Here is a 1153433-nt window from a genome sequence, read left to right as displayed (position 1 = left end):
TAAGTTCACAGAAAGGGAAAGTAGAATAGAGTTTCTGGAGGCTGTGGGAGGGGGAACAGGTGTTATTGTCTAGTGGGCACAGAGTTATGCTGTGCATCCTGAAGTTTTGGGTATGGTTACAGAACATTGTGAATGCATTTAATGTCACTGAATTGTACAGTTTCAAACAGTTAAAATGATAAATATTATATTTTGCCTATATTACCACAGTAAAAACCCTATTAGTAACTTCAACTTCATTGTTCATCTAACATAATGCCCGTTTCCTGTTTATAAATGAACCGTGATCACCTTCTTCCCAAAGCACCAGTGGTCTCTGTGCCCTTTCTTGGGTGGTGTTTATTACTTTTCTAGTTAATTCCAAATTAATATCCTGTCACTTAAGAACTAAATTTTACATGAATCACTACCTACAGACCTTGTATAAAATAATGGCAAAAAGAGAAAAGGAATAAAAGGAGTTGACAATAGTAAATCTGGACCTGACATACCAAGAAGACCCATGGATGGCTAATGCCTCTTTGCTTCCCATGGCCACACGATGTTTCTAACCCTTCCTTTCTCCCCCCTCGAGTACTTGTGTCCTTTGCCCTCAGCCAGGAAGTAAGCCAGCATCATTTTTTCACAAGTGGGCTACTAAGCCCTCATTTTTTAAAAAAGATTTTTTGATGTGGACAATTTTTAAAGTCTTTATTGAATTTGTTACAATATTGCTTCTGTTTTATGTTTTGGTTTTTTGGCCATGAGGTATGGGATCTTAGTTCCCCGACCAGGGATCAAACCCTCACCCCCTGCATTGGAAAGCGAAGTCTTAACCGCTGGACTGCCAGGGAAGTCCCTAAGCCCTCATTTTTAAGGGGTCTGACTTTCCTTAACAGGGTTGCTCTCATTTTCCATTGCCTTTTACTACCAAAGAGTCAGCGTTCAGGGGAAGCCCAGAGGATTCCTCCATAACTGCATTCTGTACCTATGATCGTATCTTCTTTGATGTTACAAATCCAGCACTCAGATAACAGAGGCATTCACTTTTTTATTTGTTGGTCAGGTATTAGAATTCCTTTTCAATGCAAGCATGACAGTTTTCCCTGAAGGAAGGATTCTGATCTTAGATGTTAAAATCTCTAAACAAATAGAGCCTAAGTTCAAAGATATACAAAGAAAAATGTTTGGTTGGAGATCATTCAGTATAATAGTGGTTGGTGCCATGTCACCTCCAGCTTTCTGATCCAGAAATGTGGTCCTCTGACCATAAGAGAAACCACAGGATATTTTAGAGGAACGTGTGGGATGGAACCCTCATCTCAGAAGGCACCGCCTCCCAGCGGGTGCGATGACTGAGTCCTGAATATCCCACTTCATCTCTCTCCAAGGCCCCAGTACGTAAAACAGCCTTGTACGTGATGGCTCTGGACCCACAGCCTCACTCCTTCTGTAACGTACCCCCAGAAAGAGGTGAGGATGTGGGCACCCTCTGGAGACGAACAGGCATCTGGGACCTCTGTGGACAGTGCAGGAAGCAGAAGTTTGTGGACACACCCAGGAAGGCAAATCCATGCCCAGAAAGCATGTGTCTCAGTGCAGGAAGACTCCTGCTCTCTCCAGGACATAAAGGGCTCCGTTTAATAGTAGTGATACCCATTGATGGGCTCCTCTGACCATTCCACTCGGCAGAAAAGAGGCTCAGTGGTTCTGGTAGAATGATTAAGTCGAACTTTTCTTTTTTCAAGTTTCTTGATTTGGAGATAAATTATATTTTTAACTTTCAGGCTGGGGTCTCAGCATTGGTCTCATCTCTTGGCAATTTGCACAATAGCAGTTGCATCAGCCAGATCATCCTGGGGTCCAGGAAGTCAGTGATGTTGAGCCTTGATGTAACCTGCGGCCAGGGTACCATGGGCATGGGTTCATGGTCATATCTTAAAACAAACAAACAAACAAACAAACAAAAAAACACTTTAGAGTTACGTCCAGATTTTTACATTTTATTTCGATTCCAGTAGCCTATTGTTCTCTTAAAATCTTATCTTCAATAGCAGATTTATCCTGGAAAAACAGTCACAATATTCTGAGTTAATTTTTTCACTGTGTGTCATGACCTGATGAATAACTCCCATTATTCAATAGTCTGTAAATCCTCACTACCTTCCTCCCATTTCTATTGGGTCACCACCTCAGATTTCCTTCATTCAAGGAATTGGCTATTAGCTACGTTTGGTAGCAAGTACTTTATAAATCAAAGTTTTGTGCTAGAAACGAAATTCATTCTGGGTATTTTAAGCAGAAAATAATGTAACACATTTGTACTTGCAAATTCCTGAGAAGAAACATACTACCAGGCTCCAGGCTGGGCAAGAAAGTCTCCCCAGCCTGACCCATCAGGAGAGTTACTTCCTGTGACACTGTGGTGAAGCCTAGGGCTCTGAAGACCACAGCTGGTGCAGCCGAGGTCCAGAGAAAAGACCGAACTGACCCCCAAGGAAGAGACGGCAGAATCAGGGAGCCTCCCCGGCTGCAAACACAAGTTCCTCCAGCGTTGGTGAAACTGGCCACCAGCAGCGGAAATCTGAGGGTGGCCCCTTCACCCGTGATGCTCAGCAGGGAGACCTGTGACCCTCCCCACAGCTGCCAGGGAGGCGAAGCATGGTCTTCTCTTCGTCCTCACCTCTCAGATCTCACAGAGCACATCCAACTGTCGAAACCTGGTTTTCACTGGGAGCTTGCACTGCAGAAAAATATGGAGAGTGTCCGTGTTTGCTTTCCGTGTTCCTCAACAGACGATCACCTTGGAGAAGAGATGGGGTGGATGCGAACGCAGAGAGATCGTCTTCACCACACGCTCCGGGCTGTAAACAAGGGTCTTTGTCTGTCACCCATGCTCGTGTATGTGGACATCACAGTGGCAGTGTCCGCAAATGTAGCAAAACGCTCATTATCTAGAGGACACTCAATAAATATTTCTTTCATTGAATTGATAGATTGGGTGAAAATAATTACAACTGGGGAAATATATATATTCATAAAAGAATGTTTTCATAACAGGAAAGTGGAAATGTGGTGAGGAAAGTTTAAACCAAGCCATATGTAGCACAGATGAAGAAATCAGGAATGTTTTACCAAGAGGAGATTTCATTCAGTGAAATGATGACATAATAGCTTTTATATGCATGAATAATTTCCATGTGGAAAAGAGACTATATATATTTAGGAGGTGTAAACAAAAGTTGAAGCATGAGATGAATAGTCATTTTAAGAAGCAGAATTTCAGCTCAATTTGAAAAACAAATTTCAAACTTTGGAAAATTCAGGAAATACTGCCTTGTGTTGGAAAGTGTTCCCTCTCTTAGATGATGTGCTGAGAACCAGGATGGATGCCTCTTTGTTCTATTGTTCTTAGGAGACAGAATCACAATGAAACTTTCCAAAAATATTCCATCAAAATCATTTCCTTGGAATGCTCCTAAGAATTGTTTAGGATAAAAAAAGCTTCAAGGTCAAATAAGTTTATGAAACCCTGGGGTACCGTCCGTCTTCAGTGCAGGCTTCTCAGAGATGTGAGCTTGCTCATGAGAACCATGAATATCCAGAGGATGGGCACTTGAGACCCACCTCCCCTGTTGGTCCATGTTTGGTTTCACTGCAGAGCATCCCACAGAGGAAATTCTCTAGGTGTCTCAGGAGAGGCATGCTTCCATGGATGCTTCCGGGGATGCTTATGAGAGATGCTTCCGTGGATGGAGAGGCAAGATCGGACAGTCGGTACCTTGTTTGGCTTTGTTTCCCCGCCTCTTACTACGATGCCTGTACTGTGGTGTAAGCACGTGTCAGATGGACCAGGTGGGAAATTAGAGGCAGGAAAGAAAAGGAGAAGGAGGAAACGAGGGAGGGAGGAAGCAAAGGGAGGAGAGAAGGCAGGAAAGACCAGGAGGAAAAATTGAAGATAAAAATGGAGAAAAGTAGGAGAAACGGGAGGGAAAAGGTGGATTCAACCACACGATTGTGACTAGAATACATTGGTTATTTTGTCCAAACTTTTAATTGTGCAATATAATGTATATCCTAGAAACATGCAAAAGAAAACAGAAATGCACAGCTCTGAGAAGTCTGAAGCCTCTCTGAGCCTTTCTGAGCTGATCTCTGCATGTTATAACCCGCTTGAGACCACTGGAGATGTTCCCACACGGTCGCGTCATTACGTCCACTGGAGCAGTGGATGTGACATGGCCCCCCCTCCACCGATGGCCTTGGGGCTCCCCTTTCTCAGCCAGGTCTCGAGCATAGGAGACCATTGTCCTGAAGGAATGATTTGGTCTCATATTCACTGCCTGGAGGGTTTGAAAGCAAGGTGCTTCTCAGGGTGATTCAGGAAAATAGCACTACAATAATGCACTTAAGAAGAGGCTGTATTGCAATATGATACACTTCATGGTTACTTAAGGAAAAAAAATCAACCTTGAAGAAAAGCATGCTTGGTTAGGCATTTATTTTTTCAGCAACCAGTATAATGAACACAAAAAGTTAGAAGTACTGACACCCTAAAACCATTCGATTTGTACACAGATGAGGGATTTGCATAAATCCCATTTGGGACTAAATAAGCAAGAGAGGGTTGATGCTGCTCTCTGAGCACAGAAAGGTTGCAGATAAATTGCTTCACGCAGGCGAAACCATCAAGGGGCCCGCTTGCGGTTAAATACAACTTTGAAAAATGGGCAGAATCAACATTCATGAGTAACAGGAGTCTGTAAGCATCCCAGACATTCACTGGGTGACTTAGCTTTCATTAGCAAATGAGTCTAGTCAGAAGTGGTTCTGATGGTGGATTTATGCACACACTGCCTTGGGGACTTGGGCAAATATACTATTTCAAAGGTAAAGATCAATTACACATTTATTTCCTAATTGGTGCCACTTTACTCCACAGGGAGAGATGCACATTGTGCGGCCCCTTCCACAGGCGGATAGGAAAGGTGGACATCAGCACGTGTGTCCCTGCCTTCCTCTTTCTAACAAACAGGTTACCTTATCTGGGGTCACCAGAGGCTCACACATTATTACTTTATTATCCAGGCTTTCTCACTGGACCACAGGTGAGCATTTGCAACTTTTGCCTATTAACAGTTTATTTGAAATGTAATCTCTACACTGGCTAACATTTTGGGTCACAGGATTGCGGAGAAAGAAGGAAGAAAGCTGGGGAGCTTTCCCACATTACTTCTAGTATTTGGGATTGATAGTGAATTCAGGAAAGGCTGCTTTCATAGATTATAAAGGAAATAAATGGAAATAGATCACTTCCATATTTGATATAGGTCAGACATGTAAAATTATTTCTTCTTTTAAAACAAATGCACTAAAGTCTATATTTTAATCTCAGGGATGTTGGGAGCAGTGCACCAGTGTAAATATGGCAAATATCCAGAAAATTACTGTGCAGAATTCCATTCCTCAACTGTACTATATCGTTTGAAGCGCCCACAATTTTAAAGACCAGGAAGCTGAAGCCTGTAGAGTTAAACACGGTTCTCAAAGTCACTTAGATAATAAGGGGATTTGTCCTGCTTGCCACCTTTGGCTATTGTCAGAGATGTAAACGAGAGACCTCTCTAAGAATCACAAAAAATAAAGGCTGCAGGACGAAGCTTAGGTCAGCGTGGAGGCAGCCTGATGCCAGGCAGAGTCCAACAAAGAGACACAGACTGGAAGGAGGGAAGTTTCCAAGAAACTTAGGAAAAGATCCCACAGAAACAGGCGCTGACGGGACGTGGAAGCATGAGAACGTATGTTTCTGCTTCTTCCCTGTGTATCTGGGAGTGGAGTTTCTGGGTCATATAGTAACTGTATGTTTAATCATTGGAGAAATCGCCAGGCTGTTTTCCAAGGATGACACATCATTTTAAATTCCCACTATGGTGTGTGAATGTCCAGGGACAACTTGTGAAGCCTGAACTTTATTCTGTGGATCCTTAGGGTCAGCCATAAGCTTTCTTTTCATGCTATGCCAACAGACAGCACAACCTTGACTATAAGGTCATTCTAAAATATATATGAATACATTCAATTACCGAGTGCAGGGATATTACATATAAAACATAGAGGACTAAGACATAAAGGACCTAGAGAAATAGCAGCAAAATGGAAGACATAAAGGTGCTAAATAAGAGATAACTTTTATTTATAACAAGAGACAAAGGTTTTTTTTTTTTTACTACACATGAGATTTTTCTGAGAAATAAATCAATAGGAAATGCTCTAAGATAAATATTTTGAGAAGATTTTTAAGTGCCCAATACCTAACCGAGCCTGACAGGGTATGTGATTTTCCATTTGCAGTTTCAGGAGACATCACTTCCCCTCTGGCAGAGTGATGGGAAGAAGTGAAAGCATCTTTTTTCTCATTTTTTTCTCATTTTGGATGCTCTTTGAGTGAAATAGTGGCTGTATCAATTTACATTCCCACCAACAGTGCAAGAGGGTTCCCTTTTCTCCACACCCATTCCAGCATTTATTGTTTGTAGATTTTTTGGTGATGGATATTCTGACTGGTGTGAGGTGATCTCATTGTAGTTTTGATTTGCATTTCTCTAATGATTAGTGATGTTGAGCATCCTTTCATGTGTTTGTTGGCAATCTGTATATCTTCTTTGGAGAAGTATCTATTTAAGTCTTCTGCCCATTTTTGGATTAGGTTGCTTGTTTTTCTGATATTGAGCTGCATGAGCTGCTTGTATATTTTGGAGATTAATCCTCTGTCTGTTGCTTCGTTTGCAAATCTTTTCTCCCATTCTGAGTGTTGTCTTTTCATCTTGTTTATGGTTTCCTTTGCTGTGCAAAAGCTTTTAAGTTTCATTAGATCTCATTTGTTTATTTTTGTTTTTATTTCCATTTCTCTAGGGGAGGTGGGTCGTAAAGGATCTTGCTGTGATTTATGTCATAGAGTGTCCTGCCTATGTTTTCCTCTAAGAGTTTTATACTGTCTGGCCTAACATTTAGGTCTTTAATCCATTTTGAGTTTATTTTTGTGTATGGTGTTAAGGAGTGTTCTAATTTAATTCTTTTACCTGTAGCTGTCCAGTTTTCCCAACACCACTTATTGAAGAGGTTGTTTTTTCTCCACTGTGTATTCCTGCCTCCTTTATCAAAGATAAGGTGACCATTTGTGCATGGGTTTCTCTCTGGGCTTTCTATCATGTCCCACTGATCTATATTTCTGTTTTTGTGCCAGTACCATACTGTCTTGGTTACTGTAGCTTTGTAGTATAGTCTGAAGTCAGGAAGCCTGATTCCTCCAGCTCCATTTTTCTTTCTCAAGGTTGCTTTGGCTATTCAGCTTCTTTTGTGTTTCCATACAAATTGTGAAATTATTTGTTCTTGTTCTGTGAAAAATGCCATTGGTAGTTTGATAGGGATTGCATTGAATCTGTATATTGCTTTAGGTAGTATAGTCATTTTCACAATGTTAATTCTTCCAGTCCAAGAACACGGTATATCTCGCCATCTGTTTGTATCATCTTTAATTTCTTTCATCAGTGTCTTATAGTTTTCTGCATACAGGTCTTTTGTCTCCTTAGGTAGGTTTATTCCTAGGTATTTTATTCTTTTTGTTGCAATGGTAAATGGGAGTGTTTCCTTAATTTCTCTTTCAGATTTTTGATAATTAGTGTACAGGAATTCAAGAGATTTCTGTGCATTAATTTTGTATCCTGCAACTTTACCAAGTTCATTAATTAGCTCTAGTAGTTTTCTGGTAGCATCTTTAAGATTCTCTAGGATTTTCATTATATGGTCACTAAAATCAGAAGGCAGCCCCAAAACTGTCACAAATTGGACTTAACCTAAATTCACTGACTTAGTAGATTATACCTTTATCATAGAGAATATTTACAACCTTCCAAAAATCATCTAATTACACTCTCTAAAGCCTTGAACAGAATAAAATTTATATACATTTTTTTGTTAAAACATCTTCTTCTCAGATGCAATAAATTTCTATTATCTTCAGTCTTATGCAATACTCTCCATCCTGGTGCTTCTCATGCTGATTTTCTCAATTCCTTAAAAATAAAAAAAGCCACGCTCTTCAGTTTCTCACTTTTACCCTCCTTATCAGCACTTCCCCAAAAAGCCTTGTTTAAACAGAATTTCTTCGTATAAGTACTCTTAAATTTGAGAGCTCTATAACACCACTGTTTCTTGGGATTTCCCTGGTTCAGACACCTAAATAAAAGCACCCTTTGAGATCATCTTTTTTAACCTGAAGATTAAAAAAAATTATTATCAATAATTTAATCCACACTTTATAAAAATTATATTAAAATAATTAAACACATACTTAGAGAGTAAAGACAATGAAATTCTCCTTACTAGAAAATTGGTAAAGGCAACTAGCCAACTACCTGCCAAACTCAAGTTTAAGTTGCCTGACTGCACATTGTTAAGTGAACAACAGTGATGATACAGTGCAAACAGAATATTCATAGCATAAACGTAGACCTGCACGTCCTCATGAAGATAGAGCAGTTGACAGGAAAGCAGCACTCTTGGGAGAAACAAATCAGACAGAAAACATCTATTCAAACTCGAGAGAGAGCTGCTGAGACAGGGGAGCAGGTGGAGGGGAGGACTGAGGGATGTGGCCCACCTGGGGAACCACACCTTCCCTGAGGGCTTGAGGGTCCGTCCGGGGCACAAAGGGAGCACCTGAGGAGAGGTGGGGCTCCAGCTAAAACTACTGAGAGACAGGCAAGGGAGTGGCCGCCCTCATCTCATTGGGCAACTGGCCTTGGCTCCACAGGGCTCCTGGCTTGACTCAGATGTTCACACATCCCGTCAGATTCTCTTGCTAAGGAAGATCACTTGTGTGTGATGTCCCCACATGCAATTCAAAGTTACTAAGTATACAACAAGACAGAAGCATAGGAGTGAAAACAAAGGACACAGGAGAAATGAACCCAGGTTTGATCCCACCATCAGTGTAAGCTACCAAGGACTTTAAAAGGCTACGATGAACACTTAAATAATAGAAGAAAATCTGTACTCAGTATATGAAAAGATACAGATTTTCATTGGTTAATTAGAATTTGTTTTAAATAGAAATTCTAAAATCTGAAAACATAGTATATGTGAAGTTATGAAACCTCTAAATCCCTAAATAGTTTGCACAGCAGCTCTGACAGAACAGAAAGCAGGATTTCAGCTCTGGAAGACAGCTCATTAGAAATGAAAACACTGAGACACAGAGAAAATAACTCCAGAGTAAAGGAAGGGATTTCAGAAATCAATAAAGAGGAGTTGAATGGAGAAATATGAGATAACTTTAGAGGAAAATTAACTGAATATGACATAGAACAATAATAGCAATATTTTGGAGACGTAAGATGATGTAAAATTTCAATGCATAATGTCAATTAAGTTGAAGTCAGGAGAAAAATAGTGGTGTCAGCATGTTCTAAAGTCCTAGTATTATTTGAGGATCTAACTATGATACGTATGTGACATAGAACACAGTTTGAAAATTAAATAATTACAAATATAATAAAAGTACTTAAAAAGGCTTATGTCACTATACTGATAATAAAAATATATTTTAATGTTAGAAAATTTTCTAGAACTAAATAGGGATCTTTCTAAACAATGAATAGTTCAATTCAACAAAAAGCTATATTGCTCTTAATCTGTATAATAAATTTCAGAAAAATAAATATAATAATTCTAAATCTGACTAATATAGTTTTAAAATAGATAAAGCAAAAAATGAGAGAATTCAAAGAAGGGAAAAGTTCATGGGAGATTTAACATGTCTCAGAATAATTGAGAAAATAAGCAGACGGGAAAACCAGTCTTCACTGATATAAAAAAACCTGTGTAACATAATTAAGAAATTGAATAACACATTAAGAAATTGTGTAACATAACTATGAATATGTGATTAAGAGATATGATCTAATTTGTATACATAGAACACAGCCCTGAACAATAGCAGAATTCATAGGCTTTTGAAGCACATATTGAATATTAACAGCAATGACCACATGTTGGGCCATAAATAGAGCCTCCATGAATTTCAAAGGATTGATTTCATTCAGAGTGTGTTCTCGAACTAGAGGGGAATTAAGCTAAAAATTATCAAAAAAAGGAAAACTAATGAAGATCCCAAACTTTTTAAATATTTTTTAAAGTCTTTATTGAATTTGTTACAATATTGCTTCTGTCTTATGTTTTTGTTTTTTCTGGCCCTGAGTCATGTGGGATCTTAGATCCCCAACCAGGGATTGGACCCGCACCCCCTGCATTGGAAGGTGAACTCTTAACCACTGGACTGCCAGGGAAGTCCCCCAAACTTCTTGAATATTAATCAACCCATTTCTAAATAATTTACAAATTACAACAATAATCGATAGAAATCTAATTTCTAAAAAAGAAATATTTTGAACTACCTTCTAATCAAAGCACAACATATCAAGACTTGTTGGACAAAGTGAAAGCAATGTTTTAGTGTGAAATTTGTAGGGTTAAATGCATATATTGAGGAAAAAAAGAAAGGCTGAAAATCAATAGTATACACCTCCATATCATAGAAGAAGAGCAGAAATGTGAGAAGGGGAGAATGTGACAGGTCCTCCCAACCCCAGAGCTGTCCTCTTCTCCCCCCTCAGCACCCCTGTACCCCCCAAACACTGCACTGACTCACAGCCAGCTTCCTGGGGGGCCCAGCAGTAACTGCCCACCTCCACTGTACATATGTATAGTTCTTTTCTTCTATAATAACCAAAACACCAAACATCACACATCCTGTAGGGTAAGGGTTTACTATTCCTTTGAATTACTTTCTTAGAGTACACAGCCAAGAGTGGAAGAGGTGTGTGTATGTGTATACAGCATGTTACATATATTATATATTATATATGTAAATTATATATGTTTGCAAACATACATTTTTCCCAATTTTAATATACAATCCTATAAATTTGTTACACATCCAATCTACTCATTTAGCTGGTTTTCTATCCCCTCATAATAATCAAATATTACGATTTTTATTTAAAATTTAAGAGACAAAATGGAATCTCATCCTTCCTTTAGTTTGAAACTTCATTCACTAGTAATACTACATTTAAAAAAATATTTATATTACATTTCTTATAAAATCCTTAGCAAAGTATATGAGATAAACCCCAATGTTACATAAATGTTACATCTAATTGTTTTTACTAATTTTTTAAGCGCTCACAAATACTTAGGTTATTTTGTTTTGTTTTGTTTTTATGCTAAAGATAGTCCTCTAAAGGCTGTGGAGGAAACTAGTTATATGTGTTTGTAAGACTTTGCAACAAGTAGGAGCTAATGGCATGAGTGAAAGAACCATGGGGCTGCAGGTCCCAGCCACCCACAGCCCAAAATGCCACATAAACCCAAGGGAGCAGCAAGAAACACAAGTGTGGACCTGGCTCAGGGTCTTTCTCTTAACAAGGCAGCCCCTGAGTGCAAGTAGGTGTCCTGTTCTCATGGCACTCGGTTATAATTTATTGGAGGAAAAGCATAACTACATGATTTACATTTCTAGTCCAAGAGTAGCTGTGGGGAATTGATTCATTTTTCAGCATTCGGGCTCATAATGTCATGCCAAGGAGAATATTTTAAAGTGAGTAATAATCCAAATGCAACCATTTGAAAAATATTTGTTGAATGCCTACTCTGTGACTAGAATCCACTTAGAAAGTGGGAACACAAAACCAAATTCATTATGTCCATGCCCTCAAAGAGTTCAAGTAATCAATCTACCTTGAAAAAAGCTGGTAAAAATTTAGGTAACATTATATTGAGGTATACTATCTTAAACTCAATAAATACTTATTGAGGAGCTATGGGCACACAGCAATGAACTAGAGAGGAACAATCCTCATGTGGATATGGGCCTTAGAATAAGAGACAGGAGAGCATCTCGCAGCCTGGGCGAATCCCAGTAACAAGAGAAGGAACATATGGGAGGAAGGAGAAGTTGTAACTTGGGGAGCACAGGGACAGTTGGGGAGGGGAGGAAGGATCAGCCTGAACGTGGAGGGAGCTGTCTTCCACGGGGACTCGTGGATAAGAGCACAGGTGCCCACAAAAACTTGGAGTCAGAAGTGGGTTATCCTGGGTGTGTCTGTTCCCCGCAGTCTGAACTATGGGCTTAGAACAAAATAGATGTTCAGTAGACATCTGTTGGATAAATAAAAGAATGCATTTTAAAACAAAATGTCTACATAAAATGCTCTTATAACACCGACACTATGAAAGCATGTGAAAGATTAGGAAATCACTAATAATGTAAGATGCATGGACACCTAAGTTAGTCTGTGATGATGATTTATAATTAAAGGATAGTCTACGGAAAATACAAGGTAAGCACAGGATGAAATTTTAATTAGCTTCTTATTCATAAAACTCCCAGAGCTTTTTTTTTTTTTTTTGCGGTACACGGGCCTCTCACTGTTGTGGCCTCTCCCGTTGCGGAGCACAGGCTTCGGACGCGCAGGCTCAGCGGCCATGGCTCACGGCCCCAGCCGCTCCACGGCATGTGGGATCTTCCCGGACCAGGGCACGAACCTGTGTCCCCTGCATCAGCAGGCGGACTCTCAACCACTGCACCACCAGGGAAGCCCCTGTAAAACTCCCAGAACTTTTATGTCATTATTATCAATCCCAAATGATCCAGAAAATGCAGAAGCGTTAAGTACTCCAGCTGTTCTAAGCTGCGGAAGGCACCTCTATTTTGGTCACAGGAAGTCACCCACCTGAACTGTGGCAGCTGCGTTGGAAGATGTGATCACCTGAGGCACATCCAGGGGACTTGTAAGGAACAGGGACACATGTTCTGAAGTATCCTATCCTTCCTAACACCCGTGGACAGTCAAGGCGCATCAATGTGACCAAGGCTGCCTTGATGGTCAACTCAACTCTACTGGTGGACCTGGAGCAGAAGGTGCTGTGGTCCCTGGACGATGGGGTAGGGAGAGACTCCTGGGCTCACAGGGCTGTCCACAAAAATGAAAGGAGATTGGCCCTGTGCAATTCCGAAGTCACTCTGCACTTGGAGACACACAGGTGATGGAGACCTGGGTGTGGGTGGACTCCCAGCTCCGACCAGACACCAGCAGAATGGAATTGAGCATCAGGCTTGTTCATCTGATGAGACGGGCAAATCATTAAGCCTTTCCAAGCCTCCACTTCCTTTTTGTAAAATAAAGATTAATGGAGCCACTCACAAGACTGATGGAAGTGTTGGAAATACTATATTTAAAGGACTTACACCCGACATGGAACATTTTGTAAGTTTTGTAAATCACAGGTACCATTAGAAGTAGGAACATTAACAACCTAATTCTTTTCAACCCATGATGAACCTGATATCAAGATTCATTCTTAGCAATTTGAGCTGCCCTTTCCTAAGGAAGATTCTTGCTCAGTTACCAACATAAATCCTATGGTCAGGTCTCTTTTTGAAATCCGACATTTTTTATATTTAAAAAATATAATTTTTTTTTATATTTTAAAGTTACAAACTATGAAATGTGTCACCATGGCTTCCCTGTGTGTCACATGCCTATGTATGAACACCACACACACTACATGCTCTAGGACAGCAGTATGATTACTTTGCATAATTTTTAGAAGAGGATTTACTTATCTACCATGTGATGGAAACAAATTACTGCAGCTTAATAATTCACTCCCTGCCTAAGTAGCCTATTCATATTTAGGAATGGATTGATAAAGCGAATATTGGCATGGGACATAGGGAGGAAGGATTCCATCTTCAACAAGCATCCGCATGCTCCCCTAGTATCACACTTTTAAATAATGATCCAGAAAATGGAGGAGAGAATATCAATCATGCTTTATTTCAGGTAAAACTTTATAATACAAAAAAAAAAAAAAACTGAAGCTCTCAAAAGTGCTTTAATTACCTCAAGTCACCTTGAAAATTAAATAAGATCATCTATTTTTCTCTGTATTGTATATACATCTTTGAAATACATCTACATGTTTAAATATGTAAAAGTTACTTATCATGGTATAGGTAAAAGAGCAAACAAATAGACCAATGAAACAGAACAGAGAGTCCAGAAAAATATCCTTCCATATAAATATAGTCAACTGGACATCCACATATTAAAAAAAAAAAAAGAATACAGACACAGACCTTACGCCCCTTACAAAAATTAATCCAAAATGGGTCTTAGACTTAAATGTGAAACACAAAGCTATTAAATTCCTGGAAGATAACACAGGAGAAAACCTAGATGACCTTGGATATGATGATACCATTTTAGATATAATGTCAAAGACAAGACCCATGAAAGAAAGATTAATAAGCTGGACTTTATCAAAATTAAAAACTTCTGCTCTGTGAAAGACAATATCAAGAGACTTAAAAGGCAAGCCACAGATGAGAAAAAATATTTGCAAAAGATATCTGACAAAGGACTGTTTTCTAAAATATACAAAGAACTCTTGAAATTCAACAATAAGAAAACCAACAACCAGATTTGAAAATGAGCTAAAGACCTTCACAGACATCTCACCAGAGAAGATATACTGATGGCAAATAAGCATCATATGTCATCAGGGAAATGCAAATGAAAACAATGAGATACTACAACACACCTATGAGAATGGCCAAAACCCAGAGCACTGACAACACCAAATGCTGGTGAGGCTGTGGAGCAATAGGAACTCATGGGAATTCCACTGCTGATGGGAATGCAGTATGGTGTGGCCACTTCGGGAGACAGTTTGGTGGTTTCTCAAGAAATTAAACATACTCTCACCATATGACCCAGCAATCATGCTCCTCGCTATTTATCCAAGTGAACTGGAAACTTATGTCCACACAAAAACCTGCACATGGCTGTTTGTAGTGGCTTTATTGATAACACCAAAACTTGGAAGCAACCAAGAGGCCCTTCAGTAGGTGAATGGATACACTGTGGTTCATCCAGACAACGGATCATTATTCAACACTGAAAAGAAATGAGTCATCAAACCATGAAAAGACATAGAGGAAACTTAAATGCATGTTACTGAGTGCAAGCAGCCAGTCTGAAAAGGGTCCAGACTGTGTGATTCCAACTAGATGAGCTTCTGGAAAAGGCAAAACTGTGGTGGCAGTAATGAGATCAGAGGTTGCCACCGCAGTGAGAACTACAGCAATGACAAGCACTAAACCATCAAGTTCTCTTACTATCAGTATCGCCATTCTAGAAACCAGAAGAAACCTTATTCTAAATCAGCTTTTTGTGGTTTAGAAGAGAAAGAAAAGAAGACCTCTCCACTGAAGAACCTGGGGCAGCTTTTCAGTCCTGTACCAACAGTAACTACCATCCCCCAAAGAAATGTGTGTCTGCACTGTGACCTGTACCCATGGTAACAGCTGATTGGACTTGACCCAAATTACAGTCCTTTCTTTGGGAGTTGAAATTAGAACTAAGAGAATTCAGATACAGTGTGAACTGATCTCTTGACAGAGATGCGACAACAGGAGCGATGACGTGATCAACTGCTGCCGTGTCACCATGCTGTGGACAGAGCAGTAGCCATGGGACGTGGACAGGGGACCCTGGATAGCACAGAGGTTACAGCATTGTCCTGTAAGGACTTGCAATGGACCATAATCTGTAGAAATGCTGAGTCACTGTGCCATACACATGACACTAATAAAATATTGTAAATCAACTATACTTCAAAAAGGTATATAAAACCGACATTTTATTGCTGAAAATTCTAGCCAAGGAAAAAGAAGTGGACAAGAGAAATGGAGAGAGCACACCTGTGTCCCTGACTCATAATTTCAGATTTCTGGCTCTTTTCTAAGATCTGGCTGCATTTTCTCAGATGTCCACTATTTCTCTCATAAAGTCCCTGGTTTTGATTTTGTTCAAATCAGTTTCTGTTACTTATTTTGAGAGTGCTTGAATCAAGACATTAGCCAGAGTAAGGTTAATTCCGCTAAAAAGAATGGTCTAGGATTTAGAATTGGACAACACTTTGCAAGTGTGATTGGAGATCATAAACTGAGATGGAGAGCAAATATTCTCAGGGTGAGAATAGAGGGTATAAAAGGCAGAGATGGGAGAAACTGGGTGTTTGGGGAGCAGTGACCACTCTGAGATAAAAGGTATAGAATGAGAGAAAACTCAGACAAAGAAAGTTGAGGTCAAGTAACAAAAGATCTTAAATGCGTTAGTACAATGTTAAATTTTTACTCCATTATCCATGGGGCTAGGGGGAACCCCCAAGTTTTGTGATCATGGCTAGGAAAAGAAGCTCCCTTCCAAAATTCTGCACAAATCGTTTACTTTCACATTTTTCCCTTCTTTTTTTCCCATACTTTTTTGTTCTTTAATTCCATCTCCATGACTTGGATCCTGGCAACTTGAATATAATTGAGAGCTACTTTGGAAATGCAGAATAGGACATGGATTTTACAATTGTGATTCCACCTTTATTTTTCACTGTGACAACAAGTTACAATGACTGGGTTCTTCATTTTTTCTTCATTTACCTATTTTATGTCACTATTTTATAGTGACAAACGGCATCTCAGAATAGGGTAGTGATTATCCAAGACCTCCCAGCAGGAAAGTTTAAAGCCTGGAGACAAAGTTGGGTGCACCCTCATCAGCAGTTGTAGAAAAGCTCCTTAGATGAGCAAGGACTTGATTCAGGCCCAAAGGAGACAGATGATTAGAGGCTTTGAGAGAAGGCAGGGTGGGACTGGGGCGGGCAGACCTGGGTCTCACTGTCCTGCTGACACTGGGGTTGGGGGGATCTGTGTGAGCCTGGGGCCCTCACTGGACCCTCTTCAGTGCACCGTCTCCTCTACTGACCTGGTAGAGCACTTGAAGGGGTAAAGGACACAAGGAAAGAAAGAATTCAGTGGCCCAGATCTTCACGGCAGGTTAACCCGAACAAATCCACTGGGCAGTAGAATCTGCTTACTATGGAGAAGCGTGGGCCAGTCCCTGGGGTGTGAGAATCAGGGGAGGCTGACCCAGGGAGGGTCTGCAGTACCTGCAAGGGCTCAGCCCACAGGGCCTCTCCCTGCTCTGAACCTCCACTTACCTTATACGTGGTGACACAGGCTTGGCCCATAACTGTTCTCCAGTGATGCCATTTGTGCTTTTTAAATCCTCTCCTGAGCCAGATGGTTATGAGCACTTAGATCCTGCTTTAGTGTGTTCAATACCCTCCTGATTAAGATACAGATAAGTAAGCCTGAGCGCAATTCTGGGGCCCACGGGGTGTTAATAGGTGCAGGACTGGAAGTCTGTGGGCACTCGGCTCGTGGATCCTCAGTCCTGGCATCACCACCATCCGCATTCATTTGTTGAGCAGCCTGGCTAAGAATTCTGTGAAGACTAAAGGAACCAGGGCACTCATTTGGGTCAGGAAGTAATCAGTTCCCAAGCTGCTTCTGAGAACCTTCTGCAAGGTCACCGGGCGCCCTGCAGTCTAATTATGCAGGGGTGTGTGTGTTTTGCAAAGAAGTAGGTCAGAACGCCCAGTGTGCTTACCTTGTCTGGAAATTTTCTATGTATCTTCTACCTAAAAAGAAAAAAAATCACCCTGAAACTCATACTTCTTTAGTTTATTCCTAACGTTCTGGAAATAGCTTTGATTCTTCCCCAACTCCATGTCCTCTCCAATGCAAAGATTTGTACAGAAGCTGTAAGGGATCACAGAGACTAGAATCCTTGAGCACAGCATCATTTATGCTTTCCCACAAGGCACCTCACGGGGCTGGGAAAGGCTGGGAAAGAACTGTTCATCCTGGCTCCTCACTTGCCCTGGCTTCTCACCTCCACAAACATTGAAGGGAGAGGACCATCCGCAACCCACAGGAGGAAAACCACGTCCCCCAGGATGCGAGCAGGGCCATCCAGCCTCCACCTGTAGACACCTGCTCACCTCCTCGCCCATCTGACACCACAGCTCAGACCACAGTTTTCCAGAAGAGATCAGTCTCAAATGCCTGAGCCCACAGGTGAACTGACTACATATAAGTTCATCTCTATCCATATGCTATAGGCGGTGAGGTGGTCAGTCTTGCCCCATCCGATTCAGGACCTGTTGAAACTCTTAGAGAGAAGAGTTTGTCAAACAGTCCCTCTGTTCCACAGCTGTTGCATTAATGTGGTCACATCTTTGACTTTAGCCTTACTTTAATTGCAGTGAATTCTCAGTTTTTCTGTCTGCAAATGTTCTAGGTATAAATTTATAGACAGAATTTCCATCATCTGTTTTTGCTTGTTGGTTTGTGTGTTACTAGAACTCCCGCTACTGGGCCACCTCCTTAGCTCTTAACAGGTGCTCTCCAGGGCTCCTGGGAGAAAAGGCATTGGTACCTGCCAAACACGTGGAGATGGATTCTCTCTGTTGATGCCCTACGGGGTATCGGTGGAAAGTTGGTCAGAGATCCCCGGGAAAAGAAGCAAGCCCCCGACATGGAGCCTTGCTCAACAGTTACTGTCCCCAACTCCCACGTCTTCCCAAATGTTTTACTCACTTGTTACCGTATATCTGTCCTTAGAATTTCCTTTATTCCTGGAGCCCACATCTCCATCCTTTAAAACTTCCATTGAGGATTCCCAGACCTGCCCCTGAGAGCATATGACTTTCCTGTGCACTGGGCTGCTTTCAAAAGACAGTTGTGTCTGGAGCCCTGTGCTATGTGTTTGGAGCAATTACATATCAAGTTCTCATCCATGTGAGAACGCTCCAAGCAGGGCAAGTCAGCAGTTAGGTTTTTAATCCAAGTCTAAGGTATTCCCCCAAATTTTTATATTTACATTTGCTCCAAAGTGATTTTATTCCCACTCCATGCTCATAAACTCGATAATTTGGTGTTAACATTTTTCACTGTAGCTAGTTTCTCTATGAAACAATAATTTAAAAATATTAACAGGAGCTGGGGAAAAAATGAAGAGCTTTTTGAGTGCTGGGACCTTCCTCACGCCAATGCCATGGATGGAGCAGCCCATTATTTGGGGAGGCTGGGTGGTCACCTGCAGCTCCCAAAGGGCAGACACCTGAGCCATTGGGCCAGCTGGCCCATAAGAAATGCAGTTAGAAATCTGGAAGTAGGGAAAAGATTATGAAAAGTAAACGTTCAGGCCACAAAGTCCACATACTTTATTGAAAAAGTGCTACCAGAGTTTGGTCTGGTTCTATGTGGATTTGTTTTGATAGTTACTTCTAATAATACTTGAAGTATTAATTTGTTTAAGCTCAAAACATAATAATTTACATTTCTTATGAGGACAAAATTTTAAGAGCTTTCTGTGACATAAGGAGTCAGAGAACTATGAAATAATTTTAGAAAACTTTTTCTAAATATGGTTGGGTTACTTGAGTTTTTACTTATTTTGTTTTCAGAGCTTAAAGGGGAAAATCCCTGTTCATTCTGAAAGATGGCTCTTTAGGAAGTATTATTCCCAGACAATATCAGATAGCTTTTATTACATATGTATGTGTATATTTACTTATTACCATAAATGGTTCTCAGCTCGTGGGAAATTATTTATAAAACAGATGAAATGTCATAACTTTTCCACTATCATACAAAGTGAATTAAATGTACCATAGAGCTTGATATTATGAAATATCAACATCTGTCTATACTAAGATAACCCCTGTATTTGAGACATTTCATTTGAAATCCATTCAGAGGCAGTGATGCTATAATATGCTCTAAAAAAATCTATCTTAATTGTTTTTAGCCTTTATCAATCAGGAAGCAAAGTTTGGATCTTAGAATTTGAATCAATAACAAAAGAAAACTAAAAAATTCAAGGCCTCACCATGTCTTTTTTATTTTTTAAGTGATTTTTGTCACATTTGAACCTGGAAGTTCTAAGTATCCAATAATCATCATGTGTGATTTTTTTCTTTTCTGAGTGCTGTGGGAACTTAGTAGAACCTTAAAATACTCTCAGACAAAAGTACATATGTGAAAATTGGGAACATTAACATCTCACTTTAATTAATTTACATATTTATATCAAATAGAAACATTCTATCTATATTTCAGATGAACGAATTGCTCTTAAAACGCCCGAGGAGTAAATAGCTTCCCTTCAGCCGTAAGCATCTTCCTCGTGTGTCTACAAGATGAAAGTCCTCCTAAAGCTTACATCACTCCCTCCCCTGCACAAGGGCGTCTAGGTGGACACAGTTTGCACTTGTTTTGTTCAATTTACTCTTAAGTATCTTATTATTTTTGAGGCTATTGTAAATGAAAATATTTCCTTGATTAAAATTTCGTATTGCTAGTGTATAAAAGTACAACTGAGTTTTGTATATTGACTGAGTATCCTACACCCTTATTGACTCTCGTAGCTGTTTTTGTTTGTGTGTGGTTGCCTTGGGATTTTACCTGTACAAGATCATAGCAGCTGCAGATGGAGATAGTTTTACTGCTTTCTTTCCAGTCAAGGTAACTTTCATTTGTTTATATTTCTTTTTATAAAATAAACTGCCTGGTTCCATCTAGGTTTTGTAGCATCAATACGTGCAATATATATTTCTATAGTAATATCTATAAACGCTCAATTACACCACTTTTCTACTCATCTTAGCAATTCAAGTTGTGTAACACATCGTAGACAATAAATATTCATTATACAGTTGAATTACTGAAGCTATAATGTTTCACTGTTGTGTGACGTTAAAAATATCTTATATTCTGTATTTTACACTCTACTTTATGGTGCTTCACAGGTATTACATTTCTTACAAAGCAAAGGTGTGTGGCAACCTTGTACTGTCAGATGATGGTTAGCATTTTTTAGTAATAAACTATTCTTAATTAAGGTCTGCACATTTTTTAGACATAATGCTATTGCACACTTAATAGACTATAGTATAGTGTAAGTGTAACTTTAAGTGCACTGGGAAACCAAAAAATTCATGTGACTCTCTTTATCTCCATATTCACTTCATTGTGGTGGTCTGGAACCAAACCCTCAGTGTCTCCAAAATATGCCTGTAGGATAAAGAACTTGTATTCAAAATATATTTTAAAACTCTCAAAACTCAATACAAAGAAAAAACCAACATAATTTTTTTAAATGAAGAAAATATTTGAATAGGTCCTTCATGAGAAAAGACATACGGATTGCAAAGAACACATGAAAGTATGTTGAACATGCACAGTGAGATACCGCTAACCCCATGAGGATGCCTAAAACCTCAGTCACCACAAGAAATGCTGTCAAGGGTATGAGGCATGCACATTCTGCTGGTGGGACCATGAAGGGTATGACCGCTTCCAAAAAAGTGACATTGTCTTACAATATTCAACACACTCCCACAGCATAACCCAGTCTTTCTGCCTTTAGGTGTTTACCCAAGAAAAATTAAATTGTGTAGACATACAAAGACCTGTAGACAAAGGTCCAAAGCCATTTAATTTATAATCACCAAAAACTGGAAACTACCCAAATGCCTCTCAACATGTGAATGGATAAATAAATTGCTGTATATTCATACAGTGGAATACTACTCAGCAGTAAGAAGGAAAAATTCATTAAACAAGTGACTTCAGAGACCAATCCTAAAATAATTGTTTAGTTAAAGAAGAGACAAGAAGAGGAGACCACCAAAGGCCAGGAGGACTCCTGGGGATGATGGCTGTGACATTTGTTATCTTGAAGACGATGATGCTTTCACAGTTCCACACATATCAAAACCTATCAAATGGTACATTTTAAACACGTGACATTTATCATATGCCAGACATCCTAAATAAAGTTATTTAAAAATTAAATCTAAAAGAGATTTTGGCCCAAATCACTTGTTCATGGCCATGGCCGAAAACCAGCCCAGTGGCAGGTTGATAAGGGAACTGTCTCACCTGTGATGGCTGCATCATCGTGCCCACCTCCTGCTAAGGAGAGATAGCGGGCAAAGTAGCACTAGTAAACCAGAACACCTCATCTTCCTATTAACTAGTCTTTTTGCTTTGGTACAAAACTTGATCCAGCTTGACCTCAGTTTCTTCATAGAAGATACAGACATCGACTCTAAAATTCTATGACTTGTCGTTTGTAGGCTGTCAGTTAACACCTTAATTCATCAAAGTTTCCGTTTCTAACACAAGTAATACCTGTGTTTATTGTCCTCACGGGTTCTTATCAGGATCAATGTTTACATTATTTCCTCTGCTAAATATTCTCTGGAATTGAAATAGCAGCTGCTGTCTGTGCTGTACTGTCTGATCACAGTACACGCTGTTTTACTGCTGTTAAACTTCATCTCCACAATGGCATTGATGTAAATGCTCCCTGGCCCTCCTACGAGCTACATTAACCCCTGGAACGAGCAGAGCACAGGACAAACTCTCAGAGCAAGACTGTAACTTTCTCCCCAGAGATTTAAAGAACATGAACATTTTTCCAGTAGGAAATGTGTTGTCAAGAAGCCCCAACAAAATGACTTAATACGTTAGCACAGATTTTTATAAGCATTTTAAGCAATTAAATTTTGCTGTCATAGTCTATGAAATATACAGGGCATGATACATGGGTAATCTCTAAAATATGTAAAATCAGGAAATCAGCCTGAGTGATATTATCTTTCAGTTTTATTTTGTCCCTTTTATCTCATTTACTGCTTGGTTAAGATATTAAGGCTGGTATACCTTAAGATCTCACCACGAATGCTTAATGAACTCTTTACCATTTTCTCATCAGAAAACACAGCAAATCATGAGATAGTTTCTACTAGAGATGGAAGAGGGCAGGTGACAGTAAATCATCACAATCCACTGCTGCTCAGACACTGGATGGCATAGGTTTTCCAGAGTAAATTAGCAGAGGAGACCAAAGGCCATTTGGTGATGCGCTGATTTCATGCCTCTCCTTCCACACTGAGAGGACCAGTCACTCACAGCCATTCGCAAGAAGGCAGAGGAGTTGTGCACTCTGGCATCTCTGGGTCCTCCTGGGCCCTGTTTTGACTGGGCAAGTGCAGCAACCCCAGGCAGCAAGTGCATGTTCATCAGAGGCTCTGACCCTCCAGTATGAGGCTCTGGCTCAGATGGAAGAAGAGAAACCTGGGGTGAAGGCAAGGGATGCCCCAGACTTTCTTCCTGGGAGGCCCTGGCCTCTGTGCCCTGAAATCCTGGGCGGGCTCTCCCTGGAGAGAGTGAACCTAATGTGAGGGGCAGGTGGTCCCAAGAGGCTGGAGGAGGGGACCGCGACGGAGGCTGCTGGAATCCGTCCAGATCCTTCCTGGGCCCGCATGGCCGGGCTGCTCAGATCCGGGCACAGCCCTCCTTGGACAGTCGCCACTGTTGAGGGGAGCCCATCCACCCCAAAAACCTGGGCGCGTACGTCAGAGGCCCCCTCACACCCCGGGGCACCACAGCTGATGATGCTGTGTTTCCAAGTCTGACCCACTTTGCTCAAGGCGGGATATTCGTATTATTCACATCACATTACACTATATTATGCGCCCAACCCGCTCTGACCTGGTCCACCCGCCTCAGGACAAGGCAGACTCTGCTGGGGACACATCTGTGCTGGGGTCACTGTTCTTTCCCATCCTGCTTCTTTACTCCTTCCAGCCCCTCCCACACATCCTGCATCTAGAAAACTCGATGTCAATATTGGCTTCAAGGAAATTTAGCTTGATTATTTTTACTCCTACAGGAATACCCCATAGGATGTATTTATGCGTCACAGAGGGTGTTTTCAGGCCTGTGGGTCTAGTTTGGGGCGGTGGACGAGTCTAGATCATATGCCCAATAAATTCACTGTAGGCAGAATCTATGACGACTGGAAAAGGATTCAGTGTTGAATGGGATAATGTGAAACGTGTGAGTACAAAGGTTAATTTCTGGCAATTACCTGGTCTTTTAAAGTTGATTTTTATAGAGAATATTTTAGCTCAGCAATAACAGATATATTTATCCTTTATACTTTTTACATTTTTTTTTATAACTTTTTTTCTGACCTCTCCCTCAAGACAAGACCCAGCTGGAAGGCTGTCCTTCCCACAAAGCCATGAGTGAAACTTCAAATGGGACTCCTTTCTCTCTGTGCTGTGAGCTATTTTGGCACTTTTTAGGCAACTAGCTTCAACTCCATCCACTTCTCTTATGTACTTTTTGCTATTGAAATAAATTACCCTCCTTCAGCTATCAGGTGATTTGCCATCAGACAGCAGGACCCTGGCCTGCAGTTTTCTTGGAATTCCTCCCAGAATCTAACCAAAGTGCCTTCAGTCGTAAGTGATTGGGGGTTGGCTAAGGGCAGGTAGAATTCATGTACTGACAATGTGTTATCAGAAGATGCAGGCACCTTGAAAAACTACATGAAGGCCCAGATTATTTTGTGAATTTATTTGATTACAAGTGGCCAGATGTGATTGCCTGTGAGCACAATAGTTGGGAAGACAGGAGGAACAGGAAAAGATAAAAGCAGCTACCCAGACCCTGGCCATACATCCAGCTTACACGGACTGAGCATTAAATCCTCACGACTCTTAATAGATAAGAACTATTTATTCCATTCCACAGAGTTGGAAATTTAATTCAGAACTACAAAGTAATTCGGATGTAGTTACCTAGTAGCTGAGCCAGAGAAGGAGATTTAAACCATCTGCTCTGGGCTTCCCTGGTGGCGCAGTGGTTGAGGGTCCACCTGCCGATGCAGGGGACACGGGTTCGTGCCCCGGTCCAGGAGGATCCCACATGCCGCGGAGCGGCTGGGCCCGTGAGCCATGGCCGCTGAGCCTGCGCTTCCGGAGCCTGTGCTCCCCAGCGGGAGAGGCCACAACAGTGAGAGGCCCACGTACTGCAAAAAAAAAAAAAAAAAAAAAATCTACTCTTTCCATTAAAACTCTGTCTCTGTTGAGATCCAAGTAATCTGAAATTCTATCATTTTACCACCATTTAATGTAACTTTCACTTGTGAAGATAAGCTTCCTCAATAAAAATATTGTTTATGCACGTATATAAGCACTGAACGCTTATAATACCCAAGATTCTGGGAAAGATGCTGGGAAACATATAAACAGTGTATCTTAAATGGAAATTCCCCTTCTCAAATTTCAGTGTCTTCAGCACTAAAAGAGGGAAAGCCTTTGCCTGGGGAATGTGCAGACATCATGGCAGTCCACCCTCAGTATCCACGGGGGATCGATTCCAGGACCCCCAGGGATGCCGAAAGCCACAGACGCTCAAGTCCCTTGCATAAAGCGGTGGAGTCCAGTGAACACAGCCGGCCCTCGGTACCCTCGAGCTCCACATCCGCGATTCAGCCAACCGCAGATAGAAACTCCATAAGGAGGGCTGACTGTGCTATTACCCCACCACTCGACACTCACTTCATACACACAAAAATATGTTATTTCCAAGTTCAACAGACTTCTACGTACCATAGTGTTTACATTTATAAGATTTCAAATTGGAAAGCCATGATTTAAATCCTGGATTGACCAGTGACAACTACCTGTGATGTCTTGCCAATTTTACCTCTTAAAATCTCAGTTTATTCACCAGCAAAATAAGCGCTTTCTTTAGTTTGTTCTGTACCTTAAATAAGATACAAGTACAATAAAATAGTTAAGGAAACCACTGGCACGTGTGTTCAGTAAGTAATCATGTGACTGCTATTTAGTATCTCAATACAATACTAATCTCTCCTGACATAGAAATATCAGAAAGAATTGAAAAATGAATATTGTGTCTTTCCATGGGCCCTTTTCTCCCCTCCCCAACCCCAGGGTGAGGAGAGATTTCACTATAACAGGCTTGAGATGTGGATTTCTAGAACTTTCTTGCCATAACCCCCTTCAGAGTGAAGAACTCTTGTTTTCAGAAAGAACTGAATTGTCCTAAAGGTAAGAAGTTTAGAATTAGGGGGAGAAGAAGGGGGAGGGGCGTGTAGCTACCTGAGGCAGTTTCTCCCAGTATTGGGAAGGTGACAGAGGCTACTGTTTTTCATCACAGAGTCTACCCACCACACAACTTCGGGATGCCGGAGAGGCAAGAGCCTTCAAAGTGCATTTCTGTGGATTCATTTAAAACACCCAGCCCAGAAGCTGGGAAAGGCCCTTCTCCCCACAGCTGACCCAAGAGCAGGCGGCCACCTTCCCCAAGAGTGTAACACCCGTGACGACCATCCTTGGACCAAAGTTCCCGAATGTTATAGAGCAGGTAGGGTCCCCTTCAGATGACCACGGGGAATTGAGCAGGAAGAAGAAGGCAATTCCAAGTTAAATGATGACACAGAGTTCCCGATCAGATCAGCAGGATAGGGGAGCTCAGAGCACATTGTATCAGACAGAAAAAATTAAAGGCGAGAGACTTTCTCTGTCACAATGGGAAATAAAGCTCATGTCAGCTAGAGCAGTTCTTTCTCTTGCTTCCCAGTTCTTTCTCTTGGTTCAAGCCCCCAGTGAACTCAGGCAATCTCAGTGAAAAGAACAAATTCATTCCCATTAAGTGGTACATGCTCTTTAAAGAAACCATTCTAGGTTGTTTCAGATTGTGTTTTAGTGTATTTTAAAACGAAAAAATAAAAACAAACTGGCCCTTTTTAGGTGGTTCTTGCAAATTTGAGGGTCTAAAATTGGCAGATTCCTGCAGTTTTTAGCCATGAAGCCAAGTCTTTGAAAATAAATTAGACGTTCTGAGGTGGAACGGGGAAGTTAGAGGACCGCATAAAGATGGGTTGCCAGGGAAACTCCTAGTCAGAGGCAGGGGATGGGGAAGAATCCCACACGTGCCGCCCCTGTGCTCAGGGGAGGTGCCGACTGCTTCCTCAGCACAGAGGACAAACGCTGGGGCCAGTTCAGCAGCAGGTCTGGAGGGTCTGCCCTACGGTCAGCACTCATGCAAGGCCATGGGCCCCAAAAGGAAACAAAACGCAATCACCCTCTTTAAGGAGCTAATATCGACTGGAGTAGACACAGAGAGAACACAGTGATCTCCAAAAGAGATGTGCAGGCAAAGGCAGCACATAAAAAGCATCCGTGGAGTCCATCCTAGAGAAGATGCCTGCGGGTTTAAGGATGACTCGGTATTACCTGAGTGTGTGTGTGTGTGTGTGTGTGTGTGTGTGTGTGTGTGTGTGTGTGTGGATGGGGGTGGGGGGACGGTGGGGGGGAGGTTGGAGGTGGATCAAGATGTGTGCAGGGATGGCACCTCCTAGAAACTCAGGTGGGAGCAAGCCTGGCAGGAGAGGCTGACATTGTGACAATCCCTTGTGATTGTAACAGGCGACATTTGCAGAGCGCTAGCTGTTTGCCTGGTGCAGCTCTAAGTCTTTTACTTTAACTATCAGTGCTTAGAGTGACAGCACCATGTACCATCCATTTGAGAGGGGAAGGGGGTGCCGTTTAATAGTTATGCTGAAAGAACACGTACCAGCCAGGACTTTCAAGGAAAACTAGAGTAAACGGTCTCTGTTTTTTATAGATTTTTAAAAATGAGGCACAGAAAGATTGTCACCTGTCCAAGGTGGGAGGTTTTAGGAGGACAGAGCCAGGCGAGGTATCTGGGGGGTGGGCAGGGCCTGGACACGAAAGGCTGAGAACAGGCGATGGGAGGCTTGGAAGTAAAGCCGGGGAGATGTGGTGACTGGCTGAGGTCGGAGGTGAAGAAATCCCTTGAATTCCGGCCTCGGCAGACGGCCGATGGGGACCCGCTGACCGGGACAGAGCCTCAGAGGAAGAACAGCTCCAGTGTGAAATGCTGCCTTCCATCCAGCTGTGGGTCAGATGACACGTCTGCAGTGAGTAAAAGCAAAACATGGTTGGCAGGATTGGGATGTACACACTTTAAATTCAGTGGAGAAATTAAGATCTAAAAGAGATAGAAAAAATATATATAAGCATATATTGGTGCTGGTTGAAACAAGTGAGAATGCTGATAGTGTTTAGGGACCAGGAAAAGAGAAACAAAATAGTTCATCTTGCTCATCAGCCACGTTAATTGCCAAACTCCACAGGGTTCAGTCTCTTCATAAATTTGCATTTGAAGAAGCCCAGTCCATTGACATATACACACTAGTATATATAAAATAGATAACCAACAAGGACCTACTACTGTACAGCACAGGGAGCTCTACTCAATATTCTCTAATAACCTAAATGGGAAAAGAATTTGAAAAAGAATAGATGCATGTATATGTATAAGTGAACCACTTTGCTGTATACCTGAAACTAACACAACATTGTAAATCAACTATATTCCAATCCAAAATAAAAATTTTAAAAAATAAGAATAACAGAAAGCATTCTCCTCTCTCTGTGCGATGCCCAGTAGCCCCGTATGAATGTTCATTCCGCACTCCGTGCATTGCTCACCAGTCTCTCCACTCAGACCCGTGTACCCGGACACCTGCCCTGTGCACGCACCAAGCTCCAGCCTCCTCCCCGTGCCCTCACCCACCACGCAGGCCCCAGCCCCTCTCTTCCCTCCTCATGCCACACGGGTCCCCTCCTCCAGGGAGGTGGCTGCGGGACTCCTGCTCTGGCCCAGGCAGTGATCCCACTGCCCCAGGAGGATGGGAGGGTCCAGAGCTCCCTGTGCTCCAGACTCTCCTCCCCTCTGGGGACTGTCACCTCCCAGGGTAAAGTACTAAGGGCTCTGAAGATACTTTGGGATTGTTGTTCATTTTGTTTTCAATCTCCAGTTACTTTCCTAGCAGCAAAACATGGGGGGTTGACCACCGTTATTATACAAAGATGATGAAAACATGGCAATAAGTCAGGCCAAGCCCTTTCCCAACATGAACTGAACAATATTAACTGAGCAGATAAAGGCCGCCGTCCATGGCAATTGGCTTTGGATCCAGTAGAAAACTTACAAGTGGAGTGTGACAAGCACAAGTTTAAGCCTGGGTGACTTTGTTCAGCTCAAAATGTTTAACATATTTATATTTTCTACTTGAAAAAGATTACTTTAACATTTTTATACATCCCAAGTACTCACTGCAAAAAGCACAGCTATCATTAGAGCAGGAAGTTATTTCTATATTAGTTTTAGTACATTTATCCTCTCCCCTCCAAAAAAAAATCAAAAAAATTTTTCAATGTGTAATAGGTTTGAATAGACACGTCATCATAGAAGGTATACAAATGGACAAGAAGTCCATGAAAAAATATACAACATCATTAGTCATAAGGGAAATACAATGAAAACCACAGTGAGATTCAATTAAATACTTATTACGATGACTAAAAAAGCCCTGATAATACCAAGTGTTGGCAAAAATGTGGGGCAACAGGAATTCTAGTATATTGCTTGTGAGAATTCCAGAGGGTCCAGCAACTTGAGAAAGCAGTTTGGTAGGTGGTGGTAGTGGTTCATCTTGTGTTGCTGTGTTTTTATAAAGTTAGATCTACACTTTCCATGCCACCCAGTATTCACACTCCTAGCCACTCACCCGAGAGATATAAAAACATGCCCATGTAATGACTTGTACCCAAATGTTTATTCAAATGAGAGAAAGCTGGAAAAAACACCAGTGTCTCATAGACTGATGAATGGGTAAGTAAATGTCAGCACACAAACACACAGGAATAAAAAGAATGAACTACTGACACAGTCAATGACACGCATTAATCTCAAAAGGATCACAGTAACTTACAGAAGCCACACCCCAAAAATACTAACCGTGTACGATGGTATATCTGTGAAATCTAGAAAAAAACAAAGCAATGGTGACATAAAGCAGATCAGACCTGGCCAGGACCTTGTGGGCATAGGGGAGGCATTGAGTGTAAAGGAGGAACAGGAAGTTGGGCGGGTGGAAATGTTGCATATCTTGTCGATGGTAGTGATTTAGACTGTGTACATTTGTTAAAGTTGATGAGCTATATTTAAAATAGAACATATTCTTGTTTTATATTATACCTCAATAAAGTTGATTTTAAAACAGCAAAATCACAAGCCTTCTGTTACTGTATTTTACGTTGCATTTCGCCCTGGCTTCTGGCTCTTCTTTGTTGGGCCCCCTGGAAGCGCCTCTGCGCCTCTGAGCAAGTTCAACCTTCAGGCCATACGCGGTCTCTCACTGCTAATACTTGCTCTTTAAATGTTAACTGTTTTCCCAGCGTTGGACGGCGAGCTGCAGTTTTCTTGGCCCAGAGGCCTGAGCCCTGGGAGCAGCCTTACACCAAAAAGCCAGAAACTCACAGCTCTGACTCCCTCCACGTGCACTTCTGAGAATAAACACTGCTTTGGCTTTCTTTCTTTCTTTCTTTCTTTCTTTCTTTCTTTCTTTCTTTCTTTCTTTCTTTCTTTTTTTTTTTTTCTCTTGGATGCTCTCCAGCATCTTTAAATGTTTTTTTAAATCCACTTTTATAATTGCTCTTTCTGGAGGCCTCATAGGAGCACCTCACTGTCAACATGTCTGGAGCTCAAGAGCCTCCAGCTTGATTAGTTCAAAGACCTAATCCAACCAGGGTTTGATTAGGGCCCGGCACTGCATGATGTGACTTTCTTAGGCTCTGTCTCTTTCTGTTTCTGTCTCTCTCTGGGAGTCACATCCTGCTTCCTGACCATCAACAGCTGGGGCTCCGAAGGCCTCTCTGCACTTTGCACCTTCCCTGTGCTTTTAAGTTCAAGGCAGTGGAGTTTCCATCAGAACAATTCTCTTAGAAATTGTGTGAATTTTCTATTAATTGCATTGGGGTTTATGCCAATAGAACAAAAGTCCAAGAACAAATTGCTTTGAGATGTGCCTTCTCTACTTTGAGCTCCCGTAAAGCTCCTCCTAACGTGCTTACAAGTGTATTTTTAAACAGAAGATCACGAGGCACACACATGAGGTCCTTCGGAGGCCTTTGTCTTTCTGAAAGCTTTGATCAGGTGCTGCCTTAAATCTCTCTGAGGTTTAAAAAGGGGTCTTATAGACTCACCTTCTGTTTTATTTTTTTCCCAAAGCAATTTCTTAATATGAGATTTGTTTTGCCATTTGGATAGACTGGGAATAACAAAAGAGCACTATCTCTGAACCCTTCAAATCCTGAATCCTTTAAAAGATTTTAATTTTGCTTGAAGCCTAAATTTTCCTTTTTTAGCTCATCTCTCTTCTCTCTAAATTTACAACAGGCATCTAGAAGAAACCAGCAATATTCTGCAGAGCTAAATCTTTGACCTCCTTAGGGGTATTTCCTGCTTTCCACACAGTTGCAGGTGAGAGCATTGACAAACTTCCCAACACTATGTGACAAGGGGACCCTTTCCCTCTTCTTGCAAAAAACATTTTCTTACTTTTCATTAGCCATTACAGACAGCCTTCTCCAGGCCATTTGGACTCAGGCTAATAGTCTCTCAAGACTGTCTCCAAGTGTGCCCACTCTGAATCCCAAGGTGAATGCCACATGTGTTAGGTTTTTGTTACAGCAGCATGCCTATTACAGGCACTAACTTTTCCCTGTTCTTTCTTTTTTTTTTTTTTTTTGCAGTACATGGGCCTCTCACTGTTGTGGCCTTTCCCGTTGTGGAGCACAGCGCAGGCTCACCGGCCATGGCTCACGGGCCCAGCCGCTCCGCAGCATGTGGATCTTCCCAGACCGGGGCACGAACCCATGTCCCCTGCATTGGCAGGCGAACTCTCAACCACTGCGCCACCAGGGAAGCCCTTCCCTGTTATTTCTTGATGATTAACAGATCACCCCCGCCAAACCTAGGGGCTTTGAACAATAATCATTTTATCCTTGCATCTCATGTTCCTGGAGGTTGACTGGGCTTAGTCAGGGTCCTCACATTTTTGCATCTGAGGGTGGAGTCTCCTTGAAGGCCTCTTTACTCCCATCAGACAGGGGTCCACGTCCATCTGCTGGGCCTGGTGGCTGGAGCCCTTTCTTCCTGTGGCCTCTCTGTGTGATCTGGGCTAAGTCACAAGAGTTGACACACCAAGAGACAGCAGGTAGAAGCTACCAGCTTTGTTAACCTTGGCCTTGGAAATAGGCACAGTGACACTTTGCTGTATCCTCTTACTCAAGCAGTCACAGAGCCCAGATTCCAGGAAGGGAACACAGACCCCATCTCTAGATAAGAGTGTCAATGAACTTTGTTCCTCTTGTTTTAAAACCACCAGGTGGTTTGATATCCCAAAAAGTAACAGGAGCACTGTATCCATTAAGACACTTACATGCCTAAGCCTCACTGCTTTGAACATGGAGAGCTCCACCTAGCACAGAAATCAGGAGAATTTTCAAACTTCCTCACACCCTTTCTATTTAAGAATCACTTGTAATGCTGCTTATTGTTTTTAGGTATTAAAGCAGTTACGGAATTGCTTAACCTCTGTCCCCACACACATACAAACACACATGTATACAAACACACTCACACATTTTAGTCTTTGTGATTAGTTTGTTGGACTAAATTTTAGCTTTGGAAATTGAGACTTTAAGCTGTGATTTTTACTAGTGATTTCAACATTAATATAAGGAAGTTTCTTTTAATAAAATTAAAAATAATATTTTTAATTGATAACATAATATGACCAGCAAATTCGAAATAGCAACCAAAAATTTGCAATAAGAAGACATTTTGGTAAGTTGGCTGATCACAAAGTTAATATATAGATATAAGGCTTTTCTTTATAAAATCAATAACTGATTAGAAAATATAATGGAAGAAAATATGTAATTTATAGTACCATCACATAAAATAGAAATCTTGAAAAACCTTAACAATCAAGTTTAGAGTCCCTAAAACTTAGGAAACTTTGAAACCCCTTTGTGGACCATAAATGAAATTTTCATAAATGGAAAGACTTATCTTGTTTTCAAGTACACAGACCTGATATTGTAAAATGTCACATTTTCCCCCAACTGATTTATAAAAATACAGTGCAATTCCTATAGGATTCTTATGAGAGAGAAAGCCTTAATAAAATGATATGAAAGTTACTCGTTTACAAAAGAAGAGAAATGAGAGTGAAGGAGAATGAGGCTGGTGCTGACACATTAGATGCAAAATCGGGGCTTCCCTGGTGGCGCAGTGGTTGAGAGTCCTCCTGCTGATGCAGGGGACATGGGTTCGTGCCCCGGTCCGGGAGGATCCCACATGCCACGGAGCGGCTGGGCCTGTGAGCCATGGCTGCTGAGCCTGCACATCCGGAGCCTGTGCTCCGCAATGGGAGAGGCCACAACAGTGAGAGGACCGCGTACCGCAAAAAAAAAAAAAAAAAAAAGCAAAATCGTACAGACTTCATGGTAGTGGTCTTGATAGTGGTCCAGGACTTGGCCCATGAATGGCACAACATCCTTGAGCATCTGAAAATAGACACAAATACATGTAGGAATTTGTCAGATGATGAAGGTATACTTTAAGTATCTATGGTGTATTAAATAAATTGTTATATTTATAATTATATTAATTATAATTATATTAAATATAAATTTAACATATTAAGTTATATTAAATATAAACATGCTCTGCAAATAGATTGAAGAAAATAACTAGACTTTTTCCCCTTAAAGGGGGAGAAAATATTCCAAGTTAATCAAAGATTGCAATGGAAGAATTTCTTGGTTAAATAACCCCACTTTTCTCTCTTGGGTGGCGTGGAGCGGGCTGCTGCATAGGAAGGAGGGCGGGCGCAGGCTCAGAGTCCACAGTCCCGACAGATGCTGGCTGTCGCCCCAAGGCTGTAACCCCACTGCTGCCCAGTGGTCCTTGAAAACACTGAGCGGCTTCTGACTCACTGAAAGAGTCACAGAAAGATAGCTTCTACCTCCCCTAATAAAGCCAGATGGGTCTCAGAAAGAAATTTCTCCTTCCATTCATTTGCCTGTGAGAACACCTCACACAGGTTATAGAGCAGATCCTGGGCAGTGCAGATTCAGATTCGACTTGTTAGATGTGGGTAGAGGTCTGAGAGTCTGCGCTTCTGATAATCCTCCAGGTGTGACTGTGGTCTGAGGAACAAGGTTTGGAGCCCACTGAGCACCATGCCCAGTTGTGCTTTGCCCTCATTCTGGGGCTTTGATCCTACAACCATTGAGTCAATGTGGCAAAGGTGGCTCAAGCCACATCATGCAGAGAATTGCCCATGTTGCCTAAAACTTCTAGGTGAACACGTTGTTTCCTCAAAGTCTAAATGAAACAAGCTGGACGACCTTCTCTTCCAGGGTGACGATGGCCGAGTGCCAGGGGAAGCACAGGCACTTGGATCTGAAGGCTCTGATGCTTTCTAAGATGGAAATGATGCCAGAAACGGCCCCAGTCACCACCATACAGGATACTGTTGATACCTTTGGTTTTTAAATAGGAGTTGATAAACTAGAAACCCCAAAAATAATCCCCTATGTGGACTGGAAAGGAGGAGTGGAAGTTGAACTGTGGTTTTTACTATTTTTCCAACTACGTGGAATATATTCCTGCAAGCAAAGAATGCCATCTATTTTTGAATTACGTGATACTAAAAGTTAATTAACTTTATAATGATACGAAATGCCTTCTACTAAGGCAATTAAAGGATAATTTAAAAAATAAAGCTAAAGAAAAAATTGGTCTGATTAACCAGCAGAATTCCATGTAGTATCACATTTCATAAAATTATGAATTTTGTGAAACTTTAGTCCCTTGGTCTCGATTTGGGTTTTATATTTTCATTTACATTATTCAGTCTCTTTCTTTCCATGTTAGATGATTTTTTTTTACCCCAAGTCCATATTTGCACCTAGAATGTAATAGAAGGTGACCTTATTTATTTTTTTCTCTGTGGACTATTTCATTTTAAAAAGAGAACATTACTACTACATTAAGCAAAATTTTAGAAATGAGTACGTTAATAAGAAGTTATTGGCACAACTTGGATTATTCTGGTCCCTTTAATATTTGGTATAACTGAATAAAATAGATTAGTTCTGTTTTAATTAAATCATAGAAGCATCTATGATATTGATATTGATGTAATTTTGATTGCCTTTCTTTGGATTATTTTTCCTTCGGAGAATGTTTATTTTCATAAGCCTAGCAAGTTTTTGCCTGACTAGTTCAGTTATACTCACAGCAACCTAAAGCAGTTAAGTATGTTTTAGGTTGCTTTATTTTATTTATTAAAAAAATAAGAACAACAAACCAAACCCAATGCTACACTATCTAAGGGTCAGTATTTCTAAAACCAAGCCTGTAATAGGCAGCATTTACCAGTCATTTCCAGAAGTATCTTAAATTAAATCAAAGGTCAGGAAAACTTGACTATTTTGCCAAAACATCCTCTTAATTACTGATGTCCAGAATATTATCATAGAACAAAATGCAAAACCAAGAACTATAAAGCTTTTCACAAGAAAATATGGGATAAATTATGTATGACCTGGAGTTGGCAAATTTTTTTTAGAAAGTACACCAAGACACAACCCACAAAATGAAACAATGGATAAATTGGACTTCATTACACTTAGTAACTTCTACTCTTTAAAAGACACTTAAGAGAATGAAAAGAAAAGCCATGGACTGAAAAAACATATATGTAACAGATATATCTTATTAAATATTTGTATTCAGAAAAACATATATATATATATATATACACATATATATATCCTCTCAAATTTCAAAGAAAAATAAACAACCCATGAAAATACACAAAATATATGAATAACACTAGAGTTTAAAAGATATATGGATGACAAATAAGCGCATGAAAAGATGCTGATCATCCTTAGTCATTATACAAATGAAAACCAAAATGTGATACAACTACATACTCACTAGAAGGGCCAGTGTTCAAAGTCTGACCATACAAATGAGGAAGGGGATATCTCACACAGAGCTGGTGGGGATGCAAAGTGTTACAGCCACTTTGGAAACCAAGTTAGAAATTCCTTTAAAAAGTTAGTCACCTACCACATGATCCAGCCATTCTGCTCCTGGGCATTTATCCAAAAGGATGGAAAATATATTTGTACAGAAATATTCATAGCAGCTTTATTTATTAGAGCAACAGCCCCAAATTGAAAACAACTCAGGGGCCCACCAGCAGGTGAATGAATAAACAAACTGCAGTGAATTTATACAAAAGAATATCACTCAGCAATAAAATAAAATGAATTATGGATTCACTCAACAATACGGACACAACTTAAGTTAATGATGATGAATGAAAAAACCCAGGGCCCCTCCCCCTAAAAGGAGTACATATTTTATGATCCCATGTTCATAAACTGAGAAAATGCAAGTTAATCTATGGCGACAGAAATGGTTACCTGATGGTTACCTTCACTCGCCTGATCGAAGTGATGGTTTCAATGACAAATAGACATGTCAGTGGTCATCAAATTGTTCATCTTAAGTATGTGCAGTATATTATATGCCAGTTATTCTTCAACAAAACTCTAAAAATAAATACATTTAAATAAAGTAAAATTTAAAACATGTATAATTGAGATACAAAGAATATTGCATCATTAGTTTGGAATTATTTAGTCCTTAGGAGAGAAATGTTTTCTCTGTTTACAATGAATTTGAAATCATGGGTGAATTCCAGCAGAAGTATCTCTACCTTTTAACTGGATTTGAAAATACATTTTTTTAGGACATGACTTGGAACACCATTTTTGCAAGATGTAATCAGAAACAATTGATATAACTATTGATTCCCAATTATCTGTTAATATTATCGTTAAAATTTTTTACTCAAAAAGTGCCTGGATTTGAAAAATCAATGTTTAACCATTTCACCTTAGCAGTGTTTCTTCCTTCCTGGCAAATGTCCAAATAAACATGACTTCCACTCATCATGTCTAAATTTTGACACCTAAATTTTATTCAAAGAAAGCCGTTTCTCATTTCTCAGCTCTTTTATAGGCATCGTGTGAATTATCTCAGCTTTCAGTAGAACTAACAAAGCATCACCACAACAAAAAAGCATCTGCAAGCGCTTCTCACTCAAAGAATTTTTTTTTGTCCAAAAGATTTTGAGAGTAATGTATTCTTTTCTCCTCACACTTATTATAAGACGTGCTTGTTATTTTCTCTGACCCCGTCCCCAGATTGTTTACTTAATTTCATTTTCAGATTGTTCATTTCCTGTATATGGAAATACAGTTGATAGTTGTCTGTTGCTGTGGTTATGATTTGAAAGTACATCAGAGGAAATGTAGCACTAGATCCGCATGGGCCTGACCCCAATGTTCCTAATCCATCATGTGATGGATTATCACCACACTTACTCAAGCTTATGGATCGTTGGATCGGATAATATCCAGTTCATGAGGGTTAGCTCCACCTGCACTTCTCCTTGGGCTACCCAGCCATGTTTCAGTCTTCACAAGTTTCAGTAGCATGGTGGCAGCAGCTACTTTTGAAAAAGTTCCAGATCTCCCGCTAATTGTTCTATCAGAGCTGCACAAAGCATCACTATCCATCAAAGGTGAATTTCTAGATTTGCCTTCGGGTCTTCTGCCTACTCTCATGACGCAAGGGGCAGAAAAGTTTGCATTGCAACCCAGACCTGCTATCGGGCCCATTCTTGTTTTGAGCTCCTCCTAAAACTTGAATCTTTTTATATATTCTGACAAACAGATCAGAGCCATGTTTCCAAATGCATTGTATGCTACCTCTAAATTCCAAAGAAGCTCTCTAAATGCTTTGAATATTTCATACCAATGCGGATGTCAGGTACAACTAGCTGTCATTTATCTTATAGGAAGGTCCAGCAAATTTTTTTCTTACAGGACCACATGATACATATTTTACTATTGTGGGCTCTGTGTTCTCTGCCACGACTATTTAACTCTGCTCCTACAGCTTGAACGGAGCCATAGATAATGTGTTAATGAACATGGCTGTGTTCCAATAAAACTTTATTCACCAAATAAGAGTCATGCCCATGAGCTGTGATTTGCCATCCCCCGCCTCAGAGGGTTATCCTAAATTGCCTAAGACCTTTGGACTTCTAATCTTCACTAATGAAGTGTTTGCATCTTAATGGGGTTTACTTGTTGACTTGCATGCTTTCTGAGGCAGTCACAGGACCTAACACTTCCTGCTCACCATGTCCGTTTAGCAAAATGTCCATGAACCAGCAGGGCTTCCTGCTGATGTCAGAATGATTGACATCTCTTCAGTCTATTGTAACAGAATGTTTACCCTTCTCAGGTGAAAACTGCACTCCATCAATGTTACCATTGGTAATGAGTACTGAGAAGATGGCCAGATCAGCAGCACAAATCAGAGGCTCCCTCAGCAACACAGCGTGTTCCTGCAGTGGCTTTGACTACGGCAACTGTTCAATCTTCCACCGGGACTCACCTGACCTTTGCAGTAGACGTACAGGAAATTGAATAGGATGTGACAGGGATCACCAGCCTTGCATTCTTCAAGTCATTGGTGGAAGTGATACTTTTATGGTTCACTCTCTGGGCTAGAGGATAAGAAGGAGGGCACTTGAGCCCAGCAGTGTTTTTTGTTTTGTTTTGTGTTTAGCACATCTTTCCCTCATACTGTTAGAAATCAACTCATATTTGCTGAATGGGACCAGCTGAATCCTGAAGTCATTTGAGGTTATCTCTTACTTTATTTCACATGATTTTAATTCCAGAAATAACTATTTCATAAAAATAAAGTCATTTCAGAGATACACGTGAGTATGGCAGCGCTTTAGTAAATGCTCCAGTAACAATGCATTCTAAAAACAAGATGAAGAATGGTATTGAAACAGTGAGGAGTGTTTACAGGTGTCTCAGTGACACTGGTTCATGCTAATTTAGTTACAAAGTTTGAGAGAATAATGTCATTTTGATATGTGAGACTTTGTCAAAGGATATTAAAATAATGATTTGATTTTTGCTTTACCTTTATGAAATGTCTCCCCATTCTAACTTATTTGGACAATGTTACCATCTTTTAAAGAAGTACAGAGACTATTACAGAGCTATGTGTATATGGACAGAACCGAGTATGTGTCATTAAATACTAAAGTTATGATGACAACCATGAGTAGCGCTTCAGCAGCTTTGGGTCAAAGGGCATTTCATACTCCCATGAGTCAGCCCTAATGGTTCCTCTAATTCCCTCTCTCTAAACTCAACATATAATATTATGTGATGTCATGTGAAAAGATTCCTGAGTCTAACCCTGGGTCTGCTGAATCCGAATCCCTGCTCCTGGGATCCTGAAACATCCTCTATTAATAAGTAGTCTTTGTGATTCTTAGATACTTTGAAATTTATGTGCCAATCCTTCACTTTTGCATCTGAAGTCACTATGAGATAGTTACTCAAGGGCTCAGCTCCAAGTCATAACTGCTCTAGAATTAACTTGAACCTTGTACACTGACTCCTTCATGTCTCTTCTTATTTAATTCCTACCTCAGAAATGGATTTCATTTACTGGGTCCCTTCTCTCCCTGTATGCTTCCGCCCGTGTCTAGTCAATGCTTTGACTCCTAACACATCCACTCCTTTGGATCTACAACCCTTCCTCCCTAACCCCTTTCTCCATCCCCATTCTTCCCAGAGAGAAGGTTTCCCTGCCCCTCTTCCCATGAGCTACTCCAGGCTATCTCCACAAAACTCTCCACCCAGGAGAGCTACCCACGACCCTGAGAAGCTAAGAATAAAAGAGACACTGGAGATTAAAACGTGAACTCTGCCTTTCACCAAATGGAGAATGTGGGCCAGAAAAGTTCAAGGACTAGTGCAACATCTTAATGAAAGTTAACAGAACACAGCTTCTGCTCAGTGCTCCATGCCCTTACATCCATTTTTTAAAAAACTTGTGGTATCACACAATCTTGTGTCGTAAACTGCCCTTAACGATTCATCTGTGCTTGGTGGCTTCATCTTTTCCAGAGCTTCTCCAACCTAGATGATCATATCTGCTGTTATTTTTGGCAATATACAAACTCTAGATATCAAAGCAGCTTTTGGCTTGAGCATATTCTGTAATTTTTAAAATATTGAAAATAGCTGAAGTAGGGCCCATGATCAATGCTTTTATGAAATATTTGGAGTTTTACAACACAAACAAATCAGAGTAAACAGCAAAAACTGAAATAAAACCCCGAAGACTATTAAATGTTAATGCCTAACAAATGTCCCCAGGAATGTTGCCACTGGTACTTATTTATGTTTTAAATATACACTTTTAACTACATGAATATGTTTAAATAAATGATTATATAATATAATACATGCAGGAACCCCAGGAGTCATCCTTCATATTATATCCTATAAAAGTGGTACCCCACTGTGTGTAATGTGTAACAGTGATGAAATAAATATATAATTATTCCAAGATTCATTACCAAAGAAAAAGTGTTTATCTGTAAACTGTCTGGAAAAGTTCAAACAAACTGGTAACATCAAGTGTTTCAATTACATTAAAATAAAGAAAATCACCATTTCACCACCTCCTCTCCCTGGCTTCTGGAGGTTGAATCTGGGCAGTGGTATTATTAACCCTTTTAGCTGCCAGACTCTCCGGCCTGGAGAGGGGAAGAAATGAAAATGACATAACCTGATAGAGAAGGTGGGAGGGCTCCCACCTCAGGAAAAACTCTGGACTTTCTGAGCTTCTACCGGGTCTTTGTGAAATTAAAGATGCTCCCTAAGCAGAGGTGTTTTAATTAGTTCATAAAGGAAAGTTTTAGGTCTGGTTTCTCATTCAGCCAAGTGGTTCAGATCCTTGTCTGGAAGCAAGAAAAGAGTAGCAAGTGTTATACTGAATGAAAATATTTTTTCATATACTTTTTAAATTGAAGAATAGCTGCTTTACAATGTTATGTTAGTTTCAGGTGTGCAGCAAAGTGATTTTTCAGTTCCTTTTCCATTATAAGTGTTTATAAGATATTGAATATAGTTCCCTGTGCTATACAGTAGATCTTTGTTGTTTATTTTATACATAGAGCCTTGGAATCTCTGAAGATCATTCAGTAAATTTTTCCTTTAATAATCTGTGTGTGAACTGTCCTGTGTCTGCAGATCAACAATGATACTCAGACTGGTATGTAGGGAACATGTGTAAATGCATTTAATCCATTTATTCCCTGCTAGGAGCTAAGGAAGTGGTGTGTCCCCTCCTGCTGGCAGAAGCATCCCACTGGGACTTTGTTTGGAAGCTCAAAGCCCTCCTTCAACTGTCTTGTCCCAGAGAAGTTTGGAAAAGTGCTGCTCAGATTACAGAGTCCAGACAGAGGGGGTGGACCCATGAGAACAGGTGTAAAGAACAGGCAGGTGGGGACAGACTGAAGAATGGCTTCCCTCAGAGGAGGAAACAGAAGAGGCCAAGACTCCACACTGAGAAGCAAGACTTGAGATGTGAAGACAACATGAGAAGATGTTCCGTGCAGGTTAAAACTCAAGGTGGAAGTTAAAAATAAGGAGGGTCTTTGATTTATTCCTACTGCTCTAGGATAGATAGATAGATAGATAGATAGATTTGATTTATTGTGAAGAAGTTTATTATAAGGAATTGGCTCCTGCAATTATGGAGGGTGAGCAGTCCCACAGTCTGCTTTCTGCAAGCTGGTGACCCAGGAAAGGCAGAGTGTAATTCATTTTGAGTCCAAAGTCCTGAAAACCAGGGGCACCAATGGCAGCTTCACAGTCAGTAAGTAAAGGCCGAATTCTCCCTTCCTCTGTCTTTTCGTTTCATTCGGGCCTTCAGCAGATTGGACGAGGCCCACCCACGTTGAGAAGGCAACCTTTTGCTTAGTCCACCAATTCAAATGCCAACTTCATCCAGGACACAGACACACTCAGAAATACTGTTTAGCCAAATATCTGTGATTCAGTCAAGTTCACATGTAAAATTAACCACCATAGCCTGACTTAGTTTTTCGACCTCTGTCTCCACTGATAGTTGGAATAGGAGCTCCTGAAAGGCTGAAGTTATATCTTCAGTTCTCTATTCTCAGAAGCTAATACAATGCACATCTTAGAGTAGGTGGTAAAGAAAGAAAGAGAGGGAGGGAGGGAGGGAAAGAGAGAGAGAAAGAAAGAAAGAAAGAGAAAGAAAGAAAGAAAAAGAAAGAAAGAAAGGAAGGAAAGGAAGAGAGAAAGAAAGAGAGAGAGAGAAAGAAAGAAAAGGAGGGAGGGAGGGAGAGAGGAAGGAAGGAAGAAAAAGAAAGGGAAAGAAAAGACAAGGGGAATTTTCAGGTTTTTATAAAAAGGGAAATAAATTCTGCTGGAAGGAAGGAAAAATTGAAAAAATGACTTGACATTTTTTCAATTTGCTTTTTATTGAAATACATTTGACATAAAATGTTGGGTAAGTTTAAGGTGCATATCATGTTGATTTGATACATATATATAATAGTACGATTACCACTGTAGCGGTAATTAGTACTTCTATCAAGTTACATAATTATCAGTTTTTTTGTGGTGGGAACAATTAAGTTCTATTCTCTTGGCAAGTTTGATGATTATAATACAGTATTGCTGTCTATATTCACTATGCTGTGCACTAGATGTCTAGGGCTTATTTACTACCCATTGCAAGTTTGTCCTCTTAAAAGCATCTCTCCTCTTGCCCCACACTAAAACTCCCTGTAACCACCATTTTACGCTCTGTTTTTTTAGTTTGATTTTCTTAGATTCCTTGAAATTTTCCTTTTAATCATTTTAAGGCTGGTTAAGATAAAACAGGTTAGCAGTTGATATAGTCCAAAGCCGTCTGGACGTAATGAGTACCTGTAATGCCCCCAAAACTGAAAGTGTGTTGACTTCATTTGCAAAGCACATTTAAACTGACTTCAGATGATTTGTAATTGGATTGTTAACTCATTTTGGCAAAAAGAAGCAACAGATCAGAGTAAGACCGTTTGTCTTTCTTGATAGATTGAGCAGAACCATTGGGTTAACTTACTCGCTGGAAAGCAGTTTGGTTTTCTCTTGGCTCCTTTATTCTCTGACACTAAACAAACAAACATGATTACTAGCCTCAGATAGAATTTACTATTTGCATCCAAACTAACTGCCTTAAACTCCAATCTCCTTGAATTCTTGGTGTTGATCCTAACATAAGGGGAAAAGAAATGCTTCATTCCACAGGAAGCTGAACCTGACCTTGTTTTTTTATGATGTAAAGCAAAAGGAGTGAGACCTTAAAAGCACTGCTTTTTAAAGTGAGAGAGAATGGCTGTGTGTGTGTGTGTGAGCAGGTCTGAGCAGACTCAGTGAAATACACATATACATACATGGACGCTACATACATACGAAATGAAATATGAGTAGGAAGGAGGTTGAAAGGGTCTAAGGCATATGCACAGAAAGGAAAACATGGTACTTTAACTGTGTGCTCTGGACAGCTTTTCATGCAGAGAAGCTGATGCCGGGTCTTAGACTCTCCCAGGAATCCTGAAAGTGCTTGCTTCCTACCCGGTTACTTGAACACTCAGTGCTGAGAGATCCTCAGCTCTGACAATATTTAATCACCGGGAAGTGCCAACCTGAGAAGGAGGCATGTAGAAGCACAGCTGGCACACTTGTCTTGATTGACAGTTTTCCATGGGGGATTGGCACTCTGCAAGATGCTAAATTTACAGGGTAATTGACAAGCCATCCAGAACTCGGTGAGAGATGCTTATTACAGTAAGGTAGACCATGCCACAGAGGACTCCGCCCTAAAAGACCATTCTTTTCCCTAGAACCACCCCTCCCCTCTTTTTTTTCAAGGTATTATATTCCTGAAAAGTACTGCAAGGAAGTAATTGCTTCCAACTGCCTTTAAACTCCCTTTAAGCATAAACCACTTGGTAAATCTGGGCCACTGGAAGAAATACATTGGAATGTGAGGGGTGTCACCAGCACAGATTCTTAAGTGTATGATGAGGTTCAGAGCTTGATCAGGGCAGCTTTTGTTTGGAGGAAAATAAATGAGGGTCTCCCAAGAAGCAGGGAGAGGCAGCTGGCCATACTTGCCATTGAGCCAAAAATGCCCTAACCTTGCTCCCAGACTATGTTCTAAGGTAATTCATCTTTGCCAGCGAGTTCTGTGGTAGGCAGGATAATGACCCCTAAAGATCTTCACATCCTGATCCCTGGGACCTGCAAATAGGTGACTTTAGTGGCAGAAAGAGACTTTGCAGATGTGAATCAGTTAAATACCTGGAGATGGGAAATTGTCCTGGATTATTTGCGTGGTTTTAATGTGATCACAAGGGTCCTGACGCTTGGAAGCAGAACGCAGAGAGGGAGAGCAGATGATACCTAGTGAGTCCTCAACACTTTGCTGCTGTTTGGACACAGGGAAAGGCGCCCAGGGCTGAAGCATGGGGCACCTCTAGGAGCTGAAAGGGCAAGGAACCCGTTCTTCCCCAGAGCCTCCAGAAGGAATACAGTCCTGCCAGCCTGCTGATTTTAGCTCTGGAACTCTGACCCCTAGAACCATAAGTGTATAAGTCTGTGTTGTTTTAAACCACCAGTTTGCGGTAATTAGTCAGGGAGCCATAGGAAACAAGCCCAGGAACTCCCTCCTTCCTCCCCGTGCCCACACGGAAGCAACCAACAGCTATTCCAAGGTGAAACCCACCACCCACCAGGCTCAACGCCTACGTAGAAGCACCTGGGAGTTGTGCTTCATCAACCTAGTCATGACCTTGAGTGAACCTTGGCCCTTACACACAAGTGTATTAATTCCACAGCATTCACTAGACACAACCCAGCTCTTGAGACTGGCATGAAAGAGTGAACACCCTTCAGGAAGCTCCCAGGCTGCATTACCAATAACATTTAAAAAGTATTGAACTACTCTTAACATTCTCTGACACTATCCATCTAACCTTAGATCACTTCAACTATGGCTTCTCTAGTCTTAGGGGCAGTAAAGAAAATAATCACTTAAATGTGTTTGCCTTGGAACCATCAACAGCTCAAAACACAGAGGAATAAGGGGAAGTAACTGATAGTTTTCTCAATCTCCAGAACAACCTTTGGGATGAGATGGTCTTGTTACCACTGGAGAACTGTCAGGGAACCTGCTGAAGTTCTCAGGGCTACGACTGAAAAATCCAGGTCTGGGTCTGTCTGCCTCCAAAACAAGAATATTCTCCTCTTCACCACGTTGACTCCAGCTTCAGGTGATGTTGGTAAGGGCTCGTCAGCACAAGCTGCTTTATACAGAGAAATGGGGAAATATATTAGTATTCCTACTATTTCTCTTCCCATCTGATCTGCGTACCTCATTGGGTTGCTATGGAGATCAAAGGATACATGAGCAATGCCTCTGCAAGAAATAAAGCACTATTACCTTCCTTCAAATATTCAGAGTATTTTATGACATTTAAAAAATATTTCCATTAAAAAAATAGAAAACTCTATACCTAAAAATCTCTTGAGCTTATTAATCCACTTGGTTAGAACATGCTCTTATTATGTATGTTCTACGTATATTAAAATAGCTAACTATAAATCAACTAACATGCATGAAGTATTTATTACATGCCAGCCACTGTGTTGGAAGCTTTATGTACATTATTTCAGCACATCATTACAATAAACCCAAATGATAGTTTTGGTGTTTGTTTTTAATTATTCTTATCCTGAAGATTAGAGAAGTGAGATTTAAAGTTCAGAAAATTCTTCCAAGTTACGTGGATTGTGTTAAAGGTGAAATTCAACACCTGCATTCTGAATTTATAAATTTATAAATCCAAAGCCAAATTGTGCTATAAGCTTAGATTTCTATGTTTTATCTTCATGTAAACCACTTAATGTCTAATTGCAACCTTAACTTCTATCCTGGAAAAGATGTTATATAAATAATTATCATTGGTCCTAAGGGACCTAGCAAAATATTTTAAGCAGATAATTCCAATTAATTAATCCTGTGGTGAACCGTATTCTAAGCACGCATTCTAGTGTGATGATATTGCATATGTTTATTGCAAATGCATATGTTTATTGCAAATTCTAAAATTAATTATCCTTGTTCCGGTTGTATATGAAGTTAAGATGAGCTGGGAATGGAAATGCCAGTTTTAAAGTGACAACAGGAAGTCATGCTCTTACAATAGTCCTCCCAGAATTTGTCTAAGGTAAACAAGACAGAGAAACAACAGAACTGAATAAGCAGTCTCCAGTAAAATTAAGAGACTTTTTAACACAGGGACCACAAAAAACGAGGAAAGAAAGGTAAAAAGTAAAAACTAGTGAAGATGAAATAGAAGTGCATGGAGACACTCAGAAGAGTGCCAGGAATTTCAGAAAAAGTCAGCTGATCACCTCTGTGCCTGAGAAATGTTGCAGACTGGGGTCCAAGACCAGCAAATGTTGACTGTAATAATAACTGTCATAGATGTGAGGCTGATAAGGATTAGGTCCCTGATCTTTGGTGCAGAGTCTCAAAAAGCAGAGACAGACAAAAGAAAGATCACTTGGAGAGGCCATAGTTTGAAAGAACAATATGTTGGTACAACATGGGTGGAGGAGAGATACTTTGTATCACAAACAGTGCTGCAGGGAGAATTTTAAGTTGGAGAATATGGCTTTAAGGACTCACACACACGTATACGAAACCTGGTGAATAAAGGAGAATTCCTGTTTGCCCAGAGCACACAATTCACACATGAAGCCTTTGCCCAAAAGCCCCCAAAAATGAACCAAAAAAACTTGTGTAGAAATAACTTACTTTGTTCAAAAGTGAGTAAGAATATATAAAGGAACAAGCTCAGAATATCTGAAATATTCTACAAGAAATAAAGGAGTATTGTAAACAAATTGTAGTCTAAGAGTATAAACACCAGTAAAAATGTTACCAAAGAACAGATGAAATTTTTGACCAAATATATTGACACGAATAAAAGTGAAAGAAAGAAGAAAGAGGAAAGGAAAGGAAAAAGAAAGAAAAGAAAATATACCCTCTGTAGCAGCATCAAAAAGCAGATAAAAGAGCTGAGGATGCTAAGAGATTTAACAAAAGAGATGAAACAAAACCAACACAGGTGAAAGAAAAAATTAAAATCATTATGGTAATCAAGACCTAATTAGTTACAGTTTAAAGGAGAGTAAAAATGACAAAAACAGCAAGAAACATGGAGGACAAGAAAAAGAGAAGCAAGCAAATGAAATGGCAACAAACACACTACATGGAACAAAGGCAGTGAGGTCAGTGAAAATGGCAGATTAGGGAGTTCCAAAAATACTCACTTTCTTGAAAGCAATGGGGAAACCACAAAGATGGTCAAGTCAACTTTTTCAGAACTTTGGAAATTAACCAAAGGCTTGCAACACTCTAGAACATTTTTTTTTTAAAAAAGACTGAATATTGGTAAGAATGTGAACTTGTGGCAGTTTATTCCCATATTCCTCTACCTGGTTCTGTACAAGCCTTGAAAACACCTGCCATCATGGGCAAAACCATCAACCTTGCAGTGACTAGAGAAGATACAACAGGCTTTGAGCTCCTTCAAAGCTGAATTTCCAAAGAATTGGGATTATTTTAATTGTCTGATGGTTTTCTGGAGGACCCTATTTCCAAGGCTGTTGATCTGACTCAGAGCTTGCCCTGCAGGGTGTCATCCAGTGTGAAGTAGTTTCCTTGGAGTTGTTTGACAAAAAGAATCAGAAGCAATTGTTTAATATTGCAGCCACCAGAGGCAGTGAATAATAGTTGGGGGAAAAATAGAGTAACACCAAAAAGCTTAAAAGGAAAAGCTGGGGAAAGAGGGGTTTATAGATGTTTGAAAATCTTTGCCATGTCCCTGGGAGGCTAGAAGGCTGTGTGTATAAGAGCACATGCCCAAAAAAGACCTGAGAAGACACACAGCTCTTAGAAGAAGCACAGGTATAAATCTTCATCATGCAATGATCTCTTACATGTGACACCAAAACCACTAGCAACAAGAAAGCATTTTAAAGATAAATTGGACTTTATTAAAATAAAACTTTTGGGCTTCCCTGGTGGCGCAGTGGTTGAGGGTCTGCCTGCCGATGCAGGGGACACGGGTTCGTGCCCCGGTCTGGGAGGATCTCACATGCCGCGGAGCGGATGGGCCCGTGAGCCATGGCCGCTGAGCCTGTGCTCCGGAGCCTGTGTTCCGCAGGGGGAGAGGCCACAACAGTGAGAGGCCCGCCTACCGCAAAAAAAAAAAAAAAAGAAAAGAAAAGAAAAAATAAATAAATAAAACTTTTGTGTTTCAAAGGATATTATCAACAAAGTAAAAAGACAACCTACAGAATGGGAGAATATATTTACAAATCTTAGTAACCAAAATATATAAAGGACGCTACAACTCAGCAATAAAAAAAAGACAACTCAATTAAAAGTGTATAAAGAAGTTAAATAGAAATTTCTCCAAAAACAATACAAAAATGGCCAATAAGCATGTGAATAGATGGTCGACATCATTAGTCTTTAGGGAAATGCAAATCAAAACTATAATGAGATACCACTTCATATAGGGTTATCATATGATCCAGCAATTCTATTCCTATGTATGTGACCAAGAGAAATGAAAACATATGTTTGCACAAAAATGTGTACATGCATGTTCATAGTAGTGTTTTCATAATCAAAAAGTGTAAACAGCCCAAATGTGCATCAACTGATGAATGAATAAACAAACTGGTATGTCCATCCATAAATAGAGTAACATTCAGCCATAAAAAGGAAGAAAGTACAAATACATCTAACCATATAGAAGAATATTTAAAACATTATGATAAGTAAAAGAAGCTAGACACAAAAGTTCATATATTGTATTCCTCATTTATAATGCCCACAATAAGCAAATCCATCGAGACAGAGGGTAGATTTGTAGGTACCAACGTCTGGCTGGACGGGGTGAGGAGAGATGAGTGCTAACGTGTATAGGGTTTATTTTGGGGATGACGAAATTAGAACTAGAGAGTGGTGATGGTCACACAACTTTGTCAATATACTAAAATTCACTGTATAATTTAAAAGGGAAGATTTTACGGTATATAAGTTATATTTTGATCTTGGAAAAGCATTATGAGAAAATATGAAAATAATGGGGAAAATGGAACTCAAATATACATGTGTGTCCAAGGAAAGACCTAGAACAATGAAACAAAAACACGATTTCATAAACCATGAGAAAACAATCTCCAGATGTAAAGAACTACTGGAATCTTTACATTTAAAATAAACCCTGTATATGTAGGAGAGTAAAATGACACAAAACAAGCAACAGTAAAATATCTTCATGAATTTACTTAAAAACAGTAATTTGAACAGTTACATAAAATGTTACCCTTCCTATAAAGAAAGAGAAAGGCAGGATTCAGCTATACATACATTCTTCAAGCCTAGGCTACCTCAGAGCAATGGCCAGAGTCCTCAGGGAAAGGAAAGTGGTCCAAGAATTTCAAGCACAGCCAAACAACAGTGGAAGTGCAAAGTTGGAGTTAAAAACAAAACATGCGAGTGCCCAGGGAACATTTTTCCTACAAGTTAATCTTCAGGAAACTATCAGAGAATGAACCTCAGCCAACCAATTAGTGAATTAAGTTATTATGGCAAAATTCCAGCATTGAGAATTGAGTACGTGAATTGTTTGACTAAAGTCTGAAATAAATATGGTAATTATGGTTACAGAAAAAAAAATGTAAAAATTGTAAATCTTAGCAATGTAGAAATGATATAAAATGGCTAAAATTGGAAAGAGAAAGAATGTAGCAGTTTCTGTATAGCTCTGGTTTTCTCAATGTTTAAAAATAGCTGACTGACAGAGATATAGTTAAATGCTGCTAAGCCTACGGTAGAAATATAGGTATATTTGACATTATAAAGATAAACAAAAGAAAAATAGCATAATCAGTTAAATACATTTGGTGGGAAGAACAGAAGAAGATATTTTACAAAGGTCTACAATCCTTTTTCTGAAATTCTTAATTCCTGATTCCCAAGACACTAACTTATTTAGATAATCATTCAGTTCAAAACTTGATCTGAATGGGATGCCATTTATAATCTCATTTTTTCTGCACTGTGTGATCATGCTGTAATATTAACGTGCTCAGTTCTGTATGTTGGTATGTAATGCATAGGTAAGCATTATGCCATCATTCTAAACTTCTAAAAATTTTGAATTCTGAACATGTGGCCCCAAGGGTTTTAACTAAGGAAGATTTATATGAATTCCATCATTGTATAGAGTAGAAAACAAATAGGTATTATCTAAACAGCATCAGTAAAAGTTGTGATTGCCTTAGCTAACCGTTAGAGCAAGGAGTAATACAGAGCAGAATTTTAAAGAAGAAAATCCAGTGAGCCAGACTGATGTAAAATTTATTTTAAAATCTATGAAAATAGGAGTCACAGCCCAACATGTAAGCTAAGAAATAACATCGAACATATCTACTGTATATAAACAAATGTAGGGCTTCCCTGGTGGCGCAGTGGTTGAGAGTCTGCCTGCTGATGCAGGGGACACGGGTTCGTGCCACGGTCCGGGGAGATCCTACATGCCACGGAGTGGCTGGGCCCGTGGCCCAGACATAGCCGCTGAGCCTGCACGTCCGGAGCCTGTGCTCAGCAACAGGAGAGGCCACAACAGTGAGAGGCCCGCGTACCGCAAAAAAAAAAAAAAAAAAAAAGAAAAAGAAAAATGTAAATGAGCTAAGCTCATATGCTAAAAGACAAATTGGAATTCAAAGTAAAATCTAACTTTAAGTGGTAGATAAGCAATAGCCATAAAACAAAGAAACTCAAAAAGTTTGCACAAAAAACATTCCAGGCAAATGAAAACAAACAAAAATACAGGTATTGTAACCTTAATAAAATAAGTGATCGAATTCAGGATTGGAAATACGAAAACAAATAACTGTTACAAAGGACACTTTACAGTGACAATGAGCTCCTTTTATTTGCTTGTCTGAACAGTGGATGCAGGTAGGACCTTGCTGCAACACTGTGCCAGCTGGGGGCTCCCGTGGGTACCACGCAGGTGTGTGCTCAGTGGTGAAGGCGGCTGCCTCTGGGAGGCCGAGAGAGTCAGTGGGAGCAGAACAGCTTCCCTCGCTGACGGACCCCAGTCAGTAGTTCAATAACACTGTGTTTGAGGCCTTCCCGAGGGGCTGCAGTGCTGAGGTTACGGTGCGCCGCTGTAAGCCTCCTGTGTTCTTTCCAGCCAAAGACTTAGTTTAATTTTTATTCATTGCTCACTGCATGGGAGCATCCATGCCCACTGTGGGGGATTTCAGGGGCATGCATGTCATAACCACGGGGACTGTCCTGATGGTTAGGATGAGCATCCTCTTTGTCTTCTACTTTGTATTCAGGAGCTCCCCTAAAGTTATAGGGGGCGCCGTAAGTCTGAGCACTGAAGTGGACCCAGGAGGAAGGCTGGATGCATCGGACCACGTATTAAATCTCATTCAGAATCGGCGTCACGGGGGGCGGGGGCGCAGGAACCCAGAAGAGGCTTTTGATCTTTTCAGCAAAGACTTTTAATAAGTTTTGTGTTTCTAACTGAGTCAAAGTGTGGACCTGTTGCAGTATATTTTGCTTTCCTTGCTGAACCCAGGTGTCGTCCTTTCTTTCATTGTTCTTTCTTCCCTCTTAAATTTTTCTGTTGTAGTTACTGGTATATTTCAGGAGGATTTCTCTCTACTCAACCAGAACCTCAAATGAGTGTCGTCAAGGTTAGAGGTGTCCCCAAAGGCAGTGGGTACTTTATAGGGTTAAAGGACCCTGGGCTTGAGTCAGCCTTGAATGAACCCCTTTGCTGCACCACAGGATGCCAAGGGTGTTTCTGTGACCCTGTAACCCTGAGGGTCAGGACACAGGCACTGGCCATTGCAGAGGCATTTAGGGTCCCAGCAAGGCCGCTCTTTCACAAGCCACCCCCCAGTACCTTCCACAGAGCGTAGTCTGTCCCCTGCTCACTGTGTTGACAGGCCAACACCAGGTTAAGACACACAAGCAGCTGGTCCCATGGTAAGAGTTTTCCCCTGAGCCTGTTGAGAGCCATGTACTGGTCAGAGCTCCGCAGAGAAACGGAAGCAAAGGATTTATGGGACTTCCCTGGTGGTCCAGAGGTAGAGAATCTACCTTCCAATGCAGGGGGCATGGGTTTGATCCCTGGTCAGGGAACTAAGATCCCACATGCTGAAGGGCAACAAAGCCCGCACGCCACAACTACTGAGCCCATGTGCTGCAACTACAAAGGAGCCCATGGGCCGCAGTGGAAAGATCCCACACGCCTCAACGAACATCCTGCGTGCCTCAGCTAAGACCCAACACAGCCAAGAAAAAAAAAGAAGAAGCAAAGGATTTATAACATCTATTTCCTTATAATAAGGAACTGGCCCCCTGGATATGGAGGCTGAGAAGTCCCAGGACCTGCAGGTGGGTTGGCTGGAGGCCCCAGAGGCCACGGCGTACATTCCCACGTGAGTCAGAGTCTGAAGGCAGGAAAAGACCAGCATCTGAGGTCAGGGCAGGGGAGAGGATTCTTTCTTCCTCGGCCCTTTGTTCCATTCAGGCCCTCAGTGTGTTAGGTGAGGCCACACACATGGGAGAGAGGCAAATGCTTCACGCAGTCTATCAGTTAAAATGTTCATCTCATCCCGAAACACCCTCATGGATCAGCCAGAATAATGGTTGACCAAATAACGTGTAACCGCAAACTACCCCACATCCCAGTCAAATTGCACAGACACACAGACAGTTCTAGACCAGGAGACGTGACTCAGGGCTTCTTGGAGGAGGGTCCTGGTTCCATACTTCTGTCCGTAAATCCCAGTGGATTACTGAACCCCCCAACATAAGTGGGCTAAAGCTACGATAGGGAGTTGGAAGGGCTGGACCAATGCAGCACCGCCCACTCAAGGCACAAACCACCTTAGATGGCAGAGCCTGTCCACTGCCAAAGCAGGGTCAAAAAGAACCCAGCAGTGGTCATTGACTCAGCAACCTGCTAACAGCACCCTCTGTCACCACCTGGACCAGTAGGATGGAGGCCCCCATCAGTCACAAGATGACACCCACCACGAGGGTAAGAAAAGATTTATCAATCACCCACGTCATCGAGCCTTTGGTCACCAAGAGCCTTTCTCAACGGGACAAGCATCCCCAGCTGGTGGGAAAGAGCCTCAGAGAGCCGGGAAGGAGACGGACCAGGGCCTTGTTGTGATGAGGGCGGGACTGAGTGAGGACTCTTGTGTCTGCTCGCGCAGGGCGTGGAGCATGGGGCCCAAAGCGGGTGAGGCTCACGGGCTGTCAGGAGCCAGGCATCAGGAAATGGAGCCACAGCCTACAGGTGGCTTCAGGATGGGGCCCCGCCGTCCTGTAGCCACAGGACCCTAGTTCTGGCAAGCGTCTCCATCAGCTTGGAGGATTCCAGAAGTGCGGATGGCCCACCTGTGAGACCCTGACACCGGACCTGCCAAGCTGCTGAGACCCCTGCCCCAGAAAACTGGGACGTCCAAAGTTTGTGCTGCTTTAACCGCCAAACTTGTGGTAACGTTTATGCTGCAATAGAAAAATGAAAGCAATACGTTGCACAGTTGCTCACAGCAATGAAGACCCAACGCAGGCATAAATAAATAAATAAATAAATAAATAAATAAATAAATTTATTTAAAAATAATACTCACAGTATTTAAAATTTTCATATGGAATGAAAATAAATAAGCTACGTGCCAACAGAAGAATTTTTTTAAATAGCGGAACAACAAAATAAATGCAAGGAAATCAAAACAATAGTTAATACAAGTGAAAACATTTATGAATTCAAGATCATCATAGAAAGGGTAGGACTAAAAATCCTAATGCAAGCTGGTTATTTGTGATAAACAACAAAATATACAAATGTCTACCATCCAGATAGATAAGAAGAAAACAAGGATAAAATACTTAAAAATAAGACATATTATGATGGAGAGAGCATGACAACCCTGCAAATTAAAAGAATTCCAAGAGGGCTTCCCTGGTGGCACAGCGGTTAAGAACCCGCCTGCCAGTGCAGGGGACAGGGGTTCGAGCCCTGGTCTGGGAAGATCCCACATGCCACGGAGCAGCTAAGCCCGCGCGCCACAACTACTGAGCCTGCGCTCTAGAGTCCGTGAGCCACAACTACTGAGCCTGCGTGCCTAGAGCCCGTGCTCCACAACAAGAGAAGCCACCGCAATGAGAAGCCCACGCACCTCAACAAAGAGTAGCCCCCACTCACCACAACTAGAGAAAGCCCGCGTGCAGCAATGAAGACCCAACACAGCCAAAAATAAATAAATTAAATAAATTAATTTTAAAAAAAAAAAATTCCAAGAGATTATTTTGATCAATTGTCTGCAAATAAATGTGATGACCTGTATGAACTGGGTAAGGATGATGAAGTGAGGATAGACATGCAGAAACTGTTCTGAGAGCTGCCCCCTGGCAACCTCACGTGGTTTCTGAAAAGCTGCACTTTCTGGTTGTTTTACTGGATAATTACAACAAATCGTTAGGGAAAAGATCATGCCAACACTTTTAACCTTTTCCAGAACTTAGCAAAAGAAAGAATATTACAAATTCTTTACAAGACATAAGGCCAACATTAAGACTCCAAAATGATATCACAAGAGAAGAAAATTATAGATCAATTTTATAATTAAATGAACTGAGTCATACACTCATGGATTAAAATTAACTCCATGGATTTTGAAATGCACTTAAACCATCAGCATCCATTTTTCTTTTAAAAAAGCAATTAAATACAGACATGCTTTCCTGAAAGGCTATCTCTTGCTTTTTCCCCTCTTAGTGAGAAAGCATTTGGCACACTTCCATCACAGGCCCATCAAGCTTCCTGATCGCCACTCCAAGGGTTCTTGTGTTGCAAGTTAGTGTGTTTTCAAGGACACAGTGTGAAAGATCCTCTCCCCAGCTTGTGCCATTCAGCTGTGAAGGTCGTGTTATTTGGCACTGCTCTGGATATACCAGCCAACACAACGGGACATGAGGAAGGAATGGGATACAAAAACCAGAAGGTAGAAGGTAAAATAATAATTTATTTGCAGGTTATATGACTGTTTATTGCTAATTAAAAAATCAACTGAAATACTATTATAAGTGACAAGAGAATTCATAACATACCTAGATAGAAAATTAATATACAGAAATCATTAGTCTGCAACACACTAAACACAAGCATTTAGAGGAGATGGAAGGAAACACATTATAAAACATCCAGGAACACAACCAACCCCCAAAGTGCAGCTCAATGTGAGGAAAATTTTGAGACAAAGCTGAGATGCAAATGAAGCCTTGAGCAGTGGAAAAGCGCACTTAATCTTGGGGGAAATAATTAATTCAACAGGAATGAATGTTTTCCCTAAGTTAATCTTGAAAGTTATGCAGTCACAATGGAAGAGCACCAACATTTTGGAAAAATTAAGGGGGAAAAGGCAAGATTTTCAAACTTCATATGGAGACATAAAAAGCAAAAGTAGAAAATTGCTGGAGACAAAAGTACAGAGAGAAAGACTTCTAATGGAATAGATGTATTCCTCCCATGAAGTAAAACTAAAATCCCTGACATTATATATTGAAAAACACCAGAGTCTCTAAGAGAGGAATGGCTGGGGTCCTCAGATGCAAGGAAGGACACAGAGGTGAGTTCCCTTGGTTTTATTTTTCCCTAATATATCCTAAACTGAATACTGGAGGGAACAGCAGCCAGGAAACACCAATGGGGATAAACAAATAAACAAAAAGCCCCAGGAAAATCTGCTTGATCAGGTCAGAAGACCAGGAAAGGGGTCTGCTGGCCAGATGGAAGGTTTGACAATAATCTCTGTACTGCAGTCAAACAGCATAGAAAATCTGTGGCCCAACCCACTCTTGCAGGCAGCAATGGGCACCCATCCCATTACAGAGAAATCTACAATGATTTCATTCAAGTACCACAATTTTTGAAAATTAACTGATTTTAGAGATGGGTTTTCTGATACTTATTTTGTCAGCTGTAGTGCTGTCACAGAATCACAGAAAACAAACAAAAAATTATTATCAAAGAAGCATAATGAGCAATTTATATGACAGGTGTGCAATGGAGATAAATTGAGAAAAATTATCCTTCTTTTAAATTGCATTTATCTCTAACATAGGTCATGGGTGAATTAGGGACTGAAAAGCAAGAAGTGAAGTTTAATTTAAAATTAGGAGTTTTTGGTAATCATTACCATTTGAGGATGTAGAAGAAACCTCTCTCCCCAAGTGGAAAGTCCTTCCAAGCTCCAGCTCTCCTTCCGAAAGCTGAAGTCGACTGGTTATGCGTGTTCAACTCCTAACCCTTCTCATATGAAATAACTTCTCCATGTTACACAATCTTGTTTCCAGAATCACCTGCATGCTCTCCCAGGCCATTGAGTTCTTCGCACTAAAACGACCACTACAGCTAAACAGAGTAGCTTGTTTCCTGAGTTTGGGGAGAGGGATGGTTGCGGTTTATGCCAATCTAATAAAACACTACTCCTCATATCAGATACAAGTGGCCAGGAGCCCTCAGCAAAGAGTAAATTCCCAGGCCTCAGTTCAGGACCCTTGACTTCGGATTTCTGGAGATGGGGCCCTGGTATCTGCATTTTATCGAACTCCCCTCACGATTCTTAGACATACCGAATTTTGAGAGTTGCAGGGCTGCAGCTTTGCTAAAATAAATTTCTTCCTTTTCAGGCAATAACCAAGGGTCTTACGAAGTTTTTATACTTCTGTAATATATGCCCAGCCTTTCTCTCTGTCACCTGTCCTTTTAATTATTCAGCATCAGAGAAGTCGTCATTGTCATTTGAAGAAACACAGTGATTCACAGAAGCACTGTAAATAAGTAATTATAATAATTAGCAGGAGAGAGACAATACATTGAAATTTAATATTTTCTAGAATATTAAATTCAATGTTTCCTAAATACTGAAATGTAATATTTTCTAGAATTTTGAAATTTAATATTTTCTAGAGTTTCAAAAGGAGGAGGAATATGGAATAGTGTTAAAAGGTGGCTTCAAAAGGAAAATATTTGAACTACAATTAATTTAAATATGTTTGAGAAAACTTAATTCAGCCTCATAGATGCCCAGATTTGTCTTCCAGTCTGAGAGCACTGCCCTGAATGAAGCCTACTTTGCCTTCAATTTGGGATCCGACCCCCATGGGGCCAGAATTCAGGCCTCTTTCAGCTCTTAGATTCACCATCAGACACACTCAGATGTGCTCCCACCTCAGGGACCGCCCTGAACCTGATGCAGCTCCGAGGAAGGATGCTCTGTGCCACAGGGTCTCCTTCCAGGCTGCGAAGCAGCATCAGCAGTACCAGAAGATGGACGGGTGTCGGAATCCATCCAGGATGACAAAGGACAAAGTAACGTGATCATTCTACTTGGTGGCCTTCCGCTGTCTTTTCTTTTCACGGTGAAATTTAGCTTGAAATCTGAAGGTGGATAGCTCCCTCAAAGAGCTTTGTAACACTGCACAAATATTTTCAAAGGTAGTTTATTTGAAAATAGAATGTCTGTCACTCTTCCTTGCAAAGGAATTTCAAAATCCTAACCTTTGCAGTGAGTTGACATACAAATCATAGCTCTTGTAACCATTCATTTATTAATTCAAAAACCTCCACTAAGCATGTAAAAAGGATAAAATATTTATGAACCTCACACTCCAGTTGTCTCTTAATCAAATAATTACTATAGCACAAAGGATTTAATATATTTTGTCCTTACAACCTGGAGGCAAATAAGTTTTAATATATCTAATTTAAAAATGATGAAGCAAAACTTCTGTATTCCACCTCTTCTACATAAAACTGTATAACAAATAATACAGATCATTTTTTTCTGAGTAAATGAAATACATATTTATTATAAGGAATTTATTTTAAGTGTATTTAAAGGCTGAATAAAAGTTGTCTGAAGCACTGTCTATATTAGCAACACATCATAACGTCCCCCCCAACCTTTTGAGAACCAAATAGTTATACTGTAACAAGAACAAAATTTTCAGACAACAAAACTGAAAAACATTCTTTCTAATCTATTGAGGAAGGAGAGTAATTGTGTAGCATTCTCTTTTTCTAGTTCTTTGATACAAAATAGTTCTAAGACTATGTTTTGAAGAGAAACTAGAAAAAAACTTAAATAATAGCAATTTATATATTCATCTGGTACAAGAGGTGGGAAGAAAATTATTTCCGGGACTGAAGAACCTCGTGGGGCAGGGCGTTGGGTGACCTTACTTCATGCTGCTGCTACACCGTGTGCTTTTGGACAATTCATTCATAGATCAAGGATTTCTTTAAGAAGGAAGCACATAACTCCGAGCCCCACCATTTCTCATCCTGAGTTTGGTTGGAAACAAACACTGTAGGCAATTTGACCTCCACATGGAAAATACCAAGCTCTTCCAAAGCAGCTGTCCCCTGACCACAGTGTCACAGGGGACTGGACACACCATGGAGAGCGTGGTACGTCGCCTCTGGTTCCCACCTGGAACACTTTTCACAAAGCTGGCTGCTTCCGCCTCGCTCAGCACCTTCTCCATGTGTCCTTTCCCAACTACACCAATCAAAGCAGCTTGGCCTCCACCTCTGTCCTGTCCCAGTCACTCTTCAACAAAATGCCTTGTTTTACCTCCTTTACAGCACTTACCACTAAGGGGAAACTATTTTCTGTATTGATTTATTGTTTACTCTTCTCTCCTGACATGTGATGCTTCCTGGGGAAAGGGGAGCTCTAGCCGAAGAAGCGGTGTCAATCACCTGACAAATATTCATTGTTGTGTCGGAAGCTGGGTAGAGCAGGTGTGACCCTTGTCCTCGGGTAGTTTATGGTACAGTGGGGAAGACATATAGTGCCATGGAGAAAAGAAATAACTAGACGCATGTAAAACTATAACTGCTGTGAGGGCTGGGAAGGAGATAAACACGGGCTATCAGAGCCTATAATGAAAAACCTAATTTAGTTAAGTAGATCGGAGGATCTACTCTCTGAGGAAGAGGCTTTTGAGCTAAGCTTTAAAGGATGAGTGGACATCAATTAAGAGAACAGAGTGGAGACTGTGGACGCCCCAGTGCAGGAGGGAAGATGGTGCCCAGGTAGGACAGAAGGATGACTGATGGGGCTGGACCACAGGGCGCTGGAGGGGCTGCTGGGGATCTGCATGGCTAGAACGTGCGTGGATTTGTGAGTTGTGACTTTGTCCTGAGTGTAATAGAGTCATCGAATGTTGTGGACATGTGAGTGTGTCTGTGTGCGTGTTCCCGGGGGAGAATTAGTAGATTTGTGTTTTGTGAAGATGATTGTGACTAATCTGTAGATGACTCTCCATTGGAGAGATTTCGAAAGGACATACGTAGGTAGACCACTTAGGACGTCATGGCAGTGCCCTCGGGAGAAACGATGAAAGCTTGGCTTCTGGTAGTGATGGTGGGAAAGGAAATAAGTAGATAGATCTTGGAAACATACCGAATAAGATCGAAAGGACCTGGTGTCAGATTGGACGTAAGGGAAGCTCTCGAGGATAATTCACTGTGTGTGCGGGCTGATGAATGATGTTGCCGGTCTCCAAGGAAGGAGAAACTACAGGACGTGGTGTGAAGCCTTAGAGGACGTCATTGGGGTGAGGGTGGGGCATTGATTACGACTCCTTCCATTTCTTGAATTTCCATAAGTTAGAAGTTTAGCTCTACCCTGTTCAACATGAACAATTATTTATCCTCACTCTCTAATAGCCCAATGGAATTCTGCAATTTTGTTTCCTACAACCCTAACTTCTATAAAATGTACAAAGCATTGCATAGGCCTAAGTTCCAGCTGGAGGACTTTTACTCTAGAGAGAATTGAAGAATTGGCTGTCGGTGGCTTTATCTGTAAAGGACATGGGGCCAATAACGTGGAACCTGCTATCCAAACCATTTCTCAAAAAAAATTAGCAGAATCTCAACATATAATTTCACAGAAACTGAGAAGAAATTGTCAAAACCTTGTTGCATTTAATACCAACATCCAGGCCAAGTCAAATAACATTTCATAAATCATAGAATGATCATAGCACGTCTCAAATCACATGGACACCCCTGTAACATACGTACCTTCACTATTTATTATCTTCCCAATAGACAGCAAAGCCAGGCAGGAGATATTTTAACTAAAACAACAGTTATGCTGAGACTTACGTCTGAGGTACTTTTTAAAGACAGCCCCAAAGTGTCTGAACTGTGAGAAAATTACTTTAGAAGCAATTAACTAGAATTTACCTAGAAGACATTTTATTCTCTTTATTTCTATCACACTAATTTTGCAGAAACTCTGGAATAGCAAAAGCAATCTTTTCAATTTTTTAACCGTTATATAAGAGCTCACTTTAACATTATTTTTTGGAAAGATTCCTTATATTTTTTCAGTATTCATATCTGTCTATTGATATCTATCTGTCTATCTATCTGGCATCTATATATCCTCACATATATATGTATGTAGGTGTGTTCACCACTCTAAAATGCTTGATAAATATATATGCTCATGATAGAATGTTTGATTTAAAATCTTATCTAAAATTCAACTATTTTAAACAGTAATAATTTTCAGTAACAGTAACACTAGTCTAAACAAATATAAAAGCAATACTTTTGATACATTCAAAATACTACAGACACATAGGCAAAAATGTAATTTAACAAATAGTATCTTTCTGAGTAAACAAAGTAAATACCAACTTGATAACCTATTTTGGGAAATTTATCAAATAAACTAATCAAGCCATCTGTTCACACATATATCAAGTGATTAAGAAAAAATGAATTTGTTAATAATCTTATAAAACTAAACCTCCCACAATTTACCATTTTGTTTCACCATATTTTTCTCTCACTTTGGAAAAATTCAGTCTTCAATCACTGAAGTTTGGTTTTCGACTAAACCCAAATCAGGTATATAGTCCAAAGGTTTAATCAGCCTCTACAAATATATAAAAAATGTAAAGGCAAGTAGCCAGCAGAAGAGCAGTAACATGTCAACAACGATATACTCCTGGACCAAAAGGATGTTTGAGTCCCTTGGTTGACAGCAAAGTGATGGAGGAACGTGACATAGAAGGAACGCACGTCCCGTCTGGAAGGAGCGGTAAAGACTACTGCCCATCACTGAGGATGCCAGTCCTGCCGTGGCTGTGTGGTCCTGTGGTTGGGCAGAAAGACGGCTTCACCAACAATCACATGTTCCCTACAGGTGTTTAGTGTGACATCAGCCCCATGAGCCTGTAAGGAGGTCAACCTCTGAGGGAACTTAGCACCCTTAATTCCTAAGCCTGGCATCTTACATTGAAAAATATTTGCAAGAAGTATCAGAAATTTTTCAGCTGAAACTCCTTTGGCCCTATCTACCCAATACTGAGGAAAGTAGGGAATACTCTGCCCAATGTAAGGAAGATTCACACTCAGAAAATGTATTCCAGGTCTCCTGTATGTAATAACATGTATTGCCTTCTAATTGTACACAAAAACCTGCTCATATTAGGAAATGTGAAAAGATACAGAAAAAATATAAAGAAGAAAATGAAAATCACCCAAAATCCCATTTCCAGAAATAGCCGTTGTTAACATTTTGATATATTTCCTTCCAATCTATTCTTAAGCATACATACTTTCTAAATACAAGTAAAATCACACCGTATAGAGATTATCATGCTTTTTTCATCCAACTTTGTATCTTCATGATTTTCCACGTTGTTAAATATAATTTAAAATCATGAGTTTTAAAGTCTACACAATAACCAGTTATGTACAGTAATGTATTTAATAGGTAACGTATTTATGGATATGTTTTCTATTTCCAATGTCCATGATTAAAAATACAATTTTTGCAACTCTTTTTTACATTTCTGAATCCAATGCCCTTAAAAGCCCTTATGTTAGGTATCGATGCTTCAGTTTTAAGGCATAATAAATCAATCAACAGATGCAAAGAGTGCTTAACTTAAATTTTTTGAAAATTTAAACACAACTTTTAATGTTTAAAAATTTTTGAAGAATAATATGGGTAATGAGAAAGTTACTCTGCACAAATCACTGCGTTTGAAGGGCACGTGTTTTCAAAGGCTTTTCCAGTATTCCCTGTGCAGCTGATGCTGGTAGCAGGAACGGTCTCGCCGTCGAGGAGAATGCCTGACCTTTAGCCATCGGGGTGGCTGCGGTGATCTTGTTTCCTGAGTGAGCCGTCCAGCAGGGAGCTGGAGCTGTCATCTCCTTGAAGAGAAGAGTCACTGGCAGTAGCTTAGGTGCTGAAGGCTGCAGTTCACAGGGGCAGGGCCTCCACTTGTGGTCTTCTGGCTTGTCAGAATCACCCGTTAGCTGTTACATAGAATTACAAAGAACAGTAATTCTTTGCCTAGAAGAGTCAGCTGTTACAACAATGCCCACTGAATTGCAAGTCAAAGGTGATTAGCTGAGAAATGCTTCTTTGTAAGTTGTCTTTACAATTGAGGTAAACCGGAAAAATAAATGAAACACTTACCTAAATAATTCAAACACTATACTTGATAGAGTAAAGAATAAATCTTTTCAACAACTGGCCTTACTTTGATTTTACAAAGTACCGTCTTTAGTTGATTCTGTGGAAAATGTATCAAAACACTGATGTTTTAACATTAGAATGTATGGACTGTGTTGTTATTTACTCTTTTTATCCCAATTAGTAGCTAGTCATTAGTAAAGGGTGTAAAAAACAACACAGTCACTTTTGAAAAACCATTAGAATAACAACTGTGCTATTCAGTATGATAGAGTTCAAAACGTGTTGTGTACAAACACACAAATTCCACCTTCTGGCTGGTAATTGGCACCCAGACAGAGGCCAGTCCTGAACAGCAGTGGGACCTAGCAGCATTGTCTAGGACAGCCAGCAACTAGCTCACTGTTTTCTGTTTGTTTTTGTTGAGGCTCGTCTGACAGGTTTTTCCTTTAGAAAGTTACTATTTTTCCCCTTTGTGATTCTTAGGTACTTTATGGGGATATACTCTGAGAGCCTGTGATATCTTGTTTCTCGCATTTGTGCCCATTTATTTTAGAGCCCTGGGGTAATTCTTGCCTGGAACAACTGTTGCTGGTGTGTTTGTCATACAACGATTCTCCATCATTCCTTCTACGCTTATAAATTGGAATTCCGCTGCAAGAAAGAGCTTTTCCTTCTCTCTCATGTATTTGTTCATTCAAGTATTTTTTATATCTAAATAGACTAATGGACTTTATTTTATTCTACAGGCAATTGTCTATTATTATCATTATTTTACTGCTGAAATAGTCCCAGATTTACCCAGTTCGTTCCTGTGTCATTTTCACACATCCCCATCATCTCGGGGGCATTTCTATCTTTTTGGCATCATGAAATGTCCAGGCTTGTCTCTTACTGTTTCTTACCTGTCCTGGGATCGGCCATTTCCCCGAGGAGCTGTGATTCCTTTTTTTGGAGTAGATAATTGTTATTTGTTCCTGTAGGTATTGGAAAAACAAATTGAGAACTTTGCCTCTGATTCCTGATCCATTCCCGCTAAACCATGATAATAATCGGCATATGAGTTTTCAGTTTTTTCTCTACAGATAGAATTAAAAAGTGTGCTCTGATCTGACTGATGCTTAACTAGAAGGAGGGAGAAACTGTTTCCCCACCTTTACCCTCAAGTACGCTTCGTATCAAAGCCTTCACTACCTTCCAGGAGACAACTAGGTTTTATCCTTATTGGTTATCATGATAATTATGACATGTATTGTTCTATTCTGAAAAGGAAATATCCTTATCAGAAAAGGCTAAAACTTACCCACAAGCAGACTCGTCTTCTCTGCTTGTTCAGACTGGAAAAAGGATTTAAACCACCAGGTGGATTCTGCCACTTCAGGTAACCCTATCAAATAAAATTCACATTACTCCCTTATCAAACACATTTGAGAGATGAAAAATGAAGGGAAATAATGAGGGTGATGCTGATAAGAAATAAACGACATACCTTGCTGGGATTTGTCATCATCTACGAAGTGAACAGAATCAGAGCCAGTTAAAGAGGTGCCTGAAGAAACACTGGCTTCTGTAAGAAACAGATGATAATAAACAAGCAAGTAAACAACAAGCCAACAAACACGAATTTTTATATATAAACGCTCAAGTAGCATGGTTTGAAATCATTTAATCCTGATCATGAATTCATGAATTGAAAATCTGATTAAATTATCAGCCTATTAAAAGTCTTCCAGAATAATGCATATTACATTTGTATTCATAAAGTAAATTTCTTTCCATGGTGGACAACTCTCTCTCTCCACAGATTAAATGTAGAATTTAAAATATATTATAAATGTCATCAAAATCAAAATCTTAGGAAGCACAAAATGAAGAATGAATATTATTGTATTATATGAGGAATATTTCTTGTATATTATATACACTAACTTGTACGATATATACATTTTATTTGTCATATCATACTTGTATTTTAAACCTGTAAGTCTTTTAAAAGATCAGGATATAAAAATAATTTCTAAGGATGTAAATTTATTGTCCGTGAAAAGAATAAATCAATAAATGTGTCCAACTCTTATCTACAAACAGCCCTTGAAATAAGAGTTTTCTACATGCTGGCATACATCCCTTAAATGATAATTTGGTTCTGAAATGATTGTTTCATTTTATGAAATTTCTGAAGTTTCTTTAAGAAGTTACAATTTTCTATTTAGCTATAAATAATCACAGATAGATAAATAAAAATAAAACTGGCCAGGTAGAAGCTGACCTGTTATCCACAGCAGAAAATGGAAATGAGAAAATCTCTGAGGCAGAGTCACGTGACTTCTTTTCTAAGAAATGAATATTTTATTTATGTGAAAGTTTCAGTTTTTAACATATCCTATTAAATGCAAGGTACATGAAATTAAAACATAATTATGAAATATAAGCTTATTGTCACTTATTTATGTGTCAGTGGTTTCATGGATGTAACATAGCATAGTTAAAGCAAAGCAATGAGGCTTGACCATATTGATTTGGATAGGTCTCTGATGAGGTCTACTCCTATTTTCTTCACTGTCACAAATAATTGTCATTCTTCTCCCTTAAGTTCTGAGCAGGACATGATACATAGGTTAATAATATCCCACAAACATCACCTCAGATCATATTCTCTGGGGGTACCCTCCGGTCCTGGTACAACTTACTTCGATAATACTGGTTTGGGGCCAGAAGGCATCCAGTGGAAGGCACCGATGCCACTGTCCCCTGAGCAGGAGCCAGTGAGGTGGTGACCAGCAGCCTGCAAAACAGGACCAGGGATGAAATGCTGAAATTTCCTTTTCCTTTTCCCATGAGTATTGTGTGTGTGTGTGTGTGTGTGTGTAAAGCAGCAAAATTTATCATGTAATAAATCTCTTAAACAGTTCACACAAAATTGCAATCAAATACATTGCAATGAACAAAAACGCAATTCCTTCGCAAAGGCAAGAAAAAAATACATAACCAAGTACCATAACAACGCCTACAGCTTGCTCCACCTGAAACACTAAAGGTCAGAGAAGAAGTGTGAACACAGCTGTGACAATCACTCACCCGCCTGCCTTCTCCAACCTTTCTTTGCGGTAAACGTGGTTCTAAAGCTTCTTCAGAAAAGGCACGCCGTGGAAAGGCCGATTGGCCGAGGTCCGGGACAGACCCGCTGCCCGGCAGGGGAAGGGGTGTTAACCGTCTGCAAGGCAGAAAGTGGGGCTGCGAGCACACGCAGGTGGGCACCGGGCCCCCGCAGGCGGAGCCGGGGGCGCCCTGCACGCCCGCCCGCCCTTGACCGTGCCAGCCTGCCAGGTGGGCCTGGGCCCGGCAGGCCCCAGATGTGGCGCTGCCCTCGGCTCTGGACGGTCGCGGCTCAGCTCTGCTGGTCTGACGGGGGTGGGGTGGGTAGTAGCCCCTCTGGGGACAGCACCCCTCTGGGCTCTGCAGGGGGACGCCAGCGGCAGGCTGCCAGGCCAGCCGGGGGACTGGACGCCGTCACAGACACCGGGATGCCGGGCCGAGGCACAGGGTCTCAGAGGACAGGGAAGAGCTCAGGAGAGCTGGGGGGCTTCCCGGGAAGACCGTCACTGTCGCCCCGATGGACAGCGGGCGAGAGATTCCAGCGAGAATGATCGGGGACAGATGGAGAAACTAGCAACTCGAGGACGCTCTGCCAATACTATTGGTTCATACAAAAGCTGAGTTTCTGTTCTGCTTTAGTAATGGTCCTTATCTGACCTGTTTTGCCATTTCACAGACTCAGTTTACCGAGGGGTCAAGCTGTGGCTCACTTGACACTGACATGAGGATGCTGTCAACTGCTGTTTCAGCTTCTTTGGTGGCTGTTGGTTTTACCCGTTTAAATCAATTTTGGCGACGTTTACAAAATTACTCGAGTCAGCTAGGTCCACATTTGTTCAGACCATTCGTCTGAGTTTGCCGTCATGGCTTTTTTTAAATACCTGCTTCACCTGGTTCTGGCTTCTCCCTGTTGCCAGTATAAGTGACTTCTGCCTTTTCATCTTTTACCTTGATTAGTTTTCCAGTGGTTTCTCTATTAATTTAGTTCTTTCAAAGAACTACCTCTCTTTTGTTCTTTGGTTTTATATTTTATTATTTTCTGTCTTGCTTTTATTCTTCTTCCTATTTATTTCAAGATATTTTGTAACTGCCGTTATGACATTTCTTGAATATTTGAATTATCTAGGGATGCTTTTCTTTTCCAAACATAAATTTTCTAAATTATCTTTTAATTGATGATTCCTATAATCCACTGTATTGTCAAGAGAGAATGTTAACTTTTTATTCATTCTTTGAAATAATTTTTGGAAGTGGCTTTGTGTGTATTAATAAGAGCGAATATTCTTCATTTACTGCACAGTCATGTGTTGTGTCTATTTGACTGTGTTACTTAACTATGTTAAACAAATAATCTGTACACTTAGCAGTGTGTTACCTCCTGCCCTCCCAGTTTCTGATTCTGTCCATTTTGGCCTCCTGTATTTTGCAGCCCTGTGGGAAGGTGCGCACAGAATCATGAGGTCATAGCTTATCGGTGGATCTTGGCTTTCACCTTCCTTTATCAGCACTAAGGGGTTACTTTTGCCCTAGATTCTCATTGGTCTAATATTAATATTGCAGCACCAGCTTTTTTGTAAGTAATCAGAAGGTATCTCCTTACACGTCTTTGTTTTCAACTAGCTGTTCTGTTTCAGTTTAGAAATAACTTATAAGCACCCTTTAGCTGCGTTATTATTTTCCTAGTTTTACAGATGTACTTTCTGTCACGGTTGTTGATCTGTTGGCTGAGTCTCTTGCCATTAGATTTCTTCGTAACGTTTGTAATGTGGGTTCGTGCGTTCCTTTTGAGTGGGAGGTAACTCTCATTTTCCTCACCAGCTCTGCACTACCCCGGTCACTATGCCGCGCCCCTCTCCTGGTTGGTGGCACCAAGGTTTTACCCACCTGACCCTAGTTTTTGTAACTTTCTATTGTAACACCACTCACATTTTATTGAGTTATTTGTTAGAATGCGAGTTTCTCAAAGACAGGGAGTACCCTGTTCATTTTCCCTTTAGCAACACCCAGTACAAAACCTGACACATACAGTAGTTTGTGTTCTGAAAATCTGATAAAACCAGTGTATTATTGCTCCTGTGCATGGTAATGAGAATTACATCCTTGGCTAATAATTAAAATGCTATAACAGGGCTCAGATTTCCACACCATAAGCATGACATAAGGAGACTAATTTTTACCCAATTGTTTTCTGAGTCACGTCATTTTTCAATAGCTCAGTATTAAAATGAGGTCCATCCACATTTTCACTAAGTCTTTTGTCCTAGAATTAAGTTATGCAAACATTTTTCTTTGATCATAACAAGAAGAGAGCCCGACTCTGAGGACACCCTTCAAACCTAAAGGACGCCTCACTAAGGGAAGAGAAAGGCAGGTTTAAGAAAGAATAAGTACTAATTAAAGTCAACGGCAGCCTCTCTGAAAGGTGACCTATTTATCACATGGGAGACACTATTACTCCTTCTGGGTTTATTGACGGTGGATGAAGTAGTAGATAGATATCCAATTGCTGCTCTGTAGAGCATGGAAATTCATGGCGAGAAAGAGAGTTTTGCTGGTAGATGATTTCCTACCACGCTGCGCTGTCAGACGGTTGACCAAGTGTGCAGCGTGAGAGCAGACCCGGGCAACTCCACCGTCTCTGCTTCATTCCAGCTGCAGCCATGAAATATGAAATGTCTGCGTGTGCACACGGCACGTCAGGGATCTCAAACACACGGTAACATCCAGGTCATTGAACATGCCATATGAAACACACTGGGCACCTCTGACAACGAAAGCTGCAAATGAACACTTGCAGCAGGTGCTTCACAAAGGCACGTGGTCTGCGTGGCTGCCGCCCGTGGCGGGAATCACCCTTCATCCCCCACACCTTCCTCCTGTGAGTTTTCCCGGGAAAAGAAACCTACCTGAGTCCCTGAAGGGTGAGCTTACAGTTCACAGCATCGGAGTCTAGTGATGCCAGAGAAGGACTGTGGACCCGGGGCCACCAGCATCCTACCCCTGGCCACCTCAGCTCCCTCTGCCTGGCGGTTGCAGAAGATGATACACCCTTCACATGCTGCCTGTTACCATCCCACTTACACTGGTTAATAGTAACCCTCCTCCTTTCACAGAGTTTCCCCAACATATGGATGACATCCGGCTACGGTCAGCTCACCCCGAGGTCCAACAATCGGCTGCCAGGGATGCTAGAGCATCACCTTCCACACTGCCCCCCGACCAGGTCCTCACTGGTAGAGGCTGTAACAGTTGCCCTAGGTCTCAGTCTGCTGGACTTGCTGTAACAACGCACCACAGACAGGGTGGCTTAAACAATAGAAATTTTTCTCCCAGTTCTGGGGGCAGCACTGGTTCCTTCTGAGGCCTCTCTCCTTGGTTTGTAGACAGCCGGCTTCTCTCCATGTCTTCACAGGCTCTTCCTCCATGTGTGCCTGTGTCCTAATCAGCTCTCTTATAAGAACTCATTCATACTGGATGAGGGTCCCATCCTAAAGACAACATTTGAACTTAGTTACTTCTTTAAAGACCCCATCTCCAAATGCAGTCACGCTCTGAGGTCCTGGGGGTTAGAATTTCAACATGTGCATTCTGGGAGAACACAGTTCAGCCCATATCAACCTGCTGGAGTTTCCCAGGTGATGTGGGAGCTCCACCCATCACCAAAGACGGGGTCCAGACAGCTGCCGGCCAGCTGAAGGGTGGTCCAGCTCTGAAATCCCAGCCCTGCTGGCGTCCTGCCCTTGGCTGGGTTCCCTGGGAAGCAGACACTGAGACCCACATGGGGACATTTCTGAGGCAGAAGGAAGCCTTGAGCATCACCTGTTCACACCATCGATCTCATCAATTACGTCACGAGATCACTCAGACAACTTACCAGGTGAAGTGAGATTTCAAACACAAAGCGTCTGCTGAGCACTAAAATTTTAATTTCAGACATGGAATGAATGATCTCTTTAATTGAATATCCTGAATTATATCAATTTTGATGTATCTTTACCCATAAATCTGGGCATGCTATTGCTGGAGTAGAATATACATAGTTTCTGACATAAAATTTCATACACTGCAGTCATTTTTTCACTGATCCTTCAACTAAACTCAGACAAAACAGTTTCTTATTTAGAATTAAAACCAGAGAAGCAATGAGCTTTAGAGGTAGAGACAAAAGATACAATTTTAATCATCTCATAGTAATTATCAAAGGGCCCAAATGAACACAGCATGTTGAAAGTATTAGATTGTGTATTCTTTACTTGAAATAAACATTTTAATTCTGAGAATCACACATAAGAAGAAAGAATGGTTTTAACTGGTATTTATTTTATTTTACTTTTCACTCTTCATGCCTCATTGAGGATATAGTTTCCAAATATGGTGTTTTTTCCCTTCTCATCTCTTTTGTTTTTTCTCTTATGAGAATAAACTCTGTTGGACTTTCAGATGAAGTATTAACTTTTATCAGATGATCCAAAGCTCAAGTGGATTTTGAATTTCAGCCAAGGAAGGCAAAGTATTTTGATGAATTTCATCACCAGAAAGGAAGGGGAGCAAAAAAGTACCGTTGGCAGAACTTTCCCAAGCTGTTGCCAGGAGCCATAGAAAACGTACTTGCATTGCAAATCCATCATGACATTATAACATAGTTTTATGTAATCAAGATCAGTCGTTCAAGGCAATTTATAAATAATTAAATACGGAAAGACACAAGCAGTTAATGTTATGTGTGTCATAGGGTGTTTTTCTAAAGTATTACATCTATAGGTGTTTAAACGCAGGTCCTCAATCACAAAAACATGCAGAGATTGTGGACTTATAGGTGCTTATTTAGTAAATGTTTGTAAAACAATAGTGTTACCTGCAATCTCGGGAAATATTGGTGAAACTTTTGCTGAAAACAGAATTGCTTCAATCTATGGCACAACTTCTAGTTTTGCGTCTATAATACTGAACTCAAAGGTAAACTCTGGACTCCTTCATGAATCCACACTCATTGCAGATTACCAGTGGACGTGTGTCACTTGTCACGGCCCCTTTGCTCTCACTGACTCATTCCCTCGTGACCCCTCTACCCTTATCCACACTTTATTTAGGGCCAAAGTTGTTAGCGTTTTCCCTCTATTTTATTCTGCCCTCTCTCCCATCCCCCAGCAGCATGGGATATACCTGGACCCGGGAACAGGAGGGCAGCAGTGGGGGAGGAGGGCAAGTGTAGGGGTCAAAGTGAGACAGGAAATAGAGTCTGCACCGTCTTCATGCAACTCAAAGCAGGTGACAGACACTGTTCTCGGGACCGTGTCCATTTCTGACGGAGCCGCAATAATAGCTGTTCTGTTGACATCATTACCCCGACTGTGCAACAAGACACGGTGAGGGGATGAAGGAATATCCCCAAGGTTAGTTATGGCCCAACAGGTGGAGATCATCTCATGCGCAGAAGCTCAGGATGAAGACCCTTGGTTCATCGTGTGAGGAGATGCAGAGGGGGTGTCTCGGCCTGGAGCCCATGAAGGGAATTTCCTGGAATAAAGGGGTTTCTGAGGCTGCGATTCCTTTAAGGCTGTTTATTACATTAGAAAAATGTTTTTCTTTTCTAGCTCCTTCTCATGCGATGAAAGGACAAAAGCTTTGTAGCTGAAGTAACTTTTTAGATACCCCATTGGAAGCAACATGCTAACTGTAAGGTATGAAGCCAGGGGAATAAAGGGCCCCAATCTCTGTCATACTTGTGTTCAGACTGCATAACCCATCATTAAAACACATTCTTCTTTGACTGCACATCTAATATGCTCAGTAAGGTTGATTAAATACCTCTGGTGAGCTGCTCCAAGATGGTGCAGGCATTGACTGGTACCTCAAGACTCATCCAGTGTCTTCACCTTCACATGTTCCAAAGAGCCCTCTCAAGCAGCAAGGAATGTCTAAACACAGAATTTGAATAAGACATCACAAACTGTAATATAGGATGCATAATATAACAATTATAAATCGTTCATCTTTTTTAGTAAGTCTATTTATATTTCACAGAATTGGGAAGAAATGTGATCTAGATTTCAGGATTGAAAGTCGGAAACCAGAGGTAGGTTCCAGGTTTAACGTTCCTTTAGTTAATCACATAAACCAAGACAAATTTCCTTGTATTTATTTCCCATGATAGATAATTTTCACTTGCATCTATTGGGAAAGAAGGCTAATGAGTGAGTCCATTTAGGTCTGGATTTTGTCTAGATGTGCTGGGTAAGCAAGAGAGCATGCATCTCATCTGTGTCTTTATTACTTCTTGTGAGAATAGGGCTATTCAATTTTAAATACCCTTCAAAGTATTATATATAAGAATCTTTAAGTTGGTGTATGCATTTGAAAAACATGACACAAGATACCCCTTGTTAGCAATTCAACCCAATTAGTGTTCTCCTTGTACTTTAAAATGAATCTCTAACTGTACATTAGACATCTGTGAAAGATCATGAACTATGTAGCCTCTTTTAGCAAATCTCCAGGGGGATATGTCTACTAGAGTTGGGCTACAGAGTAAATAACCATATAAGAGGTGAAGGGCTCCCCTCAGTGAGCTTCTGTAGAATTTACTTTCCCTGATCATTAAAAAACAGTCCACCTTGGTAGCAATTTTATGTCCTTGGTGAATGTAGCCCTTTGGTAAAGCATCTACATTGAAGTATCTTTGATTTGAGATTTTATCTAGAATTGCTAACAGAATCAGGACATCTTTTCCACAGGACTTATGCGATCAGTTCAATTCACTGATACTATTTTATAAAATATAATCAATAATGAGTTTACAGTAAATAAAACAGAAGCTACTCTTCTGTCTCTAATGGGAGCGCTCTGGGTTTGTTTTAACTTTTAATTAATTAAAATTTCCATACAAAGGATGAAGTGTTTATGATTTTTCAGTGAATGTTGATGAAAGCTCATTGTCCAAAATTCACAAGCGTTCATTCAGACTCATGAAAAAGTTTATGAATATTTCATCCAAAACTGAGATCATAAAATGAAGCACTTTGTAATCCTTTCAAGAGCCACAATAAAGAATGTCCATGAATTAAAACCACGCATAAGCATTAGTATTTGGTTGGTAAGCATTAGTATTTTTTCCCTTCAGAACATACATAGCAAATGTCTGCTTGGGGTCGGCAGGGTTTTAGACCACACCTATCATGTTAGCAAGAAGTGCTAACCACTCAGTAACTCAAGAACTTTCAAAAAGTTGGGAGGAAAAGGCAAAGTTCTAATACTGAGTTTACAGGTAACAATTACCAAATCCTGAAAAAACATTGATGAATTAATTTTACAATCTAGAAATTAGAAGTCAAATGTCATCATCAAATGACAGACTAAGATGAGAACCAGTTTTCCAACCAGTACCTCAGTGTCACAGCTGTTTACAGAGTGGTTGCTATGTGTGAGGCACTAGGCTGCTATTTTTACTTCCAAGATCCCTGTGGACTCAGTGAAGACTCCTGAGGCTTAACTCGGTGTCACTTCTCTATCTACAGTAGAACGGAGGGTAGGGGTTGAAATCATAATGGCATTTTCAGTAGACATCTGGTGTTTACCATTCATGGACATCAGTTTTTCATGGATATTGTTCTACAAGCGGGTGAAAGCTAACACTCTGTGAATTCTCAGCACCCGCTGAACTTTGGGGTTGCTTACTGCACCGACAGCAGCGAAGATCAACCCATTCACTCATTCTAAGGTGTTTTTTTTGAGTGTATACTACGTAGCAAGCGTCTCATCATGCTGACACATAAGGTAACCAAGACAATATCCTTGATCTCATGGACTCTGGTGAGGAAATAAATTAACGTGATTTCTAGTAGGGAAACACGCTGCAGATAAAATAAAGCAGAAAGAAGTTTAGGGGGAAGATCATTTAGGTAAAGCAGTGAGAAGCACCCTCTCTGAGGAGGGCGCATTGGGCAGTGTCTGAATGAAGGAACAAGCTCGTGCCTGGCGTCAGTGTGAGGAAAACCCCAGACAAGCACAGCAAGTGAGGTGGCTCTGACAGGGGAGCACGGCTGGAAACAGAAGAAAAGGCCAGGTGTGGACTCAGTGGGTAAGAGAGGGAGAAGCGTGATGGGAAACGCCTTGGGAGAGTGAGAGTTGCCAGGTACAGGAACACTCACTGGACTCCTAAGGATGTCGGTCATGTTTTATTTTGAACATAATGGGGAGTTATTTATAGGTTTTCAATAGAGGCACATCATATCTGATTTTCATGTTTAAAAGATGTTTCTAGCCGTTCTTCTGTGGGCTAAAGACTGAAGTTGTCAAAGTGGAAGAAAATGGACAAGTCAAGAGATTACTGCACATCTCAAGGAAGAGATGATCAGAGCCTGGGCACAAAGATATGATCAGACATCATATTTTAAAGGTAGAACTGATCAAATTCATAGGGAATAAATGATTTAAGAAAACCAGAACGACTCCAAGATTTTCCATCTGAGTGACTGGTGATGACATTGACTGAACTTGAGTAGAATGACAGCACATCGAGTTTGGTGTCCAGTGTGACAGAGGTAGAGACCACCCATTGTAGTCTGGACAAATCTGAAATGCCTCTTGCACAATCGACTGGAGAGGGACACAGTCATTCAGAGCTCAGGACAGAGCCAGAGCTGGGGCTGGAGATGCTAGTTCAGGATGTTACTCATGGAAGAGGTACTTCACACCAAGAGCCTGCCTGAGGTTACCTGGCGACGTGTGTGCAGAGAGGCGCAAAGGGTGTGGAGGGCTGAGCCCAGGGCAACTCTGTCAACACTTAGAAATCCAGCCGAAGGGCTCTGAGCAAGCAGCGCAGTAGAGGAAAGTTTTACAGATGTGGCTTTTGAGGAGCAAAGTAAAAGAAACGTGGGAAGAAAGAGGATGTGTCAATGGCTTCAAAACAGAAACCACGATTTTGCAGTACAGATGCCACGGGTGGCTGTGCCCGGAGGTCCGGGCGAGGCTTGGCGGGAGCTCAGTAGGGAAATGAGAACAGTGATGGGGGTGTTCAGGAGGGAAGTAATATGAGAGCTTTTTAATGAGTGAAGTTTGTGGGGCTCAGAAACCAATGGACCACAGAGCCCAGGATGGCTCACAGGACGAGATGCTTCCCAAATAGAAAACACAAAGAAACCATCTCATTTTAGGAAAATTCGATGAGTTCAGTTTTAAACATATTTGTATGGAGGTGCCTGGAGCACACAGGGCACCGTCAGGAGACGGGGTAACAGGCCTCCAGCCAGGGCTGGAAAGATGCACACAAACGACACCAGCACCAACATTCAAAGAACGCGCCGGATGAAAGGAACCTGCCCTAGAAAATTAGGTGGAAAGCTGGGAGAATCCATTGACATCCATGTGACACCTGCTTCCCGAATGATGACGGTGCATTATCTTGAATGTTCTGGTCTTAGCTTCTCCCAAACGTCTTCAGTGTGGCTCCAAATCTGTCAAGGAGGTCAGGTAGATTAATGTTCCACGGTGGTCCAAAGAGAGAGAAAAGGAGTTCTAGAAGGATGTAAGGATACATATTTTTTCTCAAAAATGAGTTTCTCTTGAAACACAGGATTCCGACAACTCTGGCTTATTTGGAGCAGGAAGGAGCTGGAGTTGGTGTCGTGGAAAGGAGATGGGATGTGAGGTGGAATTCCAGTGTTCCCTCGTTGGCTGGCTGGTCTCTGGCAGGTGACCTCATCTGACGCTACCTCTCATCTGTGGGTGGAAGGTCAGCAAAGGAACTGCCCTGGGTTACTGCAAACATGACTAGTGATTGTGTACGTAAAAGCTCCACCATGGTACCTGGTGCATAAATGCTAAGAAATAGTCATTTCCTTCCTGTCCCTCCTGTAGGATATTTGGAAGACCTTCCACTCCAATCAAAACTAAGCTCAAGAACATAATTATGTTTTCAAAACTGTTTCAAAATTTTAACAGTTATAGTTGGGGAAGGTTGAAACGATGCATGTTCATTGTTTTTGTTATTTTCAGTTTCATTACTTTGTATTGAGGTAAAATGTATGTACAGTGGAATGCACATACCTTAAGTGCATAATGGATGAGTTTGGGTAAATGTATACACGTGTGTAAGCACCATTCCAACCAGACATACAGAGAGACGGGAGCCCAGGAAACATAGGTCAGCCTGGGTGGGGGCGGGCAGGGAGGACAGCAGGGGAGAGGGAAGGGGTGCTTGGACGGTTGCCGCGGAGACGAAGCAGGTTTCAGGGACAAGCATCACAGGGCAGAGGCCCGGTCACCTTGCTGGGAAGCTTCTGGAGCAGCAGGTCCTCTCCAGAAAGGTGCAAGGCGACAGTCCCATCAGGTAAGTTGAGAGATGAAGGAGGGTCCACAGACCCATGGAAGTCCAGGTCAGAGGGCAAAGGAGGCAGCAGGTCGGGTGTCAAAGGTGGTGACAACCCTGTTACCCTAAAGCCTTCGGAAGGATCCCGATGCTTCTAGGGAAACAGACCACAGCCAAAGTCTGAAGCTGCAGGGAATGCAGAGCATGAGCTTTGTTTCTACAAACGCGTTGTCCTCTTCTAGGAGACCCGGGGCAGACCAAGCCCCAGCCAGAATCCACGCTCGGTCCAGCACCGGAGCCAGGACCACTAGCGATAGGACAGAGTGGGGAGGTGGGTTGAGAGGTGTGGAATCGGGGACACACCCTCCAGGGAAGAAGGGGTCCTCAGGGGAGACCCTGATGCAGCAAGTGTGCAATTTCTGACGGCAAACAGGAGGTTTCTAGACGCCGCTGTGGAGCAGAACAGAGCACACATTCGTGGAAGATGTTAGGAGTCGCTACTCTGGGGAATTTGTGTTTTCAAATCACTCGTAATTTTACAGAAGCAGTGGTGAGGATTCATTGACACCTGGCGAGGGTGAAAATGCTCTTGTTATTTCCTGTTTATCCAACCTTTTCCCCAGCACGTAATCGGTGCCTGACAACAGCGATGTACAGCGAGTATACAGTTTACTCCCATTGAGCGCCTGCTGTCTACCAGCTGAGGGCCTTAATGCTTCGGGTGAAGGTGAGCCTCACAACAGCCCCAGACGCAGAGTCTCTGTTATCCCCTCACCGCACAGGAGGAAGCCCGGAATGGGTTGGTAAAGAACTGGGCTGAAGTCCCACGAAGTCCCCCGACGGGTAGGACACGCAGCCCGGAACCAGAGCCCGCTCCCCGCCCTCCTGCCCGCAAGCCCGTCACGCACCCTGGGCCGCCGGATTCTGAGTCAGTCTCAGCCCGTGAGAGCGCTGTGTTTGGGGATGTTACTTGTCTGCTTGTTCTCCCGGGAGTTACTCTTAGGGAAAGATGTTTACCTTGTTAGCAGCTGGAATGACCAGTATGGTTGGCTGGGGACTCAGCTGTGTGTCTCTTTTGGCCAAAAGCGGGGCTTGCGGTAGAGCTTCCTTAGGAGTCCGGTGAGCCCGGCACCTTTAGGAAAGTGATACCTAGAGGGGCTTGAGGATGGAGTCATACAGGCCGGCAGGTCCGTTTTTGTTTATTGGTGAATCCTGGCCGCTGCCACGTGTGTCTGTGCTCAGGACATAGTTCCGGATGTTGGGGCTGAGTGGGTGAAGTGAAGGGCCCCCAGGGGCTGGTGACGGACGCTACTGCAGCAGAGCTGCAGCCCCAGGCAGACCCCAGGGCGACGGCCCATCCTCCCCTCACAGGGCCTAAGCGGGAATCACCACAAAGAGCGAGTTCCTCTTGTTTTCTTCCTCCTTTTCTTCAAAAGTAAAATGACATTATGACAGTTTTCTTCTCTATAACCTTCGACACACTTGCTTAGCTTAGAATCACCAAACGCAAAACTGTTTTGTTCATAGAAATATACTTTATCAGAAATAGTCAGGAATTAAAGCCTCTTAAAGCCCTGAAAGCCAGATTAAAGTGGATTTTGTCTTGTAGAAATCAAAGAGAGCATTTGCTTCAAGCTCACTCATTTCCTAAAACACAGATTATCCATGTTTATAAAAAAAAATTTCCTATACATTGTCCTAATAAAGTAATCAAATATCATGGATCCCAATATATATAATACAAATATTTTTAAAGATTTCACCTACTACAGCATAGATTTTTGGATTAAGGGAGTGAGAATATTTTCCCTTAATTTTTAATGGTTTTGGACTAATTGTAGACCCATACCGCCCTCTGCTGGCCACTGTGTGCCTGACACTAAAAATGGATGTGAACCTGCAGAGTCTGTGAAGAACCCAACATTCCCCAGAAAATAAACTTTTGTTCCCCTAGTGAATGACGGTTTTTTTCTGACATTTGCTTTCCAATAAACAAAACTTTCAATTTTTTAATTTTTATCTTTTTATTTCTTTAATTTTTAAGCAGGGCTACTTACTTAAAGGCAATCTTTAGTATATTTCTTAGGATATTTTTTATCAAAATGTCACTGATGTAAAGTTAAAATAACAAAATATGTGCAATGGAAGAACTGCCCCAAAATGACACATATATTTTAAATCGCTTCTTTACTTCATGTTTTTTATTTTCCATTTAATATATTTTCATATACAAAAAATTTTATACATTTTATATAATTATAAGATAAGGTCTATCACCAAGATGTGTCCTATATTCCACTAATTCTCCAGATGGATTGCATCCACCAAAAAGGATGGAGATTTAATTCACCGATTTAGAGTTCGATAAAGATGTCACGGGACAGTTGAAAGAGAAAGTGACGGGCAGCTGGGATTTGAAACTCGTAGGTCAGCTTGCTTTCTGAAAACACGACCTCGGGCAAATATTTCCTGTAACTCAGCTTCAGTGTCCTCATCTTCAAACCGCAGGTGACACAGGATCCTTACACCGTGTGCCTAATAACACATATTTCATGGAGCAAGACGCTGCCCGCGGGTCACCCAGCCTCCTGGTGGGCGCAGCTCGGGTTCACAGGCCGTCCCTTCCTCTCTCTTCCTTCTTCTCTGAGCAACAGCTCTCACCGATGTACCTTCAAACACTGGCACGTATTGGACTCTCAATAATATTTGTTAGTGAATGAATATCTTTTAACACATGATGGCCGCAAGGGGAGAGATGTTAGCATATTCTGGGGTCTGTATCCGGCCCGAATGCTTCTCCTAGTCAACATATTAAAAGAGTTCTCACTGAAACAAAATATAAAACTATGGACTTATGACATTGTCTCCGAAATCAGCTGAGTATATATGCATCCTTTCTTATTCTTTGTTTGGTTCCATGGAAACTGCTTTGGAAGGTGAGGGGTTTTTTTGGTTTTGTTTTTGTTTTTTTAACATCTTTATTGGAGTATAGTTGCTTTACATTGTTGTGTTAGTTTCTGCTGTATAATGAAATGAATCAGCTATACATATACATATATCCCCATACCCCCTCCCTCTTGCGTCTCCCTCCCACCCTCCCTATCCCACCCCTCTAGGTGATCACAAAGCACTGACCTGATCTCCCTGTGCTATGCGGCTGCTTCCCACTAGCTATCTGTTTTACAGTTGGTAGTTGTATATATGTCCATGCCACTCTCTCACTTCGTCCCAACTTACCCTTCCCCCTCCCCGTGTCCTCAAGTCCATTATCTACATCTGCGTCTTTATTCCTGTCCCGCCACTATGTTCTTCAGAAACTTTTTTATTTTTTAGATTCCATATATGTGTGTTAGCATACAGTACTTGTTTTTCTCTTTCTGACTTACTTCACTCTGTATAACAGACTCTAGGTCCATCCACCTCACTACAAATAACTCAGTTTCATTTTGTTTTATGGCTGAGTAATATTCCATTGTATATATGTGCCACATCTTCTTTATCCATTCATCTGTCGATGGACACTTAGGTTGCTTCCATGACCTGGCTATTGTAAATAGTGCTTCAATGAACATTAGGGTGCATGTGTCTTTTTGAATTATGGTTTTCTCAGGGTATGTGCCCAGTAGTGGGATTGCTGGGTCATATGGTAATTCTGTTTTTTGTTTTTTAAGGAACCTCCATACTGTTCTCCATAGTGGCTTTATAAATTTACATTCCCACCAACAGTGCAAGAGGGTTCCTTTTTCTCCCAACCCTCTCCAGCATTTATGGTTTGTAGATTTTTTGATGATGGCCACTCTGACTGGTGTGAGGTGATACCTCATTGTAGTTTTGATTTGCATTTCTCTAATGATTAGTGATGTTGAGCATCCTTTCATGTGTTTGTTGGCAATCTGTATATCTTCTTTGGAGAATTGTCTATTTAGGTCTTCTGCCCATTTTTGGATTGGGTTGCTTGTTTTTTTGATATTGAGCTGCATGAGCTGCTTGTAAATTTTGGAGATTAATCCTTTGTCAGTTGCTTCATTTGCAAAGATTTTCTCCCATTCTGAGGGTTGTCTTTTCGTCTTGTTTATGGTTTCCTTTGCTGTGCAAAAGCTTTTAAGCTTCATTGGGTCCTATTTGTTTATTTTTGTTTTTATTTCCATTTCTCTAGGAGGTGGGTCAAAAAGGATCCTGCTGTGATTTATGTCATAGAGTGTCCTGCCTATGTTTTCCTCTAAGAGTTTTATAGTGTCTGGTCTTACATTTAGCTCTTTAATCCACTTAGAGTTTATTTTTGTGTATGGTGTTAGGGAGTGTTCTAATTTCATTCTTTTACATCTAGCTGTCCAGTTTTCCCAGCACCATTTATTGAAGAGGCTGTCTTTTCTCCATTGTATATTCTTGCATCCTTTATCAAAAATAAGGTGACCATATGTGTGTGGGCTTATCTCTGGGCTTTCTATCCTGTTCCATTGATCTATATTTCTATTTTTGTGCCAGTAACATACTGTCTTGATTACCGTAGCTTTGTAGTATAGTCTGAAGTCTGGGAGCCTGATCCCTCCAGCTCCGTTTTTCTTTCTCAAGATTGCTTTGGCTATTCAGGGTCTTTTGTGTTTCCATACAAATTGTGAAATTTTTTGTTCTAGTTCTGTGAAAAATGCCATTGGTAGTTTGACAGGGATTGCATTGAATCTGTAGATTGCTTTGGGTAGTATAGTCATTTTCACAATGTTAATTCTTCCAATCCAAGAACATGGTATATCTCTCCATCTGTTTGTGTCATCTTTAATTTCTTTCAACAGTGTCTTATAGTTTTCTGCATACAGGTCTTTTGTCTCCTTAGGTAGGTTTATTCCTAGGTATTTTTGTTGTTTTTGTTGCAGTGGTAAATGGGAGTGTTTCCTTAATTTCTCTTTCAGATTTTTGATAATTAGTGTATAGGAATTCAAGAGATTTCTGTGCATTAATTTTGTATCCTGCAACTTTACCAAATCCATTGATTAGCTCTAGTAGTTTTCTGGTAGCATCTTTAGGATTCTGTATGTATAGTATCATGTCTTCTGCAAACATTGACAGTTTTACTTCTTCTTTTCTAATTTGGATTCCTTTTATTTCTTTTCTTCTCTGATTGCTGTGGCTAAAACTTCCAAAACTATGTTGAATAATAGCGGTGAGAGTGGGCACCCTTGTCTTGCTCCTGATCTTAGAGGAAATGGTTTCAGTTTTACACCACCGAGAATGACGCTGGCTGTGGGTTTGTCATATATGGCCTTTATTATGTTGACGTAAGTTCTCTCTATGCCTACTTTCTGGAGGATTTTTATCAAAAATGGGTGTTGAATTTTGTCAAAAGCTTTTTCTCCATCTATTGAGATGATCATAAGGTTTTTCTCCTTTAGTTTGTTAATATGGTGTATCACATTGACTGATTTGCATATATTGAAGAATCCTTGCATTCCTGTGATAAAAACCCCACTTGATCATGGTGTATGATCCCTTTAATGTGCTGTTGGATTCTGTTTGCTAGCATTTTGTTGAGGATTTTTGCATCTATGTTCATCAGCGATATTGGCCTGTAGTTTTCTTTTTTTGTGAAATCTTTGCCTGGTTTTGGTATCAGGGTGATGGTGACCTTGTAGAATGAGTTTGGGAGTGTTCCTCCCTGTGCTATATTTTGGAAGAGTTTGAGAAGGATACATGTTAGCTCTTCTCTAAATGTTTGATAGAATTCACCTGTGAAGCCATCTGGTCCTGGGCTTTTGTTTGTTGGAAGATTTTTAATCACAGTTTCAATTTCAGTGCTTGTGATTAGTCTGTTCATATTTTCACTTCACACAGGCAAGAGGCAGGGCTCTCACATGGAGGGAAAGTGTAGGATACAGAAGCACGTGGCCCAGCCGTGGAGTCTGAGGTCTCCAGGGAAAGGTCACAGAGCAGACATTCAATAAATATTGGCTCCATTGCATAGTTAACACATATATATGGACTCTAAAAACGAAATGGTTATGCAGAACCTAGGGGCAGGACAGCAATAAAGACGCGGATGTAGAGAATGAGATCAGCTCAGTGCTTAGTGACCACCTAGATGGGTGGGATAGGGAGGGTGGGAGGGAGACGCAAGAGGGAGGAGATATGGGGATATATGTATACATATAGCTGATTCACTTTGTTATACAGCAGAAACTGACGCACCATTGTAAAGCAACTATACTCCGATAAAGATGTTTAAAAAAATTTTTTTAATAAAAAAATAAAAGATCTATAACAAAGGGCTTCTAATCTTCTTTGGAACAAATAGAGAAAATTGAAAATATACATATTCATGAGAGTGGGCTGCACACAAAAATAATAATCAATGCCATCGTTTGAGGGATTTCCATGCCCTAAACCCTCCCTAAAGCCCCACACATATTACCTCGTGCATCTTATCACAGCCTGGCGAGGTTTATTATTTCAATTTCATCCATGGGGATAGAAATGATCACAGAAGAAATACAGCATGGTTTTCAATAAAATAAGCCCTGTGATCAAAAACACCTGGGTTCTATTCTCGACTCTGCTACTAGCTGATGGCCTTGGACATCTTAAATGAATCTGATAAAAATTTAAACCGTGATATGCATTTTTTGTATACTAAAGAAGCATCAGCAGTAAAACAACACCGTCCCGCATGGACGGGGGTGTGGCTGCAGGAACTTGCCCACAAACTGCATCTCTGAACACAAATGGCTTCAGATTGGTATCTGGAATTTTGACATTTGTATCATGAGCCATGAAAATGTTTATAGCCTGTGGCCTAATAATTTTACTTCCAGGACTATTTTCTACATCATCAAACATATTTATTGTAGCATCATTTGTAATAGTGAACATCTGGAAAGAACAAAATGTCCACAGACAGAAGATATTAAAATACATTAGGATCTGTCCGCATGATGGAATATTGTGTACTTATTTATAATTATGATCCTGAGGATGAGTGAATAACAGGAAAATCCTTAAGATGCAATGCTAAAGAAAAGAGCAGAACACAATTCTGCCTAGACATTATTATTTCAACATGTATAAATTGTGCATAGAAAGAAGTTTGAAAATTAATACAATAAAATTTGAGCAAAGGCTCTGTTAGCCTGCTAATAACAATGTAACAGATTTTTCTCCATTTCCCAGATTTTTCAAAAAATGTCAATGCTTTAAAAAATGTAATACAGTTTATCTTTTATAAATATAATAGACTGTAGCATTTTTTTCTTTTCTAAGAATCCCCAGTAAAACTATTAGCTTTAGGGGAAAACATTAAAAGCTGGTATTTTTTAGCCTTTAACAAAACATCAAATAAATAAACAAAAAACAATACATCCAGAAAACATGATATCACCAGGCTGCTTAACATCGGAATCAAGTTAATTTAGGATTTCTTAATACATCAAAAGATTACAACAAAATAAAAGAATAAATACACCAAAATGTAAAAGGAAAATGGTTACTTTTAAAATGTTACTGTTCTCCAGCCTTTTGAAGGACAGATGATTTCATATTAAACACTTGGGACAGCCTTCGTCACAGTAGTGACATCCAGCTGAAACCCACTTGGTAGTTACTTATTTGCTTAAAAGGCAAACAGGGAAACTCCAGGGCTGGCAGTTTTGCTAAGCCTGCCGTGAGTCCAGCTGATAAGCTGAAAATAATTTGCAAAGTGTTTGGGGAGCCCATTCCTTCTATACAAAACTCACACCCCTCCCGATATGATGTACCAGCGGAGATTTCACTATTCTTTCAGTCTACCTTGAACAACCCTCAAAAGCAACGATGTACCAGGATTAAACCCAACAGTCGGAAGGACTGCATTTACTACATCTGAACCTAAGTGGCTCTGGTCCCTGGACACCAGACCTACAGCACCTGCCTGGGTGTGATATTTGTGATATTTGCATTTGTAACACAGCCTTGATCCTGTAGGAAGATTTTTAAAGTTCAAAATAAACTAAAAAACAAAAACAAAAACAAAACGTATTTTAACTGGAAGAAAATCGGATTGGAATTGATTCCTTTGGCCATGTCCAGTGGTTGAAGGAACTTCGGGCCGGCTGGACCCCGAGGGAAGCTTCCCGTGCCGGTCGCAGGGTCCCCATAGGATGAAACGCAGAAACACATGACAAAGTCTCCATCTGAGTACATCTGCCCTTCTCTTAGGACATAATTTAAATCCTGACAGAACTTAGTAGGTTGTGAATAAATTACAATCAGAATCAACACTGTGGCTCAATCGTGAAATCGAGAAATTCTACTCTTTTCTCATCTTATGGAAGTTGCCAAATGCAGCTCTGTGGGTCAGCCGCGTCAGGGTGCTAAGAAAACTCATTTTCAGGCCCTGCATCCTTGTTCTTAGGGGAAGCCCTTAGTCATTTGCCATCAGGTACGCCGTCAGCTGTGGTTTCCCATGGATGATGGTTACCAGGGTGAAGAGACCTCCCTCTAGCCCAGTCTGTCCTGAGTTTCTATCATAGTAACGTGTTGATTTTCTCAAGTGCTTTTTTTCGGTATCAGTTGAGATTTCCATTTGTTCCTAAATCTATTTATGTATTTAGAAAAAATAATTCAGACATTGACACCCTGAGATGGAATAGCATCCCTGATCCTGGTTCCTAGTTTATTTTGGAAAGTGCAGAGCATGAGAGAAGAGAGAAATTACAAGTTATGTTCATCATCCTTATTTTAAGTTTCCTATATTTTTCAAATTTTCAAGACCATTTTAAATAAAATAAGCATGTTCCCAGCATGAGTTTATAACCCTATATATAAATATTCAATAGTTTTTTTTATTTATACATAACACTTCCTTACTAAAAATTTTTAGTTTAGAGTGATCTTTTTTTATAATATAGAAAAAATGCATAGTAGCTTTAGGGAGATGTAATTCCTATGTCACACAATTCATCCATGCAAAGTGTACTGTTTAATGATTTTTAGCGTATTCACAGGGTTGTGCAGCCGCCACCATGGTCCACTTTATAGCACTGTCCCCAACCATCCCTTCTCGTTACCCGTCATCCCCGACCCTCAAGCCCTCCAGCCCTAGGAAGTGTACCTTCTGTCCCCAGACATTTGCTTAGATATATCATGCAAATAGATATTTCTTTTAATGGTTTCACAGTAAAATACCTGTCCATTTATTGAGGGATTTTCTTTTTTTCAAAAATGTTTTGTAATTTTCAGAGTAAACGTTTTGTAGGTCTTTCATTTGTTTATTTATTCTCAAGTATTTTATTCATTTTGATGCTAATATGAAGTTAACTTCATTTTCAAATGGTTCACAGACAGACTATAGAAATACAACTGATATTTGTATATTGATCTTGTATCCTGCATGCTTGTCAAACATGTTTACTAGTTGTAATCACTTTGTAGTGGACTCCTTAGGATTTTTTTTAGGAGAAAGATCATGTCATCTCAAAGTAGAGATAGTTTTAATTCTTCCTTTCTAATCTTGATGCCTTGTTCTCACTTAATTTCCTGGCCAGAACCTCCATATAACGTTGAACAGAAGTGAGGAGAGTGGACACCCTTGTATTGCTCCTGATCTTACGAGAAAAACATCCATTCTTTCATCATTAAGTATGTTAGCTGTGGGGTTTTTTTTAATAGATTTCCTTTATTGTGTTGAGGAAAATCCCATCCATGTCTAGTTGGGGCATGTCTTCATCATAATAAGGCGTTGGATTTTGTCAAGTGCTTTTACTTCATCTATAAAGGCTCTATTGGTAGGTACATATATATTTATAATTCCTATAACTTCTGCATGGATTGACCACTTCTATAATAAAATTTCCTTCTTTATATCTAGTAACATCTGTTTTTGTTTTAAAGTCTATTTTGTCTGATAGTTGTGTAGCCACTCCAGTTTTTTTATGGGTGCTGTTTGCATCACGTATTTTTTCCCATCTTTTATATTCCAACCTCTACACATGCTTGAATCTGAAGGGTGTCTTCTTTAGAGAGCACAGTTAAGTATTTTCTTATCCTTTCTGGCAATCTCTGTCTTTGGATTGGATTGTTTACTCCATTCATATTTAATATTAGTGTTGACATGATTAGATATATCATGTTGTATGAGATCGTAACAAACTACACCCAGGCAGAGCCTTGGAAAGCACTTGTGCACCTAAATCTCCTCTCGTGAGCCCCTGCCCTGTCACAAAATCCCCAGGCTGGCCAGCTGAGAGCTGTCACTGCAGCCAGGATGACCCACACCCACCAGCTCACTACCCCTCATCCATGAAGGATGTACATGTGAAGTCACACGCTCACATATGGGTGGATATTTTTGCTCTCCTTTAATCAAGAATGGCCCCCCTTGAAGGGGACCAGAATATGTACCCTAAAATATGTCTCTTTGGCATTAGGATTATTTTAAGCTGATTATTTTGAGAAACAGCAGATGCAAGAGAAGCTCTGAAAACAGAGCCTAAGTTTCCTTTTTTAAGGGATATTCACATTTATAAAGGATGTTTCCTTGTGTAAAGGTGCTCCTACTTCTATACCAAGGAGCAAGATTACTCTTAGCAACTCTTAGGAATGGAAAACACACGCTTAAATCTGCATAACAAACCTTACAAAAAAATTCTTGTGTATCACGCATTTCCTGACCCCATCCTGTAACTGACCTCCCTTCCCCAACCAGAGTCCAAAATGCCTCTCCTTTGTGCAGCCTCAGATGCCACAAAAGGCCCCAAGCTCCAGTCGCTTACTGTTTGTGCACACACGTAATTAAAACTAGCTTTTTTCCTCTATTGTTAATCTGTCTTATATCAGTTTGATTTGCCGTCCCCAGTCATTGAACCCAGGAGAGCAGATGGAAGACATTTTCCTTTCCCTGCCCTCTGCACAAAGAGCCCCCTACAGATGCCCACAAAGTGAGAAAGGGGTTTTTAAAATGGCGACATGATTATCAAGTGATCAAACTCAGTATCACTAATGAGACAAACGGGTGTGTTATATCCCCTGATTGGCTGCCACTGGATGGCTGCAAATCCCCTCTGCAGCACTCCTACCAAAAATGTTCTCAGAATCTGCTGACAAACCCAGATTGTGAACATTATACAAAACTATGTCAATGCATAGATGCCACATGAGCTGTTAATATCAGGACGGAGTGAGGTGTTTAGAGTGATGACCAATGAAAACGTTGGCACCAAATAAATCTTCTTAAGTGGACAAAATGTCTCAGGGAAATAAGATCATTAGTAACTGTGGCTCAGTTGAGAAAGCGAAAGACAAAGGTCCAGGAAGCAGGGAAACACAGCAGATCTTAAAAGCGTGTCCAGAAAAGACACGGGCGTGGTTATCAACATGCAGAGCTGATGGAAATCAGATACGTCATCATCTCCCCAAGTCTCTGAGAGCTTCACCGCCTGAAGGAACAATCACCCAGGACCAAAAGCGAATGTGACCCTGCAGGATTAAAGGACATTGGTTCCGAACCGTCCATGGGCAAGACACCCAGAAAGCTGCTCAGTCCCCAAGGAGGAAATGTGCCCTAATGTCCCGTTCAGATGTAGCCAAGAAGGTAACGGCAAAAGAAGACTGTCCCATGGGGAGGCTGGGATGCAGAGACCAAGGTGTTGCTGGGAGAGGAATTGAAGATCCCCCGTCCCCGGGCGGGCGTCAGTGACCGCATGCGTCCCCATTCTGCTTTCTTTCAAATGGGTCATAAAAGTGCTTGTTGTCATGTTTCCTGTCCCTTGTGCCACCACAGTGCACCAGGTACTCGAGGGCAGTTCACTGGTCTGCAGGTGAATTGGGAATCCCCTCCAGACACCCGGGAGGTTTCGAGCCACTGTCCAGACAGCCTTGACCTCGATGAGACATGGGCCAGGACGGACGTTTGGGGCGTGCCCCTTAGGAAGGGGGCAGAATATTCTGTTTTGGGGACGGACAGTGAACTGAATACGTGGAGACAGGGCGGATTCAGTAATTAGTGCTGCTTACTGGACACCCTGGCTCTCGGCCCCCAGGGATGTCCTGCCCCCTTCCAGCTGGGTGGGGCCTCGTGACTAGTCCAGGTCCTTCCCAGGCCAGAACGCCCCCTTCTGCCAGCCCCCTGCCTCCCGGGCTCTCCTTCCCCCGCTCTGTCCTGCAGCCGGACCCTGAACGTGCATAAGAAGTAAAGACACCCCTCTCTACCCGCCTCCAGATGGTTCCTCAAAATGGGCATTTAGCATAAGCAGGAAATAAGCCTGTGTGTTTAAGCTACTGATATTTAGTATTTTTTAAAATGCACTATCATTTTTCTTACCGCAGTCTGATCCAGTCTACCCTGAAAGGTAGGTAAGTACTCTGCTTCGAGAACATCTTAGCTGGGGAGCAAGACAGAGGGGCCCACAAACAGAGGATGAAAGAGTCGAGGCCCCAGCAGAAAGTGGATTTCACCCCAAAGTCCAAATGAAGATACTCAAAGGTGGGGACCCTTCACAGGGACACGATCGGAGGGAAGGACCAGCCGGGGTGATGAGGCACAGAGGCCAGCAAGAGCAGGGAGAGGTCACCTCTCTCAGGGTTGAAGGGACGGGAAGAGACAGAGACAGTGACCCAGGGAAGGAGCTGGGCTCTGGGGGACGTGGCCCAGACGCTGCAGGGGGCACGATCCTGGAGCCCACCCTGGAGCCGGGAAGGGAGGCAAGCAGCACCTGATTTCTTCCTCCTCTGTTCCCCATCTGCTGGCCAGCAGGACGGGAGAGCACAGGACACTGGCCCCAGGGAGCTGAGGTGCAGATCAGAGGACTGATTTCAGTGAGCCCAGCCTCCTGCATCTTCCCGTGCACAGAAAACCTGAGATGCCTGGTTCCTCCCTGACCTCTTCGAGCCGACGCTCAGAGCTAGCGAGAGGCTGCCTTCCGGGCTATAGTCCTCAGAAAGCCCACTGAATAAAACATACTTCTCAACTTTTAGGTTATGCTTTTTTTTTCAGTTGACATATCTAAACGTCCAGTTTTCACCAAGACATTTTAAGACACACAAAGGAACAGGACAGTCTGTCCCACACACAGCAAAATTAACAGTTGGCAAAGTTATAGCAGAGGAACCCCAGCTTGAAGGAACAGACACCTTAGAACAGATTGTTTTCAAGTGCACATGGAATAGTCGCAGAGTAGACAGACCATAGACTCGGCCATAAACCAAGTCCTAATAAAGGTAAAAGGACTGAAATCACACAAAGTATATTCTCTGACCACATGGAGTTAAATTAGAAATCAAAAAGTGAAGGTAACTTAGGGAAAGCACAAATATTTGGAAATTAAACAACAGATTGCTAAACAACACACACCGCACACAGGTGAACGAACTTACAACGTAGATCTGAATGAAAATACAATACAACATACCAGCATTTATGATAAACAGCTGAAACAGGGCTTAGCTCTCTAGTCTAGCTTTAAATGCCCATATTAGAAAAGAAGAGCATTCCCAAAACAGTAATCTAAGCTGTTCTCCATTAGCATATTGATGAAGGCTAAATAATTTGTTGTATCTTTACAATGAAATATTATCTGGCAATAAAAAGGAATGAAGTAGGGCTTCCCTGGTGGCGCAGTGGTTGGGAGTCGGCCTGCCAATGCAGGGGACACGGGTTCGTGCCCCGGTCCGGGAAGATCCCACATGCCGCGGAGCGGCTGGGCCCGTGAGCCATGGCCGCTGAGCCTGCGTGTTCGGAGCCTGTGCTCCGCAATGGGAGAGGACACAGCAGTGAGAGGCCTGCGTACCGCAAAAAAAAAAAGTTAAAAAAGGAATGAAGTACTGACACATGCTACGAGATTGATGAACCTCAGAGACAGTTATGTGAAGTGACAGGAGCAAATACAAGAGTCAGCATATGGTGTGGTTCCCTGTATACGAAATGCCCATGAAAAGAAAACTTAGAGACAGAAAGCAGATTGGAGGTTGCCTGGAGCTGCGGGTGCAAAAGCAGGAGCACGAGAGACCTTACTGGGGGTGTAGAAATGCTGTAAGCCTGATTTCTGGTGGAGGCTGCAGCACTCAGCAAGATTATTAAAAGTCATTGAATGGCTGAATTTTATAAGATGTAAAATATATACCTCAATAAAACCGTTTTTTTAAAAAAGCAAAAACTGGGGCTTCCCTGGTGGTGCAGTGGTTGAGAGTCTGCCTGCCGATGCAGGGGACACGGGTTCGTGCCCCGGTCCAGGAGGATCCCACATGCCGTGGAGTGGCTGGGCCCGTGAGCCATGGCCGCTGAGTCTGCGTGTCTGGAGCCTGTGCTCTGCAACGGGAGAGGCCACAACAGTGAGAGGCCCGCATACTGCAAAAAAAAAAAAAAAAAGAATAAAATATCTGGGAATAAGTTTAAGTAACAAGGTAAACGACCTGTACAATGAGAACTATAAGACACTGATGAAAGAAATTGAAAGACATTCCATGTCCATGGATTAGGAGAATTAATACTGTTAAAATGCCCATATTATCCAAAGCAATCTATAGATTCAGTTCAATTAATATCAAAATTCCAATGGCATTCTTCACAGGAAGAGAAAAATCAATCGTAAAATTTGTATGGAACCACAAAAGACCCTGAATAGCTAAAGCAATCCTGAGAAAGAAGAACAAAGCTTGCGGTATCACACTCCTTGATTTCAAACTATATTCTAAATATATAGTAATCCAAACAACATGGTATTGGCATAAAAGACAGACACATATATCAATGGAACAGAGTAAAGAGTCCAGAAATAAACAAACGCATATATGGTCAATTAATTTATGACGGAGAAACCAAGAATGTACAATGGGGAAAGAACAGCCTCTCCAATGAGTGATGCTGGGAAGACGTCTCTCACAGACAGAATGTCCAACAACACAGAGAAACAAACGCGGGTGGAAGAGAGAAGTCGGGGTGGCGGCTTTTACTTTTTATTTTTAATCAAGCTAGCCTGCTGGAAAGGTGGCTTATTTCTAAACATAAGACCATTTTATAGTTTATTGAAATGTCAACCTACATATTTACACAGAAATTTTCCTCCAATGCCGTTCCATTTATCTCAGAACAGAGATGATCCTTTCGGGACAATGGCCCCAGACTCAGCCTCATCTGCAGCTTTCTCTTGTGTCCCTTCCCCCAACACAGGGGTCTCCTTTGGTTTTTGGATGTTCAGTCTGCTCCCCGCCACTTATTAGTCCTTCCAGAATGTCCTCCTCCCTCCTCTGTCTCACTTAGCTGGCACCCCTCAACCCTCTGAACTCAGTTCAAACATCACCTCAGCAGAGAAGTATCTCGACTCCCAAGAAGGTCTGATTTCCTGCTAAATAATCTCGTAGCATCCTTCACCCACCACAACTGCCCTCATCTGTAGTTCATGCTTTAGCGGCAAGAGATACCCCTCCCCCTCTAAGCCGTAAGCCCCATGAGATCAGGGATCCATCAGCTCTGCTCACTGTTCCCCACTGTTCATACCTGGCCTTGCACACGTTGGCCATCTAATCTATATTTGTTGAATAAGTAAGGAACTAATATATCCATCAAGTTTTCTAAAGCCCCACACACCTCTTCATGTAGAATGTATAAATTCCATCCTTGAAAGTAAGAACAAAGGGGAAATTAAATTTATCCCTCCCTTACCCCCTCTGCCTTATTTATTACAGTGTACGAAACTCTATTCCAGCAATGCATTCAGGGCTGTAACACCTCCAGTCCCAATAAATAGGACTAATAATTGAATCATAGACTAACCGTATTATTAGAGACTTTGGCAGATATCCTTGTTATGTTTGGAAGACTTAGCTTGACCAGCAATATATCCAAATCCGTGGATGAGTCATGTAGTAACAAGGATCTACTGTACTGTTCAGATTTGGCTGGGAAATGACAGAGGTCTCCATAGCTTTCCTTGGCTCAGATCCACTGCCCTCTTGTGCAGTAAGAAAAACACCAACTTGAGAACCCAAGGCAGTGGGAATGGAGGCAGGACCTTCTTTAAAAGAAGCCCCAGAATTACTGCTGCCCCAGCCTGTCAGGAGATGCTTCAAAACAAAACCAAAAGTAACCCAGGGTCACCCTAGAGTCATGGCACCAAAAGGTCAACGATCGTGTTTCTAAAACAAAACTGCTGTGGCTGGATTTTTGAACGGCCAGCATAGTTCCTTTTAAAAATGTTTTTATAACAAAAAATGATGTCCTTTCTAAGCGTGTTTCACTGTGAGCTCTAACAACAGCAGCGGTCGTTCATTCGACTGCTCCATAGCAGGTCTCATGGTAGGAGACGCACAGGGCGTGTCAGACTAACTGGATTTGAGTCTTGCCTATGGGACCAATGGGTTGTTGGGCAACCCATGTGCAAAATGGGTTTTATCCTGACTTTATCAGGATGAGATTAAAGGGATTAGGAGAGGATTCAACAAAATAAAACCTGCTGAATTGCTTCACACAATATCTAGCTCATGGTAAGCACTTAATAAAGGATCATCCTTGTTATTACTGTTATGTGCTGAATACTATGCGAGCACCTTACATGCACCATCTCAAGTCCTTACAACAGCTCTGAGAGATAATCATCAATATTCCCATTTCTCCAAAGAGTAAATGGGAATTAAATAACTAGCTCGAGGCCACTCACCTAGTATGTAACACTAGTCATTATTCAAATCCAGACCTATTGAACTTCAGAATCCGCAGTCATTTTTGAACTCAAAAACTGCATAATTTAATGGGCACCCAGGCTGGGTCATATTATTCTTTATTACACTCTTAACCAAACACAGTTACCCCAGTCTGCATGAGGGCTGTTATTGTCTGATTTCCAAATACTTAGAGGTCAATAAATGGTCATTCTGCTAACATGTAGTATACAAACCAGTAGACTTAGAACAGCGGCCATGTGTATGAAGTCTAGTTCTCAATGTCATCAGCTGTGAAGTAGTAAAATATACCTGTCCTAGAGAGTTGTTAGGAGATTTAAATAAGATTCACAAATATCGTTAGTGCAATTCTTGGCTAAAGGTAGGCACTCAGTAAGTGCTTATTAAAAAAAAGAATACATATGCATGTATATATACACAGGTTCTTATAAGGATATAAAATCCATAAGAAAGAAAGCGAAAAAATGAAAGAAGGAAGGAAGGAAAGGAAGGAAGAAAGAGAGAAAGAAAGAAAGAAAGAAAGAAAGAAAGAAAGAAAGGAAGGAAGAAAGAAGGAAAGAAAGAAAGAAAGAAAGAAAGAAAGAAAGAAAGAAAGAAAGAAAGAAAGAAAGAAAGAAAGGAAGAAGGAAGGAAAGATGGGGAGGGAGGAGGGATAGAGGGAGGAGGGATAGAGGGAGGAGGGAAGGAAGGAAGGGAGGGAGGAAGGGAGGACGGCAGGCGGGACTCGGGGCCCTGGGCTCTGTCCATCTTGGCACTCAATCACCAGGAGTTGCCTGCTGGCGGGAGAGATGCCTCCAGGTGTCTGTGTGCATCAAGGACCAGAAGCCTCCAGGGAACAGAGAACTGCAGGGTGTGAACCTGCAGGCGCTGGTGCAGTGCGCTGGAGGAAAGGCCATTTGGCGCTGGGCACCGCGTGTGTCAGGTGCTTGTCCTCTGAGCAGCCCCCGCGCCCTCACCTCTAGGGCCTGGGTCAAGAGCATGGAAAACGGGAGGCTGCGGGGAACCCCAGGCCCGGGGCTGCTGTGTCCAGTGCTGTGTCATCTGTGCAGCGGAGACGAGGCCAGGTTCGGGGCTGGGACTGGAGGAGGCTGGACGCCGTCTAACGGGACGCATCTGGCTCGGGCAGGAGGGGAGCTGGGTGCGTCCAGGGAGTTGTGCCATGGCTTCCACAACCTGCAGGCGTGTCAGCAGCCTCGATGGACAGTGGAGGCGTGGCCACGGCCACCAAGACAGAGACGCAAGAAGGCGCCCCAGGACTCCGGGCAGGAGCTGGGCTCCCCAAGAGGAAGCCTGTCTACCCAGCTGGGGAGACAAAGCAGGAGAACCACTCTTCAAGTGCTTCTATTCAAACCCCTTTTTCTCCCCAGGCTGACACAGCTTAAGAAAATATAATCCTCCTAAAAACAAAGGGTTTATAATGAATCATCTTTAATCGTCCTTTTCAAGTCAAAAACTGAGCCTTTCCTCACCCAAACATACCAGCGATCACGCTGATACTTCGTTTGAATGGTTCATCTGCCTGAGCTGATTGTAGGTGTATCTGGTGAAATAGCCTGAAAACATACAAATTCAAATGTTCTTATGGGAAAATGATGATGAGCATAACATTTCCTATAATTTCCAGATTATTATTTTTTAAGTTCACTTTGGAATCCATTGACTCACTGCTGATGGAAATAGCCAACATTTCTATTCCAAGTACAAAGAAAAAAAAAAAGCAGCAAAATCCCACCCTCAAAAGACAATACACAGTACATAGGACCAGCTTCCAAACTTGTTCTCTGCAATCAGCTGAGCAGTGCATTTAGCTTCCCTGTACCGCCTACAGTGGCTGGGTTTCCACTCCCTGTGGGAGGGGTCCCACCCTGCCATCCTCCCTGCAGGCTCCTCCAGGGAGGGCCTCCCTGGGTTCTGTGTCCTGGGGACCTTCCATGCACGGCACCCACCCTCTTCCGTCCGACACTTAATCCTGGGGTGTCACCCATGTTGATTTTCAACATTGTTGTGTCAAGTCAGTGCCTTCCCTGGGGCTCAGGGTGACCTTCCTCCAGTGCAGAGTCTCTATCCTGACACACGGGTGACTTGGATCCACGTCGTGGGAACGACATGGACCACTGGCTCTGAGCCCTCCCATTTCAGGGGGCCTCGCCTCAGCCTGTGTGTTTAAAGATCGTGGCTACCAGGGACCTGTGTCCTTTTACTTCCTTACTGCAACTTGACAAACCCTGACCATCATCTTTGGAAATGAGGGAGATTTGTGCTGTACCCGGGGAAGTCAGCATGGTTGCAGGTGCCCGACGGTCCCCCCAGGAGGGACTGGGCGGAGGGGGGTCCCGTTGATGGGAGGATGTGCCCTGGCTCACGTGGCCAGTGGCTGTTCCCGTAAAGGCACAGGTTTGTCGGGTGCTTTGTGGTGGGAAGCGGGACCGCGTCCACACCTCTGGGACCACCCTCATCCCCACGTTCGCTGACACCAGGGAGTATCACCAGCTGGGGAGACCCACTAGGCCATTTCCAGAGCTCCCCGAATGCAGCTTAGAGCCAAGGGGAGCCACCTTTCAGTCGACCAAAAAGAGAAAACTGAAAACCGGGCGTCGGGAGAACCAGGTTGAGCTGTGGTCCTTCTTGTGTAAGTTCTCCCTCAGGTGAAGGATGTTCCAGCGTGTGGGATCCAGGTCTCCCTTTGCACTTTGGTCTAAAACTACTGAAACCAAGACATCCTGTCTGTCTGTCCCCCCCTTTCCATGAGTTAGGGTCTCTCCTGGGGTGGAGGGTGCATTTGCCATTTTAAGCGGAACCTGCTGTTTCCCACGGTCTCCGTGAAGCACGGGGACATCTGTCCTGATGTACGGGAGGGTAAGGATGAAACCAACATTAAATATGCAGGGGATACCCGTGCAGAGGCATGAAACTGGACCACTTCCTGGGATGCAGAGGGCAGCAGAGGACAGGACACTAATTTCACCAGCGTTTTGAAGTAGAGAACTCTTCCTTCTTTCTACTTTGACACCTTTAGAGGCTTTCGAGGAGTCTGCAAAGGCTGCTGGCTTACATTTCCCAGCAGAAGGTGGCCTGTCCCCCAGCGCCGTGGAGGCTGCCTGCCAGGGCTTTACCTCGGGAAGCAGTAGGGTCAGGCCTCATCCCCTGGGAGGCCGAGAAGGCTCACACCTCTCCTCACCTTCCCGGCCAGAGTCAAAGGGCGCGCGTGGCCCCGCATCCCCGAGGCTCTGCCCTGGCGGCTGAGACTCCGCCTCAGCTTCCTCTCTAGCCGCAGTCCCCGTCACCCTTTCTGAAGCACAGCTCCTGGTTCTGGGTCATCACTCAGCATCAACAACGTAATTCCAAAGGTTCGAGACAAGGTGGCGTCTCGGGATTACTCTCACGCCCTTGACGTCCACCCATGATCACCTTTGAATGGTTGCACAGTGCCTCTGCCTCGTGATGTATCCCCCCCAGTAGAGTCTGGGTCCATGTGGCTGCCCTGGGGGTGGAGGGCAGAACCCCACCCACCCACCCACCCAGCTCCTAAGAGGCCTTAGGCTTCTGCAATCAGCTGATGGTCTCTAGCCACTGGGAGGGTTGCAGTAAGGAGGCTTCAGTGTTAATACTAGTTAATAATAATAATACTAGTTAATACTAGTTAATAATACTAGCTAATAATACTAGTTAATAATAGATGCTAACGCTGTCCTGCTGCCCGTGAACTGGACCAGCACCGCCCCTGACAGTGGGCGACGGGAACTGGTCATTCCATAGTGCCAGTGAGAGGTTTACATCCGAGGTCTGAAGAGGATGAGTGAGCACCACAGGGCTTGCTCCCCATGATGATGCTGGCTTTAAGATAAGACTTTTACTTTTAAACACAGGTCACAGAGCACGTTTAGAAAAGATTGCTCTGCCCGTGGTATGTGTGTGTTTCTTTTGAAACAGGTATAACTTAAGAAAATGTCTACTTTGAAAAATCACAGCATATGAAGTGAGGTTTCCATCCAGGCAAAATAGTTGGTCAGCAGTGGATCCAAGGGCCCACAAGGCTCTACATGTCTTTCCCAGGGGCTTGAAAACAGTGTGCCCAGGTCTGCCTGGCTGGTGACGGCCACCGTCCTGGCGCAGAAGACAGGTGTCAGGGAAGCTGGCGGGACCCTCGTGTCAACCGAGTGATCTGACAGACACGTGTTTCTGGGAAATGGCTCACCGGGAGGTGGGCCCAGGTCTCAATTAAGGGAGAAAATCATAAGCAGAGCGTGATTTAGACTTTGCTTCTCTAATCATCTTGAAAAGTCTGCTCTTTGAAAGGATTTGGCGTGAATATCCAGGTGGATGTCTGGGCGACTCGGGTCCGGGGCTAAGCCAGGGCATCTGGGCACAGGGGCGGGCGGGCAGCGACACTCACATACTGCCCCCTCCCTGCTCAGTATGTCAGTGACACCGGCACTGATCCAGGACCTGAGCACCTGGAAGGCATTCTGCGGACCTACTCTGTGCTCTGCGGGGCCAGGGTGGGTGTCCGGGGGACTCGGGGAGCTCCTCCTCCGGCTCCCCGAGCCTGTCTGTCCGGCCCCCAGGCCCTCCACCGCCGCCGCCTCTGCTGGGGACAACTTCGGCCCCCAGGGCACTCTTGCTCCTCGCTGGGTACCAGAGCAGCCGGTAGACCCTCGTTCCCCGGCTGCGCCCGCACTCCCACTGGGCCCCCACTGGAGCCGGTGCCCGGACCCCTTCAGGCGTGGACACCGTGGGGTCCTCGGGCAGACCCGGGAGGGGGGTTCACACCTCCTCAATTGCTCTGCGCTGGGGGGTCCAGAGCAGCTCCGCCTCCCTCGGGAGCCCAGGGCCTCCCATTCCGTCCCTTTCCAGGTCCACCCGCCAGGCTCCCCCACTTCTCCTGCGGCCTGGCTGGCACTGGCTGCGGTCAGAAGCCTTCCTGGGGACCCAGGGTTTCTTACAGGCTCCCATTGGGGGCCCAGGTCCCTGTTCTCCCCTAGGAAGCGCCTCAGTCCTTCTTGTAAGCGACTGCAGACCAACCTGCCCATGCGTGTACAAGGAAGCCATGTCCACGACACGGCAGCACCCCACGCTGTGAGCAAGGCAGGCGTGTCACTCATGTGCGCGCACACTTATGGAGAGAAAGAGGACTTCCCGGCTGTGGGGCACCCCCATTATAGCTGGAAACACTGCTTCTTAACGGGTGGGTTTATTTCCCCAACAAAATCCCATTAAAGACTGAGTCCCTTCCAGTCACTTCCAGTTTTGAAAGCCACATGATGCTTATAGGATAAGAATAATGATCAGTGTTGTCTCCTTTTTGGGCAAAGACCACGGCAGCTCCTTAGCTAAGTGCTCAGGGCTCTGGTCCAATGTCTTCCCAGAAGCCACACCCAAGGCCTGGGGTAAATGATATCAAGTTTGAAATGAAGCAACTGTGACCTTGGTGTGACTTAGGAAAAAAGGGAGACACACAGCTCAGACTGCGGTGGGTGGAACGGACACAGGAAGATGATAAATGGGAAGATTATAAACATTCCCTAGTGAGGAAGAATGTGGGAAGGCACTCTTCGTGCTCTGCAGCTGGTAATGAGCCTGACTCAGTCCTGTGATAGAAATTAAGTTGCAACCAAGCAGTGGAGTAGGTAGGACCTGAAGTTAAGCAGATTAGAGACAAGGGCCCACCCTCCTGCCCCAGTTCCCTATTAGCAGTGTGACCTGACCCCTGCATCTCCATCTCCTCACCTGCCCTTGCAGGGCTGGCTACTTTGGGGGATTAACTGAGCTGTGCGTATGGAGTGCCCAGCACGGTGGGCAGCTCACATGGAACCTTCTAGAACCGCGGCCTGTATATCACCCTCCACTCCACAGGCTGCCTGGCCTCAGGGTCTCGCCCACTTAGCAGACCCGGTGGGTAGCGGAGTGCCCAGCCAAGAAGGATGCACAGTGGGAATCCGCCCCCTCGTGGCTATTGGATGCCCTGGGATGCTCGTTCCCGCCTTTGAGCCTCTGCCTGTGGGTCATCAGGGGCCCAGCGAACAACCATCCGAGGTGCCCCTGAGTTTCCAATACGATGCTTTCCTCACGACGGCCCAGACCGATGAAAGTCTTCCCCCTCACTCACCATCCTTTAAGCGGCATAGTGCGTTTGTAAATGTCACCTGCGTTTCTACAAACACAAATAAGTCACTGTTAATTAAGAACAGATTAAAAACTCAGGGTTTAAATAATGTTCGCCTGAAATTGGGGCAACTGCAAAATGAGGTTCGGTTCAGGCCTTGGGTGTGCAGACCAAGCGTCCACCTTCCCCGAGGTAGCAGCCTTGTCAGAGAATTATGGAAAAGGAAGATCAGAAAGGAAAACGGGCGTCTTCCCAACTCCACCAGTAGGTGTCTCTCTGCGCCCACAGATCCTGGAGCCGCAGCGTGTTCTCTGCCGTCTTTCCTGCTCCTCTAACTGCCCCGTCCGCAGGTACGGATAGGACGCTGCGAGCATGGATGTCTTTGACCTTGAATGGCACGTTAACTGCAGTGCAGCCACCAGAGGCAAAGGGGGTTCGAAAACCGTGCCTAGAGACGAGGTGCTGCATACAAGTTATTCGACACAAAATATTCAGTACATCTCATTAAAAGCTGCTCCCGCGTTCAGCAAGGTTTTGTGTTCGGTGTTAGATGTGCACCCCTCCTGACCTCACCGCATTGGAGCCAGGCGGACACACACAGAACCCGCGGCTGTGAGACACCCAGGAAGAACGAGCACCGTCACACCTCACAGCACACGCTGACAGCTCGCCTTCCCGGTGTTCTTCACACCGGTTCTCTCTCTGTCACACACACACACACACACACACACACACACACACAGGCTCATGCTGACCTCGCTGAGCAGACATACGTGTGTACGTGAGTTTTATCCACATCCCCAGAGGAAGTCATGGAGCTCAGAACCTATTAGCAGAATCCTACGCTCACTCTGATTATTTCCCCTTCTGCATTGGGAAATATTTGTCCCCATATCATTGGAAAAGATATAAGGGAAGAGTATCGAACATAATTTACAGACAGAGATGCCCAGGTACCCAAGGAAATACTTATTTCTCTTTCAGGGGCTGGTTGACTTTATCTGAAGCTGAGTTAAATTATGAATTAGGACTACAAATACATACACATCTGTGTACAAACACAGGTACATGCCAAACCATGAGTGGCCTCATGCCTTTGTCATTCAAACTTCAAAGTTCCATATCACAGCCACTTTGTTACTGTCTAAATAGTTAAGAAGTTAGCTAGCACGATCATATTCTCCAGACAGCACAGTCAAACCAACGACATTCCATGACTTCATATCTTTCAAGGGAGATTATCCCTCCCCCGCCCGCTCCAGGGTGCCGGCCACAAACTGAAGCCAGAAGACACACCACCGTCTCAGGAGCCCGTTCTCTGCCTCGGCCCAGCATGGTTTCCTCTGGTGCCGGACTTGTTTCCTAAACTCAGTCAGATCTGCACTGCTTCCCACATACCTACGTACCTACATGTACACAAATCCCTGTGCAAAGTAAACAAACCGGAGGCGCATTCCCAAACCTCATGAATCTAATTTATTCCCCAATCTGGCGAGGCAAGAATATGTCTTTCATGGAAAAGACGGGGTCCAGGAGAAGACCCACCAGCACGGGGAGCCTGCGGGGAAGGACTGGCCCTGCCGTGAGGTCACTGACCTGTCCTTTACAAAGCTGTCTACAAGTCACCTCTGTCAGCATCTTCAGAAAACAGAGCAAAGAAGAGACTGTCAGGTAGGTCACAGCAGGGCCCATCCTAACAGCCTTCCCGACAATTAAGGAACTAGATCACGTGGGCTTCCAAGGTCCCACGCGCCCCACAGACCACAGGGAAGGCGAGGCCCCCCACACGGCGGGCTCAGTCGCAGGGAGGGGTATTTTTAAGGGCCCACTTCCTCCAGAAGAACCGCGATCCTGGGGGGAGTCGGGCCTGGGAGCCTAGAAGCTGCCCCCAGGCCGTCCCTTCTCCCCTCACGTGTCTGCTCCACGAAGGGCTGACATGTGCCCCTTGCTGGGGGCCTCACGTGTGCCCCCAGCTCCCCACACACACACCGCAGGCCCAGTAACATCTCAGTCCCAGTGTCTCTCCTCGCTCTTCCCAAGAGCCTGAGCCGTCCACCCAGGACTGCTTTCTTGCAGAATCAAACCCACTTGGGTGTGTGCTGCCCCAGTGACATATTTAAGCCCAGGGTCCATGCCTGGGCCAGAGCGTCTTTAGCCAGTGACCGAGGCCAGGTGCTGGCCGACAGGAGGGGACCCTTCACAGGTGTGAGCAGAGCCCCGCAGCGGGTTCCTTGTTAGGGGGTCCTGTTCTTTGGTGGGGGGTCCCGGCAGCCCGCCTCCATCCTCCCATCCTCACTGCTTCGCCTGGCGCCGCTGGCCCCTCGGTGGGTGTGTGAGCGGAGCACCTGTGCCCTGACTCACCTGAGCGCAGCCCCACCTCACGGGGGCCCGCAGACCCGCGTAAGGATGCTCCTCAGACGGTCCCCACACGCCTACTCCTCGCCGGCGGGCGCGGAACGCTTCCTGACTCTGCCTGGTGTCCGCGGGATGAGGCGTCTGTAACCCAGCTTCCAGGGGTTTCCTAGCGGAGTGAATTGCTGCTCAGCTTTTAAAATGGATTATTTGAGTACACAACGTTAGCAGGTTATCTCGTGCTGGAATTACCCACAAACAAACACCGGATGCCCTTCGCAGCCCTTGTGCTGTGAGCAGGCTCTACCTGCAGCTCAGTGAAGACGGGAGAGCACGTGGCAGCTGCGTTTTCCCGAGGGGGTCGCGCCTCTAACACAAGGGGGCGAGCAGGGCCCCTGCCCCAGTAAACCAGGCCCGGGTCTGAAGCAGCCCCTCCCCAAAGCAGAGGCTCAGAAACCGTGCTCTGAGGGACCCTCCAGTTTATCGTTGGTGGAGAAATCTGAGGCATATTCACATTTTCCTGGCGCCTACGAACACCGTTCCTTTTAACGTAAAGATTCGTCTAAATTCCTTTCTCTGGCATTTAAACTAGTGACTGTTGGGAGAAAAAAAGGGGGGGGATCATTGCAAATGGGCTCCTGCATCGGGAGCGCCCGCCCCGCCCCGCACACGGCTGCCTCACCCCGAGATGAACAAGTTATGCGGCCTGCCACGCGCTTCCCTCTTACAAGTCTTGACTGCACACTGTTATTTTTTCACTTTTTTTTTTTCTCCTGGCACCTGTTCGAATCAGGAGTCGGGTGGTCTGGCTGCAGATTTGTTCTTTCCTTAATCTCTAAGCAAAAGGTGGGGAGAAAATCTGGAAGGGACAGAGATGTTTGAAAATACGGTTGAAATGTCATTTTTACAATGAGCCACCTTAGCGTATTTTCCGATTGAATACCATACACAAAATCAAGGTATTTTTGCTGGTTACTAGACTAGCTTCAAAGCTTAACCAAGCAGTACTCATGAAAGCACCCTTTCTTTAAAAACACCATGCAGGGGAGCAGCAGACATGAAGTTTGATGACTTTATACTGGAAAAAACAGCACCATATAAAAGCAGGTAAATGTTTGAAACAATTGTCTCTAAGGGCCCATTCACGCTTTTTTTTTTTCCATAAAAAACATAGTGATGCCTGAAAAGTTACAAGCTCTTGTCAGATGCCTTTGTGGAGACGTTAAGATCCACCCATCCTTCCCTCTCATCCCTGCGGTGCCCCCGCTTCTCCCCGAACGCGGGTCCTTCAGGGGCTACAAAGCGCTTCTTTCAGGCACCGAGGCTAACATGGTGACACGGCCGCTCCATTTCCCGAGGAAGCGCCGCGTCCGGCTCGGCAGAGCCTCCGGGACGCGAAGCGCATCCTCAGCGCGAGGCCCCGGGAAGCCCCCTGCGGGGCCGCCGCTCACTCACTGGGGCTTTGTCCTCGCCGCTACCTTCCCTTTTCAAAAGCCAGGAGCGAACCGTTCCGTCCCCGGACCAGCCGGACCTCTCCAGGGCCCGGGAGCCGGCCTCCCCGGCCAGCGCGGAGCCCACATCTGGAAGCCAGGCCCGGCCAGGCGGACCCGGCGCGCCCGGAGCACGGACGCCCGGCTTAGCGCTCAAGGAGGAAAATGACCTCTCCTGAGAAGACTCGAGCACTTTTTTCCTCTCCACTGAAATCCGGGGCACAGCCCATTTGGAACCAGAATAACTTAGTCTGACAACAGATTCTTCCTCTGTTCACAGCTGTCCCAGAGGGAGGAGCTGAAATCTGAACCTCTCGGCTGTGATTGGACCCTTCTCGCCAAAGAGAGGAAAAAAAGGCCTCCCCGCCGCCACCGCGGGCTCAGTCCGCGAGGAGCCCGCGACCTGGCGGCGCCGCACGCGCACCTGCCGGGGCCGCGATGCTGTAGGACCGCGCGCCCCGCGCCCCGCGCCCCGCGCCCGCGCCGCCGCCAGGATGCCGCGCTCATTCCTGGTCAAGAAGCATTTCAACGCCTCCAAGAAACCCAACTACAGCGAGCTAGACACGCACACAGGTAAAGGGGGGCCCCGATGTCTGCATCTCCATCTATCTATAAATAGGTAAATGCAGGGGCGCGCGTCCGCTCAGCTTCTGTTACAAAGGAGCTGGAGACCGAGCTGTTTGCCTCGAAACAGGGTCGCGAACGAGCGGTCATTCCTCTGATCATCCAGGCTCAGGTTTAATTCAAAACTTTCAGACTCTGAACTGGCCAAGAGAACTTCCTTCGGCTCGTCCGTCGTCCTGTTCCAGAGCGTGTACATACTTGCATAATGAGTACGTGGAGGGTGGGTGAAGCGCTGCGTAAACGTTGAATTACTGCTTTTTCCCCCATGTAATAAGGCTCCTTTCCTGCAGAGAGCGGCGTGATTTACGCCGATCTTTGTACTCACAGGCGTAAGCCCTGCGACCAGCCCACGCATAAAATGGAAGAGAGCTTTTCTGTATCTCTAAAAAGAGTGGGTAGGTTTTCCCCTCGCTGGGCTGCGCTCGCTGACCGCAGTGCGCCGGGGACACAGATGTGCCTTAAGGACAGTGGCCGCGAGCAGCAACGGTGGAAAAGAAATGTCCTCCCAGCGCCTGCGCCTCTTACAGAGTCTGTCTTCTCATACGCACGCCCTGCGCGTGTTGCCAAGCAGCTTCTTCGTGCGTTTTTGAAGCTACGTTTCAGCTCACTCTCCTCTCCCCTCCTCTCTCCTCCCCAGTGATTATCTCCCCGTATCTCTATGAGGGCTACCCTGTGCCTGTCATCCCCCAGCCGGAGATCCTCAGCTCGGGAGCCTACAGCCCCATCACCGTGTGGACCACAGCAGCTCCCTTCCACGCCCCGCTGCCCACCGGCCTCTCTCCTCTGTCGGGATACCCCGCATCCTTGGGGCGAGTGAGTCCCCCTCCGCCATCTGACACCTCTTCCAAGGACCACAGCGGCTCCGAAAGCCCCATTAGCGATGAAGAGGAAAGACTACAGTCCAAGCTTTCAGACCCCCATGCCATCGAAGCTGAAAAGTTTCAGTGCAATTTATGCAGTAAAACCTATTCGACCTTCTCTGGGCTGGGCAAACACAAGCAGCTGCACTGTGACGCCCAGTCAAGGAAGTCTTTCAGCTGCAAATACTGTGACAAGGAGTATGTGAGCCTGGGCGCCCTCAAGATGCACATCCGGACCCACACGTTACCTTGTGTCTGCAAGATCTGCGGCAAGGCGTTCTCCAGACCCTGGTTACTTCAAGGGCACATTAGAACTCACACTGGTAAGAGAAAACCTAGTCAGGGATGTTACTGATGGACCGAAGGAAGCTCTGGGCTGGTTGTCGGATTTGCATTAAGTGGCGACACAGGGCTTTTAATGATGGATGATCATTTTTAGCTACTGCCTGACGACTCGAAAGATCGTCAGAGCACCAAGGGCTCCATTGCTTGCTAACACCCTCTGCTCCCGGGACCGCAAACAAGCATTTAGACTTTGGAAAGTAGATCCAGGAGGTTTGGTCTCAAAGATCAGTTAGCAAATCAGGAAAGATGTGCTTGAATGTGTGTTCTGTGAAATGGCTCCCAGTAACCAACAAGTACAAATGTTGCTCCCCCAATCAATTGATCAGGGGGACAGAGAGATGAAGGTTTTGGGTTTTGGGTTTTGGATAGTTTCCTTCTTGCTGTGCTCTCACCCCACAGCAAGCTGGATAGTTAGAGCTGAATTTGCTTTCTGTTGTTTGCTTTTGTTTTGTTTTTGCTGCCGAATTTTCTATTCCTAGCACAAAATTACCCTTCAGGGAGTCGAGGCATTTATCCAGGCTTTGTCATAACACGAAAGGAGGGAAAAGGGGAAAGGTTGGGAAATTTGGGGAGGAGCTGGCCGTTAGCTGCACCTGCTGAAGCCGAGAGCCTGGACAAGCGAAGCCCTGGGACCACAGGAATTATGTCTGCGTGACTGGTGGCAGGAATCATATTCTTAAATTTTTTTTAATTTGATTTTTTTTTTAATGCAACAGTCACATTTGTCTTAAAGGGCCAGACATTAAAACAAGTATCTATTCTGGGGGATTTGAATCAAGTCTGGCTGTTTCTCATGCTTTGGGCTAAATGTGGTGGTTGCTCATAAACGTTATCTGGCTTTGCGTTTCCTCTGAAAACACTGACTGTCTTTCTTTCTCCCCCCGCCCCCCCCATCCCACCCCCCAGGGGAGAAGCCTTTCTCCTGCTCTCACTGCAGCAGGGCCTTTGCAGACAGGTCAAATCTGAGGGCCCATCTGCAGACACACTCGGACGTCAAGAAATACCAGTGCAAGAACTGCTCCAAAACCTTCTCCCGAATGTCTCTTCTGCACAAACACGAGGAATCTGGCTGCTGTGTGGCACACTGAGTGACACAACCCATGTTTACTCAAGCAGAAGGCATTTCTTCACTCCGCCTCCGAATGACAAGTAAAAGTCCAAAGGCATTTTCTCTTGTGCTTACCGACCAAAGAATATGTATACACACACACACACACACACACACACACAGCTTCAAGAGCACGGGCATCCATGTGTGTCAAGTTAATCCTTTCCATGTGAAGTTTAAAATTACTATATATTTACTGACAGCTAGATGGAGAGGATAAAAGACAAGAATCTTTCTCTTCAGAGATGAAGCAAAAAGCACATTGTGCATCTTTTCTTACTAAGAAAGAATGCAAAGATTTACATCGCTGCCAAATCATTTCACTGAAAAGAACAGTGTTGCCTTGTAATGGAATTTGTAATAGAATTTCCTATAGGAAGAGAATCTGCCAGACCCTATCTCAGGTGCCTTATAAAGTATTCCAAGTTTACTTTATTACATGTCTGATGTCAGGTCACCATCCTTGAGCTAAAGCCTGTTTTGATTACTGGTCATACTTTAAACTGTGTTTTTAAGGGAGGGAGGGAGGGGGAGAGAGGAAGACAGAACAAGAAGAAAAAACACAGGAGAATGTATTAAAAGTGGGGTTTTTTGTTCTTTTTTTTTTGCCAATAAATAGTATGTGCCTTGGGGGAGACGGGAAAGACTAGCTTTGAACATTCCTGGTGCATGCTCCATGTCATACTTTTTTAAAGAATTTTTGATAATTTTCTAAAAATTTTAATTTTTTAAATTTTAATGATTTTCTAACGATGGGAATAAGTGCAACAAAGGATTTTTAGAAACTCTGTGATGTACTTAAACTATTTTAAACGCATACAAGAAATGCAATCCACACAGCACTCTTTGCAACTGCCTTTTTAATTAATTGTATAGTTGATGAGTCCATGTAAATTTGTGTTTATTTTTATATGATTGAATGAGTTTTGTATGAAAGTGAGAAGTTGTCTATAGCTAATGCCTATAAACAACCTGAAGACTTGTGAAATTCACGTTTCTTTTTTAAAAAACAATTTTCAAGGTTCTTTTTTACAATAAACATTTTTGATTTAAAATCTATTGTTTGTATACTTTCAGAGACTTTACTTACTTCATGATTAGTACCACCAAACAGCTGCATGAAGAATTGTTTCTTTTGTTAATAAGAGAAAACGTGAATAGTGTTCATTATGTATGTGCAGTGTTGTTTTATGTGTTTGATTATAGCAAAGCAATCAGTCAGTATTTTTTCTTTACTCTTAAGATAATACTATTACATTCAGAAAGATAGCATCCTAATGGGAGTTTGTTAGCGTTATCTCTTTAACAAAAATCACGCTTTCTGAGTGCTAAAAATATTCACCTTATTAATAGTCAAGAATACTTTTCAAAACTTTTTCTTCTTGATGACTTGATTGTTTTGGCTTTATGACATCAGATTACAATTACTCCTTGTAATCAGTGCTTGTCACATAGGCCACTAGAACAGTTTAAGGATTTTAAAAGAAATATTTGATGATATATAAGAAGAAAAATAGAACTTCTGCTTGAAAAGATCAGGAAAAAGTGGATTTATTATAAATTACACAAGTTGGAAGATTAAACCATGCAAAGAAAACCCCACGTCTAGTGGGATGAGATAAGCTGCAGTCTGAGCAGTGCAGAGCTAAGTTTCCCTTTATGGTATTTTGAAGAGGCACCACCCACACCCAGTGTGCACTGAATCAAACAGGGCAGGACCAGCCAGACCACATATAAGCACATGCTTACCAAACGCGGTGGACGAACTCACAAGTCAAGATGCTAACCAAGTGTCGCAGGCACTGTGAAAACCACCAAGCTGTGTGTTTAAACCCAAACTCCAAACCTGTGGTGAGGTTAGTTCTGCTACTATTAATCACTTCTCTCTGGTTTGCTCAGAACTTGGAGAATTATTTTTCCTTCTAATGTTCTTGTGATACAAATAAAAGCCAGAACTAGTATGTCAAAGATGTTAGCAATACCAATATATTCCCTTAATGTTCACACACATTCCACTATGTGTTACATTTAAATTTTAGTCAACATATATAAGGAGTGTGTATTTGACTAAAAAAAAACCCCTCAATTTAATACTCTATGTTTAATTTTTTTCATATCTCAGGATATATATCTCAAAGACAAAATTATTTGGAGACCAATTTATAAATGTAAAAGAAATAGCTGGTAGCTTGTCTGGGACAATCTAAAGTAAAAAAAAAGACGGCTTTAGTTAGTGTATATGGCATATAAATGACACCTGGAAGTTTGCAGGCCAGGTAAAATGTAGAAATATCCCACAAGGGACACATGTGGGTGAGTCACATCCCTGCAGACATCTGGTTCATCCTCCCAGGAACCACATCTGCCCACTTTCCTTTCCTCATCAGTAGAGCTACAGGCAAGTCGTTTCTTTGTGTCCAAAATGCAAACAGATAATTTTCTAAAGGGAAAAGTCTGTTCATTTGTTTAATTTCCTAGTGAAGCATTAGTGGTAATATTTTTGCAATATATTTCTGCTTTGTCCTCACCATTCTCACTTCATTCATGATTTAAATATTCTACTTTCATTAAGGTCACATGAGTTTGAATTATGGGACATCAATCTGATACTAAGATTTTCTATAAATACAGCTCAGTCATTTTTTAGATCTTTTAGCATTTTTACAAGGTCTTTGACTACACGTCCTCTAATATATAAGACGTGGCTCAGATGTCACATACTTTGAATACTTTTCCAAATTCACTCTTTCTGAGAGATTTATATCATTTACAATGCGGTGCTTATCTCACTGCGTGGCAGTTTTTTTTTTTTAAGATTTAATTTTTTATTTATTTTTGGCTACATTGGGTCTTTGTTGCTGTGTGCAGGCTTTCTCTAGTTGCGGCGAGCAGGGGCTGCTCTTCATTGTGGTGTGCAGGCTTCTCACTGCGGTGGCTTCTCTTGTTGTGGAGCACGGGCTCTAGGCATGTGGGCTTCAGTAGCTGTGGCACGTGGGCTCAGTAGTTGTGGTGCATGGGCTTAATCGCTCCGCGACATGTGGGATCTTCCTGGACCAGGGATCGAACCCGTGTCCCCTGCATCGGCAGGCGGACTCTCAACCACTGCGCCACCAGGGAAGCCCTAGACAGAACATCTTAAAGCATAAATTCCCAATAACCAGCACATCTTCTGGAAAACAGACATCAACACGTTTGCTGAATGAATAAATGAATAAAATAATAGAAATTGGTGAAAGATAGCCTGCAGATCTAAAATAAATGTAACATATTCCCCTTTATTGCAAAGAGTCTTGATAATTTTTGAGAGATCCTCTAAGCAAATATGCTGGTGTGTCTTCTAACTTAGTGATGACATCCTCCTGCCAATAGGGAGGATGCTCCAAACAGTGAATAAAGGGCAAATGCAGTGCACATGGACCAGGTTTGATAGACATTCTGAGAGCCGGAGCTTTGAAAACTGTGGTTTTAGTAATAGGGACGTGTTCTAATAAGCCTACTCAGTGTCTGGAATTTGTTTCCTATAATATGAGACAGGGTGGTACAGTAGGAAGAGCTCCAGCTTTTAAAAGCAACATATATGTTTGTATTATCGGCTTTATGTCCTTATGCAACTTACTTAACCCCTCAGTGCCCTGTTTCCCAAAGTGTATAAGAGGACGGGATCCTTAGCGTCCCAACTCAGGACTGACAGTGCCGGGCATGGACAGGCCTCATACAGCACAAGGTCAAGCCCGTGGTGCTATCACTCAGCGCTGAGCTACACCTGCTCCCGAGCTGGATGCCACCTCACCTGGGTCACATCCAACGGCCACGCTTTCTCGGTGCTGCTGGTCTTTTACGGGTAAAGAGACTGAACTCAGAGGGTTTGGAAAATGGAGCCAGGGTAGCAGAGGCCTTGAGCTGCAAAACTGAAATCCACACCCAGATTCTTCCGGCTCCCAAGACCCTGCTTCTTCCGCTGCTCGTTGGGAGGGAGGGCCCGCTGTGCCACACAGGCCACGGCCACCACGACACAGGCACACATCAGAGGCCACTGAGAAGACCAAGATGATGTGGCCCCCCAGATTAAACAGTGCGGGGCTGCCTTTAGGAGCCGGTGTAATTCAGGAATTACCCAACCACGTCTAACGATCTCCCGACTCCATTCGAGAAGCCCCGCCGGCCCCTTTCCTCTGGGGCCGCCGGCAGGCCCCACTCCCCGACGGCTCCCCTGTGCCCTCCTGGGGCCCTGCAAGCCCGTTTCCTCTCTCACCCGAGCTGAGAGGCAGCTGGCCTCCATCCTGGGCCATTAACACTTCATCTTCTGAAGGCCACGGCCGTTCCCTCATACACCCACGTTCCTCACCCCGGCTTTTATCTCCCCAGACGAGAAAGGCTTCCAAGTCAAGCACCATTTCTTTCACCACTAAAATGTGGACACTCTGGGGTAATGAGGCAGTTATAATTGTGAAAAGTCTAAGGCTTTTCTGGCTAAGATCCACTTCCGAGGAGTTGTCCCTGGTTTAGATACGGGAAACACTGTGAGCAAAACTCACTTAAGAAGGAGTGTTCTGTCATCACGGGAAGCAAGAGGTCTCCAATGAGACGGCTTTTCTCCCATTCTTATCTTCTCACCAGAGGCAGATGGAGAACAGAAGCATTCTGCTCACCTGAGACAGACACAGGTGGAGGGGAAACCCTCTGGTTCAATTTTCAGGGGTACACGTATGTCCACGAGCACAGGGCTGGAGCTATGTGCAAAGCGAGGGGCCGGCCCCTCGGGCGTCCAGGAAGTAATCGCTACCCTGTGGGCGGGTGCACGTCAAAAGCAGCGAGCATGGCAACCCTTCCGCCCTGGCCCTCGTCCAGGCCCCAGACAATGAGCGCTTCAGCGGAGGAAATGGCACCACATCCCCGTCCTGGGACCCCAGAGGAGCTGGCGAGGTATTTATAGCCGTGAGTGGAAGGTCTTCTGCCAGCAGGAGACGGTGCGTTTATACGTTCTGGGCGCTCCCTCACTTAATTAGGTTCCTGTGCTTATAATCCTCTCGGCCAGTTGCTTGGGAAGATGATCTGTGGAGACGATTTGTGAGTTATCACTAACTAGTTTTCTTAGACAATGGCCGAGGGACAGTTAGGGTGGCAGGGAAGGATGGATGACTTTCTCCAGGGGTTTATTCTGGGCTGTAACTTACCTCCCCACACCCGCCCTCCCAGGGGAGGACTTGTGCCCCTACGTAGTCAGGAGGGAGCAAGGGCTGGTTCTAAAAAGTGGGAAGGAAAGACTGAAATGAGGTGAAATAGCGAGACACTCTTTTAACAAAGACCGCGAATGGTCATTATAGTTCTTCTGAGTGACCCATCAGATGCGTAGAGGGTTAGTGCTCTCCGGTGATGTGTGGCGCTTTTATTTATATCTAGCAGAAAAGACGGTGAAAGAGGCCACCACTTGGGCCACACAATCTCGCGGAGCTGCAGGCCCCGAGGTCCATCAGAGTCCCACCTGTCAGACCTCCATGTGCTGGGGGTCACCCCTGGGTCTCAGTGGGGGGTCTGGAGCGGGCCTCAGAGTCTGCATTTCGAGCCAGCTTCCAGGTGATGGACATGAGGCTGATCCTGGAACCTCACCCCGAGGAGCCAGGCTGTGACCACGCTCAGCTCCCGGCCCGCCCCCTCTCCACACAAGCTGAGGGCGGCAGAGGCAGGATGCCGCCGACGTCCACCGAAGCGGCGCCTCTCCTCCCGGCCGCCCTGCCCATACCACCCACCTGCCCCCTGATCTGCACAGCGAGTGATGCTCTAACTCTCTATGGCTTCATCTTGCCCAGTCCTCATCCACCTTTGGGCCCAGAAACACACACAGGCTACTTCCACTCACACCCCAAGGCTGCACCCTGCTCTCTGCAGAGAGGCTTCTAAATGTGATTTCACCCCAAAGGGAGAAGAGCAACCACACTGGCAAGGCTGACCTGGGGGTGGTCCCCAATGAGAGGTGTGGTCCAGCCTGGGCTCCCTCAGCACCCAGCAGCTCCCCTGGGCCTCCTCCCGGGTTGCCCGTGGCCACCTCGGGGAGCAGCTGTGGAGGCTTTTCCTGCCTGATTACCTTGTATCTTTGAAAAGTATTTGACTTTCTGCCAAGTGGAAATTAATTGATGGATTTTTTTCTCTAGTTATCTCTAGTTACCTTTACTATGTCATTTTAAGTTAATTCTGTATTACTTATTAATATTTATGTCAAATTGCAAATAGACATTCTTAGGAGAAAATTATTTTCTCTGAACTTATGACAAGTAACTCTTTCCTCTCTTAAATGTTTTTCTTTCATAATAACCAAACTTATCCAAAATACGATAAAAGGGTGATAGATAATTAAATTGAGGGTCGTTTTACTTCCTAAGTGTATATTGTGGAATGAATAACCTGTAATAAGAATCAGCTGATCCTTGAATCACACGGGTTTGAACTGTACGGGTCCATTTATAAGTGAATATTTTTCACTAACGCTACAGCACCGTACGATCTGTGGCTGGTTGAATCCACAGATACTGGGGCCACCTGTGAAGTTACACACAGATTTTTCACCTGTGGGGCGTTCAGCACCCCTCACCTCCACCTACGTTGTTCAAGGGTAGCTGTATGTGTAATGAAGGATTCCCTATTTCTTATGTTAAGTACTGTTTGGTGAAGAAATTTCATATTATTGACAATGTACTGATCACCTTGAGTTCTCTTATTTTATAGAATAAACTTGTTTTAAAACCATATTTGTCAAAACAACATAGAATGGAGATCACGGCGTCCTAAGCCTATAGAATCTAAATGAAGTAAAGGTTTGAATTATAACAGGGCAAATTCAGCAGGAATTACCTAAAGAAATAGGTAAGAACCAATGTCAGGTTTGGGGGGTGATACCATGCAAAATGCCATAAAGCATCACTAGGTGCTACACTGGCCCAGTGTGGGCGTCCTCTTCAAGGTGGCCATCAGTCGGGGCCAGACAGCCCCATCTTGCTTAACCTGAGCTTTGCTTGGTCGCTAGGAGGTCTGCCCCCCGATGGTGGGACGGACACCGTGGGCTGACCCAGGGGCAGAGGCAGAGAGGGCGCCTGGGTGTTAGCACGCCCGTGGAGCTGCGCAGTTGTGCCTTTCTCCAGTTGTGCTTGTCCCGTGTGCGCATCGGGCTTTTCTTCTCTGCCCTGGTCGCAATCGTAAGTTATACACACTGTGGGTAAAGGCATTCTGCTGAGTCCAGGCCTAAAACGCACACCTGGTCCCCCACTGAAGCATGCTGACCACGGTCCCCATTCCCGTCTCCTGCAGCAGGAATGGGGGTGATGTCTGGATCTGCCATAGCCCCGGGGGGACTAAAGGCCCTTCCAGCCTCCACGTGTCCTGAAGACCGACAGACGGAGGGGCGCAGCCCGTGTCTCTCCAGCATCAGGGGTGAGGTGGACAGAGTGGAAGGAAACTCCAGGGGCCGTGGCAGGGTTGGGGGAGCACAGGCTGCTTAGTGGCTCTCAGACTTGAGAGAGCATCGGGATCAGCCAGAGGTTGGTGGAAACACAAACTGCTGGTCCCACCCCCAGAGCTCGGCATTAGAGGGTTGGCAGGGGACCCAAGAACTTGCATTTCTCCCAGGTGAGGCTGGTACAGGTGGTCTGGGACCACCTCTGAGGAGAGCAGGGTCCCAGGAAGGGAGGGGGGCGGAGGCCCAGCTGCTGCAGTTGTTGGACGAGTTCAGGACCCTCCTCTTCCTCACCGTCGTTCACTGCAGCCTCCTATTTGCCAAGCGATCCAGGGACTAGGCACTGGACAGAAAGTGGTGTTGAAGAAGACCTCCCAGGGAAAACCTCGAAAAGGAAACAGCACACGCTTGTTCTGAATGATTCCAAATTCTTTATAAATTCCTTTACAGCTTAGCGGCTTTCAAAGAGTTTGAAATTAAGCTGAAAAGATGCGGTATAAACTTCAGAGGGGAGGAAGGGTGGGAGCAGAGCTTCCCTGCACAATAACGACGATTTTACCAAGTGAAGGAGAAAGAAAAGGGCAGCCGCCATAGCGGCAAAGATCTCCTTATCAAAGTATACTGGCTGGGCTTCCCTGGTGGCGCAGTGGTTGAGAGTCTGCCTGCCGATGCAGGGGACACGGGTTCGTGCCCCGGTCCGGGAAGATCCCACATGCCGCTGAGCGGCTGGGCCCGTGAGCCATGGCCACTGAGCCTGCGCGTCCGGAGCCTGTGCTCCGCAACAGGAGAGGCCACAGCAGTGGGAGGCCCGCGTAATGCAAAAAAAAAAAAAAAAAATTATACTGGGTGAGAATCTAGCCATCTTCTTCCCATGTATTAGTATTTTTTAATCATTTTCTTGCATTTATAAGCTACAATGAATGAACTCGTTTGGAATAATTGGGCTTCTACTGGCGAGATAAACACTGATCAGCTACAGATTTCCCTCCACGAACCCAGCCAGACAAGCCCCTCATAGATTCTGTGTTTTAAATCAAAGATGTAAAGGATCTTTTGCGTTACTGTTTTCCTGAGGCAATAAAAAAGCAATAAAAAAGAATTAGAAGAAAAGGCGATTCTAAAGTGTAACTTTTGGATTTTTACAATTTAGGAAAATCTGGAGGCCTCCGGGCTGGAGCTGCTGCTAGGGTGCTGGCTGGACCCAGGGCGGGAGCCTCGTCAGGGGACGCCAGCCTGGTCCTCTCTCCTGCCAACATGGTACAGCCCAGGCGACTTTCCAGGGAGGTGTCCTGATCCATTTTAAAGACAGCCATTCTCTTTCTTCAATTTCAGATCTTAAACAAGGAAGGGGCTGCATTTTCATTTGTCCTTCGGAAGTTGACGTTGGGCAACACAAACATCAATGTTATGACTTTTTAAAAAGAACTGACGGCCACAGCCCCGGTGTAATCGAGGCCGTTCTGGTCTGAGGTCCCAGCACAGAGCGTGGTGGGGCTTCCGGGGCTCTGGGCCCAGCTGTCCAGGCTCCACATGTGGCCTCGCTGCAGCGTGGACTGTTCCTGAGTCCGGGTGGGTAAGGAGCGCACAGCGGATTCAGCACATTTTTTTCTTCGAGTTGAACTTGAAGAAGAAAGTCAATGAGAACGTGATTCTCTCTGGGTCTGTTAGAGAGAGACACTCCTCCCTCTTCATCAGCCTTTCTCACCTGCTCTTGTCACTGTTAATAAAGACCCCTTAGAGGGGTGTGATCAGAGCACCTACCCTTTTATCATTACGGATCGGTCTATAGCTAGTGGCCCACCAGCCTCAAAGTCCCACCCACAATAATGCCAGAAGCTGAGAAGTCAAGATGATGTTTCTCAGGCTTCAAAACCACAAAAACATACAAAAAGCTCTTCATCCAATGAGCTTGGCAAGAACTTTGAAACTTTTCCCCTCCTGTATAATGCCTTTATATAATGTGCACACTTATATATGAGAATAGATGACTTCTGCAAACAGGAAAGAAATAAACACTTTGGAAAATCAAAGGACAGAACACTGTGACCGAGTTTGACTCTTCCTCTTGTGTTTTCTCTCCATGTGCTTTACCTGTTATCTGGGTCTATGTCAAAGATAAAGTGATTTTTAAAACCAAAGTCATTTTCATTCAATCAGGAGGATTAAAATGATGTGCAGGAGAGAAGTATTTTGAAGCAGAGTTGAAAAGGAAGATTAGAAATGGGTTTCTCACTTATTTTTTTCACGAATGTGTGAATTCCACCTGACAGCCCTCCCCCACCTTTGCTGGACGCCTCACAAGGGCAGTGAGTTACCAGCATATACTGACACTTTGGTTGGAAGTGAAGCACGTGCGCAGCTGCCGTGGCACCGAAGATGACTCCATCTTCAGAAAGTCCTTATTCATTTCCGGCGCCAGAAAACCCCAACCAGGAGAAGGCAGGGCTGGGGGCTGGCCCGCTGGAGATGGTCGACAGGCCCCACGGGCCACGGGCTTTACTCCGAGCTCCTCCCAAGCCAAGCACACCCTTCACCAGTGCAGCTGAGCCGACCATTGGCAGCAAACCTACCTGGAGTTTGACATACTATGCTCCTTGGTGTCCATTTTGGCTTTTTCCTAAAAGCTAACCTGGTTAATCCAGTGAAGTGACATCCTCGAATCCTTATTGTTCACAAAAGAAGAAACAATGTGACTTGTACCTATTCAGGTCCCTGTTTTACTCTTTCCCATAACAAGTTAAAAATAAAGAAAAGAATATGGAAAAGAATGTATATATATATATATATATGTATAACAGAATCACTTTGCTGTACAGTAGAAATTAACACAATATTGTAAATCAACTATACCTGAATAAAATAAATCTTTAAAAAAATAAAACTATTCATGGCTTTTACATTGAGATTAGCCAATGCTCAACATTATCAACCATGAATCCCAGCAAACACAGTGGGATCCAAACCCCAGATGAATCTGTAGAAAACATCAGCTAAAAGAAAGGCTCAGTAAACCATATCAACATGTCAATACTGTTTCTTATTGGCCAAACGAGCTTTTTATATCTAGTAATCACAACACTGTATTTTGTCAAGTAATAAGTAAACACTCAGAAGACCATGAAGAAGTGATGAGCTGCTGTTTAATTCATATTTAATTCATGCCGTCACAAATAGCTTTTACTAAATATATATAAAGAGATCCCAGGAAACTGACATTTCTAATACAAAAACACCATGGCCAATTCATCAACCATATTGGATAATTTGTTTCCTGATGGGTTATTCATGTCCCAACTCACCGAAAGAGGATAGGAGACCCTGTACCCCAAGATCATTGAATCTTAGAAAATCCAGAAACTGTCTACTTGGGGACCATGTAGGGACATTCAAGTAATTCTGATCCAAACCTGGACCCCTCTAACTGGGACTACCTGATATGGCTGTGGCTTTAGGCTCCATCCTCATGAATGAGGAAAAATTAATATGAGAGCAATTCTGGCCCACTGGCCCAACTCCAGGGGAAACATGAGTTCATTGAATGAGCAATCATGTCTTTGCCGTGCTCTCATGGGAAGAGCCCACCCTGCTCTTTAACCAGGGGAAAGGGTGGCAGAGAAGGCTCTCTATCTGCCTCTGATATAGCAAAATACAGTCATGAAAATGAAAAACTTTCCTCAGCACGTGACACCAAAGGCAACTTCTGAACATACGATACTACCCAAACCCATAAGCTTTTATTGATTGCTCAATAAATAAACGATTGATGTTATATTTGTGTGCTCCAGAAATACTGAAGAGTTTCCTATAGTTTCCTAAACAGACTAAACTCTGGAACGTCCTGTACCTCCTGCCGCTGGTCCCCCTCCTACCTTGTGTCCATCTGGCTCATTCCCACATGTTCTTGGAAGCCAGTTCAACTGCCTCCTCTTCCAAAGAGCTTCCTCTGACTTTCCCAGACCTGCACGGGGTTCTTATCGCCACGGCACACCACACACAATTCACGTGACAGTTGTTTGCCACCGTGCCCGTCTCCTCACTGGACTGTGAATTCTTTAAGGGTCAACACTGGGACCACATTTTTACCTCCCAACACCCTGCATGTTCCTGGGGCCAAATAGATGAGCAGAAAGTTTTTACTGAGTGGAGGACTATTTTGTCCCAAGGTAGCCGTGCTCTGGTGATTGTGAGAATAACTTAGCTTCTCACTGTAAGCCCTGAAATGTATTCTAAGACACCTTAAAGCCAAAGCAGCGCAGATCACACATGAACATCGATGTACAATCGGCAGCTGTCTCCTGTGGGGCAGGGAAGCCAGTTGTCACGACCTCAGTGCATTTTTCAAACCCTCACGCTCTGGTCACCGTTTGCAGGTCTGCCCCCGGCAGAAAAGTTCATCATGATTAAACAACGACAAACAACTCTAACTAAAGCCATGTTTCCAGCCCCGTGTGCCTGCTCCATCTCCCTGTCTCCAGCCTTTCCCTCTTGCCATCTTCTCCTTCCCCCGTACATGCGGGGGCGGAACCACAGATGGGACTTTCCTGTGGTGTGCTGCAGGCTCTCTACGCCTCTCCCAGCTTGTCCCCCTGCCTTCTGTGGTCTCGGAAACCAGCTTTCGGGATGATTCACCCAGCACTACATGCTCTGGATTGTTTAAGGCCCTTTCGTGCACTTAATGGTTCTTCAAAAAATGCAGCTGCTCAGTGTCTGTGTCGAACTACATCCAGGAAGAAAAAGTGTGTCTTCCTCAAATCACCTCTACTTGCTCACAGATCTAAGTTCCTATCTACATTTCTGGGGCGTGTACATGTGTGGGTGTGCACACGTGTGCATGTGCGTGCACGTGTGTATGTGTGTGTGTGTGAGAGCGCATGTGTGCATGTATGGGCGCGTGTGTATGTGTGTGCGTGCGTGTGCGTATGTGTGTGTGTGTGTTGCAGAAGCGCCATCGCTGTGTAGAGTCTCTCAGGCTGGCAGCCTTGATGCAACATTCAGTCTTTGAAAATCCCTATTTGGAACATTAGAAACATCTGGAGAAACCACATTTCCATGTTGAAATAAAGATAAGTTGTCATTTCTGCTGCTCATTTTGAATGGATCCCACAGCCTGACGAGAGGATTTTGCCCAGAGCAAGTTATAGAGAAAGGAACTAAAGAAGGAAAAAAACTTTTTAAGGAAAAATAAAGAAAAAAACAGATTTTGTAGCATTCTACCAGGAGTTCTCTTAACTACCCCTCCCACCAGGCCCAGTGGGTGGGCTTCCGGGGTAACTCAGGCCGGGAGAACGGTGAGGACCAGGGCAGGCAGGGGCCCTGGGCAGGCACACTGACCAGCCGTTGTTGGTTTCCCTTTGCTAAATTCGAATACTAATTTAGACCTATGCCTAATAATGCATGTATGTGGTCTGCATATTTAGGATAATGCAGTATCAACACAAGGTTTTAGGCTGATGTTCTAATTTCACACTTGATTGTTTGTCTTCTTGGGCCTGTGATTAAAAATCACAGCTTTCCATGCTTCCTCCTTATAGGGAGACAGCAATGCATTTTCACAGAACTGCAGCTCCTGCGCCTGCAGGTGCCCCTCTCAGGGGATTCAGGACACCAGGCTCTGCCCAGGACAGCCTGGTGCTCAGCTAACAAACTCCCTGGGGCATCGAACTACCTTCATCCTCCTCACATTCTGTCCCGCTACCTCGGTCATCTCCTGCTAAGAGGAGTCCTTTCATTTGCTGTGGTTCTAACGCACTTGTGGGAAAAAATATCAGACGATTTTGGCTTTGAGATTTCACACTGGAGTCTGAATCTGTGGTTTCATTCCAAAAATACCATAAGAAAGTCTGAGGAGCAGCAAAGCCAGGGGGAAAAAATAGCTGACATTGAGATTCAGTCCCAAGCATCCACAAATATTTCTAGAATCTTTTTTTTTTTTTTTTTTTTGGTCAAGGAAACCTTTCTTCAAAGAAAAGCTTAGTCATTGAAGAGCCAGCTGTGTGAGAAACAAGTGAGAAAGACTCTCCTTGAAACGGGCCCGGATGCTGCCTGCCCTTCTTTTCAGACACCCCCCTGGAGTTCATCGGGCAAGACTGACACCACCTCCTGGCCCCCAAACTGTGCTCCAGAAAGTAGGTGTCTTCAGATGCTTCTCAAAGACTCCTCTGGTCCCAGGCCCGTCGATGCTGTAGACTGAATCTTCTTGTGGTTTCTTTACTGTATTGGACAGGAGTTCTTACACCAGAGATCTGGACACCCCACGGCCTCTCTGCGTCATGGTCACTGCCAGATGAGATGTCCTGTAGGCTGCCGGCCCCTGCTCTCCCCGGGGAAAGACCTCAGGGAGAACCACCCCTGACCTATCTGACCACTGCCTGCAGGAAGAGGGGTGCTGGGAAGGTGGGGAGGAGGGACATAACTCGGGGCCCACATGAGGCTGGGGGAGGGGAGGGATGTGAGTCACCCACGCACATTGACGCTGGGTCGTTTCCAGCCATGAGGTCAATGAGAGTAAATGCCGGTACATGGGCACTCTCTGCAGCCCAAGAATCCAACACAGAAGCTCTACTGACATCCTGCCATCACCTCCTGCATCCCTCAGCAGAATGACAGAGCACAGCAACTGAATGACGGGTGTCTCTTCCTCGCTGGGAACTAGTATTTCTCAAATGAATCTGAATATTTACCCTCCTGTCAATTTCTAGTTCTAGAATGGCTTCCACTTCCTTGTAATTATGGGCATTTTAATGATTTCTGAGAAAGGACACAAAGAACAAGGAGTGGAAAAAAGAAACTTTCGAGATTGTGTCACACGGCTCACACAGGTCGTGCTAAATCCATGGATGTAAGTTAAACAAATTGATACTCTATCCAGTCTGTCAAATAGATCAACAACTGTTTTTTTTTTTTCTTGTGAGTTTTTCTTTTTCTTCTTTTTCTTAAGGAATGGGTAAAATGCTCTGGGTAAACAGGTAAACCGAAAGATCATTCTGAGCCATCACCTCAGCTGTCGACTGTCTGCATCCTGATGGTTTTCTACCCTCCTGAAATTTTCCATTCGACTTGGGTGGCTGGTTTTACATTTTTTCCTGGACCCCTGCACCCTGTGGGGCTTGGGACTCCACCAAAGACAGAAGTGAGCTGCCACCTGCCTGTGGTCTCCTAGCTCCTGCCCGCCTGGCCACACGAAGCTGGAGGGAGGAGAGACCTGCCCCGGGAAACTTTTAAAGGGAAAGGAATTTCGTGCCAAGGCTAGTCTTCATATGCAGACGGAGAAGCCTTACTTCACCTCCTCTTTTCACATCAGGCTTTCATTTGTTAGATGGTAAAAGACAAATAATTTAACTGTATCTATGTATCTATAGGAAATTTGATAGCATTTTAGAACTAGAAATAGATTGGTAGATACTTAGATTCGCTTGTGAAATATTTTTTTTACACTCTAAAAAAGACTGAGTCAGAGATAAACCTGCTAAAATCCTAGCTGTAAAAGCAAAAAGACCTTCACGGGCTTTTCTGTCATAGCCCCAGACTTAAGTGTCGTAGGGAGTTTCCAGCCCCTGTTGGGTATCCATCCCTCCTGGGAGATACTTTTCTAAACCTAATAAGTGAATGATGCACAGACAAACCCCTGCAATTACTACTCTGAGAGAATTAACATTTGCTTTCCGAAGATTCCTGTGGCCATCAGTGTTTTAACAGGACAACTGTTCTTACATACTAACATGGCTCTTTTTTTTCCTAGGAAATTGTTAGTTGCGGAATCAAACTGGCCAACTGGCTGCAATCTCTGTGAACCGAACGCAGGTGGGACATCTCCTTTGTGACTCTCACTTTGAAAGGTGCCCTGAGAGTAACAGGCTGATGTGGGACCATGTTAAAGCTGCTTTGAGGCAGCGCCTGGGAACACGGTGACAGCAAGGAGGGCAGAACACAACCTCAGAGGTAAATCTCTCCTCTTCAACTTATCCCCTCCTCCAGTCCACATCCTGATAAAATCCTTCAGTAACTTCCTAAACTTTCAACCAGCACAGTTCTCACCAGGCATCTAGGCTTGGAGGCTGTCCTGCATTCCATTGATCGCCTTCAGAGTGAGCTCTGCACAGAATACGGATGCCAGGACACTGCACGGAGCTACACCCGGCCCCTTGGGAGCCTGTTTGCACAGGTCACTTTCTACATGGAGTCACGTGACATGGATCAACTCATAACCCTACAAAGCAAGAGAACCATCAAAGTGCAATATCGTAACAACCGAATTTGTGTCTGCAACTCGTTAAAAAGAAGCTGTGTTCTACCTTCGTTTTCTACAGAAGCAGACTGCATGTCCATCCTGGTATTTTCACCCTAAACCTAATACACTGTTTACCTAACGGAAAGATTATCCAGCGCATAGCTGCCTTTATTCTTTAGAATGCGCTTTTTTTCAATATAAATAGTGGCAAGATTACTATTTAGAAATGATCTTCCTTAGTTTGCAGAGCCCGAAAGCTAGTGGGCTTGTCCTTATACCTTATCTTTGCGTCTGATGTTGAATTACACATCTCAACGAACCTCTCCACTGACAAGAAGCAAGAACAAGGTGATGGGCTGATGAGGGGTCAGTGCGTTTGCACACGTGACACGACTGTTCTCGGGACACGTCTTTGCAGAGGGACGTCTGATTGACTGCAGATCCACGTCCGCAGAGGCTCCCTGGTCCCGGTTCCATGTGAATCTGCACTTGGCTACACTGGGGCCCATGTGCTCCTTTCCCTCACGCCTCTCAGTGGGAGGTGGAAATGGGGGGTGGGGGTGGAGGGGGGAGTGCCTCGGCCCCTCCCTCGGCTCCAGCATCCCTGCCACGTTAGCACCACGTGTGGCTGCAGAGCTTTACAACACAGCAGCCCTTTTTTCTGTTTCATTGAGAAATAACTGATGTCCATTACTGTATACGTTCAGCATATGCTTAAGGCGTTCAGCCTGATGGTGTGATTCACACACGTTGTGAAATGATCACAGTAGGGTTAGCTAACATCCCTCGCCTCATATAGATACAATAAAAAGGAAAGAAAGAAGAGGAAAAATACTTTCTCCTTGTGACGAGGACTCTTGGGATCTACCCTCTTTTCAACTTTCGTATATAACACAGAGCAGTGTTAATTCTGTTTATCGTGTGGGACATCGCTTCCCTAGAACTATTTTATCTTGTAACTGGAAGTTTGTGCCTTTTGACCACCTTCATCCAACCCCCTCCTTCCACCTCTTACCTCTGGTGACCACAAGTCTGAGCTCTTTTTCTCTGAGTTTGGTGTTTTATTCGTTTTGTTTTGTTTAGATTCCACATATAAGTGAGATCGTAGGTATTTGTCTTTCTCTGACTTATTTCACTGAGCATAATGTCCTCAAGGTTCTTCTATGCTATCGCAGATGACAAGGTTTCCTTCCTTTACATGGCTGAGAATATTCCATGAAATATACATACCACCCCTTCTGTGCGCATCATCCTTTACATGGCTGAGAATCCTCCATGATATCTATGTACCGCCCCTTCTGTGCCCAACATCTGCCAGCGGACTCAGGTATTTCCACACAGGCTGTTGGGAACACGGGGTGCGGCAGACACACTTTCTGAGGGAGAGGGTTCGTCTCCTTTGCGCATGCGCCTAGGCGTGGAGCTGCTGGACGGCGTGGGAGGCCTGTTTGTAACGACTGAGGCGCCCCACGCTGTGTTCCACGGTGGCTGTGCCCCTTTACAACCTCTCTGTGGGGACGGCCATCCTCCCAGGACGGGCCCACAGAGCTGGTGTGGGTGGTGGGGTAGGAGCCCCCCCACCCGAGGCCTGCGGACGGACGGGAGCTCTTCTGACAGGCACGTGGAACCAACGAGACCCCCGCCCCGGGAGGGCCGGTGTCCTCCCGCCGGGCGGCCCGGGGCTCGAGGCAGGCCCGTTCCTAACGGCCACGCTGTTCCCGTCTCTGCTTTGACGCCGTCAGGAGGACGGCCCGGGAAGATGAGGCCACACTGCTGAGCCCGGCACGGCGTTTACACCGAGTCACCCCCGTGACCCAACAGAGGGTCCTTTCAAAGTCTTCAGAGGCAAACAACCTTGAAAATGGTGAGGAATGCGCCGCTCGTTCAAACTAGGGGCCACGTGCCAGACGGCGGCCCCCGACAGCAAGGGCCCAGGGGCGCCCGCGACGCGGGAGGCATTGTGCGAAGCCAGCTGCTCGCTCTTCAGGCCCGCCCGTTGCTTCCCCCACTACAACGGCCGTGTGCTTGAGCCGGAGTGACCAGTGACCCACCCACCAGGGAAGACCGCCTTGGCCGCCGCAGCCGCAGCCCCACGCTACGGAAGGACTCTTGCCTTGGGGCCCAGAGCTTCCTCACCGCGGAGGCTACCGCGAGCCTGAGTTCTCGCGAGCTCACGCGGCTCCGCCCCTCGCTCGGGGCAGCGGCTGGGAAGGAGGCGCGCGAGCCCCGCCCCGCCCCGGCCCGGCTCTGCTACTGCGCCTCCGCGGAGCGCCGTGGACGCCCCGGGGCGGGGGTGACTCCAACCGCCCACCCGGCCGGGCCGGGCGGGGCGGGTCTCTGGGGGGAGCGCCCTCACCACCCCTGCCGGGGGCCACCACGCTCTCGCGAAGCTAGTCAGCCGCTGCGTCCGCTCAGAGGAAAGTGCGGGACGCCTCGCCTGCCAGCGGGTGCCCAGCCCCACCTCGCCCCGCGCCCGGGCTGTCTGATGGCGCCGCCCCAGGCGCTGACCTCGGCCAGCCTGGTCCCCACCGGCCTTTCCCGACCGGCAGCCCCGCCCCTCCACGACCCAGCGGGGCATCACCTCCTGGCGTGGTCCTCCACTGACCCACCCCCGCCCCGGGACAGGGCACTTTGCCGTGTTTTCTGCCTGGGTAAGAGTTTACTTGAGGAGAAGGTCAGGTTCAAGGTGGAGATAAAGTTTAATCATCTGTGATGAGTTACCCGGCGGCTCGTCCAGTGTCTTCCAAAGTGCGCTTGGCTGATTCCGGGACCCTTCAGTGAAGTTCACTTCTGATTATAGTCTAAAAACATATGCTCGCTGTTATAAAAACTTCTTTGTCGTAGTGAAATTTTGACTTGAAAGATACATTCATAGGGTAAAATTTTAGTTTCTAAAGTAAATTACTCTCAAATTAGTTTTTTAAGGAATTAGGTTTAGGTTCCCGGGTTGGGGGCTCTGCACATCGTGGGTTGCTCACATTTTTCCTTTAAAAGAGAGAACTTGGGTATTATCCAAGTTTTGAAAAATATTAGAACACGAAGTCTGATCTTAACTATGTAAAATGCATTCACAGAAAAAACGGAAGGGAAACATAATAAAGAGCGAACACTGGATATTTCCAAAGGGAGCCATGGGTAATTTGTTATTTCCATGCTGTAAAATGTTCATCATTCACTTTTATCCTAGAAAAAAAGAGTCAATTTTTAAAATCTATCAGCTCTGTGTGAAGACCATGACAAATGGCATGCTGAACTTAGCAACCAAGTTACCAAGCAAAAATCCAGAAGCACTTTCTATTAATGTGAAAAAAATATTTAAGAATCAATATTTTGGGAGGTTTCTAAAGTTCCTTGATTTGTATTTTCCTACAAATGCAAAACAGGTCTGAAGTTGTTCGTGTTGGAGCATTTTCACAGAACACGTAGTGGATTACTCAGGACATGAGGCAGAAGCAGCCGTGAGCACAGGGTGCCTCGTATGCCGGAGCTGAAGGGTGGCGTTCCTGAGGTCTGGGACAGCAACCCGGGCAGGCGAAGAGGAGGGGGCACACAGGAAATAAAATGGGCAACATACTGAACATCGTTGAAGCTGCATGCTGGGAAAATCGAGTTCATTATACTGTTTTCTCTACTTTAGTGTATGCTTAAAAATTTCCATAATACATGTTTAAAAACTAAAAGCACAAAACTAACCACTCAGTGAGATACTATTCTCCACCTCTCAAAATGGCTATAAAAAAGATCAGTAACACCAAAAGTGGTCCAGATGGGGCACTCTGAGAACTATCGAGCAAACCAAATCCGTTTAGGAGACAAACGCTGTTTATAGTGAAGCCTGCATTTTAAAACATGGATTGGATAGAAACTTTATGGGTTTTTTATCTATGCCACAGCCTAAATCTTTTCATGCCTGGACAAACGCTCGTGTTTAAATCACGTGTACATTTATTTGGAGATGATTTTCCTCTGTGTATGTGTGTGTAAAACTGATCACAAAATTCAAGTCCTCTCATCCTTTCTAGATGTGATTAATTTGGCTTAGACTACAAACGGTATAAGACTAGCCCAAAACTTGTGATGGGTGGGCAACTTTGATGTAACTGTGACCTGAGCAACACAAACCCTTGTCACCACAGTGTACACATCATAGACGTCCATGTACCACTGTATACACCGGAGATCTCTATATTAACTTAACACTTAGGACCTGCATACACAGAAAGAGTTCATATGTCTCAGCTCTGAGCGATGGACGTTTTCATATTTTTTAGTTCATTTACTTAAAATGTAATGAGTCACCAGCAGTTTACGGAATTTGTTTTCTATTTAAAGAATGTTGCCTAAGAAATAAAGGAGATGGAGTCTAATGCTGAACTATGACAATTCTAAAGTTCTTGTATAATTACAGTACATTACAACCAATCGAGAGCTGACAATTTAAGTTGAACTGTCAAGTTAAAATATTCTTTGAGCTCAGTAATTATGACTTTTTTCTAATCTTCTAACACTGTGTATACAGGTTTCATTTTCACAATCTTAAAAAATGTGCATAAAATCACTAGAATGTTATCTTTAAAAACATGTTGAAATAAAGCACAGAAGAGTGAAAACACAGCTATAGATATGGATACAGATACAGATAAAGATGTAGATAAGATATGGAGAGGGAGATGGGGACCGGGGTGGGGATGGGGATGAAGATGGAGGGAGACAGAGTCCGAGGGGAGGACAGACTGAAAACCCACGTGACCACTGCCTAGATCCAGACCCCGAGCAGAGCAAGAAGCCCGAAACTCCCGCTGTGATTTGCCCAATCATGACGACCTCCCTTCTCACGAAAAGTAACCGCAATGCACATTTATAACACCAGTTTGTTTGCCTGGTTTGTTACTTTATATAAATAGAATCATACTGTATATATTCTCTGGTGTGTGTCTGCCTTCCTTATTTCAACATTCAGTTTGTGATTCACCCCACTGCTGAATGTAGCTATTGTTCATTCTATTTCAGTGCTTTTTAAGACCTCACTGCATGCAGATCCCACAAAATGCATATCCATTTTGCTCTAACGGACTTTTGAGTTATTTCCAATCAGGACCTACTACAAACGCCGTCGCTATGAATATTCTTGAACAAATCTCTCGCTGCCGTGTGGACGCATTTCTGTGGGGTGTATATGCAAAGGGGAGACATTTTTTGTAGGTAATACCAAACTTTTTCTGAAAGTGGTCCCTGTTAAAAGAAAGACATAGAGCAACTCGGGCTTACAGACCCAGAAGAACCAGGACACTCGTTTGGGAATTGACTTTAAAAACTAAGCCGAGTGTAACTTACTTAAGAAGCAAACTTTTCCTTGACGAATATATTTTTCCATTGAAATGCATCACTATGAAAGAGAGGTTCTTATACTGTCTCAGCGTGGACGTGACTGAATTCTCTGCTACACTCTGAAGCCCGCGGAGGTTTCTAATAGGGCAAACGATGTCTTCGGGCAGGCTTTCCTTCCCAGATGTTGAGAGAGAGGCATGAAACCACACGGGTCCGCGAAGTGGCTGCAGTAACGAGACTATGTTTAAGTCCACACATCCAAACGGCTGCCGTCCTTTAAACTGGTTATTTTGGGGAAACTTGGGCATTTACAAAAAGAGGAGACTCTCAATTAAGTAACGATGGGCGCAGCCTCCCGGGTGGGCGCTGGGAAGGCCCGCAGCCCACACCCACTCCCAGCGCCCGGGCCTGCCGTCTTCTACACGCAAGGCTGAGCCCTGATCCCGCTGCATAAACCCTTCCGTGGCTCCCCTTTCTTCCAGGTCCAAGTCTGAGTGCTTGTGCCCGGCCCACAAAGCCTCTGCAGCTCCTCTGCAGACCGCCAAGACCCTTTCAATCCAAGCTGTCTGCTCGAAGTGCCATGTGCCCCTTCCAAGGGAGTTACAGATCCTCGCTTATCTTTGTGTCGGCCTGTGAGGTGGGCGCCGTTGTTCACAGCCCCCGCTGGACAGATGAGGAAACTGAAGCACGAGGAGGAAGATGCCTCTGGTCCCAGGCGGGGACGGGGCGGGGCACCCCAGCCCGTTCCACGTGGGCCAGGCTTGCTCCCGCCGCCGTGCGCCGCCCGCCCCCGCCCACTCGCCGCCTCTCGGGCCCCTTCGTCCTGCGAGGCTGGCCCCTCCCCTCCGCAGCTGGTCTCCCTGGACCCTCCTCGCGCCTCTTCTTGTCCACCTGTGATCCTCTTTGAGCCACCACCGTACTGTATCCTTTTTTTAACGTGGCTATTTTAATGAAATTATTATTTTTCATGTGTGTCCTCCACTGGAGTGAGAATTCATTGAGAGATCAAGTGAAACTGTAGTCGTCGTTTTTTATCCCAAGAGTCTGACATGGTGTTTGGGTCACATCAGCAATTCAGTAGATTTTGGCTGATTGGTTGGTTGATTTTCTGGGAAGGAAGAGCCGGCTGGGGTGTGGACAGCGGGAGTGAGTCAGAAATGCACGGGTTGGAGCTGCGGTCTGAGCACTCGTTAGCTGCTGTGCAGGTAACTGACTCTCCCCAAAACCTTGTTTCCGAACTTGTTTACTAAGCATAAAAATGACTATCTTTGCGCAATCATTATGAGAATTAGAGATGCATGTAAGGTGGCCTGCATGCAATAAACACACTGTGGCCACTACGCTTAGTGACATTTATGCTCATAGTAGCATTTGCTTTACTCTCTGGTAACTTGTGCCCAGCATGACATAAAATCAGTCACTCTCACTTTCAGGAAAGGCCACCTGAAGAACAGAGGCGGCGTTGAATCCTCCTGAGGCCGCTCCTTTCCCAGCTTTGAAATCAAACGATCACAGCAAATGTGCATCACAGATACTGCGAGGTTAATCATTAAAATCACTGCAGGAATTCTGAGTGATTTCTAAGCACTGGCTATAGGTGCAATAAGGCGATTTTTTAGATAGTGTAGGCCTGTTATTTTAGAGCATAAGTGTTTCTGGGATTATGATAAACCAAATAAAATACCATTTTCCAGGGACTTTCAAAATGACAGCTTGGCACTGCTGACGAGTTGCAGATCCTGGGTGTGGTCAGTGCACTGTGTGCGAAATGGGGGCGGTCACTACTTTTTAATGAATATTTTATAAAACCTCTTGTTGGATCCATTCGGCACCCAAGGGAACGCCACTTTCTGAATTGTTTGCGACCAAACCCACGCTAGGATCAGCTGATGGAAGACGAAGAGGCAGAAAGCAGACGGGGGGAGCGGCCGGTCGGGTCCCAGGGGCGGGGCCTGGAGCCACGGTCCCCCAGAGCCCTGGGGACGGGGACACCGGGGGGTGAGGACCTCAACCAGAGCAAACTCAGGTAACGTGAGAAGTCCACGGCCGCAGAGGTCAAACTGTGCGAGCAGAGAGTCCGGAGGCGGGGTGGGTGGGGACCGAAGGGTTATTGTCGCGCAGGAGGGTCACCCCCGGTAACCAGAGGCCAGAGGGAACAGGCAGCTTGGTGGACACAGGGGTGGAAGCAAGTGGACGTCTTCTCTGCTCAGTGAACAAGAAAACGAAGCCATCAGCTGAGAATGAGGGGTTGACGATTTGAAGAAAGAGGAAAAGGTGTAAAACCTTCATCTGGAGAAACGCGATCTGATTTCTCATCCGTACGAACCCCCTAAAGTGGTGGCTGCCACACTCGGTGCCCGGTGCCGGCTGGGCACGGGCTTGGGCTCTGGCCAAAGGGGGCACGCCGGCGGAAGGAGGGCAGGGGGTGAGGAGTGATGGTGGTGGTCCCGCAGCTCAAGCGGGCAGGAAGGAGGAGAGGACGTGGGGAAGGTGGGCTGCAGTAACACACCACAGGGTCCCCGGCGTTCGGGTCCCGGGGGTCACAGAACTCCCAGGCTGGGGAATCTTGGGCGGCATGGGCTGGGGAGACAGACAGGCAGATGGGAGCACGGGGAGGGGGGTGTCCCGGCAGGTGGCCTGGACGCAGGATCACAGGGGACCCGGGAGGCCCAGCAGCGAGTCAGCGCCCGTGTGGACCCTGAAGCCGGCAGGAACGGCCAGCGCTGTGGACGGAGAAGGAGGAACAGTGGTCCAGGCTGTAAAGTCTTCCAGGACCGGAGCTGCCTGACCAGAGGATTCACAGGAAGTGCAGTAATTTGATGGCAAAGCTCAAAGCTTGGGGCTTGGAGAGTGGCATGAGGTACACTAATCCGAAAGTGCAAAGACAGGCGAGCGAGGGCAAATAGTCAACATTTAACACAGATACGCTTGTGTATCAGCAGCTGAACCCACGGGACTCGACAGTCCTCAGGGTCTTCCTCCCCCCTCCCTTCTGAGGGCGACCAAAGCTGGGTCTCAGTGTCGGAATCGACCGACCAGGCTCGGGATGGTTACCCCCTCAGACACCCTGGAGGACCCATGGATCTACCGGCCTATTCCACAATTAACCCTGAAGTTCCCGTGTGTCCTGTGCTGGTGGAAGCACAGGGACAGGGCAGTAAAAGATAAATGACTCATCTCCTGCGTGCAGAAGCCACACGCGGAAATGTCAGGTAAGGTAAACTCAGGTTGTGATGATTCGTACTGGGAAGAAGTGATGTAAGGAACCCCGGAGGAGAACAGCATGTGACCTGACTTATGCAGGGTCCTCAGGGAGGGGCTGTCCTCCTGGACAGCAGAGGTGTCACGTTTACACCGGCTGCTAAAATATAGCAGATGATAAACAAATTAACACTGTGTTGATAATGTTATAAAATTGTTCCTGGTTCCCTGCTTGTGTGGTGTTTTACAGTTCAATAAACTTTTAAAGGCCACCAAAAGTGAACATACGGTTAGCATCCTTTCACATGTGTGAAAATGATATGGAAGATGAACCTTGAGGCAGAGATGGTGTGGTACCCAAGGTTCCACGATGACAGCCTGAGCTGGGCTTAGGTCCCGTGTCCAGCTCATGCGGGCACCAGCACTCTCTCCTGTGTCCTCGTGTCCTGTGCGGTGTCTAAGCCCAGACCACTGGGGACATCCCTGAGGACTTCAACAGGCAACGCTGCTGAAAGCTGGGAGAGGTGAGAGAGCCCTCGACAAGCCCGACAGGCATCCGTCCGTCGCCGTGTCAGTGTCTGCGCTTCACTTAGCTTTCCTCCTCTTCTGCCCCACGGAGGGGCTCCCTGTAGAGGGACAGCCTCATCCCGGGGAGGACCAGTGACAAGTGACAGCCGGAGGGAGACAGGGCCTGGGTTAGGGACTCGAGCTCCCCGTGCTTGGTTATTTCACTTTGTCCCAAGTGCATAGTGTGTCCTTACCAGACGGTCCTGTGTAAGTGTCTCTCTCTTCCTAAGTCCCAAAGGGCTTGGAGCCGCTGTGCTCAGTGACACAGATCTAGTACCAGAGGGCAGAACATGCATTTTCCTTTTACGCAACTCAGCCACACGTCGTCCTCTCCAGCACTCAGGAGATGCCCGAGCCCAAAGCCCCCTTCCTACTGATTTTCTTCCCGACTCACTTTTTGCCGGCTGCATCTGGTCACACTCTTGGTTTGCATGAGCGCTTCGTGAGCTGTGTGTGGTCAGGGCTTCGTTTCCCTCCATTAATGAGATCTCCCTGCAGCCAGCACTTGGCAGACAGGAAGCATCTGCTCCCCCCAGAAAGACCTCAGGATGAACGGCTCCCCACCTGACCCCAACACAGCCACGCACCTCCCAGACGCGAGCGCCGTTGCCCAGTTACCTGAGCAAAGGGCGTCTCAAAGGATGTCAGGATAGTTGGTTATCAGAGCAAAACAGGACAAAACGGCCCCAAGGATGTCAGTGGTTCTGAGGCCGAGAGAGAGAGACAGGGAGAAGCCCTGTTCCTACCAGGCCCTCCCTCCCACCGGTACAAACAAGCCATTACACAAAAAACAAGCCTATGAGGACTCTGAGAGGTGAAAGGAAGACGGAATTCGGCCCAGGAGCTCAGGACCCGAGGGCAACACGGAAGGAGTCCCCTGGGTCCCCTCACTGCCTCCCAAGCCTCTGAGAAAGGGTGCTGCTGAGGCCTGCAGCCCAGGACCACCAGCAGCACAGAAGGAATTCCAGGAAAGGCCGGTTTCTCCCGGCCAAGAACCTGGAAGGGGGTGGCCAAACGACGGAAAAGCGTTTTGGAAACATGTCCTCCAGGGCAGGCAAACACCAACAGAGGACACACCGCTTTCTCCCCATCCGTGTCTGTGTTTCCAGTTGGCCAAAAGGGCGTTTGGTCTTCCACATCCCATCCTGCCTGTGGGGCTGGGAGGGACCACAGGACTGAGCAGGGAGCGGGCTTCCTTCCCCACCAGGGCCCTGTCCCTGAGGCCCTTCCCATGCGAGGGTCCCTTCTGCACCCTCAGCCACCCCAGAGGCATCGGGGCACCAGTCGCCCCAGACAGACCAACCAGACCAAACGAAGGCCACAGGGGCTCTGAGCTTAAACTGTCCTTGGAGCCACAGCCAAGGACCTACTCAGGACCTGCTGGAATGCAGGGCTTGAACAGGACCCAGAGACTCCCAGTACCACAGACAAAATTCCAGGGAACAATCCAAATTCACCTGTCACACAAGAACCAAGAAACGTCACAAACCGAGGGAGAAAGGACGACCGACAGGGGCCGACACCGAGCGGAGCCCGACGTGGGGAGCAGCTGAGGAGAGATTTAACGTTGTCGCCCTGAAGGCGCTTCATGGGCAACTTCAACTCCTTCTGAAGCTGATGAAAGGTAGACATGGAAATTCGAGAAACAAAGAAAGAGAAGCTCTAAGTGGAAATCAGAAAGCCGAAAAGTACCACCAGCAAGGGAAAACCTCACTGAGTGGGCTGAGTAGCAGCATGGAGGTGACAGAGGGTAGAACCACTGGACTTAGTGACAGATCAATAGTATTTGCCCATCTGCTCAGAGGAGAGAAAACAAATAGAAAAAATGGAGAGAGTCTCGGGAACCAGAGAGAAAATAGCAAAAGGTCCAACATCCATATTATCCGGGCCCCAGAAGGAGAGGAGGAGAGTGGGGCTGGGAGAGTTTCAAAGCAATAACGGTGCAAACTTCCCAAATGTGAAAAGTGAAAGACGTAAACCTACATTTTCTAAAAGCTGGGAAAACCTGAAATCGGAGGAATGCGTGGAAACCAATGCCAGGACAGATCACGTTATCAGTTTATATCACGTTAAACTGCTGAAAACAAAAAGCAAAGAAAAGAGTCCTAAAAGCCCGCCAGAGGGAAAAACCAATTGGCACGAGAGCAGATTTCTGATTCGAAGTCCTGGAGGCCAAGGGAAGCTGCACAACCTCCTGTAATTGCTGAGAGAAAGGACTGGAGACCACAGTTTCTGTTATCTGCCAAAATGTCTTCCAGGAACGAAGGGAGATGGGAAGAAAACTCAGAGCACGTGTTGCTCAGAGCACGTGTTGCTAGCAAACCAGTCCCTCGAGAGTGGACACCGAACATTTCCCAAGCAGAAGGGAAACGGTATTAAGAAATACTCAGAGCTTTAGAAGGAGGAGGTGAACCTCAGAATGGGTAAAAATGGAGGTAAATGGAGTAGACACTTCTTCTTGTGATTTATCTAAATCATACGTAATGATCGAGGCAAATTTTATCAAACCATCTGACAGGTTGAAGTAACACCTACGAGAATTGCATTGAAAGAGTGAGTGAGTCAAGGGGGCTGAGTGGGAGTGTGGCTTCCCCACTTCCCTGGAATTGGTAAATTGTTGCCTCTGGCTGTGGCTGAGATAGCTTACCCGTGCAGAGCGTGAGACTTGACGGGCACCCCCGAGAAAGACGTACAAGACAAAATCCTAAAAGTCACTCTGAAGAAATCAAGAGGAATTGATAACTTAGGCTTAGTCAAAATTAAGAACTTTTTTCTCTGTCAAAGACCCTGTGAAAAGCAATATGAGACAGGATAACAATTTGGGGAAAACATTTGCCACAAATGTTAGTATCTTGAATAGATGAAGAACTCTCAAAGCTCAACAGTAAAAACATAACTAATCTGATTAGACAATTGGCAGAAGATATGAAAACACCGATTCAGTGAAGACAAATTTGCACATGACAAGATGTCCCACATCACTAGCTATTGTGGAAATAAAACCAAAGTGAGGTTCCCTACGAACGCGTTAGAACGGCTAGAACACACGCCTGTAAGGACGTGGAGAGGCTGGGCCCTCACGCATCGCTGGTGGGAAAGTCCAGTGGCGCAGCCCCTCTGGAAACAGTGTAGCGGCTTCTTATAAAACTAAGCTTTCAACTACCAGGCTGCCCAGCAATGGCGCTCTTGGAGAAATGCAAACTTTTATCCACACAAAATCTGTACCTGAATGTTTATAGCAACTTTACCTGCAATAGCTGAAAACAGGAACAACCCAGATGTCCTTCAATGGGTGAATGATTAAACACACCATGGTCCGTCCATACTGTGGAATTCTACTCAGCCATGGAGGAGAATGAGCCACTGGTACATAGAATAGCTTGGATGGATACCCAGGGAATTGTGCTGAGTGAAAAAAGGCTAATCCCAGCAGATTACATACTGTGTGATTCTATTCCTAAAACTTTCCTGAAATGGCAAACGTATGGAGATAGAGAACATGTTAGTGATGGCAATGGGCCAGGGTAGGGGCAGGTGGGATGCGTATACAGATAACACAGTGACGGGAGGCAGTGTCCCTTCAGTGATGGAACGTCTGTGTCTACACTGTACTGATGTCAGCATCCTGGTCCTGACACAGTATCTCAGTTTTGCAAGAGGTCACCTTTGGAAGAAACTGAGCCAAGTGTCCATGGGAACTTTCTGTATTATTTTTACAACTGCACGTGAATCTACAATTATGCAAAATATTTAAGAAAAAAGCTAGACCCAAATTTAATCCCAACTTAATAAAATTAATGAACCAAAAGGTTCTAATGCCAAGAAACATCTGGCTACTATTTGCATCTTCTGATAAAATTTGAATGCTTAAATTAATTTTCAAGCTGGTCGTATATAGCAACACATTAAGACTTGATTGCTGTTTAGAAAACTACATTTTGTTTATAGTTTTTATATTAATAACTCATCCACTTGGGCAATATGCCACATGAAAATTACACCTACAAGACAACACTTAGAACAAGAATGGAAACAGTTAAACGTAACAAACTGTGCTTAGGGTGGTCAGTAGAATAAATATTGGGGTCTGAATTTCTTTTTTTTACAAGAGAAACACTTTAAATAAAATAGGAAATTTAATTCGATTTGGAAAATATGTAAATTTTCAGTAAGATCCATGCTGTTTAAAGCAAAAGTAAGGATTCACTGGAAGCATTTTTTCCTGCTTTGGCCCCATGACGTTCAGTTAAAAACACGATACACAGTATGTGGCAGTCTCGGAATCCAATGTGCTATTTCTTTAAGCAACATAACGTACGGGAGAAGGATTTGGCTAGTTGACAGGTAACAGTTAACCGAGGTAACAGTCAGTATAGTTTTGTTTATCGATGGAAACAGAAAACTTAAAGTGATCATTCGGTTGATGGAGTTTAATTAGTGTCTGAGGCTCAAGTTTAGCTCTGGTCACTCCTTCAACCTCATTGGTCAAGAGTGGCTGTACTTGGGATCACACCATCCTCAGGCCCAGGGGTGGGCAGACAGGGGCTCACCCTCAAATGTCCAGCGTTTCCAAGCTCATGTCAGCAATTTGTGTCACACACACACACACACACACACACACACACAAAGTCATCTCGGCCGACTTTCCCTAGCTCCACCAACCATTTGAAGACCATGGCTACCGTAATTGAAAAGAACAGACTGGATATATCAACTCAATGGGTTTTTATTCTAAACTGAGCAGTTAGCATATTATTCCAACCTCTTGTAGGGAAGAAGAAAGCTATTTTTATATATAACTGTTACTGTTATAACTGTTGTATAACTGTTACTGTTGACTCTTATTCATAATGTCTTTGCCCAGGAGGACTCAAACGCTCAAGGAGAACAATCCATAGCAAGTTACAAGCAAATCCAGCTGGCGAGTCTCACTGATTAACCAGGACCTCACCAAGGAAGTTTCCTCAATTTAGCAGCCAAGATTTAAAAAGAAAAAATATGTATACATAGCACAAATTCTTGCAGTATAGAATAAATGTTATTTTAAAAATCATTTAGAATTTACCCCTTTAGCTCCACTCCCAAATGCATTAACTTTGAACCAAAATCATTAAACCTTCCAAAGTGATACATAAGCTAAAGATAATAAGAATTGGCGTGATCTGTAGTCATATGCATCGGGGGATTTTTCCTGAGTTTTCAGTGTACACTGACTTGGAAAGAAAGGAGAAGGGCCACCCAAGGAAGCATTTTCACGTTTAGACCCAACTTGTCTATAGGCCTTTCTATCCAACATTCGTTCTTAGTATTTTATCTTTAATATAAAGAATAGTTTTGACGACTTCAGGCCCCGCTATGAGATTTTGTCTCCGCACCCTCTCCTGACCCACTATTTCATGTTATCATAAGAGGTGAAATAAGTGAAGTAATTGATGAGGTGTCTGGACATCCTCCTCTGTCCATGACTGCATCTCAGTGCTCAACACCTGCTCAGGAGAAGCCAAGGGACAGAGACGGAGGGGCTTTGTCGGGGTCACTGACTACTCTCAGTGTTTGGAAAGCAGCATGGGTCCCAAGACCATCTTCTGATATTCGCCGCTGAGCCCACAATTATTTTACACGGAAAACGTTCACGAGGTGCCCTGGCTTTGGGGTCTGGGAGCACACATGAGGGGCCTGTCCCCACCACCAGGTGTCTGAAGTACAGGTGACATGACGGCCCATCAAGGACGCATCCCACACCCTGGGTCTTGAAGACGATGGAAAAATGGTCAAAACTCCCATAAGTTGCAAGGAACGCTACTTTTCCTTTTAATCTTCCCACCCATTCTTCAAAGGGAGATGGTGGTGATGACCTGACCAGAAAGGATGCCAAAACCTCAGGGGTCCCCAGGGCCGGGCAGGCAGCAGGCGCCAGTGACGGAGGTTGGAGTGACACTCCAGGAAGGTCAGGGCCTCAGGGGCCGGGAGCGCACGCCGCTCTGAAAACTCTTTCAGTGACATTTCGTAACAGTGTAGAGTCCAAGCAAATCGTGACTCCAAACAAGATTTCATGTGTGGCCCTCACACGACCAAATCTTGACCCCTGTTTTAAGCAAAAACAGAGCAGAGAACAATTTCACCCCTTCATTCACTCTCCCCACGAGGCAGCCGTGTATCAGCACCAGCACTTTTACATTTAATCCGAACAAAGTCTGAGAATGAAATATCACAGTCCCCCTTCTACTGGCGCCGAAACCAAGGCTCACAGGTAGGTGCGTGGCCTCGGTCCTACAGCGAGGAAGGAAGAGCTCAGCCAGCTCAGCCTCCACGTTCGGGGCTCTTGGAGCTCTGCCCTCAGCTCCACAAAGAGCGGCATCAGAGCAGGTGGCTTGGGCCTCAGCCAGCACAGGACTCAGCGGCCCGCAGGCACTGACCTGCTGCTTTTAAAGGGGGTGGTCTCAGCGGGGGACTGGGTCCTTGGGGTCCTGAACCAGAACCAGATGGCACTGAGCTCCCACCCCCAGCCCGGCTGCCTGGAAGTCAGGCACGTATTTATCCCTCAGCATCTCATGCATAGGTGAGGGCCTTGGTCCAGGGCAGCCCCTGGACCCGCTGCCACCTGGCCACGACCTCTGCATCCTTTGAAGAGCTATGGGTACGGCCTGGACTGCTCCTGGGGCGCCACCCAGGATCAACTTTGCATGATGCTTGGTCCATGCTTTTCTACCTCAACACTGAGTGCTAGAGTCCAGGGGACCCAGGATGGGGTCTGAGCTCTGCTCTTTACTTGCTGTGCGACTTTGGACAATTTAGTCAAATACTTCAAATCTTGATGTTCTCAGGTAAAGTGGGCCTAGTTATATTTCCGACTTCCTTGGATTGTTGTAAGGGTGAAATGAAATAATGCTTATCGTTCTGGACCCAGGGCAGGGACAATCCAGTGCGGGGACCACCCAGAACAGGTACTAGCTCAGGTAGAGTTTTCTGTAAACTTGATTAATACTAACAAGCATCAATATCATGGATTTTATTTCACAGCACATTCGGATCAAAGCCGGTCTAATTTAAGACCTATCTGCATCTATTCCGTTTCGTAAGTAAAAGAAAATAAACCTGAATTGTATTAAGCATCTCACGGAAAAATGGTATCAGACATAAAAATTATTAATGCAGCTAGTTCTTGTTTTTGCTCCACGAATCTTAGTTTGCACACTCAGGCCTCAGCACTCTCTATTCCGACAGCGTTTGCTCCCTGACAGATACACCCATCACCCCAGCCCCTACTTCTGCTGCCATGTGGGCTTCTCCCTGTGTGTCCGTCTGTGTCCAAATGTCCCTCTTCTTATAAAGACACCAGGCATATTGGATTAGATCCTACATGACCCAGAAAGACCTCATCTTAACTTGATTACATCTGCAAAGACCCTGTTTCCACCAAGGTCCCAACCACAGTATCAGCGTTAGGATGGGCACGCATCTTCCTGGGGTCACAGCTTGACCCACAAGAAGCAGATGCCCGACTCCTCTTGGCCTCTAGAAACTGTCATTTCCCCTGAAGTGTACCATATTAGGTGTTGATACAACCATGCCTTCTTTCTTCTTTTATTATTAATGTCGCATGGCCTATCTTTTCCCATCTTTTAACTTTCACACACCCAGGTTGTTGTATTCGGAGTGAATTTTTAATTATTAATCTGGGGGCTTACAATGATGAAGGTTTATTCATCACTCATCAGACGTCTGGCTGGGGGCTGCCTGGGGCATTGCTCCATGGGCTCCACGCAGCATAGGGCACATGGTCATCAGCATGAGACAGGCCCGGAGACGCACTGGCCACTTCTCTGCACGGTGCCCGGCTGATGCACGCGTATCCGAACAGCAACAAGATTGGATGGTCTCATCCCTGCCCTGTTGGCTGCAGAGCAGCTGTGCTGTGCTCTCCACGTCGTCTCCATCCTGGGGTCCTGGCTGAAGGAGCAGCCTCTCCTGACACCTACACGCCACCGCTCCAGGCCTGGCTGTTGCAGCGAGCTGACATCTCATCTCCTGCCCCGCACCTGGACGTCTCTATCCAGTTTCTCGGGATAATTCCAGGGCTGTTGGCCCTCTGTGCTCTCCAGGCCTGGTCAGTGTGTCGAGCAGCCCTTCTCTGTGATGGGGAGCTTGGCGGTTTCTCCGAGAATCCTCTGTAGGTCTCTCTCCCCTGCTGTTCGCTGGATGTGAACGGACACGGCTCTGTTTCGGTGAGTGGCTGGATCTCTCTGCAGCAGCACGGGCAGGCGGTGGACCATCTCCTGGCTTCCTGCTGAGGCTCCACCGGCCCGGCAGGCCGCCTTCCACCCAGGAGACAGGACCCCGGACCAGCTGCCTCCTCACGAAGCCTATACCTGCTCTGGGGAAACCACTGGCAGCCTCGCCCCAGAACATTCTGGAGGCGTGAGGAGAATGTCTTGTAGACGGCATATTTTTGGATTCTCTCTGTATCCTTTCTTGCCAATTCTGTCTTTTGTTGGGACGCTCAGGACCCCTAAGGGCTGTCATCAATGTGTAGGGCTCGATGTGCCATTTCATCTGTTTCTCATTCCTTGGTTTGCCTTTTCTTGACTTTCTGTGGGTCACAGGACACTTACAGGACTCCGTTTTGATTTATTTATAGTGCTCTTGAGAGTGTGTTAATTGCTTTAGGTATCACTGTACACGTAACAGATCGCGCCCACTGGCATTGATCTTTCACCACCAAGGTGAAGTGTAGACACTAGGCTTCCACGTGGGTCCCATCCACTGGCCTCTGCACTTTCACCAAACAGTTGTCTTCAGTATCAGCTCCACACAGCCCCTCGGCGCCATATCAGACGGAGTTAACAAACACGATTTAGGACCCCTGTGTTTACTCAGTCCAATGGCTTTCTTCCCTTTCTGGTGTTTCGAGCAGTCCGATACTGCCGTACTGTCTAGAGAACTTTCTTTACCTGTTCTTCAGGGCTGTTTGCTAGCAGTTGTTTCCTTATGTTAGAGAAAACCTAAGTTGTTTCCCCTTCAGTCCTGAAGGCTGCTTTCACTGGACATTGAATTCACGGTTCACATTTATTTTTTTCTGGTACTAAAAAAGGTTGTGTCCGTTCCTCTGACCCCCACGGTTCTGGACAAGAAGTCCGCTGTCATGGTGGAACGCTGATACTTTGTAGACACTATTCCCTCCTCTGCCAGCATCCACATTGTTTCATTCCTCTAGTCTTCAGCAGTTTAACGTGATCTGTCCTGGCATTGGTTTCCACGCATTCCTCCGATTTCAGGTTTTCCCAGCTTTTAGAAAATGTAGGTTTACGTCTTTCACTTTTCACATTTGGGAAGTTTGCACCGTTATTGCTTTGAAACTCTCCCAGCCCCACTCTCCTCCTCTCCTTCTGGGGCCCGGATAATATGGATGTTGGACCTTTTGCTATTTTCTCTCTGGTTCCCGAGACTCTCTCCATTTTTTCTATTTGTTTTCTCTCCTCTGAGCAGATGGGCAAATACTATTGATCTGTCACTAAGTCCAGTGGTTCTACCCTCTGTCACCTCCATGCTGCTACTCAGCCCACTCAGTGAGGTTTTCCCTTGCTGGTGGTACTTTTCGGCTTTCTGATTTCCACTTAGAGCTTCTCTTTCTTTGTTTCTCGAATTTCCATGTCTACCTTTCATCAGCTTCAGAAGGAGTTGAAGTTGCCCATGAAGCGCCTTCAGGGCGACAACGTTAAATCTCTCCTCAGCTGCTCCCCACGTCGGGCTCCGCTCGGTGTCGGCCCCTGTCGGTCGTCCTTTCTCCCTCGGTTTGTGACGTTTCTTGGTTCTTGTGTGACAGGTGAATTTGGATTGTTCCCTGGAATTTTGTCTGTGGTACTGGGAGTCTCTGGGTCCTGTTCAAGCCCTGCATTCCAGCAGGTCCTGAGTAGGTCCTTGGCTGTGGCTCCAAGGACAGTTTAAGCTCAGAGCCCCTGTGGCCTTCGTTTGGTCTGGTTGGTCTGTCTGGGGCGACTGGTGCCCCGACGCCTCTGGGGCGGCTGAGGGTGCAGAAGGGACCCTCGCATGGGAAGGGCCTCAGGGATTCTGGGACAAAGGATGCGTCCCAGGCCAACAAGCACTGTGGCAAGACAGCCGGGCTGCTGCTGCCTGGCTGTCACTGTCCCTAAGGAGGGGACCTGTCCCGGGGTGAGCGGTAGCTCGTGGCTGAACGTGCGGCCTGCCGTGTGCAGGTGCCGGGGCGGTTCCTGCGCTGGACCTACAGAGCAGTGCCGGGTCTGCACGCCTGCCGGAGGGTCTGCGAGGTCCCACGTGCCTCCAGGCGGGGAAGGGGTCTCCGCCCTGTGAAGGTACAGCGCACGGGTGGGCACCGCTCTGACGGTGTCTCTGCTGGGGCAGCGGGCGGGAAGGAGAGCCCCACCCTGGCCTCTTGGTGTCGGCAGGACTTCTGCCACTCCTTCGGCCTGTGTCATCCCGGTGGGAATAAGCACACCTGGGTCTCCTCCTTTGGGGAGGGGCCCCGAGCCCCCTCCCTGCTTCTCCTCCACAGTGCGGGTGGATTTCGTCCGGAAAGCTAGTTATAAAGGAAACGGGAAAACGTAAGCGCATTTCTAAGCACACACAGCCTTCTTCTCCTGTCCGTCCACTCACACGGGCTGCAGCCCGTAGAGAGCAGCCAAGCAGGCCAGGGTGTCGGCTGGCCCTTGTAAACCCCACCTTCTCACCTGCCCCCAGTCAGGTCGCGGATGTGGACTCCTGCCTCATCGTGACAGGCAGACTCAGGACCCTCTTCTCCCACAAGCCCGAGGGTGGTGGCCCAGCCAGTCCGCACCCACCTTGGACGTCTGACCAATGGTGGACTCCCATCTCAGGGACCTCCCTGTCCTGCTCGTGGTCTCAGAGAGCTGCCTGGAAACCTTCATACCTGGAATCATTTCCACTCTTACCTGGAAGAGCCAAGGCATCCCTTGTAGAGAAAGTGACGTGTAAGAAAGTATAGAGCATCCCTTCTGCACGCGATCAGTCAGTGCCGTGGTCATCACATTGGTTTCTAATCAATCAGAGTATGACAAGGAACACTCTTTGTAGAATTTCGGTAGCTGTAGTCTTAAAATATGCTTCTCATTTACCCTGGATAAGGATTTTGCCTTAACTTTCTAGCAAATAATCTCCTTTTCATCTTTTCTCTCTAACGCTTTCTTAGTCTTTGTGGCCGGGGTCGGGGGGAGGGATGTGTGATGCCAGGGTCCACCCCTCCCCCGCCTGCTTCAGAGGATGCTCTGAGGGAGTGCCGGAGGCATGGGAGGGACAGGAGGGGACAGAGAGGGATTTGGGGATGCTGGCTCTTCCCCCAGGGGCCTGGGCCACCCGGCCTAGGAGCTCATTTCAGGGAGGGAACAATTCAGGCAAGACCCACCCAAAAGTCAGTGCCATCAGGGAGCCCGCCACGGTCCCCTCCCCAGGATCCGGCTCTGGGAGCGCTTGGAAGGCGACTGGCCTCAGGACTCCCGTCTGGTCCCCGTTTCCCACCCCAGTCCACTGCCGGCCTGGCGCTCAGAGGAGGGATGCTCCCTAGCAGCAGGGCCCTGGGTGCAGCTGGGAGCCCAGGCCTGCTCCGCCGAGGGCTACGCTGGGCCCACCAGCAACCTCATTTCCACGAGGAAAAGAACCCTGACTTTAAATGACCAACTCGCATCTCAGCTTTGAGATCACGACGAGTTCATCAACTGCGAAATCCCAGTGGTTAAAACTCTGTGAATAATGATTTTGTCTCAGCAAAGTTGCTGCTTATGACACATCACTGGTGGAAGCGAGGACCCCCTGGAGGAGCAGCTGTCCTGGGCGGATTTTCTTTGCTGATTCTTACGTGTTTTCGCTGTTTTCCTGGGAAACCAGGTCTCTATGCCTCTGTCTCCATCCTCCTCTGAGACGATCTGGAAACGCCAAAAGGAGCCGATTTACTGCCAGCAGAGGCTAAACGTGCCGTCTGTGTGTGAATCGGGCAGGAATAGAAAAGATGGGATTAAGTATGTCTGGAAATACCAAGTCCCTGGACTGGTAACCTCAAAAAAAAGTAAAAGAAAAAAGCTGGGCTTCAATATTCATGTGAAGCTCTTGCCCTGCGAACCCTACAAATTATCATCCATTAAGTAACCACATGTGACGTAACCTCCGGTCTGCTGGTCCTCGTAAGGCTCCTGTGGAACCACAGAAAATATAAGTGGCTGCCGGGCCACTGATGTGAAAGGGAGAGATGACATCACGTCCTGGCCATTTTTCTGCTCAACCGAAACCTGTTTATTCCCATATGACCTGGGGGGAGCACTTTGCAAATGGGGCGAAGAATCCACTCCTTTGAGCACAGTTGATCAGTGCTTCCTAAAGCCAGCCTCCCCGTACAAGCAGCAAATCCAGTACAAAAGCCCAAGGAAAGTAACTTTAATCTTAATTAAGAAAAACTACAAAAAATGACCCCAGTCTCCTAACTCTTCAGATGTCAAATATGAGAAGAGTGCTAGCTATTTTTCAGAAATTTACTGACTTTCCCCTGCAGTAAGGGGGTCTGTCAGGCTGGCGATACTGCCAGCAAGAAGACCTTTGCTCTGCACTGACTTACCACCATGACCTCCCACCTCTGGAAGGCTGATGGCATCGTGGCCAACGCGAGCACCTTCTCCACCTCGTGGCTCTTTCAGAATCAAAGGCGTCTCTGTGTGGAGGAAGCCCAGGGTCCTCAGTCATCTGTGGGTTTCTTTCCAACATAAAGTTTAATTTTAGTGTCATTACTTAGAAAATAATTTTTAAGCAACATATGGACACAGCTGTTTCTGTTTGGTATAGTTTAGAACTTGCAGTGAATCACATCTTCCTTTAAAAGGGGGCCACTTTCTACTTCTCTGTGAAAGCAGCAGTCAAATAATTACAAACTGATAATAAACATGTCTGAACTTTCCTCTCCAACCCCAAAGCCCAGGCATCCGTCCATGGCCTCTGCTCTTATTTGGTCTTCCCATTTTTTAGGAGAGAACTTTCATCTGTTCTAAAGTATGGACTTAATGCACAAACACCGTTTAGGTTTTAACACTCTTCATTTAGTTTGATAAACAAGAAGAAGAAAAAAAAGAAAGAAAGAAAATGCTACCAAAATTGAAGGGTCACTCTCTCACCAGAAAAATTCTGCTGTCAGGCAATCTATTGACTATGTAACATTAAAAAGGAAAGTGAATATATTAAAATGCATTGTCTAGGGTGGTGAATGTGGAAACTTTGATCTGTCTTCCACCTTTAAAAGATCATGATATATAGTGACCTTTAAATATATGGCAACCTGGGCTTCCCTGGTGGTGCAGAGGTTAAGAATCCGCCTGCCAATGCAGGGGACATGGGTTCGAGCCCTGGTCCGGGAAGATCCTACATGCTGCGGAGCAACTAAGCCCGTGAGCCACGACTACTGAGCCTGCGCGCCTAGAGTCCATGAGCCACAAGTACTGAAGCCTGCGCGCCTAGAGCCCATGCTCCACAACAAGAGAAGCCACCGTAGTGAGAAGCCCACACACCAAAACGAAGAGTAGCCCCGCTCGCCACAACTAGAGAAAACCTGCGTACAGCAACAAAGACCCAACACAGCCAAAAATAAATAAACAAATAATAAAATAAATAAATTAAAAAATATATATATATATGGCAAGCTGCCCCATAGAAGTTTCTGCAATGATGTGAATGACCTGACCAATGTGGTAGCCGTTACACGCACACTCGTTGACCACATGAAACGTAGCTGGTCCCACTGAGGAGATAAATTGTTGATTTAATTCAATTTTAATTTATTTGGAATGAGATAGCACCTATGGCAAGTGGCCACCACACTGGAGAGTTCATCTACAGAGTGTGATGGGGCAACGGAAGGGATTAAGATCTGGATGGCCCAAGTGACAAAACTGTGTGTGGAAGGAGAAACCGCAGGAGGTGTGGGGAAGGTGCAGGCAGGCGGAATAAAGTCAAACTAACAAACACTTGCTGACACTCAGCCCCGATGACAGCCGAGGTGCCCTGAAGCACATCCCGAGTCATGGTGTTTCAACTCTGGACTGTGCACCACCGAGAGTGAGCCCTCGTGTAGTGTAAACTACAGATCTGGGTGATGATGACCTGTCAATGGATTGTAACAGATGTACCACCTGGGGGGGATGTTGACACTGGGGGATAATGTGGCCAGGGGGGGATGGAGGAGGTGGGAGGTACCTGGGAAATCTCTGCACCTTCCTTTCAATTTTGATGTGAATCTAAATCTGCTCTAAATAATAAAGACTATTAAGAAAATGTCTCAGACGGTTAAGAGGGACGTGACCAAGATGTGGTGGGAAGGGTTTCAGACAGCAGAACAGAGCAGAGTGGATGGAAGAGGGTGCAGGGAAGTGAGAGGTGGGCTGGAAGGGGGGTAACAGGTGGGCTGGAAGGGGGTAACAGGTGGGCTGGAAGGGGGGTAACAGGTGGGCTGGAAGGTGGGGGACAGGTGGGCCAGAAGGTAGGGGACAGCTGGGCTGGAAAGGGGGGAACAGGTGGGTTGGAAGGTGGGGGACACGGGGGCTGGAAGGTGGGGGACAGGTGACCAGGCAGTGCAGGGCCTGGATGCCACACTGGGGCAGTGGGACATTTCTTGTGTAGCCATTTGAAAGGCTGGTCCTTGCAGCCCTCCCTTTCCTACCGTTTCCTTTGCTTCTGTGTGATCAGGGCACTGCCCAGACACAGCAATAAAGAAGGCTTCTGGTCCCTCCGGGCAGCAGGCAGCATCTTCTCATGGACCGGGTGTCTGGGAAAGGAAAGGACGCGGTAAGTCGTGGATGCTGAGCCTGGTTTTGACAGCGGTGGACCATCCAGTGGGAAGACCCCGGAAAACGCCCCCCGGGAAAGATGAGGAGCAGCTCGCTGACGATCAGAGCTCAGAGCGATGGGGTGGTCCCACTGTCAGCTCCTTCTGGGGGGACACAGTGCACCTGCTGCTTTCACACAGTCGTTGAGAGAGGGGCTGCCAGGACGTGGAGGGCCCCCAGGACCCCAACTTCCCAGAAGGCATGTACAGACCATCGACCCTCAAACAGGTTTGCATGAAAGATCACTGGCATTTTATGTTAATGTCCTCTGAAACTTTAAAGACTGTCATCAGAGTCCAAGGGGGCAGACTTTGGTCCTTCTCAGAGAGCTCACCTGAACCGCCAGGTCTTCACACCTGAGTCTGCCTGGCAGGGACAGGAGGCCACAGGGCGGGCCCAGCGCTGACTCAGCCCAGACAGAGCAGGGCGGCCACCCTACCTGGCCCGGGAGGTGACACAGTGCTCAGGAATGCAGGCCCCTGTGAAGGCCAGAGAGGAGAAGAACAGTCACCTGTCACCTGATCCGCCAGGTGGGAAGGGGGTGTGGTCATGGCTGGGCCTGGCTCTGGCCCCGGGATTGCGGCAGGAAGTTGGCCCCTGAGGGTGGGATGCCACCCCCCAGTGGCCGGGTCCTCCCTGCCGGACCCTCCTCCCATGCGCTGATGTCACGGCAGGACCATCATCCCCTGTTGTTGGTTTGAACGGTGATGCCATGTCACCTGTTTAAAGAGCCCTGCTCTGTTGCCCACAAGGAATCTGAGACTTCAGGCTCCACCTTTCCTCCAGGAAAGGAGTCAGGATGGAAGCAGCTAAAGCAGGACCGGGAGATGCAGCAAAGGGGCTGCCACGGCCTCAGCCCAGCACATCCGCCCAGAGCCCCTCTGTCATGGACACGGCATGTGGGCCCTCCCCAGGCATAGACGCACGCATACACACATGCACATGTAAACACATATACATGCATGCATGCAACACACACGCATACACGCACGTGTAAACATGCATGCACGCACACGTAAACACACACGTAAAAACGTATGCACATGTGCATATGCAAACATGCATGCACACACATGCACACACGCATACATGCACACATGCACATGTAAGTACATGCATACATATGCACGTGTGTCAATGTGCAAGCACACATATGTGCATACATACATGGCGCATGCATGCACATGCATATGTAAACACACATATTCATGCATGCCTGACACATGCACATGTAAGCACGTATGTACGCATGCATACACGACACACATGCATACACAGACACGTGCACACACACACTCTCCTATGGCCTCAAGCAGCCCCACGCGAGTCTCCAGAGGTGCCTGACGTGTGCAGAGGGAGGGACAGAAAGACAGAAGGACAGGGGTGGGGCCGCCCGCCCAGAGCCTGGGCAGCTCTGAGGGGGACGTGCCCTCCTCTCCCCTCACGCAGGTGGGTGCAGGGGGGTGTGGAGATCCCGGGAGGGCAGTGCCCTGACGGTGCTGGGAGCGGGGTGAGGGTGGAGAGCAGGGGCTGGACCGAGCCACCCGCTGCAGGGAGACCCCGGGCCCCCAGCCTGCCGCCAACTTCATCTTTGCATGAACTTCAGCGCTGCCCTCATGTCTCATTTTTTTCCAGCTATTTCTTGAACAAATCTTTATGCTGGTAAATGTCAAATGCCATTTCCCTTGGTGGATACAGAGCCTGGGTGGAGAAAGCACATCACGGCCACTCTCTTCAAACCTCCCGGGGCATCACTGAGACCTTAAACAAGATGTCCCCGCGCAGATTCTCAGTGCGGCCGCATCCAGGGTGCTGTCGGCGGGTGGAACATGTCCTGTGCCCGGGGCAGGGGGGGACCGCGGCTTCCTCACCACAACAGTCCCCCAAGGAAGCTGGCCCGGCCCCGCCAAGTCCCTCTGCCTCCAGGGCCACGCTGGAAGCAGGCTTGATTGTAGCTGAAGCAGGCGGGCCTGGCCTGAGTGCCCTGAGCCCTCTGTGCCCTGGGGCAGCGTGGGGTGTCTGGGCTGGGCGTGTTGGTGGGAGAAAGCAGGCTGCCATCTGTGGTCCATGGTCCGTGGTCCCAGAGACCCGCACACCATGTGCTGTCCCTGGGCCTTGGGCTTTGTGCCGACCCCTTGGCCCTTTATCCTGGACTATCAGAAATCAATGGAAAATATCTCAGGTTTTCTGGCTGTAGCTTGTCACCGCAAGAGATAAAAGGGAGAGATGAGTGGTGTCATGGTAACTTGCTCTGGAGGCAAAGAAGCAACATAATGACAATGCTTGTCATTATGAAGCATCGTCGTGGAGATACAGGTTATTATTGAAAAGGCAGGAAAGTAAAACCTGTTTTGTTGTGGTTATCTCACATTTATTGCAACTTATGATGTGCCAGTATCTGTGCTTAACAATTTATAGATATGTTTAATTTCCTAAAATTCAGCAGGATAAAATCTCTTATCATCCCATTTCAGAATGGAAGTGACTTGCCTACGTTCACCCAAGACATAAGCAGGTGCTCCAGGAACCGAACTCAGATCCATGCAGACCTGCAGGCTGTGCTTTTAACAACGGTGTCATATCAGGAAGAAAAAACCCTGATACACGTCGTGCTTTAACAAAACTAGCCCATGATATGAAAAAGATAATGAATTCTCTTAAGATAGTAACATGTTTTCCGCTAGACCCTCAAAACAATTTTTAAAAAGAAAAATCCAACTATTTCCTTCGCCAAATATGGATGTTCTCTGCTGGTGACACCAACCTCCTCCTTTTGGAGTTTCTATCAAAACATTAATGAGAATTTATTTTAAAAGCTGTGGGTAGAAGCTGCTGGCCCTGAGGGGGGCAACGAGACAGGAACACACGTGGCCAGAGTGTCCCCGCCTCTGCCTCAGGAAGCAACTCAGGAGCGAAAGAGAGAGAGGGGTTCAGGGAACTTCCGCTAAAAGGAAATTGCTCTGGGTTCAAAATTCTCCAAGCAAAGAGCGCAAAGGGTGACAGGGGACATTCCAGAGGTGGGTACAGAAGAGAGAGCTCTGTGCAGAGCGACTGTCTTATCACCCGGGTGCCCTGTGGCCCTGGTCGCCCGCAGGGCAGGGGTTCAGCACTGTTATGTCCCCGGGCTGGAAATCCCCCCCAGGGGTCACATTCTCTGCTGCGGGGACACGGCCCCAAAGCTCTGCTCTGAAAGACTCCACGGTGAGATTTTTCTGTTGTGTTTCAGGAGGAGAGATAACGTTAGCCCTGGTTGTTTCCCATCACAAGACATCACTATATCCTGTCAGCATCTCCATGACAGAGGAGTTAGAGGAAAGGAAATAGAGAGAAAAAAAATGTCACCCATTAATCTAATGTCTTTTCTACACAGTAGAAGTTCCCACCCCATAACTGGGAGGCTGTCAGAATAGAGGGTCCCCCCTTCTCGTATTAAATTTGAATATATATTTAAAGATCGAGGAACTGGGTTCTTCTGAAATCTACCATATATGTCCCACACTGATTTAATCCCCATAGTAGATTTTTGTCATTATAAGAGTCAATGTGTGGGAATTATAAAGTAAGACCCTTACACAACCCAGAACCCACGAGAAAAAAGCCTACAACTTCATTCCTCTTAATTCACATCCTCTTCTGTGAATTGCTGTTGTTTCACTTCATGGTGACCATCCAGGTATAAACATACACCTACAAGTAAGCAGTAGCAATGACAATGGTTTGGAAAGCAGTGGTTTCTATGACGACAGCCGGGCGAGTCTGTCAGGTCGGGGCTCTCACCTGCAGGAGGTTTCCTCTCCCACACCGGGGTCCACATCATCCGTGCGCCTGCTGACCTGAAGCCCTGGGCTCTGTCCATCTGGCAGAGATCGCAGGCTGTTCCGCCCCCTCCTCACACACCCGCTTCCCATCCGGGCACACTCACTGAGCTCCTGTTGGTAGCGGCCGGTGTGCCCCACAGACCTTATCATCTCCTGTGCTCCTCTCCCCGCCTCTGCCCTCCGTGTGCTGCGGCCTCGGGGACACGGAAGCTGTACCCTCTCTGCTGCTTCAAACCGTGTCCCCTCACCTTCCGCGTCTCAGGTTTGTGCTGCAATTTCCATCGCCTCCAGGAGTTAAGATTATTTCTATATAAAGAAGTCAATCCAGAGTTTTCAGGACTCCAGAAGGAGAAAGGAAAAGAAAATAATTTCTGGTGTCAAAGTATTCATACTAACTTTTTTGTTTTTTTGTTTGTTTGTTTTGTTTTTTTTTTTGCGGTACACGGGCCTCTCACTGTTGTGGCCTCTCCTGTTGCGGAGCACAGGCTCCGGACGTGCAGGCTCAGCGGCCACGGCTCACGGGCCCAGCTGCTCCGCGGCATGTGGGATCTTCCCGGACCGGGGCACGAACCCGCGTCCGCTGCATCGGCAGGCGGACTCTCAACCACTGCGCCACCAGGGAAGCCCTCATTCTTACTTTTATCTTTTAATTCTCCAATGGAATTTAGTATTAGTATAGTTAATATCAGTGGAGTACTAACCGTACATGTATAGTTAGTATTAGTTCCAACTAGTATATCTTATCTTTCAAGACAATTAAATTTTAGATTAGTTCATGTGCAAATCTCTCTGAATTTCCTCTGACTAGGCATTAACATTTCGGACTGATAGAATGTAAGATTTATGTATAGTTTTAAATCTATTAACTCAAGCAGAATCTTCTAATCATCTGAAAGTTATTATATGTTGTCCCATCAATATGAAGTATTTTTTAAAATATAAATGCACATTTGAACTTAAATGTTACCTATTACAAGATCTAAAGATTGACAGTGCAGAGTGAGCTTTGGAAAAGGTCATAATTAATTGTACAGATCTTCCTCAACTAACGAAGAGGTTACATCTCGATCGACCCATCAAAGGTTGAAAACACTCTAAGTCAGAAATGCATTGACTACCCGAACTCCTGGACATCGTAGCTCAGCTCGGCTGCGTGAACTGTGCTCAGAGCATCCGAAGCGGCTGCGGGCTGCCTGGGAGCCGTGGCTGCCGCCGCCCAGCTTCACGTGAGAGCATCCACAGAACGTCACTAACCCTGGAAAAGATCAAAACTTGAAGTACGGTTTCTACTGAATGTCCATCACTTTCACAACATCATAAAGTCAAAAAGTCCTAAGTCACATCATCGTGAGTCGGGGATTATCTATTTACTGAATGTGTTTGCAGCCCAGTATCAGTCATCACCCTACATTTCTCCCTAGAATAACGATATAAATAATATTCATAACCAGCCCTTCCTGAGTGTGTTCTACTGTATTTCCCGTCCTATCAGCTGGATGCTGTCATCTTACCCATTTTTCAGATAAGGACGCAGAGGCATAGGTGAGGCTAAAAGCTTGTTGCAATTCTTCAGCGAGTAAAGGGGGAAGCTGCTCGTCACATCCAGCACCTGAAGTGTCAAACGCTGGGTGAGGGACCCGGGTGGCACCTGCCCAGGGAGAGGCTGTGTCAGGGGCCAGGCACGGGGTGCAGCCGCCAGGACCCCCACTCCTTCCCGGGCTCAGCTCTCAAGCTGCTGTCCACATGCGTGTGCTAGGCTGTCCAGCTTCTCTTGGAAGGAGGACGATGCTGAAATACGCTTCGGTTCCATCTGGGACTCACCCTGGTCAGTGACAACTTTCTTATGAAGGCGCCGAGTCAGTAATAACCGCCTGCCAAACGCTAAGAGATATTTTGGAAAGGGATGGTTAGGAGCAAGGCACTCTGTCCTGAAATGAATACTTCACAGTCGACCGGGACAAAAACATGGGGTCCGCTCAAAACACTCTGCTGGGTCCCGTCGACTCATCCGGGGCCAAGGGCAGCTCCGACGCCAAGTCGTGAGGCCTCCTTCAGGCGGGGCATCGGGGGGCAGCCCCCCCAGCCCTCAGGAACCAGGAGCCTGGTCCTGTGCGCACTGCTCTCCAACACAAGGTCTGCACACAAAATGTCCTGCAAGGAAAAGCCTAGACGTAACCCCCGCAGGATACAACAATTGTGCTGAGGTACTCCGGGCCCAACTTCCAGCACAATCAACAGAAAGGCACCTCTTTAGGAAAGCAAGCCATTGCTTAGAACGAGCACAGCTACAGAACGTGCTGGAAAAAATCTATATCTCCAAAGGTTGTCAGGCAACCTCAAATCCTACGAACACACACACACACACACACACACACACACACACACACACTGACTTAAAACCAAATAAACACGCGACAACATGTTTGGGCCTTACTAACACGTACTTGTGTGATAAGGGTTTATTTCCATTCCAAGTCTAGCTATGCTGCTGCTACGCACACAGCCCAAGAGTGATACCTTGAAAATACTTGCAGTTTTTGGAGTGTGAGCACGGCAGCATTCTCGAGGTGACCCACAGTCTGTTCCTTGCACCCACCTCAACAAGACGCATCATGCCCACCTGGTGGACAGCGCGCGTCCAGATTTGCGTAACACCTGCTCAGAACAAATGTTTATTCTTTCCCTTTGTGTCCCTTGATTCAGTTAATTACGCTTCTTGGCATGTTGTCTAGCTCAGCACTGAAAAAGGAATCAAGTGATTTTATCAAATTACTGAAAGCAAACATTGTTCTTTCTCTTAGAACAGTGAGACTTCCTTATTCACCTTTAAAAGGAAAAATGTACAGGAATAAAAATTCTAACATTCTTACATATCTTGCTCATGTCCAACTGATGCTGTAAATCATATCTTGTTCTTCAAATGAATGATCTAGATGCTTCCAGAAACTCTGTATTATCAACAGATACTATCTTTCCAGAGGTCAGAGAGGAAAACCTTTTGTAATGTGCACCCTCATGGTAACAGGTGCCCAACAATTCTGGCCAAGTTCGCAGCACCACCCCCCAGAAAAAACAGAGAGAGAGAGAGAGAGCTCTCTGGTGCGGCCCTTACTATTTGCAGCTCCTGCCCCTTAGAGGACAGCACTTTTGACACTCTTTTGGGCAGATGAGACCTCGTAATTGTTCTACCCTCTGAGTCATGAGTCCCAGACAAACATGTAACTGTTAGGACAAGACCTGCCAGGGCTCTCCCTCCCCGTCACCCACAGCTGACAACTCTCAGGACACTGCTGGCCCCAGCGTCCAGCGTGGCAGGGCCCCTGCAGAACTGCCAGGCCTGTCTGGGGACAAGCTGCCACCTCCCAGGCTGTGAGCCGTGCTGGCCGTTGTCCCAGCCCCTGCACCCCTGCACCAGGGACAGCCAGGTGGCCCCCCAGTCTAGTCTGGTGGCCTGGCCTGCAGGGCACCAACCACATCCTGTCAACCCCAGCCCCAAAATCACGAGAACTCATACATGGCTTGCTGTGCCATGCCATCCTACCACAGAAGGACACCGTGCATACACGCAGGCACACGCACCCCGACTGGAAGGGGCAGCCCTGCAGCAGGGTCCCTCTCACTCACTGGTGGGCCAAGGGCCCCCCTTCTCCTCTCCGGTCCAGCGACAAATTGCAGGACGACTGGTCCTCCAAGTCAGCTTACTAGTGGGTCAGAAAATAAGACAGAACGAAACAAAACAGACAACATAAATCAAACCAGCTGAGTCCGCAAAACTACGTCACCCCATCTTCCCACAATTTGAGTGAAACCAAACCTTTCATACACTCGGAGTTCGGTTAATGCCCTGTGAACAGATGAACAACTGAGCGAGCAGATATCCTCGACATGCTCCCTGCAGCCTCGCCCCTCCAGCACGTGCTTTCTGGAATAATCCCTCTCAGGCTGAATCACGGCCAGCTGGTGAAAAGGGCAGCTCTTTGCAGGGAAACTTGGGGTGGGGGGGCTTCAATTTCACAGATCTTACACTCTACAGAGTGAACTCTATGCTTTTCCCGAGGTAACAAAAGAGACCTCTGTTTAGCAAATTCCTTTGCAAACTGCATTTGTGAGATATAGTTTACAAGTTATTGAAAACAATCCATTTGGAAATTTTTCAGCTGTTATTTGTTTAAAGATGGAGCACTCCAACTGAAATCAAGTCTGAGCTCAATCTAAACATCCCTTAACAACCAAGGCTTCACCCAAGTCGGCCGCCTTTATTCGGGTGGCCTCGGAGCAGAGAGTAGGAAATCCTGAGCCGGCCGGCAAGGCCACGTGGGGCGCCCTGTCCCCAGCCCGAGGCGGCACTGCCCTGGGCGGGCGCACATCCTACCCCGGGTCCCGCAGAGGCGGACCCAGAGTCGGGTGTGGGGCGTGGAGTTTACTTGGGATGTGACCCCAACACATGCTGAGAGGGTAGGAAGTTGAGTCAAAAAAAAGGGGAGAGTCATGAAAGAGGAAGCAGCCGGTGGTCGTGTGGTCACCTCCATGCAGACCCCAAGGGACAGACAGCTCAGCACCCGTGAGGGCCGCAGAGGCTGGACGCGTCCCCACAGGTCCCTTTCTCGGAGGGAGGGGATGGCGCCGGCTTCAGGAACCTGGCAGGACACTGGGGACCCGGCTCGGTTCCCTGCAAGGAGGCCATCGGCGTCCTCAGCCGACTGCTGCCAAGGCTCCCTTTCGACTCCTGTTTATCTCCTTCCGAGGACGCATTTCCCTCCGTAGATTTTGAGTTGACTTCCTGACCTCTGCTGTCTACTCACCTGCCTTCTTGTGTAAAACACTGTCAGGGAATAAAGACACAGACGTAGAGAATGGACTTGAGGACACGGGGAGGGGGAAGGGTAAGCTGTGACAAAGTGAGAGAGTGGCATGGACATAGATACACTACCAAATGTAAAATAGATAGTGGAAAGCAACCGCATAGCACAGGGAGATCAGCTTGGTTCCTTGTGACCACCTAGAGGGGTGGGATAGGGAGGGTGGGAGGGAGACGCAAGAGGGAGGAGATATGGGGATATATGTATATGTATAGCTGATTCATTTCATTATACAGCAGAAACCAACACACCATTTTAAAGCAATTATACTCCAATAAAGATGTTTTTTAAAAAAAGCAACAACATTGTCAAGGACCTCACAAAGGTTTATGACATATTTCCATGGCATTTTGCAAGCTTACACAGGTAAGGGAAAGCAAGAGGGACTTATTATCTCCACAACGAGTCTAAACAGAAATTGACTAGGTATCAAATCAACTTTGCAGATACGGAGACAGAGGCTCACAGAAATTAGGCAAATTCCTTCAGTGCAAAGAACCAGGTAGGGCCCAAGTTGAGGCTGCATGGTTATTCCACTTACCGGTAATTTCTTCCCAATGTTTCAGGGAGCAATAACATCAGTTTTTACATAAACTTTCTCAAAGAATAGAGAACAGAGACTAGCGGTCAACTCATCTTATGAGACCAGCATAAATCTCATACCAAAACCCCACAAACGTGTTGCAATTTTCAGACCAATCTCTCCCATGGACAGACATAAAGATTTTAAACAATATATTAGCAGGTAAATCCAGTGTTATAAAAAGCATGATATCTGTGGTTCCTTTAAAAATGCCTTTTTTTCTCTGCAATGTCAAGTTTAGATTTCTTGTTACATTAATGAGCCACTGAGGGATTAGCGAATTGCTTCCTTGCTCAGAGGAAGCAGAATATTGAGACTATCAGTGAGATCCCTAGGCCTAGTTTTTTGATGTGTTTAAAATATTACAGTCTCCACCTTCGCTCTTTCAGTTTCCCCCAGAAACCCCACAGTATATCCCTGATTAAAGGCACAGGTTGACGGAGATCTCGTCTTGGCCACACACCGGTGAGTTCGCACAACGAGCTGGACCTGCGGGGAGGTTAGAACTGTCATCCAGGGAGGTGACAGGACACGAGCGTCCACTTTCGACGAATAAACTCCTGACGCTCTTTCAGTTTCCTTTCTTCATGGACAGCGCAGTCTGTGGAAAGTGAATTGTCTTCCACGTCCATGTCAAATTCCTCAGTATATGCAAATTCCAACGGGAGTCTCTGTTCTGTCCGCTCTGTCTTGACAAAGCCCCCAGGCGCCTGTCTGTCTCCTTGGGCTGCGGCCAGCTCCACCCCAACCAGCTGGGGCCCCGACCACCCAGAGCACGTGCCTGCAGAGACCTCGAAGGTAACGAGTCCAAAACCAGACCCCGCCCCCTTTCGCTCTGCTCACAGCCCTTGCTTCTCAGCTGGGGCAACACCCCTCCTCCGAGGCCCAAACCAAGCAGCCAGCCTTCACCCTTCTGTTAACGGGAATGAAGGAGCACGTTGTTTAGATGTATTAAAACAGCTGAGTGATCACTGAAGCTTTGATTCCATTTAAATTTAATTCTCCTAATGTGTCTGAGATGTTATGAAAGTACTACATAAGTAAGAGATGACTTCAAATTCAATCTACAGTCTTAGAGGTCAGTGGTCCCGTGGTGAACTCGCTTTGCAGCTCATAAAATGACTTTTGTGTAAAAGTTATGCTTCCAAATTTTTTCATTTTCGCTTTAGGAAATATTTACTTAGGTTGTCCCCATACCTTGGCTATTGTGAATAATGCTGCAAGGAACACAAAGATACAGACATCTCTTTGAGATAGTGTTTTCATTTCCTTTGGATGAATACCCAGCGTGGAATTGCTGGACAGTATGGTAGTTCTAGTTTTAACTTTTTGAGGAACCTCCACACTGTTTTCCACAGTGGCTGCACCAGTTTACATTCCCACCAACAGTGCACAAGTCCACATCCTCACCTACACTTGTTATTTATTGTCTTTTTGATGGCAACCATTCTGACAAGTGTGAGGTGATATGTCATTGTGGTTTTGATTGCATTTCCATGATGATTAATGTTGAGCATCTTTTTATGTGCCTGTTGGCCATCTGTATGTCTTCTTTGGGAGTCTGTTCTGATTCTCTAGGTTTGAAGTTTAAAGACTATGAAATCTAGGTAGAATTAACAAGTGAGTATCAGTATTTAAGGATTGGATGTCGGCGTTTTCCCTCTCTTCAGTGTTTGAACACTGCTGATTGTTGCAGATACCAAATCCCTCCTCGGTGGGTGGGAGGGCATAGGGGAAGGTGCCGTTCTAGTGTTGCCACGTGGTACCTGCAAGGCCTTTGGGGAACGGAGAAGGGGAAAGTCTCAACCTGCCTGACAAGGGGAGGGAAGCCTACTTTGGGAAAATGAAAGGCCTTCTATAGCAGATGGGAACGCGAGTCAGAACGCACAAGCTTCGGGTGCCCAAGCAGGGGGCATCTCGGGGTGACAACAGCCCGACGTCCAACATAAAATCTAATCGCTTATTATCCTTTAAAAGCACAAGAACGACTTATGCTCAATTCCACCTAAACGCTTTAGAAAATAATTCTCAGCTATTTTACGATCGCTGGGCGGGAAAAACCATTGAGCAGATCCTGATAGGGTGGTGATTCCCTGGAGGAAGGTGCCTGTGTGGCCGGGAAGCCCTGGGCCCCTGTCACCAGACCTTCCTGATGCTTCTCAGAGCCCAGCGGCAGGAGGCTAGCCCTGCCCGAGGCTGCTCATTTCACTCACCCAGGAAGTGGAGTCTCATTGGACTTTGCAGCTCGGTGAGGGCTGTTGTCTTCAGACCTCTGCTGCAGTTAGTCATTCACGCTGCTCTTTAAATTATATGAATTTAGTCACTTGGCTGTGTTCCAAGCCTGGGAACCCTGTGTCAGGGAATCGTTTCAAAGCCTGTGTTAGGACAGGTGCCATGACCTGCAGACATGTCTGGCGGTTGGTTCAGGCCCTTTCTTGCTGGGTTAGGAGGTGAATTACTAGGAGGATTGGGGGGGAGGGGCAGGTGGACTGACAGCTTCTCTCCAAGGACGCCTCCGGGCGACAGGTGGGGCGGCCAGCGCCCGGCCAGGCGAACTCTGGGGGACTGGACCCGGGCCCGTGGAAGGAAGGCGGTGATGACAAACACCACGCCGTGTCCACGGGGCCCGGACGGCCAGGGACAGTGCTCTGGAGGGATTTCTCTCCTGAACAGCAGGATGCAAACAATCCATAGGTTAGCAAATTGTTAGGAATTTGCTCTAAGTCCAAAAATCTGAAAAATACCGCAAGCGATGCCAGAATTCCTCTGTCATTAGTGGAATCTTGCGTCCCCTGGAGCAGCACAGCTTCAGGCTTGTTAGGAAGGGATCGCCTTCTTCTTGCAGTTTTAAATTACATTTGCAAAATGCTTCCAACTTCAAAATCAAGAGACGAGTCCCCCAAACTCGACTTTGTCTGGGGTCCCTAAGTGTCTGCGGAACATTATGCGTGAGTTTAATTCAGAACAGTCGACAGTTCGTGTAGGGGCGGGGCACCGGCCGACAGGGCCTCACGTGGGCAGCATGAATGCCCCCTCCGAGGCCGCCACCCTGGAGAGCTCGGCTCCCCGTCAGTGTTTAATGACACTCAGCTGACGGGCGGGAGGATGGGGCTGGGAGGTCCCCGAGGGCCCACACCACCGGCTGGAGCCCTGGATTCTGGGACTGTGTCCCATCTGACCAGAGCTGGCTTCGGGCCTCCTGGACCCACTGCCCCAGCACGTCCGGAGGCCGGGAGGTGACGGCCTTCAAAGTTCTTGGCCAGGGTCCTCCCCTGAAGTTTACCAATCACTAAAGTAGCACAAACCATCCTCGAGTGCCCTACATGACTGGCTACAGTCATTTCCCAGAACACCTCCACAGATAAAGGGAATATTGAAGTGACACGAGAGAGGAGATTCAAATCATCACTCCTTGACCTTCCTGAGGAAAACAAAGGACAGCTTAAGTTTATCGTTTCAACTTACTTATTGTGTGAGAGAACCTTGTTTTCTTTCATTGCTTTTCTTAGCTATGTCTTAGTAAGAACTAGCCTATTAGACCTCTGGGCATAATTTATGTGAAGTGGTGAGAAATTAACCCGACTTTATGTATATTTGAAGAATATGACTGTAAAACTTGCTTGAAGTTGACTTAGTCATTATAAGTGTCATTAGTAGACAATGTATATGTTTGTTTTCTTTCTAACCTCCACTTTACCAAGGTGCTCAGCAAGTACTTCTGAGTAAACGGACTTACGTCACATCCACATCTGACATGGACGCGTGGCTGTGTGTCTTCACAGACCCCCTTCCCACCTGGGTCACTGTCCCTGAGAACGTCTTCTGTGGAATCCAGCTTTCCTATCTGAACGGTGCGAACACTGATCGTTGTGTGTAAATGGAAGTATATCATTAGGGAATACATTCCCTGAATCAAGTTCCTACAGGAAGAACGGTTTTCAAAAAAATATCTATCTCATTCTTCTCTTGAATTCCTTATTCAGTAACGAGGAAATAAAAGGAAATAGATTCGAAAAGAAAAGAACAAATCAGGAAAAGACATTAGAAGTTTGAAAGGGAAGAAAAAAACTGAATGAGAGGTTATATTAATTCAGTTAGCCATTCAACAAAGATTACTAATAGTTAAAGAGTTCTGGGGAATATAGGAATGAGTCAATCATAATTTCTGCCTTTGGAAAGTTTATAATCTAAGTAATGAAATAAGCAAATAAACAGGCAATTAATTACAAGAGTGTAGCAACTGCCATGACGGGGATGACAGCTGTGGTACCGGCCCTGGGGGAGCCGGCCACGTCGGCAGGGCTCAGAGACCACGGTGGGCACGGCGTCAGGAGAGCCCTGAGAAATGGCACCTCCCCAGCCTGGAGGGTCAGGGAAGCCTTCTCTGGAGAGGTCATGCTTAACTCAGCTTGTAAGGTGAGTTACAATCAGCCAGGAGCGAGCTGACAACAGTAAGGTAAAGCCTGGGAAGCAATGTTGACACATAACCCACAACAGATTGTATCCAGAATATATAAAAAGCTCTCAAAACTCAACGTTAAAGAAAACAATCCAAATTGTTTGGGTGAAAGACGTGAACAGACATTCCACTGAAGACCATCTACAGATCGTAAATCAGCCCATCACTAACCCTCAGGGAAATGCACATTAAAACCATAGTAAGAGGTCACCTACCAGAATGGCTAAAATAAAAAATAGTGACAACACCAAACTCCAGGGAGGGTACTCCCCTCACACTTTGCTAGTGGAACATGAGGGCGTGCAGCCACTCGGGACACAGCATGTCGGCTTCCTATAAAACCGGACCTTCAGCTGTCATACAACCCATGTGCACAAGCCATTTATATATTCCATTTTTATAGCCCTGAAAAATGTGCGACACATGGCTGTTTCCCAGGCTAAGCCAGAGGTGGGGAGTGCAGGAGGCGGTGGGTGCCATGCGGGCTCTGTGAGAGCCACAGGAGGGGCTGTGTGGGTCCGTGACCTCAGTGGGCAGGTAGGAGTGGGGCTGAGAAGCCGCACAAGCGATAGGATGGGACGGAGCCCAACGCACACACACCAGGAACCCGGGTGAAGCCGGGAAGTGGAAGTGAGATGGGTGACTGCATCCACGTCACTCTCTCCTGCTTGGGATAAGAGACTATAGTTCCCAAAATGGTACCATTGGGGAAAAACAAATGTGTGGAAAGGATCTCTCTGTACTGTTTCTTGCAGCCAGATTTCAATCTATAATTATCTCTATAAAAAATTCAATTAAAGTCAAAACATGTTAGTTATTGTAGCTAATAAAACAAGATTTATAGACAGCATGTGTAAAACCTTGGGAAGGGTTATGCCAGAGGGGGAGGGTCCATGGAGAGGGAAGTGTGCAGTATCTGAGGGGAAGCGGTTGCCTTTTGCTGGGTGACCCTGGGTAACAGCGATTAAAAGCTCAGTTGGGGAGGGGGGAACTGTCCTCAGGGGTCTCACTTTTCTGCATCAGAACTGGCTCAGGCTCCCCAGTGGCATCTGGCCTGGTAGAGACAGAGGGAGTGGTCCCTATCTGAGCTCAGTTTTGCCCCAAGTTACTAAGGGCCTTTCTGGGAGGCGGCTGTGTATTGCTTTTCAGAGAAACACCCAGGGCTAAGAGTTCTCAGGCTTTAGGAACGTTGTCAAGGGTCCTAATGTGAACCATGTGATGTTCTAAGGACCAGACAAGGATGCTGGTTGGTAGAGAGACCACGAAGGCCTTCGTCAAGGGACAAGGTCAAGGAGGAAATTTTGAGTCTCTTGCTCTGAAACCTCCCACTTTTAGCCTCGTAGTTAAAGCAGATCACTGAGAAACGGACCTCGTGGAGAGAGCAGGTGTGACGCATGTTTAGGAAAACATGCATTTTTCTACATACACAGACTCTCATGGAAACTGAAAAAGAACACATGAATAAGTCTAAATTTAAGCAGACGTAGATATTTTCTAACATCTTATAGGTAACATTAAGGAAATATTTCAAGCCAAACCAAAGAGAAAAATCACCGGGCAAATGAGGGTATTTCCTGCCAACCGCCATCTTCCTTTTCCTGTCATTACTCATTGCTCACAAAGACAAAACTCCCCAAAACTTTCTTTTCGTAATGTGCTTGGTTTACACAGATTTGAAGGTGTCTCATTCAGCATATTTTATCAATCATAATTTGCACAAATCTACAATGTCTGCACAGAACGGAACTGCAGTCTGGTGAAACAGTTCTTCAGTTTGGGGCCTGACTGTGAAACGACCCTCCTCAATTGCTTATTTATTGTACCCAGTCTCTACCAGTGCATTCCCACTGACGTATGCAATGGAAAGTCATTTATTATAACTTGGAATCTCCATTACTGAGGAAAATGGCAATGTTTCAGCAGAGTTCTCATTCAACTCGATGGCCAAGTGTTCATTTCCAGCCATTTTGAGGCTTTATTTTCCCAGCCAAGGTGGACAGCACACTGGGGGCTGAAAGGGGCGGACAGCTGGCCTGTGCACACCTCCTGCCTTTACCTCCGGCCTTTACTCCCGTCCACCCGTCTCTGGGTGGGACGCTGTCCCAGGACAGAGCAGAAAGGGGGGGTGTCTTTCTGCCAGGTCCCTGCGGCCCCTCCGCAGGCCTGAGCCTGCTGGACCCACCTTCCTTCAATGAGAGACATTATGCCGTTTTCCTTTGCATCTGTCCGCCATCACACCAACATTCCTAGCACTGGGATTTTACATAAAAGTCTGCACTCAGAGTCTTACAACTTATGCAATTAATTTAGCATCTGCTTCAGTCTCTTAGAAAACTATCCCAGTGTTATTGCATTTTAAATTGTAATTACAGCTATCAGATGAATGTCTCTTTGAAGGATTTCCTTGATCCAGTGATCACATGACAGTTTGAGGGTCAGAGAGCCCTCGTCCGCGGCTCTGATGCCCTCGGGGCTCACGGGGACCCGCTGAGTCCTGGTGAGGTGTCAGTGTTCTTCTGAATAGTTCATCGGAGGAGAAATCCACCTGCAGTGTTTCAGGGTCCAGGAACTTACAACTCTACTCCGTGTCTCCACACCGAGAAGCCCTGGTTTGCTTTCAATGTTGAACAAAAATAAAGTGGTGGAAATGAAATCGAGTGAGAAGTAATATTTTTGACCAGAAAAAGCTAATGAAATACTTGCCCTGAGCCCCCTGAGATAGGTATGTTTATTTTTTTTCTTGGGATTTTAAACAATTCCTCCCTGTTCTTTCCCGACGGGGCCCCGCGCTGCCCATCAGACTGCTGTGAACCTTCTCCCTTTACGGCCTCTGACACCTGTTGCAAGATGCTGTCCAGTCCTGCTTAGGGCTGCACTTCTTTTCAAATCCAAAGTAACAAATACAACTATTTAAAGAAAGTGTCATCTCAAGTCCTTTTAAATTCTTTTTTTTATATATATAAAAGGAGACAGAGAGAGAGAGAGGAAGAAAGGGAGAGAGACATAAATCTCTGAAAAGTAGCTTTCCTCCAGATGTTGGAAACCCAGGATGTGACGACGAGAGAGAGAGCTCGCACAGAATCTCCAGAAGTCTTCCCTGCTTGTGCACTGTGTTCTCTGCACTCCTCTTTTCTGTCTTTGAGACCTTATCCTTCGCCTTCTAATTATTTTTGTATCTATTACAATTTGGCCAACATCTGCATTTACAACTGACTTGGGAGTTTTGGCTGACCTGGATATAAAACCTCATTTCTATGAGAACGATTATCATGACTTTATGGTAGTGAGAAGCATGATGAGAATTCCTAGGAAATGAAAAAGGGAAGAATCATGAAATCCTGAAAAGAAATGTTCAAGTCTAGTATCTTTCTCTGTGTCATTCATACAGATTGATTCACCAAAATCGAGTTGTTTTCATCAGCTGATTTCTCTTGATCTCGGGACCATTTATCTGACATTTTTAAACATGGAGCACAGGAGTGGGGTGTGTAGAACCCAGAGGGGCCCGGAGTGTTGGGTTTCTCTTGAGTTAACAGGAAAATAACCCCGATGGCAGATGACTTCAGCTGAATTCGAGCTAACAGCGCAGAGACGCAAAGTGCTTCTGGAAGAACCGGGGTAGGAACGCTTACTAAATAGTTTCCTTCCATTTCGGCTAGTAAGAGCCCCGTGCCTGCAGCAGAACAAAAAACACAGTTGAGAGTGAGCAAGTACAACCACAGAGAGCCAGCCAACAAGGGCACATGGCCCTGGACATGCGCTGATGTTTGCAGAGGGGCGTGAGGCGCTGGAGGCCCTCAGGTTTGCATCAGAGACGCCCTCGGCCTCCAGCCAGCAGCCTCTCCCAGGCCCCGCGTGCCCATTATGGCATCACTTCAAAAATAAGCAGAAAGAGAAAGAAAGAAAAGTCTTGCCATTTACAGGTTTTAACCTTTAAGCGATGAGGAGGAGGTGAAGTCGGTCACCCCACTGTTCCCCAGAGCTCCCCAGGCACCATGCACCACAGGCAGCAGTTGTTTCCTGGTTTTGGTGGAGTCACACCCAGCGAGGGATGGGTCAAAATCAGCCCTCGGGAATTTGACTGGGTGCCCTGGATTGGAGAGAATCCCCCTGGGAACATCTACAGACGCCCTAGGTGCTGAAGGTCCGAGTCTCTCTCTTGCACTTTTCCACAGTAGACATTAAACCAAGCTCGAAGTTGCAAAGGAAGGCTATGCGGTGTCTCTCAGCTGCATCTGAGGGAGTCTCCCCCTGCCTCCTAAGTGGACGTCGGGCACCTATGGTGCGGGTATAAGGGGGGCCTAGCGGAGGCTGCCCAGTGGTCTGGAGAGAAGTGACAACCGCGTGGCCAGGAGCAGCAGGAAGGCCTGTAGGAGACGGGGGTGCCCCCCTTCCGCCCTCCTTCTCCCAGACAGGATCTAGCCTCAGGTGTCCGTCTGTCTTCTGAGGCGGTAAGCAGGGACCTCGTCTCAGGTCAGCCCTGATTTTCTCAGGTTCGTCCCTTCTGGCCTTTGGGGCAGGTAATGCTTCAAGGGGGCTGTCCTGCATCTCAGGGGGACCAGCATCCTCAGCCTCTGTGCTCTAGCGCCAGCCCTCACCAGCTGCGACAACCCCAGACGTGCCCACGGCGGAATCACCCCAGTCCAAGCCGGCAAGCACAGGGGCCTCCTCTGAGGTCACCATCCCCCGGGCTCGTCACTCAAGCTGACACAATGCCCTGGGGACCAGTGCCCCTCCCACCAGTCCCTCTAAAAGGAGGGAAAAGGCTGCAGCCTGGTTGGCACCAGGACTCAGAACCAGCCAGATCTGCTGGTCCTGGGCGGACGCTGAGGACAGCAGGGCACGCGGAGCAGGAAGATGACAGCTACGCCCTGGAGCTCAGCCCTGCGGGGAGAACTCACGCTGAAGCCAGTGTCCGGAGGGGCATCCTGACCCCGGCTGGTCACGTCATCTGAAATGATCCTGCATGCGGATCCAAGGAGAGGCCTGCTGTCCACGGGTCTGCGTGACTGGACGGCTGTTTAAGGGCAGAATTCTCCAAGGTTCTGATCGCCATGCAGCCTCCACCTGAGCAGGTGAGCAACAGGCAGTCCGTCCCTGCCCATCCTACCTGCACGGCTTTGCCCCTGCCGGCGGCTGCATCCCTGATGACCATCCTTACCACCAGCGCTCGTCCAGAGTGTGTCCTCGTCTTACAGCCTTCACTGCTTCCGCTCTGCTGCAAGCTACACCGGCTGTCTCGGTACCAGTCATGAGCCTCATGACCAATCTCCCCCCATCCACACCCACTCCCCTCCGTGCTCTCAGGAGCGGCTTGAGCCATCCTGTGGACACGGGTGTCACTGGCTGGCTTGTCCAAACAGCCCTCGTCTCCAACCTGCTCTTCTCCCTGTGTTTCATTCTGCTTCGTAGCAGGTGTCATACCTAACACACTCTGTGTTTCCTTATTCGCTGTGATCACTGCTCATCACCCACCGGGGACACCTCTGGAGGGCAAACAGTTTTGTTTGTCTTGCTCACAATTATTCCAGAACCCAGAACGGCGCCTGCACTTAGGAGCCACATTCCACGGGTGGAGGAAGGAAGGAAGGAACGGGTGCTCAGCATTGTGTTAACTGAACTTGTTTTCATGCTTCCGTGGGGAAAGATCCAGTCCTGCACTTGACACACACCTGGAAATCCTGGGGGAGGGGAGCGTCACCTGGGTGAGGTCCAGAGAACTAACCAGCTACAGGGATTCACGTAAAAACCCCTCCTGGGCCTCCCAGCTTCTGGTTCCCACGTGAGGACCTTGGAAGTCATGGCTCCATCCTCAGGACAAGTGACAACCCGAACAGACTGAAGGATGGCAAGAACTCATGGATCCCTTGGGGGGACACAGGATTGGCGCGAGTCCAGGCGGCATGGTGGTCATCCTTTCCCGGCACAGAGCACAGGAGCAGACACCGCCATGGGTCCAGAGTAAGACCTGGACTGCAAGGAAAGGACAGCCGGGGCCCCACGTGGGCAAGTCTGAGAGTTAACGCTCCAGGGGGGCCCAGCCCCAGGCCTCATGATGTTGTGGAATCCTGGCCGGGTTCCCACGGTAAAAATCAGAGAAAAGTCCCCTGGGCTTCTGGCAGGGGGAGGCGAAAGCTCTCTGAAAAACACCAGGGCACTCTGTTCTTCTCGACAAGGCCTGGCCTCAAGAAAAACTAGTTAACCAGAGTCTAACCAGCTGGGGTTTATCAGAGACTAACTGCCCCCGGGGGAGGGAAAGACCCAAATCCAGCCAGCTCCAGCCAGCCTGACCCCAAGGGCTTGGGGAAATAAGTCCAGATTAGGAAGGAAGAAATAAGGCCACCCGGTTCACAGCTGACATGATCATGTATGTGGAAAATCCACACAAACGAAACAATGGCATAAACTTAAAAAACCATGTGTATTTATAGTTTTACGTATATGTATCTCCTTCCGACACAGGCTCTACACTCTCGTACAAGGTCACTCAGCTGGATTTTCCTCTGCTCTTCCTCAACATACCCGTCTCTAAGATAAAGATGCCAACTCTAAGATGTAAAAAAAAAGGCTGTCTTGGGCACTCTGCAAGTATTTGGGAATAAACTACCCCCCTACAGACTCTGTGGCACAGAAAGAAATTTGACCTGATTCCTTGAAGAGTATAACATCGTAAAACCTATCCAAATGTCTAGAAACTGCAGACAGAACCTTGAATCCAAGACTTTGGTCCAAGGTCTCACACTGATGCCGCTGGTGTCAAACCTGTCACATGAGGTAAAGAATGATGTTTCTGTTCCTCTCACATCTTGTCCATGTTCTATTTATTTTCCATTTCTCCTCCCCTGCATGTGTATACACCAAGCACCACTTATTCGAATTACCCTTTGTTATTCCTAAATACTGGCAAAAACAGATGAACAAGAAGATGGTAGAAACGGAGTTAAGAGATATTAAGTGCCTTAACTGCATTGAAATTCTGGGAGTAAAGCCACATTTTGGGAAGTTTGGCATCAAGTCATGACGTTAGAGATAAAACGGTGACTGGGGATACAGGAGCCTCAGAGAAGGATGCCACAAAATGCTACATCGTCTGGACCAGGGTTCCTTTAAAGAAGCACATGGTGATCTTCTCTTAAATGTAAAGGAAGCTAGGACATGAGAAAAAGGTGTGTCTGCAGCCCTCAAGGGACAGGATTAACACCCGCCCCCGCCCCCGAGTCCCCAGGTTACAAATCTGAGCGTCACTACTTCATACCATTTCCAGCATGAACAGCTGGGGGGCAGGTTCAGGGCAGCTGTGAATCGGGGCTGCCCCCCCCACCCCGAGGAGCTGAGTCTTCAGGAAGAAGGCCCTCCTCAGCCCTCTCTTCCCAAGAAATCCGAAGAGTTTTACCCACTTCATTTTGCTTATTTGATTCACACCCTCAAGAGACCATAGAATTTCAGGATTTTCAGATGAGGAATCAAAACGATAATTTTTCAAAAGATTCAGATAATTAATCCAAGATCCAAGTTGTAATATTTCTGGTTATCGAGAAAACTCTGCTTCCCTTGAGGTCCGTCTCTTGTTCAGACACCCCCTCATTTACCACCGGAACCCCTCGTTATGAGTAAAGGAAAAGAGCAAACCAGTAATAGAGGTACAAATATATTTGCATTTTTTCAATGTTGCGCTATAAATCACATAGTCAATGGCATTCTTTGATGCCGCATACCTTTAAGAAGACAGTGATTGGATGATATTACGTAAAAATACATTTTAAAACCCGATCTTGGATGGCAAGTCAGTGGGACTTAGTACAAATGCACAGGAGGTCACAGCCACGTTGCTGGTCTAGCCACAAGGCTGGGCGCTGGCCAGGGCACTGCTCTGAGACCCGCCGGCATGCCGGTGACTCTGGAGAGGACGGGACATTTTCCCAGAAAGGGCTTTGCTGGGGCCACTGTCCCCGCCTACCGGGGCCACTCTGCAGACTCCGGAGCAGGCAAAATCACTCTCCTCCATGTCGTGCAGCCCCTTTCCGCCCATGTTTCCGTCTTCATCACCCTCACTGACTTGCAGTAAATGCCTGTTCCCGCCTGACACGTCCTCCCAGCCACCTGGAGTGGCCAGGGGCCAGTGAGCCTTCAGAGCAAGGTGTCAGGACATCGTACCGAACCTCTGTGTAACCCAGCATCTCCTCTGGCAGCAGCGGGCTCAGGAGAGGAAGCGGGGATGTCGCTCTGCGGGGGATTATCCTGCCGGGGGCCCTTCAGCATGGCCTCGTCACTCTGCAGGCAGGTGCCCTGGGTCGGGGGGCGTTTCTCTGTCCTGTGTGGACAGACACGTGCATTCGGTGCCAGGAGGGGAGGGGTGACGGGGCACAGCCGGTCGGTTCCCCCATCTCAGGCGGCAGAAGCACAGCAGTCCTGCAGGTACCCACGCCCATGCGAGACGACACGTCTGCACAGCGCCTCCACCCCTTTCCTCACGGACCCTCCACTAGGTCACCTTCCTCGGTCAAGGTGTCTCTCATGTGCATCCTTACACAAAATATATTTAAGACCTTAAGGTAAAATTATGGAACAGCACTGCTATATACACTTGTTTATTATGAAAGCTCACTGTGGGCAGCCGGAGAAAAAGTCTAGGGGCATTTAGATCCCTGCTCAGTGCTCTCCACTGGATTTCACGGGTCTTTTAAAATCAAATTCTGGCTCTTCCAGACCCTTTATTTTGAACATTTCTGGCATCAAGGTTGGCCCGGGAAGTCACTGTGTCATAACTGCCAAGAGTCTAACAGAGACCCCCTGCAGTCAGGGATGACCAGGTGCCCGCTGCCGGGTCCACATCCTGCATCTGCACGTGCTGCCACCTCCCAGCTGTGTGACAAGGTGTAGCTTTTCCTGTGCCCTGTCGCCAGGTGTGGTGGTAAGGAAGCTTGCCCGCTCCAGTCCGAAGCTCACGGACACGTGTGAACGTAGGGCTTGGCTCCCAGGCACAACCACACCTGGCTCTCCCTCCACTTTGGCTTGAGCTGCGCTCCAGGTGGACCCACGCGGTGTCCCTGCGGAATAAAGCTCAGCCAGCTGTCATCCTGGAGCCGCCCCCGTGTGCCTGCACGAGTCACCACCCACCACTGGTGTGAAAACACGGTCTCAACGCTCGCCGCAGATGATCAGAAAATCCCTAAACTCATCGATCAGTAAAGCGGATCCAGATTTTATAAGTTGGTCTAGCAGGCCTCCTCTCTCCAGGTTGCCCCCCGGAGCACCGAGAAGGTGGAAATCTCGGATGGGCCCCCAGGGGCGGGAGAGGCCATCAGGATGAGCTGACGTCCGTGCCTCTTCCATCCGGGCCTTTGGAAGCAAAGTCGGTATGTTTTCAAATGTTTACTAAGTTTTTTCCTGAAGAGCTAACACTCCTTATAATTAAGCTTCTGGAAAATGTATGAAAATCAAAAGTAGGATATTTCTCCCCCACAAGAATCATTACTTAATGCAGTTCTTTCTAATTAAAAATTTGTGTTTCTTACGGTTGGAGATGGAGTCGGCGGCAGGTGCCAGGCCCCCACCTCACCTGGGGCTGAGCCCACGGCCCACGGGACCCCGACGTGACTCTGCGACCAGACGTGGCAAACCAGGAAGGTCGTCCCGGCCTCTGCCACCCGTGGTGGCCACGCCTCGTCCCTCCCGATGCTCGTCTCCGTTTTCCAGCGTTTTCCCCCCCCCGAAGTCTCCCTGAACACCACCCCCCTCCGTGCGCTGTCACGCTAAGACCGGCAAGCAAAGACGAAGTGCCGAAAACTGCCTAGAAGACGCCGAAGACAAGAAGGGGGGAGAGATGTGGACCCAGAACAGGAAACAAGACGGGAAAGGGCGGAAACCTTCAAAACACAAAGGAAGACGAATTCCATCAAACCCCTTCCACCGGCTGCAGGACGAGGGGTCGTAAGTGGAAAGATGCTGCGGCCGACACAGACTAGGCCGGTAGCAGGCGGGAACAAGGCGGGAGGAAGAGGTTCTGTGACACCTTCCGCGGCTTCAGGGACAGAAGTGGCGCCGCCGCCGGCATCGCAGCACAGAACGCACCTCGGGGCTCCCCACGGATTTTCTGTCTTTCTCCATCCTTCTCCGATATCCCACAAGCCCAGCCACGATCACCTGGAGAAAGTCACGCAGAGCCGCGCGGGCCCAAGCTGAACGTCAACTCCTCCTCACGCGGGAAAAGCAAAGAGGATGGATGCTCCACCACCTCGCTGAGCTCACTCATCACCAGGACGGGTCCAAGGAGCAACTACAAGCCAGACGCAGGACAGAACGCATGAAAAGGACAGCCCGTGAAGAGGACAGGGACCTCGAGGACTGCGTGCTGGAGGAGATGGCCTGTGTTCCGTTAAAATGCAAACTTGGATCTGCAGGTGGGCCCGAGGCGGAGCTGGCCCAGCGCTGCTCCAGGAGACGGCTCTGGCCTGCCCGAGCCCCGGCCAAGCCCCGCGGGCCACTCCTCCCTCTGGGCCACCCAGGCCCGGCCTCTGTCCAGAGCTTCCCTGGAGTCCTGGTCCAGCTGCCATTTCTTTTTTTAAAAATAAATAAATACGTAAATAAATTTATTTATGTATGTATGTATTTATTTATTTATTTTTGGCTGCGTTGGGTCTTCGTTGCTGCGTGCGAGCTTTCTCCAGTTGCGGCGAGCAGGGGCCACTCTTCATCGCGGTACGCGGGCCTCTCACTATCGCGGCTTCTCTTGCGGAGCACAGGCTCCAGACGCGCAGGCTTAGTAGTTGTGGCTCACAAGCCTAGTTGCTCCGCGGCATGTGGGACCCTCCCACACCAGCGCTCGAACCCATGTCCCCTGCATTGGCAGGCAGACCCTCAACCACGCGCCACCAGGGAAGCCCCCCGGGTGCCATTTCTGACACCCCTGACTGCAGACGCTGCTGGCCACCCAAGTCCCCTCGTTCTTCCTTGGAAAAGTGGCCTCCTTTGGGCTGCAACATCCTTCAAACCCTTCGGTCAGCGAGGCCTGAGCTGGAGCCCTCGCCTGGCACCACGGGGATAACACAGACTCGGGGCGTCTGGAAGAGAGAACACACACCTCAGGGGACGTGCGCGCCCAGCCTCATCCCTTCCTGCCGCTCCCCTTCTCCCGACCCCAGGACCAGCTCTCCCACCGTCCTCACCCTGTCTCCCCCCGCCCCCCGGGCAGTGCTGGCAACGCTACAACAGGGACGCAGAGGGGCCTGGACCGCCCCCAGGGGCCATGTGCTGACGCGGATGGAGCTCGAGGCGAAGGAAGGAGCACCAGCACCACCTCCGGGCCGGGGCGGGGCATCCGGAAAGGGTTTCTCTCCAGTAACTCCAGCCCTTCCTCTGCCCCGACCTCAGCGCAGAGACGGAGTCAGCCCAGGACAGGGGAGCTCATGCAGGTCACAAGCCTGAACAAATGCCGACTCGGGTGCAGACCAACTCTTGCCCCATAGTCAGGGCTGAGCAGGTCGTGGAAGGGCTCCAGGGGCGGAGCAGACAGCACCGCTGAGGGCCGTGTGACCCGAACTCCTGCCCAGCCCCGCGCCCCCCAGGGCGAGGCAGGACCTGCCCGATGGGGCCAGGCGGGGCCACCCCTCCCCCAGAGGGAGCCTGGGGGCCTCAGCCACGTGCAGCCGCTCGGCCCCAGGTGCAGGGGTGGAAGGCAGACCCGAGTGCTCACCTGAGCTCCAGCCCGTGCGGGACGGTCCCGGCCCTGCCCAGCGGCCAGCGCACCTGCACGCAGTGCCCACCCCCGCCGCCGTCCAGGCCGCCCTTCCTATGCTCTTCTGCTGCGCCATCATTCTTTGGAACAACGTGATCTTCTGCGCTTCCCTTTGACGCTTTGAAAATCACACAGAGAAGCCCTAAACTGTTCATTTAAAGTGAATATCGGTCCCGTGTCCCCAGCCCCTTCCTTTAAAAGCAGATCAATAACCTGGAAGAACAAGGTGCACTTTGGCCCAACTGGCCCTCACGTGCCGGGACGGCGCCTGCAGCCAGAATCACGAGGAAAGCCTGCAGGTCCCACACCCGCTGGGCCCGCCCACCTGCCCACCCCCTCCGCCTGCCCATCCCCCTTCCGGGGTCCCACCACGTGCCCATCCCCCCGCCCTCATCTCCCCGCCACCTGCTGTGGGTGTCTGAACCCTTCCTGAGGGCCGGCCCACCTGTTGCTCCTGACTCCCTTCTGTTCTCTGCTGTCCCACTGGGTCCCAGCCGGATTATTTCCGGGGCTGACTCATCCGCCCGGCTGTCTGGCAGCCATCCGCCCTGGCCGGGCTCCACTGGGGAGCGGCTTGCAGGCGTGGACTCAGCCGCCCGGCGCTGCCCGGCCTGGCCTGCTGCTCTCACTGCACCTCCGACCGGGCTCCCTGCGTCCGGTGCATCCGCCACCTGCTTGGAGCCAGGGCTCCCGGGTCAGCTGTTCCCGCATCTGTTCAGAATCCGTGTGTTCATGGTGGAATGCTCTCCCTCTGTCACGGCGTGGAATCCCTAACGCCAGGGCTGTGGCTCAGACCCAAGTTCACAGCCACGTGATATTTCATGTTCTGTGAAAGTTAGATAAGATGTGGAGCTTTCATAGATTCAGGACACAAGCCTGCCGGTGCGCATGCTCAGATGGGCCCGGGCCTCCTGGGGTCGCTCAGGGCGCGGGGAGGGCTGGCGGGGCTGACAGAGGAGAGGACTGGGTCTGACGCTTTGCGCAGAGAAGGGGCTAGATGTGGGGACAGGACAGATTTCCTTTTTATCTTACTCTTTCCAGTTTTACTGAGAAATCGTTGATGTGCACCGCTGTGTAAGTTTGAGGTGTACAGCGTGATGACCTGACTTACATATATTGTGAAATGATCATCACGATAAGTTTACTGAACAGCCATCATCTCATACAGACACAAAAAAAGAAGAAAAAGAAAAAATACATTTCTCCTTGTGATGAGAACTCTTAGGATCTACTCTCTTAGCAGCTTTCCTGTACACCGTAGGGCAGTGCAAACTACAGTCGCCGCGCTGGGCATCACAGCCTTCATCCTATTCTTCTTGTAACCGGACGTCTGTTCATTCTGACTGCCTTCCTCCAATTTTATCCCTCTCCTCACCCCTGCCTCTGGTGACTGCAAATCTCATCTCACTAGCAGTTTGGCAGGGTACTTAATTTTTTTTTTTTTTAGATTCTACATATAGTGATGTCACACAGTATTTGTCTTTCTCTCTGACTTATTTCACTTAGTTTCACACAATTCCCTCAAGGTCCATCCATGCTGTGACAAAGAGCAATATTTCCTTTTGTCTCGTGGCAGAACAGTGTCCCGTTGTGTACATGCTCTTTACACACCCTCTTTATCCATTCATCCATTGAGGGACACTTAGGCTGTTTGTATGTCTTGGCTATTGTAAATAGTGCTGCAGTGAACATCAGGGTGAGTATGTATTTTCGACTTAGTGCTTTCCTTTCCTTTGGATAAATACCCCAAAGTGGGGCTGCTGGCTTCTAAGGTAGCTCTATTTTTAACTTTTTGAGGAACCTCCACACTGTTTTCCACAGTCGCTGCACCAATTTACATTCCCACCAAAGTTGTACAAGACTTCCCTTTTCTCCACTTCCTCGCCAACCCTTGTTATTTCTTGTCTTTTTGACGAAAACCATCCTGACAGGTGTGAGGTGATAGCTCATTTTGGTCTTGATTTGCATATCTCTAATGATTAGTGATGTTGAGCATCTTTGCAGGTACCTGTTGGCCATCTGCATGCCTTCTCTGGAAGAATGTCTCTTCCGATCTTCTGCCCATTTTTTAATTGGATTATTTCACTTGTTTCTATTGAGTTGTATGAGTTCTTTATATATTTTGGATATGATCCCATATCAAATATATGGTTTGCAAATATTTTTCCCATTTGGTAGGCTGTCGTTTTACATTGTTGATGGTTTCCTTTGCTGTGCGGAAGCTTTTTAGTTTCATGTAGTACCACTTGTTTCTTTTTTATTTTGTTGCTTGTGATTTAGGTGTGATTTCCAAGAAATCATTACCAAGGCCCATGTCAAGGAGATTTTTTTCCTATGTTTTCTTCTGAGTTTCATGGTGTCGAGTCTTACATTTAAGTCTTTAATCCATTTTGAGTTAATTTTTGTGTAAGATGGGGTCATTCTTTTACATGTGAATATCCAATTTTCCTAGCACCATCTACAGAAGAGACTGTCTTTTCTCCACTGAGTATTCTTGTCTCCCTTATCAACTATTAGTGTCTACATACGCTTGGGTTTATTTCTGGGCTCTGGATTCTGTCCCATGATTATCTTAAAATAAATTACAAAAATTTCAGAAGAGCCCCTGTTTCCAACACCATCAGAGCAGAAAATGTAAGAAAACGTTTTTCTCTTTACTTAGAATAAAGACAGGCTCCCATCTTGCATCTTCAGGGCCCTGCCTCACCCTCATCCCAGCCCTGGAGCTCCAAGTAAACTTTATTTACATAAACAGGCGACTGGCCAGCGTGCCGTCGTTTGCGTACATGAATTTTTTTTTAATATTGCGTTAACTATTCTTTATCTTGACTACCAGGTTTGAGGGGAGTTGTCTGTTCTCTGGACTCCCCTTGAATACCGTGCCTCACCCTCGTCCGGGCACACTGAGCCCTCCCCACCCCTCCACACCCCCAGGCCCCCCACCCGGGGTCCCGCATCCAGGCCGGGCACTCTCTGGGGCTGCCCCTGCAGAAAACGTAAGAAAACTGTTAATTAGCTGATATAATAAGGCTAAACGATCCTGCCGTACCATAATAAAAAATACAGTCGGTAACTGTACTCTTGGGTCTCTTTCAATAACGAATCAACATATAACTGTATCTTATCTCGTGCTTCCCTGACGGCTCCGGCACATGGGGAAGCGGAGGACTCGCCGTGGTCCCCACGCCGGTTTGGATGCTCCCAGGCCCCGTTCTCTGTCACTGGGGCCCAGACAGAGCGTCACGGCATCACAGGATGGCCGTCCCGCATGTTAATGGGCAGACTTCTCAGGGGTGAAAGCACCTGCCAGAGGTAGTTCACATTTGCACCGAGCCCAGAGTCCCCCGACTGCCTCACTTTTTATGGGCTCACAAAAGCCAGATTTAATCAATCACAAGAACAACACGAATGGGACGGTTTCCTCACTCCGTGCAGTGTGTGCTGACACTCACCCGGTGTGATGGTGTCCCGCCGCCCTGGCCGCTCACGGACACAGCTGGCTGTGGCTGCATTGCCACCGCTGTGCGTGCACAAGGTGTGCCCATGGGGAAGAGGGATGCTCTAGAATGTATGCAGCAGTCACAGCTGGAAAGTCACTGAAATATAATACCAGCCCCCGAGGGGTCGTAAGTTATTTTTTTGACACTTACGAATGGTTAAAGAAATAGAGTCCACCTTCGGGAAATAATGTTCCTTTATGTCTCATCCTAGCCCATTTTCCCCAGAAGATGGAACAAATGTGTGGTGGTATAAATCACGGTGGTGGCCCTGAAGCGGCCCTGCAGCCCCCCTGCCAGCTGAGCCAAGGGTGCAGATGGCGGCCCCAGCTGTGGAGGCTTCAGCAAGGAAGCAGGAGGGAGGGGGGCCACCGGGTGCAAGGTGAGCACGTGAGAACCTGCACGGATCTAGTGTTCCTCCACTGCACTGTGAAGCTCCCTGGTCTCCCTGCTGCCAGAGCCCCGTCCCTGTGCCCGGGCTGCCGGCCTCTGGCGAGGTCCGCTGCCCCGTTGGGGGCAGACTAGGAACGTCACAGCCCGAGTGACTCGCAGTGGCTTCCTGCTCTTAGGTCCACCCAGCGGTCCCTGCGTTTAAGAAACACGTGGCCGAGCTCACTGCACACGAGCTGATCCACTCCTCCTCCCAGGTTGATGCACTTATCAAGTCCCCCTCACGTGCCCTGTGCCCTGCCATGTGCCAGACAAACACACCCATGAAAACACGTGTCCCATGCTCTCTTGCAGCCAAGCACAAGGAAAAAAAATCACCTTTCCACAACCCAAAGGATTATTTGCTTATAACTACGATGAACGTGTTGAAGGAAAATAAAGGTTGCTGTGAGAGTTTAAAGCGAGGGTCACGGGGAGCTCTGTGTCTGTGTTTCCTGACAGCAACAGGGAAACTGAGGCTCCGGGGAATCAGCCAGGCCACAAAGTGCTGGCTGGGCGGGGCTGAGAGGGGCGGGAAGAAGCCGCTCCAAGAGGGCAGAGGAGCGTGTGAAGACATCGCCTGAGATGGGCTTGCAAACGGCACAGATACGAGGCCAGAGTGGCTGGCAGCGCCACCAGACACCACTGGGCAGGGGCTCTGCACAACCCACATTGTCCACATTGGGAACCCTGCAGCAGGATGGAGGGCAGTGAGTGTATATGCACACGCACAACTCACATCATCTGCACTGCGGTAAGATAGCATGAACGGCAGGGCAAGCAGCAGCTTAGGCAGGACGCTTGTACCCTTAGGAAGGCGTCTGGCTGCAAGGAAGAGAAAGACAAAGCAAGCTGGCCACGCAAACATGAACTTACTTCTCACGGGGAAAGGGTGGGATCGATACCGCTGGGCCGCCTGCACCATCCGCCCCTGCACAGCAGCACCTTGTGATGACTCAACACCTCCGGGACCACTTCCCTGTTCCAGGCAGGGAAGGGCTGGGGGGAACGGGACAGGGCTGTAGGCCACGCAGCCAATTCTGCCCTCTCCTCCCAGGACACCTTTCCCGGGGAAGTGTGGACAGCACTGGCGGGTGCCGGGCCAGCTGGAGGTGCCGGTGTCTGTCACAGCCTCGCTTGACCTTGCTGAGGACAGGAGGCTTTGAAAGTTGAAGATCTCAGACAATTCACATTGTTCCACCTTTCTGATGAGCGTATAAGCTTCTTGGAGAGGATGAGCAGGTCCCTGGCCCCTGGACCCTAATTCCACTCCAATCGTCAGACTCCTCAGGGACACGCAGGAAAGGCACGTGCGGCCCCAGCAGCCAGCACCACGCTGGGTGCTGCACACCAGTAAATCTGTCTCCGTCCATGGAGCACACACATACCAAGGGCCACCGTGCGCCACCCCGGCGCAGGCGTCGGAGGGTCCCGATGGCTCACCTAGGAGCCTTCCAGCCGGCAGGTCACTCTCCGCTCACTCAGCTCTTCCAGAGGGCGGCTGATGGGTCAGGGCTCCTCCAGGAGCTGTCTCTACGGAAGAAATCTCCTGCTACAACCTGGATGACGGGGTGTGAATAAGACACCACGTGCCTGTTATTCCCTAGAGTCTAGGTAAAGGGGCCAGGAAACCACAGTCCCGCCCGAACTGCCAGCCTCATCCTTGTCTGGGAACCAGAGACGCGAGGGGCACGCCATGGTTATCCTTCCTCTTTGCTACAAAGAGCAGAGTTAAATTCATCCCAGGATGAATGTGTGTTGTTACACCGTGAAAAGTCATACCCTGCTACAAAGCGGAGGGTGTCAGGCCCTCATCTCCCCCACCTGACCCTCACCCTTGATGGCCTGATGGATGTCCCCAAGTGCCCACGAGCCTTTCCACCCGGGAACGTCCGCAGAGCATGATCGATGGCTCGATGTGCCTGCACGAGAGGACGCAGGAAACTGGATGAGTGCAAGCACGTTTTCAGTAGTCCATAAAATGGAAGTGTTACGTGTCTTGAGAAAATCTGATATTATACCAGGGTAATGCAGTGGAAAGCCAGTCTCTAAACTGCTTGACCAATCCACTTTACCATTCCCTGGCCGATTGTTCTGTTTCCAGTAAGGTAGCCATTAAATGCATGGTGAAGCCAAGAAGATGAAGAATATGTAAGCAAAACCGGAAATGAAAATTACAAGTCTACAGAAAGCTGGAATAAAATCAGGTAAAGCTACCCTGAATTAGGTAAAAATGGTGAAAACTCAAGGTCAGTAATATAGAAAGAAAAAACATAAAGTAAGGGGTTTTGCCACCATAGTTGCTTGGGTAGAAATAGGTGAAAGAAGGACCAGTTTTCGCACGTCTCAAAGCAGAGATAAATCTAGTGACAAGGGCTGCGCGGCCTCTCTCAGTCCTCATGGTTGTCCTGTCTGCGTCCTCAGCACCGTCACTGTCACCTACAGGGTCAGGTGACCTGCACAAGGTCAAGGTCACACAAGGGGGAGGGGGAAGGGGTTCTTGACGTCAACTCCAACTCTGGGCTGTTCTGCAGGTTAATACCACCTTTCTCTTCAAAAGATGAAAGAAATATTCCTTCCAGTTTTGTTTCTTCTCACATTTTAATAACAATAATAAATGCCAATACTGAGTGCAGTGTATCTTTCCATTAGGGTGGCCTTCAATTTCTTTCATCAGTGTCTTATACTTTTCCAAGTACAGGTTTTTACCGCCTTAGTTAGATTTATTCCTGGGTAACTTTTTCCCGTCAATGCGATCGTAAATGGGATTGTTTTCTTGACTCCTCTTTCTGATAGTTTGTTGTTAGTGAACCGTGTACAGAACACATGTTAAAAGTGGGCATAGGACCTGAATAGACACCTTTCCAAAGATGACACACAGATGGCAACAGACCCATGAGAAGATGCTCAACATCATCATCAGGGGAAATGCAAGTCAAAAGCACAATGAGACACCACCTCACACCTGTCAGAATGATTGTCATCAAAAGACAACAAACAACAAATGTTGCCGAGGGTATGGAGAAAGGAGAACCTTCGTGCATTATGGGTGGGAATGTAAATTGGTGCAGCCGCTGTGGAAAACGGTGTGGAGGTTCCTCAAAAAATTAAAAATAGAGCTACCATATGATCCAGCAGTTCCTCTTCTGGGTATTTTTCCAAAGAAAATGAAAATACTAATTTGAAAAGATACATGGACCCCTATGGCAGCATTATTTATAATAGCCAAGACGTGGGAGCAACCTAAGTGTCCATCAATGGATGAATGGATAAAGAAGATGTGGTGTATAAATACACAATGGAATATTACTCAGCCATAAAAAAGACTGAAATCTTGCCATTTGCAACAACATGGATGGACCTAGAGGGTATTATGCTGAGTGAAATAAGTCAGAGAGAAAGACAAATACTGTATGATCTCACTTACATGTGGAATCTAAGAAATAAAACCAACAAGCAAACATAACAGACCAGAAACAGAGACCTACAGAGAAGAGACAGGTGGTTCCCAGAGGGGAGAGGAGAGGAGAGAAACAGGTGAGGGAGATTAAGAGGTAAAAACAAAAATGGCAATATTATGACAATTCTATAATAAAGAAGTTTGGTTGATTTTAATGAAAGTAAGAATGTCATTGTCATCACATAATATGACATACTTACCAAGTTATTAGTGGCATTTAGGAGGAAAATTACGTAAAATTGCAATGACATCAGGTATCAACATTCTCTTTGATGCCTGTTCCTTTATTGATTCAAATACTTCGAGTCAAGCTTCAATTTTTCATCAAGACATCCTGATCCATGATCCACAAATAAATGACTAGGAAACTATGACAAGATTAGTTGTTAGGTAAGAAGGCTTATGGTGTATAAATCTTTGTTAAGAGGATAAAAATGTGTGTGTGTGTGTGTGTGTGTGTGTGTGTGTGTGTGTGTGTGTGTGATGAATGAGTTTTGAGAGTGGGGGCTGATTTAACTTCAATTCAAATATGGCCTAAATGTCTCTTTTTCTAGAAAGACTGAAGGTAAATCAGTCCCGAAACTCGTTTCCGTTCATCCCTTGTGCACTAACAATATTCAGCATGTTTTGAGAGAAGGGGATCACATGTCTTTTGACGTCTTTCTCTTTAAAAGTCAATCTTCCTACTGTCAGAGCCAGCAATCCATTTGGCCAGCATAATATAGACCCCATGTGGTCTGGACCCTGGATCTTGGTAGCAACCATGGAACTCAAAGAATTCTCCAATATGTGTGTGTGAGAGTGTGTGCATGTACATACCATATCCCCATACAGGACTGAAGTAGTAGAAATATCTTATACTAATACTTGGAACCAAAAAAAAAAATGCTGGTCTACAGAAACAATATCATTTTCTAAAGATGTAAAACCAGAGCTCAAAATTATTTAAACACACTAAGTATATATAGATAACTGATCTAATATTTATGCCTACTTCCTTCATAAACAAAACAGGTTTATCCTGATACATATATAGAAGACTACATATATATATATGTGTGTGTGTATATATATATATATATATATATATATATATATATATAGAGAGAGAGAGAGAGAGAGAGAGAGAGAGAAGATAAAAGGGTTTCAGTTCTCTTTGACAAGAAAAAGACATACTGTGTGATTATTAGCAACACTGGTGAAATTGAAAACAAATTCAGAATTGAGATGTGTTCCTGGTGGACTGGTTCTTCTGTCATATAATGACTCCCTCTACCTCAGGTAATTTTCTTTGTTCTGAAGTCTGATATATCTGATAGTAATATAATATAATCTGATATTAGTATAATATCTGTCACTAATATAACCTCATTTCTTTCAAATAATATTTGCATGATATATCTCTACTATCATTTTACTTTCAACCTGCCTATATTGTTATATTTGAAGTAGGTTTCTTGTATCCAGTGTATAGTTTGGTCATGTTTTTTCATCTATGTTGCCAGTGTCTGTCTTTGGTGTACTTAGACCAATCAACTGTAATGTAATTTCTGTTCTAAGGGTAAGTCTGACATTTATTTTCTGCTTTCTGTTTGTTCTCTCTGGTTATCTGTTGTCATTGGTGACTATCTGTGTTTTAGTAGGTTCAGGCTGGTATAACAAAGTACCATAGGCTGGGTGGCTTATTTGTTTGTTTACTTCTCACAGTTCTGGAGGCTGGGAGGCCAAAATCAGGGTGCCAGCATGGTGATCTTCCAAAGAGGACCCTCTGTGTGCCTACCAGGGAGGAGCGGAGGGAACAGGTTGTCTGCCTCTTCTTACAAGGGCACTAATCCCACCAGGAGTCCCCACAGCCATAACTTCATTTCCTGCTAGAGGCCCCACCTCCAAATACCGTTACGGTGCGGATTAGATCTCAACGTATGAATTTGGGGCCGGCGGGGACACAAACAGTCCACAACAGTCCGTTTCTCTGTTTTCTTTTTCCTGAGTTCCTCTGGGTTACTTGGGCATTTTTTAGGAATCCAGTTTTATTTATCTTTAGTGGCTTTGAGTGTATCTATTTAATGGTCATTGCAGGTATCATATTGTACACTGTCCCAGTTCGCTGGTGTCATTACCTCCCCAGTTCCGTGATGTGGAGAAAGCTTGCTTCACGTCACTTCCATTTATCCCCCCACGTTTACAATTTAATTATTTTCTTAAATTTTACTGAAGTATAGTTGACTTACAATGGTGTGTTAATTTCCACAATTTAATTATCTGATGCATGTACTCTACATAAAATTAGAACCACATAAGATAGTGGTAAAGTTTTCGCTTCAACCATCAAACACAATTTACAAAATTGAAGATGAGAAGGAAAGTCTATAGTATTTACCCATAGATTTACCCATAGTTTTGCTCTTACCATGCTCTACTTTCCTTCCTGATGTCCCAAGATTCCTTCCTTATCATTTCCTTTCTGTTTAGAGAATTTCCTAATAGTCGTTCCTTAGGATATGTCTTTTGAAAACATATTCTTCTAGTTTTATGCTTCAAGATATGCCTTTTTCCCCCAGTTTACTGCGACATAATTGACATATAACATTGCATACATTTCAGGTGTAGAACGTGTTGATTTGATGCACTTACATGTGGCAAAATGATAACCACCATAGTGCCAGCCATCATCTCCATCACGTTTCATAACTACCATTTCTCTTCTGTGGTGAGAGCATTAAAGATCTACTCTCTTAGAAACTTTCAAGTCTATAATACAGTATCCTTAACTATGATCCCTGTGCTGTACACTAGATCCCCAGAACTTATTCATCTTCAAACTAGAAGTTTGTACACTTTGACCTACATGTCCCCATTCACCCCAACCCCACTCCCTGGAAACCACTATTCTAGACTCTATTTCTGTGAGTGTAGCTTTTTCAGATTCCACGTATAAGTGATATCACACAGTATTTGTCTTTCTCTGTCGGTTTTATTGCACTTAGCATAACGTCCTCAAGGTCCTTGCATGCTGTGGCAAAAGCCAGGATTTCCTTCTTTCTCATGGCTGATGTTCTATTGTATAGACACCACATCTTCTTTATCCATCCATCCACTGGCTGCACTGAGGTTGTTTCCATATCTTGCCTATTGTGAATAATGCTGCAATGAACCTGAGAGCACAGATACCTCTTTGAAACACCATTTTCATTTCCTTTGGGTTTACACCAACAAGTGGGATTGCTAGGTCTTAAGGTAGTTCTATTTTTACATGTTTGAAGAGCCTCCAGACTGTTTTCCATAGTGGTTGTGGCCACTGTATTTTGGAAACATATTCTTCTAGTTTTTACTTCTTCCAAATATGTCTTGATATATCTGAACATGTGCTTTCATTCTTGAAGAGTAGTCTTGGTTGATATAGAATTTGCAGATGACAATTCTCTTTTTCAGCACTTGAAAAAGGCCATGCCAAATACAATCCCAAACAAAATTCCAACAAGTTATTTTGTGGATATTCACAGACTGACTCTAAAGTTTATATGAAAAGACACAAGATCTGAAATAACACCTCAGTGCAAAAGGAGAGCAAAGTCTGGGAATAGACACTACCTGACTTCAAGATTTACTGTGAAGCTACAGTAATCAAGACAGTGTGGTATTGGTGAAAGAACAGGCAAATAGATGAATTGGAACAGGTTAGAGAGCCCAGAAATAGACCCACATAAATGTAGTCAACTGATCCTTGACAAAGGGGCAAAGACAATTCAGTGAGAAAAGACAGTCTTTTCACAAATGGTCCTGGAACAACTGGACATCCATGTGCAAAAAAAAAAAAAGATTCCAGACACAGACTTTATAACCATCATGAAAATTAACTCAAAATGAATCACAATAGCCAAGACATGGAAATAACCTAAATGTCCATCAACAGATGAATGGACAAAGAAGATGTGAGATAGATAGATAGATAGATGATAGTGTGTGTCAGAATATTATTCAGCCATACAAAAAGAAATCCTGCTATTTGTGACAACACAGATGGACCTTGAGGGCTTTATGCTAAATGAAATGTCAGACAGAAAAAGACAGACACTGTATGATCTCATTTATATGTGGAATCTTGAAAAAATGGAAGACAAGAAAGACAAACCAAATCCATAGAAAAAGAGATCCGAACCTCAGATCTGTGGTTATCAGAGGTGGGAGTGGGGGGAGGGTAATTGAAGGAAGGTGGTCAAAGGGCACGAACGCCCAGTTACACGATGAATAAGGACGGGGGATGCACAGCGTGGTGGCTACAGTTAACACTGCCGTATGGAACATGAAAACTGTTAAGAAAGTAAATCCTAAGAGTTCTCATCACAGGAAAAAAAAGTACTGTTTTTTTTGCTCTGTACGAGATGATGGATGTTCACTGAACTTCAGGAGGTGAGGAGATAAATAAACCATGGACGTCCACACAATGGAATGTGATTCAGCGCTGAAAAGAAAGGCGCTCTCAAGCCATGGCAAGACACAGAGGAAAGAAGCCAATTTGAAAAGACTACACACGGTATGATTCCAACAATATGACATCCTGGGAAAGGTGAAAACTATGGAGACAGTAAACATATCAGGGGCTGGGGAGAGGTAAGGATGACGAGGTGACCACAGAGGACTTGAACTCTGGCTGAGCTTCTCCTTACGGCTCTTCTGATTCTTAGAGGGCAGCTTTATAAGCGCATTAGAGCATCAGAACTGGGCTCGAAGTGAACCCGGGCCACTTAACTGCCGACGGGCAGGAGACCTGGCTCTCCCCGCCTCCATCTTCTGCTCTGAAAAATGGGGGTGATGATGCAAACCCACTGCAGAATTAACAGAAATACAGTCTGGCGCTGGTGGACGCCAGTAAGTGCAGTTCACAAGCCACTTTGTCTTCACATATTTGTTTAAGGGTTCTGTCTGACGTTTTTCCTGTTTTCTTCCCTTGGTGTATATGTCATCTTTAAATCTGACATTATATGTCCTGTCCTTCTTTTATATTTATTCTTGCTCATGTCATCTCTCTATTCATGGGTGTGACCTTTTTGAACCTGACCTAAACAAACACACACTCATACACATGCATATACATACATACATACATACACGTATATAGCCACATATACACACACATACACATATATACACCCATACATACATGCACACGCACACCTGCACATACAGACAGACACACACACACATACACGAGTAGAAGTAAAACTGGAGAAATCTGAATAGGACTGGTGGGTTGTATCAACGTCACTACCCTGGTTGTGATGTCACAGAACTATAGTTTGCAAAATGTTATAAGTTGAGGGAAACTGGAAGAGGCCTACAATGTGAGTCTACAATCATACGAATAAGAATTTTAATTTAAAAATCTTAAGCAGCTCCTAAGAGCACGCCCTCAGGAGCAGCAAGGAAGGGAGGCTTGAGCAGCCTCATGCCCCGGGCGCAGCCTTTACGTGAACCAGGGGACGTTCACGGTGGAAGGACGGGCCGGTCCATTGCAGCAAAGCAATGACCCTCATAAACAGAAGCAGGACAGGCAGGGCAGAAGGCGGCGGCCGCGCTCCTGCTGGGACCGGACGCAGTGCCTCTGAGGAGCTGTACTCTCCCCGCTGAGGGCTCCCAGCAGCTGCTGGAGGCCAGGGTTTACCTCGGGAACAGCTTCTTATTTTCAATAATTTCATTCATATTTTTAAATTATGCAAGAGGCAAGCCGTTTCACCTAAGCATACGGTGTGCTGACTAGCGACAGAGGAGGCTAAATAATAATTTTTGAATTAAAGCAACTAGAGAGACAATCAGGGAACTTTTGAACTCTGATCCCGAGGGCTGTTCAGTACAGTTGACACTGGGCCGTCTCGAGGGAAAGGGTAGGGTGTGAAACCCCTCACGGGATGCAACCGTGGGCTCGCTTCAGGAGCAAATTCAGGCCTCCTGTGCTGGTGAGATGCCTGAGGAATCATAGGCCCCCAGCCCTGCCTGACCGAGGCCGTCTGCCTGTGGGGTCCGGCCAGGCACCGCCCGCAGCATCAGCATCAGCATCAGCATCAGCATCAGGGTGAGCGGGGCAGCCTCAGTGCAGACCCCTGGCGCGAGGAGGATGCGAAGACTAGGGGTCGTGGGGGGCCATCCGCCCGCGGACGCCAAGGTCCGCCCAGGCTTCCTCTTACACACAGTGCCCCTCAGATGAGGGTTTATGCCACGAGAAAGTTCAGATCCATCACTTAGAAAACCGAGCCACCCCTGGAGGCCCTGGGCTCTGTAGCACTTGCTCCAGGGTCTGGGCTTTCCCCCTTGTTCTGCACCTGAGGCCGTGTTGCCTCAGCATCTGCTCCCATCACACGATCCAGGTACAGACGCACGAGGGGGAGCAGATTGCATCTCCTCACCTGGCCGGGCATCTGTCTGTCCTGCTGCGGGCGGAACGTGACACCAGGTGGACAAAACACAGCCCCCACACATGTCTGGAGGCCCTTTGTTCCACTCGGTGCCCCTGCTGTCGGGCCCCCAAAGTTCAGGGGGCCAGGCCTCTATCGTGTTGGCCTTTCAAGATAAATGGCAGATCCCAGATCCCAGCGGGTGACACTCAGCTGGACCCATGTGCCTCCTACACAGGGGTCTTCCACCATGGATCTCAGAGCCAGGGAGGAGCCTGGGGGCCGTGTGTTCACGTGTGTGTGTGTGTGTGAGCATCCCACCTCCGGCCAGGAGGCCACTTTAGGATCTGGTCCCTCTCTCTTAGCGCCCTGAGGCTCGTTTTGCCTCTGAGCTGCCTCTTTGCAGCTAAAATCTGGTCTTTCCTTGGGGCCGGGCCTCGGGATGCTGCCACCCGGGCTGGCACCTGGATGCCCACTGATGGAGCTCTTCCCTGTGCTCCAAGCAACAGAGGAGGTGGGTACATGGGGCCTCACCTAGCTGACTGCGGCACACCTGCCCCCATGCGAGCACAGCCACCCTGGGCGCCAAGGGGAAGAAACAAATACGAGATCGCATTGACCCGAGCGATGGCGACAGTCTTGTGAAGTAGATGGTCTCTGGAAGATGGTTAAGATCTCAACAACCGGCAAAGGAGGGGGGGATGGAAATAACTGGAAAGGAAGTCAGGCTCGAAGAATGAGGGGCAGGGAGGAGACCAGGACCTCCCTGGCGGTCCCGTCCAGCCCAGCGATCGTGCATCAACTCTGCCTCCGGCGCTGGGGTCACGGAGGGCCTGCTGCGGGGCACAGGCGCTGGAAGCGAGACTCAGAGTCCGCGGGGCACTGCGTCCCGGGCTTTCCCACCTGGGGGTCAGCCCGCCCCACGCTCAGCACACGACCCCCTGGAGACCTGCCCAAATGGAGCACCCCCAGGACCCAAAGAATGTCATCGGGGGCTGGGCGAGGAGAGGGACCCTGGCCTGGACGCTCTGGGCTGTGCTCCCCCCACAGCAGCTGCAGGCTGCCTTCCTCCTGGGGGTCCCCAGTTACTCGGAGGAGAAAGCCGGAGCCGAGAGCACGAGAACACTTCCCTCTCAGCACCGACGGCTCCCCCGGGAAGCCCCAAAGCCCGTGAACTGGCCAAACAACAGGGCAGAGGCACCAGCTTCCAGATCCAAGGATGAGTCACATCCTCTCTCAGGCCGAGGCCCCGGCCCGGCTCCCTGAGGACGCTGGCTCTGGAAGAGCTGCCGCGGGCCGAGCCAGGGCCGGGCCCATCCCGGCTCCACCGCCCTGTCACACCCACCCGAGCCCGGGACCCACAAAGAGCCCTCTGTGCTCCCCGGCCGCGAGCATCCCTGTCTGCAGTTGCCCTGTACAAACAGCAATTTTAGTTTTGACCAGTGTCTGTGGGCTAAAAGCTGAAAGAAACAGAATAAAAGAAAGGCAGCTGAACGCAACAACTCAAAGCCAAATTCTTCGTAAGTATATACTTTTTAAAACTATGAGAAAATGGACAAGGCTTTTGGAGATTCCTGTGGTCAAATCCAGTGACCACTGACTGTAGGGACATCTCGTTTTTCTGATGACAGAGCAGAGCCAGCACCCGGGGGCACAAGGATACTGAAAGCTCCTCTCACACAGCCCAGGGGACGAGCTGCTGACTTTTTCAGTCAAGAGAAAAGCGCAGACGGGAAGGGGCGTGCTCCTGCCCGCCCAGAGCCTGCTGGGCCACCCGCCCCTGCACTGTCCCTAGGCTGACCCCCGCGCATGGACGGCGTGTGCACAGGGGCCTGGACGGCTGGCAGCTGAGGAAGGGGCTCCTGGCCGAACTGCTCTCCTTGCACAGAAAACTCTCTCCCTCCCACTGGCCACGGAGCCTGCAGGCACGAAAGGCTGAGAAAGCAGGGAGGAGCGTGATTCATTCTGAGCTGAAAAGTGACTCAAAAAGGAAATTGCAGGGTGAGCCAGGATGGCACAGTTCAGGATAACCCACCGAGACCAGGCCCCGTGTCAGGAGCCATCAGGGAACATGCCGGACACACCCAGGCCCCGCCGCCACCCGGTTCCTGGCCGGCCTGGCACTTCTGCCCACTCCAAGCCACCCTGCTCGGGCCCCTAGACTCGAGGAAACAGTTCAGATGTGAAGACAGGACACACATCCTCCTGGACGCTGGGGCCCAGGCGGGCGGCAGGGAAAGCAGGGAACCCGCGTGTGCCCCCATCCCTAGAGCCTGAGCTTGAACTTCCTGCCGCAGCTCAAAGCTCGCTCCAAACCACACGCAGGAAAAGGACCAGAGCTCCTTCCTGCTCTAAAACTTCACTTTCATCCTTTCTTTTCGTCTTTTCTTTCCTTCTCTTTTTTTTTTTTCTTTCTAAGATAAAGGGACTTTTATACTTTAAGCCTTAAAATAGCTCAGGTACTCTGTGAGTCGTTTCACCCCTGAAAAGTAAAGATTAGGGTAAACTAATAGAATATTGTAAATCAACTCTACTTCAATCAATCCATAAATTACAATCAATAAGTTGATTTACAAATATGTTTAAAAATAAAAAGTAAAAATTAGGGTAAAGTATACGAAATTACCATTTTGGTGGGTCAACAATGGGTGAATATCCTCACTTTTCAATCTAACGGGCTACATGGGAGAGTAGCCAAAGCTGCTTCAGAAGCCGCTAATTACTTTTCAGCAGGCTTCATCGGCATCTCAGGAGACGTTAGCTCGCTACCGAGTGCCTGTCACTCTTCCTCACCCGGCGGGTCTCCCCGCAGGTCCCCGTGCTCCCTGGAAGATGGTCATCCTTCCCTCTCCCCATGCGTGACAGGCTGACTCCAGGGCTGCACCGCTGGCATTGACCTCTGGGCAATTCCACACCGTGCCAGGCTCTCGGGGTTACTGGGGAGCCTGCCACTGACCCCAGAGGAGCCTAGACCTGGCCTCTAAAGGAGGAAAAGAGAGGCTGCCAGCTCGTCCTACACACAGGACAGGACACCAGGGCTTTTCCACGGGCGGCGTTGGTGGCATCGGCTGAGTAGTCTGCCTGCCTGCCTTCCTTCAGTGAAAACTCATTAACTGTTTACACGACGGCAGGTGCCTTCTAACAAAGTCATCACAGCTTGGTATATTCCGAGGAAACTGAGATTCTGCACAAAGACAGGCACACCGTCGCCACATGGGCAAGTGGGGGTGTGTGCAGTGAGGGTGGAATGGACTCGCTGGTGACGGGTGAGGGAGCGGGTGAGTGACCAGGAGAGGAGACGTCGGGGAGGCAGCCTCCCCTCGAGGTGCTGGGGGCAAAGCAGTGAATACAATAGATGCCAGCCTTGACTCTGGATCATGTGGATTTGACAGACATGATATTTTGAGTTGCGTTGAGGAAAAAAAAATACAGTTTTTTAAAAAGAAAGCAGGATAAATAAAGTTGTATTTAGAGAAATATAATCAGGGTGATTTTTTCAGAGGAAGCAGGAACATAAGGATTTTCACCAAAAGGAGCAGCTTGGGGTCATGGAAGCACATGGAACGGGCATACACAGCCCAGACAGGAAAGCTATAAGGTCAGACCTCTCAGAATCTATAGCACAGGGAGTGATACTCAGTATTTTGCAATAACCTATTATGGAAAAGAATCTGAAAAAAAATATATACATGTATACCTGAATCACTCTGCTATACACCTGAAACTAACACAGCATTGTAAATCAACTCTACTTCAATAAAAAATTTTAATAAAATAAATAAATAAATAAATAAAACTGTCAGAATCTGATGAATTTTAGAAAAAGGAAAAGAATAACACGTCCTGGCCTCTGCTTATGACCCTGTCAGAGGGGTGACCAGCACTCCCAGACCTACCCTAGTCAGCAACACGGAAGGAGAACATAACGGAAACATGTCTGACGTTTCGCTTTGCCTCCAGTCCAAATCTCCCAGGCAGCCCAACGGCTGGCATCAGTGCTTGGGGGCAGGCTGAACTGGGTGAAAGGGAAGAAAACTGCCCAGCCCTGCAGGAGACCCCTCCCCATTGAATATTCTCGACATCTCTGTCAAACATCAGTTGACATGTACAGGCGGATCCATTCCTGAATTCTCTGTTCTCTTCACTGATCTATTAGTCTACTCTTAAGCCAATAGCGCACCACCGTGATTAATACAGAGCTATAGGAAAAATCATATCAGACAGTGTTAACTCTTCCAATGGTTTTCATTTGTCAGCTTTGTGTTGATTTTCTTAGGTGCTTTGTTTTCCCAAATATATTTTAGAATCAGCTGATCTATTTCTTTTGAAAAGTGCCCCCTGAGATTTTGATTGTGATTGTGTGATCGCTACATCAACTTGAGGAAAATCAACAACAGAATGTCCTCCAGTCAATGAACATGAGCATTATTCTCCATTTACTTAGGGCTTCTGTCATTTCTCTCAGCGGTGGATTCATGTGTGCCTTTTCCTAAACTTGTTCTTGTGTCATATTTGGTGTATTGCTGTTGTACACGGGATATTTGTGTTCTGTTTTCCAGTTCTTTGCTCCTGGTATATAATGTAATTGATTTTTGAAAAGCAGGCATTATCCTGTGACCTTGCTGTATTCACTATGGGTTCCAGAGAAGTTTTAGCATATCTGTGTAAACCACCATCACATCACCTGCAAATGAAATAATTTTACGTCTTCCTTTCCAATCATACGCCTTATGTTTATATTTCTTGCTGCACTGGCTACAACCTCCAATAATATGTTGAATATAAGTAATGAGAGTAGATATCCTCATGTTAGTCTCAATCGTTGGGAGAAGGCGTTTAATGTTTCACCACTAAGTATGGTGTTAGCTGTAGCTTGTTTTTTTTTTATAAATTTATTTATTTTATTTATTTTATTTTTGGCTGCATTGGGTCTTCATTGCTGCGCACGGGCTTTCTCTAGTTGTGGCGAGCGGGGGCTACTCTTCTTTGTGGTGCGCGGGCTTATTGCGGTGGCTTCTCTTATTGCAGAGCATGGGCTCTAGGCGCGCAGGCTTCAGCAGTTGTGGCACGTGGGCTCAGTAGCTGTGGCTCACGGGCTCTAGAGCGCAGGCTCAGTAGTTGTGGCTCATGGGCTCAGTAGTTGTGGCTCACCGGCTCTAGAGTGCAGGCTCAGTAGTTGCGGCGCACGGGCTTACTTGCTCCGCGGCATGTGGGATCTTCCAGGACCAGGGCTCGAACCCGTGTCCCCTGTATTGGCAGGCAGATTCTTAACCACTGCACCACCAGGGAAGCCCTGTAGCTTGTTTTTCAGTCGATATTTTTTACAGACTTGAGGGCTAAGACCCACGAGCTGAGGTAGATCTGCCAGGGGCCTGGGAAAGCAAGAGCCTCGGGCCACTGTAATTTGACCCTAATGGTACAACAATCTTATTCATTTGTTCGTTCTTAAATACGTATTGAGCACGATCTACGTGCCTAGCTGTGTGCTAAGTGCCAGAGATACAAGAGAGAGCAAAGCATCCTGCCTTCATGAGACTCGCATGCTAGTAAAATGGCATTATTCGAATAACACGGCCCTCAGCGCATCACTGCAAAGTATGATCTGTGCTCTGCAGGAAAGCATCACAGCAGCTCCCGACCAGGCTGGGCAACGGGAGGAGAGGAAGTCTCTGGGGGAACCTGAAGGTGGCAGAGGGTTCGAGGACGGAGACGCCCAGGATGACCGCCAGGCTTGGTGGGGGGCTGCAGGGGTGACGTCCACACTCAGGGGCAGCAGGTGGACGGAGTGAAAGAGGGGCAGCCCGGCCGCTCCTTCCTTCCATCACTCGGTAAGTGTCTCATTCATGCTTGAAGGCACTAAGCCCTGTGCCAGGCAGGCCTCCAGGTCAAACCTTTTCATTCATATTTTAGGTTCCTTTTCATGCATAATCTTGAGATTCCAACAAAAGTAGCACATTTATACAAAGTACACCAGGAAGGCAGTAAAACTGCATCCTTCTAATTTTTGTCACATGCAGTCAAGCTCAGCAGACGTGCTCTGGGCTAAATGCACAGCAACAGCTCCCTAAGTAACAGGTGGCGTTTTGTTCTCCGTCTGCCTGCTTTTCAGCTTTCTTTTGTTACACGTGTTTTTTGCTTTATTTTGTTTTAATGTCAGAAAGAAGCTGTTCAGCAAACACATAACTTAGAGGGTGTGGGTGTCTTTCTTGAATAACAGTCTCTATGTTTTTTATCCTGTGAGATTCTAGACCCTTGAAAATCATTTAATAAGTAGAATGGTTTTTCTTCCTGCAAATATACCCCCTTAACTGTTTATTCTAGCATAAAAGCTTTCCTATGTCATCAAATAAACACCACAGAAAAATTTCAATTGAAAACAGAAATGCTTATGCTTTGTCTCATCCCCACCGGTGACTATATTTATTCATTTCATAAGTCCTTCTGAAGTGGTTCCTGTATGGTGAGCCAGACACTCTGATAACTTAGCTAAACAACTTTTACTGCCTTCAATTTATAAACGTGATTAGAAGATTCTTCTTCCTTGAAATTACACGCATGCAGGTATTAACTCTATATACATACATGTACATATGTGCAACTATGCAGTTATAGACGATCACTTGTAGATTCTTAAAAAGTAATTACTTATTACACTGCATAGGATCTTCAATGAGTCTAGATAAGAGATGCAACCGCTTTAGCAAGAAAAAGAATATAGTATCTGTTTTGCATATTGTATAATAAATTATCTCATGGAACTTTTACATGTGTTTCCCCTGAATTAAATCCACAATGTGAAAAAGCAGAAAAAAATACTGGGGAGAAAAGCAAAATCAATGTCTGAGCAGACTTTTCTCCCAGCCTGAGCTCCATGGTCCCATGGCTGGGAGACGGCGGCAGGTCACAGGGACTCAGTCCCATCTCCACCATGGCTGCTGCCATCTGCCAGGCTGGACTCGTTTTCTCATCACTGGCTTCTTAGGTTTGTGCCCTTTTGGTGGCTTCAGCCAAGAGTCCAGTCCAGCCCAGGTCTGAGAAGTGATCGCCAGTGAGCAGGGCACAAGAGGCCAGCCCATCGGGCCCCTCCACCTGCCCTGCCAAGGGCTGCCTGTCCGCCTTAGCCCCCACTGGAACCAGGTGAAATAATGAACCAACAACGAAATACCGCTGCCACACAGGTGGCGGACAGGTAGAGGGAGAGTGAGCACCTGGGATGAATCCGGCTTCCCTGCCTGAGTCCACCTAAAACCAGAGCCCTCAACCGGCGCCAAGTAAACCCCTGTGATACTCTCCAAGTCAGAGGCCTTTCCGGGAGCTCCCTCCGTGGCTATGAAAGCGATTTGCTTGTCTTGAAAAGTTATGAGGAGCTTTGAACAAAGTCTGCCTTAGTGACTGAAAGAAATGGTTCCCTCAAAAATGTATAAAGAGCTTTGAGAAAATATATTTATGGAGACTCTTTCTTAAATGTTTGACCTGAAGTTTCTCAGACCTGGAGATTTTCAGGTTTTCTCTCCAGACGAGAAAGAGAAGCTGCTCCAGGGCTAAGAGCTGCACTTGCAGCAGGAGCGTACCACAGCGCCAGTAAATGCGCTAAGTTTGCACATGTTCTCTTTTTCTAACATTATTTATTTGAGAAACACTAGAAATATCTGAGAAACAAAAGAGTAAGACTGAAAAAAGTTCATAAAACTTGAATTAGGCAGGAAATTACAACGTATTGCATTCGAAAGTAACAATGCACCACAGAGCTAAAGAGAGACTGCACGTGACACAGCAAAGTACAAACATCTCTGCCTGGGTCACTCTGGAGGCACCTTTTGGAAAAAAGAAAACAAGACCCTGGAAATGTGGTGATATTGAAGGAGGAAGGTGATGAACTTGTTTTCTTACAGCACCATAAAGCCTGTGAGCAGCTGAACTTCCATGAAGTCAGTGGATTATTGCAAATAATTTTAAGAAAAAAGGATTTGTTTTAATGGCTCAGGCAGCAAAAAGGCCAGAATGGAATCTTCCAGTTACATTCATTTGACCTCTGTTCATTCTTCTGGGTCCTAATTCCAAAAGTCACATGTCAGCAGTGTCTTTCTGTGACAAGGGGAGAAAATTTGCCTCTTTTTTTAAGTCTCCATAGAGAAGAAAACTGCTTTTGTAGCACCCCCCGCCCCGAGCGAGAAGATTCACGCACACCTATCCTGGGATACAGGTTGAGGCTGCGATGCTGCCTTCCCTGGCCGAGAGCCTGAATTCACACTCAGAACGTGCAGGTCACATTTTCAACCCAGGCCCCCAGCCTCTGCCCATGTCATGGCTGTGACGTGCATGCTGTTTTCCTTATGACAATCCAGATCAGCTGCTTTCTCCTTTGCACATGTCCTTTGACTTTTAAATTTTCGAGTGCATGTTCCAAGGAGGATGTTGCTTTAAAACTAGCAGAACAAATATGAAGCAGGATGGATGGTCAACACACAGTGACTTGGAAGAGAGCCCTGGCATGAAAGCAACTCAGGGTTACGCTTACGACGCACACACTGCTGCCAGGCATTGCGTCCTTGAACGCTGCAAAGCCCTAAGTATGTGTCTATATCTGGGAAACAAGTAAAGTCTTCATTAATTTCTCTTGCCTCTTCCTGAAGACCGATTGTCTATGATTAGGACAGAAAATGTGGTATTTCGAAGATTATCTGGCTCTTTGGGCAAAAGAATAGTCTTTTTGTAAGCGGGAGTTTGTCAAATGAGAAATCTGGAGAGAACGCATAAGTCAACACATGATTCTGTGCGCAACTGCACTCCAGGCGCCAACACGCTAGGGAGGGGTGGCCACGATTACATCAGGTCATTGTGAAAAGTCTCTGCGGACAGTAAAATGAGAAATCCTGAGCGTGAAATAAATGTGCTTCCCACTGTAAGAGGACTCGCCAGGCAAACCTCTAACTGTACATTTCCTTTCTAGCTGAGATGCTTGTCCCCTCGAGCTGGCGAGTCCTTTGGGCCCCGCTCCCGGAGCAGCAGAGCTGCCTTCCATTCAGGCCTCCACTCCCTTTGCTGTTTCACCTTCGAAGGACAGACATCGTGGCTCGGGAAAGGCCACAACTGCATGACTTAACCGAGCTCCTGGACCCCTGACTTTCCCTGGCAGCTGGGTCCCCCGGGGAGGTGGGGGGCTTGGAGAAAAAGCAGGACCTGCTGCCCTCTTTCCCTGACCTCAGGGGGTTGGCAGCCTCCTTCACGCCCCGTAGCCACAGCCCAGCCCTCAGCGCCTCTGGCACCTGCCAGTACCATCCCGTCCACCAAACTGCCAGACTCCATAGCGCCTGGAGTCTCCTTATCCACCACCTGGAAAATCCAAACTACACTGAGAGCCACCCATCACCTCAGCAGATCTAATCTCAGCAAGAAAGCAGACCATCGGATTATTCCAAATGGGTACGTTCACTGTAAGAAAAGAGGCAGATGGACCGAATTACCAGGAACTCTGCCTGCTCCGGTGGTCAGGGCGGTGCTCCCAGCGTCCTCCACGTGGGGCACTTTGGCTGCAGGGGTAGGGGCGCAGCTCCGCGAGACCAGGGGACCCCAGGCGGCCCGGCACAGCGTGGCCTGGGGAAGCCATGCCAGCTCGGAGCCGGAGCACAGCTGCAGGGAGCGGGCGGGCTGGGCAGGGGGAGCTTCCGAAGGGGACCCTGGGGGCTCCTGCCAGGCGCAGCAGTGGCAGCGCCAGGTGTGGGGTGTGGCCATGGGGAGCTTTTCTGATTTTGAGAGAGCAGCGGCTGTGAGGACGGCGGCTCCCAGGGCTCCCAGGGCCCCCTGGATTCATTCCAGGATTGAGAAAATGCAGGAGAAACTGTTCTGGGGGCGGCGGTGGCGACCGCAGAGGCCAGGGTGCCCGCTGCCGCAAGACAGGGCAGATGCGCAAAGGCGCACGGATATATGGAAAACTGGGAAGGGGCTCAGAGCCTCAGACAGCACTGTGACGCGCCCAAGGTCCCCCGGCAGAGACTCCATCCCCACCCCAGCTAGAGGGGAAACAGAGCCCCGAAGTGAAGACTTGGAATAGAAGAAAACAGTGGCCACATTTTACAAAACAGCTCAAAATTCTTGTTGAACTGATTGTATTACACAGAATAAACACATCAACTCCGTGGCTACGCTCCATGGCTCTTATTTTATGTTTCCCTTGCCGGAGACGGGATTCTGACCCAACAAACAGACCGTTATGAAATAGTGATCCACACCCTTTGTGGTTGAATAAGAGGAACGGTTAGACACAGTTTCCATTTCATAGTCCCCCCAAAACTAGACGTGAATTTTCCAGTATTTCTTCTGCCGCGTAGTAGAAGAGGTATATCTGAGGGCCCAGGCATTAAACACTGCCGCAGGAGCCCTGCCCAGGGCCACTCCTCAGCTGTTACAGGGGAACATTACATAGCATTTGAAAGATAAATGTCCATTTCCTTTAGTGCCTTGCAGACCACATGCCACTTAGACGGACTACGTTTTGAAAAACCAATCTATTGATTAATTTAAATTACATAAATTCAATTATAGTAACTGCACCTTAAACTTTTAAGGTAACAACAGAGTAGATTATGTTTTGAGGGTTTTTTTTTTAATGAAAGATGCAAAATAACGTATCTGTGTTCTTTCTTCGAGTTCCTAGATTCTTGTTCCCAAGTCCAGGAGACAAAGGTCAACAGCAAAAAAAGCACAGAAGGTGACAAATTGTGGGAACTTGGTGAACTTGAGAAGGAAGGACACAGGGTTTAAAGTATTTACTGTAGCACTTGAAGAAAGAGAGAGAGGGTGACAGAGGTGAAAGAAACCAAAGTTTCCCGTGAATCTTGGGACCGAGCCGTGTCCAGGGAAGGCATTCTCCTCCAGCCAGTCCCCAGGGCTGGTCTGTTCCCTGGTGCTCTTTACCGTGGTCGGTCCAGAGGACAGAATTTTGAAACAAAGAGCAAAAACAACAAAGAAGACAAGTTTTGGAATAATTAACAGAGATGCCTCCTGCTTTAGCTGATGTTTACGAGCCATTCTGTAAAGTGAGGATCTCATGTAAAACATCGATTCTTTGAAGGAGCTTCAATACTGCTCATCTCTCTTTTGTTGTTTTGTTTTTTTTTTTTTATGCGGTACGCAGGCCTCTCACTGTTGTGGCCTCTCCCATTGTGGAGCACAGGCTCCGGACGCGCAGGCTCAGCGGCCATGGCTCAAGGGCCCAGCTGCTCCGCGGCATGTGGGATCTTCCCAGACCGGGGCATGAACCTGCGTCCCCTGCATCAGCAGGCGGACTCTCAACCACTGCGCCACCAGGGAAGCCCAAACTCATCTCTCTTTTGATGTTTAAACTTGTCTTTTTTTAAATTTCAGCTTTATTGAGGTACAATTAATACACTTGTAAGGTATTGAAAGTGTACACTGTGGTGATTTGATACACGTGTACACTATGAAAGGACTTCCGGCACATGGTTAACTAACAAGCGTCACCTCATGTTTATCTTCGTGTGTGAGGACTTTTAAGTTCTGCTCTCTCAGCAAATTTCAATGATACAAAACCGTGATCAACGGTAGTCACCACACTTTACATTCAATCCTCAGAAATTATTCTGCTTGTAGCTGGAAGTTTATGCCCTTTACCAGCCTCTCTCTGTTCCCCTACTTTCCTGGGCCCTAGTAACCACCATTCTAGCTCTGTTCCTATGATAAACACCAGTCTAAAATGGAAAGAAAATAACCCACAAAATGTAAACAACTTAAATGCTTGTCTTAAGACAAAGTATCTACAAGAAGCAGTTATACTTAGAGAGACCTGGTTATTAATAAAATCAAAAGTTCTCTTTACTAATAACGAACCACTCTAACTTTATGTATTATTATTATTATTTTTGGAATAGCCAGCCTTCATTTGATACTCCAAACCCTGTAAATTTCGGATGGGCTGGTAAATGCAATCCACCAGCTAAAACAATTATAATAATATAAACATTTCGTTGTATTTAGAAGTGACAGAGGCAGGATTTGAACCTGGATCTGATGCCCCAGCCTTTGCTGATTCCAGTAGAACCAGTTGTTTTTCTTAGCTGAGATGTTGAAACAAATTGATATACTCCAGTTACAATTTTCAAACTGTGCATTTCCTTGGTGCATTGCCCTGGGACCCTGGTAGGTTATGCTGGGGACCCTGGTGGGTTGCCCTGGGCCCCTGGAGGCCCTCAGTCCCTGCCCAGCTCAGCCCCACTGCCCACTTGCCCACCAGGAAGACACCCAGGCACTGAGAGCCCACGTCCTCGCCCTGCTGCTCTCAGGAGTGAAAAATTCTCCAGGCATGTTCTCAGCAACGGTCTGTGTAATAACCAGCCAGCACACAACCTTCTAAAGTAAATCAAGATCAAATGAAAGGCACTTTTAATGCTTATTGCCAGCTTTGCATTTTGCCTATATTATATTCATGAAATGTATTGTGAAAAATTAAGAATAGAACTACCATGTGATCTAGCAATCCCACTCCTGGGCATATATCTGGAGAAAACCATAATTCGAAATGATACATGCACCCCAATGTCCATAGCAGCACTATTTACAATAGCCAAGACATGGAAGCAACCTAAATTTCCATCAACAGATGAATGGATAAAGAAGATATGGTACACATATACAATGGAATATTATTCACCCATAAAATAGAACGAAATAATGCCATTTGCAGCAACATGGATGGACCTAGAGATTATCATACTAAGTGAAGTAAAAAGAGAAAGACAAATATATGATATCACTTATATGTGGAATCTAAAAAAAATGGTACAAATGAACTTATTTACAAAACATAAATCAAGTCACAGATGTAGAAAACAAACTTATGGTTACCAAAGGTGAAACGGGGTAGGGAAAAATAAGGAGATTGGGATTAACATATACACACTACTATATATAAAATAGGTAACTAATAAGGACCTACTGTAAAGCACAGGGAATTCTATTCAATACTCTGTAATAACCTACATGGGAAAAGAATCTAAAAAAGAATGGATATATGTTTATGTATAACTGACTCACTTTGCTGTACACCTGAAACTAACACAACATTGTAAATCAACTAAACTCCAATAAATAAATAAATAAATGCCAGCAAGGAAGAAAAAAGAAATGTGTTGTAAATTTGGGTGCAAAATAATTCCTTTTGAAACTAGTAATAAATTGCTGGTTAAAAACAATATTTAAGAGACATTATAAAAACAGACATGATGCTATTGATTAGCTTAATATGAAATTAACTGCATCAAATTAACTAAATTAAATGTTTGCTGTTGTGGACCACAGTGACAACATGTGAAATGAAAGGCTGGATGCTGGCTTTCCAGCCAAGTCAACGGCAAGAAAAATGGCAAAACATACCCAAAGATGGGAGGAAAAACACCTAGTCCTCGAGGCAACTTGTACTGTGAAAGTTTGCAAAATAGTTCCAGGGTATCTGCCTGGGGTGTGTAAAAAGTTTTTAAAACACTTTTTTTAATGTGCAAAGAAGACATGGCTTAATATTATCGAAAATGTATACAAAATTCAAACCTCGTCAAAATGAGTTTGTAGGATTGTTCAGATTGGCTGCATAGCCCTTAAGAAAGAAATGAGTCAGGTTATAAAGAGCTTATTAAAGCTTCTACTGGGATGTTGTAATGAGTATAATGATGGATCAGATGGCTTACAAATGCAGTCAGAGTTCTGAAAAATCCAAAAGTTATAACACCTGTTGAGTTAGTTTGAGGTTTAAGCTCATGTGACATCTTTACAATTCAAAAGGGCACACACACACAGATGTCTCCTTCCTGGCATTTTTATACAAATTCACACACACACAAACCTGAATATGCATTATTTTGCTAAACTTCTGCCATACATACAAGAGAAGAAACAATTTTAAGAATTTATGATAATTTAGAAAACATCATCTATAAGTTGACAAAAACGTAGCTGATGAAGCCACATTAGGAAGAAACTGTAGTTATGGGTCCTATTAAAACCTCTAGGAAAATTGAGTTCTCTGTATATAGAAAGATATTTTTAAACACTGACTGTTAAAATGATAGCATCTTTCGAAACTATTGAATAATGACATACAAATTGTCGTTTTTATTGGCTATGGTCTTTCAATTTCATACTTTTCCGTGTGTAATGTTTTTGTTTGGCAATAAAGAGGCTACTGATGCTGAGAAGTTTGAAAACGTTTAGAACTTGAATTGCATTATCTCTGGAATGGAATGTCACCGCCTGAAGCATTTCTTTTCGAGGTGAGCTGAGAGCCTCCAGGAGCGACGGGCTGTGTGTCAGTCACTCACTGGGCTCCAGGTCCTGTGCTGGTCACTCCGTGAGTGACCCCAAGTCTGAGGAGCAGCTCCCCTGCGCTGCAGCTGAGGACTCGGGCAGGGAAGCTTCCACAGCAGCTCAGCCTTCCCGATGACAGAGGGCTCTGTGTGTCGCAGCAGAAAAGAAGGCGGAACACAGGCAGGTGGGAGCCACTGGTGGCACAGATTCCCAGGTACTGGGTGGACGGGGCGGGCTGTGGACGGAAGCTGGTCACCTGGGCTCAGGCGGCATCTGAAGCCCAGGCTGTGCTCTGGGTGCAATGTGGGCCCTTTCAATAAATGCCCCTATGGTAGAAGTGACAGCTCTTAGGACAAAGTCAGAGACTCGGTATTCTACACAGAGGGTAGCAGACCTGAGGAAGTCAGGGTCCTGGCAGGTGCAGGTGGGCACAGTCCCAGCGGCCGCCCCCTCAGGGCTGGTGCATGTTTGACCTTCTGCAAGTTACATGACATCACGCTGCCCACACTCTGTATTTGTAAAATGGAACCACTGTCCTTTTATAGATTAATTAAACATTATTTTTAAATCTTAAAAACAATCACGTGTCTTTGAAAATACATACACATACCTTTTCTATTCTTTGACTAGAAACACTTCTTTGTGTAAAATTAGTCTTAGGCCACGATCCTGAAGTGTTTGAAGTGTTTGTCGTTCCTTGGTTTGCCTCAAGAATTACGCCCTGACAAGTCCCTTCCTGATAACACTGCTGGTTCTCATTTAAATAATTAAGGTGCTGATAAGAACCAACAGGACAAAGACAAAGGCCCCTGTGTGTTAACCTGAGAAGGAGGGAGAGGAGTGAAAAGATGAGAGAATCAGGCACATCGCCTGACCTGTAGCTTTGAAACGAGAAACAAGTTTTGAGGAGGGTGAAAATACTATTCAATGCCCATCAACAACATAGACACTTCACAGAGTGCGCCATTTATTAAGAATCTTCTCCCACCATGAAATAACCCTCAGAGAAACACACTGGGCCTTCTTAGGAATTAGCCCAGTGCCTGAGGTCCCTGGAGCTATGAAATTCAAAACAAATAAATAAAACTGAAGGAATACATAATATGCTGGGCAACCTGGCTCAGCCTTAAACAACTTTTCCTTGTATGAAAACTTTCAGAAAGAAACTGCTGTGAAGTTGACGTGAGCGTTCGCCCTCCGGGTCGTGCTGTGATATTTGAATCACCAGGTACACGGAATGGTGACTGATCCAATGACAGAAAGTCTCGGGGCTGTCCCATCCGCCCCTTACTCAGGTGCACGCATGCACACACAAGCTCACACACACACGTACGCACGCACACATGCACACGCACATTATATTTATTTTTTAAAAACTGAAATATATTTAGACACTGATGAGAATTTAGAAGCATCTCTCCTTCTCCTCTTGTATTTGAAGCTCTGATGCATGTTTTAAACCTACAATAGGCCCTATTTAGGCTAGGCTGGCAGAGACCCACAGGGATTGGGGGCCCTGCCTGCAAACCTAAGATGGGGGAGAATTACAGATAAAATACGATTTCATCCAAACCCTTTCCCATAACAGATGCTGATGCCAAACCAGAACTGCTTTGAAGAGCATAATAAGAGAAAACTGGGTTAACTTTGGGTTTTGCTGCTTTTAAATGATGGTTAGTCTGCAGTGTCTGCACTTCTGAGTCCCCATAATAACTAGGTGCCATAAGAAAAATGCCAGGCCCACCCCCAAGCTGCCTGGCAAACATTTATTGAGTGCCTACTGCATACCATGAAAAAACCAACCGACCAGCAACTCCTCGGGGATCTCTAAGACAGGTAATGCTTGGGATACAGGTGGAATAAAATGCAATATTCTGCTTAACATGCAGTGTAAGGAAATGATTTTCACCACATTTCCCATGTTTCCCAGTTTTCTTTCTCTCTTACAGACAGGGGTCCTACAGCTTGGCATTCTTCTTTGAGAAATCTGTGACCACAGTTATAAATAACTAGCTATTTGCCCACAAAGGGACTTCTGTGTGGGAATCCGTGGGTGGTCAGGGCCCTGCCCACAAATCTCAAAGACCGTGAGGGAAATGGAGATTCTGCAGAGCAGGTAGCCCCGGCCAGACTCCTGCCCCCGTGTCCATGCTGCCGGGCTACTCACAGGCCAGAGGACAAGCCTGGGTTCAGAACAGCTGAGCGTCCCAGGACCCGGCCAGGCATCTGAACGCCATCCCAACTCCAGAGCAAGTAGTCCCACTGGCCGAAAGCCTTACCTTCCGTTAAATAATAAGTAACAAACAAACTAATTAATATAATAAAACAGCTACTTGGACAGTGCAGATCCACAAAATAACCCCTGTCAAAAGTGAAGCTTTTGAAAGCAAAGACGGTTCTGCTTTTAAATTCTCTTCAGACCCCAGCCCTGCACTCACTGGCCCCAGGAGGCTGTTTCAATACCCATGGTGACACTCACTCTTCTCCCTAAACTGGGCGGTCCACCTGCTCACCCACGAAGCTGCTGCAGGCCCAAAGGCAAGGCACTTCGCGCGCACCGGGGCCATGGCCGGGGAAGGCCCCTCTCTAGTCAAGCTCCTCCTTGGCCTACCCAGGAGGCACTTCTGACATCCACCCTCCTTCACAGGGCCGCTGGCCTAATCCGGCAAGGGCTCGTGACCCCATAGCGGCCACTGGGTGGAGGTCGGGGGCAGCTTCTGGAAACAGAAGTTTGTCTCCTAAGAGAAAGACAAGGAGAGGGGGTATCAGCCCTCGACTCCCTCGGACCTGACAGCTCAGGAGGGACGCTGTCACACGGATGCTGAGAATGATCAGGGAGAAGGAAACAGCCTGGATACTGGTACACTTGCAGTGTCAGTGCAGCTGGCCTCTGGAATTCTTATCGCATGAGGGTTGAATCAAGGGTTAACTTGCACACAAAAGTTCCCTAATGACTCAGAAAACATGCACTGTCCCTGCGGCCAAGGTCCCTGCACCGGACACGTGAGTCCAAGCTTCTCCAGAAAGCGGAGTTTGAAGGACTGGCACTGATCAGAATACCAGTTTTTGACTAAATGCCAATATTTATTTTGAAATAGGTGTCGATTCACAAGCAGTTCTGAGGAATAACGTGGAGGTTCTCGTGCACCTTTAGGCAGTCGCTCCAATGCAACATCTTGGAAAACCAAAGCACAAAACCACCACTTTTTCTAAATATATCAACTAATATATCACGTGATTTTCCTTCTTTAACCTGTTAATATGGTGTATAATCCAGATCTATTTTTGAATACTGAACCAGCTTTGCCTCTCCACTATGTTACGGTGTAAAATTCATTTTATGTAATTCTGACTTTATTTACTACAATTTTGTTAAGGATTTTTGAGTCTGTATCCAAGAAGGATATGGGTCTGTAGTTTCCTTTTGTTGTACTGTTTTGTCTGGTTTTGATTTAAGTATGATGAATTGGGAAGAATTTTTTCCTCCTCTATTTTCCAGAATAGAGTTTAAACAATTAATGTTAATTCTTCTCTAAAGGTTTGGTAGCATTCCTCAGGGAAACTATTTATGCCTGAAGATTACCTTTTGGGGATGCTTTTAGTTAGAAATTGGATTTCTTTAATAGTTGAAAGGCTATTCAGATTCCATATGTCATAAAGGGTAAGTTGTGGTCGTTTGTGCTTTTCAAGGAATCAGTCCATTCATCTACGTTGTCACAGTTATGTGTGTAGACTTGTCCATGTTACTCCCTTATTATCATCCTGATGTCTGCAGGATCTGTAGTAACATCCCCATTTCATGCCTGATATTGGTAATTTGTGACCTCTCTCTCTCTCTTTTTTTGGTAAGACTTATTAGAGGTTTGTCAGGATTGTTGATCTTTTCAAAGAAAAACCTTCTCATTTCATGGGTTTTCTTTATTGTTTTCGTGCTTCTAATTTCATTGGTTTCTGTCCTTTTCCTTCCATTTGCTTAGTTTACTTTGCCAGGTTCTCGAGGTGGAAGCTTAGATCATTGACTTGGAAATTTCTCTCTTTTCTGAGGTAAGCATTTAGTGCTATGAATGTCCCTCCCAGCGCTGCTTTAGCCACACCCCACACATTTTATTATGTGGCATTTTCATGCAGCTCAATGGACATTTTATTTCTCCTGAGACTTCCTCTTTGACCCATGGACTATTTGAAAGTACACAGGTTACTTTCCAAGTGTTTGGAGATATCCCCCATTTTGGATTTCTAGTTTGGCTCCATTGTGGGCAGCAAGCATTCTGTATGATTTTAATTCTGTTAGACTTGTTGATTTTGTTTTCTGACCAAGATATGGCCTCTCTTAATGTGTTGAGTAGATCCTGTTGGTTGATGGTGCTGCTGAGTACTTCCATATTCTTGGTGGTTTTCTGAATAGCTGTTCCATCAAGTGCAGAGAGAGGCATGTTGAAGTCTCCATATACAGTTGTGGGGTTGCTGTTTCTCCCTTCAGTTCTATCAGGTTTGTTTCACAAATTATGCAGCCCTGTTGTTTGGTGCTTACACGTTTGGAATTGCTGTGTCTTCTTGGTGGCCTGACCCTTTTATCATAGTGCACTATCTCTCTCTGTCACTGGTCATTTTCTTTGCTCTGACATCTCCATTAACTGATATGAATATAGCTTTGATAGCTCCTTTTGATTAATGTTTGCATGATACATCTTTTTTCTTTCTATTTACCTATATCACCCATTTGAAATGAGTTTCTTGCAGGGATTATATAATTAGATCATTTAAAAATCACTGTGCCAATCTCTTTTAATTCATGCACTTAGATCATTTAAATTGAATGCAATTATTGAATTGTTAAGCCTTAAGCCTGTCATTTTATTTCTTTCAGTTTATTCTGTTTTTCTTTTCTCTTTTTTCCCTTTTCTGCCTTCCTGTAGTCACTTAAACCTAATTTTAGAATTCCAATGGGAGTGTATCCCTTTGTATGTCCTTCAGTGGTGGGCATATAGAAATTCCCGCAGTCTCCCGGGGTAGATGTTTTACTTTTGAGTGACGTGTAAAAAGGTCACATCATTTTTATATCCCCTTTCCTCCCTCACTAAAAATATAATCATCTTAAATATTTCTTCTTCTCACATTTAATGCCATATCCAGAAGTTTTATAACTTTTGCTTAGACTGTCAAATACAATTTGGAGAACTCAATAAGAGAAGGAAAACACACTGTATTTTTACATTTTCACTCTTTCTCCTCCATCCTGCCCTGCTTCCCCATCCTCCTGGGACTCTGATGACTCAGAACTGGCCCCTCCAACTGGACTCCCTCCTCAGCGTTTGCTGGTGTGTGTGGGTGTGGGCGGAATCAGTGGTTGTCCTCTAAAAGCTGTCTGTTCTGCAAGGCTCTCATCCCTGATCCTCATCTGCGTCTCAGGTTCTGGATTATTCTGCCCCAGGTCTGGGATACAAGGAGAAGGGAAACCAGGGGCCCCTGCTCCCTGATGCTCTCAAGACTTGATGCCAAGTCCCTATCTGTCCACCCGCCTGTCTCCAACTTTCAGTCTCCCTTCATGTATTAGACATTTAAAGCCCATCGATTTCAGCTGTATTTTGTGGGAGGAACAGGAAAAGGGTGTCTAATTTATCCTGAAAGCAAAAGCGCCTCCTCCTCTCTCCACACTTCTCCTCTGGTCACAATCAGGGCAGGTTGTTTTGATTGTTTGGTTTAGTTTGTTCTTTTGCAAACAAGAATCAGAGCATTTCTGAGAAGTAAAGACTTAATATTTTCCCAGTTTCAGAATGAATTCCCAATTTTCTGAGTGAAGCAGAGAGGCATCATATAAATAAGCTAATAATTCAACCAATCTATCCCTAAATAAATAATTCGAATTCATTATTAGCTCAGCCCAGCTCCCCTAAACAAACAAGTCACATAAGCAATATGCAAATAAACAAAGAGAAAATGAATAAATAAGTGAAACACTTGAGCCAAGATGCCCTAGGTCTGGGGTCCCCACGTACCAGTGGGCCTCACCAGTAACATGCCTGGTCAGGGCCACCTTTTCTGCCTCTTTTATTTTTGCCTGGGCATTCAAGGGCAGGTATAAATGACTCTGTTTCCCACTAAAATTTGACCAGTGAACATCATATGTGCTTATTCACATCCAACAACGAGGCTCCTGCCCAAGACACAACCTCATCTCCACGTGCAGGTAAGAGAAACATCCAGCACATGTGACGTGGGTGCCTCCCCAGAGCGTGCGTGAACGAGATTAGGGGAAGAACTCAATTTAACAAAGGTGTTTTCGACACTCAAGGTGTCAGGCTCTGCAGAGAATTTTGGAATTTAGGTCTCTCAGGCTGGCAGGATAAAGACTCCTTGGGGTGCACTGTTAGCTGAGCCACGAAGGTGCTCAGCCCTCATGCTGAGGGTCCTGCCTCTGGTTCCTCCTCCGGCCTCAGGTCCAGACAGAAAGGGTCCCGTGGGAACGAAGGTCACACCCCGTGGGGCTCCGGTGTCGTCACAAGTAGGAAGACACAAGGCTGGACTCAGTATTCTTCTGGCCCTTTCCTTCCCAGTCACCCATGTATCAGAGCCACATGGAACACTAGAATTCACCAAATAAATGCTTCCAGAACCACACCTGGAGTTTTCAAGACATGCCCTTCCCGAGGCTTCCCCAGCACCAGTGAGAGGCAGCTCCTGCCGGGTCAGGGCTTGGGGGCCTTGATGGTTCTAAGGAGCGAGGTAGGCTCTGATGCAGGTCCCACCAGCTCCTTAGAATCCAGGGAGCTGCCAGCTAAGCACCAGTGGCAGATCAGAGTCACAGCCATCGGGGTTGAGGTCAAGTCCCAGAGCTGGGCACCTGCAGAGGGGCTGGCGGGGCTTCATCCCCAGCCCCAGGCATGGAGATGGAACAGGGCCACGTTCAGGGCCCGCATCCTCGCATCCTTGTATCCCCCTATCCCCACAGCCCTGCATCCCTGCATCCCTGCATCCCCGCATCCTCACGCAGGTGGCCAGCCCTGGAAACCAGGCCGAGGCTCCAGGGTGGACCATGCAGACCCAAGGTGAACAAGGCCCCACCGGCGCCCAGAGCCCCCAGCGAGGACGAGGCACGCGTACATTCCCCCAGCCACGGCCCCGCCTCTGGGTTCTGCTTCCACAGGCAGCTGGTTCAGGAGGAAGGCCCGCTGCTCCATCGCTGCTCGGAGAGCCGTCAGGGAAGCACGCGTCCAGGGGCCGGGCTGCGTGTCCAATCAGGGAGGGAGTGAAAGCCCCTTTCTTCCTGCTCTGGGCTCCCGAGTTGCCAGTTCAGCTCCCTAGCCAAGCAGGAGGGGCCTGGCAGCTGGGCCGGAGCAGCAGGAACTCCCCACGCAGACAGCCAGTCTGCGGCTGGTGGCCCACAGAAGGCCACTCTGTTCCCGGCCCCCAAGAGCACCCGCGCTGCACAGGCCGCAGGAGGAGGAGACTCTGAAAGGAGTGTTTTTTTCCTAGAATACACAGTGCTCTTATTTCCTTGGTGGGGGCGGGGTGGGCAGTAAAACTGAGCCACGACCAGGTTGCCAAATGCAGAGGGAGTCAGCAAGGACACATATCTCCTGGGCTGGAGTGGCTGGGACCCATCGCCAGGACAAACTTTGAACGCTTCAATAAATCATAATGAAATTAAAATAAGAAAGCATTTGCTAAACATGTCTGGTAGGAGGCTTTCATGCCGCTCTTTTTTTCCTACCAACTGCTGCTCGGAGAATCCACTGGGCTGTTGGAATTCAACAGAAGATGTGTATTTGTTTGAAGTGGGGAGGAAGAAAAGCAGTTCGTGCTCAGAGTCTTGGTTTACGTGGGTTTTTGAGGTCAAAGAAGATTCAACTGGTAAATCTCAGAGCATATGTTAAGTATAAAAAACAACAATTAAAAAAACCAACCAAGAATATATCTCCAGGATATGTGAATTCTTAACATGAAGGTCTATTGAAATGTACCATATCATTTGTTTTCTCTTTCATTAAAATGTAAGAATCGATTTCCTTAAAAATCTGTGAAAAGAAGCCATCATTCTTTCATGAAACAGTCTCGTGAGCGCTGCTGGACGGGCAAGGACTCCAGAAGCCCTCGCCGTAGTGCGGACACCCCCTGGGGGCTCGGCTCCCTTCTCTGGAGGTTAGAAGTCGTGGTTTGTTTGGAGCAGGAAGTGGAACCAAGTGAGAGCAGAGGCCCCTTCCAGCCTGGAATTCGCCCCTTCGTGACGACGGCCCGGCCTCCCTCGAGCCCCGGCCCTGACGGCCACCTCCGCCAGGAGCCTGTCTGCAGCCCGGGCCTGGCCGCCGCGTCCAGGTCAGGAGCAGTGGGCGGGCTGGGCTGAGGCCTTCCCTGTGCTGTCTGTGTTCCAGGCTCCCGTCAGGGGCCGAAGGGGGTGCCCTGGACACTCAGTGCTGAAGTCCTGACCCCAGGACCTCAAAGGGGATGACCTGGAGACGGGCCTTTGAAGAGATGATTAAGGTAGAGTGGGGTCACCGGGGTGCGTCCCGACACAACATGAACCGTGTCCTCTTAAGAAGACGAGATTCGGACCCAGACACACGGAGGGAGACGTGTGAACATGCAGGAGGACACAGCCGGCCACGAGCCCAGGAGAAACCTGCCCTGCCAACCCTTTATCTCAGACTCCCGCCTCCGGAACTGCGAGAAAACACACGTCTGTGACAATTGGTACAGCCTCCCGGCAAACAAACAGCCTCTCATGCTCCGTGACACCCAGCTCCTAGCTCGGGCAAAGGAGGACTCAAAATTTGCTTGTTGGTGACTCAGTTTGCTATATATAATACACAATAATGTAAATATATGTAATGGCATATATATTACATAAAATACATATAGATTATATAAAGTAATACAGCTATGTATTACATAATTAATGTATAACATATTATAATTATATATTATGTATTATAATGTATATAATACATTAAATTTATGTAATACATATAGAATAATACATTATGTAATATAATACTATATGCATTACATAGCATGATACTAAATATACACACAGAGGAAATATGGGTGTGAAAAAGAGAGTTGCCATTTTATGAAAACCACACAAATATACTGAGTCCTAAAAACTTTCTATAAGTAAGATGCTTGTAAAATTTTTAAAATAGAAACTAAAAGTCTAGCAGCCTTCCATTGGACTTCTGCTTCCAGAAAGATGTAATAGACATGTTTTTCCCTTTTCTTCCTGCTAAGTACAAATAAAAATAAACAGTATATACAACACAAACCTAAAGGTAGAGAGGAGAAAGTGGGCCGCTCAAGAACTCAGGACCCAAGGGAAACGGTGGCGAATTCCATGGGTTTCCTTTTTGCCTTGTATCCCAGCCCTGGAGCTGAAGAACCGGCCACCCAGAAGTGTGAACCGGCACAAACCACAAAAGCCCCAAGAAAAGCCTGCCATCTCCAGCCAAGGGGCTGGAAAAGGGGCAGCCTGTCAATAAGGAAAGTGTCTAGACAAGTGCTCCACTCTTGCCAAATGCCAGAGGAAAACTGTGGCCCCAACCCCACCAGTAAAGGCACAGGGAGGGGTCTGCTCCCCGTTCCATCCAAGTGTAATGAGATGCCCTAGACACCTTGCCACGGTGTGTCACAAAAGGCCGAGTAATGAGTGGGCTGGGAATTGCATCCTGAATGGGGGTATGAAGACCCCCCCACTCCCTAGTAGGGTGATGCCAGTGTAGCCAAGTGAGGAGCGGTAACAAGGTACCCTCAGCATCCAGGCCAGGCTGGTGTCGCTGGAGGCCTAGTGGGAGCCAGACTCCCACATTTAACCAGCTGTACAAGGAGCCCTTCCTCCCTTGGTGCCAGTGAAGGTGCCAGTGAAGGCCAAGGGGGAACACTGAACTTCTACCCTCATCTGGCAGGACCCAGGCAGAGGCCCCTTCCCCCTGTTGGAGTGATGCAGAGGAAGTCAGCTAAAATGGAAGGTTTAAATAAAATTCAGATCTCATAACATAATACCCAAAATGTCCAAATTTCAGTTGAAAATCACTCATTATACCAAGAATCAAGAAAATTTCAACCTGAAAAAAAAAGACAGTTAACAGACACCAACACCAACATGCCAAGATGTTAGAATTATCTGACAAAGATTTTTAAGCAGCCACCATAAACATGCTTCAATGAGCAAGTACAAACACACTGGAAACAAATGAAAGAACAGAAAGTCTTAGCAAATAGAAGATACAAAGTAAAACAAAAGGGAAATTTAGAAGAGAAAAATACAATAACTGAAAAAAAAATTTAACTCAGCACATGGACCCAACAACATGAGGACAAAGGAAGAATCCATTAACTGGACAGTAAACAACAGAAATTACCCAATCTGAACAATACCAAAAAAAAGTAGAAAAAAGAAAAGAAAAAGATAAAAGAAAGATGAACAAAGTCACAGGGAACTGTAGGTGGATTTAAAAGAAAATTCTCACATTCATGGCATGAGTCCCTGAAAGAAAGGGGGAAGAAAGTGTCTGGAAAACTATTCAATGAAATAATGACTCCAAAATCGGCAAAAGACATAATCCTACAGATTCAAGAAGCTGAGAAAATCCCAAACAGGATAAGCCTTAAGACATCCATTCCCAGAAACATCATATTCACATTACTAAAATGTGAAGACAAATTAAAAAATCTTGAAAATAGCAGGAGAAAGAACACTTTTTCTCTAGGGGAAAAACAATTTGAATGAGAGTGAAGTTCTCTCCAGAAATTAGAGTCCACAATATTTTTTAAGATGTAAAAGAACTATCAACCTAGACTCCTATACTCATAAAATACCCTTCAAGAATGAAGGGAATTCAAAGACTTTCTCAGAGGAAGAAAAAAATTGCTGCTAGCAGAACTAACCCAACAGAATAGCTAAGTGAAGTTCTCTGGACAGAAAGGAATTTCTGAAAGAGGGAAACTTGGAAGAGCAGGAAATGAGAACAATGCAAAGAGTAAAAATATGTATCTAGACAATACATATCCTTCTCCTACTGAGTTTTCTAAATTACCCTTGATGGTTAAAACAAAAAGTTCTAATACTTTCTGATGTGGCTCTAAAAGTATGTAGAGAAAATATATAATACAATTGTATTTTAAATGAGGTTATAAATGGGATATAAAGGGAGGTAAAGTTTCCAAACTTTATTCAAACTGGAAGATATTGACACCAGTAGGCAGGGATTAAAACAACAATAACAACAACTTACAGAAAGCAATACATTTAAAAACACTGAGATAAATCAAAATGGAACTCCAAAATGTGTTCAACTAACCCAGAGAAAGCCAGAAAAAATGACACAGAGAAAAGAAAAAATATACATAAGTAGAAAAGAAAAATGAAATGGTAGTTTTAAACCATAACAATTAATAATTACATTAAGTGAAATGATGTAAATATAGCACTTAAGAGGCAAAGTTTGGCCCAGTGGATTGAAAATTGTGACACAACTATATATTGCCTTCAAGAAACTATATAGAAAAAGATGTATCATGCAAACATTAATCAAAAGAAAGGAGCTATCAAAAGCTATATTCATATCAGCTAATGGAGATGTCAGAGCAAAGAAAATGACCAGTGACAAGAAGAATAGTGCAATATGATAAAGGGGTCAGGCCTCCAAGAAGACACAGCAATCCCAAATGTGTATGCACCAAACAACAGGACTGCATAATTTGTGAAACAAACCTGATAGAACTGAAGGGAGAAACAGCAACCCCACAACTGTATTTGGAGACTTCAACATGCCTCTCTCTGCACTTGATGGAACAGCTATTCAGAAAACCACCAAGAATATGGAAGTACTCAGCAGCACCATCAACCAACAGGATCTACTCAACACATTAAGAGAGGCCATATCTTGGTCAGAAAACAAAATCAACAAATCTAACAGAATTAAAATCATACAGAATGCTTGCTGCCCACAATGGAACCAAACTAGAAATCCAAAATGGAAAATAACCTCCAAACACTTGGAAACTAACCAATGCACTTTTAAATAGTCCATGGGTCAAAGAGGAAGTCTCAGGAGAAATAAAATGTCCATTGAGCTGCATGAAAATGCCACATAATAAAATGTGTGGGGTGTGGCTAAAGCAGCACTGGGAGGGACATTCATAGCACTAAATGCTTACCTCAGAAAAGAGGGAAATTTCCAAGTCAATGATCTAAGCTTCCACCTCGAGAACCTGGCAAAGTAAACTAAGCAAATGGAAGGGAAAGGACAGATACCAATGAAATTAGAAGCACAAAAACAATAGAGAACACCCATGAAATAAGAAGTTTTTTTTTAAAAAAAAAGATCAACAACCCTGACAAACCTCCTATAAGACTTACAAAAAATAAAAGAGAGAGAGAGAGGTCACAAGTTACCAATCAGGCATGAAATGGGGATGTTACTACAGATCCTGCAGACATGAAAATGTTAATAAGGGAGTAACATGGACAAGTCTACACACATAAATGTGACAACTTAGATGAGTGAACTGATTCCTTGAAAAGCACAAACGACCACAACTTACACATTATGACTTATGGAATTTGAGTAGCTTTTTAAGGAAACTATTCCTTAACTATTAAGGAAATCCAATTTGTAACTAAAAGCATCCCCAAAAGTTAATCTTCAGGCACAGATAGTTTCCCTGAGGAATGCTACCAAACCTTTATAGAAGAATTAACATAGATTGTATAAAATCTATTCTGGAAAATAGAAGCACCAAATTACACCTCCAGGCAGAATGAATAGCCAAGTCTGAGCAACTGCCACGGGCCAAGAAGATGCAGGATCCCTGAGTCCCCCAGCATCTGGAAGGACAGTTCAAGGCCTTTTGAATAACTGCCAGAATCACAGTGTTTATGAGAAAGCAGATAAAGAAGAAAATAATTAATATAGAATCTGATACGCATTCCAAAGCAGGCATATGAAGGGCACTGATGAGGCCACAGGCAGGGGTAAGATACAAAACACAAACATTTTGGATTATAATAAACTTTAAAGCGCTTTCCTGTCAGATCTTTCAGGAATTGCACATGTAGTAATCTGAACCATTAAAAGGTTGGAGGATATTAATGGAGAACTAAGTCTGTGCTGTAATTAGCACATAGATTTGCACGTAAAGCATAACTGAGCACAGAAACGCGTCTATGTAGCCCCAAACCTTGGGTGTGTTATTCATTTTAAGCAAATAATTCTTCATATCTTTAGAAATTTAAATTGTAACTGCATAGGATATGTGACATGGGGCAGCCTGACTCGATGAGGTTTTGCTATAAACACCAATGAATTTTTGATCTGTTTGAAAAAAGAGGATTCCTTGCAACGAAGTGAGGTCAAGTCTAAAACATCATATAAAATGTGATAAAGCATACAAAGTAATCAACTATGCTCATGTACCCTCACAAATAGATGTTTACGTTTCAGATTCTGGTCTTTGCCTTGAACTTCTCTGGCAGGAAGGAGTCTGCTTGACAAGGCATATAATAACATAAACTAAATCTGCCCTCGGCCGAGAAGTCAAAGCCTCTACAGCGCAGCCTTGCAGCAGGACCCGAGCTGCGTTGCGAGCTCCCACGCTGGAAACACTCCACAGTGCATCCTGTGGAGACGGCATTCTCTACCCAGAAGGCACCATCCACCACATCCATCTTCCAGGGGAAAGGCTTTCCAGAGACCACAGGCCAATAAGAAATGGCAAGTGACACACGAGGCACCAGCATCAGAGAACAAGTGGCCCCTGGGGACGGGAAATCCAGTGAAACTGTGACTGCAGTCATGCCGGCATATGCATGCCCATCAAAAACATCATACAAGTGTGCATCATGCACACACACACGCATCCACGTGCACACATGCACAGGTACAGGCGCATGTGGCACAGGAACAGCCACCAGTGCACTTGGAAAGGACTCAAAGCCACTGTGAGGTGAAGCTCACCCTTTGCCCCCAGCGTGAAGCAACCACACCTCTCCGGGCCTCAGCTTCCTCCAGTGCAGCTCAGAGGGGAAAACAACCTACCGCCCAGGGCTCACCTGAGGTCGGATGCTGTAAAACAGATAAAATGCCAAGAGTGCTGTCTGGCACACGGTCAGTACTGAATAACCGTGGCTTGTTCTTGAAAGCAAGATGTAGATGTTTCCTGCCACCTTTCTGGTGCTTACCCTCCACCTCCAGGCTTCTACCTGTTAAAACACGCTTCCCTGGTTATAAGTGCTGGAAAACTCCGATTAGTCAAGCTCAGAATTTGTTCTCAGGAAATCTTTATCCTTAACCGACTTGTCCAGGCCCTTGGCTGTGTTTCCAGATGCTCAACACCCTTGATTCCACCTCCAGGAGAGGAAGGGCTCTCCCTTCCTGCTGGTCCCTGTCCCCTGCCCCAGGCACAAATATCTGGGCAGCGCAGGGCAGGACCGAGGCAGCCCGGCCGCAGGAGCGATGCCTCACGGGCGAAGGCGACCGCTCTGCCCCAAGGCTCCTCCTGGAAAAGCACCAGCTATTTTTGAAACAAAGTACTTCCTCAAGCCCGAGAAAGTCCACATTGGTAAAAGCAGGGGGACCGCCTGCCGGCTCTCCCTCCGTGACCTCCCTCCCGGTTATTTTCAGCAGTTCCTCTCTCCGCACCAGCCCACAGAGGGAGGAAGTGAGCGTGTCCCCAGGGCGACGGTGTGACCTCACGGATCCTGCAGCCACACGGCCCCAGGGGGTCCCAGGGCGGCGTGGGAATCAGTCTCCCGCCCGGTGAGCGGGTCTGCGCCCCGGGACGCGGCCGAAAGGGTCTCAGCCCTGAACATGGTCCTGGGGGAGGGCAGCCGCCCAGCGCCCCGTATGTAAGAGTCACCCAGGCCGCCTATCGGCGCTCGCCCTCGGGGGTTTCCTAACGTGCGTGGCCGAGCCCCACGGGACCACATCCCGCGGGGTCCCTGGAAGCCACCAGCCTGCCTCCTCCCTCCCCACAGGGCCAAGTCCCCTGGAAAGAGGTGCCACTTCTCCTCCGGGTCTGTGCTGTCGCGGACCTGCTGTCACAGGGTGGCCGGAGCTGGGGGTCGGGCCACGGCCTGGGGGCAGCGGTGCCCATGCCGGCTCTTCCGAACGAGGGAGGATGCTGAGCTGAGCCGAGCCCAGATCACCAAACGCAGACCTGGGAGCTGACAGCTGGCTGTGGCTCTCAGCCATGGCGACGTGGGCAAGGTGTCGTGGGCACAGCTGGCTCAGCCCTGCTGTCACCCACGGCCCCCGGGCAGCGCTCCCTAGAGGCCTGGGCCTCGGCCGCCGCTGTCCCTCTCTGCAGTGTCCTCCAGATGCCTTCCCTGTTCCCTGGGGCCTCTTTTCCCAGGAGGCCTCTCCCCTGACCCCTGGTGCCCGTCAGGCTCTCACACGGCGCACGTGTGACTCGTGGCTGGCCTCCTGCAGGTCTTAGAGCACCACCCGCACGCTGAGCTGGCAGAGACCCAGAAACAGCCCGCCGGCTTAAATCAGACGCGGTGGTTCCCCTCGGATCCGAGGTGAGCTCCCAGCCGCGGGCAGTCCTGCTCCACAGGACCCTTCAGAGACTGAGACCCTCCGTCCCCACAGAGCTGGGTCCGGGCAACAGGAAGACTCTCCGCCCCAGCTCCTAGAAAAGGACGCAGGAACCCCCCGGGGCATCTTATGTCACAGACCCTGGGGCAACACAAATACGGCCGTTCCCACCCACAGGGGAGGCCGAGGCCTGGGGCTGGCCAGCAGCCTTGTGAGTTGCAAGCCTGTCACCATGGGGATGTCTCGAAGAGACCTGACCCCAATAGGAGACTCCATCAGAGATGGACTGATTTCTCAGGAGTCCTTCTTGAGGAACTTGTATCAAAATAACTGACGTCAGAACCAACAGTAAAGAGGAGAGACGGGGGCTGTGCATGCACCACTTTCTGGGGGGCCTCCCAGGCTCAGCTGAGCCGTGAAGGAGTGGCTGATGGGTCCACACCACACAGGGGCCAGCTGAGGTCAGCAGAGGGGACGCGAGCCTCTGACCTTGCGTCCGGCAGGAAGTCGGGATGACAGAGCTGTGGCCCGAGGGACAGCGGAACGGATGCAGAGCAGTCCTGGCTCAGGTCCAGCCCTGCCTCCGATTGGCTGGTTTGTGCATTATTCTGATCATGGGCTTCTCCCCCCAGAAGATCAGGAAATGCTTCCGAGGGTACCGCTGAGGAGGGAATAAAGTAATGACTATGAAGCAGACTGGGGTCCAGAGGCTGTAGGAACGTGGCTGTGACCCGGGCCAGACAAAGGAGGCACCGAGCCCCAGCTCAGGGCACACGGGTTGGGGGAAATCTGCGCTTCTCTGAGTGAGCCAAGGAGAAAAATAAACCTAGGCATTTCGTGACCATCTTAGAGGCAACATTTGGACTGTTTCACAGTTTCTCTCTTTCCAACGCTGCTGTAAATGTAAACACATCTGTGCGATGCCTCACAAAGACCCAGCAAGCTCAGAAGTCTGCGGCCTCAGAGGAAAAGGACCAGGGCCCACGTCCAAGCAGTTCTGTCCCAGAGATGACCCAGCAAGTCAGAGGTGGCAGGGGACGGGGGCACCAGCCAGGTTCAACCCACCGCCCACTTGGAAGGAAAGCCAGGGCCCTGTCGTGAGAGGGAGACGGTGAGGGCGCCCAGGGCCAGCTGGAGAGGACACCCCCTGGTGGGAGCGGAGACTGCCCTTTGCGGTTCTCATCAAAGGGCAAGTTTTCAGCAACTCTTAAGAGAATAACTCCGAAAGCGCCTCAAAATAGATGTGTTTATACGAAACTCACAGTTCTCCTACTAGAGCTGGCATTGTCTTCGCAGCAAAGCCTCACACCAGACCTTCTGCAAAGTCAGGACCAGGACCCTGGCATCACCAAGGGCGTTTCCGAGTCCCTTCCCTGCACTGCATTTCTCCATGACCTAGAGCTTTGCTCATAAAAAGGAAGTGGGGAAATGAACCATTTTTAAATCTAAATAAGGACTGACTTGACCCTCTATTACTGGATTATGTGGACACACACACGTAATGATAAACATCCACGACTGAAACAAGACTTTGAAACAGAGACATTTAAGAACTTGATTTCCAGAACAAGAAGAAACACTTCAGCATTGAATCAATGTACAAGGCTCTGCAAGCTGGCTCACTTTTGTTTATATGCAAGGTTCTCTGGCCACTGAAGAGAGGCCACATCTCAGTCCTCAGGCTGAATGAGAAATGAATGTGCCAGAGCCCGGCCGATCCCTGAGGACCTCTTACTGAGCAGCCCTCCACCAACCGCAAGGAGACAACCTAAATCGCTCTCTTTCTACTGAGATTGACGTCTCCTCTCATCTCCCCAGTTCCTGCTGGTCCCATCCCATCCCTAATCTCAGCAGCATCCACACTTCCAGCCACAAAGCCGGCTTCTCAAATGCAGCATTGACTTCCTCAGAAAACCAGTCCATCAGTGCCACGGTGATGATAAGACAATGCTGCTTAGTCAGGGATTTAGCCTGTCTCTCCTAAGACAGTCGTCTCATTGACCGCATGCTCTAAGATCAGTGTTAGTCACACTTCGTTTCCTAGGCTCCCAGGTCTGAACTGAATGGTTCTGTTTCAGGGGAATCCAAAAAGCTACAACAATCGTGAAGTCTCACTGACATGGAGTCAGTTGGTAGGCGAATGCTGGAGACTCTGGGGAAAAGGATCAGAAGCAACACCAGGCTTGGTCCTTGACCCCTTTGCCTACAGTGAGTCCCAAACAGTCGCGTGAGCTCCAAGAGATCTGCCGGGGCAGAACTTGACCTCAGTCAGGAACTGATTTCACCAGGGATGAACAAAGGAGAAGGAGGAGGAGAAGGGTGTATTTGATTCCTCCTAAGCACTCCCTGAACAAAGTGGATTCAAATGTGTAAAATCTTATTAAAGGAAAGAATCCGTTGGCTCTAACCCTCCGAGTGTAGCAAACTGTGCTATTTCTACTCGGTGTAAAACCCACTGTGGGATGTAAAAGAGAAAGTGAAGGTTCTTCTCATCTTGAGGCTGAACGCCACTGAGCCCTAAAATGTGATGACGAACAGCCAGAAAATTGTAGGAAACTAATTATCTACAAACTCGAACCAAACTCTGACATGTCAAATGATGTCATTATAACTGAAGCTCTAGCTGGGACTCTTTATTGTTTAAGTGGATCTCTCTTCAGCACAGGATGTGATATCACCTCACAGAATACAATACGGTTCAAGGTAGGCAGATGCTCAAAAACAATGGGGATGAAAAAAATAGAAAACCTATTTCCAAAGTTTCAAGGATGTCATTGAAAAGGACACGTGAATTTAAGCTAAAAAAACTGAAGGGAATTTGGTGTGCTTTTTGGAAACATTATAAAGATTCTTCTTCTTGTCCGAGAGAAAACACTTCCTCTGCTGACACAGGAAGGAAGGGTAGGTGGACTCCCTGACGGTCGCTGGGGAAGAGGTGAAAATTTAGAAGGTTCATGAAGGATGACCTCTGTTTTCTGTCTGAAGTAACAGGCGAGGCCACATGCTCAGGTGTGACACTCAGAGCATCGAGAGGAACAAAGAAAAGTAGCAGCAGCTCTCACAAATCACTGAGAGAAACAACTGTCTCACCGTGAGTTATTAGAATGAGTTTTTGTTGCTGTTGTTTAAGTGACAACGTGTATTCCAGGGCAGGCTCTCAAGGCCATGTGCTCTCCTGTTTGGAGGACAGTCACATGCGTGTCCTAAGAGCAGTATTCTGAGATGTGCGGGAGAGGATGTGACCCTTTATTCGTTTCTCTGCTTCCAGAGTGTCACGGGCATTGCCCTTAAACGTGTGCCTGGTTAAGCGGAGTTTGGGATTAAATTCTCTGGTTTTGACTGAACTAGCCCTGAAAGAAAGGACAAGTAGGTTGAAATCATTTCTTCGCAGAAACCCCGATTTGAGGGTAACAGTGACACAAAAGGCACAAGCCACGAGCAGGGAACAGAGAAGCCGGCCCGCTCCCGTGGAGTTCTCCCACCGAGAGTAGGACCATCTAGTCAGATCTGCAAGAAGCTGGCCACAAAGAAACACACATTTATAAACTAGAAAGATGATCCCATTTATGAGATGACAAATGAATCATTGGAGAGGAAGCTTGAACTGAGAGTGCACTGTGATTTACAATATAAACTAATGACAGCATGAGCAGTAAGACAATTAAAAATAAGCACGTACCATAGAGAGAATAATATTTACAATTTTTTAAGATATTTAAGGGTTGGGAATACTCAACATAGTACTTTATTTTTAATTAACTTAATGAGAAATATTTGTAAATCTCACTTGGGGTCTATTGCTTCATAGTAAGAGAAAAAAAGCCAAATAGCTTTGGGGCAACACTTGCTCTTTCTGGAGACAGTATGTCAAGATTATAAATCATTCATTCTTCAGCAAACGCAACTGGAAGATGCACATAAAATAGCTATGTTCATTTGAGGCATTAAAGACAGAGTGTACCCCGTTCCAGTCGGGGGACTGGCTGCCCCACTTTGCTGGACGGTATGTATTGCTCAGGGTAGGCGATCTGTAACATGCGACCCCAAGCTCCAATGCTATAGAGCAGTGAAGATCTTCCACTCACTCAGTGTCCACACAAGGTGTCCCTGACCAGGACGCTCTAAGGAGTGTCTGTCCTCCAAGCATTTACCGCGGAGCCCCAGGCTCCTGCAACGTGTACCCCACCCCTGCCCAGCTGCTCGAAGGGGACCACGCAGAGATCAGTGGTGTGGCCAGGCCGGGGCAGCCCCTCTCACTTCTGCCCGCATCCCGCTGGCCAGGACCCGGTGATATGGTCCTGTCTTGATGCGAAGGGCTGAGGAGGGTGGTCTCCCCACAGGACCAGGAGGAATATCAAGGGTACGCTGCTAACCATCACCCTGTATGTCTAACACGTCTAAGCTTATGGTGCTTGATCAACCGTGTTTCAAGAGCAAAATGCTGAGTCCCTAAATAATAGAGATGCCAAAGAAAGTATATTCTCACACAAAAGGAAGTAATAAATAAAAAGACTGTTCTATTGAAAATAAAGTGTGAAGCTGTGAAGCTCTGACCACAGTGAAAAAACATAACAAAAACCCCTGAGTAAGGCTATAGAGATAGCACCAGACAATTAAGTAAGTCATTTGTAGGCTTCAGTGAGGAAGTTAATTCAAAGTGATCAAAGTCAGTAGTGTAGTCAACTCTATAAAAACGGAGACTTAAAATGCTATGGAACTTTGACAATAATTCACAACGAGGGAGGGTGGGGACACGTGGACCCTTTTGTGCTGCACTGATGCTTACTGTTCAGAACACCGCAGAGAATGCAAACACTCTCAAGGTCCAGGATGAGCTGTGAGTCATCTATTTTCCTCAAAGACAGGCATTCCAGCTTTGCCTGCATTTTCTGTGATGTGCAGCTCAACTAACAGATGCTGGTGCCACTTCCGGCAGGGGGAGGGGTGGATGAGCAGTAAAAACTCAACAACCCACTGACGACAAACACGCTCAGGAAATTTGGAATGGATGGCCGCTTCCTAATCTGATGTAGGACATCTGTGAGAAATCGACAGCAAACAGCACGTGTGATGAGAAACAATGGGCACCTTCCCTCCAACACAGGAAGCAAAGCGAGGGTCCGCTCTCCCCATTGCCCTTCAGCTTCACGCTGGAAGGGGGCAAAAGCAGGACCTTGCTTTGTTCCCTGGGCCGGAGGGAACGTGCCCGATACTGATTTTAAAAGGCATACAGATGGGAAAAGAAGAAGTAAAAATGCCTTTATTTGTAGAGAACACGATCATCAAGGTAGAAAATCTTAAATAATCTAGAAAGAATCTAGTAGAAGAATATATGAGTGTAGCATGTTTCCAGCATACAAGATCAGTGTACAAATATCAATTATATTTTATGTACTATCAAAGAACAATTGCAATATTAAACATTGCATTTATATTAGCATCAAAAATACTATGAATACATGTACACACGCTCCGATGTGTACACTTAAAACCTCAAAACAATGCTGAGAGAAACTAATGAAGACCTACATAAATGGAGAGATGTACCATGCCCATGGATCAGAAAAATCAATACCTTAGTGAAGACGTCAATTCTACCCAAATTGCTATATAGATGTGATGCAACCCCTCAGCAGGATTTTGTTTCTTTGGAAATTGACAAGCTGATTCTAAAAGTCATATGAAATGAAAACAATGTTAATTAATCAAAACAATTTTGAAAAAGAACAACATTACAGAATTTACACCACCTGATTTGAAGATTCACTATAAAATTACAGAAATGAACACAGTGTGATACTGGCAAAAGAATAGCCACAGTGATCAATGGAACAGAATAGATAGTCCAAAACTAAGCCCACACTATATAACTATTTGACAAAAATGCCAGAATAATTCAATGGAAAATGAATAGTCTTTTATATAAATCAGATACCCATATGAAAAATAAGGAACACTAACCCTTACCTCAGACACATACAAAAATTAACTGAAGGAAACCAGCGGTCTAAATGTAAGAGATAAAACCATAAACCACGTAAAAAATACAGGAAAAAAGTTTTTATGGCTTTGGATTAGGAAAATATTTTTAAGTAGCACACAAAAAGCATGAACCATAAAATTATATTGTGGTAGATTGAACTTCATCAAAACTCAAAACTTTTGCTTTTCAAAGGCCACTAGTAAAAGAATAAAAGTCACAGACTTTATTCTGATAACAGTATTCCATTCCTAATACATAAAGAATACTTACAACCTAATATTAAAAAGAAATTCAATTCAGGAGTCATAAGGAAACGCAAATGAAAATCACAAGGAGTCTGCACTATACACCCACTAATGACCAAACTCAAGAAGGATGACAATCCTGAGTGCTGGGAGGACTGGGTGCACGGGAGCCCTGGGCAGGTCCCAAGTCCCTGGGGACAGCACAGTGGCCAGAGCCAGGCTCTGGGCCCGGGACCCAACGGGCCACAGGAGGGAGCCCAGAGGGTTCCTCAGGACATCATGGGCAGCTCCAAGAGGCTTGGAGGGTCAGCTCCCTTACTCAACCTGCTGACTGATTACTGCTGTTACAGTAATTATTTATCACAGGCCACTCCGTAGCTTCCAGCATCAGAAGCATATGTAAGACGTGAGGGCCCCAACCTCAGCAGACCTCGGGTATCTGCCTTCCCCACCAGTCACTTGCTCAAGGTTCCCAAAAATTACCTAGAGATGTGTTAAGAGCAGTGAGTGTTTGGTGTGGATACTCGGAAAATGTCTTCTTCGCTCCCCAGCCCTTTAAAGGCCCTGATGTGCATTCACAGGGGTCTCCAGGACGGGGGCTGTGGAGGAAGGGGCTCTGGGTTCCTCCCGCTCAGGCGACTTCTCTCCCTGAGTGTGGACCACGGAGCCTGGGCTGTGCTGGCAAACGCAGAAGGACGACAGACGAGTGACAGACAAAGGGATTCAGAGATAAAACAGACACAAATACGGGGAGAGAGGGATCATGTAATTCACAGTCCAGTGGGGAGGAGAGATCAGAGAAAGAGAGTCATCGCTCGTCGTGGCAAGCGCTGGAAGGGCAGTCCCGAGGCAAAGGAGGAGGACAGGGGCAGGAGGGATGTGGCCTCTGAAGAGGTGCCTCAGGGCATGGGGTGAAGGCCTGGCAGCAGTCCTGGAGGGAGACGCCCCGTGCTGTCAGGGGGGCTGGGGGAGCGGCGCAGGGAGAGAAAGCGGTGAGAGACCAGAGGAGGGTCACCTGCCCGAAAGGTTGGCTCAAGTCCCCACAGAACTTCCCATTACTCGCCCTATAACATAAAACTGGTACAAATGAATATAAATTATGTAGATAACTAACCTTTATATTTTCCTTTCATTAATTTCATAATAGACTTGTAACATACTTGGAAATCAATTCTGTGATGTCATTTCCCACAGCTTCCAAACACCTCCATCATAAAAGGTCCACATTGAAGGAAACACTTTCATCAATTCAACGTCCAAGCTCTTTATTATGGCAAAATTCCAATTAATTGTGAGTCTAAGAGAAAACTGTTTGCACACAAAATTAAAGGAAGCAGTTATAGCTTTCATAGTCACTTTAACGTACTTTTGTATTCACAGAAGCATCCATCTCAAAGCTGCTTGAACTCTGGAAAGTTCTATGATCACTTCATGCACAGCACAAACTCAGCCCAGTTTTTGATTATTCTATTACTGATTGATTTGATATGAGGTAACTGTTGAGGCCTAATTGCCTCTCTTGGAAAAAGCCCTTGGAACGCAATGCTGCATCTCCTCCACACAAGCAACTAAACCTATGGACAGAAACTACAACCGGCTCTGAGATGCACTCAGCAGACTCTGTCAGGCCCACAGCTCATTCTAAGGTCTAAAAATATTAAGTTCAGAATGTCACAAGAATGTAGAGAACGCTCTGAGGTTTGCCAGTATGTGGACAAAAGACGCCCCTAGTAAATACCTGCTTTCCCTGAGAAAGGTTTGCAAGACCGTATGGTGAGGCCAGTTCCACAATGCTCTCAGAGACACAAGAGAGATGCTATGGTGAATTTGTAAAGCTTTGGCTAAAAGAATAACATAGAAGAAAGACCTGGGGGAAGGGGGGCTGGGAATAGGACGCGCCACCAAGGTCTCCCGGCAGGTGCAGGATCTCTGCTGCTAGAACAGACCTGACTCTTAATCAGCCTTCTGTGGCACTGCCCTTTCGTTAGCTTTTCCACTTTAAGGGAACACAGATGGCGGGGCCCAGGCCTGAAGCTTATGAAGAACGGATTTGCTCCCCAAAGGTGCTCGAGAAGCTTCCAGTGCATGAGGTCTGCCCAGACGCCTGAACTCGCCCAGCGAGGTGCTCCTACCCGTGGAGGCTGCTCCCCAGACACGCCAGCAGGGAGTCTGTTCAGCACACCTGGTAGGGACGGGAGTGGCCCGTGGCTCCTCTTCTTAGCCCCTGACAGCCACGCTTTTGGCTGCTTGTCTTTATAACGAGCACCCCAACAATCTCTAAGGGCTAAATATTTGCCACGGCTCTGGCATCTGACAAATCACTAAGGTCTCGCAGTGCATGTATCAGAATACATCCATCCCCATTTGTTCCCTACAGTCCTATTAGAAACGCCGCACCTGCCGGACAAGGGCACGAACAGGAATACCACTTAACCGCTAACTGTTGCAATCTCACATTCACTATCACTTCATATTAGTTAACAGTTCTCAGGGAATTTGCTTCAGGATAATACAGTGCCTGCCCGCCTTCCCCAAGCATCCTCGACCCTGGATTCAAACGGCGTCCCGGTCCTCCATTCAACAAACAAATGAAACAAGGAAAGAGAATCAGAGACCTCATGTGAGGTTGTTACATACGGTTGGCAGAATTTTTCTGCTTTCAGTTTAACAATGACAGTACACACACTATAGAATAATTTGTATTCAAAAGTATTTTGCCTTCGGAAGCGAAACAAGTGACATGTTGGAGAATATTGTAGGTTTTTTGCTCCTGGCTGAACTAACGCATGTTATCGCTGTCTTAATTCAAAGAGGGTGTTTCATCTGTGTTAAGAGCAGAAAGTCCTCTCATAGTAAAGATGTAAGGACTAGCCTTTGTTTGCAGTCAAAGAACCTGTCTCTCAAATAAGTAGAATATCCATTTTACTGGGATATTTTCCAGAAAAGCAAGGTCAGGCTGTACCCCAGAGCTAGTGTCAGCTGTCAGCTCGTCTTTATTTGGGAGGTTGCCTCTTTAACCAGCTTAAAAGTTGCCAGGGGCTCTCCCCAGACCCCACAGACAGCCTCCAGCCTCACCTCAAGAATGAATGGGGGGGCGGGGAACTAGTCCAAGTGCCTCTTGCTCTCTGTAACATCACCAAAAACTTGAAGATATCCTGAGGCAGACTCCCTCCTGGCAAAAGGACTGGCAACCTGAGAGCGAGCCCCTCACCCTCCCGCACCCGAAAAGCCGTCGTCTGGACCACACGTGCTCATTCCTGCAACCCCCGAGTTCCCAGACCTCCCTGAGGATCTGAAGCCTCTCTGGTGTCGCGCTCACCACCCAAGACATCCCCACAGAATTCAGCCCTGAGGACTCACGGTGCATCTCATTAAAGGGGCTGTGAACTCGAGCCAGCCACACCTGGAGGGTCACCCGCCGACGTCACAGTCGGAACGCGGTCCCAGCGCGCCTGGACGGCCCTCCCAGGGAGACAGTGCCGTCCCGGGAGCCAATCAGCTGCCGCCCAGGCGTTGCCATGGCCACGCCGCAGGTTAGGACCTCGCCCGCCTCAGCCAGGCAGCCAATCGGCAGCCGCCTAGCCGTTGCCATGGCCACGTCGCGTGTTAGGACCTGCGCACGCGCACAGGGGAGACTCGCCGGCAGCCCCAGGCCCAGACCTCGCGAGGGTCCCGGCAGCCGCCCCACTGGACACGGGCCGCGGCCCGGTTCCCTGAGCGGCCGGCATGAACCGCAAGAAGCTTCAGAAGCTGACGGACTCCTTAACTAAAAATTGCAAGCATTGTAAGTAAGAATCAGGTGCCGGGTGTGCAGAGACTCCTGGGCCAGGTCCTGTCCTGCCCGGTGCTAGTGTCCCGCCTGCAGAGCCTGAGCGCAGTCGGAGCCCTCTCAACGCCCGACCCTAAAGAGAAGTCTGGAAGGGAACACCAGCATCAACTCCTTGGGGCGGGCATCCCCGGCACCCATGATCTTAAGTCGCATTTCCAGGTATCCAGGTATCTAGTGCTGTACCCGCACACATGCACATACTTGCTTCTCAAACCTTCTCTTAACTTACCCTTACGTTATAGAAACGTGATTTATATACCCTGGAGACACATGTGGATTTAGCTTCAGACACAGGTGGAAAACAAGCACTAAAAACCACCAAACTCAAGAAAAGTAGCCCAACCAACAGCTCTTCTTAGAGCATATCAACTGACAAGGTCCAAGTTTGGGGAATTACCAAGAGATCTATAAGGGAAAATGGTTATCAGTGGTTGAACATCCTTAGGACAGATACGGTGAAGTGGCACAGAAACCTGTATCTCAGAGCAAGGAAATGTGCCTGGAAACCAAGGAGCTCAACAAAGCTAAAAACATGGTAAAGCATCTGTTCCCAACTCTAGACCCAACTTTCCAGCAAAGTAAAGGATTGGACTTGGCAGGTGGCAAGATGGACACCTATTGAAGACATCTGCTCCCATCTCACACATATTCTGAAAAGTGGTCCTAGAATTTCACAGGTAACTTTAAAATTATATTCGGACTGAAAAACAGGACTGCTTGGGCAAGGAAGCTATGGATATGGCTTAGATGAGGGAGATATCTGATGAGCAATCCTAGAAGTTGAGTGCTGATTGCAAAACTACTTCCCCTTTGAAAAAAATAGAAGCCATAATCCCAAGACTACTCCCACTGTGCAAAGAAAGAACAAACATGTTTTGATGTAGTTCTAGAGATTATGAGATCTAGTGCCTTCTAATCATACTTAGTATCTAATATGATGAGTGGTAGGAAATCCTGTCAGGATGGTGCTGGAAATAAAAGTTAGGCTGTGAATAAGCATCTTAAACATCTAAAAAAAGTCATTCTATAAAATATTATTTGGGTTATTATAATCTGATGAGAGTTTTGTCCTGTTGTTTTTCTTAAAATACTTTCATTTCTGGGAAAAGGCCAGATCTTAAACATCTAGTAAACATTTTAAATAAACAATGCAATAACTGCTATACACAACGAACACTGAATTTGATTTAGTTCCTGTTCAAGTGAGTTTTCAATGTATTGCAGATATTCTGTGAACATATTAAAAGGTAAGTGAGGGCTTCCCTGGTGGCTCAGTGGTTAAGAATCCGCCTGCCAATGCAGGCGACACTGGTTTGAGCCCTGGTCCGGGAAGATACCACATGTGGAGCAACTAAGCCCGTGCACCACAGCTACTGAGCCTGTGCTCTAGAGCCTGCGAGCCACAACTACTGAGCCCTCGCGCCATGACTAGTGAAGCCCACGCACCTAGAGCCCACACACCTAGAGCCCGCGCACCTACAGCCCGTGCTCCACAACAAGAGAAGCCACTGAAATGAGAAGCCTGTGCACTGCAACGAAGAGTAGCCCCTGCTCACTGCAACTAGAGAAAGCCTGCACACAGCAATGAAGACCCAATGTAGCCAAAAATAAAATAAATAAAATAAATTTATAAAAGGAAAAGATAAGTGAAAACATGGCAAGAAAACCAGTCAACTCTTTTGATTTTTGTCCTACATAAAATTTTTAAAGTGAGCCGTAAGAACCTTGATGATTACTAGTTAAATTCTATAGAAATAGTGACTAATCATGGGCATTATAATAATTTTAAGTTTCTTTAAACAGAGGACCTTTCTTCTAAAGTCAGATTTCCTTTTAGTTGCCAGGTGATAATCCCACCAATATGAAATGGATAGAGTTTGTAGAATCAAAGAAGAAAGTATCTTAAATGGTTGTCTAGTTAATCCACCATTCTGCAGATCTGATCTGCACAGCAGACCTACACCAATCCAAAAAGATGAAAATCTATTCTCAAATTTCCTTAATTTCATTTAATATTCTTTTTTTTTCAATATTTATTTATTTATTTATTTATTTATTTATTTATTTATTTGGCTGCGCTGGGTCTTAGTTGCGGCACATGGATCTTTTAGTTGTGGCATGATATAAGAAACATTTCAGCAAGAGAATTTTTCCTATGGAAAAATTACCCATCTTGGATCTTTTGGGGAATAAATTAAGCTGATACTCTTTCATTTTTATTTCAGCTGAGAAGGAAAAATGGCTAATCAGCATCCCCTCAGCTAGCATTTCATATATGTGATCAGACTGCATCATTCTTCATGCAAGTTTTTCTTCCCCAACCATTAACATCACTTTTTATTTTTAGAGTTTTTTATTGTGGTTAAATGCACATAACATAAAATTTACCATTTTAATTATTTTAAGTGCACCGCTCAGTGGCACTAAGTACATTCACATTGTTCAGCTGTCACCACCATCCATGTCCAGAACTTTCTCATCTTTCCACCTGAGACTCTGTCCCCATTAAACTGTTGCTCCCCACTTCTCCCTCCCACAGCCCCTGGCACCCACTGTCTACTTTTTGTCTCTATGAATTTCACCACTCTGGGTACATCATATAAGTGAAATCATATAATATTTGTCCTTTTTCCTCTGGCTTGTTTCACTCAGCATGATGTAGTCAAGAGTCAGGCAAGTTGTAGCATGAGTCACAATTTCCTCCCTTCTTAAAGCTGAATCATAGTCCATTGTATGGATGGACCACATCTTATTCATCCACTCATCCACCCATGGACACCTGGATTGCTCCCACATTCTGGCTGTTGTGACGACTGCTGCTATGAATAATGGTGTACAAGTATCAGAGTCCCTGCTTTCAATCCTTTGGGGCAAATACCCAGAAGTGGAATCACTGGATTATGTAGTATTTCTGTGTGTAATTTTTTGAAGAAGAAGTGACATACCATTCATACCGTTTTCTGTGGCAAGTAAAGGCTCTTTTTAAAATTATAGCCATTACATTATTTTCTACTATTTATCAATTTATTTACTAAATCATTTGTTTTCCAACGTTTTGAATGTTTGTCTTAAATTGTGGCACCCCAAACTGGAAATCGCCCTCAAGCCTATCCTGGCCTGCAAGCTGAGGTGGGATTTATCCATTTCTTTGGGCTGTTTTCCCTTAAATCACACAGCTTCCATCCTGGTTTTTAAAAATACTCAACCTTAATTTTGTCTTGTTTTGAAATAAGATTTTCCCCATCTTCCACCTTTACTTCATATTTAAACTCACCTTTATGTTCTTAATGCCAGACACTAATCCTTCTACCTACACACCTTGGACAGCCGATGGGGACACAATTAGCTCAGTGTTTACAGCACCGTCCTCTATGCAGTCATGTGTGTGCAAGCATGCATGTGTGTGCACACCCTTTAGACAAAAAAGTCCTCCCTCCAAAGTGCTGCAGCATGGATGCCTGTTAATTTCCATCCCTCACAGCGAGAACCTTACTGGGTGCTAGAATATGCTTAAATCCTTCTTTATTGGAAAATAGGCGACTCTGATTTCCAAAATCTGGCTCACGGCTTCACGAAGGCTAATGTGAGATGAAAGTTATTGCCTGGTTTGGGGGAGGCTGGTATCTATTTCCAGGGAAAAGTTAAACTGTAAATCTTACGAATGCCTATAATCAAAATGCTGGGGGAAAGTTACCATTTTTAACATCACCATGGTTACTTAGAATCAGACCCCACAATCCGCATTCAGGTGACCTGGCTAATATTATCGTCCTTTTTCTACATGTGACTCTGCACCTACATCTGTCTGGAGGGAAGGCTGCTGCCCTTACTTCAGTGGGAACTTCTGGGTAGTGACCACCCTCTGTTAACTTGAGGGTCATGAATCTCAAAAGAGGATCGTCTGCTGTTGACAGCTGCCCATTGATGATTCCAGTGTTGTTTGTCTACAAAACTCATTTGTGCAAAGTTTAAGTTGGACATTAAAGATTCAAAGGCGTTTTTGTTATATCTCAATTTCATTCTTTCACAGTTAATAAATTGGAAGTGAAATGCCTTATCAATCTTTTCTATAACTTGGTGGGTGATGTGACAGAGCGGCAGGGCGTGGTCGTCGGGCTGGATCGGAGCGCCTTTCGGAACATCCTGCACGTGACATTTGGGATGACGGACGACATGATCATGGACAGAGGTGAGCGACGTCAGTGTCTAGACGGGCCAAATCCAGCAATAACTGGGAAAATCAGTTTGGAGTTTGGACAAACTCCGGGTGGGAAGCTTCATGTTCTGTGTTCCCAAATCCATTTGAACATAAAAATTTAATTTTTATATTCATAGGGAAGCATGGTAGGGAAGAAGATAGAGACCACTCTTTTTGTGTATTTAGGAAGAGGACAAAGTCAACTTGAATAACTAGGTTTCCTTTCTTTACATCAGAAAACCAAAACTATTTATGTTCCTACTTAGTAAATAGAATAATAAATAATAGTTTTAAAAGGACATTTAAATTTCCTTACATCATCAAGAGTATTCCAATAAAAATTAAGATATAGGGCTTCCCTGGTGGCGCAGTAGTTGAGACTCCGCCTGCCGATGCAGGGGACGCAGGTTCGTGCCCCCGTCCGGGAGGATCCCACATGCCGCGGAGTGGCTGGGCCCGTGAGCCATGGCCGCTGAGCCTGTGCGTCTGGAGCCTGTGCTCCACAACGGGAGAGGCCACAACAGTGAGAGGCCCGTGTACCACACACACACCAAAAAAAGATATAATCTTATCTATCATGTAATAGCAGTACTTTTCTTGGGTAACAAAATATAAAATTATATGTTTTATGTTCATATATCAACAAATTTAATGTACCTATATGTGTATATGTTCATTGTTGATTCATGTATTTAGATATTCAGAATTTACTTGTTCCCACAAAGTATGAAGGGAAAATGTGAAAGCTTAAGTAAAAGAGTTTTCCAATGTTATGACATCTTAGTTTCCTCCTTTATCAAATGAGTCCATGGGACCATATGGTCGTGAAGTTTTGCCTAAATTTCAGAAGTGTGTAGTGCCCGTGCGGGTCCATCACTGAGAATAGAAACGCAGCACAAGTGTCATATTTCACTTCTCTCTTTTTTTTTAGTATTCCGAGGGTTTGACAAAGACAATGATGGTTGCATAACTGTATCAGAGTGGGTTTATGGATTATCAGTGTTTCTTCGAGGAACTCTGGAAGAAAAAATGAAATGTAAGACTTCATCTTATCCTATTGGTTTATACTTTATGATAAGTACATCTAAAGAATGTAAATCAATGTCCTCCAGCCCAGCCAGTGGGCTGGGTTTGTCTGTTGTTTGCTTGGTGTGAATTCCCATCAGCCTCTTTTATGGAGCAAGTTCAGTTCAATAATAAGGGTTGAAAAAAATTAATAAAAAGGCAAATCAAGAAATTCTGAGGCGGAATCCATGCCAAGCAAGACCACACAGGCATGTAGTGCACATGCTGACCACGTACACATGTGTTTAGGTATTAAGTGTTTTACATATTTTGTTACTCAAATTGTCATCATACAGCATCGATTCAAGTTTCTGATTCTTAGCTAATTCCTAATTCATCCCAATGAACTCTGTTTAAGAGGCACATTTCAATCCGTTTTCCAAGGTTTTCACGATGAGAATGGTAAGTTGTTGTTCCTTGCCCTGCTCTTTGAAGCTAAGTGTAGGAAACTTTCTGAGGATTGTTGAGTCTATTCAGTAAGCAGACATCAGGCGTTTATTAGGGGAATTGATTGCACTGAGGCCCGAGGCTTGATAAAAACACCACTGGAGCCCTGGGCCTTGAACACCATCAGAGCCAAGGCTGCCTTCCTGGCCGCAGCACATTCATACTTCTTTCTTGAAGATTGCTTTGACGTGTTTGACTTGAACGGCGACGGCTTCATCTCGAAGGAGGAGATGTTCCACATGCTGAAGAATAACCTCCTGAAGCAGCCGTCCGAGGAGGATGAAGGAATCAAAGACTTGGTGGAAATAACCCTGAAGAAAATGGTACGATGGGTAATTTAGAGTTTTCTCGTGAAATCCACAGATATGGGGTAGAAATAAGAATTCAAATTAGAGTAACTCTCAGTTTCCTGCCTGGTGAAAGACAGCACTCGGACTGTGCTCCTTTATCATAATATGACAGTTTCTTTCAATTTCAGTACTTAGCCTCATACTTTTCTGACGTCTTCTTTGTGAACACTGGGCCATGAGAAGACAGTGTGTGTTTGTGATGTGTTTTCCATGTTAACTGCGGTGTGGCCGGTCGCCCCCAGGACCACGACCATGACGGGAAGCTGTCCTTTGCAGACTACGAACAGGCTGTGAGGGAGGAGACTCTTCTGCTGGAAGCATTTGGACCGTGTCTTCCTGACCCAAAGGTAACGGCAGTACGTTCACAGAACAGTGACCAAAATGTCATGTAGGAACCACAGCCCAGGACTTCTTGGTTTGGCAAGTGGTCAGATGACTCACGTTCGCCCGCAGAGAACAGCTTCTAAAAAGAGAAAGGCCGCCTAGGAAAAGGGGCTGGTTCATGTCATTGTACTAGTGTAGCCAGGTGCGACTTTTTCATTCACTGACTTGTTTTTTCCTGTAAGAAACGATTATTGAAGCGTAATGTGGGCCAGAAACCCGGATGAAAAGCTCCAGGGCTGCACTCAAGAGCAGGGAAAAGCCAACATGAAACTAATCACACAACAGTGTGATAACCGTTATTATTACACTAGTTAGTGCCTGGAGCAGTGCTCCATCTCTGCCAGCAGTGCCAAAAGCGCTGTGCCTGTGTGGTTTCACTCCATCGCCTGACAACCTTATGAAGTAGGCAGTACTATTGTCGTCATTGTACAAATGAGGAAACCGAGGCCCAGAGGGTTTAGGCAACTTGTCCGAGTTCACCGGGGCCCTGGTGCTGGAGCTCAGGGAGGTATGTGTAGTCAAGAAGGAGCATGGAAACCGGCTGCAGGGAGATGGGGCGATCACTGGAGGGACAAGGAAGTGTCCCTGGGTCTTTGCGGACACAGCGGTCGGCCAGACGCACAAGGGGGAGAAGGGCCCAAGCAGAGAGAATGACATGCATGAGCGAGGGAAGGGGGGTATACAAAGGAGCCTGTATTAGAGGAGCCTCTGGGGTCACGAGACTGGTGACGAGGCTGGACGACACAGGGCCACGTCCGTGGAGCTCGGAGCTGGGTTTCTCTTGAAGGTCGCGAGGAGTTGTTGGAAGATTGTAGGCCGATGGAGTGATGCGATATATAAATATTACCCTATACCCACGCACCCCAATCTCCAGTCTGTATCTCCAGCTGCCTTCTTAACATACAGAGTAGATGATCTCAATAAACTCTGGATTTCCCCCCAAACTTGCCCCTCCCCCAGTCTCCCCTAACTCAATAAGTGACACCCCACACACTCAGGTGTTCAGTCAAAACCCTAGGAGTCATCCTTAACCTCTCTCTTGTAATACTTTCCGCTACTCTTTCAAAATAAGCCCTTGAATATAATCTCTTCTCCCACGTCTGTTGGCCACCAGCCTCCATCAAGTCGCTGTCATCAGTCACCCAGCCCAGGTCATGCTTCCACTGCTGTTCCCCTACTGACTGTCCTCCACAATATCCAGTATATGTAAGAACACAAAGGCTCTCATGCCCCTCTTGTGCTCGAGCCCCTCCCCAGTGGGCCCTGAAGTCTGCACGAGGCCCCTTTCTCTCTTTCCAGCCACGTCTTCTGCTGTGTCCTGTCCTCTCTTCCCCTGGAGCCCCCCCGGCCACCTGCCCTGCCTCCCTGGTGCCCTTGTGCTCACCGTGACCGCTGCCCAGAACGTTTCCCCCAGACCTCGCCTCGTTCAGTCTCTGCTCAGAGGCTGTTGGTCATCTTCACTTCTCCTCCATCCCCGACCCTGCTTCCTTTTATTCATAGTTCTTATCATCACACAGAACGTATTTACTCACTATTGTCTGTCTCGACGTGTACATGTAGGTCCCTAAGGCAGGAACTTGGAGGGTTTTCACCATATTTCCTCACATGTAGTGTGTAGCACATGGTGGGTCCCTAGTAAATGTTGAGTGGATGGATGGATGGATGGATGGGTGGATGGATGGATGGATGGGTGGATGGATGGATGGATGGGTGGGTGGATGGCTGTGTGGGTGGGTGCATGGGTAGATGGGTGGACAGGTGGATGGGTGGATGGATGGGTGGATGGGTGGACGGGTGGACGGGTGGATGGACAGGTGGATAGATGGGTGGGTGGGTGGAGAGATCTCAGAAGTGCCTGATGGAGAGTCCTGGATCTATGTCCTTCCATCTCCTCAGAAACTCTATCATTTACCTTCATCTTTACCCTACATCTTCAACCTCCTTCCTCACTACTAAAACCTTCCCATCAGAATTTAAAGACCTAAACCTGTCACATCTGACAAACAAAAGGGAAGGAATGGAGGGAGGGAGGGAAGAAAAGGAGAGAACTTCCCCTAATTCCACACCTGCTTTCATTTCCTGTCCAAGGCTTGTTTTGTCACAGCCAAGCATCTTGGACGAATTGTCCATATTTATGACCTACACGACCATCGCTTCTTCCCGCCCCCTCTTGCAACAGCTCTTGCCGAGGTCACCCCCGCCTTGTTGAGAAAGCCCAAGTGGTAGGCCCTTGGGTTCTTGTCTTACTCGACCTCGTCCCTCCCCCACCCCCAGCTCTCCGTCCAGAGCCTCCCGCTCCAGGAGGCATCTCCCTCGCCGTGCTGAGCCCCCTGGACCCCCGATGCGCACGCACTCCTGCAGCCCCCACTGCAGTGAGCTGAGCTCCCAGCTTCTGGCCAAGAGCCTAAGCTCATGGCGGGGGCTCCTGGGAGCCAGGCCATGTGGTCTCGCCCACCCTGCGGGCCCAGAACCAGCACTGGGCTGGAGCAGAGTCCGCGCCTGCGGGTGAACACGCAGGCCCTCCCAGGTCCCCGACCCCACTCCTCCTCGGTCACTGCCTGTCTCTTCGGATGTTAGGAAGCCTAAGGAACATTTTTTGTTTATTTTTTTGAAAGTCTGTACTAATTTGAGCACTTTCATTTTGCAGAGCCAGAAAGAATTTGAAGCCCAAGTATTCAAAGATCCAAATGAATTCAATGAGGTGTGAATTCCTAAATGTCTTGTTGTCTCAAGTGAGTAGAAAAAGAGGCTCATCCGTGTTGTGTATTTTTCCTGCTTCGCTCAGAAGGTGATGGTGAATTGCGTGTTTGGTGAGAGGGGTCAGGGCTGACTAACATATATCATTCAACTTTGGCGTAAGATGCCACTAAGCTAGACGAAGACAAGGAGTTTCTTATTAGCTGTGGTTGGGTTTGGCCAGACGAGTGAACACTGCAGAGACAGGTTATCACCTAGACTGTCTGTTGACACATAACTGTCATAAAATGTTTGTATGAATGAAATGAATAGAGAGACTATATCATCATGAGTTATTTTCCTCACGTCAGAAAGATGCTGGGCACACGTTTAAAAATCACTGAAACTCTTGTCTCTTCCTCCCACCCTCCCTATCCCACGGGGATATATGTATACATATAACTGATTCACTTTGTTATAAAGCAGAAACTAACACACCATTGTAAAGCAATTAGACTCCAATAAAGATGTTAAATAAAAAAATCACCGAAACTACTGAATTTCCTTTGGAGGAGTAAATAACCAAGATGGCATCCAGAGCACAACGATTCTGGCATTTAGCATTGAAACGTCTTTCTGCTGGGCCCTGAGGGAGATTCAGAGACACGGAACCTGTCTTCACACGATCTGTGCTACTGTTGGAGGCGTCTGAGGGCACAGCCCGCTGCCCAGAGCGGCCCTGGGTAAACATCAGGGATGGACAGTACCACGAGACACCAGGAAGCGAACCCATCTGTGGGTGGGCAGAGGCGGGAAGTGCTCTTCCCCGCATCTGAGGGGCGAGGCCTGGGTGCAGCTCTCAGCTTCCCTCTGGAGTCAGCCGGGTGCCTCCCTTGCCGGCACATGCGGAGCTCCCTCTCTGTCTGGCTCTGCTGTGTCTCCACCTGGACCCCATTCTTGGTCCCCATCCCCCGCCCTGCCCCTCAGTGCATTCCCCCCACACCTGGGACTCCCCTTGTGCAGCCCCTCGACTGGGGTCACATCACTCTGCGCCCACTGGCCAGGAAGCCCTGAAGACAGCCCTGCCCCCCACTCTCCAGCGGGTGCCCCTGGGCATCAGGTGGCAGCTTGAGAGAGGGCTTGTGAGGCTCTTTCCCTGCCGTTCGCATTTGGATATTCCCATATTTTTGCTGTTACAAATACTTCCCGAAATGAACTGTCCTTGTAGATAAATCTCTTCACGTGCATCATCGCTTACTTGGGGTAACTTTGTAGAAGTAGGAATGCTGGCTTTCAGGCCTGCATCATTTTGAGATTTCCAGCGCATGTGACCTCACACCCTCCGGGAAGGCCGGCTGGGCCAGCGCAGACCCCGTCCCTGTGCCGCACCGTCTTTTAACTTCTTTGCCAACGCGTGGGCCCTAACCGACCGTGATTTGAACTCCTGATGCAAAGAACTAATGCTTTGCGTCTGTCCCTAAACGTCTTGTTGTAGGTTGGGTACAAATTGACTTCCATGTGGATAACCCTGTTTTATTACTTTATTTAAAACGAAAAAAACCTTTAAAACAATTCTCCGTAATTGCGGTGGAACTGAAGAGGGTGCCAGCACCTGAGGGAGAAGCCACAGCCCCCCGGGCAGCTCAGCGCACGCCCTGCCTCCTGACCCTCTTCCAGACCTGCCCCAGCCGCCTCCGCCTGCACCTTGCTCGAGAGTCCCGGCCTCTCTTCATGCCACCACTGTGGTGACTCAGAGGACTTTAGCACCAAGGAGTCACTCGACTCCAGGGCAGCTCATCCGAGTACCCGCATCCCTCTGAGGACCCCTGTGTCCTCGTGCTCCGCGCCGGGCCCCACTGCCGACCTCCGCCCACGCTCAGCCCGTCCTGCCCGCTCGGCACTGCGCCTGCCTCGGGGCAGCGGGGTCGGGCTGCGGGAAGCGGTCATAACCTGGAGAGTTGAACGCAGCCTTCCTCTCACTGGCTCCTCTAAGCGGGGCTTCCCTCCCCTCCCGCCCACCCCACCCCCCCCCCCGCGCGCCCTGGGAGGCCCCTCTGGGGGGCTGCGTGGCCTCCACGCAGCACAGAGAGATTCTGTTTGGGAAACAATCCTTTTGTTTTTCAACTACAGGGTTTGAAAGCTATCACTGAAAACTGGTAGTCCTGCATTCTTAACCTGCAAATATCTTTGGGAACAAGATTGCACTTGTGAGAAGCCAAGCCTGCAATTGCCTGCATCATAAAATCATCCAAAACATTCATGAGTCCCACCTCGGGCTAAGCCGGGAAGGGGGGTGGTAACCCAGCCTAAGTCTAAGTCAGCCCCTGGTCTCGCCTGGTCCACAATGTGGATGAGGGCTCCGCGCCCTGCGATGCCCCTGCCGTCCCCCCAGCGCCGGGCATCGCTGCGACGGCCCCTCCCCCCGGCCCAGCAAGAGTTATGTCACTCTGAATGAAAGGAGATTGTTCAAGGGAATTCCCATCGCATACGCTCGGAAACTGTAAAAACAGCCGTGTCTAGAGAAGGTTCCTCCAGGTGCATCTTCCCTGATGTGTTTTCTCACCGCCCCCAACCCTCCCAGTTGTCAGGGTTCACGTGGGGCTGCTATAAAAGATACATAACGGAATAGACTTGTCCCCAGACTAGCGTTCGTTACAGTGCACTGACTGTGCAATCGCCTGGCAATGCCCAGAAAGGGCCGAAGTCGCGTGCGTCCCCCACCTCAGGGGCGGCGCTCCATCCAGGTGGAGCACAGGACCTCCTGAAGTGTCACCAGTCTCGGTCACCACTGAAGGAGGAGCCGTCCCCAAACACACCTGAGAGCCAGCCAGGAGGTGCCCCCTTCCCAGCAAGAGGAGGGGCGGCTGGGCTGGGGACAGCCTGGAGACTCCACATCGCCTCCCCACAGGCGTGCACTGCTCAAGGTCCCCGCGTCCTAAGCGTGGCTTACTGTGCCCTGTACCGCCCACCGAATCCGCCAGGAAAACGCTCCTCCCCCGAGACCCGCATCCCCTGTCTGTCTCCACTTCCTGCTGCCTGGCCGGACTCGGCACCCCTGCGGGAGAGGCTGTCCACCCAGAGGGCGTTTGACAAAACTGGGTGGCATCCAGGTCATCCTGCCCCGGGCCTTGTGCACCCGTTTCCTGTCCCCACCCCCAAGTCTGGTGTGGAAGAGGGCACAGTGGCTCAGAGCCCAGGGTGGCGAGCAGGGACAGATCAGGCAGAGGGATGGGCACGACCTCTCTCCAGGGGCAGCAGGGGCCGAGCCACCGCCTCCTCGTGGGAGCGGTCAGCCTGGAGCTCAGGCCCGTCCAGAGACTAATGACAACCATCTGGTCCCTAATAACCTTTAGATACAACGGAGTCAGAAGAGGAATAAGACAGTCCCTGTGACCTCAGTGACACCATACAAAACCCCAACAAGCACTTTTGCTTGAGGTGTCACGCTAAATGCTACGCGATCACCCCACGCTTCCCACTCGGTCCTGGGGGGCAACCAAGGGCATGACCTCTCATCTCATCCGAGATCCACTGTCCCTCCAATGGAGGAAGTCAGGGTTTAGGGAAGTCAAGAAACTTCCTCCACGCGCCAAAGTGGTACAGAGCCAGGCCACACGCAGCCCTTGCCTGATTCTAACGGTAAAGGCCTTTCCTCACGGTCGCGGACGGGGACATCTAGTCTTCTTGCTGCTCAGGGTGACCGAGGACAGCTCCCTGCAGAGGCTTCCTGCTTCCCTTCCTGGCGCCGGGCTGCCACGTGGTTTAGGCGCACAGAGGGGACCGCTGAGCCTCTCCAGGGCTCTTCACGTCAGAAACACCTGGGAATGTTCTTTCTTTCATGGAATTTCCAATTTGCATGTAAAGGCGCCCATTTCCGGAACCAGGAGCAGTCAGGACACTAGGCTGGGCCCCGCCCAGCCACGAGGGCAGCCACACACAAAGGGGTTGGGAGGAGAGGTGAGGCCACTGCGGGCTGCTGGGGGGACAGCAGAAGTCCTCTGGGATGGGGAGGGCTGGACCCCTCACCGAGGCCAGGGCAGCGTCAGAGAGATTTCCATGTGGAGAAGCAGATGTCAAGGAGCCGAGGACACGGGATCCAGCAGCAAACGCAGAAGTGGTGACGGGCTCTCGCCGAGTGCCAGGAAGCAGCCCAAGGACCCCTGCCGTGGGGAAGGGCAGGTTTGTGCCAGGCCCCGACTGCAGTCCTGCTCTGACGGCCCGACACGGGCCACGTGGACTTGAACGTCTGACAGAAGGGCAGAGTGATTTGTGGATGGTGGGGGCCAGAGTGTGCACCGTGCATCGAGACTGAGAGAGGAAGCTGTGGTCCCCTCAGGCCAATGCGATTGGGGCTGTCCTGGCAAAGCTGGGCCTACGGTCACCCTGCGCACAGGCTACAGATTACCCCACAAGTGCAGCTCACGTAAAGTGGGAAAAGCGCCTACTCTCTCTGCCTCCATTTCACCTCACAGGGTCTTTGAGAATGAGTAAGAATAAGCCTACGGTGCCGTTTGGTAAACTGTAAAGTGTGATATGAATACGAGATTAATAAAGGTATGTGGTGGACATGAGGGCCAGTGTTCTCACCAGGGGCTCGTAGGTAATGAATAAATAAGAACACAGGCAGGGCTTCCCTGATGGCGCAGTGGTTAAGAATCCACCTGCCAATGCAGGGGACACAGGTCCTAGTCCTGGTCCGGGAGGATCCCACATGCCGCGGAGCAACTAAGCCCCTGCGCCACAGCTACTGAGCCTGCGCTCTAGAGCCCACGATCCACAATTACTGTGCCCGCGTGCCACAAGTACTGAGCCTGTGAGCCACAACTACTGAAGCCCGCGTGCCTAGAGCCCATGCTCCGCAACAAGAGAAGCCACTTCAATGAGAAGGCTGTGCACCGCAACAAAGAGTAGCCCCTGCTCACCACAAGGAGAGAAAGCCCGCGTGCAGCAACAAAGACCCAACACAGCCAAAAATCAAATCAAATAAATAAATAAATTTATATAAAAAAAAATACAGGCAGCCTTGACTTGAAGAACCCAGCTCTGGGCCCTCCCTGTGGACAAATGTGGGGCCTCGCTTAAGTGTTGGAGCCAAAGGTAGATGAAGGATGTCTCTAGAAATACCTTCAATAATCTAATGTATTTAGAGAAATGAATCTCATGAAGCCAGGATAAAACTCCAATGGAAGCATCACTATGATTTTCATTAATATGACACTCTTGGAGTCTTGTTTTAACGAAATTGCCCCCCTGTTAACACACACACACACACCACCCTCATCACAGGCTCACAGAAACATACAGTAGTTTATTCCCTTCAAGAGGAACATTCGAGTCCCTTGAATTTTCCTCTCACCCCAAGATGCCACTAACCCCAAAGCAGTCAGCACCGTCCGGCTAACGTCTCTTCCTGACAAACCACACTCAAAGCTCAATGTGCTTGTTGTGCTATCTCTAAGGTGCTGAAATATTACAGAGGAATTAACAGGATGTAGGGTTTGCATGAAAGCACAAGAGCCTAAGAGCCCACTGAGTAAACATGAGCTTGCGTCCAAGTTATGTGAGCTTGAACCAGCCAAGTTCATACCTGGGTCTGCTTGCCATGTTCCTAAACAGGACAGTGTAAATTTGACTAAGTGCAGAACAGGCTTCTTGCCTCCTTGAATTTCTATATATGACTTGGTGCTGATTTTGACTCGTAAAATTCTGGAAGGAACACAGCAGCCCTAGAAACTAGGGTCAGTCGTCAGCGGGGAAGTGGATGCACCTCCTGCTTGCCAAGGACTCTGAAAACCCTCCTGCTGATTTGTGCACGGTGCCCCAGGTCCGGTGTCTGCACACCACAAGCCAGGTGAGAAGAGTCCCACTGCCCCACCTGCAGGGAGCACAGAGTCCAGGAAATCGGAGCCGCCGTTGTCTCGGAAAGAAGGAGGTGGGGAGGGGGCGATGGAGGGAGAGGAGGGCCGGGAGGACGGGGGGCGGGAGGAGGGCATTCCCGGACTGGGAGCACCGTTTTCACAGCGAGAATTTGTTTTAAAGAAAACAGGTAAGATGGAGAGTTAAGGGGCGGCACGTCCCCCCCTCGCCGTGCCGGGTAGGAAATCCTGGCCGTGCAGAGTCTCGCCACCGCGGGCAGAGCAGGATGCAGAGCAGGCCGGGGCCTGCAGCCCAGCGCCAGGTATGCGGCCCCGCGGCAGGCGCACCCACGGCAGGTGCAGCGCAGCCAGTGCCGCGGCCCCGGGACGGGAGCCCTGCAGGTGCGGTCGGGACACGTCCCGGGTCTGCAGGAAAGCCACGCGGCTGCCGAACAGCCGAGCGCCCTCCGCCCGCAGGTCCCGGGGTGCAGCGGGGGTGACGCCCGCGGCGGCTCCCGGACGGGGCACGGGCGGAGGGGGCCCCGGGGCTCCTCTCAGCAGAGACCTCTGCGGACCCCCGGCGCTGCCCGCCCAGCCCTCGCACCGGCACCCTCCCGTCCACCCTGGGCACGCGGCTCCCCCAGCATCCCGGCCCCGTGCTCAGAAGCCTCAGAGCCTCCAGCTGCCACCCGAGTCCCCTTGGCAGGCCCAGGAGCCACCGCACGTTCACACCCACCCACCCACCCCGGGGGGGGACTCGTGGTTCTTTGTTGAAGGGCCGCTCAGCCCCGATCCAGACCTGTAATCAGAGGCCGTTTTGCAAATAAGCAACTACCGAGTACAGCTGGGGACAGGAGGCGGAAATGGAGGCGCGGGACGTCTTCAGGCTCCCAGCGCTTGGTAGGGGGGCTCCCAGCCCCGGGGTGAGGCTGCTAGACGCTAGGGGCGGGGTGCGGGCATGGCCAGGGCACCTTACACTGTTTAAAATCCCACGGGGCTCTGAGGCTGCGGAATTGCTCCAGGGCTGGGTCCAGGGCCCCGGCAGGATGGAGTGGCTGGTAAGGGAGGTGTGGGCGCAAAGAAGACAGCACCCAAAGGCAGCGAGTGAGGACGAGGCGGCCGGAGCCGCCGGGCCTTCAAACCACCCGAGTGGCCCAGCTCGGGGCCGCCGAGCCCTGTGCCCGCCGTGTCGGGAGAGGCCCAGGACAGGAGCAGGCATGGCGGGCAGAGGGGGCAGCAGGCGGGCTGGGCAGAGCCGGCCCCTCACAGGCCCCGCGCCCTGCGGCCTGCGGGCCGCGGAGGCCTCACGCTCTTCTTGCGTCTCTCCTCTGACGCCACGCCTCCCCTGAGCTCCCGGCAGCGGGTCGCACCTGGGCAGGTGGGCAGAGGGGCACCCACGCAGGGCGGGCGTGGTGGGCGGCATCCCCATCGGGTGACCGTCTCCCGGCGGCCCCACCCGCCCCCTGTGATCCTGGTGCCCGCGGTCCACCCGGGGCGGCTGCTCCAAGCGAGCCATGTCGGGACCTGCTGCTGCGGGGGAGGAATGCCAGGCGGTCACGTCCCTCAGGTACAGATGGAGTGAGTAGTCACAGAAAATCTGAATCGGGACGATTCTGGGACCCCAGGATCCAGAGGTTGTGATCTGAGGTTTTTCTCCCGGAGTACATGGAGCTGCAGGCGGTGCAGCCCTGCGCCTGGGCCTGGGTGGGGGGCGCGGGTGACCTGGAGGGGCCCTGAGCCCCCGCCCTGCCAGCCCTGGGGCTCCCCTGCGTCCCCAGGGTCAGCAGATGCGCTTCTGGTCAGGCACCGGGCAGGAGCCCCTCTGCGCACCCGGTCCCAGGGCCCCAGGGCCCTCTGGGCCTCACTTCACCCCATGCACACAGTGGGGGCCACAGGGATGCCCGCCCGCAGGGCGTGGGTACCCAGGTAGGGGGAAGACAGGGTGCACACGGAGGGCACCGGGCACAGGACAGACACTCCGTCCAGGTCGGCCCTGGAGTCAGCCGCACAGAAAATTTCCCATGAAGGAAGGTTTGGTGCTTTGGCTGCGTGTCAGGGACTTGGACCTGCCGGGCTCTCGGGAGGGGCAGTGAGGCTGAGGCTCCTCGGTCACCCTCAGCAGGCAGACCCACTCGCAGGGGCCCCTCCAGGGGTGGGCGTCTCGGGGGGGTGCCTGGAGGAGCCGGTGTTGGGGGAAGTGGCGTCCTCGGACAGGAGGGAAAATGCCTTCCCCGTGTGTGACTCAGCGACACGGTGATACGCTCTCCTTCCCCAAGCTCCCTCCTCAGCACTGTCACGTCCCAGGAGCACACACGTGACAGGTGACGTCCAGGGACAGCCTCCCGTGCCTGCCGTTGACCTTCGAGCCTGTCACTGCTGAGCGGGTCTGAGCGCTTGTCTCTGGTCCCAGTGTGAGCTGTGGTCTTGCGTATGCGTGTGTGCATATGTGTCTGTGTGTACGTGGTCTGCGTGTCACGTGTGTCTGTGTGTGTAGGCATGCCTGTTCACGCACATGCACCTGCACTCCCCCAGCAGGCCTCCTCCCTCAGACGCTGGCACCCTCGCCCTCGGTCCCGCCTGCTGTGCCCTCACCTGGCATCCTGGTGGCACCTCCAGGTGTGAGTAGAGTCATCCCCTCCCGCCTTTCTCCATGTCCCCCCAGGAGAGGGTGAGGGCGCGGGGCACATAGCCTTGGGGGCTGGGGCTCAGCCTCCACCCTCGAGGCCATCCCGTAGAAGCGGCTCTACCCCTGCGTGGAGGTGCCGCCCCGCGAGGACCCGGGGCTGCCGACCTCAGAGAGGATGGACAAGCCAAGCCCGTGCAGCGAGGCTCACAAACAACAGGGTCGTCCTGAGCTGGTCCCTTGAATTCCTCTGCTTGGAAGAATCCTCAACCCTGAAAAGTGTGAACAGGTCGGGGGCGGGGGGCACAGCCGTCCTCCAGAGCCCACGGGGGGCAGGGTGAATGGGGGAGGGGAGGCAGGAGGGAAGGACTGAGTGACGAGAACAGGGGAGGGACCGCAGGAGCCGCCAGGCAGGTGGGGACATGCGTGTCCCGGGGGACATGAAGGAGCACAGGCCCCGGGGAGCAGGGTGGGGCCGCCGGGCTCAGTGGGGTCCAGGCCCCCCACCCCGGGCACAGCGCTCGTAACCCAGGGCAGGCGGCACAGAGCTCTCGGGCAGACGTGCCCCTCCCTCGGCGCCAGCAGGAGTGACGGGCAGTGGCCCAGGTGAGCACGACAGAGCGCCTGGCCGTGGGGGGAGCCATGTGCGGGGCCCGGGGGCTCGTCCAGGGTCCAGCGAATGCCGGTCTGAGGGAGGCGGCCCCTCTGCCTGCAAGGGGAATGAGGCTGCGCAGCATCTGCACGGCCCCCGGTGCGGCCACAGCTCAGGAAGCTGCTTAGGATGCAGACGCGCAGCTGCACGCGCCGGGCTGGTCCCACAGTGACGCACGAGGCGTGGGCAGCTCGCTCGGCTTCACGCCTGGAGACCAGTGGGGCCCCGGGGGGATTTCACAACACGCCACAGGCAGCAAAAGGAATCACGTATTTGGCCTGGAGAAGTGAAAACTGAGGTTTGATTTGATTGCAGGGGCCCTAAAAGAACAGCAACAAGAAAATGTGGGTGGGGGACAGTCATCCAGATGTTAACCTCATTTTACACACACATAAAGGCATTTTTTACAAAGCAAAACGGCATCGACTGCAGCCAGAAATTATTTGTCAAGACAGTGAGGGGACTTCCCTGCACAGTGGTTAAGAATCCTCCTGCCAATGCGGGGGACACGGGTTTGAGCCCTGGTCCAAGAAGATCCAACGTGCCGCGGAGCAACTAAGCCCATGCGCCACAACGACTGAGCCTGCACTCTAGAGCCCATGAGCCACAACTACTGAACCCGCGAGCCACAACTACTAAAGCCTGTAAGCCTAGAGCCTGTGCTCCGCAACAAGAGAGGCCACCTTAATGAGAAGCCCACTCACTGCAACAAAGAGTAGCCCCCGCTCACTGCAACTAGAGAAAGCCCGTGCACAGCAACAAAGACCCAACGCAGCCAAAAATAAAGACACAGCGAAGAGGATGGTCCTGATAGACTGGAAGGTGGGGGGATGGGGGCTTATGACGGGGGAGGGTGGAGCTGCTATGCCCTCGAGGGGCTGCCAGTAAACCCGACACTGGGAGGTTTCACCCCAATAGAGTGCCACATGGACGAGGTGGCCCAGTGGCCACTCACCCACAGATGAGCACAGAGATGCCGGGGGCCTCCACAGACGCCCCAGAAGCCCCTCGTGTGTCTGCACGTCCCCACACTGTCCCGACCTCCCCTGGGAGCCCAGCAACAGGGCCCTGCGCTTGCTGTGTCCTCCGGCCGAGATTTAATACCGCAAGAAAATGCTCCTCCCCCAAGACACACATCATGGTGTCAGCCTTCACCCCCTCCGGCCTCGTCGGCCTGCATGGCCCCCACCACATGGCCCAGCCACACGCGTGCGCACACATACAGCACGCACACACGCAAACACACACACGTACACACACAGGGTCCCGGTGGGAGGGGTTCCCAGCAAGAGGACGTTTGGAGAAAGGGGTGAAATAGGACACTTCCTCCACAGCTCCGCCCCGGCTCCCGCCCCCCGCCCCCACCGCGGGGTCCAGCGCCCTGCAGCCCCAACAAATCCACCGAGCACGAAGGACGTACAAACGCCTACATGAAAAATTCCAACCAGGAAACGCGATGTTAAACTCCCGCCGCCGGCGAACACTCTGTGCACGTCGGCCACTGCTGTGGTCGGAAGAGCTAGTGGCCGGTGCTCTGTCATCAGCAGAAAGCCTTCCCGCTGCCCTGTCACTGGTGGCACATCACAGAAGCAGGACGATGGAAAACCCTGCAGTCAAATCCCGGTCCATGAGGCAGGCGGTGGATGGCGCTCGGAGTGGCCTCGGAGCCTCAGCGGAGTCCCCGCTCCCCTCCCGTCCCTGCACGCTGCCCCCGGGTGTGTGCTGTTCTTGCTTCTCAGCATCCCTCTCCCAGTCGCCCTGAGCAAGCCCATCCCTGGAGATGTCTCTCAGAGCCCAGAAGGTCCAGGAGCAAACAGCACTTGACTTTACATAAAGCTTGTGTGTTGCTTCTGGTAGGAAAGCAGGACTAGCTGCCCCCAAAGAGCCTCAGCAAAGCCCTGTTTCCCTGACAGTTGGAGTCCCCTCCTCCAGGGCCACCCCTAGGGTCTGAGCAGTTAGAGCCAACGGGCATCATCATCAGTTTGCTCTTGAGAAGCCGCGATAAGCAGAGGAGCTGACAGCAGCAGAAAGACGAAGGCGAGGTCACGATGGGCCATGCAGGGGGGAGGCAGAGGGAGAGCCCCCCCTCGCCGTGCCGGGTAGGAAATCCTGGCCGTGCAGAGTCTCGCCACCGCGGGCAAAGCAGGATGCAGAGCAGGCCGGGGCCTGCAGCCCAGCGCCAGGTATGCGGCCCCGCGGCAGGCGCACCCACGGCAGGTGCAGCGCAGCCAGTGCCGCGGCCCCGGGACGGGAGCCCTGCAGGTGCGGTCGGGACACGTCCCGGGTCTGCAGGAAAGCCACGCGGCTGCCGAACAGCCGAGCGCCCTCCGCCCGCAGGTCCCGGGGTGCAGCGGGGGTGACGCCCGCGGCGGCTCCCGGACGGGGCACGGGCGGAGGGGGCCCCGGGGCTCCTCTCGGCAGGCGCCTCTGCGGACCCCCGGCGCTGCCCGCCCAGCCCTCGCACCGGCACCCTCCCGTCCACCCTCGGCCACCCCTGGGCACGCAGCTCCCCCAGAATCCCAGCCCCGTGCTCAGAAGCCCCAGAGCCTCCAGCTGCCACCCGAGTCCCCTTGGCGGGCCCAGGAGCCACCGCACGTTCACACCCACCCACCCACCCTGCGGGGGGCTCGTGGTTCTTTGTTGAAGGGCCGCTCAGCCCTCTGGGAGGGCTCTCCTCTCCCTGATGTGACATCAGAAAGCAGACAGAGACCCCTGTTCCTGACGCACGTGCTCATCCAGCCCTCTGCTGCCTCCAAAAGGCCTTGATCCTCAGACAGGATTTACCATTTCTATCAGTTATGCTGTGAGAAAATGGGAGACGTAGCGCTAAGTAGAGGGATGAAAACCTAGAAGGCAGTGTCCCACCAGCCACCTCGTGGCTGCAGCTGCACTGGTTACTAACCCCCCTCGGCACCCCCGAAGGGAAGCCAGGGCTTAGCGCGCCGCACATCACTGCACAGCCCGTCTCTGCTTTTCTCTACTTTCCTATTTAATTATCTTATGTTTTTTTTCATTCTACAAGAATGTAGGTCCGTGAACACACAGATCTCACCAGTCTTATTCACTCTTGTCCTCCTGGCTTTTCAGAGAGTTGGCACTTAATAAACATTTGCTGAATGAGTCGATGACTGAATCCCAAGGCCTGTGTTGTTGGAAAACCTCTTTCTGTGTGAGTTTGTGTGCCCAGGGTGATGCTGAGTCCTAAGAAAGTCGTTGGGACACCAGTACGTACCCAACAGCATAAAGTAGGGCAGAATTATCTCCTTGAGGTCCAAGGCAGCCCTGACGGCCCACAAGTCACTGGAGATCAGGAGCAGAGGTCAGTGGTTAATTCTGCCCATCATTTCAGGGGTGTCAGCAGTGACCTTTCATGGTGGTCACCAAACAAAACTAAAAATGGTCACTCATGGACTTCCCTGGTGGCACAGTGGTTAAGAATCCACCTGCCGATGCAGGGGACACGGGTTCTATCTCTGGTCTGGGAAGATCCCACATGCCACGGAGCAACTAAGCCCATGCGCCACAACTACTGAGCCTGCGCTCTAGAGCCCGCGTGCCACAACTACTGAGCCTGCACTCTAGAGCCCGCGAGCCACAACTACTGAGACCGTGTGCCACAACTACTGAAGCCCACGCACCTACAGCCCGTGCTCCACGACAAGAGAAGCCACCGTAATGAGCAGCCCACACACCTCAACGAAGAGTAGCCCCCGCTCGCTGCAACTAGAGAAAGCCCGTGTGCAGCAACAAAGACCCAATGCAGCCATCAATAAATAAATCATTTTTTAAAAAATCTATTACAAAATGGTCCCTCAGAGACAAAAAGCAGTAAACCAGGGACACTTGGGTACCTGGAAAATTCACTAGGATGAGTACGTATGTCTTTGCCCAGAGAAGAATACTAGCTGATTCAGTGCCTTTATTTGACCTTCACAGTGTAAGATTATTACATGGAATATGTCTTCAAAAATGGAGCAAAAGTAAATAGACTCCAATTAAAGTACATAGTAAGTATGATTTGAGTTCAATAAAGATTATTCTATGGACTAGAACAACCTAGGACAATCTGCTAAGAAATTAACATCCCTATGAAACTTAAACACCGAGCCCCTGGCGGGAGGGCCCTGCAGGATTTATTCCGCCAGGGCGACGATCCCACTGATCTTCAGGCCCCGGGTAAAGTTATAAGGTCAAGGGCTTCAAACTCACAAGTTTTCAGCATGCGGCTAGCCACAAAATCTTAACTTTTAAAGGCAGAGAATGTGCAGGTCCACAAGATAGGAAATCGCCTGGTAAAAGTCACACGTCCTGAGAACAGCCTCCCTTTTTGGCGGGTGTGTTACTCTCTCAGAAACAGGCACTGTTGTGGCCGGTTAGAAGGTGTTCTGGCAACTTGGTGCCCCCGAGAGGCCGCCCGGCAGGACTTTGCCAGGACGAGGGGCCCCTGGAGCTGTCACCCCTGCGGGCCTGCGGGGCCTCACGCCTCCTCACCTCCCTTCCCGCCGGGGTCCCCCTCCCTGTGGAGCTCCCTGGTCTCTGCAGAGGGGTCAGCCCTGAGCCGCTGCCTGGCCCACTCCTCAGCTTTGCCCTCATCTGCCAGCTGACTTCGCTGGGCCCGTAATTCATGGCAGCGTCCTCATCTGGAGGGTGACCATCCCCAGTGACGTGACGGATGCGTGAAGACTGTTCTCAGACCAAACTCGCGGACCCCGGGGGACTCTAACGTTTCCCCCAATGTTCCCAGAATCCAGACCTCCTGCCCCAAGAATGACAGACGTTCGTGTGGACGGTCCGTCTCTGCCAGCCTCCCGCCCTCCCGGGGAGCAGCGCCACCACCCCTCCTCTGGAGTCTTCACCTCGCCTGTTTCAACCTCCGCACGCGGCCTCCCGAGGGCCTGCCTCTCAGACCGCGTCCCGTTGCACTTTACCTTCCACACTGCACATACCTCTGCCACCGCATCCTACTGCCTCCTTTGCTCCCAGGTCACCAGCTGGTTCTGACCTTGCTGTCTACTCTCTTCCTGCCTCGCCCTTGCTCCACCTGGGTCACTCCAACTCATGCCCCACACCTGCTTCTGGCTGAGTCTCTCGGGAAACTCCAAGGGCCCCTATTACCCCGTCACCTGCAACCCGCCAGAGTTCAAGTTCCTGCTGGTGTGTGTCCATACTCGACCAAAGACAGGCTCTCCAAGGACAAAATGTAACCCCTGCAACGCCATGCAGGTAAGTGACTGTTAGTTAATCTCTCACCTGGTATGAAGGTTCTAGAAGCAGCCTGGCAGGGCTTGCAGAGGGTAGTGAGTTGTCTGGATCCTCGGTAAGTCGGAGCACCCAGAGTATTGCTATGATCTAAAGAAAACCAAACCCATTTGGGTCCTTCCCTACAGGCTTCAAACTCCAAATGGGAGAACCAGCCACATCTTCATTCAGGAGCTGATGCGTGTGAGGAAGTCACCTCCACCACGTCCACCTGCAGTGCAAGGCGGCCACCAGCTCCCTGAAGACCACGTTGCATCTGAGGTTGATCTGGGGTTTTCCTACAATGACAGTCAACACGCATGCGCATCCCAGGTACTATGGGTACAGAGCACACTGCAAAGCGATAGGGCGTCCTGGGCACACCCCGAAGTGTGACTCACATCGGCACTGGCAGTGAGCCATCCTCCAGGCTCACCCACCTTCCCTCTGTCCGCGGAGGGTCAAGCCGTCCGCGATGCTATGCGTCAAATATGATCCCCGACCCTAGAGGCATCAGTAAGAACCAAAACTGAAAGTGACAGTGAGCAGGGATCCCTGACTCCACCTCTGCCCTGACCCCCAATTTGGCGCTGCCTGGTGGACACAGGGCTGTGAGGGGCTGGTATTCACCGGTTTCAGCACCGACAGGCACCTGCCGTCCAGGTAACAGGCGTCCAGCGTGTGTTGGTGAGGAGGGCGCACCGACCACTGGTCTGAGGACGCTGACGTCCCAAGCACCCAGGACCTACGGTCCTTACACAGGTCCCTCGGCAGCAGGAAACAAAGCCTGTTCCCCGAAGTGTTCGCTGAGGCTCCACATGCTCGGTCACAGTCGGCGGGGCTGGTTCCCTGACCCCGTGCCCTGACCCCAGCACCTGAGGGATTTTTATTATTTGAGTGGCATTTTTATACTTTGCAAATCACTTTTACACCCACGACTTCATGTGATCTTACAGCCTTCCCAGAAGTGGATGGGCAGACGGGATGACTGATGGTGAGTAAACCGAGGCACGGACAGGTCAGACCTCAGCTGCAAGGCCCACGCGGGGAGACGCCCATGGACAGGGTCCCAGCGCTGGCCTGGAGTCACTGCAGCTTCGTAGGATCGACAACATTCACAGTCAACCACGTGGGACCGTGGACGGCCACTGGGAGGGGTCCGGCTCAAGGGCAAGAGACACAGAGCTTCCCAAGCGCTGCAGCTTCTGGGGTGACCGGGGCTTGGAAACGTGCGCTGGATCATTAGGTGTGTTTTAATGGTGCAGTGTGTGCTCTGGTACAAAGGCTTAATGATTCCAGTGCAGCCATTAGTTCCCACCCGGCAAAGACGACACCAGATGTTATAAAGTCACGTCTCCCGGCCATCGGCCCACCAGGCCTGGCCACGAGGACACGTCAAAAGCAGCAGCAGCTCCTGCCAGGAGCATTCCCCATGTGTCCTAGGACATCAGAGCCCAGGTGACTGGAGGTGTCTGGGAGGCGGGGCGGCAGGGCAGAGAGCGCCCGCTCCCGGCTCCCGGATGGACCAGGCAGAGCTGGCCCCCGGATCAGAGGGATGGGCTGCCCAGCCTCACACAGATGGACAGCTCCCATCCAGACCCAGAGCCGGCGTCGGGAACTTCCCGCAAACCTACAGGGCTGGAAGGGAATCATTCATTTGACTGAGAGCAAGATGTACCCAGAAACCTGTCCAGCTTCTTGCTGCCACCACCAGGAAAACCACAGAGAAGGGTCTGCGCAGCGTGGCTGCCACTGCACAGACCTCAGCGCCCGGAGCAGGCACCAGCCTGCCCGCATTCTTCTCTCCCGCCCGGCGAGGAGCAGCCAGGAAGACACAAAGGGCTGTGGAGAGTTCAAAGGCTGAGAAACTGGCTGCACCATTATTACCGGCACTTAGACACTGGGAGCTGAAAAAATCCGCCGGAGAGGTAATCAGAGGTCACTTTCTCTTGGCACCAAGCACAGCAAGGAGGTTTCCTGGAAGCTGTGTCTCCAAGGCTTAGTTTGTTTCCTATACACGTGCACACACATACACGCACATGCCTGTACAGGTGCACACGCACACACACACCTGTCTCTTTAACAAGCAACCTGCTGGAAAGAGAGGCCTGGAAAGATGAGGCTTCTCTGCAGAAACCGTCCTCCTGACAAAGTCCCTGCCTGCTTGCTCACAGCAGCTTCCCCAGCTTCTCTTCTCACCGCCGCCAACGCAGAAGGAGCATCTCCCACAAAACTGCAGCAAACGCTTCTCAGGCTTTTTTAAGTGAAAAAACCCTGCCATAATCACGAGGGGAGCGCAGATTCTGTTTGAACAGAGCTGAGACCCGCTGCCACGCGGGGCACCCGGGAGTGGACGGGGGATGGGGGTCGCTCCACAGCAGCACGTCATGGAGAATCAGACTTAGTGAGGGGTTCCTGGCTTCCACGCTTTGCTCTTTTTTTCCATGTGGAGACGTAAAAGAAAATCTAGGCAGGAATGGAGTCCAAGACCTGGTTCTTAGCTCAGGAAGAGGGACAGGAACTTGAGAAAACCTGCAGAACTCAAGAAGACTCTGGAAGTACATTGATTAAAAAATTAGCAAACACAATTTAAAAAATTAAATAACCATCAAAATATGAACAACCAGCAGGTTGGCAGGGCCAGCTCGGCACCAGAGGACGGTCTGTTGTAGCCCCTTCCTGAGGACAGAAAGAAGGTGACACACCTGGAAAGAGCCTTGAAACAGCTGCCCGGGCCCAAGGCCGCGTCTCCAGGACCCTCCCTCCGCCCGCATCTCCTCTCCCCCCAGGGCCTCCACCTTGGGGAAGATGGAATTGAGCTGCCAGGATTGTTTTCTGGGGAGAGTCAGTGATACACGCGGTCTGGTGTGTCCTCAGCACAGCGCCTGCTGTTAGCTCTCATCTGTGTTACCACTGATGTTAGCAGTGTATCTTTTTCTGATAGCATTTTCTCTGCTCTGTTTTAGTTCCTTTGACACTGTTTTTATACCTTCATGCTGTTTTCATGGGAAGGTTTTTAATTCTATGTTTGGCCCGAGTTTAAGGAATCAAACTTTCTTTTTATTAGTCCCACTTAAAAACCACAGTCATTGAATGAAATGTGTTGAAATGTGGCCACTGCCCCGTGAGATGACCCTGGAGGGCCTCGGAGACCTGCGCGTGCTGGGTGCCCGAGCTTGGTGCCAGTGTTTAGATTTGTGGGTTTTGTCTCAGGCTGAAGGGGAGGTTGGCAGTCGGGCCCAGAGCAAGGAGTCGCCTGCTGTGGAACGGGACGTCATTCCTGCAAAGGTTCCACGTTTCCTTCCCGTGACAGGCACTGGAGTGTGTGCTTATGTGCATGTGCAGACCCAGGAAAGGAGGCTGCGATTTCCTGGAAGGACGCGGAAGCCCTGTATCCTGTGGACGGGGCAGTGGGCTTCTCGGGGATGGAGCTGCAGGCGGACAGCGCCTCGGACTCAGTAACGGTCCACGGTGCACATTGTCCCCTGTGTCAACTCCTCGGGTCCAAAGGGAACAGTTCCCGGGTCCCAGCTCTTCCCAACAGACCAACTAGCCCAGGGAAAACCTGCCCGGTGCTTTCCACACTGCTGGTAAAGGTGAGACCCAATTTTATAAATACAAGTGGATCGTGTGGGGAAAAAAGAGATTTAAGTTAGGGAGAAAATTCTTTACCTTTGCCTAAAAAGTCAGGTAGGTATTTAAATCTCACTGCGCAGGACCTTTGCACAGCCGACCGGGTGGTCACGTGGTGAAGGAGTGACGCCCCATCCATGCTCCAGACGTGGGGTCCCGAGGGTGCGGAGCCCGCCCGGCCCCGGCCAGGTTGGTGGGGAGTTCTGCCCCAGACACGGGGCTCCCCTTTGTCTCTCCTCCAGCCACACCTCCAGTGGTCCATCTGCTTTGTACACTTTACCTATTCACTCTTTACTCCCTGTCTTCTGGAAAGTCACACAAATGTGTGCCAGCCAGCCGTGCCACCCACAAGGGAGCACATGGTCCTAGCTCAGGATCGGGGGGCAAAGTTCTTTAAGGGAGCAGAACGAAAAGCAGGTATTGAAAGAACTGTTTTCTGTTGGCTTCACTTGAATCATTAGAGAATCCCCTAGACACTTTTAAAAGTAACCTAGAGGCTCAAAGATTTCACACTCATTACATTTTCTGTCTTGCCTTCACATCTGAATTCATCCAGTGACTGGTATTTATTCAATAATTGTGGGTCCAAGTTCTACTTTATATATTAACCCCAGGATTGGTTTTACCTTTGTTACATGGTTTAAGTCTGGGTGACACAGTATCTTGATGATAGACTATCATCCTTTTAGACAGAAATGATCAGAATAATACTGGTTACTTTACAAGAATTTAGAGCGGCCCAGTCCCCAGACCCGTGGATTCACTGTCCACATTTTGAGTAATTCCATGCTCACTGTCAATATGCAATTCACAATGTCCAACATTAGTAACTTGGTCAATCAACTGGCTCACCATTGCAACATGTATACTGGTTTTGCTATATTTCAATAAAAGTCACCCCAGACATCATGAGTTTCAAATGTGATTCCATGAAAGGAATGTAAGGGGCTGATCTTGTCAGGAGACACTGCAAATAAAATATTTCCATTCTAAAAGGCTTTTCTAAACCCGTACTTACACTTAATTTTAACTGTTGAGCCAGTCACCAGACTCAGCTGGGTGACTAAGCGTATCCGTGGAAAGCACACGCCTGGCCAGGAGCAGAGGCGGGCTCGGACCAGCTCAGGGAGACTCGCAGGAAACTCGTGTTAGATCTTCAGGAGATTTTAGCTGCTTGTTAAGTTTTACCATGATTGAAGTTCTTAAGTTATATAAACGTACACCTGAATAAATTATATTCAATGCAACAATAATAAGAACTCAAAAAATCATCATTTCCTAAATATTTTATTCCGTTTCACTGCGCCCGGCGTGCCTGAGGCCGCGTGTGGATCACAGCAGGTGGCGGGTGGCAGGCCAGCGGCTCCCGGGCTCAGAGTCCAGCTCTGAGCTCACTCGCGTCTCGTGGGTGAATGGGCTGCTCCGAGCTGGGGCGTTCACACCACGGACAGCGGCAAACATCACAGAGCAGGGCTTGAGTCCCAGGTGAAGAAAAGGAGGAAGAAAGCATTTATGATGCAAACGAGACCTGAAAGAGTCTCGCGTGTCTGACAAGCAGGACACGTGGAGGGCCTGTTCCTCCCATGTCCACCTGCTGTCCAGTCTGGAGAGAAGCCGCGTCGCCGCCCAAGAACAGGTGAAGTCGTGCTCCCCCGCCATCACACCCCTCGGCCGCCCGAGCCAGCGCCAGTAGGAAGACGCCAGCCCACGGTCACATCTGTCCACAGATGCCAGATCCCAGGAAAAGTCAGCAAAAGCAATCTTTGAGAGGGGGTTTGTGATCAGGAGTGTTGTCTGTTACTGGCCGGCGAGTGCTCTCAGCCTGAGAGGCAGGTGACCGGGGTCCCTGCGACCTCACCGGGGCTCCCGGGGCCGCACGGGGGGACGAGGGCCCAGGGCCGCCCGACGTGTGGGGAGCTGCCCCGTCCCACCCGTCATCACGAGAGCAGCTCTGAGCAGTGTGTTTCCATCCCCTCGCTTTATCTTTAACTCCATCTGAGTGTGCTTTTCTAAATCAATAAAACCCTCAATAAGGAATGGGAAAGTGAGGTCAGGACAAGGATATCACCACGATGTCTGCCTGGTGCAGATGTGGCCTCACCGCCAGGGTGACCCACCCCCCACAGGAATCCACCAATAAAGGGGCACCCAGGGCGCTCCATCCAGTTTAATAATGATATTTGACGCAGGTGACTTCCCATACACTCAATTAGTTATGCTATTCTACTTCTAAAATATAGCGGGGCTGTGTGCAGACTGCGTCAGGAAAGCTTTCGCATCAGAGGCCAGAGGGTCAAACGTTCAGACAAAAACTAAAGATGCCTTTTTCTTTAATAATGAAAAATACAGTGTCGAGATTAACTCAAGCACACCACAAGACATCTATTAATAGGATAAAACTTTGAGGAATATAAAGAATGCCTTGACCAAGCCTCAAGGAAAAACATTTTCCTGTTCCTGAGACGCAGGAGAAGTTGAAAAGGTTCATCTACATAAAATATGACTCTCCGAGTCTGCCGAGGTCAGCGAGACCCGGAACGGCCAGCGTGATCTGAAGCTCGTTTGCACTGGTTCCTCCCTTCTTGTACCTCTGCGTCTTTCTTTTACTTCCCCTCTGTCCCTCCAACTTCACCCCCAAGAGGCGCACACCACCCACAGTGAGGGCGGCATGGTCAGGGTCCAGCGCTGAGTTCTTGCCTCCTGATTGGACCCACTGTCTTCGTCTCCTGGTGGCCCAACTCTCAGGGCAGTGGGAGGACAGATGCAAGTTAGCTCAAACCATCAGACTCACTTTGCTACAGATTAGTCACAGGTTCCCTCACCACGGCTTGTCTTTCCGAGTTCCTATTTCCCTTGGAATTTTTTACAAGCCAGCATCTCTCCACAGGTAAGATGCTGACACACATGCTCATTGGCAGGTTATGGAGAACACGAGTTTGACTACAGTTTAAAATTATATGCTCAGGGGACTTCCCTGGTGGGCCAGTGGTTAAGACTCCATGCTCCCAGTTCAGGGGGCCCCGGTTCGATCCCCGGTCCGGGAACTAGATCCTGCAGGTCGCAACTGAAAAAAAAAAAAAAAAAAAAAAAAAAAGATCCCACATGCCGCAACTAAGACCCAGCGCAGCCAAATAAATAAATAAATAAATATTTAAATAATAATAATAATAAAATTATATGTTCAGGAAGGAGGAAATAATATCTAAGGCTTTTAGTGAATTAATAGATTTGAAAACCTACTGGCAAATATTAAGGTAGTTTAAGCTTCAAATCCTCTCCCAAAACAATAATTGCTTCCTAAGTGTGCAACTGAAAACACTGTACAACTTTCAGAAATACTGGTACTTTTTTAAAAAACATCTTATGTAGTCATGGAAACAGGAATATGGTGAGAAGAAAGAGATTTTTTTCAAGTCTTTTAATATAAAGTAAAACAGAGTTTCAAGCCAGAAACAAATGATCACAGACTAGTTTCTGATGACCAAAATCACAAAAGCAAAAACTGCAAAAGGATAAATCAGCATTATTATGGTACTGCCGGGAAGAGAATGTTATAAAGTTGCATAAATATTTTCACCCTAAATCCCATTTATCATCTTCCTTCATGTATAATTTTCTGAAAAACAAAGCATTTTCCCTGAAAACTTTCCATGCTATGATTTTCTCCTTCTCCAGGGGTCACTTATTTACATTTTGGAAAAATCTGAGTAACATCTGTTCAAGGGCTTTGGCTTTTAGGGAGGAAAGAAGTGGAGTGAGCACAAGATAATATACTTGTCCCTAAAAACTATTGACTCATTGTAACTTCACATCCCTAATCGGTAAAGAAAAACAGTGACTTCTTCACATGCCTCGACAAGAAAGGCAATTATGTAAAGTAATTGAGCCTAAATGGAAACGTATTTGTATGAGACCTTGAGTTTTTCTCCTTACGTGTTATACTTTTTGTAAGTCACTCCCCAGCACCACGTGCCAGGCGCTCTGTCTTGTCCCTGTTTCTTTAGTCAAAGGTGGTCTGTGAATCCCCTGGGACAGATGCTGAGAGCCAGCTGTGCAGCCTCAGTGTAACCTTAGGCCAGCCTGGATCTGGACGGCTCTCCGTCCCCTGATGGCTCCTCGTCCACTCACATTCCATCACAGCCCCGGCGCCTGGGTGAGCCCAGCAGCACCCGAGGTTGGAGGGTGGCCACCCACCCAGCCCAGGAAGCTGGTGAGAGCAGGACACAACACTGGCCAGAGTCTCTCTTGCCCTGAAACTTCCACATCCATATCCATTGAATGTCTATGCAATCTTTCTCCAACATTGAGCTATTTTATTATCTTTTTTTCTTCAGAACTTAATATCTGACATTAAAGTTTTTTTAAAAAAGAAAATGTTATGGGATATTGAAATTGCGGATGATTTCTGTATATTTTAAGGTAGGTATTTTGTTTTAAATTTTGTTATCAATTTTTTAAATGTTTACAAACTAAGCAAGAGTTTACTTTTGTGGCACTCCTCGGACAAACTCAAAGCAGTTCAGACCGCACACCTTATTCATCTGAGTGTCCCCATCATAACCCAGCGAGCGCTGTTGTCAGAACAGGGTAGGGAAGGGGAGTATTTACCAGAGACCTTTCCTTGTGCTCGCCAGGGCCGCCTTCTGGCCACTGGCCATTTGATGATGGAGAGAAATCAACAAACAGTGCATCGTCTTTGTTTCCGCCCAGGACTTGATGTGACAGCCCAGGAGCCATGCAGGGGGAAGCGCCCTCTGTTTCTGTAGGAAACGGCACCAACGGCAGGAAGTGAGCCCTGGGATCAGCTTCCCTCCTCAGCTAACAGGTACTTGGCAGTTTTCCAGCTTTTATGACTCGGGTAAGAAAAGTGTACTTTTCCACTATTACTAATGTAACTGTGGTTGTGTCTTCAAACCACCAAATACTTATCATCGCCTGTGACCCTCATGTAAGAAAACTGTATTTGTTCTTCTGGAAAAAATATTTAACCAAAAACTATCTTCAAATTCTAGTATTGGAACAGACCTCAGAATGGCCTCATTAGAATGACAAACCATCGCGTATCTTCTCTTCTTATGGCCCAGGTTGAAGATTCCACTAGATTTTCTTAAACAATCTGTTTTAATTTTTGATCTGTTCTTCTCTCTTTTAATCTGCTTTCTGCAAAAAATAAATTACTTTGTTATCCATATATTTGAAAGCAACCTTAGCCTTTCCTCCTTTAGGTTAAAACAACTCCAATTAGCTCAACCTACATTCCAATATTCAGATTACTAATATTCAAATTACCTTATGATTTTCTTTGATAATCTTCTCTACTTTTTACATATCATTCATAAAACTTGAAGATCAATACTGGATTTCTATTCTAAGAACCAGGGCCTGAGATGTTACAAAGAGGCTATCTATCTGGAGACATAGGCAGACTTCAAGGGGAAAAAAATTCAATTCTTACAGTACCTCAGGATCAACAGTGATTAAAAATCCCATCCTTTGTTTAACTACCTTACTGAGCACCTTACATATGCCAAGCACCATTCTGGGCAAAGAGTTAATTAAGCAGTTTCTACCCAGAAAAAGCCTCAATTTTCTCATGTAAAAAATGAGATAAAAAGTCCCACCCGGGAGAGGAGCTTCAAGATGGCGGAAGAGTAAGACGCGGAGATCACCTTCCTCCCCACAGATACACCAGAAATACATCTACACGTGGAACAACCCCTACAGAACACCCACTGAATGCTGGCAGAAGACCTCAGACCTCCCAAAAGGCAAGAAACTCCCCACGTACCTGGGTAGGGCAAAGCGGAGAGATTCCCGCACAGAGGATCGGTGCCGAGCGGCACTCACCAGCCCGAGAGGCTTGTCTGCTCGGCCGCCGGGGCGGGCGCGGCTGGGAGCTGACGCTTGGGCTTCGGTCGGAGCGCTGGTGGCGTGAACACAGCCTGAAGGGGGTTAGTGCGCCACGGCTGGCCGGGAGGGAGTCCGGGGAAAAGTCTGGAGCTGCCGAAGAGGCAAGAGACTTTTCCTTCCCTCTTTGTTTCTTGGTGCGCGAGGAGAGGGGATTCAGAGCGCTGCTGAAAGGAGGCTCCAGAGACGGGCGCGAGGCGCGGCTGAAAGCGCGGACCCCAGAGACGGGCGTGGGACGCTGGGGCTGCTGCTGCCGCCACCAAGAAGCCTGTGTGCGAGCGCAGGTCACCGTCCATGCCCGCCTTCTGGGAGCCTGTGCAGCCCGTCGCTGCCGGGGTCCCGGGATCCAGGGACGGCTTCCCCGGGAGAACTCACGGCGCACCTCGGGCTGGTGCAACGTCATGCTGGCCTCTGCTGCTGCAGGCTCGCCCCGCATCCGTACCGCACCTCCCCCCGGCCTGAGTGAGCCAGAGCCCCCGAATCAGCTGTTCCCTTAACCCCGTCCTGTCTGAGCGAACAACAGAGGCCCTCAGGTAACGTACACACATAAACAAAATTGATAAACCATTAGCCAGACTCATCAAGCAAAAAAGGGAGAAGACTCAAATCAATAGAATTAGAAATGAAAAAGGAGAAGTAACAACTGACACTGCAGAAATACAAAGGATCATGAGAGATTACTACAAGCAACTCTATGCCAATAAAATGGACAACCTGGAAAAAATAGACAAATTCTTAGAAATGCACAACCTTCTGAGATGGAACCAGGAAGAAATAGAAAATATGAACAGACGAATCACAAGCACTGAAATTGAAACTGTGATTTAAAATCTTCCAACAAACAAAAGCCCAGGACCAGATGGCTTCACAGGCGAATTCTATCAAACATTTAGAGAAGAGCTAACACCTATCCTTCTCAAACTCTTCCAAACTATAGCAGAGGGAGGAACACTCCCAAACTCATTCTATGAGGCCACCATCACTTTGATACCAAAACCAGACAAAGATGTCACAAAGAAAACTACAGACCAATATCACTGATGAACATAGATGCAAAAATCCTCAACAAAATGCTAGCAAACAGAACCAACAGCACATTAAAAGGATCATACACCATGATCAAGTGGGGTTTATTCCAGGAATGCAAGGATTCTTCAATATATGCAAGTCAATCAATGTGATACACCATATTAACAAATTGAAGGAGAAAAACCATATGATCATCTCAATAGATGCAGAGAAAGCTTTCAACAAAATTCAACACCCATTTATGATAAAAACCCTCCAGAAAGTAGGCAAAGAGGGAACTTTCCTCAACATAACAAAGGCCATATATGACAAACCCACAGCCAACATCATACTCAGTGGTGAAAAACTGAAACCATTTCCACTAAGATCAGGAACAAGACAAGGTTGCCCACTCTCACCACTATTATTCAACATAGTTTTGGAAGTTTTAGCCACAACAATTAGAGAAGAAAAATAAAAGGAATCCAAACTGGAAAAGAAGAAGTAAAGCTGTCACTGTTTGCAGATGACATGATATTATACATAGAGAGTCCTAAAGATGCTACCAGAAAACTACTAGAGCTAATCAATGAATTTGGTAAAGTAGCAGGATACAAAATTAATGCACAGAAATCTCTTGCATTCCTATACACTAATGAAGAATCTGAAAGTGAAATTAAGAAAACACTCCCATTTACCATTGCAACAAAAAAATAATAAAATATCTAGGAGTAAACCTACCTAAGGAGACAAAAGACCTGTATACAGAAAATTATAAGACACCGATGAAAGAAATTAAAGATGATACAAATAGATGGAGAGATATACCATGTTCTTGGATTGGAAGAATCAACGTTGTGAAAATGATTATACTACCCAAAACAATCTACAGATTCAATGCAATCCCTATCAAACTACCAATGGCATTTTTCAGAGAACTAGAACAAAAAATTTCACAATTTGTATGGAAACACAAAAGACCCCGAATAACCAGAGTAATCTTGAGAAAGAAAAATGGAGCTGGAGGAATCAGGCTCCCTGACTTCAGACTATACTACAAAGCTACAGTAATCAAGACAGTATGGTACTGGCACAAAAACAGAAATATAGATCAATGGAACAGGATAGAAAGCCCAGAGATAAACCCACGCACATATGGTCACCTTATCCTTGATAAAAGAGGCAAGAATATACAGTGGAGAAAAGACAGCCTCTTCAATAAGTGGTGCTGGGAAAACTGGACAGCTACATGTAAAAGAATGAATTTAGAACACTCCCTAACACCATACACAAAAATAAACTCAAAATAAATGAAAGACCTAAATGTAAGGCCGGACACTATCAAACTCTTAGAGGAAAACATAGGCAGAACACTCTATGACATAAATCACAGCTAGATTCTTTTTGACCCACCTCCTAGAGAAATGGATAAAAACAAAAATAAACAAATGGAACCTAGTGAAACTTAAAAGCTTTTGCACAGCAAAGGAAACCATAAACAAGACCAAAAGACAACCCTCAGAATGGGAGAAAATATTTGCAAATGAAGCAACTGACAAAGGATTAATCTCCAAAATTTACAAGCAGCTCGTGCAGCTCAATATCAAAAAACAAGCAACCCAATCCAAAAATGGGCAGAAGACCTAAATAGACATTTCTCGAAAGAAGATATACAGACTGCCAACAAACACATGAAAGGATGCTCAACATCTTTACTCATTAGAGAAATGCAAATCAAAACTAGAATGAGATATCATCTCACACCAGTCAGAATGGCCATCATCAAAAAATCTAGAAACAATAAATGCTGGAGAAGGTGGGGAGAAAAGGGAACACTCTTGCACTGCTGGTGGGAATGTAAACTGATACAGCCACTACGGAGAACAGTATGGAGGTTCCTTAAAAAGCTAAAAATAGAACTACCATACGACCCAGCAATCCCACTACTGGGCATATACCCTGAGAAAACCATAATGCAAAAAGATTCATGTACCACAATGTTCATTGCAGCTCTATTCACAATAGCCCGGAGATGGAAACAACCTAAGTGTCCATCAACAGATGAATGGATAAAGAAGATGTGGCACATATATACAATGGAATATTACTCGGCCATAAAAAGAAACGAAATTGAGTTATTTGTAGTGAGGTGGATGGACCTAGAGTCTGTCATACAGAGTGAAGTAAGTCAGAAAGAGAAAAACAAATACCGTATGCTAACACATATATATGGAATCTAAAAAAAAAAAAAGGTCATGAAGGACCTAGGGGCAAGATGGGAATAAAGACACAGACCTACCAGAGAATGGACTTGAGAATATGGGGAGGGGGAAGGGTAAGCTGTGACAAAGTGAGAGAGTGGCATGGACATATATACACTACCAAACATAAAATAGATAGCTAGTGGGAAGCAGCTGCATAGCACTGGGAGATCATCTTGGTGCTTTGTGACCACCTAGAGGGGTGGGATAGGGAGGGTGGGAGGGAGGGAGGTGCAAGAGGGAAGAGATATGGGGACATATGTATATGTATAGCTAATTCACTTTGTTATAAAGCAGAAACTAACACACCATTGTAAAGCAATTATACTCCAATAAAGATGTTAAAAAGAAAAAAGTCCCACCCCACCAAAAAAAAGAGGGGCTAAATAAATGGTAACTACTATTAGCTATTATTAAACATTCCTGGTACAACACAATATTTAAGCAATATGCAATCCTTAATCTCAACTCTGATTCCCAGGGAAGCAATTTACATTTTATATCTGAAAAATTAAAGCATTATTTTGTAATTTTATGTAGCTGTGTGTGGACCATTTCTTCCTAGAGATGCAGCTGAACCAACTGAGCGTCTGCCCTACTTAGGCGTGGGTCCGAGAAGAGGAGAAAACAAAGCTCACGGGCGCGGCCAGCTCTGCTGAGACATTTATCGACAATGTCCGCGCAACGCAGCCTAGAGCTCCCCAGGGCCCGAGCACCTGAACTCAACCTTCCAGGTCCAGCGCCTCCATCACTGACATGGGACCCAGCTCCCACATCCCGTCCCGCCCAGAAGTCCCTTCCACACCTGCTCCACAAAGGCACACTGCATCTTGGACAAGTGACAGTGACCACAAAGGATTGGGCACAGGATGGCTGTGTGGCAGTGATGGAGAGAAACCCGCACAAAATTGACTGCAGAGGGACTGTGACTACCCAAGGTGCAGTCAGTGCCTGGGAGCCTGTGTGTCGGGGAGAGACAGGCGAACAGGTGACATGGCCACCAGTCAGTGCTGGGACAGGGGGAGGTGACGCCCGGGAGAACAGTGGCAGACAGTCATCTCCAGATAAAAGGAAGCGCTGGCACCAGCGTGAGAACCATCCCCTGGGCGCCGGGGACCTGCCCCTGGAGATAACTGCTTGGCGGCCTTGGTGGAGCCGGCGTGCTGCAGGGCCACGTGCCCTGTGGGGACCAGAGCATCCGGGTGTCACGAGAGGGATCCAGGGCGGTACTGAGCCACGGCTGCCGAGCGGGGGGTGGCGCGACCCTTGTGTTACAGGCTGGGGTCCTGAGCAGGGGACACAGCCCCTGGGGGCTTGGGGTGGGCTCTGGGAATCAAGGCCACCTTCCTGGGACAAGGGCTTCACTTTATTACAGAATTACAGGTCAGTTCTCAAAGTGAAACGGGACGTATTGTGTAGTAGAAATAAGAATGATTAAAATTGAAAAGAAAACGCTGTGGGAACTTGACACCCACAAGCCCCCTCTGGTCAAGCACTGGGATGTCCCACCCATCCCCTCCTCACCCTCCCAGCTCTTGGGTGAAAAATGTGGACTCTTATCCAGTCCCAAAGTCACTCAGTTCTACCTGAAAGCAAGACGGCTCTCCCCACCCCGCCATCCTACTCGGAGAGAAGTCACTACCCATGACTGGACGCAGGTGTACAACTGCTAAAACTTTACCCCCGATAAAACTACCCACCCTGTGCCCAGCTTGGCGACTTAATAAGAAAAAATGTATTTAAAAACCATCCTGGGCTTCCCTGGTGGGGCAGTGGTTGAGAGTCCGCCTGCCGATGCGGAGGACACGGGTTCGTGCCAGGCCCGTGAGCCATGGCCGCTGAGCCTGCGCGTCTGGAGCCTGTGCTCCGCAACGGGAGAGGCCACAGCAGTGAGAGGCCCGCGTACTGCAAAAAAAAAAAAAAACAAAAAAAAAAACCATCCTACGTGGATCTTCCCCACTGTGGATGGCCTGAGGCCCTGGACACTTCAGGATTAAAGCCAAACAGAAAAAGAAACCAGTGGTGACTGAGCTTAATCAGCAACGTCAATAAGAGGCAAAATCAATGCAGGCGTTGTTTGAAAGCTCATAGAAATCTCCCGCTCATAGAAGGCCACTCTGCTGAGTAACGCACATATGTCCCGTTTAATCTGGGAGAAAAGGATTACTGGCTGCAAGGAGCTGATATAAATCTGTGAGACTTAAAGATGAAATAAAAGGTTTCTAATGTCCCTCTTGAAGAGTATTCATTCAGAATGAGCAACAAGCTTCTCAACCAAGCATTAATTGCAAAGGAAGTGCAGTGCTGCTGTCTTTCCGAATCAGGGCAGGGTCTGCAAACTGCTGGGTCTCTTCAAGGCCCAGGCCTCTAACACCGGGGTAGGAAACAGTTCAAGCTGTAAAGTGCCCGAGCACCCCGGTGAGGGCTGGCATCTCCTTGTTCGCTGGCTTGTTGGTTCTCTTGTAAGTAACAGTTACTGTGCCTTTATGGGTCTTGCTGCCCATGGTCCCTACAGGATGATGAGGGGCCTGCAGAGCAGAGAGAAGGGCAAGGAAGCCGCCCCTGTGCGGGAGGCATTGTCGGAGGGGAGAGTCCAGCCAACTCCCCAGGGCCCCCCCTTGGGTGTCTACTTGTCTCCAAAACAAAACTAAGCAGACACTCGACCAACGTCTCACTGCTCCAGAAAGCCTTATGCCTGATGAGATAAGGAGGGTGTTTCAATGAACTTAATTTTCTTTTAAAATATTCTGATTCATCCGACCATCACGCCCTGGCCTGGAAGGGAACTGTGAATTTCACTGTTTTGAACCTCACCTGGTTTACGCCGCACCCTGGGAGGAAGGTAAACGTGCAATTAAAACAACATCTCCAGCCCTCACTGCTCCCTGGGATCCACACTGAGGCCGGGGCCATGGAGAGCAGACCCACCTCTTATTTCTTACTTTCTTAGGCTCTGGGCTCGACTGAGACTGAAGGGCCAGTTTTCTCAGTGACTTGCTTCCTTAGGGAGCTCAGCCTGTGTCCTGCACATCAGTCAAGGCCTGTTTCTGACAAAATTGAGTAAGTGGTGATTGCTAGTCATTTTCCCTTTGGTAAGACTGAATCGACCCGTGTAGGAACGACACAGTGATGCTGAGGTGACACTAGCTGGAGACCAGCACGATCCGTGACTGAGGACTGAGGCCTTTCCTTAACCTTTGGGCTCACCCCGACCACTCACCACGGCCGCTGAACACGTGGATGGACGGGATCCTCACCTCCCGGCAGAGCATCCGTCCAGCTGGGCACGGCCTCCAGTTCACCGTTCACAGTTTCTAATTTAAAAGCTCTTGGCTCTGTTTTCTAGGCTCTGTTAACCTTCCTGATCTATTGTCTGATGGATCTTTCTTCTTCCGTAACTATTCAGGATGTCTCTGGTGACAACCTGTTACTCAAGGAAAAGGCAGGCGTTTGTAGCTGATGCAGGAATGTGACCGAAGCGGAGATGATCTCATCATGGGAGAGCAGAAGTTGTTGGGACCGAAGAGATGCGGGCTCACACACTAGCACAACCTCAGGGGTCCTGGCAGGTCACCTGCAGGGCCCGGGGGCCCCACCTGGAGAGAGGCTTGTCCCGGAGACCAGCCGAGGTTTCGCTCACCGTCAGACTGGCCCTCAGTTTAGGCTGATGCCCATCAAACATGAGTGTTGATTAAATTCCCCACATGCTGCTCTTATTAAATGAGAGAAAGACATTTCCCTCAAAATTTGCTTTGTCAGCCTACGATTAACTCTGGAAATGCTCTGCTCGTATTCTGATCATTTTCCGGTAACCCTGCGCCGAATTTGCTAATTTTGTTTTGATCGTTCACTTTCTGGATCAAAGCACTGCTCTCCTCGGTGAGCTTAGTCTCTTGGGGCGGCAGCCTTGCTGGGGACGGGCCGCGGAGGCGCTGGCTGTACCAAGTGTCAGCTCCCAGACACCAGCCTTTGGGGCTAATTGCATTTTCCCACCTACGTCCGTGTCCAGTGGTGTCTGGACCTTAGTCCCTGGGATCCCAGGAGCCACTTACACCGTCTGAGAAAGCGTCGTATGCAGACCAAGCTTCACATCCAGTAAAGGGCTGCTGGCCAGACTCTCCTTCCCGGGCACCGGAGCCCTCCCCCTGCCCTGGGGGCTCTGGCCTGCCCCTGGCTCCCCAGGACGCAGACAGGGTGGGAACAGAGCAGAAGCTGGGCTGCAAGGACACGGCAGGGAGAGAGCTCTGTTCCCAGGTGCACCCGGGCTGCCAAGCTCTAGCCTGAAGTCTTTACGGCAGAGTTTTAAACCCCTGAAAATGAGTTTATAATGGAAACTCTGCCAGACCTTTTAACTATAGCGGCGCTGCCGTGGTACTCAGAAGCGACTCCTTCTCTTTCCAGACACACGTGCTCCTTTGCGTGGGCCTCCCGTCTCCGTGTAAACACGGCAGATGGCCTGCTTCTCCTCCCAGATGCCGATGCCCCCCTCCAGCTGCAGAAGAAGGCCGGTCCCAGGGTGGCAGGGCAGCTCGGCCCGGACGCCACAGCCCCCTTCCCTCCCGGCTGTGGGGTCAGTCAACCTGCACATCCTCGAGTGTTTTCTCACCATTATTTCTTTCAATGATGCCCCTGAGGGGAGTGGCAGGGTTTGCAGACAACCCGTGAACCACTGGGTCTGACAGAATCTGACCGTCGGGCAGGGTCTAAGTAAACAGGGGAGAGGCCGTGCACATCAGAGAAAGGCCCCTCAGAGGCTGACAGCTTGTCTGGTCCAACATGCGTGAGTTTCCAGGGAAATGGACTGCTTAAAAGTGATGAGAGGTGACAAGGGCTTCCTAATTCTTCCACGAGGCCCTCCCAGCCTCGCCTGCCTAGGCCCCGAGTCCCACTGGGCTGGGATCTGAGAGGCAGCACTAAGGCCGGCAGATGAGAGGGAGACGGAGGGAAGGAGATGCCTCCTCCTCCCGGCAGCCCTCGGGGGCAGCCAGCTCCTGCTGACCCCAGTCACGGGAGGCCACGTCTCAGGGCGGGCCAGGCATGTCCACGGCCAAGCGGCCCCCAGAACCGTGGGAGTTTATTGCTGGCTTCCTGGCCTGAGACTTTCAGCCAGAAATGAACCAGGGGTCGGAAGCAAAGACTTGGACACAAGCGTTTCGTTGCTAGATTCCAAGATCATGGAAACAAGTGAAGATGTCACCGCTGGGCACCAAGGGGCAGAGTCGGGGTGCTCAGGTCATCGGGTCACCAGCACGGCCATGGGGCCACCAGGTCACCGACACGGCCATCGGGCCACCGGCACGGCCATCGGGCCACCAGGTCACCGACACGGCCATCGGGCCACCGGCACGGCCATTGGCCTCGCCAACAGTCCCCAGCTGAGCGCCATCTCCCAGAGTCAGCCGAGAGCCCCGCTGCGGATGGCTCATGGTGACACACACAGCTCTGTGACCATGAGGGACATGGACACCCCTCTGGGGGCAGGGTGTCCAGGCTGAGAGGTGCTGGGTAGGCAGCAGCCCAGTGGACCCTCCACACATCACGCCGAGCCCTGAGCCTGGTGATGGGCAGGCGGGGTCTGGTGTGAGGACCACCCAGCCAGGTGCACGCGGCCTGTGGCACAGAGCAGCCGAGCCCTGCAGACCAGCCAGCGAGGAGCCCTCCAGGCCACAGGTGCATTTCCGTCCCTGGTCGGCGACGTCCATCTGCAGCTGGACCAGCGGCCCCGCGATCAGGGAAGGGAGCTGCCCCGAGTGGTGTGGGCCCGTCCACTCCGCCAGCCTGCCAGTGCTCTCGTGTCCAATGGAGGAAGGTAACCGGCTGGCTCTTCGGTGTCTGGCTATAGAGACAGGTCAGAGCACCGGCTTCACTCCCAACCGCGTCCTCAGGCTTCCCCTGCGCGCGGCCACTTCTCCCCCTCATCCCTGGCATCGTCAGCACAGGAACTTGTTCAGCTACTGTATTCGGACGGGGACTGAGACTGTGCATGGGGGCGTCTAGTGACATAGAAACGTGTCCTGCCCACGGCACCAACACAGCAGGAGGCCCCACGAACACACATCACGGAGGGGACCCCCAAGACGCCTCCAGCCCAGGGAGGGTCGTGTCACAGGGAGCACATGGAAGGGACTCCCACGTCCTCCTTCTTGGTACCCAGACAGGATGACTGTCAACGAAGGAGGGGATGCCCCCCTTCCAGGTGGGGGGAGTCGGCTGTAGCTTCAGGACCAGAGACGCAGCCCTCGGCAGGTCACGGGCCGTTCCGCGTGGTCCGGCAGCTGCGCACACGAGCGGGGCCACCTGCCTGGGACAGTACCGTCCCTGGGCCCCGAGCCGACTAATTTAAGCCCGTGTTTTGCAACTGGTCTATATTTGAGGACTTGATTTCAGATAACCCTGGAAAACAGGAAGCAAAGGCTATAATTTTAAAGAACTATTTGGCCATCAACCCAGGAAGAATAACAATCCTAAGATTTTTAAGCGTAGGGGGAAAAACCCAGAAATTTAATGTTAAAAGTTTTATGTGTCTTTTCCCTAGAGTTTGTCAGCCTTCTCTGTGGGAGACACGGGGGGAAGAGGAAACACTGAAGGTTGCCCAAGCAAATAAATAACTGAAAATTTCCACAGTCCCCCGTCTCAAAAGAAAGGCGACATGATGAGAAATCCGTTTACTTCCAACTGTAACACATCTTCCTTGAAGGAAAACAGAAAGGCTCATTTTGCAAAGGCAAAACGAAAGCTAACACAATCATCGTGCTGAACATGAAAGAAAACATTAAAATAACGGGAAGAATGTTGGTCCTGTCCCATAGCATTGCAGGGCCGGAGGGCAGAGGCACTAAGTGAGGGGCCGCACTGCTGGGCCCAGCACGGAGGCGCAGCATGAGAGAAACAGCCAGAAAACAACCCTCGCGGCTCAGTGCTCGGACTGCACGTCGCTAATCTCGTGCAGATTCAAAGTCTGCCTCTAAGAGCAGGACGGACAAGTCGGGGGATGGGGGGAATAACCCCCGGGCCCAGGCACGGTCGTGAGGCTCAGGAGACCCTCCCCTTCTGTCAAAGGCAGCCATGCGTAGGTAGGTGTCTCGTACCGGCTTCCGCCCTCCCCCCAACACACGACAGCCTCAGACACTGGTTGTGGGGGGGCGGATCTCGCTGATCTGACCTCCTCCCCCGCCCCCGAACAAAAGAGCAACGGGACATCACCGTGCTGAGTTTTCTCCTTCAACACATTGTGTGTCTTCCCGGGCCTGTCTGTAGGTGACGCTGTGACAGAGGACCCAACACAAGTGACCTGGACACTGAGTGGGTGAAGGTCAAGGTCACTGTTCTGTGTGAACGGGTCATGGAAGCAGCACCTCCCACCTGGGTTCAGGGCCGCCCAAAGCATTCGCCAGCTTTAACTGGAAAAGTCACAATCTTCTAGTGTGACTTGAAACCACGTCCTCTAATGTTCTAATGCAATTTTCTTCCATAAAACCACACTGAACCCCCACGTGACCTTTGTAACAGCCAAGGACACGCCCCACACGCCCTTATCAAAGGATAGCCATCCATCCGGGAACATCACTCTGGGTTTGGCCAGGCCTTTGATGTAAATGAAATGTAAACCCGAGAGCCCAGCTGCTGGGTGTTGCACAGACACCCAAAGGGTCATCCGGCTCCGTGTAATCATCCTACTTTGAGTCTCTGAGATGTGAATAAGCCCCTTCTCTCTGATGTCACTTCCATAGCAGTTAACAGCAGCTAGAATGTATTCAGTAGATAAAGTTCTGTGAGTACAAACCTGGCAACAAGATACACTTTCAGTTTTGCACATGGAAAGACTCAGCTGTCAGACACAGCTGACACCTCAAGATCAAAATTAAGCAATAAACCATCGGATGCAAAAGAAAAAGGAAAAAGCTGAGCAAGATGTGGGTGAAAGAGTAGGAATGGGGTGTATTGAGACTGAATGAGTCTGCTTCTCTTAGGGGGTTGCACCACACCCTTTTTCTAAGTGTGTGTTGAAAAGCTGGCTACAAATGTACTGAAGACATGACCATTTTGTAGCTTAAAAAAACCTTGCTGAAATGGAACTTGCTAAAACTTTCTGGACAAGCATTCATATTTTAACTTTAGGCTTAATTAAGTAAATCTTATTGCAAAAAAATAAAGACACTAGATCAGTGGGGATTTTTGTTACTTAAGGAGACTCCAAGTTTTAACCTATCCATCAAAATGTGACAAAACTATGGACTACATAAGGTAAAGTATGACATTTTTATAAAATGCTTTCTAATCGTACCATAAAAGATTCGGTTCCAAAGGTTCTTTCTCTTTTGGTAATTTTTTAATGTGTCAGCTTGATTGGGTAGGAAACCTCTGCCACAGTCAATCTTGTTTTATGAAAGTGGCTGGTGGGTCCATGCTGGGAACGGATCACAGTGAGTCCTGACCCTTCCGTGGGTGCAGAGGGAGCTTTGTGTTTGTGCTGTAAACGTGTGACTGTTTCTGCAGGGAAAGGATTTCTTCTCCTTGACATTCTCCAGGGGTCCCCTGACCTGAAGGAAGAGTGAGAGCCCCTCCACCCTTCGGTGTCACTGTCTCGGGGCACCCTGGCTTATTCTGTGCACTTACTTATCATTCAGTTCATATTTGTTGAGTGACTATGTAGGGTCCAGTGACGGATCCCCGCCTTCAGGGCTCTTGGGCTAATCTGGGGACACAGGTGGCAAGAGAGGATGGGGAATAAGCTCAGCCGCTGAGTGAACAAGGAGGACTTTCTGTCACAACGCAGGTGTCGGGGAGGAGGCGTGAGCCGTACCTGGTAAGGTCCGATCTGTCACAGTCACTATCCCAAACCACCCAAGAGCCATCCATCTTCAGGTTGGACCCTGGGCCCCTCAATACAATCCCGGGGGACTTTATGTCCTTGATTTCCTCAGTGACAACGTGTTCTGGCCTCACCTCGTGCTCTTCCTGTCCCAGACCTGGAATCAGCTGATCCTCCAAGAAACTCTGGTCTCCTTTGTTAGGAAATAGTATTTACAGATCGCAGACTGGATGCTAGAGGTTCAAAATTCAACATTTTAAAAGGGATGAAAGAGACTCCAATTTTACATGGGATATTTAGTTTCCAACATACAGTTAAACCAAATGGCATCCCTGGAGGCAGTGTGAAGAAACGGGGAGAACGGGCACAGCTCTTCACCCACACCAGCAGCCCAGCAGCTTCACCCCCGGTTCTCTCGGGCTCCTCTCCAGTCCCGGGGGAGCGAGCGTTTCCTCCTTGCGACTAAGCTGGTGCTCCACGTGCACTGCATACACCACGACTCACTGAATTTAAAGGCCACGGATCGCAAGATGCCCCAGCTCCCGTGGCCACGTGTGGCCACTAGGACCAAGGCCCAGCTGCCACCTGCCCCCCAGCTGTCTGATAAAGAAAAAATCTTCAAAACACTGAGAAAGAAAAAAAAAGGCATGTTACTTTGAGGACCAAAGATAAGTATGAGAGCAGATTTCTAACCAAAAGCAATGCAAGCAAAAGACAGTGAAGCAACATATTTAAAACACTGAAACAAAAGACTGTCAACGTAGAATTCTATTCAGGGGAGGGGAGGGCAACCTTTCAAAAATAAAGGCTAAATAAAGACTTTTAAGACCTACAAAAGCTGAAAGAACTCATCACCAGCCAATTTGCCTCACAAGAAATGATAAAGAATGTTCTTCAGTCACTCAGTTCATCGAGGGAACACTGCAATCCCAAATACTTATGGACCTAGTAAAAGGGCTTTAACATACATGAGGCAAAACCCAATAGACATGCAAGATGATTCATGAAAGAAGAATTTTTTAAACTGAACTTTATCAACATTAATTACCTTTTCTCTGCAAAATACTCTGTTAAGGGAGTAACAAGTCAAGCCACAGACGAGGAGAAAATCTTTGCAAAATGCGTGTCTGATAGACGACTGTATCCGAAGTACACAAAGAACTCTTAAAATTCAACAATAAACAAACAACTGAACACTTCACCAAAGAAGATACTCAAATGGCAAATAAGTGCTGGAGAGATGTTCTATATCTTTTTTCATTAGAAAACTGAAAATTAAAGCAGGAATGAAACACCACTACACGCATATTTAAATGGTTAAAACCCAGAAAAAAATCCAAGAAGCAAAAACCAACAGTAACAACTCGGGGTGAGGTTGTGGAGCAACAAGAATTCCACGTCCCAGAGGCGGGGATGCAAGCGATGCAGCCGCGGTGGAAGATAGCTGGCAATTTCGTATAAAAGTAAACACAGTGTTATGTACAATCCAGCAATTGTTCTCCTACTGAATTGAAAACTATGCCCACAAAAACCTGCACACAAGCGTGTACAGCAGCTTTAACCATAATCGCCAAAAATGGAAGCAGCCAAGATGTTCCTCAAAGGTGAGTGGATAAACAGACCGTGGTGCAAACACCCAAGGGAATACTTTTCGGTGATAAAAAGAAACGAAGTATCAACCCACACAGCAACATGGATGAAACTCAGGTTTCTAAGTGAAAAAAGCCAGGTTGAAAACTCTGTAGACTTTGGAGTTCCTTTTACATGCAATTCGAAGGCAGTGATCCTACAGCCCCAGAAAGCAAATCAGTCATCCCAGCTGTTTGGGAGGAGGAACCATAGGAAGGTGAGCCTGTGGATCCTGGGAGGGGTGCTGTGAGGTGGAGAACGAATTCTGCATGGTGCCATGTTGGCGGGTATACGATCCTCCCCACTTATCAAAACCCACAGAATTTGATAGCACCAAGAGTGAACATTCACATGGCAATGTTTATGCGAATTTTGAAAAATCTCTTTAGGAGGTCAGGGAATCTCAGGGCAAAGTACAGAATGTGACCCCCAAAATCTAAGTGTTTTATGAACGTATAAAACAACTTCAGTGAAAGGAGCATAGGAAAAAGTGGCGCTCCCATAATTCACCTCATTAATGAGCAGAGACTGTAAGACAAAATGTAAAAGACACTCTCTGGTTACAGAACTGAGCTCTGGTTGATGAAGTGAAGCCCAGATGGGTTAACAGCTCTGAAACCGCTACACACAGAGCCTGGAGCTGAACAGTGTGGGTGGCAGATGTGGGGCTGGTTTCCCACCACTGGACAAGCAAGGGGAGAAGCCTAGAATGTTCCATACGGTAAAGGATGACCGACTGAGACCTAAGTGTGGGCTTATGTTTAGCTTAACGAGATGCAGACCATTTCATATAGAAATATGCGTGTCTGCAGACACGGGTTACTACACACTCACACCTCCTTACTCTGCAGCTGAGGGTTTGGAAGCAGTAACCCCCCAGGAGCACCGGGTGCACCTAGATCCCAGACCTTGGTTTCTCACATCCCAGTGAAAGAGCCAGAGATGTCAGAAATGCTGCCTCGAGGCCACGAGCTTCTTGTGTCCCAGAGAGTAAGGACATGCGAAGTGAGAAAACAACAACAAACAGCACAAAAGACACAATGACGGCTATGAAGAAAGAAACACAGGAGCCCGTGGAGAGTCCCAGTGGCTAGAATGATTCAAACCACAGAACAACTCAAAGCAGAAACCAAACGTCCATGACCCCCTAATGATGTAAAAAAGTGGTTGCAGGTTTAAATAAGTGGAGAACAGATGAATGCCTGATAGACAAGAATTGCCAGGAATTTATGCAGGTACCTCCCCCTCAGTGGGGTGGGGTAGATCCCTGTCCTTTCCCGGTGGGCTTTGCAGAGTGAGTTCCCTCCAGAGAGCGCGGGATGGAAAGTGCAGAACCCGGGGAGTTAACCTCACAGCAGAGAACCTGACAAAGACACCCCCCGCCCATGCAGTCAGCTCAACCTCAGGGGCGGCCTGTCCGTCATCCCGCAGGTGTGCCCTTGGTGTTACGGGACAGGATGGGCCCTTTCCTGCTGTGTCTTCCTCCCAAAATCCACAACCCCAGCCTAATCATGAGAAAGACACCCGACAAATCCAGAAAGAGGGACAGTCTACAAAAAATACCTGACCAGCCCTCCCCAGAGCTGTCGCTGTCACCAAATAAGGGGAGTCTGAGCGACTGGGGTTTTGTAGATGGGAGGGCTTTACGCAAAAGCTAAGGGAACCTGAATAAAGTACAGGCTTCAGAGAAGAACGTGTCAATATCAGCTCAAGTGTTAGTGACGGGGCGCTGCGTGAGGGGTCTACGGGATCATCAGGACCCAGCTGGAAACTTTTCTGTAAACTTAAGACTAGACCTTTCTAAAATAAAAAGTTTATGAAAAGAATAATTATTTTCAAAAGGACAGTGCTTAGCATGTTATTTATTACCAATATCAATTATTTTGTATTTATTATTATTTAGTATTTCTTATCAATATCCTTAATTAATAATGATCAGTTGGTTAGTATGATTAAGCATCTATTCGCTTCAGACTTTGTTTGTTTCACCATCAGCGAGAGTGTCACACTAGACTCGGATCTCTTCAGACGACACAGCTCCAAGGGTCAAGTCATGGCGGATACTGCCTGTATTTCCTTTGTCCCAGAAATCCTCATCTGGAAAGTAAAGTGCAAGGTTACGGCACACAAACTTCGGTTCAGGCCTTGAAGCGTCTCCCTCACGGCTGCAGAACCCATTCCACGGGGTCACAGCACTCCCCTCGGGACACACCTCTGACCCCAACTCGGTGGTGTGTCCACAGGGTTAGGAAACTCACCAACGACTTCTGAAACCAGGTGTAAAACGCAGGAATTTAGCCCTAGCAAGCCAGCAGTCCCCGAGGAAGAGGGGTAAGGCAGTTAACACGCAGGGTCAGGAGCGTAACGAGAGGCAGCAGGCTAGTCCGGGTCACTCATCACACAAGAACTGTCCACGCAGGTGACCTGAGGACGCTCAGCCAAGATGATGCCCTGCGGTGGGTTTGTGTCAGAACCCCAGGACCTAAGAGTCAGGAAGGGTCAAAGCATCTCCCGTCGCCCCATTGGTGATGCCACCCCTTCGGCAGGAAGCCTCTGCGGGCGTGGGGTTCTGCCTCACTGGGGGAGGGGACGGGGATGCACAGGCCCCCCCAGGCCGGTCCCTGAGCTGCGGGTGGAGGCAGCGGAGCAGGTTGGGGGCACGGGCTTCGGGGCGCCTGCTGGCAGTTAAGCACCGTGGTTTCCGCCCCACCTCCCCTCTTGTGGGGGGCGAGCGTCCCCAGACGTGTTCGCCTGCTCTGCTTCCAGCGTCCTCTCTCCCCAAGCCTGCAGCGAGTCAGATCGGTCACACTGCCCAGGTAAACTCACCAGGTGCCTCTCGTCCCCTTCTCTCCACAGCCAGGGCAGCCCTGGCCGCCCAGAATATGCTGGTGCCGAAACAGCACAGCTGCCCTGGCCCGTACCCCCCTGGGCAATGCTGTCACCTCTCATCAGGGCTGAAGCCACTTAGGAGGAAGAGGAGGGACCCCAGCCCCTCGTATGAGGCTTCTCTCCAGAGGGGGAGGGACCCAGGAGCACAAGGTGGACAAATTCCCATCTCCTTTGCCACCTGGGACCAGGAGCCCAGGAGCAGGATGTTTCATCACCGTCCCGGATGGTTAGGCAAAGCCATCAATTCCAAGGCACCGTTGAACCCTCATAGCAAACCAGGTTGTTTTGTCTTCCAAATATACCTGCAGCCTCCTTCTTCAGTTTACCTTCAAAAGATAAACACTTGTTGGTCTTTCTACTGTGAATAATATAGACGCCCTCACCTCCTATGACACGCCTGGCCTGAGCCCAGGGCTGCAAGCGCTGGGGTCACAGAGGTGCTGCCTACCACCCTCCTAACCACGGTGGACGGGAGGCTAAGAGGTCGCCCCCCCACCCCCAGAGTGAGAGCCAGGCTGAGGAGGAAGAGCCAGAGAAACGCGTGTCCGCCCTCAAGAGCTGCCTCAGAGCTTCTCCAGTTCAAGACCCACCCCCATGCCCAGCCCCCCAGCCTGGAAGGTTCCAGTCTAGAAGGGAAGGTCATATTCCCACACGGTCCTCCGCCAGGCCTCGGGTTCCCAGGGCGCACTGGGACCCCTCAGGGCTGTGACGTGTGCTCCCAGGGCAGGGGGATTCTCCTGTGATCTCTGCAGATCCATGGAAACCCGGCTGGACCCCAGGGACCGCGCTGGTCCTGAGCGTGACCAGGACACACCCTGGCCTGCCCCACCCTCTCCCTCCACCGCTGCCCACGGACGGCCCATCCTTAGACCCCTGCCCTCACCCGCCGTACTTCAGCACACTCAGGGGACTGTGAGATGTTGGCCTGTGGGGGAAATTTAGGCAAAAGAAGGAAAAGATGACGGAGCCCTGGTCTTTTCAGATCCCTGAAATGAGTCACCTGACCACAGAGAGCAGTGATTCCTGAAATTCACTAGTGCGGCAGAACCTTCTGGAAACTATAACAGAGACAGGTCCCAGCCTGGGTTTCTGCATGATGCTGATTGATTGACTGTGTGCCTTTGCGCTCTGTGTTTACCAAAATCTGAGAATCACTCATTTACAGGTGAGGTTCTGACACCAAGGCCCTATGGCAGTGGACGCTGCCTTGAACTTCTGAGTTTACTCACCATCCAGTGCAATCCCTCTGCGGTCCACCAAAGAGTTCAATTAGGTAATAAATGTTCAGTGAATGATTACCAAACAGAAATACCAGGGAAACAGAGAGAGAGAGAGATAACAAATATTTATTTATCTAAAGATAAATACATGTATGTATATATTCCCCTACCCCACTGATACATTCCTTCTGACTGTGTCTCAAAAGTTAAGTTTCCTGCAATTTCAGAAAAACGGTATTTAAACACTGGAGCTCTTTTTCATGTTGTGTAAACCAGTACCAGGACCCAGCATTTCCCAGGAACTAAAACACCTTCATATACAACTAGGTGTGTCCATTTGAAGGAAGCTACAAGACACTCTTCAGATGAAGGTTTAACCCCCTGCCCCTGAAAATCACTTACATCTCAAAAGTATGTTTATTAAGAATTTTAGGGATATAGAATACAAGATGGTGCACAATTGAATAACGTTCACTGAATCCTAGATTTGAGGTGTTTGTGTTTCTGCTTTCTTCCCTCAAGAATCTTTCCTTCCCTCCTTTTCCCCTTCCTCAGATGAGCGGCAGTGATTTGTTTTTCTTCAGGGAAGGAGCCTCGCTGACTGTGTGACCGTCCAGTGTTGGGTGTGGGTGCCGCCCTGCACACACCTCTGGTGAGGAAAGGAAGCTGAAGCCGGCCAGCCTCCCTCAGCAGGTGAGCGCCGGGGGCCGGCGTCCTGCGGTGTCTCCCAGGTGATGACAGCGTTCCCTGCTCCATCCCCACTGCATGCGAGACTCACAGCTGTCACAGTTGCCTGGACACCCTCGGCGATGCGGCCTCACAGGGAGGAGGGAGGCTCAGCCCCGGAGCCGCTGGCCCAGGCCCGGGCCCTCCTGCGGCCTCCGCGGGCTCTGCCCTTGGCCGAGGGCCCGGCCTCTGCCCCACCTGCAGGTGTACTTCCACAGCTCACTTTCCGCTAGGGTGTCTCGCGGGCGCTCAGGAGAAGACGAAAGGGGGTTCAGAAGCACCGGGTGACCTTCGCAAGCAGGAGGCGGTTGGGCCCTGCGCGGCCCGCGCCGGGCCGCCTTCATCACGCTGACCTCGAGCGCGGGCACTGGTCCCACAGGTGCGACCGCAGGCCTCCCCGAGCGGGCTTGGGGCTGGCCCTGTGCTGCCCCGCGTGCTGGCCGCTGGTCACCAGCTGCCGAGCGCTGGACTTGCGGCCCGAGTGATCCAGGACCTAAGCACTGGTCTGCTGTAATGCTCAGTGACTTGAACGCAAGTAGCCGCTTGTGGCTGGTGCCACGCGTGACACGGTGAAGCTCTAGACGCAGGTCCGGAGGACTCGGTGCGGGGACCTGGGGAGACGTGTCGTAGGCGGCGGTGACCCCTCAGGGGCCAGGCCCCCAGCTCCGCTCCACCCCATCACCACGCGGCCCTAGAGCCACAGGGATGGGGCTGGGGGCTGCTCCACACCCCCAGGAGGGAGCCGCCTGCTGGGGGAGCTCGCGGGTCAAGTCTCAGGGGCTTGAGCTCATGCTCACTTGTCTGCCGGGTTCAAAGGCGGCGTGGCTGCCCTGAGGAGGGTCTTCCCGCACACGGCCAGGCGTCTGCGGATTTAGGAGGAGGACACAGGCTGGCATCACACCCACTGAGCCCCCCAGGAAGTGCTTCCGGCACCTCACTGCGCACTGGTGCATCCAGCAAGCAGCCGCTGTCAGCGCCGCACCCTGCAGAGCACAGAACATCCACAGCAGACCTAGAGGGAAGTCGTGGCTTCTTTCTCGTGGTTACAGATGAGGAACTGAGGCCAGAAAAGAGTAGGAACTTTACTTAAGGCCACATGACTGGGATTCGAGCTCAGTGAGTGCAGTGGCAAAGCCTGAGGAGTGGTTTTCCCTAAAACCCTAAGCGTAGCCGCCTTGGTTTGCTGTGCGGACGGTCTTGTCTCACTGGACCAACAGCCTGTGTACACACACATGCACGCACACACACACGTGTCCACACACATGTCCACACACGTGTCCACGCACGTGCACGCACACGTGTCCACGCACATGTCCACACACACGCACATGTCCACACATATATCCATGCACACGCACGCACACATGTCCACACACATGCACCATGTTCTCCTGCTTGTGCAAATTGATTTTAAAACCATGAACTCACAGAGTGGGGGGCACGGGCGTGGATGGATAATCATTTGTCACTTCAAAAGATGCCTCATCACTGTGTCTGACCTTGGGGACGTCCCTGGTTTGTCTCCGAGCGACATTTTTCTGTCCTCCGACCCGGCAGCAGACAAAGCACTGGCTCTTCCAGCCGTTTCTGTCTCGAAGGTTCTGCCTGAGCCTCTGGCCCGTGCGTGGCCCACGCGCGGACGCTACATTCACACGCATTCTGGGTCCTCTCGTTGCTGCCTCTTACCAGTGGCTGTAGCGTTAGCTTGTCCGCTTAGGAGGATGTGAAGAGTTTGTGTTTCTTTGATTTCCTGTAGTTTAGTACAATGTCTGAGACAGATCGGACACAATAAATGATGTAGGACAAATAAATGCATAGAAAACACATTAACGGATGTGAAATACATCTTGGATTGTGACGGCCGCGTCAGGGGCCTGGGGGTGAGCCTGGTTGGAGCTCCCCCCGCCCCGTCCCTCCCTGTCCCCGTGTCCCCAGGGGATGCGGGTACGGGCAGGGTCCCAGGACTTCTACCCTGAGGCCAGGTTAATCTTCATGCAGATAAAATACGGTGAAGGTAACCCAAAGGAAAAAACATAGATTTTTTTTACTGGAAAAGAGTTTTGCCCGGGAGCTCCTCCCCATCTGGGGACCTGGGCATGGGGGTGGCAGGGTCTCACCTGGGCGGGGGACACAGAGGGGCCCCCGACAGCCTGCTCCCACTTTCCCGAGGTTTCAGAGGCCGTTGGGTAGAGCTCTGAGAAACATTTATTAAGGAAAGAAAACCCCCAAGGGGTAGAGCATGAAGAAACGGGGCTTAAAGCCGGGTGGGAGTGAGGGACACAGTCCCGGGGCCGTCGCGCTGGCCACGGGGGGCGGGGCGCCTGCAGCCGCGGGAGAGTGGGCGCTGCGCGCGGTCAGAGCCCGCGCGGGGGATTCCGCCGTGACGGTGGCTCTCTGGGCGCGAGGCCGGCTGACCAGCCGCACGGCCCTGGTGCCGAGAGCTCCAGCGCAGGGAGGGGTCCAGACGGGGCGGTGGGCGTGCCTGCCGGGCCCCCTGCCCCGCCCACCCCGGGTCCAGCGCCCAGCCCCACACCTGCCCTGGGCACACGTCCGTCTGAAGAGCCGTCCCCACCCACGCAGGCTGCCTCTCCGCCGCCCTGACGGCCAGGCCTGGCGGTCTGAGGCCAAGGAGGCTTCCGGGCGGCTGAGAGCAGGCCTCGGTGCAGGCGGTACCTCGTCCCCACCCTGTTCACAGCCACACCATCCACAGGTCCAGGTGCCGTCTGTGTTCAGGTAACAGTGCCACACTGCTCAGGAGCCCCAGGGGAGGGAGGGGTCACGGGGCGTCCGGAGCCCCTGCCGTCTCCTGCGGCTCTTCCTCGAGATGAGGGCGCGTGCTTCCCGAGTCCCAGCCACGTCACTCCGACACGCAGATTCCCACCCAGCCGAGCCGCGCAGGCGTGGATCCAGCTCCTCGGGAGCCGGGAGGCTGCTCCTTCCTCCCCCACCATCTGCCCTCTGCGCACATCAGCAGCTGCAGCCGCAGAGCCAGGAGGAAACGTCACCGCCCGCAGGCTGCCGCCCGGGGCCCACGCCAACCGCGCTCCGTCTCCGCCTCCCCCTCCCTCCTGTCTCTCCTCCACGCCCCCCTTGAGAATCCGCTGCGCACTAGGGACCAGGTGAGGTGCAGATACAGCCACAAATAAGATGAACATAATCCCTGACCTCGGGGAGTTTATGTTCTCGAGAAGGGATCAAAAACAAAAAGATAAATGGCTAATTCAGATTGTCATGGATGTCATAAGAGAAAATGCAGGGAGCTAAGAAAAGGCAGGACCCGGGCCAGCTCCCAGGAGGAGGTGACACCTGGAGCAGCCCTGTGACGGTCCAGGTGAGCTCCTGCACTGGTGGCAATGTCCTCTGTCCCAGGTGGTAGCCTTAGACTCATGTGGTCACTAGGCACATGGACTGAAGCTGAATACCTTATTCTGGCTACTGCTTTGGACAGAGAGGTTCTCGGGGTCCTGGCAGAAGGAACACAGCAGGTGGGACAGACGGGGGCCCAGCCGGGAGGGGCCGCCGAGGGGAGCGGAAGCCAAGAGGTCGTTCTCAACTCAGGCTCTTTCTGAACTAACTCATCCCCAGCAGTTCTGGAAATGACCTTCTTTCCAGCACATCTAAACCATTCCCCTTATGATGACCCGGGATCCAGCTCACTGGATCAACAAACACTGTCCCGAGGGCTCAGGACAGTCCTCGGTCCAGGAGCGCGACCCGCCGGAGACAGACGAAGCCCGTTTCTGCTCAGGGTTTCAGAGCCACTAAACACACTATCACACAATTGCCATCACAGGGTTGAGAGACCATCGTCACGAAAGGGGAAGCTTCCTGGAAAATTATCAGTTTAGAAAAACACAGAGCCTTTCAAGGGTCATATATTTTGATGCAAAAATTTCACATCCAAGAATCCATTCTGGGTCAGTAAAGAAAACAAAGCAATGAGCGTGTTGTTTGTTTTAGAGAAAAATATCAGAAACCGAGAGGGGTTTGGAGAAGGAAAAGTGAACGGTGCCCGTGCAGCACGGTGGGCCTGGTGCAGCCCCCTGACCCTGTCGCCGTAGCCAAGTGTCCAGACCAAGTGTCCAAGGCTTGGTCTGAGCCTCTCACGCCCACCCACACTGCGTCTTCACAACCTCCACGGACAAGGCCCCGTCACAAGGACACTGGGACGCAGGGGACGCAGAGCAGCGGGGAGGGGGGGCTTGGCCTCCGTCTCACCACAAACCAGAGTCCTGACTCTCCACTTCCCACTCCCGACCTTCAGCAGGATCTAGTGACCCAGGAAACACTGTGCCGTGATGTAGTGGACAAAGCACGACTCCTATTCCATAGTTAGACATACACACGCTTGTTCACGCTTCGGCACAAATAAAATGCGCGTGTGTGTGTGTGTCCAGAATTAATATCCCCCGAGTGTGACTAATGGGCATTTTCTCAAAATCATGAAGTGAATTTGAACTTATTTTTGATGCTGTTTTTCCTAAACTTTCAATAGTACATGTTACTTTTTTACAGTCAAAAAGAATAAACACCACCAAAAACAGCTACACAAAGGAAGAGAAGTGGGTCCGTCACTTAATTTTGGTTTCAGGAGCCAAGTCTACTTGCATGTTAAAGAATGTTGAACTTTAAAGTGGAATGCAAGTAATAGTAATTTTATTATTCACTTTATACTTTGATTTTAGTGGGTCTACTCAGCCACGGGTGTTTTGAATTCCTTCCTGACCCTCTCATCTCACTGGAGGACATTGTTTCTTGTCTTTGGATACATTTTAGAAGTAGGTATGGAGACCTTAAATTATTTCAAAACAACGAATTTATTCTTGGGATTTCTGTATACTTATTTCTTTCTGATCAAAGGTAGTTTATAAAACCAGTTGTTACAGGACCGCTTTCTGATGGGTCTTCTAAAATTCCCAAGTATTTTTCACTTTTAGTAATTTCGCACCAAACCTCAGCTCTTTGCAAGTTTTGTTTTGCTCCCTCAGAGGTATTTTGGCATATGCAAACAGTCCAGATAATAAAAGTTTGCTGATAACTTGAGTCACTAAAAAGCAAAGGCCTTCATAATTGTCACACCATCAATTCTCCATCAAACGCCTTTCTGCACGGCCTCGGTACCTGAGTCTGGCTGAGCCGCTGGTCCTCATGAAGGCAGGTCTGGACCAGCGTCGCCGACTTCCATCCCAGTGGCGAGTGCGTCCACAGTGTCTCTGCTCTCCTGTATCCGGTGGCTGAATCGAGTGCTCAGGGAACCACTCCAGTATCGGCTGCAGTCGTGTCCCTATCAGCGTCTGACTGGCGCAGAGGTCAGCAGGTGACAGCGGGACTTGGAGAGCTGATGGCAGGAGTGGAGGACCCCAGAGGGTGTGGACCTCCTCTGCCCTCGACGCCTCAGTCCCCCTGCTCTGGGGGGCCCAGTCCCGCCAGCCTGATGCAAGGGTCACTCCTGCTGCAGCCAGTATAGACACCCGGTCCTTCCTCATCCTGTTCCCCCACGTCCCCCTGAAGATATTCAAAGTAAGCATTTTCTAACCCAGTTTCCAGAGCTGTTTGAAAGGCAGTAGGTAAGTGGGCACCCTCACACGCGCACGCACACTCGCATGCACATGGTGTGCACACAGACCTCACATCTCCTCCCGTGGCAAACTCCGAATCGTAGGGCTTGGACTCCAGCTCCCTTTTCTTTGCCAAGATTCAGACTATTGACTGAGGAGGAACTTTGAGCCAAAACAAATCGAGGGGTTGTGCTGCTGGTGTGAGGCTGCGGGACTAAAGTCTGTAACAAACGCACACAGGGCGCCGGCCTTCGGGGGGACGGAAGCAAATCTGCTTCGCTTTGAAAGCTTTCCTTAAAAAGAAATATTTGGTTTCCAGTATCTGTGCAGGAGGAGGCCACCTGCTGTCCTTGACTCAGGAAGCAGATAAAGTGCCACCACCTGCAGCCCCGGGACTCCCTCTCCGGCCACCCTCCCCCGGGCTCCGGGCAGGAGGGATGGAGGAGGAGGAAACCCTTTATACTCAGCTCGATCCGTCATCACAAGGTGTGGACCACTCCCCGACCCCACCGGGGATAGAGGAAGCCCCTTCCTGCCTGCAGCACCACAGTCTACAGACTTAGCAGTCGACACAGCATCCTCTATTCTGGATTCCACAACAGCGCAGCACCCGCCCTGCCTCCTGTGTCTGTGCTCAGAAGCACAGTGTCCGGGACACCCCCGCCCCCCCGAGTGTGTGTGAGGAGGACCCGGAGCACAGAGGAGCAGCCGCCCCCCATGCCCGGCTCCCCTCGGCTCCCGGCTTGAGCTAGCGTCGGCGTGAGACAGGCTTTTCCCATAAGCAGCCTTCTCGTGTGATTTTCAACTTTTCAGTGAATCCTGAAGTCTGAGAGGGTCCTGGACCTGCACCCCTCACCCGCAGGCTTGCCATGACCAGACGGTGATGAACTGGCCAGTGAGCACCCCCAGCTTTTTTCCTGGCGTTTCTGGGATGAATTTTGGATCTCTGCTACTGACCACCTGAAACCAGCAAGAAAGAGCGGGAGCTGAAACTGGAGGGAAATGAACTTAGAGTCAAGATGATTCGGGCGTCCCGTCAGGGCAGGAGGGGATCAGCTGTGGTGCTTCCTCAGGACCCAGGACCACCGCCAGGGTGTCCCACTGTCCTCACCCGCGTCCTAAGACTCCGCCACCTCCCCCTGGATGCGCCTCCTTACAGCCACCCTATTGCAGAGGGTCCTGCAAACATGGCATCACCTTCTAAATATAACAGCAGATGCCCGAGTCACATGCCTACAACATCAGAAAAGCAATTCACATGCAAAACCCAAGCTTCGTCTTCCAAGCCTTTGTGCAAATTCTCTGTGTAAATGTGCACCACATGTCGGCTGCTTACACAGCAGAGGACAGAGCTCTCAGAATCACACGTGCGGTGGACACGTCAACCCTGATGGAGGGAAAATCGGGGGGACAACTCGCCCAGCGGGGCCCCTGTTCCCACACAGGCTCCCAGGGCACCAAGTGGGCCAGATCCAGGAGAGACAGGGAACCTGCCTGACCCAAGGCTCCAGGGGCCACAGTCCCGCCAGAGCAGAGGGACACCTGCACCCCCAAGAATAGCCCAGAGTCAGAGGAAAGCGGAGGAATCAGAAGAGAAGTGAAAACTCACCAGTTTTGCGACTTTCCCCTTGTCCCATGGCCTCGCCTCGTGTACCTACCCCTGTACGTACACACACGTGCACTCCCCACGGCCCAGATGGGGTCCTGAGGATGTCAGGGTGCCACCAAAGCTCACAGGGGTCTGTGTGGGGATTAGTGGTGGGCCGGGGGTCAGCGGAAGGGACACCTCGAGCGACGGGCACCTGCCACACCTTCTTCTTGTCACCTTCCCGAGGAAGAGGGGACCAGGTCCCCGGAGGAATGGCTGCGCCTGCGCCAGCCCCTTCCTACTGCCCCCAGCATCCCTCCCACACCAGCCAGGCGGCCTCATCCCCCTGGGCCACCTGTCGGCCACTTGGCCGGACACACTCCTCCTGTCCACACCTTCCAGGACGAGCTGTGGGCCGGGCACCATGCCGACAGCTGGACGTTCAAAGCTCCCACCCCAGGCTTGGGGCCAAGGCGGACGGATGTAGGGACAGACGGCCAGAGGGCCGTCGTCGCTGCCTAAGGGTCAGGCTGGGGCGAGGCCTGGGCAGGAGAAGGGGGCCTGGGGCCTCTCAGCCCGCACACCAGCTTGAGCACACGAGCCCCACCACTCGGGGACTGGACGGGCCTGAGCCGAGTCTGGAAGCGCGAGGCTCGTCAGCCTCCACCTCCCGCCATTCTCCTTGGGCAGCAGGAAGGTCAGATGACCGCTCTCCTCCCCTCTTTGGGGACGGCACTGCTCTGATGCAAGCGGGTTTAAGGCCCAGCCCCTCCCGTGACCCAGCTTTAACCTCCCTCCGTGTGGAAGGCAGGCAGCTTGTGCAAACAGCACCCATGCAGAGCTGAGTCCTGGGAGAGATGGGCTGGGAGGGGGAAGTTTCCAGAAACCGCAGATGAGCTGCGTCTGCCCTGGCAGCAGCCTTGTGCAATCCATGCGAGGGCCCTGAGGGACAGACAGGCAGGGGTGTGCATCGAGTGCTCCCCGTTTCCCTGACTTCCTCCTCTGACGTCAGCGGAAATGGATCCCTTTTGAGACCAGGCCCCAAGTGAAATGTGATCATTCGGCTGCTAAGGTGTCCCTGTGCCCCATCCTCACCTGTGAGGAAATAAGCCACTGGATAGGAGTTGAAATCGTTTCCACATAAACATGTCCAGGTGATGATGCTCTCTGCCCCCCACCCAGGCCTGGGCTGCCCCCAGGGCCAGGACACAGATGCGACGGGAAGCCCACCCACCCACAGGGCGAGACAAGCCCCAGGGGCCCCCAGGTGAGAGGTGGGACACAGGGCCAAGCCCACCGGAGGGACCCCGAGTCCTAAAGTCGCTGCCTGTGTTCAGAACCCTGCCTTGCTGCCTGTGGGGTCTATCCCACAAGTTATTCGCAGCAGAAGTCTCCAGAGGGGTGTGGCCGTCCCAGACACACACACCCTCTCCCAGGGCAGAGGAAGAGGAAGGTGGGCCCCAGGGTCCAGGACAGGGAAGCGGGGGGTCGGGGGGAAGCACCTCGCCGGAAGGAGCCCAGCCTTGGACCTGGAAGTCGTGCAGGGCATCCTCTTAAAGGACGGTGATGCGTGTGGACAAGGACGGCCAGGCAGCCGCTTGTCTGGTTCACTGCCCCTAAGCTGCCCAGGATGAAAGCACTGTCATGATGCCCACCTTACAGATGAGGAAACGGAGGTCTTGAACAACTGAATCATGTGACCAGAACAGAAAGTGAAGAGTCTGCGACTCTGTGTCTTGGGCTTTTAACCTGCGCTTTTCTTTGAATCTGGCTTTTAATCTGTAAAATAAGATTAAAACTACCTGCATTATACAACCCCTATAAGAATTAAGTAAATAATACATGTGGAAGTATTCCATAAAATGAAAATTGTATTTTTGCAAACATTGTTACCATAACCGCAAGTCAAGTAAGGATGCAAAAGTAACCTGGTTTGGAAAAAAAAAGAAAAGAAAACCAGGGAGCAATCAAGTGTAAAACAGACAGCAGCAGCCTTCCCTCTGCACTTGAAACCTCCTGCCTTTGGGGCTTCACCCAGCGGACCGCATTCATGCTTTAGGCACTCACTAAAATCAAGGCTCATTCGTCAGCCTTCTCACACCAAGGGTCGTTCATCTGAATCATGTAGAATTGTTGTCATTCATTCTTCCCTAAGTTGGTTTCTGTCTCAGGAACCAGGGGCCCAGCTTCCAGGAGATCCCCTATTTGCTTTACTCTCTTAAGAATTTTAAAACTCTGTAATTTTATTCTCACTTTAGTTCTAGACTTTCTTCGTAAAGTTTAAATGAATTCAGAGCTTGAGCAAATGTAATTTCTGTCCCAACGGTTGTATTAAAAAAAAAAAAAAAAGCAGAACACAGAATCTGATAAAGTGAATTAACTTTTAGCATGAGGTGCATAGGAGTAAGGTAACTTGTGTCCTGCACACAGAAACACGCGGGGCTGCACGGACCTGGGGACTCCTGCCCGGCCACTCTCTGCTCACATTTCCACGGGGGGAGAAGACGCACTCCTGGTCTGGAAAGTGAAAGATGCACCAGTGTCTGCGTCACTGCAGGTTCAAGGGGAAATGGTAGCTGTCTCCTGCTCACTCTGAGAAGAGCATCTGTCCTTGGCCAAAGTCTCAACTCCCCTGTGTGTATTTTCTTTCCGTCCCCCTTTGTTTCTGCCCATCAGGAAATGTCCCTAAAGCCCCGTCTGGGGAGCGGGCTGGCCCTGCAATCGGGAGCTGTGTCCAGCACGTCTGCCAGGTGCCCACCTCGCAGCCGAGGAAAGAGGGGGTCACAGGACGTTGCTGCCACGTTAGTCCAGGTCCAAACCCAGGGACGGCCCGGAGCCACGTGATGCTGCCACGGCCCCTCGGGGCTGGCGCTCCCAGCCCCACAGGATTAAGAGCAGAGCTCAGAGCCTGCAGAGCTGGACATTCTGCCTGGTGCCGGGTGGACATTGAGGGATCCCAGAACCCAGAGAAATCCAGCTGACATTTCCCAGGGAGATAAGCAGAGGAAAGGCTTCGTGGAGGCTTCAAAGAGCAAGGCCAGGCATACACTCCAGAGGGCTTCCAATCACTCGAAAGATAAAAACACGAAACTCTCGAAAAGTCTGAATTCCTGCTTAGCTTTATCAAGACGACAGACTTAAGACAAAGAGGCAGTTCAGCAGCTTTGTGGAGGGGGCTGGTCTTTCTCAAACCAAGCGGTTTCTGGAGCTTTCGTTCAGGTTGCCGTCGGCAGGGATGATGCAACGGTTCTGTCTCCAAAGGGCGCGTTTCACAGCTCCTTGCCTGTAGTCTGTCCCCGGGCCTCCCCTGTGATAAGGTAGCTGTTGTTTAACTGTGGACGCTTTGAAGCAAAAATGTCCTTCATCCCTGTGCTGCACCAGCCCCCAGTACTGCAGAGACCTCACACCCAAAGAGGATGCCAACCTTCGTCACCCATCCACAGGCAGGGAGCGGCTGCCTGTCTTCAGGGTGGGACCCTGCAAAAGGAGAAAGTCTGGACTTCACATCCCCAAAACCCACCTGGCACTTTATATATAAAACTTTCGTTACAGAGGCCAGAACCATCAGTCACTTGTGAGACTTTACAATGCAGTATCTTCAGAAGGTGGTCCGTATGACTAAAATATCGCTCTGGGCTCGGATTTTGCAGAGAGAATCATCATAGGGACTTTAAAGATTGTGCTGTTGGCCATCTGAGCCTCGACCCACGGTGTGCGTGAACTTCCAGACCTACGTGCTGACGGGCTGTCGGCCTTGATTCTCGGCGTACGGGGGTGCTTGGGGACAGAAAACTATAAAAGACATGCCTGACGCTTCAGCAGTCTCCATGTTGGACCAGGAAATTCGGGGTCTTCAGAGACCCTAGGAGTGACTGGCCCTAGGAGTGATCAGAACGTCACCACCATCGTCACCTTTGCAACCAGCATTGCTGAGCACCTATACCCATCGGCTCCTTTAACCCCCATGGAAAACCCGTGAAGCAGCTTCTGTGATTGCTCCCCGTTTAAAGATGAGGACACTGCCCAAGTCTGCAAACCTGAGACTTGACTGCTCTGCTGTCTGCCTGTGACCCTGTCCCTGTGCTTGAAGGACACGGGCCTTCTTTGAATGCAGGTGACAGAAACCCAACTCAATGCAGCATAAACAGCAAGGACAGCAGCCGAAGATGCCCCAAGCTGACCCTAGAGTTTGTGATGCCAGTTCGGGGTCAGATGTGCACGGGCCACACTCGAGCCCCCTGCCCATCCCCAAACAACATATGGTGATGGGGGAGGTCTGAGGTTCTTATCCCCCCAAATCAAGGCTGCCCCCAAAAGGACAGGAGTGGGGGAAGGCAGCCTCCCCATCAGAAAGCTGGAGGGGCTCGTCCAAAGGTCAAGCAGAAGGATGGGCAGGAGAGAAGCAAAGTTGCATCACAGGAGACCCAGTGGCGGCGAGGCCCACCTTGTAGCAGACTCCCGTGCACACCTAGCAGTCTGGGACTTTGAACAAAATACCAGCTTTGCATGCTTAAATATTTTTCATATGTTTGGACATTCACCTCACCAAGAATTCCAAATTTTATTACATAGTTATTAAATAATAGCAACTAGGCTTTACATAATAAAGGAATTAAGATTATCTTAAGGAATAATCAGCCCACACAATTGACTACAGCTCTAAGCAGGAGGATTGCAAAGTAGGTGAAATCCACCAGTAAGTGCCCCGTGTACAATGTAGATTCTCAACAAATGTGGTGCCTGACTTACTTATTAAGTAAACAAGACCTACACCTTAGTCCATTCACTGGATCATCAATTCTCACTGATTTTTCATGAGTCAGTGTGTATGTATTTACACGTCAGAGCTAATATCATAGTAAAGTTCAATTGCTTTGGTGTTTAACTTTTACGACCTTCCAAGTGATAGCAGGCTGCCCGCTTCCTACTTAAGACCCGGAGCTGTACCCCACAATTCAGCTCTGCAGCACGTACTGCTGCCTGTCAGGTACATGCAGCAGGTGTGAGGGATAAAAATAAACAAAACAATCCCTGTTCCTGTTCGCAGGAAAGACAAACATGCTAAAATACTTTGTGCTGTAAGTGCTATGATGAAGGTAAGCTCACAATCTCTGGAAACTCAGACGGGGGTTACTTGACTTAACCTAGAAAGATAAGCAATTTAGGCCAAAGTAAATAAATAAATAGAGGATGGGAGTGTGTTTCGAGCAGAGGGGGTACCGAGAACGGAAGTGTCAAAGGAGGAGGTGGCCGACGTGCCCAGCCTGATGGACGCAGCTCTGTCCAGCAGAATCTCACGTGAGCCACAACACAAGCCACGGGTGTAACCTAAGCTTTCCAGTAGCCACACTAAAAGGCTACAACAAAATAGGTGAAATCAGCTTTAAATGTTATTCACCCCATGTATCTAAAATATTACCATTTCAACATGTAACCAATATAAAAATTACAAATGAGGCATTTTACCATCTTTACACCCACAGAGCATCTCCGTTTGGATCAGCCATGTGTCAGGGCTCCGCAGTTGCCATGGCTGGGGGTCTGCACTGGACAGAGAGCTCCAGGGCCACAAGCTTGGGGGGCAGAAGGGAGTGTCAAAGAGGCTGGAAAAGTGAACAGTCTCGTGAGCGAGTCACAGGAAACAGGGGGAGTACGAGTGGGTGAGGTGCTTGATTTGAAAGAGGCTGGAATCAGGGCCAAAGAGAAGGAGAAAGAGCTGGGAAGACACAAACCCTGAGGCCAAAACGTCTGCAGGAGTTTGGTGGATCCAGTGTGGGGAGAACAGCTAAGGAGCCCGGCGGCAGACGGTGGGAACCTGGATCTCAGGAGGCTGCAGGAGACGGGGGTGGGAGTTGGAGAGGCCAGCAGGAGCTCCCATTCTGCTTGGTACGATACAGCTGGTCACCCACAGCCACACTTATAGACAAGCACGTGTACGTGGGTCACTGCAGACAACTCTCCCTGCTCTGGGGGCAGAGGGGTTAGAAGCAGAGGTTCCCCAGTGGCCCCAGACCTCGGCCTTAAATGCCATCTCCAGGACAGGATCAGGGCTCTCTAGAGAGACGGCTGAGTCTACGACTCTGCAGGGCACCGGGGGTGGCTCAGCGACCAGACTGTGCGAGATCCACATGGACAGGAGATGCCAGGGGATACGGTGAAACCTGATCTTGCTTTTGGAACAACCTGGGAGCCCCCGGAATCTTCTCTGCTCAGTGGACATTCTAAAGAGCCCACTGGTGGCAAAAGCCTTTCGCCTATGAGACTCTGGGCCCTTCCGTCCATCGCTGCCAGCAGACCCCACCTGGAGGCTTCACCACCAGTCAGAGTGAGTGGGCAGCCCTTGGTCTCCACCCCAGACCTCTCCACTCCGCCTCGCGGGCTCTAAACTGCACCTTCTTATAATATCACCTTTCAACACCTGTGAAGTTAGAATGTGCCGTGTTTGATAAGATCTGAGTCAATGAGTTACTGTAAATTACATTCCAGGGGTGTGATTAATAAAATCGAATAAAGTCCATGGAGAAGGAGAGGAGGCGGTAGACAAAGCATCAAGCATTTGCCTGGGGATCATGAAGCCAGGGGGAAGGGGGGTGGAGCTGGCGGCAGCTATGCGGGAGGGGGGAGGACAGGGTCTATGCCGTCCCTCCCTCCCCCTCCCCCCATGTCCTCCCCGGGCTCCCACAGACGCCCACAGACGCCCGTCGCCAAGGCCTGGCCTCCCTCAGTGCCCAGAGCCCTGCTTGCTGTGCTGTCCACGCCCCTTCCCTCGCCGCAGTCCTCACCCATCACGTGGCACACGTGTGCACACTCACACACATGCATACACATGAGCACATGTGCACACACACGGACACATATACACACACATGCATACACACGAGCACACGTGCACACACATGGACATACACACACATGCACACTCGTGTGCACTTATGCATACACACGAACACACGTGCACACATGCATGGACACATGAACACTCGTATGCACACAAGCATATGCAGGAGCACACGTGCACACATGTATAGACACATATACGCACATGCATACAGGCATACACACGTGCACAGGAGCACATATGCATGGACCCATATGCACACATGCACGCACATGCACACAGGCATGCACACGTGCACAGGAGCACACACACAGGGCTGGCGCCCAGTTTCAAACTCGGGTCTTCCCTTGTCAGCACTTCACCCCAGTGGGGAACAAGCTCCAGATGTAAACCCCTGCTCACAAAGTGGACTGGGGCCAGGGGGGCTTCTCCTGGGCTCTCTGGACTGCGTCCTGACTGCTGGGGGGCAGAGGAGACAGACACTGCCTGCCTCCCCCCCGGACCCACTGGTGGCGGTGTGGACCCTGCAGCCCACGCCAGCCACCACCGCATGGCCATGTGGGGCCTGGTCCTGGGGGCCCAGAAGCCGGTTCCTCAGAGGCCTCGGGCTCCAGCCGACTAGCCACAGGAGCCGCCTGCTGCAGCCGGTGAGCAGGTGGGCACGTGGGCTTCTGGGGGGCGTTCGCCATCCCTTCTAGAAAGGCCAGGTGCCGTCCTGGGGCCGGGCTGGCGTAGGACCGCATGCGCGGATGCTCGTCGGGGAGCAGACGCTAACAGAGCAGAGTCAGCAAGAACGAACGTGCTGGGCTGCCGGGCAGAGCACGAACGGCGGCCCCGGGGGCTCGGAGCAGCACTCCCAGGATGCGGCTCCTGGGGACACGAAGGGCCGGGCAGAGCAGGGCCGTCGGGGGCCGAGGTGGACCAGCTGATGCTCCGGGGAAGGAAACGGGCGTGCGGTTGGGCAGGGAAGCGGGGGCTGTGCCGAGCTCGGAAGCCAGGACAAAGGCCACCAAGGAGGCCGAGGGCCGTCAGGAAACGTGGGCCGACTGCGGGGTCTGTGATGAGGGAGGATTTCGGAAGGTCCCTCTGCAGGGTGCGGACGTGAGGTGTGGATGCCGGAGGGAAGCAGGGAGACCCCGGGGCGGGGGCGGGGGCCGGCCAGGCCAGGCCCGGCGGGGTGAGCCCGCGGACAGCAGGGGACGGGCGGTGAGGACGCGCGGGGGGACCGGCAGGGAGAGGAAACGGGTCGGTCAGCGGCTGGGCGCACAGGGTGGGGACGGAAGGGCTCACGGCTGCCCTATTGTCTCTGCTCGAGTGGACTGAGTGGGTGGTGGTCTCATTTCCTGAAATGGGAATTCCGGGGGTGGGGGAACCACCTCTGCAATTCCCGTCAGGTGTCCTGGTGGACACGCCAAGAGCGCAGGCGGGCTGTGGGTGGGCTCTGAGGACAGCCGGGGACGAACGGGGGCTTCTAGGTGACGCCTGGCTGGACCCCTCTACGTAGTGGGCACGTGAGCCAGGCCGGGAACGCAGGGTGAGCAGAGGCAGCGCGGGACAGCCGGGCCTGAGATGCTGCCCTGGGGTCTCCAGGGAGCCAGCCCGGCGCCTGGAAGGGGAGACCGTGGGCGAGCAGCCCCCAAGAACCGGGTGGGCCCAGCAGACTGCCGTCCGCAGAGGCGTCCTTCATGGGCGGTGGAGCCCCTGCCACCGAGGCCGTTTCCCCCGGACGCCCCGCAGTCTCCACCCCCAGGGCGGCTCCTGGACGGTGGCGGCGAACTCTTCCGACCAGGCCTCCCCTCTGCCCCGAGGAGGCTCTGAGATCCGGGGCTGCTCCGCGCCTTTGGAGCGTGAATTAAGCTGCATCGTCACAGCCCCGAGGTGCCCGGACACCCTTCAGGATGTGGCCGAGGCCCTGAAATCCCGTATAGCCTGCAAATCCACATTCACAGGTGCATCTTCTGGGAGGAGGGGCCCGAGTTTTAGCGGAATTAGGAGACGTTCTTCTCGAGCTGCGTCTCAGTCATTGGCTGTAACTGACCTATTTCTCCCACGTCGGCCATAAGCACCGGGGGTGGGGGCAGCCTGTCTGAGCCACGTGACCCCCGTGCCCGCCCCAGGCGCGATGCAGGCCTGAACGGACGGCGACATCTTTCTCCTGGGGTCTCGCTGCGCCCGCACCCCTGGTTCCTCTCAGGCGTGAACTCCTGGGGACTTTGGTCCAGCTTCTGTGTCTCCAGCTAACACTGAAGGTGTTGCCAACGTCCCCCCAGAACTGACTCTGAAAAGCCCCCCAGGCCCTGCCCGTCCCCAGAAGTCTCAACACACAACCTACGACGTCCAGGCGCTGCCCTCGCCTAAGAAAACCGTCCTCCGGCCTCTGCCTGGACCCTGTTCAGAGTCGCCTGGTCCTTCCCTCTGGTCCTGGCACCGTGTGGATCTGTTCTGTCCAGAGCCGTGCCGGGCGCCTGCCGTGGTTTATGCTGTTGGGCACCGTGGCCAAAGAGACAAGACCTCTCCCCGGTGGGACTGAACTTCCAGTGGGACTGACAGTGCACACAGTCAGGGCGTGTATGCGGCCCGTTAGGACAGACGGGAGGTGCCGCGCAGGAACGACGCGGAGGCACCGATGGTTCCCGGCATCACGTCGCACCTCCTCGGGCGGCACGCGCACCAGCGTCTGGTCCGGACCTTCGCACGAACGCGCTCAGGTGCCCTCGGGTCAGCCCTGAGACCCTGACCCCGACCGAGACCCTGTCAGATCTGATGCAGTGGACGCACAGAGGTGGGCGCCTGCCGGGGACACGGGGCTCTGGGGACGGGCTGCGGGAGGGTGACTGTGCCGGCAGCCGGGACCCCAGCGTGGACACCCACTCGCTCACGGGACCACGGCTGGCTGCCCACCCCTGGCTGCTTTCTAGGAAAGAAAACCAAACAAGGTGGTAGTGGGTGGGTGATGAGCTGATGACACCAGAAGGATGGTCTTTAACGTCCTGGTGAGCTGCTCCCGGGTGTTTAAGTCACCTCTGAAAAGAGAGAAAACAAGGCACACCCCTCCCAGAGTGACTGGTGCTACGGGAACCTGACACCCGCGGAGCAGTAATTTCAGGACAGCAGCCAGTGGAGGGGGGGGTGTGACAAAGGCTCAGGCTCATCTGGAGGACGTGGTGCTCTTTTCTGAGATCGTCCACAGCTGGAGCACAAACTAAGATGTGCGCACTGTGAAAAAATGTAACTGCGGCTCCCCTGAGATTTAAAGGATGAGATGCTTGAAATATATTTTTAGGAAGAAAAAAGAACTGGAAAGACAGCCCGTGTGGGACACTGTCCTGAGCAGGTGCGGCCGAGCGCCGGGCAGGAGACGGACCCACATGAGGCACCAGCACCCTCCCAGGCCAGGGATTTACTAAAGTGAGGTCAGAGGTCACTGCCGGGTGCTGACCTCCACTGCACATCTGTGCACTTGCCTGTGTGGACGGGGAGGGATGGAAGAGAAGTGGGCCTGGGGCAGGGCCAGAGAGCGTGCGCGCAGCTGAGATTCACAGCGCGGCTTCCACAACCACCGCGGACGCACGAGAGCTGGAGGGCCTGCGTTCCTACCGTCTGGGGTCCCAACGCCCCCACGGAGGTGAGCGACACACGGCCTTTCCCCAGAAGCCACGTGGCAGACGAGCCCTTCTAACCACATCCATTCTCGGTCAACTGGTCGTCTCGCCTGTGACCACGGGAAGAAATGGCTGAATACAGGCCGTGGCTTCTCACTGGGAAGGTGGACGTCGAATGGTGTAAAACAGTGAGGCATTAAAAGCACTAACACCTCAGCCTGAGCAGCGGACTATCTGCTGTGTAAGAACAGGTCACTTTGCGCTTTCTGTCTCCGGACACTGAACTGCGTGTCCAGCCCCAGGGAGTGACACTCACCTCGGGCTCTGCATCCAGCCAGCCGGCAGCCTGGGGTCCTCGGAGAAGCCGGGCTCATCCGCAGGGCTTCTCCAAGTGCCCAGCCCCCACGGGCGCAGGGGTGGCTCGACCCGGGGCCAATGGTGCGGCACGGGGTGGCCGCATGCTACTCTGAGGGAGAGGATAAATGCCCCGAAGGCATAAAGGGCGGCCTTGGGAACTCCACATGGGCAGGGACGGCAGGTCCAGCCCCTGGGTGCCCGGCAGACGCTGCTGATGCCCGGACCTCTGCCCCCGAGACGGGCTGGCCCACCAGCCCAGCCCAGCCCTGGAGGCTGAATTCAAGGTGAAATCCACTCTCGTCTCTGTTCACTCAGGAAGAGCATAGCCTCAATACCAGCCCGTGTCGTGTTCCCGCCAGGTGTCCCCACGGCTACGGGAAGAGCTGAGCAAGGAGAGGCCGGCCACCGGCTGTGAAATCACTCCCACCACCGTGATCAGACCCCCAACTGCATTTCTGCCATTTGGGGCTTTTCCACAACCTCTGGCCACCTCCCATCTGGCCATCAACATGCCTTGGGAAGGACAGGCTGGCCGTCACAGCATCCCTGTCCTTGAAGGCTTCAGGACCACCAGGCAGAAAATATTCGGATGGTTCAAACTCTCCCTCTCCCAGGAGAAATTCAGTTTGACCCTCGGGGGCACCGAATGGGAAGCAACAATGATTTCTGACACAGGGAGTGTCTTGCAAAGTGGAAATCAAATCCACTTGTTCACGGCAGACGGATATTCAGGAAGACACCAAGCACATAAACCACAGCAGCGGTCAGGCTCCCTCAGCACACGTGCCCCAGCAGCTCCAGGATGGAGACAGCCTGCCCCCCATCAGCAGTTCCCAAACTTAGCCAGGCCTGTGAGCCATGCTGAGGGCTGGTCTCCTGGTCAGCTTCTCCCACCCAAGTTCAATGTGGAGCCATAGTTATGTCCACTCATGTGGACAACGTGAGTCTTCTCTACGGAGGCTACAAATGATCCATTAGCATGAAGTAAGGTTCGTAACTCACAACCCTCAGACCCTGACCTCCTGCACCCCAGGAGGCCCCCCAGTGCCAAGGCAGGGGACTCAGTAAACGCAAGCCCACAGGCAACAGGGTAGCATCTTAACCCCCCGCCTATGTGAACCAAAATATGCCAACAGGAAAATGCAGAAAACAGATCTGCCGCGTCCTTGAACAATGTTTCAGTTTTCTCACGCCACGGCTGTTATTTTCTCCAAACTCATTCTTACGTGAGGGGAAACGAGTGTAACTCTCCCCACGTGCCTTCATGGTATGTTTTAAAGAACTTTCCACGGGGACAGTCATCAAACATCCCGACCCAGGCCTGATGCCCCCAAAACTCCTGTCCTACAGTCTTGTTGATGTCCCTTTACCTGTGCAGACAAAGAGTGTTGCCTGCCCTTCCGGTAAACACCACGCGTTGCCTGCCGTCGGGCCCCCAAAGGTGCGTGAATTCCCGAGGGGAATCCAGGATGGAGAAAAACAGGAAGCATTCTGTGCTCTGGATACTGGTCCTGGAAGGTGAAGATGCACATCTCAAGAATAATTCCAACGAGCCCCGACTCTTGCACCTTCCCATACCTAGAAAAGCACTAAAATCATTAACCGGGGATGTCTGTTTTCAGTGCTGTGCAGATATCTTTTGCTGTTTGACTAGATTTCTTTCACCAAAGACTCCTCTACATCCTGGTTCCTCCCTGACCTCTTTGGAGCGGTCCCTCCCACCTACTGAGAGGCTGCTTCCCAAGCTTATGTCCTCAGGAAGGTCCCCGAATAAAACACAGCTCAAACTTGCAGGTTGTGCGTTCTCTTCAGTGGACACCTGAGAAGCAAATGTGTGTCCGCAGTGGTCCCAAACCCCCTCTCATCCAACTGGAGTCGGTAGGTCACAAGTTGGATATTTCTGTGAACGTCTCAGACAGCTGCAGGGTGTGTACAGGGCGACAGCCTCATGTGGAAGTGGCCCTGTGGCTCTACCGGGTGGCTGGGACAGCCTGCCTTGCTGGCCGAGCACGGGCAGCAGTGGGCTCCCAGCCCCTTTGCCCAGGAGGCGGGAGGGAGACCCACCGAAGGGGCTTCGAGCAAGGAGACCCCAGGGGCCAGGAGAAGAGCAGCCTGCTTTGGTTTTCCGTCGCCCAGGGCGATGGTGGGAAGAGATGGGGTTAGATCAGTAAGAGCGGCAACGCCTCACGGTGCTCGTTACTTCAGTGGGAAACCTCGTCTTTTGTTTTCTTTTAAGGACTATCGTCCAACAGGTTAAATTTGTTGAGCTAAACGATCTCCTAAACAGTTTAACGCCTTGACTGTTCGGTGGCCACAGTCCTCTTCCTCTGCGGCCTTTCCCCCGAGGTTAGTCTCAAACACAGAAACGCCCTCCTGTTTTCTTCCTGGTTGTCCTTCCGCTCCAGCTCACCCAAGTACACGGCCAGGCCCCGTTCCTGTTCTCAGCAAAGCACACGGCCACCTCTGCCAGACTTCCTGCAGCTGGCTTCCCTCAGAGCATGTGCTCCAGTTTCCCTACTTGAAAGGTGTCCCAGAAAGGCTTGTCTCATCCCGTTCCCAGAGGGAGCCCAGAATCCCCAGAGACGACAGATAACAGCTGGTCCAGAAACCGTCGTCCAAACTTTTGAGGCCACAACCGTCAAACTGCAAGAACCGAATCAAGGGAGGCTGAGCAACTTTCCCGAGCTGCTCCGGACAAAGACAGGCCGGGAAGACGGGAGGGATGTGGCTGAGGGCGCAGTGGCCTTGGCCGCTTCGGGCACGCTTGCCGCCCCTGCGATATCATAATCATTTCCATCTTGGTAACCGCTGCCATATCACAACGTTATGACTTCATGGGAGGCTGAGCCAGATGGGAAGCAGAGCCGTGAGCACAGAATGCTTGTTAAAGCAAAGCTATTCTCCATCATGGAAAGAGGGATTTGGGAAACTAATCTGGCCAAGAACTTTTTTTTTAATGTTCTCCGCGTTAGAACCGTGTCCAGGCTCAGCGCTGACACACCCGGGACAGTCGGGGATAAAAGAGTCTCCAAGAGACCGTGTGAAGAGCAGCATGGGGGGTTAGCTGCCGCCTTGTCCTCCAGGACAGGGTCCTAAATTCCTCCCACGCAGGAGGGACCCATTCTCTTACGATCTGGAAATAAAGGGTATTTATTCTCCTGAGGCCACATCTCAGGGTGGAAAGTAGCTCATTTCTACCGACGAACACTAACAGACCGTTTACTCACCTCTGTGCAGAAGTCAGGGGTGAGAGTGCCCAGCGTGCAGGGCGGCGTGGAAAGGCCACGTGGGTGTGCTCCGCGGCCACCAAACCGCGAGGCGAGGGGAGGATGGTCCCCGCTGCCCGTGTCCCGGCTTGGGGACGGGAGGGTCCCTCGCAAGCACTGGCCTGTGGCTGCCAAAAGCTGCCCATCGTAATGCGGGTCAGGGCAGAGGTACCTGCCCCAAACGGATGAGGAAAAACGCAAAGAGTCCGTGGAACTGAGGCCGTGCAGCATCCGAAGGGCAGAACCCCACCCTCCAGGCCTTCCTTGCCATCCTCTCAACACAACAGACTCACAGGGAAGCAAGTATCGAGGTTGAAACCATTTCCAAGAAAAGCAGTCCCCTGAGGGGGGGCCCGGGAACCCTCTCGGGAGGAGGACGCAGTGGGGATGCCGCGGGCAGCAGCGGGTCGTGCAGGAAGCACCTCCTGTGAGTGGGAAGGAAAGCGTGCGGTCAGCATGGGGGCAGGAGGGGAGAGGAAGCAGCTCTGAACCGTGTCCTGAGACACAACGTGCTCCACGCTGACCCACCAAACGGCTCCAGGAAAAGTATTTTGACTTTCATATCCTTTCGGCAGACAAAGAGCTCTGTGTGTCAGTATATATTTAAGTAGCTGTGCTTTCAGGACAGCTACTGAGAGATGACCCTGGTCCTAAAGCAGGAGGGGGCTGATCTTGGTGCCGGGTGAACACCAGCCACCCAGCAGCGCCTGCACGGCGAACCCCACCACTGGATCCAAAAGGCGAGTCCCGGCTGGCAGCATAGGGATGGAAGGCGTCCCTGGACTCTCCTGAAGCTGCCCAGGGCTGGCTCACCCCCACTTGCTCCAGCTCTGTGACTCAGAAAGTGACTCCATGTCACCTGGGAAATGAGAATGATGCTGACACTCACCTCGTGGTCTGAGCAGCAGGGAGGGGCATCCCATCTGAATGCCATCATCAGGGCAGAGAAGGATGCTTTGCCTCAGGTGTGACTATAAAATAATATAATAATAAAACAATACGACCCTTTTGTTACAAATATAGCAGAACCCAAAAGGCCACGTCCCCAACGTTTTACTATTTCAAATTGATACATTTCAAACTTTTGAGCCACAGGAAAGATAGGAACTATTTTCTCGGGTGATAACTTGATTCTGTCACACTGAGGGCACTCTGAAGACAGCGCCAGCTCAGAGCAGTGAGAAATAAGAGCCTCTTCAGCCGCCGGCTCTCCCCGTGGGCCCTGGGAGCGCAGGCCGACTGTCTGCAGGTGACACCGGGGCCGGGTGTCTCAGCAGCTGGAAGAGAAGCTGAGAGCCACGCGCTCACGGGGCCGCTCACTGTGAGGGCGGCTCTCCAGGTAGACCCTCCTGGACAGGTTCCCCGCTCCTCCCGTGGTGCCCTGGGGGCCCCGTCCACATTTATTCAGGAATTTTAAAGGATTTCTTTTTTCAATCCTAGAAAGCTTCTGTCCACATGAAAACTGGTACATGAATGTTTACAGAGGCTTTCTTTGTCATAGCCCAAAACAGGAGCAAACTCAGGTGTCCTTCAGCAGATGAGTGGTTGCCGAAAAGGTGCTCCATCCAGACTGCGGAAGGCGCTCAGACTAAAAGGATGCGCAGATCCAGACAAGGAGGACGGGCCTCACGGAATTACGCTCAGTGAGGACACGTCCCATACATGTCGTATAACATACAGAGATGGAAAAGAGATGGTCGTTGCCAGGGGTAGGGGTGGCGGTGACCCCAAAGGGAAGCCCAGGGATCCTGGTGATGGGATAAACAGAGATAAACAAACCCTGGTGATGGGTACATCAGTAGCTGCACAAACTCAGTATTTAGGTTGTGACGTGGAGTTGTGGGTCCATAGTGTCACGGGGTGTTACCCTGGGGAGGCAGGGTAAAAGGGGCACGGGTTTTCTGCCTTTTATCTCACAACTGCACGTGACTCTTTAATCATCCCAAAATAAAAGGTTTAAAAGCATATTCTTTGTGGAAAAATCTGTGACCCAGAACTCATGCCCACGTGATGGCCCAGCTTCCTATGGGGCCGGCCGGCCTCTCTGTTTTGGTGAAAATCACCTATTCATTTTTATCAGTAAAGAGTGTCCGGGTGCAGGGGGAAGAGCCAGGCCAGTCCAGCTCCACTGGTGCCAGGTCGCTCCCGAGGCAGCGCTCCCGACCCCAGGCCCTCGCTTTGTCCCCGTGCATGTGGCTGGTCGTCCCGCTCACGCCCTACCTCCCCGGCTGCTGGGAAGACCTCGGCGGTGGGCTGTCCTGTGTGCGTGTGTGTGTCACGTTTACGTGATGAGAAAACTTCCCACCTTACTGAGACTGCTAAGATACTTTTGGGTTTCAAGTAAAGCTATTTTTATGAACAGAAGAGTTACATTATAAGTTACTCGTATGTAACTTCATTCCATAGTAGTTTGGGGGCTACCAGAATATTACTGCATGTAGTAGATGCTCGATGACTGGACAGTTGAAGTCAGTTGGACTGATGTCTGACTGCAGATGCCTGAGCAAAGGCAGGACGCACACCTACCAGTCTGTCTACACGTCCTTAAAACTATTCCATGGTGAAAGTGGTACCTCCAGCCCCACCCCTCCCCAAACCCCAGATCCGCGTACCCCATTCCTACTAAGCTCTCACTGGGGCCCTGACGCAGCCTGCTGGGAACGGCCCATCCCCCAGCCTCGCCCCGGTCACCCTGGTTTCTCCCATCTCATCCTCCACGACGACTCCATCAGCAAAGTCCGCCGGCTACATCTTCCAGAAGCATCCATGGTCAGGCACCTCGCCATCTCCAGCAACAGCCCCCATGCACAACGCCACTGTGCCCTCCTGGATCCTCGCAGTGGCCTCTCGGGGGCTGTGTCAGGCCCAGCGTGTCCGGGTTCCTCGTAGCCGTGGCCCCTGCTCTCTCCGCAGATCCCACCGTGACCAAGAGCCAGCGCGGATACTCGGACTAAGCCCAGCCTTGGAAAGCACCACTCCTCGAGGTCACCCGCTTGGTGCCCAGGGGCCCTGAGCCCGTGTGAGTAGCCACTAGGCTGTCCTGCCGAGTGATGAGAGACCTCGGGTCAGGTCCCTCCCCAGGGAGGAGCCGGGCCCATCCCAGTAGCTCGCACGCCGCGGTCACACACACAGGGCGGCCGGGCGGCTGGGCAGGCGGGGCCCAGGCCGCTGGCTGCCGGGGCCTGCGGGCAGCCCGAGAGCTGGCCCGGCCTCCTCCCCTCTCTGCAAACAGCAGCCAGGCCTCCCCCAAACCCCGTGGGCCGACAGGCAGCTCCTGGCCTCCACCTCACGTTCTGTGGCTGAAAAGCAGAAGGAAAACTCTGCAGGATCTGAGCTGACTCTGCACAGGACGCGGGGGGCGTGGGGTCGCCTGCCGAGAGTGGAAGGATGGCGGTGGGGCCACGCCCTCCCCGTGCGGGATGGGTGTGGTCCGGGGGCGGCCCTGCCTGCGCACCCTCCGCTTCCCAAGCCTTCGCTGCCTGTGACCGACACGGGCAAGTTAACACAGAGACACGTGGTGAGGAATTTAGGTGTAAAAGCCAATGACTGGGGCTTCCCTGGTGGCGCAGTGGTTGAGAGTCCGCCTGGCGATGCAGGGGACGCGGGTTTGTGCCCCGGTCGGGGAGGATCCCACATGCCGCGGAGCGGCTGGGCCCGTGAGCCATGGCCGCTGGGCCTGCGCGTCCGGAGCCTGTGCTCCGCAACGGGAGAGGCCACAACAGTGAGAGGCCCGCGTACCGCCAAAAAAAAAAAAAAAAAAAAAAGCCAATGACTGGGCACCAGCACACGTGTCTGTGGTCACGAGGACGTGTCCCTTACTCCACGTGTGATCAGTCCCGCCTCCTGCCGTGTCTTCCAGCCGACACGCCCGCCCCCAACAGGGTGTGAGACGTGGTCTCCAGAGGAGCTGAGGTAGCCGGTATCGGGGGGCGGAAGGGGCCGGGCTCCACGCACAGGACCCGTCTGGGGGTCAACGCTGACACAGCCCCCCCGGACAGGTACCTGGAGGGGAGCGGCTGGGCAGGGGCTCTGGGGGGGTCCTGGAAGCCCCGTACCTCCTGCCCCTGCCTGGTGGTGCCCCCAGGGATTAGATGAGGCTGTTCGGGTGACGCACTGGAAGTGCAGGAAGCCCTCAATCGGTCCCCGCTGCTCTCGCTGTCATCGGAGACGGCAGGACCCCCGCCCCACCCCCATTCCCTGTGCCCGGACACTCCCCGCGGGGTCAGAAATCAGGGCGGCAGCACACAGGCAGGACAGGCTCACACAGGGAGGCAGATGCCGGGACGGTCCCCCCACGGGACAGGCGCCAACGCCGTCCCTCCGGACCCTCTGGGCATGTGGTCACCACCAGGCTGATCAGGGTGAGTGAGCAGGGGTCCGTCCCCATGTCCAGGAGCACAGGGTGTGCAAGAGATGGGGGGGTGGGTCCTGGCAAAGACAACCACACCTGCTCTCAGACACAGAGTCAGGCCCAAGTTGCTGTGTGACCTTGGGCAGAACGCCTGACCCTCCTGAGCTCTCCTGCGGGTGGAGAGCAGTCCTGTAATAAAGAGCAGACACAAGCGGGCCTCCTCCACCTGCAGGAGGAATCCGGACACCCACGTCCCTGCCCTCTGCTCCCTCTGCTTCAACAGCAATGTTTTGGGAACCTCTCCACTGGCCACAAGTTTATATAACCTCTCATCTGCCAATTCTAGCAGAGAAAAATGCTTGAGGTTTTACAGAACAGTTATGTTCACATAAAAACAACATCAAATCCTGCACTGTAATATGTGAAATAAATCCAATTTTCATCACTAATGATAATAGAAGGAAACACCCTTGGGAAGAGGGCCATTCCCTTCCTATAACCGTCAGTAGCCCAGTGATCGTCAGAGGGACCAAGTGCAGAGAAGCTCCGAGGAGGATCAGGCAAGGTCACCTTTGTGGCCGCCTTCCTCATTAGTTACAGGTACTGAAGGTGAGTCTGGTTCTGGACGTCACGCACTCTTGCTCCCCACTCCTACAAGGCTCACCCACTGATGCACTCCCCCCCCAAGATGATCCGAGTGGCCGTGGGACCAGCACCCGTGTGTACACTTGGACGCATGGCGAGCACACGGGCTGATCCAGCTAGAGCCTGGGGTCGGCTGGTGAAAGATCGGGGCCGTGACAGCAGGAAGTCCTCTGATGGGGACAGACACAGGAGCCTGCGGGCGGCTCTTCACCCGACCTCAGGGCCAGGGTTCTTGAAATGGGTGACAGACCCGACCCAAAGTGGTAGCAAAAGTAGAAAGAGTATTTTGAGCAGAGAAACAGCGAACAGAGCCGTCGGAGTGAAGGAGAGCGTTCCTGCAAACGCACGAGTGCGAGGGCTGCGGTGGCCACAGGGTCAGGCGGGCAGTCAGGAAATGGTCCAGGAAGGCACGCAAAGGCCTCTGGACCTTATCTCCTTGAGAGTGATGGAGACGCACCGACACGTGTGTCAGGGGAAACTGCAGCGTACGGGCCCGGAAACAAGGGGGTGGTGGGGGTGACCAAGGAGGGGGAGCCTCCCAAGGTTCCAGGAGGTCAGGGTCGGGGAGGGGGGCAGCTCCAGCTGCTCAACAGACCCCGGGGCTCAGCGACTTGGCACAGTCCGAGTCAGCGTCCTGCTCACACCCCGCCTGCGGCCGACACCCCCGAGGAGCAGCCACCCTCCATGTGGCCACTCGGGATGCTGTGTCCCCTCCATCCAGCCCAGGGGCCGAAAGCGTGGGCGAGCCCACATTCCTCCTGCCTGCATCCCACGAGCTGGAGTCAGTCACGTGGCCCAGGAGGTGAGAGGACCGTCTGCTGTACCTTCGTGATGAAAAGGGCACCCATAACAGTCTCTGCTACAAGGACTGAAAGAAGGATCCTTCTGATTTAGCCGCAAAAGATGTTTATTGACTGTACCGCTCAGCTATCGCTGCCTGACAAGCCACCCCAAAACGTGGTGCTTTCAAAAGGCAACAAGTCACATTTGTCGCGGGTGTACAGAGTGGCTGGAACACTGCTGACGTGGGCAGAGCTCAGCTGACTCAACTTGGGCTCCTAATCGGTCGTCACTGCCGGTCGGCTGAGGGGCCCCTGGGCCGGGCAGGCTCGGCGCAGCTCCACGTAGCCTCCTGTGCTCCGGTGGGTCAGCCTGGCCTTTTCTTCACGGCAAAGGCAGGGTCCCAAGACAGAGAGCGGATGCACACAAGACCCCTGAGGGCTGGGCCTGGAACTGGGACATTGCACACATTCTATTAGACCAAAGCAAGTCACTGGACAGCCCAGACGCAGACAGTGGGGACACAGATCCACCGTTCAGTGGGAAAACTAGAGTCACGTGGCAAACAATGCAGCCACCTTCTCAGGGAGGGCAGGGAACTGGAGCCGTTTCTCCCAAAGGGACTGTGGCTTGTGAGAGAGGCGGGCTCTGAGCAGACACCCACCCAACTCCAGAAGTTCAAGCACACATAATCTAAGCCATGATTGGCCTGATAAAGGTGGACTGGAACAGACTGGAAATGCACGAGGATGCTGGGAGCCTGCCTGCGGCCCCAAGGAGGGCACCAGACCAGGGGAATCGCTGGGCCGGTCGCGGCCTCGCTGGTTCCCACAGAGATGCGTCCAGCGTTTCCCCAGGAGATTGGACGTGGCCTTTGTTCTCTGAGCAGCCCCCCTACGTGCTGGCCCATCCCTGCCCTGCGAGACCCACTCTCTGGGCCGGAGCAGTGAGCAGGGAAGTGCAGACAGTACTGTCCGTGACCGCTGACGCAAATCTCCACCAGGGTTGTTCAAAATATTCCCGACTGGATGACTGGGGCTCGGGGTGGGGGTGTCAGTCCTTCTGGTCTTGCCCACTCCCCCTCCCTCCTCCAGCAAGACTCAGCTAGTCCAGGGACAGCACCCGTATCCCCGTGGATGTGCTGTGCAGGCTTCTGCTCATGGGGGGATGTCCAAAACCGCCGACGCGAGGGAGGCCCTGGGCTCCAAGAAAAACCCAGCCCACAGCCTCCAGGCTACCTCACCTCCGAGCGAGGTCCCTCTTTTCCTGGGAGCTGCCGCACCCTGACCGTCCTCACTGTGGGCAACTCCCTGAGCTCTGAGCCGTCCACCCTTGATGCACTGAGGAAGTTAGAACTTATGGGATCCCCCCTACCATGCGCTCCACAAAGCTTGGCTTTCAGCAAATTAAGTTGCCAAATAAAATTTGGATATGACTGTCAAAAACAAGACGTCTTCTCATTCAGGGTCTGCTCTTTTCCTGCAGAATCTAAAGCAGCGTCTTCTAAGGTTGTAAGGCTTGTAGATGTGACAATACATCTGGGAAACTCGTCCGGTTACAAAACCCCTAGTGCAACCCCACGACGAGCAGTGGGCCTGACTCTGCTTCCAAAGAAAGTAGCATCCGTGACTGTGTTTCAGCTCCTTTGTTGGGGCAGGGGGTTATTACTTGAACGCACAGTCCCTCCAGGACACCCAGCCTTCCCCTGCTGCTTTTGCTGTAAGATGCTCCCCAGTTTCTATTACCTGACCCTCCATTCATTTGTCCCTGGAGCATATATATATACCCAGTAAATGCCTGCTGTTCCCCAGGTCATGTGCTGGGACCACAACAGGTGGTGCAGACACACAGACGCGACGTGGACCCTCCGGAAGGGCAGACAAGGAGACACACTAGTCATTGTGTCAGCATCTTCACACGGCTCTGCTGCACCTGCTGTAACCACTGGCACCCCCTCTCGTCTGGGGTGTCCCTGGCGCTCGGTGCCAGCCAGGCCCCGACCGCCCTTACACGAGCCCTCGGACGTCTTCATCAGCATCACAAGCAAGTCTAAGGGGGCTGCACGGCCGGCACGGCGATGACCCAGGCCACGTCCAGTCCATCCGGGCAGAGGCCCGGTCACCGCTTCACACCCCAGCCAAGGAACGAACGCACGACTTACGGAACATGTGCCTTAAAATCATCCTCCGTCAAATGATCTCAAGGCTAAACAGCCCCTAGAGACCACGCAGGACATACAGGGAACAGGACCCACCTTTCTCCCTGCAACGTCTCTGGGAAAATGCGACAGGCCCAGAACGTGGTCCAGGTTCTAGACAGAAGCTTGGTCGCAGCTTTAGAAGTTTAGTCCCCACTGCTCACCTGCGCGTCTGGGGAAGAGAGTTCGCTTCAGAGCCACTTCCCTCTGCAGATCCAGCAGATACTTGAAAACCAGCTAATTCCAGAGGAGAAAACTGCAAAAACTCTCTTTCTTAAATGCTTCCTTGGACCAAATATTCAAGGGAAGTGTTATCGTAAGAATGTATTATAAATTTCAAGAAACAATCAAATCAAAAAAAATAACTCTCTAGAATATATGTCCGGGTTTCATTTTGTTTGTTTGTTTTTCATTTTGGCAGGAAAAAAGACGTCTCTTTCAGAACTGAGATCAGGGTGAAGGCAAGTAGTGCAAGAAGATGTAGCCAGGAGGGCGGCTGGCAGACGCATCCGTGCAGCGGGAATGACTCGGACTCCCAAAGGACTCAGACGGGAAGGACAGACGACCACGCTTCGAAACGAAAATAAATGCTTTAACGAAGAGGGCGCTTGGTGTTCCTAATTACAAGCAGGAAGATGGTTTTAAGGCACCATTTGAATAACTGTTGTTTGGAGAAGATTCCGGACAAGAAAAGGCCGCAGTGCAGGGGGTGTCGGCTGCTGGCTGGGTGACCAGGCTCTCATGCTGAGAAGCCGCATTTATTTCTATCAAAAAGAGCAAAATGATTTACAGAAATGTTATTAATTTTCAAAATCCACCCTGAGAGGGCAGAGGAATCAGAAAGAAGCATCGCGGTGGCCATGGGCAGCCCACCTCCTCCAGTCTCTGAGAAGGTGTTTCTCCCCAGGTACACGCAAGCATCGTGAAGAATTTACAAAGGGTCCTGCATGAAGTTAGTTAGATCTGGCTTGGGTTTTTATGTTTGGTTGGTTGGCTGGTTGGTTTTGTTTGTTTGTTTGTTTGTTTTGGTTGGGGTGGGTGTTTTGTTTTGTTTTAATAAAGTTGAACAAATATAGGCACTTAAAGTGTAAATGTATTTCTTGGGAAGAATTTTAACCAGGTCCATTTACATCTCTACGATCCCCAGGTCAGAAAATTGCAGAGATACGGGATGATTTCTGAGGAAAAAACTGGCAAAATTTCCGATTTATGTCTTTTACCCTAAAAATGACGATTATGTTGCATGTTGGGGTGAGGGCAGTGCCGTGTTTTTTCATCTACAGGTAAAGTTTCAAAAACTAACGTAGATTAAGTGGGTCTGAGTGTGATTAAATTTATGAATACAGAGAAAAATATGGAGTTTTATTAACTGTGGAAGGAATGTGGGTCCTTAGCTGCCCAGCCAGTTCACAAAGACCAAGGAGATCGGCTTACAGGGGTTAAATAAACACAGTATTTTATATTATAGTTCAAATGAATCCACTTGCAGCAAGACTCAGAGTCTAAAATTGGCTTATGAGATCGGCCTCTCCAGGGCCTTATGGAGCCTGCCCGGAGATGCAGCCCTTGGGCAGCAGGGCACTCCGCTCAGGGCCTCGCGGGATGGTCTTTTCACATCGTGGGACAGTGCACGTCCTACAGCGGTCCAGAAGCAGGGCGTGCGAAAGAACACGCTTATGCAAAGGAGACAGCGCAGGGAGAGTGGGTGGCGGGGGCGGTCTGCAGGTGGGGAGGCGAGAGGGCCTGGGTGTGGGCTGACACCGCCTCCAGGGTGGATCCACTTTCAGAGATCTCAGCGAACGCCCTCGGGGCCCGGGATCCAGGGAGACCAGGGGATTCTGTGCTGCGGAAGCAGGCCCCGAGGCCAGAGGAGAGGCCACGTCTCCTGGTGCCAGCTGCTCGGCAGAGCCCCCCAGCCGGGACCTCCCCTCCTCAAGGCCGTCTGGCCAACCAGGAGCTTGTTAATTGTGCCAGTGACTGGCTTGCCAGCAGCTCCCACACATGAATGTTTCAGGAGTTAGAGACCCAGCTGAGAGTGAAAAGAGCATCCACTCAGAGCCGGGAATCACATTTCAAAACTGCGGGGCAAAGAGCGAGAAAAAAAATGTGTTTCTTGAGTGAAGAGGAAGAGACTCATTCATCTCGCGAGGCCCACACTCCAGCCTGAATCGGCTCCCGGACTCGGAGCTCCCAACTGCCAGGGTCGCCCCGTTAAAGAACGGCCCCCTGCACTTTGAGCATCTCTTAGTTTTTCCGCGGCAAAATTGCACACCGCTTAAACTTCCTGTGGTTAAAAAGTGCTTTTCAAGAACGTGTTTCTGAAATTAAAAAATGACCTGAGACTGTGCAACGTTTTTCTCACGACGACCAGAAAGGCCCGATGCTCTGCGTCCACGATGGGCTGGTTCCGAGCTCCCAGTGAGGGGCGGGCTGGGGGCAGGGGGGCTGCAAACAGCCGCTGGCGGGTTCCCAGCTCCACCCCCCGCCCCGGGCTCCCTCCCCCACCCTGGCCCCGCACACCCCAGCACCCCTCTCCCCAGCCCCTGGCGGGCGGCTCCCGCCGGGACCCAGGCCTCCCGGCCGCCCTCCCTCCCTGGGCCGTTCCCGCCTGCCTGTCATCTTGCTCTAATTGTTTCCAGATCCGTGTGGGAGGTCAGGCCCGGGAGTGCTGCTCCGTGTGCCAAGTTTATAAACAGAGCACAGCTTCCAGATGGCCGCAGGCTCCAGCCTGGCTAGCAGGTTGATTGGGAACAGAGTAACAACAGGTGGAGCGCAGACAATGAGTTCCTTGACACTTACTAACTCGCTTTACTTTTCTTGCCTCGCAGCGCTCAGCCCCATCTGCCACAGTCCCCGACAGATTTCCAAAATGCTCAGATGGACAAGGCGGGGGTGGAATGCAAAGAAAACACGGCATTTCCCTAATGAGGGCGGGGGCCGGGGGAAGAGAGGGCGAGGCAGGCTCCCTGGGCATCAGAGCCGGCTGGGCCCACGGGAGGAGGGGCTTGGCGGGGTGCCCGCCCGCCCCCTTCTGTCCTTAGCCCACGGCAGTGCTAAGGGGGCAGCTCGTCTTAGCAAGTGTTCTGGGAAATGCCTCATGATTCTCTGGAAGAGGATGGACCACACAATCCAACCCCATTACGCCGCTCAAGAATCCAACAGGAGGGGCTGGGCTGGAGTCCGAATCCGTCCAAGTGAACAAAGTCTGCCCTGGGAGACCCTTCGGCCACAGAACAGTCTCTGTCCCGGGTGGAGAGGCCAGCCGGGGGCTGGGGTGAAATGGGGTTTCAGTAAAGAGGGCTCAGGCGCCTTTGCTCAGATGAGCTCACCCCGCAGGCCCTGCAGTGGCTCCCACGAGGGGACGGGCTCCGAGTTGCAGGGTCCCCAGGCCGACCCAGAGCCCCTGAGGGTGGCAAGGCCGAGCCCGTGAATTCCCAGCTAGAATCCAGGCTGGCTCAGGCGGGAACCCTCCCGGGTTTAAATCCCTGACCTACAGAGAGCGCCTGTGAAAATAAAGCATATAAATATCAAAAGCACGTCTTTAAGTGTCTGAGTTAAGACTGGGTTATCTTCTGCGAGTCTTTGAATCTGACTTTCTACTTATAAAATGTAACCCGACACTGCGCTTTGAAGATGCGGGATCTGGGACCAGGACCTAGCAGTTTATCTGAACTGACAGGACGCGGGTGCCCAGGGGTCCATCCACCCGCCCAGGCCCCGGCCCAGGCCCGACTCACCGGAAGGCCCTGCAGAGCTGCAGTGTAACATTCCGCTCCGCAGGAAAATGCAGGGAATCTAAAGAGAGGGGCCTGGATAATTTGGTCTTTATAAGGAAAGAATACAAACTCGTGTGTCTTTAATTACCTTCGCTAGTTTTCCACACGGCAGTCACTGACTGATGCTTTAGCCACAAGGCTGCAAGCATTATAGAAGGAATTCTTAAGAAAACAAATCATGCTTTAAACGAAAGAGCAAGCAAATGAGTTAGAGGGAATGAACTCCTGACTGGGAGGGTGAACGGGGCGGGGGAGGGGAGAGGGGAGGAGTGGGGAGGGTGAACGGGGCGGGGGAGGGGGAGAGGGGAGGAGGGGGGAGGGGGGAGGGGAGGAGTGGGGAGGGGGAGGGGAGGGGAGGAGTGGGGAGGGGGAGGGGAGGGTGAACGGGGCGGGGGAGGGGAGAGGGGAGGAGTGGGGGGGGAGGGGAGGAGTGGGGAGGGGGAGGGGAGGGTGAACGGGGCGGGGGAGGGGAGAGGGGAGGAGTGGGGAGGGGGTGGGGGAGGGTGAACGGGGCGGGGGGAGGGGAGAGGGGAGGAGTGGGGAGGGTGAACGGGGCGGGGGGAGGGGAGAGGGGAGGAGTGGGGAGGGGGAGGGGAGGGTGAACGGGGCGGGGGGAGGGGAGAGGGGAGGAGTGGGGAGGGGGAGGGGAGGGTGAACGGGGCGGGGGGAGGGGAGAGGGGAGGGGGAGGGGAGGGTGAACGGGGCGGGGGGAGGGGAGAGGGGAGGGGTGGGGAGGGTGAACGGGGCGGGGGGGAGGGGAGGAGTGGGGAGGGGGAGGGGAGGGTGAACGGGGCGGGGGGGGGAGAGGAGGGGGAGGGGAGAAGAGGGGAGTGGCGGGCGGGGCTGAGGACCAGCCGCACCCCAGCCTCACAGTCTCTGGTGAAGTCAGCCCCTTGGGAGGGTGTGACTCCAGAGCAGCTTCCAGGGCGTCGCTGGGCAGGTCCCCGAGAGACAGGTGCCCCGAGCGTAAACACAGCAGCCCCCTGCCGCATACTCAGGAGTATCAGAAAGCACGGGGTCCGTCACAGCTAGAGCATCCCGGCCATCGTCACCGGGAGCAGGCTCTGCCCCAGACACAAAGCGCCAGCAGCCGGAGAGAATTCCCCCGACACAGCGCGGTTCACCCCAGCACCTGGTGAGCTTACCCTGCGACTTGGGGCGGTCACGCGGCATCCTCCAAGGGGACCACCCTCTTTATAGGCAGAAATTTTCCACTTGTGCTCTGAGGCCAGGCGTGGAATTGTGTTCCCAACCACAAAGCACCGAGACCCACCATCGTGGCTCCCCCTGAATTCACCAGAACAGGGCACACAACTCTTCCTGCAAATTGCAAGTACCAGGCTAAACTGAAAGCTGCTTTCATAGTTTAAAATCTCAACGTGGTCTCTAGATGGTTAGCAGAGAGTGGAATTTGTTCTCTCCGTCTACACAATCATAAATATGAAGCCCCCCCCCAAAAAAAAGAGCTAGTGATAACATTAGAAAGTGGCACGGCGTTTCCTAATTTCACAGACAAATGAAAACAGTTAACGTGTTAGGATCAGACGTGTCACACCGCATGTGCGAGCTGGCTTTTCCCACGTGCCAGCGTGACTCTGAGCTTCACTTGAGGCCAAAGTGTGGAACCTAAAACACAGGAAAAGAACTATCTCCTTCAGAGAACTTTATTTTTCAAACCGGAATTTATTGCTCCTTTTCGAACGTAGACCAGAATATTTCAGCAAACACAATGTGTTTGTAATTTTTATACGCTGGTGGTTCTTAGGCAGAATAGCGAGGCTGTAAAGCAGGCCTGCCGAGGCCTGAGCATGCAGAGGGGCTTTAAGTCACAGCGCTTACTAGCAGCGCTGCCCTCTAGGGAGCTCGCTCAGATGCTTCCTGAGATGAAACTCAGGCAGAAGTTAGCCAGTTAACCAGCCAAGCGCCTCTTTATGTAACGTTTGAAACACTTCTAACCAGAATTAAGGGATTTTTTTTTCCCCTTAAACTTGGCAAGCAACTGAAAAGACCAGTGTGGAGGAGGTGAGAAATGCCATTTCCAAGTCCTGAAGCCAAGTCAGCTGCCCGCGGTGACTTAACCCAAATTCCCGCACAATGGAGCATTTGTCAGCCCCCAGCTTAGACGTGAGGATGCAGTCAGGGCTGTGAAGTGTGGGTGATAAGCACATCCTTTCCACTACGTTTGGTCCTGAGCGTTCACCCCTCCACGCCACCCCTCCCTCTGCTTTGCCAAAAGCCTGTCCCGCTGTGCAGTTATGCCGTGTCCTCCCAGACAGAAGTCACCGGCCGCACCCACCTGGCCGCCTCTCGGGCTGCCGGGGCGCCAGCCCCACCCAGAAAGCCAACGGCCGCCAGCGGGGAGGGACGCGGAGCCACAGGGGCCTCTTGCAAGGCAAAGACCCTGGCAGAGCCAAGCACCCTGACCCACAGCCGACTGGACGTGGCCCCAGCAGAGGCCCCAGCGCACTCAGCCTCTGTCCGGCACTCCTGCTGGAATCGGGATTCCAGGGGCTGTGCACCAGCGTACCTCCTTTTCATCTTCACCTCCAGGTGGGCAGCGTGGCCGAATTTGCCCCTTCACTGGAGCAGGAAAGATGGAATTGCAGTCAGGGCATCACTTCAGCTTGTGCCCGACGGGGCTGTGGGTAAAGACAGGGACGTGGGTACAGTCCATCCAACACTGGTCACAGAGCAGTCGAATGTATCTGAACAGGCACCGTCCCGCGGGGACAGTACTTTCAAACTCCCCGTCCGGCCGTTTGGAGCTGCACCTTTCAATGCTGCTCAGTCACGCTGCCTTTGAAGCGACCGTCCAAAGCCGCCGAGAAAAGGCTTCTGACTCCACGCCTCTGCTGATGAATCAGACCTCGCTCTCAGCAATACACCTAGTGTATGATGGTCACATAGTCAATGTAAACCTTCTGGGGTGCCCTACGTTCAGCAACTAGCGCAGGGGCTCTGCTGTTAAAGAGTGTAGCCAAGGACTCGGCCAGACACCACATCTAATCCCCCATGGGTGGTGAGTGCGTGGGCGGGGAAACAGGCCTCTGACCCTGCACCGCAGGAGTGACCCCGGGCACAGCTGGCCTGGGCCCCCGCTTCCTCCAACTCAGAGAGTCCCAGCCATTTAACTCAAAGTACTAAGAATGTACTCATGAGGGTAAAGAACGCAGTATGGGTCGTACATTTCTTTAAAAAAAAAATCCATCAAATGCTGTTTTGTTCTACAACAATAAAACCAGAATTCCTGGAATCGGAAATGAAGAATCTTAGAAATTCTGTAGAAATCAAAGGGATGATACCCTGAACTGACAGAAAGGGGTCCAGAGATAAACCACGAATTTTAAAAAATAAAATTCCATTGCCAAGGAGAACAACCCAACTCAACATGCTTAGATGATATCATGTAAGATCTTATTTGGAAGAAAATTGATTTCCTTTTGCATTCTTTAAAGAATTTTTATTCGCTTTCAATGTCACGGAGCTTCTATAACTTAGGATGTTTCCAAAAGCAGAGATTTGTTTTTGTTGGGTGGGTGCACTGTTTGTGTCGGGTCACAGCTGGTGAGCTCACATGGCCCTTACGTGCATCCCAGAAGCCCAGCAAAGACCTCCCTGGTGTCACCCCATCTCGAAATTCCCACCTTGGTTCTGATGCCAACAGGGTGGGAAATGCCTTTGTCCCGAAACCTGGAGACGTTTTCCACATCTGAGTTAGTGACACGTCCTTGCAGGCCATCACCCCCTCTGAGGGACAAATAAGCGAATTATAAAGGACACAATTAAAATTTGTCCTAACACTGAAATAAATTCTTGCTACAATCGGACAAAGTTATTTTACTGGGAAAGGACCTAAAGTTACTGGTGTCCCGTTTGCTTCTGATAAAGATTCTTAAATATCCAAACGGATTAGCAAAGTAGTACTTAGCGGTGATAACTTATTCCCAATAAAAGCGATCTTTGGCCAAGACCCAAGTAAAAGTTATGTAACCCAAATAAAACTCATGACAATTGAGAAGGGCCTGCTTTCCCAAAACTCAAATGTCCTCAAGCAGATTTCCTAATAGCTACCTGATGGCACATGACTCGGGAAAATACAGAGAAAGAGAGGGACAGAGAGACAGACAGGGGAAGGACAGTGTGGATGCTTGCATCTTTGCAAGAAAGGCCACCTGAGTAACAGCTGAACACGTGTCAGAGAATCAGGTCATGTCAGGCAGGCGCCAAGGATCCCAGCCCGACCCACACCTCCCCTCAGGAGCCGCGAGGAGCTAGCAGAAGTCCTCTGGCATGAAGATGCGGTGTTTCCCCGCGAGAAGCCATGAGGAGGAAGCCTGGGAGACCTCTGTGGGGCCAGCACGTCCCTCCTGATGGAAGAGAAACTTCCTGAGAGCAGGCTAGTGGGGATGGGACACGCCAGCACCTACAGGACACCTGCCCTGTGGCCGCCAGCCTGAGAAGGGTCTGCAGCCCACGAGCTTCATGAGAAAAACCCTCATGGAGGCTGGGAAGCAGCCCTTCCCCAATCTGGGGGCTCTGGGGTCACAGCCACGGACAGGAAGATGGGGTGCCAGCAGGGGGGCCTCTGAAGGCCCAGGAGAGGAGACCCCGAGTCAGACTCGGGCTGGGCCCCCGGCCTGGCCCCCGGAGCTTCCCCACCGTCCAGGGAAGGAGGCTGCAGACCCCTTGAGACCCTAGCCCGGGAGGCGTGTGTCTGTGAAGGAGGCCAAAGGTGACAGGTAGGCTGGCCTGGCCTGTCCAGCTGAGTCCTTTGGCCAGAGGACCGGGTCCCCAGGTGTGAATGAAGGTGTGACCTGGTCCCTAGGTCAGGGACGGTGAGGACGAGAGACCACGTGGGATTTGTCCAAAAATGGCCCAGCAGGACCAGGCCTTTCAGAGAGGGATCTCTGACCCTCGGGGCGAGACTGTGGACGCTTCCATGGAAGCTCCCGGGAGGAACGGTCAGGCCATTTGCTTGGGCAAGAGATTCCTGGAAAAATAAAACTATCCTCTGCAATCAGCAGACTAGCACGAAATCATGCTGGCTTCAGTTCTGTGTTTGGACAGAGGGTGGGCGGAGCATCTCAAATAAGAAACTGTTGTAAATAACATACAAACAATATGATAACGGATAGAGGTGAGAAACATACTATTCAACAGGAGTTCGGGATTAAACTTCTAGAAGAACTCGTATCAACACTGGGGGTTGGCAGAGTCAAAACAGTTAATTTGCTTTCATTGAGCACTTCCTCGGTGCCAGACAATTTTACAAATTTCCCCCCAATTCCTCTTTCTGGCGGCTGAAGCTGGAGTCTCCGAGGCGGGGCCGTTAGGCAGTGAGGGGCCTCGGTCCACACCCAGGACCCAGGACTCGTGCTCCGAGCCCGGCCAACTGCCCCAGAACCGCCTCCAAATGCAAGGAACCCACAAAGGAGAGGCTGGCTGAGTGAGTAGAGCAGGGGTCACCCGAACGGACGCCCCGAGCCGGGTGGCCCAGGCCCGCCATTGGGCCCGGTCTGTAAGTCCAGGGCTCCTTCCTCACCGGGACGGACGCGGGGCTGCTGAACGCGGGCACCCCGCCCCCGGCAACGGCCCTCGGCCCCAGGGCCGCGGGGACCAGCCGCCGCAGCTGTGCGTCCCTCGCCTCACGCTGTGAGCGGCATCTCTGGGCCCCATGCCAGGCTGCAGCCCGAGGGCGAGAGGCGCTTCCTCCTCGGGTTCGACCCCAGGAGCCTCCGGGGTTCAGAGGGAAGACCGTGGCTGCCAGCCACCCCGGGATACTCCCAGGACAAACTGCGTCTTCTACTCCCAGGACAAACTGCGTCTTCTGCCTTCTCCTGAGTTTCGAGCCATACCTGAGCCGGGCCCTGAGGATGCACGGGTGGGCCTGTCCTCGACCACCCAGGGCTCCTCCGGGTTTGGCCAGCGCACACAGCCGGTGAGTCTACCCTGAGCCGTGGGGAGGCGTGGAAGTCGGGACTGCCCCACTCACCCGTCCACGAGCTCGCAGCGCCCGGACGCTTGCGTCTGAAGCCTACACGTCATCTCATCGTGATGACAAAGAGGCTCAGAGGAGTCACTCACGCCGCCTCCGCCTCTCAAGCCGCGGGAGCATTTACAAGCCTTCAGTCACCAATAGGGCAGGAAGCGCCTTCCTCCAGGGAATGGTCACAAACAGAGCCCCGAGGGCCATTCCTCATCCCCTGCTCGGGTGCAGCCGGGCACCTGCGGGAAAGACAGGAAGAGCGCCCCTCCTTCCTTGTGGGAAACAGCTGAGTCACCAGCAAAAACAGCAACAGTGAGGACCTTACGTCATCTACTGAGCATCTTGGGTCAGGGCTTTACACGTGGCCTCGTTTAGCTGTTACTAATACTTTTACTAAAGAAACTCTGAATCCTTACCAGAGGGGCAGAATCTGCCCCCTTTCACAGATGGCCCATCTGCCCTGCCTTTAGTGAGTTGCCAGTTGCCCGCACTTGTGGATTGTTGCTGGCAAACCCACGGTGTGAAGCCCCTTCCTCCACTCCCCTGAGGACAGGCCCCCACTGTCCACTGGGCCCGGCAGGACGCGGTTCTGAGAGCAGAACCTGTGAGAAAAGATGCTGCAGTCAATACTTCTCTTAGGCAGGATGTAAGGTTGTTACTATTTGATCTAATCTCCCACTACTTCCATTAAACTTTGTTATTTTCTGATTCGTGGTTTCTGATCTTTCTGCAGCCAGGCAGAATTAGTAATTCACTGGGCTTGAAGCAGTAGGACAGCCTCCGTGTCTCCCTGGCACAGTGATAAGATGGCATAACTAAGAATGGAATGCCCATCCCACTATAACTCATGTTCTAGTGTATGTATTTTCAATTTTTCTCCCAACTTTCTCCAACATCCAGGTACCTGAGCTGAGTCCCACCTGGCTCCCACCTTATCCAAGAGCGTCGGGACAGCCTCCGAGGTGAGGAGTTAATGGGGAGAGTCGGACCCCACGCCCTGCGTAATCCTGTTACGTTATCCTCAGTTGTCCGGCCCTGTCTGGCCCTGCTCGCCGGTCAGCCTCAAAACCCCGGTTCCCAACCTCAGGGCCGGCCAGCCCAGGGACTTCTCCCACCAGATAGTCCAGTCGAGCATGGAAGGAAGGATTAACACTTTTGTTTATATTTCTTTATATTGAACAAGATGAAGAAAGAGAGTTTTCTTAATATCTACTAGGCGGTTGAGTGTAGGACACATATAACATATTACACTTTGGAAGAAAAATTCACACAATAATGACAGTAGGAGACGTCCTGAGGCTTCAGTGTGGGTGATGCCTTGACCCCTCACGGCAGCCCTGCCGACAGATCCCCATGCACCTTGCCAAGCAACACTGCAAAGACTCCGAAAATGAAACTGCCATTGGAGCCTCAGTCCACAAAAGTAGTGTGAGACTCTGTGGCAAACCTAAAAGCACAATTGTCTGCTGAAACTAAGGCTTAAATGGTGCCCGGAGACTCCTTGTGTAACAGACAAAACATCCGGGATGCAACTTCAACTCACCTGTCACATCAAGAACCAGGAAAACACAACTTGAAGGGAAAAAGCCAGTAGACTGATGCTAACAATGATATTAATCAGAAAATAGAATCATCTCACGACGACTTTAAAACAGTCATCAAAATATTTCAACAATCAATTACAAATTCTCTTGAAACAAATGAAAAAACAAATCTCGGAAAAGAAAAAAAGGTTATAAAAAAGAACCAAGTGGAATTCCCTGGTGGCGCAGTGGTTAAGAATCTGCCTGCCAATGCAAGGGACACGGGTTCAATCCCTGGTCTGGGAAGATCGCACATGCCACAGAGCAACTAAGCCCGTGAGCCACAACTACTGAGCCCACATGCAGCAACTACTGAAGCCTGCACACCTAGAGCCCATGCTCTGCAACAAGAGAAGCCACCACAATGAGAAGCCCACGCACCACAACGAAGAGTAGCCCCCACTCGCCGCAGATAGAGAAAGCCCGCCTGCAGCAATGAAGACCCAACGCAGCCAAAAAATAAATAAAATAAAGAAATTAAGAAATTAAAACAAAACAAAACCAAAAAAACTGATAATTCAGTTATAAAAAAAAAAACCAAATGGAAATGATACAACTGAAAAACAGAATAATAGAAATGAAAATTAGCTTGATGGGCTCAATAGTAAAGCAGGGATAAAGAGGATTGAATCAGTGAACTTTAGGACAGAACAATAGAATTCACCCAAAATGAACAATAGAGAAAAAACAGATTAAAAAACAAAAAGTGAACAGAGCCTCAAGGTCCTGTGAGACAAAAGACCCAGCATTCATATCAACAAAGTCCCACAGGAAAAAAGATGGGGAGGGAGGGAGGTGGCTGAAGAATATTTAAAGAAATAATAACTGAAAACTTCACAAATCTGTCAAAGAACACAAGCCTACAGATCCAAAAAGCTGAACAAACCTCAAATCATATTTTTAAAGGGCAAAAGAAAAGAATTGTGAGCCATTAATTCTGTACCCAGCAAAATTTTCCTTCAGGAATGGAAGAGAAATAAAAACAAATATAGGAAAATTAAATAATTTGTTATTAACAGGCCTACCCTTAAAAACTGGCTAAAGAAGGTACTTCACACAGATAGGAAATGACAGAAGAAAGAAGAAGAAAGAATCAGGAAGCAAGAAGGAGCAACAGAAAGAGTAGAAATGGTTACATAAAACAGATTATCCTTTTCCTAATGAGTTTTATAAATTATGTTTGATAAGAAAACAGAAATCATAACACATTCTGAGTCATAAGAAAACAATATTTAAAAGCAAGGAAGGAAAAAGGGACTAAATGGAAGTGATGTTTCCACTACTGAAAATGGTAAAATATTGATACCGGTCAACCGCTATAAGTCACATATGTGTATTTGAATACCCAGAACAACCACTACAAAAACTATACACAGAGGCACAGTAAAATAATAAAGATAAATCAAGTTTGGATGCTACAACAGTGCTAATGTACCAGAAAAAAAAGGAAGAAAGACACAGAGGATCAAGAGCTGGAGAAAACAAATAATAAAATGGTCCTTTTAAGCACTTACATACCAATAACCACCTTAAATGTAAATTGTCCAAATACGCTAATCAAAAGATATAGATTAGCAGACTGGAAAAATAAACATGTTCCAACTGTACACTGCTTAATAAAAAACCTCTCTTATTTAATGACATAGGCAGGTTGAAAGAAAAAACTATTGAAATAGACATATAAACATTTTTTAAAGCAGTAGTAGCTCTATTAATATCTGATAATGTAGACTTCAGAGCAAAGGAAGTTACTAGAGACAAAGACACTATATATTGATAAGAAGATCAATCTACCAGGAAAAAATAATAATACTAATTACATTTGCAGCAAACAACAGAGCCTCAAAATATATGAAACAGCAATTGATAGAACTGAAGGGGGAAATACACTAATCCAGAGACACGGTCGACAGTTTCAGCAGATGGTAGTAACACTGGGCAGAAATTCTGAAAGGATATACAGGATCTGATCAATAAAGTCTACCACGATCTAACTGACTTCTATAGAACAAACTACATAACAACAGTAGAATACAAATTTTTATATGTACATGGAACATTCACCAAGATAATCCATATGTTGGGCAAAAAAAAAAAATCAAATTTAGAAGAACTAAAATCATACAGAGTCTATTCTTTCACCCCAATAGAAACAAACTAGAAATCAATAACACAAAGACAACAGGGAAATCTCAAAAAAAACCTTCTAACTAATCCATGGGTCAAAACAAGTCTTAAAGGAAATTATTTTTAAAAACATAGAACAGAATGAAAACCAAAACACAATATTTCAAAATAGTAGGATGCAGTTAAAGCAGTGATGGGAGGGAAATATAGAGCACTAAATACTTACATTAGAAACCAGAAAATGCCTAAGTTTCTACCTCAAGAATCTAGGGAAAGAGAAGGAAGGAAGGAAAGAAGAAAGAGAGAAGGAAGGAAGGAAGAAAGAAGGAAGGAAAGAAAGAGAAAGAAAGAAAGCAAGCAAGAAAGAAGAAAGAAAAGAAAGAAAGGAAGGAAGAAAGAAGAGGAAGGAAATAATTAATATAAAAACAGAAATCAATGAAATTGAAAATAGGAAAACACAGAGAAAATCAATGAAATAAAAAGTTAGTTTGATGAAAAAAACTAATAAAACTGACAAACCTATAGCAAGACTGACAAAAATAGAGTGAAGACACAAATCACAAACAGGGTATATTAATACAGATCCTGTGGTCATTTAAAAGATAATAAGGGAATACTGTTAAACAAATTTATATAAATAAATATTATGACTTAGAAGAAATAGACCTTGAACACTATAAACCACTGAAAGTCATCCAAGACAAAATAGGCAATCTGAATAATCTTATAACCATTAAAGACTGAATTCACAATTAAAAAGCTGCACCCCACACACACAAAAAAAGCAATCTCCCTCACAAATGGTTTCACTAGGAAGAATTCTACCAAACACTTAAAGAAAAATTAAAACTAATCGTACACAATCTCTTCCAGACAATGAAAAAGGAAGAAACACTTCCCAACTCATTTTCTGATACCAGTATTATCCTGAAACCAAAACTAGACAAAGATAGTGAAAATAAATAAAACTATAGATCAGTATATCTAATGAACTTAGACATAAAAAAATCTCACTGAAATATCAGCAAATTAAATCCAATAATGTATAGAAAGAATGATACAAAGTGACCAAGTGGGATCATTCCAAGTATGCAAGGCTAGTCAGTATTTGAAAATCAATTAATATATTCTACCATGTCACCAAGCAAAAGAAAAACAATCATATTACTTGATGCAGAGAAAGCATTTGATAAAACATTACACTCATTTATGATAAAGATAGAGGGAAATTAGAAATAGAGGGAAATTATCTAAACATGATAAAGAGCATCTAGCGTCTACAGCTAACATCATTCTTAATGATGAACGAATGAATGTTTTCCCACTAAAATCAGGACTAAGGCAAGGCTCTACCACTTGCATTCAGCATAGCACTGGAAGTTCTGCCACTGCAATAGCAAGAAAAATAAAAGATATACATATTAGGAAGGAAGAGTTAAACTGTATTTGTAGATGACATGACTGTCTATTGTAGAAATCCAAAAGAATCTACAAAAAAATTCCTAGAAGTAAAAAGTAAGTTCGGCAAGGTCACAGGATACAAGATCAGCCCACAAAAAGCAATCACATTTCTACATAGTAACAATGAACATTAATTAACTAAATTTAAAACAAATTACCATTTGTAATCACTGCAAAGAAAATGCAATACTTAGATATATACTTAACAAAACACGTACAGAAAGGGTATGCTTAAAATTAAAAATGCTAATGAAATCAATAAAAGAAGACAAATAAATGGAGAGACATACCATGTTCATGGACTGGAAAATTCAACGTAGTAAAGATGTCAAGTCCCCAAATGAGTCCATAGGTTTAATGCAATTCCTATCCAAATCTAGCAAGAGTTTTTGTAGATAGACAACCTTGTTCTAAAATTGTTATAGAAAGGCACAGGCAAAGGTAAAATAATCTTAAAAAAGAAGAATAAGAAGGCAGGAAGCACTTTATCTGACATCAAGTCTTATAACACAGCTACAGAAATCACAGTGTGGTATTGGCAGAGGGAAAGACGCATGGATCAATGGAACAGAAGAGAGAGCACAGAAATAGAGCCAGATAAATATTCTCAGCTGAGTTTTGACAAAGGTGCAAAAGTAATTCAATGAAGGAAAGCTGGCCTTCTCAAGAAGTGGTGCTGATGAAACTGGACAGGAGGGGAGGGGACTCATATAGAAGTTAATTCAAACTCGATCATAGACTTAAGTGTAAAAGGCACAACTATAAAACTTTTATAAAAAGACATAGGAGAAAATCTTCAGGATCTAAGGTTAGGCAACAAGTTCTTAGACTTGACCAAAAGCACAGCCGTAAAAGGAAGATTTGGTACACTGGACCTCATCAAAATTAAAAATTTTTGTTCTGTGAAAGTCCATGTGAAGAGGATGGAAAGCTGAGCTACAGATGGGGACGAGGCATTGGCAGATCTGGCATGTGACAAAGGACCAGTATCTAGAATATGGAAAGAATTTTCAAAACCTAACAGTAAAAAAATAACAATGCAATTAGAAAATGAGCACAAAGCATAGAGACATTTCACTGAAGAGCATATGCACATGGCAAACAAGCACATGAAAAGATAGTCAACATCACTAACCATTAGGGAAATGAACATTTAAACCACAGTGAGGTGACACACATTTATCAGAACGCTAAAATGTTGGCCAGGATGGGGAGAAACTCAGAGTCATTCACACATCGCTGGCAGGAATGTAAAATGGTACAGCCAGTCTTGAGAACAATTTGGCAGTTTCTTATGAAATTAAGCATTGAACTACCATACAAGTCATCAATGGTCCTTTTGGACATTTTTACCAGAGAAATGAAAACTTATGTTCACACAAAAACCTGTACAGAAATATTATACCAGTTTTATTTGTAATAGCCCAAAACTGGAATCAGCCCAGATGTCCTTCAGCAGGCGAATGGATAAAAAACTGCAGAACAGTCATACCATGGAATATTCTTCAGCAATAAAAAGGAACAAATTATTGATACATGTAACGACTTGGATGAATCGCCAAGGAATCACACTGAGTGAGAAAAGCAATCCCAAACAGATCATACATATGGCAGAATTTTAGAAATAGAGAACAGATTAGTGGTTGCCAAAGATTGGGACAGGAGGAGGTGGGGGCAGGGAGAGAGGGAGGGAGCCCTGTGTTGCTGGAGCTGTTTTAGCATCGGACTGCAGTGGTGTCCACAGGACCCACACACGGGATACAACTACGTGTAGCACAAATAAACACACGCTGGGTGCAAGTCACAGGAGTGCAGTAAGTGAGCTGTGTTGATATCCATGTCCGAGCTGAGTATCCTTCTGTAGTTTTGCAAAATGTTACCGTTGGGGGAAACTGGGTAAAGAGTACACGGCCTCCCTCAGCTTCGCGTGAGTCTGCAACCATCTTAATAAAAAACTTCAACTAAAGAAAAAAACCTGTGGCCGTGAGAGTGTCCGTGCTGAGCGTTTGGCCCCGACGGGCACACACACACACGGGCGCCGCACACACAGGTCCCTGCTGGCCCGTGTGCACGGCAGGAGGGTGTGACAAGCGTGATCAGGCAGCTCCACGGGCTCGATGAAGACCTCCAGCCCATCACACAGACAAGGTTATGCTTACAGTGAACTGGTCCCGGCTCTAAGAATCAGGATGCACGGTCTGACGACGGGTTTGATGATGGAACGAACTGTTTGAAATCAAGGAGCTCCTAGAAAATGCAAGATGGGTGTTTGGAATGGATTTTGAAGAAATCTCTTCAAGGACAAGAGGTCAACATGTCTTCTCAAGTCCCGTGTCTGTAATAGTCAGGAAGTAAAAAGGCAGAAACACAAAATAGAATTGCAGGATAAAAGTCTCCCTGCAAGCTTTTGTGTGGTAACCCTGGTTAACAGGCACTGATACAGGCCCTCACATGCATTCCCTAGTTTAACATCCACTGGCCTGGAGAAGCAGATTTCGTTCTCCCACATCAGAGATGAGCAAACTGAGGCTGGAGTAGGTAAGTAACCGAGGGGCCGTGCTGGTCTCTTCTCTTTTGAACCTGCTGCCTGTCCCGTGGTACTTCTGTAAAACTCCAATGGTGTGAAGAGGGAGAAGCAATTGTTTTATACTGAGAGGTCCTGCACTGCCGGCCAGACCTCTTCAACCCAGGACACCCCCGGGATCGCAGGAAGTCACCGGAGATCCCTACCCTCAGCATTTCCACATATAAAGAGAGCACAGGAGTGGGGCAAACCCTACATTTGCCTTTGGAGGCTCTAAACGAACCTCATTTTCACTCTGGGTTTTGGCCCCTCTCCTTACCAAACCACCAGGCAGAGCCGCTAACAGCCACCTTGCCAAATTGGACCTCGGTCCTCTCCACGAGTCTTGGCCCAATTTCTGGCAACTTCATCAAGATACAGTCTGTGGGAGGAAAAGGAGTGCCCTGGTAGCCTATTCAAAGCACAGTGATGCACCAGAGGCTCCTTCAACATTCCAGTGCCCTGACGTCCAGCCATCTGGGCCCAATGACCTCAAACATTTAGACAAACCTCCCCACGAAGCTGCTCTGAGGAATCCTACCCGGACAGCCCCCAGCCTCGTCCAGCCTGCTCGCATCCCCACCGCCAGCTCTGCCCTCAGACATGCCAGCAGGCCCCTCCTCGGTTCCACCGAAAGACTTTTGCAAAACGAGTCCCTGCTTCAGGGCCAGGATGGAGATCTTCATATGCTGCAGCTGAAATGGTTCGGGACTGAGGTGGAAACCGGCTACATTTCATTTTAATTGCTGGTGATGACAACACAAGCTCTGCCATCATTTTCTATTTTCCCTCTTTACCATCTTTTCAAAATGACTTTGGCATGGTTCATAGTTGGCTGATTTCTTGTTAATGAACGTTCAGAACCCCAAATCCTTAAGTCTTCATCCCCTGCCAGAGAAGGAGAGAAGGAACCAAAAGCTCTGGGAGAAGATGAGGACCCCAGCCAGACACCCTGGCGCAGACAACAGCGTAAGGCGAGCAGTTCCCTCCTGGAGAAACCGGGAGAGGAAGCACATCCAACCCGCTGTGCAGCGTCGGAAGACTGTCCTTTCAGCCCCAAGCCCTGAGCCTTTCTGGGAACCCAGGAAGGAAATGCATTCTTGGCCGGCGCTCAGCGACAGAAAGCAACGACGCCGTTCTCTCAGAAACGGGGCGGGGGGCTTCCGTCTGGGAAAATCTGCGTCTTAACGCGCTTTCAGAGCAGTGCGGGCCGGCGGGCTCCCGGGGCCGCGGGTGGGGCTGGGGAGGCAGTCGGAACGTCCTCCCCGCTGCACGGAGACTCACACATGCCTTCGGCACCATTAACAGAAACAGCATCTTGTTTCCAATTTGGCTGTAGATAATGAAATTAGCCCCAAATCACCATAAAGTGGAACAAGTAGGCACACAAGCGGGAGGTGGGTCTGGAGGCGCTGGCCCTCCCCCCTGCAGACCAGTCTCGGCTCTGGTTCTTAGCTGTTTAAATTCAAAGCAACACTTCTGTTTTTCCAAGTCTCCGTTTTGACCCCAAGCAGATAAAGAGCGCTGCATGACACATTCAGCAGAGTTGCTGTGTTCTTGCTCTGTTTACATCAGGAAATCCAGCGGGTGGGGACTGGCTGGGCGCCGGCCCGGGCGCGGGCCTGACTTCATCCAGATGTGCGGCGGCTCCAGAGTGGCTGCTGCGCGCAGTAAACGGGCACCGAGGCGGCCCCGCGGGCGCACGGAGGCGGCGCGCGGAGGAGGGACCGCGGGCGCGCGGGGAGGGGGAGCGCGGAGGGGGGCGCAGAGCAGGGACGGCGGGCGCGCAGCTCAGGCGACCCCGGGAGTGGGCCCCGTGCCGTGTGCATTTCCTTGTAAATGTGCTACACTTTAAAGAAGAGGGAGAGCAGTATATCACTGGGAATGTTGGCTGTCTATTGGTCCCTGTGGATATTGCTGGGTTAGTACGACTTGTAACCAGAGCAAGAGAAACATAAAAAAAAAAGCCGGGAAACACTGCCAATTAGTCATTACGGGGAGATTGTAAAAACAAGGGAAAGAGAAAGAGGCGGAGCAGGAGGAATAAAAGAATAAAATGCCCCAGAAAAAAAAATGAAAGGAACTAGATGTGCTGTGGTGGTGCTCCTGGAATACAATGGAGCAGATCGCCTGCTCACCAGGGGGACCTGCACACCAGCAGGTTCCCAGCGCCGCCCTGGAGGGACCCTGCGGCCAGTCCCCAAACTACACCCCTCTGCTGTGCCTGCAGGACCTGAGCTGGGCCAGTGGGCAGGCAGTGTGTCTTGGAGCGGGACCCAGTTGTGCGGAATCCAAGTCAGACATTTATTTCTGATCGCCGGCCGCCTACACAGTCCACGCTGCCGAGTTATAATAAAAAGAAGACAGGATCCAGTTTCTTTTTCGCACAAGTCCCTACCAGCCACCAGCTTCAAGCAGACTGTGGCCATGCTTGGTGAAAACTGTTTTTAACTTGATGGTAGTTCTGATTAAAATCTCTTTTTTCCCCTGCTTTTTGCCAGATTCACGACTCCAAGAAATTGTAACATCACAAGCTGAGAGGGGTCTGGGTGAGCCCCCCAGGCCTCCTTCAGTAATTTTATTGTCCCTGCTCCAGACTCAACCCAATGATGAGGAGTTAGGGTGGCCCCAGTGGTAAGGCTGCAGCAAAAGCCCAGGGTGGACGGTGCTTCCTCCAGGGAAGAGCCTCCACGAAGTGGGCCAGGGAGGAGGGGTGCTGGAGAGGAAGCTGGGCCCCCTTCCCGGGGACTGGGGGCACATGTTGCCGGCCAGAGAGGAACTGCTTATCTCAGCAGCAGAGAGCCGGCGCCCCGCCAGCCCTGCCGCCCACGAGTGCTGAGTCCCACCTCCTCTGAGTCATGAGGACGGCCACATGGGCCTCAGATCCAGTCCCTGGCAAGGGTGCAACTTTGCTAATCAGCTGGGGTCCTTCTTGGTGTCTGGCCACAAGTCAGCAGATGCACAGCTCAGCTTTACCAGCACAAAATGTCTTGCATAAGATCTGCTTCAAAAACAATTATACGAGCAAATTATCTTGGCTTGTAGCAGCAGATTTTTAAACTCTGGTAGCAAGATCTCAAAAAAATGATTAAACACAAACAGTATTTTAAAATAACATTAAACCAGACAAGAGATGAAGAATTCTCATAGAATCACCAAGAACATGCCCTATCCCTCAGCTCAAAACATCCTCCATGCGTGTGTCCGGGGCACCCCGAGATTACCCCGGAAGTTAAAGAAAGGAACTTGCTTCTATCTGTGCCTTCATCTGAGATAGAAACTAAAAGAGTAAAAACTCCTTAGGCAGCAGGACTTTCCCTTCCTAACACAGAGCTTTGACGTCCATCGGTGGAAAGGTTACCAGACAGCCTCATGGGAGAATCCCGTGAGCTGGTCCCTGTCTGCCCTGCCTGCTCGGCTGGCTTCACCCACAGCTCGGGGTTCCCAGGGGATGATTGTGTCTCCTCCGAAGTCAGGACTCAAACATAACACCGCACTTTGGCTGGCAAGCCTGTGCCGCCTGCTGTTATGTCTCTGTGTGTGGAGCTGGCCATCACCCCACCTCCGTCTCTGCCCGACGCCACTTCCTGCGGGCCCAACCCTTCCTTTAAAGGTTCTCGCTCGCCTCCTGCCTGATGGTGGTCGGACCCTGAGGCTAAGATCTTGGTCTCTGCCCCCCTCAACTGTCCTCTTCCACAATTATCTTGTGTAACCGCTCACACTGAAGACTTTAAACCTAAAGCTGGGATCTTGACATTTCCTGGGGCCCCAGGTGCTTTATTTCAGGTGCAAAGAGACATCGTTGCAAATGCAGGACCTTGACAAGCAAATGCATTCTCTTCCTTCCCAAACTCAGCTCACTCAGCCCACTGGACCCTCCAGTAGCTACTGACACTACTCTCTCCAGGACACAGACCCGAGGCTCAGAGTCGGTTAACTCCCTCCTCTTCTCAGGGGTCTGCTCTGATTTCCATCACAGACCTCTGGGAGGCAGCCCTGCCCACGGTTGAGGCATGTGGGGCCACGGCAGCCTCAGCACCACGGCCTGTCCAGCACAGCCTCACCTGCAGCCAGATCCCCGCTCCAGGGGGAACTCTGTGACCTGGGGGGGTTCTGTGCCCAGGGTAGGAGGACTCTGTGCCCTGGGGGGACTCGGTGCCCTGGAAGGGGGGGACTCTGTGTCCTGGAGGGACTGTATCCTGGGGGGCACTTTGTTTTTGGGGTGGACTCTGTGCCCTGAAGGGGGACTCTGTGCCCTGGGGGGGAACTCTGTGTCCTGGGGGGACTGTATCCTGGGGGGCACTTTGTTTTGGGGTGGATTCTGTGTCCTGGGGTGGGGACTCTGTGTCCTGGGGGGGCAGCCTCTCTGAGATCTTGCCCTGGACAGTGGTCCTTCTATGGATCCTGACTCCTAGATGGAGGCTTAAACTTCTCCCTGTTCTCAGTAGGTAAATTCTAGGCAAACCTTAAAATCAAAGCAAGTCTATCACCCTCCCCAGTGACCCATGGCCTCCTCAGGGACCCCCCCACCCCGGCCTCCCCAGGGACCTCCCAGCCTCCCCAGGGACCCCTGGCCCACGCCCACTTGTTGGTAGCAGCTGGTCTCCCCTCGCCTTCCCTCCCAGGACTCCGGCCCCGTTGAGCTGCCGTGACTCCCGACGTCTCAGGGCACTTCAGACTCAAGAGCTTTGCCCTCAGAATCTCTCCATCCTCTTGTCTCCCCACTATTTTCAGTCTCTTCTCAGCCAAATGAAACACCTGGGCGCCCCTGCAGCTTCTTCTCCATCCTCCAATCGCACGTCCGCTCAGCCCGGTCCCAGCCCCTCTGCCTCTGGGGTCACCAGGCCAGGGCTGCACTGGCAGGTATACGTCCCCAGGCCGGTCACCCTGCCACCTTGACCAGGGGGCCCTTCCGAATGCCCCACCCGCCCCACTCCCGGAGCCGGGCTCCTGCCCTCCTGCTGGCCGGGGGCTGCGGCTGAGGGTCGTCCGCCCCCCACCTCCCCGGGCCCCTGCCATCCCTTGCTGCTTTCCTAACGGGCCCAGACCTGCAAACAGCCCTCGTGGACTCTGCTCGGCCTCCCAGGTGGAGAGGGCTTTCTGCCTGGAAAATGGACAGACGGCTGGTTACCAGAGCCCCGAATCATGGAGCTGTGTGTCTTCGGGGCCTGTGACAGCTCCTGGCCCAGCGGGCGGCTGACACGGGCGTCGGAGGTGTGAGTGAGCGAGTGGACACACAGCTTGAGGCGCGAGTCTTTATGTAACTTTCCTGAGATTGTAAGGTGTTCAGCCTCCCACGGAGTACGTGGTGTGCACCTTACAGGGCAGGAGCGCAAGAGCTGTCTGCTAATAAAGCTGAGTTCTCGAAAGGCTGAGCGCCGTCTTTCCTGCGGGAAGAAGCGGAAAACAGGAGCCGGGGAGAAAGAGGAGGAGGCGGAAGATGTGCTCTGATTGGACCACGGCACCGTCATCCATCGTGCTGTTTTGTGTCTGGAAGTCCCCCCGTCTCCGCTGTGCCCGGGTCGCTCGGGCTCATCACAACCCGGCTCTTCACACGGAGACCCTGGCGGGAGCGGTCAGGACGCTCTCTCACGGGAGGGTCTCATCCTCGCTTCTCTCTTCGTTCTTTTCTCAGCAGGTTTTCACCAGCACGTCATCGAGTCCGTCATCAATCCAAGAGCTGAACGTGCAGGCAGATCCCAAGAAGTCCCGTCTTCCAGGAGAAGGTCAGGTTCTGAAACGTGACAACGGGAGGACAAGCCGTTTAGCGCAGACGGTCAGCACCGGAGCAGAAGCACAGGGACGCCGTCCACGGTCCCTGCGAGCAGGGGACCAGCCGGCCGGGGGTTCCGGGCAGCGAGGCCCCGCGTGCGGAGAGCGAGTGCAGCTGGGTCTCCCGGGAGCTCAGCTCACCGGTGCCACCCTGAGACACCCGTGAAGTGGGTCTGACTCTTAAACCACTTCTCTGTTGGTATTTTAATGGGATCATGCAATCCCACCCCGTGTGTCTGGTGGTTGAGCTCACACACCCACACATTGGTGTTCTTTGGGAATCACACCAGGGGGAGGCGGGCTCTGGTTTTCTCTGGCCGTAAAATACTCCGCACTGGAAATCAGATGTGACCGTGGTCCCAAGGCAGGCCCGAGAGGGGGTGGTGCTGTCCGCAGAGCGCAGCATGGACGTCCAGGCTAGCCGTGGACTCGGGGGTGCGGGGCGCACACCCTCCCGTCCTCGGGGTTCGAAGTCCCCTTCTTGTAGCAAAATGGCCTGAGGCCCACAGTGCCCCCACCCCAGCCGTAAACTGGCCTCGAGCACATCCTTCCTATAGCTGCCTAAATGAAGGATGCTGACACTGGGCCACTGAAGTACAGCCCCATCCACGGTGACAAGAAGAGGCCGGCAGTCAGCTGAGGGGCCAGGGGATGTCAGTGCCGGGGCCGGCGGCGGGGTGGGGGGCCTGCCCCTGCGGGCTGAGGAAGACTTTAAAACCATAAGCGATGAGCCACGTCCCTGAGCTCCTGCTCTACCAGCTCCCCACATCGTCCCCCCACCCGCCCCAGACGATGTAGGTGTCTCTAGACCTGGAAGGACACATTCCCTTTTCAGTGTGACAATAAATTGATGCTATCCGTGTGAGTAGTCACCAAGGGCTGCCTTGGGCTGGAGGGCCGTCAAATAGGGAAGAACCCGTCCAGGGAAGTGAGGCTCTAAGTGCAGCCGGAGCCCTGCCCAAGAGCAAAGCCAAGAAGCTGGGGAGGGGCCTCCTGCAGCCAGGAGCACATCTGGCAGAAAGCATCCTCTCCAGCCCTTTGGTTTCAATCCGCATGACATCACAATCTAGGAACTTGCTGTCATTGGATGTGAGTGAACTTGTGGATTCAAAACAAAACCCAGTTGAAACGAGCTCCACGAAGCAGCTCTGTCCCCCAGCGGCACTTTTCTGTTCTGGGTCCCAGAGGGCACGGGAAGGCCTGCCCGGAACCTACACAGCCAGGTCCAAACCATGCACACGCGTGTACACACACACATGGACCCACAGAGAGACAGACACACACACACACACATATACACACAGACACACATGGACACACACACAGACCTACACACAAGGACACACAGACACACACACACACACTGAGAGAGACACACAGACACACACGGACACAGACACGCACACACAGACACACACACACATCAACACAGACACATAGACACACATGCACACACATGGACACAGACACACATGGACACACACACACACTGAGAGAGACACACAGACACACACGGACACAGACGCACACACAGACACACACACATATCAACACAGACACATAGACACACATGCACACACATGGACACAGACACACAGGGACACACATACCAGAGACCTGGCGCTGGCACAGGGACCCCGGGCGGCGCTTTGATTCTGGGAGTACCTGTCCTCCTCCTCTTCCCACCTCGTGCCCATTCTTCGTCCTGTTTGTGCCCGGGAGCCGGGGAGGGAGGTGGGCCCAGCCCTGCAGACATGCCCCAGGCTGCAGGGAAACCACACCAGGGCGCTGGGGGCCGTGAGGGACACGGCCTCCTCCACACCCGTCATCCTCCTCTTCTGCAAAGCTTCTTTCTAGAGAGGTGGTGGTGACACGGCTAAGGACTAGATGCGTTTACACACAAAACTGAGAACAGCGTCCCACACGCCCGTGGATGGGCAAGATCACTGCAAACCCACTACATTAGCCGTGTTCCAGACAACGTGAACAACTGTGCAGGCAATGCGGCACTGTGGGTTCTGTTTGTGTTGAAATACACGCTTGTACGCTCCCCACACCTGCACACCAGGCTGGGCCTCCGCCCCAATCTCCCTGGAAAGGCCAGGGACCCCAAACTCTGAACACAGGGCTCTCAGTTCTGGGTGACTTTGCCCCGGGAATCTTAGCAAAGTCTGGACACATTTTGTCCCCGCCAGGCCTGGGGATACTGCCGGCACCTGGTGGGCGGAGGCCAGGGCGCTCCCAGCACAGGGCCGAGCCCCACCTTGACCTTCCCCGACCTCATAGCTTCCAGCGGGGAGAGACCGGCGTGGAGGCTACGACTTCGGGGCTGAGAAAACAGCTGCCGGGCCCGCTGACCCGGACGGGAGCCCCGTGCACCTCGAGGGGTGGGGCAGGGGCCCAGACCCTCCAGACACGAGCCCGAGGAACTGTGAACTCACCCTCAGAGTGAGTTAGTGCTTAGTGAGAGATATAGACATGTGATTTTAATAAACGTGTTTTATCTTGGTGAGTTTTATATGGGGTACAAAGGGAGGCATTTCCCCCCTTACCACGTCCATCTGTGTCTGCCTTTGACTCTGGCTCAGCTGCAAAGACTCCAGGACTGAGGCCGGAATGAACGACAGGCCTGACATGGCGACCGTGGGTCCTGCTCGCAGCGTCAAGGTCCTGCCGGGAGCCTGGCACCGCGTTTAGGACGAGGACGGGGGCCCAGCTGCCCAGTCTGTGATTCTGGCCATCATTTCGCATCCTGAGCCCTTTCCTCGCCTGTGACCCGCCCAGGTTAACGGAGCACGTGCCGCATGCCCCAGACTCACCAGCCCCGCACCTGCCTGACGGCCTGTCACAGACCAGGGGACTGAAGGACAGCGCCACCCAGGGTGCGGGGAGCGGGACCTCAGCCAGGCCGGCGTCTCTCCTCCGTCAGCCCCGTGCTGGACGGGCTCCCTGGAAGAGGAGGTGAGGCCACGCTTGCTCCACAGTTAAATCAGGAAGGTTCCATCTGGTTCCCTCTCTGTGAACCTGCGTAGTCGGCTGAGAGATCAGCCAGACGGAGACGTGCATCATGGGAGAAAACAGGACGTCCCTCTCGCGGGTCCACCGTCGGGTCGGGGCTGCTCCCTGGACGCACCGTGAGGCCTGGGGTGGGCAAGAGGCCGGCAAAGCCCGTCCCTCCCTCGGAGGAGCCCGCCCCGCGTGCCGACGTGTCCTAGCCGGGATGCGCGACCTCCGGGATGTCGTCTGAGTGCTAGGAAGCCTAGGTTTTGCCATCTTCTGATGAAGAGCGCATTTATTTCCTTCTGAGGGGACAGCCCTGGGCCGCACCACGTTTAATTTGTGCCTTAAGCCTGTGTTTTGAGAAAGAAGGATTCAAAGGGGCTCTGAGGGGCGGGTTCCAAATCCACTTCCCACCAAGTTGGCCTTGGAAGTGAGATGCGGGCCCCTCGGGGTTGTGGCCACAATTGCATCAAAGGGGAGGACATGCTTTGCGTCAAAATCCAGGAACAAATGTGAGTAACTGTCACACGGGTCGGTCCCGGGTCTCTCCGTCCAGCCCCTCGATTGACTGCAGCCACCCTGAGTCACAATCAGACACTCGGCTTCCCTGGGTCACAAATGTGGAAACCAGGGCGGCACGGTTAGGAGACACCCCGGAACTAACCTGTCTGCACCGGGTCAGAGCCGTCACCCGGCCCACGATGGCACGTGACCTACCTCGGCCGTCTCCTCCAATGTCACCTGCGTTTCCGACTTTGCTCTGTCACCAGAAATAAAGCAGAATCACGTAGGTGTCTGAAGCTCCCAACACCTTCTGATGACTCTCTTACGAGGTCTGCAAGTGCAGCGTTAGCTAACGCGGTAGAAGCGGGCTCCGCAACATCCTGTTCTCCAGGGAACACTGCTCTTCGTGTTCTCACAAAAAAGCACTTAAAAATAAGAGCAGCCACGTGCGCGCCAGACACTCAGAGCCTTGTGACAAGATAAAAATGTGTGGGTCTCTCTTGGAAAGGCAGCCATATTCCTAATGCAATCGTCTATAAGCAGGAAATAATCCACGCGAGCTGTCTAAGGAACTTAGTGAAAGTGTAATATTAAAACATTAAAACAGAAATATATTCCTGTGGGACTTTGAAGGCAGCACCACTTTTCCTCTTCAGGACAAAATGCAACAGCTGAGCAGCCCCCGGGGGAGGGGCAGGAAGCCAACCCTCACGTCCTGTCCAGCCGGGCCTCCCACCCAGGAGCCCAGGGCACAAGCTGAAGTCACCCCCCAATCCTGTGTGTTTTGGAGACCCCTCTGCCGACTTGACCCCCACCTGGAGCAGACCCAACACCTGCTGCAGCACGTTCCTGCCCCTGGAAGCCAGTCGCCCGCTGTCAAGCTTCACGTGCACAGAGCTTCTTCCTGAACTTCAGACACTGAGCACTTTTCACTTCTAGATTCAGAGGCCTCTTCCGGAGGACTCTTGTTCCTGAACCTAGACACCTAGGTGACCAATGCCTTGCTGCACTTCACCTCTGTGTGTCTAGTGATCATCACAAACCACTTAAATTCAGCACATGTTTGTCGAGCTCCTACTTTGGACAGGGTACCTGTCTGAGCATTGGCTACAACAGAAAATGCCTCTTACGTTGTGGGACGGAGCTTGCGCCCCAGTGGAGGTGGGGAGACAGTAAACACGCACGTAGCAGACCCTACGGGGAGGGGGAGGGCCGTACGGGCACAGACAGGAGGTGTGACAAGCGAGGGAGCAGCCGGCCCCCACCTTCCCCTCGCTCGGGGCTGCAGGTGAAGGCCGTGCCCTGCGGGCCGAGCAGATGTGTCCTCGTGCCGTGCGATGGCATCTTCAACCTCGTCATTAGCTGGAAAGGGCGTTGCGCAGCCCATCTCTGGACAAACCGCACACGACATTTAAAAGGGTCGCGCGCTTCCAGGGAGAGTCTGCACCAAAGACGACGCTACGAGGTGATGGGAACCCAGGGCTGTGGACCCAGAGACCAGCCCCTCTGAGCATTTCCAGGCACCGAGAAGGGAGGCTGACAGGACCCTCCCCTCCCCTCCCGATCGTGGGCCCTTCGGTTCCCAGGAGGGTCCCAACTCCACACTCAGCACTAACCGCACGGCCCCCAGACCAGCATTTGCTGCCAGCCATGCCCTCCCACATCAGGACAGCCTCCACACGGGTCCCGAGGACCATGCTGGCCTTGCAGGGTTAGCAAGGAGGTCAGGGCGGGAAGGACCACCCGCGGGCCACGTCGGTCCTGACCCCCCAGCCCTGCTGGACTCTGGTCCCCCCTAGGCCAAGACCCTCGCCAAGCACCGGCAGACCCCACCCCAACCATGGGGAGGGTACAGTGTTCACAGGACGCTTGTGCAAGCTGGGCTTTCCCACATCTCTTTCATGTCCAAGCGACCCCGTGGGGTCATCACTGTCAGCCCCATTTACAAAGGAGACCCGGACAGACTGCCACAGCAGAGACCAGATTGAAAGCGGCCAAAGTCCAAACCCGAACTCTCCCCAGAATGCTGCACTGTGTCCTGCCAGCCCCCGGTAGCCAGGGCCTCGCTCTGAGTTGGGGGATTGGGGCCAGTACCCACAGTGCTGGGGCACCCCGGCTTCCCCAGCAGGTCGCCTGGGCACACACCCGGCCTGCCCACTGTCCAGCGCCTCTGCAGGACACCCACCCGGCCTGCCCAACCCTCCGGTCCTGCAGGGGCCTCCCTGGGGCCGGGCTGGCTCTCTGCCCCGTCATCGCTAACCCCTCCTTCTGCGCTCGCGAGGGGACGAAGGCTGGGACGGAAGCAGGATGGGCCCAGCATCCCCGGGACACGAAGGACACAGGGACGGCAGGGGCACCCGGGCTGCCCCGTGAGCACGAGCACCATGTGCCCTGTTCAGCTCGTCCCCCACTGCCTCTGTGGCGTCAACCTCCCAGGGCCTCCCCTGACATGCTGCTGTCACCAGTGTCAGAGGACGGCGCCCCGCACTGACGCCCCGGGCGTGGTGTTGTGGACATTCATACGTTCCTGCGAGCTGGCCTTCGTCCTCAGGCAGCCTGGGCCCGTGCAGGGCTGCGTCACATGACCAAAATCAGCCTTCTTGTCACCAACACTTTCTGTCCACTGATCTCTATATTGTTTGGTAACAAAAACGCAGAAACCAAGAACTGAGAGGAAAACCCTAAAGGATCGTATTTATAGACAAAATTTCCTCTGCACAAGTCATCTGTGTGCTGGGGGATTGGCTCTCCCCTTGGGCTTGAAATATGTGAAATGAAACAGGAAATTCTAGTGGCAGAGCTCCCATTATGTGACTTCAGGAAAATTCTTTTGTTCCCTAACTCACAGCCCCATTTATCACAGGATCGCAGGAATGCGGTTTGCTACCTGCACTTCAGGAGGCTTGAGATGTGGACCGACGTTTCATCGCATATAAAAACTTTTCGAAGATACAATGTTGTTTCTTCTTCCTTTGGTCCAACGTGGTACTTCTGAGCACTTTGACATCGTGGTAAATAAGACAGCTCAGTGAACCACCGGGAGTGAGGGCTTACTGGCCACCCTTCGGTAGAGAGAAGTCGTATGTTTTAAAGTGCAGTAAAGGACATGCTTGCTTACAACCAGCTCCACAGAGAAGCCAATGCCTTCGTTGTAGACTGAGAACATATCTGTTGAATTTGAGGCCTAGAATTATATTAAAACATACTTCATTTTCAAGGACCACGAAATGAAAATATTGAATGTGGAAGAAATTGTTTCATGAACTGTGAACAGAGGCTGGGCCCAGCGTGGCCTCGGCCATCCGACGGGGCCTCAGCCTGTAACTGGAGTTCCCCAGATTCCTCCGATCTCTGCAGAGAAGAGGACTGGTGTCTGGCCAAGATAAATACAGGATGAAGCAGGCTCAGCTCTCTCATTAACTGGGCTGTTTTCCTTCAATGGGGCTTGAGAACAGAGTTTTGCGCTAGAATTTCCTGTTTCGCCGTCCTTTCATCTGGGAGTCTCCTCGGCCGTGCGTCTCCCATTTACATGGCGACGTTCCTCCCGTGAAGCCTGGAGTCTACACCCTTCCAAGGCCGAGGAGCTAGAGGGTGAGGGTTGTTCTCATCGGCGTGTAGTTGACGTACAGCGCTATGTAAGTTACCGCTGTACAAGACAGTGATTCACAGCTTTTAAAGATTTTACTCCACGTACAGTTATTATAAAATACTGGCTGTATTCCCCATATTGTTGTGCAGTGTGTCCTTGGAGCTTGTTTATTTCGTACATAGTGTTTGCACCTCTTAACTTTCCTAGCCCCGTATTGCCCATCGCCATCTCCCTGCTGGGAGCCACTGGCTTATTCTCTAAGGAGAATAAATATCTGGGAGTCCGCTTCTGTTTTGTCACGTTCGCCAGTTTGCTGTGTGTTTTAGGTTCCACGTATACGTGAGATCACAGGGTGCTTGTCCTTCTGTCTGACTTACCTCTCTGAGCACAATGCCCGCCGGGTCCATCCAGGTGGCTGGAGGAGCGTGAATTATGTCTTCTCCCAGCAGACGACCCAGCCCCTGCCCTCTGTCTTCTAGGAAACCCATCATGACACATGCACATCGGGCAAAGATGGCTCTGAACCTTACATTCCCGGGGGAGGGGGAAGGCACATGAAACATCTCCTTTGTGAATTGCCAATTTTTCCTTTAAAAAATTGGTTGGGTTGTTGAACAGGTGGGGAGGAGACGGAGGGGAAGCTGCCATCGCGTCCGTGTTCGTGTCCACCTCCTCCACTAGCAGACTCTCAGGCTTGCTCGGGTGCTGCCGTTTCTCCCCCCAGCCACACTGAAAAGGTCCCATTGCCCTCTGGCCAAGGGGACTTAAAATGTGCTCGCCTGCGGACGATCCCAGGAAAAAAGACAGTGAAAGAGGAGAAAGGGACTGACAACGATTTTCTCCTGGGAGTGAAGGACGACAGCCTTTTGCTTTTCTCCTTCCAGGAGCTCCTGCTTCTAGGTCCAGGTGATTAGGGCGGGTTTGTTCTTTCTCAGGCAGAGGGATCAGTGGAGCCTTTGAGCCACACGAATGACCACGTTCCACCAGATTCCCCGATGAGCCAGGGAGCCCACCTGGCCTCCTGAAGCCAGGATGCCCCTGGGGACAGACGCCTGGAACCAGGTCCCTCTGAGCAGCCTCGGGGCCCTGTGAGCATTGCCCACACCTCAGCTCAAATCCCCCTCGTCTCCACCTCGAACTTCCCTCGTCTCTACTGCAGATCTAGCAGGTCCTGAAGACACACGTGGGGTGACAAAGTGAGGCTCCTGCTCACGTGCAGAGTCAGTACTCACTGCCGGCAAGGACCTCAGGGCTACCCCCGGGGGGGCGGTGCTTAACAGGGATGCCCGCTTTGTTTTCTAGGAAATCGTGAGAGATCTAAGCGTCACCTTGTTTCTTAGTTACGTGATGGATACGGAGGGTCGGGGAGAGCAGGAAGGATTCAGCTGTTCTGAATGTGGAAACTTCCTCCCTCCCTCCGTCTCTCCTCTCTTCCTTCCTTTCTCTTTCTCTCTCTTTCTTTCTTCCTTCCTTCTCTCTCTCTCTCTCAAAGATGCTTCCACATCTGCATGATACAAAGCAAAAAGGACATGAGCTGAGTGACTCAGAGATTCTTCTGGTGAAGAGAACCAGAGTGAGTAACACAACCCAGGAGGGCACCAGGGAACAGCTGCTTTGCTTTTCAAGTCATTCAAGACAGATAGGATAAATTCTGTAGATATTATGTGTAAACATTAAAAGAAAAAGATTGTGTATCTCCTTTCTGTAAAAAAAAAAAAAAAGAAGAAGTCAGCAGATGTCCAGGCTGAAGGCCAGCAGGGGCTAAGGAAGCACGTGGGAACAGAGCTTGTCTTTGCAGGCGCAGCCCGGGTACCGTCCCCACGAAGGGCTCTGTGAAAGCCAAGGCCCCTCCCAGGCCCCCAAGCCCTCTGGTCCTGTCGTGCTGACTTGTTGTGTGTTTGCACACCAGCAGGTGCCTCAGACACGGGGGTGGCCAGAGGGCAGAGGCGGGGGTGAGGGACCATCCCGGGCTCGGAGAGACACAGGGAAGTCACGGTGACGAAACATTCCTCATTTTTCATTCCTTGTGCTTCCCTGAGATGTCTCCCTGCAGGAGACGGTTCAGGAACTTGGTCCCGCGTGTAGGGCCTAAACGAGGGAGTGTCCTGACCCCCTCTGGTTTGCAGCTCCACATCCCTCATCTTTACTTTGTTCCCCAGAATACACCACTGGATCCATGTCCTGCGGCACTTTTTCTCCCTGAGAACCTCGCAGCCTCTGTGCCCCAGTTGACTCAGATCCTCACGGGCCGGGGGCAATGTGAGGGGATTGGGGGCCCCTAAACAGGGGCCCAAATGAGCTGCAAGCCCGCCCAGCCCCACACCGCAGCCTGGACTCTGGTTGTTCCACAAGACCTCGTGACAGGGCATTTGTGGTCTGGGGTCCACACGTCCAAGAACCTGAGGGCTCAAGAAGCACAAGGCTGCTCAGAGGGACAAGCCTTCCATCGAGACCACACAGGTGGCAGGAGAGAGAAGCTCCTCCTCGGGAGGGTCTCATGACACACGAGAAAGTATTTATCACAGCAAGTCAGCAGACCTGAAGTGATAGAACAATCTTCTCAAGTAACTTATAGAATAAATATTTTAAAATTTTAAAAATAGTTTTAAAATTTCAAAGAAAGAATAGAATCCAACAGAGAAATAAGATACTTTAAAAGAAGAGTAGGTAGATTTGAAAGAACTCTTGGGGAAAAGAAAACAGGAATTAAAACGTAGAATTCATGGTTAAGCCACGTTAGAGGTGGGTGAAGAAAGAATTGGTGAGCTAGAATGCGTGTCCGAGGACGTCACCCAGGACCGAGAGATGGAAGGAGACGGTCATAAAAAGCAGCGTCGTCAGCCCCGAGTTGGAGTCCAGACCCTGACGCACCTGGGAGGGTTTGCTTGTTGCAGACACAGTTCCCATTCTGCTGTCCTTACTCACAGAGTCCTCATTTGTCGGGGTCACAACGTGCCCAGCTGGAAGTGCCCTCCTGCCTCCCTCAGCGAAGCGGTGACCTAGGGGCCAGCTCTGTCCAATGAGAAGCAGGACTGCCAGCCGAAGGTCCCAGGATTCTCCTCCCAGCTCCTCCCATGTGGCTGTGGACACAGCCAGAGCTGGCGTCTCCAAACACATGAAGGATGAAGCAGAAAGCGAAACGGGATGGGCCTGCCGTCTTCCAGACACTCCGTCACACGAGAAAGAATGACTGCCTCTCCCTCATTCGGGCTGCAGTCGGGTTGTGTTTCATCTGATGCATCTGGATGCCATCTCTCCGCTGATAAAACGAGATCAGAGGAGGCTGGGGGGAAGGCATGGAGAGTGGAGGTAAGACAGTATTTTACAGAGAAGGTCCCCGAGAGCTTTCAACTCCAAAGGAAAACACTCAGGAGGAAGAATCTCGCCACATCCACCCAGAAAGGTTAACAAGAAATCCACGCTTCGCCATGTTCAAAAGACGAAGGAGAGGAAGAAATTGTCCAAAGTAGCCACGGAGAAGAGATGCTGCAACAGGAGCACATTCCTCAAAAGAAAGACACCAGAAGTGGACAGGGTCCCATCTTCAAGGTGTTGTGAGCAAGTGATTGGCCCGAATTCTACGCGTAGCTAAACTACAGGCTTTTTCAGATGAGGTCACGGGCCTTCGCTGAAATAACGGCCAAAGGACTTACTTTAAAAAGATGGGAAATGAAGCCAGAAAAATGCAGGAAGCATGCCTGACCGAGACACTGAGAGACATGAGTAAATATAAATAATGGTTAACTCCAAATCATAGAGGAAAACCTGTGCGGAAACCCGACCAAGCCGGCGGCTAAAGCAGCTGCCCTCTGCCGTGTTCTTTCCGGCCCATGCTGGACTCGGTCACTCTACACACAGACGTCCTGTCTGTCTCCAGGTATTATTCTAGGAGGCGGATCGCAAAGTCAAAATACCAACCGCAGGGGATGTCAGGCCCTAACGGGGCTTTCTCCATGACTTCTGGGCTAGAAATCTTTGACAACCAACATAATTTCAGGTTACAGATTCAGTCCAGGGAGAAATAATTGTAATTGACACCGTATAGAAGTTGGATCAAATATATGCCTGAAAAAATAAAGCCTGTGGTAGCTCTGACCTTCAGAGACCACCCGTCTTTGAACTATCCCTCCTCCATCTTATGAAACTTCCCCACGGACACTCACCGAAGTACATGAGAACAACCCAGAATCATAGGCTCACCCACCGAGCCCCTGGTCCTGGTGCCGGGCCCTGCTAGGCATCGTCTGCCGTGGCATGGGATGGGATGGAGACTCGCTTCACTGCATTGTTTAAAATAAATAAGTCATTGATCCAAAACCATATAATATTCAAAATCCCTACCTCGTATCTCAAAAAGTATTCTTTTTCTCCCATTGCATTTTAAAACACGGGGTCACCGTCTCACTCTTTCTCAGTTACTTTCCTTTGGTCTGACCATTTCCAAACGTGAGAGCAAGAGTCCTGTGGATGTTTCTGACATTTGTCAAATGCCGCCTCACCTAAAATCCAGGCCAACTCCAGCCGCTCTGTGGGAGAGGTGATGTCATTGTCTCCCTAAATCCAGCCCCTAGTCCCCAGATTAGAGAGTTTGAATCCTTTGAAATATGCTGGGGCCTGCCACACTGTTCTCAGGAGAAAAATCCTTCCTTTCCTCTCTTGCAGGCCCAGCCTGGAATGGAGCCCTGAGCCCCAGCGAGTTAACCCGTCCTGGTCACATTCCGTTCCCAGGCCGCGACGAGGTGGTCTGGGAAGCGTTCTGGCTGGGAGAGATCACATTGCTCAACCCAACCGAAGAGGAATGCGGTTTCCGGAAGGTTCCAGCGAGTACATGGGAATGGCACTCTGAAGGCCTTGGCTGGAGGCGTTTCCCTTGTGAGAAGCACTTCCAATCCCCCACGGAGCCCGGCTTGACAGCAGGCCTGCCATTATTATCACAGAGGGGAAGCAATCATTCACGCGCATGCTGCTGCAATTTGGATGTTTCTAAGCCCCGCCCACTCTGCAGCCCTGAGGCCAAGCGGTTTGAAACGGAGCTCCCCGGGGAAAGAGGGGGCCTCGGTCAAAGCCACTCGGCGATTTCTGCCCAGTCTCTCTGAGGGCGAGGAATAGTGACTTTTTAAGTGATTTGAGACCCTTCTTAAAAGTTGGCCTCTTTCTCCCTATATGCAATATATAGCCTCAAACGTTTAACAAAATTTTCCCCTTTTGACCACAAGATAGAGTTCCAGACGTGGGCAAAGGACTCACGTAATAAGAGCTCATGGTTGGGGGGAACTTAATACAGTAATCGTGTGTTCAGGAAAATTTTCTGCAATTGCAGCTCATTTTTTTCCCTTGAGTGAATCTGCTTTATTTAGAACGGCCGAGGCTCCAGCAGCCCCGGGGCTCCCCAGCAGCAGCCCGTGTGCCGGGGCTCCATGTGGACCCACTTCCCAGCGGTCATGGGTGGAACTCCCTACACACGGGTCTCGTGGTTCCCATGCAGGGACAAGATGATTTCTTTCTAATTGTGGTTAAACACACATCACAGAAAACTTACAGCTTTTAAGTGCCCGGCTCAGGCGCATGAAGCACATTCACCCTGTTGTGCAGCCATCACCAACCTCCGTTCCCAGGACTTCCCATCTCCCCAAACTGCCCCTCTGTGCCCGGCAAACACGAGCCCCCCCGCCCCTTCTCCAGACCCTGGCACCCACCCTCTGCTTTCTGTCTCTGTGAGTTTGTTTCTTCTAGATATTTCCTATACATGAAATTATAAAATATTTGTGTTTTCTACAAATATCGGCTTATTTCACCCAACAAAATGTCTTCGAGCTTCATCCATGCCATAGTACATGTCAGGATTTCATTCCTTTTTATGGCTGAATCATAGTCCAGCGAGTGTATATACCCCATTTTGTTTATTCCTTCTGCAAAGTTACTGGGAGTTTGATAGAGATTGCATTGTATACTTTGGGTAGAATTGACATATATTATTCGACTTATTAACAATAAATTGTTACTTTAATAATATTGTCTCCTAACCCATGAACACAGAATCTTTCCATTTGTTTCTGACTTCTTTAATTTCCTCTAGCAGTATTTTGTAGTTTTCAGTGTACAAGACTTTCACCTCCTTAGTTAAGTTTTCCCTAAGTAATTTGATTCTTGCTGATGCTATTATAAATAGAATTTTCTTTTGCAGATCGTTTATTGTTAGTGTATAGAGACATAGCTGAAACTTTGTGCGATGGGGATGATTTTTAACAAGTGTTAATAGGTTAGGTATCACCAGGAAATACCCCTAGAAACAAAGAGTTACAAAGCTTTGCTATATTCATCTTGGTTTTTTTCCAGTTTTAGTGAGATATGACTGACATACAGCACCATGTAAGGTTAAGGTGCACAGAGTAGTGACATGACGTTCATATACTGGGAAATAATTACCAATTACTTAACATCTATCATTTCATAGAGATACCAAAAAAAGAAAAAGAAAAGAATACTTTCTCCTTGTGATGAGAACTGTTAGGGTTTCCCCTCTCACCTGCCTGTACACCACAGAGCAGCCCTAACTGTAGTGCCCGTGCTGTCATTAACTGCCTGGTCCTTATTCACCTTGGAACTGAAGCTGGTACATTTGGACCACCTTCCTCCACGTGCCCCCCGCCTCTGGTGACCACCAATCTCATCTCTTTTTCTATCAGCTTGGTTTTCCTTCTTTTTTTCGGTGGTGGTTTTGGGGTTTTGGTTTTGTTTTGTTTTTAGATTCCACATGTAAGTGAGATCACACAGTATTTGTCTTTGTCTCTGACTTATTTCACTTAGCATCACACCCTCAAGATCCAATCACGATGTCGCAAGTGGCAAGATTTCATTCTTTTTCTGGCTGAGTAATATTTCAGTGTGTGTGTGTGTGTGTGTGTGTGTGTGTGCGTATCACATCTTCTTTATTGATTCATCTATCTATGACACTTAGGTTGTTTCCCTGTCTTGACTATTGTAAATGATGCTGCGATGAAGAGATATATTTTTGAGTGGGTGTTTTCATTTCCTTAGGATAACTCGGGAGTGGAATTGCTGGGTCATATGGTGGTTCTAGTTTTAATTCTTTGAGGATCCTCCGTACTGTTTCCACAGTGGCTGCACCACTGACATTGCCACCAGCAGCACCCAGGGTTCGCCTTTGCCCACATCGTTGCCAGCACTTGCTAGCCCTCAACTCTGAGATAACAGCCATTCTGAGCCCCGTGTGCCCTCCTTCTTTGCCGATGTCTGCATTTTGGTTCCCTGAGAGCTGGGACCAAAGACCTACTAAAGGCTAAAGAAAGAAAAGAGACAAAGACTGTCCTACACGAGAAGCTAATCTCTAGGGAAAAGCCTGGGATATTCTTTTTTAAAGGAAAGAGGCTTTGTTCTCTGGTTGAGAGGAATCACCACTACAGGTGAGGCTTTCTCCATTTACTCGTGGACCTCGTGCGTATCTGGCACTGTTTAGAGCAGTGAACAAAACAAGAATCCTACCTTCCTCGAGCGAAGAGTCTGTGGTCAATACCAGGAAGCGTGCACAGCATGTCAGATGGTGGCACCCGCTGTGAAAGTAACGGGGCAAGAAGAGAAAGGAGGAGACCCCCAGAGGGCAGGTGCACAGTCAGAGCCAACCCAGGACAAGTGACCCCGTGGCGCACCCGGAGGGGGCAGGGGGGCTGGAGCCGGGAGGGGCCTCGTGCGGCAGGATGGTGGCACGGCCACCGCGGGTGACCCAGAGGGCTGGTGGCCCCGTGTGCCTGGGCGCCCGGCCAGCTCGAGTGGGAAAACCTACATAGATCGGGGGGAGTTCAGTTGGCATCCCCCTCCCCCCCGTTCACGTCCAGAAGCGCAGGGCACCCAGGCCCACAGATTCGACCTGCTCTGACTGCCGCTTGGGCTCCGCTGCACCGGGTGATGCACCCCCCTTGGCTCCGAGGTCCCAGGTCCAGTTTCTCCCTTACATGTAGGTTTCCCAGTTGAGGGGCTGCAGTCCCCTCTGCGAGATCCAGCCTTAGAGAGGACCCATCGTGGGGACTTCAAGGATGCTGGGGTCCCCTCACAAGCCCGCTCCTCACGTCGTGGGGAAAGCGGGTCTCTGGGCCCTCTCAGGGTCTCTCAGGACAAATCCCCCCAACCCTCCAGCCCCCTGAGCCTCTGAGCCCCTTGCTCCTATTAAACCTGGGGGCCGGACACTCCCATTCTCTCGCCGTCAGCCGGCTTCTGTCCCCAGATCAGCCAGCCGGGCACAGACCTCAGAGCCCCCGACTTCCCGGGCTGTGGAGTAGGTGCAGGGTCCCTGCTCAGGGGCCCCGTCAGGAGATTCCGCCGGGCCCAGCCGTGCTCCCTGCAGCCTTGTCCCAAACCTCGGGATCCCACTGTCCCCATCCTCCCTTCCTTCTTGGAGGAAAAGTCTGCTGACTGTGAGCACGCTGGGACTGACGGCGGAGGGACCCGACTTCCTAGACCTGGTGGAACACGGGGAGGGCAGAAAGGGCAGGGCGTAAACGGCGCAGCGGGGCAGATGGCCCCTGCCGGATGCCTACCATGTGCCCACGCTGAGCACCTACTGTGTGCCCACACTGAGCGCCTACTGTGCACTAGGTGGTGCTGCAGACCAGTCCTGGGAGTTGGGCAGTTTGCTCCATGTTTCCGGAGGACACCAGGATAAGGCAGGGACACGACAGGGAGCTGGCGACAGTGGGACCAAGTCTGATCGGTTCCAAAACATTTCTAAGTAATCGGTTGTTTAAAACCCGGAGCCTGTAGACCCTAAACGCTTAGTGATGCCTCCTGGGTTTCCTTGTGCCCGAAGCACTGCCTTTCAGGGCACCCTCCTCCGTGCCAAATCTGAGTCTGAAAGGTTAGTGAAATAAGGCAAAGAGGAAATCACCTCCAAAATCGTTTCAGAGCTCAGAAAATGTTCATTTTATGTGGGCAGGGCAACCAAAGTCAACATTGTTCAATTAAATTATGACTTTTGCAAAATTGCTGACTCATAGAGATACTGCACATCTTCGGAGAGAACATGTGAATTCTGGGGGAACAGGCCTGCCTCTGACACGGAGACTCTGCCGGTTCAGACTCGCCTCTGGGCGTTGTGAGACATGGGAATCTGGGAGGCGAGAGTGGCCACGGCATAGCCTTTTTCCAGAAAGTGTGAGAAAAACTAACAGAAGCTCCAAGTCAGGGACTAAATGGCCAGTAAATTTTAAAAGACCTGGGATTAAGGGTCTCCAGGAGAAAGTAATTCACGGCGTATACTCCTTGGGGGCCCCTCGGCTTTCAAATTCAAGTGGCACAGTGGAATAGCTGTTACCCGAGTTCAGGGTCTGGACGTGCTGAGGGCCAGCCCAGGTGGGCATCGCTGGCCTGTCCTGACCTGGGCCCTGCAGTGTGCTGTGGGCACACAGTGGGCTCAGCAAAGATCTTGTCACCACCTTCAAGGAATTATCTCAGCCCCAAGACCCGGGAGGGTAGGTCAAGAATCTAGGATTGGACATGGAGTCCACACACTGAGCATTAGTCGTTTTATCATTCAATAAGGAAAACTCTCCATAAACAAAGAAGACATAGAATAAGTGGCTTGCGTTAAGGACAATTATTTATATGTTGTGAAACGTCTGAACTCTGTCCCCTGAGAGCAAACTATCTTGATGTATTTCTTCAGCTTTGCTGAGAAAAATTCCACAATAATAAACATGAGATGTCGGCCCTTTTTACTCTCCAGCAAAAAGAAGCGAGACCGCACTCTGGCTGCCTCAGCACAGACCCATGTGTGAAGGGTAAACAAACAGCGCTTTAGAAAGCAAGGGGGGTCAGGCAGTGCCTTCCCAGCCCGCTGCCCCCCGCCCTGTGGACCCCGAGCAACGTGGGAATTACAGGCAGGCCCAGCCTCACTCATTTTATCCAGAGACCCAAAATGACACAGGCTCAGCATCTACTGAACGGCTGGTCCACGCCAACGAAAATCAGAGCGGCTTTTACTCTTACTGATAGTCATTGACCAAAACCTGTGGGTCTGTTTGCGCATCCAAGTTCTCCGCGAAGCCGAGGACCAGCCTCACAGAGTCCAGCCTCAGAGCCCGCACAGCTTCCTCATAGGGGCTGAGTGTTCCCAGTGTCGGCAAAGCGCCGGGTGTTGATTCCATCTGTCAGCAGAGGCCACAGCCCACGGCGACCCCGGGACACGCGTCTGCTCCGCGGTGGGTCAGCGTCCCCCCAGGGCACGGAATCAGTCAGGACGATCCCCCGAGTCCAGGCACAGAGCGTCCCCGATGGCCGAGCCTGGACCCCAGCCAGCCCTGGTCACTGCCGCCCAGACCCTGACCTCAGGAGCCTCTGACTCCCTTCCCACCCTCCCCAGCCCCCGAGAAACTGGAGAGAAAGAGCACGCTTTACGGGAGACGTTTCACCATCTGTGCCTCTGGGGTTTGTATGAATTCTGAAAACTCACGACTTTTGCTCACAAATTCACACCAGCCCATCGCGCAGAGGAAGGCCTCTGTCCCTGCACCCCTGGCCCCTCCTGTCCTCCTCCTGACCTCATCCCCCCTGAGAACTGCTGTTGATTCTCACACGCCGAGCTCTGACATCCTGCTGCCCAGAGGCCGGGGTGGGCATGGGGCCCCAGCCCGTCACAGGGTCAGCGTGGGAGAGTGTGGCCCGGCTGCAGCTGGGCAGGGCAGTAACTAAAGTCACAGGCTGTGTCTTTTCTTCAAACACCGCAACGTGCCACATCCCTGGCTTCAGATGCCACAGCGCAGTCCTCAGGTACACACGTCTCTTGGCGCCACCGTCTCCCTGCAGCAGGGGCCCAGCGTCCCCCAGGAGGCGGTGAAGACCCCTGACCCTGAGCTGGAACAGCAGCCCAACCTGCGCCTCCAGGAAACCCCGGGCGCCACCCCAGTTCTCCCCAGGCTGCAGGTTTCCCCAAGGGCAGGAGGGACATGCCACCCACCCTCCGTGGCAGTGCCGTGCCTCCCTACAGGCCACCAGGCCCCGCCACGGGCGCCTCAGAAGGACCGGACCAGAGTGGAAAGCCCAGGGGGTGGGGTTGTGGTCCACCACAGCCTCTGAGGAACATCTCTCCAAATTGCTTTGATGCTGTATTAAAATGAGCGCCAGAAGATGCTGCTGAGAACACCCAGGAAATGGCTGGAGGACTTGCTGGCTGGGGGGCGGGGAGAGATAGGGAGCGGACAAGGACCCACCACCAAGGCACAGATGGCCACACTGTCTGCAGAGAAAGCCGGACAGCATGGGCATCTCACCCAGGAGCTCCGCTCCCTGCACTGGTCTCAAGAGCAGCAGGCCAAGCACGTGGGGCCTCTCTTCCCAGGGGAATTGACAGCTTTGCTCCTGATGTAGCAGCTGTGCGGTCACTCGCTTCCCTTCTGTAATTCTCCCTCCCTTGTATAGTACCCAGGCGCTGCGCTCCGCGGCCCTGACGGGTGACTCGCGGTCCGCTCTAGCTGCCCGGGGGTGCTGGGTCTCCAGGAAATCAGTCCGATTCCCAGCTCAGCACCGTCATTCCCTCGACTTCTAGAGACAGGGCCCCCAGCACCGATCAGGGTCTGCTGCACAGCCCTGCCACTTTTTCCCTTTCTCAGAATGAAAATAACCACGTAGCAGGGAGGCCTGGGGGAAGCGAGGGCCCACTCCCAGCCCAGCCAGGAGCCTGCGGGCTAAGCTATGACTTCCTCTCTGCACAAAGCACCCCGACCCTCCAGTGAGCACAGCCTCTGAACACAAGACAATAGAAAGTGAGACGCTGCTTCATGACTTTTCCATCTTTGGCTCAGACTTGGAAAGGCTGTTCTGGGCTGACTCTTACAGGAAACACCAAAAGCCTCAGGAGAAATGGAGCTCCTGCGAGGTTTCCAGCCCAACTTAACTGGCTGTTTGAGACGTTTCAGGCAGGTTTCAACCGAAGATGCAAACGTGTGGGTGCTTATCTGAACTGAACCCAAACCTCTGGAATTTTACACCTCACTCTTGAAAATCTCCCTGCGTGCTGTGACCTGCAGGTCCGGGGCACTGTCTCCTGGAAGTCAGAGCCACCTTTGCATACACCTGTTCTGCCCGGGGTGTTGGGAAGCCTCCTTCGACTTGGCCTGTGACTCTCTGATTCCCTCTGTATGGTCTGTGCAACCACCAAGCTTAAAAGCAAGCCCACTGGAATGCCTCGTAGTTGGAGGATCATAGAAGGGCTTTATCCTAAATCCACCTGGAGCAACTCAGAGCAGGTATCAGCTAGAAGGACAATTAGGGGGCAAGTTATGCCAGGAAATTCTGCCAGTTTTTACCTGTTGCAGCTGTTGGGAAATAGACCTGTGCTTGCTGAAAGCTTCACTTGTACCTGCATGCAGGATGTGAAGGGAGGGCAGGTGTTTGTAAGCCAGCTGTGCTCTTGACAATGCTCCCCGCCTCACTCACAAGGAATGCCTGGTCCTCAGACTCTTACCATGGGGGAGACGCCCCGTGGGCCTTGAAAGCCTGATGGGGGGCCAGTCATCCGGGGGGAGACAGCTCACATGAGTGAGCGTGGATTTCCACAGCCGACAGGCTTTGAACCCTCTTTATTTGAAAGCAACCAGCTTCAGAGTTTTACTCCTAATGCCTCTGTGTGCCACAGTGGAAAAGGAAACGGACCTGGGAGCCAGGCGGGGGCACCTCACCTCCTCCTCCGGGGCTGGGGTCTGCCCGGGGCAGCATCTCCGCCGCTGGGAAAGGACCCCTCCCGGGAGCAGAGACGAGAAAGGAATCCACTGAGCGAGGCTGCTGAGAAGTGAGCCCCCGCCTCGCGCCGAATCTGACTGCGCAGAGACGCTGAGCTAGTGTTCGGATCAAGGGGAAGCATCGCTCTCACCCTGCCCCACGCTTGAGGGCGACAGATCAGGCGCCGGCAGCAGGGGCGGCACCTGTATCCTATGCGCTGGGTCCCGACGGGAATGGAACAGAGAGTGGACGACTTCCTGACGGAGGGAAATCTCCGGAGGGCTCTTCCTGTGCAGCCGGCTGCCTCCTCCTTCTCTGGGTTGCAAGTGTGGGTGAGACGGGGCCCCAGAACCTTCTTTCCCGCTGGGCACACACGGCGGCTCCCGTGAGGAATCTGAGACCCAGGTGTCAGCAAGCATGCTGCGCAGGCGGAAGCCCAGGTGGATCCTGCCCTTCTGGCCATGGCTGCGCCCCCCCACCCCCCTGTACAGCCCCAGGAGGCAAACCACCGTGTCAGGAAGCGGTCGGCTGTCTATTCTCGGTCTGTGGTCCGCGGGCCCGCCCATGCGGTCAGTGTTGTGGTTTCCCCTGGAGCTTTAGTCCACAAAGATGCCATCGATAACAATGCCACCTTACTGCCACTTCCCCTTCCCCCGAAAGACTTTTCTAGAGCCATTAGACGACCTATAAACACAGCTCAGCCAACTTGCCTTCTGGCGTGAGCACACAGAGGCCCAAAGCCCACTTCCTGCAGTCACAATGCAAAGAAAATAGTGCAAAATGCTGGAACTAAGCCATCCGCAGGAGGGTTTCACTTGACCTCCCCAACGATGCTCAGAGTTGTAGGAAACAGAGGCAGGAAGACAGGAGACCCAGACTCCCAGACAGACTGAACCCACGGATCACCTCAGAAAGGAGGCGGGTGTGAGCGCCGTGGGCGCATAAGCACAGGCCCCCCGGGCCCTCGGCAGAGCACGTGTCCCCCATGGGAGGACTGCCGCCCGCCCTGCCGTGCCGGTTCAGGGGCAGCTGTGCCACGGAGGCTCCACCCACCTCCCGCCCTCGGCTGCTTTGATTGGATGGAAACAGCACGTGGACTCCAAGGAGCCCTGGGCCTTGGGGGAGGGCAGCCTGCGGCCGAGCAGCCAAGTCTGAACCAGGACGTGGGTTCCCCGCAGACAGCGCTTTACCCTAGGGCTTCAGGGCCAACGCGTCTACTCGTAAAACCTTAATTAGCGCCTTGAAATGGTGACAGCTCCGTGAAAGGGGAGCCGTGCGCGCAGGGATCCAAGCCCACCGACAACAGCGAGCTAGGACGTCAGCTTCCCTGTTCCCAGGCTTCCTTCCACCTCTCCCCGCTCCCAAGGGAGGGTGCAGGGTGCTCGGAAGCCCCAGGCTTGCGGGCTTGCTCTCCCGTGAGCGCTGCATCAGCGTGCGCATCTCTGAGCCACTGGGCAGCACCCAGGCCGCAAGACTCCACTGCCGTGTGGTCCTCTGTGTCTCCAGGACTCACCCCAAGCCCTGAGTCTCCCACGGCGCATCTCCAATGGGCCATTTGCCAGTGGCCTTGACCCGTCAGTGGGTCTCAAGTGGCCTTAAGGGTCTCCCCCACCGTGGGTGGACAGGTCCACTCCCTGCCCTCGGCCGAGACGAGCTCCTCCAGGACCACAGCCTGCTGTCGTCCAGGGCAGTTGGCCCACATCACCTCCTTAAGCCCATAGGGACCTTATGGGGCAGCGGACACCGTCACCTCCGACGTTACAGGTGAGAACAGAACGTTGAGGTCGGGCACAGGTCACACAGCAAGGAAACGGCCCATCTGATGGCCAGGCCATCGGGTGAAGCCCCAGTAGGGCTGAGGGCCCGAGGCTATGCACCACCACAGCATCCACAGCCCAGCCTGGTGGCCCTCCTGACCCGAGACACACACAGACCCTCCTCTCCTCTGGACCTTGACCCCGCCCGGAACATGCTACATTTTTAACAGGGAGCTGAAGAAATACATCAGGTACCTAAAGTCTTTCGTTGTTGATTTGCTCTCACCTAAAACCTAAGAAAATCGCTCACATGCAGAATTCCAATGTTTTGAAAAATTCTGCAAAGTGACATCATTTACATTTTTTTCCAAGGCAGTGTACATTCCTCTGAGTTAAAAGAAAACATTCGCCCAAGACTTAGAAACCTGAGTGGAAACGAATAAATGCTGCTTCTGTGTCCTGTGTACATTTTTCATTAGGACTTGACTTTCAGAGAAAACTCAGTTTCAGCAAATACTTTCTCTCCTATGAAGTGAGGCTGGAACAGGAGGTGTCGATGGTGAAGCAGAAGAGGGAACTTGGCTCATTTGCTCTTTTACAGGGATTTTTAAATGACTTATCGAAGCTATTGATCACACTAGAGTATTTTAATTTCTCCATGAATTTCACTTCCTGAGTTTTGCTCATCATCACACCAGCACGTACAGCTGTGTGCTGAGCTGGGTCACGAGATAGTCGGGTCTTTCCCATCATGACCGCTTCCTGGACCCTGGGCGAGAGTCGCTGTGACAACCCTGAGTCCAGGGGGCTCCGGGCATGGCTTTGCCCCACGTGCCCTGAGCCCTGGCGGACGCCTTCCTCTGATTAGCTGCTCAGCGTCTGAATCTTCCCCCTGTTCGGGGCTTGAGCCCCACTTCCCCCAACACACCCCCGGCGCCTGGCGTCCTGCCCCGCAGCCGGGCCCTGGAATCCTCCTCCTTTGTTCCCGTTCACTGTTCTAGACCCACTGCTCCAGCTGTGCCACAGCATTTGCTCATTTCATCCTCACGGCAACGGGTGAGGTGGGCGCTCAAACCATGCCGGGTCACAGGCGAGAAACTAAGGCACAGAAAGGGTAGGTTCCTGACCTGAGAGGGCATGGCTGGTGCCGGTGTCCACACCCAGGCCGTCGGACTCCGAGCCCAGCAACTCACCCGAGCAGCTCTGGTGGGGCCGTCACCTGGGTCCACCTCACCCAGCGGCCCTCCTTTGTGTCAAGCTGAGGCCCAGGGAGATACAGGCTCAGAGCGGCTGCGACCCAAATGCAGCCCTTCAAGGCCCCCAAAGACCCTGCACCCCTACTCTGCTTCTGGACAGCGAGCCTGCCCTTCCCCAGTGGGGCCCTGGCCCCTGCCTGGGTCTTGAACCCAATACAGAGGGTCAGCTGAGGTCCTGCAGGGGGCCAACCCCCAGGAGGCCGGCCTCCCGGCCATGGGGGGCAAGGAGCCCACCGCCCTGCACCTGCCGCCGGGCCCCGGGGCTGCGGCTTCTTCTTCTCGTTTAAATCCCTCGTTGTTTCCATACATCTCAGACTTCTGGACCGGCGGGTCTGCATAAAGGTGCAGTGTTTCCCCTTCACAAAGGCAGACTGTGTTCCCCTGCGCATCAAGGCAGGGGCACCGACACCTGCTGGAAACAGCCTTTCCTCTGAGACACGTCTGCGCTGCCCGCTGTCCCGTCCTCTGACTCGTCCTTCCGCGACCCTGGGAAGGGCTGCTGCTACACCCTGCTCCCCATGCCACCATGCTCCCTTCAAAGGTCAGGCCCTGGGGCCCCGGGGCCGCGTGTGGGGAGGGGCTCGGTGACACAGTGACACTTCAGAGACTGGCTTCTCCTGGTGAGGACGAAGGAGGAATCACAGGGACGTTTTCCTTCCCTGGTTCCCAAACGGCTCCTTCTGCTTCGTGCTGACTTGTTGCCCAGAAGAGCTGCTGATGGTTTTAAATGATACTTAATACAAAGGAGGAGGAGACAGGGAGCTGGGGGGAAATTCTCACTTTTGGTTCCACCTCAGGGGGCCTCCTGAGCGTGTCTGATTTGGAGACTGAGCTCATCCAGCAATTTCACGAGGGGTTGGCTTCAGACCCCGGTGTCTTTTGTGCTCTTGGGTACAAGGCCTTTTAGACGAATCAAGGCAGGTGAAAAGAACCCTAATCTTTCAATCCCTAAGGTAAAATAAGTCATAATATTTTTTTCTTATCAAGAGTTTCTATATTGTAAGTTTTCTGTAATGTCTAATATACTCTAAAAACATATTATGTAAATGTTATGTGTTTGTATATGCAAATTGGAATTCTTCATTCTCTTTCATTTTTGTCACGTGATAGAAAATTTGTGTTAGGTAAGTTGCATTTAGGCAATTTAGAATTTGTCTCATCAACTGAAACGTTGAAGACTGTATTCAGGGGAAACTAACAAAAATCCTTGTGTCTCACCAGAGTTTGACCCCAGTAATATTTGAAGTACCACGTGGAGGTGTCACAATGGCTCTAAAGATCAGGACGGGGCCCCCGGGGAAGAGCCCAGCACCCCGGCCTCGCCTTCTCCCGCCTCAGGGCCCGGAGGCACCTCTCAGAGCAGGCGCAGCCCACGGTGACCCCAAGGTCCCAAGCCACCTGCTGGAAACCTCGGGGAAGTGGGTTTTATGGGGGCAGGGGGAACTTCTGCTCCACGGGGCCTCCAGGACTGGGTTCCAGGGAGCATGCTGGTCACTCTCACTGCCCCCCGACGCCGGCACTCAAACCTACTGCACTGCTTCATCCCTCCCCTTTCAGTTCATAAGGGAAGTTATATTTAAAGTTTAAATAAAACGCAGCTGTCCTCAAACCGCAAGGCTGTGTGAGGGAGGGCCCGGGGCCAGGCAGCGTCTTTGGAGACCTCGGGCAGCTGGGGTCGGGGGAGCCCACCTGGCCGCCCCCGGGGCCTCCCACCACCCCGTGGCCTCAGACACCTCCCGCAAGAGGGGCGCAGGGGACTGTGGTGCTGCCCGCGGGTCGGGCCCCGGGGAGGTGGCCTGGACAGCGGCGGGCTGCAGCAGCGGCCTGTGCCCTGAACAGGGTCGGCGAGGATTCATCGTTCAAAAACAGAGAGAGAGAGAAAGTGCCCCAAGAGACGCTCAGCTCAGGGTCACCGGTGAAGCCTGTTTAAGGGGAAAACGGCCAACTTTCCCTGAGGTTTGTCATAAAACCGATGGCTCTCTCTAGCTTCTCCGGGAGCCATCTCCCCACGGCTAGTGTCCCCAGGTCCCTGCGTCCCCAGTGGCCGAGGCCGTGCAGGTGGAGGACCCCTGCTGCCACTCCCGGAAAGGTGGGGTCAGGGCCAGGGGACCCCGTGTGAACTGGGGGTTGAAGGATGTGGATGGCAGCGGGGTCCCCCTGTGTACCCCTCCCTGACCCCGACCTGGGCTGGGAAACAGGCTTGGGGGGGTGACAGGGAGCGGGGGGACACGGGCCAGAGGTGCAGACACTCCCGAACACAGCTGTCCCAGGTCCCCCAGGACCACGACCACCCCCTCTGCCGCAGGCCAGGGGGTCAGGGGGCAACCCTCTGGAGGTGCTGCTGTGGTGTCACCAGGGCCACGTGGCCCAGCCGGGTCGGACTGAGCCAGGAGAGCCTGACGCGGACCAGCAGGTTCCACGGGCCCCAAGGGCCTGGAACCATCCAGGGGCACGTGCACCTGCCCGCCTGCTCTCCTGGAAACAGCAGCGGCAAAACAACCCCCGGGATCTGCCGGGCAGCCTCCCGTACAAGTCTCGGCCGACTCCAGGGCCACCGGTGGAGACGCACGGTCAGAAACCAGGGAGTGCCGGCTGTGCCCCACTGGTCTGGAAGTGCCGGATGAGACAGCAGACCCCGGCCCAGCTGGGCCGAGAGGCTGGGGGTCCCTGACCCAGCCCAGGCCCTCCTGGGTGTCTCAATCCCAGAGCGCAGCCCTGCGCTCTTGTTGTGTCTGTTCATCGGTGCAGTTGGGACTTCAAAGTTATACGACTTTGTGTGCCCATCTTACGTGTACCCTCTGCTGTTCTATGAACCCCAAGCAGGCCTGCTTAGGGCTGGTGTCTCCCCTGCACATGCCCTCTGACCAGGGGCGAGGTTAGGACTCGTTCAAATGTGCCTTGAGGGGTGCGACCTGCCCCTGTCACCCCAGACACCAGCAGCCCTGACCCTCCTGCCAGCCAGGCCCAGAAGCTCGGGTCAGAGAGCTATGCCCACAGCCCCCTGGACACGGGAGTCCATTGGTCCACATGTACAAGCTGCTGACTCTGTGTGAAAATCCCATTTTTACTTTACTGATGGTAGAATTGCTTGCATTCAGAAGAAACAGAAGACATTAACTCTTGCGGGAATAGGTTTATACGGAAAACTGAGTTAGCAAATCTGTTTTGTTGAGGGAAAGTAAATTTATGGGGCTGATTTCCTTCAAACTGTTCAAAATACTCAAAGGCCCTATCTCTGTTAACCAACGGTCTAGAAAAATCTTTGTTTTGAGGACAAAGGCATTTCTGAGCTCCAAGGATTTTAAACAGCCCATCTGGCTTTTCCATCCTTTGCTTTGAGTTCCTACCCACGTAACATTTAATAGGAAAAGTGAAATCGAACGAGAAAGTATTTCACAGGATTTCAGTTGAGCCTCTAAGGGTTGGCAGACCTATGCTGAGTATCACCAAATGACATCTGCTCTCAGCACCCCATTTGTGACTAGTCTACCAGGAAAGCGGGAAGGTAAAACAAGAACAGACGTTTTCTTTCTAGACCCTGTTCCTCGCACCAGGGCTGGTGCCCAGGGCTGACCTGAGACCACGGGGATGACTCTTTGGGCGTCAGGCCCCACTTGACTCATAAACTGCCTCCTGATAGGTGTTCTGGCCCCACTTAACACGTGAGGACACAGATGTTCGGGCTGATTCAGTCCTTGGCCCGAGTCACACAGCTGATGCGTAAGTAAATCCGGGCTTCCTGGTTCTGTGCTGAGGGCTCTGCCCTGACACGTGGCTCGTGATTAAAACTACAGGACTCATCGAAGGATGCTGACCCTAACCCTAAGTCAGCCTGAAAACACCCCACACGCGTGGGCCCAAACCACCCGGGCCTCTTCGATAAAAGGACAGATGACCAGCTCCTCTCCAGAGGGTAGGCAGGGCTTGGGGGGCCGGGAATCACTGACCTGCCTGAGGCGAGCTCTGCCTGTGGTCCGACGGGGCCACCGCTGGGGATGAGCTTGGGGAGGACCGGCCTTCTCCTCTCGTCTGCCTGCTACCCGATACCTCGCCTGGCATGTGGACTGCTTCATACATGTTTGTTGAGCAAGACTTACTAAACCCAACCCAGATCCTCAAAAAGCCACTTACTTAGAGCCTAAGGAGCATCGCTATGGACTGAATGTGTGTCCCTCCTCCAAGCCCACTGTTGAAGCCTCACCCCCATGTGATGCATCTGGAGAGACCATCTCCAGGGGGAAGTTATGTCCACATGCCGTCACCCGGGAGTTAGGGCTTCAGCAAGTGTGTTTGGCGGGGAGGGGACAGGAAACGGGGGACGGGGGACAATTCTGCAGCTGCAGCCGCCCCAGAGCAAGGCTTCTGCATCCGCTCCCGGGAAAACCAAACCCAAGGTTTCAGGACATGCTGCTCTGGGCACGGGCTCCTTCTCACCAGGAATCAGCCTCCCCCATCAGGGTCTCACGAAGAAATGAAGATAAATACAAAGAGGAACAAAAATGTGCAGCAAATACACCCAAAATATATCTGTTTGAAATTTATTTTGTTTGAGTAGAAAAGGAGGCCGGGAGGCACCAACCAGCCGAGTCGTCACTGGGCAGCGCCCCCCTCGTTGACTGGCTGGCCCAGCCTGAGCCCCTGGGAGCTGAGCCCGACGTGGGGTCTGGCCCAGACGCGTCGGCTCTGTGGCCTTGGGCCATCTAAGTCCCTTAGCCTAGGTTCCTTCACTCGTAGAACAGGGAAATTAAAAAGTACTTATTCCATGGGTTTCCTTATGAGATTTTAATAAGATAATTCATTTAATGGTGCTTTGTAGAAGTCCAGGATCTCAGTAAATGTCAGCTTTTCTCACAAGAGCACAGCTATTAAAAAACAGAACACAGTGTAACCAAAACAAAACAAGATAAGGACCCAAGCCCCCACACACTTGGTTTGTTTGAGGAGGAGTCTGTCCCAGGCTACTTCTCAGCCAGCTTGTTGGGACCCGACCAGTGTACACAGATCACGTAGCCATCACAGGAAAGCGGGAGAATGAAGGAATTCACATTCTACAGACAAAAAGGGTTTCAGCCGACGTTACCCTGCAGAGGCATCACGTTATCTCACTTGGGTCCTTTTCTCCAACACACGTTCGAACATAATAACCAAACGCACTAGCAGTCCGAGTGCCCGCGAGGCCCCAGAGGCTCCGCCCTCCCCAGCTGCACCCCTCAGCCCAGGGCAGCCAGGGCCCCAACCGCCGGAGGCTGACTGTGTCTGGGATGGGGCATTCCGGCTGGCGCTGGGTGGCATCTTTCTCGCTGAGACCCCGTGGAAGCGCCAGAAGTGTGGGTTCTCAAGGCAAAGGCACGTCCTCTCCATCACGGGCCAGCTCAGAGGCCCCAACGACCCAGAGCTGACCCTTTGTCCCAGCGACGCGAGTTTGGAAGAGAGCAAAAAGTCTCCCCAAACGGGGCGTTCTCCCCACACTCTTCTGCATTTTCGCAGGACAAACGGATGCCTCACGGACCACGAGGACAGCCTCACACGTGCACAGGCTGGGACCACCTGAGGCCGGGCCCCTACTCGGAGCAGCACGGACGCCCCGGGAGGGCAGAGGCCTTCGTCTCATCCTGGCTCCATCCTCCGCAGGATGTTTCTGGAAGGTGTTTGGATCTGTGAGTTTGTTAAACAGTCACGGGGAACAGAGCCTCCGCTGCATCTGATCCCAGGACAAGAGGCCCCAGAGTCCGAGGTGGCCACACGGCCCTCGGGAAGCGAGAGTTCAAAGCCGGGCAGGTTCCGAAGCCAAATTCAACCCCGTGAACTAATTATCTATCTGCACAGACCGGGCCAGCTTCGTGGGAAAAGCACGGTCCACACCTGCCGAGAAGCTCACCCGATAAACAGGTTCCCCCGCCTCTGGGACTCGGCCACCAGGTGACGCGCGCACAGCAGGTGAGGCTCTCAGCCCAACACCCTGGGAAACATTCTCACGCTATGGACAGGCAGGGAAGCTGGGCTCGCAGCCTGAGTCCGTCCTGAGGAATGACATTTATTGGGGCAAGATGCCTGATTAATCGCAGTGCATAAAAGCAATCACATTTAATACTGTTTCATAAAATGAAAAAACACATAGCAACACAACAAAAAACTGGATGGTTAGACCATTCTATTTTCTTTAGAGCATTTTTTTTTTGAAAAGTAGGATCATAGGAGCAGGCAACCTAAGCCTTGTTAGGTTTCTAAAGTAACCAAGTCATCCATTTGGATTTTTTTAATGAGCCTCAACCAAAGAATCTGGGGCCTAAAAGAAAGCAGGTCCTTGGCTGCTGTGCCACCTGACTTCTCTTGTGTCCCTCAGGGTGGGCTTTTCCAAGAGGCAATACGTAAATAGGACATATTATTTCATTACACATATGTTATATACATACCTGTATACATACACATAGATGTACATGCTAATTAAAGAGAAAGAGACTAAGGTTGGCTTCAATAGCGCTTTGAAATCCTCCCCTAGTGGGGCGCCTGGTGGGGGGGGCTGGAGGCAGAGACCTGAGCCCCCAGCCGCCTGCTCACTAAGCCCCTTTTCCCAAAGGTCCCGACTTCTTCATCACCTGACAGATTGCAGGACGAAATCATCAACCATTACATCTAACTGCTCTACAAATGTTACTGGGCATCTGTGTGGCGAGGACTGTAGGCCGAGGGGTGGACTGAGCTGCCCTCTGCTCCCCTGAGGACCCCTCCCAGGGCCAAGTGGGACCCCCAAGTCCACACACTCCCCAAAACCTTAACATAAATAAACACCTCGTGCTTTCAATGTATGTGTGAAGAGTCTGTTGCCACAAAAAAGAAGCGAACAGACTTGGACCTGAATCAGGATATTTACCCCTGGAACCAGGCTAAGGTAAGAGGAGATCTGGGATTGTTTTACGTGGCAATTCCACTGGTATTGGCCCACCATTCAGTTTTATTTATGGAGTGTCAGTAAGATGGATTCAGAACAGTAGATAGAGAAAAACATATTAGATCTTTCCCACATAGCTCATAATCAAAATTAATTTAAAACAAAAGCCAGCTGCATATGACAGATCCAGGCCGTGATCTCCACTGACCATAAAGTATTATTATTTAAGTGCAGAGGATTTTAAGCCACGTTTGAATATCATTCTAAGCCTTTTAGAGGAAAGCAAAATCAGTTTAATTTCTCTTATAAAAATTAATCAACATCTGTTATTTCTGCCAACACATGCATTACAACAAAGTCAAAGCAAATCTGAAATTAAGAGCTCAAGAAATTATCTTTATTCAAAGAACTACCAGCTAGGTTTCCAAACCTCACATTAAAAACTAAACAGCTGAAATTTAAATGTGAAATATATTTTCAATATAAAAAATGTTTAATATAAAATAAAACAAATTTCCACCCCTGCCCATTTTCTGGCACATCCTGATGGCAACTTTAAAAACACATTCTTAAAGCATACAGCTGTCTCCAAGGAATGGATTGCCACAATGCTCCCAAAGCCCCTCCGTTTGCCTGTCTTGCAACATGTTGAATGTGTGATACGTGTTGGATATACCCAGCTTGGACGTTCCCCAATGTCTTTGATGATAAGATTCAAGGACGGCCGAGAAAGGGTCTGGACCTCGCTGCCGCCCGGTCCTCACACCCCTCCCTGCCCGGCACCCCGCACTTTCCCACACAGCGTAGGACTCCCACAGGAACCGGCCCCGGCCTGGGATTCTTTTTATGAATCATCCTCGAATCTCGGCTCCGCCACGCTTCGAGATACTGGCTGTTAGCAAAGCGTTACCGCAGCAAACGGAGGGGGCAGGCACGGCGCCCCCATCCCTGGCCGCTGGGCACAAATCAGAGCAGCAGCCTCGTCGGGCCCTGCATCCTGAGCCCAGGCTGATGGGGCTGAGAGGGAGGCCGGCCCAGCAGGTGGTCACTCTGGAAAGATCCAGCCCCCCGTGAGAAGCGGGGCGGGCTGCTGTGGGACCCGGCAGGGACGGAGAGACCCTCGCAGGCTCCTTCCGGGGGCCTGGCCACGCCTGCTCTTTGGCCGGTGGACGCTCCGGTTCATCAGGGGCACCAGTGTTCACACAGTCGACGTCCCGCAGGTTTTGACTGAGCCTTCAGGAGGGGAACGAACTAAACTGCTGTTAACTTCTCCCGTCAAAGCCACTTTTCTCAGCTTTCTAAAAATGATAACTAACTTCTGACTTAAGGCCTCGCCAGAATAATGTCTTTACCCAGTGTGGTAATTGTTTATATTTTGTTCTTCCTATTTTGTTCTCTGCTGTTGAAAATGTCGATTTTCAAAATTAAGACCAAACCAGGGGGGAGAAAAGTCATTTCAGAACAGAAAGGTGGGTACAAAGCCCAGCCTGAGCCCAGTCAGGGTCTTGACTCCACCACCAACGGCAGCACTTCAGCAACAGGCCTGCCTCTGGGGGAGTCTGGAGGGCGGCCCCCCGACGGGCCCTGTGCCGGCCGGACAGGTTAGTAGGTCCAGGATGCAGCCTCTGAGGGGCCCCAAGGCCACCCCGCAGTGGGTGGGGTACAGTCCCCCCACCCCGTCTCTCCTGCCAACCTGCAAGGAATCAATGAAGACCTTCAATCGGTGCATCACAGTTACGTTTAAAAAATTCTTCTTTGCAAAGTTACCAGCTTGGGAACTTTCTTCGAATTCTGCTTTAAGCTTCTTCTCCTCAAAATACAAATGAGATGGAATCTTCCTGGGAGTCAGGATGAAACAATGAGCAGCACACCGGTCTGAGGATAGATTGTCCCCTCACGATGGCCCGGCCTCCCGGCCCACAGCAATGTCCATGTAAAGCAAGGTGAGGCCGTGGGCCTTCCAGGCTCCTCCTTGGGTGGCTCTGTACCGCCTGGGAGCTTGTTCAAAACACGAATCCCAGAGCATCTCAGCAGACGACGTGACCTGGAGTCTCGAGGCGGGTGGCATCCCGGGGCCCACGTTTTCAACAAGGTTCCCTGTGGGTCTTGTGCGTTTGGAGACAGAGTGAGGGTCCCTTTAGATCCTTCCCAACGCCCTGGTGTCTGCTCTTCGGAAGAGCTAAGGTTTACCCACCCCGACCCCCCATCCTAGAACGTGGGACTCCCAAGTCAGGGACACATCCTCTAGGCTGAAAGGAGGAGTCGCAGTCGCCTCGGTGTCAATAACTCTACGAGCTGCTAATAGACCTGCTTCCCGTTCTAATGATTAAGACTGAAAAAGAAACACCTTTTACGGAAAATCTGGGCAGTGGTCCAAAGGCTTCATGCCAGAAAATAATACTTTGCGTTCTTCTTTGAGACAATCTCTCGGGAACGCATTTGCTGTGAACAGGCAGCTGTTCTCTTGGACTTTCTCCTCCTGAGAGAACCTTGCTCTGTTTGGTGGTTCTTAACCAAGTTCACGTCCCCTGTGACCCCTACAACTGAAAGAGAAGCCGCGTCCCCTGCGGAGTCCGAGGCTTTCTGTTGTCCAGATAAAGAAGCTTTTTCTGGTGCCATAGTTTCCATGGGGAAGCAGGTTTATAGCTGGATGGAATTACAGGAAATCTTAAAATTCCTTCAAAAGCAGGACATTCCCTGGAACGTCCTGGGAGGGGGCTCCTCGCGGGCCTGTTTCAGGGAACAGTGGGGGTGAGGGCGAGACAGGCGGAGCGGGAGGTTCTGCAGAGAAGGGCATCGCCCCCCTCGGCCGCCACCCAGACAGGTGAGGCGGGGGAGGGGCGCGCGCTCAGCCCCTCGCTTTGCTGATCTTTAATTCAATCCAGCAATCCTGTTGCAGAGCCCAGCCGAAGCCCCGCCCCCTGCAGCGGACAGACCCCACCCGTCTTCGCTCCGGGGCAGCCCCCGATCCTCGGTGGGGCGCGGGCGGCGACACCCTCCTGCTGCGGCTCGGAGACCCCGTCCTGCTGAGACGCAGCGGCGCCTGCGCGCGGGGAGCTGGGCGGCGCCGCCGCCGGGAATCGGAAGCCTTGGGAGTGGCGGCCGCGGGAGACCCGCAGGCTGGGCCCACGTGTGTCGTCTGAGCGGCTCCCTCCTGCCTCTGCGCCCCTCCGCCGTTGGGGAACGGGACGGACGAGGTCCTGGGCACCACCGGGCCGGGCCCCTGTGCTCTTCAGACGCCCCGCGCCTGCCTGCCCGGGGGCCCCTCGGGGGACGTGGGCGATGTCCTCGCACGACTCCCCGACGGGGACGTTCCTGCAGCGCGCGGCCTGACCTCCCCTCCCCTCAGCTCCCACCCCCAGCTCCTCGAGGTCGGCGTCTCCCTGCCCATGGCCCCCGCCGGCCCCCAGTGTCCATGTGGGACGCGGGCGCGTCATGGAGCTTCTGCCCCAGCAGGCGCTGACCTGGGACACGGAACGGACGTGCCAGACCTGCTGAAAGATCCGGTTCCTCGCTCGTCTCCGTCTGCTGGGAGGAGAAGGTGTCGCAGGAAAGGAAGAAAGTAACCCCTCATCACTAGCCACCCCTTCCCTCTGACCTGTGGCCCCGATGACAAGGACTCTGGCCCCTCCCTACCCCAGCCAGCCACCCCCATCGTGTTATACCAGCTGAGGACAGAGAAGCTGGCGGGATGGTGACCTGCCCCCAGTCCTAACGGGGCTGTGGGTCTGGCCCGAGGAGGTGTTTTGCTGTCTAGACAATCGGAGTCAATTAATGAGCCAGTTCAGCAACCTGCTGCAGGAGGGCGGAGGCGCAGAGCGTTAGACGCCCCAGGTGTCCAGAGAGCTCAAGATGCTGCAGACGGAAAGGTCTGGGGTTGGAGCAAAGAGGACCGTGTGATACAGGCGCTCAGTCCCATTAACTTAGGTGACCCTGGGGTTGGGTTTCTTCACAGCAGCACTACTGATGCTCCAGACCAGAGAATTCCTTGCTGAGGGCCTGCCCTGAGCACTGAAGGATCACCCCCTGCCCTGCCGTGACAACCAAAAGTGTCTCCGTACGTTGCCAGATGTCCCTAAGGTGGTGCGGGGCACAGTTTAGAAGCCCTATAAGCACAGGACGGATCAGCCAGCCAACCAACTGGGCTCATGTTGAGAAGGAGAATCATTGGCGTATTGATTTTTTTTTTACACCTTATTTCAGTGATATTTTCAGATAGTCAAACTCTTAATTCTTATGAAAATAAAAGACTCCTCTGAAATCCATCCAGAAATTATTACCTGAACGGAATGGCTAGATATATAGATACCATAAATGATGTCACATCACTTCTATAGATTTATATATCACTTCTTCTAGTAGACACTAGTTTCGGTGATTGGATTTTTGACCAAAACATCATCCAACAGGAAAAGGAAGCCCTACTGTGTGCCCAGCCCAGATGTATATGTGTTATCCCACCTACTCCTGAGAGACACGTATTGTTTTCTTTTCAGAATCGTAAAACAAGTCTCAGAGATGTTAAATTATGTTGCCCCAAGGTCACACAGCTGCTGATTAGAAATGGAATTTAAATAGGTTTGAGGGTGAAATTCATGGACCACAATGTCACAGTCCCATATTTCTCCTGGTCACAGACATCTGCTTCCAGAGCGGTGCCTTCAGGCCTCCTGTCCTGCCTGAGACCCCTCAGCTGCAGGCTCTCCACCTCACCATGGACTCTGCCCTGGTTCTTTGTAATCTTTCCAGGAATTCGTGGAGCTGTGTTAAACCACCACTCATTATGGACTTAAAAACACACACCTCGCTCTGCAAACTGGGGGCTGGACCACATGATCTCTGTGGACCCATCAACCCGAACAGTCCACGTGTGAGTGACTCTGTTTTAGAATTTTGTAGGACGTGACCATTGTTCCTGAGCTATTGTTTTTCTCATGTTATTATCTCGCCTCTTCAACTCAGGTCGGTATTTCTCACCCTAGCACATCCTAGTTTAGTCTCCGTGGTGGCTGACTGGCAGCTCCATGGGATGCCCTGTTTGTGTCCGCATCCCCATATCTGGAACCAGCTGTCAGCAACTCTGCTTAGAGCTCACGGTGAGCTAGCTCAGCCACCACAGAGGAAGTGATCGTCCTACGACTTTTTAACATGTCTCATTTGTGGTTACAAGGAGTGAGTGAAAAGATGGGGAAAGAGGATAGAGCAAGGTTTTCAAATTTGTTTGTTTGTTTTCAATTAACATAAAACTGCTCAAACAAAATTTAACTGGAAGCCCAATGTATTCAACAGATAAAAACAGAGTTGCTTTAAGTTAAAGTTTTTGGATGAAGGCCTGGAGTCTCACTTGATCATCCTTTACCTCCTATAACGAATGCCCTTTGTAAACTTCCTGCAGACCTCCTAGCACTTCAACAAACAACACTTTAAAACTGTTGTCCTGATAAAAGCAATTATGGAAAGGCCAACAGGAACCTCCAAAGATCCACTCTTTCATAAAAGCAACAAGAACACTGGGAAAAAGTGCAAACTCAACCTTTTCAGAACTCTGGAAATTATCCAAAGGATTACAACAATCCAAGGAGTGTTTATTCAAGAAAAATGGCTGAATTTCAGTAAAAACAGTGAGCTTTGTGGCATTTTAACTTGGCCTATTCCAGTCTCCCTTGTATTCGTTTCTTATTGCTTCTGTAATAAATTACCACATACCCAGTGCCTTAAAACTGCACAAATTTATCATCTTACATTTCTGCGGGTCAGAAGTTTGACACGGGTCTCACTGGGTTAAAATCAAGAAGGTGGCAGCACTGCATTTCTCTCTGCAGGATCTAGGGACCATCTGTGGTCAGGCTGCCCTCAGCCTTGGCTCACACAACCTTCTCTTTACTCCTCACCCACTTTTAACGACCTGTGTGATTACATGGGGCCCACACAGACAACTCAGAACAAAGCTTTTTAAGATCAGCTAGTTAGCAAACTCAATTCCATCTGCAAAACTATTCCTCAAAAATGAAGGAGAAATTAAGACATTCCCAGATAAAAAATAACTGAGAGAATTTGTCACTAGCAGTCCTGCCTTACGAGAAATACTAAAAGAAGTGTTTCAAGCTGAAATGAAAAGACATGAGACAGTAACTCAAAGGCATATTAAGAAAAGAAGAGCACATTAAAAGTCAACTACACTGGTAAATATAAAAGAGATTGTAGGGACTTCCCTGGTGGTGCAGTGGTAGAGAATCCGCCTGCCAATGCAGGGGACACGGGTTCAAGCCCTGGTCCGGGAAGATCCCAATGCTGCGGAGCAACTAAGCCCGTGTGCCACAACTACTGAGCCTGTGCTCTAGAGCCCGTGAGCCACAACTACTGAAACCCGCGCGCCTAAAGCCCGTGCTCCGCAACAGGAGAAGCCACCGCAGTGAGAAGCCCGTGCACTGCAACAAAGAGCATCCCCTGCTCGCCGCGACTAGAGAAAGTCCGTGCACAGCAACAAAGACCCAACGCAGCCAAAAAATAAATAAATTTTAAAAAAACAACAAAAAAAGACAGTGTAAATATATTTTTGTTTGTAACTCTTTTCTTCACCATATGATTTAAAAGAGAATTGTATAAAGCAATAATTACTAAAATGTATTGATGGGCTTGTAATGCATAAAGATGTAATTTATATGACAGTAATAGCACAAAGGAGAGTGGAAGATATACAGTTATACTGGAGCAAAGGTTTTGTATTCTATTGAAATTAAGTTGGTATATTTCTGGACTAAGTGGTTTTAAACTGTGTTAATAATTAAAATTAATGGAGAAAAAGCACATAACACATAAAGAAAATAAATAGCAAAACGGAAGCTATAAAGTCTCCCTTATTATTAACTACATTAAATGCAAATAGATTAAACATGCCAATCATAAGAAAGACACCGGTAGAGTGAATTAAAAAGAAAACATGATCCAATTATATGCTGCCTGCAAGAGACACACTTTAGATTCAAAAATACCAATAAATTTAAAGTAAAATGATGGACCTGTAGACTCACTGCAATACCCAACAAAATCCCGGCTTGATTCTTGAAGAAATTGACAAGTTCACCATAAAATGTATATGTCAAAGCAAGGGATGCAATATAGCCAAAACAGTATTGAAAAAGTAGAACAAAGTTAAAAGTATCACACTTCCTGATTTTAAAACTTACTGCAAAGCTACAATAACGAAGCAAGTGTGATATTGGCATAGTAGACATATAGAATAATGGAATAGAATTGAGAAAGCAAAATTTGACCCATACAACTATGGTCAATTGGGTTTTGGGGTTTTTTTTTTTTTTTTTTTTGGTCAATTGTTTTTTGACATGGTGCCAAGACAATTAAATGGGGGAATAAATAGTCCTTTCAACAACTGCTGCTGGAACTGAATATATGCATGAAAAAAATGGACTAGGATCTCTACATCACAACACACAAAAATCGTCCCAGAATGGATCGCAGACCTACACGTGAGAGCTAACACTACACAACTCCTAGAATAAAACATAGGAGCAAATCTTCATGACCTTGGGTTAGGCATGTGGTTCCTTTCTTTCCTTGTGACGTCTGTGACTTGGATATAATACCAAAAGCATGAGTGACAGAGAAAAAATAGGTACATTGAACTTCATCAAAATTGAAAACTCTTGTGCTTCAAAAGCATTTGTGTGCCAAAAAGTGAAAAGACAGCCCACAGAGAGAGAAAATATTTCCAAATCCTGAATGTGATAAGGCACTTATATCAAGGAGTTATATATATTTACTTACATAACATGGTGTCCAAGTTGATGAGCTGGTCCATTGGCAGCTGAAGTCGGGAACTCTCGAATCTAAATAGTAACAAGACGAGTTTGAATAGGTATTCCTCTAAAGAAAATAAGCAAACAGCCAATAAGCACATGTAAAAAAAAAAAGATGCTCAACATCATTAGTCATAAGAAAAATATAAATTGAAATCATAATGAGATATCATTTCACACTCACACCCACAAAGATGGTAAATCAATAAGGCAGACAATGACAAGTGTAGGCGAGGATGTGGAGAATTTGGACCTCGCACACTACCTGTGGATTGTAAAATGGTGGCAGCTTTTTGGAAAACAACTTGACAGAAAGCCTGTCTTGTCTGGCTGCTGTGGCTAGAACTTCCAGTGATATGGAGTAAAAGTGATGACAGTGGGCCACTTTTATTCAAATTAGTATTGGGAGTCCCAGCCATAGCAATCAGAGAAGAAAAAGAAATAAAAGGAATCCAAATTGGAAAGGAAGAATTAAAACTGTCGCTGTTTGCAGATGACATGGTACTTACTATATATAGAAAATCCCAAAGATGTCACGAAAAAACTGTCAGGACTCGTCAATGAATTTGGTAAAGTTGCAGGATACAAATTTAATATCAAGAAATCTGTTGTGTTTCTATACACTAACAATGAACTATCAGAAAGAGAAATTAAGAAAATAATCCCATTTACAGTTGCATCAAAAAGAATAAAATACCTGGGAATAAATCTAACTAAGGTGGTAAAAGACCTGTACTAGGAAAACTGATGAAACACTAAAGAAAGAAATTGAAGATGACACACAAATGGAAAGACAAACTGTATCTCTGCCAGTTTCCCTGGGACTCTCTGGGGAAACAGAAGGTTTTCTCATTACAGTAAAACACATAACATGGTTCCCATGTTGATGACACATTCCACTGGCCACTGAAGTTGGGAACGTTGACTGGAAGCTCAGGGGTGGAACTGTGTTAACAACAGGTGGTGGGTTCGTGGCCTTGAGAACCGCAGCATTTATCTTGCCCTTTAATCTTCCCGGCAGGAGGGAACAAAGCACAGCCTCTCCACGTTGACCTGGCCCCCTGCCGCTCCCGAGAAGCCGGGGGCATCAGGGCCGTACTGCTCAGTCTCAGGTACTGGGTAGGATCAGGGTGCTGGCACCAACAGGTCCCTTCCTGTGTCCTGCACCTGTCACTGGACAAGATGTCACACTAGTGGGCGGAACGATGTGGGGACGGGAATGGTATGGCCCCCTCGCCAGCGTCCCTGCCCCAAACTCCACTCCCAGCTCCCGGCACGTCGCCCTCGTGGTCCCCTCCCGGTGGTGTCCACCATTTCCCCGATCTTTGTTCCTGTAATACTTCTGTGTCACCAAGCTCACTTACTTGTCTTCCCAATGAGGCCACACCTCCTGAGAATGGGACCTAAAAGTGACATCACAGTGGCCGAGGTGTAGCCCAGTGAGTAATGAGGCACCCACAGAGCATCGGGGTCAGAGGCAAATGGTGCCTTGAGAGAAGTCATCCAGGGGCGATGGGCGGCTCACAGGAGCAGCTGTAAAGTTGTCAGCTTGTAACAGAACCTCATTTGCAAAGAGGCCCAGAAGCTGATGTTGAAGATGTTTAACCTTTGCTTTCATAATATTCCTATATCCTAACTTTCATGACAAACATCGTAAATATTAAAATTTATTTTAGCTGAAAAGTCCAGTGTACATTCTGTGCACTATTTAATCTCTGTGTACACTAGAGGGTGAATTTAAACAGACTGATCCCTCACCCTCTGACGTTCGGGTGTCTCCGGAGAAGAGGCACGACAGAGAGGAGTTTCCGGTAAGGTACGCTGCTGGAGACATGCAACATGCTGTCCATGGAGGGCAGGACCTCGGCCATCCCCGGCCATGGCGACTCAGGCGTGGACACACCTGGCCCTGCCGAGCAACTCCAACCCCAGGCTAGAGCATCTGGATTCACCCAGTGGGGCATGAACACCCTCAGGGGCCAGCTGGGCTGCCAGGGGACCACGCAGGTGTTGCAGGAGATGGAGGTGATGTAGGTGATGCAGGTCACACAGGTGATGTAGGGCATTTTGAAGGCAGCCCCTCTCTTCACCACAAGCATGATCCTCAGGTTCCCTGTTGTTTTCTACCTTCACACACAGCAAAAGATCTCATCTCGGCCAGACCTTGGTTTTGTGGAAACAGCATAACCTTGGAATGGAATGGAACAGGCCATATTTTCCCGCCGTGACAGGCGTGGCTCCCTGGTGAACCGTGTAGGTGCACCCCCGCCACACTTTAATAAACAGCCGTGAGCTCTGAGCACTCATTAGATGCATTATTACGGGTCCAACAATCCTGTGGATTAGATATCATTCTTATCCCCATTTCGCAGAGGAAAAAGCTAAAGCATCAGAGGGTAAAGGGTGGACTAGGCCACGTCACAGCTGCTGAGGGAGATTTGGGGTGTTTGAAGCAGCCCATCCAAGCAGCACCGGCCAGAGCAGGGCCCTTCGCTACGGCAACAACCCCAGGGCAGGCGCGACATCCAGCTTGCCCCCCGCTCCTCCCCTGCCCCCCAGCCATGCTGCCGAATTTAGTTTAGTTCCAGAGAGTCAATAAATTTATTATTTTAAAGGAAAATGAAAACATTCCAGAAGAACATTCGAGTATAATTTCAAGCTCAAAAGAACACAAAGATCACTTTACAAAGAAGTCCTATAATGAATGAACTCTTCATGGGGGGTGGGGAGAAGGCGGAAAAATAAAGCTGGATTTCCTCAGGATCAACTCAGCCCTTTAACTCTGAATCTCGGTTACTAACAAAACATTCTCCTCTGCAGAGCTTCGCCCCACAGCTTCATCAAGCAGGAAACTATGGGAACCTTCACCAAAAGTGATTCGTGTATTTTTCTAATAAATCATCAGCTTTGCTATTGTCCTTTCAATAAAATTTTAGGAAAGAAAGAAAACTAAATTCTTCAGAATTCAAGACCTGTTGACAGATGTTGCTGTTTCCCTGGCTTTCCTCTGTAAAGTACTCCAGAAGAGTCAAGGGAAAGATACATTTTTAAAAGAAAGAAAAAGAAAAAAAAATTTTTTTAATGAAGAATCTAAATGGAAAGTAATACTAAGAAAAATATATTCATAGGGAAAGAGGAAGTGTCAGCTGGAGGGGGAGGGACGGGGGGAGGGGAGCCTGCACGGCCTGGCCTTGTGCCCCTCCCCGGGCACATGTAAAGAAAAATAAAAAGCGGGCATGCACGAACAAAGGAGTCTAACTGACCACAGTCAGGTCACAGGCTCTGCTGAGAACCCCTTGGAAAGGGCGCTGCAGGAAGTTCTGAAATCCTAACAGCTCAGGGCCAACACTGGGTTGGTTGTGTCCGTGAAGGTTTTCTCCGACCATCAATGATCAGCCAACACGAGAGGTAACAAAGTTTTATAAGGAAGCGTCTAGGGAGGAAGCAAGAGGTTTTAGTTCCCCGTTACCTGAGGGCTGCCAAGACCCAGGTAGGTGTTCAGCCGTCTGCCCGGTTCCTTCCCTGGAAGAGTCTGGGGGCACTTCCTGTCCACCCTGCACCCCTAGGAAGGCCAGTGATGGCCTCGCTCACACTGGTCCCCAGGCGGCGGGACTCAGGGCCACCATCCCCATCACAACCACTTGGAAGGTGATTCTTCTGCCTACACACTGTAGATTCGCCGCCAGTTTTGTAGGACAAGTGCAAAAGAGAGAAGGACAAAGCAGGTAAGAATCGGCCAAACAATGTCCTTTAGCCTTGCTAAGACCCAAACCTCCACCTCCTTCCCACAGTTACGGCTGCAAGCCACGTGAAGCCCCCTCCACACAGTGAAGGGCGCTGGGCACCGCTGGGTGCTGGGCACCGCTGGGACGTCTGGCCGCTCTGGACTCACGAGGAGGAGCGGGAGGGAGGCAGCAGGCCGTGTAATCAGGCTGCACTTGAGGGCGTTGCAGGGGGAACAGCCAGGGCCACACAGGACTGTGTCCCCAGCGTGCTGCACCCTGTTCTGAGGTCAGCCCAACGCCAGGTACACCCACCCCCGATCCCTCTCTAAGGGGCTCTCACGTTCAGGGCCACTCCGCCCGCCCTCGCCCCCCAGGGCCAGCCTGGACACCCACAGCCCACTGCAGTCATCACACCTGCCACCCTACGGCTGCTGCTCTGCCCGGCCGGGTCCTTCCCACCAAGTCACAGCACAGGAGCTCCGTCCAGACTGTAAACCCCCACTCCCTCCCTGATCTGCACCTGGCCTCCCCACGCCTCACCAAGGTCTGTGGTTAAGACAAGCAGGCAGCCCAGGGTCTACAGTGTCTGCACCCTCACACCTGCCACACCTGCCACCCAGCTGGCCAGGTGACTTCGCCTCTTGGGCGTTAGTGGGCCCCGCTTCTTCTAGATAAAGAAACACCATCCCTGCTTCTCTGCTCTAGTGTCTGCTGTCTGTCCCACTCACTGGGAAAGGCAGAGATCTCTTTCTTCATTACTTCAAATTTTCCTTTAAATCTTCAGTTACATTGTCTCATTTCAAACATCAGAGGTCTTCCTCCCACAGGCAAACTCCCAGGGGTGGGAGGAGCTCTGGGCTGGGAGTAAGAAGCTGCACCCTGACGCCTGCACTGAGCCCAGGAACTTGGGCCGGGTTCCCTCCAAGCCCTGAGGCTCTGCATCCTTGCTGAAACGATGATGCTGGTCCCACAGAGCTCTGAGGATTGTGCCAGCCCTCCAGGGAGGCCACCAGAATGGAGCTGGCTGGGTCAGGGCTTCCCATGCTCCACGGTGGCCATTTGTAACTCTGGTGACAGCCTCTGGGCCAGGGCACTTACTGCTCCTCATTGGCGCACGAATGTCAGTGGAGAGACTATTCCTGAATAGTTTCAGTGCTGCTCATGGGTCGAATGGTTCACAAACGCTTTCCCTTTCTAAACCTAGAAATTGCCCTCAGATGGTCCTTTTCCCAGAATTCATCCTTCCATGTCTCTCCCTGTGAGTTCCTCTAATGTAAAAATATTTGGCAGCTTTTTCCAAAAAAGGTTCAGCTGCCTAAAATCAGGAGTTTCTATAATTTGATCTGGTTATGAAATCCCTTAAGGAAAAATAATGATGAAAAGCTTTCTGCTAGGGAAGTTATATTGTGGAAAAATGACCTTGCTACTTACAGAGTCAGGTTTACTTCTGAATAGCTAAATGTATGCCCAGAAATGTACATACTATGAGATGTGGTTTTCCTTTGAAGGTCTGAGCTGTGCTGAGTGCTGGGGTGTGTGGGGTCTCTTTGGGATGATGTAAAGCAGGTCAGACTCTCATTACCCAAAAGAAGGGCTGACTCCAGATCTAGCAATAGGGAGTCACAGCTTTGCATCAAATTGTGATCCTTTCACTCAAGGCAACAAATTTCTCAATAAATGAAAATATTGTTTCAACAGAGAAACTGCTGCTCCAGATTCAGTGAGTACTTTTTCAAATTCTGTTTCTATTCTCACGTAAGAGGATTAATCCCAAGTAGTTTATAACATTGCAAAGAATTCAAGGACCAATGAAAAAGATATGTTGAAGTCTTGACTTAGCATGAAGATGATTTCTGCTTTTAACACGTCTTCCTTGTTTGGAAGATAATGACAGTGTCAGGCATTATCTCCTGGAGGCCCCTGAGAAACGCCTCCCGCTTTTGTGTTCTAGGACGCGGATCCACGACGGCGCCCCGTGTCCCGATTGGAGCCGCCTCTCCTCCTTCCTCCCCTGGGCACTGGGTGAGACCTGCCCCCTCCTCACACCAGGACCGTGTCCACCTGCCTCCGCAGATACCCGCCCTCCTGCCTCCTTGCTTCCCAGCCCGTGTGGAATCGGCCCCTGACTGTCCCGCGACCCTGCCCCCCAGTTCCAGCTTCTCGACCTGGATCCGACCTCTCGTGTCCCCAGACCCCCATGCCCCCCCAGGTCAGGGCTTCAGGGCTCTTGGTGTCCATCCTGACAGGTGGTCCAGGGACCCAAAAGGGGGTCTAGCACCCAATGTTGTGCTCAGGGTGGCCGGGAAGGACCCCCACCCACTGGGAGCCGACAGCTCTCCAGTGTGGACCAGCGGGATTTGTAAGTCTGTGTTTGCTCTTGATTCCGGACTAAATTTCAGACTGAAGCTCTAAGCTGTCTCTCTCTCTCCGTGTAGTAAGTTTATGTGTCTGTGATTCAGAAAGGGCTTCCCCTCCCCTGTGTGTGTACGTAACACTTGCTACCTCCCGACGGTGTTAGCAAATTAGATCATAAAATCTCTAAAATCATAAACACTGTGGAGACAAATGTGTTTCCATAGAAACCCCGAGCATACCCCGAGGTCCTTCAGGTCTGGCCCTGCTCGCTGTCCCCCGCCCCACAGACTCCAGACCCTCCCCTTTCTCAAGACACCCCCACAAACGACCCTAGTCCCCATGGCAACCACGCCCTAACTGTCTAACCACAATAATGTTTCAATGTACATAATGTAACAAAAAACGGGAGAAAAACTCTGTCATGAACTTCCATCTTAAACTTCCCACCCATGACACCCATGAGAGGGTTTCTTTACTGGGTGACAAGTTTTTCATCACATTGTGTGAAATTTTCATTGAGACAGTTTATCAATGTAGACACGGCTCATAAACCTGAAAGGTGAGGCATCAGCATAGCTCATGGTTTCCAATACAAGCTGACAAACGCAGGAAGGGTACGATGTGCACGTGCACACACACGTATGTGTGGCGGCTCTATGACGCCACCCACAAAAAGGGTCTGCACACTGTCACCCCTGCTGACAAGGACGACCCCCAATCCCAGCTCTTGGCCCCAAATGTAATTCTCCACCTGAAAGGCACCGGGCTCCCTGGAGACGCGGCTGGCTGGGGGCAGGGCCGGGAAAGCACAAGGTGAGCAGGAAGTGCGCACGTTTGTAAGGACACGGAAGCCGCCTTGACGGGGCTCTCAGTGGCCAAACGGGGGCCAATCTGAACATCAGAACAAAAGTGATGGTGATGAACTACAGCCCTCGGACTGAAACAGGAGTCCGTGTGGTCTCACCTTAGTAATAAAAACCTTACATGAAAGAGGAAGTCCTCCCTTGCAGTAGAACAGCAGCTACTAAATGCAGGAAGAAATAAAAATACACCTCGCCTGTCAGCTATTCTGGCAAGAAACATCAGTGCGTGAGGCATGAGACTTTAAGTAGTTTCAAAGGCATCTCCACGCCAAATACTTATCGCTACAAAGAGAACCAGAAGGAAGGAAGCTGGCATAGAGCTTCTTAACTACGTGGTCAAATTCAGTGTCACTGGTATTGAGAAAAATCAACATCGATTGCCCCCTGATAAGATCATTGCTTTGGTACTCTGGCCAAAATATGTACAAACCAGGTCTAATCATGAGGGAACTCTGGATCATCCCAAACGGAGGGGAATTCTAGAAAATTACTAGCAGTAATTTTTTTTTAAATGTCAAGGCCACAAAAGTCAAGGAAACACAGAGACACTGTTCCAGATCAAAGGTGGTGAACAGCCACGACGGGGATGAAGTGGGCCTGGGTTCCACACCTTCCCGGTAAAGGGTGTTGTTGTGACACTTGGACACGTTTGAACGGGGCCTTGGTGCAACTCTGGCTAAGCTCCAAATTGCTCCTAAATAAAAAGTTTACTTTAAAAATGTCTTTAGCTCTTTCTCATTTTTTCCTGTGACTGGTGAAATTGTTTGGTTGCATTTAAATGGTTGAGAATTATATTTTACAAATGCATTTGAGCATATGTATGTGAGACAGACAGCCAGACGGACAAACAGATGGGCAGACCGATGGACAGACACACAGATAATGCCTTAAATTTCACTTAAATACGTATGCACGTGACATCCCAAATCTTTAGACACAAACTCTTCCATACTTTACATCAATATAAATTTCTCTCTCCAATATTGTTTTCCAAAATCGACGGTTGAGAAGTAAATTAGAAATGCGAAAACGGTGTTTCGAGAAGCCGTGAGTTACAACCTTTCAGGAAGTGGGACGCCCCGTGACTGGCAGCAGGCTCTGTGTGGACGTCTCAAAGCACGGTCTCTAATTCTTAAAACGTGGATCAGAACATCCTTAGTTCTCTCTCTAATTTCACTTCAAGGACATACCCCTCAGCTGTTAATGTCAGCAGCCCAGTGGGCTCTGACCCCAGTGCTGCTCCCCCGAGGGTGACGTGGACTGAAACACCCCCTCATCCCGCTTGAGGCTGAGCTGCTGCCCAGGGCACCCGCGAGCAGCACAGGACACGGTTCTCCGGGGAAACAGGGGAGGGGTCACCATCCACAGAGGCCCAGGAGGGGAGGGGTCGGCACCCATGAGGGGTCCCCTGGATGAAGGACCCTGGATGAACCACACAAGTGCTTTACGTCCAGTGACAGACTCATTTATGGGCCTTTTCCCAGAACCATTTCTTTCCCACCCCGTCAACATTTACAAAGTCATTCCTGAGACACTGAACACCGACCAAGTCCTCGGAACAGAGCTTGTCCTTATGATTAAAGATGTGACCCCAAATCCTAAGCAAACACAATGACTCGACCCAAGATACTTTAAATCCTCATTTTCCTCTTCCTGCCAGCCAATCCTCAAACGTCCTGTCCTAATTTCTAAGATTCACCCAAACTCCGTGAGGATCTCTCAGTCCTGTCCTCTGGCGTCTCCCAGCAAAACATCTCAACCAGTGGCGTCTTAGAGGGTCTCTGGAAACCACTGGGCTGGGGTGGACAGGCGCGTCCAGACTCTGAGCCTGGGGGGCAGCCAGCCAACACCCCGATGTCAGGACAGGCTGTGGGAGAAGCAGCATCGCCCCCGCCTGTTCTTCCCCGACGCCTGCCTTCCCCCAGGATGATTAAAATCAGTGTGTCTTATTCTTCCTCCAAACATCTTGTTCTAAACCCTGGACACTGCTGTGGACTGGGAACCAGCTGAGGCCAGTGGTCAGGCAGGCGGGGGCCGCGGGGCCCGTGCTGTCCCAGGGTTTGTTTACTGGACTCCCTTCGCGGCTCTGCAAACTTGGGGTTTTGCAATCTTGTCCTGAAAGGCTTGAATGAAGTCTTTATATGTAATTCAGTCGTTTCAGGACTGGTCTAGGCCATGGGCCTGGATATTTATTTACACTTCTTGACCCGAGGTTAGCTCATTTCATGGCTGTAACTGTGATCTGCTCTTCGGGGCCCTCCTCTGTGCCACGGAGCACACCCTGGACGTGGACAAACATTCGCAGGAAAACCAAAACCAATTTCTCACAAAGCGCCTTTAAACAAAATCCTCCCCCCTGCATCTTAACAAAAGGCAGCTTATCTCCCTGCAAACGGCGGTGAAGCGGCGAGGGGCTCCCTGCCGGGGCCACCAGCCAAGCAGCAGGAGGCTCAGCGGGATCCCCCGCCGCCCTGCCCGCGGTGGGCAGTCTTCTCCTCCAGGGAAGGACGGGAACCAGCTTCCAGGAGAACCGGGCCAGGGAAGGGGGCCTGGCTCACAGAGCAGTCGCTGCTGGGGCCAGACTCGGCTGGGTCGCCTTCTCTCTCCCTCTTCGTCCAGCTGGGCATTTGCCGCCAGGCCTTGTTTCGTTTTGTTTTTTACTAGTTCTCAGTTTTAAGGCAGATCCTAAGGTCACAGATGAGGCGCTGCGCAGACGGGAGTGTCCTCGTCTCTAACCACCCACGGGCTCCCTCTAAGGCCATGTGGTCGACAGGAAAGCAGGCACAGGCTCGTGGCTCCTGGCGTGAGGATGGGGACAGGGACGCAGAGCTGACAGCATGTCCGAGTGCGGGAACAAGAGGATTTCCCTCCAGTAGAGGCCTCGGTGGCCACCGAAGTGCCCGACGGGGCGCAGTCGCGCGGGACACACCATGCGGAGACGCGGTCGGTCGGCGCCCGGGCTTCTCAGCATCACAAAGCAGTGGAGGGGGCTCTGATCTAGACCCTCCACACCTGGTCCACACCTGGTCCACACCTGGTCCACCCACTCATGCTTTATTTGCTGTCCTGACTGAGAAGGGCGGAGTGTGAGACCGTTAACTTGCATCTGAAGGCGGAGCTCCAGGACCTCATACACAGCGGCTCCTGGACATGCGCCGCCGCCCCCCGCCCCCCCGGCCCTGCGCGCCGCGGCCCCGCCCCGTGCCCCGAGGCCCGCGGCCCCGCCCCGCCCGTGACCCCATCCAAAGAGCTTCCTGACCTCGGCAGCCAGAGCTTGGGAGCTCCCGTGGCCGCTGCCCTGGGTCCTGCATCCACTCCGTCACCAGCTCCTCCTGAAAGAACCCCCGCCTAGCTGTCCTTCCACTCCCGACCCACAGCCTGCGGGGCGTCCACTTGGTCCTCACCGTCTGCGGCCCTGACCCTGCCCACACCCCGTCCCCAGCCTGACACCCAGCACGCGGCCTTGCCGCCTCCACAGCCTGACGCACAGTGCGGGGCGGCGTCGAGCCTGTGCTCCTGAGCATTTGTTAAACACCACGTGTGCAAGTGACAGAAGGATATGCTCTGGAAAGAACTGACAGAACGCACTGGACTCGGCCTCGTCTGGGGTGTACGTCTTTTTCTCAGGTTTGAGCAAAATTGAAAGGCGCTAAAGCATTCCCAGGTCACTGCGCTGCCAGGTCACCTGGCGGACCTGTGGCTCCAGCCCCCCGCCCAGAGGCTCTGAGCTGTGGGCACTGCCCAGGGCTGACCCTCGAGCCCCTGAGTTCCTGGCTCCCTCAAAGGAATGTGACGGTGTGACCGAGCCAGGGGTTCAAACCCCACCTCTGCTGCCTCCCAGCCTCCCAGCCTGCCTGAACCTCAGTTCCCTAATCTGTAAACTGTGGATGACGTATAAATACGGGAGCTGTATGGAAAGTAAAGGCTCAGCTAATTTAAACAGTACTTGTTAATGGCAGTGGCAAATTCTTCTATCCTAATCGGATTGCATTAATTGGACAAATTGTCCCTCCTGAAAAAAATTACAGCCATGGACTGTGCCCTGCAGCAGGGGAAGAGGCCCATGAAAGAAGGAGTACTTTCCGTTTAACCACAGTTCCAACAGCACAGTTTTGGTGGTTGTGTTTCACTGTCAGGAAGCAGAGATAATTATTTCTCAAGATGAGAATGGTCACTATTTCATTTTCCCAGGGATAGCTTTGGAGGAGCCATCAGGAAACAACTGCATTCGGCTTTTGCTCTGTATCCGCTGACAGCCGGCCTGCGTGGATTAACATCCCTGGGCCTCCACACAGGTCTGGCTGGGCTGGAGGCTCAGCTGAATTCCCAGGACAGCCTGCGGTGCCATCAGAGCTGTTTCCTGGCCAGGACACAGGACCATGGGGCAGGACACAGGTAGGAGAAAGCAAACCTGGATCCAGGGGCTTTGTCATGTTCCAAAGTCGCCTGAACCTTGCAGGGTAAGCTAAGGACAGGACATGATGTGGAATTTGACTCGTAACTACACTTGACACAGAATCTTCATTCAGAAAGTCACTTTCATAGATAAAAATAGTAATAAGTGAAAAATAAAAGCAAATCTATTCTTCATTTTCTATTTTTTAAATTTTTATTTATTTATTTTTGGCTGTGTTGGGTCTTTGTTGCTGTGTGCGGGCTTTCTCTAGTTGCAGCGAGCAGTGGCTACTCTTCGTTGCGGTGCGTGGGCTTCTCATTGTGGTGGCTTCTCTTGTTGTGGAGCATGGGCTCTAGGTGCATGGGCTTCAGTAGCTGCAGCACACGGGCTCAGTAATTGTGACTCGCGGGCTCTAGAGTGCAGGCTCAGCAGTTGTGGCGCACGGGCTTAGCTGCTCCGCGGCACGTGGGATCTTCCCGGCCCAAGGCTCGAACCCGTTTCCCCTGCATTGGCAGGCGGATTCTTAACCACTGAGCCACCAGGGAAGCCCTATTCTTCATTTTCAAAAGAGCTTTAAAAAAAAAGACCTGGGGGTGATTTTGGACACAGATTCCTAGCCCCTAGGGACATAGAGCATGTCTAATGCTTTCCGAGTTTCTTGTCCTCACGGGGATGCTGAAGCTGAAAGGATCTCCTTCCCTGCTGGAGGGTTGTCATTTCCCAGGCGTGGCAGACCCCTTGGAAGCTCAGGCAGCAGCCCTGCCCTCACCACAGTGGCTGGGGACAAAGGACTCTGGCTGGAGAAAGCGTTTATTTTTACAGTGTCACTTCATTACTCCCCCAAATGATAACTGCTTGGATTACTTATTATTAAATCAGAGGGGCAGGAATCTCGAATCTCATTTGGTTTTCACCGTTTGCACACTACGTTTATCTCTCACTCATTACTTAGCTTGGGAAATTATGAGGAAGAATTGACTATTCAGTCCCCTTTGTCTGCAGGTTTTCATCTGCTGCTTCTAGGCCGCAGCCCTTCTTTCTCAGCTATTTGCATCATTGAAACATAAAGGGCCCATCAGGCTCGCATTTATCCACAAATACTCCAAAACTCACAAGGGAAAGCCCTTAAGTAAAACACACAAGAAATCGTTCTACACGTATGCTGTCCTATGGGGCCCAGGGTGCAGGCGGTCTCCATGGGCATCAGCTTCACAGGTGAGCCCCTCGAAGGGAGAAGTAACCCCTGTTTAGTATAAGAACGTTAGGGGTTTGACCAAAGTGATAAATAACACGGAGCCTCCTGAGCACCCTGCTCCCACAGGCCCACTGAAGGAATAGCTCTACACGGAGTAACTTCCTCTGAATCAAACACAGAGACCAGCCGAGCGACTCCTGTCATCACTCAAATAAGAAACACCCACACTGAGATGTGTAGGAAAGGCTGAGATGCCACGAACCCCCGCAGCACAGGCTGTGACATCGGGAGGTGACCCCAGTGCCCAGCTCCTTCCGAGCAGGGAAGTGTTTGGACCCCAGATTTAGAACCCCGACTTTTAAGACTCCCACCAAGGGGCGGGCCCCAAAAACACCTGCTCTGAAGGCGGTGAGGACTGCATCGTTAAGACGGTAACAAACAAGGAAGGAGTAATTAACTGCATGTGAGCTCTCACCAGAGCTGTCCCCCCAGGGCTCAGTTGACAGAAACACCCGTGTCCCAGTGTTTCCCTGAAAGGGACTCATCTGCACACTTGTCAAGCTTCTAATGAGGCATCATATAGGGACTGGCTGCTACGAACCTCCCCAGAAACAGGGAAGCGTCAGACACCTCCCCGCCCTCCCCACCAAGACCTCAGTGTCTCCCTGGAAGGAGTTTGTACACATGTCTGACACCTCAGGGTTTGCGGCTGCCCCAGAGATGGGCCTCCGATCCCCTGGGCCTGGTGGAAATGGGGCTTCCATTCAGGAGCCCCACAGACAGTAACAAAGAAGCAGTTATTGGTACAGGGCCGCCTCCACTCCCCACAGCCACATCCCAGGGTACAGTGCAGAGGAAGCAGCCCAAAATGCCCACCTTCCACTTGCTGCCCAGAAGGGGCTCAACTATGGACATTCCCAGCTGCTGCCGGAGGGTCTGGTTCCCAGTCAGCTTGTGTCTAGGCACAGAATGTGGTCCTCTCCTTGGCGACACCAGTGGGTCTTGGCACCCCTTCAACTATTGGAAGTGACTGAGAATAAAGAAGGTGGCTAGGACAATCACAAAGGTTTGAGAGGCAGACAAGAGCTTGGACTGAGTTCACTGATGAAATTCAATTCCTACACTAGACCATTCTGTCAAGACTGGGAGGGGTGGCTGCTTTATCTAGTGAGCAGAAACCAGCACAGAGTCAAGGAACATGAAGAAAAGAGAAATGTGTTTCAAACAGAAGAAGAACATAAATATCCAGAAACAGATCTTAATGAAATGGAGATAAGTGATTTACCTGATAGAGACTTCAAAATAACTATCATAGGACTTCCCTGGTGGCGCAGTGGTTGAGAGTCCGCCTGCCGATGCAGGGGACGCGGGTTCGTGCCCTGGTCTGGGAGGATCCCACGTGCCGCGGAGCGGCTGGGCCCGTGAGCCATGGCCGCTGGGCCTGCGCGTCCAGAGCCTGTGCTCCACAGCGGGAGAGGCCACAACAGTGAGAGGCCTGTGTACCGCAAAAAAAAAAGAAAAGAAAACTATCATAAAGATGCTTATCAAGATCAGGAGACCAATGCATGATGAGCAAAGTGAGAATTTCAAACAAAGAGACAGGAAATATAAAAAAGAACCACACAGAAATCACAGAACTGATTGCAGTGGAAACCAATATAAAGCAGGGGTAACTATACTCACATCAGACAAAACAGACTTTAAAACCAAAGACTGTAACGAGAGACAAAGAAGATCCTTATATAGGAAGGTCATAATAAAGGGGTCAATTCATCAATAGGATATACCTTTGCTAAACATTTATGCATCCAACATAGGGGCACCTAAATATAAAAAGCAACTTTTAATTGATATGAAAGGAGCAATACACAGAAGTACAATAATAATAGGGGATGTCAATATCCCCTTTCAACAATAGCTAGGTCACCCAGACAGAAAATCAGTAAGATTTAAACTACACATTAGATCAAAAAGACCTAATAGACATTTGCAGAACATTCCATTCAATATCGGCAGAATTCACATTCTTTCAAGGACAAATGGAACATTCTCTGGGATAGATTATGTGTTAGGTCACAAACCAGGTCTTAAAAAATAAGAAGACCAAAATCATATCAAGCATCTTTTCTGACCACAGTGCTATGAAACTAGAAATCAATTATAAGAAGAAAACTAGAAAATTCACAAATATGTGCAGATGAAACAATGTGGTCCTGAACAACCCATGGGTCAAAGAAGAACTGAAAAGAGGAAAAATATCTTGAGACAAATGAAAATGAAAATGAAAACACAACATACCAAAATATATGGGATGCAGCAAAAGCAGTTCTAAAAGTGAAGTTTCTCATTATCTTTGGTGTATCTACTACAGGCTTTTACCTTGTGGTTACCATGAGGCTTACATATAACAGCCTATATGTATAACAGTCTATTTTTAGTTGATAGCAATTTAAGCTTGAACTTATTCTAAAACTCTACATTTTTACTCCTCCCCACCCCATTTTAATGTTTTTGATGTCACATTTTACATCTTTTTATTTTGTGGATCCCTTAATTGATTATTATAGTTATAGCTGTTTTTACTACTCTTGTCTTTTAACCTTCATACTAGCTTTATAAGTGATGGTAAACTTCCTTTACCGTATATTTACCAGTGAGATTTTTAATTTCATGTATTTCTTGTATTTAATTAATGCCCTTTCTTTTCAGCTTGAAGAATTCCCTTTAACATTTCCTGTAAAGTTGGTTTAGTGGTGATGAACTCCTTTAGTTTTTGCTTGTCTAGAAAACTCTTTATCACTCCTTCAATTTTGAATGATAACCTTGCTAGGTAGAGAATTCTTGGCTGGGAGCTTTTTCCTTTGAATATATCTTGTCACCTTTCTTGGCCTACAAAGTTTCTGCTGAAAAATCTACTTATAGCTTTATGGGGGTCCCCTGGTATGTAACTAGTTGTTTTTCTCTTACATGCTTTTAAGATTCTCTATCTTTAACTTTTGACATTTTACTTATAGTGTGCCTTGTTGTGGGTCTCTTTGTGTTCATTTTTTGAAACTCTGTGCTTCTGGTACCTGGATATCTATTTCCTTCCCCAGGTTAGGGAAATTTTCAGCCATTATTTCTTAAAATAATTTTCTGCCCGTTTCTCTCCCTCTTCATCTTCTGGGGCTCCTATAATATGAACATTATTCCACTTGCTGCTGTCCTGTAAGCCCCTTAAGTTATCTTCACTTTTTATTTTCTTCTTTCTTTTTGCTGCTCTGATTGGGTGAGTTCCACTGCCCTGCCTTCACGTTTACTGGTCACGTCTTCTGCTTCATCTAGTCTGTTGTTGAACTCCTCTGGTGTATCTTTCAGTTCAGTTATGGTATTATCAAGTTCTGTGACTTCTCTGTGGCACTTTCTTATATTTTCTCACTCTTTTTTGAAGTTCTCACAATGTCACCCGTTCTTCTCCTGAGTTTCGTGAGCATCTTTATGACCATTACTTAGAAATTTTTATCAGGTAAATTACTTATCTCCATTTCATTAAAGGTTTTTCTAAGGTTTTATCTTGTTCCTTCATTTGGAACATATTCCCCTGTTTCCTCATTCTGATCATCTCTCTGTTTGTTTCTACATAGTAGACAGAACAGCCATGTCTCCCAGTCTTGAAGGAGTGGCTCACGTGGGGGATGAACCTTGTCCAGCTCTTGGTTGTTTCTTGAACCTGTGTGATTGTCTAAGTAGCCTGGTTTATTCTTGACAGGTCCAGGCATCAAGGCTGTGCCCAGACCTCTCAGTGTCCAAGGGGAGGATCTCAGTCAGCACATAGTTTCAGGCCGATTAGAAGCCAGTTTCTCAGGCAGCAGCTTTTAAAGGCTGCAAATCCAGGCGTCTGTGTTGGGTCGCAGGTGGAAACTCTGCTGGCCTCCAGGCCAGGAGATCTGGAGTGTTCCCTGGGAACAGGTGGGACGATCAGGGCTCCGGTCTGGGAGCCACCGTGAGCTGCAGCGAGGCCAAGGGAGAGCACACGGATGGGGGCCCCTCTCAGCTCCTACATGGTGGCCAAAGTGAAGCCCCTCAGGCTGAAGCTCCAGGACAAGTAAACAGGCCTTTTTCACAGGAAGACGGGGGTGTGTGCAGTGCCCGGGGGTGGGAGCCTGCCAGGAACTATCTCTTTGATTGTTCCAGTGCCGTGGGACCCAGGAATGTCACCCCCCGACCCCCAGAGCCAGGCAATCAAGGAGCATCCCAGTGTGGACGGCGTGGTCCCTCCAGCCATCGTGGAGCAGAGGGAAGGCTCAGGGTGCAAGTGCCCTGTGGCGCCTCCATCCCTGGAGAGAGTCCCAGCAGGCCTGTCGGCAGACACTGAGCTCAGCAATGACCCCCCTTCACATATGGACCAGGCGCTCTTCCGACAGCTGCTCGTGCGCTGGTCCTGGGTGAGGGGTCTCTGCTCCCCACAGCCCTCAGGTCCCTGCACGAAAGCCCGGTCAGGTGTCTTCAGGGCTCATCTCTGCATGCAGGTCCCGAGGGCCAGGGTGCCTGGCATGGGGCACAAGCCCCTCACGTCTCTTGGGGAAGCCACAGATTCGTGCAAGTCCTCCCCATGTTCAGTGGCCAAGCCACGTGTGGGGTTTCTGACGAGACCCAGGCTCTGCCCCGCCTACCTGCCTCGAGGGGTCCTTTTACCCCTCGCTGTGGAAGAGCTGCTCTCGGGTCATTTTCAGAGGGAATTGTTCCCCGTGAAGCTGCAGGTCTGGGGGGTCCGTGGAGGAGCTGAGCCCAGGGACTTCCTGGGCCGCCATCGTGGACTAGCCCCTCCTGGCAAAGCTTCTTCCTTATATATGAGCATTTTACTCATGCTTCCAATGTTTAGAATTTAATGTTTTATTAACAGTTACTATTTGGGCCATTCTAGGGGTCGGAAATCAAACACATGCAGAAACTCTGCAGTAATTACACACGTGATCCTATTTTAAGACAAAATGTTGGTGCTGCTCCTATGACTTTTTCTGAACATCCTTGAGTTTGAACCATGTGGGAGCAGACAGAGCCCTGGACAAGGCCGATTCAGCTCCCCCAGATTCACCCCTCAGTTCGTATTTGGAGGAGGCGTCAGAGTCCCTCATGCCTGTCACCCTTGGGTCAAGTGTTCGTGTGGCTGAGCCGAAGTAAGTGCTGCTCTGGCCCGGAGAACCCCTGCAAGAAGACTGGTCCAGAGCGCTTCAAGTCCTGACTCTGTTCGTCACGTCCACCCACAGGTGCGAGGACGAACCGTCCCTGCCCCCAGAGACCCTGAGAGCACATCATTTAGTGAAGGTTTAGTGCCTCCCAAGTGTTTATGAAGAAAGATAAGAAGTAAATTAAAATTGGAAAATATAAGGTTAAAAATGATGCAGGGCTTCCCTGGTGGCGCAGTGGCTGAGAGTCCGCCTGCCGATGCAGGGGACACGGGTTCGTGCCCCGGTCCGGGAAGATCCCACATGCTGCAGAGCGGCTGGGCCTGTGAGCCATGGCCGCTGAGCCTGCGCGTCCGGAGCCTGTGCTCCGCAGCGGGAGAGGCCACAACAGTGAGAGTCCTGCGTACCACAAAAAACAAACAAACAAACAGAAAAAATGATGCAAAAGAGGAAAGCACAATGTCCGTGGCCCGGAGACCTGCGTCCTCGCATCTCCCAAATGTCTGCAGTCCCCCCAGAGGACCTCACATCTTCCTGCTTCTGCAGGGCCCTCCTGTGTGTCACAGCGCTGGGGGCAACGCGGGCTCGCCTGCCGTGTCCGGAAGGAGAGTTGGAGGTACAAGCGCGAGCCCAGGCCGCTCAGAGCAGGTGGGTGGAGCTCGCCTCGAGGAAAAGCGGGGAGATGAGCGGAGCTTGCAGCAAGCCCTGCACTCCACACCACCTCCATCCAATCGCAGAGCAGTGAAAGGCACATAACGGTGACACGCCCGGACAGAAGGAAACGGACAGATTGTGGCCCAGACACTCTGCATAAGAAGGCAGGAAACTGGACAGCATATTTCAGAAAGCTCGTCACCAAAAACGTTCAAATGCAAAGTTGCTATATAAACAGCTAAAATCTCCACCTTCCAGGGCTTCCCTGGTGGCACAGTGGTTGAGAATCTGCCTGCCAATGCAGGGGACACAGGTTCGAGCCCAGGTCTGGGAAGATCCCACATGCCGCGGAGCAACTGGGCCCATGCGCCACAACTACTGATCCTGCGTGTCTGGAGCCTGTGCTCCGCAACAGGAGAGGCCGCGATAGTGAGAGGCCCGCGCACCGCGATGAAGAGTGGCCCCCGCTTGCCACAACTAGAGAAAGCCCTTGCACAGAAACTAAGACCCAACACAGCCAAAAATAAATAAATTAATTTATTTATTTATAAAAAAATTTTTTTAATCTCCACCTTCCAAAAAATCACTTTCCTAGAAGTTTATTCATTATGATTCTGGATAAATGGCATTTCATTTGGCAACTTCTCCATTTTTCCTACAATGAGGAACAGCTGATACATCCTGACTGTGATTTTTCTTTGTGCCTTGAAATTTGCTTATCATTGCTCAGATTTCTCAAAGTGGATTTAGGTGCAGGCCCCCAAACTAGGCTCGAGTCAATGTTTACTGTATGCTTGGCACGTGCCTGGCCTGTGCTGAACATTTACAGGGACGGCCTCGCCTAGCCATGAGGGAGGGGCACTGGTGTCGCTGCAGGTGACTCGTGAGGAAACCGGGCCTTGGAGAGGTGGGCAGAGCAGCCCAAGGCGACAAGGCCACGTTGGGGTCAAAGCCACATCTGCTGGCTCCAGAGCCCAAGTGTCCAAGTTCTAGGGGAAGGAGGAGGAAAGGGACACAAGTACAGGGGTGGGCGACTCATAAGGGGATCGGCGCTGATGTGAAGCCCCGTTGGCCCATCACTCAGTGCCCAGGGTCTTCCCTCACCGGCCTCAGCCGTCTGTCAAGGCAGCGTCAGCAGCGGCCGTTGCATCTGAGTCTGATTCCAGCGACAGCTTTGGGTCCCTTGGGCCAGAATCAGCGTTGGCAGAAGAGACGCCTCTCATCTTGTCCTAAAAGCAGGAGACAAGGAGCCAGAGTGCCTGTCCTCGCCTGTGGCCTTGTTTGTTTCCTCTCGGGGCTCCTGGTGTGTCAGCCGAGAACTGGGGATGCCCCACAGACTCCGGGAGTCTCAGCAGGCGGAACCCGGGCCATGAGTCCCCACGAGGCCTGAGCGCTCCAGGCCAGCATCCTGGCGGACCGACCGCCACATCAGTGATGGAGCTCCGAGGATGGGCTCTCCCAAGCGCAGGGCACCAGCCCCCCAGGTGGACGACGGCCCTCTTGGGGGTGCTGGGCTCCCACCAGGGGAAAATCAGATGCTGCGGGGGCTGCCGGCAGCACAAACAACTCTCGTCCAGCCTGGCAAACGCTGCTCCGTGGGCCCAGACGCCCCGGGAACATGTGGTTCTCAGGGAGAAGCCGCCCCTGCAGGAAGTTCAGTTTGGGGCTTCAGCTATCGCTGGTTGTGGTCCGTTTCTGGAAAGGAGGGAGAAAGAGAAAGGGAAGGAGCTGAAGGAGGGGCCTCGAATGGCCCCTGTTCTCTTGTTCCTCGTCCCCGACCACTCATCATTTCACCGCTAAGCTGACAACCCAGCCATAGCCCTGGGAGGCCTGGAAAGCGGCCCTCAGCTCCTGCAGAGTCCGCAGAGACGCCCCCCGGACACTGGGGCAGCGCTGCCCCCGCCCCCCGCCGCGCCGAGCGAGGATCTCCTTCCTCAACGCAGCAGGAGGACGTCCATGTCGGGGGCTGCGCGAGTGCTCGGACAGTCCCCAGTCTGTGCCTTCCATCCGTGGGCAGCTCCCCCTGACTCAATCCCAGAGCCTTGTCCACGTGACGTGGAGCCAACGTCAGAAAGGTGACGCCCTGGAAGAAAAGGCGAGTGTTGTCCTAGCGCCCTGGACGCCATCCCGTCTCGCTATGGCCGTTTTATTACTAACTCCTAAACTCCGTAGCAATCTGCGCTCCCAGCAAAAGACTTGGGAGTTGGCCCAACAAAGCTGCAACGAGTGTATTAGTAAGAGAGCAAACAAGCTTGCTCTTCGCTAACCCAGAAAGAAAAACAGGAGCATTGAGCACAAGCACTAAGGTTTTATTCAGTATTTTTAAGACGTTCTAATGTTGATCACTTTTAGCTGCCTGAAAAGAGAAGGTGTTGTCTTGATACAGAAACGCATCCCTTCTCAAGAGCGTGTGGGACGATGCTGGCTCACCTTGGCACGGAGACGAGGACCCCGATGACCATGCTGGTGTCCCTTCCCTCGCAGTCAGGGAAGAGCATCCCAGGCAGCCGGTGGCTCCAGCCCCAGGGGGCTCAGGCTGGAGGGGGACTTGGGAAAACCGCCCTCGGTGTCCTCGCGTTGCAGCCCGTGGCTTGGCCGTGAGCGGTGCCGGTGACAGGCACAGCTGCCTCACGGCCTCTGGTCCCTCTGACGGTAACACCAAGTTACTGACGCCACGTTTCCTGTCCTTCAGTCCTTCTGGGGATCTGGGGGCCCAAGAGCAGAGCTAGAAGTAAACCAGAGTCCCCTGCCCTCTAAAACCTGTGTTAGATTGATTTGCGTCTGACTCTGTGTCTGGTGCTCGGCTGATGCCGTTGTAGACGTCGGGGAATCACCCTCCTCCCTGTCAGCTCCAGGGTGTGACCTGCTCCGTGCTCCTGAGGGACCCTGTCCTCTCCTTTAATGAGAGCCCATCACGACGCAAACCAAAGACAAATCCAAGGAAGTCCTGTCGCACGAGGGTGGAGCCGGGAAGCCCTGCCTCGGGGCAGCTTGTGTGTAAAGCCCACACTTGCCTCAGCCCCTCTGCAAACACTGCCCTCCCCCTCCCCGCGGGCACATTCCTGCGCACTCATCAACTGTCCCCGGATCAAATGTCTAGTGTGCTTACTCTGGGCAGGCACAGCTCTGTGTCCTGGGGACCCAGCGGGAGCCTGGCTCGCCTTGAGGGCTTGCATGCAGTGGTGTCAGGGAGCCGGGATGGCAAAGCCGGATGCCCGGCAGCAGGCGCAGGGGTGCCAGGGCCGAGGGCCACCCCTGTGCTTCAGGGGGTCCCGGGGCTTCTCTCAGAGGGGACCTGAGAGCAGAGCCCAGAAAGACCCCAGCTGTGTGGAGGGATAACTCCCCAGACGGAGGGGACAGCAGGGGAACCGGGCCGGGCTCCAGAGCAGGGGGTGAGGTCCGCGCGGCTGGACATGGCGTCGCAGAGGCCAATCTTGCTCAGCACAAGTTGCCAGGCCCTGGGAGCTGTTGACTTGAATGGGACTTAACCCGGTTTATGCCTTAAGAGCCTGCTTCTGTCAGGTGGGAGCAGGCCAGGGAGCTACGGGGGGGCGGCCACCGGGTGGGTCGGGGGCTGGTCTCCAGATGGGCCTGAAGGTGCGATGAGCCGGACTCCAGGGGAGTCCACGTGACCCTGGGCAGGGCAGGCCCGGCTCCAGCCGGCACCACCCCCAGATGCTCAACCAGGCGGCTCCCAGGCAGACTGTGCCCCCGGGAGGAGCCCGTGGAGGGGCCGCCCTCCCCAAGCGCAGGGGCGGGGGCTGAGCTGTCCGCTGGCAGGAAGACGGTCAAAGGGAGCTTTTCCTAGAATTGTGAGTAACGGGGAGCTGCTAAAAATGAGGCCCAACTTTACAGGGAACGTACTGGAAACCGGCTATTAATAGGTCCCTGCAGGACGGCTGCCCGCGGACCTGGCAGCCAGCATCCCCCGGGCCTGCTGGGCGGGGCCAGGAAGGGGTCCCCCTGAGACTGGCCTCGGAGATGCGGAGGAGCCCGCAGGCCTGTCCGCCCCACCCCTGGCCCGTGACCACGCAGAGCTGCCCGCCGGTGTGTGACTGGAACAGACAGCGAGCTGAAAGCTCAGACGGGCCAAGGTGAGAGGCTCCCCTACGGGATGGTCCAGACTCACAGTTAAAGGACCACAGACACACACCCATGGACCTTAAGACTCACGAGATGGGTCACTTCAGCAGCGACCAGGAAGCAGCCAGCCCACCTGGTGAGGAATCCTGGCCGAACCCCTGTCCAGCTCACGCCCTGGACGGCGAGCACTGGCGCTTTCTGACCCGGTTCTGCCTTTGCACGTGTGTCGGGGTAGAAGCCGCAGTCGCCCCGCAGCCGTGCCTGGCCGAGCGCGTGCGGGGCCTGGAGCAGCCGTGTCATAGGGGTCGTGTCCAGGAGGACAGGGACCGTTGACCGAGAGAAATCACGTGGCAGGAAGGAGAGCACGTGAAAAACAGCCCAATTCTCTCAAAGAGCAAAACGCAACAACCCCTGAACTCCCACGTGCGCCGTTCCCAGCCCCTGCTCTGGAGAACTCTGTGGACGCCTGTCTGCACAAAGCACAGCCTTGTGGTCTTGGAGGTCTCATTTCGAATCCCAGCTACACCTGCTCCCAGGTGACCTTCGAGCCGCCAACCTGACCTTTCTGAGCCTCGGTGTCCTGGTCAGCGAAATGGGCACAGCACAGTGTTGTGAGAATCGGACGGGGCCACACCCAAAGCGGCAGCCCCCGTGAGCTCCTGCTAATGTTTCTTTGCCGCCCCCCAGCTGCTCACGGGAGTGGACACCCGGGGTTTCAGCCCAGGGAGCTCCTCAGCTGGGACCGCAGACCCACATATTCCAGGCAGAGTCACGGGGTAGCCACCACACATGGAAGAAATGGGCCACCTCTGTCCCAGCAGAACAGCCTCTGTGCCAACGCAGCTTTGCAGGGATCCTGCTCAGAGTTTGTCCATTTTGCAAATGAACACAAGCTGCCTTTTAATCTTGTAGGCTTGTCTTGTCTTCTCCATGGTGTAAGGACCCTGAGGGAGCGGGAGGGCTTCCTCAGGTGCCAAGATCAGGAAACCACACGAGGTGATGGGTGTCCCTGCTGCTTCTCCGCTTCACCTGCACCACCCGCCAGACCAGGAGCTCCTGGCCTAGAAACAGCTTGAGCCAGGGTCGACCTCTTGGAAGGGATGTGGGAGGAATCTCAGTCTCATCTAAAACCCGCCGAGTGAGCAGTAGATGCCGGCAGTAGGCTCATCCCGCCGGGAGGAAGTGAGCAGAGGGTCGCCTGCTGCTGGGACACCGAACATCTGCCGGTTCCGAGTGGGGCGTCCAGCCTGCAGACACGGCCCAGCACAGCTGCGGGGCGTGGGGCTGTAGCCGGCGAAAGCAGGGCCTGGATGCAGCGTGTGGGAGAGCGTCCTTTGGGGACCCTCCTCCCAGCAGACACGTGAGCTCAGGAATTTCCTGACCCGAGGACCCGCCCAGTTAGTTGTATTTGCTTATTTGTCCTCCAAGCGATTTTGCATAATTTTGACAAAGGCAAAGAAGTTATAAACCCAAACACGTGGTGGATGGGGTTTTTAAGCTTTTGCTCACAGGACAGACGCTGGTGGAAGGTGGGTCTGAGGTCCCGGCTGGGCCACAGGGCAGCAGGCTGTCTGAGGCTGGGCAGGGCGCTGCCCGGACCTGGTCCAGGGTGCTGGGCTGGGGGGAGCCGTCCTTGTCTGAGTCTGGCGTTCCTCTGAACTTACGAGAAAACTGCTCCTCAGTTTTACGCAGACTTGCAATTCTCCGGTCGAGCCCTGAGAATTAGAATTTCAAGTGATGCAGCGTGTGTCGGCAGAATTGTGCCCAGTACTTTCCAGAGGCAGAGACTTATCTTCTACCCCTTTGAGATAATTACAGACACGGGCTTCCCTGGCGGCGCAGTGGTTGAGAGTCCGCCTGCCGATGCAGGGGACACAGGTTCGTGCCCCGGTCCGGGAAGATCCCACATGCCACGGAGCGGCTGGGCCCGTGAGCCATGGCCGCTGAGCCTGCGCGTCCGGAGCCTGTGCTCCGCAACGGGAGAGGCTACAACAGTGAGAGGCCCGCGTACCGCAAAAAAAAAAAAAAAAAAAAAGATAATTACAGACAGACTGTTTTCAGTTGGGGCCTGGCGGCTCTCCTGGCCCAGCCGGCAGCCTGCGCTCGGCAAACAGAACCTCCTGGAACCTGGGTCCTGCAGGTCGATCACGCCTGGCTTGTGTCTGCACACAGGGACTGCCCACAAGGGGCTCCGTGGATTAATTCACTTCGTGGGATTCACAGGTTCACCCTTTTCTCCCCTGACTTCCCACCCAGGACCCTGCACCCTGCCCCCCACCGAACCCCTGAGGTCTCCGTGCAGACCCTGCCCCAGACACCACACTTTTCACTGATGCAAGTTTGTTTCCATCTGACCAGACATTGCAAAAGGTTTTTGCTTTTCTTTAAGAAATTCTCCTCACTTCCATCACTTCTCTGCACCCAACTCTTCAAGCCCTTTCCTCCCTCCCTCCTTCCTTCCTGTCAGCCTTCCAGCCCTCGGAGGACAGGCCAGGGCCCGCAGCAGGCCGGTAAACCTTCATGGGGGCTTGGAAGCCCAGCGCTCCAGGGCCCTTGCAGGGCGGCCCTTCTCCTGCCCGCCCCCCGGCATGTGCAGCCGGGGTGTCTGTGCTGCAGCCTGTCCTCTCTGTGTTCTCACAGATCCACCGTCCACTGCGGGCCTCCAGCTGGCCCTGGGTTCACCAAGGGAGGTGAATATCCACCTGTGTGACGGCAGAGGAGACAGGACAGAGCAGGGAGCGGGGGAGAATGCACCCACAAAACCCAAAAGAATCGCAAGGAAAAGAGTCAAAACTACCCCAGGATTTGGGGCTGAGCCTGTCTCCAAGCATCTCCTGATTTCCCGAAGCTGACGGCAATATTCTGAAGGTATTAATAGGACCCAGATGTTAGAGAGACGCTTAGAATTCTGCTGAACAAATGACCCGACTGGGAGGTCGCCGCGTCCCTGGGGCCATTCTGCAGTGGCCCAGCCGATGGCCTCGCAGTGAAACAGCATCAGAGACATTCCAGCCGGAAGGAAGCGCAACCGGGCTCCTCCGACCGAGTATAAATCATGAGGCAAAGGGCAACACCCCCCTCCCCCGGCCTCCCACCCCCCCAAGGAAAACACAGCCCAAGGACGGACAGGCCGCCAAGCCGAGCCGCCCAGGCGCCAGCCGCCCCGCGGCAGAGATGGCGCCCGTGATGCCCAGCCTCGGTGCTGCGGCCCGGAGTTCGCACTTCGCTGCAATTTGTTTCTGATCTTCAGTCAAATCCCTACAAGGCCAGGGTCCCCCAGAGAGTTTATATTTGACCTTGTGACAATTAACACCCGAGGCCAAGGGAAAATCAATGAGGCCAATTCTGTTGTTGAGAGGTGGGCGGTGGAGGACCAGGCTGGTTCTCATTGACCCAGTAGAAGCGCTTTTGTGAAGTTATTTCCCATCCAATAGCAAGAGTGCAGTGTCTTTAAACAGACAAGTTGCCAAAATGGAAAGAAAGTCTTCTTTCAAAACTGCCAGGCCTGGCGATCCTCGGTTCCCTTGTGTTCAAAAAAGGACACAAATTAGCTGAAGCTGAAGACCTTCTGCGGCCAGCAGGGCCGTTCATTGCTGGCTTTGGCCGCAGAGATGAGAGCCGGCGGGGCGGGTGCCTGCCGCACCCCCGAGCTGCAGCCAGTTCAGGATCCCTGGCCACCCGGCTGCTGGCGGGTGACGGGAGGACACAGGAGGGCGAGTGGCTTCTGCTCTCACCTCTGAGGTGCGGCACAGGGTCTCAGGGAAGGAGGGCCCAAGCCAGGTGCCATCGCAAAGCGGGGAGAGGGACCCCGGGCCCTCAACACAGCCATGAGTGTCCCTGGGGTTCGCCCAGAGGTGTGGGTGTGGGAGCAGGCAGCCCTGGAGCAGCCCAGTCGGTGCGCAGCCTGGAAACGAGGCCGCCCCATTACAGCCTCCGGGAGTGGAGCTTCTTCCGCGCAGGCGGGCGCAGCCTCGGCCCCCAGGCCCCGCTGGGCACAAGCTGGACAAAGGCAGCGTCCAGGGACGGGGCTCCTGCTAATTCGACTCTTGGCTTCCTTTCAACTCTCTTCATCTTCCCCCCAGGACGGCCCCTCCCAGGGGCTTGGTCCCAATCTGTAGGGGAGGGAGGAGAGCGGATGCCGTGCCCACGTGGTCCTCGGGGAGAACAGCCTCCTATTCTGGACACTTCCGCGGAGGAGGCCCCAGAGCTGCAGGCTGTTCTTTATAAATCACTCGGTCCCAGTGGAGCGCAGCACAGAGCCTGACGGATGTGAAACGGTTCTCCCCACACAGAGGATCAGGGCCAGCTACAGAGGCTACGTTTAAAAGAAATTCCAAGTTGAAAAGAAATAGCCAAAGTTAGTTTTTTCCCCTGAGAATTTATCAAAAAGCAAGATTATTATCATCCTAAACAGCTGAATGTCTGAGCTTCCTCAGAAAATAAAACAGCCCTGCGACAGAGGACGCCTACTGACGGCCACCGGGGGTCCTGCTCTGGGGTGCCAGCCGGGGCGGGAGTGTCCGTGAGCCCCAGGGGAGTGGAGAGGGTGGGGGCCGCCTGCCCAGCTGCGGCGAGCAGCCTCCACACTCAGACCCGAATGAGTTCCAGGCAAAGGGGCCACCAGTCACTCGGGGCCTGGGATCCGGTGGGATCTGCGGGGACGGTGACCAGACGCCGTCACCGGAACAGTAAAGCACGCTCGGGTTAGGCCTTTTTGTTCAAGTGTTTTACATACAGAGGATGTAAAGTCCACCATTTTAACCAGGTTAAGTGCACAGCCCCGTGGCACTAAGTACCTTCACGCTGTTGTGCAGCCGTCACCACCATCCACCTCCAGGACTTTCTCATCTTCCCAGAGTGAGGCCGTGTCCCCAGGAAACACTCCCTTCCCCTCCCCGGCAGCCCTCACCCCCGCCCCACTTCCTGGCTCTGGGTTTTTGACTCTAGGGACCTCCCGTAAGTGGAATTACACAGTATTTGTCCCTCTGTGCCTGGCTTGTTTCACCCTCGTCCCCGAGGGGCGTCTGTGTTGTAGCCCGTGTCACACTCCCCTCCTGTCTGGGCCGAGTGGTGCTCCGTCGCCCGTATCGACCCTGTTCTGCTCGTCCCGAACGGGCGGGGGGTTCCTCCCCGCTTGGCGCCTGTGAACCGTGCTGCTGTGGACACAGTGGCGGGCGGAGCCTCTGTTCAAGACCCTGCTTTCGGTTCTTAGGGGCAAATCTCCGGAAGCGGGGTAGCTGGATCCACAGAAATGGTGATTCCACCTTTAATTTTTGAGGCGCCTCCACACTGTTTTCCACAGCAGCTGCATCGTTTTACGCTCCCACGGACAGCACACCACATCCTCGCCAGCACCTGCTGCAAGGATTAGATTCCCGGGAGAAAAGCCTGGACGGGTTTCTCCAGCGTCCGGGGGGGAGGGCGGAGTCAGTCGTGTTCCTCTTCTCGGCACATTAGCATCCTGGGTCCACGCGAGGCCCCGTGGCTGGAGTATTAAATCCCACTGTATCCCCTGCCCACTCCCATCCCCCTTCCCTTCAAACACAGTGTCTCTAAAATGCTTTTCTTCTTACTCGAATGTGTTCTTACAAAGTGCATTTTGTGTTTTTTATGCACGTCTATTCTCTGTGTGTGGATGGTGGGGTGTTTCTTGTTGCAGTTCCTGTTTTTTAAGCAAGTACTGTGTTTTCAGTGGTCCACGTCACCACACAAACACACACACACACTCCCCACCCCTCCCAGGTGGCTCCAGCCCCTGCCCCCAACACCGCACCTGCAGACTGACACCTCAGGGGTCCGCCTGGGGCCCCCGTGGAGCCCATCACAGGTCGCGGGGCCACCCTCACTTGATCTGGCTGGAGGGCGCCTGGAATGCTGTCCCATCTGCAGTGCAGGTGCCGGAGGGCTCCCAGGTGGAGGAGACTGCGGGAAGAGATCGTGTCCGAAGGCCGAGCCTCTGAACAGGTCAGAATTCAGACCTCAGTGTGAAAGGATGGAGTGCATGGGGGGTCTCAGCAGCCTCCTTGGTCAAGGGAAGTCATGCCGCCTTTCGGGTCCTAAACACCACGTGGCTGATGCCTGTCTTCCTGTCACTCTCTTATCCCAGAAATCGACGGTGCCTGAGATTGACCCCAAAAGGCCAAACCTCCCCAAAATATATGTCAAAAGCCATTTTCTAATAAGAAACCATGGCAGAGGCGAGGATTGGGGGTTTCGGTCACACTGGTGGGATGTCTCAGTCTGTTACTGTCACTGGGTCACACACTGCGTGCAGGGGGAGGAGTCTGGAGGGGGCGAGTGTCCCAAGTAGAGGTGGAGCCACCTTGGAACAGGAGGTCGGGGGGCGGCCTCCTGGGGCCCCCTCCTCCCGCATTCTTGCCTCCTTGGATAAACAGAAGCCGCCCAACTCAGCATCCCCCCGTACGGACCTCAAGGCCTCCCCGCTCTCCACGCCCCCCTTCTGTTTTCTGTCTCAGAACTGACACACCCACCGGGCAGGCCAGGCCCCGGGGGTCATCCTACACCTCCTGTGCCCTCACCCAGGTCTTGAGGATTTGATGCTGAGAATTGCCTGGGTTTGATCCTCCATCCACCTGCACAGCCATGACCTTTGTCCACTGTTGCCACCACCCCCAGGACAGCAGCACTGGCCTCCCAGCGCTCACCCAGGCCCACAGCACGGCCAGCAGGGAGGCCCCAGACACACCTGTGCTGAGCTTCCCAACGAGACACGCTCCATTATTCCCAGAATAGAGACAACAGTCCAGCTTCACCTCGGAACACGTCCTGAATCAGATGCTCTTTTCTCCCTCTTTACTTACTTTCTTCCCATCACCCAGATCTGCAAAGTATCAAATTCCTTTCTATGTGCTCAGACTGCACACACGTCCTGCTTCTTTCAGCTGTCTGTGTGTGGTTTTGATCGGGGTTGGCAAAGCACCAACCCACAGTGTAAACCCACCTGCCACCCACTTCTGTAAGTAAAGTGTCCCTGGACATGGCTGGGTGTCCTGTGCATCCGTGCACGTGTCCACGGCGGCCCCGGGCAGTCAGGCCAGAGCGTGAGGCTGCGGAGCCTTGAGGACTCGCTCTCCAGCCCTCGATGGAGGACCTGGGCCGAGCCTGGTTTTTCTTATTCAGTACGTTGTCTTCCCCACTGGACAGCAGCCCACAGGGCTAGCGACTGTATCTCTTTCTCTCTCTGTAAGATCCTCACGCTCTGGCCCGACATCAGCGAGAGTGAAGTCAGTGCTGTTTGAATGGATGAACGGTCAGGGCCAAGGGGCGCCGGGTCCCAGCTCCCGTCCTAAGGCACCTTCCTCAAACTTGATGCTGGTGGTTAAGACGGTCGCCATGTCGAGTTTTAAGATTTTTGTTCCCAAGTCGATTAGATTTCGTTTAGGATGAAAACTCAGCCTGGAGGAAGGACTGTAAGGGAGAAACCCTCTCTCTGTTTGAAAAGACGCTGGAACAAAGCTGCGGCTCCTAAACTAGTTTTCTTGGGTATCTTCCCGGGCATCCCCCTAAAATTGGATGGAGCTCCCTCCCGCAGCAGGTGACACTGCAGTCCAAGCGAGGTCCTGTGGCGCCAACCTGCTCCGGCCAGGCTGGGCAGAGGGCAGGGATCAGAGGAGGCCTCCCGCACCCCCTCCACAGGGCTGGAGCACGTGCGGCCGCGCCCCAGACGCCGAGGCCCCACGCCGGCCGCAGGAAGCCGGACAAAGCCGGGAAGGAAGAGGAGGGAATCCCCACCCTCAGCTGGAGCCGGCCCACAGGCCGGGAACCCTGGGCGGCTGGAGAAGAAAAAATTCTTGGAAGCCGTCGAGGCCGCAAGTGAAAACAAAAGATTCTATCTGGTAGGAAATCGGACAAAATGGAGAGAAACTTGTTTTGTTTGGGGAGATAAAATAAGCGACAAGCCACTGAACTCGGGTCAGGAGAACAGAGCAACCTCCCCCAGAGCTGAGAGCGCTCGGACGCGCGCCGCGCCTCCAACCTCCAGCCCTTCCGCACAGGAGGGGCCACCAGTGTGAGCCGACGGCCAAGTCCCTTGGTGAACGGACCCAGGAAATGCCAGGCCTTCCGGCCCCAGAGCCTCGGCCGAGGACTGAGCTCCCCGGGCCCTCGTGAAGATTCCTGCCCGAAGCCGGTCCTGGATGCAGCGCCCTGGCTGACACCCGCACTGAGTCAGTCAGGTACGGAGTTCCCATCTGGCTCTTGCCCTGAGGACCAAGCTCTGGAGGCCAGAGCCCGGATCAGAGTGACCTGGATGGAAGAGGGGCCGCCCCAGCAGGCCTGGGCCCTGCGACCCCCGCCTCATGGCACAGGGCGGCTGTGTTTGAAAAGGACTGACTTTGGTCCATCGGCCGCATGCTTCGGATTCACCGTTTACGCCAGAGCGCTGGGCCAGCAGTGACTCACTGAACGCTCCTTGAGTGAATGCGCACACCATCTACTGCCAGGGCGGGGGCCCAGCCGCCTCAATCTGGTTTGTGTCCAGGTAGGCCCAGGAGTGGAGCAGCCCCTCATGGACCAGTTCTCACGTGACCCTCTCCGGCAGGATGGCCAGAGAGGCTTTCCCAGCGGAGACCACTAAGCAGGAGATCCTTAGACACCAAACACTTCACTGTTGGCTTTCTTGGAAGGTTTTGTCCCCAAATGCACAGCCATCTTCACTCCAGCAGAGGGTCCACTTTGAATAGGAAGCCCGGTAGAGCATGCACAGCTGACTATCTTACAGGAGTGGACTAATGAATGAAGCTGTCACATGGGCAAGTGACAGAGGATCCACACAGTTGCCCAAAACGGTCATAGACAAAAGATATTGCAGAGCCTCGTCTCAGAGCTCTGGCCCGGGGGGCGGCCGGATCCCCCAGGGAGATCCCATGTAGCCTGGACAGCCCCTGCTGTGCACTCTGCTTTGTGTCCTTCTGGAAATAAAATTGAAATCATTTATTTTCTTAGTTACTCCATGAAACATTCTAAGAATTTATTCTAAAGGAGAAAAGAAAGGAGGAATGTGTGTGACGTTGGCTTTTCGACTGTGGTTTCCATTTCCATAAACCTTACAAGGTCACAAGAACGCGTGAGGTACTCACACACATCCTTCTGCAATCCCTGTGGCCTCTGAGGGCACAGCATCTCATGGCTTCACCACCAAGGCTGGTGTGAGCGCTCACACAGCCTGGTCTGCAACGGGGAGCTGTCTGTGTCCGTGTGTGGATGTACGGGAGTGCGTGCGTGCGTGCACTCGAGGGTAGGATTTGTACGTATGTGTGTGCAGGGAGAGAGAGACGGCAAAGAGACAGAGAGAGATTGTCATTTCTCTTTCTTCCCTTGTGTTCTTAAACCAAATTCAACTTTGAAACGAATTTCAATTTTTCTACATCACGATCCTGTAAGTTTTCTCACTGTAAATGTTCATTTCTTCCTAGACCTTCCTAGACGTTCCTAGACATTTGTAGGTGTCCTTTGGGAATGACCACTTGAGATTGCGGCCTCAGCCCTGCACCAAGGAGGTGCGGCCTGACCTGGCCCAGATGAGGACACTGGGAGGAGCCCCCCAAGAGGCAGGTGCACCCAGGTTCCTGCTTCTCCAGTGAGTCAGACTCCCAACAGCAGCTGGGGATGAGACTCCTGGGGGCGCCCCCAGGCCAGGCGAGGCCTTGGCGCCCAGCCGGGGCGCAGGTCACACACACACAGCACAGGCTGCATGGTGGCCCTGAGCTTGGGACAGCGGTTTCCCATGCAGACAGCACTGCCCGGGAGCGCCTGCACACAGACCTCCAGGCCCAGATGCACCACCAGCCTGGAGAAGAAGTGAGTGCGCCAGTCCCCGCGCGAAGCCAGCTGAGGTCCCTGAGAAGACAGCGGGTCACCGCCTGTCCAGACCCCGCCGGCTCTGCCCGCGTTAGTCATTGTTTCCTGTGCCTCTGATCTCACCTCATCGCTCACTGATGCTGCCGCCACCACAGCCATCACGGCAGATGGCCGTGGACCCAAGGGGACCGTGTGGGGGTTGAGAACATAGCAGGGGACACCGTGCAGCTGGGCCACTTCTACAGCCTCTGCGGAGACCCCCGGGTCTCTGCGTCCAGAGGGTTCTGAGAACGACAGGCCAGGCTCCATGCAGGGCACGGGGTGTGATGTCCAGGCACGGCAGGCGGCTCGGCCAGTGGAAGTGACAGTGAGTGGCTGGGGTGTGGGTCCCCCAAGTGCCGGCTGCAGGAGCCCCGGGGGGCACGGGGGGCCTCAGCCCAGGAAGCAGAGGGACGGGGGATGGCATGCCCAAGAGGAAACACAGGCCCCGGGGGCACCGTCTGGTGAGGCACGCTTGGGAGGGCCTGTACTAGCCGCGGAGTGAGGCCTGGAGCCCGGAGCCCGGGCGGTGTCCCCGGGGGAGCCTGGTGCCTGCAGGAGGCCAGCAGCGTCCCAAAGCCTCCACGGGGCCCTCGCCACTGCCTCCGCCCCTTGTGAGGCTTCCTGGGAACGGTGGTTTATCTTCATACAGATTGAACCAGAGGCAGTTTAGCCTTCACCTCGTGCAAGTCACGCAGCCCAGAGGAAGAGCAGCAGGACCCTTCCTGCGCCCACGCGACGCGGAGGCCCCACTCATCTCGGGAGTCACCCCTATGGCGTCTTGGGCCAGGGCCAGCGGCTCCCAGGCCCCCAGTGGTCCCGCCTCCTCCCACAGGCCAGCCCTCTGGGCAGCTCCTAGCCACCCGCCTGCAGGTCTGGCTCCACCCACCCAAGGCCTCCCTCCCTCTGTGTGCAGATAAGTGCACGGTGTGGACAGCTGTTTATCCCAGCACGGTGACCGGGCCGGCCTCTGGGGACAGCACCGCAGGGCCCAGCCCCACATCTCTGCCGGCCTGGGGCACAGCCATGGGCCCCTTCCCTGCTTTCTCTGCTCATCAGCCACAAAGGCCTGGGCACCTCCCCCTCCCTCCCGATGGTGGTGTGCGGGCCCTGGACGCCCCGCCCTGAGGACACCCACCTCTGTGGCAGGCCGTGGTGTCTCTACCCACGTGCAGAAACAGGCCAGCAGCACAGGGGGCCCCCGATCTCTCCCAACCTGCACAGAGCACCCTGTGCCAGGACAGCCTGCGCTGAATCTGTGACCGAGGAGCAGCTAGAAGACACCAGGGCCTCGTTGCTGGGCTGCAGGCGCCAACCCACCCCTGTCAGCCACCCGCGCTGGCAACAAGAAACTGTGCGGTGTTAGCGTCCCCTCAGCGAGACAGGCTTTGGCAGAAGGTTGTAAAAGATAAAAACACAGGGTTTGAAGCCAGGACCCTGACAAACTGTATGATTTTAGACAAGTCACCGAGCAGTCCCTTCACGGACCTGCTGCCAGACGTGGATGAGGCTGTGGATGTACGAGGTCCAGCGTGTTTGCTCAGGAAAGAGTAGCTGGTCCCGAGAAAGGACAGGAATGGAAAACACACCTGCCAGTTCTTCTAACAGTCGGCTTCCACACAGAATTAAAATGCTGCTTCAGTGCCTGAGGCTTGTACGTCTGTGGGAGAAAGAGAAGACACAGACGGGACAGGAAGAGGAAGGGTGACAGGGTGTCGGAGGGAACGGGACGGGGGAGGGGCCGAGGCAGGTGTGACCAGAGAGAACCAGCACCCCCGGCAGTCAGCACCGCCTAAGACACCGTGCGTGGTTTCCAGAAAGTCAAGGTCTGTCCTTGAAGCACTTAAATCTCAACCAACGTGTTCAGTGGGTTCTTGACCATCATGTGGCTCCCGAGCATGATGTCCTGGGCGGTGCCTCCCAAAGCCCTCCCCTCGACAGGAGCCCACCCGGCAGACGCGGCCCTCGGGGGGACCAGACCCCTCCTGATTCCCCAGGAGAGAGCCCCGAGTCATCCCGTCCCCCTGTCCCGTGTCAGTGGTGGCCCTGGAAGCCCTCCTGCAGCCTCTCATCCAGGCGGGCACCCAGGTTGGCTGCCGTTCGGGGTCAAGCCCAGGGAATGGAGTTGCCACACTGGGGCCCCTTGCCTTGGCCTTTCAGAGTATGAGAAATGCCTGTCTTTACTCTTCCCGCCACTTTGAGGTGGGCTTTCAGTTACTTGCAACCAAATGCGTCCTAAAAGGTCCTGAGGACCCGGTTCCCCCGCCACCTGTGCGGAGGTCGCCTCTGCGCTCCTCTGACCCCGTGACCTCCAGCCTTTCCAGTGTCGCCCTCCGCAGTTCTCCCCGGGGCCCAGGCTTCTACCACCTCTCCTTCTCCAAGAGCGAGATGAAAAGCCAGGACACATATTGCACACAGTAGAGATTGCAAAAGACCACACTGCCTTACTCAGGTAAATGGTTTAAAGAATTCAGCCGACTTCCAGAAGTCACCCAGTCATCAATTCCCTTCAGTGCTGGGGTCACTGTCCTTCTGGGCTGGTCTATTCTCCTGGTCTATCTGAGACCAGGGTTGAGTCATTCCCTTTACCCACTTAAAATAAGGTCTTTTTCTTCTGGGGTCCCAGACACAACCATATCTGAATTCTCACTGGAAATACGCTCAGTTAGAGGCACCAGCCTCTCATTCCAGCTGTACTGCCCTGTCTCCTCTCGGACCCTGGGTCCTGTCCAAAACTCTCTTCTTGGAAAGGATCCTGAATGTGAGTCCCCCACCAGCCCCAGAGACGGTTCCTCCTTCCGTGAGCCTCGCCCCGGAATCAGCCATTCCCTCGAAGGCACTGCCCGATGAGGAACGGGGCCCGGCGCTTAGGGAGCCCACGGCGTGCGGGTGCACAGGGCACTCGCCTCCAGCGCTGACGGTGCCTGATGATGTCGTGGAGGAGACCCAAACGAAAGGCCAGGAGGTCTGAGAAAGACAGGTGTGGGGATTCTGAATACAAGCTCCGGTTTAGAGGCGAGACAGAGCTTGAACTGATGGTGGTGGTCAGGGTGGGGCATCGCAGACACAGAGAAAAGGCAGAAGCGGAACGGCAGGAAAGGCGGCCGCTCAGGAAGAGACAGGAGTGCGGGGTGGCCGTGGGACAGGAAGCAGATCAGAGGAAGCCGGGAAGCCAGGCTGGGCCCAGGTGGCAGGAGCTCGGGGTCCAAGGTGAACGTGAGTTTAATCTGGCAGATGAGAGGGAACAGCTTTTCTGTCTCAGTGCCTGCTGCTCGCTCTGTGTTTTAGTCCAGGTCGCTGTTGAGGAGACGGGGAGTTCTGGGCCTCTCTAAGGCTGGCTCCTTCTCTCTGCAGCCCCAGCACTTCTCCCTGTGTCCGGCATACAGTAGGTGCTCAGTATACACTTGCTGACCAAATAGTTAAGTTGATCGTATCTGCCCTTTCTGAGAAGTCATCCAGCAGCCGGGGGAGAGAGGATGGGAGTTACGGGGGAGGGCGGTGTGAAGAGACGAGAAGCAGTTAGGAACTCAGACCAAGGCGGCGGGAGGAGGAGGGCGAAAAAGGAAGAATGGGTTAGAAAGAACCGACAGGCCTTGACAGAGCATGAAAAATAAACGCGAGGGGCCATGAAAGGGACTCCAAGCGTTCACCCCCGGAGACAGGAGCTGGGTGGTCCTGGGAGCTTGCACCCCTGCCCATCAGGCCAGAGACCCCACCGGTGTTTGCCCAGCTATGTCCCCAATACAAGGAACACAGACCGCCAGGCTCTCAGCAGGTGACACTGTAGATGACAGCCATTCGGCCACTTGTAGACGACTCCTCGGTTAGAAACACGGCCTGGCGTGAGGATCAAGCAGCTCCACCTTGGAGGCACCTGCAAAGGAGGCGGCCTCCAGTCAAGAGGCCGAGTGGGAAGCAGGGGCAGAGAGGGTGGCTCGGGGCCCCAGAGACGGAGCTGACGGGGCAGTTTTGCCCAAAGCTCTTGAGAACTTACCGGGAAGCAGGACCAGGTCACTGACGGTGACCCCGAGGCCACTGGTGGGTGCTGAGCCGCCTCTGGTCAGGCAGGAGTCACGGGACACAGCTTGGGCTCAGGAACATGTTTACATCGTCACAGAGAAGCAGGCACCTCTGTCTCCCTCCTCAGGGGTTGGGGTCGCCCCAAAGACACTCATTTTGAGGGGACAATCAGGGTTTTTCGCCAAATGGTAGGTGACCTCATGGTGGGACATTCGGTTTGAGTGGATAAGTGGTCAGAGAACGTGGAGGTGACCAGCCAGCAGAAAGAAGCACACGGTGGTGATCGTGCCCCCAGGCCCACCCCGCAAGGGGGTCCACTGCTGAAGGGGCTGGTCTCCCGGGGCGCAGGAGGGGCCAGCTTCCAGCCCCCCAAGATGCAGTGAGTCGCCAGAAGAGGCAGGAATTCGGGCCCCATCCAGGCGATCCTGGTCTGAGCTACTCTGGGCTGGTGGGGATGCAGGATGCAGATGGGAACCCCTGGGTTGCACTAAACCGACCCAGAAAAGACCTGCCCTCCCCGAGGTCCCCACCGCTCGCCCCCGAGCCCTCTGCTTGAGCTCATCTGGGGCCCCTTTCTGAGTCCACAAGCGCAGCTCACAAGTTCCCGCCCCACGCCAGGTCCGCCCGTTCCACGTTTTCTGCACGCGGGGACTAGCGTCCTCTCTGTAAGCAGGAGCCTGAGTATTACTATTATTCTAGAACATCGTCTATATTAGAAATCTAAGCAAGGGGGACGTGGAATTCTTCAAAAGGAGAGAAGAGCTAGAGTTTAGAGAACTCCGACAGATGTCAAAGGCCTCTTCTCTGCCGTTCTCTGGAGGGGCCACCCCATCCCCCAGCTGCAGGCACCCTCCCCTGTCAGAAGTCAGGAAGGGGCCCAAACCCAAAACACAGGCTCCTGACACGGACGCTGCGTTAGCACCAAGAAGCACCTCAGAGGAGCCTGGGAGACGTCAGATCCCAGGGACGAAGGGGATGTTGCATGTGTCTGTCCCTGGGCATCAGAAATATCCTGTATGTGTGTCTCAACATTCTATAGAAATTACTGTGCTAAAAAAGTCTGCCAAGTATGTCATGACAGCAGCCAGGCGTCTGCTGTGACAGCAAACAGATTTCCTAATCCCCAGGCACACACAGGAAAGCACCGTAAATCTTAGATGAGACCAGTGCCCTGGGTGGAGTGACCGGTGGCCAGAAATAGCTCCTTTCCTGCAAGGACTCAAGATCGCAGCGCAGATAGGCCTGCGGAGGGGCCGGGCGGAGGGGGAGGCCGGGCCTGCGATCCCTTGAAAGGGTCTCGTAAAAGCGCGGGTTGCAGCGCCCACGGAGGCGGAGCAGCGCGGGCACGCGTGGCCGCGGCGCTAGATGAGCTGTTCACACAAGTCATCAGAGTGCAAGAGGCATGAGCGCCTCGGCGCCAGCCACACGGCCGGGCGGACGGCGGGACCGGCGCAGGGGGACAGCGTGGGGGGCTCACCCGGGCGGAGCGGGGAGGGGAGGGAGACCCGCGCCGCGGCGCTCACAGGTGAGCGTCAGGTCAGGTGCGCAACAGCCGCGTGGGAAGCCCTGAGCCCGGGAGCGAAGGTGTTGGTCTTCCGGGGTGAGGCCGGTGCGTCACATCCCAGGTCCCCCGGGTGCTGGGAAGGTGGGGTGACTGGCCAGGCCTCCAGTTGCCCGCGGACGCGGGGAGCGGGACCTTTAGGGGGCGCGGGAGGGCTCCAGGGAGAGTGGGTAGGGGAGCATGCACGCCGGCTTCCTGGGTCCACACTCCTTTTCCCACCAGTAGACAGGCCCTAACATTTTTTTCAGGAGCTTTTCCACGGGCCGTCTCTGCAGCCCGGCTATGTGAGCTGCGAGCAGAGCCCATCACCTCAGTTTGCAGACCTTCTAAAGGCTGAATACAAGCTGGCATACCTGAGCTTTTGTACGTTTTTAATAACTGATTTAACTTTAACTTCAGCGCATTTATGTCAATACACACGTTTATACAGACACAGCCCGTGAAAAACAAAATTTCTCCCTTTGGAAAAGGCATTAGAGTTATGATGTAGTGATTAAGAGAACGATAACATGCCAGTGAGATTCCCATACCATGTCCTAACAAGAGAGGAAGATCACTGGAACGGTGGGACAGCTGTGGCCACCTCACGTCAGGGGCCCCAGGCCTGAGGGCCAGGGAGCCAGTGCCTGGGATATGGACCCAAGGCTACAGCATGGAGGACAGTCCAGAAAAGCAGCAGGAGTGGCTTTTCCCTCCGTATTCATCGTTCACCAAATATTTATTGAGCACCTGGTCAGGAGCCAGGACCCAAGAAGGAGAGGCCGGGACCGGCCTCCTGCCTATGGGGCGGGAGGGGGCAGGAGCCGCGGCAGTGCCCAAGTGACAGAGTGACCAACCGATTAAGACTGTGGCCCTGTGGAGCCCGAGGGAGCTGAGCGCTGATGCCCCAGGAGCCAGGGGCTCCCAGAGCCCCACTGGTGACGATGGGGACACTGCCGGAAAGACAGTGACTCTGGCCGCCCCAGGAATGGTCCACACCTGCCAAACCCCCAGGAAGAGGCTGCAGTGGTCCCCATTTTACAGAAGAGGAAGCCGAGACCTCACAGGACATTCCACGGGTCTCACAGGACAGGGCAGAGCCTGGCTTCAAAATCATGTCAGGTCTTGAGTTTTTTAAAACGGGCCGTGATCTGGTCCCATCACAGCACCAAGGGCAGGACCTGAGGGCGTCTTCCAGGGCACACAGCCCAGAGCGGCCAGGCCAGCTCTGCACCCATCTCTCTGAGCCCAGACGGGGCCACAGACTCGTGTGCGCCACAGATGGTAATCCTGCGGCAGTGATGCCAGCGCCAGGCCCTCCCACCGCCTCGTGCGGTCATTAGAGCAGCCGGGGTCAGTGCCTCGATTCCCTTTGTAGAAAGAAAGAAACAGATGGCAGATGCTTTGGTGCTCACACAGCTAAGACCTGAGACCCAGACCCCGGGGCTGTGGGCTGCCACCTGTGCTCTGGCCACCGTGGTGCACGGCTCTCCTGCAGAACAAAGCGAGAAGGAGCCCGAAGATCCCTCCCCGCCTCACGTGCAGTGATTCTGGGCTTTGAATTCAGTTCCTCCTTTAAAAAAAACAAGCCGTTTAACTAGGTCAGGTAAACACAGTGATATTTGGACTAGCTCAGCCCAGCTCTGAAGGCTCATAGCGGAACGTCTGAATTAGGATGGGGAAGGACCCCGTTATCCACTAACTGTGTCCCCGTTCACGGGGCAGGTGGCTCTGGGAACAAGCAGCCGACGTGGCCCACCTTCAGCTGCCCAGCATCTCCCAGGAGCAGCAGCAACAGGGCCATACGACCAGGCACCTCCAAGCACCCACGTCACAGGGCGCCAGATCCTGGCTGGAGAACCTGAGGGGCGGAGTCCACATGACCCGAGCAGGGCCCCACGGTCCTCGTCCCCAGCACTCCGTCCTCCGCGGAAAATCTTTAGCCAAAGAGTAAGTTTAATCCGAGAAGTGAGAAAATGCAGAAACGAAGGAAAACAGTCAAAGGAGACCAAACAATCACAGTTCAGTCATTAAGCACAGTCAGGGGCCTTTAGTTCTGCTTTAAGGGCTGTAGATCATATTCTGAGCCGCATCCAGTGAGCCGTTTTGCAGATACTGAAGCCCCCTCCAGGTGGAGGAGGATGACTGCATGATGACCAGATTGAAGCCATGCCCTAAGCTGCCCCGCTTCACACGATTCCGAAAACTGGCCTCAGAGCAATGGGAACAACTCCTGGAACTAAGGGTTAACTGTACTTAAAACAGCCAAGGTGACGCTGATCAGACCACCACATCCCTGATTTCAAGACGACGGTCAGAACTGACTGCGCTGTCCTGCCCCCGGCTCCGCCTGTACATCCCTGAAACTGCCCTTTCAAAGCCCCCGCCCCCGGGCCACTTTGGTGAAGAGCACACGTGCTGGGCCTGCTGCGGAGGCCGCTCTGCCGGAGGACGGGCCGCCCGCCGCTCGAGCCCCTGCAGCTCCCCCGCTAAGCGTGCCCAGACGCCTGCGGCCAGTTCACCCCGCCCCTCCTCGGTCCCACCAGGTGTGCTCCCCGGTCACTGCTCGCCGTCCCACCAGGTGTGCTCCCCGGGCACCCGCTCGCGGCCTTGGCGCAGAGCTTCCCACACGGCGCGCCACCCTCCCCCCCCCGCCAGGCCCCCGTGATGCCGGACGGCTCCCGAGGACCGAGGCAGCTTTCCGTCCCTGTGGCCCCGAGGGAGGAAGCCTGTCCTCCACGCCCCCGGTATCGCCGAGAAGCGCCGGGACAAGCAGCAGACACATCCCGGGTCGTTCTGAGCAGACGCTTCAGACCGGAAAGCGTCCTCCAAGCAAGGGTCGCAAAAGGCTGTCGGAGCAGCCGCGTCCGCCCTGGAGCGCCGGCCTGCATCCCTGCTCGTCGGCAGGCACGGCGTGCAAACCGCGGCCGGTCCGATCCGTCGTGGGGTGCACACACACACACACACACACATACACACATGCGGGTAGGATCTGTCTTGTTCACCATCTGTGCGCACACACACACGCACACACACACACACACACACACCGTCGGCCCAGATTAAGGGCTGAAGGAAGGAATGCACAGCAACCGACCACAGACCAGATGAAGAGAAGAAAAAAGGTGAAAGCGTTGTTAGTAAATAAGAAACTTGTGTCAGGTTTGGGTTTTGATGATGGTGAAGCAGCCACAGCAAACCTAAACACAGTCCTGTCTTCCCCCTCTCAGAGGTAAAGCAGAACCCGAGAGCCCAGGGCTCGGACAAGATCGTTTAAAATATCCTCTTGTCATTCTTCTTATGGGTCGTGTACCCCGCACACAGCAGGGCTTTCTCCTCCAGGCTCTATTTCTGTTCAAGTGAAAAGTTTGGGGTCAGCTGAATTTGACACCTCTTGTGAAATTCCAGAGGTTCAAAAACTAATGGAATTTAAGGCAAAAGGATCTTTTTTATAAAAAAAAAAAAAACATACCCAGGCGGTCATCATGGATGTCCTTTTATAATAGAAGGAGGGAAGTGAAGAGAAGTGGAAGGAAAATGCAATCAGGGCATTAAGTTCTTAAAATAAATATGGGTTTGTTGCTGTTCACACCTTAGCTACTTGTTTGCACTATTGGAGAAAATATGTAACTTTTTTTATTAAAGAAAGTTTTTCATATAAAAATGTTTTTGTATGAAAAACAGCACAGCAGCCAGAGATTATCTGCTTTAAAGGACATGTTTTGCTGATTCCAAGTCTGTGACAACATTAGAAAACACCCCCGGAGCCCTCTCCCCGTGGAGCTGTTTCTGGACGTGGCCGCCTGCCCTGTTGTGAGGTTTTCCCAGAGTTTCACCCCACTGCCGAGCCCCCAGGACTTGGTCTCTTAGGTCCAGGGATTCCTCTGAAGCTTGTACAGTTTGGGAGAAGTTGGTGGGGGTGGGTGGAGACAGAAACAGCACCCGCCCCATGCCGGGCACTCTGTCCACAAGCTGCCAGCCCGTGAGGATCAAATGGCACCTCAGCCTTTTGCTGCCGTCCTGTTTTTTCCTGTCTAGAAACTGAGGGTTTTGCATTTTATTCTCCAAAGAAATAAAAACTATTGTACATTTACTGTAACAAGCCCCAGGAAAATAATATCACCAACCAAATAAAATCGTAAAAAGTAAGTAAAGCAAGGCAATCGGTCACCAAACTTTTACAGTTGAATAGAAAGATGCCCTGTGTCTCACCTGCTCGCTACATGTTTTTCACTCTGACTTCACTGTCGGCAAAGCAGCTGCCTTTACCAGGAAGCTGATCTAAACATGAGAATGAAATTTTGGTGTTGTCTAAAGAGAGCCCTCTAAACACTCCATTGTACTTGGGCTTCTCCATCTCAGCCGTGGTGTGTCTGCTTCTTGCCTTTGCTGGGCTGGAGAGCCTCAGATTTCCACTGAAATCACTCAAGTCTCCAGAGAACTCAGGAAACTAAGTTACTTGAGATCCATGTAATTTATTTCCACTTTGCTCTACACAATTGATAAGAATCAAGTGCTTCAAACTTCAGACGTACACTCCCCTCTGCCAGCCGAGGCTGCAGGACCATTTGTCACCTAGCGGAAAGGGAAACACAGGGGGTTTCTGGAAGACTGTGCATTCTCCAAGAGAGTTCAACATGGGTTTTTGCAAGTTTTTGCACTTCTGCAGATTTGACAACCACAACAAATGACAACAAAAGTCGTGCTCAAAGCACTGACTTTTCCTCTTACAAATTACTTCTCTCACTTAAAAAAATCATTCTGCAAACCAGCCTTTCTGTCTGCACCAGTAAAGTAAGCACACATCCGCTTTGGTGACAGCCTTCTGAGCACGAGGCCGGATTTCAGGAGGGCTGCCCTGCCACACGGGCCCTGGCAGGGAGACGCTGGTCCTCAGTGCGGTGACGGCGGTGATGACGGTTTCCAGGGCTTTAGTGGGTATCACACGCTGCTGTTGTGAAGGTTCTGAGCTGTGGTATTCTTTCTTCTTCCTTTTGTTTGATGGTAGGAAGTGGGTGTTGAGAGTGTGGATAAAAAATAGACTTGGTGCTTGGAGGCCACGACCTGACCTTTGTTCTGGTCACTCCCGGCCCTGGGCCGCTGTCACCCGCACCACGTGCTCAAGTCCAGCTGGAGAGCGAGCACACATTCCGTGGTGGAGACGGCGAGCCTGGGCTGTAATCTCCCGAGGAGAGGACCCGCTTCAGCGGGACGTGAATCAGAGGGTGGGATTCAGCCCGTCACGCCTTCATCCCTCCCTGCGTGCAGCCTTTGCACCAGCACCGCCGTGACTCATCTTTTCACTTGTTTTCTGTTCAGAAGCACCGAGCTCCTCTCCTTCGCCGTCCTCTGTTCTGCGAGCCAGGCCTCACCTCCTGTGCGCAAAGCGGTGGCCTGGGAGCTGATGAGGCCTGCGGGCCTCCTCCCCCCGCCTGCCCCACGCTCCGCCGGAGCACCACAGGGACAGAGCCTCATATCTGCCGTTGGATCCTTAATCAGAAAACTCACTTGCCACCTGCTGGGCACACTCATTGTTAGTCGACAGACAGAAAGATCTATTTTGAAAGGTGAAGATTTAGGGGGGCGAGAGCACCCCCCTGTTTTCTTCCTGAAAATCGTCGCCAGCTTCAGCCTCGTGCAGTGCCCTTCCTTATGGGATATTCACACCGTCCTGAGGAACTCTGAACCCACACTTTAGGTCTACAAAGAGGAGCTGATTTGAATTTGTGGTTTCTCTGTTTTTTAATTTACTGAGGAAGGAAAAAATCTTATCTATATTTTGGCCCATTCAGCAAATGTTCACTAGCATCTGTAGAACCAAATGCATGAACTGATTTTTTTTTAAAAAAGAGACCTAAGGACTTCCCTGGTGGCACAGTGGTTAAGAATCCGCCTGCCAGTGCAGAGGACTTAGGTTCGACCCCTGGTCTGGGAAGACCCCACATGCCAGGGAGCAACTAAGCCTGTGCGCCACAACTACTAAGCCTGTGTGCCACAACTACTGAAGCCCACGTGCCACAACTGCTGAAGCCTGCGCGCCTAGAGCCCGTGCTCCGCAACAAGAGAAGCCACAGCAATGAGAAGCCCGCGCACCGCACCGAAGAGTAGCCCTCACTCGCCGCAACTAGAGAAAGCCCGCGTGCAGCAACAAAGACCCAACACAGCCAAAAATAAAATAAATAAATAAATTTATTTTTTAAAAAAAAGAGACCTAAGACTCTTATTTTTAAATTGTATCCGAGAGGATTATTTTTCCAGTTTTACTGAGAAGTAATTGACATACATCACGGTATATGTTTAAGGTGTACAGCACAATGGTTTGACTTACATACACTGTGAAATGATCACAGTTCCTTCAGCTAAAGTCCATCATCCCCTACAGATACAATAAAGAGAAAAGAAAAACTTTCTCCTTGTGACGAGAACTGTTAGGGTTTCCCCTCTCACCTTCCTGTACACCACAGAGCAGCCCTAATTGTAGTGCCCGTGCTGGCATCACGTGCCTGGTCCTTATTCACCTTGGAACTAAAGCTGGTACATTTGGACCACCTTCCTCCACCTCCCCCCCACCTCTGGTGACCACCAATCTCATCTCTTTTTCTATCAGCTTGGTGGGTTGGGGGTTGTCATCGTCGCTGTTGTTGTTTTAAAATTCCACGTATAAGGAACATCACATAGCATTTGCCTTTCTCTGACTTGTCTCACTGGGCATCATGCCCTCAAGATCCATCCATCTTGTAGCAAATGGTAGGATTTCCTATTTTTTATAGCTGAGTAGTATTCCACTGTTTTATATATATATATATATATATATATATATATATATATATATATATCTCCTTCTTTATCCATTCATCCACCAGTGGACACTTGGGTAGCTTCCACGTCTTGGCAGTTGTAAATAATGTTACAATGAACATGGGGGTGCTTATATATTTTTATGTTATTGTTTCTATTTCCTTTGGATAAATACCCAGAAGTGGAATTGTTGAATCATATGGTAGTACTATTTTTCACTTTTGAGGAACCTCCACACTGTTTTCCACAGTCACTTCACCAATTTACATTCCCACCAAAGTTGTACAAGACTTCCCTTTTCTCCACTTCCTCGCCAACCTTTTTATTTCTTGTCTTTTTGGTGATAGCCATTCTGACAGGTGTGAGGTGATAGCTCATCATGGTATTGATTTGCACTTCCCTAGTGATTAGTGATGTTGGCATCTGTGCAGGTACCTGCTGGCCATCTGCATGTCTTCTTTGCAAAAATGTCTATTCAGATCCTCTGCCCATTTTTAAATTGGATTATTTGGTTTGATGCTATTGAGATGTATGAGTTCGTTATATATTTTGGATATTAACTCTTATTGGACATATGGTTTGCAAATATTTTTCCCGTTTCATAGGCTGTGTTTTTACTTTGTTGATGGTTTCCTTTGCTGTGCAGAAGCTCTTTAGTTTGATGGAGTCCCACTTGTTTCTTTTTTTATTTTGTTGCTTCTGATTTAGGTGTGATCTTCAAGAAGTCATTACCAAGACCCATGTCAAGGAGATCTTTCCCTGTGTTTTCTTCTAGGAGTTTCACGGTTTTGAGTCTTATGTTTAAGTCTTTAATTCATTTCAAGTAAATTTTTGTGACTGGTGTAAGATTGAGGTCTAGTTTCATTCTTTTGCATGTGAATATCCCATTTTCCCAGCACCATTTATCAAAGAGACTGTCTCTTCTCCAGTGAGTATTCTTGGCTCCCTTGTCAAATATTAATTGACTTTATATGCTTGAGTTTATTTCCAGGCTCTCAATTCTGTCTCATTGATCTATGTGACTGTTTTTATGCCAATACCATACTGTTTTGATTACTATAGCTTTACAGTATAGCTTGAAATCAGGAAGTGTGATGCCTCCTGCTTCGAGGAGCTGATTTTTATAAAACCTAATTCTGAGATCTTGGTCAATCTCTCAGTCTCCTTAAGTGCCTGTTTCTTAATCAATAAAATATGGAGTTTGGACTCTTTGTTGCTATGGTTCATTCCAGGTCTAAAATGCCATTTTCACCAAATTTTAAATCAATCTCACCCTAAGGGCCTTAAAAGCACCTTAAAAGAAAATGGCAGGTCCCAAGTAAAGAGAGCCACGTCTCTGAAGTGTGGCTTGGAAGAGAGTTCCCTCGAGAAGGAACACCCATTTGGGATTTAAACAGATGAGAAATAAACCTTTGTCATTTTTAAACCTTTATACATTCAGTGGCTTAATTGTTACAACAGCTGATGCTAACTAATACACGTCTGGGCTTTAGTTCCATCATTTAAAAGAATGAGAATAATAATTATCCTCTAGGAAATTTTTGTGCCGTTTCCATTGAACAACGTGTGTGAAAGGCCCACTGGGAGCCCCAGGGAGCAGGTGGCACCTTAGGCTCTGCCCCCCTGCCCTGCTGCAGGGGGACGACACAGAGACCCTTTCTGGCCACGTGGGCAGGAGTGAAGCTGTGCTCCAGGAGGTCATCAGCCTGTGTCCCCAGAGGGAGCCATGTGGGTGCAAACTCACCCACGTGGCACAGGCCGGGAACAGGGGCGGTGACGTGAGTGTTCCTCCTGTACCTGGGTCACCCTATAAGCTTCATCCACCCACACACACACTCACCCCAGTGCTTTCCCTCATGTGCGGTTCAACTGCTGCCCTCACCCTGACAACCACGCTGTGCCCTGGGATCAATCGTCATCCAGTGACGACCGTGGTCCTGTGTCCTGTGTCTGCACGGAAGCAGGGGCAGCATGTGCTGAACCTGGACCCTCCTGGACTCTCCTGCTGCCACCACGGTGACACCTCCACCAACAAGAAAACCATAAGGGACCTCGACGCCCGCTGGGGCAAACCCATGGTTACAAAGGTGAGCAGAGCCAGAGATCGGGCAGGAGGACAGGGGAGACAAGACGACCGTCCCCGGGCGAGGACGCACGTGTCGCAGGGCCACCACCAAGCGCCAGTGATTCTCGCACCACAGGAGAGGCCGCGAGCTCGGTCATCAGCCTGCGTGCAGGAAGGACACCACTCCCAGCACAGCCCGTGCCGCGACAGTGGCTCGTGCCCCGTGGACTCGCCCTGTCTTCCTTACATCTTGACCTTGACGGCTCCAGGAGCCTTGATTCCACCTCAGGTGGCGGAGATTCTGTCTTCCTATCACTTTTCTTGCCAGTGTCCTCAAAACAGATCTCAGTGCTCTCTTTCCCTACAAATGCTTGGAAGACTCTGAGTCTCCATCACACAGCAGGGACGCACCCTCAGGTGCCCGCCACCCGCCCCCCCCACCGGGGCCTGGGCCTTCAGAGCCACGCCAGGACCCCGTTCCACGAGGCAGCAAAGGAGCCTAAAGTCTCGAACATTCGGGAGGCTGGGAGGAGGTGAGCCTGGTCCCCTGGGCCTGGCCTGGGAAGCGCCCACCCTGTGAGCTGGGGCAGCACCGTCCCCCCGAGTGTGGGGGGCTCTTCCCCTGCCTGCCCCCAACAATCCCTTGCACTGATCGCGGCCAGGGTTCCCTGCACGACTCAGCGCTGCTTCTCACGCTGCGTCCTCTCTGCCCTCGGCCCGGCTTCCCTGCCGGTTACTCAGTGAGGCAGGCGGGTCCCGAGTGAGCTCAGACCCTCCCTGTGCCCCTTCCGTCACTTCCTAAAGCCAGCCGCTCCCCCAGGAGCACCACTAAGGTTGTGATCGTACTTCTGTTTTCTCTATCAGTGCCTCTCAGTTCTTTCGAAGACGCCCCTGAGACTCTGATGAATGACGTGGATGCTGCCCCAGAGGCAGGGCAGCCCCGGTGCCCCGGCGATGCCCTCTCCGGAGCATCTCCACGTGCTGGGGGCCCTCAGCTGCCCCTCCCGAGCACCTCCCTCCTCCCAGGCCCGGAGCCGAGGACAAACCTCCAGGAGAAAAGAGCAGACCAGCTCGGGGAGAGGGCGGGATCAGGAACTGTAATTCAATCTGATGTTTGAGGCTTGGCAAGGATACCTCCGGGACTTCTTGAAAAGCCCCCGAATCTTTTTCATTTCAGAGCAGTTAAGCCAACCCCAGCGTCCCGGCTCCAGGAAGCCGCGTGGCTCTGGGTTTTACTGCCGTTTCCTCTCCCTGGGCCGGCACCAGCTCCGTTCTCGGCGTTTCGGTGCCACAGAGGGGCCCCCGCAAGCCAGCGTGGGCAGGGGCGGGGGGTGCGGGCCGGCCGGCGGGCACATGTGGCTTCCAGGCCGCCGGCCGAGGCACTGATGTGTAGTATAATCAAAAACATCCAGCGGTAATTTAATGGTTCCCACCAAGCACAGACACAAAGTCTAGCAACGCTTCCCTCCACATACTTAACCCTTGGAGGCAGAGAGAACGGCCAACAGAAAGGGGGAATTAATCGCGGGTAGTTGCTACCCTGGGATTTTTTTGCTTTTGGGGTTTTACTCTGATGTTAGAGAGAAAGATGTGAACTCTGGAAACGTGCCGGGAGCAGGAATTTACATTAAATGTCTTGTCCAGCTCTGGCGGGGTGGCGGGGAGTGAGAACCCTCACGCGCCGGGGAGGCCAGGCCGCCGAGCGAACCGGCTGCTGCCCTGGGGAAAAGAGTTTGAATCCGACTGAGATGAGATGCTCGGTGAGCGAATGGATTTAAGTGTCGGTGAGGGAACGGATTTAAGTGACTCTGAGGCCACTTCCCCACTAGGAGAGAGAGCTCTGGAGTGAGGACGCCGGGCACACCCGCCCTGCCTGTGGATTCAGTAACCAGGCCGGTGACGAACGTGGAAGCTCGAGCGTGGGAAGAAAGTGCCCTTCTGCTTAGAAGCTTTCCTTTGAAATTACAATAAATTTCCCTAAAATTAGTCACCCGCCATTGTCGAAACTTTCCATATCTGATAAGATCGGTGACAGCTCTTGGCTGTGGCTTGTCATCTGATCTGCAGACGCAGACTCATCTGAGGCTCTGCGGTCGAGGCCTCCGCTGGGCCGTCTGCGCACATGTGCACCCAGAATCGCGCTGCAGAGAGCACGGTCCTGGGCACACAGTAGGGATGTTGACGAGATTCCCTGATCCACTAAGTCAGGCTCTCAGCTGGAGGCCCGGGATGTTTCATTTTCAGAGTCCCCTGGGGTCGCTCTGCCGTGCAGCCAGGAGCCGCCGACCTCCCCGGGGCCACTCATCCTCGATGTGAGCCCAGGAGGGGGGCTGGCCAGGCGCCCTGCTTTGCTTCGTGGCTCTGACCCTGAGGCGGTGCGCCCTCTCCCTTCATCCGCAGAAGGAGGGTGATGAGGGCGTCATCCTGCAGAGCTTCGTGCAGGTGGAGCAAGTTAACGTTTGAAAAGCCTTTGGAACAGAAGCGGCTGTTGTGAGCACTGGGTGGGGTTCATCACGGCTTCACTCTGAGATGTGCGTTCCATGACGCAGAACCGACCGCAGTGGCTGAGAAAACCCACGGAATGGGGAGAGGGAGCTGGGCAGGGCTGGGGTTCCTGACAGCGTTTAGCGAGGCCTGGGGGCAGGGGCTGCGCTCCCCCGGGGAGGAGATCCTTAGCAGCAGTGTGCAGAGGGGACTGATCAGGAAATGGTCACAGATGACAGGCTCGAACTCTGTGTTTACTTACGAGTTACCAACAGACCCGACACCAACCCTAACCGGTGGGTCATCCGTCTCAAGCACTATGTCGACCTTCCCACTAGGCTCCGCCCTGTGGATAGTAACAGGTGTGGGACTCCTCGGGTGGGCTGGGGCCTCTCAGAGATCACACGCCCACCTGACCTCCGCACGGCCTGACTACTCGAGGTCTGTGTGACCTGTCCCAGCCACCCCCCCACTGACAAGGGAACCAGTGGCCAGCAGCCTGGACCGGGGACGGGACGGGGTCCTCCGACCCAGACCCGGGTCCTGGTGTGGGCACCACCCTCTCCCCACTTTCTGCTGAGAGAGTTCTCTATCGGATATAAAATATTTGATACACATTTATATAATACACGGTGGGTATGGTATTTATTTGTTAATTTACATATTTGATAAATATGTACAACTTTATGAGAAACACATGTTACTCCGTCTGGTGGGAGAAGCTGGGTCGGATGAGAACTTAGGTTTCTGTTGTGAAATGAATCCTAAGTGACAGCATTTAGCATCCTGTCCCAAATAAGAACAGCCTCCCAAGAGGAGTCCAGGAAACCGAAACAATCACGACAAGAGAATGTGCTGCATCAGACTAATCTGGTCCTATTTTTTCCCCACTTTCTTTGACGTTAAATGCTGTCTGAGAAAAATATGATTCAGCGTGCACCATGTGTCTTTAGTTTCTTTCCGGGGTGTTGCCGCCCGCAGCGACCAGCCTGGTCCCGAGGTCCGTGATTCTGCCATCCCGAGGGGCCCTGATCAGGGGCACGTCGGCCGGGCCTCTGTGTTTGTTTCCCTGGGCGCCTTAGAAACCTCTGCTGTGGCCTCAGCCTCGGCCTACCCAGCGTCGGGGGCGGGGCGTCGAGGCGGCCCTGCGGGGGCCGGCGTTCCTGCAGCTGCCCCCGCAGCCGGGATGCAGGCCGCGCTCGCCCCGTCTTCCAGCCCCCGAGAGGCTGTGCGCTGCGGCCAGCTGCAACTCCCTGAAAGCCCCCGGCCGCCTCCCCAGGCACTTCTCAGCACGAACCGCTCCCCTTGGGTGGCTGAGAGTCAGCCCCCCTTTGGCCGGACGCCCCAAACTCCACCCACGGCCCTGTAGTTGCTCTGACATGCGCTGCCCGCGTGTCTATCTTTCCCTTGCACCTAACCTCACTGTTAGTACCCCTGGGGGCTTTTTCTACCGAGAAGCACTTTTCTCAGAGGCTTCTCGTGGCAGAGAGTCCAGTCCCGCGGTGACCCTGGTCCCGAGGCGGCCCAGCACCACACAGCCTGAATCACAGCTCCCGTTGGCCGGGAGAAGGTCTAGAAAAGCAGGGGTTTGGGCAGAAACGGGCACTTAGCTCAGGCCCGACCCCACCTCCTTCCCTCTGAAAGGCTTCTCCCTCCTGCCCTCTCCTGTCTCCACGGGCTTCCTGCTTCCTAACTCCTTTCTAAAATTAAAGCAACATATTTATTCTGGAGCTCAAACCCCTTCAGGCCAGGGCAGTAATTCTCCAAGCATTTGCATTTTCAGATTTTTATCTCCAATTATGAAATGAAGGCTTTGTGTCTTGTTAAAGGAATGTCTGGTCAAGGGGAGGATTCCTGGGTAAAGCCTCCTACACCTCAAATCGCACCAAGGGTTCCACGTGCCGGGCTCTGACAGGGCCATGTGCCCACACATGGCTCAGCCTGGCCCCCAGCCTCCCTCCTGGACCCCCCGGCAGCCCCATCTGGACCCCACGCCCTGGGGGCTACTTTGACAACCCCAGACTCTTCCTCCAGAGCTGATCTCGGGACGGGGTGTGAAGGGGCCTCGACGGGATGAGGGGACGACGGTGGAGAGTCGAGTGGACCCAGAGCGGCTGCGGGCCCTGAAACCCTCTGCCTTCGCCCCTGGGGAGCGGCAGCCCTGTCCTGTCCCGGGAAAGCTGGAGTGACAGCAGGTCTAAAGGCCAGAGATCCCATAAGAGGAGAGGGAGCCTTTAGAAGCTGCCCCGCCTGTGCAGCTGTGGTGGTCGCAGTTTGGGGCGGGGGGACCGCTCGTCCTCTTCGCTCGGGGCCCCCAGCCTGGGGTGACCCTGCCGCCCGGCCAGCAGCAGATCCCGACCTCTTGGCCTGTACAGTTAGCTTCCTCCATGGCTGTGTCTACGGGGCAGCAGGCTGTGGCACACTCATCCTAACATAAACGCAGGGAAGTAATAAAAGAAATAATAAACTAAGAGAGGGGGGTGGACAGCTCTGGGCCAGCCAGCTTTGTCTCGGGCCCCACGGGTTAACACACAGTTAACGGGGACGGAGAAGGAGGTCCTGGGAGCCCTTGACCTGTATTTACAGCCAGTGGGTCAAAAGCACAGGTGACACCCTGCACTGAGACTGGCACCTGAGGCGGGGAGGGGCTGCCTTGGGGGCTTCAAGCTGCGGGCCCCGATTCTGTCTCTGGGGAGGTGGTGTCAGAACTGAGTTGAGTTGTAGGACCTCCGGCTGGTGTCTGAGCATTGCTGGTGGGTGTGAGGAACCCCCTCCCACGCTGGAACTGGTCTCAGAACTCAGAGACCCTGATCTGGATTCGAGCCTCTGAACGGTGGCCCCAGTGGCACGAGACCATAACCACCTTTGATCTGGGCCGGCAGGCACCAGTTCAGCTGGCCTCCACCAACCCAGAGGGCAGGCGCGGGCAGTGGGCATAGCAGGACCCACAAAACCCAGAGCCCAGAGGGGCCTGTTCCTTGAAACGTGCAGACCACCAGGCAGGAGCACAGAGGGTGGATGGCCGGGGTGGGTGGCGTGGGGACCGAAAATGGGAAGGTTTGGAGAGTGCGGGTCACAGCAAGCATGTTCCAGAGCCGCCACGAGCATCTCTATTCATGGGCAGGGGAGCACACGGTTGACTGAGTAACGCTAACTTTCAAAGAAGCAGATTTCTTTATCACTTTGATATATTCACGAATGCCTCCACAAAAGACATTTAAAAGAAGACTTGCCATTTTTTCGGAACCCAAACCAGGCTAATGTCTCTGTAAATACCATAAGGAAACATTGCTTAATAGGTGGTACTGTCTACCGCACGGGGTGCAGAGCCCGTCCTTCCAAAAGTAAATCTTGGCATATAAAGAAAACTGTGGGATTGGTTAAGCCAGTTTTTCAGGCCCAGCGCAGAAAAGTAAAAATCTGATTTATTTCTTCCCCTGTTCTGTTCTATTAAAATGAAATCACGCAGAAAGCAGCTTTCCCATATGTGTGCATGTTTTATAAAGGTGAGGCAGACTGCAAGTGAACAGCCCTCGAAGTACGATGCCCACGGCAGCTGTTTGATGTGTGTGGCACGGAAGCCAGGTTTCCCTGGAGGGTCTCCGTCAACAGTTTGCTGAAGCCAGCTCCCTCTCCCGCCCGGGACAGATTACTCTGCCCACCTCTTCATGGCCCTCCTGAGTGACAGCACTCTGGGAGATTAGATCAGCCATGCAGGGGGTTTCCCACCATGGAAACCAACAGACCTTACACCCAGGGCTTCTGATCCCCAGAGACCTGTCAACCATCCAGCAGCACCACTGGGAAAATGAGGCTGTAGAGCAGAAATAGACAAAAAAGGGCCTCTGCCTGACTTGAGGCTCAAGCCAGGAAGGGTTCTTGAGTTTCTTAATGGTTGCAAGAACCATCCACAAACACTGTTATCAAATGCTGAACAATCTTGGAAACCAGCTGTTGCTGCAGGTTTAATAATGTTTCTAAATAAATTCAACCTAAAGTTACAAAGCAAAACGGTGCTTATATGTCACACTTTTAATGCGGTAAAGTCATTTCATCAACAGCTAACGTTGTTGGAATCACAAGTAGTGTCAAGGTGCTTTATACACTTTCTGTGTTGTTAAAATTTAAAACAAGAAACAATCTCCATTCCCACAGGTATCGCCAGGGAGGTGCATCTTCTCAACTCTCACTACAGCCATGGCAGCAATTTATGTTGCAAGTGTAAAGGAAGTTTCCATATTACAAAATCAACTTAGGCTTTCTGGGTCTGGAACAGGATGGTGTAAGCCTACTTTTCTCTGCTATGTCCTCTAACTGCAACTAAATAACCCTGGAAATTATCAACAGAGAATGATAGAGGGACCCTAAAGCCTGGAAAGAAAGAAAGGGGCCGACTGGAGACTTGGAGACTTGAGGAAAAGCAATATGATTCCCCAGGCTCCCTTTATCTGCCATAGGTCTCGGACTAAGGGGCCAGAGAAGACTGCAACTCAGAACCGCCAAGAGGCAAGGACGAAGAACATTTCTCACTTCTCTCTTTAGCCAGAGGCCTGGGAAAGAGGAAACCCAAGTTCCTCTCCCCAAGCCGGGTCACTGGCAGGTAGGCCAGCCCACCTGCAGGGCCAGCCCTCCCCCAACTGCATGAGGAATCTCGCTCCAGCTGCTCCTGAGCTCCTGCCCCAGCAACACAAGGCAACCCAGAAGAATGCTGTCCATCCCTGTGGGCAACACCAACAGGGATTGAAAGGGACCCCAGCGGTGCCAGAAGAACGTCAGACCAGAGGAGCACAGCAAGCGTTCTGAAAGGTGAATGGATGTCGGAACCAGTAGGCCAGCACCATGTGCTAACCCTAAAAAGAAAACTACCTGCTAAACAATCTCCTGAAACAAATGCAAACGTAGACATTCTCAGCAAAGAAATGAAGTTATAAAAAAAGAATTAAATGGAAATAGCAGAAAAGAAAAACACAATAATCAAAATGTTGAAACTAGTTGATAAACTCAATAGTTGAATGGTGAAATGAGATAATACACTCAGTGAACTTGAAGGCAAATCATTAGAATTTACTCAATCTGAACAGAGAAAAAATAGGTTTCAAAAATGAACAGATTATTGGAGTCTGTGGGATACTAAAAGATCCAACATTTATATGGTTAGAGTCCCAAAGGAGGGGAGGTAGGAATGTGGGACTAAAAACTTTCCAAATTTGGTAAAATACATAAAACTATAGATTCAAGAAGATGAGAGAAACCTAAATGTAATAAACCCAAAGAAATCCACACAAGTACATCAAAATGGAATTTCTGAAAATTAAAGACAAAGAGAAAGTCTTAAAAACCGCCAGAGAGAAATGACACATTACTTATGAAAGAACAAGAATTTATAGCAGCAGATTTCTCATCTGAAACCTAGGAAACCAGAAAGGAGAAGCACAACAATTTTCGAGTGCTGAGAGGAAAGAACTGTCAACTAGAATCTTATATCTGAGTAAACTACACTTAAAGAATGAAGAGGAAATAAAAAAATTCTTAGAGAAAGGAAAACTAAGATAATTTGTTACCAGCAGACCTATTTTAAAGACTGGCAAAATGAAGCTCTACAAAAGTAAAGAGAATGATAATAAAAGAAGGCTGGAAATTTCAGGGAAAAAAAGGAGCAATAGAAAGACTGAAAATAAAAGTAAATATGATAGACTATTCTTTGATGAGTTACTTTAATCATATTTTATGATTGAAGCAAAATTTATCATACCATCTGATATGGTGCTAATGTATGTAAAGGAAATATTTAAGCCAAATATATTTTAAAACTGGAGAAAGAAAAGGGACCTTAACTGAAGTAAGGCCTATGCTTCATTCAAAGTGATAAAATGTCAATACAAGAAAGCAGTGAGAGGGAGATGCATGAGGGAAGGGATGTGGGAACAGATGTATATGTATGACTGATTCACTTTGTTATAAAGCAGAAACTAATAAAAAAAAAAAAAAGAAAGCAGTGATGTCACATGAGTATACGATAATACATAGAACAATCAGAAATAACACTCTAGGGACTTCCCTGGTGGTCCAGTAGTTAAGAACCAGCCTTCCAATGCAGGGGACGCGGGTTCGATCGCCGGTCAGTGAACCAAGATGCCACATGCCACGGAGCAACTAAGCCTGCACACCGCAACTAGAGAGAAGCTCGCATGCTTCAATGAAAGATCCCACATGCCGCAACTAAGACCCAATGCAGCCAAGAATAAATAAGTAAATAAATAATCAGAGAATCAAAAATAAAATGTCTCTCTTCCGGCAATAAGCATGCTTTTTAAAAAAAGAAAAGAAAAGAAATAACACTGTACACAGTTATATGCTCAAAAATGTTATAAATAAAAAAATGTTATAAAGAGGTCAACACGGAATTCTAAAAAATGTTAAAATTAGACATAGGAAAGCAATAACTCAAAAGAAGTGAGAAACAGAGAGAATAAACAGGAAAGAAATAATAAAGAGCAGACCTAAGCCCTACCATATTAATAATTTTTTTTTTTTTGGCTGTGCCGGGCCTTTGTTGTGGCAGGTGGGCTCCTTAGTTGCAGCTCGTAGGTCCTTTAGTTGTGGCTCAAGGACTCCCTAGTTGTGGCAGGCGGGCTCAGCATGCAAACTCTTAGTTGCGGCATGCATGTGCGATCTAGTTCCCTGACCAGTGATTGAACATGGGCCTCCTGCATTGGGAGTGCAGAGTCTTCACCACTGTGCTACCAGGGAAGTCCCAATAGTTACTTTAAATGTAAATCGTCTAAATACACCAAGAAAAGCACACAGGTTGACATGTTTGATTAAAAAAAAAAAGAAACATGACCCAAATAAATGAGTACAACACACTCTCTTGAAACATAACAACATAGGTATGTTTAAATTAAAAGGATAGGAGATGGAAGAGATATGGGCATATATGTATAGCTGATTCACTTTGTTATAAAGCAGAAACACACCATTGTAAAGCAATTCTACTCCAATAAAGATGTAAAAAAAAAAAAAATAGGAAAAGACATATGATGCAACATGAATTTTTAAGAAATAGGAAAGCTTACATTAATATCAGATAAAGTAGATTTCATAGCAAAGAAAATTACTAGGGTAAAAAGAGGAACATTACATCAATCCTTCAAGAATATATAGAAATTCTAAACCTGTATACATGAAACACCAGAGCTTCAACTAATAGAGCTGAAAGAAAAAAATAAACTAATTATAGTTGGGGACCACAACACACACTCTCAGAAACTGATAGAGCTGTAGAATATTACAACTAACATCATACTTATTGAAAAACTGAGCACTTTCCCTCTAAGATCAGAAGCAATGCAGGATGCCTCATCTCAGCACTCATTTAACATAGTTCTGCACATTCCAGCCAATGCAAAAAGGCAAGACAAAGAAATAGAAGAGGTACAGATTGGAAAGGAAGAAATAAAACTGTGTCTATTTGCAGATGACATGACTGCCTATGTAAATATCCTAAGGAATCTACCAAGAGAACTCATAGAACTAATAAGTGAGTTTTGATAAGCTTTCAGGATACAAAGTCAGCACACAAAAATCAGTTTCACCTTTATCTACTGAAAACAAACAAATTAAAATCAAAATTTTAAAAACACTGCCAATTATAATATCTTCAAAGAAAATTAAACACGTAGCTACAAATCCAACAAAACATGAATAGGGTTATGATGAAAATTGCAAAGTAATGATGAAAGAAATTTAAAAAGTCATAAATACTTGAATAGACATATTGTGTTCATAGACTAAAGGACTCAACATAGAGAAGTTGTCAATTTTCCTAAATTTATATACAGGTTTAATGCAATTTTGACAAAATCTCAGAAAGGTTTGTTTTAGAGATAGACAAAATTATTCAAACAAGGATTGGTTCTAGAAGAGCCAAATTCATTTTCAAAAAGTAGAATAAAGTAAGAGGAATCACTCTTCCCCATGTTAGGGATCACTCTACAGCCACAGCAATCAAGACAGTGTGCTGTTGGCCGAGGGACAGACACATACATCAGTGAGACAGAATAGAGAACACAGAAATAAATTCACACTAATACTCCTAGTTGATGCTTGGCAAAGGAGCAAAAACAATTCAACAAGGGAAGGAAAGCCTTTTTTTTTTAATTTTTCTTTTCTTTTTTTTTCATTAATTTTATTTATTTATTTATTGACTGTGTTGGGTCTTTGTTGCTGTGCGCAGGCTTTCCCTAGTTGTGGCGAGTGGGGGCTACGCTTCGTTGCGGTGCATGGGTTTCTCATTGCGGTGGCTTCTCTTGTTGTGGAGCACAGGCTCTAGAGCGCAGGCTCAGTAGTTGTGGTGCACGGCCTTAATTGCTTTGTGACATGTGGGATCTTCCCAGACCAGGGATCAAACCTATGTCCCCTGCATTGGCAGGCAGATTCTTAACCACTGAACCACCAGGGAAGTCCCAGGAAAGCCTTTTCAACAAATATTGCTGGAGCATTTAGACATCTATAGGCAAAAACATAACACCTTACACAAAAGTCAACTTAGAATGGATCATGGACTTAAATATAAAATATAGGACTATAAAACTTCTAGGGGAAATTTTGGAGGACCTTATGCTAGGCAAAATTGCCTTACCCTTAACCCCAACAGTGTCATGTGTAAAAGGAAACATAATTGATAAAATAGACCTCATCAAAATTTCAAACTTTTGCTCTGCAGAAGATTCTGTTAAAAGGATGAAAAGACAAGCTACAGAAGGGAGAAAATATTTACAAAACATATCATCAACAAAGGACTGGTACCTAAATTATCTAAAGAACTCTCAAGCCTCAACTTAAATAAAATGAAATATCCAATTAGAAAATTAGACATTTCCAATAGGAATGTTTTCTTCAATAGACATGAAGAAACATTTCACCGAAGAGGTCATACAGATGGTGAATAGGCCCATGAAAAGTTTTTCATCACCATTAGCCACTAGAGAAATGCAAAGTAAAAACATGAGATATCACTACATACTTCTCAGAAGACTCAATAAAAATGGTGTGAACATCAAATGCTGGCAAAGATACAGAGAACCTGGGTCACTGATGCATTGTTGGTGGGAATGTAAAATGGTATGGCCACTCTGGAAAACACGTTGGCAGTTCCTTTTGAACCTAAAAGTGAAATTACCACATGACCCAAAGCACATTCTTGGGCACATATCCAAGAACAATGAAAATTTATTTTCACACAGAAACTTGCACGTGAATAATCATAGCAGCTTTATTCATAGTAGTCCAAAACTCAACACTATCCAAATATCCTTCAATGGATGAGTGGTTCAATGAACTGCAGTGCATCAATACTGTGGGATACTGATCCACAATAAAGAGAACAAACCATTAATCCACTCAGTTAGAATGAACCTCAAAGACATTATGCTGAGTAAAAAAAGCCAGTCTCAAAAAAATACATATTGCATGAACCCATTTATATAAAATTTGTGAAATAATTACAGAGAGGGAGAATGGTGGTCACTAAGGATTAGAGATAGAAATGGACGTGTAGCTGTGCCTATCATGGGATAGCACAAGAGAGCCTTGCAGTGATGACACAAGATGATATCTTGATTGTGCTGGTGGTTACACAAAGCTACACACATGATCAAATTGCACAGATCCAAACACACATACCCACACGCAAGTGTGTATGTAACAAATGAAATCTGAATAAGCTTCACAGATGGTTCCCACAACGACTTCCTGGGTTTGACGTTGTACTGTATTTATGCATAAAGATAGCATCGGAGGAGGCTGGATCAAGGGTGCGGGAAATATCTCTACATTTCCATGCAACCTCCTGTGAATCTATAATTATTTCAAAATAAAAAAATATTTTTAAAAAGACATATAAAGGTAACGGGACTGATTCTTTATACACTCAGATATGCAAGGGAAATATAGCTTCATTCATTTCTTAACTACTGTGATCTTGCTTTAATCTCCACATTACTGATATCAAGAGAGGAAAATAATATGTTTTCTAATTTAAAGTATTTCTGTTATTCCTGGTTTAAAAGAATAGCCACACAAGGGCCATATTTTTTATAGATGAATACTGAAATACATAGGAATTAAAATGACATGATGCTTGGGATTTGCTCCCAAATGTTTTAAAAAGAAAAGGAAAAGGAAAAAGAAAGGAAATGATAAGTGAAGGAAACATGGCAAAGTTTTGATCATTTTAGAATGTAGATAAATATGGTTTGTTATATTATTTTCTTTATTTTTGTGTGATGTTTGAAAATATTCATTAAATAATTTTCTTTTAAAAAACCTTTTAGGGCTTCTTTGTTGGCTCGGTGGTTAAGAATCCGCCTGCCAATGCAGGGGACACGGGTTCGAGCCCTGATCCGGGAAGATCCCACATGCTGCGGTGCTGCGAGCAACTAGCCCTGTGTGCCACAACTACTGAGCCTGTGCTCTAGGGACCGTGTGCCACAAATGCTGAGCCCATGTGCCACAGCTACTGAAGCCCATGTGCTTAGAGCCCCTGCTCTGCAACAAGAGAGGCCACCGCAGAGAAGCCTGCGCACTGCAACGAAGAGTAGCCCTCGCTCGCCACAAGTAGAGAAAGCCTGCGTGCAGCAACAAAGACCCAACGCAGCCAAAATTAATTAATTAATTAATTGATTAATTAATTTTTTTAAAAAACCTATTAAACTCTGCAACTGAGAGCCTTCCGCTCAACTTCAATAGGAAGTGATAAATCTGCAATATAAAAGCATAATCAAGAGAAGAACTTAATTGAATTCAATAAATGCATTCCAAGTAATGAATATGTTCAATTAAAGTCATGTGCTCATGGATTAATATCAATATTTGGCAGTGACTGTGTGAAAAGACGTTTTCAAAGGCCAAATATGTGAAATCTCATCCCAGGTCTGCATAAATAGATGGACACTTGCCATCGATTTTGGTGACAGAGAACCCCGACCGTGAGCTCATCAAGTGAAATGTTATCCTCCCACAAAAGAACTCTGTTCTTCTCGTTAGCAGACCTTCTTATAAAATATTGTACACAACGATTATATTTTGAATTTTGTCAATAAAAAAATCGTAGACATTTGTTTTCTCTCATCTTATATAAGCAGTTATATAATATCCTCAAAGTTGTCTCTTGGCTCGAAAAACCTAAAATATTTACCCCAGTAAAAGTTTTATCGAAAGGGCTGGCCAGGGATGGTATAGAGGACGGCTTTCCCATGCAAAGGTGCAGCAGCTCCAGACACATGGAGAGACCCTGGGAGCAGGCCGCTCGCCCACGGCAGACCCCACGTGTCTCAGGGGACAGCTGGCTTTAGAGGTGGCCTGGCCGTCAGGCAGACCCTGGGGGTTGTGGAGGTCAGCCTTCCTGTGGCTGGTGCTGTCTTCACTGAAGCATCCAGTCCCACACACTCCCTGCGGCATCCCCAGAAGCAGGGTCCCATTTCCGGAGGGCACGTCAGGAGGCCCGTGTCGGGCATGAACCACAGTGGTCAGCCACAGCCGACCAAACCCGAGGTTCAAGGTCAGGGCCTTGCACACGCGGCCTCCCGTCCCTCCTCCCTGGCAGGTCTGGTGCGTGGCCAGCAGCTGCCTTAGGGAGCCCCTCAGCCCCTCAGTGAAGTGGCAGTGTTTCCAGAGCACAGAGCTGACTTTGTGAGCCACCCACCCAGGGAACCCAGAGGGCAGGCAAGTCCGCGTGAGCTTGGTGAGCCGCTGTCCTCATGCCGGCCTGGTCAGAAAAGGGGCGCTGGGGACAGGCAGACAGCCAGGGGGTCAGGCAGCTCACACCACGCAGAGTGTTTTTAATTATTCTAAACAGCTCACCGGCTCCCTTGGACCAGGTGGCTGGATCCCTTCAAAGTAGAGAACGGGTTTTGTCATATGAAAAAAAAAATAAGTGAGCCCACTATCCCTGGATCCACAAGAGCAGAGTTCACCACCGAAATCTGAATTCTCATAAATCACAGCTTTTTGAGAAAGTCAGCCCTCTTGGTGGTCGCACCGTGGATGGGCCAGGCTGTGCCCTCGTCAAACAGATCTCCCGCCGCCCCGCCCGGACTGACGCCCCCCGGCCTCACCCCTGCCTGGGGCTGGCACCACGAGGTTGGGGGCGCCGGGACTCGTGGGTCCCACGGTGCAGGTGTGGCTGACGGGCTGCACTTCTGGGGATCATCTGCTGCAACACAGGGTGCATCCCACACAGCAGAGGAGCTCCATCAGAGGTCGGGACGATCGCAGACCCTGCTCAGTGAAGCAATGGAGCAGACAGTGCCGGGCAGATCGACGGGTGGGGACCAGGGCTGTGCTCACGCATCAGGTGGCCCCAGGGTCACACTCATCTCTTCTCAGTGCGACAAAGGAAAATGTAAGAGAGTGATATATGAAGAATAAAGTCCCTGAAACACTTGTATCATCTCCATGAAGACTCACACAGGACGTGATCAACATCCTCTATATAGAGACACACGTGGCATATTGCTCTCAGAGCTGAGAGGATGCAAGTCAAGATTCAAACTGGTCTCCTTGTATTTATTCATGATATGTTCGAAAGCACATGACTCACAGTGTTTTATTTACTTTTTCTCTCTCTCTATCTACCCAGGTTGCCAGCGGTTTCAAAGTTGAGTTAAGGCTTTAGAGCAGCAAGTGTCTCCGATTATGGCGATGGCCTCCTTCCCATCCTCTGGCTTCTTCTTTACCCTTGTTTTAATGGTCCTGTCGTATGTGAGCTGTAACCTAGGCAACTTCAAATACTTCTGTTAAAATAAGCAGTATGTGATGATTAAATTATTTTGTACGTTTGCAAAGTATGAACCCGCAGAGAGTAGCGGCAGAGGTCTAGAGGGCAGAAGAAATCGTAGGTAGCTTTACCCCTGCCCTGAGGCCCCGCCCCTGGGGAGACTCGGGGGCCTGCGAGGATGGCAAGGCCGCCTTTGAGAGGGTCTGACCTCAGCGGCTCCAGGCCGGCTGTGGAGGCCAAGGGGAGGGCGAGGCAGGGTCCTGGGCTCCGGGCCAGGTTGGTGGGGGGTGACTGACAGGCACCGAAGGCTTTACAGACTATGCTGTGTTTTTCAAGCTGCGTTCAGACCAGAAACATTTGAGACGATGAAGCCAACCAAGGTCACCTTAAAACAGAACCTTTTTTAAATCCTTTAAAAAAAATGTGTAAATCATTGAAACCCTGAAAATACATAATGTGCCTCTTTTTTTTTTCAAATTTAGTGCTTTTGTCGAAATCCACACAGACTTCAGAGCCAATAGAAAAGAAGCAGGTTGTTTGTTTCTCACAGTGTTGTGCAGTCACGGGCTTCTCCTGGGACTGAGGACCATGGCCGTGGTCCCCCCTGACCTGCGAGCCAGACTGCCCTCCACTGCCTTCCAGGATCCGCTTCCGGATCCGGAGCCGGGACTGAGCCTGCATTAAGGGAAGGGTCACCCAAACTGCTGCGAACCAGGATGTGGCTGGTGAAAACCTTGTTAGCAAAAGTAGGGGCCCCTTCCGTGAGCCCGACACCCTCATAACTGCTCTGAGCCCCCTGACAACCCTGAGCCGCCAGCCCTGGGCATCAGGATCAGAGAGGTGCAGCCCTGCCCTGAGGCCACACAGACCGAGCGCAGAGGGGAGGCGTGAAGCCTGCCCAGCCAGAGCAGAGCTTTTTCTGTTTGTTTTCTTTGCTGCTCATCTTTCCAGGCTCCCGACCCTCATCAGCGAAGCTCTCAGAGCACCTGATCCCGGCCGTTTATACTCTGTGTGGCCCCCCATCGGCCTGTCTCCTGCAGTGTCACATGTGCTCTGTTTCTCTAACTGCAGACGCGTTCACAACGTCCGGCCCGGTTTATCTAAGCAGGGATCTGGGACGGTTACTTCGTTACAGAAGTGTGATCTCAGGTCCAGAAAGATCACAACGTGCTCAGATCACACAGACACACGTCTCTTAGAAAAGACTCTTCACCCTTCAAAGTCATAAGCTTCCTGAAACAAAATTAGCGACTATTTTAGAATTTTAAGGTTGAGAATAAAACCTTTTCATGAACACTCCAAACCCTAAGGGGCAGATCCGAGAACCAATGTCTCCTGAGTCACCAGAGGAAGCCTGAGCGCTCCAAACGGGGCTCCTTGGACAGGATTCTTCCCCAGAGGAATTTCCAGCCACAGCGAGCGTGTCGGGGGAAGGGGCTCCTGGCCCTCATGCTCCCCTGCCGGTCAATGCTCAGGCCTCACAGGGCCCTTCCCAGAAGCGCAGGTCCAGGCCAGGCCCAGGGCAAGGCCTCCATGCCAGGGAAGGGGGCCACCTCCACCCCGGGAAGCTGTGGTCCCACGCTGTGGCGGGGACCCCAGAGGCCGCCTGGCCTCTTCTCCTACAGCCGCGCTGGCGTGTTTTACTCACATCGGCTTTGGCCGCGGATGGGACAGGACCCTGTGGGACAGGCCACCCACGGAGGCTGAGCAGAGTCAATAACTCTTCCCCACCAGGTGCTGACAAAGCGCTGGCACGTGTTCCCTGGGAGCGGGATGCAGCCCCACCCCGTGCTGGCAGAGGGCCTGGACCGCAGCCTCAGGAGCCCCCGATCTCAGCTGCCTGGGCCACCCCACATCCCCCATTTGCCCGTTTGCTGGAAAAAGAGTCAAGCCGACCCCCAAGTAAACATTCCTTGAGGAGCCAGGCATTCTCCCCCAGTTAATATCAACGAGGCACAAGTTTCGTCCTGCAGGCACCTGTGGGCTGGCCAGAAGTGCGTGAAGCGCGTGTGTGCAGACAGGCAGAAGTCCACCCCCGAAACCAGCAGGAGCCCCAGCGTGAAAACCCCACTCCCACTCGTGAAGTTAAACATTTTGCTAAATTACCATTAATCGCCTTCATTCCCTCTTGGATGGAAATCAACTTGAAAAGCCTTCGTGTGAGAAAAGAAGCATGATTGTGAAAGTCAGGAATCAGAGGCTGAGAACCTGGCCCCCAGGAAAGACTGAGCCTCTGCCCTTGCAGAGCCCTCCTCCCCCGGAGACCCCTCCCTGTGGCCATCTGTTTCCCAGGAGCCGGGGCCCAGCACCAGCCGGGAGCTCAGCTGCACACCTGCCGCCACCTGCCTGTGGGTCCAAACCCCAACCTCTCACGCACAGGCTCCCCGCCCCTGCCCTTGCCATCCGTCCAGATCTGGGCACTGAAGCCCAGCCCTCTTGCTGGGGTCGCAGCCCCGAGGCCTGATGCGTCCTGCCCCCACTTCCGCACCCCAGCTCTGCCTGCACGCGGTGGAAGGACAGGAGGGCTCCCCAGCCTGAGGGGGGTCACCTCGGGGCCAGGCATTCTGATGACAGTGGGACTTCACGGTAGTTAGATCAAAATACTTACGTAAACTCGTAAAGGTCTAGAAAAAATCAGACCAAAAAACTTTATGCAAATGTAAGGATCCATGAATTCCACTCCAGACAAACCCTTTCCAGGCAGCGTGCAGAGTTGCAGAGTCACCCATACACCCAACTCTTTTTCTTATACAGAGAGAAGTGCATTTTGCTTGGAGATATATATGTATTCCATTCCAAATGTTATATATTTTTTTATATATACTTACAAATATCTCTGTGTATGTATTTAGTACATTAGATGTAATATCTATCCATGGACGTCCAGCCTCCAGGCTGCGAGCGATAAGTTTCTGCTGTCTACAAGACCCCCGTCTGCGCTAACTTGTTGCAGCAGCAGGAACAGAGTAAGACGCCCACAAAGGGCCCTGACCCAGCACCTTCTCGCGATGCATTTAGACCTGGGCCAGCGCCGGCCACCACACAGAACAAAATGTGCAGCTACACTTGCATCCGGCTTCTCTCCTCCTGGGAAGAGCTGTTCCCGCCCCACAAGGCCCCGTTCCCGGCCAGACAGCGGGGAGCCGGCTCAGGCTCACAGCAAGTGCCCACTCCATACAGTCCCTGGGCAGTGCTCCCCCAGCCCTCCCACACCTGGCCCGCCTCCTTCTGACCTCTGAGCCGCTCCTCCCTGGAGAAACACCTCCGACGGGAGGGGACCCCGGCCAGGGCTGCCTGCCGCCTCACTTGGTGCTGTGGCCCAACTCTGTCTGACGGCTTCTTCTGTCTCCGTGTTCACTGCTCTGAGGTTTCCATCTCAGTCCACCTCCTGAACTCCACGCCAGGGCCCCTGCTCGGCCTCTTCTAACCCACGCTTCCACTTGGGGGAAGCAACTCGGCTCCTTAAATCTGCCCTCCGTCACCGACACACTCTCTTTGGCAAGAGTCACCCATTCCTCTGTGGAGGGAGAACCTCATTACTCAGGCTGCAGGTACAGGACTCCACGCTGGAGGCAGCCGCCACCTCGCTCAGGGAGGGCCCTTCACACATTTAACACTTGGAGTCATCACTTCACCCTGTTTCTCGCCTACCTCCACCCACCTGGACTCACCCTCTCCATTGGCATCTCTTTGGGGAGGAGAACTTGTACACATAATGTTAGTAATTAACTCTGCTCTCATACAAAATCTGATTCTGTATCTATACCAAGAATTGCTGGTGACTCTAAATAAAAATCTTCGCGTACCTGGAAAAGTGCTGAATGTGACCAAGTGTTGAATATGCTCAAGAAATATTTGAAAGATGGATCCATTTATCCATCCATCCATTTACCCATCCATATATCAAAGATGGATGGATGGGTGGATGGATGGATGGATGGATAGATGGATAAATGGATGGATGGATAAATGAATGGATGGATAAATGGATGGGTGGATAAATGGATGGGTGGATAAATGGATGGATGGATAAATGGATGGGTGGATAAATGGATGGATGGATAAATGGATGGGTGGATAAATGGATGGATGGATAAATGGATGGATGGATAAATGGATGGGTGGATAAATGGATGGATGGATAAATGGATGGATGGATAAATGGATGGGTGGTTGGATGGGTCCAACACTTAGCACACCCAGGGATGCCAGCATCGCTTCACTTTGGGTTACAGTTCCAGGGAGGGAGGTAAGAGATGAGGGGCATGGAGCTGGTCCTGACCCAGGGGAGCCGTCCCCTCCCCGTGAGGTCTCTGGTCATTTCCAGAGGGTCTGTGTGTAGAGCTTTATAACACATCCACGAGCTACAGGGGCTTGAGCTGATTGGAATTAAATAAATCGGTCATCCTAATAAATAATAACATCGTAGTGCACCAGCCACACGTCCAGTGCTCAGTGACCACACGTGGTCAGTGGCTGCCGTACAGGAACACTTCACCTTCACAGAAATCTTATTGGTCAGTGCAGATACAGAGCTTACGTTCTGCGGGACGAGAAAACGTGAGGAAGCCACTTACGGCCCCTCAGAGCCCCTCCCCTGAGCAGTGACCTGCTCACCCCAGGGCTCTGGCCTCATTCCGTCGTGACCAGTGCTGGGCAAGGGAAACGGCCTTCGTTTGGGTGTATAATAGGAAACACACATCTGGTCTCCTGCCAGGCTCCTGGCACAGAGCTCTGAAAACCCTTGGAATTTCCTGAGTGATGGGAGTGTCTTTCGTTATTCATAACAAGGCCCTTGGAGCAAAGCTAAATGTATGCTAATGAGGTGACTCTGGTGAGGCCCTGGGCAATTTCAGGAGGCAAGGCAATTTCAGGAGGCAAGTGTGGCCAGAAACACCAAATCTGAAGTCGTCCAGGCAGAAGTGAGGGGGCCTGGGCGCCACCTTTGAACCTGTGTCTGCACTGGGGGCTCTGGTGGGACTGAGCCCCTACCCGTGGGGTCTGCTCGCGCTACAGGAATTGGCATCAGAACTGAGTTGTTGGCCCAGCTGGTGTCAGAGAATCAGAGAATTGATGTCTGTGAGGAAAAAGCTTCTCAGTTCGAAATGGAGAAAACAGTCTTCCCTGTCCTCTCTCAACCAGGAGACTGTGGGGTGGTGTTCTGGTCACGCGGTGCCTGAGAGACGCTGCCGTTGACTGCGGTGGGGGGATCTACGTGTGCGCGGGCTGCAGGCAGCTTCGCTACTGGCTGCGGGACAGGTTCTGCATAAGTGCAAGGGGCCAGCGGCTCCAGGTGACCTTTCCTGCAGCTGCATCGACCTCCAGATTCGCCGGGCTTAACTCAAGAGGTGGTGGGTCAGGCAGAGCAAGTGGGGTTTTGTCCAGAGTAATTATATTCTGACCTGAGAAGTTTGAAAGCTAGTTTCAATTTAAGGGGGAAGTTTTAAGTGCTTTTGCCAAAAACATGGAGATCATTGAATCCTATGCCCTCTTTTCTTTAAATACAGGTAGAATGAAACCCAGTAATGATAGTGGCAATAATACGAAATATTTTTCCAGAATCTTTCTTTCAAAAGCCCCGAGCCTGCACACACAGATGAACCTGCGTGACCCCCACCCAGGACCTCTCTGTCGAGCAAGGGAAGGCGACCCGAGGGGTGTGGCCTTCATCGCGCCCCTGTCGCGGGGAGGAGGGGGACGTGGCCCTGTGGACCGCGCACGGCACCTGCAGCCGCTCACAGCACTGCCTGGGCGGTTAATCTATTCTGCTGGCAGCTCACTCCCTCTGTGAAGCCCTGAAAACAGCTTCTGCCATTCCAGGCTGAGGGCTCCACGGACTTCACACATCGGCCTCCCACCCTCTAAGGGGCCCCCGCGTGCGAGATAACGGAACACTGTAACCGTCAGGGAATTCGAGGAGACCGAGCCAGGAGGCTGTCTGCACCTACATCTGCTCTACGTATCGATACGTGTATCGATGTCGATGCTGATACTAATATATATTAACAACGAGAGAGATTAAGTATAAGCAATTGGCTCATGTGACTACAGTCGCTGGCGAGTCCCAAACCTGCAGGGCAGGCAGCTGATGTCCCAGTGCAAGTCCACAGGCCGAAACCAATGGGGAACAAGGAAGGGAAGACCCCCCCACACCCAAAGGCCACCAGGCAGGAGAATTTTCTCTTGCTCGGGGGAGGCCGGCCCTCTGTTCTATTCTTTCTACTGATTGACGAGGTCCACCCTCGGGAAGAGCCATCTGCTTACTCAAGGGATTCAAATGTTAACCTCTCCAAACACACCCCCCCAGGAACACTCAGAACAGGGTTTGACCGGGTACCTGGGGCCCCGGGGCCCAGTCATGCTGACACAGAGCAAACCATCACCCCGGGTGCACGCCAGGCAGAAGGGCTCCCAGGGCAGCTCAGAGACGGCCGGGGCCCAGCGTGCTCAGCGCTCCCGTGAACCATCGGAGGCCACGGCAGAGCCCAGGCCCCCGAGACGCTCGAGCAGATTTCCTCTCGGGGCCCAAGTGTCCACTCAGACGAGCTGGAATCCCTGCCCGCGAACGCTGGGGCTGCCGTCCACCCCACGGAGGGCCAGTCCCCCCGACCGGGGGCACAGCCGCCCGGCCCCCGGCTCCCTCGAGAGTCCCTGGAGTCGGCTCCGCAGGAACCCGCAGCTGCCCCACCTCCCGCCCCACCGAGAGGATGCTTGGCCCTCCGTCCTGCATCCGCTCAGAAGCCCCAACAGGCTGGGCCTCGGGAGCGTGTGTCGACCTCTTGGATGTGCAGCCGTCATGGAGGCCCGAGGGGTTAAGCCGCCAGACCATGACCACCCAGAGATCCAAGCACAGCCCCGGGAGGCGCCAGGACCCTTCAGTCCTCATCCCTCGCTGCAGAGTTGTCGCCGCGCCGGTGCACAGGGTCCCACTCCCGCGCCCTCTGCCGGGGTCTGGCCTCCTGCTGAAGGAGCAGCGGGCAGGGCCCCGTGTCCCCCACCCCCGGCCCACCTCCTAATGGCAGTAACACTCTCCCAGCATCAGGAAAATCAAGCATGCGCCCACACCTCCCCAAACACTCCTCGAGGGAGGAGGACCAGCAGCCAGGGCTCCCCGAAAAGGCAGCTCACGGGCCCACAGTACCCGATCCCCACAAAATCCTCAGACGGTTTTTCTGTCCACAAGTGAGTCAAGGCCAGACGGGGTCAGCGCCTGGACCCCACGGCTCCTGGCCTGGCCACCTCCCTGCAGATCTGCACCTCTGAGCTCCGGCTCGGGCTGGAAAGACCCCATGGATGGCGCCAGACCGCCTAGCAGGTGAAAGTTCTGGACACTTCACAGAAAAGTCAGCTCTTGTAGAATTTCCAGTGTGTTTCTATCAGCTGCACAGGGAGGCTGTGCGCGCCGAGTTGCTGCAGCCCTGCCCGTGCGACCGGGCAGCGGGGCTGTCCTGGATGCTGAAGCCTGCCCGCCTGTACAGCCTGACGAGAACTTAACCTTGGCGTCACGGTGACAAAGAGGGTGAACCGAGAAAACCAGATGCGTCCGAGTCAAATCACAGACAGCGCCAAAACCGCTCCCTCTGGGCTGTGCGGGGCACGGGGCGGTATTCTCCGCAATGCCGGGGAGCGGAGCGTTAGATGCACGGGTGCCCTTGGAAGGACGGGGTCGGAGGGAGGAGGGCGAGAAGCGGGTGAGAATGTGCGCGGAGGGGGCGTTGGTAGAGATGCCCCCGGGGGCCGGCTGCACCGGCTGCCCTGCTGGGAGAACTACGGTCCGGCTCTCGCTGGCGCATCAAGGAGAGGGCAAGTGGGCCCAGCACCGGGGCTGGCTCTTAATCCCGGACAAGAAAGGGTGGCATCAACCTGAATGGAAGGGCGGTTATCCCGTGACGAGCTACCTGCATCGTCTGAGCCCCGCACCCGTGGGCTCTTCGGCCTCACCCCTCCGGTGACTGCAGTCCTGGGCGGCCATCTGCCCTCTCACGCCACGACGGACCAAGAGCCCCACCCCCCGAGAGGAAAGCGCCTGGATTTGTAGGTTTGCTCGTTTCCGTGGCGTAAATACTCCCACCCGGGACGAATTCAAGCCCTGATGCTTAACCTCTGGGGACAGAGCTCCTGAATTTCTCACCACCCACCCTCTCGAGCTGGTCCTGGCTGGCCTGGCCCACATTCAGCCCAAATACATCCGGAGAGCGACCACTTCTCAGCACCACCTCCCGGTTTGACCATCTCACACCTGGGCCATTGCCACAGCCTCCTTGCCAGCGTCCTCGGCCTTTGTCTCCTTGACTGTTCTCAACATGACTTTAACGTTTTAAAGCCAAAGCCAGAGCATCACAGCCCTTTGCGGAGCCCGTCTCAGCAGGGTGACAGCCAGTGAGCCTGCACCACGGCGAGCTTGCGGCCATCTGGGCGGCCTCCCCATCTCGGCCTCCTGCGGTCCCCCGGGGACACCAGCGGGCTCCTGCCTCGGAGCCTGGGCCGGGCGGTCCCAAGGCCACCTCCAGGGCCGACTCCCTCAAGTCCCACGGGGACGCTGTCCCTGACCGGTGCATCCACACTCCCGCCCCTTCCCGCTTCATCTCTCCCTGGTGTGTCTCATTATCATCACCTACGTGGCTCGTGTGTCTCTTCCCACAGAAGACGCAGTCCACGGAGGGCCGCGACTCGGTCTGCTTTGGGCACTGCTGTGTCCCCAGCCTCAAGCATCATCTGGCTGTGGTCAGCGCCCTGCGCTTACTAATCCCTGAGCCCCGCTGTTGCTGTTCCCCGTCCAGCGAGCTACTCCACAGCCTCATTCCGGGCCAGGGCGCCTCTCCCTGTGGCATCCTCTCCGCCCACTTAGACCATCTTAGCCACAGCTCAGACACCGACCGTGGGTAAAACCTCTGAATCCTGTCATCCGACTAACTAACTCCTTCAAGCAGGACCGGGAAGAAAGGAATCGTTCCACCTGTGCCCATGGGAGAAAGAAGCCTCGCGAGCCAGGGGCCTGCTCTCCCAGCGGGGCAGGCAGGAGAAAAGGGTCTCCTTCCTCCTCAGCAAAAGGCTTGCTCCCAAGGGAAAGAGCCACTCCAGCAGGCTGACAGGCTTTCCTCGCGGTCCTGAGATCACAGACAGGAAGTCGCCACCCTCGGTCCCAAACACAGCGAGCGTCCCCCTCGGTGCTAAGCGCGTGGACGGAAATGCAGAGCTGCTGCTTTACTGCCGCCGTCCCTCTCTGGCCGCCTGGCAGCTCTGAGCCTTCCAACGCAGCTGGACTGAAGTGGCTGTTCGCTCCCCCACACAAACTACCGCTTCCAGTACGAGCTGCGGCCGTTTGTGCATACACAATAGGAGCAAATACTAAACTTGTGTGACACTACAGAAAGAAATTGAATTTAGTCAGGAAATGTAAACAATTATCAGAAAAATTAATTCAAACCCTGGCCCATGCAACCCCTGCAACCATCCAGGGCAACAGCGCTCTTCCCTGGAGGCGCCACCTTTGTCCCAAGGGAAGGTGTTTCCAAAAGATTGGTCGTTCCTCACCTTATTCCTTCTAAGGCTTCCCCTGGGAGCCGTGTGCCTCCTGCAGCTGTGTGGCACTAGCTGTCGCCTCTAAGGCCCCCCTGCTTCACTGCACCCACCCCTGGACCTGCCCACGGCCCCACCCAGGGCACCGCGCCTTCAGCCTTCCGGCTGTGGAGGAAGAACGAGCCTTATCCCTTCGCTGACTCCCCTCCCTGCCTTTCGTTCCTGCAAAGTGGAAACTGGCGGTGGGACTCGAATGCGAGGGGCGGGCGCGCGGGCAGGTGCGGGGCGCGCGGGCAGGTGCGGGGCGCCCCCCGGCGCTCGGTCCCCGAAGCGTCCACCGCGAAGCCGCGCAGGAAGCGCTCCAGCCCCGCCTGGCGCCCCGCTCACCCGGAGCGAAGCCGGTTGGTGGCAGTGACATCTGGCGGCCCTGGGCGGTACCCACCCTGACAGACACACGTTTTTCTGTATGAGGAGCGGGAAAGAAATTTCGGAAAGCCTACGTGCAGCCTGGGCAACCCCCGGCGCTAAGAAAAGGGCTGCGGGCAGCCTGTGCTCTGCGTCTCGCGCTGCAGGACCTGGGCGCGTCTGGCTTTTCCCCCAGGTACTGTTTGCAAAATAGGTTCGCTGCAGGCAGTGAGCCTCCGCTCAGAGCAGGCAGGTGGGCGGGCTGGTGGGACCGGGGAGCGGGGAGGCAGGATCCGCCCCACAGTCAGCGAGGCTGGGCGCTGCGTTCCTCTCACCGCCCAGCGCTGCCCTTGTCAGAGGGGACTCTTCCCCACACTGACCAGCATCTCCACGTGCAGCCTCAACGCCAGGAACCTGGCAGAGCTGAGGACGGCGCACCTCCCACCAGGACAGAGTCACAACACTGAGTAAAAATGCGGAAATACAACCCGAGCCTTAGAGCACGCTTCACGCAGTTTCAATTTGCACAGAGATTTATTACTTGGTGTGTCAGAAAGTTTGCATACACGTGCCCAGTTACCACAGGCAGAATTCTCGATATTTCTCCATATGGATAAGAATATTCATCACATAGTCACAGTTCAAACATACAAAAGTCAAGAAATGTAGAAAACTCATTTTTTACCACCAACTCACTAACGTGACTTATGGATACTTGGCGTATAAAAATCAGAGTGAAAACCATGCAGTGAACCGTCAAGTTCCTGTATCCATACACAGCTGGGTGATGTCCCAGGAAAGCTCCCATCTGCATCTGAGAGCTGATCTGCTTGTGCTTGAATATAGATGGTGCTCTGGAGCCTTGCGCGTCCCTGATCCCGGTTTTGAGGGCTGCTGGTCTTTAGGAAGGAAAGAGAGTCACTGGGAAACGTAACCACGCGCCCACTGTGCCCGTGATCTGCAGCATCCAACATCCTGAGTCCAGGATTATCTTTCAAATCACTCTAAGAATGACTACTGCTGCGTGAGTCTTAGTTACATGCCTACCAGTCATGAGCACATCAAACTATTTCATGATAAGATATGAAGAGTATGTCCTTATTTAAGGGAGAAAAAGAGACAAAAAATAAGCAGGAAAAGCTGACTGAAGACAGGACCAAAAAAAATTTTCCATCTCAGTCCTTCCCCTGAGATGACCAGTGAGTCAAAGAGACAAGCTACCTGCAGCCTCCAGACCAACGTGTTTCAAATGGGGGCCAGCTGTGCCCACTCCCACCCTCGTCCTAGTGCTGAGAACACAGGAAGCAGGCTCACCACCCAGCAGGGACTGAACACCTACGCACCGCTACGCGGCCAGCGCACCAGGATGAGGCCGAGGACGAGGCGTGCCTGCAGGGGCTGCCCGTCGAGGCAGCCGAGCCCAGGGGAGAGACGGCTTGATTACACAGGGCACTTTCCTGACGCAGCCAGAGTCCCTTTCACCAACGTAATCAAGAAATACCTTTGCTGGAGGGAGGGGCTCTGCTTCGGCTCAGAGGCGGGGCTTACAGAGGCAGACGAGGGACGGCCCCCCACGCTGTGACCTTGAGCAGGGCCTGTCTCCCACCTCTCCTCCAGGCCACCTCCCCTCACTGGCCCAGCGCACCCTCCTGTGGACAGCGGGACACCCTCACTTTGCTCCGAAGGGTTTTATTTGTTGAGAAGCATCCCATTGCCCGTGACCTTGCCCCCCCACAAGAGGTATCCCAGGGCAGAGAAACAGCTAGGCGTGCATTTCCCCGTGATGTAAACGCAGCCGGCATCATCTCAGAGCGCGGGGTCCAGGAGCGCATTTCCAGGGAAGCAGGCGGATGAACTCTTCTTCCAGAGGGGGTCGCGTGGGCAGACCGCAGGAGGGTATCGTCCGCCAGGCGCTCTGAGGGTGAGAGGGACTCCGTCCTCTGCTTTTCCCAGAGAGCGAGCCGTTCCCGCTCACACGCGAGCAAACACACCTCCACGCTGTGTCCTGGGGCACTGACTCAACAGTGACTCAGGGAAGACTTCCCAGAGCGCGAATCGCCGGCCTCTTTCCTGTGCGCCCTGGGTGCTCCCGGGAGGTCTTCCGTAAAATTCCTGGCCAGGCCCGGCCCTGCCTCGCTCGTGAGAGCACAGCCCAGGGTGTGGACCCCCCTCCGCACCCCTCGACGGCAGGGACCCAGAGCCTGCCCGCTGAGCGCTCAAGCGCCACAGGGTTCCTGTGTCCTCCTGCTGTCCCCCAGCCTGGAGTCCCCTCCCCTTTTCCCAGCGGGGATCGCGGAGCCGCCCCAGGACCCCCTGCACCTGCACAGCCCCATACAGCACCGCCCACCTGCTTGCATGTGTCCTCCGCCTGTCCGCCCTGTTGTCCGGAGCTCTGGGCTGGATACCGCGCCACGTGGCTGACTCCGTCTGAGGTGGAGGGGGTTCTGAACAGGGTCGGGAGCTGGCTGCCCCAGCCCGTCAGAGCGGCTGGCCTATCTCACCTGCCCACGCCCGGCAAACATCAGAACGCCTCCTCGAAGGGAAAGAAATGGAGAGGTTCCATCTTTTGAGGGCCTGACAACAAAACACCCTAAACTAAGCCAGGCCTCTCTGAGACAAAATCGATTTACTCCAGTAATGTGTCATCGGACTAGGGCCCGAGCGGCCACATCTAGACCCCCGTCACCTCACACACGTCCCTCCAGCAAAGGCGAGGCACCCAGCACTTGCTATGCCTCAGACCCGTTCCAGGCACTGGGGCCACAGCAGGGAGGGCACAGAAGCCCTGACTCCTGTCTGCTCTAGTGGGGCAGGGAGACCACAGCGTACCAGTAGCAGCCAGATAATTTCAGTTCGCTCCCAGCTCTGAGGTCAGGTGTCGGGGAGGCCCTCCTACCGAGCTGACATTTGGCTGGTGGCCCAGGGGACGTGTGGAGGGTGAGTTCTGGGCAAAACAACCCCAGGCAGAGAACAGAATGCACCGCCCCAGAGCAGCTGGACATGGTGGGTCGGGGAAACAGCAGAAAGCTGCGTGCCTGGCCAGGGGAGCAGGGAGGGCCAGCCCGGGGCGCTCTCCTGCCCGCCCGCCACCCGGGGCTGTGCAGCAGCTCCTTGTGGCCACAAAGGCCAGGCTGCGACCTTCCTGCGCGGAGGTCGTGGTCTCCCGTGTTGCACTCCAGGGCCTCCACCCTCATCTGCAAAGCTGAGGCACAAGAACATCTTCTAAGCTGCTGAGCTGGCGTGCTGCGAATACTTAACGACGACCGAAGTCTGTCGAGCATCTCGTCCTCCTTGGCCGTCGAGTCTGGACTCGCGCTGCTGTGGCCCCGAAGTAAACAGAAGTCGGCATACCCCCGCCCTGGGGCCGCGGGGGCAGGGTGCGCGAGGCACCTCGGGATCCCTCCTGACTTGACGTGTTATGTAAATTCAAGCGCATTATCATTAATCTCAGAGTAGATTGATTCTTCTTTCCAGGCGCCGGGTTAGTTTAACGATGCAGCTGCTGTGAGACAGGGAGAGGAACTGTGAAGGCAGGGAAGCCGCAGCCGCAGAGGAGGAGGAAGGCTCCCCCCGTGGCCGGGGGCTGCTCATGTCCCCCGAGCCAAGACCAGCCTTCACTCTGGGAAAAAATAAGTAAAGGCCGTGGGAGCGTTTAGAGCCCTGGAATTCTCCCGTATCTAGAGTGCAGCCCAGGGGGTCAGGTGGTCACCAAGGTTACTCTCGCACCACTTTCTGACTTTCTGGATTTTGTTTAAAACTGTATATTTATGATTTTTTTAATCCCTCAAGTCCTAACTTGCATCAAACATCTCAAGCCTTTTGTAGCCTAGAACCACTTCCATCCCCATCACTCCCACCCGCCTCAACTGCTCCATACACACCCACGAGTACTCACACACGCATACGCTCACCTGCAGGCACAGGCACACACATACACTCACACCCATGCACACATGCATGCACTTGTGCACACACACGCATGCACACATGTACACACAACATGCACGCATGCATGCATTCACACGCAGGCACCCGCCCACACGTTCACACATGAGCACTCGTGTGTCCGTCCATCAGCACACGGACGCGCCCGTGGCAGAGCTGCGTCCCCCACGGGCACTCACCAGGCCCTTTTGCTCAACCTTCCCAGGGCAGACTGATGCGCTCAGTTAATCTTTGCTAAATGTTAAGAATTCTATATGTCACGTCTCTCAAATAAACTGATAATACATGTTAATGGAGCCCTTGAAAGCTTGAACCCAGAGGCTTGGGTACGATGGGAATTTCTGGCCCCAAAGGAGGCGCTGGGGGCAGGGTCCTGAGATGGCTCTCACCCCAGGGTCCTGCGTGCAGGCCACTGGGAGGGCCCACGTGCCAGCCGGACCCAGCCGGAGCTCCGTAAAAATTAACCCACTCAACTCCGAGGGAGAGGAAGGGGTGAGAATAAAGTGAAATGCGAGTCACGTGCATCTTTATTCCCCCCTCCGGCACCCCCGGGAAGCCGCGTGCCTCGCGCCACCGGTAATCCAGCTTCAGGGGGAAGGGGAGACTCCCCCAGATGGACAGTCCTCCCTGTGCCCCGGGAGTTAGAAGGAGCCAGCCCAACCTGAAATGATAAACGCCGTCATGAGGTCGTCGTCTCACCGCTGACTTCCAGGCTCTGGGCCTTTCTTCCCAAAACACGAGCCGGTAAATAAGGCTCCGTGGTGACCTTCGTGTGGTTTACGGTCGTGCAGCTGGGGTGGCTGAGCCCCAGGCGGGAGGCTTTCCGAGATCCGCCCCCACCCGGGCCGGGGTCACGACGCCTCTGAACTAGCCCAACCCGGACCTCAAAGCACCCAATTCGGAATTCAGACTGGCCACGCAAGTCCTGTGGCTGCCTCCAGGCCGGTCCCCCATCCCCAGGGGGCCGTGTGACTTTGCGCTCACCTGCACTTTCCCAATGTCACAACATTTGTGTGTGTGTCCCATGGCAAGTGGCTGGGGGTAAAATACAAAAGCCAAATTTCTGATACACAGTTTCTACTGTCAGGGAAACGTATCTTTTGGGTCACAAAACTAAGAGGAGTGGAAAATATCAGGAACTGTTGGAGCAAAGTGGTGGAGAGAAAAAAACCTCATGTCAAATCACAGTGGCTCACCAGGAGGAGGCATCCTGAGAGCCCCAAGGGCAGCCCCGCATCCCTGTGTATCTCACTGGGAGGAGCCAGCACAGCACCACCAACGTGGTGGTAACTTAGCGTGTTTGCAGGACGCTCGCCGTGCAGTCAGGAGTTTTCCAGAGGATTCTCCACCCAGGAGAGGGGCCTCTCTGTCTCCTTGACCCTCCACATCTGCGCGGCCCAACTCCCTCTGGGGGTCTTTGTAAAACCAACATCGGCCTCCCCAGACCCTCCAACAACTCACTCCTAATTCTGCCCCTCGCTGAGCAGCCCAGGGCTCAGGGCACCTCGTGACTCTTCTTGGTGGTCACACCGCCCACTCCGTAGCTCGACCACCAGCCCCGCCCAGGGTTTCCTAAAGTTCCTGGATTAAGACCAGCCTCTCTCCTAGGGATGCTGCAGACCTACCTGAACAAGTCAAACAACAATGAACAATATACAAGCAGCTGTGAACCGCCGTCCTTGACTGATCTGCCTGCGCCTCTGAAAGCTCTATGCTTTTGAGTCTATAGGGAATTTAAGGTATTCCTTTAAACTTAGGCACAGGCCCTCTTCTAGGGAAATAATCCTTTATTCATAACACTGTGTGTGCAGGAAAATTAGAGTTGAGTGACATCACTTCCTCTGACAAATCTTCCAAGAGCAGAGCCTGCCTAGGGGCCGGCTGTATTTTCTTATTTCTCGTATTCTTCTACCATGTGAGTCCTGTATTTTTACACAAGATGGTAGTCATGATAAGTAAAGGGGGAAATTAAAGCTAATGATAAAATGAAAAGGCACACAGGCAAAGAGACCACTTTGTTACAGCCACCAGGTCATGTTGCTGCTTCACGATAGAAGTGAAAAGCCGGTTTTGGAGGCTGAGTAATGTCACTGCACAATCTACCCGACTCCCGGGCTTCAGAAGAAAATCCAAGCGACAACAGACACTGTTGAAATAATTGTCACCGTCACCATCCTTATCACTGATAATATTCTGCTGGGTTTCCCTCCATATGGCAATTTTTAAATGCAATTCTGAACTGTTGTTAACTATTTCTCCTTTATTTTAATGAACGTATTTCTTTTGTGCTTCCACCTAGCAAAGGTTTATTATAGAAACAAACAGAAGGTTCTGAGATTGTCACATACTGATGCTGAGACTTGTTCCCAGGAAACCGGCCCCGCCTCAGGCAGATGGTCAGCTCCGGACGCGCTGGTCACCTGAAGAGCTGACAGGTGATGGTACAGACAAGAAGACATCAAAGCAAAGTGCACGGACCTGCTCGTGTTTCCCTTTTGAAGTTTTTAGACGTAGTAAATGTCAGATAATTCCCAAGTCAGGACCTCATTTCTTAACAGTATGCAGGGTGTCAAAGGAAAGAGAAAGCTCTGGAGTTCCAAAGATAAATATTCTATTATATTCAGGACTTCTCCTTTCACAAGTCGGGTGCTATCAACTTCAGAACAACCCTTTATTGATAAAACACCACTCTGAGCTGCTCCTGTGTTGGTCGTGCACGTTCCCTGGCTTCCTCCTTCTGGGAGGTCCCCTTGGAAAATGTGACATTCTTACCTTTGATGCCCTGAAGCCCAAGTCAATGAGGCCAGTGTTCCCTGCCCACGTCTCCTTCAGCGGGACAACTGCATGTGCGAGGCGCGGGCCCGGCACCACCAGGGAAGCTCAGGCATCAGCGGGGCTCCCTCTGCTGGTTTCCCGTGCCAGGAACCCACAGACGCCACAAGCCTGAATCCTGCATGAGGAATTCTTCATGGAAATCAACCAAACACAACGTCGCGGAAACTGTCAAGACCTGTGGAGAGTCAGGGACAGCTGTTTCACCTCCTTAGAAGTTTCCGTCCCAGGGATGCTGAGAAGACCTGAGTTCTGGGGTCAGAGACACCGGCTCTAACACCCGGGATGCGGCCAGCAGCCCAGTTGCAGCCCCCGAGACCCCGGGACCACAGGGGTGGGGGAAGGATGTCTTACACGTGCTGGCTTCTGTGGCAGCTGAAGCCACTGGGTGTAGGGCCCCACCCGGCACGGCCCCCTCTCGGTCCTGGAGGGAGATCCCGCCCCACTGCTGAGGTTCCTCGCGTGGACAACACAGAGAAATGGCCCAGCTGGAGGACAGCCAGGCCTGGTTCTTAGTGTCCTGGCAAGACATGTAGAAGCACAAAACCCATGGAGAACTGTCTTCCTCACCAAAGACGGGATCATTATTCCTGCTAATAATTTAAAGTTCCAATTTCATTAAAGTCATTGCATAATTTCTTCCTGTGTTTTGTAGATGCTTTTTCCTTTTTAAAACTTTCTACCACGCTGTTCGTTAAAACTATTTATTTCTCTTTAAAACTTGACGTAAATACGTCACTACCTTTTATCAAATAGTACCTGGTCCATTTGGTCGATTGTAAATGAGGACTAATATTTTACAAAGTTTGGAAATTTAAAGCATGAAATAAAAGTACCAGCAGTGAAGTTCCTTGTTTATACATGAATACTTTCCAGAGCCTCTTTTGAAATACTCAGGACTATAGAATTTTAAATAGGATATGGTATTCCAGAATGGCAGAAATCCACAGATAAGCCCTGAAACTTACAGCATCACAGAATTTAAAGCCTTAGGTTTAGGCGGAAACCAATTATAATATTTTGACAGCTGGCTTTTACGTTCTTATTTTAGCATTAGCCAAAAATCATGTACCACCGGCTTTAAATCAAGTGGTCAAGTTTCCACTATTCTATAAATGTGTCTGCCCTGCATTTACAGAACACTTGATTGCTTCCCGAGTGTTTTCACACCCCTTCTCTCCGCTGTACCTCCTCTAACCGTGAGGTTGGGAAAGATGTGGATTCCCCCCTTTTGTCCTTGAGGGCACTAAGAAGCAGAGAGGTCAAGTGGTGGACGGAGGCCATGTGTCCCCATCCGGGAGCCAGACTGTGTTTGTGCCCGGCCACTGCCAGCACCCAGCACCCCTCCAGCCACTCTGCCCCAGCACTCCATCCTCGAAGGTGCTCACGGCCAGAAACAGAAAGCCTTACTCAGACTTACTTAAGCTGCAAGGAATTTACGGGCTCTCTGACCGAACAGCCCAGGGAGGGTCAGCTCAGTGTGTCTGGAGGAAGGAACCCTCTGTCCCGATTCCTCCCCAGGCTCACCCATCTCGTTACAGTGAAGCGCCCAGGGCCACCACACACCAATTGGCCCTCCCCGGCCAGCAACGGACACTCCTGAGCCCCACTCCCCAGACCAACCACACCCAGCTCTCTAGCTGGGGCCAGCGCGGCGTCCACTCACGGAGCTCTGGAGAGTGCGCACCACTCAGCACTCACCCCTCAGGGCGCTTTGTACCGAGGCCTTCAACCACCTCCAGGCAGGGAGTAATTCCCCACAACCTTACCTTCGTAAGTAAGTGCTGCGACTGCACTCCTTTCCCGGACAAGGAAACCGGAGCTCGGATCAAAGCACTTGTCTAAGGCCACCTAGCTCAGAGGCCGGAGACCCTGGACTTAAGCAGACGGGCTGACCCAGTACCCCTACACTCATCCCTGGCCCGGGGCCATATCCCTTGTCCCCTCCCAAAAGGCGCGATGCACCTCAGGGTGGGAGTGTCCACAGAAAAGGGACCCAATCTGCTCAACCCAACACTCCCCAAACTCACATTGCCATGGGCTCTGCTTTCTGACGCCTTTGGGGTTCACCCCTCCACCCACTTTTCCGGCTTCGGTGATATACTTTGTCATGTGATGCTACAGGGAAATTCATGGTGAGTAAGTTCCTTTCCTCAGAGAAGCTTCATTTTCATCTCTAGCTTCCCTTTGGCTACAAGTTCCCCTGAGCCCCAGGGTTTCCTGGTCCATCTACACCGACCCAGCTCCCAACACGCTGCGGTCGGCAGAGCTCTGTGTGCGAACTCTGTTGTAGCGCTTCTCCAGGTGAGAGTGCTGGGCATTGAAGACATGGTGTTACTAAGACAAAAATAGCAACGCTAACACTTCAGGTCCCGATTTTCTTAAGAACTGCACAGGAGTTCTTACTGAGTGCTCGGTAGATAGAGAACCTTGTGCCCACAGACGGTCCTGGGGAAAAGGAAAAGGCCCCGCGGCACCGGGCAGCTTGAGCCCTTGGCGGGCAAGGTGTGCAGCATGCTCCGGCTCCGGGGCTGGCTCCCACCTGGGGCTCATGCTCCCCCGGGCCAAGCCCTCCCCACACCTCCTGCCCCAATTGATGCCCAGGATCTGGCCTAGCGAGTCTGATCCACTTCGTCGTGTCTGCCACCGTGTCTCGTCCACAGGCTCAGCCGCCAGCCCATCCCGCCCCCCCGGGTCACCTGCGGCCCGGGAACAACTGGAGGGAGGTTGTTTCATCTGAGTCAAAAGAAGTTTGAGAAAGTCACTCCCTCCAGAGCCGTCTCAGGTTGAGGGCAGGTCAGGCACGCGGGGCGGGGGCAGGGGGTGTCACGGAGCACAGGGCCCCCCGCGCCTCGTCTGCATCCTCTCGCCCTGCCCGGGCCGCCTGGCACCCGCGGGAGCCCCGCTGGAAACCCCAGGTGCTTCCAGCCGCCAAGCGTGGAGAGAAGGTCTCGGCACGACTGCCTGTCGGCACCTGGTGGCCACCGGCCGGGATGTCCTCAGTCCTCCCAGGACACAAACGGCCACACCGATGACCCCGCCTGTCCGCCAGTCACCGTTCTGCGAAGGTCACGGCTCGTCCTCTCCCGGACGGGTGGGGTGACACCGCTCGGCCCCACCACGCCCCTCCCCCTCCCGACCACCACGCCCGCACCCTCATCCTGGGGCTCCAGGCCCCCCAGGGCCAGCGCAGAGCCGGGGCTGAGGGAGGACGCTTCCTTCCCCCTTCTGTGCGTTTCAGGTGGGCTGTGCTGGCCGCGCGGGCACCCTAAAGACAGAGCCATCCTTTTGCTTGTTTTCTCCAAGACGCCAGAGACTTCCTATCCTCATGTTTCTGAGTCTCAGGACCTTTGCGAAACCAGGTGGCCTCACCAGAAGCCTCACCGGCCCTGACCAGACACACAGGGTGGCAGGTGGCCGCCTCCCCAGGGAGACGGCCACCCTTTCACCCCCCTTTCCTCAGCGGGTCCGCTCTGCTCTCAGGGTCCGGGCTTGGCTACCAGTGACAGTTTACTTCTCAAGTCCCATCTGTGCCCATGGGCATCACCGGACCCGCCACCAACACGCAGAACAGCCTCGGAGCACATCCGTTGGGTGACACACGTTTGGGATCCTTGGGATTTGAATCGGTCGCGGTTTTGGCTCTCGGGACCCAGCCGTGTTCACTGCGCCTAGTGCTCCTCCTGGAGATGCAGCTGGAGGGACATGGCTGTGTCCCCGTGTCCCAGCGAGCCACGTGCAGCTCACCCTCTGTGCCACCTAGTTTCCTCAGACCCTTTCCAACGGGCAGGTGTTGACGCCGGCAGGACTTGTCCGTTGCCACCTGGATTCTCTCTGTGACGGTGACGAGCCCAAGCTGAGCCGCCCTCGGCCTCGATACACAGCTTAAAGCTGGAGGGAACAGCTGAGGGACGGGGTTCTGGAACAAGAACGCCCGAGTGGGAGTCCCGGCTCTGCCATTGTTGAGAGGTGGGATCTGGAACAAACTTAACTCACTTCACCCTGTAAGCCTTCGTTTCCTTGTGTGTAAAACGGGGATAAGAGTGGTGCTCCTCAGAGGATGGTCAGATTAAGCGACCTTACCCGTGTGCAGTAGATGCAAAAACGTGACAATCGGCCGCCCCTCCCGGGACATCGGCCTTCGCACTGTGTCTCTGCAGCCCCCTCTCCAGGAGGTGGCGGCTCCCTCCTGCATCTGGGCTGCCCTGTGACTTTCCAGCCAATAGAAAGTGGTGGGAGGAGCACCTTCGTGTCCCCCAGAAGCCCCGTCGCTCGCTGCCCTGGGAACACACCGAGGCCGGCCTGCTGCACAACCAGCACCCAGTGGCCCCGCCGCCTCACGGCCCTGGCCATCAGCTGGTCAACCGCAGACATCCGCGTGGACCCCTCCTGGACCAGCAGACCTTGGACACACGAGCAAGCCACCCCAAGACCAGCCGAGCCAGGCCCCAACCTAGAGGCTCGTGACCAGTGAGGAACGGTCCTTGGTTTAAGCCAATACATTCGGAGGCTGTTTGCAAACACATGTAAAGCTTTCAACTGACAGATTTTTCAGTGTTCAATAATATTAGCAGTTATTTTTTCCATCATAGCAATTTAAAAATATAGATTCTCGTCTAACATACAAATCTGAAACCTATAAAAGCACAATGGCCTGTCTTCACATGCCTTATACTTACAAAGAAGAGATTATTTGATTTAAGTAGCCAACTTCAACAAATGCTTTCTATTCAGCTGTGGCAGACATCCTGAGCCACCCCACTTCATATGGAAGGTGCAGGACATGGAAACGGAGGAGACAGCTGGTGAGCACAGCAGATTCTCTCATCACCGAGGAACATGGGATTGGACTGGACGGTACCAGCAGAACTTAGAGATCTGGGATGGGGTGCGGGACCACTTTCCTGATACCTCGTTCCTTTGGGCTTAAATGCTCACACACATGGTCTCTATGAGATCAGACACAGGAAAGGGGTAAAGAAGCCACTGTCAGGAGGGATTGGGGGGAGGATTCAGAAAGACAAGGAAACCTCACTCCAGAGGCAGGAGCACCAGCCCTGAGCGCGCCCTGGTCAGGCCCTTGTTTTCAGATCCCTTCCCCCGTACGGGTCCCGTGCACCGCCGCCCCCGGGACAAGGTCACGTCCCTGCAGCCTAGAGTCAGAGGAGGCCCCACATGCACCAGCATGGACTGTGTTTCCTGGTCCCCACCACCTCCCTTCTGACCTGCGTGAGCTGGGATGCAGCATCGAGTGTGGTAGGTCCTGTTTCTCTGAGAATACATATCTCTAGGACCGTTTTTCAGTCTGATGTTGATGTACAACTGTAGAAACAAGTTAATGTACCCGTCTTGGTTGATCACAAAAGCAAATTCAGAGATGTCTCACCAGAGCCCCACACAGCGCGAACCCTAAGAAGCAGTAAGAAAGGAATCCAGAGCAGACAGTGTACACGGTGCACGTAAACACACACTGTGGAAGTGGCAGTAAATGCAGACTGCCCACCGAGGCTCATCCTCTTTTCTTTTTTATCAGCATAATCCCATATCACTGGGGGTAGCAACATGCCAAGTTACAAACACTCCCTGCCCTCAGCCTCCTTCACAGCAGGTGCAGCCGTGAGACACGTTCACAACCCTCTGTGCGGTTAATCAGACCGCATGGCCCCCTTGTCCACAGTGGAACCCACTGCCAACTAACCCACAAAGAGGGCCACTTATGTCCACACACACAACTCAACTTAAACCATAAGGCACATTATACAAGAAGATGCTGAAATGGGACTTAACACAGTGTCTAATGTGCCACCGTGAGCAGTGATACACATCCAGCTTAGAAGGGACCGCTAGTTATACGTACACTGGATTGTTCATGGTTTAATGTTCTTCTAAGACCAAGCCATAACGTCCCATAATGCAAGGTCATTTCCAAAGCTCAGATCTTATCTGCAAAGTAAACCTAGAATCTTGAACTTGAATAAACGTCTTTACTCATCTGAAGGCCAACCCAATTTCAAGAGCCAAATATAAACAGACTCTAACCTTCCTATTGATTTAGAGACATAGAGGAAAGGTACCAGCACAGCCAATTCACTTCATAAACACCACTGAGCACCTACTCCGGGCCAGACCCTGGCCAGGCCCTGGAACATCAGGGGAGCCTGTGGCTCCAGAAAGCCTTATTCCATGTCACGAGTGAGCAGAGCCAGCTTGGACTGGGGCCTTCGGGACATTTATGGGCCAAGTATACGGTTTTTGATTGGTGAAGCATCAGAGTGAAGGAGGTGGTGGTTTGAAGCAGAGTGTTTGTTGCAGGTCGGATGGATTGGTGACTTTTAAAATAATCTATGTTTCTACTGTTACTTCAACCAGCTCTTAGTCTTGCTTTTACGAATTCTGAACTCCTAAATCTGTCTAGCGTTTGGATCCAAAAATAGTTTCCATTTCTATCCCCCATTAGAAACAACTCACAAATGGAAAAGTCGGGTCCAAGAGCTTGTTACGAGAGTCGTCAGGAGGTGCCCTTGTCTTCACACCACTTCCCTGTCTCACGAGAAATCTGGCAACACTTCATCATCCGAGGGCACTTACTAATCGCTTTCCTCTGTATACTTTATAACCGCATCTGTCACTATAGTGATTCCCTGAACACTGGGCCAGTCTGCCAGCCAGGACCACGCTCTCCTTTGAGCAGGCTCAAGTTCACTGCTCATTACGAGGTGCCACAGGAAATCCACTAATGCGTCTCTTCCAGCAACAGCCACTTAAGCCCATCTCTGTTTGATGATGTGAACTAGGAAATCTCTGTGCTCAAAACTCAGACCCTGCCCTTCCTGGAGCCTTGACGGCCTGGGCTCCCTGCCCCAGAAAGTCACCACCCTTTGCTGCAGATTCTGTATTCACTTTTGTCCACCTTGGCCATCCTGATGAAATTCAATGCAAGGGTCCCAGAATAACCCAACATAAATTAAGTCTGTGGAAATTCAGTGCCTACAGCCAGAGAACGTCAGCACCCTCAGCACCACAAGCAACCAGAAAGGAATCCAAAGTCCTCTCTGGAGGTGGATCTTGTTAGACTGTGGGGACGAATTTGCATACAAAGTCCCAGACTTTCTGCTTTCACTTGCTGTTTATATTATTTGGCAAAGACACTTCCACGTTAATGACAGGACGTCTGCTCCTGGGAAGACAGAGCAGGTGGGCTCTCCTCTCCTGCTCCCACTAAGTACGAGGGAAACGCTGGGCATTAAACATAAGACACTGAGAAGTGAGGGGAGAGGCCAGACTGGCCGGCGATCTCTGGGCCTGAGTCCCTGGCTTTGCTCTCTGCCTCCTATGTCACAGAGCTGGAGCTAAAGAAGCTGGTGACCTGGAAATGCCAACGGACGCAGACAAAGAAGCCTCCGCAGAAGCTGCTCTTTCTGGGCAAAGGACCAGGCAAAGGGCAGCCCAGCAAGAAAGAGAACTTTTAGAAAATCACCAGTGTGTTCCAGCCAAGCACCACAGGAAAATCTATGGTCCCTCCACAATACCGTGCCAGCAAAGGCCTAGGCAGGACCTACACTCCCCCTCCTAGGCTGTCAGGAGCCTACGCTCCCCACTCCTGGCTGCCAGGAGATACCCCAGGACCTCAGCCCCCAGGTTGGTGTCAGTGGAGGCCACATGGGGAGCCTGGACCTCCACCCTGACCTGCAGTCCCAGGGACCTTCCCTCTGCCAGGTGGGTTAGTGCCAGAAGAGGTAAGGACTTTCACCACAGCCCAGCAGTAATGGAGTCACCCCCGCTGTGGTGTCAAGGCAGGGCATGGGGAGGGAAGTCCCACCCCTCACAGCCGGAGACACACCCATGGAGGCCCAGGGGAGTTGGGCCTCTCCCAGAGCAATAAGGGGATATACCTCAGTGTCAAGGGAGAGTGAGTGGGGATGCAGGACATCACCCCACCTGACAATAATGAGGAAGCACCCTCCCGCCCCCACTGGACCAGTGTCAGAGGAAACACACAACAACCAAAGGGCTCGAACATAATAACCAGTGTTCAGGCTCCAATCTAAATTCTCTCATCACACCAAGAACCAGAAGGATCTCAAATTGAATGAAGAAAGTCAATCTATAGATGCCAACACTGAGATGACACACGTTAGAATTCTCTGGCAAAGACTTTAAAGCAGCCAACATAAAAATACTTCAATGAGCAAATATAAACATGCTCGAAACAATTAAAAATAGAGTCTCAGCAAAGAGATAGAAAGTCACAGCAAGAAATAGAAGAAAGAAGAACCAAATGGAAATTTTCGATCTGAAAAATGTAACTGAAATTAAAAAACTCAATGAACGTGCTCAACAGCAAACTGGAAGGAACAGAGGAAAGAATCAGTGAACTAGAGGCCAGATCAGTAGAACTTACCCAATCTGAACAACAGAGAAAAGGGACTGGAAAAAAGGTAAGAGCCTCAGACTATAGCAAAAAGTCTCACATGTGTGTCACTGGAGTCTCAGAAGCAGAGGAGAAAGTGAGTGGGCCTGAAAAATACCCAAAGAAAATGGCTGAAAATGTCTTAAATTTTGCAGAAGACATAGCCTACAGATACAAGAAGCTAAGCAAATCCCAAACAAAATAAACCCAAGACATCTCATCATTAAACTTCTGAAAACTAAGGCAAAGAAAATCCTTGAAAGAATCCAGAAAAAAACACACCTCACCAATAGTGGGAAGGAATCCAAATGATCATAGATTTCTCATCAGAAACCAGAGGAGCCAGAGTAAATGGCACAAAATGATTCAAGAACTGAAATTTAAAAAACTGTCAAATGGAATTCTATATCCAGTGAAACTTCTTGAGGAATGGAAGGGAAACCAAAAACCCTCAGATGAAGGAAAACTAAGACAAGTTGTCATCAGCAGCCCTGCCCTGAAAGAATGGCTAAATGAATTTCTCTGAACAGAAAGGAAATGATAAAAGAAGGAATCTTGGGACATCAGGAAGGAAGAAAGAACACATTAAGCACAAATATGGGAAAACACAACAACCTTTTCTTCTCTTGAGTATATTATATTATTATATTATATTATATTATATTATATTATATTATATTATATTATATCATGCAATTGAAGCAAAAATTATAACAGTCTGATGTGGTTCTAAATGTATGCAGAGGAAATGTTTAAGATAATTGTGTTATAAAAATGGGAAGATGAAAGGATTGGAAGCAGATTTCCACAAGTCACTCCACTGGCAAAATGACAGTACCAGTAAATTGTGATAAGTTATAAAATGTAATACATAGTGAAAAACAGTTAAAATGCTATATAAAGAGATACACTCAAAAACACTACAGATAATCAAAATAGAATTCTAAAAAATGTTCAGGTAGCCCACAGGAAGGAAGCAAAAACAAAACAGAGAAATAAAAAACAGAGAGAACAAACAGAAACCAACCAAAAATAATGAAAGCATGGTCAATTTTTTCCCTGTATTCCAATTAGACTTTGGGCACCAATGAAAGCATGGTCAATTTAAACAGTGTTAAATTGGACTGCATCAAAATTTAAAACTTTTTCTCTGTGAAAGACACTGATAAGAGAATGAAAAATCAAGTTATAGACTGGGATAAAATATTTGCAAACTACATATCTGACAAAGGGTATAATAAAGAATAGAGAAAGAATGTTAAAGCCCCAAAATTTAGCAGTAAAAAAAAGAAAGAAAAATTTTAAATCCATCAGAACATGCACAAAAGACACAGACATTTCACTGAAGAAGATACAGAGGCGGCAAATAAGCACATGAAAACTATGCTCTACATCATTAGTAAGCAGGGAAATGCAAGGTATAATGAGAGGAACTTCCCTGGTGGTCCAGTGGGTAAGACTCCATGCTCCCAATGCAGGGGGCCCGGGTTCAATCCCTGGTTGGGGAACACAGGCATGCCGCAATTAAGAGTCCACATGCTGCAACTAAAGATCCCACATGCCACAATGAAGATCCCACGTACTGCAACTAAGACCCGCCACAGCCAAATAAATAAATATATTTTTTAAAAAAAACAACTATAATGAGACAGCTTTACACACCTATCAGAATGGCTAAAAAAAAATTTTTTTTAATAGCGATAATGCTAAATGCTGGGGAGAGTATCAAGAAACTGGACCACTGACACGTTGCTGGTGAGACATAAAACGATAGTCACTCTGGAAAGGAGTTTGACAATAAAAACTGTTAGCCAAGATCTGAGAAATGGAGACCTGATTGAAATAAAGAGGTGTTTCTCTGAGATTTATTAGGACTGCAGCCTGGAAGACACAGGTTCAAGACTGGGAGACTGGGATTGACATACAGGCACTACTATATATAAATAGAGAACTAATAAGGACCTACTGTACAGCACAGGGAACTCTACTCAATACTGACCTATATGGGAATAGAATCTAAAAAAGAGTGGGTATATGTGTATGCATAACTGATTCACTTTGCTGTACACCTGAAACTAACACAACATTGTAAATCAACTATACTCCAATAAAAATTAATTTTAAAAAAAGAAGCACTTGAATTGTGTTCCCCTGACTTCAAAATGGGGGAGGCTTATAAAGGAAAAACTGCAAGGATACAGTTGGTTCCATGAGTTGTTTATCAAGAGTTATAACTGGGGCCTTCTCTTGGTGGCACAGTGGTTGAGAGTCCACCTGCTGATGCAGGGGACAGGGGTTCCTGCCTCGGTCCGGGAGGATTCCACATGCCACGGAATGGCTGGGCCCGTGAGCCATGGCCGCTGAGCCTGCGCGTCCGGAGCCTGTGCTCCGCAACGGGAGAGGCCACAACAGTGAGAGGCCCGCGTACTGCATAAAAAAAAAAAAAGCGCTATAACTGGAGCTGATAAGAAGTAAGGCTTGTCAAGCAAGTGTCGGGTGGGGTCTGAAATGGCTGCATAGTCACAAGTCACCTTGAGACCATAAGGTTGCAGCTGGCAGGTGCTGTTCTGAATACAGCTGGTGGTGTCCTTGGACCTGGTGCAGTTCAGAGAAGGTTCAGCTTCTCGGTGGGGCAGAGACCTGTCTGAGAGCAGATCCCCAACGGCCACCCGACTCAATGTGTGTACGTCTGAACTGATTGCGCCATTGTAATTTCATTTGTCATCAAAACTAAACATGCAACCACCATATGACTTAGTTGCTCTCCTGGGCATTCATTCTAGAGAAATGTACAAGCGTACAGAAATGTACACCTTTATCTATAATAGCCAACATGGAAGTAACCCAGGTGTCATTCATTGGGTGAACAGTCCAGGGAAATGTGGTCCTTTCACATCACGGAATAATCCTCAGCCATAAAAGGGAATGAGCTACTCGGGCACACAGCAACCTGTATGAACCCCTAGAAATAATTCAGAGTGGAGACATGTTACACACCATATGATTCCATTTATATAACATTCTTGATGACAAAATTATGCAAACAGAGAACAGATGGGTGGTTACCGCCTTTCAGGTGAGTGCATAGGGGAAGGTTGTAGATGCAGCTATAAATGGAGAGACAAGGGGTCTTTGTGGCAATGGAGACGTTCTGTATTTTGCATCAATGTCAATATCTTGGGTGCGACATTGCTCTATAGTTTTGCAAGATGTCACCATTGGGGGAAACTGGGTAAAGGGTGCATGTGAACCTACAATTATCTCAAAATAAGAAGTTCCATTTTTAAAAAGTTAATGACAATTCATCGGTGCCCAAAGTCTAATGGGAATACAGGGGAAAAAAAGAATTTTGCCATTTTTACTGCTTCCTTACTCTTTCCTCCGGCTGGAAATTATTCATCCTTCATAAACATTCCATAAAGCTACTGAACCAACTGTGTGCTTGGGATAAATACCATAGTCTTTCTTCTCAGCAGTGGAGCAGAGATCACACACAGTCCACTGAAAAAGGCAGTATGGACAGGAGCCAAACCCAGCCTGCATGACCTTGGAAAAGTCACTTAGCCTCTCTGGTCTTTATTTCTCCACCTACAAAATGGACCCAAATGTGCCACTGCACCAAACACCAAATTCTATAGAATTAACTTATAGAAAGGTTATAGGCTAACCTTTAACCTATAAGGAGTCCTGTTCCCACCACCATCTTTATGAGGCCTGAGCCAAAGGAATTAATCCTGTTTCCTTTCCAGTCTCGTTTTGCAAAGGTTCCACGTATCTAGGTGCTGGTCTCTGCCCCCAGACCGAGCCCCACGCTCTCTGCGGCTGGAAGGACTTCAGACAGATGCCGGGCTGATCCTGCCTTCCCGACCGTGCTGATCCACAGTGACAAACGTGATTGAGTGACGTGGTAAGAAACAAACTCGGAGACAGCAGCCACAGGTACAGGGTATTTCCTGTGTGATAAGCTCTGTTTTAAGAGCTTGGCAGAGTTTAATTTTTAAAAGCAGCCCAATTTCAGATCTGGACACAACAACCCAAGCGGCAGCAAGAAGCCCTGTCCGCACACAGGATGCAAACACAGCGACACCAGGACGCGAGGCCATCCCCAGCCAGCCCTGACCTGCAGCGGCCGGAGGTCTCCAGCTCAGGCCACTCCCAGACACAGAAGCCCAGGAAGGACCTCAGCGGTCCTTGCACTAGGTGGTCTGCCGTCACCAGGGGTCACCAGCCCAGTGTCCCCATGGCATCCCCAGCTCATGCCAAGGGCTCCTTCTCTGAATCCAAGTATTCCACTTCGCTGCTTCCTGGGACCCATGGTACAAAGGCTCGCTCTCAACCTTCAAGCGGATTACGTCGCCCCTCACGATGGAAGGGTTAACCCTGCTGCTCCTCTGCTGATTGAAATGACTCGATGGCAGGGTTTTGCCAACACTCTTTGAAAGATATCCCCTGGTGGCCAAAGTAAAGCTCGAGGGATTGGTCCGACCCTTGTCTACCATCTCCAACCGCAGCTCCTCGGACTGTAACACCTGATTCTCAGAATCACATCAGTGAGAAGTTCCAAATTAGCCATGCGGCCCACTGGGGGCAAGACCACATCTTATACCCGTGGACCCGCCTGGCCCAGAGGAAGGAAGGCAAAGGGACTCCCCGGCGCAGGCAGGGCTCTGCGTCCCCATTGAGCCCAGGACGGAGGCTGCCCCAGGGCAGCAGCGCAGGACGTGCAAATAAACAACTAAATAGGTGAGGGCAGGGCACTTGACAGAGCTGGTTCGCTTACAGCTGCGCGGCGCTCACCCCGGGCATTTACGGTCTGGAAGCTGCAAAAGTTTGCATCAGGCTTGCTTTCTGTAGGAGCCAACTATGACATTTAACTGATCGATTCCATTAATATCGTAACATTTTGTCAATCTGGAATGCATTTTAATCAAAAGCCCCCTTGAAATGGTCTCCTTTGTTGTTTTTCCTTGTTGGGTCATTTCAGCAACATCTGCTGTGTTTAGACAGTAAGAATAAGAGCCGCAGAATTCTGTTTGTGCTCAGCTGCTCGTGGGGGGACACCCACCCCCAGCCCGGCAGTGTTTATGTAAATCAGTGTGGCTGACACAGCCTTCATAAACAGACGAGGGAAGTATAACAAACACACGGTCCGCGCAGGAAATGTTTGCTTGAGAGCTGGCTTTGCTCTCAGCAGACGGATGAGGAGCTGCTGACATGGCAGATCTGGCCTCCCTGCACCCCAGGCTGTCGCCCGTGGCCGCACAGGACGGGACGGGACGGGCCCGCCAAGGGGGCCACTGAGGTTCTCCGAGTGGGACGTGGCCATGCATGCTGGGCCATGGGGCACCCTCTCCGGCCCCGGGACCCCACCAGCTGCCCCCCGTCATGAGGCACCCAGGCTGGAGAGGTTTCCAGGAAGGCCCTTCTGACCCCAGGCCCTCGTGCTCATTCGGGAAACAGGGTGCAGGGGAACCATCACACATACATGCAGACACACACAGACTGGGCTCTTCATACGAGCAGCCTGGGGGTCCAGTAGGAGGAACCTGGTTCACTGGCTAATGCAGCCGTGAGAGAGCGGGAGCCGTGAGAGAACACACCGCGCTGTGCACTGTTGAGATGTGTCACACACACACACTGCACTTCCTGTGTGAGCTGTGCTCTCCTGTCCTGGACGATATAATAACTGCACTTTGCTACACTGTCCTGGACCGTACGGGACTCTCCGCTCTGCTACACTGTCTACTGTAATGCTGCACAGCTGCAGAGCACAGCAAAGTGCGGTGCAGGACACTGCGGTCCAGTGCCACACGGCGTAGTGCAGTGTATACAGTGCGGCACAATCCAGCACGACGCAGCATACACCGCCCAGATGGTCCCGGACGACACAGCACAGTGGAAGCTGGTGCATCACGGCACACTGCAGTGCAGTGCGGGCAGCGTCCTGCGGGGCAGTACAGCCCTGTGCAGTGCAGCACAGTATATGCGGCCCTCGCACACAGTGCGGCGCCGAGCCACGGGCCACTGTTTTACGCCGTCCTGTCCTCGTGCACGGGGCTGTGCTCGGCTGTCCTGCATGACCCTCCTGCCCTGCGCTGTATGACGGCTCTGTGCTCTTCTCACCGTAGGTTCTCCCGTTCCCCACTGTGCGTCCTACTCACAGCCCCTCCTGAAGGAAGGGGACAGCCTGGCTCACGTGGGACACAACTTGATGAGACCTCGAAAGTCGACCTACTGAGCAGGTTCTGCGGGAGAGACGTGCCCAGACGCCCCTGGACACGGGTGGGGCTGCGAAGTTGAGGCGTCTGGTGCTCGGCAGGGGCCCAGTTCACCCACAGGACCAGGAGGCAGATGCTCGGGCTGCGGGAGAGACCCCCAGTCTTCAGGCCCCTCCAGCACTGCCGAGACACGGGTTCAGACCGTCTGGTGCTCAGTCTAACTGTGTCACCTGGACCCCAGAAGGTTCCCTGGCCCAGTGACAGCACAGGAAGAATGCTTAACAAGTTACTGCTTTCCTGCAGATCACACTGACTGAGCGAAAATCTTCCAGAACAGGGCACCTCATCAGGCACACAGACTTGTAGTTAGAAATGAACTCAGAAGATTCTTCAAGCCCCTCAGTTCACAAGAGAGGGAACAGACCCGAAGCAGTTGATTCACGCCCGTCACAGGCCTCGGAACGTCAGGGTGAGGACGAGCCCACTGCCCTGGCTACTCCGTCCACACCACAGGCCGCTGTCTGGGACCAGAACAAACGAGTCACCCGGCGTCCCAGACCAGCTTGGAGCTGTGGGACCACCGCCCCGCAGGCCAGACCCAGAGGGGCAGGCGGAGGGCCGTGCCCAGAGGGTCCACCAGCACAGAACTCCCTCCCACTCGGGGGCCGAATTCACGTCTCCTCAGTAAGAAGATCAAACCTGATCACTTCGCAGTCAAGAGTAGCCACGGTTCCAGAGGACGGATTACTCACCAGATTACCATCTCGGAAACGTCCAAAAGCTCTATCTCTTCTTGGGTGACGAGTTCCAGATGTCCAGATGTGGGGGCGGCCAGCTACCATGGTGACCAGACCAACACAGAGAGGCCCCTCCGTACCACACTCCGGGGAGACGGCAGAACCCGAAATATCTCTCCTGCCACCAGAGCCAGACTTCCCACGGGGGCCCTGACGGCTGACCAGGTGGAACCGAGGCCCTAAGAATGTCTCAAATGCCCCTCTCTGCGTTGTCTGCCCAAAGCGCCAGCTGGAGGTCTAAGATGACACCACACAGCCCAGAAGCTTCCAGAAGACGGAAGGACTCCTGGAGGAGTCCACTCGTGTCGCTGTCCTGACAGAGGGTGCAGGCGCTTTAAGCACAAGCCAGGGGCTGCTACTCACAGGCATCATCATTCTTACGGAAAGCGCGCGATCTTACACAAATCGCAGGTGAGCCTCAGGCCGCACAGAGGCCCTGCTGCAGGTCCCCTGACAGCCCGCCCGCAGCCCGGCCCGGCTTGAGGCCCAGTCAGGCTCCCCAGCTTCAGAAGCCCCAGAAGTCTTCTCATGAAGACAGACCCGGGAGGGAGAAAAGACCTTTTTCTACTACAGCTGGAATTATTTCTTGGCCTCCAAGTAAAAATTTCAGAAAATATTTTTAACCTTATTTAAAGGGAAGATGAACACTGGAAACGCCTTTGTGCCCTGCCAATTCTTGCAAAGAAGGAGCTGCTTGGATCATACTGAGTAGCTAGAAAACATTTACCTAAAATAGCTCACTTATCATCACACTACACGCCGTGATATATTTCTGATCACAGGCTCCCCAGCCCAAACCGACCAGGCCACTCAGTGGGAGCCAGTGCTTCTCAGCAGCGGGCCTGAGAGGGCCTCCTTCAGCGGGTTCCTTTCTGACACGAGTCATCGCGATAACTGCATCTCAAGGGGAGGGGTGCTCCTGGGGCCACAGTGAGTGAGGCGGGAGCTGGGGACACGGCCGAGGCCGCGGCTTCCAGCCCTGCCACTTGGGCTCACGCGCCGGACTCTGAGCCTCGGCGTCGTGGCCGGAAAATAGGACCGAGGACAACGCGTCTTCACGTGGCTGGGAGGGCGGGCCGGGGCAAGGCACACAGGGGCACAGGGGCACCAGGAGACCCACCTGGCCCGTGTGTGGCACGCACACCCACCCCCGGGGCTGCCACATAAACGCTGAAATCCACAAGCAGGGGCTCGTCCTCGTTGTCTGGCACCCACGCCACCCCTCGTGCTTCCGACTGCCTGGCCCCCAGCCGGCAGTGACCTCTCAGGACCTGTTTTCTGATCTGTGACCCGAAAGGCTGAGCCACAGGAGAGGTCGGCCCTTCAAGCGCTGGCAGCTGTGAGCACCCAGCCCCTCAGCTCGGGGGCCAAGGCCACTGCCGCGGTGTCCCCGCTGCCCTCGGCCTGAGCGCCGGCAGGAGCCCCCGACACTGCCCCCTCCATCCTCCCTTTTCCTGAGCAAACGCTTCACCAGAGCAGAGGGCACCCGGCGAGGCTCAGGGAGAGGGTCCTGGGGGCTCATCTTCTCGAGCAGCACACATGGGCTGCTCCCCACCGTGTGCGACCCCGTGCCAGACCCCAAGGGGCCCGAGGGGCACCGGCCGGCGTGCACGGATGGCACTGGCCAAACATCGCGTGCCACTGGGCTCCAGGTTCTGTGGGATCAGAATCTTAGGCAGGTGGGGACCCTTCCTTAAGAAAAAGAATACACAGTTACAAATACGAAATGACACTGAAACTTCACCAGAATGAAGAAAGAAACCACAACCAATTCAGTGAGCTCTGGAGACTCAGATCTTTTCTTCTGAAAGCCCTTTACCAGAAATGCTTACGAACGAAGGTTTGCAGGCAGCAACCTGGCTTCCTCTCCACCCAGGACCATCCCGAGGTCCCAGGGCCCAGGCGAAGGGGTCCCTCCCTGCTGCCGGGGGCGGGGAGGGCGCTCCTCGGCCGGCCTGCCGGCTTCCCCACGCCTGCTCCGGCCTCTATGACCCGAGCCCCTGCGCTGTGTTTGCAGTGGCTTTTCAACCCACAGGAAAAGCAGGGATGCGGCACGTGTCGATGTCAGGGGCCCAAGCTCCAGGCATGGCATTGACGTCAGCCTGAAACAAACACTGAACGGAAGCGGACGCGTGAACGCGGGTTCTCAGGGCCCAACGCGCCCCCATGTCCGTCGGCAGAGGCCCCATCCCGACAGTGCTGCCCGGGGCACCCCCGACCCCCGGCCGGATTCAGGCTCGGGAGGACTCCAAACCGTACACTGCTGCGGAACTGTAAACACACCTCCTGGTCCCAACAGCTCTTTTCTACGGGACGTTCCTGTGTGGCCCAGCGTTCGGTTTTCAACTCTGTCATGTCTCCTCGACTCCAGCCTCTTCCTGTGCTTTAGGACTGTGGCCCTCGTCCTCCCCGGAGGGAAAGCTACCCAGTGTGGTCGGGGCTCGGCGTCCCAGGCGTCCGTGAGAGCCTCTGCCCTCACTGCCACTGCTAACGGCTGCGCTGCCCACGGCCCTCGTGGCCCACCCCTGCTCGCTGCCCGGTGGACGGGCGGGAAGGTGCGTCCACGCCCAGGCGAGTCAGGACCCGGTGTGCGGGAACCGGTCCAAGCAGCAGGCAGCTCGGCTCCCGACCACCAGAAGCTCATGGCGCAGGGCTGCTCCGTGGGCACCGATGGATCCAAGCCATGTTGGTGTATGAAAAACTAGGAATCAAGACCTAATACGGTATAACCTTGTGAATGTGAATATCTATCTGCCTGCATTTGCGTATTTTATGTACACACAGGAAGATTCTAGTGTTCAGTCAACAAACTGAGTGATTATTTCTAAACAATGGGATCTTGTCTAACTGATTTCCTTACCTGAGCTTCTCTCTAGACAGATACACAAAATATGCACAACATGCAAACTATGACTTTACAATGAACAATGAATATTTTTTCAAAAGGAGCGACGCATGTGAAGACGAAGGGGCGGGGGGCTCAGAGGGAAGCCGGGGGGACGAACACCCGGGCCCCAGGGCCGCCACGCAGAGGGCAGCCTCTCCCCGAGTTACGAAATGCCCTCCTCTTGGCCGTTTTCTCTCTCAGAACTGCTCCAAATTCCCAATCCTAAAGGATTAAACGGAGATGCAGGACAAGAGGGGTGAATTAAAGCAGGAGGCACTTGGGATGGAAGTGGGGCCTGAATTTAGAATCCAAAGACCTGGGCTTAGATCTGGTCTGGCTGCTGAGTGACCAGCAACGACGTAGTCGATGACAATTCCCAAACCTCTGTCTGCTCGTCCAAACGCATTTTCACCTGGAAACCTGTAAGGCCACGCATTTAGCGATATCATCTCCACCCCTAGGTTGTGCCAGAAGGAAAACTGAGTAACTTTATGGCTGCATTTTTTAGAGCCTCAGGAATAATCACCAGCCCCCGAAGCCGTGCCCACCTCCCCTTCTCTGGGCCAGGGGCAATGCTCGCCCAGTCTCTGCCGAAACGGCCCTGCCTGCTCATCCGAGAGCCCTGCCTCTCTCTCCCGTGGAGCCCCCAGCCCGGCCCACCGAGGTGGGCAAAGACTTTCAGCCGCTAGCGCTTCCTAGAGGATCCTCACAGAAGAGTATTATATGTAATGTATAGCTGATATATTTACGTCATTGTGTAATTGACACGTGAGATGACAGGCGGCCACTCCCTGGGTCAGCGCCTGCATTTAACGGATGTGTCAGGAACCTGCTGGAATTCACCACCGTCCTTTCTGTCCTTCCGTCCTAACAGAAGAGCGTTTTGCAGCCAGGACGGCTGGGACCTGTCAGGGTGATTAGATGGAACTCCACTCAGTGGCCCTTCTAATAAAGCCATCATTTTCCTAAGAAAAGGGGGCCCCAGCTGGCAAACACCTCCTGCCCTCCTCCCTTGCTCTTCCCTCTTGCCGGGAGCACAGAAGGGATGTCTGGATATGCAGCCGGCATCCTTGGAATCAGGACAAAAACCGCACATTGGGCGGGGCTGGGGACGGGCGAGCCGAGGACGCGGCGCCCACGCCAGCCCCAGACTGCCTCTCTCTGGACGTCTTGAGAAAAGGGAAAAGCAGACGCTGTCCCGTGGTGACTGACTGAACTTCTGGTACTTCTGTCAAGTGCACCTCCAGCTGATTAAGAAAACCTGCCTGTTCAGAGGCCTCACCAGCCAGACCCTGAACCTGGATCGGTTCCAGAAGTTCCACTACACGTGTCAGGCGCTCAGCTACAGTCACCGCCACACCCATCGCTGGCCTCGGAGCCTGAAATTGGGACAGGACCAGGCATCACCTCCCGGGCACGTGTCCTGCTGCTGCGGAAGGTCTTCATCCATCCCCGGGCCTCCGACGAGCCCGCAGCCGGCGAAGTTCGCTCTGACGTCGCCCCTGAAAGACCCAGGCTGGGTCCACTGTGAGAAGCAGCCGCCACCTGCGCGTCCTCAGCACGCTGCCCCCTCGCCGGAACGGCCGCGCGCTCGGGCGCATCGGAGCAGCGAGACGCGGAGGGTGCTGGAGGCCGGCCACACCGAGGGCGGCTCCGGAGCCGCGGGCCCGGCCACACGTGTGTGCACGTGCACGTGGGGCTCTGCACGCACATGCGCACTGTGTATACATGCATGCGTGCATTTGTCAGCTAGGAGGACTGACAGCTGTCACCCCAAGCACCTATCCACCCCGGCAATGGTGGCTGAAAGGCAAACAGTAAATCCCAGGAAGTCGGGAATGAGGAGCTGCTCAGAAGGGACAAGTTCAAATGTGTGGCCCGAGGCTCCAGGGTCCGGCCTTGTAATCGGTCATTCCCCGCGGCCATTCCTACGCGGGTGTAGCCCAGCATGGAGCCCACTGCCCACACCGAGGTGGGGTGGCCAGGGAGGAGGACGGCAGAGGGCCCTTTCCGGCCTGCTCCGTGCGGCTGGAATGTGGGCGCCGGGCGGCTCTACGGCTGACGGCGACTGTCCTGTCCCCGCTGACGCTGGTCTCACCGCCGCCCCGAAGCAGGTGAAGACAGACCCAGAGCCCCCGGGGCAGGAGGCCCGGGCACGGGGCTGCTTCTCACTGGGGTGGGGCAGGGAGCGCCCACGAGGCTTCCAGCTGCTGCCCTGCCTCAGTGGCACAGTCCATCTGTGGGTCTGTCCGTGGGTCTGTCCATGGGTCCATCCACGGGGACGTGAGGCAGGACCCGGAGGTGGCCCCCTGGGGAGGCTCGGCCGGCATGGCTCTGTGGTTACCATAAAACACCTCATAGGTAAAACCCTCCATTTTGTGCTGATAGCAATTCATCTGCACTCACCTATAAAGGCTCCACCCTTTTACTCTTACCCTTTTATATTTTTTGATGTCACAACTTACATCTTTTTTATGCTGTGAATTCATTAACAAATTACAGTAGCCGTAGTTATTTTTCATGCTGTTTCTTTAATCTTTATATAATAGTTGAGTGGTTAACACACCATTCTAACATAGAATTACAGTTTTCTAATTCTGAAGGCCTATTTTTCACCTATACTGCAATGTTGTGTACTTTCATGTGTTTTTATGTCACTGATCAGTGTCTTTTCATTTTAGCTTGAAAAACTCCTTTCAGCCTTTCTTGCAGGGCAGGTCTAGTGGTGGTGAGCTCCCTCAGCTTTTGTTCTCTGGGAGAACCTTTATTTCTCCTCATATCTGAAAAAGAACATTGCCTGGTAAGGTATCCATGGTAAAGCAACTTTTATCTTTCAACTCTGAGTCATTCCACTCTCTCCTGGCCTGTGGGGTTTCTGCTGAGAAATCTGCTCCTGGCCTAATAGGGGCTCGTGTGTAGGTTACTTTCTTTTTCTCACTGGCTGCCTTCAAGCTTCTTTCTTTATCACTGACTTTTTGAGTTTCATTAGAATGTGTCTAATGAGACAGTCTTTTTGTATTGAGGTAGTAAGGTGTTCTACCAGCTTAATGGGCTCGCACTGAGCCGTCTAATTCCTCGCCAGGCTTGGGAAGCTCTCAGCTATCCCTTCCATCTCATTCACTGAATTCTTCAGCTCCAGAATTTCTGTTTGGTTCTTTTTTATTAATTCCAATGTCTTTGGTAAAGATACCCTCTGTTGATTTTATTCCTGAGTTCACTGAATTGCCTCTCTTGAGTTTTCTTGTTGCTCATGGAATTTCTTAATAACAGCTATTTTGAATTCTTTATCAGGTAGATTGCAATATTCTAACCCTTGAGTTCAGTTGCTGAAGAATTATCATTTTCTTTTTCTTTTATTTATTTATGTATTTATTTATGGCCGTGTTGGGTCTTTGTTGATGCTCACGGGCTTTCTCTAGTTGCGGCGAGCGGGGGCTACTCTTTGTTGCTGTGCGCAGGCTTCTCATTGCAGTGGCTTCTCTTTGTTGTGGAGCATAGGATTTAGGTGCACAAGCTCAGTAGTTGTGGCTCGTGGGCTCTAGGTGTGCAGGCTTCGGTAGTTGTGGCACACAGGCTCAGTAGTTGTGGTGCACAGGCTTAGTTGCTCCGCAGCATGTGGGATCTTCCTGGACCAGGGCTTGAACCCGTGTCTCCTGCATTGGCAGGTGGATTCTTAGCCACTGTGCCACCAGGGAAGTCCCATCATTTTCTTTTCCTAATACCATATTATCTTGATTTTTCATAGTGCTTGACTATATGTGCCTCTACTTTCGCATTTGAAGTAGCAGACACCTTTCTTAGTTAAGGCTCTATATTTACTCTGTTTCTCTCAATTAGGCAGGCTGGCAATTAGAACCCTTTCTTTTGTGTCCCAGAAGGTGGCGCTATAGCTCAGGTTTGCAGCTTCTCCTGGAGGAGCTCCGCGGATACACTGAGGGTGGTGCACAGGAGCTGGCATAGAGTGGGGATAGGAGTGGACTTGGTACTGGGCTTTGGGCGTCCCCACGGGCCCAGTAGGGGACCCTCGAGTAGGGCACTGCCAGAGGTCCAGTGGGTGGACCTCCTGCCAGAATCCCGGAGCAGAGAGCAGGAGACACGCCCCTTCAGTGCCGTTTGATAATCTGTCTCTCTCGCCTCTCTTTCCTCTCTCCGTCCCCAGTCAGACGTCCCTCCTCAGAAACCCAGGTGCTGCAGGAGAGAAACAGGTCCCCCCCGCTGCAGCCCCACATCTGGGTCAGCCAGACGGTCACTCACGCTTTCCACCTTCTCGGCCAGAGAGGTCACCGCTGACACCTTGCAGCGTCACCCTGCGGGGGGGGAGCTGACGGGGTGGGTTCCTCCACCCCCTCCCCCTCAAAGCCCATCTCCACCCCGCCCTGAAGGGGGGCCCGACGTCCCATCGGCAGGCTGGACCCCCAGGGACCCTCTGTCAGCCACGGACGCCTGCCCGGGTCTACACTCCGAGGCTGCCTTTCCCCATCGTGACATGTGGCAGTGGGGAGGCGCACCCACTCCCTTGGGTCCACAGCCCCACTGAGGCCTGTCTGCTGACTTCCATTTGCACAGGTGGGTAGAAGCTTCCAGGTGTCCTGGGGTAATGTGCTGGTTAGGCTCAGTCATGGGTGTCCAGTTAATTGTAAATCAAAGGGGAGAGAAGGAAGGAATGACCCATGCTGCCATGATGCTGACCCCACTCCATCCTTTCACATTCAACCTGTGTGTGGCCTTAGAGCCAAAGTGAGTCTCAGGAAGGGAGCGTGTAGTTGGATCATGTTTCTGTCTTTTTAAATTCATCCTGCCAATCTCTGCCTTCTGTTTGGAAAGTTTAGTCCATTTAAATTTTAAGTCACTGCTGATAAGGAAAGACTTACTCCTGCCATTTTGCCATTTGTTCCTGTATACCTCATGTCACGTTTTGTCCCTCATTTCCTCCATTACTGCCTTTTATGCTTAGCTGATTCTTTGCAGTGACAGTTTGATTCTTTTCTCAATTCATTTTGTGTATATTTTATGATGTTTTCTTTGTGGTTACCATGGGGATCACATTTGGTACCCTAAAGTGATGACAATCAAATCTGAAATTTTGGAAGCAACTTCAATCACATACAAAAACTCTACCCCACACAGTTCCAGATTAGTGAGGTCACAAACTACATCTTTATACATCATGTGACAACTTACACAGATTTTTATTCTTATGTATTTATCTTCTAAACCCTGTAGAAAATAAAAAGTGGAGTTATAAACCAAAATTACAGTAATACTGGTGTCCACATTTGCCATGTATTTACCTGTACCAGAGATCTTTATATCTTCCTGTGACTACTATTTACTGTCAAACATCCTTGCATTTCAACCTGAGAGATCCCATCAGCATTGCTGGTAGGGCAGGTCTAGTTGTAATGAACCTCCTTAGCTTTTGTTTGTGTGGGAATGTGTTAGTTTCTTGCCCATTTGGAAGGACAGTTTTACCAGAGAATTCTTGGTTGACAGTTCTCTTTCAGCACTTTATCATCCCACTGCCTTCGGACCTCCAAAGTGTCTTCTGAGAAATAGGCTGATCATCTTATGGAGGATGCCTTGTACGTAATGAGTCCCTTTCTTCTTGAGGATTTCAAGATAGTCTTTGCCATGTCTTTTGACAGTTTGATTACAGTGTATCTCCACGTGAGTCACTCTGAGTTTATCTAACTCAGAGTTATTGAGCTCTCTTATTTGTAGATTCACATCTTTCATTAAACTTGGGGAGTTTGGCCATTATTTCTTCAAGTAGTCTCTCTCTCTCACTCTCTCATTTGGGGACTCCCATAATGCAAACATTGGTCTGCTTATAGTATCACATAAATCCCTTAGATTCTGTTCACTTTTTTAAATTCTCTTTTCTGCCTGTTCCTCAGACTCCATAATTTCAGTTGTCCTATTTCAAGTTCACTGCTTCTTCTGCCTGTTCAAATCTATTATTGAACTCCTGCAGTAAATTTTTCATTTCATTTATTGTACTTTTTACCTCCGGTATTTCTGTTTGGTCTTCTTTATAATTTCTACTTCCTTGTGGATATTCTCATTTTGTTCACACATCATTTTCCTGATTTCTTTCAGTTCTTTTTCCATGTTTTCCTCTAGGTCTTTGAGCACATTTAGGAGAGTTTTTTGAAGTCTTTGTCTAGTAAGTCCAATGTTTGAGCTTCCTCAGAGACAGTTTTTGTCAATGTTTTCCCTCTGAACATGCCATGTTTTCCTGTTTCTTTGTATGCCTTGTGATTTTTTTCTTAAAAAATGGGCCCTTTAATATTACAGTGTAGTATCTCTGGAAATAAGATTGACCTCCTTCTCCAGGAATTTTTTTGTTTGTTGATCCTTGTAGTAGACCATTAGTTTTGAGACTTTCCCAAACTATTTTTGCAAAGACTAGTCTTTGTCCCGTGTGATCACTGGAGTCTGTCCTTTACACTGTGTTCAGCTAATGTGAGAGTCTTCCTTGAATGTCACAAGTCTTTATCAGTTGGCCCTGTCTGGGGAGCTCCTTCAACACTCAGTCAGGCTTGCTTTGAGCCTAGGAATCAGCCTAAGGTGAAAGCTTAATGTCTTCTCGTGTCTTTTTTGAACATGCATCTTGCCAAGGTATGCATTTGGATTTCTAATGCTCCTACACACACAGCTGCTTTTGAATGCCCTAATTTCCAGAGTCTCACTCCACCTTCTCCCCCAGGCCCTAGATTGTCTACTGTATGTCTTGCCCTAGGCATCTGTGAACCTGTGTAGCTGTTGGGGGCACTGCCCACAGTTTTCCTTCTAAGTTCTGAGTTAGGCAAAACAGATGAGCACCTTGCATTAGTCTTTTAGGTATCCCCCAGACAGTTTAGAATAGACAAACAGTAATTTCCCAGTAAAGTCTGCTCTTCTCCCTCCAGTTTAAGTAAGGGACCTGGGAACTAGGCTGCTGCAGCTTCAAACCTGCCACCACCCCAGGGAAGGAGTCGGGTAAGAGTAAGTAAGAACACCACAAAACTTCCTGACCACTTTGAATGTGGCTTTTTCTTGACTGGGTGTTTGCTTGGTGGCTGTAAACTGACTGTTTTCCAGAGCCCTGACAAAGCTGGTTGAGACAGTTTCTGTTTGTTTCTTTCAGTGTTTCCATGGGGAAGCAAAAGCTCAGAGCTTCTCAGACCACCATTTTGCTAGTAGTAACCCCTCTCCCAGTCCTTGTTTTTATTTTACCACTTTCGTTCACATTTCTTGAATTTCTTCTAGTGTAGTGACCTTTTGAAACAAAGTACAATATTTACCAATTTACTTATTTGGCCTATTGGATTTTCATCACACTACCTTTCAGATGATCTCGTCCAACATGACCTATATCTCCACCAGCTTCCTGTCATCCACAACCAAATAAGCAAACCCTTCACTGTTCTTCAAGTCTCTATTTAGAGTTTTAAAAGAATAGCACGGAGACTTCCCTGGTGGTGCAGTGGTTACGAATCTGCCTGCCAATGCAGGGGACATGGGTTCGAGCCCTGGTCCAGGAAGATCCCACATGCTGCGGAGCAACTAAGCCCGTGTGCCACAACTACTGAGCCTGCACTCTAGAGCCCACAAGCCACAACTACTGAGCCCACGTGCCACAACTTCTGCAGCCCACGTGCCTACAGCCCGTGCTCCACAACAAGAGAAGCCACCACAATGAGAAGCCCAGGCACCGCAAGGAAGAGTAGCCCCCGCTTGGCGCGCACAGCAATGAAGACCCAACACAGCCAATAAATAAATAAATAAATATATATATATATATATATATATATATATATATATATATATATATAAAATAAAAATAAAATAAAAGAATAGCACAGTCAACCAATCATCATGTTCTCCCAGTCTTCTGTCCTGTCCTCTTAATGTTCTCACCAGCATCTATCCCATAATCAGAACCCTGTATTATGGCTATTTTGGTTTTTAATGAATCATAAACTAAGGTTCCCAAGCCATGGTATCTCCCCAGGGAAAACAGCCAACAGATGTCAACAGCCTTGCAGATGCCAGAAGCACTAAGCATCAAAGGTGATAATTATAGATGCTCATCCATTCCCCAAATTCCATCATAAGAAATAATTTTGGTTCCCATTTAAAATTTTTAAATAGAATTTTACTTGCAGCAGTGAAAACCAGGAAGTAGTTTATCACAAAAAACAAAGACTTTGAAATCAAACAGACCAGTATTCAAATATTGATGTTGGCACTTACTAATAGCAAATTACTTAATTTCTATAAAACTCATTTTCTCATCTAAAAAAAAAAGTAGAGAAAACAACAACTATCTTGCAGGGATAACATGAAAATTAAATAAAATAGCACATATAAAGTCTTAATACTGAATTTAAAGATCCCTTCACTAGGAAAAAAGAAAGACAGTGAAAATTTCCCCAAAGCTAAGAATTCTAATGAATTTTATTAAAGAAATATTACATGGACGCCAAACTGCTGGTTTATATGCTCTCTCGTTTCCATTGCTATAAGAGCATATAAATGTGATGCGACATATCAGGCAGTTCGAGGGTGCGTGTCTAGTGTATTTTGGGAAGACAGATGGAGGAGCCCATGGGGGATATTTGCATGAGGAGTCAAGATGCCCAAGAAAGATTTCTTCTTAAGAGAGGAGAGAGTCAAGGTCCACAGCAGTGGCCCAAATCCAGCGAGTACATGTTGAAAGTGAGCTTTCTTTGAGTACAGACAGCACAGCGATGTACGCTACTCAGAGCTCCTCCACTCCGCTCCCCAGCTTGTGTCTGACTCCCAGGGAGAGAGGAATGAAACACAGACCAAGTAGAAACGAAAGCTGTTTCGTCCGACTCCCTCAGGACATCAAGGGCACATGTCCATGCTGGTCTATAAAGGAATGAAACACCAGTCAAGGAGGGAGACCCTCCCCCACTCTGGCACAGCCTCAGACCGAGAGCTCAGGAGCTAGACCAGGCAAGAGGGGCCTGCACCCACCTCTGCCCATCGTGAACAGCAAACAACAAACTGAAGAAGGAGGAGCGCCGAGGGCACATCGTTCACATGAGGTCCAGCCCAGCGCCGTCCCCCAGGGATGCGGTGCCGCCAGACCCAGTCGCCACTTCCCCAGCTCCAGCCCACCATCCTCAGCACGATGGGCAGCTGTGTCCAGGTGCTGTGCCGGTCTGCGGGTTGGACTGCTGCCCTCAGCTTGGGGTCGGGGGGGGATGCTGCCCTTGCACACAGGGGGGACGCTTGGATGTGAGAACGCTTTACACACGTGTGGAAAGTTAACCTACCTTTTCAATCCTGCCTCAGCTTAAACGCAGCAGACCCTTACATAGCAGAGATTCCCAGCGGCACCCAGGTCGCCAAGAGCCCCTTCTCTTGCTTTTCTTGTGGTGTCTATTCACAGATCCTGAGGGGTCCACATGTCAGCACGGTACTCACAACCACTGCTGAGAAACCACAGTGACTGAGAAACAGCTCACAATCTTAAACCATTTAAGTTACTCGTAAACTTATGTATGTTGGTCTAGACACAACACACGAGCATAATACCAATTCTTTACATCGGCAACGAGATGACATTTAATGCTAGAAATACAAATTGTTTCATGTTCATGAAAATACAAATATGACAAAAATTATGTAAGACATCATCAGGCTTTTTAAAATTAAATTTAAATTTTCAGTTTTATTTCAATAACTTTAAGATGAATATTCACTTTTAAGATTTTCACTTTAATTTTAATATTTTAAAAGAAAAGATTTTTCAAAAACATGAAAATATTAATTTTTAATAATTTTACACTTGTTTTAATTTATATTTTTATGAAATATTTCCATTTTAATCATTTAGAGCATTACTGTCAATTGAACACAAATTATGTAAAAATCTTTATTAGATCTATATAATTCGTGATTTAGCTGAAATTAGGCAAGAGAAAATAAATTTTATGAGCTATATATATATATATATTTAAAATCAGTGTTCTTTTTTAAATTTTTTATTTATTTATTTATTTTTGGCTGCATTGGGTATTTGTTGCTGCGCAAGGTCTTTCTCTAGTTGCGGTGAGTGGGGGCTACTCTTTGTTGCAGTGCACGGGCTTCTCATTGCAGTGGCTTCTCTTGTTGCAGAGCACGGGCTCTAGAGCACGTGGCCTTCAGTAGTTGCAGCACATGGGCTCAGTAGTTGTGGCTCGCAGGCTCTAGAGCACAGGCTTAGTAGTTGTGGCACATGGGCTCAGTAGTTGTGGCTCACGGGCTCTAGAGCACAGGCTCAGTAGATGTGGCACATGGGCTTAGTTGCTCCGCGGCATGTGGGATCTTCCCAGACCAGAGCTCGAACCCACGTTCCCTGCACTGGCAGGCAGATTCTTAACCACTGCGCCACCAGGGAAACCCTGTGCTATGTATTAATTGTTTATGTTTTATTTGATTATTCATTCAAACATCTACAGAACACCCATACATAATAATAATTATTATTCCACATATTATTATGTGGAATAATAAATTCATCCTTGATATTTTGCTTCCAGTCATATAAGAATTGTAGCTTTACATATATTTTTATTTTGTCATTATGAAGACATGATCAGGATAAAACAATAGAACATGTACATTTGGTACCTGTCTGTTGCCTTGATTTATAACTTTAATATTACACGTGGCATGTGGGCCACAACCGTCTGGGGCAGGCTGGATGGAGGGGCCCAGAAACGCCCCAGGCCCAGGACCTCCGAGGGAGGAACTCCCTAAACCAGAGCAGGAAACTGGGAAATGACAGCTCAGCTGCTCAGAGCACAGCACCCCAGCCCACGAGACTCCCAGAAACAGCTGGGGAATTGGGGATGAACTAGAACCCACACCGTAATTGTGTGGAAAATATATAGGAAGTTTCTCTGAGTTTCTCTCCTTGTGACCACTTCTACCCCAAGACCATGTGGCCTGAAAAATATTAAATTACAGAAAGAAACAGAGAAGTCGCTCTCCTACCCAAAACTCTCCAAACAATGGGCTTTGCGAACATTTAGACATATCTTAATTCTGCCGTAAAAAGCAACTTAGTATTCAGACAAACAGGAAGTGAAACCCAGGGACAAGCCAGCCAAGCTGAGCTCCAGGGCTCAGGAAAGGCAAGCGGTTCCAGCACACGCCACCCAATGACCTGCATAAACACATCCTCTCCACGCAGGGTGACCCCCTTGGAGTGGTCCGTGTTTACAAACACAGCGCAAGCCGGGAATAAACTCCTGGGAATTGCTGCAGGCAGACCGCCAGTGGTAGGGACAACACCACGTTCGTTACCAGAGGGCCCAGTGAAACCCAGGAGCACCAGAGCGAGACACCCATGGGCAGTGGACGGGCCAAGGCCTGACACCACCAGCGAGACAAGCGGCCCGGGAGTGGAGGCGCCTGCGCCCGGCCCTCGTGTCACAGCCGTGGAGCGTGGTCCTCCACCCACTGCTCAGAGCCAGCCCTGGTCCTCGAGTTCCTGTCCCCAAGCACAGCTTCCTTGACTTGATCTCTTTGGGGAAAGCATCTAGGGGACTTAGGCTGACCGCTCCGCACAAAATGTCCTCAAGAAGCTGACTTTTTTGTTAATAAGACCTAACTGAACTGAACGGGCATGAAAACGGTCCACAGACAAAACTGGCCCTAGCACGCACCACGGCTTCTCAGCCTCCTGACCGCTACAGAGATGCCTGCACAGCTGTGCCCATCCCAAGAGGCGGCTGCGGGCAGCAGATTAAAGAAATGTGGTCTGAACACACGGCAGCGTATTGCTCAGCCTTAGAAAGGAAGGGAATTCCGACACACACCTCAGCGTGGATGGACCTTGAGGACACCATGCTCAGTGACATAAGCCAGACACAAAAGCACAGTTGCTGTACATTTCCATTTATGTGAAGTCTGCAAAGTGGCCAGTTCATAGGAACAGAAAGCAGAACGGTGGGTGCCGGGGCTGGGGGAGCGGAGTGTTTAGCGGGGCAGAGTTTGTTCTGCAAGACGAAGACGTTCTGGAGATCTGTTGCACAATATTGTGAATATACTTAACACTACTGAACCGAACATTTAAAAGTGGTTAAGATGGCAAACTTAATGTTACGCATTTTCTACCACAATAACAAAAGCTATAAAATACAAACATGTCTTGCCTGGCAAAGAATTTTGAGTTCTTTTTTTAATGTGATGAATGAATACATAATCTAAAACTGTTAAAAGGAATTATTACTTGTAATAAAAAAAATTGATTTTAAAAGTTAAACCAAGAAAAGGGGAAACTGGAACTGAATAACCCAAAGGAATCCCCGGAAGTGCTGGGCCGTCCACTCGGGCCCAAGGGGTAACTGCTGTATCTGGATGACTCATGGTGTCCTGAGCCAGACACGGCATCAAGCAGCGGCTGCCGGCGTCCCCTGCATATGGTGAGCAGGACCTGAGACCTTCCTGCCTCTGTCCACACTAGCCTGTGTCCCCCTCAGCTGTGTCCTAGATAGGCAGACGCCAGCTCTCACTTCTGTCCTGGGTTTCCATCACTGGAGCACGTTTAGATAGCCCAATGTTCAGAAAATAAGTTCACTTACCTTCTTCTGAAATTATTACTTTGGAGAAGACAAATTACGAAATTGCTTACCTAAAACACCTTCACTAAAGGAGCTCAAACGTCTTCATATAATTTTAGGAAGCCATTTTTAAAGGCATTTAGGCTCTTTTAGATGTTTTTCAGTCCTTTATGCAACATGAAAACTTCCTTAATTAAAATATTGAGACCAGCCAAAGATTTCATATTCTGCACTAATAAAAAATCAAGTGAGGACTTCCCTGGTGGCACAGTGGATAAGACTCCGTGCTCCCAATGCAGGGGGCCCGGGTTCGATCCCTGGTCAGGAAACTAGATCCCACATGCATGCCCCAACTAAGAGTTCGCATGCCACAACTAAGGAGACTGATAGCCACAACTAACACCCAGTGCAACCAAATAAATAAATAAATAAATTTCTTTAAAAAAAAAAAATCAAGTGGACAAAGCAAAAGCTCTGAAATGCCCCTAAACAAACTTGGAAATCTCTCATATCGATTAAAAACATCCACCCACAGGGTAGATCATGGAAATTGTGCTTTCATGTCACCAGAGTCTGACACCTGAAGAGCAGACAGTAAATAATAACCAAATTGGTGACAAGAGAAGGAAGCCTCCTCCTTCCTCGGGGACTTGACGAGTGAGCGCTGACGATGTCGGGAGCCTCGCTAACTCGGTCCAGATGTGCTGCCTCGGTGCTGACCTTCACAACTAAGGCTGTGCGTTAAGTGGGGAGGGGCCTAGACTCCACCCAAAGCAAGCAGCTGACCCAGGGCGCACCTGCCCTGTGTGAATAGGGACGCGCTTGGCCTGAGTGATGGGGGGAATGTGGGCATGACCCTCCCCGAGATTTCCTTTTTTTTTTTTTTTTTTTTTTTTTTTTTGCGGTACGCGGGCCTCTCACTGTTGTGGCCTCTCCCGTTGCGGAGCACAGGCTCCGGACGCGCAGGCTCAGCGGCCATGGCTCACGGGCCCAGCCGCTCCGCGGCACGTGGGATCCTCCCAGACCGGGGCACGAACCCGTATCCCCTGCATCAGCAGGCGGACTCTCAACCACTGCGCCACCAGGGAGGCCCTCCATTTTTAAATAAAATGCCCCCAAACAACTTTGCTGTGTGCTCAGCTCAAAGCAGCAGCTACAAGACCAGGCCCCCCTCAATCAGATGACTTGTGGACCCACCTCAGTCCTGTTCAGAGGACGTTTAACACAACCTTTGGATAAATCCCCTGGGCTGAGTGAGAGTGCATCCCACCCCGGACAGCAGCCACACTGGCCAGGCGATGTTTTATGATCATCCCAGTGCAGTGCAGCCCACAGTGTGTGGTTCAGAGATAGCACGACACCAACTTTTCTTAAGGGACGCGAAGGGTGCAAACGTCCAGGTGCCGACAGGGGCCGTGGGCCTCTGGCTTGTCAGGCTCTGGACCTGGAGACTTCAGTCACCCCAATTCCCGCAGCTCTGTGACGCAGGAGGACCCAGATGTGGCGGATCCTGCAGAAACACGGCCCCGCCCCGCCTTCCGCCCCATCCAGAGCACACGTGGCTCATCACGCGGTCCCACGGGTCACCCACCAGCACACCCTCTGAACGCGGGGCAGAATCGCACAGCTGCTGACTCAGGTCTCGGATTTGCACACAACTTCCCTCCACACCACCCTGGGAACGCGGGCTTCCCATCACCCGCCCCCTCCCACCCCCAGTCCTGCACGGTCCAGCCGCACCGATTCTGGGGTGACGGGTCTGAGAACGTCTGCAGATGCTTAGATGTGGTTTTGTTCCCGTTCGGTCCCGAACAGTCACCACACGTAAGCACAGGAGAAGCGCCAGCGCAAAGGACCCTGCAGCGACCGGGCGTCAGGAATCTGAAGAGTGAAGGGACCGAGGCGGAGGGTGGGCACGGCCGCCCTGGAGCCCGGCTGTCTGGGTGGGAGTTGGTGTCCCTGAGTCTCAGTATCCTCAGCGTCGAGTGGGGATGATAACTGTACCACGTCTTGACCAGGAAACCTACAGGGGCCTCCACCACCTGGGAAAGGACACACCTGTCCCCGAAGTAAGCCAGGCTCTGTGGCAGGAAGAGCAAAGGAGAAATCGGGGGGCGGGGCTGTGTCCTCACGCGGACCACGCCTTGTTCGCGGGGCAGCCTGGGCAGCCTTGAAACCCTTCCAGGACGTTCCACCAGGATGATTCCCAAACCGTTTACCTGGGGGAGGCTCCCATTCCTCTCTCTCACCCCTTGTCATCAGAGCATCACTCGCTCTCTGGACTGTACTTCTTTTTTTTTTTAATTAATTAATTTATTTATTTTTGCTGTGTTGGGTCTTCGTTTCTGTGAGAGGGCTTTCTCTAGTTGTGGCAAGTGGAGGCCACTCTTCATCGCGGTGCGCGGGCCTCTCACTATCGCGGCCTCTCTTGTTGCGGAGCACAGGCTCCAGAGGCGCAGGCTCAGTAGTTGTGGCTCACGGGCCTAGTTGCTCCACGGCATGTGGGATCCTCCCAGACCAGGGCTCAAACCTGTGTCCCCTGCATTAGCAGGCAGATTCTCAACCACTGCGCCACCAGGGAAGCCCTGGAATGTACTTTTTTTCTTTTTTTTTTTTGCAGTACACGGGCCTCTCACTGCTGTGGCCTCTCCCGTTGCGGAGCACAGGCTCTAGACGTGCGGACTCAGTGGCCATGGCTCACGGGCCCAGCCGCTCCCCAGCGTGTGGGATCTTCCCGGACCGGGGCACGAACCTGTGTCCCCTGCATCGGCAGGCGGACTCCCAACCACTGCGCCACCAGGGAAGCCCTGGAATGTATTTTTTTTTCTTTTTTTTTTTTGCGGTACACGGGCCTCTCACTGCTGTGGCCTCTCCCGTTGTGGAGCACAGGCTCTAGACGTGCGGACTCAGCGGCCATGGCTCACGGGCCCAGCCGCTCCCCAGCATGTGGGATCTTCCCGGACCGGGGCACGAACCTGTGTCCCCTGCATCGGCAGGCGGACTCTCAACCACTGCGCCACCAGGGAAGCCCTGGAATGTACTTCTTGACCTACTTTTCTCTCTCACTCTCCAGAAGGTAAGCTCCAAGGAGGCGGGGCCTTACCTGCCTTGCTCTGATGTGGTGACTACTCAACAAACACGTGGAAGAAAGGGGGAGGGGGAGCGGAGAGGACGGGGGAAGGGGGAGAGGAGCTAAGGCTGAGACGCCCCCGTAACACGCCTCAAAACGCGAAGCCGAGGCAACGCGCTCATCATCACACTGGGCGCACCGCCCCATCGGTGGTGCCCTGTCAACATTTACTGGCCAGCATCCAGGCACAGCCCTGGTGCCATATTTTTAACGGTTGAATTTTTGTCTAGTGAAAAAAAAACTGGCACCAAACCAATAATTAAAACATTAAAAAGACTGTTAAGTATTTTATTTAAAGTTTTCCCAGTCTATTTTCTTAAGGAAACGTGCATTTCAGCCAGAGATCTTGGTCTAGCTTGTAATGACTTATTTATATATCATATTTTAAATCACTGCTCTGCTGACTGGAAATTATTATTGTCTTTGGAGGGAGACTACAGGGTGAGATAGCTTCTTGAAGGTGGCTGTGAACATTCATACGACATTCCACCAAGAAGGAATTACCTTACCTGGAATTCCCTTAAGCCCTCAGTCCCCAGTTTCAACTCTATTAAGTTGCATATTTATACACCATTTACAGTAAAGCCTTCAGATTTGATGACCAATATTCTAAATTTTGAACAGCCACCGTATGCCCTCCCAGCCCCTCAGAACTGCAGAGTTTCCTGTTCTCTGGTGCTGCCCCAGTCCGCTCCTTCATCAAAAGGAAAAGGAAAGGAAACGCACCTAGCTTTCAGGGAACCCTAACATACAAGCTATTTTTAAAGGAAGATTATTCACAAGAGAAGTTCTTCCTTACATGTTCTGCAGATGTGAGAAGGTACCGGAAAACACAGGGAGCCCCGGGATAGGAGTCCGGGGTCAGAGGGAGCCCCCCACCCGGAGAAGCGCTGACCACATTGGGGTGCCCACCACGGGTACTTCAAGGCCGTGTGCTGTGCCCGCCCCGCTGTTTGCCTTCAATCCCAAGAGGGGAGGCCATCACACGGTGGTCTAGGACATAGCAGTCAGAGGAAGCTGAAAAGTGACCGACTCACTCCCCTTGGACTAGGGCTGGAGCAGCCGCAGGCCGCGTAGCTGGGGAGGGTGGCCGGCCTCGGGGACTGCAGCCCGCTGCCCACCCCCGACGCCACCACAGCCCCGCCCTGGGCACCTGTCCTTCGTCACCTCCTTCCAGCCCCACCCTCCCCTGCGGGCTGGCTCCCCCTCCGCCCAGGCCCCTCGCAGAGTCGAGCTTCCTACCTGCGGTCAGACGCCTGCTGCCCGCTCCTGCCGCCGGGGGAGTCCGAGCAGGGACACAGGAATGAGCAGAAGAGGTGCTGATGTGAATCCTGCCCGCGGGCCCTTCAGGGGTCCCTGCTTTCCACATAACACACGCGGGGGCGGAACCTTCACGAGGGACCTGGAAGCCCCTGGAGACAGGGCCAGGAAGGCCAGGCTAGGACACCTCCCCCGGGAAGCGTGGCTTCTTCAGCTGGATGTCGGTTTTGGGATCCTCAAGGGCTGCTCGAGGGTCTTCATCCTAAGACATTTGTGAGTCCCCATCAACATACTCCTTCCAACAGTTCTCTGACAAGACCCAAGGTCTCATCTCTAAGGAAGGCAACTTCCTAGAAAACCCTTAACATCTGGCTAAAATTTAAAAGTGATTCCTAGCATGTGACAGTGGCCGGCATCCCAAGTGTCACACACACAGGCATCTCACACACACACAGGCATCTCACACACACACACACAGAGGCATCTCTCATACACACACAGAGGCATCTCTCATACACACACAGGCATCTCACACACACACACACAGGCATCACACACACAGAGGCATCTCACACACACACAGTCATCTCACACACACACACACAGTCATCTCACACACACACACAGGCATCATACACACAGAGGCATCTCACACACACACAGGCATCTGTCACACACACACAGGCATCTCACACACACACAGTCATCTCACACACACACACAGTCATCTCACACACACACACAGGCATCTCACACACACAGGCATCTCACACACACACAGTCATCTCACACACACACACAGGCGTCTGCTCACGCCAGCCCTGCTGCGTCCCGACCCTCACACACCTGCTTCTTCACCACTTTGTGGAGGTGACTCTACTCATTCTGCAAAGTTCATCTCAAAGAAGAACTTTCCAGAAAGCTTTCTCGAGTTCCTTCCGAGACTGCATTTCTTCATCCTATAAATACCAATAACGTTCTATACCTCCTCTGTGCATAAGCAAACCCTGCATGGCATCACAGTAGCAGATATTTCTCACGAGAGACTGAGCTCTTTGAGGGCAGAGAACATGTACCTCTCCCCTCTCTATCCCTAGGAGCCTCTCCTCAACATCCTTACACACAGAAAATAACTGCTAAATGTCATAGATCAACTTTAATCGTTAATTGTCCATCTCTGGAAAACTGAAAAATTTGCATACCATCCCCTGTGTCTTTTGAAAAATACCCAGTTTTCAGGGTTCTACCGTTGCCAGTTATAGTTAAAGGAGATACCCCTCTGAGAATTTCCAGGAAACTGTACGGTGTAGTAAGATGAGTACCACACTCTTACTCTCTCCATCCATGTATGTATTAATGAATCCATAAAAACTCAAATAACAAAAAAACTCACACAAACAAATGTGGAACAAAGAATCCATCAGATAAAAGCCCTGTTCCCCAAACAAGTTTACCCTCCAGAAATCTGTACCTCCACTGGGGCTTTGTCTGAGTTGCTGATTCCTGTTCAAGATAAATCCCTTCAGTGAGCAACAAATGGTCTTCATAAGAACCTCTCACTACAGCCAGACTCTCCTTCCTGGCACAATCACTAGCCACTCTTCTAAAATACTATGTTGTTACCCATAGATTGTTGCTTAGAAATTAAATATATACTCACTGAGCACTTACTTTAAGCAATGTTCTAGGTACTAAGGATCTAACAGCAACAAAGAGGGGAAAAGCAGTTACTTTGGGAAAGCATCTATTCAAACAGGGACAACACACAATAAACATAATAATCAAGTAAATCATGTAGTATGTTAGGTAAAATAATAGGACATATCTCACACCATCCACCAAAAACTACCTCAAGTGAGCCACAGACCTAAATATGAGAGATTATGCTATAAAACTGTTAAAACATCAGAGTAAATCATCATAATCTTGAATAGAGCAGTAATTTCTTAGGTCTGACATCAAAAGCACAACTGGGAAAAGAGAAGATAGCTAAACTGGACTTCACCAAAATCAACAAATTTTGTACTTTGAATGACACCATCAAGAAAGTGAAAAGACAACCCACAGACTGAGAGAAAACATTTGCAAATCATATATCTGATAAGGGACATGTATCCAGAGTATACAAAAACTTTCATAATGCAATAATAAGTTGATGAATAACCCAATTTTCAAAATGGGCAAAGGATTTGAATAGATCTTTCTCCAAAGCGAAAATGCAAATGGCCAATTAGCACATGAAAAGGTATCCAACACCATCAGTCATTAGGGAAATGCAAATCAAACCACAGTGAGATACCATGACACACCCACTAGGATGGCTAAAATCAAAAAGACAGACAATCACAAGTGTTGTCAAGGATGTGGAGAAACTGGAGTCTCAGTGCATTGCTGGTACGAATGCAAAATGGTGCGGTCAGTTTGGAAAACAGTCTGGCAGTTCCCCAAAATGCTAAGCATAGAATTACCACATGACCCAGCAGTTCCACTCTTGGTGTATACCCACAAAAACTGAAAATATATCCACACAAAAACTTGTACAGGAATATTCATAGCAGCAGTAGCAAAATAGCCAAAATGTGCAACCAGACCAAACACTCATTAACTCATGAATGGATAAACAAAACTGTGGTGAATCTATACAATATTATTCGGCCATAGAAAGGATTGAAGCACCACGCCACAGCATAAATGAACCTCTGAAGCACTATATGCTCCATGAGAGAAGCCTGCCATAGGAGAACACGTATTGTGTGATTCTATTTATAGGAAATGTCCAGAATGGCCAAATATAGAGACAGAAGGCAGACCTACTAATCATTTAAGTTGAGATGCCTCCTCTGTGAAACCCCTCCTGACAGAAGCAGGCAACCTGGCAGTGTCCTGTGGCCTCACGTTGTAACTGCTGACTAGAATGTAAGTTCTATGAAGACAGAAACGTTAAATGCCCATTTTGTTCTCTGCTGTATCCCCGACACCTAGAGCAGTGCTGAGCACAGAACAAGGGTTCAACAAATATTTATTGCAAGCTCCAGGGAAATAATGTGTTCACAGGCCCCATCAACAGGCAATGGTCCTCGAGTATATCCCATTCATCTCGGTGCTTCCAGAACCCATGGTAACGTGGTGCCTGGCACACAGAACATCTCCGATCAATGTGGGGGAAGAATGAATGAATGAAAAATAGACTAAAAACTACCCTCAAAACGCACAGCTCTTCCCAGATGGGATGCCCAGGAAGAGCCCTGTTGGCTTCTGACATATATAAATGTAAGAGAATCTGTGTTGTTTGAAACCACTCAGTTTGTGATAATCTGTTACAGCAGCAGTGGGAAACTGTGATAATATGCCACAATAATTAACTCTATAGCATAAAATAAACATTTTGAGAAATACTTTTTAAAAGTTTTTCAGATTCTATCCTGGTTTTCCTGATTATTCATGAAACTTTTCAATAGTATAAGTTGCAAGAATATGGCAGTTTTTGTGCCTAATGTTTCCCCTTACCCTCCTCCTAGCCATCTTGCTCTACTTTCCATGTTGGTTCTGAGCTGTAATTTGAGGTTAAGCTGAAAGACCACAAAATGGAAAGCTGTCATAAGTGGTTCTCTCAAATTTCCTGGACCTTGGGAACAGAACCACGTTGACTGCTTTTTTGGTTTGACCTAGTTAATTCTCTGTTCATTGGTAGCCTTTGAATTCTTTATTATGAACATACAATGTAATAACCACTTTCTATTTTTAAAAAATGGTAATAGATCTTTGCATCAAAGCAAACTCTTATGCATTAAAACTTCTCTTATAATGAAAAGAATTTTTTCAAGCCTGCTTTTTTTTTCTTTTAGTCGAAAGTCCAATTTTATTTTATTTTATTTTATTTTTATTGGAGTAGAGTTGATTTACAATATTGTTAGTTTCAGGTGTGCAGCAAAGTGACTCAGTTATACATATACATACATCCACTCTTTTTTGATTCTTTTCCCATATGGGTCATTACAGAGTATTGAGTAGAGTTCCCTGTGCTATACAGGAGGTCCTTATTAGTTATCTATTTTATATATGGTAGTGTGTATATGTCAATCCCAATCTCCCAATTTATCCCTCTCCCAGCCTTACCCCCGGTAACCATAAGTTTGTTTTCTACATCTGTGACTCTATTTCTATTTTGTAAATAAGCTCACTTGTACCCTTTTTATAGATTCCACATATAAGCGATATAATATGATATTTGTCTTTATCTGACTTACTTCACTCAGTATGAGAATCTATAGGTCCATCTGTGTTGCTTCAAATTACATTATTTTGCTCTTTTTTTTTTTATTCAAGCCTGCTTTTCTTTTCTTTTCTTTTTTTTTTTTTTTTTAGCTGCATCTGGTCTTAGTAGCAGCACACGGGATCTTTGTCGAGGCATGAGGGATCTTTTCGTTACGGCACGCAGTCTGCTCAGGCTTCTCTATAGTTGTGGCTCTCAGGCTCCTCTCTAGTTGTGGCGTGCAGGCTTTCTCTCTCTAGTTGTGGCACCTGGGTTCCAGAGCACACGGGCTCAGTAGTTGCAGCATGCAGGCTCTGAAGTTGTGGCACGTGAGCTCCAGGGCACATGGGTTCTGTAGTTTGTGGCACGTGGTCTCTCTCATTGAGGCGTGCGAGCTCAGTAGTTGTGGCACACGGGCTTAGTTGCCCTGCGGCATGTGCGATCTTAATTCCCCAACCAGGGATCGAACCTACGTCCCCTGAATTGGAAGGTGGATTCCTTACCACTGGACCACCAGGGAAGTCCCTCAAGCCTGCTTTATAAAAAATCATTTTCTTCATCATGTCCTTTGCAGTGTTTTTTTGTTCCCCCAGTTTGGTTAGGCTAAATATGCAGCCTTAACTAAATCAAATGTAATAAAACAAGTCAAGGCTGAAAAAAAGCTCTTTAGACACGTCACCAAAAACAGTTAGAAAATTTATTAAGTGTTTTTCTCTCTAGGTTTTTTTATTCCTAGCATTAATGGTGCATTTAACTGCACTCTTCTTATCTTGGTTATATCCTTGAAAAATATTTATACTTCTCAAGTCTCAAATGTCACAGCAAAGAGCCAAGCTATGAGCTCCAGTTTAAGCCTTTACTGAAAACAAAAATAGAGTCTTCTGCATAAAAGACAAAAATTAATTTGTAAGAGATGTCAAGGCCTTCCTGAAACAAACGTAACTATTTTCCCACGACGAGAATAAATAATGGTACAGAATCATTTCACATGCCGTCGGCTGTACTGCACGGTGGGTCATCTCGGCTGTCACCCAGAGTCGCTGCGGGAAGGGGGTGCTGGCGGGAGTGCCCCTGCAGGAGGGACAGGGGAGGGCGCGGGCTCTGGAAGAGGGGCGCGTGGAAAATTCCGGCAAGTCCTCAGCCCTAAAGGTCTGGCAGGAGCAAGGCCTTGGAATCCGATGTTCAGTCGCAGGCACAGGAAGGGGCACGAGCAGAAGTGGCCGCTCAGCCCTCGTAACGACGGCCGGTTCTAACCTCACGTGCCGTCAACACGGAGTCTCAACCCGGGACATCGTCCTCCAGAAAGAGGGGACGGGGCGGGGCCAGGGCAGACCGAGGCCCCTCCCACCCCCGCCCCGCCCCGCTCCGCCCTCAGCCAAGGGGCCTGCGGCGGGCAAGGCCGGAGGGGGAGCGGGACCCCGGCCACAGCACGGCGCACGCACTTCTGCGGTTGCTCAGGAGTTTGCGCTGGAGCTGAGGAGGGTCCGAACCAGAAGCAGAAACCGAATACTACTCCCTTTCCCAGGCTCCTAAGACGGCACGAGCCTTGCACGTCCAGAGCAAGACCGCAGACGCCGTAAAACACGGATGGTCCGGCGGCACCATTTATCTGTTTTCTTCAGATAAATACTCTGCTTTTACACAAGAGACCCTTTATTCACAGGAGCTAATCCCAGAAAGCGACAGGAAATAACTGTGCGTTGACGAAGAGGGACAGAAAGGGTCATGGCCAATCAGAGACTTTCCTGACATACATCACTAGTTTCCAGGGACTTGAAGAGAAAGATGTAGATACACCTGCGAAAAATCTAGAACAGGATGAGATTTCATGTAACTCACGCAGAAAAAAAATGTTGGGGAAACCGTGCACACAGGTACGCAGACAAAGGAGTACCTGATGCACTGCTGACAGAGGTCCCAGAGGACAGGGGGGCCTGGGACGTGACCAGGGGCTCCACAGGGGTTTCTAAAGTGGCTTCTCCCACCCAATTTCAAGAGGTCTGTCTTCCCAAACTCCAGCTGTTCTCCTTCCCATGGTCTGTTTATCCGACCCAGATGCCACTACATCACAGCCCCGCAGACCCACGCGCCTCAGCTTGGCTGTATTAAGGTACACATAACGTGAACCACCACAGGGGCCAGGCAACAACTCAAACTTTACACCATGCACACACACACGCGCGTGCACACACATTACACCCATGCACATGCATACACGTTCACACAAGTGTTCACACATTACACCATGTGCACGCACACATGCACACACACTACACCGTGCACACACATGCACACGCATGCACACGTGCGTTCAGACACACGCACTCTGTTGACTCTGAAAATCAGGGTCCAGTCCTCACCTCCACTGCGGAACTCGGGTGATCACGGTGGACTCTGCCAGGATGAAACCCTTGTCTTTAGACATACTTTACTCTTATTTTCAAGAGCAGGAAAAGGGGAAATAAGAAGCAAAGCCAGAGTTTGTATATCACCAGTGCACAGCCATGCTCACTTGAGACACGAAGGCCACCCTCCCACAGACGCCTCTGCGCCCAGGGCCGGGCAGCCCTAGACCCAGAGCTCGGACCACGAGGGACGGGGCTTCCCCCAGCAGGTGGTCCCGGCCACCGCGCTCAAGGCCTGGCCAGTCGGGACCAGGCAGACCTGGAGTCATGGCTTCCCCACCGCGAGCTGTGCGACTTTGGCCTTGGCCATGTCATCCTGCCCAGCGGCTGACACGCTGCCCGGGGCACCTCCTGCTGGAGCTGCAGCCGCAGCAACAGAGTCATAGCAGCTCCCTGAGACTGTTCTCGGGGTAGTTAAAGGCTCCGGGAGGGAAGGAGCTGGGTGACTTCAGTAGCCGCACCCGCCCTGCCTCTGGGCCTCTGCCCGCGGCAGCATCAGAGGCTCCGACGTTTGGGCTGAGACCTGCAGCCCAGGGGCCAGCAGGAGGCCAAGCCTCGGCAGTCACCCAGGCCCTGGCAGACAGCGAGCGTGGGTCCTGACCTCAGTCCCTTGCATTTCCTGCAGGGCACGCCAGCACGCTGAGGTCTCCCGGTCACAACAGGAAGCGGCCGTGGAAACCCCAGCGGCGTTGCTGGGTCCCTGCTCCTCTGCATCTGATGAGAACCTTCCAGACGGCTCTCCTTCTGGTGCCTCTGAGGAGATGCCCATGCTTGGTACCAAGCCCTGGTGCTAGAACTGAGAAGAGCTGGGGCCGTCCTGCAGGGGAGCCCTCAGGACCCTGACTGACGCTCACAGCCCAAATGCCAGACAAGATGATGTGGCAGGTGCTGAAGTTGAACCAGAGATGCTAAGAAGTTTCTTTGAATCATGTAAGAGGCCAGCAGAACCATTAAAACTCAAAAAAATGATCTTCCTTGTCTTCTGCATGATGCCTTCAAGAAATAAATACACTAGCCTGAACTAAAAGATGTGTAATACAACAGAAATAAAAATACTAAACAATTTATAGTTGCATATGTGCCTGATACTTTCTGGAGAGACTTACACTTTGTTTTTCACAACAGCCCTATGAGGCAGGTACTATTATTACTTTTACAAATGAGAAAACCAAGGCTCAGAGAGATGGGGTAACTCACCCATGAGTAAACGCAGCCTCATCCGTCCCCAAATAAATCAGCCTGCAGTCCCCACCCACTCTCATGGCTGAAGGATGGACATGCGTGGACGGGTCTAGACCACAGTGCTCAGGACTGCTCAGGACATGCAGTGCTTCTCCTTTGACCAATGGCCCTGTTTGTGCAAGTCCACGCACCCAGCATCACGGACAGCACGCCTGCACGGACCCCGACCAGAGGGGTGCTGCCCTGACCCAGTGCGGCTCACACCATGTGCTGTGGCTGTGGTCTCATGGGCTTGTCTAAACTTGGCAAGTCTAACTACATCCTTCGCTGTAATTTCAGAAACTGGTATTTCATAAGCACCAGCACTGTTATTAAGGCTGAATCACTAGGAACCTCTGTTTCCATGATTTGGAACCTGGACGGGAACAGTCAGGCACAGAGACACGAAGCACAGAGCTTCAGCCCAGAAGGGAATTTTTTTCCTCTGAAAATTGAGGGCAAACTATTTGGCTGTTTAAAAGCTAAAAATAAATACTGTTTACTGGTTCCAAACACTGTTTGTGGTAGTTCAGCTCCAAGATCATAGCAGTTTGGAAACAAGTTATGTTTGGCAAAAAGGCCACAAGGGATCGAACTGCTTTTTCTATTTTAAATAACAAAATAAAAACAAAGTCTTTTGATTAAAAAATTAGCAGCTGTACAGTAAACTCTCGTGCATTTTCATAAGGACATCAGGAACCTAGGTGGGACCTAAGAGCCACAACCCTTTCAGCCAGAGAAAACTATCCAACCAACCCCAATACTTCACCAAACACTGCAGGAGGCAACATGCTGCATTAACTGCAGTGAGCGTTCAAGTCACTGAGGCTGCAGTCTCCCCAGGGCCCTGTATCCAGTGCCGTAGGACTGAACAAATGGTTTCTGTCTGTTCAAAGCTTCCCCACCAGAAAGAAGGAGATTTAGAACACGGATTAGCAAACATAAATTAAATAGTTGGGCAATGGAGCAGTTTAAGGGCGTTTTGATAACGCAGCCTCTGAGCTGGGCTCCAGCCTCCATCTCCCAAGCGCAGGACCCCGGGCTGGGCCGCCCACCCTCCCCTCTGCTCGTTCCCTCTGTCCCACGACCCGGCGCTGCCGCCGCCGCAGGCCAGCCTCGCCGCTGCTGCCTGCGGACCCTGCCCCCTTTCCCCTCCTCGCCCATCCCCACATGCCTCGAGGTGGAGTGACTGTCACCACGGGACCAGCTCCTCCCCGGGGTGGGGGTCCTGCCCTGAGCAGCCTTCCTGATGCCCCCAGAGACCTGGGCATCTTCCCTGGGCAGCCCTGGGCTCGTGGGGCACCCGACCCTGTACGGTAGTTATTGATGCGGTGAAAGTCACCAAGGCAACGTGCTGGGGCCACCAAGGGCCCAGGTGGCAGAGGCATGCGTGCCCATCACGGAGACCCTTCTGGAAACGGATCTGGGTACCTGAGCCTTAAGGTCTCAGTGCTCAATTAAGTTTCAGGATCATGTCCACCACCAATACCACACACACCACACCACATGCCCAGGGATACACACGCAAGTACACACCACACACCACACAGAGCCACACGCTCACATATGCACACCTCACACACACACACACCACGCACACACACGTGCTCACATACGCATGCACCACACACACACACACAACCTCCCCTCCTCTCTTCCCCCATCCAGCCCAACATGCTTCTGCACTAAATTCCCGAATCAGCCCCAGGGTCCCTGCAGGCTGGCTCTGACCCCATCACTCTTCACAGCCCCTACTGCACACACTGCGTCCCTCGGTGAAGACACACAGCAGGGGCAGCACCCCTCTGGCGCCGTCTCAGCGAAAGTAAAGGATCAGATGCCATTTCTCCGCATGATGAGAAAATAAATGCATCTGGATTTGAGAACCTGAGCATGCTCCCTGACTGATACGCTTCCAGACATAGTCTTTGAAAGTAAATAACAGAAAAGGAAATGCAAGATGTAAACTGGGATCTGATATTGCAAGCTGACTCTGCAGATGACTTTTATAGTTTGCAAAGCATTTTCACACGTGTTATCTTATTTGACCTTCACAACCATCCTGTACATAGAACAAGTATTATAATTTCCATTTTTCAGAGTCAAGTGGAGGCTCAGAGTACGGGGAAGACAGGAACCCAGCCAACTCAGAACAAGGCTAGTTCCACTATTTATCTTTAAATCTTTCCTGTTGTGCTTCATGTGAAATGTGCAGGAAAAATTCCACAATAGTTCCAGAGGCTGATGTCCCCATTTATCGAATTTACGGTAAAAGTGGATTTCTCCCCATTTTAAAAGTGACAGCTTGGATGAGAACTGCGTGAGTAATTAAGTCATTCGTCTTATTCATTAAACCACTGGCGAGAGCTGGTTATCAAAATGCCGTCAGCGACAGGAGGGCGGCCGCTGAGCATCCTCTGTGAGTGCCGGAGGGTCCTCACGCCCGCCAGCCTCCCACACCACTCGGGGGGCTCAGGAGACCCTAGAGCTGCTTCGTGAGAATACCTTCTGGTACGGCTCTGCTACGGACGGCAAGATTTCTCTGGGTCCTTTGTTGGGGACACATGTCCCTGTTTCTCCACTTTCCTTGACTCTCTTGGTTGGTATCTGGAATTAGAAAAAACAGCCGCCTCTCCTGGTCTTCGCAGCCTGACCGCACCCAGAGCACAGAGAGGACCCTCGGCCACCAGCCGGGCCAGAGACTCTGGGGGCCTCTGGAACCTTCATGAGAACCCAAACCTTTTTCTCACGAGCGCCCAGGCAGCTGGAGCATGCTGGTCCCATCAACACTCCCAGGCAGGCAGGACAGGAGCCAGGCCCGGCAGCCCCAGGAGAGCTGGACCTCTGTGCCAGGCCTCCCCCTGCGGGAAGCAGCTGGGAGCTGGGGGTCTCTTCTTCCTGCACAGCACAGGGTTCAGGGAGGGATGATGGCCCGAGGATGTCTCAGACTTTCCCACCAGCTTTGAGGTGGCCAATTACATACTTGTCCAGGGTGCAGAAGCCTCTCAATGAGTTTCCAGATTTCTTAAAAGGGAATTTCCCCGTGTGCTGCTGAATCCGTGTGTCTGGATGGGTGGGGCGTGGGGCGGAGTTGGCAGGATTCCCAGTCCCCCATCTTGCTGGCATCACCTGACAGATAACTCTAACACCTTTATCATCTTGGTTTTGCCATATATTGATTTTTCGTTCACTTTGAGATCATCTGGTAGCTGGTACGATGAATGATGTTTTACTGAAGCCCCTGGGTCCTGTGGGAGCCTCTACTTAAGCCGGGTGTCTCTGACCCCATCCCAGCCGGGGAGGAGGGCCAGTGCGGGGTGCTGTCCGATTGCTGGGAGACAAAGTTAGAAGCCCAGGCTCCCTACCTGGTTACCACGGACACCCACGGCGGGCAGGGGTCCTCACTGCTGTTGGAGGGATGGGAGTTCTGGCTCACTGTCTCCAGCACACCAAGGGAGGGTGCTCCCGACCACTGGGCCACAGAGGAGGCCCTGACTCGTCATCAGGCCACCTTTGAAATACCCAGTTGCAATTAGCAGGAGGAATAATGGAGGAAAGTGCATCTACTCACCTTCCTGGAAGCAGAAGTCCCTGGGAAGCTTTGAAAAAATATCTCTGCCAGGATCCCACCTCTAAAGATGGATTTAACTGGTCTGGAGCAGTGCCTGGACATCAGGAACTTTAAAGGCCTTCCAGGTGACTCCGATGTGCCCCACCCAACCCCAAGTGCCACCACCTCACCCTGGTGCTCCAGTCACCGTGGCCCCCACCAGCCTTCCTCTGCCCACGTTCCTCTCTTGCCCAGAAGGCTCGCTCTTCCCAAAACTCTCCCCTGCCCCCTCATATATATGGACTTCCTTTGTGGAGCATTACCATAGGACATAGTTCTCTGTAATTCTGATCTAAGTTTCTAATTGTACATTTACTCTATTTGATTACTTACTAGTGCCTGGAAAGCCCATGAGGCTGTGAGTGTCCTACCATCGGGGACTATGCCTGCATCACCCAGCAGCATTCCCGGTGTCTAGAACAGGGCCTAGCACGTGGTAGACTGGCCATAACCTTTCACAGAATGAATGGCCGGTTGGATGAACATGCACATCTGGGTTCTAGCACATGAGGTGAATCAGGCCTACTGCTTCTCCCAAGGTGTACGCCACTCAGCACTAGTTTAGCAGGATAATAACACAGACGTAACGTGGAACAGAGTCCTGTGGACAAGTAACTCGGAGAAACCCCACGTTTAATGAAATTCCACATGACTTTCAACCTATGGTTTACTGACACGCACTGTTAGAATTTCTAGATAGGAATCTTGGAGCTCTATTTCCCAAATTATCTGACTACAATACCACTTTTCACGGTATAACTTATGGCACTAGTTTCACAACTGAGTCTGGCAGGAACAACGTGATGCGCAGAAAGTGCCCCCAGCTTGAGAGAAACTGGAACTCATGGCCCGGGGAGGGCATGGCTCCTGGAAGAGGAGGAAACTCAACACTGGACGCTTTGCATTTACTCTCACCTTAGTGAGACAAACCATCTATCTCTTGTCTTTAGAGAGTCAAACACCAAAATATCTGTGGCACTGAATTAAGAGTCAGGAGACTGCCCTTTATGGCTTCACGACCTTGAGCAAGTTATGTAACCACCTGCAAAATGAGAGCGACAATACACACCCTGCCTATCTCACTGGAGGGGGTAAGGAACAAAAGAAATAATGAATATAATAACAACAATGACTAACATTCATTATTTCCTTATTCTGTGCTGAAGAATATCTCTAGGAACTTTCCAAGTATTACCTCTCTCATCTGTTGAAGTAGGTGCTATTACTATCCTTGTTATAAAGATGATCTACTTGATCCTAGAGAGGTTTAGTAACTTTCCCAACAACATATAGCCAGGAAGCAACAGAGTCAGGACTTAAGCTCAGAAAATCTGATTCTGGAGTCTGTGTCCCTAACCTCTATGCTCCAAATAAGAGTCCCTGGCCATCTCTAAAGTGTGCAGTTAATGTATTACTCATCATGATTTCTCAACCTCGTTTTCCCTTTCAGCCTCAGCAAACCAGGAAGGTCATGCTGCCCGGCACAGAAACGGGGTGCCTGGCTCCAGCCCTGTCTTGCACCGATAATCATGTAACCCTGTGCAAGTCACTCAAAAGTAACTGCCATTTATTGAGCATCTGCCATGGGTCAAGCCCTGTGCTGGGTCGAGTTTTACAGACATCAGTTCGTTCCTGGGGGGGCTCCAATTCGTCCTCAGTCAAGTGAGGGGGAAGAAGCTTTCTGCCTAATAGACTGTTTGTTCATAACAACATGTTCCACAAGCATGAAATCATTGTTTAATTGTGCTATGGTATGACATCATTTGAGATTTATAAAACGTTGTGGCTTATTTATGTGTATTTTAAGCATTTCATATTTTTTTCCAGCTTTATTGAGGAATAATGGACAAATAAAAATTCTATATATTTAAGGTGTACAATGTGATGACATATGTATACATTGTGAAATGATTATTACAGTAAGGCTACTTAACGCATCCATCACCTCACATGTGTTTTTTTTTACAGTGAAACCATTTAAGTTCTACTCTCAGTAAATTTCAATTTTTTGTGTTATCAAATAGAGTCATCATGTTTTATATTAGAGCCTCAAAACTTATTCATCTTATAACTGAAAGTTTGTGCCCTTTTTCCTCATCCCCTGTCGCTGGCATCCACCATTCTGCTCCCTGCTTCTATGAGTTAGACGTTTTTAGATTCTACATATAAGTTAGATCAAAAAAAAATATTTGTCTTTCTGCATCTGGCTTATATCACTTAGAGTAATGTCTTCCAAGTCCATCCATGTTGTTGCAAATGGCAGGATTTCCTTATTTTTTATTCCTGAGCAATATTCCGTTGAATGTGTACATATACCACTTTTTCTTTATCCATTCATCTTACAAAGCTATATTAATCAAAACAGTACGGTACTGGCATAAAAACACATAGACCAATGCAACAGAATAGAGAGCGCAGAAATAAACCCACACTTACATGGTCAGTTAATTGTTAACAAAGGTGCCAAGAATACACAATGCAGAAGGGGTACCCTCTTCAATAAATGGGGTTGGGGAAACTGGATATTCACATGCAAATGAAAAAGAATGAAACTGGACCACTATCTGACACCATACACAAAATTAACTCCAAAATGTGTTAAAGACCCCTGAATGTAGAACCTGAAATCTGAAAACTCCTAGAAGAAAACATAAGTTAAAAGCTTGAAACTGGTCTTGGTAATGATTTTTTTGATATGACACCAAAAGCACAGGCAACAAGAGCAAAAATAAACAAGTTGGACTACATCAAACTAAAAAGCTTCAGCAAAGCAAGGGAAGCCATCTACAAGATGAAAAGGCAACATAAAGAATGGGAGAGGGCTTCCCTGGTGGCGCCGTGGTTGGGAGTCCGCCTGCCGATGCCAGGGACGCGGGTTCGTGCCCCGGTCCGGGAGGATCCCACATGCCGAGGAGCGGCTGGGCCCGTGAGCCATGGCCGCCGAGCCTGCGCGTCCGGAGCCTGTGCTCCGCAACGGGAGAGGCCACAACAGTGAGAGGCCCGTGTACCGCAAAAAAAAAAAAAAAAAAAGAATGGGATAAAACATTTGCAAACCATATATCTAATGAACAGTTAATATCCAAAATGTATATGGTACTCATACAACTCAATTGCCAAAAAAATGTTTAAACAGCCTGATTTAAAAAGGAGCAAAGGAACTGAATAGATATTTTTCCACAGAAGACATACAAATAGCCAACAAGTATATGAAAAGGTGCTCAACATCACTCATCACAAGGGAAACGCAAATGAAAACCACAATGAGATATCACCTCACACCTGTTAACCACAAATAACAAGTATTGGTAAGAATGTGGAAAAACAGGAACCCTTGTGCACTGTTTTTGGGAATGTAAACTGGTGCAGCTGCTATGGAAAACAGTATGGAGGTTCCTCAAAAAATTAAAAGCAGATCTACTATACTGTCCAGCAACTGCACTCCTGGGTATTTATCCAAAGGAAATGAAATCAGTATCTCAAAGAGATACACGCACCCCCAGGTTCACAGCAGCGTTATTCACAACAGCCAAGACGTGGAAACGTCCTAAGTGTCCAGCAACAAATGAATTCATAATAACAACTGCTGATGTTCTCCTGTCTGGTCACTTCCAGGTGACTGAAGGAAGTTACCTCCTTGCCTGGAATGGGTGGGCGATACTTTACTCAGGCCATGGGTACTCAGGGCTCCTTCTTTTCCTGCTTAAAAGACTAGAGCAGAGTCCAGTCTTGGACAGAGAACCCGCGGCCTCTCAGGGCGACCCCGGCTCGCTCTCCAGCTGCCCGCGCTGTCTGCTCCGTGGGCCACGCACCAGGGCAGCGTCCAGCTCCTGCACCACCGCCTCGGGCTCACACCCTCCACAGGGGGTCTGGATAATCCCAGCCCGTGGTCCTGACTGCCAACTGTACTGTTGCTGGCTCCTAAATCTAGACCTTTTTTCCTAAAATCCAGACTGCACAAGTTCAAAATCAACATGTCCACAAACAAAACATAAACGCTTCCTCTTCCTTCCGCAAACCCGTCCACTCAGGGCCAGCTCCATACTGGGCAGCCCCCCGGTGAAAAAGGAAAATGCCACGAAAGGAACTAAAATAGGCAACTTTTTCCTTTGTCCACAGTCTCCCTCTCGACTAGTCATGATGTTTGTTATTTACTATTTAAAGTTATTCTAGGTAAACAAACATTACAATTTTGATCATTCGCATGAATTTTACTGCTTACCTTTTATTGTGGAATACCAGTTTTACCTGCAAATACAGAGCATTTAATTCATATGTGGAACCACAGAAATTACACAATCTGCATTTTGTAGCTCATAACTGCTTGTGTATTGTGTTCTTACCAAAACAGTGGAAACACTACACAAAACACACTGAAGTGCTTTTACTTTTGCTTCTTGATATGCTCTTGGTACGTTCTGCCAACCCTCCAACTCTGTGCCAGCACCCAGCACCCAGGACCCGCTTCCGGACCTGCCCCAAGGAGACAGTGAACAGTGACCTTCCCCCCTTGTTCCCAGCACCAAGCCCAGGGGACGGGCGCAGGGCTGCCCCGGGGACGGTGCCACGGCCCCCAGCCTGCAGAGGCTCAGCCACGAGACCGCTCGTGTTCACACTTAAATTACTTTGTTGTCGAAAGACATTCATGAGAAATTTTAATCAAAACACTTCATTTTACTCTTTCGTCAGGACTCAACCAAGAGACGTGCAGCGCAGGGGTGAGACGGGCAAAGGGCTCCCGGGGGGCCTGGACGGGTCTGTCCTCCAGTCCTGCCACCGCCCCTGGCACAGCACCTAACCTTTCCGGGCTTTGGTGTGTTCCTCTCTCGGCGAGAGGTGTGTCTGGGGTGTGAGGACACGTGTCCTGCCTGTGTCGGGCACCAGGTGGCCACACCTCGGGCACCGCGAGGGCTCCCTCCCCTTTCCTGCACGTCAGCAGACTTCCTGCAAGACCGTTGCCCCCAGCAGCCCCCCAGGGCCGTCCGGCCTCCAGGTCAGGTCTCTGCTCCTTTGCTCGGCCGCTCCGTCCTGGCGGCTCTGACCTCCTCTGCTCGTGTGTGACCAGCCAGAGCCGGACGCAGCCCTGCCATCCAGGTGCCCCCAGCCAGGAGGGCCGGGCACCCTGGGAAGGACAGAGGTGGTGGCGGAACCCGGGCTCCGCAGAGACGCTCGGCCTGCACCCGGACCGCTGCCAGCGAACTGAAGCCAGGGTGCCGGGCGAGGAGAGGCCTCAGGTGGGCAAGGCCAAGGGCTGGACCAACCTCTCCAGGCCGCGGAGACGGGCTTGGTTCTCACCGACCCCAGGGCGAGGAAGCCGAAGCCGCGGCCAGGGAAACAGGGCAACTTGGCAGCCCTACCGCTGGTTTCTCAGAACTGCTGTGTCTTCTTCCAAACGAGCCTCAGGAGAAGCACAATTTAAAACTGATTTCATCTGTGAGAGTCAAAATATTTGGGCAGTTGTCTGGAAGGGGCAAAGAAGACCCCTAAGCCCTTCCTAACTCCTTCCCCAGGACAAGGAGAGAAGTTACAACACAGGCTTACGGGAGCCAGTGACAGAAATACATTTGAAGATCTGCAGAGTTACACAGTGCGCGAATTTGGAGAAGCGGTTTTGAGTCTAAGTAAATGTCTGGAGGCTTTACTGAAATGTCTCTTTGTCTTCACTTGGCCGAACTGGCACCTCGGGATCACAGCAGGGGCCTCCACGACGTCAGAAAACTGGGCGCGAAGAGCAACCTTCAGGATATCGTGGGCCAGCAGAGACGTGATCCCATTTTAGGAGGCTGAGGGCGTGCCTCTGGCCCCTGCAGGGTCAGAGGGTCCTGCAGGTTGCCTTCGTTAAACAGATACACTCAGCATAATTCATTTACAAGTTGCTGCTTTGACCAATCTCTCCAGAATGTACCCAAGGTGAAATCTCAACCTTGCACAACACCCTCACACACCTGCCTCTCTACTGCCCACGCTGTGCACGCCAAGAAAGGCGTAGCAAAGCTGGAAACATCCCAGGGAGGCCAGGTGAAGTGCGGGAGGGGCATTCACACGAGAATAACTTGGGAACATGCGGACAGAGCACAAATGACCGACTAAGTCATGTCACAAAGGGTGGGAGGAGCCGACAGGAGCCCCGGACGCCCTGCGAACACCCGCCCTGCCTAAGCGGAGGCAGTGGGGAGGGCAAACACACCGTCTGCGCGGTGGGGACCCCGGGCGCTCAGAGCGCGGGCCCACCCACCGTGCACTCCCCATCCAGCCAACCCAGTGTCTGGGCAGCAAATGGGTTTGCAGTGAGCACGGCCCCGGCCCCAAGGAGTTCAGGGTCTCAGGAGAAACAGAGGTGAGGTCACTGCACACACATGAGCACCTGGTGACTGCCCGAAGCCATGCTGGGGACGCCCAGGCGCTGTCAGGCGCTGTGACAGGCGCTGTGACAGGCACTGTGACAGGTGTGCAAAGCTCAGGGAGGGGCCTGGAAGGGCCCAGAAAGGCTTCTGGGGCAGCAATGCCTAACGGGGTTCACAGGATGATTACAAGCAGTTCCACGAGGGTGGGGAGCTGGAAACCTCCGCAGATGGACCGCCTCCCCGACCTCGGCCCGTCTCCCAGGACCCGCCAGGCCTCTCCCTCCCAGCTTTCCCCACGAGGTGTCTTCTTCACGTCACCGGGCGCTGCATCCCAGATGGACCCGGACCTGCACACTGTGTGGGCTTGCTCACGTCCACTCTCTGCCCCGCACCCCACTTCTCCACGGAGAACCTTAAGGTCACCTGCAGCCTTGGGACCCCCAGCGCTGTGGCCTGTTATCTGTGGCCGCAGACCGTGCATCTCAGCAGCACCTGGAACCGCTGCCACGCACGCGCACACGCGTTTCCCCTCGTCCTCTCGGCTCCCCGCCTGTCTGTACCCCTGCTGTCCTCTCCCCACCCTCACCTCCGAGGGTCTGAGTGCCCTGCCCGTGGGGCGGGGGCGGTGGTCCCGGGTCTCGCTCCCCTCTGGCTGCTCGAGGATGAGAGCCTGGCACTTAGCAATTGTTCAACAAGCCTCCTTGGATGAATAAGGGTGGCCCGAGAACATGGCCGGTCAGGGAGCCGCGGTATTTTCTGCGTGTAGGTGAGGGGTGACGAAGACACGGCAGGGAGCGCGGGCGGCAGTAGGTGTAGACGCCCGGCGGGGCGAGCCTTGTGCTTCGTCCTAAAACAAGTGAAAAGCTACCTATGGATTTGGGGAAGGAGCATCATCCACTGCAGTAAAAGGATTCCCGAGAAACAAGACCAGAGGCAGAGGGAAGGTTTAGAAAACTGTTCCGCTGTCCAGGCCAAGAATGTGGCCTAAACCAAGGCGGTGGCTTTGGGATCAGAGAGCACAGCATAGGCTGGTTCACAAGCCGTTAGTCACGAAGGCTGGGCTGGGCTTCATCTCCCACTGGATGCGACATGCGACAGAAGGGACGAATCGAGGGCAAATTCCAGGTTTCTGAACAGACAGAGGGGGCTGCCCGTCATAAAGCAGGGCTTATAGAAGGGAGCCCTGGTCCAGGTTCGGAGAAAATGAATCTGATTCTGAAAACGCTGAATCTGACATACTTCTGACATACCCACGTGACGGCGGCCGGTTACAGCTGGAGGCCCAGGCTTGGCGCTCAGAACAGTTTGGGCTGGAAACACAGCACGTAGATTGGATTTAAGCCATGAGAGTGGATGGGGTCATGCAGGAAGGGTGTAGAGAACACAGAAAGTAAGAGAAGTCTGAGCACAAATCCTAAAGAAAACTAACACCCAAGGAGCAGGAGAAGAGCAGCAGCAAAGGGACAGGAAAGCAGCAGCAGAGAGAGGAACCGGGGTGTGGGCTTCTGAGGGCGGCAAGAGAAGGCTTCGAGAAGAAGAGACAGGCAGCCGACGATCCTGCTTCGAAGCTCCATGCCACTCCCAGGGGCCGGGAAGTTGTCGGGAATCTTAGCAAAACGACCTCAGGGGACTCTGGGAGCAGGGGAGGAAGGGGAGACAGTAGGAACCAGCGCCCTAAGCCCAACCCTTCCAGCTCCGAGGCTCCGTTCCCAACCGACAGTACGGGAAATAATATTTGCTCAGAGTTCGCTGGCACCATTACTTTAAAAAGCTACCAAAAAGACGACTTAATATTGCACACTGACGCAGCCATCTTTGCAGTGAAAGCACTTCACTGGGAGGGCACAACTTTTTTTAAAACGTTCACAGCAGAAACGTGAGAACCACAGAAGTGCATGCGGTGTGAAGTGTCCCACCCCACCCCTGGGTGGCGGCCGTGAGCACCCAGCTGCCCACCGGCCACTGACACACATTTCATTCAACAATTACTGAGTGCCTACAGCTGCCAGATCCTTTGTGCATTAGAGTTTGGGGTGCTGTTTTTGAGGTAAATAAGAATTTCACTGAATATACAGTAGAGAATTTTCTCTGTTTGCATCTATATCTCTAATTTACATTTTGCAGTGCCCCATAATATTTCATAAGATATATGTATGCACTAAAAACTGCTTACTGTTCTCTAACGGACATTGAGGTTAATTCCAATTTTCACTGTGCAACCCTGCAGGGTACAGTTAATTTTTTGTTCATCTTGTGTCCATATCCAAGTACTCACACAAGCTGTATTCCAAACATGGGATGGCTGGGTCAAAAATGTACATTTTTAATTTTTCTAGATCCTGCGAAATTGTGATGGCCAGGATATGTGTGTCCCCACCAACCCCAGATATAATTTCTATCTTCTTAATTTCCACCAGTCTAACCAGTGAAACATGGCATCATGCTGAATTTTTAATTTGAAGTTCCCTAATTATTTGGAAGCTTAAGCATCTTTTCAGTATTTGTGGGTCATTAGGTTTTTTTTTTTCGGGAGTTGATCTTGCCCTTCCTTCTGTTATTTGCCCTTTTCTGATTGGTTTGTGTGAACGCTTTGAACATTACGACTGTAACTCTCTTTCTGTACTGGGGGTGGCAAATATTTTCTCTTGCTCTTTGGCTGGTGTTTTAACTTTGTGGTGTTTCTCACTAATAAGCAGTGCTTTGTGTTTGGGGTTTGTTTCGTTTTTGTCGGTCAAACCTGTCCGTCAATTCCTGGACCGTTTTGGGGTTTTGTGTTTCACTTAGCAAACGTTTCACGACCCCAAGGTTATGCAAACACCACACAGTTTCTTCAGCACCTTTTAAAGTTTCCGGGCCTCCACCTGAGAAGCACGCGCCGTCAGAACTGACTCCTTGACAGTCCTATATGGTCCCAAGACTGGTTTCCCTACATCCAATTACACGTGTGTGGCAGCCTTTGAGCCACATCATTTTGAAAGAGTTTCAGTGAACAGAAACGTTTCCAGGATATAAATGTATTTCCAAGACTTGCTGCAAGTCCACCACTGGTTTCCCAACCCTGTCAGCTTTCCTGTGGCCTGGAATCTCCTTCTCCTACTAGAAAATGTGGCTGGGGAGACGGCCGGTTGCCCTGCACAGAGGAGGGGCTCGGGAATGACCGCGTCCCCACCAGCAGCACTCCAAGGCAGCTTCTTTGTAAAGTGCTTTTGTGCTTTCACTGATGGTGGCAGTTTATCCGGGCTTCATGCAGGAAAGGGGGTCTTTCAAGAGAAGAGCTCTCCTTCCCAAGAACAGTCAAGAAAGTTGGGAGAGATTAGCCAAATCGTAGTATTCTGGGGGTGACATGGCTTTCGTTACTTTTTCAAAGACAAGAAAACACTTTATCACTGCAAACTGCTTTGGTAGATCAAACTGACGTGCGTGGTTCACTCCTGTTTGGTAACCGGCCCGACGTGACTGCCATCTGGCAAGGCTCCTCTTCACAGCCAGCAGCCCACACGTGCTTCCACAGAGCAGGCCAATAACTCCGCCCCAAATCCCACTCGTACATCTGACACAGTCACACTTCTGTTTGTTTTTACTGTGGATTTTTAACTTCTCACGTGCCTGGGCCATGTCCAAGGCCTCCGTGTGTGCATTAGACCGTCTTTAAAAGACCTGCCACCAACCAGACAACACACACGAATCCGAACAAATGATTCAAACGAGCCCCTTCCTTTGACACAGCACGGGATCCAAAACAGCCACGTGCACAAACAGCGCAAACCGCTATTGCGCCGGAAAAGTTAGAAATGCCAAGTTCCAGAATCTAACAAATCCACCCGCCGTCTGCAGGACGCGGACTTCCGAGTGACTTCGCCAGTGTAGACAGCGAGCCTCTCTCACGAGAACCGGCTGAAGCGAGGCTCAGCCTCTCCCTGCCGAAGGCCCCATCGCGGCAACAAAGGGACGGCAGCCTGGACCCCGCTGAGCGAGGGCTCGGAGCTCAGAGCTCAGGACAGGAGGCTGCACACCCTGTCCGACCCAGAGGCCAGGTGCGCCGCAGTTTCTCAGAGTGCGGCTCCCCCTGTCGGGCTTCTTCACCGGCGGGTGCCACGCCCCAAGTGGCTCCGAGTGGGGAGCGGGGGCCATGGAGGCTCGTTTCCCGGAGGAGAGTCCCGAGTCCGAGAGGACGACGGGCATCCTTCCCTTCAGGCTGCTCCTTGCCGAAGGCTGCCCTCCGTGTCTGTGGGTTCACTGGTGCCCAGTCGGCCCAGCACCCACGAGGGGGGCGGCCCCTCTCCAGGCCCCCGAAGCCAGCAGCATAGGTACCCCAGCACCTCCAGCCTGACGAGGCCCCTGCCCCAGGGCTGGCGCGCTCTGGACCACCCAGATCATCCAGTCTCCTCATTTCAAGGTCCACTGTGCCACGAAACAGAAGACAACCACGGGGGTGAAACCTCATCACACCGCCAGGTTCGGGGAGCAGACGGGACGTCGGGGGCCAGCAGGCAGGTCAGGAATTCTGCTCCCACGGCGGTAAACACTGCCCACGCGCGGGCACTCTAGGTGGCCTTGTGTGTCATTAAGTTCCCAAACTGGCAGTTTCCTTTCCTGAGAATTTGGGATAATGACCCTTTTTCAGGACTCAGAACACCACGAGAATGATTGCAAATTCCAGGCAAACGTTTATTTGTGGTTATTTCATCGCTGCAGCAATCGTCCTCAGGGGTATAATATACACACGACGCCGATGCTGTCGGGGCCGGTCCTTCCCCCCGACAGGGGTGGCGTCGCGGACGCCCTTCCCGGGAGTGAGGGTGGCCTCGGCCCTCGCTCCCACCTGCTCCGCCCGCCCCGAGCTGCCCGGCGGGGCTCGGGGACGACTCAGGAGAGCTCCGTGAAGGGATGAGGCGAAGGGGAACGAGGAGATGCGACCGGACACAGCAGAGCAGGAGGCCGCTTCCTCGGGCTCTGAAGACAAGGGGAGGGCGCAGTGACCAGGCTGCCGAGGTCTTAGGGGGAGAACCACAGGCGTCTCCAGCCTCGCCGGGCAAGGAGGGAGCCGGGACCACACGCCCGAGCTCTCGCCTCTGCCCCTCAACATCCTGCCGGCGCCTCCCATCGGCTGAAGGAAAGGAAGCCTGGTGGATGGCAGCCAGCGGAGATCAGAGATCTGTCCCCAGAGCGCAGAGCATGGCGGGAAAGTTGGAAATGCAGTGACTTGGATATTGAAGAAGAAGGATGTGTCATTCATAAAAAACAAATGTTCCTGCAGCAATAAACAGCCCCAAATCCTGGTGGCTTTCAGTAACGGCCACGTGTTCGTCTAGGGATGAACTGGCTGCAGCCGTGCTCCACACCATCCTGCCCCAGAACTGAGGCCAGCGGAGCCCACCATCCAAAGCATGTCCAACTCCGTGGCAAAGAATAAGGGGGGTGATCTCAGGTCAGCTGCAAAAGCGTCTGTCTGGGGGCACTTCGGTCCTCACTTCACTGGCTAGAGCACATCACACGCCCACTCCTGATCTTACAAATGCAGTGACGTGTAACTTCCCACCGTGAGAGGCTTGCAGAGAGGAAAACTAGCATATCTAACAAGCAGGAATACACAGTAACAGCCAGGGGATGAGTGGTACCCACACCCACCCCGTTCCAACAGAGGGAATACCGCAGCCCCTCCCCATGGGAGAGCGGCCCTGAGGACTCACCTGTCACCCCATCAGCTTTAAGTCTAGCACCCCTGGGTGACATCCTTGCCATCGGGTCCAGGTGTGGCTTCTCAGGGCCCAGAGACCTATGAAAGCATGACCTAAAAATCTATCTTCCCCCTTAACACATGCAGCATGCCAAAGTGAAATAAAACCTCACTACGCTGAGAAAGGGGGAGAACAGGAAACACACAGCCGCCTTGGAGCCACAGCAGTGATCAATCCTGCTATGCAGAATTTTGTGTATGTGTGTGCGTTTTTTCTAGGAAGCAGCCCATAGCTGATAAAACTCTCAAAGCAGTTCTGAATTTGAAAGAAGTTAGGAACCCCTGAAATGAAAAGAAATTATAGTATTGAGAACTCAAACTTTTCTGCTCTGGTAGAATTTTCTTAGAACAAAAGCACCATTGGAACGCACATTGCTAGGTTACAGAAGTTGACTAGGAAAGGGAGGTCAGCCCTGACCTCAGTCAAGCTCTGCCCCCAGTAGAGGAAACCAAGAGGGGTCACGCAGAGGTAACGCTTCCGTTTCCAGCACTTACCCTATTCTGTGTTTTCACACGAGCTTTGGGAGAGTGGGCAGAGCTTCTCAGGGCTGGACGTCTGAAGTGAAACGCGACGTGAGCATCTCCATCAGATTCACCCCACGTAGCCTGCAGAGAGAAATTGAAAGAACAGTTCAAAGTCTTCTCATAGTGAAAACACCAGACATGTAAGTTTTTACCAGCAAGCTCTAGCAAACATTAAAGGGATAAAAAATTCAAAGGTTACACAAACTACTTCACATAAAAGATAATATGGGTTTATAACTATAGTGTAGGATTGACGTATTATTAGAAAATCAATTGATGTAATTCACCACATCAACCAATAACAGAATGGCATGTGATCATCTCTACAAGTGCTGGGGAAACTTTGGACAAAACAATATCTATTCATGATTTTAAAACAAAATAAAACTCTTAACATGCTAGAAACTTCTCGATCCAATAAAGGGTCTCTTCAAAAAACCTACAGCATACAAGATACCTAACCGATACTTAATTGAAGATCGGAACTAAGATCTGCCCGCCCTACCATACCAAACTAGAAATCCTAGACAGCACAGCACAGCTGGAAAAAGAGAAAGGTAAGAGAAGTAGAAAGGAAGGAGAAAACAACGATTATTCATATGTACAGATGATAAGAGTTGTCTACATAGAAAATTCCAAATAATCCTCAGGTAAATAATCATAACTCACGGCAGAGATTAGTAAGACTTTTGGGTACAAATTCAGTTTTTAAAAATCCTTTTCTAAGACTTCCTCTTTCAGAAAGAAGGAGCAGACATACTTTCTCCTATTCCTCCCATTAAGGAAAAGCCCCAAATCTTGGGCGTTATCTGTAAAACAAACAAAAGACTCTGAAAGGTGTAGAAAGGAAGCAACCCCTTGGGACACCTGGACCCACGCAACAGTGGTTCGGGTTCTTTCTCAGCCTCCTGCCCCAGGCTGGGTGCTGGGGAAGACGGTGGGCACAGAGCAGAAAGCACCCAGAAGGGCCTGCTGCCCCCGGTGAGAGGACCAGGAATGGGGCAGCACCCCGAGACAGAACGCGTCGGGTGAGGACCGCCCTCCGCCGGCCCCCTCCGCCTCCGTGGGCAACTGACTGCGAGGCTCCATCTCCAGCCCCCCCATTGGCTCTTCGCCAGCTCGAGGGGCTGCAGGTGACAAGGCTGCAGCGGGGAAGAGGCCTACAGCTAGTTTAGGGCCCAGGAGTCTGTTTCTGGTCGCCGCCCACTGCCCCACCCCTCACTCTTCCCTGCCGGGCCTTTCCCAGCTGAGGGCGGGGGAACCTCCCGGAGCTTTGGGTCCTAAAGCCTTGCCCTCCTAACGGCCCAGCTGGGTCTCCAGCGGGAAAATTCCCCTCTTAGCTCCAGGCCTCCCCAGGCCTCCCTGATCTGCTCTGCATGGGCACAGGGGTCCGGGGTCTGTCAGGCGGCCTTTCTCGGCCATTTACCCTCCGACCTCTCGTGAAAGTAGCTGCTGGCGCCTCTCCCGTCTGGTGGGGACCACAGGCAGCACTTGAACAGACAGGCTGTGAATCCGCTGTGTATCCGGTCCAGACCCTCAGAGCGCCTGACCTTCTCAGGGCAGCAGCCCCGGGTCCTCGAGTCTTCCTCTCTCCTCCCCCACTTCTCTCTTAAGAGAAGAACGGAGGACGGGACAGAGTAAATCCAGCCGGTACGAGTGCATCCGAGAGGTTCCAATTCTCTCTCAAGAAACAATTGTCCATAAATATGTGAAAGAGCGTCTGTAACAGTTGTTTCTATTCTGCCTCGGTGGCCTCCAAGCTGACCAAACAGGAAACCAAGGGAGCTTCTGAAACTTGAAACTCAGTGTCCAAATAGTCACCAGATTTGTTGAGCCCCCCCTTTTTTTTTCATTGCTTAGAAGAACAATAAGGTCAAGTTACCAGAAGAAAGCAAGATGGAGTGTCTGAAGCTGGGAGGGACAGAGGTCTGTGTGTCCAACACTCTGGCCAGAGTGACTTAGGTGGTATCACTGTCTTTAAACAGTTCCAAATGAGACTAGAAATGTGAGGCATTTGGTGGAAATACATCAGCTAAGAGGAGCACTTCTACAAGACAGCAAATTTTGGTAACTGGAAACACAAAAGGATCCTTCCAAGAAGGACCAATGAAGTAGTGAGATTGAAGTAGATGTGGATTAAAGATCAAGGAAAGAGGACGCACCAGGCAAGTGGAGAAGGGCTCGTCCTGCACTGGGCGATCCACCTGGCAAAATTTGCAGTTCCCTCCTTCAAGGGACTCACTTGCAAACTGCAATTCTGATGCCCCCAAAGAACTGGAAACGGGCAGACGTTCCTGTGCACACGTGTTCACAGCAGCACTGTCAATAATCAAAAGATGGAAGCAGCCCAAAGTCCCCTCGATGGACGGATGGATAACAAACGTGGTCCGTCCATACGGTGGACTATTACTCAGCCATAAAGGAAATAACCTACTGACACAGCACAGCACGGATGAACCCTGAACATGATGCCAAGGGAAGGAAGTCAGACACAGAAGGCCTCAAACAGCATGACCCCAGTTATACGAAACATCCAGAGCAGGTGAAGGAAGGCACAGGGGCAGAAAGTGCATGGGTGGTTGCCAGGGCAATGGAGAGTGCCTGCTGGTGGGCTGGGTTTTCTCTGGGGTGATTAAAATATTTGGGGACTAAGTAGAGGTGGTGGCTGCACAACACTGTGAATGTACTAAATGCAACTGAATGTCCACTTTCAAATGGTTAATTTTATGTTGCATAACTTCACCTCGATTTTTTAAGAAAGCATTTTAATTGCATGTTGATACAATGTCAGAAATCACCTAGTCACGTTCCTTCCTCCAAGGAAACATCTTGGATGCTCAAGTGTGAAGAGGCAAACGCGGGATTTCTCTGGGCCCTGGGTGCTCAGCACTGCTCCCCACAGCCCTTCCAGGGAGGTACTGGACCCCTGGGTCCCAAGAAGATTTGAAGCCCATCTCCTCACTTTGCACATAAAAGCACAGAGGCCCAAAGGGTGTGTCAGTTGCTTAAGAAGCTCAGGCATTTTTGAAAGATCGGAGACAAATTCATTATTTTTTCCATGTGAAAAGATACCAATGAAAACCTCGCTCCGTGCTCAGCAGGCAGTGTGGACGACACACGGAGGTGTGCGGACAGCTGTGGGGGCAGGCCGGGCGCCTGGGGCCGTGTCACCCGGGCGGGGCCGTGCCCTGACTGTCACGTCTGGGAACTGAATTAACACAGGGGAGCATGTGCAGGAGACGGAGGGAACTAGTCCGGTTTATGAAATGGTGTGAGAGCCCCGGGCACACTTGGGCTTCAGACAAAAAGACATAAATGTCCTCTCAGGGAAAAAACAGGTACGTCCGTGTACATGTGGGTGAGTGATGATGTCACATGACTGGCTGACTCTTGGCCTCGCGGCGTGTCCATCACGCAGGAAGCCAGGCCTGTCCCCGTGGGCGGTGCTCAGCCCGGCTCAGGGGCAGGGACGCAGCGGGCAGGGCGGCTCCCAGACCCCCGAGCCACTCCCGATGGGGAACTCGGTGCGGCCAGGCTGGCCCCCGAAGGGCTCCTGCGAGGCCCACCTGAGCACTGGCCTCTCAGACCCGCGGGCCGGGCCCCTGCAGCGTGGCTAACAGGGCAGGAAGGAAGTGTCCCCGGTTTCCACGCTGACGACAGCTCAGCTGCAGAGCTGAGATGCCCAGCGGGTCAGGGACCCTCCCCTCCTCCAGCCCTGGGCATCTTTCACACGTGGAAGGAAGAGAACTGAGAGCCCGGGCGGTCCTGTCCCCTCACAGCCACCAGGACCAGCGTCCGGACAGGAGGGCATGCGTCGTCCTAAGCGTGGAGAAGGCAGAGCGACCGGCACGGCGCCTGCTTAGTCCCCATGGCGGCTGGTGTCCTCCCATCACCCCAGCCGATCCCACTCCGACCTCAGAGCCTGGCCACCAGCAGGCTGGGCGGGTGGCCCCCAGGTCTCTACTTGTCTGAGCCACCCTGTAGAGAGAGTAAGAGTCTTCACTTACCAGGACCCTCCTGTTTCACCTCAGGACCACCTTCAGACACACTGGTGTGGTCCCTCTGCGCTCCATCCATGTTTCTATGCAGAGACACAGTGGCGTCCCTCCACAGCTGTGGACAGGGTTAGCGAGGAGAGGCCCACGTCCGCAGGTTCGCATAGTGAGTGTAACCGCAGGGTATTTTTTGAGCAGGTGAGACCAGCAACACCCCAGCTCCATCTGGATGCATCTGTGTCCACGTGGAATGGGCGGCCTTTCCTGCAGAACTGGGTCCTTCATTCTTTATGAGGGTAGGTACTGCCCTCTGCTGATGACTCAAAGCCGGGGGAGGACAGCGGCCTGGTGCAGGCAGTGCAGACGTCTCCCCCCAACTTGCTCCCGGGGGGCGGGCAGGCAGACCCACAAGGTGGAGTCCAGCCTGCAACACCCCTGACAGACCAGACCTTGGTCCCTGCAAAGTTTAGGGTCACGAGGGAGACACCTGAGCACAGATGCGTCGGGGACCCGAGTCCTCAAAGGGAACGGGGAGTCCAGGGGCAAACCACCACCCCCAAAGTCACGGCCACGCACACGGTCCCCCTGCAAGCACTGCTGGCACCGGAGAGGCCCGTCCCACACGGGGGAAAAGCTCGTCACCCGACTCCTCTAACCAGGAGTGACAGCCCTCTCCATGGCACGAGGAGGGGCAAGGCCACCAGCTCCGAGACCCCCCGGCCCCCAACGTGGCCGGGTGCCGAGGGACTCCCAGCCAAGGGCTACACCAACAGGACCGGAGCTTAAACCGAACAGCTATTCCTGGGCAGAAACAGCTCAATAAACTTTACAGGGTGACTTCTGTAAAAAGATGACAAAGCAGAGAAAAGGTCCCTGATTTCACTGTGGTGACAGCATTCGCTGAAATCTCCCTTTGAATCAAGTAAGCACCTTGAAGCTTTCTAAAAACACAACCGAAAATGGTGACTCTGAACACTGAAATCAGCCAACCACGTAAACAAACACAGAACTCACCCCCCTTTAGACGCCTGGTTCTGTTTCCACCAGGTCCTGTGGACTGACAGCCCCACCCAGGACAGGGTGGCGGTTCTCCAGGGGCAGAGACTCCATAGCAAAACTGAAAACGACAAACACTTTTCCGGAAGCACCCACGGGCCTCCCATGTGTTCACTCGATGCAAACACGCTAGGTCAGCGTCCCTGCACGGGAAAGGGGTCCATCCCGGAGTCTGAGCATCACTGCCGGGGAAACGCTCCTGTGAGCAGAAGTGCCGAGGCCGGTTAGTCTGGAGGCTCTGTCCCCCGGGGGCCTCAGAGCCCTCCACAGACACCGTGTGTGCCACGCTGCTTCCACAGGGTGGGCCTGAGGGCGTCGCCCGGGGTCACCGCTCTCAGACCAGACTGCCAACGCTAAACGACCACCCAGCCCCTCAGGCCAACGGGTGTCCGGGGGTGGCGTCGGCCCTGGCCTCCACGCGGTGGCCTGACCCCCACTGGCCCTGCCTGGGGGTCACTGCCCGTGGGCCCACCCCGGGGCTGGTGGCTGCACAGCCCAGGGCACCCCAAGCTGCCAGCAGAAGCCCTGGAGCCCAGGCTGTGCTGGGAAGCAGAGACACGATGGGGATGTGTCTGATACAGTGAGTATCTCCAGCAACAACAAAACACGCCAGGGCCGAGGCAGACACCCGAGGCATCTTCCCGAGCCCTCTGGTCTTGGGCGAGGTTGAGCCCAGGTCCTAAGAATGCTTCCTGGGGACTGAAAGTTGGGACTTAAGAGGAGAATCGAAAGTTCTCTAACGTGGCTCTGGACTCTTTCCCAGTCTCAATCCAGGGCACAGAACTGGGCCTACGAGGGGTCCCCGGGGGTCGTGGGCACTTCCCAGCGGTGCCTGCAGCCTTGGGGACCAAGCCCACAGACTAGAACTGCTCACAGGACCCTTGGTGTCCAGAGGATGCTTGCTCTGTGAGAACTCGACTGTCAACATCCTGCTGTTCTAGAAAAGCTGTCTCCCTAGACGGAGGGTCGGAATCCAGACGCAGAGGCCTTAGCAAGCAGAGCAGCTGGACAGGGAGGCCTGTTCCTTGAGGCCAGGGGGCGGGGAGGGCAGGGTGTCGGCCGAGGGGCCCATGGCCTTGTTTAAGGGCAAAGGGCTCCAGCCACCCGACATTCCCCTAAAAGGGAATAATTCATTTAAAACACTGTATCTGCGAAACGCAGGACTGTCCTTCCTCATCCGAGAAACGAGAGTGCTGTTCGCGATGTCTAAGCTGCTCCCCCTTCACGTGACCCAGAGAAGGATGAAGAGGATCCCAACTCCTGCGCTGTCGCTGCTGCTGCCGCGGACGTGTAGACACGCTTTCCCGTCGGACAGTCTCCATCATTTTTACCCAGGAATTTAACACTCAACCTCAGAATCCTCAGACAGACAAAGACTAGCTTCTATTCCACTTACATCGAGGCCATAGGGGAGCCTTCTTCAGCCAAGGGCACTGGCGGGCGTAAAGGGCTGCAGAGTCTGAGGGTCCACAGCGCCCCCACTGCCCAGCGGTGCTCTGTGTGTCCCCACTTTCTTTCCTGGTCCAGTGGACACAGGACAGAGCTGGACGTGCGTCCAGGCGCAGGGTTCTATCCTGCACTGACACCCAGACAGCCCTGTGGAGCCAGGGAGTGTGTAGGTATCACAGAGAAAAGCCTCACGTTCAGGAATAAAACACTGAAGAAATCATTCCTCGATATAAAATGTTCTCTGCTCGTCCCCTCCCACGTATTCGCATGCTGGGAAGTGGGAACGTTCTGGTAAAACCCTTTGGGGAAATGGGGTGTTTGCAGAGGACGGACAACTTCACAATGTGTGAGTTTGTCAAATGCAGTAAAATATTCAAAGGAACGTCCATGTCAACAAAACACAAATACCTCTCCCCCAACTCAAGAAAAGTCCCTGAAATCCAAGCGCTGACTGATGAGTCCAGATCACAAAGTGTTCTTTCCTGTGGTAATTTGGAAAATAATGAGTTCGATTTTTAAAATCATACATAAAGTATTTTAAAAGCACATCAATATTGTCACTTTTCTGATACAAAAATGAATCTGTCAGTTAACACAATGTCATACAGGCCTTAAGAAAAGGGTTAAATTATTGCTGAAAATCCTACCCCCTCTATGGAATACATTCCAGTACAGCACAACTTCATATTAAGAGACAAACAGAACTTAACAAACATTAATACCAAATGTAACCTAATAGAAAAAGTCTCAAGTACTTGTTATGCGATGAAAGTGACATTTTTCTATTTAGACATATTTTGTTAAGTATTAAATAAACATGTTACAGATGATGTGGAGAACGGGGGTCAGGGAGACTCTGGGGGATGCTTTACATTCTCACCTGATGCAGCCAAGACAAAGCACTTGACTTTAAAACAGAAGAAAAACGAGATTTCTCAAGCCCTCAGTATTATTAGTCCTGCCCTAATAAAACCAACATGGATGAAAGTACCTTTCAACTCACCGTCCCAACACTCCAGCAAATCTCCTTTATCCTCCACATTCTCCAAGCAGCTTGATCCTAAGAGCCCCCTAACACACAGAAGAAATCCGCTTCCAGATGTGATGAAACTCAGTTTGAAAAAACAGTTCCCTCAAATATTTACCATGACAAGAACTAAGAGAGTTGTGAAAACAAGGCATGTTTCATTCACGTCATACTCTGAAGCCTGTTCCTGAGACTTCATGTTTCTGTCAGCTCCACACAAGCCTGAGAGAAAACGCAGAAAGTCTGGATGTGGGAACAGGTGCCCTGAGAACTTCGGAAACACTCGCCCCTATTGCAGCTGGTTCCTAGTCACCGCCCTCCCCGCGGGGCCATCCTCGTGACCTCGGCTCGGCCTTCAGCCCAGGGACCGGTCACCAGGACGGGAAACCTGGGCCCGAGAACTCCCCCAGCTTGGATTCCAACTCCTGAGCCCCAGGGGCGGTGGTGAAGACAGCGTGACCTTGCCGTGTCCTTGCACCTCCCAGGGACGCTGGGGGATGAGTCAGGCTCTCCAAGTCACAGCACTAAACGGGGCCCCCCTGCCCGAGAGCTGTCACCACCCCCCCCCCGGGCTCAGGTGGCAGGTGCGCGGGCGGGAAGGCCTCACCCGGTCCCCAGGGCCCAGCGTCCACAGGTGCCGGGACCCCCGCACCAGGCCTAACCCTGCGGCGCTCCCAGCTTTACGCCATATTTCTTGTAACCCCCATTAAAAAGCAAAAAGAGACCAAAATGGTGTTTATGAATTCTAAAAAGGACATTTTCCTCAGAAGGTATAGCGTGGGGCGGGGGGTCTCGGGCCTCAGGCGGCGGCATCACCGGTGCCCCAGGCGCCCAGTGGTGTCCGCGGAGAGGACAGCGTGTGGGTTAATCCTGAACTCAGAGGCCACGTGGAGAGGGAGGAAGGGCCGCTGGTGAGTCTGTGGAACCGCCCTCGACGGCCCGAGTCCTGCTGTGCTTCCAGGCCCAGGGACCCTGGTCCTCAAGGAGATGAAACCCAAACCTGGACAGAGTTCAGGGGCTGGGGGTCCTCCTGGACGGGGCCCCCGCGGACAGCGAAGACAACACGCATCACCTGACCCATCTTCCCCGGCTCGCAGAGCCTGAGACATGCCAGACACAGGCCTCCCACAAAGGAGTCCGCATTCAAGTCAAAGTAGGATTTATTCCTCACCCAAACATTTAGCCACAATGTGACCAAACTAACAGTGTGAGAACAGAGCTCCTTGGCTGGAAGGGCCAGCCCTGGGAAGTGGGAACCGGAGAGCCACCACCCGCTCCATCCTCCGTGTGAGGGGTAACCCGGGTGACAGTGGAGACCAGGAGGTCGGAGAGGAATAGAAATGCTGGGCTGGACACACAGCTACGGTCTGGTGGACGACCAGACGCCAGCAGAGGGAGGGCCGTCAATCCAGTGGATTAGCAGCCATAAGTTTATAAACAGTTCCCACAAATCACTATGAAAAAAAGACACACACACACACACACACACACACACAAGCAAAGGATTAAAAAAAAACCAAAAAAACAGGGGAATACCCAGAAGAAACCCCCAGGGTGACAGCCATGAAGAGGAGCCCAAAGACCCCACTCATGAGGGACTCAGGTCCATCCTGCTGAGACATGAACTTCCACGGGAGCCCCTTCCACAGCCACACACACACGTGAAGGTACCTGCACGGATTTACTCTGCAGCTTTGCCAGCAATGGAGAGAATGAAAACTCGACCTGAATGTGTGCTGAGAGCATCGAGCCCCTTACAGACGGGCTGCACCAGTACGGTCTGACATGGAAAAGCAAATAACGCACGATAGTAGCCTTTTAAATACACTTATGTGGCTTTAAAAGTATGTAAACACAACAAGAAAGGATCTTCTCTGCGTCTCTAACGAGCCCGTGTTTTGTTTTTATTTTCTAAATATAGAATGGTGTTTATAAACCATGTACTAATATTTAATAAATGGATTTGTTAAAATGAGTTTGATGTCTCATGAGTGGGCTCAAATTAACATTTCAGAACATGATTAAATTACTACAAATTCTTTCCTTGGAAGAATAGTACTAAAAAACCCTTTTATTCCTTGAGATCCCTTTAAGCCGTGGCAGTTAATACACGTAGTGATCCCTGTTTTGCATTTAATTATCTGTGTCCACCTTACCCCCATACCCAAAAGCACTGACTTCACTTGGTGTTTGTCCCTATTTGGAAGAAATAAAGCTTCTCGGCAGGGCACCTGACTGCAAAACATCTGCGGAAGCAGCTGAAGACCTTTAGGTCGCACAAGCCTGGAGAACACCGGCAGAGCCGGCTCTCAGCACAACGCCTCCTCTGGGCCCTGGTCTAAGCCACGGGGAGTCACCCTGATCAGCGTCCCCTCAATCAAACTTCAGGTCACGGGCACCGGAGCAGCCGGCCCCCACCTCCTGGCCGCTCTTCTGGAGCATCGGCTGGGCCTGGACCCGACGTGGGCCTCCCCTCCCAGCCTGGGCCGCGCTGAGGCACAACGACCGACTGGGCCGGGGACACGGGCAGGAAATGCCCAAGACCCTCTGCCGCGCCCGCCCGCCCCTCGCTCGGCGCCACGGCACCATCTGTATCCACAGCCTCTCGTGAACGCCTGCTGAATACATGCAGGCGGCAGTGAGGGCTCGGCCTCGCACCTGCACCCCCTCGGGCTCCCAGCGACGACTCCTGCTCAGCCTCCATGGCCTCCTAGGGAAAACCGTCCCGTGACAGTGACCACACACCATCCTTCGCCCACCAGGACAGGCACGTTTGCTGTCGTAGACGCAGCGCTCAACTACGGACGCCGACGTGTTTGCACCTGTGCAGAATTAAGTAAATTCTTAATTGAGTAAAACCCTTTGGAGGCTTTTTCAAAAAGCCTTTTCTATTGTGAAACATCAAAAACATAGAAAGTACACAAAACAAACATTACAACTCAGTGAATTATCACTTCTCCGTTCACAATGACCTTCTCTTGACCTACATGACAACCAGGTTCATGCTTTTCTTTAGAGTTTTACCACATAATCACGCATCAAACAATACAGGTCAGTTTTGCTGGGGTTTTTTGGTTTTTTTTTTTGAACAACATAAATAGAATCACACAGTATGTGAACTCCTGGCCTGCTTCCCTCATTCGACACTTTTGTATCTTCATCCACACTCTTGTGTGTGCCGAGCACAGTTTGGAGGAAAGTACCACAGGGTGCTTTCTGCCCAGGGCTCAGCCTCCATGCACACCTCCCCCCCTTCCTGTTCCCCGGCTGTTGGGTTTATATTTAGGAATGAGTAACTGGGACCTGGGGTAGGTGTAGCCTTGACTTCAATAGATGATGCCAAGCAGTTTCCAGTGGGACTGTTCACGCTTCTGCCCTCAGCGGGTTTCCGCCCTCAGCAGGTAAGACTTCCAGGAGCTTTGCAACCTCACCCTTTTTCATTTTGACCACTCTGGAAGTATCAGTGATAACTCATTGAGCACCTTTTCATAACTTTCTTGGCCATTTGGATGTCCTCTTTTGTGGCTTGTTGATTAATACCCATTTTTCTATTGGGTTGTCTTTTTCTTACTGATTTGATAGGATTTTTACTTATAGACTTCTTTTTCTAAGTATTTGCAATGCAAACATCTACTCAGAGTTTGCCTTTTTTTTTTTTCATTGAAGTATAGTTCATTTACAATATTGTGTTTCAGGTGTACAACATAGTGACTCGGTTATATATATATATTTTTTTATTCTTTTCCATTACAGGCTATTAAAAGATACTGAATATAGTTCCGTGCTATACAGTAAATCCTTTTTATCTATTTTATATAGTAGTGTGTATCTGTTGATCCCAAACTCCTAATTTATCCCTCTCCTGCCCTTCTCCTTTGGTAAACATGTTTTTTATGTCTGTGAGTCTGTTTCTGTTTTGTAAATAAATTCATTTGCATTATTTTTTAGATTCCACATATAAGTGATATCATATCTGTCTTTCTCTTACTTCACTTGGTATGATAATCTCTAGGTCCATCCATCTTGCTGCAAATGGCAATAATTCATTCTTTTTTATGGCAGTTATATTCTATTTATTTATTTAGCTGCATCTTCTTTGTCCGTTCATCTGTCGAAGGACACTTGGGTTGCTTCAATGTCTTGACTATTTATTTAGTGCTGCTATCAACATTGGGGTGCCTATATCTTTTCAAATTAGCGTTTTCGTCTTTTCTAGATATATGCCCAGGAGTGGGGACTGATGAATCATATGGTAACTCTACTTTTAGTTTTTTAAGGAACCTCCATACTGTTTTCAATAGTGGCATTTACATCCCCACCAACATTGTAGGAGGGTTCCTTTTTCTCCACACCCCCTCCAGCATTTATTATTTGTGGACTTTTTGATGGCCAGCCTTTTCATTTTCTTAATGGTATCTTTTAATAAACCAGAATCCTAATAGATAAAATTTATCAATCTCTTACCTTAAGGATGGTGGTTTTTTGTGTAATGTTTAAGAAATCATTTCCTATCCCAAGATTTGTGTGGCTTTCATATTTAAATCTACAATCTATTTGAACTGATTTCTGGAGATAATGTGAGGAAGATATCAAGGTATTTTTAAAGAATTTTTTATCTATATTTTCAAATTTCTTGGCATGAAGTTGTTCATAAATCCCTTATCATCTTCTTTATCCACATGATCTCTAGTGATTTTTGATTTCTGATATTATTTGTGCCTTCCCTTTTATGTCTTGATGAGGACTTGCCAATTTTAGACATCTTAACCATGAACCAAACTTAGATTTGTTGGTTCTATTTTCTCATTTATTGACTTCTATTTTTATCTTTATTTCCTCCCTTCTTTCCTTGAGTTTAATTTTACTTTCTATGACTTCTTGAGATGAATGCTGAGATGATCAAATTTCACCCGTTCATAATTTAAATGTTTTAAATCTATATTTTCTTCTTAGCAATATTTTTGCTTCATCCCACAGATTTTAACTTGTAGTATTTCAGTCATCACTCAATTCAAAATATTTCCAATTTCCATTGTGATTTTTCCATTCACCCATCAGTTATTTACACAAGTATTACCTAGTGTCTAATCTCATCATTTTCTGGCTATCATTTTGTTATGATTTCCATGGTGCTCCAAGAGCACACTCAGTGGCAAAGAGGTACTTCCAAGGAGTGTTTATTCTGCAGTTGGTGGGTGCACTTTTCTACATTTGCCCTTTAGGTCATTTGCTAGTCATGTTCAAATATTCCATAAACTTAGTGGCCTGTGCTATCAGTTGCAGGGAGAGATGTACGTTAGTGTGAATGTCTTTTTTTTTTTTTTTTTCGTAAAGAGCTATAATTCTCTGTAATTTTTTTCTGTGCCTATTTCAAGGTTATGTTTAACTGGGTATAAATGTAGGATGTTCATGTTTCCTAGTCATCAGGTTGCTGTATCTTCAGCAAGTTGTCTTTGTATACTGTTTGCATTGTCTTCCTCCTTTTATTTTCAACCTTTCTGCATCCTTTTTTTCACAGCTTTATTGAGGATAAAATTAAACAGCACACATTTGAGTTGTTAGAGTTGGTAAATCTCACATGTATGTACATGAAACCACCCCTCAATCAAGACAATACGTCTATTATCCCCAAGTTCCTTCATGCTCCAGTCACGAGGCAACCGTTGGTCTGTAGTTAAGATAGATTAGTGCATTTTCTAGAACCTCATATAATAAAATATGATATGTACTCTGTCTTCTTTCACTCAGCCTAATTATTTTGAAATTCGTTTTTATTGCTGAGCAGCATTCCACCGTATGGGTGTTATCACAGTTTGTTCACCCATTCACTTGACGATACACATTTGGGTGTTTCCAGCTTTTGACTCTTATAAATATTCTATGAGTATTCATGTCTTTGCATGGACATATGCTTTTCATTGTCTTGAGTACATACTTAGGGATGGGAACGCTAGGTCAGATAGCAGATGTGTGTTTAACTTTTTAAGAAACTGCCAAGCTATTTTCAGAAGTAGATGCACCATTTTACAAACCCACCAACAACGTATGAGAACTCCAGTTCACCGACATGCGCCCCAACACCTGGGGCGTCTTAATTCAAGACGTTCATAGGTGTACAGCGGTATCTCAATTTGGTTTTTATTTGCATTTCCCTAATGATTAATGATGTTGACCATCTTATCATGTACTTATTTGCCATCTGTATTTCTTTGTTACTGAAGTGTCTGTTCAGTTTTTGCCTGTTTTATTGGGTTTTCTTATTGTCAAGTTTTGAGTTCTATATATTTTCTGGACTAACGTCTTGTATCAGTGTATTAGTTCCCAATTATTGTCAAAATCACCACAAACTTAGGGGCTTAAAACAACACAAATTTATTATCTTACAGTTCTGTAGGTTAGAAGCCTGAAATGTCTCACTGTTTGGCTAAAATTAAGGTTTCAAGAGGGCTTAATTAAGGTTTCCTGCAGGCTCTAAGGGAGCCATCTTCTTATTTTTTCCAGCTTCTAGAGGCTGCTCACTCTCCTTGGCTTCGGTCCCCTTCTCCATCCTCAAAGCCAGCTTCTCCCGTCACAGGGACCGTGTTGCCTCCCTCACCCACGTTTAAGCATGCTTGTGATCACACTGGGCCCACCTGGATAACCTCATCTCATGGTCAGCTGATGAGCAACCGTAATCCCATCTGCAACCTGACTCCCCTTGTAACATTACACCTTCACAAGTTTGGGGGATGAGGACATAGACATCTTTGGGGGACCACAATTAGATGTGTGACTTGCAAATATTTTCTTCCAGTCTATGGCTGGTCTTTTCATTCTCTAACAGAGTCTTCCAAAAAGCCTAAGTTATTCATTTCAGTGAAGTTCAGTTCTTAACTTCTGTTCTATGGATCCTGCTTTTGGTTTGTTATCTCAGAAAATTTTGCCTAGTCCCCCCAAAAGTTAAAGATTTTCTCCTATTTTTTCTTCTGAAAGTTTGATAGTTTTTACGTTCTATGATCCATTTTGAATTAACTGTCTTCTATGGTGTGAGGTATGGTTTGAAGTTTTGCATAAGGATAACCAATCATTCCAGAACCTTCTGTTGAAAAGATTATGGGAAGTGACAAAGGGCCCCGCTGGCCGGTGACGAGCCTGGCAGAAGCACAACGGGAGGTCACAGACAAGGGGTCAGGAAAGGCGTGTGGATGGACCTCTGGGAGCGGGCACAAGGCGTGAAGATCACTGATCACAGGTTAATGCCCAGCAGAGAACATCTCCCAAATACCCAAGTAGATGGAACAGTCAGCTAGCCTGCCATCACCTCAGTGCAGACAGTGGGTGCGTGCAGACAGCGGGTGCGTGCAGACAGCATCCACTGTGGTGGGTGAGAGCTGTACATGGGACCAGCAACATGGGCTTCTGCTCAGAAAGGTCAGTCTTCCAGCTGCAACACCACCCTTGACAGGGTCAACCAGACACTTTGGGGCGCCCACTGGGCCCATTCCGCTCTGGAAAAGGCTGGCTTCACCTTTCATATTCCCACCCTGCTCCCCTGTTGAATCCACCTCGATCTTCCGCCAGCAAACTCAGAGCTAGGAAGGAAGTGAGCCGGGCTCCAGGTACCTAGGTTGGTACCCATGCTCCTTCAGAGTCAAAAAGGGAATGCCTCTAAATGCTCTGAGGATGTGAATTTGGCCTGTAATTAATCTTTCAGGACACCTTGTTTCTTACACACACACTGGCTTTGCCCAGTCTGGACTCCCTTCCCTGATTTCTACTGTGCTACATGACGACAGACAATTTTAATAAAACACGTCGGCACATTTTTACAACTATAAAGTATCTGATACGAAACAACTTTGCTGTTTGCAAATTGTCAGCTTTTATTTAGCTAAACAGTAAAACAAATAAACAAATGTCCTATTTCTCTTAGAAAACTGCCCACTAGCAAAACTCCTCTGGTCAAGTGTACCAATTTTTGCTCCCAGAGGGCCAAGATAACACATGTGCCTGTAAACAGCAGAGCAGCTTTTCTGGAAAGTAACACATGAAGATGGGTTATGTCAAGATGATTTCTCTCTGGGAGCCTTGCATCAGCCTTATTCTCAAGTCAGTGTGGTCACTGTCAGCTGTTACAATCTCCACCAGGACAGAGAAAACAGGTTTTCTCTACGTGGCCCTTCACCCTGAGCACTGCCAATTCACTCCCCACTCCCCACTAAAGTCAACAGTGCCCAGGCTATTAACCGTGACAAGCAGTATAGCGTGCTACCTGCCTCTGTATTCTTACTGTCTCTGCCACTTCCCAATTCCAGAACCCAGTCAGCTCTGGCTTCAGCAGTAACCTCACGCCTTCCTCTGCAGCCTACCACCCAAGGGGCAGGGTTCGTAGAGGACTCCTGCCTTGGGCCCTGGGGACATGCAGCTGGGGGTGTGCAGAGGACCCCACACCCCTGGTTGTGGCCTCAGACTGTGCGAGCCTGACTGGCTCCCTGCCAAGAAGCTGCCGTGGTGGCCAAGGGTGCAGATCTGCTGCACTCAGTGACTCAGAAAATCCACACCTTCACATACAAATTAAAACATATCCACAAAATACGTATGTCTCTACCACTGCTGACTTCACCTGTGAAGTTCCCAGACATCAATCTCACATATATTACAAGGATCTCAAAAAATTACTCTCAAGATTTGGTTTTATTATTTTTATCTTACTATAGATAATAAACACTTGATTTTTTCCCCTGCAACCTCTCTTATTTTAGGACATTTTTATGTACAGACAATACCCGTGTACTTCCTCTCCCCCTGCAGTTTCTCCTATTACTAGCATCTTGCCTTAGATAGTGTGGCACATCTGCTACAACTGATGAACCACTCCTAATTATTACTTACTAAAGTCCATAGTTTACATGAGGGTTCACTCTCTGTGTTGTACATTCCATGGCCTTTGACAAGCACACAATGACGTGGCTTCACCTGTACGGACAGTATGACTGCCCTGAAAACCTCCTGTGCTCCGCCTAGGCGTCCCTCTACCTCCCTGCCACTCCCCAGTCCCTTGGCAACCACTCACCTTTTTACTGTTTGCCTTTACCAGAGGCCATACAGTTGGGATCACACAGTATGTAGCTTTTTCAGACTGACTGGACTCCTAAAAACAACTGGATCTCCACAGTTTATTAGCTCCACCAAGTTCATGGAAAGTTAGTATGCACTGCTCAGAAGTATACTGAGGACTGAAGGAACAAAATCCCATGGTCCAGTTCTGGATAACACAGCATTTCAAGAATATTCTCCCTTGGATTAGTTAAAACATAAATACAAACTGGTCTTTTATCCAATTCATAATGAATTGTACTGCTAGAAATAATTGGTACAAAACCTGACAATCGCTGTAACTGCTCACAGTAAAATCTAGGTCTCCAAAAAAATATATTTTTAAATAAGAAAAGGAAGAGAGACTTCCCTGGTGGTCCAGTGGTTCAGAATCTACCTTACAATGCAGGGGACACGGGTTCGATCCCTGGTTGGGGAACTAAGATGCCACATGCCGCGGGGGAACTAAGCCCAAGCGCCACAACTAGAGGGAAGCCCATGTGCCGCAACAAAAGATCTCGCGTGCCACGATGAAGATCCTGCGTGCCGCAACTAAGACCTGACACAGCCAAATAAATAAAATGAAATAAAATTTTTAAAAAAAGGATGAAAATGGGAATGTAAGTTGATACAGCCACTATGGAGAACAGTATGGAGGTTCCTTAAAGAACTAAAAATAGAACTACCATACAACCCAGCAATCCCACTACTGGGCATATACCCAAAGAAAACCATAATTCAAAGACACATGCAACCCCAATGTTTACTGCAGCACTATTTACAATAGCCAGGACAGCAACCTAAATGTCCATCAACAGAGGAATGGATAAAGATGTGGTACAGATACAATGGAATATTAATCAGCCACAAAAAGAAATGAAATTGGGCCATTTGCAGAGACGTGGATAGACCTAGGGACTGTCATACAGAGTGAAGTAAGTCAGAAAGAGAAAAATATCATACCAACGCATATATGTGGAATCTAGAAAAATGGTATAGATGATCTTATTTGCAAAGCAGAAATAGAGACACAGCCATAGAGAACAAATGTATGGATAACAAGGGGGAAGGTGGAGGGTGGGGGGGATGAACTGGGAGATTGGGATTGACACATATACACTATTGATACTATGTATAAAATAGACAACTCATGGGAACATACATACTGTATTACACAGGGAACTCTACTCACTGCTCTGTGCTGACCTAAATGGGAAGGAAATCCAAAAAAGGGGATATGTGTATACGTATAGCCAATTCAATTTGCTATACAGCAGAAACTAACACAACATTGTAAAGCAACTATACTCTAATAAAACTTAATTTAAAAAACGAAAGGAAGAAAAAATATCTAGGAATCTTGGACTAGAAATTATGACTGCAAAAGATAACAGAAGAGTAATTAGGGAAGAAATAGAAATCAAAGACATCCAGATTGGAAAATAAGGATGACAACCTCTATTTGCAGATGACACAATTCTACATACAGAAAACCCTTAAAATTTTACACCAAAAAACTATCCTCACTAATAAATTCAGCAAGATTGCAAATACAAGACTCTAAGCAAAGTGGATACAGAGTGGATATACCTCAACATATTGAATAGTAAAGGCCATAAAACGCAAGCCCACAGCTAACATAACACTCAACAGTGAAAAGCTGAAGCTTTTCCTCTAAGATCAGAAACAAGACAAGGGTGTCTACTTTTACCAGTTTTATTCAACATAGAACTGAAAGTTCTAGCCAGAGCAATTAGGCAAAAAAAGAACTGGAAGGTATCCAAGTCAGAAAGAAAGAAGTACAACTGCACTTGCAGATGACATGCTATTATGCATAGAAAACCTTAAAGATCCCACCAAAAGAACTGTTTGAACTAATCAACAAATTCAGTAAAACTGCAGGATGCAAAATCAATATATAAAAATCAGCTGCGTTTCTATACACTAATACTTAATCAGAAAGAGAAATTAAGAAAATAATCTCATTTACAATTGCATCAAAAACGAAAATATCTAGGAATAAATTTAACCAACGAGGTGAAAGACCTGTACATTTGAAAATGGACAAGACCGAGAATAGCCAAAACAATCTTGAAAAAGAAGAACATACTTGGAGGACTCATACTTCTTGATTCCAAAACTTACTATAAAACTAGAGTAACCAAGTGTGGTACTGGCATTAAGGTGAGACACATAGATCAAGGGAACAGCATTGAGAGTCCAGAAATAAACCCACATATAAATATGGTCAATTGATTTTTGACAAGGGTACAAGACCATTCAACAAATGGTGCTAAGATGACTGGATATATATACGTGCAAAAGAATGCATCTGGACTCCTCCCTCACACCACATACAAAAATTAACTCAAAACAGATCAAAGGCCTAAATGTAAAAGCTAAAAGTATATATTCTTAGAAGAAAACACAGATGTAAATTTTTGTCCCTATATCAGAACGAACCAACAGATCATACATAAATGATAGGCAGATAAAGAAAGAAAAAGACACAGAGATAGATATTTATTTTAAGGAATTGGCTTAAGTAATTGTGGGGACAGGCTAGCAGGCGGGAAATTCAGGCAGGACTTGACACTATAGTCTTGAAGCAGAACTTACTTTCCTCCAGGAAACCTGTTTTTGCTCTTGAGGCCTTCAATTGACTGGATGAGGTCTCGTCACATTATTGAGGGCAAGTTCCTCTACTTAACGTCAACGATTGTAGATGTTAATCACATCTACAAAATATCTTAAAAGAACCCAGATTAGTGTTTGATTTAGTAACTGGTTACTACGGCCTAGCCCAGCTAACACAACTAACCATCACAATGACCTTGGACTAGACAATGATTTCTTAGACATAATATCAAAATTACAAGTAACCAAAGAAAAAACAAAAATTATGTTGCATAAAAATTTAAAAATCTGTGCATCAAAGAAACAGTATCAAAAAAAAAAGTGAAGAGAGGGGCTTCCCTGGTGGCGCAGTGGTTAAGAATCCGTCTGCCAATGCAGGGGACACAGGTTCGAGCCCTGGTCTGGGAAGATCCCACATGCCGCGGAGCAACTAAGCCCGTGTGCCACAACTACTGAGTCTGCACTCTAGAGGCTACGAGCCACAACTACTGAGCCCGTGCACCACAACTACTGAGCCTGCACTCTGGAACCTGTGAGCCACAACTACTGAAGCCTGCAAGCCTAGAGCCCGTGCTCCGCAGCAAGAGAAGCCACCGCAACGAGAAGCTCGTGCACCGCAATGAAGAGTAGCCCCTGCTCGCCGCAATGAGAGAAAGCCCGCGCACAGCAACAAAGACCAAAAATACAGCCAAAAGTAAGTAAATGAATAAATTTTTAAAAAACGTGAAAAGACAGACCAGAGAACAGGAGAAAATATTTGCAAACCATGTATCTGATACAGGTCTAATATCCAGAATATACAAGACCTCTTACAACTCAACAATAAAACTACAAATAAACCAATTTTTTATATGGGCAAAGGACCTGAGTAGACATTTCTCTAAAGAAAATACACAAATAGCCAGTGATCTTGTAAAAAGATGCTCAGCATCATTAGTGACTGGGAAAAACCGCAACGAAATACCACTTTACACCTACTAGGATGGCTAGAATCAAAGACAAACAATAATGTGTTGGTGAGGATGCGGAGAACTGCTGGTAGAGATGTAAAATGGCACAACTACTTTGGAAAACAGCCAGGTAGTTCCTCAAATGACTAAACACAGTTACCTTATGACTTGGCAATTCCAAGAGAAATGAAAACATACGTCCCCATATAAACTTATATACAAATGTTTGTAACAGCATTACTTATCACAGCCAAAATATGGAAACAGCCCAAATAGCCATCATTCTGGAATGTTCTAGAATTAGTGGTGATGTTTGTACAATCTTGTGGATATGGTAAAAACCACTGGGCTGAACAGTTTAAAAGGTGAATTTTATGGTATGTCATTTACATCTCGACTTAACAAGGAACGTGTAGGTATGACAGAACCTCCTCTCCTGGCTCTGCTGGCCCTGGGCCCCACTCCTCCAGGCTAGGATGCAGCAGGCCACCGGGAGCAGCAGAGCTTCAGCTCCAGGAAGCACCCTCCCCGGGGGCACGAGAGGATCCAACTGAGGTGTTGGTCACCACCCCCACCCCCCCACCCCCCGTTAAGGAGCCCGGCAGCATTTCACACCAAGTCAGCTCAAAGGGGGACTGTCCAGCCTCTGCAGGGCTACTCTGAGATTCAGGTCGAGGTGTGTGTTTCTGGTGGGCCAGCGAGGTGTATACCCCACCTGTGTGAGATGAGTGCGTGAATGAACTACACCAGCACCACCTCCAGGTCCACCTGTAACGTGCACTAGTCAGAACAACAATGCAAACAATCGTAAATGCACTGATAACACTCATGACTGTGAGAGGGCAGGAGTGGTGCCCATCCAGGGGTGGATCCACCAGGGCCACTGCACCCAGCTGGGACGGGGGAGGGGTGCCAGGCATGCCAGGTCTCACTAGCACCCAGAAGCCCATCTGTCTGCCTTCAACAATGAGCAGAAATTAACTTCGTTCAGAAAGCACAAGCGGCTTAATGAAGCCTCCTATATAACCTCACGTAACCTCTTGGAAAGTTAGCCCCCGCTTTACACAGGAGGACAGACCTGATGCAAATGCATATCTTGACATAATTTAAGTGAATGTTCTTAGATTAATAACATTTTTAAAAGCTACCACTTATTGCTTAATCATTCTGATTGTGATTAAAACCATTCATATTGTTTCGTGACACCACAACTCTATGGGGTAAGCATGACCTTCTCAGAAGGAACTGAAGGGCACAGGGCCCTAGGATTTCCATCAGCTTCCTCTCTGCTGCTCTTCGTTGATCAATTTACAGACCCGGTTCGGCTTAGAACCTCACTGCTAACGGCGCCTGGGTTCTGCCAGTGGGGAGCCCCAGAGGAGGACCACAGACTCTGTCACCCACTCGGTCACCAAGGCTGACAGAACTGGCGCCTACCTATCACCTCCGTGGTACTGTCTACCTTTATGTCCTAAAGAAGCAGTCTCACAAGGACTTAACACAGGGAGGGCTGAAAAACACACCCCAACCTGCCTGCTGAGCAGAACTCAGTAAAATCTGCATCGCATAAAAAGTCACCTAGTTTCTGGCAGTTATTTTAATAATTTTTAATACAAATAAATGATTCTAACACTTCTTTGTAGCCAAATACACTGTGTTCAGAAGTCGTATTTCTAACAACCTTAAATATCTCAAAAAAGAAAACACCCTATTTCTGATGTTTAGTTTCAAAAAATATACTCTGGGGATATTTTTTTAAATTCAAAGAATATTAAATGCTGAGAATACATTTATAAATAATATTAAAATTTTATTACTGTGATGCGCAGCTTGGACATCAACTCTCAGAGGCAAAGGAAGCAAAAATATCACACACAAGGACACTGTGTCAAGGAGGACAACGGTGACAGGTGAGGAGAAGATCTGCAAATCGGGGATAGAGAAGGTTGGAGAGGACCCAGGTAGTGAGGGCAAAGGTGGTAAACAAAGGGCACAGGCAGGAAGGAGCCAGAGCACAGCAAACGCGCGAGCTACCTCTCATAAGCAGTCTTCAAATTCATGGCTGGGACTGATGTGAGGGGACCACATCCAGAATGATGGGGAAAAGGGGTTTAAAGGGATCCACTCAAGAGAAACAGAACATAAGAACAGCAGTGGCCATAGGCTGATAGAAGGGAGCTACAGAGATTACAGGTGAGGGGGATTCACCAGAGGACGATGGGCAGTACAGAGGCACAAACGGAGAGAGGAGCCGCTTTCAACCGCAGTTTATTTTCTAAACCAATAAATGTATTCAGCACCTCTCTGCACTAAGCTTTAAAACCTAACGGATTAAAATGTGTCACCCAAATTTAAAATGATCTTACTAATATATCAGCTTACCTACCATCACCAATCATAGATCATTCTTATTTCTATACAGGGCCACAAACACAGCAAAGTGAGTATCACAGTAATTCTCAAGAATCAAGGGTTTAAGACAACTGTGGTCTCAAAGTTGAAGCAAGACTCAGGAATTTTAGTTCTCTGGTTAACAGAACAGAACAGAGGGGGACCTAATGCGGGAACTGTATTTATACCAAATGAAGGTCAGATAACACAACAAAGGTTTTTTGTACCACGTTTGTCAAGAGAAAAAAGGTAAGAAAAATCTGAGGTCCAGCCGCACACTCTTGTATAGACATGGCAACAACAAAAAGCCAAAAAGAGATGAAAATATTTACATTTCAAGTAGAGAGTAATTCAATAAAACATCCTCAATATTAAAGTCTTTTACATTTTAATTACTATGTAATTGTGTTAATTTGCTTTATAATTTTATAGGGCTAAGAAGTTTATACATTTGCATTAATACAATTTTATGCATTAAACAATGTTTTAACAAAAATAATTCAAGACAATATTGAGTCCAAAAGAATTATTTTTCTCCTTAAAGAAGTCCGTATGTTACTCAAGATTAAGAAACCCAGGCATTTAGATATTTTACTTTTCTTGTGAACACAATTACTTTTACTTGAGTATTAAGATGATTTTTTAAATTACAGAAATAAAAAGATAATTTATGATAGTGGATATAAATCTGGACATCTGGCAGTCACTACTTATTTGGACACTGTGGCTTGAGAAGCAGTAAAACAATACATTTCTCTTTGTCAGTTATCCACTGTGGAGAAAATCTACCTTTTTGCCTCAAATTAAGGGCTGACAAACTACAAAGGCTATAAAATCTCACCCTGTGTAATAAAGCATTCACAATTACCATGTTTGTTGATTGGAAGAGTCTTTGGACCCAAAAAACATGACATTAAGTATTATAACTAATTTTACTACATTTTAATGTAGGTGTCCTGTCGAAACCTCACTTTATACTACACTGTTAATTTTCCAGATTACTCTGTAAAATTATCTATTGTTAAAAGCCTGTTTAAAAAAAAAAAGCTATTATATCAGATGAAGGAAGAATACACACACTCAATTGTTTAGTGTTTCCCCATAATCTCTGAACAATATTTTAATTACTCAACTGCACTGAACAAACAAGGAACAGTTTTCACTCTCAATGAATTCAAAGATTTGCTTCTTTACTGACCACGGGGTTTCTCACTGCTATTGGTTTCTCAGTGCCAGAGATGAGTCTTCCTTTGGAGGTGGAATATTACCTTTACTTTTGTATAATCTTTTGGCTGCCAAAAATCTCAGACAGATGTAAGCAGCTGCTCAGTACTCAACTAAGACAAGATAGAAGAATTCACACGGTAAGTCTACATCTGGAGCACAGGGGTCACTGCACAATCCTTACATGGTATCTGGTCAGCTACCCACTGGAGGAAGGATGATTCCTGGAATGTTTCTAAGTTAAGAAAGTGAAATCTATCTGGCTTTTATCACTGAGTTCATAAATGAAGGCGCAGAAAAAGTCTTGTACTGATCTTTAGATTACATGTAAAAATGAAATGCAGAGGACCTTTAGGAATTTTTTAGGTGAGAATGTCCCATTAGAGATGTACGTAAACACAATGGGCAACCTCTTCATATCCAGTGATTCTTTAAAATCACATACTCACTCCATGATTCCCTCAAACTCCCTTATTTCACAGGATGACAGTTTTGACTTGTCATTTATCTTCTGTGTCATCAAATACCTTCAATAATTTTCTCTTCAGAAAATACTTACGGTGTATCTTTTATTTTCAGTATTCCACTATACTTTTAAAATAACCAACATTTTCAGTATGATCTATAAGATTTCCATCTACTGTTCAGTAACTTCAAAGAGGCGTATTAATTTTAGCATAAAAGATATTCTATTTCCATACATGTTGCTTGTCAATCAACACAGTACCGGGTAGGAATTAATGGCTAGCGCTCCGATCAAGCCTGTAAGGCGCTGCATCCACTGCTTTTCATAATGTTTGTTTTATATACAAAATACAAACGCTTTCCAAAATCTTCGGAGCTGGAATCTTTTTGTGAACACAACCAAAAGCCAATCAAGTTGTTACTGGAAAATCATATTGTTACTTCTCAGAAAAGTGAAACCAGTGCCTTTTAGATCCTTCCCAGCAATTAATTATACTATAATGCTACACATATATGTCTAAAAAATATACTTACCGAGGAAATCTGGGGAAAAAAATTCCTTAAGTAACTCCCCAAACTGTTATTCGTGACACTAGACAGTATCATCAGCACTTACACTCTTTAACGTGTACATGCAAGCACGGCTGTGTACCCACGAGAAGAGTACACACAGCTTTGACCAAAGTCTATACCTCACGATGCGTCTTCCAGAGCTGCCCACATGGTCACACACCAAATCCAGGGTGGGAAACACATTGGTATTTTCCAGCCATGTACTCTAAATTTTCAAAATAATATGAATTTCATGCATATTTATCAATAACAACATATACTTAGTGGGAAGTAGTTAAATTAATGAATTGGTATTAAGTAATCCAGACTAATTAACCATATGCAAGTCAAACTATTTCACTCCCCAAGCACTTACTCAAATTTGAAGTGTGATAAATTCTTTTAAAAGATAATTTAAAATTATAATTTAAAAAAAAATTTTATACCCAAAAGACTCAAATACCATTGACCACCTCTTATAAATGTTTATGTTCCCAAATCCTGAAAAGTCACGCATAAACCTGCAACAACAAATGTCATTACTTTAAAATACTAGAAAAAATATTTTTTAAATGAGGGATTCTGAAAATTAGTAATTAAAACCATTAAAGCATAACACTGACCTAACAGGACAAATATTTTACTTTTGTAATCTTTATTAATACATGATCATCCCCTAGAGTCTCACCTGCTAGCCTTTCAAACAAATTTCGAAGGCAACACACACCTGGGCGGGGGGAAGTCCTTCACAACAGTGGGTGCGGGGAAAGGAGAATGAACCAGAGGTCAAGGTGCCCAGGGTCTCAGCCCACCAATGTAGAAACAATGTACAGCATTCAGATGGTTATCCGCGTCCACATATGACAGGACACACTCTCCCAGTGGGGAAGGGGTCACTAGAGACCGATTTAGACTGTCAGGAAGCACCATTCTCACACAGGATATCAGTGTAATTCCACTTAATCTCAACCACTTAAAATGTTTAAGAATGTATGCCAAGGTAATAGTTCATTTCAAACCTATTTTAATAAATTACACATGCACTAATTTGTATGTATACATTCTCTATGTGTCACTTTAAAGCCATATTGAGGGCTTCCCTGGTGGCGCAGTGGTTGAGAGTCCACCTGCCGATGCAGGGGACATGGGTTCATGCCCCGGTCCGGGAGGATCCCACATGCCGAGGAGCGGCTGGGCCCGTGAGCCATGGCCGCTGGGCCTGCGCGTCCAGAGCCTGTGCTCCGCAACGGGAGAAGCCACAACAGTGAGAGGCCCGTGTACCGCAAAAAAAAAAAAAAAAAAAAGCCATATTGAAATTAGTAAATTTAGATAAACTGCCACTGACTTTAAAGTATTACTGGCCAAGAAAAGGTAGCTCAGAGCTTTAACTTTGAATGCACTTGATAAAAACATGTCAGGGTTGAGAAATCTGTCCTTGTTACATGACCACCTTACTATTTTCTTCAGAAAACAGAACCCATAAGAGAGAAGTATTTTCAACAAAGTAGTACACCCAAGCGCTCTGAGATGAAAAAAAGGCAACCGAAAGCCTCAAGTCACTCTGGTAAAAGCAGAGCACAGATGGACTTTCAATTCAGAATTATGTAGCTGCCAAAGCAAAGGATAAGTGAACAAAACAAAAAAAGTGAAAAAAATGCTCTTAGTGCTAAGAGCACTGGGGGCAGATATTATGAAGAAAAATTGGAATGTATATTTGGATAATTTGCAATCTTTAATTCTATAAAAACTGCTAGAACTCAAACATCTTTCTTAACAATATTTCTGGTGAAATCAAATTCAAAACATAATACCTGGGATTCCTCCTTCTCCTAACAAGAAATTAAACTTATTAGGTAATCTGTACTGTTAAATACTCCACAAATTCCAATTTGCAAGAAGTATACAATATAGAATAATAAAAGGTGTGTATAGGGGAAGGCTACAATAATTCCAATTTCTGCTACCTCAGCAAGTTACTGTACACATACCACATCAATATAACAGAAATGGCACAGTTTCTGAGGACACATTCCACATTTTATTTACAATTTAAGACTAACGTTAATCTCAAAATCACATATCCATACATCTATTTCCTTTTTGTTGATTTCATTTAAATGTAAATGCATGGTTTGTCCAACAAAGACTGTAAACAACTCTTCACCGCGTCTGGTACATGGAACACCCAGGAACAGCTTGTAACGGAAATCCGTCCACCTCCCCACAACAATTTTCTTATAAATACAGGTATCAAAACAATCCTGAACGTGTTTTTGATACTACTAGTAGTCAGCACCTATACCGCTTCAAAAATGAACACATTTTGTGACAATATTCATTGTACCTGCTATTTTAGACAATTTCAACGGAAGCTCTTTCACTAAGCAAGAGCACGCCGTTCTGGGTTTTCCTTCTTGAGCTTTCTCTTCAGAAACACATCTGCTTGCACAGTCATCTGACACTTCTCGCTGTTCTTCCACCTGGAAACCTGAGCTCCACTCTGAGTACTCCAGGTTCATGCGTAAATGACGGCGCCTTAACAAGAAAAAAAACTGTGCTGAATTCTCCTCCTGTTACCTGAAAACATAATGGGTGTACATGTATTAAATATACTCTTACAGATGTCCAGGTCATGTTTACCAGCTGGAATTATCTTACTTAATGTGTGGGTATTTTGCATTGTGATATTTAATCAAGACATTAACATGAATAGAAGGTTGTTGATTTAAGACAAGTTTTAAATCCACTAAAATTAATTGTTGTATGTTTGTCCTTCTGGTGGCTGTGGAAGCTTCATATTTTCTTTGGACATCATTAGACGTCTTAGCTCTTGAAGTACAACTTTAATGCTGTATGAATTTTGCCATTTTGCTAACACTGGTATGCTCCGTGCATCCACCTGAAAGGAGGGGGAAAAAGAGTAAAATTAACTACCAAGTTTAAAGGGGTCTGGCACCGACTTACTAGACACACTTTGATAAGAAGTACTTTTAAAAATTCATAGCCTGGCTCTATTTTCACAAAGTGAACATTATGAAACTACTGGTTCATATAATACTTAGGGAAAATATTCCTTCTTCAACAGGTGTTTCCTAAAAATTTGTGTCCTTTTTGTGTGGTGCTTTTCTGTAAACGTGTAGTGAACTTCGGTCATCAGAAATAAACAAATGTTATATAAAATAACTACACGTAAACATATTTACCAATTCCTTCTTGATAAGGTCAGAGGTTTCTCTCCATTTCCAGTGCCACGACCCAAAGTCTGGAAAATGACCTCCACCAGGATTAAGGAAAGAACTGCGAACCTTGACCTCTGCTTTCAGATCTCTCTCTCCCGTGTGTTCTCTGAACTGTGCTAAATTCATCTTCCACTGCAGGAAACTGGGAGGATGGGGCTGGAGCTCCTTCAAAGCCTCACCCCCAGGTACCTGCCATCTCTTGGCCTGCCTGGCAGTTCCCTGGAAAACCCCTCCCACAGGGTTTCTCTTTGACCTCAGAACTCACCCACGGAGGACCACCTAGTCCCTGGCCCACTCCTCCACCTGGTGTTTGCCAAAAATAACCAGTGTCAATTGTGTGACACCTCGGAGACACAAACTGCTATGTACAAAATAAGCAACAAGGATGTACTATACAACACACGGAAAGATAACCATTATATTGTAATAACTTTAAATGTAGTATAATTTATAAGAATACTGAATCACTATGTTGTACATCTGAAACAAATATAATACTGTAAATCGACTGTATACTTCAATAAAAAATAAAATTTTTTTTAAATTAAAGAAATTGCTTAAACTGTTTAACACCTCTGCTGAGCGAGGAGGTGGTAAGAGGAAAGCAGGAAGGTGACCAAATACTTCACAGGAAAGCTGGGAAATGAGATGTTCAGTGAGGCTTTGAAAAGTTCCAACACACGCCTGTGAATCTAGAAGACACACATGTGCAGGGCTGTACAGGCTCAAAAGACCTGAGAAGGCCATGAACTCTCACCTATGGCTGACCTTGAGCAACATATAAAGAATCTCATTATGCACCATAACCAAGTGGGATTTATCCCAGAAGGGCAAGGTTGGTTCACTATATAAAAATCAATCAACGTAATACACCATATTAACAGAACAGAGAGCAAAATCCATGATTATCTCAACAGACACAAAAAAGCTTTGACAAAATCCAACAACCTTTCATGACAAAAACACTCAACTAGGTATATCAACCCAATAAAGAGCACCTATAAAAAATATACAGCTAACAGCACACCCAATGGTGAAGGACTGAAAGCTTTCCTCCTAAGACAAGACAAGGACATCTGCTGCCATCACTGCTACTCAACACTGAACTGGAGGCTCTGGCCAGGCAACTAGGCAAGAAGATGAAATTAAAGGTTTTGAAAAGAAAGAAGTGAAACCATCTCTATGCACAGATGCCATGGCCTTGTACACAGATCCTAAGGCCGCCATTAAAGGAACTGCTGGAGGGAATAAACAAGTAGAGCAAGGCTGCAGGGTACAGGATCCACAAACAAAACCTCACCTGTGTGCTTGCAATGAATGATCTGAAAATCAACTCAAGGAAACAATGCCATTTACAATAGGATAAGAAACAGAAGTGTAGGCCATGTACACTGAACACTATAAAAAAACTGTTGACAAAGACATCCCATGTACATGGATCAGAAGACTTAATGTCGTTGACAATACTCCTCAAATTGATCTACAGATTTCACACAATCCCTATCAAAATTTCAACTGCCCTTTCTTTTCTTTTTTGCAGAGCTGGACAAACTGATCCTTTAATTCATATGGAAATGCAAGGAACCAGAATAGCCGAAACAATATGAAAAAGAACACTTACTACAAAGCTACAGTAATCAAGAAGGGTGTGGGACTTCCCTGGCGGTCGAGTGGTTAAGACACTGCACTTCCATTGCAGGGGGCACGGGCTCGATCCCTGGTCAGTGAACTAGGATCCCGCATGCCGCGCAGGTGGTCAAAACAAAAAAGCAAACCAAACCAAACAAAAACAAACAAAAACCAAGGGTGGTGCTCACACAAGGATGGACATAGAGAACAATGGAATGGAATACAACTGAGAACCCAGATCAATGGAATGGAATACAACTGAGAACCCAGAAGTAAATCCATGCACGTACAGTCAAAAGATCTCTGACAAGCGTGTCAACCATGGGGAAAGGACAGTCTCTTCAATAGATGGTGTTGGGACAACTGGACATTCACGTGCAAAGGAATGAAGCTGGACCCTTAACTCAAAACGGATCAAAGGCCTAAATTAACAGCTGAAACAATAAAACTCTTAGGAAAAAACAGGAGTAAATCTCTGTGACGTTGGATTTGACAATGGTTTGTTAGATATAACAACTAAATACTTTCAACAAAACAAAAAGTAGATAAATTGGCTATATAAAATTTTTTTAATTTTTGTGTTGAAAACATCAAGAAAACAGAGACAACCCACAGAATGAAACAAAATTCATGCAAATCATATACCTGACAAGGGGCTCTTGTTCAGTAAATTAAGAACTCTTAGAACTTAATAATAAAGGCTAAATATCTCAATTGAAATGTGGGCAAAGTGGATCGTGGTAGACAGCCGTTATGGACTACCTGTTTGTGTCCCCCAAAACTCATGCACTGAAACCCTAACCACCACGGGAAGGCACCAGGAGCTGAGGACCTTGGGAAGTAATTATCAATAGGTTTAGGTGAGGACCCAAGGGTGGCGCCACCACGATGGGATCAGGAGAGAATGAGACTGGAACTTGCTCTGTCCTCCCTGTGAAGACCCAGCAAGAAGTCAGTCATCTGCAGCCCAGAATGAGGGTCCTCACCAGAACCCGACCACGTGGGCACCCTGATCTCAGACTTCCCAGACTCCAGCCTGTGAGAAATAATCTCTGCTGCCAAACCACCCCCGGTTTATGGTACTTTTGTGACAGCAGCCAAACTAAGACACTAGCTTTTGTGATGGTTCCCGAAGATCTTCAACTCCTGACCTTCACGTCCTATGTGACCCCTCCCTGGAGTGTGGGCTGGACAGAACGCTGGGATATGACTTCTGACGTTAAGCTACAAAAATACTCCGGCTTCCATCCTGCTCTTTCTTGCTTTCACTCCCCTGCTTTGCAGACGGAAACCAGCTGCTGTGCTGTGAACTGCTCTGTGGCCTCTGGCTATAGTGTATAAGGAACTGAAGCCTGACTGAGAACTGACTACTGCCAACACGTACGTGAGTGAGGCTGGAGCTGCATCCTTCCTCAGCCGAGCTTTCAGCAGAGACCACAGCACAGGCTGGCATGTGGGCTGCAGCCCTGTGAGAGGCCCTGGGCCACAGTCCCAGCCCACAAAGACTGTGAGACAATAAATCCTTGTCGTTTTAGACGGTTCTGAATAGACATTTCTCCAAAGAGGGTAAAAAAAAAAATGGCCAATAAGCAGGTGAAAAGGTGCCTAACCAGGGGAATGCAAATCAAACCACAATGAACATCAATCAAAAGAAAACCTGATGCCTAATCCAGTCACTCTATACGCACACCTATGCTCCAATAATTAAACCAGGACTTAATTTCTCTGCTTCCAGGTCCCCACTGCAGCCTGACTATATGAAGCGTTGGTGGGGATGGACAGTCACAGGCACTTACACACAGTGAGCAGGACAGACATGGACAACCCTGGGAGGGCCCGGGCAGACGTCAGTCAAGCTGAAGACAAGCCCCACCCAGACCCCACCTCAGCAGACATCCTACTTCTAGGTGAATGCCCTAGAGCAGGGCCACTGAAAGCACCTTTCACGGAACAGCCCAAGGCCTTGCACTGATTTTTACTGGTCCACCACAAGATAAACACAGAAATTCAGAGTAGAGAGTTCTACAGCAATTTGACAGAGAAACTTTTATCTTAAAAAATCTGAGCTTAGATTTTCTTCTTAATTTCATTTTGCTAGTAATTCACTTTCATTGTACTTTATAAAAATATTGATCCATAACCTACTGGAACCCACGAACACCCAGTCCTGAGAAGTGTGTTCTAGGGTATAAGAATACTTGTATAACAATGTTCACTGTAGCAATCTTTTCAGTGAAAACTGAAAACCACCTAAATCCCCAGCAAATGAAAAATGGAATATTAAACAATAAAAAGGAACATTCTAATCTGTATGACATAGCATGGATGAAGTTCAAAAGTCACTCACATGAGTCCACACAAAAGGGATACAACACAGAAGCACACACAAATGTGCACAGTAAAAACACAACCATGCATGGAAATGATAAATGCCAAATCTGAGATGGAGCCACCTCTGAGGAAAGAGGAAGGGGAAACCGGGAAAGGCACAAAGTTAACTCTGTATAATGCAGTCTTTCTTTAAAAAAAGACCTGTTACAAATAAGACAAAAATGTTAAGATTTGAGGAGAGTAAGTGGAGGGTGTTGGTTACATCATTCTCTAAAACCTGCCTGCGTGTTAGAAACAATTCTTTTAAAAACGCCAAAAATAAAAACAAAGAGAAAAATGATAATTTATAGTAACTGCTACAAAGGGGAAGAATAAAAGAGTGACTGTAGCAGAGTAACAAAACAGACACAGTTCAGACTGGGAGTCTGGACAGAACTCTCTGAGAGTGACACTTACCCAGGGAAGTGAAGAAAGAGTCCGTAAGAATGTCCCCCCAGGAAGAACAGGAAGTGCAACGGTCTTGAGGCCAAAGGAAAGGTGTGCAGGGCAGAGAGTGTGCACGTGTGGCTGAGGCCACTGCAGGGTTTTAAAGCACAGAAGCGACAGGACACAACCTGTGCCTCAGAAAGATGCCCCCGCTGCTTGCTCTGTAAAGACTGGGGGAGGTAAAGCAGGAGAATCAGAGAGGCTGTGCAGGGCCCAGAAAAGAGATGATGGCTAACATTCACTCGGTGGCAACGTAAGGAGAAAAGTAAGACCGGACTCGAGTCACATTTTCAACAAAGACTAACAGACCTTAATGCTAGAGGGTTTAAGGAGGAGAGCCAGAGAAGGAGGCATAATGTCCAAGATGAGATCAGGTAAGCTCGTAAGGCAGGTCTGAAATTTAATCCTGAATTTCCTAGTTCCCACAACAATGTAGAACTCACTATGAATTACCTAATTTGCAGAGTTTACAATATGAAAACAAACCAGCAGTTGTGAAGAACAGCTATTCCTGGTAAAGAAATTTCACAAAAATATCTTCCTCATAAAGGCAAAGTTGTATGTCATAAAAGAAATTCCCTAAACAATATCCCTTCTGTAAATTCAAACTGTTTCATAATCCTGCTTCCATCACATCTCTTATATTACTTGACACAGAAATAGTTAAGTATGCGTGCTGTAATTTCTAGAATAACCACTGGAAGAACAGAAACAATGAAAAGAATTGAGAACGGCCATTTCAAAAGTAGGCAGGAAACAAGAAACACGTGTAAAGATAGAAACCACAAGATCAGATGATTATTACACCTGAACGCATCAACACGCTGTACAATAAATGTCCATGGACTGATGCCCTAGCAGGCAGGGCAGGGAGGACTCTCAGGGCCCAGCACCGGCTGGCGCACCGCACGCAGGGAGGTATGGGAGTGGCCCAGCAGGTCCAGGGCTGAGATGCCCAACAGCGCTCCTCCAGTCAGGGTCATGCTTTTGTCCGGTGCACCCAGCAGGGAGGAGCCAGCCCACCTGGGGCCCTGGGGTGGGGTGGCGGCCGGACAGCCAGCTTTGTGTCCAGGACCCAGCCTGCTGCTGGAAGTGTGCTTTCACACAGGGGGACTGAGCACATGCAGGTAAACACACTGGGCAACAGAAGGCAGGTTTCTCACAGCTGAAGGCAAGAACTACAAGCATAGAAAGGATGAAATCTGAAAAACACCCTGCAGTGTTAGAACAGAACTGGAGATGATGGTATAAACTCATGGTTTGGGATGGATGATGGACGGAAGAGAAGGAAAGAGGGAGGGAGGAAGGAAGGCTAGCTGTACAGATGTGATACCTGGGCTAAAACTATAAGGAAAAAGTGAGAGAACATAAAAGAAATGCTCCAGATGTTAATTACCATTGCTGGGGAAAGGGAACACAGGGACGGGATGAGTAGGCGCACACAGAAGTTAAGGTAACGTTCTGTTCCTATGACAGATGATGTTCATGCCACTATCATCACGTTATCATGCTTCCTAACATGTATTCTGCATGCGAGGGTGCCCTCAACACGGCACCTCAAGAGCCTGCACTTCAAGTTCTAATACTCGTATGAACCTAAGACTCCTATTGGAAATTATTTCTGCTCACTTCCGTGAGTCAGGTAGAGCACATCATTTTGATTTATTTGCTTTAAACAACCATGCTCAACTACGACTGTCTGTTCCCGTACAGACATACTTGTGCCTCAAAGAAAAACCTCCTCTTCATGAATATTCATCCTTTTAATCTCACCAATATACCTTAACCCTAAAGAAAAATGTTAATTCAAAGAGAAACAATGACTATCTTATCACCAAATAAGGATTCAGCTGAAATATGACTACTGAAGCAATTAATAAAACCCTCATCTCTATCTAGGCTAGTACATAAAGGTTCTTAAGGAAAGGTCCATTCAAAAGAGAAAAACAACATGAGACAAACTGTTTTAGACTGTCCGCTAAACAAAGGTCCTTTTTTTGTTGTTGCTTTAACATTCTCCTGACCAGGTTATGTAAGAATAAAATGACTATTTTAACTTACCATTCCACTGGAATTATTTATTCCATTCATATTAATTTTGGTTACAAATCTAACTGATGGAGGTGCTTCTGGGTATTTAGGTCCACATTCTACTTTCAGGCTATATATTCTGTTTTCATAATTTGTCTGGAAGGCAAAAATAATAATAATAATATTGAAGTGCTAATCAAGAGGGAAAGTACAATATAAATGTACTTAATGTCGCCACTTGCATGATCAAGAATTTACTTTTCTACAAATTTATTTGATCTATATGGTTAGAAAAAAGGCAGCAAGCACACTTAAAAGTAGAGATTTTATAAAATTAAATAATTCTACAAAGTCATATCAAAATGATCAGAACTTGCTTTTGTGGTACAGTCAATGCCTATAACAAATTAAAAGGAAAAAACAGACCACTTAAATTCAGATTTTACTCAGAAGTCCATATTGTGGCTTGACCTGTGTCACACATATATAAAGGTTCCCATGTTTCCAGGACAATTCTGTTTATTCTTACTGCTCCTGTATTAATTATTAATAATACTTCATTTCATTCTCAAAAGGGTCTGGCTGGACAATAAATTATATGGTTACCCCATTTATACAGCAATCAATATATCTTCTGGTATAAATGTCATATTATACCATTGTCCAGCACTAGAACAATTAATTCAATGTAACTCTTATTAGTTACATTTACGTGACTACTTCATTAATTTTCTGGTCCATTACATTCCATTATCTAAATTCAGAGATACAATAGCCAACTTTTATTTTTCCACATCATTTAAAAACAGGGTTTCTTAATCGAGAAGTTGAACATTACCATATTATAAAACAGCCATTTTAAAGCTACCAGACTTAATGCTTTTCGATTTTTCAAGGCTTACTTTCATGCCTATAATTAACTCTTCTTTATCCTTATGGCTTCTGTTCACTCGGTAAACGTATTAGTGTGCAATTAAAACAAGAAAGTAAAAAAATAAATGGCAGTGACAAATTTAATACCTGTTGATTCCTGTATAAACATGGGAAAACAGAAGTTAACCATCTATAGACTTCACTTACCCCAACTGATCCACAGCTTCCTCTCCCTTAAGTAAGAGTTCTCCCAAGTGGAGGTCAGGTCTGGGTTATTAAACTACCGTAATTTAAGATGTATACTACAATCTTATACATATATTATTAAATATTTCAATATTTTAAAAAAGAAACAGCTGGATAAAACTCATCCAAGTTTAACAGCAAACATATATTAATAATATGCCCAGGACCTGGAGAGGTTTAAACAGGACTAAAGGTCAAGGAAATCATCTGGTCTGTCATTCTCCACTCACATGCACATCAGCCTCTCTAGAAAACTTACGTTAAAAATAATAATAATTTTTTTTAAATGATACAAATGAACTTATATACAAAACAGAAGCAGACTCACAGACATAAAAAGCAAACTTATGGTCACCAAAGGGGAAAGTGGCAGGGGGAGAGGTAAATTAGGAGTTTGGGGTTAACAGATACACACTAGTATACATAAAATAGATAACCAACAAGGACCTACTGTAGAGCACAGGGAAAATGATACTCAATATTTCGTAATAACCTACAAGTGAAAAGAATCGAAAAAAAATCGATACGTATGTATGTATAACTGAATCACTTTGCTGTGCACCTGAAACTAACACAACATTGTAAATCAACTACACTTCAATAAAAAAAAGAAATAAAAGGAAAAAATTTTTTTCTGAAATAGCCCCTGAGAAATTCCATACTGTTAAAAATACTCAAAGTACATGGAAACAACTAGAACTCTCATACTTTGCTGGTTGTAGGGAATGGTATAACCATTTTGGAAACAATATGGCATTTTCTTATAAAGATAAATAAGCACACACCTCCCCTACCACGTAGGAATTCCATTCCTAGGCATTTTATCCAAGAGAAATGGAAACAAACCTATGATCACAAGAAGACTTGTAATCATAGCAGCTTTACTTGTAATGGCCAGGGAGTGCTGCGATCAGGAGAAGCGATAAGCACGTTGTGGCATCTCTGTGAAACACACCACTACCCACTTCATGGAACAACACAGCTGATCCCGAGACATTATATGCCAAGTCAAAAGAAGCGGGCCTCTAAGCACACACACTGCACGATTCCACTGGTACAAAGTCCTACAACACACAAGACTACTCTAGGGGGTAGGGAGTAGTGACTGGGGCAGGGCAGGGCAGGGGCACAGGGAATTTCTGGCGGCACAGACATGTTCTGTATCTCGACATGGGTGCGGGTAACAAGCTCCATTTGTCGAAAATCATGGTAATATCTATGCATTTCACTATATGCAAATTATACCTCAATCTAAGCTAGCCTACAATGATTAAACATCCTAACTTTTGGTACCTTGGATTAATTTCATCACCCCTGGATTTTAAATTAAGAGCCAAGTCTTTCTGTTGTCTAACAAAAGAGTGACAGAAAAGAGAGTAGGAAAAGGAACTAATGTTTATTAATTATGTACTACAGATACTCTCTTATTGTCTAATTACTAATTCATTTAATTCTCAAAACTTCTAAAGTAAGTATACACATAAGGAAACTTGGAAATGTTACTAAACATCTAATGCTAAAAAATACTGCTTAGAAAATTTAATACACAAACATATATGGAAAACAAAATCGCTAATTATATAAATCCAAATAAATAGTGGAAAAACATAAAAAACATATAAAAAACTGAGAAACAACTAACCAAGTAACAGAATGCTGAGGTAGGAATTCTCCTATTACCCTAACACTGGGGACAAAATTGTTCTGAATCTGGCACCTTCCAAAGAAAAACCAACTAAGCCGAGATGCCGCCCCTGCAGGTTTTATTAAAAGGCAGCTGAACAGCTGAATGAGTGCTGGGACCGCCCACTCTCACACAGCCCCCCAGGCCTCAGCAGGCGGGGAAGCCTGGCTGGAAGGACAGGGCCTCTCAGGGGGGCCTCCTGCTCCACAGGAAGGGGAAGGGGCTCCAAGACAACCCCCCCAACACCCCCAGCAGAAAGTGGCAGGGGGCAGCGTCCTGTCTCTGCGCCCTCTGCAAGCAGGCCTAGCCCCATCCGACCCTACAGCAGCCTTGGCTCCCACTGGGCACAGCAACCCAGCGAGCTTCCTGTGGTTCAGTGACACCAGGAAACAGCTAGTTTGGGGGTCCTGCTGATGACCCCAACCGGGTGAGAGAGACTTGTGAACTAGGTTACAGGGCAGCCCACAAAATCACGGGGGGTCTTATGCACAAACTCCAAAGCACTCTTAAAGTTTAAAGTCTCTTAGAGGTAGTGACTAGAGAAAAACCAAGTGTAAATCATTTCGAATGTATACTCCACCCAGTTCAGACTGTCCAATCTTCAAGCTGTTCATTAGATAAGAATGCTCATAAATTATAAGCACTTCCTTTTACCAGAAAGACCATGGTGATACTGTTCACAGGCAGTGAAAATCAAGGTTTTCATTACAAATACCAAGTTAATAAAACATCAAGAATTCTAACCATCAGGATTTTATTTCCTTCCTCACATGTCTTATGGAAAAATCAGAGCACTGGAGGGAAGAGGGAACTTGTTAGTTTAGCAGAGTGCACGAATTCTGCAAAGGAATACCAGAAAATGCAAAACATACATTAATTCATTCTCTAAAGTTAACATTGCTAATTACCTGACCATTTTTCTTTTATAAAAAATAAAGAGGAAATCTAAACTCTACCTAACAGCAAAACAGTTGAAAGCTCCCATCACAGGCAGCAAACAGTATACAAAACCAAAGACTAAAAAAAACTTCATATTTGTGTTCTTTCCAACAAGTCAAAAAACACACAACGCATATTTCCAAGAGTCACTGCAGGGTGCGCAGTAAATGGGGCCTTTGAGTAAGGAATGCAACGCAGAAAAGAATTTCCCAGTCTGAAAAAGATTTTGAGTAAAAATAGAAAGTCATAAACTTGAGAAAGACCTAAGAATAAAACAACAGGTCTGTTGCCAGCAATGCTAGAAAATATGCAAGAATCAGCCTTGTCTACATATTTTATAGATGAAAACATGGAGGCCAGAACATTTCCATGGCGAGTCAACTGTCATTGGCCAACAGCAATGTGCACTCAACACAAACCAATTTAGAAACCCTGATGACACACACAGCGGGTTAGTAACATGTACATCAAAACACACTGTTCGCTCTTCCCAAATACCCCTCCGTTTCCTCACCTTTTCTCCTCTCTATCTGGAATGTTCTCCATCCCCATCACCACCTTCTGAAATCCTACCAGCCAGTCCTTTAAGGCTCATTCCAAAGGCAACTTCCTCCACTGTTCAGCTTTCCTCAATTATTCCAGCTAGAAGAAACATATTCTAAAGTCCCGCAGTGAACTTTCTCTGCCATATTCAGAATCTATCATTTGTGTTCATTTCTTCTCCTCTACTCAACTGCAAACACTTTGGCGGCAATGATCGTATCAGGCTTTTCCCCCCAATCCTCCAGAAAATCAAGCATCAATAAATGTATACAAAATAAGTAAAAGGTGAGGAAGTGTTTCAGTTAAAGTGATCATAATTATTTATTTTAATATCAATATTATAAGATAAAATGCTTACTCTAAAGTGACAATAAATATTAATAGAAAAAAATATGTAATGTATAGCACTGACCCTTGGTGGCCCAATAATCATGCCTGTCCACCTTGTAAGTGTCATGTCTTCATCATCTTCAAGGCCCCAGCTAACCGTACCATCGCCTACTCCTTTTTGTCCTTCTTCAAGTTCTTCCAACAAGCGAAAATTACGAGGAACTTTAACGCCTATACAAAAGAATGTCAATGTCAATGTAAAAAGCTCATAATTATAAGGACTACACACATTCAAATTCAGCTTTTCCCAAATTAACCTTTAAAAATTATTTCCCAAAGACAAAATTCCCTTTAAAAAGCATTCTGCCCCCCAAAATGCTGAATCTAAAAACCCTTCAAAATGAAAACGCTAAAGAAAGCACTGTTCCAAACATTAACAGCAGTACAGAACATGTATATAAATTCCTAATCAAGCAGTTTTAAACTGACATAAATCAATCATAAGGGAATCATCGTAAGTGATTATTTTTCCATAATTGAGATTCCTGTTCCTCAGCCAAGAACACTACATCGAATAAACAGGCGTGACCAGAAAGCCCATAAAAGCTCCATTTCATTAGCATATACTCTCCAGTAATCTTCAGAGAAGAGAATTATGTTCCATCTGTAAAAATGCACTAAGAGGTACTATTTTTGAAAATGCTGACCCCACCCTCGGTCCTGAGCCAGTCTGCTGGCTGCCTAATAACCAGGGGGCCCCGTCTCCCCCGTCAGCGGGCTGGAGGCTGGAGAGCCAGCCTCCTGGTGGATGTTTCCTAAAACACGTCCTTCTCCTCTGGGCCCAACCCAGCAACAGTTTCACGATCCAACAGCCTTTCTCACACCTCCACTTCTTTAGACCTCCTCATTCTACTTATTTCTAAAATCTTAACACAGAAATGTTCCTCTCTGCCTAGAACCCCCAGCCTTGCACAGTCCCTACTCCCTCACTCTCACTGAACCTGGTCTTTGCCACCATTCTGACCTCCAACCCCTGGAACCAACCATGATTTGTGCACTTTATCACAACCTGTCCTAGGATCACTGGCCTGGCCTCTCCAGAGGATGGACCCTGTGGTTTTCCGTGTTCTCAACAGCATCTAGCATGAAACACCCTCCAGTCCCACTGCACAAGTCTTGAAAAAAATCAGGACCCTCTCCTTCTGGCTCTGGAGCACCGCCTCTCTCCCTTCCTCCCTCCCTCCCTCTCACATGCAAGCACACACACAATCATGAGGCAGGAAAAAAAGTGATGTCTCTTTTAAAGCGACTGTCATTTTGTATAACTTACCTCTCTTGCTGAAACTAAAACATCTCTTTCAGTTACTAATTTGTAGTAATGCTTCTGGACAAATAATGGAAAGCCAGTAAGTACTGTAACCTAAAAACACTAGCCACGGGGCTTCCCTGGTGGTGCAGTGGTTAAGAATCCGCCTGCCAATGCAGGGGACATGGGTTCGATCCCTGGTCCGGAAGATCCCACATGCCGCAGAGCAACTAAGCCCGTGCGCCACAACTACTGAGCCTGCGAGCCACAACTACCAAAGCCCGTGCGCCTACAGCCCGTGCTCCGCAACAAGAGAAGCCACTGCAATGAGAAGCCTGCACACCGCAATGAAGACCCAACGCAGCCAAAAATAAAATAAATTATTAAAAAAAAAACTAGCCACTTTATGTACTGTGCTTCATAAAAAAGTCTTGAAAATCTTGGGCCACAGAAACATGGGGCTGTTATAAATCACAAAAACAAGAGTACTCATTATTACAACTACAATAACTAGTAATAACCATTTGTTCAGGGTACACTGTGTGCTATTTTAAATAAATTATCCCATTTGATCCTAAAAGCACTCATTTTACAGTTATGGAAACTGAAGTTTGAAAGAGTAAGTGACCTACCCAAGGTCACACAGTTATCAGTGGCAGATCCAGTATTAAAAACCAGTTTCTAGACCAAAGTCACTCTCTTAACCGTTGGGTTATACAGCGAGCCATCCTGGCAGCATCGTGGGCGCTGCCCAAGGCCAGCTCCCAGTGCTGCTGCCTCCCAGACAGGGGCCCCGGCCCTGTTTTCTCATCTATAAAAGTGAGACCACGGTGGCTTCTGTTCCAAAGAACCACTGTGAAAATTAAACAAGGTAATCTATCTTAAACAGAATAAATGTTGACTATGACCATTTTAGTGTCCATATTAAGTAAAATTACAAAAAACTTCCATTCACCTCCATCTACGTTTTGGGAGAATTCAAGCTCTCTGTACAGTCCTGAAGGTTGGCCCCCAGGAAACAGTCCCCTGAGCTGTTTCTATGCACATAACACTGGGACAACTGCTATTCCCTGCAGCTGCACAGTCAGAATCTCCACCATCTATTGCTACTGACTTGCTTTTTAAAGGCTTCTTAAAGGACCCTGATTACCCTTACCATTATGAAGTCATTCCCCAAGAAAAATTCTAAATTTGTGTTGAATTTTGTTGCCTCCTTTTTATAAACAATTCAGTCAGGTGAGCTTTATGCACATCCAAAACTACAAAGTAAACAATGTAAAAGTAATGTTTCTTTTTACATAAGTGCCATAAAAGCGATAAACCTAGTGACTGCTAAACTTTTCACCATTTCTCTGTGCTGCATTTTGGGGAAACAGTTCTAAGATTAATGGATCAGTTATTGGCAATGTTAACGTTTAAAAGATTATAGCAGCTAAGATTATTTTGTTTTTAAAGTATAAGACTCAAAACAAACAGCAGTGAGCTATATTTTTAAATTCAGGGCTAGAGTACTCTGGTTTTATTTCACCCAACCACTAATGTCTGTGAAGAGAAAACACCACGAGATGGGGATGTTGGTCTGTGAGTGTTGCAGTGTGTACATAAGCTGCCCTCTGGATCTCTTGCCATGTCTGAGCCTTCTTCTATTAGTTCTGCTTGCTTTTTTCCTATGTGTGTATATGTGTGCATGTTGTTTTTATTACTGTTGTTGTTTAATAGTTTTAAATACTTTAATCCCTTAGTCTGGGATCTTCATTAAAAGAAAAAAAAAACCTCAGAGAACATCCAGTCCAAAACCTAACGCTTTAGAGAAAAGAAAATTCTCACCAGAAAAAGTTAGGTGATAATCCTAAAGTCACTTAACTACCAGTTAGTTACCAAACCAAGTCAAAAACCCAAGTCTCCAGGCATCCACTAATCTAGTCTCCTCCTTACTACATTACAATGAACCTCCATTCATAAGAGGTAAGACCCAAATTAATACTATTCAAAAGCAAAATGCTGAATGCAAACAACCTAGAAAACATGCTTCCAGTTTTTAATCTCAAGGCTATCCGATTCCTAATAATAACTTTAATTCCCACAATACCAAAAGTAAAGGCATAAACACTGCTAAATAAAAACTAGAATGAGTCTTGAAATGCTGTTTATTAGGAACATGGATTTCCCAATTATAACTCATAAATATTTTTACCTTTTTCAGTTATAAGGAAAAAAGCCCAAATAAAACCTTAAACAGTAATAAATCTGTCAATCTATCCACATAAACGTAAGAAATGACAGCAAAACAAATTTAACATCACTTTGCAACCAACCATCTAAATTAAGAAACCTCTGATAACACTAAAAAAAAAAAAAAAAAAAGATGAGGTGGTATAGTTTTGAAGAGGGCCAGGTGAATTCCAGTTCTACACTCTGGGATGTAGAAAACCCAAAAATAAATATGAACATTTCAGTGTATTTCTTTTGAGATTACTTTCCATATATAGTAATATATGTTTCTGTGTTTTTTCCCAAATGATATCATGATTCATAATTTTGTAACTTGCTCTTTTCCTCACTTACAAACATGTTTCTATATAAGCATAATCAAGTACCATTTTTAAAAATGTCCTGGTGAATAATATTAGTCATGTCGGGGAACGGGGTGGGCAGGACTTCACTGGACACCCTTTCACACTATTTGACCAGGTGAATCATCATCACCTACAGAAATGAAAGGAAAACCCCCATACGAACAGAATGAATTTCTTCCATCTTATCTGCTTTCCAGCACTACGTAGCTAGCTGGTCCTCACGAACACCCGGCTCTCCCACACTACACACCCAGAGTGGCGGTAGTAGGTTAGGGGAGGGAGTGTCGGGGCGCCCAGCTTATGGGCCGGCCAGGCTGCGTAACTGCCCCCGCAGAGTTCTCTTAGGCGCTTGGGCTTCTGTCACCCTTCGACACACCTGAGGGGGCACGCTGCTAAGATGGAACTCTTGAACAGTCCCACCTGTAATCTGAGTGCTTGCTTCCCGTCCCACTCTGGGAGTTCGGAGTCCCCGCAAACTCCCAGCAGGCTGACTTAGTTAAAATGGACATATTTATTGAGCACCTCCTATGTGACAGACATTTGCTAAAAGCTTTACAGGCAGAAGCATTAAATTTTACCTTATGTTGTTTTAACATCACCATTTCACTAAGTAAGAAAATTAAGGCTTAAACTACTAGGTTGGGCCACATGAGTGAAACTGCTGATGTTCAGGCATCTCTGTGATCAACAGAAAGTGATTTCGCAAGGTTCACCCTAACAACATGGAGAGCGAGTGGGGGAGGCGAGGAGGGAACAAGTCCCAAAGCCCAAGCCGCCCGCCATTACTCTCACTCCCTCCCCTCAGTCCCGGATGGCATGCACATCCCTGGCCCTGCAAACCTGATGGGAGGAGGAACACGTCATGACCAGCTGTGGGGGCAACTGCCAAAAATAAATCCTGCTCCGAACGCTGGTAAAAAGAGCCTTTCCATATATCACACACCTGGGTGTGCGCGAAGGAAAATATTTCCCTACCCAGGGAAATAATATAACTGTCATTTTATATTTTTCAAAGTACTTTCCCATACAGCCATCTACCTGAATAAGGGAAATATCTTTTGAGGTATGATGGGCAGATATATCCACATTTTCACAAAAATCAAAGACATGAAGTAACTCACTCAAGGTCATGGCAAGCCAGTAGCTGAGTCAAAAGTGAAATTCACATTTCTCAGCATGAGTACAACTCTTTCCATTACTGTATACTGCATACTTCAGAAAATAAAAAAGAAAGAGAAACTTCAGAATGGGTACGACTTAAAATACATATTTTTCAAAACATACACATTGTTGAAATTCACTATATAAACAAAAACATCATAAAGAAAGTTTTAAAATTCAAGTCTAAGAAATAGGGACTTACCTTCTGATTTTGCATTGCTTAAAATTATATATTAACAGAAGCATTTATAAAAGCTCTCTGTGAATAATATTTTTTAATTTTTCAGAAATTTAAGACTCGAATATTTGTTTGGTTTTAACATTCTTTTCTTCCTTAATGGGATGAAACAAAATCAGGAAAACACCACATGTAGAGGAACACGCATTAGACAGCAAAGCACTGGGAGACCTATTTGATCATATCCATTACTTCTACATTAACTCATCCCTTCACTCAATAAACCTCTGACTACTGGATGTAGTTACTATGCTAGGCACCTGACACCAGGAGGACCAAAACCTTTGTTTGCCCTCAAGAAGTTTACAGTCTATGAGAGGAGGACAGTTAAAGAGATAGCACAACACAAAGTAAAACATCCTCTGGGGACACCTAGAAGGACAACCAACCCCAAAGAACGGACAAGGAAGGTCTCCTTGAAGAAGAAACTCTCCAGGCGCAACATAAAAGAAACCATTCAGGGGGAGAGTAGGTGAAAATATTCAGGACGTCAGTGGAGAATATTAAAAAACATAAGCAAAGAATGTCAAAAAACTGAATAAACAGAGCAATCTGCCTACATGAGAAACTCACTGCAAATGCATAAATTATCCTCAAACTAATCCACAGATTCTTGTAATTTAAACTGAAATTCCAATAGCATTGTTCTTGGAACAGGACAAAGAGTCCTAATATTCTTATGGAAAACTTAAGGGGCAGGAGTTTGGAGAAAACTTTTAAAGAAAAAGAAAACAGAGGGGATAACTTCCCTAGATATTAAGACTTCCCCATCAGCCAAAGAAAGTAATTAAGAAAATGTGAAGTCAGTGCAAGAATCGACAAACAGACTAATGAAAAAGAAAGCCCCAAAACAGATACATGTATGAAAACAGGATATGTAATAAAGGCAGCATTAAGAGTCAGCAGGGGGACTTTCCTGGCAATCCAGAGGTTGAGACTTCGCCTTCCAAAGCAGGGGGTGCGGGTTCGGTCCCTGGTCGCAGCTAGGATCCCACACGCCTTGTGGCCAAAAAACCAAAACATAAAACAGAAGCAATACTGCAATAAATTCAATAAAAACTTGAAAAAATGGTCCACATCAAAAAAAAAAAAAAAAAAGTCAGCAGGAATCCACACTAAAAGAGGACCAATCTTGAATCATGTAGCAGAAAAATATATACGTTATTATTTTGCTTTAAAGAACATTAGCGGAAAACTGGCAGTCTGAACAGGGCCCAGAGATAAAAGTTCGGTACCAAAGTTAATTTCTTGATTTTGATAATTATATTGTCAAGTAAGAGAACATCCCGGATTTCAGTACATACACAGTGAAGTATTTAGCAGCGAAGAGGGACATGTCTATAACTTATTCTCAACTGGTTCATTAAAAAAAGTGTGTCTGGGCTTCCCTGGTGGCGCAGTGGTTGAGAGTCCGCCTGCCGATGCAGGGGACGCGGGTTCGTGCCCCAGGTCTGGGAGGATCCCACGTGCCACGGAGCAGCTGGGCCCGTGGGCCATGGCCGCTGAGCCTGCGCGTCCGGAGCCTGTGCTCCGCAACGGGAGAGGCCACAACGGTGAGAGGCCCGCGTACCGCAAAAAAAAAAAAAAAAAAAAAAAAACAACCCAGAAAACCTGAAGCAACAATAATTTATTAGCGTTTGAGAGAGCTGGGGGTGGGTGCATGTGTATTCATGCATTTTTCTGGTGTTTAAAAATCTTTCATCTAAAAGAAAAGGAGAAACAGTACCCAAACAAGGAGAGAATGGAAGGCAATGTTTGGGGATAGCAGTTGAGGATAAATGAGCAAAGAGCCAGAAACTGCCTGGAAGGACAGGTGTGCTTGCAAATTCAGACTTCACCTGCGGCGGTGAAGACCAAGGGAGGGGTTTAAGCACAGACTTCAAGGACAGGAGGGCAGAGGAGAGAACAACATCAGCTGTGATGAAAGAGCAATCAGGGAAAAAACGTTCAACGCCTCCACTAAGAAAAACGTGGTTCGTTTTATTGTTGTTAATTCTGTGATTTTATTTATCTCCAATAACCAAAACTAAACATCAAGCACGAGCTAGAAACTGTGCTAGGCCATGGGATCTCACACTGACAGTCCCAGTCCCAGCCCTCATGGAGCCGACAGTGTATCAGGTCAGCAAGACACAGAAATCACAGCGTATGAGAAGCACTTATATGACAAAAGCAACAGGAAAGTTTCCTGAAGTAGCAGTTTTGCTCTACCACAAAACTAGAAAGGTGACTTTGGGCAAAGTGTCTTTTTCTTACACTCTGCGGACTTTGATGTAAAATGCAGGACTACACTACATGAGCCTACCCCAACCCAGCTCACTGACCCGCACATAGAAGCCTACTTCAGGAGGGGTCCGGCTGGACCGGAGAGAAAGGAAAAACCCTGCCCCAGGTCTCTGCCCCACCTCCATCCTCAGCTTCAGAACCCTTGCAGAACCACGTTATTCCTAAAGCTCCTCCCAAGTTTAGGATTCTTGAATTCCATTTGGAGGACTGTTTCAGAACATCAGACATGACCCTATCTTAAGAAGTCAAAAAAAAAAAAAAAAAAAAAAACAGAAGGGAAAAAGTAATAAACATAAGGTATAAAAATTTTAAGTTGATTTTTAAAATATTAAAACCCTATAATATCAATAACCAGTTACACTGAAGTAGTAAATGGATATGTATTTCATAGATATGAAATACAACTGATAATCCAACAAGAAAATGAACCAAAAGAGAAAATAAGAAAAACATGCAGCTTAAAAAAAAAATGACATTACTGTACTCCCATCAAAAAATAAAATTAAAAGCACAGTAAACACAACGCTGGCAAGACAGTGGATAAACCACATTTATCCATCCTTACACATCACTGGAAATTGACTACACCTTGCTGAAGAGGGAATTTGACAAAATATAACAAGAATTTTTAAATATTTATACACTTTGATTTATAGTCCAGTCTGTGAAATCCAGCCTCAAGAACAAAGCACACGGAGTGCAGCCGGCCTCAGAGCCGGCTGTGAACAACCTGTCTCCTGTCTCCAGGCACACGCCCTCCTGGTCAGAGGCCAGGGCTACTCGCCTCGCCCCGACTCGGGGCTGGCCTGGCCACTTGTTTCGATAGAACGCGATGCTGGTGCGGTTCTGGGCTGGGACGAGCCTCATCAGAGCCCTATAGCTTCTGTTTGGTTTTCTTGGAAGCCAACCACCATGTAAATTCTGACCTCCCAGACACTACTGGGATGCGAGGAAGTCCAAACAGGGCACCTGGAGTGGCCACGCGGACTAGAACCAAGGCGCCTGGGCACAAGGCCCAGCCCACCGTCAGGTGAAGGGAGACCGGCAAAACCACACAGTCAGCCCCCAAATCATAGGAATAAATCACTGTTTGAAGCCATATATCCACTTCAGATATTAAAATTTGTCTTAGAATTGATGAAATATGGCAGATGAAAATAAATCTGAAAAAAATTTCAAATCAAACGTACATCTGAAGCATCTGTACTACACCTTCAAACACAAATCTTCTGGATTAGAGGATTTGCAAAGTGCCTCAAACCCGTGGTATGGAAGCTGCATTATGTGCAGTAGAATGTGAATCATGCTACTGGTACTCTTTAGGTGACAGCCAAAACCACTCTGTCCCCAGCCACTATCCCAAAATTCTACAACTCTTCTTACAGCCTATGTGCTGTATACTAACTCAGGTAAGGAAAAAATATGCAGCTTCATGTGTTTATTTAATGAAAGTATTTGAACACAAAATATCCTTTTAGTACCGCTTCACTTCAGAAAAGTAAACTCAAAACAAAATTTAAAAGTAAAACATTATAATACACAAAGGGGGAAAACTAGATTTTACTTGAGCCATTTGTTTTCTCATTATTAAATCACTCACATATAAACTGCACCATAAGGAAATGACAACATCGGAGCCACTCAATAAACACGTGGTGCGTTTACAGCAGACGCTTACTTTCAACCTTTCTGTCTACACTTATGGGCCAGTCCTGAAGCCGGTGATGCCGATTCTGAACACAGAATCTTCCCCAGCATCTTGGCGGTGGTGATGGGTGAGGACGACCATGTAGGCGGACACATTCAAATGCAATAAGCTACCACAAGAGATTTTGCTCAGACACACTACTGATATCTCAATGAGGCAGACTAACCAGGGAGAACAGAGTTCCTTAATATTCTCCAGGAAACCTGCAAGCAATGTTTACTTCAGAACTAAGAAGGAATGCCTCCCTGAGAATAAACTCGGGAGTGGCAGAAAGCTAGGTGAACCACAACATACTCTGCTTCCTCTCCAGCAGGGACTTCCAAGTGGAGTGAGGACTGCCACACCTCCCTCTGACGGAGACCACCTACAGGGTACAGGGGCTCTCCTGTGACACCAGGGAGCTGCAGTTAGAAGCAAAGGAAATATCCTGCCAAGTCACTGCTGGCAGGGTGAACACTTGAGAAAATTAAAAACTTTTCAATAACTTAAGTATATGCTCTCAGGAAACAACCACTTACATCAATACTGTTTAGTAAGCTGTAACTGATAATTTAGTTAGCAGGTGACACTACCATGAATAACAAACAGTAAACCAAGCTATGCATCGTTGGTACTTTTCAATAACATTCCAGTCAATAGACTGAAAAAAATTTATGGCATAATTACATACTTATACAACGAATAAACTGCTTGAAGCATGCCTGCTATCTGGCTATGTAACTCTGTTAATGTTAAACCTCACACCTGGCAAGGCAGGGCTGAGACCCCTACCCTCTGTCATGTGGTAATCCTGGATAATAATCATAACCAGATCATCACTTAGAACTTACACATGTCAACATGATGTTTTTAAAACAAAGAGTCAGATAGACGATGAAGTACATACCAAAAGCCAGACTTTTCATCTTAATAAAGTAGAAAAAAATAGATAAATTGGACTTTATCAAAATTTAAAACTTCGGGGTTTCAAAGGATACCATCAAGAAAATCAAAAAACCTACAGAATGAGAGAAAATATTTACAAACCGTGCATCTAATAAGGAACTTGTATCTAGAATATATAAGAACTCTTACTACTCAACAATAAAGAGACAAATAACGCAAATTTTTTAAGACGGGCAAACCAGAAATGAACCCGCACTTATGTGGGCAATTAATCTACAACAAAGGAGACAAGAACATACAATGAAGACAGTGACTTCAATAAATGGTGCTGGGGAAACCGGACAGCTACACGCACAAAAATCAAACTGGACTACTCCCTCACACCACACACAAAAGTAAACTCAAAATCCATCAACGGCTTAAACGTAACACCTGAAGCCTTAACATTTCTAGAAGAAAACTTAGGCAATATGCTCTTTGACATCAGTCTTAGCAATAATTTTTTGGATGTCTCCTCAGGCAAGGGGAAAAAAAGCAAAAATAAGCAAATGAGACTACATCAAACTAAAAGCTTTGCACAGTGAAGGAAACTCTCAACATAACAAAAAGGAAGCCTATAGAATGGGAGAAGACATTTGCAAACACTACATCTGATAATGGATTAATATCCAAAATACACAAAGAACTCATACAACTCAACATCCAAAAAAGCAACCTGATTTAAAACATGGGCAGAGGATCTGAATAAGACATCTTTCCAAAGACACACAGATGGCCAACAAGCACATGAAAAGATGATGCTCAACATCACTAATCATCAGGGAAATGCAAATCAAAACCACAATGAGATACCACCTCACACCTGTCAGAATTGCTGTCATCAAAAAGACAACAAGACTGCCGGGGTCCCGGGATCCAGGGGCGGCTTCCCTGGGAGAACGCACGGCGCGCCTCGGGCTGGTGCAACGTCACGCCGACCTCTGCCGCTGTAGGCTCGCCCCGCACTCCGTGCCCCTCCCTCCCGCCCGGCCTGAGTGAGCCAGAGTTCCCGAAGAGGCTGCTCCTTTAACCCTTTCCTGTCTGAGCGAAGAACAGACGCCCTCCGGCGACCTACACGCAGAGGCGGGGCCAAATCCAAAGCTGAGACCCGGGAGCTGTGAGAACAAAGAAGAGAAAGGGAAACCTCTCCCAGCAGCCTCAGAAGCAGCGGATTAAAGCTCCACAATCAACTTGATGTACCCTGCATCTGTGGAATACATGAATAGACAACAAATCATCCCAAATTGAGGAGCCAGGAGTCAGTACTGTGCCTCTGAGGTGGGAGAGCCAACTTCAGGACACTGGTCCACAAGAGACCTCCCAGCTCCACATAATATCAAACGGCGAAAATCTTCCAGAGATCTCCATCTCAACACCAGCACCCAGCTTCACTCAACGACCAGCAAGCTACAGTGCTGGACACCCTATGCCAAACAACTAGCAAGACAGGAACACAACGCCACCCATTAGCAGAGAGGTGGCCTAAAATCATAAAAAGTCTGCAGACACCCCAAAACACACCACCAGACGTGGACCTGCCCACCAGAAAGACAAGATCCAGCCTCATCCACCAGAACACAGGCACTAGTCCCCTCGACCAGGAAACCTACACAACCCACTAAACCAACCTTAGCCACTGGGGACAGACACCAAAAACAACAGGAACTACGAACCTGCAGCCGGCAAAAAGGAGACCCCAAACACAGTAACATAAGCAAAATGAGAAGACAGAAAAACACACAGCAGGAGAAGGAGCAAGATAAAAACCCACCAGACCTAACAAATGAAGAGGTAATAGGCAGTCTATCTGAAAAAGAATTCAGAATAATGATAGTAAAGATGATCCAAAATCTTGGAAATAGAATAGACAAAATGCAAGAAACAGTTAACAAGGACCTAGTAGAACTAAAGATGAATCAAGCATCGATTAAAAACACAATAAATGAAATGAAAAATACTCTAGATGGGATCAATAGCAGAATAACTGAGGCAGAAGAACGGATAAGTGAGGTGGAAGATAAAATAGTGGAAATAACTAATGCAGAGCAAAATAAAGAGAAAAGAATGAAAAGAACAGAGGACAATATCAGAGACCTCTGGGACAACATTAAACGCACCAACATTCGAATTATAGGGGTTCCAGAAGAAGAAGAGAAAAAGAAAGGGACTGAGAAAATATTTGAAGAGATTATAGTTGAAAACTTCCCTAATATGGGAAAGGAAATAGTTAATCAAGTCCAAGAAGCACAGAGAGTCCCATACAGAATAAATCCAAGGAGAAATACGCCAAGACACATATTAATCAAACTGTCAAAAATTAAACACAAAGAAATCATATTAAAAGCAGCAAGGCAAAAACAACAAATAACACACAAGGGAATCCCCATCAGGATAACAGCTGATCTCTCAGCAGAAACTCTACAAGCCAGAAGGGAGTGGCAGGACATAATTAAAGTGATGAAGGAGAGAAACCTGCAACCAAGATTACTCTACCCAGCAAGGATCTCATTCAGATTTGATGGAGAAATTAAAACGTTTACAGACAAGCAAAAGCTGAGAGAGTTCAGCACCACCAAACCAGCTTTACAACAAATGCTAAAGGAACTTCTCTAGGCAAGAAACACAACAGAAGGAAAAGACCTACAATAACGAACCCAAAACAATTAAGAAAATGGGAATAGGAACATACATATCGATAATTACCTTAAATGTAAATGGACTAAACGCTCCCACCAAAAGACACAGATTGGCTGAATGGATACAAAAACAAGACCCATATATATGCTGTCTACAAGAGACCCACTTCAGACCTAGAGACACATACAGACTGAAAGTAAGGGGATGGAAAAAGATATTCCATGCAAATGGAAACCAAAAGAAAGCTGGAGTAGCAATTCTCATATCAGACAAAATAGACTTTAAAATAAAGACTACTAGAAGAGACAAAGAAGGACACTACATAATGATCAAGGGATCGATCCAAGAAGAAGATATAACAATTGTAAATATTTATGCACCCAACATAGGAGCACCTCAATACATAAGGCAAACACTAACAGCCATAAAAGGAGAAATCGACAGTAACACAATCATAGTAGGGGACTTTAACACCCCACTTTCACCAATGGACAGATCATCCAAAATGAAAATAAATAAGGAAACACAAGCTTTAAATGATACATTAAACAAGATGGACTTAATTGATATTTATAGGACATTCCATCCAAAAACAACAGAATACACATTTTTCTCAAGTGCTCATGGAACATTCTCCAGGATAGATCATATCTTGGGTCACAAATCAAGCCTTGGTAAATTTAAGAAAATTGAAATTGTATCAAGTATCTTTTCCGACCACAATGCTATGAGACTAGATATCAATTACAGGAAAAGAGCTATAAAAAATACAAACACATGGAGGCTAAACAATACATTACTTAATAACGAAGTGATCACTGAAGAAATCAAAGAGGAAATAAAAAAATACCTAGAAACAAATGACAATGGAGACACGACGACCCAAAACCTATGGGATGCAGCAAAAGCAGTTCTAAGAGGGAAGTTTATAGCAATACAATCCCACCTTAAGAAACAGGAAATATCTCGACTAAACAACCTAACCTTGCACCTAAAGCAATTAGAGAAAGAAGAACAAAAACATCCCAAAGTTAGCAGAAGGAAAGAAATCATAAAAATCAGATCAGAAATAAATGAAAAAGAAATGAAGGAAACAATAGCAAAGATCAATAAAACTAAAAGCTGGTTCTTTGAGAAGATAAACAAAATTGATAAACCATTAGCCAGACTCATCAAGAAAAAAAGGGAGAAGACTCAAATCAATAGAATTAGAAATGAAAAAGGAGAAGTAACAACTGACACTGCAGAAATACAAAAGATCGTGAGAGATTACTATAAGCAACTCTATGCCAATAAAATGGACAACCTGGAAGAAATGGACAAATTCTTAGAAATGCACAACCTGCCAAGACTGAATCAGGAAGAAATAGAACATATGAACAGACCAATCACAAGCACTGAAATTGAAACTGTGATAAAAAATCTTCCAACAAACAAAAGCCCAGGACCAGATGGCTTCACAGGCGAATTCTATCAAGCATTTAGAGAAGAGCTAACGCCTATCCTTCTCAAACTCTTCCAAAATATAGCAGAGGGAGGAACACTCCCAAACTCATTCTACGAGGCCACCATCACCTTGATACCAAAACCAGACAAGGATGTCACAAAGAAAGAAAACTACAGGCCAATATCACTGATGAACATAGATGCAAAAATCCTCAACAAAATACTAGCAAACAGAATCCAACAGCACATTAAAAGGATCATACACCATGATCAAGTGGGGTTTATCCCAGGAATGCAAGGATTCTTCAATATACGCAAATCAATCAACGTGATACACCATATTAACAAATTGAAGGAGAAAAACCATATGATCATCTCAATAGATGCAGAGAAAGCTTTCGACAAAATTCAACACCCATTCATGATAAAAACCCTGCAGAAAGTAGGCATAGAGGGAACTTTCCTCAACATAATAAAGGCCATATATGACAAACCCACAGCCAGCATCGTCCTCAATGGTGAAAAACTGAAACCATTTCCACTAAGATCAGGAACAAGACAAGGTTGCCCACTCTCACCACTCTTATTCAACATAGTTTTGGAAGTTTTAGCCACAGCAATCAGAGAAGAAAAGCAAATAAAAGGAATCCAAATTGGAAAAGAAGAAGTAAAGCTGTCACTGTTTGCAGATGACATGATACTATACATAGAGAATCCTAAAGATGCTACCAGAAAACTACTAGAGCTAATCAATGAATTTGGTAAAGTTGCAGGATACAAAATTAATGCACAGAAATCTCTGGCATTCCTATATACTAATGATGAAAAATCTGAAAGTGAAATCAAGGAAACACTCCCATTTACCATTGCAACAAAAAGAATAAAATATCTAGGAATAAACCTACCTAAGGAGACAAAAGACCTGTATGCAGAAAATTATAAGACACTGATGAAAGAAATTAAAGATGATACAAATAGATGGAGAGATGTACCATGTTCTTGGATTGGAAGAATCAACATTGTGAAAATGACTCTACTACCCAAAGCAATCTACAGATTCAATGCAATCCCTATCAAAATACCACTGGCATTTTTCACAGAACTAGAACAAAAAATTTCACAATTTGTATGGAAACACAAAAGACCCCGAATAGCCAAAGCAATCTTGAGAACGAAAAATGGAGCTGGAGGAATCAGGCTCCCTGACTTCAGACTATACTACAAAGCTGCAGTAATCAAGACAGTATGGTACTGGCACAGAAACAGAAAGATAGATCAATGGAACAGGATAGAAAGCCCAGAGATAAACCCACGGACATATGGTCACCTTATCTTTGATAAAGGAGGCAGGAATGTACAGTGGAGAAAGGACAGTCTCTTCAATAAGTGGTGTTGGGAAAACTGGACAGGGACATGTAAAAGTATGAGATTCGATCACTCCCTAACACCATACACAAAAATAAGCTCAAAATGGATTAAAGACCTAAATGTAAGGCCAGACACTATCAAACTCTTAGAGGACAACATAGGCAGAACACTCTATGACATAAATCACAGCAAGATCCTTTTTGACCCACCTCCTAGAGAAATGGAAATAAAGACAAAAATAAACACATGGGACCTAATGAAACTTAAAAGCTTTTGCACAGCAAAGGAAACCATAAACAAGACCAAAAGACAACCCTCAGAATGGGAGAAAATATTTGCAAATGAAGCAACTGACAAAGGATTAATCTCCAAAATTTATAAGCAGCTCATGCAGCTCAATAACAAAAAAACAAACAACCCAATCCAAAAATGGGCAGAAGACCTAAATAGACATTTCTCCACAGAAGATATACAGACTGCCAACAAACACATGAAAGGATGCTCAACATCTTTACTAATTAGAGAAATGCAAATCAAAACTACAATGAGATATCATCTCACACCAGTCAGAATGGCCATCATCAAAAAATCTAGAAACAATAAATGCTGGAGAGGGTGTGGAAAAAAGGGAACACTCTTGCACTGCTGGTGGGAATGTGAATTGGTACAGCCACTATGGAGAACGGTATGGAGGTTCCTTAAAAAACTACAAATAGAACTACCATATGACCCTGCAATCCCACTACTGGGCATATACCCTGAGAAAACCATAATTCAAAAAGAGACATGTACCAAAATGTTCATAGCAGCCCTATTTACAATAGCCCGGAGATGGAAACAACCTAAGTGTCCATCATTGGATGAATGGGTAAAGAAGATGTGGCACATACATACAATGGAATATTACTCAGCCATAAAAAGAAATGAAATTGAACTATTTGTAATGAGGTGGATGGACCTAGAGTCTGTCATACAGAGTGAAGTAAGTCAGAAAGAGAAAGACAAATACTGTATGCTGACACATATATATGGAATTTAAGAAAAAGGTCATGAAGAACATAGGGGTAAGACAGGAATAAAGACACAGACCTACTAGAGAATGGACTTGAGGATATGGGGAGGGGGAAGGGTAAGCTGTGACAAAGTGAAAGAGCGGCATGGACATATATACACTACCAAACGTAAGGTAGATAGCTAGTGGGAAGCAGCCGCATAGCACAGGGAGATCAGCTCGGTGCTTTGTGACCGCCTGGAGGGGTGGGATAGGGAGGGTGGGAGGGAGACGCAAAAGGGAGGGGATATGGGAACATATGTATACATATAACTGATTAAATTTGTGATAAAGCAAAAAATAAAAAATAAAAAAAAAATAAAAAAAAAAAAATAAAAAAAAAAAAATAAAAAAAAAAAAAAAAAAAAAAGACAACAAAAAACAAGTTGGCAAGAATGTGGAGAAAAGGGAACCCTTGTGCACTGTTGGTGGGAATGTAAATTGCTGCAGCCACTATGGAAAACAGTATGGAGGTTCCTCAAAAAATTAAAAATAGAACTACCATACAATTCAGCAACTCCACTCCTGGCTATTTATCCGAAGAGAACAAAAGCACTATTTCAAAAAGATATATGCACCCTTATGTTCATTGCAGCATTATGCACAATAGCCAAGATACGAAAGCAACATAAATTCCCATCAATACATGAATGGATAAAGATGATGTGGAAGGTGCACACACGTGTGTGCACACACACACACACACAAATACACTGTAATACCATTCAGCCATAAAAAGAGAATGAAATCTTGCCATTTGCGACAACACGGATGGACCTAGAGAGTATTATGCTGAGAAATAAGTCACAAAGAAAAAGACAAATGCTGTATGATTCCACTTACATGAAGCAACCAAAAAGTTGATAGAATACAGCGTGATACAGAAGCAGCATCAAAGAACCTGAAATCAAGAAACTAGCTCTGGACTCAGCATCTAGCTAAGTAATCTTGTGAAAGTCATTTCATATCTAGACAGTGCTCATCTATAAAATATACTTTGCTTAGAGCCTAAATGATTCATAATGTACTTTCCATGAGCACTACTATTCCAATATATGTATAAGGACCTATACAAGCCATAAGGACCTCTCTCCCCTTCTGTAGTTTCAAACTTTGCTGAGTTCCAACTTAAACTGAAAATAACATCTGCTCTTACACAAGTCAGCAAAGACTGTGTAAACAAGAATACACTTCCAAACCCAGTCCTGAAGTCCCGTCTTACAATAATATCGCAAAGATTTACTTATAAATACATTTGCTCTTTTAAAACAGTTAACTACTTTTGAAACAAACTTTTTTGTACGCGGGCCTCTCACTGTTGTGGCCTCTCCCGTTACGGAGCACAGGCTCCGGACGCGCAGGCTCAGCGGCCATGGCTCACGGGCCTAGCCGCTCAGCGGCATGTGGGATCTTCCCGGACCGGGGCACGAACCCGTGTCCCCTGCATCGGCAGGCGGACTCTCAACCACTGCGCCACCAGGGAAGCCCCTGAAATAAACTTTTGAACACTAGATTTCATTCCATTTGTTCTAGTCTACATACCTCACATCCATTTTGAAGTTTTGCATCAAACATCTCCCCAAATACTTGCTAAGTGGATGTTTCCACATAGCAATCTCCGCTTTTCATGGTTTCCACACGCGTGACTTTCAGTTACCACGGTTTAGTGAGTCACCAGTCCCCCAACAACAAGGTTCAGACTCCAGTCTCCACGGTACGCAGACAATGAGTAAGCGCACAGAGCTCACACGTGGCTGCTAGCTCCTCAGTCCACAGGTCACCATGTGAGTGACAGACGAGCAGTCCCGACCAGCAGCCAGCACTTCACAGCTTTCAGTGTGTAAGTGAGGGCTCACTGCACATCTCTTACTCAGTTAACAGAGAGCAGAGCATGGAATAGAGTTGCCTCCTTGTCCACCAGTGACAGTCCATAAAAATAGCCAACAAAGATGAAAGCCCAGCAAAGAAACAAGAACTGGCAACACGGGAAGTGAAATTTGAACAAATGTAAAGAGAGTCACAGAAGAAATTTGACCGTGGGAACGTCGGAAAGACTCCGGAAGAGCAGGCAGAGGAATTCTGTGAACATGAGCTTATTGACATAAATGAGGAAAGGAGATGTAGGAAAAGGATGACTGTGTCCCAGAGGAAATGAAAAACTTCACAATAAAGAAACTCTCCGAGATATTTCCTAACACTGAAAGCACAAATGACAAAATACTGGAAGCAGATCCAAATTTAGGAGTATGACAATTCACCAAAGCACAGAAAAGATGCTTGTTCCACATAAGTTATACGATAAAAAGATAAGGCAAGCATTGTTCGAACTACTCTTGACAAGCGTTTTATAAACAAAAACACTCTAATTCTTAATCTCTCACGTTTAAACTACAGTGTACTAAACAAATGTTAGTTTTACTATTTTTTCCATTTTTCCTATATGCTTGTAACCCCAGGAATTTTTCAATGTTTCAGCAAACATATTCAAAGGTCACAGAGTAATCATAATTTTTCTCACTTAGTAAGATTGCTTTGAACAGCTTCGGTTTGCCACCCAAACTACCATGCAAAGGGAGGACTGCTGATAGTAAGGCTGTATTGCCTGACGATATTATCAAGAGCAAACATATGTCAAGAGCACTCAGGTTCCGAACTCACATAGACAAATCTCCCGGGCCTGTTATGAAAGTCTCGAGAGGGAAATACCCTGGACTATTACAGTTCGGCTCTTGCACTGTTTAATTTCCAGGTTCTATGATTCACGCCTGCAAACCTCTTCTTCTAGTCCTACTCCCAAGCTCTGCCCATATCCACAAATCTTCATCCTGAAGATGGGGAAAAGAAACAAAATCATGTAGTCCAGACTTTTCATAGAAGGGACAGAAAAGCAAGGCTTATGAGACTCACTGCACACCTAGCACGGCCATCTACCAGGGCAGCAGGGAAATTAAAACAAGGCCAGCCCAGTTCCTGTTCCAGTGTACATAATGCTTCCCGCTTCTGAAAAAGGTAATTAGGCTTCACTGTGGTCGTTTTCCACCTATATGGCTTACGTAGACCTACCACACTTTTTAATCTAACATTAATACTTCTATTAGTGCTGAGATGTGATTAAATTTTTGAATCACAGGTACTAAATATACTCACAAATTTCTATCCCAAAGAGTCGTGTTTCTTAAGCCGTGTCCTATGAAATCATCTTGACCCCCAGAGGTGACTGTCTCTTGGGAAGGGGAACCTAGTCAGTGGGGTCTCCACCACAGCCCTACTTCCGTCCACGAGAAGCATCTGACCGTCTGAAACAAGGATTCTGCTAGGAGGAGAAGTATGAAAGCCACTCTCAAGCCTAAAAGGAAGTAAGATTCCTGATTTCAGGATTATTCCAAATTCATAGTTGCTCATGATGGAAAAAGCACTAAACTGAGAGTAAAAAACTTGGATTCTGATCTGGACTCTACTGCTAACCAACTATGTAAAACCTTATATTTCCTCAGGCCTCAGTTTACTCAACTGCAAAACAAAGAGGACCAAATGGTATGGCAAAGTATCGGTCAGCTTAGAGATCTCAGTCTAGTTAGAATTCTTCCTGCCAATTTTTCTTCCAGTAACAGAAAGACTAAAAGCATATGATTTAGGTAATGCAAATTAAAATATAATGCTTTAGTTAAAATTTAAAAAAATACCTGTCAGGTGTTTTTTTTTCTTTTTGGACTATTAAATAGCTATTTTTATCAAGATTATTTTGGCTTAAATAAAAAACATGTACAGTACACCCTAATTTTAAAATTTCAAGCTTTATTACATTTATTTCTCAAATACACGGGTACTGTTTCCCTCCCTTGCTACCAAGAGGCAAACAATACAAAAGTAGAACTAAGAGAAAATATAATTTAAAAATAGTTTCGAAACATAGTCCAAAACTGCTTCTGCACTCCTCTCTGCCCAAGCTGGATGACAGTGTCAATGTTGTAAAGCACAGAAAAGGAATAAACGGTACATGAAATTCGCCAAGGCAATTTTTAACAACAGTTTCAAAACAAATTTCAGTGATTTGGGCTTCCCTGGTGGCGCAGTGGTTGAGAGTCTGCCTGCTAATGCAGGGGACACGGGTTCGAGCCCTGGTCTGGGAAGATCCCACATGCCGCAGAGCGACTAGGCCCGTGAGCCACAACTACTGAGCCTGCGCGTCTGGAGCCTGTGCTCCGCAACGAGAGAGGCCGCTATAGTGAGAGGCCCGCGCACCGCGATGAAGAGTGGCCCCCGCTTGCCACAACTAGAGAAAGCCCTCGCACAGAAACGAAGACCCAACACAGCAAAAATAAATAAATAAATAAATTCCTACCCCCCCCCAACATCTTCTTTAAAAAAAAAATTTCAGTGATTTAAGAAAACATCAACTAACTGCCTAAAAGATATTCTTTCTGATTATGCTCAGGTTTCGAATCTCATAAATTTAAAAGCAGCGTAAATGTAACAATTAGAATGCTAAAATATAAACTAGAAAATACAGGCTTCCAATGTACAATAAACGTGCTAGTAATCTCTCACCAACTTCTTCATAATTCATAGTCAACTTCCAAAAATGACTCACTGTGGTTAACAAAGAGCACCTGCCATTAACATAATCTAATCATTGGTCTTCAAAATATTTCGACACTCTCTCACATGTACAACGTTAGAGGGGAGAAAAATCGTGTTTAAATGAAATCCACAAAATGAAGCCTATCAATCAAATTGAAACACACCACTTTATTACTACATTTTCAAGAACCTTCAGGTACGAAGCACAACTCTTAAAAAGACATGGAGTTTTAATGCACAAGCACACTCAATTTCAAACAGCAAGGACAGTAAAGTTTTAATACTAAAATGTCACTTTTTAAATCATCCACGCTTTACTAGTTAGCTCTGACCCCAAGTGTACCGAAATAGCTCCCCAACGCTAAAATCGTTAAACAGCTTATCCTGACACCCGTACGTAATAAAGATGCGATACAAAAGACGCAATTCTTCATTAAAATGAAAGTAGAACGGCACTACCTTAAAAGTACCCATCACAACATACACCGAAGCCTTCCACTTAAGTACACAAAGACTTGAAAATTCGTGTTATTATGCAATGATGGCATGAAATACAAAACCACACTGTTCCACAGCCACGGTTCAATAATGATTAGAAAAATTAAAGACCATACGTATTAACGTTTTAAGTAATAAAACTGTGCCCCTTTAACATATTGTAATGGTCAAATTTCTAAAACCTCAGTGTTAATACCGAATTTCAACGTCTGTGCTCAGAGAAAACCAAAACTGGAGAGGAGCCGACCAGCTAATCTAAGAAACCGCTTTTTCTTCAATTAGCGTTCACCTCGCTCCTTGCTTCTATTTAGTCTGCACCTCAGTTTTTCACTCCAACGAAAGAAAGACCACACGCATTCATTCAGTCGGTAAGAACGGCCGTGTCCTCCGCCCACGTCAGGGCGAACCGGGGGGTCGGACCCGCTTCATCCAGGACCCCCCACGCGAGGCCTCGCGCGCCCAGGTGGACGCGGCCCGCCCGGGCTCCCCTCCTCGCTCCCGCACCGCCCGCCAGAGCCCCGGGCCAGCCGGCCCGGCCCAGCCCAGCCCCCAGGCGCGCAGCCGACGCGCGGGCACGACCGCCGCCCCGACGGCCGCCAGGACCCTCCCTGCTCCGGCCGCGATCCGCGGAAAGTCCGGCGGCCGGGGGCCCGTACTCCGGCTTCTCCCACACCGCCAGGCCGGCCGCCAGCTACGCGCAGAGGCGCAGCGCGGGTTGGGATGGAAAAGCAGGCGGCCCGGCAGGGTACTGACCTGTGGAGACCGCCATCTTCTCCTGCAGCCCGACGCACCGACCGGACGCACGCGACGTCCGCGCTACCTCCGGGAGCGCCGCCGCCCGCCCCGCGGCTTCCGGCCCCAGGCTCCCGCCCCGCAGCTTCCGGCGCGTCACCGCGGACCCGCCCCGAGGCTTCCGGCTTCCGGCTTCCGGCTTCCTGGGACGGTGCCGCAAAATCAGAGTGCAAGGGTGCAGGTTAAGCTTACGGAACAGACTTGAGTCAGTCCCCGTGACGAAGAGGAAGAGCGCGAGGCCAGAATGCTCCGGGAGGGGAACGTGCTCCTAGAGCCCGCGCGGGCTCTGACGTCATAGGTGTGCGTCGGAGCAGGTGCGCTAGCGCCGCCCAGAGGGCCGTCCTCGGTCGCGGGGGAGGGTGGCGTCTGTGTGGAGTTCGACGAAGTTCGTGTAGAAATGAGGCTCTGACCAGACAGGGGCGTTGACGGTTCCGTCGAAAATAATTCAAGGAGTGACAAAAAGTTTAAGGAGCCCTTAGAATTAAACCACCTTGTTCGTGCTTTCTTTTGAGATAGGAACGCGAGAGAAACGTGATTGAAGTCTGTGCCTGAGTCTAGAAAGTTCCTTCCGCTTGTGAGTGATTGGGGAGCATCACTGCGTCCGGACGGCGGAGGTGCCCACGAGGCTTGGGCGGCCGCGGGGACGACCGGGACGACCCCCAAGTCCACGACGTCCCCAGGGCGCGCGGACCTCTCCCCGCCCCGGCCCGCATGAGTGGGGCTCGTTCTGCGGCCGGGCGGTGGGCCTGCTGGGTGGGCTGCTGCTTTCCGTCCTGCGCCCCTGTTTACCTGTCCCTTGCACTCTGCGGAGGCTTGGGGAGGAGACAGACCCTCCGCTCGGTTCTGAACGTGGAGGGGGTGTCAGTGCTTGGTCCCAGCCACGCCCCCTAAAAATGAAGCGGCCAAACGGGCGCTGTTCGGTTCGCTCTCTGCGATGGGAAGCCTCTGCCGCGGCTCCCGGTGGCCCTCTCTTGGCCTCATGCCTTGCTCTTTAATATGCCTCTGCCTTTTGTGGGAGCTGTGTTTACTGACCAGCTTCCAGTGAATGAGATAAGGCAGTGCCCACTGCGGCGGCACATACCCTAAGATTGGACCGGAGAAGGGAGGATTAGCGTGGCCCCTGCCAGGATGCACGCAAATTCGTGAAGCGGCCCATGTCTTAACGGAAATCTGAGCAAGAGTGGGTATCCGTGTACCTATGACTGACTTTGCTGTGCAGCAAGGAACCAACAACACTGTAAAGTGACTCTATGCCAATAAAAATCAATTTTAAAAGAAAGAATAAAATAAGACAGAAGAGTGGGGTATTGCTTCTGAGATTTTGTTTAAGAAGACTACATTGCAAGGGCTTCCCTGGTGGTCCAGGGGTTAGGACCCGGCACTTCCACTGCACAGGGCCCGGGTTGGATCCTGGGTGGGGGAACTAAGATCATCCCACAAGCCGCGTGGTGAGGCCCCCGAAAAAAACAGAAAACACAAAACGACTGCTAGCTTGCATACCTTGCTCTCTTGCTCCCTCTGAGGGAAGTCAGCTCTCATCCTGACAGCTACCTTACAGAGAAGCCCACATGGCGAGGAACATCAGCCTCTGGCCAATAACTAGCCTTGAGGAAGTGAAGCATTCAGTTCAACAGCCTGAGGAGCTGAATCCTGTCAACAAACATGGCGGGGTGAGCTCGAAAGCAGATCCGCCCCACTCAGGTCTTCCGGTGACACTTGGGCCCAGGCCAACACCTTAAGGGCCACTCTGCTAGAGTTCTTGAGGCAGAGGACCCCAGGTAAAGGTTGCCTGATTCCTGACTCCCCGAAAACGAGGTAACAAATGTTTGCTGTTTTCGGCCACTACATTTTGGCATCATTTGTTCTACAGCAGCAGGAAACTAATACACTCTCTTACAGTAGCCAAGGTGTGGAAGCAACCTAAGTGCCCATCAGCAGATGAGTGGATAAAGAAGACGTGGAATATATATACACAATGGAATATTACTCAGCCATTAAAACGAATGAAATTTTAGCGTCAACTACATGGTTGGACCTGGGGGGTATTATGCTAAGTGAAGTGAGACAGAGAAAGACATATTCTGCTGTTTTCACTTGCGTGTGGAATCTAAAGTATGAAACAAAGGAATGAATGTAACAAAGTAGAAACAGACTCTCACATGTAGAGAACAAACTAGTGGTTACCAGTGGTGAGAAGGAAGGAGGAGAGACAAGATGGAGGGGATTAGGAGGTACAAATATTGTACAGGACAGGGAATACACCCAATGTTTTATAATAACTTTAAATGGAGTATAATGTACAAATTTAGAATCACTATGTTGTACACCTGAAACTAATATAATATTGTAAATCAGCTATACCTCAATTAAAAAAAAACTTTGTAAATTTCTCTTGAGATTTCATCTTTGCTTCCGTGTCATTTAGAAGTGTGTAATTCAGTCTACACATTTTAGGGAGTCAGTGAAGGTTTTTGATGCATGGTAATGGTTACTCAGTATTTGTAAGATTAGCTAATGTACAATAACAGTAATCAGTTATATTCTTACCTTCTTTGTTGTAGGTTAATTGACCACAAGTGCATGGTTTATTTCTGGGCTCTCCATTCTGTCCCATGGATCTATGTGCCTGTCTTTGTGCTCATTTCATACTGTTTTTGTTGTTTGTTTGTTTTGTCAAAAAGTTTATTTGGACTCACTGTTTTGGCAGAAGCATCTGTACATCAGCCTACTGGTAAGCCAGTGGTGTTTGTAAGTGCCTTTACCTTGTGGACCCTGGGTTAGGGACAAAGGAGGAAGCCAGAGAGACAGATGACAGTCCAGGAGAAAGGGAAACCTCACTTGCATACACTGGTGTTTCCACACAGCTCATTTAATGGAAATTGTTAGACCTGGACTAATCCTGTCTTCATTATCTAACTGTGCAGCCCTCTGTAGATCTTAGTTGCCTCATCAGCAACTGATGGGTGAGGACTGAATGATAGCATCATACTGTTTTGATTAATGTAGCTCTGTAGTATAGTCTGAAGTCTAGGAGTGTGATGTCTCCAGCTCTGTTCTTCTTTCTCAAGATTGCTTTGGTTATTCAGGGTCTTTTTTTGATTCCATACAAATTTTAGAATTATTCTAGTTCTGTGAAAAATGCCATTAGTATTTTGATGGGGATTGGTATAAAGGTTTTTTTTTTTTTTGGCAATGCTGTGAGGCTTGTGGGATCTCAGTGCCCTGGCCAGGGATTGAACCCAGGCCCCGGCAGTGAAAGTACCGAGTCCTAACCACTGGAATGCCAGGGAATTCCCGGGATTGCTATAAAGCTTTTTTAAAAATGAAAACAGAACTTGTCAAAATTTGTGGGATAGGGCTTCCCTGGTGGCGCAGTGGTGGAGAGTCCACCTGCCAATGCAGGGGACACGGGTTCATGCCCTGGTCCAGGAAGATCCCACATGCTGCAGAGCGGCTGGTCCCGTGAGCCATGGCCGCTAAGCCTGCGTGTCTGGAACCTGTGCTCCGCAATGGGAGAGGCCGCAATAGCGAGAGGCCTGCACACCGCAAAAAAAAAAAAAAAAAAAAAATTTGTGGGATACAGTGAAAGCAGTACTTAGAGGGAAATTTTGAGCATTGTATGCAATGTCAGAAAAGAAGAGAGAAGTGAAATCAGTCATCTAAGCTTCCACCTTAGGAAACCAGAAAAAGAGCCAATTAAATCCAAAGTAAGCAGAAGTAAAGAAATAATAAAAATTAGGAGTAGAAAGCAATGAAATTGAAAACAGGAAATCCATAGAGAAAATCAACAAAACCAAAAGCTGATTCTTTGAAAAGATCAATAAGATCAATAAGCCTCTAGCCAGGCTAACAAGACAGAGAGAAGACACATATTACTAATACCAGAAATGAAAGAGGGCACATCACTACAAATCCTGTTGATATTAAAAGGATAATAAAGGAAGACTATGAACAAATCTATGCCCCAAATTTGACAACCCAGGTGAAATGGACCAATTCCTTGAAAGATACAATTTGCCAAAGCTCACAGACAAAATAGTATGAATAGATCTCTCTATATATTATAGACCTATACACTAAAGAAGATAAATCAACAATCGGTAACCTTCCAAAACAAAACACCAGGCCCACCAATTTCACTGGTAAATTCTATCAGACATTTAAGGAAAAAATTATACCAATTCTCTACAAACTTTCAGAAGATAGAACAGAGGGAATACTTCCTACCTCATTCTGTGAGGTCAGCATTACCCTACTAGCAAAACCAAAGACATTATAAGAAAAGAAAGCTACAAACCAATCTACCTCTTCAACATAGATGCAAAAATCCTCAACAAAATATTAGCAAATAGAATTCAACAATGTATAAAAAGAATTGCACACCATAACCAAGTGGGATTTATCTCAGGGATGCAAAGCTATTTCAACATTCAAAAATCAGTGTAATTCATCATATCAATAGGTTATAAACAAAAGCCACATGATCATATCAATAGATACAGAAAAGCATATGATAAAATCCAACACTCATTCATGACAAAAACTATCAGTAAAATAGGAATAGAGGGGACTTCCTCAACCTGATGAAGAATATCTGCAAAAAGCCAACAGCTGACATGATAAAGGTAACAAACTAGATTTTCCACTAAGATCAAGAACAAGACAAGGATGCCCCTTCTCACCACTCCTTTTCAACACTGTACTGGAGAAGAAAGAAACTTATTTGTTTGCCAATGACATGATTTCCTATGTAGAAAATATGAAAGAATCAACAAGAAAATCTGGAACTAATAAGCAATTATAGCAAGGTTGCAGGATACAAAGTTATCAAACAAAAGTCTATCACTTTCCTATGTATCAGCAATGATCAAGTGGAGTTTGAAATTAAAAACAGTACTAATATAAGCACCCCCCAAATTACTTAGTTACAAACCTAACTACATATAAGATCTGAGTAAACTTACAAAACTCTGATAAACAAAATCAAAGAAGAAATAAATAAATGGAGAGATATTTCATGTTCATGGATAGGAAAAGTCAATATCATCAGGATGTCAGTTCTTTCCAAATTATAGATTCAATGTGATCCCAATCAGAATCCCAGTATGTATCCTGATTCTAAAGTTTATACAGAGAGGCAAACACCCAGGGTAGCCAACGCAATATTAAAGAAAAAGAGCAAGTTTGGAGGACTGACCCTTTTTGAATTCAAGACTTGCTACGAAGCTACAGTGACCAAGACAAAATCGTATTGGTGAAAGAATTGATAAATGGAACAGAATAGAGAGTCCATAAATAGACCTATATAAACAGAGTCAACTGATCTTTGACAGCAAAGACAATACAATGGAGCAAAGGTAGTCTTTTCAGCAAATGATACTTGAGCAACTGAACATCCAGATGCAAAAAAAAAAAATCTAGACACAGACTTTATGCCCTTCACAAATATTAACTTGAAATGGATCACAGACTGAAGTATATAATGCAATACCATAAAATTCCTAGAAGTTAACATAGGAAAAAGCCTAGATGACCTTGGGCTTGGCAAGGACTTTTTAGATAGGACACTGAAGGTACCATCCATGAAAGAACTGATAAGCTGGACTTAAGTTAAATTAAAATTTTCTGATTTGCAAAAAAACACTGTCAAGAGAATGAAAAGACAAGCCACAGACAGGAGAAATATTTATAAAAGACCCATCTCATAAGGGACTCTTATCAAATTATAAGAACTTTTAAAACTCAACAATAAGAAAACAATCTGAAAAGTGAGCCAAAGACTTTAGCAGACACCTCACCAAAGAAGAAATACTGATGGCAAATAGCACATGAAAAGATGCTGAACATTTGTCATCAGGGAAAGGCAAACTAAAACAGCAAAGAGATATTGCTACACACCTATTAGAATGGCCAAACCCAGAGCACTGATAGCACCAAATGCCAGTGAGGATGTGGAGCCACAGGAATTCTTATTTGTTGCTGGTGAGGATGAAAAATGGTGCAGCCGGGGAAAAGAGCAAAGTTGGCAGGGAACTTTAGGCAGTTCCCTGGTGGTGCAGTGGTTAAGACTCCGTGCTGCCATCGCAGGGGGCCGGGGTTCGATCCCCGGTTGGGGAACTAGATCCCACATGATGCAACTAAGAGTTCGCATGCCGCAACTAAAGATCCTGCGTGCAGGGGGCTTCCCTGGTGGCGCAGTGGTTGAGAGTCCGCCTGCCGATGCAGGGGACACGGGTTCGTGCCCCGGTCCGGGAAGATCCCACATGCCGCGGAGCGGCTGGGTCCGTGAGCCATGGCCGCTGAGCCTGCGCATCCGGAGCCTGTGCTCCTCAACGGGAGAGGCCACAACAGTGAGAGGCCCGCGTACCGCAAAAAAAAAAAAAAGATCCTGCGTGCAGCAAGGAAGATCCCACACACAGCAACAAAGAGCCCACATGACAAAACTAGGACCCGATGCAGCCAAGTAAGTAAGTAAATAAATAAATAAAAATTGTAAAATGGTACAGTCACTTTGGAAGCAGTTTGGCAGCTTCTTACAAAACTAAATATACTCTTCCTATATAATCCAGCAGTTTTGCTCCTTGATATTTACCCAAAGGAGTTGAAAATTTATATTCACTCAAAATGTACACGTTAATGTTTATAGTAGCTTTATTCATGATTGCCAGAACTTGGAAGCAGCCAAGATGTTAGTAGGTGAATGGATACATAAACTGTGATGTACAGTATGCAGATAGTGGAGTATTATTCAGTGCTTTAAAAAATGAGCTATGAAGTCATGAAAAGACAGGGAAGAAACAAATGCATAATACTGTATATTAAGTGAAAGAAGCTAATCTGAAAAAGGCTACATACTATATGACATTCTGGAAAAGTCACAACTGTGGAGACAATAAAAAGATCAGTGGTTGCTAGGAGTTACGGGAGAGGGAGGATTGAGTACGCAGAGCACAGAGGACTTTTAGGGCAGTGGACCTACTCTGTATGATGTTATAATGGTGGATACGTCATTATACATTTGTCCAAGCCCATGGAATGTACAACACAGAGAGTGAACCATAATATAAACTATGGGCTTTGGGTGATTATGATGCATCAGTGTAGGTTTATTGTAACAAATTTACCATCTGGTCAGGGGTGTTGATAATGGGAGACACTATGCATGTGTGGGGCAGGGACGTATATGGGAAATCACTCAGTTTTGCTATGAACCTAGACTGCTCTAAAAATATATATATATATATATATATATATATATATATTTTTTTTTTTTTTTTTAATTCTCCAGTGGCTTTCGTCGTACTCAGCTGAAGTTCTTGCAATGGCCTGGAAGGCTCTACATGGTCTGTTCCCACGCCTGCTCCCTTATCTCCCATCTTCACCTCCTACTCCTCTCCTCTTCGCTCTTTCATACCCAACCCATGTGCTTCCTCACTATCCCTCCAACAATGAAGATTCACAACCACTCCAGGATCTTGTCACTGGCCATTGCTTCTACTTGGACCTCTTTTCCTCCCAGTACATCTCAGCTGAACATCATCCCTGCCCGCTTCTTGCAGTCTCTTGCCAGTACCTCTAGAGGTCCCCCTGTTCTCAGTCAGGCTGATCAATCCCATCACCTGGGATTTGGACAGGGATTATTGCTGGCTATGCTCTGCTAGAGCAACCTCCCAGGGGAAGGACTACAAATTTCTGCTGTCCATTCCAGCCACCCCCGGACGTAGCGCATCCTTTCTGAAGTGTCCCGGCAGACTAAGTGGTAGGGTGAAAGTAGACTCATTATTCACTGTGTACTGAGAGCTGACTGTTCAAGCCCAGAACCCTGTAAGTAAGCGTTTTCACCACAGTGCCAAGATTAATGTGTCGGCTCTCTCAATTCTCCTCCTCCTGTTAGAATACTGACTGGTTGTCATGGTGTTAAGTCCACATTCAGTGGGTCCATTCTTCTTCCTCACATTCAGCAGCTGGAGCATTCTTAAATCTAAATAAACAGGAGATAATGAAAACCAAGATAATACAGATGTAATTTGTTGTTACTCCCTTGTTTTTGGGGGGATTTTTTTCTATGAAGGGAATTCTGAGGAACACTGGTAATATTTGAAGTTTTAAGTCCATAGCTGGGAAGAACGGACAACCACTGAAATAATGTGAACTGCATACGCTAAAATTAGGGAGATGACTTGGGGTTACATAGAACTCCTTGAGAGGGAGGATCTGACATAAAGTCATAAATTTCCTAGATATCTAAATTCCTTTTTCTTTTTTTCTTTTTTTTTTTTTTTTTTTTGCGGTACGTGGGCCTCTCACTGTTGTGGCCTCTCCTGTTGTGGAGCACAGACTCCGGACGCGCAGGCTCAGCGGCCATGGCTCATGGGCCCAGCCGCTCCACAGCATGTGGTATCTTCCCGGACTGGTGCACGAATCCATGTCCCCTGCTTTGGCAGGCGGATTCTCAACCACTGCGCCACCAGGGAAGCCCTCTTTTTCTTTTTTAAAGAAAAAAGATAACAACAAAATATTTTGTTAATAATTCTGTTATAATTTATTCATGACTATTTCTTTAACACATCCACTTTTAGTTTCTTTTTTTTTTTTAATTTGGTTGCACCAGGTCTTAGTTGCGGCAGGCGGGCTCCTTAGTTGTGGCTTGCTGGCTCCTTAGTTGTGGCATGTGAACTCTTAGCTGCAGCATGCATGCAGGATCTAGTTCCCTGACCAGGGATCAAACACGGGCCCCCTGAGTTGGGAGCGCAGAGTCTTAACCACTGTGCCACCAGGAAAGTCCCTACTTTTAGTTTCTTATACACCTTTCAGATAAACATTTTTATAATTCCTCTTATATTGTATATGTTATTTACTACTTCCAGTAAAAAATATTTTTCCACTCAATCTTCATAATTATGATTTTAAAGGCTTTAAAATATTTATCATATTATCAAGCCATTCTCTTAGTTTTGGACATTTGTCTGCTTCCAGGACTCTTCCTAGAACAAGTTCCTCTATCTATATTTTTAGGCAGTTAGGGGAAAGGCCAGAGGTTCTTCCTGAGTCTTTTGGGCCTTAAAAATAATCATCCTAGGGACTTCCCTGGTGGTCCAGTGATAACGAATCTGCCTCCCAATACAGGGGACACGGGTTCAATCCCTGGTCAGGGAACTAAGATCTGACATGCTGCAGGGCAACTAATCCCACGCACCACAACTACTGAGCTTGCGCGCCTCAGTGAGAGAGCCTGCGTGCTGCAAATTACAGAGCCCATGTGCTCTGGAGGCTGCACACCACAACTACAGAGCCCATGCGCCCTGGAGCCTGCACACCACAACTAGAGAGAGAAAACCTGCACCCCACAATGAAAGATCTCACATGCCTCAACAAAGATCCCACGTGCTGCAACTAAGACCCAACACAGCCAAAAAAATAAAATATTTTAAAAAATAATCAGCCTAAATTAATCCTCATGTTACCGAACCGAACTCTGTTTTGCTCACTTGATGTGCAGCAAAGCCAATCTACCTGGTTGTGGTGAAGGAAAGTACAGTGTCTACTCGCAGGTGCCAAGCAAGGAGAACAGGCAGCTAGTGCTCAAAGGACCCAAACTCCCTGAGGACTTTCAGGGAAGGGTTTTTAAGGCAACATGAGGGGTGAGGGTCGCAGGGTGTGGGATCAGCTCATGGACATTCTTCTGACTGGTGATGAGGTAACAGGGTGATGTTTTGGGAATATTAATCATCAGTCTTCTCATTCCAGCTGAAACCACACAACTGGTCTCAGGAATTAATGCAGCTCAGGTTCTTTATGTCTCAGCACAGAAAGAATTCAGTGAGGGACAGAGTGGGAGTTAAGCAGTGGATCTGATTAGGACACTTGTGAAGGCTACAAGTGGGCAGGCAAGAGGGCTCCACCCCAAGAACTAAGTGAGCTACATTTTTACCATCAAAGGAAAAGTGGGGAGGGGGAGAAGACCACCTTCTTCCTCATTCTTTGAGTGGACATCAAGCTTACATCACTAGCTCCTCCTTTGTGTCTTAAAAGCAGAAATAAACAGTTCTGTATAACAGTTGGATTCTTCAGTACACCACTTCTGATAATGGATACAACCACCAAGCAAAAGATCAGGAAAGAAATAGAAGACTGAACAATACTGTGGACGAGTTGGACACTTCACTCAACAACAGCATCACCCACGGTTTTCTCAAATGCACATGGAACAGTCTGCAGGATAGAATGTCTGTCACAAAATAAGTCAAACAAATTTTTAAAAGATTGGAATCATGCTGAGTATCTTATCACAATGAAATGAAACAAATCATTAACAGAAGGAAAACTGGATAATTCACAAATATATAGAAATTAAACAATACACTCTCAAACAAACTGTGTCAAAAGAGCAATCACAAGGGAAATTTTCTAATTTCCCGAGAATACAGTATAGCAAAACTTACGGGATGCAGTGAAAGCAGTGTAAAGAGGGAAATGTATAGCTGTAAACACATACATTAAAAAAGAAGAAAGATCTCAGATTAATAACCCAATTATACAGCTTAAGGAACTAGCAAAAGAAGTGCAAACTAAGCCCAAAGCTAACAGAAGGAAAGAAACAGGAAAAAAAAAATAAGGATTAGGGTGTAGGAAAATAAAATAGAGACTAGGAAGACAATAAAATCAATGAAATATGAAGATGGCTCTTTGAGAAGATAAACAAAACTGACAAAACTTTAGCTAGACTGACTAAGGAAGAAAGAAGACTCAAATGACTAAAATCAAAAGTGGGGATATAACTAATGATTATACAGAAATAAGAAAGGATTGTAAGAGACTGCTATGAACAATTGTACACTAACAAATGAGATAACCTAGAGGAAATGGCAGATTGCTAGAAACACACAATCTCCTGAAACTGAATTATGAAGAAATAGAAAATCTGAATAAACCTGTAACCAGTAAGAAGATTGAAGCAGTAATAAAAAAATTTCCTAACAAAGAAAAGCCCTGGATCAGATGGCTTCACTGGTGAATTTTACCAAACATCTAAAGAATTAATGCTGATCCTCTCAAATGCTTCCCAAAAATTAAAGAGGAGGGAACACTTTCTAATGCATTCTGTGACGTCAGCATTACACGATACCAAAGCCAGACAAAGACACTGCAAGAAGAGGAAACGGCAGACCAATATCCCTTATGGATATTGATGCAAAAATTCTCAACAAAATACCATAAGCTGAAATCAGCAGCATAGTACAAGGATTATACACCATGACTAAGTGGGTTATATTCCAGGAATGCAAAGTTTGTTCACATAATACACCACATTAATAGAATGAAGGAAAAAAATCACATTGTAATCCCTATTCATGCAGTGAAAGCATTTGACAAAATTTAACACCTTCCATGATAAAAACACTCAAAAAACTAGAAATAGAAGGAAACTTCCTCAAGATCATAAAGGCCACATATGAAAAACCTATAGCTAACAACATTCTCAGTGGTGAAAGACTGAAAGCTTTTCCCATAAGATCAGCAATAAGGTTGCTCACTTTGCCACTTCCATTTAATGCATTATTGGAAGTTTTAGAACAGTTAGGCAAGAAAAAGGGATAAAACTTATCCAAATTGGAAAAGAAGAAATAAAATTATCTCTGTTTGCTGATGACATGATCTTGTAGAAAATCCTAAAGCTTCCACACACAAAAAAAAAACTTTTGGAACTAAGAACCTAATTCAGCAAAGTGGCAGGATACAAAATCAACACACAAAAGTCAGTTGCATTTCTATACACTAACAGTGAACAATTTGTGATGGAAATTATGAAAACCATTTCATTTATAATGGCATAAGAAATAGGAATAAATATAACCAAGGAGGAGAAAAGCTTGTACACTGAACAGTGTTGAAAACATTGCTGAAAGAAACTAAAGAAGACGTGCATAAATGGAAAGCCAGCCCATGCTCATGGATTGGAAGACGCAGCCTTAAGATGGAAATACAGTGGTGTCCCTGCAGGTCAGCAGACAGCAGAGCAGCCTGGGCAGACGGGCGTCACCAGGACCTGCAGGGAAGGCGGTGCCCTTGCCATCGGGGCTGTGCTCGCAGCTGCTCCTGGGGGAGGGGCCTTCCTCCGCCCACCGGTGAGCAGGCAGCTCTGGGCCCGGGGGGAGTGCACCTGCTGACGGAACGGCTGCTCTCTTACTGCCCCTTGGTCTCCGGCAGACACCTCCTGGGCCAGCCCAGCCCAGACAATCCAGGGAACGGAATTCCAGGAAACACAGTTCCACCTTGACCAGGCTGACAGCAAACACAGCCACCACACATACAGAATACTTACAACCCTAGAACTAACTGAATAGTCTGTTTGTTGGCAAGTCAGGAGGCCGTGAATGCTCATTTGAGGTCGCTGGACTGTGTTCTAATTTTGAGCAGAAATGACGTCTCCTGCCTGTTGTCTGTCTAAGAATTCAACGTGCACGGTCGAGGACACTCATCATGTTGGTTTGCACAGAGCCTCTTTTTACCATTCAAACCATAATTTTATGCTTGAAGATATGTCAGCAGGATTTATGAAACATGTTTTAGATTATTTCCAGTTCATAAATGATTTTCATAGTGCTAATGTGTATGCATATATGTCTAATTATTTTAGATATTTCTGAACTTACAGTGACTTCACTCTTTCCTTTTCCTTTTCCACCTTGATCTAAAGTACTTTTTTCACACGCTATTTTCAGAACTAAGTGTATCTTCTGATGGTTGAAATAGGTGTTTCAATTACTGTCTCTCTGCTCTTGCCATTTATAAAACACTTGAAATTTTTTTATCATGGACGGTGTTAAATTTTGTCAAATGCTTTCACTGCATGAATAGGGATTACAATGTGATTTTTTTCCTTCATTCTATTAATGTGGTGTATTATGTGAACAAACTTTGCATTCCTGGAATATAACCCACTTAGTCATGGTGTATAATCCTTGTACTATGCTGTTGTACTTCTTTTTTAAAAAATATTCATTTATTTATTTGACTGCACTGGGTCTTATTTGTGGCATGTGGGATCTTCATTGCCGTTTGTGGGATCGTTCTTTTTTTTTTACTTGCGGCATGCGGGCTCGTAGTTGTGGCACGTGGGCTTGTAGTTGTGGCATGCAGGCTTGTAGTTGTGGCACATGGGCTTGTAGTTGTGGCATGCAGGCTTGTAGTTGTGGCACACGGGCTCATAGTTGTGGCATGCATGTGAGATCTAGTTCCCTGATCTGGGATCATACCTGGGCCCCCTGCTTTGGGAGTGCGGAGTCCTAGCCACTGGACCACCAGGGAAGTCCCAACACTTGAAATTTTTTAATGCTTCTGACAGTTTCAGACTTAAAGAAGTAAAAGGAAAAATTGTAAAAGACTTTGAAATGAACTGAGAAGCGCACTGGGTGTATGTGAGGGAAACGTTGTCTGGGTGACGTGATTCTGCAGGTTCTCTGCTCTTTTTGCTGTCTTTGAGCTATTTTACAACTCATTAATTTGTAAAAAACTGATAACAATGGCCATGATTTTTGTCCATAGAAATACAAATTGTGTCCAGTGATTCCCATAGATTATTCCCTGTGTATAGTCCCATTTTGCTTCAGTTTATAGTTTTCTTCCATTTTTCACTTGACCCAGTCGTAATTTCTTATTGATGCTCTGATTAACTAGTAAGTTAAAACCTTTGACACTGTCATTTTATCTGTCTCAGTGTCTTGATTATATCTTTAAAAAAATCTTACCAACAGCAAGGAGCTTTACTTATAGTCCATACAGTGGATTTCAGTAAGAGCTCATGGGACTACAAGTGCATTCCAGTCATATTTATGTATTTATTCCACTTCCATCAAGCACTCAGACCCTGCACTGGGTCCTGGGGAGGAAAGATGAGACCCACAGCAGCAGGTACAGAAAGCATGGTGCTGAAGAGCAAACGTCCCAGAGAGGAGGGTGCAGGGCAGCGGGAGGACTGGAGAAGGTTCCTGATCTTGTAGAACAGGTGGGAGTTGGTCAGACAAGGCATTTTGTGCAGAAGCACCGAGTGAGGGGGAGCATGACACACCCAGAGGTGAATGGGGGGCAGCTGAAGGAAGGTTGGCACCTTCGTCCACTTGGGCTGCTATCACAAAATAAAGTACCAGAGACTGGGTGGCTTATACGTGACACAAGTTTATTTCTCATGGTTCTGGGGGCTGGGAAGTCCAGGATCGTGGCACCAGCAGGTTCAGGGGCTGGTGAGAGCCCTCTCCCAGGGTTGCGGAAAACCGACTGTATCCTCTCGGGATGGTCGCTCTCTGTTATGAGGGCACTACTCCCATTGTGGGGCCCTGCAATAACCTCCCATATGCCCGCCCGCTAATACCATCACTTTGGGCATTAGGCTTCAATGTAGGAATTTTAGGGGGACTCAACATTCAGCCCACAGCAGCTGGGGAGCTGGACACGGGCCCCTGCCAGCCTGAGGAATGAAGGTTCTACTAAGCAGCTTTGGGAGTCATTGAAGGACTGCATGTGGTAGGTCCCACAAACAGGAAGCTGTTCCTGCAGGAAGAGATGCTGCTCTATCCTTAGAGGCAGGGAAGGAGAGTGCCTCACTGCCCACACGGATCAGCTGCTGCTTCTACGTCTGTAGTATTATCTGAAATTCAGGGGCAAAGAGCTCTGCTCCTAAGTGGCGTTGGAGTTGGACAAAGTGGAAAAAATTCTATTTTGCTCCTCTTTGATGTATATTTCATCTTAAGTTTATCTGAGACATTTTTCCAAAGAAGACATACAGATGGCCAACAGGCACATGAGAAGATGCTCAACATCGTTAATCATCCGGGAAATGCAATCAAAAGCACAATGAGGTACCATCTCACACCTGTCAGAATGGTTGTCATCAAAAAGACAACAAACGGCCAAGTGCTGGTGCGGATGTGGAGAAAAGAAACCCTCGTGCACTGTTGGTAGGAATGCAACTTGGTGCAGCCGCTGTGGAAAACAGTATGGAGGTGCCTCAAAAAACTAAACATAGAGCTGCCATATGATGCTGCAATTCCGCTCCCAGGTACATATCCTGAAAAAAAAAACCACTAAGTGAAAAAGATACATGCACCCCAATATTCACTACAGCATTGTTTACAATAGCCAAGATATGGAAGCAACCTAAGTGTCTATCAACAGACAATTGAGTATTACTCAGCTATGAAAAAGAATGAAACCTTGCCATTTGCAGCAACATGGATGGAGCTGGAGGGTTTTATGCTGAGTGAAATAAGTCAGAGAAAGACAAATACTCTATGATATTATGACTCTAAAAAGTAAAACAAACTAGTGAATATAACAAAAAAAGAAACAGACTCACAGATGTAGAGAACAAACCAGTGGTTACCAGTGAGGGGAGCATGGTAGAGGTTATGGAGGAGTTAGAGGCATAAACTACTATGTGTAAATAAATAGGCTAACATTATACTGTACAGCACAGGAATATAGCCAGTATTTTATAATAACTATAAATGGAGCATAACCTCTAAAAATTGTGAATCACTATGTTGTGCACCTGAAGCTAACATAATATTGTAAATCAACTGTACCTCAATAAAAATTTTGATATATCTGTGCAACCTTCATATCTAGTTATTAATATGCAGAGGGCACAAGACGTAAAAGCAAAATATTATTATTTTAAACAAACAGGCTTATCAACAACATGAATCAGTGTTTCCTTGGTGGATAAAGTTCTATTTTCTTTAATAACAGCTACTAATTAAGCAACAGAATACTTTACCATGACATTAACCTTGTTCTAAAAGAATCATTAATGTGTAAAATCAACAGTTTGGAAAGCACCTGGACCCCACAGCCAAAGCCTATTTCATGGAACTGTCTGTTCTTTATCCATGAGAAGTTGAGTTTATGTAGGATTATCTACAATCTGGAAATCTGATACTGAGAATAAGTGAGCAGAGTGTTTCACATGCTTGATAATTCGCCAACCTGGCATCTTTTCTTCTGAAGGCCCTTCTCACTTACAAATTCATTCTGAGCAAAATTTCACATTTGACAGTGTTTTGATGTATAAGTCCTTCCAGATATTTTGCATTTTGACAGCAAAGTCCAGAGTTACAGTGCAAGCTGGGATAATTCGGCAAGTTTAGGTTCCGGGACAGAGCCGCTGGGAGGACTGGCTGGGGTCGCAAGGAGCAATGTTATAAATGCTTGGCGCCGCTTACTGAGTGAGTAACCAAGGACGGGCTGTGCCTGGTGCTGAAGCTTTCTGCTGTGACCATAAGTTTTACTTCTCTGCCTGCCTTTACTGTATCCTTTTTTAATTTACAGGAGTCTTGTAAGAAACAGTCATTAAAGTTTATTCCTGAGTCCAATGTGGTTTTGCTATAATAATGCCAAAAGTCCTGAGGAGGAGCGTGTTGCCAATTAAGTCATTATTCTCTAGCGCTTTACCCCTTTCCAAAGTTCCACGGTTCAGGGGGAAGAGGTTTCATACACTTAAAATACACATCGCTGAGCTTGAGCTTGGCCCTCTGGTTGCTCAGAAGTTCAGAATGTATCTGATCAGGTAGAAGTAGTTTTCAGGGATCTTTTACTGTAAACCCTGTTTGAAATAATCACAGCAGATAGCTTATAGGAAGCCTTAGCACGGATGCTCTATATGTTATATAATATTATGTTACAATATAATTTTCCAACTAAGCAAAGACTGTTTTCATTTTTGTGAGATTGTGTGTTTAGGGTTCACAGTACTTCAAGCCATCAGATCACACACTTTGCCTGTGAAATCCCACTGAAAATCGAAGAGTCTGTGCCAGAAGCCCAGGCATCTGAGCAGCAGGAGGGAAGTCAGGGACTGCTAAATGTTATGAGCAGAAAACGTCGCCGAATCAGATGTTTCCATGTAAAGGCTGATGCTGTTCTGTTGGGGCAAAGCAGGGCCCACCTGTCTCACTGCTCCCAGGTGGTTCTGGAACAAACACTGCGGAAGGCTGCCCCTTCCCGGCAGACAGCCTCCTACCCTTGCAGAGATCGGCCCTGCAATTCAGCCCTCAGCGCGAGGAGACACCACAAAGGGGAGGCGGCTGCATCAGCTGATTCTCTTTCACGGGGGAACGAGCTGGACCGGTGTCTTCCTCCAGCCCTCCCAGTTCGGGGGCCGCAGAGATGTGCCTGTGAAATGGAGCAGCACTGCCCCGCGGAGCTGCTGAGAGGGGAGAACACGGCACGTGGGCTGTGTGAGGCGTGTTTGTTAAATAAAACACGGAGTCCATTGCTCCGTCTCTGCAGAGGCTGATAAAGCCTGGGAAGAAAGGGAAGCAGATTTTAAAGTTTATAACTTTCCATTTGCAACAATAGACAGAGAGCAGTGAGAGGAGAATCCAAAGGGTAAACACCCCTGAGGTTTTTTGTTTTTAGATTCCACATGTAAGTGAGATCATAACAGCATTAGTCTTTCTCTGTCTGACTTATTTCACTTAGCATAATACCCTCTAGGTCCATCCGTGTTGTCACAAATTGCAGGATTTCCTTCCTTTTTATGGATGAATAATATTCCATTGTGTGTATAGTTACATATATATAAATATAAATAAATAAATAAATAAATATATATAATTTCACATCTTTTTTATCCATTCATCCATCAATGGACACATAGGTTGTTTCCATGTCTTGGCTACTGTGAATAATGCTGCAATGATCATGGGGCCCATGAGGTTTTATAGATTCCTCTTTTTATCTGGAAAATTTGTAGTTGCCTTGGAAAAAGTCCCTGCCTTCATGGAGCTTCTGTGCTAATGGAAGCAGACTAACAGCAAACTTTTAAACAAATACATATATGAGACAATTTCCCATCATGATAAGTGCTGAAAAGCAAGCAGGGTAACAGAATAAGAGCGGCAGAGGTGGCTGCTGGCTCCGTTCTTTAGGGCAGGTGGTTAGGGAGGGGCCCCTTTAGGAAAGGGTTGCAGCTCAGATCATGGGGCAGGTGTTGTAGGAAGCCCTGGAGGGGCCCAGGCAGCAGCGGGCAGCTGAGGAGGGCAACTTGTGGGGCCTCCCTGGTGATGCAGTGGGTAAGACTCCACGGTCCCAGTGCAGGGGGCCTGGGTTCGAGCCCTGGTCAGGGAACTAGATCCTGCATGCATGCCGCAACAAAGGAGACCTCGAGCCTCAACTGAGGAGCCCACCTGCCACAACTAAGACCCAGTGCAAACAAATAAATAAGTAAATAAATAAATAATTTTAAAAAATGTGTCTTGTGATCCTGAAGCAGAAACATGTATTTTTTAGTTTTGCTATGAGCATCATTGAGATAATTGATGAAATCTGAATGTCTGTAGATTGGGTAACTATTAATTTTTTAAAAAAATTTATTTTATTTTATGTTTTTTTGCCGTGCCACCACGCGGTATGCGGGATCTTAGTTCCCCAACTAGGGATCGAACCCATGCCCCCTGCAGTGGAAGCATGATTCTTAACCACTGGACAGCCAGGGAAATCCCTTAATTTTTTGATCGTTATAAAATTATTCTGTGGTTATTATGTAAAGTAAGGTTACTGGTTTTAGGATATACATGGTTTTTAGGAAGTATTTATAAGTAAAGGGGCATCCTGTCTATAACTTAGTCTCAAATAATTAAAAAAACTTTATAGATAATGATAAAAGCAGGTTCGAGGAAATGTAACAAAGGAATTTGAGTGAAAGGTAAATGGGAATTTTACTAACCTTACAACTTTTTTGTAAGCCTGAAACATTTCAAAAAGTTTTAAAAATTAAATTGTAGAGGCATTTTAAGAAATTATCTCAAATTTAATAAGTAACAGCACTTTCTTAAACTAAACATCTCCTAACCTTGTGCTAAGAGTGAGTCATTACCTTCTGGGTTTCTTCATTCTTGCTGATGTTTGATTCCTCGGGTGGAGTTGGTTATATTTATGATGGATACTGGGAGTACAATGGCTTGTGTATGTGTGTAAATCAAGTAAGGCTGTTCCAACTAGCAAGTCTGGGTATCTTTCAGGGTCAAAATTGGAGGGAAAAATTCAAATGCAATTACATTATACTGTAACATTTAAAACATATATTTGTAGGAATTGAGCTGAATTGTATTGTCCTCATAAGAAAAACCTACATTCTACTTATTTTGTTCACAGGAACGTGGTCGGGCACTGACCACATGCCAGTCGTAAGCACTGAAGATTGGGAGGAAGACGAGCCAGGATCTGGCCTGGGCAGCCCACATCTGTGCCAACAAACCACCGTCTACAAACGGGAAGGTGCCAGGGAAGGTGCCGTCTTTCCTGCCCCGATACTCCTGAGGGTAAGTGCGGAGGCTCAGCCTCCAAGGGAGCAGCTCTCGGAACAGGGGTGAGAGCAGAGCTCTCCCGTGACTCACCCTCTTCCTCTCCTGCTCTGCTACCTACAGACACCCAACAGGCATCCGTCGGCTCTGCCCTGACAGGATGAGCCCCTCCTGGCTCTCGGAGACCCCCAGACCACGGCGCAATTACACAAGTGACCGGAAATGCGCCCAATTGAATAAATTTAGATCCACCCTAACGGAAGCCTCATTATGTTCATTAGACTCAAATTCCCTTAAAATCAAACTTTATTTGCCGCCGTAAGTTCCATGTTAGTATTGAATTACAAGGTTTAGAAAAATATCACTACTGTGTTACCTCAGGGGGAAAGCATCTTAGTCAACAGATAGGAGCGCCCCAGAAGGTTTGGGTACTGAACACACTCGTCACTTAACTTCCTATGTTCTAGCCATGACTGCAGGCGGAGGGTTCAGTTTGGGGAAAGCCTGTCTTTATTTCCTGTATCACTCGTCTATGATCTACAGAACTGTGTAAAGGAAGCAGCTCCAGAACCTGATGGCAGCAATGCTGTTTGTTTTGGGTTTTTTTTTAGTATTTATTTATTTTGGCTGCGCCAGGTGTTGTGACAAGCGGGATCTTCGTTTGCCGTGTGTGGGAATCTTCAGTTGCGGCATGCATGTGGGATCCAATTCCCCAACCAGGGATCGAACCCGGGCCCCCTGCATTGGGAACCTGGGAGTCTTAGCCACTGGACCACCTGGGAGGTCTGCAGCAGTGCTCTTTCACTTAGCTTGTAATTGTGCAAGAAGGCATTCTTATTGTGACCTTACTGAGAATGCAGTTTAGGGGGAAGGTCAGCTCTCGCCGTGGCCCTGGGACATTTCCCAGTTGGTTCAGGGAACTTGGCCTCACAACGCCCGGCACACTGTGGGCCCCGGTGTAGTGTGTGCTGTCCACAGCTCGTCAGTGGCCTGAGAACCAGCCACCTTGAGCACCTCGGGCTGGGAACCGCTGAGTGTGTGGCCTCAGACTCCTCTCCCCAACGGTCTCCCTTCTCTGCCCAATTCTGGAAGCGTGAGCAGCGTCCAAACACACCGGACAGAGTTCTACTCAGAAGATTCAGTGGTTTTCATTTCAGACTCATCTCTCACACCTTCTGATGCCCCAGCCTGACTGCCGCCGAGGCACCGTGACCCCCAGGACAGAATGGGGACCGCCAGAGCTGCTCAGATGACCTCTGAATCCCACGCCCACGTTAGCATTTTAAGGCTGTTCAAACACTCAGTTAGATCTATCACTTTCCATGAATGCTTTGCTAATGAATGTTGATTCTGAAAAAGGCCAAACTCATGGAGACTTGAATGTTCCAGGGATTACTTGTTACCATAGTATCTCCACCTGAGATTTCAGCCTATGGTGGTTTTATGAGAATGACTGCTAGAATTGAAATAACTTTTGAATAAGATGAAATGTATTATATCTTAGTGAGTTTATGACTTACACAAAGTACTTACTGTCATGAATTTCCATGAAAGCAGTGTTTATTAAAGCTTTTTTCTTAATGAAAAATAATGCCTGATAACCAAGTATTACTTATTCTATCATTTATTGAGGAAAAAGTTTTACATATTAGGGTGAAGCAGTAGAAAGCAGTGACATGGAACCCCATCATTTCCAGCCTCATGTAGCCGAGAGAACAAGCTTTGAGGACTCAGTGGGGACAGCGATGGCCGTGCACCTCCCCACAGGAGGGACGGGAGCACCCGAGCATCTCCAACGGCCACGACAAAGTCCAGCACAAAACCATGACCCAGACCGCTGTCTCCAGAGAAGATTGCACCCTGCTGTCTGTACCTACACACAGCTCAAACCTGGTGTTAAAGAAACGGCACTTGAAGAAAACAGTCGTACTATACCATGCTCATAAACTGGCACAGTGCTCTTTACTTAAAATGTTAAAAAGATGAACACATACGCCTCCCTAGGAAAACTGAACCCAGGTTAGAACATTTTTATGCAGCCAAGTAATGACTTTGAGGCTCTTTCTCCCGCCGGCGGCAGGGCAGTGACCAGCGCTCCTCGTGGGGCTTCAGAGCAGGCGCACCGTCTTCCCAGTTACCGTCAGGAAGTCATCATCCGCCAAGGCACGCAGCGCTTCTTCAAACATATCCTTGGTAATTGCCTTTGGGGAAGAGAAGAGAAAAATAACTTTACACGTGGAGCTGCCCTCCCCACTTAGAGACACAATGATTTCCAAGTTAAAGAACCCCCGGAGTCTCCTTCCTTCCTGGTGGCTGTACACACGTCTTAACGCTCCGTCTTGGGAGTGGCAAACGTTTCCTGCCAAGGGCCAGGAAGGGAGGGCGTTAGGGAAGCAGGCAAGACTGGACCCGACCAGCAGGGCTCTTGCCATGAACTCAGCTTTCCTTGTAACAGCAGGAGAGGCTGCAAACGCTCTAAGTGCCCACCAAATGGTTACGTACATGGCGGGGGAGGCGTGAGATAAAGTGAGCGAGTCATGAAGTGGATTCTGCATCACAGATGAAGCTAAGAGTACTAACTGACACGGCTCAAAACCACGCATCCACATCCACACAGAAAACTGAAAGCCCAACAAAATTCTCATCGCGATCATTCCCTGATGGTGGGTGGTGATCTCACTTCTCTTCTTTATCTGTAACTACTTGAACAATTTATTACTTAAACTATAAACGAAGGAAAAAAAATAGAAAAAAACTTTAAAGCAGCATCAAGGGAAAAGAAAACTCTATTAAACAAAATATACACAGAAACACTTACTATGTCAGACTGTCCCCGAATATCTTCAAAAAGTTGCTGGTATTTCAGGGCTGGCATTTTGCCCTTGGATAAAATAAGCTTTTTCAAAGCTTCAGCTAACTCTTCTTTCCGTTTACGAGAGGTGGCACTCATTCCTGATTTAAAAGAAATAAGTGAAGACGTTTTTGCTCTAAGGAAGCAAAAGTGTTTCAAACTTCCACTAATATTTCTTTAGTCATAAATCAACTATACTCTTTAAAAAAAAAAACTGTTTAGTCACGTCACCAAATAAGGTTGGGGGACAGTTGTAGCAAGTTCTGAATTCTGTTCCCAGTTTCTGAAGAGCTTATTTATAGCTGCTCCTTTCCACTGAGACAGTCCAGGCAATGCGCACAGAAGCGGGGCCGCGCTCGCTGGGGAAGAACCGAACCGCTCCTCCAGGGGCGCGGTGCCCGGAGGGCGGGCAGGACAGGACCAGGTCAGGTGCACCAACATCCACCTCCTCAGCACCCCTGTCACGTGCTCAGAGGGCCCGCCCAGGGAAAGGCGGCGCCCCCGGCCCGCGCAGCCCCACCTGTGGTGAGGATGGAGATGTCCACGATGCCCGTCCGCGGGTCGGTCGCCGACTGCTTCAGGGCCTCCCGGTGCAGGCGCTTGGCTTCCTCCACGTCGATCGCCTCCACCTTGCTGGAAAACCGCACCTTCGCGTGGGCTTCGGCCAAGCGGGTCAGCGATTCCAGCTGCCGGGGGTATGCGGACACCATCCCTCGGCTGCTGCCGACCTTCCTCATGTCCACGTAAGCCTGGTGAGACGGGACACACCAACTCCTCACACGATGACCTCAGGGTCGCGCCTGGACTCTGGCCAGTCGGGCTCCCGTTAAACAACCCCCTGGGCAGGTAGGTCCTGAGGGGAGCGAGAGCGGGTCCAGCCTTGGGCCTCGAGCCTCATCTGGGGGAGGCACGGGTGCAGCTTTAGGACGGGACTGGGCAGCAAGGGTGTGCGCAGCCCGGCACCCAGAGGACGCGGCGTTGGGAAGGGCGGCTGAGGACTCTGGTCTGTTCGTTTACACCCCTGCGAGGAGCGGGCCGAGGATTAGTGGGGCAACACGCAAGAGGTAAACTGTCTACACCCATACACGGATGACGTAATTCCTTCAAGAGGACAGAGATGTTATCACTTGTAACTTTCACTTGAGCATCTTCAGGGCTTTGTCAGGATGTAATACCCATCAAAGCACCAGGCACCTTCTTAGTGTCACAATGTCTACTGCGTATGTGTCATCATGCACTGCTGCCCACTTAAAAGGTTCTAAGAAGTGTACATAAAATACTTAATTTTTTAGAAACGAGCAAATGCAGCCCAGAAACCAGAATTACAAAGTCACTAAGTAGCATCACCTATATTTCAACTCAGGTGTCCTGGTCTTAAACACACTGTGCTTATAAGTATTTAAATATAAAAAGAGTGTGCACAATGTGTAGAAATGAATCCTTTTCCCCTTTCTACATTTGGAAAACTCGATTTTGCAACACAGGAGGGAAGACAGTTGTAGAAGTTTCAGAGGCTGTTTTAGAGGCTGAGCGGCACCCAGCTGCGCTTTTGGCCGCAGGTACCTCGATGAGTGCCTGGCTGGCGTCCTGGCTCAGCCGCGGCAGGACGGCACTGTGCGCGTAGGCGATGTAGTCCCTGAGCACCGCCATGTCCATGACCTCCTCCTGTGCCTGCTCCTCACTCCGGAAGTACAGGGACACCAGGTGGTGAGCCAGACGCCGGTCGTACGCTTCGTCCTGAGGGTCCAGCATGAGGAAGATCAAGTCAAACCTGAGAAAACATCATAAACAGTTTTCCCAGTTGGGACGCCCACGTACCTGTGAGTGGACCCCTGGGCCTGCAAGGGAGGGAGGCGTGTCCTGCCCAGGCGGCCTGAGGAGCCCGGGCCTCCGGTTCCCCTGCCCCTGCCCCGCAGGCCCCTTCTGCCCGGGAATACTGAGCACTGAAAGCTGAGCCAGAAGCAAGATGCTCCCAAGGGAAACGCTGCTGTAATTCTGAAGACGGGAAGATGCGAATGAAAATATATTCAACTCTTTTGGGGAGAAGAAACTATCTGCTGGAACAGTCAAGTAATCAAAATCTAAACATATCTACCTTTGAGAAAAAGTATGGACCACATGACTCCCCTTCCACAAGTTTAATTTTCAGACCCTTATCTACTGTGTAAAACCGCTCTCTGCACTTTGTTGATTCTCTACAGCGGCTTTAAGGCCGAGAGCAGCGAGAGGCGGGTTTCTGAAAGGATGAAGGTGAAAGGCCCTAATTGCTCCAAAAAACGAGTACACATCAAGGTGGGCAGAAAAACACACGGTCCTTGCCTGGAAAACTCGTGACCATGCACATGTGCAGACTTTGCGTTGGCCTGAAGAGTTTATGACATTAGCTAGGTTCTGCCTTGTATTTCCTTCTCAAGCTCACCCTGAACATTCCACAGATGAGCAAAGTGAGACCATCTATTCTATGAAAACGTGTTTTCGTACCTTGACAACAGTGTGTGGGGCAGCTGGATATTCTCAATGGTGGTTTTTTTCGGATTCCACTGAGACTCAACAGGGTTTGCGGCTGCCAGGATGGAGGTGCGGGCGTTAAGCTGACAAATAATCCCAGCCTGGCGGAGGGACAGTGTGGTTAGAATCCTCGCCCCGAGGCGGCAGGAACTGAGCCACCTCCGCCTGTGTGACCTCTGCCAGGGATCCGCCGTCACCACGAGCCACGTGACCCGGCACAGGTGACTTCTGCACAGGCGTCCCACTAGGGACAGCCCCGAGCGCTGAGTCAGGCCAAGGACCGAGCTGTAGATGAACGTTTGCTGCGACTGCGTCTTTTTCAGTAACCAAACCCCTTGCATTAGGACAAACTCAAGTTCTACGAGCGCCACACATTAGAGGGTTAGGACAGCGCAAAGGAGGAAAGAGAATCCTGTGGAAAATACTCAGACTGAGCTGGGACCTAACAGGAGAAGTGTCGGCCAGTTTCCCAAGCTGCAGGTTCCACAGATGCTGAGGTTCAAGCCCCCCGACACCCCAACTGTGTCCACGCCGGGACAGAACGGGCGACTGACCTTGGCGATGGAGAGCGTCTGCTGCTCCATGACCTCGTGCAGGACGGAGCGTGTGCTCTCGTTCATCTTGTCGAACTCATCGATGCAGCAGATGCCGTTGTCGCTCAGCACCAGGGCGCCAGTCTGCAGCACGAGCTGCCGCGTCTCAGGGTCCTTCATGACGTAGGCGGTGAGGCCCACGGCGCTGGAGCCCTTCCCGGACGTGTACTGGCCCCGGGGGACCAGGTTGTACACGTACTGCAGCAGCTGGGACTTGCTGGTCCCTGGGTCCCCACAAAGCAGGATGTTGATCTCGGCGCGGAACTTGCCCCTTCCTGTGTGGCTGAAATCCTTTCTCGTCCCGCCGAAGAGCTGAAGCAGGATTCCCTGGATGGGCGGACAGACAGGCCTCAGTGCTCACCTGCCGCTGGCAGCTGAGATGCAGTCAGATGGACAAAGGGCGACAGTGAAGAGATCAGAGGACGGGAGGGGCTGCGCGTCAGCCCTGGGGCACGGATGCCATAGGTGCCCGGACCCCACCCACCCCGGGCAGCTTCTGTGCCTGGAAACGAGACGAGGATGCGGACCATTCTCGTCACCAACAGCCAAGGCAGGCGGCGGGCTCCGCTCGGCCCAATGGGCCGAGGCCCAGCCTTTCCGGGGCATCCACACTGTCCGACCCGAGAGCTCTCAAGCCCAGCCGCAAGGGAGAAGCACATCAGTCAGTTACCTTCTTTATATCTTCATGCTCATAAATGCTCGGAGCCAGGGCGGAAGCGAGTCTCTCATAAATGTCTGGTTTTCTGGAAAGCTCCTTGAGCAACTCCACACGCTTCTCTGAAAAAAGTTTCTGCTCTGCTTCTTCGTCGAGGCCGTGCAGACGCTTCGAGTCGGTTTTCCGATAGTGAATGACGTCGATGTGGGTTTTGTAGACAGACTTCACGTTGCTCACTCTGGGATTGACGCGAATGGGCACCGCTCGGTAGATGCCTGAGGGCACAGAGGACACACTCTCACCTGCCGGCCCTCGGCCTGGAGCACGGGGGAGGCGGGGCTCTGGGGGGCTCCGAGCAGAGCCAGCGAGGTTGACCCGGGACCACTGCCTCCACGCGCCACCTGCTCGCGTCTGTGTTCGATGCATCGCAGTTTGAAACAGAAGTTTCATTTCTCTTAAACCGAATGTAAGGAATTGTCAATAACTACCTGAAAGAAAGTACCTAAATCCCGTACCAAAAACCTAGAAAGAAAGGAAACCCAAAGAGCTCAAATACTGAAGGCCGCTCACAAGTTATTTCAGACAGTAACAGGGAGACAGCCTACCGTCTGGGCAGGGGCCGTGTCGGAGGTCAAAGGCAGGCGCTGGAAACAGCAGCCCCAGGCCAGGCACCTCCGACCAGGTCACAGGGCTGACTCTGGAGCCCCTCACCTGTGACGTGCACTCTGTCCCCAGGCTGGACCTTGTCCACGAGGTCGTTGTGAGCGGCGAGGATGACCGTGTGTGGCGTCTGCCCCGCGGGCATGTCCTCAGGGGACTCCTGGAGCTTGATCTGAGAGGGCGGGGGGCAGACGCCTCAGGACAGGCCCAGAGCCCTGCCCACCCAGCCACTCCGACAGCAGTGCCTCTGCTGCCCCTGGGACCTCGCTGTTTCCACCTCTGGAAACCCAGCCTGATGCGCATTCTGAGGCGGCTGTTCGTGTAGAGGCTGCCCCGTATGAGGGCGGGGATGCCAGGGCTGTTTTTCCCCGTCTTAAGGCTGTGGCGGGCACGTCTGCATCCACGTCGGCCTGCGTTTCTAGTTCCTTCTGGACGCTGCTCCCAGTGCACTTCTGGGTGGAGAAGCACCCCCCCTTCAGGTCACCGTGCCTCCCAGACTCTTGCCTGTCCTCCTGGTGACATCGACTCACCCACAGCATCTGCCGAGCAGCTGCCAAGCTCCGTCCCGGGTGCTGGGGACTCTGCCCCAGAGCGGAGGGACACACACAGTCCTGGCAGTGCCAGGCGCGGTGGTAGAAGACAGGAGGGAGCAAGGGGCGGGGGTGGAGGCTGCGCTCCCCACCATCAAGGGCAGGGAAGGCCGTTCTCAAACCAGGTGACCACCGGGCAGAGGAGAGGCTGTCAGGGAGGGGCCACGTGCTCTCAGGGACAGGACAGCAAGCGCAAGGGCCCCGAGGCAGGCTGGAGGAGCCGGAAGGACGGCAGCGAGTCCGGGCAGAGCCTTGGGAGCATCCGGGCCCAGGAATTGGTGCCCACGTGAGGAGAAAGCTACTCAACTTGATGACCCTTCCATCAGCAAGGAAGTGGATGCTTTTCACACGCATTAGTGTTCTCCTAGTGACTCCTAATAAGGGAAACTATCTCTTGTCCTATACTTTGAACTCATTCTCTCCACTTAAAGTTAAGATTGCTTAAACATTAAAACAAATAAAAAAAATCTTCACTCCTTATGCATACTTTATACCATTACAATTGCAGTAAATAAATGGTTTTCTGCCTTTCTCTGGCATTTTGATCTGCATCTTAAAATTTTTCATGAATAGAGGGCTGTAAGGTCAAACTCCCTAGGCAATAGTTTGTGAGAAAAACTTTGGCAAAACTTCTCAGCCCATTCTTTACCAGTGGTAGAATTGCCAAATGACAGAATTTAATCAAACGGTGTTTACTGTTCTTAATATTGTATACACTCTTATATCCTACAATCTTAAGTATTTCCCATAGAAGCATCTTGTGTTAAATTTGACTTAATAAATCACGAATGACACTGAACTTAAGATGTTCAGTTGGAGAATGCACTCCTCCCCTACGACAAGTGTGGAACACAGCGCCCAGGTGCCCGTGGGCGGTGCAGCGGTGATGCTGGCCCAAGGCTGGGGCCTCAGGCACGCCAAGTGCCCAGCTTCGCCCTCTAACACACCTGCTCTCCGAGGAGGAATGAAGCTGCTCAACCCACCAGGAAGCATGGTTTCAGGGCTGCTTGAGTGGACAAGTTACACTCGGCTTTTGAGGACCCGGCTGGGGCAGAATCGGGATGGGGCACGTGGAGGGGGTGGGGGCCACGCACCATCTGCTTGTCGGAGAAGACGGAGCGGTTGTGGATGAGCGCCATGCTGTGGCTGGTGTGGCAGCGCTCGCACACGCAGGGCTCAGCGATGCGACCGCGGTCTATCTCCACCCGGGCCGTGTGGGCGCACACCTGGCACTGGAAGAAGGCCTCCTGCATCTCCGGCATCAGCTGGGACGTCCTGATCACCATGCCGCTAATGGCGATGAGCTGGTCGATGTCTGCAAGGCGGGGAGGGAGGGCGGCTCGTCCCGGCTGGGCGTGGGCCTCCCCAAGCCGGAGGCCAGCGGGGCGGGTCTGGCTCTGCCGTCCAGCCCGGAGAGCCTCACTGGAGGAATGGAGGTGCTGGGATGGCGGGGGTCACAGGGAGACGCTACGGCCAGAGCACGAACATCTCGCTGGGTACCCTCAGCTCTGGCCTGGGATGCCCCTCCTGTGACCAGTCTGCTCCCTCTCAACCCCTTAAGTCTACTGACCCTTGCCGAGCTAGGCCGACCTGAGGCTGCCTGGGGACAACCGGACCTGTGAAGTGGCTGTCACAGCCCACGCCCTGGTGACAATCTTCTCCATAGCCACGCCCAGTATACGTGGAGGGTTCAGAGACTTACCTGTCCCACTAGTAACTGGGGCCCCTGATACAGCATTTCCCCAAATAAATAACACAATAGAATGTTTCAGGTCTGCTTTCCAAATCTTTCGCCACAAACTCCTCCCACTGGGGCCCAGCATGCTCGGTCTCTCCCTCGGTTGAGACACTCCTGCTCTGTTCTTCTGTCTCTCCTCTTACTTTCCAAACTAGACTTCCTCCTTAGACTTCAGGGCAGGGATCGTATTTTATATTTGTCTTCTACTTTGATTCTGAGAGCGCCTTCTTAGTAAAAAAACTGTAAAACTATCATAATTAGATAAGTTCATCTTAAGACAGAAAAGTATCAAGAGTTACAGCATCTTTTATATAATTTCAGTTTAGTTAAAAAAGGTATGGTGGATCCATAAGCATAGGGGGTAAATGAACCTGCAACTGGTTTCTGTCAACTCACAGTCCACCACCATCACTGTCACCAATTCTTTTAAAGTTCCTTGATGAAGTGACTTTCACGTAACATACTTTTTTGCTGTTACAAATGTTATCTTCTATATGTCAACTATATCTTAGTAAACTGGAAAAAAATATTACCTTCTGGATTCAGGTTCCTCATATTCTTAGTCTTCAATGCGTTGAACGGTCTTACTTGAATCTGATGTTCTAAGATTGAGTCAGGATAGTGGTCAAAGAAGATCTCGTTGACAGCCATGTCGAAAGTTGGGATAACTTCCTTTAAAAACAAGTATAACGATGCCAAGCTGTGTTTGTATTTTTCTCTTAGGGTTAAATCTAATAAAGCAATTCATGTTAGCAAGGCATAAAAACAAAAAGAATACGGCATAATCCAAAAGCATTACCCTATAAAATCACACATGCTATTTGTAAACCCTTGGGCACACTGAAACCTCTCACCTCTGCATCTTCTCACTAGAGTTAAATGAGATGAGACATGGACGTGGGTTCGAGCCCTGGTCCCGGAAGATCCCACCTGCCGCGGAGCAACTAAGCCCATGCACCACAACTACTGAGCCTGCGCTCTAGAGCCCGCGAGCCACAACTACTGAGCCCGTGGGCCACAACTACTGAAGCCTGCACGCCTAGAGCCCATGCTCCACAGCAAGAGGAGCCACCGCAGTGAGAAGCCCGCGCACTGCAACCAAGAGTAGCCCCCGCTCGCCGCAACTAGAGAAAAAGCCCACACATAGCAATGAAGACCCAATGCAGCCAAAAATAAATAAATAAACTTTAAAAAGATGAGATAAGACATATAATCGTGCCTTCAGGATGTGCTGGCATGATTGTAGGCTTTTAATTGGCAACAGAAGCTCATACTTTCATGTCTTACTTTTCTTCCATAACAGAATGATACCAAAATGGGTTAAATCATAATATTCCAATTTGTTAACACCTGTTCCCCATTTTGCAGATAAGGAAACAGCCTCTGGGAAGCTGAGGAACTGGACCAAGGTTACACAGCTATTAAGCAGCAAAATCAAGATTTAAAACCAAGTCTGCCTGCCTCCAAAGCCTAAAGCTATAATCAGTGTAGCTGATGCTTTGTTGATAAAGCCTGACCTTAAGCCCAGAGAAGACTGCAGTATGGTTAACACAACCTGTTAGGGAAGGCAGGTGTGTGTAAGTGTTTTCATTTAATATGTTTTAAGTCATCAAACCCAACAAGCTGTCAATCATGAGTTACCACTGTTTTATGTACTAAGAAACGCTGCCAACCAAACGATGACATGCTGTCAACAATAACACACACCCCGATTTCTAATGTTAACGTGTGGAAAAGTGTTCATCTTCAAGAAGACAGAACATGGTTTTAAGAGGTTTTGGGGGACTTCCTTGGCGGTCCAGTGGTCAGGACTCCTCACTTCCACTGCAGAGGGCATGGGTTTGATCCTTGGTTGGGGAACTAAGATCCCACATGCCATGCGGCAACCCCCGCTCCCCAAAAGGTGCTTTGGTGGCATATTCTCTGTTACTAAGGAAACCCTAATGTCCAGAAACCCTGCAGATCTTCTAGATGTTTACTGCAGTCCCCCAAGTTCAAGGGCAAATTCTTACCTGTGGGTAGCAGATGAGCTGTCTGTATAGATTTGTGTCGAATGATCTTATATGTTCACAGTTTACGTTTAAAAACGGCTCGCCAATAACGTTAATCTACAGGGCAGAACGTACAAGTTATATCCTGCTAACCATTTCAACCCCTAGTTTGAATTTTCAGGTTAGTGTATTTAATTACCTCCCCAAGTCGCTGCATGTACAGGGGCTCAGTAATGTCTGTGCCAACGCTTTCTTCTTCTCTAGCCAGAGGATCGATGAAACGCTGAAGAAATCTCTTAGCGTGGGGAGAGAAACAGTAAGCTTAATGCAGTTAGGAACCAGCAACTACTCAAAATAAAAGTTATGAATGCTGGGGGCCACGTATCTTTTCAAGTTAGCTAAGACCTGGAAACAGCCCAAGTGCCCATTTATAGACAACTGGCTTAAGAACGTGTGATACATACAGATTTATATATGTATACACATAATGGAATATTACTCAACCATAAAAAAGGATGAAATTTGCCATCTGCAGCAACATGGGTGCACCTAGACAATATTATGCTTAGTGACATAAGTGAGATGAAGACGAATACTATGTATCATTTTTGCATGGAATCTAAAAAGTAACACAAATGAATCCATATACAAAACAGACTCACAGACACAGGAAACAAACTTATGGTTACCAAAGCCGGGGTGGGGGGAGAGAAGGAGGGATCAATTAGAAGTATGGGATTAACAGACACAAACTACCAGCCGTAAATTAGAAAAGCAACAAGAATTTACTGTACAGCACGAGGAATTACATTAAAAATCTTATAATAACCTATAATGGAACATATTCAGAAAAAGAAATATAACCGAATCACTTTGCTGTACATCACTCTGCTGTACACCTGAAACTACCACATTACTGTAAGTCAACTACACTTCAAAAAAAGGAAACTAGGAACGGTGTCAGAATTTGGAGACAAGCATAGCTGTTTTTCTTTTTCCTAAAAACTGAAAAAGACACCACCAACTCTGAGCCACGTGAAGATCTACTCCTAAATACCGGGGCCACGTGGATGGAGGTGACAAGTACTTTCCCCCACATCTCCGGAGCCCCGAAGAATGAAACCTCACCTGAAAGTTTTCTTTGCACGTTGCCACATTTACATCTGTTCCCCAAATCACGAGTTTTTGGCCCAAAGACTGCTCGCTCGCCACTATATCCTCTGCGGCCGGCTGCACAGGAAAGGCGACAGGAGCAGGTTCACGGGGGACGGCCCACCTCGCGCGGCCCACCGCGCCCCGGGCGGCCCCGCACTCACCCCGTCCGAGTGCAGGTCCACCTGCAGCCCTTTCCGCGCCGAGCCCAGGTCGGGCCTCTGCCGCACAGGCGTGCCGCGCACGCCGCTCCTCGGGGTGCCCTCCACCCGCGAGCTGGGGGTGCCGTAGGTCAGCGGCGAGCTCACGTCCAGGTCCAAGGGGGCCCCTGGGGACCGCGTCCACGGGGGTGAGCGCGGCGAGGACCCCTGCGGGGCGTCCGCTCCCCTCCCGCCCGCCCCCCCCCGAGCACCCCCGGCACGGCGGGCTCCCGATGCCCGAGCGGGCAGCGCACCTGGGGGCGGCGCGCGGGGCGGGCTGCGGTGCTCGGCGCCGGGTGACGCGGGCAGCGGCCGAGGCTCTCCCGACGACAGCGGGTCCTGGCCTGTGGGGGAATGGGCACAGCGGCGTCGGCGCGGGCGGCACTGGGGCCGAATGGGGCTGACACGGCACCGCCCGCCCTGCCTCCCCGAGGACCCCGCGGGGCACGGCCGCACGCGGACACTCACGTGGCTGAGCGGGTGCGGCCCGCCGGGAGCCGCGGCGGCTCGGAGTGGACGCCGGGGACGACATGGCGGGCTGCGCGACAGGGACGCAGACTCGCGGGGACGCTCCCTTAAGACCCCCGCCCCTCTCCCCTCGCTCCGGCCCCCTGCCCCTCGGCCCTCCCCCCAGCACCGCCGACCCCGGCAGACCCCCGCCTTCCGCGCCGGCCGCACCCAGCCCCACCTAATGGTCGCGCTGCTGCTCCTCTTCGGCAGGGGCCAGGTTTCCCGCCGGCGGCACCGTTGTTACCGCCCCCAGCGGCGGCCCACCAATTGCAGCAGCGCCCTCGCGCAGCCCCGCTTTCGGGAGGCACCACTGTGCAGCGGCAGGGGGAACCGGACGGCGTCCCGCGCCTCGCCGGACACCGACGCACAACTTGCTCGGGGCTCCCCCGCTCCGGTGGTCTTGTCCGAAGCCGGAATGCGATTTCGCGGGAAATCTGGGGAGGCCGGCCTCTACAGGGCGTGCCTAAGGAGGAGCCGCTCCTGTGTCCCTTGGGATTCCAAACGAGCGACACACCCCCCCCCCCACACACCCCCCCACACACACACCCCCACCGCCCCCCCCCACCCCCCCGGCCCTCCTTATCAAGGGCTAGCTGTGGCTCCGGACCCGAGCCGTACACTGTTTTTTTCTGCCTCGGGCACTCGGTCAACTCCAATTCGCCACCTGTCCTCCGCATCTATTTCCGGAGGTCGAGCGGTTGGATTCCTGATTCTCCCCGAGTTTTGACGTATTGTGCTAAGTGTACTGTGGGCCACACATTCATAAGCCTGCCTCTATCTCTTTTTTTTAAGAGTTTAATTATTAGGAAAGTCTCAGCATTTATTTTTTATATTTATTTTTGGCTGTGTTGGGTCCTCGTTTCTGTGCGAGGGCTTTCTCCAGTTGCGGAGAGCGGGCCTCTCACTGTCGCGGCCTCTCCCGTTGCAGAGCACAGGCTCCAGACGCGCAGGCTCAGTAGTTGTAGTGCACGGGCCTAGCCGCTCCGCGGCATGTGGGATCTTCCCGGACCGGGGCACGAACCCGCGTCCCCTGCACTGGCAGGCGGATTCTTAACCACTGCGCCACCAGGGAAGCCCCCTACCTCTATTTTAATGCACGTCTAAGCCGTTGATCCTGCAGGGAGGGCTCCCTCCGCGATGGTCTTCGACAAGGTTCCAGCACCCGCGCCCGCGCTCGCCCCCGGGGCACTTCCGCGTTCGGGTCCGATGTGCGTACTCGCCGAGGACCCCGCTCCCTTCAGCCCGCTAAGGCCCCGCCCCTCGCAGAACTCCGCCCCGTTGCCTCAGGGGCACTTCCGGGCCCGGCAGCTGTGCGCACGCGCCGGAAGTCCCGCCCCCCGCCAAGTTCCCCTAGGCACTTGCGGCCCGGGTGGCGTGTGCGCACGCGCAGGTTGTTGCTGGGCGTCATGGCGGACGCGGGCCCTGGCGTTCGGCGTGCTCTGCTTCAGTTACAGGAGTCCTTGTCTGCGGCCGACCGCTGCGGAGCGGCGGTGGCCAGTTGTCAGCTGCTGCGGGGCCTGGGGCAGGAGTGCGTGCTGAGCTCCGGCCCTGCGCTGCTGGGTGGGTACGGCTCCGGGCTTCCGACAGCCCGTAGCCCGGCAGCCCTTGCGGGTCCGGCGTGGGCGCCTCGGGCGGTGCTTGAACGCGCTGGTCGGAATTCGTGATGTGTGTAAAAGTGGTTTGTCAGCTGCCTCTTTTCTTAACAGCAGAGGAAAGGTATTTTAAAACCAAAGGTGGTGAAAATGACCCGAATTTGGTATCATTGCTATCCGCGGCGGGGAGGGACAACGAGAGGAGAGTATTTTCTTCCACCTCAGTGTCGCCTAAACCCACCAGCACCTTTTCCAAACCCCTGTGTTTTCTGTTCCTTCTTTTGAGAAGCAAGCTATGCTATTCTTTTAACTCTTTAGCTATGCCTGGATGAGAACTTTTCCTTTTGCAGCAAAAGTGCCTCATTTCAGCATTTTTAAATGCGTCATCGCGTGAAAACATCTGCGATATTCCCTTTTTTTTTTAAAGGGGAAAGTGAATCTTTTTTTAATTTTTTATTTCATTTATTTTGGGTTGCATTGGGTCTTCGTTGTTGCTGCGCGCGGGCTTTCTGTAGTTGCAGCGAGCGGGGGCTACTCTTCGTTGCGGTGCACGGGCTTCTCACTGCGGTGGCTTTTGTTGTGGAGCACGGGCTCTAGGCGCGCGGGCTCTAGAGCGCAGGCTCAGTAGTTGTGGCGCACGGGCCGGCCCAGGGCTCGAACCCGCGCCGGTAGGCGGATGCTTGACCACTGCGCCACCAGGGAAGTCCCAGTGTTATTCCCTTTTAAAGCCGCAAGTATGCAGACTCTTCATGTTGTGTCCGCTTAATTAGAAGGTAGATGAGATTTTCTTCCTAAAAAAGTCATTGTTGAATAAGGTGGAGAGATACTGTAAGCAAAGTCTTGAAGAATATGCTGTGCAGTACCTATATGTTGTCAGGGGTGTATTAATGGGGAAATTAATGACCAAACAGCAGCATCATTGTGTAAGTGTTTTCTAGTCTGAGTTCTAGGAGTTCAGTTTTGTTCCTTTAGTAACTTTTCGTAAAGCAGTTCCAGGTTCACTCTGCATATCCAGGGTGCGTCCTTTCACATGAGAGTGTACTGGTTTTCTTTTGGTGCTGAAACATACTACTGGCTTGGTGTTTACAACAGCGCAGGTTTGTCAGTCTTACAGTTGTGTGGTTGGAAGCCCAGCACGGGTCTCATAAAGCTGAAATCAAGGCAGCAGGCAGGGCCACTTTCCCTTTCTGAAGGCTCTGAGGGAGAATTCTTTTCCTTTTTCATTTAGGTGGTTAGCAGACTTCAGCTCCTCGCAGTTGCAGCATTGAGGTCCCTTTTTCCTTGCTGGCGTTCCTCGCTTCTAGAAGACCCCTGCATTTCTTGGATTACGCTGCCCCCCTCCCGCTCCCTCCATCTTCAGAGCCAGCAGCAGAGGGTCAAGTGACATGCTTGGAATCTGTCCCGCTTTCCTGTACTCCCTCTCCTTCCTCCCTCTTCCACTTGTGAGGGCCCTTGTGATTGCATTGGGCCCACCTGATGGCCCAGGACACTCACCAGTTTAAGGTCAGCTGATTAGCAACCTGAATTTCATTTGCCATGTAAAGTTAGCATATTCACAGGTGTGACACTAGGAATTAGGGTTCTGGCATCTTTGGGGCCATTGTTCTGCCTACCTCATTGCTGTGGAACATCTAGAATTTCCCATTTTCCTTGTCAAAATACGGCAGCCTTAGGCTAGTGTTTTATCACTTAAGAGGCTGAATTTGCAAAACAAGCAGCACCTTTGGGGTGGGTTTATGGAGTACCTTGGCAGCTCTCTTAATTTGTTTTGTCTGTTTGTTTTTTCCAGCATTACACACTTCCTTAGTTTTTTCCAAAGATTTTGGTTTGCTTGTATTTGTTCGGAAATCACTTAGCGTTGATGAAGTAAGTTGAAGATTTTCACTTTGCTCTTCTAGTATATTCCTTCACGTTGAGGTGACTTTTTTTCTTAGCCGTGTTTCTGTAATGTTTATTTCTTTTATTATAGTTTCGTGATTGTAGAGAAGAAGCCCTAAAGTTTTTATGTGTTTTCTTAGAGAAAATTGGCCAGAAGATCACACATTATTCTCTCGATATTAAGGTGAGGAAAAAACATACCTCGTTATATACCAATGTCCCTTTTAACTTATGATATAAGTTAAACTTAATTTTATTTCTGCCTTTCTTGTTGGGGAGTTTATTTTTGCTTGATTGTGTTAGAAATTAAGTGGCTATTTTTTTAAAAATTTAATGAGCTAAGGCCCTTGTGGAAAACTATTAAATTGTAATATATACTGGTATCGCTCCTCCCAGGCATAGTTTTAGCTGTTAAGTCTTAGTTATAAGAACTAAGGTCTTATTGATGATTTTGATATGTCTCCTTTTAAAACCAGAATACTTGTACCAGTGTTTATACAAAAGATAAAGCTGCTAAATGTAAAATTCCAGCCCTAGAACTTCTTATTAAGGTAATTAAAAAAATATTTCTAAGTGCATGTATTTTCTATTAAATGTATCTCTTGAACTGAAAATTGGAGTTTTGGGTTATGTTTTGTGTGAGAGACGTTGTAGAATCACATTGATGTGTGGAGAAGACGCATGTTTCCCAACCATCACCCAATAACAACCTTGGTATTTTGCCCTCACACCCTTCTGGGTAGCAGAGGGAGAAGTTCGGTTGTGGGAGGTATGAAGGGGAAGGTAGCGCGGAGTGTAAGGAATTGGTTGCCCCTCCATTACCCTATTACCCTTACTGTGAAAACCTAAACGCTGCTAAGAATTGCCAAAGCTCATCTCATTGTGTCTTTGAATGTTTTCCTAAAACCTTACACTGGGATGGGTCTGTGTGTTGTATGTAAGTGGTCATTGGGCTTACTCTCATCTAGGTATCTGTCTAGGTGTGTCTCTCTTAGAATTGCTTTGGGTCTTGTTGGTCCTTGTCTTAATATGTCTCTGAGAACACGTGTCTAGTCATAGTGTAGTATTCTTGGGAAGGTGAAATTAGGTCTACCTCCCATTCCCCTTTGTAGCCCCTGTTTTTCCACCACCCACCTCAACCCGTCCTCCCAAATAACGTGGCTGGATAAGAGCCCTGAGAAGCGGAGAGTGAGTGCCCTAGAGACACGTGGGTGTGGAAGTATGTGTGTGAGCAGGTGTGGTAGATGGAAGCCTTTTTGCTGCTGTCTCCGTACACTCGGCTACCTTGTGTTCTTTCAGTTACTTCAGACTTTGAGAAGTTCGAGCCTCATGGATGAATTTAGAGTTGGAGAGTTATTTAGCAAGTTCTATGGAGAACTTGCATTGAAAACAAAAATACCAGATACAGGTGAGCTGTATTTAAATGTTATTTAAAAAAATATTTTAACAAATTAAAAAATTATTAGTGTAAAACTTAGGCTTTCTCTGCCAAGGTATTTATATGCTTCACAGATGAATTCTTTTTACTGAAAACAAACCAAAATGGAGACAAGAAACAATGTGTGAAGTCTTACAAAAATTTTAATCTTTACAAAAGATTTCTTTAAATAGAAAACTCACAACGCGTGTCAAATGTAATTTAGTTTATAATAATAAATTTGCATAAAACATCACGGAAGATTCAGTACATAAAACTAGATATTTTGTGTGGCTTATCGTGAAATTATTTTGAACTGAACATCCTTTCATTTTCTTATTTGTGCATTTTTGTTTAATTTATTTAAGTGATTTTAGGCCTAAATTTGTCTAAAATTTATTTTTCAGTTTTAGAAAAGATATATGAGCTCCTAGGAGTATTAGGCGAAGTTCATCCTAGTGAGATGGTAAATAATTCAGATAAACTCTTCCGGGCTTTTCTGGGTGAACTTAAGACCCAGGTATGATAAACTTTATGATCTTCTCTTCTGCTTACATATATCTGGTGAATTTTTCTCTTTTAATGATATCTGGTTAAAACTCTCCTTTCAGATGACATCAACAGTGAGAGAGCCCAAACTTCCAGTTCTGGCAGGGTGTCTGAAGGGACTGGCTTCGCTTCTGTGTAACTTCACTAAATCCATGGAAGAAGGTATCGCTTGATGGCACTTGAGTTTCTGTATTCAAAAACTACTGGTCTAAAATGAATTACTGTGTATTTTTTTGAACTTTTATACCAGTTGTGGATTCACATGTGGCTGGGAGAGACAATAGAGAGATTCCATGTGTCCTTCACCCCGTGTCTCCTGATGATGTCTGTCATAGCTGTAGCACGATAGCACAGCCTAATAAAATCTGTGGACCTTGCTCAGATTCCACGTGCTTCATGTGAACACATTTGTGTCCTGGGTTTAGTTTTGTGCAGTTTTACCAGGTGTGTGGACTTGTGTACGCACCATGGCAGCCAGGATACTGAGCAGCCCATCACCAGGAGGATCCTTCATGCTCCCCTTTTATGGCCACAGCCCCTCCCCCGCTCCCTCCTCCCCCTCAGTGAGCACTTGGGTTGCTTCTACTTTTTGACTGTTGTGAATAATGCTGCCGGAAAATGGGTGTGCAAATACGTGGAGTCCCTGCTTTCATTTTGGGGGTATATCCCCAGAAGTGGGCTTGTTGGACCATGTGGTAGTTCTATATTTAATTTTTTGAGTAATCGCCTTAGTGTTTTCCACAGGGGCTACACTAATTGACGTTCCCACCAACAATGCACAGTTTCTCCGCATCCTCACCAGTACTTGTTGTTTTCTGTTGTTTGATCGTAGCCATCGTAGTGGGTGTGAGGTGGTATCTCACTGCATCTCCCTGATGGCTGATGGTGTTGAGTCTTTTCACAAGTGCCTGTTGCACCCCTCTCTCTTCTTGGGAGAGGTGTCTATTCAAGTTCTTTGCCCATTTAAAAAGTCAGATCATTTGACTTTTTGTTACTGAGTTGTAGGGGTCATGTGTACATTCTGCATATCAGTTCCTTGTCAGATACATGATTTGCCAGTATTTTCTCCTATTCCATGAATTACCTTTTCACTCTGTGGACTGTGCCATTTGATGTGCAAAAGTTGTTTATTTTGATGAAGTCCAGTTTATCTGTTTTTTCTTTGGTTGCCTGTGATTTTGGTGCCACCTCCAGGAGATCATTGCCAGGTTACTGAATCGTTGTGTGCCTGTGTAGAAAATAGTTGGTGTGGGTCAATCCTTGGTTCTCTGTTCTGTTGGTCTGTTGTCTGTTCTCCTGCCAACAGCACACTATCTTTTTGATATAACTATATAGTGAGCCTTAAATGTCAGGTGCCGTTAAGTCCTCGCATTTTATTCCTTTTAAAAATCATTTTGGTATTATAAAGTCTGTGCTTTTCCACGTCAGTCTTAGAATAAGTTGGTCTGTGTCTGAAAAACCTTGCTTATATTTTGATGGTCGTTGTGCTAAACCGGTAGATCAGTTTGGGGAGAGTTGATATCTCTACCACGTTGAATCTTCCAATCCATGAGCACAGTGTACCTCTTCGCTTGTTTAGGTCCTCTTTGATTTCCTTCATTGGCATTTTGTAATTCTTATGCTGGAAATGCTTACCTATTGATTTTAAACTCCGTTTAATACAACTTTCTACATAGCCGTCAGTAGTGTTCTTCTATAGTATCTCAGAATTAAAAGTTTAGAGGATAATCTAGCTATGACGGCATTGTAAGCATTAGGAAATTCATTTCTTTTTACAAGACAAGTAAAACTTTTAACCCCATAAATTCTTCGCAAGAAAAAAATCTGTTTGCCCTTCCTTACTGTGTTTTGTTCAGATAATTGCCAAATTTTTCTACCTCCAGCATGTGTTTGCTTTCATTAAATCGAAACTTAAGAAATTGCCAGTGTCCAGTGATTTTGGCCTGTGAAAACAGCAGTTTCGGATGCTTCCGAAACTGCTGGTGTTCCTCTTCACCCCGTCTTTGTTGCCTCTGACCAGGAACACTGGCGCAGCTCCACCTGCTTTCCCTTCCTCGGTCTCCTCTCTCTTTGATCCATGTCTGTGGCCGGCTTCCCACCCTTTCACGTTCCTGCTCAAAGATCTGTTTTCTGAAGCCTTTATGCTCCCCCTGTGTGGGTCACTTCCTTGGGATTCTGTAGTCCTCTCTGTGACAGCACTTTCTGTGACGTATTTTTAATCTGTGAGGTTGTATGTTTTTTTTGTCACTTGACCATGGTGGCAGGTAATGTTGCCTATTTCTTTTTGTCCTTGCTTCCTATATTAATTGACGTTTGGCGAACAAGAAAAATAATAGCACTTACTGCTTACTTACTGTGTGCTAAAGATTATTCTATTCATACTGCAAGGAAAATTCCTGTAATAACTCACTAAGGTAGGTGATAATATCTTTGTTTCATACATTAGAAAACTAGAACTAAGTAACTTCTCCAAAGTCACTCAAGTAGCAAGGTGGGCAGAATAATGGCTTCCAAAGACGTCCTCATTCTAATCCCAGCACCTGTGACTTAGGTTATATCACAAAGGGGAGTCAGGTGGCAGACGGGATTAAGGTTGCTCATCACCTGACTGCGAGATGAGGTTATCCAGGTGGGCCCAGTATGATCACAAAGGTACTTAAATGGGGGTGAGGGAGGCTGCGTGGTCCCTGTGACAGGAGAAGCTGGCTTTGAGGATGGAGAAGGGGCCTGGAGCCAAGGAGAGGGAGCAGCCTCTAGAGTCAGCAGAAGGCAGCCCTGAAAGCCTCTAGAAAAGAACACACCCTGATGACACCTTGACTTTATGTTATTTTATTTTATTTTTTCCTTTTTTTTTTTTTCTCTTTTTCTTTTTCCCGGCCGTGCCTCATGGCTTGCAGGATTTAAGTTCCCTGACCAGGGATTGAACTCGGGCCCTGGCAGTGAAAGTGCCGAGTCCTAACCACTGAACCGTCAGGGAGTTCCCTATTTTATTTTTTTAAATGAAGTATAGTTGCAATACAATATTATGTTAGTTTCAGGCATACAGCATAGTGATCTGACGATGAAATACCTTTGGAAATGATCACCTCGACGAGTCTAGTAACCATATGTCACCAGACGAAGTTACTATGATATTATTGACTATATTCCCCATGTTGTGTGTCACATCCTCGTGACTGACTTACTTCACAATGGGAAGTTTGGGGCTCTTAATCTCCTTCACCTGTTTCACTCATCCTCCCACCTCCGTTCCCTCTGGCAACATGCAGTTTGCTCTCTGTATCTGTCTGTTTCTGTTTTGTTTGTTCATCTGTTTTTTAGATTCCACATATAAGTGAGACAAATACGTGGTGTTTGTCTTTCTGTGTGACTTACTTCACTTAGCATAATACTCTCTAGGCCCATCCATGTAGTTGCAGATGGCAAGACTTCTTGGTTTCTTACGGCTGAACAGTATTCCTACAAATATGTATATATACAAAAATATTCACCACATTTTTTTTATCCATTCATTTATCCATGGGCACTTAGATTGCTTCCATATTTTGCTGTTGTAAATAATGCTGTTTTGAACACTGGAGTGCATATATTTTTTCTAATTAGTATTTTTGTTTTCTTTGGGTAAATACACAGAAGTGAAATTGCTGGAACCTGTGGTGGTTAATTTTTTTTGAATTTTTGAATTTAATTTTATTTTTTTATACAGCAGGTTCTTGTTAGTTATCTATTTTATACATATTGGTGTATATATGTCAATCCCAGTCTCCCAATTCATCCCACCACCACACCCCCCCGCCACCTTCTCCCCTTGGTGTCCGTATGTTTGTTCTCTATGTCTTTATCTCTTTCTGCCCTGCAAACCGGTTCATTTGTACCATTTTTCTAGGTTCACATATATGCATTAATATACTATATTTGTTTTTCTCTTTCTGACTTACTTCACTCTGTATGACAGTTTCTAGATCCATCGACGTCTCTACAAATGACCCAATTTCATTCCTTTGTATGGCTGAGTAATATTTCATATATATGTAACACATTTTCTTTATCCATTTGTCTGTCGATGAGCATTTAGGTTGCTTCCATGACCTGGCTATTGTAAGTAGTGCTGCAGTGAACATCGCGGGGCAAGTGTCTTTCTGAATTATGGCTTTCTCTGGGTATATGCCCAGTAGTGGGAATGCTGGTTCATATGGTAATTCTGTTTTCAGTTTTTAAGACACCTCCATACTGTTCTCCACAGTGGCTGTATCAATTTACATTCCCACCAACAGTGCAAGAGGGTTCCCTTTTCTCCACACCCTCATCAGCATTTGTTGTTTGTAGACTTTCTGATGGTGCCCATTCTAACTGGTGTGAGGTGATACCTCATTGTGGTTTTGATATGCATTTCTCTAATAATTAGTGATATTGAGCAGCTTTTCATGTGCCTCTTGGCCATCTGTATGTCTTCTCTGGAGAAATATTCATTTAGGTCTTCTGCCCATTTTTGGATTGGGTTGTTTTTTTTTAAGATTGAGCTTCATGAGCTGTTTATATATTTTGGAGATTAATGCTTTGTCTGTTGATTCGTTTGCAAATATTTTCTCCGATTCTGAGGGTTGTCTTTTCATCTTGTTTGTAGTTTCCTTTGTTTTGCAAAAGCTTTTAAGTTTCATTACGCCCCATTTGTTTATTTTTGTTTTTACTTCCATTACTCTAGGAGGTGGATCAAAAAAGATCTTGCTGTGATTTACGTCAAAGAGTGTTCTTCCTATGTTTTTCTCTCAGAGTTTTATAGTGTCCGGTTTTACATTTAGGTCTCTAATCGTTTTTCTTTTTTTTTGCTGTACGCGGGCCTCACTGCTGTGGCCTCTCCCGTTGTGGAGCACAGGTTCCGGACGCGCAGGCCCAGCGGCCATGGCCCATGGGCCCAGCCGCTGCACGGCATGTGGGATCCTCCCGGACCGGGTCACGAACCCGCGTCCCCTGCATCGGCAGGCGGACTGTCAACCACTGCGCCACCAGGGAAGCCCTCTAATCCATTTGAGTTTATTTGTGTATATGGTGTTAGGGAGTGTTCTAATTTCATTCTTTTACATGTAGCTGTCCAGTTTTCCTAGCACCACTTATTGAAGAGGCCTGTCTTTTCTCCGTTGTATATTCTTGCCTCCTTTGTCATAGATTAGTGGACCATAGGTGCATGGGTTTATCTCTGTGCTTTTTATCTTGTTCCATTGATCTATATTTCTGTTTTTGTGCCAGTACCATATAGTCTTGATTACTGTAGCTTTGTAGTATAGTGTGAAGTCTGGGAGTCTGATTCCTCCTGTTCAGTTTTTTTCCCTCAAGACTGCTTCGGCTATTCGGGGTCTTTTGTGTCTCCATACAAATTTTAATATTTTTTCTTCTAGTTTTATAAAAAATGCCACTGGTAATTTGATAGGGATTGCATTGAATCTGTAGATTGCTTTGGGTAGTAGTCATTTTCACAATATTGATTCTTCTAATCCAAGAACATGATATATGTCTCCATCTATTTGTGTCATCTTTTATTTCTTTCATCAGTGTCTTATAGTTTTCTGAGTACAGGTCTTTTACCTCCTTAGGTAGGTTCATTCCTAGGTATTTTATTCTTTTTGTTGCAGTGGTGAGTGGTATTGTTTCCTTGATTTCTCTGTCTGATCTTTCGTTGTTAGTGTATAGGAATGCAAGAGATTTCTGTATATTAATTTTATATCCTGCAACTTTACCAAATTCGTTGATTAGCTCTAGTAGTTTTCTGGTAGCATCTTTAGGATTCTCTATGTATAGTATCATGTCATCTGCAAACAGTGACAGTTTACTTTTTCTTTTCCAATTTGTATTCCTTTCATTTATTTTTTCTTATTGCCATGGCTAGGACTTCCAAAATTATGTTGAATAATAGTGGTGAGAGTGGACATCCTTGTCTTGTTCCTGATCTTATAGGAAATGCTTTCAGTTTTTCACCATTGAGAAAGCTGTTTGCTGTGGGTTTGTCATATATGGCCTTTATTATGTTGAGGTAGGTTCCCTCTATGCCCACTTTCTGGAGAGTTTTTATCATAAATTGTTGTTGAATTTTGTTACAAGCTTTGTCTGCATCTATTGAGATGATCATTTGGTTTTTATTCTTCAATTTGTTGATAGGGTGTATCGCATTGATTGATTTGCGTATATTGAAGAATCCTTGCATCCCTGGGATAAAGCCCACTTGATCGTGGTGTATGATCCTTTTAATGTGTTCTTGGATTCTGTTTGCTAGTATTTTGTTGAGGATTTTTGCATTTATATTCATCGGTGATATTGGTCTTTGCCCGGTTTTGGTATCAGGGTGATGGTGGCCTCGTAGAATGAGTTTGGGAGTATTCCTCCCTCTGCAATTTTTTGGAAGAGTTTGAGAAGGATGGGTGTTAGCTTTTCTCTAAATGTTTGATAGAATTCACCTGTGAAGCCATCTGGTCCTGGACTTTTGTTTGTTGGAAGATTTTTAATCACAGTTTCAGTTTCATTACTTGTGATTGGTCTGTTCGTATTTTCTGTTGCCTCTTGGTTCAGTCTTGGAAGGTTATACCTTTCTAAGAATTTGTCCATTTCTTCCAGGTTGTCCATTTTATTGGCATAGAGTTGCTCCTAGTAGTCTCTTATGATGCTTTGTATTTCTGCCGTGTCTGTTGTAACTTCTGCTTTTTCATTTCTAATTTATTGATTTGAGTCTTTCTCCCTCTTTTTTTTGATGAGTCTGGCTAAAGGTTTATCAATTTTATCTTCTCAAAGAACCAGCTTTTAGTTTTCTTGGTCTTTATTATTGTTCTCTTTGTTTCTGTTTCATTTATTTCTGCTCTGATCTTTATGATTGCTTTCCTTCTACTAACTTTGGGTTCTGTTTGTTCTTTCTCTAGTTCCTTTAGGTGTAAGTTTAGATTGTTTATTTGAAAATTTTCTTGTTTCCTGAGGTAAGATTGTATTGCTATAAACTTCCCTCTCAGAACTGCTTTAGCTGCATTCCATAGGTTTTGGATTGTCGTGTTTTCGTTGTCAGTTGTCTCTAGGTATTTTTTGATTTCCTCTTTGATTTCTTCAGTGATCTCTTGGTTATTTAGTAATGTATTGTTCAGCCTCCATGTGTTTGTGTTTTTTCTGTTTTTTTTCCCTGTAATTGATTTCTAATCTCATAGTGTTCTGGTCAGAAAAGTTGCTTCATATTATTTCAGTTTTCTTAAATTTACCGAGGCTTGATTTGTGACGCAAGATGTGATCTATCCTGGAGAACGTTACGTGTGCACTTGAGAAGAAAGTGTAATCTGCTGTTTTTGGATGAAATGTCCTATAAATATCAGTTAAGTCCCTCTTGTTTAATGTATCATTTAAAGCTTGTGTTTCCTTATTTATTTTTTGTTTGATCTGTCCATTGGTGTAAGTGGGGTGTTAAAGTCCCCTACTATTACTGTGATATTGTCGATTTCTCCTTTCATGGTTGTTATTTAGCATTTGCCATATGTATTGAGCTGCTCCTATGTTGGGTGCATATATATTTATAATTGTTGTATCTTTTCCTTGGTTTGATTTCCTTGATCATTATGTAGTGTCCTTCCTTGTCTCTTGTAACATTCTTTATTTTAAAGTCTATTTTATCTGATATGAGTATTGCTGCCCCAGTTTTCTTTTGATTTCCGTTTGCATGGAATATCTTTTTACATCCGCTCACTTTCAGTCTGTATGTGTCCCTACGTCTTAAGTGGGTCTCTTGTAGACAGCATATATATGGGTCTTGTTTTCGTATCTGTTTAGCGAGCCTGTGTCTTTTGGTTGGAGCATTTAATCCATTCACATTTAAGGTAATTATTGATACGCATGTTCTTATTACCGTTTTCTTAATTGTTGTGGGTTTGTTTTTGTAGGTCTTTTTCTTTTGTGTTTCCCACTTAGAGAAATTCCTGTAGCATTTGTTGTAGAGCTGGTTTGGTGGTGCTGAATTCTCTTAGCTTTTGCTTGTCTGTAAAGCTTTTGATTTCTCCGTTGAATCTGAATGAGATCCTTGTCGTGGAGAGTAATCTTGGTTGTAGGTTCTTCCTTTTCATCACTGTAAATATATCATGCCGCTCCCTTCTGGCTTGTAGAGTTTCTGCTGAGATATCAGCTGTTAACCTTCTGGGAGTTCCTTTGTATGTTATTTGTTGGTTTCCCTTGTTGCTTTCAGTAATTTTTTTTGTCTTTAATTTTTGTCCATTTGATTACTATGTTTCTCGGCATGTTTCTCCTTGGGTTTATCCTTCCTGGGACTCTGCGTTTCCTGGACTTGGGTGGCTGTTTCCTTTTTGATGTTAGGGGTGTTTTTGACTACAATCTTTTCAGGTATTTTCTCGGGTCCTTTCTTTCTCTCTTCTCCTTCTGGGACCCCTTTAATGTGAATGTTGGTGCATTTAATGTTGTCCCGGAGGTCTCTTAGGCTGTCTTCATTTCTTTTCATTCTTTTGTCTTTATTCTGTTCTGTGGCAGTGAATTCCACCGTTTTGTCTTCCAGATCACTTATCCATTCTTCTGCCTCAGTTATTCTGCTATTGATTCCTTCTAGTGGTTTTTTCATTTCACTTACTGTATTCTTCATCTCTGTTTGTTCTTTAATTCTTTTAGGTATCTGTTCTTTAATTGCTCTACATCTTTGTTAAACATTTCTTGCATCTTCTCCATCTTTGCCTCCATTCTTTTCCTGAGGTCCTGGATCATATTCACTGTCATTATTTTGAATTTTTATTTTGGGAGGTTGCCTATCTCCACTTCATTTAGTGGTTTTCCTGGGGTTTTGTCTTGTTCCTTCATCTGGTACAAAGTTATCTGCCTTTTCATTTTGTCTATCTTTCTGTGAATGTGGTTTTCCTTCCATAGGCTGCAGGATTGTAGTTCAATCACGTGGTAGTTTTATTTTTGAGTTTTTGGGGAACTCCGCACAGTTTTCCTCAGTGGCTGCAGCAGTTTACTTTCCCGTCAGCAGTGCAGGAGGGAACGTGTTCCTTTGGCTCCTCATCTTGCCTGATTCTGTGTGTTTGTTTCTGTGTATTTGGTAGGTCAGCTGCATTTCCTGGTCTTGGTATAGAAGGTGCCCTGTGGGGCCCGCTAGTGCAGTGCCCCCAGACTGCATTGGAGCCGGGTGCCCCAGGAGCGTCCCCTGTGTGGCCGGGCCAGGCTGGCCTCCCGTGCGCTACCGTGTGCGCTGGGCTCTGAGGCCCGGATACAGCTGTTGCTGGTGCTCCGGTGTGTGCGGCCAGCCCTTGGGGCAGGAGCCACGTTGGGGGATGCTGGTGCTGGCCAGAGGTGTCTGGCCAGGCAGGGGTGGATTTGGAGAGGCTCTGGTGCCGGCAGAGGGCACGCACCAGGACTGGTGGGGCGTGGGCTGCTTGGGAGGAGCGCGGGCCGTGGTGGGTCCGCAGCTGAAACCGGGTGGGGTGAGCGGGGCTGTGACGGGTAAGATGGGGAGTGAGAAAGGGGCTGGCAGTACCTGGCCAGCTCGGTGGAGGACAGGGCTCCCATAGCCGCCCCCGCACAGCCAGCGCCTGGTGCTCGCCAGCCCCTGGGGACCCTGAGAACGTGCCAGCAGAGCCCTGCCCCTTTGGCACACGATTTGGAGTGAGTCCATGCCACTCCTTCATGGGAGAGGAGACCCAGGTGCTTTTCGAGCTGCAGCCCCTGTGCTGGGCCTCGGGGGGAGCGGCTCTCGTTCCTTGCAGTCCCCTGGCTCTCCCGGATGTTCTGGGGGCTTGTCTTGCGGGTGCAGGGTCTCCAGCTGGGGAGCCCGATGTGGGTCCGGACCCTGCAGTCGCATTGCTGGGGGAGCAGGCCACACTGCGCCGGCCCGTCTGCGTGGCTGCTTTCTGCCTTCAGCTGTGCAAGGTCTGTCCTGCTGGTCCTCAGGGCGTTTTCAGAGAGTTTTCTACTTGTAGCTCTGATCTTGATTTCAGATTTCTCACCTCCAGAACTGTGTGGTAATAAGTTTGTGTTGTTTTAAGCTGCTGAGTTTGTGATAATTGGTTACAGCAGCGACAGGAAACTAATGTAACCAGCACGTGGCAGGACTGGGATTTAAGCCTTGGTCTGAGGCTAAAATTTGCAGTTTATGGTCACGCTGTGATTATGTGACTTCAGGCGGTAATACTCAGAACTAATACGTTTGTTCATAGAGCATGTCTTTGCTGGGTGTCTTCTGTCTGAAGAGTGATGGATTGGGTGCTGGGCTCAGAGATGGGAATCCCTGGGTTCCTGCCATCGCGAGCTCAGCGTGGTGAGAAGACAGACGAGGAGCACAAGCTCTGCAGATTTCAGGGTTCATTTGTGCACGCACGCCGGGTACTGTGAGTGGGAATCTTGAACATGGAGAGATGGAGGAGGTGCACAGCCCACGGTTCTTTTTGGGGAGGTGACGAGAGGCAAAGGCCTGCAGGGTGGCGAGGGGCCTGCTGGGGAGGGGCTGGGGAGGATGTTCCAGGCAGCGGGAGCAGTGGGTTTCCGGGCGTCCAGGCTGCCGGCTGTGGTCGGGTTCATGAGAGCTGGGCTGCCTGCTGCAGAGCGCTGGGGAGGGGTGAGGTCGCACAGAATGCGGGGTCAGTGTGAGAGAGGCTTCCGCGCTGTAATTTTTCTGTGAGGAACAGGTCTGGGCCTTGATGTTTACGAGGTCTGCCTGCCTGCTTTGGCTGAGGTGTGCTTTAGTGCAGCGCCGAGAGCCATGGTTCTTGGTGGCAGTGAGCAGCTGAGGTCCGTCCACTGGTTACTGAGCTGCAGGCCAGAACCTGGCTTTTCGTCCCGGACGTGTCTAGCTGTGGCCGCTGTGCAGCATCCACACTTAGCGTGCATGCACCACGTAGGACTGGATCCTGTGGGAGAAAGGAGACCTCAGGACACAGCCTTGGCAGTCTCCCGAGATACGATATGTACAGCTGTGTGTGTGGGCAGGGTCAGCTCGGGAGCCTGGGCGCAGAGGCCTGCAGGATGCCTGAGGGAGGCTCCTCCGGAGGCGGCTGATGCCAAGAGACCAGAGCAGAGTCCAACTCGGCACAGGCAGCGCCAGTCGCTGTCAGAGCACAAGCGGGACAGAGTGTTTAAGGGTCCGTCGGATGAAGACAGGTGAGGGAGGAGGAGGCCGTGCTGTCTGAAACAGAGCTGTTAGTTTTAAGACCTTGTGAGCTTGGTCAGATGATACTATTATGCTGTGTGACAGCGGCTGCTTTCTGTTTTTCCCCAGATCCCCAGACTTCAAGGGAGATTTTTGATTTTGCACTAAAGGCAATCTGTCCTCAGGTAAGATTTAATATTCCTCTTAATTCTTTTTCAGCTGAGCCTTGTGATTGTCAAACATTGATGGTAAATTTTTTTTTTAATAGATTGATCTGAAGAGATACGCGGTGCCTTTGGGTAAGATCCTATATTTAATGAGGTGGAATGTTTCAGATTATTAAGTTAATGCATTGAGTGAACGTTTGCTTAAACTGTGAGTGAAAGTCAGTGCAATGACACCTGTGAGGCTCCCATGCGGTTACGACGGGGCCTCTTGGGTGCTGGTTGAGATGGTCATACTTAGATCACATGATTGCAGAAAAAAATCTCTTCAGAGCAACGCTCAGGGGATCCAGATTGTTTGATTCTGACTTTATCTGAATAAACCCTGATCCTACTTCCGACCTTTGTTTTGGGAGTCACGGGCCTGTCGATTAGATGGAGGATGGAGGCAGCAGAGGTCTCGGGGCACCACTGGGTCACTAGAGTGAGGGTGCTGGAGCCTCCTTTGTGAGCACAGTTTTAATTTGACGTGTGCCTGAAGCTTTTTCTTAGCTCTTTGTTCCGCCCTTTGTTGTCTTATTTTAAATGTGTATTTTGCATTTGCAGCTGGCTTGTCCATATTTACCCTGCATGCATCTCAGTTTAGCACCTGCCTCCTGGACAACTACGTTTCCTTATTTGAAATACTGTCGAAATGGTGTAGCCACACAAATATGGAATTGAAAAAAGCTGCATATTCAGCTCTGGAATCTTTCCTGAAACAGGTACTGTTTAAAATTCTTTCTATGCAAAAAATTAAATTCCAGTCTTGTGCATGAACGTTTGAAAAGTAAATACAGGTTGATCCATTAGTTTCCATGGTACTTAAAGAAAAAGCATGCTTATCCATCAGCCGCATGGGTGGCAGCAGGTCTGGAAGAAACCTCAGAAGATGCCAGATCGGATCAGGGCCTCAGAGCCAAGGCTAGATAGAAGAAGTGGTGACAGGGAGGGACGGCTGGGAGGCCAGGGCTCCCTGGAGCCGGTGGCCCAGTGAGGGTGGGGGTCAGCATCAGCTGCCATGTTAAGACAAGATGCTTGTGTCTCCATGGCTTCGTGACTGAGATGAGCCCACCTGCCCTGGGGTCTTTCCGTCCAGCTGGGGTGTGGATGCAGGGGGAGCCTGCAGGTGGCTGGGTGTCTCCATTGGCCAAGGAGCAGGTGCTGTGGTTCTGAGTGCCCAGTGGCAGCTGGAAACACCCAAGGGTGGGCTGGTGGCGGGAATGAGACTGGCTGGGGCGGCGCTGATGGAAATTCTGAAGAGCGGCATTGGGAGCCCTCACGCACCTGGGGCACAGCTGCTGTCCTGCTGCAGGCATATCCCACAGCTCCTGTAGGGACTCTTGGGGCGTTTACTGCTTTATTTTATTTTATTTTTTCATGAGATAGCACTTACATGTGGAATCTAAAAAAAGGGTACAAATGAACCCATCCACAAAACAGAAATAGAGTCCCAGATGCAGCAGCAGACGCGTGGCTACCAGGGGTTGGGCTGCGGGGGCTCTTGTAACGGGACCAGCTGAGGACATTGCTGAGCAGCACCCTTGCCGACTGTTCTCGTGGCTCTGGAGCAGACATAATTTCAGCCCCGCTGTTGGGTGTACAGTGTTACCCTACTGTGATTTTATTTGAATTTCCAGGGTGACTGTTGATGATCTTTTTTTCCTGTAGTGGTTTGCCATTCTTATGTCTTGTTTTGTGACGTGTTCCTTCAGATCTTTTGCTTGCTTTGAAATCAGGTTGTATGTCATTTTATTAATGAGCTGTAAATGCTCCTTATACAATTAGGAGACAAACCCTTTTCTAAAAATAGTGCAAATAGTTTTTCTCTGTGGCTTCCCTTGTCTTTTTCTTAACTGTATCTTTTGAAGAGCAGGACTTTTAAAGTTTAAGTCCAATTTACCAGTTTTCCAATTGGTCCTCTTTTCTATACCCTAAGAAAACTTTACCTATCCCGTGGTTGCAGAGATTTTCTCCTAGTTTTCCACAAGGAGTTTTGTAGTTCATAGTTTTAACATTTACGTTTAGGTTTATAACGCGTTTTGAGTTATTTTTTGTGTATCATGTACAGTAACGTTTGAAGTTGATTTTTCCCCCTTTTTTTGATTCGAGCACCATTTGTTGAAGACTTCTTTCCCCATTGACTTACCTGGGCACCGTGGTCACAAAGCGGTTGACTACATGTGTGGAGGTTTATTTGTGGACTGTTCCATTTGTCTTTCTGTCTGTCCTTACGGCAGTACCTCACTGTGTTGATGACTCCAGCTTTATATTAAGTCCTGAAATTAGGTAGTGGATGTCTTCCAATTTCACTCTTCTTTCCATTGTTGTTTTGCCTATTGAATGAGCATTTTTTTTTAAGGCATTTTAAGAGTGAGAAATTGTGGAGAACAAAGTGACTTATTTTACACTGGAGAGAGAGAGAGAAATGAATTTGATTCATCTTGAGTGTCTGAGCTTTTATTTTTTTGAATTTTATTTTATTTTTTATACAGCAGGTTCTTATTAGTTATCTATTTTATACATATTGGTGTATATATCAGTTCCAATCTCCCAGTTCATCACACCACCACCACCACCACCCACCCCGCTTTCCCGCCTTGGTGTCCATACGTTTGTTCTCTGTGTCTATTGCTGCCTTGCAAACCAGTTCATCTGTACCATTTTTCTAGATTGCACATATATGTGTTTATATATGATATTTGTTTTTCTCTTTCTGACTTATTTCACTCTGTATGGCAGTCTCTAGGTCCATCCACGATGCTACAAATGACCAATTTCGTTCCTTTTTATGGCTGAGTAATATTCCACTGTATATTCGTACCACATCTTTTTTATCCATTCGTCTGTCGATGGGCATTTAGGTTGCTTCCATGACCTGGCTATTGTCAGTAGTGCTGCGGTGAACATTGGGGTGCATGTGTCTTTTTGAATTATGGTTTTGTCTCTGGGTATGTGCCCAGTAGTGGGATTGCTGGGTCATATGGTAATTCTATTTTTAGTTTTTTAAGGAACCTCCATACTGTTCTCCATAGTGGCTGTACCAATTCACATTCCCACCAGCAGTGCAAGAGGGTTCCCTTTTCTCCACACCCTCTCTAGCATTTGTTGTTTGTACATTTTCTTTTTTTTTTTTTTTAAGGTTTTAACATCTTTATTGGAGTATAATTGCTTAACAATGGTGTGTTAGTTTCTGCTTTATAATAAAGTGAATCAGTTATACATATACATATATCCCCATGTCTCTTCCCTCTTGCGTCTCCTTCCCTCCCAACCTCCCTATCCCACCCCTCTAGGTGATCACAAAACACCGAGCTGATCTCCCTGTGCTATGCGGCTGCTTCCCGCTAGCTATCTATTTTACATTTGGTAGTGTATATATGTCCATGCCACTCTCTCACTTTGTCACAGCTTACCCTTCCCCCTCCCCGTATCCTCAAGTCCGTTCTCTAGTAGGTCTGTGCCTTTATTCCCGTCTTGTCCCTAGGTTCTTCATGACCATTTTTCTTTTTTTAGATTCCATATATATGTGTTAGCATACGGTATTTGTTTTTCTTTTTCTGACTTACTTCACTCTGTATGACAGACTCTAGGTCCATCCACCTCACTACAAATAACTCAGTTTCGTTTCTTTTTATGGCTGAGTAATAGTCCATTGTATATATGTGCCACATCTTCTTTATCCATTCATCTGTTGATGGACACTTAGGTTGCTTCCATGTCCTGGCTATTGTAAATAGTGCTGCAATGAACATTTTGGTACATGACTTTCTGAATTATGGTTTTCTTAGGGTATGTGCCCAGTAGTGGGATTGCTGGGTCATATGGTAGTTTTATTTTTAGTTTTTTTTTTTTTTTTGCGGTACGCGGGCCTCTCACTGTTTTGGCCTCTCCCGTTGCGGGGCACAGGCTCCGGATGCACAGGCTCAGCGGCCATGGATCACAGGCCCAGCCGCTCCACGGCATGTGGGATCTTCCCGGACCGGGGCACGAACCCGTGTCCCCTGCATCGGCAGGAGGACTCTCAACCACTGCGCCACCAGGGAAGCCCTATTTTTAGTTTTTTAAGGAACCTCCATACTGTTCTCCATAGTGACTGTATCAATTTATATTCCCACCAACAGTGCAGGAGGGTTCCCTTTTCTCCACACCCTCTCCAGCATTTATTGTTTGTACTTTTTTTGATGATGGCCATTCTGACCGGTGTGAGATGATACCTCACTGTAGTTTTGATTTGCATTTCTCTAATGATTAATGATGTTGAGCATTCTTTCATGTGTTTGTTGGCAATCTGTATATCTCTTCTTTGGAGAAATGTTTGTTTGGGTCTTCTGCCCATTTTTGGATTGGGTTGTTTGTTTTTTTAATATTGAGCTGCATGAGCTGTGTATATATTTTGGAGATTAATCCTTTGTGCATTGATTCGTTTGCAAATATTTTCTCCCATTCTGAGGGTTGTCTTTTTGTCTTGTTTATAGTTTCCTTTGCTGTGCAAAAGCTTTTAAGTTTCATTAGGTCCCCTTTGTTTATTTTTGTTTTTATTTCCATTACTCTAGGAGGTGGGTCAATAAAGATCTCGCTGTGATTTATGTCAAAGAGTATTCTTCCTATGTTTTCCTCCAAGAGTTTTATAGTGTCTGGTCTTATATTTAGGTCTTTAATCCATTTCAAGTTTATTTTTGTGTATGGTGTTAGGGAGTGTTCTAATTTCATTCTTATACACGTGACTGTCCAGTTTTCCCAGCACCACTTATTGAAGAGACTGTCTTTTCTCCATTGTATATTCTTGCCTCTTTTGTCATAGATTAGTTGACCATAGGTGTGTGGGTTTATCTCTGGGCTTTCTATCCTGTTTTGTTGATCTGTATTTCTGTTTTTGTGCCAGTATCATATTGTCTTGATTACTGTAGCTTTGTAGTATAGTGTGAAGTCCGGGAGTCTGATTCCTCCAGCTCCGTTTTTTTCCCCTCAAGACTGCTTCGGCTCTTCGGGGTCTTTTGTGTCTCCATACAGATTTTAAGATTTTTTTGTTCTAATTTTGTAAAAAATGCCACTGGCAATTTGATAGGAATTGCACTGAATCTGTAGAATGCTTTGGGTAGTATAGTTGTTTTCACAATACTGATTCTTCCAATCCAAGAACATGGTATATCTCTACATCTTTTTGTGTCATACACCATGATCAAGTGGGATTTATCCCAGGGATGCAAGGAGTTTTCAATATGCGCAAATCAATCAATGTGATAAACCATATTAACAAATTGAAGAATAAAAACCATATGATCATCTCAGTAGATGCAGAAAAAGATTTTGACAAAATTCAACACCTATTTATGATAAAAACTCTCCAGAAAGTGGGTGTAGAGGGAACCTACTTCAACATAATAGAGGCCATATATGACAAACCCACAGCAAACATGATTCTCAATGGTGAAAAACTGAAAGCATTTCCTATAAGCTCAGGAACAAGACAAGGATGTTCACTCGCCACTATTATTCAACATAGTTTTGGAAGTCCTAGCTACAGCAGTCAGAGAAGAAAAAGAAATAAAAGGTATATAAAAGGTATATAAATTGGAAAAGAAGAAGTAAAACTGTCACTGTTTGCAGATGACATGATACTATACATAGATAATCCTAAATATGCCACCAGAAAACTACTAGAGCTAATCAATGAATTTGGTGAAGTTGTAAGATACAAAATTAACGCACAGAAATCTCTTGCATTCCTGTACAGTAACAACAAAATATCAGAAAGAGAAATGAAGGAAACAATACCATTCAGCATTGCAACAAAAAGAATAAAATACCTGCCTAAGGAGGAATAAACCTACCTAAGGAGGTAAAAGACCTGTACTCAGAAAACTATATAAGACACTTGTCTTTCCTTCTGATTTTTAGTTTTGAGCCGTCCCCGGGTTCCCTCCTGTGGGTCCCAGTCTGTTGGTGACTGAACTCACCGGCCACTGGGCTGCCCAGCTCTGTGTCACCATGAGTCACAGATGAGTCTAAAGATGCCTTCTGCTTCATCAGGGAGCTTTCGTCCGGAGCCTGTGTTTTGTGCAAACGTCTTCCTGCATCTACCTGGTCTCTTTCAGTCCCTTTCTCTAGGAAAAAAAGCGTCACATATAATAAAGGCTTACTTGAGAAAGTACCTTTTCTGAACCTGTTGGAGACTAAGCAACAGATGGAAGAAATGGTTCTTTATGAGTAAAAGCAGCTGTGGAACTGTGACAACACATTGCTAATGTCTTATTCAGCAGTTCTAGCCTTTTCACATTTGGAGAGATTCTTTTGTTTTCCTAGAAATGTCTCTAAAGTAAACATTATGCCATTGCAGCTTTCTTTTATGGTAGCGAACGACGCAGAGACGCACAGGAGTAAGCTGCGGTACTTCATGGAGCAGTTCTATGGCATCATCAGGAACGTGGACGCAAACAGCAAGGACTTGTCCGTCGCTGTTCGTGGATATGGACTGTTTGCAGGGGTATGCCCATTAATGTACTCTTGTCTTCTTAGTTTCACTTGAGTGTTTAAAGGAATGTACTTTATTGTATTTTGAATATCATCTCACACTTGTGAAAATATTGTTCTTACTTGCTTTGTCATTAACTTGTTTTTTTCAGTGCCTGCTGTGTACTAGGATTCTGTATGTGTATTATCTCAAATACCCATAACTCTCCCACAAGCTTTTAGGAATATGATTCCACTTTACAGGTGAGGAAACTGAGGCCCAGAGAAATTAGGTAACTTGTGAAAGGGCACACAGTGAACAGTTGACAGAACCAAGACATAACTCCGACCCGAAGACGAGAAACACCACGTTTTTCCTGCTGCCGCGCTGCCCATTGTTGATGAGGCGCAGTTTGGTGGTGACACTCGGCACGCTAGCTAGAGCCCCTGCGCCTGCGTGAGGTCTGTGTAGGGGCGTGGAGCACCGCTGTGGGTGCTCCCACTCGACAGAGGACGTCACTCCCTGCCTCTGTGCAGATCTGCCTCCCCGGCTGCTTCCCTGTTGTAGGGTCTGTGCGTCTGTTTCCAGCCCTCCACACCACTCCTCTCTCCTTCCCTCATGCTTCCTCATTTGTTTCCAGATTATCCTTTCCCCTTAAAAATAAACCTGTATCTCCACTTGTCTCTGCGGCTCCTTTCAGTGTACTTAGGGCAGAAGAAACAGTGTGTGAGAAGGCTCAGAGGTGACCGAGAGCCTGGGCTTCACAGCTTCAGACCCTGAGGTCTGGCCAGCTTGGACTTGTTTGTTGTGGTGCCGTAGTGTAGCCAGAGCGTGACCAACAGGGAGGAAGGGAGAGGACGCGGCAGAGATACAGGGGCCAGAGTCTCCTGGAGGAGGGACTCGAGCCGAAGTCTCAGGGGCCTCAGGAGCACGTGGCCGGGCGGAGGACGGCACAGCCGGGGGCGTGAGTGAGGAAGGTGCCTCCGGCTGCCGTGTGCTGTGCCTCTTCCTCTGGGCGAGTGGCCTCTGGGCAGGGCCTGCGCCCAGTTCTCTTTGATGACTTTCATCTTCCCAGTGCCTAGAACACAGGGTTCAATAGGTGTGTTGTGTGTTAATAACTGTTCAGAATGTACTTACAGATTTTTCAGAAAGCATCTTTAGGACATGCACTGTATTTTGTATCTGTATTTCTTCTCCATTAAAAAGCTTGTTAACATTCAGTTTATAACAACACGGCTTAACACGACACCTTAAACACCATTATTTTGAGGTTGGTAAGGTTGACAGAGGCTTGTTTTCTTTCCCTAAAGCCTTGCAAGGTTATAAACGCAGAAGACGTTGGCTTCATGTTCGTGGAGCTTGTTCAGCGCTGCCGGCAGCTGTTCCTCACCGAGACGGACACTGCCGAGGACCACGTCTACCAGATGCCCAGCTTCCTCCAGTCTGTTGCCAGTGTCTTGCTTCACCTTGATACGGTGAGTGAGATAGTTGATTAAACGGAGCACACTTTTGACTATTTTACCTCAGTTCTTCAGGTAATTTGATGGTGTAGCAGGTTAATATGCATTCAGTACGGGCACATTGAGGTCAAGGTGACCTTTTTTTCCCTAATATCTTTATTTATTTATATTTATTTATTGGGTTGCACCAGGTCTTAGTTGTGGCACGTGGGCTCCTTAGTTGTAGCAGGCGGGCTCCCTAGTTGTGGCATGCCTGTAGGGTCTAGTTCCCCGACTAGAGATTGAACCTGGGCCCCCTGCATTGGGAGCATGGAGTCTTATCCACTGGAGTACCAGGGAAGTCCCCAAGGTGACATTTTTAGCTAGTATTTTGTATCGGTATGGTTTTTGTCATGCAACTTGACTTTTTGTTCCCAAAGTAGGAAAAATTATTTGTTACTTTTTATCTTTCTAAAAGATTAAGATTGCTGCTTGGGGTAGAATTGCACCTTAAGTATCATTTAGACAGTTACTCTGATTTTTTTTTAGACAATCACAACAATAAGTTAGCAGAATAGGTAATAATCCTGGTTTTTCATTCATCTGATACGTGTCTAATGGCGTCGTGTTTACTGTGACTGTCTGTATGGTCCCTGTAGTTATTCATTGCCTGCCCTAGCTGTTCGTGTGCTCTCCTTTCTGGCAGGTTCCTGAGGTGCACATGCCAGTTCTGGAGCACCTCGTGGTCGTGCAGATAGACAGTTTCCCCCAGTACAGTCCAAAAATGCAGTTGGTGTGTTGCAAAGCCATAGTGAAAGTTTTCCTGGCCTTGGCAGAAAAAGGACCAGTTCTCTGGAATTGCATTAGTACCATGGGTGAGTTTGGAATTCACTTGTTTTGAGGACGATGAATGGGTAATACTTAACATGTTGTTTGATATAAAGAACATCTGGTTGCCAAATTCTTTTGTATCTTTTGATGCCTCTTCGAGAACACCTAGTATTTCAGTGGACCAAAATATCCTTTTTCTATCCATTTTTTGAATTTTTTTCCCTCTTTCTTTTGCTTTTGAATCTTAATAGTCTAAAATTTAAAACTAAAGAAAAAAAAGAAAAAAATTAAAACTAAAGATATTACCAAACTTAGAGAAAAACTTGAGAGGTAAGTTATGTTCAAAAAGATAATGGCTGTCATTTTCATTGAGTGGTTATATTTTTCAGTGTATTTTTCTTTTTTGTTTTCATTTTCTTTTTATAGTGCATCAAGGTTTAATCAGAATATGTTCTAAACCAGTGATCCTTCAAAAGGTAAATTCTGAATGTATGATTTGAAAGTTAGTCTTTTGTCATCTTGAAAGCTAAAGATGTTGCTGGAGTTTTTAGTCTGTAAATATACAAAAGTGGCTTTTTTGTTATTAGCCATTTAGCTACATTTTGAAAAGTATAGGCTGTAATACCTAAGTACTTTTTCCGGTGATGGTTATGAGACATCCTTAAACATAACCTTACTACTATACATACATTTTTACAAAAAGGGATCTTTTTCTCTTGAAGCTAAGCTGTAGGACAAAATACTTAGGTATATTATGGGAGGCATGTCTTAGAAACTTTAAGTTAACAGGAAATAGGATGAGATGAGAGATCTGTATAAGAAGTTGAGGTAAATTATTCATAACACATATCTTGGATATTGTTTTAAAACACTTGTTAGTGCATCACTGTTTTAGTCCTAGTTAGAAAATTGTGATTTTTCCAGCTTTTTTATTATGCTTTCATAATATACTATCTTCCTCAAACAAATTAAGAGTCTCCAGCTGGTGACTGTTTTAGCTTAGAGAATTATGACATCAGAAAGTGAAAGTGCAGCAGTGCTGCTCGTTCTCTGATCTGTCCTCAATGTTGGATGTTTGTCTTCCCACCAGGGTGCTGAGCCTGAGTCTGAGGACTACCGTGTGTCAGGGGAAGTTAGAACCGGCAAATGGCGAGTGCCCACGTACAAAGACTATTTGGATCTTTTTAGAAATCTCCTGAGCTGTGACCAGATGATGGTAAAAACGACCATTTTAAAGCCACAGAAGTACCTTAGTTCCTCTTTATTAGTCTCCATAGTTTTACACCTAAGAATTATTTCAGAAGTATATTTTACTAACTTTCAATAGGGTTTTTTTAAGTATTTCAGGTAATGAAAAATGAAAACAGTGTAAGTTAGGATAGTTAAAGTGAGATTTGAAAAAAATCAAATAAAAGGAACAAAATCATAGAACTCATTTAAAATTAATGAATTACCATAGCTGAGTCCTCATTTTAGCTTAAGAAGCAGCATACATAGTGTAATTGGTGCAGAGTTGTTCTTTCAAACAGACCCAGGCTGGTGGCTAAAAAGAACATGGCAGGCAGTGTTATCACCACGGGAGAGATGTGCTCTTTTTATTTGCTAAAGCTGAAGGTAAATCCGGTTGATGTAGTAGGTACGAAGGAGATGGGTGCACGGCTGTTTCTCACGGTTAGAATCACGCCTCCTACGTTTCTGGCAGGTGTTTCAGCGGTGTCTGCTCTAAGCCACGTTCTGGCCACCGTTTAACATAGTCTTTGACAAAGCATTCATAGCCTAGGAAAAGCAGTGTTTGTCAGTAGATGGTTCCTATCCTGTGAAAAATCTTAGGAGTTTTTCTTATTGAGGCAAAATAGTATAGCAATGTTAATAATTTTACCTAAAATATGTTTTCTTATATGTGATGTTAGATACATTTTGAGGTTAAGTTTCATAGACTATTTGAGTAAAGGCAGAGTAATTGGTCCGTATTTTTGGAATGGTACAATATTTCAGTTTTAAAGAAATAATAGATTATAATACTTTAAATCCATTCTGAGAATAGATATATATTTATACATATGTATGCATGCATGTGTGAGTACATGTGTATTTATATGTGCACACGTGTATATGTGCATATGTACATGCATGTGCATGTGCACATAGACACAACATGTATAGTATACAGATGTGTGTACACACACACACACACTCACACATTAATGTGGTAAATACTTTGACAAGGATTGGCCTAAATCTTCTCATTTACTACTGTTTGTGTTTGTTACATGACTGCGTAAGTCGTATCTAACTGAAAGGGTATTGTCTTAATAATTTAGGAAGGAATCTACATTTTCCAGCTTGAAAACTTTGAGGTAAATCTGCTATAGTTTACACAGGAGTTTCCATAATACCTGAATATACGTATATATCTTTATGTATCATAATGCTTATTTAATACTGGTACTGATACTTTTTTGCACAGTATGTTGAAATTTATTATTTTCTTTATTTTAAGGATTCTCTTTTAGCAGATGAAGCATTTCTCTTTGTGAATTCTTCTCTTCCAAGTCTGAATCGTTTGCTCTATGATGAATTTGTAAAATCAGTTTTGAAGATTATTGAGAAATTGGATCTTACACTGAAAAAGAGTGTTGGGGAACAAGAGGTTAGAAGATCTTGTCAGTAATAATTTTGCATCCTTTTTGTGCTAACTCTGCGTGCTGCAGTATGAGCAAATCTCACACTTGTAGAGATCGCAGGAAATTGGTTTATCAGCATTAATACGTGTCATTGATACTTTTTTATTTGCATTGCCTAATGTGTAGAAAATATTCTGTTCTAGATTATTCAAAACTGCTAGATAGTAGTTTATATCTTTAATAAGTTAAAGCAACTCTTTGGAAAAAGTTGTACAAGGATTGTTCCTCATTCCTCAGCAATAGCAGAGTCAAGTCTTACTTAGTGTAGAGGCGGCCTTTTGCAGTAGGATCGGGAAACCTGACGTTCCTCTGGTTGATACCCGAGGAGACTCCAAGCTCTGTGCTCTGGAGTCAGTAGAAGGTAGGCCAGGGCGGACAGGGAAGACCCCCTGCTCCTGTGTTCTTGCACTGTTTTCCTGGCTGGCTCAAAGATGGGACCTAGCGTGAAACTGCCGGCTCAGAGCTGCTGTCCGCTCTGAGGCGTCCTCATCACAAGACACTCAGGTGATGAGGCTAGAGTCAGTGGGCGTGGATTCTGTGGAACACACTCAGTTCACTGCTGAGCCCGTGGTTCCCTCAGTCGACTTGCCTGTTGGCTTCCACGGCCGAGCCCGAGGCCACTGGGTCAGGGGTTCCTGCAGGGGCAGAGGTGGGCCCTGGGCCTCGTCAACCTGGCTGCACTCGTGATGCTTTTACACAGGTTGAAGGGGACACTGGGGGCTGGTCTGTTGCTCTTTAAGGCTTTTTATTTATTCACATCTAAAATAATTTCATAAACAAACATGCCCATAGGGACTCCCTGAGACTGTTGGCCACACACCTGCTCTTGGAGCACGTGTCCTAGTCTCTGTCTTCTGCTCCCCTTGCGCTGTCCGCCGGGTCAGCCGTCGCCTCTGAGGTTAGCATTTCCCAACTAGGTCTAGACTCCAGCCTGCCCTTGACATTTCCACCTGAATCTGAAACACAAACTGAATATGTTAATATTTTTGTATTACCTAATAGTAGTAACTATTCCTCTGTTTCTCATTTTGAAACCTACACGTCATTACTGATCCTTTCTATGTTATGAGATTCTGCCTCTGTCCGGTACCACTGCTCCTGTGCAGAAGTTATAGTCCCCACCTACCCTGTCTTTCTGTGTGTGCACCTTTATTCCCCCGTCAGTGTCCCCTGTGGCTTCCCGTGCTGCGTGTTCTGTGGGTCCCGTCATTTTGATCCTACTGTGAGCTCCCGAGGCCCGTCTGTACCTCCTCACTTTTGCATTCCTTCCTCAAAGACTCAGGACTTGGCTGTGGAGTCACTTGCTGTGTCATTTGTTGAATGGTTGACTGTTACAGTGTTTTTTTGGTACCATTAATTTTTAAGGATGAAAATGATGCTGCTGGTGTTTGGGTGAGCCCGACTTCAGATCCAGCTGCTAACTTGCATCCGGCTAAACCTAAAGATTTTTCAGCTTTCATCAACCTGGTGGAATTTTGCAGGTATTTAAGAAATGCTATTTGTTTAAGAGTGGAAATTATCAATTATTGGCTGTAATATAGGAATGTAGATATAAGAAATGAAATAGTAGGACTTAAAATCTGAAATTGCGTGTATGAAACTTAAAATATATTTAAATGTAGCAGCTGAGATTTATCTTTTTAAAAAAAAATACATTTAAAAGATCCTCAGGTGGGGAAAACAAGGAATATAGATATACCTGAAAATGATATATAATGGAATCATAGATTATGATTTTGTTTTGATTATGTCACTTATAATTTCAAAGCTGAATAAAAATAGTATATGATGAGAATTTCTACATTGAGCTTTACATTTGTTTTTATAGGGAGATTCTTCCTGAGAAACATGTAGAACTTTTTGAGCCATGGGTATGCTCCTTTGCCTATGAATTAATTCTGCAGTCTACACGGTTGCCATTCATTAGTGGTTTCTACAAATTGCTATCTATTGCTGTGAGAAATGCCAAGAAAATAAAATATCTTGAGGTAAGTGTTTTTTGAAGGACACTGAATATTCCTGTGTTTCTTAGGTTGCGTGAGTGTGTATAAATACCTTCTAAAATGCGACATGATAGCATATTGCAGTTTTAAAGTCTACTACTTTTATTATCTCTGTTTTGAAAGACTGATAATGTGAGTGGCAATTGGATGACACTCTTTCAAGTTTAGCCAGTAGCATTTTCTGTTCTGATTCACAACACCTGGCTGCTTACGTTGGCTCTGCAGGGGTTCTGATGGGGTGCTGGGTGCTGGGACCGGCATCACTAGCATCACTCGTGCCCTTTCCAGGCTCACCTCGTCAGAAACTCGGGGCCGCTTCTTCGCAGCCTTTGCCCAGGCTGCCCAGGGGATCTGGTGGCCCGTGAGGTTGGAGAGTAACCGGGTTGGTGTCTGGGGGCTCTGGGCGCGAGCAGTGTCTCAGCCCACAGGTGTGCGCCTCACAACGCTGGGACAGGGAGCGGACCCAGGCCGTGGCTCTTGAGCGGCAAGCCTCTCCCGCCTCCCACCCGGTGTCTCGCTGGCCTCCGCCTGAAACGCTTCCAGGGCTGAGTTCCCTGCCGCCCTGCATGAGGCCTGAGCAACACGAAAACGGTTCCCCTTGGAAGGAAGGCTGGGAACTGCCGGATTAGGGCACAGGATTACCTGCTTATCATTCACCGAACTAATTCGTCTTATTTGACAGGGTGTTGGTCCAAAGAGTCAGAAACAGTCTCCTGAGGACCCAGAAAAGTCTTTTTGCTTTGCTTTGTTTGCAAAATTTGGTAAAGAGGTAATTTTCAAATGATTTATCCAGTTTTGTCATGGGTTATTTTAAAAGGAATGTAAGACGTAGAGAATGGACTTGAGGACACGGGGAGGGGGAAGGGGAAGCTGGGACGAAGTGAGAGAGTGGCGTGGACGTATATACACTACCAAACGTGAAATAGATGGCTAGTGGGAAGCAGCCGCACAGCACACGGAGATCAGCCTGGTGCTTTGTGACCACCTGGGGGGGGTGATTGGAGGGTGGGAGGGAGACGCAAGAAGGAGAGGATATGGGGATATTTGTATATGTATAGCTGATTCACTTTGTTATACAGCAGAAACTAACACACCATTATAGAGCAATTAATTCTGCAATAAAGATGTTTAAAAAAAACGAATTTATGTTGAAAAAATCCTAATGATCATAAATGATCTAATTACTTAAAAATGGGCTGCTTAATCCATGTGGGGATTAAGGGGTTAAAATCACTAACAGAGGAAATCTTTGTGCTTCCAGAGTCCCCTGAGGTTTCTTAAGATTGAGTGATGACAACTCAAAGTTAATAGATTCTTTAGCTCTTCCACATAATCGGAATTAAGTACTCAACAAATGAACTTTTCCTGGAAATCAGTGCTTAATTTTTAAATGAACGCGGCTGTGTCAGATAAAGGCCCCGTGATCATTTTCCCTATTTGCGAATAGGGTATCTCGTAGTTGATTGTGAAATCGAAGGCTCTCTTCAGATGCGCAGCACTGATGTTCTTGTCGTCTTTCTTGCTAAGGTGTCAGTTAAAATGAAGCAGTACAAAGATGAACTCCTGGCCTCCTGTTTGACCTTTGTCCTCTCCCTGCCACATGACATCATCGCACTTGATGTCAGAGCCTATGTCCCTGCCTTGCAGGTGGGTGCATCGTCCTGAGCAGACGCATCTCTCGTGCAGTGTCCTGTTTCCTGGAAAGCATGGCAGTCACAGCAGGCGCTCACCCGTCAGGCACCCCGGTTCATGTTCTGCTTCTGCCACTGAGCAGCTTTGGGGAGGGACCCTGGCTGGGCCTCTCTTGAGGGCCCCTGGGGGTGGGGGGTGAGGATTCAGCCCTCCCTGTGCTGCAGGTGTGCAGTGACACCCCTGGCAGGCCTTCCTGAGAGGGCCTCAGTGTACCCTTCCCTCCAGCCTGTCTGGTTCCAGCAGAGGAAAGGCTTGCCGTTAGAAACCCTCTTTGAATCTCATATTCCTTGTGTTTCATTACCTTGTTTGTACTCACATACAGATGGCTTTTAAACTGGGCCTGAGCTATACCCCATTGGCAGAAATCGGCCTGAATGCCCTAGAAGAATGGTCAGTTTACATTGGCAAACGTGTAATTCAGCCCTATTATAAGGACATTTTACCCAGCCTTGATGGATATCTGAAAAGTTCAGCCTTATCAGGTAAGGTTTAGAAGAATTTTGACGTGTATCTTAAAATGGCAATGTAATAACCATAATAAGACTACATATTTCATTTTTGCAACTTCTGAAATTTGAACCCAACATATTCAAAATATGTTTGATATTTTTGTGATCTCCCCAATTCATTTCAATATAATTGGGACATAAGTATAACTGAGGTATTAAACCTACTTTTTATTTTAGTCACCTGTATCCTACCAAGATTTATAAAACCTTCAAGGGCAAGAGGTCAGTCTTAAATATCTCGAACTCCTTATAGATTCTAACACACTGCCTTGCAAAGAAACTTTTGTTTGACAAATCAAACAGGAATTAAAACTATAAGGAAATCCAATAGTAATTTTATATTTTGACCTAATCTCACCCGATTTTTTATCAGTGTTTCAGATATAACTGATTTAGTACTAATGTTCAGAAGAATTGTCGTATAAGAAGTAGGTTTGGGAAAAGATTCAAAGGAAAAATTCATCTGGCCAGGCAAAAAAAATTTTTTTTTTTTAATGGATCGGAGGTTTTTAAAAAATTAATTTATTTATTTTTGGCTGCGTTGGGTCTTCATTGCTGTGTGCGGGCTTTCTCTAGTTGCAGCAAGCAGTAGCTACCCTTCGTTGCAGTGTGCGGACTTCTCATTGCAGTGGCTTCTCTTGTTGCAGAGCACGGGCTCTAGGCGCGGGGGCTTCAGTAGTTGTGGCTCGTGGGCTCTAGAGCACAGGCTCAGTAGTTGTGGCGCACGGGCTTAGTTGCTCCGCGGCATGTGGGATCTTCCCAGACCAGGGCTCGACCCGTGTCCCCTTCGTTGGGAGGTGGATTCCTAACCACTGTGTCACCAGGGAAGTCCCCAGGCCAAAGTTGTACTAGCCAAGAAAAGTAGTATGTAGAACTGAGGGGGGTCAGATTTCCTTGAACCAGAATGGAAATGGACATTGTGATCAGATAGATGAGTAAAAAGAAGGGTTCATGTTGGAGAAGTACCCTGAAATATTGGTAAGAATTGAAATGCCCCTGCCAGCAAAGTAGAAAATCAGGTGTTAATTTGTAAAATTCCATCTACGTAAATCATTATTTTATTGTTCAGCTTAAATACTGTTGGTTTAGAAACCGTAAATGAAAAGTGTCTGACAGATTCCATTCACTGTGTCTGGTTTTTATGACACCTCGATGCATATTCAGAGTTCATGAAGAAAGAGTCACAGTTTGGGGATAAGTATTTAGAGGGGAAAAAAACTAGTTGATGTTTGTATCTTCTTTAGGCTTTTGAAGTTCACTTCTTATAAGGAGTGCTGCTGTTTGAGTAGTTCACTGAAAACACGTGGATGTGGTTGAAGGAATTGAATATGTCTGTTAGCAGATGTCTTTGTGGTCCTTTCATTTGCTTTTTTGAATTTAGTTCTGTTAGCTCATTGGAAAGGTTTGTATTTCTTTTCAGTTAATGTGGGACGTTACTGTGGTCCTTCAAGCAGAGAATTTAGTTATTGATAAGTCGTTGTTCTCCAGGTGATTGGGAGGTAGGGAAAACCTAGGGCAAAGCAGAGAGTGGTAAACTAACAACAGAAAATCCATAACCCGAAAGACTGTTTTTAGTAATGTTTTATTTGATATGATATTAAACTTCCAGAGCAGTTGCATTAATAGTGAAAAGAACTCCTATCTGCTCTTTATGCAGGTTTGGCAGCTACATTTTGTCCCACTTGCTTTGTCACTGTATGTGCTTTCTCTGCCTTGTGTGATAATACATGTGTGTGTTTATACGTGATGTTTTTTCCCGAACCTTTTGTGAGTAAGTTGCGGGCCTCACAGACACGTATGCCTGAATACTGTGAAGTGTGTTTCCTGTGCATGACCCCAGCGTCGTCGTGGTCCAAGTCAGGAAGGGTGCCATGGACCCCTCACTCTCCTCCTCTGCAGCCCGTGGGCACATTCCTCGGCTGCCCCATTAACCTCCTTCGTAGCTCTGCTTTCAGCCGCGTTCTTCCGGGGCCAGAATTCGGTCCGGGCCTTGCGTTTAGTTGTCGTGCTTCTGGGTGTCCTTTAGTGTGGGACAGTTCTTGTGACGTTGATGTTGTTGAAGGTTGCGGGCCGTGATCTGGGAGGAGGTCCTTCCAGCTGGGCTTGTCTGATGTCCTCTCACCTGAGGGGCTCCCAGGACCGATGGCAGGTGGTGCCGTCATGGACATGCCCATGGGCCTGTGGTTAGCGGGAGCTGCTCCGTTCTCTGATTGCAAGTGGCTGTCTTCCCAGTGAGGTCAGTCCCGTGAGGTCCTTCTCCAGTGGTCGGTGCCGAGGAGGGTGGGCACCGGGGGCCCCCCGGTGGGTCAGGGTGTCCAGGCAGGCGAGGAGGGCGGCATACGGGACGTCGGCCACATTAACAGCTGGATCAAGGACAATGAGGGGAGAGAGAGAGAGCTAAAGGGCCTCAGGGATCGGGCCGGGCGTGAGCTCAGGACCCTGCCTCCCGTCCTGGGCCTCACTGCTTCTGCACACGTGCACAGGCGCCCGCACATGTGTGTGGGTGGGTGAAGTGGAACGTGTAACGTGCACACCTGTTGTCCTTCTGTCGGTTGGAAGGGGCTGCCTGGGGCTAGTGGTACCTTTGTAGCAGCGAGCAAACCAGTGCCCAGGTTGTGGCTTTGGAGAAATGGCTGCTTCCAGCCTGGACAGGGAAAGTACAAGAGGAACCTAGAATATTGTGTTTTCTGAAACATGCAGAAATCAAGGAAGTGTTCAGAGAATGATGGGAAATGTCACGGGCCAACTTGGGATAATCTGAGCATCAAGGCAGATTTTCCCAGAAAGAGATCGTGATCCACTGAATCGTGTAGGACTCTTGCATGTGTACAGTTACAAGTCAGCGAGTAAACGGAAAGCCTCGTCGTGTGCTTCTTCTCGCTGTGTAACAAGTCACCACAGGGCCAGCGGCTGCAGCGCCATCTGTCGTTTCCCCGTCCTTTGGGTCAGAAGCCTAGGCGGGCTTAGCCGCTCCTCTGCGCGGGGCCGGCTGGGCCAGCCTGGCCCTTCTCTGGGCGCTCGGGAGGGCCCTCAGGTTCCTGCAGGGTGTCGGCGGCGTCCGAGGCCCCGTTTCCTTGCTGGCTGGTGGTCCCGGCTTCACCCGCCCCTTGCCTTTGGCCGTCCACCTTCACAGCCAGCGGTGCGCCTTGAAGCCTTAGGCTCTGAGTCTGTGCCCCTTCCTCCTGCATCCGCTGGAGGAAACTCTGCTTTTAAGAGGCTCGTGTGATTAGATTAGACCTGCCTTTGTTGTGTAAGGGAACACAGTCACGGGGGTAACACCGGGGAGGCTCATGGGGCTACCTTAAAATCCTGCCTACCTCACCCCACAACGCATGTTACTCACCAAGGGTGCAGATGGCAGCTTTACAGTGGAGACCCTGGCAGACGGTCGTCCGCCTGCTGGCCAGCAGTGGGGCCAGTGGACAGCATGCCTGCTTATGTGCTTTGCTGAGAGCCCAGTGCCACTCTGTGCCGCTTGTGACAGAGGTGCAAGGCCTGAGCGTTTCGCTCAAAGTGCTTCTGATAAGTAAGACTCAAGCCTTGCTCCCTTGTGGATTCCACAGAAAGTAAAGAGTAACTTTGCCCATTACAGACAAAGGCATTGATCAGTAAGGCAGAGAAGCACGTCCTTTAAGACTGAGTGAACTTTGCTAAGAATGTAACTCGTTTCATAGCCTCTTCTCAGACTCAGGTGTTACACTTTCCAAGTTTTGTCATGTTCTGGGACCCACTGACACAACGTGAAACAGTGGGTCTCCCAGGGAGTCCATAAGATCCAACTGTTTTCAGAGGAATACTAAGATGTCATGTGTGTTAACATGTGGTCTTCAAATAGATCAGTAGGTCTTTACAGAAATAGTTCTGCTTCCAGTATGCTGACTGTTGCTAGTTGTAACCCACAAAAGCAAAAATCTGTGAGCTGTTAGTAAGTCCCAGTTGTGGAAAGACGGCCGGACACCAAGAAGCCAAGACTCGCTGCTTCGTGAGCAGCAGAGCAGCTCACCCTCCTTGAAAGTCAGAAGCATGCCCTCTTACTTCTACTGCAGCCTCATCCGCTTATCAGTTACAACTCTCTGCCAAACTTCTCTTGGACTGAGAAAACGTGGAGTGGATGGTTTTGAGAAGTGTCTGCTGAGGTCTTGGAGTTTCTCAGGCTCGGAGCTTGTGAGCACACGTGACACCCGCCTGCAGCCGCATCCATCCCGCATGGCACCACACACAGCATGCCTCATCTCCTCATGGCCTAGAAAGCAGGAAACAGAAGCACACAGACTTAGAAATGATGCTTAGTGGGACTTCCCTGGCAGTCCAGTGGTTAGGACTTGGCGCTTCCACTGCAGGGGGCCTGGGTTCAATTCCCAGTTGGGGAACTAAGATCCCACCAGCTGCGCAGCATAGCCAGAAAAAAAAAAATGATGCTTAGCAATCAGTGTTTCGGTATTCTGTTTTACTTAGAAATTACGTGGGTATCCAGTGATTATTTACTAATCAACTCAGTCCAAGGTTTCAAGGCTGCAGACCATAGAAATTATCTTCCAGTTGACATGCTACAAAACGTAATTACTGGTGAAGTAAAAAGTTTGTCCAGTGATTCAGTTTAGTTGAACATAAACTTACTGCATTTATCATGATCTTAAAAGTTACGTAGGGGGCTTCCCTGGTGGCGCAGTGGTTGAGAGTCCTCCTGCCGATGCAGGGGACATGGGTTCGTGCCCCCGTCCGGGAGGATCCCACATGCCGCGGAGTGGCTGGGCCCGTGAGCCATGGCCGCCGAGCCTGCACGTCCGGAGCCTGTGCTCCGCAACGGGAGAGGCCACAACGGTGAGAGGCCCGCATACCGCAAAAAAAAAAAAAAAAAAAAAAAAAAGTTATGTAGGGCTGTTTGTGATGAAGAAAAAATTCTGCAGATGGTTGGTGGTGTTGTTTTGTGTGTCTTGTACCATAATAACAATGTAATGAGAGGTGATGTTAGCTTATTGCCTTTGTAAGCCTGAATAAGTATAATAAGTATATAAATAAGTATAGGAAAAACAAACCCAGGTAGAATAAGATGTATGCTTGTATTGTCCTTAACTCTGATAGGAAAACACATTTATGTAAACTAAAATCATGAAATTTGTCTCATTTACCGAAGATGTGCCTTTATTATGTGAATATGGATTTCTGAAATGCTTCTGAGTTAGTGACTATAGCATTTTTTTAAAGTTTGGCACATTTAAAGCATTATAAGTCCAATTTTTTTATTTTCAGATAATTTTAGGAATATTCATTTTATATAAGCTTATTTATCTGTATAAATAAGAACAGAGCTCCTTTAAGAGACTTAATAATCTAATTTCTTAATACTTTCCAAATACAGGAGAACAGCACACTCAAAAGGAGAAGTCAGGTTGTTCTCAATTCAGGGCTTAGGTGACACACAGACACATGAGGGTTTATGGCTTCAGTTCTGCAGTTTGAGTCATAGACACAGATAAAACACTTGACCAGTCCACATATCAGAGAGTTGTTTTTCCCAGTGTACAAAATTCTTAACTAATTTGAGCTCCAAAACATTTTAATAAAGCCAAAATAAAAACCAGATCCTCTTTTCATCTGGAGCCACCAGAGGGTAGATTTCTAATATCCACCTGCAGAAGGTCCAAGACCAAAACCCCAGTTCTTAGTGATTGTTCCCACCCGGGGCCTAGCTCATGGGGTGTGAGCAAACCTGCACCGCAGACTCACAGATGGAAGGGGAACTAGAGAAACAGAAAGCAGAGGGGAGTCCGGCTCTGCCGTCAGCGGGTCTCACTTCTGGGGGCCAGGAGAGGTGTGCTGGGGTTATAGCCCCTGTGAGGGTCCTCCCAGGCTGTCTCAGCACTGGGAGAAGTAAGTGTGACTCCACTGAGAGAAAGTGAGCAGGTGCCAAAGGTTTTATTAATAAAGGACTAGCAAGACGCTACAAATGGTTTCTATAACCTGAACGCAGTCCTGAGAAAGCATTAGACAGACCCAGTTGGAGGCATCTAATTTTGTAAATGTCCAAGTCATGAAACTCCAGGAAACTGAAGAACTGTTTCACTTAAAGGAGATGAAAAAGACAAGACAACTAAGTGTAACCTGTGGTTCTAAGCTAAGACGTTGTTAGGGCCGACTGGAGCCTGACTGGGGGTGGGGGTGAATGTGGGCTACGTCTGCAGCTCAGCATCCTCATCTGGGTTGTAGTGTGGCTGTCACGTAGGACAGGGTCCTTTAGGACACACTCTGTCCTGCTCTGGGTAGTAGCATGGCTGTCATGTAGGACCGGGTCCTTTAGGACCCACACCATTCAGGGGTGGTGGCGTCAGATTGGTACCTTACCATGAAGTGGTTCGGGAGGGAAAGTTTTGTGCTAAACTTGCAAGTTCTGTAGAAGTTAATGATTGTCGAATGGCAGCTCCTTCACTGCTGTAAGTGTTCTGATTCCCAGGGATGTCACACCGTGATGGTTTTAGTGTCTGTCCATTGGTGATTCTTCTGAGGTGATTATTACTGTAAAAGTGGCACAGTGGCGATGTTCCAGCTCCATGATTCCTTTTATCTAGTTGGCACTCTACGGTGAGAAATAACTTTTTTCACCCATTATTTCTGCCTGTCAGGAGGGACTTGTGGATTCTTATATTCTCAGTGGGTCCAGCCCTTTCCTGCTCCCACTGATGTCTGTGCTCAGCCTGTCCCAGATGTGACTTGTGTGGGACCCGTGGGAGCGCGCCCCTCCCCGAGCAGTGCCCCCTCCTGGCGCTTCTCACCAGCACAGTCTACCCAGACTGGGAGTCAGCCACTTCTCCAAGGAACCATGTTTCTTTTAGTCAGCAGTGGTATTTAAAACTAAGACAACGCTGTTAATATTGTTGTTCTAGAAATTTCATCTTTAATCTCACTTTAAATTAGGATTTCAGTGTTTCTCTATAGCAGCGTAGTGTGTTTTCCCTTGTATTAATTAAATAAATGAATGAGTGCTGTTTAAAATTGACTTTTGTTTACTGTTGATAGATGAGACCAGGAATAACTGGGAAGTGTCAGCACTCTCTCGGGCCGCCCAGAAAGGATTTACTAGAGATGTGTTAAAGCATCTGAAAAGGACAAAGAACGTTTCATCAGTAAGAAATCCCTTGTATTTTCTTTACCTTAAATAATGGAGAGATCAGATTCTAATGCTTGTGAAAAGTAAAAGTCTATAGTTCTTACTAGTTCTTACATATCAGAGTACAATATAGAAATAATTTCAACATATATTTAGCAGTAAAAATGTAAACTATGTTAACAGGTTTATTGTCTTGTTTTCTTGTTTGGAATAAGCAATTGGAGTAGTGATATTATGGATATGTAAGATTAACTCATTTACTGATTAAATCTGAAATACATATTGTCAAGTTCAGTTCATGGCAGTTTTTATGGTTTTTTTCCAGTGATAATTTCTTGAGACCAGTTTTTTAGATGTAGCACATAATGTGACAGATAAAAATGAGGTAAATAGAGAAAATTGAGTTAGTGTAGGGAAAATATTTTTAAGTATGATGTGAAAAAGGAAATTTGAAAAACTTTTAATATCTAGAACTGATATTGCAGGCTCTAGGGAAAATTCCTCCCATCTTGATATTTTTGACAGCTTTTGATTGGGAGACCTGGGTGAAACTAGAAATGGTGTCTAAAGGTTTTAAATTATTTTATCACATATAAGTAAAGGAAGGTAAAGTTACTTGAGCGCGCCTCTAGTTTTGCACATTTCTTTACAGACACAGGACCCCGTTTCCCTACCTAGGTGGACCCTGGGGTCCCCGGGTGCAAGGCCAGAACTGTCAGTATTTTCACACGTCAACGTTTGCACTGTGCAGTGGTGGGTGGTGCGTTGGTTCCCTAGCGCCTCCTTAAGCCTCGACTCTTGAGCACACGTTGTGTGCCATCCCGTGTGCTGGAGCAGGGGTGCTGGCGGTTGTCCTCAGGGGTGCGCCGAGCAGCCCTTCCCTTGTGAACGCCGTTGTTACTGGGGTAGACAGCCTGGCTGCTCAGTGTCTGGCAGGCGTTTTCTCCAAGACAGAGAGCGAGCCTGTCACTTCAAAGAAAACTTCTGAGAGTATTGGTTGCCAGTGATAAAATTCAAGCTTTTAAGTGAAAATTAAAATTTTGGAAGACTTGTAACCATCATGAGCTGGGCAGCTTCTCAGTACTTAACAACTGTGATATTTTCACATGTACAGTGAAATGCATCAACATGTGGAAGATCTGCATGACCCAGGGAACCATTGTTTTCAGATGAACAGTACATTATGTTCCCAAATCGTGTGTGGGTGAAAATCCACAGAGAGCAAGAGAAGCCCATGGATTTTAATGTAGTGACTACATAATCTTCACTGATGTGGTTTCAGATTCCACTTTGTGACTAACCTTTAAGAAACTTCCACTTCAGTTTTGGAGCCGTATCAGAGAAAACCCCCAGTTATCTAGAAAGACTATTAAAATACTCTTCCTTTCCCAGTTACAGCCCAACAACAAGTCTGTCACAAATTTGAAAATGGGAAACAGTACCACTTGCCTGAGGTTGTTTATTTGGAATATATCGTTACTTTTCCTAAAAGTGTATCGTTTGTTAACATGTCGTGGGTTCATTGTTTTTAAAGTAAATGATAACTATTTAAATAATATCTAAGTTTCAACTTATGATAAATACTGGTAAATACCACCTACATAAACAGAAGTTCTTTGGGAAGCCTCAGTATTTTTTAAGGGTGTAAAGGCTCTTGCCAAAACTTTGGAACCGATGGTCTAGGAAACGGACAGCGAACTGCAAAATTGGAAGAGATGTGGCTTCTTTTCATGAATTTGCAGTAAAATTAACTGCAGTGCCGTGTAGGATATGATGAGCCATTGGAGGCGTCAACAATGGGGAGAGGGTGGTAGAGCAGTTTTTCTTTCAGCTCATGACTCTCTAATGTTTAACTTGTCACCATGTTTGCAGCATGAAGCGCTGTCCTTAGAAGAAATACGGGTTCAGGTCGTGCAAGTGCTTGGCCGTCTTGGGGGACAGATCAGCAAAAACCTCATAACAGGTGACCTTTCCTTAAAGCACATTAACCCCGTGGATGTATTTGGATGCATACAGGTCATGGTGTGTTCTGATATTTGCTCCTATATGTCATTTATGTGTTTTCAGGTGAGATTATGAAGAGCCATGTTTTGCCTGATGGAGTGAATACTTCCACTGTGCCATGCAGCCTGTGGGGTTCTTTGTGCTCGCTCACTGGGGTCTGGTGTCTTTTCCTTTATGAAGCAGAATCTAGCTTGATGCACCTTTATATTAAACATTGTGTTAGGAGTTCAAAGTTATCTTTTTTAACCTGATATCCTTAATATTTGGATAATTTAAGTTGTTTTTAATCGGAATTAGCTTTTTTTTTTTTTTTTTTTTTTTCTGTGTGTGGTACGCGGGCCTCTCACTATTGTGGCCTCTCCCGTTGCGGAGCGCAGGCTCCGGACGCGCAGGCTCAGTGGCCATGGCTTAACGGGCCCAGCCGTTCTGTGGCATGTGGGATCTTCCCAGACTGGGGCACGAACCTGTGTCCCCCTGCATCGGCAGGCGGACTCTCAGCCACTGCACCACCAGGGAAGCCCGGAATTAGCATTTTTGATTAGTAAAAATTGGTATTTTTACCTTTAAAATTTCATATTAAGTGTATTGGTGATTTTGGCATTTCAGAAGTCAGAGCCTGTATTAGGAAAATAAGTGTTATAAAGAGGAGATACTTAATTGAAGTATTGTGCATGTATCATTTTTCCACAGGAGAGTAACTCTTACTGAAATTGGAAATTAAACATTCCAGACTATTAGACTTGTTTAAAAATGGTTTGCCTTTAAGTCAAATTCAGAAACAGTGCGTGGTGGTTTGTACACGTGTGGTAAACAGAGCAGGAAGGGGTGAGCCAGGGGCTGTCCTGGAGCGAGGAGGGACTGACCGAAAGCGCTCTGCATCTCTCTGACAGCAGTGTCCCCCGAGGAGAGGGCCAGACGCTGTGTGGCCTGGGACAGAGAGAGGAGGCTCAGCTTCGCGGTGCCCTTCGCGGACATGAAGCCCATCATCCACCTGGACCCATTCCTGCCACGCGTCACAGAGCTGGCGCTCTCGGCCGCTGACAGACAAACCAAAGTACTCACTGATCACCTGCTGTGGTTAGACGTGTATTCGTTAGGAAACACATATTGTGTTTCACGGATTTTGTATTTTCTCTAGTATAGTAATCAGGAAACTGTTCAGTTATCAGAAGTATGTGTCCTTGGAAAATGGAAGTTAAACATAAATTATCTGAACAATAGATGATAACCTGGCACAACATTAATATACCAGAACTCTTCATAATAGAAAATAGTACAGAGGGTGTTGAAAAGTGATTTTTAGTCTGTACTTGATTATCTCTTCAGCCTGGGAGATTAGAAACAGATAATCTCAAATCTTTATATTAACCTGTACATTTCCAAAATTTGTGCTTTAAAAATATATTTACTGAAAGTGACAGTTGAAAATGTGCTAACACATGAAGCAGAGTTCTGTGATATGGCAGCATGGAAATATGTTTCTTATGAATGTATTAGTCCTGATGTCTAAATCTTTTAAATCTCAGTTCTTCACTGTTGGCTCCAGATCAAAGTGAACGGAAGCATGAATTTTATACAACAAGAAGTGCCACTTCCAGTTCATTTATTTTTGGGTGGGATAGTTATCTGCTGCAGAAGTTTTCCTTTTTAAAGGGCTACATTGTGTAGCATTTCAAAATGCTCTTAACCTTTGTTGGACCCCTGGCCTGTTTCAGGTTGCGGCCTGTGAGCTTCTGCACAGCATTGTCATGTTTATGCTGGGAAAAGCCACTCAGATGCCTGACAGTGGCCTGGGCCCCCCACCCATGTACCAGCTCTATAAGCGCACTTTTCCTGTGCTGCTTCGACTGGCATGTGATGTAGATCAGGTAAGTGCATGACTTTGAATTTGAAACAGTTACAGAATTTTTTTACACAGTCCTGTCTAGTTCAGTGGTGGTCAGAGCTTGCTGCACGTTGGGACCACTCTGGGGTCTTGGAAAACCTGCTACCTGGCTCCTGCCCTCCGACTCCGGCTTAATTCCTCAGGGATGGGCCCTAAGGAATTAAGTGATGAGAGTAATTAATTAAGTGATTAAGGAATTAATTACGACAGTCTAGCCCCTAAGGCTGATTTTGCTACCGGCTCTGTCACTTAGGGGTGAAGAAGAGAGGAGGGGCCGTGGCCAGCAGTCGGGGGCGCGTGGAGATGTCAGCAGGTCATCTCTTCCTCGTGGCTTTTTGGACAGAATTCTCCTTTGCTGCTGGGACACGGAAGACAAATTCTTTATTTTATGAAGCTGGCAGAACCCTGATATAAGGGTGCACACATAAAAAAGAAAACTAAATGAAAAACTCACTTATAAATACAGATGGAATATCCTTCAGTATATATGTGAACAAATACAATCCAGCAGTGCCTTAAGATGCACCATGATTAAATAGGATTTTGGGGTAAAACTGGAAATTTACCACAGAAATAGGTTTCATAAGCAGCGATGCTCTTCATATAGGCCAAGAAGGTATTTTGTTTTGGTAAATCAGGAATAGTTTAATTTTGTCTTTAAAAAAATGATGAAGAATGTTTACCTGAATATCACAGCCAAATCCTGCCCAGCCATGACGCAGTGATGCTGCCTTGTGCTTTGGTCGTCTGTGTTTCTTAAGTTATTTGCACTGGTTAGCCTGTGGGTCTCTCATCAGGCCATGAGGTCCCTGAGGTCAGGGACATCAGAGAAAGGAAGGAAAAAATTATTATTTTGAATATAGTTTAAAAAAAATATGGAAAGCCCAGAGTATCAACTGATAAATCTAAGAATTAATAAAGGAGAAAGCTGATGAATTACAAAATAGAATTCTCATATATCAGTGTTCTAATATGTCTCATATTCTATTGTAGCATTGACCACTTGGAAAATATGTTTACAACATAGCATTCATAACAGCATCAAAAAATGTAATAATAATAAAACGTCTGGGGGAGTTCGGCCTAGTGGATAGGATTCTGAGCTTTCACTGCTGTGGCCCAGGTTCAGTCCCTGGTTGGGGAACTGAGATCCTGCAAGCTGCATGGCGCAGTGTAAAAAATAAAATGAAGTAAAATAAAACGTCTAGGAATAAACTTTAATATGCCAGGCAAACATATTTTATGAATACAAAATGAAAGTGATGTGTACCTGAAGAATCACTATTGAGGGAATCCCCTGGCAGTCCAGTGGTTAGGACTTGGTGCTTCCACTTCAGGTAGCCCAGGTTTGATCCCTGCTCGGGGAACTGAGATCCTGCAAGCTAGGCGGCGTGGCCAAAAAAAAAAAGGATCAATATTGAAAAAATTCGAGCTCTTTCCAAATCGTTCAGTAAGTTTGGTATCGTTCCAGCAAAAATCCCGGAATTAATTTCGTTTTGAACGTCAAAAGTAATCTGGAAGAATAATTGCTAGAGCCTAACCAAGAAAAATTTTGGCAGGGTCAGGTACTGAAGGGTGTCTTGCCCTAACAGATATTAAGAAGAAGCCACGTTAATTATAATGGGGTTGAACTTGTGCACAGATATGTCCGTGGGACTGTCTGGCAGTTGGCAAGTGGACCCATGTGTACACATAAATATTGTATGTGTGGTAAAAGGGGCTTTTTTAAGTTAGTGAGAAATGGAACATTTAATAAATTCTATTATAGCATTTGACTAACATATGAGAGGTTAATTTCAAATTAAAAAGATCTAGAAGGAAAAATAAACTCTAAAAATATTATAGAAAAATGTGATGAATTATAGCATGTCTGCATGTATCTTTGGATTGGGATGGTCTTTTTCATTGGTAAAATATACTAATTAATATAGAAACATATGATGCTAAAAGTGAACCTCCACGTCATCACCCCTTTCCCACCATTATTCCTCAGGAAAAGCCACTGTATCCTCTGCCGAAAGTTTGGTGAAAATACTCCTAGATCTTTGTAAAACATAGCATATGTATAAATTTTATATAAATTTTTATAAGCATACATATAAATTTTGTTTTACAGATAAAAAGGATTATAGCATTCAAAAATGCTTTCTTTTATGTAAAATGTGATTTCTGCTACTTGGTTGGATTTTATCATTACATTATAGGTGTCTTTCCATACAGTTTCTGTAGAAAGGGAAATTTTCATACAAGGTATTGAAGGGAGATCTGTGGAAGAAAACTGTTAGTGTATTGATAGTTCTCACTTTATAAGTATTTAAAACCACTGAATGGCACAAACCCACAGTTTTGACATACACATGATGTAGGGAAATTTTTTTTTTTCCCACATTGTGCTGAAGATACTAAGATTTTAAAATGGGCAAATGGATAAAGAACAAAAATGGGCGGCTCTTGAACACAGAAGTACATATGGCCAATTAAATATGTTTTAAATATTCAACCTTTTTAGTAAACAAGGAAATTCAAATTAAAATGGTATGGATTGCAGCAGTTGTCAAATATTTTAAAAATTGGCAGTGTTTAGTGCTGCCAAGCTTGTAGGGAAAGGGGCTTGTGAGTCCTGGCAGGTGGGAGTGTGGACAGCAGCCCTTGTCCAGAGAGGTGTTCAGAGTGGTGTGTATAAGACAGACATACTGCATTTCTAACAACAGGATTGGGTAACTGAATCATGGTTTATCCATATATGAGATAGCAGGCATCTAATAAAGACACTGATATAAGCTATGTATTTACATGAAAAGTATTCAAAATTAAGGGGCAGAAAAGTGGTTACAAAAGTGTATATTTTTACACACGTGTATACATATATTTAAATGTGTATAAATAAAATATACTGAGTTAACAGTGGTTTAGAATGTTAACAGTGGTTACCTTTTGGATGTAGGATTGTAGTTGGATGGTTTTCTACATTTTCTGTAAATGGTGTGTGTGTACATATATATAATTTATGTTCTAAGAATACAAAATAATTCTTTTTGGGGAAAAAAAAAAAAAAAGAGTGTTGCTTTAAGACCAGGTTAAATTTCCAAACTGAAAGGTAAGATTCTTTTACTTTAAGTCAAAAAGTTGCTTCAAAGTTTAGAAAGATATTTTTTGGAGAAATACACAGGTGCAAGAGAACTTGTTTGGTCTGAGCCCCAGACATTTCACGTGATTTTTGTGTTTTTTTTTTTTATTTTTAAATTTTATTTTATTTTTTGGCCGCAGCAGGCGTTATGTGGGATCCTAGTTCCCTGACCAGGGATGGAACCCACACCCCCTGCAGTGGAAGCACATGGTCCCCCACTGGACTGCCAGGGACCTCCCTCACGTGATTTTTGATGTGGTGTCCGTACCACGTGCTTTGTTCTTAAGCTGAGTATCAGCGGGGAAGTAGAACTCCCCTGGATTTCTCAGTGCTCCTGTACGGCCAGCCTTGTGAGACGTGAAGATCAGGAATGTTCCCCTCCACTCGGGCTGTGAACATTTACTCTTCATAGAGAATGAGGGTTAGATGCATAACCATTTGTCTCAGGAAATCGCTCTGATCCAAAAGGACGGTAAAACTTCTCTCCAGGCCTGGGAGCCACCCTGGATTGTAGGAGCCAGACACCCACAGGGCTCTCTGGGCCCTGGAGAGACTGTATTTACATTTGAGAAGGTTAGGGTGAGAACCCGCATCTCCAAGGAGTAAAGACTAGTTTCCCTTCTTTTGGCAGCCGAGGGGGAAGTGCCTCGTCTACTCTTGTTCTGTGATACAGCCTGGAAGTCTGTATGCAGAGGACGCTGACCTGGCTTCTGCTTTGTCCCCACGGGGGTGTGAACAGAATGCCTTCTGTTCAACTCAGGATCAGGTTAATCAGGGTGAATGATCAAATCCATCACTGTCACCCTAATTGCCCTCCTCGTTAGAGGAACAGTAAGTTTGGGGATGCGTATTTTTCTTTGCCAGACTCTTAGGAAGAAGTTAGACCACGTTCGTCACAGAATTTAACTAGAGAAGGAAACTAATATAACCACAATAATATTACGCTTAATTTTGCTCCTGTCATATAAATGGAACTCTCTCTGATACAAAATTTACATGAAAAAAGTAAATTCTGATGTTATTACTCCTTCAGGTGCCGAGGCAGCTGTATGAACCTCTAGTTATGCAGCTGATTCACTGGTTCACCAACAATAAGAAATTTGAAAGTCAGGACACTGTTGCCTTACTAGAAACAATACTGGTGAGTAATGGTTCTTTTCCTGCCGTTCCCATCAACTGGTTATATGTGATCAATACTCAGAACTTTAAGAAAAGCTACCTGTCAAGGTATCAAAATGTAACATCTAGCTAGATTGGATCATCTCTTTTATTTTGGTGAGGTGGCATTTAATGAACAAGGTGCTATGTTTATTAAGTGATACTTCTAAATAGCTACAGCAAATAGATGTTTTTGTTTTGTTCCTTTTGGGAGGATGGTTATAAATTTGACAAACTTCATCTACATTAAGGCTGTGTGTGTGTGTGTGTGTGTGTTGAGGGTGGAAAGGGTGAATAAGAATGTTCTTGGACTTCTGTCAGAGTTGCAGTATCCTCTTTTTTTTTTTTTTTTTAGCTATAATATATACTAGTTCAGAGTAAAAGGAATTTTTTGAGCTGGTCCTGTTTTCTCCTGCATTCAGATTCAGCAACTCAAAACCCCTGGACATCGCAGTTCACCATGTACATAGAACTGTCCTGAGACAGCAGAGGTGGAATTGTTAGGGTGGGGTCACTGGCTCACTGCGGGCAGAGGCAGTGAGGTCAGCTAAAGCCTTACTGTCTTTCCACACTGATTTGATTTTAATATTCTGAACTCGTGCAAATAACTACATTTGATTTCTTTAAATATCATCTTAATTGATATTTACCTATTATTTCAACCTATACTTCTGTTTTGGCATATTACTGACTTTGGAATCAAAATCCCCAGTTGAGGGACTTCCCTGGTGGCGCAGTGGTTAAGAATCCGCCTGCCAATGCAGGGGACACGGGTTCAAGCCCTGGTCCAGGAAGATCCCACATGCCGCAGAGCAACTAAGCCCGTGCGCCACAACTACTGAGCCTGCGCTCTAGAGCCCACGAGCCACAACTACTGAGCCTGCGAGCCACAACTACTGAAGCCCGAGTGCCTAGAGCCCATGCTTCGCAACAAGAGAAGCCACCGCAACGAGAAGCCCGCGTGCCTCAAGGAAGAGTAGCCCCCGCTCGCCACAACTAGAGAAAGCCCGTGCGCAGCAACAAAGACCCAACACAGCCAAAAATAGATAACTAAATTTTTTTTAAAAATGCCCAGTTGAACACATAACAAGTTTGTGCAGACAAACATCCTTTAATCCATGTTTTTGCAGACTGATTTGTTTGAATCTGTGGGTCACTTTCTGTTAAGTTTGAAATGAGGTGTGTCGTTGCACGTAGGGCCACTCTTTGTTGCAGTTTGCCCAGGCCAGCCCTGTTGTCCCTGTTGCCCCTGTGTGTAGTTACTAACACAGCTCCTTTCCCTCTCAGAGGTTGCCTAACTGGCTGCCACTTGTGGGCAGTGGGAGTTACTGAACATTTGTAATTAGGATGATGACATCATTGTACCTGTGGTTTAATTCCCTGCAGTGTCTAGTGTGAAAGCTGCCTATGACAGATCCATTTAATTAAATTTAGCTTGTGGCTTATTTCATTCAGACGGATTTATTCTAATGTTCCTGTTCTAAAGTTTCTATCTTAGCTGTTCCTTTTCCCCTTTTGATCCTTGAAGGTAGCTTAAGTCAGGGCTTCAGGAAAAAACCAGTTGGGAATGGAAATGTAACATGAGAGAGTTTACGGAAAGAAGAAAGGTGAAGGCAGAGGTGGAGGCTGGTGCGCTCCAGCACACTTGTGTCCCTGCTATCCACTCCTCTGCCCGTTTCTTCACCTCCGTGAATTCTAACTCGCGCTGTGATCAAAGATTTTGCATGTAGCAAGGAACCAGGCATGTTAGAAAGAATCCCCTTATTTCAGTTTCCGTGTACTTTCTCAAGTTAAACTTTTCCTGTGTGGATCTAAGAGAAACAAAAGCACTCAAATTTTCTTAGCTGTTTTTTCAAGTATTTAGAGACTGTGCCTTTCTGGGGACTGCTCTGATAGAAGGTTCTACTTTTAGAACCGCATCTCTGTGATTTTTCTTTGTGTAGCGTTACAGTTTCCTTGAAACTTGCAAGGGTCTTATTCTATTTATCCTCAATAAATAAAGCATTTCAGATAATGTTATGAGGTAGAATCAACAACAGAAGTTTTTAGGATATAATCATTGTGTTTCTTCAGGGGAAGGAAAGTCTGCTTTGTTGCTGTACAATTAAAGTATTCTCTTTTTTCGTGTATTTTTCAGTTTCTTAATTTGTTTAGAAGAAACATTTCATTATGTCAAAAGGAATTTGTTATTAGAGTCTAGATTCTAGACAGTCAGATTGGTTTGACTAGTGTCTGTTTTTTTCCTTAGTAGTGCTCTAAATTAATTTTCATAACATACTTCATTTATGCTCAGAGGCAGACCAAGGTATTCAGTTGTCATTTTCTGCTTTGTTTCAGGATGGAATTGTGGACCCCTTTGACAGTACTTTAAGAGATTTTTGTGGTCGGTGTATTCAAGAATTCCTCAAATGGTCCATTAAGCAGACAACACCGCAGCAGCAGGAAAACAGTCCAGTAAACACCAAATCACTTTTCAAGCGACTGTACAGCTTTGCACTTCACCCCAATGCTTTCAAGAGACTGGGAGCATCACTTGCTTTTAATAATATCTACAGGGAATTCAGGTGCGTAAGTTACCTTACAGGGAAGAGTGTAAAGATCTTTAAATTTTCTTTTTTTTTTTTTTTAATATTTATTTATTTTCCTTTTCTTCTTTCGGCTGTGTTGGGTCTTAGTTGCAGCAAATGGGATCTTTGTTGGGGCCTGTGGGGTCTTTTCGTTATGCCATGCGGTCTAAGATCTTTAAATTTTCAATAGTGATTTTGTAAAGTGACTCACTATTTATGTATCCATGTAGTCATATATCAAGCATTTAGTAAATAGTTAACATGCTGGATGCTGTGCTGTTTTCTGGGGATTAAATAATGAATTAAAATGATGTTTGCATTCAAGACGAGGCTCAGCACGTGTTGAGATCTACATTGAAGCGTAATAGTACACAGTCTGGAAAGTGCAACAACAGCCATAATACACAGTCTTTTGAAGCACAGAAGAGGAGTGTCTGACATGGTGTGAGTAGGTTAGGGGAGGTTTCCTGTACCTCCTGGCCTCCTGTACCTCTTGGCCTCCTGTACCATTTATACTTGGGATGAGGCTTAGGGGATGAGTGGAAACTGGCCCAAGCATTTCAGGTCAGAGGGACAGGGCAGAGATAAGAGGACAGCATGTAAGGAGACAAAGTCATTTTCTCCTCCTTGCTGTGGAGTTTGAGGTTTGGAAGGGAGCGAAATGAGACTGGCCAGGAGCCTCTCTTTGTGGAGTTAGGATGTGAAGGCCACGTCCAGAGACGGCAAGTCCTGGATAGTGGGAGCAGGGAGCGGCACGGTTAGACTCCTCCCAAAACTCACCTGCCAGTAGCTGTGTGGGGAGTGGGTCTGAGGGCCAGGACACCAGTGACAGGGTGGTTTCACAGTCCAAGGACAAGGTAGTCCTTGACCTAAGGTTGTAGTAGTGTTTGTTCATTTGTTCATTTAGTACTGTTCGCTAGGTCAGACTGTTATGTGCCAGGCACCGTGCCGAATGCTGGAGATACAAAGATGTAGCCCTTCGTGAGGGCTGCATTTAAAAAAGACAGGTAGATAATATTCAGCCAATCACAGAGATAAAGGTAAAATTTGTAGCTGGAATTAGTGCTTTTAAGTAGCGGTACAGGGAATTCTCTGGCGGTCCAGTGGTTAGGACACTGCGCTTTCATCGCTGGCTGCCTGGGTTTAATACCTGGTCGGGGAACTAAGATCCCACTACTGTGCAGCATGGGGAAAAAAAAAATTAAGTAGTGGTACATGATTACTAAGGAACCTTATAATGAGGAATCTGACCTCATTTGGTTAGAATAGCTTCTCTCAGGAAATGGCAGTTGGGATAGTGATGAGGGGAGCAGTTGTGAAAATAAGAGAGATGATGGAGGGATGGATGATGGATGGAGAGGTAGGTGGATGATAAGCAGATAGATTTTAGTTGGATGGATGGGTGGATAGATGATGGATGGATGATGGATGATGGATGGATGGATGATGGGTGGATGATGGATGGATGATGGATGGATGGATGATGGATGGATGGATGATGGGTGGATGATGGGTGGATGATGGATGGATGGATGATGGAGGGATGATGGATGGATGGATGATGGATGGATGGATGATGGATGGGTGGATGATGGATGGGTGGATGATGGATGGATGATGGATGGATGGATGATGGATGGAGAGGTAGGTGGATGATAAGCAGATGGATTTTAGTTGGATGGATGGGTGGATAGATGATGGATAGATGATGGATGATTGGATGGATGGATGATGGATGGATGGATGGATGGATGATGGGTGGATGATGGATGGATGATGGATGGATGGATGATGGATGGGTGGATAAGTGGATGGATGATGGATGGGTGGATGATGGATGGATGGATGATGGATGGATGGATGATGGATGGGTGGATAAGTGGATGGATGATGGATGGGTGGATGATGGATGGATGGATGGATGATGGATGGGTGGATAGATGGATGGGCGGATAGATGGATGGGTGGATGATGGTTGGAGAGGTAGGTGGATGATAAGTAGATAGATTTTAGATGGATGGATGGATAGATTGGTGGTAGATGGATAGAGAGAGGATAGCTGGATGGATAGGAATCTGTCTCTGCGTGTGCGTGGGCATGCGCACGTTTGTATGAAAATCGACTGGAGTTTGAAGCCACTGTTGATTTTTTTAGTTGAGGTATAGTTGATGTAAAATGTATGTTTCAGGTGTACAGTGTAGTGCTTCACGATTTTTAAAGGTTGTGTTCCATTTATAGTTATTATAAACTACTAGCTGTTTTCCTGTGCTGTACAGTACATCCTTGCTGCTCACCTGGTTCATGCATAGTGGTTTGGGTCTCTAAGTCCCCCTGCCCCCAGTTTGCCCCTCCTCCTGCCCTCTGGTAACCACTAATTTGTTCTTTGTATCTGTGAGTCTGGTTCTGTTTTGTTACATACATACATTTTATGTTTTAGAGTTCTCATACAAGTGGTATCATACAGTATTAGTCTGGTGTATTTCACTAAGCATAATACTCTGTAGGTCCATCCATGTAGCTGCAAATGGAATTATTTCATTCTTTTTTATGGCTGAGTAACATTCATTGTATATATGTACCACATCTTTTATTTATTTATTTATTTATCTGGCCTGACCAGGGATCTAACCTGTGCCCCCTGCAGTGGAAGCATGGAGTCCTAACCACTGGACTGCCAGGGAAGTCCCTTACCACATCTTCTTTATCCATTCATCTGTTGATGGACACTTAGGTTGTTTCCATGTCTTGGCAATTGTGAATAGTGCTGCTATGAACAGTGGGGTGCATGTAGCTTTTCAAATAAGTGTTTTTGGGTTTTTTGGATAAATTCCCAGGAGTGGAATTGCTGGGTTGTATGGTAGCTCTATTTTTAGTTTTTTGAGGAATCTCCACACTGTTCTCCACAGTGGCTGCACTAACTTACATTCCCACGCACAGAGCATGAGGTGCACTTTTCTCCACATCCTTGCCAATACTTGTTATTTGTGGTCTTTTTGGTGATGGTCATCTGCCACGTGTGAGGTGACATGTCCTTGTGGTTTTGATTGTACTTCCCTGATGATTAATGATGTTGAGCATCTTTTCATGTGCCTGTTGGCCATCTGTGTGTCTTCTTTGCAAAAATGTCTATTCAGGTCTTTGTTTTTTTGATACTGAGCTGTTTGAGCTGTTTGTATATTTTGGATATTAGCCCTATATTCATCTTATCATTTGCAGATATTTTCTCCCATTCAGTAGGTTGTCATTTTGTTTTGTTGATGGTTTCCTTTGCTGTGCAGAAGTTTTTAGGTTTAATTAGGCCTCCTTTGTTTCTTTTTGCTTTTGTTTTCTTTGCTTTAGGAGACAGAAAATATTGCTACAATTTATGTCAGAGAGTGTTCTTCCTATGTTTTCTTCTAGGAGTTTTAAGGTTTCCAGTCGTATGTTTAGGTGTTTAATCCATTTTGAGTTTATTTTTTTGTATGCCGTTAGAGAATGAATGTTCTAATTTCATTCTTCTACATGTAGCTGTCCGGTTTTCCCAGCACCAGTTATTGAAGAGACTGTCTTTTCTGCATTGTATATTCTTGCCTCCTTTGTCATAGATTAATTGACCATAAGTGCGTGGTCTTATTTCTGGGCTCTCTACTCTGTTCCATTGATCTATACATCTGTTTTGTGCTAATACCATGCTGTTTTGATTTTGTACAGTATAGTTTAAAGTCAGGGAGCGTGATTCCTCCAGCTCTGTTATTCTTTCTCAAGATTGTTTTGGCTTATTTGGCGTCTTTTGTATTTCCATACAAAATTTAAAATTATTCTAGTTCTGTGAAAAATGCCCTTGGTATTTTGATACGTTTTTTCCTTTTCGTTTTTTAAATTGTGAAACCTGTGTGTATAGAAGAATGTTTAAAAACATGTAAAACTGTCACTATTTGCAGATGACATGATATTACAGATAGAAAACCCTAAAGACTCCACCAATAAAACTGTTAGAACTGATAAACTCAGTAAAATTGCAGGATACAAAATCAGTATACAAAAGTCTGTTGCCTGTCCATGTACTCATAATGAACAATCAGAAAGTGAAATTAAGAAAACAGTCTCAGGACTTCCCCAGTGGCACAGTGGTTAAGAATCCGCCTACCAATGCAGGGGACACGGGTTCAAGCCCTGGTCCGGGAAGATCCCACGTGCTGTGGTGCAACTAAGCCTGTGCACCACAACTACTGAGCCTGTGCTCTAGAGCCCGTGAGCCACAACTACTGAAGCCTGTGTGCTCTAGGGCCTGCGTGCTGCAACTACTGAAGCCTGCACGCCTACAGCCTGTGCTCTGCAACAAGAGAAGACACTGCAATGAGAAGCCTGCACACCGCAACGGAGAATAGTCCCGCTTACCGCAAATAGAGAAAGCCCACGCGCAGCAACAAAGAAGACCCAACACAGCCAAAAAAAAAAAGAAAACAATCTCATTTACAGCTGTATCAAGAGGAATAAAATACCTAGGGATAAATTTAACCAAGGGGGTGAAAGACCTGTACACTGACAACTGTAAGACATTGATGACAGAGATTGAATAAGACACAAATTAATAGAAAGATACTCTGTGCTCATGGATTGGAAGAATTAATATTGTTAAAATTTCCATACTACCCCAAACAATCTTCAGATTCAGTGCAATCCCTATCAAAATTCCAATGGCTTTTTTCACAGAAATAGGGCAAACAGTCCTAAAATTTGTGTGGAACCACAAAGACCCTGAAAAGTCAAAGCAGTCCTGAAAAAGAACAAGGCTGGAAGCATCACACTTCCTGATTTCCAACTACTATACAAAGTTATAGTAATCAAAACAACATGGTGTTGGCAGAAATACAGTCACATAGATCATTGGAACAGAACAGAATGCCCAGAAATAAACCCACACACATATGGTCAATTAATTTCATGACAGAGGAGCCAGGAATACACAGTGGAGAAAGACAGCCTCTTCAATAAATGGTGTTGGGAGAACTGGACCCCTGTCTTACACCATTCACAAAAACTATAACTCAAAATGGAGTAAAGATTTGAATGTAAGACCTGAAACCATAAAACTCCTAGAAGAAAACATAGGTGGTAAGCTCCCTGACATAGGTCTGGTAAGCTTCCTGACACAGGTCTTAGGGATGATTTTTTGAATCTGACACCAAAAGCAAAAATAAACAAGTGGGATTACATCCAACTAAAAACTTCTGCACAGCAAACGGTCAACAAAATGAAAAGGCAACCTACTGAATGGGAGAATATAGTTGCAAATCATATATCTAATAAAGGGTTAATATCCAAAATATATATAGAGCTCAATGGCATAAAATCTGATTAAAAAGATGAGCAGAATATCTGACAAGACGTTTTCCCAAAAAAGACATAGAAATGGCCAACAGGTACGTGAAAAGATGCTTAACATCACTAATCATCAGGGAAATGCAGATCAAAACCACAATGAGGTATCACCTCACACTGGTCAGAAGGGCCATCATCAAAAAGTCTACAAATACCAAATGCTAGTGAGGGTGTGGAGAAAAGGGAACCCTCGTGCACTGTTGATGGGAATGTAAAATTCATGCAGCCACTGTGGAAAATAGTGTGGAGGTTCCTCAAAAAATTAAAAATAGAACTACCATACGATCCAGCAATTCCACTCCTGGGTATTTATCTGAAGAAAATGAAAACACTAATTTGAGAAGATTTATGCACCCCCATGTTCATTGCAGCATTATTTGTAATAGCCAAGACATGGAAGCAACCTTAGTGCCTATTGCGAGATGAATGGATATAGAAGATCTGATACACACACACACACACACAGACACACACACACACAATGGAATATTACTCAGCCATAAAAAAGAAGGAAATCTTGCCATTTGTGACAACATGGATGGACCTAGAGGGCATTATGCTAAGTAAAACAAGTCAGACAGAATAAGACAAATACTGTATGATCTCACTTATATATTAAATTGTAAGCAACAACAGCAAACAAACAAACAAGGTCATCGATGCAGAGAACAGATTGGTGGTTGCCAAAGCCAGGGGCTGGGGGCTCAGAGACGTGGGTGAAGGGGATCGAAAGCTACGAAGTTTAAGTTATGACAGAAGTGGGTCCTGGGGGTGCACTGCACAGCATGACGACTACAGTTGATAACACTGTATCCTGTATACGGAAGTGGCTGAGAGAGAGGATATTAAAAGTTCTTATCACAAGGCACAGCATTTTGTAAGTAGGTGTGGTGACCGATGTCGACTAGGCTTGCAGGGATGGTTTTGTAACATGTACAAATAGCGAACTGCTGTGTTGTGCACCTGAAGCTGATGCAACGTATGTCGGTTATGCCTCAATTTGAAAACCCTAAAATGTGTAAAGTTTGTATAATAATAACAGTAACATGTTCCTGCATATTGACCACCTAGGTTTAGAAATCGAGCGTTATCAGTATTTTAGATCTGCCCTGCCCTAAGTTAATCCTTCTCCTGACTTTGATGTTACTTGTTCCCTTGCTTTGCTTTTTTGCTTCATTCTCTATATATTGGTATGTACCCTAATCGGTGTGCTCTTGGTTTTGGAAAGCAGCTCTTAGGCATAGACACGGCCAGGTGAGGTTGGATCAGTGTTTTCACTGTCAGGTAAAGGATCCTGGGAAACTCTGCTGAACAGAGACTGGCTTCAGCTTCTCAGAGGACAGGAGCCTGGTCCAAGGAATTAGGTTGACAGAGTCCATCGTTAGTCCTGGGAAGCCGAGCTCTCTAGAAATGTGTGAAGTGGACCCACAGCTGACACCGGGGAGAAGTACCGTCCAAGAATGTGGACTGCCCTTTAGTTTCTGCTTCTGAGACCCCAGTGGCCTGACTTGGGTGTCAGGAGCAGGTCAGAGCAGAATTCTCTCGTGGGGTCAGCGAGCGCAGTCGGCAGTCCAGGCTGAACCTGGGCTGGAGGGCAGCGTCACACAGGGGGTCATTGGGCCCGGCTCCTCTGGGCCTCACCCACCCTGTCTGACCCGACTGTGCGCCCGCGCGCTCCCCCCTCCGTCCTGTCGGGCCTTGTTCCCTTTCCCCTGTTGCCGTCTTTCTCGGACGCTTGGATTTGCTGGACTACATTCCGGGTGGCTTTGAGAAATGATGCCCGAGGGAACCGTGTTCGAGGGCTTGTGCGTTGAGTGATGCAAGTACAAGTTCAGGTGCTTCCATCCTGCAATCTCACGAACGGTTTTGGAGAGCTTTCCTTGGGGATCGTGGATTTGGAGTATCATTTGGTCATGTCATTTCCTCCTCGCTACTTCAAGTGGTTTTTGCATCTAAGATACAAGCTACTGTAGCCAGCCTGGGACTCTGACCTCAACCCCACCTCTGTGGTCTGGCCGCACGTCGCTCTTCCGGGTGAGCCTTGGCCCCTCGCTCCGACTCCTGTGCTCCATCCGCCTTTGTGGCCCACAGCGCGATGCCCTTAGTGTCAGTGTCACATCTGGGTGTGTGGTGGGGTGTCGTGGCCGACACATGGAGCTTGTGGGTCCCCTTCTAGGATTCAGATTTTAAAAACTAGGGTGATATTCCTCCCAAACCAAACAGCGGCATGCGGTCTTGTTCTCAGTCCTCCCCACCCTCTGGCACCTGCTGGTTCCTCACTCTGGTCCTGTTTCAGGAAATCACCACCTCTCAGAGGTGGAGCAGTGACCCTGCACGTGGTCACACGGCTAGAACGCCCATGAGCCTTAGTGCCCCTGCCTGGCGTTGTGTGCTGAATCATTCACTGTCCTGTGTCGCTGAGGGACAGATTTTCCAGGGAGAGGCTGGCCTGTGCCTGTGGCCTACCCGTGAGTGTGACGTCAGTGGATGGTCCACAGACATTGGTGGTCCAGGTAGTTGTTCACATGTGGCGGATATGCTTGTAAAAGGCCCAGAGATGACTGTTGATGTTAACTTACTTTTGGATAGGTAGAGAACTTAAAAAATTCCTTCATTTAAAAAAATGTGAACGTAGTACCAGGTCTTCTTTTCTGCCACATGTAATTTTGATGAGGTGTGTGGAGTGTGGTCAGAACAGTGGCTTTAGGTTTTAGGTTATGTGCTGTGAGCAGGTCCACAGGTGGAGGAGGGTGCTTGTAATAGTAAAAAGCCTGTGCCTCTTGGGTCTGTTTTTGACCAGGTTTTCTTCTTTCAGAAGTGTTTTAGGTTGTTTTATGTTTTAAAAAATTTGTGGCGTTTTTAAAGACAAATTTCATTAAGGTATGTATTCTTTAATAACATAACTTTTTCCCTTCATTGTTTCTGTTTTATTGTCTTCTCAGGTAAGGCTCAATATTCTTTATTTTGCAGGGAGGAAGAGTCTCTGGTAGAACAGTTCGTGTTTGAAGCCTTGGTTACATACGTGGAAAGCCTGGCCTTAGCACATGCGGATGAGAGGTCCTTGGGTAGGTCCCATTTGGGCTTTCTGTGTGTGCGCAGCGAGCCTGTCCATGCGGGGGCCTGGGTCACCCCCTCGTAAGGTGCTGTCTTCTCCTCACATCCCCGTTTAGGGTGATAAGTAAAGGGGAGGTGGGGCCCTCTGCTGCCGCAAACCCGCTTGGTACAAGAGGCTTCGGTGCCTCCTCTATGACTCGCCGTGTCCCCTGGCGTCCACTCATCTTGACCCCTGCTTGGTCAGGGATCCTGGCCAGGGCAGGTGGGGCAGCCCTGCTGTGAAGGTCCAGTGAAAGCGCACGGCTGGCACGAGCCAAAGAAAGCTGGCCCTTGTCTCTGAATTCACTAATGACAGCTAGAAGGTAGAAAGTAGGTTTCCTTACAAGATTGTAATAAGGCTATTTTGACAGTAATTAAGACGTCATTTTAAAATACTAAGTCAGAAATAGGCTGAAGTGGCAAAGAGAGTAACAAATGATCGTCTTTGCAGTTAAATTCCGTCCGGAAGCTGTCAGGACTGTCCAGGAGTTCTGGGGCTGGAGACTTCTCGGTGATCTGCCCGCTCAGTCTGCATGGGGTCTGGCCCGGGGCACGTGGACCCTGATGTGGCTCTCGCAGCGGGTGCCGTGGAGACCCCCTCTCACTTGCCAGATGGTGGTGTCTCTCATTTCTTGACAGATTGAAGCTCTGTTGTCCTCCATGGTGATAGCCCTACTAATGAGCAAAAACACTTAAAATTCAGTCCTGCCGTCAGCTGTCATTAGCTTAAAATGGCCTTATCTTGACATCATATATAGGTGAATTTTCTCAACAAGTGAAATTTTACTCTTTTAAAATCACTGCCATAGTTAAAAGGCGTAGATGAAATTTTACTCTTTTAAAAATCACTGCCATAGTTAAAAAGTGTAGAAAGAAAACTTCCTTGGTAACAGAGGTCAAAATAGGCTGTGTGAGGCCCCTTTCCTGAGTAACCCTAGACGCCTGTAGATGGTTTTACTATTTTATTTCTCTTCTCCTCCTGCAGTGTCTGTATTATTAACTATAATATAGTTTAACCTACATGAGAAAAGTGCGAGTCAAGGAACTGACCCCCTGAAATAATAGCCTTCAGTGGGGTGCACGGGCTCTGGCCTGCTTTGTGGGTTTTGTAACACCTGCAGAGCCCTTCCATCTCAGACCTGTACGCAAGGCTGTGCCTTGCTGTCCTGCGGTCTTAAACATGGGTTTTGTATTTGGATGTGCAGTGTTGTATTTTGAGGGATGAAAAATACTCTTTTGTAAAATCACCTTTTTAATGACAAAGCTAGGCCAATAAGCCTGTAGTACTACTTTGTAAATGATGATCAGCTGTAGATCTCCTTCAGCAATTTCTGTTTGTGTTGAGAGCAGGTACAGCTCAGCAATGCTGCGATGCTATCGATCACCTGGGCCGCATCGTCGAGAAGAAGCACGTTTCTTTAAACAAAGCAAAAAAGCGACGCTGTCCCCGGTAGGTGATGTTGCTTCCTTTTTCTTTTTCTTTCCCCCTAACATAAAACTAATTCTCAGTTCACACAGGAGAATCTAGGAGGAATTTGTGAAAGTACAAAGAGTCAGTTTTCCAAAGTAACTTAAAAGCTTTATGTTTGAAAGTGCTTTGTTTAAGGTGTCATCTTGGTTGGGATAGTGGATACAATTTGAAAATCAGTTTTGTAACTGAGACATTTGTCTGCACTAATTTTGAATACGAATTTGGTGTGGAATTATTTGCTTGGAATATGCATGAGCTGTTTGTTATGGAGTAGGTTTGAAATGTAAGAACTAAAATATTGAAGTAGTAAGATTTTGACAGAATGAGGTTACAGATTATGAAATGAAGCCACTCAAAACCAAGGCTGGCTTATTGCCCAGTGGTTTCCAGTCTTTGCTCCCATTTCCATCCCGGCAAGGTCTCCTTCTCAGACGGGGTGTGGGTGTGCCATGCCTCTTCCCCCAGGTCTGTGCAGGGGTCTGGGGCTCTGGTGTCTGCTGGCGCCCATCACTCTGCAGAAGCATAGCCTGTAGACTGGACATTGATACTCCCTCTGTGGTTTTATATTAATACTCCCTCTGTGGTTTTAAAATTGATTCTTCCAGATTCTGCCGCTGAGTGTGACATCTCTCCAGGTCATTCATGCTCACACTTGAGCAGTAGCATTACCTTGAGGTCTGGCTACATACAGTTCAGGTCGCTGGGCCTTGTTCTGGAATTGGCTTCAGTAGGTTTAGGGTGGGGCTGAGAATTTGCCTTTCTGCCAAGCTAATACTGATGTAGCTGGTCCAGGGACCACAGTTTGAGAAGCACTACTTCAGAACTTAAACCCCCTTTCATTTTAAAGTGCATTGAAAAGGAAACATGAAAATACTTGGTGCTGATCTTTTAAGAAATGCTTTTTACTTTTTCCCTCAATTAAAAAAATAAAAGGTAAGCAGCATTTAGAACCTATTTCACCTGTGACATTTTGATTGTATTCTAATGATAATACACTAAAAGTAAATTGAATGCCTTTAAATATGGTTTCTGCATGTATCAGGGTAGCAAAATTGAATTTATGGTTTTTAGACTCTGGGGTCAGCTAAATGCTGAATGTTGGAGTGTGAATATTAAATACAGTGTATTCTCCACGCAGAGGCTTTCCACCTACGGCACCCTTGTGTTTATCAGACGTGGTCCAGTGGCTTTTCGCCAATTGTGGGAGGCCCCAGACAGAATGTCGACACAAATCCATAGAACTCTTTTATAAGTTTGTTCCTTTGTTGCCAGGTATGATGGTCTTTATGCCCTATAAATGACTTTTGCCAGTAGTTTAGAGATACACTTATATAAAACATATTTCCATTATTTAGATAAATGTAATGTGTTCTAATAAATACAAAAAATAAGTACGTTCTAATAAATACAAAGAATAAGTACCAAAAATAATCATTATAGATAATTTGTAAGACAGGTGATAAATTATGGCTGTACATTTCTCAAAGATTTATAGAAGGAAAGAAAAAAATGCTGTTTTGATGTTAGACGATACGGAAGAGGTGAACTTAGAATTTCCTAGTACCTTTTATTCCACAGCATCTTTGCTTTTCTGTCCCACTTCAAAGAAAGAAGGAAGGGGCTTCCCTGGTGGCGCAGTGGTTGAGAGTCCACCTGCCAGTGCAGGGGACGCGGGTTCGTGCCCCCGTCCGGGAGGATCCCACATGCCGTGGAGCGGCTGGGCCCGTGAGCCATGGCTGCTGAGCCTGCGCGTCCGGAGCCTGTGCTCTGCAATGGTAGAGGCCACAACAGTGAGAGGCCCGAGTATCGCAGAAAAAAAAAAAAAAAGAAAGAAGGAAGGATTGGATGACCATAGTAGTTAACACAATATTCAGTTAAGGTTTAGAAATCTTATTAATAGCTAATGAAGCGGGACTTCCCTGGTGGCGCAGTGGTTAAGAATCTGCCTGCCAGTGCAGGGGACACGGGTTCAAGCCCTGGTCCAGGAAGATCCCACATGCTGCGGAGCAGCTAAGCCCGTGCGCCACAACTACTGAGCCTGCACTCTGGAGCCCGCGAGTCACAACTACTGAGCCCATGTGCCGCAACTACTGAAGCCCTTGTGCCTAGAGCCCGTGCTCCTCAACAAGAGAAGCCACCACAATGAGAAGCCCGCGCACCGCAATGAAGAGTAGCCCCTGCTCGCCACAACTAGAAGCAAGCCATGTGCAGCAGCAAAGACTCAACACAGCCAAATATAAATTTAAAAAAACCAATTATATATAAAAAAAAAAAAGTTAATGAAGTAATGCCGTTGTTCGTTTCGGCCTGTAATTAATAAGGAATTGCCAGACTCCTAAGTCTGAATGATCTCAGATCATTTGGTATTAAAGGAAAGCGATGGACCTATGCTTTTCAGTAGTTACTGTACTAAACCATTAAACTGTACTTAAGAGACTTGAGATAATTTCTAAATTTCTCAGGAATAAACGTATTGGTAGCTCAGGTGTGGGGTTCGGTAGCTCAGGTGTGGGGAAGCCGTGCCCCAGGACAGACTCAGGCCCTGGCTCCCCTTCACGTGCACCGGGCACTAGTCCAGAGCCAGGACATGCTGTGGCGTGTGCACCTGGGTGAGGAGGTGCCAGCACACAGTGGACCGTGAGCTGCTTCTCTTGAGCAAGGGGCGTGGAGGGCCTCTGTGGGGCTGCTTCAGGGGCAAGAGGTGGAAATGACTGCATGTCATTCTGAGACTTAGAAGCGTGCTGCATTTGTTATGCTCGAATATGACGTATACCGTGGAATGCGTTATGTTAAATACTATATATTCTGCAATCTGTATGTTGTGATTGTATTTATACTATGCGTTACATATACTATATAAATACATAGTATGTAATTATCTACTATACTATAATTTTATGTATATGGTAAAAATGTATATTTGTATTTTTTAATTTAGAGAATTGTTTTTAAAACATTATTAGTATTTTATATATGCTTACTGCTTTTAGTTAACAAGTTTGTTTTACATGTTGTCATTCTCACAATGAAGTCAGTGAAGAGTGGATGGGATGGAGGGCGGGGCATCTTCTTATTTTTAAAGGAAACTGAGGCCCAGACTCTCCTGAGGCAGGACTGCTTGCTGCAGGCCCCGCGATTTCCAGCGGCGTCAGCTGGGCTGAGTGCAGACGTTTCCACTGCTCTTCTTCCCAGCTGCCTGCTACAGGGACCTCGTGTACTTTCAGTGAAGTAATAGCGCTCTGCATCTCAGAATGGTCTTTGTTAAGAAGCACAGGATGCTGAGTACTGGTGCACCTTGCCCTGCTACCACCATGACTCACCTCTTCTGTGTCTTCCAGTGGGTTGTTTGCCCTCTTCTTTGTCTTTGCCCCTGTGATTTCTAAGGTCCCGTGTCCTGCAGTAGTACCCTGTCCATGGTCGGGCCAGGTATGTGGACACCCAGATCCATGGGACGTAATGACAGGTGCAGGTGTGTCCCCACTGCGTGTCAGGGCCTTCCGATGCCGACACCGGGGAGTGGGGGCGGGTTGGGTGGAGAGGCAGACAGACAGAGACCACGTCACGGTGGGGAGGGCCTCCCCCGCCACCCTCGACCTGTCTTGCTTCCCTCTAGACCTGTCTCCCCAGGTCCTTCCTTTCTGCACGTCCTCTTCGGCCGCTCTCAGCTAGCACTCGATGTAGAATTTAAATATAGTAGTGTTCTTCACTCGTGGTTACAGTTTTATTCATTTCTTCTTAGTGAAAATAATGGAATGTTTAATATTTCTTCCTAAAACAAACCCTGAAAACATGGTACTGTCTTTTACTTATATAGCTTGTGAGAGGTATTTTTGACACAGTAAAAAAAAACATTTCTTCTTTTTTAAAAAAAATTTAGTTATTTATTTATTTATTTTTGGCTACATTGGGTCTTTGTTGCTGCACGCGGGCTTTCTCTAGTTGTGGAGAGCGGGGGCTACTCTTCGTTGTGGTGTGAGGGCTTCTCATTGCGGTGGCTTCTCCACGGGCTCTAGGCGCACGGGCTTCAGTAGTTGTGGCTCACGGGCTCTAGAGCGCAGGCGCAGTAGTTGTGGCTCACGGGCTCTAGAGCGCAGGCTCAGTAGTTGTGGCACATGGGCTCCAGAACGCAGGCTCAGTAGTTGTGGCTCACGGGCTTAGTTGCTCCGCAGCAAATGGGATCTTCCCGGACCAGGGCTCGAGCCCGCATCCCCTGCATCGGCAGGTGGATTCTTAACCACTGGGCCACCAAGGAAGTCCCCAATTCTTCATTTGCATCAGAATTATATTACTGTTTTGGATCCTTCTGTAACTTCATTAGAGTCAGAATGACTTGACCTTTTCACAGCCACTGATTTCAGAGCATACAAAATACACTTTAATGTTTTTTTCTTTAACTTAGAAAATGATTAATACCTAAAGGAAAAATAACTTTTCAAAAGCAGATCACTTGACTCTTTTATTTAATAAGCACGTCACTTACCATGTGGTAGATGCTATTCTAAGCACTTTTTCAGATATTAACTGCTTCAGTTCACTTCACCTTGGTGACAGCCTCAGAGGTAGATACTGTGTGCATCTCACTGTGGACGAGGAAGCAGGCTGACGAGGCCTGGTCCCCGTGGCCGCCGGCGGCACAGGCAGAGGGGCTGGAGTGTCTGACTGCTCTGTTTATTCCTTAAAAAAAGCAATAATGACTTTTAAGAAAAAAGGCAAGCGAAAGAGTATGAAGTTTATAGGTATTCAAATGGTATCCGACTATGTTAATAATGTTTAAAGAAACTGAAGAGAATGGCTTTTGGTGGAAATACTTTCTTGACAGTACAGTGAGCAAGTTGTGAGTGCTGCGGTTAAAATAAGACTATCCTGGATCATTTTGGAATTTCGGTGCACTGGTAGGTCGTTTATGTGGGACATCTATGGAAAACTCTATTTGAAATATTGTGATATTGCCTGTCTGGTTCTGGTCTGATTACATTTTTAACATAGCAGACTTTTAATTTTTATTTTTTATAATTGGGAGATGCTGTTTTTAATCAGGTACAGTGATTAGATCAAGTGATTTTTAACTACATGAAAGTGATTCATATGTGTTTTTTAATCTTATTTCTCTTTTAAGGCAACAAATCCCCTTCCCTGTGGCTGAGAGACCTGATCCAGAAGGAAGGCATTTCCTTCCTCATAAACGCATTTGAGGGGGGAGGAGCCTGCGATCCGCCAGCCGGCATCCTCGCCCAGCCCACCCTCCTCCAGCTGCGCGGGCCGTTCAGCCTGCGTGCCACGCTGCAGTGGATGGACGCGCTGCTGGCTGCGCTGGAGTGCTACAATACCTTCCTGGGCGCAGGGACCCTTGGTGCCGCTCAGCTCCTGGGTGGGTAGAGCCTCCCTGGGTCAGCACCGTCCGGTTCTGCCTGGAACCATGCTGGGGCCAAGATGGGTGGGGTTTTGGTTGGACAGGATCACAGGGTGTCATTTCTTCAGGTGCCTGCGTCTCAGAGCTCACAGTGAGGGTGGGGGGACTCCCTGCCCAGAGTCTGTGCTGCTTTCTTGCCCTGTTCACAGGTTCTCAGTGACCCTTGTGTGAAGTAACCTTCTGAGGTTTTCCTGAGGCCCTCTGATCTTGTGCCATGTCTCTGTGTAGCGAGTCTTTAGTTTTCTTGCATCTTTCTGTCCCTGGAACTTCTCTGTTGTAGTGCGGTAGTGACGGTGTTGTTCGCAAAGGACATCAGGCGGGTGGAATGTGAGTGCTGGGCAGGCTCTGTCCCCCTGGGGACCCTGGTGGCCCACGCGGGGAGGCGCTGACTCTGAGAATGGTGTCCTCTGGGAAGCAGCACCTGGAGCCGGCTGTCGCCTGACAGGTGCGCTCTCTGCTTCAGGGTTCTCGGAGCAGCTGGCTGAGTCTTCTGGCGGTTCTCCTGGGCCAACCCCCGCCCCCCCATCCCATGGGCGGAGCCTCAGACTTGCCCTCAGAACTGGCTGTGCTCTTTGCATGACTGTTTGTGCGGGGGGCCTCTGTTCCAGCCGGGGTGGCGTCTGAGCAGAGGGCCTGCTGTTCTCTCTGCAGTCCTGTCAGAGGTGACGGGGTTGAGAGGAGTCAGACGACCCCTGGCCTGTTGGGTTCAGGGTCCCTGGTGTTTGAGAATGCAGTTCTGAACACATTTTCTCCCAGGTCTTTAAATACATAATGACCTGTCAGTTGACAGTTTGATCGCCTTCCTAAATCTAAGGAGAACAAAGACCTGGAAGCCATCACCCTAGAGGACCTAATCAGCCTCCACCTTTGTTCACTCCCTTGGCTTGTGCACCATTGTTGTCACGTGTCCCCTGCCTTTACCCCAGAACGGTGAGCTGTGCTCGGATTGCGGAGCGGAGAACAGCGTGTCCGTCCTTCCTGTGGCGGAGCGTGTCTCACACTCGCAAGTTTTGGGAGAACCCCGTTCGGGAGTTGATCTGAAATTGATCACATAAAACGTCAGTCACAGCCTCCTGCTTAAAGGCCACTGCCATGGCGTGTCTCTCCGTTGCCCTCTGAAGGACATTTAGGTTGTTCCTGGTTGTTTATTATTAGAAACAATGGCTAAAGTTAACATCCTCAAAGCACGCCTTTGCAATTCTGCCATTGTTTCCCGAGGATAAAATTTCAGTGCTGGGTCAAAGCATATGAGCTTTTAAACCTTTGATAGAAATTGGTGTGCACGTTTTTTTAAGCTTTTAGTACCATTTGGCAAATAGCCGTTCATAAAGATCATGTTAATTTATGGTCCCATGGTAGTGTTTGAGAGCCAAGACCTAACCTTCCGTAGGTGTGTTCTTACTGTACGAGTCTGCAGTTGAGTTCTGTTCAGGTGGTGTTTTGAAATGAGAAGAAATAAGTGCTGTTTTATTCGGCTTTTATTAAAACTTTAAAAATTTTGGCTGAAAGTATATCACACCTATACTTAAAGATGGAACTTTACATTAATCTTAGTGGGTTTAGAAGGAAGCATATGTTAACATTTTAATACAATTTTTTCTAGGTGCTGAAACACAGTCTTCACTTTGGAAAGCAGTGGCTTTCTTCTTAGAAAGCATTGCTCTGCATGATATCACGGCGGCAGAAAAGTGCTTTGGTGCCGGGGCCACAAGTGACAGACCCAGCCCACAGGAGGGAGAAAGATACAATTACAGCAAATGCACAGTGGTGGTCCGGGTCCTGGAGTTCTCCACAACGCTGCTTGGCACCTCCCCTGACAGCTGGAAGGTAGGCCCGCCCGCTGCCCTGATCAAGGGGCCTGTGCTTGGCTACCCACTGGTGGTTCTAGCCTTCTTAGAACTTTCCCTTGCTATAGGAGTTGTCTCTTCTTGAAAATAATGATAAAACTCTGCATGTGCTTCAGATTCTCACTGTGCAGATAAAAAACACAGTTTTTCTAGATGTTTATTGGCTACTGTGTGTTATGCTGTGATCAAGCATCTGCCTGACAAAATGCGCATCAGCCAGCATCTGTAAATGTGTCTGTGAGGCTGAGACCCCCATCCCGTCAGTGCCTGCTCAGCGCCTACTATGCGCCAGGCCCTGCCTCTGCAGGGCTGGAAGCCCATGGCGCCACCCTGTGAAGGTTTCTCTGGGGCACCTCCGGGCCCTCCTGTCCACGTGTGGTCCACGGTTGCTCTCCCGCCGTGACGGCAGTCAGGTCCATGTGGCGGAGACCTAGGGACTGCAGAGCCTGAGCTGTGTGCTGTCTGAGCCCCGCCCCATCCTTCCCGGTTGCTGGGCCATCCACTGCGGTGAAAGTCCCTATGCTGACCGATGGGTGTGTCTGTGCAGCTCCTCGGGAAGGATTCGTGCAGCGCAGACCTTACGAAGCTCCTGGTGAGAACGCTGTGTGCGCCCTCGAGCGTGGGCTTCAACGTCGGGGACTTCCCGGTGATGGACCACCTCCCCAGTGTGTGCGTGGGCCTTCTGAAGGCCCTGAAGACGTCCCAGCACCGTGCTGCGCTGGAGGCGTGCCTCAGGGAGGAGGTCACGACACGGAGGTGGGGCTTCCAGGGCGGCCTCGGGACGGGGTGGGGGTGAGGGTGGGGCGCAGAGACCCCTCCACGGCTTAGCCCTCAGGGCAGCAGATGGCCTGCGGGTGGCCCCGAGTCGTCCCTGCGGCATCGGCACGCACCCTAGTTTGCTTAACCTGGGTTTGCTGTCCAGGACCTTGCGGTGGACTGGGGCACCGGGAAGCTAGTAAATCCGTTGCAGCAGGACGCACACAGTCTTCAGTGTGCTGTGACCTCATGAGACCGGCACTCACCTGGTTTCCTTTTGTTTTCCCTGCACGGCCAGCATTGAGGAGCTCTGCGCTGTTGACCTTTATGGCCTGGATGCTCACGTCAGTAGGGCCAAGCTGGCGTCTGTTGTGTCGGCTTGTAAGCAGCTTCACCGGGCTGGCTTTCTGCATGTTATAGCACCATCGCAGGTAACTGTGCCAGTTTGTTTTACATTTCTCTTAGCTCATTATGCCAGTTTGTCGACTTATTTATAGCCTTTTAAAATATCCCTTAATGTACAGAGCATGCCGAGATAGGAATTAGAGAAATACTTGCTCCAGACGTGGCAGTGTTGCCTAGAGTATAAATATGACACTAAGTGTAAAAGTTTATTAATGTAAAATGAGAGTAAAGGACACTTGAATATTTCCAGCACCTTCTGAAGACCTTTAGGCACTAACTGCTATTGTGCCTGTGTGGCCAGGAGTCAGAGGTGAGTGAAAATGTCCCTGACAGTTGGAAGGCAGTGGTCAGTGTTGGTGAACATGGATTGTATTAATGAAAAGTGTGAGGCTGTGTTTTTCTATGTCACACCTCACTGTTGGGTGTTTCAGTGTTGCTGTACTCTAGTCTGCAGGTCAGCAGCATTCTCTCGGCACGAAGCTTCTCTCCCTGGTTTATAAAAGCATCGCGCCTGGAGTCGAAGGGCAGTGCCTGCCCTCGCTGGACCCCAGCTGCCAGCGGCTCGCCAGTGGACTCCTGGAGTTGGCCTTTGCTTGTGGAGGACTGGTAGGGAAAACAGCTGTGTGCACGTGTGCTGTCCCAGTGATGTCAGGCGTCACTCACTCGCAGCGTCTCTGAAAACGGGAATTTAGCTGGGCAACTTCTTAGCTGCATGAGGACTTTAACTGATTTGCGAGAGATGACTTTCTAAAAGTTTTTTTTTTATTTTTAATATAAAAGGAGTAGAATGACCTTCTTAAGCTGAAGTTTTGTCCATCCCAGTTTATTTCCAAAAGGCCTTCAGGCAGAGAGCAATTTTTGACTGCAAAGCTGACCTGTGTTGACACAGTGGCCTCTGCTTCCCCCATCCTTGGCAACTCTTCAGAGGCTGATGTGGGAGAGGCCCTGGAGGAGCATTCCAGATGCCCCACAAAGTGCTCAGGGCCTTCTGAGCTGTGCAGGGCTGGCCTCAGACAGTCTCTCTAGCTGTGGTTCCCCAGTCCACCCACCTCCCCTTCTCGTGCCCCTTTGTCCACTCAGTGCAAACAGTCCTCACCCTTCCTGGACTCTCCCCTCAAAGCAACAACCACGAGATTCTGTGGAACACTGGGAGACGTGTGAGTCAGGGAAAGAGTTCTTACCCAAAGTAAAACCTGGAAAGTGGAGCCATGTTGAATGTCTACAGTGAGCCCAACCCAGGCCTCCCGGGACCAGGCCCCTGCAGACTCTTGTGTTCTCCGCTGTCAGAGTTAACAGCCGCCCAGGGAGTCATGTGCCACAGCCCTTCTCGTTTCCTCTTTGCAGTGTGAGCACCTGGTGGGCCTTCTCCTGGGCACGGCGGTGGTGTCCATGCCATCCTCAGGAGGGTCCCAGAGGAACATCATCAGCTTCTCTCACGGACAGTATTTCTACAGCTTGTTCTCAGAAACAATCAACACTGAACTGTTGAAAAATTTAGATGTTGCTGTATTGGAGCTCATGAAATCATCTGTGGATAATCCCAAAATGGTAATGTATTTTTCCTTTTAATAAAGTATATTTTCTTTAGTAATGCTTATAAAAGGGTTGCCATATGCCTGAAATAATACATCAGTAAACCAAAGTGAGGGACTTCCCTGCTGGTCCAGTGGTTAAGACTTCGCATTCAAATGCAGGGGGGTCCGGGTTCCATCCCTGGAAAGGCCGGCCTGCCTTTTCATCCCCACCGGCCGCGGCTGGTCTGGATGTGCCGCAATCCTCCCTGTTCATGGCTTCCATGGTCTCGAGGCTGAGTCCTCATTTCCCACGTGTTCCTGCTCTAGTCCCTTCGCCCCCTCAGATTGAACCTGTGCAGATCAGTATTTTTTAAAATAAATTTATTTATTTATTTATTTTTGGCTGTGTTGGGTCTTCATTGCTGCACGTGGGCTCTCTCTAGTTGTGGCGAGCGGGAGCTACTCGTTGTTGCAGTGCACGGGCTTCTCACTGCGGTGGCCTCTCGTTGCGGAGCACGGGCTCTAGGCGCGCAGGCTTCAGTAGCTGTGGTGCACGGGCTCCAGTAGTTGTGGCGCACGGGCTCTAGAGCGCAGGCTGAGTAGTTGTGGCGCACGGGCTTAGTTGTTACGCGGCGTGTGGGATCTTCCCGGACCAGGGCTTGAACCCGTGTCCCCTGCATTGGCAGGTGGATTCTTAACCACTGCGCCAAGGAGTTCCAGATCAGTGTTTAATATATAGTTGACTTGTTTGCTAAACACAAAATTTTGAAATTTCACCTGGTAGGTAGACAATCAAAAATTGTTAACTGTTGGGATGATCATTCTAAGGGAGAGGCATAATTTCCTGCTGAGTTAATAAGCTTTTATTCCAAGCAGTGCTAGTTGTCTCTTGTAGGGGAAGATTTTGTGGTAGATTGCACTAGAAATTTGTATTTTTAGAAGTTAGAAATAAAATTGCAGTAGACCCACAGCACTCAGGAAATACAGCATTTCAAGCTTGTAAACTATTCAGACTTATGGGGAAGAAACCATACTCATTTATCTCCACCCCTCCCTAGATCCCTCTAAAGTGTTGTTTGGTTTTTTGTTTTTTGGTTTTTTTGAAAGCACAGTCTTAAAGGATACAGAAAAGGAGAAAAGACAAGAGTGACAACATTTTGGAAGCTAGGAAGCAAAAGGACAAGCAGTGACAGACTTCAGAGTCTGAGAAGGCTGCAGTGGGGCCTTGGTGTGCAGGCGGCCTGGAGCAGTGGGGGATCGGGTGACTGTTAGCCGGCTCCCGCGGGCTCGCCCTGTCCTTGGGGGGCGCAGGAGGCTGGAGGCGCAGACCCTCTTGTCTGGGGGACCCTGGGCATAGTTGAGGGTAAAGATACCTTTTTTCTAAAGAAACACCTTTAGTGAAGATTAGAATCACAGTATATAACCCAAGTATTTCTTTAAGCAACATGTGAAGTTTGAAATGCTTTGAACCATAGCAAAAGCACTGTACTACCCCACTGGTGAGAATTCCACTTTGTACTTTTATCCCCAAGTTTAACGTTAGTTCCTCAATTCTTCTGATCTTGGTTTCCCACTGATTTTTTTTGAACAGCCAACGTGTTTCTGGTGTATGCCGTATTTTTGTGTTCTGCCCATTTTTCTCTTGGGATGTATTTTCTTATCAATTTGTAAAATTTTTGTATACTAAGTGTAGCAGACCTCTGTCTGTCATGTATGCAGAAAGTCCTTTTTCCTCCTGACCATTTGTCTTTCTCAGTTGGAGTGTTTATTCCATACAGAAGTATTTGGTTTTTTATAGTTAAAGAAGATACCAGTCTTCTTTTCAGTTGCTCTGTTTTTCATGTCATACTTAGAAAGGCTTTCTCCATCCCAATATTATCCCTAAAATCTATCTGCCCATGTTTTCTTCTGTTACTTCTATAATTTCTTTTTTAAACAAATGGAAGTAATGCAAACAGCACTGTAGAAATGATACTTTTTCCTCAATAGATATATACTGGACAAACATTCATTCACAAATGGATATTTTCCTCATTAATTCAAGTTTCTAACTTTTTCAGATCCGAATCTCTATACAAATTTAGGTCGGAGGTTGTTTAATTTGTTACTTACCTATCTATTTTTCAGCCAGTACCACATTGTTTTAATTTCAGCAATTGTAAGATACACTTTAACATCTGGTAACACAGTGTTCCTTCTTAGTATCTTTGTTTTTCAGAATTCTTCAAGCTATACTTGCACATTTCCTTTAAAGTGAAATTTAGAATCATTTTGCCAAGTTTCCTACAGCCCTCTCCACAACATACAGGGATTTTGAGTGGTGATACAATGTGTATAGAGCATATTTAAACCAAGGTGACCTCTTTAAAAAGATTAAGCCACGTTTTCTATAGTATGTCTCTCAATTTATTCAAACATTTATTCATGCTCTCAAATCTTTTTGAGAACTATTATGTATTCATACTATTATGTAGAATGTTATAATTGTATATTGGTTTTGTATTCTGTATCTTCACTAAATTTTTAGATTAGTTTTAACAGTTTTTTGGTGGTCTTGAGGGTTTTCTATATATCATATCATCTCCAGATAGAGACTGTTTTGTTTTTTTCTGAGTGAAGGGATACCTTTTATTTCTTTTTCTTGTCTGACTGCTATGACTAGAACTTCCAGTATTATGTTGAATGAAAGTGGCGAGAGTGGGCATCCTAGTCTTTTTCCTGATCTTAGAGGAAATGCTTACAGCTTTCCACTGTTGAGTATGATGTTAGCTGTGGACTTGTCATATATGGCCTTTATTATGCTGAGGTACATTCCCTCTATACCCGTTTGTTGAGAGTTTTTATCATGAATGGATGTTGAAGTTTCGTCAAATGGTTTTTCTCCATCTGTTGAGATGATCCGATGATTTTTAGCCTTTGTTTTGTTAATGTGGTGTATCATCTTGATTGATTTGCAGATACTGAACCATCCTTGCATCCCTGGAATAAATCCCACTTGGTCTTGGTGTGTGATCCTTTTAATGTACTACTGAATTTGGTTTGCTAATATTTTGTTGAGTATATTTGCATCTGTGTTCCTCAGGGATATTTCCCTGTAATTTTCTTTTCTTGAGGTGTCCTCGTCTGGTTTTGGTGTCAGGGTGATGCTGGCCATGTAAAATGAGTTTGAAAGTGCTTCCTCCGTGCCCCCCCCACAACTTCTTTGGCAGAATTTGAGAAGGTGTTACTTTTTCTTTGATTGTTTGGTAGAATTCACTATTGAAGCCATATGATTCTGGACTTTTGTTTGTTGGGATGTTTTGATTACTGATTCAGTCTCCTTACTAGTAATTGGTCTGTTCAGATTATTTCTCCATGATTCAGTCTTGGTAGGTTGTTTGTTTCTAGGAATTTATTTGTTTCTTCCAGGTTGTCCAGTTTGTTGGTGTATAATTGTTCCTAGTGGTCTTTTTTATGATCCTTTGTGATGTAAGGATACCTTTGGGGAATTAAGCGAAAGCCTGTCCAAGTTCTGAACCTTGAGGCTTTAGGCCATCTTCTTCAATTTGGCTCTCAGAACACAGTCAGCTAGATATACCCTCAGGCAGGCAGGATTTCAGACTGTTCTGAAAAGCCTAAGAGAAAATCAAGGTACCATCACCCCAGCCCAACCAGGTCCGCTTCCAGTGGTCCTCACTGCTGGTGAGCGCTGCCTGCTGCTTATGATTCTTTCAGTTCCTCAGTGGGTACCGACCACTGTGAAGCACCAGGCACTCAAGGAAAGGGCTTCTGAAAGGACAGGCAGGAAAAAAGCACTTGAAACAGAGATTATTCAGTGAGATGGGGATGTAAAAAGAAAGAAACTTCAGAGAGGTGAGAGAAGATACTGTATCCATGAAACAATAATCGCTATTGAGAAAGAACATCAGAGAACAAGAAAGAAAATTTGTGAATTAAACATAGGCATCACAAATTAAGAATGAAGTGGATTTGGAAGATAAAATTCAGGAACTCTCATGGAGAGTAGATTAAGGTTACAAATCAGAAAATGGAGAAACGATGAGGAAACTTGGAATCTATCTACAAGGTCCAGCTCCATGGCCTCCGCCCCTGACAGAGGACGAGCCAAGTAGAGGCTTCATGGGTAACATTTCAGGAATGACCATTCTGAGTTCCAGATGGAAAAGGCCGTCGAAGGTCTGGTGCCTTGTATGGGGAAACAGCTCCACACGGAGCAGACTTCTTGAAAATTTGAAACCTTGGGGGTTCCCCAGGAGAGAAGATCCTGAAAAGTTTCTACAAGAGAAAAAACCCAAAGGTCTTTCAAAAGAATCAGGAACCTGGATGACAGTTGTCTTTGCAACAGCAGAGTGCAGCCTGGGAGACAGTGAGCCAGATTTCTTGCACAGTTTCGGAAAGAATACTTCCCACCTGAGTGGGAAGGATTCTCGATTATGAGTGAGAGCCGAGTGCAGGTGTTTCAGGTGTGCCAGGTCCCCATGGGGGTCTATGTCCTGTGCTCCTCTTGCTGGGAAGCTGCCAGGGGAAGTTCTCCACCGAGATGGAGCAGAAGCCAGGAAAAAGCAGGGCGTGGGGTCCGGGAAGTTTGCCGACGAGTCTCCTGGGGGCGGGGGGGGCGGTGACCTCCACTCAAGACCCGGACCGGTGTCCCTGACCCACCCGAGGTGGCGCCCCAGAGATGGCTCACAGCCTCCCTGCTGCGTTTGCACGTCTAGAGGAGACGTAGTGAATTTGGGAGAGTTTGATGACAACAGTGACAGTCACGTTGAGAACAGCTAAACGGGGGGGGGCTGGGGCGCTGTCCCTCTGCCAGGCGAACGTCCACATACAACTGTCTGTACAGTCGGCCCTCGTGTCCACGGATCCCCCTCCTGCAGACCGTGTGGCGCTGTAGTGTGCGTTTCCACGTTAAGTGCACCCACGCAGTTCAAACCCGAGTTGTTCAAGCGTCAAGTACTCACTTCAGGGAGATCAAAACGTTATGTGAGGAAGGAAATGTGTGCTAGTACTCAGCTCGGATCATCTGTGAGCAGAGCTACCTGTCACAACAGCAGGAATATTGAATTAATCTAACCGAATATAGGAGATCACTGTTGGGAAGGCAGTAGGACAGGAGATGTGCATGTACCTCCCTGTGCCCTTGCATGCCCGTGTCCGTGTGTCCCTGCGTGCGTGTTTGTTTCACTCTGTGCGTGTCCCTGTGTGCATGTGTGTGTGCTGTTTCCAAGCGTGTGTGTCCCTCTGTGCGTGTCCCTGTGTGCATGCCTGTGTGTGTGTGCATGCATGAGTGCATCTGGTGGTGATGGTGACCAGAGAGAGCTGATTTCCCCGCCATGGAGAATGGCCCTGACCAGGAAGACAACAGGTAGTGGTTTAAGCATTATGTCATAGGGGACCACTGTATGCCTTTGTGGGAAAATTCACATGTTAAAGTGCTGTTTTCAGATATGAGGAGTTGTGAAGTAAACAGCTATTCTAGGAATAGCATCTTCATTTTCCAAGAATAGCTGTGACAAATGACAGTAAATTCTGTTGCGTGTGTGTCGGCCTTGATGTTAAGAGTTTTCCTTGCTTCACCCCCTGCTGTCGCAGGTGAGTGCTGTTCTGAACGGTCTGTTGGATCAGAGCTTCCGGGACCGAGCCAGTCAGAAGCACCAAGGCCTGAAACTGGCGGGTGCCATCCTGCAGAGCTGGAGGAGCTGCGGCCCGTGGTGGGCCAGGGACGCTGCCCCGGACAGCAAAATGGCCGCGCTGACCTTACTGGCAAAAATTCTGCAGGTATTTTGAGATACCTTGAAAATGTAGTTGTGTCTGTTGCTTGTGTCTTTAAAAATTTGATGGAGGTTTCTTGAAAAGCTCATTGGTTTGACAAATAAAAAATAACTTGGACAATTACTGATTACTTTATATTTTATACTTTTCCATTATTTTACATGATTATCTTTTATTCTCATTTTCATTTCTTATTCTTTATCTTCTCAGTGTAGCTTTACATGCATTGTCTTAGTGGATAGTTTTAAAATATTTCAGAACAGGAATTGTTGAAATGCTGTTGGCGCCCAAGAACAAATGTATAGGTCATTTCTGAAACGTAAAAAACTGAAAAATGTATTAAAGGAAATTAGAGGCATAATGTGTTTTCATTTTCCCTCCTTTAGATTGATTCATCTGTATCTTTTAATACAAATCACAGTGCATTCCCAGAAGTTTTTACAACATATGTTAGTCTACTTGCTGATCCAAATTTGGGTTTACATTTAAAGGTAAGTGGTTAAAAAGATTTTTTTCAGATTATGTTCTCCATTTTTTTTCCTGTTCTGTATTTTTGTGTATTTGTGATATTTTCTGTTTTCTTATTATGGAACATTTCAGACATATTCAGAAGCAGGGGGACCAGCACAGTGACGCCCGGGTACCCGTCACCAGCGTCTGTGGCCCTCAGTCATCTTTCTCTTAATTGATAACAGAAAATATCTGGCTTACTTTTAGGGTCAAGAACTTAACAGATTTTGTAATTTTAAAGTCCTGTAATAATTAGATTTTACACTCCAGTAAAGTGTGGCCTTCATGAAAACCATCTTTGTAGTGGAACATGAGGGTATTTCTTTGGAATTTTCTGCTCTGTGTGATTAATCAGGTTTCACATTTCTCAACACGAGGAGGTCTGGGAACTGAGCTACTACTACCCAAGGGAGGAGGGAAGCACACTGACTGCTCTGAAGCCCTGAGTTCCGCAGTCGCCCCGTAGGGTGTTCACGATAGTCTTCCCTCACAGAACTCAGGCAGCACACTTCTAGTAGAGGCTGCGTTTGCAGAGGAGATCCACACGCAGAGTCGGGCTGCCCTGTCCTGTGCTCACACGGGACAGCCCTGGCTCAGCCCGCGAGCCCGAGAGTGGAAGCTGAGGGCCGGGACGCGTCTTGCTGGTGGGTTTGATGCTGCCGAGGAGGTGTCCTGAAGCGGGCACGGAATCCACGCGTGTGGTGCTTTCTTGGCTCAGTCTTTAGAAAGCAGTCATTGCACTCGTTGTGCGGAATCCCTAAGCCAGTCTCATGTTGCGCTCGCTCTGCAGGGCCAGGCTGTGCTTCTGCTCCCGTTCTTCACCGGTCTCACTGGGGACCACCTGCAGGAGCTGAAGCACGTTCTCGGGAAGCTCATTGTTTCTCATTTCCCCATGAAGTCTGAAGAGTTTCCCCCGGGGACTCTGCGGTACAATAACTACGCGGACTGTATGAAAAAGGTTAGTTTTTAGTAGTTGCAACTAAAATTAAGCACTGCTTGTTTCCTGTCACATTTCTTGGTGAAAAGAAGTAAGTGAAATATTCAGAGTCAGAGAGTGTTCTAACTTGAAGGATTCATTTTAACTCATTTTGAAAGCTTGTTGTCTGTGGGGGCTGATGCGTATCTGAATCCTTTGGGGCTAATTTTTCCCCCATTTAAAAATTGTGAAATATTTTACGTGTAATGTATAAGCTTTGAAGAATAATACCGAAGAGAGCTAAGAAATAGAATATCACCTATATGGTGCAGTTTGTGAAGTTTAGTTGACTGGTGGTCATTTGAGAAATATCTAGTGGTTATCACTTCGTTTGTATACAGCATGACTTCCCGAAATACCGGGGGCTTAGCCAAGGAGCTAGGTTCTCTCCCTCCTGTACAGTTCTAGATCCTCTACAGGGACCCCGTCTCCTTTACCTTCTTCTCTGTCGTCCCCCGCACGTAGCATCTACCTTGACCAGGTTGGCTGATCCAGCTCCTGTCTTGTCCCTTCTAGCCAACAGGAGGGAGGAGAGGGCAGGAGAGAGCATCCCTTTCCTTTAAGGGCTTAATCCAGACCTTGCACGTATTCTGCTGACACCCCACTCGTCACATACAAGCGAGCGAGACTGTGAATGTTCTTATTTTGGGCAGCAGTATACTCGGCTAAAACTCAGGGGCCAGCCAGTAGGAGAAACGAGAGAATCACCATTGGAGGGAGGGTGGGTGCTGGTCGCCCATTCTCGTGATGGCCTGAACCCTGGGCTCAAGAATAATGAAGACACTGTGTCTGTTTTCAAGGAGCTTATAGTAAAGCAAGGAAGAAACGATGATTAAAACACACTGAATAAGTGCCAGGGTAGAGATACACATACTCTCCAAGGATGGCTGCACCAGTGTATCCCATCCCACATGTTCTTATGGTGTGACTTTCCGTCACATGGGGAAAAGAGACGTCATACGTTTTGAGCAATGTAGTCTGATTTTTCTCCTGTTGCGTATGGGTTGTCCTTAGAGACTCACTAGTAACAAGAAAATAATGCAGTGGAAGTGATGCTTGTGATTCTAAGTCTAGCCTTAAAAGGTTTCCAGCTCATTGCTGGGTCTCTGGTCTGTGGGACCCAGTCACCATCCTGTACAGAAGCCACGCAGCCACACGGAAAGGCTGTTTACAAACCACCCATCCACATGGGTTCGCTCCTCCCCACCCTCATATGACTTATTTCTTTCAAACATACAGGGAAGTTGGAAGAATAGTAAACAGGCATCCATATAACCATTGTATTCAGCAGTTAACTTTTTGTCATATTTGCTTTGTGTGTGTGTGTGTGTGTGTTTGGGCTGAAACACTTGCGAGTTAGCTGCAGACATCCTGGTGCTTCACTCCTGAATGTTTCAGCAGCAGTTCCTGAGAGGCAGGCACCACGCTGATACCAGGCCCAAGAAAATTCTCGCTGCCCTCAGACCCTGTGCTGTTTCGTCCACGGTCACGTTTCTCCAGATGTCCCTGTGTTTGGCTGGATTTTTCAAACCAGGATCTAATTAACGATTGGCTCGAATGTCATGTCTCTGGTGTCTTTAAATCTCGGACTACTTCACCCCCATCCCTTTTATTTCTCTGCGACATTGGGTTTTGGAAGTAACCCTAGCACATCTCTTGGATGCTGTCCCATTTGTCTGATTGCTTCCTTGAGGTGCGTTTTGGCTTTCCTCACCCTCTGTGTTTCCTCTAAACTGGAAGTTAGGCTTTAAGCTTGGCTGTGAGATTCAGGCTAACCTTTCTGGCAACAGCCCCATACCTGGAGGCAGGTGTTGTGCACGTCCCCTTGTGAGCGACCTCGCGTCTGGTGGCCTGGTTGACGTGGTAACCTCCTCATTCTCTGTCGAATGGTGTGTTCTTTCTGCACCATCATGCCGGTACCATCTGAGTTTCCTGCTCCCCAGCAATCTGCCAGCAGATGGTTGTCACATCCACAAAGGTTCTGAGTAGATCTTTAGTACTTTCCCTTAACGTAAATGCAAGTGCAGACAGTCGCGGCACCTTTGAAGAAAGCTTCCAGTCTAAGAAAGATGTAAACCAACAGGAGAAAGGAACTCAGAGGGAACAGAGACAACAAGTCGAGATAAGAACGTGGAAGAGACTGTTCGGAGCAGCCTCAGAGCAGAGAGACAGTATATCCAGTGCGTGAACTAGAGCAAGAACGCGCGCTTGGAGATGAAATTACACAAAAGAAAGATTAAAATACCTTCACCACATGGAAGATAAGGTTGCAGCTGTCTCCTGGAGAATAGAGCAGAAGGACATGGAGATGGAAGATGGGAGGTGAGATGAGAACACTGGACCCACAGCCTGGAGTGTGTGTGCTGTGCAGTGAGGCTGGTGTGAAGGGTGCACGCTGCCGCCCCCAGAGGGCCCGGAGCCGAGGAGAGGCCTCGTGGAGGTGAAGGGAGGACCCCAAACATGGTTAGAGGAAGAATATCTGCAAAACTTTGAGAGAATCAAAACTCAAATATTTAACGAACATTGTTATATGCCAGGCATTCCATAGCTGCAAAAATGACATATATTAGCATTTGTTAATCCTTGTGAAATTGTTATAACTTGCTTTCCCTTTTCATTTGAACTGTCAAAAAAAATCCAATGCAATTATTATTATCATCATTATTATTGGTGTGTGTTTCTTCTGTAGCTTCTGGATGCATTGGAGTTATCTCAGAGTCCCGTCTTGTTGGAGTTGATGACAGAAATTCTTTGTCGGGAACAACAGCATGTTATGGAAGAATTATTTCAATCCACTTTCAGGAAGATAGCCAGAAAGTAAGTCATTCCTAGTCTGGGATTCCAGGAACCATATGTGTTTTATTTCTGTGGGAGATTATCATCTCTGTTCTTGAAAACGATGAGTGGATTATTTCAGTAGATGCAGATACATTTTTGACAAAATCCAGTGCTCATTTACTCATTGAGGATAAAACTTGCAAAAGGTCATCTATGAAAAACCAGTAGCCAACAAAATATTTAATAGTGAAAGGCTGAATTTTCCTCCAGAGTTGGGAACAAGGCGAGGACGTCTGTTCTTTTCTATCCAACATAGTCCTGGAGGTTCTAGCCATTGCAGTCAGGCAAGCAAAAGAAATAAAAGGCAGTCAACTTGGAAAGAAAGAAGTAAAACTGTTTTTACTCACAGGTGGCACAAGGTAGAGAATCCTGAAGATCTACAAGAAATTGTTAGAACCAATAAGCAATTATAGAAAATTTGTCGGATTCAGGATACGCATTCTAACGTCAGTGGTAGCTCTGTTCATGAACAGAGAACATTTGACACTATAATTACAAACGTAATACCATTCGTAATAGCACCAAAAAGAACAAAACACTTGGGACTAAATTTAACACAAGAAGCACAAGACTTGTACACCAAAAATTACAGCCTATTGCTGAAGGAAATTAAAAAATTAAAGATCTGAGTAAATGGAGAGAGAGTCCATGCTCGTGAGTTGGAAGATTCTATATTGTTAACATGGCAGTTCTATTCAAATTGCTAGGTTTTTTTTTTTTTTTTTTTTTTGTGGTACGCGGGCCTCTCACTGTTGTGGCCTCTCCCGTTGCGGAGCACAGGCTCCGGACGCGCAGGCTCAGCGGCCATGGCTCACGGGCCCAGCCGCTCCGCGGCATATGGGATCCTCCCAGACCGGGGCACGAACCCGTATCCCCTGCATCGGCAGGCGGACTCTCAACCACTGCGCCACCAGGGAGGCCCTAAATTGCTAGGTTTAATGCACTCCATATCCAGATTCCAGCAAGCCTCATTTTTTGGGTACAGGAATTGACTAGCAGTTCCTAATATTTATATGGAAATGCAAAATATCCCTTAACAGCCAAAACAATTTTGAAAAAGAGAGACAAAATTGGAGGATTTTTCACATCCCAGTTCTAAAACTTACTCCAGTGCTACAGTTGTCTCTGTGAAAATTAGTTAATATTTTTCATTTTTAGAACTTTTAAAAACAAAACAGAAGTAAATTTCAATCAGTGGCAGTTGTTATTCTTTTTTATGTTCACACCGTCCCATCTGTGGCAGTGGGAGTCCATGGTGCCTGGCTCCTAGGTTCTTGGGCCGCCTTCCTTAATCTCTGATGTCTTTTACATGTCTTCTGGCTCAGCAGATCACCTCAGGCTGACCTTGACCCAGAGTCAAGCCGTTTCTCTAGAGTCCCGTGAAACGGCACCTCGAGACCACAGGCTGGGTCCTCGGTGAACTTAGTGCTGCTGGGTTATGGCACTGCTACTGGTTAGTGCCGTACTGGGGAATAGTTTTGTTTGTTTTAAGGAAAAGAAAAATATCCTGATACTTTCCTTTCAATCTTAACGTTATGGGTTTTTTATTACTTTTATTATTTTTCCCTTACATTGTAGATTTTAATTTTTTTCTGTTCAGTGTTGTTTTTAATAACATTTCACCAGTATTTAATTGCTTTATCCTATAATACACATAAAATATTTTCAAAACTAACACTACCAGTATTACTACTAAGAATAATCATAGCTGGAGAAGTTAACATTTTTTATTTTATTTATAATTTACTTAGAATATATTCTCTGAGGATATACAGTCAAATTTTGTGTTCCAGAATCACTTGAGAGTGTTTTTCAATGTGCAGTTGTTATACCAATTCATTCGGTATGCTTTAATTCATTTTCAGATCTTAGAAGTTTTTGTGGGTTTTTTGACTTCATTTTCTTACTGAATATGTAAACTACACACGTGATTCGAGAGTGAGAAGAACGTAACGCGCTGCATCCAGGAGCCTGGCTTCTGTCTTCCCTCTCCTGTCGTCTCCTGCCCTTTCACCTTTGTTTCGACTTCATGTTTTCTACAGATCATGCTGAATCAGCATGTAGAGATCTTCTGCTTTCCTGTTTTTTTTTTTTTTTTTTTTTAAACAACTGTGGGGCTTCCCTGGTGGCGCAGTGGTTGAGAGTCCGCCTGCCGATGCAGGGGACACGGGTTCGTGCCCCGGTCTGGGAGGATCCCACATGCCGCGGAGCAGCTGGGTCCGTGAGCCATGGCCGCTGAGCCTGCGCGTCCGGAGCCTGTGCTCCGCAACGGGAGAGGCCACAACAGTGAGAGGCCCGCGTACCGCAAAAAACAAAACAAAACAAAAAAACAAAAAAAACAACTGTGTAATTATTCACTGTGTGGAAGTACCAAGTATTTTGAAGCAGCCCCTACTGGTGGGCTTTTGGTCAGTCTTTTGCTGATAAGAATAATGGCCCAGTGAACAGCCCTGTGCACATGTCATGTTGTATTTGGCCAGTGTAGCTTTGGAGTGGATTTGTGAATGTGAGTGAAAAGGTAAATGCATTTGTGACTTTGCTAGATATCACCACATCCCCTTTTGGAGGCTGTATTGTTTGCATTCCTTCCAGCAGTGGATAAAAATGTGTTTCATCACAGTCTTGCCAATAGAGTATATTGTCAAACGTTTGGATTTTTTCCAGCGTTAATGGGTGAGAAAGGATTTCTCAGTGTTGCTTTAATTTGTATTTCTTTTATTATGAGTAAAGTGGAACATATATTCATATATTAAATGCTCATTTGCATTTATTTTTCAGTAAACCATCTGTTGGCCCATTTATGCTCTTTTCCTTTTCTTCCTCTTTCCTTTCGGTTTCTGTGTAAGGGCTGTGCATCTCAACTGTGCTCAAAGCAGGATGCTCCTTGAGAGAACTGAAATCTAGGACAGTGTCCAGATGAATATTGCAGAGCCCACGTAGATCTAGTGGTGTCCTGCAACCTCAAATTTTTGTGACTGAATTACCTTCAAATCCATTATTTTTGCTCTGGGTCATAGCTAACTTCTGAGCATCGAGATTTCAGAACTGGAAGGGATTTTAATGATCTTCAGTCCTAACCTCTTATTTTTATAGGCGGGGAAGCTAACGCTATTCTTTTTTTTTTTCTGTATGCGGGCCTCTCACTGTTGTGGCCTCCCCCGTTGCGGAGCACAGGCTCCGGACGCGCAGGCTCAGCGGCCATGGCTCACGGGCCCAGCCGCTCCGCGGCATGTGGGATCTTCCCGGACCGGGGCACGAACCCGTGTCCCCTGCATCGGCAGGCGGACTCTCAACCACTGCGCCACCAGGGAAGCCCTAACGCTATTCTTAATTAATAGATTTATAGACGGAATCGTATAGGTGATCATTCATATACCATATTACGCAGATGAGAAAACAAAGGGCCAGCTGAATTATCTCTGCCTGGCAAGTAGGAAGAATGGTGGTTCATTACTGAGGAAGAGGCTGGAATTGTCTGATCAGGATTCATGAGTTTCAGGTTCTGGGATACATAATGGTGTCGAGGCTGAGTCTCTTCCAGAGCCTTCCAGAAAGACCATATTGAAAGTAAATGAAAAAAATTCTTTTTCCTAATGCCTAAATAGGCATGAGGATTTCTGGGGATGAGTAAAATAACATGACTTATGTACAAATGCTTCTTGTATTTCCTGGTTTTTATACATATAATCTTTTTTTTTTTTTTTTTTTTTTTTTTTTTTTTTTTTCCGGTACGCGGGCCTCTCACTGTTGTGGCCTCTCCCGTTGCGGAGCACAGGCTCCGGATGCGCAGGCTCCGGATGCGCAGGCTCAGCGGCCATGGCTCACGGGCCCAGCCGCTCCGCGGCATATGGGATCCTCCCGGACCGGGGCACGAACCCGTATCCCCTGCATTGGCAGGCGGACTCTCAACCACTGCGCCACCAGGGAGGCCCTATACATATAATCTTTAAAGGTATCTTTCTGATTTATAGTCATTGGCGTTTACTTTGCTTGTAATGTAGTAGGCCGTCATGAAATATTTGTTGAAAGCCTGAATGTGCATGTAATTTTCTTTTTTTCTTAGGAGTTCATGTGCCACACAGTTAGGCCTTCTGGACAGTGTGTACAGGATGTTCAGGAGGGACGACCAACTTCCCAGCATCACCCGCCAAGCGACTGTGGACCGAGTGCTCATCACTCTGTTGTGGCACTGTGACCTGAATGCTTTGAGAGACTTCTTTAGCAAAATTGTGGTGGATGCCATTGATGTGTTGAAGTCCAGATTTCTAAAGGTATCACAGTCTGTTATTAAATTGAATGTTAATAAGAGTTGACAGATCTCCGTGGTCAGTGTCGTTAGAAACTGCCATGTGTTCCGTCAGGGGCGTCTGTAGCTCAGGGAGCGTTGCCTCCATGTCCTGGTCTCAGCCTGCAGGCATGTGATGTCTGTGTTAGTTTCCTCAGGCTGCTGTCACAAAGGACCACAGATGTGGCTTAGAACCACAGGCCTTTATTTTCTCATAGCTCTGGAGACCAGAAATCAGAAACCGTTTCCTGGGGCTGCACTTGCTCCGGAGGTTCTGGGGAGGAGACGGTGCTCACTCCGCCAGCCTCTAGAGGCACCAGCACCCTCGGCTTGTGGCCACATTGTGCCTCCCCGTGCTTCTCGGGTCACTTAGCTTCGTCCTCCTCCTCGTCCTCCTCTTTTTTAAACAGTCCGCTATTTTTCTTTTATTGAAGTGTAGTTGACTTACAGTGTTGTGTTAGTTTCAGGTGTATACCGTTGTGATTCGGTTATACATGTACGTGTGTCTGTTCTTTTTCCAATTCTTTTCCATTGTGGTTTATTACAAGGTAGTGAATGTTTCCTGTGCTATACAGTAGGTCCTTGTTGTTTATCTGTTTTGTGTGTAGTGGTTTGTATCTGCTAATCCCAAACTCCTAGTTTATCTGCTCTGCCTCCCCTCCCCCTTGGTAACTACAAGTCTGTTCTGTCTGTCTGTGAGTCTGTTTCTGTTTTGTAACTAAGTTCATTTGTGTCATATTTTAGATTCCACATATAAGTGATACATATGGTGTTTGTCTTTGACTTCACTTAGTATGATTATGTCTGGGTCCATCCATGTTGCTGCAAATGGCATTATTTCATTCTTTTCGTGGCTGAGTAGTATTCCATCATATCTGTGCACCACAGCTTCAGCTTCTTTATCCACTCCTCTGTCGACGGACATTTAGGTGCTTCCAGCTTCCTCAGTTCTGTCTGATCTCTCTCTGCCTCCTGCCTGTAAATATGATTGTATTTCGGGCCCACTTGGATAATCTTCTCAGGATCCTTCGCTTCATTTCATCTGTCTCATCCCTTCTGTTAACAGTCACAGGTCTGAGGCGTTGGAATGTGGGTATCTTTTTGGGGCTGTTGTTCAGCCTGACACAATCTAAACCCATTACAACATCAACTTTTAAGTCCAAAAGCTCATCTAAATATTATTGCCACAAAGTCCCAAGTCTCATCATCTAAATCATATAAACCAGATATGGGGGGGTTTTGGGTATGATCCATCTTGGGGCCAAAGTCTCTCCATCTGTGGACCTGTGAAACTAGAAAACAGATTATTTGCTTCCAGAACACAGTGGTGGGACAGGCATAGGATGATCATTACAGACATTCCTGTTCCACATAGGAGAAACTGGAAGGAAGGAGTCTTGTTTTCTCAAGCACTTTTCACATCTGGCTGGGCAGATCCATTAGGTCTCAAGACCCGGGAGCAATGCTCTGGGGCCTGGTGCTCTGCCTTCTGGGCCAGAGACCCCGTCCTTGGAGTCATTCTTCTCTTTTCTTGAAGGTCAGCGGTGGTTTGCAGCGGAGTAGTTTTGTCTGTTTCTTGCCTGTAGAATTTCGGGAGTACAACATCCTTCTTTCCATTTCATTTTGTCTCTGTCCCTTTCAGTTCAGCTGGTATAACATTTTCAGAAACCTTCTGTCTCTTTCATGCTCATCCTGGAGATTCCCTCCGTGAGATAGGAGAGTCCCTTCCCTGTGCGTGGCTTTTGTGAGGTGGCCGAGTGCAGCCGTGAGCCACAGGCTTCGTTTCTTCAGCCATACCCTCAGGCTTCTCGCCGAAGCATGCTTTCCTAACAGCCGGTCTCCTGACGCTAGCGTCTTCTACAGTCTGCATGGGCTGAGAATTTCCCAGATCATCAAGTTCTGGTTCTTTTTGCTTGACCATTTTGTCTCAATTACTTTCTCACACCTCACATTCTATTATAAGCAGCAAAGAAGAAGCCAGGCAGTACCTCCAGCAAATTTACTTGGAAATCCTCTCAGCTCAGTATTCAAGTGCATAGCCTGCAAGTTCTGCTTTCTGCACAACTTCAGAACACTGTTCAGCTAAGCTTTCTTGTTAGCCGCCTAACAAGGATCCTCTATCCTCCAGTTTCCAAAAATCTGGTACTTACTTCCTTTTGAGACCTCACCAGCAACTAGTTTAATGTCCATATTTCTAATAAAAATACGTTTATGGTGATGGGCATTCCCTAAGACAACACTGGCTTTCTGTTCACTTCCTTCTGAGTCCTTGCCAGCAGTGCCTTCAACGTTGATATTTCCTAACAGTGGTCTCTACAGGGCAAGCTAGGCCTTTTCTGTCATGCATGGCAAAATTTTTTTCTACTTCTACCCTCTGCTCAATTCCGAAGCCACTTAACATATTTTGTTCACTTGTTGCAGTAGGGCTCCAACTCTTGGTACCAAAACGTGTATTCGTTTACTTAACCTCTGTAATAGATTACCATAAGCCCGGTGGCCTAGAACAAGAGTTTATCCTCTCACGGCTCTGGAGGCCAGAAGTCCCAAATGAGTTTCACTGAGGTGAAGTCAGTATTTGCTGCCACGCTAAATAGAACACATCAACACTTACATCCACGTTTTAGCTCTTGGGCTACCTCTTGTTGAAGTGGTTTAACATCTTTGTTAACATTATTTTCAAGGTAAAGGGCGTTGAGTATTAAATTTGATTTATTCAGTAAAATATTTTTCATGTTATCTTTTCTTAGCTGAATGAATCTTCCTTTGATACTCAAATCACCAAGAAGATGGGCTACTATAAGCTGCTCGATGTGATGTACTCTCGTCTTCCGAAAGGTGATGTTCACTCCAAGGAATCTAAAATCAATCAGGTGTTCCACGGCTCAGGTGTCCCAGAAGGAAATGAGCTTACAAAGACCCTCATCAAGTAAGGGTTTACTTAATTTTGGATTGTATTTAATTTGTTACTATTTTTGATGCGTATATTTTTACGCATGTGTATAATGTGAATAAATGTTTAGACACTGAATTTCTATAGTTTTCCTATGTACAGACTACGTAGATGGACTTTAATTCAGCATGTTATTGGGTAACGTTCTGTCCTATACACATCTTCTATACAGAGTAAAGTTCTTTTTCTTTTACTGTTTTTTCCTACTGTCTTTTCTCCCTCAGTAGCTTGATATGTTTCTAGTGGTATGGTTCACAGTAAGGAGGGATTTAGTGTATTGTATTTTTTCTGTCATTCGAAATTAAAGGAGTGTCACATACTTCTAAGCAGACGTTTCGTAACGCACAGAGCAGTCAGATACGTTCCCTCTGAAGCCGGCTGTCTGGTGCGGCTCCTCTGAGTGCTGGGCGCCGGCGTGCCAGGTCCCTGCAGGCGCACCTTCAGCTCCGCCGACCCTCTCCTCGCGTGTCCTCCTCAGTGGGTGACGTCGTCACCATGAGCGTCTTGGGGGTCGTGTTATTTTTCCTTCTGAATCTCTTCAACCTCTGCACACACCCTGCCGGCCCCAGAGCTGGTGGATTGTGTCCCCGGGGCTCCTGGAACCAGTGGCTCGTGTGGCACTGGGGTTGCTGGTGAAGCGCGGCAGTGGCCTCCTGCGTAATGAGTCTCCCTGCCCCGAGGCCTGCCGCTCTCAGCCCCGCTGCCAGATCCATATGTTACAGGAACCTGATTGTTTTGTTTCCCGGCCTGAAGCCCTTCAGAGGGACCGCGTCCTAGTAGCAGGGGCCGGCAGGCTTCTCCCCTCGCGGGCTGGGCGGTAACCGCTCCGGCTTCCTGGGCCCCGTGGAGCAGCCGGCAGCAGCGTAGGTGCGGGGTGGCCGTGTTCTGAGCGCACCGTGCTCGACGTGCTCACGGTGGCTGGCCGCAGCTGGCAGGCCGAGACCGGGCTCCTGGGTGTGGCAGCCACCCCTGCCTCCGCGCTGCCCCACCCACGCCCTCACGGTGCCCGCATGCTGCTTCCCAGGGTCAGCTCAGCCCCCGCCTGGTGGAGCCCTTCCTGCCCCTCAGGCTGGGCCGCCGCCCACCCGGCTTCTTGGAGCCCCGGTAGGTGTGGGTGTGGGCGCCCGTGGGGCCGGATCACCCCGCTGGATGGACTGACACTCGCCCGGCCGCCCGCAGGCTGTGCCACGACGCCTTCACGGAGAACATGGCGGGGGAGGCCCAGCTGCTGGAGCGCAGGCGGCTGTACCACTGTGCCGCCTACAACTGCGCCATCGCCGCCATCCGCTGTGTCTTCACCGAGCTCAAGTTTTACCAGGGCTTCCTATTCAGTGAGAAGCCAGAGAAGGTAGGCCCCTCCCGACTGCTGGCTGCGCCCCCCGGGCCGCGGTGGGTGTGCTCCTCCAGCCCTGCACGCGGACGCGGAGGGTGGGACCCCGGGGTGGCGTCAGCGCCCAGCAGCGCCCAGCATCTCCACCTGGCACTCAGGCATCTTCACGTGGGGCTTTGCATTCACAGAACTTGCTCATTTTTGAAAATCTGATAGACCTGAAGCGCTGCTACACGTTTCCCATAGAAGTGGAGGTGAGTGAAATTTTTCGTGGTGTTTCCAGGCTACGAACACTTAGCAATCGCTTATAGAGAAACACACACGTTGCGCTGAACTCAAGTCTGCTGTGAACTGTAAACACTGGCAGTTTCTTACAGTTTGACCGGAGATACAATCTCAGGCAACAACAAAAAATTGGTCATGACTCGGGTTTTCCCTCAACTTGTAAAGGAGAGAAAATGCCACTGAAAGGAGCTCTTAGGACACGTCCCTGAAGTGGTTTTCTGAAGTTCCTCTGGTCAGTGATGTTGAGATCCACCCCGCTACAGGGTTAGGCCCTGGGGGCCCTGGTGGGAGGCTCGGCCCACCACGGGCACCGCGAGCAGATGTCTTGCGGGGGAGATGCTCTGGCAAAGGAGCCAAGCTCAGGCTCAGTCGAGCTCAGCGGAGGCGGCGGGGCTGCAGCTTTTCGCAGCCCGGTGGGCGGGACGCTGGGCAGAGCGAGCGGGGGCTGGGGGGCGGGCTGGCGTTCTGCCCTCCACCCCTCGTAGTCTGCCTGGTGGCTCACAGGTTCAGGCCAGTGCTTGCTTCCCGCCTTGAGCCCTTTTGGAACAAGACTGGGAAGTTTTTTCTAGACCTGTGTTCAAAGAACTAAAGACATGAAATGATAAACACACACGTCCGTTAAGCCTTCAGACACTTAACCGTGCATTACTTGTGAACTCCGCTGCGGCCGTGATGTGCTGTGACCTGTTGAGACTGTGCAGTCCAGGGAGCTGAGGCTCATAAGTGCAGATGGCGGGTCCCCAGGCCTGTGGCTAGAGGGGTGCAGCCCACGCGGGTCCCAGAGCCCAAAGGGGGGCACCAGCTCCTGGCACCCGGCTGGGGGGAGGGGGCCTTCCTGAAGGGTGCCCGCCTGTCTTTGTAGGGGATTTTCAGTGCTTTTAAGTTTGGTTAAAGTTTTTGCTTAAAAGTTAATATTTGTGATTTTTGCCAGATTGCTACTAAAATAGAAAATATGTGACCACGATTCTAAGAAGTCTTAAAGTGTCTGTTTCTGCCTAATAGGTTCCTTTGGAAAGAAAGAAGAGGTACATTGAAATTAGGAGAGAAGCCAGGGAAGCAGCAAATGGGGACTCAGGTAGGACGTTTTCAAAATGATGAGAAAGATTCCAGTAGTTGGTATTTGTTATATAAATAGATAATACTTTAAATACCCCAACGTTGAAACTGAATTTGAAAATTTTTATTTTCAAGTGGCACATGGAATAGTACTTTGAAAGAAATGCAGTTAGTTAAACTTTAACAGCACAGAAACATCTCAAGGTGGCCAGAGGGGGCTCAGATGTGGTACGCTTTTTTAACAAAAGCAAGATTGGCCTGCATTTATTTACTTGTTTTTGGATTATGTTTGTGTGTTACTTAGATCCTTCCAGAACCCTGTGTGAAAGTACAGCCCCATCCTGCCACTCCTCTCCTCCAAACCTCCCATCGGCTCCCACCTCCCCGCTATACCCCCTGTCTGCTCCCTGCGCCCCAGGGCGTTTGCTGTGCTGTTCCCCCAGGCGGACTAATCTCGGCCCCAGAGGCCAGCATGGCCCCTTCCTCTGAAGGAAGTTCTCCTAGCCTCCCTGTTTAGAATCAGCCCTCTCTCCCTCCACACGCTCCTGGTTTCAATTTTTTGCTTAATTTTCTTCATAGTTTTTTTTTTTTTTCTTCTTGATTTGAGGATAAAATTTGGACCAGTTTTCTAAGTTCCTTACATACTTTGAATTAGTTATTTTTCAGTAGTATCTCTTGCAGCATTTATGTTAGGCTTTATGGGCAGAGTATATATCATCAGAATTTTCAGTGCAAGAAGTTCTGTTAGCATCACATCCAAAAATTGGATCTAGTTCGACTTCATGCCTTTGTTTGCGACAGAGAGTCACTGCTCAGTGGGGACAGAGTGCAAGGAGGTCCCCCCAGGCCCTTTTTGCTTGTGGATCCAGGTGGTGAGTGAGAGCCACAGGTTTGATGAACGCCTTCGATGCAGGTATCCAGGTATCACTTGAGCGTAGAGAAACCCATTTCTTACTAGTTTGAGTAAATGTAGTTCCTTCTCTTTTCACTTCAGGCGGCCCGTGTTATATGTCTTCCTTGTCGTATCTGGCAGACAGTAGCCTGAGTGAGGAAATGAGTCAGTTCGACTTTTGCACTGGAGTTCAGAGCTACTCGTATGGCTCCCAAGACCCTCAGTCTACCGCCCGCCGTTTCTGGAGACGGGTGATTACCGAATGTTGTTGTCTGGGAGGGAGCGGGGGCGGCGGGGCCCCAGCCTCTCGTCCTGGGGCGCAGCATCTGACCCCGCCAGCACGCAGGGCGGGTTCACGTTAGCCGGGCTCCTCCCGCGTTCAGGTCATTGTTTGCATCAGAGCCGCGTGAGGCCCTCCCGAGAGAGCTGACCGCGCTGGCTGACTGTTGTCCCCGCCACCGCCCCGGAGGGGTGTTTGCTGGCAGCGTCCCCGGCCTGAGCAGAGCCTCCTCCCTGAGGGGCGGGCTCCAGTGACGGGCAGGGGGTGCACGGGGTCTGACGGCTGCTTTGAGAGGTTGAGCTCAGTCTCTCCTGGGGTCCAGCAGCTCACGGGGTCGTCCACAGCTCACGGAGCCGCTTTCCCGGCACAGTGCTCCGTTTCTAGCTTGGGCTGACCTCACGCTGGCCGTTCTTTCACAGAGAACCCTCTCCCCTCGCCCCGCCCCGTCCCATCCCAGCTCTGCAGGCGGCCCGCCCCGTGAGCGGCCCCTGGCGCGGCGGTGGCTCTGGCCGCCCACGTGCTGAGTGGGCCCAGGTACGGCCGCCCGTGGCCACGTGCTCCCTTCCCGCCTCTCCGGGGGGCTTGCTGGGTGCGCCTGTCTCTCATCTCCCGTGACCCTGGTTGTGTGTCGGTTACTGTTCGGTGCTGAGTGAGCCTGCTGGCGCTAACCCGTGACACCCCGCCTGTCTCTTCTGCCCCAGTTTGTAGACGTTACCCATCGCCTGGGGCCAAACACCACGGGCACGGAGGTTGTGAGAGGAGTACGTGTCCAGGGCTGTCCGTCTTGGGAGGAGATATTCTGGAGTAGTTACTGCCACCAGGGCAGACAGAATGACGGACTTCACTAGGGCCTTTTTTATTCCTTTTTCTGCTCACTCTCCACAAGCATTTAGTAGCCCAGGCTGACCTTTATCCAAAACTGTGCTCTCAGCGTTTCTTAAGCTGTTCTTTCCTGGAAGCGATCTGTGCTAGGAGCCACCTAGATCAGTTGTGTGTGTGTGAAATACACCATACGTGTATGTAAAACCTCAGTTCAGCATCACACTTATAAAATGATCATTCCTGCCCTTTTTTCTTAAAAAGGATCAAGAATGTTTTAAAAGTTTTGTTCTATTATTGATTGAAATTTTAAGGCAAATTAAGGAGTTTACAAAGTTTTTCAGAGTACTGAGAAAAATCGGTAAAAATTTATTCTATAATTCTACTTCAGTAGCTCTACTTTCTACATAAAGTGGCAACGATGAGTGACGCAGGCTGCGGCTCTCAAGATGCAGAGGGTCTGGGCCCACCGGGACGCACACGGCTGAACGTGGTCCGAAGCAGCGGTGTCTGCAGTGACGCCCTGACCTGAGTGCGATCCTGGAGGAGAGCCGTGCGGCCGGGGGTGGGGGGAGGGGGTGCTTCCCGAGGACACGAGGAGACACGAGGTCCCCTGCGTGTGAGTGCCCTCCTCGGAGCAGCGCGCTGTGGGCCGCCACCTCACCGGCCTCTCCCTCCCCAGGAGCGTCCAGACCCCGAGGTCCCAGGCGACGTGCTGGAGCTGGAGATGGACGAGCTAAATCGGCACGAGTGCATGGCCCCTGTGGCGGCCCTGGTCCGGCACATGCAGAGGCTGCAGGCCGCTCAGCCAGGAGAGGTGCCTGGGCTGAGCTGGGGCTGCAGTGTGGGTTCACGGGCGCGCTGATCTTCCCGGTCTTGCTCACCGCTGCGCGCCCTGTCACGCTGAGAGCGAGCGGTTCACATCGAAGCCTAAACCGGATTCCGTCTCAGACACACGTGATGTCTTGTCACTCGTCTCCTGCCCTGTCATTGTTGTCTCGTAGAATACAAAGCTGTTTTGTTCCACTTCCTTACTGAAGTAATTTCGAGTGTATTATTTCAGGGTTCAGTGCCAAGAAATCTTCCTCCATGGATGAAATTTCTTCACGACAAACTAGGAAATCCATCAGTATCATTAAATATCCGTCTCTTCTTAGCCAAGCTTGTTATTAATACAGAGGAAGTAAGTAATTTATGATTTCTTTAAAAATTCTTTGCAATTACATGCATCTACTTAAAAAAAAAAAACCCACAGTGAAGAAAGATGTAAAGGGTCAGAGCATGGTGTTATTCTCTGAATCAGTTTGCCAACTTGTGTTATTTGCGCAGCGTCATTCTTCTATCATTTTCTTGTAAAACACGTAAATTAACTTCTTTCGAGTTAGAAGTGACCTGTGTTAGGAAGTGTACATGCTGGCAGTTTTCTCATGGCTGCAGCCTTCCTGGTTCACAGCAGCAAAGCAAGTGGGGAAGGATTCCTGGTGACTCACATCGTTGCTGTGTTAATCCGTTGGAGAGGGGGCTGGGCAAAGGCAGAGGGAGCTGCTGGGCAGCAGACGGCCAGCCCCTCAAGGCCCTCGAGCGGAGAAGAGGCCTGGCCTGGGGCTGCAGCAGGGCCCCTTCCTCGGGGTCACACTTGATTTCTAGCTGCTGGGGCTCAGGCAACAGAAACCACGATGCGCTGGAGCCAGAAGCCCGAGGCCAGGGTGTCGGCTGGGTGGTTCCTGCTGAAGCTGTGACTGGGCCTCTCCCAGCTGCTGTGGGCCTTGGGCATTTCTTGGCCTGTGGATGGTCTTCTCTCTCGGTGTACACACCTGTCTCGTGTGTAAAAGTTTCCCTTTTCATAAGGACACTGTTACTTAGGGTTAAGGCCCACCCCAATGACTTTCTTTTTAACTCGACGATCTTCCAAGACCCCGTTTCTGAATAAGGTCACATTTACAGATACGGGGAGTTAGGAGGACCTCAGCATCCTTTTGGGGCTCACAGTTCAGCCCACAATACGTGGGGTTCACACATGATTTCCAGCTGGTGTTGCTGTAGGTGCTGACTTGATGGCTGGCAGAAGGGAGCTGGTGTCTGGTGTTTGGTTCAATAAGCGGGCTGCTGAGCTGCACTCACACGTGTGGCTTGAGGTGCCTCTGGAATCACTGCAGGTGGCCCTGCAGCATCGCACACTCCCAGAGCTCGGGAACGGTGGGGGCCCATTGTCCTGTGGAACGAAAGATGAGAACTTGTGTTTACAGCTGTTTTTAAAACTTGAGCCTTAAATTTATCCTTTTCTTACAGTTTAATAATCTAGGAAAGAAGTTTATATTTAAAATTTATAAATAAACCAGTAGACATACGTGGAGAGTGTAAACTTTTTTTTAACCTATGGAGTACATGATCAGAAACGATGTGCAACCACACAGATTTAAGGTGTGAGAGAGATGAGAAAACATTTGGAAAAAGACGGTGGCGGAGGGGAAGAAGGTTGATAGTCTGAGTTACACTTCAGTCTGCAGTTTCTGAAATAGGTTCGATGGAATTTAGTGTATGGAGATGCTTTGGATTTCAGAGATCTTGGGCATGTGTAGTATGTAGTAGAATGACTTCCACAGCGTGGGAAGAAAGGAAAAAACAAATTGGCCTCATGCACCTAATTTTTATATTCTCCTTTCTAATTTCCCCTGTGCATTTGCAGCCGGTAAAAGTAGGATCCGCCAGGGCTGCGTGTTGCTCAGATGGGGAGAGGTTGGTGTAGAATGCCTTCGTTTTTATTTCTCCGAGCGTAGGTATAGCAGAAGGGTTTTAAGCAAAGAGCAGATCAATAAGAATCCGTTTCCTTTGAGCTGTGGTTTCAGGACCCATGAGGATAGACTTCAGCTGAGAATCTAATAGCATTAAGCAGCATGCTTGTTGGCATTTACACCTGTTTTGAATTTAGGTCGAGTCGTAACATAGAATGATGTTCCTGAACTCACATCTTGGTTACGCAGGGCATTCCTGTGACATGTGACCTTTGAACTCTCGCCTAGGTCTTCCGGCCTCACGCGAAGCACTGGATCGGCCCCCTGCTGCAGCTGGTGGTCTCTGAAAACAACGTTGGGGACGGGATCCACTACCTGGTGGTTGAGATCGTGGCCACGGTTCTTTCGTGGACGGGAGTAGCAACTCCTGTGGTGAGAGCAGATGCGTCTGGTGTCCTCTCCCTGAGCAGCGCTGGGTGTGATCCAGGCTCCTGTCCGTCCTCGGTGTTTCCAGCCAGGATCATACCTGTCTGTGCTGCTGCTGTTCCAGGCGGTCTCGTTTTACTGCCTCAGTTGTGTCTTGTTTGGTCTGCTTTCGTTAATTCCCCCAGCCTTGCTTTTAGTTTTAAGCTATCAGGTGTTTGTTCTGTTTTGCTTATTGCTTTAACTTGCTAGGAACTTGGAAACTGATCATTGGTTTATTAAAAGTACGTGTAAAATAAACGTCTGTAGACCCTGAGCGTGAGGTTCTGAAAACGTCTCCTCTGACTGAGGTCATGAGCCTCTGGCATTCGTCTTGCCAGCCTCCCTACTCCCAGAGTGTGACGGTGGCCTGTGACAGCTGAGATTGCTAAGGAGGTGCCCCTGGAGAAGGGCACCGGCCAGTCCTGACGCAGTGTGGGTCTGTGTGCTGGAGCTCTGCCCGCTGGCTTAAAGACGTCAGCACTAATAGTGTCCAGAGTTCTCGTGGAAAGATGTCCTGGGATGGCCCTTATTCAACATAATATGTGTCCACGGAGCTGTCCCATGTGTTTGTGTCGGGATGTGCCCGTCTGATTTCACAGCAAACCAAGTCTAACTGAGGAGCCATTGGAAGAGGTTGATTCAGATGTCAGGCGTTCATCTGGGCTAGGAGAGTGAGCTGCCAGGTGTCAGGATAACTGATTAGAGCAACAGCCAAGGTGAAAGTCACAGTGAACCTTTCACCACTCGTTGCAGTAGTCTGAGCAAGAGGCTGAAACCAGAGGAAGCACGTCTTCCGACACCCATTCCGTGTACCCCATGGAACAGCCTCCCCAGTCAAGGGTCAGGGGGCCAGCACAGATGTGGGTGTCATCTCACGGTAGAGGGAGCCCCAGCGGAAAGGCTCCAGCAGTTTGGTGGGACCCTGGGGTTGGGAGGAATGTAGTGGGGGGCGGACATCTTCAGGGTCCCCTCCCTCCCCGTAGGGAGGTCCCAGCAGAGGCCCTGAGGAGGGTACGAGTGTCTGGCGGGGGCAGGGGTGCTGCAGGGCCCTGGCGGCCTCTCCGCCTGTTGGGTGGAGGCCCGCTAGGTAAAGCCTTCGTGTTACAGTCGCACAGGTGGCTTTTAACCAGGAAGCAGACTCCTCATTGAATGCCAGCTTTCTTTTATAAATGGACTGTCGGGTCAAAAAGTGCTTTCCCAGAATGCAGTGCTACGTATTTACATAGAATTTCTATACCTTTTTAGGGGGTCCCCAAAGATGAAGTGTTAGCAAATCGATTGCTTCATTTTCTAATGAAACACGTTTTTCATCAAAAAAGAGCTGTGTTTCGACATAACCTTGAAATTATAAAGACGCTTGTTGAGTGCTGGAAGGATTGTTTATCCATCCCTTACAGGTATAAATTTACTAGATTTTGCAATATCGTTTAAAGATCTTTTACACCTAGCATGTTGTGCGCGTTGATTACAGTGAAAATTACTTGAACGGGTAGAAGGAGGAATGTGATCCGAAGTGGAACCTCCAGGTAAGGTGGAACGTTGCCACTAATAATGCAGGCTCCGCGTTCCTTAGCAGAAGCACCTCTGGGCGGCCGTCGTCTGCAGGTGTGGGGTTTGCCCCGCCCTTCACTGCCCCCCAGGGGTGATTCCTGCCGGGCACAACCTGGGGCAAACTAAAACTGCCGGAAGGTTTTACTGTCAACCGAGGGGGGACTAGGACCAGTAATTAGATTGTAAGAAACGTAGCAGTGCCTGTGTTGCAAAGGCAGAGTAACCTGGGTGTGAACAAAGAGGGCGGGAAAAGGAGAAGTATTTCTTACCCTGAAAATCAGCCATAGAAAGTTTTATGTTTGTCTTCCGGCTTCTTATGTATGACAAGTTATACTGTTCCTTTATGCTCACGTTTCAGATTAATGTTTGAAAAGTTTTCCAGTAAAGATCCTAATTCTAAAGACAATTCCATAGGAATTCAATTATTAGGCATTGTAATGGCCAATGACTTGCCTCCATACGACCCAAAATGTGGCATAGAAAGTATAAAGTAAGTATCGTGTTTTCGGTTTGTTTCTTTTTTTGGTTAGAGTGTACCTGAATCGGACTGGAGACTGGAATATTGTTTAATGTTGATAAATTTAAGGACTAGGACCCGTGTTAAAAATATTTCAAAGAAATACATTAGTGGAGTGAATGAGGGAAGTGAGTTTTTAAAAATCAGTGTCATTTTTTCACGTAGTTTTGGCAGACAAAGTGTTAACTCTTTTTGTTATTTTCTAAAGTGACGTTTTCACCCTTCATTCCTGAAAGCAGCATGAGCTCTGGAGAGCATTCACGTCAGGGTCATGACCACGAAGCAGGTGGCTGGGCCCTGCTGCCCTTTGCTGTGTCTCTGCCACAGCTGCAGCCTCCGGCTCCTCATCACCCGGGGGGCCACGTGCAGGGGCTTTAGCAGGACAGTCCTAACTTCACAGAGAGGAGCTGGGGTCCGTGCAGAGCCGGCTGCTTGGTCGAGTTCATGTCTGCCAACGTTTCCCGTCTCTTTGGAAGTTCTTGCTATCCCGTTGGTCCTCCAGGGTCATCCTCGGCGGCACTGGGGGCGCCGGTCGCCTGGTGTCACGGATGGACGTGCGGCCCAACACAGGGTCAACGGGAAGTGGTTAACTTTTGGACAAGAGACTTCTCTGAGTTCACGTCCTGCTGTCATGAGTCTGGGGAGCATCCCCCCCACCCCCGAGTCTCTGCATGTCCTTCTCCTGTGGTATAGACGCCTCTAACGGGGTCAGATCTCAGGTCGCAGCTGATTTCACTGCAGGCCCTGCAGGCCAAGCCTCCACGGCCGTGTCAGAGCTTTTGCGCGTCTGCACCTGGAGCTGCACAGGTGGTCTGGGCCCTGTCCAGGTGCCATTCATCTCTGGGCATGGGGAGTAAAGTCGTGATACGCTTCTGTCAGAAAACGGGATGGGTGGTTTTATGCTTATTTACTTTCTACATTTGTCGTAGATACTTCCAGCCTTTGGTCAGTAACATGTCCTTTGTCAAATATAAAGAGGTGTATGCGGCAGCAGCAGAAGTTCTGGGACTTATCCTTCGATACCTTACCGGGAGAGAAAAGGTGAGTGTGCTGTGCACTTTTACATAAACACTTCTTTTTTAGTTTTGACTTGACATGGCCCTTGATACTTGTAGCCACTACGCTAGGAAACCAAAGTGGGCATTCTGGATTTATTACTATTTTACTCTCTTTCCTACTATATACAGTGCTCAGTTTTTTAAAAAGACGTGATTTTTTTTTTATTTCGGACTCTTGGAAACTTGGCAAAGCATGTAAAGGTGGTAACTTTCTTTCTATTGTAAAAATCAGGATATGAGTATGTAAGCAGCCTTCACTCCTCTGAACTTGGCCTCAGGAGTCCCTTTTGGAGAAGCTGCCCTGGTAGAGCCTTGCTGTGGTTCGGGCGAAGTAAACGGGTAGAGCCCTCCCCTTGTACTTCTGGACGTAATGTAGCTGTTGGGTAGGAGAGGGCTTCTCAGGGAAGGGCTCTCCATCTCTGCCCTGCCCACTCTGCACGGCTGTGAGAAGGGCCTGGTTGCGTCTCTAAGCACGGCACACATTCTCCATAAGTTATCATTAAGACGTGCGTAGAACCGTGTGGGCTGTGTATGGGAATGGCAGGCTGTAACTTACTGCCTTGTGGCTGTCCCCCGTGGCTTAGTGTGCTGGGGCCTGCAGAGCTGGTCCCCCACGGTGACAAGACGCCGGGTTGCAGCCTGCCCAGTATGGCACGCTGGACCAGTCCTCGACCCTTTGTCACTGCTTGCAGGACTCTCTCTGCCCTCTCCTTCGCTGCCGTGTCTTCTCGCCCAGCCTCACGGCTTGAGAACTGCCTGTGCTCGTGATCCCCAGATTCCTGTCTCCAGTCCCCTCCCCTCCTGCAAGGAGCCAGGGCGAGGAGCGGCTTGGGAGAAGCCAGGGGGTCCTGAGGGCACCAAGGCCGCCCACAGTATATTGGACCCCTGGCCATTTCACCAGTAAGGCATTTATTTGGATTTAGAACATTTAGCAAAATTAAATTAAGCTAAAAGGAAATAGAATGCCCCCCACCAATAAAATCAAACTTCACTTATAATTTATTTTCGGGACTACTAGCTATTTTTGTAAAATAAAAACGTATTCAAATTCACAATCTTGTAACGATAGGATTCTAATGTCCTTTAATGGTGGGTTTCAATTTACGTAATATGCCTAATTTTCACCATGGGTGGAGCACGTTACGGCAGAGCCCAGGCTTAATCTCTCATGACTAAAATTTCAACTTAATGGGAATGATAAACCCTCTTGTTTTACATAGTTCTTTTCTGAATATAAAATGGCATTGATTTAGTGTAGAAGTTTGGAAAGCAGAATGGAACACAGAAGTAGGGGTCACTCGTGTTCTGACCACTGACCAGCCTGGCCCCTGGACCGTGGGCTCCAGTCCCAAGCACCCCTTGTGCTCCCTCGTTGTTCCGTGCCGTCAGGGCCCCGTGTTCTGTGGCTGGGCACTTGCTCCCTGGTGGGCACAGGCTCTGGGGGAGCCGGGGACCTGTGGCGGGGGAAGGCAGGTGCAGGGAGATGGGCAGGGCGCTGGTTTGACCAGAGGCGTGAACACTAAGCACCGCTGAGTCACTGGTTTTCATTCAGCTTCTCAAATGACTTACTGGCAGCGTTCTGGTGTCAGAAGGAAGTATAATCTTGATCGTTCTGATGCCTGGCATGTGGCCACAGCCCCCGAGCCTCTGGAGGTGCCCAGTGCTCAGAGCCCCCCGGGGCCTCCACTTTGTGACGCTGTACTTAACCGAAGTTCCCACCTGGTGTGTATTTGAGACAAAGCTTAATCTTTCAGACGCTGGAGGAGCCTGTGTGTGAACTGGTGGTAAAGCAGTTGAAGCAGCATCAGCACACGGCAGAGGACAAATTTATCGTGTGCTTGAACAGAGCCGCCAAGAACTTCCCTCCTCTTGCCGACAGGTGGGGGTCAGCGCCGCCTCCCTGCTCCTGCCTTGGCGGGGGGAATGGGGGGCGGTGGTGGGGGTCAGCGCCACCTCTGCTCACCGGCCTTGCCCGCTGCCCAGGTTCATGAGCTCCGTGCTTCTCCTGCTGCCACGGGCCCACGGCGTGATGAAGACGCTCTGCCTGGAGGTGGTGCTGTGTCGTGCAGACGAGACGGCGGACCTGTACCTGGAGTTAGAGAGCAGGGGTTTTGCGCAGCTCATGAGGCACAGGTGAGTGCGTCCTCGGATGCAGCTGGCTCGTAAACGTCCCTTTGCTCAGCTGTTGCCCTCCACTCACGGCGCTTGTAGGTTGTCGCGAAGTGAGTGTGTGTTCCCTCTGCGTCTGCGTCTTTTCTCGTCTTGCCTGTGTGCACGTTTTTACATAGTGACGAACTGTGTCCTTGTGTCCTGATTTTCTCCATTCAGTGCTTACTAAGTATCTGCTGTGTATAGAGCATTCAGCTGGCGCTTATTTAAGGAGGAAGACACACGAGGAAGCAGGTGTGCCCCCTGTCAGGACCCAGGCTGCACTTAACCCCCTGCTTGACATGCCAGTGCCTGACTAGCACTTGAAATCATTTTTTAAAGTCGTAACATCCTTTCTGTTAAGCTTAGTTTGTTTGACATTGCCGGGTTTTTAAAAATGAACTTTTTATTTTGGAGTAATTTTATTTTTACAGAAAAGGTAAAAGATAGTACGTAGGATTCCCACACACCTTTCACCCAGGTTCCCCGTCTTACATAATCACAGTGAATTTGTCAAAACCAAGAAGTTAACATTAGTACATTTCTGTTAACAAGACTGGACTTTATTTGGATTCAGCAGTTTCCTCACTGACGTCCTTTTTCTATTCTAGGATCCAGGCAAGATACCACGTTGTTAATTTACTTTTAATAATCTAGCTTGCAATAATTATTTTCAAGAATGTAATTTTTATGTAAGTGTAGTATTACCTATAATATCATATTTTGAAATAACAGCACAAAAAAGAAAAAGTTACCTGTCATATCTGAAAGTCTAGTAATAGCAACTGTCGAATTTGTGTGTTTTTAAAAATCCCTCTTACTGTAGAGACGACGAGAGACAGAAAGTGTGTTTGGACATAATTTACAAGCTGATGGCAAGATTGAAGCCCGTGGAGCTCCGGGGACTCCTGAGCCCTGTGGCGGAGTTCCTGTCTCACCCCTCCGCTCTGTGCCGGGAGCAGATGTACAGCATCCTCATGTGGGTTTACGACAACTACCGGTGAGCTCCGCTCTGACAGTTGACGGCGCTGTCTTCGGGGGACCGTTTGGGGGCCTTCAGCAGTCTGGAACGATTAAGATGAACGATAAAGCTTTTAAAAATATGTCATTAATGAGTGAAACAAGTTTAGCGTATTGAAATATATCCTTAATTGATTTTGTGTTACCTGTGGGAAATATTCAGAGCGTGGTATTATGGGTTGAGCTGAAAGTGTAACTTGTTTCCATAGTTATCCCTTTACAGTCTGACAAGATTAAGGAAAGGGGCTGCTGGGATGTTTCCTCCTTCGGGGCTGTGACCACGCCACTCCTCGTGGGGCCTCTGCGGCCCTGTTCCCCCAGCCGCACCAAGGGCCCGCGTCAGGGTGCAGGCGCCGGAGGGTGGGTGGAAGTTCGCGGGAAGAGGCAGGTTTTGTTACTTCAATTCTGGACAGTGCTCTTGGGGTTGAACAAAAGCAACAGAAGGAGCATTAATGGATTTGTCATTTTGTACTTTTCTCAGGGATCCAGAGAGTCAGGCAGATGATGACTCCCAGGAAGTATTCAAGTTGGCGAAAGACGTGTTGATCCAAGGATTGACCGACGAGAATCCTGGCCTTCAGTATGTGCCCCCTCCTGCAGCAGCTGGGCTGGGCGGGCACACTCAGGGGGTCTCTTTCTTGGCCAGTGTGGGGTCTTTCAGGGGGTGTTGGAAGCACATTTGCAGTATCAGCGTTTTCTCTGCCTCTTGCTTCCATAATGTGTAATAAAAATGTATTTCAAATCACATTTAAGACCTAAAAGTCCTGACACGTTACTTTAACATAAAAGCCTTGAAAAAGTGGCGTGGGTTCACACTCTCTCTGCTGTGCCGTGACGTACAGCATTTCAAGATGAGAAATCTGTAATAAAAAGTGGGTTATTGTTTCCCGTTTAACCCAGAGTGAGATCTCTGCGTATCAGTATGGGATGACATGTTTGAAACCTTAGAAATTGGAGGATGCTACAGTGTAATCACACGGACAGAGAAGGACAGTTGTTCTCCCTGAGGGCTAATTACATTACATTGCATAAGGAGCAGTGTAGACTTTTTCATATGATTCTGTATATCAACTAGCTTTTAACTGTGCTGGAATTTTTAATTCATTAAGCTTCTAAAAATTTTATTTGGATTTCTTAAACCTTCACAAATTATAAAGCCTAATCTGGTTTTTAACCAGAATAGTTTGAATATTTTATATTCATATTATGTTTTGAATATTCTATGGCACTAACTTTTGGAGTGAACTGTCTTATTAGCCAGGCAGTGAAGGACTATGTATGTAATCTCTTTCAGTGTTTTCTCCGTTTCACAATATCTAATGTTGTATTCTCATCTTTGAGAACTTCCCAGGTAAGAGAGATGAGAATAACATCACCTAGTTTCTCACCTCTTGGCTAAATAATGCTAACATTTTGGAATATTTCTCCCCTTCAGCACATACATTGTTTGTAAGTCAGCTTACCCTGTTGACACAGTTTTGCGTATGGTTGCCCTGCGTTGAGCTCTGGGCGGGGGAGGAGATGCCTTCCCTGCTGGGCACACGTACAGGCCTCCTTCTCTTCTTTCCTCTCTGCCCTTCAGATTAATGATTCGGAACTTCTGGAGCCACGAAACTAGGTTGCCGTCAAACACCTTGGACCGCTTGCTGGCCCTAAATTCCTTATATTCTCCTAAGATAGAAGTGCACTTCTTAAGTTTAGCAACAGATTTTCTGCTTGAAATGACCAGCATGAGCCCCGACTTCCGCAGTCCCGTGTTTGAGCACCCTCTGTCAGAGTGTGAGTTTCAGGTGAGCTCTCTCCCCTGTGATCTGAGCTTTCCCTGCCTGTTGCTCAGCAGACATTGTCCACTAGTGTTAAACGCCTTTCTTTTTTCTTTAATTGAGGTATAAATGATGTATAGCATTGGATTAGTTTCAGGTGTACGAGGTAATGATTCAGTATTTGTATGTATTACAAAGTCATCACCACAATAAATCCAGTTGACATCCGTCACCTCCCAGTTACACATTTTCTTCCTGTGATGAGAACTTGCAAGCTCTACTCTCAGCAGCTTTCAGATATGCAGCACAGTGTTGTTAACAGTAGTCACCATGTGTACATTGCACCCCAGGACTTCCTTCTTTTATAACTGCAGGTTTGTATCTTTTGACCTCCTTTACCCATTTCTCCCACCCCCTACCCCTTGCCACCACCAGTCTGTTCTCTGTTTCTATAAGCATGGTTTGCTTTTTGTTCCAGATTCTACATATGAATAAGACCATACAGTATTTGTCTTTCTCTCTGACTTATTTCATGTAGCCTTCAAGGTCCATCCATGTTGGTGGCAAATGGCAGGATGTCATTGTTTTTCAGGGCTGAGCAGTATTCCATTGTGTGTGTGTGTGTGTGTGCGTGTGTGTGCGTGTGTGTATGTACACCACATCTTTATCCATTCATCTGTTGATGGACCCTTAGGTTGTTCCTATGTCTAGGCTATTGAAAATAGTGCTGCTATGAACATTAGGGTGCATATATCTTTTTTTTTTTTTTTTTTTTTTTTTTTTTGCGGTACGCAGGCCTCTCACTGTTGTGGCCTCTCCCGTTGCGGAGCACAGGCTCCGGACGCGCAGGCTCAGCGGCCATGGCTCACGGGTCTAGCCGCTCCACGGCATGATGGGATCCTCCCAGACGGGCACAAACCCGTGTCCCCTGCATCAGCAGGCGGACTCTCAACCACTGCGCCACCAGGGAAGCCCTTTTTTTTTTTTTTGCTGCGTTGGGTCTTTGTTGCTGCGCGTGGGCTTTCTCTAGTTGCGGTGAGCGGGGGCTACTCTTCGTTGTGGTGCGCGGGCTTCTCGTTGTGGTGGTTTCTCTTGTTGCAGAGCATGGGCTCTAGGCCCACGGGCTTCAGTAGTTGTGGTGCACGGGCTCAGTAGCTGTGGCTTGTGGGCTTAGTTGCTCCGCGGCATGTGGGATCTTCCTGGACCAGGGCTCAAACCCGTGTTCCCTGCACTGGCCGGCAGATTCTTGAAAATATCTTTTCAAATTAGTGTTTTCGTTCTCTTTGGATAAATACTCAGGTGTGGAATTGCTGGATCGTATGGTAGTTACATTTTTAGTTTCCTGAGGAACCTCCACGCTGTTTTCCACAGTGGCTGCACCAGCTTACAGCCCCAACAGCAGTGCACAGGGCCCCCTTCTGATGACAGCCATCCTGACAGGTGCGAGGTGACGTCTCGCTGTGGTTTGGTCGGCGTTTCCCTGACGACCAGTGTGCTGGCTTCCTGATTTTATTTGGAATCCATGCACATTCTTCCCGAGACGCCTGCCTGCGCGTCACCCTGCACGCGGCGCACACTCGTCCGCATGGCCTCCACGGAGCTGCTCCTCTCCCCTCCCGCCACCCCCGTAGATGCCCGTTGGCACTTCGGCCCAGCAGCCCCGGTGGCGATTTGCACGTTGACTCAGAGCTCCTGGAGCAGAGCCCGCCCTGCCGCCCCCGCGTCCCCAGCGCCTGGCGGTCTGGGCGCCGGGTGGGGGCTGGGTGCTCAGAGGAGCTGAGGCGTTTCCTGAGCCTCTGGATGCAGAATGTGGAGGAGTAGAAAAGGGTTTTTTCCTCCCCGGTACGGATGGGCTTGTGTAGTTGGCAGATAACTGTTCCGTTAAAACTCAGTTTGAAAAGGTTCTTCAGCTACTTCTCACAGAGACACACGAAGTTATAGTACGTATGTGCTGATGGGACCATTAGATTTTAAATAAAACATTTGAGTGTTGCTGAGAAGGGCCACCGCTTCACCTGAAACTCTCGTGTGCAGGAGTATTCTGTTGACCCCGACTGGCGCTGTCGGAGCGCCGTCCTCACCCCGATGTTCCTCGAGACCCAGGCCTCCCAGAGCGCGCTCCAGGCCCAGACGCAGGACGGGCCCCTCTCGGCTCGGCGGGCGCGGGCCGGGCAGGTCCGGGCCACCCAGCAGCAGCTCGACTTCACACCCACACAGAGTGCAGGTAACGCGTCTGCCGCGGGGCGCCGGCTGTCGGGGCAGCAGGCCCCCCCCCAGAAGACGTGAAGGAGGAGGGGTCTGAGTTCCTGGAGGGCAGACTCGGGGGTGGGCGGGGGCAGGAGTCCCGTGGGGACAGTCCTGGGGGTGGGGGTGGGGACGGCCGCTCAGCCAGCAGGCACGCTGGGCGCTTAGAAGCGTGGAGTCCGATGGGCGTCCTGTGTCCACCACAGCGAAGAAAGGGAAGAAAAGGGTTATTTCTGATGGGAGCACGCAGGGAAAGTCTTAGTACGTGTATGTCTTGGTTTCGTTTAGTGCATCACGTTTAAACCCCTTGTTACCTCAGAAGCAAAGCAGAGCTAAACCAAATTCATCTACTGTGTTTGTAGTTCATTAAACTTTTCTTTCTCAAATGAGTCAGCTGTTTCCTTTGATCAGCAAAGTACAAGTTGTAGAGTGAAATCCCCAACTGGTTTTATGTAAATTCTTCAGTGCTTTTTCCTTCATGTGATTTCTTCACATTCTGTTGGTTCTAGAAATAGGAGTGATTTGGACAGTTAGTGTGGAACTTTTATGACACTGATGCTAGAAATCACAGACCTTAGTACCTTGTTGCAGACACAAAGTATCGTTCTTAGGAGCAGGTGACACGTCTCCCACTCCTCAGGTTGAGGACACGGGAGCCCGCCGCCCGGGTCTTCCTGCGGGGACCTGGCCGGCTCCCATCTCGGTCGCTGCTGCCAGGCGGTGGCCCCTGCTCTCGAGTGGCCTCCTTGCTGCCCTGACGCGCCTGTCAACGCCTGTTTGCAGGGGGAAGAGGCTCCTCCCACTGGCTGACGGGGGGCAGCATCGACCCGCTGGGGGACGGCTCGGCCCCCGCCACCGAGTCCTTGTCCTCATCCTCGTCCTTGCTGTTTGCCCACAAGAGGCCTGAGAGGTTGCGCGGGGCAGCCCCGAAGTCAGTGGGACCCGACTTTGGGAAGAAAAGGCTGGGCCTCCCAGGGGACGAGGTGGATAACGGAGCAAAAGGTAGGTGGTCGCCGAGGTGTGTTGCAACGTGCGCCTCCACGAACCTGTGGCCGTCCCCGCGTCCCGGGCCCTGCGTGGCGCCCAGCACTGTGGAAGCACGGTTCGGGGTCCAGAAAGCGGTTGAGTAAAGTGGGCTCAGCCCCGTCGCTTAGTGACTTTCTGGAAGTTTAGGGGTCACGAGAGGAGGTAGGATGGGGAGGCTGAGCCTCAGAGACTTAAGGTCCAGGTGGGGTGGAGAGCGGTCAGGCCAGGCCTGGGTGGCGGGGAGTGAAGACACAGACGGTCAGCTCGGGGCCGGGGCGGGGGGCAGGTAAGGAGGCTGACGGGGTGGGGTGGGGTCGGGTCTCTGGGAGGAGCCTCGGCTCAAGCGAGGAGCCAGCAGACAGGCCAGCCGCCCCAGACTCGCGGGAAGCGACGGCGTCTGCTGTCAGCCAGGTCTGTGGTGCGGCGTCCACAGCTCCGGTCGGCGTTTTTCTTGCCCCTTCCCTTTGGGTCTCAGTCTCTCTGGCTCTGCATCCCCGGCCCTCGCCCACCCCGCACCCACGCGTGGGAAGCGCCTGCGCTAGCCCTGGGCTCGCCCACGTGCCTGAGCAGTTCACGCCTGAGCTGGGGTCACGTGGGCCTGTTTTCCTTTCTTGTGCAGTGATTTTTCCTGGGCATTAATGGCTATTTTCTTTCTTTTTTATTGAAGTGCAGTTGATTTACAGTGTTGCACCAGTCTCTGCTGTACGGCACAGTGACTCGCTTACACACACAGAGATGTTCTTTTTTTATATTCTTTTCCGTTATGGTCTATCACAGGGTATTGAGTGTATGACTCTTTTCTGTTTCTTTTTTTACTTCTACCAACTTTATTTGCCAGGTGTCAGCCATTCAGGTTTCTAAATGAACAGACTTCTTTTCATATTTATATTTTTATAATTATGAAATATTTCAGATATAGACAAAATAAAAATAATATATTTGACATCCCTGTACCCACAGCCAGGCTTTACCAAATTAAACTTTTGCCACAATTATTTCAGTTAAAAAAAAAATCCCTAAACAAAAACTGTCCCAAATTGTATTTCACTCCCCTCTGTAACCTTCCCAGAGGTAATCTTCAATCCTGAATTTTGTGTAGATCATTTCCACAGATAATTTATGTACTTTTATTCATAACTTGTATTCATAAAGATAGTAAGGCATTGCTCTGCATGCTTTATAAAATATTATAAAATGTTTCCATTTTCTACATGCACATTTTTTGTTTAATATCGTTTATCCATATTGATACACATGGCACAAGTTTATTTTAAATCATTGCATAGGATTCAGTAGAATGAATATACAAGAGACTGTCAATATTCTGTTCATGGACATTTAGGGTTTTTTTTTTTTTTCTTTTCTTTTTTTCCCCTTTCCTTTTTTTTTTCTTCTTTTAGCTCATTATTTCAAACAAAGTTACAGGAGCAGCTTCTTGTGTACATGACTATTTAGATGTTTGGCTTTCTACATATTTGTCCCCTAGTTTCCTCTGAGTTGCACAGCTGTTGTCTATGTGAAATCTCCCTTGAGCCTCCGAGTGCTGCATCCAGGCTGCTAGCCCCGGACTGTCCTTCCTCGGTCTGGTCCTCCTTTCTGGGGGGCACCTCCCCGGAGACCTTCCAGGGTAGGGGTCACCGCGGCGGCTCTTGTGATGCTCTTGTCACTGCTTTGCAGGCACTGGTGCTTGTGGGGACAGAGCTCTGGGCTCTGAGGAACCTGGTGTGGCCTCGTCATGGTCCTTTGTGAGGACAGGGTCTTTACTCTGCGGATGCTCTTAGGATCTTCTCTTTAAGACCAGTTTTAGGAAACGTCACAAAAGGGTCCTTAGGTGCAGGTCTTTTTTAGTCCATTTTCCTGGGCTTAAGGAAGGCCCTTTCAGGCTGCTAACTCCTGTTTTCCGGTTCTGGAATATTTTTGCTTGGGTGATTTTTTTTGTTTGTTTTGTTTTTCATTGCTCTAGACATTTTATTTTATTTATTTTTAAAAAAATTTATTGAAGTATAGTTGATTTACAATGTTGCGTTAATTTCTACTGTACAGCAAAGTGATTCAGTTACGCATACATATGTATATACGTTGTTTTTCATGTTCTTTTCCATTAGGAAAAGGGTTCCCTCCTCTCCCGTGGATGATTTTGATGATGATTTCCAAGTGTCAGTTTTCTCTTTTTGGGATTCTGTTTGACTATCAGATCTAATGGATTATCCTTCTAATTTTCTGTTTTTACCCTTTTTAAAAAATATATTTTATTTATTTATTTAATTTATTTTTAAATTTTGGCCGCGTTAGGTCTTAGTTGTGGCACGTGGGATGTTGAGGCACGCGGGATCTCTTGTTGAGGCACATGGGCTTAGTTGCCCACCCCCCGGCATGTAGGATCTTAGCTCCCCGACCAGGGATCGAACCCGCATCCCCTGCCTTGGAAGGTGGATTCTTTACCACTGGACCACCAGGGAAGTCCCTATTTTTACTCTTTTTGTTCTCCGTTCTGGGACATGTCTTTAGCCTTATCTTCTAACCTATGCTTTCAAGTGATGACATCCTGTTTTTAGTTTCCATGAGCCTTTTTGGTCTCTGAACATCCCATCCGTCCACTGTTGCAATATCTACTCTGCTCTTTCTGATAAGTGATCATTTTTTGAATTTCTTTCCTAGACGGCCTGCTTTCAGCTTTATGCTGTTTTGCTGTAGTTTGGTTCTGTTTTTCCTATTTGAAGCTTTCCTCAAGCGACTGGTGACTTTCGGATTTTTGCTGTGTTCCAGCCAGGGCGATAAACAGTGTCTGGAGTGGTAGCTGCATGTTGGGTGTGTGCTGACTGGCCTCCACCATGGCACAGAAGTCCCCCTTTTGTGCTGGTTGGTCCCCTAGAGGCCAGATCTCCACCCTCCTGCCTGCAGGCCTGGTGCCGGGGCGGCCCTGGGTTCCAGCAGTCCTCACGACCCCCAGGGTTTCTGCCCCAGCCTTGCGTCCCCGAGCCCCCTCCGCTGTCCCCGGGTGCTGTCTGGCCTCTGCCGGTTCTCTCCGCACGGCTCTCGGTCGGCACCGAGGCGGCACAACTTTCTGTTCGCCAGCTTCGCGAAGTGGTCAGCGGTTTCCTGTGCGGGCTTTGTTTTGAGAACAAAACTAAGGGGAGGTAAAAGATGGAGCTCAGAGACAGCCTCGCTTTTGTGTCAGGGATTCTGGGGAGGAGGACAAAGTCTGCCGCGAATAACCAGCCTGTTTTCTGTTCTTCAGGTCCAGACAGTCGGGCCGAAATACTGCGATTACGCAGACGGTTTCTAAAGGACCGAGAAAAACTGAGTTTGATTTATGCCAGGAAAGGTGTGGCTGAGCAAAAGCGAGAGAAGGTTTGTGTCTGTTTCTAGCATTTGATCAGAAATAGCTGTTGTCTGTCAGAGGACATGTGCCAAGGACACAGGCTCCCTGTCGGTCTAGAGCCTGACTGTGGTGGCAGCCCGCCGGGGGTCCCCTGAGCTGCTCCGGTCCGCCCTCCCCTCAGGGGCTGCTCTCTCTGGACAGACGGGCTTTCTCCACGTGGTGGAGACGGGACCGCCCGTCCCCTTGGGGTCCCACCTCCCAGCTTCAGCTCCTCTCGACGCCGAGGCTGGAGCCCTGACCCAGCTCGGGACCAGCAAGCCGTTGTGAGCAGGGGGTACGCTGCTGGAGGTGCCACGGGGGTGGGCGAGGAGAACGGCCAGGGCTGAGCTGCCCGCTGCAGCCACACGTGTGGCATGAACCGGTGGCTGGACGTTCCTCAAAATGTGGACGTGACAGGAGAGTTTGTGTAGCCCTGGCTCCAGTGCGAGATACGGATCAGTGATGATGACCAGCTGTTACAGGGCCAGATTGTGAGTGAAAGCCCTGTCTTGTTCTAACTCAGCTTAAATCCTCAGCCACTTAGCTTTCAAGTTTGAGCGTGGGGTGGTCGAACGGGTCCCCTGGATCTCCTGTGGAAAGAAAACATGCTTTCGCCTCCCTCTCATCCCTGTAACTGTGGCAACCAGCACAACTAATGCAACACTTCAAGCCTGTTGCCAGCCCCGTTCCACTGGAGGCATTTGAGCTGCGAGCCCCTCGTTCAGCCTGAATCCTGCCTGGGCTTCCGGGGAGCCAGGAGCGGGCTTGGGGGCATAGGCACCGGGCTGACCCTCGAGGGTCTCAGGGAGAGGGCGGGGATGGCCCGCGCTCCCTGTTGGGCGTGCTCGCCAGCTGCGGGTGCTGGGGGCGTGTCACCTGAGTGCTTGCTGGCAGAGCTGTGGTCTGGTGCGTACAGCAGACAGAAAGCAGGGGGCAGTGCCGGAAACTAACCAGGAGATGAGCACGCTGGGGAGCCTGTTAAAGAGGCCGGGGTGGGGGGCTCCGCAGAGATGGTCCCTGCGGAGGGAGCGGCTGCAGAGGTACGTTCCCGGCAGCGCCACACGGGCCCCGCGTGGGGAGAGCAGGGCCGGCGGGGTGGGGCTCGTTGCGAGGTTTGTCCTAAGAGCAATAGACTGGAAACACAGCCTCTCGTTTATGGCTTTAAAAAGTTTTAAATCAAGTTCTCTGATTTCAGAGAAACTCAGGTTTCTTTGTAATAAATATTTAAATAATCTTCACTGCTCATCTGACAGTGGTTTTTGTTCTGGATTTATCATTTGCCAGACTGGTAAAGCGTAGTGACTAAACTGTCTTGGTTAGAAATTGTCATCGATTCACTTTTTCTTTTGAAAGAGATTTTTGGATGAGGACCATTTTTTTTTTTTTTTTTTTTGCGGTACGCGGGCCTCTCACCGCCGTGGCCTCTCCCGCCGCGGAGCACGGGCTCCGGACGCGCAGGCCCAGCGGCCATGGCCCACGGGCCCAGCCGCTCCGCAGCACGCGGGATCCTCCCGGACCGGGGCACGAACCCGCGTCCCCCGCCTCGGCAGGCGGACTCTCAACCACTGCGCCACCAGGGAAGCCCGAGGACCATTTTTAAAGTCTTTATTGAATTCGTTACAATATTGCTTCTGTTTTCTGTTTTGGTTTTTTGGCCACGAGGCATGTGGGACCAGGGATCGAACCCGCACCCCCTGCATTGGAAGGCAAAGTCTTAACCGCTGGACCACCAGGGAAGTCCCTGATTCACTCTTCTGTCAGCGGTGGGCGCTGACAGTGTCGTAGCTCACACGCCGCTGGTGCCTTAACTGAGAATTCTAATCCTCCTCCGCTGCTAACGACCATAGGAGATGAAGAGTGAGTTAAAAATGAAGCACGAGGCCCACGTCGTCCTGTACAGAAGTTACCGTCGTGGAGACCTTCCTGACATCCAGATTCCGCACAGCAGCCTGATCACCCCCTTGCAGGCTGTGGCCCAGGTCGGTGCTGGAACCTGCCTCGTGTTCGCAGGGCTGCCTCTGTGCAGGGCAGGGGTGCTGATCTGTCCCACTCGGGGGCTCAGTGAAGGGCCTCGTCCCGAGTCGTGGCTGTGCGGCTTCCTGGCTCCGTGAGACCCTGACACAGGGTACCATCGAGACACTTCGCTCTGGGCCCAGTGTCTCTGTGTGCCAGTCACACACTGAGTCTGTTTTTCTCACCAGTACTGTCAGTGGGAATGAAACAGTGTGTAAGTTGCTAAGTCACTTAAATCATTGATTATACAAAATCCTCTTTTGGGGGAGGATCAAGAGGGTGCCCGTGGGATCAGTGTCCTTCTCTGGTAATTCTCTTGTTAGCCGAGGACTGGGGATATTTTTCTCAGTCATTAGGGGATAAGTGTATTGGGAGTGAATGAAGTTTTCTCGCTGAATTCGCTGACAGAAACAGGATATTTATCCCTTGAAAGTCTGATTAAGGTTTCTTTGGCTTTAATTGAAGTCATGTTTAAAATCGAAGGGTATCACATACATCATGTAATATATGATTATGCTAGGTACTGAAACATGATGCCTTATATTTTTTTATTGCACTTAAGTGGCAGTCCTAATGTTGATTATAGTAATAGATTATGTCTGTGTAGCCCATTACTGCTTGGTAAGATTTTTGTTTAAATAATTATAGAGTGACAGGAATTTGCAGAAATAGCCCAAGTCCTGTGTCCCCTCCCCTAGCTTCCCTCCGTGGGGACGGCTCACGTCACCGGAGCACCTGAGCGAGCCCCCCGTGTGGTGACCGGATCGCGGATGCGCGAGTCCCACCACGTCCCCTGCGGCACTGTTGTGTGTGTGTGTGTGAGGTTCTGGGCCGCTTGTCCCACGTGCAGATTCACGTGTAGAGGAAGGAATTTGTACACAAGAGTCAGTGGGTATAGACGTGGAAGCCTCCTGACAGACTAAGTGGACCCCACGTAGCAGAGTGAGAGGCCCACCTGGCAGTAACCATCTCTGTGAAGTGTAACGACGGGCGATATTTATAAATTTATTTTCTTCTTGTTTCCTGATGCGTATTTTCTAAAATTTTATATAAGAACCATTATGTCTTTTTATAAGACAAATACATTACCTAAAATAGAGTAATGAACAACATAAAATAAAGAAAAATCAAATTATAGTTTTATTCAGACACAGCTTTTATCAAACAAAATAATTTAAAATTTTTATTTATTCTTGCTTTTGTGCCTTCATTTTAAAAATGTAGACGCTGCCTGCTGGGAGCCGTTCTCAGCACTGGGGTCTGTGCCCGGGGACAGCGGGAGGGACGGGCTATGTCCATCAGCCTGGCCACCCACCACGCGGGACGGAGGCGGCTCCTGCTGACGCCAAGGGATTAAATGGCCACGGTGACGGGGCTCTGGCCTGTCGTCTAAGCTCAGGGCCGTTTTCCAATGTCTCCAGGCTGCTGTCAGTCCCCAGGGACGGCCCTGTGTCCCCCTGGCCTGGGGCAGGGACCCGCAGGTCCAGACTCACGCAGGACTTGAGCCAGCTTCTGAGTCTGTACTCTGGGTCCGGAATCCGTGCCATCGAGCCCTTTATAAGATGTGTCAAACAGATGTGTTGGGTTAAGTTCCGAATCCTCCCCGTCGATGACTGCGGCTGTCGGCGTGGAGTTGGGACGTGCTGTGGCCGTGTGGGGCAGCAGTTTGTGTGTTCGGGTTCGGCTCCAGTGCTGTGGGTGAGTCACCCGGGTCTGTCCTCCTCCGGAATGTCCTACAGAGGGATCCGCTCATCGCGAAGCAGCTCTTCAGCAGCCTGTGCTCCGGGATCCTGAAGGAGATGGACAAGCACAGGACTGCGTCTGAGAGGCGTGGCGCCACCCAGAAGCTGCTGCAGGACTTCACTCACTTGCTCAGCACCACCTTCCTCTTCTTCCCGCCGTTCGTGTCCTGTATCCAGGTGAGGCCGCATGTGCACTGTCTCCCACCCTTCACACGCCGTCATCTAGCGACTCCGTTGGCTTCTTAGTTGAAACGAGGATTTTAACAGAGCAGATGTCCTGTGATGGGGCCGCTTCTTCCCAGATGGTTAGACGCAATTTATTTGTATTAAAAAAAAACCATATATGATGGAGTAATGAAATCAAACTTGATATAAAATTGTTCAGGTCTTGAACCAGCCAGTCCCCTCAGTGTTCTGCTCACACCTGCGTGTCGCGCGGCGCCCAGTCCTCCTGCTGGCCTCTGGGGACGTGGGTGCAGCCCGTGCCTGGCTGTGGGCAGGGGACGGAGGCACAGGCGGGCTCGGGCCAGGCGGTAAACAGGCAGAGGCGGAGGGGCACGAGGGCCAAGTGATGCAGAAGCCCGGGGTGGTGCAGGCTGTGGAGAGGCAGGCCGCCTCTCGGCCGGGGTAGGCTGTGCACCGTCACGGGCGCTGCGAGGCTGCCCTCAGAGAAGGCTTTGAAGGCTGTGCTCTTCGAGCAGAGAACTAGTGTAGACGGACTTTTGTAAGCACTAAACACACTGGAAGATTACTCTTTCATGTAAGAAATGTTTTCTTTGCCGTTCAAACCATGGATCGTTACAAAAGTCCCTAATAGAAAATCCTTTGGATTCATTTCAGTATTTTTGTAACTAGTTACCTCCCTGGAGTAATTTAAAAATTACATTCTTTAGTGTTATTTATCAGTAGCTTTGGTTTGCAAACTGATTGGGTAATAATTCCTGGAGATGAAGTACTTAGTATTCTTACTTTGTAATTTTTAGATGTAGCGTGAAACTGTTGATACAGTTTCTTTTTATATACTCTATTTTTATTGGTTTATAATTTACTAGTAGAATTCCTCCATTGGTTTTCTCCTGGTGATGCCAAAGACAAGGCTTGAGAAATTATATTGAATCAGCCAGTATTTCAAAATAAGTTTCTCTTTACATTTTATCCCGAAGCGATTTTGTTTTTTAAAGATTTAATTTTATTTATTTTTGGCTGCGTTGGGTCTTCGTTGTTGCGCGCGGGCTTTCTCAGGTTGTGGCGAGCGGGGAGCTACTCTTGGTTGAGGTGTGCGGGCTTCTCATTGTGGTGGCTTCTCTTGTTGTGGAGCATGGGCTCTAGGTGCGCGGGCTTCAGTAGTTGTGGCACGTGGGCTCAGTAGTTGTGGTGCGCGGGCTTCTCATTGCAGTGGCTTCTCTTGTTGCGGAGCCCAGGCTGTAGGCGTGCAGGCTTCAGTAGTTGCAGCACGCAGGCCGTGGAGCACACAGGCTTCAGTAGTTGTGGCTCACGGGCTCTAGAGCGCAGGCTGAGTAGTTGTGGCTCATGGGCTTAGTTGCTCCGTGGCACGTGGGATCCTCCCCGACCAGGGCTCGAACCCGTGTCCCCTGCATTGGCAGGCGGATTCTTAACCACTGCGCCAGCAGGGAAGTCCTGCTATGTTGTTAATGGAAATAGAATTTTATTTGGATTTTCTTTCCTGTACCTCTAGTTCCTGCTAAGAGTGACAAGCATTTTTGTTTGTTTGCTTGCTTTGGAGAATCTGTGTTCTTCCAAGACTCCTGGTGTTGAATGCAAGTTGGCTCGGTGGTAGCCGGTCAGTCCCAGTGAGGGTTCTGGGCCCAGCAGCTTCGCAGGGCGGGAGGCAGGTGCCCTTCCAGATGTCCATGCAGACGCAGGTCTGTCATCATGAGATGCTGTCCTAGTAGCCATACTGTTGTCTCTATTGGTTTGGGGCTCACTTTCCGTTACTTTTACGTGTACAGAGCTCTCAAATTGAGAGTTACAAAGTAAAGGCCAACACGATGGTTCCCGAAGCCCTCCATTCCGTGTTTCTGAGCACGTGCGCCCCTGGGGTGGGGAGACGTGAGGGGGCTGCCGGGTAGTGGGGGTGCGCGCACCTGCTCTGCAGTGACTGGTGTGAGATCTTCGTGTCTCAGATGCTCTCCTCGTCTCTTCAGGGTACACGTTCCGGGAAACTGCGCTTGTGGTCTGGATGTACAGCCAATGCGTAAAAGCCTCACTGTCCACTAGTGGCTTTGTTGCTCTAAATTAATCCTGGATTGGAAGTGTGCAGGAAGGAGGGATCATTTCCTCCTCTGAGCAAGTGGGGGAAAGCTTAACAGAATCACGCAGAGGAGCTTGTGCTTTCTCGACCACGAACGTCAGACCTTCGTGCTTAGCAGAACAAGGTCCTCGCTGGCAGAGGTGGCTGGGGAGCCGTGGGCTAGAGGGCCGCTCTGTCTGTCTTCGCAGGAGGTCAGCTGCCGACACGCCGACCTGCTGAGCCTGGACCCGGCCGTGGTCGGCAGCGCCGGCCTGGCGGGCCTGCAGCAGCCGGGGGCCATCCACCTGCTGGAGGAAGCGCTGCTGCACCTGCTACCCCAGGAGCCTCCCGCCAAGCGCGCTCGAGGCAGGCCCGGCCTCCCCGCCGCCGTCGGCAGATGGATGGAGCTCGCCAGGTACGCCCGGGCCCCGACCCCCCTGGGGCCGAGGCCGATATATCTGATACAGTTACTTCGTTTATTTGGGAAAAACAAGTTCTGTTTCGGTTACGTGAGGTTTTATCATGAGAAAGCCAGTGCCTAATTCTGAGGATGCTGGATTTGGGTGAAATTTGACTGGCGCTTCTTTTCTGTAACGCTGGGTTTTAGGTCTTCGGGTTCTGGGTGTAAGAGTGGAAGTGAGAGCGGGGGCTCTTGCCTCACCGCTGTCACACGGTCGCTCCTGTCTCTGAACTGAGCGCCGTGGTGGTAGTGAGGCGCTGCGCGGGGTGCCGAGTGCGGCACAGCGCGGGTTAGACCCCGCCAGCGGCGCGGGCGGCACCCTGGGCGGGAGGAAGGGCCTCTGCGCGGGCTGCTTCTGCCCGCGGGCGTCCTTACCCTCTTGGGTCTGGCGTGGCCATGGGCGGTAGTGGTGCCTTGTGCGCTTGGGAGTTTCAGGGGGCAGAGTCTCGGGTCTTGGGTGTTGTCTGGATAAATGAAGCACATGGCTTTTAAGGGCCTAAACTTTTAAACACTTTTTTTTCTAGCTTTATTAATGCCTCCTCACACTTTTTATATTATGTTTGTGCATTCCTTTCAAACAGAATTTTTAAAAATATTTATTTATTTTTAATTGTTCATTTGGCTTTGCCAGGTCTTCGTTGTAGTGTGGGGGATCTTTAGTTGTGGCATGCGAACCCACTCTTAGTTGCGGCATGCATGTGGGATCTAGTTCCTGGACCAGGGGTCGAACACGGGCCCCGTGCGTTGGGAGCGCGGGGCCTTTGCCACTGGACCACCAGGGAAGTCCCACATCATTGTTTTGACAACGGTACAGCGTATGTGGTCCAGGGGCCAGGGGCCAGGGGCCAGTGTAGGGTGGACCTGAGGCTGGTGTGTTTTCTGAATTCCTGTAAAATGCTTGTAGCTTCGTCTCCTCTTGGACTCCTGGGCTGTGGGCTATTTTCCCACCTCCCTACCTCTGCCTCTGATTTGTTACCTTTAACTCCCCATGAGCAGGGCAGTAAGAGAGCTATAGCTATTAGATTTTTTTGGCCTAAATTTGGAGTCAGTGGGCTCTGAAAGAGAACCCATGGGGCTTTTTTGATGTAATAAACACATGTCATACCCAGGGAAGTACCAAATCCAGGAAGACTAGGAGGGAAGTGGTCCTCAGCTCGGTGGTCAGGCGACTGCAGGGTTAGGAAGAGAGGACATTTGTGTGGAGACTCAAAAGGTGGGAAGAAGTCTCTAGGGAGAAGGGAACGAACTTACTGAACACTTGAGACTACCTTAAAGGGGGAGCTTGGCTGACGGACCATCAGGTTTATGTTAACGTCAGAGATGAATGCTCTAGCCCGTATCCAGGCTGTCAGTAGAATCGAGAAGGCCATAGAACGTGGAGCAAAACGTGGCATTTCTAGGACCAGGACTAATTTACCTGCTTTGGGGTTCTTGACTACATTCCAAATTTTAGGGCTAGACAAGGATTCCAGATAGGTTACCACAGGTAAGAGCGGTGTCTCAGCCATGAATTAACACAGAACAGGCTCATTTAATGAGTCAACTTACGCATTGTAAACCTATAATTTTCAGATTTTACTTTAAACGCGCTGTAGAATAACTTCTGCCTTCTGTACGGCTAAAGTAGTAAAACTTAATGGTAACTTCAAAATTTTTAAGATTTTATATTTTTACAAAACAAGAACAACGTATCTTTTTTGGTTAATTATAACGTATGACATCTCGATTTAATATCATTTCATTAGAGTAAAGACTTTAAAAATAGTGGGGCATTCATTGATTTGGACTTTTTTTTTTTTTTTTTGGTTTGTTTTATAGGCTGTACAGGTCGATTGGAGAGTATGACACCCTGCGTGGTATTTTCAGCAGTGAGATAGGAACAAAGCAGGTCACACAGGATGCTTTATTAGCAGAAGCGAGAAGTGATTATTCTGAAGCTGCGCGGCTGTATAACGAGGTAAAGTTGATCTCTAGCAAGTATGTTAGTTGCTTAAACACTTTTCTCTGAATGGAAAAATTGTTAGCTTTAGAATTTAGAGCTTCAAATATTTCAGCTTTATTCCTTAGAATTTACACAAAGGTTAGTATCAGAAAATGGTTTCATAATAACCGAGTGTGAGCTAAGTATTGTTGTTACCCCTTACTCTTTTTAAGAAAACATCACTGAATAAAAGAAAGCATGTTTTACCAAGTATGATAAAATTGTAAGATGTTACTTCAGTGTCTGGTACTATTATGTAATTTCCATCTGAGTAGATTGTTTTCATTCAGTAAGTAAAAAATCTATAAAGAGGTAGGTAAGAGTTGGTTTTGGGAAGATGACTGAAGTTCAGGTTTGTGTTTGAGCTACCAGTGGCCGAGTGTGGGTGTGTAGCAGGTACATACTTGGAGTTCAGGTCTGTGGCCTGTGCGAGAGATCCAGGTGGTGGAATCTTCTGCAGTTTTCTGTAAATGTCTTATTTTCTAATTTTCTTTCTAAGAACTCTGTAAGTCGTAAATAATCTACAGTATTTACATCAAATTTTATGGGTCATTTAAAGTGTTCAGCTTATGCACCGGCTTCATGGTTAAGTTTTCCAGAGACGTGGCTCCCTCTTGACTGGCGTTTTTAATACTCATTTGACTATTAGATTCCACTCAAGTTACTCTGTTTTCCCTTTTTTCTCCCCTTGTCATAAATCTGAAAATGGTTGTTCTTAGTACGAATGTTACACAACCTGCAGTGCATATGTTTTCATTTGTACTGTTCCCAACTTTGTAAAATAATCTGACCAGGCCCTCAATAAACAAGAGTGGGCAGACGGTGAGCCCACGGAAGCCGAGAAGGACTTCTGGGAACTAGCGTCCCTGGAGTGTTACAACCAGCTTGCCGAATGGAAGTCGCTGGCATACTGCTCCACGGCCAGTGCCGACGGCGAGGGTGCCCCAGATCTCAGCAAGATGTGGAGTGAACCCTTCTACCAGGTGTGTGGGGTCATTTCTGAGGTCACAGATGGTCAGGTGTGCTCTCATTAGTGACGTTGTTTACAAGTGTTTAAAAACAGGGCAGTAGTTGTGCAGCATTGGGGTATTTATACGACCTGACACACCCCAAACTGCATAATATTGTTAAACCGCTCACTGCTTTTAGCTCAACCTTTCGGAATAAGCGGAGGCCTTTAAAAATGAACGTCAGCATCCCTGGCGTGACCACCGGGAGAACATTTCCTGTTGTGTCTGCGCGGCGTTGCAGTCTCACGGGGCCCTCCTGGCCCGTCCGCACTGCTGTCCTCGGCCGTGCCTGGAGGTCCGTCACTTTGTGCCAGACGTCCAGTTGTCTTTCAGCTACAAGTAGTTGCCATTTTCTGTAGACCGTGTTCCTTTGTATTTTGTGGTTATAAAGTGAACCATTTTAGATGAACTTGTTTTAAAATTTGTAGCCTTAGGTGCTTTAACATTTGAAGCATTAAGCACCATCACTTTGGCACCTGGACCTATAAAATGACACCAGAGATGCCGTGGTGATGAGATTCTTGCTCCTCAGGAGACCTGCCTGCCACACATGATCCGCAGCAGGCTCAAGTCCCTGCTCCGTGGGGAGGGTGACCAGGCCCTGCTGACCTTCGTGGACGAGGCGGTGACCTCGGAGCTGCGGAGGGCCCTGCTCGAGCTCCGCTACAGCCAGGAGCTGAGTCTCCTCTACCTCCTGCAAGATGACGTTGACAGGGCCGAGTATTACATCAGAAACTGCATTCAGATGTTTTTGCAGGTAATATGACATCCCAGCCGGGAATGTGCCATCTCTGTGACCTTTTCTGACATCGGTAAACTCCTGGGTGAGAATCACAGCAGCAGGTTCCCCCGACCAACCACGTGACGGGCCCACCCTCCTCGCGTCCTGGTTCCCCTGAGGCCTGTGCACACCGGCCTTGGTCCTGAGGCCTTTTAATGCCTCTCTCTGTTTCAGAAAGTTCCACGTTTTGTGTCCCCTTGGGGTTTTCTTTCTCTCACTGTGGACGAGCGCCTGAGAGCAGGCCCCGCCAGCCCCGGCTCTGTGTTCTTCCTTTGGTGTCGGCTCGTTCTGTTGTTAAAGCTGTGTCTTGTGTAGAGTCTGTGAACATTTGTCGTTGCCATATATGGACGTTCACTGTCTTTATTCTACTTTTCAAATGTGTTTGAGGCTGAATAGTACACTCGAAGTTTATCGAAGAAAAATTGGCTTCTGTAGTTGGCAGTTTTACATTATAGGATGTTGTGATTTTTAAGAATTGGTGGCAAATAGAGGCAACGGTACCCGATTGTATTGCTTTTATTGATTTTGTTGAACTGAAATGCAATTGAAAACCTAAATTAAACAAGAAAATTAGACCGTTTGTTAATTGCTCCCATGACCTAATTAGTAACCACTCTGAGACGTCCTGTGTAACTGATGCGTTTATAGGGTAGCTGCTGTTTCATGTTGAGCACTGTGTTAAAATCTAATGCAGTAAATTGACTTGTAACCAATGCTCACTAACTTCTTTCCAGAATTATTCTAGTATTGATGTCCTCTTACACAGAAGTAGACTTACCAAGTTGCAGTCTGTGCAGACTTTCATAGAAATTCAGGAGTTCATCAGCTTTATTAGCAAACCAGGTAATGTTCAATTTATACCCACCTGTGTTTTCTTTTATAATCGCGGAAGAGTTTTGGCTTCTGATCTTTTTGCCCAGTGATAGTACATGTTGCTTACTGTATGGGTTAGAAACTGCCTTGAGTTTATTCTACAAATGTATATATTTGGGATTGTTGAAGTAAGTGTTTAACATGGTCAAGCGCGATTCTGGGCACTGGAGAAGCTTCCAAGGAGTAGTGGTCTGACACATGGCACCCGCGGAGGCAGAGGCAGGTCCAGGGCCCCTTGAGAAACTGGGGTGACAGCACCTGGCCGGCAGGACCCCGAGTTGGGCGTGGTCGGGAGAGAGGGGCTTGCAGAGGGCCGGCCTGACCCTGAGGTGCCAGAGCTTCTGTCCTGGGTGCCAGCTGCTAAGATGAGGCCGAGGGCGGCAATGCCCGGACCTGGAAGGCCTTTCCGCTGCCGACGAGTAGGTTTTATCCTGCTGCTGTTGGGAGGCCACCCAGAGTCAGAGGTAACGTCTTGACTGTAAATCTGAATTTCAGTTTTGTAGGCTTTTCAGAGTACTAATAAGAATTGGTATTCAGAACTATCTACCTAGCTGTTCTCTGTTTTAAATTTGGAGAATGATGTTTCAAGTACATTATTATTAATGATGTGTTATCCCAGGAGCTATGTTGATCTCTTTCCTCTCTATTATCTAGTTTTTATAACAGCCTTATGAGATGTAGATCCTTTCTTCTCGATTTATAGGGCATCAGAGATTAAATAACTTGCCTAAGCTAATACATGAAGGATCCAGATTTTGAGCACAGGACTGTGATTTAAGCTGAAAGAAAACCAAAGCTTTAAACGTTAGCAGTGTGAAATTTAAATTTCATGAGGATTATCATGAATCCCTTTTCCGAAGCCCTCGAGGCCAGGTCGTTTGGGGGTTATCACCGGAGACCTTGTGTGCCTACTGGGTTGGGCCTTGTGTGCAGTGGCCCGTCAGCCCACGACTGATGGCTGTCCACCGCCTGGGTGGGTGTCCCCACGAGTGGCGTAAACAGACTGTAAGTTGCCCTGTGATGATTCAGATCAGATTTTGCAAACAGGAAAATTGGCTGCAACTCTGTGAAAAACATGTCAGTTTTCAGTGCTTTTTAGATTTTGGAATCGTGGATGGAGGATTGTGGACCTGTGCTAAATGTAAAAATTGTGTATGTTTATTTCCTCATCTTCCCTTTATGGCCCGAAGAAATTGAGTTTTAATGCCAGAATATTTAAAATATGGTAGGTTGTTGTGAAAGATAAGACAAAACGTTTAAATTTGGACAAGAAACTTGACAGCTGCGCTTTGTGAGGTGGTCTGGTCACTGAGCCGTGGACATAGTCACACTCTGATATTATTTTTAGGCAATTTGTCATCTCACCTTCCCCTTAAGAGGCTTCTGAAAACCTGGACAAGTAGATATCCGGATGCTAAAATGGACCCCATGAGCGTCTGGGATGACATCATCATGAATCGGTGAGATGTTGAGCCTTCTGAGTTGAATGTGGATTCTCTTTTGAAGTTGCCAGAATAGCTTTTCTCCCAAACTGTGGTTTAGACAAATGTGGGGTCTGAGCCTCGTGGGTCAGTTTCCACTGAGGTTGTTCTGACAGTACTCTCTGTGCGTCTTTGTCCCCTGGTCCATTCTGTGCTGGGCGGGGAGAGAAGGCAGGGGCGTCCCCTCTGTTCCTGTCTCAGGGCTGAATGTGGGCGAGTAACATGGCAGCAAAGAAGATACTGCTTAACAACTGCTTCTTATTCTGTTATTTTAACCTGGATTTTTGACACTCCCACCTCCTACCTCCCAGCTCTGTTACGTGCTGTATTCATCACTTCGCCGGGTCTGAGATTCTTTTCCTCACCTGTAACGGCCCTGGGTAATCCTAGGCAGGTATTAACTATATGTGTTGGAGAAGAGGTAATAGAGCCAGAGCAGTTGTGAGTTATTTTATTCAAAAACACACAGTCAGTAGGACTGAAGGACTGTGATCCCACGTTTGGCATTCTTGCCTTTGGACCCTGTTTCCTCTGATACTACAGCTTTTTAAAATTTTACTTTTTATACTTTTTATTTTTCAAACTTGTTTTACTTTTTATTTTGAGACAAGTTCTTACCTATAAAAAAGGTCACAAGAAAAGTAGAACTCTCCTTGTGTACATTTTACCCAGATACACTTTTTTTTTTAAACATTTTTTAACATGTTGCCGCGTTAGCATTTTTTTCTTTCTCTCCACATACATATATTTATTTTCGGAACCATTTGAGGGTAAGTTGCATACATCTATTTCTTTTTTTTTTTTTTAATTTAAAATTTATTGTAATGGGGTCCGTGCAAAAGGAGGGGGTGAAGGGTGGGGAACATGCAGGGGACACAGGAACACGATGACATGGCCAGGGCCACAGCTTCTGTCGCAGGGGGAGGGATGAAAAGAAAAGGCCAGGGATGGAGCTGGGGTGGAAGAGGGAAGGGGGAGACACTGTGGCTGCATTCCCCCGACCCCCAGGAAGCACCTCTAGTCCCTGGATCCCCCCCATGTACCCTGGCCCCCTAAGATTCCATCTCTTGTCCTGCCTCTGGCCCTAGTGGCTCCTTCTTTTGCTCCCCTGGACTTGTTTTCCCCTGACAGGTTCTCAAGCAGGATGATGCTTAGGGCCTGACCCCAAACCACCCCCCACCCTATGAAGGTATAATCTCCGCCTTCCCTGTTCCTGCCCCGCCGCAAATCTCACCTTTGCCCCTCTCTGGGACAGAATCTTTGAGTTCCCTCCTTCCTGTCCTCCCTCCCCCTGGAAAAAAAAAAAAAAAAAGCACCACCTCCCCAGGGAGGGGCAGCAGACAGTAGGGGGACCCTGGAAGGAGGAGAGCAAGAAGGACCATCGAGGGAAAGGCTCACAAATCCCTGGAAGGGCAGGGCGGGGGATTACAGAGAGCAGAGGGGGTGAGGGCGGTGGCCGCTCCTGTCCACTGTCCAGGGGGCCTCAGCACAGCCGAGGGGACAGGTGTGTGTGGGGTCAGGTCTGACAGGGAGAAGAGAGGAGCAGGAGAAACAAATCATTAAAACCTAGCGAATTCCCCTGAGAAAAACACGTCTTCCTCCTTTCCTTCTGGAGGCTCCTTGGTTGATGGGGGAAACAGTGAGGAATTGGTGGGAAGAGAGAGCGTAAGAGGAGATGGTACCAAGGGACTTTCCTCCACTCTCCCCTGTCCCCCCCACCAACTTGGAGCTCACCAGGGCTGGGAGGGAAGTGGCCGAGAGCTCACAGGCACCCCCTCGGCCCCCGAGAGGGAGCCCACGGCTGTGGGAGGGGCTGCCGCCGCCGCCGCCGCCGCCATTGGACAGACCTCAGCTGTACCTTTGTTGCAGAGCTCACAGACACGGTGAGGGCCCTGGCTGTGCACCTTCATGTGGTCCGAAATATAAGCCGGGCTCAACATCTCGCCACACACATGACATGGCACCTTCTCCTCGTGTCGTACTGTGTGGGCCCGCAGCCGATCCTTCGTAGCAAAAGCTGCCTCACATTTCTCACATTTGAAGGGCCGTTCTGTCGAGTGCACTTGTCTGACGTGACTGTTGAGGTGATCCGGCCGGGAGAAGCTCTTGCCACAGTGGGAGCAGTTGTAGGGCTTGTGCACAGCGCCGTCATGTGAGCGCACGTGGTAGCTCATGCGGTCCTTGCGCTTGAAGCGCTGCTGGCACACCGGGCACTGGTAGGGCTTCTCGTCCGAGTGCGACAGCTTGTGTCGGTTCAGGTGGTAGACGTCGCGGAAAGCCTTGCCGCACATCTCGCAGGCGTGGTTCTTCCGGATGCGCTTGCCCGAGGCGGTCGTGGTCACCACGCCACCGGCGGCCACTGCGGCCGCTCCGCCGCCGGCACCCGCTTCTCCCCCTCCGCCGCCGGCTCCGCTCAGCTGGGGCACGCTCAGGAGGCTCAGGGGCACCATGGTGGGCATCTTCATAGCACCCGAAGGGACCCGGCCGGCTTTGGCTCCCGTGTGGATGGATGGCCTCGTGCCTCCAGAGATTGTAGCCGTTCTTGAACTCCTTGGCGCACAGGGCACAGATGTAGGGCCCCTTGCTCTTTGCCTTCTTCTCCAAGGCAGATGCGACCGGGGCCACGGCGACCGTCGAGGTTGGAGCGATGACGGCGGTGGCCGTGGCCGCGGCTGCGGCGATGGTGGCGGCAGAGACAGGGGGCGCGGCCTCAGCGGCGGGCGCCGACACCGGAGGGGGCGGCGGAGGGGGCGCTGGGGGCTGCTTCAGAGCCGCTGTGTCCACAGTGGAGGCGGCGGCCGGGGCCGGGGGCGCAGCAGCAACGGCAGTGGCGGCGGCCGCCGCGGCGGACTCCTGGGCGGCGGCAAGAACCGGGAGCAAGTCCACCTGGAGGGGCTCGGCCGCCGGGGCCTGGGACATGGGTGGGGGCGCCGGCGCGGCCTGGAATGGACTCTGGGCGCAGCCCTGGGAGGCAAAGAAGCGGGACTGGAGCTCAGCCCCGACCTGCAGGGGGTTCTGGGCGTGACCCTGAGGTGGCGGGAAGGAGTTCATGAGGCCGCCCACCCCCCGGGAGTCCAGGCCCAGCACGGGGAGGGGGCGGGCAGCAGCGTGCGAGGGAACACGGGGAACATGGCCTCGGCCACGGCGGGGCCCCCGGGGCTCAGCGGGGGCCGGGGGCGCTTGCCGCGCGGGGCCCGGGCTCGGGGCACCGCCCCCGGCCGGCCGGCCGGGCTGGGCCGCGCCTAACGCATGGCCCGCGGGCCGCCCGCGCACCCCGGCCGGCGGGAGGGAGGGAAGGAAGGAGGGCGCCTGGCGGGCCGCGGAGCGCGGCGGAGACGGCGGCGGCGACGCCCCCTGGGTGGGGGTGGGAGGCCCCGCGGGGCCGGGGGCGGGGTGGGGGGAGCGAGGGAGCAGCCTCGGCCCCCGCCGCGCGCGCGCCCAGCCGGCGCCTCGGGGAGGGCGGGGGGCCGTACATCTATTTCTTTACCTCGTTATCGGTGTGTACCTGTCCTAAGAAGAAGAGTATATTCCGAGAACCACAGTACAGTAGTAACTGCTCTGTTTTCAGTTTGATCTGCAGCCTTAATTTCAGTTCTGTCAGTTGTCCCATTAACGCCCTTTAAAGCAATTTGTCTTTGAAGACAGGATCCAGTGCAGAGTCATGTACACATTTAATTGATGTATCTTTTTGGTCTCCCCTAATCTGGAACAGTTCCTCAGCCATCTTTCATGACACTGACACTTCTGAGGAATTTTCTTCAGTTTGGGTTTGGCTGTGTATCCTCATGATTATCTTCAGGTGAAATACCCATAGCCAGAATACCACTTAAGTGGAGTATTTGTCCTGTGGTATCACATCTGGAAACAGAGTGTCCACCTGCCTTTTACTGATGGTAGCAGTGTTGATTGCCTGGTTAATGCTATGTCTGGTCTTTCTGGTGTTCAAGCCCTGTTTGTTCCTCTACAACTAACAAGCGGTGTGGGAGATGCTTTGAGACATGCCTGTATCCTGCTTCTGATGAGACCTACACCTCCGTGCTCTGTGTCTGTGGATGACTTTAGCCCAGACCAGCCTTGTGCTGGGTCTTGTTGCGGCAGGTGGGCTCCTTAGTTGTGGCTTGCCAGCTCCTTAGTTGCAGCATGCATGTGGGATCTAGTTCCCTGACCAGGGATCAAACCTCGAGCCCCCTGCATTGGGAGCACGGGGTCTTAACCACTGTGCCACCAGGGAAGTCCCTCCAGGCTCATCTTGCAAAATTATCCTTCTAGAAATGTTGTAGTTTTAGTTCTTGCATTTAGGTCTATGATCCAGTGGAAGATAATTTTTTGTGTGTGTGTGGTACGCGGGCCTCTCACCGTCGCGGCCTCTCCCGTTGTGGAGCACAGGCTCTGGACGTGCAGGCCCAGCGGCCATGGCTCACGGGCCCAGCCGCTGCGCGGCATGTGGGATCCTCCCGGACTGGGGCACGAACCCGCGTCCCCTGCATCGGCAGGCGGACTCTCAACCACTGCGCCACCAGGGAAGCCCCAAGTGGAAGATAATTCTTGTAGATGGTATGAGGTAGGGATACATGTTCACTTTTTCCATATGGATATCTAGTTGTCTAGTCCCATTTGTTCAGAAGTCTTACTTTGTATCACTGAATTGCCTTGGCACCTTTTCTGAAAATCAGTGACGGTTATGTCTATGGGTCTGTTTTTGAATGCTCTGTTCTGTTCCTTGATTTATATGCATCTCTTTTCACAATATCAAACTGTCTTCATTACTGATGCTTTATAGTAAGTCTTAAATCAGATAGGGTGAGTTCTCCAACTTTGTTTCCTTTATGAAAACTGCTTTGTTTATTTTAGGTTGCTTACATTTATATATACATTTTAGTATCTGCTTATCAATTTCTACCAGAGAAAAAAGAAAAACAGAGTTTGGGATTTTCTTGGCTCTAGATCAACTTTGGGAATTGCGTCTTAACAGTGTAGAGTTCTCCAATTCATGAATGTGGTAATGTCTCTCTGTTTATTTAGGTCCTCTTTAATTTCAAAGTTTTTGTATTTTTTCCATCTGCAGATCTTAGCTGTCTTTTGTTAGATTTGCTCCTAAGTATGTATGGTTTTTTTCAGCACTGTTGTGAACGGAGGGTTTTTTTTTTCATTGTATTTTCTGGTTATTTGCTGTTCATATACTGATTTTCTGAAAGTTTTGTTTTATCATGAATGGTGTTGAATTTTGTCAAATGCTTTTTCTGCATCTATTTAATTGATCGTGTTGTTTTTCTGTTTTATTGTGTGTGTGTGTGTCTGTTAGGTCCATTTTGTCTGTAATATTGTTCAAATCTGCTGTTTCCTTGTTGATTTTCTGTCTGGATGATCTGTCCATTGTTGACAGTGGTATTAAAACCCCCAACTATTATTGTATTGCTGTTTATTTCTCCTTTTATTTCTATTAGTATTTGCTTTATATACTTAGGTGCTTTGTTGTTGAGTGCATAAATATTTACAATCGTTGTATTTTCTTGACAGATTGGCAGTTGGCCCCTTTATCATTATGTAATGACCTTGCTTGTATCTTTTTACCATTGTTAGCTTAAAATCTGTTTTGTCTGGTATAGTATAGCTACCCCTGCTTTCTTTAGGTTACCATTTGCTTGAAATATCTCTCCCACCCTTGTCGATGTGTCTTCAGAGCGAAAGTGAGTGTATTGTAGGCAGCGTATCGTTGGAGATCTTTTTTTTTTTTTTTTTTTCCCCCCCCCCGGCCGTGCCTCGTGGCTTGTGGGATCTTTGTTCCCTGACCAGGGGTTGAACCTGGGCTACAGCAGTGAAAGTGCCGGGGGTCCTAACCACTGGACCCCGAGGTAACTCCCTGGATCTTGTTTTTTTTAATCGCCTGGAGAATCTAAACCATTTACATTTGAAGTAATTATCAGTAGGTAAGGCTTACTGTTGCCATTTTGTTAATTGTTCTCTGACAGTTTTATGGGTTCATTACCCCTTGTTGCTTATCCTGTTCTCTTTTTGTGTGATTTGATGGATGACTTTTTGTTTGGTGTGCTTTGACTTCTTTATCGTGATCTTTTGTGTGACTGCTACAGTTTTTTCCTTTGTGTTTACCACAAGGCTTACATAAACTATCTTGTAACACCTGATTCTAAGCTGATAACAGCTTAACTGTGATAACATTCTTAAACTTTATGCTTTTGTGTCCTCATCCCTCTTACATTTTAGATTATTGATGTTACAGTTTACATATTTTTATATCATGCATCCAATACCAGATTATTGAAGTTATGGTTATATTTAATATATTTGTTTTTTAAGTTTTAAACTAGAGTTGTCAGTGAATTACATACCACCACTGCGAAATTAGAGAATTTGACTTTGGTTTTATATTTACCATTACCAGTGAGTTATATACTAACTTCATATGTTTCTGTGATGTTAATTAGCATCCCAGTTCTGCTTGAAGAACTCCCCTTTAGCTTTCTTGTAAGGCAGGCAGGTCTGGTAATGGACTCCCTCAGCTTTTGTTTATCTCTTCTTCGTTTCTGAAGGACAGCTTTGCCAGATACAGTATTCTTGGTTGACAGTTCTTTTTTTCTTTCAATATTTTGAATGTATCACCCCATTCTCTCCTGTCCTGAAATGTTTCTTTTGAAGACTTCGCCTATAGTCTTACTGGGTGGGGGGTGGGAGGGTTCCCTTGCGTGACGTGTCACCTTTCTCTTGCTGCTTCCAAAAGACTTTGTCTTGGACTTTGGACACTTCAGTTGTAATGTGTCTCGGTGTACCCCTATTTGGATTCAACCTACTTGGGCTCTTTTTTTTCTCCCCCTCCAAATATTTATTTATTTATTTGGTTGCACCGGGTCTTCGTTGCAGCAGGTGGGCTCCTTAGTGGCGGCAGGCAGGCTCCTTAGTTATGGCAGGCAGGCTTCTTAGTTGCAGCTTGGGGGCTCCTTAGTGGCAGCACGTGGGCTCCTTAGTTGTGGCTCTCAGGCTCCTTAGTTGTTGCACGCAAACTCTTAATTGCCACAAGCACGTGGGACCTAGTTCCCTGACCAGGAATCGAACCCCTGCCCCCTGCATTGTTGGGGTCTTTTGGGAGTCAAGGATCGGGGTGTCCATTTCTCTCCTCAGGTTAGGGAAGTTTTCAACCATTATTGCTTTAAATATACTTTGTCTTTTTCTTTATCTCTTCTCCTGGGATTTTTTTAATGGGTGTGTAGTTTATCTTATGCTCTGCTACACTCTTTTTCATTCTGTTTTCTTTTTTTTTTATTATTAGTTTCTGCTTTATAACAATGTGAATCAGTCATACATATACATCTGTTCCCACATCCCTTCCCTCTTGCGTCTCCCTCCCTCCCACCCTCCCTATCCCACCCCTCCAGGCGGTCACAAAGCACCGAGCTGATCTCCCTGTGCTATGTGGCTGCTTCCCACTATCTATCTAACTTAAGTTTGGATACTGTATATATGTCCATGCCTCTCTCTCGCTTTGTCACAGCTTACCCTTCCCCCTCCCCATGTCCTCAAGTCCATTCTCAAGTAGGTCTGTGTCTTTATTCCTGTTTTACCCCTAGGTTCTTCATGACATTTTTTTTTCTTAAATTCCATATATATGTGTTAGCATACGGTATTTGTCTTTCTCTTTCTGACTTACTTCACTCTGTATGACAGACTCTAGGTCCATCAATCTCATTACAAATAGCTCAATTTTGTTTCTTCTTATGGCTGAGTAATATTCCATTGTATATATGTGCCACATCTTCTTTATCCATTCATCCGATGATGGACACTTAGGGTGTTTCCATCTCTGGGCTATTTTAAATAGAGCTGCAATGAACATTTTGGTACACGACTTTTTTGAATTATGGATTTCTCAGGGTATATGCCCCGTAGTGGGATTACTGGGTCATACGGTAGTTCTATTTGTCATGTTTTAAGAAACATCCAAACTGTTCTCCATAGTGGCTGTACCAATTCACATTCCCACCAGCAGTGCAAGAGGGTTCCCTTTTTTCCACACCCTCTCCAGCATTTATTGTTTCTAGATTTTTTGATGATGGCTATTCTGACTGGTGTGAGATGATATCTCATTGTAGTTTTGATTTGCATTTCTCTAGTGATTAATGATGTTGAGCATTCTTTCATGTGTTTGTTGGCAGTCTGTATATCTTCTTTGGAGAAATGTCTAATTAGGTCTTCTGCCCATTTTGGGATTGGGTTGTTTGTTTTTTTGCTATTGAGCTGCATGAGCTGCTTATAAATTTTGGAGATTAATCCTTTGTCAGTTGCTTCATTTGCAAATATTTTCTCCCATTCTGAGGGTTGTCTTTTGGTCTTGTTTATGGTTTCCTTCGCTGTGCAAAAGCTTTGAAGTTTCATTAGGTCCCATTTGTTTATTTTTGTTTTTATTTCCATTTCTCTAGGAGGTGGGTCCAAAAGGATCTTGCTGTGATTTATGTCATAGAGTGTTCTGTCTATGTTTTCTTCTAAGAGTTTGATAGTGTCTGGCCTTACATTTAGGTCTTTAATCCATTTTGAGCTTATTTTTGTGTATGGTGTTAGGGAGTGATCTAATCTCATACTTTTACATGTCCCTGTTCAGTTTTCCCAGCACCACTTATTGAAGAGGCTGTCCTTTCTCCACTGTACATTCCTGCCACTTTATCAAAGATAAGGTGACCATATGTGCGTGGGTTTATCTCTGGGCTTTCTATCGTGTTCCATTGATCTATCTTTCTGTTTTTGTGCCAGTACCACACTGTCTTGATTACTGTAGCTTTGTAGTATAGTCTGAAGTCAGGGAGCCTGATTCCTCCAGCTCCGTTTTTCATTCTCAAGATTGCTTTGGCTATTTGGGGTCTTTTGTTTTTCCAAACAAATTTTGAAATTTTTTGTTCTAGTTCTGTGAAAAATGCCAGTGGTAGTTTGATAGGGATTGCATTGAATCTGTAGATCGCTTTGGATAGTAGAGTCATTTTCACAATATTGATTCTTTCAATCCAGGAACATGGTATATCTCTCCATCTATTTGTATCATCTTTAATTTCTTTCATCAGTGTCTTATAATTTTCTGCATACAGGTCTTTTGTCTCCTTAGGTAGGTTTATTACTAGATATTTTATTCTTTTTGTTGCAATGGTAATTGGGAGTGTTTTCTTGATTTCACTTTCAGATTTTTCATCATTCGTGTACAGGAATGCCAGAGATTTCTGTGCATTAATTTTGTATCCTGCTACTTTACCAAATTCATTGATTAGCTCTAGTAGTTTCTGGTAGCATCTTTAGGATTCTCTATGTATAGTATCATGTCATCTGCAAACAGTGACAGCTTTACTTCTTCTTTTCCAATTTGGATTTCTTTTATTTCCTTTTCTTCTCTGATTGCTGTGGCTAAAACTTCCAAAACTAGGTTGAATAAGAGTGGTGAGAGTGGGCAGCCTTGTCTTGTTCCTGATCGTAGTTGAAATGGTTTCAGTTTTTCACCACTGAGGACGATGTTGGCTGTGGGTTTGTCATATATGGCCTTTATTATGTTGAGGAAAGTTCCCTCTATGCCTACTTTCTGCAGGGTTTTTATCATAAATGGGTGCTGAATTTTGTCGAAAGCTTTCTCTGCATCGATTGAGATGATCATACGGTTTTTCTCCTTCAGTTTGTTAATATGGTGTATCACGTTGATTGATTTGTGTATATTGAAGAATCCTTGCATTCCTGGAATAAACCCCACTTGATCATGGTGTATGATCCTTTTAATGTGCTGTTGGATTCTGTTTGCTAGTATTTTGTTGAGGATTTTTGCATCTATGTTCATCAGTGATATTGGCCTGTAGTTTTCTTTCTTTGTGACATCCTTGCCTGGTTTTGGTGTCAAGGTGATTGATGGTGGCCTCGTAGAATGAGTTTGGGAGTGTTCCTTCCTCTGAAATTGTTTGGAAGAGTTTGAGAAGAATGGGTGTTAGCTCTTCTCTAAATGCTTGATAGAATTCGCCTGTGAAGCCATCTGGTCCTGGGCTTTTGTTTGATGGAAGATTTTTAATCACAGTTTCAATTTCAGTGCTTGTGATTGGTCTATTCATATTTTCTATTTCTTCCTGGTTCAGTCCTGGCAGGTTGTGCATTTCTAAGAATTTGTCCATTTCTTCCAGGTTGTCCATTTTATTGGCATAGAGTTGCTTGTAGTAATCTCTCATGATCTTTTGTATTTCTGCAGTGTCAGTTGTTACTTCTCCTTTTTCATTTCTAATTCTATTGATTTGAGTCTTCTCCCTTTTTTTCTTGATGAGTCTGGCTAATGGTTTATCAATTTTGTTTATCTTCTCAAAGAACCAGCTTTTAGTTTTATTGATCTTTGCTATCGTTTCCTTCATTTCTTTTTCATTTATTTCTGATCTGATCTTTATGATTTCTTTCCTTCTGCTAACTTTGGGGGTTTTTTGTTCTTCTTTCTCTAATTGCTTTAGGTGCAGGGTCAGGTTGTTTACTCGAGATGTTTCCTGTTTCTTAAGGTGGGATTGTATTGCTATAAACTTCCCCCTTAGAACTGCTTTTGCTGCGTCCCATAGGTTTTGGGTCGTCGTGTCTCCACTGTCATTTGTTTCTAGGTATTTTTTGATTTCCTCTTTGATTTCTTCAGTGATCACTTCGTTATTGAGTAGTGTATTGTTTAGCCTCCATGTGTTTGTATTTTTTACAGATCTTTTCCTGTAATTGTAGTCTCATAGCATTGTGGTCGGAAAAGATACTTGATACAATTTCAATTTTCTTAAATTTACCAAGGCTTGATTTGTGACCCAAGATATGATCTATCCTGGAGAATGTTCCATGAGCACTTGAGAAAAATGTGTATTCTGTTGTTTTTGGATGGAATGTCATATAAATATCAATTAAGTCCATCTTGTTTAATGTATCATTTAAAGCTTGTGTTTCCTTATTTATTTTCATTTTGGATGATCTGTCCATTGGTGAAAGTGGGGTGTTAAAGTCCCCTACTATGAATGTGTTACTGTCGATTTCCCCTTTTATGGCTGTTAGTATTTGCCTTATGTATTGAGGTGCTCCTATGTTGGGTGCATAAATATTTACAATTGTTATATCTTCTTCTTGGATCGATCCCTTGATCATTATGTAGTGTCCTTCTTTGTCTCTTCTAATAGTCTTTATTTTAAAGTCTATTTTGTCTGATATGAGAATTGCTACTCCAGCTTTCTTTTGGTTTCCATTTGAATGGAATATCTTTTTCCATCCCCTTACTTTCAGTCTGTATGTGTCTCTAGGTCTGAAGTGGGTCTCTTGTAGACAGCATATATATGGGTCTTGTTTTTGTATCCATTCAGCCAGTCTGTGTCTTTTGGTGGGAGCATTTAGTCCATTTACATTTAAGGTAATTATTGATATGTATGTTCCTATTCCCATTTCCTTAATTGCTTTGGGTTCGTTATTGTAGGTCTTTTCCTTCTGTTGTGTTTCTTGTCTAGAGAAGTTCCTTTAGCATTTGTTGTAAAGCTGGTTTGGTGGTGCTGAACTCTCTCAGCTTTTGCTTGTCTGTAAAGGTTTTAATTTCTCCATCAAATCTGAATGAGATCCTTGCTGGGTAGAGTAATCTTGGTTGCAGGTTTCTCTCCTTCATCACTTTAATTATGTCCTGCCACTCCCTTCTGGCTTGTAGAGTTTCTGCTGAGAGATCAGCTGTTAACCTGATGGGGATTCCCTTGTGTGTTATTTGTTTTTTTTCCCTTGCTGCTTTTAATATGATTTCTTTGTGTTTAATTTTTGACAGTTTGATTAATATGTGTCTTGGCGTATTTCTCCTTGGATTTATTCTGTATGGGACTCTCTGTGCCTCCTGGACTTGATTAACTATTTCCTTTCCCATATTAGGGAAGTTTTCAACTATAATCTCTTCAAATATTTTCTCAGTCCCTTTCTTTTTCTCTTTTTCTTCTGGAACCCCTATAATTCGAATGTTGGTGTGTTTAATGTTGTCCCAGAGGTCTCTGAGACTGTCCTCTGTTCTTTTCATTCTTTTTTCTTTATTTTGCTCTGCATCAGTTATTTCCACTATTTTATCTTCCACCTCACTTATCCGTTCTTCTGCCTCAGTTATTCTGCTATTGATCCCATCTAGAGTATTTTTCATTTCATTTATTGTGTTTTTAATCGATGCTTGATTCATGTTTAGTTCTTCTAGGTCCTTGTTAACTGTTTCTTGCATTTTGTCTATTCTATTTCCAAGATTTTGGATCTTGGAAATAGAATCTTGGATCATCTTTACTATCATTATTCTGAATTCTTTTTCAGGTAGACTGCCTATTACCTCTTCATTTGTTAGGTCTGGTAGGTTTTTATCTTGCTCCTTCACCTGCTGTGTGTTTTTCTGTCTTCTCATTTTGCTTATCTTACTGTGTTTGGGGTCTCCTTTTTGCAGGCTGCAGATTCGTAGTTCCCGTTGTTTTTGGTGTCTGTCCCCAGTGGCTAAGATTGTTTCAGTAGGTTGTGTAGGCTTCCTGGTGGGGGGGACTAGTGCCTGTGTTCTGGTGGTTGAGGCTCGATCTTGTCTTTCTGGTGGACAGGTCCAAGTCTGGTGGTGTGTTTTGGGGTGCCTGTGGCCTTATTATGTTTTTAGGCAGCCTCTCTGCTAATGGGTGGGGTTGTGTTCCTGCCTTGCTAGTTGTTTGGCATAGGGAGTCCAGCACTGTAGCTTGCTGGTCATTGAGATAAGCTGGGTGTTGGTGTTGAGATGGAGATCTCTGGGAGATTTTCGCCGTTTGATATTACGTGGAGCTGGGAGGTCTCTTGTGGACCAGTGTCCTGAAGTTGGCTCTCCCACCTCAGAGGCACAGCACTGACTCCTGGCTGCAGCACCAAGAGCCTTTCATCTACCCGGCTCAGAATAAAAGGGAGAAAAAGTAGAAAGAAAGAATTAGTAGAAGAAAGAGAGAAAGAAAGAAGGAAAGGAAGGAAGGAAGGAAGAAAGAAAGGAGGGAGGGAGGAAGGTAAGAAAAAGAAAGAGAAAGGAAGAAAGGGAGGAAGGAAGGAAAGAAAGAAAGAAAGAGAAAGGGGGGAGGGAGGAAGGGAAGGTAGGAAAAAAGAGAGAAGATAAAGTAAAGTAGAATAAAGTATGATAAAATATAGTAGCGTTAATAAAATAGAAAAGTAATTATTAAAAAACAAAAAACTGACGGATAGATCCCTGGGACAAATGGTGGAAGCAAAGCTATACAGAGAAAATCTCACACGGAAGCATACACATACACATTGACAAAAAGAGAACAAGGGGGAAAAATCATAAATCTTGCTCTCAAAGTCCACCTCCTCAATTTGGGATGATTCGTTGTCTCTTCAGGTATTCCACAGACGCAGGGTACATCAAGTTGATTGCGGAGCTTTAATCCGCTGCTTCTGAGGCTGCTGGGAGAGATTCCCCTTTCTCTTCTTCGTTCGCACAGCTCCCGGGGCTCAGCTTTGGATTCGGCCCCGCCTCTGCGTGTAGGTCGCCGGAGGACGTCTGCTCTTCGCTCAGACAGGACGGGGTTAAAGGAGCCGCTGATGCGGGGGCTCTGGCTCCCTCAGGCCGCGGGGGAGGGAGGGGCACGGAGGCGGGGCGAGCGTGCGTCGGCGGAGGCCGGCGTGACGTTGCGTCAGCATGAGGCGCGCCCGTGCGTTCTCCCGGGGGTGTTGTCTGTGGAGCCCGGGACCGTGGCAGCGGCGGGCAGCACAGGCTCCCGGGAGGGGAGGTGTGGAGAGTGACCTGCGCTCGCACACGGGCTTCTTGGTGGCGGTGGCGGCAGCGGCAGCAGCAGCCCCAGCGTCCCACGCCCGTCTCTGGGGTCCGCGCTTTCAGCCGCGCCTCGCGCCCGTCTCTGGAGCCTCCTTTCAGCAGCGCTCCGAATCCCCTCTCCTCACGCACCAGGAAACAAAGAGGGAAGGAAAAGCCTCTTGCCTCTTCGGCAGCTCCAGACTTTTCCCCGGACTCCCTCCCGGCCAGCCGTGGCGCACTAACTCCCTTCAGGCTGTGTTCACGCCGCCAGCGCTCTGACTGAAGCCCGAGCCTCAGCTCCCAGCCCCGCCCGCCCCGGCGGGTGAGGAGACGAGCCTCTCGGGCTGGTGAGTGGCGGTCGGCACCGCTCCTCTGTGCGGGAATCTCTCTGCTTTGCCCTCCGTACCCCTGTGGCTGCGGTCTCCTCCGCGGCTCCGAAGCTTTCCCTCTCCGCCACCCGCAGTCTCCGCCCGCGAAGGGGCTCCTAGTGTGTGGAAACCGTTTCTCCTTCACGGCTCCCTCCCCCTGGTGCAGGTCCCGGCCCTATCCTTTTGTCTCTGTTTATTCTTTTTTCTTTTGGGTATGTGGGGAGTTTCTTGCCTTTTGGGGGGTCTGAGGTCTTCTGCCAGCGTTCAGTAGGTGTTCTGTAGGAGTTGTTCCACGTGTAGATGAATTTCTGGTGTATCTGTGGGGAGGAAGGTGATCTCCGTGTCTTCGCGTCTTACTCTTCCGCCATCTTCCCCGATCTTCCATTCTGTTTTCTTTTGCTCCCCTGACTGGATAATTTAATTGAATCTGCCCCATGGTCGAATCTGCTTTTGAAGCTCTCTGTTGAATTCTTCAGTTCCAGGATTCCTGTTTTTGTTTTTTGATGGTTTTTGTCTTTTTGTTAAACTTCTCATTTTGTTCATGTATTGTTTTCTTAATTTCACTTAGTTGTCTGTGCTTTCTTGTAGTTCACTAACTTCTTTAAGTGGATTATTCTGAATTCTTGTCCGACAGTTCACAGATCTCCATTTCTTTAGGGTCAGGTATGGAGCTTTATTAGTTTCCTTTGGTGGCATCATAGTTAGCTGATTTTTCGTGATCCTTGGTTCACTATGTTGGTATCTACGCATCTGAGTAAATGGTCTTGTTCAGACTTTGCAGAGATAGTCCTTCACCAGTCAGCTCAGCCTGGGGCTCTGGACGTGTCAGCTGGTAGCTTCCCTGGGCAGGTGGGACCTGCTGTTGTATATTTGGGGTGAGGCTGCTGCCTGAGCTCTGAGGTTGGGGGTCGGGGTGCCACTGGCCCAGACAGTTGGGTAGGACTGGGGTCCTGCCCCAACGCAGCTGTAGCATGGCTCTGTGTTGCCTGCATTCTCTGGTCAGGCTTCCTAGGTGGTCGGGACTGGGTGCCATGCTCAGCAGTAGGTGGGGTACTGCCCCGGGGGGTTGGGGGAGGCAGCCAAGCTGGCCCCAGGGCCAGCATAACTCATCGTTCGGGGGCCCAGATCAGGCGGGACCGCACAGCTAATTCCCTGGCTAGGCAGGCCACCGGTTTGACTCTGCAGACGGGAAGGGAGAGGCTCCAGCACCACTGTGCACTGGGCTGTGGGATTTCCCCACGTGCTCTGGTGAGGTTCCCCGGCTAGGTGAGCTGAAGGTTCTTCGGCAGGTTGGTTTCCCTGCCTGTGCGCGAGGGGCCACCACGCACGCCCCCGGCTGGCCAGACTCTTGTTTGGGAACCAAATGGAGCAGAACCGTGAGCCCAGCTCCCTGGCCTGCTGGGCCAGCGTCCTGGCTCTGTCCACCGGCAGGTGCTCTGATCCTGTGCTGCTGTGAGCAGGGTCCCCGGGTGGGCTACGCAGGTACCCCGAGCTCCGGCTGGGTTTCCCAGTCAGGTGGGTGGGGCTGTGAATTAGCTCCCTGCCCAGGCAGAGGGCAGAACACGCTCCAGGTCAGCAAGGCTCGTTGTTTGGGTCCTGAATCGGGCAGACACGCGCCCTTCCCAGCTCCCTGGTCACACTGGGCCACCGTGTCGGCTCAGGCACGCGAAGCCACTGGTTAGTATTTCTGCTCGGGCTCTGCTGGGACTGCCTGGCAGGATCCCAGCCCTGGTAGCTGTAAGCCCCACCCCATCTTCTGTCATACCCTGAGCCACGCGATACCTGGGAGGTGAGACCCACAGCCCTGGGCTTTCCTCTTCCCACTGGAGAAACCATAGGCTCGGGGGCCCTGGCTGCAGTCCCCGTGCGGCTGCTTCTCGCACCCTTCAAGTGGGGTCCCTCCCAGTCCCCAGGGTGTGGGGCTGTTTTCACCTCAATCCCATGTTGTGGGATTTTCCCAGTGCTGTCTTGTCCTTGAATGTTGTTGGTTGGTTTTCCTGTGAGGGGGACCGAGGTCGAGAACGACCTGTGTCACGATCTGGATGATGTCACTCATCTTTGCTGTTTGTGGTGTGGTGACATCACTTGTCTTTGCTGTGTTCATGATGTACTATGTTGCTTTTTTAAAAAAATTTGTTTATTTTTGGCTGTGTTGGGTCTTCGTTGCTGCACAAGGGCTTTCTCTAGTTGTGGCGAGCGGGGGCTACTCTTTGTTGCGGTGTGCGGGCTTCTCATTGCAGTGGCTTCTCTCGTTGTGGTGGAGCACAGGCTCGAGGTGCGCGGGCTTCAGTAGATGTGGCTCGCGGGCTTCAGTAGATGTGGCTCACGGGCTCTAGAGCGCAGGCTGAGTAGTTGTGGCACACGGTTTTTGATCCATGAAATAGTTAGAAGTGAGTTTCTGTGTCTCTTATTTATTGATTTCTGGATTAACTCCTTGTGGTTATAAACACACACTGTATGGTTTCAGCCTTTTTAAATTTATTGAGACTTGTTTTATGACCAAGCATATGGTCTACTTTAGTAAATATACCATGCGCACTTGAAAATCCTGTGTATTCTGCAGTTCTTGGGCATAATGTTTATAACTTTCATTTAGATCGAGGTGGTCAATTGTGTTTTTCAGATCTTCCATGTCTTTAGTGATTTTTTTGTTTAGTTCCATCTGCTGCTGAGATTGGGATTTCAAAACCTCCTACTGTGATTGTGGAATTGTCTGTTTTGCCTAATAACCAGTTATTAGGTACATACATGTTGATAATTACTGTGTCTTCCTGATGAAATGTGCACTTTAGCTTATGTTGCAGTAAAGACATACTGACGTGTGTACTTCATATATATATATATATATATGTATATGTATATATATGAAGTAACAGTGAAAATATTAACAGATAATATATTTTTGCTTTAAATAGTCTAACATGATTCAGAACTTACAAGGAACAGTCTTTTATACTCACCATTTCTTTTCTTTCTTTTTTTTTTCTCTCTCTCTCTTTTTTCCTTTCCTTTCCTTTCCTTTCCTTTTTTTTTTTTGTGGTGGGGCCATGCTTCATGGCATGTGGGATCTTAGTTCCCCGACCAGGATTGAACCCGTGCCCCCTGCAGTGGAAGGGCAGAGTCTTAACCACTGGACTGCCAGGGGTCTCTACACTCACCATTTTTGATGCTCATCATTTGTTTTTAAAGATCCAAGTTTTCCTCTAATATTTCCCTTCAGCTGAAGATTTTCCTTTAGCAGTTCTTGGAATTCAGGTCTGCCTGTGATGAATTCTCTTGCTTTTCCTTTGTCTGAGGTGTCTTTATTTCACTTCATTCCTGAAGAATATTTTCTCGGGGTATAGAGTACTGGGGGATCATTTGTCCTCTGTTTCTGAAGGGAAGGTCATGCTTGTCCAAATGGTTGTTCCCCAATATGTAATATGTCATATTTGGGGGCTGGTGTCAAGATTGTTTTTTTTTTATTGTTGTTTATCAGCAGTTTAATTATGATGTGTCTGTGTATGGTTTTCTTTGAATTTATCCAGTTTGAGCTTCATCAGGCTTCTTGAATCTGTACATATATGTCACCAAATTTGGGCAATTTTCTGTTATTGTTTTTTCAAGTATTTTTTTTGCCCCAATTTTTCTCTGTTTGTGGGATGCCAATTACACATATATTAGACCTTTTGACATTGTCCCACAGGTTCACTTTTACTCAGTTTTTGTTCTCTTTATTCTTCAGATTAGATCATTTCTACTGATCTGTCTTCAAACTCACTGTTGTTTCCTCTTTTAAGTCTGTCTAGTGAATGTTTTATTTTGGGTACTTTTCAGTAAAATTTCTATTTGGCTCTTTTTACACTCCCTCTCTGCTGAGATACCTACTTTTTCGTTTATTCCATGTGTATTTTTCTTAACCTCTTAGAGATGGTTAAAATAGCTGTTTAAAGGTCCTTGTATGACCTTTGCCAACCTATTGGTCATCTCAGAGTCGACATCTGCTTACTGTTCTTTTCACTGAAAACAGGCACATTTTCTTGGTTCTTTGGATTTCAGTGAATTTTGGCTTGTGTCCTAGAAAGTGTGCAGACTGAGCTCCTTTACAGCTCCCAGGGGCCGTGGGCTGTTCTGACCCTGCAGCAGCCGGCCCCTGAGACTTGCACCTGGGCTCTCGCTTTCTGCTGGCTCAGGTGTCAGTTCAGTCCTGCACACGCACCCGTCGTGGGGTAGCCACGGCCCACGCGGCTTCCTGTTCGGAGCTCCCTTCTCCGGTCTGTCCCCTGCAGGGTTCCCTCTGCAGCCTTTGGTTCCTCCAGGCACAATACAACAGGGCTTGCTTCTTTCAGAGTCTTCATACTCAGGCTGCCACGCTCCACGTCATGGTTGTCCTTGTGGCAGAACTGGGAGAAGACAGAGAAAAGCAGGACACTCACCGCAGTGGCAGGACCTTTTCCTGGTTTCCGCATCCTTGAAGGTGGCCGTCTCTTATTTACCCTCAGACCCCGGGGTGGTTGTGATTGCACGCTACCCTGTTGCTAGCGGAAGGGCAGCTGTGGCGCCTCCTGCGGCCTCACCAGAGCCAGGGCTCTGTCACTTCTACCAGGATGGCTCTTTCTGGGCTCCTTCCTCCGAGGGCTGACACAAGAGCATGCCGGGTACCACGTTTGTTTCACCGGTGCCCTCCCTCTGGGACTTCCTGGCTACTCTGCCGTGTGGAGTGGAATGTACTCTTCTCGCTGGTGATGGCGTGTCCTCCTCACCTGCTGCCCCCCTTTCTGGGAGCCCAGGCCCTCATTCACGCTGCAGGGTGACATTCCTGTTCACGCGTTGCTTCTCCAGGTGTTTACCCAGCACCCAGGGTCCACCACCTTCACTTGTTTAGCTCTTGGGAAGGGGGCACTTGCGTGGTGGTCATGGGGTCAGGAGCACAGGAGCAGATCCGTGGCTGGAGAGGCCGCATGTTGGGAAAAACTGAAAAAAATAAGCAAGGGATGTGAGACTTGCTAGTTCATCTGGCCACAGTGTTTCTAAGAAAACTGAAATTAGTCTGAAGATGCACAGAAAGTTAGCTGATTATTAATTGGGGTGAATTTTGTATGTTCAGGTCCTTTGTCCGTGTTACTGACAATGAAAGTAATGAAACTAAAATCATGGGAACCAAGTCAAATATGTAAATCACGATACAGATGAGAATAAGCTTCTGGCCGTACATGTGACACAGCCATTGTTCTCAGTGGTGGTAGCCTGTCTGCTGCTTGACACTGTCCACGTATGTGATGCAGACCTTAGATGTGGAGATAAAAGGAGAAAAGTGGTTTTGACTCAACACAAGGGTGTGCTGTCCATTTGTTAAGAGAGCAGGTTGTGAGTGTTAATACTTTACTTTGTGGAGGTGGAAGCAGTAGATGCTGTCTGGAAAACTGTGTTGAAATAGCCTCAGTGGTCTTCCAAGAGCTGGTTAATTAAAATGGGGGTTAAGTCCAGTTCTGAGAGTGTACATTTATAGTCTAAAAAATGAGCAAAATTTTAACAACTGCAGAATTTCTGTCTGAATGCTATCCAGCAGCTTCCTGAATGTCAGAGATTTCTTTTATGAGTCCGGCATTAATTCTTACTTTTCTTTGTTTCATGTAGATGTTTCTTTCTCAGCAAAATAGAGGAGAAGCTCGCTCTCCTTCCGGACGATGGTGGTGTGAGTGAGGATGCGGACGGGATGGGCGTGCAGGCTCTGGAGGAAGATGCTCGGTCTCTGATCGTGAGCTGCAAGTTCTCCATGAGGCTGCAGATGGTGGAGAGCGCACGGAAGCAGGTGGGCTCGCCCGGGTCACAGACGGTCCAAAACTGGCGTTCTTTAAACTTAGCTTTTCTTTAAAATCTGAAGCTTAGGGATAATTGAGTAGTTAGTTGTTTTTTGTTTTTTTTTCTCTATGAGGAAGTACACTTGAAGAAATACTTACTTAAAAATTTCCAGAAAGCCTCTAAAGTTTATTATACACTTCTTAATCATTTCAAAATGATTATTCTCTGCTTTACTTATAAAGAAAATAAATCTAATACAGGTTTTCTCTTGTTTAACAAAATGAATGCTTGCCAGGTAGTAACAAATTATATTTAGGTTTAGTTTGTGGAAATCTATCATTTGATAATAAGATCCTTTCTTGATACAAGTGCGGTTTGCTTAAAAGTCGCATATAAGCATTTCAACTGTATTAAATTATATTTTTCATGTAATTAAACCATATTTAGATATACTAGGGGAGCTTGCTGTTTTAATGACCCTATACTGATTGCTATTATAAAGCAAAGAATATTATTCTAGTACAAATAATTAATATTTCTGTTTTGTGGGTTTAAAGGCTCATTTATAGGTTTTTCTTTGAGATGTGTCTTGTATCAGGAATTTTTATATTTCCAATAACAGCAGCCTAAGTGAATGAAGGAAGTAACAACTCTGTCAGTTCCCTGCATTCAGTCCTGGAGGAGCTGGCCATTTCTCCCTCCATCCCCTCAGCTCCGGGTGCAGCAGGGAGTGGCCGGGGCCCGGGGCCAAGGCGGTGCATGTGGCCTCTCAGCAGGAAGTGAGGGAAGCATGGGGGGGTGCAGTGGGTGCTCCCCGCTGCTGGGTGCAGGGCAGCAGGGCTCCATGGAGGGGGGGGCGTTTGGGGGTGGTAGGAGAGGAAGGTACGGAGATATGTTTAAGCAGAATCCCAAGGGGAGAAACTGGGAACTGTGGAGGCCGCTGTGGGCGGACGGCTTGTCTCGTGATGCTGGTTTGAGGTGGATTGTGGAGCATGTGGCCTGGAGACTAGGAGGTCATCGAAGGTCTTGGACGTGCTGGTGGGGATGAGAACTGTGTGAACTGTACACTCTTATACGCAAATGTAATAAGGCCAGAGACTGCAGGAATGACGAGGGTGACTGGACCTTTGGCCTGAGTGGTTGGAAGGGTCGTAACAAGGACGCACAGGACTGATGTCAGTGTCCTTGAAGCTCAGCAGAGAATTAGATGTAAAAGACATCCCCAAACAACCAACTAAATAAAAAACAGAGAAACTATATTAAAACTAAAAACTTCTGTGCCTCAAATGGCACACTCAAGAAAGTGAAGAGACAACCCATATGATGGGAGAAAATATTTGGAAACCATGTATCTGGTAAGGGTCCGCTTATCCAGAATACATAAATAACTCTATACAACCGAACAACAGAAAGTCAAACAACCCAGTGAGAAAAGAGGCAAAGGGTCTGAATAGACATTTCTCACAAGAAGATACACAAGTGGCCAGTATGCACATGAAAAGACACTCAGGGGACTTCCCTGGCGGTACAGTGGTTAGGACTCTGCACTTCCACTGCAGGGAGCACGGGTTCGATCCCTGGTTGGGGAACTAAGATCCCGCAAGCCGTGTGGCATGGCGAAAGAAGGAAAGAAAGAGAGGGAGAGAGAGAGAGAGAGAAAGAGAGGAAGAAGGAAAGAAAAGACAGCCAGCACCACAAGTCCTCAGGAGGATGTAGGTCAGACCACAGCGCGGTCCTGCTGCACCCCCAGGACGGCTGGGGTAGAGGGACGGCCCTCTGTGCAGGGAGGTGAGCGGTGCACCACCGCGGAGATCAGTCTGGCAGCTCCTCCGAAAGCCAGAGGGTTACCATTTGACCCAGCAGTTCCCCTCCTCGGTATATACCCAAGAAAAATGAAAACTTAACGTCCACACAGAAATCCGTATACAGATTCTTTATGTTCATTGAAATTAGAAAAAAGAGCATTATTCAAAATAGCCAAAAGGTGGCAACAACCCGAAAGTTCATCAGTAGATAAATAGATCAATAAACTGTGGTTTATGCATGCAGTAGCATGTTACTCAGCCACAGCAAGGAGTGAAGTTCTGATACACACCACCAGACACAAAGTCAGAACACATCTTCTGACTCCCTGGATAGGAAGTGTCCAGAATAGGCAGACCCGGGGCAGAAGGTTGTGGTCGCTGGGGGCTGGGGGAGCGGAGCAAATGCCTGTGGATGGAGGGTTTCTTGGCGGACGACGGAGTCCCGGAATCAGACGGCAGCCGTGGGCGCCCCGCTGCGTGAGTGTCCCGGAGACTCTGGACTCTGTGTCTGTCCCCACGATGAAGCTAAGGTGATGGGTCACTGCAGGCCAGTGAGAAGCTCCTCTTGTACAGCGCCTTGACTTCTCATTATCCTCCTGTGTCATCTTTCTGCTTTCTCCCTTCTGCCGTGTAGAATAATTTCTCGCTTGCCTTGAAACTGCTGAAGGAGCTGCACAGAGAGTCAAAAGCACGGGAGGACTGGCTCGTGAAGTGGGTGCACAGCTACTGCCGGCTCAGCCACGGCCGGGCCCGGGCCCAGCGCCCGCCCGAGCGGCTCTGCACGGCGCTGAGGACGGTGCCCCTGCTGGGTACGAGGCTCTTCTCCCACAGTGTGTGTTGTGGCTGTGTGTCTTCTCGCAGTATCCTTTGTGCTGCTTTACCTGACAGTTGGGAGTTAAGTTTGTAAAACTTTTATTAAATAGTTATTAAACATGTGGAGCCCAGGTACTGTGTGTCCTGCTGATACTACCGAGTATGACTTCTGGAGCTTTTATTGCTTCAGCTGTAAACTAAAGCTGAAATTTTAAAATGTTTTCTTTAAGACTTAGCCAAATTTTGGGTGTCACAGTTTAATTATTTTGAAAACTTTATGTTTACGTACAAGAAATGCCTGAAAAAATTAACCATGAGAGCCTTTTTCCTCTTCAGTTCTTCTGTCTGTGATGATGTGGCCCATAAGGCGGAGGGGGAACCCCGTGTGTGGGTCCCGGGTCTCGTGTGCGCGTCCCAGGTGCACGGCAGGGCTTTCCTGCGGCCTCCCGCTGGTCCCGAGCCCGACTCTTGAGCAGGATGGGGAAGCACTTTCCACGTTGATCCCAGGATTGGAGGACGATGCCATGAGCACTCGGCTGTTTTGAGAGGCTTTTCTGGGGAGCGAGGGGGAGGAGTTGGCTGCTCTGCAGGTGGCGCTCGGTCCTCGTGATAATAACCGGCTGCCGTCGGTCCCAGCCCTGTGAAGTGAGCGTCTCCTGGAGGAGCAGGTGGTGTGGGTGCAGGACTTGCTGGGTGGCGGCCCTTTCTCTTCTCGACCTCTGTGTGCTGTAGGCTTGCCCAGAGCCACACGGCCGGACACAGTACTAGACCTTGGGCTGCGGTGGTCTCTGTTGCTTTATCAGCTGAAGGTCACAGCATCAGTTTAGAAATCTGGGTTCCTGATGTACATGCACGAATGCATTAGGAAGCGCCCTTTCTGTTCTCTGTTAACACAGAGAAGTGCTTGGACAGAATGCAGAAGGGCAGTGCTTCGATGAAAGTTTATGTGGTTCTAATTGTCGAGCCTCGGTAGACTGTGGTCGCTGGGGACAAAGAACATTTTGCATTAATGTGAGTTCAAGAGATTCTGGAACCAGCGTTTGGAGTCAGTTTCTTATACCTTCAAGATTTCTTTTAGTTTCTTAATAGAAAACAACCTTTGAACACTATGAATATCTTCTTTGTAACTTACATCACTCACTCAGTTCTCAAAAAATTGTGTGTGTGCGTGTGTGTAACCCAGCAGGTGAGAACACATCAAGCTACTTGAGCAGAAACGTTGTGGCTTCCCGTGACCATAACATTCTCGTGGGCACAACGTACAGGATCATGGCCGACGCTCTCAGCAGTGAGCCCACCTGCCTTGCTGGGATTGAGGAGAGCAAGGCCAGGAGCGTCGTGGAGCTCTCGGGATCCAGTTCAGAGGATGCAGAGAAGGTAGTGATGCTGGGAGCCTGAGCTCTCCGTGTTGTGTGTTTGTCTCGACTGCGCAGCCTCTGCTACACGAAAGAAATGACAAGTCTCGCTTTCTGTTTTCAAGACACATTTGACAATTACACGCAGTCGGGTTTCTTATTGGAAAAATGACCTACTCCCTGTGTTTCCTGTTTATTTGAAAGACACCCTTCTTTTAGTGTTAATAATGAGAAGTCTGTGTTGGCTTGATGTGGACGGTTCTCCCATGAATTTTGTTAGTGGAATCTCACCACCGGTCGCCATTCAGACGCCCCGCTAGCTTGTGGGAATAATCAGCTTTTCTGCTCTTTTGTGTAGCACCCGCTTTGCTGGCGCTTCTCGGGTGGTTCTGTGCATCCGTGAGTCCCCACGTCACTCGTGTCCCCAGCCTGCAGCCCTTCCTGAGCCCTGCCCCGTGCTGGTGTTCAGGCGCCAAGATGGCGTGGGGCTGGCGTCTCTTTCCCAGTCCAGGCAGACCTGGCTCTGCCCTCGAGCGGCTTTCTGTTTACCGGTGGCTGACGGGTCCCGGGGGGGCAGGGTCTTCAGGAAGCTTGGTCCCGCTCACAGCCTGCCGGGGTCTCTGCGTTCCAGGTTGCGGCAGGCCTGTACCAGAGGGCGTTCCACCACCTTTCCGAGGCCGTGCGGACAGCAGCACAGGAGGAGGCCGGGCGCTCGGCGCGGGGCCAGGAGCCTGAGTGCGGGCTGGTGGCGGCTTACCTGGCGCTGGTGGAGTTTTGTGACCAGCGGCTCCGCAAGCAGGAGGAGGGCCCCCCCGGTGAGCCCCGCGCGTGCCCGCCGGAGATGTAGGGCCTTGCAGGTCCTGTGCTCTCCTGTGTGTTTTTCAGTGGCATGTGTTCTAAGAGATGGCTTGTCCGTTTAAGAGGCCGTGACACGGCCACGCCCCACGGCCGGTGTGGGACCGGAGTTGGGCGTCTCCGTCCCTCCCTCTGTCTGCTTCCCTGACGCGTGTCTGACCGGCTCCTGCGGCCACTCCTCGTGTTCCAGCCCAGGAAGCAAACTGCTTCACCCGGTAGCAGAGGTCAGCGTCAGAGAGGAGCTCTTACCCGCGGTCCGAGACCGTCTGCTGAGCTGCAGTAGCTGTTAGACAGGAAGCCCGGGGAGAGCAGCCAGCGCTGGGCCTACCTCTCGTGTCTGTGTGTGGGTAGTGACCACATCTCTCCTCTCCTGTCCCCGGTAGTCCTGGACGCTGCAGAACTGCACACGTATCCAGCCCTCGTGGTGGACAAAATGCTGAAAGCTCTGAAGTTACACTCCAGCGAGGCCAGGCTGAAGTTCCCCAGACTCCTCCAGATTGTCGAGCAGTATCCAGAGGAGACCCTGAGCCTGATGACCAGAGAGGTCAGTGTCTTCCTTCTGGCAAAGGGGACTTGACCGAACTAACGGATGTGTTGTGTGGGGTGCGTGTGTTAATGGCTTTTCCTAACCACCGAGTTTTGCTCCATCCCAACAACATATGTCATTTAAAACCATGTAAGGGAGTGTTCCCACGCACCCACTTTCCTCTGTGGGTGGTGGTGACACGAAGTCCGCGTCTGAACAAGGACCGAGACGGGAGGAGGTGAGTCCTCCACCCCGGAGCTGGCTGCCCCTCAGGGCTGAGCTGCGTCTGCACGTCCGGGGGCCTTATGCTCAGGTAACTGTTGAGCAGCGAGAAAGGGGGGCGTTTCAGGTGCCATCGCCCCACGCTCCACGGCTCGGGAACCCCCAGGGCTCCTGCCGCACGTGCCGCTTGCCTGCTCTCACCCCGTGCTGGCCTCTCCGCTGGGGCCGCGTCGGGGAAAAAGGGGAGCGTTATCAGAAAGGCTCCTTAGCGACTTCTGTGGATGTTTAACTGGAAGACAGGGCCAAGCTTTGAGCTGATGACGTAATAGTTCAGAAAGGGTGCACAGCACGTCTGTAGACAGTGCTGGTCGCCGAGCCCGCAGTCAGTTCTCTGTGCGCTTGGGTGAGGGTTTTCAGTAGGTCAGTAGGTCCTACGCAGGAGATTAAAGTAAATGCAGTATGAAAAGCAGTACACATGCATTTTCCTCAAAGATAAGTAAAGAAATATTTCAGTAAGTTATGGTTCTTTTTTTCCCCAAAATCATACTTGTTTATAATAAAAATAGCATTTTGAGTTTGTGTGGAAACGAACGGAGTGGTGGGTCGATGTTGTCATGACCCTTGAGATGGGCAGCTTGGCCTTGCACTGAGGGCCCCCAAGCCTCCCGTCCTTCCTGACTTTATACCAGCATTCCAAGCGCAGCAGAGTTTATCTTGAAATGAACACCTGGAAAAGCATTAGAGGAAAACCTGAGCAAAATTTGAAAATGGTCTTGAAGTTAAGAGACAAAAACCAGGAGCTATAGAGGAAAATAATTTGACGCTTCTATCATTAAAAAAATGCCATATACAAAGTTAAAAAAGGGCTTCCCTGATGGCGCAGCGGTTGAGAGTCCGCCTGCCGATGCAGGGGACACGGGTTCGTGCCCCGGTCCGGGAAGATCCCACATGCCGCAGAGCGGCTGGGCCCGTGAGCCATGGCCGCTGAGCCTGTGCGTCTAGAGCCTGTGCTCCGCAACGGGAGAGGCCACAGCAGTGAGAGGCCCACGTACTGCAAAAAAAAAAAAAAAAAAAAAAAAAGTTAAAAAAAAAAAACCCGGGAGAAAAATATTTGCAACACGTACTGGAGACGGAGAGCAGGCGTCTCCACTGTCCGCAACAGACAGACTCGTAGCAAGGGGCGACGCACGTGCGGTTAAAGCACGTGATGCAGGTAAACGCTGACTGCGCAGCCTCACTAGTGATGAGACACGCAAATTAAAATCAGGTGTCTTTCACTTCTCAGATTGAAAGTAGATTTTAAAGATTGTCAGATTGACAATAGATTTTAAAAATGGATCGCGTCCAGTGTCGAAAAGGATTTTGGAAAGTAGTCAATCTACTACACTTTTAGAAGCGGAAATTTGAAAAATCTTCTCAGAGGGAAATTTAGCAATGTGTTTTACAGTTGTTAAGGTTCACATTAAAAGTAAGAAGGAGGGGCCTCCCTGGTGGCGCAGTGGTTGAGAGTCCGCCTGCCGATGCCAGGGGATACGGGTTCGTGCCCCGGTCCGGGAGGGTCCCATATGCCGCGGAGCGGCTGGGCCCGTGAGCCATGGCCGCTGAGCCTGCGCGTCCGGAGCCTGTGCTCCGCAACGGGAGAGGCCACAACAGTGAGAGGCCCGCGTACCGCAAAAAAAAAAAAGTAAGAAGGAATTTAGGAACTCATTTAGGATTTTCTCCTGTGGGTATATAGCACAAGTACAAAGAGATAAACATACAGGGTTGTGCATTGTAGGAGTATCTGGATAGCAAAAATTGCAGATACCCTAAAAGTTCATCATAGAGCACTTGTGAAATGAAGCGGAATGTGGTACAGCTGTTAAAAGGAATGAGGTAGATCTAAGAAAAACCAGCAACAGCAAGTCTCCGATTCCATTCTTCTGAAGAAAGGGTCCACGTGCACACGCCCTGAAAAGGCCCGGAAGTATCGATGGTTCCCAGTGGGTCGGAACCGAGAGGGCTGAGGAGACTTTCTGTCTACACGTCTGTCTGTTTTTATACTGACGGTAGCAAATACAGCTGTACTTTGATATTGGACACACAGTACTTCTGTAAGAGAAGAACGTTGCATGTCTCACTCGTTACTAAATCCCGGCTCTCTCTGTTTCAGATTTCTTCCGTTCCTTGCTGGCAGTTCATTGGCTGGATCAGCCACATGGTGGCCTTGCTGGACAAGGAGGAGGGCGTCGCCGTCCAGCGCACTGTGGCGGACATCGCCGACCACTACCCGCAGGCCATCGTGTACCCGTTCACGATAAGCAGTGAAAGCTATTCCTTCAGAGACACTTCTGCTGGCCATAAGAACAAGGACTTTGTGGCCAGGTGACACAAGAAAAATTAGGTCCATCCAACACTGAAAGGTTATCAAAATGTCTGTGGTCAAAGCAGACACAGGGACACTTATGTGTGTCCTCGGATGAATTAGAGCTGCCATGGAGGGCAGGAGGCCTAGATGCCTGTTTGTTGGGTGCATCTGCCCTGATGTGTTATTTGCTGTAGAATTTATTTCCTTTTGTAATCACAGTTCATCTTAAAATGTTATTCATGAGACGGTTATGCTAACCATTAGTAATCTGTTGGTTGAGAGGGACTAGATGAGATGCTTTTTGGAATCCGTTCTTGAAATTGTTCTGTAATTTAAAATCTCCGGGGAAGCCCCCGCTTCTTCATTAAGTCAGTAAACTGCCCAGGTGTCGTCCTTTTCGCTTCTTCAGTTGATTTGTGAGTGAGGACAGTTGCCAGAGCCGGCAGCAGTGTTTTACTTTAGAAAGGATACTTGGTAAATGCATGGCATTGTAGTTGCCCTTCTCTGTCAAGAGCTGATTTGCCTCATTATTTAGAGCGTTTTGCTTCCGAGGGACAAGGCTGGGGGGCACAGCCCTTGTCCCGGCTCGCCGATGGGCCAGCCATGCAACCCACCCACCCTGTGGTGCCCTCCTGTGTCTCAGCAGAGGCAGCTGCAGCGTGATCGCTTCCTTAGAAAGAAAGAAAGGAAAGACAAATGTTGAAAGTTTGTTGAGAAGCAGGCCTTTTTAACTTTAGATCGTGTGCGCCAAAATGTTGAGGATTTGCTTTCACCTCATCTCTTGATACAGGACACACTTCGTGCTTCATCTGTTTTGGAGATAATTTTTAAATTGCTCCTTCCCTAGACTATGTAGTTGGTTATGTATTGTTTTATATCTAAATATAATTATATATACATAAAAACTATAGGCCTTGATCTTTGGAAGATGTTTGAGCACCTAAACCTGGTAATTTTTTGTAGGATTAAAGCTAAGTTAGATCGAGAAGGAGTGGTTCAGGACTTCATTAACGCCCTGGAGCAGCTCTCCAGCCCTGAGATGCTCTTTAAGGTAGCGTTAACCGCTTCCCGCACGTAAGACACGGGCTCAATGCAACCTGCCTGCAGTCCAGCTTGACGTGTCTTTTTTTCTGCATAGGACTGGACGGAGGACGTCAAGGTTGAACTAGAAAAGAACCCTGTAAATAAGAAGAACATTGAGAGGATGTATGAGAGAATGTACGCAGCCTTGGGAGACCCACAGGCTCCGGGTCTCGGGAGTTTTCGAAGGAGGTTTATCGAGGTACGGGGCGGGGCGGGGGCGGCAGCCGCTTGGTGATCACAGAGTCGTTGTGCAGATGGGGGCTTCTATTTGCTGGGTTTGTTAATACTTCTGGTTTTAAAATGTCTGTTGAATTTGTAAACTTTCCTTAGATCTGTGTCTTTCTGTTAGATATTGATGGCGTATTTTTAGGTCAGACAGTGGCAAGTGGGGCACAGATGAAACCTCAGGGTTTCTATTACATTCTGTTCTTCATGGCCAGATTCTTAGATGTGAAGGTTATGTGTAGTTTAATGTTTTTAATTCTCAGAGTGATTTGGGTATCGGACCAGGAAAACGTGTGTATCTGCCGCAGGTTGTAACCATTTTGTGAGCACTTAGCTCTGTCCGAGGCTCCGAGAGTTCACGGGGCCGCCTGACAGGTGCTGTGTGCACAGAACTGTGGCGTCAGCGTGAGTTCTAGTTTCAAAGTTGCTCCAGACTTGGAGGGGAGAGAACGCCCGCCGCGCTCCCCCGCCCGGCCCCTCCCACCCCCACCCCCGCCCCCCTGGGACGGGGGTGGGCCTCCACCCTCCGCTGCCTAAAGCACCTGTGTGCACCTCTCCTGCGTTTGTCACGCTGAGTTCGTTTTGACAGTTGTTCACGAAACCTCAAGAAGCTTTAGAGTGTGTAGGAGCCCGGGTGCTCACCAGTCGCACGTCTCTGGGGCACAGGAGCGTCTTTGTCCCTTGCGGGTGTACCGAGTGCTTCAGTGAGACGTAGGTCACACGCCCTGCCGCCCACGCAGTCACAGTGTGCGGTGCCCGAGCGTTTGCTGTTTTCCCGCTGCTCCCCAGAGCAGCCCCGCCCCGCCGCTCCCCGCCCTGCCGGCCGACCTTCCGCGTGGACAGGCCCCGCGGGGCCCGGCTTCTTTCACTCGGCGGCACGCGTGCTGCAGCCTGTGTCAGTGCCCCCGCTCTGGGCGCTGGGGGTTGTTCCACAGCCTGTGTGTCCCTCATCCGCCGAGCGACGCTCCTGTGACTCCGGGGCGCCGTCCTGAGTCAGACTCGGGGGCAGGGCTGACTCCACTCACCTCTGCCCGCGGAGCCCACCGCTGGCGTCGCTGTCTGGATGCGCGGGCGGGGGACGGTTCTGACCTCCAGAGGGAGGGCTGGGGGAGTCGTCCCTGCTTCGGGGAGCTTCCGTTAATGGTCTGAATGTGGGAACAGACAGGACTGCCTGCTGCCTAATGTGTCCCGGGCTGTGTCTCAAGTGACAATAAAACCCTAAACCTCGGCACGTACTGCATTTTATGACGTGTGTTCGACCCCATGTCCTATCAGGTCGGCCTCACAGCACTGCTGCCCAGTGACTGCAGGTCCCCGGCGGGAAACCCATGTCCGGAGAAGGTACTGAAGGGTGGCGGGCCCGCGGCCACAGCGGGAACCGTCGGTGGGAAGGCGCTTGCCTCTGCCCTGTCCCCAGCTGGGGCCGCACCAGCCTCTGCCGTCACAGCGCAGGAGCAGCCCCGGCAGGCAGCGGGCGGGCAGCAGGGATGGCGGCCTCAGCAGGGTTGACGTGTGACATCGGCCACAGGGTCTGGGGCTCGTCAGGCCTTGTTCCGAGCCACGCCGCTTGTGCTAAGCGCATGGCCGGCCCAGGGCCGACCGAGAGGGCAGCAGAGTGGTCGCCGTGAGCTTCCTGCGGAGGCGGGTGTGGGGGCCTGCCTGTTGGCCCTGCCCTGGAAACCGCAGCCTGGCGGGCTTTGTCCCGGCCAAGCTCAGCCCAGCGCCCAGCAGGGCTGAGCCCCGCAGAAACCTCCCCACAGCTGCAGCCGTGGTTTGTCCGGAGCTTGCTTCCTAGTACGTGAGACAGTCCATCCGGAACTTTCTGCTTCGTACCAAATGAGCACATAATTTGCGTCGGTTAATTAAAATATTAATCCACTAAAACAGAACTGCCTCAGGTTTCACTCTAGGGGGCCCTTAGGGGCATCATGCTATTTGGATCAGTGTTAGTGCTGGTTATGCTGGGAAATGCGGATTGATCTTTCCCTGCATTCTAAGGATTGCAGATTGTTTCTATACTTTCAGTCCATTTATAGACCAAGGAAGAACTGTGTTTTATGTATGTTAATTTTCCTGTAGTGGATTGTCTAAAACAGAGCTTATATTTCATTTATACCAGGCTCATGATGTGGGGTGGGTTCTACATATGGGAAAACATTTCTAATTAAAGATGATCAGGTGAATCTTGACAACTATTAGGTCACCGTTAGTAGTACTCTGGAGTTTTGTTTTTTGTTTTTTTAATTTTGATATCAGGATTATAATTTAAATAAATATTTGAGTAGAAACTAATACAAAGAATGATTTGATATATTCCAAGATAGGGAACTTCTAATAATAATCGCTTCTAGAAATACAACTTACCCAAATGCTGTTTATACTGGTTCTTGATCCAAAATAATGGCTTGAAAGACCCTCACTAACGGAGAGTGTTTTTTTCTTATGTTTTTCTCTTTGCTCCGAGGAAGAACTTTGGGCTGTTCATTTTTTAAAAATTTATTTATTTATTTTTGGCTGTGTTTGGGTCTTCGTTGCTGCGTGCGGGCTTTCTCGAGTTGTGGCGAGCGGGGGCTACTCTTCGTTGTGGTGCACGGGCTTCTCATTGCAGTGGCTTCTCTTGTTGTGGAGCACTGGCTCTAGCGCGCAGGCTCAGTAGTTGTGGCTCACGGGCTTAGTTGCTCCGCGGCGTGTGGGATCTTCCCGGACCAGGGCTTGAACCTGTGTCCCCTGCATCGGCAGGCGGATTCTTAACGACCGTGCCAACAGGACAGTCCCTGGGCTGTTCATTTCCATTGAATTACGTCCTTTATTTTGTACTTTGTTCCTAATTACTCCCGTTGTCATGATGGTGCAGATCAGCAGCTGTACAACGGACACAGAGGTTAAAGGATTTTCCCAAGTGTTTAAAGCCCTTATTAAGAATTTATGCCCAGAAGTCACCGCTGACTGTCATCCTTTCCATCTTCTCAAAGGCGCACAAAGACAAAAACAAAAGGCAGGCTACTGTGCTTTAAGAGTGTTGAAACATTCAAGGAGAGTGAAACTATCAATTAAAAGCACAGAAAAAAACAGTACAATTTGAGCACCTGTTTATAAAGATTCGTGAGCCTAGAACTTTTTCAGAAGTTCAACTACACATTAATATTTAAGGTAAACTATCATTAATTTCAGGCTTTTGGGAAAGAATTTGATAAACACTTTGGGAGAGGAGGCTCTAAGCTCCCTGGCATGAAGCTCCAGGACTTCTGCAGCATCACCAGCTCGCTGCTCCGGAGGATGAGCAGGGGCTCGAAGGCACCAGGGAACCTGAAGGAGTACTCGCCCTGGATGAGCAACTTCAGGGCCGAATTCCTCAGGGATGAGCTAGAGGTTCCTGGTGAGTCCACCTCGGGGGCGGGGGGAGGCAGAAGCGTGCTTTGAGGAGAATCGTGCCGGAGCGGGAACTTTCGATTCTAAGATGGTGAAATCGGGATCTTGACAGTTTTCTTTTTTTAAAAAGAATTTTAAATTCCACATATTTTTCATCATTAGGAAAATCTATAATTACTATGAATAGTATGCTTACTAAATGTCTAGTCATATTCCTGGTTAAGACAAGTGCTCAGATGTCCACATACTAATAACGGTAGCTGGTAATGAATGTCCTCTGAACCTACCCGCGCATCGCCCCTGAATAACTTTTCTTCAGAAATAAAATACAGGCAACCTCAGAGATGCTGCGGGTTCAGTTCCAGACCACCGCAGCAAAACAAATTAAAGCAGGTGGTTTCCCAGTGCACATAACAGTTATATTTACAGTATACTGGAGTCTGTTAACGTGCAGTAGCATCGTGTCTAAAAAGCAATGTACGTACCTGAATCAAAAAACACTTTATTGCTAAAAAATGCTAACCGTCTCCTGACAACTCGGTTGCCACAAACCTTCCATTTGTAAGAACTACAGCCGCTGAGAAGTGCAGTAAAACGCGGTGTGCCTGCACACTGCTTTGTGGGGTGTGCGCTGGTCCCACCTAAAGCGGCGAGATGATGGCACATGACGTGCCGGCAGGAGGGACGCTAGAGCGACACTGAGGAGCCGCCGTGTCTTCACCGTGGAATTTGCCAGACCAGGTGCTTCACTGTGGTCGCTTAGGTCCTTATTCCAGTGGGAGAAAGGGATTTGGAGAAACACTTTCCTTTGTTATTATTAACAGCTGTGCATCACATACCATGAGTTTCAAGAAAACCACCGAAAACGGAGCCTCCTCACGTGCAGCTTGACTCCGCTGGAAACAGCACGGGTGCTCGCCTGGGGCGCTGCCGTCCCTGTTTGCCTTTGTCTGCTCCACCCGAATGGGAAGCGGCGTCCACTAGCCTGTCAAACTGAGAAACTGCAGCATTTAAAAAAATACGTCCAATGAAAACTTCGAGTTAAAACTCCCCTCCTGTTAGACCAGTGGGTGTGTTTTAAGTGCAGGGTGCAGCGTCTGAGTCAGGCTTCTGTGGTTTGTCCCAGGTCAGTACGACGGCAGAGGGAAGCCGGTGCCCGAGTACCACGCCCGCATCGCCGGCTTTGATGAGCGGGTAGGTGCTGGGCGTCAGCTCCTCAGGTTCCAGGAGAGGCAGCTCACTCCCCGTGTCGGTCTCAAGTGCACGGGGTTCTCTGAGGGTTGTGTTACAAGTTTTCTGATGGGAATTTACTGACCTTAATGTAATGTTTCCAGTCTTTCAACATCAGTCATGTTTAAGGACCTAGTAAACTTGAAGAATAAACTCCGTGTGTGTGTGTGTGTGTGTGTGTGTGTGTGTGTGTGTGTGTGTGTGTTACAAACGTATGAGTCTTAAGTGCCTGTAGCAAGTGGACATGTCGTGTGTGGCTTGTTCCCGAGGACGCATGTTTATAAGCACTTCACTTGTCACCGGGAACCTGGCACCTCTTGGCACTGCAGCCGGGCGGGAACAGGGACCAGGAGACTCGGTGTCCTCGCTTGTCCTTTGCTCTGTTGCCCTCCTGTGTCCCCGGAGGGCGTGCCCCAGGCCTCGTCTCCCCCCTGGTGATGAGACCCGGGCCCACCTCGGTCTCTCAGCTGCTCCTGAAAATGCTGTTCCGTTTGACCTTTAAAGGTGAAAGCGATGGCCTCACTCAGGAGACCGACACGCATCGTGGTCCGTGGGCACGACGAGCGGGAGTACCCCTTCCTGGTGAAGGGCGGGGAGGACCTACGGCAGGACCAGCGCGTCCACCGGCTGCTCCAGGTCATGAACGGGGTGCTCGCCCGCGACGCCGCCTGTGGCCAGAGGGGCCTGCAGGTGACGACCTACCGCGTGGTGCCCATGACCTCCAGGTACGCGGAGCCCCCTGCGGGCGATGGAGGTGCGGCGGCCACAGGACCGGAAGCGCCTGCTTGGTTTTGTCGGGAAGGGGAAGGGAGGGGTCCCGTGACGGTTCAGGTTCTAGGTGTCACGGCACAGAGGCCAGCAGCACAGACGCTGCTCAGCCCGTGACGTTCATCCTCGCGGAGAAAGTGAGGGAAGAACTGTGTGCTGGAGGGACGAGGGCAGGGGCCTTCGTGACTGCTCTCGCCTTGCAGGTTGGGGCTAATTGAATGGATCGAAAGCACCTGCACCGTGAAGGAACTCCTTCTGCGCAGCATGTCACGGGAGGAGAAGGCGGCCTACACCAGGTGACCTGGAGTCCCAGGGCCCTGCCCCGGCCCTGCCCGGCCGCCCCAGCCCACAGGTCACCTCCCCCGGCGGGGCTCCTCCACCCCGCCTCCTGGGACCTGAGTTTTCAGGCCCTTTCCTTGGCGCCCTTGGCCGCAGCCTGGCCTGCACTTCAATCTGCCTCTCGACGGGTGAACAAAGGAAATGGAGTCCAGGGTTCTAAACAGTCGTTGCACATATTTTATCACTTTTTAAAAAAGGATTAACTTTGGGGAAGGAAAGACTCTTTGAAGAAAATAAAACAGTAAGGTTAGCAGCTAACATTTAATTATACATTTTCTGTGGCACTGTTCTCAGTTCTTAACATGCATGAAGTCATTTATTTCTTACAAAAACCAACAAGGTGAGTGTTGTCGTCGCCTCTGTACAGACGAGGCAGCTGAGGCTGGAGAGGTGAGGCCACCCCGGCATGTAGGGGGTGCAGGTGGGCGAGTAGGTCCAGGTCATGATGCAGGTGCTTTCTGTTTTTATCCTTTTTTATTTTCCAGGTTTCCTACGATGAGCATGTTATTTTTCAATCAGGAAGTTTTTTAAAAAATTTGTTCCTTGTTTCTGTAAAGAAAACTAAGGACAGCATGGCTTACAGCCGTGTTGAGGCAGGGGTTGGCCCGTTTGGGGGACCAGCGTTAGGCGGGCGAGGAGAGGCTGGCGGGCGAGGAGACGGTGTCAGTAGCCTCAGGGCCCACTCCTCCTCCCTGGACTCCTGCCCCTTCCTGAGAGCGCCTGCGCGGGGGCGTGTTCTCATCGGTCACGCTCGTATTCCGGGGCAGTAGTTGCTACGTGGGGCAGTGTTTACCACCTGCTAATTCCATTCACTTGAGTCTTTTGCCTAAAGCTGTTCCTGCTGCCCCTGCAGGAACGGCACCCTGGGGCCAGGAGTCCTCCCTCTCGCTTGTGCTTGTGCTGACGCACAGGGGGCCCGAGCCACTCCCACGGCCCCCGACCCCGCCTCCCGCTTGTGAGACGGGAGAGAGTGAAAGGCATCCGGTAAACACAGGTGTCCAAGGAGTATAAAGTGCTTTTCACATATGGAATTGTATGCATTACTTCCCACTACCTTTTTAAAACAAGGCACTTCCAGCCCCCATTCCTAAGGTCATGGCTGTTTTTTTCTTAATTTACATGTTGCAGTTTTCCAACCTAAAGACTTTTATCCGGTTGAAACTAGGAGAGAATTTAGATGGAAATGGAGTGGTCTCTTTGTGAAATTAACTTAGTAGCAACTCAGAAAAGATTCACCTTGAGGGCTTTAACTACTAAGTAACATGTTGTGAAGTTGTTCTGTCTTTAGTGATTATTATTATTTTTTTTTTAAGGAAAACTTGTTAAAACTTTTGATGCAAACGCAAAAGTGGCTAAACATACAAGTAACACAGTGTTTCCACCTGTCCCCACACTGCCTTTTCCCTGTGAAGCATTATTGAAAACAAGCTTTTCAAATTCGATTCAAACCCATCGTCATTTAAGAAGATACTTTTTGGCACTTATTGTGGATTTTGTCTGCGTCTGCATACTGGAAAGGGTTTAAAAAAAAAAAGCGCAGCAGTGTTTAATGACAGAAGCAGACAGGCTGTCTTCAACAAGTAGCTTGTGGTCATTTTGCTTCTTTAGTGACTTACCTGCTTGAAACAAGTTGCACGTGGTGCTGTCCTGCTGCGAGGGGTCCCGCCCAGGGTCAGGCGTGTGGGACCATATGCCTGCGTCGTCAGCTCATCTTGTTCCTGTGTGTGAAGTGGGACATTTATTGTATCTGGTGGTTCTACGCCTGAACTTTTGCACAGGAGATAGCCATGGTTCTTGAGGAGTGATTAAGAATGGATAATGGTGTGTGGAAATCCTAGACCCAGAGTAGCAGGAGTTCACTGCTGATATTAAATATGATTAAAGTCATGTTTATTTTCCCTGACTCTTCACTACTTTTCAGTGAATTCCTGGTGACGTTTGCCTCTGAAATCAGCAACCCTGGACATCTTCCTAATGCTGATCTCTTTCCCTACTTGTTAGTGACCCCCGGGCACCAGCGTCTGAGTATAGAGACTGGCTGAGGAGGATGTCGGGAAGGTGTGACCCTGGGGCCTACGCGCTCATGTTCAAGTATGTGTTGCACCGACCAGTTCATTCTTCTCACAGTTGCGTATTCACTTTTGTTTCTTAGCAAGTGTTGCCTCAGATCATCAAAATCTAGTTATCTGATATTCGAGCTTCAATATAACAAAGAGTTTTAAATTTCAAGTCATGAGAAGTTCTAATCGGACATTTCCTATTATTAAATCATAGGGGAGCTAGTCGCACTGAAACAGTCACATCTTTTAGAAAAAGAGAAAGTAAAGTGCCGGCCGATCTCTTAAAGTAAGAGTATTACCGACCTTGCTCACGGGGGCTGGGGGGCGGGGTCAGAGGGCAGAGGCCACACGACTGTCCCCCTGCAGGCGGGCCTTCCTGAAGATGAGCACCGGCCCCGAGGCCTTCCTGGCTCTCCGCAACCACTTTGCCAGCTCCCACGCGCTCCTGTGCATCAGCCACTGGATCTTGGGCATCGGAGACAGGCATCTGAACAACTTCTTGGTGAGCTTGGAGACGGGCGGCGTGATCGGGATCGACTTCGGACATGCTTTCGGATCAGCCACCCAGGTGAGTGTGCCCTTCTCTGCTCTGGGCTGGAGTTGCCCTTGGGCTTTGCGACCACTCTGGAAACAGTTGGTTTGCGTGGTCGTTGAAGTTGTCATTCTTGCACAAAGGGAAAAATCTCAGCTGTGTTTCAGCCTGTGCAGACAGGTTGTGGAAGGTGTGCTGATAGATCAGTGAGATCATCGGAGCTGAGAGAAACGTGCTCCTGTAAAAAGGCAGGAGGTTCTGTGAAGCCCCGTCATAAGAACATCCTGTGTGGATGTGAAGCACACCCTCCCTGACATCAAGCTCCGAGTCTCCGTCTCCGTGTCGTTGCTCCTGGGCACAGTGACTTCACATCCGTGTGGCAGTAGCTGGCGTGCTCCCCACGCATAAGTGACAGCTGTGGAAGGGCCCTCCCTCGTGTCCACTGCTTCTCACATGTCCTTTTCTCTGTAGTTTCTGCCGGTCCCTGAGCTGATGCCTTTCCGTCTGACTCGCCAGTTTATCACCCTGATGCTACCACTGAAAGAAACGGGGCTCGTGGGCAGCACCATGGTGTGTGCCCTCAGGGCTTTCCGCTCGCGCCCAGACCTGCTCACCACGGCCATGGACGTGTTTGTGAAGGAGCCGTCCTTTGACTGGAAGGTGCGGTGGTCTCTGCACTTCGTGCCTTTGTTACAGCCTGTGATTGACCCGCACCTCCTGTTACCTGGTGGGAATGTGTCATGTTGCGTTTATTACTAAAATACTTACTGTTTTGTACAGCACTTTCTCAGAATGAACACTTGGGATCATTTGGCTTGGCTTGAAAATCAGATGAGACATTCCTTTTATTTGGAGGAAACTGACTTGAGAGTATTTTTAACCCTTTGGTGATGGTGGGTTTGGTTTCTCTGAGACAAGTTTTAGTTTAAAATCTGTTCCACACAGGGTCTTCCTTGATCATAAAGACAGAGAGTGCTTTCTTAAACCTCAAGGGTTCTTCACAATACTGCCCCCCAAAAGGGAGCATAGCAACGGCACCCTCCACAGGGAGGGATACTTGAAGCCTAAGGGTCAGACCCTACGGTCGTAGTCACTGTTATTTGTGCTGCCATGAGAGTTTGCATAAAAAGATGCGGCGCCCGCCCCAGTTAGAGATTCTGCTTATTTTAAGATCGTTACTTGTTGAATCTGTGTGAATGTGATCATGTATGCTGTTAAGCAGAGAAAAAAAATCGATGTTCCTTTCCTTCAGAATTTTGAACAGAAAATGCTAAGAAAAGGAGGATCATGGATTCAAGAAATAAATGTAACTGAAAAAAACTGGTATCCCCGGCAGAAGATACATCACGCTAAGAGAAAGTTAGCAGGTGCCAATCCAGCAGTTATTACCTGGTAAGATGTTATTTGTGGAAGAAACAAACACACACCAACACGCTGGCGTTTCCGGAAGAATCACTGAACACCATATGTTTATCCTCAGCCTGTGGTGTCGGCACTGACAGATGGAGGGCCACGGCCTCTCCACCGCCCTGTAAGGTCCTAACTCTGGAGCCCTTCCCAGTCTGCCTGGGGTCCCTGCACCGCATTCCTAGACTGATGCATGAATATCTTTACCTGCCCGAGGAGATTTAGGTTTTAAACTTAACTCTTGTCCTTTTTCAGGACAAATGGGACCCTGGCGGCATAGCCCCGAGGTGCAGAGAGCACAGTGGTGGCTCATTAACAAGTGTGCAAATCGGGTTACCTTTAACTTAGCTTTCACATTTTTCTGGTTGAGGTCTAAAACAAACAGGAATTTGTAGAAATGATTCACAAGAAGGAAAAAAAGTTGGACTTTCCCATTAATTAACAGTAAAAGGCTGTCTGTGGTCAGTTGTTTTTTGACAAAGGTGCCAAGACCATTCGGTGGTCTTTCCAACAAATGGCAAAGGAATGAAGGTGGAACCTCCACCTCCCACCACATACAAAGTTAATTCAAAGTGGATCAAAGACCCAACTGTAAGAGCTAAAACTGTAAAATACTTAGGAAGAAACACAGGGGTAAATCTTTAGGACCTGGGATTTGGCAGTGACAATTTGGCACTCTTAAGTATAATGGTGAAAGCACAAACAAGAAAAGGAAAAAACATAAATTCATCAAAACTGAAAACTTCCGTGCTTACCATCAGGAAAGTAAAAATACAGCCCACAGAATGGGAGAAAACATTTGAAAGTCATACAGCTGCTAAGGGACTTGTGTATAGAATACATAAAAAACTCTTACCGCTGAATAATAAAAGACCACCCAATTAAAAAATGACCATGGTACCTGAACAGACATTGCTCTAAAGAAGATACACAAATGACCAATAAGCACATGGAAAGATCCTGACCATCATTAGTCACCAGATAAATGCAAGTGGGATTCCACTTCACACCCACTAGAATTGTTGGAATCAAAAAACGGAATATAGCAAGTTGTTGGTGAGGGCTGGAGAAGTCAGAGCCCTCGGATGTTTCTGCTGGGAAGGTAAAATGGTGCAGCCACTGTGGGGAGGTGTGGCAGTTCCTCAGAGTTAAATGTGGGGTACCATAGGACCCTGCGGTTCCATTCTGGGTACTAACCCAAGCGAAGTAAAAGTGAGTCCAAACAAACACGTGAAGACAGGCGTTCCCAGCATCCATCATGTTCTGTTTTCGTGCAGATTGAATCTCTTGGCTTTAAGGTTATGAGCAACAGAAAATATTATGCGTGGTGAGAGGGAACGTCTGGTTTGGACAGGAAAAATAATGCGTGGTTTGTGTCTTCATGTTTGTTTAATCTTTTTTCCAGTGATGAGTTACTTCTGGGCCATGAGAAGGCGCCTGCCTTTGAGCATTACATTGCTGTAGCACAAGGAAGCAGAGATCACAACGTTCGTGCCCAGGAGCCAGGCAGTGGACTTTCAGAAGAGGCCCAGGTGAAGTGCTTGATTGACCAGGCAACAGACCCCAACATCCTCGGCAGAACTTGGGAAGGGTGGGAGCCCTGGATGTGAGGTGCCGGGGAGTCAGCAGAGAAGGGGCACGCGTGTGGAGAGAGTGTCCTAAACTTTGATCCAAGCGATCAGTGGGCTCATCGTCCTGAAGCACCAGAGTTGTATCGCGGGTTTAATCAAGGTCGTGTTGAAGAAGTGAATGCTGGCATGGGTGAATGACTAGGCCATAATCAAAGATTAGGTCACAGGGTTAAAACAGTTGTAGAAGGGCAGACTCGTGCAAGCACGGAATCAAGACCGTAGCAGATCGCGAGTGCTGTGAGCGGACCAAGAGCTGTCGTAGTTCATCGTGCACGTGAGCATTCTGCGATCGTGCCTCACGGCGCCGTGGAAATCACACCCGGAAGACTTCGTCCCGGAGACTTTGTGAGAGTCATATTAGCAGCACAGGAATAAGAACAGGTCAGGCTATGATTATGGCTTATTATATTTAGAAATGATTGTATTTGACATTTTAGGATATTTTTGTAGGTTTTTCCCTTTCATTTTTCTCTTCTAGTTTTGACATTTTATGATAGAACTGCTCTCTAGAAGAGAAAGTATTTAGGAGAGGGAAAAACCTTGGTCTTAGCACTCACTTTTGCTACTCTGATCACAACGGGAAGGTGGATGAAAGAGCTTTGCATCCCAGACTCAGGAAAGCTTCAGAAATTCCAAGTCTGAAAGTAGGGATAGCACTAAGCATTCAGGTTCTAGGAAAATAAAAGAAATCCCTGTTTGGAATGAATCCTTATTTGGAGATACAACATGCATCCTAGTGCAGCCAGATCAAGTTACAGAAACAGCTTCCTCTCCACTCAAAGGACCTCTGTCCCCACCCGGAGCCGATTTCAGGTTGGCTTTGAGCTTTTTGTTACTGTTTCTTCAAACATTTCTAGTTAGAAACTCCTGTATGATTTTGGGAAATAGTAAATCTAAAGACTAAGGAACATATAAAGTTTTTTTCCCGAAGTAGTGTATAGCTTTTATGCAGTTTCACAAGCAAACATTTCATCTTATAATTATTTCATTTTATTACTTGACAAACTTATTCTGATAGATACAGGTTGAATGCATTATGGCATTAATAAAAAACGTTTATGGGGACTTCCCCAGTGGTCCAATGGTTAAGACTCCGTGCTTCCAATGCAGGGGGCGTGGGTTTGATCCCTGGTCGGGGAACTGAGACATCCAGCATGCTGCGCAGCGTAGCTGAAACATTTAAAAGAAAAAAAAACATTCTAAGTTCCCTTAGGACGGGACGCCTACACACAGCTTCCAATCGACAAAATAAAATCGTGGGGAAAGAGTAAAGATGTAAACTTTAAACACTTTCTAAAATAAAAACTATTTCATCAACTTGCAAGAATTTTTGAAGTGCTGTTTATTAACTAAACTAATGACCAGTAACTTCTGCTAAGATGGGTATTTTTGAACTTTGGAATATTTTCTGTACATTAAAGTGACAACACAGCTATGGGGGGGTGTACTTATTCTCTTTGAACATCATGAAATTGAATTTAAGGACTGGCTTTTCAAAAAAGCAAGGCCATTGGAATTTTGATACGGATTGCACTGAATCTGTAGATGGCTTTAGGTAGTTTTGCTATTTAACAATATTAAGGCTTCCAGTCCATGAACACAGCGTCTTTCCTTTTATTTGTCTTTAATTTCTTCCAGCAGTGGTTTTTTGTAATTTTTACTAGTTTTTGATGTTTCTACTTTTCAGTTTCCTTGTTTAAATTTATTCTTAGGTATTCTTTTGGATGCTGCTGTATATGTGTAGATATTATGTATTTACATAGTTTCCCAATTTCCTTTTTGGATTGTCATTGCTGGCGTAGAGGAACACAGCTGCCTTTGTGTGGTGATCTTTTCTCTTGAAACTTTGCTGGATTAATTTATTGGCTCTAGTACTTATTTTGTGTTATCTTTGGGACTTTTCGTATAAGGATCATGTTTGTGATAGAGATAGTTTTACTTCTGCTTTTCCAATTTGAATTATCTCTTCTTTTTTCTTGCCTGATTGCTCTGGCTAGAACATCCCGTACAGTGTTGAATAGCAGTGGTGAAAGTGGGCATCCTTGTGTTGTTTCTGATCTCAGGGGAACGTTTTCATCTTTCACCAGTGAGAATGATGTCATCTGTGGGTTTTCAGCAATGCCCTTTGTTGTGCTGAGGAAGTTCCCTTCTAGTCTTAGTCTGCTGTGTGTTTTTATCGTGAAACGGTGTTGAATTTTGTCAAATACTTTTGTTGCATCAGTTGAGATGAACCTGTGTTTTTTTCTCCTTTGTCTATTAAAGTTGTATATTACAACAATTGATACTAGTTTTTTTTTAGTTTAATTTTTGGCTGCGTTGGGTCTTCGTTGCTGCACACAGGCTTTTCTCTGGTTGTGGCGAGCCTGGGCTCTAGGTGCGTGGGCTCAGTAGCTGTGGCTCGTGGGCTCTAGAGCGCAGACTCAGTAGTTGTGGCGCACAGGCTTAGTTGCTCCGTGGCATGTGGGATTTTTCCAGGCCAGGGCTCGAACCTGCGTCCCCTGCATTGGCAGGTGGATTCTTAACCACTGCGCCACCAGGGAAGCCCGATACTATATGTTGAAGAGAAAAAGACAGCCCTACGAACGGGAGAAAATATCTGCAGATCAATCAACAGACAAAGCATTAACCTCCAAAATATATACACAGCTCATGAAGCTCAATATTAAAAAAAAAAAAAAATCCGCAATCCAAAAATGGGCAGAAGACCTAAATAGAGTTTTCTCCAAAGAAGACATACAGATGGCCAAGAGGCACATGAAAAGCTGCTCAACACCACTAATTATTAGAGAAATGCAAATCAAAACTACAGTGAGGTATCACCTCACACCAGTTAGAAGGGCCATCATCAGAAAATCTACAAACAACAAATGCTGGAGAGGGTGTGGAGAAAAGGGAACCCTCTTGCACTGTTGGTGGGAATGTAAATTGATATAGCCACTATGGAGAACAGTATGGAGGGTTCCTTAAAAAACAAAATAGAACTACCATATGATGCAGCAATCCCACTACTGGGCATATACCCAGAGAAAACCATAATTCACAAAGACACATGCACCCCAATAGTCACTGCAGCAGTATTTACAATAGTCGGGTCATGGAAGCAACCTAACTGCCCATTGACGGCAAATGGATTAGGAAGATGTGGTACATATATACAATGGAATATTACTCAGCCCTAAAAAGGAACGAAATTGGGTCATTTGTAGAGACGTGGATGGACCTAGAGACTGTCATACAGAGTGAAGTCAGAAAAAGCAAAACAAATACTGTATATGAACGCATATATGTGGAATCTAGAAAAATGGTGTAGATGAACCGGTTTGCAGGGCAGAAATAGAGACACAGACGTAGAGAACGTATGGACACCAAGGGGGGAAAGCGGGGTGTGTGTGGTGGTGGGATAAACCGGGAGATTGGGATGGACATATATACACTGATGTGTGTATAAAACAGATAACCAATAAAAAAAGAGAATGCTAACTGAATTAGGAAAAAGAAGAGATGAACACAGAATTTTAACAAGGAACTAGAAAATTACTTTAAAAAACGAGAAATTAATAATTCAATAACAACTAAAAGGAAAAACAAGGAATAAACAGCAGATTAGGTGATACAGAAGAATGCATAAGTGAGCTGGAAGATGGAAATAACCCAATCAGAACAACAAAAAGAAAAACCTGAAAGGGACTTTAGGATAACATCAAGTGTTTCCAACATTTACATTATACAGGTCACACCCCTGAAGGAGGAGCGAGAGATAGGGGTAAAAAATGCACTTAATAAAATTATGGCTGGAAACTTCACAAGCCTGAGAAATGAAACATAATCAGTTATGGGAAGCACAGTGCATGTCAAATAAGATGAACACAAATAGATTGATGCCAAGACATATCATAATTGAAATGGAATAAATTAAAGAGAGAGATCTAAAGGCAGCAAGAAAAAAAGAGGCATATACAAGGGAACCACCATAAGGCTATCAGCTGATTTTTCTGTAGAAACTTCGGCCAGAAGGGAATGGCATGATATATTTAAAGTGCTGAAAGGGAAAAACCTGCAACCTAGGATACTCTACCCAGCAACATTATCATTTAGAACAGAAGGAGAGACAAAGCACTTCCCAGAGAAGCAGAAACTAAAAAAGTACACCAATACTAAGCAACCCTAAAAGAAATGTTAAAGGGTCTTCTCTAAGTGGGAAAGAAAAGGCTATAACAAGAGTAAGTATCTATAGGAAAGGAAAAATCCCACTAATGAAGGCAAATATATATTACACGCTGAGGATCAATCACTTAAATAAGCTAGTACAAAGATTAAAAGACAAAAACTTGTAAAGTCAAGTATAACTACAATAATCAGTAAAGAGATAAAAAGATGTTAAATATGGCATCAAAAACACAAAGTGTTGGGACTTCCCTGGTGGTCCAGTGGTAAAGAATCCGCTTACAATGCAGGAGATGGGGGTTTGATCCCTGGTCAGGGAATTAAGATCCCACGTGCCACTGTGCAACTAAGCCCGCATGCCACAACTACTGAGCTCGCATGCCTCAACTGGAGCCCACATGCCACCAACTACAGAACCCATGTGCTCTGGAGCCCGCACATCACAACTACAGAGCCAATGCACCCTGCAGCCGGCACGCCACGACTAGAGAGAGAAAACCTGCATGCTACAAGTAGAGAGAAGCCCATGCACCACAACAAAGAGCCCGTGTGCCACACAAAAGACACCACATGCCTCAATGAAGATCCCACATGCCACAACTAAGACCTGACACAGCCAAAAATAAAAATATAATAAATAAAAAAATCTTAAAAAAAAAAAAAGTGTGGGGGAAGGATGTAAAAAATGTAGATGTTTTAGAATGCATATGAACTTTAAAAGGACTACCTGTTTAAAATAAGTATAGTTACGGGTCATCATGTATGAACACCACGGAAACTACAAACCAAAAAACTACAGTAGAGGGAGTGGCTGAGATGGCAGAGTACAAAGACCCTGAGCTCACCTCCTCTCAGGAGCACTCCAGAATCACAACTATCTGCAGAACCACCAACGATGAAAAAGAATGGAAGCTACCAAAAAAGATCTTCTACAACTAAAGACAAAGAAGGAACCACAATGAGATAGATGGATAGGAGGGACGGACTCACGAATATAATCAAATCCCACACACCTGGGTGGGTGACCCACAAACTGGAGAATAATTATATTACAGAGGTTCTCCCACAGGAGTGAGAGTTCTGAGCCCTACATCAGGCTCCCCAGCCCAGGGGTCCTGCACTAGGAAGACAAGCCCCAGAGCATTTGGCTTTGAAGACCAGAGGGGCTTAATTTTGGGAGCCCCACAGAACTGGGGAAAACAGAGACTTCATTCTTAAAGGCACACATGAAATCTCACACATACCAGGAACCAGGGCAAAAGCAGTAATTGGATAGGACCCTGGGTCAGACCAAACTGCTGGTCTTGGAGAGGTGGGGGGCGGATGTGGCTCACCATGGGGACACAGACACTGGTGGCAGACATTGGGGAACATTCTGCCATGTGAATTGCTGCTGGTGGTTGCTGTCTTGGCTCAGTAGCACCAAGACCTGGCCCCAACAGCCTGTAGGCTCCAGTGCTGGGACACCTCAGGCCAAACAACTAACTGGGTGGGCACATAGCCCCACCCATCAGCAGACAGGTTGCCTGAAGACTTCCTGAGTCCACAGCCATGCCTAACCATGGCCCTGCCCACCAGAGGGCCAAGACCCAGCTCCACCACCAGCAGGCAGGCACTAGGCCTTCTCTCCAGGAAGCCTGCACCAGCCTCTTGACCAGCCTTACCCACCATGGGGCAGATAAAAGAAAACCTCAATCCTGCAGACCCAGCCTGCCCACAGCAGGCCAGACCATACTCTGAGACCAACTGGCCCCAGCCCTGTCCACCAACAGGCCAATGCGTACCCTGCACTGCATACTTAACTGTGTGAGGAACCAGGAGCCCCGCCCCCCCCCCCCAATAGTCCAGCACGAACTCCAGGACCTGAGTTCACCTACCACTGGGTGAACTCCGCCCGTTTCCAATGGGCAGGCCCAAATCTTTGTGACTCTGACTGTACCCATCACTGAGCCAGCACTAGCCTCAGGGCCCCTTAGGGTTCTGTAGCCAGCTGCCTCATGACCAGGCCCTGCTAAACAGCAGCCAGCAGCATCTATACAAGGCAGGTCCTGGCAACCAACCAGGCTAGGGGCCAACCAAGCCCACCAGATCACCCACATAGCCCACCATAACAGAAGGACCCATGCAGCCCTCTTAGGGGGAACCCTTAGAACATATAGGTAATGGGTGGACAGTGCACTGCTGGGACGCACAAGATGTCTCCTACAGAGGGCCACTTCTCCAAGGTTGAGAAATGTAAGTAACCTACCACGAACATAAAAATACAAATAGCAACTTAGACAAAATGAGGTAGCAGAGGAATATGTTCCAGATGAAGGAACAAGATAAAAAACCCCAGAAGAAAAACTAAGTGATGTGGAGACAGGCAATCTACCCAAGAAAGGGTTCAGAGTAAGAATCATAAAGATCAAAGAATTTGGGAAAAGAATGCACAGAGTGAGAAATTAGAAGTTTTGAGCAAAGAGTTAGAAAACATAAAGAGTAACCAAACAGATGGAGAATACGATAACTGAAACGAAAAATACACTGGAAGAAATCAATAGTACAGAAGAACAAATCAGGGAGCTGGAAGACAGAGTAGTGGAAATCACTGCCACTGAACAGAAAAAAAAAAAAAGTATGAAAAGAAATGACAGTTTGAGAAACCTCTGGGACAACATCAAACACACTAATACTTGCATTATAGAGGCCCCAGAAGGAAATAAGAGAAGGAGCCTGAGAACATACGTTTAAGACGTTAATAGCTGAAAACATCCCTAACCTGGGAAAGGAACAAGTCACCCAAGTCCAGGAAGCACAGAGACTGCCACACAGGATGAACCCAAAGAGTAAGACACCAAGACACACTGTAAATAAAGCGACAAAGAGATAAAGAGAATATTAAAAATAACAAGAGAATAAGAAATAACATACAAGGGAATTCCCATAAGGCTGTCAGCCCATTTTTCAGCAGAAACTCTACTGGCCAAAAGGGAGGGGCATGATATATTGAAAGTGATGAAAGGGGAAAAACTACAACCAAGAATAATCTATCCAGGAAGGCCCTCATTCAGATTTGATGGAGAAATCAAAAGCTGAAAGGGTTCCGTACCATCAAACCAGCTTTACAACAAATGTTAAAAGAACTTCTCTGGGTGAAAAGGAAAAGGCCCCAACTAGAAACAAGAAAATTATGAAATGAAAAAGCTCACCAGTAAAGGCAAACATACAGTGAAGGTAGGAAATCTCCACACACCAAGCTAGTAGGGAAGTTAAAAGAAAAAAGTAGTAAGACTGTCTATATCCACAATAAGCAGTTAAGGGATACACAAAACAATGAGACATAAAATATGCAAGCAAAAACAGTAATTGTGAGGGGAGGAGAGTACAAATGCAGGGTTTTCAAAATGCATTTGAAATTAAGACATCAGCAACTTAAAACAATCATGTATACATATATACAGACTGCTATACAAAACCTCATGGTAACTGCAAACCAAAAATCTATAATAGATATGTACCCAAAAAAGAAAAAGGGAACCAAACATAACAGTAAAGCTAGTCATCATATGACAAGAGAGAACGAAAGAAGAAAGGGAAAAAAGACCCTACACAAACAAATCCAAAACAATTAACAAAGTGGCAGTGAGAACACACACATCGATGATTACCTTAAATGTAAACAGAGTAAATGCTCCAACTAAAAGACACAGAGTGGCTGATGGACACAAGAACAAGACCCCTTGATATTCTGCCTACAAGAGACTCACTTCAGATCTAGAGACACATACAGACTGAAAGTGAGGGAGTGGAAAAAGGTATTCCATGTAAGTGGAAATCAAACGAAAGCCAGAGTAGTAATACTTGTATCAGACAAAATCGACTTTAAAATAAAGACTGTTACAAGAGACAAGGAGGGACACTACATAATGATCAAGGGATCATCCAAGAAGACATAACAATTGTATATATATATGGGAGCACCTAAATATAAGGCAAATATTAAGAGACATAAAAGGAGAAATTGATGGTAACACAATAATAGTGGGGGACTTTAACACCCCACTTATATTAATGGACAGATCATCCAGACAAAAAATCAGTAAGGAAACACAGGCCTTAAATAACACATTAGACCAAATGGATTTAATTGATACATATAGAGCATTCCATCCTAAAGCAGCAGAATACATATTCTTTTCAAGTGCACATGGAAAATTCTCCAGGACAGATTACATGCTAGGCCACAAAGTAAGCCTTGGTAAATTTAAGACAACTGAAATCATATCAAGCATCTTTTCCAACCGCAACACTAGAGAGACTAGAAATCAACTACAAGAAAAAAAATTGCAAAAAACACAAACATGTGGAGGCTAAATACTATGCTGCTAAACAACCAATGGATCACTGAAGAGATTAAAGAGGAAATCAAAAAAATACCTACAGAAAAATGAAAGCAAAAATACAACGAGCCAAAACCTATGGAATGCAGCAAAATTGGTTCTAGGAGGGAAGTTTATAGTGATACAGCTTACCTCAGAGAACAAGGAAAATCTCAAATAAACAACCTAACCTTACACCTAAGGCAACTAGAGAAAGAAGAACAAACAAAACCCAAGTCAGCAGAAGGAAAGAAATCATAAAGATCAGAGCAGAAATAAATGAAACAGACGAAGAAAACAACAGAAGAGACCTTCAAGATGGTGGAAGAGTAAGACGTGGAGATCACCTTCCTCCCCACACATACACCAGAAATACATCTACACGTGGAACAACTCCTACAGAACACCTACTGAACGCTGGCAGAAGACCTCAGACCCCCCAAAAGGCAAGAGACTCCCCACATACCTGGGTAGGGCAAAGGGCAAAAGAAATAAGAAAAAACAGAGACAAAAGAATAGGGACGGGACCTGCACTTCTGGGAGGGAGCTGTGAAGGAGGAAAGGTTTCCACACACTAGGAAGCCCCATCACTGGTGGAGATGGGGGTCGTGGGGGGGAGCTTCAGAGCCATGGAGGAGAGCGCAGCCACAGGGGTGTGGAGGGCAGAGTGGAGAGATTCCTGAATGGAGGATGGGTGCCGACCAGCACTCACCAGCCCAAGAAGCTTGTCTGCTCACCTGCCGGGATGGGCGTGGGCTGGGAGCTGAGGCTCAGGCTTCGGAGGTCAGACCCCAGGGAGAAGACTGGGGTTGGTGGTGTGAACACAGCCTGAAGGGGGCTAGTGCACCACGGCTGGCCGGGAGGGAGTCCGGGAAAAAGTCTGGACCTGCCTAAGAGTCAAGAGACCATTGTTTCGGGGTGCACAAGGAGAGGGGGTTCAGAACACCACCTAAACGAGCTCCAGAGATGGGCACGAGCCACGGCTATCAGTGCAGATACCAGAGACGGGCATGAGATGCTAAGGCTGCTGCTGCCGCCACCAGGAAGCCTGTGGGCGAGCGCAGGTCACATCCACACCTCTCCTCCTGGGAGCCTGTGCAGCCCGCCACTGCCAGGGTCCCGTGATGCAGGGACAATTTCCCCAGAAGAACGCACGGTGCGCCTCAGGCTGGTACAACGTCACACTGGCCTCTGCCGCTGCAGGCTCACCCCACACCCGTACCCCTCCCTCACCCCGGCCTGAGTGAGCCAGAGCCCCCGAATCAGCGGCTCCTTTAACCCCGTCCTGTCTGAGTGAAGAACAGACGCCCTCAGGCGACCTACACGCAGAGCCGGGGCCAGATCCAAAGCTGAACCCCGGGAGCTGTGCGAACGAAGAAGAGAAAGGGGAATCTCTCCCAGCAGCCTCAGGAGCAGCGAATTAAATCCCCATAATCAACTTGATGTACCCTGCATCTGTGGAACACGTGAATAGACAACGAATCATCCCAAATTGAGGAGGTGGACTTTGGGAGCAACGATACATACATATATATATATATATATATTTTTTTTTTCCTTTTTCTCTTTTTGTGAGTGTGTATGTATATGCTTCTTTGTGTGATTTTATCTGTATATGTTTGCTTTTACCATTTGCCTAGGGTTCTGTCCGTTTTTTTTTATTAAAAATTTTTTAATAATTAGTGTTTATTTTAATAACTTTATTATTTCCTTCCTCCTTCCTCCCTTCCTCTCTTTCTTCCTCCCTTTTCTGAGCCATGTGGCTGACAGGGTCTTGGTGCTCCAGCCGGGCGTCAGGCCTGTGCCTCTGAGGTGGGAGAGCCAAGTTCAGGACACTGGTCCACAAGAGACCTCCCAGCTCCACGTAATATCAAACAGCGAAAGCTCTCCCAGAGATCTCCATCTCAACACTAAGACCTAGCTCCACTCAGCGACCAGCAAGCTACAGTGCTGGACACACATCTCCATCTCAACACTAAGACCTAGCTCCACTCAACGACCAGCAAGCTACAGTGCTGGACACCGTATGCCAAACAACTAGCAAGGCAGGAACACAGCCCCACCCATTAGCAGAGAGGCTGCCTAAAATCATAATAAGGTCACAGACACCCCAAAACACACCACCGGATGCGGTCCTGCCCAACAGAAAGACAAGATCCAGCCTCATCCATCAGAACACAGGCACTAGTCCCCTCCACCAGGAAGCCTACACAACCTACTGAACCAACCTTAGCCACTGGGGGCAGACACCAAAAACAACGGGAAGTATGAACCTGCAGCCTGTAAAAAGGAGACCCCAAACAGAGTAAGATAAGCCAAATGAGAAAACAGAAAAACACACAGCAGGTGAAAAAGCAAGATAAAACCCCACCAGACCTAACAAATGAAGAGGAAATAGGCACAGCTTTTGCACAGTAAAGGAAACCATAAACAAGACGAAAAGACAACCCTTAGCATGGGAGAAAATATTTGAAAATGAAGCAAATGACAAAGAATTAATCTCCAAAATTTACAAGCAGCTCATGCAGCTCAATATCAAAAAAACAAACAAACAAACAACCCAATCCAAAAATGGGCAGAAGACCTAAATAGACATTTCTCCAAAGAAGGTATACATATTGCCAACAAACAAATGAAAGGATGCTCAACATTACTAATCATTAGAGAAATGCAAACCAAAACTACAATGAGGTGTCACCTCACACCAGTTAGAAGGGCCATCATCAAAAAATCTACAAACAATAAATGCTGGAGAGGGTGTGGAGAAAAGGGAACCCTCTTGCACTGTTGGTGGGAATGTAAATTGATACAGCCACTATGGAGAATAGTATGGAGGTTCCTTAAGAAACTAAAAATAGAATTACCATATGACCCAGCAATCCAACTACTGGGCATATATCCCGAGAAAACCATAATGCAAAAAGAGTCATGTACCACAAGGTTCATTGCAGCTCTATTTACAATAGCCAGGATATGGAAGCAACCTAAATGTCCATCAACAGATGAATGGATAAAGAAGATGTGGGACATATATACAATGGAATATTACTCAGCAATAAAAAGAAATGAAATTGAGTTATTTGTAGTGAGGTGGATGGACCTAGAGTCTGTCATACAGAGTGAAGTAAGAAAGAGAAAAACACATACCGTATGCTAACTAACACACACATATATATATAGAATCTTAAAAAAAAAAAAGGTTCTGAAGAAGCTAGGGGCAGGACAGGAATAAAGATGCAGACGTAGAGAATGGATCTGAGGACACGAGGAGGGTGAAGGGGAAGCTGGGACAAAGTGAGAGAGTGGCATGGACGTATATACACTACCAAACGTAAACTAGATAGCTAGTGGGAAGCAGCCGCACAGCACAGGGAGATCAGCTCGGTGCTTTGTGACCACCTAGAGGGGTGGGATACGGAGGGTGGGAGAGAGATGCAAGAGGGAGGGGATACGGGGATATATGTATATGTACAGCTGATTCACTCTGTTATAAAGCAGAAACTAACACACACACCATTGTAAAGCAATTATACTCCAATAAAAATATTAAAGAAAAAGAACAGAAAAGATCAATGAAACTAAAAGCTGGTTCTCTGAAAAAAATAAACAAAATTGATAAACCTTTAGCCAGACTCCTCAAGAAAAACAGGGGGAGGGCCCAAATCAGTAAAATCAGACATGAAAAAGAGAAGTTACAACAGACACCACAGAAATAGAAGAGATCGTAAGAGATTACTATGAGCAAATATACGGCCATAAAATGGACCACCCAGAATTGACAAATTCTCCCAAGACTGAACCAGGAAGAAATAGAAAATGCGAACAGACCAATCACAAGTACTGAAATTGAAACTGTGATTTAAAAACTCTCATCAGGGACTTCCCTGGTGGCCCAGTGGTTAAGAATCCACCTGTTAATGCAGGGGACACAGGTTCAATCCCTCATCTGGGAAGAGCCCACATACCGCGGAGCAACTAAGCCATGCGCCACAACTACTGAGCCTGTGTTCTAGAGCCCACGAGCCACAACTACTAAAGCCCACACGCCCTAGAGCCCAGGCACCACGACTAATGAAGCTCACGCACTCTAGGGCCCACGTGCCACAACTACTGAGCCCACATGCTGCAACTACTGAAGCCCGTGCGCCTAGAGCCCATGCTCCACAACAAGAGAAGCCACCGCAAGCCTGTGCACTGCAATGAACAGTAGCCCCCGCTCGCCGCAACTAGAGAAAGCCCTAGCACAGCAACGAAGACCCAATGCAGCCAAAAAAATAAATTTAAGAAAATGAATAAATAAAAAATAAAAACTCCCAACAAATAAAAGTCCAGGACCAGATGGCTTCACAGGCAAATTCTACCAAACATTTAGAGAAGAGTTAACACCTATCCTTCTGAAACTATTCCTAACAATTGCAGAGGAAGAAACACTTCCGAACCCATTCTATGAGGCCACCATCACCCTGACACCAAAACCAGACAAACACATCACAAAACCAGTATCACTGATGAACACAGATGCAAAATACCAGCAAACCATATTCAACAATATATTGAAAAGGTCATACACCATGATCAAGTGGGATTTATTCCAGGGATACGAGGATTTCTCAATATCCACAAATCAACGTGGTACACCACGTTAACAAATTGAAGAATAAAAACCATATGATCATCTCAGTAGATGCATAAAAAGATTGATAAAATTCAACACCCATTTATGATAAAACTCTCCAGAAAGCGGGCATAGAGGGAACCTACCTCAACATAATAAAGGCCATATGTGACAAACCCACAGCTAACATCACACTCAACTATGAGAATATGAAAGCATTCCCTCTAAGATGAGGAACAAGACAAGGATGCCCACTCTCACCACTTTTATTCAACATAGTTTTGGAAGTCCTACCCAATGCAATCAGAGAAGAAAAAGAAAAGAAAGGATCCAAATAGGAAAGGAAGAAGCAAAACTGTCACTGTTTGCTAATGACACGATGCTATACATAGAAAATCCTAAAGATGCCACCAGAAAACTACTAGAGCTCACCAAAGAATCTGGTAAAGTTACAGGATACAAAATAAATATATGGAAATCTGTTACAGTTCTATACACTAACAATGAAATCTCAGAAAGAGAAATTAAAGAAACAATCCCATTTACCATCACATCAAAAAGAATAAAATACTTAGGAATAAACCTACCTAAGGAGGCAAAAGGCATATAATCTGAAAAGACGTTGATGAAAGAATTTGATGATGATGCAAACAGATGGAAAGATGTACCTTGTTCTCAGATTCGAAGAATCAGTATTGTTAAAATGACCATACTACCCAAGGCAATCTACAAATTCAGCACCATTCCTAGCAAAATACCAATGAGCTGTGGCAGGGCTGACAGGTGTGCCTGAGAGACTGAATCCACTTCACCAGAATAACAGGCTGGGAAGGCAAATCGCTCCTCCTTGTGTTTTATTACTGGGAACATGCGCAAGTGTATGGCAGGTTGGACACCTGACTCACAGAATCAAATAACTGTTTTCAGCTCTGGCTACTTTGTAATCTGGGGGATCTGTCTCTTAAATTCCAGAGGCTGAAGTGAATGCAGAATTTTCTACCCACCACAGTAGGTTCTTAGTAAAATACACAGGCTTTAGCAGTGCCGAGGATGTGTGACCCTAATACCCAGGGGCTTTATTATTTTGGCCCTTATATTTCCTTTCACACACACACACACAAAATACTGGAAATCAGGTTTATCCGAAAAGCCTATATTTGTAACCTCACTATTGTCTGACACAAAACACGAGAACATATCATACAGTTAAAATTATTCCTGAGCCAGAAGGCGAACAAAAGTATCTAATCTGATAGTTGAGAATCATCATCTGAAGAGGGCGCTAAAGTCACAATTTCTCTCCTCTTGACACTGGCACTGATCAAAAACATTTTCACTGTTCCAGACTTTCACGTGGCGAACTGTTGTTGCCCCATATCTTGCACCGTATGAAACATCCGGAAGTGGTCCCTCGTGAGGACTGAGGTATGGCCCCTTCGTGTTATGAATGAGCCGGCCCGATTTCCTAACCCTGACAGTGTCCCACAGCTAGAGCACGTCCAGCCTCCTGAATTTCTAAAGGACGGATGTGTTTAGAAAGTCCACATGAAGTGCTGCATTTGAACAACTCAGCTAAGCTCAACATAGCAACGTCCTCATAAACACGGGTGAATCCAAGGCTCCAACGTTTTTAAGGAATACTTTCTTATTTGACTGTTTCCTTTAGACAGTTCTCCTCAGAACAACACAGGCTCAAGATTCCTAACAATGAGGAATCATGACCAACTTCGTATTTATCTCGGATAAATTAACAGAGTTAGGAAAAGACAGTTAAGTGGAGACATTCAAGAAATGACTGTGGACAACTGCTGTCACAGAAGCTAAACTTTAAATTGTTTTATTGTATTTTTAATAGTCTTTCACTTGCCGTTAAACGTCATAACAAATCTCTACTTTGTTGGTCTACGACCTCTCCTTTCTTTTTCAGTAGAAGGGAAGAAAACTCTTTAAACATTATCATTAGTAGTTAATACACTGAAAAGAAGATGGGCGTAGCATCTCTTTCAAGCTCAATCCCAATTTGACATCTGAATCTACTAGCCATCTCACTGAATTATTTTCATGAGAATATGGTTCTCTGTGTATTTATTTTGCATTCCCTGACTGGAGAGGGCTTTAGTAGTGTTTTCATGGCTTCCAAAATAGATGTCTTTCCTCTGGGTGTCCATGAACCACACTCTACGTGTTCCTGGGTTTTACCTTTAATAGATAATTAATCGTGTGACATCCACATCACGGCCCCTGAGTAATTCTACCGTAGTATGTCTGTCCTTCTAGAAAACCTATTCAGTATCCCATGGTGCCGTCATCAGAAGTCACCTCTGGAATACTGTGGAGCTTGTGGAGCGCTTGGTGTTGGGAAGCAACGAAATGAGAAAGGATGTGGACAGAGACCAAGTCTGAACAGGGACGGTGATGTGAAAAATAGAACTGACCCGAAATGCCTGACCCCAAATTGTAGGAAACGTTAACCAACAAAGCCAGTTCAGTCTTTTCCTGCATTTTACAATGTGAAGAGCTAGCAAGTTAACACCTTGTCAGAGCTGCTAGTATAAACCTTATTTTTCTCCTAAAGGGGACCTACCCCATTGCTCTGGATCCAAAGGCACTTCTTTTTGGAATACTGAACAGCATAAAAAAAAGAGCCTGGAACTAAAGACAGGACTGAAGTAAGACATCACCGCAAGATGGCACTGCTCTAGTGTCCCTGGAAGCAGCGTCGGGGGCGCGGGGCTCGCGGGGCGCTAAGCGTGGAGCCCCCGGGCGCTCGTGGGCTTTCCGGGGGCGCGGAGCTCTCGCGCACTCGTGGTTCCCAGCTTCCCCCGGCCCTAGGCGCGCGGGGTTGGAGAGCGCCCCCCGGACCCGGAGGAACCCCGCGGGGCAGCGTCTCCAACCACGCCATCCCTGCGATCGGGAAGCCGCGAGACCCTAATTCCCTGAAGCCGCGGGGGAGCGCCCCCGGGCCCTAGTCCGCGCGCTGGCCCGGGCGCCGTTCTGGTTCCGCCCCGACTCCGCGGGCGCGGAGGCCCCGACCCACCAGCAGGAAGGAGGAGGCGCGGCCGAGGGAGGGTCGTTCCCGGCAGCGCTGCGCGGGCCGGGCCGGCGGGCAGGAAGCACGGGGGAGGCGCGCGGGCGGGGGTCCCGCGGTCCTCGGCCGGGGCGGGGCGGGGCGTGCGCGTCAGTCCGGCTAGAAAAGGCGGCGCCCGGCCCGCCCGGGGACCGCGCTCGCCGTCGGCCCGACGCCGCCATGAGCGCCGCGCTCTTCAGCCTGGACGGCCCGGCGCGCGGCGCGCCCTGGACTGCGGAGCCCGCCGCCTTCTACGAGCCCGGCCGCGCGGGGAAGCTGGGTCGCGGAGCCGAGCCGGCCGCGCCCGCCATGTACGACGACGAGAGCGCTATCGACTTCAGCGCCTACATCGACTCCATGGCCGCCGTGCCCACCCTGGAGCTGTGCCACGACGAGCTCTTTGCCGACCTCTTCAACAGCAACCACAAGGCGGGCGCCCTGGAGCTGCTGCCCGGGGGACCCGCGCGCCCCGCGGGCCCCGGCCCCGCGCCGCGACCGCTCAAGCGCGAGCCCGACTGGGGCGACGGCGACGCGCCCGGCTCGCTGCTGCCCGCGCAGGTGGCCGCGTGCGCGCAAACGGTGGTGAGCCTGGCGGCCGCCGCGCAGCCCACGCCGCCCGCGTCGCCCGAGCCGCCGCGCCGCAGCCCCGCGCCCTCAGCTCCCGGGGCGGCGCGCGACAAGGCAGCGGGCAAGCGGGGCCCGGACCGCGGCAGCCCCGAGTACCGGCAGCGGCGCGAGCGCAACAACATCGCCGTGCGCAAGAGCCGCGACAAGGCCAAGCGGCGCAACCAGGAGATGCAGCAGAAGCTGGTGGAGCTTTCGGCCGAGAACGAGAAGCTACAGCAGCGCGTGGAGCAGCTCACGCGGGACCTGGCCGGCCTCCGGCGCTTCTTCAAGCAGCTGCCCGGCGCGCCCTTCTTGCCCGGCGCGGGGGCGGCGGACGCGCGGTGACGCGGGGGGCGTGCGGGCTGCGGCCGCAGTGCCTGGAACCGCCGGGCCGGACCCCCGGGCTGGGCCGGGACTCGGACAGCTGCCGCGTGGACCCTAAGTTACTGTGACGGCAGCTTCTCTGCATCCTACGCCCGAGGAGGCAGCTAAGGTACATTCGTAAAAGAGACTATTCGGACAAACCTTTGTACTGTAGATACGAGGAAAAGACTGAGCATGCTCACTTTTTTATACTGATTTTTACAGTATTTGTAAGAATAAAGGCGTGTTAGACCCACCTTGATTCCTGCGCCGGGGAGGGCGCGTCTGGCTGGTGTGCGCCCCGGGGCCGGGTTCCTGGAAGACCGTCGCTTTGCTTCTCCAACAGGCCAAACTCCACCTGCGGACGTGCCGGTTAACTTGCCGAGCGAGACCCGCTCGGGTGGAAGGCGCCCCGGAAACGTGTCGGAAACCGGCCGGAGCGGGTCCCACCTCGAGTCGGAGGCAGGGAGAGGAGGGCTCAGGTTATCCGAAAACCCGTCCCACTCATTTTGGCTTTCGTGGGATTTGCTTTCACTTTCCTCCGTCCTGTAGACAGCTTCAAGTAGATTTTCAAAGTGCATAAAGTACACAAGTCATACAGGAGATGGAAAGGACGGTCACAAAGCTACTTAAAAGCGGCTGCCTTGCCGGCACTGGTAATGCTTCAAGGCTTAATCTGGACGAATAAAGAAAGCCGTTGCCTTTCCCCCACGAGAGTGGGTACTAGGCAGCCTTCTTTGCTCTTGGCTGCTACGTCTGTGTTATGTAATTAGTTAACCGTGGCCTGTCATGATTATACTGTCATAAGGGAGGAAACGCAAAATCTTTAGTGTCCAGAGATAATTAATCCATGGTTTTACTTTTAACTCAGATCTCTGCCAACAAGGTGAACGATTACCCAGCTCTCCTGCGGCCGCGTAATCCTGTGCAGTGCCCGGCAGGACTAACCAGACCTGTCAGTCTCTCCGTAAGGAGCTATCATCAGGCCAGTCACTTTATCTCTACATTATGGGAAACAGTTTTACCTCTGACATAGTTCCCCAGAACATTTTCCAAAAAATACTGAACTGCAGAACGCTTAGGCTGGACACTGACTGTGCAGCAGTAATATGACAATAGAGGACAAAGGTTTACACTCGGCAGGGTAATTCTTTGGGGAAATGTTAAATATAAGAAAAACACGTTGAATCATTGTAAAATTTGAACACTTTAGAATTACAGTAGAACAAAACTTTTTCTACTATATATTGTCTAAGGCAAATACAAAATGAAAACCTCAAGCTTATTTAAGCTCTATCGTGTTCCTAAATTTGCAGAAAGGCAATAAAAATATATATCATCGCAGAAAGAAGTACTTTGATTTACAGTTTACAAAGCCATTTTACTAACATTTGCCCTAACTGAAGTTCCACTTCAAGATCATAAAGTACATTCACTCTGCCTAGAGTTAACAAATAACTACCGAACCATCACCACTCGGAGCCACTGTGTAAAGTTCACGGATCCTGCGGCTGCCACCGGTGTGCTGAAGAGGCTCCCTCCTCGCTCAGGAGTTCCACCTCCTCCAATCCCACGCAGCTGGCCGGGCGGGTGGTGATGGACCGGACGAAACAGGTTATCGGCCCCACCTCCTTTCCGAGGACACTCCTCACCTCGTAACTCTGCAGGGATAAGAGGCAGGCTGGTTAAAGCAAACAGCCCTGGGCATGCAGTTCCCATCGGCTCAGGACACCAAAGACAGCAGGAGGCCCTTCCCTGGCCCTGACCCCTCTCCAGAGGAGAGAACAGGCTGCAATAAAAGCAAAGGAAGGAACTGCTTTTTTCTGGTAGCCAAGTTAGTTTTTACAAAAGAACCTTAAAAATATCTGTGATCGATGTTTGTTAGTGGGTGCAAGGACGTGCATCTCCCAGCTGGCCGTCCTAGGAGAGAAACTGGGGGGAAAGCACATGGGAAGGGCCGTGCCCTGCGTCCCAGCAGGAGGCACACATCACGCCTGCCGCTGCATCCCACTTCCCCACTCGAGCAACACTTCTGGTCAAAGGACTTCCTTTGCCCCAAACTTCCCTCCTTAACAGGATCCCATTTCTCCCAGAAATTACAGTTACACTGTAATTTATCTCAGTTACACTGAGCTAAACACCTCTTCCTATGCCACAGAAAGCCCTTCCTTCACATTGTTGGATGGCTATCTTAGGGAACTGGTTAACTGTGGGCAAGTTTCATTTCTACACGGGAATGTGGAGCCATGGGCGGCAGGGGCCCCAGGTGAGCAGGCTGGGAAGGTGTGCTGTGCCCTCCTGGTCTCCGTGGATCACACCTCAGAACAGTTTCTTTTGGGGGTGGGGCTGAAAATAAAGAGGTTTATTGGTCTTTATCAGAGACTGAAGCCCTAGAAGGTCACGTGTTCTTTCGGAAACTCCTTTGCTGCCACTTGCAGAGTAACGTCAAGAGTACCTCTCAGCCCTCCTCTGTGCCAGACACTTGATGGGCGTCTGTGGCGACTGAGCTCACTGCTAACTTGCCCCTCCACCATTAGTGTCTTGGCAGAGGGGACTCGCGGGGGGGGGCGGGTGTCAGGCAACATGGCCAAAGCTGGCACGTCTGTAGCTCCTCGACAGGCACCTCGCTGCCCTCCCCCTGGGTCCAGGCTGGGCGGCCAACTGGCTTCTCGTGAACAGAGTGGGAGGGGAGGGGCACTGAGTGTGTCCCAGGCTCGGTCAGGACCGGGGCCCATCTTCTGCCCGGCTCGGGACCCAGACACATGCTGCGAGGGCGTCCAGGCCGCGTGGGTGTCTGACCAGAGCCCGGGAAGGTCCCAGCCGACAGGAGCACAGCAGCCAGCCGGGGACTGAAGGGCCTCCTGGGACACCAGCCCAGCTTTGGGGCACCAGCTGCTGCCCCGTGGAGCCTCGTCCAGACTGCAGGTCTGTGTGCAGAATCGGTGTGGAAGCACCGAGCCTTGAGACGGCTCACTCTGAAGCAGTAAACGTGCACATGGGTCTGGGATGTGGACGCTGCCCTAAAGCCAGCTCACCGTGGTGCCTGTCTTCCCGCCTACGAGACAGGCACGGCCTCCCCACCATGGCTCGCAGGGAGCTGCGGCTTTCCTGGTGGCACGCCGGGTGAAGGGGGGCTGAGAGTCGCCGGTCCAGGTAGGCGGAGAGAGGGAGGGAGAGGATGCGACTGGACAGTGGGGAGGCCTCCCGTGGCCAAGACGTCAAGGTCACTCCCAGGGCTTCTATGGAGCCCACGACGGCAGGAAGGCGACAGTGACGCCGGGGAGGGCAGTTCCCACCCAGGGGCGGGAGGACGCCGTGATTGATGCTGGACGCGCTGTGTCGGCTCTGAGGGCCGCACCTGCGCGCGGGCGTGGGCCCAGGCGGCCAGGTACGAGCACGGGCCTCAGCGTTGGAAAAAAAGTCCGCAGAAACCCTCTTTTTAAAGTGTCAGGGTTGGCAGCTACAGTTTTCGATAATAACTGTATCGTTTATAAATGGACATTACACTATACCTTATATTTGGGGGAAGTTAAGACGGAGAAGTTAAAACAATCACACCAGCAAACTCACACATGCCAGTCATATGAACGCGCGCGTGTGTGTAAAATGTGCCTCTATTTTAAAGGCACGTGTGTGTGTCGGACCGGAAGTGGCGCATTTTGTTCCGGGAGTGGAGCCGCGGTTCTCGTGGAAAGTCCTCATCTGATTCTCTGGATTTTGGCAAATGTACCTTCTCACCCTGAAAACCGACAGAATCCAGATGAGCCTCATGGCCGATGTCCCCGGGAGCTCTCTCCTACAGGTAGGAAGGAAGGTGTCTGCTTCCCTCCAGGTCAGCGTAAAGCCTGAGAACCCACCGGGCGTAGACCGGGGGGCAGTAGCGGGGGGTGGGGAGCTCGGTGCCCCCCAGTCCTACCGGCCTCGCCTCTGACAGCAGAGCAGCCATGCAGGGTCACCGAGGCGCTCGCCAACCGGGCCGCACGCCCGCCTCTTGCGTCTCTAGGAGCAGCGGGAGTTTACTGTGGGGGAGGCACAGCCTGCCTCCACCCGAAGCGACACGTGAATGCGGGTTCCTGCCAGGTCCCCGGATGGAGCAGGTGGCTGAGAGCCACCCTCCTGGGAGCCGGGGGCCCAGGGACGGCAGGTGCTCTGGGCACCGTCCCCGGGCGTTCAGCCATGCGCTCTGCTGGGTTCGCTTTGCTGGGTTCTCCTTAAGCAGCATTCCCCCAGCACCCTCCAGAGGAACGTGTTCTCCGATGACCCGGATCTGCCGGCTTTAGTGCCTGTTTGCAGCCCCACTCCATCAGCGTCACCTAAGCACCCACAGTCCCAGGAACCGCGGCCTCACCACCCGTGAAACGCAGGACTCCACGAGAGCGCACCACACACGAGGCCCCTGCTGGCCCCACCCGGGCTGGCCACCCTGCAGGTGGTGAGCAGAGCGACGGCCCCGCCCTGCGGGTGTCTCTGCATCCGGCAGAGAGCGTGCCGCGGGCCTGCCCCGACGCCTCCCAGGCAGCGTGGGCTGTGCCCACGGGGATGCTGGGGAGGAGGTGAGGCGGCACGCGGACAGCGGGCAGCACGGTGCCCGGCCCACCACAAACGCTTACTTACACGGTACTGTCACACAATCAGGCACACTTGTCTATAAGCCCTCCTACAGCCTGGTTCAAACATCAATCCCCACCACGCGCCAGCCCCGCGGACGAAGGTTTGCACTGCGGGGGTCACCGAGTTGCTCTCAAGAGATGCGTGAGGCCAGGAATCAGAGCTGGAACCAAAGTCAGACCAGGGATCCTTAAAGGTTCTGTGCACAGGTTTGTCCACATTCCAATTTACTCCAAACTCTGACATCCGGTGCACATGAAAGTGTGTTAAGGGCTGCTTCTCCCCCGACACCCCAAGCCCAGGAGGGGCTGGGACAGGACTGGCAAGCGGCCAGGAGAGCAGCCTGGGAGCCTCCAAATTCGGGCTGGCATCAGAGCTGGCATTTCGCTTTGGGAACCCATCAGAAAGTTCTGCAAGTGTGAGCCTCCCCTTTCACAGCAGTCTCACGAGCTGGCCCATGTCTGCCACCTGGATGTGGATACCAGCAGGGCACAGACACAGCACTCTCTCCAGGGCTCGGTGATTCCACAGGCGACTTGCGGGGCTTTCACGTGGCTCTGACAAGGACAGGCCTCTCTCGTTCATGAGGCCAAAGGTGAGGCACGTGGCGTGTGTGCTCAGGTGGTGCTTTCTTTGAGGAGCGAGCACGCCTCACACCTCTTTACAAAGCTCACCACAGTAACAGGGCAGATCTGAGAAATAACAGTAAAAGTTTCCAGGCACTCAGACTAGAGAATACCCAGCAATTTAGAAAAATGTGCGTCTCAGGTAATTGTCCTATTAACGTGAAACCAGGGCAGGAGGTTTAACTTGAAACCTCAAGACCGACTTACCATAATCAAAGCTGGGGGACAGATTCGTGTGTCTACTGCAAGACCGATCAGAAAATAACCTCGATTCCAAAAGGGAAAGGATCTTGTTAGCAGACTCGGGCGTGAGTCAGAGAGGAAGCAGAAGGCCTAGCCGAGTGTCGGCAGAGTCCGGACTCTCAGCTCGCACATGGCACACGGAGGGCCCTTGCAGCCAAGGGACACGGGGGAGGAGAGTAGGGACACAAACCTGGGCTGGGCGCCCCAACTTACCCCGTCCTCGCAGGCGGCAAACCTCAGGAGCGAAGAGATACTGCGCTGCAGCAGCTGCAAGAACAGCCACGGGCGGGGTCAGGACCCCAACCCCGCTTACCCGGAACGATCCCCCACCGAGACCTGACATGTGGCTCTAAGCCACCAGCTTCCATCGCAGAGCCTTCAGTCAGACAGGGGAGGGCTGCGGCCCCTCGGGGGAGCCCTGCCCCCTTTCCCAGGAAAAGAGCAGGAGATGCAGCCCTGGCGGTGAAGGGGGCATGCGGTAGGTGGACGCGGATGCACGAGCTCCCGCTGGTTCCTACCTTGACCCTCACTGTGCACTGGGGTCGCAAGGGGCAGTCCAGGAAGACCTGCAGGTGCCTTCTGAGGAGGGGAGAGGTGACCACGCGGGAGCAGTCCCCACAGGAGAAGGCGCCCCTGTTGTTCGGAAACAAGAAGGCACAGAGCGCGGGAGCCTGGCGGCGGGCAGACACACAGACATTCCCTGTGCGCGAGCGAGTGTCCGCCTGCCGTGTTAAGAGGGGGGCTCAGGAACCCGGCTCCTGGAACAGGTCCCAAGCAGCCTGGGCTCTGCGGTCACAGTGCCCGGAGTGGGGGCCCCCCGGCTGAGCACGCGGCCAACAAGGGGAAGGGCCGGACCGGCCAACCTGCTCCCACCAGCAGTGTCTCTGCTCCTTCCTGCTTCCGAGGAAGGCCTGTCCAGGCCACCACCTGTGAGGCGTCAAGAGGCAGGAACGTGATGACACGCCCTGTGCACGTGCCTCCGACAGTCACGGGGGGGCCGGAGGACCGGCTCCGAGGACGGGCCCCGGGATGGGGGGCGGTAAGGCTGAGCAGGGATGTCTGCTTGCAGAGGTCGGCTGTGCCGTCACCAAGTGTGTCTCACGTTCATGTTAGCCCCGAGTTCTTTTTCTCCTGCCTGATAACAAAGAAGCTGAGGAAACCTGGCTCTTCTCTCTTTTAAGACAGGAAGAGCCTCGGGGAACAGCAGAACCCCAGTCGTGAGGAGAGAAAACACGGCGCCCGGCCTCCTCCTGCAGCTTGGCCGCTCCGTGTGCCCTGGGCCTGGCCCCCAGCCCGAAGCACAAGGCAGTGGGGTCCCGGGCTGCTGCTGCCGCTGCCCCTACCTGTCTTCCGGCCTCCGTTCCAGTCTCTCACCGCCACACAGGTCACATGCAGGCCACGAGCAGGCGGTGCTCTCGTCCACGGCGACCACAGCGCCTAGGCCCAGGGAAGCAGACCCGGGCTCAGAGGCGGCTCCGTCCCCCAACTTCTCTTTGCCCCTCAGGTCACAGACGGTAACATGAGGTGCCCCAGGTTTGCTTCTCATTTGTGAGTTTATATAAATGTTCCTAAGCTTTTTATAATTTCCATTTATTGCACAAAATTACAACAAAGAGCAAGTTTTAAAGCTCAGGCATATTACTACCTAACCGAGTATTTTCATTTTTGCCTTTTTGCAACGTGCATGTTCTGAGGCCGTGACAAGCAGCCCATCCCTGCACTGTCTCGTCCTGCCCTTAAGCTGCTGCATGGCTGTCCCCTTAGGTCACGGTTCTCTCGGCCACTCTCCAGACTGGACACCAGGTCTCCAAACTGCCCTAGCCCGAGGCGGTGGGCGTTTGTCTACCTGGCTCCTTCTGTGCTGGACCCTTCTCTTAGGATGCGCTCACAGACTGGAGTTACTGCGTCCAAGCGCATGAGCACAGAGGTGGCGGAACCCCTTTCAGAGGCGCTTCCCACAGAACCTCCGACTCCTGCCGTCCACGCCCACCCACTGCACTGATGCTCACATGCAGTATTTGCCTCCTGGACAGTAGGCTGGAATTCCACAGCTTAGGTTCCACTTCTTTGATACGGAAAGAGAAATATTTTTATTGGTTTGTCAGTATCTCTTCTTATGTGATTTCTCTGGTTCCCTCATTTCTTTTTTACTCCAACGTTTGTGATTTATTTATTCAACAAACAAATACATATACAATGCTCTTTAGTGTGGGATATACATATAGCACTTTGAACATAAGGGTAGATACCACAATCTACACTTTCATGGATGCCACAGTCAGGCTGGAAAAGCTGATAAACAAATAACAAGTAAAAAGATCATGAAATATGGGAGAAAATATCTGCAAAAGACACTCTTGATAAAGGACTGCTATCCAAAATATATTAAGAACTTTTAAAACTCAACAATAAAGGGACTTCCCTGGTGGTCCAGTGGTTAAGAATCCACTTTCCAATACAGGGGGCATGGGTTCGAGCCCTGGTTGGGAAACTAAGATCCCATATGCTGCGCAGCACAGCCCCACCCCACCCCCCAAAACAACAACAACAACAACAAAACTCAACAATAAGAATCAGAATAACCTGATTAAAAATTGGGCCAAAGACTTTAACAGACACCTCACCAGAGAAGATACAGAGACGGCAGAAAAGCATGTGAAAAGATGTTCAGCATCATGTCTTGAGGGAAATGCAAATGAACGCAGCAATGAGACACCGCGACACACCTATGAGAACGGCCAAAGCCCACACACTGACAGCACCAAATGCTGGTGAGGCTGCGGAGCAACAGGAACTCTCATCATTGCTGGTGGGGATGCAGAATGGTGCAGCCACTTTGGAAGACAGTTTGGCAACTTCTTACAAAATTAAACACAGTCTTACCATACAATCAAACAATCACGCTCCTTGGTATTTACACAAAGGAGCTGAAAATGTATGTCCACATAAACACCGGTGAATGGATACATAAGCTCTGGTTCATCTAGGAAGTGGAATGTTACTCAATGATTTTTTTTTTTTTTTTTTTTGCGGTACGCGGGCCTCTCACTGTTGTGGCCTTTCCCGTTGCGGAGCACAGGCTCCGGACGCGCAGGCTCAGCGGCCTTGGCTCACGGGCCCAGCCGCTCCGCGGCATGTGGGATCTTCCCGGACCGGGGCACGAACCCCTGTCCCCTGCATCGGCAGGCGGACTCTCAACCACTGCGCCACCAGGGAAGCCCTATTCAATGATTTTTAAAAAATGAGTTCTCAAGCCGTGAAAAGACATGAAGGGACCTTAAATGCATATTACTAAGTGAAAAAAGCCAAGCTCAAAAGGCTACACACTGTATGATGTGTAGCAAAACTATACAGATGGTGAAAAGATCAGTGGTTTCTGGGTATTAAGCGGGAGAGAGGGCTGAAGAGGTGGAACACAGAGGATTTTAGGCCAGGGAAACTATTCCGTATGACGCTGTCATGATGGCTACATGTCCTAAGTGTGTCTAAATCCATAAAATGACAACACCAAGAGTGAACCCTGCTGTAAACTATGCACTCTGGATGATGATGACGTGTCGATCAGGGTCATCGACTATCCGGGGGGAATGCTGACAGCGGGCGAGGCTGTGTGTGTGCAGGGGTGGGGGAACACGGAAAAGCTCTGTGCCTTCTGCTCGGTTTTGCTGTGAACCTAAAACTGCTCTAAAAAAATCAGTTTATTAAAGAAAACCATGAAATAAATGCTAAATTGAGAAATGGAAAAGACCCCTCAGAGGTGTAAAAGAGAGGCCTCTAGGCTGGCCTAAGTGTTAGGGGAGACTTCCCGAAAGAATGGACCCAAGGAGGGGCTGAAGGTAGGGAGAGGCACAGGCCCACTCTTCACCCTGGTGGGGCTGGAGGCCAAACAGGCAGAAAGAAGAGGCAGGTGAGACCGCTGTGAAGCCCGCAGGCTGGCAGGCCAGGACCATCCAGGGTCTCGCTGGGGATTCTAGACTTGGTCTTGGAAGGGATGAGAAGCCAGAAAGGAATTTTAAACAGGGGATTGAGTTGGTCTGATTTTCTTGGAATGTGAAGCATTGTACATACCATCAAGATTCACTGCAAATCACAGACCATCCTTGTTGAAAAGTGGTGAAATTAGACTTTGAAAAAAAGGAAGATGTGACCTAAGTTTCCAGAAAGATAGAAGAGTCATCCTTCACACTCTTGGAGCAAAGAATTTCATTCTCCACTAGAACAAACATTAGGAGAAAACTTATTTGTAGAGGATAAAAGAGAATGACGAGAACTAGGTAGGCTCAGTTTATCAAAATGCGTTCATGCAATGCTTCCTTGAATGGCTTTTTAAAAATGAAAATAATACAGCTTGATTTTAAAAAGGCTGCCTAGCTAATTTCATTGTTCTTGCAAATCTAATCAACATTGAGTCAAAGCAATGAAAAGTCAAGCCAATAAGAGCTTATAATACAGCCGAAGGCGTGTCTTCATGAATGTCAAGAGTCCAGGTTGCAGGGAGGGCTCCCACCCAAGGGGGTGTCAGCACAGAGGCTCACACAGTCCTTGGCAGGTCTGCTAAATGAATTAAGAAAAAGAAGACTGCTACAAACCACAGTTCCCTTTACCCTAGAATATCTTTGGGTGTTAACAGCATTCACACTTACATGGGATTAAGCAACTTCCTTCCAATTAGGGAACAAGGCACGAGCTGAGGAAATACATTTCATCTGGGGTCTCCACACCACTGGCAATCCCTTCTGGCAACCCAGGGGACAGCTGGGAATTGTACTATTAACCTTTAGTATCTAGGACATTCACTTAAAGAAGCATCAGAAGGAAAACAACAACTGTTGTTAGGGTTTGAGAATTCTGGCAAATTGCTGCAATTTGCTGTTAAAAGCCTTTACATTCTTTGTCTCATTTACAGAAACCTCTTGTAATGAGGCTTGGGAAGGTGAATCACATGTTTATGAAAACGACTTTGTAAAAGGTCCTTCCTGAGGGTCCTATCGGAAGCCCTCCGGCCCATCCTTCGTGGGCGGTCAGCTCTCTGTCCCCGCCCTTCTTTCTGGCTGAAAGAAGTTGGGGCTCAGGACCTTCTTCTAGGTCGAGGTCGACACCCGCTTTGAGGACAGGACTCTGCCCCATGTGTGACCGCACCCCCTGCACAGTGCAGGGAAGATCACCACCCACCAGCAAGCGGCAGATACAAAGTGTCAAGTGGGGCAAGGAAGATAAAACCAACTGCAAAACTGTCCCCAAAAACAGACTGGAAGGAAGTCCCTGCAGCTCTGGGAGCCGACTTTCGGGGAGGGAGGTCGCGGGCGCCGTCACCTCCTGGAGACGTCTTCCTGGCAGGTGCTGCTGGCTCTCAGTGAGTGGCTGACGCACAGGCCGCTCCCTGCGTCCATCCCAGCTCTGCTCAGGGAACACGCCTGCTGTCCTGCCAGGTCCAGGCGGCCAAGGGAGACCCTGAGGCCAGCTGAGAGCCCTCCTGGGGCAGGCTGGGCAGGGCAGAGCACGGCTGAGGGGCTATCCTGGATCTGATGGAATCCAGTCTGGGCCAGCCCACGGCTGGCTGGAGGGCAGGGGGTCCCGTCCCTGTGTCCATCTGGGAGCTGGTTCCTGCATGGCCTCTGCCTTGGCTGGGGGCTCCTGTGTGGGAGGCTGGGCCAATCCCTGGTTTTTGCAGCTGGGCTTCGTCTTCTCTTAATCCCTAGTTAGCTGGGCCTTCTCGGAGGATCTGGCTGCACTGTGATAACAGTCTGTACACATCCATCTGACCCACCTGCACGCCTGCAGGACGGCTTCAGAGAGACCCACAGAGTGCTCAACGTTAAAATGGTAATGAAGGTAATGAAATGATACAGGTCAGAAACTGGACCTACATAAAGTAAAGGAAGGGCACTGGAAAAGGAATAAATGAGGGCAAAGTAAAATCTTCAACCTTTGTTGTTCTAAACTGATCTATAACAATGATGGGTTCAGTGTTATGCCTTGTGAGTAAGTGAAGTGAATGACAGCTGTTATAAGGGACTGAGGCAGAGATTGATAATGTGGCCACACCCTGAAGCAGGCAGTGTTATCTGAAAGTGGACTGGACTGGTTCTAAGTGTACACTGCAAACTCTAGGGCAACTACTAAAAATTTTTTCTAGAAGTATAATTGACACACTGAGAGGAGAAAATGGAATCATACAGAATGCTCAATTAAGATGAGAAAAGGCAGGGACTTCCCTGGCATCCAGTGGTTAGGACCTGGCGCTTCCACTGCCGAGGGCCTGGGTTTGATCCCTGGTTGGGGAACTAAGATCCCACCTGGTGCAGCCAAGGGGGAAAAAAAGATGAGAAAAGGCAGGAAGAAAGTGGAAAACAAAAAAAGAAACAAGAGCAAGGAACAGAAAGCAAATATATGTATGATAGATCTTAACCCAATGATATAAATATTCACTTTAAATGTGAATGGTCTAAATATAAGAAAGAGACTCTTCAGAGCGGACAAAAACTGTGAGCCATCTCTACGGTGTCTACAAGAAATCTGCTTCAAACACAAAGACACACAGAGGTGAAAAGCAAAGGGATAGAAAAAGGTATATTATGCTCATGCTAATAAGAGAAAACTGGAGAGCTACATTAATTTCAGACACAGCCGACTTTGGAGCAAGGAAAGTCATCAGGGATCAGGAGGGGCATTACCTCATGGGAAAGGGGTCTGTTCTCCTAGGAGACGTATCTGTCCTTAATGTGTGTCTGCCTAACAACAGGCTGCTAAAACCACGTGAAGCCAACTGACAGAACTGCGAGGAGAGAAACAGACCCATGGCTGTATTTTATATATTGTGTTTGGAGACTTCAAGTCCCCTTACCAGTGACCGACAGATCCACAGGCAGAAAATCATAAAGACATAGTTGAACTGAGTAGCACCATCCCCGGTTCTGGCTGATGTTTACAGACGCCTCCATCCGACAAGAGAAGGACACACCTTCCTCTCAAGCTCTCATGGGACATTCATCCAGACAGGCCACATTCTGGGCCACAAAACACACCTTAACACATTTAAAGGTATAAAAATCATACTAAATATGCTCCTAAACCACAATGGAATTAAACAGAAATCAATAACAGAAAGATAACTGGAAAACCCCCAAATATTTGGAGATTAAACAATGCACTTCTAAATAACACGTGGGTCAAAGAAGAAATCTCAAGAGAAATTTTAAAATACCTTGAACTAAATGAAAACAAAAGCACATCAAAACTTGTGGGATGCAGCAAAAGCAGTGCTTAAAGAAGTTTACAGCACTAAATGTAAATATTAGAAAACATCTAAAATCGATAATCTAAGCTTTCATCTTAAGAAACAAGAAAAAGAGAAGCAAACTAAAACACAAAGTAAGGAGAACATAAGCAATAACAAAAATTAGAGCAGAAATCAATGACACTGAAAACAGGAAATCAATAGAAAAAAATCAAGAAACCCAAAAGTTGGTTCTTTGAAAAGGTCAATAAAAATTAATAAACTTCTAGCTAGGATAACCAAGGATAAAAGAAAGAAGAAACAAATTATTTATATCAGAAATGAAAGAGGGGCCGTCATTACTGATCCCATGGATCAGTAATAAAGGAATACTTAAAAGGATAATAAAGGAATGTCAGAAATAACTCTATGCACCCAAATTCAATAACTTAGGTGAAATGGACCAATTCCTTGAAAGACACAATCTGCAAAAACTCCCACAAGAAGAAACTAGTGATCTGAATAGGCCAAGACCTACAGGCACACCTCAGAGATACTGTGGGCTCGGATCCAGACCACTCACCACAATAAAGCGAATACTGCCATAAAGCGAGTCACATGAATTTGGGGGGGTTCCCAATGCATATAAAAGTTATGTCTACACTATACTGTAGTCTATTAAGTGTGCAATAAATACATTATGTCTAAAAAACCCCACTTAAGTAAAGAATACTTAATTGCTAAACTATGCTAGCCATCATCTGAGCCTTCAGCAAGTCATAATGTTTTTGTAATAGTAGCATCAAACATCACTGACCACAGATCACTACAGCAAACATAATCATAATGAAAAAGTCTGAAATACTGCACAAATTAACAAAACGTGACACCAAGACACAAAGTGAGCAAATGCTGTTGAAAAATAGCACTGAAAGACTTGCTTGACAGACACAGAGTTGCCACAAAACTTCAATTTGTGAAAAATGCAGGATCTACCAAGCTCAATAAAACAAGGTAAGCCTACATTAAAGCAATTGAATCAATAATTCATAACCTTCCAAAACAGAAAGCACCAGACCCAGATGGGGTTCACTGATAAATTCTATCAAACATCTAAGAAAGGAATTATACCAACACTCTGTAATTTCTTCCATGAAGACAGTAGAAGGAATATTTCCCAACTCATCCTCTGAGGACAGCATTCACCTAGTACCAAACCCAGATAAAGACATTACATGAAAGGAAAACTACAGACCAATATCTCTCATGAACATAGTTACAAAAGCCCTTAACAAGATATTAGCAATCTAATCCAACTATATAAAAAAAAAAGGATTATACCATGACCAAATGGGATTTGTTACAGGTTTATAAGGCTGGTTCAGTATTTAAAAAATCAATTACTGTAATTTATCATATCAACAGACTAAAGAAAAATCATATGATCATATCAATAGATGCAGAAAAAGTGTTGGACAAATCCGACACCCATTCATGATAAAAACTCTCAGTAGCCTAGGAATAGAGGGGGTTTCCACAACTTGGTAAAGAACATTTACAAAAAATCTACAGACAGAATAAACCAATAAAGAAGTTATGTGATTTAAGAAAGAATGAATCGAACCATTAGAAGGGAGGCCCAGGACAACAGTCGACAACAGAGCAACTAGTCAAGATTGGTTCAGAGGGACGGAAGGCTCCAGGAGAGAGATTACAAAGGAAAAGGATGACTCCAAAGATTTGTCACCGTTTTTGAGGATTTGGGAGAAAATTAGGGTGTAGGGCAGGCAGTGCTAGGAAAAGAAGAGTCAACATAAAACTCCATGAAAAAAACCATAGAAGAAAGGAACTAGAGTGTGTAGACTAGTTTCCCATTCAGCTAAAAGTATTTATATAGTCATAATAATAAAAATACCATTTTTAAAGATTTTTTTCATGTGGACCATTTTTAAAGTCATTATTTGTTACAATATTGCTTCTGATTTATGTTTTGTTTTTTTGGCCATGAGGCATGTGGGATCTTAGCTTCCCAACCAGGGATTGAACCCACACCCCTTGCACTGGAAAGCGAAGTCTTAACCACCAGACCACCAGGGAAGTCCCAAAATACCATTTATTGATTTTCATCCTTGAGGATCAACCTGTAGACAACGTGCAAGGCTTTACAGCTACAGAACAGTATCGACCTTAGCAACACACAGAACCAACTGCAGGGGAAGGAAGAGAGCGGTGGGAGAAGAGCAGGGTTCTTTTCCTTCAATGTGGGGAATAAAGAGATTATCTTTAGCAGAAAAAACAACAAACAAACAAACAAACCCCCTACAGCTAACATCATTACCTAATGGTGAGAAAGAAAGTTGATGCTTTCTCCTTAAGATCAGCAACAGGGCAAGGAAGTCCCCTCTCACTGCTTCTATGCACCCTGGTGCTGGGAGTCCCAGTTTATGCGAGAGGCCAGAAAAGGAAATAAAATGTATACAGGTCGGGAATGAGCAAAAACACTGTCCTGTCCACAGATGACAGTTTTCTCTGTAGAATATCCCAAAGAATCAACAACAAAAAAATCTAGAACTGTAAACATGTTTGTAGCTAGGTTGTAGGATACAAGGTTAAAATACAAAAGTCAATTGCTTTCCTATATACTAACAATAAACGAGGGAATTTGAAATTAAAAACACACAACACCATTTACATTAGCTAAAATAACTGAAATACTTAGCAAAATATGTACAAGATCTATATGAGGAAAAGTACAAAACTCTGCTGAAAGAAATCAACGGTGAGATACTCCATGTTTACGTACAGGAAGACTCAACAGTGTTAAGATGTACATTTTTTCTAAGTTGCTCTACAGATTCAACGTAGTCCCAATCAAAATCCTAGCAAGTTATTCTGGGATACCAACAAACGGATTTTTTTTTTTTTTTTTTTTTTTTCGGTACACGGGCCTCTCACTGCTGTGGCCTCTCCCGTTGCGGAGCACAGGCTCCGGACGCGCAGGCCCAGCAGCCATGGCCCACGGGCCCAGCCGCTCCGCGGCACGTGGGATCCTCCTGGACCGGGGCACGAACACGTGTTCCCTGCATTGGCAGGCGGACTCTCAACCACTGCGCCACCAGGGAAGCCCCCAACAAACCGATTTTAAAGTTTATATGGAAGACAAAAAGACCTAGGATAGCCAAGACAATAATGAAGAACAACGCTGGAGGACTGACACACAACAGAGCTACCATAATCAGGACAGTGTTGTATCAGCGAAAGAACAAATAAATCAGTACAACAGAATAGAGAGCCTAGAAATAGACCCACATAAATATAGTCGACTGATCTTTGACATTTCAATAGAGAAAGGACAGCCTTTTCAACAGTGACAGAACAACTGACAAACACATGGGAAAAAAATGAATCCAGAAAGACCTTACACCTTTCACAAAATTTAACTGAAAATGGATCATAGACTTAAGTGTAAAATGCAAAACTATAGAACTCCTAGAAGAAAACAGGAGAAAATCTGGGTAACCCTGGATCGGACAACAAGTTTTTAGATACACTAAAAGCACAATTCATGAAAAAAAAAAGTTGATGTTGGACTTCATTAAAATTAAAACTGGTCTTCAGACACTGTTAAGAAAATGAAGAGACAAGCCAAGGACAGGAAAAAATATTTGCAAAAGACCTATCTGACTAAGGACTGTTATCCAAAATATATGAAAAAACTCTTAAAACTCAACAAGAAGAAAACGAACAACCTGAATAAAAAATGGACCAAAGCCCTTCACAGACACCTCACCACAGAAGATATACAGATGGCAACTAAGCACATGAAAGACGCTCCACATCACATGTGGTCAGGGAAATGCAAACTAAAATAGCAATGAGGCACCATCACACACCTGTTAGAATGGTTGACAATCTAAAGCCCTGAGAACACCAAACGCTGGTGAGGACGTGGAGCACAGGGGATGTGACCTGCTGCAGAGCTCTGCTCTGGGGGCACGAGGAGGACTCTGCTGGCCCAGCCCTCCCTCCACTGCCCAGGCGTCGCTCCATGGGTGGTGCTGGCCACAGACCCTCCATCAACACTGCCCTTCTCCAGAGAGGCCACAGTGGACACCGGATCTCTCACCGTGGGCCACGCTTCCCGACACTGCCCTGTGGTCATCCTGTCTGCGCTGGGGGTGCCCAATCTCAGCCTCAGTTCTGTCCCTCGGAAGGGTTACCTTCTACGGAGGGAGCACAGCTTCTTCCTGGTTCTGACGCTGTTCTCTACTTAGGATCGTGGCCCACATGAATACCATGTGAAACAACAGGAATACACCCAAAGGACAGAAAGTAGACGTCCACCCAAAGGTCTTACATGAATATTCACAGCAGCATGAATCACAGTATCAAAAAAATGTGCATCAACTGATGAATGGATAAACAAAACAGGGTCTACCCATACAATGGAATATTCAGCCACAGAAAGGAATGCAGCCTGAGAAATGCCTCGAAAATGTTCTGCTGCGTGAAAGCAGCCAGAAACCAAGGAGCACACAGTGCGTGATTCATGCGCATGAGTGCCCATGAGACTGAAGGTAGAGAAGCGGGAGCCAGGGGCTGGGCGGGGACGGGGCGTGACTGCTGACAGACACAGGCTCCCCTCTGGGGCCAGTTAGTGGGCGTGCTTGCACAACTGTGTGAACACACTAGAAACAGTGAGCTGTACACTTTAAAAGGGTTTCATCTCAACGACACTGTGATTGAAAACTAGACTGCCACTTGTTTTCAAAGCCACTCAGATGACAAAAGCCAAAATGTAAAATAGGAGGTGGTTACACAACCCTATAAATGGACTAACTGCCACTGAGTTTCTCACTTTAAAATGGTTAATTTTGTGTTCTGTATTTTAAAATATTAGGGTCTCGGGCTTCCCTGGTGGCGCAGTGGTTGAGAGTCCGTCTGCCGATGCAGGGGACACGGGTTCGTGCCCCGGTCCGGGAAGATCCCACATGCCGCGGAGCGGCTAGGCCCGTGAGCCATGGCCGCTGAGCCTGCGCGTCCGGAGTCTGTGCTCCGCAACGGGAGAGGCCACAACAGTGAGAGGCCCGCGTACCGCAAAAAAAATAAAAAATAAAAAATAAAAAAAATAAAATATTAGGGTCTTCAGAAAAATCGGGTCTTCTCTCTATCCCTACAAGTGTCTACACATTCTCCTCTTCTTTTTACCCCCTGGCTGCAGGTTAAGAACCCTCCTCAGGAAGCCAGCTCTTCAGGTGCATTTTCTCATAAAATGGTGCTTCGGGTGGTGGCGATGTCTGCGGTCTCCTAAGGCCAAAGTGGGAGGGGTGGGGACTGTCACTTGGGACCTGCTTCCTCATCCTTCCCTGCCTGCTCTGCACCCGGGAGCGACCCCGCTCTGAGAGAGGTGAGGGGATGGGAGCCTCTCGGTGGGCGGCTGGAAACCACAGGCTATGGACAGGCTGCCTGAGACTGCTCGAGTTTGGCCCTCTCGGCCTCCAGACTCGCAGCCACCCTCCCCCGCGCTCCTCCAAACAGCAGCGCAATCAGCTTCCTGCCAACAGCCAGCCCGGCTTTGCACCACAGTCCATCGATCCGTGGTGCTGAAAGAATTGCTTCATTTAAGACAAAAATCTGACCATCCCACCTCGTTAACACGGCCGGGGACAGCAGAACAGCACAGGGCCAGCCTGCCCACGACAGCCCCGCTCCGCCAGCACACGAAGCTCTCACGGCTGCCCGTCGTTCTCCACGTGCCCTCACCTGTCTGGAAGGCCTTGACCAACTCTGCCAGAGCAATCCTGAGGGCCCTGGCGCCCCACCCCTGCCGTTACTGCCTCCAGGCCCCAGCCCCCAGCCAGCCACCTGCCGCCCGCCGCCCGGAGCAGGGAGCACTGAATGTCCGCCTTCGCCACCAGCTCATTTACTCCTCAGCAAGGCTTTGGGGTCAGTCCTGTTATCCCTGTTGCAGAGGTGAGAAAGTGGGGACCCGGACACAGGTGACAGAGCCTGCCTTCTTCAGGACCACCAGGCTGTAGCAATTATGTTTCGGTACTAAAGGTAAAAAGAAACGCAAAGAAGGGAAAATCCAAACGGCCTCAACACAAAGAACATGTGCTCAATCTCACAAGCACGCAGGGGCTGTGGATTCAAGCATCAGTGGCATCACAGCTTTTGCTGTTCATAAAAACCACAGTGCGGGGCACAGTGGTTGAGAGTCCGCCTGCCGATGCAGGGGATGCAGGTTCGTGCCCCGGTCCAGGAAGATCCCACATGCCGCGGAGCAGCTGGGCCCGTGAGCCATGGCCGCTGAGCCTGCGCGTCCGGAGCCTGTGCTCCGCAACGGGAGAGGCCATAGCAGTGAGAGGCCCGCGTACCACAAAAAAAACCAAACCAAAACAAAAAAACAAAAAAAACCACAGTGGGGTTCAGGAATCTAGTGGTCCAAGGGTGGAAGAGACAGGCCCTCAATGTTACTTTTGGAATTTCTGTACTTTTTGGAAATTAATTCAGCAAATTACTTTCACAGACATTCCTGCCCTCCATCCACGTCTCGCTCCCCTGTACTGAATTTGTTACCCTACCTGTCAATTTCCCTCCTGACTAATCCACCCGCAGATCTACTTCTGTGCCCCGTTTCGCCCCCCGCCCTGGGTGCTACCTGAGGCCGCAGCCCCTCCAGCCCCTCCAGATGCCCCTGCAGCCTCTTCCCTCTTCCCTCTGGCGCTGATCCACCTGCCCTGTCAGCAGCCTTTGTAAGCCCTGCGCTCCTCCTGCCCCCACCCTGCACCGACCAGCCCCCCTCCCCTGCCATCTCGGTTCAGGGCTCCTGCCCGTGCCTCCTACAGGTGAGGTCCTGGCGACAGGCACGCGGAGCACCGCAGGCTGCCGTCCTGTATCTGGTCACGTCTTTGTCATGCATCCAATGTCAGGCACGCAACAAATACTCAATGAACAAATGAGCAAATGAATATAAGGTAAGTGTGATACGTAAGCAAATACAAATACCTCTTCCATCAAAATCGACTACCCACCTTGGACGCTGCAAATGGAGTTGACCCGAGTGACAGAATCCAGCTCATCCAGCCTCACAGGGCTTGTCAGCTCCCAGGCACCAGAGGCCACACCCAGCTGGGGCTTTGGAAGCAGGAGGACAGTTCGTCCAACACAAACAAGATGACCTGCCAACAGAGACACTTCAGATTATTGCAGCTCTGAGGTTTGAAACAAGCGTGTTTTCCTGCCAGTCGAGATGGGAGCTGGGGGGACGGGAGGAGCCAAGGGCACCACTGTGTGGCCCCCGTGGGTCCAGAGACACAGCACCGTGCAGAACGGAAGCCCAAAGCCTTGTGCACTAAGCTGTAAGAGCACACAAACACTAGGTTCAAATTCCATTCATAAAGGCAAATTCCGTGTCATGCAAGTTATATACACTGAAAAATATACAGTCTAGGCAGGATCCTACTTTGATTCCTGGAAAAAAGTACTGACCAATCTAAGCATACAGTTAGGTCTCTGTATCTGCAGGTTCTGCATCTGCAGATTCAAACTAGCATGGATTCCAACAACGGAGGATGGAAAATATTTGGAAAAAACGTTCCAGAAAGCAAAATTTGAATTTGCTGCACACCGGCAAGTATTTACACAGCACTGACATCGTGTTAGGGATCGTAAGTGATCTGGAGAAGATTTACAGTGTGGGAGGGCTTCCCTGGTGGCATAGTGGTTAAGAATCTGCCTGCCAATGCAAGGGACACAGGTTCGAGCCCTAGGCCGGGAAGATCCCACAAGCCGCAGAGCAACTAAGCCCGTGGGTCACGACTACTGAGCCTGCACTCTAGAGCCCGTGTGCTGCAACTACTGAGCCCATGTGCCACAACTACTAAAGCCCATGCTCAACAACAAGAGAAGCCACCGCAGTGAGAAGCCCACGCATGGCAACGAAGAGTAGCCCCCGCTCGCCGTAACTAGAGAAAGCCCACGCGCAGTAACGAAGACCCAATGCAGCCAAAAATAAATAAATAAATTTATTTTTTAAAAAATGTGGGTGGATGTGTGCAGCTCATATGCAGATACCACCATTTTACAGAAGGGACCTGAGCACCTGCAGGTCTTGGTGTCTGCAGAGGGGTGGATACTGAGGGACGAAAGCATGTGTTTAAATGTTCTAGCTTTTTATTTGTTTTAAAAAGTGATGCGCCAGGCAGTGGCTTCAGGTGGCTTCTGCACCTGCAAAGTGTGACCCCCAACAGACCACCCTTGAGTGACCACTGGCATCTCCTGCTGCTGTGCCGGCACTGCATGCAGGGGGTTCTGGTTCTGTCCATGTGGCCATCACAGGGGTCTTGTCCGCAGTGGACTTTGGGATGGGGCCTGCATTTCCAGAGCAAGACAGAAGCATCAAGAATCCACAAAGCCATGTTCTGGCATCTCTCGGTTACCACGTCAGAGCTGTCAGTAGGAGGAGAGCATACCCTGGTCCCGGAGAACATCCCTGAAGAAGAAGCTCTTGGAGGTGGCCTCGGAGAGCGTGTCCCAGACTTCCTGGCCCAGCACGCATGAGGGGGCCACACGCACAGGCATGGTTTTGGGGAGACCCGAGCCCTCGTCCTGTGTTTGCAGAGTAACGTCGGTCACCACCAGCCACATCTCCCTTGGCTCCAGAAGCAAACTGTTTACCTATAATTCAAAGACACAGTCAGGCTGTTAACTTGGTAGCTTTTCTTAGAGCCAAAATTATTTTTTAAAAGCAATAATCTTAGATGATTATTATTAACACTAACAATTTCTGATATCATTTCAGTAAGTATTTCAAAACATGCAATAGCCTTTGCGTGTCTTGGTCAGCAGCCCCCAGGACACGGCTGAGCCCTGTGAGCTCCCACCTTGCCGCTGGTTTAAGGGCTCCTTTGCGGGGGGACCTGCCCGTCCCCGGCTCCGCTCTGCTTGCCTCTGACCCACCAGGAGAAGCCATGCGCCCTTCCAATGCCATGTGTTCACGCACCTCGGGTGCTGACCGTCACACTGTCTTGTCATCAGCACACACACCCTGGCTCTCCTGGTAGATGTAAGCGGCCCACGGGTTAGGAATAGTTACGAACTGAATGTTTATGTCCCCCTCCTGTGCCTCTCCCCGCCCCACCGATTCATATGTTGGAGTCCTACACTCCAGCGTGATGTGATGGTAATGGGAGATGGGGCCTTTGGGAGGTGATTAGGACATAATGGCACTCTGCCATTAGGATCCAGTAGATGCAAATGGGGACAAGGATTTGGCTGGGAAGGCCCCTGTCGGGGCCAGCAGGGCTGGCCTGCGAGAACCTGGCTGGCACGAGGTTCAGCTGGGGCTGCTGGCGTGGATGCTGTAGTCAGGCTGCGGATCCCATGTGGCGGCTGACACGACTGGGCGGAGGAGGTGGCGGCATGGCCAGGAGCTGTGACTTGGGTGGGGGAGAGCGCTCACGTGGTGGGGAGGGTGATTACATACAGGAAGTTAGAGAAAGTTACAGTGAGGAAGATGAGAGCCCTTGAGCTCCGGGACAGGTGCCGATTCTCTCTCAAGTGCCTACAAGCGAACAGGGAGTGGCTGTGACACGTGGCTGTCCAGCTCTGAGTTAAGGTCCAGTGGAGGCTCCTGCAGGACTGAGGGCGCGCACTCGTGGACCGAGAGCACCCCTCCCCTGGCCTCGGCCCTCTAACTTGGGGGCTGCCCCGGAGAGCTGCCCGAGACCTCCCAGCGACCACAGGTTCCTCCCAACTGTGGAAGAAAGAGACCTTAGAAATGGCTGAGCTCCATCCTGAGATCCCTACTTTCACCCCGGAAAGGAGGCTTCAGCTGCTCCTTCCTTTCTACAGCCTGCCTGTGTCAGAGAGGGGCTGACATGCCCAGTCTGAGAGCCGGGCAGGTTCCCCCTGGCGGCTGCACACCCAGCGCTTCACCAGGGGCTGCAGCCCCACCTGCACAAGGAATGGACTGACCACCGCGTCAGCACAGAGTGCACACAGCTCAAGTTCAACAGTGTTTTTCTCTTTTGGTACTGCAGCAGTTTCTGAGAGAGGTTATCCTTTAATAAGCTATGCAATACGTTTTGAGAAAAGAGAGATGGATTACCTGTGGTCTTTGGTAAATCACTCTGGCATAGAAACTGCAACGGGTACAGGGGCCATCAGTCTAGAAAGGTAATTGAAAACAGAGAGGAATGTCTCCCCAAGCTCATGGACACAGCAAAGTAACTGAGACCAGGGTACAAACAAAGACGCCACCTGGAGAATTTCTCTTAAGAAGCGGGGAATCGGAGGCTGGTAAAGCTTCGAAATAGAGTCTTCTTCAATTGCATCCATTTGTCCCAGATTTGGATGAGCAGTGAGGATGTAACAGAAGCTAGGAGGAGGCAGATGAGTTTTTTCCTGTTTAAAATGAAGGCGAATGTATTGTTAAAAGGCTCAAATACACTATTAATATAAATCTACCTTTAATACAAACCTCTCTATTCACAGATGCAGGCTGTTCCTCTGGAAGGCTCTGTAAGAGACGGCTTATGTTGTTTCTCTCTGGAAACAAGCATTAGAACGTCTGTGCTTTTGAGTTTATTACCAATTCAAGATTTCATTTTAGAAGTTTATTCTTCAGAGTACACTGAAGACACCATTTAGAAACTTCTTCCCTGGAAGTAATCTAGAAATGGCATTCCTGACCACTAGGCTGCTGGTCTAGCACAGGACAGAGCCACTGTCTCGGCCTGTGCTAGGAAGTCAGCTAACACACAAGCACGGCAGCCCCAGTTCTCAGCTTGGGGACTAAAGCCCAAAGCAGCCGCTGCCAGCCTGCTGGACAGGGCTCAGGGCAGGGAGGAGGGGCACATTTTCATCGGTCGATTTTGCTACCTGTGAGCAACTGACTGCCATAAGCAATGTGATGAGGAAGGAAAGGGAAACCCCTGGCTGAGCTAGCGGCTGAACCGATACCCGTGGGTTTTGTTTACTGAGTTTTTGCTCTAATTGGTGACTAAGTGTTGGTTCTGCTACTGACTGAAAGGTGGCGGGGAAACCGCCCGCTTCTTGTTCGCTGCGAGGCTGAGACCCTCAGTGCGCAGTGGCCCATGACGATGGGGGTCGAGAGGCGTCGTGTAAAGTAACCTCAGGAAGCATGCATGCAGCACCGTGTGGAAGGCAGCCAGGCCGCAGCCTGCGAGTGAGGCGAGTGGGTCTGGATCTCTGTACCGGCTCCCACCCTCTGGACCTGGGCTTCTTGGGGATGTGCACCGTAGGCTGGCACTGGTTCAGCGCCTGGTGGCCACAGAGCAGGTGTGATGGGGGGTGTGGGGTTGGGGGATGCTGCAGTGCTGGGCTTACCTCGAAGGCTGGCCCGTGGCCTGGTGCTTTCAGAGGCGCCACTGGAGGCCACATGGTATCAATCAAACTGAAAAGCTCCGTCATCCTGGAAAAAGAAGAGATGCCTGGTCAGTGAGCTGCTCACAGGCAGACCTGCTCCACAGACACCAGGCCAAATGCCAAGGAGCCACCATTCAGGACAATGAAGTCAGGGGCACACAGACAGACAGACCTTGGAACCTGACTGCACAAGAACAGGAAGGAGACTGTTCATTCAGTTACGATGCATCTGATATACCTGGAGAAAACTCTAATTGGAAAAGATACATGCATCCCAATGTTCACAGCAGCACAATTTACAATAGCCAAGACATGGAAGCAACTTAAATGTCCATCGATGGATAAAGAAGCTGTGGTGCACATAGACAATGGAATACTACTCAGCCATAAAAAAGAATGAAATAATGCCATTTGCAGCAATGTGGATGGACCTAGAAATCAACATACTAAGTGAAGTAAGTCACAAACAGAAGGACAAATATCATGTGATATCACTTATATGTGGAATGTAAAAAAAATGATACAAATGAACTTATTTACAAAACAGAAATAGACTCACAGACATAGACAACAAGCTTACGGTTACCAGAAAGGAAAGGGAGAGGCATAAATTAGGAGTTTGGGACTGACAGACACACACTATTATATATAAAATAAACAACAAGGACCTACGGTATAGCACAGGAAACTATATTCAGTATATTGTAGTAACTATAATGGAAAAGACTCTGAAAAAGAATATATACATATATGTACATGTATAACTGAATCATTTTGCTGTACACCTGAAACCCTGTAAATCAACTATACTTCAATTTAAAAAACTATAAAAAATTATGAGGCGATCCCCGGAAGAGAGGCAGAAGAGAAATGGTTACGCAGAAAATATTTAAGGACACGGAAGGATATTCATGATACCCTGCTAAGTGACAAGCAGACAACAAATTATAATGTCTCTCCCTCTCTAAAAGATAAAAAAATGTTGTTAGTGGTTATCTGAGTAGAACTTAAAGGTGACGTTTATTTTCTTCCTTTGGTTTATGTATTTCCTATATTTTGCAAAACAGATATGTGTCACTCATAGAATAAAAAAGTTATCAATACGTTATCTAAAATAAAGAATATAGCCAGACACATAAAGACAAATAGTGTATGAGTCCACTTATATGAGGTCCCTACACGAAACAAATTCACAGAGACAGACAGTGGGTGACAGGGGTTGGGGAGCTAGTGTTTCCTGGGGACACAGCTTCACTTTGGGAAGATGAGAAAGTTCTGGAGGTGGATGGTGGTGACGGTTGCACAACAATGTGAAGGTACTTAGTGCCACTTAAAAATGGTTAAGGTGGAAAATTTTATGTAATGTACATTTCACAATTTTAAAAATCCGGTTTTAGTTGCAAAAAAAAAAAGACTATACATCACAAAGACTTCTTAGACTTTGCCTTAAGTTTCAACAATGTTTAATCAATTTATTTATTTATTTATTTTTATTTTTGGCTGCATTGGGTCTTCATTGTTGGGTCTTTGTTGCTGCACGTGGCTTTCTCTAGTTGCAGCGAGCGGGGGCTACTCTTCGTTGCGGTGTGCGGGCTTCTCGCTGCGGTGGCTTCTCTTGTTGCGGAGCACGGGCTCTAGGCGTGTGGGCTCAGTAGTTGTGGCTTGCGGGCTCTAGAGTGCAGGCTCAGTAGTTGTGGCGCACAGGCTTAGTTGTTCCGCGGCATGTGGGATCTTCCCGGACCAGGGCTCGAACCCGTGTCCCCTGCATTGGCAGGCGGATTCTTAACCACTGCACTTCCAGGGAAGTCCCTTAACCATGTTTATATATAATAATGTTGTTTACTTTTTAAAAAGCTTGTGGTCTTAATAATTAATGTTACATATTCTTATTTCTCTCAACATTTAAGAGCAAGTACTATTTTAAGTGCTTAGGATCCAGCGGTTAACAAAGTCAAAACACTCAGAACTGAGAATGAGGGTCTCAGCATCACGGAGAACAAGACTCAAAGCTTCCCACGGTCTTTTAGCCCCTCACACCGAACACAATAGAAACGTGGCCCGCAGGGCGTGGCCTACAGCCAACACCAAGATTCTGGGTCCAAATCAAGCACAAAAGCGGTAAGCCAAGGGGGACACACGAGGGAAATTCACTCTCTCCCTCTCCTGACAGTAGCTGTTTGTGTGGGTGACTGGACAGGGCTGGGAGACCAGGGCCAGTTGAGGTTCAGAGGCAGCTGGCTGGACGCTGGGGGCCCGCTGCGCCTCTCTTCTGGGGATCATCCACCTGCTCCTGCCCTGAACATCCTGCTTCTTTACACACAGCTCGCTGAAGGATAGGCACCGAAGTGCCAGCCCACATGAGGGGTTGGAGACTCGGTGAACGAATAACCAGCACTCACACAGTCTCATACACACCCACACAACTTCTGAGAATCTTGTATAAACAGAGTCGTGTGGTGCATGGCATGTTGAGTTGGCTTTTGTCACTCAGCACAATGTATCTGAGATCCATCCAAGCTGCTGTGGCATCAGCAGCTTGTCCCTTTTTACTGCTGAGTACTATCCATGGTGTGGATGTGACACAGCTTGTTTACCATTCACCTTTGAGGAACATCTGGGTTGTTTCCAGTTTGTGGCTATTACAAACACTTGGGTACAGATTTTTGTGTGAATGCAGATATTTGTTTCTCTGGATAAATGCCCAGGAGTGCAGCTGCTCAGATAAGTATGTTCAGTTTTTAAAGGAACTGCCAACTCTGCTCCTGGGGGGCCACACCACCTTACACGCCCACCTGCAACGTATGAGAGATGGTTTCTTCCCATCCTCACTGGCACCCGATGCTCTCACTGTTTTCCATTTTACTTTTTCACGTTTAGCTGTTTAGGAGCATGGTAATATCTCACCGTGGTCTTGACGTGCTTTTTCTTAAGGACAGTGATGTCGAACACCTTTCCATGTGTTTATTTGCCATGTGATGTCCTCTTTGGAAATGTCTCTTCATGTCCTTTGCCCATTTTCTAATTGGACTGCGTGTGTGTGTGTGTGTGTGTGTGTGTGTTTACTGTTGAGTTTTGAGACTTCATTATATAGTCTACGATATAAGGTTTGCAAAGATTTTCTCACAGTCTGTAGCTTGTCTTGCTTTTGTTGTCACATCTCAGAACTCTTTACTCAATAAGTCCCAAAGGTTTTCTTTATAGTTTTATGTTTTATATTTAAACCTAAGATCTATTGTGAGGTATGAGATTTAGGTTGAGATTAATTTTTTGCCCATATATGTCCAGTTAGTTGAAGACTATCCTTCCTCCACCAAATTGCTTTGTTTGCACCTTGGTCAGGAATCATTTGGCCATAATCCCACAGGCCGCTTCCCAAGTTCTCTCCGCTGATCACAGGGTCATCCCTCCACCAATGCCGCAGTTTCTTGTAGCCATATCATAAGTTTTGAAATTGGGTGTGATTCCTCCCATTTTATCCTTTTTTCAAAACTGTTTTATCTACTCTAGTTCCTTTGCATTTCCAAACAAAGCCAATCAGGAGCAGTATGCAGAGGGGAAGATGAGAGGGGTTGCCCCTAGAAAGAAGACTTCTGGTTTGCAACAGAAAAATGTTGAAGTGAAAACAAAAAAGAACAAACAGAAAACACCTGGAAATGGAGATGGTGGTAGTACGAGTGAGACACCTCAGTCTCCTCGGCAAGAAAAGGGCCCGAGTAGCTTCTACTGTTGAAAATGAGGAAACATTCATGAACAGAGTCGAAGTTAAAGATTCCTGAAGAACTAAAACCATGGCTTGTTGAAGACTGGGACTTAATTACCTGGCAAAAACAGCTCTTTTATCCTCCTGACAAGAAGAATGTGGATTCCACAGAGGATTCTGCAAATTACAAGAAATCTTGAGGAAACACAGAAAATAAGGAGTATGCTGTTAATGAAGCTATGGCAGGGATCAAGGAATACTTCAGTGTAATGTTGGGCACTCAGCTGCTCTGCAAATTGAGACCACAGTACACTGAAATCCTCGCAGATCACCCTGATGCGCCATGTCCAAAGTGCATGGAGCGCCGCATCTGCTGAGATTGTTTGTACGTATTGGAGCAATGTTGGCCTCTACACCTCTGGATGAGAAGAGCCTTGCTTTATTACTGACTTATCTCCACGATTTCCCAGAACACCTGGCGAAGAACTCTGTTTAGTGCCAGTGATCACGAAGTGGCTCCTCCTGAGCATGAGCGGAAAGCTGCGTGAGGTGCTTATACGCCCTCGTGTTTGGATCTCTGTAAACACGTTTTTGTTTCTTAGTCCTTCTCCTATACAAATGATGTACTTTGGAAACGTTAGTGTATAACAGAAGTGATGTTTGTTTTCTGATTGATTTTAAACAGAAAATAAAAGGGGTTACAGCTCCTTTTTTTCTTTTCTTTTTTTTTTTTTTTCCATTTCTAAGTTGCTAGCAGTGTATTCAATGATGGACAACAGAGAGACGTACTGTAGAGTGTTTTACTGCTTAGCTGACAAAGCTGTGTTTGAATGCTGGTGGTTCTATTCCTTTGACACGACACACTTTTATAATATGTGTTAATGCTACATGACAAAATGCTCTGATTCCTAGTGCCAAAGGTTCAGTCCAGCGTGTCTAACTGAAAACGCTCATCCATTTGTGCTCCCCCCCTTTTTATGGTGCTGACAGTGAAGAGCCCATCCTGTGCAAGTCATTCATGTTGTTCCTTAGGCATTTTATCTTTGCTCAGATTGTCAAAGAATGGTGGCTTGTTTCATGGTTTTTATATTTGTGTCTAATCATTTTTTTTTTTTTTTTTTTTTTTTTGGTACGTGGGCCTCTCACTGTTGTGGCCTCTCCCGTTGCGGAGCACAGGCTCCGGACGCACAGGCTCAGCGGCCATGGCTCACGGGCCCAGCCGCTCAGCGGCATGTGGGATCTTCCCGGACCAGGGCACGAACCCGCGTCCCCTGCATCGGCAGGTGGACTCTCAACCACTGCGCCACCAGGGAAGCCCCTAATCACGTTTTAACATGATAGACACAATGCATTGGGTAGCTACAGTTTTCTGGAAAAGTCAATATTTTACAAATTGCTTTTCAGGTCTTCAATAAATTTTTTCCTTAAATTTCAAAAAGAAAAAAAAGAAGTTTAGAATAGGCCTGGATATCTACAAAAATTTTTGCTGGGACTTTAATGGGTATTGCATCAAGCCTATACCATCTTTTGGGGAGAACTAGCATCTTTACAATGTTGAGTCTTCCACTCCATGAACGTGGCACACCCTTCCATTTATTTAGATCTTCTCTGATTTCTTTAATCAGTGTTTTGTAGTTTGCAGCATACAAGTCCTGACATGTTTTGTTAGATTTATACCTAAATACTCCTTTTTGGGCAACTGTAAATGCTGTATTTTTAATTTTGATTTTCAAGGGTTCATTGCCAGTATACAGAAATGTGACTGACTTGTGAATGTTAATCTTGTATGCTGCTACTTTGCTGAACTGACTTACTAGTTTTCGGAATTTTCTTTTTTCTTTTGTAGATTCCTTGGGATTTTCAACATAGACCATCATGTCATCCGAAGTAGAGACAGTTTTATTTCTTCCTTTCTTTTTGCTTTTCCTTGCCTTATTGTGATGGTTAGTCTATTTAGTACTTTTAAAGTACCCTACCAAAATCTAACATTTAACTTCCACTTTTAAACACGCTGATATAGAAAAAAAACTCTGAGAGGACATCCAGGACAGCAAATACGATAAACGGCACGTGAAGAGTGTCAGGGTGTGATGCTGGCGACAGAACGCTGGCAAAGCTGGATGAAGAGAAAAAGGCTGACACTTAAAGGTCATCACGTGTAGACCAATTTCTCTCATTTCTTCCCTCTTTCTCCCCACCCCCCAGCCCGATGATGAAACTACTCAAAAGAAAAGCTGGGCCAGGACAACAAAAACTACTAATCCAGGTGGACTTGCAGAGAAAAAACAAACACACCCCTTGACATTCTGTGCACATCTGCTTGAAGCTAAACGCCTGCTTTTACCAACTGGACTGGCCGTTTTGGTGACTTCAAAAAGTGGTAGAATACTACTGAGAGAGAGTCAGACTTTTATTATCTATTTGCTGAGTCTGGGAATCTAAATTTCAAATACTCTTTGTCTTCCATATAACCTTGTGAGCAAATAATGGAAAAAGGATACCTTAATTTCCTCAAGAAACAGGTCATAATCTATCTGTCAACAGGCTTTTTACTGCAGCTGCCTTCACTAAATCTTAGACTTTTAGAAAAATAACCTAAAGAAGAACTTTCCTAGTGGGAAAGGTGGGTAAACTTGAAAAGTGACCTTTGCGAAGGCAAACGCGGCTGGTGACTGGAGTGCCCTGGAGGGAGCGAACACTGCAGCTCCTTGCGGGAGCCGAGCACACTCCCCCAGAGGCAGTCCCTGTGGCCCAGGACCCAGGGCCTCCTCTAGGGCGGGCTCAGCTCTTCCACTCTCTCCAAGGCAAAGGCCGCCTCTGAGTGTGACCAGCTGCTGCAAGTGTTAAGAGGTGCCTTCTCGCACATCTTCACCTGGGGAGACCCCCCAGGAGAGCCGGAGGAGGCTGGCCGCACCACATTCTTTGAATCTAACTGGACTGCTTGAGACTTGGGACTGCAACAGAGGTGGCGGGTCAGCGGGAATACTGCTCCTCACAGCCAGGCCTCGGGGCTCCCGCTCCCCGTGCTTCTGGAGCTGGGTGTTCGCTCTGGGGGCCTGGAGCCCGATGGGGCACACAGCGGACGCCTTCATCTGCACTGCAGGTGAGCCCTGAAACCTCCTGGCCCCGCTGTGCTCCCTGCAGGACTCTGATTCTCCCACTTCTAAGCATGCAGCGGCTGAGGGGGGTGGGAGCAGCACAGGCTTTCTGGGAGGGTGCAGCAGCACGAGGTAGCTAGAAACAGCCAGCCGTCTGGGACACATGCCTTCTACAGGCTGAGACACAAGCCTGGCTGGCTGAATACCTTGTTCATGCGCAAAGGCCTTGGGGTATTGATTAAAACAAAACAAGACAACATTTTCCAACTCATCTGCAGTAAAAAATTACAAATACAGAGCACTGTAGTTAACTTCAGAAACAGTTTCTGATTTGTTGTTTTAATAATTACCAGCTCCCTAAGAGAGAAAAAAGTGCTGCAAAGATTATTAAGGATTAGTACACAGATAGAGATACCTGGAGCAAAGTTACTGATTTCTTAGAATGAGAAAACCCATTCTGTTGCCTGCATTTTCTTGTTTGTGGGATATTCTGGAAGCTGTAAAAATCTAAGTAGAAAATACACAAATGAGTCACAAAGGGAAGAGACCGACTTGAGGCCATCTCCGAAAAAAGTCTCACAAATTCAGCATAAGTGTCTGAAATGATGCCACATTCAGGTGTCTCTCCTGGGCAGACGAGAGCCCAGGTTTGCCCTCCAGGGAAAACAATCGAGCCGAGACCCCACATCAACTGCTGAATTTCTGGCTGAGAAAGGCAGCCTCTAACCCTTACCCCCGACGCTCTCGGTTGCTCTGACAAGAGGAAGAGGACCGGGGCTAGTCCTGGGGCAGCCACGGCAGGGCTGCCTGGCACAAAGAAGAGGCCACGAGAGCAGAGTGTGCCTGAGGACGACAGCAAGAGGAGTTCTAGAAACATCACAGATAGACGGGGAAGGAGCAGGGGCTCCGGCCTCACCACTACCCGAAAGGATGCTGAACGTACATATTTCCCACTGATTTTATAGACTGGCGCAGCCTCCCTGTACCGAGGGCGACGGCCAGTGTCGCCTGGAAGCAGGTCCCCGGCTGCAGCCCATGGGGAGGAAGCAAGGCGGAGAGCTCTCCCTGAGCTCACCAGGTTGTTTCCCGACACGCCTGCTCACCGGGCCTGTTTTCTATGTTATTTTAGAGTTATTTTTCCATCTGATACTGCCTCATCTAACTACTCCCACATCTTCACCGGGTAATCTAAGACTGCCTGAATCACTTTCTTTTGGGTGTGGGTGGAGTGGAATTTGCTGCAGAAGATTTAAACCACAATGGTGACGTCACCCTCAAGATGGGATGTAACCTGTTCACTGAGTTAAATTCATCCTCAGAGATCTCAGAATTTTTTTTTTTAAACGAAGCATTTATATTGGGTGTAAAATGTTCCTAAAATTGTTTCGTGCAGTTGCTAATTGCTCTGTACCTACTGTCATGTAGTACTCATCGCTTTCTTGTAAGACAGATTACCTGGAGATGGAATATTTCAGACCAGGAATTCTGAAAGTGGGGTCTGGAGACCCCTGGGTCTGTAAGACCCTTTCAAGGGACCAGCAAGGCCAGAACTATGTCCTGAGACCTTATTTCCCCTTCTTTCATGAGTGTACAGTGGAGTTTTCTAGAGGCTACACTATGTACAATACAGGACTGACTGAATGCAGAGCAGAGATGACAATCCATCGTTTTCTGTTAGTCCAGACATTAAAGAGATCTGCAGAAAACATAAAATAAGGCTACTCTTCTCACTAAGGTTGTCTTGGTTTAGAAAATATTTTTCATAAAAATTCTATTTATGTTATTATTTAATGGGTTTATTCTTAGGATTTTTAGGTGAACTAATAAATATTTAATTTTCCATTTTATTTTCTAATATAGTTTTTTTTTTTTTTTTTTTTTTTTTTTTTTTTGCAGTACACGGGCCTCTCACTGCTGTGGCCTCTCCCATTGTGGAGCACAGGCTCCGGACACGCAGGCTCAGCGGCCATGGCTCACAGGCCCAGCCGCTCCGCGGCATGTGGGATCTTCCCGGACCGGGGCACGAACCCATGTCTCCTGCTTCGGCAGGCGGACTCTCAACCACTGTGCCACCAGGGAAGCCCTTATTTTCTAATATAGTAATTATTGATCAATATAACCACATTAAAAAAATCTCCTTGGGGGTGTCAGTAATTTTGAAGAGTATTAAGGGGTCCTGAGACCATGAAGTCTGGAAGTGATCTCTAACCCTCAGTGCCACTCAAGATCCACTCTCTACCATCTACCTCCCTCCCTCTGTGCCCTCGACTGTCTTCCAGAAGGTAGCTTGTGTCACCTTACGTCCTTCTATGTCACCCTCATACACACACGAGACAACCTCGAATCAACTAAACAAACTTTTGCCTTGATACTGAAATGCATTTCCTTCAGAGGTTTGGCTGCCAGAGCAGACACTACCAGATGGCCCAGGAGATCACGAGCAAACTGATGGGAGCCATGGCAACCTTGAGATCCTGAGGAGATTAGATAATCAGTGACTAAACTACATCAATATGCTGGTGAGACAGGAAAATGGGGCAGTCACTTTGGAAAACACTTTGGCATAGACCCAGCAATCCCACTTCTAGCTATCAACCCAAGAGAACTGAAGACTTACGTCCATATGTGCATCGTGAATGTTCATAGCAGTATTACTGTTCATGACAGCCAGAAAGTAACATGGAAGCAACCCAGATGTGCATCAACTGATGAATGGATAAATAACTCTGGCATATCCATACAACAGAGTATCAGGCAGCCATAAAAAGGAGTGACGTACTGACACACGATACAACATGGATGAACCTCGAAAACATGATGCTCAGTGGAAGAAGCCAGGATGGTTCCTTTATTTATTTTTTTATTTTATTATTATTGTTTTTTGTGGTACGCGGGCCTCTCACTGTTGTGGCCTCTCCCGTTGCGGAGCACAGGCTCCGGATGTGCAGGCTCAGTGGCCATGGCTCACGGGCCTAGCCGCTCCACGGCATGTGGGATCTTCCTGGACCGGGGCACGAACCCATGTCCCCTGCATCGGCAGGCGGACTCTCAACCACTGCACCACCAGGGAAGCCCGGATGGTTCCTTTATACGAAGTGTTCAGTATATGCAAATTCACAGAGACACAGTGCAGATTAGTGGCTGCCAGGGGCTGGAGGGTGGGGAGTGACTGCCCATGGGGAAGGCGTTTCTTTTGGGGGTGATGACACTGTTTCTGAATTAGACAGTGATGGCATCACGTCGGTTGGGCATTCTGACCTCAGAGACCACTCTCTGCTACGAATATCCCACAAATACCTTATAGATGTGGGGAATTACTGAACATTTTCCAAGGCTAGTTCAATGAATTTCAGGACAATATTTTTCAAATTTTATTCAACAGATAGAGAAACTGAAGAAAGGAAATGAAAGACACACAGACCTGAAATTAAGCCTTCTGCACTATTCCTTTGAACCACTGCTTAAATTTATTATATAACTGTGAAAGATAAATTTGTAACTTTGGAAGGCCTCACATTTTGTAGGCTATCTGCTAGTAATATTAAAAAATGTCTTTCCTAATCTAGATTCTTTCCTCAAGATCTAGGATATAAAAATATTAACTAGCACAACTTTGTATTATAAAACAAGTTCTTTGCACATTTCTGTTCTACCTCGGCAGGAAATGACACACACACACACACACACACACTCAGTTACAAGGGAAATAAGGAATTCTTGCTGCATGCTGCTATCTGGAACTGCAGACAGTTCTTAGGCTGGTCTCATTCCCAGGTGGTCCTTATCATTTAAAAAGTGTCACGTGATCTACTCACCAGTGTGGAAGCAGGAACAGCCACATTCCACATAAAATCTGTCAGCCCAGGTTTTCTGACAGACGCGTATACTTTCGACCAAACGCTATCACCAGTGCGCTCTGATACCTGAGACAGACCTGCCTCCTCAGTCTATTCTATTACCATGAGCTCACACATGAAGTAGCCTTCCTTCATGCACTTTTCCAAAGACAGCCTGCTGTTCCCATTGCGAAAACTATACAGAAAACCATGGAGGAAACCAGAGGACAGCAGTGATCTTGGGGGGACGGGGCGTCACCAGGAGGAGCACGCTGGGGGTGATGCCTGGACACCCAGCACATTTTGTCCCTTGAATTTGGTGGTGGCTTCATGGGTGGCCCTACAGTCGTTCACTACACTCTGCAACTGGGCATCGCCCATACGTCTGTCATGTTTCCCCATAAAGATCCGTAAAGAAGGAGACAGGTGCGCACACACTGACGTCTGTTGCTGCGAAGAGGCAGAAACTGGAAAGGGACACCCTTAAAGATACCAAAGGGAAAAGCAACCATTCTCCTTTGTTTACAGACATGCCTACGTTCACGAGAAAGATGTGGAATGAACACCAGTGGAGGGGGGAGTATTAAATTCCCTTTACTCTTTGTGTGACTTATTTTTACAGCCGCAACCAGTGAAAGCAGCAGCTGTACTACTACCTCCCTTGTACATAGTGCTGAAATGCCTGATCTGAGGCTGCTCACAACATGCGATCCCGGTCCAGGTCCAGGGGCCTTCGGGACCATCCTCTTCACTGTTAGTGATTCTAGGGAAAGGAGCAAATTATCTTGCTTTAAAAAAAAAAAAAACAGTAATGAAAACGATCTTTCTTAGAAGTCATATTTTCATTAATAAGTGTCTAAGTAAACAGAAAAGAAAAATGCCGAACTAGACCTGACGCACTCAGTGTGATTATCTCCTATGGATCTGATGCTCCTCCTGGCCACTCAAGATAATTCCAGCACAGACGGCTCACTGCTGTTGTTTAACAAAAACAATGGAAAACACCAAGAATCTAACATCAACACCCCCGACAAGAAATGGTCAGATTTCTGACTTGAGGGCCGGGGATTATGACTATAAGGCAAATGGGAAATTTACAGAAATGAATTCCCCTAAAACTGGAAGTAATTACGTGTAGGCTGTAGCACCAAAGATGTAGGCGCTGGGATCTGATGGACCGGGCTCCAGGCCCACCTCACAGACGTGCAGCCAAGTTATTACTTAGTCTCAGGAGCGTCAGGGTGTTTATTTCAACAACACAATAATTTGTTTTTCAATAAAGACTAATTTATTTTGTCTTGAATTTGGTGGTGGCATCACGGGTGATGCCTGTAGTGAACTGTAGTGAACAATGCCACCGCCTGATCTGCCATCTAGTTGGAGAGCTGAAGGAAAGGAAAGCGGGGCTACAGTGACAGGGAAACTGCTTTTCTTTCCACTTCCGTGTCCCACATGAAAAGACAGGCATTTCACTGGCAAACTAAAGATTTAAGAGTATTCTACCTATAATAAAAATGCGTAAGATTCTGCAAATTTGAGAAGGCACTTAATGAAAGCATAATTAAGTATTTGCACTTCCTATTTGAGATTAACAAGGAACACCCCACTTAGCTTCTGAATCACATGACCCAGGGCCCTCACAATAACGGCTACTGCCACAGGCTGTTACCCTGAGAGAGGGAGAGAAAGAACCGTCCTGATGTGTGCGATGTTCAGAGCTGCAGTCGGTCCTCAATACTTACTTTCCAACCACGTGGCCCTAGGAGCTGGCTGGGGGCTGGGTGGCCCGACACGCCACCTCCCAATTTTGAACAGAATAGCTCCACGTGGGTTTGTTATTAACACGGAGCTTCCTCTTTGGATTCTATTTTTTAAAAGTTCAAAAGTTTTACAACTACTGGTCCCCTACTGGTAGGTAATTATGATTTTTGTGAGAAGAGTGCAGGGAGAGGGGGAGTGTTGAGACTTGTAAGAGAAGAAATGAATGAAAAAGCAAAAAAAAAACAAATCCTGCCCATTTGCTGAAGTAGAGACTTACTGTGCTGCCAGGTAAATTCACTAGATAAATTACTAACCTGGAGGGACAGGGAGCAGTGCTTTTATGTTCTTGTATCAGCTGATCTTCCTTCTGGTTTCTTTGATCCCTGTTTTAACTAAATCTCTCTGTACGGTTTAACTCCACTGGCTTCGTTACCCATTCTCTCCCATTATTATCAGATAATTGACAAGGCCAGCAACTTCCAACTGGATCTATTTTCTTTCCTGGAAAAAAAATGGAACACTCCCAACTTCTAGTTATCGTTCTTCTAACTTACTCATCTTTCTCTTCCTGTTTTATTTGTAAAAACAAGACAAGAAAGACTTACATCAATGCTGGCCTGAGTTTTACTTTTTAGTTAATTAGAAAAGAAAAACAAAGGAGGGGGAGGGAGGGAAGAACCACTCCTTCTGCGGTGTTGTAGGGTGTGCAGGGCCGCTTCCACGTGTGAGCTCATCAAATCACCCGACCCCCGGGGGAGGCAGAACTACTCGTCCTGCTGACGACTGAGGGTCAAGACGCAACTCAGGGGCCGTGGTTCCAAGGCCCCCACCTTCCCCTCTGATGCCTCCGTTCAGTGACCAGCGACGTTCCCTCCAGAAGCTTTGGGTTTGCTTCTGAACAGCAAGTCCCCTCGCGTCAGCCAGGCGGACACGGCCCAATCACCCCAAGTGAACCGGGTTCTACTCTGTCCCCCAGTCATCGGGGGAAGGTGGTGGAGCAAGGGGGTAGACCTGGGCCACTTCTGAGATTGCTACTAAAAGAATTTTTATATGGCCAAGAACTACTGTGACCGTTTGCTTTGGTTCAGACTTCATCGTTTCTTAGTCAGGTTTTTACTGAATGCTCTATTAACTGCTACTGAGGACACGAGGACACGAGGCTAAATAACACTTGGCTCCAGCATGACAGGCTATTTTTGGTCAAAAGATAATAGGAATGAACTTGTGGGTGGGAACGTGCTCTTCCATGGGTGTCTGCCTAGCAACCAGATGAACCTACAAGTCACACCCTGAAGGCCTTCTCGGCGAAGCCCCACCCACTCCAGCAAAACTCTTCTTAGACTGTCAGTGCTTCCCCACTGGAAAGTCAGACTGAACTGTGACTTCACCCCTGCGTCCACACCCAGGTGCTGTGTTAACGAATGACTGATAGAGAGAGACATGCAAGGACCGGTCGGAGCAGAACTTCTTTACCCAACTGACAACAGGGTGAATTTATTTTTATTGGAGAGTTTCTGAAACACTATTAGGGCAGTAATCTTGACAACAGTTAACGCTTGGCCTACACAGTTCAGAGGATCTTTCAGGAGGTCTGGGGTTCTCTCCTCCTCTTCCTGTGATCAACCTGGTGGGTGTGTCAAGCCTTTTGTAATCTGCTGGTTTTCCCCTTTGTCAATGTCTCTATCACTGATTAGGTAGATAGATATACAACAGTTTTCTTAAGGATTGTTCATTGAACAATAAAGGTAATGACTGATTTAGAGGGGTGCCCATTTCACTAAACATATGTCCTAATTTCCCCAAAATAACCCTTATGGTTAAGGTTAAATAATAGGCATTTGCTTTCTGAGCCCCTATTCCCTAGTTGGGTCTTTTTGAGATACGTGAAATCATGCCCAGATGTTCCATTTAGAAACTATTCTTCTCCAACTGGACTTATGAGACATTTGTAGCTGTTTTTATAGCTCAGTGTAAACACTTTTTAGGCAGTCAGTTCATTCCCCCCCCATGTTTAAGGACTGAGGTGAAATTCACACAACATAAAATTAACCATTTTGAAGGGCACAGTTCAGCGGCATTTAGCACATGCACAGTGCTGTCTGGCCCCAGAATGTAGCCATCAACCCATCAGACCCCGTGCCCATCAGCGGTCACTCCCTGCTCCCCTCCGCCTGGCCACCACCACCCTGTGTCCTGTCACCATGGGCTTGTCTGTTCTGTTCGTTTCATATAAACGGGATCCTACGACGTGTGGCCTTTTGTGTGGGCTTCTTTCATTCAGCACCATGTTTCACACGGGTCAGTGCTTCGTTCTTTTTGGGCGGTTCTTTGAGCATCACTGGTTTCAGGATTTAGTACGTATTCTCTTTCAGTGACATTTTACTCTCCTGCCGTTAACCTGGGTGGTGAACCTACCTGCAACAATTTTATTTTTCAAAATGGTGAAAGATTTCTTAAGTATGTCCCCTTAAAAGAGGATTTCCAACCACAGCAATGATAAAAAAGATTCTGGACCTCAAATCCCAAGGGAATTATGTCTCTTTAAGAGGTAGCCTTTTTGAAGAGCGGAAATCAAAGGAAGGAAATTGCCACTGAAGTTTCTTTCCCCAGGAGCGCTCTCACCACTGCTTATTTCCTGTTAAAAGAGCAACTGAGATGACTCCTCCACGATGACCCCAACCCACACGCATCTACTTGTGCCGGACGACTCCTAAAAACTCCCTCTGCTGCACCTCCACGCACATGGGTCACACAGGGTCTCCCAGGAGACCAACGCCCTGGTGCCCAAAGTCACAGCGGAGCCTGACCTCTGACCAGTCACCCTCACCTGTTCCAGGCCCTCCTCCATAAGATGAGATCCCATCCTTGATAAAGTGCTTTCACAACAACCTCAGGCGTTACCCCCTAGACTTATTTGTGAGGAGGACCCAGGGTCTTGAGTCCAAGGTGCGCAAAAGGCGTGGTCCTCACCCTGCACTGGACACTGGTCTTGGGACCAACTTAGTCTCTATTCTTCCCACTAAAATTGAGCACCAATAATGACTGCTAGGAAAGTACAAGTGTACACATTCAAATCTTGTTGAGGAAAATCTAAGATGAACCCCAGCAAACGACGAATGTCCATTCCACAAATACTTATTATGAGCCTCTCCAGTGCCAGGAATTGAGCCACATGCAGGAAACACAATGGTGAGCGAGAAACAGAGCCTTATGATGGGCAGGCCAGCCTGAAACACTGGCCACGACGAGTTCTAATCCACAATGGTCTACACCATGCAGAGGGGCAAGACCAGGTCTGCATGTCAATAAGCCACTGGGGCTCAGAGCTGAGCAGCTGGGACATAGCACAGGCCAGCTGGGGGAGCCATCCCAAGGGCTCCTCAGACAACTGTTAACGTTTGCTTGTTATTGCTAAAATGTCACTCAAGTTTACATGACAATATACCCCTCTGGTGGGACACAGGTTGTGAGAATCCCACACAGCCCTGAGCACTGGACCCAAAGCAGCGGCTGCAAGAGACAAAGGCGCCGCCAGGGAGAATGGGGGAATGCTCTGCGCCCCGGACCAGACCAAGGGCCCTAAGGGCAGCGGGCTGGGGAGCAGCATGGGGGCTTCGAGGGCCTTCTGTTTCCTGACCATGGGGTTAGTTTGTGAGCATGCTAAGTAAGTCTGGCTTCTAACTTAAAGTTTATCAGTACTTAATCTGTTACCTTTAAAACAAAAGCTGGCATTTAAACAGTGACTATTAATCGGACCATTCTCTGAAATACACCCCCCTCGACGTGCCCAACCCCTCACTCTATCCTCAAAGCTGACCAGACGGACCCGCCCCAGGGGGTGAGTGGATGGCTAGATCAGGGGGCGTGTCCTCTCGCCCTCCTGTCCTCAGCTCCAGGCCCCTCCTGTTCTCTCCAGGGTTCCCAAATCTGAACCCGCCCTCTGAGCCAGGCAAAGTGGCTGCTCTGTAACTGGCACTCGCCGGCTGGTGTCTCTCGGGACCTCCTCCTGGCTCTCCTGCTGGTCCATGAGCTCTGGGAGACAGGGGCTATTTTACACTCCTGGCATCACCACAGCTCCCAGGAGAGCACCACCCACCCCCCTGGCCCCCGTAGCTACTGGAAGTTAAAAATCAGTGGTGATGCGTTCTTCCTTCTACCCTCAACTGCTGCAGAAGTTTCCAAATCTGCACCCCTGCCCAATCCCTCCTTCTATTTCAAACCTATTAAAAGTACAAGAGTAGAATAATCTTAACTCTATTTTCATTTTTATTACCTCTTCTTTTCTTCTCTCAAAAACTCCTAGGGGCCCTAATTTTCTCTTGGATCAATGCAGAATCCCTAATAATAGGATTTAAGGCTTTGTCTAGCTGACTTTTTATTTCAATATATTGTGGTTTCAGATAAATCCCAAAAATCTAGCACAGCAGCAACTAGCCAGGGGCATAGCACAAAGAGGTCCTAAATATTTAACGAATAAATGACTGAATTATACTTTCTCCTAATCCTACTTTTATGTCTTCACAGATAACATCTTACCAATTTGAGGAAAAGACCAGCCATTTAAGGCCCCATCACTTAAAGCAACAACCGCCCCGGATCCCTGGGCAGGTCTAGTCTCCAGTTCAAAAGGAGGCAATTCATGGTCAAAGATCTTGTTAGTTGCTTCCCTGTCATTCTCAGCACTCAGATAGACCCCTCTGTGTACGGTGAGTGCTGACTAAATGCTCTGCAACAGTCTTCTCCAGTACGTGACTCTTAAAGAGATCTCAATAAAACAGTCACTTATGCATTAATAATGTATTTTAGACAGATTAGTGGCTTTTGTTTTAACAAGTAGGGACGTAAGTATTAGCAGGACTTTGAATTGAAAGAGGTTCCTCTCCCCGGCAAAAAATATGCTAACTATATTTTCCATACTTATAGGATTAAGATATTTCAGAAAATTTCTTTTTCCCCTCAGTATTACCCTATCACATAAAAACAAGAGCACATAATAATCAGCAATAAAAAGATAAAGCTCATACACAGAACTAAGACACCAAAGTAAAGTGAGTTTTCAGCCTGTCTGACCTCTAAACTGTTGCAGAGGCCACCTGGGAGGACAAAGGTCAGGGGACATGCCTCAGCCCCTGGACAAACAGCCTGGAGTCCTCCAGGGACGCAGAGAGCCAGGGAGAGGCACATGCCTCAGCAGTGTTGTTTTAAAATGGTCTTTTCCTTTACATCCAGGATATTTTTCTGACTCTTCTCACCCTAACAAGTCAGTATGGACACACAACTCCAAAAAGCGGTCAGAGAAATGCGACAGACATGACAGCTGTTTTCCTGCAACTCTTCCCAAGGCGGCAGGTGAACAGGGTGGGACGCCCTGCACAGGTCCAGCCCCAAGGTCGCGAGTCCACCCAAAGCGCCACAGGGAGCAGTGACTTCCGTCACTGTGACTGTGGACCAGACGAGACCAGGGAGCTAAGATCAGCCCAAACGTAAAACTATCTTCCAACTGGCAAAAAAGTAATTTTCTATATTAGATATTGGAATTATATAATTATAATTAATCATTTTAGCTTGAATTCTGGGAACTAAGTGTATTTCGTTAAGGTTTATGAGAAATATATTTTGTTAAGGTTTATGAGAGTTGCTATGAAACACAATAATTGGGGGGGGAAAAAAGAGACAGTTTGTGTTTACTGGGCCGTGGACGGATGACTGACAGCGGATGACGTCACTAATAGGCAATCATAACATTCAGCATTCCAAAACTATTTAATAATTTGTTTTGAAGAAATACAGCTTCCAAAAGAACAAAAAGACAATCTTAATATTTATTTGGATAGCTGCACACTAAAATAAAGTTAAACACATAGGATAAAGAAATTAATTCCAACCTAAAAAAGTATCCAATACTTAGTCAAATTTTAGTCCAACTTAAAAATGGAATGGGTTCCAAAAGTTTGTAAATGAATTATTCACAATAGTCAGTGCATTTCCCGTGGAAAAAAATATTTCCTATGGCAATGTTGTAGACAGCAGTAAGGCCTCCAGTGTAACCCACAAAAACCAGATTAAACATTAGGTACACATATCGCTGTATAGCATCATGGTAGCAAAGCATGTACTTTATAGAGCAAAGCCCCCGGACCCCTCCTGGCTCTGTCAGTCCCCAGGAGTATTTCCCTGGAGTTGGGTCCCCCAGTCGCCAGCAAGAAGTGCGTCCCCAGGAGTGGACTCCTCTGGCCTGCAGGACACCAGGACGCCTGCCAGCTGGAGGGGCTCCACTGAGGCGCCCGAGGTGGGGAGCCCCAGTACCCCGGCGTGCTCAGGTGCGAGGCTGGTGCTGAATGTACGTCAGGGAGGTCTACACGGCCCTGGTGGGGTTAATGCCGTCAGGCCAACGTCAGAGCTGCAGCTCACTTACCACAACTACGCATGGTCTTTCCAGATGCCTGTGATTCTGAAACTGAGGACTACATGGGGTTCAGCCTTCAAAACGATAAGGTTCATGTGACCCAATTAAGCTTTCCAAATATCTGGGCAGCTCCCTCCCTAATCCATAAGGCAATTACACTGTAATACAGCCTCCCTTCTGTAAGCAAAAGGAAGCATTTGTTACGCTGAGTGTACATGAATCAATGCAGGGCTCACAGGGGGTCTGTCCTTCAGGGAAACAGGGTCCTGGGTGGAGCCGCCACTCAGCAGCAGGGCGCCACGTGAGAGACAGATGTGGCACAGGGTGGGGCCGGGGAAAGCGGGCTGCCAGTCACGAGACATGCCCGGCACATGCCCGGTGGCGCTCACAGTTTAGACAGAGCACGGCCGGAAGGGCCGATATGCAGACCGCTGGACTAGGAGCAGCATACATACGCCCAAGGGCTCCTCCCAAGGGCTCCTCCCTCAGGCACTGTTACAAGCTCAGACGTTGCTCTAAGTAAAACAGTAGCATTAAGACAGCTAAAATTACACACTATTTGAGGAAAGAGGCTACGATGAGAGAAATCCAAATTCACCGTTTACACTAATTCTCTATATGACTGGATCGTTCCACTGAAAAGGTTTCTTCTGCTCCCTAATTCATAGATTAAGATGCTCACTGGAATGGAACAACCCACGTTGGGGCCAGATCGATGTACCACCGCCACCCAAAACAACATCTAGCGTGAGGAGTCGCGAAACTTGACAGAAAACAAGCTTTCTTGCTATGGAAGCAAAAAACGTGCCAAATTAAGAGTTTTGCTTAAAGCTTATAACATGCCTTTTCGCTAAATTATATTTTCACTTACATAAACTGACTCATGCAAAGCTGCCTTATTAGTATAGATAAGGAAAAATAAAGAAAAAACTTTAGAATTAAAATACATATATATGACATTGTTAATCCTAATTTTAATAAAATTGTGAATCACTAAACCTGCATAATTATTTTTGTTGTCAATTATAATTTTTCTCCCATAAGTACTTTAAGGGCTCCACCCAGCTCGTGGCCTTGTCTTAGAAGCAGACTCTAGGATCCTAGTTTATTGTCTTTAAAAATGAAATTACAGATGTTACTGTAGCAAACTGGATGCTACTGTGGTGTCCTCACCTTCCTCTGGTGACCTTTTGCAGAACCTTCATTCCCGCCAGCCTGCAGGACTTGCCCTCCAACTCCCTGTCCTTCAGGACGGCGCCCTCCGAGTGCACCTCACTGAAGAGTCCGAGGGCATCTTGCACGAGAAGGCAGACTCTACAAAAAAGGATCCACATTTGCTCTTTTAGGAGACAGTCTGTGATTCAGTACCAAGACCAGAATTTCCTTCTCCTTCACTAGAAATCCACTGTAGATCCACTGTAGAAATCCACTTCCATTTAAAACATTTCAAATTATGTTTTATCAAACACTAATATTCAAAGATATTAATAGGTATTCCTTGAAAATTATCACCAAAATGTTGCTAGCAATAACTTTTCTAAAATTTACTTCATCAGATCTATGGAGAAAAAAATATATTGAAATCACATACAATTATCACTATGTTCAATTCTTCTTGCAATATGATATTTTATACCCAAGAACACCAGGAAATATCCCTGACTGCTCACCTGATGCCCATATGGTTTTAGTCTGTTCAGGAGCGATATGTAGCAGGTGGTACCCAGAAGAATGTCCTATCTATCTTAAAGATATTAGTCTTAACATTTCCCTATGTGTGACATTGTTTAATATGTTGTGGCTACAAGACATTTATATAGTACAAACTCATTTCTCATGGTTGACTGGAAAAAGAAAATTTTACACAGAAAGTGGGGTTCTGTGGCTTATAATTAGGTCTGGATCAAACAAGTGAAAAGCTAGAATACTTCAAAATGAAGATGAACAATGGTGGCCTTTGGATTTTACAAAAATGAGGAGCTGAGTTGCCTAAAGTAGAAAAATTAATGTTCAATCCTACTGACTTAACCTCAGGATTTAAAGGTCAAAAAGAAAGTGTGATGTAAGTTATTTGTTTCTTCCAGAATTCTGAATATTGCCCCACTGCCTTCGAGTCTTCCACTGTTTCTAACGAGAAGTCCCTTGTTACACGAGGAGTCACTTTTCACTTGCTGTTTTCAAGACTTTATCTTTGGTTTTCAACATTTTGACTATGATGTATTTGGGTATGTCTCTTTTTAGGTTTATCCTACTACAAGTTCATAGAGTTTCTTGGATGTGTAAACTTTTCCAGTCCAATCTGAGCCATTTTCAGCCATTATTACTCCAAATATCTTTTCTGTACCCTCCCCCACTCCCCTGCCCTTCTGGCGCTCCCATTACATGTGTATTGGTGCACTTAATGGTGTTCCACATTTCTGAGGTTCTTCATTTTTTTCTCCCCTTAGAATATTTATTCGTCATTTGTGAGATTTCCGTAATAGTGCAGAGATAATCATGGTATGCTTTAATTCTTCATAAAGACTGAGTTATTAAAAAGTCTTCACAAGCATTTTTTTAATTGCTAAAATACTCTGCAGTCATCAATTTGAGATTAAGTTTTAACATCCTATTGAAATTACAATCCTCTTTTCTTGGGGAAGAGTTTTAAGTTTGACAAAGGGCTTACAAATGTGTAATGCTTCCCAAATCTGAGTGTCATGTGCACAGGGGCTATGCTACTCTCTGTATGTTCCAATTTTGGTGTAAGTGCTGTCAAAGTGAGCACTTTTCATTCTGTCTTTCTCTCCTTCGGGCTGCACTAGCTCCATTATTCTAGATCCAAGTCCATGGATTCTTTCTTCTTCCAGCTCACATCCACTGCTGAGCCTCTAGTGAATTCTTCATATCAGTTATTTTACTTTCCAACTCCAGAGTTTCCATTTGGTTCTTTCCAGTTTGTGTCTTTTTACTGATATCCTCCTTTTGATTAGACTCTGTCATCTACACACTGTAATCTGGAGACATGGTTCCCTCCACTCTTTGAACGTATTCATAATGGCTGTTTTGAAATCTCTGTCTGCTAAGTCCAACATCTGGGCCCTTCAAAAGCGGCTTCTATCATCTGCTTTTTCCCTCATGTATGGGTCATGCGTCCCTGTTTCTCTGCAAACCTTGCAATTTTTGGTTGACAACTGGGCATGCTGGATAGTAAATTGTGGCAACTCTGGATCCTGACTCCTCTCGCCAAGGGTTGATGATGTAGTTTACTCACTTGCTCAGTGACCTGTCTGCACAGCTTTTCCCTGCAGGCTGCAGTCTCTGATGGTTCTGCTCAGACTGTCTTCTTGTTTTTATCTTTTCACATGGCTACCTAGAGGCTGTCCCTAGGTCAGCGAAGCCACTTATTAGTGAAAGGTTGTGCTTGAGCCTCCTTAGCCAGTCAGACTTTTAATCTTTACCACTGGACATGTGTGTCTTGGAGGTTGATCTCATAGTTCAAGGAGTGCAGGTTTTTGCCCTCATCCCTCTCCTTTGGTCAGAGCTCATATCTCCCCTCCCTAATCACACCTGTGAAGGTGTAGCCTTGGGCAGGTCAGATGGCCACTCTTGGGCATGGAATTCTCCCGCCATCTCAGGCAGCCCTACAGAGCTCTTCTTCTTCGCCATAACCTGTCTCCCTCTGGGCAGTGCACCCTTTGCCCGGACTGACACCTCTGCTCTAGAGTGGGTGCTGGGGGCGCTGGTGGCGCTGGTCTTCTAGGCTAGCCTCTCCGCGTGGTCCATCTACCCTGTGGTGAGCTGGGGTAGGACAACTGGGCCAGTATTCTTGGCCCACCACACTTGGGGTTGAGCTTCTGCAACAGGGGCCTGAGGATGAGGGATGCTAGTGGGCAGCCCTCCTAGAGTGAAATGTGCCCTGGACTGGGAGTTGAGGGGAGGGGGTTGTCTCCTTGACTGCACTCCCTGGAGTAAAGCCTCAGAGTAGTAGTGGTTGGTGGTGGTGGGGGGGGGTCAGGGCTCAAGGGCCACAGACTCACTGTTCTTAGTGAGATGTGTCAGATTTTCTTGATTCCATTGAAGGAATGTTTCCCCATTTGCTGCATGCCCTTAGGACAATTTCCAGAGGCTTCACATGATTGTCTTTTATAGCTTTCTCCAGTTAAAATGTTTGCGAACGGGAGAATCCACTGTGTAAATAAAGATCCTCTGGATAGTTAGCATGTGTCGTGTAAGAAAATATAATGGCTCTTTAGCCATTATTTACAAGTTTTGAGAGTATTTGGAAACTCTCTGAGTTTGTAGACTTACGTGTGAGTTGTTCTTTTTTTCTTAAAAGACATCTTGATTTGCTTGAACACAAGAAATGAGCCAAATACAAAATTACTGGGTCAGACACAGAAGCGCTTGATGTAGCGAGGTCTAGAGGGCTGCAGAGCCACAAAATCAGTGTCACAAGATTCTGAGTAACAGTGGCACATACGGGGTTGTCAACGTACCCCAAACAGTGCCTTGGCCTTGGGGGTGTCTATTTATGTGCTAAACACAACAGGACTGCTGTGGGCCCAGGCCTGTGCAGGTGCCCTCTGAACCTCCCTAGGGAAAGGCCTGGCACAGATAAACACACAATCACAGGCTGTGGGATTATAGGAGGGAAATAACAGGGAGCCTGTGAGAAAGCACTGGGGTGGAATGGCCTGGCCAGGTGGTTAGGGAAGGCTCCTTACAGGAGGTGATCTTTAAGCTGTGTCCTGAAGAAAGAGAAGCCCACCCTGCACAGGGCTGAAAGAAGCACACTTAGAGCAGAGAGCACAGCACACACAAAACCTGGGATGGCAACGAGTTTTTCCATGTTTGAGAAGTTGAAAGAAGGCTGGAAAATAATACAAAAGAAAGAAAAAGAAGACAGGGGGAAAGTGGTAATAAGGGGAAAGACTATGTACTATGTGGGTATTTCCATGCATTGCTTCTGATTTAAAATCAAAGTTATGTTTATGAAAAATTAAAAACTCAAGGCACTTGTAAAGGGGCGGGATGGGGAACGGGGAGGAGGTAGGGGCATCTCCCTGGAGGGGCGCCTCTGCTGTGCGCAAAGGCCTGTGCCGGGGGCTCCCTGTGTGTGGGCGGAGGGGCTGCCTGGGCCCAGGTGGTGAATCGCTGGCCCGGTCCAGCCAGCACCCCTGCCTCCCGCCACGGGCGAGTCATGGGGACGCTAACAGGTGTTAGACCAAATGCTCCGTTTCAGAGATACAACCGCTGGCACGGGGAGCAGGCTGGCTTGAGCAGAGAACTTTCAGAGCCTCCGTGGTCCCAGCATGAGCCCACTGCCCTAATCGATGGAAACAGTGGACCTGCAAAGTGCTGCTCACAGGCTGAGTTCCACTGGCTGATGTGTTTTCTTTAGTTTATAAAGTGTTAAATTTTTTTAAAAAATTAGTAGCAAACATTAAAAATTAAGTGATTTTATATAAAATTCGTTTCCTGTTTTCCTGAGAAGCCTGTGGCTCTGGCAGCGCTGGGTGGGCCGACACTCATCGTCTGGCACCAGCCTGTCAGGATGACCCCCGCCCCGCCCCTCAGCCGTCATGCAAGTGCGTCCCGTTGGCCTTGGTCAGCAGGTGAGCCTGCGTGAGCTCAACATTTCAGGGCAGAGACTGAAGCACACGGTCTTGGAGGATGGACGAGGGACCGGAAGAGTCTACACTGGCCTGAGATTTCTAAAGAGGTGAGTGGAGTGGAGAATGAAGCGCAGCCCCGGGTATGGGCAGCCCAGACGTGGGTCTCGTTTCAGAGCAGAGGAGACAGGGGATCCAGAGACCAGCCAAGCGACTTGAGCCGGGAGGTCGAGGACAGAGCTGACCGACACGGGCCCGGTGGAGGACGGGGCTCGCCGCAGGGCCCGGAGGGCTGGGCCCGGCCCTGCTGGGCTGACAGTCCTCCGTCGACACCGGGGGCGTCTCTGGACGCCACGTCAGTTGCCTCGTCTGCGTCAGGTGAGGTGGTTCCAGTTCCACACGGGAGGCGCTCGGGCCCCGCCCTGAGGTAGCAGTGTGGCCGAGCCCAGCAGGACACCCAGCCGACACGAGCACTGTCCCTGAGGATCCCTGAAATACTGGATGAGCTGCAGCCGAGCCACATGGAGACGAGGAGACCCGACATTTTAAGATCGTGGCGGGGTCGGTGCTCACGAGATGGGGTCTCGGCGCTGGGAAGCAGGCTGGGTGCATCCGTTCGCTCTCCGGCCAGGATGCCAAGGACACCCAGCGACACCACACCCCGGGGTGCTGGTGACGGGCAGCCTCGGGCTCTGGCTGCAGGTGACTTTCCACACACACTGAGCACTGGTGCCAGAAATCCCACGCCTCGCCTGAGAGGGACACTGCTGTTTTCAGAAGTGGTCAGCTTAGATCAACGCCAGACCAGCACAGAGAGCACGTCTCCGGGGAGGAAGCGGGATGTTCGTGGTTCAGAGTAAGAGCCGCAGAACCACTTCGCTCCACGAGACAGAGGTCACCGCCCCGCCTCTCGCAGGAGCCGTGTGGCACGCGAACGCCACGTACTTCAGATCGATGTTCCGCCCACGCCTGAAACACGGACCGTCACCAAATAAAACCCCTCACCCACTTTCATGGCTTTCACAGCACATGGTGCTGGGCGGCAGCGGCCTGGGAGGGGCTGCCTGAGCTCTGCGGCTGGGGGACGTGGGCAGCTGCTGGGAGCTTCGGCTCTGGAACCCTTAAATCCACGCAACTTTATCTGCTCGGCACCTAGCGAAGAGCCTGCACCTAATCTGCACTCAGCGTCGTGGTTGCCTTCACCCACCAGGCAAATCCACTTTGTTACAAGCACACTTACTCGACAAGAAGGTGGTTTTCTCCTGTCACATCACTTGTCGGCTCTCCTGAGCCCATAGGAGGTGTGTGCACCTGTGTAAAAGGGCTGATCTCCTGCATGAAGGGGCTCAGAGAACGTGCTCGAAGCAGCTGAGGGCCCACTGTCACAGACGTGATGTCGTCACTCCCGACACCAGCTCGTGATCCGCCTCGTGGTGCCGTCCTCACCACCCAGCTCCCCAGTTTCACGGTAAGTAAAGCTCCTCTCTGGGTAAAGCAATGGAGAATCACCACCACCTCGCGTGGCCCCAGAGCCCTCGGCTGCAGAGCCTCGACTCCGTGCATTTCTGAGCCACGAGGGTGAGGCTGGAAGAACTGACTAAAACTGATGCCAAGTGAAACCACACTCCACAGCACATGCCCAGCAGCATAAAACAATACAGATAAGAGGTGCACGGTTCCATCCAGCCACATCAGGATGGAAGTATAAAGTCCATCGTGCAGTTAATGTTTATCTTTAAGAATGCTTCCTTCCTTCTCTTTCCAGCTGAACGCCTCATCATGCTAATTAAAGAACATTTTAAAAATTCTAAAAATGCATGTATTGTTAGGCTGTGAAAGTACCAGAACAAAGCACAAGAAATAAGGAAAACAAAACTGTTGATTCACAGAGGGGGTTTTAGTGAGATGATAATCCCTCTTTGAAGCTTTAAATGCCCCTCCCCAACTTTTCAAAAATATTTACTTTCCCTCCTTTCATTCACTGGCTCAATATCATAGATACATAAATTAAGAAAAGCAAGAGAGAAGCGGCGAACATGTGTATGTGTGTGCGTGTATGTGTGTGCGCGTGTGTGCGCGTGTGTGTCTGTGAACGCCTGTGTTCCGAGAGAGAAGCAGACGAAGTGACATGTGGGATGTTTACACGAGTCATGGAAGCAGTTCTGAGCAGTCCACCAAGAATTCCCGGAATCAGAGTCAGGCCTGGCTGTTTTATTCTAGGTCAGTGTCAACTGAAGCAGCCTCTGAAGATCAACAAGGATCTTTCTCCCCATGTTATAATCCCTTACTAAGCCCTAATCTAAGGAAGAAACAGAAGAAATTCGAGGATGAAGTGAGAAAAAGAAGCAGGACAGAGAGAAAGGGGAAGAGAGGCTGGGAGGGGAGTTTGGACCTGACCCCGAAGGGGAGGAGAGGGAGAAGAGCGGGGAGCGCGGAGGGGGCAGGGCCTTTCCCAGCTCCAAGCCGCGTGCAGACGGGAAACCAGATACAGCAGGACACTGTGTCCTCCTGAAAAACAAGCAGACCACGCTCCTAAAGTAAACAGCTAATCCTGCTGTTTATCTTTTTAACATGAGATGTTAGCAGGATGATCTCTACTGCACAGAAATGTGGTTTTTATTCATCTAAAAAAGCATATTTTCTCTTTGCTAAAATAAAAGTGTGACACGGAAACTTTCTAACACCAGCGAACAAGAAGGAATAACAGTCGTTCTTTGCTAAAACTAACTTAACTAAAGGATGGCAAGAAGCCTGAGAAAGGCCTTTTCCACACTTCCACTTCCTCTTCATTTTCGGAAAATACTGCATTGCTGAAATTAACCAAACAACAAACCCTGCTGCAAGCGTGGTCTTTTAAGGAGGACACAAATGACGTGGACATGACTGTGGCGTCCTGCACTCGGACTGTGGTTACCACTCCTGGAGATAAGACTTGACTGGGCCGAGACAAGTCAGAAGAGGACGCTTTATACATTCATACAAGTTTGCCTCCAGAACAAGTTTTCAAAGATACATAGCTACTCTTACACATTTTTGTTAATTGAAATTTCTTTCGGAGGCAAGTGTAGATTCACACGCAGGTGTGAGACCCTCACACACTCTGCCCCTTTCCCCCAGTGGCACAGTGTGCCCTGACCGACACAGTAAGACATCACACCAGACACCTCACAGCTGCAAGGCACCACCTGGCTCAGGTCTCACCCACCGCACTGGGGCTTGTGTGTGTGCGTGTGGTGCTGTGCAGTTTTATCACCTGTGGAGGGTCCTGTATCCACCACCACAAGGACCCCTCAGGCTGCCTTTTTATCACGCACCTCCCTCTGTCTCCCTACCCTCCATCCCCAGCATCTAGAAGCCACTAATCTGTCTTCCATTTCTAAATTTGGCCACTTTTGAAATGTTATAAAAATGGAATCATCTAGTATATGATCTTTGGGTTTGAATTTTTTCCCTCAGCATAGTTCCCTGGTAATAATCAAGCTACTATGCCTTTTATTTTTATAACAGCTTAATTGAGACCTAATTTACATACCATAAAATTCATCCAAATAAAAATACTGTGGCAAAATACACATAAAGTTTCCAATTTCACCATTTTAAAGTGTATAACTCGGTGGCATTACGTACATGCACAATGTTCTGCAACCACCAGCACTATCCAGTCCCAGAGTATTTCCCTAAAAGGAAACCCCAACCTGTTATGCAGCCTCCCTGTTCTCCTCTCCCCCAAGTACCTGGCAACACACTGATCTACTTTCTGTCTCTATGGATTTGCCTGTTCTGAATATTTCACATAAGTGGAATCATGCAAGTTGTAGCCTTTTGAGACTGGCTTCTTTTACTCAGCATAACATTTTCAAGTTGCATCCAAGTTGTAGCAGTGCCAGTACTGCATTCCTGCTTGTTGCTGAATAGTATTCCATTGTATGGATATGTCACATTTTGTTTATGCATCCATCAGGTGATGAACGTTTGGGTTGTTTCCACTTTTTTGCATTTATAAATAATACTGCTATGAATGTCAGTGCAGAAGTTATGTAGATACATGTTTTCAATTTTCTTGGGTTTATACCTAGGAGTAGAATTGCTGGGTCATGTGGTAATGCTATGCTTAGTTTTTCGAGGAACTGCCAGGCTGTTTTCCAAAGTGTCTGTACCATTTTACCAGCCAGTATGAGGGGCTCCAATTTCTCCAAATCCTTGTCGACACTTATTATTGTCTGTCTTTTTTACTACAGCCATCCTAGTGGTGTGAAGTGGTAGCCGCTGTGGTTTTGATCTGCATTTCCCAGATGGCTAATGATGTTGAATACCAAGTGATTCGTGGCCATCTTCTTTGGAGAAGCGTCTATTCAAATCCTCTATTTTTTTATTTGGGTTATCTTTTTATATTGACTTGTATTAGTTTTTATATATTCTGGACACAAGTCCCTTATCAGATATGTGATTTGCAAAAAGTTTCTCCTGTTCTCTGGCTCGTCTATTACTTTCTTGACAATGTCCTTTGAAGCACAGAAGTTTTTATTTTGATGAAGCCCCATTTATGGATTTTTCTTTTGTTATATATGCTTTTGGTGCCATAGATAAGAAACAATTACCAAATATATATGTTTATGAAGATATTCTTATGTTTTCTTTTGAGTTTTATAGTTTTAGTTCTTAGGTTTAGGCCTATGATCTATTTTGAATTAATTCTTGTGTATGGTGTGAGGCAGGGGTCAACTTAACTCTTTTGAATGTGAATATCCAGTTGTCTCAGGGCTATCTATTGGAATTACTATTCTTTTCCAGTTGAAATGTCTGTCTCCCTTGTCAAAAATCAGCTGACCATAAATATAAGGTATTATAAATTTTAAAAGAACATATACATCATGCCAATGATATCTAAAAAAATAATGAAGTATAGGAGTGTAGGTCTTAAAAAGAAAGAAAGAGTCTGAACTAACCAAATGAGAGGATTTAATCAGAGTTTTGGTCTATCATTAACAAAGAGTTGTGTAAATGCATCTATTCTTCCCAGGATATACAGACTAAAGTTGCTGCTGTATTTATTTAGGTCCAGTGAATACTGGGCAAGGGTAACTGGCCAGAATCTCCTCTAATCTAGTTCTATTACTTTACCATCATCCTGCAGAGGACTCCTAAAGCTCTGTGTCTTCTGGTCCAAACCTGTGGCTCTTCCTGCATGTCCCCTCTTTGTGTAACAGGGCCCCACCATTCTCCCGGTCACTCTCTTCCAAAACTTGAGCATGATCTTTATTTCCTTTCTTCCTCATCCAGTTGCTGCAGCCAATCCATCTGCTCCATATTTGTCTTCTTAACATCATCCATCCTTCTCATTCCCGTTTTGCTGTCTTGTTCTGCTTATTACATGGATTAGGCAGGTGTTTCCCAACTGATCGTTTAACCTCATTCTTCCCTCTAGCCACTCCTGCAGGTTGCTGCTAAAGTAATCTTTCTTAAGGGACAGAGTTGGTCATGTCACTCAACTAGTCACGGGCCTTCCAGGGCACCCCAGTGACTCCTGCGTGTCTCTGGATGCATGTGTGAGTCCAAGACCAAGCTCCTGCAGCCTCAGCCCCACCTGAGACCTGGTTCCCATTACTTCCTCTAAACGAATCTGATGTTCCCTACCACCCCACTTGTCTAAGGACGCTCATTTTTCAAAGTCAAGCTCAAATTCCATTGCTTTAACGATTTTTCTCATTCCATAGTGTAAACAATTCTTCCTGTTTCTTTGTATGCAAAATGGTTTAGTTTTTGCCTTTATTTTAGTTTCTATCACATTCTACTCTATCTTATAAAAACTTGAGTAGATCTTTTCTCTCTCCTTTTTGACTGGAAGTTTCTTGAGGATGGGATCGTACTTTTTATTCCCTATGTACCCATCGCAGCCCTTAGCTGTGCATTATAGATGATCAATATGTGCTTGGTGCACCAAGTTGAATTAACTGACAGGCATTTATTCAGGTTTTGTAGGAACAAAAGGTATAAGAAGTAGTTCCTACTCTTATGGACAACAATCAGTATTAAAATGCTTTATACAGGTAATTTACAAGGTGAGATCTTTACACTGCTACAAAGGATAGGAGTTTTAGTGTCCTGGTCAAGTTCTAAATTAGAACAAGATAAACGAAGGGAAAACAAGATCTTAGCTAAGAAAGTTTTTACTCAAAATGTGCCAAATCAACTGAACAGCCCTGGGGAGACTGTGGTCTTGTTTTCTCTCATTTATACCCTAATCACTCTCAAACGAGGGTCATTTGGTATTCCCACTTTTCCACGGCCATCCACCACTGAACCTGAACAGCCTAGGGTCTGTGACTGAGCGCACAGTAACGAAGAAGGCGCCCAGGTGGGGCACGCGTTTTGGGAGTGCCGAGGTAAGTCACACATCCTATGGCTTTCCCTGGATCGCCACATGGCATGCTGACCAACCAAGAGTCATCATAGCCTTTCTCAACCAGGGTTCTCTGTGGGGGATGAAGCCCTGACACTCTAAGGCTGCACTGTATGCAACAGATCCGACCCTCCTGTGCATCTGGGTGGCACTAGTTACGTGCAAACTTGGGAGGAAAGAGTAGAGTCTGGAATATCCTCAGGGTTCTGTGGTTCAAGTGAGGGAGCCAGCTGAGAGTCAATCAACCTGCATCGGGCCTCATGACGCAGCAGGAACAGCATTACTCATTCTTAGATGATGGGCTTCTGAGTCAGGGTTTTACACCAGAAGCTGACTAACTGGCCTAGAAACCAGTCCCATCTAATGCAGCAGCTTGTAAATCATCTGTGTTTGTGAAGCAGAGGTACATGTTCTACCTGCTCTGACCTTACCAAATAAAACACAAACTACCTCGGCAAAAGGCATCCATGAAAGGCTTTCTTGTTTTTCAGAGATCAATTGATTTTGTAAGTTCTCAATCCTAAGAACACAACATCCATGACTGAGCAACAGTCAATTGTTTTAGGATATTTGATAGTGACATAATTTCAATTTCAAAGACTAAACCACACTCAGTTTGTTGTACTCAAGAGAGCAGACAGGGATCACTTTCAGAAGACAACTTGATTTCAGAGAGAAGGAAGGTCCTCAGGTATGAATCTGCCTCGTGGCAGGACTGTGTGCCACACCTGACTCTCCTCCCAGCCGCAGCGTCCCACCTGGCGGGGCGCCAGGATGCCCACCGCCCAGTCCCACCCTGAGGAGCATCCCTCCGACACACCTGTGCCGTCTCCACACACCAGCTCTCGCGTGTGGACGAGCACACGAGCACCTGAAAGCGCAGCTGGCCTCCTCCCAGCTGGTGCTCCGCAGCCCACTTTCCTGTCGTCTTCGAGAAAGTACAGGCCTCACAATCTCAAATTTACTAAAAGTTCTAAATACAGTACAAAGCATTTTTTCCCCCTGAATCATCAGTGTCTTAGTGAAGTTCTAAATTAGAACAAGATAAATGAAGGGAAGGAGGGATCTTAGCCAAGAAAGTTTTTACTCAAAATGTACCAAATCAATTCAGCAGCCCTGGGCAGACTGTTGTCTTGTTTCTCTCACTTATCCCCCAACTCACTCTCAAACGAGGGTCAATCCTACAAACAAGGACTTTCTCCTACATAAATAACCTCTTTATGTAGGTTATTTGTGTATGTAATAAATAAACAGGTTATTTATGTATGTAATTCTCCTACATAAATAACCACTACACGACCACAAAGGGGAGGAAATGAACACTGTCTACCCTCCTCCTAGCTCTCAGACCCGTTTGTGCTTCACCCGTTTGTGTCCATTGCGCCCTTTGCAGCAGAAGACAACTCAGAACTGCGTGCTGCATTTAGCTGCCATCCTGTCTAATCCTCTGCGATCCAGAATGCTCCTTGGCTTCCTTGACTTTCATGACCTTGACATTCTCCAAGGACACAGGCCAGTAATTTTGTGGTACACAAACTCTCACTTTGGGTTTCTCTGATATTTTCTCATAATGAGATCCAGCTCATGTATTACTACTGGTAAGGCTAACACAGAAGTGGTGCTGTGTTCTAAGCAGCTGGCATGCTATTTCAGTAGGTCCCATTAGTGACGATGTTCAGTTTGATTACTTAATTGAGGCAATGCCTGTCAGGCTTCTCAACTGTAAGTTACTTTTTCCTTTTGAACTTAAAAAAAACATTGTGTGGGAGATACTTTCAAAACATGTAAATATCCTATTCCTTGTCAAATTTTCAATTTATTCATTTTTTAAATAACAGTGTGGACTCACAAACTCTCATACAATGGGTTCTAATCCATAACTATCATTTTGATGCTCAGATTGTCCCAGATTTGGCTGGTGGTGGCCTTTTCTCAAGCTGGCTCCTGTGTCTTTTGCTATGTCCCCATCACTGTTTGAGAACGTTCCTTCTTTCTGACATAACAAAATGTTCAAGGCGCATCTCATATTTTCTCCCGTCCCAACCTGGAATCAGCCATTTCACCAAGGAGCCCTGCTTTCTCTCAGATATTTAAAAGCTAATATGTGGGTCCTAAACGTGCTCATTGCTACTGCAGCGTCACTGTCCCAGGACCTCGCAGAAGACAGAGCCGGGAAGGGTACATGCACACCCTCTCACACGTTAGCACGCATTCATCTGTTTATTCATCCATGTATCCATCATGAAAACTGTGAGTTTACACATCACAGAGTGCATTTTAGCTCTCTCTCTGTACATCTGTAACTCACGGTACCTTAAACTCAACACGTCTACAACAAAACCCACCATTTTCCTTGCTCTCTCCAAGTCTGTTAGCCTCTTCCATTTCCTATCTCCTTTCATGGTACCACCAATTATTTTGTGGCCCAAACCACCGAATCCTTCTATGATTCCTCCCTTTCCTCCACTCTCCACATCCTATCCTTCACGCAGTCCTGCCCCTTCTACGTCTTGACTGATCAGGACACACCATCTCTTTATCCACAGCTCCCCTTGCTTCTCACATGGCATTTACAGGCACTTCCTCTTCCGACAAAACCTTCCGGAGGCTTTGAGTTGCACGTAGAATAGAATCAAAGGTCCTGCCGGGACTTCCCTCGTGGTCCAGAGGGTAAGACTCCATACTCCCAATGCAGGGGGCCCGGGCTCAATCCCTGGGGAACTAGATTCCACATGCATGCCATAGCTAAGAGTCCACATGCTGCAACTGAGACTCTGCACACCGCAACTAAACATGCCGCTATGAAGATCCCGTGTGCTGCAAGTAAGACCCAGCGCAGCCAAAATAAATATTAAAAAATAAATAAATAAACAAAACAACCATATATATATTAAAAAAACATTAAAAAAAAAATCAAAGGCCCTGCCATAGCTCTCCAGACCTTCTCGTGACCAGACCCTCGCCGGAACGGCCCGCCCAGACCTTCGTGCACTGGCTTCCCCCGTCTGGCAAACACAGCCTCATCTGCCTCACAGCCTTGCATGCGTGCCCCGCTGCCTGGGACACTCTCCCCAAACACCTCATGGCTTGTTCTCTCACCTCCTTTGGGATTTTCACTCAAATATTATCTTCTCAGCGAGGCTTTCCTCAATTCTTCTGTAAAAGTAGCAACTGCTCGATCTTCACTATTCCCTTGTCCAGGTTTACTTGAAGTCAGAACCACTATTACTTTCTTATATTGCTGCCAGTTTTCCCCAATCTAATGTAAGTTCCATTGGTGCATACACTTCCTCGTTTTTGGTCTTACGTATTGCTGTGTCCCTAACACCCAGAACGATACGTGACAGAGGAGGCATGAAAATACTTGTTGAATGAATGTTTCCACGTGGCCTTCTTCGTTATGTTATGCAGTGGCTTGATATTATATCACGGAATATGTCATAATTAAATAATCGTCCTCTTACTGAATATTGAGGTTGCTTCTATTTTTCCATTATTATAGGCATTGCTACTATGAAGAATAGTGTGTGCATCTGTGATTTTTTTGTGTTTCTTATGAATTAAATTTCTAAGAATTATTGGGTTAAAGAATATATCTTCATTGCTATATGTTATGTACTGCTTTCCAAAACAGCTGTAATGTTTAGAAGTTCCAAGAAAGTTTCCAATAAAAAGTCCTATTATTTTCCTAATATATAATTAAAAATTTAAAAGTATACAGAGGTATGTGACAGTTTTCCGCCCCATTCTTGTCCTCCGTCCCCCTAGTTCATAGATAATGAACTGTTGTTTTTTACACGTCCTTTCAGATTTTCTCTCCCCCCACCATATATATAAATACATACATGTATCCCCAAGGAATACAGCACAGTTTAAACACTACCCTGCTCCTTACTTTTTGTATTTAACCAACGTCATAGATGTTCGTGTATCAGATCACAGTGATTCCTCTTTTTTTTTTTTTTTTTTTTTTTTTGCGGTACGCGGGCCTCTCACTGCTGTGGCCTCTCCCACTGTGGAGCACAGGCTCCGGACGCGCAGGCCCAGCGACCATGGGTCACGAGCCCAGCCGCTCCGCGGCATGTGGGATCTTCCCGGACCGGGGCACGAACCCGCGTCCCCCGCATCAGCAGGCGGACTCTCAACCACTGTGCCACCAGGGAAGCCCCCCTCATTCTTTTTTTTATAGCAGCATAGACAGCTATGCAGTAAGTATCCCACTGTATGTGATTTAATTTTAACCCTCTAGAGCTGACCATTTAGGCTATTTTGACATTTGCTATCATAAACAACAGGGCAAAGAATAACCCTGTACTCCATACGTGTGCAGGTGTACCTGTAGGATATATTCCAAGAAGAGGAAGTGCTGGCTTAAAGACATAACATGCTTAAAATCCATGCTTTTGCTCATGCACACCACGTACACTCACACGCACACTCACACGCACACACTCCCCACGGCCTCTCTACCCCGAGTAGTGACAACTTATTCTCCCTCCACCATTTAGAGCAAAGGCACATTTCCCCTCAGCCTCACCAAACAGACGTCACTAAAATTTTGGATTTCTGCAAATTTGATAAAAGTGTTAATCTGCATTTCTTTTATCATGAGACACACATAATTTCATGTGCTTCTTGTTTTCTATGAACTGTGTGTTCATATCCTTTTGCTTCTTGGGTTGGAGGATTTTTCTCTATTAATTTCTGTGCACACTTTGTTTATCAGAGAGACTGACGCTCTGTATTACAGATTACAAAGCCATGTTCCCAGTTTGCCATTTAACTTTTGACTTTACCATGCAGATTTAATAGGATTTATTACTGTTTTCTTTTGGGACCTTTGGATGTTAAGTCACAGTTAGAAAACTTCCACTTGAAGATAATTTTCCTGCGATTTCTTTCGAACTATTACAGTTTTAATTTTTATGTTTAAAATCTTTGCTCCATTTGTAATTTATCCTAGTGCGGGTTGAAAGAAACCGGCCCAATTTTTTCCCCAGATGACTTATCTATTGTCCTTACACCATTTACTGCATGGTTCACCTCTCCCCATTGCTTTGAGATATGTATATTATTTATGAAATTCCCGTATATATTTGGGATTTTCTCTTCTGTTTCATTGGTCTGTTACATTAAAGGAGAAAATCCCTATATATATATATATATATATATATTTTTTTTTTTTTTTTTTTTTTTTTTTTGCTGCACTGCGCATCAGGCGGGATCTTAGTTCCCCAACCAGGGACAGAACCAGCGCCCCCTGCAGTGGGAGTGCAGAGCCTTAACTGCTGGACTGCCAGGGAAGTCCCCGAAAACCCCTTTACCTTTAGAAAGTGGCTTTCATTAATATCTGCTTCTAACAGCTAGATGTTACTTATCATATGGTGTTTTTGTGAAGAATAAAGAAGACAGCTCTCTCCTGGGCACAGGGCCTGGCTCTCATGTCCTCACCGCCCCCCCGCTGCGCGGTCACATCCAACTGGGTTTCTCCAGCCCAGTGTTTCACGGGCACCTTGATCCCAAGGACACACTGGTACTCTCCACTTCCACCCAGCACCTGCCCGGTCACCCGCCGCTGTAACCAAGCTGCCATCAAACCAGCAGCCCCGCCACCGTCCCCGACTCCCCTCCCGTCCATCATCGCACATCCAGCCGTCGGCACCTCTGAAACAGATCCTGGATCTCTCTACTTTCCACCACTTCCTCACCAGCACACTTGCCCAGACCACAGCCTCCCCTGTCTGGATTCCTGAAATGGCCTTGTAACCCTCCTGGGGTTCCTGCTCTGCCACATCCCCTGTGACCCGGGGCGGCCAAAGCGCTCTTCTCTAAGCACAGATGAGGCCCACCCACCCCATGCCCGAACCCGGAAGCCGCCTGCCTCCTCAGGGCGGCTCGACCGTCAGGGCCCTGGGGCCGCAGAGCCCCGCCACGCCAGGCCGGCTCCCTTTCCGCTCCTGGGGCACAGGAAGCTTTTCACGCTGGCTCCGCCTCTTCATTCAGGCCCCTCCTCCAAGGGCTCTGGCCTAGGCCTCCCCGTCTGTCCTAGTCACTCCAGGTAACCCTGACGCCCCACCCAGGTTCCTCCGTACACAGCATGGTGTCACTTCCCACAAGGACAGCAAACAACTGTGAGCTCTTAACTACAAAGAGGAGGGAAGCGACCTCGGCCTCCGTGCAGATCCACACTGGGCTTGGCTGTGCTCTCACCCTCTTGCCAGCAGGTGGCCAGGGAGGCCAGCAGTGGAGGCTGTAGTCCCCAGGGTCCTGGCTCCCCGGTGACCCCATGGCACTGGCTTGGCCATGACTCAGCGTTGGTGTTATCAGGAGTCACTGCCAAGAACCTGCCAGGACAGACTGAGGGTGGAGTCCACAGGTTCCAGAAATGTGAACTCCACGGACACTGTGCTTAGAGTTTAAACAGTGTGATTAACAAGCGTCTGCATGTCACTGACTATCATGAAGGACCCCCCAAAATTTATACAGTTGAATAAAACATATCATGGAAAAAACCAACCTTTCATAAACCGAAAGGATGTGTTAGGTATTGCTCCACCAGGTCATGACAGCATCGAGCTGACCGACTCTTCCACTTGGGGCAGGAAGGAAAGTCTTTCCATTTCGAATGACACTCTTCACTATTAATGCTTTTGAATACACAGTTCAAAGTTTTTTCATGGCAAATGCTTTTTTTGTATATAATATACTAAATACATTTCAACTACGGAGTTGCAGGTTTCTCTAAAACAGAAGATCACACTTACAGAAACATGGAGAACACTACATAAAGCAGAACAGAAAATAAAGGGCATTGTATCTATTAATCATCTGCATATTAGTATTTTCCATCACAAGTAAGTAGATATGGGCTGAATGTGACTCAATAACGCACTCTGTTTAGGAGAAGCGCCCACAGGCTGTGTACATAGTATCCACGTTTTGAGGCCTTTATAGACCTTGACACCTATCTCTCTGTTAGATGCAGGCTGAGAAGACCGACACCGCAGCAGTTATTTTCACTGCAGGAGAACAAAGTAGAACAAATGAGACTATTCTAGATTCGATATGCCAGATTCCTCGTGTATGAATAAGTTACATTCCAAGACCTTTATAATTTCCCAAATTACAAAGCCTGGGAATATTTGTACAACTTGCCCTCCACCAAATTACATTTTTTTTAGAGTCTTCCATGAACAGACTTACATATTCACAACTGCTTTTTCAACCTTCACTGAATTTCCTCTCTTATTAATAACCTTTTTTAAAATGAGAAAAGCATTAACATTTCACAAGAGTTACTGCTCATGAGAAGTCTCAGAGGACGCAACAACGCTGCCCTGCAGGAGGTGCTGAGAGTGGTGGAGCAGGGGGCTGGCTCAGGGCACAGGCCCTCCCCACGGTCACCGCTCACCACACCCGGGCACGCCTGGGGGCCTCCTCAGCCAGGGCCACGGAAGCTGATCCGTGTGCGCACATGCCATGTAGGCCACAACACCACGCTGAGCTTGACGCTGCCACGCAGACCTGCCACTGCTCTTACGCCCCAAAGGCTGTGGTCAGGTCGGATTTGATCTCCCAAAAGTACAGGCAGGTGTCCCATTTCTGTTCACCACTGAGCTAGAAGCCGTTTAGGGAATTCATTCTTCTCCCCCAGGTCCTGCATGTGCTGGGCTGGCAGAGGCTGAGACAGCCCCAGGGCTGGGAGTTCCAACTTCCGTGGTCCCTCCCCTGCAGGGTTAGTTTCTATCCCCCAGAGGCTAAACACTGACTAGCAGCTCTCAGCCACATGTGGCGCCCACTGTGTCTGCTTTAGTGCCGCCACATTTTAGTCTAGAGTTTCAAGAGCTATGAAACATTAACACTATTACTCTGGAGCACTAACTATTTAATAATCCCACTGCCATTGAGCATTAAATCTTTAAAAATGTCTCATCTAGAAGAGGCACACAAGTAAATTTGTTGAATTGAATATTCCTTCAAATATAAAGCAGGAAAGAATCTATGATGAACTTTATGACATCACAGGACTATAAAAACATTCAGAAATAACACAAGTTTATGCACCAGAGCAGCAAGTAGCACAGAGAAAAGCGGGAACTGATTAATTTTATTTAATTTCTTAATGTATGAAATATGTCTGTACTAAGATTTGCTTATTTCAAAAAATTTTTAAAGTGCACCTCAACTATGCATACCACCATTATCATTATCAGCATCTACTTATTAAATTCCCCGTTTACATCAAAGCTCAACAGTTGTAGTCTATAGCATAAAATTTTTGTTTTTTAAAAATTTAATTTATTTAATTTATTAATTTTTTGGCTGCATTGGGTCTTAGTTGCGGCACGCAGGATCTTTGTTGCAGCATGTGGGCTCTTTGTTGCAGCGCATGGGCTTCTCTTTAGTTGTGGCACCCAGGCTCCAGAGCACATGGGCTCAGTACTTGCGGCACGCGGGCTTAGTTGCCCTGCAGCACGTGGGATCTTAGTTCCCTGACCAGGGATCGAACCTACGTCCCCTGCATTGGAAGGCGGATTCTTAACCACTGGACCGCCAGGGAAATCCCAAATTTTTATAGTTTTAATACTTGTTATCAAGTAATGTATCCAGAAATTTGGGGACTCTGAATTCTTTTAAAAGGATAGAACATTAAGTTAAAAGATAGAATTTGTTTTGCCCACCCTGCATTCCATAGCAATGGCATTCTAAAATGAAATTTTAGGACTGTGGTGCTTTGTTGTCCTCCTCTACAGGGAGACCTCGTTTTATTGACCTTTACTTTATGGTGCTTCACAGATACTGCGTTTTCTAAAATAAACTGAAGGTCTGTGGCAACCCAGTGTCAAGCAAATCTATCAGTGCCATCTTTCCAACAGCATTTGCTCACTTTGTGTCTCTGCGTCACTTTTTGGTAATTTTCGTAATATTTCACACTTTTCATTTACTATTGTATTATCCTGTGGTGATCTGTGATCCGTCGTCATTGATAGTTGACGAACGTAATTGTTTTGGGGTGCCACAAACTGCACCCATACGAGACGGAAAATTAACCAACAAATGTGTGTTCTGACTCTGCTCCACCAACGGCCATTCCCCCGGTCTCTCTACCTGCCTTATGCCTCTCCTTTCCCTGAGATACAACAATATTGAACTTAGGCCAGTTAATAACCCTACAATGTCCTCTAAGTATTCAAGTGAAAGGAAGAGGTGCACATCTCTTACTTCAAGTCAAACGCTAGAAATGATCACACCTAGTGAGGAAGGCATGTCGAAAGCCAAGATAGGCCAAAAGCTAGGCCTCTTGAGCCGAACAGCCAAGATGTGAATGCAAAGGAAAAGTTCTTGAAGGAAATTAAAAGTGCTACTTCAGTGAACACACAAAATGGTAAGAAAGTGAAACAGACTTAGTGCTGATTTAACTCTCCTCAATTCTACGAAGGCTGATACAGGTGAGGAAGGTGCAGAAGACAAGTTTAAAGCTGGCAGAGGTCGGTTCATGAGGCTGAAGGAGGGAAGTCATCTCCATGACATCAAAGTGCAAGGTCAAGCAGTGAGTGCTGATGCAGAAGCCGCACCAGGTCATCCAGATGAGCTAGCAAAGAGAATTCATGATGGTGGCTACAATGAACAACAGATTTTCAGTGTAGATGAAACAGCCTTCTACTAGAAGAAGATGCCATCTAGGACTTTCATAGCTAAAGAGGAGAAGTCAATGCCTGGCTTCAAAGCTACAAAGGACAGGCTGACTGTCTTGTTACAGGCTAAAACAGCTGGTGACTTGAAGTAGATCCAATGCGCATCGACCATTCTGAAAATCCTAGAGCGCTTAAGAATTATGCTAAAGCTACTCTGCCTGTGCTCTGTAAACAGAACAACAAAGTCTGGATGACAGCACATCTATTTACAACATAGTTTACTGAATATTTTAAACCCACTGTTGAGACCTACTCCTCAGAAAAAATGATTCCTCTCAAAATATTAATATTCATTGACAATGTACCTGGTCACCCAACAGCTCTGATGAAGATGTTGTACAATGGAATGGATGTTGTTTTCATGCCTGCTAACACAACATCCACTCTGCAGCCCATGGATCAAGGAATAATTTTAAGTTTCTAGTCTTATTATTTAAGAAGTTCATTTTGCAAGGCTATAGCTGCTATTGACAGTGATTCCTCTGATGGATCTGGGCAAAGTCACCTGCAAACCTTCTGAAAAGGATTCGCTATTCTAGATGCCATTAAGAACATTCATGATTCATGCATGGGAAGAGGTCAAAATATCCACAGTAACAGGAGTTTAGAAGAAGTGGATTCTGACCCTCATGGATGACTTTGAAGGGTTCAAGACTTCAGTGGAGGAAGGACTGCAGATGTGGTGAAAATAACAAGAGAAGTAGAACTAGAAGTGGAGCCTGAAGATGTGACTGAATTGCTGCAATCTCAGGATAAAACTCTTAACAGGTGAGGAGCTGCTGCTTATGGATGCGCAAAGCAAGTGATTTCTTGAGATGGAATCTACTCCTGGTGAAGAGGCTGTGAAGACTGTTGAAATGGCAACAAAGGATTTAGAACATTACAAAAACTTAGTTGATAAAGCAGCAGCAAGGTTTGAGAGGACTGACTTCAATTTGGAAAGAAGTTCTCCTGTGGCTAAAATGCTATCGAGCAGCACTGCAAGCTCCAGAGAAATCGTTTATGAAAGAAAGAGTCGATCGATGCAGCAAACTTCATTGTTGCCTCATTTCAAGAAACTGCCACACCAACCTCAGCCTTCAGTGAGTAGCCATCAACACTGAAGCAAGATCCTCCACCAGCAAAAATACACGACTTGCTGAATGAAAGCTCAGATGATGGTTAGCATTTTTTCTGCAATAAAGTCTTTTTTAATTAGGGTATGTATATTGTTTATTTTAGATATAACGCTGTTGCACACTTAATAAACAACAGTGTAAACATAACTTTTATATGCACTGGGAGACCAAAACATTCATGTGACTTGCTTTATTGTGATATCTGCTTTATTGTGGTGGTCTGGAACTGCACCTTCAGTGTCTTCGAGGTGTGCCTGTATTTCTTTCACACATTTTTACTTCTCTCTTTTCGATTCTTTACAACTCTTTTGGTAGATGTGAAGGATTCCAATTCCCTTCTTTGGGCTTTCCTAGACTCCAGAGGCTGGAAGAAAGCTCTATGCATCTCCGGTTCCCTGCAGCTAGAGTTCCTCCTGCAACTTAGGACCTGTCAATCAAAGGCAGAAGTGATGTCAAAGCAGAGGGGTCTGATTTTGCCACTTCTGCTGCCAAGCATGACATTAACAAAGATCTCAGGGTCTGGGCAATTGCTCTGAAGGGTCAAAAGGCAGAAAAGAGGCACCACCAGGAGTGGCTGCGGAGTTGGTGGAGAGCTGGAGCGCAGACGTGCAGCTGCGGGAGGGGCCGCGGCTCTCACGGTGGCCTGTCTTCAGCATTGCTTTGAGAGTCTTTCCTAAAGGTCCAGCACAGAGTCTGTTTCTTCACTTTTGCCAAAGCTTCTATAAGCTTTCTGAACCCTGTGGTAAACCTCTTTCTGTCTATGTTAAGCGGAGTAGATGCCTTTGTCACCGAGCCTAACTCCTTCAACTATGCAGATGCCAACGAGAAGTAGATCGTGGGGGAAGGGAGTGGTATACACTCTTCCCTGGATAAATGAATGACCACCACAAAGGCAAAAAGAAAAGCATGAACAAAACAACCTGTGTTCACTGTTGTAGAATACTGTAAGTTTCTGAGAGACAGGTGAGATCAGGACTGTACCAGTTCACGTATCTAGACTAGGAGTCCCTTGAGAGCAGAGACCCCGTGATTTTTTTTGACCTGGGCCTTTTAATATATAATTGCTGGGATGATTTAGGAGAAAACCTACAAGAAAACATTACTTACGTGTCAAGAACTATAGAATATCTACATGGAAACACGTCCTGAGAAAATGAGTGACACACACAACAAAGGAAGGGTGTACCCGGATTATTTTTTCTTTCCTTCTATTTATTGCTTAGTACAATTTTCATTAGACAACCACCACTAAATACATCTCAGCTAAGAATCCCAAATTTTCATAAAAACAGTATTTGTGATGCTAAAAAAAAAAAAGGCTCCTACTATTTGGCAACCAGTAGCTAAAATACCTAGTTTTTATCCAGCCAAACAATATTTTAAAAAGTATTTGAGAATGCACATTCTTTTAATACCATAGTCACAGATCATAGAAACCATAGCATCTAGGCGCCAGAGTCTCATAAAACAAACGGTAAACCATCCAGAGGAGCCTTATTGTGCAGAAATACCCTGAAATGGTTCGAGGACGTGGTGACGCTGGCACGTAGCTAAGAGGCCCAGCAAAGCAGACCAGGGAGGGGGGCTGCCGGGATCCGCAGCAGAGACACCAAGGCTCCTCCAGAAACCCTTGTGACAGCAGTAAGTGAGAAACGTGTTGTCTACGGAAAGAGAGGTCGAGGGTGATACTGAAAACTGTCTGAGAGACAGAAATGAGGACAAAAGCTAAAGAAAGCTCTATGTAGAGTACAATTTTGAGAGAAGGACCTTTTCCTTGGGCTACAGACAATCCCTGCCCATGGTCAGAGCTACACATCAAACATTCCAGAACTGAGCACTCCTCTTTCTGAAGCCTCTATCTGGCCATGACTACTGAAGCTGGTCGCAACCCTGTAATGCTTTAAAATGAACTTGTATTTTCTTAATCTTCCTGTGTTTTGTGGCTCAAAACCATTCTCCAACAAAAGGAACTCCTTGGAGATATGGCTGATTCTAGGCCTGGGGCAGGAAACAAACAAGATGAGCCTGGAGCATCATGTAGTGTCAGGAAGTAAGAAAATGCTGAAAACAAAGCAAAGCCAAACCGAAAACCCACAATGACAGGAGTACATCAAAGAGACAAGGAGTCAGCGCAAAGAGCTTCAGTGGCCAAAGCTGGAACAATCTGAGCAAACAAAGTAAGTAAAACAGTATTGGATTATAAGCCAAATATAAAATAAAAATTCATGAGTCCATACTGATCTAAATAATTGAAAAAATAAGTGAGGGAGAAGAGAAATCTGCTCTGCAGAGGAACTCTGAATCATTACTCCCCTGGCACGGAGGGTGTCAGAACTCGCGCCTTAGGGGGCGGCTGTACAGACTGACTTCCTTCCAAGGACTTCAGGGTGAGCAGGGGAGACGTGTAACCTCCCAGTGAGACCACCTCAGCCAGCAATCAAGGCCAACAGTGACAGGTCATGCGGATGGCAGGCACCCTGATACGGTGTGACGAAAATGCATGCATCCTCCCCTGAACCCACAAACCCCAGTCTAATCCTGAGTAATCAGATAAACTCCAATTCAGGGGATTCTACAAAATACCTGACCAGTGCCCCTCAAAACTGTCAAGGCATCAAAAACTGGGAAAGTCTGAGAAACTATCACAGCCCAGAGGAGGCTAAAGAGACATGACCACTAAATGTGATGTGGTCCCTGGATGGGGTCCAGAGGTAGAATAAAAACATTAAGGAAAAATCTAAGGAAATGTGAGTAAAGTAAGAACTTTAGTTAATTAAAAAAAAAATCACATCTACATACTTTCGAAAAGTAGTATATATCTGTGGCAGACATTACTTCAGTCTATGTGGACAATGGTAACTGTCGTGTCATCCTAAAGCTGAAGCCTCCAGCAGAGACTTGGTGATCAGCACTACGCCAGGTGGGAAGGAGTAACAGTTTTCCGTTTTATTTAGCTTTACTTTATTTGTTCCAGTTTTATTGAGATACAACTGACATACAGCACTGTGTAAGTTTAAAGCACACAGCATAATGGGATAATATTTTTCTTGACTAGCATGACTATTTTACTCTTTCGTTACAGTACATGTTTCTAAATTGCTACAGTTTTAGATTTAACCTCATTTCTCAGTACAGCATTCACGAATTGCTTAGAAAGCTTTCCTGACTCAATTTCCATGCGCACAGGGAAATAGCTCCCTTTGTGGACGGGCTACCTTGCCCACGGCCGCACAGAAAGCCAACGAGTGTGTCTGCCCAATCTTCACCCCCTGGGACGTGGGTCTGCATGCAGGCCTCCTAACTCCCTCCCAGGGGTCAGAGGCATTTTCGCTCAAATAGCCTCTTCTTAGGGTAATCTGGTTTTTAAATATTTGATGCTTGCTTAGAGTTCTTCCGCAGCTCTTTTTAACTGATGATGGAGCAAACTTTGTCAAGTAAAGTGTTACCTGGTGATAGATATGCTTCCTGGGGCGAGGTGTTTAAGTTTTACAGCCAGAAACATAAGAGATTCACTAGAAACTTGCTAGTTATCCCCACGGATGGTGCCAACTTTCCTCTAGCTGTTGAATGCTCCATTATTTCATTTCTGTGGCTAACAAACTGCAAAGCAGAAACCAGAGGCTGCAATCCTGTCGACAAATAATACCTCGTGAAAGACGAAGCGGCCAACGCTGCAGGACCAGGATCCAGCTGGCAGTGCCAGCACAGGTCCCGGGCAGGTGAGGGCATGCTCTCCTGCGCCAGGCAGGCAGCATGACGCTCAGAGAGAAACAGTGCCTGCAGTGAACACCTCTGCTGACTTCAGGTAGGTAAGGAGTAGAGGTTTTCCCTTGGAGGGTCACAGGGACTCAGAACATGAAGAGTTTTCTCTCTCACTTTTGTACGTGGAAAAGTTTCTTCTCTTTGTTTTCTGCATCTAGGATCTAGCTGAGAATCTAGCTGAGATCATCTCTAACTTAAGTTCACTATGCTTTTTTTCAAGCCATGGTATTGCTGTGTACTTTGAACGTGCTTAGTGAATATCAGCTGATAGTGCTGGTGAATGCAGGCAGTGGACAGCTCTCTCTCTGTCTCCTCTCCTCTCCCGTCAGCCACACTTGAGCCTGGCCCTGCTTTCTATGTGAGGGATGCAGACCTGAATGAAACAATTTCTTATATTGATGCTTTATAGTCCAGTGGGACCCACAGAAAGATAAACTCAGACTTGTTAAAGTAGTTCATGAGATATGTCCCAACACGGGGAAAGTAAAAGGTATTAAAAATCCAAAACCCTTGGTTTAAAATTCAACACAGAAGCACCAATCAAAACGGCTGAATAAAACACAGTGACAGCGCCAAGCACTGGTGACACTGCTCAGAAACTGGGTCCCTCACACATTGCTGGCAGGAAGGCAGATGCTGCAGCCGCCCTGGAACAGTGTGAGAGCTTCTCATCAAACTGCACTTGTAACTGCCCTACCACCCAGAAACTGCACTCCGGGGCGTTTGTCCCAGAGAAACGAAAACAGGTTCACACAAAAGCCTGTACACATGGACGCTCACAGATGCTTTATTCATAACAGCCCTGAAGTCCTCCAACAGTGAGACGCTAGGTCAAACTGCGGGGCGTCCAGAGCCAGAAGCACACTCAGCAACAGAAAGGGACGGACACCACTGACTCAGAGACAACTCAGGCGAACCCCCAGGGAATCATGCTGCGTGAAAAAGGCCAATCCTCAAAGATTACACACTGTACATCTATACAATACTTACATAATATTCTTGAAAGGAGAACATGATAGAAAGGGAGAACAGATGGGGGGCTGCCAGGCACTGGGGTGGGGCGGGAGGGAGGTGGAACAGAGGGAAGGGGGTGTGATTATGAAAGGGCAACAGAAGGGATTTTGTGGCGATGGAATCGTGTGGAGCATACACGAACCTACACTGCATCACTTCTTATAACTCCATGTGACTCTCCAAGGATCTCAGCAAAAATTCTAATTAAAAAAAAAACAAAAAACCTACCAGAGATAACACAATGTGAAAAACTCTACTGAACATAATACAGCGTTCACTCCCCAAATACACCTGTGGGCTCTGCTGTACAATAAGGAAAATGACCATTACTTCCACCATAAACCCTGACCAACAGGACACGAGAAGCAGTGAGACCTGAAGCCGAGTATCTGTCTCAGCAGCACCTTCCTACCCCCGTCAGGGACGGTGCTTGTTCACCCAGGACAGCACGGGCCTCCCAGCCACATCCTCCTCTAACTCACACAGCCCAGGAAGGTCAGGGAGACGCATCCACACGTTGGAGGCAAGACAGGACACACACACTCAAGCCAAGGCCTATGTTTTCTCTCTTCTGGGTTTGCTCTAAGTGGTAACATTTTAGTCCTAATATACAAATAGTTCTACACAGTGATCTCTGACTAGAAGGGATGTTTCTTCTCTCTCTTTTTCCTTCATTTTGAAATCTACTTTCCCACATCTTTATACCATTTTTGTTTTGTTTTGTTTTGTTTTGTTTTTTAAACATGTCCCTGTCTAGTCTTAAAAAGGAAAAAAAAACCCCATCTTTCAAATCATCTCATACACATCTGGTAGCATGGCACGGAGGTCCAGCAACAGGTAGTAGTGTTGTCCTTGTTTTCATGGTGCTGTTAGCCCCGTTATTGTCCCTTTCCTAAGAAAAGCACTGCCACCCACACGGCCAGAAGCTGCAAGAGGTGACATGAAATGCTCAGGGACTTTTACTTTCTTTCTTCTTCAAAGAGTTTACGCAATTTTATGACTACATACATGACTGGCTTTTTGTTTAAAAATGTTCTAGACATCAAGAAACAGTGTTATCAACGTTAATTTTCCAAATACCAGATTATAGCCACCTGTTTCGACAGCTGACAGTAACTGCTCACACTTCAAATAAAAATATTACCTGTAGTTTTTTTATTGCCAGTGCCAGTGCAGGTTGCACCAGAGTGAGTGAGAGTAACCATGCTTATGCTATAACCAGTGGTAGCTACAGAACGTGAAATACCTTGGCTGCTACATTTAGAACAGCAAATTGCTCAGAGGCACACAGACTCGGTTTTGAGTTCTAGCTCTGCCCGAGACAAGTCTCCGGCCTCCTGCCCTGTTAGCGGTCTCCTCTGAGCAATGGGAAAACTCACACCCACCTCTCCCAGGTGCTGGCCTTTTCCATCACTGCTGTGCAGAGTGCCATTGGCAGGTACTGCATGGATATTTTATGTGCTTAAATAGCCCCCAAACAAGCAAACAAAAACACAAGCACTTGGCATACTGTAGGTTCTCAAACAAGTTTCCTTTTTTCTCCCTTGTGTACACAGTCAAATTGAAATGTTGCACAGAGGCAGTAAAAATGATTACAGTGTGCTGACATTCTTTGGGCTAAGAACAAAATGTTTCAGAATTTCGGCTTGAAAGACGTATTATAAAAAAAGACTAGAAGATAATATACAAAATGATTATACAGTGAATAATTTTTCTATTAGTGCAAATTTTGAAATTTTCTATAGATGTCACCATGTTGCTTTTATCCGTTAAAATTACACAAATATATTAATGGACCAGGCTGTCACTTCCATGGTCACATTATTTCATGCACAAGATGGGCTGTGAGCACAAGCAGTGCAGAGTGCAATGTTGAGCAACACTGCTTGTGGTGCAGTCCTGCCAAGCCTGGCCCACGCCTGGGTACCATGTGTTATCTCTCAAATTTCAGAGTAGGTAAAACTCTGCTGTTTGTTTGACAAAGATGGGATGGTAGTTCAACTTGGCATTTCACTATCAGTAGAATCAATCACAGTACAGGACATCTCACAATTAAATTAAAATGTAAATTTTTCTTTTTTAATGGGATGTAATGAAAAAAGTTGTGAAAAAACATTTCCTAACCCCCCTGACATTTTTCTAAAAATAGTCCATTCCAAAGGGTTTAACGCAAAATATGTTCTGTTTGGGTGTTGGGGAGGGGGCTGTGTGTGCAGAATTCTCTCTCACATCTGTGACTCCTGCAAAAATATCTGGCAGTACATTCAGTTCTGTGTCTTAAAACCTCACAAGGCCAATTTAAAAATAATATTATAAATGCTCATGGTTATCATCACTTAACTAATCTAAAGCAACAAAACATGTGGCTCTTCAGTTCTCTCAGATCAGCCCGAGGTAACGGCTGAATCCTGGATTCTGGTCTCACTAGAAAGACTTAGCTTGTCACGGAGTAAATTTCATATAAATCAAGGAGCTGTATTTCACTGGCCTTCCAGAAAATAAAGTACGATTATAAATGAAAACCACATGTTGGTTCTCTGAATGTCTGAGGAGCTGCGAACCCTGAAAACTCAAGTAAGAATTCTTCATCGGCCCTTCATTCCTTTCTCATATGATCGGAACAAATAAATCTGAACCTGTTTCTGAGATACAAAGGTACTCCTTCACCGTTTGCCCTGCTGTATCTATTGTGACGATTCCTAAATCCAGTGCTTTTCTGTGCTACTTTCTGGTTTAAAAATATGCAGTACTATTTGTGTGGTTTTAAAAATCCATTTACTAGCACATGAAATATAGAATTATGAGGAGGTAAGACCCATGTAATTGTAGACAAAAGCCTAAATTCTTATTTTCAAGAATGTTTGTATGACCCCAGGAAAGACTTTCCTTCAAATCTACTGTAATGAGTAAGTTCAAAGCCTGAGGCCAAGGGCCGCGGCCTTTGCTGTCCCCACTGTCCCCACTGTTTCAAGGCCTGGGGTCACGCAGAGGCTGCCAGGCGGGCCCACCTCCCCTGCCTCGGGCCCTCCCCTCGGGACGCCAGGTCGGCTCCAGGCTTGCTCCGACCCCTGCCGACCCCTGAGGGCGGAAGGTGACTTCCCGCGCGGTGACCTCTGCTCTCCTGCCTTTGAGCCCACGGGGCACACCCGGTGGGCTGGTCTCCATCCCCGGAAGGGCGGGCCAGTGGTGCCGGCTCAGCCTCGAGCGTTTGGCCAGGCGCAGGGCCACAGCGCCGGGACGAGAACGAGGCGCAGGAGAGGGCGCCTCTTCTCTGCGACCTGCCGCCGCCCCGCACCCGGCACGCGGCCGCGTGTCCTCCCGTCCCGCTGCCCCGGAGGGCGCGGACCACCCGTGGGCCAGGTGAGTCCGCGGCCCGGCCCGGCGGACGCGGAAGCTCGAGAAGCACCGCACGCGCGCCACAGGGCAAGTGAAGCCGCGATGCCCTCCGCCTGCCCCGGTCGGCAGACCGCGGGGCGCCAGGGATGGCGCAGGAAGCACAAACCCTGGGCTCCTTCCCACTCCCCACTGCTTCTCTCAGAATCTGCATTAGCCCTGCTTCCACCCATACTCTGATTTACATTTTTCCTTGGGCTTTCTATTTTCCCTTGTTCATTCTCCCACTCGCAAATCATAAATCCTGGTATAAAGGGTTTTTTTTACCTTACTTTGGCTCCTAAGTTTGCTATGCTGCCTCTATCATTTTGTAATTCAACGTCTGAAGGCCAAGTACACAGAGGAATCCCGACATTTCTACAGTCACATCATTTCACCACATGTGACAGGAGCTATTTTATCTGAAAATTAATATATTAATACATTAAGCACTTTAACTTTACACATTCTTTTTGTATGTAGTTCAAAAATACGTAAGCATATACTTACACCTTCACGTGTTATTTTGATGAGCACCGTGGGAAGTTACAACTATAGTAAACACTGGCTGAAAATTCTCTTTTATCCTCCAAAGGAAATATGAGACATAAAGAAATTCGCCTCTTTGTATAGATCATGGGTTGGCAAACTACGGCCTGTGGGCCAAATTCTTCCTGCCACCTGTCTTTGTAAATAAAGTTTCATTGGGACCAGCCCATCTGTTCCGGCGTTCCTGCCCAGAGCTGCTTTCACAGCACAAAGGCTGAGGTGAGGGACCGGGACAGCCTACAACACCGCACTTGCCAGCCCCGCTCTGTCAAGATGAGAACAAAACGAAGTGCCACCGTGAGCCGGGCACCTCACCTCTGCTACTTCATTTAACCCCCTAAACAACCCTGTGAGGTGGATGACAGTCCAGCCCCTAGCACCACCCTAAAAACGGAACTACTGAATCTCTGAGACTGTCAGACCCTGTTCTGGGGAAAAAGAAAGCATCAGGAGGAATCAAGGACAATTCTGGGTCCTGTGAGAGTGGCTGCGTCTCCTCAAGCAGCTGCTGCAACTGTTACAGGAAGAATCTCAGCCCTTGTGTTTTCACGACTTCATCATTTCAAATGCCTCAGCTCACTTCTGCCAATAAATCAGGTTTAAAAGAAGACTATATTTTCTAATTTCTGGTGAGACTGATCCAGGAAGTAGCTGAGCCTCACAGATTCTTGGCTACTTCAGAACACTGGCTAAATCGGTTTATCCTTTAATCCCCAAAACAAGGCACACAAGAATCCAGTAAACAACTCTCCATTCAAATGTTTTTTCTTTCCCATTTCCACTCCTCTAGATAGAAATGAATATACGCACACACGTTTACTTCCATCCAGCTGTTAACGACGTCTAAAAAGTCAGATCTTGCCTTCCATTAGAGTTCACCCCTTGAAAACCTACAGCAATACAAACACTTCTATTTAACTTATCCAGAAATGCTTGGGTAAATTATTCTCTGCCCCCTATAAGACGATGATTCCTTGCTGTGGGCAGAGGAAAAACAACTTTCTCCACCCAATTTTTATAACACTGATAGGAAAACATCCTAGCTCTCTTCAAAAGCGTCATCCAAGGGAAGCAGGACCTGTGAAGGGTGGCTGGTTCAATAAGGAAAGCTATCTATATTTTTGTTTTCAAGGGTGATTTGAAGAGCACTCCGGGAGTTCCTGTGTTTTAACGGAACCCTTTTAAATCACATCTCATGACAGACTGGGTGAGTTCATGTAAACACAGTCGGTGGTATCATGAGTAACAAAATCTGTTTCCATCAGAAGCCCTTTATCCTGCGTAAGAGACCTGTACACTAATAGGAGCCCAGGCTTGAGTTAACCAGCTACAGCTGGTTCAGTGCTATGAAAAGAACTAACGAAAACACCAACACTGCCTCTCACCCCCTTCAGCCAGTGTGTCACGGCTGCTCAGACAGCCCTTTCCAAACGCTCTGTGAATGAACCAGCTGAGCTTGGTTCTCTCAGTTGTTTACTGAATAGTATGTGCAGAGATGTGTGTGCAGGGACCACTGAGCAGAGATGGGGAGGGCAGGACCACAGGATCTATTAGTGCATGAGGCCAATTTTCCGAATGATCTTGAATTTAGCTCTATAACATATAGGAGGCAGAGAAAACTTTCAAAAGCAGAGCTAGAGTACTTTGAGCAATTTCTTAAGCACACATACACACTATGAGTACTTAAGTTTTTGTCGTGCAAATGTATCATTAAATCTGAGATAAATTAATGCCTTATCAGATATTCTAAATTCTTAAGTAAATGTAAATAATTCCTTACTGACTGCTTTCCAAGAGGAAGCAATCATCTGATAAACAAATGTTCACTATTCTAATTCTTTACACAGCTAAAAACGCCCAGACTTTTAGTTAGTGCTCGAAGGGGCTGTGGTGATTCCTTCCATCATTTAATCTCACAGACACTTGTGTGGGGCTCAGAGGATCCTTAGCTTGCCTCAGACCACACTGCCTGGTGGCATAAAGAATCTGGGGGTCTGGCACCCACAACTCTTTCTCTACTCCACCTTTGCTAGATGTGGCTAAATGAACATGGCCAAGAATAAAATAAACAGTGCCTGGATTATTTCATAGTATCACAGGTTTTGACCTAACCCAGCCTTTTTTTTTTTTTTTTTTTGTGGTACGCGGGCCTCTCACTGCTGTGGCCTCTCCCGTTGTGGAGCACAGGCTCCGGACGCGCAGGCTCAGCAGCCATGGCTCACGGGCCCAGCCGCTCCGCGGCACGTGGGATCTTCCCGGACCGGGGCACAAACCCGTGTCCCCTGCATCGGCAGGCGGGCTCTCAACCACTGCGCCACCAGGGAAGCCCTAACCCAGTCTTTTAATGTATGAGGTTACTTGCAATGTCAACTGACAACTCAGGGAGTTGCCCCGGCCTTTCTTTCATGTCCTTGAATAGCTTGAAAATGTTAGTCAATGCACGATTCTGCTGGATGACAGGGTTTTTGCTCTGGACGTGCGGGGCTGACACTAGGGGCCTGAGACGCTAACTTGCAGTACAGACTCTGAGTCGTTATGTCATCACCACCCCTCCCAAACCCCAGTCCCACACTCCATCTGCTTGTGTGACACCCCTCCAGGGTCTCCCGTCATAACCTCCATTTCCACGTTCAGTTGAAGTACTCACTCAAATTAACGTCAGACACCAAATCACAGATCCGGGAAGTTTAGAGAACACCGAGCAGGAATAAATGCCAAAAACTGAACAATAAACAAAAAACCCGAAAGAAGCCAGAGGAAAAAACCACCTTCTCTATAGAGGAAAAAAGGTAAGAATTATACCTGACTTCTAAGAAACCATGCAAACAAGAAGGGAGTGGAGTGAAAGATTGAAAGTGTTGAGAGAAAAAAGCCCCACCAACCTAGAGTTCTGTACCCTGTGAAATTATCCTTCAAAAGTGAAGGAGAAATAAAGACTTTCTCAAACAAAAATTGGGGCAATCTGTTGCCAGTAGACCTGCCTGGCAAGAAATGATACAAGAAGTTCTTTAGAGGGAAGGAGAATGATATAGATCAGAAATTCGGATCTACATGAAGGAAGAGGACTGAGGAAGGAATAAGTGAAGGTAAAAATAAAGACTTTTATATTAATTCTTAATTGATCTAATAGATAACAGTTTGTTTGAAATAATAATAGCAACAACGTATTCGATTATGTATGCTTATGTATATTTCTTACGGATACATACACACACATGCCTATGTGTGTTTACACATAAGTGAAATGAATGACAGCAGCGATACAAGGGATGGGGTGGGGGATGGAATCAGGATTGTCTTGTTCTTATAAGGTACTCACACTACCCAGAACTGATCCGTGTTATTTAAAAGTGGACTTGGATTTGTTGTAAATGTATACTGCAAACTCTAGGGCAACCACTAAAAAAAGTAAAAATATAAGCATAACCGATGTGCTAAAAACAGGAGAGAAAATGTTATCATATAAAATACTCCATTAAGCCACAAAAGACAGAAAAAGAACCACTTTAAATATAAAGTGGATTAAAAGTAAATGGATGAAGAAAAATATTCCATGCTGACATAATAACACAGTAATAGTATCATGCTACCACAATACTGAAAACAACATGCTAACACGTATATAAAGAGAGCAGGAGAAGCGACTTTAATTCCGGACGGAGCAGACTTCAAAGGAAAGTTATTACAGACAAAGAACATTTCACAATGATAAAGGGGTCAATTCTCCAAGAAGACGTAACAACCCTTAATGTGTATGTGCCTAACAACAGAGCATCAAACTCCATGGGATAAAACAGAACTGCAGAGAGAAACAGATGAATCCACTATCACAGCTGGACCCTTTACCACCTCTCTCTCAGAAATGGACAGATCCAGCTGGTAGAAAATCAGCAAGGTCATAGTTGAACTCAACAACACTGTTAATCAACTGGACATAAGTGGTATCTATAGACTACTTCATCTAACAACTGCAGAGGACACATTCTTTTCAAGCCCACATGGAACATTCACCAAGACAAACCACAGTCTGGCCCACAGAACACATCTTAACATGCTTAAAGAAACAGAAACTCGGGGCTTCCCTGGTGGCGCAGTGGTTGAGAGTCCGCCTGCCGATGCAGGGGACACGGGCTCGTGCCCCGGTCCGGGAAGATCCCACATGCCGTGGAGCGGCTGGGCCCATGAGCCATGGCCGCTGAGCCTGTGCGTCTGGAGCCTGTGCTCCGCAACAAGAGAGGCCACAGCAGTGAGAGGCCCGCGTACCGCAAAAAAAAAAAAAAAAAAAAAAAAAAAAAAAAAAAAAAGAAACAGAAACTATACAATGTACGCTCTCAGTGGAATTAAACTAGAATTCAATAACGAAAAGATAACCGCAACGGGAGAGGCCACAACAGTGAGAGGCCCACGTACTGCAAAAAACAAAAAACAAAAAACCCCCCAAAAAACCAACTAAACAACAAAATAAACAGCACCTAAACTAAATAAAAATTCTATACAATACATATGGGTTTTAAAAAATAACACTTTGTATAGAGTAATAAATTGCTTCCCAAGTAATTATGGAAAAGCAACACATTTATTTATATTCTTTTGCAAAAGTACTAACATGTTTACAAAATTAAACTATGAAAAGATACAGATATATAAAGAAAAATTAACTCCTGTTAAAATTTAGAAAATGTTCACTGCCCAGCCTATCATCCTTGGCCGTATTGTATTACAGTTTGGGTTAATGTATGCACCTGAAGGGAAAAAAACCTTTAATTCAAGTGATTCAGATTTTGAATAAATTCAGTTTAGTTTTCCTTCAAGACTGAATAAAAACAACTAAATTATTTTGGTTGAACTGGATGACAAGAAAAGATGTCACTGATACATAAACCTCTGCTACAGAAGATAAAGAAAAGGAAGATATTTTATTAACTAAAAAAAAACCAAACCCAGCTGGACAAATCAACCAGAAGTGACACATGGGAGGAATTCTGATTCAAACACAAATCTCAAACATAAAAGCCTGAACTCTGCATGATCTCCTGCCTTCAACTCCTGTCTTCATCACACACTCTCAACTTTTACAGCTTACTTGTGACATTAAGGTCCACTGTGGCCTAAAGGAAACCTCTGAGGATGTCACGCACCCTGAAGATGCTACAGTTGCCCCGAGGACCACGCGTGGCTCTGCATACTTCAACCACGCAGGCTCCTGGCACCGAGAGTGTGTGCGCAGATGCCCTGACACAGGCATGACACTCATCTCCTTAGAGTTTCCTACCCCACATGCATTGAGGATCATCCAGGGCCAGTCTGGGCACGGAGGTGACTTTTGTTCATGTAGTTATTTTAGGATGGGGCTCTAGTTTCTTTCCTGTTAATGCCATTTTTTGCCCTGCAGGGTGCCGTGCCACAAGAGGCTCGATAAAGGTTGCCTAACTGAACAATACCCTGGCAACACGGGCCCACTGTTCCCACCTGACCTTCTAAAGGGAGATAACGGGTCTTCTGACGGCCAGAGTAATGCTCTTCTCACCATACAACTATGTTTGCGGGTGAAGAACCCCAACTCTGTACCTTCAAGACACGAATGATAAATGAACACGAATAATAAATAACTTCAAAGACAACTCGGGAATCTGGCTCGTACATCACTCTGCCCTGAGCTTGTCAAAGTCACAAATGCTCTTGCTTCAGACTCTCTTAGATACCAAGGGACGTACAGTGAATGCTCTAGCTCTGTCCCCAGGACATTATCAAACAGGAGTTAAAACGTAAGTTAATTTTTTAAAAAGTAATGTTACAGTGTAGAGACCTGATAAACACTACCTCAACCAGTAATCAAGTCAGCAACAGCAGAGATAAGTCGTGCTGACAGGACGTGCCTTTGGCATGATGTGGGGAAAACGGCTCTTCACCTGTGATCTTCCTCCCCAAACTCATACCACCCTAAATATCAGAAAAACACAAATTAAGGGATATTCTACAAAATACCTAGCCAGTAATCCTCACAACTGGCAGGGTCACCAAAAGAAAGCAGATCTATGAAACTGACAGTCCGAAGTAGCCTAAGAAGACATGACAACTAAATGTAGTATGGTTTGTGGATGGGACCCGAGAACAGAAAAAGGACATTAGGGAAAATCTGAAGAAATGTGAATAAAGTATAAGTTTCAGTTGATAATAATAGTATCAATATTGATTCAATAAATGTGATACTGTATCATAATAATATATGATGGTAAAAATAGGGGAAATCACACCTGAAACTTATACAATATTATCAATCAACTATACTTCAATAAAAAAAATAGGGGAAACTGGGTATGGGGTATGTGGAACTCTCTGTATTATCTTTGTAAATCTAAAACTATTCTAAAATAAAAAGTGTATTAAAATCAATTTTTAAAAAAGCAAAGGTAAGTGCATGTTTGTAAACTCCTATTACAGAGAATATTATTGCCAAGAAGGATCAAGTAGAATAGCAGTGGCTCCATAACCTGGTGACTCAAAGCAATTATTTTAATAATTTGGTTACAACACCTTCTCTACTAAGAATCACCATGTTAGTAAACTTCTCTGATCCCTACCGTATGATGTGTAATCCCCAAAAAGTTGGATTAGGCTGTGCAGAAAAAGCATTTGACAAAATCCGACACTCTTTTATGATAAAAGCACTCAACAAACTAGGAACAGAAGGGAACTTCCTCAACCTGACACGGGACATACGTGAAAAATCCACAAACAACATCAGACTTGGTGGCGCAAGATGAAGTTCCCCTAAAATCAGGAACACGATGAAGGTACCTTCTCTTGCTATCTGTGTTTAACACTGTACTGGAAATTCTACCCAGAGCAATTAGGTAAGAACGAGAAACAGATGACAAATACACTGGAAAGGAAGAAGTAAAAATATCTCCTCACACTAGTTAAAACAGTTGTTATTAAAAGAAAGAAAATAACAAGTGTCAGGGAGGATGTGGGGAAATTGCAGCCCTGATACGTAGCTGGAGGGAATATGAAATGGTGCATCTGCTGCAGAGAATATTCTGGTGGTTCCTCAAAAAATTAAACATAGAATTACCATATAACCCAGCAATTCAACTCCTAGGGATATACCCAAGAAAAATGAAAACGTGTTCACAGAAAGACTTCTAGAAAGATGTTCACAGTGGCATCATTCATAATAGCCCAAAGTGGAAACAACCCAAATGCCCATCAGCTGATGAATGGATAAATGAAATTTGATATATCTATACAATGGAATATTATTCAGCCATAAAAAGGAAAGCAGCACTGACAAAGGCTCCATCATGGACAAACTGTGAAAACATGATGCTGAGTGAAAGACACCAGACACAAAAATCCACACACTGTATGACTCCATTTACATGACATGTCCAGAACAGGTAGAGATGTAGAGACAGAAAGCAGACCTGCAGTTGCCAGGGGCTGGCCGGGTTGGGGAGGTTTACGCAGAGGGGCTGCTAATGGGCGCAGGGTTTCCATCTGCGTTAAAAAAAAAATGTGTTGGAACTAAATAGAAATAGTGGTTGCACAACACTGTGAATGTACTAAATATCACTGAGTTGTACACTTTAAAATGGTTAATTTTGTTATGTGAATTTCACCTTAATCAAAAAAACTTTTCAAAGAAAAGGTGATGTGCACACACAAAATCCACCTGTTCTAACAGGCATTCAGGGTACCAGTCCCACAATGTCAAATCCCTCCCCAGGCAGTGATGGAAACAGCCTCTCCTCATGTAAACTTCCAGGTAGTATGTTTATTATGGGGGCATTTACACATGTCCTTATGCAAATATGCACTCTTTGTGTTGTTTTTACTAAGTGTTAACTGAGCATGCTCTCTCCAACCAGAAGGGACAGGAGAGTTGCAGATGTCACATGGCCAGGAAAAAAGGCAAAGAGCCCCCTGGGATGGGGCTTCATTGCTGCACCTCAATCCTTGGGTCAGTCTCTCCCCTACTTTCCACCCACCCTCCAAAACAGACCAGATACTCTTCTTTAGGAAGCACCTGGGAGAAATTCAAAACTTAAACATAAACGAACATTGGCAGATAGTCTACCACGATGAATGTACTTGCTACCAAAAATGTAGTAACCCTGGTGCAAAGTACATCATCGTAGGAAATCTCTCATTCTCATCTTTTCTGAAGAGAAGATGATGCCTTCATGAGCAGAATAAAAATTGGAATTACTTGCTTGCAAAAGATTTAAAGATAACTTTTTCTGGTATCTCTGCCGTCAGTGCAGTTTTCCACTTTTCTACAGCTCACAGAAAGACAGGCCTTCCAAGAACGTCTGTGGTTCTCCTGCACAGCCAGTGTTCCACTGTCACCTATTTGTGGGCAAAGACTCGAGGTGCAAAGCTGCCTAAGCCACCTCTTAGTTTTCCAAAAGGCTGTGTAAGTGATGAGACATCGGGAAATTTGGCGTTTATTTCGCTCTTCTCCTTCCACTCCCCAACATTTAACCAGCCTGGTCTTCTCTGCTCGTCCCCTCCTGCAGGAACTTCTGACACCTGCGTTCAGATTCCACCGCAGAGAGAGGAAGTACAGGCCAGGACACAGCCGAGGACCCCACAGAGCATCTGTGAGACAATCAGAGCTACTCCAGACAAGGGACACCACACCCCGCCAGCTTTCCCTGCACAACGCAGACCTTCTTCTTTCTTTAATTCAAATCATGGGTCCCTTCCTCCTCAGCTAATTAAGTTTCATTTAGTTAAATACGGTTTTCATCCTTTCATCTTCTACCTGTGGCTCCTTGATTTCTTCTTGATTTCTCTTAGCGCTGCAGGAATTGCAACAAATGCTTTGAAACCTTTCGGTCGTTCTCAACTGGACTCTCTTTCTCTCTTTACGGACATTCTCACCCCAGAGCAGCTCTTATTCCCGCCTTGCCTCCTCCCTGAGGGCCCTTCTACTTTGTCCTCCGCCTGCTCCTTTACACTCGCTGACCACCCTGCAGGGGCCCGGAGTCCAAGCGTCACACCTTCCGCCTTTCCTAAAGCACAGTGTTCCCGGCGATTCTGACCTCACCAGCCTCCCTGTGGGTCTCCTTAGAGGAACGACAGCACATGTGGTGCCTCCCCACAGCCTGGTGAGTCCTGAGTAAAGAAGGGGACACAGCCACACACTATGTCCTCAGGTCCCCACCCGCCACTCCTTTTCCCCATCCACACATACTGCTACATGTCCACTACCTTCGTGGTCCTGTACCAAAACCAGATGAGTCACAGTCCTTGACCTCAGATGGTTAAACGGGAGAAGTGACATTCAAGAACGGTATGTATGGGCTGATTCGGAAAAGCACTGACAAGTACTAGAGAACGCACAACACCTGGCCATTGTCCTCACTAGACGACAAGCAGCTGTCTAGATGCCCTTGCATCTGTCCCTCTCTTTTTGCATCTGTGCAAATAAATGTGAAGGTTCAGAACATTGATATCACTGCCAGGCCAACTGGTCTGGAAGAAACAAGGGTCCCTGTTCATATATCACAGTGTCTCTCTCTTCCAAAGGATGGTTTTGGAGGATATGTTTGCTGCAGTTTTCTGTGGCACATGGGGCTGAGGAGGCTCAAGCTGATTAGAACTTCAGGGCCAAGCCATGAGCACAACGAGGGTAAGCCCGCCAAGACTGCCAGCCGGCTGCCCCAAGCGCTCTGGGTCCAGCAGCAGCCGGGAGGCAGGGCAGAACAGGTCCCCGTGACAGACACGAACAGGGAGAAAGGGGCAGCGCACTGCGGCAGCCCAGCTGGCTCTCACTCCCGACCTCACCCGTCTGTGCATCTTTGGCTGCAGAGGCACGTGGCGCTCAGTGCTTGCATTTGGCTGCCTACACCCCCCACCCCTGCAAGTTGCGGGCTGTCACTCTGTCTCCCATGGCTCTGCTCTGTGCTGTCATCTCAGAGCACACATTAGAGCCGCAACCTGGCTCATAGGAAAGTTCTAGTGTGACCACAGTACTGCTCCAGGTCACAGCTGCAGGCACGGGAGGGTGGCGGTGCAGACCATTAGAGGTCTCCAGCCGCTTTTAGGAACAAAAGTTTCCAGGGAAAGGAGTTCAGGAACAGGCAGAAAATTCCATGCCTTTTATATAGGGCCACCTTGAAACCATTCTTGATCTTGATGGATAACAGGTGCTGGAAAATCACCAAAGCCAGATTAAGATGCAAACTTAGAACTATGGGTACACACAGCATAGTCATCTGGCTGTGAATCTGGAAAATTACCCTTGCTATCTTCATATTGTTGTGAAAATTTTATTTTCATAATTTTCTATACTCACATCACTAGGCTGTTGCCATTCCTTTTGATTTTTTCAAGTGTATCACTGGTTTAATACATAAAAAAAGAACAAGGGAACTTTCACTGCTATTTCATACTATCAATAAGCTCATTAAATATGCATTAAATAATCTCATAAGCAAATATGAATTGGATCAATGATAGGGGTTGGTATTATACAGTGTTTAAAGAACATGAACATACTGCTTTCAGATTATCCACAGCTCTGATTCTACTCTGAAACCTTTCAAATTTCAATCAGCTAGCTGTAACCTGATACCAGGCCAATAAAAGGATAAAAACTTAAAAAAGAGATAAAGGGTAGGAAAATGGATCCATTTTGTTTCACCTAGAAGGGGAGAAATGATACACAAAGACAAATTACCATAAATACCAAAAAGAAATACATCAAACTGAAATATATTTAGGGCTATATGTAATAGGCACAATATTTGCACAAGATGCAATAATAAATACTCCTACACATAATCCTTACCTGCAAGGAGCTGAGAACCTTAAAGACTGACACCTCTATAACTAACCACAGTACAAAGGACCATAATAGTCATAAAGCCAACAGTTTTAAGAGTGTCTACTTGGCATCAAGCATTTTATAAATATTATCTCACTGAATCTTCAAAACAACCATGCAAGGCTGACAGTGACGGTGCTAACTGCATGGGGCTGCTACGAAAATGAAGAGAGTTAAGATTACCTATCTACCTACCTACCTATCTACCTGCCTACCTATCTACCTGTCTACCGATCTCTAACCAAGAACATAGAGCTAGCAGGTGGCAGAGTTCAGATTCAAACCCAAGTCTGTCTGCTTCCAAAATTTGGTTTTTTTTCATCCTACCACATTGAAGAAGAGACTATTTCTATGGGGGAAATCAAGAGAGACTTCACAAGGCAAGTGGCGTAAGATGGTAGTGAAGTCTCCACAGGACCTCAAGAGACTGAGGAAAATGAGTAGGGAGATGAGCTACCGTGAAAACACCACAGCTTCAAATAGCCATTTCTATTTTTCTGCCTCAAGACAATTAAAAGCGCTTCCAGGACAATTAAGAAAGAAAAAGAAATAAGATACAACCAGATTGGAAATGAAGAAGTAAAACTACCTTTATTCGAAGACTGCATGATTTTATGTGTGAAAAATCCTAAGGAATCCACTAAAAACTGTGAGAGCGAATACAGCAAATTCAACAAGACTTTAGAACACAGGCCAATATATAAAAATCACTTGCATATCTACACATTAGCAATAAACAATGAGAAGTGAAATTAAGGAAGCAACTGCATTTACAATAGTATAAAAAAAGAAAATAGGTATAAATTTAACAAAAGAAATGCAAGATTTGCAGGCTGAAAGCTACAAAGCACTGATGAAAGAAATTAAAGATCTAATTAAATGAGAAGACATCCCATGTTTATGGATCCAAAGACTAAGTATTGATAAGACAGCAATTCTCTTCAAATTGACATACACATTCAACACAATCTCTATCAAAAACCCAGTTGGTTTACTGCAAAATAAATAAAAATTAACAAACTGATTCTAAAATTCATGTGTTAATATAAAAGACTCACAATTCCAAACATAATCTTGGAAAAAATAAAGTTAGAGGACTCACATTCCCTGATTTCCAAACATACTATAAAGGTATAGTATTGATAATTAAGATCATTGTGGTGCTGGCATAAAGACATGCAGATAGAGCAATGGAGGAGAACTGAGAGTCAAAACACTTATATGTATGGTCAACTGATTTTTGACAAGGGTGCCAAGAAAATTCCATGGAGAAAGAGTAGTCATTTTAGCAAATAGTGCTAGGACAACTGGATACACACATGTAAAAATGAGGCTGGAGGGCTCCCCTGGTGGCGCAGTGGTTGAGAGTCCGCCTGCCGATGCAGGGGACACGGGTTCGTGCCCCGGTCCGGGAAGATCCCACATGCCGCGGAGTGGCTGGGCCCGTGAGCCATGGCCGCTGAGCCTGTGCGTCCGGAGGCTGTGCTCCGCAACGGGAGAGGCCACAACAGTGAGAGGCCCGTGTACCGCAAAAAAAAAAAAAAAAGAAAAAGAAAAGAGGTAGAAGTAAGATAGATTCCTTCGGCTTCTTTTCAGTCAACTTCCCATTTTGACACCTGTTTGTGTGCGCATTAAAGTCCTCTAGCGAGGACTAGAACTGTAATTCCATGGACTTGATGCTATTTTTACCCTTCACAGTAATTCAGAATGTGAATAGGAGGAATGGCAGAGAATGTAAAAGATCTGGATGTCAATTAGTAGAATTACCAGCAATAAGACAGGACAGAAGAAAATGGGGCTGAATGACCTTGGGATATCACAAAAGAGGTGTTTTAGAGAGGAAATAAGCAAAAGTTAAGAGCTGGGAAGCTGAGAGTAAAGGGTTTATTTAAGACTCGTGAACACAGAGTTAATGACTAACTAGAAGAACCTTAAGAAAAACCTAAGGAATGGGCTATGACATCATTTATGAGGACACGTTAAAAAAATGATGCTCTCCTCTTATAATACCTTTGATAAGAACACTCAAATCATTGAAGACTAGTGATTCCAATTTTTCTACAATATGAAGAAATAAAGTACAAGTAAAATAACAGCCTTATGCAATGTGATGCTGAGCGGGTCAGTCAATACAATCACTGCACAGTCTGGTGGGTGTGGCAGACGCAAAAGGAGAGCAGGCGGGGCGGCCTGTGTGCCTCTGATGAGGAGGAACTGCCGTCCTCCCTTGGAGCTCTTCCACCACTGACATGTATGAATTGCTGCTCTGGAGGAAGAACACCACGCCATCCCATCTTGATACACACACAAAAGAGACATGAATCCAGCATATCATCCAACCAGGTAACAGGAAGAAAGTGAAAGTTCGTAAGAGCTGGAGACCTGGCTGGTGAGCACACAGCTGATGACTTTCTTTTCAACAGAGCCCTGGCAAGCTGGAGACAAGAATCTGTTCTCTACTGTCCAAACACAAACTAAGGGCTCGAATCATCCCACCCACTACCTGCTCGTTCCTCATTCTGCATTTCCACCATCAGCAGTCTGGGATGTCTTTAGTTGTTCCAGATAAAAAACAAAACTAGACCAGCTGTAGTTAACAGCACCGTCCAACACGGGACGCGGCACTCGGGCCATTGTTGGAAATGTGTTTATTACAGAGGAACTTCTATACTTCCATCACTGAGAGGCAGGGGTCACAGTTCACACATGAATATACATAAATGTTTGTTTTCTAAAGTAAATGAGCTTCAACTCCTTGCTGATGAGTAGGGTGAGGGTGGCCAAAAGCATGGAAGTAAAACCACTTTAATCAAGCTTTCCCTGCAGCTAGACAACAGACACAAAACTAACACAAATGCCGATTTGTAACTAGATGTCTTTTCTTTGCTTATGTTAGGTTTCTATTACTGTACAATGTTGTTTACCACTATTTTACAATTTTAAAGTATTCGCGCTTGCTTTTCCAGAGCTAGTGAGCCGCCCTCTGAGTGTTATTAGTATATGGGAAGCACCGTGGGAAATGCTTTACATATGTGATCTCATTTAATCCTCATCATGAACCTGTATTATGGACAGTATTGTAATTCCAATTTCACAAATAAGGAAACATAATCTGCTCCAAGTCTCCCTGCTAAGTGGGGGAGTCAGCATTTGAACCAAGACTAGTCTGAATCTAGACCTTCCGCTCCTTCCACTGACGACCTGCCTCTACCTCAATGCATTTTCAAAAGACAAATGGCATTTGCCTTGCTCTGTCTGACTTACTTCACTTAGTATGATATTCTCTAGGTCCATCCACGTTGCGGCAAATAGCAATATTTCACTCTATTTTATGGCTGAGTAATATTCCATTGTGTATACATATACCACACCTTCTTTATCCATTCATCTGTTGACAGACATTTAGGTTGCTTCCAAGTCTTGACTATTGTAAATAGTGCCGCTATGAACACTGGTTATACTGAAATCTAAAAAAAAATGATACAAATGAACTTATTTACAAAACAGAAACAAACAGACATACAAAACAAATTTACGGTTACCAAAGGGCAAAGCGGGGGAGGGATACATTAGGAATTTGGGATTAACAGATACACACCACTAGAGAAAACAGATAAACAACAAGGACCTACTGTAGAGCACAGGGAACTCTATTCAGTATCTTGTAATAAACCATAATGGAAAAGAATATGGAAAAGAATATATACACACAAAACTGAATCACTGTGCTGTATACCTGAAACTAACACCATTGTAAATCAACTATACTTCAATTAAAAAACAAAAAAGAAGAAAGAAAAATGGTCCCAATATTGGAAGCAAGAAACAGAATGCCTGCACTGTAGTTCTGCTGTGCTGTTAAATGCTGGGCATTCTCACTCCCTTCTGCGTCAACAAAACTTTGGTGTCCAAACCTGTCCACACTCCCCACTTCCCACCCACTCCTGCATGCCCAGGGAGCTAGCTTCCACCTCCACCCCCAGCAACTCCTGTGCATAAAGTCACCCAGGAACTTCGCATGGCTTCATCCATCACCTTGTTAGGCTTCTCTGAGGCACCCCGTCAGCTGCCCTCTACCACACATGGCATCCCACAGTGCCGAGTGCCTGCCACGACTAGCCCTTCCTCTCCAGGCTCCTCTGTGGTCCCTCTCCTACCCATTCTCTAATGCTACAGGACCTTAGATCTTGACACTACACCTCTTCTTTCTTGTGTGTCTACGATTCCCCTAACGTGATCTCATCCACTGCCCTGGCTTTAGACAGTTTCCAGCTGGGACGGAGCAGCTGTGAAGGGGGTAAAGGGAGGAAGGCTGGGGCACCTGCCTCTCACTAAAGGCCCTCCAGGGCCTTTGGAACTTAGCACATGGACAACCGTAACCTCTTCAAAGTAGCCAACAAAACGAATGCAAGTACAGATATACAGACCGACCAGCTGTAGGCTGAAAACCCCCCGATATTTACTTCCAACCTAAAATCTTCTCTGAATGTGAGATCTGTATATCCAGACTTTTCATCTGACATCCTTTCTTGCATGTCTCATAGGAATCTCAAACTAAACAGGCCCCAAACTGAATTCTCAAGCTTCCCTCCAAACCAGTTTTCTTACCTCAGTAATGACCCATCACTCAACCAAGCACTCAAACTGAGGATAAGTCTTAATATTTCCTCCCCCCCACCCCCACTCAATCCTTTACCAAGTCACCACACACATCGGAAACATTCCTCCATCGTGCCGTGGTGCCGCGTGACACTTGGAGCCTGGGCTGTGCTGGACGCAGCAGTAGCCTCTTCCCGGGCCTCTCTGCTCCCACTGGGGCCCTGCTCCACACCCCCTCTTCCTCAAACCATGTTCCATCCCACAGCTGAAGTGTCTGTCAGATGGGTACACCTTGTTTGGGGCTGGCTCCTGCCCGTGGCCCACGCACACTGGCCACTCCACCATCTCCCTCCTGTCTGGAGCTCTCAAGGGCACTCCCTCTATTTCATCTGCTTTTCACCTAACAGCCGCTTAGCTTTCAAGTGTCACTTAAATAGTACTGCCTTAGAGCACCTGCGCTTGAATCCACAAAGTAAATTCTTTCCCTTCTCCACTGGTCTCTCATAGTATCCCACTTTTTCCTTACCAGAGCACTGACCACAACTTAAAATCATAAATGTATTTGTTTTTGATTGTTTTGTGTGGGACTCCCTCACCAGACTATGCCCCATGAGCACAGAATGATGTCTGGTTTTGTCAACCATGCAGACCCAGAATCTGGCCCAGGGCAACAGTGGATTTTTTTTTTTTCCTTAGTGAAAAGAAGAAATATTAAAACAGACTAAAGGAAGGGTCAAAAGATGAAAAGAGAATAACATCAAGGTATAGAGGAAGGAAAATGTGCTTTTCCCCCTGAGTTCAGCTCAATGAATTTCCATAAAACTGAAGTGCAAGGTAACTAGAAAACAGTTAAATAAGAAGGTTCTGTCCCCTCCAGGCTTTTGTCCAAATGCATGACCATGTCTGTGAATTCAACGCCCTTACAAAAGACTAACTCTCTCCCATAATAAGTATTTCTGCAATGACAGGCTAGAAAGAATGTGCATCTCTGAGGGATAAAATTAAATTATTTGTCCCTAAGTTAAATATCTCAAGGAGAAAGGAAGTGAAGGTTTCACAGAAAGGGAGGGAAAAGGGCAATGTTTAATGGCGATCCCCATGGACCAGGAGCAAGGCAGTTCGGTCTAGATTCCACTCTGCCAGGAGGGAAGGAGTCACTAGGGAGTCCACTTACTTTTTCTTGGCCCCAGTTTCCTCCAGTATAAACCAGTGCTCCCTTTGGGCTAAAAAAGCCTATGGTCTTATTAGTCATGCATTTATATAATATTCATCCAATATGCAGTGGATCTAGATAAACGTGTGTTTTGGCTCTGAACAGACTGCCTTGCTTACTGTTTAGGGAGTGTCCTCTGGGCTGGTTTTTTGTTACCTTTGATTTAGGGGTTTATAAAACTTCAGTTAGTGTTGGTTACGCTGACCTATAACACCCTGAGAAACCGAGTAGAAATGTTTTCTTTAATAGCTTGAGTTAAAGGACGTCATCCAGAAGAACAATGGACCAGAGACTCCTACTTATTATATTTCTGAAACCCGAAGTGTATTTCTGATAACGTTTCACAGCTCAGAGAATATGAACCCTTTTTTTTTTTTTTTTTTTCTTTTTCCGGTACGCGGGCCTCTCACTGTTGTGGCCTCTCCCGTTGCGGAGCACAGGCTCCGGACGTGCAGGCTCAGCGGCCATGGCTCACGGGCCCAGCCGCTCTGCGGCATGTGGGATCCTCCCGGACCGGGGCACGAACCCGTGTCCCCTGCATCGGCAGGCGGACTCTCAACCACTGCGCCACCAGGGAAGCCCAATATGAACCTTTTGACAGAATCTATCTGCCCCTCTTCAGGATTGGCAGGCTTCAAATAAATTTCTTTTGATTTCAAAGCTGACAGAAATTGGGCTGTCTGCCAGAAGATAAGCTCTTACTGATCCCATAAAAGTGACATGGCTAGAGCACTAGGATGATACGATCAAGGTGCCAAGTTAGACAGAAAAGTCACCACAGCTTCCTCGGGAGGCACCTGGCCTGCTCTGGGCAGGAAGGGAGCATCACCGTGGCAGCAGAGTCTCATAAGACAGTGCTGTCTCTCTTTGCACAGGCCTTCATTTATTCTGACACGGCCATTTCTGACTGTAGAAAATACACAGTGATCAGAGTCGTCTTCAGCTCACTGCTGGCTAGAGAGGTCTTTGGGGTAAAGCAGGTGAGGTAATGCAGGGGACAGCAGGACAGCGGCCCTCACTGTTCAGTCTCCCTCCTGTGCTCGCTGTGCTCGGGCCTCTGGACAAGACTGACTCTGTGCACCGCACAGCTGCCCCAAGTTACCGACGGGCAGGAAGTTACAGGCAGAATTCAAGCAGAAAAGGGTGACCTAGGCGATATGCCTAAGTCTTCTGATGGTGTCTCCTCTTGTATCGTGTTGCACGTGCAGGTGTAAAGGTCCACACCAGGACACATGCTGCTGAGGGACTCTCCAAGGAGATGCCTTACACACACCAGCAAAGAATCACTAGGGTGCTAAGTGTAATGTTACTTTCTATCTTAATGTCATTTGTAAACTGGAGAACCTGATCATTATTATAGCAAATGAATCTAGAAAAAACTAATGATCAGTTATACAATGAGACCTTTTTGTACCCCAAAGACATCTCAGAAGCCTTGTCTCAAACCCAAGGCCAAACGCTATGGCCTCTGTCCAAAAGTTCCTTTTCATGCACAGCTCCTGCAGTGGCTTTCCAGGATGACTTGACCCCTGGGTCAGCTGTATTCTAAACACAGCTTGGTTCTAACTCAATATTCTTCCCTTTCTTTTAGCTCCCGTATTCTCTACAATACTGTCATTTGGGGATTCTATACCTCATGATGTTTTCCTTTCATCCACCTGCATGACTATTAGCAGTAAGAACCTCTCTGAGGTCCCACTTCCTCACCTGTGAAATGGCGCTAAGGTCCTCCAGCCTCTGTTTACAGCCTCACGTGTGCAACGAGAAGCCCCCCGCCACGACGCAGGCGCATTCCACCTGAATGACTCAATGTTGTTTTCTTATTTTTGAGGTATGCCTGCCCTGCCTTCAGTCCACCACGAGCACAGTCTCATTCGATATGTCCCGGGTGTATTACAAGGCACAGACCCAAAGCACTCCCACGCCGACCGCTGGCAGCAGCTTACCTTCCAATTTCTTCTCTTTGCTCAACAAGTAAAACAGGTGCCACCGCAGGGCTGGAGGACGGCCTCCGAGGAGCACGATGCTCAACGCCAGCTCTGCGAGCCCCTCCCTGCCGCCTCAGCTCCTGCTGGCCCACCTCCCTGGAGCGGTGCTCCGCGCCCTGCTCACTCGGTATTCCCTCCTTAGAGCCTAGCACGGCTACAGACCGCGAAAAACGCTAAGCAAGACCAAACCTCTGTCTAACCTGTAACTGTCTCAGGTAATCCTATTTAGAGTTACACAAATTTAAGTCTAGCACAAAACTGGTCGACAGCTACAAGCCGTGTTAAAACCTAAAGATGGACATAATGGTTTCACACACACACATATTCCAAACAAAATAAAAATAAATTTTTTCTATAATTCCAAAAGAAACATTCTCTAACCCTACACCTGAAGGGACTTTTTCAAATTCATGGTACTTTAAAGTAAGTTGCTGTCCACTGGAAGAGGACTCACAGTTAACAGAGCAGTGCTTCCTGCTTGCTCTTTCTGAAAAACATCAGAAGGCACTGTAAGGATAGGATGACTGTGAATTACTATTTCTCCAATATGTGTTCTCCTAATAGTAGAGAGACAAAATGATTGTTTGATGAACTGGAATCTATGCTTTTCATTTCTATTCTGTTATAAATCTGCCTTACTGCTTTGAGGGCAATTTAACATAGAAAGATAACCTCAGAAGAGTCTGACATAAATAAATAAACTCTCAGTCAGCAATGTGTCTATAGCTACTTGAAAACACATAAAACCAGGAGGAGCCTAAGTCTCAGCAGAAAAGACGCCATTCCCACAATGTGTTGGAGCAAAGTACTTTGAATCACAGGTTTTGCCCTTGCTTTCGTAGCTACCTAGCCATCCTGTGTACCAAGGCAGCCACTATCCACATAAACTTTAAAATAAAGTTAATTCAACTTAAATAAAATTTAAAATGTAGTTCCTCGGTCCCACCAGCCATATTTCCTACGTGGTCAGTGGTCACCTCACTGGTTAGGGCAGTAAAAAAATGTCTGCACCACAGCAGAAGTTCTGCCAAGAGCTCTGATGCAGACTCGACAGCACCATCTGGGAGCCACAGATTTACCAGCTGCCATTTACTTATTCAGGTTTTTAAGACATAAAACTTGATAGCTATTGCAGTGGTCTTTTTAAGTACGTAACCATGCCTTGGCTTTCTTATAACAATACCAATTGTGCTTGTATTACTTTCAGTAACATGAACTATTAAAGGTAAAAGTAAATGCAACTAACTTTTTCAGTAAGGACTTTTTATACAAATAGACAAAATCCTCTGTCATACCATGTGTCCCAAATTCTGATGTAAATAAAAACCAACCAAACAAATACAACCCATGTACATGGTGAATACAGTGAAGAAACTGCTCTGAGAAGAGCCTCCACTTTCTCCAGGTGAGTCTGGGCACCTGCACCTGTGTCTCGTCACTCACCGAACTCCAGGTGGGTCTGTGCCATCTGCCTGCTGACACCTGCAGCGAAGAGAGTAAACTCTCTGCACCACCACCCGGACCCCGGCTCCCGACCAGGTGGCAACTCCTTGGCTTTCGACTGCATCCAGCAGAGAATCCCTCAGGGGAGCTTGGGCGGGGAAGCCCAGCTCTGCTTGTTCGTGCCTGAGGGTCCAGTCTGTGCCCACGGTGGTGTGACCATCACACATAACCTGGCAAGACACGCAAAGGGAACAATTCCAGTCTGACCCACGAGGGCACACCACATACCAAATCCTGATGTGCTTGGGGAACCCTGAGCATCGGGTGTGACTGCAGGACACTCAAGGAATGACAAGGACAGACGCACGCCCATGGCGCGGGGCTCCCATATGCGGGCCACCAACGTGGCTGAGGAGGCCTGGTGAGTTGAGGAACAGGGGAGCGGCAGGAGGACAGACCACCTCGGGGATTTGAAGACATGGAGAAAGTCCTGCTATTAAAACACCTGATGGTGATTCAAAAAATTTTCTTTTATGAGGTAACAATCTCAATAGCACAAACTACAAAAGAAAATAAAAGAATGACTAGGGTTATTATGAAGTGCCAGCACTTGGCACACTCCTGTGAACAACATGCAACACCTTTATGACCCCAGTAAATATCCTACTAAGATTACAGCACCTCTAGAGTGCTCCGTGCTTCCTACATTGCAGCACTTTTCTTTACATACGATGCTGTGTAACAAACACATTTAACCTCCCAACCCAAGGAGGCAGGCTGCATCGTTACCACTGTTTGACAGATGAGAATGCTGAGACAGGAGTTCAGTGTCTTTTTTTTTTTTTTTTTTTTTTTTTTTTTTTTTTTTTTTTTTTTTTTTTTTTTTTTTTTTGTGGTACGCGGGCCTCTCACTGTTGTGGCCTCTCCCGTTGCGGAGCACAGGCTCCGGATGCGCAGGCTCAGCAGCCATGGCTCACAGGCCCAGCCGCTCCGCGGCATATGGGATCCTCCCAGACCGGGGCACGAACCCGTATCCCCTGCATCGGCAGGCGGACTCTCAACCACTGCGCCACCAGGGAGGCCCAGGAGTTCAGTGTCTTACCCAAGGTCACCCAGCAGCAAGTGGCTGAGGCAGGACCCGAACTAGACACCTAGTTCCAAAGTCCATACACTTAACCACTAAGCTCTACTGCCGCTCCCCTAGCACTGACGTGAGACGAAGACACACCTCATGAATTTAACATCACATAGCTGTCTAAAACTGTACATTAAAGCAGTAATGCACTTTGAGCTGTACTTTATATCTGTTAAATTAAATTGATTAGACAGCCCTCCTTTTCACATAATTCTCTCCAGACACATGCTGTGACAGTCAAAGGGAGCTCCCGCTCAACTCCACACCTACAAAGTAGGTTCAAAGTCTGTTTCCTTTTCTTTCCGATGTCCCCTCACACTGTCAGCCTCAGTATTCTGCTCCGCATTGACTGGGATAACTAGGCGACCCTGAGGCAGGCGCACTGAAGTCAGACACTTGGAGCCCGAGTGGTCCCGGGGGTGTCCTTTGTGCCCGCCGCGAGAGAAGTTTAGTGGTTCCCCAAGTTCATCTTGGTGGATGACCATGGCTCAGGGCCACTAAAATTCCAAAAAGCAATCTCCAGTGTATAACCTCAAGTTTATGCAGCTCTTTTTATCCCAAGGGATACAGATGTTATGAAAAAGAAAAACATGATTTTTTTTAATAAATAAAAGAGGCTTAAATAAAATTCTTAGGCAATTATGAGAAGAGAAAAAAAATGAAAACTCATATTTTAATAAATTAAAGATTACATACATAGTTGCTGAATATTTGGAAAGGACCAAACACAAAGGTAATCACCTCTATAAATTCCAAAGCCTTTAAACACAGTATTACTACAAAGCAAAAAACCTCTAAGTCAGCGATAGTTTACCTGGTTTTCAGGTGAGTTATTTGTTAGGCTCTTAAATCTAAACATCTGGGCCAAAATGATGCTTCTTCTTGGAAGGGGTGTGTCCCAACTGTGCATTTCACGTGTTGTTTTTGAATCTTCTTTGGCAACAACTTTCTGACAAAAGTAAGTATTCAGAATAACAGGGCAACTTCCATTTGGGATAATAAGCTTTTGCCTGGAAAGGGAAAGAAATACAAATACAAGTTCATCTGCAGTGCTGGACCCGCCTCACCTTCTTGCTAAATCACAAAGGGCAGCGACTTGCTGGCTAAGGACACAAGCCCTAGAGCAGCTGCCAGTGCATCTGGCTCTGCTCTTCTGAGCAAGTCTTGTGTCAGGAGTGGGGATGGAAGGGGCGGCAGTGCTCGAGCTGGAGCTCCCCCGGGGCCTCCCAGGCTGCTGGACGGTGGCCCCAGGGCCCCTCGGGGAAAGTACTTGGAGGGGGGCACACAGATGCCCGACACTGAAGTGAATGTTACAGGAAAGACCTTCGGACACCTCACAGCTCTCATCTTTCAGAAAACATGACACCAGACACCAAAGGAACTCCATCTGCACTACCAAACGGACCACAGTCACTGAAATGGCCCACATTCAAGTAGAAATACGACAATGTGCTCCTGGTTCCTCTCAGACTACCTAATGCTCATTCCTCACACAGGCAGCACTGCTCAACAGGAAGGTTAATGGGAAGACGGAGTCGACACACTTTCCCCTATTTCTCCCATGAGACACAAGGAAGTGCCTGATGCTGTACAGAAACAAAACAGAAGAAGAAGCTGAAAGGGGAGAGGAGGAGGCTGTCCAGCTGGGCCCCAAGGAGACACAGAGCAGCAAGTTCCTGGGCTTCCGTTCTGCAGCCTCGAAACAGCAACGGGTGCAGACAAAAGCGCCCTCGCAAGGAAGGACAGGGAAGGGGTGGCCCAGTGGGACAGAAAGCTTCTAGAAGCCGCTGCCCTACTCCTGGCAAACATCTCAGAAAAGCTGGGACCGACTCCCACACACAGCAGGCAAAGCCCAAGCGGGGGCCAGACATGCCCCTCCACAGGCTGAGATGAGGAGTCTGTGCAGGCCAGCTGGGCTGGTGTGAGCCGAGGCAATATTCACCCTCACACCCCTGTCACAGGGGAGACACCTCACTCCCGTAACCAAGCCTCAGTCCCCGCCCCTTGGGGCAGGGTCCAGTCGGCCCAGCAGAGTCAGTACTTTCACCACAACCCGGCCCTCCCACCTTCCTCCACGGCGGTGAGCAGCAGCCTCGCGGGAAGCAGTAACGAAGGGAATCCTGACGCCTGCCTCCACCTGGTCGTAAGAAGCCCCCCACCCTCCCAGCGTCTCTTCTCAGAGCAGTGTCACACAAAGCCACCTAAAACTGGTTTAAATAAGATCCAGGATCTCGTACCATAATACCCATCATGTACAGCTTACCATCTAAAACCACTTGTTACACTAAGAACCAGGAAAAATCTCACTTGAATGAAAAAACACAGTGACTAGATGACAATGCTAAGATGACACAGAATTAGAATTACCGACAAAGATTCAAAGGCAGCCATTACAAACATGCTTCAGTGACAGTTACAAATGCACAACGAGACAAATGAAAGAACAGAAAGTCTCAGCAAAGAAACAGAAAGTCTTGGCAAAGATACAGATTTTTTTAAATGGAAATTTTATAACTAGGAAATAAAATAATGAAAATAAAAAAAGTCACTGGATGGGTTCAACAGCAGAATGAAGGGGACAGAGAAAAGGATCAGTGAACATGAAGATAATAGCAATTACCAAACATAAACAACGAAGAAAAAACAGACCAAAAAAAACCAATAAACAGAACCTCAAGAGGTGTGAGGAAGAAGAAATAAAAATGGAAAGATACAGGTAAATACACTAGGCTTTCCTACTCCTGTTGAGCTTTTGAAATTATATTTGGAGTTGAAGCAAGAATCATAACACTGTCTGATATGGTTCTAAATGTATGCAGAGGAAATATTTAAGACAGTCATATAAATGAGGACAGTAAAGGGACATAAGAGGCAAGGTTCCTACACTTCACACAAACTGGCAAAATGATGACCCCATAAACTGATAAGTTATGCATATAAAATGTAATGCCTAGAGCAACCAATAACATAGCTATAACAACACAAAAACATTATAAATAAATTAAAATGAAATTCTAAAAAATGTTCAAGCAACCCACATAATGCCAGGAAAAAAAGAAAAACCCAGAGAAATGAAAAACTGAACAACACAGAGAAAACGAGAAATAAAAAGGGAGACTTAAGTCCTAATATATCAATAATTACATTAAGTGTATATGGTCTAAACAAAGCAATTAAAAGACAGATTAGCAGAGTGGATTAAAAAATATGGTCTATCTTTATGCTGTCTACAAGAAATTCACTTCAAATATAAAGACACAGGTAGGGGGCTTCCCTGGTGGCGCAGTGGTTGAGAGTCCGCCTGCCGATGCAGGGGACACGGGTTCGTGCCCCGGGCCGGGAAGATCCCACATGCCGCGGAGCGGCTGGGCCCGTGAGCCATGGCCGCTGAGCCTGCGCGTCCGGAGCCTGTGCTCCGCAACGGGAGAGGCCACAACAGTGAGAGGCCCGCGTACCGCAAAAAAAAAAAAAAAAAAGACACAGGTAGGATGAAAGTAAAAGGCTGGGGGAAAAACCCATCATGTAACATTAATATAAATATGGTTGAAATTACTATCAGATGAAGTAGGCTTTAGAGAGAAGAAAATTATCAGGGATAGAGAGGGACATCACACAATGATTAAAAGGGACAGTCCACCAAGAAGACAAATTTGCAATAGTAATATTTTAAGCCGACAGACTACACGTATGGTAACCTAGAAATAACAATTAGGAGATATGGAGAGACAGAGGCAAGCTAGACACAGAGTGAGAGTCAGCAAGGAGAGGCTCCAGAAAGCAAGAGGGCAGGGCTGGGGCACAGCATCGGGTACCACTGGGCTCAACTGCGAAGGTCCTGGTACAGCAGCATGGATGACAGATATCATACGTGCCCAGCCTTTTCTTTCAAGTTAATTTGAAAAATATGATCAAGTAATATTATTTTAACTGCTAAGTTAAGAACAAAGCACAAGATTTCTGTGTGTATTTAGAACCTTACAGTTTACAGATAGACATACTAACATTAGAACTCTGTTCTGCCAAATTCAAAGTCCTGTTTGAGGCTATTAAGGTTAAACCAAATTAAAAACATACCTATACAAAATAGATGTGCAAGGCTAGTGGATCTGGGAAAGACCTTAAAACCCATATCTAAGTCCATTTGGTTCATTTCGCTGTTTTTACTCAACACCTATGACATGCCAGGCACGGGGCAGGGGACTGGGAATCCAGTCTGAGACAAGAAGGCTGAGAGGACAGGTTTACTGCAAAGGAAAAGAGTGTTATATGATACCCCGAGGGAGGACCCTCTGGAGACAGGGAAGGTTTCCCAGGAGAGGTAACCAGGTGAGGGCTGACTGGGTGAGGGTGTGTGGAGGCACAGGGAAGGGGATGGTGGAGCACCTGCGGGGCTGCCTGGTGGCAATGACCACAACTCAGATTCCATGTGACAAGCAGAGGTCTCGGTACTACCTCACTGAGCTTCTGCAGAAGAAACACAGATGCTGTTTCCTTCGTTAGGAGGCCGAGGACGTCACAGCCTTTCAACATCCATATACATGGCACCAGTGTCATGCTCCTAGGGACTATGACCTCTTTATTTCTTTTTATGCTGCAGGCCAGTGTTAACTGCTGTGGACTCTACTATCACCTCTCTACTTATCTTACTGCCACAAATGTTATGTGATGGCCAAAAAGCAAGTTTACAGAGCATGTATTCAGATTAATATTATACAAGTTTAACCAGTTTTTCTGAAGACCTAACTAAAAATAGAGACAAACCTAAGGGGCTTCCCTAGTGGCGCAGAGGTTAAGAATCCGCCTGTCAATGCAGGGGACACGGGTTTGAGCCCTGGGCCGGGAAGATCCCACAGGCTGCAGGGCAACTAAGCCTGTGGGCCACAACAACTGAGTCAGCGCTCTAGAGGCCACGAGCCACAACTACTGAGCCCGTGTGCCACAACTACTGAAGCCCATGCGCCCAGAGCCCGTGCTCCGCAACAAGAGAAGTCACCGCAATGAGAAGCCCGTGCACCACAACAAAGAGTAGCCCCCACTCGCTGCAACTAGGGAAAGCCCACGTGCAGCTACGAAGACCCAACAAGCCATAAATAAACAAACACGCACACACACAAACAAATAAATAAGACAAACCTAAGATGTTAAACCTCACTTGATAAATCACATCACAACCAACAACACCAGTTAACATCATCATGATGCTGGACTCACAGTGATTCTTCTGTTAAGGAAGTTGAAGGGTGTGTGTTTACTTTCTAGTAAACTCTCAGAGCATCCTTGACAAGTCAGCAGCCGTGGCAATAGGATGGGCTGCAATGTGGGACAGTCACACACATGGTAAAATACACAAAAAACTAGACAGTAACAGTCTTCCGTGGAGTCCAAGCACTATGGTTTCTCTTGGAAACTTTAAAAAATAGAAAAAACAGAGAATCCTGTATGTTCAATACAAACAACAATTTGTCCGAATGTCTGCTTTCATGAAGAACCATTTGCACTGCTCTTTACTGAGAGTGTTATATACAGAACTCAGGTAAAACAGGAAACAAGACTGTTTTTTTAATGTCACCAAGGGCAGAGAGGAAAACAAAGTGAAATATCTTTTCATTTTCTATCACTTGTCAACACTGCCAAAGTGTTAAATACCCCATTATCAGCTCATAAAACAAACAATATTTATTTCACATCACAAATAAGATCAATTTGCTTGTTTATTGTCTAGGAAGAATGTGTCCAAATTTGGTGGGTGGCAAAGATGACTAGTGGGATTAATGCAGTGACCTAAAGAAAACAAACACAAATAGAAGGAATTTTCTTTCTTTCCTTTCCTTCCCTCTGTTAATGGCTAGTTAGCTAAAGAAGTCAGACAAAGAACTGTAGTTGTCAGAAAATCATAACCTAGACTTAATTCTTCTTTCCACTGAAGACATACTTGGGATAAACTAATCAATTTTGTTTACAATTTAGTCTCAACTCAGAGCTTCACTGGCCTGAGGACAAAGCTGTCTAGTGCACACATCTTCCTGACAGGGGAGGCCAAGCCATCGTGTGGGGCTAGTTGAGAGGGCTTATAGTCCACACAGGGACACACACAAAGGAAACAACTAAGTGCAGTAAAACATCATTGGTGCTGCAGTAGAACCAATGCAGCCATAAATAAATAAATAAATAAAATTAATTTATAGAAAAAAACTGTGTAAAGAATTAAAAAATGAAGCCAGTCTGTTCTTTTCCTTGGAAGGAGGATGGGACCCACCACTTGGATACAGCAAGAAAGGTCCTGCATCCTTCCTGGAGGGACCAGTGCACGGGAAAGGGAGTGACACAACTGCCCGGCGGTCGCTGGCCCACAGGATCAGATGAAGCCACCAGGACAGCGTGAGATGTGGGAGGCCGGTGTGACAAGCTGCAATGGAGGGGCGTTAAATTTAATGCAAAAAGGTCCCTGGTGAAAACAGAACATCAGAGCCACCTTCTACACCTGTGCTTGTAAGGCAGCCCTTGTGGCTAACTGATTTTAAATAAAAAGAAATAAAATAAAACTTAAAATGCGGTTCCTGAGTTGTAGGGGCCACATTTCTAGTATTTGATGTGGTCAGTACCACAGTGGGCAGCACAGAGAATGCACTGCAGAAAGTACCATGCAGTTATCTGAGAATTTTGATTCTCAGGGCAGACAGTAAACCACATTCTAGTTACTCGGTAAACCCTTCTTGATTGATCAACTTGTTGGATTTGAAAAAGGCTATTATGCCCCAGTGACTTCTGAGGCAACTGCATAAGCTTTGAACCATCTGAGTTCCCTCCTCCAGACACCGGCATCTGAACCCCTGCATGAAACTCAAGTCAGTGACAAGACAATGTTAACTGTGTTTGCCGTGAATTTTTTAAAACACCAAACTATCCGGCCCACGTTCTCAGTGACTTACAGAGTGAACGGCACTCCTCCTCTCACCAAGAGTCACATTTATTCTAAGAAAAATTTAAAACCATAAGTCCTAGAAAATATCTCTAAACTGAAGAATTAAGCTAATTTCAGAAATAAGAAGTTTAAGGTTTTTATTTTCTTTTAAGGTTTTTATTTCCTTTATTTTCAACTTCTTATTTGCCAAGATTTATCTCCTGGGTTCAAATGTGTTTCTTTTAGCTTCCTACCCAGATAATACCCACATTATCTAAAAAAACTGATAAAAACACTGACATTTATAACTGTGTGTGTTATTTTAAATTCTCAGAGTAGACTTTGTCTAATTCCCTTTTTATCCAAATAAACACATCACTGAGGAACACTTTATTTCCGTTCAAAAGTGAACAGTACGGGCTTCCCTGGTGGCGCAGTGGTTGGGAGTCCGCCTGCCGATGCAGGGGACGCGGGTTCGTGCCCCGGTCTGGGAGGATCCCACATGCCGCGGAGCGGCTGGGCCCGTGAGCCATGGCCGTTGAGCCGGCGCGTCCGGAGCCTGTGCTCCGCAGCGGGAGAGGCCACAACAGTGAGAGGCCCACATACCGCAAAAAAAAAAAAAAAAAAAAAAAGTGAACAGTAAACTATACTGAAGATGAATTCACTGAAGAATATAAAATGCGAAATAGACTTCCTCTATAAACCAGGAGTCTAATTCTCTAGATTAACAAAAGTCTCTGACTTGACCATTTCCTTTTTCAGGCACAGGTCACTGGAAATTGCAATTTAAAGAAAGAACCATCACATATCTGGCAGTGGTTGTAAACTTTACTTTTTTTTTTTTTTTAACATCTTTACTGGAGTATAGTTGCTTAACAACTTAACAATGTTGTGTTAGTTTCTGCTGTATAACAAAGTTAACCAGCTGTACATATACATATATCCCCATATCTCCTCCCTCTTGCATCTTCCTCCCACCCTCCCTATCCCACCCCTCTAGGTGGACACAAGGCACAGAGCCAATCTCCCTGTGCTGTGCGGCTGCTTCCCACTAGCTATCTATTTTACGTTTGGTAGTGTATATACGTCCATGCCACTCTCTCACTTCGTCCCAGCTTCCCCTTCCCCCTCCCCGTGTCCTCAAGTCCATTCTCTACGTCTGCGCCTTTATTCCTGTCCTGCACCTAGGTTCTTCAGTACTTTTTTTTTTTTTTGGATTCCATATATACATGTTAGCATACGGTATTTGTTTTTCTCTTTCTGACTTACTTCACTCTGTATGACAGACTCTAGGTCCATCCACTTCACTACAAATAACTCAATTTCATTTCTTTTTATGGCTGCGTAATATTCCATTCTGTATATGTACCACATATTCTTTATCCATTCCTCTGTTGATGGACATTTAGGTTTTTTCCATGTCCTGGCTATTGTGAATAGTGCTGCAATGAACATTGTGATACATGACTCTTTTTGAATTATGGTTTTCTCAGGGTATATGTCCAGTAGTGGGATCGCTGTGACATATGGTAGTTCTATTTTTAGTTTTTTAAGGAACCTCCATAGTGGCTGTATCAATTTAAGTTCCCACCAACAGTGCAAGAGGGTTATCTTTTCTCCACACCCCCTCCAGCATTTATTATTTGTAGATTTTTTCATGATGGCCATTCTGACTGGTGTGAGATGCTTCCTCATTGTCGGGTTTTTTTTGGTTCATTCACTCATTCATTCATTCATTCATTCATTTACTAACATCATTATTGTAGTATAACTGCTTTACAATGGTATATTAGTTTCCACTTTATAACAAAGTGAATCCATTATATGTATACGTATATCCCCATATCTCTTCCCTCTTGTGTCTCCCTCCCTCCCACCCCTCTAGGTGGTCACAAAGCACCGAGCTGATCTCCCTGTGCTATGCAGCTGCTTCCCGCTAGCTATCTATTTTACATTTGGTAGTGTATATATGTCCATGCCACTCTCTCACTTCATCCCAACTTACCCTTCACCCTCCACGTGTCCTCAAGTCCATTCTCTAGTAGGTCTGTGTCTTTATTCCTGTCTTGTTCCTAGGGTCTTCATGACCATTTTTTTCTTTGATTCCACATATATATGTTAGCATACAGTGTTTGTTTTTCTCTTTCTGACACTTCACTCTGTATGACAGACTCCAGGTCCATCCACCTCACTACAAATAACTCAATTTCGTTTCTTTTTATGGCTGAGCAATATTCCATTGTATATACGTGCCACATTTTCTTTATCCATTCATCTGTTGATGGACATGTAGATTGCTTCCATGTCCTGGCTATTTTAAATAGAGCTGCAATGAACATTGTGGTACATGACTCTTTTTTGTTTGTTTGTTTGTTTTTGCGGTACGTGGGCCTCTCACTGTTGTGGCCTCTCCCATTGCGGATCACAGGCTCCGGATGCGCACACTCAGCGGCCATGGCTCACGGCCCCAGCCGCTCCGCGGCATGTGGGATCTTCCCGGACCAGGGCACGAACCCATGTCCCCTGCATCGGCTGGCGGACTCTCAACCACTGCACCACCAAGGAAGCCCACATGACTCTTTTTGAATTATGGTTTTCTCAGGGTATATGCCCAGTAGTGGGATTGCTGGGTCATGTGGTAGTTCTGTTTTTAGTTTCTTAAGGAACCTCCATACTGTTCTCCATGATGGCTGTATCAATTTACATTCCCACCAACAGTGCAGGAGGGTTCCCTTTTCTCCACACCCTCTCCAGCATTTACTGTTTGTAGATTTTTTGATGATGGCCAGTCTGACCGGTGTGAGACGATATCTCATTGTAGTTTTGATTTGCATTTCTCTAATGATTAATGATGTTGAGCATTCTTTCATGTGTTTGTTGGCAAACTGTATATCTTCTTTGGAGAAGTGTCTATTTAGGTCTTCTGCCCATTTTTGGATTGGGTTGCTTGTTTTATTGATATTGAGCTGCATTAGCTTCTTGTAAATTGTGGAGATTAATCCTCTGCCAGTTGCTTCATTTGCAAATATTTTCTCCCATTCTGATGGTTCTCTTTTCATCTTGTTTATAGTTTCCTCTGATGTGCAAAAGCTTTTAAGTTTCATTAGGTCCCATTTGTTTACTTTTGTTTTTATTTCCATTTCTCTAGGAGGTGGGTCAAAAAAGGATCTTGCCGTGATTTATGTCACAGAGGGTCCTGCCTATGTTTTCCTATAAGAGTTTCATAGTTTCTGGCCTTACATTTAGGTCTTTAATCCATTTTGTTTATTTTTGTGTATGATGTTAGGAATTGTTCTAATTTCATTCTTTTACATGTAGCTGTCCAGTTTTCCCAGCAACACTTATTGAAAAGGCTGTCTCTTCTCCACTGTATATTCTTGCCTCCTTTAGCAAAGATAAGGTGACCATATGTGCTTGGGTTTATCTCTGGGCTTTCTATCCTGTCCATTGATCTATATTTCTGCTTCTGTGCCAGTACCATACTGTCTTGATTCCTGTAGCTTTGTAGTATAGTCTGAAGTCAGGGTGTCTGATTCCTACAGCTCCGTTTTTCTTTCTCAAGATTGTTTTGGCTATTCGGGGTCTTTTGTGTTTCCATACAAATGTGAAATTTTTTGTTCTACTATGAAAAAAGCCATTGGTACTTTGATAGGGACTGCACTAAATCTGTAGATTGCTTTGGGTAGTACAGTCATTTTCACAATACTGATTCTTCCAATCCCAGAATGTGGTATATCTCTCCATCTGTTTGTATCATCTTTAATTTCTTTCACCAGTGTGAAAGAATCATCTTTAATTTCTTTCTTTCTTTAACTTCTTTCACCAGTTTTATGCATACAGGTCTTTTGTCTCCATAGGTAGGTTTATTCCTAGGTATTTTATTCTTTTTGTTGCAGTGGCAAATGGGGGTGCTTCCTTAATTTCTCTTTCAGATTTTTCATTGTTAGTGCGCAGAAATGCAAGAGGTTTCTGTGCATTAATTTTGCATCCTGCTACTTTACCAAATTCATTGATTAGCTCTAGTAGTTTTCTGGTAGCATCTTTAGGATTCTCTATGTATAGTATCATGTCACCTGCAAACAGTGACAGTTTTACTTCTTCTTTTCCAATTTGGATTCCTATTATTTCTTTTTCTTCTCTGATTGCTGTGGCTAAAACTTCCAAAACTATGTTGAATAACAGTGGTGAGAGTGGACAACCTTTTCTTATTCCTGATCTTAGAGGAAATGGTTTCAGTCTTTCACCATTGAGAACTATGTTGGCTGTGGGTTTGTCGTATATGGCCTTTATTATGTTGAGGTAGGTTCCCTCTATGCCTACTTTCTGGAGAGTTTTTATCATAAATGGGTGTTGAATTCTGTCGAAAGCTTTTTCTGCAACTACTGATATTATCATATGGTTTTTCTCCTTCAATTTGTTAATATGGTGTATCACATTGACTGATTTGCGTATATTGAAGAATCCTTCTTGGGATAAATCCCACTTGATCATGGTGTATGATCCTTTTAATGTGCTGTTGGATTCTGTTTGCTAGTATTTTACTGAGCATTTTTGCATCTGTGTTCATCAGTGATAACGGCCTGTAGTTTTCTTTTTTGTGACATTTTTGTCTGGTTTGGTATCACTGTGATGGTGGCCTCATAGAATGAGTTTGGCAGTGTTCCTCCCTCTGCTATATTTTGGAAGAGTTTGAGAAGGATAGGTGTTAGCTCTTCTCTAAATGTTTGATAGAATTCGCCTGTGAAGCCATCTGGTCCTGGGCTTTTGTTTGTTGGAAGATTTTTAATCACAGTTTCAATTTCAGTGCTTGTGATTCATCTGTTCATATTTTCTATTTCTTCCTGGTTCAGTCTCGGAAGGTTGTGCTCTTGTAAGAATTCGTCCATTTCTTCGAGGTTGTCCATTTTACTGGCATATATAGTTGCTTGTAGTAATCTCTCATGATCCTTTGTACTTCTGCAGTGTCAGTTGTTACTTTTCCTTCTTCATTTCTAATTCTATTGATTTGAGTCTTCTCCCTTTTTTTCTTGATGAGTCTGGCTTATGGTTTATCAATTTTCTTTATCTTCTCAAAGAACCAGCTTTTAGTTTTACTGATCTTTGCTACTGTTTCCTTCATTTCTTTTTCATTTATTTCTGATCTGATCTTTATGATTTCTTTCCTTCTGCTAATGTTGGGGTTTTTTTTCTTCTTCTTTCTCTAATTGCTTTAGGTTTAAGGTTAGGTTATTTGAAATTTTTCTTGTTTCCTGAGGTAGGACTGTATTGATATAAACTTTCCTCTTAGAACTGCTTTTGCTGCATCCCATAGGTTTTGGGTTGTCGTGTTTTTATTGTCATTTGTTTCTAGGTATTTTTTGATTTCCTCTTTGATTTCTTCAATGATCTCTTGGTTATTTAGTAGTGCACTGTTTAGCCTCCACGTGCTTGTATTTTTTTACATTTTTTCCCTGTAATTGATATGTAGTCTTACAGTGTTGTGGTAGGAAAAGATACTTGATACGATTTCAATTTTCTTAAATTTACCAAGGCTTGATTTGTGACCCAAGATATGATCTATCCTGGAGAATGTTCCATGAGAGCTTGAGAAGAATGTGTATTCTGTTGTTCTTGGATGGAATGACCTATAAATATCAATTAAATCCATCTTATTTAATGTGTCATTTATAGCTTGCGTTTCCTTATTTATTTTCATTTTGGATGAACTGTCCATTGGTGAAAATGGGGTGTTAAAGTCCCCTACTATGATTGTGCTACTGTCCATTTCCCCTTTTATGGCTGTTAGTATTTGCCTTATGTATTGACGGGCTCCTGTGTTGGGTGCATAAATATTTTCAATTGTTATATTTTCTTCTTGGACGGATCACTTGATCATTATGTAGTGTCCTTCCATGTCTCTTGTAACATTCTTTATTTTAAAGTCTATTTTGTCTGATATGAGAATTGCTATTCCAGCTTTCTTTTGATTTCCAGTTGCACGGAATATCTTTTTCCATCCCCTCACTTTCAGTCGTATGTGTCCCTAAGTCTGAAGTGGGTGTCTTGTAGACAGAATATATACGGGTCTTGTTTTTGTATCCATTCAGCCAGTCTATGTCTTTTGGTTAGAGCATTTAATCCATTTACATTTAAGGTAATTATCAATATGTCTGCTTCTATTACCATTTTCTTAATTGTTGGGGGTTTGTTTTTGTAGGTCTTTTCCTTCTCTTGTGTTTCCTGCCTAGAGAAGTTCCTTTAGCATTTGCTGTAAAGCTGCTTTGGTGGTGCTGAATTCTTGTAATTTTTGCTTGTCTGTGAAGGTTTTAATTTCCCTGTCAAATCTGAATGAGATCCTTGCTGGGTAGAGTAATCTTGGTTGCAGGTTTTTCTCCTTCATCACTCTAAATATGTCTTGCTGCTCTCTTCTGGCTTGCAGACTTTCTGCTGAAAGATCAGCTGTTAACCTTATGGGGATCCCCTTGTATGTTATTTGTTGCTTTTCCCTTGCTGCTTTTACTACTTTTTCTTTGTATTTAATTTTTCATAGTTTGATTAGTGTGTCTTGGCGTGTTTCTCCTTGGATTTATCCTGTATGGGACTCTCTACACTTCCTGGACTTGACTATTTCCTTTCCCATGTTAGGGAAGTTTTCAACTATAATCTCTTCAAGTGTGTCCTCAGTCCCTTTCTTTTTCTCTTCTTCTTCTGGGATCCCTATAATCCAAATGTTGGTGCATTTAATGTTGTCCCAGAGGTCTCTGAGACTGTCCTCAATTCTTTTCATTCTTTTTTCTTTATTCTGCTCTGCAGTAGTTATTTCCACTATTTTATCTTCCAGGTCATTTATCCGCTCTTCTGCCTCAGTTATTCTGCTATTGATTCCTTCTAGAGAACTTTTAATTTCATTTATTGTGTTGTTCATCAATGTTAGTTTGCTCTTTAGTTCTTCTAGGTCCTTGTTAAATGTTTCTTGTATTTTCTCCATTCTACTTCCAAGATTTTGGATCATCTTTACTATCATTACTCTGAATTCTTTTTCAGGTAGACTGCTTATTTTCTCTTCATTTGTTTGGTCTGGTGGGTCTGCCTTGCTCCTTCATCTGCTGCATATTTCTCTGACTTCTCATTTTGCTTAACTTACTGTGTTTGGGGTCTCCTTTTTACAGGCTGCAGGTTTGTAGTTCCCGTTGTTTTTGGTGTCTGCCCCCAGTGGGTAAGGTTGCTTCAGTGGGTTGTGTAGGCTTCCTGGTGGAGGGGACTAGTGCCTGTGTTCTGGTGGGTGGGGCTGGATCTTGTCTTTCTGGTGGGCAGGGCCGCATCCGGTGGTGGGTTTGGGGAGTCTGTAAACTTAGTATGATTTTAGACAGCCTCTCTGCTAATGGGTGGGGTTGTGTTCCTGCCTTGCTAGTTGTTTGGCATGGGGTGTCCAGCACTGGAGCTTGCTGGCCATTGGGTGGAGCTGGATCTTAGTGTTGAGACGGAGATCTCTGGGAGAGCTCTCACCGATGGATATTACACGGGGCCGGGAGGTCTCTGGTGGTCCGATGTCCTGAACTTGGCTCTCCCACCTCAGAGGCTCAGGCCTGACACCCGGCAGGAGCACTAAGACCCGGTCAGCCACATGGTCAGGTACGTGGGGAGTTTCTTGCCTTTTGGGAAGTCTGAGGTCTTCTGCCAGCATTCAGTGAGTGTTCTGTAGGCGTTGCTCCACAGGTAGAAGTATTTCTGATGTATCTGTGGGGAGGAAGGTGACCTCCACATCTTACTCCTCTGCCATCTTGAAGGTCCCCCTGAAAGACATTTGCCTGTTTTCATCCAGCACTGCCTCCAACTCTTAGGACTGTTTGATGACCTTCAAAGACTGATTTGCATTGCTTCGGTTGGTGAGTTTCTCACCTCCTTACCCCAGGTCTCTGTTTCTTGTCACCACCACCTTCTGGGTGTCTCTTAGCACCGTTTGGACTCTCTATGGGAGGAAGTCAGAGGTGCTTTCCCCCTGGGGTGGGAGTAGAGTTGTGGTAGGAGTTGGGGGTGAGGTTGCAGAACCGTTTCCCTTCGCACTAAGGCTTTCCTTTCACAGTCGTTGCTAGTCTCTTCCCAGCCACCCTAACTGACTTAAAGGGGAAAAATCTGTAACGTTTGTTTTCAAGGCACAAATACCATACTTTTATTCAGTAACAAAACTTCTGCCAAAATGTAACAGAAAATGCAAAGGAGGAGAACAAGGCAGGAGAAGCACAGTCTGGCGTCACACTGACCTGGGTTAAATTCTAGCTCTGCTACCTATTGCCTATTTTATCTCCACCAAATTACTTTGAATTTCTGAACTTTAACTTTTTCATAGCTAAAATGGGTATCATGCCTACCTAATGTTGTTACTGCGAGATTAGGTACATACATTCCAATATACAAGCCACACAAAGAGACAAGTACATACACTGCTTGGCATACACACTAGCTACTATTTAAAGTAGTACTTAAGGGACTTCCCTGGTGACACAGTGGTTAAGACTCCATGATACCAACGCAGGGGGCGCAGGTTCGATCCCTGGTCAGAGAACTAGTTCCAACATGCATGCCACAACTAAGAGTTCACTTGCCTCATCTAAGGAGCACACGTGCTTCAACTGAGCCGGTGAGCTGCAACTAAGGAGCCCACCGGCCGCAACTAAGACCTGGAGCAAGCAAGCAAGCAAGCAAGCAAGCAAGCAAGCAAATAAATAAATAAATAAATAAATATAATAAAATTTTTAAAAAAGAAACTTAATTTAAAAATAAAATAAAACAGTACCTAATACATTAGCTATTTTAAAAATCTCTAGAGGTTAACAATTTTTCCAGTAGAAGATCAGATATCTTAGAAAAATTTAGTTTTCTCTGGGTTCATGGTAGTATATTCACTTCTATACACAACTGGGTAATTAAAGGCCTTAAAAATGTTCATACACTTTTACTCGACAAAGTCATTGTTATTGGTATAGATGTTATTTCATCTATACCAATGAAATAATCAGAGATGTGGAGAAAAACACTTACACACTAAAATATTAATCATACTCATTTATTATAGTGAAATATAGCAAAGAATCTAACTTTCTAACAAAAAGTAGAAAAATAAATCATGAAAATGCTATACAAATGATAGCATTAAAAATCCTAATTCAAAAAAATGTATTTAATGACACTGTGGGTGGAGCGCCTGTTATATTGCTGAATTAGAGAAACAGACTCAGGCCTATATGACCTATGAGATTCCAAGATGGTAGGACCATATATATTATTAATATAATATTCTTATAAGGAGAAAGTGCTGGAATGAACTGTACCAGAAAATTAAGCAATTTATCCTTAAATGAAAGGATTATATATATACAGCTAAGTTTTAATTTTCTTCTATTATTGTGTCTTTTTTTCCACAATAAAAATGTATTCTTTAATAGATACAAATAAGCACTTAAATCAATCTTTTCTTTAACAATAAACTGCCTCATTACTTGAATAAACTAAGCGATGACCACTTCCCTATGAGTAACTCTCAAATACGCCCGAACTGACCGAACTAGTACAAGGTGACATGTTCCTCATCCCTTCTCTTCCTCAGCATCTCAATTCTGTCATCTCCCTCCCTCCCTCCTTTCTTTTCCTTCCTTCCTTCTCTCCATCCCTCTGTTATCTATCCATCCATCTTTCCTTCCATCCATCTATCCATCCATCCAACCCAACTAGCTGAGAGTCCACATGCCCTCATCACATCTCTTCCTCAGCATCCCAATTCTATCGTCTGTCTACCTAACTCTAAGTTTAGATTTGTGCCATGACAGTATCATCTCTACAGAGTTGGCTGTGAGTCTAGTACTCAGAAGGTAGACTATCATCTTTCAGCTACTTTGTTTCATTAAAGTCCACTAGGTAACACAGCACAATGCTATGGCTGGGCTTCCTACAGGTATGGCTTCTGGGTAAAGGATTTTACCTGCTCTATTCAGTTGTCTCTTGAAAATCAGAAATAGAAATCTTTATAACAAGATCTAAATATATGCATTAACAAGTGAAGTGCATAGTGCAGACAGAAACCTGATGCCTTAGTATCAGTTATGACTGGTCTCTATCTTTAAGGATCATTCCGCACTGAGTTATAAGGTATCTCCTGAATATAAAACTAAATGTATTCATATGTTGCCAGCACTACTTTTCCTAGGCCAGTTTTAAACCTTTATCTTACAGTCTTTATCTCCTCGTGTGACTCCAGAACAGAACATTTTAAACTTCAGCATGAATCAGAATCACAGGCTTGTTAAAGCAGACTGTTGGGCCCCACACCCAGAGTTTCTGATTCAGTAGGTCTGGGATGGGGCCACCTAATTTGCATTTTTAACAGGTTCCAAGGTGATGCTGCTGGTCCCACCACCATACTTTGAGGATTACTACTCCTAGAAAAACACACATGACCATTACACCTTCTTATCTTCACTCAAGCGCCTGGCAGGCTTCACCGAACTCTTTCTGCCTACAGAACACCTGCTCCACTGCCAGGACTTGGCATAGAGGCAGGCAGCTTCTCGGTGGAGCCTTCCGGCTTTGCCAGAACTGGTAGGAAAGCAGCACTTCCTCGTTTGAGCTCCATTACATCTGGTGAGCTGTGGAATTTCAATGCTTTAACTTGTTGACACGTAGGGCTGGGCTTTCTCACCTTCATATTAATAACGAAGATCTCACTCCATGCAGCAGAAAAAAAAGATAAAAATGATACCTAATGTCTCTGGGCCCACAGCTCAATTGCTGCAGAGAAAATCACAATTTGACATTTTTCTTCACCTGACTGAGTTAACAGAGCCTCCCTCACATCTCACCTGCAGTGTCACAAGTCAGCAAGTAATATGCACTTTTTCAGAAATTCGTAACACGCCATTCCACGCTTCTTTCTAGGTAAAAACTGTCTATTCAGAGCAGCAGTTTGGTACAGTGGGTAGAACAAGAACGTGAAGTCTATAGATTTGTGTTCAAGTCCAATTTTGTCACTTACAAGCCAAATTATCTTGATTGCATCACCTAAACAGAATCCTTTTCATCTTGTAGAGGGGGATAATGACATTTATGTTCGACCATTTTAAGACAATAATGGATATGAAAGTATTTGGTACATTAAAATGCTTTATATTAACGATGTTTATTATTCTTCAAAGATCTTGGATTTATAAAAATTAGTCCATTCTAGAAAACTTTCAAATAGTATCTTCCCAGTAACAAACCATTTAAAACTATAATTTAAATGCAACTTAATGTTATTCAAACAAAAAAGTGATGCCTTTTTTACTATCAAAATTGAGAAATCTTTGGTGTATGATTTTTAATCAGAAATATATGACTTTCCAAATACACAGGTAACAAAGCCTACTTCAATTCTATGATGTTTATAACAACAAACCTCACCGTGCAGACCACTTTCAAAGAAAACGGAAACTTAGAAACAAAAAGATGAAGCCACAATACACAAGACAAGCCAGGAATCAGAGCAATGAATGGGTTTTTCCTTATGGTCACCTTCACTAAAGCTCTGAAGGAAAACCTGGCTCAGGACAGGCTGAAGAACCACAGCAGTCAAAACAGCTAAGCTTGTCTTGTTGTCTAGGTTTTTTATTCCAACTGAGATAAAACGTTGATTAAAAAAACCCACCTTAGGGCTTCCCTGGTGGCGCAGTGGTTGAGAGTCTGCCTGCCGATGCAGGGGACACGGCGTTCGTGCCCTGGTCCGGGAAGATCTCACATGCCGCGGAGCGGCTGGGCCCGTGAGCCATGGCCACAGAGCCTGTGCTCCGCAACAGGAGAGGCCACAACAGTGAGAGGCCCACATACCACAAAAAACAAAACACCCCACCTTATCAAGAATCATCACAGTAACTATTCATACAAATAGCTTAATAACCTGCAACTAGATTCAGATCACTAAAAACCAACAAAGGCAGAAACATAATAGCATTCTTTAAAAGGACTTCTAATTCACCATACATACATAATATAGGTCATCCCAACGAAAGCTGACAGTGTTCATATGTAAAAAAAATTTTAATGGTTCAGTCTTCTGATTTCACAAAGAGAAATAAAAATTGAGATGGCACAAAATATGATGAACAGATTACGGTATATGAGTATACCTAGAAAAGAGGGAGAAAAACAAACCAAATGAACTGAAAAATGTTTTTGTACAATCCACAAAATGGGGACTTCCCTGGTGGTCCAGTGGGTAAGACTCCGAGCTCCCAAAGTAAGGGGCCTGGGTTTGACCCCTGGTCGGGGAACTAGATCCTGCACGCATGCCGCAACTAAAAGATCCTGCATGCCACAGCGAAGATCCCTGAGTGCCACAACTAAGACCTGGCTCAGCCTAAATAAATAAATAAGTAAGTAAATAAATAAATATAAACAGCTCATGCAGCTCAATATTAAAAAAACAAAAAACCCAATCCAAAAATGGGCAGAAGACCTAAATAGACATTTCTCCAAAGAAGACATACAGATGGTCAAGAAGCACATGAGAAGCTGCTCAACATCACTAATTATGAGAGAAATGCAAATCAAAACTACAATGAGGTATCACCTCACACCAGTTAGAATGGGCATCATCAGAACATCTACAAACAACAGATGCTGGAGAGGCTGGGGAGAAAAGGGAACCCTCTTGCACTGCTGGTGGGAATGTAAATTGATACAGCCACCATGGAGAACAGTATAGGGGTTCCTTAAAAAACTAAAAATAGAATTACCATATGATCCAGCAATCCCACTACTGGGCACATACCCAGAGAAAACCATAATTCAAAAAGACACACGCACCCCAATGTTCACTGCAGCACTATTTACAATAGCCAGGTCATGGAAGCAACCTAAATGCCCATCAACAGACGAATGGATAAAGATGTGGTACATATATACAATGGAATATTACTCAGCCATAAAAAGGAATGAAATTGGGTCATTTGTAGAGATGTGGATGGACCCAGAGACTGTCATACAGAGTGAAGTAAGTCAGAAAGAGAAAAACAAATATCGTATATTAACACATATATGTGGAACCTTGAAATATGGTACAGATGAACCAGTTTACAGGGCAGAAGTTGAGACACAGATGTAGAGAACAAACGTATGGACACCAAGCGGGGAAAGCGGCGGGGGGGTGGGTGGTGGGATGAACTGGGAGGTTGGGATTGACATGTGTACACTGATGTGTATAAAATTGATGACTAATAAGAACCTGCTGTATAAAAAAATAAATTAAATTTAAAAAAACCTTTCCTAGCTGTTGTTGGGGATTTGCATATTGTGATTACACCTTACGTATTAGAAATATATAAAAGTGGCACAAGCAACCAGAAAACACATCATCTTCCTCTATAACTGATTAATTTCTATTGGATAGGAATCTATTATTGACAAATACAGAATTAAAGTAAGCATTCAATCTTTGGAAATAGGCAAGTCATTAAATTAATCTATAGCATGTGATTAAAGCATAGACACATGATAAAAAATAATAAATAAACACATATTTTTTAAATTAAAAAATAAAATAAAATCCACAAAATGTCCCAAACTAAAATTTCAGTAGAAAATTTATTAAATTCAGACCAAAAGGATTCACACTAAATGACAATTAAAGAAATTTGGGAAGACAATGATCACAAAAGAGCTGAAGTTGACACTACTAAAATAAGTGAATCAATAAATTAAGACTGTCCTCAAAAAATCACAAAGCCTAGATTTAATTATTACCATAAACAGAACTTAGTCTAGCTTCAAATGGAAGCAACCTCAGTTGAACTAGATAAATGTGCAAGACTGGTTAAAGGACATGCTTTAAATTATAAAAGGAATAAGAATGTTCTGGGATCAAAACATTCTTAGAAGCAGCAGCAGCACAACTTCTCTTGAATGGCACAACTTATCTTCATGGAAAAGAAATTAGGACAAACAAGAATGACAGAAACCTCAAAATGTCATACAGCAACCAGGGCACAGCAAAACCATAGCAGGGTGTGTCATCTGCTAAAATCCAAACAGTATCTCAACGTGAGCTTCACCCAGCCGTGAGAAATACTAAAGTAACTAGAGCCAGAAACAAAAAAAATACAATTTCTGGCCCTTAGAAAGTAAGACTGTGAAAAGGAAAAGGAAAAATTCCCTTGAGACTCTACAACTATCTGAAAGCTACCGTCTTAGTGAGGATTAATCCAGGGGAGGGGATAAAACCTCCTGGCCTTTGTTTCTCCTCTGACTTGCTCCTGTTACCTTCCTCCAGACTTGGTCTATCCGACAATGTGTCCTCCTGAGAGCTGCCTGGCCCTGGTCTCAGGTGCCACAAACGTGGCTGCAGAGCAGGGGAGTGTTTGGCAGGGTCAGAGGGCTGCTCCCAGGTCAGCACAGAGGACTCCTGAGCATGCCTGACCTGAAGGTGAGTACACGGCCACAGAGCAGTCACTGTGCCATACCCTTTCCACTCTTCGTTCTGAAAGGTTAGTAACATAGCCTGAAACATACCTTTTAGCTACAAACACCCACCCACACTCCCAAGTCTCCTCAGGTGCAAGCTTACCCAGCACTCTGCGAGCCCTAGAGGGATGATCAAGACAAGCAGTCAGTAAGTTCACCGTGCAGAAGCTCCACTTTGCAATTTAGACATATTTTAAATAGAACCTCAAGTCATTTATATTTCAGGCTAACCTGTGTTAAACTTGTTACCTGAAAAATTAATATAAATGATCTTCTACTTAACAAACTTAAACCGTTCTTGTTTGCTAATACAAAGACAAGCACATAAGGATTTGTTTTCATCAATGATGGGGTCATTTCTTTCTGTCCACAGGGTACTGTTTAACGCTCCGCTCTTTCTGGACTCTGTTGAGTGGGCTATGCGGGGCCGGGAGGGCAGAGCTCCAGCTCCAGGAGAGACGCTGAGTCTGTGTATATGAGAGTGCAAGAGGGAACAGACTCGGCTGAATGGAAGTCTTTTTCCTATTTCATTTTTGTCTCTAAAACAGTTATCATTTGCAAAGTGGATCTTCAAAGGAAACAATATAGGAATCAATTGTACAAATGTTTATATCTTCTTTTACAAGTTTATTATTGATAATATCTATCAACTGAATTCTTAGTCCCTAAAATTTATAGTTAAAGATATCTGCACGTTATGGTTGTAAACTATCATTCTGATGAGCTATAAATACAACGGTAAAGATTATCTAAGTCATCTTTATCAAAACAGACCAAATAGGTTATTGACATTAATTCCAAATAGGCTGCAGCATCACCTCAGGAAAACAAAATAACCTTCAAGTATTTTATATAATTTCAAATTTTATACTATTTCAATTAAATTCTTCTCCAGTACATTTACTGAGCACTTATTTTATGCAAGAAATTAGTAAACCAAATGATACAAATAAGAATAGGATTAACTCAATAAAAAGCTTAGTCTATTAGGAGAGGGAAATCATAATAATAACATGTATTGTTGTTATGTTAATTACAGTAGTGCTTAATAATTATAACAATGTTTATTATTATAATGTTTATGTTTTATACATTAATTAAACGAATATTTTAGAAATTATTTCTCCTTAAATTATCTCATTTGATTCTTATAATTACCCTGGGAGAAAAGTAGGATACATAGAATTATCTCCATTTTAGAGGTGAAGACTGTGATTTGCAGAGCAGATGAGTGAAAAGGCAGGACTGGAACCAAGGCTCAGGCTCCTACGCTGGCACCTCGATGTGACCAAGCTTATGATGGCGACCAAGAGCACCAACCACAGGCAACATTTCCTCATGCTTCTTAGGTGCCAGACACCTTCCAACTCATTGACTCCTTTAACCTCAAAGAAGACCCCCTGAGACACAGAGAAGTGCAGTAATTGCCTAAGAATACACAGCTAATAAGTGGTGGGCCAAGATCTGAGTAGAGGTAGTCTGATTCCCATTACTCTTACTGGCACTTGCATGTCTTCTTTGAAAAAACATTTATTCATATTCTTTGACTATTTTAACTTCAATCTTTTGCATATGGATATCCAGTTTTCCCAGCATCGTTTGTTGAAAAGACTATCATTTCCACATGAATGGTTTTGGCACCTTTGTCAAAATTCAACTGACCATATATTTAAGGGTTTACCTTGGGCTTTATAGTCTATTCTACTCATGGTCTATATGTCTACCTTTATGCCACTATCACACTGTTTTGATTATTATAGCTTTGCAGTAATTCTGAAACCAAGAAGTGTGAGTCCTCTAAGTTTAGTTTTTTCAGGATTATTTTGGCTATTCAGGGCCCATATGAATTTTAAGATGTTTTTTTCTATTTCTATAAAAAAATAAATACCAGTGGGATTTTGATAAGGATTGTACTGAATCTATGGATAGCTATGGGTGGTACTGACATCTTAATAATATTATCGGTTGTGCAATCCATGAACATTTTTTTAGGTGCACATGTTTATAACTGTTATCTATTCTTGATGTACTGAAACTTTTACCAACATATAATGTCTCTCCTTATCTCTTGTAACCTGTTTGATTTAAAGTCAAGATTGTCTCACAGTAATATAGCCACCCACACTCTCATCTGATTACTATTTGCATGGAATATCTTATTCCACCCTTTTACTTTCAATTCTGTTGTATTTTAATATCTAAGTTGAGTCTCTGGTAGACAGTATATATAGATGGATCCTTTTTTTAAAAAAATTCAGACCGCCAACCTCTACCTTTTAATAGTTGAGTTTCACTCATTTACATTTAATGTGATTGCTGATAAAGATGGATTTGCTTCTGGCATTTATCAATTGTTTTCCTAATTTTTTTTATTCTTCTTTTTACGTGTATGATTTTTTATTCTTTTTATGTATATATTTTTTTATTCTTTATTTCCTCCATTACTGCTTTTTAAATATTCAGTTGATTTTTTTGGAGTGTATCATTTTAATTCTCTTCTTTCCTGTTCTGTGATTTTTAATTTTCTTAGTAGTTACTTTGGAAATTACAATTAGCATCTTAAACATGTAACAACCTGGTTTGAATAATCTTAAATTAGTTTCAATAATACTGGCTTTTATATTTACCTATGTAGTTACCTTTACCAGTGTTCATCTCTTCTTATGGTTTCAAGATGCTCTTAAGTATCATTTTATATCAGCCTGAAGGAGCCACTTTAGCATTTGTTATAGAGCAAGTCTACTGGTAATGAACACCCTCAGCTTTTGTTTATTTGGAAATGTCTCAATTTCGCCTTCATTCTTAAAAGATAATTTTGCTGGATATACTATCTTTCAGGATATACCTGAAAGACAGTTTTTTTCTTCCAGGACTTTAAAAATGTCATCTCACTGCCCCTGGCACCATTATTTCTGATGAGAAATCAGCTCTCAATCTTATTGAGGATCCTTTGTACATAAGTCACTTATCTCTTGATGCTTTAAAAATTCTTTATTTTGGGGTTTTGACAATTTGACTATAATGTGTTTCAGTGTGGCTCTCTCTGTGTATATCCTGCTTGGAGTTCACTGAGCTCTTGAACATGTGTATTCACGTCTTTCCTCAGATTTGGAAAGTTTTGGGCCATTATCCCTTCAGATATGTTTCTCTGCCCCTTTCTTTCTCTCTTTTCCTTTCAATATTCCTATAATGTGTATGTTGCTATACCTGATGGTGTCTCACAGGTCCCTTAGACTCTGTTCATTTTTCTTCATTCTTTTTTCTCTCTGTTCCTCAGACTGTGTAAGTTCAACCTTCTTATCTTTTCAGTTTGCTAATCTTTTGCCCTGCCAGTTCCAAAGTGCTCTTTAATTCCTCTGGTGAGTTTGTCATTTCAGTTTTGTATTTTCCAGCTCCATAATTTCTGTTTGGTTCTTTTATATAATTTCTACCTCTTTATCGATATTTTCATTTTGTTCAGACATTGTTTTCCTGATTCTATTTAATTCTTTGTTCATGGTCTATTGTAGCTCAATGAACAAATTTAAGACAGTTGATTTAAAGAGTCTGATTAATAATTCCAGTGTGTGTGCTTCCTCAGGGATGGTTTCTGTCAAATTCTTATTTCCTGTGAAGAAGTCACACTTTCCTGTTTCTTTGTATGTTTTTTCTTTAGAACTGGATATTATGAGCATTATGCTGTTGTAACTCTAGAAATCTAATTTTCCCACTCCTCAGGAATGACTTTTGTTTGTTGAGGGCTCGAGCTATCTTTTTTTGACTCTTCCAAACTAGTTTTGCAAATTGTGTATTCTTGCTGTGTATGAGAAACTAAAGTTTCTCTTCATTTATCTCTGTAGACAGCCACTGACCTAACCAAAGGATTCTTTAAATGTCTGATTCCCAAGAGTGGAGGGAAAAAAGGAAAAAAAAAAAAGGTTCTATCTCTTAAATCCTCCCATATCTGGACAGCCACCTCAGCCCACAGTGGGATGAAACAATGGCTGACCTCTCTGTCATGCCCTCAGTGATCAAAAGTAGCAATCAACAATCAAAACTCACAACCCTCATTTTTGGAGGACAAAATCCTCACTGCTTGCCATGGCACCAGCAAGCTGTATGAGGAATGCTTCTCACCTGACAGCTGACTGTCATGGGACTGGGGGTAGGGGATGGTAGCCGCTACAGTGTGAAAGCTGAATTCAACCAAAACTTACTGAAATTTACCAGTGTCTTCATCAAGTTCTCCCCTGGATGCTGCAAGTGTTCTATTAGACCCAAAGTTCCAAAACACTTGCCTCAGACACTTCTGAAAGTTCAGTTGTTGTTTTGGTGGAGGTACACACTCCTGGAGCTTCCTGCTCTGCCATCTTCCCTGACTTCACTCCAAAACTAGCTGATACTTACTAAGCACTTAGTCTGTGCCAAGTACTACTCTAAGCACTCTCCATCTTCATACCAACCCTCTGTGAGAGTGTATTATGAGGATCCCCCCATTTTACAGATGAGGAAACAGAGGCAGAGTAATGAGCCTAATCAAGGAGATAGGAAATGGTTGATCTGGGACACAAGGCAGTTCAGCGTCAGATTCGTTCTCATAACCACTATACTTTGCATACAGAACTTCAGTAGAGCTAGAAACTGACTTAAAAGTCATCAGGTTTGAGTTAGTCATTCTGTAAATAAGAAAACAAAACTTCAAGGAAGTTAGCAAATTGTCCAAAGGTCACACAAAGAGTCTACTAACGGCAAAGTGATGATTGTAACTTAGCTTACCAATTTCCAGCCCTTTTCTACCAGACTTCCTCATTTCTCTGAGCACCTAGGCATTTGGAATCTGCATGGAAATCTTTTCCTAGGTAGGAAGCAATGGCAGAGTCCAGAATTCACATTCTTTAGACATACTGCCTATCCTCCCAAACCAGCTTAATCCCCACCTTCTCCAGGAAGCCTGCCATCAAGAGTTAATTGTAACCAGTAAATGCAGTCTCTGTTCTGTCTATATTACCTGCATGGAACTCAGTGCCTTACACTTCAGTTATTTATGTAGTCATGTGTTTAAAATCTTTGAAGGAGAAAAGAAATTGTCTTCCCTTTATATATACCCATGTATGTATAAATAAAATCAGGTCTTACAAATATTTGCTGAGTGAGTGATAAATGAAACCTGTCTGCCCAGAACCACAGATTAAAATACGACTTCCATAGTGTCACATCTACACTAATATATCCTTGATGGCTCCAATACACAGAATAAAGTCCACTGTCCTTACTGGGGTATTTGAGCCTATTCAGTTTCCAAAAGTGGCTTGCATAGCCTTTCAGGGCTGCAACTTTAATTTATGTATTTCTCAGCACATAATATTTGGCTCTTGCATGTAGCAGATGCTCAATTTATTACTAAGTGATAGTGGCTTAAACTATAGTGAATATGATCTAAGATAAATGTAAAAAAGCAGACAAATGACTTAAAATATGTAACGATGGCTCCAGAGAGCTCTGACATCTCTTTCCCAGGAGATTTTCAAGATATAAAAAAGATATTCATCTGACTCAAGCAACCATCACCCTGTCTGGAGGCAAGAAGCTGGACTCCACAAGTCCCTTCTAGTCCTACAATTCTACGACTACCCACTTAAAACTGCATATTAGCCAGCAAGGAGGAAAAGAAAATAGATTTGTACCTGTGCATGGATGTGAAAACTCAGAGAAGGAAATCATTTAATATTAGAAGGGGAAAAAAGTTTCAAGATAGAAAAAAATAAATATGAGTACAAATATCAGATCCTTATCAATAATATTCTGGTACATACTGCTTATATAATTTTCAGCCAAATGGAAAAAAGAATTTCCTATTTGAAATTTTATTCTCCTTTTAGTAACATTTAATACTAAAACCTTAATACATTAACAGGAGGTTAAACAATAATCTATGGGATAGCCACATGAAGGAATACAAGTATTAAAACTGTATATAAAGACTGTAGAATCATACAATGTTTAATGAAATATTAAGTAAAAAATGTAATATGGCATGGTTAATTTAATTGCAACAGTAAAAAATATACAAATGAGTAAAGACTAGGTGAAAATGAAAAAAATCTATGTAGTTTTAATATAATAGTGGGACAATTAGGTATCTTTTCAATATTTAAAGTTATGAAAATCATTTTTCTATATTATCTCTAAGATACCAAATTAAACAAAGTGGTAGAATAATCACCTTTAAAGCTAGTATAAAAGTTAAAAGATAAAAGTAGGGACTCAGGTCGAGATGTGAGACAGTAATTCTGCTTGGATGCTCCAAGTGGAAACTACAAAACAAACACAACACTCGAACTGAGAAACACTTATATTTGATATGCAGCCATGCAGGAATACCAACACTTAATAGGCCCTAATCGTGCAGCCTGGGGCCACCTCAAGTGGGATCTGAATGTATGAACTGTTCAAGCCGCCAAGTGCGAAGGTTTTATGAAACACTTGCCCTCAGCCAGGCACTGCACCAGGCACTCTGCATGCTTCACCTTGATAAGCTGTTAAGCCTATCCTATAAAGGAGGTGCTGTTAGTGTCACAAATTTAAAGGTGAAGAAACGGAGGTGGAAACAGGTTAATATACCAAGATTACAAAGCCAGAAATACAAACTAGGTTTGAACTAACTCTGCCTTGAGTGGATCTAACACAAGACCTAGAAAGGACACCCTCCGGACACAAAATAATTGGCTGTTTCATTTTACAGCAGAGTCCAGAGTGACTATTTAAAGTGAAATGCCTATTTCTTTAGAAGAAAACACACGCAGAGGGCTTCCCTGGTGGCGCAGTGGTCGAGAATCCGCCTGCCAATGCAGGGGACACGGGTTTGAGCCCTGCTCTGGGAGGATCCCACATGCTGTGGAGCAACTAAGCCCGTGCGCTGCAACTACTGAGCCTGCACTCTAGAGCCCACGCACCATAACTACTGAAGCCGGCATGCCTAGAGCCTGTGCTCAGCAACAAGAGAAGCCACCGCAATGAGAAGCCCGCGCACCGCACGAAGAGTAGCCCCCGCTCGCTGCAACTAGAGAAATCCCGTGTGCAGCAACAGAGACCCAACGCAGCCAAAAATAAATAAATAAATTTTTTTTTTAAAGTAAAGAAAACACACGCAGATATTAACTCTTCAAGTGGTAAAATGTGGAGTTGCTGTAGACTTAAGAATGGATAGATTACCCCAAGACACACAAAGGGAGGACAGGAGAGCAGGAAGAAAAAAAGTCGTTTTATCTGATCACAAAAATCATAAATGGTCCGTGTAGATAACTTGGGAAAATCAGAAAAGTAGAAAGAAGAAAAAAATCATTAATAGGCAGACAGGCATATGAATATGCTGTGTAATTCTGTAATTCTGGTGGAATATGTAAAAGCAATTACACTGGGCTTCTTGAACATTTGTCCCTGAGCAAACCCAGATTTTTGGCAAAATGCCTATATAGTCTGAACTCCTTGGCTGAAATTGGAAGGCTTTTCAGGGAAGAGAGAATCCCAAGCGAACTGCTAAATGCAAGAAGAGCTGCAAGTTGGATGAGAAAAAGAAGAATAAGTGTGGTTGCCTAGCCCCTAAAGACACAGAAATGGAACTCTGAGTGGCTAACTTGAAGACTTCTAGAAAAGATGCTGGGCCCCAAGAATCTGCACAACCAGTGGAGAGGTCTTCCCCTTGGCTTACCAGTACTAAGTGTGAAAAGATAGATTTGGAAATGACAGTCAAGATTGTAACAATACCCAACAAGGTAAAAGAGCAACAGTTCCTACCAGGAGAGTTGAACAAATGTCAAGTTTCACATTGACATATGCACCTCAGAGTCCAAGAAAGAGTGTTAATACCAGGAGAAATTATGAAATACTCTTTAGTGCACTCAACAAGAATGACCACTTTTGATAAGATCGTCTGCAATTTTATCAGGTGTGGCCTATCAACATAAGCAAGGAAATTTTACCACTTTGAGAGTTGTATCTGTGTCTATTTTCTCCAAAGGGAATAAGCATTTTACTTTTAAACAAATAACATTATATTAAATGTTATTCTTCAGAAGTTGGCTACATAAAATCAAGAACCACAGTTTCTGTGTTTGGTAAAGTCAACCTGATCTGAAAGAGAAAACTTGGATTTGGGTCCCAGATGGAAGATATAAGATGCTACCATATAGTTTTTGCTATGAAGACTTCTTTCGTATTTTACTTCAATTCATTTCTTCACAAAGGGAGCAACAAGGTCCCATGAATGCAACAGTATATACTGCTGCCGCCCAGCTTCATCTTTAAACCCCCTCCAAACAAGCACAGGGGATGCTTCTGTGTCAACCCGTACTGTGACCCCTGTCTTCTCAACTACCACTGCGTAGAACACAGAAAATCTCCCCAGTTGTCAGATCACCCTGACTTAGAAGAACACATAATTGTTTCTTTATGCCACTACAGACATTTTATAGATGGGGAAGCAGAGGCGCTGGACGACCAGATGATGGCTCATGGGGTCCCAAAGCTCAGGAAGAAGAATGGGCTCAGGTCAACTGGGCTGTGCAAAGCACCTGTTTCCAATGGAATGCATACAGCCAAGTTAAGTTAGACAGTCACATCCAGGTAGAGTAAAATTGATTTAAAAAAATAATATGCAGTTTTAGTCAGATGGCACACTAGAATATAGGTATAGGTAGTTAAATGCAACACATTTTTCAGTACTGAATTGTTATTATTCCAAAAAACTGTATAATTTTTAAATGTCCACTATTCATACAGGTGACTTTTTTCACCTCTTTACGCCCAAATTGCTTTTATTTTCCTTTTACGTTATACAGCTAATTGTTTAAAGGAACACTCCAGAGTAAACTAGTGCCAGACTAGAGAAATAAACAGGAGCAAACATTCCTCAAAGCCTAAAACAAACCACGTCACCAGCAACCACAAAGGATATTAGAATCTATAGACATGGGTCAGATACTGCACAAAGATACACCAGTGCATATTTCACTGGCTTGTTACAAGGTTAATGTGGAATTCAAACCCTTCTTTAGGTTTAAAAACAGCAGAGCTTGTACTTATCCAGAACTGCGTTTGTAAAGACAACAATCATCCACAAGTTCTGAGTGTAGCCCTAATTTGCTCATTATTTACTAGTATCTTACCGGAATTAAGACATTGTGGAACTTTTCCTCTTTGGGGGAAAAATATTTTGTGTTCAATTGGAGTTACGTAAAGGCTCAAAATGTAATTTTTACATTTGCATATGAATATTTGTGTCAAAGTTAAAGATTTCTGTTTTTAAGAATATTAGAAATGTACCAACACAGTAACAGAAGCATCAAAGTAAAGTATAAAGCTGGCTTCTTTAAACCAATTAAAGAATTCAAAAGTTTGGTTACACATGCTGGCCAGCAAGCTAAATTAAGAATCTGAAAGAGAGTCATGTAGTGTGGCGTCCAGGCTACATGGAAGTGTTAATAAGCCAATGTTTGTTCCGCCTTCCATTATTTACAAATTAATATGGTGACAATGATGGCAGTCAACATGCTTTAAAAATGAGAAACATATACATCAAAGATTGTACAACCAGTTTCTCAGCTGCCTCCAATTTAGGAAATAACCAAAAATATGTACAGATCTGCCATTATTTAGACAATATTTAGATATTATTCCTCACCATTGCCCATTTGCCATCTCCCTGAGACGGCCCTTTTGTTACCAGCTCCGAACAGAGAAGCAGTGCTGGCCTGGACAGGTATCCTCTCAGAGAAGGCATAAAGACCTGTCTCAGTGTTCAGAAACGTTTCTCCAATTTATTAAGACATGCCAGCCTTCAGATACCAGATTCTCTCCTTCCCCTCTTTTTCTCCCTACTCCCATGGACTTACGTCCATAGTGTCTGAACTTGGATTCAAAATTCTTTTTCTCAGAGAAATAATGTTATAAACGTGGGTAACGGGAAATCAAGTTCCATCCTCAGTAAAACGTTAGAATGCATGAGGGTGAAATATACCTTTGGGAGCTGGCCTGGGAATGGAGACATGATTTCTATTACTGTTCTTTGGGCAAATGCAGTCCAAGTTCTAAGAAAGGAACTTTTGGGAAACAACCCATTCATACTTGAGGGTGCACACTTTGGGTTGAGAGAGCAAAGTCGGGGACATTCAAAAACTCTAATTTAAAATTAATAAGCTTTATTCCTACCACCTGTGATTTCTAGTCCCAAACGCTCACCTACAGGTTTAAATTACAACATGTAGTGTGGACATTATTTGTTTATGTCTAACCAGAGGACTTCATGCTTCAAGTAACGTGAAGGCCAGATATGTTATGTAACATGCATGTGCTCCAGAAAACAAAAGCCAGGATTTTTCAGCCCAAATATCTAGGTCCCAGATGACAGTTCTGGCTTGGGAGGCTGCTCATCCTGCAGTTAGAGCACGAGATTATACCCAGTATCTCCCCAGGACAAAGGCCAGTGGGAGCAGAGTGGTGGAGGCAGGCTGGGAATCCATGTGGGACAAGCATCATGCAGAATGAACCAGACTCAGACACAGACACACACACACACACACACACAGCTCCCTAGGATGTCAGCCTGCCCCCAGATCACAGTTGAGGTCACTAGGCCTAGGGGTTTGTTTTCATTAGCTGTCCCCTCTGGCTTAGCAGAGACAAAAGCTGTCCCTGGCTGACAACAGACAATGCAGCAGGAGCGGGTGGGGCCTTCAGGGCGCTTTAGGATGTGGTCACGTGAAACTCATGAACATGCTGAGCCATCTCTGCTTGTCTAAGATTTTTGCTTCTATTCCTCTATTAGTTCTCATAACAACCCTATCAAGGTGGAGAGGGTGCTGTTATGTTCTTACTTGATAGATGAGAACTGTACCTGACTGTTTTGCTCTAAGTGATGGGGTCATGTTCTCTCCACACTACTGTTACTTTCACCAAATGTAGTAAAAACTCACATACACAGAGTGCCTTGACACCCAATCCCTCAAGAATGCCTCACTGTCCACTGAGAGGAGACAGGCTATATATAGAAAACCAAAGGTCTCCCTTCATGGGACCACATACAGTCCAAAGAGTGCACATGCACTGACCCCCAATCCCAGCCATTGTCACCTCCATGCAAACGCAGTGTGTAGAGGACAGGATCTGAGCCCTATTATACTCTAGCTGCCAGGGGTACAAAATTAAAAAAAAACATTCTTATCATGTTACTAAACTGTTCATGGACCAATTACTAGACCACATCACTATAGGCAAGCACCTATCTCTGCAGTTCCTTCTGTAGGACGTACCCCCAATGAGATTTTAGTGATGTGAGGGACTGGAATGACACCTCCTATTTTTTTCACCTCATTTGGAATGCACTAAGTGCTAGGCACATAGTAGGCATCAACGGATACATGTTGGAATGAATTTTTCTCAATTCCTTCAGCAAGTCTTTCTTACCCCGGAATGGTTATTTTACGTAATGGAGTGCTATGGCTGGATTCATTTTCTAGTTTTGTTCCTTAAGAGTGCATACACAGGGGCTTCCCTGGTGGTGCAGTGGTTGAGAGTCTGCCTGCCGATGCAGGGGACGCAGGTTCGTGCCCCGGTCCGGGAAGATCCCACATGCCACTGAGTGGCTGGGCCCATGAGCCATGGCCGCTGAGCCTGCGCGTCTGGAGCCTGTGTTCCGCAACGGGAGAGGCCACAACAGTGAGAGGCCCGCGTACCGCAAAAAAAAAAAAAAAAAAAAAAGAGTGTATACACAATGTCTTCTGAAATCTGTGCTTCAGGACAATAAAATAATGATCCCAAGGACAGAGTGGGAGAACGTCAGAGCAAAGCAGAGAGAAAAGATAATAAAAAGGGAACTACTTATACCACTAGTTTACTTATAAGTTCCCTAGATTAGATCATGACTATCTAACGTTTCTAAACCAAGGGCTGGAAGATAGGAGCCTGGTATTTCTGAATGATCAAAATTATGGGATTCATGCATTTGAAATTTAACCTGGGCAATGTATATTTAAACACAAAGTACAGTTAAGATATTTCAATACACAGGATGGCGTGGGTTTCTTAAAATAATTTTAATCAGTCTTTTTATCATTTTTGTTAAACAGAATAATATAAAAAATTGATGTTTTAAGCTACATTCTTCCCCTCTTTGTGTTAATGTGCACAGCATATCTAAGCAATATATACTTAATTATCAATTTTACTTAATCTGTATACTTCATGTGTCATGCACCTGTCCTTTATCATACTGATTACTGGATTTTAATTTAAGGCAAAAGCAAAAGCTACTTCTTCTGTCTTCTAATTAATAATAGAAAAATAACAGGGAAATCTCCAAACATTTGGAAACTAAATAACATACTTCTAAAAAATCCATGAGTTAAACAGGAAGTCTCAAGGGAGACTGAAAAATATGCTCTACTGAACAAAAATGAAAATACTACACAACAAAATTGGTGAGATGAAGCTAAAGCAGTGCTGAGAGGGAACTTTATAGCATTAAATGCATACATGAGTAAAGTTTCAAATCAACAATGAAAACTCCCTCCTCAATGACTTAGAAAAAGAAGAGCAAAATAAACCCAAGCAAGCAGAGGAAATAATCAGGATAAGAAGAGAAATCAATGACGCTGAAATTTTTTAGTAAGAGAAAATCAATAAAACAAAGAACTGGTTCATGGACAAAATCAATAAAGTTAATAAACCCTTAGGCAAAACTGACAAACAGAGGAGACACAACTTACCAGTATCAGAAATGAAATAGGAGACTGCACATAACTCAGCAGACATCAAAAGGAGAGGAAGGGAACACTACACACAACTCTACACACATAAATGTGACAGATTCAATGAGATGAACCAATTCCTTGAGAAAACACAAACTACTACAACTCAGACAATATGAAATAATTATTTGAATAGACCTATAACTAGTAAGAAAATTGAAAATGTAATTTTAAAACTCCCCAAAATACCTCTCTAAATCTGGAGAGTTTCACTGGAGAATTCTACCAAATGTATGAAGACAAATTAACACCTATTCTACACGATCTTTCAGAAAAGAGAAGAGGGAACACTTCTCAATCATTTCATGAAGCTAGAATCACCCTGACGCTACAAACAAAACAAACACAGCACACACACAAAAAAGAAAACTACAGACCATTATGCTTTATAAATACATCTGTAAAAATTCTTAACAATAGCAAATAGAATTCAGTAATATGTAACAAAAAGTTTACACACACACAGACACAAACACACACACCACACACACACAAATACATACACCCCATGACCAAGCAGAGGTTACTCCAGGAATGCAAAGCTGGTTCAATACTTGAAAATCAATCAGTATAATTTACTACATTTAAATGCTTCTTTAAATGCTAAAGAAGAAAAATCACATGATCATATAAATCAACAGAAAACCCACCTGATAAAAAGATTCAACACTCATTCAGGATAAAAAGTCTCAGAAAAGTAGAAGTAAAGGGAAGCTTCCTCAACTTGATAAAGAGCATCAACAAAAAACCTATAGGTAACATTATACTTAATGGGGAAAAACTAAAAGTTTTCCGTTAAGATTAGGAACAAGGATGTATGCTCTTACTGCTCTTTTTCAACATAGTACTAGTGGTTGTAGCCAGTGCAACAAGGGAAGGAAAGGAAAAAAAGGCATACAGATCATAAAGGAAGACAAACTGTTCCTACTTGCAGATGACATGACTGCCTATGTATAAATTCCCAAGGATTTTACAAAAAAATTCTAGGACTAATAAATGAGTTTAGCAATACTGTAGGACACAAAACCAACATACAAAAATTAATTGTATTTCTATGTACTAGCAATAACACTAAAATTATAAAATATAATACTATTTACAATTGCTAAAAAAAGAGAAATATTTCAGTATAAAGCTAACAAAGCATGTATAAGACTTACATGCTGAAGCCACAAAATGCTGATGAAAGAAATCAAAGAAGTATTAAACAAATGCAGAGACATACTATGTTCACTGATTTAAAGACTTCATATAGTAATGATGTCAACTCTTCCCAAATTGATATACGTGTTTAACATAAATCCTATTGAAATCCCGGCAAGGTTTTTCAAAGATACAGACAAAAATTATTCTACAAGTTATGTGGAAAGGCAATATTTACCTAGAACAGCTGAAGTAGTTTCGAAAAAGGAAAATGCAGTGCTAACAACTGATCTACCTGATTTCAAGACATTATAGAGCTTCTATAGTCAAGATTGTATGGTACTGGCAGAGGGACATACACACAGCTCAGTGAACAGAATAGAGAACCCAGGAATAGATCCACACACATATGTTCAAGTTATTTTTGACAGTGGTGCAAAAATAATTCAATGGAGAAAAGATAGCCTTTCAACAACTGGTTCTAAAGTAATCAGACATCCATAGGCAAAAAAAGAACCTCCACTATAAGTGTCATACCTTATATAAAAAATAACTCCAAATATATCATTGAATTAAATATAAAACAAGATAGGAGAAAATATTTGGAATCTAGGGCTAGGTAAAAACTTGTTAAACTTGACATGAAAAGCACAATTCAGAAAAGGGAAAACTGGTAATTTGGACTTCATTAAGATAAAAAATTTTTGTTCTGTGAAAGACCGTGTTAAGAGGCTGAAAAGATAAACTAGAAACTGAGATTAAGGATTTGCAGTCCTAGACCATATGATGAAGCCTCAAATCTTAACAGTAAATAGAAAACATTCCAATTGGAACACAGGCAAAAGATACGAATACATTTCACCAAGAGGCAAACAAGCACATCAAAAGATGTTCAGTGTCATTAGTGAAATGCACATTTAAACCACATTAGCTATCACTATGCACATGGCTAAAATAAAAACAGTGACAACATGATACACTGGAGAGGATGTGGAGAAACTGGACCACTCACGCATTGCTGGTGGGAATGTACAATGGCACAGCCAGTCTGAAAAAGTTTTCAGTTTATTAAAAAAACTAAACATATAAGTACTTATAAGATCCCATAATTACACTCTGGTATTCACCCCAGAGAGATGAATGCATATGTTTACACAAAAACTGGTATACCAATGTTCACAACAGCTTTAACAAGAGTCAGATACCCTGAACAGGTGGATAAACAACTCTGGTGCACCCTCACAAGGGAAGACCCCTCAGCAGTAAAAAGGAAGGAAATATCGACACAGGCAACAACTTGGATGCACGTCTAGAGAATCATGTGAGTGAAATATGATTCAATTTATATAATGTTGTTGAGATGAGAAATAGTAAGAATGGAAAACAGATTAGCAATTGCCAGTGGTTAAGGAGGGGACTGGGGTAAAAGGAAAGAGGGTATGGCCCTAAAAGAAAGAGGAGGGTCCTGGAGCTGTCCCGCATCTTGACTGCATCAATAGCAATAGCCTTGGTTTATACTGTACTGTAGTTTGGTAAGATGTTACCCTTAGGGGAAGTTGAATTTCTCTGTATTACTTCTTACGACGGCTTCTGAATCTACAATGATCGCAAACTACAGAAGGTTTAATTTAAAATAAATTTTTAAAAGAAGGTACAAAAAATATAAGAATAAAACAAAGGATAGCAATCCAGGTTCTCATCCAAAAGTCACTGTTGATAAGGCGTAAGTGCTGTCTCCACAAAACCTTTTTCTCTCCCAATCTCCTTCCCCCGGCAAGTCTTCAGTTACTATCTTTACACAGGAAACTTTGAAAATCTCTGCCCTGTGCTTCTCTCATCAGCTCCAGGCCTCCAGGTTTTTAAGCAGGGGAGAGACATGATCTGATTTACATTTCAAAAAATGCCGCTGGCCACTGTGTGAAAATGAGAACAGCCCTGCGCATTCCAAGGGAAAGGTGAGCCTTCCCCAACCCTGGACCCTGCTCACCTCCAACCACTCGGCGGCCCTCCTCTCACTCACAGGAGGTCTCCTGAGCCTCCCCTTGTCTGCACTCACCCGCACTCTCATCTGAGACCCCACCCACTCCACCCGCAATTCCTCTGTAATAGCCTTGATCATTAGAAAATGACAGTCATGATAAGCTTACAGAAATTTTCTTCCTAAAGAAATTAAGAAAACTTTGCTTCAGTTTCCTGTTGAGATCTTTCTAGCCCTGCATTTGATAAGAGGGCTCTTTGTACCAATATAACACATGAGTGTAACTGATTTGAGAGGTGTTTCTACAATATGCATGGGCTCCTGTCAGTTAAGATCAGATGTATGTATGTGACGCATGTGCATCTGTACATATATGCATAAACGCATTTTTTTCTAATAATTTTAATTACTGTGAAAAAATAAGATAAAATTGCTGCATTTCAGAGCTTTTACTGAAATGTTCAAGAACTGCCAAACATCTAATTCTGAACGTTGCTTACATTAACGTAAAGAAAAATCACTTTAAGTATGGTATTACAAAAAATTCTCCTGCTTATTGTACTTTAAAACTGTTTCAAAAACAGTCCTGTGACAGGAGCCCAGGTCGCCTGCTATTGGCAGCACCAGCTTGAGCAAGCTCCTCTCTTACTAGAAAGGGGTAATGCCCGTTTCTAACTCATAGGGTTATTGTGAAGATTAAATGACATCATTCATGCAATTCAGTACAAAGATGGGTTTGTAGTATTTTCTTTCAAAAGCATTAATTTAAATGTTAAGTGTTAATTTAATTTCATCAGAATTAATTTCCATTACCCGTTAATTCACCTAATGACTACTTCATGAATACCTACTGTTTCCCAGACACAAAGTTTCCTAAGATGGTTCCTGACTTGAAGGTACCTACTTTCTAGGGACCCTGAGGGGAAAGACAGGCCAGAAGAAACTTGCCATAGACTGTGGCAAGTGGTCCAGGTGCGGTTGTAAGCCGTGCAGGTGAGAGGTGTGTCTTGGGAGTGGTGCGCTGGTTCTGAAGGCCCTGATGCCGAGGCGGCGGCAGCGGCAGGCCTCGCGGCCTCAGCCGTGAGAAGCCTCAGACGCCCGCCCGGCTGCAGGGGCAGGGAGAGCTGGGGACTAACAGAGCTCAGAAGACTTCCCTGTAGCCTCACGATTGTGACACTGTTTGAACACATTCCCTGGGAATGCGAGCTTTCAAAAAAAATCGTCCTGTAGTAACAGAAATACTAATTAAGAATACCTTTTTAAAGTAAAACTTAAACATAAATTTAAATAACTCCTCTGCTGTCTTTTCCCTGTTTGAATATAAAAAGTCAGCACAACGGTTTTTGGGTAATGCCAACATTTACTTTCCCCTCTGCTGAAGGCTGGCTTTCTCAAAGGAGAAACCTAGAGAACAATTTTACTGGCTCTGTTTCATTAGAAAATTGTGGTCGTAAGCTATCCTTATGACCTTTTTATGATATTATCCATAAAAGTGTTTAAAATTCAAACCTTATCTCAGCACAGCACAGTCCCTCATTCAGTGAGCCAAACAAGTTCCCAGAGTTTATTTACCTGTGATCAAGCGTTAACCCGGGGGAATGAAGCAGTCAGTGTGGAACACTAGTTCTGCACAATTCTTCTGACTCTATTCTTATCTCGTCCATAAAACACAGGCGTTCCTCTCCCTCTTAGTCTCTCTCTTAGGCCTACAGAATTTTTAACTGCTTCCTTTAGAAGCTGGATTAGGATAACGAGGAAGTTGGTCTAGGGCACTAGCACGGACAGGGTCCCCACCCTGGAGGGAAAATGCAGCTGCTGGCAGACAGTCCTAACTGGGCTCAAGGTCTGAGAATAAACAATCAAACCACCAACGGACAGCTTCCCTTGGGAAAAAGGGCTTCTTTAGGAGGAAAGCAAAGGCCCTTACTGCCTGTTAAAATACCAAACCCCACTTCACTGGACTGCAGGGCAGGAATCAGAATGATCTCCAAAGAGCTGCCATGAACTCCTCACACTTTGACCCTTAAGACTTGTAGAAATCCATTTTTTAAAAAGCAGGGAGTTCAGCTAGAACATGGCTCTTGCATTTCATAATTAGTCATTTCATAATTTGCGGTTATAAAAGGTGACTATACAGTGGAGGTAATGCCTCAGTGTACATAGTTTCTTCAATCAATCGACAAGTTCAACAACTATCGGACCCTTTGTCCTGTGACAGGGGTGAAGTGGGGTGAGATATCATACAGCGTGGCGGAGGGAGGTGAGGAAGGACTTCACAATCTTCTCTGGGGTCAGGTCTCTTCCCAGCCTTGCAATCACTTTCCCCTTTATTTATTTATTTATTTTAACATCTTTATTGGAGTATAATTGCTTTACAGTGGTATGTTAGTTTCTGCTAACAAAGTGAATCAGCTATATGCATACATATATCCCCATATCCCCTCCCTCTTGCATCTCCCTCCCACCCTCCCTATCCCCCCTCTAGGTGGACACAAGGCACAGACCCGATCTCCCTGTGCTGTGCGGCTGCTTCCCACTAGCCATCTATTTTACATTTGGTAGTGTATATACGTCCATGCCACTCTCTCACTTCGTCCCAGCTTACCTTTCCCCCTCCCCGTGTCCTCAAGTCCATTCTCTACGTCTGCATCTTTATTCCTGTGCTGTCCCTAGCTTCTTCAGAACATTTTTTTTAAAGATTCTATATATGTGTGTTAGTTAGCACACGGTATTTGTTTTTCTCTTTCTGACTTACTTCACTCTGTATGACAGACTCTGGGGTCCATCCACCTCACTACAAATAACTCAGTTTCGTTCCTTTCTATGGCTGAGTAATATTCCATTGTATGTATGTGCCACATCTTCTTTATCCATTCGTCTGTCGATGGACACCTGGGTTGCTCCCATGTCCTGGCGATTGTAAATAGAGCTGCAGTGAACACCGTGGTACATGAATCGTTTTGAACGATGGTTTTCTCAGGGTATATGCCCAGGAGTCCCACCTTTGTTCTTACACCTGATCCAGTCGTTCATCCTCAAGTACTGCCAGGCGCATGACCATCTAAAAGCCTGCTGTCAAAGTGCCCACGCCGCAGTGCTAGCGCCCCACCTCTGCAGCCCCCCCGCCCCCCCCCAGAGCCCTCGAAGCCACTCACCCACCCCAGAGCGCCTGCTTCTGGTGCCTCCCTCTCCTCGCTTTGCCTGGACTCCGACAGTCACTTCTGCTGGAGGTCCTCAGCCCCTGCTCCTCCCTGAAAAGTCCCCACCCAGCCCTCACCTTTGTTACTGTTTCTGTCCTTACATCTGGACTGTGCTAGAGAAAAGTCACACAGTGAGACAATGTAGCAAAATTACCTCCTTTTATGTCTTGTCAGCTCCCTTTGCAAATCCCCCACAGGCTCTATTGGGCTTTACCATTTCCCTCAAGCTTCTCACCCCACAACCCTAAGCCCTTTCTCTTAGCAAAAGCACTGCACCCAATCTCAGGGGGATGAAGCGTGGTTTCTAAATTCCCCAACTTACAAACTCCAGACCCAACCAATCCACCCATTCATTAAGCAAATATTACTTTTACGCCAATCGTGTTCCAAGCACTGTCACAGCTGATGGAGATACAAAGATCAGTAAAATATAGCATCTGTTCTCAGGAAGTACAGCCCTCCTATCCCCCCTCCTCCTGACTTGGAAAAGAGACGGTACACTTGTCCAAGACTAAACACCTCAATGCGGCTCTGGCTCCAACCTTCTCTCGTAACGCTGCCTCTTCTCTATCTTCAATCCCTTCCTATCCAAAGTTCTCTTGCCTCCAGGGGAAAAACGTCCATGGTTCTGCCAGTTAAAGGAAAGAAAAAAGCCTTTTTTACTGTGATTTCTGCTAGCCACCATCCACTTCTTAGGTCTCTTCTTAGCCAAGCTCCTTGAAAGAATAATTGTTTGCCTCAACCTTCAATAGTGCAGTTTCCCCCGAGGCATCCACTGAAACACCTCCAGTCACAATGACCCCTAACTAAAGGGGCACTTCCTTATTTCCTCTCTCTGTTGACCATTTTCTTTCCCGTGGCTACTGGACGGCCATCGCCTGCTCTGGCATCTCTGAAGGTCCTTCATTCCTTCCTCTCCCCTCTCTGCACGTCTCCCCACAAGCCTCACTCCACGGAACTGCCACCCCCACGTGCCCCTCGGCTCCAGCCCGACCTGCTGATCTGCATCTCCAGTGTGGATACTTCATGTGCATTCGACTCTAACAATTGACTAGACCACGTGGATTTCAAATGAACCTGTCAAAATGGAATGAGAAGTCTTCTCTGGCCTCAGTATTACCCACCTTGCTTAACAGTCCCACCAACACGCCGCTGTCCATGCAGAATCTGGGAACTGTCTTAGACCCCTTCCTCTTCCTCATCCAAACAACCCTGATGGACTGTTGTCAACTTTAAATACCAGCCCCAAGGCGTCCCACACAACAGTCTTCCCAATGGTCTCTGCCCACCTCTAGCTCATTCCTCAAGCTGCTTTCAGAACTGCCCATTGGAAACACAGGCCTTCTCACTCCATCACTGGCCGGCCCATGCTCCCTCCCATCAAAGGTCCTGGAGCTTTCTCTTGAGTATCACTCAGGTATTTAAGTTGCAGCAACTCTGTAACAATGAATTCCTCTCTTTCCCCTTGCAGTTCCATCAGTTTTTGCCTTACATATTTTGATTTTTAAGAAGTGTTATGTCTTCTTACAGAATTGATCTCTTTATAATTATGTGATGCTCCTCTTTATCTCTGATAATTTTCCTCAATTTGAAATCTGTTTTGTCTGAAATTAACATAGCTACTCAAAAGTGTTAGCTCTTTGTATCCATTTACTTTTTTGAAAACTGAGGTATAACTGACATATAACATTATGTTAGTTTCAGGTGTGTGACAAGATTAGACATTTATATACACTGCAAAATCATCACCACAATCAGTCTAGTTAACACTGGTCACCATACATAGTTACAGTATTTTTTTTCTTGTGACAAGAACTTTATGATCTACTCTTGTAGCAATTTTCAAATGTGCAGAGTGTTATTAACTGTAGCCACCATACCAGTACATTACACCTCCAGGACTCATTTACTTTATAACTGCAAGTCTGTAAATTTTAACCCTCCCCATCCTTTTCTCCCATTCCCACCTCCTGCCTCTGGTAACCACCAATCTGTTCTCTCTATGAGCTTGTTTTGTTGTTCTTTTTAAATTCCACATATAAGTGAAATGATATGGTATTTATCTTGCTTTGCCTGACTTGATTTAGCACAGTGTCTGAAAGGCCCACCCATGTATTCACAAATGGCAGGACTTCCTCTTTTTCTTATGGCTGAAGAGTATTCCATTGTGTGCGGAACACACACACACACACACACACACACACACACACACACACACACACACACACTCCCCCACATAAACCCGCCTTCTTTATCCATTCATCCACTGGTGGTGACTTATGTTGCTTCCATGTCTTAGCTACATTGTAGCTAATGCTACAGTCAACACTGGGGTGCACATACCTTTTCAAATTCATGTTTTTGTTTTCTTCAGAAGTACGATTGCTGGACCGCGTGGTATTTCTATCTTTAGTTTTTTGAGGAGCCTCCATGCTGCTTCCATAGTGGCTGTACCAATTTACATTCCCACCAACAGTGCCATCCTTTCACTTTAAATCTGTCTTTATATTTAAAGTGGGTTTCTTATAGACAACATATACTTATATCTTATTTTTTTCCCACTCTGTCAGTCTCTGTCTTTTAACTGTTGAATTCAGACCACTGATTTGTTGTTTTAGATTGTTTTTTTTTTTTAATGTGGACCCTTTTTTTTAAAGTCTTTATTGAATTTGTTACAACATTGCTTCTGTTTTACATTTTGGTTTTTTGGCTGTGAGGCATGTGGGATCTTAGCTCCCCGACCAGAGATCGAACCCGCACCCCCTGCATTGGAAGGCGGAGTCTTAACCACTGGACCGCCGGGGAAGTCCCAGACCATTTCTGTTTGAAGTGCCTCCTGTACAGGATCAATATCTACCACAGCTGTTAGTTTCCTATTTGCTGCTGCTCTTGTTCTTTGTTTCTATGATTGTCTGCGCTCCTTCTGCCTTCTGTGGTTTTAACTGGGTACTTCATCTGTCTCTTCTTTTAGCATATTAATTATACTTCCTTTTTAAACCTCAGTGGTTACCCTGGAGTCTGCAATATACATTTCCAACTCATTCAATCTACTTTCAAATAACACGGTATTGGTTTATGGGTGGTGCACATACCTTATAACAAAGTATTTCCAGTTCCACCCTCCTGTCCTTTATAGCACTGCTGTCATTCATTTCACTTACGTATAAGCTAAAATCACCGAATACGTGTTTTCTGTTATTGTTTTGAACAAACTGTTAACGGTTAGATGAATTAAGAAATATATTTTATTGAACCTTTATTCCTTCTCTAATGCTCTTACTTTCTTTATGTAGATCCTAGTATCTGACCTATATCATTTTCCTTCTTTCTGAAGAATTTCTTCTAACATTTCTGGCAAGGCAGCTCTAATGTAAACAAATTCCCTAAGATTTTGCTTGTCTGAGTTAGTGTTTATTTTTTTCTTATTTTTGAAGGATAGTTTTGTTAGATTAGAATTTGAAATTGGTGTTTTTTCCTTTCAATACTTTAAACAATTCACTATACCCTCTTCCTGCTTGCATAATTTCTAAGGAGTCTGATGCAATTCTTATCCTTACTTCTCTATAGGTGAAGTGTTTTTACCCCTTTGAACCCTTTCAAGATTTTTTTCTTTGATTTTCTGCATTTGAATATGATATGCTTAGGTATAGATTTCGCTTTATTTATCCTGCTCGATGTTCTCTGAGCTTCCTGGATCCGTAGTCGGTTGCCTATCCTAATTTTGGAAAACTCTCAGTCATTACATTGGTTCAAATATTTCTTTCCTTTCTGTCTTTCTTCTCTGGTGTTCTCATCACCTGTACCTAAACACCTTTTGTCATTGTCCCACAGTTCTTGAATATTATAATCCCTTTTTATCATTCCTTTTTTCTCTTTGCATTTCAGTTTTGGAAGTTCTATTGACGTTTCTTCCAGCTCATGGATTGCTTCCTTGGCCACCTTCAGTTGGCTGATGAGCCCACCAAAGGCACGCTTCATTCTGTTACAGGGCTTCTGATTTCTAGCATTTCCTTTTGATTCCTTCTTAGAGTTTCCATCTCTCGGCTTGCACTACCCATCTGTTCTTGCATGTTGTCCACTTTCTCCTTTACAGCCCCCAGCATACTAATCACAGCTGTTTTACATTCCTAGTCTGATTAATTCCAACATTTCTGCCACATCTATGTCTGGTCCTAATGCTTGCTCTGTTTTTCTTCAAACTATGATTTTTGCCTTTTAGAATGCCTTGCAATTTTTTGTTGAAAGCCAGACATGATGTCCTGGGTCAAAGGAACTGAGGTGTGCAGGCCTTCAGCGTGAGACTTTATGTTTACCTGATGAGGAGCTACACTATCTTTACTGCTTGCTGTAGCTGTAGTCATCGTAAGCAAAAACCTTCTCTGGTGTCGCTGTTTTTGTCTGCCCTGTTGTCTTTGCATTTCCCTAGAGGCTTCTTCTTCTTCTTTTTAAAATATATATATATATATATTCATTCATTCACTCATTCATTCATTCAATTATGGCTGTGTCGGGTTTTAGTTGTGGCAGGCAGGACCTTTTGTTGCAGCACGTGGGCTCTTTGTTGTGGTGTGCGGGCTTCCCTCTAGTTGCAGTGCACAGGCTCCAGAGCACACAAGCTCAGTAGTTGCGGTGTGTGGGCGCCACAGCATGTGGGCTCTGTAGTTGCAGCACGTGGGCTCTCCAGTTGTGGCACGCGGGCTTAGTTGCCCCGTGGCATGTGGGATCTTAGTTCCCCGACCAGGGATCAAACCTGCGTCCCCTGCATTGGAAGGCAGATTCTTAACCACTGGACCACCAGGGAGGTCCCGAGGCTTCTTCTTAAATGAGGTCTGAGATGTGTGGCTCTTTCAGTTTTATTCCTCTGACATTGTACAGGAGCCCTGAAGTAGTAGTGAGGTGTGGGGGTTAGGGAAAATGTTCTAGAGCCTATGATTAGGGCTCAGCCTGTTAGTAAGTCTGAGCCTCTGGACTGTGACCTTCACAACGGCTTCTCAGCTTCCCTGCCCCCCTCAGGTGAGACAGGAAGACTGGAGGAACCTGGAGTTGGGTATCTCCCTTCCCCGCCAGGTCTGCTGGGCTCTGATAAGACCCCAGCAGGCGAGGCTCTGGTTAAATAGTTTCCGGAGGGCAGGATTTGTTAAGAAGCACAGAGTGCCCCGGCGCCTTTCAAAATGGTTTCTTTCCCCCTCCATGCCAGGGGCCTGAGGAGAATTTTCTCTGATCTTCACTGTGAGCACCTGGCAGGACTCCAGGAGGTAACCTCACAAAACTGCACCCACGGCAGGGGCCCTGGAGTCTTTAACTCGCAAGCACTGAGTCCCCACAGCAGTCTGTCTGTCTACTACAGTTACGGTTCTTCTACCCCAGCTCTGGTTCCAGGGAATGTTTTTGCTCCTGGGCTTCTGAGAGGCTACACCTTCCTGTCTGTCTCTCTAATTTTGGGGGCAGTGGTATACGCCCTATGACTTCAATTCTCTGTTGGACCTAAAAGAGTTGTTGATTTTGTTTCTTCAGCTTTTTTCTTGTTGTGAAAATGGGAGTGATGACTTCCAAGTTCCTTGTATGTCCGACCAGAAACGAAGTCAGAATCCCTGTGTTTGATTGTTTCACTTTGGCCTTTGAAACTCATCTCGTTATCCTTCCTGGGCATCCGGAGGCACCATCCCTACAGCACTCCACGGTAGCTTTGGGAAATTTGTCAACCATTTCTTCATTTCTGCACATGTGGTTTAATGTACCATCTCCATAAAACATCCAAGCAGGAAGCTGGGTTTTTTACTTTTTGTCCACATTCTGCTGCTAGCTGACAGTTTGCTGCGTTTTAGGGTTTCTATCTAAAAGAAGACTATAGGCTCCCGGCGGCCAAAATCTGTGTCTCTGATGTTCTGATTTTCTCTTAGCACCTGGCAAAGTAGCAGAAAGGTAGCAGGGCTCTTAGTTCTTCGCTAATAAAAAAACTCATAATTTACTGATATTTATTCAATTAAACACTCAAATCTCTTCCATTTATAGAAAAGTAAGTCTAAGGAAAAGGTAAAAGCCCGGTGGGCCAGACCAGAATTAAATAAAATCAGGGCAGCAAGAGATACAGAGGCTGCAACGTCACCAGGGCAGCATGGTGTCACCACGTCTGGGGCATCATCTCCACACCCCTCATCTCAGCTCCATGTGGTGCCGCCTCAGTGAGGGAGCAGATCTGGAGCAGCAGATGAACAGCCATCCTCCCTTTCTGTCCTTTCCCCAAATTAGGAGGTTCTTAGTTTAACTCAGGGGAATGACTCTAAATACTTTATTCCTATGGGGACCCAGGGTGGCTGGTGCCATTGTGTCCTTCTGGATCCCCTCACGTTTAATGAAGAAAAGTCCTTTCTAATGCACACTCAGGCAAGTTTTGTCAAGTGTCATCATGGGTTGTTTGGAGTTACACTGAACAGACTGAATCATATTTTCTGTCACTCCAGGTAGAAGGGGTGAGCCCTGCAGATCTTACCCACAAATCCAGATGGTAGCCTGCTGATCTGGGGCCCCTCCAGGACAGCTCAGTGGGCAGAGTCAGGTTGGACCAACCAGCAGTGCCACCGTCCTGCCTTGTGACCTCTCCCTTATAGTTCTTTCTTTATACACGAAACTTTGAAAAGATGGAGAAATACAAAACCTTCTGTTTTTTTCACCTATATTTGTTACACAGTAGAAGTGCGTTACTCAGCTGCTAATGCTAACCCGAGAACCATAAAGAGAGAGACCAGTTTTTGTGTTCTGGGTTTTTTCAGGCTGTCTCCTATTCCAGTAAACGGAATATCAGGATTCTCCACAGAGTCATGTGATGACGAGGCAGCACACAGCTGCCCTCTGGCTCTGTATGTAAATGAACTCAGTCACCCTTTGGGTTTTCCCCTTTCCTTTCCCTGCTCTTTGCGGAGAACACAGAACCATAGGGAGTAACTAGCTGAAGTTTGCTCTGTACTTTAATAGCAGGCAGAAAGCCAAACTACAAATACAATGACTGGATTCAGTTTTACAAGCAAACACTGGAACTGAATTCACTCTAGTCCGGGAAGAATGCCTGCAATCAGAACTAGCAGGAAATCCAATTCAAAACAGGGCGTGTCACCTTAATTCACAGTGTGGCCTTTACACCTTTAATGACAGCCTTTGGAAATAAAAGTTTCCTTCTGTAAAAGGTCCATGTAAAAGACTAAACTTTATTCACACGATACTAGAAACCCTGTGCAGAACATCTGCATTCCCACAGACAGCACCCCTGGTAGGGACCGGGAGTTCTCTCTTCCCCCTTTGGATAATGATTATCAAAGTCTTAGAAGGTAGTAATAATTACTTAATTCCGCCAACCTCCTTCCAACCTGTGACCCGTCTCTGACATCATATCAGCCCCCCTCTCGTTCTCTGTCACTTGAATAACTTAATACGGGACCTCAGATCCTGAGGGAAGGAAGACACCCACTTACTTTGGCCCAGGCACCCCCTGAAATGTGCCAGGAGGTTTACATGCCTGTCTCTTGTGCCTCTGGCTGGCCAGGGATAGCCCTTGAGCAGGGACAAACCCAAGTGCTGAGTCTGCGGTTCCAGGAGGGGTCACGAGAGGGCAGGACCTCAGCCTGCTGCCCAAGGCTGGGCCTTAGCTACATGACATTGTTGACTACAGAAGCCAGGCATGTGAAACAGTGGGCCAAGTGCCCCTCACAAACATTTTAACTGGAGTGCACAGGAGGGGGTGTAGAAGGGATAACACGAAGTAAAGGCTTCCCTAACTTCAAGGTGTGAGTGAGGAGTAAGAAGGGGGCAATGTTTCTCATCCCCACAAGGACATTATTTTGCATGAATTCTTAATATTTTATATAATTCAGCCTCAGGTGAACAGTTGCCATATTTACCAAATAAAATATAGGATGGCTAGTTAAATGTGAACTTCAGAGAAATGATGAGTAATTTTTTAGTGTGAATATGCCCTGTAGTTTACCTGAAATTCACGTTTACCTGGGCACCCTCTGTTTTATCTGGTAACCCTATTCAGACGGCGATTCCAATGAACCGATCCCTAAAATGACTTTCATTGCTGGGATTCAGGATTGTGAATCAGGCCAATACCAGCCCTCACTGTGTTGTCTCATGGGACAAGATGCCATCTCTTTACTCAACTACAAGAAAACAGAGAGCCCAGGGCTTCCCTGGTGGCGCAGTGGTTGAGAGTCCGCCTGCCGATGCAGGGGACACGGGTTCGTGCCCCGGTCCGGGAGGATCCCACATGCCGCGGAGCGGCTAGGCCTGTGAGCCATGGCCGCTGAGCCTGCGCGTCCGGAGCCTGTGCTCCGCAATGGGAGAGGCCACAACAGTGAGAGGCCCACATACAGCAAAAAAAAAAAAAAAAAAAAAAACAGAGAGCCCACAATTCTGGCAAAGGCTTCATAATAGTGTCAAAGAGTAAAACCGTAACCCCTGGGAAACTAGGTTATGGATGGTGTCCACACACCGCACTTCTGTCTTCCTGAGGAAGTCAGAACCAATTGAGTCGACTTACGGTGTTATTACTATTACAAGAAAAACTGAGAGGCATCTTTAGGCTACACAGCATGGCGTAATAAAGAGAGAACAGTGGCAAACCTGGGTGCAATTTGATTCACACCAGGGATCAAATGTAATCTGCAGCACCAACCAACATGTTTATGAGATAGTGGAAGTCCAAGGACAACAGCCCCTGGACTGGTAACCCCAGCAGAGGCTGGCGGCTGAACCAAGGGGGTCGCAACAGCTCAAGTGTTAAAGCCACAGCTCCCAAGTCTCTGTGTTCATTAGGTCTTTTCCCCTAAGCCCAGTCTTCAAATCTCCATACTCCCAAGCCAGATTCTCAGGTCACACAACTGACATTTGTGGCCACAATCGTACCAAACACCACCTGTGTGCAGTGCCTCCATCTTACTGATCTGGTTAGGGTCAAATAAAATGAAACAGGTTTTCAATAAAATACCAGGAAGCTCATAAAATGGAATTTAGGTGAAAATACACCAAACTAGTACCAAGGCTCAAACTGTGAAAGAAAAAATTGCCTTATAACCTTAAAAGAGGGACTTCCCTGGTGGCGCAGTGGTTAAGAATCCCCCTGCGAATGCAGGGGACAGGGGTTTGAGCCCTGGTCCGGGAAGATCCCACATGCATGGAGCAACTAAGCCCGTGCGCCACAACTACAGAAGCCCGCGTGCCTAGAGCCCATGCTCTGCAGCAAGAGAAGCCACCGCAGTGAGAAGCCCGCGCACAGCAACAAAGACCCAAGGCAACCATAAATAAATAAGTAGGTAAATAAATTTAAAAAACAAAAAACAAAAAAAACTTTAAAAGATTCTATATTTTAAATCTTGCTTTTAAAACAATGTGGCAGAGACATCATTAGGTTATTGTAGATTTCACAAATAATATGTAATAAAGAGCTTTGTCAGAAACAGAACATTACTACCTGGAGGGAAGAAAAAAAAAAAAACTATCCAAAAACAAGGACATCCAGTAAATAAAACACTTTTTAGAATTAAAAAATAATAATATAAAGATGGATTTTTAAATCATGTTTTAAAAATTCAATAAATACTTTCTAGTTTTGTCTTTTTTTAAAAAAAAGAAAACAACAGAATATGGTGCACACAACACAGTGGTATTTTGTGATTTTTGACATGAACACATCTGCAGCCCAGCCAGTTCTGCAAACAGTGGAGGGGAGACTGGTCGGCCTAAGGCCACTCTGGCAGCTGGGAACAGCCCCCGCCTGAGCGCACAGGCCCTCGCACTTCCACGCTGGCTCTGAACAAGCCTTCAGCGGCTCTTCCTGCCTCTGACAACCAGATATGGAAAATAAATGAATTTTTAAATTATTATTTTCCTCACAAATCTGGGGACAGAGACCATGCAAGTAAACACACGTAGGTACATACAGTCACGTGTTACAGTGCCACACAGACCAAACAGTCAAAGCATGTGCTTATCTAAGGAGGAGCGGGCAGGAACAGCACGATCCTCTTAGGGCTAAAATTCTTCTTCTCCTGCTCATACATTTCTAAGATCTAGGCGCATCCTTCATTAACACAAAATGCTACCCTATCTTGCCGATTAGATTTCTATCCACAAAAACTAGCTGGAATGCTTCCAAATACAGAATGGATCTCCCCTCTGTTAGAACAACAAAAACGTCTGGGTATTTTTTCTAAAATCCTCCTCGCAGATTCTGTATTTCCTTCACTTACAACAATGTACGTTCCACAGCACCCAAGACAGAAATACCTGGTTTTAATTATTTGCTCTTAAGGAGAAAGCAGTAAGGAAAGGAAGATAGTTATTACTGTTTATTCATCAAAGCAACTTAATCAAATGTCCACAGCAGCACTGAATGAGGTCACCCTCAACGTGTCCCTGGAGCTACCCCTCTACTGGATTCTACCCGCTCTGCCTCTGATTTGACGCCCACTCTGAGGAGCCTCTCTGCTGGGAGATGACTTGGATCCAAGAGTCATTCTCAAAATGCCACCCATGCCTTTTCCCCTAAAAAAGCAAAGTCTTGAAAAGGCCACGTCCACATTAATATGGAAATTGCACAGCATGTCAGGAAAAGGTAAAGCTGCAGCCACATCCCTAGAAAACTCTTTTGAGCCTCATACAGTTTGTTTAAATTTTCTCAAGGTCATTACCATTTTCTCTTCTCATCAACAGACTACAAAAAGCTCAAGAAAACTTGACATCCTAGGCCCTCTGTGTGCTCAACACTAAAGCAAGTCTAAGACAAAGATGGGGCGCCTTTCTGAAGCCAGGTAACCAGAATTCCACTCTGGACTCTGACCTGCCCTGTCACACAGCTCTGCAAGCCTCACTAGCACTGGACATTTAGCAAATTATCTCATCTCCCTGACTTCAGTTTCCCCATCTGCAAATTTAAGATAGTAATGTCTCCCTGACACTTCTATTAGGGATTAAAGGAAATAACCCACATGAAGCATTACATATGATTAGCTTCTTTTCAGAGGAACAAGAATTTTCATGCCATCTGTTGCATGCTGTCTTGGGCTGCCAAAGGTTAAACTGGGAGAGGTGGGAACCAGCACCAAGTACTGAGACTAAAAAATCAGGGAGCAAAGATTCTCAAGATAAATTCTAAAATGAACAAACCACTCTTCAGCTTGCTTGATATAAGCACAACATTCAACAATTTAAGTGTTGTTTCATTCATCTCAAACAAACACTTAGAATGTGTACCAACGTCAAACGTATGGTTGCCGGGGGGAATGGGGAGAGGGATAAGTTGGGAGATTGCGACTGACACGCACACACCATATATAGTGGCATACATAGTGCTGTATAGCACAGGGAGCTCTTCTCGATACTCTGTAACGACCTAAGCAAGAGTGGATATAGGCATAACTGATTCACTGTGCTGTACAGCAAAAACGAACACGACAGTGTAAATCAACTATACTCCAACAAAAAGTAAAAAAGAACGTTTGCCAGTATCAATACGAAGTAAAAAGATGACCTGAACAGGGCCCTGCCTTTCTTGGGGCTTACACATGTTAAAATGATCATCAGCAAGCCAGCGGATCCTTAAAGACCTAGTTGATCAATACAGTACTTTAAAAAAAAAAGAAAAGAAAAAGGTCTCCCTGTATGTTACAAGAAGCATATTGCTCTAAAATTCCTTTTTACAGTTTCCCAAGAAAACTGAGAAACAAAGAAAAGTGAGTGTCAAGCAATAGATCCTCCATAGTGAAGTCCATGCATGAGGTTATGTATCTGCAATAAAGTCAGGCTGTCCTTCAGTAACTACCCCTCCTGCAGGGTGGGATGAATCTGTGCTGCTGAAAGTACAAGACTCAAGTGCAATGGCAGGAGTAAAATTCAAAAATCTGCCAGATGTTGTGTTCATGGACTAGCTTGGTTGTTGTCTTTGAAATCGACTGTGTACCTTGTTTTTAAATTTTAAAACATTCTGTCCCCCAATCAAGCATATCTATTTATAAATTATTCACACACACAGAAGCAAGGCACTGATTTATGGCAAGGTTTTCAGGCTCTCAACACAACACAACACAACACAACAGAATACAGAGCAGAGAAATAAGTCCTAGGATACACAGGAATATAACGAGTGATAAGAGAAGCATTTAGAGTCAGCGGAGGAAAACTATTCAGGAAGTGAAGCTGATAAAATTATTTGGAAAATATGAAAATTGATCTTTACCTCATATTACACACCAAAATACATTAAAGTATTAAATATAAATGTATAAAGCATTAAATATAAATAATGAAACCATAAAATTACTAGAGAAATAAGTAAACATTTCATTGATTTCATGATTTTAGTATGTCCTCACTACACAGACCATTTTTTCCCAATTATTTAATGCCGACATATAGCTTTAAAAGCTTGGTTTTTCTAAGAAAAGTAGTCAGTGTAAGTGAACATAATCATTTTGGATACCTAATGAATTTGATACAAATGCAGCAAAAGAACATGTTGTCCAACAGTTACCTGATTGGAAAAGAACCTTTTCTATTTTTCTGAGCCCTGAGAGCAGTGGCCACAGCCTTCAGTCACAGATGCAAATTACATCAAGGAACTGTGTTTGTGGGCTGGGGAGGCTGCAATTGGAGTAAAGAAGGTCTGATGAGGAACTCTTCATCTTTGCTGCAGACTTTTAATTGTTTACTGGGGCTATTTCAGAATTTAAAAGTGGATCATGTGCTCAACATCACTAGTCATTAAGGAAATGTGAATCAAAACCAGGATGAAACACTACCTCACACCTGTTGGGATGGCTATTTTTAAAAAAAGGAAAATATCAAATATTCGTGAGGATGTCAAGAAACTGGAACCCTTATGCATTGCTGGTGGGAATGCAACATGGTACAGCTGCTGTGGAAAACTATGACAGTTCCTCAAAAAATTAAACATAGAATTACCATATGGTCTACCATTTTCACTCCTAGATATATACTCAAAAGACTTGAAAGCAGGGACTGAAACACAGTTGTACATCAATGTTCACAGCAGCATTATTCACAATAACTGAAAGGTGGAAAGAACTCCGATGTCCATCAACAGGTGAATGAATAAACAAAACGTGGTCCATCCATACAATGGCATATTATTCAACCTTAGAAAGGAATGAAATGTTGACATGCTACAACATGGATGAACTCTGAGTTTATTATGCTAAGTGAGATAAGCCAGACACACAAGGACAAACAGTGTATGACTGCACTTATATGAGTTACCTAGAATAGGCAAATTTACAGAGACAGAAGGTATAACAGAGGTTACCAGGAGCTGGGTATGGGGCGGTGGTGACTGGGGAGACAGAATGTGGAATTATTGTTTAATGGGTACAGAGTTTCTGTTTGAGATGATGAAAAAGTTCTATATACTGGTGATGCTTGTACCACGTTATGAATGTACTTAATACCAGTGATTATACCTAAAAATATTAAAATGGTAAGTTTTATGTTATGTATATTTTACCACAGTTTTTTAAAAAAGCATATCATGGATTATGTGTGTATATACATGAGAGTTTACAGAGTAAAAAATGTACTTTTGCCTTAAAGTAGAGCAACTTCATTTATTCAGTCAACAAACATTAAATTTCTACACACTTATGAGATATGCATAGAAAAGTAGTTTACACAATTTAGTACCTAGACTTGCAGGGAGTAATTGGGAACAATGGACAAAAAGCATATTAAATGTGAAGTCCTATATATGTGATTATTCCGGCCCTGGGCTTTGTAGATTACCCGAGGATCCTGTGTGGATGGTGTGACAGGCCCTAGGTGCCCCTGCATCACTTCCAGCATCAGAGCTGATGGCTACGACCTGCTGGTGCTCACTCAGTTCTTACACACAACCACCAGCAGAGGTTGGCAAGGGTCTTCTCTGCCGCGTGATCAGAGAACACACACTTAGAAAGGTAGAGAACTATACCTGCATTTTGAAATATGAATTTCATTTTGTTCGTAATTCCTCATAAGCACCCCTCAAAACAGGTCAATGACTCCTTCTGCATTGTTTAGCAGAAGGTGATACTGGGTGGAGTTCAGGTGAGACAAGGAGAGCTGCCCAGAACGACTGCTCAGTGGGGCTTACCTGCGGGCCGACCCTGTGGGCCGCATGTGCCTCCCTGAGGGCAGGGGCTCTGCTCACAAGAAGAACACGTGTTCTTCCTTTTGTCAACCTTCAAAATCACAGGAAACAGTTTTAAGACATGTTCTATGATTCCATGATTACTTGTTAACAAACAGCCATTCAAACTCTTTAGGAATGTGTGAGAAAGGCAGACCTCAGACAGAAAGGGCAGTCATGCTGTTTTGTGAGCTGTATGTATATATACGAAGGAAATGATCTGCAGTATATCATTTATGCTTATTAAATTTCCTTTTAAGCAGTCTTAGTACCTGTCACACATACGTTAGTATTTCCCTCACCTCCCTTATCAGATTGTTTTCTTCGCATTGTCTACTCAAATTACTTTCAACCATCAACTCTGACATCCTCAGAATCGTATCAAAAGAAACCAACCCCACAGAGTTTGGCACAGATCTGAGTATCCCCCTTCCGTGTGCCTCACTATACCTGCAGAACTCTACCATAACAGCCATAAAGGGATGCTGCACACAATCATGAACACGTGTTCCCTGCTCTGGGCCTGCAGCACCCCGCTTCCCTCAAAGAGGGAACAAGGAGCACATTTTCTACAGTACTTAGCACCCAGCACCCAGCAGAACCAGCCTGGCACGGAGCAGTTATCCAGCGAGTGTCTGTGGAATTGATGGATGAATACATTTGGGATATATTAACTTTATAAGATTAGTTGTGTTTAGAAGTGAATTTTTGTTATAGAAAGCCCCTCCCCCCCAAATCTAGCAGACATCTCCACACCAAATGAATGAAAAATAAACCCCAGCCAGTAACTTCAGATTTAGACAATTTAACAAATGTAAAACCACCAGGACAGAGCCAGGCACATTAAATGCAAGAAACCCTAGTTATTCTCTTAACTCCTGCCAGCTAATATTTAAAGTTTTAAAGAAACTGTTACCATTAGATTCAGGAACTCCTGATCACAGACATAAAGGACACAATACCACAGACCTTTTTCTGGACCAATCCCCCCAATGCAGGCACCACCATCACTAACATTTTACAGAGCCCACAGCCAGTCACCATCCCAGCCTGAGGGCATGGGGTTCAAGTGTGGGGCAAGACCCCTCCCCCCAGAGCACAGTGGTAGGTAACTATAACAAAAACAACCTGTTTTCCAAACTCCAATAATAGACTGTAGAAAAACACATTTAGACACACACCTAACCCTAGAACTTTTAGTCATTTTAAAGCTATTAGCAAGGATCTTACCCCAACCAACAGCCTCTCCTCCACCCCCACTGCTACATCTAAAAATAAAGTAGCACATTAACACAGGCATATTTTGCTTGCTTCAACCAGGAGCTCAGAAAACTCCCTCAAGTCTTACTGCAGTGGGATCAGTCCATTGTACACTATGAGTCAGCACTTCTCCACATTTCTGGAAATTCCTCACCAGCAACATGACCTACACAGGAAGCCAACTTTCCATTTCAATGTATAACAGGAAGTATTCAAACACATTTCACCTAAACTGGAGAACTGTTTTAATGTAACTGCTGTTACATCAAAATAAGTGAGAATCTACTGAAAGGCACTGTTAAAAAAAAAAAAGAATGAAGTATTTTATTTTAAAACACATAGACAAATCGTGATTTGCTAATCCAATACAACCAGTCTGAACTAAGGCACTTCAGTACCTAGAAGACAGAAAAACACAAATTAAGTTTAAAACTGAACTCAGTTACTGTCCAATTTTCTGTGGCACACACTACTGAAGAGTTGCACGACTTTGGAAGACCTGTGTTTATTATATTAAGGGTCTGCTAAGTTTTGTTTTGAATATCTGACTTGGCCAGTAACATAATATACAGAAATAACAGTGGAAGTGTAAATATTTGGGGGGGAAAAAACTTCTGTAGCAGATATTTTAATAGAATATCTCTCTCCCCTAATTAGTGGATTGAAATTATTTGATTAGCACAAAATACATTAACAGGTTACAGAGATTTTATGTTTCAGAAGTGATTTTTTAGATTAACAGACTTTAAAACAGCCTGTCCATTAACTACAGCGCCCGTGTCTCTGTGTGCCATTTTCCCCCTTTACAGTCAGAAAGCTGCTTTCGCAGTTAAAAATGTCAGCTACGAGAAGTTGTTTTTCCACAATTCTTAAAGAGAGTTTCAAAACTTAAGTTCAGTAAAAAGCCAAATACCTCAGCTATTACAGTCATTAATAAAATGCATTTAACATTCGTGCAGCATCAGAATGTGAGACATCTGCTTCTAATTTCAGTTTTGGCTCAGAATAAAAGTGCCTCCCCCACAACCGTCTGATTATAAACTGTTCTTTTCCTCCTCTCTCTTTTTCTTCTTTGGAAGCTGTTATCCTTCATTCTTGCTGGAAGCCACCTGACCACTGCCAGGAAGAGGAATGCAAAACATTCCCAGGACCGGCTGTGACGTCAGCCCCACATTCCACCTCTCTGCGGTCAGGGCTGTCGGGAAACTCCAGCCTCCAGCAAAACCCCTCAAATGAGATAACAGCTGAGGCCTGCACTAAATCACACTAAGAACTGCATGTTACGCTTTAAAGATGGATAGTTAAGTTGGATTGGGGGGTACTGAGCTGGCTTTATGAAGTATATTTACCACTAATATTCAAAATTTTTGTTGGTTTCTTGGGAGAAAAAAACAAGAAAAAAGTGATTTAACAACAATCACCAGCAGACCGATCACCTTAGACATTAGTGTGCAGATCGGGTAAGGTGAACGACAAAATAGTTTGGGCTTCAACCAGCAGAACTTCCTCAATTAACCCCACAACCTGTCTCCAAACCCTCTCACAGGAAAAAGAGATGAAAGTCCCAGTCAAGGATGCTTTAGAAATTAGTAGATGTATTTTCTCTAGAGAGAATTATTGTATACAGATAGAAACTGAAAGGTGTAAATATTACAGAGAAAAAACAAACATACACATAATCTTCTTACAATTTTCATTTGTAACTTCCTAGATTTTTGTCAAGTGTATTTGTTAATGTATTTGCAAATATATTCTTAATAATACATGCTGTTACGAGGAGCAATCAACATCTAACATGACTGTAAACTGTAGTTCCTGGATAGAGGCGCATGTGTGCCTGTGTGCCATATTACGTGTGAACTTACCCACCTCTCATTAAGGTGCATGTTGGAAAGAAAGAGCACAAGGTAAGAAGTAAGGATGTAAGTTCTAGTCCTAGTTCTGCCTCCAGAAAAGTTAATTACCTTTGCTGAATCTGTTTCCTCATCTGTAAGAATCTAGTCCTACTTATACCACGAAGGTTATCTGAAGAGAAAAGAAAACGGACAAGAAAGTACTCTGGGAAGTTACTTGATTAGCTTCTGTCTATTAGATGTTGTAATATGTCACTAATAAATGCATCCCAAGGATGAAACTGGGAATTCATTACAGTTGCCCAAGTGTCTGTCTGTAAGGGGAACTCTCCCGTAAAAGCCCTAAATCAAAGGAACTCAAACTTCCTGCCTTCTGCATGGTATAACAATAGCCCAGAATAGAAATCAGAATATCTAGTTGCCAGAAGTGTCTCAGGGGTAGAAAGAGGAAGACTGAGGAGATCTGTCATGTGTCCTGCTCACCCACCTCTTAACTCTCCCCTCAGGGAGCCGTGGGGAAGAAGGTCAGTACTGCAGAGGCTGCCCTTGAAACAGGCTCCCTGATCTCAATGAGGTAAGGAAAAGCTGAGGCAGCGGAGCTAAGTATCCAGAGGCGGAGCACATATAAGAACCAAAAGGACCCAAGCTGTGATTTGAGCTACAGGGATATTTGGTGGAAGACAGTTAATGAGAGATATCTAGGACCAGAAGAGCTGAGAATCCTAAGGAACTCCCATCCAATCTGTAGGGTAAGTGACAGAGATCCTGTCTGATCAAGCATGACAATGTCCAGGGCCTCTCTTCTGGGTCCCAGCCTGAGTCAGGAGCCGTCCTAGAGCCCCTAACTCAAAGAGTGGCTGGGTCCTTTAGGAAAGAATCCTTCACTGATACCATAATCATGTCATTTAACTCTTCTTACTACTCCTTCCCAAAGTATAATTTTTGGGGACAACTGTGCATTGTAGAAAGGGAAATCTAGACCTTTCAGGATTTACTGGACACTGTCCTTGATCTAATGTTGATCCTTGAGGATTTAATACCTCTGTGTTCTACCGGTTAAATTGAAGGTATTATGACTGACAAACACAAATGGAGTTTTTCTTATGATTATCTGCCCAGATTCTGAGTTTGTAGTGAAACATATACTCAGAAATGGGCAGAACTTCCACCTTTGCACCTTGATTCATGTAATGAGAACTGCTGTGATCAGAAGAGCTGGAAAGAAATCCAAAACTCTTCCCTGCAAAATAACAATGAAAGAAATACTGCATCTTCTGAGGAATCACAAAGATTAATACCACCCTTGGAGGCCTGAACGATACAGGCTGGTGATTCCTATCACACCTCTTGTTGTGGGCATCGGGCCTCCGCAGAAGACAGACAAGCTTTGAGAACGACAGCGGATTATCACAAGCTTAATCAGGGAGCAAGTCCCACTGCTGTTGCAGATCCAGTTGTGGATTCTATCAATACTTGAGCAAATCAACCCGTTCCCTGACCTGATTTCCAGCTACTGATTTGAGAGATAAATGTGAATGTGCATGTGTGTCTTCCTATTCCAACCAGCAGAGAAAACAGAAAGCTACTTGCTTTCACCTGGCAGGCAGCAGGGTACTTCCACCTTGTTGTCCTGGTGCTGTGTCAACCCTGGTGCTGCACCATAACTCAGTCTGCAGGAACATCATCATCTCACTGCCCCACAGGACAAGATGGCATCATACTGATAGGATCTGTTAGCAGGAAATAAAAGGTACCCTAGGACATGCTGGTAATATAAGTGTGTACCAGTGGATAGAAGAAAAATACTAGAAAAATTCAGGAGCTGCTCCCTGAGTAAAATTTCCAGTGGTGCTAGGATCTGGGGCATTTTAAGGTATTTCCTCCAAAGTGAAAAAATGTTGCACTTTTCATCTACTACCACCAAAAAAGGGGCACAAATAGTATTGCTCGTTGGATTCTGGAAGCAACATATGCTTACTTTATCTGCTTCTGCCATACCTACCATCCTTCCCTCAACCCACACTTATGGCCTCATGGGAAAAGTCTGCATGACAAGTAATCTGAAGGGAAAAACGTCAAGCCTGGTTTTCAGATGGGCTGATACGACATGGGGTAGCAGCTGGAAATGTGTGTGTTATAGCGTTGCAGCTCTCCTCAGAAACGGCCTGACAGATGAACAGAGCTTCATGTGCATCTTGAGTCCAATGTGCCGGAGACGGCATGAGGTATGGCTCACACTGACTCGGGGGTGGCCATGACTGCTTAGCTGGGTAGCTGGGACTAGTCCTCGAGGGCACATCTCAACGTCCATTTGACCCAGTAGCAAAGACAGGTAACAGTGTAAGCCCAACTGCTTGATGAAGAACCAAAGATTAGACGGATGATCACAAAGGGGAAAGGGAGATGATGGAAGAGCTGACAAAGAGACCGTCGGGGGACTTCCCTGGTGGCACAGTGGTTGAGAATGCGCCTGCCAATGCAGGGGACACAGGTTCGATCCCTGGTCTGGGAAGGTCCCACATGTTGCGGAGCAACTAAGCCCATGCGCCACAACTACTGAGCCTGCGCTCTAGAGCCCGTGAGCCACAACTACTGAGCCCATGCGCCACAACTACTGGCCCACACGCCACAACTACTGAAGACCACGCACTCTAGGGCCCACGTGTCACAATTACTGAAGCCCACGCGCCTAGAGCCTGTGCTGCGTCACAAGAGAAGCCACTGCAATGAGAAGCCTGCATACCGCCACAAAGAGTAGCCTCCACTCTCCACAACTAAAGAAAGCCCGTGCATAGCAATGAAGACCCAATACAGTCAAAAATAATAAAAAATAAAATTAAATTAAAATTAAAATAAAAGAGATTCGTACGTTTTATTAAAAAAAAAAAGAGAGAGAGAGAGACGGTAGGAGGACAAAGAATGACAGAGAATATCTGTGTCCCAGCTGAATGCTTCCTGGAAAAGAGGAGACTCTCAAAAACCAGGAAAACATGATAAATCACCTATAAATACTTGTCTGGGGACTTCCCTGGTGGTCTAGTGCTTAAGACTTCGCTTTCCAAGGCAGGAGGTGCAGTTCGATCCTGGTCGGGGAGCTGAGATCCCACATGCCTTGCAGCCAAAAAACCGAAAACATAAAACAGAAGCAATACTGTAACCAATTCAATAAAGACTAAAAAAAAAATGCTTGTCTGATTCTTTACAGAGCCAGATCCAGAGCTTGTTTGGTGGGTCACAGGCAGGATCGTGGTGGCAAAGGCTACAACACCACTACTGACCTGTCAGAGTCCAGCTTGCCAAGTCCAACAACAACCCTGAGGGATCACCTGCCACAGGGCAGCAGCATGGTGACTACATGGAACACTTTCTGTCAGGAAAGAGTAACAACAATGCATTCAGCCAGCACTGGTTTTGCCCTCCTCGACTGCCATGCTGTGCCAGCACCTCTGCAGTATATTCAACACACCAGGTACCAGACTTTGGCTGTCAGGGCAAATGGACCGTGGAGTGCGTCATAACCACTGTGGAAGTGAGAACTCAATACCTATGCAAACTTCTTTCCTCAGGGTGTCATTATATACTTATGCATGTTAAATCATATTCCTTCTGCCTTTCCTGTATTTTAGATAGGGTGTGTTGGTGATATTAGCCTATCAGCCATGCAATTCACTCCAAGTTACAGAATTATAGATTCCACTGCGCTTCCACTGCAGGGGGCATGGGTTCGATCCCTGGTTGGGGAAGTAAGACCCCGCATGCTGCACAGTGTGGCCAAAAAAAAAGGAATTCACCAAGAGCTGTAGGTTCAGAGAGAGTAAATGCTAATATTCTCAGCTGGGAAACCCGGGCCATAATTCTAGTTATGTCACTAGACCTTCTTTTTCACTTAGGTCATGGCAGGTCCGTGCTTTTGAAACAGTGTTATATAATGTCCTCTGTTTTCTGAATTCTCCACTATTAGTGCAAATGGTTTAATTCCTTTTTCCAAAAAAGGTTTTAATTTTTCATTGACCCAGCTACATTTTCTCAGTCTCCTGGGTAGGCACCACACACAGTTGGCTAAAGTTGGGGCAATGCCTACCGTCATAGAACACTGTATGTTTTCTTGGCTAATTAGTACTATTTTCTTACCAAGCTCTGTCAAACCAGCCATTGACAGGCTGGAAAGAACTGGTGATAAAAGCCACATAAATACACCTCTGGGGTAACATGTATATTTCTTCTAGTCGCGGGATGGGGAAGCCAACAGTGGCTTGTTTGCTCTCCAAGTATGTTCGGACGGCCAGCAAGGAAGCTGAAGTGGTTCTAGAGCCTCCACAGGCTTTTCCTCACCAGGAGTGAGAACAGGCCCAGGGTGGCACAGTGTTTCACAGGCAATCCTAAAACTGTAAGACATTTTCTCAGTCAGCTCTAGAGCAAACATATACCTTATCGTACGAATGATATAAATCCATTTTCCAGAAATATAATAGTCACAAACTTTCTAAGAGCTCCCACCCTTAGTTACATATCAACGTTGTGGGTCACCAAATACCTGCATCCAACAAACGATGTGCTATGTGCTCTTCAAATCTCTTGTACTTAGTCTTATGAAAATGATTTTCTATCAGACAACAGGCATTTATTGATTATCTCCTGGATAGATAGCTTCAAGGTGCTCACTGCTCCACATAAATGCTTGTTTGGTTGTTTGTCTTATGAAATAGCCGGAATTTCTGATACTGGAAGTTACTAAAGGAAAATGGAAGTCTTCTCTTCTAAATGATAATTAAAAATCTACTAGTGGTCAATACAAGTGTTTTCTTTAATACACTAAATGAGGTTCACGCTGAGAAATTATTTATTCTGGAATCTATCAAAATGCTAAATAAAGAGACACTGAATTTGGGACTTGAATGAACCAGCTAGGTAAGGGCACGGCAATTATACAAGTACAGCTACAAAAGATATTCTTCTCGGGACTTCCCTGGTGGTCCGGTGGTTAAGAATCTGTCTTGCAATGCAGGGGACGCCGGTTCGAGGTCGGGGAACTAAGATCCCACGTGCTGTGGGGCAACTAAGCCCGCGTGTCACAACTGGAGAGCCCACACACCACAGCGAAAGATGCCATGTGATGCAAACTAAGACCTGACGCAGCCAAAATAAATAAATAAACAAACATTTTTTCAAAAGATATGCTTCTCATTATGTCCCTCTCACAGCCAAGATAATGGAGTAGGCCACACGCTATGAGCGCTCACGACACGGGAAGTCGGTGAGGCAGACGCGCCTCCACTGGTCGACATAACACTTTCTCCCTTAGGCAGCAGAGGAAGAGCCCAGAACACAGCAAAGAATGTTTAGGATGCGCCTCCAGTGATAGTTAAGGAATCTGGTCTTATTATATTAGTCAGAAGATGCAGAATTTTCCTAGACACTGTACGGAAAGGTTTATAAACGCTGGAAGTATTTATTGCAGCTGAAGCACTGTTTTGAATTATTGCTGTTCTTTAAAAAAAGCTAGCTTTCAATAATGTTCTGGTTTGCCTTTATAAATTACAATTTGAATATTACAATGTGTTAATCATAGATGAGTGCATTTAATCCAGGTTGCTTTGATAAAAAAACTGCTGACCCCAACTATTCAAGATGGAACGTATGACAATGACTATGCTGGTTCCTCACTAGTGGAATGACACAGAAGGTCTGTTAGATCAGCTGGCCAACAATACGCCTCCCTTTGGCCTGTAATTGTCAGAGAGAGCGAGCAATCCTTCCTCAAGCCTTGATGAGTAAACACATAACATCTGTCCTTATTCTTTCAACCTTGAAAGTCACAGTTAATTCTTGACATTACAGTCAATTCAGAAAAGAAAACAGTACCCACCTTGCTTACTCACTCTCCTTTGGGTACCTCTAAATCATTGTGCTGTACAAATGTATGCCTTCTTTCAGCAAGGAAGTGCTGTATGTAATTACCACAGTTCGCTTTGTTAAGTTAACATAATGAACAGGCTCTTCAAATGAGGACTATGCCTTATGCAGTTTCTTTGCTAGCCTGGTTCACTGCAGCACTATTTACAATAGCTAGGACACGGAACGATGCCTGAACAACAGGTGTCTGTTGACCAGATTGACTGTAAGAAAGATACTCCAAAACCCCAGGAAAAACTGTACTTACATACAGTGTCTACTTACACTATTTACACTGCAAGCCTTTACACTTGCAGAACTAATGATCCTAGTAAGCCTTACCGAAAGATTAAGCCATTAAAATCTCTAATTATGCTAAATGAAAAAATTATAAAAAGCTTTCACAACAGAATATGTATTCTTTACAAGTGTACACAGACATTCTCCAGGACAAACCATGTGGTCAGTAAACTTAAAAAGATCAAAATCATACAAAATAACTTCTTTGACCACAATGAAATAAAATTAGAAATCAATAGTACAAAGACATGTTTAATTTCCACATATTTGTGAATTTTCCATGACACAATCCTAAATAACCAACAGTTCAATGAAGAAATCACAAGGGAAATTTGAAAATATTTTGAAAGGTATGAAATGGAAAGCACAACATAGCAAGACTTATGAAACGTAAGTAAAGCAGTTCAGAGGAGTATTTCTACTTGTGAATAACTGTATTAACAAGAATACAAATCAACCCCACCTTCCACATTAAAAAAACAAAAATAAAAGCAAACTAAACCCAAAACAATCAGAAGGAAGAAAATGGCAAGGATTAGGCACAAATAAGTGAAACAGGGAATGGAAAAACAATAAACTAAATTGACAAAACCCAAAGATGGTTCCTTGGAAAGACTGACCAAATTGACAAACCGTTAGGTAGACTGACCATGAAAAAATGAGAGAAGACTCAAATGGCAAAAAACAGGAATGAAACAGGGAAATCACTACCAACTTTACAGAAAGCAAAGGGATTATACAGAATACACTAAGGGAATAGTATGAACAATTATAACAATAAATTAGACAAATGAAATAATATGAACAAATTCCCAGAAAGACACAAACTACCAAAACTTACAGATAGAAACAAAATTTGAACAGCTATAACAAATAAGGAGATTGAGTCAGTAATTTTAAAACTTCCTACGAACAAAAGCCCAGGCCCAGATGGATTCACTGGTAAATTCTACCAAATGTTAATACCAACCCTTTACAAATGCTGCCAGAAAGTAAGTGATTAGGGAATACTTTACAACTGAATCTACTTTACAACTGCCACCTAAATGTGACCCTACAGAAATCTAGACTCATCATTCGTCAGAGCAAAAACCACCTCCCTAAACGTGAGAAAACCTAATCCACTATTTTGCTTCAAAATTTCATCTTTCCTTGAATGAACTAAGATTAGAAATTTAAAATCTACTTGCCACATTTACTCTCCTGTAAAATAGTTAAATTTAGATACTTACTTCATAGAATTCTTGAATAAATGAAATGCCTTAAAGGGAATTAGAATACTGCCCAGCATATAGTAAATTCTGAAATATTACCTTAGTTCTTAATAACCATCATTTTATAATTTTGTTTAGCATGAGGTTTCCCGGACTATGACTTCTATATTTTCACTTTTTGATTTGTTCTATGTCAAATTTGTTTGCCATTTTGGATTCAAATGTTGTGAAGCTACATACTTATATTTACATACTTATATTTGATAATCAGTAGGCACTCCATATTTATTAAAACTTTTTTTTTTAGTTCACATTTATTCCAGGTAAAAAGAAATCATTAGGATTTCCATTGATTTTCCTCAACCTGTACCTGAATGATGGCATAATTTATCCCAAATGTTTAATTTTATAGGTGAATGATCCTCATGATATTTTTCCGCTTTCATGTTCCACTTTTTGGAAATTTAAGGCTATTCTTTGTCTCTAAAGGCTAGATTACAATCCTTCCCCTTTTGTAAGAACAGCAGCAATAAATCAACAACATAAATTATTTTCTCTAGTGTCATTTAAATGCTTATTCATTCATTGGTCCATAGAATTGAAAAAAATATTGGGAGGATATAACAGGGGGAAACAGAATGAGACATTATTGAGGGAGAGGACCTGGAAGAGGGCCATGAGGGGGAAGTGGAGGCTAGGGAGTGGGTCTGGGTAGAGGGAGGGCCGCCACTGGTAGCTATAGGGTGGGGGTCGTGGAAGACCAGAGTATCTATGAGGCGGCATCAGTGGCAGAGATCTACGAATACTATGTGGAGGCAACGGATGTGGGTAACCCAAGGGAGAACCAAATGGAGGCCCTGGGAGGGGAGGAACATGACCACCGGAGGTCTAGGATGAGGCATTCCAGGTGGTGGCTGGGGTGGTATCTGCTTCCCCCTACCCCCAGAGCCTGGGGGCCTGGCATGGGGGTTTCCTAAGCCATGAGTAACCTCCTACCAAAATTAAACACATTTCAAGAAGAGAAAACTAGAGACCAATATCACCTATGAATATAGATGCAAAGCTGCTCAGCAAAATATGAGCAAACTGAACCCAGCAATATAGTAAAAGAATTATATACCATAAGTAAGTAGGCTTAACCTCAGGAATGCTAGGTTGGTTTAACATCTGAAAATCAATTAATGTAAAACAACCATATCAAAATAATAAAAGACAAAAACCATACAATCATCTCAAAAGACAGAGAAAAGTCATTTGACAAAATCCAACACATTTTCACAATAAAAACACTCATTAAACTCGGAATAGGAAAACTTCCTCAATCTGATAAACAGAGGGTATAAAAACCCTATGACTGGGGCTTCCCTGGTGGCGCAGTGGTTGAGAGTCCGCCTGCCGATGCAGGGGATGCGGGTTCGTGCCCCGGTCCGGGAGGATCCCACATGCCGCGGAGCGGCTGCGCCCGTGGGCCATGGCTGCTGGGCCTGCGCGTCCGGAGCCTGTGCTCCGCAACGGGAGAGGCCACAGCAGTGAGAGGCCCGCGTACCACAAAAAAAAAAAAAAAAACAACAGAAAAAACCCCTATGACTTACATCATATTGAATGATGAAGAGTTTCACCCTAAGAGCCAGAAAAGGACAAAGATGTCTGCTCTTGACACTTCTATTCAACTCTATAATAGAGGCTCTAGTCAAGGAAAGTGGGGAAAGAAAAAAAAAAAAAATACATCCTGATTGGAAAGAAAGAAGTAAAACTCTCTATTTGAAGATGACATAATCTTGTATATTCTAAGGACTCCTCTACAAAACTATTAAGAGTAATAAATGAGTTCAGCAAGCTTGCAGGATACAAGGTCAACAAAAAAAATTATACTTGTGCACAATACTAATGTACAATGTGAAAATGAAATGAAAAACAAGTTTCCTTTACAATAGCATTAAAAATTAAAATATTTAGGGATAAATTAAAGAAAGTGCAAAATTTATACCTGGAAAACTGTAAAAGACTGTTGAGGGAAATTAAAGAATTTTTAAGTAAATGGAAAGACAGTTCATATTCATAAATTGGAAGACAATATTGTTAAGATAGCAATGCTCTCCAAATTGCTCTAAAGATTCAACATAATCTCATCAAAAACCCATCCAGCCTTTTGGTAGAAATTGACAAGTTGATTCTAAAATTCATATGGAAGTGCAAGGGACCTACAATAGTCAGACAACACTGAAATGAAGAACAAAGTTGGAGGGGTCACACATTGACTTCAAAACTTACTACAAAGCTACACTATAGTAATCAAGACAGGGTGGTACTGGAATAAAGACAGACATATAGATCAATAGTGGCATAAGAAAGGACACATAAATCAATGGAAAAGAAATGATCCATATTTATGGTCAACTGATGTTCAACAAGGGTACCAAGAAAATTCAGTGGGAAAAAATAAACGTCAACAACTGGGGTGGGACATCTGGATAGCCACAGGCCAAAGAATGAATATGAGCCTCTTTCACCATCCATACACAAAAGTTAACTCAAAATAGATCACAGACCTAAATGTAAGAGCCAAAACTATAAAAACTCTGAGAAGAAAACATAGGAGTAAATCTTCATAGCCTTGAACTGGGCAATGGCTATTAGATATGACACCAAAAGCACAAGTGACAAAAGAATAAAAAATTGGATGTGATCAAAATTTAAAACATTTTTGCCTCAAAGAACACCATAAAGTGAAAAGACCACACACAAAATGGGAGAAAATATATGTAAAACATCTCTCTAATAAGAGACATGACTACAGAGTATATAGAGAACTCTCCCAACTCACTAATAAAAAGATAAATGACCCAACTAAAACATACGCAAAGGACATTATGAATAGTCATTTCTCCAAGGAAGATACATAAATGACAAAGACACACATGGAAAGATACTCAAAATCATTAGTCGCTGGGGAAATTCAAATCAAAACCACAACAAAATACTGTTTGCTATTTAGTAGTATGCCTTTTATCAAAAGACAGCAGCAGGTGCTGGTGAGGCGGTGGAGAAGCTGGCACACTCACACCCTGCTGGTAAGAAGTCAAATGCTGCAGCCCACATGAAAAATAGTTTGGCGGACCCTCAGAATTTTAAGCATAAAACTACTATATGACTCAGCAATTCTACTGCTAGGTACAGACTCAAGAGAAATGAAAACATGTCCACATAAACACGTGTACACAAATATTCACAGTAGCATTATTCATAATACTCAAAAAATAAACACCCAAATGTCCATCAACAGATGAATGGATAAACAAAATGTGGTATATCCATATGATGAAATATTATTTGGCCATAAAAAGCAATGAAGTATTGATATATGCTGCAAGGATGAACCCTGCTACCATGCTAAGTGAAGGAAGCCATTTACAAAAGACCATATATTGAATAATTACATTTATATGCAATTTCCAGTAAGGCAAATCCATAGAGACAGAAAGTAAATGAATGGTTGTCTAGCACTAGAGACTTAGGGGAAATGAAAAGTGAGTGCCAATGGGTATGAGATTTCCTTTTAGCTTGATGAAATTTTTCCAAAATTGATTGTGGTGACGGTCACGCAACTCTGTGAACATATTAAGAAACTGCTGTATACTTTAAGATGGTGAGTTGTATGGCATGTTAATTATGTCTTAATTTAAAAAAAAAAAAGAAGTTCTCAGGTACCTCTCTACAAATTATATCTTGTTTTACTGAAATGCTTGTGAATGACGCCTATGCCATCAAAGAGGACAGGGAAAGAGTGAGGTGAAATTCTCAGTACGATGAGTTCCAACTGAATTGGATACAATATAATAAAATGCTCATTTAGTAAGAGCCAGGTCAATTCCTTGACATGTGTAAATCTGCATTTATAAGGATGCTTGTAGTTCACATCAGCTCTAAAATGCACAGTGCTTGGCGGTGGTACTGCTACCATGTTATCTATCTAGATCACATCCTTGGTCTATGTAATATACATGCAAGATAGCAAGATAAGATTCCAAACAGTAAATTTAGAAAAATACTGTCACTGAAATACAGTTGGTTGCAGATTCCCTGGGATGGCTCCATCTCATAATGGAGAAGGTAACAATGAATACCCATAGCCCGGGCTTCCCTGGTGGCGCAGTGGTTAAGAATCCACCTGCCAATGCAGGGGACACGGATTCGAGCCCTGGCCCGGGAAGATACCACATGCTGCAGAGCAACTAAGCCCATGCACCGCAACTATTGAGCCTACACTCTAGAGCCCACGAGCCACAACTACTGAGCCCATGTACCACAACTACTGAAGCCTGCACGCCTAGAGCGCGTGCTCCGCAACAAGAGAAGCCACCACAATGAGAAGCCTGCGCATGGCAACGAAGAGCAGCCCCCCCCACCACAACCAGAGAAAAGCCCGCATGCAGCAACGAAGACCCAACACAGCCAAAAAAATAAAATAAATTTTAAAAAAAGAAACAAAAAAATATCATAGCCCCACGGCGTTTCTCCTTCACTGGAATGAAAACATAAGTTGTGGCCAGATAATGCAAATGAACACCCTATTAAAAAATGCAAGAATTTTTCAAAGGTGAACTAAAAAACAAGATGCATCTCACTTTAATCCTAAGAACTAGCAGGGCAAGCAAATACCCTGTCAAGTGAAAATGAAAGAAATCCACGGACTTGGGAAGTCCTGCATGCCTGTGTGAAGAGAGGAGGGTCTCCATTAACCTCATACTGCAACAGCCATCGTAAGATCCACGCACAGTGGCATGCCACTTAATATAAATACTTGTGCTCCACAGTTTGTGAAATATTTTCAGGCCTATGATCTCATTTGATCCTCACAAGAGGAGGAGGGGAGATAAATAGTAAGGACCCAGCAAAGTCCCAGGGAAGATACCCAGGCCAGGGAAGGGACTCTATTTACATCATCTGGCCCCTGACTCCACTAAATGTTTGTTTTGACTTTCAACATCACTTCTTCAAGCCCAGAAGCCTATGGAGGGCCCTTCTGTCTGGAGTGATCCAATTAGATAGTCAACTGTGATTTGTAAATTCAGTCATCATGAAGACTGACAATCTAAGCAAATCTTCCACAGTCTCAATGTAATTCAAAAAAAAATTCTTTACAGTAACATTTATTTACATACTCCCTGATATACTCTATTTTAAAATGCTACCTCTCAGAAAATGTAAATTTCCTTCATAAATTAATAAAAATTAATTTAGAAATTGCTCTTCAGTTCAAAAGGTCTCTTGTAGGCTCCTGGGTAGATCCCATTTATAACTTCTTGTATTGGGAAGACTTTTCACTACCTTACAAGTCTTTAAAAGTGTAACTTGAAAATATGAGTATTTTCCCTAACATGTATTAAATTAAAAAAATATTTGCATGGGGTTTCCCTGGTGGCACAGTGGTTGAGAGTCCGCCTGCCGATGCAGGGGACACAGGTTCGTGCCCCGGTCCGGGAAGATCCCACATGCCGCGGAGCAGCTGGGCCCGTGAGCCATGGCCGCTGAGCCTGCACGTCCGGAGCCTGTGCTCCACAACGGGAGAGGCCACAACAGTGAGAGGCCCGCGTACCGCAAAAAAAAAAAAAAAAAAAATTTGCATGGAATATAAACCTAACAGGAAGTATTGACTAGGTCATAAGTCCTTCACCAGTAGTCCAAACATCAAAACAAGACATTTTATGATAACTCTGACAATAGGTTAGAGTCTATTATGTCTCTGGAAAACACTACACTAAAAATATGGATACATATAAATTTGCAAAATTTTGTTAGTTTACAACTTTGTTCAAATCTATAGAATGTACAACACCCAGAGTGAACCCGAGTATGAACTGTGGACATTGCGAGATGACAGTGTGTCCATCTAGGTTTGTCAGCTGTAAGAAATGCACCCCTCTGATGGGGAAAACTGACATGAGGGAGGCTGGGCGTGTGGGGAGGTGGTGAATGGGAAGTCCCTGCGTCTCCTGCTTAATTCTGCTATGGACCCTAAACTGCTCTAAAAAATACAGTGTGTTTTTAAACCATGGACTTCTCACTAAACAACTGATTCTAAAAGACATCTTTAAAAAGAAAATTTAAATTCTTACTAAACACAACCTCTACAGTTAGGAAAACTGCAAAGAAATACTTCATCCCTCATTATCCGCCCCCCCCTCCCCGCCCCCACAGGAGACTTTCGGAGAGTTTTTTTCACTAAAAAATGAAACTGCAGAGACGTAGCAATAAAGTCATGTCTGAAATCAGAGCCATCTGAGAATGAATGAAAATGAATGAATGGCAAATGCAAACAGCAAATACCATCTAAAAATGAACCACAGAGCCCAAGCAGTTGGTCTCAGAGATGCCATGACACACATGTCCTGAATCTTCTTCTAATCCACCTGGTACTACATACAAATGGCAAAATGGCAAAGGAGAGCACCACCACTGAGGCGTCAAGGAGGGACCATGTGAGGGACAGGGTTCCAGCGCCGGGATGAGGCTTGGCCCAAAGGGCCCTCCCTCAGTGGGGGATCGCAGAGCAGGCGGGAAATAGCCAGGCAGAGAGCAAAATTACAGCTAGCCTAACAGAACGTGGAAAAAATCATTCTCAAAGTTGCAGATGCTGATAAGTAAGAATTACCCTAAAAGCTGACTACAAGACACACATGTATCAATATATTATCATACACAACACTTTTCCATTTTATGTATTTGTTTCCAAAATGAAGTTTTAAAGAATGCTTCTGTAATTTACTCCTCCCCAGTCTGCTTCTTGAAGGGAACATTAAATTGTTTTAAAGGGATGTTCTATTTAATAGTGAATGAAGCTTTATGTTAACTTGGAAAAAAAAAAAGATTTTTGCTTTTAACTCCAAATAGTAAATATCTATCTACTAAAGGAACAAAATCTTACCACAAAAATAATATAAAAAAGACCAAAAACTTAAAATATCAACTCCTGGATGAAAAAGTATTCTTAAAGAGTTGTCACTAGATGGACCATTTTTAAATCCAATGAGGAAAAAAACAATAGGATTTCTTTGCCATCTTCAGCATAGTAAGTGGACCCTCGTCACTCCTACACTGACTGGGCAGACCACTGGGCCTGCTGACCTCTCACCAGGCTCCAGGCCTCTGCTCCTAGGACCAGTACCATAGTTTTCACCTTTTATTTTACAGTAATACTGAAAAATAAATAGGCCTTAAAAATATCAGGAAGAGAAAGGCAAGGTTTCTTAAAATTACTATTAAGAAATGGCCACATTTAATATTTTCCTGTTTGATCCTGAAGTGTTTATAAAGTACAATACTTAAAAGAACAACCTAATTTTGGAGTCCCATAGCATTAATTTTCTTTTTAAAATGTTTTCCAGGAAATATATTTTTAAAATCTCTTTAAATACTATCTTAAAACAGCTAATAGTGGTATGTGTGGCATAAACTCTGATTTTCTTATTGGTTATAGATTTAAAAGTAACAAACAACTTTAAACCTAAATGGAATAAGTCTTTCTACAATGTCATTCCAAATTATAGCAAATTCTATAAATGAAGATCTGTTTTATGCATAGCACTGTGCCATATCCATATTCCCACTCTGAAAGCACTAGCAATCTATAAAGTAGGAAGACAGGACAAACCTATGTAACAGCTCTTAAATTAAGGAGAATGCGACAAACGTTGTATGAAAGGCACTAGTTTTTTTTTTTGTTTTTTTGTTTTGCAGTACGCAGGCCTCTCACTGTTATGGCCTCTCCCGTTGCGGAGCACAGGCTCCGGATGCACAGACCCAGTGGCCATGGCTCACGGGCCCAGCCGCTCCGCGGCATGTGGGATCTTCCCGGACCGGGGCACGAACCCATGTCCCCGGCATCGGCAGGCGGACTCTCAACCACTGCGCCACCAGGGAAGCCCTGAAAGGCACTAGTTTTAAAAAACAAACAAACCACAAGGGTTCAACACTGGAAAGAGCCCATTCAGCTGGAAGGAATCAGAACAAACTTCATGAGCATGTCTTCAATGAAGAGTTAAGACACTTCAGGCAGAGTGAGGGGGGAAATACCAGGAATACTGAATTGGTTCATTAAATGGGCCACAGAAGAAGCAGCAGAGCAACAGAAAATGCACTTGGAAAAGGTGAATGAGGGAACCATAACCTGTCACTGAGAGGCAGGCTCTACTCCTGGGCACCTCAAGGAGCTACCTGAGATTTCTGGGCAGATGGGCAGCATGGCCAAAGCTATGCTTCCGGAATTTATCTCAGGGCTGTGGCAACACTAGCAGTGGGACACAAATGGCTTGAAGGAAGAAGGACCCAAAAGCGAATAGGTAACCAGCTGGAAGTCTCTGTACAACTCAGGCAGGGAGTAAAAAAATAAGTGAAGGTTGAAAAGAAAGGGAATCACAGAGCCATCCTGCAGAGACAGTCTGTGAGGACTCTGGCACTTGTCACTTATGATTTGGGGCTCCATACTAACCACTGCCTCCCCCAATCATCAGGTGCAAGAGGTGAATTCATTAGGGCTAAAATGCACTGTGGCTGACCCGTTTCTCAGAGATGAAAGAGCTGACAGATTTTCAAACCCAACCCCTCTACAGAGGAAAGAGCCTTGGTGAGAAGCCCATCTGTTTTGCAAGATGTTGATTTTATAGCTTGGGAGGAATACAAGTAGCAGTGTGGGCAGCATGGGCCACTCGTAACACATCATGCCCTGTTTCTGCACGTGTGGCATGGGGAGGGGACAACTCTGATGCACAGGGGTGTAGTTACTTGTTTTCCAGGTTAGGGAACAAGGGCTTCTGGGCTTGAAGGATCCTTGGAACTAACCAGGAGTGGCGTCACAGTGGTTAAAGGTAGAGGCCTTGCCCCCTCCCATACTGCCTGGCCTTCTGTGGCCTAGTTTCTTTCCATGTCTCTGCAGGTGGTTGCATGCTCAGAGACCTTGATATGAAATTACTTTAAATCTCTGTAAGCCCATGCCCTGTGCCCTTCTGGAACACCAAGACAAACAGCAAAGAAAACTGCTCTGAGCAGCTACCCCCAGTCTCCCATACTTCCATCTAAGTTACGTTCTTTGCTCTCTGGAACTAGGTTTTGTGGCTTTCTATGATAGCCTCTCTGCCTCAATATTTTCCTTTGAAATATTTTCAGACTTACAGAAAATATGCAAGGCACTCTTGCACTCCTGACCTAGATTTGTGGACAGTGAACCTTTCTTTCACCAGAGCTGCTTTATCACCCTTTCCAAATACATGTGCACATACACATTACTGCCATTGCAGTTGTTAGTTACTATTACAATTATTTTGCTCGACCACAGAGAGTAAACTACAGACATAATGGTCATTAAAAATTTTTTTATTAAGACTTAATTTTTTTAGATCACTTTTAGGTCACAGCAAAACTGAAGGGAAAGCTCGGAGACATTCCATATACTCACTGCCGCTACACATGTGTAGCTTCCCCATTATCTGCATGCCCCCAACATAGTGGTACATCTGCTACAACAGAGTGGTACTTTTGCTACAGCAAAACTGGTACATTTGCTACAACCTACATTGACACGTCATAATCATCCTTACAGTATGGTTCACTCTTGGTGTTGCATATCCTATGGATTCAGACAAAGGCATAATGAATGACATGTACCCATCATTACAGCACCACATAGTACATTTTTCCTGCTCTAAAAATTTTCTGTGCTCCTCCTCTTCTCCCATAACCCCTGGCAACCAATGATCTTTTTACTGCCTCCACAGTTTCTGCCTTTTCCAGAACGTCATAGAATTGGAATTATACAGTCTGTAGCCTTTTTTAATTGGCTTCTTTCACTTAGTAATATGCATTTAAGGTTCCTCCTCAATAAGGTTCATGGCTTGATAGTTCATATTCTTTTAGTGTCGAATAATATTATATTTTCTAGATGAGCCAAAGTTTATGTATCCATTCACCTATTGAAGGAAGTCTTGGCTGCTTCCAAGTTTTGGTAATTATGAATAAAGCTGCTATGAACATCCATTTGCAGGTGTTCACGTGGACATAAGTTTTCAACTCCTTTGGGTAAATATCAATACTATGGAGCATGACTGCTGGACTGTATGGTAAGACTATGTTTAATTTTTTTTATAGAAGTTTTTTTTAAAAAAATAGACCATTTACTTATTTACTTACTTACTTACTTACTTATTTATTTATGGCTGCGTTGGGTCTTTGTTGCTGCGCGTGGGCTTTCTCTAATTGTAGCGAGCGGGGGCTACTCTTCGTTGCGGTGCGCGGGCTTCTCATTGTGGTGGCTTCTCTTGTTGCGGAGCACGGGCTCTAGGTGCACGGGTTTCAGTAGTTGTGGCTTGCGGGCTTCAGTAGTTGTGCCTCACGGGCTCTAGAGCGCAGGCTCAGTAGTCGTGGCACACGGGCTTAGCTGCTCCGCAGCATGTGGGATCTTCCCGGACCAGGGCTCAAACCCGTGTCCCCTGCGTTGGCAGGCAGATTCTTAACCACTGCGCCAACAGGGAAGCCCAAGCTATGTTTAATTTTGTAAGAAACTGCCAAACTGTCCACAGGGGCTCTGCACCATTCTGCATCCCCACCAGCAATGAGGAGAGTTCCCGCTGCTCCACATCCTCACCAGCATCTGGTGCTGTCAGTGTGTGGGCTTTGGCCAGTCTAACAGGTATGTTGTGGTGTCTCACTGCTGTTTGAATCTGCACTTCCCTGACGACATGATGTGCAGCATCTTTTCATGTATTTATTTGCCAGCTGTGTATATATTTTCTCTGGTGAGGTGTCTTTTAAGTTCTTCGGCCCATTTTTAAGTTAGGTTGTTTTGTTTTGTTCTTATTGTCGAGTTTTAAGAGTTCTTTGGAATTTCAGATAACAGTCTTTTATCAGATTTGTCACTTGCAAATATTTTCTCCCTATCTGTGGCTTATCTTCTCATTCTCTTGATATTGTTTCTCACAGAGCAAAAGTTTTTAATTTTAATTATGTCCAGTTTATCCATTTTTTCTTTCATGGATCGTACCTCTGATGTTGCATCTAGAAAGTCACTGCCACATCCAGGTCATCAACGTTTTCTCCTATGTCATCTCCTAGGGGGTCTGTACATTTTACAGAAGTCTGTATTCCGTTTTCAGTTAACGTTCAAGAAGGATGTAAACCACGTGTCTACATTTATTTTTTTTGCATATGTATCTCCAGTTGTTCCAGCACCATTTGTTGATGAGATTATCTTTGCTCCACTGTATTGTCTTTTGTCCTCTGTCAAAGATCACTAGACTATATATCTGTGAGTCTATTTCCGGGCTCTTTATTCCATTCCATTGATGTATCTGTCTACTCTTTCAGCAATACCACACTGTCTTGATTACTGTAGATTTTGTTCTTCAAGTAAGTCTTGATGACGGGCAGTGTCAGTCCTCCAACCTTGTTCTTCTCCTTCAATACTGTGTTGGCTATTCTGGGTCTTTTGCCTCTCTACATAAACTTTCAAATCAGCTTGTTGAATGGTCGTTTAATCTCAAATACCACTGGATGTATTCATTCCTAAGAACAAGGTCATTCCTTTGGAAAACCACAGAACAATGAATATATTAAGGAAATTAGACATTGCTACAATACTATAATCTAAAATGTTGTCCATATTCAAATTTCTATAGTTGTCCAGTAGAGCAAATCTTTTCTAATAAAGGATCACAACTGTGTCTAGTACCAGTTTTCTGACCCCTAGTTTTGACTCCTTGGCTTCTGTATGTCTAGAACTGTCTCTCTCCCAGCCACACCTGTCTGAGGCAATCAAGCCTTGAGTGACTCAACAGCAGGAGGCACAGGAGGACAAAGGGGCCAGGGTCGTGGCCCCTCCTACCGTGTTCTGCTCTGGGTGGAGGCAGCGCCAGTGATGGGGGCACAACACACAAGAGCAGCTGAGCTCACCCTAGGTGACCTGGGCCACCTTGTTTAAACCTTACCAACCAATCACAGCAGCTCCAGAGAGCAGTAAGCAAACATCCATCCCCCCACCCCACAGACTGAGTGCTGCAGGGGGAACGCATCCTTTTCCCTCAAAGTGTTAATGTATATAAAGAGCTTACAAGACAAGTAAGCTCTCACCAAAAGTTACTGTTATCATTACTACGACTGTTTCTATCCAGCTCCTGACTTTGGTGAAAAGAAAGCAGAACTTCTTCTCCACGCTTTTATCTAATGATTTCTTTGTGTCAGGTCATGTGCCAGGCATTCAGTCTGTCTTCCCTTTGTGGCAAACTCCTGTACTTCCAACCACATAAATTCATTCTTGAAAACCAGTTGAATCAAATTATTCTGGAAATGACAATCACAGAAATAGTTTGATAACTTGGTAAAGAAGCAACAACATTTTTAGTGGGAGGCTCTATTTGGTAATTTACCAGGTTCAAATTCGAGGGGTGAAGGTTTGAGAGCTTTTTCTAGGTAAAACGCCAACTCTACCCCACCAGCCTCCTAACGTCTTCTAAGAATGTACATGAGCCATCGGACTGATCGGAAGGAGAGCAAGGGTTTTAGATCATGATTATAACATGCCTCAATGGCCTTACAGCAGCAACTGTTGATTTTATTTTGGGTCACAGACCATCGTGACAACTGGGTGTAAAGGGATCCTCTCCTTAGAAAAAGGAACACACACATAAATTTCACGTAATTTCTTCTGTAGAGAAAAAACAATGGTATTGTCTATCAACTCCCTTGTCTTGTCTTTAGAGTTCAGCTTCTTGCTCACCTCCTTGGGGAATAATCTGTGTGACCACTTATCCTAAATGGTCTATCTCTTCCTCTAGGCTGATTGCTTTCAGGGTGGCAGCTACAGGGAGCTGAGGGTCGGCAGAGGGGAACTACTTGGTACTACAGGGAGTATTACTCAGGGCTTATTCAATCAGGAGAAGCAATTACCCTGCCCTGTCTGGGGTGTGGACTGGCTTCATAGGTTATCTTTTACGCTGCCATTTTCTGTTAAATCTGTTGAACAGTAGGAAGTAAAAGGGGTAGAGTTAATATGTGCTAGATGATATAAGGATTTCTAACAGGTAAAACAAAACAACACATAATAAGGCTTACTTCAAAGGAAATAACTGACCAAAGATCTAAAGACATAATTTAAAAATCAGTTCAAAAATCAGACAAGCCCATGATTTCCAAAATATACAACAGCTCATACAACTCAATATCAAAAAAACAAACCCAATCAAAAAATGGGCAGGGCTTCCCTGGTGGCGCTGTGGTTAAGAGTCCGCCTGCCGATGCAGGGGACACGGGTTCGTGCCCCGGTCCGGGAAGATCCCACATGCCGCGAAGCGGCTAGGCCCGTGAGCCATGGCTGCTGAGCCTGCGCGTCCGGAGCCTGTGCTCCACAATGGGAGAGGCCACAACAGGGAGAGGCCCGCATACCAAAAAAAAAAAAAAAAAAAAGAAAGAAAAAAAAAAAAATGGGCAAAGACCTAAATAGACATTTCTCCAAAGAAGACATACAGATGGGCCAATAGGCACCTGAAAAGATGTTCATCACTGATAATTATTAGAGAGATGCAAATCAAAACTAAAATGAGGTACCACCTCACACCAGTCAGAATGGCCATCATTAAAAAGTCTACAAATAACAAATGCTGGAGAAGGTGTGGAGAAAAGCGAACCCTCCTGCACTATTTGTGGGAATGTAAATTGGTACAGGCACTATGGAGAACAGTATGGAGGTTCCTCAAAAACTTCAAGATAGAACTACCGTATGATCCAGCAATTTCACTTCTGGGTATATACCCCAAAGAAATTAAAACATGATATTGAAGAAATATATGCACTCCCATATTTACTGCAGCATTATTTACAAAAGCCAGTACGTGGAAACAACCCAGGTGCCCATCAACAGATGAATGGATAAGGAAGATATGGTGGGTACATATACATACACACACACACACACACACACACACACACACACAATGGAATATTATTCAGCCGTGAGAAAGAAGAACATCCTGCCATTTGTGACAACGTGGACGAAACGTGAAGACATTACACTAAGTGAAACAAGTCAAACAAAGAAAGACAAATACTGTATGATATCAATTATATGTGGAATCTAATAAGCCAAACTCATAAAACAGACAGTAAAATGGTGGTTACCAGGGGACAGTGGGTAGGTGGGATAGATGTTGTTTAAGGGTACAAACTTACAATGAGTAGTAAATAAATCCTAGAGATGTAATGCACAGTACAGTGATTACAGACAACCATATGGTATTATAATCATCAAACTTTCTAAGAGACTTGAACTTAGTTATTCCTACCACTAAAAAGAAAGAATACTTATGCGAAGTGACAGAGGTGCTAACTATTGCTACAATGGCAATCATACTGCAATATAGAAGTGTATGAAATCAACATGTTGTATATCTTAAGTTTATACAATGTTATACATCAAATATATTTCAATTAAAAAAAAGAATGAAGAATAAGGAATACATGAATGAAGCTGTTGACCATTTAACATTTGACATCATCCACCAGCTCACAACTAACACTACTGCACAGAATGCTTAGAATTTCCTCTTTGTAAGAACTGGAGAGTTTCAAGTACAAGTCTTACATGTTAATAAAATGACACATGCTATTACATCTAGGGATTTTGGACATTTCCCCCTTGAATTATTAAATTAGGATGTACTCATCTAATCAAATATTTAACCTTCACACTAAGAGACAATCATGTTTGTATCTAGATACAGAATTTAAGCAATTCTATGAACACTGTTTGATAACATTTTAAAGAAAATAACTGCTTAAATCACTTTCTTCCTAATCTTCTGCTTTGTATACTAAACCCACCTTCTCTTTTTTTATATTCGACCTCTGAATCTTCACTGCCTAGCACAATATCTGGCACCACGCAGCTCCCATTAATAGTGAATGGATGTATTTTAATTCATTAGGTAGATTCAAAACGCAAATACTGGTAAAACAAGGGGAGAAATTCTCCAAGATATTATTTTACTTCTTCTTCCATCCTGAGCCTCAAATGAAAATGAATTCACCTGTTTAAGCTGATGGCCACATTCTCTTTTTACTCTGATTCCTTTAAAAGTTCAAAGCATAGTGGGACACAATGTTTTGGAATTTGAAATACCTTAAGCTTTCTGCCTTAGAATAAAGCCAGGTGACAAACACACATCATTAAAAAAAACCCAAAAAACAAAACAAAAACCAAACTAAGAGAAACTAGATGGCAAACACTAAAGAAACTAGCATAGTTCTCACAGTGCTCTGGACAGACTTCACCCATTTTCCCAAATGCTGCTCAGTTTTTTTTTTTTTAATTCAAATTTTTTTTGAATTTTTTTAAATTTACTTTTTTATACAGCAGGTTCTTATTAGTCATCAATTTTATACACATCAGTGTATACATGTCAATCCCAATCGCCCAATTCATCACACCACCGCCACCAGCCCCCCGCCACTTCCCCCTCTTGGGGTCCATACATTTGTTCTCTATATCTGGGTCTCAATTTCTGCCCTGTAAACCGGTACATCTGTACCATGTTTCTAGGTTCCACATATATGCGTTAATATACGATATTTGTTTTTCTCTTTCTGACTTACTTCACTCTGTATGACAGTCTCTAGATCCATCCACATCTCAACAAATGACCCAATTTCGTTCCTTTTTATGGCTGAGTAACATTCCATTGTATATATGTACATCTTCTTTATCCATTCATCTGTCAATGGGCATTTAGGTTGCTTCCATGACCTGGCTATTGTAAATAGTGCTGCAACGAACACTGGGGTGTATGTGTTTTTTTGAATTATGGTTTTCTCTGGGTATATGCCCAGTAGTGGGATTGCTGGATCATATGGTAATTCTATTTTTAGTTTTTTAAGGAACCTCCATACTGTTCTCCATGGTGGCTGTATCAATTTACATTCCCACCAACAGTGAAAGACGGTTCCCTTTTCTCCACACCCTCTCCAGCATTTGCTGTTTGTAGATTTTCTGATGATGCCCATTCTAACTGGTGTGAGGTGATACCTCATTGTAGTTTTGATTTGCATTTCTCTCATAATTAGTGATGTTGAGCAGCTTTTCATGTGCTTCTCGGTCATCTGTATGTCTTCTTTGGAGAAATGTCTATTTAGGTCTTCTGCCCATTTTTGGATTGGGTTGTCTGTTTTTTTAAATACTGAGCTGCATGAGCTGTGTATATATTTTGGAGATTAATGCTTTGTCTGCTGATTCATTTGCAAATATTTTCTTCCATTCTGAGGGTTGTCTTTTCGTCTTGTTTATGGCTACCCTTGCTGTGCAAGATTTGAAGTTTCATTAGGTCCCATTTGTTTATTTTTGTTTTTATTTCCATTACTCTAGGAGGTGGATCAAAAAAGATCTTGCTGTGATTTATGTCAAAGAGTGTTCTTCGTATGTTTTCCTCTAAGGGTTTTATAGTGTCAGGTCTTACATTTAGGTCTCTAATCCATTTTGAGTTTATTTTTGTGTATGGTGTTAGGGAGTGTTCTAATTTCATTCTTTTACATGTAGCTGTCCAGTTTTCCCAGCACCACTTAGTGAAGAGACTGTCTTTTCTCCATTGTATATCCTTGCCTCCTTTGTCACAGATTAGTTGACCATAGGTGTGTGGATTTATCTCTGGGCTTTCTATCTTGTTCCATTATTCTATGTTTCTGTTTTTGTGCCAGTACCATATTGTCTTGATTACTGTAGCTTTGTGGTATACTCTGAAGTCAGGGAGTCTGATTCCTCCAGCTCCGTTTTTCTCCCTCGACTGCTTTGGCTATTCGGGGTCTTCTGTGTCTCCATACAAGTTTTAAGATTTTTTGTTCTAGTTCCACAAAAAATGCCATTGGTAATTTGATAGGGATTGCACTGAATCTGTAGATTGCTTTGGGTACTATAGTCATTTTCACAATATTGATTCTTCCAATCCAAGAACATGGTATATCTCTCCATCTGTTGGTATCATCTTTAATTTCTTTCATCAGTAAGTTTAAGAAAATTGAAATCATATCAGACATCTTTTCTGAACACAATGCTATGAGATTAGAAATGAATTACAGGGAAGAAAACGTAAAAAACACAAACACATGGAGGATAAACAATACGTTACTAAATAACCAAGAGATCACTGAAGAAATCGAAGAGGAAATCAAAAATACCTAGAGACAAATGACAATGAAAACACGACGATCCAAATCCTATGGGATGCAGCAAAAGCAGTTCTAAGAGGGAAGTTTATAGCTATACAAGCCTACCTCAAGAAACAAGAAAAATCTCAAATAAACAATCTAACTTTACACCTAAAGGAACTAGAGAAAGAAGAACAAACAAAACTCAAAGTTAGCGAAGGAAAGAAATCATAAAGATCAGAGCAGAAATAAATGAAATAGAAACAAAGAAAACAATAGCAAAGATCAATAAAACTAAAAGCTGGTTCTTTGAGAAGATAAACAAAGTTGATAAACCATTAGCCAGACCCATCAAGAAAAAGAGGGAGAGGACTCAAATCAATAAAATTAGAAATGAAAAAGGAGAAGTTACAACAGACACTGCAGAAATACAAAGCATCGTAAGAGACTACTACAAGCAACTCTATGCCAATAAAATGGACAACCTGGAAGAAATGGACAAATTCTTAGAAAGGTATAACCTTCCAAGACTGAACCAGGAGGAAATAGAAAATATGAGCAGGCCAATCACAAGTAATAAAACTGAAACTGTGATTAAAAATCTTCCAACAAACAAAAGCTCAGGACCAGATGGCTTCACAGGTGAATTCTATCAAACATTTAGAGAAGAGCTAACACCCATCCTTCTCAAACTCTTCCAAAAAAGTGCAGAGGAAGGAACACTCCCAAACTCATTTTATGAGGCCACCATCACCCTGATACCAAAACCAGACAAAGATACTACAAAAAAAGAAAATTACAGACCAATATCACTGATGAATATGGATGCAAAAATCCTCAACAAAGGGCTTCCCTGGTGGCGCACTGGTTGAGAGTCCGCCTGCCGATGCAGGGGACACGGGTTCGTGCCCCAGTCCAGGAAGATCCCACATGCCGCGGAGCGGCTGGGCCCGTGAGCCATGGCCGCTGAGCCTGTGCGTCCGGAGCCTGTGCTCCGTTAACGGGGGAGGCCACAACAGTGAGAGGCCTGCGTACCACAAAAAAAAAAAAAAAAAAAAAAAATTAAAAATCCTCAACAAAATATTAGCAAACAGAATCCAACAACACACTAAAAGGATCATACACCACGATCAAGTGGGATTTATCCCAGGGATGCAAGGATTCTTCAACATACGCAAATCAATCAATGTGATACACCATATTAACAAATTGAAGAAGAAAAACCGTATGATCATCTCAATAGATGCAGAAAAAGCTTCTGACAAAATTCAACACCCATTTACGATAAAAAAACTCTCCAGAAAGTGGGCATAGAGGGAACCTACCTCAACATAATAAAGGCCATATACGACAAACCCACAGCAAACATCATTCTCAATGGTGAAAAACTGAAAGCACTTCCTCTAAGATCAGGAACAAGACAAGGATGTCCACTCTCATCATTATTATTCAACATCGTTTGGAAGTCCTAGCCATGGCAATCAGAGAATAAATAAAAGGAATACAAATTGGAAAAGAAGAAGTAAAACTGTCACTGTTTGAAGATGACATGATACTATACATAGAGAATCCTAAAGATGCCACCAGAAAACTACTAGAGCTTATCAATGAATTTGGTAAACTTGCAGGATATAAAATTAATGCATAGAAATCTCTTGCATTCCTGTACACTAATGATGAAAAATTTGAAAGTGAAATTAAGGAAACACTCCCGTTTACCACTGCAACAAAAAGAATAAAATACCTAGGAATAAACCTGCTGCTCAGTTCCTGAGCACAATTTTTTAAATTGGTAAACCTTACTTCCCCTACGTTACATTCTATTAGCTTATTAAAAATTCCGGCTACAATTTGTACCAAATTCCTTCCTGACAAACTGCCCTAGACCCCTCACATTCCTGCTCTGGAAGAGCAGGGCAGTTTCAGGCTGTTTTCTAGTCACTGTTCAGCACAAGAATTGTACCACCGGGAGGAGAAATCTCAGCAAGAGCATCAACTGCAGCTCTCATTGCTTTTCCTCCTCTCAGTCAGTTGTGGTATGTGCTACAGAGCTCATTAAAGACACCTGTCTATGACACTGTGACAGAAGCTGTACCCACGTGGCCATCAAAGCCAGGAGAAACCAGTCTCCTAACAGATCAGATCATTCTAGCAACGTAAAACAAAACTGTGTTCCACATCCTTTTAAAAATTTTATCTCACTGACTTTATACCACTTTGGGATGAGATGAATGTTGCACTAATGAAAATAAATAGAAATAACTATTCAAAAGCAAATTACATATTATTTTATTACCATAAGCTAGGAATGACCTTGATGAGCTACTGCCTCTGCTAATTAAAAGTGGCTTCAGATCAATTACTGAAAAACCAAAGTTGTCTTATTTGGTAAATATTTCCCCATACTCAACAGGCTTACAGCTGATAACCTTAGGTAAATCATTCAGTTGTACATTTTATAGCCAGTTTATCTTGGTGGGTCCATCTGATGTCACACTGCAATCCCACTTTATGAGTATTTTTTGTGATCACTTTTTTAATGGAGGAATACGTGCTTGGTAACACTCAGAAATGTTACTACTTTATCAGGTAGAACCTCAAGCACTTCATCCACAGTGACTGTGTGTTGAGAGTACACCCAGAATGTCTTTTCTGGGGCAATCGTGGTTCTGCTGCAGGTATGCCTGTGGCGCCGCTGTAGGCTGAATGTTTGTATCCCTCCCAAGTTTACACATGGCCTCCTAATGTCCAAAGTGATGGAGGTGAGATCTTTGCAAGGTGATTAGGTCATGAGAGTGGACCCCTCATAAATAAGATTAGTGCCCTGTTAAAGAGACCCCAGAGAGCTCCCCAGCCCCTTCTGCCATGTGAGGATACAGGGAGAAGATGGCCATCGATGAACCAGGGAACAGTCCTAACCAGACACTGAATCTGCCAGGCCCTGACCTGGACTTCCAGCCCCCAGAACTCTTGAAATAGGAATTTCTGTTGTTCATTAGCCACCCAGTCTACAGTAATTTGTTACAGCAGCAGGGGAGGAGCTGAGTGAGCACTCAGTTCAGGCGCACGTCTCTCTCAGGCTCCCCACTTGCATCACCCTCAGCTCACCTGACCTTAACGCAGTTGGCTGATTTCTGTTAACCAGAAACGGAGACGATCCTGAGTCTGTCCCACCTGTTCTCTATCTTTGTGCAGGTGCTACCGTCTGTGAGATTAGAAAACCCAAACTTCCAGGCTAAGAGAGTTGTTTCCCCTCCACTCATTCTCCTGGTACTCTCAGGGCCCAGCTGCTTCTCCTCACGGCTGCTGTCTGGACTGGCTAGCCCTTTCGCTGCCCTTCACCTCCTCACTGCAAGAACCTCCTCAGAAGTGTGCATGTCGGTAGGCACAGTGCCCCACCCCTGCTCCAACTAATTCTTCGCAGTATTTCTGGTGAATTTTCCAAATGCAGGCCTAATTAAGTGCTCCGCTACCTCCTTTAATTTCCAGACTAAGTCTGTACCTGGCACACAGCACAAGCCCTTCAGGGCCCAGATGCTGCTAGCTTCATCCACAGCCACACACCTTCCTCTCTACAATCAGCCTCCTCCATGCTCCTCGGGCGAGTCACTGCCCCCAATCCTAGCCAGACGGACCCTCCTGCTCACTCTTCAGACCTGTGCGCAGCTCTACTGTCCGGAGGCTGCCTGTTTCAGGGCTCCCTCTGCCTCCCCGAGCTCCTGATTGTGACTCTGCACGTTCTCCCACACACCACGCTGTGGCTGGCTGCTTACAGGACTGTCACCGCTACTGCAATGGCAACTCTGTTATGGTACTGACATGATCGTATCCCCAGCACTGGCCACTCTAAAAATATCCTCTGAGTGAAACAAAGAATGAAAATATGTCAGCAGCATAACTTTAAACTCATTGTGACCTAATACTTATCAAGAGACAGCCAAAAAGAAATAATGTTAACAAGGATTAGCTTAAAATTATTCCTCTTTTATGCTTTCCTCTAGATATCCTAAAAAGTACTCCTGCATTAAGTATATCACTAACAGATTTTTTAAAAAATTATCTGTGTTGTAGAAAGCTCTAGCAATTAATGTGAATAAACGGCTAAAATTCACTGAGCGACTACCTTACTGACACTAGTAACAGACACACTGTTTCATTAAGTTTAACATACCCCTTGAGGTATCTTTATCTCCATTTCACTCATTTAGGTACTATGCTCACAGATGCTCAAAACATTCCCAAGATAAGAGAGCCGATAAACACTATACAATCCACAATCTCACTGAGTAGCACTGAGCTCTTATGCTGGCAGCTTGCACAAACAGATGTCAAGAGAAAGAATCCCCACTCAACTGGTTATTATATTTGCTATACTTTCTAGTTTTACTTCTATATTACAGCTGTGTCCTTTTCCTTTTAAGAACACTTTTCTAAGGGATCGCTACCAGACGTGGCAGTACTTTTTATGTGTACTGGATCTGTTTGCATGCAGAGCCTTAAGCCTCAGTGTTGAATAAGTCTCCTCCTTTACCACTGCTTGCTTGATTCTCTTGCATGTAGATTTCCATATTCATTGAAACCTGATACTTTTAAGGCCACTTAAAATCCATTTTGGACAAGACAGAATACATAAACAAATAAATGTGAACTGCTGACTTAGGTACGTGGAGAATCAGAAGTACTGGGGTAGAGGCGATTGTCCAGGGATGGGCAGTTAAGATAAGTGAGGGGTGAGGTGCCTAACAGAGAGGAGAAACAGAAGGCAACGAGTGGGGAACTCAGATGCCACTGACTGGTGTTTCCAACTTAATCATTACAGTTCAACCTCAGATACCATTTCTTGAGCTGCTACTACTTATTGGTAGCCTTCTGGGTGCTTACACATGACATTTTCATAATCTCCTTGAACAAGCCAATGAGATAGCTATTAATGCTCTGTGTCACACCTGTGGAAAAGGAGAATCATGGCAATCAAAGAGCTTGCCCCTGCATATCTAATATCCTGACTTTTCCAGTTGCTGCCTGAAGGCTGGACTTACAATTAGCCTACATCACAGAGCTAAAGGGGCAAGGAATTAGTACAGTAAGTGCCCTACACATGAACCTTCAAGTTTGCAAACTTTCAAAGATGCTAATGTGCATTTGCATGTCCAATCACGTAAGTTAGTTCATGTGTCTGGTGTACACTGTCATATGGGTGCATCCTCTACAAGTGGTTGTGGTTTTGCGTGCCTTACTGTAACAGTACTATATAGGGTATAGTATCTTTATTTCAACCCAGGATGTCCGGAAGCAAGCGTAAAAGCAGTGGTGAGGCAGCTGGTAGTGCTAAGAAGAGATCTGCAACGCAGGAAACGGCAAGGGGATTTTCTTTATCTGAGGAGGCACTGTCGGTTTTTGAGGCACAGGACCCGAACGTGGAACGGTACACGAAGGTCACAGCAGCCATTCAGAATGCAATCCAGTGCTACCATGTCATCTGTGACGAGAAAAAAAGAGCTGCTACCCAGACATCACTGGACCGTTTTTTCAAGGGGGTAGACAGAATTGAATCCAGCAAGGAACCAGAACCTGTGCCACCAATGTCAGGCTTGAGTGACACTGCAGGTTGCCCTCTGTCTCCTATTATTGACGATCCTTCAGCTCTACCATCTTTCACCGCCTCTCCCTCCTCCAGTCAGTAACTCTTCTTGCCTGTTCACTGGATGCCAGCCCCTGGATGCCAGCTGTTGTACTGTACTACTGTACTTTTCAAGGTACTGTACTGTAAGATTAAAAAGGTTTTTTCTTTTTTGCGTTTTTTAATGTGTTATTTGTGTGAAAACTATTATAAACCTATTAAAGTACAGTACTATATAGCAGATTGTGTTACTTGGATACCTAGGCTAACTTTGTTGGACTTACAAACAAACTGGACTTACGAACGCGTCATATGTAGGGGACTTCCTGTATAGTCACATTGTGAGGTACGGTGGGGGTTAGAACTTCAATATATGCATTTAAAGGGAACACAATTCAGTCTGTAACAACTTTTGTGGCCTAACATCTGGGTTTAGTTGGAGAACATTCTATGCACAGTTAAGAAGAATATATATTTTGCTGTTTTGCGATAAGAGTGCTCTCTGCATACTTGTTAGGTCTAATTGGTTTATTGTGTCATTCAAGTCTTCCATTTCCTTATTGACCTTCTGTTCATTCTGTTCATCATTGAAAGTGGGATACTGAAGTCTCCAACTATTTACTGTAGATTTGACAATTTTCCCTTCAATTCTTTCAATTTTTGCTTCATATATTTTGGGGGCTCCTTTGTTAGGTACATGTATGTTTAGAATTGTTACATCTTATATTGAATCTTTTACCAACATATAATATCCTTCTTCATTTCTCATAACCTTTTTTTTTTAATTTAAAATCTATTTTTCCTGACAATAATACATCAGCCCAGGTTCTCTTTTAGTTACTATTTGTATGAGATATATATTTGTTTGTTTTACTTTCAACCACTTTGTGACCTATATCCAAATCGAGTTTCTTGTAGATAGCATATAGATAAAACCTGGGTTTTTTCTTTTTTTTTTTTTTTTAATCCAATCTGCTAGGCTCTAACTTTTAATAGTTTGGTTTCATAGTTTTACATTTAATGTGATTACTGATAAGGAAGGTTTTATTTCTACCATTTAGCTATTGTTTTCTGTATGCCTTATATGTTTTACTTTTTGTTCTTCAGTTTCTTCATAACTGCTTTTCTTTTTTTAACTTAGGTGGGGTTTATTTTTGGTATTGTGATATTTTAATTATTTTTTCCCTTTGTCTACATTTTTGAGTTATTTTCTTAACTTTTACCTTAGAATTACAATTACTATTTTAAAAGTGTAACAACCTATTTTGGAAAATACCAAGATTACATCTTTATACATTGTATTCTCATTAACACAGATTTATAAAGTATATGAATATTTCTCTTAAATCATAGAGGAGAAAAAGAACATAACAAACAATACCAAAAATACAATAACACTGCCTTTTATATTTACCTTTGTAGTTACTTTTCCCAATGTTCTTCATTTTTTCTTGGGTTCAAGTTGCCTCTTTTTTTTTTTTTTTAGATTTTTTTTTTGATGTGGACCATTTAATTTTTTTAAGTCTTTATTGAATTTGTTACAATATTGCTTCTGTTTTATGTTTTGGTTTTTGGCTGTGAGGCATGTGGGATCATAGCTCTCTGACCAGGGATCGAACCCGCACCCCCTGCATTGGAAGGTAAAGTCTTAACCACTGGACCACCAGGGAAGTCCTCAAGTTGCTGTTTAGTATCCTTTCGTTTCAGCCTGAAGGACTCCCTTTAGTATTTCTCCTAAGGTAGGTCTACTGGTAATAAATGCCGTTCAGCTACTGATATCTGGAAATGTCTTAATTTCTCTTTCATTCTTGAAGGGTAGTTTTACCAGAGAGATAATTCTTGGTTGACAGGTTTGGTTTTTTTTTTTTTTTTCCTTTCTGGTTTTAAATATGTCATCAACTGCTTTCTGACCCCACAGTTTTTTGTTTGTTTGTTTTAAACATGTCCCAATTTATTTTATAAGGCCCTAATAATTTTGAAACCAATAGGGACATTACAAGAAAGGACAGTGTAGGCCAATTTCTCTCATGCATACAGATGCAAAAATTCTAAACTAGATATTAGGAGATTAATTCCAACAATACATAAAAATGATACACATTACCTATAAGTGGGCATTATTCCAGGAATTCTCAAAGATGATATACAAAAACACAGTATGCATAGGCTCAGCATTAGTAGTCATCAATAAAATGCCATTTAAAATGAGACTTTTTTTTCTTTCGGTACGCGGGCCTCTAACCGTTGTGGCCTCTCCCGCCGCGGAGCACAGGCTCCGGACGCGCAGGCTCAGCGGCCATGGCTCACAGGCCTAGCCGCTCTGCGGCATGTGGGATCTTCCCGGACTGGGGCACGAACCCGTGTCCCCTGCATCGGCAGGCGGACTCTCAACCACTGCACCACCAGGGAAGCCCAAAATGAGACTTTTTACTTACTTTTTTATTGAAGTCTAGTTGACTTACAATGCTGTGTTAATTTCTGCTGTACAACAAAGTGACTCAGTTATACGCATATATACATTCTTTTTTATATTCTTTTCCATTATGGTTTATCACAGGATATTGAATACAGTTCCCTGTGCTAAAAAGTAGGACCCTGTTTATCCATTCTGTATGTAACAGTTTGCACCTACTAACCCCAAACTCCCAGTCCATCCCTCCCCCACCCTGCCTCCCCCTTGGTAACCACAAGTCTGTTCTCTATGTCTGTGAGTTTGCTTGTTTTGTAAATAGGTTCATTTGTGCCATATTCTAGATTCCACATATAAGTGATATCATCTGGTATGTCTTTCTCTGACTTAACCTCACTTATATGGTCATCTCTAGTCACATCCATGACCCCACAGTTTTCAATGAGATATCAGCTCTTAATATTATTGAGGATCCCTTGTACATGACAAGTTCCTTTTATATTTCTGCTTTCAAAAGTTTTTGTCTTTAGATTTTGACAATTTCACTACAATATGTCTTGGTGTGGATCTCTTTTATTTTATTGTGTTTGGAGATCACTTACCTCCCTGGATACATGTATTTATGTCTTTCATCAGATCTGGGGAGGGGGGTTTCACCCATTATTTTTCAAATATTTTTTCTGATGTTTCCTCTCTTCTTCTAGTACTCCTATAATGCACATGTTTCTCTATTTGACAGACATATCCCACAGGTCTCTCAGGGTCTTTTCATTTTTCTTTCTGTTCCTCAGACTATATAAGTTCAATTGTCTTGTCTTCAAGTTCACTTATCTTTTGTTTCACTTGTTTAAATCTGTTGTAGAACCTCTCTAGTGAGTTTTAAAATTTAAGTTATTGTATTTGGGTTGGCCAAAAAGTTCCTTTGGTTTTTAAGTAAAAGTAAAAGATACATTTTTTCATTTTCACCAAGAACTTTATTTAACAATGTATTCACCATTTTGTTCCACTACCTTCTGTCATTTTTCAGGCAACTTCAAATTCCATCCTCCCAAAACTTTTTTATCTTTTTGAGCAAAGAACTGTTCCAGGTGCCTTTTACAGTCTTCCAGGGAATCGAAATTTCTTCCATTAAGAGAATTTTGTGAAGACTAAAATAAATGGAAATCCGAAGGTGCAATGTCTGGGGGATACAGTGGATAAATCAGAGCTGCCCAGCAAAGCTGTAACAGTTTTTGCCTGGTCATCAAAGAAACATGAGGTTTTGCGTTATCCTGATGGAAGATTATGCATTTTCTGTTGACTAATTCCAGACACTTTTTGTCGAGTGCTGCTTTCAGTCGGCCTCATTGGGAGCAGTACTCGTTGGAATTAATTGTTTGGTTTTCCAGAAGGAGCTCATAATAGAGGACTCCCTTCCAATCCCACCACATAAGCAAAACCACCTTCTTTGGATGAAGACCAGGCTTTGGCGTGGCTGGTGGTGGTTCATTTCACTTGCCCCACTATCTCTTCCGTTCCACATTATTGTACAGTATCCACTTTTCTTTGCCTGTCACTATTTATTTTAAAAATGGAACGTTTTCCTTACGTTTCAGTAGAGAATCGCATGTGGAAATATGGTCAAGAATGTTTTATTTCGTTTAACTTATGTGGAACCCAAACATCAAAGTGACTAACATAACCAAGCTGGTACAAATGATTTTCAACACTTGATTTGGATATTTTGAGTACGTTGGCTGTCTCCTGCGTGGTATAACTTTGATTGTTCTCAACTGATGTCTTGATTTGATCACTGTCAACTTCAACTGGTCTACCCAACCACGGAGCATCATCCAGAGAGAAATCTCTAACACAAAACTTCGCAAACCACCTTTGACATGTTCAATCAGTCACAGCACCTTCTCCATACACTGCACAAATCTTTTTTTGCGTTTTTACCTTTCTTGAAATAATAAAGCATAATATGCCAAAAATGTTGCTTTTTTTCTCCATCTTCAATATTAAAATGGCTACACAAAAACTCACCAATTTTGGTAAGTTTTTTTTTTAAATGCGCTGATATGACAGCTATCACCATACAGTCTAACAAAATTGCTTTGAATGAAGTTAAAAGACAACTAAGCGCTACTAGAGCCATCTTACGGAAAAAAACTGAACAAACTTTTTGGCCAACCCAGTACTCTTCAGCTCCAGAATTTCTCTTTGCTTTTTATGATTTCTCTATCTTTACTGATATTTTCATTTTGCTCACATATTATTTTCCTGATTTCGTTTAGTTTTTAACCTATAGTAAACCTTTAACTCACTGGAAATATTTAAGACAGTTGATTTCACATGTCTGACTAATAATTCCAATGTCTGGGCTTCCTCAGCAATGTCAATTTTTTTTTCCTGTGAATGCACCAATTCTTCCCTGTTTCTTTGTATATTTTGTAATTTTTGTTGAAAATTGGACATTTCAGTATTATTTTGGGGTAACTCTGGGAATTTAATTCTTCCATTCCACAGGGACTGCTGAAGCTTAACTTACTGAGAGCTGGATTCATCCATTTATGAATTTTCCATACAATTTTGTAAGTTGTGTGCTCCTTGTCTTGTGTAGCAAAGTGGTATTTTTGTTTCATTGTCTGTGTCATCAGCTAGACCTGACAAAGATTCACTTAAATGTTTGGTTCCAAACAGCAGGGAGGTAGACATGTACTGTCTCTTTAACTCTCCTGGAAACCACTTCAGCCTGTGAAGGGGCTGGAAAAATGGCCACTAGTCTCTGTGCCAGAGCCTCAGTGATCAAAGCTTCATTCAGCAATCAGTACAAACCCTGATATACTGCCCACCCTGGCTCTAGCATTCTGCACCAGGATTGTGGGGATGGGTGATGTGGGACAGTAGCTGCTAGCAGCAGCTGAAATTCCCCATTTTTTTTAACATCTTTATTAGAGTATAACTGCTTTACAATGGTGTGTTAGTTTCTGCTTTATAACAAAGTAAATCAGCTATACGTATACATATATCCCCATATCCCCTCCCCCTCTTACATCTCTCTCCCACCCTCCCTGTCCCCACCCCTCTAGGTGGTCACAAAGCACCAAGCTGATCTCCCTGTGCTATGCGGCTGCTTCCCACTAGCTATTTTACATTTGGTAGTGTATATATGTCCATGCCACTCTTTCACTTCGTCCCAGCTTACCCTTCCCCCTCCCTGTATTCTTTACCAAAATCTTCCCTAGACCACAAATGTTCAACTCCATAGAATTCTAAAGTCATTACTTCACATGGTTCCTGCCTGTGCAGCAGCTGTTTAGGTGGAGGTATGGGTTCCTGGAACTCCCTGCTCTGCTATGTTTTGAGACACCACTCTCCTTAGCTGCCCTCTTGATCCACTTTCTTAGACTAGGAAGACAGTGGTCACTTGTTTGTATGTTCCCCTCTTCTTCTGCTTCCCTCTATTGTAAATCATAATGCACACTTTCAGATTAGATACTCTAAGCACTCCTATAATACAATAACTAGTACACATTTAACCAGCCTTTTCCAAAGTTATTTAAGCACAAAGCCTTTTGGTCATGTTCCTATGAAGACCCTAAGGAAAAGTGCCCCAAGGAGCAAGAGCTGACATCTGCTTTTTCTTCTTTCTCATGTAAGCATGAATGATAGATTTCCTTCTCTTCCTCCCTCTAGTTTTTCAGATTATCCAGATTACCATCATGGTGCTCATTTTTTCATTTTCACACTGCATTAGTTTTCTTTTCTATTTATTTCCTCTGAAGACACTGTAATTTTGGTGGGAAAAGACTGGCTGTCATAACAGGAAGATAATCTCACCCTATAAACAAACCTTCCACCTATAGCACTGCTTTACTCCTAGCAATTCCTTCATTTCACAGAATCCCAGGTGGCAAAGATGGAGCAGGGGGCTTCCCTGGTGGCGCAGTGGTTGAGAGTCCGCCTGCCGATGCAGGGGACGCGGGTTCGTGCCCCAGTCCGGGAAGATCCCACATGGCACGGAGCGGCTGGGCCCACGAGCCATGTCCGCTGGGCCTGCGCGTCCGGAGCCTGTGCTCCGCAGCGGGAGAGGCCGCAGCGGTGGGAGGCCCGCGTACCGCAAAAATAAAAATAAATAAATAAATAAAAAGATGGAGCAGGAACAAAAGCAGCTGTGAACAAGCCTGAGGGCTCTACCTCGGCACTTACCACATGTGGGTTACACTGAAAACCAGACCAGCTGACAGTTTCTCTTTGGGCATCACAGTCTCTCTTGTGTTTACTCAAGGCTTTAGGTATTGCTGGTGTCAAGAAGGTACTGCTGACTGTGTCATCAAAATCTGCCCCAAGTCTCCCCATTTTACTACATGGTGCCCTAAGTCACTTGTTTCCTCAAGCCAGAAACTCAGAGGAATCTTGTTTCTTGTCTTTCCTTCACAAACCACATCAAATCCATCAGCACATCCTGTTGCTGCCAACTCTGAGATACATACTGAATCTACTGTTTACCATCCTAGTCCAAGTCATCATCTTCCCTCAGACTTGAGCTACTCCCAAAGTCTCCCGGATGCCTTTACTCTGGCCTCGTTCTAAGTTATCCTGCACAAATTTCAAACTGTGGGTAAGATCACATCCTTCCTTTCCTAGACAGCAGGGAGGATTTAACACACCAGCTCTTTAACATTGTACACATGTTCTGCATCCTCACTTGCTGCCACTCCTGCTGCGGAATTCCCCTTCATCCATATGCACTATGTATATTCCTGCATACACCATGCCACTCTGGCCTCTTGTTCTTTGCTAATTCAGCCTCCTCTACTGCAAATGCCCTCACAGCCCCTTCTTTGGTTCTTTCCAACTTAGCCTTCATAACTTAGATACAGAATCAGCAACTCCAGGAAGCTACCTCAGTCTGCTCTCTCCCCAGTACACATACACACAGACACACACACTCTCTCTCCCCTACCGACCTATCAGTCATGCTTACCTCTTCACTGCTCTCACATCCTTTGTACAGACCTCTATTATTATACTTCCTAGAGTCTTTATCACATGTTTATTTTACCTTTCTCTTCCACCATAAAGTGAGTCCCTTAATGGCAGAGATGATTTGTCATTCATTTTGAATACTGTTTACCCATTATTTAGCACAAGGCTTATTATACAGTAAGTAAACATCAAAAAATGCTTCTTAGTGAGTGTACAAATCAATGAAATACATTGATACATCCTCTCATTCAAACAGGGAACATAACAAGACTGACAACATCTTGATGATTATCTGATACTCAACATTAATCATATAGTTACTGAATGTCTACCATAGGCCAAGCATTATTCTAGTCACTGGGAATACAGTAGTGAAAAAGTTTTGATTTGGAAGTTCTAGCCAATGCAATAAGAAATGAAACAGGTAAAGAAGCATAAGTATTAGGAAGGAAAAAACAAAATTGCTATCATAAGTAACATAATTGTATAAATAGAAAAGTTTTACTACACAAAACAGACATATGAATTGATAAGAATATCCCCCAGACCCCAATGAATATATGAGTAAAAGTTAAGAAAAACAATTTGCAACAGAGAAGCTGTCATCAGTAAATAAATATAAGAGAAAGTATTCAGTTTGACCAGCAGCAGGTACTCTACTATGAGGTTTACAGTTAACTGTATCAAGAAATCACAGCAGCAACAGCAACAACAAAATGTATACCCTTTGGGATTGACCCATACACACTATTGATGCTATGTATAAAATAGACAACTAATGAGAATATACTATATAGCACAGGGAACTCTACTTACCGCACTGTGGTGACCTAAATGGGAAGGAAATCCAAAAAGGAGGGGATATATGTATATGTATAGCTGATTCATTTTGCTGTGCAGTAGAAACTAACACAACATTGTAAAGCAAATATACTCCAATAAAAATTAATTAAAAGCAAAAAAAAAAAAAGGTATATCCTTTAATCCACTAAAACAGTTCCTAAAATCTACTGAGAAATAATCTGAAATATGTAAATATGTATATATGAATATCTATTAAACAGTTATTTATGTTAGCAAAAGAATGGATATATACTATATGCTGAGAATATGGAAAGAGTAAAGAAATTATAATGTGCAGTCGTAAAAATGTTGACGGTGGTATTGACGTGACTGCTGAGAAACTGTCAGCAGTGGAAACAGCTATAAGCTTTACAAGTTATTATGGTAACAATATATTGAGAAGCACAAAACCCACATTCAAAGATGTTTACTGCATCAGAAGTCAGGATCATGGTCACCCGGAGCAGGAGGGAGAGGAAGGAAAGGGGAGAGCGTTGCAGTCTCAGGTATGGACTGCATTCTATTTCTTGGACTGGACAGAAATGTATTCACTTTGTGATGACTTGATGAAATGTATACTTATAATCTGTGTATGAGTCTATATGTATATTATATTGTTCAATTTTAAAATGTATTAGAAATTTAAATAAAATAAAGTAATGCAAGTTACCCTCTGATATCCTCAGCCTGTTTGTGGAAGAATTTAATTAGAGACTGGTGATCACTCACTATGGACACAATGAAAAGATCCCTCCTCTGGGGAGGAAGTTTAACTTAAAGATCTTTAAGTTGAATTCAAACCTAAGAATTTAACAGATGAATGAAACTTAAAAACTGTCAATAAAATTAACAGCCCTTAAAACAAGTCTGCTCAAACCTTCCCTCTTCTTTTGGTGGTAAAAATTAATACCCTATATGCAGAAGAAAACAAACATGGTATCCTCAAAAATAATTTCTGATCCACTAATGACCACTTATGCCCCTGAAGATCAAACCCTATTATGTCTTAATTCGTGATTTTTATCCCCCTAAAGTAATTAGCAAAGAAGTATTAAATTAATGTGTATTATCCTATTGTCACATAATTACTCTTACGAAAATTATATTTCTAAGAAAGACAAAAACAAAAACAGCCAGATTTCATAACAACGCACCACTTAAGCAGGAATCTTGATGTGCTTGTTTCTCCCTCACCACCTCCCCACCCGCGCCAAATTATCAAAAATTTGCTACCAGAAGTACAAACGAGCCATCAGAGACAGTTCAGAGCTTCTGTTACATAAAATCTATGTCAAATCCTGGCTCCATCCCCTGGCAGTACTGTATAATAAAGTGACAAAAATGTTCCTGATAAAAAGGTCTTTTGAGACAAACTCACAGTTGGTGACTGTGGGGATCAGTTCTCTGCACTCACCAGGGAGGGTAGATACGGATGATGTCTTGTGGAAGTCCCCTGAGGCAGCGTGCAGTCTCCTTGGCAAAGAGAACCTTCAGGCCAGTCCCAGGGGCCCCACCCTGAGAAGAGCTGTCAGCCTGCAGCCCCGATAACTGCTCACACATTGCAACTTGGATGGTGCATTCCTCATGAAGCTCTAGAATTTTCACAGTTAATATACCAGATTTTATACCTAGAAGGTGAAGAAAAGAGCAAAAGCAAAAATGAAGTCTAAAAGACATATGGTCCAAGTGTGAATAAAATTGTCACGAAAAAGAGAATCACTTTCAGATAGCTTTCTTCACCTGGAGAAAATGGTCTATATATTGATACTTTGCAAAGTAAAATACAGACTCTAACATGCTCATGATAACATATTTTTTTTAAATCAATATAACCTGTATGCTGCATTTAATATATACATTTTAAGCAACATAAGAAACAGTTTTCTATCATAAAGAAACAGTCTTGCACATACGGAAAACTCAGATCCATCACTTCACAAAGCATGTTTTCACTCCAAAACTTGAACCCTTTCAAAAATCACAACAAAAGCAGTATGACCGGGTCCTCTCCACCTCATTACCTGCTTTGATTGTCTACTTTGAAATGATGCAGTATGACTGGCCGGCTGCAAGTATTCTAACGATCGTGGACATTCAAAGTTGAGGATTTCTGTGGACTGATGGGAGCTAGGGCTCTAGATTTAAATGGGTGGAATTCGATCTGGATTCAATCACTCGGTCTCTTATTAATTAAGTTGGCCAAGTTACACAGCATTTCAACACCTCATTTTTCTCATGTGTAAACTGGGGATCATGCCACCTGCCTCGATTAACATTTTTAAGATTAAATAAGATAAATAAAGTTGAGAGTGTGCATAGCCTATAACCCGGAAATCCCAGCTATGTACCCAGGAACTCTGTCACATACACCAGGAGATCAGGACAAGGCTGCACATCTCAGTGTTGTTTGTAAGAGGAGGAAATGCAGCACCAGTCCATAGCCAATGGGTAAACTGTGGTGGGTTCATGGAAGAGACACTCTACAGAAGCTTATGTGAATGGACCTGATCTGTACATATCAGCTTGGAGAGATCTCAAATACAAGAGGGGTAAACAGATACGTACAGCCTAACACCCATAATGTTATTTTTCTTAAACACAAAGACCAATAAAATATTGTTACAGATACATATGTCATACAAGTACATAAATATGGACTAGCAGGACACACAGAAAACTCGTTGTAACTGTTGAATCACGCGAGAAAGAGGAGTGTGACTCAGGAAGGGAACCCAGGGGATTTCAAACTTATCTGCCGTATTGTTTGTTATAAAAATATGTGAAGCAAAAATGACAGAAGATTAATATGTGTTATTAATTCTAGGTAGTAAATACACTTTTTTTTATTACTCTCTGCTTTTTAGTTAAAAAAATAAATGAATTAAATGAGATAAAACCGAAGTGTCTGGCACAGTGCCTTGCTAATAACAGACACCAATATGACTTTCATTACCACTTTAGCTAACTGGTTAACAGTGAGTATAAAAATTAACATTTAAACAGTACCAGCGCCTTAGTTATATAGTTTAATTTCGTTTCCATTTCTTTCTCCCTTTCACTTTTCTCTAGTCATTTTCCCCTGGACCCCAAGTTTTCCACGCCCTCCTCTCTCTGAGTGCCACCAGCAAGCGTTCATGTATGAAGCAAGGTCATGGCATCTCCCCAGAGTACTATCTGGAACTATGATTTCTAAGTATGTGTCTATCGTGAGACTGTTTCTTAAGGCAAGAAGGAAACAGAATGGGGAAGGATGTGACCAAGCGCATCCTAAGCTGTGCTGGCTCAGCTGGGCTGGTCACTATGGGGAGTAAAACACACTGGAAAGAACAGCGCTGCCTAGGAAGCAAAGACTCAGCCTGCTCTGCCGCGACAGGTGTCTTTTTAATAAAAAGTAGCTCACCCTCAGCTGGTGAACAGGAAAAGAAGTCAGGATATGTGGGGGTCACTGCGGTGAACACACCCGTTTTTCCTGGGCAGGGCAGCAATGCAGTGGGCGGAGTTCAGCTCACTGGCAGCAAAGGGAAAAGCCCTAGTGGTAGGGACTGCACTAGCCACAGGCAAATTTCTGGACATACTTTAGGAATTTTTAAAACTTTTACCTGTACTCAGGGGTTACCCCCAACGCCATCCTCTGCCACTGGCAGCAGCCACTGTCCAGAGCCCCATGGCCCGTGCTCTCCAGCACCCACTGTCCTGCTGGAGTTCAAGCGGCCAGTGGTGACTGGGCAGCACCGTTCTCCCTTTGGGTAACCAATTACTGTCATGTGCGGCTGATTAAAAAGCGGTATAGGGGCTTCCCTGGTGGCGCAGTGGTTGAGAGTCCACCTGCCGATGCAGGGGACACGAGTTCGTGCCCCGGTCCGGGAAGATCCCATATGCCGCGGAGCGGCTGGGCCCATGAGCCATGGCCGCTGGGCCTGTGCATCCGGAGCCTGTGCTCCGCAGTGGGAGAGGCCATAACAGTGAGAGGCCCGTGTACCACAAAAAAATACAAATAAAAAAAATTAAAAAGCGATATAGGTTTTCAGCAGTCTGCCCCCAACCCTACAGTCCACATAGACCCTGACAGATTTTACAAAAGGCAAGACACTACAGAAACACATAAATAGTATTACAACAGAAATACCTATATATCCATGATGAGTCACACTGCTACTGACTGCAGTTTCTTTGAAGATTTTTATGAGAACGCCTGACAATATCTAATAACTATGAACCATGATTTGACCATCACCACAGCATGCTTGGTGACTAAACAGGTTTGGGAGTGCTATCTTGGATGCACACAGGGCTGCAAACAGCACTTCTCCACCAAGCACCGTGAAGTCCCTCCCACAGGACGTGCTCCCACAAAGGCCTGAGGAGAAGCCAGTGGTCTGCCTTCCCTGCACAAAGTAAGCAGCGTAATCTCCTCTTCCTCTGAGGGAGAAAGAGCCTGGGACAACCCAAGACAAGTTACGCATTCAATGCAAGCTTTCAATCTGAGCACAAGAGATAATGGTTTTACAAACGAAGAAGGCTGTTTTGCAGTTAGATGGAGGAAACATAAAAGGCCATTCTGTGACAGTGGGGCAACGTTTTCCATAAATGCTGTGAGACTCAGCCAAAGTTTAATGTTGTCAAGGAAGTGTCTCCCGAATCTCAGCCAGAGGCAACTATTCCTTCCCTCTGAAATCCTCAAATACCTTACCTACACTTACAAGTATCCTCCTTTTTAAATGGAGATAGTATCAGCTATAGTCAAGAACACTGCAAACACTGAGAGAACAGAAAGCCTACAGTGCAGGCAGGGCCTGGTCTGTCACCCATACAATAATGGCTGCCACTGTCATCAGTCACTGTCACAATACCAACTTTTCAAGGCATTTTCAAATCTATTATGGTACTTGATCCACAATAACCCTATGAAATAGGTAAGGAAGATATTAATCTCCCTTTTTGACAAATAAGAAAACTGAACAAGTTAGTTGCTCATATGACTTTCTTAAGGTTAGAGAGGATTACTGGCAGATTTTATGCTCAAAACGGAGTATTCTCACAAGTCCTATACTTGCAGTGTCTCTAGGGTAAATGGCACTTAAAGACAGGAAACTGAGGATGCTTTTTTTTCTCTATTTTATTATGCTAAAACATCGGACTTGTTTAAATGTTAAAAAAAAAAAAAAAATGAAAAAGCACACCAGGTTGAGAAATGGACTCAAGTGAGGCTTCTCGCTGGCTGGGCAGTCAGGATTTCAACACTGAAAAGGAAGAGTATAATTTGACAGAAACCAAACGCTGAGGAAGAAGTGCCCCGAAGACCAAATGGAAAGCACAGATATCAACACAGCACCAAAGTGGTTAAGACACAGGAACAGACGATTCACAGAGGAAATACACCACAGGATCTAGTAATTTCTATCCATACATATGCCAAGCAGATGAAACACTCTGTAGTTAAAATGGCAAATAGTTAACTTAAAGCCTAACATTTGATGAATGAATGCATGAATGAGTGAGTGATTTATTTTATCAGCAAACTACTCTAAAAAAAAAGTCTGATTTTAAATGAGCAAGAGGCCACAAAAGAATCGAGCAAGTAATATAAAAACAAAATATATTTTTGATTCCTGGCTTAAATGACTTATTTGAAATATACAGGTGGCTAGGGTCCATTTATATGCATGTTAACTCCAGTCCTCCTCAGTGGGTTATGCTGATGAATTAATATATATTGTGAGGAAAACATTCACGAATACTTACACAAAAAAATACTATACAAGAAATTAACAAAAACTATAAAAGAAAGTACTGGTTGAAGCAAGTTAGTACGGGGGGAGAAATACTGAAATCATCCTCCTATAGAGACAGAAACATCTGTAATTTTTTTATCATGAAATACTTTTCATAACATAATTGTTGCACTAACTTTAAGTTGTTCCACTTCATTATCCAAACGATGACCACAGAGTAATTTGGGATCCTCCCTGTATTATTACTCTCTTAATCTTCATAGATATTCTAACAGGCTAATCCATAAAGTGTATTGATTTAAAATACATGTCCTGGGCTTCCCTGGTGACGCAGTGGTTGAGAGTCCGCCTGCCGATGCAGGGGACGTGGGTTCGTGCCCCAGTCCGGGAAGATCCCATATGCCGCGGAGCGGCTGGGCCCGTGAGCCATGGCCGCTGAGCCTGTGCGTCCGGAGCCTGTGCTCCGCAACGGGAGAGGCCATAGCAGTGAGAAGCCCGCGTACCGCAAAAAAAAAAAAAAAAAAAAATATATATATATATATATATATGTCCTACTATTCTCTGAAACTGGTACTTTTTCTCTTCTTCAGGCCAAATCATCAACAGGTGCCCACCAATACTTTTTTCCTCAGTCCTCACCCATCATGTACGTGTACACACACACACACACACACACACACACACACACACACATATTGGAGTAGGAATAGCAAGGGTCAGGGATGGAGATCAGGGGAGTTTAAAGTTCACCTGCTTCCTGTCCAGACAGAGGGGAGAGAGAGAGAGAGAGAGAGAGAGAGAGAGAGAGAGAGAGAGAGAGAGAGTGTGTGTGTGTGTGTGTGTGTGTGTGTGTGTGTGTGTGTGTGTGTGTGTTAGGGGCGTGGGACAGGGGTAACAGTGGTGTCATGATATCAGTGTTGGATTTATTAAGGCTGAGATACCTCTTAGTTATTACAACAGCCTGGCCCTAACTGACCCCCCCAGGCTGGTACCTGACTACTCTGCCCTAACACAAGGCCCTCCAGAGTGACCCTCTGTACATGTAAATTTAACGACAGCCACCTCTGTTCCTGAATCCTTCAGGCGCCAACCACTGAGTAATCCAGACAACTGTCCACTGTTTAGAAACGCCTTTGTTACCAGTTACTTCTCACTGCTCTACCCTCAAATTCCACAGCTCTACTCAAGTATCCTTAAATTGTTTCTATACCCATACTTTAAGAAAGCATTTCATCACCATCTCCCAGGTAAATTCTCTAACCACAATTCTCCTTTTCCATTCAGCAGGGTTTATCACTCTCCTTTATGTCATCACTGTACCACTGTACCAAGATTTTAACACATAAAATGAATAATTTCGTCTATTAAATCATGAACTCTGTGCTGTACTTGGATAAATACCAATAAAATATATATGAGCTGAATGAACTCGAATAATACAAACTGATGTAAAAAATTTTGGGGACTATTTTTCTGTTCTTGATTTCACTGCCAACCAAGATGGTTTTGACCTACCTCCCTCACCTCAATTGGTTCTGATATTTACCCAAAGGATGCAAATTAAACTGTAATTCAAGTGACGCTCCAAAAAGAAAAATAAACAATACAGTGCAAAATCAAATCCAAATGATGTTTTTTCTATTCACTGTATTGTACCACTGGGTTTTTTTTTCATTACTATGCACTGAAAGTTGAATTGTACTTACTTTTACACAATTATACTATCTTTTCTTTTGAAAGGTTATAACTATGCTTAATTTTACCAATGATCCCAAACACCCAGCAATATTATGTGCCTGTGAGTATTCAAGTAGTGACTCTCTAATTAACTGCATTATTAAATTATTATTAATGCTTGGTACATCAAAATTTTAGTTTCTGAGTAAATGTTGTAAGCTGCCAGGAGATTCATTTCACAGATAATTTCACAATAAAATTCATAAAGCTCTAAGCAGGAGGTCTAGATTATAATACCTAAAAACTAAATTCTGAAGAAATTTACATCTTTAGCCTGTAAAAGCACTCTTTGTTTAAAATTTATGCTCCCCCATAAAATTTTAAGTCATCTGGCAATGATGAACAGACACATTTCTTAACCACAACTGCTTACTGAACTGTAAACAATTGTGCTTTCACTTCTTGATTCTACATTTTTTTTTTTGGCCTTTTCACCCAGTTTAAAATATTCTCTGCCAAAAGCCACAATAATTCTAAGCATGAAACAGAAATCCGAAACCCAACTCTTAAAAAAAAATAGACTAGATAATACTAACCAGGAGGCTGTAATGTTCATCACAGTCCCCAGCAATGAGAACAAACAGAATTCAGCAGAGCAGCCACCTGGGGTCACAGTGTCACAGTGCTACCACCAGGCATGTCACCATGACTTGTTCTGCAGGGGTAGCTTGTATTGCTCCGTAGAGGGTGAATGGGCAATAGAAGGTCCCATTTTTTAAGAAATCCAAGTAAGGAAAAAGCATACAAAGGCTCCAGGAAGGCAATAGATCCCTAAGCAAAGTTCATACAAAACCAGAGAAGAGGGAGTACTCTGGACCAAATGTTTGTATCCCCCCTAAATCCATATGTTGAACCCCTAACCACACAGTGTGGCTGTATTTGGAGATGGAGCCTCCAAGAAAGTAATTAAGGCTGAATGAGGTCACCAGGGTGGGGCCCTGACCTGACAGGATTAGCGAGTATCCTTAGAGGAAGAGACACCAAGAGATGCCTATATCTCTCTGCTGAGCACAGAAGAAAGGCCATGTGAGCACACATCCAGATGGCTGCTGCCTAAAAGCCAGGAAGAGGGCTCTCACTAGAAACTGACAATGGTGGCACCTCAATCTTGAACTTCCAACCTCTAGAACTGTGAGAAAATAAATGTCTGTTGTTTAAGCCCCGCATCAATGGTAATTTGTTATGGCAGCCCAAGCCAAATAAGACAGATTTTGGTACCATGAAGTGGGATGCTGCTATAATAAATACTGAAAATGTGGAAGCAGCTTTGTAACTGGGTAATGGGCAGAGGCTGGAGGAGTTTGGGGGGTGCTTGCTAGAAATATGGATGTTAAAGGTGATTCTGGTGAGGTATCAAACGGAAATGAGGAACAAGTTATTGGATACTGGAGGAAAGGTGATTGCTATGGACTGAATGTTTATGTCCCCCCCCAAATCTATATATTGAGACCCTAATCCCTAATTTGACTGTGTCTGGAGGTAGGGCCGTTTGGAGATAATTAGGCCAAGAAGGTGGTACCCTCATGAATGGGGTTAGTGCCCTTATAAGAAGAGACACAAGAGAGAGGATCTCTCTGTTAGCATGTGAGGACACAGAAGGCAGCCGTCTACAAATTAGGAAGAGGCTCTCACCAGGAACCAAATCAACTGGTACCTTGGATTTGGACTTCCCAGCCTCCAGAACTATTAGAAATAAATGTCTGTTGTTTAAGTCACCCAGTCTATGGTATTTTTATTACAGCAGCCCAAACTAAGACAGCAATTTTTATTATAAAATGGCAAAGAGCTTGGCTGAATTTTTTTAGTGTTGTATGGATGATGAAACATGTGAGTCGTGAGATTAGATAGTTATAAGAGATTTCTAAGCAAATGTTAAAGGTGTGGCCTGAGTCCTCCTGACTTCTTACAATAAAATGCAAGAGAAAACAGAGGGACTGAAGAAGGAATTGTTCTGCAAAAAGGAAGATTTATAAAATTCTCAGCCTGTCCATACTGCAAAAAAATGAAAGAGCATGTTTGGAAGAGGATGCCAAAGGTGTAGCTAAACTATCACTCAATAAAGAGATTATGTGATTATAGGAGCAGAAACAAAGCCAGTTTGAACTGAAGGAGACAGAAACCAGAGGAAATGAAGAAAGGCTGTTAGACTTCCTACAGGGCAAAAGAACCATTCTGCTAATGTGCATCATCCTTCAAAAAAGGGAAGGATGACCCTAAAGGCAATCCAGAGATCATAAGGGCTGCCCACAGGCCCAGGGCAGGGCTGATATGTTCTCTGGGTTTCAAAGGGTAGGGCTGCCTCTAGGGTTTGGGCGGGCAGGGCCGCCCCTCCCTGCCTTGGGGTGGCGCCTCTGCAGAGAGCCTTGGGTGAGGCCCAAGAGAGCTGGGGCGACACTGCCCTCCAGTGGACCTGGAGGCCAGAGCACAGAACCAAAGAGCATTGGCTTTGAGCCTTAAAATCTACTAGAAATTCCCTTGGTAGTTTTTGGACTTGCTTGGGACACATCACCCCTTTCTTCCTTCCTATCTCTTCTTTTTGGAACAGGATTGTCTACCCTGTACCTGACCCAGCACTGTATTTGGAAGCACATAACTTGTCGGGTTTCACAGGCTCACAGTTGTTGAGGAATTTTGCTTCAGGATGAATCAGACCTCGAGTCTCACCCATTATCTGATTTAGATGATATTTAGATGAAACTTTGGACTGTACAGTTGATGCTGGGATGAGTAAGGCTTTGGGGGCTGTTGGGGTAGAAGAATGTATTTTGAATGTGAGACGACATGAATTATGGAAGGCCAAGGGCAGAATGTTATAGACTGAATGTTTTCGGCCCTCGAAATTCGTATGCTGAAGGCCCCCCCAACCCCCCAGTGTACCTATAGTTAGAGATGGGGCCTCTAAGGAAGAAACTACAGTTAAATGAGGTCGTAAGGACAGGGGCACTGATTCGATAGAATTAGTGTCCCTATGAGAAGAGACACCAAGGAGCTGGATTTCTCTTTCTTCCTCTCTCTCTCGCTCTCTCCCTGCATGAGCACACAGCTAGATGGCAGCTGCCTATAAGCCAGAGAGCCCTCACCAGAACTAGATCATGCAGGCACCCTGATCTCAGAATTCCAGCCTCTAGACCTATAAGCAATAATGTCTGCTGTTTAAGCCTCCCAGTCTGTGGTACTTTGTTATGGCTGCCCAAGCTGAGACAGGGGCTTATAACACGTTAAATTTCCCAAGGTGTAAATGTAAAATAGCTAGCTAGCGGGAAGCAGCCGCATAGCACAGGGAGATCAGCTCCGTGCTTTGTGACCACCTAGAGGGGTGGGATAGGGAGGGCGGGAGGGAGATGCAAGAGGGAGGGGATATGGGGATATATGTACATGTATAGCTGATTCACTTTGCTATACAGCAGAAATTAACACACCATTGTAAAGCAATCATACCCCAATAAAGATGCAAATAAATAAATAAATAAAGTTCCCTGTGCTATACAGAGAAAGAAAGAAAAAAAAAATTTTTTTCCAAGGTGTGGTGTGTATGGGACCACCTAGTGTGCAAACTGCCCCCTCCACTCTGAGTACAAAGAAAGGTCTTCTTTATTAAAAAAACTTCCATATTTAAAAACCTTATTTCATAGTACTGCAGGTAATATTTTTGGCTCAGAAAACAGGATTAAAATGGTGTCCAAAAATCACACTGAAAACAACTTTTAAAAGGTCATATGGGACTGCCCTGGTGGCGTAGTGGTTAAGAATCTGCCTGCCAATGCAGGGAACACGAGTTTGATATCAACGCTGGTCCAGGAAGATCCCACATGCCACGGAGCAACTAAGCCCGTGTGCCACAACTACTGAACCTGCGCTCTAGAGCTTGTGAACCACAACTACTGAAGCCCACATTCCCTAGAACCTGCATACTGCAACTACTGAGCCCACATTCCCTAGAACCTGCATACTGCAACTACTGAGCCCACGTGCCGCAGCTACTGATGCCTCCGCGCCTAGAGCCCATGCTCTGCAACAAAAGAAGCCACTGCAATGAGAAGCCTGTGCACCACAATCAAGAGTAGCCCCCACTCGCCACAACTAGAGAAAGCCCACACGCAGTGACGAGGACCCAATGCAGCCAAAAAAAAACCCCAAAAGTACCTTAAAAAGGTCATATGGCTGTTAAATATCTCTATTTTTATAAATTTAACATCAGCTGAAAAGTAAATAAATGTGATAAGAAAAATTTTAGGAACCCAATTACAAAATAGCAAATTACTAATTGGGGATTGTTAGTAGAGTCCTCTAGAATTTAGAACTCATACCCACCCTCCTCTAAGCAATCCTGAAGAAGGGCAGAAGTGCACGTGCATCTGTAGAGAAGAACATACCCACTGCCAGGCCAACACACCATAAATCTTGTAGCAAAAAGAACTGAAGATACACTTACTGATGTGCTGATAGAATCCACGGTGTCCCTACTGCCATGCTATTCTTATTTATTTATTTATCTATCTACCTATCTATTTATTTATACTTTGGCTGTGTTGGGTCTTAGTTGCTGCGCGCGGGCTTTCTCTAGTTGCGGCAAACAGGGGCTACTCTTCGTTGTGATGCGCGGGCTTCTCATTGTGGTGGTTGTTGTGGAGCACAGGCTCCAGGCGTGCAGGCTTCAGCGGCTGTGGCATGCGGGCTCAGTAGTTGTGGCGCACGGGCTTAGTTGCTTCGTGGCATGTGGGATCTTCCTAGACCAGGGCTTGAACCCATGACCCCTGCGTTGGCAGGCGGATTCTTAAGCACTGCACCACCAGGGGAGTCCTGCCGTGTTATTCTTGATACTTCCTCCACTATCAACCCTCAACCCCCTCTCACTCTCTAAGAACTATCAATAAAGGGTATTCCAGTGAAGAACTTCTAATTCATCAGTTAAGTCCATTTAAATTAGGTCAAAATAGGCAACATCTACAATTAGGCAGAGCAGTACACGTCCCAGTAGGAGTACAGTGAATTCACAACTACTAAAGAAAAGCAGGTATTTTGGTCTTAGGCGCTATCTCCTTCCAAGGATACTGTAACAAACACTAACAGGGAGGAGAGGGAAAAGAAGAGAGATTAACTTACGGATTAAAATGAGATGATATCATAAAAGTCATCATCTCTCAAAGGGTGTGCAGGGAGAGACCAGAGAGTGCAATCACAAGTGAAACACTCAGGGACCCTGAGGGGAAGCGCTCTGAGGATGACTGTACGCGGGAACACTGGGCAGGGGCAGGTAAAAGGGCAACGCAGAATCCCAAAGCAGCAATCACCTAAGGGTTGACAAAGCCGAATTTTCTCAGTAAAGAAACAGGCTCAGATCAAGTGACATGCATGGGCCTTCACTTCCAGCAGAGCTGGGACCATTTCTGCACTCTGATGTCACATGGAATTTTAAAATTTACCACTGACACCATTTATTTACTTCATAAACACATCCTGAGTCACCAGGCATGGCTCAGGTTGCTAGGTCAGCCCTACACTTCCTTGTAGCACTTTGCAGAGTTAGGATTTACCTATACTTTATATAATTACAGTACAATAGGATACCAGAAGTATAACTACAAACAAAGAAAAGTATACTAGGCCTAATGGTCAAGAATATGTCATGAAAGACACAGGTGATACAGGAAGGAGGTATGTAGCGCTGTGACAGGTGCAAGGTGGCACAGCAAGGGGTTGGGTTGTGAGAGATAACCAGTCAGGTAGGCTGGGACCCTGACCAAGAATGCTCACCAGAGACTTTAACGGTGATGGATATTTACTCTGACACAAAAGGCAGTCAATGGAAATTTTTTAAAGCAGACAAGTGATATCATATTTGCCTCTTAGGATGATGACTCTGATAGTCTGAAAATGAGGAAAGGGCAGTGGCAGGGAGACCACATGGAGACTGACACAGTAATCCAGGCCCAAGGGAACAGGGGCCTGAACTAGTGATTGATGGGATCAATGGAGAGACTGACTTGAGAGACAGTTCTAAGGCAGAATCACTAGCATCTAGGGACTGGATGGATTGAAAAAATGTACAAGAAAGCCCAATTTAAGACTGTGCAGTTCATGGGCCAGGGCAGGCAGGTGCTGGGGCACGCTGAGTCTGCTGGGTCTGCAGGACGCTTAGGTGCAGGCAGTGCTGAGGCTGGGCCAGGAAAGGCCACAGGACAGACTTACCAGACCACCTAGCAGTCCTGGCGGAGGTGGCATGGAGACCCCAGATTACCCAGGAAGGGGACACAGGACAAGAAGAGGGCCAAGACAGAAGTCTGAGGAACACCTGTTGACACTAAGCACAAAGTAGGAGTCAACAGAGAACCAAGAAGGAAAATGAACATGGGATGAGGCAAAGCATGAGGGAGACTGTCCTTGAAGAAAGGGCAGCCAGCTGTGTGAAGGCTGCATGAAGACAGCAATTAGGAATGAGCACTTCTGCACACTGGTGGCAATGGAGCAGCGTCACACTGGATGGAAGGGGTGGGTTGAAAGTGACTACTCTTTTAAATCACTATTACAATACAAATGCAGTTTCCAATTTGTTTCCAACTTTATAAGGCATTTTAATAATCCAAGGACTTACTTATTCTGTTTGCAGGCTGAAAAGTTTTCTATTTTCTAACAAAAAACTTTACCACAGAGTCTCTTCAGAAAGATAAGCAGCCACCCACTCTTAGACCACCTTCCTGCAGCAAGACTCACGCCTCCTGGGCCACTGGAGCAGCCGCCTGGTCTGTCCACAACTCTCCCCCACCATCTTCCCTCGCAGACAACGAAAGTCAAGTCTGGGCTTGCACTTTCAAGCAGGCTCCTTCAGGCACCAGCGTCCCAAGTGGAAATTATAACCCCTTTGAAAGTAAAAATGAGCTGAAGAAGTGTGGAAAACTAGACTGGTGAAAAGGTTAAGATGACACACACAAGATTTCACAGCATGGACAAAGGCCAGTGTGATACTGAACTAGGCTGGAGGACAAAAATGACAACTGGTTGAGCGAGCCAAAGAAAAGCCTGCCTTGCCAATATCAACACTTTTCTAAAGGTCAAAACCAGAATTCTGAACATATAGATAATTTTTGTCATTAATGAGGTCCCAATTTAACTCTATGAATGAATTTTTATTCATTGAACCACATGTGGAATTCAACGGGAACCATGTTTTACCCACTATATAATTCATTGAGAATGGGCTAACTGTCTTATTTTTGGATCATTTACAACAGAAAACAGAAATGAAGATTCTTTTAAAGCTCAGATTTATCAGAAAACAACCTGTAGAATTACTATTTTTCTTTTCATGTAAAAAGAAACGGAGAAAGCACAGATTAAATAAATTTAGAGGGAACCTGAAAGCATCATTTAATTCTGCTTTTTCACCAAACCTCATTTTATATACTTTTAGGTAGAAAAACTCATAAGAATTAAAAATGGATGTGGCAGAAGCAGCCAAGAGGTGACAGATACGTTAGCTGGAGAGTTGAATTTGGTATCAGTATCCCTTCCTCTGTTCCTCAGGTCCCATCATTACTTTTAACATAATTATGAAATAACTTGATATTATGAAAGTCACATATGAATTCTTTATTCTTCTGTTAACTTATACTTAAAATGATCACTGGAAATTAGTCATTTGGGACATGAAATCACACCTCTAACAGTGGGCAAACCAGTATCACACTTTGTTTCCTGACTTAAATAACTCAGGAGTATTAATGTGAATTCCTCCTGCTCACGACTACAAAGAACAATATTAAATACCACTGCTGTACCGAAATGTGGGTCTGGATATAAAAAAGGGGGGGGAAATAAAGCTTAGACCCTAATTGCCTTTCTGGTTTTACTGGTCAGAGGGGAGCTGGAGACAATCCAGAGGCAGCTCCCTCGACCCAGAGGAAAGGGGAAGGTAAGAAAAAGAACTGCGTGAAACCTCTCCAGCAACCTGGGGCTGACCCACACTCAGTAGGTCACAAGCAGTGTCCCTTCACTTGAAGCAAGGGGTGGTTAAGTAAGGTAGATCAAGGAGTTTAAGAAAACATTTTAAATGAGTTTTCTAAGACTCTGAACTAAAAAACTACAACCCGCTTCATGTCATTCTCATTTCATAAATCTAAACAAACATGCATTGTTTTTTGTTTTGTTTTGTTTTGTTTTGTTTTGTTTTTGCGGTACGCGGCCGTCTCACTGTTGTGGCCTCTCCCGTTGTGGAGCACAGGCTCCGGACGCGCAGGCTCAGCAGCCATGGCTCACAGGCCCAGCCACTCCGCGGCATGTGGGATCTTCCCGGACCGGGGCACGAACCTGTGTCCCCTGCATCGGCAGGCGGACTCTCAACCACTGCGCCACCAGGGAAGCCCCCATGCATTGTTTTTAAATTTGTCATATTATGTCAAAAATCCCAAGTCCTTTACATACACTACCAAATGTAAAAAATAGCTAGCTAGTGGGAAGCAGCCGCATAGCACAGGGAGATCAGCTTGGTGCTTTGTGACCACCTAGAGGGGTGGGATAGGGAGGGTGGAGGGAGGGAGGCGCAAGAGGGAAGAGATATGGGAACGTATGCATATGTATAGCTGATTCACTTTGTTATAAAGCAGAAACTAACACCATTGTGAAGCAATTATACTCCAATAAAGATGTTAAAAAAACAATCCCGTGTCCCCACAGAAACTAAAGATTTAAAAGGCATAAAATATTGACAAAAGTCAGCCAAATTAAATGAACAGCTAACCACATGCTTCATGTCCTAGCTTTAAACACTCAACATTAGAAGACTTAGACTAAATCATATGTCTTTTTTTTTTTTTTTTTTTTTTTTTTTTTTTTTTTTTTTGCGGTACGCGGGCCTCTCAACACTGTGGCCTCTCCCGTTGCGGAGCACAGGCTCCGGACGCGAAGGCCCAGTGGCCATGGCTCACGGGCCCAGCTGCTCTGCGGCATGTGGGACCCTCCCGGTCCGGGGCACGAATCCGTGTCCCCCGCATCAGCAGGCGGACTCTCAACCACTGCGCCACCAGGGAAGCCCTCCCCGTATGTCTTTTTAACAATTATTTTTCAAGTAATTGAGGGATCTTAGTTTACCAACTAACTTGCTTTGGTAGAAAGAATCAGCCTAACATTTCCTAACCCAAGACACTCTTCAATTACGAGAAAGTACCGCAACAAAGCGATTAAGAAACTAGGTAACTGGTAAGGAGACACATGCGTCTCCACGACGTCTTGGCTCTTCCTGCTCCACTGCTGTCGCTGTACAGAAAAGGCTGCCCTGCTGTTCCTGCTTCCTCTCTTGACCACTCAAGTGGGGAGTCTGGAACATGACCCCATTTCAGGGGGCTCCGTGGCCTCAGAGGAGCCCCTGAAAAGCAGTGAGAAAGAGGCAGGGGCCAGATTTCTGGCTTCGAATTCCCAACAAGTCCGAGTGAGCCCCGCTCCACGGGTGCCAGTACTCTGGAGGTTACAAGCTTCCTGTGTGTCGGGGCACAGCGATGCCCACATAAGGTTCATGCAGGGAGAGAAGGGCTCCAGGAGCAGTGCCTAGGGAACCCGCTGTGGCCTTGGAGATGGAAACCAAGCCTCTGAGTGCTCACAGCTAACTATGCTCGAGGACAAGGGCCAACTAACACTCTGCCTTGTGAAAACTGTCTCACTGGAAAAATCAGCCTCGTTATTGAACTTTTCACATCCTGACACAAAAGTATAAATTTTATAGTCAGGGTGGAACTCTCTACCATTTCACATTGTCCTCTCTTCTCTAATTGTGAAAATAATACATTTGATTTTAACAAATTTCTTCTTTTATAAGAGGAACGTATTTTTAAAACCCTGTCCCAACACCTTTTCCAATGATAACCTTTGTTAACATTTTTGTACAATTTGTTTTATAGTATTTACTAAGACTTCCAAACTATTATATAATGTGAAGAAAATCTAAAAGCATTAGAAGTACCCAGGAGCACTATCCTGAAGATTTTATTATAATCATCAGAATAAGGAATAGTATATGATATCTTTTTTCTTGAAACTGTATAAATACAACCTTCTCCAGGAGAACTCACTGCAGTTATTCTCCTTTAGAGCTTGACAGAGTAATCCTTATTCCCTTTGGCTTTGTTTGTCTGATTTTCCAAAATGTGCTTCAATAAGTAAAATTTTAAAGACATTATTAAAACATCTTCAAGTGTAAAATACTGTTTTGTTTCCTTCTAAAGAGTAAATCTTCGGGGCTTCCCTGGTGGCGCAGTGGTTGAGAGTCCGCCTGCAGATGCAGGGGACACGGGTTCGTGCCCCGGTTCGGGAAGATCCCACAAGCCGCGGAGCGGTTAGGCCCATGATCCATGGCCGCTGAGCCTGTGCGTCCGGAGCCTGTGCTCTGCAGCGGGAGAGGCCACAACAGTGAGAGGCCCGCGTACCACAAAAAAAAAAAAAAAAAAAAAGAGTAAATCTTTAATATTAATTTTAAATAAGCAAGAAAAAACTAATTATAAGATTATGACAGAGTCAGATCTGTCAGTGATGAACCCACATTTGCTGCTTAATAAAAGTTTGAATAAAAGAAATAAGAGACAAAGTAAAACGAATACACACAAGTTAAAATATTAAGGCCACCTGTTATGAAAAAACAAAGAGATGAGGCACCAATACACTGTATTTCTCTAGTAACTAAAAAACCTGAAATTAACAGAAAACCTTTATTTCTATTGAGTAGCGATGGTTATAGGGATACTTGCTTTACAAGTACTTGTTAAGGTATATGTCTATGTTTTCTATATTATCTTCTTTGTGATATATTTCAACACAAAATAATAATTTAAGAAAAGCAAATATTTACATGGTAAAGGTTCTTCAAATAAAAAATCTGTTGCATCCGAGATTTTCCAAAGCTTTAAATTGTACTTTTATATTTCTCTGCTTGAATAAAATGTATACCAAATAAACTGCTCCCTACTGAATTTCAATAATAACCTTTAAAAAAAAAAACCTTTCAATTATAATGATTTTGTGCAAGTGGAAAAATATTTAACATATGGGCTATTCAGGTCAATAAGTACATGAAAAGATACTCGACACCATTAATCATAACAGAAATGCAAATCAAAACCACAATGGGCTATCACTCCATACCTGTCAGAACGGCTACCATCAAGAAGATAGATAAATGCTGGTTACGATGTGGAGAAAAAGGAACCCTTGTGCACTGTTGGTGGGAATGTAAACTGGTGCAGCCACTGTGGAAAACAGTATGAAGGATCCTCAAAAAATTAAAACTAGAACTACCATATGATCCAGCAATTCCAGTTCTGGGAACACATCAGAAAGAAATGAAAACATGATGTCAAAGAGAAAGCTGCACCCTCATGTTCACTGCAGCATTGTTGACAATAGCCAAGATATGGAAATAACCAAAGTGTCTATCAATGGATGAATGGATAAAGAAAGTGTGAGATATACACATATATTTATATACTACATATATATAAAATATGCCAGTGTGTATACATCACATACATACACACACACACACACACACAGAGGAATGTTATTATTCGGGCATAAAAGAGAATGAAGTTCTGCCATTTCCAACAATATGGATTGACCCTGAAGTCATTATGCTAAGTCAGAGAAAGACAAATACAGTATGATCTCACTTATATGAGATCTCACTTCAATCTAAAAAAACACACATACAAAACAAAAAAACCAACAAACCAAACTGATAGAAAAAGAGATCAGATTTGCGGTCACTAGAGGCAGGGTTGGGGGAAGGGGCAATTGGAGGAAGGTGGTCCAAAGGCACAAACTTCCAGTTCGAAGACAAGTAAGTACTAGGGATGTGACGTACAGCACGGTGACTAAGTTAATGCTGCTGTGTGGTATATAGGGAAGTTGTTAATAGATCCTGAGAGTTCTCATCACAAGGGAAAAAGTGTATTTTCTCTTACTCTTTTCTTTTGTATGTATATGAGATGATAGATATTAATTAAACTTGTGATGATACATGTATGTATATCAAATCATTATGCTTTACACCTTGCACTTATAGTGATTATATCTCAATAAAACTGAAAAATATCTCTCGATAAAACTGATAAAAGATAGAAACAAGAAAATATGGGCTATTCAAAATCTGTTAAATTATAATTTTTCTTGCAAAAATTAATAAGTAACAAAACCACTGTCCCATATCTCTTTAGCCACATTTCTTTGATATCTTGGCCTGGAAACTAGACAGAGACTGGAGGCATCCACTGTAAATGTGAAGCTCTCTTCCGCGGCCTGTCCAGCACAGCGCCCCTCCACAATGCCTCACAGATCCTGCACTGTGCCAACCTGTACCTATATTTTTCCTTTGCTTATCATCTATCTCACTCAACACAATGAAAGTTCCATGAGTGTAGTGACATGGTGTACACTGTCTGGGACACAGCAGGCTGTCAATAAACACCTGTGGAAGGAATAAACGAAGGATGAACTGTCCAGTTCCTTGCCTGTGCCTCTCTCTTGCCACCATCCCATCTCCACCACCAGATTCTAAGCACCAGAAAATTAGCAGTGAGGGAGAATAACATTTATTTCATATAACTAAAATTAGCACAGAAATATGGGCACATAAAAAATGTCCCTCTGCACAAGTGATGTACATGACAATTTCACAGAAAAAGACACTCTGAAACTGCTTGGTTGCTTACCTGCTACAATACAATTTAAAGCAGAATCAGTGTTTTTTCATTAGCTAATTGAAGTGACCTTAAACAACCCCCCCAAAAAAAAGCCTTTGTTTATCAAGAATAAGCAGTGAAAAACTTAACATTTAAAGAGTTTGGCCCTGTCTCCTGCCTCCAAATCAGGCTTCTTCACTTAACAAATAATCTCTGACTCTAGGGACTAGAAAATAAAATGTTTGGATACTTTTAGGATTTGGAAGGCATAGTGCAGCTCCGCAGGGTTGCTGTGAGAGCTGTGTGCACTCCTCACTCAGGGCCTGGCAGGAGGCACATTCAGTGGGAGCCATCACTTGTATTATCTACATCAGTCTAAACTCCAGTGTCTCACCTACTTGCATCATCTCTGAAAAACTTTCAAGTCTGGGGCTTCCCTGGTTGAAAAACTTTCAAGTCTGGGGCTTCCCTGGTGGCGCAGTGGTTGAGAGCCCGCCTGCCGATGCAGGGGACACGGGTTCGTGCCCCGGTCCGGGAAGATCCCACATGCCGCGGAGCGGCTGGGCCTGTGAGCCATGGCCGCTGAGCCTGCGCGTCCAGAGCCTGTGCTCCGCAACGGGAGAGGCCACAACAGTGAGAGGCCCGCGTACCGCAAAAAAAAAAAACAAAAAAACTTTCAAGTCTGGCACCCAGAAATCCAAGGAGAAATTATAAACAGCAAATTCTCCCCTCCCCTGAATTTAGAGATTGTTCTCTGGAGGAGAAAACAACAACAAATAAAAAGCAAACACCTCACAAAACAACAACAAAAGCTTTGGCAGTGGAGTGTGTAATAAAATGTGGCACTGGAAAACAGTAAGGTAGTGAATGTAATTTTGAAAATATCACAGTGGGAAAAATAGGGGAATAATTATTCTCTGGCAGATAGGCAGCCTTGTGTGAATTTACTGATATTTTAAGGAAACTCAGCATTTCATCTAGGTGAGCCCACAGGGGCTGTTTGCCAACTATATGGGACACCCAAGGGCTGGTTAGCAGTGTATGTGGACGCAAGATTTCCCATGTGGTTGTATCAGGATGCTGGTGAGCAATGCTGGCAAAAGGCACGGACAGAGGTATCTACAGTATTTTGTGGCCTACACTTTATAAAGTTTCAGCTGACCACGACTCAGTGGCAAAATGGTAAAAAAAAAGAAATTAAAATCCTTTTAATCCGAAAGCTATTAAATGCTAATGCCAATGTGAATAACTAGGTTCATGCTTTGCTGCGATACCACCAATCTAAATTCGAGGTGACATACTTATTGCTTTTGAAACACATACACGTGCACAGAAACCTAAAGTACATCTGTCCTCACAGGCCAGTGCTCACACACACGCACTCAGTGAGGACTGCCAACATGTTCAATGACAGCAAGGTGAAGAACAAGGAAATCCAGAGAGAATTCTGCTTTGGATGACAGTAAATGCTGCTGCACTTCACTGATTTCCCTCCTTTCTTATCTACCCCCTTCTTCTTTCTGAAGTTTAGAGGGAACTTCTACAACCAAAATTTTGTGAAAAATAATTTATCTCAAACCCATCATTTTTTTTGTTGCACTTCTTTTTTCTTTTTTTTCTCTTTACACTCTTCCTGAACAGTATAAGAAGTTCACTGTTTTTTGTTTTTCTTTGCAAAAGGGCTTTAAATGCTTGGCTTTTTATTTATTTATTTATTTATTTTTGCTGTGTTGGGTCTTCATTTCTGTGCGAGGGCTTTCTCTAGTGTGGCAAGCGGGGGCCACTCTTCATTGCGGTGTGTGGGCCTCTCACTATCGTGGCCTCTCTTGTTGCGGAGCACAGGCTCCAGATGCGCAGGCTCAGTAGCTGTGGCTCACAGGCCTAGTTGCTCCGCGGCATGTGGGATCCTCCCAGACCAGGGCTGGAACCCGTGTCCCCTGCATTAGCAGGCAGACTCTCAACTACTGCGCCACCAGGGAAGCCCGTTCACTCTTTTTTTTTCATCCAAGAATATCTGTAACTATTATTAGTCTTAAAAACATCGATATCAAACATATTGTGAAAATATTTGTTGCACTGTTACTAAACAGAGGTCAGACAAAGGAATCATTACACTCACATCTACAGAAGTCGGGCACAACATGGGCTCGTGTCCTCAGTGCCTGGATCTGCCTTCCCAGCAATGTGCCCAGAACAAGACAGGCCACGATCACGGGTCACCAAGGGAGACTGTTCGATATAAATCTGACTCTGCCACCTGCTAGCCAGGACACAGGACCCTGCCTGTCCAGATTCTCTCCGTCTCTAAACTAGGATCAGATAACCTAACTGGAAGGTCGGCTATGAGGATTAAATGAGATGATAAACTTGTGAAATACTCTGAATATCACTTAATAGAAACTGGCCATTGCCATCCAGGTAAATGGCAAACTAGTGTTGGAAAACTGTTTCCCCTCAAATAGGAAGAAGAGAAATAAAATGGTTCCTGAAAAGAAATCTAGGAAATATTTTTCTCTTGTTTCTATAATCACAATTCTCTATTCTACAGCCATATTTTAAATTGCATATTTGCAAGGCATCACATTGGAATAAAATCCAATAGTGGCCTCCAAGCCCTGAGTAGTCTACCCTCTGCCTTCTCTTCTGTGTTTCATCCAACACACACATCTATATTGGCCTTCATGTGCAGTACACATGCTTCTCTCTGTTCTTTCAACAGCAAAGCTCAATCTCTCCTGAGTGTATCAAAAAACAACTACAACAGGGCTTCCCTGGTGGCGCAGTGGTTGAGCATCCGCCTGCCGATGCAGGGGACACGGGTTCATGCCCCGGTCCGGGAAGATCCCAAATGCCGCAGAGCGGCTGGGCCCGTGAATCATGGCCATTGCGCCTGCGCATCCGGAGCCTGTGCTCCGCAACGGGAGAAGCCACAACAGTGAGAGGCCCACATACCACAAAAAAACAAAAAACAACTACAACAAAAATCAAGAAAATAGGCACACATAAAAATTTACTCAAGTTTTTTTTTTTTTTTTTTTTTTTTGCGGTACGTGGGCCTCTCACTGTTGTGGCTTCTCCCACTGCAGAGCACAGGCTCCAGATGAGCAGGCTCAGTGGCCATGGCTCACGGGCCCAGCTGCTCCGTGGCATGTGGGATCTTCCTGGACCGGGGCACGAACCCGTGTCCCCTGCATCGGCAGGCGGACTCTCAACCACTGCGCCACCAGGGAAGCCCTACTCAAGTTTTAAGAACCTTGAGGTGTATGTCTTTTATATTGAAATGTACTAGAAGGTACTAACAAGGTAAACAAAACTGATTATTAAATGTTATAAGTAGGAGTTACAAAACAGCCCAGAAAAGTAAGCTATCCATGAGGGAAGAAAAGAAGAGTTGAAATCCACAAACTAAAGGTGTTAAAAAAAATTTTTTCTTAAAGCCAGAAACATGTGTTAGAGACACTCACTGAAATATTTGATATTAATATGCAATGTCTTACAAAACTAGACAAGCACTTACTATAACACCCAGCAACTGCACCCTTGATCATTTATACCAGAAAATTAAACACCTATGTTCACTCAAAATCTTGTTCACAGCACCTTTATTTGTAAGGTCCAAATGTCCCTCCACAGGTACACAAAGTGTGGTACATCCATATCACAGAGTAAGAGGAACTAACTGCTGATATACGCACAAACTTGGATAAATCTCAAGGGAATGGTGTTGAGTGAAAAGAAGTCTATTCCCCAAAGGTTACATACCATATTATTTCATTTACGGAACATTTCTGAGATGACAATAGTATGGAAATAGTGAACACACCGGTGGTTGCAAGGCATTAGGTGGGAAGAGGTGGCTAAAAGGGAGCACGCGGGATCCTGGTGATGAGTGTCCTGTATCCTGACTGTGGTAATGGGCACATGAATCTACCCAGGTGATAAAATTACATAAACAAAACACACACACATGAGTGCATATAAGCTGGTAAAACCTGAATAAGGTTGGTGAATTGCATCTGGATCAATTCCTGGTTGTGCCAGTGTACTAGAGATAGGAAAAACGTCATCCTTGGTGGAACGAGGTGAGGGGCACAAGAAGCCACTGTTTTATTTCTTCGAATGGCATTAGTTTAATGTGAATCTACAATTATCTCCAAATGAAGAGTTTTTTTTAAAAAGGCAGAAAGGGCTTCCCTGGTGGCGCAGTGGTTGGGAGTCCGCCTGCCGATGCGGGGGACGCGGGTTCGTGCCCTGGTCTGGGAAGATCCCACAGGCCGCGGAGCGGCTGGGCCCGTGGGCCATGGCCGCTGCGCCTGCGCGTCTGGAGCCTGTGCTCCGCAACGGGAGAGGCCACAACAGTGAGAGGCCCGCGTACCGCAAAAAAAAAAAAAAAGGCAGAAAGATGTGTCGAAGACATCCACTCAAATATTTCAAGTTAGTAAGCAGGCTCCATCTCCCTCTCAACTGTGGAATAATTAAATAATATTCCTCAAATATAAGAAACTTGGGAAGAAGGGCCTCAGGCTAAATTATTACAATTACAGGTTAATTTTGTAAACCATAATTTCTCATATCTGAGGGATATAAAGGTAGACTCAGTGAGATATACTATACTTAATATTCAGAACAAAAACCAAGATGTGGTTCATAAATTACTACTAACTCCTAGATTTCTCAAACCTACCAGAAGAAAGAAAAATCAAGCCCGACACAATGCCCTGGTCATTCAAAATTAACCAAAGCTCAATAACGCTCTTGAGTCTGAACAAAATAAGATGGGATTCTGACTGTGGTACTGTGCAAACCCAAAGGTACATCCACACCCTAAGTGGGGGAGGAGGAGTTGCTGCTCTCCGTTGCTTCTGAACTTCCAGATCTGGCAGCAGTGAAACCAACCTCAGAATGACAGTACTTCCATGTTTCCACAGTCTACCAAGTCCCAGGGTCATCCTAGAGCTGCACATCCTTCCCATGCAGTTTGATTTATTATTAGCACAGTTCATAAGGCAACGGTCTACAGTTATACTCATTTTTGACAGGGAAATTAAGAGGATTAGAGAGTTTAATTACAGAGATATTTTAACAAATCCATCACTGAATTTCAGCTGTTTACTAAATTTTAGTTCTTAGGATTGGGGAGAGAGGGAGTTACCTCTACTTAATATTTTCAAGTTTTTCTCTCATTTATTCAGTTGCTATACACATATAGAAACGAGAAAAAACTTTTCTTATGTTGAAAGAAGAAAATTCTTCTGCCAGGCCACACAGGAAACAAAACACCAAATAGTGAAATGTTCTTCCTAATATATGTTTATAATGAGTTATATCAAAAGTAAAGAAAAAGACACAACTTATTATAAGACATCAAGGGGAGGATTCACAGATCTGAAAAATAAATTCATCTAAGAGACAAAGAAAACCCAAATTCCTAAATATAGAGACTTCTAACAGAAAAATCTATTAGAGATGGTCACATTCATATTTTCAAATTAATGGATTAATTTTTGGCTCTGGTTTTTCATTTTATTTTGCTTTTGTCTTTTATTCATGGTATAATTAAATACCATGAATACCCTCTATTCCCAAATTAAAGAAGGGAAAACGTAAGGAACATTCCAAATAAGCTACTTGGTGCCAATGAGCCAAACAAAAGGTCATCTTTTCCCTTCGGTCCAGGCACACTAGTTTGTCTTGGTATTTTTCTAGTCCAACCTCCAGAAGACAATCTCTCAGCTCTGTGCTTGACAATTTGGTTAATTCACTGTAATGCTGCAACTCATTAGAAGGGTCCTGCACCAATTTAGTGAGACTGGGATTTTGGTACATCACTGAGCTTAGTGTTGTTTATTAAATGTTTGTTTCAGGGGTGTGTGTGTGTGTGTGTGAGTGATATGTGTGAATGTCGTGTGTGTACTGGGAGATGCTGTAAGATGTCCTGCTTACTGTGAGTCACAGTCACAAAAGTCTGAAAGCTACTGGAACAGAGCAAGAAAAAGGTGTAATGTAGAACCCTCCCATTCAGATCTTTGGACACCTAGAGAAAAAGGTGTAAAAATAGTGATGATCAACTTCATATATCTTAATGTAAAAATACTTTTAACTGGCATTTTCTTTACTCACAGATGCCAGTGCAAGCCTTACCTGAAAGTGTCCTTTGGTAAGAAAGATACTGATGTCTCCACAAAGAAATGGCAGATCTCTCTCGATTCTGCAGTCCATTTAGTCTTTCTGCTAGCCCGCCTCTGTTCAACAAATTATAATGTATTAAGCTTAGTTAAAAGAAAAGCTTCAGAATCGTTGGTACATTTATATTTTATACCCTCCAATCAGGGACAAATAAAGCATTCAAATTTTAACTTGTTTGGCAATACACTCTCTTCCTAGAGGCCAAATCCTTCTAGGTTAGTAATCTCCTTTTTAAAGATTTCTCGGAAGACCAGTTTTCTGATTCTTAGAAATACGGGCTCCTCTGAGATCAGTATGACTTCCTGACTATCCTTTCTTAGTTTACTTATTCCATAAATATGTCCTGATCACATGTCTCCTTCTCTACCTAGCCAAGTACCAGGTGCCAAGGATACGAAGAAGGCAACAAGCCATGTCATGGTGGGCCTTACAATCTGATCAGCAGATGGGCAAACAGATAATTGTAAAATGGGTTCAGAGTTGTAGTCAAGAATAAAACCTGTACACTGTTGATAGGTAGAATACTCAAATAAGGATTTGGGTATGGGCTCATTACTTGGCCTACAGAGATAATTGAGTACTAATCATAAACAGACAGCAAGGATACCAACATTATACAAAGAAGAAAACTTCCACATATGACAGGAAGACAATTCATAACAATGGACATACAGGCACTTCACGAGAGCCCTGACCTATCAATGACTAGACAGATAGATAGATAAATAGACAGATAGGTAGGTAAATTATAAATTCATATAAACACACATTTTCTTAAATTCGTAAACTACCTATACTCAGAAGTCAGAAGCTTCTAACACAGATTTCTCTGTGATCTTAAGAGAAATCAAGATCAGCTGTTAACCACCATTATGACTATATGTTATATAATTTATCAGTGTATTACCTCATAAAATTATGTTCACTGATCATTTCACTACATTATTTCATTTTATTCTAATAATATCCCTTTGAGGTAGAAAGAACAGATATCAATACCCACCTCATACATTATAAAATCAGAGCTTAGAGAGAGGTTAAGAAAATTCTCCAATATTGTATAACTAGCCAGATGAGGAAACAGTTCTTGAAAACAGAAAAGAACTGAGAACAGTGTATGGCATTTAGTAAATCTTCAAGAAATGTTAGTCACTGGTGTTACTGATTCTGTTAGATTTTTACTTGCACCCTATGCTCTTTCCACAATGATTGAAGGATCTTACTTTAAAACATATTACATATATTGTCACTACCAACTACTTTGTTTTCCTATAGGTAGCTGTTTTTCTACAGGCACTAATTATTTCTGAATACGTGTGTGTGCAAGCAGTATATATAACAGCAATTTTTAAAAAATTATCATAATCACATATATGCCAAAGAATCTCTACTTTATATATATGCAAGCCCTTCTTACCATACATGAAGTAACTCATTGACACACCCCCTCTAAACAACACCATAAAAGGAGGTACTACTGTCATCTTTATTTTACAGATGATGAACAGAGACACTGAGTGTGCAGCACTGCAGGTGAGACATCTGCTGAGGGTACAGCTGGATGCATGCCACGCAGTCTGGCCCCAGAGATTACAAGCTTAGACTCATGATGTACCTACTGCCTCTTCAAGAATACTTATTACTTAATTCCCCAAAGTCTTAATTGCTTTATTTTGGTGTTGTGTTAAACTGAATAGACAGAGATGTTTTCCTTTGTTTTGTACCATATAAGACTCTGTATAGTATGTTTGTGAAAGACTGAACTAGAATAATGAAAGTTTGTTTGCAAAAAAAAAAAAAGAATACTTACTACTTAAAGAACTAATCCTAACCCTGAACGAACTTTTTGGCCAACCCAATATAATAAACACAAGAAAAAAAGCAAAACACTGTGTTCTTTGCACAATGATTTAGATAATTATTTGTCAAATGTTGGTTTTCAATCTTATGAGATTTCTTTAGAGAGAAGAAAAAAAAAATACAATATACAATCTGAAAGAAGTATATGTTAATGCCAAGCCCTAGAATCTCACAAGTAAACTGCAGGAATTACAGGATGAAAGATAGAAAACAAGAGTAAAAATGAATGCAGAACAGTTCTCCACAGGCGGGAGCATCTGAAACCATAACAGAGAATCTGCATTTCCACCTTGGTTTTAGTCATAGGGTCACAGGATACCTCTGCTCCAAGAATACCTGCAGGGAATTCTGAGCTGGCGCACCTTAGGAATGGAAACACCATGACCTCTAGTCAACAATCATAATTTTAGTAAAAAACCTCTCCTACATTAAAAAAAAAAAAAAAAAAAAAAAAGGTTCAAGAAGGCTCTGCTACAATACATGCAAATTAACTCTTTTTTTGTTTTCTTTTTCTTTTCAATTTTATTGAGATATATTTGACAAATAAATCTGTAAGCATTTACAGTGTACACTGTGGAGACTGGATACATGCACACATGTTACAGGACCCCCCCATTTACTCAACTGACAGATCCACCTCCTCACATATTTATCTTTTTATTTTTCATGCAAACATTTAAATTCTACTCTCAGCAAATTTCAGTTGTACAGGTAGTGTTCTGAATAACCATCACCCCATGTGTACATTAGATCCTCCTAACTTATTCACTTTATGACTACAAGTTTGCACCTTTTGTATGACTATGTTCCCAGAAGTGGGATTACTGGATAGTATGGCAGATCTATTTTTAATTTTCTTAGGACCTCTGTACTGCTTTCCATAGTAGCTGCAGCAATTTACACTCCCACCAACAGCACACAAGGGTTCCCTTTTCTCTACATCCTGGTCAACACTTGTCATCTCGTCTTTTTAACGATACCCATTCTGAGACGTGAGGTGGTATCTCAATGAGTTTTGACTTGCATTTCCGTGATTATTACTGATGTTGAACACCTTTTCACATACCTGTTGGTCACGTGGATGTCTTCTTTGGAAAAATGTCTACTCAGTTCTTCTGCTCATTTTTAAAATCAGACTTTGATATTTTTGCTATTGAGTTGTATGAGTTCATTATGTATTTTGGATATTAACCTCATCAGATATGATTTGCAGATAGTTTCTTCCATTCTATAGGTTGCCTTTTTCATTTTGGTGACCGTTTCCTTTGCTGTGCAGAAGCCTTTTAGTTTGATGTAGTTCCATTTGTTTATTTTTGCTTTTGTTGCCTTTGCTTTTGGTGTTAAATCCCAAAAATTCATCACCAGGACCAAGGTGAAGGAGATTACCACCCATGTTTTCATCTAAGACTTTTATGTTTTCAGGTCGTCCATTAAAGTCTAATATATTTTGAGTTGTTTTTTTGTGTGGTGTAAGATAGGGGTCCGGTTTCTTTTGCATGTGGCTGTACAATTTTCCCAACACTATTTATCGAAGAGACTATCATCTATCCATAGTATATTTGCGCCTCCACTGTCTTAAGTTAATTGACCATATACACACAGGTTTATTTCTGAACTCTCTATTATGTTCCATTGAAATATGTGTGTTTTTTACCAATACCATACTCTTTCGATTACTACTGCTTTGTAATATAGTTTGAAATCAGGAAGTGTGATGCCTCTAGCTTTGCTTTTCTTTCTCAAGATTGCTTTGGCTATTCAGGGTCTTTGTGGATCCACATAAATTTCAGGATTGTTTGTTCTACATCTGTGAAAAATGCCACTGGAATTTTGATAGGGATTGCATTCAATCTGTAGATGGCTTTGGGTAGTATGGACATTTTAACCATATTAATTCTTTCAATCCATAAGCACAGAATATCTTTCCATTTACTTTTGTCTTCCTCAATTTTTTTCATCAATGTCTTATAATTTTAAGTGTAGAGATATTTTTTACCTTTATTCCCAGGTATTTTAATTCTTTTTGATGCAACTGTAAATAGGATTGTTTTCTTAATTTCTACTTTGGATAGGTTTGTGGTTAGCACATAGAAATGCATCTGATTTTTGTATACAGAGATATTGGGGATTCAGTTCCAGACCACCACAATAAATTTAATATCACAATAAAGCAAATCACATGAACTTTCTGGTTTCCCTGTATATATAAAAATTATGTTTACAGTATACTGTACTCTATTAAGTGTACAATTATGTCTTAAAAATGTACATACCTTAATTTTAAAATAATGCTATTAGAAAAATGGCATAGAAACACAGGGTTGCCACAAACCTTCAATTTGTAAAACAAACAAAAAAACGCACAATATTTGCAAAGCGCAATGAAGCAAAGCATAATAAAATGAAGTATGCCTATATTGATTTTTGTATCCTTTGCTGAATTCATTTATTACTTCTAACAGTTTTTTGGTGAGTCTTTAGGTTTTCCTGTATAATATCATGTCATCTGTGAACAAGTTTTAATTCTTCTGATATTTGGATGCCTTTTATTTCTCTTTCTTGCCTAATTACTCTGGCTTGGATTTTCAGTACTATGTTAAATAAAAGTGACATGAGTGGGCATCCTTGTTGTTCCTGATATTACAGGAAAAGCTTTGACCTTTTCACTGCTAAATATGGTATCAGCTGTGGGCTTGCACTTTGTGGCCTTTATTATGTTGTGGTACATTCCCTTAACACCCAGTTTGTTGAAATTTTTTTCATGAGTGGATGCTGATATTTGTCAAAGCATTTTCTGCATCTACTGAAATGATCACATGATTTTTTTCTCCATTTTGTTAATATGATGTATCATGTTGACTGATTTGTGGAAGGTGAACAATCCTTGCATCCCTAGAATCAATCCCACTTGATCACGGTATATAATCCGTTTAATATATTGTTGAACTTGGTTTGCCAATACTTTATTGAGGATTTCTGTGTCCATGTTCTTTACGGATATTGGCCTGTAATTTTCCTTTCTTGAAGTGTCCTCGTCTGGTTTTGGTATCAGGGTAATACTGGACATGTAAAATGAGTTTGGAGGTGTTGAGTTTGGAGGTGTTCTTTCCTCTTCTATTTTTTGAAAGAGTTTGAGAAATATTGGCATTAATTCATCATTGAAAATGAGACAGAATTAAATAGTGAAACCATCTGTTCAGAGACTTTTCTTTGTTGTGAGGTTTTTGATTACTGATTCAATCTCCTTACTAGTAGTTTGTCTGTTCAGATTTTTTATTTCATCTTGATTCAGTCTTGGTAGGTTGAATGTTTCTAGGACTTACCCATTTCTTCTAGGTTGTCCAATTTGTTGGTGTATAATTGTCCATAGTAGTCTATCATGATCCTTTGTATTTATGTGATATCAGTTGTAATGACTCCCTTCTTATTTCTAGTTTTGAGACTTTTATCTTTTTTGTTATATCTAGGTAAAGGTTTGTCTATTTTACTTAGCTTTTCAAAAAACCATTAATCATTTCCACTAATCTTTTCTATTGTCTTTTCAATCTGTATCATATATTTCCCGACTGATTTTTATTATTTCCTTTCTTCTACTAACTTTGGGCTTAATTTGTTCTTCTTTACATGATTCTTTGAGGTGTAAAGTTAGGTTGTTCATTTGGTATCTTTCTTTTTTTTTCCTTAATGTAGGCATTTAACACTATGAACTTCCCTCTTAGAACTGCTTTTGCTGCTTCATATTAGTTCTGGTATGTGGTTTTCCATTTTTATTTGTCTCAAGGTATTTTTTATTTCTCTTTTGGTATCTTTTTTGATCCACTGGTTGTTCAGGAGCATGTTTTTTTAATCTCCATCTATTTGTGAATTTTCCAGTTTCCTTCCTTCCTATAATTGTTTTGTTTCAAACCAAACAAAACATGTGGTCGGAAAACATGGTTGACATGATTTCAATCTTCTTAAACCTAATAAAACTTGTTTTATAGCATAACATATGATCTATCCTGGAAATGTTTCATGTACTTTAAGAAGTATGTATATTCTGCTGTTTTTGGATGGAATGTCCTGTAAATGTATGTTAAATGCATGTGATGTAGTATGTCCAAGTCCAATGTTTCCTTATTGATTCTCTGGATGATCCAGCCATTGTTGAAAGTGGGGTATTGATGTCCCCTACTATTATTGTATTTCTAACTCCCTTCAGGTATGTTAAATTTGCATTATATATCTATGCTTGGTGAATAAGTATTTACAATTATTATATCCTCTTGATGAATTGATGACTTTATCATCATGATGACTTTATCATTATGAAATGACTTTTCTTGCCCCTTGTTACAGTTTTTGGTTCAAAGCCTATACACTCTGATACATGCATAGCTACCCCTGCTTTCTTTAAGGTTTCCATTTTCATGGAATATGTTTTTCCATCCCTTCATTTTCAGTCTGTTTCTGGCCTTAAGGGTGAAGTGAGTCTCTTATAAGCAGGATTTAGTTGGGCCTCTTTTTAAAAAAGTCTATTCAGTTACTCTTTGTCTTTTGATTGGAGAATTTAGTCCACTTATATCTAAAATAATTACTGATAAATATGGATTTACTGTTGCCATTTTGTTAATTGCTTTTTGGCTTTCTGTAACACCTTTGTTCCTTTCTTCTTCTCTTTGTCTCTTCCATTTTAATTTGTTGATTTTCTATATTGGTGTGTTTTGATTCCTTTAACTTTTTTGTTATCTTTTATAGGTTTTTACTCTGGTTACCACAAGGCTATATAATACACCTTATATTTATAACAGTCTACTTAAAGCTGGAAACAACTTAAGTTCAAATGCATACTAGAATTCTATATATTTACTCTCCCCCACTATGACATTTTATGTTCTTGATGTCACAATTTACATCTTTTATCTTATTTATCCATTAACAAATTATCATAGTTATAGTTATTTTAAATATTTTTGTCTTTTAATCTTCATACTATATTTAGAAGTGATTTACCCACCACCATAACATCATTAGAATATTCTGAATGTAACTATATATTTACATTTACCAGTGAGATTTATTCTGTCATGTTTCCTGTTACCTTTAGCATCTCTTCTTTTCAGCTTGAAGAAGTCCCTTAGCATTTCTTATAAGGCTAGATTAGTGTGAATGAACTCCTTCAGCTTTTACATATCTGTAAAACTCTTCATCTCTCCTTCAACTCTGAAGTACAACTTTGTTGGGTAAAGTATTCTTGGTTGGCATTTTTCCCCCTTTCAGCACATTGGATTTATCATGCCATACCCTTCTTGTTTGCCAACACTGTGCTAAAAATCCACTGATGGTGTTACTGGAGTTCCCTGGTACGTAACATGTTCATTTTCTCTTGCTGCTTTTAAGATGATCTCCTTTAACTATTAATTATTTACTTATGTGTCTTGGTGTGGGTCTGTTTGGATTCAACATACTAAGAACTTTCGGGACTTCCTGGATCTAGGTGTCTGTTTCTTTCCCCATAATAGGGAAGTTTTCAGCCATTATTTCTCTGAATAAACTTTCTGCCTGTTTCTCTCTCTCTCCTCCTTCTGAGACCCCTATACTGCAAATATTGGTCCACTTGATGGTGTCTTTTAAGTCCCTGAAGGTATCTTCAGTCTTTTTCATTCCTTTCTCTTTTTGGTCCTCTGTTTGGATGAATTCTGCTGCCCTGTCTTTGAGTTCACTAATCCATTCTTCCACTTAATCCAGTCTGCTGTTGAACACCTCTACTGAATTCTTCAGGTTTGTGATTTCTGTTGGGTACTTTACCTTCTATCTCTTACAATTCTCACTTTGTTGATGCATTATTCTGCCAACCTCAGTGAGCATCTTTATGACTATTATTTTGAATTCTTTTCAGGTAAATCACTTATCTCTCTTTCATTAGCTCTGTTTCTGGAGTTTTTCCTTGTTCTTTTTTTTTTTTTTTTTTTTGGAACATATTCCTCTTATTCTTCATTTTCCTTGACTCTATGTGTTTAGGAGAACCTTATTGTTCAGCTTGGCCTGAGTTCTTGGTTCTCTGAAACTTTTGTGAACATCCAAGCTGCCTTCTTTGTTCTCAGTGGCTCCCAGAAGTTGAGAGTATACCAAAACCTATCAGTGTCCCAAAGGGTAGAATCTCAGTCAGCACCTAGATACAAGCTGACTGGAACCTGGTCCCTCAGTCAGCCGCTTTTAAAGTAGGCAGGAAAACCTATTTAAGGAAAATACTGGGAGCTAGGCATTTCTGCCTACTCCCTCTAAGCTGAGCCCTTTGGGAATAGCCAGAAAAGAACTGCTTCTTTGTTTGCTACTTTCCTGTGGGATCCACAAATGCCAGCCCTGCTGGCCATCAGAGACAGGCAATCAAGAAGTGTTTCTTCTGGGTGGTAGCAGCAAAAGCTGCTACCAGAAGGCCAGACATGTGAAAAAGCCTCTTCTAGGAGAGACCATCAACCCACAGTGATGTAGAGGGAGAGCAAGAAGATGGCACCCGCTGCCTCCCTAGTCTCTGAGGAGACTGGCAGTCAGCACCCTAGATGTGTGCTAAATTAGAACCTGATCCTCAGGCAGCAGCTTTTAACATATGCAAATAGGCCTCTTCTGGGCAAAGACTGGGAGATGAGTGTTTTTGTCAGCTCTGTGTGCTGAGCCCTAGAGGAATAGCGACGGGGAGTCCTAGCAAGCCCATTAAGAACTATTTCTCTGTTTGCTAGAGTCTCATGGGTCTCATGGACACAAGCCCCTTTGGCTTTTAGAGCTGGGTGTTATGGGGGCTAGTGCCTCCAGTGAAAGTCTTAAAAGCTGGGGTGCTAGATATTGGATCCAAACTCTTTGCTCCTCATGGAGAAGCTAGGAGTTACAAGTCCCCTACTGATTGTATGTCACTGTGCCAGGGGTGGGGTTTATGGTGAGAGGGTGTCTCATGTCTTAGCCTTTCCTACCCATTTCAATGGGCATACTTTCTCGTTTGCCCGATGTATAACAATCTCTCCATTTCTGGATTTCTTTTAGTGGGAACTGCCTTGAGTATAGCTGTAGATTCAATATGTCTATGGGAGAAAGTGAGTTCAGGAGCTTCCTTTGCCGCCATCTTGGACTGGAACCTCCAAATTAACTCTTTTCAATATAGTCTGCTAAGTTAGTCACAGATAAAATCCAAAACACCAGTGGAGGGGGAAAAAAAAGATAAATTCACTAACCAAATTAAGATAGTCTAATTATCTTTTATATAAAATAAACAGATTGGTACTGTATCTGAAAAGATTACTGGCATCAATTCAACAAGGCTAAACATTTCTACAAAGTATGAAGTGAAAAAAAATAAAGATTCAAAAACATTCTAAGTTCCAGAAAAAAAAATCATTATTTTATTTTTTATTTTTTTGCAGTACACAGGCCTCCCACTGTTGTGGCCTCTCCCGTTGCGGAGCACAGGCTCCAGACGCGCAGGCTCAGCGGCCATGGCTCACGGGCCCAGCCGCTCCGCGGCATGTGGGATCCTCCCGGACCGGGGCACGAACCCATGTCCCCTGCATCGGCAGGCGGACTCTCAACCACTGCGCCACCAGGGAAGCCCTATAATATTTTTAATAAGCTATACTAGGTAAAGAAACTAGGTGAAGAAAAAATAATTTAAATAAATATAGTATACAATATTTTCAAGTTTTGCTCTCTGTCAGGTATAATAGACACTGTGAAAAAAAACTTGATCGTACGACTGTGGTAATATGGCTTTATTATTGACAACATAACTCAAATATCAACACAATGTTGCACTGACTTTCATTAGTTATGCCTCAAACAGTGCCATGAATCAAAAATAAAAATAAACAAGGAAGAAAGCCCAAAGAGACTGAATTAACATTTCCCCGTGGGGCAAACCACAGGGAGAGAGGGCCAGTGTTCTCCAGCCTTGAAATGCCAACTACTTAACTTGATCCTTGCTAGCTAGTCCTTATCAGGTTAAAAAAAAAATCTTTTAATCACTGCTATATTCATGCTACATAATGAAAATCTGTAACTTACACCTGCTTTTTTCCTTAGTAGCAGTTTTATTTTCCTCAGGCCCCCTGTTGAACTTCTATGACAAAAGTTGGTGATCTTTCCCTGTGAGGATTATCAAGATGTCTGTATTCTCAGCATTTTCATAAGACTTCACGTCAGCAAATCAAACACTTAATGCAAAACTCTTTCTTCAATCATTACTAGACAACAGGCTAAGTGATTTTCTTAACTCTCTAAAACATGATGCTCTAAACACATATGAGCCAAAACATGTAACCCTTTCCCCTGCTTCTGAAGCAGGTCACCAAACAGCCATCCTGCGGCAATCATGGGCCTTTTGGTCAGTTCAGTAAAGCTCCTCCTACTGTCAACAGAAAAGTCTTCCAGTTTGATGCCTGAGACAGACAACCCTAATCACACCAACCTCTCTTTTAGTATTTCAACACAGTAACTTTAAAAGAATAACCACAAAATAGACATCTCTTAGTTATCACTTAGAAATCACAAGAAGAAAACAATCACGTGCATGTTGCTGGAGTTGCTTCAGTTGCCAGCAAAACCCCTGTGTCCTCAACCTCTCCGCATGTTCTCTTTACCTTCCTGCTCCTCCCCTGAGGCAGGAACCTTAAAAAGCAGCTGTCTTCTCCCTCCTCTCCACCTGACAGGAATGAAGGGTCTGGAAGGGGCAGTCCTGCTCCTCACTGAGGATTCCAGGCCATCTTGCACCTCCCTTATATTCCAGGAGGTGGAGAGGAGAGGACATAGACCATCTTCACCCCAGGGAAGGCACCTCCACAGTTGTGCCAGCAACTCTTTGGAGGCCTTATCTTCTGGCTTCAGGCCACCATTCTTGTTGATATCAGTGCCTGCCAGGCTTCTGATACCTCAACCTCCTCATTCCTTGAAGTCCTCTCCTCCAAGACTGTGTGTCCTCCACCTCACCTCAGCCACTCATCGCCCATGGTCATCCTCTAAACCTCAAGGTTACAAACCGCCTCCCTCCATTAATTCACTCCTGAGCACCAGTTCAGCACCTGTTCAGCTCATGTCCTCTAGTGTCATGACTTCAGAAGTGTCTGACCAACCTCTCCCCAGGCCACGACCAGATGGTGCAACCCCATCTCTGTGCTCTACACCCTGCATGTTCTCACTGTGACCTTACCCAGTCGAGATTTCATGGTCCAATATCACAATCACTCTCAGGACTTTTATTGACTGGTTTCATCATACTCAGTGGACAGTCCCACACTCTGTTCCACATCTGCAGCCCCACGGTTCAATCCATGCTGACTAGTCAGTCTCAAACTCAATTCATGATGACCACTCCTGCCAAACAATCCTACTGCAATTCCCTAGTTAATTCACTCCCCCACTGCATGACCATGTCATCTACTCTCTCTTCTCATTCCTCCAGTATCATCTCCTTTTCCTTACTCTCAGCTGATGAAGACACTTCCAATTTCACCGAGAAAGTAGACGTGATCAGCAAGAACTTGCTTGAGTTCCCACTGCCACATATATCTACCTGCACCTGAAGAGACTCTGCCTTCTCACCTGTCTGTGGATGGACTAACTGTGCTCCTAACCCAGGACACCCCTCCATCTGGAAACCCCTTTCACCAAGTCAGACACAACTCCAACAGTTATCGTCTCTTTCCCCTGCTGAGGACCTTTCCCATCAATATATAAAAAAATATGCTCTCATTCCCACTCATAAAAAAGAAATCTCAATCTCCAAATTCCTTTCAATTAGCAAACAGTTCTCTACATCCCTTAAAGCAACACACACAATGAATTTTCTATGCATGCTGTCTTCAGTTTCTCTCCTTCCATTCTCTCTAAATCCACAGCAATTTGACTTTGCCTGACCATTCCACTGAGAAGGCTCTATATTCCCTGTCCTCCACAGTGCAAACCCAGCGGCATCTGTCGTAGCTGGCTGCTTTCCAGGACTTCGTGCTCTCTTAGATTTAATTCCTCCCTCAGTAGCCTCTTCCTCTGTGACTCAACCCCTGCAGAGTGCCTAAGACACAGATTCTGTGACAGATTCTCCTTTCAGTGTGCATTTGATCTAGGAAATGACCCAGCTCATGCCCTAAAAACCATCTGGACACTAAAGATTACAAATTCACATCTAGCAGCAACCTTGTCATGTGAAGTCCAGACTCGTACTCCTACTCAGATATATGTCTAACTGAACATAGTCAAAAACCTCATGATTTCTTTCAGCAATGTCTTGTACTTTTCACTGTAGAGCTTCTTCACCTCCTTGGCTGACGTTATTCCTAAGTATTTTATGGTTTTTGATGCTATTGTAAATGGGATTATTAGTGTCTCTATAGATACACTACTGATTTGTGTATGTTAATTTTGTATCCTGCAACTTTACTGAATTTGTTGATCAGATCTAACAGTTTTTTGGTGGAATCTTTAGGATTTTCAATATATAAAATCATGATAAAAGAAACAGAAGAGAAAACAAATAAGTGGAAAGATATCCCATGTTCACGGATTGGAAGAATTAATACTGTTAAAATGTCCATAATATACAAAGCCGTCTATAGATTCAATGCAATTCCTAGGAAGAGTCCAGTGGAATTTTTAATAGAAGTAGAAAGAAAATCCAAAAATTTGTATGGAACCACAAAAGACCCCAAACAGCCAAAGAAATCCTGATAAAGAACAAAGTGGGAAGCATCACACTTCCTAATTACAAGATAAGCTATAAGATAAAGCTATAGTAATCAAAAAAGTATGGTACCAGCATAAAAAGAGATACATAGACCAACGGAACAGAAAAGAGAGCCCAGAAATAAATAAATGCATACTCAGTTGATTAATATCTGACAAGGGAGCCAAGAACACCCAATTGACAAAAGACAGTCTCTTCAATAAATGGTGCTGGGAAAACTGGATATTCACATACAAAAGAATGAAACTAGACCCTACCTTACACCATTCACAAAAATTAACTCAAAATGGATTAAAGACTTAAATGTAAGACCTGAAACCATAAAACTCCTACAAGAAAATCAAGGAAAATAGCTCCATGACATGGGTCTTGGCAATGATTTTTTGGATATGACACCTAAAGCACAAACAACAAAATCAAAAATAAACAAGCAGGGGGCTTCCCTGGTGGCGCAGTGGTTGAGAGTCTGCCTGCCAATGCAGGGGACACGGGTTCATGCCCCGGTCCGGGAAGATCCCACATGCCGTGGAGCAGCTAGGCCCGTGAGCCATGGCCGCTGAGCCTGCGTTTCCGGAGCCTGTGCTCCGCAACGGGAGAGGCCACAACAGTGGGAGGCCTGCGTACTGCAAAAAAATAATAATAATAAATAAACAAGTGGAACAATATCAAACTAAAAAGCTTCCGCACAATTAAGACAAGTAAGACAAGTAAATGACTGTTCACAATATATACAAGTCATTATGCTTGAACTTGAACTTACGCAGTGCTCTATGTCAATTAAATCTCAATAAAACTGAAAGAAGATAACACAATATGTATAAAAGGAGATTACTATTACTAAGGATACAGAACTTCCTATGTTTAAAAAGTAATTGGGAGGCAACTTGACACAATACGACCGACCTACAGAATTGACCACACAAATACAAACTTTTATACACTCCCCCAAAATGTATGCATACAAGTATAAAAGCATTTGATGCCAAACAGCAAAGATAGTGGGGAAACTCCAATTTTTGTTTGGAAGTATGAAAAACTCAAACCCCAGGTAACTGTGAAAAGAACTTGCACAGTCAATGTACAGAGAAAGCAAAAGACTAATAACCTCAACTCCCCAAAAAAGCCTCATGATATTCCCACCAAGGAAAACCACACCAAACCATAGGATCCCCTCACCACCCGCCCACCGCAACTCAGGAACTGTCAGCTCTGTTCCTCCAGCTGCTCAATAAGTCACATTCTCAGAGGCTTCCCTGATCCCCTGTTTAAAATAGAAACGTCCTCCCCTTCCTCCTGGCCATCTGCCCCTCTTTTTCTACTTTTTCTCCGTAAAGTTTATTTCCTTTTGGCATGACGTCTACTTTACTTCTTGGCTCCTCATCAGCCTTCCCCTCAGGACAGGTAGAGTTTTCATTGCCTTTGTTCACTGCTGTGCCTCCAGGACATGAAACAGTGCTTGGCACACAGCAGGCCCCCAACAGGGTTGGGAACATGACCTTCTCTAATTGCATAGGATCAACTTCAACAAAGACATTCATATCCCTTTAATTTGCTTCCTTTCCTGTTTTCTCCAGAGACTATTACAAACCATCACCATATTCATTTGAGGCTGTAGCTTCTTCACTTTGGGCATAAGGCCTTCTGTCTTGTCTTATGTTAAAAAAAAAATACAGTGAACAGGCATCAATTGACTCACCATGCTATGTCCATCCCACTAGACTCGGTCACATCCTTTTACTCTCCTCTCCACTCCTTTATTCAAGACAGGCCTCCCTCTCCCACTTCCTTTCCTGGACACTGAGAGTAATTATTCCTAACCTCTCTGCCTCCACTGGGTCTTCCCTATTACTCTCTAAATCCATCTCACCTTTTCTCTGCGATCTCTTTAGACAATGGATCCCAATCAAGCCTGATCAAACTTGCAACCTAAGCTCCCCACCCCTCTCCTGCCTTGAATCCCAGCTTCTAGCAGAGGGGTCACAGCACCATGTCCACAACTCGAGCCCTTCGCCTCCTCCTCCACCAGTCCACCAACACTGTCCGGCAGTGTCACTGGGCTCTCCTTGGTGTGCATTGTACTTGCCCTCCTTGACGCAGACATATCCTGAACAGATCTAAAACCGTGTTCTTCATCGCCATGTTTACACTTCCTACTACACTCCTTTTTCCTTGAAACTGTCCACTGAGTCAGCTTTTGTGGCACTGTTTCCCACAAGTTCTCCTTCTCACTTTCACTGGGGTTTTGTTTTCACTGTTTTGTTCTAATTTAAAACACAAAGAGATGAGGTACAACACAGGGTTGGGACATGTCCCCCTACATGGCAAACACCAGGCCCCTTCACACGTCTTGCTGGGCCCTCCACGGCCTGGCCCCTATGGTTCTTCACACACACACCAGACAGTTTCTTGCCCATGAATCCTTGCCCATAAGTCTTTGCATCTGTAACTGTTTCCCTGGCCAACCACAATCACAAAAGTAATCTCAATAGTCTATATTTCTACTTCCCTCTTTTAGACATAATTTACTCAAAAACAGGAACAGTCATTTACTTGTCTTACTTGTCTAAGATAGCACTTGGAACACGGGTGCTCAATAAAATTTGATAAACCCAAACAACCAATCTCCATTAAGGAAAACAGTCACATAAGCTGGTTATGACTGAAACAGTGAATGCTCAACTAGGATGAACAATTCCATAAACAATCTCTAGAAATTAGGACTCCATAACTGCTTATCAGAATTATAATTCTATTCTGTCAATCTTCCTTCCCAAGTAAATAAGTATTTTTAAATTAACATTGTAGGTATTTGGGCTTTTTAAGAAAGAGAAAAACTTTTTTAAAAAAGTATTTAAAAAGGTGTAATTTAACCTTAAAAGCTTCTTCTTCTTTGCTGAATTTTCTGGAGTCTTGAGAAGCTTTGTCTCTTTCTGGGGTGTATGTAAAATGGTCTCTGTAGATTTTACCCTCGGGTTTATCAGTCTCTCCATAACCTGTCTTCCATCTGATCCAAAATCCATGTGGTATTTGTGAGAGGATTCTGAATCAATGAACAAGACATTCTCCGACTCATCTTTTTCACTATCTGATGAATACTCTAAAATTTCTGTAGGATTTGTCTGAAAAAAAAAATTAAGAGAAATGCAATTAAATTTGGAGAACTCTTTATTAAAATTCACATTTACACATGCCTATTATTGTATTATGACTATATTCATTGAAAAAACTTTGCAGATATAGTATCTGTAGCTTAAACTTCTATTTTGACACAAAATCCAAACTAAGTAAGCCATATACCCAAAGACAAGAGATTAAATCAATTGTAAGCCAGGCACTATCTCACAGAATCCACCAAATTCAGTACAAATATCTCAATCTTCCTTCAATAAACTAAAAGAAATGTGCCACACATATGTCAGTCTCAAAAACTGAACTCATAACACCAACCTGAATGGCCATTAGTCATTGTAATCTAACACCTATTGGAAAAAAAGTATTGTTTAGATTTTGAATTTTAATGTGGGGTAAATAATATTCACTATTTGTTAAAAGCCAACTATAAAGAAAATTGCCTCTTCAGGTGTAAACCACTTAATTTAACAAAGAAGTCTCCAACCTAAAGCTGAAAAATGGACTTTTCCCACACAATTCCAATACAATATTATATCTTCAAGAGGCTAATTTGAAACTGCTAATACCAACAGGAACTACTTAAAGAATGAATCACTGAGTCTTCTTCCTAACATTTCCTATTCTTTCTTTTACTCAAATTTCTGAACTACCAAATAAGTAAGAATTTTTTTTGAAAACCAGATTATAAAACAGAAGTCATATCAACAGCCAATCCTGGAGAAAAGAATCAAAACATTCTTCTGCAATGTTTGCTGTCTTTGCCCAGACACATGCTAAAACTTTCAAGTGTGGTAGGTATTTTATTTTTCCATTACTTGGTTTTGCAAGTCAGTCCCGTATTGTTCTAATGTCAGCAACAATTTACCCTTCAACATTCTAATTATCCACTATATCAGTAGCCCCTCCTAATTTAATACCTACATTAAATTTTAAATTTACTAAATGTAAATTGTACATTTAGTTGAATGGATTCTGTACCCGGTCAATTCATAGTGTAGCTATAGGGACCCTCATGAGGAGCCCTTTCTACTGATAGTCAGCATGGACTGTGTCACTGGCATTATAGCAGGCACTTGGCTAGAACAAGTGAAGAGGATACAAGTGGATGAGGGTTATCATTTGTGGGTATATGTGTGTGCATGTGTGTGGGTGTGTGCATGGGTGTGGGTGTGTGCATGGGTGTGGGTGTGTGTGTGTGTGGAGGTTGGTTAGCACTATGGTTTTCATCATTTCCTAATCTACACACAAGGCAAAGGGTTTACCACATTTGGCCTTTTTTGAGGATTTTATAGTTAAAACCTTTTTAAGAGCTTAAAAAGGACATCACCCATCCCCACACCTCCTCCAAAAACCAGGTCACCTGTTACCAGGTGCATTTAGAATATGAAAAAGTAAATGAAAAAAATTCTCAAAAGAAGAGCTTAGTTCCACTACCCTTTTCATAATCTCAGTTGCATGCCTACATTACTGCATTACTGCCTACATTACTGCATTACTGAAGTGTTTAATTACTAAATACTGCTAACCCAGTAATAAGCTCAGGGGTCACGTTTCCCCCCAAACACAGCTTCCGAATAAATATTAACAATAGGCCACAAAAAGAACCAGGGTCGTTTACATTGAAAATTAAGTTCCTCAACCCTGAAAAGTTTTATATGTTACTTGAGAACTCCAAATTTAATTTCATCTTTTTGTTATGGAATGTCTTTTCTTTTAGTACTCTCAAGTTTTGCGCTTCCTGCTAGAGCAGGGCTTCTCAACCTCAGCACTGTTGCCATTTCACACTGGATAACGTGGGGTCCTGTCCTGTGCATTGCAGGGTGTCTAGCAGCATCCCTGGCCACTGCCCACTAGATGTACTGGCCCTGCCCCACCAGTCATGACTATCCAAAATGTCTCCAGGCGTTGCCAAATGTCCTCTGGGGGACAAAATCATCCCCAGTTGAGAACCACTGTCCTAGAAAAATGTCAACAAATAACCAGCTACACGTGGCCTGTTTTGGGGACTCACATGCAGAAGCAAAGGGGACACAGGGCTTTGTGGGGATGGGGAGGTCAAAACGAAATAGTCATAAAACAATGCGGTGGAAGTATTGCAATTGAAGTGTTGTTCAGGCTCTACGGGAACAAGAGGAAAACAAAGCCAGGTGGGGCACAGGGAGAAGGGGAGAAGGAAAGAACTACCACCTGAATCAGGATCTGCCACCTAAAGCTGAAAGCTAAGTGTAGGTTATTAGGCAGAGAGAGAAGGAAGTACATTCGGGGCTAGGAACAGGAAGACCACAAATATGAGGCCAGAGAGAACAGAGCACATGAAGGAAAATCTACAAGCAGCAGAAGAGAGAGGGCTGCTGAACACCTTGCAGACCAGAGCAGGGCATGCAGCTTTACTCTGAGGCACTGGAGGAGCCACAGGCAGTTTTAACAGGGGCTAACCAAGTCACATCTTGATATGGAATGATCATCCAAACAACATTCTGAAGAACTGACTCTACTATGAGCAAGTAGGCAAAGCAGCTAGCTAGAAGGCTCTTCCGTAATCAAAGCAAGAGATAAAGAAGATGTGAGGGAAGTGGGAGTAGAGATAAGTGGACCAGAAAGAAAATAAGGAAGGAGATATAACAATACTTAAGGACTCCCAGATGTTAGAAATGAAAGTGAAAGCAGAGTCAAAGGAGACCCCAAGCACCTGGTTTGAGCAGCAAGAGAGGTACATTTATCAAGAACGGGAATTCAGGAAATATTATATGTCCAATATATCTGGAGAGGGATAGTTGCTAATACTAAATATGGTTTTGATATGTTAATATTGCAATGCCTATGAAATAGTTGAGGTAAAACTGACCAAGAGGCAGCGGCTCTATGGGTCTGGAGCCTTAAGAAAGGGATATGACACGGAGATACAAGTTCAGGGATCATAAGAACAGAAACAGTGCATGAAGGTATGAGAGTTAGAAAAGACTGTCTATGGAAATTATGTAAAAGTAAGAAGACAAGGTTCAGGTTGGAACCTTACGAATATCACCAACATTAAACCTGTATTCAGGTGAGAAGAGACAGAAAAGTGGATTGGATTTGAGAAAAAAGAGATTGCACAGACATGACCCCAACATCATCTCAAGCTCAGCCCTGCCCTCAACAGCAGGTTATCTTAAGCGATTTATTTAACTTTCCCATGCCTATTTCCTCATCTTCAATTTGGAGAAATAATCACATCTAACACATTAAGCATTTAGTAAATGTTTTAAATTTTGTATTTATTTTCTGGAAAGTTTTTTTTTGATTCCTAAGAGGATCTCTATGTAAAGGACAACGAGGAACACAACAAATAATGTCTTCAGCAGCCAATCAAAAAGACAACTAATGCCTTAGTCAGCAAAGGAAACCAGGTATTCTTCACATAGGCATTTCTAACAGGAAGCAAAAGGCCATAACAAATATCTTTAGCAAAAGAGAGCAAGAGGCAACACTTCAGCATATTTTATTTTAGAACTGCTCCCCCAAGCCTGAAATCCTGATGAACGTGGAGGAACTTTCCTCACATGGACACAGAGAGGAAGTACAGCTCACCAGACACTAGCTGTCTTAGCCCCAGCCTGACAGTAAGGAACTCACATTCTTTCACAAAGATGGTGTGCACATGTGCACACGTGTGCATGAATGCACGTGCATGGTGTGTCTGTGTGCAGGCATGCGGAGGTGCATGTACCTGGGATGAGAGGAGAAGGGAAGAATCAAAGACAGGTCAGAGGAGCCTGTGGGTTCAGAAGCTTCAGTTTACATTTTATCTTTATACTGTAGAATCTGATTAATGAGAAAGGAGGGCTATGAGTTTTGGATGAAGAAAGACTTGGTTCTGAATCACAGTGCAGCTATTTTATTGTTTTGCAGTTGCACAAGTTACTTCACTGGCTCTCCCATCGCTTAGTTAAATGGAAAAATTCTACTAGAAATATTTCAAGAATCAGAGATACTGACTACTTATTATGAAATAATTTAAGCACATGGAAAAGTATAATAAAAAAATACATGTTTTCATTACCCAATCATCCTTCATCAAATATTAACACAATACAAATTTTTCTTCAGTTTTTTTAATGATGCAGTTGTAATTTCCTATATCTCTCTTCCTGTTCTAGTTTTCCTCCTTCCTAGAGGTAACTCTCTCCTGAATTTGGCATTTCATTAACATCCTGTTTTTATCCTTTTTCTACCACACACACACATAAATACTGTATAGTATTATTTTGCAAGCTTTTAAACTTTATATAAAATTTTTTTTTTTTCGGTACGCGGGCCTCTCACTGTTGTGGCCTCTCCCGTTGCGGAGCACAGGCTCCGGACACGCAGGATTAGCGGCCATGGCTCACGGGCCCAGCCGCTCCGCAGCATGTGGGATCTTCCCGGACCAGGGCACAAACCCACGTCCCCCGCATCGGCAGGCGGAGTCTCAACCACCGCGCCACCAGGGAAGCCCAAAACTTTATATAAAATGTTTAAACGGTATCCTGTGAACACAACTCTGAATGACCTACTTTTCCATCAATATTATCTTTTTATATTTATCCATGTTCATACATGTAGCTCTATTTCAGTGTTGCCCAATGAAAGAAAGCTATGTAATTTTAAATTTTCTAGTAGCCATATTAAGAAAATAAAAAGAAACAGATGAAATTAATATGATATTATTTAACCAAATGTATCAAAAATATAATCATTTCTCTTCTTTCTCAGCTGTCACCAGAATCATCTTTAGCAGTCCCTTCACAGCAATCCCAGTTTTTGCCTCTGTGCACCTCAAAACTCTCCCAGCCTCTACCCACACCCAGTTCCAAAGCCACTTCCACATTTTAAGATATTTGTTACAGCAGCACCACACTTCTCAGCACCGCCTTCTGTATTGGTCTGCTCAGGCTGCCATAGCAAAATACGAGAGAGAGAGAAAGACACAGAGATACAGACGGAGAGGCTGATTTTCTCCTGCTTTCTTTGGAAAGCTAACCAACTGGTATCCTCTGAAAATTTTCATATACAATTACTTTCTTCAGGTTTACAGCCCATTTACAGAAATAATACGGAAGAGAAAATTAGGATCCTTTGCAGTAGAAAAAATACTGCAGTGGTCAAATTCACAGAACCAAAGAGTGACTACGTAGCTATGATCATAATTTGCTAATGTTTAAAACATAACAAAATTATTAGTATTATGACTCTTTTTCTCTCCTCTGACCCAATGAACTTCAGAACTAGGAGTCTCCTGAATTAGTGATTAAGTATCACAAATGACAAGATTAAGACATGAGCAAGCAGTTCCTATGAAATCAGTCAGCAAAGGCAAGGACAACACCCTAACAGGACCACAGCTGAAGTCACCTGCAATCTACCAAACCCATACTGGCTCAGTTTCCAGAAGTCAGAAATACCACTGTAGGAGACATCCGTTACAATTTATTTCTGACCCCTCCTTTCAGAGAACAACTGCCTTTCTACCGGGGGACAGCCATCCACCTCCAAGCAGCCACAGGGATGGTCTCCCATGTCTGAACAGTCATGTGTCTACTATGATTGGCCTTAGGTAGGCAACTGACCAGATCTGAGGCAAGCAGATTCTGCAGATCTTGAATTGAGAGATACAGAGTCTGAGAGGTAGAAGCTGAGACACACTACTGACAAATCTCTAAAGGAAAGATCCGTGAGTTCCTGCTAGTGAGGTTCCCAGGTCTCCCTGAGGCCCCGTTCACCCTTCAGCTTTACCTTAGATTCCTCAGGATATACTAGCATGATTCCAAAATATTTACTTTTCCTATTAAACTAGCTACGTTTGTTTTCTGTTACTTGCATCTAAGAAAACTAACCATCTGCTAAATATCTCCAAGTACAGAAAATGTTCCATTAAACAAATATGTATTAAGTACGCACTACGTGTAAGGTGTTATGCAAGAGAGAAAATCTAATGAGACAGAGTTCCATAAAGACCCTGAAATCAAATAAAGGAGACATTTCTTTAAAATTCTTAACAGATAAAGTGAGAAAAGAGAAAAGAAAGCACATAAGGCAGCGAAGTACCATGGATATTCAAGATACACAGACAAGTCTAGACAAATGGAAGTTTAGAGTTCACACTGGGAGGCAAGAGACAATAACAACATAACCCTACAGACTGGGTGTGTGTGTAGAGAGCACACACGTTCTCTTACAAAAAGATAAATCAGATGACCCATCATCAATGGGAAACAGGTTCTAAATTTATTTCTTGGGATAATGATGAACTGGGGCAAATTCACTCACCTCCTTCCAGTGTGGCTTCTTGGTACCAGTGACTGCTCTGAGTCAGTGATGAAGTCCATGCCTTCAGACTTGTTTCCATTCCCAGCCCCACTGATGAAGTGCTCTAGCAAATTAAGTTACTATAGTGTTTTAATGTGCTGAAAGTAATTCAGCACACTGGCAAGTGTTCATTCATTTCCAGCCTACTACTTTAATATTCATTATTCTAAAACTGTTTGGTAATCAAATAGCACTACTGAAAATACTTCAGATAAAGAATCAGCTGGTTAAAGTAACGCACTAGGAAAGGCCAAATTTCATGACAGTCCAGAGAGTGGTGCTACCAACTGAAATAGAGGACACATTCAAGAGCAAAGAACAGCAGAAAGAAGGTAATTCTTTGGAATACAGGGAGTTTTAAACGATCACAGGACTAGCACAGACAAAGAGAGCCACCTAGCAGGAGGCTGGAAATTCAGCTGCTTGGCAAAGAGGCCACTGGAGAAGAAACAATCCAAGGTATTGACCTGTAAGATGCCCTCATGGAGGACACACGTGAGGACAAGCTGGCCGCCAGCACTCTAATTTCTGGGCTCCTTGAACCCAGTTAAGGTGCATTTATGACTTCCACCTCATCGTAGACAACCTCCCACAGACTGTACGGTAGGAATCACAATGGCTCCACGACTTCCATTACTTTTAGGGATTCTTTATTTTAATAATCTATAATACCGTGCAGCCAAGATGATAAAAAGACTCCACTGTCTCTCCCTTAAAATCTGCCAGTTATCTGGCAGTGCACACAACATCTGAGCGATGGGGAGAGCAAGGATAAAATGGGAAGCACACAGCTCACAAGGATAAAATGTGAGCCGTAATCAGCTGGAAAACCAGGAATAAAAAAATTCTACAATTTTCTAAATAGGTGGATATTCAACAATATCAGTCTTTTTCTTTAGAAAATAGATTTTAAATAAGTATCATAGGGCTTCCCTGGTGGCGCAGTGGTTGAGAGTCCGCCTGCCGATGCAGGGGACGTGGGTTCGTGCCCCGGTTCGGGAAGATCCCACATGCCGCGGAGTGGCTGGGCCCGTGAGCCGTGGCCGCTGAGCCTGCGCGTCTGGAGCCTGTGCTCCGCAATGGGAGAGGCCACAACAGTGAGAGGCCCACGTACCGCAAAAAAAAATAAATAAATAAAATAAGTATCATAAATTTTTAATTTAAAAAATTAATTAGCATAATGTTCTATGCAATTCATCTGATACTCTTTAAGCTAAAGTTACTACCTATAATCCCATCTACAAATTTTCTTCATGAAATGTTCAGGAAAGAGTTTTGTAAGTAAAGAGCTACCCCTGAACTGAAGCGTCCTGATTCCTATAAATCAAATCTTTATCTAAATCCATGTATAAACATCTACATGTGTAGGGTCCTCCTGGATAAAAATTGCATCCACTAACAAAGTTAAGAAGTTAGCTGCAAGATTAAACCGACCCTCTGGGGTAAAGCAAATGAAACCAATCAGCCAGATGAAACACCACTCTAACTTTCAGAATTTAAAGCTTTTAATTCTAAACTTTATAGAAAGATCACACCAAGAGCAACAGTGGAATATCAATAATAAATGATAACCTCTTCATTTTTAGATGATGCCTCTGTAGCTAAATACTCAGCCAGCTGGTAAAACAAAAGGAGCATGGTAACTAAACTAAAATCATTCCTTGAGATAACCAATTACAGGACAGAAAACAGCTCAAACAAAAACACAAGCCTCGAGCCCTGGTCTCAGCTCAGGCAAGAAGGCGTCCCCAGTGGGGCCAGGGAAGCACCTTGTGCGCCTGCTAGCCCTGCAAAGTGGCAGGGCCACACCCGACAGCACTGCCTCTGCTCTCCGAGGCTTCCCACCCAATTACTGGCCAGCCCAGACCTGCCCTGGGAGGATCAGCGAGGGCCAGGCTATGACCAGTTCACCATGTTTATCCTGGTTCGGCCTCCCTTTCTTCAACTCAGTACAAATGAGAAGTCAGGGGAATTTTAAGGAAAGAACAAGAGAAGTATAAGGTCCTGCCTGCTGAGAAGCTTTTAAATCTAACAACCACTACTGAATATTTTTAAGAAGGTTAAAAGGTAGGGGCAACAGCAAATATGCTGAAGAAGATACGCCACTGCAGCCATGACAAGTAACACCGCCAAAACCAAGACCACTCTTAAAAATTAAGGGGAATGAAGAGTACTGGTAGCTGATAAGCCAACAAATTTAGTTAGCAAATGCCCTCATGTCCACTCATAATTATAAAATGGAATTCATTCGTTTAACAAAGTAGTTGAATGCTGCTGTGTGTCAATATCAGAAATCATTCTGGGTACAGTGGATATACTGGGGGCGGGGCTAGGACACCAGAATCCTTATCCATGTGGTCTTTAAATTCCTGTGGAATCGTAACACACACACACACACACACACACACACACACACTCCTTAAGTAACAGTGGGCTGTTCACTGGCTATTTATCAAGAACTACACTGGTTGCGTGAAAAAGGACAGCAAAACCACCAAGAATGGAAGGAGTGTATTAGAATCCCAGCTCCTAACAGTATTTTATTTTCTTCTGGGATTAAAAATCAATAAAAGCAACAAAATTCTAGACAACAGAGTCTTAAACTACTGATAGGAGATACACTTTCACTGTTTACTTGGTGAGCTTTTTGTGCCTGAAACTTTATCCATGAAAATCACTGCCAGCTAGTAAGAGGGAAACAAAAGCTACAGATTTTCTCACACATTCAAGAAAAAAAAAATATTTTCTGAGGTAGACAGGTTTAACAAGCTACACCCATGGTTACACCTCTGTAAACCACTTGGCTTGCCTTCCCCAAACCAAATGTTTCCAACCTCCAATTCCAGCCCAATGAGAACGACAGAATACCGACACGGGTTCACAGAAGCACCATTCCACCTCATCTTATGGGTTCACAAAAGCACCATCCCACCTCATCTTAACGTCCAAAGTGCCTGCTCTGAGGAGCACAAGGAGGAAATGAGAAACAGCAGGGCAAAGGCTCATCCTAAGACAAAGAGCAATAAAGAGAAACTGCAGCACTCAAGAAGGAACCTGCTGGGTCAGTCCAAGTTCACTGAGCAGCAGCTGAGCGTGGAGAAGCGCCTGCAGGCCCAAGTACAGGAGGACCCCGCAGCAGAGATCCGTCCAGAACCAGGACCACATGGCCTGGCGAGTGAGTACAGGAGAAGAAAGAAAAGCACCCTTCCTCCAAGGAAGACAGTATATGACTGGAATATGGATGCAGTCTGTGACACAACCTGTCTGACCATTCTCTCTGTTTCAAATATGTTCAGAAAAAGACACAGCCCACGTCTTTCTGCAACACGGCCTTCTGGCAGACCCAGGCAGGGGTGGCACACGTATCCCTTGTCAGCTGGAGGCTAAGGGGCATCCAACTCAAACCTACACTCAAAACTGGGGCTTCAAAATTAACAGGGAAGCAAAAAGGAAAACATACTCAAAAAGATTAATCTGTTCATTTGTGCAAACAGAACCAGAGGCAAGACACAGGTTGTTGCTGGTTATGAGTCAGGCTTTGCTTTTATTCAAGGCAAAGAATTAAAATACTACACAGACTATTAGGTATAAAATAAGCTATAGGGATATACTGTACAGCACAGGGAATACAGCCAATATTTTATGGTAACTATAAATGGAGTATACAGTTTAAAAATTGTGAATCACTACATCGTATACCTGTAACTTATATAATATTGTACAGCAACCACACTTCAATTTAAAAAAACTAAACTAAACTAAAACAAAATAAAATCCTACACAATGCAGAATGAGGGGGGGAGATGGGTTGGAAGAAATGGAGGGAGGATCCTAGAGAAGGTAGAAAGAAGGCTTCAAAGGAAACAAGCCAGGTAAGTGCCCTAAGGAACAAGGGAATAAACAAAAGCAAGAACACTGAAAAGCAACTACACAGCCTCACAGGGCCTAAGGTGTACCCTCCAAATATGGGTTCCAGGAGGTGTTAACAGGCATTCTGAGAAAAGGGAGCTCCAGAGTCAAATCAATTTGAATAAACACGGTTGAATAAAATTAAGTGCTGAGATTTCTCAGGGGCCTTTAATACATCCTCCCACACTGTGATCTCTAGGAGGAGGCTGTAGTTTTCCATAATTTCTTCTACTTCTTCTATCTTCTAAAATATCACATGCTGAAGAGAATTTCATATTTTCTTGACAACTCACAATTATTCTCATGGATAACCATTATTTTGGACTTTGAGGTGTGCAGTTCTGCATATGCCAGATGGGTTTCCTTTCCCACCATTTACAAGGTTGCTGGCTGGTCTCAAACCTGTGATGCCCAAGTCTGCTCCTAGCTGCATTTCTGATTGACTATCAAAGTCACAGACTCCTTGTTTGCTTTGGGTTTGAAACCAGGAAACAGCAAGGCTCAGTGTTGGACAGCAGGAGGACTATAAAGATTAATAAAATATAGATTCTGCTCTTTAGAGATTTGTATCTAGCTACTTGTTCACAAGTCAGTGAAGCCAAAAACACTCACTGTAAAGAAAATCTAAAAGCAATTATTTTAGGGACTTCCCCGGTGGCGCAGTGGTTAAGAATCCGCCTACCAATGCAGGGGACACGGGTTTGAGCCCTGGTCCAGGAAGATCCCACATGCTGCAGAGCAACTAAGCCCATGCACCACAACTACTGAGCCTGCGCTCTAGAGCCTGCAAGCCACAACTACTGAGCCCACATGCTGCAACTACTGAAGCCCGTGCGCCTAGAGCCCATGCTCCTTAACAATAGAAGCCACCACAATGAGAAGCCCGTGCACCGCAACAAAGAGCAGCCCCAACTTGCCACAACTAGAGAAAGCCTGTGTGCAGCAATGAAGACCCAATGCATCCAAAAATTAATTAATTAATTAATTAAAAGCAATTATTTCAGAGGTTAGCTGAAAAGGTCCCAATCAGACTTCAGGCAGGTAGCATCTGACAACATCTTATGTAACATGATGAAAGAGGGCAAACTAGGTAAACTGAAACAGAGGAAGATAAAATGATTTATATGTAGTCATCCAGAGTCACACAACAAGTTAAGTAAGTGAATAATCTCAGGAATCCCCACTATCCACACAGGATTCTCAACACACTACACCAGGCTCTGTCTAGAAAATAATGCCAGCCAAAAGAATAGAGGAAAATTTATATATACACACACACACACAGATACACATACATATATATGTCTACATATTTAATTTCAACAGCTAATGAAGTGAAGAATGGCAAAATGAATTCTCTCTAAAGAAGAAATCTGTCCTGTGTATTTTTCCATAACATGAGGGTCAATAAAGGTGATACAGCAAGCACTTTATATTAATATCAAGGATTTTAAAAGGTATAATATTTTATAATGCTCATTTCATCATTATTTCAATAACTAAAAGGTAATGTTTAACATACTGTTGGGAATTTTATTGACCACAATGAGCTAAAACAATATTACGGAGATAAGTCAACTCTGAAAATGATTACTCTTTAACGTTCATGCAAGAACATGAACTATGAAAAAGAAGTGCCAGGTTGTTTCAGTCTCTAAAAGTTAGAAACAACAAAGTAGTCCACTCTTAAGAAGATACTTGGTTTAAACTGTAAATTCAAACAAAACAATGTTTATCTTGGTGAAGTTTTAAAGACCCATGATACTATAAAGTTATGCTGGGCTTGATTCATGAAGTCATGTAGATTTTCTTACTTGAAAAATAAAGATAATGTTGACAAAATAATCAATTCACTAAAAGAACATATCTGAAATATAGTTGAACTAGCAGAATATTTTATATATACATGAAACTATATATATAAAACACTGTATAGCAGAACACCGACAACCAGCAAAAATTCTGTGTATGTTTCTGAACACTTACTATGGAGTGTTCAGGAGTGTTAACTCAGCAGTTGAGCTGAACCAACTACGTGCACTCAGAAGGGCTGCTTTCCCCACTGGCCCTTGACTGGCACTTGAGAACTGATCTCTTGGAATATTCAAATTGATAGAAGTATTTTGCACACTCAGTACCTTGGCCACACTGTACTATTCTGTCTGGACGGTCTCTGCAAATCATGTAATCTATGGTGAGCACTGCTTTCCTTCTGCGGGACTGGGTTTGGTCACTACAGTCAGTCACCAAGCATAGTTACCAGTGTGACCAAACCCCACCAGGAACCAGTGAGCTTACTACACTCTGCACGTGCTGCTACAGTCATTGCTCGAGGACTAGGCGTGTCCTGTGCAACCTCTGGGTGAGCACTCTTGGAAGCTCATGGCTGGTTCCCCCAAATGCTCCTGACACACCTCTCCCCTGTGGACTGTGCTTGGTATCATTTCCTGTAAAAAACCTTAGCCTCAAGTATAACAACTTCCAAGCCCAATGATTCCTCCCAACAAATCACTAAATCTGGGGATGGTCTTAGGGACTCCAGACACACAGAGTTTATAGAATTTTATTAATTTTAATACACTTTCCATTATTTGAGTAGAGTAAGAGGTACAAAATAGTCTACACAATCCTGGTAATCAGCTGTGGCTGGATTTTTTTTTTTGGCTGTACTGTGTGGCATGTGGGATCTTAGTTCCCCGACGAGGGATCAAACGTGCGTCCTCTGCATTGGAAGGGTGGAGTCTTAACCACTGGACTGCCAGTGAAGTCCTCTGGATATATTTCTTTTAATAATGTATATTCAAGACTTAGAGAACCACCACAGACAATACATAAGCCAGTGAGGGTGGCTGCGTTCCAATCAATCTTCATTTGCAAAGACAGGTAAGGGGCTTGACGTCGCCTGCAAGCTACAGTCTGCCAATCCCATTCCAGAACAACTGAGCTTCAATAAAAATGGTTTTTCTCAATTTCTTTTCTAGGTAAAGACAACCACGGATTTAAAAAATAATAAAACAAAAAGTAAACAAAGGAGAATACCAAAACTCTTTCCTCATCACTCAATGTACCTTAATATGCTATAATAAAAGTAAAACTCAAATCACCTAAATTGGAAGTAGAAATAAATTTTAAAACTCAATTAGTATTTGCTGATACCCACTCTGACCTCAGTATAATACCAAAAGTTATGAAGAGAAAATCCAAGGGTAAGCTGGCTCACTGGCACTGGGCATCCCTAGACTGGCTGACATACCCCTACACTGGGTTTTCTACTGCGTCATAACAAATCACCACCAACTTAGAGAGTCCAGAAATGGCAGGCTGAGTTCTCTACTCAGAGTTCCCCAAGGGTAAATCAAGATGCTGGCTGGTTGCTTCTCGTATGGAGCTCAGGGTCCTCTTCCCAGCTTGCATGGTTGTGGAAGATTCAGTTCCTTGCAGTTTTTGGACTGAGGTCCCTGAATTTTTGCTGGCAGTCAGCTGGGGGCTGCTGCCAGCCTACATGACTTTCCACATGGCCTCCCCCAGCTTCAGAGCCAGCAACAGATAATCTTTTTCCTGTGGAATCCTCATATAACTTCCTGCAACTGGTTCTTACAATCAAAGTTTACAACATTTAATTTAGCCAATAACTGGATTCAGTATTGCTCAACGAATATCTCAAAGTATGCCTAACAAAATTAAAGCCCCTAAAAATCACTGAGAGGTTTTGAAATGAGCTTTTTTATAGAAAGGGTCCTACCTTAAAAACATTTAATCCAAATTTCTGAGACACTGGACCAGCATTAACATGAACCTTAACCATTCAGGTAATACATGACCTCGAATGAGGTCAAACAAAAAAGCTTTTCTACCGTGTGAAGCTCTTAACCATACTTGTAAGTGCCCCAAATCTATATAAATTCCTTTCTTCATCATCCACAACTTACTGATTTAATGACAACTATCCTAAAAGAAACTAAACAAGAAATTTATAACAGCTTGAAAACATAAAACAATTAGAGCTATTTTCTTAAAGGCCCCTAAAAATTTTTTTGTTTGTTTTCTTAATAGCTATTAAGTCTTGATCTATTTTACCAAAGCAAAAAAGAGAAAAATATACAACTTCTAAACTAGACAAAGCAAAATAAAGAGAATTACACACCTTGCGAACTTTCTACCAGTTTTAGCTACAAATCCGCCTGACCATGTCTATTAAAATTAGGTGTTGTCTACTGTTTAAATGGCCTTTCTTGTCTCCTTGATTAAATTAGGTACAATCGAAAGATGAGCTGTCCAGAACAAATCAGAAGATTAAATCTCAGCTAAAAATGAGGACCGCATCTAAAAGTAAACTATCACATAGAGGCCCAAGGTGGAGACAAACAGGAAAACATCCTCTTTTTGCTGGACAGACATAAAAAGAAGGAAAACAAAAGAGAACTTAGACACTTAGACTTCAAAACTGCACAAACAAGGCAAAATAATTAAGTCCAAACAATTCAGAAATATATTCAAAGTGGGCCAATTTATATCTTTTTAAAATTTTTTTCCTTTCATAATTTTCATATTTTTAGTTGTGGCCTTTCTTTTTTTTGCTTAGAGAAGTACCTTTAATATTTCTTGTAAAACTGTTTTCGTGGGGCTGAATTCTATTAGCTTTTGCTTGTCTGTAAAACTCTTTGCCTTTCCTTCAAATCTCAATGAAAACCTTGCCGGGTAGAGTACTCTTTGGTTGTCAGGTTTTTTCCTTTGATCACTTTGAATATATGTGCCATTCTCCTCTAGCCTGCAAATTTATGCTGAAACTCAACTTATAATCTTATGGGAGTTCCTTTATACATACTAGTTACTTTTCACTTGCTGATTTTAATATTCTCTATCTTTATTTTTTTGTCATTTTAATTGTTACGGGTTATAGTGTGGACCTCTTTGGTTTCATCTTGTTTGGAACTCTGTGCTTCCAGGACCTAGATGCCTCTTTCCTTTCCTAAGTTAGGAGGGTTTTCAGCTACTACTTCTTCAAATAAGTTCTCTCTCTTCTTCTAAAACCCCTATAATGCAAATGTGTATAATGCAAATGTGTATAATGTTAGTACACTTGATGTTGTTCCAGAGGTCTCTTAAACTATCCTCATTTAAATTTTTTTTTCTATTCAGCTTGAGTGATTTCCACTACTCTGTCTTCCAGTTCACTCATCCATTCCTCTGTATCCTGTAACCTACTGTTGATTCCTTCTAGCCTATTTTTTATTTCAGTTATTACATTCTTCAACTCTGCTTGGTTCTCCCTTAAATTTTCTAACTCTTTGTTAAACTCACTGTGTCCATCCATTCTTCTCCTCAGTTCTGTAAGCATCTTTATAATCATTACCTTGAACTCTTAACTGGGTAGATTGCTTATCTCCACTTCATTAAGTTCTTCCGAGGTTCCTTCGTTTGGAACATTTTCCTTTGTCTTCTCATTTTGCCTAATTCTTTTTCTTTATTTCTTTGTATTAAGTAGAAAGGCTGGTTAGGCTCCCTAATCTTGGATGAGTGGCCTTAGGTTGAAGATGTCCTGTGGGGGGGCCCTGCAGCACACCTCCTCTGGTCACCAGAGCTATATGCTCTAGAGGTGGCCCCTATGTGAGCTGTGTAGGCCCTTCTGTTATGGCAGGTGAATACTGTGGGCACACTGGTAGGTGGAGCTGGTCCTTGGCCCAGCTGGCTGCCAGGTCCTGCACTGGCAGTGGCTGCCAGCATCCTGGTAGCTGGGGCTGGGTGCTGGCATGACTGGCTGCATGGCCTGGGGGGTCCTGGGGCTGCTGCCAGCTCCCTGGTGGGTGGGGTTGGGCCCCAGGTGGCTGACTGCAGGCCCCAGGAGCCCTGGGGCTGGTGCTAGCCCACTAGTGGGTGAGGCCAACTCCTGGGCTTGCTGGTGGACAGGACTGGGTCCTCATGCAGCTTGCTGCTTGGTCCCAGGGCTTGTGCTGACAGGTTCATGGGTGGGTAAGCCTCTGGCACTGATGGGCTAAAGGGAAGATTCCAAAACGGCCCTTGCCAGCACCAAGTGTCCTCCTGGGAGAATGCACTCCCCAAAACGGCTGCCACCAGCATCTATGCTCCCAGGAGGAATCCCAGTTGCCTCCTGCCTCTACAGGAGTCTCTCCAGTATCAGCAAGTGGGTCTGACCCAGGCTCCTTTCACATTACTGCCCCTGCACTGGGTCTCCGAGCACGTGAGATTTTGTGTGTGCCCTTAAAGAGCAGAGTCTCTGTTTCCTACAGCCCTCTGGCTCCCCCAAAAGTAAGCCCCACTGTCCCTCAAAGACAGGCACTCTGGGGACTTGCCTTCTTGGTGCAGGACCCCCGGCTGGGGAGCTCCTTGAGGAGAACCGCTGCAACTGTGATTATCCTCCTGACTGTGGCTGCCCTCCCAGGGCTGTGGGTCTGGACTATACCATGGCTCCACCCCTCCTACCAGTCTTGTGTGGTTCTATGTCTATTAACTTTAGCTGTGAAAAATCTTTTCCACTAGTCTTTAGATGGTCCTCATCGATAGCTGCTCTGAAAACAGTTGTAATGTTGGAGTGCCTGTGGGAGGAGGTGAGCTCAGGATCTTCCTACTCCACCATCTTGGCCAAACCTTCAGTCTGTGGAATTTTTAACAAACATGATTTTTTTTAATTAAGCCTTTTGATTATGAGAAAGTTGTGATCTTCATTTATCTTTAAAAGCAGCAGCACTATCTGAAATACTACTTGAAATACTCTTTTTCGGATGAGCTGCAGATTTTTAATCAAGTTTTATAATACCATTTCAGGAATACATTCCATAGCAGTGATCTGAATACTATCATGTTTACCTCCATTTTCCATAGTTAGGTCACTAGAGCTTGATAATTAATGAATAAGTTCTCGAAGACCCTTATTCCAATTCTAGCCACTGTACCTCTTCCTTTTCATCTCCTTTGTGCATAGCATAGTACCTAGCACCAGCTAATAATTTTAGACATTGTGTTCTTTCAAATCACATATGATTTGGAAAATTATTGTTCCTGGCACAAAATGGCTCACTTTTGACACTAACTCAGTTTAAAATTTTTAATTCACTGTCACATACATACAAAGAAATGCTCTAGGCAATATGGGAAATACAAGAGAGACCCGGTTGTAAATTCTAGCTTCGGTATCTACTAGTGGTATAACCTGGACAAGTTTTTTAACCATTCTGAGCCTCAATATCTCAAACTATAAAAGAGGAATAATAATACCTACTTCACAATGTTACCTTGAGAATTAAATGAAGAAATATAAAAAGCACTATAAGATTCTTAGGAATAGGGCTTCCCTCGTGGCGTAGTGGTTAAGAATCTGCCTGCCAATGCAGGGGACACGGGTTCGAGCCCTGGTCTGGGAAGATCCCACATGCCACAGAGCAACTAGGCCCATGCACCACAACTACTGAGTCTGCACTCTAGAGCCCGCGAGCCACAACTACTGAGCCCGCGTGCTACAAGTACTGAAGCCCTCACGCCTAGAGCCTGTGCTCCGCAACAAAGAGAAGCCACCGCAATGAGAAGCCCATGCACCACAACGAAGAGCAGCCCCCGCTTGCTGCAACTAGAAAAAGCCCGTGCACAGCAACGAAGACCCAACACAGCCAAAACTAAAAATAAAAATAAAAAATAAAGAGTGTAGCTAATGAGAACTCCTTTAAAAAAAAAAAAGATTCTTAGGAATAGAAATAGTATATTATCTTACTTATCCCAATGGCCAGCACTGCCTTAGCAAATTACAAGCCTTCCTATCCCTACTCACTCAACAAACGTTAATAACACGTACCAGGCATTGTTCTAGGCTGGAGACAAAGGATAAATAAAACATTTTTCTTGGCCTCAAGAAACCTGTAATATAGAAGAAGGAACAGAAAGGCAAACATTAGTAACATAAAGAGTGATAGGCGTTATAGTAGATGTGGGTCATGGGAGGATTCACAGGGAGCGAGGGCTCAAGTTTATGGGCAAGGAAGGTTGATGGGAAAGTCTTCCCAGAAGAGGTGACTTGAAATTGAGTAGATACTTCACAGGCAGGGATGGAGTTGGGAAAGAAGAGTGAACTCTAAGCAAAGACAACAGCAGGGGGCAGAAATATGAAGGAATAAGGAGCCCTCCATCTGTGGGGAGTTGTCCTGTGGTCAGCACAGCAGAGCCAGAGGGCAAACGATACAAGCAGCTGGGATAAAAATATGACCACCACATCCCAGAAAGCTCTAGGCAGAGCATTTCTAACCGAGCCATCTATTTAGGAGCTCTCCCGATCTCTTTTGGCTTTTTTGGAAGAAAACCCAGAGGCTTTATTTTCATGATCTCTTTTGATCCTTGCTATATGCCTATGAGAGAGTTTTTCCTAATCTTTTTCAGAGAAGGCCCAAAGAGGTTAAGTTGCTTCTAGGTAGAACAATGACAACTGGAACCCCAGCCTGGCCCATCTGAAACCATGCTGTCCACGTTCTTAACCCTCATGCTCTGTCTAATTTTGCAAATGATTTCAAACTTTTTACTACAACACAAATTTCAATTGGCAAGACATGTATGTCTACAACTGAAACAACAATTTTATGAAGCAACATATATACTCTGTAATGGTTTTCTTTCTCTTCCCTCTTAAAAAAATCTCTGATTGTAGTTTTTAAGGAGGAGCAAGTGATCAGCAGCGCCAGTGCTGCTGCTAAGTCATGTGGGATGAGAATGAAGAGTCTGCCTTTGGACTGAAACTTTGCGGCCTTGGGGAACAGCACCATGCTCAGGGGCAGAAGCTGGACCAGAGGCAGAGAAGAGATATTAAAGACAGAAACATAAAGACACGTCTCAAGGAGTTCTGCTTTACACAGGAGTTGGGAAATGAGGCAGAAGCTGCAGGGGAAGTACAGTCAAGAAAGGTGAGAGTTTTGTTTTGTTCTGATGGATGCAGAACTCTGTCTTTTGCAAACATAAGTAAAAGGCAAATAAACAGCTTGGCATTCAATACCCTCATGATCTTAATTCTCTAAGCTCATTTCCTATTGCTCTTTCATAAAAAGGCCTAACTCAGCTACACCAAATTACTGAATTCTTTTCTTTTCTTTCTCCTTTAATATACTATTTATTTTACCTGGAATGCCCCTGCTCCTTCTTTTCTACCTGGCGAACTCTCATTCAATGCTGAAGACTTTGTTACAGCATCCATCATCCATGAAACCCTTCTCCCCACCCCAACCATCTATTATGAAGTGAGCACCCACACACCCACCACGGCGAGTCTACCGTTAACAGTTCCCGTATTGCTTTAGCTTGTACCTACAATGGAGTTCTTCCTAACCCACAAAGGGCTTTTCTTTTTGCCACCACTACATATTGTACCCAGTTCTATTTCTATGTACTATTTGTATACATGTCTGTCCTTCTTTGAGACTGTGAGCTTGAAAGCCTAACCTGGTTTTTGTATTCATGGCTCCAAGAGTACAGACTGGCATAAAGAAACTTCCTGTGAGAGAATATGAAATAAGTAAGTTCTGACCACTTCACTTACTGAAAACTTCTCTTTATCTGACCTCTAAATAACAATAGCAGAAATCAATTTTTTTTTCACTATATACCTTTCCCTGAAGTGTTGGGAGCCCTGGGTGCAACTGTTCCATCTGAACAGCAACAAAGGGGAAATAAACTTTGCACCACTTCTGCAGTTAATAGAGAAGGAAACTAAAGAGGTTCCTTCTGCTCTGGGAGGAGAGCAGATTTCTTTCTAAATTAGATGTCACACACACGAAAAGACCCTCCAGGAGACCGCAACCAAATTTTTAGATACTACTCACAGGATAGGCTAACCACTTCTGTTCTGACCCATTGTTACATCTAGGAAACCACCTTTTCAGGAGATAATCGTGAAATCAGCTCCTGTGCAGAGAAGATGAGATTAACAGAACGCAGCAGACTTGAAGTGTAGAAAACAGAAGAGAATGGGAGATAAAACAAATAGAGATTACCTTCCATCGTATTAAAGGAAAAGACAGTCATATAATGGCGGGGGGCAGAGGGTGTACATAACATACCTTAACACATAAAAGCAGATAGACAAACCAAAAGAGTCACTGTTAAATATGAGTGAATTTAATATGACCACAGGAAAACAGCCCTGAACAGGATCTTTTTCAGACTATGGTGAAAATATTTTCTTTCCACATGTATTTTGTTCCCCAGATGATGAGACTCTTAAATATACCCTAGAAAAGAAGTTCTTTCTACAAAGCATCCCCTTCATAACTGCCTATCATGACACAGCAACCAAGAAACACAATGCTTGTGCTGGGGACAGTCAACTGGTGATTTCCTGCTAGACTTTCTCAACTCACAGGATGATGAAATGGCCTGGTGTTGCAATGCAGTTATGACTTTGGGTGAAAACACAGGGCATCCAAGACAGAAGTGGCCAAAGACAGTGGTGCCCAGCGAGAAGTTGCTCCTACAAAGGAAATTGCAGTTCCTAAGATGAAGAGGAAGTCAAGAGGGAGAATTAAGTGTCTTAAGAACTTGAGAAAATACTAAAGAAACTACTTGTGGTCTCACATCTATTTAAAACCTTACGTAGTATATTCAGGTTATCATTAATTATAAATTTGAAACTTTGCCAATGCAGTTTAGGGTAAAGTTCACCCACAGAAGTCAAATCATGTCTGTTAGGGGCTGCTGTTCTCCTCTATTCCTTGCAGAAAGCTCTTCTGGAAAAATGTCTGGTGATGATATTGACTAAAGGGCCAGAGGAAGACCACTCTCACTCATCTGCCCCTACACGGTAAGAGTCCTGGTCACATTCCTCTTCATTTTACAATGCCCTGCATTGCCCTCTTCACATACAAAACCTCACACAATAAGCATCTAGTCTCTGTAATAAATGGCAACTTCTAGAGTTTATTTCCACTTGCCTGTAAAATGTACCCTAGTCACAAAGACCACACTACTAGTCAGTTCTTTGTCATTAAATGAATTAACACAAATTATCATTTTGAGTTTAATACAACTTTCGTAATAAGGTCTAAGGAACCTCTGGTAGAAGTTGTTCCTATCTCCTCCACCTGCAGACAACAGAAACTCAATGGAAACTTCATATCCCACCCCGCTATCTCTCTTTCTAATTTTTCTTTTTTACCATGTCCAGAATTCTTTCCCTGATGCTTAGAAATATTCACAGAACAGACCTTTTCCACCATTAAGCAAGAAACAGTATTGCATATATATTTTTAGTCAATAATAGGCTTTAAAAATATTTAAGTGGTATTAACAAGAAAGAAACTATTAAGTTTTTCATAAAAGACCACATGTGGCTTTCTTTCCTATGTCTAGAGTGCGTGACCACGTTGATTTTCTATCAAGACGCACAGCATGTTCACCTCTGCAAGACAACGTGAGGCACCAAGGACCTGCTTTTTACCCTAATTTCCGAAATCTTGTTTGGTACTATTTCACTCTAAATGAACTGCACTCCACAGTGAGATGTCCCTCACAAAACCACCTTTTCGACGCCTCAACTCCTCCTGACTCTGTTAATAACCACTTATCTCACCATCCCACAATTTCTGATCTGGCTTTGGAATCACTGTGTTCTTACCATCTCCATCTGCCCTCCTCACCTTCATTCACTTAACAACCACTGACGAACAAGTGCTCTGTTCGATGCTGCTGGACAAACACGAAGACAGACGTGGGCTGGTTATGGACAGGGAATCATCTGTTACAACAGAGTGTGCTACATGCCACGGAAGGAGCAAGGACACAGTGCTATAAGGTATGGAAGAAGGGCACGAAACCAGACCCAGGGGTGGGGGCCAGCGAAGGCTCCCAGAGGGAGGGAGAGTGAAGATGACCCTTCACTGTGCTGGGATGCCAGCAGCAGAGTTTCTTGCCAGCTATTTAACTTTTTTTTTTTTTTTACAACTTTATTGGAGTATAATTGCTTCACAATGGTGTATTAGTTTCTGCTTTATAACAAGTGAATCAGTTATACATATACACATGTTCCCATATCCCTTCCCTCTTGTGTCTCCCTCCCTCCCACCCTCCCTATCCCACCCCTCCATGCGGTCACAAAGCACTGAGCTGATCTCCCTGTGCTTTGCAGCTGCTTCCCACTAGCTATCTACCTTACGTTTGGTAGTGTATATATGTGTCCATCATCTGATGAATGGATAAAGATGTGGCACATATATACAATGGAATATTACCCAGCCACAAAAAGAAACGAAATTGAGCTATTTGTAATGAGGTGGATAGACCTAGTCTGTCATACAGAGTGAAGTAAGTCAGAAAGAGAAAGACAAATACCATATGCTAACACATATATATGGAATTTAAGAAAAAAACAAATGTCATGAAGAACCTAGGGGTAAAACAGGAATAAAGACACAGACATACTTGAGAATGGACTTGAGGATATGGGGAGGGGGAAGGGTAAGCTGTGACAAAGCGAGAGAGAGGCATGGACATATTTAACTTCTTTATGTTGACATATTCCCACTCACTTAAACGTGTGGGTTTACGTAACAACATGCACTACCTGTGCCCTGTGAATGCTGTCCACAAGCTTTATGTTACTTTTCTATCGTGTGTAACAAGTTTCCACAAACTCAGGGGACTGTAGTCACACAGACTTATTAGCTAGTAGTTCTGCAGGCCAGAAGTCTTGCTGGGTTGTTTTTGTTTGTTTTCTTGTGGGCACTGCATGGCCTGCGGGATCTTAGTTCCCCGACCAGGGATCGAACCCACGCCCCCTGCGGTGGAAGCACAGAGTCCTAACCACTGGACCGCCAGGGAAGTCCCCTGCTCGCTTTAACTGGGTCCTCTGCTCACAAAGCTGACATCAAGGTATGGCTGGGCTTACTTCTCCCCTGGAGACTCTGGAGAAAAACCCAATTCTATGTTCATTTTCTTGTTGGCAGAATTCAGGTCCTTTCGGCTTTATGACTGAGGTCTCTATTTCCTTGCTGGCTGGCTGTTGGCCGGGGTCCACTGTGAGCTCCTAGATGCTGCCACATACCTTGCCCTGTGGCCTCTTCCAACTGAGAACCAGCAATATTACATAAATCCCTTTCCTGCTTCCAATTCTGACTTCCTCAGTCTCTGACATCTAGACCCAGATTTAAAGGGCTCATGGGATCAGGTCAGGCCCACTGAGGATCAACTCTTGTCTTCAAGTCCACTGTGCTACATAACAAAACCTAATCATGGGAGTAAATACCATCCTAGTCACCGTCGCAGGGATGATGCAGGGTACTGCCGGGAATGAGGATGTCAGAGGTCATTTTAGAATTCTACCTACCACAACTTATAAAGAAAACACAAAACCTTGGCATCAAAATACTTGTCACCAAGGAAGAATTTTATGGCACTGATTAGAAACTGGGTACTTGGGTTCTCTCTATATAAAGATTTTAGTTTTCAATCCTGAGATTCCAAAAGCCAAAAAATTATAGACAACTCCCAAATCTATGCCTCCTGCTTTTTTATCCCTAATTCACTCATCTTTACAAATGCCTGAGACATTTATATTTGAATATCTCACTCAACCTCACATGATAAAACTGAACTAACAGCCTTCCCCTTCAGAGTCACCCGTTCTGAGATTTCCATTGCGCCCGCAGGCAGCCAGTGCTCCAGGGTATCAGCCTCAGCACATGGCGATTTTATCTTCTACTCTGTGTGCTCTTTGACATCAAGCCGAACTGAAACTAATTCATCAATAAATCTTAACACTCCTCGCTCTCTCCATTCCCAAGCATACTCTGTCTAGAACAGGGCCATTAGAAACACTGGTCTCCCAACCTGAACTCCCCTCCCTGGAACCTTCTTCTCTTCTCCTCCTGTCCACGCACACACTGGCCCCACGCTGCACACGCCAGTGAAGGCCCCAACACCCCACTCAGCAGACTCAGGAACTCCCGCTCGGGAACCAGAGCAGCCCCCTGTCCCAGTCAAGGACACAGGAGCTCCTGGGGCCAGGGCTAGAGGCCAATACTTAGCATTCCCTGGGGCCTGAGCTCATACTTCAAACCCCGTAATCCAACTCCACACCACAGAGTCAGCTGCCTGCACTCCTCACCTTCTAGTCCCACCTCAGGCTCTGTGCACTGCTCTCTCAGGCAGACATGCCTTAGCCTTGAGGAGTCAGCTCCACAAAGGCTTTTCTGATCACTCTCATCCTACCACCTGCCTCAAGGACCTCTTCACCCATACCGCCTGGCATTAGCCTTATCTTGCTCTGGCTCCTATCAGGTTTTTTACAGGGGCACTGTACGTGTGTGTGTGTGTGTGTGTGTGTGTTCTTCTCCATATCCCTCAGCATCTTGTGTGTGTGTGTGTGTGTGTGTGTTCTTCTCCATATCCCTCAGCATCTTGTGTGTGTGTGTGTGTGTGTGTGTTCTTCTCCATATCCCTCAGCATCTTATGCAGCACATACAAGAAGCTAGAGAATTAAGTCAATTTTCCCCACGATCCAATCTACATCTCCAGTCCTTATCTTTCACCTGTTTTTATAATCTCTTTATTTCTCCTTGCCTGGAAGAACATCTTTAAAACAGAGGTTAATACAGTAGGCCATCCATTCTGGTCTCTGTAGGAATGAGGTAATAGCATAATTAACAATCCAGAGTGGGAGACAAGTCAATTTATTTAATGTTTACATTGAATAATATTTAAGACTCTTAAAATAGGAGTAAATGGAAAAAAGATTCTAGGAAAATAAACTACTTCGTCTAGACATCGAGGACACATAGCAAAAGAGGTTTTAAAGTAGGGAGAGAAATAGAACTTGGAAAAATGTGCATTTTCATGTGCAAAATTGCATGTGCACAAGGGTTGCTTTGTTTCATAAGTAAAAGATGGGAGACAATCTGAAAGTCCACCCACATAGGAATAGCTAAATGGATAACGGTATCACCACGTGCGGACACTGTGCCACAGCGGTAAAAAGGAGACTTCCTGAGCTACTATGGAAGGGTCTGGGCACACTAAATGTGTTACTTCGTGTGCAGAGCTATGTGTCAAGTATGCTGTCATTTGTTTACAGAGGTCAGGGGACATATCTTCATATACATTTACTTACATCTCTGGAAGAATTTAATAATAGTGTTTGCCGATTGGGGGAAGGGAACTCTGGGATTGAGGAGGCTTCCGTCCTTGCCTGTGGTATGTGGACTGTGTGAACCTGGTACCAAAAGAGGCCAGGCAGAGCCACCTCTGTAATTGCCAGAATGGAGCAGATTCATCCACAGCTTGTTGTAAAGCTCAATGCTCCAGAAGAAGCTTCATGCTTCCAGAAATACCCATATGTGTTTACCTGGTCTTCTCTGACAGAAGAAAAGTTTTAGAGGTAACACGCCCAAACATTTGTGGATTCCTTCTTTTGCTAGAAGCGCTGCGCTGTACACAGCAAGGGCACATCCAGTAGAACAGCCACAGGCCTGCAGCGAGGGCAGACAAGTGGCAACTGCACACAGGAGGCTGCCCATGCCACAATAAAGACCGTGAAATCTTGCCATTTGCGACAACATGGAAGGAGCTTGAGGCCATTACACTAAGTGAAATAAGTCAGGCAGACAAAGACAAGTACTGCATGGTATCACTTATATGTGGAATCTAAACAAGCCAAACTTGTAAAGATACTTTAAAGCACAGGAGGCAAACTGGCAGCCAGCAGAGAAGTTTTCATTTTTGCTTTTTGCCCTACAGAGTTTTTCACTTTTTGTTTTTATTTTTCTTTGAACTAGTTGCCTACATGTAGAAATTGGGAGATTTCACAGGCAGATCTGATTGATAGCTTCTCTTGAAACTGAGAGGATCTGGCAGTGCTGAAATCACACTCCTGCAAGGCAACAGCTGGCTAGAGCTTACTAACAGTTCTTGTGCTCAGCCAGGCCCTCTGGGCCCTAATGGTTTGTATCACTTGCCTGGTCCACAAGCATCCACAGGCCTCCTACCCTGGGACTTGTTCCTATACAGATGAATCAATGGCAAACAAGGTGAGCAGAATAAATTTCTCCAGGCTCCAAGGTGAGCAGAATGAGCAGAATAAACTGAATTACAATTTGAGAGTGATATCCTTTGGCTGCTTAAGGACTAATGAGAAATAACCAGCCACACAGCAATGATTCTTGTTGCCTGTTTTCTGGGAAAGCCACTCTCCATTTCTGTAAAAAGAGTGTTCCAGGCTCTTTCAAACAGTTTTACACATATACATACATCCATATGATTCAGTATGAAAGCCAATCCTGACCACACTGTTACGGTTTGTCATTACTGAGGATCCATCTTTCAAAGAAGGAAGAATACCTGGGAGGAGAAAGCTAGTGGTACATTCCAAAATGAGAACTACCATTTATGATATATTCTTGAGACACAAAAAAATACATGAAACACACACCCCCACAATTACTGTACTTTCTTCAGAGGTGGGATGCTCTCTACCCTAAACTGTAGGACACATACAAACTCTATAAGGCATAAAGTTGAGATTTAATCTCAAGTTTATCTGCAGCGGTTAAGTTAATTTTCGAGGAAAACAGAAAGAATTAAAACAAATTCATACCCCACCTTCATCCTGGAAGAAAAGGTAAGACATAAAATCACTATACTGTATTCATTAACTCTCTTTTCGATTTTGCCCCTGTGGGTACGGCCAAAAAGGAAGGCCATCTCAGACTCCTTCACATGCTCTGACACACAGAACTGGGACTTGGGGCTCCCAAACAAGCAGACGCCTTGACTGTGCCACTGTCAACGTTTGGGACTAACAGTGTTCCAACACAATGATAACAGAGGTGATATGAATTCTTCATCTAATGTGCCACAAATAATATAAAAACAGAACTCTACTAAAAATCTATAGAAGTAAAACGCCTCATTCTCATTACCAGATGTCCAGGAAACCCCACTCACACTAAGAGTTAATGTCTTAAGATGAAAATAAATTATACAAAAACATTAATTCTAATTACCTCCAGCTAGAGAGACTATAGAAAAGTTATTGTGATTATCAGTTAATAATGCAGAGAAAACTCAAAAAAAAAGAGGTGTGTGTGTGTGTGTATCTTACATCCTAACTTTTTTTTTTTTTTGCGGTACGCGGGCCTCTCACTGCTGTGGCCCCTCCCGTTGCGGAGCACAGGCTCCGGACACGCAGGCTCAGCGGCCATGGCTCACGGGCCCAGCCGCTCCGCGGCATGTGGGATCTTCCCGAACCGGGGCACGAACCCGTGTCCCCTGCATCGGCAGGTGGACTCTCAACCACTGCGCCACCAGGGAAGCCCCATCCTAACTTCTTAAACATAAATAACTATGGGCAGGACAAAAACCCATAAAAAAGAAAGAAATATATTACATGACAACAAAATCTTTAAAATTTTCCTACTGATATAAAGGTGAGAAAGTGCTCTAGAACTGAGAAATTCTTATGAGACAATCTAAGCCAATGACATTCCATATTTAGAGACAACTGCAGACGGCACAGGTGTGAATGTATTTAATCATCTTCTCTTCACAAGACTGCTGTGGGGCAGAGAGAAGGAGATCTTAGCCTTAAACCTTAATCTTAAATTAAGAAAATCTGTGTTAGGTCCTGTCTCCTGCCACCACAGGAAAATGGGCCAAACTCAGGAGTGAACGTACCTGTAAACCTATCATTTTGGACATACAGTTATTTGGGAAAAAAATAAGATAATCACTCAATATTTATTTCTTTAAAATTAAAAAATAAAATGAAATGGTCTGCCCAAAGCCCAGTTTACTTGTTAACAGATTTGATAAATAAGTATGGCAATTCTTACCAGGGTGGAGAGCAAAGACTGTCAGAATAAAATACGTGTAAGCCACGAACATTTTAGTGAGTAAACACTCACAAATACGCATATTTATATTTAATATGCATATTTAATGTCCTCTAATATTATTTACTAACCTTAATGCAGCTTAAAAACACTACATCCCCAACACATAAGAAATCTCCTTTCCTTTCTTTCTCATTTCCTCCCCAAATTTTTTTCAGAACTCGAAATTCCAGATTTCAAATCTCTTTCTTATAAGTAAAAAAAACAAAGGCACATATTTATGGAAATGAGTTTGAGGCTCTTTGAGCTTTCCTTCTTAGAAGCTCAGCTCAGTAAAAGAAGCAGAAATCATATGGTGAGGAAAATAAATGCTATCTTGCTCCATCATACCACAGAAAGAATGCAGCCCATACCAAAGTGAAATGATGGAGTAAAAATAAGATAAAGGAAAGAAGTTTGACTTAGGCAAATGTCCTCCTTCTCTTGGCCTTCCTAAACCCCTCCACACTCAGTGCTTTTTTCACGTAGACATCCTACAACCTAGTGGGACATCTTTAAAAACTATAAGATACACACTAAGCAGAGCAGTGTGCTGACGTCTCCAACACAGGCAAGATAAGCACAAGTTCTGACTGGTGGCTAGGGAGTGGGTGTTGGGACGTGGAAACACAGTGGAATGATTTCCCACCCCCCCCGCTTAGATCCAAATCGCAAGGTGTGTCAAGGCCCAGAAATTTGGATGGAAGACTCTAAGTAAAAGATGAACAAGAAACATGTTAGTATAGAAAGTTTAATGTGTTCCCTTACAATCCCCGTTGATAAATTCACATTTCCCCCTATTCCTTAATTTCCTACTTATTTAAGAATCAAAACCTTTTACATGAGCACTCAACTTAAACTGATGAGAATACAAGGAGATTCTTTTTCTCTTAAGACCTAAATCAAAGATTCCATTGTTGTCCTCATCTGCCCTTTACCAGCAGAGTAATGCTGGGCAAGGTTTTAATTTGAGACTCAGCCAAATCTTCCCACAGGCACAACAGAGACAGTAATGCCCACCTCAACAGGGCCACTGTGGAAACTGAATGAGAAAAATATACATAAGCAAGATCCTCTAGGACTCTGTATATCAGTCAGAAACCCACATAATAGCAGACGTCCTTACTGTACAAGTTTTAAAAACTGAAGTTCAACATCCAAATTTTCTAGGGCTTTATGTATATACTGGTCTTATTTTAGGTATCAGATGCAACCCTTCCCTGCCCCCACCTACCTCAAATGTGCTGTCTACTCAGGAATGTTTTTCATTACAATTTCTCCTGGAAATATACGTTATACAGATCATTTCCACACGTTCAACCTATGAGACGCATTAGCTTTGTTAACGAGCTCTCTACTTGGAATTTAATTATCATATGAAATTTTGGTAATACATTTTCAAATGGCCAAGCCATGTGATCATGCATGCTTATTACACACTCATTTCTTTAACTCTTTCCCTTAATTAAGTACAGAATCTTTCTCTACTTAGTTTTTCTCACAGATGAAAATTCCGATGGTATCAGGACACATATTTTGTTAAGTATTCTCCAATATGATATGAAAGTTTCAGTACTGACAGATACTCAGAGTGAGAAATCATGCTCTGATCCCTCAACTTTGTCCTGTCACCCTCAATATAGGCATAAGACTGTCTGATAAAAGTAGAGAAATTTAAGGGAATAAATACAGAATAAAAAGTATAATATCACCGATTCTATTTTCATGAGAATTGAATGTTTGAACAGTTGTATTTAGTTCTGCTTTCACCACAGATGCAGGTATTTAACTCATGAGTGTATGAGTCTTGCCAGCAGTGTTTTCAAACAATCCCTGCCTCTACCCAGCCGCCTGTCTTACCTCTACTCACTCGTTCACGATGACCCAGGCCCTCAGGCAACTTCAGTCCAGTTGGGGAGAAAGGCGCGTAAGGCAGTGCTTACTGGGAGCTATGACAAAGGACACAGTGGGAGCAAGAAGGGCACTGTGGTGACGTGATACTCAAACCCTAGCTTTCGACTAGCGCTACGACATGTCTCCTGAGGAAGGAGGGGAAGGAAGTAGTATACTCCTTCCAGCATTCAACATTCTAAGGCTTTCTGAGAAATTTATGTATACTCAATCTACATTAACAGCATTTAATACTGTTCAAAGGTCCTTGGAAGAGCAATAAATTAGTATTTTTGCCAAAGGAAGATTTGATGGGGGAAAAAAAGTTTCTTCTGTTCAAGCTTTACTGGAAGCCCAGCAAAAGTAACCCATGCAGAAAAATGCCTGAAAGAGATGTTCATATTATAGCTTTTGCTAACATGTTTGGCTTTAAATACTTAATATAAGCCTGTAAAAGCATATATTTATGATTTGCTTCATTTGATTATTTTTTGATATAAAATATGTTCCCATACCTAAATGCCCCATCATCATAAGTCTGATGTGTGATGCGACTGTCATCCATTAACTGGCCAAGCTGTCAGTACATGGTGAGCAGCTGAGGACAAGGCATCCTGCCAGATTCCAGAAAGGCATTATGAATAAGACAGTGATCAATCACAAAAAAAGAAATATTAGCAGACATCACCCCCCAAAATCACATATTCCAACAGACAGTAATGCAAGACTTCTTTAAAACCTTTATCAATATCAACAGAAACTTCATATCCTTGGTTAAATACTAGAATGAAAAGGAAAAAAAGTAAACTTCCAAGGATCTAGCGAGCTAGTATGAGGCAAGATATGTTTGCTCACTCACTTACACATATGCAAATTAGTTTTGGAAAAAAATTGTTTAAATGTATAATTTTCAGGCAAAGCTGCTCTAATCATTAGCTTTCTGTATACTTACTGCATTTTTAATACAACAGGGTCAGGGCATTTCTGACAGTGGAAAACAAAGTTGGTAAGTGAGAAAAAAACCAAGAAACTAAGCAAGAACCATTCATTCCAATGAGTGAAAGGCTGAATAAAATCCTTAAAGATGGACATTTGATAGTATTTTTCTTGCTTTTAATCCACCTTTTCCAGCTTTAATTTGCATTAGTGACTGAGGAAAGCACCTTTTGAATACTATGTGTTTTCTTCAGTAGTATAATGCAACACCTTACATGACACAGTAGAGTTCATACGGCACCTACTAGATACTTGCCTGGTATGGTTAAGAGAGCAGTGATGTTTCACCAATTCAGACACGGAGAGTCAATAAACAGACAAAAACGTGATATCGGTGTCAAAAGCATTGTTTGTATATGAAGCCATAAAAACCACATCCCTGAAAGACAAAAGTATTAATAATCTTGTTTTTAAAACTAATTCTCCAGACCCACCTAACATGCCAAGACAGAGGAGTGTTCCTCACTCAGTTTAGAATCTACACTGAAACTTATCTGAATGAACTTGACCCTGGCTGGCAGCAAGCCAGTAACCTTCGTCACTGAAGACTTAACAGAACACTGTGTTCTTGGCACAAGCACAAAGAAAGGTGTTGAAATCCACGCTAAAAATAATCTCAGCTCCCATTTTAATCGGTTTTTAAATATGATGATACAAGATACTGAAATATGATGAGGGCTTTTCAGTGTTTGGTACATTTGTAATTCAGATAAGTTTTAGCCCCTACTCCATGTGGTTCACTTTTAACACTTCCTCTGGGCCCCTCCCAGAACACTGTGAATCCGCACCCTGGCCCTCCTCTGTGCCTCCTCCTCTACTGCTTTACCTGGAAACTTCCAATGCACCCCGAGGCACTGGCAATGGGAGGAGGGACGGCACGGAAAGCCAGAAACAGTGCACTGACTCGCTTCCACAGAAAGCCCTGGAGAAAAACGTGGGCCACGGTTCAGTCGTCTTACGCGATGCTGTCAGAACAGGTAAGAGGTACCAAAGTTATGTCATTCCCATACAGGTTACGTTAGCCCATCCACAAAGGTAAGATGCAAAGGAGAAGGCAAGGAGCACACAATGTGGCAGCGAGTCTATATACTTTCTTTCAGAGAAAACACTAGTCTTCCTTTAGTTTTTGCCATCCTCCTTTTCTCCTACTCCAAAAATGCCATCCTTGGTCTAACATTAGGATAGTTCAATCTCACCGTGAACTACAGCAGCTCACAATCACCTCCTAATATGGGGGAAACCCACACAAGTCCTAGAATGCTCAGAGTGAACAAGATTCAAACCACAAACATTCAGCAGTCTACACTGGCAGAAGTCAACAACGAAATGACAGATGTTTATTCACCCTTAAACCCTTTAGCTTTTAGTCTTAATTATTTACTACTTTTATAGATCTCTCGTCTTACAGCAGCAGATATCCCATGTCTAAGTGAAAGCAAACAAGCATATAAGGTCTTTAACTCTGATGCTGATATTTTTATGGCCTAGACTCCAGATCAAAACAGAACTACACAGTCAAATGATTTTTCTCAACATAGTAAAACGTTAAAGAATATTGAACACTTACTCTCTTAAAACTATAATGTACTTTAAACCTTACTTTTTCAAAATTATAACATAATTATTTGTTCATAATTATTTCAAATCATGTTTAAAGTAAGTTGTAATTAATACTAACCCAGGAAGTCAAAGAATTTAAATATGCATGGTTTACCTTCAAATAAACACTTCTTTTTTTCAACCAAATATGACTGACTCAGATGAATGTTAAAACTAATCTAAATATCTTGATACTAACTGATAACTAAGTATACATGGACCAAAACTGCATCTAGAAGTAGGCCTAGGCTTAAAATTTTGCTATAATTAAAAAGTCAATTCTACTCTGTATTTCTATGATATGACCATCTAACCAACAAATTAAAACACCATATCAGTTAACTTTATATAAAATCACCATTTATATTATACATTTGCTATAAGGATATACTCTCCTATGGCATTCCACCATGTTATACAGAAGCACTTCAACAATTTAGACAGCCTTGGCATAAGAATTATAAAATTTCTATGCAAAGACCTTCTGATAATCCTTCAGAAACTATTCCATCTACACAGAATGATAGAGAAATGAACCTCCCTGCTTTTGTGTGTGTGTGTGTGTGCATGTGTGCACACATGCGTGTCTACTATATATACCTATCTGTGAGGGCAGTGCTTACAAAATATACATGAATATAAAAAGATGATGACAACCTCAATTAAAAGAAGAGAGTTTTAAATGGCAGGATTTTTTTTTTAAACTTCCTGCTTTGATAAAACTTTAGACATACAGGAGAGTTACAAAGATAACAAAGAGTTTCTATGTAGTCTTCAGAATCCAATCCAGGATCGCACACAGCATTTAACTGTCATGTCTCCCAATTCTCCTCCCATCTGTGATGGTTCTTCTCTCCTTGTCTTTCAAACTTGGCACCTTAGAGAAGTATTGTTCAGGTATTTTGTAGAATGTCAATCGACTTGGATTTGCATAATATTTTCTCATGATTAGACAGAAGTCAGGAACTTTGTGGTGGTGTGCCCTCAGTTCATCACATCAGAGAGTACATAATATCGATGTCAGTAACATTGATCACTTGGTTAAGGGGGTGCCTGCCAGGGTTCAACATGTAAAGTACTGTTTTCCCCTGTGTAACTAAGAAATATTTGGGGGGAAATATTTTAAAGTCATACAAATTTATCCTGTTTCTCATAAAGTTTTGCCCACTGATTTTAACATTCCCTGATGGATCTTACCCTCAGCAATTATTATTGTTCTGGTCTAAAGATGACTTCCTATTTCCCTCATTCCTTCTACATTTGTTGAAATTCTTTTCTAAGTTGTTCTTTCTCTACTATTTATTTATTTATTTATTTACTCGATCATGTATCTGTATCAGTATGGACTCATGGATATTTATTTTATTCTTTGGGTTATAATTCAATATTATCATTCCTTACCTCACTGCTCCAATTGTTCCAGCTTTAGCCACAGACTGAATATGTCCTTTGGACATTCCTCCCAACACTCTTTTTTGAATACTTTCTTATTTTCTGACAACCAAAGATGCCCCAGGCTCATCTTATGTTTTCTCTGCCCTGGCCACAGATTCAGCCACTTTTTTCTAAAGAGCCCTGATTCCTTGTATTGGAGTGTAGTATTGAAAACCATGACCTGGGCCACTAGGTTTACTTGTTGCTCACTGCTTCTAGGCCCCCTCAGTGGAAGAGACAGGAAATTATACACACACACACACACACACACACACATACACACACACTTCTATACTTCTTTCTTGCATCTATCTACCTATCTATATATACTTTTTTTAAAAAAAAAGAAAGCACACAAGTTCAAACTGATACACTCAACTCCAATACAGAGCCATGGAGTTCATGTCAGCATTTCCCACTGCTTATTTGTAACTTCACTCTCCCCCAGCTCTCAGTATCTACAATACGAGTTATATTTACTTATGTGCTCAACACAGTACACATGCAAAGTATTTTCAAAACTGCTAAGTCATAGCTGTGAGAAAGAAACATAGACTAGAGTACAATGTATGTATCCAGTTCTTTTTGTTTTTAGCCTTAGGGTATTCAGCCAAAGTTACTTAGATCAGTACCCTCTTCCTCAAACCTTTGAGTGAAGTTACATAAGTCACCACAGTCTGCATTCTGTCTTGGGTTCCCCTGACAACCTGATTTATTTGATTGATTTATTTAAATGTGCAGAGTAAAATTCGTTTTGGGGTTCACAGTTCTATAGGTTGTAACAAATGCCGAGTTGTATATGCATTGCCACAGTACAGGAAGGACAGCTCCCTCACCTTGAAAACTCACGTTTCTCCTTTGTATGTAGTCAATCCCTTACCCCAATCTCGTCAACCACTGATTTGTTTCCATCACGATAGATTTGTAACATACTTGGTTCTAACTTCATTAATTCCGTGATTCAGTCAACATTTGGTGAAGATTTACCACATGCCAATCTCTGAGCTAGGTATCAAGAATGATAAATCAAATCTCAGACTAATGAAGGGATTCTCAGTCTCTTCTTGAATATGAGAAAATCCAACTCTCAGATACCTGGAGCCAAAAGTACTAGAAATAATAAGGAAACCTTTGATTTTCCTATTTGTTTCTTAACTTTAGTACCATCATCTTTATATTGGAAATAAATTTTTTAGGGAAACCAGCTGAGGAAAGCTGAGCTCTATCTCCTCAAATACTAGTATTTGCATTAGGTAATTTTTTTAAAGGAAGAAAAAAAAAAAGACATACTGAACAATGAACAAAACAAGACTACAATTCAAAATTTTTCCTAGGTGTAAAGTCAACATATAACATAGCATCCACTTAATTATTCCTAATATCAATTTACTAGTACAATAAAGTTAGGACAGCTAGATAATGATCTTGAAGTGTGTATGTCTTAACAATTTCCAGTCCAATTGAACTTTAGATGAAACTGAGAAATATGGTTTTTACAAATTACCTATATATTCTGAAATGTCTCTTTCAAAATGTGACCAGATTTCAAGCACATGCAGGAATCATGCCCACAGTAAGTATGTTAGTATAGTATAGCCTACTGGAGGAAAAGGAAAGGCAGCCGAGATAGATACCTGCACTAAAGATAAGTAAATGATGAAATACCAGTGGGCATAAGATAGGTAATAGTAAGAAAGAGAGTTTACAATGCATACCAAAAGCTATCTTTAAAAATACAAAATCCAGACTTATTTCAAAGCACAACAGAGGACAAATCAGAAATATGAGGAAGAAAATCTAACTTACGTTACCATCATAATTAGATAACATGCGGCAGAAATTCTACAGAGAGGAAAGCAGTGAGGCCAAAGAAATAGCCCTGAGCTGGCAGCTGGCTGCTCTGTTTCTAACCGTGCATCTTCTCTCTGTCCAGACACCTCCTCCACTTATCAATCATGGATCCATGAGCTTTTCACTTCTCTAAGATTCATGATTCTGTATGAAAATAAACATACAGAAACATCTCCAAAGCTAAGCAAAAGCCCCTTATGCCAAATTTTAGTACAAATAGTTAGACTTCTATAACAATTTCTCTAAATACAAAATTTCATATAAAATATCCTTTTCAGGATCATTAGAAATAGGAATGGAGGGTGAGAAATGGGGTGGCGGGGGAGGATAAAATAGAAGGCAGAGTGCAAAAAACGTAGCGGTAACACCATCTGGAAATGACAGAGGAAGATACAGCAAAGTATACCTACCTCTAGGAAGGATTTTCTTATGTCCTTTTTGCCATGGTAGCAGGCAGGATAGAGAAGGGGGGTGGGGAGGGACTGGAGAATAAGAGATTCATATAGGAACTGCTGATAAAGCCATGTGAGATAATACTGATACTTTCTATATGCTGTGACAGGAAGTTATCATGGGTGGCAATGTAACTTTAGAAAAGGAATTTGGAAAAACTCCCTGGATACACATAACAGTATTCCCTTACGTTGGGAATATGAGGGACAAAAGTTACTGGAGACTCTGGAAACAGTTTGTTGCTAACAGTAATTTAAAACTTAGACAAAAAACAAACCAGGGATGAAGATTCACGTGTAGAAAAATAAAATTCTGCTTTCCAAAAAAATTACCTGTAATGAAGTAAAACATTTTTTAACTGAGAAAGTTTTGAAAATGGAAAAGAAAACAGAACTTAGCATTATAAAACATATTATTATACTAATTTAAATGTGTGAAATATTTTATTTTGCTTCAAGGTTTTTTAAAATAAACAAAAAAACATGTATGTCTACATACCTCAAAAGCCCTAAATTGCACCACTGTGAAGCAATTATACTCCAATAAAGTTGTAAAAAAAAAAAAAAAAAGCCCTAAATTGCAAACGAAGTCATGCCAGTATTGTTTTTCCTATAGGTTTTAAGTTACTTAAACAAAAACTCTTCTCCTGTGAGAGATCTTTAAGAACATAAAACTTACAGTTGGAAAGAGAACACGGCACTACTTCACAGCCTTGCAATGAAATGATGTTTGCAAACATGTCAGGGCAAAGCTGTATATCAGCACAGTTTCAACTCCACTATTCCAACATGGTGCACTGCAATTCAGTTCTGATAGTAACTACCCAAGACAGCCCAGACCCCACACCTTGAGGGCTAGTCCTCCACAAGACTGGACTCCTGACACGAGCTGCTAGTTCCAGGTATCACCGAGCTGGCTCACTACAAATTCAGGGATTCCTGCAACCCCCTCACATGCGATAATTCATTACAACAACTTACAGAACTCAGGGAAAGTATGACACGTAACAACTATAGTTTTATTACAAAGGATACACATCAGGAGAAGCCTGGGAGGGTCCCAGATGCAGTTTCCAGGCTCTGCCCCTGAGGAATCAGGGCCTGACATCCTCCCAGCATATTGATGTGTTCACTAATCAGGAAGAGCCCCTTAACTTCAGTGTCCAGAAGCTTTTTGGAATTTCGTTACTTAGGAATGACTGATTAAATCACCGGCCCTGCTAAAGGTCAGGCAGCTGAAAGTCTCAATCCTCTCCAGGCATGGTGGTCCTGCTTGTGAACAGCCTCCAACCTAAAGCTATGTAGAGGCCTACCTCATTAGCATAAAAAAGATACTCCTATCATTCAAAATTCCAGGGCTTTTTAAAGCTTTGTAGCAGGAACTGGGGACAAGGACCAGAAATATTTTTTATTATACCAAACACAGACAGACCTGAATTTAAATCCTACCTCTTCCACCTACTAGCTCCGAATCCTTAGATAAATTAATTGTTTTTCAGGTCTTCAGCTTAGTTCTCTGTAAAACAACAATAATACTAGATACCTTGTGAAACTATAGTGAGAATTAAGTGGGATAAGCAAAAAGATACCAGGCACAGCCGAATGAGCAGAAGCTTTAAGTCAGTCCAGGATTCAAATCAGGTTCTGCCACTAATTAGCTATGTAACTGGAGCTAATCTTTTATTCCCTAAGTCAAAGTTGCTTTCTTTGGAAAAACTGTAACATATCTATATTAAAGGATTTTAAATGTTCTATTTTTTTTAAAAAAAAGAATAGAATGTTTATCTCAACAATAATTACTTGGACTAATATAAAAATTATAAAAGAACTCCCACAGAAAAACAACTTTTTGTGTCCCCAGTGCACATACTTTTATAAAAGCACTTATAATTTTTTAAGTATCTCCATAAATGTCTGGCAAACTCCTCCATGTTATATATCCCCAAATGGGTATATAGAAATATAAGCAAAAGAAATCAAAAAGTAAACAAGAAATTCAAGTTCACTAAAAAATTTTAAATACTTATCAAAACAACTATTGCTCCATTCTGTAAAACGTAAAGAAGAAAGAAAATTATTCACGCTGCCACTTCCAATCTTCAGGAATAGGGCTGATCCATGATGCTTCCTGGTCTTGCCCTCTTACAGCCAGAGATTTCCTTTGTTGAAGGTATGGAATGATTAAGATTTAACCTAAGTGGGACTAGCATACATTAGTGGGCCCCTTTAACTTTTTTTTTTAACTTTTTTTTTAAATGCTTTTTTTTTTAAATTAATTTATTTATTTATTTTGGCGGTGTTGGGTCTTCGTTTCTGTGCGAGGGCTTTCTCTAGTTGCGGCAAGCGGGGGGCCACTCTTCATCACGGTGCGCGGGCCTCTCACTATCGCGGCCTCTCTTGTTGCGGAGCACAGGCTCCAGATGCGCAGGCTCAGTAGTTGTGGCACATGGGCTTATTTGCTCCGCGGCATGTGGGATCTTCTCAGACCAGGGCTTGAACCCGTGTCCCCTGCATTAGCAGGCAGATTCTCAACCACTGTGCCACCAGGGAAGCACCCCCCCCCCCGCTGCCTTTAACTTTTTTAAGATTCAGATTATTCTACATAAAAATAAGAATGCAGGGCTTCCCTGGTGGCGCAGTGGTTGAGAGTCCGCCTGCCGATGCAGGGGACACGGGTTCGTGCTCTGGTCCGGGAGGATCCCACGTGCCGCGGAGCGGCTGGGCCCATGAGCCATGGCCGCTGGGCCTGCGCGTCCGGAGCCTGTGCTCCGCAACGGGAGAGGCCACAACAGTGAGAGGCCCGCGTAAGGCAAAAAAATAAAAATAAAAAAATAAGAATGCAGAAATCTCTCCCTAACTATACAAAATCATCCTTCTCATGAGCAAAATTTCAATACAAATAGTTAGACTTCTATAATATTTGGTTGATCAAAAGTAAGAGGGCCACTGCCTTCTGGCAAACACACAGCACATTCTTCGTCAAAGATGTGCAATTGGTTACTACCTGTTTATCTTTGCCTTGGATCTGAAGTCCCCTTCTCTGGAATCCACTCTCAATCTAATGAAATATTCCTCCTAAGTGCTTGCTTGGGTCAATTTTTCTACATCTCTCACTTGACATAAGCTCCCTAACAACAGTCTGTGTATCATTCATCTCTGACAACACTTATTAGCATAGTCAAGATGCCAAATGAGATATGTGAAAACACAAATGGATGACAGGAAAAAAAATAAACAAACAAGGAGAGGTTACAAAAAACATTTATAATGTGTTCAATATTTTAAGGCATAAGTTCATTCACAGTCCTGTCTCTATTCTCATCGGTTTTACCGTTAAGGAAATAATTAAAAAGAAAAAAGATAAGCATATATTTCATATATACACATATATGCATATATAGTATATACACACACATGCACACCTACATGCAGGCACTTTTAATAACAGCAAAAAACTGGCTAATTCAATCCAACAAATATTTAATAATTTAGCAAATATTTATCAAGTACCTGTACTTGGGGTTGGGAACAAGGTACTGAATGAAAAAGGACAAATTTCCCCAGTTATAAAACTTACACTCTACATGGAAAAACGGACATTTTATAATAAGTTCCTAATTATAATAAGAAAACAATGGTTAAATAAATATTGCTTTATTAATGTATAATACACATGTTTTTAAGAAGTCAAAAACTGAACTTCTTTGAGACACATGGTTTTATCTTCCCTTCAGAACTTCCAGCCACATAGAACAATGCCACAAACATATGCATTCACTGATAAAGCCCCCTTTGTGTTAGAAACTGTTTATCCAGCTGTAAAGTAAAGAAAGAAGGTGTAATATAAAACTATCAATAAAAATGATAAACATGAAAAACTGGGGAAAAAAACCCATAAAATACCATAACTAGATTATAACTATGCAAAGACTATATTTATCCATGGATAATAATTAAAACAGCAATAGAAGAATGTGAATAGTTATGTTATCATCAAGAATTATAGAACTTAAGCTTTTTTTTGGTTCTGTTTTATATAAAAACAATGGGTTGTTTATTTCATCTCTCTAAATAAGTCCAAAAAATGGCAAAGACTATATTTTGTGGGTTGTTTAAATAAATATCCATTTTCACAGGCCCCCGTACTAGATCTACTGATCTGCTGCAGACAAATGAGAAAAGTGTGGAAATTATTAAGAAAAATATAGCTTGGGCTTCCCTGGTGGCGCACTGGTTGAGAGTCCACCTGCTGATGCAGGGGACACGGGTTCGTGCCCCGGTCTGGGAGGATCCCACATGCCGCGGAGCGGCTGGGCCTGTGAGCCATGGCCACTGGGCCTGTGCGTCCGGAGACTGTGCTCCGCAACGGGAGAGGCCACAACAGTGAGAGGCCCATATACCGCAAAAAAAAAAAAAAAAAAAAAGAAAAATATAGCTTAACTTCATATAAAGTATGGTGGATAATTTTTCACCTTCAAATATTTGTTTTTCTTGGGCTACCATCATAGAAACATGGTAAATTACTTTGTTTTTTTGTTGTTTTTAACATCTTTATTGGAGTATAACTGCTTTACAATGGTGTGTTAGTTTCTGTTTTATAACAAAGTGAATCAGCTGTACATATACATATGTCCCCATATCTCTTCCCTCTTACATCTCCCTCCCTCCCACCCTCCCTATCCCACTGCTCTAGGTGGTCACAAAGCACTGAGCTGATCTCCCTGTGCTATGCGGCTGCTTCCCACTAGCTATCTATTTTACATTTGGCAGTGTATATATGTCCATTCCACTTTCTCACTTTGTCCCAGCTTACCCTTCCCCCTCCCTGTATCCTCAAGTCCATTCTCTACTAGGTCTGCATCGTTATTCCTGTCTTGCCCGTAGGTTCTCCTGACCATTTTCTTTTCTTTTTTAGATTCCATATATATGTGTTAGCATATGGTATTTGTTTTTCTCTTTCTGACTTACTTCACTCTGTATGACAGACTCTAGGTCCATCCACCTCACTATAAATAACTCAGTTTCGTTCCTTTTTATGGCTGAGTAATATTCCATTGTATATATGTGCCACATCTTCTTTATCCATTCATCTGTCGATGGACACTTAGGTTGCTTCCATGTCCTGGCTATTGTAAATAGAGCTGCAATTAACATTTTGGTACATGACTCTTTCTGAATTATGGTTTTCTCAGGGTATATGCCCAGTAGTGGGATTGCTGGGTCATATGGTAGTTCTGTTTTTAGTTTTTTAAGGAACCTCCATACTGCTCTCCATAGTGGCTGTACCAATTTACATTCCCACCAACAGTGCAAGAGTGTTCCCTTTCCTCCACACCCTCTCCAGCATTTGTTTGTAGATTTTTTGATGATGGCCATTCTGACTGGTGTGAGATGATACCTCACTGCAGTTTTGATTTGCATTTCTCTAATTATTAATGATGTTGACCATTCTTTCATGTGTTTGTTGGCAATCTGTATATCTTCATTGGAGAAACGTCTATTTAGGTCTTCTGCCTATTTCTGGATTGGGTTGTTTGTTTTTTTGATACTGAGCTGCATGAGTTGCTTGTATGTTTTGGAGATTAATCCTTTGTCAGTTGCTTCATTTGCAAATACTTTCTCCCATTCTGAGGGCTGTCTTTTGGTCTTGTTTATGGTTTCCTTTGCTGTGCAAAAGCTTTGAAGTTTCATTAGGTCCCATTTGTTTATTTTTGGTTTTATTTCCATTTCTCTAGGAGGTGGGTCCAAAAGGATCTTGCTGTGATTTATGTCATAGTGTTCTGCCTATGTTTTCCTCTAAGAGTTTGATAGCTTCTGGCCTTACATTTAGGTCTTTAATCCATTTTGAGTTCATTTGTGTGTATGGTGTTAGGGAGTGTTCTAATTTCATTCTTTTACATGTAGCTGTCCAGTTTTCCCAGCACCACTTATTGAATAGGCTGTCTTTTCTCCACTGTATATTCTTGCCTCCTTTGTCAAAGATAAGGTGACCATATGTGTGTCAGTTTATCTCTGGGATTTCTATCCTAGTCCATTGATCTATATTTCTGTTTTTGTGCCAGTACCATACTGTCTTGATTACTGTAGCTTTGTAGTATAGTCTGAAGTCAGGGAACCCGATTCCTCCAGCTCTGTTTTTCTTTCTCAAGATTGCTTTCGCTATTCGGGGTCTTTTGTGTTTCCATACAAATTGTGAAATTTTTTGTTCTAGTTCTGTGAAAAAGGCCAGTGGTCGTTTGATAGGGCTTGCATTGAATCTGTAGATTGCTTTGGGTAGTAGAGTGATTTTCACAATGTTGATTCTTCCAATCCAAGAACATGGTATATCTCTGCATCTGTTTGTACCATCTTTAATTTCGTTCACCAGTGTCTTACAATTTTCTGCATACAGGTCTTTTGTCTCCTTAGGTAGGTTTATTCCTAGATATTTTATTCTTTTTGTTGCAATGGTAAATGGGAGTGTTTTCTTGATTTCACTTTCAGATTTTTCATCATTAGTGTATAGGAATGCAAGAGATTTCTGTGCATTAACTTTGTATACTGCTACTTTACCAAATTTATTGATTAGCTCTAGTAGTTTTCTGGTAGCATCTTTACGATTCTCTATGTATAGTATCATGTCATCTGCAAACAGTGACAGCTTTACTTCTTTTCCGATTTGGTTTCCTTTTATTTCTTTTTCTTCTCTGATTGCTGTGGCTAAAACTTCCAAAACTATGTTGAATAAGAGTGGTGAGAATGGGCAACCTTGTCTTGTTCCTGATCTTAGTGGAAATGGTTTCAGTATTTCACCACTGAGGATGATGTTGGCTGTGGGTTTGTCATATAAGGCCTTTATTATGTTGAGGAAAGTTCCCTCTATGCCTACTTTCTGGAGGGCTTTTTATCATAAATCGGTGTTGAACTTTGTCAAAAGCTTTCTCTGCATCTATTGAGATGATCATATGGTTTTTATCCTTCAATTTGTTAATATGGTGTATCATGTTGATTGATTTGTGTATACTGAAGAATCCTTGCATTCCTGGGATAAACCCCACTTGATCATGGTGTATGATCCTTTTAATGTGCTGTTGGATTCTGTTTGCTAGTATTTTGTTGAGGATTTTTGCATCTATGTTCATCAGTGATACTGGCCTATAGTTTTCTTTCTTTGTGACATCTTTGTCTGGTTTTGGTATCAGAGTGATGGTGGCCTCATAGAATGAGTTTGGGAGTGTTCCTCCCTCTGCTATATTTCGGAAGAGTTTGAGAAGGACAGGTGTTAGCTCTTCTCTAAATGTTTGATAGAATTTGCCTGTGAAGCCATCTGGTCCTGGGCTTTGGTTTGCTGGAAGATTTTTTTTTTTTTTTTTTTTTTTTTTTTGCGGTCTGCAGGCCTCTCACTGATGTGGCCCCTCCCACTGCGGAGCACAGGCTCCGGACGCGCAGGCCCAGCGGCCATGGCTCACGGGCCCAGCCGCTCCGTGGCATGTGGGATCCTCCCGGAGCAGGGCACGAACCCGTGTCCCCTGCATCGGCAGGCGGACTCTCAACCACTGCGCCACCAGGGAAGCCCTGCTGGAAGATTTTTAATCACAGTTTCAACAGCCTTCCGAGACTGAACCAGGAAGAAATAGAAAATATGAACAGACCAATCACAAGCACTGAAATTGAAACGGTAAATTAGTTCTTGATAGGCACATGGTAGATCAGTTCTCAGTAAGAGCATGAGAGATTAGCTGATAGGAATATGGTAGGTTAATTCTAAATAGGACCATGGTAAATTAGACACAAGGAGTAATCTTATCAAAGCCCAATCTCAAATATTTTGGGGTTTTTTTAAAAATTAATTTATTTTATTTATTTACTTTTGGCTGCATTGGGTCTTCGTTGCTGCGAACGGGCTTTCTCTAGTTGGAGCGAGTGGGGGCTACTCTTCATTACGGTGCATGGGCTTCTCACTGCGGTGGCTTCTATTGTTGCAGAGCATGGGCTCTAGGTGCGTGGGCTTCAGTAATTGCGGCGTGTGGGATCAATACCTGGGGCTCGCAGGCTCAGTAGTTGTGGCTCATGGACTTAGTTGCTTTGCGGCATGTGGGATCTTCCCAGACCAGGGCTCGAACCCTTGTCCCCTGCATTGGCAGGCGGATTCTTAACCACTGCACCACCAGGGAAGTCCCTTTTGGTTTGTTTTTTATTTAAAAAAAAAAAAAAGGCACCAACGAAATCTCTAAGGTTCCAAAACTGTAATCCCATGATTTTGTGTCCAGTATTAATTATGAGTGGTGAATCATTTCTTACAAATAATATTTAAAACAGAAATGAAAAGCAAATACTACATTTTAAACTACTTTAGTGTTTATTTGTGTTAAATCTATAAGTCCTATCTATTAAAGGTTGTAATTATTAACGTCACAACACAAGAAGAGTTCCTCTTCTCTACCCAGTTCAGGCCCTTCATAGGCAGTCATACTGAGACAAGGTTCACGGATCTACTTAAGGAAAATTTTCACTCATACTTCCTCACAGTGCCCACTCACCCATGATGATACACTATAAATAATATTGTTATTTAAAGCAAAACAATGCAAGCTCAACTGATATTACTCTGTCTGTCCTTTACTCATGAAAACATTCCCTATTCTCATGTAAGCTATCGATCAGAATAAAAGAATGCCAAGGCTGATATCCCACCAACAACTGGGATTCCACCTACTAATGTAAGCTTTAGCAGAGCCACTACTAGGATATGTGAAGGTCCTCAGCATGTAATTTTTGTAAGGCCTCTGTCTGAATAAATAATTGATTTTACAAAATTCTTAGGCCCATGAGAGCTATAGTGATTTTTTCATGAAGTTTTCGAATATGGGGCAGAAAACAGATACTTAGTGTTTACTGATTGTCTAATCATGCACATAAACATTCTTCACGGTGTAACACAGACATCGCATCTGTGGTTTTTACTGTCATATGTGCAGAACCAATTTCATAACGCCCACCCAAGAGAAAGGTAACAATACTGCTATGACTCACAACAGTCTTAGGACATCGTATTGAAACAATATACATCTGCTGTGGTTCCTTGATGCCACTTAGTTAATGTCGGTTCTATCACTACTAATGACACTTTTCTTCCATTATAATGCCTGTGAACACTAACTTCCAATGACTCTCTCAAAGGTTGTTAGATTTTGTTTGTTTGTTTGAAGACCTCAAGTCATAACCATTGTAAGCGAACGTGTGGATAATCTACTTTGTGGTCGCATGAAATTTACTGTTAGGAATTTCATGGCATAAGAGCAGAGCAACACACCTTCCGACCATGCCCTCTCCTGAAACCTTCAGGCCCTGGTCACTGGTGGATCATGACTAGGATGTAACCTCTTGCAACGTGGAACACTCCCCTGCTCCCACACATCAGCACCGGAATGGGGCAACACGCCCTCCTGCCCAGGGAGCAGCGGGGCAGAAGAGCACAGAAATGGAAAAGCTCACTTTAAAACACCTATGGAGATGCAACAGACCCAGAAGAGCCAGGACCACCTTGAAAAAGGGAAAGAGTTAGGGAACGCTAACTTCTCAATTTCAAAATCTACTACAAAACTACACTCATCAAGAGAGGATGGAACTGGCATAAGGACAGACATACAGACCGATGGAACAGGATTTAAAATCCAGAATAAAACCCACACATATATAGTCAACTGATTTTTGATAGTGATACCATGACCTTTAAATGGAGAAAGAATAGTATTTCAACACATGCTGCTGGGACAATTGCATATGCACATGAAGAACAAATTTGTCCCTACCTAACACCAACTGAACAATGTACTCAAAAAGGATCATACATCAATATTTAAAAGGTAAAACTATAGAAATTCTAAGAAGAAAACATAGGTGCAGATCTTCGTGACTATATCACACAATGTTTTATATATGACAAAAAAAGCACAAAGAATCAAAGAAAAAAATAAACTGAACTTCCTCAAAATAAAAACCTTTATGCAACCAAGGACAGTATCAAGGAAGTGAAAAGATAACTCACATATGGGAGAAAATATCCAATCATGTATCTGATAACACTTACATATACAAAATATATAGAACTCATAGCTCAACAGTAAAAACCCAAATAAGCCAAGTGAAAAATGGGTAAAGGATCTGAATAGAAATTCCAAAGAATAGTGAAATAGGGAATAAAGAAACTGAATAGAGAAATTATAAAAAAGATATACAGGGCTTCCCTGGTGGCGCAGTGGTTGAGAGTCCGCCTGCCGATGCAGGGGACACGGGTTCGTGCCCCGGTCTGGGAGGATCCCACATGCCGCGGAGCGGCTGGGCCCGTGAGCCATGGCCGCTGGGCCTGTGCGTCCGGAGCCTGTGCTCCGCAATGGGAGAGGCCACAACAGTGAGGTATGTATATAATTGTATTGTACCTATAACATATAGAAATGTAATATACCTGTCAATAATACAAAGGAGGCAGGTGGGAACAAAGCTTCAATAACCAAGGAAATGTTACTAGATGGTAATGTGATTCCATGAGAACAAATGAAAAGGACAAAAAATGATAACTAAGAAAGATCATAGAATACTCTATAAATATACACTCTCCTCTCCACTTCTATAAAAGACATTAATTATACCAATTTATTAATGGATTTATAACATATACCGATATAATACGTATGACAATAATAGCACAAGAAGAGTAAAAGAGAATAGAGTTATATAGAAGTAATGTTTCCATATCGCATTGGAATAAAATTGGTATAACCTGAGAAAGAGTCAGCTAAATTAAGATGTACATGTTAAGCTTTAGAGCAATCTCTGAGAAGCTAAAAAATACATAGTAAAAAAGTCATGAAAGGAATTAAAAGTTACAGCAATCCCACTTCTGGGTATCTATCCAAAGAAAACAAAAACACTAATTTGAGAAGACATATGCACACATACACCCCCTGCCCCATTCACTGCAGCATTATTTACAATAGTCAAGATATTGAAACAACCCAAGCATCCATCAATGCATGAATACATTAAAAAGATGTGATATGTTTATACACATACACACACATATACAACAGAATACTATTCTTCCATTAAAAAAGAATGAAATGTGGCCATCTGCAACAAGATGCATGGACCTTGAGGGCAGTAAGTTAAATAACTTAGAGGAAGACAAATACTATGGATCTAACTTACATGTGGAGTTTAAAAGCATCAACAAGAACAAAAAAAAATCCAAGCTGTAGATACAGAGAATACACTGGTGGTTATCAGAGGCAGGGGCTGAAGGTGGGGGAGCAGGGGGAGGGAGAAATGGATAAACAGAGTTCAAAGGTACAAACTTCCAGTAATAAAATAATTAAGTCATGGGGATATAATGTAGAGCATGGTGACTGTACTTAAAAATACTGTATTGCATACCTGAAAGTTGACTAGATCTTTTAAAAAGTCCTCGTTACAAGGTGATGAAGATGGCCAACAGGCACATGAAACGATGCTCAACATCACTTAATCATCGGGGAAATGAAAATCAAAACCACAATGAAACATCACCTCATGCGTATCAGAATAGCCGTCATCAATAAGTCTACAAATAACAAATGTTGCCGAGGATGTAGAGAAAAGGGAACCCTTGTACACTGTTCATAGGAATGTAAATTGGTACAGCCACTGTGGAAAACAGTATGGAGGTTTCAGAAAAACTAAAAATAGAATTACCGTGTGACCAGTAATTCCACTCCTGGGTATATATCCGAAAAAAACCAAAAACAGAAACACCAATGCAAAATGATAATGCACCGCAATGTTCATAGCAGCATTATTTACAATTGCCAAGACATGTAAACAACCAAAGTGTCCATCAACAGATGAATGAATAAAGAACATGTGGTACACACACACACAATGGAATACGACTCAGCTATAAAAAAGAATAAGGAGTTAGCTTCTCCCCAAAACTAGGGCGCCTGCTGGCCACTGGGTGGGGACTCTGATGCCCAAGGAGATGGGAAGAACCCCAAAGTGAACAGGTAGTACGTACGGGGACTGACAGGGGAGGAGAAGTGGAGGCCAGACAGGATCTGCGTCCCTGAGGCCAGAGAGGTCAGCAGAAGCAGGTGGAAGGGACTCTCCGGGAAGAGCGGGAGAGGAGCAGAGGGCAGTCGCCTGACCCACTCGGGCCGGGGAGCCTGCTGAGCTCCCAAGCCAGTAACCCACCCCCGCAAAGCCCCAGCCAGGCCACGTGGGTCCTGGGGGCAAAGGAGGGAGGCCGGGAAGATTAGGAGAGGTAGGCAGGACAGGCCCTCTGGGAGGAATGGGAGAGGAGCAGAGGGCGATTGCCCTGCCCACTCAGGCACAGGGAGCCTGCTGAGCTCCCAGGCAGATACCCTGCCCTCCAAAGCCCCCTCGAGGCCACATGGGTCCTTGGGCGCACAGGAGGGAGGTCAGGGGGATCAGGAGAGGCAGGCGGGAGGGGCCATCCAGGAGGAGCAGAAGAGGAGTGGAGGGGCACAGACCCGCCCACTCAGGCCGGGGAGCCTGCTGAGCTCCCAGGCAGGTCCCTTGCCCTCAAAGGCACCCCCACCCCCGCCCCGCCACCGCACTGGTCCTTGGGGCATAGGAGGGAGGCCAGGGAGATCAGGAGAGGCAGGCGAAAGGGATGCTCCAGACCGGAGGAGCAGGAGAGGAGAGGAGGGTATCTGCCCCGAGCACTCGAGCCCAGGAAGCCTGCTGGGCTCGCAGGTGAGGTCCCCTGCCCTCTGAGACCAGGGGTGGGGGGCATACCTGGGCCCCTTCTGTTCCTTGAGCCTAAGCCCCACTGCCCACAGGCCCCAGGGTCTTTTCCAGCCCTGTGAGTCCTAAGCATAGACCGTGCCCACTGCCCAAACCTCACCCTTGCTTAGGCCCCGACGTCCAGAGCGAAGGCCTTTCCCCCCCCACGCTTGTTTTTTCTTCTCCCTCCTCCTCTTTTTTTTACTATTGTGGTACTGATGTACCTTCCGGTTGTTGATTCATCTGTATTATTATTTTTATATCCTTTCTAACATACCTGTTAGTTTCCTAGGGTAATTTTATTTTTTTCTGCCTCCCCACACGGCTTGACGGATCTTGGTTCACAAGCCCAGGGCTGGCCTAAGCTGCAGCGGGAGCTCCGAGTCCAAACCACTGGACTAACAGAGAACCTCAGACCCCAGGGAATATTCACTGAAGTGAGGTCTCACGGAGTTCCTCATCTCAGCACCAAGACCCAGCTCTACCCAATAGCCTACAAAATCCAGTGCTGGAAGCCTCAGGCCAAACAAACAGTACGACAGGAACACAATCCCACTCATAAAAAAAAAACAACAACAAAGAAAAATGAGACGGTAAAAAAATATGTCACAGATGAAGGACTTTTGTTTGTTGGAAGATTTGTAATACCAGTTTCAATTTCTTTCACCAGTGCTTGTGATTGGTCTGTTTATATTTTCTATTTCTTCCTGGTTCAGTCTCAGAAGCTTGTGCTTTTTTAAGAATTTGTCCATTTCTTCCAGGCTGTCCATTTCATTGGCATACAGTTGCTTGTAGTAATCTCTCATGATCTTTTGTATTTAGTCACTGTCCGTTGTAACTTCTCCTTTTTCATTTCTAATTCTGTTGATTTGAGTGTTCTCCCTTCTTTTCTTGATGAGTCTGGTTAATGGTTTATCAATTTTGTTTATCTTCTCAAAGAACCAGCTTTTAGTTTTATTGCTCTTTGCTATTGTTTCCTTCATTTCTTTTTCATTTATTTCTGAACTGATTATTTCTTTCCTTCTGCTAACATTGGGGGTTTTTTCTTCTTCTTTCTCTAATTGCTTTAGGTGTAAGCTTAGATTGTTTACTTGAGATGTTTCTTGTTTCCTGAAGTAGGATGGCATTACTATATAAACTTCCTTCTTAGAACTGCTTTTGCTGCATCCCATAGGTTTTGGGTCATCGTGTTTTCACTGTTATTTGTTTCAAGGTATTTTTCAAATTTCCTCTTTGATTTCTTCAGTGATCTCTTGGTTATCTAGTAGTTTCTTGTTTAGCCTCCATGTGCTTGCATTTTTTACAGTTTTTTTCCTGTAATTGGTATCTAGTCTTATAGTGTTGTGGTCGGAAAAGATACTTGATATGATTTCCATTTTCTTAAATTTACCAAGGCTTAATTTGTGATGCAAGATATGGTCTATCCTGGAGAATGTTCCATGAGCACTTGAGAAGAAAGTGTATTTGTTGTTTTTGGATGGAATGTCCTATAAATATCAATTAAGTCCATCTTGTTTAATGTATAATTTAAAGCTTGTGTTTCCTTATTTACTTTCCTTTGGGATGGTATGTCCATTGGTGAAAGTGGGGTGTTAAAGTCCCCTACTATGATTGTGTTACTGTCGATTTCCCCTTTTATGGCTGTTAGCATTTGCCTTATGTATTGAGGTGCTCCTATTTTGGGTGCATAAATATTTACAATTGTTTTATCTTCTTCTTGGATTGATCCCTTGATCATTCTGTAGCGTCCTTGTCTCTTGTAATAGTCTTTAAAGTCTATTTTGTCTGATATGGGAATTGCTACTCCAGCCTTTTTTTGATTTCCATTTGCATAGTATTTTTCCATCCCCTCACTTTCAGTCTGTATGTGTCCCTAGGTCTGAAGTGGGTCTCTTGTAGACAACATATATATGGGTCTTGTTTCTGTAACCATTCAGCCAGTCTATGTCTTTTGGTTGGAGCATTTAATCCATTTACATTTAGGGTAGTTATCGATATGTATGTTTCTATTACTATCTTCTTAACTGTTTTGGGTTTGTTATTGTAGGCCTTTTCCTTCTCTTGTATTTCCTGCCTAGAGAAGTTCCTTTAGCATTTGTTGTAAAGCTGCTTTGGTGGTACTGAATTCTCTTAGCTTTTGCTTTTCTGTAAAGGTTTTAATTTCTCCATCGAATCTGAATGACATCCTTGCTGAGTAGAGTAATCTTGGTTGTAGGTTTTTCCCTTTCATCACTTTAAATATGTCCTGCCGCTCTCTTCTGGCTTGCAGACTTTCTGCTGAAAGATCAGCTGTTAACCTTATGGGGATCCCCTTGTATGTTATTTGTTGCTTTTCCCTTGCTGTTTTTAATACTTTGTAATTAATTTTTGATAGTTTGATTAATATGTGTCTTGGCGTGTTTCTCCTTGGATTTATCATGTATGGGACTCTGCACTTCCTGGACTTGACTATTTCTTTTCCAACTTTATTAGGGAAGTTTTCAACTATAATCTCTCCAAATGTTTTCTCAGTCCCTTTCTTTTTCTCTTCTTCTTCTGGGACCCCTATAATTCGAATGTTGTTGCATTTAATGCTGTCCCAGAGGTCTCTGAGACTGTCAATTCTTTTCATTCTTTTTCCTTTATTCTGCTCTGTAGTAGTTATTTCCACTATTTTATCTTCCAGGTCACTTATCTGTTCTTCTGACTCAGTTATTCTGCTACTGGTTTCTTCTAGAGAATTTTTAATTTCATTTATTGTGTTGTTCATCATTGTTTGTTTGCTCTTTAGTTCTTCTAGGTCCTCGTTAAATGTTTCTTGTATTTTCTCCATTCTAATTCCAAGAGTTTGGATCATCTTTACTATCATTATTCTGAATTCTTTTTCAGGCAGATTGCTTATTTCCTCTTCATTTGTTTGGTCTGGTGGGTTTTTACCTTGCTCCTTCATCTGGTGCGTATTTCTCTGTCCTCTCATTTTGCCCAGCTTACTGTGTTTGGGGTCTTCTTTTTGCAGGCTGCAGGTTCGTAGTTCCCATTGTTTTTGGTGTCTGCCCGCAGTGGGTAAAGCTGGTTTAGTGGGTTGTGTAGGCTTTCTGGTGGAGGGGACTGGTGCCTGTGTTCTGGTGGATGAGGCTGGATCTTGTCTTTCTGGCGGGCAGGACCTCGTCTGGTGATGTGTTTTGGGGTGTCTGTGAACTTATTATGATTTTAGGCAGGCTATGCTAATGGGTGGGGCTGTTAGTTGTTTGGTATAGGGTGTGCAGCACTGTAGCTTGCTTGTTGTTGAGTGGAGCTGGGTCTTAGCATTGGGATGGAGCTCTCTGGGAGAGCTTTGGCCGATTGATATTACATGGGCCCGGGAGGTCTCTGGTGGTCCAATGTCCTGAACTTGGCTTTCCCACCTCAGAGGCTCAAGCCTGACACCCGGCCAGGGCACCAAGACCCTGTCAGCCACACGGCTCAGTAGAAAAGGGAGGGGAAAAAAGAAAGAAAGAAAGAAAAATGAATAAATAAATAAAAATAAAATAAAGTTATTAAAATGAAATATTAAAAAATAGCGTTAAAAATAAAAAATTTTAAAAAATGAAAGAAAGAAGAGAGCAACCAAACCAAAAAACAAATCCACCAATGGTAACAAGCACTAAAAACTATCCCCCCCCAAAAAAAAACAACGGACAGACAGAACCCTAGGACAAATGGTAAAAGCAAATCTATACAGACAATATCACATAAAGAAGCATACACATACACACAAAAAGAGAAAAAGGAAAAAAAAAAAAAATATATATATATATATAAAATTGAGAGCAACCAAATCAGTAAACAAATCTACCAATGATAATAAGCTCTAAGTATTAAACTAAGGTAAACATAAAACTACAAAAGAATTAGATGTGGAAGGCAAACCCCAAGTCTATAGTTGCTCCCAAAGTCCACCGCCTCATTTTTGGGATGATTTGTTGTCTATTCAGGCATTCCACAGATGCAGGGTACATCAAGTTGATTGTGGAGATTTAATCCACTGCTCCTGAGGCTGCTGGGAGAAATTTCCCTTTCTATTCTTTGTTTGCACAGCTCCTGGGGTTCAGCTTTGGGTTTGGCCCCGCCTCTGCATGCAGGTCGCCTGAGGGCGTTTGTTCTTCACCCAGACAGAAGGGGGTTAAAGGAGTGGCTGATTCAAGGGCTCTGGCTCACTCAGGCTGGGGGGAGGGAGGGGTACGGAATGTGGGGTGAGCCTGCCGCAGCAGAGGCTGACGTAATGGTGCAACAGCCTGAGGCATGCCGTGTGTTCTCCCAGGGAAGTTGTCCCTGGATCACAGGACCCTGGCAGTGGTGGGCTGCACAGGCTCCCAGGAGGGGAGGTATGGATGTGACCTGTGCTTGCAAACAGGCTTCTTGGTGGCTGCAGCAGCAGCATTAGCGTTTCATGCCCGTCTCTGGTGTCCGTACTGATAGCCACGGCTCACGCTCATTTAGGTGGTGCTCTCAATCCCCTCTCCTCGTGCACCCTGAAACAATGGTCTGTTGCCTCTTCGGCAGGTCCAGACTCTTTCCCGGACTCCCTCCCGGCTAGCTGTGGCACACTAGCCCCCTTCAGGCTGTGTTCACGCATCCAACCCCAGTCCTCTCCCTAGGATTTGACCTCCAAAGCCCGAGCCTCAGCTCCCAGCCCCCACCCATCCCAGCAGGTGAGCAGACAAGCCTCTCGGGCTGGTGAGTGCCGGTCGGCACCGCTCCTCTGTGTGGGAATCTCTCCGCTTTGCCCTCTGCACCCCTGTTGCTGCGCTCTCCTCCGCGGCTCCGAAGCTTCCCCCTGCCCCATCCCCATCTCCGTCAGTGAAGGGGCTTCCTAGTGTGTGGAAACCTTTCCTCCTTCACAGCTCCCTCCCAGAAGTGCAGGTCCCGTCCCTATTCTTTTGTCTCTGTTTTATCTTTTTTCTTTTGCCCTACCCAGGTATGTGGGGATTTTCTTGCCTTTTGGGAAGTCTGAGGTCTTCTGCCACCGTTCAGTAGGTGTTCTGTAGGAGTTGTTCCACATGTAGATGTATTTCTGATGTATTTGTGGGGAGGAAGGTGATCTCCACATCTTACTCCTCCATCTTGAAGGTCTCTGCCTTCATTCCTGAATGATTGTTTTCACTGATTATAGAATTTTGGGTTGACTTTTGTTTTTCCAGCACGTTAAACGTGTTCTGTAGCCTGCTGGCCTGCACTGTTTCTGATAAGTAGTCAGAGACCATTTGTTATCACTGTATCTCAGGATGCTTTCAAGATATTTCCTCTATCATTTTCAACATCTTGACTATGAAGTGACTAAATGTATTTTCTTGTATTTATCTTGTTTGAAATTCACTGAGCTTCTTGAATATGTAAATATATGCCTTTCCCCAATTTGGGGAAATTATCAGCCATCATTTTTCCAAAAATTTTTGCTCCAATTTTTCCTCTCTGCCACTTCAAGGACTCCATTAGACATGTGTTGTGGGCTCCCCTGGTGGCGCAGTGGTTGAGAGTCCGCCTGCCGATGGAGGGGACATGGGATCGTGCCCCAGTCCGGGAAGATCCCACATGCTGTGGAGCGGCTGGGCCCGTGAGCCATGGCCGCTGAGCGTGCGCGTCCGGAGCCTGTGCTCCGCAACGGGAGAGGCCACAAGAGTGAGAGGCCCGCGTACCCCCCCCAAAAAAAAGAAAAAAATGTGTTGTTGGACCTTTTTACATTGTCCTACCAGTCACTGAGACTAGTCTCATTTTCTAAAATCTCCTTTTACACTTTTTCAGATTGAATAATTTCCACTGATCTATCAAGATCACTGACTTTTATTCTTTCCCAATCTTCTGTAATCCCATCTAATGGAATTTTTATTTCAGGTATTGTACATTTAATTATAGAATTTTCATTTGGTTCTTTTTTTCCAATTCCTATTTTTCTGCTGAGTTTTTTGGTCTGTGCATTCATCATGTGCATATTTTTCTTTATGTCCCAGAACAGAATTACAAGACTTGCTAATTCTAATATATGAGTCATATCAGGGTCTGTCTCAATTAATTGCCTTTTCACTTAAGTATAAGTCACATGCTTCTGGGTTTACATGTGTATGTGTCTGTGTTTGTCTAATAAATGTGGAGTGTACCCTGGTCATTATTAGTGACTATTCTAGACTCTGGATTCTATTATGCTCTTCTGAAGAGTATTTACTTTTTTGCTAAAATGGCAGTTAACTCAGCTGTACTCACTCTGCACACTGCTTTCTCCTGTGTGGTGGAAAGCAACTGAAATCTGTGTAGTTCTTATATCCTGTAAGATTTATAAGCATTTGTGGTTCTCGCTGGGAGGTTCTACTTTACACTCTCTAACTTTTAAGCTCATGCAGCCACCCCGAACTCTGTGTTGTGATTTCTCTCCAAGTTTAGCCACCCTGAACAACACTGATGGGGGCCTGCCGTTGGGTAAAAAGCGGTGAAAAATGAAAAACTCTCCTGGTTTTTGCCATTCTCATCTTCAAAGTGTCAACCCCTCCAGTTTCTGCAAGCCGTTTTCCCCTTCTACTGTGTCTTCAAATATTTTTATATTCTTTTTATATTTTTATAAACTCTATTTCAAAAATACATTTAATACACTTTGTATGTCCAGAATTTGTCACTGTTATTTGCAAGAAAAGTAATCTGACACATGCTGCTCCGTCATTACTGAAAGTGGAACTCCTAAGGATTTTTTTTTAATTAGAAAACTAGAGGACTATAAAAGTCACACTATGATGACTCACTATTTTTTAATTTATACAGGTGTAATATTAATTCCTACAGCAGTCCTTTTTCTATTCTGCTCCTTCTTATACCAGAAAACAGATGAATTTGGGCAATGAAAGGAAAATGAAGGGAAATGGGATGACAGGGTGACAGCCAAAGAGGAGAAAGATTTATAGTAAAAAAAAAAAAAAAAAAAAGACAAAGTTCCTGTCCTGGTATGTCATAAGCTCAAGTTTCGCCAATTAAGAAGGGAGATGTGGAAAAATAAGGATGTTAAGTTCTGAAACAGATGCTACAAATGATATTGGCACATACTCACTTTCTTAAAGAGAATAAAAGCCAAAATATGCTATAATGTTATCAGATCATGAACAGATAGATCATAGATATATGCACATAAAATTGTAATATTAAATAACAACAAAAATGATACCTGCTCCTCAATACAACTCCTAAGGGTCCTCCTTTTTTTACCACAAGAACACACTGGAGTATGAATTTGTTTCTTAAGTGTAATGTTTCTACAATGAAATCTTTAAAATATAATCAAACAAAATCATGACTAAAAACTCCATATATTTCCCTTTACAAGCACTAAATTGTCATTTTTATACAAACATAATTATATTTTAGAGAGGGTTTCTGAAATGTGTGCTTTTGATCTTGATTAATTAAATTCTTTCAACTCTATACATGTTGTATACATTGGACAGTTCTCAGACATTAACAATTAGTACATATTTAGTCATATCATTTTATTCTAATTCATCATTAAAACTGATTAAAGTGAAATTAAATGTATTACTTTCAAACTTTCATACAAATATAAACAAATAAAAAATAAAGAATTACAAATATGCTCATTAAATTTACAAATATTTTTGAAGTTTGCCAGATCACTTTCTAAATATCCTCCCATGTAAGAATATAAAATTTTGCTTATTCTAATTTTGTTAAAACTTTTCCATATTCCATATTCTGTGAGACACTGAATCATCTGTTCTGCCCCTAATGTTAAGAGTACAAAGAAAACATCTGTTTTATAACAATGAATCCATATTTCAAATTTGGAAAACAAATTTGCTTTCTCTTAAAACTCCAGCTTTCAGATTTTGTTTGAGCCACCCAGCTTCTACTGCGCATCTTCAACAAAAACCCAAACCTCACTCGGGTTATCTGATATTTATGAAGTCTGCAAGCCTGTATTTGCATAGGACTCACTACATAAAGTACAAGAGAATTACATAACAAAGCTCACCTAAATCCAATTTTCTTCACACTTCCTGAAAAATGTGCATTACACAGAAAACCCACTGCTGCCTCTCTGCTGCCCTCTATAGGAATGGTTCTTGGAAGACACATAAATTGAAAACCCAGACAGCAATACTGAACAACAGGAAGTGACACCAGTAATCAACCCCATTTGTCAAATGTCCTAAAGGGCAACATTACAAACAGAAGTTATGGTCTCTGATTTTCATCATGCTTCTCTTCCAAGTTATGTAAGTATGCTATATTGCAAGAAAAACAACATAAGTAATTAAGAGAACTTGGGATCAGACGACATTAGTTGGAACCTCATTCTGCTATTTACTGGCCATGTCTCGATTCCCTCATCTGTAAAATGGGGCTAATAACTACATCTACACAACATGATCAGCACTTACCAAAGTGCCCGGCATATAGTAATAACTCAGGGCTATTGTATTGTTATTAATGTTATCATTGCTACTACTATAATTGACACTGTAACAATGTCAGGACCACAGCTCTGAAGCCAGAGTACCTGAGTTAGAATCTAGGTTCAGTCACTTATAACCACAGGAAAATTACTTAATCTCTCCGTGCTTTAGAGTCCTCATCTGGAAAACAGGGATGATAATAGCTCCCACCTCACGGAGTTATTGTGAGGTTTAAATAAGCTAATGTATATAGCAAAGCACTTAGAGGAGAGCCCCACATCAGAAGCACTCACAATATTAGCTGTTGCTGTTGTTATGAGTTCAGTCGCCTTTACATAGGACTAGTAGAACTCTATTCCAGAGAACTGGTGGAATCAAGCTTACAGGCATATGTTTCCTAGTTCAAAAACATCCCTCACTCCGCCCAGGGAAAGGGATTCAAGATAGACCTGAATTACAATCAAGGCTTCCCACTCAGTTAAAATACAGTTCTTCTGTAGAGTAAGTATCCTCCCCACCCCCATATATTCCATTTCTACAAGCATGCATGAGAGGCAAAAGTAATAGCCTCATGAGTTATATAAGGGAGGTTTTGTTTCTGAAGAGCAAAGTAATAGTTATAAAATTCCTAATATAAGTCTTCCCCCTCCATGTTAGTCAATGTGCATGGCTCATTTTAACACTGTAGCTGACCCTGTCAATGCCCAACTCCTCCCCTATGTCTTCAGTGATGCTGGCCCTATTTCCAACTTCCAACACCCCCATTTCTTTGCATCAGGGTTTCATCTGGCTGCTGGAACCCATTTTTTCCACCTGTTCAGTAGTCTGTAAAAACTAGGAAAAACTCTTATCTCCCAACTCCACCATGGAGCAGCCCTCAGCCAAGGAATGAAGGCATCTGTACATAAATACCCCAGCTTCCCTGACCCTCTGGTGGGATAATTCTGATGCTTCCAGAGGTTTCCAGCAGCACTAAGTTACCCACAATGGTAACTTGTTGATACTGACGCCTTGATTGGCTGCCACCCCTTCCTAGGCTCACTGGCCCACTTCACCACCAGATGTTCTCAGGGCATGCTGCTACAGAAATTCAAAGACAAACAAACGTTAAGTAGAGGCAAGTCTACCAAAACTGCACGTCACACTTTACTTCTTCCGACCTCCTTGAAATATTGAATGAACAGAAGGGAATGGCTTTAGGTATTAGTATAGGGAAGTATTAGGAAATAACTGCTGATGTGACTGTAAGATACTGGGCAGAGGGTATGCAGATATATGAGTTAAAGTCTCCTGAAAGGTAGATGCCAAGACAGCAACAGCTACAGAAGAGATTTATTGGAGGAAACACCTGTGAAGGACAAAGGGGAGAAAGCAGGAGTCAAGGAGAACTTTAAGACCACAACGCAGGTCTGACAACTATGAAAGGAGGAGGAGAAGGAAAGAGGACAGGGTAGAAGAGTCTCTGACTGCAGTGCAGCTGTAGGAGATTTTAGCTTGGCTGATGCTGTCTTCAATTCAAAGCCATCCCTCGAGCGGTTCTGTGCGACTGTGTCACAACCCTGGCATATTCAGTCAATGGCTGGGACCAGCCCATGGGAAGCATGGTCCCAGCACAAACACAAGTACAGTACAAGCCCATTTCCATAGCTGCACTGTAGGGAATGATGGTGCAAAGTGACCTTACCTTAGGACTTGAAAAATGGGTCTAGCGAAAACCTCCCTCTTCTCCAAGGTTGTCCCGTTATCAGTATGTACTACTGTTCTGCATGTTTGTAAACTTCATGTAACGTAGCATCAAACTACACACAGCCTTCGGCAAGCTGGCTAACTTCCTCAGCATTAACCATAATGGTAGCTACAGCTCTCCACTATACAAATGTACCACAATTTGCATGTGTTCACAGAAAATTAGGTTACTTTCCTACGTTTCTTTCTCTTATAAACAATACTAAAATAAATGTCCTTGAACATATATTCTTGTACATATCTTCTTCGGGCATATGTGAAAATTTCTCTGAACAGCGGCTTTCAAACTTTTTGGTCAAGAACCACAGTAAAACACATTCATATTGTGATCCAACACATGTATACTAATAAACCTGAACCTAAAGTTTCACAAAAAATACTCTTACTGTCATACATTCTAATGTAGTCTATTTTATTCCACTATATTTTTAAGTCACTGAATCAATTACAGCATCCAATGATGGGTCATAAGCCACATTTTGAAAAAAGTCAAGGATATTTATCTAAGACAAAATTGTGGGGTGATAAAATATGAACATCTTCAGCTTTACTAGAATTTACCAAATTACAAAATGGCTGTACCAATTTACATTCCAACAGCAACTATTCCTACTGATCCACACTCCTGACATTAGGCACTGTCGGACTTTTTTTTTTTTTTTGGCAATCTGATGAAAATGTAGTATCTCATTTTTAATTTGCACTTCTCATACAACTAGTGACACTGAACATCTTTTCACATGCTCATTAGTCATTCAGGTTTCCCTTTCCTATGCTTCACCTGATTTTCAATTGGGCTATTTATCTTTTCTTTACTGTTCTGTAGAAGTTCTCACTATATTCTGGACAGAAGTGTAAACTGTCCTTTAAAATTTTTTTTAATGCAAGCAATATATGTACATGGTTCACAATTCAAAACAGCAAACAAGAAAAAAGTTTCCTCAATCCAGAGATAGTCCACATAAACATACATTCTTTCCATTTTCCTACACAAGTATTCTATATCCTGTTTTTGTCATTTAACAAAGTATTTTGAATATTATTTCATAAGCACATAGACCTACATCTTTCTTTTTTTTTTTTTTTTTTTTTTTGCGCTACATGGGCCTCCCACTGCTGTGGCCTCTCCCGTTGCGGAGCACAGGCTCCGGACGTGCAGGCTCAGCGGCCATGGCCCACGGGCCCAGCCGCTCTGCGGCACGTGGGATCCTCCCGGACCGGGGCACGAACCCGTGTCCCCTGCATCGGCAGGCGGACTCTCAACCACTGCGCCACCAGGGAGGCCCCTACATCTTTCTTATACTTTACAAAATGTTTTATCAATTTTATTGAAGTATAAAACTTAAGCACACTAAACTACACATATTTATTCAATGTTTTGACATATGTACACTCCTGTGAAAATATTACCATAATCAAGATAAACATTTCCATCACCCCCAGAACTTTCCTCATGTCCCACTGTAATCCATCCGTCTCCTCTACCCTCATTCCCAATAAACCACTGACCTGCTTTCTCACTATAGAATCATCTGCACTTTTTAGAATTTTATATAAAGATGATCATATAGTATATACTCCACCTCATTCATTTTAAGGGCCTGAGGCTAAACTGTAAAGGTCAAGTTACATGGACCTTGACTTTCAGGCAATGGGGTACCATTGGAAAGTGTTTCAATAAGTGAATGATAATGTCATAATGTTTACTACGATGAATCTAACAAAAAGATGTAAGCTACGAAATCAGTTATGAAGCAACTGAAACAAAACGGACAACAGATGAGAGGGCCCAATTTAGGGCAGAAGTGGTGGGGATGCTGTGGTTTTGAGGCCAAATCTGCATGACCTGATAATGAATAGATTCAGGCAGTGAAAAAGAAAAAGGATGAACTAGGACCAAAAACGCATGAAAAGGATGAGCCTGGGTTAAAAGGAAGAGGGACAGGACTTCAGGCTCTTAGACTTGCAGTAACTTTAGGACATCCACACAAAGATGTCATCAGGCAGCTGGAAACCCCCAAGGAATTCAGGACACCAAGGGCATTAGAAAAAGATTTAAGAGTTAGCAGCTTGAAGAAAATAAGGAAAATAATTGAATCTTTGTTCCTGTATGAGGAAAGAAAGGAAGAAAAGGAGGCAGGAGTTAAGGTCATAGAGAACACTGCTATGATTAGGCAAACCACAATTCCCACATTATAGGAATGCCTCCCAATGCCTGCTTGGAGAAATCCATTTTTTGAGTCACTTTTCAATGACAACGTAGTATGTTATATTTTTAACATACATGACTATTAATAAAGACAAGTATACTTAATGAGAAACTACATAGAGAAGTCTTGAATTTTTAAATACAAAGTAAGCCAAGATCTTCTCTTTTCTATGACCATATCTTTCAAAGTTCTGCCCATGTGCAAGCTTCTTCCAATATAAGAAAGCAATCTAGGGCTTCCCTGGTGGCACAGTGGATGAGAGTCTGCCTGCCGATGCAGGGAACATGGGTTCGTGCGCCGGTCCGGGAGGATCCCACATGCCGCGGAGGGGCTGGGCCCGTGAGCCATGGCCGCTGGGCCTCCGCGTCCGGAGCCTGTGCTCCGCAACGGGAGAGGCCACAACAGTGAGAAGCCCGCGTACCACAAAAAAAAAAAAAAAAAAAGAAAGAAAGCAATCTATGTAGATTCTGAGGCATTCAAACGACACCTGAATACTTCTGTTGCAAGGTTTCACAGCTGCCTTGTTTACTACATAACTTGGTCACAGTCACATAATTTTCTAACACAGTTTCCTGTCTGAAAATTGGGCATAACAGCATTGACTTCACAAGACTGTTTTAAGGCTCAAATGGAAAATGTACTGCTATAAACTGCATGTTGAAACCTAATCCCCAATGTGACGGTATCTGGGAGTGAAGCCTTTGGGTGTAGCCCTCTTGAGTGGGATTAATGCCCTTATGAAAAGGCCCCAGGGAGACTCCTCGCCCACTCCATCATTTGAGGACACACTGAGAAGATAGCTATGGATCCTCAGCAGAAACCGTATCTCCTGGCTCCTAGATGGTGGAACTTCCCAGCCTCCAAAACTGTCAGAAATAAATTTCTGTTGCTTAAGCCACCCAGTCGGTAGTATTTTTGCTACAGCAGCTCAAAGGGACTAATACACTTACATAAAGCAATTAGTACAATGTAAGGCCCAGTATATGTTCACTATACGTGATTTGATTCTCTGTCTTCCTTGAGGGGAAAGCCAATGACTGTTGTGTTTTTGTTTTTTTTTTAATTATGAAATAAATATAGCAAAAAAGAAAATAAACTTCTCCAATAATCCTACCACCCAGAGACACACTGTTCACATTTTGGAGAACTATGGAGGCTTGCCACTCACTTCTTATAACTCAACTCTATTATTCAAGAGCAACCCTGAAAAGTATGTGTCATACTGTAATTTGTAATTTTAACAAGGTATAAACTTGAATTGCAAGCACTACAAAACCTGTATGCAAGAGTTTGCTGAGTTAGTAAATACTCTCAGTTTACCACCCGGCATCTCTACCATGCAGCATTACAGTCCTTCAGAAGTGGTTATTTACAGCAGCTTTCAAAGGATAAGTATATCCTTAAGTGACAGAATATTTCCCCTAAAAACAAGCCAAGAAAAAAATTTACATGGGGCTTCCCTGGTGGCGCAGCGGTTGGGAGTTCGCCTGCCGATGCAGGGGACACAGGTTCATGCCCCGGTCCGGGAGGAACCCACATGCCACGGAGTGGCTGGGCCCGTGAGCCATGGCCGCTGGGCCTGTGCGTCCGGAGCCTGTGCTCCGCAACGGGAGAGGCCGCAAAGGTGAGAGGCCCACGTACCACGAAAAAAATAAAAAATTTTAAAAAATTTACATACCTTAATGTTTTCAAGTTTCATCCACATTGTGCCATGTATCAAAATTTCATTCCTTTTGAATGCTGAATAATAGCCTGTTGTACGGGAAACAGAGCAGGACCCTGCTGAGTACCCTGCCTCTTGTTTGTAGGAAAGCTTTAGCCTCCTAGGACTTCCCCAAGTTCCAAAGAACACATTTAATTTGAGATGTGAGATAATGGAGAAACAAAGCAAAACAGTCAAGCAAAATAAAATAATAATAGTTTAGCCATTAAACAAAGTGAAGAGCCTTTAGTTCTTCCACAACAGCTATAGATAACATGCTGAGCCATGTCCTTAAGCTGTTCTGCTGACACTGAAACCCCCAACAGGTGGAATAAGTGAGCTGCACGCTGACCATAAGCACACAGGCCCCAGACTGGATGGAACCAGAAGGTTGATGTGACTCCTGATTACTTTACCACCAACCAATCAGAAAAATGTCCACAAGCTGATCAGGCACCCTGCAACCCTCTCGCTCACCCTGTCTTTAAGAACTTTTCCCTGAAAGCCTTTGGGGAGTCTGGGTCTTTTGAGCATGAGCCACCTGTTCTCCTTGCTCAGCCCCATGTTGGGCGCCACCTGTTCTCCTTGCTCAGCTCCATGTTGGGGCGCCATGCAATAAACACTGTATTTTCCCTCACCACAAGCCAGTGTCAATAGATTGGCTTTAGTACACGTGGGCAAGTGGACCCAACTTTGGTTCAGTAACATACATATATATATGTAGATATATATACAAAAACATACATATATATACATACATGTTGAGAAATGGAATACTGACTGAATATCAGTAAACAAAGGATGTCACAGTCATCAGTGATTGCAGCCACCAGCCTATGGTGAGGTGGTGAGCTCTGAGGGAACTCAGGATATGAAAACACAGGATACTGGCCCCAGACAGCTGAGGTATACATCAAAGGAACGATTTCAGCGTGCCCAGACTCTTTCATCTTCCCATACATAGAAAAGTGTTAAATTCCTTAACATGAGATACCTAGCTTTCTTTAATTAAAAATAATCTTTTGACGTTCTAACCACCTGCCCTTGGTTGCAAAACTCCAATATAACCAGGCTCCCCCCCCGCCTCCTCGGAGCAGTTCTCTCGGGGTTACCTGAGATGCTGCCTCCCGGGCTTGAAGTCCTAAAAATTCCTGCCGAATAAAATATAACTCTCAACTTTTATGCTGTGAATATTTTTTTAGTAGACAATATACATACACACACATTTTGTTTATTCGTTCATCTGTTGATGGATATCTGGGTTGTTTCCACCATTTGGCCATTGTGAATAATGCTGCTATGAACATCAATGTACAAGTGTCTGAGTCCCTGCTTTCAATTCTTTTGGGTATATGTCCAGAAGCAAAATTACTAGGTCATATGGTAATTCTATTTTTAACTTTTGAGAAACCACCAAACTGTTTTCCACAGTGGCTGCATCACTTTACATTCCCACCAGTAGTGCACAAGGGTTCCAATTTCTCCACATCCTCAACATTTTTTTTTTTTTTTTTTTTTTTTTTTTTTTTTTGTGGTATGTGGGCCTCTCACTGTTGCGGCCTTTCCCGTTGCGGAGCACAGGCTCCGGACGCGCAGGCTCAGCGGCCATAGCTCACGGGCCCAGCCGCTCCGCGGCACGCGGGATCCTCCCAGACCGGGGCACGAACCCGCGTCCCCTGCATCGGCAGGCGGACTCTCAACCTCTGCGCCACCAGGGAAGCCCCCTCAACATTTTTTTCCCATTTATGGATAACAGCCATACTAATGGGTATATAGTAATATCTCATTATGGTTTTGATTTGCATGTCCCTAATGACTAATGATGATGAGCATCTTTTCATGTGCTGGACTGCCTGGAAAGATCAGGTTGATGGCCATGATGGAATAACAGGGAATGGATTTATCCTCCTGCCTGAAACAACCAAAAAGAAAAGAAAAGAAAAGAGACAAAATACTTGAAACAATGGTTTTCAAGAATGGGACATCAGGCAAGAAGAACACTAACCCCTGAAAGCTGGGAAACAACGAATTGAGCTCTATAATTGCCCCAGCTTACTTTCTTGAGAGAATTTCCAAACCACACAGTAGGGAGGGAAAACTGAGGTGGAACCTGGTGAGCTCCCTGAGTTGAAGAGACAGAGCTGAGAGTCCATGGAGACAAAAGTAGCCAGAGGTCACAGCACAGAGTACCAGAAGAGCCCGAGTGGCACAGAGAACCCCAATCATCCCCCTTAGGTATACAGCAGAGCACTGATCAGCATGTGCATATGAAGAAGCTACACTAGACCAGCGAAAGAACCATTGGGAAGTATTAGAAGAACAGTGCCCACTATTCACACAGGGTCAGGAAACTGTAACCGTTAACCTGACTGGAAAAAAACCATAATTCAGAGAATTACACAGACCTCAGGAAGGTCTTGCTTCAGTAGTGGGATATAAGACTGTGTACTTCCCCAGACCCACCTAATAAATCATAAAGCAACACCTAAAAGGATGAAACTGTTTCCAGGTAACTGCACCACAGAACAAAGCCAAAATTAAAATAAATTTTTTAAAAATCCAGCACCCAACAACATAGAATTCAAAATATTAGGTATCTACTCAAAAATTTCTGGGCATGTAAAGAAGCAGAAAAATACAACCCATAATGAAAAGAAATACCAATCAATAGAAACAGACACAGAAATTACACAGATGACAGATTTACAGAAAAAGCCATTAAAACAACTATTATACTCTTTATGTTCAAAACACAGACAAGGGCTTCCCTGGTGGCGCAGTGGCTGAGAGTCCGCCAGCCGATGCAGGGGACACGGGATCGTGCCCCGGTCTGGGAGGATCCCACATGCCGCGGAGCGGCTGGGCCCGTGAGCCATGGCTGCTGAGCCTGCGCGTCTGGAGCCTGTCCTCTGCAACGGAAGAGGCCACAGCACTTAGAGGCCCACGTACCGCAAAAAAAAAAAAAAAAAAAAAAACACAGACAAATGTATGATCGTGTTAAGGAGAGACATGGACAAGATAAAATGACATATCAAACTTTTAGAGCTGACAAATACACTGGATAGTATTAACAGCAGATTAGACACTACAGGAAGAAAAGATTATCAAACTTGAAGGTATAGCAATAGAAACCACTCAAAATGAAACAGAGAGGGGAAAAAATGAGCACAAAGTCGATAATACATGACGCGACATCAAGGAGCCTAATTAATATACATATAATTGGAGTCACAGAAGGAAAGGAACAGGGAGTCAGAAAAAAAAAGTGTTGAATAAAGGCAAAAAACTCTCCAAATGTGATGAAACCTTTGAACCCATGTGAAGAGGAGAGTTAACTTAGCAGACCTGAGACAGGTATCCCTAGAAAGCCTTGCTTACAATGTTGGTCCTTGCCTACCTCTGGGAACTTAGATTTCAGGATGATTCCCATCATTCCCTAAATGATAAGGGTATCTCCCTGTGCCTAAACTGTGCAAACAATATGGCTTATGTTGAATACCTGTTTTCCGTCCTGAAAACTGAAATTCTGGCACATGTTAGGCAGAGAGCTCCCCTGATAAAAACCGTTGGCACTGAGTCACCGATGAGCACCCCCGGCAGACAACACTGCACATATACTGTCAAAACTCACTGCTGGAGCAGTTAGGCATCCCCTGTATGACTCCACTGGAAAAAGACTCTTGGAAGAGTGCTGATTTTACTTTTGTATCTTTTCACTGTAATAAATCATAGCTGTGAGCATGACTGTATGCTAAGTTCTGAGTGTCTTCCTAGCAAATCACTGAACCCAGAAGTGAGCTTGGGGATCCCAGACAAACCACAGATCCAAGAAGCTTGACAAACTCCAAGCAGAAAACCACACCTAGGCATATCACAATCAATCAGTTTAAAACAAGCAATAAGAAAAACTTAAAAGATCAAGAGTGAGAAGAGCTTCAGGCTTCTTGATAGCAACTCTGGAACTAAAAGACAATGAAGCAATGCCTTCAAAATTCTAAAGAAAAAAAATTTCAAACCTAAAATTCTATATAAATTTTCAATCACACATTAAAGTGTGATGAATGCATCTTCTGACATGACAAGTCTCAAAAAATTATCTTCCATAAATCCTTTCTTGGAAGCTACCGGAAGATGTGCTCAATGAAAATGAGAGTAACAACCGAGAAAGAGGGATCCAGGATAAAGTTGCTCCATGCAGGAGCGAGGTGAAGGGAATTCCCCAAAAAGATTGTGAACTCAAGGGTGGCTACATTCACAAAGCACAGAGGACTCTGAGTTGAAATCAGAGCGGCTAGGGGGTTGTGGGAAACAGTTCTCCATAAAAACAAAACGAATAGAATGCTGAAAGGATAAAGAAAATGTGGTATATAATTACAATGGAATACTACTCAGCCATAAGAAAGAATGAAATAATGCCATTTGCAGCTACATGGATGGACCTAGAGATTATCATGCTAAGTGAAATAAGTCGCACAAAGACAAATACCATATGGTACCACTTATAGGTGGAATCCAAACTATTACACAAATGAACATATCTACAAAACAGAAACAGACTCACAAACATAGAGGACAGACCTGTGGTTGCCAAGGGGGAGGGGTGGGGGAGGGAAGGATTGGGAGTTTGGGATTAGCAGGTGCAAACTATTACATATAGGATGGATAAACAACAAGGCCCTACTGTAGAGCACAGGGAACTCTATTCAATATCTTGTGATAAACCATAATGGAAAAGAACATGAAAAAGAATACATATAACTGAATCACTTTGCTATACAGCAGAAATTAACACAACACTGTAAATCAACTATACTTCAATAAAATATTTTTTAAACTTTTTTTAAAGAACTAATAGAATGCCTGCTATGTCTGAAAATCTTAATGGAAGAACTGAACAATGGTGAAAAATTAGAGTTTTATTCATGATAAGTAAAATTAAGAGTTTTATTCATGATAAGTAAAACTAGGCAAACAAAAACCCAAATGATTAACTCCAACAAAAACGAAAAGTTGGGGGCTTCTCTGGTGGCGCAGTGGTTGGGAGTCCGCCTGCCGATGCGGGGGACGCGGGCTCGTGCCCCGGTCCAGGAGGATCCCGCATGCCGCGGAGCGGCTAGGCCCGTGGGCCATGGCCGCTGAGCCTGCGCATCCGGAGCCGGTGCTCCGCAACAGGAGAGGCCACAGCAGTGAGAGGCCCACGTACCGCCAAAAAAAAAAAAAAAAAAAAAAGAAAAGTTGGGAAGGAAAATCACAATTAACAGTTGTCTTGTTATGAATATTATTATTCAGAATTGCATAATGCTGAATCTAATGTAACCAGACCATGAGACATCTGTCCTGGGGGAACAGAGGGATGGGAAAGCACCATGTGTAGCAGAGGTGACAGTGGGTGAGGAGAAAAGTACTCAGTATTTATCCATGTTTAAAAGCACATTACAGGGACTTCCCTGGTGGTCCAATGGTTAACAATCTGCCTTCCAATGCAGGGGACACGGGTTTGATCCCTGGTCAGGGAACTAAGATCCCATATGCCGCGGGGCAACTAAAGCCCATGAGCCGCAACTAGTGAGCCTGCACGCCACAACTACAGAGCCCACGCACTCTGGAGCCCACACGCCACAACTAGAGAGAAGCCGGTGCACCACAACAAAAGATCTCACGTGCCGCAACTAAGACCCAAGGCAGCCAAAAGTAAAATAAATATATTTTTTTTAAAAAAGCACATTACAAGCATTTTATTTAGAGAAAAGGAGGTAAAGAGCAAAATAATCCACAGAGTCAAAAGTGGTAGTCCCTGAGGAAGGAGTTGCAAACAAAACACCAAAGGCGGTGACTAACAAATGCCATAAACAGAATGGAAAGTTGGAAACAATTCATTCTTACCTTAGGAAGTTCAGGTAGAGTCTTTGGAGGTGTCGAAGAACGACTGCTTGTACAAGAAGCACGGTCAGATATTTCCACCACACTCTCACGGTCTTCAAATTCATCACATGAATCTTCCCTGTCACTGTCTATCTCCCAGTCAATAACCTGGAGATCATCTAAAAAATACAATTTTAATTTTAAATATCTTTAATGTGTTTGAAATCTACCTCAATAGTTTTAAATGATCCATGTTGTTCAACAACTTTAAAATATATTAAAAGACAGCAGAAAGTATACTCCTACTCTTATCTATAAACATCCCATTTCTCCCAACTCTTAACCCTACCCCAATTCTCAGGTAACTACTTCTATTAGTTGTTTTTGTATTCTTCTAGAGTTTCTGCAGCATTATTGTTGATATGGAGAAAGTTTTAATGGTCTGGATAGAAGATCAAACCAGAAACAACATTCCCTTAACCCAAAGCCTAATCCAGAGCAAGGTCCTAACTCTCCTCAATTCTACGAAGGCTGATACAGGTGAGGAAGGTGCAGAAGACAAGTTTAAAGCTGGCAGAGGTCGGTTCATGAGGCTGAAGGAGGGAAGTCATCTCCATGACATCAAAGTGCAAGGTCAAGCAGTGAGTGCTGATGCAGAAGCTGCACCAGGTCATCCAGATGAGCTAGCAAAGAGAATTCATGATGGTGGCTACAATGAACAACAGATTTTCAGTGCAGATGAAACAGCCTTCTACTAGAAGAAGATGCCATCTAGGACTTTCATAGCTGAAGAGGAGAAGTCAATGCCTGGCTTCAAAGCTACAAAGGACAGACTGACTGTCTTGTTACAGGCTAAAATAGCTGGTGACTTGAAGTAGATCCAATGCGCATCGACCATTCTGAAAATCCTAGAGCGCTTAAGAATTATGCTAAATCTACTCTGCCTGTGCTCTGTAAACAGAACAACAAAGTCTGGATGACAGCACATCTATTAACAACACAGTTTACTGAATATTTTAAACCCACTGTTGAGACCTACTCCTCAGAAAAAATGATTCCTCTCAAAATATTAATATTCATTGACAATGCACCTGGTCACCCAACAGCTCTGATGAAGATGTTGTACAATGGAATGGATGTTGTTTTCATGCCTGCTAACACAACATCCACTCTGCAGCCCCTGGATCAAGGAATAATTTTAAGTTTCTAGTCTTATTATTTAAGAAGTTCATTTTGCAAGGCTATAGCTGCTATTGACAGTGATTCCTCTGATGGATCTGGGCAAAGTCACCTGAAAACCTTCTGAAAAGGATTCTCCATTCTAGATGCCATTAAGAACATCTGCGGGGCTTCCCTGGTGGCACAGTGGTTGAGAGTCCACCGGCCGATGCAGGGGACACAGGTTCGTGCCCTGGTCTGGGAAGATCCCACATGCCGTGGAGCGGCTAGGCCCGTGAGCCATGGCCGCTGAGCCTGCACATCCAGAGCCTGTGCTCTGCAACAGGAGAGGCCCCAACAGTGAGAGGCCCACGTATCGCCAAAAAAAAAAAAAAAAAAAAGAACATCTGTGATTCATTCAATGGGAAGAGGTCAAAATATCCACAGTAACAGGAGTTTGGAAGAAGTGGATTCTGACCCTCATGGATGATTTTGAGGGGTTCAAGACTTCAGTGGAGGAAGGACTGCAGATGTGGTGAAAATGACAAGAGAAGCAGAACTAGAAGTGGAGCCTGAAGATGTGACTGAATTGCTGCAATCTCAGGATAAAACTCTTAACAAGTGAGGAGCTGCTGCTTAGGAATGCCCAAAGCAAGTGATTTCTTGAGATGGAATCTCCTCCTGGTGAAGAGGCTGTGAAGACTGTTGAAATGGCAACAAAGGATTTAGAACATTACAAAAACTTAGTTGATAAAGCAGCAGCAAGGTATGAGAGGACTGACTTCAATTTGGAAAGAAGTTCTCCTGTGGCTAAAATGCTATCGAGCAGCATTGCAAGCTCCAGAGAAATCGTTTATGAAAGAAAGAGTCGATCGATGCAGCAAACTTCATTGTTGCCTCATTTCAAGAAACTGCCACACCAACCCCAGCCGCCTTCAGTGAGTAGCCATCAACACTGAAGTGAGATCCTCCACCAGCAAAAATACACGACTTGCTGAATCAAGGCTCCGATGATAGTTAGCATTTTTCCTTCAATAAAGCATCTTTTAATTAGGGTACGTACATTTCTTTTTAGATATAATGCTGCTGCACACTTAACAGACTACAGTAGTACGTAAACATAACTTGTATGTGCACTGCGAACCCAAACATTCATGTGACTCGGTTTGCTGCAACGTTCACTTTATTGCGGTGGTTGGGAACCAAACCTGCAATATCTCTAATGTGTACCTGTACTTTAGAGAACTGGCTTGGTCAAAGAGACCCAAAGTGGAATCCAACCAGTTCTAACATGTTCAAGCCTAAGTTGTTAACTGTAAAAATAATACTGGTAATACTTATCTCTTAGAGTTATGGTGATAAATATTATGAGAAAATGTTTCTAAAAGGCTGGGAGGCTGGGACTCAGTAATATTTTTTTAAATGCGAAGTATCAATATTAGAAAAGGAGTGTAAGTTTCTTTCATTATTAAAACCCAATCTATAACAGAAACTAAATTTCTTACAAAATTATCAATTTACCTTCACTGGCCCCATCTTCTGGAGAGAAAATATTCCTGCTATAAAACCTGCCTATTCTAGAACCATGTCCATTCTCTCTCTGTGATTTAAAAATTGTTTTATCTTCATCTGACAGATCACTTCCACTGGAACTCCACGTTATAGCTGTAAGCCCACTGGTACTCTTAGATGTGGTAGGTTCTGCAAAAGAAAAAGGGAAAATATAAAAATGGCCAATTGATACGGTTATTGATCAAAATGAGGTTTTATACATGTTACTTTGCTGAAGTCACAAATATACAAAATTCTGATGATAGTGAAAGCAATGTCTTATTTCAAATCTTCCGAACTGAACGTCTATGTGCAACCTGGCTAAGATTCTTTGAATTAAAGCCAAATTACAAGAAGAAAAAGAAGTCAAACTGATTGAGAAAAGTCATAAAAGACAAGGAAAATGACTGGAGCACAAATGAAAACTCAAAAATAACCTTCAAATAATTACAAAACTATAAAACTTCATAGAATATTTCATCAAGCCATAAGGAAAACCAAAAACACAAAACAAACCACACCAATAATTATCTGTAATAGGAATGCTTCTGTGTGCTTCCTTTGCCATACTAGGAGCCCTGGTAAGAGCAGTTTGCTTAAAATACTTACCAGCAAACTTTTTTAATTAATGAAACTTATTTTGAGATAATAGTTGTTCCATGAACATCTAGAATTACTAAAGTTGTCTATCCTTCAAAATAAAAAATTAAATATAAACTATTCACAATAACCTAAGAACCCATATTGATTTAAAGACCTAATAAAACTAAGCTGTGTACTTACTTGCCAAAGACATTATCAATCTTTTTCATTATTATGCATCTGGACAAGTAAATCAAAAAGGAAAAAGTAGAATGCTACAGACTGAATGTTTGTGTTCCCCTAAAACTCACATATTGAAGCCAAATCCCAGTGTTATGGTATTAAGAGGTGTGGCCTTTAGGGGGTAATTAGGTCATGAGGGTGGAGCCCTCATGAATGGAATTAGTGCCCTACAAAAGAAACCCCAGAGAGATCCCCAGCCTCTTCTACCCTATGAGGATGCAGCAGGGAGGTGCTATGAACGAGGAAGCGAGTCCTCGCCAGACACTAAATCAATGTCCTGACTTTCCGCCTCCAGAACTGTGAGAAATAAATTTCTTTTGTTTATAAGCCACCCAGTCTACAGTATTTTTCTTATATACAATAGCAGCCTGAATGGTCTAAGACAGGAAGCAAAGTTATCACTATTTTCAGATTATATAATGAATTCATAAACCTATAAATTATAGGCACCTAACTGTATAATTTATATAGTTAACCTCTACCAGGAATTTATTACTCAGTAACTCATTTTATTTGCTGAAAAGAGGTGGCCCTTGAAATCAAGGCTCATTCCAATGAAATTCCAGGAACAACATCAGCCAGACTATGAGAATAGTTACCATGTATTTATAAACATTTCTGGGTGACCAATGTGTGCTAGGCACTATGCTAGGACTTGGTGTTATAGGCTGAATTGTAACCCCCCAAAACTCATTCATATGTTAAAATTCTAACCCCCAGCATCTAAGAATGTGACCTTATTTGGAGAAAGGGTCTAAAGTGATATCATTAGTGTGGGCCCTAATCCAATATGACACCTGTCCTTGTAAAAAGGAGAAATTTGAACACAGAACCATACATGCAGAGAGTGAAAACACAGTAAAGAGACACTTGAAGAAGACAGCCACCTACAAGTCAAGGCAAGAAGCCTGGAGCACATCCTGAAGGAAGCAACCCTGCCAATACCTTCACTTCAGACTTCTAGCCTCCAGAACTGCAAGATAAGAAGTTTTTGTTGTTAAAAACACCCAGTTTTGGGCTTCCCTGGTGGAGCAGTGGTTGAGAGTCCGCCTGCCGATGCAGGGGACACGGGTTCGTGCCCCGGTCCGGGAAGATCCCACATGCCGCGGAGTAGCTGGGCCCATGAGCCATGGCCGCTGAGCCTGTGCGTCCGGAGCCTGTGCTCCGCGATGGGAGACGCCACAACAGTGAGAGGCCCGCGTACCGCAAAAAAAAAAAAACAAAACAAAAAACAAACAAAAACACCCAGTTTGTAGCATTTTATTATGGCAGCCCTAGCCATATCCTAGCCCTAGCCACCTAAGATATAAAGATGAGCAATAGAGGAGAGTCTGCCCTGAAAAAAATCTATGGTCCAACAGGGAGAAAAGCACATCAAGAAATAATAATTTAAAAATTTACTAATGCGGGACTTCCCTGGTGGTCCAGTGGTAAAGAATCTGCCTTCCAATGCAGGGGACGCAGGTTTGATCCCTGGCTGGGGAACTAAGATTCCCACATGCCGTGGGGCAACTAAGCCCATGTGCCACAACCACTGAGCTCGCGGACCTCAATGAGAGAGCCTGCATGCCGCAAACTACAGACACCACGTGCTCTAACCCACACGCCACACTGCAGAGAAGGCCACGTGCCACAACAAAGAGCCCACGTGCCACAACTAAGACCTGATGCAGCCAAAAAGAGATATAATAATAAAAAAATAAAGATTTTTTTTTAATGGGCAGAAGACCTGACGACACTTTTAAAACTAATAATAAAATAAATACATACATAAAAATTTACTAATGCTTCTCAAGGAGCTTCTGACTCCATAACGAATAAAGATTTTGAGAACATATTTTGCAGGGTATTTCAAGAAAAAAAATAAACACTATCTTCTTTTTATTACATAGTTTCATTTTGCTTGGTAAATACACTTTTTTAAAGTTCTGCCTTTTAAAGAAAATCACTAACTACAAAGGTTCCAGCCTCTTTTCATTTCAAGTTTATATCTTCTTCCACATCCCTCAAACCTTCTGGCAAGATCCTTTGCCAACATTCATTTGCTCACTTCTCTCACCCCTTCCCTTCTCCTCCATTTCCTCCCCCTTCCTTCTCTGGTTCTCAGTGCCTTACAGGTAAGGAAACAGATGTGGAAACAAGGAAATAGAGTCTCCCCCTTTTTTGCACACTTTGCAAAAGTATGTTCCCCCACTTCTGCTTCCCAGCTCTCATAAAAATATTACTTCCACATCCTAGAAGTTTTGTTAATAGCCTGTCTTAAACTAATGTTAGAAGTTACTGTTTTTAAAATGAACCAGTTCTAGGAAATGCCTTGAGTCCCCTTTTCTATCAATTTCTATTTGTAAGCTTCTGTTAAATTATTAACAATACTTTCTGTTCTTAACAACCTGCTTATGCTGTAAATAAATTAATTATACATGGATACAAGCTCTTTCAGCCCATGAGAATCTACTGATCATTCCAAAGAATAGACAGCACAGCAGAGAAGGTTTTAGGTTGAATATACTGGCATGGGAAATCATCTCAAAAGATCCTTTTGAAATTAAATACAAGGTAGCAGCTTATTTAATATTTCTTTCTCTCCCCAAGTTAAATTTGACTACACCAATTTTAAGTCTCCAAAAAAAGATAGAAGCCACATTTGTAAAAGAAAATAATAGTTAGTTGACCCTTGAACAACACAGGTTTGAAGTGCGCAGATCCACTTACACACAGATTTTTTTCGATAAACATGTACTACGGTACGGCACGGCCCGCAGTAGGTTGAATCCGCTGATGCAGAACTGCGGATAAGGAGAGCTGACTATGAAGTTAGTTACAGGCGTATTTTTGACTGTGTGGAGGGTCAGCACCCCAGCCCCCCATGTCAGTCATTCAAGGATCAACTATACTATTCTTTCCATACATTATGACAGTTTAGAAATCAGAATTAAATTGATCTTTGAAAATCACAACATTCAGCACTAATAATATTAAAAATTAAATTCTGTAGTACCATCAGAAGACTATGGTATTTTATAATACAGCATTTTATGAATCAAAAAAATTAGGGGAATTTTATTCTTCAATTGCATTAAAAAAAAACCCTTAAATGTTAGTGAATAATATAGCTTAAAGTGTTTAGTCTCTTATTCACAGAAAGCTTCCCCACTCTGCAGGATTCTGAGCAGGCTCTCACATAGCTTTCTTTGCCATCAAACATAACAGCAATTGGTGCCATTAAGCACCTACTAAGTGTAAACCTTTGAACTAGGGGTTTTTATTTTATTTTTTTTAAACTCACAGTAACGCAATGAGATACACAATTCTTAGGCTTATTTTCCAGATGCAGAAACTGAGGCTCAGCATGTTTAGCTTGCTAACTCAAGACCCCACAGTCAAGATACAGTCAGGCCACTTCAGGGTCAGATGAGATCCCTGAAGTCTCAAGCCCTCACTCTTCCTGCCCAGAGGGTAACTGAGTATAGCAGCAGAACCAGTGGCCTCCCTGATATCCACTCCCTCTTCTTCCTTACTAACAAAATCCCAATTTTCTTTGAGCAGCAACACACGTTTTAAAATCCTCAATTTCACTGTTGTCTCTTTAGTGGAGGTGACCCTATGTAACAGGTTCTGGCCAAAGGTAGAGGTCCTAGGGAGAGTACTCCTTGTCAGAGCAAAAGTTCATTTGGAGAAAATCCTCCAAGCCTATACTTTTCCTGAGAATTGAGCCTGGACAATTCAGCTTCTACCTCACAACTGCAAAAACAAACCCTACACTAAGGCAGCAGAACTCAAAATGAGTCTGGCCCCCTGGCCTTCTTGTTGCAGGGGATAAATTCAACCCATCTCTTCAAACACTCCAATACAACTGCCTACTATTTGTAACTGAAAGCCTTCCCTAACTAATTTGCCAAGTAAGAATTTCACTGACTAAGGAGTATAGTCCTTATATCATAGATCATGATTTTATTTCCCAAATCAGATTCTTTTTAAAACCCTGCAGCTATGAACCTGAGCTTACCTACTGGGCTCTGTTGATAACAGTGAACCCAGGAAAGAGACAAAAAATTTTAATAATTACCTACACGACACAGAAAAAATGGGGTGGATGGTGACAAAGATGAGAGATTTTTTCAAAAAAATACCTTTTTACATTGTTTGGGTGTTTTCTTAACCATGAATATATAGTCCACCCAAACTATGTAAACATCTTTTTAAAAGAAAGCAAATAAATCAAAGGAGGATATATTAGCCTTATACCTTTTCTGCCAAGAAATCAACAAAAGATTACCTGTCTTGGGTCCAGAGGATAATTCAAGGTGTTTTTCTGTAGTAGTCTTCTTTTCAGCTGTTAATGACTGCAAGCAGATAATGATAACAATAATATAATTAGTGATGATGTAGTAGTTTATGTGACAAGGGCTAAAAACCAACAATATTACATAAAATATTCAAGAATTTATACTACACCCCTTTAACATATTCCTCTGTTTTCCTTTATTTACCAACAAGTATTCCCAAAGCAAATACTTATAGTGCATTTTTGTATTTTTCCAGAATCTAAACAGAGAGCTATCCAACCTTGAGCTGTCTAACCTTTAGTGGTGAGCACTCCTTCTTATGGTGAGTACTTCAAAGTTACCACATAAACCAAAATTAACCAGAATATCTCACTGTCATTAGTTTCTAAATATATAAGCATTTCATAAATATACTTCTTTTAAAGAGCAGGATGCTCAACAGTTTCATCTTCTGAGAACATTTTCAGTACGTATCCTTCACTTACAAAGAAGTACAAAGGTTCTGCATGACAGAAAAAGGTGAATACTGCCATGCCACAATTTTTAAGGAATTCAAGGATGAGGAGAGAAAAGTAACACACCAATTACAGTGTTTTGAAAGAAAATAAGGAAAGGAATTCTGAAGAAATATAATTACAGTGGCCTGAACTCTCAGGAATCTAAGATTTGTCCTTCAGCATTCAGGGAAAAAAATATTATGACTTTACCAGAGTCTCAGGAGTCTCCTGAAATCCTTCTCCACACCTGAGCCATGCTTCAGAGAGGGAAGCTTCTGCCCCCACGGTCCTGAGACCTGCTCGTCTGCACTGCAGTGGACTCTCTCCTGGAAAGGATGGGTATTCTACATCCCAGTTTCTTTTTCTCTGTAGAAATGGTTTTCAAAGGAAAAAAAAAACAGTGAAATCAACTTCACTAAATATACAGTAACAACACCGTGGAAGCCCAAAAATGGCATCGGTGAGAGCATAGTTTTTATTTTATTTTAAGTATAATTTCCATTTTATTGTCTTTTCAAAGAACAGTATTTCTTCAGTCTTTAAGGACTTAGCTCCTTACATGGGCTTTGGTGGAGGTTGTGGGGCAGCACCCCCAGATCTAAAACAAGGTGACGGTGTTTAGTCCCTCCAGACTTTCTGAGAATGATTCCTGACTGCCTTGCAGTGAATGGCACAACTCGTGCAGTTATGTACTTTCACATACAGTCTGGGAAGCACACACGCATCGAAAACACTGGCTTCAGAAATGTCACGGAAAGCTTCGGCCTCTACTATGTTCCAAATGACGAATTTCTTAACAGCCTTGTCCTTGGGCACACATCGTGAACAGTTGTGCAGCGAACAGGTTGCACATGTCTGTGGCCCTTTTAGGCATGACCATTGTTCCTTCTTTTCTTGGTCATCCTGGAAGTGAGAAGGCGAGAGAGGACTGGCAGAGTTTTTAAACGTCTCTGAACCGCCACAGAAAGAAAGAGTCACGAGATAGCAAAACCAAAAGCATGTGGACAACACAACTAGACAACAAACTCCAAAATACAAGCGTGTGAGGACAAACAATGAACACTCCAAAGTTCTGCATGGTATCGTATCTGAGAGGAAAGAAGCTGAGAGAAGCAAGGGAGCAAAGGAGGACTGAGCACAGACATCTGGTGTTCACCAGGAAGGGGAGCAGGCAGCCTGAGAATGCACCAGAAATAGAAAGGGTAAGGGCTCCGCCCTAGAAGACCCAACGGAGCCGAGGAGTTTATATCCAGCAACAGTGACAACACTGACCTCTTTCCTCAAGCTATTTTGTTTCGTTTTTTTAAATGTCTATATGACAGACAAATACTCACTTTATAAGTTTTTAAATTTGCATTTTATTTCAAGGAAAATTTTAGATTTGTATTGGGAATCAAATTCAGGTCAACTACTATGAGCTGACCACCTAATCAGAAATAAAATCCCTTATCCACTGCCACTGTAGTTTAAAAAAATAAATTAAGATTAAAATATACCATTAAAACTTTCTTAACTAGGAAGAAGGGAACAAATTCATAAAAATAAATCCAGCCATAACATAGATGGTATTTTAATACTTAACAGGTCTAAGCATGTTCCTTCTCATGCAGAAATTCCTATGGTGGGGCAGGACTGCAAGAGGAAGAGGCATCTTTTCTCAAGAAGGTGCTAACCTCCACAGACACCTGTCAGGATTCAGTTATCTGACAGCTCTGAGAAAGCTCACTTCGTTATCTAGAACAGTAAAGAAATTGGAAAATATCATTTGGCCTACTCAGAGTCCACACACACACACACACACACACACACACACACACACACACACATTTTTTTTTTTAAACTCCAGAATACCTCTTTAATACATTAAATCAGCCCAGGTCGGCTCTTTAACCAAGTGGGTGATACCAGGGATGGGACAGGGAAGGACAAAATGAGCCTGAAATATCTTGAGCCAGAGAGTGAGAACGTGCCCAAGGAATAATGAGAACATGTAAAAAGGACACATGAGCCTGAATGAAGGGGCTCTCACTGGCCAAATGTGGGCCATTCCAGCATCAAATAAATAATGACAGTAAAGGATTATAACCTACTGAATAAAATAAGACTGTAAGTCTACATTGATATAAACAAATAAATAAATGACGGATTTAGAAAATTATCAATGAATGCTAAAACTAGTGGGTAAAAGTTTGAGGATGAAGAGGATATATACATGATCACAAAATGACTCCCCCAAAATTACTTATTAATTCCAAAGGTAAAAACAGTAACTTTACAGTGGAGAAACCTATCAGACACCATCTTAATCAAGTCATGAATGTTGATGTAAACCAGCATCAAATGCTTCTTAATATGAGGCAACAACCAGAATACAAGACAACCTCCACAGTATTACTACCAAAAATGCATACCCTAAATCTAAACAGAGAAAATATCAGACAAGCCCACAATAACTGGCCTATACACCTCAACAATGGCAAGGTCAAGAAACACAAAGAAAGTCTGAGGAACTATCCCAGATTAAGGGCTAAGGAGGTATGAAAAGAAAATGAACGTATGATCCTGGACTGGATCTTAGACCAGGGAAAACAGATCATTATTAGGCAACTGATAAAATTTGAGCATAAATGACTGATTAGGTAACAGTATTTCATCAATTTTTAATTTCCTAGTTTTGTAATTATACTACGCTTATGTAAGGGCTGTCCTTAACCCAGGACATAAACATTTTGGGGTACAGGTTCACTATGTCTCTCAATTACTCTGAAATAGTACAGAAAAAAATTAGATATACACATGTAGAGAAAGAGAAACAGACAGAGAGACCAATAATAACAAATTGGTGAATCAGAATAAAGGGTTACTGTACTAGTTTCCTAGGGTTTGACATAACAAGTTACCACAAACTCAGTGGCTTGAGACAACAAATTTATTCTCACAATTCTAGAGGCTTCAAGTCCAAAAATGAACGTGTTAGTCCCTCTGGGGGCTCTAGGGAAGAATCTTTCCTTGTCTCTTTCTAGTTTCTGATGGCTTTAAGCAATCCTTGGCATTCCTTGGCTTGTAGCTGCATCACACCAATCTCCACCTCCATCATCACATGGTATTCTCTCCCGTGTGTATCTCTGTGTGTCCTCTCTGCTTCTTATAAGGACACCAGTCACTGGATTTAGGGCCCACCCTAATGCAGTATGACTTCAGAGTAACTAATTACATCTTCAAACACCCACCTCCAAATAAGGTCATATTCTGAAGTTCCAGTTGGACATGAATTTTGCAGGGGACACTATTAACCCACTTATAGTTCCACTAGAAAGAACCTCATTATGTTATTCTTGCAAGTTTCCTGTAAGTTTGAAATTTTGTCAAAATAAAAAGTTATCCCGCCCCCCCCCTACACACACACACACACACACAAAATAACTATATAAGCCCAGGTTGATGCCAGGAAGGAGAATAGGAAACAAATACAGTCAATTCTCCTTATTCAAAGTAGTTAATGTTCTATAAAGTCGCCAAAAACAACGAATTGGCAAATACTGAACCATTGCTCCTCGGGGAATACAGCGTAGTTCCTGTCAATATGAAACCTTACTTTTTGTGTGTTTCTGATTAAAGACACCTTATTTAATATATACAGCTTATTCATTAACATTGAACTCATGGTCAACAGCACTATAACTCATGCCTGAACAAAGCTTATCTAACACACATACTTTCTCCATAATGCACATCACAGATGTCCTGCACTTAGGAACACTAGACAGCACTTTAGCACTATGCTTGGGGGCCATTTTAAACAGTGACATCACCAACACAAAGCACAAAAATGTGAAAAACGTGGCACTAAAAAGACCAAGAAAAGGGCCCTTGCTGAGAGTGTGAGAGCTAGAACAAGCAGACAGAGTGGGGCCTTGGACCTCGGTTGGAAACATAGGTGTCAGGTGACTCAAAATTTTCCCTGCTCTACATATGCCTGCAAATGACTATAAAAGCACCAAGAGCACTGATTTGGGGACTACAAATAAATTTGAGCAAGTAGGCGATTTCATAAATACAGAATCTTTGAAAAGTGAGGATTGACTGTACTCTGAATAGACCATACTTCAGAAAAAAGCAACCACTTAAAACACAAAAAGGTTAAACTCTGCTTCACTGCTTTCCCATCCACGTCAGCCCCTCAGAGACCACTTCTCCTTCTTCTTGGCGCTCTGCTCAATGTTTCGTCTCTCAAGGACACCGTGCTTATGTATTTTATTTCCTCATTTTGAAACTTTACTCCCTGTAAAACCAAATGCATTCCACTATACATCTGTGGGATACTCCCCTTGGAAAGAAGTGAAAATTTCTAAATATTGTTTTGGATATCATGTAATAAATTTGGGGAACAAATCAGACGTCTAACAATCCAAAAAGGAAGTTTCCTTGGGTATCTGAATAATATATGTATCCCAATGTATCCCAATGGCTCTAGCCACATACTTGAAGGATGTCAACCCTCTTTCACCCAGAAATTGATCTACATTAAGCAGAGACAATGATTCAGTGGCTCTCAAATCTGTTCCTGTCAAATATGAGGAACAGATGTAAAGTTTTAACCACGTCAGCTAGTCGGTAGGCGCTGTGATGCTCAGAGCCTGGCCTATCAAGTTTATTGCGCACGTGTGTTTTCCTTCTCTCTGGCAACAGAACGTCTCTCAGGCCTGTCACTCACTGCTTTGGTTGCATCCGACTTGTCCTCTGCTTCTCTGGAGTTCATCCATACTCAGACTCTTTAGGGACTAGAACCCTCCAACTTACTTCACATAAAAGACAGAATTCTAATGTCCTCATCTTCAGTCTGTCAGTAAACATGTACTGAGTGCCCACTGCAGGCAGACACTCTGCCAGGCCCCAGGGATACAAGACGAGCAGGAAAGACTTTGCCCTCCAGCAGCTCAGGCAGTGGCAACAGAGACCCTCCCACAAATTCACTGACGCGAGGGCCTGAGCCCAAGTTCTGATACCTACTATCCTGGCCTTCAACAGCACTCCTCAGCCTCTGCTTCTGCTTCCCCAGCCAATCTGTTCTACTCCCCTTGCTGCTGCCAAGTGGAGCATTTCCAACACCACACCTGCATCCATGGAACTCTTCGCCAGAAATCACCTCTCCTCTTCTTTGAGTCTCTCCAACTCTGCCACGGATCCTGGCCCATCTTTTCCATGAAACATCCCTCCATGCCTCCGCTTAATCCCTCCCTCTGGGACAACAGCCTGTTTCCTGCCCCATCTACTCCTTTCCCTAGAATAAGAGCTTCTGAGGGCAGGAGTCTCATGCCTCTTCATCTTATCCCCAGTGCACAGCACTCCCCACTGAGGTACTCACTAAATGACTCTTGAATGAATATGCAAATGTCTTGACTATTACCACACCTGTCACAAAATCTAAAATATCTAAAGTAAATAAGTCAGTAAGTATAAACCTAAGGGTAAACACAGCCCTCAGGCTGTGTTAAACTCATGTCCATTTCATCTACTTATCCTCATAAACAATACCTGGCCACAGCTCTCTAGAACATGTGTATTTCTCTCTCCACAGTGTTTACTCAGCCACAGAGCAGGTGCTTACAGGGCGACTTCACTACCCAGCCTTCTCATCCATCCACATTTCTAGTGACAAAACACACTCCCACCACCACAGTTTTGGGTGCCCAACCTGGCCAAGGATAATCATAGGACATCAGCCTGGCCATAGTAACTGGTCCAAGGATGCCATGGGACCCAAGTTGAGGCAGTCAGAGGCCCTCTCCAGGACTTTTCTAACTGGGGCTACTGGAGAAGATTCTCTTCTTCCCAGCTTGGCCAAGGGTGTGGCCCCAAAGCAGCCAGCCACCTTGTCCCATATAATATGAAGAAACCTGAGAAAGAAAGAAGAGGCACAAATCATGCTCCAGGCTGTAAGTCAGGTCCCTGAGCTGCCCAGGTGCCCAGATGCTGTCAACTGCAAGCCAACCCATCAATCTTCTGTGCCTCTGTCCAGCTGAAGGTGGCCTTCAATCACCAGCTACTGAAAGAGCTGGACCACAATACTCCGTAAATATTCGTACTGAGATGAAATGATTCACTGAGCCCTCTGAAGGCATACAGCTAAAGACAGTTTCCATCTTCAAAGACCTAGGGTTCTAAGGATATAATTAGAGTGGAGGAAGAAACAGACCAAAATTGGGCTAATGAGCTCAAAAATAGATAGAGAGAATGTTTCCTGGAGAAAGCTGTCTTGGACTTGAACAAAGGAAGAAATGTACTTTGGTGATGGCTACCCATAGATCCTTGATTTCCCAGGCTAGTCCTAATTCCAAATGTCCTGAGTTATTATCCTCCTCAAGCTTAGAAACATCCAGGAAATTTCACAAGCAGCACACAAATCCTTTCAGCTCCCATCTTCAAGCTGTGCTGTCAGAACGACCTGGCCAGAGTCACCGCTGAGCTACTGGTTGGCTACACTGACACTTCCCAAGATCCAGTTTCTGTATCAGTAAAATGAGAATAATAAATATACTTACCTCAAGACGACTACCAAGATAAAATTGACACTAATGACAATACTGTGAAATAATAGTACCACAGACCACCGTAACGGAAGGTAGAAGAAGAGGTGATTAACATTCAGCAGAGTTAATATGAGAACGTACTTTAGACATTTTTATAAAGATGCTTATATTTTCATACACTATGATTCATAAGAATACTGTCTTAATCTAATGACCAACTACAATATTTCAAACCTCGAAAAATAAGAAAAAGCAGCTTACTGATTAGAACTCTACGGCCTCTCAGACAGTTTAAGGAGCAGAAGGGAATGAAGCGACTTTCTTGGTGGCGCAGTGGATGAGACTCTGCGCTCCCAATGCAGGGGGCCCGGGTTCTATCCCTGGTCAGGGAACTAGATCCCACATGCAAGCCACAACTAAGAGTTCACATGCCACAACTAAGGAGCCCACCTGCCGCAACTTAGATCTGGCGCAACCAAATAAATATTTCAAAAAAACATTAAAAATAAAGAAGAAGGGAATTAAATGACTCTTTGGAAAAGGTCAGTTTATTGCAGAGTCAAAGTCACTATTCCATGAGCTGCCCCCATAACCAGTGCTCTAGCTTTCTCACCTTTCTCACAGTCAGGCAATGCCGATTAAGAAAGCCTGACCCTCCTGATGTGGGGACAACAGATGTTAATAAATAAGAAAATAAAGGGTATTAGAACAAGCCTGAGAAAAAAACATGTAAGTAAAATAAATTTTCACAAAGCATAACAAAATTTCTGAAAACTGCCTATAAGGTTCAAGACAACTTTGCCCTTCCCCTTGTTTCCTGCCAGGCTGTCTTTCCAACTCTCTTCAGTCTGACTGCTGGACCCCTCAGGATTTGGCCCAAGGACTGCCTTCTTCACGAACCCTCCTGTGCTGTCACAGCCCTCAGTCATCCTCCTTGAACCACTCCTTTGGAAATCAGCACTTCCAATAGCACCTCCACTGCCACAGCAGAGAATGCTATTTTCATGTGTTTATGTCTTCTATGACCCCCAAACCAGGATTCACTTATAACTTACATTCTACAAGTGGCAAACTCTAGAAGTGCTAGCTTCCAGAACTTGCTGGTTTATCCCTTGTCTGTTAAATAATTTCAGCATATGCTAAATAAGGTTAGGGATCACCTAAATCATTGCTTCATTTAAGGAAGTTCATATCAATACTATCTCTTCCATTCACGGAAGAGTTTTTTCAGGAAAGAATCCATAGCCATTCCAGTGTTTTAAAGTTTTTGGTCACAAAGGCATTAAATCATGTAGCAGTTTAAATTCATTTCTTCTTCTGTCATCAGAGAAAATAAAGGAAACAGTTGCCACATTTTGTATAATTTTCGTATACTTTCAAACTTAAGATTACTTTGGCTAAGTAGTAAATATCTGGAATGTACAATTATGCTTAAACTTACAGTACAATAATCACCTAGTTTTGGTGTCATCACACACCTAAACTGTTCAAACAAACCAGACTAATTTACTACAGCTATTCTAAGACTCTGATGCTAGAATCCTAATCTCTAGCAATCTAGCCCCTCTTTTTCTCATTCTTCTCAACAATCCGGAACTTCTTAACGTAACAATGTTGGAAATATGGTGATGTATTTAATTTTCAACACTTGAAAAGAAAAGCAGAACTATTTTCCACTAGCCCTGTACACCAGCTCAGAATACCATTAGTCTGAAACTTATTTTTTTCTGAAATGGAAAATTCCTCTGCTAGAAACCAAGTTCCCATGCCAGGCTACCTAAAACCACTCTTGGCTCCACTGACATTACCCTTAATCTAAGGGCTTAAAGACATAAAACAATGACAGCTGCTAATATATCACACTCTGGGTCCAATTTTATTTTACTGATCACTCCCCACTCAAAAGCAAACAATGAGTTTGCCTTGGTTCTTTCCCATTCCTGCTTCCTCACTGTTGAGAAGTTGAAGCACAGCAACCTATAAACTCCAACTGTGATAAATTTATTCTCATGCAAAGGCAGGATTATCAGCAAGACCCCTTCAAAGGCTACAGGTTCAAGTCTTTGTCCCTCCTTCCCTCACAGCCCTCTAACCAAATCTCTACTTACAGTTCAAGCCTAACCCGCCTACTCTTCAGAAGACGAAAAGTCTGAATAAAATTACAATAGACTTTAACTTAAAAACAATCAGTTAAAAAGGTACTTAATAAAAGCTATTTGTGACAAACCTAGAGCCAACATAATACTCAATGGTGAAAAGTTGAAAGCCTTTCTGCTGATTCCTGGAATAAGACAAGAATGGCCACTCTCACCACTTCTATTCAACATAGTATTGGAAGTCCTAGCCACAACAATCAGACAAGAAAAAGAAACAAAAGGTAACCAAACTGGAAGGGAAGAGATAAAACTGTCATTTTATGCAGATGACATGATACTATATGTAGAAAACCCTAAAGACTCCACACAAAAACCACTAGAACTGATAAATTCAGCAAGGTAGCAGGATACAAAATTAACATTCAGGAATTGACTGTATTTCTTTATACTAACAATGAAATATCAAAAAGGGAAAGTAAAAAAAAAATCCCTTTTAAAATCGCATCAAAAATAATAAAATACTTAGAATAAAACTGACCAAGGAAGTGAAAGACTTAACACTGAGAACTATAAAACATTGATAAAGAAAGCTAAAGATAATTTAAAGAAACTGAAAGATACACCACGCTCTTGGATTGGAAGAATTAATATCGTTAAAACGGCCATACTACCCAAAGCACAATCTACAGATTTAATGCGATTACCATCAAATTACCCGTGACATTCTTCACAGAACTAAAACAAATAATCCTAAAATTTATATGGAACCATGAAAGACCCAGAACTGCCAAAGCAATCCTGAGGAAAAAGAACAAAGCTGGAGGCATAACCCTCTCGGGCTTCAAACAATACTGCAAAACTAGAGTAATCAAACAGCGTGGTACTGCCACAAAAACAGACATATGCATCAGTGGAACAGAACGGAGAGCCCAGAATTAAACCCACACACCTACAGTCATTTAATCTTTGACAAAGCAAGAACATACAACAGAAAAAAGACATTCTTTTTGGCAAATGACGTTGGTTAAGCTGGACAGCCACATGTAAACCAATAAGTGAGAGCACTCCCTCACACAATACACAAAAATGAACTCAAAATGTCTTAAATACTTAAGATAGGACACCACAAAGCTCCTACAAGAGAACACACGCAAAACATTCTCTAACATAAACTGTAGCAATGTTTTCTTAGGTCAGTCTCCCAAGGCAATAGAAATAAAAACAAAAATCAACAAATAGGACCTAATCAAACTTATGAGCTTTTGCACAGCAAAGGAAACCATAAACAAAACGAAAAGACAAACTATGGGCAGGGGGAAAATATTTGCAAACGATGCAACCAACAAGGGCTTAACTTCCAAGATATACAATCGGCTCATATAACTCAGTAACAGAAAAACCAAACAACCCAATCAAAAAAAAACAGTCAGAAGACCTAAATAAACATTTCTCCTAAGAAGATATACAGATGACCGATAGGCACATGAAAAGATGCTCAACGTTGCTAATTATCAGAGAAATGCAAATCAAAACTACGATAAGGTATCACCTCACACTGGTCAGAATGGCCATTCCATTAAAAAGTCTACAAATAATAAATGCTGCAGGGGTGTGGAGAAAAGGGAACCCTCTTACATTGTTGGCGGGAATGTAAATTGGTACAGCCACTATGGAAAACAGTATAGAGGTGCCTTAAAAAACTAAAAATAGAGTTACCATATGATCCAACAATCCCACTCCTTGACATATATCCAGAGAAAATTCTAATTCAAAAAGATACACGCACCCCAGTGTTCATAGCAACACTATTTAGAACAGCCAAGACATGGAAGCAACCCAAATGTCCACTGACAAATAAGTAGATAAAGAAAATGTGGTATATAATTACAATGAAATACTACTCAGTCATAAAAAAAAGTATGAAATAATGCCATTTGCAGCAACATGCTTCCCCTACCAGTGTGACAGCGCTTCTTATAATTTAGCAGGGTCTCCAGGCTGAAAGATGTCATGTGTGAGAATTTTAAGAAATGCGGCAAAAGGGAGGGGATATGGGAACATATGTATACATATAACTGATTAAATTTGTGATAAAGCAAAAAATAAAAAAAAAAAAAAAAAAAAAAAAAAAAAAAAGAAATGCGCATCCACATCCTGACGGTCAGAAATGAGTATCTACAAGCACCCTTTCAAGGCTTTATCCAAAGCACCTCTATCAACACTACGTCTTAAAGCAACCGCATGCCTCTGTATATTAGACAAAGCCACGCAACACAAAGCCCCAGAAGCCCCCTTTCCCGTTCTAAATTAGTGACGTCGTGGATTTTGTTTTCTTTCCAGTTTGTGGAAAATGTGGTAGTGATCCTTCTGGTAAACAGGAGGTTGGCAACGAACAGAAACATCTCTCCTCATGCTCTACTGGATCATAATCAGGTCAGATAAGCGTGCCAGCCTGTTGGTATCTGTGTACTATGAGAATCTGGTACCTTGGAGGGCTCTGATTTGGTACAAGGGAGACGCCCTGTTGCCAGGATAAGCACTTGCCACGTGAAATTCAGGCTCACAAAAACTCTCCCTTGCTATCTCTGACCCCAATTTTAGCCCCAGTTTTTTTTCACTTTCTAGGTTTCAAACACAAAGGCACCAGTGTCCAAAGGCAAGTGATATAGGCCTTAAACTTGCTGCCATCCTTAATTTCCTCATTCATAAACTTTCCTTAGAAAACCCAAACCCCCATTCCTCTTTTTAAATAGATGGCTGCCTTCAGCCCCGATGGCCAGTAGCAGACATCTATTTCCCAATGGATGAGAGACACTCCTTCACCTTCTTGGTCATGGTTGGGATGAGGTTCATGTGGCCATCCACACACGTGGTCATGCAACTCTCCACCTGCCGCTTCACCTGAAGCTATTTACTCCCCACATCTATTGAATCTTTGGCTTTGTCGTTGCAATACATAGTGCACCGGGCCAGGCGCTCCTGGAACTTCTCCAACTCGCTGGTCACCAGGGCCTGGGCTTGAGCCAGAGGTGCATGGCAGCGCTCAATGCACTGGTGCACTTGCTGCATGGACTCCTGGCTGCCCTCACAGCAGGCGGCGCTGCACCAGAACATGAGGCCCTGCATCTTCCGGATGTTCTCTCTCCAGACTTACCACCATAGAGTCCACCGCCTCCTGCAACCAGAGCTGCTGCAACTCCGCCACAGCGACCCCGCACCGCTCCCTGCCACGCAGGTGCCCACATGGACTCCCACGCACAAGCCTGCCTCCCCCTGAATTAAGACTTTTACCTAATTATGGGACTTCCCTGGTGGTGCAGTGATTAAGACTCTGCGCTCCCAATGCAGGGGGCCCAGGTTCGATCCCTGGTCCGGGAACTAGATCCCACATGCATACCACAACTAAAAGTTTGCATGCCACAGCTAAGGAGCTGGCAAGCCACAACTAAGGAGCCCTCGAGCTGCAACTAAGGAGCCCACCTGCCACAACTAAGACCTCATGCAACTGAATAAATTACTTTTACCTAATTGTAAACCACCTCAGATATGACTATGTAATCACACACTACTAAAGTAAAACCAGCTCCAATGAAAAGAAGCACAATCGTTTAGCTATCACAAACTGAATATTTATGCTACAGATGGAATATCTGTGTCCCCCCCATAATTCATATGTTGAAACCTAATCCCCAATGTGATGGTACTTGGAGGTGAGGACTTCGGGAGGTGCTTAGTTCACAAGGATGGAACCCTCATGAATGGGATTAGTGCCCTTATATAAGAGGTACTAGAGAGATCCACTATGTGTGGACAGAAAGAAGATGGCTATGAACCATGAAGTGGGCCCTCAACAAACACTGAATGTACTGGCACCTTAAATTTGAACTTACCAGCCTCCAGAGCTGTGACACATCTGTGTTGTTTATAAACCATTAGCCTATGGCATTTTTGTTACAGCAGCCTGAACAGACTAAGATAATTCAGTAGCTGCCAGACGTCACTGCAAATGTTTCATGTCTATTACCTCATATAGATCCTAGGTGATATTTTATGGTGAAATGAGTAGTATTAATTCCATTTTACAGATAAAGAAACTAACTGTTGAAGACATTTTTCAAGATCACGTATCTGTAAACAGCAAAGCCAGGATCAAAATTCAAGCTAGTTTAAGCCCAAGGACCATATTCTTAATAGGGCTACATTTTTCTGCAAATGAGAAAAAAACACTCCCTTCTCAAGTCACTGGACTTCCATATATTTGGAAATTGTCATAATGTACTGATTTTATTAGGAAAGATGCTTTATTGCCATCTACTGAAAAGAGTAGCATAATAAATATACAACTTTTGCAGGACGTGACTATGTATAGGGCCTCTGCGCACTGCAGTTTTCAACCTGCACAACCAAATGCAGCCACTCTGGTGGTTAAAAGCAGATGGAATTTCAATATATTTTTACCATTATTGAAAACTAAATTCAACAAACCAGTGCTTGTAATCACTTAAGCACAGAAAACACAGAGAAATACCATGAACCCTGTCCTCAAGAAATCAATATGATCATTAGACCTGTCACAAAACACAATACAGAGAAGTAAAATAACAGAAGTTAGTATAAACATGCAGAGGCAGTACGAAGATTGCAGAGGTTAATTCTAAAAACCACTTTTTAATTTCTTTCCCTCATTGAAGCCTTATAGTAACTCTGTGAGTTAAGGCAGCAATCACAAATTCACTTCAAAATGAGGGCACATGAATGTGAATTAGGGAGAGACATTTGCAGACTGAGAAGAGGATTTGTGTTTGTCATAAACATGGGCTCTTAAGGTGTGAAAAAAAAGACAACCATGGGTAAAAGACTTATTAGGGAAGGACTGAAAAAGTAAACATGCAGTAAAGAATCTAACCTCACCTAAAAGGAAGGCTAGGGAATTAATTCCCTGGTGGTCCAGTGATTAGGAATCAGTGCGACTGCTGGGGCCTGAGTTTGATCTATGCTCAGAGAACTAAGATCCTGTAAGCTGCACGGAGCGGCCAAACAACAAACAAACAAGTTTAGCCTTTGTCCTTGGCTTCTGGAAAGTAATGTCTATGCCCTTGGAATTCCATGGCTGACAGAAGTGTCTTTCTTTGCCTGAGAGCTTCAGTTACACCAGACAGTCTAATAATGTGATTTAGGGTGGTGGCTAATCACACCCCATAGAGTTAGCATGGGGGCGGGTGACACCAGAAAGACAGTGTGATTTAGAATGAAGGCTTTCAGTCACACAGAAGAACTGGAGACTGAGATCAGCCATTTATGTCTATGTAATGGAGCCTTAGTCTGTTTGGGCTACTATAACAAAATGCCATAAAGTAGGTAGCCTATAAACAACAAACACTTCTCAAGTTCTAGAAGCTGGGAAGTCCAAGATCAAGGTGTCAGCAGATTCAGTGTTAGTGGTGAAATCTGGCAAAGGATCACTTCCTCACTGATGCTAAAGGGAGGAGGGATCTCTCTGGAACCTCTTTTATAAGGGCACTAATCCCATTCATGAGAGCTCCACCCTCATGACCTATTTACTTTTCAAAGACTCCATCTCCAAATACTACCACATTGAGGATTAGGTTTCAACATACGAATGGGGGTTGGGAATAGAGAACACAAATATGCAGTCCATAGCAAAGCCCCAGTAAAAACTCTGGACACCAAGGCTCAGGTGAGGTTCCCTGATTGACAATAACCCACCTATATGGTCACACATTGATACCAAACATGTAACTCATCCTGATTCTATGAGAAAACCACAAAAGTTCCATGACTGGAACTCACATCCCAATTTCAAAACTTACTACAAAATAACAGTAATCAAAGAAGTGTGGTACGGGCATAACAATAGACCCAATCAATGGAACAGAATTCATAGTCCAGAAAAACTCATATATCTGTGGCCAAACGATTTCTGTCAAGGGTCTGACAAAAAATAACAGAAGTTACTAAGCAGTGGTTTCAGACACGACACAAAAGGACAAGTTAACAAAAAATGAATAAACTAAACCATCAATATTTAAAACTTATGAATTTCAAAAGATATTATCAGAAAGTAGAAGGACAATTCATATAATGGGAGAAAATATTTGCAAATCACATATCCAACTAAGAATCTAGTACCCAGAATATATGAAGAACTCCCACAACTCAACAACTCAGTTTAAAACTCGGTAAAAGTCTGATAGACATTTCTCCAAAGAGGGCATACAAATGACCAACAATCACATAAAAAGATGCTTGATATCATTAGTCATTAGGGAAACACAAATCAAAACCACAATGTGAGACACCAACTCCCACCCATTGTAATAGTTACTCTCAAAAAATAAATAAGTAATAAGTATTGGCAAGGATATGGAAAAAACTGGAACCCCTGTGCATTGCTGGTAGAAATACAAAATGATGCAGTTGCTATAGAAAATGGTACAGTGGATCCTCCAAAAAATTAAACATAGAATTACCATAGGATCTAGCAATTCTACTTCTGAGCAATTCGATTTCCCAAAAGAACTGAAAGCTGGGACTCAAATGGATGTTTGGGTTTTTTTTTTTTTAATATTTACTTATTTATTTTGGCTGTGCCAGGTCTTAGTTGCAGCACGTGGGATCTTCGCTGCAACATGCAGACTCCTTAGTTGCAGCACACAGACTTCTTAGTTACCGCAGGCGAACTCTTTGTTGTGGCATGCATGCAGGATCTAGTTCCCCGACCAGGGATCGAACCCAGGCCCCCTGGATTGGGAGCGTGCAGTCGTACCTCCTGGACCACCAGGGAAGTCCCTCAAATGTATGTTTAAATGTCAAAGTTCAAAATAACATTATTCGCAGTAACTAAAAACTGGAAACAACCCAAATGTCCACCAATGGATGAATGGATAAACAAAATAAGCATGTACATGAAAATAAAAACTATTCACAGCCTTAAAAAGGAATGAAATCCTGACACGCTGTAGGTTTGCGACCTCAGGAGTCCCCAGGTGAAGCCTGAAACTGGTGCCCATGCACAGAGGACAAGGAGAGACCAAAGAAAGAGGTAGATCGCTCTAGACTGGTAGCTGGCAGTTTTAATATGCAAGGGAACTTACACATGAGCCAAGGTTCACACAGGCTGTTTGACTCCACAATTCAAACTCCTTACCCCAAGCCAGCATTTCTTAAGATGCAATCCAAGATCTGATGAGGAACAAATATCCAAAATACATAAAGAACTCCTAACAACTCAACAACGAAAAGACCAACAACTCAATTTTTAAGTGGGCAAAGGACCTAAAGAGACATTTCTCCAAAGTAGATATACATATGGATAACAGGCACATGAAAAGGTGCTCAACATCATTATTCATGAGAGAATTGTGAATCAAAACCACAATGAGATACCACTTCACACCCATTAGGAATGACTACTATTAAAAAAAGTTAAAATTAAAAAAAAATTTTTAATAAGTCCTAGCAAGGATATGGAAAAACTGAAACCCTCATACATTCTGATAGAAATGCTAATGATGCAGTCACTGTGGATAAAAGTATGGTGGCTACTCAAAAGTTAAAAATATAATTACCGTATGATCTAGCATATACCCAAAAGAATTGAAAGCAGAGACTCAAACAGACATTTCCACAACAATGTTCAGAGTGCCACATTCACAAGAGCCAAAAGGTTGAAACAACCCAAATGTCCATCAATGGATGAATGATAAACAAAATGTGGTATACACATACAACGGACTACATTCAGCCTTAAAGAAAGAAAAAAATTCTGACACACGATACAACATGGAAGAACCTTCAAGACATTAAGCTAAATGAAATAAGCCAGATACAAAAGGACAAAAATTATGATTCCACTTATATTAGGTCCCTCACGTCATCAAACTCAGAGACATAAAGTAAAATGGTGGTTGCCAGGGGCTGCGGGGAGGGGAAAATGAGGAATTGTTGTTTAATGGGTATAGGGTTTCAGTTTGGGATGATGAAAAGTTCTGGAGATGGATGGTGGTGATAGTTTCGGAACAACATGAAGGTACTTAATGTCACAGACCACAGACTTAAAAATTGTTAAAACAGTTAATTTCATTCTATTTGACCACAATTTTTAAAATGCAATCAAGGGCAATGCACATCAGAATCACCACGTATGCCTTTAGAGATAGTAGATACTCAAACCTCAAATTAGAATCTTGAGTGATGAGAGGCCCACCAACCACCCTGGTGAGTTAGGCACTATTAAAGTTTGAGAACCACCACCAAGAACACTGGATTAAAATCCAACCTCTAGGGACTTCCCTGGTGGTGCAATGGTTAAGAATCCGCCTGCCAATGCAGGGGTCACGGCTTCAAGCCCTGGTCTGGGAAGATCCCACATGCCACGGAGCAACTAAGCCCGTGCACCACAACTACTAAGCCTGCGGTCTAGAGCCCACGAGCCACAACTACTGAGCCCGGGCGCCACAACTACTGAAGCCTGAGCGCCTAGAACCCATGCTATGCAACAAGAGAAGCCCCCACTAACCGCAACTAGAGAAAGCCCACGCACAGCAACGAAGACCCAGTGCAGCCAAAAAAAAAATCCAACCTGTATGGCTTTACCATACAGGTAAACTAAACACAGAACAAGCTTCTCTGCACATGCTTGGAATATTCTGCTGCAGTAAAATACACAAGGTTGGGTAAAAAAGTAAAAATGCTATAGGCTCTACTGAATTTTTAAAAAGGCTGAGGAAGAAACAGAAAGCTTACATCCCAGTGGCTTGAGGCTATAAGAAGAAAATCCTCAACATGAAGAACAGGATGCCAGTCATGAGACACTGCATTCAGGATTCCAAAGTTTCCTATCTTAATCTGTTCCACCCCTTAGGCCATCATTCAACCATACACAAGTTCCTCATTAACTTTTTTTAAAACTCTCTCTCACCCCATCATGCTATCCCTTGCTCCTTCTCTCCCCCAGCACACTTATACAGAGATTTGTCAACACAAAGATTTTATTCTTCAACTACTGCAATGTGATTTCTTCATTAACCTCTCCTCAAAACTGTTTTCCCTTTGATTAATGGATTTCTCCACACTCATAAGTGTACATTTGTTACCTATATTATTTTAATGCCTAAGTGACAAGAACTGAATGCAGAATTCAACAAAACTGGTTCAAAATAAGGAGGAACTTATACAGAATGTTCAAAGATAAATATTTTTGAGATCTTAGTAAAATTGTGGCCAGAACTCAGGCACTAAGTATGTTTCTCTTCTTTCTATAAATAAATTAGTTGTTGGGTAGATGATATGTACTGTTTTTCTCGGTCATAGCTTTTAAGAGGAGATAATCTAGAGCTACACCAACTGGACAAGCTTTCTTACACATAACTTTTTAAGAAACTGTTCATGTGTGTTTCAATCTTTACAAAAGTACTCCATTTTTATTTGTCTTAACATTACAATAAATTTTTTTAAAAGCATCACCCTATTCCACTATTTGTCCATTCCAAAAACTGAGTACAAAATTATGTACCAGGCACCAAGCCGGCAACCTGACACAACTGTTTTAATATACTGCTGCCCTATTTGCATCTTCTGATTATATATGCTTTAGTTGTATCCTTAAGATAGACAACATTGTATTCTGCTGCTTTTCTTTGCTTAATAGGAATTTTCTGATGCTCCAGAGGTTTTGCTCCTTAAAAGAACAGAAATTAAAATCTACAACTTGGGCTTCCCTGGTGGCACAGTGGTTGAGAGTCCTCCTGCTGATGCAGGGGACACGGGTTCGTGCCCCGGTCCGGGAGGATCCCACATGCCGTGGAGCAGCTGGGCCCGTGAGCCATGGGCACTGAGCCTGCGCGTCCGGAGCCTGTGCTCCGCAACAGGAGAGGCCACAACAGTGAGAGGACCGCATACCGCAAAAAAAAAAAAAAAAAAAAAAAAAGAATGAAGGTAGACCCTTTCCTTACACCACATACAAAAATTAACTCCAAATGAACCACAGACCTAAATGTAAGAGCTAAAACTAGAAACTCTTAGAAGAAAACATATGAATAAACCCTTATGACTTATGACCTAAGTGATTTCTTAGATATGACACCAAAAGCATAAGCAACAAAAAGTAAAAAGACTGGACTTCATCAAAAATTTTAAACATTTGTGCTTCAAATGACCTCATCAAGAAAATGAAAAGCAAGCCCACAGAATGGGAGAAAATATTTGCAAACCACATATCTGGTAAGGAAACTGTATACAGAATTTATAAAGAACCCTTACAATTCAACAATAAAAAGACAAATCCAACTAAAACACGGGCAAGGGCTTCCTTGGTGGCGCAGTGGTTAAGAATCCGCCTGCCAATGCAGGGGACACGGGTTCGAGCCCTGGTCCGGGAAGATCCCACATGCCGCGGAGCAACTAAGCCCGTGCGCCACAACTACTGACCCTGCGCTCTAGAGCCCGTGCACCTAGAGCCTGTGCTCCCCAGCAAGAGAAGCCGCCGCAATGAGAAGCCCGCACACCGCAATGAAGAGTAGCCCCCGCTCGCCACAACTAGAGAAAGCCCACACGCAGCAACGAAGATCCAACACAGCCAAATTAAAAAAAAAAAAAACATGGGCAAGTAATTTGAATACACATTTCTTCAAAGAAGATACACAAATGACCAATAAACACATGAAAAGATACTCAACATAATTAGTCATTAGGGAAACGCAAATCAAAACCAAAACAATAAAATACCACTTTTTACCCATTAAGATGGCTAATGTCAAAAGAACGCAATAACAAGTATTGACAAGCATGCGGAGAAATTAGAATCCTCATTCCTTGCTGGTGAGACTAAAAAATGTAACCACTTGGAAAACAGTTTGGCAGTTCCTCAAAATTTAAGCATACAATTACCATATGACTCATCAATTCCACTGGTAGGTTTACATCCAAGGTAAATGAAAACTTTCATCCTCACAAAAATTGGTACACAAATGATCCTAGCAGCATCATTCCTAACAACCAAAAAGTGTAAATAATCCAAATATCCATCAATTGCTGAATGGAATTTTTTTAATGTATACCATACGATGAAAAATTATTCAACCATAAAGAGGAATGAAGTACTGATACATCTACAACAATGGATGAACCCTGAAAACGTTAGGCTAAGTGAAAAAGCCAGTCTCAAAAGACCATATGTTATTCCATTTACATGAAATGTCCAGAATAGGCAAATCTATACAGATGGAAAGTAGCTGAGTGGTTGCCAGGGGGATGGGGAAGGAGAGAATGTGGAATGACTACTAACAGCCATGGAGTTCCTTTTCAGTGTGATGAGAATATTCTATAATAAGAAATATTTGTACAACTTTGTGAATATACTAAAACCACTGAATTCTGTACTTTAAAAGCATGAATTTATTATCTATGAAATTGAATCACTCATACATTGCCAGTGTAATATTGTACAGCCACTCTAGAAAAGTTTGTTAGTTTCTTATAAAACTAAACATCAAATTACGATATGACCCAGCAATTACACTCTTGGGCATTTATCTTAGAGAAATAAAAACCTATGTTCCCCAAAACACCTGTACACAAGTGTTCACAGCAGCTTTATTCTAATAGCCAGAAACTGGAAACAGCCCAGATGTACTTCAACAGGTAAAATGCTAAGTGAAACTGTGGTACATCCATTCCATGGACCACGACTCCGCAATAAAAATGAAGAAACTACTGATATACACAACTTGGACAAGAGCTTTATGCTGAGTGGGAAAAAAATAAGGAAAACAATGTCAAAAGGTTATAAACTGTATGATTCTATCCCAATAACATTTCTGAATGACAAAAACTTTTAAATAATGAATAGACTAATGACTGCCAGGGTTTAGGGGTGGGAGTTAATGGGAGTCGGTGTGATTATAAAAAGGATCCTATGCTGATGAAACTGTTCAGTATCTTGACTGTGGTAGTAGATACGTGAACCTATACATGTGATAAAATTGTACAGAACTAAACACACACACACGTATACACAGACGCACATCTGGGGAGATGTGAATAAGACAGTTGTACTAATGTCAATACATTGGTGGTGATATTGTACTACAGTTTTGCAGAATGTTACCATTGTGGCCAACTGGATGAAGAATACATGAGATGTCTGTAATTCCTTACAACTGCTCTGTGGTTCTACGATCACCTCAATTTTAAGCAGGGATTGCCTTCAGGGACGTGACTCAGTGCAGGAAGGAGCGGGGCAACCACTGCTGGTTTTCGTGAGAATCTTTCCATACGACTGCTCTCATCTATAAGCATGTATTATTTTGATTTCAAAGAAAATATCTTCCCCTTACAGGAAATACATATGTGAAGTACCTGACCTATGAAGAGTCTCCAATAAATGTTAGTTCTCCTTTCCTTCCATTTTAAGGATAAGACAACCTCTAGACTAAGCTATCAGTACTAAGGAGTCCAGTTCTGAGAAGCAGAGCCACTGGTCAATCATCCAGTGGGATTACCAAGGGCTAAAACCGGAACCATAAGGTACTCCTACCACGATACCTAGGGGAGAATCTCCCTCCACCACTGAGCAACTTTAAACTAAGCCCTCTTCCTATTCCTTGTTCAACAAACTGAGTGAAGCAATTCCGGAGAAATCAAAAGGCAAAACAGTAGAGGATGAACAACAGCTTTGTCCTCATCTAGAAATTTCTTTCATTATCATGGTGTTTTATTATTAACTGCTTTCATTATCACTAACGTTCATTGAGTGCTTATACGCTCAGTACATCATTTCATGCCGTTCTCATCATTTAACCCTCATACCAACCTTGCAAGACTGGTATTACCCCCATTTGATAGACAAAGAAGCTACAACTTAGAAATGCTGTGTATATTGTGCTGGTCAGAGAGCTAGTAAGCAACATGTCAGGATTTTCTCCCATGCATGTCTAATTCCAGAAATAAAGATTCCAGCCACTGATTCTGCATTATCTCACTTTAACAGAAGTGTCTAGCAATAACTGTCATGTGCACCTTCCACACAAAGACACATAACAGCAGCTGAGCTTTCCGACCGGGTTGAGAACCTGGGAATATCACTGGAACTTCGAAGTCTCAAGTCCAGTCATGGTATCAGCCACTAGCCTCCTCCTAATCATGATGTCTCACCTGCCACTCTGCACTCTTACGGCCAACTACGTCAGTGTTTCCTTTCAAGCATTAAGACTCCTACCCTTCTACCAATTCACTTTACCAATCACCAACCCACAAGGCTAGGATGAAAAGACCCACAAATGAGAGTGGCCCTCCCCATATTTTCTTATTACCTGTCCTTGGTCAATGCTGGTAAACACTCTTACCATTCCCTACCCCTCTACTCTCACACACACTTACATACACAAGTTCCACACCCATGCCTGCCTTTACCTCTCCTTGTCACCATCATAGCGCAAGTCGTCACATCTTCCCTAAGGTTAAAATAAGCCACTATAAAGCTCAGCAGACCTCCCATCTGCTGAGCTCTCCTTCTTCCCCATAGTCTCCGAGGAAGAACACTCCTACTACCTAATACTCGTCCCTTCTGTGACAGAAGCCAGGTCCTCATTCTCTCCTCGGCTCCTCCCCCTCCTGCTTCAAAGAAGCGATGTTTCCCTTGCTTGAAAGAGAAACAACTTCTTTGAAATGACACGTACACTGCATTTAATTAAAAATTACTATGTCCTTGCCATTATGAAAGAAGCACCAGAAATAAACTAAGGTTTTCTGATGAGGACCCAAAGGAGTAGAGAAGGAGGGTGTCATCAGAAAGATATGGCGTTCCTTTATTTCTCCTTTATGACCTTACCAAGATACAGTTTTCCTTTCAGTGAGAAAGAGAAGGGGGAGAGCTATGATTCAGTCTGCGGAGGCAGAAGGAACTGTGAGAGCGCGGGGAGGGTCAGGAAATCTCGGAAGGTAAGCGACTGACAGGTAAAGGGAGTATCTGGTCGTTCTTGACTATTTAGCAAAGGGAGAAGACAAAGCTTAGAGGGAATAAGAATCGTAGCACTTGAAAGGACAGTGAGGGGGCAAAGGCAGGAGGGAAGAAAGAAATAAAATACACCCAGCCGTGGAGCAACTTGGAGCCTAATCTCTCCCTGGGCCTTAAGGTTCCCGTATCTGTATATCCTAACATCAGGTAGGAAGCAACGAACTCTCCCCAAGCTTCCCATTTTTCACAGGTTCAAGTTTTGAGTCACCACTGACTCCTCCCTCTTCATCTTTCAATTTCAGGTACTTCAGTCTCATCTTCCTTTTCTTATCTATCAACTCAGTCCTTTCCCAAAACTATTCCCAATTCTACCATGTTAGTTCAGGCACATATCAACTTCCATTTTAAGAGTCCAGAAAGATCTACATGGCTTGCCCAGAATTATAAAATTAGTTAGCTGTAGAGCTGAGACTGGTACCCAAGTCTTCTGACCAGGGTATTTCCCCATGTTTCTTCATACCTACAATACTTGCAAACCTTCTATACTAGTTCTCCTTTCATTCATTCATCAGATATCTATTAGGTATCTAATATGTTCAAGGGATTATGACAGGTGCTATGATAAGGTCTTGAAAACTGACAGAATGACGAGGGGAAAAGTGAGTATCAAGTCAAAAACATGAAGATTTCTAAGTGAGGATGTAGTGCAAGTGCCTGACATTAAGCATCTGATTACCAGGTGGCATCCGGTTTAGAAGAAATCCATCTTGAATAAAAGTATCTCCAGCTGTATGGCATAGCTACTTGCAAAACAACCAGGTAAGGAACTAGGCTGCCTCCACCCATGAAGGTTCCTCTTTCAACAAGCCCTGGTAACCTAAATAACTGACCATTTGAGTGACCGTGCTTCTCCCTCCCTGCTATTGCTTTAACTTAGCCAACGAAGAATGAATCCCCGAAACTCTAGACACCTAACCCTCAGGCCGTAATAAAGGCAGACCTCTCTCCCTGTGTCTCGCCCCCAACATCACCGTGCGGTCCTTGGGTGTACCATGCACCCTCCAGGGCCTGTGAGGAATGAACCTTGCTCCTCCAAGTGCACCCTGCAATCCCAATTAGAGAGCATCAGTGTCAACAGGCTCAGACCAGCACAACACAGGAGGAAGTGCTGGCGCCCAGGGGACTAAGGGCGAGAGAGTGACAACTTCGTGGTGCACTGCGTTTAAACCGCGCTCAAGGGAAAGGTCAAATACACATCTGAAAATCGTCCATACAGAGGGACAGCTAACATCAACGTGTGAGACTGCCCAGAACAAACTTGGAAAGTGAGGAAAAAGGCGCAAAGTCAGAAGTCAGAACCTGGCAGGAAGGCAGCAAGGAGAAATAAATGAGCAGTTGCAATACAGGAAAAGAATCAAGTGGCAAATGTGTCAAATGCTACAGTGACCAAGTTCACAAGTTACATGGGCTTCAACAATTTAACATACTTCCTTGATTCCTTGGTTTTTTCTTTCTTCACATTTTAGTAGTTTTGAAATCAGGGTTAGGTTATGTTTGTCATGGGCTTCCCGGACTTCGTAAATGGGTAGTCACAAAACTGACAGCGTGTGTGACAACCAATGGTATTCCAGGAGCAAGGAGACACAGCAGTGAGACGGCGGCTGAACCAGCGTGCGCGGACTATTTTTCAGAAACTTTTTTGGTAAGAAAAGAGGAGTCAAGAAAGGAGTCAGTGTCTGCTTTCATTCCGTTTTCAGTACAAGACAAGACAAGCATGTCGGTAAGCAAGGAGCTCAGAAATCGCTTTCAAAAGGTAAAGGGCAGGGCTTCCCTGGTGGCGCAGTGGTTGAGAGTCCGCCTGCCGATGCAGGGGACACGGGTTCGTGCCCCGGTCTGGGAAGATCCCACATGCTGCAGAGCGGCTAGGCCCGTGAGCCATGGCCACTGAGCCTGTGCTCCGGAGCCTGTGCTCCGCAAGGGGAGAGACCACAACAGTGAGAGGCCCGCCTACCGCAAAAAAAAAAAAAAAAAAAAGGTAAAGGGCACACGCAGGACAAACGCAATGCACTCAGAACGCAGCTGCGCCGCTCTCAGCGCGGTCACCAGGCGGACCCCGCGCCCGACTCGGCCGAGACGCTCCCGCTCCGGCGTCGGAAGGGGCAGGGGAGGCAGCGCGGCGCAGACGCGGCGGCTACGCAGGCCCTCCCGGACCCCAGGACACCGCCGTCGCGCTGCGGCCCAGCAGAGACCCGCGAGTACCACCTAGACTCGGGCCGCACGGCCGGGCTCACCGGCTCCGGTCGCCCCGCAGCCGCGACCCTCGCCCTCCAGGGAGGCGGCCCCTCCCGCCCCGCCTCCAACGCGGGCTGCGTCCACGCCACAGACGCCCCGGCCGCCCACCAGCCCGGGACCAGCCACACGCGCCCCACGCCCCGCAGGCGAAGCCGACGTGGGGGGACCGAGGAGACGGCGCCCAGAGGCCCACAGCCTACCTTTGAGCCATGAGACTGGCCTCCGCGGGGCATCTTCGTGCGCGCCGCCTCCTCCAGAGCGTGCCTTCCCCCTCAGGCCGCCGGAAGGCCGCGCGGCGCCGAACCAACTCGGCGCGCCGCGACACACCACGCTCTGCGATTGGCGGACGCTCGGGCTGGGGGCGGGGCTTCTCCGGACGCACCGCCCTCCCAGCGCGCCGTGCTACACTGCACTCTGCGATTGGCGGACGCTCTCTCGGGGGCGTGAGTTCCCTGCTACCCACGCTTCCTGGCACTGACCTACAGTGCGCCCGCTGGGGACCGGGCGCCCGCACCAGCTGTAGGTCCGGGTTGTCTTGCGCTGCTCGGCCTGCCTGTAACTGGGCCCGGGTCCGGCAGAGCACGCGCTGGACTGGCCGCAGCGCCGCCGTCGCTCCTGGTCAGGGAGCTGCTGAAAAACCCGCGCGGGGTTTTTCAAATAAAGCTCGTACGTGGTGTGCTTTGTCAGGCAAGGACCGGCCTTAATAAAAATAAACGGTAACCCAAAGTGGGCTATGAATTCAGCAAGCGGTGCTTAGGGAATGGTTGCAGCCGTGGATAACCGGAGACAGGTGTTATTTCCCCATCTACTTGAGAGCAGGGGGTTAGTATCCAGAGCAGAAGTTTTCAAGTTCAGAGACGCCAGAATCGCTGCTTCTCCCTAATGACGGCCTGGACCTCGGATGTTCTGGGCAGGAAGAGGGCCGAGGAGGAGGCTGGCCTGTCCCCTCTGCCTCCTGGGAGCCCAGACACAGGGCTCGGGGGCTGCTGGACCTTGAGGCCTGGATGCTTCCAGGTGTGGGATGAACCTGCCACTGCCCGCTGGAGCTGCTCCTTCCGAGATTCAGGAAACCGGGGGACCCACCAAACGGAGCCCGTCCCCAGGCTCTGCTGCAAGTCTGCTCGGACTGATCCTGCAGACAGACCTGCGGGAAACAGGGCCTGGATCCCCATACTGACGGTGTTCTGTGGAATTTCCACTAGACCCCTTTCTACGCTGTTCTGAGCAAATTACTAGTCAATCCATGCTACCATCACCCCACGAGCAGACTGGAAAGCTGAAGCTCCGAGAAGCCAGGTAATCCAGCCAGAAGCACAGACGTGAGGCCACGGAGTGGGGTCTGCACCCGCCGCCCGCCCAGGGGGACTGCCCACTCCCCGCAGCTTCCACACCTGTTCCCTTCACCCGCCTCCCGGGACCAGCTCGCAGAGCCTCCTCTTGGGGGGATTCGCTTACCTTCTTCTAACAGGATCCGTCTCACTATCCTGTTTTGGGATCATCCAGGAGGCTTGTCACTCTGAAGCAGGTTCAGCCTCACGTCACCGAGGGCAGCTTTCCTGGATCACACACACCACCTGCACATGCACTCCCATCTCAGACCCAGAAAGGCACCCTTGGCCCCGAGCCCCATGGCTCTGCCTGGGCTCCCACCCCCTCCTGCCTGGTCCGTCCCTCTCATTTCCCCTGCAGAGTCACCAGGAGCTCCCCCCTGCCCCAGGCAGGCTGTCTGCTCTGTCCTGGGGCGGGGCGGGGGGGTGGGTCATCTGTGGTGTCAGGTGGAAGAAACGAGGTACCCGTGGGGCCTCCCTCACGCAGCACAATGGCCAGCACCTGCCTACTGACCTCATTACCCTGGATGGGCAGGGGTTCAGGGAGCGTGCAGCATGGCCTGGTTCTCATCTCATCCCAGCGCTGCCCACAGGGAAGTCGCCAAGCAACTCTGTGCCGGCTGTACAGAGAGGACGCTCATACACACGTCGTCCTCCCAGAACACGGGGCTCTCGTGGTCAGGCCCCTCCCAGGATACGGAGCTCACCTGGGCAGGTACCCAGCAGCCCACAGGGCTCTCGTGGTCAGGCCCCTCCCAGGGTACGGAGCTCACCTGGGCAGGCACCCAGCAGCCCACAGGGCTCTCGTGGTCAGGCCCCTCCCAGGGTATGGAGCTCATCTGGGCAGGCACACGGCAGGGCTGGGCACCCAGGAACCGTGCACGTAGCCCTCACTGCAGAGCACCCCCAGCCCACCTGTCGGTTGAGCTGACACAGAGCACCTCAGAGCAGGACCTGAACTAACAAACAGCAGCTCCGACAGGTCTGTGACCCTGGGCATCACTCTGTGCAGCCTCCCTCTGCCTGGTCTTCCAGAGGCTTCCACTGCAGCCGGGGCACCAGGCCCCTGGCTCCACCCACCACCCCTTCTCTCCCTGACTCCTCTCCTAATGAGAGGGTCTTCTTGAAGTTGTCTCCCACTCATGGACCAGAATAAATGATTAGAAAACAAGCTGGAGTTGCAGCCCCTTGTCTATCCTGACCCTCAGGACCCCACACCTGTTCCTTGGACCTGGCCGGTGCAGCAAGTCCCATTTTCTACAACTCTGAGCCCCTGAGGGGCGATGATTGGCTGACCTGGGCAGCCTGACCCGGCCGGCCAGCCCTCCCCAGGTGTGCCTGTGTTGAGGTCAATATAAACACCGCTCCAGGCAGCAAGAGTACCTGCAGCTGTGCCTGACACCATATTCTCTGCCCCGTCAGCAGTGTCGGGGCTGGGCTGGTGGGAGGGAGTGAGGGGCCGTGGCTTTGTGGGTGGCCTGGTGTGAGTGGGGCTCTGCTGGACTTTCTGCAGGAGTTGCCGGGCTGCCACCTGCTAAAGAAGAGGATGTGTCACCCATACCTGCCGCTGGAATTTCTCCCCGGGCAGAGGTGAGGAAGGAAAAAAGCAGTGGGGGCCGGGACAGGAGGGATAACTCAGGGAAATGGAAAGCTTCCAGAAGAGCGTCTGGGGCCAGGACCACCCTGGCTGGCCTGCAGGCACCAAGTCGCCCTGCGTGCTGTCGCTGGTGTGGCTCCACGGCCCTTCCTCTAGGCTTTCAAGTCCTTGCACACATTCAGGTGTTTTACCTGGGAAGGGTGGGAACAGTTCAGCAGCAGCTGGCCTGGGGCTCAGCTCACGTTTACTCACAGACGCCTCAGCACCGTCCCCCAGCTTTGCAATGAGGACGCTCCTTGCAGGGAGGCTGCTGGCTGCATGGGAGATGATTCCCCACCTCTGACCAACTTCAGAATTGTTTACCACTGGAGCAAGTGCCCTGATAGGGTTTTCATCTGTGTAACTATGGGGTTCTTAATTAACAACGTGAACGGTGACATCAGAGGTCCTGAATCAGGATGGAAATACTTATCCCCAGCATGTACAGGCGTAAAAACCTGGGGAGGCCGTGTGCAGCCAGCACCCTTAGGGATGGGCTTCCAACTGACCCCTCAACATTCTGGTGGCCAGCCTCTGCTTTACTATTTCTGGGGCGCAATGCTGACTCTAAGGGTTCTGCAATCCAGCCTCTGTCGACCTTTAATGAGACCCGCACTTCCGGGATCCTACAGAGTAGGGTCTGTGTGACCGTTCTGTGGCTTCTGTAACAAATGACCACAAGCTGGATGGTTTAAAACAACAGGAATTCATCCTCCCCCAGTCCTGGAGACCAGACATCTGAGATCAAGGTGTTGCAGGACAGAAGTCTCTCCAAAGGCTCTAGGATAGGGTTCTTCCTGCCTTTGCCAGCTTCTGGGGGCTCCAGGCGTCCCCAGGCTTGCGGCTGCGTCCCTCCCGTCTCTGCCTCTGTGTTCACGTGGCTTCTCCTCTCTGTCTGTGTCTCTCCTCTGTTGTCTCTCATAGGGACTCTCTCAATTGGATTGAGGGCCACCCTAACCCAAGATGACCTCACCTCAAGATCCTTAACTACATATACAAAGACGCTTTTCCCAGATATGGTCCTGTTCATGTATTCTGGGGGACACATCTTTTGGGGCCAGCATTCAACCCATTACCTGTGTATAAAATAACCCTCATTTTAGGAGGTTACCAAGGTCCCGTATAGACTGGCACAGACGGCAGCCATGTGGGTGGGGTCTGGGCAGAGTGAGGACCCTGGAATCACCTGGAAAGGATGAAGTCCTGGCTGCATTAGGTGAGCTCTTCCACCACGGGGCCCATGGAAACAGCCACTCCACTCTGTCCGTGGAAAGGGACCCAGTGCCGAGTCCAGAAATGGTTATGCTGCAAAGCTGGCTCTTCTGGGATTTCATCATCAATAGCATCATGTAACCAATAACTACGGGCTTGGAGGAGTCACTCTCTGGCACATGATGACAGCACTGTCACTTTAGGCTCATCCAGCCTAGAATAGGAATGTTTGAAGGAGGAGAGTTTGGGAGATTGCAAAGCTCGGTTGTCAAGGAAACAACCTTGAGCAGGTTTGTCAAGGTTGTCAAGGAAACTTCCTCCTTAAACTGAAGGCAGGGCTGGGAGAGCTGAACTCCAGGGATCTTTTAAAGGGGCTGCTCTGAAGCACCATCACCCGAGAGGTGGTCTCAGCGTGAGCTGGGGTTTGAGAAAAGTGTGATGAGATTAAGCCTGACTTTCTGTGACAGCTGGGGAGGGGTTTGTAAAGCACCTTGGCTTTTAAGGCAAATGTTTGTTGCTGGAACAAAGTGTCTCCCAAAACTGGGCTGAAGCTCAAGACGTCTCTGTTCCCTTGTTGTGAGAGTCCAGGGCAGGTGGGTGTCAGGTCCCAGGCTCTGTCCCCCTTGTTTCTCCTCCCTGCTTCCAGGTGAGGGCTCCAACCAGAAGAGTGGGGTGACCAACTGGGCATCATGCCCTCCGTCCTAGGATGCAGGCTGGCCAGGGCCCTCACCACCTCCACCCCTTCCCCTTGGTAACACAAGACACTGCGTCCCAGCTGTAAGAGGTGGGAAGGCTGGGAGGTGCAGGGTAACCATGAACAGGAAAAAGGGAAATGGGTTCTGATGGGCAGCTGTGCAGCTATGCTGTGAGGGTCACCTGGATGGTAGCGCACAGACTCTGGGGCCTGTGAGGCCTCGACACTTTGTGGTTCTGGAAATCCTATAGGAGACGGTCCACAGCAGGTGAAGCTAATGCCCTCAGTGGAGGTGGTGAAGCCAAAGATCTGCAGTTCAGACTGAAGGTGCCGATGTACATACAGGACAAGACCATCTCGTGTGAATGGACTTCAGGCACGTTTAACGTGAATGCAGTCATGTTAATGCCTAGCATCTTCTATCTCATGCCTCCCCTCAGGGACCCCCTCCTCAGGCCCTGAGGATCCTGTAACTCACGTACAGGGAGATGGAGAGTGAGCTCTGTCCAGTCTGAGCCCTGAGTTACCCTGCGTGTGAGTCTGCTCGGGACCCCCGTAACAAAGAGCACAGACTGGGCCGCTTGAATAACAGACCTATCTCCCAGTCCTGGCTGCTGAGATCAAGGTGACTGCAGGCTGATTTCTCCTGAGGCCTCTCTACCTGGTGCTTAGACAGCCATCTTCTCCCCAGGTCCTCACATGGTCTCCCCCTGTGCCTATCTGTGTGCTAATCTCTTCTTGTAAGACATCAATCCTATTGGATTAGGATCCAGCCTAGTGACCTCATTTTTACCTTGATCACCTCTAAAAATCCCATCTCCAAATACAGCCACATCCTTGGGTCCTGGGGGTTAGGGTTTCAGCATGTAGATTTGGGGGGACGTGACTGAGCCTGTACCATCCTCCTTAGGAACCAAGGGTGCCTTGGTCCTTCCTTCCCTCAAGTCACACGAGGTGATGTAATGGCTCACGGAGAGGCCACTCGTGCAGAGTTTGTGTCCCAGCAGGGGAGCCCTTCTCTGCTCTCTTTGATCAGGCCATGACAGTGCCAGTCCCCTCCGGAGGTGAGCAGTTCTGGGGTTTCCTGCCGTGTCTTCTGGCCTGCTGAGGTGCTCATTGTCAGGGAACCCAGGAGCCAGCAGCCTAGTAGGGATGCTGGGGACCCTCAGGGCCTTGGCAGATGTCTCTCCCAGCAGATACCCTAGCGAAAGTGGGGAAACATTTGGGGGATTACAGGTGGGAGAGAGTCAGTTTGTTTATGCTTCAGAAAGAGCACGTTGGGGTGGGATGTGAGACGCACTGTGGGGCAGGGAGCTTTGTCAGGCCTGACGGAGGAACCAGGCACAAGATCGGGCTTGGGCCAGGGCTGTGGGTGTAGAGGGGAATTAGTGTGGGAACTGGCCACAGACTGTTGTTGAAATATCGGCTTCCCTGTGCACCGAGGCCGAGCAGAAATACAGAGACAGGGATTTCTGAGGAAGAGAGAGATGGCTTTATTTTTCTGCCAGGCAGAAGGGAAGACTGGGCACCCCTCCTTGAGAATCAGGGAAGATTTTATATGTGGGGCTCTTGCAGTCCAGGGTATGGGATGAGGATCAAAGTAGTGAAGGTCTTGCATTCCTCCTTTCCTTTGCATTGTTTCAAAACAGTCATAGTTGGCGTCAGGCTGCCCGGTAATTGGTGTCCAGCAGTCTGGTAATTGTGTATGTTTGTCTCTGGTTTATCGGCCGGTGACCTCATTTCTGAAATGAAAAACTATAGGGGGTGACTTGTTATGAGGGGCGTATAGAATGTAAGTGCTGGACATAATAAGGTGAGGGAGTGAGAGGCAGGAGATGTAACTCACACAGAGTTAGGGGTGATGGGTGCCGAATGTAAATTACATAGTGTCAGGGAGTGAGGTTAGCTTTGTAAAGTACAAATCTAGTTACTACAAATGAGTGACAAAGGAAAACAAGGAGTGATGAACTCTTTCAGGCCAAGTTGTGTTTCTTCTCTAGCCTGTTCGCTGTCCCCTTTGTTTTCCTTGTTCTCGGGGGAAGGAAAACTTCATTTCTATTTTTGCTGCAAGAAGACTCTGGAGGAGCAGATGACAGTCACTGGGGCGCAAGGAGGGTGGGAGCCTGGGAGACCCCAGTGTTACCGAGCAAAACGTGGGTCCGCTTGCCCAAGTGCAGTAAAGCCAGTCTACTGACACCGGGGGTGGTGAAGGAAAGTGCAGCTCTAATTGTACAAGTGCCAATACAAGGAGGCCAGGTGGCCTGTGCTCTAAAACCCCGAACTCCCTGAAGGATTTCAGCAAAACAATTTTAAAGGCCAAGTGACGGAGGGGGGTCACAGGGTACGTGATCAGCTGGTGCACAATTCTCTGGTTGATGGTGAGGTAACAGGCGGTTAACATTATAAATTCTTAGGCCCCAGAAGCTCCAGGGCTACCTGTTCATGATCATCAAGCAGTTAATTTCTTCCACTTGGTGGTGGAGGAAGCGTGCGTCAGACACTGCTATCCGGGTACTTCAGAGAGGACCTACAGCAGAGGACGTGGGGGAGGGCTCTGTCCTGGGAAGGCCCTGTAGGGTCCGGCTCTGTTACACCCGGTGCCTGGGCTCTGCAACCTGGGAAGGTGGGGCTGCTCCTGGGTGTGGGAAGCTGCGGGATCCCAGTCCTCTGAGGGCCCTGTTAGCCCCCAAGGTGAGATGGGGGTGCAGTGGCTGGACAGAGGCGTCTGGCCTAAGGGAGGGGTCCAGGCTGGAAATGTCATGGGAATCATCCCAGGGAGGGAGAGGAAAGGCCAGTGGGGGCAGGTAGGTCACAGCAGACTACGTGCAGGTGACTGCAGTCCTGGTGGAAGCAACTCAGAGCCAGAAAGGAGTGGCCATCAGGGGCTCAGCTCCATTCTCTTGTTCCTTTGTAAAACTGCTGTGTCAGAGTTTGAGACACCACCAGGAGACGTCTGGGCCCAGTGCTGCCATGGCTTCATCAAAGGGGTCCAGGGGGAACACAGGACCACTGCAGGCCCTGCCCATGTCCTCACTGGGAATGAACCCCACTGGGGCTCCTGGGCTCACAGACTTGAGGGAACCTCTGTCCTCAGGACCGGTCTTCCTCCCTTCTCTCACCTTCTGGTCAGAGGCCCCGGAACCCCCAACCTGGCTCCACCCCCAGGGCCTGGATTCAGAGGCCCAGGAAGCCCCATCCTGGCTCCACCCCCAGGGCCTGGATTCTGGGACAGCTTAGGGGTAAGCAAGACCCTCATGCTCCTTTATCTGCCTGGGGGTGAGAATGTCTTAAATGCTGCAACTGACTGATTATGGAGGGCTGAGTGTTTCCAGCAGGTATGGGTGGAAAGATGGGGCGTGAAGTTCCTACGTCTGCAGGGTCTTCCCAGTGTGAAGATCTGTCAACATCGCAGCCAGTCAGCATCCTCCCAGGAAGCCCAGATCCAGGATTACGAGGGCAGAGGCTCTCCCCTTGCTTATCTGTAACTTCCTGCTCCCACAGCAAGGAGCCTAGCTCCCACCATCTGCCATTTATCTGTGCATTGCTCCTTTCCAGGTTACATGTGCAGAGGTTTCAGAATTGTTAGCTACTACACCCTGGAAAGAACTTCGTAGAATAAAGCTCACTGTTGATATACAGTCCATTTTGCCTTTAGTCTACAAATTCCATTCATTTCCAAAGGTAACTTAGGTCAGCAGCTTTTACCCCATCCCCTACAGTGAGTTGTTTCCATATATTTCTAACACAGTTAGACTCTGTGACATTATGTATTCCATCCTGCAACACTCCTACATCCTAAATAACTAAATTTGAATAGATTATGATTGGCCCCTTGGGCTGTGCACATCTGTGGGCTTAGACAACTGCATAGTGACAGGTATCCACCCTAGAGTACCACGTGGAACACTTCAAACCCCCCACCCCATGATCTGCTTATCATCTATGTAGCTTTGCCTTTCCCAGAATGTCATCAATGGGGTCATACTGTGTGCAGCCTCCTCAGACTGGATTCTTTCACTTAGCAGTATATACTGAAGATTTATCCATGTCTTTCCATAGGTTGGTGGTGCATTCCTTTCCGCTGAGTAGTATTCCACTGCACGTGTATGGGAGGAAAAACAATTTTCCCTCTACTTTTCTAGGTTCTTGGTTGAGGTCCCCCCTGCCCCTGTAATAAAAGACAGATTACCAGGAGAAAAGCAGAAGTTTAATAACATGCATACCTTCTGAATACAGGGGGGATACCACGGAAACTGAGTCACTCCCTGAAATGACCATAACAATCCCCTTAAATACTGTCTTCAGCTAAAAACAGAAGAAAGGTGCTGGGGAACGGGGGAAGACCACTTATGGCAGGTTATCATGCAAAGCTCAGTAAACAAGGGTATGACTGTTTGCACATTAAAGTCAGGACTTCTCCATTGAAAAGAGTTACTTAAGATTTAATTATCCTATTTTTGGTGCAAAGAGGGACATACCCTTATAAATGGAGATTTCTCGATTGTAAATGTCCTTCATAATACGGCAATCTCAGTTTTCTGAGATTTTTTTAAAAACAAATTTATTATTTTATTTTTGGCTGCATTGGGTCTTCGTTGCTGCGTGCAGGCTTTTCTCTGGTTGTGGCAAGCAGCGGCTACTCTTCATTGCAGTGCGTGGGCTTCTCGTTGTGGTGGCCTTTCTTGTCGCGGAGCACAGGCTCTAGGCGTGCAGGCTTCAGTAGTTGTGGCACACGGACTCAGTAGTTGTGGCACACGGGCTCAGTAGTTGTGGCTCGCAGGCTCTAGAGCGCAGGCTCAGTAGTTGTGGCTCACAGGCTTAGTTGCTCTGTGGCATGTGGGATCTTCCTGGACCAGGGCTCGAATCTGTGTCCCCTGAATCGGCAGGCAGACTATTAACCACTGAGCCACCAGGGAAGCCCTTTTTTTTTTTTTTTAAAGCAGGCCAATAATCCTTATGCCAGAGAGACATATTTTGGGGTGGCATATTCTACTCGCCTTGACATGGATGTACCCCAATTTGCCTATGCATTCATCTTTTGAAGCATATCCTGATTTCTTCAAGTTTTTAGCCATTATGGAAGTGCTGCTGTGCATAATTGCATCCTTGTTTGCATTTGGACATAGATTTTCAAAGCAGTTGCCTAAATACTGGAAACAGGATTGTTGGATCCCAACGTGAGACTTGTTTAGCTTTGGAAAATACTGCTAAATTGTCTTACAAAGTGGCTGCACATGCATCCCCCCAGCGATGAGGGAGAGTTCCTTTTGTTCCTCACCCTCTAGCAATTGGTATTGTCCTATTTTTGGAACTTAGCAGTCCTAATAGGTGTGTTGTGATATCTCATGATTTTAATTTGTAATTCCCTAATGGTATATGATGTTGAGCTTGTTTCTGTATGACTTTCACTATCTGTGTATCTTTTTCGGCGGGACGTCTGTTCAGATCATGCTGTCATGTCCATGCTGAGAGGAGCCCCGACTCCTCAGGACCCGCTGGGGCTTTGGCTTCTGGGACACGCGGGGCCAAGTCCACGCTGATGGCCGGGCTTCGGGACAAGCCGGGGTCGAGTCCACACTAACGGAAGCTGGGTCTCCTCAGGACCCGCTGGGGCTTTGGCTTCTGGGAAACGTGGGGCCGAGTCCACTCTGACGGCTGGGCTTCGGGATCACCGGGGGTCGAGTCCACACTAACGGAAGCCGGGTCTCCTCAGGACCCACTGGGGCTTCAGCTTTGGGACACTGTGGGGTCCAGTTCATGCTGACAGGAGCCTGGTCTCCTCAGGACCTGCCGGGAGGTGATGCCACTGACGGAAAAGGTGAGGAAAAGTGAGCAGCAGGTTCCTGTACATGGCTGACCGCTGAGGGTGTCTGTCTTCAGAGGACCCAGGAGAGGAAGGGCTTGATGTGGAAAACTGGGTTTTTGGCCCCTTTTGTGTGTGGTGTAGACAGAGTGCAGTGTTGTTCTTTGGAGTGTGGCGTCTGGTTTTCCCAGCACCGTTTATTGAGGGGACTGTCCTTTCCCTGGTGTATGTTCTTGGCTCCTTTCTTGTGAAGGAACTGACCACATACCTGTAGGTTGATTCCTGGGTTCTCTGCTCTGTTCCTCTGGTCTGTGTGCCTGTTTTTGTGCCAATTCCACACTTTTTTGGGACTGTAGCTTTGTAATGAAGTGTGAAGTCAGGGAGGGAGATGCCTCCAGCCCGTTCTCCTGCCTCAGGGTCCCTTTGGCTCTTCTGGGTCCTTTGTGGTTCCACACACAACTTCAGATTGTTTGTTCTGTTTCTATGGAAAATGTCATTGGACTTTTGGTAAGGATTGCGTTGAATGTGTACATTAATTTGGCTAGGATGCATATTTTTTTTAATTAAAAAAAAATTGGGACCACACCATGTGGCATGCAGGATGCGGGATCTTAGTTCCCCAATGAGGGATCGAACCCATGCCCCCTGCAGTGGGCACGCAGAATCCCAACCCCTGGACAGCCAGGGAAGTCCCACCTTAGAATGCATATTTCCACAATATTCTTTTTACCCATGAGCACGGGGTATCTTTCCATTTATTTTTGTCTGTTCAGTTTCCTTTATCAGTGTCTTCCAGTTTTCAGTGTGCAGGTCCTTCACATCCTTGGTTAAATTTACTCCTAGTTATCTTTTTGGATGCAACTGTAAGTGGAATTTTTTTAAAATTCTTCTTCTGATGGTTCATTATCAGTGTATAGGATCACAAATGATTTTTTTGCATTGATTTTTCTTTTTTTTATCCTGTAGCTTTACTGAATTCATTTTTTAGTTGTAACAGTTTTTGGTGGTTGAATGTGGAAAGCTAGAATTCAGAAATCTCACTGTTTCAACTACATCCAGGTCATCCACAGCACCCAAGACACAGTGGTTCCCAATATAATCTTCCCATGGTGCCTCTTGTAGTATGTGGACTCCTACAAGGGTGATTAGCATCACCACTGTGGGGGAACTGGATCTGGGTAGGGCTTGGCCTCTATGACAGAGTTTGATGTCTGTATTTCTGGCTTGGTATGACATGGTTGTTTTGATAAGTACTTTATTTTCTAGTAAATTTCAAGTGTATAAAAAACTTTAAATAGCAGTATAAAGTTTTCCACATTCACAAAATACTCCAGTTTGTTTACCCTGTGAGAGTGGGAGGGCCACTCTCCCAGGGAACGAGCACATAACCCCAAAATGAGGAATAATTATGGTTTCCACATTATAATCCTATCCACAGACTTGCTTCAACTTTCACCAGCTGCCCCAGCTTTGTGGAAATGTATTTTTCCATTCGAATCCAGTTTTCTTTTCTTGGAACCATCACTGGGGCTTTTCCTCACTTTAAAAACCTTGCTGGATTTAAAGTGTACAAGATGAGCATGATCTGGGTGGTTTTTCTGTATGGCTTCTTTCACTTAGGATGTTTTCAGTGTTTATCCACAATGTAACATTGATCATTATTTCATTCATTTTTTCCCATTGTGATTAAAAACACATAACATTTACCATTTAAACCATTTTTTAAAGCTTTTAAAAAATTATTTTTTATTTTTTGGCTGTGTTGGGTCTTTGTTGCTGCACGCAGGCTTTCTTTAGTTGTGGCGAGTGGGGCTACTCTTCATTGCTGTGTGCAGGCTTCTCATTGCGGTGGCTTCTCTTGTTATGGAGCATGGGCTCTAGGTGCACGGGTTTCAGTAGTTGTAGCACGAGGGCTCAGTAGCTGTGGCTCGCAGGCTTAGTTGCTCTGCGGCATGCAGGATCTTCCAGGACCAGCGCTTGAACCCGTGTCCCCTGCATTGGCAGGCGGATTCTTAACCACTGTGCCACGAAGGAAGCCCCATTTAAACCATTTGTAAGTACACAGTTCTATGGCATTAACTACATTCACATTGTTGTAAAAATATCCTCACCATCCATCTCCAGAACTTCATTTTCCCCATGTGAAACCGTAGCCATTAAACACGAACTCATCTCAACCCCTGGCAACCTTATTCTACTTTGTCTTTGAGTTTGACTTATCTGGATACCCCATACTAGTGGAACCATAGAACATTTGTCCTTTTTTGTGTCTGGCTGGTTTCACTTAGCATAATGACTTCAAGGTTCATCCACATTGTAGCATGTGTGAGAATTACCTTAGTTTTAAAGGTTGAATCATATTCCATTGTGTATATACTATACTGTACTTGTCCATTCATCTGTTGAAGGATGTGTTGTGTTGCTTCCACCTTTTGGTTATTGTGAATAACGTTGCTATGAATATGGGGTACAAATGTCTGTTCCAGTCCTTGCTTTCTAATATTCTGGGTGTACACCCTGGAGTGGAATCAAGGGATCACACATTTTCCATGTTTTTCAGGAGCCACCATACAGTTTTCCACAGCGGCTGTATAATTTTACTTTATTCCTTTATATGACAGAATAATGTAGCTGTGGATCTACCTTATTTTGCTTATCCATTTACCTGCTGATGGACATTTAAATCTTTTCTACCCTGGGCTGTTGTTAACAGTGCTGCTACGAATAATTGGTGTACAAGTTTTTGTTTGAACGCCTGTTTTCCATTTTTTGGTATATATCTAGGAGTGGAGTTGTTGAACCACATGGTAATTATATTTTATATTTTTGAGTAAATGCTAAAGTTTTGTACACATAGACTGCACCATTGTACATCTCCACAAGTAACGTTTAAGGATTCCAATTTCTCTACATTGTTGCCAACCTTTGTTATTTTTATTTATATATTTTAAAATTGATTTTAAAGTTTATTTTTGTTCTAGTGTGTGTGAAGGGGCATCACACTATGGCTTTCATTTGCATTTTCATCATGACTACTAACATTTGATATCTTTCCATGTCCTTGTTGACCGTTTGTATGTCTTGCCTGGAGAGCAGTCCATGCAGCCATTTGTCTGTTTCAAAAATTTTATTGTTTGTCTTTTTGTTGATGAGTTGGAAAAGTCCTGGGTATATTCTAGGTAAAGAGCCTTATCAGATATATAATGTGCCAGTATTGCCTTCCATTCTGTGGGCTGTCTTCTTCCTTTCTGGATAGCCTCTTTTGATGCACAAAGGTTTGTAATTTTGAGGAAATCCAATTTATCTATTTTTTTCTTTCATTTCTTATGCTTTACTGTCAAATCTAAGAAACCATTGCTAAATTCATGGTCAGGAAGATTTAATTCCTTGGTTTATTTGAGAGTTCATACAGTCATCCCTCGGTACCCACTAGGCCAGGCTTTAGGCCTGAGGTTGAGTTAGTGTGAGGGTTCAGGGGTCACGGTTTAGGGTTATGGGTCATTGTTGGAGAGTCCTGGTAGAGGGTTGTGGTTAAAGGGTCGGGGATTAGAGTTCAGGGGTCTGGGTCGAGGGTCGTTAGGGGGTTACGGTTAGAGGTCAGGGTTCTTAGGGTAAAGGTTAGAGTTAGGTTTAAGCACAATTGGCCCTCATTGCCCTCCCCTCTCTTTCTCTCTGAAGCCTCCAGAATGGATAGGACTTGCCCAGGGTCAAACAGGAGTCAGGGAGCTGAGGTCAATAACTGTTTTTCTGGCCTCCCTTCCCCCAGTCCTGGGCTCTGAGAGAAGAATGAAATGTCTGTTCTTGTCTCGGACTGTTTCTTATCCAACTCAACCTCTGTCAAGGATTGGGGAGGGTGTCAGAAGTCATGCATGGTTTCCTTCTGCCCTCCTACCTGGGAAGGGTGATGCTGGCCCTACTCTGCCTGGGCAGCCCCAGGTTCCAGCACAGCCCAGACTGGAGGGCACTCAGTGGACACGTGTGGATTTATACAGGACTGGGTGCAGTGACCTGCCAGCCCCCAGATGCTGCCTTCTTAAGGGCTGGTGGGCCCTCCTGGCACTGGAGGCATCCTTTGTTCCATCTGAGTGGGCATGAATAGATGATCAAGTCTCAGGCAGGACAGCCTTTGACCTCTGACTATCCAGGCAGGCATCTGTGGTCCTCTAGCTCAGTCCAGCCTGGGCATTGTCAGGCCCTCATGTACAGTTACGGAGCTGACCATGATGCTGGGCAATTCAAGAGCTACCTGGGCAGTGTAGACATTCCTTTGAGAAGTTTCAACTACCAACATGCATGTGGCTGAGAAAAAGGCCTCCCGCTCACAGCCTCATAGGCTGCCAAGAGAAGTAATAATCCTCTAAACATTGGAGTGTGTCCCTGACACAACACCCATACAGCAGACCATGGCCCTGCAATCCTTTGTCCTTTCAGTCGTTAGAAACGTTTGACATGCATATTCATTAAGAATCAAAGATATGGGAGCACCTGGACCTCCCAGTGGGAGGTTTACACTGACACTGCCATTGTCTTGGAGAGCCATATGCACCCATGTGGCCTCTGGAAGCCTGCCAATTATGGGTTCCATGGCATGGAATAATTCTTGAGCCTCCCGTTACTTCATCGCACAAGAGTTTCCTTACCACCCTGGCATTTGGTTTCTTCCGTTAGAAAAGGAGAGAGAAGGAACTGGAAAAGGAGCAGTATTGTTTTTCAGGGATGGGTAGTTAATATGGCCAGGGAGGTGGCATAACTCAAGGGCTCCCACCTCTCAGGGGCAGGAATGAGGCTTGTGGGTCTTCTGAGAGCACATGGGCTGTTCTGGGCCAGCCTCTGAGATGTGAGGACCTGATGCCCAAGGAAAGAGACTTGAGTTTACCACCACAAATGATCCTGACTTTTCAGCAAGTGAAAGAACTTCTTGCAGTGTTGGGAGGGACAGTAAGAGCGCTGGATGCGTAGCTGCAGCCCCTGACCCTACGTGAACCCCTTTCTTCCTTTTGTGTCAGACTCTGTGCTGTGCAGTGAGCTGTCATTGACTTAGAATCTGTTGCTTTCTCCCAGCGAACATCTGTTCTCAGGCCCGAGTGCCTCAGTTTTCTTTGGGAATTACATCTCACCTGCTTCCAGTCCAAACAGTTGCAGAAGGATGACCCCATGTTCCACCCAGCTCGAAGAAGGGTTTACAACCCACATCTAGCCAGTCCCATTTTCCATCTTCTGGTGTTGGGTCAAGGATGAGAATGTAACCCAAGCCAGATCAAAGGCATTTAAAACCATGACTTTTTGGAATCCAAGAAAAGGAGAAACTCTTTCTCGGAAAATGGATGGTGAGTTGTTGTCAGCCTAGAACTGCTGTTGGCCCAAGGGCAGTGAGAGAGCCTGTGCCTGTGAATGGGGTCCCCCAAAGGCACTGAGCGGGACAAAGATTTGGAGAGAAGCAAGATCACACTGAGACAGTGTGAGCCGCTGGACCTGCCAGGTCCAAACCCATTCTTCAACTTGTCACTTGCAAGTATTAATGTATTTCTACCCTTACAATAAATACTAATTTATTTGACTTCTGTAAGTGTGTCCAGTCGCTGGGAAAAGAAAAACTCCTGGTTGATACATCTGAGTCAATAATCCCTGACCCTTCCGCAGGTGTCCTCACTGGGTAGGCGTGGCTGGGGGAGGTGAAGACACTGGGTGGGGTCATGTACTAGGGGAGCTGCCAGACATCTCTGTCCCTGCTCCTTCCCTGTCCCAGGAGAGGGAAACCCTGGAAGAGTGATAGGATAACCAGTAGAGGAAGAGGTTCCTCAGTGATTAATTGGCCTTTTTGTGTTTTCCTTAATTTAGGGACCATTTTGGTAATGTGTTTTACAAAGAAATCCCCCTTTTCCTCTAGGTTTCCAGTTGGTTACAGTAGGTTTCTCTTATTTGATGTTTACTTTTTCCTGTCTAATTTTCTACAGAATCATGACAAATAATGAACAAATACTGATACTTTACTATTAACTGAAGTCCTTATTCACGTTCCTTTGTTATACCTTTCTTTGTTCCAGGGTCTCAAAGGACATGGGGTCATCATGTCTGTTTAGTCTCTTCTGGGCTCTGACAGTTGCTCAGACTCTCCTTGTTTCCATGACCTTGACAGTGTGGAGGAGGACTGGTCAGGTATTTTATAGACTGCCGGGCACTGGGATTTGCTTGGTGTTTTTGTCGTGGTTAGACTTGGCTTTGAAAAAGCAGATCACAGAGGTGAAGTGCTTCCTCTTCACTCTATATCAAGAGGACAGGCTCTTAAGGAAACTTCTCACTTATATTCTTAACTTTGGTCACCTAGCTGAAGTAGTGTTTGTCAAGTTTTCCCACAGGTTAATTTTTTTCCCAAGTCCATCCTGTGTGTCTTATTTAGGAGGAAGTCATAATGCAGAAGCCACACTTGAGGAGAGAGGGGTTAGCTTCGCATCCTTGATGGACAGCTGAGTGTCTATATGAATTGTTTAGAAGCTTTGTGCATAGGAGATTTCTATTTAACACCATTCATCGAAAACTATGTAATTTATTTTTACCAGTTTGGACACGTGAATGATTATTGTAAACTTTTGGTTATAATCCAGCACTACATTATTAGACTGCTTAGTTAATTCTTGCTTTGGCTGTTGAGAGCTTTTTCCATTTGCTCCTGTTTTCATTTTACATAATTTTTGTTTTGTGGGTTTTTAAAATTTTGGGTACTTCTTTACTTTCTGATATTTTAAGATTATGCTGCTTCATATATTTACTGTCTCAGTCCTAGCATCAGCCCTTTCTTCAAAGAGCCCTTGTTCCTTTTATTAAAGAATGGTATTAAAAACTTACATGTGGGAGCTAAATATGCTCAGCTGACAGTACATAGAAATACATGCATGTATCCCAGCCTATGCATATACACATAATTATAAAGATATCCATATGGAACTATGTGTAGGCTAAAGATAGTTTATACTGATATCTCCAACTGGATCTGTTATGACATGGATATCGTAACCTTTTCCCTTTGTTTGACTGTAACATCCCACTCCAGTGGTAAGAAACCTGGCTTCCACCATTTGTCATTTATTAAATTCAGTGCTTGTTCCATTCGATTACTGATATAGTAGTTTCAGTACTGTTAGCTACTACCCCTCATGGGAAAGAACTTAGAGTCCACTGTGTATGTATGGCACATTTTGTCTTTGGCCTACAGATTCTGTACATTTCCAAAGTTAACTTAGGTCAGCCCATTTGTCCCACTACCAACAGTGAGTTTTTCCATACATTTCTGAAACAGTTGGATTCTTTGTTACATTCTGTATTCCAGTCTTTGATACTCCCATATCCTAAGTAGCTAAGTTTGAATAGATTGTAAATTACTTGTTGTGTTGTAAAAATCTGTGGGTGTAGACAAATGCATAGTGACAGGTATTCAACACTAAAGTATCATATGGACTATTTCAACCACATATTCCTTAAACTGTTTACCAGTGTCAGTTTTACCTTTTCTAGAATGTCATATAAATGAGGTCATACAGTGTATAGCACTTCAGACTGGATTCTTTCACTTAGCAATGTAAGTGTTAGTTGCATCTATATCTATCTATATATATTTGCATGGGTTGATGATCCATTCCTTTATATCTCTGAATACTATTGCACTGCATGTATATGAGAGGAAAAATAATTTTCCCTCTACACTTCTATGTTCTTTATTGAGATCTCCCTTGTAATGAAAAAGAGACGAACTGGAGAAAACAATCAGAAGTTTAATATATACCATGCGTACCTCCTGTATACTTGAAAGATACCCAGGAAAACTGAGTCACTCCCTGAAATGGCCCAAGCCATTACCTTAAATGCTATCTTCTGCTGAGAACAAAAGAAAGATGTTAGGGAATGGAGGAAGCCATTTAAGGGATGTTATTAGTCAAAGCCCAGTAAACAAGGGTATGGTTGTTACACAGATTTACATCCAGGCCTATTTCATTGACAAGCTTTTTTTTTTTTTTTTTTTAAACATTTATTTATTTGGCTTCACTGGGTCTTAGTTGCAGCTTGTGTAATCTTTAGTGACGGCATGCAGGCCCTTAATTGCAGCATGTGGGATCTAGTTCCCTGACCAGGGATTGAACCCTGGTCCCCTGCATTGGGAGTGTGGAGTCTTAACCACTGGACCAGCAGGGAAGTCCCAACAAACTTTTCTTGATATTTAGTCATATTTCAATTCCTGGTCCAAAGAGGGACATACCCTTACAAATGGAGATATCCTTAATAAATGGAAATTTACCTCCTAAAAGGGCATTTTCTACTTTATTTATTTATTTATTTTTTTGCGGTACGCAGGCCTCTCACTGTTGTGGCCTCTCCCGTTGCGGAGCACAGGCTCTGGATGCGCAGGCTCAGTGGCCATGGCTCATGGGCCCAACCACTCGGCGGCATGTGGGATCTTCCCACACTAGGGCACGAACCCGTGTCCCCTGCATCGGCAGGCAGACTCTCAACCACTGTGCCACCAGGGAAGCCATCTACTTGGTTTTGAAAGATTCTCCTGGGTCTGCTGTTTCTTAAATTAATCAGTCCAAAATAATCCTTTTGTCAAATGGGCATATTTTGGGGTGGTGTATTCTGCTCCCCTTGACATGTATGTGCCCTAATTTGCTTATGAATTCATCTACAGAAGGACATCCTGATATCTTAAGTTTTTAGCCATTATGAATAGAGCTGCTGTGCATTACTTGATGCTAGTTTTGGTTTGAACACAGTTTTTCAAAGCAGTTGTCTAAATACAAGAGGTACACTTCTTGGATCCTAAGGTGAGACTTTTTAGATTTGGAAAAAACTGCCAAACTGTCTTCCAAAGTTGGTTGTACATGCATTCCACCAGCATCTTGAGTATATTCTTGTATGCTTATTTACTGCCTGTTTATCTTCCTGGGCTAGGTGTGTGTTTCAATCTTTACTAAATTTTAATGGCGTTGTTGGCATAATTTGAGTACAAATCCTTTATCAGATATGTGTTTTGGAAATAGTTTCTTGCAGTTTGTGGTTTGCCTTCCTGTTTTCTGAATAAGGTCACCAGACCCAAAGTCATGTAGATTATCTTTTTTTGTCTAGGATTTTCATAGTTTGGTAATTTAAATTTGTCTATGGGCAATTTTGAGTGAATTTTGGTTTAAGTTGTAATGTTTGTGTCTACATTCATTTCATTACATATGGTTTGTAATTAATTGCTCCTTAACCAATTTTGGAGAAGATACAGTGAGACACTTGGCTCCATTTCAGTTTGGATTTCCAAACTTAGTATATATAGCAGAACTGCCTTCCAGACGAGGCCTCTGGGTTTGTGAGTGCGGCACTCCCGGCACTTTTCTCACGTCGCACAGGGTGCGCCAAACCCACCTGTCTGACCCTGGGGGCACAGGTGCACCCTGCCCACAGACTTTGCTCTGTGACAAGCAGACGGGAGCTTTGTCTCCTGTCAGGGCTTAGGTTTCTGGAACATGAGGCATTGTGCACACTGACAGGAGCTGGGTTTTCTCAGGAGCCACTGGTGAGGAGACTCCGCAAGAGGAAAAAATGAGCAAGTGTGGAGAATCTTCCTGTGCAACTGACTGCTGGCTGGGTGGGTGCATCTTCAGGGGACTCAGGAGAGAAAGAGTTTAATGTGGAATACTGTGTGCTTTTATTTAGCTTTATATGCAGTGTAGATGGTGACCACTGTCGTTCTTTGGAGTCCGGTGTCTAGTTTTCCAGGCACTGGTTGTTGATGGCTTTAGGTAGAATAAACATTTTTTTACAACTTTATCGGAGTATAATTGCTTTACAATGGTGTGTTAGTTTCTGCTTTATAACAAAGTGAATCGGTAAAACATATACATATGTTCCAATATCTCTTCCCTCTTGCGTCTCCCTCCCTCCCACCCTCCCTATCCCACCCCTCTAGGTGGTCACAAAGCACCAAGCTGATCTCCCTGTGCTACGTGGCTGCTTCCCACTAGCTATCTATTTTACGTTTGGTAGTGTATATATGTCCAAGCCACTCTCTCACTTTGTCACAGCTTACCCTTCCCCCTCCCCATATCCTCAAGTCCATTCTCTAGTAGGTCTGTGTCTTTATTCCTGTCTTACCCCTAGGTTCTTCATGACATTTTTTTCCCTTAAATTCCATATATATGTGTCAGCATATGGTATTTGTCTCTTTCCCTTTCTCACTTACTTCACTCTGTATGACAGACTCTAGCTCAACCCACCTATTACGAATAGCTCAATTTCGTTTCTTTTGGGGGCTGAGTAATATTCCATTGTATATATGAGCCACATCTTCTTTATCCATTCATCTGATGATGGACACATAGCTTGATTCCATCTCCTGGCTATTGTAAATAGAGCTGCAACGAACATTTTGGTACATGACTCTTTTTGAAATGTGGTTTTCTCAGGGTATATGCCCAGTAGTTGGATTGCTGGGTCATATGGTAGTTCTATTTGTAGTTATTTAAGGAACCTCCATACTGTTCTCCATAGTGGCTGTACCAATTCACATTCCCACCAGCAGTGCAGGAGTGATCATTTTTCTCCACATCCTCTCCAGCATTTATTGTTTCTAGATTTTTTGATGATGGCCGTTCTGACTGGTGTGAGGTGATATCTCATTGTAGTTTTGATTTGCATTTCTCTAATGATTAATGATGTTCAGCATTTTTTCATGTGTTTGTTGGCAGTCTGTATATCTTCTTTGGTGAAATGTCTAGGTCGTCTGCCCATTTTTGGATTGGGTTGTTTCTTTTTTTGTTATTCAGCTGCATGAGCTGCTTGTACAAAATTTTGGAGATTAATCCTTTGTCAGTTGCTTCATTTGCAAATATTTTCTCCCATTCTGAGGGTTGTCTTTTCATCTTGTTTATGGTTTCCTTTGCTGTGCAAAAGCTTTGAAGTTTCATTAGGTCCCGTTTGTTTGTTTTTGTTTTTATTTCCATTTCTCTAGGCGGTGGGTCAGAAAGGATCTTGATGTGATTTATGTCATAGCGTGTTCTGCCTATGTTTTTCCCCTAAGAGTTTGATAGTTTCTGGCCTTACATTTAGGTCTTTAGTCCATTTTGAGCTTATTTTTGTGTATGGTGTTAGGGAGTGATCTAATCTCCTACTTTTACATGTACCTGTCCAGTTTTCCCAGCACCACTTATTGAAGAGGCTGTCCTTTCTCCACTGTACATTCCTGCCACTTTATCAAAGATAAGGTGACCATATGTGCGTGGGTTTGTTCTTATAGGTCTTTTCCTTCTCTCGTGTCTCTTGCCTAGAGAAGATCCTTTAGCATTTGTTGTAAAGCTGGTTTGGTGGTGCTGAACTCTCTCAGCTTTTGCTTGTCTGTGAAGGTTTTAATTTCTCCATCCAATCTGAATGAGATCCTTGCTGGGTAGAGTAATCTTGGTTGTAGGTTGTTCTTCTTCATCACTTTAAATATGTCCTGCCAGTCCCTTCTGGCTTGCAGAGTTTCTGCTGAAAGATCAGCTGTTAACCTTATGGGGATTCCCTTGTGTGTTATTTGTTGTTTTTCCCTTGCTGCTTTTAATATGTTTTCTTTGCGTTTAATTTTTGACAGTTTGATTAATATGTGTCTTGGCATGTTTCTCCTTGGATTTATCCTGTATGGGACTCTCTGTGCTTCCTGGACTTGATTAACTATTTCCTTTCCCATATTAGGGAAGTTTTCAACTATAATCTCTTCAAATATTTTCTCAGTCCCTTTCTTTTTCTCTTCTTCTTCTGGAACCCCTATAATTCGAATGTTGGTGCATTTAATGTTGTCCCAGAAGTCTCTGAGACTGTCCTCAGTCCTTTTCATTCTTTTTTCTCTATTCTGCTCTGCAGTAGTTATTTCCACTATTTTATCTTCCAGGTCACTTATCCGTTCTTCTGCCTCAGTTATTCTGCTATTGATCCCTTCTAGAGTATTTTTAATTTCATTTATTGTGGTGTTCATCGTTGTTTGTTTCATCTTTAGTTCTCCTAGGTCCTTGTTAAATGTTTCTTGCATTTTCTCTATTCTATTTCCAAGATTTTGGATCATCTTTACTATCATTATTCTGAATTCTTTTTCAGGGAGACTGCCTATTTCCTCTTCATTTGTTAGGTCTGGTGGGTTTTCATCTTGCTCCTTCATCTGCTGTCTGTTTTTCTGTCTTCTCATTTTGCTTATCTTACTGTGTTTGGGGGTCTCCTTTTTGCAGGCTGCAGGTTCGTAGTTCCCGTCGTTTTTGGTGTCTGTCCCCAGTGGCTAAAGTTGGTTCAATGGGTTGTGTAGGCTTCTTGGTGGAGGGTGCCTGTGTTCTGGTGGATGAGGCTGGATCTTGTCTTTCTGGTGGGCAGGTCCACGTCTGGTGGTGTGTTTTGGGGGTGTCTGTGGACTTATTATGATTTTAGGCAGCCTCTCTGCTAATGGGTGGGGTTGTGTTCCTGTCTTGCTGGTTGTTTGGCATAGGGAGTCCAGCACTGTAGCTTGCTGGTCATTGAGATAAGCTGGGTGTTGGTGTTGAGATGGAGATCTCTGGGAGATTTTCGCCGTTGGATATTACGTGGAGCTCGGAGGTCTCTTTTGGACCAGTGTCCTGAAGTTGGCTCTCCCACCTCAGAGGCACAGCACTGACTCCTGGCTGCAGCACCAAGAGCCTTTCATCTACACGGCTCAGAATAAAAGGGAGAAAAAGTAGAAAGAAAGAAAGAAAGAAAGAAAGAGGATAAAAGAAAATAAAGTAAGGTCAAATAAAATAAAGTTATTAAAATAAAGAATTATTAAGAAAAAAGTTTTTTCAGTAAAAAAAAACAAAAACCAAAAAAAACGGACGGATAGAACCCTAGGACAAATGGTGAAAGCAAAGGTATACAGACAAAATCTCACACAGAAGCATACACGTACACACTCACAAAAAGAGGAAAAGGGGAAAAACATCATAAATCTTGCTCTCAAAGTCCACCTCCTCAATTTGGGATGATTCGTCGTCTCTTCAGGTATTCCACAGACGCAGGGTACATCAAGTTGATTGCGGAGCTTTAATCCGCTGCTTCTGAGGCTGCTGGGAGAGATTCCCCTTTCTCTTCTTTGTTCGCACAGCTCCCGGGGCTCAGCTTTGGACTCGGCCCCGCCTCTGCGTGTAGGTCGCCGGAGGACGTCTGTTCTTCGCTCAGACAGGACGGGGTTAAAGGAGCCGCTGATTCGGGGGCTCTGGCTCCCTCAGGCCGCGGGGGAGGGAGGGGCACGGAGGCGGGGCGAGCGTGCGTCGGCGGAGGCCGGCGTGACGTTGCGCCAGCACGAGGCGCGCCCGTGCGTTCACCCGGGGATGTTGTCTGTGGAACCCGGGTCCGTGGCAGTGGCGGGCAGCACAGGCTCCCGGGAGGGGAGGTGTGGAGAGTGACCTGCGCTCGCACACGGGCTTTTTGGTGGCGGCAGCGGCAGCAGCAGCCCCAGCGTCCCACGCCCGTCTCTGGGGTCCGCGCTTTCAGCCGCGCCTCGCGCCCGTCTCTGGAGCTCCTTTAAGCGGCGCTCTGAATCCCCTCTCCTCACGCACCAGGAAACAAAGAGGGAAGGACAAGTCTCTTGCCTCTTCGGCAGCTCCAGACTTTTCCCCGGACTCCCTCCCGGCCAGCCGTGGCGCACTAACTCCCTTCAGGCTGTGTTCACGCCGCCAGCGCTCTGACTGAAGCCCAAGCCTCAGCTCCCAGCCCCGCCCGCCCCGGCGGGTGAGGAGACGAGCCTCTCGGGCTGGTGAGTGGCGGTCGGCACCGGTCCTCTGTGCGGGAATCTCTCTGCTTTGCCCTCCGTACCCCTGTGGCTGCGGTCTCCTCCGCGGCTCCGAAGCTTTCCCCCTCCACCACCCGCAGTCTCCGCCCGCGAAGGGGCTCCTAGTGTGTGGGAACCGTTTCTCCTTCACGGCTCCCTCCCCCTGGTGCAGGTCTCGGCCCTATCCTTTTGTCTCTGTTTATTCTGTTTTCTTTTGCCCTACCCAGGTACGTGGGGAGTTTCTTTCTTTCTTTTCTTTTTTTTTTTTTTTGGTACACGGGCCTCTCACTGTTGTGGCCTCTCCCGTTGCGGAGCACAGGCTCCGGACGCGCAGGCTCGGCGGCCATGGCTCACGGGCCTAGCCGCTCCGCGGCATGTGGGATCTTCCCGGACCGGGGCACGAACCCGTGTCCCCTGCATCGGCAGGCGGACTCTCAACCACTGCGCCACCAGGGAAGCCCCGTGGGGAGTTTCTTTCCTTTTGGGAGGTCTGAGGTCTTGTGCCAGCGTTCAGTAGGTGTTCTGTAGGGGTGGTTCCCCGTGTAGCTGTATTTCGGATGTATCTGTGGAGAGGAAGGTGATGTGCGTGTCGTACTCTTCCGCCATCTTACCGCTCTCCCAGACATTTTAATAATAGTAATTTTTCTGACGCATGAGCGTGGAATATTGTTTTCTATTGTGTCTTCAGTTTCTTTACCAGTGCTTTATAGTTTTCTGAGTATAGGTCTTTCGTGTCCTTGGTTAAATTTATTGCTAAATAGTTCGTTCTTTTGGATGGAATTGTAAATGGGATTGTTTTCTGAATGTTTCTTGCTGGTGGTTCATTATTAGTGTATAGAAACGAAACTGATTTGTGTATATTGACTGCATATTTTGCAACTTTACTGAATTTATTTTTTAACATATTTTTTGAAGTAATGTGAAAAATTGCAATACTAAAATCTCTCCGTTTCTACTGCCCCCCAGGTGATCCACAGGACCCACGACATGGTAGCTACTACTATACTCTTCCCACGGTGCCTCTTAATACCATGCGGACTCCTACAAGGGAAATAAGTATCACAACTTTGGTTGAACCTGGTCTGGGTAAGTCTTGGCCTCTATAAGAAAAATTTGATGTCTGTCTTCTCTGATTTTCTGGCATGATCCTGACATGGTTGTCTATTAAAGTAATTTACTTTCCAGTAATTTAAAATGTACAGAAAAGTTGCAATAATGTCAAAAAGTACTCACATTTGCCACTTGACACAAAATGCTCAGTGTGTTTTGCCCAAGGCACCAGCACATAACCCCTAAATGAAGAAATCCTGATGTCCACATTATAATTTAATACTCAGCCCCACTTCAACCTTCACCTACTGTCTGAACGGTATGAAAATGTCTTCTTCCATCCTGATCCAGTTTTCTTTTTCTGGAACCATGACTGAGTTTCTCCCTCATTTGGACAACGTTGATGGATTTGAAGCAGACAAGATGAGTATGGGATCTAGGGGGCCTTTTCTGTATGGCTTTTTTCACTAAGAATGTTTTTAACGTTCATTTTTGTAACAAATATCAGCACTACACTTTTTTTTCATTGTCATTAAACATACAAAACACGACTTTCGCATTTAATTCATTTTGTGTATACAGTTTTGTGGTATTAACTACCTTCATTTAGTTGCACAAACAAGTTAACTAACATGTGTACCTCCTGTGTGCATGGCAGACACCCAGGAAATTGAGTAACACCCTGAAACGGCCCAAGACATCACCTTAAATACCGTATTCACCTGAAAGGGAAAAAAAGGAAGGCTATAGTTGTTTCTGTCTACATTCATTTGATTGTATATGGTTTCCAATTGCTGTTGTATAACTAGTTGTGGAGAAGTCATGGGATAGGTGGCTTCATTTCACTTTGAATTTCCAAATATAGTGGATTCTGCAGGCTTGTTACAAGGTTTACTAACTTCATATTGGATCAGGACATCCGCTGGTGTAACTGGTATTCATGGTTTGTTCAACAATTAAAGTTCTGTGTGATATGAGTTCATCCGGGAGTAATCCAGGTTAGTTTCTGTTATACATTTGTCCCAGGATGAAAGGACAAGAGAACTAAGACCTAATTTATAAAAGTGCCTTCAAACTAATTGATACTGAAGCATAGTTAACCTACAATGTTGTGTTAATTTCTGCTGCACAGCCAAGTGATTCATGCATACGTACATACATATATACATATTTTTCATATTCTTTTCCATTATGGTTCATTACAGGGTATTGAATACAGTTCCCTGTGCTGTACAGGAAGACCTTATGTATCCATCCTATATCTAATAATTTGCATCTACTAATACCAAACTCCCAATCCATCCCTCTCCCCTGTCTTCCCCTTGACAACCACAAGTCTGTTTTCTCTATTTGTGAGTCTGTTTTTGTTCTGTAGATAGGTTCATTTGGGTCTCATTTTATAATCCACATATAAGTGATATCATATGGTATTTGTTGTTCTCTGTCTGACTGACTTCACTTTGTATGATAATCTCTAGGTCCATCCATGTAGCTGCAAATGGCATTATTTCATTCTGTTTTATGGCTGAGTAATATTCCGTTGTATATATGTACCACATCTTCTATATCCATTCATCTGCTGAGGGACATTCAGGTTGCTTCCATGTCTTGGCTATTGTGAATAGTGCTGCTGTGAATGCTGGGGTGCATGTATCTTTTCTAATTATCGTTTTGTCTGGATATGTGCCCAGGAGTGGGATTGCTGGGTCATATGGTAATTCTAGTTTTAGTTTTTGAGGAACCTCCATACTGTTTTCCATAGTGGCTGCATCAATTTACATTCCCACCAGTAGTGTATGTAGTAGGGTTCCCTTTTCTCCACACCCCTTCCAGCATTTCTTTCTAGACATTTTAATGATGGCCATTCTGACCACTATGAGGTGATAACTCACTGTAGTTTTGATTTGCGTTCTCTAATAATTAGCAATGTGGAGCATCTTTTCATGTGCCTATTGGCTATCTGTATGTCTTTGGAGAAATGTCTGTTTAGACCTTCTGCTTATTTTTTGACCTTTTTTTTTCTTTTTTGAGCTGTATGAGCCGTTTGTATATTTTAGAATTAAGACCTTGTTGGTCGCATCATTTGCAGGTATTTTCTCCCAAACAGTTAGCACAGGTAGTGGAACAACTGGATACCCACATGCAGAAGAGTAAAGTTGGACCCTTACCTCCCCCCACCCCATATACAAAATCAACACAAAATGGACCAAAGGCCTAGGTGCAAGAGCCAAAATTATAAAACTCGTAGAAGAAAACATGAGAGTAAATCTTCATGACCTTGGATTTGGTCATGATATCTTAGATCTACCAAAAGCACAAGCAACAAAAGACAAAATAGATGAATTAGACTTCCTCAAAATGAGAAAGAGTTGTGTATAAAAGGAGCAAGGAATAAGATAATCCACCATCCAAAATGGCACAGGATGTTTGCAAACCATGTATCTGATAAAGGACTGTATGTAGCCCACCGGCCAAGCCCCCGGTGGTCCAGTGGAGTGTCTGTGCGGCCCCTCCCGTCCTCGGTGATCAGGGAATTTCAGGCCCCACGGCACCCGAGGGGTGGTCACTGGTCATCCTCGGCACCCTCAAGGAGTGAGTGAGTGCTGGATGGTTTTGAGCCCCGATGCACTCCCATTACTGCCCTCAAAGGCTGAAGCCTTCAGCATTCCTCCAGAAGGACACAGAGTATTTGCAAGTCTTTGAGAGCCAAGAGAACAGTCTTCACTTTTCTGAAAAGGGCATCTTACTATCTCACAGCATGACCATTTTCAGTCTGGCTCTCGGGGTGCCCTCCCACCTTCTTTATTTCTCTGAGAGTGGCCATGGTGGTTTGGCTGTCCCCAGTCCCCACACCAGGTGACAAGGCCAGTGGGGCCAGATCCTGGTGGTCCTTAGCTTCGTTGGAGATGAACCCAGACCCTCGGCCTGCGATTGAACGGGGACGCCCCTGCTTCTCCCCATCACTGATTCTCATCTCCTCCTCTATCTCTTTTCCTCTTGCTTTTCAGTCTCAGATTTACCTGATGGTCGCCACTCACAGCTCCCGCAGAGCCCAGAGATTTCTCCTTGAAGGAAAGGTTCTGGAAAATCAGAGGGATAAATAAAGGATGCAGCTGATTCCCGCCTTGTGCTGACAGCCAAGAGGGTGAGGAGAGTGAGTGTTTTCTCATTAGAATTTTAAATCCTCCAAGGAATAGATCATTGGGGGTGGGGGGCATCCAGTGTTTTCCTGCTCATTCTAATAATGTCATTCCTGAATTTTTATGTGGCAAGTAATTTATATTATTTATCAGTAATTTCATTATTGATATAATCAAATTATGATCAAATTATCCTGAGGGGGAGATCCATTTAAAAAATGTTAGAGGTAACTCCAAGGGATTTACAACAAACAAGGACACAGAACCCGTTCTCCAGACACTGGCTGAGAGATTCCTACCCTGAGCCGCAGTCCCCTGGAGGGCGGAGTGGCCATGACTCTCCTCCCACAGGTGAGCCTACACAGGCACATCCCACGTGGGACCACTGCATCGCAGAATCTTAGAGTGGCCAATGGCAGGCAGCTGGCCAGAGATGCGGACAAGAGAAAACTGCCCAGCAGCCTAGGACAACCCCGGGGTGAGGCCTTAGGAAGGGCCAGTGTCAGAGCCTCAGAGATAACCTGAAGAGAGTTCAGGCTGTTAAGGACATCGTCAGAGATGCCCTTAGGGACATATTCAGGGCCTTAGTTATGGTCAGGATCAGGGCATTATTTAGTGACAGCTGAGACTATAAGGGACAGCATCAGGGCCTGATACTGTCCCTAACAAAGTCCTTAACCCTTTGCCTGACTCAGGCCCTGACAGTGTACCTAACAGAAGGCCCGGACGCCAGTCCTAACCAAGACCCTGACACTGTGCCTAACAAAGGCTCTGATGGTAGTGCTAACCAAGGCCCTGACACTGTCCCTAAGTAGGGCCTGAGACTACGGCTAACTCAGTTCATGACATGATACCTCACCAAGGCTCTGATGCTAGTCCTAACTCAGACTCTGACACTGTCCCTAACTAAGGCCCTGACACTACTCCAAGCTCAGGCCCTGACACGATACCTAATGAAGGCTCTGATGCTAATCCTAACTAAGTCTCTGACACTAATCCTATCTAAGGCGTTGACAGTACTCCTAACTAAGCCCCTCACACTGACCCTAATTAAGGCCTTGACACTACTCCTAAATCAGGCACTGACATGTTACCGAACAAAGGCTCTGATGCTAGTTGAAAGTAAGGCTTTGACACTGTTCTTAACTAAGGCCTTGACACTACTACTAACTCAGGCCGTGATACTGTCCCTAACTAAGGCCCTGAAAGTGTCCCTAACTAAGGGCCTGACTCTCCTCCTAACTCTGCCCATGCCATTATATATAAAAAAGGCACTGATGCCCGTCCTAACCAAGCTCTGACACTGTCCCTCGCTAAGACCCTGACACTACTTCTAACTCAGGCCCTGACATTATACATAACGAAGGTTCTGATGCTAACCCTAACTAAGGCCTGGACACTATTCCTAACTAAGGCCCTAGTCCTAGCCCTAGCCCTAGCCCTAGCCCTAGCCTAAGCCCCAGCCCCAGCCCCAGCCCCAGCCGCAGCTGCAGCCACAGTCCATGTCCCAGCCCCAGCCCGTGATGCTGATCTTACAGAGGCCCTTATGCTCCTCCTAGGCCTTGCCCTGACACTGTCCTTAACTAAGGCCTTGACAATATTCCTAACTAAGGCCGTAGCCCCAGCCCCAGCCCCAGCGCCAGCCCCAGCCCCAGCCCCTAATGCTGTTCCTACAGAGGCCCTTATGATCCTCCTAGGCCTTGCCCTCACACTGTCCTTAACTAAGGCCTTGACACTACTACTAACTCAGGCCGTAATATTGACTGTAACTAAGGCGCTGACAGTGTCCCTAACTAAGGGGCTGACTCTCCTCCTAACTCTGGCTCTGCCATTTTACATGAAAAAGGCTCTGACGTTCGACCTAATGAAGGCCGTCACACTGTCCCTCACTAAGGCCCTGACACTACTTCTGACTCAGGCCGGGACTTTATACCTAAGGAAGGCTCTGATGCTAACCGTAACTAAGGCCCTGACAGTGACCCCAACTAAGGCCTTGACACTATTCCTAACTACAGGCCTAGTCCTAGCCCTAGTCTTAGCCCTAGCCCAGGCTTCAGCACCAGCCCCAGGCCCGGCCCCAGCCCCAGCCCTAGCCGCAGCCACAGCCCCATCCCCAGTCTGAGCCCCAGCCCCAGGCCCGTCCCCACCCCAAGCCCTAGCCCCAGCTCCAGCCCCAGCCCCAGCCCCTTCCCCAGCCCAAGCCCTAGCCCTAGCTGCAGCCCCTGATGCTGATCCTACAGAGGCCCTTATGCTCCTCGTAGGCCTTGCCCTGTCCCTGTACTTAACTAAGGCCTTGACACTACTACTAACTCAGGCTGTGATACTGTCCCTAACTAAGACCCTGAAAGTGTTCCTAACTAAGGGCCTGACGCTCCTCCTAACACTTTCCCTGCCATTATACATACAAAAGGCTGTGACGCTCTTCGTAATCAAGGCCCTGACAGTGTCCCTCACTAAGGCTGTGACACTACTTCTAACTCAGGCCCTGACATTATACCTAACGAAGGCTCTGATACCAACCCTAACTAAGGCCCTGACAGTGACGCTAACTAAGGCCTTGACACTATTCCTAACTATGGTCCTAGCCCTACCCCCAGCCCTAGCCGCAGCCCCAGCCCCAGCCCCTTCCCCAGCCCCTTCCCCAGCCCCAGCCCCAGCCCCAGCCCCAGCCCTAGCCCCAGCCACAACCCCAGCCCCAGACCCATCCACAGCCCCAGCCTCTGATGCTGATTCTACGGAGGCCCTTATGCTCCTCCTATGTATTTACGTGACACTGTCCTTAACTAAGTCCTTGACACTACTACTAACTCAGGCTGTGATACTGTCCCTAACTAAAACCCTGAAAGTGTCCCTAACTAAGGGCCTGACTGTCCTCCTAACACTTGCCCTGCCATTATACATAAAAAAGGCTCTGACGCTGTCCTAACCAAGGCCTTGACACTGTCCCTCACTAAGGCCCTGACCCTACTTCAAACTCAGGCCCTGACATTATACCTAAAGAAGGCTCTGATGCCAACCCTAACTAAGGCCCTGAAAGTGACGCTAACTAAGGCCTTGACACTATTTCTAACTATTTCCCAAGCTCTAGCCCCAGCCCCAGCCCTAGCCCCAGCCCTAGCCGCAACCCCAGCACCAGCCCCATCTTAGCCCCATGACTAACCCAAGCCCTAGCCCCAGCCCCAGCCCCAGCCCCAGCCCAAGCACTGGCTCCAGGCCCAACCCCAGCCCCAGCCCTAGCCGCAGCCCCTGATGCTGATCCTAAAGAGGCCCTTTTGCTCTTCCTAGGCCTTGCCCTGACAGTGTGTTTAACTAAGGCCTTGAGACTACTAGTAACTCAGGCTGTGATACTGTCCCTAACTAAGGCCCTGATAGTGTACCTAAGGGCTTGACTCTCCTCCGAACTCTGGCCCTGCCATTATACATAAAAAAGGCTCTGACGCTCATCCTAACCAAGGCCCTGACACTGTCCCTCAATAAGTCCATGACACTACTTGTAACTCAGGCCGTGACATTATACCTAACGAAGGCTCTGATGCTATCCGTTACTAAGGCCCTGACAGTGACCCTAACTAAGGCCTTGAGACTATTCAAAACTAAGGCCCTAGCCCCAGCCTTAGCCCTAGCCCCAACCTGAGCCCCAGCCCCCGCCCGAACCCGAGCCCCAGCCTCAGCCCAAGCCCCAGCCCCAGCCCCGGCCCCAGCCCCAGCCCCTGATGCTGATCCTACAGAGACCCTTATCCTCCTACTAGGCCTTGCCCTGATACTGTCCTTAACTAAGGCCTTGACGCTACTCCTAACTGAGGCCGTAATATTGTCCCTAAGGCCCTGACAGTGTCCCTAACTAAGGGCCTGACTCTCCTCCTAACTCTGGCTCTGCCATTTTACATAAAAAAGGCTCTGACGCTCCTCCTAACAAGGCCCTCATGCTGTCCCTCACTAAGTCCCTGTCACTACTTCTAACTCAGGCCCTGACATTATACCTAACGAAGGCTCTGATGCTAACTAATTAAGGCCCTGACAGTGACCCTAACTAAGGCCTTGACACTATTTCTAACTAAGGGCCTAGTCCTAGCCCTAGCCCTAGCCCCAGCCTCAGCCCCTGATGCTGTTCTACAGAGGCCCTTATGATCCTCCTAGGCCTTGCCCTCACACTGTCCTTAACTAAGGCCTTGACACTACTACTAACTCAGGCCATAATATTGTCCCTAACTAAGGCGCTGACAGTGTCCCTAACTAAGGGCCTGACTCTCCTCCTAACTCTGGCTCTGCCATTTGACATAAAAAAGGCTCTGACGCTTGACCTAATGAAGGCCGTCACACTGTCCCTCACTAAGGCCCTGACACTACTTCTAACTCAGGCCGTGACATTATACCTAATGAAGGCTCTGATGGTAACCCTAACTAAGGCCCTGACAGTGACCCCAGCTAAGGCCTTGACACTATTCCTAACTACAGGCCTAGTCCTACCGCAGTCTTAGCCATAACCCAGGCTCCAGCCCCAGCCCTAGCCCCAGCCCCAGCCGCAGCCACAGGCCCAGCCCCAGCCCCAGCCCCAGCCCCAGCCCCAGCCCCAGCCCCAGCCCCATCCCCAGCCCCACCCCAGCCCCAGCCCCAGCCCCAGCCCCTGATGCTGTTCCTACAGAGGCCCTTATGATCCTCCTAGGCCTTGCCCTCACACTGTCCTTAACTAAGACCTTGACACTACTACTAACTCAGGCCGTGATACTGTCCGTAACTAAGGACCTGACAGTATCCCTAACTAAGGGCCTGGCTCTCCTCCTAACTCTGGACCTGCCGTTATACCTAACAAAGGCTATGACGCTCGTCCTAACCAACGCCCTGACACTGTCCCTCACTCAGGCCCTGACACTAGTTCTAACTCATTCCCTGAAATAATACCTAACGAAGGCTCTGTTGATAACCTTAACTAAGGCCCTGACACTACTTCTGACTCAGGACCTGACATTATACCTAACGAAGGCTCTGATGCCAACCCTAACTAAGGCCCTGACAGTGACCCTAACTAAGGCCTTGACACTATTCCTAACTATGGTCCTAGGCCTAGCCCCAGCCCTAGACCCAGCCGCAGCCGCATCCCTAGCCCCAGCCCCAGCCCTAGACCCAGCCCCAGCCCCAGCCCGAGCCCCAGCCCTAGCCCTATTCCCATCACTATCCCCAGCCCTAGCCTCATCACTATCCCCAGCCCCAGCCCGAGCCCCAGCCTCATCCCCAGACACAGCCCCAGCCCCAGCCCCTGATGCTGTTCTACAGAGGCCCTTATGCTCCTCCTAGGCCTTGCCATGACCCTGTGCTTAACTAAGGCCTTGACACTACTACTAACTCAGGCTCTGATACTGTCCCTAACTAAGACCCTGAAAGTGTCCCTAAATAAGGGCCTGACTCTCCTCCTAACACTTTCCCTGACATTATACATAAAAAAGGCTCTAACCGTCATCCTAACCAAGGCCCTGACACTGTCCCTCACTAAGGCCCTGACACTACTTCTAACTCAGGTCATGACAATATACCTAACGAAGGCTCTGATGCTAACCCTAACTAAGGCCCTGACAGTGACCCAAACTAAGGCCTTTAAACTATTCCTAACTATTGCCCTAGCCCCAGCCCCAGCCCCAGCCCCAGCCCTAGCCACAGCCCCAGCTCCTTCCCAGCCTCAGCCCCTTCCCCAGCCCCAGCCCAATCCCTAGCCCCAGCCACAACCCCAGCCCCAGACCCATGCACAGCCCCAGCCCCTGATGCTGATTCTACAGAGGCCCTTATGCTCCTCCTAGGCCTTGCCCTGACTGTGTCTTTAACTAAGTCCTTGACACTACTACTAACTTAGGCCGTGATACTGTCCCTAACTAAGACCCTGATAGTGTACCTAACTACGGTCCTGACTATCCTCCCAACTCTGGCCCTGCCATTATACATAAAACAGGCTCTGGCACTCGTCCTAACGAAGGCCCAGACACTGTCCCTCACTAAGGCCCTGACACTACTTCTAACTCAGGTCATGACATTATACCTAACGAAGGCTCTGATGCTAACCCTAACTAAGGCCCTGACAGTGACCCCAACTAAGGCCTTGACACTATTCCTAACTAAAGGCCTAGTCCTAGCCCTAGGCTTAGCCCCAGCCCCAGGCCCCGCCCCAGCTCCAGCCCCAGCTGCAGCCCCAGCCCCAGGCCCAGCCCCACGCCAAGCCCCAGCCCCAGGCCCTGATGCTGATCCTACAGAGGCTCTTATGCTCCTCCTAGGCCCTGCCCTGACAGTGTCTTTAACTAAGGCCTTGACACTACTACTAACTCAGGCTGTGATACTGTCCCTAACTGAGGCCCTGACCGTGTACCTAATTAAGTACCTGACTATCCTCCCAACTCTGGCCCTGCCATTATACATAAAAAAGTCTCTGTCGCTCGTCCTAAGGAAGGCCTTGACAATGTCCCTCACTAAGGCCCTGATAGTACTTGTAACTCAGGCCCTGACATTATACCTGACGTAGGCTCTGATGCTAACCCTAACTAAAGCCCTGACAGTGAACCTAACTAAGGGCTTGATACTGTTCCTAACTAAGGGTCTAGCCTTAGCCCCAGCCCTAGCCCCAGCCCCAGCCCCTTCCCCAGCCCCAGCCCAAGCCCTAGCCCCAGCCCCACACCCAGCCACAGCCCCTTCCCCAGCCCCTGATGCTGATCCTACAGAGGCCCTTATGCTCCTCCTAGGCCTTGCCCTGACAGTGTCTTTAACTAAGGCCTTGACAGTACTACTAACTTAGGCCATGATACTGTCCCTAACTAAGGCCCTGAGAGTGTACCTAAATAAGTGCCTGACTATCCTCCCAAATCTGGCCCTGCCATTATAAATAAAACAGGCTCTGACGCTCGTCCTAACCAAGGCCCTGAGACTGTCCCTCACTAAGGCCCTGACACTACTTCTAACTCAGGCCCTGACATTATACCTAACGTAGGCTCTGAAGCTAACCCTAATTAAGGCCCTGACAGTGACCCTAACTAAGGGCTTGATACTATGCCTAACTAAAGTCCTAGCCTTAGCCGCAGCCCCAGTCCAGCCGCAGGCCCAGTCCACCCCCAGCCCCAGCCCCTGATTCTGCAGAGGCCCTTATGCTCCTCCTAGGCCTTGCCCTGACCCTGTGCTTAACTAAGGCCTTGACACTACTACTAACTCAGGCTGTGATACTGTCCCTAACTAAGACCCTGAAAGTGCCCCTAACTAAGGGCCTGACTCTCCTCCTAACACTTTCCCTGACATTATACATAAAAAAGGCTCTGACGCTGTCCTAACCAAGGACCTGACACTGTCCCTCACTAAGGCCCTGACACTACTTCAAACTCAGGCCCTGACATTATACCTAGCGAAGGCTCTGATGCCAACCCTAACTAAGGCCCTGACAGTGACGCTAACTAAGGCCTTGACACTATTCCTAAATATGGCCGTAGCCCTAGCCCTAGCCCTAGCCCTAGCCCTAGCCCCAGCCCCATCCCTAGCCCCAGCCCCATCCCTAGCCCCAGCCCCATCCCTAGCCCCAGTCCCAGCCCCAGCCCCAGCCGCAGCCCCAGCCCTAGCCCCATCACTTTCCCTAGCCCCAGCCCTAGCCCCAACCCCAGCCGTAGCCCCAGAGCCAGCCCCTGCCCCTGCCCCGGATTCTGATTCTACAGAGGCCATTATGCTCCTCCTAGGTATTGCCGTGACACTGTCCTTAACTAAGGCCTTGACACTACTAGTAACTCAGGCCGTGATACTGTCCGTAACTAAGGCCCTGACAGTATCCCTAACTAAGGGCCTGACTCTCCTCCTAACTCTGGACCTGCCATTATACCTAACAAAGGCTATGACGCTCGTCGTAACTAAGGCCCAGACACTGTCCCTCACTAAGGCCATGACACTACTTCTAAGTCAGGTCATGACATTATACCTAACGAAGTCTCTGATGCTAACCCTAACTAAGGCCCTGACAGTGACCCAAACTAAGGCCTTTACACTATTCCTAACTATTGCCCTAGCCCTAGCCCCAGCCGCAGCCCTAGCCCCAGCCCCAGCCCTAGCCGCAACCCCAGCACCAGCCCCATCCTAGCCCCATGACTAACCCAAGCCCTAGCCCCAGCCCCATCCCCAGCCCCAGTCCCAGCCCCAGCCCAAGCCCAAGCCCTAGCTCCAGCCCCAGCCCCAGCCCCAGCCCTAGCCCCAGCCCCTGATGCTGATCCTACAGAGGCCCTTTTGCTCCTCCTAGGCCTTGCCCTGACAGTGTGTTTAACTAAGGCCTTGAGACTACTAGTAACTCAGGCCGTGATACTGTCCCTAACTAAGGCCCTGATAGTGTACCTAACTAAGGGCTTGACTCTCCTCCGAACTCTGGCCCTGCCATTATACATAAAAAAGGCTCTGACGCTCATCCTAACCAAGGCCCTGACACTGTCCCTCAATAAGTCCCTGACACTACTTGTAACTCAGGCCGTGACATTATACCTAACGAAGGCTCTGATGCTAACTGTAACTAAGGCCCTGACAGTGACCCTAACTAAGGCCTTGAGACTATTCAAAACTAAGGCCCTAGTCCCAGCCCCAGCCTTAGCCCTAGCCCCAACCTGAGCCCCATCCCCGGCCCCAGCCCCAGCCCCTGATGCTGATCCTACAGAGACCCTTATCCTCCTACTAGGCCTTGCCCTGATACTGTCCTTAACTAAGGCCTTGACACTACTCCTAACTCAGGCCGTAATATTGTCCCTAAGGCCCTGACAGTGTCCCTCACTAAGGGCCTGACTCTCCTCCCAACTCTGGCCCTGCCATTATACATAAAAAAGGCTCTGTCGCTCGTCCTAACCAAGGCCTTGACATTGTCCCTCACTGAGGCCCTGACACTACTTCTAACTCAGGCCCTGACATTATACCTGACGTAGGCTCTGATGCTAACCCTAACTAAGGCCCTGACAGTGAACCTAACTAAGGGCTTGATACTATTCCTAACTAAGGGCCTAGCCTTAGCCCCAGCCCTAGCCCCTTCCCCAGCCCCAGCCCAAGCCCTAGCCCCAGCCCCAGCCCCACACCCAGCCACAGCCCCTTCCCCAGCCCCTGATGCTGATCCTACAGAGGCCCTTATGCTCCTCCTAGGCCTTGCCCTGACAGTGTCTTTAACTAAGGCCTTGACAGTACTACTAACTTAGGCCGTGATACTGTCCCTAACTAAGGCCCTGAGAGTGTACCTAACTAAGGGCCTGACTATCCTCCCAAATCTGGCCCTGCCATTATAAATAAAACAGGCTCTGACGCTCGTCCTAACCAAGGCCCTGAGACTGTCCCTCACTAAGGCCCTGACACTACTTCTAACTCAGGCCCTGACATTATACCTAACGTAGGCTCTGAAGCTAACCCTAATTAAGGCCCTGACAGTGACCCTAACTAAGGGCTTGATACTATGCCTAACTAAAGTCCTAGCCTTAGCCGCAGCCCCAGTCCAGCCGCAGGCCCAGTCCACCCCCAGCCCCAGCCCCTGATTCTGCAGAGGCCCTTATGCTCCTCCTAGGCCTTGCCCTGACCCTGTGCTTAACTAAGGCCTTGACACTACTACTAACTCAGGCTGTGATACTGTCCCTAACTAAGACCCTGAAAGTGCCCCTAACTAAGGGCCTGACTCTCCTCCTAACACTTTCCCTGCCATTATACATAAAAAAGGCTCTGACGCTGTCCTAACCAAGGCCCTGACACTGTCCCTCACTAAGGCCCTGACACTACTTCAAACTCAGGCCCTGACATTATACCTAGCGAAGGCTCTGATGCCAACCCTAACTAAGGCCCTGACAGTGACGCTAACTAAGGCCTTGACACTATTCCTAAATATGGCCGTAGCCCTAGCCCCAGCCCCAGCCCCATCCCTAGCCCCAGCCCCATCCATAGCCCCAGTCCCAGCCCCAGCCCCAGCCCCAGCCGCAGCCCCAGCCCTAGCCCCAACCCCAGCCGTAGCCCCAGAGCCAGCCCCTGCCCCGGATTCTGATCGTACAGAGGCCCTTATGCTCCTCCTAGGTATTGCCGTGACACTGTCCTTAACTAAGGCCTTGACACTACTAGTAACTCAGGCCGTGATACTGTCCGTAACTAAGGCCCTGACAGTATCCCTAACTAAGGGCCTGACTCTCCTCCTAACTCTGGACCTGCCATTATACCTAACAAAGGCTATGACGCTCGTCGTAACTAAGGTCGAGACACTGTCCCTCACTAAGGCCATGACACTACTTCTAACTCAGGTCATGACATTATACCTAACGAAGTCTCTGATGCTAACCCTAACTAAGGCCCTGACAGTGACCCAAACTAAGGCCTTTACACTATTCCTAACTATTGCCCTAGCCCTAGCCCCAGCCGCAGCCCTAGCCCCAGCCCCAGCCCTAGCCGCAACCCCAGCACCAGCCCCATCCTAGCCCCATGACTAACCCAAGCCCTAGCCCCAGCCC

The 1153433-nt window shown here is 46.5% G+C and overlaps 8 protein-coding genes and 3 pseudogenes across 12 annotated transcripts; 5 read left to right on the top strand and 6 right to left on the bottom strand.

Moving 5' to 3' along the window:
- Positions 1-102888: 102888 nt before the first annotated feature.
- SNAI2 (snail family transcriptional repressor 2) lies at positions 102889-105311 on the top strand (the record flags this gene model as incomplete). The annotated part of the gene is made up of 3 exons (XM_079722471.1): positions 102889-102967; positions 103656-104201; positions 105130-105311. 3 exons carry the CDS (start codon positions 102889-102891, stop codon positions 105309-105311), a joined length of 807 nt encoding a protein of 268 aa, XP_079578597.1.
- Positions 105312-223975: 118664 nt separating this feature from the next.
- Positions 223976-233229, top strand: CLXN (calaxin; the record flags this gene model as incomplete). Its single annotated transcript, XM_079722423.1, has 6 exons — positions 223976-224033; positions 228109-228267; positions 229208-229312; positions 229966-230111; positions 230381-230485; positions 233170-233229. 6 exons carry the CDS (start codon positions 223976-223978, stop codon positions 233227-233229), a joined length of 633 nt encoding a protein of 210 aa, XP_079578549.1.
- Positions 233230-530270: 297041 nt separating this feature from the next.
- UBE2V2 (ubiquitin conjugating enzyme E2 V2) lies at positions 530271-543047 on the bottom strand. Its single transcript, XM_079722422.1, has 3 exons — positions 542913-543047; positions 538246-538371; positions 530271-531398 (listed from the first exon to the last, which is right to left on the bottom strand). The coding sequence occupies exons 1-3, from the start codon at positions 542955-542957 to the stop codon at positions 531252-531254; spliced, it is 318 nt and encodes a 105-aa protein (XP_079578548.1). The 5' UTR covers positions 542958-543047; the 3' UTR covers positions 530271-531251.
- A 43270-nt stretch (positions 543048-586317) lies between these two features.
- Positions 586318-598173, bottom strand: MCM4 (minichromosome maintenance complex component 4; the record flags this gene model as incomplete). The annotated part of the gene is made up of 16 exons (XM_079722290.1): positions 586318-586904; positions 587522-587655; positions 588075-588303; positions 589118-589325; positions 590036-590163; positions 590617-590982; positions 591326-591585; positions 592022-592142; positions 593655-593875; positions 594832-594970; positions 596311-596406; positions 596489-596584; positions 597418-597519; positions 597606-597769; positions 597896-597985; positions 598110-598173. The coding sequence occupies 16 exons, from the start codon at positions 598171-598173 to the stop codon at positions 586812-586814; spliced, it is 2511 nt and encodes an 836-aa protein (XP_079578416.1). The 3' UTR covers positions 586318-586811.
- Positions 598174-599557: 1384 nt separating this feature from the next.
- On the top strand, positions 599558-761136 carry PRKDC (protein kinase, DNA-activated, catalytic subunit; the record flags this gene model as incomplete). Of its 2 annotated transcripts, XM_079722234.1 has the most annotated exons (86): positions 599558-599711; positions 601533-601609; positions 601713-601805; positions 602098-602172; positions 602921-603029; positions 603446-603558; positions 603650-603749; positions 614821-614876; positions 614960-614990; positions 615462-615619; positions 621235-621381; positions 622659-622823; positions 623494-623662; positions 624045-624094; positions 624709-624834; positions 626119-626268; positions 627668-627783; positions 628131-628290; positions 628988-629074; positions 629833-629952; positions 630320-630479; positions 637521-637627; positions 639484-639574; positions 640506-640669; positions 641331-641483; positions 645661-645768; positions 648123-648349; positions 656684-656778; positions 658157-658256; positions 659416-659549; positions 663394-663645; positions 665291-665514; positions 666082-666290; positions 666589-666721; positions 667143-667301; positions 668040-668243; positions 673802-673987; positions 674368-674472; positions 675282-675449; positions 678157-678284; positions 682369-682576; positions 685338-685516; positions 686720-686888; positions 687059-687124; positions 688158-688230; positions 689206-689354; positions 690885-691019; positions 691266-691385; positions 693223-693366; positions 694645-694796; positions 695309-695440; positions 696397-696508; positions 698280-698404; positions 698509-698658; positions 699500-699673; positions 700175-700273; positions 701276-701483; positions 703491-703680; positions 704484-704702; positions 707965-708077; positions 709935-710066; positions 711840-712019; positions 714303-714508; positions 716372-716510; positions 717329-717517; positions 718077-718301; positions 719060-719168; positions 720547-720658; positions 740426-740600; positions 743030-743204; positions 744392-744585; positions 745195-745378; positions 745802-745962; positions 748319-748530; positions 749477-749564; positions 749652-749795; positions 752993-753197; positions 754317-754384; positions 754925-755145; positions 755392-755484; positions 757529-757618; positions 757802-757873; positions 757954-758155; positions 758591-758779; positions 759372-759511; positions 760932-761136. In XM_079722234.1, the coding sequence occupies 86 exons, from the start codon at positions 599558-599560 to the stop codon at positions 761134-761136; spliced, it is 12390 nt and encodes a 4129-aa protein (XP_079578360.1). The 2 variants fall into 2 exon arrangements, with proteins under 2 accessions (XP_079578360.1, XP_079578361.1); XM_079722235.1 differs by lacking the exon at positions 755392-755484.
- On the bottom strand, positions 722227-723810 carry LOC307065418 (myc-associated zinc finger protein-like; the record flags this gene model as incomplete). Its single annotated transcript, XM_079722237.1, is given in 3 exon segments — positions 722227-723189; positions 723191-723777; positions 723780-723810. Coding segments are annotated over 3 exon segments (1398 nt in total). The 3' UTR covers positions 722227-722409.
- Positions 755704-1114566, bottom strand: SPIDR (scaffold protein involved in DNA repair; the record flags this gene model as incomplete). The annotated part of the gene is made up of 23 exons (XM_079722236.1): positions 755704-756017; positions 757144-757245; positions 778591-778691; positions 779796-779994; positions 784024-784077; positions 784329-784443; positions 785154-785247; positions 798061-798207; positions 799501-799705; positions 801138-801197; positions 801290-801433; positions 802379-802463; positions 822392-822532; positions 872803-873032; positions 874752-874947; positions 971533-971746; positions 996388-996488; positions 1011863-1012110; positions 1081145-1081302; positions 1083803-1083982; positions 1088934-1089000; positions 1089651-1089806; positions 1114534-1114566. The coding sequence occupies 20 exons, from the start codon at positions 1114564-1114566 to the stop codon at positions 779830-779832; spliced, it is 2793 nt and encodes a 930-aa protein (XP_079578362.1). The 3' UTR covers positions 755704-756017; positions 757144-757245; positions 778591-778691; positions 779796-779829.
- CEBPD (CCAAT enhancer binding protein delta) lies at positions 777417-778589 on the top strand. Its single transcript, XM_079722238.1, has one exon. The coding sequence runs from the start codon at positions 777545-777547 to the stop codon at positions 778313-778315; it is 771 nt and encodes a 256-aa protein (XP_079578364.1). The 5' UTR covers positions 777417-777544; the 3' UTR covers positions 778316-778589.
- Positions 805951-808118, top strand: LOC307065421 (mortality factor 4-like protein 1; annotated as a pseudogene). The gene has a single exon. The product of its transcript is annotated as a mortality factor 4-like protein 1 (transcript).
- Positions 1089996-1090342, bottom strand: LOC307065718 (small ribosomal subunit protein eS26-like; annotated as a pseudogene). Its single transcript has one exon. The product of its transcript is annotated as a small ribosomal subunit protein eS26-like (transcript).
- LOC307065380 (protein FAM136A-like) lies at positions 1100857-1101311 on the bottom strand (annotated as a pseudogene). Its single transcript has one exon. The product of its transcript is annotated as a protein FAM136A-like (transcript).
- Positions 1114567-1153433: the final 38867 nt, after the last annotated feature.

Source organism: Hyperoodon ampullatus, assembly GCF_949752795.1.
Source record: "Hyperoodon ampullatus genome assembly, chromosome: 17".
Taxonomy (NCBI): Eukaryota; Metazoa; Chordata; class Mammalia; order Artiodactyla; family Ziphiidae; genus Hyperoodon; species Hyperoodon ampullatus.
The sequence above is the reverse complement of the archived record's forward strand: the minus strand, read 5'-3'. Positions and strand labels throughout refer to the sequence as shown.

What these genes read in the sequence shown, in the direction of transcription:
- UBE2V2 (XM_079722422.1), bottom strand. Translation starts at nt 542,957, where the DNA reads ATGACACTTACAAGGTGGACAGGCATGATTATTGGGCCACCAAGG. An exon ending in TGATTATTGGGCCACCAAGG is followed by an intron (nt 538,372 to 542,912) that starts GTCAGTGCTATA and finishes TTTGCCTTCCAG; the next exon opens with ACAAATTATGAAAACAGAAT. An exon ending in TAAATAATTCCAGTGGAATG is followed by an intron (nt 531,399 to 538,245) that starts GTAAGTTAAAAT and finishes CCCTCCTTTCAG; the next exon opens with GTGGATGCACGGAGCATACC.
- CEBPD (XM_079722238.1), top strand. Translation starts at nt 777,545, where the DNA reads ATGAGCGCCGCGCTCTTCAGCCTGGACGGCCCGGCGCGCGGCGCGCCC.